We start from the raw sequence: 1,092,345 nt of genomic DNA, 5'->3' as shown, positions 1-1,092,345 counted from the left end.
TAGAATTTAAAATTTTATAAATATTGTTCCTCTATAAATTAGGCAGAACATATACAGTTTGTACATTAAAGGTATATCAAGCTTGTTGTGGCATCCTTGTTCCAGGAAAATAAAGGGGAAATATGGTTGTTTTATCACTGTTTAGTAGTTTATGCTTTGGCCATCTTTCTGTTAAATTTAATAACCTTGCATGTATTTATTAGCAATTTTAAATGTTTTCTTTATCCTTCTCAACATTTTTCTTCTTTAAATCACAGAAAATAATGTTTCTTTAGTAAAAGGAAATTATAACTTTGGGTTTACTATAATATACTTCCACTAATACTGCATTTAATTCTGTAAGCTCTAAGCTCTCCCCAGGATAGCAGGAAAAACTAGTAACTATTGTCATCTTTCTGAAAACCAAGAGTTCTGTTATTTTCCTTTATTGGCTTTCTCTTTTTATTCTCTCCACTTCAAAAAAAAATGCATTTTTAAACTGAACTATTTTTTGCTGATTTCTTAATACTATACATAAAGGTGGTAAAAAATGGAAACATTATAGAGCCAGTGAAAATTCTTCCCTGAGATAATCATGTTAGCAGTTTTATGTATAGTCTTTCAAATATTTTTATGCTTATATATATAAATAGATATATTATTATATACCTTGTTCTTTTTACACAAATAGAATATTGTACATAACTGGTTCTATGAGCTCCTTTGTATTTATATAACAACATATCATAGGTGCACCTTTGTATGACCATTTATTATAATGGGTAACTCTTATGTATTACTTACTATGTATGAGGCACTGTTTTAAGTACTTTATATATTAACCCCTTTAATCCTTATAACAACTCCACAGATAAGGGGGTTAAGATTCAGAGCCTTAGTGACTTGCCCAAGATGATAAGTCTTAGTAAGTGGTAAAGCTGGGATTTGGACACAGGCAGGATAGTACCAGAGGTTTTATGTATATTCTCTCTGCTTCTCAAGAAAGAGATACCTTTCCATTTTTATGGCTCATTTATGAAGAGTGGTCATGAAACAAAAGCTCTACAGTTATATTCAAAACCAAAAGGAAACAGATAGTAGATAAATCCTGCTTTTGGGGAAAAAGAGTGTTATTAAAGTAATAACAATGTATATCTGAGTGTATAATTTCAATGTTTTTTTCTTTATAACTTTCTTTATGATTTGAATGTCAGTGAATATGTTTTTTTAATCAGATTTACATATTTACATATTTAAAAGTAAATAAAAAATAAAAACAAGATTGAGAGAAGAGAAATTTTCCTACTTCTGTGTATGGTGAGGAACTGTGTATTTACAAAGGCCAAATAAAAAGTACATGTATGTATTATATAATGCCTTAAATGTATATTTAATAGCTCTGTGTCAGTTTTAAAGGGTATCTTAAAATGCATAGCAAACTGAATTTTTACTCTTTTATTCATGAACTGAACAACCCTCCAAAAATACTTAGACGCATAATTCTGGCTCCCTCAGAACTTTGGGTTGCACAGAGCTAGTTTGTCAGGCTTCTCTCTACCTTGTGGTGTCCACTCAAATTTTTCTTAATTTTTAACTCAAATATTTGAGGTAGGCTACTTTAAGTCATAGATTCCTGGCCAACTTATATGTCTACCACTTGGGACTGTGTCTACCACTTAGTCTAGTCAGTTGTGGCTATATGAGGCAGACACCACAAAGTATTTAATATTACAATTAAAATGTAAAAATAATCATATAGGGGTGCCTGGGTGGCTCAGGCAGTTAAGTGTCCAACTTTGGCTCAGCTCATGATCTCACAGTTTGTGAGTTCAAGCCCCTCATTGGGCTCTCTGCTGTCAGCGCAGAGCCTGCTTCAGATCCTTTGTCCCCCTCTCTCTCTGCCCCTTCCTCCTCTCAAAAATAAACATTTAAAAAATAATAAAAAATAAATAAACATATAGATGGTTTATATCAAGCATATTAGAAATATTACTTACAAAAGAATAATAAGCACATATATGAAATTTTTAACTCTTTAAAAACTCAAGTCTAATGTTAAATCCCTCTAATTTATTAATTTACTTAATTTATTAATTTATTTAAATTTCATCATGATAACATGTTCTGGGATTATGAGGATCTGAGGGCTACAAACAGATCCTTACCTGTCATTCTTCTGTTGACCTATGCAAAACTATTTCAGATGAACATATGTAATAGAAGGTATCATCAAAGTACATTAAAGTCCAGACTTCATTTTTCTGTGTGGAGATCACATGGTCTCTCACTTGTAAGAATATAAGTAAGGTTCTTAACTCCTTTCTGTAATGAGGTGTTACTTCTGCTGCCTCTGTGTCTTTTTGTTTCTCTTTTTCTTTATCTCTTAGAGATCCTGTTTCTAATTCTCTTGGATAAATACCCAAAAGTGGGATTGATAGATCACATGATAGTTATATTTTTAAATTTTTAGGAACTTCCCTACTGTTTTCCATAACAGCTGTATCATTTTACATTCCCACCATTACATACAAGTTCTAAGTTCTCCACATCATGGCCAGCATTTGTTTTCTGTTGTTTTCTGTTGTTTCAGTGATGGCCATCTTAACAGGTGTGGTTTTGTCTTGCATTTCTCTGATGATTAGTGATATTGAACATCTTTTTATATGCCCATTGGCTATTTGTATGCCTTCTTTAGAGAAAGTCTATTCAAGTCCTTTGCCCCATTTTTAAATCGGGTTTTGCTTTTTAATTTCATTTTTTTTATTATTGTTGTAGGGGTACTTTATATATTTTGGATGTTAACTCCTTATCAAAGAAGTGGTTTGTAAATATCTTATCCATTTTTAGGGTGCCTTTTTACTCTGTTGATTGTTTTCTTTGCGGCACAAAAGTTGTCAAATGTGCTGTAGGTCCTACTTGTCTATTTTTTCTTTGAAATCATAGTCAAGAGCAATGTCTTAAAGCTCTTTCCCTATATTTTTTTTCTAGGATTTTTAGAGTTTTAGGTCTTGAATTTAAGCCTTTGATCTATTTTGAATTGATTTTTTGTGTATGGTGTAAGGTAAGGTCCAGTTTCTCTTTTGCGTGTGGATATCCTGTTTTCCCAACACATTTGTTGAAAACACTATTCTTTCCTCATTGTGTATTCATGGCACCCTCACTGAAGATTATTAGACCACATATTCATGGAATTATTTCTGGGCTCTGTCTATGTTCCTACAGTCTATAGGTTTGTCTTTATGTGAGTACCATATGTTTTGAATACTGTAGTGTTGTAGTGTATTTTGAAGTCAAGAAGCATGAGGCTTCCACCTTTGTTCTTCTTTCTTAAGACTGTTTTGGCTATTTACGATCCTTTGTGGTTCCATATGAATTTTAGGATTTTTTTTTCTTATTTCTGTAAAAAAATGGCATTGACATTTTGGTAGGGATTGCATTGAATGTGTAGATTGTTTCTGGTAATGTGGATAGTTTAACATTAGGCCTTTCAGTCCATGAACACAGGATGTCTTTCCATTTGTTTGTGTCATCTTTAATTTCTGTCAGCAATGTTTTATAGTTTTCAGTGTGATGTCTTTCACCTTTTTGGTTGAGTTTACTTCTAATTATTTTAATGGTATTTCATATGGGACTGTTTTAATTTCCTTTTCAGATTGTTCATTGTTAATATATAGAAACACAGCTGATTTTTATATGCTGGCATTATACCTTGCAACTTTATTGAATTTCTTTATTGTCACTAACATTTTTTTTGTGGAATATTTAGGGTTTTCTACATATAAAATTATGTCATGTACAAGCAAAGATAATCTTACTTCTTCCTTTCCCATTTTGATGTCTTTTATTTCTTTTTCTTTCCTAATTATCCTAGCTAGGACTATAGCACTATATTAATCCTAAATATCAGAGAGTACATATAGCTAAGTAAAACTACATTCACTGCACACTCCTTATTGTTGTTAACAATTGGAAACTACCTAAGTGTCAAACAATAGGGGATTTATTAATAAATCATTATATATTTTCAATAAAAATTTGCAACACAGCAGATATCAATTAGAAAAGTCCAGAGAAGTTGGAAAATTGTCACAAGTTTTTTTAAAAAAAGATACCAACTACACTGTTTCATGTCAGTCTCAGCCTATCAGTAGTGCTTCTGTTAAACAACTATAGTACTATATTGTACAGTACTACTAAGTGGTGAGAGCAGGCATTCTTGCCCTGTTACTACTCTTAGAGGAAAAGCTTTCAGTTTCTTACCACTAAGTATGATGCTAACTTTAGGTTTACCATATATGGACCTTATTATGTTGAGGTAGTTTCCTTTTATTCTTAATTTATATTGAGTGTGGGTTTTTTTTATCATGAAAGGGTGTTGAATTTTATCAAATATATTTTTTTCATCTATTGAGGTAATCGTGTGATCTACCCTCCTGACTTTGTTATGTTAATGTGGGAAATCACATTGATTGATTCTTGTATGTTGAACCATCCCTGCATTCCAGGGATAAACATCACCTAGTCATGGTATATAATTCTTTCCATGTGCTATTGCATTTAGTTTGTTAGATTTTGTAAAGGATTTTTGCATCTGTATTCATAAGGATTTTTGCATCTATCATCATAAGGATTTGGCATATAGTTTTATTTTCTTTGTTTGGCTTTGGTATTAGGGTCATACTGGCCTCATAAGATTGGAAGTGTGCCCTCTCAGACAGACCAGACAGAAATAAGTCCTGGGGCAGCCCCCCCAAAAGCCAGAATGTTGGATATACTCCCTAACTTTTTCCCTTCCTTCAAAGAAGCTGGGGGTTGGGAGTTTCCCTCTAATCCTGCAATGGCAGGGGGCAGAGCTCTGGAGAGTGGGTGCCATGTCTTTTTCTAATGGCTTCAATGTAACTGGTTTCATGCTTGCATGTGGTGTAGGAGCTTCTTCACTGGTTTCTGGATTTCCCACAAAGGGAACTGGTCTCGTCTTGTTAATTCAGTGTCTCAGTGGGGAAAGAACAATCTGGTGTTACCTAGTCTACTATCTTGCTGTTATCACCTCTTACTTCTGTGTCTTGTATCAAGAACTTACCATAATAAATCAGCATTTTAAAGAATTCAAGCATGAAATTATTGGGATCTAGCACTTCACCAATGGTCAATTGAGAGCTGATATTTGAAAGAGAGAACTCTAGGGGACAAATTAATGACATATTTCTTTAGGTTATACTGCATTATGTCTGCATTCCTAGATTAGCAGGAATTAAAATTTCTAGATCTTTTGTTAAGCCATTGTCATGTGTCTCCTTTTGATAATGGACACTAAATTGTGTAACAAGCAATTTTTAAAAAGTGAGATATAGTTCATATGCCATAATATTCACTCTTTTAAAGTGTAATGGGCAATGTTTTTGGCTAGAATGTTGTAAAAATCCCCAAACTTTATATATACATATATATGTATACACACATATATATGTATATTATGTATATATACATAATATACATATATATGTATGTATATTATGTATGTATGTATATATGTATGTATATTATGTATATATACATAATATACATATATATGTATGTATATTATGTATATATACATAATATACATATATATGTATGTATATTATGTATATATACATAATATACATATATATGTATATATGTAAATAAATTACATTTAAATTAAATATATATATTATTATTAAAATATATTTGTATTTCTCACTTAACTGAGATAGGCTAACCTATCCAAAACACAAGCATGGAGTGAAAAAAAGCTTTTTAAATCAAAGGAAAAAAAAAAGAACTCCTTATAAAGCCAATGCACTTTAAAATAGGCAAAGGCCAGATAGCTTATTATACATAACATTAGGGCTAGTCACTTTAAAAACTTGGTTATTTGCTGTTCTCAGGTAACTTTCATGATTGACATATTTCCTCAAATTAGAAATTATATTGAGAGGTAGTAGGTAGAGCCAGACAAGTAGCACTGAAAGGTTCTCCTTTTACAAGTAGAGCTAATGTAAACAAGACTCCAATTATTAGAGAGGCTGGGGTTGTTTACTGTGGAAGAAAACACAATTATATTATACCTTGAGGCTATTTTATATTGTATAATAATTGATACTGATATTTATGAATATAATTATTCTTCATAAGCTTTTTGGCTAGTAGATATGTATATATTTTATACATTTATAACTCTTGATTATAAAATTAGTCTCATAGCATAAAGGAAAATCACCTACATTTCCACCACTTAGGGATAACTATAAATGGCCTTAATATAATCAGATAATATATCTCTTAAAAAATTTTTAATATATATGTACATATAAACTATACATATTAGGGGCGCCTGGGTGGCGCAGTCGGTTAAGCGTCCGACTTCAGCCAGGTCATGATCTCGCGGTCCGGTCCGTGAGTTCGAGCCCCGCGTCAGGCTCTGGGCTGGTGGCTCAGAGCCTGGAGCCTGCTTCCGATTCTGTGTCCTCCTCTCTCTCTGCCCTCCCCCGTTCATGCTCTGTCTCTCTCTGTCCCAAAAATAAATAAACGTTGAAAAAAAAAAATTTTTTTTAAATAATAAAAATTAAAAAAAATAAAAATAAAAAATAAACTATACATATTATATATATACTATTATAAATATATGTGTGTGTGTGTGTATATATATATATATATATATATATATATATATATAAGTGTCTGACAATAAGCTTTTTTGATTATAATGTAAGTGCCTGACATTAAGCTTGCAATTGCTGAGGCATCCTTTTCAAAGACATCTGTCTTGAATAAACTTATTGCTAGCTATATGACATGGCTACTAGCTAAATAACTAGATGAGGAACTAGGCTGCCCTCATTCATGAAGTTCCCCTTTTAGGAAGCCCTGGTTGATCTAGATAACCGACAGCTTGAATGAACCCTTTTCCCTTCCCGCACCCTAATTCCTGCACTTACATTAAATTTACCAATAAAGAGTAAACCCGTGAAAGTCTAGGTACCTCACTCTTGACCCCAATAACAGCAGAATGCCAGGTCCTGTCTTTCTCCTTCTCTCTCTCCTTGCAACCTCCCTGTGTGGCCCTTGGGTATGCCAAGTACACTCCAAGGCTTGTGAGTAATAAGTTTTGTCTTTTCAAATCCCTAATGTTGTTGCTAAGGTGGCTCTTGGAATCATATCAAGAACCACAAAGGTAGATCCAGTAACAACATTGGCCCTGGTGGAGAAATACCTGTTGGGACTTAACCACAACTCCTACAGGCCCAGGTAAGTGCCCCAGGCATTACCAGCCACTAGAAGCATTATTGATAGGCTGAGACTGACATGGAAGTGTAGTTTGTATCTTCTTTAAAAAAAAACTTGTGACAATTTTCCAACCTCTCTAGATTTTTCTGACTTATACCTGCTGTGTTGTGTATTTTTATTGAAGATATATAATGATTTATTTAATAAATCCCCTTTGGTTTGACCCTTAGGTAGTTTCCAATTGTTAACAACTATAAATGCACTCTTTTTTTTAGCTATATGTACTCTCTAATATTTAGGATCAATTCCTACACGTAAAATTGCTGTCCTAGAATAGCTACAGTTTCAAAGCTATCCATTGCTCTTGTATGAGTTTCCTATTGCAGCTGTAACATTACCACAAACTTGGTTAAATAACAAAAATGTATTATCTTCTAGTTCTGGACATCGGGAGTTCTAAATTGAAGCTGTCAGCAGAGCTATATTTCTACTAAAGGCTTAGAAGATACTCTGTTTCTTGGCCTTTTTTAACTTCTAGAAGACACCTGCATTCTTGGCTCATGACCACTTCCTCCATCTTCAAAGTCAGTAGTGTAACATCTAAAAACCTCCCTTTCTGACCTCTGCTTCCTCCCTCATCCTGTCTCCTCTTATTTTGACTTTACTGCCTCCATCTTTTCCTTAGGATCCTTGTGATTACATTCGAGTCTACATGGTTAATCCAGAATAATCTCCCCATCTCAAGATCATTAATTCAAATCTCTTTTTAACGTATCAAGTAACATATTCACAAATTCTGGGGATTAAGATATGGATATTTTGGAGGGCCACTATTCTCTCTACCAAAGTCTTCAAAAAAGTTTTACCAATTAAAAAACAATTTTTTTTTAATGAGAGAGAGACAGAGAGAGAGGGAGGGAGGGAGGGAGGGAAAGAGTCCAAGCAGGGGAGAGGGGCAAAAGGAGAGAGAGAATCTTAAGCGGGTTCCACTCTCAGCACAAAGCCCAACATGGGACTTGATCCTACAACTCTGGAATTATGGCCTGAGCCAAAATCAAGAGTCAGTGCTCAACTGACTGAGCCACTCAGGCACCCCACCAGTTTTGTTTTGTTTTGTTTTGTTTAATTTCAGTGTAGTTCACATACACTGTTATACTGGTTTCAGGTGTACAATATAGTGATTCAGCAATTCCATATATTACTCTGTGCTCATCAAGATAAGTGTACTTTTAAAAAAAATTTTTTTTAACATTTATTTATTATTAAGAGACAGAGACAGACCATGAACAGGGGAGGGGCCAAGAGACGGGGAGACACAGAATCCGAAGCAGGCTCTAGGCTCTGAGCTGTCAGCACAGAGCCCGATGCGGGGCTCGAACTCACAAATCGCCAGATCGTGACCTGAGCCAAAGTCGGATGCTTAACTGACAGAGCCACCCAGGGGCCCCAAGATAAGTGTACTTTTAATCCCCTTACTTTATTTCATTCTTCCCCCACCCACCTCCCCTCTAGTAATCATCAGTTTGTTCTCTATAGTTAAGAATCTTGTTTTTTTTGGTTTCTTTTTTTTCCCCCCTTGTTCATTTGTTTTATTTCTTAAATTCCACATATGAGTGAAATCATATGGTATGTGTCTTTCTCTGACTGGCTTATTTCACTTAGCATTATACTCTCTAGATCTATCTATGCTGTTGTTGCAAATGGCAAGGCTTCATCCTTTTTATGGCTGAATAATATTCCAGTGTGTGTGTGTACAAAATTGTTATCCATTCATCTATTGATGGACGCTTGGGCTGCTTCCATTATTTTGGCTTTTGAAAATAACACTGTAATTAACACAAGGGTGCATATATCTTTTGAATTAGTGTTTTTGTATTCTTTGGGTAAACACTCAGTAGTGTGATTACTGGATCAGGGGTATTTCAATTCTTAATTTTTTGAGGAACCTCCATACTGTTTTCCACAATGGCTGTACCAGTTTGCATTTTCATCAACAGTACATGAGAGTTCCTTTTTTTCAACATCCTCACCAATACTTGTTTTATCTTGTGTTTTTTTATTTTAATCATTCTGACAATAATGAGGTGATAATCTCATTGTGGTTTTGATTTGCATTTCCCTGATGATGACTAATGTTGACCATCTTTTCATGTATCTGTTGGCCATCTATATGTCTTCTTTGGAAAAAAAAGTCTGTTCATGTCTTCTGCCCATTTTTTAATTGGATTATTTTTGTTTGGGGGTTGAGTTGTATAAATTCATTATGTATTTTGAATACTTATCCTTCATCAGATATGTCATTTGCAAAAATTTTCTCCTATTCAGTAGGTTGTCTTTTAGTTTTGTTGATTGTTTCCTTTGCTGTGCAGAAGCTTTTTAGTTTTATGTAGTTTATTTTATTTTTGCTTTGTATCCCTTGCCTCAGGAGACATATCTAGAAAAATGTTGATGTCAGAAAAACTATTGTCTATGCTCTCTTCTAGGTGTTTTATGATTTCAGGTCTCACATTTAGGTATTTAATCCATTTTGAGTTTATTTTTGTGTATGGTGTGAGAAAGTGGTCCAGTTTCATTCTTTTGCATGTAGCTGTCCAGTTTTCCTAGCACCATTTATGTGTTAGTACCATACTATTTTGATCACTATGGCCTTGTAATATATCTTGAAATCTGGGATTGTGATACCTCTGGTTTTGTTCTTTTTCAGAATTGCTTTGACTATTCAGTGTCTTTTGTGGTTCCATACAGATTTTAGGATTGTTTGTTCTAGTTCTATAAAAAATGCTCTTGATTTTTGCATACTTATTTTGTTACCAGATATCTTACTAGACTTTCTTGTTAGTTTTAATCATTTTTGTTGTTGTTGTTGTTTAGCTTCTTTTCCATTTTTAGTTGGATAACAATATCATATGAAAATAAAAATAATTTTGACTCTTTGTACAATAGCTATACGTCATATTTTGGTTTTCTGATTTATTTCTTGAAATTTCAAGTCAGTGTTTAATAATTGTCACTACTGGACTTCCTTGCCCTGCTACTGATTTTAAAGAAACTGCCTTCAGTGTATCAATAAAGACCTTGTTACGCTCTAACCATACAGATCTTACTTTCAGTTTCCTTTTTCTGCCACAGGGCATTTTCATGAGGTGTTTCCTCAAGCTGGAATGATACTTACCTCTTCATTTCACCTAAATAATATTAATTATTTAGAACTGTCATTTTAACCATTATTCAGAGAGGTTTCCTTGGCACCCATAGGGGTAGATCATGGCACTGTTTCCTTCTGAGTCTGGAAGAAGCTTAAGAATTCTCCTTCCTAGGACTACTAATGGGAGCCACTACCAGTTGGTTGAGGCATGGCTAATAGAACCTCTCTGTTATCCTCTCCTTTTGCTCTGTTTCACTCTGAAGTATCACCTTAGCTATAACTAGTCAATGACATTTCTTTGAGTGTTTTTTTTTTCATTTGTTTGTTTTGTTTTGTTTTTAATGAGGCACGTGTGCTAGACTTGATCAAATGTCCTTTCCTATGCATCTATTGATCTCACCATACGGTTTTTCTTTTTTGGCCTATTGATACTATAATACCATATTTCTTAAATTTTCTACTCTTTTTGAATTCCTGAGACAAATCCTACTTGGTCAAGGTACATGATTCTTTTAATATTCTCCTATAGTTGAGTTGATAGAATTCCACTTAGTATTTTTACTGCTATGTTGATAATTGAGATTGAACTGTTAAGATGATTTTTGGTACTGTATTTGCTATATCTAGTTTATAAAGCTGTATTATGCAAGCTTTACAAAATTAGATTTGTTCTTTGAATGTTTAAAAGAAATCTTGTAGAGATTATATTTGAAAAACAAAAAATTTCCCTGGCTATTGGATTTTTTGTGTATTTTAAAAATTATATATTTCCAAGAAATTATTGATTTAAATGAGATTTTAAAATATGTTTACATAGACTTACACATAGTGATCTCTGGCAATTTATAATATCTTTTTAACATATGTTTTTCCTTTTTTCATTCTTAATTTTATGTATTTGTGGCTCTTTTTTATTTGTGGATTTACATTTCTGGAAAATTTGTGTAGTTTATTGAATTTTTTCTGAAGACTTCTATTTATTTGTTTACTTATGCACTCATTCAACACAAACGTTTCAGCCTATATTATATGAAGAACACTATGTTGGGCACTAGAGGTCCAGTGGTGAAATGGTTAGATATGGTCCTTGCCCTGGTGGAGCTTACAGTCTAGCAGTGAACAAGTAATCAGAGGTGTGATAAGCACTAGGCTGTGTAGATACATACATGAGAAGGAATTAACCCATATGGGTGTCAAGGAAACCTCTCCAACAAAGTATTGTCTAAATTGAGATCTTTAAACACTCAGTAAGTATTATTTAGGTGAAAAGAAGGGGCAGCTATTATTCCAGGTTGAGGAAACAGTTTATGAAAAATGCCCTGAGGCAGAAAAAGGAAGCTAAAAAGACCAGTATGGCTGGGCCATAAAAAGTCCTACTGTTGTCTTTCACTAATATTTTGATTACTGCTTTTATTAGTATTACTCCTCTATGGTTGTTGTTTTTTAAATAGCTTCCAGCCTAGTAATTTTTCTTTCCTTTATTATTATTTCTTTAGTTCAGTTTACTAAGAATATTTAAGGTTATACATTTTCCTTTGAGTATAACTTAGGCTGCAATCATAGTTTTTCATTTGATGTGTTCTTGTTATTTTATTCTCTAAGATTTTTTTCCTATTTGTATTAACTTGATTTCTTTTTGTATTAAGAAAAAATTAGCAAATATTTTAATACATGCATTACAAAGAATTTATGGTAAGAATATATTACTGGCCCAAAGTGCTAATGTTTTGAGGATATCTACCTGAATCTACATAAAATATAAGAGATTTTTTTTTAAGATTTTATTTTTAATAATTTCTACACCCCATGTAGGGCTGGAACTTCAACCCTGAGGTCAAGAATCTCATGCTGTAACAACTGAGCCAGCCAGGTGCCCTCAGAAATCTCTTTAAAACTGTTTTGTCTAAAATGGCTTTACTTTTTTTTTTCACAGATTTATACTTTTAGACTTCAAAAAGGTGTTGTTGTGTCCCCCTAGATAATCATTAACCACAAATCTTCATCATTGCCAACTAAAGTGATTACTGAACTAATTTTGTATCTCTATATTTTCATCACATTAATTCATACATACACTGATATTATACCAAATCATATCTATTATTGGATAACTTTATAAGTTTTTAGATTTTTCAGAGAAAAACTGTCATTATATAAAGGTAAACCTAGTGGACTGTTATATATACATGTACCATTTTTCCTATGTTAAGTAGTATGAAAATTCTTTTCCTTTCTCTACTGTGGATGGAAAGAGATGACTTCAGTGACTTTTCTATTATAATTCAGCGTGAAGCTAGCTTTAAGCTGTGTTTAAATACAACCCAATGTGACGTGCCTGCCTGAGGCAACTGACATTTCAAATTATGATTCTTTTCACCCCAAAAGCAAGAAGGTCCACTCTTTACTGTAGTTGGAGCTATTTAAATGAAGTTAATTTAAGAGGTCAGATTCCAACTTGTGACTTCTCAGATTCTTTCATTTGCATTACAAATCGTTTGAAAGAAATGAAGCAGTTGACTAAAATATTGAAGAAAGACTAGAGTAAAACATTAATTTGAAATTTCTTATTTTTGAATATCTGATGATGTACACAGAGAGAATAAAAGACATTGGACAAAATAATTTACAATGAAAATCAATAAGGTTTTATAGGGGAGATTAAATTATTCACTCAAGCAAACTTTTTAACCACTATCAGTACCTGAGAAGTAAGTACCAGTTACATGAGGCCCGAGTCATATTGTGAACATCAACTTCTTGTTTTCCAGGCCAGAGAGTAAAAGAAGTGAGGCTAAGTGAGGCTAAGTGAGGCTTGGTCATTTGGTCTCAAGCAACCATTCTGTTGGTTAGCCTCACTGGTTAAATAAATAGAGCCTTGAAACCTTAGATTGCATATTACCCAACCTCAACCAAATGTAAAAATTCTTCAGCTGAACTTAGTTTTAAAACAAAATACTATATTTAATCTCCATGTTCCCATGACTTCTCCCCTTTGTGTTTGTATATGTTTAAATTTTCATCATTTTATAAGGGCATTAGTCATTGAATTAAGGCCTCCATAATTCAATGACATGATTTTAACTTGATTACAACTCTGAAGACCCTATTTCCAAATACTATCACATTCACAAGTAACAGAGTTTAAGACTTGAACATATATTTTTTTAGGAACATAGCTCAACCCACAATAGTACCCATCCTTATCTTTTGTTTTTCAAACCTCCCTATATAACTTTCCTGTTTAAGGATATTTCTGTCAAATTTGTTGTCTTCTTTCTTCTTAGTGACCTTGTCCAAGTACCATTTTCCTCTCATGCGTCTTCAAACTTTATCTCTTTTCTGGCTGTCTCTCAGCATATAATCATATTCAAGTGTCTTTTATATTAAAAGCAACAAAAAAATCCTACCTATCTCAATCCTACAGTTCTTTTTATCTCCTGCCTTTCTTTCTGCATCTCTAAAAGTGTGTCTATCATATATATCAGCTGAAATCTGGCTTCTGTCCCACCAATGAGACTGCTCTTGTCAAGATTTTTAATTCTACCTTTGCTGCTAAATCAATGGACATGTCTTAATTCTTCTATTAAAAAACTTAATGCCTGATTGAATTTTTTGATAACTTCTATCTTCGTCAAACCGACCCCTTCAAATCAAACCCCTTGATTTCCGTGGTATTTCACTTTCCAGATGTTTCCTATCTCCCTGTCTGGAAGGCTTTCTTCCCTAGTCCATAAATTTTGATGGCCCTAAAAGATTAACTTACCTTTTTCTTCTCAATCTATAGACTTTTCTTGGTTAGTCTTATCTCTTGCATGTCTTCCACATCAACTATATCAGTACTGATCATCCAGAATGTGTCTCCAGCCTACATTTCTTTTCTGCACTCTAATTGCATATATACAACTGCCTGTTATAAATCATCTCTTGGATGTCTCATGAGCATTTTGGATGCAACAATTTGAAATTTCACTCACCAGTTCTTACTTCTGAACTTATTCCTCCTTCTATATTATTTTCTTTCTTAGTGCCTGGCACTATTACCTAGTCAGTTACCCTGTTGAGAAACCTTAGCATATCCATAACTTTTCCATTGTCCTCACTCCTATATTCAGTTTTCCTATATCTCTGTAATCTCTTCCAAATTAGTCCTTTTTCCCCCCAAATCACTTGAACTGATTTATATTAGGCCATATTTTCTTTTTGGATTCTTTAATTATTATCGTGTCCAATCCAAATCGTTTTCCATGTGTTGCCCGTTTGATTTTGCAAAATGTAATCAGATGATGGTAGTCCACTGAAAATCTTTCTAAGCCTCATGATAACCTTCAAGATAAAGTCTCAAACTCCTATATGTCCTTGTTTAGTCATATCTCCCACTGTTTCATCCCTGCAAACTTCATCCGTGTTGAAATATGTGTACCTACTTGAATGTGCCATGCTGCTTCTCTGTGTGGAAAATCTTCCTTCCTACTCTTCATCCACTAATTCCTATTCTCGTGTGTCCCTTAAGGCAGAACATCTTCTCTGATCACACACTCCTCCATATGATTCAGGTTTGGTGCTGTTTGATGAATCTTTTTTTTAATGTTTATTGATTTATCTTGAGAGAGAGTGAGAGAGCAGGGGAGGGTCAGAGAGAGAGATGGAGAGAATCACAAGCAGGCTCCATGCTGTGAGCACAGTGCCCAACGAGGGGCTTGATCTCATGAACTGTGAGATCATGACCTGAGCTGAAACCAAGAGTCAGAAACCAACTGAGCCACCCAGGTGCCCCGATGAATCTTTTATACACTCCCATAGAATCGTTTGTTTGCCTCTATACAGCAACATAAATGAGATCTTATTTTTAAAAATACCTCCAGAAATTAGCACAATGTTTGTCAAATAAAATCCACTCAAACATTTTTTTGAATGAATGAAGCCATGGATATGGACACAATTGAACTGAATATAGAGTAATAAGAGAAGGTGACAAATATTGGATCCTTAAGGGAAGACAAACATTTGGAGGTAGGCAGACAGACTGTATGATAGAGGCCACAAGGTTGTCAAAGGTTCTCCACAGTAAATAGAACCAGGAGATAATGGTAGTACTTGGTTATACCAAGTGTCTAGGACAGTGCTGAATTATGCTTGCTACTCTGACTCTTCTCCAGCTTAGCAGTGTTCCTGGTTTTTCATTTTTAATGAGGAGTTGTGCCCCCCTGATTCCTCCAACAACCAAAGCACCTATTTCCCCAGCTGTTGGGAGTGGTTAACAAATGTCTCTAATCTGAATTCTTTTCTAAAGGCTTAAAATATAAAATGTATTAACTTAATTCCAAGACTTGTCCTCAGTTACAGCCATGTAGCCTCATCCAGTGACTGACAAATATGATCCCACATTGGGTACTACATCCAGTGACTGATAAATGTAGGGGTATGAAGATCTGTGCTCTCCTAATTTTTGACATTCATAAGAGCCATACTAACTCCAGAATTCCCATGGGATAAGCCAGGGCCTTTGTTGTGATTGCATTGCCACCCAGCTCTCTCTCTTTCCAGTTGTACTTCTTTTATTTCTACTACATGTTTTGATTCCAAGAATACATTTCTGTAAACTTCCTGTGTACCAGTCCTCAGATCTCTGTCTGCTTCATGGATAACCTGATCAGTGGCAGTAGATCACTTTTCACTTCCAGCTATTGTCATGGTTTCATCTAGTAGTATATGGGGGGCGCCCTGGGGGTTCAGTCAGTTAAGTGTCAGGTCATGATCTCATGGTTTGAGGATTTGAGCCTCTGCACTGACAGCACAGAGCCTGCTTAGGATTCTGTCTCCCTCGCTCTCTGCCCCTCCCCCACTTTCTTTCTTTCTCTCTCTCCCTCTTTGTCTTTCTCAAAATAAGTAAATAAATAAAGAAATCGTAATATATGGCATGTATGTGTAATTAACAGATTTCTCACTTTGGCACATGGTGAAATCTGCAAGATGACCAAAGATATCTTGAATCTGTATCTTGACCCTTCTTAGGTGCAACAAAGTAATACTCCCCTTTCAAAGACTCACTGATAAAATGAAACATTTCAACACATGGTTAAATCTATTTCTTGGGGTACCTGGGTAGTTCTGTTCCTTAAGCATCTGGTTTTTTTTAAGTTTATTTATTTACTTTTTTGAGAGAGACAGAGACATTAGTGGGGGAGGGGCAGAGGCAGAGGGAGAGAGAAGATCACAAGCAGGCTCTGTGCTCCCAGCACAGAGTGCCATGTGGGCTGGAACTCACAATACTGTGAGATTATGACCTGAACCAAAATCAAGAGTCGAAACTTAACCAGTTGAGCCACCCAGGCACCCCAAGTGTCTGACTCTTGATTTCAGCTCAGGTCATGATCTCATGGTTTGTGGGAGGCTTCACATCTCATGTCAGGCTTCACACTGATGGCACAGAGCCTGCTTGGGATTCTCTGTCTCCTTCTCTCTCTGTCCTTCCCCCACTCATGTTCATGCTCTTTTTCTCTCTCTGTCTCTCAAAATAAATAAATAAAACTTTAAAAATAAATAAATCTATTTCCCTATAGACTAGAAATAGGTAACTCTTTCTGGACACAGTGATAATGACCCTGACAACACCTAGTGTTCTAGCCACTTGTGATGTGGCTTGCGCTACAACATGCAAGATACCCAGGGCTACCATGCCACTGCAGACAGAATCAGTTGGCCAGGTACATATGAAATATGTGCATAAAATAGAGGCTGAATAGTCTTGTTCTAGAGCAACAGGACATATTGAAAGCTTTTTACAATTTTTTTGTCATTTATTATACAGTGAAATTATAATTTGATTAACAATATCGTATTTTCCAATGTACTTGTTTAGCAGTAATGATCTAAGTAAAGTGCATTACTTATTTAATAATAAATTAAGTACAATATTTTCATTTCTCAAAGAAATTGATGAGCAAATAGTATTTTGCACAAAATGATTGTCAATATAACAACCCACATGGGGGCCATGTCTTATCACTTGAAAACCATGAGACACAAATCTGCTGAAGAAGCAGTATCATCTATTTCAAAGATTAGTAGTTACATGAAGGAGAGTCTGTCCAAAGTTAATGGTTTTACACATGCACTTTCAAAACATGCATTTATGTATCACCCTAGAGAGCATGATTTTTTCGTGTAGATCAAAAAAACAAGTTTTCTAAAATAATTTCTTTATTTTTTATTCCATTTTTATGTGTAGGTATGCAAAGTGAGGTGAGAGTTTACTTTGTCAGTGAATAGTATTAGAGAATTACAAGTAACAAACTATTAAGGAATGTGAACATGTTGGCTTCATTAGCAGAGCTTGACAAAAAGTCAGATATTGCCATTTTTTATTAACGTCCTCATGATTCCAGTGTAAGATCAGTTAAATTAGTTTGAATGATGGTTCGCTTTTTTATCCAGTTTATAGAATTAAAGTAAAGCTTTTGGGAATTTGTTGGTCAAGGTGAAATATTGCAAATCTTATTATAAGGTCAATAATAAGGTTTCTCATTAAACATAAAATTATTGGGTTTAATGATGATAATACAAAACAGATTTTATTAATAAATACAGCCATTTGGTAAAAACAAATCAAAGTTCTTAGTAAATTAAGGAGCCTATGGAATAGAAATGTACTAGGAATTTGTTGTGGAACACATGTGATGTGCAATTGCATCCAAAAAAAGATCTGATATTCTACTGATCTAAAAAGTAGCTTTGGTTGCCAAAACGTAGATACATATATACACAGGATAATTAGTGTACAAAGTTTTTGTGATGGTGCCCTGTGCTGAATTATAAAACATACCCTAGAAGGTATGAACTGTCCCTCTTGATCCATCACAATGAGATTTTATAAATGCTTGTGGCTTTGAAGAACTATTTTGTAAATCAACCTAAGCTATCACAATGATATTAGACTATTTTTAGAAATTGGTCTTCCAATTTTTGTTTTATTTATTCAAAATCAGTTTGAGATCTTTAATGAAATCATTGAATAAATGAAGCACTCAACACCTCCAGTTTTTGGAGATTTTAGAAAATTGCAATTATTAAGCCAAAAATTGCACGATGGAAGAGGTTGAACTTCACCTTCACAAGTAAGGGAAATATTGAACAAATTAAACAGGGAGATGTTTCTATAATTCCACTGTGTAAAATTCAACTTGTAGGAACTTTTAATGGATAAATTTATGATATGCCTTGAAAGAATAACATTTAGAAAACAGTTTTGCAGCATCTACATTTGGCAAAACATCAAAAAGAATCATTAGGTGACTTATTTGATAATTGCAGTAGAAAGATATTCTGAATGGTGCCAAAAGGTAGTACTTTGGGGCACCTGGTGGCTTAGTTGAGCGTCCAGGTCTTGATTTCACCTCAGGTCATGATCTCACGGTTAGTGAGATCCAGCCGGGCATCAGGCTCTGTGCTGACAGCACAGATCCTGTTTCAGACTCTCTCTCTCCCTCTCTATCTGCCCCTCCCCTCTTGTGCATTCTCTCTCTCTCTCTCTCTCTCTCTCTCTCAAAATAAATAAGTAAACTTAGAAAAGAATGTAGTGCTTGTGGAAATGTTTGGACTGAAATATTTATGCATTTATGGTGGCCGTGAGATTTGTCTGGCAGCACTCCTACCTGAGCCTAGGTCTCTTCCATTCAGCCTTCCCTCCTCTCTCATTCATTCAACATGCATCCCCATTGCCAGTTCTCCCAGCCTTTTCCAGATATTTCCCCACTTTCTCTCACAATATTCCCTTAATAAAACCCTTCCATGTCTAATCTCCTATTGATATCAGCTTCTCACAGAATTGGGACTAACACGACATTTCATTTTAAAAAATAGAATTGACAATATCCTCCATTTAGTATACTTTGCTTTTGCCCTGAGCTTATCTGGTGTTGTAGCATCTTTACTGAGAGTATTTTTTCAATCAGTATTTTGGCTTCTATAAAAAGTTTTCTAAAGGTCTCAATACATCAGATTTCTTAACCATAAAATGCATTTTTACTATCCAGACCAGGAATCACTTGAGAGTGAAAGGAAGGGCTAACAAAAATTATATATTTTTTGAGCTATTTATTTGTTGAACAGAGTTCTATCCAATTTTTTTTCAAAAGTTAAATTCTTTCTAAGAATATAGAAATAACATATATTTGTGTAGATGAAAACAAAATTATATTGTAAAAGGCCTTTATATTGACTTTCTTTAGCTTTATTAAAATATAATTCGTATGCAAAAAATTTCACAGATTTAATGTATACATCTTGCTGAGTTCAGACATATGCATATACTCATGAAAGCATAACTATAACCAAGGTATTAAACAAACATATCTGTCACTTCAAAGATATCCTTGTATTTTTGTTTGTTTGTCCTTCTGTGACTGGTTTATTTCACTTAGCATAATGTCCTCTAAGGTTCATTCATGTTGATACAGATGACAGGATTTCCTTTTTTTTTTTAACACTGAATATTGTATGTGTAGACCACGTTTTCTTTATCCCTTCATTGTACATGGACATTTGGGTTGTTTCCATGTCTTGAATACTGTGGATAATATTACAGTGAACATGAGGATGCAGAGACCTCTCTGAGATGCTGATTTTAAGTCTTTTGACTATATACCCAGAAATGGGATTGCTACATTAAAACCACAATATGAGATGTCACCTCAGATCTATTAGGATGGCTATTATACAAATTTTAAAAAGTATTGGCAAGGATGTGAAGAAATTGAAACACTTGTGTACTATTGGTGGGAACATTGAATGGTGCAGTCACTATAGAGAGAAGTATGGAGGTTCCTGAGAACCTTAAAAATAGAACTGTATAGTGACTTTTGAACATTAAAAAATAAAAGAACAATTATACTTGATATGTATTAACATTTTTTAATAGTTTCTGAGACTTACCTGTTGCTGAGACCATGTCACTCGTAAGTGTTTAATCATAAGTTTTTGTTTAGTACCTGCTCCCCAGAACCCTGAGAGTCTGTAGTTGTGGTTCAAAAGCCACCACAGGGAGAAACAGATGCCAACCAGAGTGTGTCTGGGACCTGCTCCTGGTGTCTTGAACTGAAGCTGCCCACTTCGTGTGTTTTATGTGTTAGCTTTGTACAAACTTTTTTTTTTTTTTTTCAAAATAAACTCTGTCAAAAATACTTGAGGGGCATGTGGGTGGCTCAGCTGGTTCAGTGTTGAATTCTTGATCTCAGCTCAGGTCATGATCTCACAGTTTGTGAGTTTGAACCCCACATCGGGCTCTCTGCTGACAGCTCAGAGCTTACTCTGGATTCTCTCTCTCTCCCTCTCTCTCTGCCCTCCCCTGCTCACATGCACTCAAATAAATAAATAAATAAATAAATAAATAAATAAATAATATTTGAAAACTACTGGCCTAGTGTTCTCTTGTATTTTAAAGCAAAAACTCAGTGTCTAAAAAATTTTACCATTGATGGTTTCACCTCTTGCAAAGTAGGCTGTTTTTTTTTTTTCTTTTTCCCTCTACCTATTCTAAATTAGTTTTACTGTTTGGTTTTTGTGCCTACCTAAATGAGGTGGAAGGAGAGGGCTTTGAAATGGCTTTATAGGGGCAGAGACTTTTAAAAAGAATAATATGTGTTTTAATATAAGGATGTAATGATAATGAAAAGAAAATATGTACTCATGAAAATTAGTATACAGAGACTTATGGTGGTATTATATTCTATTTGAAGAAAGTGGCAATACTAGAAAGAACACAGACTTCTATGCTTTAAAATTCTGTCAAGTCCTGAAAGTCAAATAGTGTTTAAAATAAGAGATGACCTCTACATATAGAAATATTTAATCAAGAGAGAAAATATAATCATAATTAGAATTTTAAAGAGTGACAGGAACTAATATTGGATATTTCTAATGTGGTCAATGGTGGTTTTAATTTTATTTTTTTATTTTTTTGTCTTCTAATTGTTTCTCCATTGCACATGGATTTCTTTTATATTTCTTTATTGTAACTTTTGGGTTATACTGTGGTACATAAACAAATAGAGATGTGGTTGAAGGGATCAATAGTGGTATCTAGGCCAGGTTAGCAAGGAAGAGAGGTCAGGAAAAGTTTGGGCTGAGAAAAGGTGGGACTAAATCTCTGCATGTCCTAAGACCAAGAGAAACAGAAGTTAAGGTATGAAAGATCTGGCAAGATAGGAAGCTGTGGTCAGAGAGTGTAATATTAAAGTTTAATATAACTGAGGTAGAAAAGTTCTACTGAAAACAAGAATCTGCACTAGAGTCTGGGAGTAGAGTTAAGGTTATTGCTGTTTAAGAGTCCAGAAATTTTAGGGGCACCTGGGTGGTTCAGTCGGTTAAGTGTCTGACTCTTGATTTCAGCTCAGGTCATGATCTCATGGCTCATGGGTTCGAGTCCCACATCAGTCTCCATACTGACATTGCAGAACCTGCTTAGGATTCTCTCTCCCTCTCTCTCTGTCCCTTGCCCACTCGTGCTCTCTCCCCCCCCCACAAAAAAAAAGTACAGCAATTTTAGGGGTGCCTGGGTGGCTCGGTCAGTTTAGTGTCTGACTTGATTTTGGCTGGGGTCATGATCCCAGGGTGGTGGGATCAAGCCTTGCAGTTGGGCTCCATGCTGAGCATGGGGCCTGCTTAAGATATTCTCTCCCTCTCCCTCTCCCTCTCCCTCTCCCTCTCCCTCTCCCTCCCCCCCTCTCTCCCCTCCCCTCCCTCCTTCTGCCCCTCTTCCCTTTCCTTGTGTGCACGCACTCTCTCTCTAAAATAAATTTTTAAAAAAAGCAAAAAGAGTCCAGCAATTTTATGACAAGGTTATTATATGAGTTGTCCATGTTGGTGTTGGTATGAAGATTGCAAGAAGTTAGGACAGATAATGTGAATAAATTTGCAAAATCTTCATTAATAAAGGGGAGTGGCAAGGAGGTCAACACATGATGGCAATGAGGACAGCTAAAGAACAATGTACTGGAATGGCTTAAATTTTAGATAAGAGAGATTTGTCATTTTTTATATATATGTAAGTCTCATTTTACTTATTTGTTTTATTTACCTACCTATTCATAGAATAGAAAGTGTTGAGGGACTGTACTTGGTGCAAAACCTTAAGGAAAATAATACATATTGCTTATTCAGTGATGTTAATACGTATTTTAAAACTTTTACCAAAAAGTATAGACAGCATATTAAAGAGCAGGCTTTATATAAACACATGTCAGCAGTGTGCATCCAGCACTTTCTAGAGTGATGTTGAATCTGAATTACACGAGCGTAAAGGTTTTTAGAGTCTTTCTCTGCTATGAGGCAGGAACTTTTGATCATATTTCATCAGATTATATCCCCTGTGTAAATTCTTTCTTTTTTCTAATTCCATGCTAAGCAGTCAGTCTTCAGACTAATTCTCCTTTTAAGTAGTCAATTCCAATTTAATGCCTGCTTTGAAAATGTGAATTTATTTCAACACAATTGATATATTAAGGAATAAATTGAATTTAGTGTGAATTATGAATTTCCCATTTAGTTGTATGTGATATTATCCACGAGAAACACTAGGTCCACCCTCTCCCCACCTTCTGGTCACTGTTCATAACCCTTTCACGTGAAACATTTGTAAGTCTCAGCCTTAATTCCTGGAATTTTTTTTTCCATGACTCTTGGCTCTATCCCTGGAATTATGGCTCCACTCCCTCTGCCTTTTGAGTCATCCTTCCTTTTCCATAATAACTTGTCTGTGTTTGCAAGTTAGCTTGTACCTGCCAATCTTATATAGGGTTTTTTGAAGCATGGAGTTCAGGGAGTGGTGCACTTTCACAGGTGTGAATGGACACCTGTGACATCATCTTTACTAGTAGTTTGTAGGAGTCAAAACACTTGTTTTTATTTCTCACTGTCTCTTTACCTTTCAATCAAAGCTGGTAATTTTTTTAAAAAAAAACATTGTGGGATTTTAATATATCAATTTATAATCCACTTCTTTAGATAAAAGCCACAAGCACAAATTATCTTGAGATAAGCCCTTCTCTACCTTGGAGTCCCGTGAGATTGTTAGGGAAAAAGCCCTTAAGATACAGAAGCCTTTTCTCTGTCTTTGAAACCTTCTATGAGATATGGTTTTTTTTATTTTTCTGAGGTCTTAACAAAGATCTTATAGCCCTACTCTGGATTTGACCTTAGCCTGGAAGCTACTAGGGATAAGAGACAGTTTTATTTTCAAACCCAGTAAATCCTAGATTGTTTATATTTAACAGCTTATTATTTAACTCATTTATCTCCTTTCATAGTGTATCATAGACAGTGAGAAGCCAGGTAGCACTTCTAATCTTATTCCTGGAAATCTCCTTAATTATATTATTAAATTCTCAACATACTTTGCCATGTACATTTGGTACATTTTTATGCTATCAAACTTTCTAATACTACATAAAAGTATTTCCCTTTCCTCTGTATTCCAGTCCCATTTTCCTTACTGTCTTTCAACTACTCATAAAAAGCCTCTTTGAAACCCTTTAGTCTGCTCCTAACCCTCTCCTCATAGCCATCCAGCCTATCTGGTCCCAGAGTCAGTGCCACATGGTTTAGAATTTGAGTATGGAAATCTCCACTTAAATTTTGTTCTTGTTATCTTTTACTACATAACAAATCTTCAAACTTATTAGTATAAAACAACCATTTTATTCTATTCATGGATCAATCGATGGGTATGTGGGCTGTTTCCATATCTCGGCTATTGTAAATAATGCTGCTATAAACATAGGGGCCATGTGGTTAAGGTGTTGGACTTAAGATCACTGCTACTTATATAGCAGATATGGCCTTTCTCTGCTCCTCAATTTCTGGTGCCATTTCTGGTATGATGTAAAGCCTGAGTATGTCTTGATGGCTGGGGAATGGAGTCATCCTGAAGTGTCTTCAATTGCATGTCTGGCATTTGATACGGCTATTGCTTGGCAAACCTAGACATGGTCTGTCCTTATGGTCTGGGCTTTCTTCAGCATGGTGACCTTAGCTCTCTTACATGGTAGCATAGGGTTCCAAAGGTGAGTGTCCTAACATGACAAGTTGGAAGTGCATGTCATTTTTATAATTTAGCTTACAAAGTCAAACTGTGTCACTTCTGTTGTATTGGCTGATCAAAGGAGTCATAAATATCTTCCCAAGTTCAAGGGGGAGGGGACATAGATCCATTACTTGACAGAGAAAGTGTCAAGGCCACATTGTAAGAAAATCATATGGGATGTATCATATTGTTGTGGCCATCTGCAGGAAAACAAAATCTGCCATACCATGTCAGCCTCAATGGGGAGCTTAACTACTGACCCCTGAATATGGACTAAACAAAGTAATCTTTCACAAATGAACAAGACAGGTTTGAAGGAAATCCAAGGAAAATATTGATCAATCATTTTTTCACAAATTGATTGCCAATTTAAAACATCTCCACAAGACTTCATGGGTTTGCAACCTGGGCCATCCCACAGGGCTCCATGCTTATAGAGACTCAACACTTGCTTTCATTTTCTGCTGTTGCTATCTTGAAATTCTTAATTTATAAACTTTTTTTCTGTCTCACAGATTATTTTGTTCGTTCTGGACTTCCATCCATTAGTAGTCAGGACCAGCTTGGATTTTATTGGAGACCTATCAGACCTATATCTCTACACAATCCCTATCAAGCACTGCCTTATACACTTAACCAGAAGTAAGACAATGTAGGACAAAACAAAAGCATATGAAATAAGACCCTGTACACACACACACACACACACACACACACACACACACACACAATCACAAAGAAAAAAAGCAGTGGAAGAATAAGCAAGTGAATGACTAAAATATTAATCAAATGTGTATCTTTATAGCAAAAGGTCTCATTACCTTATATAAAGGTATACTCTTAATTCCCTTATTCAAAGCTGGTTACAAATCCTCAAGTGAGAAAATGTTGCATCAAGAGCTTACTGAAATTAGAGCGCAGATCATGGTTGACTTACCTGGCAGCAAATGGCAAAGCAGCTTGGGCACAAGGGACCCAGTGAGTCGTTCGATTGGCTAGGGGTCCCTTGGAATGCTGCCAAGCGAGGGTCTTCAAAATGATCTTGAGGGAACGTTCAGCAATATTAAATGATGAAGATGCCATAATAAAATCTGAATAAAAAGAGAAAGCTGAATTTCTTGCTTACTGTGTGAAAGCTATGTTGGACATAGACACTGTGAGTAGAGCAGACTGTTGATTTTATATAGTGCTTTTGGGGAAGCTCAAGGATTTTCAGGAGCTCAAGAATTGATGGACTTTCAGAAGTATAACTGAGCTGACATAATCTGCAGAAGCATAGCTACTTGGGTGAGATTACATTCAGATACAGCTTTTTGGAGTCTGTTCCTGACTAGGTGACTTTCAGAAGCAAGCACTTCCTACTGATTGGTTGGCTTGCAAAAACATTTTCACTGAGGCATATTGCCATTGATATACTGAAGAGGTTTAAATTGGTCATAGTGGTTATCTATTACTTTCTGCCTGCCACCCCCTGACAATCTCCTTAGCCATTTTCCCTTGGTCTAAGTGCATTTCCTACAAACTGTGAATTCCTCCAATCTCATTGGTGAGATTTATCATCTGTAATTTGCCTCAAAGCTTTCATCACTTTACACAAAGGGATAGGCAGCCATCCTTGCATCAAATCCTAATCCACAATCTGATACAGCACAAAGGATCAGATTGTCAAATCAGACTCACGTGAGATCTGGCCCAGTGTCAAGCTTTACTAATAATTTCAAGAATAGGCAATCAAGAAGCAGGTCTGGGACGTGGAAGGTGGCTCCATCTCTGTGAGGTGATTTCACAAGACTTCATAGCTGACCTCTTTTGGGCCAGAGAGTCTGTTGCAGGAAGAAAGCACCTGAGAGCCATCCTCAACTGCATGGTTTTTCTTCTTCAATTAATTAGTATGGAAAATATTTTACTAAATTCCTAGTTATGGAACTATGTTTGCTTTGTGATGACGTTTTAATATTTTTAAGTGTTTTGAATTTTTGAATTACATTATTCCTGGATTTATTATATACTTGTCTGAGAATATGATTCATTCAGTTTTTGCTTTTTGAAATGTCTTTAGATTATTTTATTGGCCAATTTATAAGCAATATTCTATTGACTCATTGCTTTGGTGATACAAAGTACTGTTTTAAATTCACATTATTGTTACTTCTATTCTGTATTATCAATGTTATGTAACAATTTTATTTTTATATTTGTTCCTTAAAATTTTTTAATGTTTATTTTTGAGAGAGAGAGAGAGAAAGCGAGCAGGGGAGGGGCATAAAGAGAGGGAGATACAGAATCGGAAGCAGGCTCCAGGATCCAAGCTGTCAGCACAGAGCCTGACGCAAGGCTCAAACCCACGGAGTGTGAGATCATGACCTGAGCCAAAGTAAGACACCCGACCAACTGAGCCACCCAGGCGCCCCAATATGTGTTCTTTAAATATTACTTCACTACTTTATATTTTTTATGCTCTACCATTATCTTTTCAAAAGCTATTTAGGCAATATATATTTAATTGGTTTTAATACCCTCCCCAAGTATTTTTATATTTTCTCAATCTTGATTTCACTTTTAAAATTTTCTTCTTAACCTTGAAGTAAATTTTCAAGTAAATATTTTTAGGGAGGTTAAGTTTAGAGGTATGTGTTCCATATCTTTGTATAATTAGAACTGTCTTTCTCTTTGTGCACAATGGTCTGGTTGTGTATTGCATAATCTTTCTTCTCAAAGTTTGATGAATGCTCCATAGTTATCATCCATGTTGACTTTCCCCAATGTTTTGGGGAAATATTTTAGATCACGTTTTTTTGTTTGCTTTTGTGTTTTAGCTTTCCAAATGCTTTAAGATTGTCTTTTCATCCTTGAAACTTTTAAATGTCTTTGAATCATGTCTAGATGGTAGTCTTTTTTCAATAATTTTACCTGGTACCTGGTAAGCTTTTTAGATCTACACAAACACATCAATTAAAAACATTGTTCTATTATTACTTCTCTGTGAATTTATTTCTGGTTTCTTAATGATGTCTATCATATGTCTCACTTTTCCCCTACAATTCTCTTTCTTCTAGATTTTAAGAATCTTCTTAAGTATGCCCTTCACTTCATTTTTTATTCGCCCAGTATGTATTGAATGCCAACCACTCGTCAATGTACTAGGCCTTGGGAATAAAAAGGGTAAAACAGCTGTGATCCCTCTCTTGTGGATCTTCACTGCAGGGAAGGGAAGTGTAGAGATGTGCAGAGAGAGTCCTACCTTTACATCATCAGAGATAGCATGTCCTTTTCATTGTCAAAGATACCATTTTGTGCAGGGACACAAAAGTGGAATTGGGTCTAATTATTTTATAGTGTTTTGCTTATTCAATTTTGCTGCCTCAGGACCCCAGCTGCATTTTGCTTTACGGAAATTCTTCCTGGGTTCCACTAGATCCTAAAGCATCACTATCTTTTCATTATTACTTTCCGAAAATTGGTTTTGGGCAAATCCACTATCTCTAGCTAGCTTTAAACTTTATACTTAAACTTTCTCCAAAATAATAAAAGTTTCCTGTATTTTAGTTCCATCACCCAGTGTTCCTATATGGCTATTGTTTTGATATTTTTCATCTCAATAATACAGCTAAGAACTGTGATTTGACTGGGCATATCAATTCTTTATACCTGGGACTCATTCTCAATATGAGAAGCTAGATCAGAGGGCAGATTTCTGAGATAAATGGGAAGTTTAAATATTTGCAGATCTATGACTATCCCTTCTTAGAGTTGGTTATAAAGCCTGTATATTATTTAGGCTTTTCGTTTTCTCTTTTCTAGTTCTCCTGGTCACCTTTAAAAATACCAATATTTATTGACTAAGAAGCATCTAGCAGGGAACATAAAATGAAATTGATAAGTTTGGATGCTTTCTTAAAGCTAATTTTTTTTTAAAAATAAAATATTTGGTCAAAAAGTGTTTTGTAAGTATATATTACACGTACATTCTTTCGTGAAATGTCGTTGAATTTTGCCAATTCTTGTCATTTCAGTGCATAAGTGAGAACTGGTCATATGCATGTATTTCTAACAATTGTCAACAAATGGAGGAACAAAAAACTTTCTCTTTGAAAACAAGCAAGCAAGTGAACAGAAATGCAAGCCAGTAACCCACAAACAAGTATATCCACAGCTCTAGCTTCCTAATGAAATGGAAATAAATTAGAATTTTGTTGATTTTGTGGTAGGCTTTTTTTTTTTTTTTTTTTTTGGTCTACCTATGTTTGGATAAGTCTATCATATTTTGGGTATGTATTCATGTACATATGACTATTCCCTCAGTATTGAAAAGAATTGAAAATCAGCTGTGGAGGGAGATAGAACAACAATAATGGACTCAGACCACAAAAGTTTTAAGCTGTGGATTATTGTACATCTTTGTCCTTGTTCCAGCATTTCATTACATTTGTATTTCTCTGGGAGACAGCATACAATTTTATAATTAAGAGGGACAAGATAGAATTCTTTGTGTTTTCTGCTGTGGTTTCTCAGTTGTGGTTTTAATTGTCAGACAAGTAGAAGAAAAGGGGTTCTTGAATTTAATTCTAAGGGATTGAAAAGGCAGTGGGCAATACATGGATGCAGAAAGATTGCGATTAGAGATGCTTCTCACCAAGCGGAGAACTAGTCAGCCCTCACACACCTTTCCAGCCAGTGAATAAAACCCATTGGTAAACGATATCCAAGAAGCAGCATTTCTTTCCTTATTTCCTATGTGGTTAATTATTTTGTTTTCCCATATAATAGGCATGATTTGTATGTATAGCATCTGTCTGTATCAGTGGAAAGAGCTTAGTATTGGGAATGAAAAAACCTGAGCTTAAACGTGTTCTGTGATTAATTAAATATATAATTTTGTGCGGGTCACTTGTAAATTGCCTGGGCCTTGGTTTCTTCTTCTGTAAAGTGAGTATGTTATACCACATACTTTTTTTTTTTTTTTTTTTTTGAGAGAAAGAGAGACAGACAGACAGAGACAGAGCACAAGTGAGTGAGGGGCAGAGAGAGAGGGAGAGAGAGAGAGAATCCCATGAGGGGCAGAGAGAGGGAGAGCCTGAGAGGGGCAGAGGGAGCAGAGCCTGAAGTGGGGCTCCTGCTTACCTTATGCAAGGGCTTGAGCTCACATGACACAGGGCTCAAACTCATGAACCATGAGATCATGACCTGAGCTGAAGTTGGATGCTTAACTGACTGAGCCACCCAGGTGCCCCTATACCACATACTTTTTAAGTTCTTCTCCATTTCATCTCTAAGTCATCTGGTATCTAATCTACATGCAAATTTCTCCAAGTCCTACGATAAGTTTTTAGAACTTTTGAAGAAATACGAATTCAATAGAAATTCATACACTGCATTTAATTTGTTGTTTCTTTGGACTTTGAACAGTTCTCCTTTTATCTTCTACATATGATCTTGTCATTCCCACCCTCTGTCTTCAATATCCTACTGTCTTCCTCTGGAATCTGTATTATGATTTCCTATTGTTTATGTTTATCACCCTTTATAATTTATCCCACACCACTCAAATCATTCTCTTATTCAGATTTTCTTACTGCTCACATATTTGATAGTATGAGTCTACATAATAATAATGAATGAAAGTACAGTTCTTGATAAAGTCAAAGAAGCCACCCTGTGAGACTAGGCTATTATTCAGCAGTGTTGGGAGTTTTCTCTTCTAATTTTGGATAAGGTATGATTTTTATGTGGCCTATATTTCTGGAATTGGGCAGTTTGTTCCAGATGGAGCTTTTATGGCTGTGGTTTGCGAGGATATATTGCTGTGCTTGCAGATCATTCATTCACTGATAAACTGACTTGACTTTCCCCTGTATTTAACTCAGTTTTTCATTGTGATATAGCGAGAAAATGCTGGATTTGGAGTAGGAAGACTTAAGTTTAAGTACTGGCTCTGCCACTTACCTTATGTGTGACCTTGACCAACTCCTTTAACCTCTCTGAGCTTTAGTTGCCTTATCTGCAAATGAAAAAAAAAAATATCCCACAATACCTACTCACAGAGTTGTTGTGAAAGATAAATTAGACAACATGTGAAAACCCTACATGACTTACAAAGCACCATCCAAATGTATAGGATTATTATTTATATGTTTAAACATATTAAGGAGATACATAGCCTCCTTCAGTGAAAAATTTCTATCTTCTACCTCAAAATCATATTTTTATGTTTTTTAACTAAGAAAAAAAGACATGATTGTGTTTCATTTCTAAAGCAATAATACTGGAAATGAAGAGAAAAAAGAGAATTCATTTTTCTTTGAATTCTTTCTAGCCATATATTTTGCTCATTTTCTCTGTTATCCCCGTTTCTTCCTTATTATGGTATCCTGTATTTTTGGAGATATTCAATAACATCTTACTAATTTTTTTTATACTGATTTAGTTCCTGGCTTCAGGGCTAGTTTTATGCAGTTGAACAAACCTCTATATTCTTGCATTCTTTTCTAACATTTTTTTGCTGTAAACATTTCATTTATCAGTTCATTTATCAATCATACAACCAGTATTTATGACATACCTGTTATGTAAAAGTCATTCTTCTCTTATTAACTTGTAATTTTTAAGTGTGTAGTATCTGTTTTGGATTTCATTTATTTGGATAATAAACAATTTCAGTCACCTGTATGCAAAGTACCATGGTTATGTAGAAATGGCTCCTATTCTCAAGAAATCATCATATTATTCTGGGAGATGACATAGAAGCAACCTCAACAACAAAATTGTGGGTATAGAGAGGAGAAATAAAGTATTACAGAGAGGGGATCATGTATGAGTTGTCTCAAATGAATGAAGACTTTAGTGTGAAATGTGCTTTCAGTGATGCAAGGTTCTGATTTTTAGTTAGAGATATTTAGGAATACTATTATGACACTACTTTAGAAGATTTGTCTATTGCTGTGGAACAAATTTCAATAGGTATCAGAAGTCCGTATTCTGTTGATTAGAAATGAATCACCAATGGAGTGCCTGGGTGGCTCAGTTGATTATGTTCATCTTTGGCGTATGTCATGATCTCATGGTTTGTGGGTTGGAGCCCAGTGTCAGGCTCTGTGCTGACAGCTCAGAGCCTGGAACCTCCTTCAGATTCTGTGTGTGTGTCTCTCTCTCTACCCCTCCCACTTTCATTCTGTCTCTCTCTCTCAAAAATAAATAAACATTAACAAAAATAAAAAAGAATCACCAAGTCCAACCTACATACAAAGGGAGGGGAATCAGGCTGTACGTTTTGAAGAGAGAAGTATTAAAGAGTTTGCAGACATGCTTTTTTTAAAAAAAATATTTTGAGAGAGAGAGAGAGAGCACTCATGCATCCACATGCAAGCAGGGGAGGGGCAGAGAGAATGCCAAGCAGACTCTGCACTCTCAGCAAAGAGTGGATGCAGGGCTCCATCCCATGAATCGTGAGATCATGACCTGAGCCAAAATCAAGAATAGGGTCCCATCATCTATATTATATCCAGGTATAGATGAGGCTCCTCTGGTGTCTTTCCTTAAGTATATTTCCTCAAATATAGTTGTTCTTGACCTATGAAGACCTATGAACCAAAGAGACATGTTATTTGCTCCACAAATGGTGAACCCACAATGATGGGGCAGGCATAGAATAAGTGCCATAAATACTCCCATTCAAAAAGGGCAAAAACAGGAGGCTTACAAGGAGCCACAGATCCATGGAAATTCCATATTATAGCAGAGCACTAGTTGGTAGTTCCTTGACTTGGGAATCAAGGCCTGGGAGTAATTCTCTATACTTCTTGGTCTGCACCCTGTTTTCTTGGTGTTACCTTCTGAGTCAGCTTCCTTTTTTCATGAAAAGTAGCCTATACTTGTTGTTGAGTAATCTTATAAGCCTGCTTCCTGCAAGAAATTTGAGAACCCAGAGGTCTTTTTTTATTTTGTACTATGTTGTTCCTTTCAGTCCATACTGGTAGTATTTCTGCCATATAATTCTTTTTAAAACTTGTGGGTCTCCTATGGGGCGCCTGGGTGGCGCAGTCGGTTGGGCGTCCGACTTCAGCCAGGTCACGATCTCGCGGTCCGTGAGTTCGAGCCCCGCGTCAGGCTCTGGGCTGATGGCCCGGAGCCTGGAGCCTGTTTCCGATTCTGTGTCTCCCTCTCTCTCTGCCCCTCCCCCGTTCATGCTGTGTCTCTCTCTGTCCCAAAAATAAAATAAAAAACGTTGAAAAAAAAAATTTAAAAAAAAAAAACTTGTGGGTCTCCTATGATTCTTATTGAGGGTTCATTCTATCGACAAAAGCCACACCTATGAATATTTTTGAGATACGCCCTTTTCTACTTAGGCTTCTGCTGAGACTGCTGAGAGAACAGACTTCAAGCTTCTTACAAGCCTTGTATTTTAGCTAAAAGGTTCTCTAAAGCACCTCCCTACATCTTTTTGAGGTTTAGTCAAAGGATTTTATAGCCACTCCCTCACCTTCATCTTTTTCAGTTTTTATTGTAATGCCCCGGGTTTGATTTCCTATGTAGGGACATTTCTTTAACTTTAGTACTGTTTGCCATCTGGAAAGGCTGGGAATTTTCAAAACCAGCAAGTCCTGGTTCCTGTATGTTTAATAGTCCTTTTCTGAACTTATGTCTCTTCTCTCACATTTGATTATAATCAGTCAGGAAAAAAAAGTGGCACCTTCAAAACTGTTTCTGGAGATCACCTTAGCTAGATAATCCAGTTCATTGGTACATTTTCTTTTTGTTTAAATGGACTCATACAATATTAGGGTTTTTTTTTTTCAATTTTTAAAAAAATTTTTAATAATTTTTTTAAGTTTATTTATTTTGAGAGAGAGGGAGAGACAGAATCCCAAGCAGGCCCCACACAGTCAGTGCAGAGCCCAATACGCAGTTCAGAATCTCAACTCTGAGGTCATGACCTGAGCCAAGATCAAGAGTCAGATGCTTAACTGACTGAGCCACCCACGTTCCCTGTACATTTTCTACTTTCCATGTAACTACATGTAACAGTGTCTGTTAAGCTTTCTGCCACTATGACATAACATGGATTTCCTGTCCTCTAGTTTCCTATAACATTTTTTTTTTACTTTCTTTTAAGCCCTCACCAGTAGCCTCTTCAAAGGCCATCAAGATTCTGCTAATACTGTCCTCAAAGTCCTTTAAGCTTCTCCCACTTCTTGGTTCCAAAACCTCTCCCACATTTTAGGTTTTTATTACAGTATCATATCATTTCTAGTACTAAAATCATTAGTTATCTATTGCTGTGTAACAAACTGTCCAATATGTACTAGCTTATGACAAAAATAAGTATTTATTATTTTCAAATTTCTGTGGGTCAGGGACTCAGGAGTGGCTTGGCTCAGGGTCTCTCAGGAGGTTGCAGTCCAGATTTTGACCAGTGCTACATTCATGTGAAGGCTTCTTGACAGGCTGGAGAATCTGTTTCCAAGTGGCTCACTCATGGTGCTTGTGACTTGATGCTGGGTGCTTTGTTGGAAGCTTTCATTCCTTGCAATGTGAGCCTGTTCATCGACTGCATGTGTTCTCATGACATGATGTCCAATTTCATCCAGGGTGGGCAATCTAGGAAAGCAAGGTAGAAGTGACAATGCCTTTTATGACTCAGGATAAGAAGTCACAAGCCATCATTTCTGCCACATTCTGTTCATTACAAGCAAGTCACTCTGTCCAATACACAAAGGGAAAGGAATTTGGCTCCACCTTTTGAAGGGAAGAGTGTCAAAGAATTTGCAGACATAAAAACCACTGTAATCTGAATCCTGTTCTTGACCACTAACTCTTCCAAAAAGATCCCCAAGGGAATATGCACACGCATGTGCATGCACACACACACACACACACTCATGAAAATGAAAGCAAAGATGGAGTTTGACCCCAAACCTCAATATATAACCTGGTCTGTGGAGAAATTTTTTTTAAGTTTATTTCTTTATTCCAAGAGAGAGAGAGTGAGCAGGGGAGGGAAAGCGAGAGAGGGAGAGAGAAAAGCCCAGTCAGGCTCCACACTGACAGTGCGTAGCCCTATGTGTGGCTTGAACTCATGAGCCTGTAAGATCATGACCTGATCTGAGATCAAGAGTTGGACACTTAATCATTAGAGCCACCCAGGTGTCCTTGTGGAAGAATTTTTAACTGAAGCTAGATAGGTCCGAATGACATTATACAAAAGCAGGCCAAAGAGCACTTAGGTATGCTTCCACTCCAAAGCTAACCACTCCAGTGAGAGAAAAGTGGAAGGAGAACCTATGAGAGAAGAGAAAGGGAAACGTGGAGAGCAGACAGACATACTTCCTTTAGTGCCTAGAGTTTCTTGCCTCAGGGTTTTCCAATAGCGTAGTAGCTCCAGGGCCGCATCTGTGTTGGAGGAAAGAAAAATATGAAAAAGAGAAAGAGAGATGATGGAGAGGTTTCTTAGGGCAGCTGTAGTATTCTTATCATTCCAGGCCTGTGAAAGAAAAGAAAGGAGGAATGACCCAACATGTATATCGTATGATATTTAATTAGCAAAGTGGCTCTACCCAGTAGTATAGTGACCAGTATAATGGCCTTAAAACTGGTCAGGTCATAGCAGCAGCCATCACTTTTTCACAGTGCAACAAGTTGGTTGGGGCTGAGGGAGGGGGGTTAAGATGAACATTTCCCCATTTTTTTGGTTTGTATCCTATTAATCTTGTTGACTTAATCCTACTAGTGGTCAGTCTAGAGCATGGTCATGGCTTTCATGGGGGAAAGATAAGCAGTGCATTTAGGTAAGTCCCATTTCATTCCTTTTGTGGGTCTCCTTTCGCAATCTTTCCTACAACAACAGTATAAGAGCCAATATAAGGGGGGGTCTGGGCCCCAAGTTCCTTTAATGTTGTCCCTAGAAGTTTCTGAGATGGATGAAGCCTGGAGATGAAGGCTACCATGTACCCCAGGCTGAGATTTCATTCCTCTGTGAAATCTTTCATTCATTCCTGTCATCTCAAAAATGGTCCACTGTATTGTCCAGTGAAACAGCATTATTAAAATAAGCACCATGTAAAAGTATAGCCCCGAATACAATTATATAATATAAAAAGGCTCCAAATTTATTGCCACCACAATAAATTTAAAAATTCCCTTCTCATGATCGACTACTAATTATTCTGTTGCAAGGGCACGTTTTGAGAGGCATTTGCCCTAATCTAGAGAAGAAGCCCTAACTCCAGATCCCCACTAGCCAGTGGCAATGGCCCAGACAAGCCTCAGGTGGCATATTTGAGATCCTAAGATACAATAGGTCACAGGTTAACTGGCAAGTATAAACAGCAGCTGTCCTGCTGCATCACAGGGAATATCAACTTCCCAGCTAGAGTCAAGGGGGAGCCCTGCTGCCCACACCCCTCCTTAATCGAGCCAATCCTACACTTTAGGGTCTGTCATTTGCAGCATTCCATTTCCACATACCTATTTCCATATTAATCATGACACCTGGTTGCAATTCAGAAACCCACATCTCTAGATGAGAAAAGGGAAAGAAAACAGAACTGTCAATTAATTGTATCTCAGTTCCAATTCAGCAATTGGAATCCTAATCTTGCTATTAAGATCTCAGTCTCATGTCCGGTAAATTTTCTATCTTTGCCTTCTGAGTAGGGTCAGTGAATGACACACAAAAGGATGTGGCCTCCTCCTCCTCCATCTTTTTCCTCCCCATCTCATGTGCTTATGCCCCTCATGGCATAAATGGGGTTGGAGTGGGGAGAGAGAGGAGTACACTAAGGTGATTGCCTATACCTTAAAGATAAGGAGGTGAACTCCTTTCTGTTGGCTAATTTTGCTTCTCCCTCAGATGCTGGTGACATGAGAGATGCTCATATCTGCAGATATCTCCACTTGGGTGCAGTAGGAAGCAGTCTCCCTGTCATCCAGTTGGTCTTAGTATAGGTGATATACACTCTCAGCTGTGTTTCCCTGATGTAGCTTCAGGCCAGGGGAATCCCCAGAGGAAGATGCTCCCATCTCACTTCAGCCTCACTTCAAGAAAGTGTACCAAATGCCCCATCATGTGTGTGGTTTCTGACTAGGTGGGTGGCTGTCCTAGTAAGAATGATATTTCTCTTAACCCATCTCCAAATCCTCAGCACCAAGGAGCCTGGAAACCTTCTGTTTCTCCTTTTTGGAGCTGCAGAGTACCCTGCAAGCTTTGCATCAGCTCTGTTATGAGCCAGCTCTCAGAAACTCCAGGCAGAAAACAGGCCGTTTCCCCATGACCTAGAGTGATCATCACCCTGATTGCTGGCTCTTCTGGGACTTTCAGCTTTTCCCAGGATGAAAGAGAGAGGCAGATGGAACATCACTGTTTCCACACCCCGCTTCACCATTGGGAAAATGGTAAAATGGAGAAAAGACCAACTATGTAACTATAATTCCTTCCCCAACTCTCTTTTTCCCCCTCTCCCATTTTTAGATTTCTTTATACAGATGAAAAAGGAAGGACAATTATCCAATAATTTCTGCTAGAAGACCTCAATATAGCAAATCATATGCTGGGTAGTCTAGCACCAACAGGTTAATGAACTTGAAAGGTAAAAGAGGTGTATTTTGTTCTTAACAATGAGGTGTTATCAGAGTATTTTACACCAGCATCATCCTGTTGCCTTAATATGAATGATTTCTATGACCCATCTAAATTCCTGTGAATGACACTGAAGACCTTCCATAATCTTAGCACTATCTACCACATCTGTACTGGTCCTGCAACAGTCTCCTCTTTGAATCATAAGAAGCATCTGTTTGCTTCCCACACATACTGTTTTTTTTTTTTTTATTTTATTTATTTATTTTGAGAGACAGAGACAGCATGAGTGGGGGAGGGGCAGAGAGAGAGGGAGACAGAGAATCCCAAGCAGAATTCACACTGCCAGTGCAGAGCCTGACAAAGGGCTTGGGCTCACAAAACCATGAGATCATGACCTGAGCCAAAACCAAGAGTCGGATACTTAACCGACTGAGCCACTCAGGCTCCCCACACATCATGCTATTTTTATGCACTGGCGTCTTTTCAGTGCTTTGCTTTTTTCTAAGACCTCTCTTCCTTCCTCTTCTCCTTTTCTCTCCATCAGCATGACCATTGTTGTTGCCTGTGTTATCCTTATATTCCAGGATGAACGGACTACTTCTTCCTCATATCTTCATTAAGCTCTGGACTCCACACTGAATGGAACCTAGAAGGAGGTCTCCTTGAGGGCAGAGGGCATGTCTCACTCGCCTTTATATGCCTAGTGCCAAGCACAGTGCCTGGCACAAAATAAGTGTGGAATACATAATGAACTGAATTGAGGTTCTGAAGGAAACTTACCATATCCAATTTGTTCATTGCTCTTGCGAGGACCCCTCTGTCTACTCTTCTTTTTTTTTTTTTTTCTTGCAAGATTCATTTTGGGAGCAGGTCATTTAAAACCACTTACATAATGTTCTGTCTGTATGCTCTGATTGCATACCTTTCACAGTAATATTTTATAGACAGTAATTATCCTGTCACTCTTATGATATAGGTTAGTATCACTGTATTGATTGAATAGCTTACTTATTGAACTGCTGTTTGTCTCAAAGACTCTCTTTCTTTCAGAAAAATTCAGCTTTAAAAGATAAAGGAGCTATGAGCAAAGTCAAGAAAAAAAAAAAGAGATAGTTGGCTGCTAAATTTCTGACACTGTAATAAGCCAACTTTGATAGCATTGATTTCATAACTAACCCAAGATAGATCTTAAAATGAGCCAATCTATAGTTTCTTTAAAATAAATAATTCAACCAACAAAGGCACATGAAATGAATGATAAGCAAAGATGATCAATGCTATCATATTCATTCTCTGTTTTGAGTCCAGGAAAACAATCCTGGAATATTTCCTCTTCATAAAGCATTTAAACCAACTTATGTATTACAACTATTACACGAGAGGCAGTTGCATAGTGGTTTGTGGTACTATGTGCTAGGCGCTGTACCTAGGAAATATTTCATTGCCTCGTTTAGATCTCACTACCCTCTTGTATTAGGGTTCTTCAGAGAAGCAGAACCAATAAGATTTTATATATATATATATATATATATATATATATATATATATATATATATAAAGAGGTGCATCATAAGGGATTAACTCACATGAGTATGGAGGCAGGCAAGTCCCAGTATCTGCAGAGATGGCAAACTGAAGACCCAGGAGATCTGATGTTTCAGTGTGAATCTGAAGGCAGGAAAGAAGCTGATGTCCCAATTCAAAGGCAGGGAGGGAGGCAGAAGGAATTCTTTCTCACTTAAGAGAGGGTCAACTTTTTTATTCTATTTGGGCTTTCAACTGGTTGGACAAAGCCCATTCACGTTAGGGAGGGCAATCTGCTTTACTCAGTTTACTGATTAAAATGTTAATCTCATCTAAAAACAACCTCATAGACATACCCACAATAATGTTTCACCAAATATCTGAGCATCTGTGGCCCAGTCAAGTTGGCATATAAAACTAATCATCACACCTTTGTAGTAGGTTCCATGACCATCCTGCTTTTTAGATGAGGCAAAAGAGAGAGGTGATGTAACTTCCTTGTCATGTACAATGGATAAATGGTATAGACTCTGTTCTAACCCAGGTCTGACTACCCAAAGCATGGTTCTTAAAAAAGAGAACAGGACTTAGAATTTAGACAGACCTTGATTGTTTTATGAGAATTAAGCTTTTTAAAAAAAGGAATACAAAAGCACATATCACTGTGCTTGGCATATAAATTCATCATATATGACTAACATTATTAGTATTAGCATTAGTATTATTTATCTTAGAGAGAGAGAAAGCAGAGGGAAAGAGAGAGAGAGAGAGAGAGAGAGAGAGAGAGAGAGAGAGAATCTTAAGTAGGCTCCACATTAGCATCAAGGCCAACATGGGGCTCAATTCCACGAACCTGGAATCATGATCTGAGCTGAAATCAAGAGGTAGATACTCAACTGACTGAGTCACCAAGGGGCCTCTATTATTAAAAGAATTATTATTACAAACAAACCTTGGTCCTCAGAATACTAAGTAGTGAGAATGCCAGAATGTACTTTAAATGAAGATATATTTGACCAAATATTATTCTCTATTCTTTTCTTTGGTTTTGTGATATAAAGATAAAAAATTGTAAATCACTAGATAGTTAATTTCTCCAACATATCCTCTTGCAAAAATGATATTACCTTTGGCAGAGATATACTTTATTCCTGCTGATGCTGTTAGAAAATGGCAAGGTCAACCAAAATGAGAAATTGACAGCATCTCTGTCTTTCCAGTTTTTAATAAGTATTGTCAAAAGAAATAATAATCAGATTTGAACTTGTTTGTCCTTGATGTGCCTTTTTTAAAAGGCCTCCTGGAAAATCTAATGTAAGATCAAAAGCAGCTGGGAAAGAGTAGAAATCACTTGAACATACTTCCTTTATTCTATGGGATAAAAATAAAATACTCACTTTCAATGACTCAGGCACTGGGGAATTTGCCTCTTTCTTTTCCTAGGGTGTGGGGAATGTTGGTAAAGGGAGCTCTAAGGAACCAGATTTGGAAAACCAGATTTTCCAAAATGTAAATAAATATTACCCTTCTAGGGAATAAATGGTTTTTAACGACTTTGTCCCCCAGACTCCTCGTCTCATTTCTAGGGCAAAACCCAGGCAAAACTGTGAAATTAGTTATATTTTTTTCCTTCTTTTTCTTCTGCCACGAAACCTCCCATCCTTCATCCAAAATCCTTGTGTTCTTTCATCTCCACATTTTGTGTTCTCAGCAGAGGATGTGATAAACTCACAGCCATTAAGATACAATGACTTATAAGAATTATTGTGCTCTTTTTACCAATCCCCTTTAGAATTTAACCAGCTTTATAACTTAAAAAGCTTTAATTATAGGCATCAATGAGATTGAGGGGGCATTTACTACAATCAGAGGGACCTCTCTGGAGTTGCTGAAATCATAACATATAGAGAACAGGCTCTCTCTGCTTTCCTAGACATTATGCGCAGCCTTGCTGTTTTCTTACCTTGTCTCTAATGTGGGCCCTAATTCCAGCTACGCTCATCGCAGTGCTAATCTCCCTTACCTGATTCCTACCAGTGCTCTCCTCATTCTCTCTCTGTACAGTGTGTCAGTGCTGTTGTCTCCATTCAGAATGCCTTCTTCTTCCCTCTCGGGCAACCCAGGCCCCTTACTTCAAATGAGCCCAGCTTAATCAAAATTCTCCACTGAAGGTATTAAAGTTTAACTGAGGAAATAAACCATCCTCTAAAGAAGCAACTATGAAAAGGTACAAGGTAATATACAACCAGTAGCCATGCTAGTGATAGATTCATAAGTAAACATCATCCTGACCCCTAAGGAACTTATCTTCTTCTGAGGGACACAGATAAACAGAAAAGGAACACACAGTTAGGAAGATACAGTAGCACAACAGACACAGGGCATTATGGGAGCAGAAAGGAGGTACCTATCTGCTAGAGTGCATTGTTGTCACCTGGGTAGCCCTGAGAAACTGCATTATCTAAGGAGTTGTGCCAAACAATTGCCACATGATTTAGTGTCTCTGACTTTGCCAAGTAATACTATATCACAGGGGGGAAAAAAGAGAAACATTTGAGTGTAGTAGGACTAATGAACACACACATCGGAAGGAATGTTTCCAGCAAAGAGCAATAGTCAGACCATGAGCACCATTAGATTTTGATAGCTCTTCCTCCCATTGTCTCACACTGAAGGAAGGGGCTGCTGAGTCACTTCCCTGATCACATGCATCCAGCTTCCTTCCTCCTGCTGTGGAAAGATGCTCACTGCAAATTCTCTCACACTAGTGAGCCATATCCTCCCAACCATAAAACAAGCTGTGTTGGGCACATGTTTGCCTGTAGTAACAACCATGTGAAGGGTGTTTAAACTCCTAAGGCAATGAGAGATTATAGAGAACAGTGATTAAGAACCAGCCTGCTTAGGTTGAGTCCAGGCTTCACCACTTACTAATGGTTTGATTGTGGGAAAGAGGCTTAAACTCTTGATGCCTCTGTTTCCTAGTCTATACAATGGGAAGAAGAATAATAGCACTACCTCATGGGACTGATACGAGAATTAAACAAGACCGTAAAGTTCTTCACATTGTACGTGAAATGTTTTATGTTTCCTAGGGCTGCTTTAACAAAACAGCACAAACTGCCTGGCTTAAAACAACAGAGATTTATTCTATCACAGTTCTGGAAGCTAGAAGTCAGAAATTAATGTGTCAGCAGGGCTGTGCTCCCTCTGAAGGCTTTAGGGAAGAATTGTTCATTGCCTCTTGTCATCTGATGGTTGCTGGCAATCCTTGGTGTGGCTTGGCTTGTGGACACGTCATTTCAATCTCTGTCTCTGCCATATTCCATGTTGTTCTCCTTGTGTGTCTCTGTGTGTCTTCACACAGCCTTCTGATAAAGATACCAGCAATTGGACTTAGGGTTCACCTTAGTCCAGTATGACCTCATCTTAATTTAACTGATTACATCTGTGAAGACTATATTTCCAAATAAAGTTACGTTCACAGGTTCCAGGTAGACTTGAATTTTGGGAGAACATTATTCAACCCAGAATACCTAGTAAGTATGCAATAAATGTTAGGTAAAACACATTCACCCATTTTACCACACACCCCCACAAACGTAAAACATAAAACATGTACTCACACACACTGAGGGGATTCTGGGAAGATGGTGGTTTTAATATGACCTTACTCATACTCTTTATTCTCAACTTTAGTCTCTATTTCCGAAAAGTAGTTGGGGGCTTTCCAGAAGGCTCTGAGGGGCATGTACTTTTGGAGACAATTGGTGCAGGAATATCTTCCCTCTGGTCAGTCCCAGGGGAAAATCGATACCAGGTTCCATAGTTTCCCTGGATCTGGAGAAGTTGAGGAGTAGCTAAAAAGACGGGCTGAATCCCCTCTATTCCAGAGAATGAGTAAGTGGGAGGAAATTGGGTACAAAGATGATGAATGGAGCCTCACAGCCTGCCTGCTATATACCCAAAAGAGCAGAGACCAATGTGCCTTCTTCTACTTTCAGACCTTTGGCCATGTAAGGTGCCATAGCAGCTGCATCTGAGCCCTAATAAGAAGGGAAAAGAAAAGAAGGCACATCAGGCGCCAAGGAAGAGAGAAAAGGACTGAGTATGACTCTTGGAAAGAACTGCTATTGAAATATAGCTGTTGGAGAAGATAAAGGATAACGGGAATAAAACAATGAAAAGAACACTCAAAGATATGCAAGGAGAGCACAAAACAGACTGTCTGGAACTAAAACATGGCTTATAAATGAAAACAGTCAGTAGATGAAGAAGAGTATTGCCCCAGTCAGGAACTGTATATTGGTCTGAAAGATTAAATTTATCAAGACACAGAGCAAATTTTCACAGAGATGGAAATCATGATGGATAAGAGAACAGACTTTGGGGAAAGATTCATGAAAAACCTAATATGAGAATTATAGGAATTCCAGCTAAAGCAAAAGAAACAGACATGAGAGAGCTGAAGGAAGCCCTGACTATAGTCTGGAAGTGCATATCTGTGACTACACCCCACTAAAGAAAATGCATGAGAAAGGACACAAAGCAAGCAAAGGAACCCAGAGACTTCAACATAAGAGAAGATGAAAGAGAGTGTTTAGGAAAAAGGAGGCTTAACTATAGCTATAAAGGAGTCTTATAGATACAATAGAGAGAACACTACGTGTAGTTTTTTGGCAATACAGTAGTCCCTCCTTATCTGTGACTTCATCTTCTGCAGTTTCAGTTACACCTGGCCAGCCATTGTCTGGAAGCAAATGATCCTCCTTCTGTCATCAGAAGGTCAGTGGTAGCCTAATGCATTGTCAAGATTCCTGCATCAAGTGTCTCACTTCATCTCATCATGTAGGCATTTCAGCCTCTCACATCATCACAAGAAGGGTGAGTACACTACAATAAGATATTTTGAAGAGAAAGAGAAAGAAACCACATCGTATAACTTTTATTATAGTATATTGTTATAATTGTTCTATTTTATTATTATTGTTACTCTCTTAATGTGCCTAATTTATAAATGAAACTTGTAGGTATGTGTGTATAAAAAAAATTCTATATATAGAGTTTGGTACTATCTGCACCTTCAGGTGTCCACTGGAGGTCTTAGAACATATCCTCTGCAGATAACGGGAGACTACCGTGAATTTGAAAACCTAGTGGAAATAGATGTTTTTCTAGTAAAGTACAAATGATTAAAGTTGGCATATGAAGAACTGGAAAATTTGAATAGACCAATGTCTATAACAGACATTGGAAATATGACTAAAGACCAACTGTTTAAAAAGACAATGGAATCAGAAAGCTTCTCAGCTGAATTTTGTCTAACTTTTAAAGAACAAATACTTCCAGTTTTTTAAAACTATTCCAGTCATAGAAAAGGATAGAAAGTACCCAAATTCATTTTATAGTCCCAATTCATTTTGAGAACTGCTTAACTTTGATACCCAAACCTAAAAAAAAAAAATAGTAAAAGTAGAGATAGATAGATATATACATATAGATGGATGGGTAGATGGATGGATGGTTAGACAGACAGATGGATAGATAGACTTTTTTAATGCTTTCTGAAAAACAATAAGATACTCATTACTCAGCTCGTTAGTTTTTATTTTTATTTTTAGTATAAATTAATATAAATGTCAGACTCCTGCTTTAAAAACCCTTAATTTTGGGGCGCCTGGGTGGCGCAGTCGGTTAAGCGTCCGACTTCAGCCAGGTCACGATCTCGCGGTCCGTGAGTTCGAGCCCCGCGTCAGGCTCTGGGCTGATGGCTCGGAGCCTGGAGCCTGTTTCCGATTCTGTGTCTCCCTCTCTCTCTGCCCCTCCCCCGTTCATGCTCTGTCTCTCTCTGTCCCAAAAATAAATAAAAAAAAAAAACAAAACAAAAAAAAAAAACCCTTAATTTGCTCTCCATGGTACTTAGTATATTTTATAAAAAGATCATAGAACATCTCTTTAATCTGGCAAGTCATTTGGTAGTTAGAGGATACAAGACTTTCCACCATGTATTATGTATTCAATTTATTATTTTTAAAAACACTTATGTGACATTTACCTCGAACCACACTGTACCAAATGCTTTACGTTCATTAATGCATTCAGTTCTACAATCATCTCCTGAGATTTGTACCATCATTGCTTCTGTTTTAAAGACAAGGAAACTGAGATTTGGAGGGAATGAACAACTTGCACAGGTCTACAGAGGAGCAGGGCTCTTCAAGCCAGCACCTTATTGTTTATGTGTCTAATCTCCTGGGCCAGACTGGAAGGTCCTTGGAAAGAGGCTATTTTTTTTAAGTTAATTTTTTATTTTTTAAAATTTACATCCAAATTAGTTAGCATATAGTGCAACAATGATTTCAGGAGTAGATTCCTTAGTGCCCCTTACCCATTTAGCCCATCCCTCCTCCCGCAACCCCTTCTGTAACCCTCAGATTGTTCTCCATATTTATGAGTCTCTTCTGTTTTGTCCCCCTCCCTGTTTTTATATTATTTTTGTTTCCCTTCCCTTATGTTCGTCTGTTTTGTCTCTTAAAGTCTTCATATGAGTGAAGTCATATGATTTTTGTCTTTCTCTGACTAACTTCACTTAGCATAATACCCTCCAGTTCCATCCACATAGTTGCAAATGGCAAGATTTCATTCTTTTTGATTGCCGAGTAATACTCCATTGTATCTATATACCACATCTTCTGTATCCATTCACCCATCGATGGCATTTGGGCTCTTTCCTTACTTTGGCTATTGTTGATAGTGCTGCTATAAACATTGGGGTGCATGTGCCCCTTAGAAACAGCACACCTGTATCCCATGAATAAATGCCTAGTAGTGCAATTGCTGGGTCATAGGGTAGTTCTATTTTTAGTTTTTTGAGGAACCTCCATACTGTTTTCCAGAGTGGCTGCACCGGGAAAGAGACTATCTTATTTTGTGTTCCACGTGGCACCATGATAGGTCTTTGAACAAGGTACTAAGTAAGTATTTGTTGAAATTAATTGGCTGAGTGGCACTTTTTGTTTGTTTTAAGGTAGGCAAACTTGGGCATATTTCAAGGTATCAAATATGGGCCAATGTAGGTATTGAAGATGCCACAGAGGGACGTATTAATGGATCATGATCAATTCATCAATAAGTTTATTGACTGTCTTTTTCCTGCTAGTAGAGAGAAAGATGAAATAGCACAAAGCTCATAGGAAAGTGTAAGCTTCTGAGAAAGATGGACAGTTTCTCCTCTGAGAGTACAGGGACAAATAGACAAGCAAAGATGAACCAGAATGAATATGTAAAGATAAACAGGAGAGGAGCTAAGGGCCTGTCCAATCTGTTATCGGAGCTCAAAGGAAACAATTAGGGAAATATTTTCTAGACTGTCAGACTTTGCAATTTAGTAAAAATAGCAGCTGAAAAATCCAGCTGCTAACGTGACTTTCATATACAGTTGAGGTCTGGGGGCAGGAATTGGTTTGAATAAGGCCCTTATTTTATTGGAACAACTTGGTTGTTCCATATTGGAGTTCATCAGTAGGTCACATGCTAATAAAATAGCCAGTTCCACAAACTTTAAATGATTGCTACTCTAGAAATTGAAAAAGAAGTAGATTTGGAAATGGTATGAAAACCAACAGTGAGAAATACCATGTGTCAGTTTTCAGATAAGCATGACTGTCCATTAGCTCCCCTGGTCATTTAGTGAAGCTGAGCTATTGCCCACAAAGCTTTCTGTGCAGGGTCTGTGGAAAAGAGAGCTGAGAGTTCTATGTGGTTGAATAAGCTGAAGAGTAGAATGCCCATTGTCTGTATGCCCCAAGATCATGTGCAATGTCCAGTTTTCCACTTGACCACACAGGAAATGGGTTGGCTATAGTTATTGTTTCAGTGTCAGCAGATAAAGTTATCATGGAGCATATTTCTTTTATGCTGGATAGAGGTTTTTTTTTTAAATCTTTGCATAGTGTGTTTCTTTGTTTTTTGTTTGTTTGTTTGTTTTCAGTGAATGCTGGAAGCTTGGAATTACAACTTCCATTTAACCTTTTCTTTTCTTTCCTTTTTAGAACATTTTCCTACTGCATTTCATGAGAGTCCTAATATCCTAATTGAGTCATGGTACAATGATTTTCATTTATAAAATAAAATAGCACCCACAGCACCAAATTAAACTCTCTTTTTAAATGAAATCATTGGTTAAAAAAATTAACCCTCCAAATAATAACAATGTATATTTTCTACATATGTAATAACTAACACGTTTTTAACAAATTATAGTTCATAGTGCCTATTTATACATGTTTTAATCAACTGTCATTTCAATTCTGTGAAGTAGGTGTTATTGTCTTTTCTATTTTAAAGATAAGAATTGGGTGTCAGAAAGAATAAGTGACTTGCCCATGATCACAGACCAGTAACTAGTGGAAATGGAATTCATGGCCATTTTTTTACACTCTAAATCCTTTCTTGTCTTCAGAGGAAGAGGTCCATATGGATTCACTCACTATTCGTTTACTCAAACATTCAACAAATATTTATGAACACTGTGTTGGCTCTTGAAATGCTTCTGTTAGGAAAAATGCTGGAAATGATGGGGTATAATGGGGTGGTCAGGGAAAGCTTCCTGAAAGAGGTGATGTCTAAGATGAGACAGAATAAATAAGTAGGAATTTATGGTGGGGAATGGGGAACAATGTTCTGAACTGAGGGAACAGCATGTACAAAGGTCCTGAGTCAGGACAAATCATGGTTTGGAAAGTGAATATTAAATAGTGGCCTATTTAGGCATTAGCTGAAACACTGAGTGTTGGAGAGTTAAGGGAAACCTGAGCAAGCTGGGTCTTCAAACTATGCTAAGGACAGTCTTTGAAGATTTCTAAGCTGGGAAGCAGTGTGCTGTTTTTACCACTTCAGAAAGGTCACCCTGGCAGGAGTGTTGGGAATGGATGGGAGAGAAAATAAGGCTAGTATGAGGAAAGACAGTTAAGGTATTATAGTGATGAAAGAGATGACGGATGACAGTGGCCTGAACTGCTGCCCGGTGGCCACATCTGGTCACCTGGGAAACTGTGGCAATTCCATTTGGTGAATGAAAGACAGACCTGCCTGAGCACTCTCTAAGGCTAGCAAAGCAACAAAAGGACCCCAGGTACTTAAACACAATGAGGGTAACAACTTCAGGGCCCCAGTTATGCAAATTCCACTCAGTTGGCAGGCCAGTTAAATTGTTCAGTCTTTGAATTGATTTACCCTCTCCAGATACACAGAAATTTACTCCTTTTTAAATTTTTTTAAATGTTTGTGTATTTTTGAGAGAGAGACAGAGTGCAAGTGGGAGAAGGGCAGAGAGAGAGGGAGGGAGACACAGAATCTGAAACAGGCTCCAGGCTCTGAGCTGTCAGCACAAAGCCTAACGTGGGGCTTGAACTCAGGAACAGAACTGTGAGATCATGACCTGAACCGAAGTTGGACGCTTAACTGACAAAGCCATCCAGGCACCCCCAGAAATTCGCCACTTGATGGTATTTTCCCCTCCTTAGTTAAAAACATGCTACTGATGGGGCGCCTGGGTGGCGCAGTCGGTTAAGCGTCCGACTTCAGCCAGGTCACGATCTCGCGGTCTGTGAGTTCGAGCCCCGCGTCGGGCTCTGGGCTGATGGCTCGGAGCCTGGAGCCTGTTTCCGATTCTGTGTCTCCCTCTCTCTCTGCCCCTCCCCCGTTCATGCTCTGTCTCTCTCTGTCCCAAAAATAAATAAAAAAAAAAACGTTGAAAAAAAAAAAAAAAAAGTTTAAAAAAAAAAAAAAAGCATGCTACTGCTATGCAGTAGACATCATAGCCACTCTGACTGGTTTTATTTGATTGAGTTGTAGTTATCTGAGGATTAGACAGATATTGATTCATGTCATGTTCTGTGTCTTGGATCCTCATCTAATCAAAACATTGCCAAAACATTGTCTCCTAAATGTGAAATTACTCAGTGAATAAATCATAATGTAAAGCTTTCAGGCAAGCCATGCTTAGAAATGAAATTTAAGTAGGAGAAATTACAAAAGAAATAGGACAAACGATTGCTATTCTGAAGATAATCATTTACACTCTCCTGGTAGTTGGTGGTGGGATAGCAAGGTGGCAAATAGAAGGGAAATGCAAATGGGGAGAGTCTACTCAATTAACTATCATTTGCTGCTCTTGACAGAGGATAAAATTTAACCTCCTTAGCACGGAACACATGGCCTTTCAGGATTATTGCTGGCTAGCCCAGTTCCTCTTCCTGGGACACTCTCTTCGTGTTTACCTATGGGTCAATTTCCTTTTGACATTACAAGTCTTTGCTAAACATTACTTCCTCTCTGAAGGCTTTTCTGCCTCCCTCCATCCCCACCGGCCAAATTCTTTTCTTCCTTTGCATTTCCATTGTACCTTTCTGCACTTCCCATTCCAGCATTTGCATGTTATGGGTGTAGAGACAGTCTTTCCTCATTTATTCACAATTCCATATTTATCAATTTTCCTGTTTGCTAAAATGTGTCTGTAATCTGCAAATCAATACTTGTAGACCTTTCACTGTCACTTGTGGATACATTCACATAAGCAAAAAATTTTAGCCGCTCATCATGAATGTTCCCAACTGAGGTCACCCAAGCACTGCTCTGCCTTCTTGTTTCACCTCTCATAGTGTAAACAAGTGTCCTTTTGGTGGTGTGTTTTATGACATGTCTTTCACATTTTTGTGCTTTTTGTTGGTGGTTTTGTTGTTTAAAATGCCCCCCTGCCAAGCATAGCACTGAAGTGCTGTGTGGTGTTCTAAGTGCAAGAAGACTGTGATGTGCCTTACAGAGAAAAACACGTGTTGCATATTGAAACGTGAGTCACAGTGCTGTTGGCCGTGAATTCAGTGTTAATTAGCCAGCAATATATATTAAGTTGTCTTCAAACAGAAACACACATAAAACACAGTTATATATTTATCACATGACAAAAATGTAACCAGATGCTTGCAGGGACTTAACCCCATATTTCCCCATATAGGAGCAGTGGCTCAGTATTCCTCCTAAGTCAGTGTTTGTGGTGACTTTATAGAACATAATAATGACAAATAATGAGAATCAGTTATATTTGTTTAAGTGTCTGTAGAATTCCTTTAGAGATGAGACCATCCTCTTTGTATACCTAACACCCAGAATAATGGTGAAAATTAAGAATATGTTTGGTGCTTAGTATTCTTGACAGTAGTACCAAAGAATATTTCAAATATAATTTCACTGGTAATTGAAATGGGTTCTTCCTTATTCCAAGTCCAAAAGAGTTCCTACTGAAAGGCCGGATGATTATAATACAGTTTTGGTATTAGTTTGGTCATTAACTCCAAAGGAATTGTGAATGGTCTTAAACATTTACTGACCTAAAGGATTGTGGGATTACTGCATTGGAGTCATATAACTCTAGGAAAAGTCAGAGCATATTATATGGCATACTCAACAGAAATAAGGCTCCTTGAAACAGAACTGGCTAAAGCAGTGAGTTTCAGTGGTAGGGCCTAGGGATTTGGAATTTAAAAAGTACTCTAGTCAATCTGATATATTGTGTTCATAATGCTGTTCCAGGGGTTTCTTACCTTGACTATGGTAGAGAATTGTCCTCTCTGGGGCCTCTAAAGGGATCTTTAATGCAGTTCTTTTTGAAGATAAATTAAGGTTTTTGTTTTGTTTTGTTGTGCTTTGGCAAATGAGTGACTCCCTAGACTGTGTATCTTTTACTATATGTGCATTTACAATAAGCTCTACTCTATTTCACCTCTTCTTCACTAAGTAGCAGGTACTGATCAGTGTGCTAATGAAGAGTTGAGGCTTTCATTTTAGGCTTTCTTTTAGGTGTCCCCCACTGCTCTTCTCCCACACAGTCCAGTCTGAGCTGGGATACTAACCTCTAATGTCAGGGCTCTCATAATGCTAATTAGGCTACTATCAGAATAGGCTAGGTTATGCTGTGGTAACAAACAACCTTCAAACTCTCTGTGTTTAAAATAACAAAGTGTTTTCTCTCTCTCTCTCTCTCTCTCTCTCTCTCTCTCTCTCTCTCTCTCTCTTCTAATAATACCCATCTACATTGTGTTGGCAGGAAACAGTGTTCATCAATGGTCATCCAGGGGCCCAGGTTCATGAAAGCCTTGTCATCTTATAACGTTGCTATTTCTTTTTTTATATATAGCTTATTTCTTTATTTTGAGAGAGAGAGAGTACATGTACACTTGTGAGTGGGGGAAGGGCAGAGAGAGAGGGAGAGAGAGAATTGCAAGCAGGCTCCATGCTGTCAGAGCAGAGCCCAACATAGGGCTCGATCTCACGAACCATGAGATCATGACCTGAGCCAAAATCAAGAGTCAGATGCTCAACCAATTGCACCACCCAAGCACCCCAACATTGCTATTTCAACCAAGTCTTCAAAGTTTGCTCTGACAGGGGAAATAAGCATGGACGGTCATGTACTGGAACTTAAATGCATCTGCCTGGGAGTGACACATCATTTTTGCTCCTGTCCCACTGGCAAAGCAAATTATTGGCTATGTCCAACTTCAAGAGACAGAGAAGTACAATCCTCTAGTATTCTTAAAAGAAGAGAAGAAGAGAAATATTGGGCAAGCACTTATAATGCCTACCATTATCTGGTTCACTTTTTTTCCCTACATGTACTATGGTCCTGCCTCCTGTGTCTTAGTCTGTTTGGACTGCTGTGATAAAATATCAGGGGTGGAGTAGTGCATAAGCAACAGAAATTTATTTCTCATAGTTCTGGAGGTTGGAAAGCCCACGATAGAGGTGTCAACAGGGGGCGTTTCTGGTGAGAGCCCATTTCCTGGTTCACAGGTGGCATCTTTTTGCTGTGTTCTCACATGGTAAGAAAAGGAGCTTTCTTGAGTCTCTTTTATAAGGACACTAATCCCATTCATGGGGATTCTGCCCCCATGATCTAATCACCTCCCAAAGACCCAACTTTCTAATACCATTGCCTTGAGAGTTAGGATTTCAGCATATGATCTCTGGGGGGCAGGGGGCACAAACATTTAGATCATAATACCCTGCAAAAGATAGAATCCCAAGTCCCCTTGGAACTCTGTGAACTAAAAAGACAAGTCATCTGCCCTTACCCCTTGTGTCTTTCCAGTAGAATAGGGACAGGATAACTTCAATAACCATTCACATTCTGTAAGAGGAAGAATGAGAGACTCATGTCAATAACTGGTTTGGAGAAATTCTGAAAACTCACTGGCATATGGTGATGAGGAGTATTCCTAGACTGAGCCCCATTCTGATCCCCAGGAAAGTCCATTGATCTCCACAGCCCTTGACATACCCCACTAGGATGTTCTTCCTTTTCTGTTATCATCCTTGGTCTCATATCTGAAGTGGGTACTGGATAGTGCTGCCATCTCAATGTGGGGCTTCAAGCTTTGCTATGGCAGGAGTGGTAGAGAATTGCACACTTGATCTTAAATGCTTCTACCATGAAGTATGGTATGGTAGATCAAGACTAACTTAAATGGGTAAGGCCATGTAATCCACCCACATGTTCAGAAGGAGAGAAGAACCCAAATACATTAGTAAGCTTTGGTATTATTTACCACACCTCATTTTTATTGATATACTTGTTCAAAGTACAGGGTTCCAGCAGACAGACCCAGCAGCCAGGGTTCAAGACTGGCTTTGCTTCTTACTTTCTATGAGATCTTAGGTAAATTACTAACCCATTTAAGAAACCTCAATTTTCTTATCTATAAAATGGAGATTATAAGAATGCCTCCTTCCCTGGGTGGTTCCAAGGATGCATATTTGTCAAGTCCCTAGCAAAGTGCCTAGCAGATAATAAGAGCTCTCAAATGTTAGCTTGATGATTGCTGATCACAATGTGCTGGAATGTGCTAGAAACTGCACTCTTTTTACACAGTAGATATTCTCTGTGGTGGAGGGCTGTAAACCCTCTGCTGGATTATCCTTGAATATGGTGGAATGATATAGGATATTAGAAGTCCTCTGGTAGGCAGCGTTTCTTTCTGAGAGCCTCCATTTATGTAGCACATGGCACTTGCTGTGTAACATCACTAAACATCTTTCTGGTTTAGTGGTTAGGGAAAATCTGTTCATTTGCTTCATGCCCAATTTGGTGAGGGTCACAAACTCCCACTAGAACCCTGCATTTCATTGCTTGAGTCATTGTACACAAAGTTTCATAATAAAGAGTGGTGCCTGATTCCACTGCACCAATGGGAAAACATCTGTTTAGCTTGGGCTGCTATAGCAAAAATACCACAGACATTTATTTCTCACAGTTCTGGAGGCTGGAAGTCTGAGATCAGGCTGCCAACATGAATGGTTCTGGTGAGGGCCCGCTTCCTGGTTTGCAGATGGCTGCCTTCTTCCTGTGTGGTGGAGAAAGAGGGATCTACTCTCTTTTTCTCTTATTAAGGCCCTAATTCCATCATGGGGGTTCCATTCTCATGGTCTCTTCTAAACCTAATTATTTCTATAAGACCCCACCTCCAAATACCATCACACTGGGGATTAAGTCTTCAACATATGGATTTTGAGGGGATACAAACATGCAGTCCATAGAAACATCTAATTGACACCCACAAAACATCATGGTCACTGATGATGTACCAGGCATTATACTCATCACCGATAATATAAAAATGTGTAAGATGTTGTTCTTGCCACAAGGAGTACCAATCCAACAGGGGAAAAGATAGATGAGTGAGCTGAAAATTCCGTATAATGTATTAAATATTCCAATAGAAGAACAAACAAAATGCAATGGGTTTTCAAATGTAGGAACAACTTAAATCTGCTTGGGATATTAAGATTTAGTTTGGTTGCCATGGCAAGTGGGCTGAACCGATCATCAAAAAAAGTTGGTATTTATTTACTGTGACCTATTTATACACCCAAATCATGTTCACTTTAGTATCTTTGGAATTAGGCCACCTAGATTTTTGGTTCCTGTCAGATTTGCCTTGGCTTTGTTACATGTTTTAACAGCAGGATGGCCTGTTATATCCCTTTTGTTTTGCTTTTTCTCCTGGCCTTTGTTTTTAAAGAACTGTATATAAAATAAAATATCCAGTTGGTTTATATGTTGGCATCTGAGCATCCCTGATCAAAGACCATTCACAATTTCACAATCCTGGAATCTCTTCCTTAAGAACCTCAGTGACAGATTGGTTAATGTTATCTTTCAATTCACCTTTCTTTTCATTGGAAATGTAGAAATATATATTATTTTGGCATGCTGAATTTGACCTTTTCCAGGCCAGTTGTTTCATCTGTCTGGGACAAAGGGAGTAAAACAGACTGTAAAAAGCAGGTCAGAGGGGAAGATTACTGATGAGAAAGAAAGCCTGATTCAGAAGGGAGGCGATGGCATTCTCAGTGTTTTTAAAGTACTTTAGATATTGTGCTCTCTCAAGAGAATCTGTCTTGAACAAGCAAAGAAGAATGTCAGGAAATTGTATGGCTCTTGAAAATAGCTCTCCATCAAAGAGTGATAAGAGAGCTCTCTGAAAGCAGGAACCTTACAGAGTGGGGAGCCCGGGTGATGCCAAGACCATCATCCAGCAAACTTTCTGAGACTTTGGCCATTATCTCAAAGTTGACAAAAGGTAGCTGAGAGAGGGATTAAAAACACATGAGAGTGAGAGTCCAGCTGTCAGAAAATAAGACAAATCCTCCTCCAGTACCTTGTTAGACAAAAGCATAAACTAGGACTGGCCAGTCCTAGACAGAGCGGCCACACATGGCTGTGCAGGTTGTCTGGTGCACAAAGTGCCGTATAAAAGACGACAGTGTCCACAGCATAGGTATCATAGATCTGTGCAGTTAGTGTCTTTGAGCAGATGGCATGCAAGTGTCTTATTCTAACAAATCCATTTGTTAGACAGATTTCTGATAGGTGGATAAAACTGCCTCAAGAAAGGGGCTTCTTTTCTAATTTTGGACACACTGAACCAGCAGCAGCCACTGGCTCAGAAACAAATGAAATCAGACATACATATTCCTCAGCGTTCTGTGATACTCGAGTCCACTCTAGCAGGATTGAGCCCTGGATCTCACGTATTCATTAATTTAAACAAGCAAACAAACAAAGAACTAGTTGGACATCTGTCACACACACCAGCCACCATTGTAGACAGTAAGGCACATGGAGAACAAAAATCCCAGCCCTCATAGAGCCTTCCCTCCAAAGTGAGCTATGAACTGTGAACATCTGGGCATTGGGAAGAATAAAGGACAGGGAGAGTTGGTGCAGAGGAACATGATTAGGCTATGAAGGGAGAATGATCCTGCATTTAATCCCGACTCCAGAATAGTGTGGCCTCAGACAATTTGATTCTCCTCACTTTATTCGTTTAATATAGGTTAATAATACTTTCTTCATTGGGTTTGTTGGAAAAATTAAAGATATTTTATTTAAAAACTTTTAGTGTGGAGCTTATGACATAGCAAGTATGTGGTTGGTGACAGTAATTGTTATTATTCTTGTAATTATTATCTAAGTAAGGTTAATAGCATGGACAATCCAGTGCTGTACCCCTGGACAGCAGCCTCTATGCTTGTGGTTGGCCTGACATGGAGGGAGGGTGTTAGGATGGGAAGTTTTACTTCCTGTGGATTTACTTCTTTTCCCCACTGTATAAAACTTGTTTTCTAAACCTCACCGAGGAAGTCCAGTAGAGTGAAAACAGACAGACCTCATGACCTATGTGGGAAATGGACGTTGAAATGAGATTCATCTGAGATGGCAAGGTTATGCTTAGTTATGCTCCTACATGTTTCCAGAGGGGATGACTTTTATGTGAAAGAGAGATTGAGTCAGAGGTTGTCACAGGCGGGTTCTGGGGGCTGACTGAGAGATGGAGATTTGCAAGCAGGGAGATTGTTCGGTGTGCTCCTGGGATCAACAGCTGTAGGAAGAGAAGAGGGCAGGATTGGACAGAAAGGGAAATAAAACAGTGATGCATTGAAACAGAGGCCTCAGTTAAATTTATAGGAGCTCTGTGGCTGGGGGGTGGCTCTTTAAACTTGATTAGAATTGGAGAGAGGGACCAGGACTTAATTCCCATCCCTAGTCATTGAATAGTCAGCTTGCAGGCTGTCCTTGAGGAGGGCAGTGACCTTGAGTTAGGTGCCTCTCTTCAGCAGAGTGTGAACCCCAATGAGGGACTCAGCCAAGAGCTTCAGCTGCCAACACCCCCAGTGGTTACAGAAACAAATGCCTCAGTCCTGGAGAGGCGATCTGAGCAGTATATCCATGACAGAGGTGAAGGTCACCTCCAAGACAAACCCATCCATAAAGAACCCTGCAGACAGAGGCATTAGCTGTGCTTTCTAATCTTTTCTTCATTGTGGCATGTCAAATATAATAATATTTTACATTGCATTAGGATAAACAGATTGGATTGCTTGTGGTCAGAGGAGACAGGCTCAGACACTCCAGTTGCCATATGCCTACCTGACAGCCCAAGGCTTAGAGGATTAGAGTTTTGGCAAGCATATTCATATAACCTGAGCCTAAGCACACTGCTTGGGAGATGGTGAATTAAGGTCATAAAGGCAGGTTTGGAGGGTGCAAAGCTGGTAGGAATCATTTGAGAAAGGCACATGGTCACTGGTGCATATAAAAAGTGAAGCATAATTTGGGGTGCCTGGGTGACTCAGTTGGTTAAGTGTCCAACTCTTGACTTTGGCTCTGGTCATGATCTCACAGTTCGTGAGTTCCAGCCCTGCATCGTGCTGACAGCATGAAGCCTGCTTGGGATTCTCCCTCTCTCTGCCCGTCCCCTGCTTGCGCATGCATGTGCTTTCTCTCTTTCAAAATAAGTAAATAAACTTAAAAAAAAAAAACGTAAAGCATAATTCTTCCCATCACATTTGTGTAAGTCTCACTCTTTGAGTACCTTAACTGTTAGAAAGTCAGAGGCTAGGCTCCAGCTCGCAGTGTGTTTACTTTGAACACTCCCTCCTTCAAATGGTTTTGAGACTCACAAAACTTCCCGGTGTTCAGAGATATGAATTTAGTTTCTCTATGGCTGCCTGTTACTTTGGAGCCAGAATTCAGTTCATGGTTATACATCCTGATTGACGTGCCCCTAAAATATATCATTGATCTCTCTTTCCTTTTTTTTTTTTTTTTTTTAACCTAACCAGGAGGAGGGAAGCAAATAATATTGTGTAGCTTCCATCTGGCATTAATTTCTCTGTGCTCCTCATCAGAATATGATGGAAGTTGGAGAGTCCTGATGTGGCCCATGGTGATTGTCTGACTGCTGCTGTCCATCACAGAGTCACAGGTGAATGCCCTATTGACATTTCTATCATTAACCAACATGTCACATGTCACAAACTGGGATTATGGTTGTGTTTCTTTGTCTCTCATCGTATTGGTTCATACAGTATGTAGATATTCAACATTGAATTAATTACCAACATAAAAGGGAGATTTCTTAAAAAGTCAAAGGATCTGCAATGAGTGGGCCCTAGTTTGTTACCACATAACAATTGGTTCATGCTGAGTTTTGGCTGTACCTTCCTTCATGAGATGGGGCATGTGCTCTCTAGTTTGCCTCAGTCCTGGTTCCTCCCTATCCATTTATTTCAATTATTTATGTTACCTACTGTACCCTATGAGTATGAGTGTGACAGTTGATTTGTGTAATTTCAGGAGGTCTCTTGGGATTCCTAAAAGGCATGAAGAAAAATGGCCAAAATTAGTCTTGGGGACAACAAAGATGTTACAATTAATTTGGTATGACTTTTATTGATCAGCTAGTCTAGAATGCAGCCCTTGTCCTGGAAGCCTGTAGGTGCTCTGCACACCAGGGAGGAAGCCAAGCAACAGCTGCTGAAGAAAAATGGCTGTAAAAAGCGTGTAGCAGGGGAACGCCCCAGTGAAGGTAAGCAGTGAAGACCTATGGTTAGAAATGGGACAGTGAGGCAACTGCTGAACAAGAAGGGTCTGAGAGTTCAAGAGATGAGTCAAAGGATGGGTTCTAGGAACCTAGAACAAGGGGGAGGAGGACTGGAAAGATACCTGTGGAGGTCAGGGGTTCCTTCTGATGCCACAAGGGAATCATACAGCTGATAAACAAAACTCGTTTGACTGAAAACAGTCATGTTTGTTCTACATAGTATTCTGTTCCATCCCAATCCAGAATACTAATTTGCTAGGGTTTTTTTGTTGTTTTTTTTTTCAAAACTTTTTCACTTTTATTAAAGGCTTTGATGAGAACTTCATAAAATGTCATGAAATTCTATTTGCTATACAATAAACATCTACTTCTGAGTAGGAGACATAGGTCATTATAGCAACCATTTTAATGGGTAAATGAATTCTAAATTCTTAGTATTTGACTAAAATATGAAACATTTTTGCAATTAAACTGACAATGTAGCTTAAGTAAGATTTCAGAAATGTCTCCTGGAAAAAGTGGGAATGTTTCCTTTTAAACTCTGAATAGTTACAATTAAGGTGCCATAAATTAGACAAAGCTAGAAAGGAGCATCATGTTTCTAGAAAAGAATAGCATGCAACATGGACTTTCTCCATGTCAAAGTGACAACCACTGAATGACAATGACTTATTATACACAGGAAAAATAGAACACATTCTCCAGAAGGAAAGGGCATTACAAGATAATTCTGATAAACAAACCCCTTATTGAAATCTTGAATAGCTTCAGAGAATATCATCATGGAATGGGTAGAGGCAATTTATAGGACATTAAAGGATTCCTTTATCTTATGATACCCTCCTTAAATATAAACACAAATCAAATATAAACACACTTGTAAAACTGTGATTCTCTTAATCAAACATGTGTTTACTATCACACTCAGCTACTAGCGGCATTTGGATGCAAAGGTTTAACTCGTGCTAATCTGGACAAACCCAGGCGGAGACTCTGATTTGGAGACTTAACAGACACGCCTGCCAGTGGGCTCCTGATGCTGCTGCTTCCGGACATCGCTGGTGGGACCCACTTAGGTTTTTTGTTTTCAGCCAAAGGACTGCGTATTTGTAATGGTTTCCTAGTGACTTCCAAAGAACCAGAAACCTTTTTTGGTGAAGGCTGAAGTTCTGATTTCACAGAAGCTGGAGCAGAGTCTCCTGAAGTCACCAAAGTATTACATTTGGATTTAGGTTTCTTCTCCTTCTTTTCAACTGGGGATTTGACCTTCACTTCTTTCTTTTTAATTTCTTTCACTTTATTTTTTCTCACAGTGAAGTCTTCATCATTATCTTCACTCTCACTAAAATCAGAGTCATCCTCGGACTCTTCACCAGTTGCAAAGTCTGGTTCAGAGTCATTAGCACTATCGCCATCACTGCCTTCCAGAAGAATCTTCCTCTGTTGTACCATAGCCTTTGATGCTGCTTTTCTTTTCCCTTGAACACCAGGAAAATCATCTTCCTCAGTAATCTTATCCAAATCTAAATAATCGCTGGCTACACTGCAATTGGAGATATGAGGGGCCTTACTCATTGTTTCACTTTCACGACTGTCACACTTTTCAATGCTTTTATCTTGAGCCTCTTCCACATCAGTGGTGACTGTTGGAAGTTCCTTCACTGATAAAGCAAGTGTGACTTCTAAGTCTTGCTGGTAGAGCTTGTCATCTAAAGCCATCCTTTTTTTAGGGGTTTTCTCTTGCAATGGGATATCTTCTTTCTGGAGATTCTTCAGTTTAGGTTTCCTTGTTTCTAGTTTTAACTCCTTTGGTGTTGTTCTGGGTTTTTTATTTAAAGGTGCAGTTGCAGAAATAAAGTCATCATCACTGTCAGAGTCCTCAAACTGTGAGTAATTGACCGATTTCTTATGCCTCACAGGCCGCACCATGGCCCCCTCCAAGGCTGAAAGTTTGCAGCTTTCAAGTTCTTGTTGGCAGCAGTGGCTGTTTCAATTCCCCTAATTTGCTAGGTTTTAATGGGCAAAGCAATTTGTTATTTATGTAAGTAGTGTTAACAGAGAACATTTAACTTTAAAATCAGGTAATATATGTGACAATGTAACCATTCTAGACCATCTGCAAGTGGGATAATGGATCAGATCAGCCAGTTTTTAGTAGATATATCCCATGGGATAATAAAAATCTATGGGATACTTGCTGTCCTATTTCTCCTTCTGCACAGCCCGTGCCTTACACAAGCACAGAAGTTTGAATTCATATATTAGGTGGGAATCTGTGAAATTCATGACATTGAATTGTTCTGCTTTCTACCCAAGTCTGCAATTGCTACAGAGATTACTAGACAAGGAAGGAGTGGGTCTGCCCTGTGGATTCTTTGACAAAGTTGTTATGGATAGTCTTATCCTTTGTATTAGATTTCTGAATGCCCCTTGTATGACAATGGTCACGTTGGTAACAGTACTTTCTCCCCTCCTTTCTCTCTGCTCCTTTTCCCTCTTCCTTTCCCCTCATTACCCTACCTGCTTTCTCTTCCTGCCAGTGTTCACCGTCTCTAACCTTTCTCAATGTTGTGTAGGGAAAACCCTTTCCTTTCATTTCTCCTTTCCTTGCTTCCTGTACCTTTGGCTGACAGACTGGCTAGTTTTTGTTTGCTTGCTGGAATTCAGGGTTTCCTGCCATCCCATGGCTCCCTCTTTCTGTTTTTATTCCTTCGATGGAAAATGCAGCTCTTTAAATCTTCAAGGAGTTGGACGAGCAGACACTAAATTTCTCACCCCATCCTAAGTGCAGCTTAGCCTCCCTTCACCCTTTTTTTGGGGAGAGGGAACTCCCTCTTTCCTTTGGTTTCTCCATCCTGCCTAGGTTTTGGTGGCCTGTGGCTGGATATTTGGAGGATTAGGATAAGGGTACCAAGTTAGTTATGTTTTGAGCCATTTAGGATCCTCATTCTCAGAGTGAAGACAAGAAGCCTGGTTCAGCAGCCACAGTGCCCTGTTGAGGGATAAAGCCAAGAGGTCTGTGAGAGGCCAGGATGTGGGCATCTGAAGAATGACTCCATCCAGCTGAGCCAGCATTCTTGTTTGTATAAGAATCAACAAAAGCAAGATAGAAATAACTTGAGAAAGACTGGGCAGGACTGTGAAATTAAGATAGAAAGCAAGAATCTATACAGAATGATTTAAAAAAAGCTATACAGAATGAGAAAGAACTTTTGCTTTGAGGAATATTGTGATCTTCCATTTTTGAGCTAAAAATGGCCTTAATTGGACCTTAATAAGAGAAGCTCCTGATTCACAGACCTCAAGATAAAGAAAGCTGTAATTGCTCCAGATGTAGGTGTGTTGCTCAAAGGAGCCCAAGCCTTAGCAGTCTGCGTATATAAATAAGCTTCTATTAATAGTAATCCCCAAATCTTGTTGGTTGCATGCTTAGCCTCCATGATGCAAAGTCCTGTGGCATATAGACGAGTCCCAAAGTCTTACATAGAACCAGGACCACTATTGCTGTTGGCAGCTACTTGCTGCTGGCCTTGCTGACCGAGTTCCTTCCAGGTTACTGCAAAACTTTTGTAAGCAACTATCTCTATGGCAGTTGTACCAGTGTTGACATGGAGGGCAGACAGGTTTTTCATTCTGGCTCTAGTTATACTTAGTCTTTAAGTGTGGCAAGAGGGAGGCACTTTCTGTTCTGACATAATTTCTGTGTGTGTGTGTGTGTGTGTGTGTGTGTGTGTGTGTGTGTGTAAGTGAGAGAGAGAGAGAGATGTGTGTGTTGGGATCTCACAAAACATTGTGCAAGAATGTTACAGGGTTTCATGAAATAGCTCAGGTACCAACAGTCTCCCCCACTAAATAGTGGGCTTGCCAGGGGGCATGCTGCATTCAGATCCTCCTGCCCTACTCCTTCATGGCATGCCAAGCCAGACTTCTTCCCAAAAGAGAGATTCCCTCTGAGGGAGTTTGCCTTTCCCTTCACCACCTCTGTCCCAGCCCCAGGCATGTCTAGTCCTTGCCACAGCTGTGGAATGGGTTCAAACAGTTTTTTTCACTGCTGCTTAGCCTCTGTGAAAAACAGTGGGTACCAACATAAACTTGGAAGAATACTCAGACGTATCTAGTGGCCTCGAACAAAAGGGTCATTGGCCATCATAATTAACAGCCTTGAGTTCCTTCAGAACATGTTTTTAAAGTTTATTTATTCTGAAAGAGAGACAGTGCAAGTGGGGGAGGGGCAGAGAGAGAGGGAAAGAGAGAAAGTCCCAAGCAGGCTCTGAGCTACCAGTGCAGAGCCTGACATGGGGGGCTCAAACCCGTGAAACTGTGAGATCATGACCTGATCTGAAACCAAGAGTCAGATACTTAACTCACTGAGCCACCCAGGTGCCCCTCCTTCAGAACATTCGCACCAAAAATGTCAATCTAGTTGTCCCTACCCTTCATCCCTGTGTTTCACTCAATTACCTGAGTTCCAGAGAAAGGTTTTAAAATCTATTTTTTCCTAATTTTGTCTTATGACTATTTGTCAGCTGGTCAGAATAAGGCAATGTTTACAGAGAATAAGATCGATTTACAGGATCTTAGCCTGTTGCTTACTCTGTATGGGTTAAAAAGACTTGCATGGAAACCAGCCATCCTTTGTAGCAGGTGTATGATAGAGAAATGCACTCAAATTTCCAAACTTATAAATGATTTTTCTTATAAATGTAGACCTTGATAAGGAAACTATTTACATAACTTCCAGCTAGTCTTCTAGAATGCACATGAAGAGAGTAAATATTCCCAAAGAATGACAATGTTTTTCTTTCCAATCTTTGATTTCTCCCTCTCTCCTTCCTTAAGAACAAGTCTCCTCCTTCCTTAAGAACAATACAAAACAAAAGGCTCTTCTTTATCTCCTTCAGGCTACTGTAACAGAATATCAGAGACTGATAAGATAGATGGTTTATAAATGGCAGACATTGATTTCTCACAGTTCTGGAGGCCGGGAAGTCCAACATCAAGGCCCTGGCAAATTTGTCACCTGGTGAGACCCACTTCTTGTGACAGCTGTCTTCATGTGGCAGAAGGGACTAGGGACTCTCTGGGTTTGCTTTTATAGGGGCAGTAATCCTATTCATGAAGACTCCACCCTCATTACTAATCACCTCCCAAGGCCCCACCTCCTAATGGCCTCCCACTGGAGGCTCGGTTTCAACATATGACTTTAGGGGCCAGACATTCAGTCCATCACAGACTCTTAAGAGACTTTAACCATGATGGTTTTGTAGTCGCAGGTCCCGTTCCACTGCCTCTGCTGCTGAACTTCCAGACAGTGGCATCAACACTCATTGTTTCCACATCACTTCCTATTCTCTTGACAACCTCTTACAATCTGATTTCACCCTCACTGATCTGTTGAAACTGCCATGAAAGACCAAAATGATCTAATTGTCAAATCTTATCCTCCACAGCTCCTGGCAGCACTGTGAACATTGTGTCCTATTTAAGACTCCTCTTTTGATTTCCCTAATGTTGTGCTCTACTGTATTTTTCTCTATATCTCTGGCTCTGACCTTGTTTCATTCTCTGGATATTTTCTTCCTTTTGTCCTTTAAGTATAGGGTTTTAAAAAATGAAATATTTTCTGCATATGAAACTGCAAAGACAGAATACCCAAGTACCCATCACCCCGTCTAAGAAAGAAAATATTACAGCTGTAGCTGAAATCCCCTGTGAGTGCCTTCTTAATTATTTTCCCCTTTTTCCCCCCAAAGAGATAACCAGTGTCCTGGACTTTGGGGGCATCATTCTCGTATATGCTTTATACTGTTACAAAAAATGTTTGTTATCATACTTCCTTGTCCAGTTGAGCAGTGTGTCTTTGAACAAATCTAGGGAGGCACTGTTTACAAAGGTTATGATAGGAAAAGTGCTCCTTAAAATTGTGCAGTGTACATCCTGCACAGAGACATGCAGGGCCTTCATTGTTTTGCCTGTTTGGGAGCTTTTTAAAAATTTTTTTTGATGTTTTAATTACTTATTTTTGAGAGAGAGAGACAGAGTGTGAGTGGGGGAAGGGCAGAGAGAGAGAGAGAGGGAGACACAGAATCTGAAGCAGGCTCCACGCTCTGAGCTGTCAGCACAGAGCCTGACATGGGGCTCAAACCCACAAGACTTGAGATCATGACCTGAGCCAAAGTCGGTGTTTGGGTGTTTTTTTATAAGTGGATATTATACTGAATGTATATATGTATGTATGTAACTTGCTTCTTTCCCTGAACATCATTGCAAAATTGGGGGAAGAGGTGTGGCCTACAAGACCACCCTCATTTCTGACACCAATTGTGAGTTCTGGAGCTCCCAGAACTACTCTCACATTGGTAATTCACTACAAGATTCACTGAATTCACTGAGAGCTGCTATCGTCACATTTAGAGCTTTACCAATGGGAAAGGATACAGATTAAGAAGAGCCAAGGAAAAATGCATGCAGCAGAGTCCAGGAAACTACTAGACATGGGGCTCCCAGTCTTCCTCTCCCTGTAGCATCATGGACAGTGTTACTTTCTTAGCAACAATGTGTGACAATATTCACGAAGGATTGCCAGCCTGGAGACCTCACCCAAGCCTTGGTATCCAGAATTTTTACTAGGGTTCCATGGTTCACTGCCCATATGGCTTACCTCCAATATACAGCTTCTCTAGATTGTCTGATGACCAGGGCCCCCAGGAAAAGAAAGACATACCCGATATGAAATTCCAGGAGCCTAAAGATCAACTCCCACTAGCCAAGGGCAAAGGCCAGATGTGTCCTTGGGTAAGTTTAATTCTTCACTACATAATTATGTTTGGGAGATTCATTTACATTGTTGCAGGATGCTGAAGTTTGTTTTCCTCTTAAGACATATTTGGGTAGTTTCAAAGTTTTGGCTGTTAAAAACAGTGCTGCGATGAACATTCGAGTACACATATGTAAGTTTCTTTTGGGTATGTATATATAACTAAGGACGGGATTGTTGGACTGTAGGGTATATGCTTCTTCACATTTCCTAGACAATGCCAGACTGTTCTCCAAAGTGGATATATCAGTTCATTTTCCCACCAACAGTGTATGAAAGTTACAACTGCTTTATGACCTCACCACATTTGCTATTGTTGGATTTTTTGTTGTTGTTGTTGTTTTTATTTGATTGGTATGTAGTGGTATCTTATGGTTTTAATTTGAATTTTCCTGATTCCTAGTGAGTTTGAGCTGCCTTTTTTTTTTTTTTAAGAGAGGAAAACAGTTTTATTGTTGAATGAGATTAAACCAGAATGTGATGCACATCACAGATAATCCACGAAGAGATTACAAAGACAGAAGGAAATCTCACCCATTATATATAGCTAAGGGGATACAACCAATTACATTCATATTTTCAAGATGGAATTGCTAATTTTCTTGTATCTTTATGAGTGAAGGTAGGTTTTGCAATTTGGAGTCAGGTGGCAGTTGTCAGATTTACAAATGCCCTCAGAGGACAATACCGTGCCCTTGAAGTCCACACCTAGAATGATATTGCGGGGTGAAGGATCAGCTCACCTTTAAGTCCGCTGGAAACAGCAGTGACTGTATCTGGTCCTGCTGACGTACAGATCCAACCGCAGTGAATTTGCACTGAAGTTGCTCATCATCTGTTCATATGCGGGCTGCCTTTCATAGTATTATTAGCCATTGGGTTTCTTTAAGCACTGCTTGTTCATACTTTTTGTTCATTTTTCATTTGAATGGCTTGTCATTTTCCTTATCAATTTGTGTGAGTCTTTTACTGTTATAGTATTATGGGCACTACATTTTTGTTGTTATATGCATTGCAAGTACATTGCCTAGTTTGTCTTTTTATTTTTGGTTTGTGATTTTTGTCTTTTGTGTGAGAGTCGCAAATACCCCGTGGTCAATATATTCTAAATTTTTTAAAAAATTTGGTTTTTCAGGGGCGTCTAGGTGGCTCAGTTGGTTAAGTGTCCAACTCTTGGTTTCGGCTCAGGTCATGATCTCACAGTTTATGGAATCAATCCCCCCCTCGCACTCAAGGGGCAGAGAGAGAGGAGAGAGAGAATCCCTAGCAGGCTCCATACTATTAGCAGGGAGTCTGATGCTGGGTTCATTCCCACAAACTGTGAGATCATGACCCGAGCCAAAACCAAGAGTTGGACAGTTAACCGAGCACCCAAGCAGTCCAATCTTGTCCTTTTTTATGACTATATAATATTCTGTTGTTTGAGTGTGTGTGTGTGTGTGTGTGTGTGTGTGTGTGCGCGCGCGCGCGCGCGCACCACATCTTCCTTATCCATTTATCAATCAATGAACACTTAGGCTGCTTCCATATCTTGGCCGTTGTAAATAATGCTTCGATAAACATTGGGGTGCCTAAATGTTTTTTTTTTTTCAAATAAGCGTTTTTGTTTTCTTTGGATAAATACCCAGTAGTGGAATTATTGGGTCTTATGGCATTTCTATTTTTAATATTTTAAAGGGCCTCCATACTGTTTTCCACAGTGGCTATACCCGTTTACATTCCCACCAACAGCGCACAAGGGTTCCTTTTTCTTGACAGCCTTGCCAACACTTGTGATTTCTTGTCTTTTTGATTTTAGCTATTCTTGATTGAATTTTTATTGATCATGATGTTCTATCCATCTATATCTGTTTACCTTTGTACACACACATATACATTGTTAAATATGATTTGCTAATACTATATTTAGGGTGTTTTTTTTTTCATTCTCCTTTGATTTTTCTTTCTTGACTTCTTTCCATATTTCAAAGAGAGATTGGCAGTGAGGGCATTTTGTCTTCTACTCTTATATCTCACCAGATGAACTCAGATCACTATTTCCATCCCTGACATTTCTCCTGAACTCAGGACTACATATAGTCACCTAAATAGTTCATTTGTACTTGATCAAAAATGATCTTCCATCAATGCCTACTTTTTTTTTCTAACTTCCTTAACCTAAAAATTATCTTTGATCCCTCCTCTTCATTCTACTCAATATCAAATAGTTTCAATGGTCTGTTCTGTCATAGGATATATCTTTACTCCATCTTTTCATTTCCTTCCTGACTGTCATACTCCAGGTCCTAATTACTGTTTGCCTTTGTTTATTGTAAGAACTTCCTAATTAGTCTTTCTCCCTGTAGATCTCATTGCCCACCCTCATTCTCCCATTCGAGTCTATAGGTTGTGCCAGATAATCTTTAAAACACACATTTTTCATTGTATCAGTATCCAAGGCATGCTCTTGTTTATATGATAGCCAAGTGCGTCCCATTTTAGACTTGACATGTGTCTCTAGCCACATTGCCCATCAGTCCCCTTCAGAACCTATCCTTCAGCCAGACTGCTTGTCCCTAACATGTCCTGGCATTTCCAAGCTCTAAATGTTTCCCACATTGCCCTTACAATGTCTCTGACTCTGAATCCCAAATCATCATAACATATAGCTGGTGTTCACTGAACACTGTTATGTTCCAGCTAATGAGCTAGCTGTTTAATGTATGTCTCATTTAATGCCACCATGTTCCTCCTTTAAAAAAAATTTTTTTTAGTGTTTATTCATTTTTGAGAGAGGGAAGGAGGGAGAGAGAGAGAGAGAGAAACAGACAGCCAGAGCATGAGCAGGGGAAGGGCAGAGAGAGAGACACACACAGAATCCAAAGCAGGCTCCAGGCTCTGAGCTATCAGCACAGAACCTGCTGTGGGGCTCAAACCCACAGACCGTGAGATCATGACCTGAGCCAAAGTTAACCAGCTGAGCCACCCAGGAGCTCCAAGTGCCACCATGTTCCTCTGATGGTAAAGATTGCTACATTCATTGAATGCTTACATATTTCAGGCACTGTTTTAAGTATCATTTTATTTAATTCTCACAACAACCCTATTGGATGAGTGCTGTTATTATCTTTATATTACAAATGCACATATGAGATATAGAGAGGTGAAGTAGGTTGCCCACAGCTATACATCTAGTAAGTGGCAGATCCAGGACTTGAGCACAGGTTCTAGATACTCCCTTCCTTGCCTTTACAGATGAGGGGACCAAGGCTAGGAGTGGTGAAGTAACTTGTCCCTCTGTGCCAGAGTTTTCGGTACATTGGTTAATGATAATGTCTCTTATTGTCTTATTTCCTCTTCTAGACCTTCACTTCCCCAACTCCTTCCATATTTCATATAAAATCTAATTCTTCTACTAATCCTTTATTTCCATAATATTCACAAGTACTCTGCTTTCTTCTTTTTTAAATTATTTTTATTTTGGAGAGAGAGAGTGTGTGTATGAGTGTGAGAGGGGAAGAGGGGCAGAGGGATAGAGAGATAGAATCTCAAGCAGGCTCCACATTCAGCGCAGAGTCCAACATGGGGCTCAATCCCATGACCATGGGCTTATGACCTGAGCTGAAATCAAGAGTCAGACGCTCAACCAACTGAGGCACCCCAGTACTCTGCTTCCGTAATTGAATCCTGACACACAGTACTTTTCAGATTACACATAATTTTCATGTGATCTCATTTGCTCCAAAGCTTTCCTAGGATTAAAATTATTATTATTCTTTTCTTTATGAATCCATCTACACTAATCCTAAACTTCTCAAGAATGAAGATGGTAAAAGATGTGAGAAAATGCCCTTCCTGTAGTGCCCTCAAAAGTTTTAAGTAAGAAAATAGATACAAAATATTGGAGTCACAGTTCATGAGTTCACCAGATGAAAGTAATTCTGAACCTCCAGATGCTTTTTCAAGAAGGTGGAGGTTTGCAAGTCTGGAGGACAGCTCCTGGAGAGTGAAAATAAATTCTGCCACTTTCTGGGAGAGTTTTATTTCCTCCATATGTTTATACATTTTTCTTCCCTTATGTCTGTGATTCATCGCTGGCTCAAGCCTTGTCTGTGAGTGGTGCTGGGGAGATTGATGGCTGGGAGGGGGGCTGCAGGAGTGGTGAGACCATTGCTGCCCTGATGTGACACAATTCTTGGCATTTATACAAAGATGGTGAGTTCAGATAGCCACAGAGTAGTGGAAATAGCTCTGGGAACCCTGACTTTTACCGGAAAGTCATGTGATTTTTGATGGGGCCAGGAGATCACACACACACACACACACACACACACACACACACACACACACAAGATTGGTAGAAAGTTTTATAACAATTTCAGGATATGAGCAAATGCTTGCCTATGAGCAAAAGCTTTCACTACCAATAGTGTAGATTTTAGCCCTTGATCACACCAATGATCAGGTTTTCTCCTCTTTCCTTTCTCTTTCCTTCTGCTTTTATGCACCTTGACCAAAAGGATTGGGTCTTCCATGGTATTAAACCTCCTGAGTTCTGCTTCAGCTCCTGCTCCCCAGAATGTTGCACATGTAATAGAAAGGAGAGGCAAACACCCTAAGCATTAGGCTAACTTGCATTAGGGCACAGGAGCAAGGGTAGTATGTGTAGTGGTTATGAGGGGGGACACTGGCATCATGCAGATATGGGTTTTTTTTTCATTGAAGAAATGAGTGCCCACTGTGTAGCAGGCATGATGCTAAGTAAAAATTTATATTTTTTTCAGCTTCTCCACTTAGCTGTGTGACCTTGAGCGAATTATTTAACCTCCTTGAACTTAGTTTCCTAATGAAAGTATAATGTCTACCTCGTAAGTTAGTATAAAGTTTGAATGAAATGATCTATGTGGAACATTTAGCTAGGCCCAAGTGCCTACTAAAGTGCCTGCCGTGTAACAGACAATCTGCTGATTAATGACAAAACCGAAATTAACACCAAGGACATCTGACTTCTATGTGATGCCCTCTCCACAGTAACTGTTATTGTTTTTTTAAAAAAATCAGTTCTGTTACATTATGCACACTCATATATGTCCTTTATATTCCATGTGGTAAAGCGGACACTTACATTATAATACCTCATCTGGTCTGAGCCTGACTTCCTGGTTCTATTCATTACGTTCCAACTTTGGCATATCCTTCAAGCTTCTTTCAACCTGATGCCTGTTTGTTGTGCCTGCTTGATGCGGACACCAGGTGGCGCCTGGGGCCAGATTTGGAGAGAGAGTTGTCCAGAGAACTGGGGTTCTGTGGCAACCTGGGAGGCAGGCTGGCTTTCCCCATCCAGGGAAGTTAATCCAGAAGGGAGAGGTCATATGCTGGGTACACTCATGTTCAAGAATTCTCTCCTTCCTATCATTTGGAAAGGAAAGGAATTTTTAATTTTTTAAAGGTAAACTCTAATTTTACAGTTAAATCCACCCCTAAACATGCCCTATCATACCCAGTCACCAAGTAATCCAAAATTGATAGCTTCTTGATGTTCACCCAAGGCCTTCACTGGGAACGGCATTTCCAAAAGGGCCAATTTCTGTGGCAACAGAAGGAAGTAGAATATAAACTCTGGTAAGAAAAGCAGTTACTTGTAGGTCAAGCAACTCAGGAGGGAGCTGGATTGCCATTTTGAATAAGAAATGTTGTCGTGTTTTATAGAAGCTAAGATGCCATCAGTTATAAGTCCCCCCGTTGTTTTATTTGTACTAAGAAAGAGAAAAAACCTTGCCAATTAAATTGTAAGGCCCAACCTGATTTCAGAGATATTAAAATGTGAAAAACTTTCATTCAATGTGTGTCTTTCATTCAATGAGATATGGTAAATCCGAGGACGAGTTTCAGAACGAGCTGCCTCCTAGATATCTTAGCCTTTTCCTCAATCCCTCTCTACCCTAGAACAATGAGGAGATGGGCTGCTAACAGTTAAGTGTACTGGGCTTCCAGCAAAACAGTGCTTGTCCTTAGACTAAATGCAGATTGGTTTGTCTTGGGCTATTCAGGTCTATTCAGGATATACTAAAATACCAATATACCAAAGAGTGCATAGCTTATAAAGAACAGAAATTTATTTCTCACAGTTCTAGAAACTGGAAGTCTGAGATCAGGGTACCAGCATGGCCAGGTGAGTCCCCTTCTTCCAGGCCACAGACTTCTTGTATCTTCACAGGGCAAAAAGGACTAGGGAGTTCTGTTATAAGAGGACTAATCCCTTTCTCAAGGGCTGTACCCTCATGACCTAATCACCTCCCAGAGACCCCATCTACTAATACTGTCACCTTTGGGTTAGGATTTCAACATATGAATTTGGAGGAGGAGTGGCATAAATAATCAGACCATAGCAGGTTCCTTCCACTGCTCCTTGGGGAGCTAAATTAGCCCATGTAGTTAATGGTGACTCACTGTAGCCTCTAGCAAACTGTGGCTGTTTTCTGGGCCAAATCTAGTGTGATGCCTGTTTCTGTACAGCGTACAGGCTAAGGATTGTTTTTACAAATGAACATTTGAAATAAATATGATGGCAGGTAGTATTAACTATGACTGCAATTAAGTGAAATATTGCCCTCCAGAAAAATATTCCTTCTTGTCATTAGTAGATCTGTATTATTAAAAAATTGTATTTTGGATAGGAAGAACAAATACTGTTAAAATATCAATACTACCCAAAGCAGTCTACATATTCAATGCAATCCCTATCAAAGTAACACCAGCATTCTTCACAGAGCTAGAATAAATAATCCTAAAATTTGTATGGAACCAGAAAAGACCCTGAATAGCCAAAGCAATCTTGAAAAAGAAAACCAAAGCAGGAGGCATCACAATCCCAGACTTCAAGCTATACTACAAAGCTATAATCATCAAGACGTATAGTACTGGCACAAGAACAGACACTCAGATCAATGGAACAGAATAGAGAACCCAGAAATGGACCCACAAACGTATGGCCAACTAATCTTTGACAAAGCAGGAAAGAATATCCAATGGAATAAAGACAGTCTCTTCAGCAAGTGGTGCTGGGAAAACTGGACAGCGACATGGATCCCTGGATCACTTTCTTACACCATACACAAAACTGGATCACTTTCTTACACCATACACAAAAACTCAAAATGGATGAAAGACCCCAATGTAAGACAGGAAGCCATCAAAATCCTCGAGGAGAAAGCAGGCACAAACCTCTTTGATCTTGCCCGCAGCAACTTCTTACTCAACATGTCTCCGGAGGCAAGGGAAACAAAAGCAAAAATGAACTACTGAGACCTCATCAAAATAAAAAGCTTCTGCACAGCAAAGGAAACCACCAGCAAAACTACAAGGCAACCGACAGAATGGGAGAAGATATTTGCAAATGACATATCAGATAAAGGGGTAGTATCCAAAATCTATAAAGAACTTATCAAACTCAACACCCAAAAAACAAATAATCCAGTGAAGAAATGGGCAAAAGACATGAACAGACACTTCTCCAAGGAAGACATCCAGATGGCCAACAGACACATGAAAAAATGCTCAACATCACTCATCATCAGGGAAATACAAATCAAAACCACAATGAGATACCACCTGACACTTGTCAGAATGGCTAACATTAACAACTCAGGCAACAACAGATGTTGGTGAGGATGTGGAGAAAGAGGATCTCTTTTGCATTGTTGGTGGGAATGCAAGCTGATGCATCCACTCTGGAAAACAGTATGGAGGTTCCTCAAAAAACTAAAAATAGAACTACCCTGTGACCCAGCAATTGCACTACTAGGCATTTATCCACGGGATACAGCTTTGCTATTTCGAAGGGACACATGCACCTCCATGTTTATAGCAGCACTATCAACAATAGCCAAAGTATGGAAAGAGCCCAAATGTCCATCGATTGATGAAAGGATAAAGAAGATGTGGTATATATATACAATGGAGTATTACTCGGCAATCAAAAAGAATGAAATCTTGCCATTTCAGCTATGTGGATGGAACTGGAGGGCATGAAGCTAAGTGAAATTAGTCAGAGAAAGGCAAAAATCATATGACTTCACTCATATGAGGACTCTAAGAGACAAAACAAATGAACATAAGGGAAGGGAAACAAAAATAATATAAAAACAGGGAGGAGGACAAAACAGAAGAGACTTATAAATATGGAGAACAATCTGAGGGTTATGGGAGGGGTTGTGGGAGGGGGTATGGGCTAAATGGGTAAGGGGCAGTAAGGAATTTACTCCTGAAATCACTGTTTCACTATATGCTAACTAATTTGGGTGTAAATTTTGAAAAATAAAAAATAAAATTAAAAAAATTGTATTTTAGTATTATTATCACTATTATTATTATATTTTGAATTTAATCAATACTACATGATATCCTCAATTTTGCTACTTGGCCCATGAAGTCTAAAATATTTACTGTCTAATCCTTTACAAAAAACATTTGCTGACCCCTGCCCTAGACTAAAATGGAATTCATAGATTAATCTATTCATTTCATTCATTAGCAGAGGAATGCCAGGTTATCTGAACAGAAGTTAGGCTGGATAAATTGTTGTAAATGGCCAGACCCAACTGATGGATACATATTAGGAATGTGGTTATATAAAGTAAGGAGATCTTTTAAAACACCAGAAATTACACATATAAAATTAGTGCTAAAAGTAGGTATCTAGAGAGCCTCTGTGATTATTCTGCAACTCTCAGAATGGTCTTCAGAACTAGTTCATGAACCATGCAATGGAATCTGTTATTCACTCTGACGAGTGAACATCCCTATGTGTGTACTTTTACCTGACATACTGACCAGACTGATTTCATTTCTTTCAGCAGTCTCTGTTCTAGTTTCTTTCAAAGCTATGTTTCTGCTTGAAGCAAGGGGAATTGTACATTCTCTTTTACTAATTATAAGTTAGGATATTATAGCCCAGGAAGTTGATATGCTGTGGCTGTAGCTCAGATGGTAATGTTCTTATTGGTCTCTGAGGTTTTTGTTTTGGGAATGAACCACATCTGTAAGACATATCAATATGGTTATATTAAAATATACAACTTTCTCAGGCAATTTTCAACATCACATTTTATGATTTGTGTCATTAAGGATGCTTGTCTCAAGCTTTTTAAAAAATGAACTGGTATTAAACAAGGCCTTTTGCTGCAAATGCTTATGTTAATAGATAAAAATGGACTTAGGGAATGGTGAAGAGTCATGGTCAAAGTGAAAGTGGGGTTCTGGTCAAGGGGTGTAGTGTTAGTCAGTATTCTCATGTTTTGGGGAACATAATCGATGGATTATTTTGAGGTTATCAAATCTTTGGCCTTTCTTAGATTTTCAATATGGTGGTGCAAGCAACTCACCTTCAGCTTGCTTATATGAGAAGACCCATGTTGAAGTAACATTCGTGGTAAGTGAGGTCATGAGATCTTTTGTGGATGGTCTTCTCTTTTGTCTTAGATCCATTTATATTAGGGTTTAAAACCTCACCAGAAGCAGATTTCACGTCATATAGCCACACAAAAGAGTTTTCTGTTAGGAAGCAATGCTGAGTGCTGTGTTTTGTTTTTGACTTGTGTTAAAAATGTTCTGTGTACAGAGCTGTCTGGAACTGATTATTTCCTAAAGATTTTTTTTTACATATTTTTAATGTTTATTCCAAAGGTTCAGCCCTGGCTTACTAGATAAAAGATTCCATGTACTAATAAATTCAAAATATTTTAATTATTGCAAAATGAGAGTTGAAATGCCTTTTTTCTTGTCCAGATGTTGGTCTGTCATTTTTGAACAAGTCTTGGATGGCTTTGCTTTTCTGTATCTACATGGATTCTGTGTGATGTATCCTCTTCCATATGATGCATATGGCAGCAGCCCCTGAGAGTGGGTACTGGCAAGTACAGATACAGCTGAGGTTGCCTCTTAACACAGCCCTCTGATAATGTAAAGAAATATTCTTCTAATGCATTTGACACCTTTTAGATAAGGTATTTATATGGAAATTAGCACACAAAATCTTCAGGTGACATCTTCAAATGTGAACAGCTATAGAAGAAAAAGGGCTAAAAGGGCAACTGTGGTCATGATTACCAACTTAAAATATGGGACATAATTTATTCTTTTGTAAATTCTCTACAAACTATAGCACATTTAAACCTTTCCTTTAGTCTCACTGGGGAGGACAGAGAGCTTCATAGTGCTTTGAGTTTCTTCCTTATTCATTTTCTCTCTAGGCCATAGAGCAGATTTCCATTCAATATTCCTAGCTATTATTGTGATATATGTACATGTATGTATATATATTCACATGTATAATTTATTTGGTATCTAGAATCTGCAGGCATGGTTCTAAATACTTTTCATGTACTAACTCTTACAACCCTCACAACAACTCTATGTTCTGTCCTGTCCTGTCCTTTCCTTTCCTTTCCTTTCCTTTCCTTTCCTTTCCTTTTTTCTTTTCTTTTCTTTTCTTTTCTTTTCTTTTCTTTTCTTTTCTTTTCTTTTCTTTTCTTTTCTTTTCTTCCAAAGAGGCAGCTGCTAACAACTAGTCACATACTAGCTAGTGATAACAAACTCTTGATTTCTTCCTGCCAGGTTTCATATTTTACTTTTGAACGAGGATATTGTGGGGAGGAATCTTTGGTATCATGAGAGGCTAGTGGTGGGACACTCGGTAGATGGACGTGCTGGGGTCACTGAAATCTTGTCCTCTTCCCTGTCACATTGACCATGTATACTGGCATGAGTGGGTATTTCCTGGAAGACTTCACAAGGTCCTGAGCCATGGCTAAAGTACTCTAGTCAAGTTAAGTATTTTCTTTGGTTCTCCAGCATTTACATTGCATTGCTTATTTATAGCAATAATGCTAGGTATGGGAGATAAAAATTGCCTACTTTTGAAATATTTTTTATTTTTGTTTGGAGAAAGGGGGCATTGGAAGTTTAAAGTGTTAGCTTTCTGTGATACATTAACTATACATTTTACTTGGCTCGTGTCAGTGCTAACGTTTTATGTTTGGAAGTTAACTATTATTAGGGTGTCATTTAAAATTTTCTAAAGGGTAAGAAATGGTCTTAATGGAGACCTCATCTGCAATCATGCCTATCAGGCAAAAAGCAATCTCATTCTTTGAGGTCTATTCACATATTTGAAAATTACATGGGTTGGCCTTATAAATCAATTTGGAGTGTCATTGTTTGAATGTGGCATGTATTGGATTTTCAAAGGAAATATGCAATCTTTCTTTAAACTCCTATTAAATCAACACCCCCAATCTAGCAGAGGAGAGAAACTGGGTGAACACCAAGCAACCACCAATTTAACAAACTAAGGGTAAGAGTGGAGATAGGAAGTGTAGAGAGTCAGAAGCACTTTTTTTCTAACTAGTTTCTTATTTAAATAAGCCAATCAAGTAGAGTTTGCCTTTTTAAAGGCCGTGGTCATAAAGACAACGAGCCCCATTGTGGTCTTTGAAAACTTAGACAGTTTAGTGTTCTGGAGAAATAACCATTTCTTTCTTTTCTGAGTGTGTGCTGTAAAGGAAAACCCTGGAAGTAAGCACTTTGGTTATTATAAAAATGCTGTGGTTATTAATTCAGCTGAATACTTTCTGAAGTCCTTATCCCTTTACATTTTGGACTTTTAGTTTTAATTCTTCCTTCCAAAATTTACTTCATCCCCTTTTTTGCCCTGCCCTTGGGAAGGCAAACATTTGTCTCTTTATAATTTTAATGAGTTCTTGCTTTCTTAGTAGCAAAGTAATTGTTTCTGAGTAAGAGGAAGAGAAGATGTCTTCTCTCCACCCCCCACCCTCCACCCCCCCACACCTGCCCCCCACCACCCCTGCCCAGGGCACTTTCCTCCACTTCCTTTCCCATTCCTGAGGTTGTCAGTTCTGATGGAATCTTGTAAGTCAGCAAAATATTTGGTTCCTTATCAAGGAGGATAAGCTACCAAAAATGCCATCTGCAGAATTTCAGATAATTTCCAAAAGGATTCTAAGGAAGTATTTTTGGCTCTATCTTAGAGGGATGAATGCCCCTGGAAAATAGCTGTCAGGGTGTTGATCTTTGGAGCTCTAATACCTTAATTTTGTTGTCACTCTATTTCCAGCTTTCTTCTGCATTATTTTTCCTGGTCACAGTTATTCACCCTTCAGTCAAGAAACATTTAAGAGAATAGTTGTCAGGGAATCAACTTGTTTCCAGGAAGTTTTTAAAACATTTTGATTTCTTAACTATTCTAAATTGATGAGAAGTGGACAGTTTCCCTCTCTGGTCACACAATGTATTAAAATATTTTAAATTTGTCAGTAAGAATAAAGTTTTACCATCTGTGGTCTCTTAACTAGATCTGACCATTGCTCAGTCAAGAGAGATTACTGAGAAAAGTCTTAGGAAAGCCCCCTGCATTGTATGTATTGAAAGGGCGGGCCTACGCCGGCCGACTCCATCTTGTTCTGTGTCCTTCACCTTGACCACACCTCCTCCCCTTGAGTAACCCCCCCCTCACCTGCCTAGCAGGACTCGGACCCTTCCCCAGCCAATCGGCTGAGGCCATAGCCATTACCTCACCAACTGCCCCTAGGCCCCAATAAAATCTTTGTCCTTTTGAAACTCGCTCTCTCTCCCTGGTATCTCACCACTGCGTCGGTGCAGGTAGGGGACTGAGCTCTAGCTAGCTCGAATAAAGGCTCTTTTGCTTTTGCATCGGACTCGGCTCCCTAGTGGTCTTTGGGGATCACGAATTCTGGGCATAACAGTATGTATTTGTTCACTTGACTGTCTTTCTGTTAGATTATAAACTCCTTGAGGGTAAGGACTGCGTTTTATTCATCTTTGTATTCCCAGAGATAATGCAGGGCTTGACACCCATTGGACATTCACATAAAAATGAATGAGCGCATGTTGAGAGAAGGTCCTGGGTCATTCCTCCAATTCGGAAAAGGACGGCATTAATCATGTCTAAGGTATATGGTTATACCACATCTTAGATTTAAGAGTCTTTGGAAAAGAATAAACAGCAAAATCATATGTAACATGTAGAATATTTACACAGTGCACTTCTTGAAACATTTACATTATCACATCTATCCTAATGATTAGGTGATATGGGATTGATCCCACTTGGGCATTTCAGTTATAGGCCTTCAACAAATACTTGCTGAATGAGTGGAGGACTAAAAAACTTAGCAAATGAAGGGAATTGAAACACTAGACTATGAAAGATTTCAAGTTACAGAGCAAGTTAACATTAGAATTTGGGCTAAACCCCAAGTAAATATCATGTTAGCTCTCAGTTCATCTCTGACCTCACATAATAAGGTGAATACTTCTTCCAGATACTTGTAAGTTTTTTAAAGCTTACTAACAGCTTAATTTGGAGGAAGGTCAATATGACCTACTATAAAATCAGAAATATGTGATATTAAGAAAGAAAAAAAAGACTTTCACTTTTTTGACTTGGTTTCCAAGACACTACAGTCTCTTGTTTTTTTGTTTATTTTTCCTACCTTAGTAGTTGAGCCTTTTCAGTCTCTTTTGCTAACTAGTCCAGGGTTCAGCCCACGATCCTATTTTCTTCTCTCTGTATATTCACTTTCATGGTGATCTCATCCAGTGTAATTGCATTAAGTACCATCAATATACTTATGGCTACTAAATTCATATCTCCAGCCCAGTTCTTCCTTTCAAAATAAAGACTAGAACAGCAGATTACCTACTTGGTTTCTCCACTTAGATGTATCATGGACGTCTTAAATTCAACACATCCCAAACCGAGCTCCTAACTATCCTTCCCAAACCTGTACCACCCAAAAACTACTCTATCTCAGGGGAATTTTATTCTTTTAGTTGCTCAGCCCAAACACTTAGAGGCATCTATGACTCTTCTTTGTCCTTTAAACTTAGGGACTCCATGTAATTTATTGTACAAACCAGGATACTTTCAAAATGCAAGGAAGTGCTATGAGTCATTCCCAGACAACAGGTTTAAACTGGGATTGTCCAGGGCAAAGCAGATTTGTAATACTCTATTCCAACCCCACATGTGACCCATCAAGAAATATAAGCTGTACCTTCGGAATTGGTTGAAAATCTACTGATTTGTTTCCACCACTACCACAGTCCTTTAAGCCACCACCATTGCCTCTTCCCTGGCTTACTGCAAAACTTCCTAACTGGCTTCTGTTTCCACTGTTCTCTTGTCCTGTCTAGCTGAGTCCATGCTAGATCCAGCATGCCTTGGCCTCTGGGGTAGGGATTTCTCAATGTTTCTGTCCCCTCTCTTCTTGGCAGCCATCTTATATTCATGGCATGTCTTGGATGGAAAAGAGTCCCAGACTCTCCCCTAGTGGTAGGAGACTTCAATGACGAGCTGTGGGATTGTGAACTTGGGACATTTTCTGCTTCTTCCTCAGGGATGGAGGGCTTTTTCCTTTCTACTCTTTCTCCAGCACCAGTGGGTAGTTTACATGTGCCTTGGAGGGCAACAGGGTTTGCTGCCCACACAAGTGGCTTAAGGCTTAAGGCCCCAGGAAGGGATCCAGATTAGATCATTTCACCTTCAAAGGGGGCCAGTCCCTTTGTGCACACATGCAGTGCTGAAGCTGACTCTCTCCAGTGTTCATCGCATCTGCTCCCATTCTTTCTTGTGGTTCAGGGAGATGAACTGCCAGGAATGCATAATCCCCTTGTGTCTGAGAGTCCCCAGAGCTCTTTCCTGTCACACTGGCCCACATTTGGCTTGTAGCAACTTGTTAAACTTTTAATTAATTTCTTCTTACCCAGTTGCATGGTGACCAGTAACTCTTTCTCCCATACTCTGCCATAAGCAAACCAGTCTGTGTGTCCCATTCTCCTTGAAGGGGCTTGTCTCTACTTGGAAGTTAGGCAGCTTTCTTGTCCTACAACCCCAGCTCTCACTATTGGGCAGGAGCAATGCTCTTCCTGGTTCTTTACATACTAGGTGGAAGCAGAATATAGCTCTTATTTTAATGATGTGCTTTTGATAAAAATTTTCTGGAACCCCTTTGTAAGAATTCCCATCTATACTGGTAGCCCTGATTTTTAGCCAATTTTTGCTCTTTGAAAATGAATGTACTTTTTAAAAATATTTCAAAATAATTTTGAGTTAAGTTTGATAAATAAAATATGTAATCCTGTTGGTTACGGTTGCCTTTAATAACCACAGACTTGTGCAAGATAAGGTTGTATAGTAGTGACCAGAAAAAAATGTGAGAAAGACTTACTTAGCCCATGTAGGCTTATTTCCTCCAAACATTGCTTTCATCTGATACTCAGTCAGCCGCATTGGTAACTTTGAAGAAACATAGAGGTAGGAATAAAAGAAAAACTCCAGCTCTACTTACCTTTAACCATATCAACACCACCAAACATTTATAGACCAGTGATAACAATTTGACTTAAGTTGTTGGGAACATGTCTAGCTTCTTCTCTGCAATATAGAAAATGTGAACCTGAATTTGAGGGTCATGTCTGCTATTTACAAGCTGTATACCTCTAGCAAGCCATTCTTCCATCTTGAGTTGGTTTTACCATGTAAGAAAAAGAAAAACATACTGTTGTCCCTATAAAATTGCTATGAGGCTCTATCAAAATAATATATGGGAAGGACTTTGTAAAGACCTAATCAAATGTTAGTTGTTACTAATGATATTTTATTATTTTGTTTGTGAGAGAGCTATTACTATCATAATTATTAACAATGATAAATATTTACTGAGTACCTATTACATTAAGCTGTGAAGCTAATAAAATTATTTTAATGACTACTTAATACTAAAAAGGATTTTTTTTTCAAAGAAAGTATCAACTCATCCTTCATTGGATAGATCTAGATCATTAAAAACTTTTCTTTTGCTCACATATTCTTTGTAAATTTACTTCTACTAGCATATAAGCCCTAGATAAGACTTTTTATGCAGTTTTATGTGTTCCTACATTGAGATCCCTTTTATAATCCTCATGTACATTACTTTTGTATTTGTTTTTTAGGACTCGAGGGATTCCTTCATTTTTTGAGTGATTTTAGAGAATAGGGTAATTTCATTCAGCTTTATATCATATACATTAAATATTGTTTACTGTAAAATTTATTTAATTTATGCAGCTTTATTATATAAATGAGAGATATATTTCATATGTATGGATTATTAAATATGTATTGCTATCGAATATATTATTATTCATTTTTATTATTGTTGTTATTATATATGTTGATTTTAAATGCCAAGGATTATCCTAAGCACTTTACATAATCCTTACAACAGCCCTTTGAGTTTGGTAGTAGTATTATTCCTATTTCATAGATGAGGGAACTGAGGTATAGGGATGCTTGTCTAGCTCCTATAGCTACTAAGTGGAGGAACTGGGCTTTATACCTGGCTCCAGACTCTGTGCCATTAACCCCATTAACCAGTATGTAAACTGCCTAGGGGCTTCTCTGCAGAAGGTGCAAAATACCCTGGGTTATAGAAGATGGGAAGATGGGACTGAACACTCAGAATGTCTCTTAGACTTCTAGTTGTAAGCAAGGACGCTTTTTTCATTTCTTGTTTTCAGAATTGAAGTTAACAGTAGCCCTCATTCCAGGTGGTGTCTCCTGCTTCTGTACCTATTACCAAATTGCTAAGTAGATGTTCCATAGAGGCTCAATAATGAATTAAAAAAAAAAAAATCTTCCAAGCAAGGCATTCCTAACCTCATCAGTCAGATTTTGGCACTAAATGATTGTCATTTTTCTTGTGGTCTCAATCTCCGGGGCTCAGATCCTTTCTGAGTTTCAGGACAGGTCTCTGTTAAGGCCAGAGTGCAGATAAAATGGAATCGTGATGAAGTTCTTTCTTTTCATGTTAAAGAGTGGGATGATGGTCCAATAGCAAACTTAGAAACAGACTTCAAATCTCAAATTTTTATTATTAAGGGATATTTCAGAGTGATAGATCATGGTAGAAGATAGATTGTGCTTAGTAGCAAAATTTATCTTTTTTTTTTTTTTTTTTTTTGTCTATTTTCTAAGTCAGTTTGAAAAACTATTGGCTTATCCAATTTCAAGCCAACTCAGACATCTGTCACCAATAGATAAAACCAATGCTGTGCAGTGATGCTGAGTGACGCTCCTATCTTTGGAATATACTGTCTCTTCTTGGAAATTGTCCCTTAGTTCTTATGCATATGTATTTTAATCCTCCTTTTGGCTAAGCTTTGCAAGTGGTAACTTCCTTCAGCTGATGGTGCAGAAACTTTGGTTATCTCATCTCAAACTAATTTGCCAGCAAACAGAATGATCCCGAAAGACTGCCATGATCTTGGACAGTAGTACTGGCTTAAGAATAGAAAATTTTCTGCAGCCCCTGATTAGGTCCTGAGGAGGCCTTTTTTTTCTTTCTGTTTTTGTTAATGATCTTTGAATTTGAAATAGGCAAACAGCTACATTTGATGGAATTGGCCTGTTCAACTCTAGAGGAAGTCTGGATAACAAGCAGATGTTTTGTGACTTCTTTCGGTTTATGGCTCGGTAGTGCAAAAGCATTATTTAGGATCTCCCCCAGGACTGCATCAGGGCTCACCCAGGACCCTGTGCTTTACAATTGCCGTACATGAGATCTCACAGAGATGTTCCCATCACTGGTTCAGTTAATATTTAATAACTCAATCTGGTACTTGGTCACATGATATGTTTGTAGTGCCTTGAACAAAGATTTGGATCAAAGAATGTCCAAGAAGCAATTCTGTAAAATCTGTATTGTGAAGACCTATGAGAATAAAATGTCTATAAAGAAGAGCTTTTTTTTTCATGATGAAACAATGGCCAGGAATATAAGTAAACATTTTTTCCCTTTTTCTGGGTAAAAGAGGATGTTGATAATGTGCAATCTAAGAGAGAATTTTTTGTTGAAATTTAAGCTAGTTGTCCCTAGTGTTGGAAAAAGGACAGCAGGAAAATAAACAACCTATATAAAATTTCCTGCCATTTGAGGATGATGATTATTTATTTGGATTAGAAATAATTGGACATCCTTCACCAGAGGAGAGAGTAGCAAAGGCCCAAGTAGAACATTTCAGCAGACATGAAGGAAGTCTTTTCTGTGACTTAAAGCCCATTGAGAATCATGTTGGATTTGATTTCTGTTGGAAGCCTCTGTGTGTGCCCAGAGAATGCCCAAGTATGCCTGCAGTGACAGCCACCCATAAGAGGTCTCAGCCTCATCAGAGCAGTACCCTTAGGATGCTTCTAGACCATCTAAGATATCCCAGGAGTACTTTTGGGTCCAACTCTCCCACATCATCCTCAGGGGCTTTAAAGTGTTTGAATGAACCAAATAGATCCACATGGCAAGTTATCCAGTAAAGTATACATCTTTACAAACGGTAACATTAGCTGTGAACTGCCATTTTCAAACTATGCCTGTGATAGAAGAAAGTGACTGCAGTTTTAGCATCAAAGCAACAAAGTACATCAACATCCTGGAGTCACCTTATGACCCCTCCAGATGCTCCATGGGCAGTGAAGATCCTGCAGCCAGAAGGATGAGGAATCTAACATTCCTATCTATCAGGGTCACTGCAGGAGCTGGCCAACTTCAGTGCATTAATTAATGCTTTCTTTTATGCAGCCATAGGATTGAATAAAGATATGGCCTTTCTTCTGAGGCAAGAACCAGAGAGTATCTTCTCTGTTATGGCCAAAGTAAAGGGGGTTTTGATGGAGACAAAACTGCTGGTAAATCCAGCCAAACTGCTACAAAAAAAAAAAACAAACAAAGAAGATGGAGGGCATGTTACAGATCTGCAGTATGGATGCTCATCAATCAGAAGTTATTTTGCTTTGCAGAGCTTGACAGAATTATAGTTAGATAGCCACGATTATAAAAGAAGTCCTGAACTGTTGTAAGACAACAGACTCCCTAGTCTACTGTGACATCATATTTCTCACCCCAGTTTCACTCTCCTCATTGCACTATGGCCATGATGGTTGGGGAGCTGACCCTCCAGTCAGGATGAGCCAATCCTCCCTTCCACAATTATAAGTTCAGGGTTGGGTAGGCTAATTCGGGACAGTGAGACTCAATAAAGAATTTTCCAGAGGCTTTTGACAAAGAATATTATCACTCTTCAGACAGGTTCTGGAAATAACTGTCTCTCCTGCTAAATGCTTTGGGGATTTTTTTGCCTTTTTTTTTTAAAGTTTATTTATTTATTTAGAGAGAGAGCGCATAAATGGAGGGGCAGAGAGAGAGGACCCCAAGCTGACTCCATGCTGTCAGTGCAGAGCCTGACATGGGGCTAGAATTCATAAACCGTGAGATCATGACCTGAACCAAAATCAAGAGTCGGATGCTCAACCAACTTAGCCACCCAGGGGCCCCTCTCCTGCTAGATGTGAACCAAACAGCATGTGACATGGATTGCTACCAACAACCATCCTGTGTTCATGAGGGGAACCAGCCTTAGGAGACAGTCCACTCTGTAGACAGGAGTGAAGAAACATGGGTAAAGAACCTAGATTTTTGATAACATCATCAGGATTCCTGGACAAACCAATACTTTGGGCAGGGATCAAGAGAAATTATGGATCACCCTGGCTAAGCCAACAATCAAAGGATAGCCATTCAGTGTGCAAAATTTTTAAGTTGTAATATGTGAGATTTCAGAGAAAACAGTAGTGAATGTGAACAAGTTGACTATTGTATAAACATGATCTAGTGTTCACTCACAAGGAGTGTTTGGTTATAATTAGTTTCTGATGTGGTAGGATTTTTAGTTCAGGAGCCAGACCCCACTGGATAGAATTAATGATGCAGATAGCAATATATGAGGTCTGGTGAGATATTATTAGTTTCAAAACATCCTATTCAACAGAACATGGCAATAAAAATCAAAATTGTGACTGGCCTGGGGAGGTTTGGATGCGATATGGAAAATCTGTGCAAACTGGGATAAGGGGGAGTCACCAAAACCTCTCCATTGTGGAATAGCATTGAGACACTAGAGTCACTTCACTATTCTGAAGTGAATTATACCAAAAAGTCATCTAATATTGAGGGGTAACATGGATTTATGTGATATTTCAGGCTATTCATTGCAAAAACTTCTTTTCAGACAGTAAGGAGTCTCAGTAAACATTATGCCCTTGTTATCTCTCTCTCCCCCACCTCTTCCTCTCCCTCTCCTTCTCTCTCTCTCTCCCCTTCTGCATCTTCTTCCCTCCTTCTCTCTCTTTCTCCCTTTCACCACCCCCTCCCTCCCCCAACTCTGGGTCCCTTTCTTTGTTAATCTTTCAAATTCTTGTTTCTCATTCTAGCAACGGTGTGGACATGGGCAATGTATATTGACATATTTAATTTTCATTTCTTTTTACACTCATTGGAATTTTCACAGCACATTGATCTGATGTTTATATAAAACTCTAGTAAAATGTTGATTGGATCTTGTGGATTTTCCTGACACCAGGTGAGAACTTGTGAAATTTAGTAATGATTTTTGTCTCCAAGTTAAAAATCACTTGGCTAAGTGTCTGGGCTTAAAGACCTAGAAACTTCCTCAACAGCAGGGGGCCGGAGTAGTCACTGCTCATCCAGTTCTTCTTGTTTGTTTAGTAAAAATTAGCTCCCTTACTTTGCTTCTGTTACCTGTTGAAACAACTGACTCTTGGTAGCAGGAGTGAACCAATGATCCTCTGGTTGTTTTAAGGTAAAAGCCTTGAATGGTTGTGGCTAGGACTATACAGAGTGAAAAGATTCTTTTGCAAAGCCCAAACAAGGTAAAGTTGAAGTCAGTGTACTAGACATTTTTAGTTATTCCCTACATCATGAAGCTTTCCTTAAACCTCCCAGTTGTAATTAATCATTTTCTCCTCTCTACTTCTATCCCATCACCCAACCTGTACCTCTTGTCTAAGATCAATATCATTCTGATTTATAACATAGGCTTTAGCTGTGTTTTATTCATCTCTGTATCCTGGTACCTGGTATATAGCTAAGTAGATAGCATATGTTGATTTGATACATAGCTACAAGGAAGTGGGCCCTTTAGATCTCACTTATCCAACAAGTATTCATTGAGTATCTACTCAGTACTAAGCATTTTTCTAAGCATTGGATATACTGTGATGAGTAGCATAGTCTGAGTGTCTGCCTTCATGGAGGTGTCACTCTAGTAGGAGGGACTGACAATACAAAAAGAATACATAATATAATGTTAGGCAGTAAAATGTTAACAAAGAAATAAAGGATAAGGGGATAAAGAGGAGGGGGTGGGATGGGAATGGGACACAATTTTAAGAGAACTTGGAGGAGATAATAAAGGGGTAAATGAAGCCGTGCATATATCTGAAAGAAGAACACTCCAAGCACAGCCCAAAACATGGGCAAAGGTCCTGAGACAACAACAAAGCAGGCTTATCCCAGAAATTGCAAGAAAGCCAATGTGATCAGCAAGGAATGGTTGGAGAGGGGGTTGAGACTGGCATGACCAGATCACATGGGATCTTGTAGGCTAGCAAAGGTTTCCTGTGGGTGCAATGGGAAGACAGTAGAAGATGGGGCAAGGGAGAGACATGATCAGATTGTGTTTCTAAAAGGTCATTTTGGTCAGTGTGCAAAACGGATTGTAGTGGGGCATAAGTGGGTGCAATTGAACACATTTAGAGAAAATCTCTCCAGTAAAAGTGAATGCGATTATAGGTGATGAGGGTCATGAGTTGTGGTTAGATTCCCAACATAGTTTGAAGCTCAAACTATCAGGATTTGCTTTGACCCATTAACACTCCCACAAAGTCTGTAGTTTATGGAAGCCACTGTAAAATGATGATTGATACTTGTCTAATTAGGCTATAATCCAAAACAGTGGTTCTCAAGTGTTTTTGTCTCTAAACTCTTTCTACTCATTTTTTTTATTAAAAACAGTTTTTTTAATGTTTATTATTTTTGAGAGAGAGAGAAAGACAGAGTGTGACTGGGGGAGGGGCAGAGAGACAGGGAGACATAGAATCTGAGGTAGGCTCCAGGCTGTCAGCACAGAGCCTGACTCCGTGCTTGAGTTCATGACTCAGATGCTCAACTGACTGAGCTACCCAGGTGCCCCAGGTGCCCCTAAACTCTTTATACTCTTAAAAGTTATTGAAGGCCCCAAAGAGCTATTGCGTTTCTTTATGCGGATCAGATATATTGATAAATATTTACTTGTTAATTCATTTAAAAATAATAATAAACCTAATAGGCCCATTACATGTTAACAGAAATAACCTATTTTTTGTGTGTGTGAAAACTAACTATATTCTACACACACACACATGCACACACACACAAAATTAGTGAGAATATTGGCATTGTTTTACATCTTTCTAAGTTGTTTTTATGTTACTTAACAGAAGATCACTGGATTCTCATATCTGCTTCTGCATTCAGTCTATTGTAATATCACACCTTAGGTAGCCTCTGGAAAACTCCATTGTACTCTTGGAAGAGAATGAGAATAAAAAAGGCCAGTAACATCTTAGTATTATTATTTTCAAAAAATCTGATCTCAGACTCTCTGAAAGTAGTTCTTTTATCCTCGGGGTTCGTTAGACTTTATTTTGAGAACTATTAACATAAGGAAAGTGATCTTGATGGTAAGATCACAACTCTGTCTAAAAGATATTAGCATCAATCCCACAAATTAGATGATGAAACCATTGTGGAATTAATTTATCACCTATGATTACCAACGTTGGAGATATATAGAAAACAAGACCACAATTTAAAAATGTTTTAAGGGGTACCTGGGTGGCTCAGTTGGTTAAGTATCTGACTTCAGCTCATGTCATGATCTCACTGTTTGTGGGTTTGAGCCCCGCATCGGGCTCTGTGCTAACAGCTCGGAGCCTGGAGCCTACTTCAGATTCTGTGTCTCCCTCTCTCTCTCTGCCCCTCCCCTGCTTGCTCTCTGTTTCTTTCTCTCTCCCTCTCCCTCTCTCTCTCTCTCTCTCAAAAATAAATAAACATTGAAAAAATAAAGATTCGGGTACCTGGGTGGCTCAGTCATTTAAGCATCTGACTTTTGATTTCAGCTCAGGTCATGATCTCACAGTTCATGAGTTCGAGCCTTGCATCAGGCTCTGTGTGACAGTGCAGAGCCTGCTTGGGATTCTCTCTCCCTCTCTCTCTCTGCCCCTCCTCACTTCCTTTCTGTCTCACTCTCAAAATAAATAAATAAATAAAATAAAAATAAAGATTGCTTTAATTTGGGGACTCACAACCTTTTAAATTCTGGTAGTAAATTCTGTTCTGGCACCAGTTCCAAATTTCATGCCCTGAGACCTTCCCCTCAGAGGAACATCACTCCATAGGTTACCAAAACCACCTCTACCTAAGCTTTTCCAGCTCAGATGCCAACACTTCATTTCTTTAAATGAGATGCTAGTTTTAATACTATAACCATAAAATCTACCATAGGTGAGTGTGACTGAATGTAAAATAACCCAGTGCCTTATGCACCTGAATCAGAAAGGGAATATTATCTGGCAACCCTACAGGTGAGGGAAGAGGGAGAAACTTTATCCACTTCCAAATTGAGCATCAGGCAAAAACCAGTTTTTTCTTCCAGAAAATACAGTCAATCAGTAAATGACATTCAAAACCAAAACTACAATAATGTCCAACTTTTGCTGAAAGGAGCCACAGGAATTCACAGCATCATTACATGGCCTTGGGCTTCAAGGTGATGTGAAAGACACTAGAACAGATTAGAAGGCCGGGTTCAAGTTTCCAAAGAAGTTCTACTGAGATGCACTCTGCCTCACAGAATACAGACCTGGCTACTGCTAAAAGTAATGTAGCTTGAAACTTTGGTGCTGGGTGAAAGGTGGCCTGAGCTTGTAAGACCTACTTATCACTCCTCTTGTAGGCATGGGGCTTGGTATTCTGCTCTGTGTCTGACACCACTGAGAAAGGTTCCTTGTCTATCAGGACTGGTGGAAAAAAAATCTCAATGCCTACCTATTTGCAGCTAGAACAGGTACATCCCAATGGGTTGTCATAGGTTGTGTGGAATTAGTTTTTGTGGTTTTTTTTTTTTTAATCTGAAAACTTCCTTTACTTTCTCTTTTTTAAAATGCAAGCAAGAATGGCATCAACATCTCTGGATTTTGAAGAGCAGGTTGGGCTATGGTGCGTGGCTGGGGACAGGCAGAGAGGACAGAGAGTGGCCATTCTCAAGAGCAAGGTATGAAGCCATGGGATTAAGCAGGTTAGCACTCAGTGTTGTTGGGCACTGAAGTCATTTATGTTTTTATAGGATTTAATGGCTATATCATAGATTGGTCTCTTGGAAAAAAAGTATGTCTGAAATATTCCTGAGATTCTTGTAAGAGTTATCACTTTGTTTCATTTGTAGTTCCAGTTAGCACAAAATAAAACCTGGACTGTCTCTGTGTGAAGATTTTATGTCAACTTGGTCATCAGGTAAAATTTTGTACTGTTGTGAAAAGAAGCAGACTGGAAGTCATTAGTCACTGCTGATGTTTTATCACTTCTTTCTGATTCACTCCAGCAGTATCAGAGACATTAATAAAACTGGCTGCCAAGGCCACTTACAGGCACACTTGTAAAGTGGAAAGAGATTCTCTTTGGTTTATTCCTCCTCAAAGGCAGTGAGTGTTGTAGCAATAGTAAAAAGAGTTAATATTGTAGCCTTTGCCATCAGAGAGATCTGTGTTTATGTGATTTATTCACTTATTGATTCAACAAATATTTATTGAGTGCCTGTGTGTGCTGGGCTCTGTTCAAGACATCGCAATGCATCGAGTGGGGAAAAAGTAAACGTGGGTGTCTACCTTCCAGTTGGAAAGGCAGCCACTATCATCCAGGTGACAAGCTGAGGTTCACTCAGCCTTAGGTTGAACCAGTTGTGAAGATATTACCTCTTGGCTGCAAATCTCCTCTCCTATGGACTACTCCATGGAGCTGGCCTGGGGCTCTGTAAACTCTTTCTCCTCTGCCAGCTGACTTTCTACAAGAGTCTGCTAATGGGGACGGAGAGGGACACAGAAAGGATGGAGGAAGGGACTTTCTCTTCCCTGTTTTCTTGCTGTTCCTGTCAATAACACCCCAGCAATGGCTGACAGCGCATTTGGTTCTGGTCTCCAGTCTGTTTCGGTATTCTCAGAACCAGCCTCTGGGCATGGTCTCAGAACATTAATAGCTGCTGGAACATACCCCTCCCGCAGCTCTGTGGGACTCTTTCTCTGAGCTTCTGGGCTCTAACAATTTCAGCCTCTTCCCTGGATAGCAGCTGCTCCTGCTGTGGAATATCAGAGTTATCTTGGTGACCCCCTTTGCCCTTTCAGCTCCTCCACCCTTTGGGAACACAATTCCCTGTAGTGAGATTCATGTTAAAATGCCTCCTGTGGTATTCGTTTTGAGTGAACCCTGACATACACAAAACATATACCAGTTTATCTTAAGATAGTTAATAGTTGCAACAAAGATTCTGGGGAATATTAATTAGTTATGGAGTATACCATCTTGGCATATTCACTTTTTAAGTAATGAAAAAAATTTAGTAGTGAGAAAAGTGGCAAGTGCTTTTGTTTGGTTGAGTATTTTTCACGATTTTAAAGAGCAGGAGATACAAATGTCCATGTTTACTTTGACAGATCAACATTGCATCTTTATGAAAATGAAACTTGTATCAGGAGTAGCTTTTCTTAAACATTTGTCTAGATCTGTAGGAGAAATAATTTCATGACCTTGCACCAAAAAATAAATGCATATTGTAAATCCATGTTCTTTTTCTTTTTCTTTCTTTTTTAATGTTTGTTTGTTTTTGAGAGGGAGGGAGACAGACTGCAAGCAGGAGAGGGGCAGAGAGAGAGAGAGAGAGAGAGAGAGAGAGAGAAACAGGATCCAAAGCAGGCTCCAGGCTCTGAGCTGTCAGCACAGAGCCTGATGTGGGGCTTCAACTCACGAACCACGAGATCATGACCTGAGCCGAAATCAGAAACTTAACCAACTGAGCCACCTAGGCTCACCCCCCATCTTTTTTTTTAACTTGGGAGCAAGACTCCTATTCACTGTAATTCTTCAACCAATTTTCTGAAAATTTATTTCATTTCTATCATCTCATTATACAATATAGATTAATTTAGCCAGAATATGTGTGGATTCTGTTGTAAAGAATGTCCTTAACAATCATCAATACACCCATATCCATTTTTAAGTCCTATCCTTACTACTTCTTGATGTTCATTTCTAAATATAAAATAACCTGTTCTTCAAATGCAATCTGGGAATGCACTGAACGTTAGAAGACCAACGTCACTTAAGAATCAATGTCTCCTTCTCTGATATTGGTAATGCTATACCAATTCTGTCAATTTTGTAATTATAAATTTGACAATCATTATGAAATGAAAATGGGTGTCTAGATATGAATATCAAGTAGCTATCTATTTGCCTTGCTTTTTTGAAGTTGCTTTGATATGTTTTAATAAATGAAAGTATATCAAGAATATAGGCCTTTGTTAATGCGCAGTGGGAAAGAAAGCCTAAAATATACAAGTTTTGGTTTCACCTAATTTTATTTTATTTTATTGTGACTTTTTAAAATCAATGTGGTAAATCACATTAATAAAAGAAAAGATAAGAACCATATGATCCTGTCAATCGATGCAGAAAAGGCTTTTGACAAAATTCAGCAACCTTTCTTAATAAAAACCCTCGAGAAAGTCGGGATAGAAGGAACATACTTAAACATCATAAAAGCCATTTATGAAAAGCCCACAGCTAACATCATCCTCAATGGGGAAAAACTGAGAGCTTTTTCCCTGAGATCAGGAACACGACAGGGATGTCCACTCTCACCACTGTTGTTTAACATAGTGTTGGAAGTCTAGCATCAGCAATCAGACAACAAAAGGAAATCAAAGGCATCCAAATTGGCAAAGATGAAGTTAAGCTTTCACTTTTTGCAGATGACATGATATTATACATGGAAAGTCCGATAGACTCCACCAGAAGTCTGCTGGAACTGATACATGAATTTAGCAAAGTTGCAGGATACAAAATCAATGTACAGAAATCAGTTGCATTCTTATACACTAATAATGAAGCAACAGAAAGACAAATAAAGAAACTGATCCCATTCACAACTGCACCAAGAAGCGTAAAATACCTAGGAATAAATCTAACCAAAGATGTAAAAGATCTGTATGCTGAAAACTATAGAAAGCTTATGAAGGAACTTGAAGAAGATATGAAGAAATGGAAAAACATTCCGTGCTCATGGATTGGAAGAATAAATATTGTCAAAATGTCAATACTACCCAAAGCTATCTACACATTCAATGCAATCCCAATCAAAATTGCACCAGCATTCTTCTCGAAACTAGAACAAGCAATCCTAAAATTCATATGGAACCACAAAAGGCCCCGAATAGCCAAAGTAATTTTGAAGAAGACCAAAGCAGGAGGCATCACAATCCCAGACTTTAGCCTCTACTACAAAGCTGTCATCATCAAGACAGCATGGTATTGGCACAAAAACAGACACATAGACCAATGGAATAGAATAGAAACCCCAGAATTAGACCCACAAAAGTATAGCCAACTAATCTTTGACAAAGCAGGAAAGAATATCCAATGGAAAAAAGACAGTCTCTTTAACAAATGGTGCTGGGAGAACTGGACAGCAACATGCAGAAGGATGAAACTAGACCACTTTCTTACACCATTCACAAAAATAAACTCAAAATGGATAAAGGACCTGAATGTGAGACAGGAAACCATCAAAACCCTAGAGGAGAAAGCAGGAAAAGACCTCTCTGACCTCAGCCGTAGCAATTTCTTACTTGACACATCCCCAAAGGCAAGGGAATTAAAAGCAAAAATGAACTAGTGGGACCTTATGAAGATAAAAAGCTTCTGCACAGCAAAGGAAACAACCAACAAAACTAAAAGGCAACCGACGGAATGGGAAAAAATATTTGCAAATGACATATTGGACAAAGGGCTAGTATCCAAAATCTATAAAGAGCTCACCAAACTCCACACCCAAAAAACAAATAACCCAGTGAAGAAATGGGCAGAAAACATGAATAGACACTTCTCTAAAGAAGACATCCGGATGGCCAACAGGCACATGAAAAGATGCTCAACGTCGCTCCTTATCAGGGAAATACAAATCAAAACCACACTCAGATATCACCTCACGCCAGTCAGAGTGGCCAAAATGAACAAATCAGGAGACTATAGATGCTGGAGAGGATGTGGAGAAACGGGAACCCTCTTGCACTGTTGGTGGGAATGCAGATTGGTGCAGCCACTCTGGAAAACAGTGTGGAGGTTCCTCAAAAAATTAAAAATAGACCTACCCTATGACCCAGCAATAGCACTGCTAGGAATTTACCCAAGGGATACAGGAGTACTGATGCATAGGGGCACTTGTACCCCAATGTTTATAGCGGCACTCTCAACAATAGCCAAATTATGGAAAGAGCCTAAATGTCCATCAACTGATGAATGGATAAAGAAATTGTGGTTTATATACACAATGGAGTACTGCGTGGCAACGAGAAAGAATGAAATATGGCCCTTTGTAGCAACATGGATGGAACTGGAGAGTGTGATGCTAAGTGAAATAAGCCAAACAGAGAAAGACAGATACCATATGGTTTCACTCTTATGTGGATCCTGAGAAACATAACAGAAACCCATGGGGGAGGGGAAGAAAAAAAAAAAGAGGTTAGAGTGGAAGAGAGCCAAAGCATAAGAGACTCTTAAAAACTGAGAACAAACTGAGGGTTGATGGGGGGTGGGAGGGATGGGAGGGTGGGTGATGGGTATTGAGGAGGGCACCTTTTGGGATGAGCACTGGGTGTTGTATGGAAACCAATTTGACAATAAACTTCATATAATAAATAAATAAATAAATAAATAAATAAATAAATAAATAAATAAAATTGGAGTATGGGGCACCTGGGTGGCTCAGTCGGTTAAGCGTCCGACTTTGGCTCTGGTCATGATCTCGCAGTTTGTGGGTTTGAGCCCCATGTTGGGCTCTCTGCTGACAGCTTGGAGCCTGGAGCCTGCTTCAGATTCTGTGTCTCCTCCTCTCTCTGCCCCTTCCATGCTCATGCTCTTATCTCTCTCTCAATAATAAATAAATGTTAAAAAAAATTTTAATAAAAAATTTTTTAAAAATAAAATTTGAGTAGAGACACAAGGTTACATTAGTTTCAAGTATACGACATAGTGATTTGACAAGTTTATACGTTATGCTATGTTCACCATATGTGTAGCTACTATCTGTCCCATTACATCACTATTACAGTATCAGTGACTATATTCCTTATGCTGTGCCTTTTATTCCCATGACTTGTTTGTTCCATAACAGGAAGCTTGGGCCTCCTTCTCCCCTTCACTGAATTTGCCCAATCCCCCACCCCTTTCTCCTCTGGCAACTATCAGTTTGTTCTCTGTATTTATAGGTCTGATTCTGGGTTTTGTTTATTCATTCATTTGTTTAGATTTCACTTATGTGTGGAATCATACAGTATTTGTTTTTCTCAGTCTGACTTATCTCACTTAGCATAATATTTTGTAGGTCCATAGGTCCATTCATGTTGTTTCAAATGGAACAATCTTATCCTTTATCCATTTTTATGGCTGTGTAATATTCTATTACACACACACATTCATCTATCAATGGATGCTTAGGTTGCTTCCATATCTTAACTATCTTAGCTTCCATATCTTAGCTTCCATATCTTAGCTATAACACTGCAATAAACATAGAGGCTCATATTGAATTAGTGTTTTTGTTTTCTTTGGGTAAATATCCAATAGTAGAATTACTGAATCACATGGTATTTCTATTTTTAATTTTTTGAGGAACCTCCATACTGTTTTCCACGTGGCTATGCCAATTTACATTCCCACCAACAGTGCATGAAGGTTCCTTTTTTTCCACATCCTTGCCAACACCTGTTGTTTCTTGTGGTTTTGATTTTAGCCATTCTGACAGGTGTGAGGTGGTATCTCATTGTGGTTTTGGCTTGCATTTTCCTGATGATGAGTGATATTAAGCATCTTTTCATGTGTCTGTTGGTCATCTGGATGCCTTCTTTGGAAAAATGTCTATTTAGGTCTTCTACCCATTTTTCAATCATATTGTTTTTGGTATTGAGTTGTATTAGTTCTTTGTATATTTCGCATATTAACCCCTTATTGGATATATCATTTGCAAATATCTTCTCACATTCAATAGGTTGTTTTTTGGTTTGGTTTTGTTAGTGTTTTCCTTTGCTGTGCAGAAGCTTTTTATTTTGATGTTGTCCCAATAGTTTATTTTTGCTTTTTTTTCCCCTTGCCTCGGGAGACATATCTAGAAGAATATTGCTACAGCTGATGTCAGAGAAACCACTGCCTGTGTTCTCTTCTAGGAACATTATGGTTTCAGGTCTCACATTTAGTTCTTTTTTTTAAAAAATTTTTTTAACATTTATTTATTTTTGAGACAGAGAGAGAGCATGAACAGGGGAGGGTCAGAGAAAGAGGGAGACACAGAATCCGAAACAGGCTCCAGGCTCTGAGCTGTCAGCACAGAGCCCAATGCGGGGCTCGAACCCACGGACCGCGAGATCATGACCTGAGCCGAAGTCGGCCACTTAACCGACTGAGCCACCCAGGTGCCCCTCACATTAGTTCTTTAATCCATTTTGAATTTATTGTTGTGCATGGTATAAGAAAGTGGTCTAGTTTCTTTCTTTTGCATGTTGCTGTCCAATTTTCCCAGCACCATTTGTTGAAGAAACTGTCTTTTCCCCATTGTATATTCTTGCCTTCTTTGTCATAGATTAACTGACCATATAACCATGGGTTTATTTCTGGGCTCTCTATTTGGTTCTATTGATCTATGTGTCTGTATTTGTGCCGGTACCATACTGTTTTGATTACTACAGCTTTGTAGTAGATCTTGACATCTGGTATTGAAATTTTACCTAATTTTACATCCACAAACAAGGTGTCCCTAAGTGAAAGACTATAATGTTAATTAATAATTGCTCACTTGATAAGTCTCTGTAAAGCTCTTGTGGTTAGTGCCACAATTAAAAAGTGAATGACTCTTAATGATTTGATAGCATACTCTTTTACAAGTCAGATTGTTCCCAGTTCCTATCAACAAAATTGAAAAGGACTTCTTTTAATTGTCAAATGAAAGATCATAAAAAATAATTTTTGATGATAAATCACTGTGTGATTTTGGCATCCAACTCAGGAGATCAAAAATTGAATAACGTTGTTATAATAGAATTCTGTCCATTTCCATAGAAGGATTCCTCAGCACTTAGATGTGTTAAAAAATATGTAGGATTCAACTGATATTCATTTCAGTATTACATATTATTCATCCAAGCTTGCATGAATTAACAGAAAAAAATCTATTGCATGAGGAGGTATATTCCAAAGATCATTTTACTTGTTTTGTCTAATGATTCCTTTTCAAAATTGGAAACATAGTTATACTGCTTTAATAAACCATGTGCAAGTAATAATTTTAAGAAAAATACAATACAGAAAAATAATTTAACACTTAGCTTCATGTTTTCAAAATAGAACATTTTTTTCTTATAAATTTCACCTCAGACGTACATTTGTAGCAGAGAAATGGGATGATCAATGAAATATTTTCAAACATAAATCATACATTCATGATGGTGAGTATCAAACACTATGGCATTTAGATTCTGTTGCATTTATTTAAAAGTGTAATGAAATGCTTGCTGTTTATAAATGTGAATATTTGCAATTTGCTGGAAATTATTTCTTTGCAACTATTTTAAACTAATAATGAAACATTTTAGATAACGGTCTGTGAATATGCAAAGGGGTATCTAGTTTTATACTTACTTTGGGGACACATGAGCAAGAAAATTTGAAGACTACTGGCATACAGAGACCAGCAAGTAGCCAGTGTAGAATAGTAATTCAGGGTTTTTGATGGTGAATGCTGCCTCTGCATCGATGCAGAGATCCTGCATTGGCCAGCAAGTCTTATCTTATAGGATTCCCTGGTGTTCTTGGGCACAGGACACCATTTTTTAAGAGTGGATCATACGTAATCATGAAAACAACTGTAAGAATTTTTTGGTATTTTTCTTACACATACATTAAAGATCAATTTTTAGAACTAAAATATTATTTGGCACTCTGTTTTTAATAGCATACACAGATGTTTCTCTCGCGTGTCTCATGGATCATCACCTTGGTGTACTATTTTAGTCTAACTTGTTAGCATGTACTTTGTACCTTGTACTTTGCTCAGCATGCAGAAGATAGCTAATAAGTGTTGTTGGATTTAATTTACATAAAGTACCATAAAGGCCAGTCAGTCCTTTATGTTTTAAAAAGATGGGCCTTCAATGTCAAAAAATAAATTTAACTTTAGAAAGGTAAACTGGTGCTTTATTCCATAACTATTATGGTTTCTATATTATTTCCAACTTAATGTTTGGCTGGCCAAGGTGGGAACACTGGTTACCTGTCACTCTTCTGTGCCTATGCTGAAAGGCTACAGATGCTTAGTTCTGAATGGGACTTTTCAAATCTGCAGGGTTTGTGGGTTGCTGAAGTTCATGCCTCAAGATGCAGCCTCTAGATATAACTATAGATTGTAAAAACCATGATTATTCATGGGGAAATACAAAGCTCTCTGGAATGCACACAGCTGTGGAAAAAACACAAAATTAATTTTTCAAATGTTATTGAAATGTAAATGTCTACATATCTTCAATTGAGTATGAGCATTCGCAAAGTTGTGTTCAGCACCGGGAGTGCCCAGACCATTTAAAAAGCACAATTGTGACTCTAAAAGACAAAAGCAAAAATGCAAGTGGTTTCATCCTCTGTTTGCAAATGTGCTTAGCACAAGTTCCATCAGATCCTTCCTCCCAAAATCCAACTTGATTCACTCTGTTTAAATAAGCTGTCAGTGTCTGCTGCCTTATTTTCTACCAAGAAGTGACTGTATTCTTGAAACTGCTGTTATACAAGATTTTCTCCATTTCCTACCTCCAGCCTCACACACTTTTGCCCTAAAATTGATTCCAAACAGCAGTCAGAAAACATATCCAGGGAAAGTGTATTCTGTGCCAACCCAGCCTTTGTAAAAAGTAAGCAATCTCTTTGCTTCCGCAATTTTACATGGCCATACCATAAATAGCCTACTGTCAATGCTAGTGTGCTCCTCATTTACACTTTTACAAGGTTGATAACTCTCTTAGTTCTACTCTTTGTTAAAATAAGTTCACCAACTGGGGGGTTCACAGGTGCTTGAGTAAAAGTATAGGTATCTTTTAGTTCTGTAACCTAGAGTCAATTCTTTTTATTTTCCTCAAACAGCCAAGAAGGGAGTCATAAGTCAGAGCAGGAGTAACACTATGTCGAGGTATTTTGTGAGAATGATAAGCCTGGAGTCAAAGCCTTGGATTTGTCTCTGTCTTTTTATGTGAGAGCTGGAAAGAGTTTTCTTAAAAGTGTCTGTCCTGGGGCACCTGGATGGTTCAGTCAGTTAAGCATCCGACTCTTGATCTCAGCTCAGATCATGATCTCAGAGTTATGAGATTGAGCCCTGCTTCGGGCTAATGCTGGGCATGGGGCCTGCTTAGGATTCTCTCTCTCCCTGTCTCTGCCCCTCCCCACTTGTGTACATGCTCTTGAGCATGCTCTCTCTCAGAAAGAAAGAAAGAAAGAAAGAAAGAAAGAGAGAGAGAGAGAAAGAAAGAAAGAAAGAAAGAAAGAAAGAAAGAAAGAAAGTGTCCATGTGAATACATTCACTTCCCCAGTGGAGTTGAAAGTAGGATTTAATAAATAGCCTGAATCTACTTTTAGTTCCTGTAACACCTGAACATTCAGTAATCTCTATTTTGAGTAACATGTTTTAGTAGACGTGTTTGTTAATGTTAGCCTTGTTAGAAGGCCAAAAAAGGGCAGCATATCTAGCCCTAAGAGGATAAATAGAATTCAGTATTTTTACAGATATACAATTGACCCTTGAACAACACAAGGGTCAGGGTCCCAAAGTCTGCATAGTTGAAAAATCTGTGTATGACTTTTGACTTTCCCAAAACTTAAGTACTAATATAGTCTCCTCTCTCTTTCTCTCTCTCTCTCATATATATATATGTGTGTGTGTGTGTGTGTATAGACACACACACACACACATATATATACTTATGCTATATATATAAATATCATATATATATAAATTCAAATGTAATTAACATACAGTGCTATATTAGACTAATAGCCTATTGATAACCAGAAGGCTTAGCAATAATATAAGCAGTCAATTAACACGTATTTTGTATGTTACATATATTATATGCTGTATTCTTATAATGAAGTAAGCTAAGGAAAAGAAAATGTTATTAAGAAAATTATAAAGAAGATACATTTATAGTATTGTATTTCTTGAAAAAAATACATGTATTAGCGGACCAGCATAGTTCTAACTTATGTTGTTCAAGGATCAACTGTATATTAATGGCTTTGAATTTATATATATTCAAGGGTAGAAGAACTCCTCCTTTAATGTACATAACCTCTTGATGGCATCTACAGGTATCTCTCCTTCTAAATGTTTTATTAGCCAAATCAGAGCATTCATATACATCCTCCTCATAAGAATGGATTTTAAACTCAGAAATTCAGAACTGTTAACAAGTCTGTTTGCAGTGCCTCAAAGTGATGGAAATTCTCAGAAGGACTGAGCCAGTTTAGTCTTGTTTGGTGAGAGGAGGTCAGATGCACTGAGTAACCCACTCTTCAGGTGACTGCTAGGTAGCAGTAGGATGTATCCCTCAGGGTGCCAGAACAGTTGCACGTGACCAAATCAGAATAATCGGTCATGACTGCAGACCCTTGACACTTGCTATCTTGACCACATTGGGGCACCAAGGAGCACACATTCTAAGCTGCCCATCCACTGTGATGAGTTCTGAAGTGCTTGAGACTTCTCAGGAGAAAGGTATCTTATGGGCATTGATCACTGCATCAGTGAAGAGGAGCATGTGGCTGCAGGGGTCAAAATACTTAATAGCCTGCTCTGTTAAGAGGGGAAGGGATAATAAATTAGAGAGCACTTAATATTGGCACCACTGATAGTGGTCTGGGAATTGATGGGTCTGAGGGTGAGGGAAAACCTTGTGCCACCACTAACAAACCTCTAGTCCTTAAGCTTTCTTCACACAATGCTGCATTCCCTTAGGTCTTGGCTGAACTCCATTGCTCCCCCTCAGTGCAGGACTGCCCTTCCAGCTCTGCTCAGTGAGGCTACGGTTCTCCCACACTGTGCACATCACAGGTGGAAACGTGGGGTATATGTTCATGTTTCCCAGGCACCTCACTGCCACTTCATACATGCATTCCTCTATCCTTGTGTAAGATGCATACTTTTGGGAGGTTGACGCCACCAAGCTGTACCACGGGGTACTAGCAACTGTTGTTTATGGAGCCCAAATGTCATTTCTGACTAACTCACAGAAGACTCTAGCCTTCATTATCCCTCTCCATGCCAACCCCTGCAGTAATCACGGGGTATTTCAGGACCTTGGAGGATAGATGAGTCAACCCCCACAGGGGGCCTTGCAATTTCCCTGTACCTTCTAAACTCACTCCATTTCAACCACCTACGTAGAAAACTGTCAATTCTCCTTGGCTCAACTCTTTCCTCCCTACATCAAGCCCTACCTAATTACCTCTTGATTCCCTACAATCAGGCCCTAGTTCAGGATCTCAATTAAATGCTTCTCCACCTCCTAACATCTTTATCCAATCCCTTTTCTATAGAGCCAGTAGTGTGATACATTGTATTCATGTATAATTATGTCAATTATTTATTTAAGTGCTCTAGTTGCATTTACTACTAATTTTCTACAGGATGGAGTTCAAGATCCTCACCTTCGTGATCTACTTCCTGCTTATCTTTCCAACCTCACCTCTTCATGTTCATCCCTTTCTGCCTTGAACTTTTTGAGCAACAACATTGAATGGCTTATAGTTCCTTGCATGCACTGTTATGTCTTCCTTCTGTGCTTTTACTGATGTTGTTCCTTGTACCTGGACTATTCCATTCTCCCCGCTGCTGAATTTCCATTTATCCTCCAAGACTTCCTAAATGATATTTCCTAGGAAGCCTTCTCCAACCCTATGAGTGACTTTTCCTCCCACAGTACCTTGGGTATTTCTCCAACATTGTATTCATTACTTTCTATTCATTCACCTAGCTGGAAATGCCTGCTTATGTTCTTCTCTCCTCATCTAGATAATGAGTTTCTTGATATCTTGGAAGGTGTCTTGTTCATATCTCTATTTTAGTACTTACCACAAAGTGATTATAAGTGAAAAATAAAGAAAAAAATAGTGAGGATTATTGATAGCCTCTTATGCACAGAGTATTTGATATGCATCTTATTTCATTTAATCCTTACCATAACTCTAAGAAAATTAGTTATTATTTACTCGTTTTACAATGAATACGCTGAGATTCAGAGAGATGGGCCACCTTGACCCAGGTCTCCTGGCAAGTGAGTTGGAGAATTAGGATTCAAATCTCCATTTGTCTGACTCCAGAACATACGTTCTGTTCACAACAACCACAAGATGAAGGTCATCCTGGAAGGGTGCTCTGCTTTCTGAATCGTAATGAGATGGAAAAGAATGAAAGCCACTGATAAGAAAGTTAGGTACATTAAGTTTCTGACTGGTCACCACACTGCGGGGCAAGGGCAGAATTTCATCACTGCCTACATTTCTGTGTCCTTTACCCAGCACATTCCTGTGGCTGTGGACCCTCAAAATATTACCAGACTGACTTACTGTAAAACATAACTTATTCATAGAGCAAAGAATGGCATAATTAACATGCCTATCAGATTTTGGTTATGTAAGGAAACTGAAGGAATTACTGAAAATGAGCACCTACACTTCACTTAGCATTATTTTTTCCTCCGTGATTTGTGGATTTACTTATATGAGAAATTCTTAAAGGCCTATAAGATAAAGTTATCAGTGTAATTAAACAGTTACAAACTTGATTTTGAAAAGAATAAAAATATATGGATTCAAGACTGTTCCAGAATAATGGTAAAAATAGGAACTTTGTATGTTAAGAATCATCACAGTATAGTTACAATAGGTATTGCATAGATGGAATCTATGCATATTTCAAAACAAAATTTCTGTGACTTAAATTATCATCTGTCATCATGCCAGCTGTAAACCATTCCTGAAGCTTCTCCTCTTTATGTGGGGGCTAAGCCAGGCCATCAGTCAGCATCAAGTCACTCCCTCTCCATGATACTGGCAAGTGGATTTCATTAAATGGAAGAAATTCAACAAATATTTGCTGAACATCTGTTGCAAGATCTGAGCTAGGCATTGTGGAGGATACAAAGATAGTACATCTCTCCCTTAAGACTTATAAAACGGTTGCAAATTAAAAGTTAAATCAGAATACAAGGTGTTATGTCAAAAGTGAGTGGCACAGACATAGATGTTAGAGACTCCCTTATCCTGGTTTATATTTTCTCATAGCACTATTTCCTGGAGTCATAATATATAAACATAAGTGTGTGTGTGTGTGTGTGTGTGTGTGTGTGTGTGTGTGTGTGTGGCACCCTGTTCTTCCCTACTAGAATTTTAAGCTCATTAATGGTGGAGACTTGGGTATCTTGCTCACTATTTTATCCACAGCACCTATAGCCATGTTTGACACATACTAGGTTCTCAATAAATATTTGTTGAATGAATGAGTGAATTTGGAGAATAGAGAAATTAACCAGAGGTGATTAAAGAATAGAGAGCATTTGATTTAGTTGTTGAAGAATGATGATCTGGATAGAAGCAGAGAGACATTTCAGGAGCAAGATGGAACCGCATCAAAGATGGGAGTGATAATGTGCTGGCCAGAGGCTTGCCTGGCTTGAGGGTATGTTTCTTATTGTGGATTATTTAGCCATAAGATCTGCTGGAGCCAAGTTAAACAAGTAGATAAGGAATTTCCTCAGGTGCATAGGCACTAGAACCGTTTGAGAGACTGAGTCACTCATGCCAAAGCTATTTCTGTTTCCTCAAGCTCATGGCAGTCTGTCTGTGCTTGTAATCACATGTTCGTTACAAATACCTGGGCCTGCATGTTTATTGTCTTGCCCATAGCAAACGGCTAACAAGGCCTGTGTTGAACAGACTGTCAGCACTGACAGGCTTAAATGTTACACTCCACTGGAAATGACACTTCTCTACCAATATGTTTTGTAGAAAAATCCTTCAGAGCAAGGACGCTGGCTCTTTCAGTGTGTTTTAATTCTTGTAATCTCCCCACCCCATGCACTGTAAGATTCATCTATCTTGATTTTGCTCCTGAAGCACCCACAAAGATTGATATTAAGTGATTCAGAGTTCAAAACCCCAGCATATCCCTTATCAATCCTCCAGGTATGACTGAATAAAGACTCTCGGAAGTGTGTCAGGCTGAGTGACTTTGTCATTGAGGTCATCCTCAGTGGGGAATTAAGTTGGAAATTCTAACTTTGGGTGATACGAGTATCTTGTATCTCAACTTAGAGCATATGTAGAAACGATAAAACTATTAATTTGCTGAATTATTCTTTGCCCTTGTAGTTTCATCAAATCTGATTTCACCTCACATTCTTGCCCAAGTTTTAAAAATGAACAGCAGGAAGCTTTTATATTTTACTTAAAAGATAAAATTTAAAATTGCCCATATACGTTAGGACTTTGGTTAAGTTTTTTTTAATAGTCCCTTTGTTTAAATGGAATCCTCTGACTGTCCCCTTGTCTAAAACAGATCAGAAGAGAATGGTTTTTGGTTAGAGAAGGGGACCCAGAGCGCCCCCTGCTGGCTTCCTCCTTTTCTTCCTCTCCGCTCCCAGGTCAGGCACCTGGGAAACTCAGTGGAGTTTCTTGAACTCCACTGAACACAAATTAGGTAACTACTGAATTAAAGTGATACAAAGAATATTTAACTGGACTGCCATAGGGACAGCCACTCATCCAGGGTTCTGTCTTAGTATAGTTGCCCCAACCACACCCTCATTCTCAAATGAATTATGCCATCGATAGTGTGCTTATTCTTCTAGAAAACTCTCCCTCAGTGTGCTGAGAATTTAAGGAGGGAAAGTATAGTCTGCATTTTGTTCTAACTAAACATAGAGGATCTTGGCAGATAAAGGCATAAATGATTATTGTGAGAAAAAGGAAAATTCTTTAGATTTTGCCTGTATTCTCCATATTTCAGTCATTTAGTAAAAATTCACAGTCAGTCCACAAAAGAGATAATGGATCAAAGTTAGGAAAGAGTAACATTGGCACTTGGAATGCCACCAGGAACTCTGTGCTTTTGAACTTTGCATTAGTCTTCAGAACCCCCACTGCTTAGTGGTATTACTCCTCCTCCTGTACACGTGGTGTAATGTGGCCTTGGAGACTGTTGTGAGGGGACAGGTCATGTCACAGGCATGGGATAGGGTTGGATTTAGGTTCCACTCTTACACTTTGATCCTCTCCAAGATTCATGCTCCTTTTGTGTCACCTAAAGTTGAAAAGTGGACAGTGTTGTGTGATATTAATTATATTTGGAATAATAAACCCACCTGTAAACAGTGCCAGTGCAAGTGGTGCACAATAATTTAATTAGGTGTGCTAATTAAATTTGGCAAAGGGCAGCCTCTGCGTCAGAGGGGGTGAATAGATTGCAGGGTATACAGGATGACTCATTGGGTTGGGAGAAGAAAATATTAGAATATATTTAAACTTTTACAGCGTTTTGCAATTTTCCTACTTTTGTATACGTTATGATGTATACATTATGCTATTGCAGCACCCCAAGTGCATAACGTATGAATCTATACATGTACATGTATTGGAGTTTGTTCTGGAAAGGTTTTACTAATGGGACGTGAGAACTACTTCATATGGCTCTCACGGAAGAAAAGTGAGTCTGTCGTTTTCTTGTTCACTAATTCAGGTGAATTCAGATCCAAGGAGAGAGGCACAGGGGCACAACAAAGACTCTGGCACCAACAGTCCTGGGTTCGGATCCCGGCTTGACCATTTACCGCTTTGGTCATCTAGGGCAGGTTTACATCTCTGAACATCAGTTTCCTCATTTGTGAAAAAGGGATCATTATCCCCAGTATTTTAAATGAGGTAATTTATTTAAAGTACGTACTAGAGTGTTTGGCACAATATAGTATCTATTATCATTTGTAAAAATCCATTATTGAAGTTTTCATCCAATTTGTCACGTTTTTAGCTGCGTCAATAGAACATGGTTACATTAAAAATGTAAATAGTGTCCAGTCCCTTGGGCTAGAGAGAGATGGGTTTTCTTGTCCTTTTCGACTCTTGGACCATAAAGTCTATATCCTGCACTTATTAATCTGTGTACCGAGGGAGGAGGACCCTTGATTCTTGTCTTCATGGGCTCAGCTCTGCTCAGCCATGGCTGGATTAATGCATGTCCACGTTCACATTACAGAATTCATTAAGAAAAGAAAAGTCAGCTCACACTATGTGGTTAAGGATAATGGAAATTTGCTTATTAGAAGTCTTCCGGAGAGAAAATTTCTTAATTACTTGCTTTCGATTAAAATGAAGGTAAATAGAAGCAATTCCGAAGCAAGCCTTGTGATCGTATTTTCCTGAACATAGTGTGGGAGCCTGACAATTAGGAAGCAATTTCCTGCAGTTCTCTTACATTTGTCTGAGTCTCAGACAGTTTGCAGTCAAACTAACAAACAGGGAAGTCACCTCACATACTTTTTAGAAGAAGGCGGCAGTACATAAGTATGGAGTTTACCAAGAAAACATTGCATCAGCTCAGCCTAATTCTTTTAAAGGGGCAAATAGACCAGTTAGCGAAGCGACCACTAGTAACATATTGTACCTAATTTCAGAAAAGCATTTGCAGGGTATATTGTGGTAACTCTGCAGTCGACCTGGGAAATGTGGTCCTGACCATATGGCGATCAGGTGTGTAGGATTGTAACACAGTGCATACAGGTCAGGAAGTGATTAGGTAGTAATGCCTTGAGTGATTGTTTCCAGGGAGATGATGAATGGTGTTACCATTTTTGCACAATAGGAGAATTTATTTTTAATTTGGAATATAAGAAAGAGGTGATTCTTTTGGTTTTAGTATGTAAAATGCTCCTCAGATTACTAGAGGTAAACACTGATTGCTTCAGCAAGAAAGCAGACCTACAGACAAGGCAGACAAAAAGACATCCAAAGCTACATCATCATGCAATCATTTTGTTTACAAGTAGATGAGAGGATCACATTCTTCTATAGCTATCAACTGATAAAAAATAAATAAAGTAAAATGATTACCATAGTCAAGGACATGAGCAGACTAGTACCTTTTTTCTGATTAGTAAGGAAGGTCTCCAGGAGTGGAGTGCTGGTAAACAGATACCATAGAAGTAAATAATCGCTAGGGCGTAGATGATAGTAAAATGTACTAAGATTAGGAAATGACAAGTTTTGAATATTTGCTGCCTTTAAAAAACCTTATTTTAGATTTTTAAAACTTATTGTTTTGAAATAATTTTAGATTTACAGAAGAGTTGCAGGGTAGTACACAGTAGTCCCATGTGCATTTCATCCAACTTCCTCTAACATTAGCACATTACATAACCATGGTGTATTATCAAAACTAAGGAATGAACATTGGTATGATAGTATTAAACAACATACAGGCTTTATCTGGACTTTACCAGTTTTCCCACTAATGTCCTTTTTCTGTCCAGGATCCCATCCGACATACCACGTTGCATTTAGTTGTCATGTTTCCGTAGTGTCCTGTCATTTGTGACAGTTCTCAGGCTTTCCTTGCCTTTGTTTTTAATATAGTTTATTTCATTGTAAGTTTACTTTTGAGTCAGCTATAGGTTCATAATCATTGAAGCACAGGGTGTTCTTTGATGGATAGATAGCCTATGGATACAAGTTTCTAGGGAGATACCCACAAGGATTTGTCACTGGTCTTTTCTCTTCAACAGTTATATTAATGCCTTGGAAAAGACTATTGCCGGCATGCAAATCATATTGGCAGGTGATACATATCTGGGAGTGTAACAGATATGTTGGATAATAGAACTACAAGGACTACAATGTGATAGACAAATCTAACAGCATAGAGCTTTATATGGATAAATGTGTGACCCAACATTTATGTACCAAAACCCATCTCCATAAATGTGCTTAGGGTGACATGATTTCACAGAAGTTCATACAGAACACATGGTTAGGGCTTTTGGGTAATCCATGTTCCTTTTGTGGATAGAATGGGACTCTGGCGTCTAACAGAAGCAACGGATACAAGGAAGATGTGGATATGTGCAGAGACATGTTCATCTAAAATCAGATAACTTGTCTGGAATGAGATGTGATAAAAGTGATATAATTTTCAAAGGAGAGTCTAGAATCACAAGTAGTCCTGCCTAGGGAGGTGTGAAGAGATATGTGGAAAGGTTAGGCCAGACAGAACTCCCAGCCCACAGTCAGGTAGCCATAGAGGCCTTCTGCAAGGTTCCCGTACCTTGCCAAGGTCAAGGTGTGCCCTGAGGGTGAAAATGCACTCTCTAGGTCAGGGTAGAGGTGATTGGAAGTACAATCTGAGTCAATGGTGTGATTCAACTGTCAAAAAAAGAAAAAAGCCTATTCAATTTGCTCTGTAGCCGTAGAAATATAGGATTCAGCTCAAATGAGCTAATAACCTCACTCATGTTTACATTGATCAGCCAAATATAGAGAATTATGGTCAATTTTGGCTATCAAAACCCTGGGCATTTTATGTATGGCCAACTAATCTTTGACAAAGCAGGAAAGAATATCCAATGGAAAAAAGACAGTCTCTTTAACAAATGGTGCTGGGAGAACTGGACAGCAACATGCAGAGGAATGAAACTAGACCACTTTCTTACACCATACACAAAAATAAACTCAAATGATGAAGGAACTGAATGTGAGACAAGAAACCATCAAAACCCTAGAGGAGAAAGCAGGAAAAAACCTCCTTAACCTCAGCTGCAGTAATTTCTTACTCGACATATCTCCAATGGCAAGGGAATTAAAACCAAAAATGAACTACTGGGACCTCATGAAAATAAAAAGCTTCTGCACTGCAAAGGAAACAGTCAACAAAACTAAAAGGCAACCAACGGAATGGGGAAAGATATTTGCAAATGACATATTGGATAAAGGGCTATTATCTAAAATCTATAAAGAACTTACCAAACTCCACACCTGAAAAACAAATAATCCAGTGAAGAAATGGGCAGAAGACATGAATAGACACTTCTCTAAAGAAGACATCCAGATGGCCAACAGGCACATGAAAAGATGCTCAATGTCACTCCTCATCAGAGAAATACAAATCAAAACTACAATGAGATATCACCTCACACCTGTCAGAGTGGCTAAAACGAACAAATCAGGAGACTATGGATGCTGGTGAGGATGTGGAGAAACGGGAACCCTCTTGCACTGCTGGTGGGAATGCAAACTGGTGCAGCCGCTCTGGAAAACAGTGTGGAGGTTCCTCAAAAAATTAAAAATAGAACTACCCTATGATACAGCAATAGCATTGCTAGGAATCTACCCAAAGGATACAGGAGTGCTGATTCATAGGGGCACATGTACCCCAAAATTTATCGCAGAGCTTTCAACAATAGCCAAATTATGTAAAGAGCCTAAATGTCCATCAACTGACAAATGGATAAAGAAGATGTGGTTTATATATACAATGGAATACTACTTGGCAATGAGAAAGAATGAAATATGGCCTTTTGTAGCAACATGGACGGAACTGGAGGGTATTATCCTAAGTGAAATAAGCCAGGCAGAGAAAGACAGATACCATATGTTTTCACTCATATGTGGATCTTGAGAAACTTAACAGAAGACCATGGGGGAGGGGAAGGGGGAAAAAACGTTACAGAGAGGGAGGGAGGCAAACCATAAGAGACTCTTGAGTACTGAGAACAAACTAAGAGTAGATAGGGGGTGGGCGAGAGGGGAAAGTGGGTGATGGGCACGGAGAAGGGCACTTGTTGGGATGAGCACAGGGTGTTGTATGGAAACCAATTTGACAATAAATTATATTAAAAAAAAAAAAACACCCAGGGGCGCCTGGGTGGCTCAGTCGGTTGAGCGTCTGACTTCGGCTCAGGTCATGATCTCATGGTTCGTGAGTTCGAGCCCCGCGTCGGGCTTTGTGCTGATGGCTCAGAGCCTGGAGCCTGTTTCAGATTCTGTGTCTCCCTCTCTCCCTGACCCTCCCCCGTTCATGCTGTCTCTCTCTGTCTCAAAAATAAATAAACGTTAAAAAAAAAATTTATAAAAAAAACAAAAAACACCCTGAGCATTTTAAAGGGAGGTAAGCCTGAATGGTCAGAGAACTTCAAGCAATACCCAATGAGAAGCATGTGAAACCCTACAGGATGTTTTTAGCCTGGCAAAGAGAAGAGGTAGAGGAATTAAGATTACCATTTCCAAATATCTGAAAAGCTCTCTGTCATGGGAAAGTACAATTAGACTTGGATAAATGGGTGGGCACCACAGAAAGACGAATTTTAGCTCAACATACAGAGTAAGCTATTCCAGGCAGAAGCACTAAAGTAGAAACATAATAAATACTTGGTAGAAATGTTTCCTAGAAGATTAAGTCTGTTTTGCTACCACACGTGTTTCTGAATGTGACTTAGCTCACACTCAGTTGGCCACTAACAGAATGATATCAGTATTACATGGACGTTGTGTTGGATCATTTATGGTTCTTATCAGCCCTTTGACGTCTTGCACCATCAAGCAGTGGTGGCAAAGCCCTTTCACACTGCTCTCAGACTGCTGAACACAGCCAGACGTGGAGGGGTGCAGCACAGCATCCAGTGTGAACATGTTCCAGCTTCTTCTTGGCTAAGTTTGACCATGTATTCCAACTTGGGTAGTTCTTCCCAATCTTTGTGATTTTTTTTTTTTCATTAAACTAAAATCTACCTCCCCTTTTTTTAAGGTTAAGTCTTATATTTACTATACCTAATTTTTTGAGGATTTAACATTTTAAAAACTATGTTAGTGTTTTTCTGTTGTTACTGTTTTTAAGGTTAAGTCTTATATTTACTATACCTAATTTTTTGAGGATTTAACATTTTAAAAATTATGTTAGTGTTTTTCTGTTGTTACTGTTTTTGCCCTCGTTATCGAGTTGCATGTGTTTTCAGTGGTCTAGCCCTTTGTGTATTTTGCCCATAAGTTTGAGAATTTTTAAGGTGTAATTTGGAAGAATAAATGGTGATAGAACAGAATTATCTCTATTAGAGGAGGGATTGGATTTGTAACAATGGTTCCCATCCTGACTGCACCTCCTAATCACTTAGGGAGCCTTATAAACTTTAAATTCCTATGTCCTACTTTGTGGTCTCTCAGGGGAGGGACATATAACAGTATGTTTTTAACAAGCTCTTTGCAGCCAGCCAGGAACCATCCTGAGAAGCTGTGACTTGAAATCACTAGATGGATGACCTCTTAGCTCTGCAGTTCTAAGATATGCCACTGCTTTCCCTGCCATCTATCAAGAAGAGGCACCTGCAATCCTTAGAATAGGGAAATAGCCAAATAAGCCTTTCAATGTTGGCATGGACAGCTGTCCCCTACCGCAGTGAACTTTAGGTATTCGGCACAGTGTGTATGTTAGGACCCCAGGAATTTTGTAAGACAAGCATCTCTGCTTCAAATCACAAAATTTTTCATACCACCGAAGTTGAGCCCTCAAGAATATTGTGTTTATCAGGCTAGTTTAAAAGGTGAGCTTATCTTTCAGCCAGACAGTCAGAAATTTAAACAGATTAGGAACATTATGAGCCCAGAATGCAAATTGGGAATCAGATGTCAATTTGTGACCATTTTGATCTCAGTGGACTCACCACTGGCACATGCATTTCAACATTATTGAAAATCTTTACTTGTGAGAGGTGCTATCAGAATAGGAAGAGTGGCGCAGGTCGGCATGGAGGTACGTTGATGCTGCAGCCAGCCATTGGCCTGGGACTTGCTCAGGTCAATTTTATGGCCATTAATTTCACTGTCCTGTTTATAAAATTTACTTTAAAGGCCATTTCGATCTTGTCTTCTCTCTTCAGTAAGTGTAAATTCCATGGTGACTGCTTAACAGACAATTTCAAGCAGGCAAATCTTGAACTTTCCACACTAAATAGGGATCTAACTCTCTAGAAAGTTATCTATAGCAGTGAAATGTTTTCTCGGTCTTGTGCTAAAGCATAAATAGGCAACTGAGCTACAGGCCTACTGCTGTCGAATCTTGATAAGGGAAATGCCAGGAGGGTTAAAGAAGAAGAATAAGAAAAACCTGATATAAAGCTGTGCTTCAGTACTTTCAGCATATTATAGGATATTTATAACCCATCCTGGGTTGTCTCATGGGCAGGCAGGCTTATTGCAGTGGAACAGAGATTACGCCCTTCCTCACGTACGTTAGATGTCTGGCAAAAACAAATTTAAAACAGGAACCTTAACTCACAAATCAAAGATGGAAAAATATTCTTTTCGAACGTTTCCTTGAAATGACTAGGACTGTACAGTAACTGCCCTCAACTGCCAATGAGTTAGAATCTGATTAGAACAGCAAGTGATACATTTCGTAGCCATGAACACTGCACTTTGCAGTTACTAGCTTTAGAGTCGTCACCATTTACCTTAGTTTCTTGGCTTTGTGGTCTTTACGAGAAAGAGTCAAACCAGAACTGTGGTATTGAAGAGGGCATCTTTTGTGATGAGCACTGGGTGTTGTATGGAAACCAATTTGACAATAAATTTCATATACTTAAAAAAAAAAAAGAACTGTGTTTTTCCAGTCCTTTTGTGGACAAAAGAAATACTTTTGTGTGTACAAAATCCTACCTTTTGGGATCCATTTGTGTAAGTAAGAGGGCTGAGGATTTATCCAGATAATCCATCAATAACAATGATGTGGAAAAGGAAAAGGGAGTGAAAGCCAGTCCCTGGTGGAAAACCAGAATCCTTGCTACCTTCTACCCAAGCAACAGAGTGAGGTAAAAAGAGAGTTTTTACTAAACCCCAAATTCTCTTAACTGAACAAGACTGAATTGAAACTTTCAAAAATCTCGAGGCTACTTCTTAAATGAGAGACTCAACTCAGGAAAAAATCAAATGCATGATTTCACAGATAAGTCACTGAAAATATGAGCAAGAAATAGATGGGAGGAAGAATTGAGGGGGGAGAGATGGGAGAAGAAAAAAAGAGAACAAGAATGGAGAGAGAGGAGAGTTAATGTGATACATTGTATGCAGCAGAAATACCAGTAGAAATGACTCTTCCTTTTCCAGGAAATTAAATATTAAAACATTTGTTCTTCTTCTACTCTCCTGTGAGTTCCTTCTAGTATGATTCACGTTCTTCCGGAGTATTACCACATTCCTAGCACATAGTAGCTGCTCAATCAATTGGTGAAGGGGGAAGGTGGCAAGGTAAGATGAGCTTTTTGAATTTTGAATGTAATTAATTTAATCTTTTGAATAAACATTTTATTCACCTGTGTTATGGGCTGAGTTGTGTCTATCTAAAATCCATATCTTGAAGCCCAGCCTCCAGTGTGACTGTATTTGGAGATAGGGCCTCAAAGGAGATAATTAAGGGAAATTGAGGTCACTCGGGCAGAGCCCTCTTTCAGTGTGACTGATGTCCTTATAAGAAGAGGAAGAGATACCAGGAGTTCATGCACACTGAGGAAAAGCTATGTGAAGATGCATCTGGAGGGCAGTCATCTGCAAGTTAGAGAAAGAGGTCTCACCAGAAACCAATCCTGTTGGCACTTTGATCTTGTACTTGTAGCTTCCAGAACCGTGAGAATGCAAATTTTGTCATTTCAGCCACCCAGTCTGTAGTATTCTGTATGGCAACCCCAAAAGGCTAGTCCAATTTAGTTCAAAGATTTGTGAGAGTAAGTAGCAGAACCTCGTTTAAAACAGTCAGGAAATCCTGAAAGGGGAACTCACACATGAGCTACTCATTGTAACCCTCATTGCCAACAACAAAAAAATAACAAGGGGAGAGATTTTTCACATAAGAATTTCATCTGTTGCTCATAATAGAAAGAAGGATGACCCATCCCTGTCCCAGGAACAGCGCACTAATCACTGCTTGCAGCCAGCGAGAAACCACCACAACCTGGAACTCTTGTTATTCTCCACTGAACTTTTGTTTAAAACAACCCTACCCAGTTTCCTCCTCAAACCCAATAAAAGCTGACCTTCCCTTTATCTTCTCAGACTTGCCTATGGTTCACCATAGCTTGCATGTCCTGGATTGCCATTCCTCTGCTATTCCCACGTAAACTCATGTTGCTAGTAAAATCACTGGGGATTTTAAGATTGATTGATTACTGAGGCGCCTGTGTGGCTCAGTCGGTTAAGCGTCCGACTTCAGCTCAGGTCACGATCTCACGGTCCGTGAGTTCGAGCCCCGCGTCGGGCTCTGGGCTGATGGCTCAGAACCTGGAGCCTGCTTCTGATTCTGTGTCTCCCTCTCTCTGACCCTCCCCCGTTCATGCTCTGTCTCTCTCTGTCTCAAAAATAAATAAACGTTAAAAAAAAAAAAACTTAAAAAAAAAAAAAAAAGATTGATTAGGGCGCCTGACTGGCTTAGTTGGTAGAGCATGTGACTCTTGATCTTGGCATTGAGAGTTTGAGTCCCACATCGGGTGTAGACATTATTTAAAAAAACAAAAAAACCCAAAACGATTGACACATTAAAAGATAACATGAAAAGTCTCACTACTACCCTTGCCTCTTTCTCAAATGATTGTACCCTTCCCCGCCTTTAAATTCATTGGCCGAAGGACACCTGAGTGGCTTAGTCGGTTAAGCATCCAACTCCTGATTTTGGGTCAGGTCATGATCTCACGGTTTGTGAGTTCGAGCCCCATATCCAGCTCTGCGTGGTTAGTGTGGAGCCTGCTTGGGATTCTCTCTCTCTCGCTCCCTCTGCCCCTCCCTCGCTCAGGCTCTCTCTCTCTCTCTCTCAACATAAATAAAACTTAAAAAATTAGTGGGCAGAATATTAGTGAGCAATATTCCTGTAGACTTATGACTAATATGTCTATTAGCAATGCAATGAAAACTAATGGGCTGTATAGCACAGTGATGTTCTTATGACCACAAAGCATTCAGGGCTTTGAACCCTTACACACTTTTCCTCTTATCTTGTGGTAACTTTCAATTTAAAAAAAAAAAAAAATTTTAACGCTTATTTATTACTGAGAGACAGAGAGAGAGAGAGCATGAGCATGGGAGGGCCAGAGAGAGGGGGAGACACAGAATTTGAAGCAGGCTCCAGGCTCTGAGCTGTCAGCACAGAGCGTGATGCGGGGCTCCAACTCATGAACCACGAGGTCATGACCTGAGCTGACGTCGCATGCTTAACCGACTGAGCCACCCAGGTGACCCACTTTCAAATTTAAAAAAAATGTATTTTACTTGTTTCTTCTTGCTTATTTTTTTTAATGTTTACTTCTTTATTTTGAGAGAGTGTGCACTTGCATGCATGAACAAGTGGGGGAGGGGCAGAGAGAGAGGGAGAGAGAATCCTAAGCAGGCTGCATGCTGCCTGCACAGAACCTGACACAGTGCTCAATCCCATGAACTCTGAGATCATGACCTGAGCCGAAACCAAGAATCAGACGTTTAACTGTCTGAGCCACCCAGCTACCCTCAATTTTTTTATTTTTAAAAGTAGTGTTCAAAAAATTTCCTTTGCCAGATTATCAGCTACTATTGTAACTATTAGTGTGCTTACCACTACCATCTGTTCCACTTATCACTGAATACCAACTCTGTTAAAATTGTTTATAAAATAGGAGTCAGTAAGGTCTAAGCAAGAGCCAAGCTTTTTTATATGAGAAAAGCACGCAGGCTTTGATCCCTCTTTTGCCTTTTCAGAAGCCATTTGTTTTTGTTTTACAGTTTCTGGCTTTATTTTGGTACTTGGGGTTGTCGGACAAGTCATTTCAAGTTAGCACTTTGTACTTGTAACCGACCAATCCTCCTCTATGATTTCATGGTCTAAAATTTACTGGCTTCCCCAGGAGATGCTATTGGTTTGCCCGATAGCTTAGAGTTAATGGCCCCGTGTTGCTTGTCTTTGAGAGTTGCACACATGTCCACTTCTCAACCCATCAGTGCTGCATGACTCCCCCGTGATTCGTTATCTTTTCCTGATAGTTATTACAGAAAGCTAGTTGGAGCAATATATTAAAAGTTAAACAAGGAGCCCCTTTAGTTAGGTGTGAGAACCTTCCATCATTAGACGTGCATGTGATGGTCTCTTGAAAGACTCATGATGGGCAGCACTTGGACTGAAGGCTAGAGTTTGAAAGCCCCTCACCCACTGCCTGCCAAGCCTTGTCACTATCACAGATCACAACAGATAGCACAAAACTGTTCCTTAATACTCCCTCCTAGTCTAGAAAGCTTGCTTGCCCCTTAGTTTGAACTTAACCACACAACAAAATATGATAGCCAGGCCTGCATGTTCTTCGTTCTTGAGATGCACAAGTCCAGAGTCTGACAGACCTGACTTTAAATCTGAATTCCAGCCACTTACTGGCAAAATGACTGGATTCAAATTTCTTAACGTCTCCTAGTCTCATTTTCCTTACATGTAAAATAGGAATATTATTACTAGCTACCTCACAGGGTTGGTATGAGGGTTAAGTGCGATGGAGTATGTGCAAAACTTCTTACAGTGCCTTGCGGGATAGTGCTGAAGCACAGTATGCAGCACTGGGCTTCATTATAGCCCCTGGGTGTCCAGTGTGTAGCACAGATTCACCAGAGGTGAGCAACTCTTTGGCTTAAAGACCGATTGAGGATATGTTCAATATTTATGAGCCACTTTAAAAGTGGAAATTTAAAATACACTCAGGTCTGTTGGAAAGAATATATATCCATACAAATTAAATTACCTACTTTATTTAATGCAAGAGTGTCAGAAAACAGCATTGCTTATTCCCCACAGAAGTTTTACAACTTTCTAATCTTTCATCCTTAAATTAGCTCATGGGCCAAAAAGGGCTGTAAGAACATGGATCACTCAACTCAGGAACACAGCTGGTGGGCTGACAGATCATTTGACTGACCGGTCTGACCCATGTCTTGTCATCATTAATAAATCAACAGGTAGCACATGAAACCATACTCCGTACGTTTAAGATCATGACTTCAACTCTCATTCTTCTTCTCAAACATAAAATCTTTTCTTGAACAAACCCACATCTTTCTTTTTAAAGAGAGTCTACAAGAAATGTTTTTAAGTGGTGATCTAACACAGATTTTCAAGGCAGGTCTGGTCCTGGAGATATACACTATGAGGGCCCCAAATGACACCAAAGTTAGACAATTTTTGCTCTAAAATACAGAGGCTGGCTTTTCAAGCTTCTTTCTTAAGCTTTTTTTTCTTCCTTACGTTTCCCAAACAAGAAACCAGTACAGTGTTAATCTAGAACAGCAATTTCAAACCGCAGCTGCCACCTGCTTCAGAGTCTCGCTTTGGGATTGATTCCAAATGTATGGCGAGTCTCAGATCATTCAGATGTTTCTTCAGGAATCACTGTCTGGAAATCCTGATTTCATCAAAGCTTTTGTGATTGCTAAGTAGTCTTTCTGAATAGAAGGCAAATATCTTTCTTTTGTTAATTCTTTTCTTCAAAAGTAGATTACAATATGTTTTATCCTAGAGTGGCCTTAAAAGAACACATGATCCCAAACCTCTATCTGATAGAGTACTTGACATTCTGAAGAATAATGAAACATCTGGAGCCTTCAAGATCAATCTAGAAATTTTAAATTTGTAAAAATTTCTTCATACTCTAGGATCTGAATAAACAAATCCCATTCTCTATGCTGAGTTAAATCAGACAACTGTCCTGGTGCATTAATCCAGATTTGAAATCATCTTCAGCTCTGCTCACCTCTATAATCCACAGTCTTGGAGAAGCACATTCCTCTTTGCCTCAGTAAAGCCATCTTTTCCCCAGGATAGGGCATTTTCCATGACTATCACCTCAACCGGCTCAGCCACTTTTTAAGTTAAATGATTTGGTTTCTATGTAGCCAAAAGGGCTGAATTATCTTAAAACAGTCATTGGTTTCTTATTAGGTATCTTCAATATTCACATACATGAGGGCAAAAGAATACTTCTGTTAAGGTCATCATGAAGGTGGAACTCTTTTAAAATTACTCAGGGCTCAATATTTAACTTCTCAGCAGAGATAGGTGTCCTTCCTGTAAGAAGAAAATGCAATATTCAGTGAATGTTTATTCAGTCCAAGTCTTAGTTCTCTAGGAGAATGAACAAATAAGGCTTAGGACTTCACCTGAAGTCATGAGCAGGGAATAAACATTTATTTTAATGACTGTGATGTGACATGATAAGGGACATACTTGTAGGTGTTGAACAATGTGCTGTTAAGAGCCCATTCAGGAATTATTTACTCTCCTGGGAGGAGAAATCCGTGGTGGAGGTGCAGGGAGAACATCATACAGAAAGTGGCAGCTGCATTTTGGTTGCAGATACTCTCCAGTGGTTGAAAGAGTCCTCTTTTGTTTCACATGGTAGGGGTGAGGGAGATTGAGTGGTGGGGAGAAAGTTCTACTCGTTCATTTCCATCTTCTGTGGAGTATTTTACTTCTGGGAATTAAAGTTGAAAGTTTAATTTGAGATCAATCTTGTGGTTCTCAACTGGCAATAATTTGAGATGCCCCAAATGACTTTTTACACTTTGGTTACACATAGTGATGATGCATCTGTAGCTATCGCAAATGGCTGAACCACTTGCCAAATTTTGAAAAGTAGGTCATCAATCCAAAGAGTGTGACGTTGAATGCACACACCGCTGGGAATTACAAATGCCATTTCAGTTCCAGATTCTTCATCCAAGACAATTTTCCAGAATCCTTTGCATAAATCAATAGTTAAGATTAGTTTTAAAGTTCCCCAGTGATCTAATGGTGCAACTTCTCTGGTTATTGACTAGGCTTAGGTATCTCTAATCTATACAGAGTCAAGATGTCCAGTTAATATGCTTAGACCGCTGTAGAAAAAAAAAAAAAAACACAGGAATTTTCAGAGAAGAGTTAATTAGTGTTAATTACTTCTAGAAGTATTATTTCTTTCACTTTCTTTTTCCAAATAATCTTACCAAGTAATTTCTCATAAACTCTATAAAGAATTCATCTATGTGCTCTATCAGGTCTTTTATCTGTAGCCTCTTGTGACAAAATAATTCTTCTGACTTTGCTGTGAATAATTTCTGTGAGTTCACTTAACACAGACATAACTCTCTCCCCATCTGACTGAGGAATGCCCTTAAACTCCTTTAATTACTCCAGGCCACATTCTTCCAGAATAGCACCAGTGTATCTGTAGCTCTTGTTTCCTTTAATAATTCTGGTTTGTCACAGTGGGTATATAACAACAACGACTTCTCATGGAGTGGCCCACACTCACAGTGTTTATTGCACACTGTTAATGTGATTCTTAGGACAACCTTGTGATGTGTATGTCATTACTACTTTATACAAGTGGTGTTAAAACCACAGTGCAAGGCTGCTAGGAATTTACCCAAGGGATACAGGAGTACTGATGCATAGGGGCACTTGTACCCCAATGTTTATAGCAGCACTCTCAACAATCTAAATGTCCATCAACTGATGAATGGATAAAGAAATTGTGGTTTATATACACAATGGAGTACTACGTGGCAATGAGAAAGAACGAAATATGGCCCTTTGTAGCAACGTGGATGGAACTGGAGAGTGTGATGCTAAGTGAAATAAGCCATGCAGAGAAAGACAGATACCATATGGTTTCACTCTTATGTGGATCCTGAGAAACTTAACAGAAACCCATGGGGGAGGGGAAGGGGGAAAAAAAAAAAAAAGAGGTTAGAGTGGGAGAGAGCCAAAGCATAAGAGACTCTTAAAAACTGAGAACAAACTGAGGGTTGATGGGGGGTGGGAGGGAGGGGAGGGTGGGTGATGGGTATTGAGGAGGGCACCTTTTGGGATGAGCACTGGGTGTTGTATGGAAACCAATTTGACAATAAATTTCATATATTGAAAAAAAAATAAAAATTAAAAAAATAAAAATTAAAAAAAAAAAAACACAGTGCAAGGGCAGTAAACAAAGGTTACTAAACTAGTGCATGGTAAACTTGGGGTTTTAACCAGAGTCTTTGGTTTCCAAAGTCTATTTTAATAAGACTCACAAAATAATTATTTGGTTAGCTAAGTCCTTTGCTTATTTATAGAAACTATGTTAAATTAAGTATATTAGTTAGAAGTATTTTGATTGCTAGGGAGAAAAAAACTCAACACAAGGTAGCCTAGTCAAAAATGGGGATCCAATGGTTCTGTTTTCTTCAGGAGAGACCAGTTGTGCATCTGAGTTCAGGCACACTGGAGCCAAGGACGCTTGCTCTCCCAGGTCTCTGCCCATCTCTTACCTTTTCGCTTTACACACCAGATAACAAATGCTGATAAAGATACGGACACTGTTGGTGGGAATGTAAACTGGCACATCTACTGTGAGAAACAGTATGGAGGTTCCTCAAGAAATTAAAAGTAGGGGCACCTGGGTGCTTCAGTCGGTTAGGTGTCCAACTCTTGATTTCAGCTCAGGTCATCATCTCACCCTTCATGGGTTTGAGCCCCGTGCCAGGCTCTGCGCTGACAGAGCAGAGCCTGCTTGGGATTTTCTCTCTCTCTTCCTTTCTGTGCCCCTCCCTCTCTCTCTCTCCCAAAATAAATAAATAAACTTAAAAGAAAAAGAAATTAAAAGTAGAACTATCATATGACCCAGCAATCCCATTCCTGGGTATATGTCCAAATGAAACAAAACCATCATCTTGAAGAGATTATCTGGATTCCAGTTTTCACGGCAGCTTTATTCACAGCAGCCAAGTGTCTGTCAATGGATGAATGGATAGAGAAAATGTGGTATATGTATACAATGGAATATTATTAACTTGAAAAACAGAAGAAAATCCTGTCTTGTGACAACATGGATGAAATACCCTCCAGGAGGGCATTAAAATGAAAAAAACAGAGAAATATATAGATACCACATGGTATTTATATGTGGAACCTAAAAAAAAAAAAAGTCAAACTCCTAGAAACACAGAGTAGGAAAGTGATTTCCAGGGACTGAGGAGTGGGGAAAATAGGTTAGTAAAAGGTTACAAACTTTCAGTTATGTGATGAATAGGTTCTGAGGATATAATGTATAACAGTGACTGCGCACTTGAAAATACTATATTGTGTAACTGAAATTTGCTAAGAGAACTTACATATTCTCACCAAGAAATTTTTTTAAGAAGTAAATTGTGAGTAAATGGATATGTTAAAAAAATGCAAAAAGTATTTTCTTTCAGACAAACTTCCTCCACTTGGTAGGAAACAAAGTCTCCAGCAGCATCCCTGCCTGGTTTGGGTCACATGCTGATCTTTGGACTCACCAGCTGTGGCTGAAAGAATGGGGTTTTTATCACATGTAGCGCTCATTAAAACCTCCACATGTGTGGCGTCAGAGAGAGAAAAGTTTCCAAAAAGAAGAAAGTTAGCATTCCCAGAAGGAAGGTCTCCTGGTCCCCATACTGTGAGATTTCAGTGAGATTATTAAATGGAAAGGTCCAGCCTAGTTTTATAAGAGGACATCCCCATGTAATTTTTGACTTCCATTTTCATCACATGAGAAGTGCATTTATCATACCACTATTTAAATGAGAATTTCTGATTTTCTTAGGCCCCAACCATATTTCCTTATTTTACATGGCACCCAGCGTGATGTCTGGCACCCAGCAGATGTTCAAACACTGTTCTTGAAAGTATAAAAATGTTTCACCCATTTTTACCTTCCTCCTACTGCTTCAACTGCAAAATAAAGCATCCGTCACTATCTCCCCTCTAAAACAATATGTTAAAGTGGTAAGAATTCTGTGATTTTCTTGCAGAGACATCTTTACATGTAAAAAGCAAACTTATCCTGTCATTGAAATGCTCATCCATGACCACCAAACCTAGTTCTAACCCCAGCTCTGCAGTTTGCCAAATGACGCCAGCCTGTCCGCACAGTGGGTGACAAGGTGTGTGGCACTGGAATAAAAGCGAGGGCAGGGGGTCTCGCAGAGAGAACTCTAATCCATCAGACAAAAGTAAATAACAGCAATTCAAATCTTTATGGGACACTCTTAGAAAATATACAGGGTGATCTAACTTGTAACTCTGGACTTAAATTTTTTTTCTTCATTTCTCTTGCTCTTAATTTAATAGTATTGATTAAATGTCTCTTATGTAGCAGACGTGCTTCTAGAGTGGACAATGTCCCAGTGTCCATACAACTCGTAAATGGCCCGTACCCCTAAGTCCCCATCACGCCCCTTGCACTCAACCTCAGATTTACTGTCAAGTCAGGCAGATGGGGCTCTCAACTTCCATGGCCTCCCACTCCCTTTGAAAGTCTTTTTTTATCTCCTTTAATCCTGAGGTTTTTGTTTTATTTTATTTTAGTTTTACTTCTTTCTAAAAACAAGTGCCCTGATCTTTACATGCAAAATCTAGTGACTCCTAGGCAGCCCTTATCCTCCCAGGGGGCAGTGGGATATGGAATGGGGAGGGAGAAAGAGCCGCTCTGCAAAGAAGGGCTTTTCTTTAGTATATGGGGGCGTGCATGGGGACGGTGGGGGCAGACTGCAAACACTATAATGCATGCGTTTAGTATATTTTCTTTTAACTGCATGACATTTTTTGTTTTAAAGTGTATTTTCCATGTTTCAAGACTGAAGAAGGGGAAAGAAGCAGAGAAAAAAAAGGAGGGGAAAAAGATAATAGATAAAGGAATGAATGACAGCTGAGGAATGGGAGGGAAAGAGGGTTGTTTGTTTGTTTTAACATTTATCTATTTACTTTAGGGAGGGAGGGAGAGAGACAGAGAGAAAGAGCATAAGCCAGTCAGGGGCAGAGACAGAGGGAGAGAGAGAATCCCAAGCAGGTTCTGTGCTGTCAGCTCAGGGCTCAAGCCCACAAATCCATGAGATCATGACCTGAGCTGAAATCAAGAGTCAGACGCTTAACTGACCAAGCCACCCAGGTCAGGCTCTCCAAGATGAGATTTCTAATTCTAGGCAACCTCTCTCTGCCCGGTGATTTGTCTCTCATCTCCCTGAGTGTTTTGTATGCTAGCCTTCCTCTCGCATAGGCCACCGTCATGAAGGCCCTAGGTTGTACTTTTCTCTTACCACTGTCTGGTACTGAAGGCTCAGGATTTAGTTTTGGAAAAGGTGTGTAGAGGGAGAAAAATGCAGAAAAATAGCTGAATGTATTTTTTCCAAGTTGGTCTGGAAACTAAGCAGTTCATACTTAGGGGCTAGAAGGGAGGGGAAAGAAGGGAAGTGTTTCCAGTAATTTAATTCCATGTACTTGAAATCTTACATTGAACATCAGAGAGCTCCTCAAGCAAATGTAGAATATCAGCCTACAGTTTTACATGAGATTTGATGTAAGTTCCCAAATAAGACTGCAGCTACTCTGGGCATTAGTCATTCTTGTTTTAATTAACTCTAATGCCCAGGCTCAGGAATCATAAGAATTAACCAGTAAAATTGCCTAAAATCATATTCCAGGCTTTGGGGTCACTGACAGTCTCCTTTAAAAAACATTTTTTTTTTAACGTTTATTCATTTTTGAGAGATGGAGGGAGACAGAGTGTGAGTGGGGGAGGGGCAGAGAGACAGGGAGACACAGACTCTGAAGCAGGCTCCAGGCTCTGAGCTGTCAGCACAGAGCCCGACGCGGGGCTCGAACTCACGGACCGCGAGATCATGACCTGAGCTGGAGTTGGACACTCCATGAACTGAGCCACCCTGGTGCCTCTTGAATTCTTAAATAGAGTAAACTGGTTTTTTTTGAAAGAAATACCTGTTGTAGTGGTTTAAGGGTGTAAGCAGAACTGCCTTTGAGCTGGTGTTCAAGCAAAGTGAAGAGACCATGTGTATTTTCAAATAAACCTGGAAGAAGTCATGAAACCTTAGGAAGAGAGTACTAGTTCACTGCCTATAACTGAGGCTTGCAGAAGCTTATCACAGGGTTAGAAGAAACTGATGTACAACTTCCATGAGCACCAGAGGTTTCCTTTTGTTGGAAAACTTTTGCAGTTTTGGAGGTTTTATTATAATTTAAAGACCTGAGTTGTAATGTAGTTAACAGGCATCTAAATCTGGCAATAGAAGCAGTTGAGAAGATTTAATATTGTACCTGCCCAGTACCTCATCCATAGATGTTCCGCATGCCTTCTAATTTTTGACAGTTGCCTCACCCAAACTGAGAAACTTAAGTTTCCTACTAAAGAAGACTGGCATCGTTCACTATATTGACAGCATCTTAAAATCCACTCATTTTTAAGAACATGTGAATTTGAAAAAGAGCATATATGCAAACTGTTGGATTAGGAAAGTTCCCCACAGAGTGTCTGGGTGTGTTTTATCTATAGCATCTGGCAGATACATAGCTGTCACTCAAAAAAAAAAAAAAAAGATAGCTAATGTTCAAGTTAATCTGAAATATCTACTTGAAATCTGATGTATTTTTTCCAAGTTGGTCTGGAAACTAAGCGGTTCATACTTAGGGGATAGAAGGGAGGGGCAGGAAGGGAAGTGTTTCCAGTAATTTAATTCCATGTACTTGAAATCTTACATTGAACATTGGAGAGCTCCTCAAGCAATGTGGAATATCAGCCTACAGGTTTACATGAGATTTGATGTAAGTTCCCAAATAAGACTGCAGCTACCCTGGGCATTAAATAGTCATTCTTGTTTTAATTAACTCTAATACCCAGGCCCAGATTCATCTGTTTCGGACCATGAATAACCAAATACTGATGATCACCATTGCTGATTGAAGCTATTGTCTTAATCCTTTTGGGCTGCTATTATAAATTGCAGAAACTGAGTGCCTTGTAAACAATAGAAATTTATTTCTCATAGTTCTGGAGGTTGGGGAATCCAAGATCAAGGTGCCAGCAGATTCAGTGTCTGGCAAAGGTCTGCTTTCTGGTTCATAGGCTGCACCTTCTCACTATGCCCTCACTGTCAGAAGGGCTAGGGAGCTCTCCTGCGCCTCTTTTGTAAGGCCAGTAATTGCCTCCCAAAGGCCCCACCTTCTAAGAGCATCATATTGATCATTAGGTTTTTAACATATAAATTTTGGCGAGATACAAACATTTAGATCATAGCAGCACTGGATCAGAAGTCAATAGGATTTAGGGGGTTGAGGCAGGGTAGTTTTTTGGAGGTTGTGTCTGGAGTTTGTAAAAATCTTTCCTGGAACTAAAGCAGAGCTAAAATTCACTTCCTTGGTATGTGAAATCTATCCTTAGTTTTATAGACAGGGCTTTGAAGAGGACTAATTCTAATAGACACTGTTGGTTGCCCACCCTGAATCCTTTCCATCAGAACCTTGACTATGTTTAGGTATATCATGTGTTTCAGGAGAAGCTGACCCCAAATCCAGTTCTAGGGATGAGCTTGATTTCAGTAAATATCAATCACTCTCTTTGGTAATATTTGGTTCAATGATGGACATGTGACTCAGTCCTAGCCAGCAAAATTAGAGGCAAAGTCTGCTGGGTGAGGGAGGGGAGTTCTGAGGAGCATTCTTGAGAGAGAATTATAAGAAGGTACATTACTGTATTCCTCTGAATATCGTATCTGAATGTGATGCCTGGAACAGCTGCAGCCATTTTGCTACCGGCCTGAGGGTAATGCTGATATTGAGAAAGGTGTAACAGAGTTGGAAAGAACCCTGGTCTTTGATGACAATAGTAAGCCACTGAATCAATTAACTACCTCTAGACTTCCTCCTTTGTGAGATAATAAATCTTCCTATTGTTAAACCATTGGGTTCCTTTTGCTGCCAGCCAAATGGACCATAACTGATAAAATTGTCTAAGTGGATTTGGAGCATTGGTTGATTCCACTGCTGAAAGAGCTTTTCTTGTGCCAGAACTTAAAATAATGTGAGTTTTAACTATTTTTATCAAAAATGAAACTGTATGAGATGGCTTAGTTGAGTTATGCCATTTTGAGCAAGAACAAAGCTAGTCTGTGTGATCTGAAGCAATCTAACAAACTTCAATGTCACTTATTAAATTGGGCTAAAAGCAGCTCTGTTTCTCAGGAGTGCTTTCAGATAAACTCACTTGTGTAGTTTTAAAGTGCTTTTAGAAGAAAGGTATGTCATGGATTCAAATAATTGTAACCTCCTCTGGCATGTATTTATATCCACATAGGAAAAAGCCTTCTAACATTTCCTTTTGAGTCTATAGGGTAATCATGCTGCCATGCTGTTGTAATTTCAATGGTAGTAAAGAAAAAATATTTAAGGATATCACAGAGAACATTTTAAAGATGTACTCCCCAGACCCAGACCCATTCCCATTATACCTGGACCAAATACCCACACATATGTAACACATTAAGCATATAGAATTTCAGGGCTAGATTTCTGATGCACTAATTGAATGTTTGCTCTGTGATATGATGCAAACATCCATAGAATGTTTTTGAAGTAGGTTTGAAGAAGTAAAGTAAAATTCAGGTGCTTTAAGAGGAGAAACATACCATGCTGTGGATAGAAGGACTCATCTTGAAGCATGCTAAATTTTCATCAGCAAGAGAATGAATGACTATATTGGAATATTAAATAGCACTGAAAACCACATTCACATAAGTAGAGCATACATACATAAAAATGAACCAGAAGAATATATGCAATATAATTGTATTAATATGAAGTATGGAACCATATAAAATGAGACTATTTTTTAGGGGTACATACATTTGTATAGAAAGTATTAAAAAAAACCTCACGGTGATGATAGTCACCACAGTTAGGATAATTGTTACCTTTGCATGTTAGGAAGGGAAATGTGACTGGAGGGAGAAGCATATGGTACTTTAAATTTAAATTATATTGGAAATATTTTATTTCTTAAGTTGAATAATGAATACATGAGTCTTCTTCACTCTATTACTTTTGTGGCTTTTTTGTCTGAAATTTTATAATACATTAAAAATGAAACAAAATAAAAATCTCAATTTTCTTCCCAAAGGGAGCGCTGACAATTTCCCCAGACCTATGAGGACTAAAGACTCACTGTTAACCTAGAAGATGCTTGAATGGGCGCATTCATTATCATCTTTTCTAACTATACAGGAGCAGAAGCTCTTTAATATTTACATAAGAGAGCTAGACAAATATGTGAGTCTAATCAGGTTATCTGGCTGGCTAATTATAATTTATTATTTTTCTTTTCATTCATGTCTAAGGTACTAGAAATCTACAGGTCTAATGTACTAGACAGTACTCTAGTGGACAGGTTGAACTATTTGGTTACTCTTACCCTTGCAAAGAAATGAAAATCATCTTTATATTCTGCTATGTTTGGTTTGTTGTCCCACTGCATCTTATAGTAACTTCTCTTTTAAACTGCACACCACATACCTCTCCTTCATGGCAGGTATCTTTATATTTACTTGTGTGGTTATTTTACCAATGTCTGCCTTCCAGGCAGGATTGCAAGCTCCAAAGTGGCAGAGACTATCAATTTTATTCTCTTCTATTCCAAGACCTTAGTGAAGTTTCTGGCACTGAATTAAGTGTTCAGTATATATTAGCTGAATGGATTGAATAGGATCTGATCACATCACTTTTTCCTTCTGCTCATCGTAGCCTACTGATATCAAGACCTTCTCAAATCTTCCCCAGTGACATGAAGGAATAGATTACCGTCTTTCTACCAAATCCTTCTGCCTTATTTTTTAATTCTTATCACTACTTGTGACTATTTTGTTTTCACTTTCCCCAAACTAAAGCCTGACTTGGGTATAAAAAGAGGTGATATCAGGTAACATGAGAAAGGGAATAGGAGTGAGCCAGCAAAGAGGATGTGTTCACGAAGGAGATGGTAGCAAATCCAGTTCATCCCCCCAGGTGACTTGCTAGAACATGATGGCAAGAATTGAGGGCATACTGAAAAGTAAGTAATTCAAATCAGATCTCCATTACTGTCTCCCTGCTCATGTAGGTTCTGGGGACATAGTAGTGGAGATCTGAACTATGGAGTCAGTACCCAGACATGATTCAGAAAGACCTAGGATTTTTATTTTATTTTATTTTTATTTATTTTTTTTAATAATTTTTTTTAATGTTTATTTATTTTTGAGACAGAGAGAGACAGAGCATGAACGGGGGAGGGTCAGAGAGAGGGAGATACAGGATCCAAAACAGGCTCCAGGCTCTGAGCTGTCAGCACAGAGCCCGACACGGGGCTTGAACTCACGGACCGCGAGATCATGACCTGAGCTGAAGTTGGCCGCTTAACCAACTGAGCCACCCAGGCGCCCCTAGGATTTTTTTTTTAAAGTTTACTTATTTTTGAGAGAGAGACAGAGAGACAGAGAGAGTGGTGGTGGCGAGATTATCTTTAGATGCTTCAGGAACTTTTCCTGAAGTACAAGCTGGAATACAATGGAGTAGTGTTAGAGGGCAGTGAGGATAAATATTAGTAGGCCAACAATGTCTTCTCCCCAGACCACTTGCAAACTGTATTTATAAAATGGGGATAATAAGTGTACCATCTTCAGATGCCTGGGTGGCTCAGTAGGTTAAACATCTGACTGGCTCAGGTCATGATATCATAGCTCGTGAATTCGAGTCCTGCAACTGCTATGCTCAAGCCCTGCTTCGGATGAGCACGAGCCCCACTTAGAGTCTGCCCCTTATGGGATTCCCTCCCTTTCTCTCTCTGCCCCTTGCTCACTTGCGCTCCTCTCTCCCTCCCTCCCTCCCTCCCTCTCTCTCTCTCTCTGTCTCTCTCTCCTCCTTCTCTTCTCGAAGAGGGAGGGGGAGAGGGAGAAGGAGAAGAATTATTGTACCATCATCATAGGATTGTTGTGTGCCTTAAATGAAATAATACTCTGCCTGACACTTAGCAAAGTAGTAACAAGTGTTAGTTATTATTGTTTTTTGATGGTATCTAGAAATCCTAGCCCCTTGTCCAGTCCTTTGGCATATAGCTGGTACTGAAATAGCCCATGTTTTTATCTCATGTTATAATTGAGCACTTTTAATAGGAAGGAACAGGGAGAGTCACTCACCACTTCTTAAGAAAAAAAAAAGGATTTAACTAAAGGACACAAATTGAAAAGTGATGCCTCTCTTTCCATGTGCATTTCTGCTTTAACAATACTAATTCTCTTTAAGGCACTGCAAATGCCTCTTATTGAATAAAGAGAAGAACACAAACAAGAAAGGCGCAGGGAATAAAGTACATCAATATATTGGGGATATAACATCCTTGCTACAAATGTCCTTAATATAAATAACTGAAGAGGAATCTAGTTACTTTGGTTATGATTTTAAGCTATGTCATACATTACTAACTTCCCTTAGATATCTACCCTGGTCCAGTCAGCTAAAGATTGAATCACACAGTCTACATACCTGCTGTGTTCTGTGGGATTATAGGTGGGGCAGTAGGCAACACAGTTATTCTGAGGCTTTTCCAGGCCATCAAATTCTCATTGTGATCGCTGTTCCCTCAACTCTTCTTGGGGATGCTGTTTGTGGTCTACCCTCCAGCCATTCCCCCACCCATACCACCACTGCTTCTTCCTTCTTGAGGGAACATATTTTCCTCAATATATAAACTGGAAATGCTGAGCCTTCCCAGCCCACAGTACAGCTAAGTCAGGGACATATGACCCTAAGGTGACCAATGGCACTTGAGCTCTGCACCTGAGAGGTAGACGAGGTTTTCCTTCCTAATACAAAAAAGAAATGTCCCCCCTCCCCCCCCCCCCCCACCGCTGCCCTGTCTCTCTTTCCCTCTCCCTCTTTGACCGGAACTAATTGTATCACAATATAATGCCTAATGCCTACAACTGCTGGTTCTCAAACAAAGAGCGAATGCTGATGATGTGCTAAAATCTGAGCAAAAAATATGGAAAATACTGGGTCCTAGATTCTGTTGAGCTGCAGTACCAACTCTGGAACTACCTTGACTCTGTTTTTGTTTTTGTTTTTGTTTTTTTTTCCTGCGTTTCTTGTTACATGATTAATCAAATGTCCTTATTTATTTTAGACACTTAAGAGTCTGCCATTTTGTTCCTTTCAGCCAACTCCCTTTCCTGTTCTTACAATCTACACACCTCATTCTGTCTTCATTTTACACATTCTTTTTTTTTTTTGTATGTTTATTTGTTTATTTTGAGAGAGAGAGAGCATAAGTGGGACAGGAGCAGAGAGAGAGGGAGAGAGAATCCCAAGCAGTTTCCACTCTGTCATTGCAGGGCCTGATGTAGGGCTGTGTCACAAACCGTGAGACCATGACCTGAGCTGAAATCAAGAGTTGGGCACTTAACTGACTGAGTCACCCAACCACCACCTCTCTATTCCTTCACCATTCCCTATTATGTGCTTCAGGCTGATGTTCTGTCTGCTACTCCACAGTCAGTTGCTTGGTGTTGAACTTCTGTTTTTGCCACTGGTTGTGCACAGCCCTTGGTTCACAGTTCCATCAGTATTAACTGAGCACTGATGATGTTCTGGGCACCATATTAGGGACTGGAGATGTATACAAGATAGGTCCTATCTTTGAGAAGATGACTATGTATTGGGAGAGACTCATATGGATAAATACCTCAAATAATGTGACAAATACATGATAAAGTTGGGTCATTATATAAAGTTGGGTCTGACATTATAGGGTCTGAAGACCTGAATGGTCTTCATCTGGCTTTCTTTACCTTTAATCCTTGTTTAGGGAGTGGGAGTCAGAAAATGGGGACCTACAGGGTCATGCCAACATCAGCTAGTCCCACTCTGCTATTTGGACACTTTTATTCATGTCTAGAGGAATCCTCATTTTGCTATTTACAATAGCTGTTGAAACCCTTTTCCATTCTTTGAGCCTTAATCACATTACTCTCACAAGCCACATCATTGCCCTTCATCTAAACAAATAAACTTGACTATCATTTTTCTGAGCCTTTGGGGCTTGCTACCCTCACCCCCCTTCCTCAGGCACTCCTTTCATTCACTCTTGCCTTTGAGAAACTGTCCTTTTATCTCATCAGTGCTAGCTAAGCCCTCCTCTTTCCTCTCCACCATTTATTCAACAATTACTAGGTGTCTACTCAGTTGGTATTTATTTACAACATCTAATTGATGTTTATTTCCAACATCTAGCCTTGGTCTGACATATAGTAAGTGTTTGGAAAATGCAAATTTTTTCTTTTGCCTTGATCCTCTTCCTCTCCCATGCTTTGGCTCAGTCTCTTCCTTTCTACCAGCTCCTTCTTCATCTCCTAAAGCACACTCTGATCTCCTTTTCCTCACTAAAACTCTTCCTTGACCTTCTTGCTTTCTGAAGTCATATTCAAATCCTCCTTTACCCTTGAACTATGCCTACCAACTCCTCTCTCTCCATTCCCTCCACCTACACCTTTGTTCATGCTCTCATCACACCTTGCTTGAACCACTGACTGGCATCTCTGGGTCTTCTCACCTTTAGTCTTTCCTGTTCAGATCCATCCCCTGAATAAAGCATCACTTTGATATGTTATCTTCTGGTCAGAAGTCTTCAGTGGATTGCTTTCTTCTAACAATAAAATCTGTCCTCTGAGACCCACTTTCAAAGTCTTCCCCAACATAGTCCTAAACTGTCTTCCCAAATGTGCCTCACTTTTCCTACACTTAAGTACTGCTCCCTGGAAATATGTATGCCCTCCTTTTCCACTTCTCTGTATCTGTTAACTTTGTCCACCCATTCTAGTAATTCATCTGTCCCTATTCCCAACTGTTAAAAAATCCTGGTTCATTGCTTTCTGATGTTAATGTCTGGGCTAAGAGTTTCAAATAGTAGGAAAAGTCAGGTATCCTGACAGTGCAGTGTAGATAGTTTAATCTTGAAAAAAGTTCAGTGCCCCTCCTATCTAATGGCTTACATATCCATGCAAAGAGTGACCCAGTTTTCTAAAATAGTGGGGAGCTAATGGTGTTAGAGGGAGGGTTGAGAATGATGAGTTAGAATTGGGCATTTCATTTAATGAACTCTAGAATTACATGTCTTCACAATTAATGTTATTTGAAGTTACATTGAATTCTAAACTTAATTTAGAACCACACAATTCCATGGAGTGGTCCACGTTAAATCTCATCCATGCTGTTTTTACTGGACTATAGCTTCTCAGTTAGATCTGCTCCCGGAGTCCTTGGAAAGGTATATCCGTTATATAAGCACTTATAAGTCATTCATTGAATGTTTATGGTTACATAATGGAGGGCTTGATAGTAGGCCGTGTGGTTAAGTGAGGAAACTAATTTTACTTAGGTAGCTTATTGGGAGCTGGGTTCCTTTATTTTATAGTACATATCAAATTTGACATATAAGGGAGTTAGTAAGTTTGAAAGTTTTAAGGCTGAACATTTAAAATTTTTTTCTTATAAAAATAATACATGCTCATCTTAGGGACTTGGAAAATACAGGGGTGCTTGGGTGGCTCAGTCGGTTAAGTGTCCAACTCGTGATCTTGGCTCAGGTCATGATCTCGTAGTTCGTGAGTTCCAGCCCTGCATCGTGCTGACAGCATGAAGCCTGCTTGGGATTCTCTCTCTCCCTCTCTCTGCCCCTCCCCTGAACTCTCTCTCTCTCTCAAAATAAATAAATAAACCTGAAAAAAAGAATTTAGAAAATACAGAGAATACTAAATAAAGGTTGAAATTATCATGAATACCCCTAACACTTAGATCTTACAAAAAATCTTTGTGTATGTATCTGAAGGGTGCTTAAACATATTTTAAACTGTTTAAGATGTTTGTTATAAATTATGTTATAAATGTTTATAAATTATATAATATGTGTATATTTAAGATACTAGATATATATATATATATCTATATATTTTATAAATATTTTAAAGTATATGTATCTTTAAGATGTGTTTGTATGTATATGTATATAAGTCTCCTAAAATATATTAAAACAGTTTGACTTTTATTTATATTTGATTGGGTTAGCCAGACTTAACCTTTTCTTATTACACATTTTATTAGATTTATATATATATATTGTATTGTTTTCCAAAAAGAAATTAATTTGAAATATGTATTATATTCCATAGTTTAAATCTAAATGATCAAGTTACACCTTTTATGCAAAAGTATTAAACTTAAGGAAAGTGAAATTCCTTGCAGTGGGGTTTCTGTTAGGTTTATAGAACTTGTTTTTACTTAGAATAGTTACCTGTTGAAATTATTAGTCCTCTGGTTTTGCCTTGCCTTGTTTGATGTTGACTTGGAGCAAAGCTTGCTTGGGGCCATCCTAAACCCACACTGAAATCATTTCCTTGTCTGGCGATTTTATGCCATAAAAGTTCTGTGAACTTGTATCACATTTGCTCCCTGGCGCAATGTTACCATGCTATCTGGGGAGCTCCTGTAAACATACGTTTATGAGCTTAAGGATGGTAAATTGATTGTGGAGAATTCCCTTCATACATATAGAGGAAATACTTTTCAACAATATATACCTCCTCAGTCTAACACCGCCAAGAATGTAAAACTCCAAATCCCTAGTCTGTATAAATATGTAATTATCTGTGAAACTAGATTTTTTTTTTTTTTTTTTTGAGTCAAAGCACAGATTTTGGTCCCCATCACCTGAATGTAATTAGCTGGGATTACAGGGTGCATCTGGCCATCCTTTTTAGAAATCATTCTCTGTTATGCACAACAAATAAGGTTTCTGAGCCTGGAAAAAATCCCCTACTAACCTTGGTGTAATAGCAGTAGCTCTCGTAGCAGCTCCGCTTTGATTAAAAATTAATAGTGATGTGGGCACTGGGAATTAATTATGAGCTGTGAAATCTACGTCTGATACATTTAAGAAAAAAAAGAAAGCTATGACTGCTCAAAGTAGACTATTTTCAATGTATTTTGGGAGTGTTGCCTTTATATTAAAAAAAGGCTTAATTGATTTCAGTAGTTTTTTTTCTTTTTGCTCTTTTCATTAAAGAACAAACAATGCTAACCGCATGTTTTGCTCTTGCATAATTAAAAAAAAAACTCAAATAGTATTTTCTTCCAAATAATTTTTTCTAATAAACTGATAATGCATTCTTAATTTTGCTGGCAATTTGAGTACAACAGTGTTTATACTTATTGAAGGCTTAGAACAATGACAGTGAAATAAGAAGAGATTTGTTATTTGCTACTCTGTTACTTGTTTAATATTTGCTTCAGTTAATTATTTGAATTACATGAAATATGTTTTGCATGAAATATTTCAGTGTGAAGGAACAGATGCTTGGGAAGATATTAAACGATCCTTTTGCCTTGGAAATTTTTTTCTCCCATTTTTCATGATTTGGTCTTTGGTGCTTTTCCAAGGTATTCTGGATACTTAATGAGGTTTGGGAAGGATGAGATGACAGGCTTATAGGAAGTGATAATTTTTACAAATGTTTCCTTCAGGATTTGCCTTCAAGATTTCACTACCCTGTGTTTTAAAAGGAAAAGCTCAGTCTAAGGTATTTATGTCCTCAACTATCTTGGGGTACAGTTTTTGCCCCATCCCTTCTTCTCTTTCTCCTGCCTGCCACTGCCTGCCTTCCTCCATTTCTCTCTCATTTCTCCCTTCTCCCTTCCTTCCCTCTCCCTGCCTTCCTCCCTCCTTTCTTCTTTTTTTCTCCCTTTTTCCTTCCCCCTGTCTGTTCTTCTTTCTTCTCCTTTATTTATTCAGTCATTTATTCATCCCTCATTATTGATTACTTTCTTTTCTTTGAGAGAGAGAGAGAACAAGCAGGGGAGGGGCAGAGGGAGAGAGAGAATGTTAGGCAAGCTCCATGCCCCATGAGGAGGAGCCCTGTGCAGAACCTACCTTGAGATCATGACCTGAGCCTAAATCAAGAGTGAGCCCCCCCCAGGTGCTCCATTTAATTGATTACTTTCTAAATGCTCACCACACTTGGTTCTCTGTGGGAGGTGATTAAGTTAAAGACAAAGCCCCAACTGAGCCCTTATTCAATCCTCCTGACAACTCTAGAGGTTAGGGTTATTATTATTATTTCCATTAAAAAAATTTAAGGCTTAGGAACACTAAGTCCTTGCTTGCCTAAGGTCACTGAGGTAGTAAATGATAGGTCAGAAGCTTTTTCTGTCTTTGCATCCCTTGGAGCAGACCTTCTTCCTGTGTGTCAGAGATGGCTCCAAACCCAGATCTGTCAGTTTCCAGGACGTGAGCTTATTATGCCACAGTATTCTCAATTCACAGACAAAGATAGAAAAATGAGAGGAAGAGGAAGTATTGACTGACTTAAATAGAATCAAAGTTTAGATGAATCCATGGATGATACAACCTTAGGAAAACCTATGCTAGAGTATGTACCATTTATTGAGTGCTGTTAGGTCCAGGAAATTTCTACATGTGTTATCTTCAGTTCAAACAGCAGTCCTGCTGCCCCATTTACAAGTGGAAAACTGTGGTGTAGTTTAGAAAGGATATCTTCCTGAAGATCACAACCTTGTAAGAGAGTAGGGATTTGAATCCAGGCCTGTTTGATTTAGGGTCTCCACTGTACCACCTCATCTTTGGAGGATGAAGTTGGAGACGGCAATTTGGCATCAGAGAGGGATCCACTAGGCACGCTCGTGCACACTCTTTCTGAGTGCTTCCCCTGTGCCGGGCACGGTGCCAAGCACGTGAGCTACAGTGACCATGAACAGGTGCTTCCCTCATAAATACCTGCTTTCTGGGGCCCCTGGGTGGCTCAGTCGTTTGAGTGTCCGACTTCAGCTCAGGTCATGATCTCGAGATTCATGAGTTCGAGCCCCACGTTGGACTTGCTGCTGTCAGCTGGTCAGCTCCACTTTGGATCCTCTAGCCCCCTCTCTCTGCCCTTCCCCCACTTGCACTCTCTCAGGAATAAATAAAAACATACATACCTACTCTCTAGTCCTTCTAATACTGAAGCCAAAGCTGTTTTTGCTCACTGCCTTTGAGAACATTTCTCGTATACTTATCTGTTGTGACTAAAAATGGTGCACAATAGGGCTGTGTATCTGAAAATATATGTTAGGAGATAAGCTTTCTGTTTTTATTAAGTATTTTTTGTGAAGAGAAGAAAGAATCAAAGTTCAGTGTTTATGTGGGGCGCCTGGGTGGTTCAGTCCGTTAAGCGTCCTCTTTGGCTCAGGTCGTGATCCCACAGTTTGTGAGTTCGAGCGCCGCGTTGGGGTCTGTGCTGAGAGCTCAGAGCCTGGAGCTCAGAGCCTGGAGCCTGCTTTGGATTCTGTGTCTCCTTCTCTCTCTCCCTCCCCCACTTGTGCTCTGTCTCTCTGTCTCTCAAAAATAAATAAACGTAAAAAATATATATATATTTTTTTAAAATTTCAGTGTTTATGTAACGCTGGCCACACTACTCATCACATTAACCGTGGGAAGAAAGTCGCTTTGGTATGGAGTTTTGGGTTTTAAGTGTTTAGAACCCTCTAGTTTAAAAAACTTTTTGAAGTTGTATGATTACATTTTATTCACAAAGGTAAAACAGTAGAGGATGAGACCTAAAGAAATAATAAAAGACAAGAGCCCACATTTACTGAGTGTTCACTGTATACTAAGCACTGTACCACGTGCTTACATACATAATTTAATGTAGTCCTCACAGCAGCTCTAGAAGGAGATAACCTTATAGTCCTCATTCCACAGAGGAGGAGACTGAGGAACAGAGAAGTCAAGTAATACCCTCCAAGGTCACACAGCAGAATGGGGATTTGAACCTAGGCTGTTGATGATCCTGGTTGATTAAAGTCACCTAACAGTTGCTCATCTGCCCCTTTATTTTGCACAGTATAGCACTCATTTTGCTTAATTCAATACTTTTTCACCAAGCTCCCTAACATGTCATAATCATTCATTGTCACTGAACATTTATTTAGCACCAGCCACATGGCACATCTCATACTAGGTGGCTAACACACAGTGTTTGGCAAAAGCTAAGGTAATGTTTATCTTCTAAGGTTTTTTATTTGGGTCCTCTCCATGTATCTCCTCATAATCTTTCTGCAGAAAACGACAAGCTCTCTGCAGAATACCAATGAGTTATTTCTTTCTATTCTTTTGTGTAAGACATAATTCAGATTAGGGAAAGGGCCAATTTTAAAAACCTAAGTTTAGGTGAGGTAACTCGAACATGTGGGATTCATTCGGGTCTAGTTTTTACAGCTTTTTTCTAAAATCCATGAGAACTCGAGTGTGTCTTGCATTAAAGAATTTTTTTTTTTCTGGCTTGTAAGACAATCTAAGGTTGAGGTAAGAACTGAGGTCACGGGAAGCAAAGATCCATGCAAATGCAGTGCAAGGCATCAGCTATTTGGTTATGGGCAATCAGTTTGTGGTTAACTGAGGACGACTGCAGCGCCCCAGTCCCACCTGGGCAGCAGGGAGCTGGGTCTACCCTGAGCTGCCTGTTTTCAGGCGGCTTCTCACAGCTTTGATGTGCTATATCTGCATGTCATTTCCCAGCTCTGATCTCCAGCTTCATTTTCAGCCACGGCCTTGGCACCCCACTGATTCTCACTTCCATCCCAAGGCCAGCCGCAGGCGGACTGTTTAAAAAAAAAAATAAGTCTGTCTTGCTTCCCTGCAGATGGAATGCTTTACATGAGAAATAATCCAGCTGAGTTAGCTCCACAGTGTGAATAAGAATGAACTGGCTTTTGGTTTAGGAGGGATTCAGGTCTGGAATGCACTGTGCTTTCGGAAGAGGTAGTTAATGGTGGGAGTTTGTGAATTCTCCCTTGACTCTGGAGTCAGACCCAAGGTCAAGTCCAGATGCTGGTACTCACTAGCCACCTTTTTGAATCTTAGTTTCCTCTTCCCTGAACTCAAAAGTTGGTGCAAGAACTAAAAGGGATAACACATGCACAGTGCTTACCATATTGCCTGATACGCGCTGAGTGTTTCGTTAATGTTTTTGTTGCTTTTGTGTATTTTGGTCTTTATTCATGGAGAAGGAAAAAGCATACTACTTTTGTTTTTAAATCTTCCCCGGATGCATGGTCACCAGTGTCCTACAAAACAGCTATTAGTATAAACCCCTTCATATCAACCCCATTTCCATTGCAGGTAGGTGATCGTACTTTGCCGTATAAGCATGTCAGAATTTGAGAGGCCCTTCAGCTAGTGGATGACTTTCTTGGGGAAGCCTTCACTGACCATCTTATTGAAAATGTCAGCAATCCGTCTTGCCCATTTTCTATATCCTTACTCACTTTTGACTGCCTGGTCTATCCAGTTCTGAGAGAAGTGTCTTGTAAAAAATTATACTGCGATGGTGAATTTGTAATTCTGTCATTTTGCCTGTTTTTACCTTAAATGTTTTGTGGTTACATTGTTAGAAGTGTGGAAATTTATACTTATTTTACTCTCTTGGTATATACTTTGCTTCTTATCATTATGAACAGTCCTGTTAGAAGTAATTTCTTTTTCTAAAATTAATTTGAAAGCATCAGCCTTCTGTAGAATGGAATATTACTCAGCAGTAAAAAGAAATGAATTAGAGATACACATGTCATGCATGAATCTCAAAAGTATTAAGATCAGTGAAAGTAGCCAGACAGAAAGATTGCATGCAGTATAATTCCATTAAAAAAAATTCTACAAAAAAGTAAATCTAATTTACAGTGATAGAAAGCAGATCGGTGGTTGCTAGGAGACAGGGTTGGGTAGAGGAATTGACTGGGAAGGGGGACAGGGAAAGCTTTCATGGTTATGGAAATGTTCTGTACTTTGATCATGGTAATAGTCAAAACTCATTAAACTATACTCTTAAAATGGATGTACTTTATTGTACATAAAATATGTTTCAGTAGAGTCACACAAAAAAATCAGATGTGATGATTTCTGTCTAATCACAGAAACTCACAGAAAACTCACAGTGAGTTCCCCCCCCCCCTTTTTGAAGGACAGTTTAATACTACATAGATTTCTAGGTTGATAGTTACTTTCCCTAACACTTTAAATATATTATTCTATTATCTACCTATTTTTGCTGAGTAGAATTCAGTCAATCCAATTGCTAATATGTCTTGTTTTCCTACTCCACTAGATTTGAAGAAAGCTTTACTTTTTTTTTTTTTTTTTTTGAGTGTTGGACATTTTCACTAAAGTGTGTCTAGTTGCAAGTTTGCTTTTTATTCATCTTGTTGAGATTTGGTGTGATCCATAAATCTAGTGACTTATTTCTTTATTCATTTCTCAGCCATTATCTCTTTTGATATTGGTTCTTCTTCATTCTCTCCATTCTTCCTCCTGAAATTCCTACTAGATACATGTTAGACTTTTCCATTTTAATTTTCTAATTTCCTAATGTCTCTTTTGTATTTCATGTTTTGAATTCTTACATCTCCGTGCTACACTCGTGCTGGAATAATTTCTTTAGGACTACCTTCCATTTCATTAGTTCTCTCTCACTTGTTAAGGTCTCTTACTTCAATGAATATATTTTTCATGGCTAAAATTTCAATGTAATACTTTTCACACATGCCCATTTGTTTCTTATACCATCCAGTTCTTGCCTTATGTCTTCTATTTATACCTGTAGTTGTTTGCACATTTTAAAGGTGTTTATTTCTAAATCTCTTTCATTTTCTTCCACTATTCCACGTCATAGTGTGCTAATTCCAATCTCTGCTGTGTCTACATTCTGTTTCTCTATGTAGTTTGCAATTTTTTATCACAAATTTATTTTCAGTTTGTTTTCCGTGTGAGTCCCATGAGACCCGAGTTATGGGGTGGGGGGTAGTTTTGAGTTTACTCTGCAAGATCCCTAGAAGTTTCATTGGCCTTCCCCTAATTTTTATATTAAATTTCCATGGTAGATAGTGTTTCCAGAGAAGCCCGTAACAATATCTCCTCTCCCACAAGCTCGTTTGCAGTGTGATCTTGCCACTTCCCATCAAGACGTGGAGTTTATTTTCCCTTCCCCTGATTGTGGGCTGCCCTTTGACAGGCTTTGAACAGTTTAATGTGGTAGAAGTGACACTGTGTAACTCCCAAGACTTGGTCTTAAGAGATTTCCAACTTTCACCTTTACCATTTGGAATGCTCCCTCTTGGAGGCCCATCATCATGTTAAAATGCCAACAACATTAAGACCACCATGCTGTCTACATAGAGAGGGGAAGGCCAAGTTGGGAAGCACCAGAACAAACATGAGTGAAGACTTCTTGGACCTTCAGCTTCACTCAGCCCAGTTGAGCCACTACCTGAATGCAGAGGAGCAAATGAGCCCAGCCTTACATGGAGCAAAGGCTTGACCTGAATCCCTGACTAACAGATCACAAGCAGACAATGTGAGGGACACCTGGGCGGCTCATTCAGTCGAGCATCTGACTGTGGCTCAGGTTATGATCTCGTGGTTCATGAGTTCAAGCCCCACATCGGGCTCGTTGCTGTCAGTGCAGAGCCTACTTCAGATCCTGTGTCCCCCTCTATCTGTCCTTCCCCCACTTGTGCTCTCTCAAAAATAAATAAACATTAAAAAAATGATCTAAATCTACCACACAGTCTTGGGATTCTGATTCTTACAGTTGGCCCTTTTCCACTCATGATGTAGGTAGATGGCAGCTGTCTTATCACTACCTAATGGGTACAGCCTTTCCAGTTCACCTTTCACTACAGTTCTTCCACGTCAAGCCATTTCACCACAATGACTGGAAATGTATCCCCACTCATTAGGACTCCACTTCTCAGCGCCTCTGGATGACTTTCTCTGATCATTATAAGGGAGACTGAATCATTATTTCCTCTCCATGCCACCCCTCTACTCACAAATAATGGTTTTCAGTTTTTTATGGAATGAGATTTTATTTCAAGATATTTGTATCTAATGAAGATTGCACCTTACCTATTTCACTAATTCTCTTCACATATTTGTGCCTCAGTAACCGAATTATTTTTTTCCTACATACCTCACTACATATCCTTTCTGCAGAATTTTACACACATTGTCCTCTTTGCATGACATACCCAACCCTCTGATGCCCAAAATGTAATTAAAACCCCATGGTGTGCTAAACCAATCTTTCAGTTCCTGCTAAAGTACTCTCTTTTCCGTGAAGTCTTTTTTGAAGGCTCAAGATGTAATCTCTTCCTCCCTTTAAGACTAATAATAATTTTAACTTGTAATTGGCTTGTGATTCCTACCTTCTCCAGATTTTACAGCATAGTGCTTTAGAGCAGAAGCTGGCAAATTACAAGCCTCTAGACATCCAGCCCACTGCCCATTTCTGGAAATAAAGTTTTATTGGAACACAATCACACTCATTCATTAATATATTCTCTGTGATTGCTTTTGCATTATGATAACAGAGTTGATTAGTTGTGACAGAGACCATATGGCTCACAAAGCCTAAAATATTTACTGTCTGGCCCTTTACAGAAAAATTTTGCTGATCTCTGGTTTACAGAATGAGAATTGGACTTTGGATCACCACCCTTAACATTTACCAGCTATTTGATCCACAAGCTTGCTGTGAAGGTCAAATGATAGACTAGGAATGAACTTTTTTTTTTTTTTTGGAACATTTAAGGCATAGATATAGAGTATTTTTATTGCTGTTACTTTGCCCTAAGTTAAAATATGTTATGATTTATCTCTAACTGAATAAATATTTCTCATAACGAAATAAAAAGAAATTAGAAACAGTGTGGTGTTATGTAGATGTTATTGCATTCTTTTTATAAAGGTGTACAGACGTGTGCACATGTGAGGTGCTGTAGAAATACCTGGATTAAGCTCAGAAAAATAAAAGAAACATTTCCCTTTGTAAGCTCTACTGTGGAATATTGTGACTGTAAAATAGACACGGGTTAGTGTGTAACCAGCACATCTTTGGTTGTTTGTGCAAAATGTCTGTCTTAAGATGATTTTTGAAAGTGAAGAAGTTGGCCTTGCCATTTCTAGTCATGAAATGATATCTCAGCTTTTGTGTTTTTGCAGAGCCAGATTTTGGAAAATATAATGTCAAAGATGGTTTCTCAGTGTGGATAAAAGAAGTGAAAGGCCACTGTTAAAAACACACACAACAACAACAACAGCAGCAAACAGGCTGATTATACACAGATAGCTCAGAGATGGTGGTAAAGGGAGCCCCTTTTCTAACCAACTCTCCCAGCCAGTGGTACTTTGAAAGAAGAAATGTATGTCCCATCAGGAAATTTTGCTTCCTTATCCCTTCTGGGGATTATTAAATTTTCTTCTAAGAAGGAGACCCCAGTAGGCTACAAATTGTTTTCTCCACTGTTTGTGCAGTGAAAACAGTGGGTAGGAGGGGAGTGTTTAAGGAGCCTGGCATTCTGCAGAGCATCAGGGCCTCTTTAATTAGAGAGAGGCTGTCAGGAAAGATGAACAATGTTCCCTTTGTTAGAACAACACAGTGTCTTTCAAAATCATATTTGTTTTTAAACTCAGTGTATTTACTCACAACCACGATGAGAAACACAGTTGAGGTGATGCATAAGACTTTGAATAGGACAAGTTTGCTTTAAAAATTATAACAAATGGTGATACAGGCTTTAAAAATCGGGGACTGCAATGAGAGTATCGTAAAAAGTTCGCTCTAACTTTGAAATGTGCTGATAAATGAGTTATGTCAGCTTGAGGGGAAGTATAATACACTTGGATACTTTGGATATGAAAATGGAATCAAAACTATTCTCTTCTGACAGTACAAGTAAATTTTATGACAATGGATTTTTAGTTGCCTTTTTTCCTTTCTTAGGAATCTTCAATTCTAAGTACATTCATGAAACAGTAAGATGATAGAGACTATGAAAACTTTTCAACTTCTAGGAATTTCATTGACTCAGGCAAGAATATTTAGAGGGCTTGTTGTTTCCAAGTATCTTAGTGATGAAAACATCATCCCAAGAAGTTTTATTTCCTAGGAAAATTGGTCTGATATGGCTGCTCATTAATGAAGTCTCTTCTTTAATAAAAGTTACCAAGGGAGCAGGATCAGTTGTTGAGATTCTGCTCTGGTCTTTGTACATATAAAATGCCTTTTGTTGGGGTACCTGGCTGGCTCAGTGGGTAGAACATTTGACTCTTGATCTCAGGGTCATGTGCTCAAGCCCCAGGTTGGACACAGAGTTTACATCAACAACAACAACAAAAATAAAATATTTTTGGTTGTATTTTTTTTTCCCAATGTGGCTTTATTCTGTGCACTGCAGGATTACCCAATAGGCAACTATATGCATTCTAAAAGCATCAACAAAATAGGGGCATCAAAAAAACAATTGGGGTGGGCAAGAAGTTGATTGTGTGTATGTGTGTGTGTGTGTGTGTGTGTGTGTGCATGCGCACATATTCATGTGTATTTATATGTATGTCTTTATATATGTTTCTTATGTATAGTAAGATATATTTTGATATATTTTGATTCCTTATATACTTCTCATATATTTTTTACTTCCTGTATACATTTCGTATATATGTATTTTTTGTTAGGGTTCAAGCTAATTTCCATGAGAAACACAAACAAGAACTTTGCTTTACCTCCTTATGGCCAATTTGTGTTTTAGTAGGGTTTCTGTGCTGAATTATATGTTGAGGGAGGGTACCACTTTATATTTCCAATCAGGACTTGAGTTTGTCTTGTATCACACTAGGTCTTTCAGAGGAAATCAAGGAAAGGACAGACATAGTCCCTTTCCACAAGAAGTCTGCATGTGAGACATACACTCAGGAAACCATTAGAGACTTAACCAGTATATTATAGCCAGTAGTTTTAGTTGTGTGTGTTTGATGTCTTCTTTGGCTTGATTGGTTGTTAATTCTCATGTTGACAGAGTCCTTTATTAAATTGTTAAATACCCATTTGTTCAAAATATAGATAATTTGCAGTTATTGATAAAATTCTACAAGAGATAATCCACCACACCTCAGACAAATGATCAGAGAGCAATTCTCCATAGTTGGTGTTTACCCAGCTATTGTCTAGTAGACTGATGACTATAGGAATAAGCCACAGGGGTACCCAACTAACTAGGATCTTCAAATGATTGGCTTTTCCCCTTGCACTTTTGTTTGGTGAAAAAGAAGAAATGCTAAGATGATAACCAATAAGAGGAATTTTTCTTTTTTGAGTCCTCGAGCATGGTTTTAGATCAGTGTATAGTAAGTCCAGTGTCCTAGCTCACCTTCATCTATAGTTCTGCTTAGTGAAAACTATTATTGCTAAGAATAACACTGGAAAATACCAGCCTTTAAATAAATATCAATTCTGTTTGCGGCATTGCTCTTATAAAGTAGACAAGTACCTGCAGAAACATTTTTTAATTATAAAAGTAGAGGCAAAACAGTTTTCTATATTAGTTGGTACATTTTACTGAAACTGTGGTTTCACTTACCATTACTGAAGTAATTAAGTTTTGTTGTGTCTGGAGAAGTGCTCTGTGTCCTGACATTCTTCTCAGGGTATCTAAGAAAGGCAAAATCTCTAAAGAGGATGGCAAGTTCTCTAAACAAGCCTATCAAAGAGATCCATCAGTAAAGCTCAATACAGAGGAGAATATCTCACTACAACCTGAGTCAGGGTCATAGTAAAGACCTTAGGAGTTTTGAGGGGGAATTGAATGCTACAACTGTTATAAGGCCAGGAACTGTGTTTGCCTTGTTCAGGGCTACATGTCTACCCCCTTGCATAGAATAGGCACTTGGATGAATCTGTCAAATATTTACTATTGTAAGGATCATTATATAGATTATAGCTGTTGAATTAGACATTTGCAGATGAGTTGAATTTTAACTGCTTGCCGAGGATCGGGAACACCATCCAGGTAGCAGAAAGCATGTGAAAAAATGCTGAGGTGGAAAGGAAAGTCATGGGTAAAGGGTGGGGTAAAATATTGCACAGAGTTGGAAAAAGTCATTTAATGGATTACCCTATGTCTTATATCATGCTTAGACTTGGTGGTGGTTTGAGAGAGAGTCATTTTATGTTTGTGCTTTTATTCTTCCACATACCTCTCTCACTCCCCTCTCCCAACACCACCTTGTGGATTAGAAGAAAGAGCATTGCTTATTGCTAGGGTCAGTTTGGGTTTTAGCCTTAAAGTATTCTGAACAAAAATGATAACTGGGCACATCCACTCTCAGATACAGAGCTAAAAGAAAGCTTTGCAGGATTCCAGAAGTATTTTATTTGACAGCATGTCTTCACTTTTATTCAAGATGAAACCTTGGCTAAATCTCATTATTTTGCTACTTCAAATCCATAAATATGCCACTTGAGGTGCCCCTAAAGAACACTACTGCGTTGATGGTTACTTCATGAGGTCACTGGTACTGGGTACCCTGAGGAAATGACATCCCTGATGCATCATTTTGCTAAGTGCCCCTGCTCAGTGACAACACTGATTTGACTTCTGAATAGGCGTGCTTCCTAGAAATTACCCTTCAGCTGACCCCACGCCACACCACACATTACATGTTTAGTGATGTCACTCCCATTCCCCGGCTGCAGGCAAGAGATGCCTGAGAAGGAGAGGAAGTTTACCATCGAAGGGAAATGGAAAGTGTTTATTTTATGTCTCTTGTCAGAAGGTCAGCACCAGACACACATTTCGGGGCCCAGTGCACTGAACACTCAGACACACATGGACATTGGAGTGAGTGTGGAGAATCCAAGGGAAATGTGGGACCATGAAGGGACTGGAAGATAAGAGTTATGTGTAATGAAAGAGCTTTAATTTGATGCAAGGGAAATACCAGGTTTCATGTAAAGGAGGATTTTGGAAAGATTAGAAGTAATGGAGCTGAGGGTTCCTGAACAATGTTGTAAAATTTCCTTTTCAAATATGATGGGCTCTCTCCTTTCTGAGATGGACTAAGTTAGCACTATCTTGCCAACAAAGGGATAATTCGAGTGCCCACTTAAGACATTAACATTTGCATGATAGCCAGGTCTCTGTGACCACTTCATATCATTCAAAAATAGATAAAGCAATTCTGCAAATAAAGGCCCTGCTATACTTACTTTCTCTAATTCTTCCCTGAGCTTGACAGTGAATATTTGGGTTTAGCTGAAATAAGAAGGAAAACAAGTGTAATTTAGAAGAAAAAAATCTAGTTGGTTATATGAGTAGCTTCAACGTGTAAATGAGCATCAGTTACTCATATAATTCAATCACCATTCTCTATTCTCTACATGGCTAAAACTTTGGTCATATTTTATGTAATCCCTGGCCATGAGAAAGATAGGAAGTGTGTGTGTGTGTGTGTGTGTGTGTGTGTGTGTGTGTGTGTACCAGAAGAAAACATAAAGAAAATAGAAGATTTTTTTTAAGTCAATGGGTAAATAATTAATTTTAAAACAAAGTCTTGATGGATTCTGATATTATGGGCTGGAGGAGAAATGACAAATATTTTGAACCTGTGTCTGCTTTACGATTTACAATTACTTATTATCATTACTATTTTTACAAACTGCTTGCTAAAAAATTGAAGCAGCTCACATTCATTGAACAAACACTACTGAATGCCTTACATTCTCTTCCAGTTGCCTAAATTTGTTGAAAATAGGTACAGTTAAAATTCAGTTAAAATTCATAAGGGCGTGTACAGTGATGTGATTAGTAGGAGGGGACACTTCTCAGTTGGTCTCTCTCTTAAATTTCTGTGTTATCTTGCGAATGGAGGTATAGAATGCCTTTGTCCTGGATAATCTTTTCAAAGGTGTTTATACAGCTTCTGGTCTTGGAAGAGAAAAATATTATTTCCAGCATGCCTATTGCCCATTATAAAAGATTTGAGTTCTCTAAGCTCAGGGTTCTTCTATGAAACAGAGCTGCCTGTGCGTGCGAGTATATGGTTTTCTTCAAGTTTTGTTGTGGGAATTGGGGCCCCAGGAATGGATGCAAATGCTGATGATCTGCCTGGGAGGAACTCCTGTGAGGAATAAATAGCTCTATGACTGTAGGTAATAAATAGTCCTGTATCTCTGGCCCTGGAGTCTTGGGCTTTAGCCAACAGCCATAAAATGTGCAGATAACTTCATAGTTTGCATGTACGATAAAATTTCAGGCTCTTCACAAACAGGCCAATTGCTTTGAGTATTTACATTTTATTCAGACAAATACTTGAGACAAACTAGTACTTTTTCAAGGTTAAAGATCTCCCTGGGTCTTTAATTTTCTTGTTCAATATAAACTGAAAAACTTTCCCAGGGAAAAGGGGTAAAGTAAAGGTAAAATGAAGTGATGGAAACACCAAAAGTAGTGAAAAAAAGAAAAACAGGTCAAAGAAAAGAGTAGGACATAGGTATTAAACATTTTTATATGTTTAGACAGTTTTAAAATTTGGGGTTCATCCAATGTCTGTGCTACCAGACATGCTTTTGTTGAAAATATAGAGAAGCTAGTTTGTCAAGAGAGAGGTCGCTTACTATTCTTCATCTATTTGTAAATGGCAAATTTTTATTGCAATTCAAAAATGGAGAAAGCTGCAAGTAACTCATTTAAAATGTAAGCTGTTGAAAGATGCAGGAAGTGACATGTTTCTGGTGTCCAAATCATGCGATGCTTGTTCTAAATACTGCTGCACTCACCACCTGGAACAGAAGACTAATCCTATTTGGAATATGCCATTATTTAGTGTGTAACTTCTTACTATTTCTTAATTACAGAGGTGTCAGTGAAAACTGCAAACTCAGTTATTTAAATATTTAATACCTTTGAAAACCCATATCTCTTCATCTATTAGACAAAATGGATTTATTTATAATATCCTATTCATTTCATTAAATGAAAATAAAGATAAAATAAAGTGGAATGGACTGAAAAAAAATCATAGTGTAAGTCAGCAAGTCATTTTTAATGAGAATAAATATTGAATAAACATAATGCAATGTGACTGATTAAAAAATACTGTAGGGTGATTTTTAAAAATCATGTTGGAAATAAGGCAGCTTCCACTTAAAAGCATCACTGATTTCCTAATCAACTGAGAACACCCACAGGGGTAATTACAGGCCACTCTTGTCATTAAACGCAGACTACAGAATCCATCTAAATCAAGTAATCACTCTGTTGATTAAAAAACAAAACAAAACAAAAAAACAACCCCAAAAACAAACAAACAAAAAAACCCACTAAGATAATCTGATACATTCCTTATAGGGAGTGACCTGAGAATATCACATGTGGTAGAGGACTTAATAATACATCCAAAATTCTCTTCTCAAAATCTTTGAGTGGTGTCCAAAATGGTAGGACAGCCTGATTTTCAATTTTATAAAATTGTGGTTGCTTCTCACTGGGCATTCTTAGTTATCTCTTCAGAGTTGCTGTATTTCCTTGCTTGGGGCACAGAGAGGTATAGGATGCAAGGGAAAAAAAAAACCCATCAGGAAGCTCGTAATCTATTTGGGAAGTAAGGCTAAAAATAAAAGGCAAATAAAGATTTAGGTAATAAGACAAGTTAATGCTAGAAGAAATGATAGGATGTGAATAATTGCCAAAGAATTTTGCAAACAGTGATTGCTGGAATTCAAGTCGGGGAAACAGCAATAGGCTAGGGTGTTCTAAAAAGGCATCAAGGACCAAACAGCATTTGATCCAGGCCTTGAGGATGAAATATGGCAGAATGAAGAGTGCAAAGATTAAGACGGATTGACAAACTACTGTTAGGCCCAATCTGGCCTCCTGTTTTTGTACACCTTTGGAACTAAGAATGGATTGTACAGTTTTAGATGTTGAGAAAAACAAAGAAGAATGATATTTCATAACACTGAAAATTATATGAAATTTAAACTTCAGTGTCCATAGATAAATTTCATTGGCACACAGCCACTCTTTATTTATGTGTTTGGCTGTTTCTGTGCTACAGTGGCAGAGTTGAGGAGTTGCAACAGACACCAAATGGCCCACAAAGTCAAAAACATTCACTGTCTGGATCTTTACAGACAAAGTTTGCTGAATCCTGGTATAAGAGACCACTGCGCAAAAATGGTGGAAAGAAAGGTTGACAGGCCTGTATCTGTATCTTTATCTGGAGATAAAGAGGCACCACTGAAGGTTTTACATATAGGAAGGAGCCCAACTATCTCTGGTTCCTGAACATATCACCTGAGCTTGCAAATGTTTGTTAAATCAACAAATGAACAAAATTTTTCAGATTCCCAAGTGTACTGTTGTTTTATAGTTGTTACTCTTGAAAAGAATGAATGGCTTTTCTGTATGGGATGTGCCCCTTGACCCTCTCAGGTTGTCTCTCCGTGTCTCAGGTTGTCCATCCTAACTTCACACAGGTGTGCGTGAGCAGCTCTCACAGATTTTGACATTGTTGGACACAAAACGACACCTTGTGTTTGGGGGCTTCTCCAAGAGTATATTTAGATGACTTCTCCTTGGACCATTCTTCTTTGGATTGCATGACATTGTGCTTCTCCTACCTTTCCTACAATAGCCAGACATAGATAGAAAAAATAAGGGTTTGTATTATTAACATGGGGAATTAGCAAAAAATCCTAGTTCTTTCCAGAGGGTTTGTGAGAGCCAAATCATTAGAGAAAAAATGATTCAGGCAAAACAAATTGCATACGGAGGCCAACTGTGAGACCCTGTCCTGTGGGTATCCCCATCAGATCCACCATGGATGCATTTCAAATACTAGATTTCCACTCTAATATTTTAAGACAGTATGTCATCAAACCTCACTAAGAGAAATCTAAGAAGAGTCTACAGAAACACACAGGGGAAGAACCTCATAATAAAAAGAAAACAAACTCTAAGAAACGTGGTTAAGAAATATCAAACTCAATTAATAATGGAGCCTTCAATAGCCTTAGAGAAATCCAATACAAGCCGAATTCAAACTACATGCCTGTGCTTCCACCCATATTTACTTTCAATTGATTATATTATTAAAAAATCTTAGCGGGGAATTGCTTAAGAAAAACAAATCTGGTTAAAACCTAGAACATTAAAGAACATTAATTTCAGATTTTTTTCTTAATTAAAAACAGATTTTTTTTTCTTTTTTGGTTCATTTGAAAAAAAATTTGAGAAAAGATGAGAACTTCCAACAGGGAGAGTAGAGCTGAGATGAACTTGAGAGAGAACATTAAGGGAGAAGGAGAAAATATATAATATTTTTAAAATGTAATTTTAAAGCATGCATAACTTGTTTTGGAGTTCATCCCAGATAAGTATGAGTATAGTCAGGGATAATGATGAATTCTGGATTAGAACTGTATAAAGCTTTGAAAAAAGCAGTAAGCTAAAGTTTTCGGAATGCAGAACGGATGCCATTTTAGAATGATCTGCTATCCAAAATGGAGGGAAATGTAGCTTACCCCACATGTCAACATATTCTCATAAACGTATATCTAAAAGAGCACATTTATAGACCTAATTGGACACAGATACTGATATAGACATGCACATGGACATGGACAGGATAGGCATGTGCTTTAGGATATAAAAAGTTCCTAGGTCATTGCATTATAACAGTGCAATGGTTTCTAGAAAAAAAAAATCCTTTCCTATTCTGGCTCAGAATGTAAAAAAAAAAAAAAAAATGACTTTCCCATAACATTGTATAATGGATCTTCCAGTCACAGTCTCCTATGGAAGCATAATTTATGTAGTGGATGACAAGAAGAGGTTTATGATATCTGGAATTCATTTAAAATCTTTAGATGGGAAAAATGGAGATCCAATTAAAACCTTAATAAATGACTCTGTGTTGAATATAAATATATTAAATTAATATGTGTGCAAGATGAAATTGGAAAAGTTATGGGAGTCTTCATTTTAATTCTATTTCTATCAGGAAACTGTGTAACTGAGAATTACTTTGTAATGGGGCTGTTTACAATGAAGCAAAACTGAATTTAAATAGGACATTTTAGCCCATGACTGGTCATAACTCATGAGGTCTCAGCCTTAAGAGATATTGAGATCTCATTGGTGAAAGGCCTGTGGGGAGAGGGAAGATGGACCAATAGGAGGCAAGAAAGGCCCTAGGGAGACCCAGGTAGCCACAGGACCAGCGCCCAAGGATCTTGCCATGAAGGAAAGCAAGAGCAGGCAGGTTCCTATATGGCAGGCTGTGTATTGTAGGTGAGATACAATAGCAGAGTCTTTGGTGGGAGGCAGTTCTCATGGGCAGAAGGTGGTAACAGCTTTGCTGTATGGGAGATCTAGATGGGATGTACCGTGTCTTTGTTAAAGGACCTAGGGACTGAGGGCTGATAGATACAAGGTGAACGTACCTACCCTGTACATTCAGATAGACAAAGAATATCTATCTTCTACATACTTATATACTTGCCCTAAGGTTTTATATCTTAGGGAGGATATATACTTACCCTAGGTTTTCTGACTACCAAACTTTAGAGAACAATAAATCCGAATGGTACCAAACGGTAGAGATTGGGCTTCTTACATGCCGGGCAGCTGGTTATAGTTGTTAAGATGGCAGACCCAGAAGTCAAATTACCTGGGTTCAAATCCTTGTTCTCCCGCTTACCAGCTGAGGACAACAACATCCATACTGATGTTGTGCGGATCATATGGGTTATTGTATTTAATTGCAAGGTGCATCCATTTTGTTATTTTTGGAAATAGGTTTTTGGCTCTAAGTCACATAACTTGAGACTTGGAAAATTGCGTTACATCTACAGACTAGACTATAGTTTGGCAACTCATAAAACAAAAAAAGATCCTGGGCATACCATCCACCCATCCCCATCCTCTCACAAATCTGGCCTGCACCGTCATTATCTAATAGGTTCAGAACCTGTTTTTACTCCCATCCAACAGCTTTTTCCATCCAACTGCTATCCATCTAAGACAGTGATTGTTATTATTTCGTAAAACTGCCCAGATTTGTAAAACTTCAGTTCATATTTATTGCAGAATCTGTTGAGTTTGTTTTTAGGTTGTTATAAATGTGCCTTTATTTAGGCCTAACTGTGGATGTTAATTAAAAAAAATAACATTTTGGGAAGTGTGGGCATGGGTGAGTGGTAGTTGAATTGGGAGAGGGATACCCAGACTGATGGAGCTGGTAAAGCTCTCACCAGACCCTCACGTGGGTATACTCAAGTCACAATATGCTAAGTGTTTGTCTCATCATTGTTTATCTTTCTGACACATTCATGGTGAATGACAATCATCCTATTCATCCTTTCCTATGAGCTATCTTGTTTTTTTTTTGTTTTTTTTTGAGAGAGCGAGCAAGTAGGGAAGAAAGGCAGAGGGAGAGCGAAGAGGGAGGGAGGGAGGGAGAGAGAGGGAGAGAGACAGAGAGAGAGAGGGAGAGAGAGAATCTTAAGCAGGCTCCATGTTCAGAATGGAGCCCCATGCAGGGATCAATCCCATGACTCTGGACTCTGAGATCATGACCTGAGCTGAAATCAAGAATTGGACGCTCAACCAACTGAGCCACCCAGGCACCCCTACATGAGCTATCTTTGTCAAATGTTTTTTTTTTTCCTCCTCCAGATAAAGAGCTACCATTTTGAGAGTGTCCATAGTGCCAGGAATTGGGGAGAGTGGATTTATAAGCATCATATCATTTAATTGTCACAAGGATATATACTACTATAAAAGCTGAAGTTTAAAGAGAGGTACAAGACTTGATCAAAGTCACCCAATAAGGAAGTGCTCAGCAAGGTTGCTCACTAGTCAGCTGTGTTGTTGCCCAGACCAGCAGACTTTCTGGAGAGAGAATGATATGATCTGCCTAACCCTGCCCCTCTCACCTGCCACCCTGCCAGGCTCAGTCTCTCTTTCCTTAGAGCCTTGCTTCCACTTTGGTTACGGACCTTACCATGTTATATTATCACGTATCTCTTGTGTTTCCCACGTGACTGAACCTCGGGATGATGTTAGAGACCGTGAAAATCATTCTCTCATCCCTGACAGGTCTTTTAGTACCCCAATACAATTTTTCCCCCTCCTCCAGTTAGTGGTAGCTCAAAAAAGACTTATCTTCTAGTAGCAGCCCAGTAAATTTTTGTTGAATTCATAAATGAATAAGATATGGAGTTTTCTTGGCCTACTAAAGACCATGAGCTAAAGCAGTGGTTTGAAATATATAGTGCCAAAAAAAAAAAAAAAAAAAAATATATATATATATATATATATATATATATATATATATATATATATGCCTGATCGAGAAGTTCTTACTGAAAACACAGCAGATCTCTGAAGCACATGGACGGGCTTGAGGAAGGAGTGGGAGAACAGGATGTGGTCCCTTAGGGAGACTGAAAAAAGGAACTTTCCCTGGGAGCAGGTAGTCTGTCCAGTTTCAGTTTTTGCAACGCTTTTCCTGTGGTGCCTCCTGCTCTCTCAGGATTCTGAATGTTCACACCAAGAAAACACCAAATCCTTTGAAAGCCTGGTTTCTTCCTTGTGGTTTGTGAGCCAGTCTCATGACATCACAGCCACCAGCAGCCCACAGTGCTTTTCCTGACTCCATGTACCATGTAGGCAAACCAGACAGGGCTTCTAGCAAGTGAAACTTCTTTTGAGTAAATATTTTGGGCCTGGTTTTAAGATTTCTCTGACAGACCAAGTGGTGGAAATCTGTGTATATATACAGAATGCTCTCTCTCTCTCCCTTCTTCTAAGTGTGTGTTGCCACTTTCCTCATAGAAATAACTGTTTCTCTTAGCCAGTTCCTTACTTGGGGATTGGGCTTTTCTTGTTGATTTTCATTTGAAGGGGGCTGCTAAGGAGGGGTGGAAAGGATTCAAAACATATCTTCTACCAGGCTGCCTGCTTCTTAAAGCTGCACCTTTTGTTTTTGTCATCAGGGTCTTAAGGTTAAATGAAGAATGACCTTTCTGGATTTCTAAGCCTAACAGGAAAGTTTAGATTTAACCTGGTTACTGAAGTTACAACAAAGTTCATTCAAATTCTAAACTGGTAGCAGGGAAGAGCAAAGTCCTATGCTTGTGGGCACAAACACAATTTAAAAAACTTTTTAAAATGTTTATTTATTTTTGAGAGAGACAGAGCATGAACAGGGGAGCAGCAGAGAGAGGGAGACACATAATCTGAAGCAGGCTCCAGGCTCTGAACTATCAGCACAGAGCCCGAGGCAGGCTTGAACTCATGAACTCTGAGATCATGACCTGAGCGGAAGTCCAAAGCTTAATTGACTGAGCCACCCAGGCGCCCCACAAACACAATTTATGTACATATACAGTCAATGTATATATATGAGAAAATATTAAATTTTCATATATATGCATATATTCTACTTACTATGTATTTATATACACATTTTTCATGAACACACAAACTTAAAGAAAGCAATTCATACCTGTGTGTACGTGTACATACACACAAAACATACACAGTGTACGTTTTCTGGCATCTTTTGTTGATAGGTATTTGTGCTCCCCTGTTAGTGGCAAATTATTAATTCTGGATGAGCCTATCACAGCATTTTTAAGCAGAGTAAAGGCTCTACCCTTAAACAGCCCAGGGAGAATTTCATTTGCTACTTTTGAAGAATCCTTTGATATGCCCAATACCTGTAGAAGGGTGATTCCAAACCCACTTAACTTTTTAAAAAGTGTGAAATGTCTGCAAGGAGTTCTCTGATCTGTTGGAGGAGACCGAATGGGGAAGAAAAGGCCGCTTTCTCTCCCCAGCCGGACCCAGATCCCTGCCTGCTGCTGAGCAGATTTTGTATACGTTGAACCACAGAATATTTACTGGAAAAAAAAAAAAAAAGAGGGACAGAGAGTGAGAGAGAGGAAGAGAGAGAAAAGAAAAAGTAGCAAGCATCCAGGAGCAGCCGCGGGAGACCGGGACGGCACGTAATCCGGGGGCGGAGCCTCGAGGGCCGCCAGCCAGTGGACGAGGCCGGGGGCGGGGCCTGTGCCCGCGCAGCTCGCACCGCGGTCCCCTTATTTGGATCTGCGGGAATGTGGGCTGGAGCGGTCCTGCCGTGGTACCAGCCTCCAGCCTGTCGCCGGGACTGCCCCTGACCCAGGCGCGCCTGCTGCTCGGTGGTAGAAGGGCCGGCGGAGCGCCATGGCCTGCATCCTGAAGGTAACGACTCGGATCTGTGGCTCGGACGCGTGGTTGGCCAGACCCTTGCTGCTAAGAGGCAAGGAGTCAGCCGCGGTCCCACCGCATCCTCATCTCAGTTGTCTTTTCCTGGCATTGATTTTCTTTTTGTTCCTTTGGCAAATGCATATGGAGGGAGATTCTGAAACATGCAGCTGGCACAGCTTCTCTTCCCACCATTCCTGCCTGCTCGCGCCTGCATTGAAGGAGCTGCAGACTGTTGGCTCCAGGGGAAAGCAGGGCTGTGTGCCGAATAATGGGGATGGCAGGGAGGGGAGGGGTGCTCCCGCGGGGTCCCGCGGTTCTGTTGCTTGAGGCCTTTCAGGAGCCTAGGAGAATGGAGAAGAGTCTGGACTTGGGTTACTGGTGCTAAAGGTTATATAGCACTTTGAATGGGGGCGAGAGTGAGGAGAGGGGGGTTCTATTGAGCATTTGATCTTGTGAAGACAAAAACTTATGAGTTTACAGGTAGTCCCTTAGGAATGAGTTTTCCAGGAGACCTGCTAGTTCTGTGGTGCCATTAACTCTACTTTGGAAAAGTTCATAGAAAGATGTTTTTATTAGTAGAGAATCTCTGACCCTCCTTCAGCTCATAAATTTGAACAGACCCAATGATTTCACTTCATATCAGAGCTGGCCGAGCCACCTCTTCTTTGTTGAGTTTTCTTTCTCCAAGTCTGGGTTCTTAGCCTGGACCAAGCATCTTTCTGGGTTTACTGCTTTGTGGTGTCAGGTGGGAGGACTTGGTGTCCGTCACTGACTTGAGAACTTTCCATTCCATGGAGAGAGGTGTTTTGTTTGTTTTCTGTTTTCGTTTTCTCACAACTGTTTCTCCTCCTGCCTAACCTGACTCCTGACTGCCTGAATCAAAAACATTCACAGCATGGTTTCCTGGGCCTTGACTGGAGAAAGCAAAGGCCTGTTTGTTACAAGGTTGGGGGAGCTGTATGTGATAGAGGAAAACACCAGAAAAAGATTTTTGTTGTTGTTTATTGTGAAATAGCTTTTGTTTCTCTTCAGGATGATTTGAAGCCATCTACCATTAAGCTAGTTACCTGAGTCATCTTAAAACATGTGTGGTAATGACACAAATAAGAGATTAACCTAGTAGAGGGTTTTTTTTTTTTTTTCCTTAGCGTAAAAGAGGTTGGATATTTCCTGTGACTTTTCTGAACTTCCTCTGTTTGGTTTTGGAACATTTTCTGGGACATAACAAACGGTAGCAAGATCAAGAGGAAATACGTAATAAATACATCCCTATTACAATATGGTATTTTTAACTTGGAGCACAAGTACTGAAATAAGAATATGAGTTGTCTTTACTATGTATTATATTATTAGCTGAAAGGGCAATTGAGGAGCATGACATTTATCGTTGGCCATCTTCTTTTGGTTTCTCCCCACCTCATGTCACACATGTTCCAAACATTTTTAATGCATATCCCAAGCTACACATGAATCTGATCCAAACTTTCTTTTCAAGCACCTCACATTAACCTCAGACATTTGGGGCATATCTGAGTCTCCTTATCTTTCCTCCACCGAAATTCATCTGAGATGTAGACAGGTAAACTACAAAGAGGTTTGGACTCAGAAAAGCCTTGGTCAGAACGCAAGTTCGGCCAGTTGCCACTGGTGTGACCTTGGACAACTTACTTAAATGTCTTTGTGTCAGTTTCCTCAATGTAAGATCAAAATTATAGCAGCTACTCCACAGAGTTGCTGTGGGGATAAAGTAAGATATGGTATGAAAACTACTTTGTGGCATAGGCATTAATACGTGCCACTTTTTTTCTGACATGTAATGAGTGTGTAAAGAATGCTTACTATATTCTCTGCCTACTTCATATAATATAACACTCATTCTTACATCAGACCCTGCAAGGTGAGTAACATTGTTTAAAACCCCATCTTACAGATGAGGAAGCTGAGTCCTCAGTTTAAGAGATTTTCCCGAGGCAACAGGGTTAAGGACAAAGTAAGCATGGAGTTAGACCCAAATCTGCCAACATTTTTTATACTTTAATGCTGTTCTCTGTACTTTCCCAGGTGACCACTTTCTAAGATGCCCTAATACCATTCAGAGCCCTTACCGTATTAGACAAAGTACCTGTGTGCAGTCATGGTCTCCATGGCCTATGGTAGGCCTTTTCCCCTTGTTGTCTTTGAAAGGCCATACATGGTGGAGTGGAGTCTGGAGACCTGAATTCAGTGCAAACTTGGCCTTCTGTACGTGATTTTAGGTAGTCTCTGCAACTTGCTCATTTTAGAATGTAAATAATTGTGATTATCTGGCTGGGTTTTATGAAGGTAAAATGATGGACTTTTTCTTCTTCTTTTTAAACAAAACATTTTCTGCCACGTGCCAGCCTTGGACTTGGTGTTGACATCACAAGATGTATGAACCATTGACTTGGTTCCTAAGTGGCTTACAGTATAGTAAAGGGGATAGAAAAGAAAATGCACATTTATGCTACAGTGTGAAGAGTAACATAGATCTGTGGAAGGCATAATAGGGCACAGAAGTAGAGACCAGTGAACCCTCCTATTGGCTAGTCAAGACAGGCTTTCCGGGGCACCTGGGTGGCTCATCCTGATAAGGGTCTGACTTTGGCTCTGGTCATGATCTCACAGTATGTGGATTTGAGCCCCGCGTCGGGCTCTGTGCTGACAGCTTGGAGCCTGGAGCGTGCTTCAGGTCCTCTCCCTCTCTCTCTGCCCCTTTCACACTCATGCTCTCTCTCTTTCAAAAATAAAAAAATAAAACATATATATATATATTTTTTTTAAAGGCAGGTTTTCCATTTACTATTTTGGAGCTAGATTTTGAAGACTGAATCATATTTACTATTATGGAGCTTGTGTTTTTGTAAGATAACTTTTGAGGCAGTGTTAACTTTACTCTGTGGGTGAAAACTAATTTTCTCAACAGATTTTTGAAGTAGATTTTATTATCCATTTTTATATATGAGAAAACTGAAAGAGAGGTTATTATCTACATAGCAGTGACCCTAAAAGTGGGGACCTCTGACTAGCTAAGAAGATAAGCCCATGACAAGGCAGCTGGGATGGGCTTTTGCAGCATACAGAACCATCCCCTTGGTGTGCTGTGTATGGTGAACAAGCATTCTGCCCAAGCATGAAGCTGGCTCTTGTAACAGAATGATGATTATGGCCTCAATAATCATTTAATTGTGAAATACATATTCATTCCACATTGTATGGGCTTTGAAGCCAGAAATATGTGGGTTTTACTTACTAACTGTATAACCACAAGCAAGTTTCTTGATTTCATTGCTCCAGTTTCTAGAATGGGGACAATCGTGCATTCCTCAATGGGTTATGCTAGGGGTTAAGTGAGAATATTGCACATTAGAGAGGATAGGCTAGTAATAGTTAAGTAAAAATGAGTCTGGGCTCAGTCAGTTGAGTGTTCCTTGAGTGACTCTTGATTTCGGCTCAGGTCATGATCTCACGGTTCATGCGATTGAGCCCTTCCTTGGGCTCTGCACACTGTCAGATCCTGCTTGGGACCTCTCTCCCTCTCTCTGCCCCTCCCCTGCTTACTCACAAACACACACAAGCACACGTGCTCTCTCTCAAAATAAATAAACAAAAACAAAAACAAGTCCAAGTTTTCAGTTCCTTTCTTGCCACACTCCTGGTTAGGCAGCTCTCCTGGGTAGCTGTGCTGTTGTGAACAATTAAATCAAGGACCAGTCTTTTGCCAAGGAGTGTTTTTTTTAAACGTCTTTGAAATTTAATAGACAAGAACAATATCTCATTTGTATTTTTTTTTAATTACTAGTGAAGTAAAACTTTTAAATTTATATTGTCATTTGTTTCTCCTCCACTGGCAAAAGTTCTGCTTATCTTTCCACTCCTAGTTCAGTGTCACATCTGCGGTTAAGCCTTCCTGTGCTTCACCAGGCTTGTTCTCTGCTTCCATGGTATGAGTTCTTATCTCTGTAGCAGCAGATATTACCCTGAACTGTCGATTAACTGTTGACATGCCCGACTCCTCTGTTTGATTGTGGACTCCTAGAGGGCAGGGGCCTTCAGTAGGTCACTCAGCTAGTGTTTACTGAACGCTGTGAATGACTACTGCTGGTAGTGTGGGAGTATATGGATGGAGATATTGGTGGCCACCCAAATGAGTCTTGGGGGCAGCAGAAGCCTTGCCTTATTCAGCTTGGTATCCATAAATGCTAGCCTGACTTTCAGCAAAGTGTTCCCTAAATGCTTGTTGAATGTATTAATGCATTATCTTTTTGTTTTTTTAAGATGTTTATAGACATGGGCCTGATCTATCCACCTCTGTAAACATCTGAATTCTTCATGGATATAGCATGGATTTTTCACTCTAACATACAGCAAGCAAGCAGGTAGGGCTTATCAGTTACTTTGCGCCTTCTCAGTTTGTTTCTCATACATCTGTTACTGTGTCTCCTATAAATTCTGGAGCCAATTTGAAATCTGAAGGGAAGGGGAAAGGGAGCGCTGGACTGGGAGGAAGAAAGGAGGAAGTATAGGAGTGGCTTATCTTTTGTTCTTCTGATCATTTTGGTTCTCTAGGTTAACAGAAACAAAAAAGCAAAAGCAAAAACAAAACAAAACACCAACACCCACAATCCCAATTTGAGGTACTCAAACTGAGGTCTCAAAGTGTTAGAAAACGGTGTGGCTTCACTGAGCCTGGAAAACCGCAGAGACTTCACAGGTCCACAGATTACAAATCTGAAACTCTAAGAAAACCCTAGCAAGTGGGATGGACAAGGCACCTCATCTAATAAATCTGCCCTGATGTTTCTTTCTGCTGCGCAAGAGATGCTAAAGTCTTGGGAGCAGCCGTCCTGCCGAATTTTCAGTCTTGTGGTAACCGAACAGAATGTTTTTGCAACTTCCACGTGCTTTTGCAACGTTCCTTTGGGGAACCCGTCTCTTGTGTAAAAGCAGTGCTCTTTGGATGAACTGATAACAATAGGAACAATAATAGTTGCTATTTATTGAACACCCAGAGTGTCCTGTGCTGAGTGCTTTATAGAAGTCATCTCATGCAAACTTGTATTATAATGAAGATACCGAAGTTCAGAGACACTAAGTAACTTGTCCCAGGTTGTGTGGTTAGTAAGTAGTGAGGATGGAATTCACCTGGCTCCGTGTGGTTAGTTAGTAAATGTCTTTTTACCTTCAGTGCCAATTGAAGTGAATATTTGTGGGGACTTTGTGTTTACTTCACTATCTTCTGCCCAGGCAATACTCAGTCTAGACAGCTTCCTAACACCCGCCTGGTGAGGATCATTTTTAGCTGTGTTGTTTTTACTTGTTCCTTCTTCAGAGTTTCCTTTGTGACTGAGGAACTAGGGGAAATAGAGGGGCGGCAGAGACTGAGGAGGTAAGAAAGTTCTAATTCTGCCTCCAAGACTGAATAGCCCTTTGATCCTGGGCAAGTCACGTGACCTCTACCCCTAGCCTGAGAAACCCACATGTCTCTTTGGGGGTGGGAAGGAAGGAGAGGGATAATACAGAGTTGGATTTGCCCTTAGGCCAAGCTTCAGGGCCCCTGCAAGGCTTTGGGAAGAGGCCCTGGATGTTTGTATTTGTAATTTTATATCCACTTTCTGAAAGAGTCCCATAAATCGTATAAACTCAGGCTCCCCAAGTGGACCCCCTCTGGGGCCGTGTTGGTGTCCAAAAGAGTTAATGCTTGCAAAGGCACTCTTCCAAGCAGAACCCACTGCACACATATGGCAAAACTATTATTAGCATTATTAATAGTTAGATAACAGCTTGAGTTGAGGAACCTGTCTTGGGGACTGGTGGGAGGAAGAAGGGTTTAGGTCTGAGGAAAGCAGAGGGAGCCTATTAAGCTTTCCTGTAGATGGCTGGGGAAAATTATGAAATCTCCTCCCCAGGAGGAAAACCTCTATCTGTTTGTGAAAATTTAACACACACTTGTGCCTGAGGGCTGGGAGTTGGATGAGTTCTTTTCTGTTTCCTGGCTTCTGGGAAAAGTAGAGGAAGGCATTTTTCTAATTGGAGAGAGTAGATTTACAAGTGCTACCAGGATCCCATTACAGAAAGTTGCTGTTAGCTCCTGGTTATTAAAAGGCTCATTATTCAGTTTATGGATTATCCAGATCCTGTCAACCCTGGCCGTTCTGATGTACACCTTTTATGCCTTTTACTGCCAATTAGCACCTGCACCAGAGCCAGGAGAGGGAGAGGAGCTACACCCCAAATTGTTTAATTCTTCTCCTCGTTAATAGCTGTGTCAAGGTTTGTCAGCAGGCAGGTGGTTATAGGAAATGGCTCAAATGAGGTGAAGGGATTATCTGTGCTTTCACTATTGTTTTCTCTTTTCCCTCAGCGCGAGGACTGAGAGTAGGCTCTGGTTCTGATTTTAAACTGATTTAAAGTGGCCTCATCAGAGACCTTGGCCCAGGGTATCCAGAGACTTCAATAAACAGGAGCCTTGGGCTAGGTAACATTCTCACAGAGGCCCTGTGCCCCATACCCCATCATCTCCAGGCCTCTCTCATTTCCTGTGTGATGTGGATGGGTGGGGGCTCACAACATCTGGTACTTGGGAGGGTGGGGGAAGTTATTTCCCAAAGAAATGGCTTGGGAGCCAGGAAAGAGGGTTCTTGTACTGGAGTCGTTCTAGTATTTGGGTAAAGAAGAAATGTATTTCTTTGCATATACTTAGTAATGTAAATATGTAAATAAAAATATATACCCAGGGTGCCTCAGTTGGTTAAACATCTGACTTCCGCTCAGGTCATGATCTCACAGTTCATGAGTTTGAGCTCTGTGCTGGGCTCTGTGCTGACAGCGTGGAGCCTTGACCCCACTTGGAGTTGTCTCTGTCTCTCTCTGCCCCTCCTCCACCCCTGCTCACACTGTGTCTGTCTGTCTGTCTGTCTCTCTAACAAAAATAAATAAACAATTAAAAAATATATATATACCCACATTCATACCATCATATCTTAATATTTACCCAGATTTGAAAAGTCTTGCACATAAAATCCTTCTTGGAAGACACTTGTAATTTCAAAGGCTATCTTGTACAGTCCTAGTACATTTATTAGCTGTGCCTTTACCAGACACAAAAATAAAAACTTCTTTGGTTTGTTATGAAAATCATATTTGCATCTTGCCCTGAGAACATCATGATCACAAGGGAATTAGAAGTAAAATGTGTGTGTCCTGCATTGGAGATGAGTCACGATGTGGGATTAGAGTGTGCACATGGAGCTCGTCTTAGGTTTCAAGGACTAGAATGAGCAAATAGCTGTTCTGGGATGGCCCCCTCCTTGGGACAAGGGGGATACACAGTTGCAGACCGCACGGCTGCCACTCTCAGGACCCCTGTTTGGCGTCCCTGGCCCCACCAATAGACTGGACTCTAAAGAAAGAGCGGTGAAATCTCCCTGTGAAGGTTTTGCCTTATCAATCAGGGAAAACGGTAACCAAGAAAGAGGGGCTAGTCTCTAGGGTGTGGGTGGTAAAAGGTTTTGGGTGCAGAGGTCAGAGCTGTACCGACTCTGCGTCTGAGTCCAGCTTTGTGATCAGTATGAGTAATGACGGTCGTACATTTATTTAACGCAGTGCTGTCCGGTAGATACATAACGCAGCTCACTTATACACTTGACATTTCTTAAGAGCCACATGTAAAAAACAAAAGCAAAAAGAAACAGGCAGAATTTACTTTAATAGTACGTTTTATTTACTCCAGTATATACAGAACATTTTCATTTCAACATGTAGTCAATATAAAAATTATTGAGATATTTATATTTTTTTCACTAAGTCTTCAAAAATCAGTGTACATTTTACTGTTGCAGCATCTCTCAGTCAGGATGCTAAATTTTCATTAGAGATTTAGGTTTTATAACATTTACAGTCAAAAGTGTGGATTCACGTGTTCAGGTTGCTCCAAAGGTGGTCAGAAGTTTTCCAAGAGTTGAATCTAGTGTTAGTTTTTAAGTGTAAATTAAATAAAATAATATGAAATAAAAAATGTGGCCTCTCAGGCACACCAGCCCTGTTTCAAGTCTTAAAAGCCAAATGTGGGTAGTGGCTACAGTATCGGACAGCATGTTTATTCAGGTGTTCATCCTCACCGTTGGAAGACACCACTAACCATGGAGGCAATGAGAGCAGTGTGTAAGCGGGTAGGGGAAAGGATTGCCTACTGGATGAGAATCAGAAGGGGAGGACACTCCTGTTGGTCAGACTGATGGCAACAGAGGAAAGCAAATGAAGAGCAAGTAATGAGTGTTGGACCCAAGGACACATTAGAGCCTTTATTGAGCCCTTGGAATTTCAACTAAAATGGACTCCTACGTTTTTCCATATGCTGGGCCTGATTGGCCCCCTAGGTGTTGAGCAGCTGTGAATTCTCCCAGGGAATGCAGCTTTGGTCTCCATGTGGCAGTGAACTCCTGTAGGCTTTGAGGTCAGAGACAGACTTTATACACTTTTATTTGAGCCATTCCATTGCTCTAGGAGGGCAGTGCACATATGGCAGCAATTTGAACATCCAGAATAAACCACATATCTTCTTTTAAGTCGATAGAGTAAGGTGATTGGAGTTCCTTTGGCTTATTTTTCACTTCTTATTTGTGTGCATATAAATTCAGCAATATGCTAAAGCTGTGTGTCCAGTGATGCTTAGAGCAAATCAGTTTGTAAACCTGTAGCTCTGTTTAGTGTAGACTTCTGCATTTTATACCTGCCCTGCTCCACCTAGTCTTTTTGGATCATGAGATGGACAGTAGGTGCCATATGCTGAGGGCCTTCTCTCTGGCAGACAGCCTGCCAGATATTTTGAAGCTGTTTATCATCCCACAACAAGATTTCAGAATGGGCATTATTTACTTTTGTTGGACTGACAAGGGGACTCTGGTATATATTGCTTAACAACTTTGCTAATGCAAGAGTGTTAGACCAGGATCCTCAAAGGAGAGCCCTTGGGCCAAATCCCCTGTCACCTGTTTATGCATAGCTTTAAAGAGCCTGTGATTAAGGATGGGTTTTGCATTTTTGAGCAGTTGAAAAAAATCAAAAGAAGAATAAGATTTCATGATGTGTGGGAATGTATGAAATTCAAATATCAGTGTCTATAAATAGTTTTACTGGAACAGCCATGCTTGCTTCTTTCCCAGTGTCTGTGTCTGTTTTCGTGCTACAATGGCAGGGTTGAGAAGTTGATGTTTGGACTGTAAGGCCTGCAAAACCTTAAACATTTGCTGTCTGTCTCTTTACAGATAAAGTGTGCCAACCCGTGGGCCACACTGTTAAGTTCTTTCAGTAGAGTGTAAGAGCTGGAGACAGGGCTGGTGTGGGTTCTCCCATGGGTCTTCAGCACTAGCCCTGGGGCCTCACACTGTGGGTGTCAGGGGTATTTACTGAGCATGGGGCCAAGCACTGTATGTGGAAGAGGGGACTAAAGCTTAGGGAGGATATGTGATTCCTCAAAGCCAGATAGTGGGGTTGGAACTCAGACTCCAAAGCCCAATAAGGCTGTTGCTTCTAACAGATCTGCTACCACAAGTGCTGTTCAACTTGAACGGTGCCAGGACCCCTGAAAAGCTTATTTCACCAGAGATTGCTAATCCCCACCCCCAGAGTTTATGATTTTGTAGGTCAGTCCTGGGTTAGGGCTCAAGAATTTGCATTTCTAAAAAGCCCCCAGGTGATGCTGATGAGGCCCATGTGTGGACGTCAGTCCTGACATGCTACCTCCTGTTCAACAAATAGTTGTTGAGTTATGGAAGGCTTAACACACCTGCAATGGCCAACAGAAACTGACAAGAATTTAAGTCAGTTTAGAAAGTCAAGTGCATTCAAATAAAACTTTTTAGGCATTATAATATTTGATTTCTTCCTTCATTATTCTCATTAACCCCCAAGCTTTCTAATGCCATGGGGCTTAGACCACCGTGAATATTGGAATGCATATGCCTCTGTGTCCAACAGCAAGGGGCTGGGGCTGAAATGAACCCCTTTCTGGTGGCACCCCTCATGTGTTTCTGGAAACTCAGTTTCTTTCAAATCAGTTGTGAAATCAGTTTATGTTGATTTATAAACCAGCGATTTGGTTCCTGCTGATTGTATGTCAAACCCCTTCTTGCTTTGTTTCTGCCTCTGTCCCCTCCTCCCCCCAACCAAGCCCATTCTGCTGGGGGTGCAGAAAACAGCTTCTGTAGTCAAGTTGTACTGGCTTTGGTCATGAAAGTTAATGCATTAGTGTTAGAGTTCACTCTCTTAATTATTGGCTTACTTGGTCTCATATTTAAAAAGTCATTATTTAAGGATTAGGAATGGGGAGAATGAAGACCAGCGAAAGATGATAGCTTTTCTTTTTTCATGTTGATGATTCACAGCCTGTTTGGGATTTAATAAGTAACACAAAGCATTGGAAACTGCTGATTTAATCTCTTCTCATAGGCTCATGTTGGCATAAAGAAAATAAATCTCTAAGGTGTACCTTTTTACCTTCTCCTGGCTCTCTATTTCCATGCCTTTATTTATTATGCAGTTAATTTTTCTTACCTGCCCCCCCCCCCCCCCCCCCGCAACCCACCCACTTTCATCTCTGGCCTCTGGGTCCCTCCCCAGTGCAGTTGTTACAGGGGCCATTAGTTAGTATGTTTAAAGAACCATAATCTCAGCTCAGTAGAAGGGAAGCCATACAGAATTCTATTACCAAGTAGATAAAACCCTCTTGCAGGGTCCCAGGTTATAAGCCACTCTGTTAGGAATTCTCTGGGAAATGTGACTCATTTCTGTGCTTGGTATAAAATCATTGGTATGGTGTTCATGACAGCTCAGGGATGTCATCCCACACACCTTTGCCACTGCCTGGAGGCTGACTTTACAACTACTTGTGTTTGCTTTTTTTATTGCTGACCTTCTCGACCTTGTCGTCCTTTCTTTCTCCCTATTTCTAGGAGAAAATTCATTCCCCAGGAGCAGCAATTACCTGCCACTTTTCGCCTGCTCCCTTATTTATTTTTTCTTTCATTCTTTCAGTTGGGAATAAGAGAATCTCTCTTTCCTACCCTGGTTTATGTCACTTAATTATTTGTTCCTTAGCTGGTTTAATGTTTATTTAATTCTGCCATGCTGTTTAACCCCAGCAGCCTGGTTGATGGCTTAAGCTGAGCCAAGATTTCTGCATGTGACTTCTCACTTGTTGATAAAGTAAGGTTTGTTTTTCTCTCATCCATGTTTGACCCTTGATATTAAAACCTTATTTAAAGACATGACATCTGAAACCATGTTCCATTCGGTATTAGAAAAATCGAAATTCACTGTATATTCTAGATTTGAGGATGTTAAAGAGGTCTGTGTTTGACCTATTTTTGCCTTTTATCTTCAGCAAATAGAGGCTTTTGTGAAGAAGAAGTTTATCATCAAGCACTTAGAGAGAACCCGAATACTATGGGTGAGAGGAGGGGTAGAGGGAATGGAGATGAAAGAAAAGCTGATGATTTATTTGTGTATTTTTTTAAAACAATTTTACTTTATTTTATATATGTATATAAGTAAACTCCACACCCAACATGGGGCTTGAACTTATGACCCCGAAAGCAAGAGTCATGTGCTCTACCAACTGAGCCAGCCAGGTGCCCCTGAGAAGCTGAGAATTTAATTCTTTTCTAAGGGAAATTTGGGTCTACATGGATGATAATATTAATTGTAGCAATAGCTTATATTTCCTGAGTACTTGCTATGTTGGGGCTTTCTGGACTTTATATGTTTGCATTATCTCATTTGTCAAGCTCATAAGGTACATACTATTATAAATTCCGATATAGATGAGGAAATTGAGGCTTAGAGAGGTTAAGGAGCCTCCCCAAGGTTGTACAAGCATGGGGGGTGGGGGGGGGCTGGGATTTGAATCCAGGAGTCTGGCCGAGGTAAAATATATGTAACAGAATATTTTCCTGTAGTCATGCATGGACAAACCTATTTGTAACTTGTCCACAATAATAACTTTAATGATAAAATAATGTCAATAAACATTTTCTGGGTCCTAACTTTATTGTAGGTACTCTATTTAAGGTGTGCACATGATTTCCTTCAATATTCAATAATCCTGTTTAGAAAAATACTATTATCATATCTTATTTACCTGTGAGGAAACTCTGAGGTTTAGACAGAACTTACCTTCTTTGCCCAAGGCTCCATGGCTAGTGAGTAGAAAATTTGTGTGACCATATTATTTTTGTAGCTATTATTTAAAAAGAATTTTTTTAAATTAAATTTCAATTTTAGTTCTGGTATAGTTAGCAGTGTTATATTAGTTTCAGGTATACAATACAATGATTCAACAATTCTATACATTACTCAGTGCTTATCATGATAAGTGTACTCTTAATCCCCTTCATCTGTTTCACCTGGTCTCCACCCCCCCATGTGCTTTATCTTGAATGAGTACCCTCAGTTAGTTTTTTTTTCCTGAAGCATACTTCAGAATATGTGGTTCCAAAAGATATATATAAAATATTCCATCCAAAAGAAATAGAATACACATTTTCTTCTAGTAAGTACAGAAGAATCCCCTGTTTAATCACATAAAAAGAGACATAACAAACATTACAAATTTAAGAAGACTAAAATCATACCAAGTATATTTTCCGACCACAATGGTACAAAGCAAAAGATCAACAATAAAACAAAGTTGGAAAATTTGCAATGTAAATATATGTTTCTTTTGAGGCTTTTTTTTTTTTTTTGAGAGAGAGAGAGCACACACATGTGCGGGTGAGTAGGGGAAGGGCAGAGGGAGAGAGAGAATCTTAAGCAGGCTCCACTTCCAGCTTGGAGCCCCACCATGAGGCTCTATCTGATGACAGAGATCATGACCTGAGCCAAAATTGAGAGTTGGATACTCAACCAACCAAGCCACCCAGGCGCCCCTACAATGTAACTATTAAACAACATACTACTGCACATGCAATGGGCCAAATAAGAGTTCAAACAGCAAATAAAAATATATCTCAAAAGAAAAAGAAAACCCAACGTTCCAAAACCTATGAGATGCAGCAAAAGTGAGTGTTAGAGTTAAATTTGTGTTAGAAATGCTTGTATTAAGAAACAAATATCGGGGTGCCTAGTTGGCTCAATTGGTTAAATGTCCAACTCTTGATATTGGCTCAGGTAGTAACCTTGCGTCATGACGTTGAGCCTGAGCCTGCTTGGGATCCTCTCTGTTGCTCTCTCTCTGCTCCTCCCTGACTCATGTGTGTGCGTGCACTCTCTCTTTCACTCCTTCAAAATAAATAAACTTAAAAGAAAAAAAAAAAGAGGGGCGCCTGGGTGGCTCAGTCGGTTGGGCTCCACACTGAGCGCAGAGCTTGAAATTCTCAATCTCTCCCCCCCCACCCCGCCCCTGCTCTGCCCCTCTTCCCTGCATGTGCTTTTTCTCTCTCTAAAATAAAAATATTTAAAACAAGAAGAAAAGTTCAAGTGAACAACATTACCACATAAGGAACTGGAAAAAGAAGAAATTTAGCTAAAATTTAGTAGAGGAAGGGAATAAGAAAAATGAGAAATAGATAAAATAGAGGCCAGAATAAACGATAACATAGCATTGTAAGTAATGACCAGTTAAAAAAAAAAATATTGTTGGGGCACCTGGGTGGCTCTGTTGGTTAAGCGTCCGACTTCAGCTCAGGTCATGATCTCAGTCTGTGAGTTCGAGCCCCACATCAGGATCTGTGCTGACAGCTCAGAGCCTGGAGCCTGCTTCAGATTCTGTGTCTCCCTCTCTCTCTGCCCCTTCCCCGCTCATGCTCTGTCACTCTCTGTCTCAAAAATAAATAAAAACATTTAAAAAAATTTTTTTTTTAACAATAAAAAAATATTGTTATTGGCTAACATTTATTATGCGCTAAGGCTTAGGCACTATTCTCAGCCCTTTACACTTACTAACTCGTTTAATCTTTATTTTCCAGGTAAGGAACTGAAGCAGAGAATGGTTAAAGCCACCAAACTCTTTTTGGCAATGATAGTTTTTGGCAAACTATTTTTGGCAATGACAGGCACTTTGGTTCTGGTATCTTTGTATGTAACAAACATGCACATGGCCACACACCTTGTTTTTAATTGTTGTTTTTGTTTGTTTGGGTTTTTTTGTTTGTTTGCTGTTTTGCCATTTTGGTGGTTTACCTCTTAGTGTAGAGAAACACTTTGGACTGTTGAAATATATCACAGTGTGAAATCAGCCTGCTTCCAAGGAGATTATGTAAATGAAATAGATTGCTTGATTTTTGTTTTTTTAAGTGTATTTATTTTTGAGAGGGAGAGAGAATCCCAAGCAGGCTCCAGCCTGTCAGCACAGAGCCCAATGTGGGGCTTGAACTCACAAATCATGAGATCATGGCACGAGCCCAAGTCAGATGCTTAACTGACTGAGCCACCCACATACCCGAGATTGCTTGATTTTTGACTTGAGAGAAACTGAATTAAAAAAAAATTTTCTGTGTTTTTTTTGCCTTTAAAGAATTTTGAATCAGATCACCCTTGGGAAAACCCACTTAGGTTATCAGACATGAATTTATTTCCTTTTGGAGATGGTATTTGTATTTGAGCCTAAGGCCATCATTCTGACTGGATAGGGAATGCCAGGAAGTTTTCCATCTTGACTGCTCTCCCTCTGTTCTCCTCTCTGTTGCCCATCCCCCTGGATAACTCCACTGGGCAGCCAGAGTGATCGTTTAAAAAGTAGATCAGATTATGGTGGTTGCCTGTCTAAATCTTTTGGTGGTTTTCCATTCCACTTGGGACAAAATCTAAACTCCTTCCCACGGCTCACAGTACTCATGATCTTGCTCCTACTTATTCTTGAGAAATCCTCTCCTATACCTTAGTCCACTGCTCATTTTCATGCAAACCAGTTCTTGGACCATGTCAAGTTCCTTTCTGCTTCAGAGCTTTTGGGCTGCTGGTCCTCTGCCCCCAGATTCTTTTTGAGGCTATCTCTTCCCCTCTTCCATGTCCCAAATTAAAATGTATTGCCCCAGACAGGCCTTTTGCTGATCATGCCAATAAAATATAATTCTTCCTGATATTCTGTATTACGCTTCCCTGTTTATTGTGTGCATAGCATTTTCTTAATATATGAATGCATGGTTTTTTTTTTTTTTTTTTTTTTTGTTTACTTGTCAGTCAGAAGACTGAAAGGGCAGGGATCATGATTATTTTATTCATCACTATGTACCTAGCATCCAGCACAGTGTATTTCACAAACCAATGAGTGGTTGAATGAATTAATTTAAGGGGGGGAAAAAAAGCATGTGCAAAGTTATGGTGGCATGCAGCAACAGGTCATTTTGGGAGTAGCGAAAAGTTGTGGATGGCGGTCATTGGGCTGGTTTTGGGAGCTGGAGGAGGTTATATATATGGGTTAGATCGTGAAAGATTATGTGGGTCCTGCCAAGGAATATGAACTTAATACTCTGGAAATGAGGAAACACTAATGGGTTTTAAACATATTATTTTTTTTTCAATATGAAGTTGATTGTCAAATTGGTTTCCATACAACACCCAGTGCTCATCCCAAAAGGTGCCCTCCTCAATACCCATCACCCACCCACCTCTCCCTCCCACCCCCATCAACCCTCAGTTTGTTCTCAGTTTTTAAGAGTCTCTTATGCTTTGGCTCTCTTCCACTCTAATCTCTTTTTTTTTTTCCTTCCCCTCCCCCATGGGTTTCTGTCAAGTTTCTCAGGATCCACATAAGAGTGAAACCATATGGTATCTGTCTTTCTCTGTATGGCTTATTTCACTTAGCATCACACTCTCCAGTTCCATCCATGTTGCTACAAAGGGCCATATTTCATTCTTTCTCATTGCCACGTAGTACTCCATTGTGTATATAAACCACAATTTCTTTATCCATTCATCAGTTGATGGACATTTCGGCTCTTTCCATAATTTGGCTATTGTTGAGAGTGCTGCTATAAACATTGGGGTACAAGTGCCCCTATGCATCAGTACTCCTGTATCCCTTGGGTAAATTCCTAGCAGTGCTATTGCTGGGTCATAGGGTAGATCTGTTTTTAATTTTTTGAGGAACCTCCACACTGTCTTCCAGAGCAGCTGCATCAGTTTGCATTCCCACCAGCAGTGCAAGAGGGTTCCTGTTTCTCCACATCCTCTCCAGCATCTATAGTCTCCTGATTTGTTCATTTTGGCCACTCTGACTGGCGTGAGGTGGTATCTGAGTGTGGTTTTGATTTGTATTTCCCTTAAACAGATTGTTAAATGCAGTTGAGGTGTTGAGTCAAAGAGAACATTCTGGTGTCTCACTGTCTTTTAGAGTACTCGGAGTCCTGAGATTGACTCTGGTTATTGTCCCTTGTACTTGGAAATTACTTGTCCCAATTATGATTCTGCTGCAAGGATTGCACAGGCAGAATTTCAAACAGAATGCTGGAAATTAAAATTTACCAAAGATGGAAGTGTGCTTGTGTATGGCATAGCTTGGTGTTTTATCTGTCAAACGCTGATGAGCCAATGATAAAATAAAACTAAACATTTTATACAAATAAGTTATTACTTGTTCAACTTCCCATTTAATGAAGAAAATCTTAAATTGGGACATTATATCTTGAGTCATTTAAGTGATACATGACAGACTTTAGGCTCTGGTAGAGCTGACTTTTATATTCAATTGATTGTATTGCTTTTAAGGAGGATGCTGTATAGTTCTGCCCTGTGGATCATTATGTGGCGACTGCCTTGGGACCCTGCCTTGAAAGGACAATATTATTGTCTTTGCAGCAGCTCTTATCTATTGAGCACCTACTTTGTGGCTGGCACTGAGCTGGTCATCATCCTACATTACCTGTGGGTAAAACTTTAAAGCATCTGTTTGTGGTAGAGGTATTCCTATTTTACAGATGGAGAAACAGGCTCAGGGAAGTTAAGTCGATAGTCTCCCCTTACCCACTGTGTTGCCTTCCATGGTGTCAGTTACCTGTGGTCAGTGGTGGTCTGGAAGCAGATGATCCTCCTTCTGACCTACCATCAGAAGGTTAATAGTAGCCTAATGCTGCATCACCAGGCCTACGTCATTCACTTCACTTCAACTCATCACATAGGCATTTATCATCTCACATCTTCACAAGAAGAAGGGTGAGTACAGTACAATAAGATATTTTCAGTGAGAGAGAGACTACAGGTATATAACTTTTATTACAGTATATTGCTGTATATTGTTATAATTATTGTTTTATCATTAGCTATTGTTGTTAATCTCCTACTGTACCTGATTTATGAATTAAACTTTATCATAGGTATGTATGTATAGGAAAAAATCAGTGTGTGTATACACACACACACACACATATACCATATATATATGGCTTCAGGCATCTACTGGGGATTTTAGATTGTATCCCCTGTGGATAAGGGGGGTGTGACTAGTTTAATTCTCCCAAGTGAGTATTGGAGCTGGGGAATTAAATTCAGATCTGTCTGACTCAAAATGCCCTGCTTTTATTTTAAGTCTGCTCTCCTACTTCTGTAGAGGAGAGAATCATATAGGACTATTGAAATGAACTAAACATAACTATACTTTGAAGGAGCTTATAGAAATGATTTTGATCTGAGTGAAACCAAATATTAAAAAAATCAAAGAATTCTAAGAACACTTTTTTAATTTGGAGAACTTTTAAACTAGTTTACACTTAGGCAGACATTTCATTCCACCTGTTTAGCTCAATTCAGCCCTAGTAAGATTAGTTTCTCTGATGAATGGGTACCTGAACAGAATTTCGATGGAGAAGCGTGAGCGTTGGGACTGCTGTCCTGCATTCACCTACTGGTCTCCCCTCCACAGTCTCCTCTTCCCTCATCATTCTTTTTTTTAAATTGTTTTTTAATGTTTTATTCATTTTTGAGACAGAGAGAGACAGAGCATGAACAGGGGAGGGTCAGAGAGAGAGGGAGACACAGAATCTGAAACAGGCTCCAGGCTCTGAGCGGTCAGCACAGAGCCCGACGCGGGGCTCGAACTCACGGACCATGAGATCATGACCTGAGCCGAAGTCGGACGCTCAACCGACTGAGCCACCCAGGCGCCCTGTAGAAGGAACTTTTAAAAACGTATGTAAGTTGATCTCCTTCCCTTGCCTAACCGGTCATGTTTTCGGGAAAAAATTGCAAATAACTTACAAATTATAAGAGGTTAATATCCAAAATATATGAAGAACTCCCACAACTCAATAGCAACAACAACAACAACAAAATTAGAAAATGGGCAGAGGCTCTGAGTAGACCTTTTTCGAAAGAAAACATACACACGACCAATAGGTACACAAAAAGATACTCAACGTCACTCATCATCATGGGGGGAATGCAAATCAAAACCACAATAAATATCACCTCACACCTGTTAGAAAGGCTATTATTAAACAGGTGAGGATGTGGAGCAAAGGAACTCTTGTGCACTGTTGGTGGGAATGCAAATTGGTGCAGCCACTGCAGAAAACTGTATGGAGGTTCCTCAAAAATTAAAAATACAACCATCATGTAATCTTAAAATTCCACTTCTGGGTTTTCATCTGAAGAAAATGAAAACACTAACTCAAAAAGATATCTGCACTACCATTTCACTGCAGCATTATTTACAGTAGCCAAGACATGGAAACAACCTAAGTGTCCAGTGATGAATAAATTTATAACAGGCTTGCAGTTATAAAATAAATAACTCCTAGGGATATAATAGACAGCATGATGACTATAGTTAGTAACACTGTATTGCATATTTAAAAGTTGCTAAGAGGATAGATCTTAAAAGTTCTTATCACAAGAAGAATTTGTAACTTTGGTGATGGATTTTAGTTAAAATTTACTTATTGTGATCATTTTGCAATATATACAAATATCAAATCATTATGCTGTATACCTAAGCCTAATATAATGTTATATATTAATTGTGTCTCAATAAAAAATGCATTTAATATGATCTTGTTCCCTTGCTTAACTGATCAATGGCTTCCCTTTCATTTGAAATAAATTATTTTTATCATGACTCCACAGGCCTGTATGACCTGCCCCTGCCCCCCTCCCCAGCCTCTTCTAAGGCACTTATCCCTGCTATCTCTGCTTTGGCTCCTCTGAGATTTTTTTCCTGGACCTGAAACAACATTTGTGGGGAACAGTGGGCAGCTCTGTGTGGCTCCAGCTTAGGTTGGACTGAGGAGGACTGGTGGGAGATTAGGTAGACTAAGCAGTTTGGACTTGACCTCATCCAAAGAATACCTTCGGAATATTTTGGATGATGGAACACTTTTGAAGCATTTTACGCAGAAGACTAAATGTGCTGGAGCCATTGAGCAGGGGATAGAAAATCCTATTGTCTTATTGACTCTTTACAATGTTCAGAGTCCTTGGATTGGGTCTGGTTATTGTTCTTTGTACTTGGAAATTGTTTGTACCAATTATGGCAGCCTTAAAGATGACGCAGGCAGAGTTTTTATCAGAGAGTTGTAAGTTAAAGCACGACAGTGCCATTTCTCTCCCTGGGTGTGGTAAAGTTAGTCACATTTAAAGAACATGTTCCTTGTTGAAGTCAAAGTGCTAGGCTGGGGTCTTGTGTGGGCTCCAGACCACAGTCTGTGTGACTACACTTTAATGAGATTGTGTCATCTATAAAATATGTAAAATCTGGATAAGCAAATATATCAATCCATTTGAAAGTGCTGATAAAAGTAAAATATTCTTGGCAAATAAAGCTAATAATACAGGGATTGACATTTTCATTTAATCAGGGCAAGCCTAAATTTAGAAGTAGTCTTTTGAGCTCTCAGATCATTGATGGGGCAGTTCAGGTTCTTTCTGATATGGACGAACACAATGTTTGTAATCTTAAACTGTAATTTTAAGGGTGTGAGATATATCCGGCCCACTGCCTATTAAATGCCTGCTGTTTCCCACCCTTGCCTTGGGGCATGGTTCCTTATTACTGCCCTTGAGGCAGCCGTTTTATGAGCAATTCTGAGCTCCAAACATCAAGCCAAGCACCACATACGTGCATGTCAGCTAAAGCTTCTACAACCCTGTGACTGTTTTGTAAGCCCCCTGTGACTTTGCATGGTTAATGAGGAAATGTAGGTTTAGAGAAGTATGTACAAGTTAAGGGTTTAGAGAAGTTAAGTGAAAGAGATCTAGTCAGCTCAGTTCTTATTGACTCCCCAAATCCATGCTCTTCACCCCAGCCCTGTTCTAGACATGAGGCTGCCCTATAGATAGGTCAGAATGGTAGGTAGGAACAGAGAAAGAGATCTCCTTTCCCATGGACCTTAAATAAAAAACCCATTTTGTGGCCATTCTGTCTGTAGCCCATCTTTCTGTGTTGGGTTTATTTCTCTAATTAGAAAAAACGTTGTTTTGCCTAATAGATTTTTTTTTTTTTAATAATAAGTAGTATAGGCATCAGTCTTTTCTAAACTCAATCAGAATTAAGGAGGTTTTCTATTTAAAGGACCTTGTGGTTAATCCTTTGGTAAAGAATTATTTTGAAATTTAATATTAATGCCTTAGTTATTTTGTTTCATAATTTGACTTAAAAAATAATGGCAAATCAAGCATCTTTTGTTATGTACCAGGTGCTCTATAAGAGCATTTTAACACATGTTTGTTTATTCATTTTGAGAGAGAGAGAGAGTGTCTGGATGTGCGCATGTGCACTGTTGACACAGAGCCCAATGTGGAGCTCGAACTCATGAACCATGAGATCATGACCTGAGCCAAAATCAAGGGTTGGATTGAGCCATCTGGGTGCCCCAATAAGAGGATTTTTAAATGCAAGTTTGTAATCCGATCCTCACGACAACCCTGTGATATGGGTGCTATTATTGTGTCCATTTTACAGAGGAGGAAACCGAGATGCAGGAAGACTAGATGAAGGGACGGCTTTGTGACGTCACAATGTGTGATTGCAGGACTGACTGCATGCTTAGAAAGACCTCACACTTGATTTAATTGCTATAGTTGCTGTCTAAAAATTCCTCATAGTTTTGAAGAAGGGGCCCTGCATTTTTATTTTGTACAGGGTCCCCCAAATTACATAGCTGGTCCTGCCTAGGTGAGTTCAGCGAGGAGTGGCAAAACCAGGATTCAAACCCAGACTACCTGGTCTGAAGCTTACACTCCCATATCCCATATTCTTAAAGCAAGCTCCCTCCACCTTCTTTTTCTTTGGACCTGTCTTTAGAGACAGGCAGTTTAACGCATCTTTGTTGAATTGTTTGGATTTGAGTTTTGTTTGTTGGGCCCGGTTATCTGATACACACAATTTCCCAGTTAGGTTGGGAGGAGAGCAGCAGGGAGGATTTGAAGATATGGCAAGAATTGCACATCCTTGCCGTAATGAACAGATCAGAGCCTAAAAATAAAAGAGAACAAAGTGGAAATACCGTAACACATTTGTTTTGTACAACTTTATTAGAAAAAATAGAAAACGACAGCTCCTGTGCATATGAAAGGGAAACAGTCCCCCAACACTGCCTATCTGCATGTGGTGCTCTGTGGATTGGTGACACTTAATTACCACATACAGTTTTATGGACTGTTTTATGAGAAGCTGCTTTTTAGCCTTTCATGGATTGCTATAAAGGGAAATCTAGAAAGACAGGAGAGAATTTACATCATATCACGTTGGCAAAAATCGTCCCTCTGTGGTCTGTGGCTAGAATCGGAGGCAACCCAAGATCCATCTCTTAGCATTTCCTGAGAACTTTCTGTGAAGAGGCAGAGGCCAGCAAAACAGTGGAGCTTGGAGGTAGGAGTGAGGATACAGGGCACCCAGAGCTTTCACAGAGGCAGGCATGGGCCCCAGGAGCCCCAGGAAGTCATCTGGACTACATTCAGAGGAGTCTAGAGAGCTCAGGGGAATTCTCTAGAGGTGAGAAAGAGTGTCCAAGATGGAGGGAACGGTGAAAACAAAAGCAAGGAGGCGAGGGAGATTGTGGTCAGGGTGAGCTGCAACTAGATGGTCCTGGCCACGGTGTTGGAGATGATGTTGGAAGGAAGGTGGGGACCACATACTGATGAACTTTGTGCGCCAACTTAGGGAGTGTAGGTTTATAGCCCGGTGTGTTAGGGATCACTATGATGATCACAGCTGACATTTATGAGGGTTTAGACACAAGTTATAAATACCCATGCGGTCCCTGGGCACACACATGCCTCACATATAGAGTGATGTAATGTGCACACTCAGTCATCATTGTTGGTGTATGTGGTGACTGAGGACTTTGGAGTCAGCTGGGGTCTTCACTCTACCAATTACAGCAGGACCTGGGGGCAGGCAGCAAACCATTTTGAACCTTTGTTTCTCTGTCACTAACCTGGGCATAAGAATCATAACTGCTTCACTGTTTGTTGTCATGAACAATATAATGTAAGGCTATATACTTTGTATAAATAATGTTTGTTTACATTTGTCCTTAGTGTAAGAAATTTTATCTACCACTTGTCCTTTTTTCTTCCCTTCCCTTCCCTTCCCTTCCCTTCCCTTCCATTCCCTCCCCTCCCCTCCCCTCCCCTCCCTTCCCCTCCCCTCCGCTCCTCTTTTCTTTTCTTTTCTTTTCTTTTCTTTTCTTTTCTTTTCTTTTGTATCATTTGTGGCAACTTTTATATCATTTCAAAGCTGGGGAGTCAGTTCTTGGCAGACTCTGGCTAATGAGTTGCCTTTTAGGAAGCCTGGGTGATTCATTGCCAGAATGGAAGATGGGCAATGTGTGGAGTTTTCTGGAGGCAGTGGGTCAGACTTGTTAGGAGGTGTGATCCTGGACACATCACTAAACCTGTCTGAGCCGGTTTCCTCCTAGAAGATGAAAACAAAGCTGCTAACTTGCAAGGATTACTGTGAAGAACATTTAATGAGCTATTTGATACAAAGTGTTGGCACATAGCAGGCGTTCAATAAATGGTAACTGTTATTATTTTTACTAGTGAAAAGAAATAACATTGTGTAGTGCTGGAAGAGCCCAAGAAGTGTTTATATACTTTCTCCAGTGTCCAATCTTTTTTTCCCCTCCAGGCTGAATGAGACTGGATATTTTGTAAATGTGGTGCAGCCTTTATCACAACACCATCAGACATGCCCTTCTGACACTTGGACAGATGAATCCAAGCATGAACAGCCAAGGGTTGTTGATTGACTTTTCTAACTTTTCATCCCCTCATGTGCAGGGATGGTGCCTACTCTGCCTGGTGAAGTCAGCCCAGAGATCAGAGGACCTGGCACCAGTGGAGGGCTTGGTTACCTAGGCAACACTCACCTATGCTGATGACAAAGGAGCTGTCACCACTGTCTGAGGCATGCATCAGTGTATCCAGTTATGGGGGAGATGGAAAGAAACAATTTTCTCTTGTAATGAGATAGATGCAAGTGTTAATTTCTTTTGAATGACAGCTAATTTCCTGTTTTCAGAGAGCAGGACAAAGCTTAAACTTTAACTTGTGGCTGAAAATACTCAGTTTTTGAACCTGGCAAAGCCTCATAAGAAAAAAACAGCCCTGGTGCTGGACTGTTGTTAGGCTTCCTGTCTTTTCAGAAGCTTATTGCATTTATTTTACTGCTTTGGGGGATTAGAAAATAGTCTCTGAAGGACATTTCTTTAATGACTTGGAATATTAACATGGAAAACTTGCTTGTTGGACAGTACAATGAATACTGTAGCTTTTGTCTCTAATTGGCTACTGGATCCTTCACTCTGTAGTTTTTTTTTTTTTTTTTTTTTTAATGCTTTCTCTGTTGTGAAAGATAATGTACATTAAGAAAAATACACAAAACAATTAGATAGTCCAATGATTTATCATAAGGTGGATATGTTTACAATTGTTACCTCTACTGAGGTGAAGATAGAACATTGCAGGTGTCTGGGAAGCACTCCTCCTCCTCCTTCTCCATGCTTACCTTCTTGAACTTTCCACAAGGAGACAGACCACTGTCTTGACTTTATAGTGAATAGCAAAGAAGTTAGTACTAGAAGTTTTATCATATATATTTCTGAACTCTGTGGTTTAGTTTTATATCTGTTTTGAATGTCACATAGATGGAATCATACAATACTGTTTTATGTTTGGCTTATTTTTTCCTAACTTTTTCTTTTAATCTGAGGTGCTTCCTTATTAAGGTGTATAACTGTCTTTCATTCATTTTACTTGCTGTACTTTATTATACCACAATTGATTTATCTCATTTGACTATTGATGCATATTTGGAGGGTGTTTCTAGCTATTGCGAATAATAATATTATGAACGTTCTTGCACATGTCCCTTGGGATACAGATATAGGCATTTCTCTTGGTTGTATACCTAGGAGTGAAATTGCTGGGGCATAGGATATATGTATTTTTACCCTTTGTGGTGTTAAAGGATAAATTCTTTTTTTTAAATTAAAAAAAAATTTTTTTTAATGTTTATTTTTGAGACAGAGAGAGACAGAACATGAACGGGGGAGGGTCAGAGAGAGAGGGAGACACAGAATCTGAAGCAGGCTCCAGGCTCTGAGCTGTCAGCACAGAGCCCGACGCGGGGCTTGAACTCACGGACCGTGAGATCATGACCTGAGCCGAAGTCGGACGCTTAACCGACTGAGCCACCCAGGCGCCCCTCTTTTTTAAAAGTACATCATTACTCTCCTACAAATATAGAATGAACCTGTGTCAAAGATTTCATTTAACTCATTAATTAATGGGGGAATCACTAAGGTATTATAACTGGTTGAAAGAATTGAAAGAACTACACATATCTAGGCAATAGGGATACTGAAATGAATTTACAAGTAAATGCAAAATGAGTCTATCCCCAAGGTAATAATCCGTTACATTCCATGAGACAATTCATTTGCATTTCTTTTTTTAATGTTTATTTTTGAGAGAGAGAAAGAGAGAGACAGGGAGAGACAGCACGAGCAGGGGAGGGGCAGAGAGAGAGAGAGGGGGACATACAGAATCTGAAGCAGGCTCCAGGCTCTGAGCTATCAGCACAGTGCCCGACACGGGGCTCAAACTCAGGGACCTGGAGGTCATGACCTGAGCTGAAGTCAGACGTTTAACTGACTGAGCCACCCAGGCACCCCTAGAATTGACTTTTAAAATGTCTCCTTAAGAAATCTTTCATTCCCCTAACTTCTTGAAAACATTCAAGTGTATAATATTAACTTTTAGAAACTGTTATTATTTGGCCTTTGAAATTCAAGCCTAAAAACCATTTAGAATTTATTTTTCTGTATAATGTGAAATAAACTATCAGTCCCCCCCCTCCCCTCCCCTATTATGGTATGCAGTATCCCCCCACCATTTATTAAACAACTGTCCTTCTAGGGGCACCTCAGTGGCTCAGTCAGTTGAGCCACTGACTCTTGATTTTTGGCTCGGGTCATGATCCCAAGGTTGTGGGATCCAGTTTCGCATGGGACTCTGCACTGAGTGGGGAGCCTGCTTAAGATTCTGTCTTGCCCTCTGCCACTCTCCCCAACTTGGATGCTCTGTCTCTTTTTCTCTCCAAACAAACAAACAAACAAACAAAAACTATCCTTCCACTCTTGCTTGGCAGAGGCACCTTAGTCACACATCAAGTGTTCATATGTGTTTGGGTCTGTCCCTGGGCCTTTTGTTAAATTCCATTGATCTTTTTGACTATTAATTAATTAATTAATTAATTAATTAATTTTTAAGTAGACTCCGTGCCCAGTGTGAAGCCCAGCATGGGGCTTGAACTCATGGCCCTGAGATCAAGACCTGAGCCGAGATCAAGAGTCAGACGCTTAACCAACTGGCACTTCGCTGTTTGACTATTTTTATACCAATACCACACTATAGTGTTTTTATAATAAATTGCATAACAAGTTTTTATCTCTGGTAGAGCCAATTCTTCCACCATGTTGTTGTTGTTGTTCTTTTTTTTTTAATGTTTATTTATTTTTGAGACAGAGAGAGACAGAGCATGAACGGGGGAGGGTCAGAGAGAGAGGGAGACACAGAATCTGAAGCAGGCTCCAGGCTCTGAGCTGTCAGCACAGAGCCCAACCCGGGGCTCAAACTCACGGACCATGAGATCATGACCTGAGCCGAAGTCGGACGCTCAACCGACTGAGCCACCCAGGCGCCCCCATGTTGTTCTTCTTGAAGGCTGTTCTAGCTCTTTATATTTTCTTGTGAAGTTTAAAATTAGTGTATCAAACTCCACAATAACTGTGGAATTTTATTTGTGATTTTTAAGGCTGCATTGGATCCCCAGAAATTTCACTCCTAGGTATTTATCCAAGAGAATGAAAGCATATGTTCATAAAAAGAGTTGTACTTGAATGTTTATAGCACTTTATTCATAATTACTCCAAACTGGAAAGAACCAATATGTTTATACAATGTCAAATTACTAAGCAATGAAAAGGAATGAACTACTGATACACCCCATAATGTGGGTGAATCTCAAAAACATTATGTTGAGCAAAAGAACCCAGGCACAAAAGAATATATACTGTGGGACTCCATTTATAAGAAGTTTTATAATAATCCCGACTACTCTATAGTGATAAATATCAAACCAGTGGTTGACTGGAGTAGGGGGTAGAGGAGATGGGGAGGCATTTGGGTATTGATTGGGGTGGTGATTACAGAGTTCATAAAAAAAAGTGTGTATTTGATTGTAATGTATACTTTAGTAAGGTTTTTTTTATTTGTCTTTTTAAAATTTATTTTTGTTTTGTTTTTGTTTTTTAAGACTCCATTAACCCTATAGATCTGTTTGGGAAAAACTGACATTTTCACAAATTGAATCTTTCAATCTACAAATGTGGCATATAGCTTCAAGTGGTACTGCCTTTAAATTCTCTGAATAATATTCTATTCTGCATGGATATTTTTCATATCTATTTAAATATGTAGATTTTTTTTACCATTTAATTTAATTTATTTTTTAAATTTACATCCAAATTAGTTAGCATATAGTGCAACAATGATTTCAGGAGTAGATTCCTTAATGCCTCTTACCCATTTAGCCCATCCCCCCTCCCACAATCCCTCCAGTAACCCTCTGTTTGTTTTCCATATTTAAGAATCTCTTATGTTTTGTCTCCCTCCCTGTTTTTATATTCTTTTTGCTTCCCTTCCCTTATGTTCATCTGTTCTGTGTCTTACAGTCCTCATATGAGTGAAGTCATATGATTTTTGTCTTTCTCTGACTAATTTCGCTTTGCATCATACCCTCTAGTTCCATCCATGTCATTGCAAATGGCAAGATTTCATTCTTTTTGATTGCCAAGTAATACTCTATTGTGTATATATATACCACATCTTCTTTATCCATTCATCCATCGATGGACATTTGGGCTCTTTCCATACTTTGGCTATTGTTGATAGTGCTGCTATAAACATTGGGTGCATGTGGCCCTTGGAAACAGCATACCTGTATCCCTTGGATACAGATCATGATCTCACAGCTCATGGGTTCGAGCCCTGCATCGGGCTCTGTGCTTACAGCTTGGAGCCTGGAGCCTGCTTCAGATTCTGTGTCTACCCCCCTCTCTCTCTGCCCCTCCCCCCCCACCAAAACAAATAAACATTAAAAAAATTAAAAATAAATTTTCAAGGTTATTGGCATAAATTTGTTCATAATATCTTATATGTTTAATGTCTATATGATCTGAGAGATGTCTCCTTTTAAAATTTCTGACATTGGTTTTTCCTCATTACTATTCCAAGGGTTTATCAGTTTTATTAATCATTTTAACACCTTCCTAGTTGATCCTCTTATGTTTGCTTTTTCTTCACTCTTTTCTGCTCTTATTTTTGTCCACTTCCTTTCTTCTACTTATTTGTTTTAAATTTGTTGATTGTTAAAAATGGTCTCTTAAAATGGGGTGCTAAGTTTATTGGTTGTCAGTTTCAATCGTATTTCAATAAAGTATTTTTTTTTTTAAATTTTTTAAAATGTTTATTTCTGAGACAGAGAGAGACAGAGCATGAGTGGGGGAGGGGCACAGAGAGAGGGAGACACAGAATCAGAAGCAGGCTCCAGGCTCTGAGCTGTCAGCACAGAGCCTGATGCCGGGCTCTAACTCACAAACTGGGAGATCATGACCTGAGCGGAAGTTGGTCACTCAACTGACTAAGCTACCTGGGGGCCCTCAGTAAAGTATTTAAATAATAAGTTTACCTTTAAGCACTATTTTCTTTGCATCCTAAATTAAAAAAAAATTTTTCAATATTTATTTTTGGGAGCAAGAGAAAGAGAGAGTGCATGTGCTTGCGAGGGGGCGAGGGGCAGAGAGAGAGGGAGACATAGAATCTGAAGCAGGCTCCAGGCTCTAGGCTCCAAGCTGTCAGCACAGAGGTCAGCGCGGGCTGTTCTCAGGAACGGTGAGATCATGACCTGAGCCAAAGTTGGACGCTTAACCATCTGTGCCACCCAGGTGCCTCGCATCCTGTAATTTTATATGAAATCATTTTGTTATCATTCAGTTAAGAGTATTTTCTAATTTCTACTGGGGATTTTCTAGCTACCATTTCATTATTGATTTTTAGCTTCCTTGCATTATGAGCAAAGAACACACTCTGATTTATGTACTTTAAAATATGTTGAGGGGCACTTAGATGGTCCTGTTGGTTAAGCATCCAACTCTTGATTTTAGCTCAGGTCATGATCCATCCCATGTCATGAGATAGAGAGCCCTACTTTGGGCTCCACACTGGGCATGGAGCCTGCTTAATGTTCTTTCTTTCCCTCTCTTTTTGCCCCTCTCCTGTTTGTGCATGCTCTCTCCCTTTCTCTCTATGTCTCTCTCTCTCTCTCTCAAAAGAAAAAAAAACGTTGAGACTCATTTGGTTCCATAGTATGTGGCCCATTTTTTGTACATGCTTGCTAAGTGCTTGAAAATAGCGTGTATTCTCTAGTTGATTGATGCGAAGTTCTGTATATTTATGTGGTCAAATTTGCTGTTTATGTTTTTCAGGTTTTCTATATGCTTACTGATTTCTTTTGTCTTGTTCTATAGATTTCTGAGAAAAGTGTGTTCCAATTCCATACTGTGATTATAGATTTGTATTTTTCTTCTTGTGTTTTTTTTCAATGTTGGCTTTACATAATTAGGAACTATATTGGAGAAATTTGCAGTTTGGAATTGTTATATCTTCCTGATGAATTGAAACCCTTGAATATTACAAAGTGACTCTCCATACAACTAATAAGAATTTTTGCCATAAGTAATAAAACAACACCAGCTTTCTTTCGGTTATTATTTGCCTAGTATATCTTTTTTAAAAATCCTCTTAGTTCTCACATTTATATATTCTTATGTTTTAGATGTATCTTTTGTATATAACATAATCTTGGGCTTGACAAGTTTTATCTTTTTTTTTTTTTTTTTCTAGAGAGAGAACAGAGAGAGCAGGAGTGGGGCAGAAGCAGAGAGGGAGAAGGAGAGAGAGAATCTTAACCAAGCCCACATTCAGCACGGAGACCAACACAGGGCTTGATCTCATGACTGTGAGATCAGAACCTGAGCAGAAATCAAGAGTCAGATGCTCAAATGACTCAGCCCCTCAGGCGCCCCAGCTTAGTTCACTGACTTTTAATGTAATTACACACATAGCTGGCTTGAAATTTACTGTCATATTAAATGCTTCTTTGTAGACCCGCATATTCCATGTTCCTAGTTTTTCCCTCTTCTTCTGAACTGAGTTTGTTTTATTTACCATTCCACTTTTTCTCTCTATTAGCATGGGAGTTTTATTTTTTTATATTATTATTTTGATGGTTACATTAAATATTTTAGTATGTGTCCTTGATTTAGGTCTATAAACACTTTAGTACCATTGATGTCTCTCTTGACTTGTCTGTCGTTTTTTTTTTAATTTTTTTTTTTTTTTTAATGTTTATTTATTTTTGAGACAGAGAGAGACAGAGCATGAACGGGGGAGGGTCAGAGAGAGGGAGACACAGAATCGGAAACAGGCTCCAGGCTCCGAGCTGTCAGCCCAGAGCCCGACGCGGGGCTCGAACTCACGGACCGCGAGATCATGACCTGAGCTGAAGTCGGCCGCCCAACCGACTGAGCCACCCAGGCGCCCCTGTCTGTCATTTTTATTTCACTTGTGTACATTAAAAAAATTTTTTTTTGATGTTTATTTATTTTTGACAGAGAAATAGAGCGTAAGCGGGGGTGGGGCAGAGAGAAAGGGAGACACGGAATCTGAAACAGGCTCCAGGCTCTGCACTGTCAGCACAGAGCCTGATGGGGGCTCAAACTCCCAAGCTGTGGGATCATGACCTGAGCTGAAGTCGGACGCTTAACTGACTGAGCCACTCAGGTGCCCCATGCTTCTATACGTTTTAGATGCCCAGGATACTATTCTTGTTTTACACAATCCTGATTTGTTTCGATTTACTTATATATTCGTCCTGTTCTTTTGCTCTTCATTTATCCTTTTATTGCTGATTTTCCATGTGGGATTACTTTCTTTTGGCTGAAGAACAAATACCCTTTAGTGTTTCCTTTATTGTAGGTCTGCTGGTGACAAATTCTCTCAATTTTTGTCTGTCTGGAATGTCTTTATTTCACCATAATTCCTAAGGATAATTTCTCTGGGCCTAGAATTCCACACTGTCACTGTGTTCTTTGAGCACTTTAAAGATATTTACTTACTTCTGGCTTCTCTTGTTTCTGTTTATAAGTTAGCTGAAAGTCTAGTTTTTGTTCCTTTTCTCCTCCCTTTGGCTGATTTTAAGTTTTATTCTTTGGGGGTTTTGCAGTCTTATCTTAGTGTGCCCAGATGAAGTTTTCTTATTATGAATCCTGCTCAAGATGTCTGGGGCTCCTTGTCTTAGCTCCTTCTAAGGCCGGCTGTTCTTTTTCAGTTCTGGAAAGTTTGCAACTGTTATCTTGTCACATATTGCTTTGCCCCATTCATTCTTCTTTCTTCCTTGGGCTATAATTACTTGTATTTACTTTATTAATTATGTGGGCTTAATTCCTTTCTCACTATGTTCTGTAATGTATCTTTTCCTGTATTTTCCATTCTTTTGTCTTTTTGTGCTTCACTCTAATTGTTTTCTTGTAATTCCCACTTCAGCTGTATCTATTCTTCTAGACTTAAATTCATTCATTAAGTTATTAATTGTAGTTAATATATATATTTTTATGTCTGAACTTTCAATTTGAGTCTCTTTCTTGAGTTTCCTGTTTATCTTAATTTCCTAGGGCATTTGTAGTAATTTCCTAAATTACTAGAAACTGGATGACCTAAAACAACAGAAACTTATTCTCTCATAGTTTTGGAGTCTTAGGCCTGAAATTAAGGTGTCAGCAGGGCCACAGTCCCTCTGGAAGCTGTTGAGAAGAATCTAATCCTTGCCTCTTCCAGCCTTGTCTTGTGGCCACATCCCTCTCTGCTCTGTGTTCTCATTGCCTTCTTCTCTGTGCCTCTGTCTTAAAACTCCCAGGATGAGCTGCTCCTTTTAATACCTGTATGTTAGTCAGATCTTTTACAATAAAGTAATATTCACTCCTTTGCCACATAAGGAAACACTCACAGGTCTCAGGTACTAGGACATGGACGTATCTTTTTTCTGGGTCGCCATTTAGCCCCTTGTACCATTCTATGCTGAAATTCTCAACTTTATTATTTTATCTTATACATAGTAAAACTTTTTAAAAAAAGTTTACTTATTTTGAGGGAGGAAGAGAGAGAGAGAGGGAGAGGCAGAGAGAGGGAAAGAGAGAGAATTGTAAGCAGGCTCTGCACTGCCAGTGTGGAGCTTGATGCGGGGCTTGAGCTCATGACCTGTGAGATCATGACCTGAGCCAAAACCAAGAGTCAGACACTTAACCAACTGAGCCACCCAGGCATCCTACATAGTAAAACTTTTAACGAAAAGTCTATTTCATATCATTCCAAATATGGAGTCCTATGGATTTGTTTCTATTTCTGTTATTTCTGCTGGTTTTTATTTGCATCTTCTCTCTTCATGTGCTTATTATTTTTAATTGTGTGTGAGTCATTATTTTTGCACAGTGTTTTGCAGGTGTAATCTGAAGTCAACATTATTCAACTCTAGAAAGGATTCATGTTTGCTTCTACGAGTATGTGGGGCATAGGCGCTCTAGAAACACCTTATTTCAGTTTCAGAGATTGTGATGGTTTGATGATAAGCCATGGGTCCTCTGCAAGGGCCTGTTAGCTTTCTGTTCTCCCTTTGTGCTAAGGTGCAGCTCCTTGGAGATCCTAACCCCAAACAAATGTTATGCTCAGGTCTATTCCTCCCATTCTCAGCCGACTGTGGACACAAATCTCTATTTGCCTAACTTCTGAAACCATTTGTGGAGGGGGAAGAGGTCCAAAATGCCTTCTGGACTTCCTTCCTTTCATCCTCACTTGTTTCTTCCCTCCAGCACTACCCCTCGCCACACACTGTCTTGTAGGCTTTGGGATGTTTTTAAGCATTGAATGAATGTTTTGTCTGTCTTTCCACCTTATCCTTTTTTTTTTTTTTCAAGTTTGTTGATTTATTTTGAGAGAGAGAGAGAGCAGGAGCAGGGGAGGGGTACAGAGGGGAGAGAGAGAATCTGAAGCCGACCCTACACTATCAGTGTGAAGCCTGATAGAGGGCTCGAACTCACGAACAGTGAGATCATGACCTGAGCCGAAACCAAGAGTCAGACGCTTAACCAACTGAGCCACCCAGGTGCCCCTCTTCCTTACTTATATTTGATGAAAAAGCTTATCTGGCACACCTAGTGGGTTATTATTAGAAGCAGAGGTCTCCCTGAAGCTTTTCTCATCTATCTGAAATTTTTATGATAAAAAAAAAAAGATTTCAAACATCACAAAAGGGGAAAGAATAGTGCAAAGAACCACACCATTACCCAAATTCAATCATTAACCAGGTTTTGTTACATTTGCTTAGAATGTTTTTGTGACATATAAGAAGAGACCATTGTAAAGCAGGGCAGTATTTCAACCTCCAGCCATCCATTCACCTCTGAAGTCCATCATTAGAGGACTTCCACCTTAGCTGCTTCTGTGTCCTCAGCTCCGGGCACAGGGTATAGCTACTGCCTCATTTGCATCCCATGAGCTGTTGAATGAATGTCACTCTCTGTTGAACTACAGACTGTTGGAGCTGGAGGAGCTGGAAGAGGTCTTTGCCTGCCATAACGAACCTCAGTTTACAGATGGAGGTGCCGGGATCCTGAGATACACAGAGATGTGCTGACAGTCATGCAGGTGCACAGCAGAGTTAGGCCAGGGTCCCAGCTCAGAGCTCTTTCCTCTTTTCTACACTTCCTTCTCGCTTTGCTAGCTTGCTTAACCACCACTCTTTCTGTTCTTCTGGTAACACCGAAGTTTGGGAGCATTTCATTACAAGTGTGATGATATAATGTAACATTAAGACACGACAAGGCAAGTTTTATTGGCCATTACTACTTGCCTCAAGTGAGTGGCAAAGCCTTTGACCACTCGAGGCATATATTAATAGCCCCATAAAATACATCCCGGATTGCTAGTGCTATTATCATCTGGCTATTACATTTCCTAAAATTATTGTACAAATACCACTTTAAACAATTTTCTCTCTCTCTCTCTCTTTTTTTAACTGGGAAGATTAGCTCTCTTTTATGAGAGACAATTCTTCACTTGCTTGAGAAAATAGAATTGTCACGAGCTATGGAGTGAGACTACTGTGTGATCACGTATTTCCTCTGCTACTTACTAGCTCTGTGGGATTCGGCTAGTTTCCTAACTTCTTTGAGAATTCGTTTTCTCCTCTATCAAATAACAAAATGCTTGCCTTTTAGAATTTACACCTATAAAACACCTAGCACGGTGCCTCAAACATAGTAAGCAGTCAATAAATCCTATATTGTTGTTTTTGTGATGGTGATAAATGCAAGTGGGCATTTTTTTTCTTTTAATTAGTCACTTCGTGAGATTAAAAAATGGCTCAAAGCACGAACATGAACTTTAATTTAAATTTTTATTAATAAAAGAGCTAATGTGGGCTGAACATTTGTTATATGCCAGCATGAGTTCCTAAGCACTTTGTGTAGAATGTTTCATTTAATCCTTACTTTACGAGATAGACGTTATTATCCTCACTTACAGGTGAGGAAATTTAGAAGTCAAATAATTTGTTTGGGATTTCAGAGCTCGAACTAAGCTCAGTCTTCCCAGCTCCTATGTTCTTAACTATTCTGCTATACTGCCTCCCTCCAGGACACCTGCAGGTCACAGTGATGCCAGGGAGCTCACTGAAACAAAAACATGTCTGATAAAAATTAAAATTGGATGGGGATAATTTAATCAAAAAATGTTGCTAATGGAGACGGTTCTTGTTAATTTGGAATTTGTGACAACGCTGATGGAGGGCTTGGCCAAAAGTCTACAGTAGTGCTAATTTTGAAGGTAGCAGTGGTTAAGCAAATGAAGCATATGAACAAGGGGAATATAGAACCTATTTAAGTAAATAAACTTTTCCCAAGTACATTACCACCTCTCTATATACAAAATTAAATGCAAATGGCTCTAATGTGTTTATGATTGTAGATCTTTTTTTTTTTAAGTTTATTATTTATTCATTTAGAGAGAGAAAGTGTGAGTGAGTGAGCAGGGGAGGGGCAGAGAGTGAGAGGGAGAGAGAATCCCAGGCAGGCTCCTTGCTGAGTGTGGAGCCCAACACAGGGCTCAGTCTCACAAGCTGTGAGATCATGACCTGAGATGAAACCAAGGGTCGGACATGTAACCAACTGAGCCACCCAGGTGCCCCTATGATCGCAGATATTTACAGTGTTCTCTGCTTGGTACACTTGTGGTTAGCAAAGTACTATAATTGCTGTGGGTAAACATTTGTTGGTTACTTTCTTAGCATCCGCCTCCTCTTTTCCTAATAGCACCTAGAAAATTCCTTTGTGACCCATCTTATACCTCATTTGATAGCAGCCATTTAGTCTAGGACGGATGGACCCTGATTGGCATGGAGCCACTTTCCACATACCATGCTTTTTGAGGAATGGTGGGCAGACCTCACCCAGGCCTTACTGAGTCAGTGTTTAGCATTTTCCCCTATCTACATGGATGAGTTCAGCACTGAACATATGACCTAAGTTGGTCAAATCAGCATGAAGCCCAGGACTTTTGCTGGAAGGCCGGAGAATGAGAAAGCCTTGTTCCTGCTCAAAACAGTTTGGGCTGTCCATGTGAGGCCTGGAGCTGCTGCAGCTATTTTGCCTCCATGAGGGAAGCCAGCCAAGGAATTAAGCAGACACAAGGAGGAGGGCAGAGGTAAAAGTATTATAGAAACTGGGCCAAAGCACTGATCAAACCATCTCAAAAGTCTGTCCTACTGTAGGACTTTTTTTATTACCTGAACTAATTTCTTTTGTTGTGTAAGCCAGTTTAAGTTGGGTTTCCTGTCTCCTGTACTTGCACTTATCTTGATGGATTTAAGTGCATTGTATACATTTTCTATCATTTGGGTTTTTCAATAGTAGAGATTACACTTTCCCATCATTAATTGCAGTGAGTAAAGTTTATTAAGACAAAAGTACCTGGCAGAAAGCAATGTTGTCCATGTTCTTGAGAACCCTATAGCCTCTTGTAATGCCATGGCACGATTTTAGGATTCCAGGCTTGTTCTGTAAGCTTGTCCCCTGGGGGTCACTTTCTGGTTCACCCAGTTAGTGCTCTATCTAATTCGCACTTTCCTCATCTGTAAGTTCAGGATAATAATTAATAGTGCCTACTTGATTTAGGGGTATAAGGGCTACATGAGTTGATTTATGTAGTTTTTAGCACAGGGTCTCTCACATAGTGAATGTTAATGAGCGTTAGTTATTACTCTTATTGGTGTTATTGTTGTTGTCACTGTTACTAACAGATCATTCTCTTTCAGAACAAATCTGTTTCCTCTCTAGCCCTCCCTCATCCCTAAAAAAAATGAACTGAGTAGTGTTGATTAGGGGAGAAGGTGGACAGGGTGACTTTTGGTAAGTCCACAAGTTGCCCTTGGCAACTCTGCCATTTCCTTTCCTACTCTACGCTTCTCAGACGTGGAGCTCTCTGAGCAAGTCTTGGTCTGTGCTTTGATCTTAGCAGTGTTCCTTGTGCTTGGGATGACTGTGTCCCACATGTGATTCTGTTGATGGCCTGCAAGGTTCTGTGCAGGAATCCAATAGTATAGCTGAAAATAGTCATGTCACCTGGTGTGGCGAGGCAGAGCAATAGCCATGAAATACTTTTTGTTTCTCTTTTTGAGTTAAGTAAACAGAAAAATCTGTAATTCAAATATGAGGAAGGTTGCTTTGGGGAGTAGACTTATTAGCAACAACAAAAGCCTGGGATCTCCCATTCTCTAATGATTGAAATCAGTGTGCTGAAGTATATAAGTAAATACCACAGGGGCGCTTCCTAAGTGACCTCTCCCCTGCCCCCACTGCTGTTGTCACGGGAAATGCGTGCGTGGCAGCATTCCCTTGCAAATGGGAACACATACCCGTACACTCCCCTTTGCCCACTCCCTTTGAACACTTTCAAGGCCTAAAGACAATTCCTTGTTATCTTCCTGAGAAATTAACTTCTGTTTTTCCCTCCCTGTGAACCAAAATAGTAATCATCACATGCTCCCTCATTATGAGTTTAGGGAAAGAAACACAGGCTTCATTCAGGGTCTGTACCAACTGCGTAGGGTTTAATTGGTCATGGAGGGAATTTTCACTGTCGGTCTGCAGCTGTAGTGCAGGCACTTCCTCGAATCCTAGCGGACTTGGTTCCTCTTTCCTGACCAATGTCTTCCCTGACTAATCTCATGAATACACTGGCTGAGGAGAATAAAAGCAGCTATTGCTAATTAAGTATTAATCAAATATGTTATTCTTAAAATACATTCTTATTTTCTCTCTCAAGAATCAACAGTCCAGGGCTGTCTGTCCTACTTTTATCCTCATTTCACTGAGGAGGAAGTGAAGTCTCCAAGGGATTTAGTAACTTGCCCAGGTCACACTTCTAGGAGGTGCAGCCAGCTCTCAATCCCAGATTGACACCAGAGAATGCGGTCTTTACCCCTGTTCCATTCTCCGATTTGGTGATTATTTCCTCGCCTTGTGAGTGTTCTTGTATGTGATACTACCCTTGTTTTTCATTATTCTTGGTATGCACAGACTTCTTTTCACTTGCTTCTGTTCCTCGTTTCTTCCCCATAAATCAGTATGTGCCTTTTTGTGACTGAGGCCCTCTTTCCTCTTGCCCCACTCCCTAGCTTACCTTATGTTTACATATAGACCTGTGGGTGGACCAGAGTAGGCGGTCCACATGCACGGGCTCACGGGAATATGCAATGTGGTGAAGAAAGGAAGCTTCTGGGTTTTTTCCTCCACCTCCACCTTCTTTCTGCACCCCAGTGTACTGTCTTTGTCCATTTGCTCCTGTCTGCCTTTCCATCATCTTTGGAGCTCACCTTCTGGCACTTGGTCTGGAGACATTTACATGTATGGGGGTCTTGGCTACAGATCTCTAATACATGAAGTGATTTTCAAGTGTGAAAAACTGAAATCAAATGATTTCAGTTACATATTTGAGCCGAGTCAAAAATGATGAAGACTAAAGTAACATTTGGTAAAAGAGTTGAGGGACAGGATAGCAACTTCGTCTAAGCCTGATGCTTACATGTGTGATGCTGGTTCAATATCTCCAGTTTCTGTTCCGGCATTCTTTCAAGTGCTTCTAAAGAAGAATTTGATCATGGTAGGTCAGGACTTGTGGGGGTCTGAAGCTGTTCTCCCTGAGTTCATTTATTCATTTATTTAACAAACAGTTACTGCCTGTGTTCCTCAAGGTTCCTAAATTTCATTGAATCAACCAACCCTTCTACTGAAAGCTGTGGACTCTTTTTACATGAAAATCCACAGAATATGTAACACAGTTTTGCATGCAATTGGAGGGGGTTCACGGACCCTTTAAAGCCCATGTAAGAACTCCTAAGAACCCCAGCGTTGTGATGCACCACCTTTCCTGCTTAATCATGTTCTGATGTCTAAACCAAGGCCTTTTCTGTTATGAATAGAGATAGATATTCATCCCAGATTCTTGGATGGAACAGAATTGCCAAGTTCTGTTTGCTCATCACTGCAACTTTGCAAGACTATTAAAAAAGAAACAAAGTAGCCAAGCAGCTGTGCAGAATTATTCACGATCAAAAAGGTGTCCTTAGCAAAGGTGTCATCTTCAGCCAGCCGCCCATCTGAGCCTTCATATGTAGGGTCGCTAAAATATTTTATGGGGAATTTAAATCCTTTGACTGAAATAAAGATCCTAGGAGGGATGAAAAAGACTGTCTCAGTAATGGATAGGCATAGTGCGTTATGTATTTGCAGAAGGCTCGGTTGCTTTGAAGAGAGGAATTCCAAAACATTGAGTTCTTAAATCTGTAGTGTGTATGTGCGTGTATAATGTTTGAAGAAAATGAAATTTTTCACATCTAAAGAAATAAGCATTTTTCCTTTGCGGTTTTTTAGTCCACAGCAATATGACAGCTAATCAGAAAGCTGCCATACTCTGAGGGGTTACATCATATTATTTAATTAGATGATTTATAGTTTCTCTGACAGGCCTGGTGCAGCCTTTGCATTCCTGGAAGGAATCATCTATAACTTGGAGTCCTACAATACAGGAAATAAACAACAGTAGCCAGGGCTTATTTGCTGTTATGGTTTATGTTGGTGACTTGGATCTGTAAGACGTCTGTCAGCATATATAGAAGTTGGCTGATCAGAAGAATGAATACAATTTTGTGCTGACTTTCCTTCTGGTTATACTCTCACTGCCTCCTGCTCTGGTAAGAGTAACTGGAGAATTCTGAAGCTAGAATGGCATTGTGTTTCCATGCAGAAAACCAAAGCCTCCCGTAAACTGAGCTGAGGTGGGAAGGGCATCAAATCCAAGGCCTGGGCATTTGTCATTTGTTATTAAGAGCTGTGACATAATTGGTCAAAGGGGCTCATTGTTCAGGGCTTTCTATAAGTCATTCTGGAATGTTTGCCTCAGAGGAAAAGAAGCCAAGTCCTGTCTTCACCTTCCTGAAGACTTTGGTGGCTCCTGTCCGTTGGACAGTATGTCCTGCTTGGTGTCTGACTGTCCTGCTGTAGCATTTCGGAGAACCCAGGTTTCCTTGTGGCCTGGAGGATCCCATCTCAGTCTGCGTGGGAAAGGGCCGAAACTACATCCCGTTGCTTGGTCGTGGCACTGCCTGTGTGCCAGGACACCGTGCAGAGCCTGGGCTTCCAGGCACACTTTGGATGAAGTCATTCCTCCCTGAAAACCGAGACGGGAAATTTCTCCTGACGTTTAGGAACTTGACTAAGAGGTGAAGCAAAGCCTAGCTGAGAATCAGGCTGGGAGTGTGTTCTTTCAAGCAAAGGTTTAGAAGGAGATCACATTGCTCTTACTTCTATTGTTTCCTCTACTAACAAATTATTAAGGTAAATTTCCACTGAAAGAAAATAGCCATTTGAAAGCATTTGAAAATGTACTAAATGACACATTCATTTTAAAAATTATAAGACAGACTATGAGACTATCAAACAGTGACCTGAGAATTAACATTGAGTTTTAATTTGTTTGCTTGGTTGTAGATATCTGCATGGAAACTAACAGGGCTGGCCATGCTTAGCTCCTCTTTCTCTACCTTCTACCCAAAGGGCCTCATTATCATTTCTTTTTATTCTTTTAGTACCTTCATATTCTCCACATCCCCTCCTCCCCTGCCATCTTGCTCTCAGAAATGAGTCCGATCTCAGTTACCTACACTTTAGACACCTTAATGTGAATGCAAACCTAGATATTGATACTCCCGGGGGATTTAGAATGCTGTTACTTATTTTGAATTAGAAGACTTAGCCTCCTTTATAAAAGAAGCAGCAACTAATACCTAAGTTCATTTGAAAAATGAACGTGCAACTTTCGTGCTTTGCCCTGTTCTTGAATTGCCTGGATTAGTGTGATGCCTGGGACTACCGAAGTGTGTGTGAGTAAACCTTATAAACAGCACCATCTGGGAGAGATGGGGACTTGGCAAAATTCAGGTTTGCCACTAGTTTGCACTGTGGATTTGGGAACATGAGCTGACTGCACTACCATGCAATGAAAAGGTTGAGTTAGATGATCTCCAAGGGCCCTTCTAAACCTATGAGTCTGAGGAGTTGAAGCTGAGTCTTGAAGGAACAGGCTGTGTAGATGGGCTACAGGTGTCTACCAGTGTATGGTCTTAGAGTAACAAGTCTGCCTCATTGTGGTCTTTGGTTCCTATAAGACCAATATAAAACAGAGAAAATATTATAATCTTTATAGCTCGTACCAGACTTTCCCTTAGGGAGGGAACTGCCTTTGTTTGGGAGAAATATCACAATCATTCATTTGGAGTAGATGGTGAAGCACTGAAAACATTAGTCTGTAGTGAAAACATTAGTGTGCGGGAGGCCAAGCCACAAAAAGATGGCACATCTTTTGAATATGATAAAGTGAAAGGATTTATGTTTTGTTTTGCTCTCAGCAGAGGTAGAGAAGAAACTAGAGAAGCAGAGACAAGAGAGGGAAAGGAGAGAGAGTTTGGAAAGATGACAGAAGACTGGATGCTATGTATTCTGAAAGGTCAATAAGAAAACACTAGAGATATTAGGAACTGCAAGGTCTAATGTGAGATTTTAATTTGGTTTTCTGTGTGCTATCTAGTTTCTGTAACCTACTAATCTTTTTTTTTTTTTTTAATTTTTTTTTTCAACGTTTTTTATTTATTTTTGGGACAGAGAGAGAGACAGAGCATGAATGGGGGAGGGGCAGAGAGAGAGAGGGAGACACAGAATCGGAAACAGGCTCCAGGCTCCGAGCCATCAGCCCAGAGCCTGACGCGGGGCTCGAACTCACGGACCGCGAGATCGTGACCTGGCTGAAGTCGGACACTTAACCGACTGCGCCACCCAGGCGCCCCTGTAACCTACTAATCTTTAGCAACTCTAATTTTACTCTTAAATGGTTTTTAAGTGGGTTACTTTTTAGAAACTGAGGAAAATATTGGAATTCTGTGTCTAGATTAATGGGCATTAGTATGGACATAGCAGGTATGGAAATAAAATCTTGTAGGTGAAGTTTGACAATGAGAACACAGAAATCACTTAGAAATTTTCAGAAATCTTAGTAAGGGATTTGTATTTCCTTTGGGCTTGGAGTTGAGGGGGACCCTAGTCAATTTTTAAGATCTAGCCATATCTTAAGGGGGCAGATCAGGTGAAGGAGTTACCAGATGACATTATTATGGGGTCTTATCTGAAAATCTGCAATGCAGTAATGGTAGATAAGCAGTTTTGGCAAATTTGTAAGACCCTGGAAAGAAGAAGAATCTGATTCTTTTGGTTGTACTTTTGAGATAGTGTGATGAACCTCATCCAACTCTCAGTAATGGCTCCCTTTTGGTCAGATGTTGACTGCTTAAGAGAGATCTAAAAACGTAATTCCCTTATTCATCTGTGGCCATTTGTAACTCACTGATGGCTGTCTTGTCCACTGTTGTTTCCTGGGATTTTAAAGAAGATTCTGAGACAAACAATTCCTTTGTGAAAGATAGCTTTGGAAATGACAAATGGAATGTCTATCCTCAAGCAGTATGCACTATCCAATCCCAGGTGGATAAAATGTATGCGTATTTAACAATTGCTCTGAAAAAATGGAGGAAGCATGGGTCTCAAAATAATAACTAGAGTGAGAGGTCCCATTACGGTTTTCATTGTATTTAATCTTATACTCTTTCTTTGTAGCACTTATCAAAATTGAAATTCATTACTTGCGTGTTTTATCAATTCCTTTCCTAGAACAGGGACTTTCTGTCCTGTGCCAGGCCTAGAGTAATGAAAGTCTCTGAGCAATGAAGTGGAAGGTGCTTATTTTCTTCTTCCTGACTTTCTCTAGCATTGTAGCTTCTACAAGGGCTTATTTTTTTCCCTGATGACAAAATATAAATCTTACACAAATGAAGCAGGCATAATTAAACACTCTGTGTGACGTTTAAGAGACGAATTGGTGCAGCTGAAGAGGAGACCTAGAAGGGGCAGAGAAGTGTATGTAAGTGGTAGGTTTTCTTTCTTAGACCCAAGACCTTGATCAGTCGAGGAGGATCCTAAAAAAGAGTTTAATGTGTGCTGAGGAAACGAGAGGCCATCCTCACAACATCCGACAGCTTGATCTTCATTTAAAATAATTACAGTTTGTGTTTTGTTCTCTGCCCTTTAGAATTGGATTTTGTTTTGTCAAGGAAGAAAACTGAACAAGGCTGCTACTATAGGATCACTTATTAGATGTGTATGTTTCAGCATGTATTTCCTGGCACTTCATGGTGGAAAGTTGGCTTTTGGAGCGTAGGCTTGGTTTTCGTATATTTTCTATGTGTCAGGATATTTCAGTATGTCTCTAAGTAAACTGGGTAGGTACCCCTCGCCCCTCCAAGGATTCATGACTGACTTGGGGTAGCTGTAACTTCTCTTTTTAAGGTCAGTTAGAAGGGAAAGAATTGGAATTCACTACATGCCAGTTGTATTCCAAAGCCACACTTAGTATTAAAACCACAGAAGGAGTCATTTACAATTGACAGGGGCTGTGGGTCTTCAGCAATGATCTTTTGGCAGTGTATTTTAGGTTGAAAAGAACCTTGATGTTGGGATTTTTGGTTTTCAGATGAGTGGCTAGTAGCCTGTTTTGAGAAAAGCCTTGGGGATGGGAACATGTACTTGGCTTCCTGGAGTGCAAGAATTCTGCTTCTTGGTGGACCACAGTTTGACTTTGTTTTCAGGGTTGCCTTGGTGTAACAAAGCATCTCTTATGCCTTTGGGGTTGTCCTTGCCAGCCATCACCTGCCAATTGGGTCCCGTCTATGTAAGTGTTCTGAGTCGGAAAATGAGGTGTGAGAAATACTTTGAGTCGAGGCCGCTCCTACCGTTTGGATACCATTAAATTTGAAAGTTTAGGATTTGGCCTGGTTCCCTTGTTCATTTTCTTCACTCAAAAATATGCATTGGATATTTTTTTTAGTGTTTACAATTGCAGGGCACTGTACTGGGCACAATAGAATTAGAATCAAGCAGGAGAGACAGCCTCTGCCCTTACTAAGTTTATAGTATGAGAGGAAATTAAAAAAAAAAAAAGTCAAACCAAAGGCCACACAGCTCTTTAATTGCAGTTGTGATCCATGCTCTAGTTGGCCTGAGTATCATGAGGAAGTGTAAGGAGAAGACAGGCTAAGGGGAGGTAGCTAGACGGGAGGGATAGAGTGCTAGTGACCTTATGGGGAGGCCTAGAAGTAAGCAGGAGTGGCTGTCCTAGAGATGAAAAGAAAACACAGTGGCCGGAGCTCATGTGGGAAGGTGAGTTTGCCTTGGGGAGGACTGAATGGAGGTCAGGAGCTAGATCGTGAGGGCTCCTGGGTCACCTTGAAGACTCTGGACTCTGAGCTGGGAGCTTTCTGCCCACAAAGAAGGTGTCTATCCCAGGAAGTATGTGTAGGGGACACATAATGTGTTTACCTCTAACGTGACCACCCCTGCTTAGTCCCTTCCCAGTTCTGGAAATTGCTTCTTTATTACTTTGTGGCTATCATGGAAGCAGCCTTGTTGCTTTAGGCTACTCTGTGGCCCAAACATGGCTGGTTGACCCAGGGGTTTTTCATATTTGATTCCTCGCGGTATTGCAATTGCAGTTGAGAAAGTGAAGTTAGTTTTTCTCCTGGTAGCTGAAACAGTGGGGCAGCAAACTGAAGAGCTGTCAGAGGCCCTGTTCTGTCAAGTGGCCTGTAGCACAGTGACAGAGGAATGAAGCAAATCTGCAGAAAGAATTTAAATTGAAGGTGAAATCAGAGAGGGAGGACATATTTCTTAGTTCTCCTCATGCTCCAGGCATTGGTTCTAGATCTTTCCAGCATGTATGTTAGCCTTGTATTCGATAATATAATAAAAAAATCTCCTGTCTCTACTTTTTGTTTAAACTAGCCAGAGTTAGTTTCTGTTACTAATGTAAAAATTATTTTTTCTATGTGTGCAGATATTCATAGACATATATTACAATTCTGCTTTAGGCCCATTTTCTGGCTGTAATTGGGCCTCAAAGCTTGTTAATTCATAGAAAGTCAATTATCCTCTAGTTTTGTTTAAGATACACAGGAGCAGGAAAAGTTAAGTTCATCTAACATTTCTCAAGAATGGAAATGTGACCCAAGGAGACTTTGCTGCATAAGCAGAAATACTTTAACAAGTTAACAAGATAATTTATGGATTTGATTGTAAAAGCTTATTAAGAAATGAAATTTTACCTGTAGCATTCTCTCTTATTTTAGTCTTTACAGCCCACTCAGGTCTTATTTCTTCTGGAAGTGATGCAAACAGCAATCGTATTAGCATAAATTTAAAAAATGTGGTTTATTTATATGTGTAACTAACTACATTTTCCTAATTCTGTCTTTGCTGCATTATCAGCTCTTGGAGAGAGCTGCTTTGCTAATGGCAGGGTCATTCATACCGGTCTGGCCCCTGGGTCTGCTAATTTGAATGAACTGTGTCTGCCAATTAGTGCTGAGATTTGAGAAAGTGCTAGACTGAAGAATGGGCAAATTCAAGACAATTCCACACTATGGTGTGCTAAGCAATTAGTCTGGTTACCCAGTTACCAAACTGGTTGGGAAGCAGTGTGGTATTGTGGATAAGAATAGGCCCTGTGGATTGAGACCTGTGTGGAAATTTCACCTTGAACTATTTGCTGGGTGACTTCAAGCAAGTTACCTGATGTTTCTAAATCTAACCTTCTTATCAATAAAATGGGGTAATAACAGTGCCTACTGCATTAGAATATTATGAGTCAGTAAAATAATATTTATAAAGCACATAGTAACTTTTTTAAGTATTAGCAATTATTACAGGTATTATTCTATAAAGCACTTACCACAATGCCTAGAATTTGATAAATGCTGTGGCTCTTTGACCCTTAAAGTGCACATATTCATATCCTTAAAACTTCACCAGATAAACATCTCCCCTGACCTATCTGTCCTTGGATAGCAGGTTAAGAGTCCCTGACTTCATCCAGCCTCTTGATTTTACAGGCAGGGAGATTGAGACCCACAAGAGTGGCAACTTCTCAAGGTCACACAGTGCCTGGCAGAGCTGGGTCTGGAACTTAGGCACCTGTCTCTTAATTCAGTTCTGTACCCACTATACTGCCTGTTTCATGTACAGAAGACCTAGTGTTCTTCAGCCTCACTGATATGTATACAGAGGATACATGACATTTATGAAAGATACATTAGAGGCCATCACAAACCTCCAAACTTCTGAACCCGGAAATGTTTATCTGGATCCTTGTTTGTCCCAAATGGTATTTCTGTTAGGGATCATGTTTCTCTTAGGATCACATTTTCTGTATAAAGCCTTTTATGTGAATACAGTTTTACTAAAGTATCTTCTCTTGCTTGTTGTCAAGTCTTCACAAGCACCTGAGTTTGTGATCACATCATGGGCATTATTGCATCTCAGGACAAGGGAAGAATCTCCAGGTTTTATTGCAGAAAGATGCTGGGCCCCTGGAACCCTAGTAACCTCACCAAACACTAGGTGCATCATCTGGAATATCCAAATTTGTATTTCAGTGAAATTTCACGCTAGAACATGTCACAGATCTTTGGTATTGCTGCTTGTGAATAAGTGAAATGGTGATTGTTAAATCTTTTAATGCTAAAGATTTACTCTGTAACAGTTCTATTATACTTGACATTGGTCAGACCACTGTGTTCCATTGAGGGCCATATTTTAAGAGGACTGTGGCCAAACCTAAAAGACATAAGAACAATGGCGAGGATGGGGAACGGTTCTGGGAGTGAGTTCTGTGCGGGATGGGAAAGGAGTTGGGCATATTTGCTCTGGAAAAAAGATGAAAAGGAGTGATAAAATCTGCCTTCAGATATTGCAGTGCTGGCAGAAGAAGGAGGGATTTTAGTTAGTCCTACTGGATATTTCAGGAAGACGTATTTTAGGCTGTTTATAAAAAAAATTGGTGATACTTGAACAGTAATAACTATAACAAAGAAGGCAGCCAGTTATTGGGCCCTTGGGACCAAATACTATCCTAAATGCTTTTGAGGGATCATGATTCTTATTTTATGGATGGGGAGACTGAGATGCAGACAGGTTTGGAAATTGGCCCAAAGGCACCGGAAGTGGTGGATCCATAGGATACCAGAGCCTTGGGAAGAGCAAATGCCTCCTTCCCAGGTGGATGAGAGGTTGTAGGAAGAATAGATTGTGTGAGTACTCCCTGCTCTCGTTCTGCCCGACCTGGTGATGCCCAGGACCTGGCCTGGTTCTGCTCAGCAGATCATCATGCAATGAATGAATGAATAATTGAATGGATCCTGCATTTGGTGGGGTTCGGACTTCTTTGGGCTCCAACACTCTTTAAAACTCACTAATAATTTAGCAGGAAATGGAATACACATCCCATCACTTGGCCATTGGATATGAGCTCATCACAGTTGGTCAGGCAGGGAGTGTGGTGGGGGTCGGATTTCATTATAGCTTTATCAACTGGGAATGCCCTGGGCTATCTGGCATGTTCTTGAGAATTGTGGCACCCAGGTGCTGCTAACTCCATTCTGTGGAGCTTGATGGGATATGATGAGGTTTGTGGAGACAGAAGACTTTAAAATGTCTCTGAAAAATGACTCCCGTTGCCTTTGGATTAGAGGCTGATTTCTAGAAATAATAAATGCCTTATGTTAGTGGCATAATTTGAACACTTAGATAAAATGTCTCCTTTGATCCGGGGTGCCTGGGTGGCTCAGCTGGTTTAGTGTCCAACTTCAGCTCAGGTTTGAAATCAAGGTTCCTGGGTTTGAGCCCCATGTCAGGCTCTGTACTGACAGGGTGGAGCCTGCTTGGGATTCTCTCTCTCTCTCTCTCTCTCTCTCTCTCTCTCTCTCCTCCTCCTCCTCCTCCTCCTCCTCCTCCTCCTCCTCCACTCGTGCTTTCTCTTGGTCTCAAAATACACAAATAAACTTAAAAAAAAAAAAGAAGAGGGGTGCACAGGCTCTGAGTTATCAGCACAGAGCCTGACACGGGACTTGAACCTGCTGACTGTCAGATCATGACCTGAGGTGAAGTCAGACACTTAACTGACTGAGCCACCCAGGTGCCCCAGTATCTGACTCTTGATTTTGGCTCAGGTCATGATCTCGCAGTTATTTGGATTGAGCCCCAAGTCGGGTTCTGTGCTGATACCGTGGATCCTGCTTGGGATCCTCTTTTTCCCTCTCTCTTTGCCCCACCTACCTCCCCAGCCTCCTGCTCATGCTCTTTTTCTCTAAATAAATAAATAAATAAATAAATAAATAAATAAACAAACCTTAAAAAAAAAAAAGATACAACACCTGTTTTACAGAAGGTCACATGCAGTTCAAATCTCCCTCGAAGCTGCAGGATCGGTTATCATCTACCCACTTGGTATCTCCACCTGGATAAATATTGGGCACTCAAATTTAGCACAACCTAACAGAGCTCCCAGCTCCTGCTCCTTCTCTAGTGCTCTCTGTCTCAATAAAAGGCACCAGTGTGAACTCAGGTGTAATAGTTTCCTATTGCTGCTGTAACAAATTCCCACCAACTTAAAGCAACATAAATTTTACTGCTTCACAGTTCTGTAGGTCAGAAGTCCAAATGGGTTGGCAGAGCTGGGTTCCTCCTGGAGACTCTGGGGGGAGAATCCATTTTCTTGCCTTTTCCAGTTTCTAGAGGCTGCTTGTGTTCCATGAGTTTCTGCCCTGCATCACTGTGACCTCTGTTTTCACCATCACATCTCCTTCTCTGATTTGACTCTCCTGCCTCCGTTTTTCTCTTATAAGGACCCTTGAGATTATATTGGGCTCACCCAGATAATCCAGGATAATCTCTCCATCTAAAGATCTATAACTAAATTGCATTTGCAAGTCCCTTTTGCCATGGAAGATGGCATACTCACAGGTTTGGAGATTAGGGTTCAGATATCTTTGGGGGCCATTATTTTGTTTACCACACTAAGTCCTAGGGCCAAAACCACCTCTATTCTCTCATCCATTCCCTCAGCAAGTTCTGTTGAGATCTCTGTCATCACCCCTTGCCCACACCCGCTCTCACCTGGACCGGTGATGGTAAAGGCCCCCCCCCCCCCCCCACCGGTCTGGTTTAGCCTGCATCCACCCTTTGTCTCCCCTCTCTCTGTTTTCCATATAGCAGCTGCAGTGACCTTTAAAAATGTGGGTTAGATCACACCATTCCTCTGCATGTGAGCCCTCCAGGACAGTTATATCTTACTCAGAAAAAAAAAAATCAAATCTCTTTCCATGGTTCCTACTGTGTGGCCCTCCTGGCTTTGCATCTCTCATCACTCCTCTCCCTGACTCACTCCCTATACTCCAGCCACACCAGATTTCTTGCTGTTTCTTAAACATGCCTGGAACATTCTTCACTCAGATATCTGCATGGCTTACTCCTTCCCTTCCTTGGTGTCTCTTCTCAGAGCTGCCTTCCATGGAAGCCTGTCTACCCTGTTCTTTTATCCTGCTTTATTTTCCCGAATGAACACGTAACATTCCCAACATAGTTCCATGAGGGCAGAGAATTTTGCATTTTCTCAGAACCTGCCATGGTGCCTTGTGCATAGTAAGAACTTAATAAATCCATAAATGAAGGCTGGGCTTTCAGTGCAGGTCTTCTGGTTCTAGATGAGGTACGTTCTCCCCTCCCCTGTGGTTCCTCTCAAGAGGTGGTTAAGGAAAAGTATGCTCTTGTTAACAAAGTTTTGATTTCCTGATGCTTTCTCACATACCAGTCAGCAGGGGTCGCATGTGTCCCTGTGTATTCTGGGAGGTGAATAGGCTGATGGTGGACAGCCTGGCCTGGAAGCACTGAGCTGTTCACAGAGAATTTCTCAGGGTGAGTGACTCCTTGAGAGCTTCCTTGGCTAGCCCTGCGCCATTGGTAATTATGTACACACATTTTTGTTACCCTCTCATTAGAGAGGCTGACCCTGCATATAGTTTTCACACCCTAGAGTTGCTCTTGACTAAGCATAGCTTTTTGGGTAAGCTTAATGTGGGGGTGATTATGCTTGAGAAGAGTCTCTTGACCTCAAAGCACCTCACAGATTCTGGACATGTGGGTGAGCTACAAAGGAGGTGCCTGAGCTCCGGGAATGGGTGTTATTGTTTCCAGTTAGTTCAGCCACGAGCCAGGGACTGAGATGAGGGCAGGAGACACCAGGAGCCAACGTCTCCAATTGTTGCTCTAGAGGACCCTGTGGTCTACATCAGTGCTGTTTGTATCATGGCCCATGGACTGGCAGTGTCCGCATCACCTGGAAATTTGTTAGGTGTGCAAAAGCTCAGGCCCCACCCTGGATCTCCTGACTCCAAGATCCCAAGATGATTGTTCTGCACCTTAATATTTAAGTAGCAGCACTGTGGAGTGTGACAAACAGGCATATAGTTATTATGTCCAGTACCACGGAGTTAAGAATGGGAAGTGTGGGAAGCCCCAGCTGCCCAGGGAGGGGCATCAGATGTGAGTGTGTTAGTGTGCTTTTGTGCGTGGAATGTAGTGGGTTGGTAGAGTGGCATTGACAGCAAAAGCCAACAGAATGAGTTAATTGCTGAGGTAAGCTTTAAAGGAAGGAGTAGGGATTTTAATAACAATAGCTACTATTTTTTTTTTAAATGTTTTTATTTATTTATTTTTGAGACAGAAAGAGACAGAGCATGAGCAGGGGAGAGGCAGAGAGAGAAGGAGACACAGAATCCGAAGCAGGCTCCGGGCTCCAAGCTGTCAGCACAGAGCCCGATGAGGGGCTCAAACTCACGGACTGTGAGATCATGACCTGAGCTGAAGTCGGACGCTTAACCGATTGAGCCACCCAGGCGCCCCAACAATAGCTACTATTTATGGAACACCCAAGAGTAGCGTAATCAATAATAGTAATCGCTTCTATACTTCTTAGTGTGTTCCAGGCCCATTCTACTTATTTGAATTTCTAATACACTTGCTTTAATACATGAACTCATTTTGATCCTCCCAAGTCTCTGTGAGGTCGGCATGGTGATTCTCCCTGTCTTTCTGGTCTAAGGAAACTCTTGCAGAGTCAAATCTTCTGCCCAGGGTCACACTACTAGCAAATGTCAGCGGCAGGATTTGGATTTGTCTTCAAAGTCTGGTCCGTTAACTATATAACCGCTATTATGGTTAATAGTGCTTCCTTTCTCTAAGTTTAGGTGTCCACATTTCACCCTTTTTTTTCCTCTCTCAGGGGTGTGAGTTCTCCACCTAACAACATTTGGGGTTATCCAAAGAGAAAAAGAATGTTCATGGTTTGAGGTACAGCAATGAGGTCCAGAAGTTGGAAAAGTGAGGCCAGCAAAATTGAGCTGGGCTCCTGATCTCAGTGATTATTGGAGTGCCAGGTGATCCTAGGCTGGGCGATGTGATTCTCCCCTGTCTGCCCTTCCTCCTTGGGGAGCCCGCCTTGCTGTGGATGAAGTGAAAATAGGGAGCAGGGAAGCCGAGTCCCATTAGTGTCCCCATGATGAGGAAATCACACGCACCCTTGCCAGGTGATGTGAAGAGATGACTAAAAGACTTTGAGAGGTTCTAGTTAGAAATCTTTTTAGCTGTCACTGACTGGGCTGGGGAGGGGCTTCTCTCCACTGGCAAGTTGTAACCCTTCCCCCACGTCTCTGGAGGGTGACATGTGCTATGCCACCTACTGTGTATTAAATGACTTATTTAATACACCTACTGTGTATTAAATGACTTATTCCTAATAGGGAACCAGCTCTGATCTCCATTTTGCAGCAGCTGCCATCTGCTCTACTCTTCAGCAATGAACGTGAGGTCGGCCTGTCCCCAACTTCTTTTCCTTTTGTGACAGTGTTAAGAAAAAGCTCCCTAGTGTTCTAACTCTCCTTCCTGTGGATTTGATACCCTGCTTGCTCCGTAGATCTTTTAGAGAGTTCCTGTTGATCATAGACTTCTTCAGGGTTTTTTTTTAATATATATTTTTAAGTTTATTTATTTATTTCGAGAGAGAGAGAGGAGAGAGAGCATGTGCACAAGTGTGAGCGAGGCAGAGAGAGGGAGAGAGAAAAATCCCAAGCAGGCCCCGCACTGTCAGTGCAGAGCTGGATGTGGGGCTTGAACCCACAGACTGTGAGATCATGACCTGAGCCGAAACCAAGAGTTGGACGCTTGATTGACTCACCCTCCCAGGTGCCCCATGGTTTTTTTTTTTAATGAAGTAAAATTTGGGGAAAGGTAAACTGTTTGTATACAAACTGTAAACCTGCATTGTACAATCAGCTACATGTGTCCACTGAGCACTTGAAGTGCAGTCAGTCTGAATGAGATGTGCTGTAAGAGTAAGGTGCCCATTGGATTTCAACTTAATACCAAAAAACTGTAAAATTTCTCATTAATAATTTCTTATATTGATTACTTAGTGAATGATGATATTTTGGATATATTAGGTTAGATTAAATATGTATTAAAATTAATTTCTCATATTTATTTTTACTTTTTAATGTAACTACTAGAAATTTAATATCACAAATATGGCTTACATTTGTGGCTTACATTATGTTTCTCTGGGATGGTCCCTCAGCCTATTTGACCAGGAAGCAGCCAATAAGGTTCCTGTCTGCTGTAAATCCATTTTTAGAGCTGAATGTCAAGTGAATGTAATTTTTCCCCCAGGGTTTCCTCTCCCCTCCTCACTTCTTCCTTTGTGGTCCTGGACCCACTAATCGGATCCTGTTTGGGTTTTAGGCATTGAGACTACTGATCACTGAGGGGCTGCTGGTTGGTGTGTGCTTCATCTTCTGGTCTTTCTCTAGCACTCCTCAGCAGGTGCCCCCAGTAGGGCAGCCCGAAATGTGAGTGACCACACCGTTCTGACCTCAGCCTCTTTATTCCCTTCTGTCCACTTCCCACCCCTCCCTTTCTCACTTCATGCTGTCCTTGGGTGATCCCATCCGTGCTTATGGCTTCATTTATTATCTTTAGACTGGCAACGCCCAAATTTGTGTCTCCTGCCCCAACCGCTATCCTGACATCATTAGCTCAGCCCCTTCCTGGATGAGTACGCTAGGTTACCCTGCAGGTCCCTCAAAGCTTAGTGTGTCGTCATAGGACTCACATTCTTCCTCCTCCTAGATTTGTTTTGGCCTGCTTTGTCTTCAGATCAGGGAATGGTGCTGATATGCACCCACTTTTCCAAGTCAGGCACCCAGGCAATAATATCTTTGATGCTCTTGCCTCCCTTACATCTAGTCAACGTGCAGACTCTGTCAATTCTTTTTTAATTTTTAAATTTTATTTAAACAAGTTAGTTAACATATAGTGGAATAATGATTACCAGAGTAGAATTTAGTGATTCATCACTTCCATGTAGCACTCAGCGCTCATCCCAACAAGTGCCCTCCTCACTGCCCATCACCCATTTAGCCCATCCCCCCATCCAGTGCTCCACAGCAACCCTCAGTTTGTTCTCTGTATTTCAGAGTCTTGTGGTTTGTCTCCCTCTCTCTTGTTATCTTATTTCTCCTTCCAGGCTCTGTCAGTTCTATTTTGAAATCCTTTTGAGTGTGTCTTCTTTTCCATTGTCTCTGTTGCTGCTCTAGCTCAGGGCACCTTCTCTCCATCCATGTCTGCCTCAGTCACCCCTCTCCCCTCTTCATTGTCTCTAGTCTCACTCTCCTCTTGACCATTCTCGTGAGTATAGCTGTGATTGTTCTTGAACACAATGCTTTTTGCTCTTAGGACCAAGTCATGTTCTTTTATGTAGCCAACAAGGACCCTTGTTTTCTGACTCCTGCCAGGCCTTTCAGACTCATCTCTTGCTCTTCTCCCCGTCAGCCCCAGCTCCCTCTGCACCAGTCAAACGGAGTCTTCTTTATGCCTCACGAATCCACCCTCCCTTGCTTTGTCTTGGCTGGTTCTTTCTCACTTTAGGTTAGGCGCTTCCATTGTGCTGCAGGCTTCCTCTCTACTGCTGTTCTGACAACGATGCTGGGCCACTTTAATTGGTTGTCCCTGCCCTTCATTCTGAGAATCCAGGACATCAGGGAACCTGTCCTTGTTTATCTGTATCACAAGGGTCCTGTGCAATGTCTAACCCATAGAATAACCTCAGTAAATCTTTGTGGAGTAAATGAATAACTATTTCAGCTACTAGAGGTAGTTATAACATTGGACAGGAAGTGGGACTCTCATCCCTTGGCTCCTTGCCTTTGGTTGGGTAAGAGCACAGCCACTCAGAAAAGTGCTGGCTGGCCATTGCCCTACACTGGGCTCTGCTCTGCCAGCTAGCTCTCCAGTGTCTAGCTGCTGGCTCACAGTGAGGCATAGGGTCCTAGTGACCATTTACCAACCGTCAGCGTGGTCGAACTGACACATACTGGTGATAGATCCAATGAGGGAGAGTTTACATTTAATGACTCAAAATAATTGTTTTGTGTTTGTGTGTGTGACTAGGGCTTTCATTTACCTGACCTGCTTGTACCTGAACTTCCTAAGACCCAATGGCAAGTTTGGAACACTTTATAATCGAAATGTACATGAGACAAGATCTCTATGGGAGCCTACTCTTTTCTGGCTGTGCGCACTTACCTGGAACCCCTGGAACGATGTATTTAACTTCTAGACAGTTGTAAGGAATCATGGCAAGAGTGAAATTGAGATGGTTACACTGACAACATGAAACGTAGGAAATGGGCTTTGTTTCTCACTGGACAGTGGATTTCACGTCTCCTTGAAGATGTGATTTAGAAGTATGGTGTAACAGTTATATAAGCAGTGAGTGTCCAGTTCAGTCCTGTTTCCTTCCTTCTGAGCCTCCGCTTCTGCTGGAAGACACAGTAGCATCTCATTGTCCTGAACTGTTTTTGCAGTGTTTGAGCTGCATCCCACCAAGTTGTTCATGACTGTGTTAGGATCTGAGGATGTGAAAACGTTTAGGTAAAGATACAACAGGATGATAAAACAAGACAGCTTGTGATTAGAATATAAATGGTTGTTTGGGACTCAGATTCACATTGAACCTCTTTCAACTTGCAGTGCAAGATTCTGTGGTCCATCTGGAAAGAGCCATAAAGCATCCTTTGTCGTCTTATGTTAGTACCTAGAATATACTCGGAAGATCAGAAGCGGGTTTCTCTGTACAACAAAGCATGTGTTTCCCATCAGCAGACAGTAGACTCTTTTGTAGCTGGGTTCAAAATCTTTGTTGTTGACTGCTTCTGGCATCTACTCCCCTTTTGTGGATCTGCGGGTGATACCTTTTTGTTTGTCTGCCTTCTCTTTAACACGAAGATCTGCTTCATCCTGGTATATTTTTAAATACCAATCTGGATATGCAACTTGTATCCATGCTGACACCCACTAGACCGGTCTCCTACTTTTTATTCCCAGTTTCTATGTTAGAATCCTATTTAGACAGATGGAGCCAATTGAGCGGGCCCTGCTGAAAAGCCATATTCAGTTAGTGTAAATCTTCCTGCTGATGTTGGAGACAGCAAGATCTCCTGGGATTCCGTCTGGAAATCTTATTGGATTTGCAAGGCTTAAGTTAATATAGAAACCCCCCAAATAGTGTAGGGCCTCATTTCTTTGTCTTGAAAGACATTTTCAGAGGTCTGTCTCAAAAGCCTTGCTGATAAGGAAGTTACTTCTAATATTTCAAGAGAAATAGAACACAAAAACACTTCTATTTTCTTATTACTTTTTCTGTCCATGCCCTTCCATCTCTTTAGGGCCTTTATAATGTTTCTCCCCTACATTCCTTTTCCTCTTTCTCTCACTCACTCATTAACCTTAGGCCCCGGTTTCAAATGGAATTAATTACTAACCATGAAACGTGGTAAGTGATGCCCATAAGGGAAAAGTCTTTCATCCCCTCACCCCCTTTGATGAGGGATGAATGTCTCTTACAGATATAAGTGAATACATTTCATGATGAAGTACATTTCTTTTTTCCCTAAATCAAGTGAGCCTCTCCTTACTCACATAAAGGATACCGTTCTCTGACTGTTGCTCTGGGAAACAGTATCTAACAGAAGAAAGAGTGTGGGCCTTGGCGTCAGAGCCATGGGTTTGAGACCTAGCTCTACTACTATTCTGAGCACATGATGTCACTGCTGTGTATTTCCATTAACTTGTCCGTAATGTGGAGATAATAATATGTACCTCGCCATGTTGTGCTAAGAATTAAAGAAGAGTGACGGGACGCCTGGGTGGCTCAGTTGGTTGAGTGACCGACTTCGGCTCAGGTCACGATCTCACAGCTCATGAGTTTGAGCCCCGCATCAGGCTCTGTGCTGACAGCTCGGAGCCTGGAGCCTGCTTCCGATTCTGTGTCTCCCTCTCTCTCTGCCCCTAACCCACTCTCATTCTGTCTCTGTCTCTCTCAAAAATAAATAAATATTAAAAAAAATTTTTAAAAAAGAATTAAAGAAGAGTGAATAAGCACATAGTACCTAGTAGACATTCCAGTGGTAGTTCTAAACAACTCCAGCCAGAATCTTTGATAAATGTCTTGTATTGGCCTTCTTGAGTCCAGCAAGGATGTAATCTTCATGCCTTCATTGAACTATATCCCGTACTCTTAAAACCTTCTCATGAGGCATATAAAAAAATGATTACAACAAAATTTAAGGTTTCTCAGTTTTTCATTGATGCTTTTAAAAGGGAAGTTTTGAAGTATGAAATAGGTTTCTTGGGTCATCTTTAAGATTTTTGTATTCTCATTGTGATGGGCTACCTGAAATGCATGTCCTCAAAAATGTGGCTGGAATTACAAATGAGGAAGCTGGTGTTATAGGAGCCCAGGAAGCATGGAGATGCCCAAAAAACTCCCTCGGGGAAGAAATGACTGTCTCTGGGGCTCTGGCTTTTCATCAACATTCAAAGCCATCCTGGATGCTCCAGGGAATTAGTAATATTTTTATCAGCAGCAGAGTGATACTGTATCTGCTTTGGCTGAAAAATATGAATTTCCTACCCTATTGGTAACAGAGGATGGTCAAGGGGTAACTTATGCACTGCATATTTGTGTCCACCCACAAATTTATATATTGAAACCTTAATCCCCAATGATGGTAGTCAGAGATGGGGCTTTTGGGGGTAATTAGATCACGAGGGTGGATCCCTTATGTTGGGATTAGTATCTTTATCAGAAGAGACACAGGAGAGCTTGCTTCCCTTCTGTCCACTCTCTCTCTCTCTTTTTATTTTTGTCTCTATCTCTGTCTCTCTGTCTTGGCCATGTGAGGCTACATCAAGAAGGTGGCCATCTACAAGTCAGACAACGGATCTACAAGCACTTTGATCTTGGACTTCCCAACCTCCAAAAATGGGAGAAATGAGTGTCTGTTTAAGCCACCCGGTCTATGGTATCTTGTGACAGCGGCCTGAACTAAGACGGTAACTAAAGGAGCATGGCAAGAACTGTGTTACTCAAAGTGTAGACTTGATTGCAAATCTGAAATGGAAATAAAGTCAAGGCTCTGTCTTTATTTACAATAAACTTTATGTGTTAAGTGGGCGTTTCTATTCTATTTTACTGTGTGTTGAAATAATAAACATTCATTATATGATTATGGCATGCACTGTCTTCAACATTTTACATGGATATTCTCCTTTATTCCTCACCATGATGCGGAGGAACGTATTATTATTATTTTCAGTAACATCAAAAGATTAGAATAAAGATTCTGCAAAGGCACTTGATAACTTATCAGTAGTGTCTATCTTCTGAGATGACCCAGTGATGAAATGGCTGACTGTTCATTCAGGGAGGCAACCTCCCATTGGTGCTAGGAGCCATGGAATGTGTGCTCAGAGACTGTCCACACAAGGTAGGTGACGATGCATGCATTCCACAAAGGTACTCATCACATTAGAACACATCTCATGATTTTTTGTCAACTTAAAGGCTCTATGTGACCCATCTTCATCTTCTGTTATTCTGCCCATGTCTCTCTTTTCCATATCCTGCTTTGTGTTTCTACATAGCAGTTATTGCTACCTGACATTATGCTATGTGTAGAGCAGGAAAATCCAGCTAACAGTCCCAGGCGAGGATTCCCACTGCATGAAAGATGATGGTAAAGAGCATGACAATGCCAGCTTGTGGGCTCCAAGTCCCCAAAGAGGACTCAATGTGCAAAGTGCTGCTTGGAACAGCACTTTGCTACAAAAGAGAAGTGATAGAGCCAGATCAGTGTCTGTGCTGTGTGCCGGTCTCCCTTGGCCAGAGGGTTCCTCCTGATAGCTGACACGAGGGGGTTGGACTGCATACACTCTTCTGTGGGCAAAGACCCCATGCCCTTCCTGAGGTGAAGGCTGGGGAAGGGGGAGCCAGATACGCTGGTGGGTCTGGCCAGGTGCCATATAGCACACACTAGTAAGCAATATGAGGAAATTTGTTGACTACCCAGAACGGGGAACAATTTCTCCTAATAAGGAAGAAGACTCTGGGGCCAAGTGGCAGCTTGGCACCTGGCTTCCATATAAGGGAATGTTCCAGGCCCAGAGTATCCATTGACTGTCCTGAGATGCTTTGCTAGTAGTCCACCCCCAAATCTCATTGATGCCGGGAAAAACAAAGTATGTCACACTGGATAGGACTGATGGTTACCCTGAATATGGAGGTGGAGGGATATCTTTTGTGGTCTGGGTGTGATTCCAATCTCACAGAGCCTCCCTGCCCAATGGAGACAGCATGTGGTCAGGACCACTAATAGGACCTTCTGAGGAGGATGATCAGAATGTCTCTGGGGTATGCTTCTTAGCCAGGTGGCCCGGGTATCAGGCTTTACCTGGCTAAAAAGGTCAAAGAATGGGGTGTCTGGGTGGCTCAGTTGGTTAAGCATCCAACTTCAGCTCAGGTCATGATCTGCGGTTACTGAGTTCGAGCCCCACATTGGACTCTGTGCTGACAGCTCAGAGCCGGGAGCCTGCTTTGGATTCTGTGTCTCCCTTTCTGTCTGCCCCTGTTCCGTTTGCACTCTGTCTCTCTCGCTCTTTCAAAAATAAATGAACGTTAAAAAAAATTTTAAAAAAAGGTCAAAGAATGTGTCTTAATGGGGACAGGAGATTTACTGATAACAGTGTGTGGATTTTCTCAGCTGTCTTGACAGACACTGAAGTACATATAGCAAGAGTTGTTGGCTATGGCAGGCTCCACCCTGTACTGCCAGAAGGTTATTAAGAACAATCCAGTTACCATCACCAGCTTGTCTAGCTTGTGTATTGTCTTTTCTAGGGCCTGTATGTATTAAAACTTGGACAGTGAAATAGAACCACCCCTTAGTCTGCCCCTTGGGAAGGGTGTCACCTGCTGCCCTGTGGTGAGCCAGCAGAGTGGTGACTCTCCAACCTATCGTGCAGTTATCTATGTGGACAGGGGTCCTAGGACCCCGAGGCAGTAAGATTCTTCTTCAGGGGAAAGACATTCCATTGCTCATTGAAGTCTACAGAGAAACATATTCTGGGGAGAATAAGTGACCCCCATCATGGTATGGTTGTTAGATCATTGACTAATCCAGTTATGTCTTGTTTCTACCTGTTGTTGCCAGCTTGTGGCTTAAAGAGAAAATGTGTACATCTTCCTCTGCTCGAATTGCCTGCATGAGTTGGCAACACCTAAACACATGAGGGGTTCTTTCCAACCATGTTATGGGTGACATTAAGGCACAGGACATTGGAATGATTTTTCTCCTGAATTTGTATCAGTGGGTCACTTGATGGGTGGATCCATTGATGGCCTGAGGAAGATCTGATTGTACTAGGCAGGCCACCAAGATAGGAGTCTGAGGTAAAAGGGATCTCAGCCTTGGATGCCAGATCCAGTATAATTTCTAGTCATTTCCCTTTGCTATAGCAGTACTGATTTTGATGAGGGTGTTATCAATCCAGGCATTACTATGGGTCCTGGGTGGGGAGAGAGAAATCAGTGTCCACCCCCCCCCCCCCCCCATTACCCCCATACATCCTAAGGTAGGAAATGCTCCTGTGTCACTTAAGATGTAGAGTATCCAGGGATGGCCATCTAGTCCATCTGTCCTAAGCCAGGGGCCAATGCCTCCTCAGGAACCCACTGCTCTAGCTGTTTTGCCCAATGCTTTTAGGTCCCTCATTCAATCCAGACAAGGAGGTTACATCCTGCAAACTGCATGTCCTATAACATTACCCACATGTACAGGGGAGTTGGCCTGACAATACCAGGGGGATTCTGGTATTATGGCTCTCTGTGACCTCTTATCTAATTGAAGGACATTAGGGCACCTGAACACGAGGCAGAGATTTTTCTCCAACATGACTAGGGTGGTATTGACATGTGGGTGCCATATGTTCCATATTCAAAGCAGGTGTCAATGGCAGTGAGTCACCAGAGGAATCAAGAGCTGGGTGTTGAGGTCCAGTGTGATTAATCTGCCAAAACCTAGTCTGCAAATGCCCCTGGAAATATGTGCTAAATTCTCTTTGTTGTACTGGTTGGGCTCATTGGCAGCAGTCACAAGATTGCCCCACATCTTGGCTTTTGCATCCTTGAGGATTATCCTATTGGATTTGGCCCATTTCTGCATTTGAGGTGGGCTTCCATAACTGGTTTGCTTATGCACCTAGTAGGCTGCCATTGTAGCTTGTTGGCTCAGGAGTCCTGTTCATGTTCTTGTTTGAAGGGACTTATGCCACGAGTGACCTAGATCTGTTGATTCCATGCAGCAAGCTGTTGCTGTAGTCCTTGTCCCCAGACAGAGGATATCGTGAGAGTGTAGTCACTTAGTGGCCAACCTCCTGACCCAATGGCGAGACAGTTTGCCACAGCCTGGGAATCTGTAAAGATTTAGTGCGGTGTATTGGGTGGGGTGGCTTGCACAGCCATCACCACCACATGCAGTCCATTGGGTCGAGCATTTTCCTCTAGTGTTCATTAAGAGGTGGCCATCATGTGGTGGGTAGCCATCGCAGCCCAATGGACTACATGAGCTTTCAGTTTTGCAGAACCATTGGTAAGCCAGGCCATGCCTTCGACCAGAACCTCTTCAGGTGGTGGCTCCCAAGTGGCTCAGGGAGGGGTCAGCATATCCCCTACAGGATGCTCTGTTTCCTCTGGCAGGGCTGTCACCTGCTCACGGAGGCCACTGATCCCTTGGGATCCTGGCCTGGCTCGAAACTGAATGTACCATTGCCTTTGGTGATGGAACTCTGCTGGGCTTGTCCAATTTTATTCGTGGGATTTGTGAGAATCTAGGTAAGAAGGGTCACCTCAGGCCTCAAGGTCACAGAAGGTGCTTTGATGGTGAGACGTTCAGTCTTTACCAGAGCCCCACATCGGTGAGTAGCTGCAGTTCCAAGGGTGTATACCAGGCAGCGGTTTCAGGCACCTTGTGTGTCCAGAATCTGAGTGCCTAGTGCCTCAGTGTAGTTCCCTGCTGACACAGGCTCTCCTCAGCATGCGTGGTTGCAAACACTTGCAGTTCCATAGGCCAACAGGCTCCACAGGTCCCAAGGCCAGTGCCTGGGCTGCAGCTTGTTGAATGGCTTCCAGTACTTGTTGAGAGGAGCCCTATTCTGGGGTGGCTGCCAGAAGGATGCCCAGAGGGTACGAGCTGTCTTCCACTATCCGGAGAGGCCCACTGGCTATGGTGCCTCCTTTTTATTAGTGGGTGCCGCCAGCAACAGTGAGTTCCGTTTAGCCTCTCCAGAATACTGTGTTGACCCCTGTTTGTGTCCCCCATGAGGTGTAGTGATTGGGCTCCTGCTGTGGTTAGAATTTCACTGGTTGTCCAGAGAACGTACTTCTCTGTTTTTGTGTCATAAAAACCACCCATCTTCAGACAAACTATCTCTTTCGAAAACTGTTTTAAAACGACCTTTTACAAAAACTATAAAATGTTGATATTATTGAAGTAGTATTTTCTTCTTAAAACAATTTGCGAAAGGAGGAGAAAAGTTACTCCGAACTCCTCCACACAAAAATAGAATGGCTACGGGCGTCTGGGTGCCTCAGTCAGTTAAGCATCCAACTTCCGGCTCAGGTCATGATCTCACAGTTGGTGAGTTTGAGCCCCAAACTCCCCAAAGATTGAACCAATCTTCCGGAATCCATTGCCCATAGCTCAGAAGCAGCACTGCCTGCCACTACCAGGCTCATGGTAGAATTTTTAACACAGGTGCTCTATTTTAGAAGTTTATATCCTTCATTGTAAATAGCTAATAAAAAGAGACAGCTATAGGCCATTTATAAATGCACTTCTAGAATCCAAATTCAGAAGGTTTACTAAATGCCAGCAGCCTGGTCAATAGCTGTTTTAAATGCATTTATTTCTTTTGGGAGGCAGACTTTCTCCAAAATAGCTTTGCTGTCAATAGCCTCTTTGTTCCTTGATGTACAGTTTACAAATAAATGAATTTATAGGCCTTGCTAATGTGTGAGGGGTTTGAAATTAGTGCTAAACTTGTAGTCTGTAGTATATTATCTAGTCGTCTTTGACAAACTCAATTTTAATCTTATTAAGTGATATCTTCTGTGATTATGTATAGAGGTTCCTACACTAATTCTATCCTGCTTGGTTTTTGCAGGAGACAAAAAATCCCTGAGGGGCTGTTCACCAAAGTGTGTGTGTGTGTGTGTGTGTGTGTGTGTGTGTGTGTGTGTTGTATGTTTCTTTTAGATGAAGAGGACCCAGAAGATGCCTGGTAATAAATAGCTTTCACAGTTGCTTAAGGATTGAAGCCAGGGAGACATTTGACCCCCAAATTATATGACCTCTTCTGTGCATACCAATTCCAGGAACCTTTTTACTGTTGCTTAGAAAAAGTTTGAAATATTTGGGAAGTTGTGTTCTTCTTTTCACTCCCTTAGTTAGAATGATTTGGAATTGCAGACTTTGTCACTAACCCTTCAGTGAGATTTCTGCCCCCCCCTCCCCAAAAGTTTGCTGAATCTATAGGCCTCAGGAATGGCAGTTCTCATACATACCCTGGTAATCATCCTAACCATCTTTTATCCAGTGTCAGAGTCAGCTCTAGGTGCCTGGAAAACAACATCTCATTTAATCTTTACAATAGCTTATGAAATTGACATTTTTAACTTACCTTTTTTTTTATTAGCAAGCCAAAACTCAGATTGGTTTGTTATTTTGGTCAAGACTGTAGAAGCAGAAAGTGACAGAGGAGTTGGGGTGCCTGGGTGGCTTAGTCGGTTGAACATCTGACTTGGGCTTGGGTCATGACCTCGCTGTTTATGAGTTTGAGCCCCACGTTGGGTTCTGTACTGGCAGCTCAGAGCCTGGAGCCTGCTTCAAATTCTGTGTCTCCCTCTATCTCTGCCCCTCCCTGCACTCACTCTCTTTCTCTTTCTCTCTCAAAAATAAATAAAAACATTAAAAAAAATTTATGGAAGTGACAGAGGAGGATCTGAAAGTGAAGTTTACCTGCCGGGGAGCCTGTATCCTGCTGCCTTCAGTGCTGCTACCCTCCCTGTTAATGCAGAGAGGAGGTCATTGTTAGGGCATATGACTACCTAGCAGAAAACTGCAGAGATGGTCATTTCTATTAGGTTCTGTCTGTCTGGAAAGCCTGAGTTTTTGCAGAGATTCTTACTCCTTTTTAGGTGCCTTCAGTTGTTTGCTGCTTTATAGACCTGATGCTTGGAAGAGTTCTTGGAATCCAATGGCCAGATGCGTACAGATGAGAAGATTTTCTTTAACTTGCTCTAAATAAACATGCTCCACAGTTGAAGTGTAGTGGTAGAAACACATTTCTAGCAGGCAGGTGATCCAAGTGTTGATAGTCAAAAAGATGAAATAGATTGTGGTAGGATCCAAGCAATTACAATGAAAGTTCAGGACATTTTGTTTAAGGTAGAAGCTTCCAGTAGAACAGAACACCCCCTAACACTTCTATCAGCTCAAAAGATTTCGATTTAATAATCCTTTATGTGTAATCTCCAATATTTCAGCCAAAGGCATTACTGGCTACCTTTCTCATTAAGTTGTGGCCATGCCTGTGCCAAGAGAAAATATGGGTTCTGTGGGTTTCAAGGTGGTGATTCTCTAGGCTAGAAATCTTTTTTTTTTAAATTTTTAATGTTTATTTATTTTTGAGAGAGAGATGCAGTGCGAGTGGGGAAGGCCCAGAGAGAGGGAGACACAGAATCCAAAGCAGGGTACAGGCTCTGAGCTGTCAACACAGAGCCTGATGTGGGGCTTGAACCCATGAGAAGTGAGATAATGACCTGAGCCGAAGTCGGTTGCTCAACCGACTGAGCCACCCAGGTGCCCCTAGGCTAGAAATCTTTCTAAGGGATTTAATCCTGTAGCCAACGCTGAATGCTTGTCTGGTTCAGCAGGAAATGTCCATTTAAATATGCTTTTCTTGCTTTCAGCTGCTTGTGGCTCTGAATTCAGTGGTGTCCCAAGGAAGTTATCCCAAATCCTTGACCCAGACACTCCTTGTTAAAGCTACTGTGGTATGTAGCTTATATTGACTGTACTGGCATGTAGCTAAGTGACTTAGAAGCCTTACCTAAGTGCTATTGCATCATCTTAGTAACAGATCTTCATTATTTTGTGGTCAAACTTCAGTCTCTGTGATACTCAGACATATGTTAAGAAGTATCTCCATTTACTTAAATGTACCATGACAGGTCTTGGGGATATGGAGGGAAAAAATGCATGGTCCTTGCTCTCATAGATCTTACAGTGTAATGAAGAAGATCTCCATTTCAGAATGTCAAAAAATGCTGATTGAAAAGATGTCACCTTTTTAAAACATGAGAAGAGGTAAAATCATTTTCTGAAGGGTTTGTAGTAGGGAGATAGCAGGTCCTTTAGGAAGGCAAGCACATTGAACCTGTTAGTGCATCAGTGGGGTGACAGAGCAGAGTGTCCTCAGAATGATGTGTCCTCCTGTAAGTTTCTTCCTGAGAATAGAGTGTGGGACATTTCCCAAGGTCATGGTGAGGCCAACCAGGAAGTTCAAACAAATGCATGATTCCAGGCCAGTGTTTAAAGGAGGCAGCATTAGCCACAGGGCCAGGGTTGATGCTTGGATCTTTGTGCAGGCCGCCTCTAATGCTCTTGTTGAACACCTCCCCAGACTGCTCACTATATGCAGATATGAGCAACTTTCCAAATAGAATTTCAGTGCTTACTTCAACAAGTGTTTGCATGATCTCTGTCAAATATGGAGAGAAGTGAAATCTCCAGAGTACTTTTCAACTTGGTGTGCCTTCGCTTCTTATGTATGTTTCCCAGGCTTCCATTTACTCTTTAGAACTTCAGTAGAGTGACTTTTTCTATCCACTGGACATTAAAAAGGGCTGGCAGTCAAGCGACCCCCCAGTAGCTCTCTAGTGAGATAGATGCATAGCTTTGTAAAGCAGTTAAAAGCAGTTTTCATAGATTCTTCTATTCTCTTCCTTTTCGCCCCTTATAAATATAAGGGACTTAAACAAATTTATAAATATATACACCCACATATACACACAGTCACACTCACAGATACGTGTAAACACACACACACACACACACACACACACACACACACACATATATATGATACTGCTATAGACTGAATATTTGTGTCCCCTCCACAAATTCATGTGAAATCCTAACATCCAATGTGATGAAAGAAGGTGAAAGAGTTTTGGAAGGTCATTAGGTCACGCAGGTGGAGCTCTCATGAATGGGATCCATGCTCTTATAAAAGAGCTCCTACTCCCTTTCACCATGTGGGGGGCACAGTGAAAGGGCAGCTGCCTATGAACCAGACAGTGAGTTCTCACCAGACATTGAATCTGCTGGCAACCTTGATCTTGGACTTCCCAGCCTCCAGAATTGTGAAATATAAATTTCTTTCATTTATAAGCTACGCAGTCTGTGGTATTCTGGTATAGCAGCCATAATGGACATATACAAACAAGACCCTCAGACACATGTACACACATATTCACAACTCTCAGACACACGTGTACATATACAGCACTCATACATACGTGTATATGTAGAAACATGTAGGAACACATACAAACGCACACTCTCACATGCACATATACTGTGTCTTTGGGGGAAACCCTCTTTTGGTGACAGTGGCTTCTTTTTCTCTGCACATTTGTGCCTTGGCCTTCATATCTGTAGGAAGCCAGGCTGAAAGCTTTTAAACTCTTAAACCCCTCAGAGAAAGAAGGGTATTAAAGGAAAAAGGTCTCTAAGCAAATCATTAATCTTCCCCAAATAAGTATTTGGTTGAGGTTTCTAGGCTCCTTGTGGATTAGTTGGACAAGCACTCAACTGAGTTCAGGACTTGAGTTCTAATTCTGGTTTTGTCACTAACTAGGCGGGCAAGACATTTATCTTCTCTGAACCTCAGATTCTTCACCCATAAAATGAGGGACTGGCTAGACGATCTCTAAGATTTTCTCTCTAGAATTCCACGCATGTCACTTTCCCAGCGACAGAGGAAGTTCAAAGTGGATAGGATGGGAGTAGCATGTGAATCAGATCTGAATCCCCACCTGTAAGAAAATCAAAAGCTATCCCCAAATAAGAGAGCCTCTTTATCTCCTCACTGCTTTGCACAGTGCTCATGTTAGATGTATCTATCAATCATTGGTTTATTCATACGGTGCCTCTCACCATGAAATCTAGGCTCTTGAACGATATAATTGGTCTAATTTTGGTTTTCAGACTGCAGAAACGGATGCTTTCCCTACTTGTCTCTTGTCTCAGCTCTTATTGATTTTGATGGTGAAAGGGATTAATCTGATGCCCTGTGGAAGCAGACATCAAGATCTCTGGAGCAGAAAGAAGTTTTGCATTCTGCCTGTTTGGCATTTACAGGGTATTTCATTAACACCGTGGGCGATCCGTGCCCCTTGTACTTTTGGCTGCCCTTGCAGTGCTGCTGAAAAAGGAAAAGCTTTTCTCTTGCTAGATAAGGGGCAAAAAAAAGAGGTGGCTCAACACCTACCTGGAGTCTGATGAGGATTAGGTTCATTGCTGCTGCCCCTGCTAACCAGCTAGCCCCCTGCTTACCTTTCCGTCCTCACCTCGAACCACCTCCAGAATTCTTGTATTCCTTTAGCATAGTGTTTATTAGATTATATTGAAATTGCCTGTTTATTTCTGCCTCTCATATAGAACTTTAAAAACCTCACGTCTTTGTCTTTCTTATTGTATATACTCTGGCTTGCCTATAGAAGGTACTCCGTAAATATTTCTTGAAATAATTAATGGCTTGAGTTAATCTGGATGCAAGCTGGGATGGATAGAGGGCAATTTTTGTAGCTTGGAGATTTGGTTTCATTGCACCATGCTGCGATGTTCCTGGTAGCTCTGTCTACTGAGCAGGCACCAGGGACCATGCTGGGCTCCTCTGTGGCAGGCATAAAGCACATTTTTATTGGCCAACATGGTCTATTTTATAATGCTGAAATGAGACACCCTACGTAGCCGGGGATTTCTGCAGTGGATCGAGGCAAGTTCTAAGAGCTGTGCCATTCCCAGCTTAGAGAGAGTTCCTCTTGTCTATAACCCAGGGAAGAAGTGAACCTGGATGTCCGTCTATCTTGTCTACCTTCGGGCAGGTTGAGAGGCAGCCCCAACCACTGGCATGCTAAACTGAAGAGTCTGATATTCCTTACTCCAACTTCCAAAGCAAACCACAACTCCTTGGTATCCCCATGGCCCCTGGGAGGCTTGTGTTCAAGTCACTTAACTCATAGAGAATCTAGCTTAGGAGAGGGGAGTCAAGATCTAACAAAAGATAGCATTTTTTTTTAAACATGAAAGACTAAGGCTTGCCTTTTATACAGATGATCAGCATCAAGTTTGCTTGTAGCAAAAGAGCCTAAAAAAAAAAACAAAAAACACTTGGGTATTTTTGTGACTTAAAGTATTTATTATCCCTAGTATATGCCCACTTCTAGAACAAAGTTTTGGGGGAAATAAAAAACACACAGCTCCTCCTGTCCAGAAATGAAAGGAACAAGCAAAATTGTCTGAGTATTTCCATTATGCTAGGTATTTGAGCATGTGGTTTTGTCTCTTCATGACAACCGCGATTTAAGAATATATTTGTTCGCATCTTCGTGAGAGAGGCAATGCAGTGTCTTAGGCTTTTTTAGTATACTTCATTGCCCGTCCCACAGGGACATGAAGGAATATACTCACGAAACAGAGTTCTATACAGTGAGCCAAAGTTTCAGATTAAAAGGGCAACAGAATTTCTGAGGAAGAGGGATCTGCTAACACCTGGACCTTGGAGAGTGAAGACATTTAGTCTGGGGGAGGACACCCCACAACAGGCAGGTACCCAAAAAGGCACAGAGCTGGAGGTGGGAGGGAACATTGGCAATGGTGGACAGATTCCATCTTTGCTGGGACAGGAGTCCAGGATAGTGAATTTGCTATGGAAGAAGCTAAGCCGTTGTAACAAAGAGATTAAAAAAACAAAACAAAACAAAAAAAAACAGTTCCTTAAATCACATACAAGTTTGTTTCTCTTTCCCATGATAGTATAGATGTAGCTGGGTATCTAGAAAAGGTGATTGGTTCTGCTCCAAGATGTCTTCCGGGACCATCTCCTAGGGTGTTGTCTGTGTGCACATGGTCACAGTTGGTGTGCTGGGGAAAGGGGAGGGAAGGCAGTCTCCTTTTCATGAGGAGTGGTTGTACGTGGCACTCCAAGTCACATGGCATCCCCCGCTACCCTGCCCCCCTGCCCTCCGCCAAGTTAAGATGTGTGGCCACCCACAGTTGCAAGGAGGGGTGATGATGGAGTCTCTAACTGGGTGGGGTGGCAAGATCATCTGCTACGGGATAGAAGGGGAGCCGGTTAGCCATCTCTGCCGCCAGGAGAGAAGTAGGATGGGAGTAAAAACTGTGAAGGGCCTTAAATACCTTATCAGAGAACTTACAGTCTCTCTAAAGACAGGAAAAAGGCATGTCTTTTCAGCCAGTGATGGAGCAGCCAACATTGGCTACCTGGTGAGTGTAATGGGCAGAACAAGCTGGTAGAGGGCACACTTCACTGTCTTCCAACACCTGGCTTTTCCTTCTAAATCTTGCATCTGCTTCAGGACCACATTGCTATGAGCTACATCGGGCCAGTTCACATGGAGGATTAGACCTGGGTACGCTGTGTCTTTTATTTTTTGGCTTTGTTCTGTTTGAAAATGTTGGCCTGCAGCCAGAGCAGAGAGAGAGAGAGAGAGAGAGAGAGAGAGAAGGAAGGAAAGATTACTTTCTTATCACAAGGAAATTAGATGCCTAAACTAGTGTATAGTGATATCTTTTAAAACAAATTTTTAGGAAAATTCAACTTACCCTGTTTTCCCTTATGGTAGGCTTTCTGGGTGGTGGGAAGGAACCTATTTTTGCACTTAATGAAATGGAACTTGGCAGTAAAGAGTTTAAAACTAACTTTAGATTTATTTAAAAAGTAATCTCTATACCACTAACTTGTCTTCTGTCCTTAAAAAGAGGAGAATTTTTACAGTGCTTGTAGACCACGCAGTTCCTCTCCAGTTGCTCGACAGTCCAATTAGCAAACTCGTTTGTCAAAGCCTTGTTAGGTATCACAAAGGTACTTTGCCCAGGATCCAATCTGGACTTTCTTATAAAGTTTTGTGTGTGTGTGTGTGTGTGTGTGTGTGTGTGTGTGTGTGTGTATCCATGTGTATATTTGAAATCGAGATATTCAGACATGGCCGTATAATAGACTTATAGCACCCAGTTTTTCCTCTGATAAAAGGTATATCCAGGAAGAGGGCTTAATAAAACATATGAAAAATAAATAAATCAAGCAGTTCCATTGGAATATAATATGAGACACTATGACTTTTTTTTCCTTGCCTGTTTATGTTGGAGGATCCATAAACAGTTTTTTTACCAAGTCAATAAATTACACTTCAGCTCACTCTCATGTAGAGGTAAGAACTTGGGAGAACAATTATCTGATAGCAGTGTTAAGCTTTTGTTTGAAAAGAAGTAAAGAGTGTCTTTCCTACCGAAACAGGTGGGATTTTTGCCACACAGTCTAAGGTGCCAAACTCATGCCAGAGACCAAGTCTGTGATTCTGATATGTGCTGAGGATGGTGGGGTCTTCGAGGCCTTTACGCTGAGAGGTGGTTGGAGTTAGAGTTGGGAGGGTGGGCTCTAGAGTCAGACCACGCAGGTTTTATGCCGCTTGGCCACTTCCTAGGTGGCTGACCTTGGGCAAGTCACTAGCCTTGCTGGCCTCAGTGCCCTCGTCTGCAAAGTTGAGTCATGCCATCTCACACAGTTACCTGTGAGAACCAAATGATTGATACCAATAATGCCTCAGGGCGGTGTCCACAACATGGAAGTGCTCAGTAAAGGAACCAGCTTTTAACAAGTCCAGAGCCCATGGTTTTGCCACTTCATTTTGATACCTCACTAAGAAGTGAGGGCTGGGGACAACAGCAGGCTCCTGGGCACAGAATGAGGGGGTGGGTGAGCATACCCCTTAAGGAAGGAGAAAAAGTCACTAACACCTGCTCAGAGGCCAAGGAAATGGGAGGAGGAAGGAGCAATCAGAACATCAAATGTCATGTAAGCAGGAAAGTATTTTGGAGTACACTCTTTCCAAAGTATTAATTAGGAAAATAGATGCTGACCACTGGCAGCCAGGGACTGTCTGGTACTTATTTTTATATCCATAGTGCTTGGCCTCTAGTAAGAACTCAATAGCCCCATAAATGTTGGAGTGTATTGGCCTGTTCCTCGTTCATTCATTTGCTCAATCACACAACACCTGTTGATTAAGTCCCTGTTGTGGACTAGGCAGCACTCTAGGAGCTTGCCATTGGCAGTGAAGAAAACAGGGACAGACTCCGGACCGTGAGCCTGTGCTGGCTCCTAATGCTCACCACTTCTTTTAATAAGTACAATGCTCCTCTTTCTCTCTCCACCCCCACTTTTGCAAACCAAATTCCTTTGTAGTTCCGAATATCTGTATTTCTTGGTAACTTGGCATCGATGGTTTTCCCTAACATAGGTTAACCATAATGGTTTGGGGGGGGGGGGTGCGTCTCTTTGGCAAGCTGTGTGATTTAGAGCAAAGAGCTCCTTTCTTGATGTCAAAAGACCTCCCGGGTTTGAATCTTAGCTCTGTCCTGAGTTGGGTGGATCTGGGCATCTTCTGAGTTTCCAATTTCTTTCTTGCAAAACGAGAATACTTATCTTGTAGGAACTTGTCTAGAACTTGTGTGCTCTTAAGAATCAGCTGGGTTTTTACAAAAACCCAAATTTTAGACCTCAGCCTCCACCCACCTAAGAACCTCCCTCTTTATTGTTCTTAGCAGCTCAGAGAGCCTTGCACTGAAACTATACAATTATTACAATGTCATATTTTCCCTTTGTAGTTGCTCTTTTACATTTTACACACTTGATTTTAGATCCTGAACTTTTTTTCTTAAGTTTGTTTATTTTGAGAGAGAGAGAGAGAGAGAGAGAGAGCGAGCATGGGAGGGGCAGAGAGAGGGGGAGAGAGAAAGAACCCCAAGCAAGCACCTACACTGACACTGCAACACGGGGTTCGAACCCATGACCTTTGAGATCCTGACCTGAGCCAAAATCAAGAGTTGAATACTTAACCAACTGAGCCACTCAGGCACTCCAGATCCTGAACTAAGTCTTCCCAGACGTAAGGGGTGGCAGTGCTGATCCAGAAGGTCCAGCAGGAATCAGCAGGCAAACTGAAAAAACAACTCAGTCGCTGTCACCCAGCTTCCTTCATCAAACCACATTGCCTTCCCTTAAGCCTCAGTCCTAGAAGATGGTTTATTGCTTTGCTACTCAAAGAGTGGGGTATGAACCAGCAGGATGTGAATTGCCAGGGAGCTGGTTAGAGGTGTGGAATCCCAGACCTCCCCTCAGACCTTCTGAATCAGAATCTGCAGCTTAACAAGTTCCTCACGTTACTGTTTGAGAAGCACTAATCTACCGAATACCTCTGGGTCAAAGTACTATGTAGGTGTGTTGTTCTTTTAAAATTATGGTAATAATTCGTGATTTGAAACTCGCTTCAATTTAGCACAACGTGCCTGTTTAAATAGATATATCTACATTAATTCTGTTGTAACGACATCACAGAATTGGTGGCATTTATGAGCTAGCAAGTAAATTCTATATAGGTTGAAAAATTAGATAAGTATAAATTTCACATGACAGTGTAATAGGGACTTGAAAATTTTAACACGTGTAAGTCGCCTTCTTCTTTCTCAATGCATTTTCCTGAGTAGCGGAATCAGAAAATAAATTTATATCAGATCTGAGTTTTGTGTGTGTGTGTGTGTGTGTTTTCCAATGTGGACTTACAAGTGATTAATTTACAAATTTGCTCTCTGAGTAGGAGTTGACATTGATAATCTGGCTCGTGATGGTTGGCCCTCTAAGCCAACTTGGCCAATAAACATAAGTAGCTTCTTAGGTCTTTGCTTTTTAAAAATGTATTGCCATCTAAAAGGTGGAAGGCAATTTAGTCAATATAGATAGACAACCTGCTCAGCAGCCAAAGAAAACAGATGCTTGACTTACATATGTCTGCATGAGTGGATAAGATGTGTTTTTCAAGATTAATGATTTAAGATATTCTTTACATTCCTAGCCTGATTAAATGAGGCTTAATTCAAGACAACACTTTCTCCTTGCTTCTTCAAAATTCGCTGTCTTTTTCCGTCCCTTCAGCATTGATTGTGGGGGTGATCTAGGATGCTGCCTGTCTAAAGCCGTAACTTCTTTCTTTTTATAAAAGGAAGATTATCCGGTTCTTAATTCCTTGTTTTTATTGCTGTCAGATGGCAGGCTTTCAGAAGAAGTGAGTTAGCATTCATTGTACCTTCCCAGAAGGTGGCTCAACTTTTTTGATTGAGATGTTCTTGAGGATTCTGTTAGTGGCATCCTGGCATCCTCCTGTCCTCGCTGACTTTGACGGCTCCGCCTCTGCCCCCTCCTCCTGCACGCCCCTCCGTTCCCAATCAGGTGGTTGCCTCGGCCTGTCATCAGCTGTGTCTCTCTCCTTTGTAAATCCATCCTTTGCTTCCAATTTACAGGGTTTTGTTACTTTCCCTCTTGATCAGCATTTCACAAAATTTATCCTGCCAGGTTTTAATAGGTATTCTGCCTCTTCTCGACCCCTAAAAAGTTAAATGGCCAGGAAAAGAATGCAAAATGCTGATTTAGACAGAATTAAACATGCTCCTGTTTGTTGGTGTAACCAACCACAGGACCGTCCAGAACCTTTAACATGCTGCCAGGTGGGGTTGGGTTGTTGTGTGCCTCATTCCCAAATTTCTTTCCTGGCGGAACCCTCTTGGGAAGTATTTAGCAAGACCGGTGTGCTGTGAAATACACTTTCCAGTCTCTTCCGTGGTATCTCTGTTATGTGCTTCTCTATATCCTATGCTATGTTTAATGACCCCATGTGCTGCTGCAAATGTAGTATCCTCAAATTCATCCCAAATTAACTACCACCACCAGTAGCTAACTTCCACTGACCACTGACTTTTACTGCCAGCCTTTTATAAGCATTTTCTCAGAAAACCTCCCTTACTTCTTCAGTGTTTGTGAAATCAAGTTCGAATGCCTTCACCTCTCATTCGAGACTGTCTGTGTTCTTGGACTGACAACTGGCAACCGTACTTTGCCCTTCCCTAGCATTTGATATCCTCCATGGTGCTTGGCTTGGTGTTTCTTTATAGTCCTTACATCTCCTAATATGCTACACCAGTTATTTATTTATTTTTATTGTCTGTCTTCGCTCAACAAGAACATGAGCTCCAGGAGCCTGGTAGGTTTGTTTTGTCCGTGGTACTGTATACCAAGCATGTGCAATAGTGTCTTAACACGTAGGAGGTACTCAGGAAATGTTTCCGATCTAGTTGAGTGAATGAGAATTTTCAGTTTCATCTCCTGCCTGTGCTCAGAGTTGATTCTCTGCTCTTTCCTTGTGTGTATCCACTCTTTCTAAGTCCCTTATCTCGCTTGATCTGTTATCATCTCTCTGTACCCTTCAGAGTCTAGCTTCCTAAGTACCATTTCTCCCCAAAAAGTCTTTTCTTTAAAAAAAAATTTTTAAATGTTTATTTATTTTTGAGGGAGAGACAGAGCATGAGCGGGGGGGGGGGGCAGGGGGAGGGCAGAGAGAGAGGGAGGCACAGAATCTGAAGCAGGCTCCAGGCTCCCAGCTGTCAGCACAGAGCCTGACTCGGGGCTTGAACCCACGAACCATGAGATCATGACTTGAGCTGAAGTCGGATGCTTAACCTCTTGAGCCACCCAGGTGTTCCCCCTCCCCAAAGTCTTTTCTAATCTGAACTCTTTCCTCATTGAAATGTTTCCTCATTTGGAACATAGTTCTACCTGTCTCATCAGCAAGCCCGTTCTGCCTTGTTAGTACAGTTACTTGTAAGCTGAGAAAGGATCATGGGGTATTCACGTTTGCCTCTTACTTCACTGTGGAGTATGCTCGGTAAATTCATAAGCGAATACAACAAACTCACATTGTGTTTGCAGTAACATAAGCCGCGTTTGTGTCTCAGGCTGCACGGAATGGGCCACAGTGCTGTGTCCCATGCATCTGTGTCCTCACTGAGCCCCGGAGATGAACGCTTGATGTCCTCAAGAGACTGCAAATGGCAATTTTTATTTTCCCAACATTTCTTTTCTCCTAAAAGGCATTTCTTTGGTATGCAACAAAGCTCGGGTTGCAAAAATTTCAACTGCTCATCATGGGAGCAGAGAATGGTCTAAGAATTCAGAAGAGAGGGTTGTGTGGAGCTTGGGGAGTTTTTTTTGTTTTTTGTTTTTTTGTTTTTTTGTTTTTTTCCAGGGGGAGGATTCATTTTCACATTTCATTTGTTTTTCCTCCTTTTGGGCAAACAGGTTTCCACTTTCAGGCAAATATGTTTTAATTTTTCCCCCAATATTTTTATTTCTTTCTCTGTGTTATTGCCTTCCCCTCCCTTCCCTCAGAATTCAGACACTCCCACAATGTATAAACAAATGCTGGGAAATTGCAATGCTCTTTTTTGCAAAGTACGTTTTCTTGGGCAGCATAAGGCCCCATGTGTGTTTTAAGGCTGCTGACACTGGCTTTCCACCGAACCACAGCAACGTCTGTCATTCTTTCTCTTCCACAGCATGTCTCCTGTCCCCAGTGGCAGCCAAGCCATACCTTGTCCTCTCTCTCATAAACCCTCCCTAATCCCCCAAGCCCCTTCTGGTGCAGCTTTTCTATTTTTTCATATATCACCACCTTAAATCTCTTCTGTTCCAAGGTGGGGATTAATTAAATGAATAAAAATATGTTTTATTTGAGAGGTAGGATAGCAAAGGCTTGAAACCAGGCAGACTTTTATCCCCAGATTCTGCCATTTATTAGTAGTGGAACCATAGTCGATTTTCTTTTCTAAGCCTCAGTTTCTTCATCCATGAAATAGGGATAACAATGCCGGCTTGTAGTATGGTGGCAAGAATCAGGTCAGATAATTCATGTAAAATTTGGAGCACAGCGTGTGGTACCTGGTGATCATTCACTAAATGGCTGAGAGATTGCAGGTTATGCTCTCTGCTTTTCTGGTTTGTGGGGTCGTAGGGCCTGAATCATTTTCATCCTCATGTGCCTGACAGGTAATAGTCAAATCATTTGGGTTTCAAAGACGAAGCCATTCAGCTAAGTAAAGTGAGGAGCAGGTTGTTGTCAGTCTCAGTCTGCCAGGTCCAGACATTTAAAAGAAAAGACTTGGGGCGCCTGGGTGGCTCAGTCGCTTTGGGTGTCCAACTTCAGCTCAGGTCATGATGTCACGGTTCATGAGTTTGAGCCCTGCAATCAGCCTCTGTGCTGATGGCTCGGAGCCTGGAGCCTGCTTCAGATTCTGTGTCAGCCTCTCTCTCTGCCCCTCCCCTGCTTGCACTCTGTCTCTCTCTGTTTCTGTTTCTGTCTCTGTCTCCCTGTCTCTCTATCAAAAATGAATAAATGTTAAAAAAAAAAAAAAGGTTCATACCTGAAGGTCACTCTCTATTGCAGTAGAGAGGAGGATATTCCCTGGGAGCCTGGCATCTCCTATTAGTTTATAAGCAGACCTGTAAACAAAGGAGGACTTTTAGGAGGCATTTGGTGTGTTGGGTGACATTTCCTGGATGATATGGTGACATTCTTAAATACAGGGGTCCTCCCTACAGCATGAAGATGACCTGAGTTTGTTCTCTCCACTAGCTGGGAAGAGCTCTGTTAGAGTGGCGGCTTCTTCAGTGTGACGCAGGTAAAGCTTGCACGTTTCTGGATTGCCCTGCCTCCTCTACAGGATGAGGCGACTAGGCGAGATTATCCCGAAGATCTTCTAGGACTGAAGGTCACATTTTCCATCCACATTTAAGAGCCTCTTTATATTACCTATAAGGGCATCTTTGCCCATCACCGCCCTGGTGGGCTGGCCTTTACGTTGAGTGCTTTGGTGTGAAGGGCGCATTTCTTTTAAGTTGATGTCAACTTTCCTTTCACCTTTTCTCTTTTATTCCTGCTCACTCTCTTCATTAAGGTGTCAGTAAAGCCCACAGTGATAAATCAGGTCTGCTCGTCCTTTGGTGATATGAGATCCGTGAGCGTGGCAGTTTCATCTCGTCTGCGTCTAGGCAGACTCTGTTCCCTCCTAATTGCCTTTTTCCTTTCGATCATTCACATCTCTTGTCCTGGTATTTCCTTGACGTGTTAGCATATTCTCCCTTCTTCACCTCTTTGTGATCTCAGGTTTTCTGTGGAAGGGGACTGTGTCTTGCAGTCTGCCATGGAGAGCAGAGCTGCTTGAGCAGGGTCCTGCAGGTCCACCGGGAGCCTGGCCCGGGCAGAGGGGGCACAGTGCAACACCACCAGAGGCAGAGACCGCGTGCACTCACTGCGGGCTTCCCACCTGTTCTACCTGGATGCTGACCATGACAGCACCTCACACCGGGTGCTGAGGTTCCTCCGGAGATGCTCACAGGTAGCTTGTGTGTGCAGCAGGCTCGGACCCAGAAGTGGCGACTTCAGCAGGTCTTGGCTGCAGTTGACCCTGTTTCTGCCAAGCCGGAGGTTGTCTGGGTCTCCGTGGAGCTGGGCCTTTTTGCACCTTTGTCATTTGGCAGGCTGTAGCCCTGGTCTTTCAGCCACGTGAACTCCGAAAAGCAGCGGCAGGGGCTTGAATCTTCTTGCACAACTCCCACTCTGCCTGCTTCACATCCTGACGATCCTGGCGTTTAAGCCCCTTTCTTTCTTTCTTTCTTTCTTTCTTTCTTTCTTTCTTTCTTTCTTTCTCTCTCTCCCTCCCTTCCTTCATTCCTTCCTTCTTTCCTTTCAAAGTTTATTTAACTTGGGAGAGACAGAGACAGTATGAGTGGGGGAGGGGGCAGAGAGAGAACCCCAAGCAGGCTTTGTGTGAGCCCGATGTGGGGCTTGAACTCATGAACTATGAGATCATGCCCTGAGCTGAAACCAAGTGTCTGATGCTCAACCGACTGATCCACCCAGGCAACGTTTGAGCCCTTTTCGAAGTGTGCAGTAGCACATTGGTAAACCCTATCGTACAGGAAGTGGGGTCGTGGCCCTAAGTTCTGATGTGGAAAGGGGAGATGCATTTCGATCACTGCCTCCGCCTTTGCTGGTGATTCTGGGAATCAGGAGGAACCATCAGGAACTGCCCTGAGACGTTAGCAGGGAGATACGAACGCCAAGCTGCGTCCCTTTCAAAAGTTTACACTCCAGTCAGCCTCCTGGAGAAAATTGCCTACTCCCTACATCACAAGGAAGGATTAGCCATATAAGGATGGGCCGTTTAAAAAGATTGTAAGGCCCTGGTAGAAAGGCACATGACCTCCTGTCCTAGTTTGAGTTCCCACAGAAGCAGACCCCGAGATTCCAGGGCACATAATTTATATGAGACATGATCCCAGGAAACACTGGTGAGGGACTGGGGAACGAGACAGGGGAGGAAGGCAAAGGTCGTGTTGCCAAGCTAGCGGTCCCTGTGGCGATTGGCGCTTAATCCCACTACAAATCTGGCATGTAGATCTGCTGGCCAGAGAGCCTCAGGGGCTGGCTGTTGGAGGTCAGGTCCATGGGCTCTGAAATAATCAAGGCTGCGGGGATGTGATGGGACACCGGGAGCCCTGCTCCATCTCTTGTCCTATCTTCATCTTCTAAAGGATCCCACGTGTGTTTTGTTTCTTTTACATAGAGAATGAATTCAGAACTCAGAAGGGCAACTGACCCCCGAGGTCACAGAGCCAGTTTTTGATATTCAAGGTCATGAGAATCTAGGTGTCCTGACTCCTACTTTAGTGCTCCTTCTACTTGGCTACTCGAGGCAGAAATTTATATCTGTAATGATTCATGAGGCATGCTGCACCCGATTAATGGAACACTATTTCCCTCCCCAATGTGGGTTTGTTAGTCTTTTTCTGAGTGAAAAATTGTCAGAGGGATTAAGTCCTCTTTGAGAGCCAGAGAAAGAGCAAAGAAAAAAAAAGGCTGAGTGTGTAAATAAAGTCTCCCAGGAAGATCATATTTTTGAAGGCATTTATTATTCATGTCTTTTTGTCATTGTCATGTCTTCAGTGTTTACTTGGTCTTCTAGCTTTTTGCTTTTCCAAGGGCACGGCTGATCCATTCTAGAAGAGCCCGACAGCCATCGCCTTAACAATGGCTCATTACTGTCCAGGTTATTTAAGACGTGGTACAAATGTTTATCACAGACCCGCCAGGTGGGATGAGGCACGTGACTTTTGCACATCACACGTTTGTGGAGCTCCTCTGGATGAAAAGGTCTGGCTTGTTTATCAAGCACCTCCCTGGGTGAGGATTGGCTCTCTTAGATTCTGAAATGCCCCCAAGCCTTTGGTAATGCCAAGAGGGAAGCATCTGTGCGATTCTCAAGGCTGAGCCTGAGGCTTCAACCAGCCTATGCCAAGGAGGACACATCTGTTGAAGATGTGGACTGTGGCCGCCAGCAAGAATAAAGACCCCAGCAGACCAGAAACATTTACATTGGAAACAAAATGCCTGCGCATGACTCCAAGCTCCTGAAATGAGCTAGAAACGTGACAAATTATTCTGAGCTTTGCACAGAAGTTTTCAATCATGGATGAGCCAGAGACCATGTCCACTGGAGGAGTGAAGAAAAGACCCAGAGGTTTCATCAGTTCTTGTCCCCTAATTCCTGGATGCATTTGGGCAGTTGATTTGTGTCTTCATTTTCTTATTTACGAGAACCCAAAAGTTTAAGTCCTATTATGTGATCATTCATAAACTTTTGAGAAAAAGATCTTTATACTGGAAAATGTTACCCAAATCTTTCTTTAGAATTCCCAGAAGGGAATTGCTGGGTTTTAAAGTGTGCACTTAAAAAAAAAAGTTTATTTATTTATTTTGAGACAGAGAGAGTGGGGTAGGGGCAGAGAGAGAGAGGGAGAGAAAGAATCCCAAGCAGGCTCTGTACCGTCAGCATGGAGCCTGATGTGGGCCTTGAACCCACAAACCATGAGATCATGACCGGAGTTAAAATCAAGAATCAGATGCTTAACCAACTGAGCCATCCAGGTGCCCTGAGGTGTGCACATTTTTACGGGGATGCATCTGGTTTCCAGAAAAGGGGAAAACATTTTTATACTTCCTTTCATAGTGGTTTCTGGTGTCTCTTTCCTTAGGTCTTCTTCAGTAATGGATGTGTTATTCTTTTTTATTTTGCGAATCTGATAGGTGGAAGATAATATGGCATCTTTGCTTTAATTTGCATCCCTTTGAATTCAGTTGTGGAGATTTTTTACTTATGGGCATTGCTCATTTGCATGTCATTTGCCTGTACTTGGAGGACACTGATAATGCGCTCCTCCTGTCCTTTGCTTTTTGCTGCCAGAATAACTTCAATGAAGCCAGTTACTCCATCCCTGCTTCCCCAGGGCTCCAAATACATACGGGCTGGCTAGAGAGTACCTGTGAGTCCCTGGGAGACAGATCAGCCTCTGGAACTGCTCCAACCTCAGGGCCTCACCTGCCTGTGCATGCCTGTTAGAGCGAATGGCTGCTCCAGGCTAACAAACCTGTTTGTGGGAGGGGATTTCCATCAAGCATATTCCTCATTCACTTCAATAAAACATGGAATGAGAGGGGCACCTGGATGGCTCAGTCAGTTATGCATCCAACTCTTGGCTTTGGCTCAGATCATGATCTCACAGTTCCTGAGTTCAAGCCCAGCATCGGGCTTCACGCTGAGAGTGTGGAGCCTGCTTGGGGTTCTCTCTCTTTCCCTTTCTCTCTGCCCCTCCCCTGCTCATGCTCTCTTGCTTGCTCTCTCTCAAAAGCAAATTAAAAAATTAAAAAAAAAAAAACATGGAAAGAGTCCAGGGAAGGTGGTCCATTCCTCCTTCTTCAAGTCAGACTTTTCTGTGTTTTGTTGTTGGTATAGTTCTACATTGGTAACTTTTATTATTTTATTTTGATTTTTTAAAAATTTATTTATTTTAAGAGAGAGCAAGCAGGGGAGGGGCAGAGAGAGAGAGAGAGAGAGAGAGAGATAATCCCAACTAGGTTTTGCACTGTCAACACAGAGCCCAACACAGAGCTCGAACTTATGAGCCATAAGACCTGAGCTGAAATCGAGAGTCAGATGCTTGACCAACTGAGCCAAACAGGCATCCCTGTGTTGCTAACCTTTTTTAAAAAAATATTTTGCTTAAAACAATAAACACAGTTTTCTTTGAGTGACTTTATTTTGCCTTCTAATGAGATGACCTAAATGGGGACAGTCATATTGTGTACCAGACCATTGACTCTGAGCCCCTTTGCTTCTCACTTTTCCATGCCAGAGATGATGCTCTGGGCTGCTGGGTTTGAGTGAATGGTCTGTTGAAATCAGGAAATCTCCTTTTTGGCGTTTATCCAAAGGTGGGCCTCTTGGAAATGGGCGACATTTTCCAGTTGGGTGTGTTTCTTTAACACCTTTACGGCTGGCTTGGTGAGTTGGCTCGATCTGTGTTAGTGGTGAAGAGAGGTCAACTCTGTGGTCTGCAGTCAGAGTGGCATTTTCAGTGTTGAGATTGAGCTATAAACCCAGGCCGATGCTCATCAGAAGAGAAGTAAAGCTGAACCTGGTCTGGTCTGCCTGAAAATGGATCTGTTCTTTTCCTCTAGGAATTTTCTTGTACTCTGTGGGTGGACAGTTCTTTTGCAACACCGCTAGGATTATGAAAAGGAGAAAACAGGAAGCAGGAACAAAGTATACTGTACATGAACTGAACCTGTGGTGACCGGCTCAGCGAGGTAGTGGGCACAGGTTTACACCCTGCGTGCAGGGCCCTTTCTCTCCCACTAGAGGGCAGTGTCGTCACTCTTAAAGCAATAGTACCTGGGAAGAACTCGGGTTGCTTCTTGGAGTCCCCAGAAGCTCACTGCCTTGAAGAGGTCGCTTTGTGTCTCAGCTTCCACTCTCAAGGTGTGTTATGAACATCACAACACCCTCCTGCGCAGCCAGGCATGGGGAAGATTCGTGTCTGGAAACTCCTGTTGTAAATTATGCACAGTCCCTGCTTATTTGTATTTCATTAATGAGATGTGATTGTAACCCTGGGGCTTTTTTACACTTCCTGGAGCAGCATGCACCTTTGAAGTGCTGCTCATCCAGTCTGCTCTTCCCCTTTACCCGTGTAACGCGGTTTAAGTGTGGCTGCAGATCAGCCGTATTCCACTGTCCATGCATCAGCAGTGCTACCATTTAACAAAACCACCATTCTGACTTCTGGGGTTTCTAGGTCATCCGGCAGCCACTGTGTGGGGTCAGCTCCTTGACCTTTGGTCAGAAGTTCCTTCCGATTACAAAGCATTCTTCATTGAAATATTTACATTTCTACCAGTCTTTTGATTGATTGATTGATTTTTTTTATTTTGTCGGCTTTGGAGGATGTATGAGATGACCTGCCTTTTAATTGTGGGAATGGAGGAGTTTCTCTTTCCTAGAAGGTGGCCAGTGTTAACTCTGAGAGCTACTGGCAGTGTTCTTCCTGGTTTGACGTACAGGGTTTGGGAGTGGTTGTTGCTTGGTGACCAGTATAGTGACGCCTTATTTTCTGAGCCTGTGAACCTATGTGTCACTGTAGCTAATAATTATATACCATTACTGGGTTCCAGGTATGGCTTATTTTTGTTTATTTTAATGAACTTTATGTTTTAGATTTACAGAAAACCTGTGAAGATAGTACACAGAGTTCCTGTATATCCTACATCTAGTTTCCTCTATTATTAACATCTTACATTAATATGGCACATTTGTTACAATTCCTGAACCAATACTGATACATTATTATTAACTAAAGTCTGTGCTTTATACAGATACTTGAAGTTATGACTTGATGTCCTTTTTCTGTTGCAGCATCCATCCAAGGTACCACATTACATTAGTTCTCACATCTCCTCAAGATCCTCTTGGCTGTGGCTGTTTCTCAGACTTGCCTTGGTTTTGATGACCTTGGCAATTTTGAGGAACACTGGTGAGGTGTTTTGTAGAATGTCTCTCTACTGGAGTTTTTCTGAGGTTTTCTCATGATTAGAATAGGGTTATGGATTTTTGAGAGGAAGACCACAGAAATAAAGTGACATTGTCATCACATCATTTCAAGGGCACGTACTGTCAGCATAACTTATTAGGGCGCCTTAGTGGTTCAGTTGGCTAAGCATCCAACTCTTGGTATCGGCTCTTATTGTGATCTCGCAGTCCTAAGATTGAGCCCCGCATCAGGTCCCGTGTCAAGCATGGAGCCTGCTTTGGGGATTCTCTCTCTCCCTCTCTCTCTGCCCTTTCCCAACATTCTCTCTCTCTCTCTCTCTCATATAAACAAACAAACAAACAAACAAACAAACAAAACAAACACATGACTTATCATGGTTGATGCTGACCTTTATTACCTAGCTGAACTAGTGTTTGGCAGGTTTCCTCCCTGTGAGTCACGACCCTCCCCTGTATCCATAATATGCTCTTGAAAGAAACTCATTCTATACTACCCACACTTAAGGGGTAAGAAGATATGCTTCACCCCTTTGAAGGCAGAGTATCTACACAATCTTTTTGTAATTATGCACAGGAGATTTGTCTCTTTTGGCTCATATATTTATTCAATTATTTATAGCAATGTGGATTCATGGAGATTTATTTTGTACTCCCAGTAATAATAGAATACTGCTTAATTTTGTTTGCTCAAATTTTTTCAGACTTGGACACTGGGAGCTCTTTCACTTGGCTTTTGTGTCCCTTTAACATTCCTCCATCATTGTGAGTTTTGTTGCTGTTGTTTTCTTTGAGCACTGTCTTATTTTCTGGAACTACAAGGTTTTCAAGGCTCATCTTGTATGTCTCCTGACCCATCCCTACAATCAGTCATTTCTCCAAGGATCCCTGGTTTCTTTTATTGGAGGATGGTATTAGAAACCAAGGTCTGGGCTCTGGGTGTGCTTGTTGCTACAAGGGTGCTGTTGCTTATAGACCCTCTCAGCTGTCAGAGCTGGGAAATATATGTGTGTACACTAATCTATAACTATATTTACATCTAACCATCTGTATCTGTAATAAGCTAAACATGAGTTCATACTAATATCTTCAACTCTGATCAATTACCACATGAACAATTGTAGCCTTCTCCCCTGGCTTATCAGTAAAGCTCTTGCTCTGGCAGTGATGAACTTCACTCCATTTGCCATGCGTTTACTTAATCGTTCAGTCCAGTACACAGGTATACCACCATCCACATTGTTAACCCATATCCCTATGGAAATAGCTTTATCAACTAGAGTATGTTGCTTATGTACGGTTTCTTTTGCCTTTACTTTTACAGTCTCTGCATTTCTAAAGTCATTAGGTAGTACCTATTTTCTTCACTCTTTTTTTTTTAATGTTTTATTAATTTTTGAGAGAGTGCAAGTGGAAGAGGGGCAGAGAGAGGGAGACAGAGGATCTGAAGCTGGCTCTGAGCTGACAGCAGAGAGCCCAATGTGGGGCTTGAACCCATGAACCATGAGATCATGACCTGAGCTGAAGTCAGATGCTCAACTGACTGACCCAACCGGGTGCCCCTTTCTTCACTCTTTAGTAAGGTTGTTTCATATATTTTTAATACAGTTAGATTGCTTTGTCACATTCTGCATTTCATCCTGAGATCCTCCTGATTTTCTAAATGATTCTTCTAAGTTTGTGTATATTAAACATTATGCTAAAATTTCTGTTTCACGTATTCATCTATTTAATCCTCTCCCAGTCCCTAGAAACTACTGACTCTTTAACTGTCTCTATAGTTTTGCCTTTTCAAAAATGTCATATAATTGCAATAATACAGTATGTAGCCTTTTCAGATTGATTTCTTTCACTTAGCAGTACACATTTAAGACTTACTGATGTCTTTTCATGGCTTGATAGCTCATTTCCTTTTATTATTAAATAATATTCCATTGTATGAATATACTCCAGCTTGTTTGTTCATTCACCCATTTAAGGACATCTTGATTGTTTCCAATTTTCTAGCAAGTATGAATAAAGCTGCTATAACATTTGCATCCAGGTTTTGGTGTGGGCATAGTTCTGAAATCAGGTGGGTAAATACCTAGGAGTGAGATTGCTGGATTGTGTACTAAGACTTATTTATTTACCTTTGCAAGAAATTGTCAATCTGTGTTCCAAATTGGGTGTACCATTTGCATTCCTACCAGTGAAGAATGAGAGTTACTGTTGCCCTGTTTCCTCTCCAGCAACTGTCATTGTCATTTTTTCCCCTTATTTTCACCATTTAATGTGTATGAAGTGGTATCTCATTGATGTTTTATTTTGTAATTTCCTAATAACAAATGATGTTAAATGTTTTTTCATATTCTTATTTCCTATCTATATATCTTTTTTTTGGTGAAATCTCTGCTTCGATCTTTCATCCATTTTCAACTGGGCTTTCTTGTTAAGTTTTATGTGTTCTTTGGATACAAGTCCTTTGTCAGATACATGTTTACAAATAGTTGCAGCCTTCTGTGGGTTATCTTTTTATTCTTTTAACAGTGTCTTTTGCAGAACAGGCATTTTTATTTATTTAATTAATTTATTTTTTTAAAGTTTATTTATTTATTTTGAGAGAGAGAGAACACGAGTAGGAGAGGGGCAGAGAGGGAGAATCCTAAGCAGACTCTGTGCTGTCAGTGCAGAGCCTGACTCAGGGCTTGAACTCATGAACTGGTGAGATCATGACTTGAGCCAAAATCAGGAGTCAGATTAACCGCTGAGCCACCCAGGTGCCCCTAGAGCAGGCATTTTTAATTTTAATAAAGTCTAGCTTAGGTCATGCTTTTGGTGTTGTCTCTAAAAACTAATCTCCAAACCCATGATAACCTAGATTTTTTCCTTTGTTCTTCTCTACAAGTTTTATAGTTCTGCATTTTATATTTAGGTTTGTGATCCATTTTGAATTAATTTTTGTGAGCAATGTGAAGTCTGTGTTTATTTATTTTTATTTTTTTATTAAAATTTTTTTTTAACGTTTATTTATTTTTGAGACAGAGAGAGACAGAGCATGAATGGGGGAGGGTCAGAGAGAGGGAGACACAGAATCTGAAACAGGCTCCAGGCTCTGAGCTGTCAGCACTGAGCCCGACATGGGGCTTGAACTCACGGACCGCGAGATCATGACCTGAGCTGAAGTCGGCCGCTTAACCGACTGAGCCACCCAGGCGCCCCGAGAAGTCTGTGTTTAGCTGCTGCTGCTGCTTCTCCTCTTCCTCCTCTTCTTCCTCTTCCTCCTCCTCCTCCTCCCCCTTCCCTTCCTCTTCCTCCTCTCCTTCCTCCTCTTCCTCTTCCTCCTCCCCCTCCTCCTCCTCCCCTTCCTCCTCTTCCTCCTCCTCTTCCTCTTCTTTCCTCCCCCTCCTCCTCCTCCCCTTCCTCCTCTTCCTCCTCTTCCTCCTCCCTCTCCTCCTCCTCCCCTTCCTCCTCTTCTTCCTCTTCCTCCTCCCTCTCCTTCTCCTCCCCTTCCTCTTCCTCCTCCCCCTCCTCCCCCTCCCCTTCCTCCTCCCCCTCCCCTTCCTCCTCCCCCTCCTCCCCCTCCCTTTCCTTTTCCTCCTCCCCTTCCTCCTCTTCCTCCTCTTCTTCCTGTCCCCCCCCCAGCTTCCTCTTCCCTCTCTCCCTTCCCCTCCCCCTCCCTCCTCCTTTTTATTTCGCATTTGGACATCCAATTGTTCCAGCACCATTTGTTGAAAAGACAATCTTTTCTCCATTGAATTGCTTTTGCTCCTTTGTCAAAGATCACTTGACTCAAATTGTGTGGATCTGTTTCTAGACCATCTATTCTGTTCCCTTGATCTAATGTCTGTTCTTTCATCAATATCATGCTGTTTTAATTACTGTAGCTTTATTGTAAATTTTGAAGTCAGTTGGTGTGATTCCTCTAACTTTGTTGCTCTTCAGTATGATGTGTGCCATTCTAGATCTTTTGCCCATGCATGGTTTTAAATGCTTTACATATATTATTACACTGAATCCTCATAGAAGCCCCCAAAGAGGTCCAAAGAAGTTGTGCAACCTGTTCAAAGTCACACAGCTAAAAAACGGAGGAGGCAGGATTGAAGTCTTGGTGGGTGGGCTACAGAGGCTGGCGCATAACCACCTAGCAGATGGTCACTGAAGGTAATGGAGAAGGAATCCTTACTTATTTTTGACAACTTAGTGAAAATATTCATGAGGCTATTTCCTAGACCCATTTTGTGGGAAAATAGGCAGTGAGGAGTTTCAGAATTCTTGCTCTGACTTGTTTTGACTCCTGGCTCCACCAATTACAAGCCACAGGACCTTGGGCAAACATGAGTTCAAAAATCAGAGTCTTGGGGCACCTGGGTAGCTCAGTCGGTTAAGCATCTAACTCTTGATCTCAGCTCAGATCATGATCTCACAGGTTTGTGAGTTTGAGTCCCGCATCAGGCTCTGCACTGATGGCATGGAGCCTGCTTGGAATTCTCTCTCTCTTTCTCTGTCTCTGCCCCTACCCCACTCACGCTCTCTCTCTCTCTCAAAATAAATAAGTAAACTTAAAACAAATTCAAAAATCAGAGTCTTCACTTATAAAATGGAGCATAGTAGGCCTCCTTAATAGTGTCATGCTGGCTTACTAAATAATTCCCCCTTCTCAGCAGTGGTAGGGGATCTGTGCAATGTAGTTCTGCTCCCTGGCCACAGTAACTGATTGAGTCAGTCCAGTTAGCTTCGCTAGCCTAGACATTTGAAAAACAGGGAAGGGACCCTCGATGTTGAGACACCATCATAGCTACAGTCTGGAGAGTAGGTACATCAATTCCTTCTGCTGCAATTTTTGGGGTTGCCCTTGGTCCTCAGCCAGCCTGGCCTGGATGCTTAGGGATTGATTAGTTCATTGAACAACTCCAGTATCTTAAAACAAACAAACAAACAAACAAAACTCATTCCCCACTTCTTCTCTACCGTCTTCTTATTAAAACAAAACAACAGCTTAAGCCAGGCAAAATCAGTCCTTCTTGCTTACAGGTACCTTAATTAGTGCTGGAATAATAGTAGCTTCTGCATTGCTTATGAGGATTAAATAAGATAACTTACAAAGCACTTAGCACAGTGCCTGCCTGTGAGTCAGTAAGTACCTGATAATTAGTAGCTTTCACTAGTGTCTAATAATAGCTCTTGATATTTACCTAGTGCTTTATAATGTAAACTATATACTCTTGTGTTGCCTGCTTATTCTCCTTAACAACTGGGGGGAAATGGTGTCCACATAGTATGGACGAGGAAATAGGATGATGTTTATGAGTTTGCCCAAGATCGCGAAGCTGTTGAGTGGCTGAGTCCGGAACCCTAGCAAGGCCCTTTGTCAGCTCGTACAGGGGTCCTACCACCGTTTCCGCCTCCTATGTGGTTTGAGCAGGGATGAGTCATAATGGAGGGGGAGGCAGTTTCTTTTCCTCGTTTTCAGGGAACAAGAGTGAAGACGAGAAAGTACAGACACTTCCCAGGGGACAGAGAGTAGAATAGTCTTAGTCGAAGGTGGTGGCTCTTTCTGTAGTTGTGGTGAGTTAGGTTGGGGGATTTAGGCCTGGAGTTCTTTTCTGAGCCGTGGACAGTGCCTGGAGTCAGCCTGTGTCTGGCATCCCCCATCCGTAGCTTTCTGCATTTATTGCACAACCCATTTTGTTTAGTGCCTTCCATGTGCCAGACGCAGTGCTAAATACAGAGATGAAGAGATAAATAAAACCCATGAAATGTCGACTTAAAAAAAAAAAAGTTTATTTAGGGGCGCCTGGGTGGCTCAGTCGGTTAAGCGTCCAACTTCAGCTCAGGTCACCATCTCGCGGTCCGCGAGTTCGAGCCCCGCGTTGGGCTCTGGGCTGATGGCTCAGAGCCTGGAGCCGGCTTCCGATTCTGTGTCTCCCTCTCTCTCTGCCCCTCCCCCATTCATGCTGTGTCTCTCTCTGTCTCAAAAATAAATAAACGTTAAAAAAAAAAAGTTTATTTATTTTGAGAGAGAGAAAGAGAAGGAGAGAGGCAATAAAAGAGGGAGAGAGAGAATCCCAGGCAGAGTCCACACCCTCAGCATAGACCCCAGTGAGGGGCTAGATCTCATGAACTGTGAGATCATGACCTGAGTCAAAACCAAGAGTCAAATGCTTAACCGACTGAGCCACCCAGGCACCCCAAACGTCTACCTTTCAAAGCTTATAATATGTGGAGAAAACAGGGAAATTGAAGTACAGAGATGTTAAATAGCTTGCCCAAGGTTATACAGACAGTTGTGGAGTCAAGTTCCAGAGCCTGCCCTGTTATCATGGCACTAAACTGCTTCCCACAGAGGGTCTTAGTATGTAGTTCTTTCTGGGAGAGTTGATGAGACTTCTAGAGCAGGTGCTTTCTGAACTGGCTGTTAAAGGAGAAAGAGGAGTTTATAGGTGGATCGAAGGGAAAGAGGGTTCCAAGTAAAGGAGACAATGTGAGTTTAAAGCACAGATGGACGAAAGTGTATGTGTTTTGGGAGTGACTAATAATCCCAGGGATTGAGGGGTGGCAGAGAACGGTTGGTGATTAAACTCAAAAGGTTAATGCTACTACAGTAGGCACTTGGGGACCTCTCAGAGGATTTTGAGCAGAGGAGTGGGTGTTTAGATATGTTCCAAAAAGATTCCTGTAGCAGCAGTGTGAGGCTGGTTTGGGTGCGTGTCAGAATAGTTTGAAGTCAGGGAGACCTGTCGAGGCTCTACAGTAGTCTAGGTGAGACAGTTCATCAGCCCCTGAATATGATAGTGGATGTGCCTGTTCTTGGCAGTTTTGGGGAGTTAGAGCTGTCACAGGTTCATTAGAGTCCCATTGGGAAATGCCAACCCTCTTACTCTTAAACAGTGCTCCATGAAGCAGCCAGTCTATGAGCTGTTGATTACCATTTGGGCCAACGTAGGGGGCTTGCATCACAACGTAGATCGATACACTGCTTCCTTTACTGAGAAAATCTTGGTATGCACGCAAGCACACACAAAGTCAACCAGAGCAAACAACATGCTTTGTGACAAAGCTGATTTATATATCTGGTGTAAGCTCCCATCTCTTTGCAGCCTGATAACAATTTGTAGACCTTCACCAGTTCACAACCACAATTAAAGTAGCATTGCTATACAATCAATTTTATTTGTTATATGTACGCTATATACTTTATGTATCTTTTTCTCTGTGGCCAGACCTTGTGCAGAAAACATGGTTTCAACATTTTAAGAGCTTTCTTTTCATTCTACAGGAAAGCCACTTGTATCAAGGACTCCTCTTTTTAGTTTTTGAGACTTTACATGACTACTTAACCTTGATGAATAATTGATAAATCTTTCCATAAAGATGGTCTAGTGCCCTCTTCCTATTCTCCAGTATTGTTAAGAGTTAGTTGTTTTTCAGGTTTCAGGTTCTCTTCAACCTCCAATGCTTGGGTCATAATTCCTTCTCCAAGGTTCTCTGAAGTTATAGAGCACTAGAGAGGGAATGGAAATCATGATTTCTCTATCACCTGAGTGTAAAGCATAAATGAAATCAGCACTTAGTAGTGAGGTTATTAAAAGGATTCAAATACTGGTAAAGTGTCTGAGCAAACAGACCTTAACTATTTGCAGTCCTGAAATTTTGTGTTTTTTTTCTTTTTTTTATTTGACCAAAGTCATGGAGCTAGGAACAGCAGAATGGGGCCAGCATCTAGGACTTCTGACCGCCCGTCACACTGCCTCTTGCCAGCCACCTCCCCTCAGTCCTTCACCAAGAGCTGCAGAACAAATGACAGGTTCCCTAGAGGCTGGAACAGATGCTGTGGGTCTTCATTTAATGATGGGACCTTTGGAGGCTTTTCTCTCTGCTAATGACCACAGCAGAAAGATGCTTTACATACTGTATTGAGATCTAAATTTCTATAGCAGATGGGCTGACATTGATGTTCTAAAGTGCATGTTGGGAAGATAATTCCCAATCTCCTGAGGAAAGAGGTGTCAAATTCAATTTTACTGAGGGGCTGATCTGTAATTTTGCTCTTCCAACTCTGGCTTGCCCCAGCAATGAGCCACATGATTTGCCTTGAACGGCCACCCCTTGATTTGGACAGAGTCTGTACAGATGCCAGTTTAGCATAGTGCCTAACACTGAGTCTGTGAATTTCCATTGGTTTGCCTTTTCTAAATGCTGTTCAATTATGGCAGTGTCCATTAGTGTTTCAGTTAAATTTTCAGGCCTTTGTCAAAACCTCTTAACTAAAGATCAGAGTTGGTCAGAAAAAGTTGTTAGAAATTGACATTTGCCAATGTCAATTGGCCAAAGACGGTACTTAGCTTGGGAAACAGGGTCAGGAATTTTTTTTTTCTTTCAAAAAGCATGCTTCCAAATTCTCTAAAATCCCTTGTGGGTACATGGTTGTCAAAACTTACAGCTCACTACATTGGCTTTTCTGCTTACCAGCTGTGTGGGTGGGCATGTTTCTTAGACTGTCTGAGTCTGTTTCTCCATTGCAAAGATACTAAATCCAAACCTTAACTGTGTAAGGTTATTCTCACAGTGTAACTGTGAGAATAAATAAGATAACACATATCAGAGGTGCTCAGCCCATTGCTTGGCATATGATAGGTCCTCAGTAAATGTTTAATGTGAATCAGTTCCATATGCATTGTCTGTTGTAGCCATTTAAGTGTCTCCGTACCATGAAATGCCATTTTATTCCTGCCTCCAAGCTTTTGCTTTTGAGCAGGAGGAGGGCATGGCTTAATGGTTAACAACATGCCTTTGGTGTGAGGCACATCTGGCTGGACGTTGACTTCTCTGTTGTGGGACATGGGTTAATTGACCTCTTCAAGTCCCACTGTCTTCATTTGGTAAAATGGGAGAAATTATGGTACCTACCTTACAATGTAGTGGGGATTAAATGAGATAAGGCTTGTGAATGCTCAGTCAGGATACTGTGGGTCACCGTATTGGGTTCATGTTATGTGTTAGTCCTGGGGGTAGAATGGTAAGCAAACTGGAAGTCCCAGCCATCATGGAATGATCAGGTCTAATGGATGTGTAAGTATAACGGTTATGAACTTTGAAGTAAATAATTACAAATAATTACAGGGCTGCGAAGCATTTAAGAGAAGAGATGGGTCATTTAGCATTTAGCCAGGGAACCCAGCTGGGTCTTCACAGAGGACAACTTCACAGAGGACATGGTGCTGAAGGTCGATGTGAAGGACAAAGAAAAGGTAACCAGGTGCAGAGCCAGGGAAAGACTGGTCCGGACAGGAGGAATAGCATGTGTTTAAACTCAGAAGCAGGAGAGGATGTGGTGTGTTTTGAAGAGCTGCGAGAACTCTGGCACGAGCCTAGTAGGTGCCCAGTGAGTGGCAGTTTTTATTCTAGATTCCTTCTCAGGTGACTGAATCCTGACTCAGAAGTGGGGTGCTTTCTTTCATTCTCATCTCCCCCCTTACTCCTTGGGTTCTTTCACCACCTCTGAACTGATTCTACTCTAAAGACCTATAGCATTTTAGTCGATGCTATGTATTTCAACACTTAAACATGCTTTTAAGAATCTATTCCTAAAGTTTATGTATCTTTCTTGAGTCATCAAAAGAGATGATTGAAAGTTCCATGAGGGAAGAGCCCTGATTTCACATTATTTGGGTCTCCTGAGGGCTGAGCAAAGTGCTGAGTCTGCAGGGATCTACAAATAATGCTTAATTATTGCTTACAGTTTGAAACAAGTAATCTACCTAAAAATTATAGGGTACCCTGGGCCATGTGTTAGAGTTGGACGAATGTGCATTTTGGATCCAAATGGGTGGGTTGAACCCTGACTTTGCCATTTTCTATGTGTGTGATCAGACAAAGACAATTCACTCTTTTTGAGCCTCAGTTTCCTTGAATAAAAAATGATGTTACTACTATAGTTCATTGAGAGTAAGACTCATTGATTTTCTTCACATTTTAACATTTCTAAAACTTGGATGTGTCCTACAATGAACATGTTATAGTTAAGTTGGCAGTGTTTTTCCCCCTTTGTTTCTTTTGATTACGTAAAATTGTGATGTGTCTTACATTTGGGCATTTTAAGATTTGCTGAAATATAATAAGATTGTTGTGAAAATTCGAGATAATGTGCACAATTCATCTGGTCTTTACCCAGCGTTGCCATAACAGCTAAAAGGTAGCTCCACATTGTAATTTCCAGTCCCATGGCCCAGTACAAGCTTTGCAAGCTGCTACAGTTAAAAATGGTTATGGCCCATGCTTAGTAAAGCAGTGAAGTTCAAAGCCACACACCCTTAACCTTAATTACTCCAAATGCATTTTGCCCATTTTAACACTGTTGGCAGAATGCTCAAGATGTTGGGGACTTTGAAAAATCCCCTTTCCTCTCCAAATAGCCACACTCACTCTCCTACCTAGGTTCTGAACTAATTGAGAAATAAGGTGAAAGAACCTGTAGAAGGAGAACCAAAATGTCACAGTTCTAGGCTCCTATCTGTGAGTAAGTGGGCCCCCTGGCACTGTGCCTGGAATTACCTATAAAGTTCCACATGCACTATAGGTGAAGGTGTGGAGAAACATAGAAGACCTTGGTGCCCTGTGGACAGTTTACTCCAAGGAAAGAAGGAAGGAAGAAGGAGGCTCACAGATCAGCTAAGTCATCTGCCTACACCAGGAGAGGAACTCCAGTAGGGCCCCACTTAACCAAAAGAAACTTGCAGAGTAGGGCAACACCTTGCGTAGAGTAGGCTTTTAATAGAAGGTAGCTATTGAAAACATGACAGGTTTACAGACATTGGAGTGATCCCAAGGTTTGAAAATATTCCATTTTTACCTTATATACTGCTTATGTAGATGTTTAAAAGTATTTATGTTTGTCTAGGATTTCTAAGCATTGGTTCCAGGTATTCTAAGCCCAGCCATCACTTGCTCGGTCAATTATGCAATTCACAAATTGGATGGGTTTTAAAAAATTAATAATTAATACATCGGCAATTTCTACATACCAAATTCAAATTGTACAGTTACCTTAAGCCCATAGTAAGGAGAGTATGGTAAATTTAGAAGTTGGTGTCATAATCTTAAAGATTAAAGAATAGGAGTAAATAAACAAATTAGGAAGGAAAAAGGAGATATTAATCAATACCAAGGCTGATTTTGTGGAATCGGAATGAAAAAAAAAATATTTGATCGAAAAATTTGGGCATCTATCTCCAGAGCTTTTTTTTTTTTTTTTTTTTTTTTTTTTTTTAAATGCAGATGGTACTAATTAATAAACTCCACTGCTGGAGAAAGGAGAGAAAAATGTTTATAAAAGAAATTATTTCAAAGGTCTATATAAACCTTGGATTCTGTAGAGCCTGGTTTATTGCTGGCCTGTTGATCTCTTCACTGGTTAGGGATCTGGCATGGGAGGAGAGATCTGTCTGTGGTGCTGAGAAAAAGCCATGAGTGTGGTTTGCACTGTACACGGTTTAGCTTTGTTTATGTATCAGACAAGCTAGTTTAGTTTACAAATGGAGTTTTGATACACTCAGGACTGTGAATAAGTGTTGGGGGGTGGTCTAGTAAAAGGCAGACAAACCACAGTAGTTCATTTCCTTTTATTGATCCTAGTACAAAGCATTGCTGTTGCATCGTAGAAATTAAAATCCTAGCTGCACAGAATAGTCTGGTGCAATCTGGAAAGATGTTATGATGGTCTCTCAGGAGTAAATAATATGAATTTTTAAACATTCCCCAGGAATAATTTACATGATTTCAAGTGTTCTAAAGCATCAAGATGTACAGTATTTCTTACAGTAGAGGGAACAAATATTTTGGGAAAACTGTAAAGGTGGAACTGTATATTGGTAGGAATGTGTTTTCGAGGATTAAATATTTATTTTATTTGTTTTTAACCCAACAGACATTCACTGAGGTTAGTGTATGTGTGCATTTTGGGGAGAGTGTTATCCCAAATATTAATATCACATAGAGACAGTCTACAGTCTCCCACTTACAAACTCTCCATACTTCATACCCAACAACTTCTACCTCCCACTCCCTCTTGCCATTTTGCTAGCGGAGCTGTTGATGTTGTTGCTTTTAGTGTTCTGCATTAAATTTAAAAAATAACCTTTCTTAAGTAATTATAGAATGGTCAGGTTAATTTTATGGTTCGTACATAAATCCTAAAAATTGTAGACAAGCAGAAAGGGAAAAGAAAGCAGTTAACCATTGTCTGAATTTTTGTGAATGTCTTTCTAATATTTTTATTTTATATAGGTATACATACATAATAAAATATATATATTATAAGATTAAAATATAAAATTATACATGTAAGATAACAAGTATATATGTTTTCTAGTTTACCCTTCCCTTTTACTTAGTAACAGATGATGAAGCTTTTCTATATACCAATAAATGTGTTTCTATGATGTGCTACTTATTGGTATCCACGTATTACATTGTATTGAAGTCCCGTTCGTTATTTACTTAAAAATCTGCTCTGGTTGGGCATTTACATTAATTAGTAAATTACTGATTTTTCTCTCTTTTAAAAAGTGACATCTTAAACATCTTTATACACATTGCTCTTGGTGCACATCTTTGATTACTTCTTTTGTGTAGTTCTCAGCAGTGTTTTTTTTGCTAGGTCAATGCTATACTTTTTTTTTTTTTTTTGGACTTCATACATGTATAGCCAAAGTGCCCTCCAAAGAGGCTGTACTCAGTTTACACGGCCTTGGAGTTTTTTGAAAGTTATTATTCTCTCATACCCTCTCATACTGGATAGTCCCATTCTTTTTGTAACATTTTTAGCCTATCAGAGGAGAATGTTTTCATGTCTTTCTCGCAGTTTCTTTGACTTTTTTTGAGGCCAAATATTGCAGAGCTATCATTTTAGAGTAAAATAGGAAATATGAAGGCTTATTTCATCCGTATATCGGTTTGATCCATTTGCTTTGAATCTCTTGTGGTCAGCTGCCCTGAGGAATAGGCCTTGGGGTTGTCCTGGCCAGGATGGGGACCTAGTTGGGAGAGGAGTAAAATTAAGGTAGTTGGAAAGTATTGTAGGGTTTATAAGAGAAGTACCAGAAGATGGGGGAAAGGTACAGAAAAAGAGAAACAAAGATATTAAGGACTTTTCTTTTCTTTAAAAATATTCCTCCAGGTCTATACTTTGCTATGAAAAGAGAGAAGAAAATTTCTTTTTCCCCTGTAAATGCTATATTACCCCTTGGCCACTATTCCCAGAACTCAGGACACACTGTGTGTCCTATACTTTGGCTACATGTGGATGAAATCATTTTTGTGTGCTCTTTTAAGAACAAAGACCCCAATCACAATTTTAAGATCACTTCTCCAGAAACAAAAACAAAAACAAAAACAAAAACAAACTTTCTAAGTTACTAACTATAGGAACATAAGTTATTGGTCATTTGAAGAACTACTTATCCTTTTAGTTTTCCGATTTAAACATTAACCAAGGCAGTCTGAGCTTTGCCTTTTTTTCTCTTTGGTAACTTGATTCCCCAATTATAAATAATGATTATTTAATGTCTGTTAATTCTGTCACAGTTTAGGGTGAATTCTAATTAGCCATCTCCCTAAGATATGTGGTTTGTGGCTTGAAAGGTTTTCTAATGTGTTTCTACCCTGGAACTAATGGCTCGGAAACGAGAAAGACTGACACAGAGCTTCACTGTATGGCGGGGCTGGCTACAAGGCTCATAGAGCCTCCACACCCTCTTGGAAGCTTGTTGCCACATAGTGACTAACGCCCGCCACCAGCCTGTCTCAGTATTGACCCTGCTCACTGTTGCACTGGAAGGGCTTTGCTTGGACAACAGGAATTTTAGTTTTCAGTTCTGCAGGTGAAGTTTGGGATCAGAGTGCCAGTGTGTTCAACAATTTCCTGTTGTTTATAAGTCATCCAGTTTTCGGTACTGTGTTCTAAGCAGCCCAGATGGATTAACCTTGTTGTCTCCTCACGTGGTGGAAAGAGGGCGAGCTAACTGTTTGGCCTCTTCTTATAAGGGCACTAATCCAATTCGTGAGGGCTCTGCCATCCCATTAGGGATTAGATTAGATTTCAACACATGAATTTTTGGAGGACACAAACCCTCAGTCCATAACACCCATCAACGTTGGCATATGGGTACGTGACGGCTCAACATGACTTTCTGGATGAAAATAGCACTTCTTTCCTGAGCATAATGCATAAACTGGGTTTAAATATGATTAAATCACAAAAAAAGATAGCTCTAGTTTTACCCTATGTAAGAATGAAATCTTACACACGTTTAAAGAATAAGTTCCTTTGTTTAGCAAGAGTTTTCTGATTAAGAGGGAAATACAGGGGGAAAAGGAGTTACTTATTGGGTACAGATTTTCAGTTTTGCCAGATGAAAAGAGTTCTGGAGGTGGATGCTGGTGATGATTGCCTAATGTGAATGTATTTAATACTGAACTATATGCTTAAAAATGGTTAAGATGGTAAATTTTGTGTTATGTGTATTTTATCTCAATCAAAAACAGAATTAAATGGGAGCCGCTTTTGGAGAGCCTTTCGATCCACATTTTAACTTAGTAAATATGGGAAATTAAATGCAATTGTGTGTATAGTGGCTGTTTGAGAGTCATTGCTCTGCATGCAGTTCTCATTTTATAGGACTGGAGAAGGCAGAATGTGCTTTAGACCCAGGACGTATTTAAGAAGGAGGTTATTTCTTCATGTTGGTGTGCATTCCTGTGATTTGCATTCTGCTGCTACATGTGCAGGGAGAAAAATAATTGGGATCCCAATTAATTGGGTTCTAATTTATCTGTGTCTTAGGTTCTATATTAAAAGATCAGCTACGTAAGGTCGTATTTAATGGTAACTGATCTTGCACGTAACTGCACAGGAGAGAACGAGTTTATATGAAGCTTTCTTCCCATTCCAGCTTTCCCTCGTGCTTTGTGTTCTTGAGACTCTGTAAATTTTTTTGAAGGTCGGCTATGGTGCAGAGGAGAATTAATATTGAAATGCATTTAATAAATAAGCTGTCAGATGATTCCCTAAGATACCGTAGCAGCTGAAAGTCTTCTTTCCTTTTTCTTTTAGATCGCTGAGTACAGAGGGAATGATGGTTAATAGAGAGTCTCTGTTGGCGTCTCTTAACAGGCCCTCAGTAATCATTTCTCTCCCAGAGTTGCTCCACTGATTTCATCACTCTTGAGTGACGGAGCAATTTTCTCACAGAATACGCCCCCTCTCTGGGAAGGAGGGAACAGGAATAGTCATCTACCAGTGTAACAGTAGGAGAATAAAAAGAAAATTACAGATTCAGCTGAGAAGGCTTGCGCAAACTGACCCTATATTCCTGGCACTTTGAGTGGGGTTTTGGTCTTTGGTTTGAATTGTCATGATTATTTAATGTTCAACCTGTGCAGTGTGATGAGGCCGTGATTTTGAACTCTGTGCCCTTCATAGGCTCTGCCTCAAGGCACAAATATGGAAAGATTAAATATTAATTAAAGTATCCAAAGCAACCACACAGGAGAATAAAGCATGTAAAGAAGCAGAAAAATATGTGGCCTTCTCACTAGGGAGAGTGATTTTAGAAAGAAAGGTCTCATATTGGACTTTGGAGATGGATGTAATAGGGCTTCCCTAGACCCAAGAACGTGAATAATTTCTGGGGAAAGTATTCTACCTTTGATTCCTTGAAAAAAAACATTATAAAAGCTCAGCAGATGTGGGATGATCTCAGGGACTCTAATGGTATGAAGAGAGAGGAAAGAAGACCATGTTCAAGTTAGAAGTTGTAACTGTCTTTGATGTTTATTGAGAAATGATGGGGGCGTTGGGGGGAGGGGTGTTCCAAAGCTCACTAAATGCCTTTCTTCCTTATAAAGTCCAATTTAGCATATCTGATGTGGGTTTAAGAATTTGTATTTCTAAAAGATTCCCTGGTGTACAGCTTGTTTTGAAAACTAGTGGTCAAGGTCAATAGTTTTAATTAAGATGAGAGACAGGGTAGGACAAAGGGAAATTGACAAGAAAAAGGGAGGATGAGTTTTGGAATCCTTTGTTCCAATATCTGAGGAAGAGAATATGTAAATTAGTTCAAAGCAGAGCAGTGCAGGCTGAATTGGAAGCAGAATTTTTTTAGGTTCCTAGGGCCATGCCAGGGAAGACCAGACTGAACGATGCAGATTTAACCCTCACCCATTGGTCTTGTGTGGCCATCATTTCCCTCTTCCCTGGCTGTTACTGCCACCTTCAGTGTCTCTTGGCTGTTTCATCCCTGTGTGCCATTTTTTCGAGCTCTGGTTTTTGCCCCTTCAGCGGTCTCTTCTGCGTCTGCTCACAAGTTAGTCTTCAGTCTGATACCTGTCTGCTTCTCCATGGTACTAGAACCTCCACTTTTCATGTGGGGGTGTCCCCAGCCTTGTGGACAGGACTGGGCACTCAAGGTGTGTCTGAATGGGACTCCAAACTAATTTTGGGTCATGGCGATTTCAAGAGAGCATGGACTTTAAAGTCTGATAGATTCTCTCTAGGCTTCTTCTCAGTAAATGTCCCCTTATCCTTCTATTTAAGCTCAAAATTCTTGAAGTCATTGTTAGCTCCTTTCCATCTTTCACAGTTCACATTTAAATAGTGAAATTTTTCAAGTATACTCAGTAACCTCTATTCTCACCATCTCTATTGTTCACATCTGGTCCAAACCACTATCACCTGTTGCCTGGATTATTGCCACAATCTCCTAACTGGTCTCCTAGCTTCTGCCCTTGTTCCTTGAGGCTTCCTAACACAGCAATCATAGTGATCCTTTAAAATACAACTTGATGGGTGCAAGGTTTAAACCTCTGACTCTTGATTTTGGCTCAGGTCATGATCTCATGGCCGTGAGATCGAGCTATCTGTCAGGCTCTGCACTGGGCGTGGAGCCTGCTTAAGATTCTCCCTCTCTCTCTGCCCCTCTCATGCTCTCTCTCTCTCTCTCTCTCTCTGTCTCTCTCAGAAAAGAAAAAAAAGAAGAATACAACTTAACTCCCTTCCTTCTCTGCTCAGAGGACTTTTCTTTCAGGGTCAAAGCCAAACACTGCAAGTCAAACATTGCAAAGCCCTCCATGATGTGGTTTCACCCTTTTATATCTCTCACCTCATCTCTGACTTATGTGCCCCTTGATCACTTCACTGTGGCCATAATTTCCTCCTTGCTGTCTCTCATTTGGTCAAATATGCCCCTGCCTCTGCCCACTGTCCTTGTTTCCTCTGCCTGAAGCATTTTTTAAAAAACATTTATTTATTTTCGAGAGACACAGAGTGTGAGTTGAGGGGGGCAGAGAGAGAGAAGGAGACACAGAATCCGAAGCAGGCTCCAGGCTCTGAGCTGTCAGCACAGAGCCCTACGCGGGGCTTGAACCCATGAACCGTGAGATCATGACCTGAGCTGAAGTCAGCCGCTTAACTGACTGAGCCACCCAGGTGCCCCTGCCTGAAGCATTTAAAAAAAATTTCTTCTTCTTACTTTTTATTTTATTTTATTTTAGAGAGAGAGAGCGAGTAAGCGAGCAAGCAGGGGAGGGGCAGAGAGAGAGAGGGAGACAGATAATCCCAAGCAGGCAGAGCCCAAAGCAGGGCTTGATCCTCTGATCCTGAGATCAAGAGTTAGACGTGTAACCACCTAAGCCACCCGGGTGCCCCTGCCTGGAGCATTTTTTAATGAGATATGTGTATGGTTCCTTCACTTTTCTTCAAGTCTGACCAGTTTTTGAGATAGTTTTATATTTTTATTATTTTCCTATTAGAGAGTCTATTCTGGACCAACTTATATGAAAATGGAGCCCCTCAATTCATTTTGAACTGTTTTGGTGTTATCCTGCTTTATTTTTCTTCACAGCACATTTTATAATCTGGCACTCTGTTAATTTATTTATTTTATTAATAAATTATTTTATTAACTAATAAATTAATTTTTTATTTTATTTTTCAAGCAATAATAAATACTTAAATTTTTTTTAGTGTTTATTTATTTTTGAGAGAGACAGAATGTGAGCAGGGCAGGGGCAGAGAGAAAGGGAGACACAGAATCCGAAGCAGGCTCCAGGCTCTGAGCTGTCAGTCAGCACAGAGACTGACGCAGGGCTCGAACTCACAGAGTGTGAGAAAATGACCTGAGCTGAAGTCGGATGCCAACCAACTGAGCCACCCAGGCGCCCCGGATCTCCAGGATTTAGAACAGTACCCAGCACATAGCAGGTATTCAGAAAATATTTACTGAATGAATGTATCAGTAGTACTAATGCATTATTAGTAGAAATGGAATTTCAACTTAGCTTTTCATTTATTTGTTATGTGACATTCCGCATGTTACTTCTCAAATCCAAGTTTCCTTGTTTTAAAAATTAAGATAACTTCTATTTCATTGGATTCTTTTGTAGAATAGAATTAATGCTTATGTTTCTGTAGAAAAGTCTTAGATCAAGTTAACACTAAAAATACAATAGCTCTTATTTTTGTTGTTGTTAGTGTTGATTGAGCTTTGATTTAAGACTGAATTTATCAGGGTTGGATTTCAGTGGAAGTAGAATCCAGGAACTGTCTGTCACTTCTAGAAGGGAAGTTTTGGTTGTTTCTATTCTTCTAAAAGTTCATGAGCTACCTGCTGATGGCTTCTGGATTTTTGCTTGAATTATCTTTGCATAAGTAAGAACTCCACAGTGTAAATTTTCCCACTTAAATACACTACAGAGAGGAAAGTATTATTTTTTTTTCAATTACGTAGGTTTGTGAAAATTAATTCCTGTCTTCTTATATTTAATCAATATGCAATATTTTATGTGTCTTTATCATCCATGTGTTAAGGACATAATATATGGTAGACAGCAGCTTTTTTTTTTTCACATTAGCCAAAAAATATGGTTAGTGCTCAATTCCATAGAGAATACTCATGTAGATAGTTTGCTTATTAACCAGGTTTGGTGCCATGCACACACTTATAATGTTAATAATTGCTAGCTGTTAATATTGTAAATTTAGTTCAAATATTGTAAATGTTCTTCCAAGACTGAATGTTAAGATTAGAATTTAGAATCGAGTACAAGTATGTATAAATCATTTCAAGCAGAAAAAAAATGAATGCAAATCAGAGACCAGCTGGAGGCAGATTTGCATGATTATTTTAATGCTATGACAGGACACGAACACTCAGAAATTTGAATCAGCTTGTTTCTCATACCTGCAAGAGTCGCTGAATCTTTCTTACGACCTGGTCAAGTATCACCCTGAATTATCAGCAAATCCTACTGATAGAAATTTGAGAGTCCAGTATCAAACTCACTCTGTTTTCTCTGAACCCTGGGTGTGAAGATGGAAATGGAATAAGCATTTCCACCAGGGTGAGCAATGCTTAGCACTTAAATTATTGGTGTTCCTTAGAATTGCTCCACGGTTTTTCAAAAGATCATGCCGTCTGATTATTGGCAATCATTTGTCCATTCAGCACCCAAATGCAGACTTCCCCGTGTGTACTGAGCAGCCACTTTTTTATTTTTATTTTTTAAGTTTATTTATTTATTTTGGGAGAGAGAGAGACAGAATGAGTGGAGGAGAGTCAGAGAGAGAGGGAGAGAGAGAATCCCAGGCAGGCTCTATACTGTTAGTGCAGAGCTGGATGCGGGGCCCAAACTCATGAACCGTGAGATCATGACCTGAGCTGAAACCAAGAGTCAGATGCTTAACTGCTGAGCCATCCAGGCGCCCCATGAGTAGCCACTTTTAGGAGAGAATAAAAGAGCAACAACAGTGCCATTTTCTAGAACGAGTCTAGACATAATCTTTTCTGCAGCATGAAACTAGTATCTGGCTGATTGAGTCTTGTTGCATGATCATTTCTCGTACATGTGCTAAACCTTTAGTACTATTTATAAAACATAATTATGACTTCATAGGGATTTCTTTTCTTTTTAGGGGCATGATTGTTTATATGCTTTTAGTTTCATGCTGTTGCACTTGAAAGTGTGCGTGTGTGAGTGTGTGCATGTCTGTCTATATGTATGTATGTAATGGCTTCTGGCCTTTTTAGCAATTATTTTAATTTTATTTATTTATTAATTATAAGTTTCGTTTATTTATTTTGAGAGAGTAAGAAAGCATGAATGGGGGAGAGGCAGAGAGAGAGAGGTAGAGAGAGAATCCCAAGCAGGCCCCACGCTGTCAGTGCAGAGCCCGATGCCACATGCGAACCCATGAACCATGCGACCGTGACCTGAGCTGAAGTCAGATGCTTAACTCACTGAGCCACCTGGATATCCTACAATGATTTTCATTTTAGTTATTCAAATGAATTGCTGGTAAAAATAAGCTTTGATGGTCATGTAGAATTGGAGATGATTCTGGTTTAAAAGGATCACTAGGCAAATTAATAAGTAAGGTTATCACTCCACATAAACAAAGTAATTTTTTAGGAACAGAACACTTGATATATTGCTTGATGCTTCAGTCTGGTATGATATTTGAAGAGCATAATGTTATAACATAGATTTTCATTTTAATGGGAGAGTTGTAATACCCTCATAATTTTTTTTTACTTCTCATTAGTTTTTACAACCTATGAATTACCTAAAACAACTTCAGTCATTTGGATTTTGACTTGCCACTTATTTTCCTATGAGCAGAATTGCCGTTTGAGAAATGGAGTCTGTATTTATGGTATTGGTGTCTCAGGCTACACATGTGGACTATCACAGAGTTTACAGACGCTGCCATGTGCCATGCGGTTCTAATGCCATCCATCCAGGGCTCTGTTCAATATATGATTATGGAGAAGCATAGAAAGGAATGACAATGAAGTGGTAGTTACCGTCAATCTTGACATAATATAATGAGAATTCAGGAGACTTTTCTGTACACTGGTCTAGCTCTACTATTTTAGACTTGTCTGGAGAACATTTTGTATGATTTATTTTAGGCTTATTTCTCCAGTTTGTTCTTTGATATATTATTGCATTATTATTTACTTAAAAAATGATCAGCATCGCAAGCCTTTCAGCCTTCGATAGTCTTTCTATTGTTGTTGATTTCTGTATTAAATTTCAGAAATGCTTTTTTTGGGGAGGGGGTGTAGAAATAACTATTTGTACACATATATGTTATCATATATATGTTATATATATGTTTTGGGAAGGTAGAGACAAGTAATGACCGTATGTACATATATATGTTATTGAATATGTTGTATATGTTATTAAAACCTCAGTTCATTGTAACATACATATGTATGCATCAACATATGGTCTTCTGTATGCGTCCATATAAAGTGACACCTACAGGTTTGTGTGTTTAGTCTCTCTTGTTTCTCCTTGTCACTTTGCCTCCCGCTCTCCACTCTGAGTCCATCCAAGTAACCCATTTTAATACCTAGTTATATATTCTTCCATAATTTTTTTTTACTTTAGCTCATTTCCAGCACTGGGGAATCAGAGATGACCAAGGCATGGACCTTCCATGGGAGAAACTCACACATAAGTGAAGGAGACAGACCAATAAGCCATTTTACAGTAGTCCCCCCTTATTCACAGTTTCACTTTCCATGGTTTCAGTTACCCACAGTCGACCAAAAAGCTGGTCCTCCTTCTGGTGTATCCTCAGAAGGTCAATAGTAGCCTAACGCTCTGTGGCAGTGCCTTCATCATTTACCTCACTTCATCTCATCATGTGGGCATTTTACCATCTTACACCATCACAAGAAAAAAGATAAGTACAGTACAGTAAAATAGGTCGAGAGAAACCACATTCACATAACTGTTATTAAAGTATCTTATTATAATTGTTCTGTTATTAATAGGTACTGTTATTAATCTATTGTGCCTAATTTAGAAGTTAAACTTTATCATAGGTATGCATGTGTAGGAAAAACGTAAATATTTAGAGTTGGTTATAATCCATGGTGTCAGGTATCCACTGAGAGTCTTGGAATGTACCCCCCGTGGATAAGAGGGGCTACTGTACTGTAACATAACTGTGGGTTTCTGGAATGTAAGCTCCAGGAGAGGAGGGCTTTTGTCTTTTTTGTTCTGAAGCATGTAAAACATTCCATGAAACATGGTAGGGACTCAGTAAATATTTATTGAGTGCATGTATGAACATGTCATGGAGGGAAGCATTTTTTGCCTCGTCCATGGTTTTCATTTGTGCTTTCAATCCAAATTCTACTTCTGATCCCTGGATAGCTTTGCCTACAACCTCCTGGAACACCCTGCTGCCATTTGTATTCATTCTGCAAGTGCTTTATGGAACATACACTGTTTTGCAGGTATTGTGTCAGCATTAGGGGCATAACAGCGGATAGAACACAGGCATCGTCCCTGTCCTCATGGAGGAATACTCTTCTACTCAGACAATTTGGATTCAGTTCTGTTCTGCCACACACCATCCTTATGTAATCAGCAGGATTGATTCTTTAATGTTTATGTATTTTTGAGAAACAGCACGAGTGGGGGAAGGGCAGAAAGAGAGGGTGGACAGAGGATCCAGAGCGGGCTATGCACTCTCAGCAGTGAGCCCGATGTGGGGCTTGAACTCATGAACTGAGAGATCATGACCTGAGCTGAAGTTGGACGCTCAACTAAGCCACCTGAGTGCCCCAACAGGATTAATTCTTAAGTATCTGAATGATAGAGAGGGCCAACATACCCCAACTGTGACCTGACCAGATGCCATACCCTATGAGTTTCTCTATAAAGACCTGCCATATATTCTCATACAAAATCTACTATGTTCATCTGGCATTGTCTGTGGTGGAAAGAAGCAGACAGGTCAAAGTAAACCCACTGACCATTGGAAGAGAAAGGTCATTCACATGTGTGATCCCTCTGCTGTGTACCAGGCAATCTTCTAGGGTGTTTCTTCCTTCACTTAATTTGCATAGTAACCCTGAAAGGAAAGTGGTATTTTCTCTGTTTTGCAAATGAGGCCCACTGAGGTTAGTGGGGTGTTCATGTTCAGGGAACAAGGGAGCAGTAGAGCTGGGATGAGAAATGAAGCCCAGTTTCCCTGCAAATTTGCTTGTCTGGGATTGTGGTGTATTCTCAAGAACATGAATAAGGGTCAGGGAGGGCTGGAGAGTGAGTTGCCCCGTGGTGCCTATTTATACCAATGCCCTGGAAATTGTACCTGCAGTCATTACCGTGGTCGTCTGCTCTCTGTAACCTCACAGGAGGGCTTTCTCGTGTTCCTCTGTAGATTTATGAGCTTGTGCATAGCACCTCCACTCTATGGCAGTCTTTAGAGTTCCCCAAGGATTCTCATAGAGATCACAATTATTTAGGTTCTAAATTACCCTTGTCCAGTTTTAAGCAGATGAGCAGTATTTTTGCCTTCTAAACAATGATTCCTGAGGCTTATTGCTGCAATAATATTACACTTAGTTTCCAAGGAAACTGCATATCCATTCCTTCCCTCCGTCTCTCTCATTTCCTCAAGGCTGTTTTTTTTTTTTTAAACTCAAAATGTGCCATTTTAACCTCCTGCTATTGTTAAAGTTTTAGTTCCAGCACCAGTTCCTAAGAAATTACAGTTTTTTTCTGATCTTCTTATGTTTAGGATGCTTTTTTTTGCAGAATGGCTGTGCGTTCTAAATGGCACTGAAACAAATTACTGCCTTCATTATAACACACAAGAGATGAGTATATCACACTTCACACTGATAGCTTCTTTGGCCAAAATATTCTAGTTGTTTTACGTCCTATAGTTGTATAATTGCTTTCTTGATATTCCATTGTGAGACCTGGGAGTGAAGTAAAGATTAGGCTGTGGTATACATGTATATTTCACTCTCAGTATGTATGTGCATTCCAGTTAACTGGACAGATTCAATCAATTTGTAACCTCCAGATAAATTAATTATTGGATTTAAGCATCACTTTCCTGTAGATTATGATACTGGTGACTAAAAACACTCTTGGACATTGTATAAACCACCGAATTCAGGCAGCCATGTTTACTACAAAGGGCAATAAAGTATGTACTTACTCCAGAATTCTCTGGAGTACTACGTGATCCTGCTAGAAGGTAGGGGGTAGCTGCACCACGTCACGGCATGTCAACATGCAGACCTGCTGCTTAGGCATTATCACTGTGTTGATTGAAGACTGTCTCTCCTGACTCTTCAGTTTCCCCAACACACACACACACACACACACACACACACACACACACACACCCTTTCCCATCATAGAAAAGAGTGGTGAGCAGCCCTGTTTCCAGAGACCCACCCCTGGCAATGTCTACAGGTCTAGAGCAGCTAATTTCCAGTCACTGGGTCCATCCCAGGGATTGCCTCAAGCCTCTGACCTTTTAATAGAGACCTATCTATACCTTAGGGTTTTTTTTGTTTTTTCCCTTGAAAACACTCTGAGACTTAGCTTTTTGGGGAGTGTAGAACTTGGGATCTGATTTGTTTTCAGAAATGAGTACTAATTAACAGCTACTAAATAACAGTAGATTCAGAAATAACCTGTAGTATTTAGTAGGTAAAGGCAAAAGGGATTATTACAGTGTGTTTGGGAATAGGAAGGAATTCGTTTATGTAGGTTTGGGATTGCGAGGTCTGCTAAGGGATTGTTGTATGTGGGAAATGGATCTGCCATTTATTTAGTCTTTCAAGCATTCAGGCTGCCTGGGGTCTAACCAGGTATTAGCTTCTTGGTGGGCAGATCAATAGCCAATCTTTCCAGAAGAATTGGATGGAGCCAAGAGAGTATAATCCCACCCTCTTTCCCCAAAGGAGAATGGGAACAGGAATTTCCTTAAAAATTTTTTTCTAATGGTTATTTATTTGTTTTGAGAGAGAAGTGAGTGAGTAGGGGAGGGGCAGAGAGAGTGGGGGAGAAAGAGAAAGAATCCCAAGCATGTTCCACGCTGCTAGCACAGAGCCTAATATGGGGCTTGAACTCACAAACCATGAGATCATGAACTGAGCCGAAATCAAGAGTGGGACACTTAACTGACTGAGCCACCCAGGTGGCCTAAGGGAGCCACCTTGAGAGATCCTGGCCCTCTCAAGCTGTATATTTCTATAGAGGAATTTGTTCCTGTGCTGGGAGAATATACTTTGTGTGCCCATCTTCATGGGAGTAGACACTTAAATTCTTTTCCCGCAGTAAAGTGAATTTGTATCCTTTATTTCTATCACTACCACCCCTGGGATAAGTCCACAGCTTTAGGAGCCAGAGACCATCCATGGGCACATAAAGCCTTTCTGCCTCTTTTGTATCCCCTTTGTATGTGGTCACCCTGGGCTTCTTGTTCCCTCCTTGATCTGGGCTGAAGTCAGCAGGCCAACAGACAGTGGAGGGAAATATGGATGGCTTGGGTTCACTTGGGTCATTGTGATTAGGGAATCTAGAATGTTTTAATCTGAGAAAAATAGACGTAATGAAGAATAAGGAGTAGAATGACTCATCAGAGATCAGAAGCCTGCAAAGAGTAAATCCAACAACAACAAAAAATAGTCTGAAGTTTGAAATTCCTTGATTTTAAATGGGAAATCTAGCTTAATTTGCAATTAGTTAATTTGCAATCTACTACTATGTAGTAGATGTTAATTTCTATGCTGCCCCACGTGGAGGTGGGGGAGAGAAAAGCCCTTGAGAGAGAGGTACAGGTAGTGCAGGTGGAGAGAGGAAAGTGGGGCCTGGCCTGTGAAGGGTCTTATGGTCCGTGCTAAGAAGTTTGAGCATTATCTTGGAGGCTTGAAGGAACCCTGAAGGCCATAACATGGGGACTGCCATTGTAGGAACTTGATCCTGAGCCTCGCTGAAGGCATGAGTTTCTAGTCACTGAATCACAGTAGAATGTTGACTTCTGAGAGCTCAGTTGTGGCCGATGAAGAAAAGTCTATCTGATTGATGAATGCTCTTTTCCTTATGAGTGCCTTCTGACTTTTGGGGTAGAGTCTTAACAATCCTCATTTTAAAATGACTTATTGTGCCCTAATTGTTAATTAATACAACAAAAGTAATGTAGTACATGACACTCAAGACATTTCTACAGTATAGTAATTGATGGTAATTTGTTCAGGAGTGTTTTGTGGTATTGGTAGGACTCAAAGACTGTATTATATGCCATCTGTGTGAATAGATTGGGAGATTGAGTAGGATGAGAGTCAGGCTCAGAGATGGGAAGGAAAAATTTCACAGACCAAAGTAAAATTGTTAGAAAAGTACACAGGACACCAAGCTTTCAGCCCAGTGACTCCTTGCTGTTTCGAAATGGTTGTTAGTTCCTTCTTTGGCAAGCTTTGAGACATATGCCCAGCAGTTGGAAGGATTTAGCTTACATGATATTGAAAAATAAAGCAAGGCAAACAAAGCAGACAAAATGACATAAAAAGAACCCACACAAACAAACACAAATGAAATTGTTTAGCGAGGCAATTTCTTACAAATTTCAGCTAAAATGTGCTGAAATGATTCTTGTCTGTTGTCCACAAGGGCTTCAGGAATTTGACCCACCCTTATTGAACAGATTTGTAAAATAATGTTTTCTTCATTTGTTGAAAAACTTAATTTGCTATTCAGCATAGTTATTTTACACACACAGATCTCCTCTTCATAAGATAAGGTTTGTTAGTCATCCAGTACAAACTGTGGGATTGATATGCTATTTGCCATTGTTCTTATGGATATATAGAAAGAGTAAATAAGGGTGTGCTATATTTTTTTGAGGCCCCCGGAAGCAAGGTGCTCTTACTCAAAGGACATATGTAAATGGAATAGGGCAGTTCCCCATCCCTGGTAGCTCATTAAAAAATGGATGTTGGTTCTACTAGTAGAAATAGCAGAAGTGAAATCTGAGTATAGAAACTTCCTTCTCATAGTTTGGCCTGCAGACCAACACCATCACCATCACCAGGGAACTTGTTAGAAATTCAGAATCTCTGGTCCTTCTGCAGACTTACTAACTCAGAATCTGCATTTTACTGGGCTCCTCAGTTGATCTGTTTGCACATTAAAATTTGAGAGCCACTGGTATGGCCTATCCTTTCAAAACCTTGGTTGAGTGCAAAGTGGAATGGATTTGGAGAAAGCCCTTGCCAGAGATGGAGTGTGGTTTCATGGCACTTTTTTAAAAAAGATACTATTTTTTTAAGTAAACTCTACACCCAACATGGGGCTCGAATTTGCAACCCCAAGATCAAGAGTCACACACTCCACCAACTGAGCCATCTAGGTGCCCCTACTTTTTTTTTTTTTTAACTTGGATAAGACTTGACTATATATTTGTAGAGAAGGGGAGCTTTGGGAGTAAGAGACTGAAGAGAAGGGAGAGAAGTGGCTGAGATTCCTGTGAAGTAGGAGGGACTGAGGTGCAGATACTGGGTGAATGCCACTTGTCCTTTTGAGGTGAGAGGGACAGAGGAAAGGATGGAAGTCACAGAAATTCACCTGAATATTGAGGAAGGGTTAAGGAGGGAAGTTGGAAAGTTGAGGATAGTCAAAAATGGTGGTTTGCTTTCACTGACAATGGAGGGGAGAGTAAAAGGCAGGGTTGGTCACGGGATTAAGCAAAGTGCAGGGGCCCTTGGAAAAACACGCTGATAGAGGAGACACTGTAGGGTGAGAGTAAGGAGACCTGAGTTATATAGCTTGTTTTGGTTATTCTCTTAGTCAATTCAAAACACTTTCTGCATCTCTATATTGGAAGAGTTACTCTAGATCTATCTATCTATCTATCTATCTATCTATCTATCTATCTATCTATCTATTAAATTACAGTGCTAGGCATCATGTAATTAAAGAAACTAATACAATGCTGTTCCAAAATGTGGGACTGTATTGATTAGTTTTTTGAAAATTTTAATTCTAGTCTAGTTAACATACAGTGTTATATTAGTTTTAGGTGTACAATATAGTGATTCACCAATTGTATATATTACTCAGTGCTCATCACAGTAAGTGTACTCTTAATCCCCTTTACCCATTTCACCCATCCCTCCACCCACCTCACCTCTTGTAACAATCAGTTTATTCTCTATAGTTAAGAGTCTGTTTTTTGGTTTGTCTCTTTCTTTTCTTTGTTTTGTTTTTTAAATTCCACATATGAGTGAAATCATATGGTATTTGTCTTTCTCTGACTGACTTATTTCACTTAGCATTATACTCTCTAGATCCACTCATGTTGCAAATGGCAAGATTTTATTCTTTTTTATGGCTGAGTAATATTCCAGTGTATATATTCCAGTGTGTGTGCACGCGCGCACGCGCGTGTGTGTGTATACCACTTCTACTTTATTCATTTACCTATTGATGGACACTTGGGCCACTTCTATAATTTGGCTCTTATAAAGAATGCTCCAATATATATATATATATATATATATATATATATATATATATATATATATATATAGATGTACATATATCTTTTCAAATTAGTGTTTTTGTATTCTTTGGGTAAATATCCAGTAGTGGAATTACTGGACCATATGGTAGTTCTATTTTTAATTTTTTTGAGGTGTCTCCATACTGTTTTCCATAGTGGCTGTACCAGTTTACATTCCCACCAGTAGTGCACGAGGGTTCCTTTTTCTCCACATGCTGGCCAGCACTTGTGTCTTATGATTTTGATTTTTAACCATTCTGACAAGTGTGAGGTGATAGCTCATTGTGGTGTTTTTTTAAGGCTTTATTTTTTGAGTAACTTCTATTATGCTCACAACCCTGAGATCAAGAGTCACATGCTGTTATCATCTGAGCCAGCCATGTGGCCATCTCACTATTGTTTTGATTTGCATTTCCCTGATGATGAGTGATGTTGAGCATCTTTTTATATTTATATTGGCCATCTTGCACTGGGAAATTAATGCTTTATTATTTCTAAAAACTCAGAGCATCTTTATACATGAGCAGATTTTCTTCAAAGCCCACTATCTGCATGTAAGAGATGGAGAATCTTGGGCATAGATGTGTGATAAATTTTGCCCATAGTTATGAACTGAGGTTATGTACCAGACTCCACTGGCTTCCAGCTAGAAGTTCCTTCCACTAGACTATTTACATTTCATGATTTATCAAGAGCCTGCCTGCACTCTACTTGACTTGGGAAAGGAATTTTTGAGGAGCCCTGCTCTCACAGAACATCTGTGAGAGCCTAAGGAAAAGTTAGAGAGACATTTTAATATTTTATTATCTTGACACACAACCTCAGAGGCCTGCCCCTTCCAGTGTCACTGCCAATAGGAAGTCATAGCTGCTTTTCATCCTTCTGGTGGCTTCTTGTTGCTGGGGCCTGTGTTGTGGTAAGAGGATGGTTTGTTTCCGAGGCCAGGTGGTTCAAATATCCTGCCTGCCTTAACTAAAATATTCACGGCAATGTGCTTCTCAGCACTGTGGATCATTTTTCAAAGCATTTCACTGCTTTTTCTCTTTGATCAGGAAAAATCACTTAACAGTGAGACTGGAATCTACTTTCATAGACTCCCCTGTGTCCTTGTTCTCACCTACTGGTCTTTACTTCTCTGAAGAATCTGACCTTATGAATTAAATTCTTTTTGATTGTAACATTAGTCAGCTGAATTGGGAAACTGGGGACTTTTGTTTATTGATCTCTTTTATCGTCTGCTTTTTTGCCTGTAAAGGTCATTTTTCAATTTCTCCAGAAGGTAATTCTCCTTCTCTTAGTAATTCTCAACAAACACTAAGCTTAGGACGTTCATGTAAAAGCCAGAATAAACATTTAAGTTTAGGAGTGTCATATAAAAACTAGAAATCTTTGTGCTTCTGAGTGTTTCTTAAATTAGGTAGGAAAAAATATCTAGTAATGAAAGCAGCAGATTCTTCTACCCTATGCAGGGTCCACAAAAGAAAGACGTGGCCCCTTCTCTTTAGGAATCTAGACTTGGAAGACTTCTCTTCATCCTTTGGTGAAAGCATAAATGTCACTTTCTCAAAGATGGCTGCCTTAGTGTCTATTTCCCTTTCAGTCTACGTTAGGTGTCCCTTTTATATCTTCTTTTGACATTCTTGACTTCCTCCACAACATTTAACACAACTATTGTTGTGTATTTTTTGGAATAATTATTTGTTGAAAGTTGACTCTCCCATCCTTCCTTCCCCAGACTATAAGCTCCATGATGTCAGGAGCCTTGGTGGAACTGTAGTAGATACTAAATACATGTTGTTAAATAAGTAATGATAATAACAGAATATTTATTCTGCTTGTTGTATGCCAGCAGCTGTGCTAAATGCTTTACCTATCTTATCAATCCTTTGTCTTAGTCTGGTCAGGCTGCCATAATAACATACCATAAGATGGGTGGCTTAAACAGGGGAAATGTATTTTCTTACCATTCTGTAGGTTAGAAGTTCGCAATAAGGTCTGGCTGATTTGGTTTCTAGTTGGGGTTCTTTCCCTGGCTTATAGACAGCCACCATCTCCTGATATCCTCACATAGCATAAAGAGAGACACATGGCTTTCTGATGTCTCTTCTTGTAAGGAATCTAATTCCATAAGATAAGGGTCCCACCTTCATGATCTCATTTTACTTTAATTACTTCCTGATTCCAAATACAGCCTCATTGGGGTTTAAGTCTTAGCCTATGATTTTTAGGGGGACACATATAGCTCCCAACAACCCTAATGAAGTAGGTGCTGTGATTATCTCTGTTTTACAGATGAAGAAACCGAAGCTGAGAGCAAGGAGTCTGCCCAGGTCGCACTAGTTAACCAGCTGGGTCATAGTTACTTGTATACTCAAATTGGGCCTACAAAGGTGTAAAGGTGTGTACAATGAGGGGCTGTAGATTAAGAAGTGATTAGAGTTGGTTGGGTATAAACCAGGGAAGACTTTTGGAAGAGAAGTAATCTGAGATACTGAGTAGGATCTTACAGAACTGTGTGAAAGGCAGAAGGTTCTACAGAATGCTTAAACCTTGTATCTTAGAACCTCATTATACTCTTCAAAAGTATTGAGATGCTTACAAAACTTTTGTTTATGTGAATGATATCTATTGATATTTATAGTATTAGAAATTAAAACTGGAAGATTTTAAAAATATTTATTCATTTATTTTATTTTTAAAAAATTTTTAATGTTTTTTAAATTTATTTTTGAAAGAGAGAGAGAGAGAGCACAAGTGGGAGAAAGGCAGAGAGAGAGGGAGACACAGGATCTGAAGCAGGCTCTTAGTTGTCAGCACAGATCCAACACGGGGCTCAAACTTGTGAGCCGTGAGATCATGACCTGAGCCGAAGTCGGATGCTTAACCTACTGAGCCACCCAGGCGCCCCTTTGTTAAGTCACTTAAAAGTAATAATAATTAACTCATTACATGTCAGCACAAATAATATATATTTAATAGAAGTAATCTTATCTTCCAAAATAAAAGTTAGTGAGAATGTTAACAGAATTTTTGTTCGTTTGTTTTTGCAAATCTCTCTAATGTCTGTTTTAATAGAAGACAGCTGGATTTTCTTATCTGCTTCTCTATTCAGTCTGTTGCGGTATGTTGTGTTGGTTGGAGTAGATGAAGAAAATTCGGACTTACGTAGGTATGTAGTTGGAAAGGGATGAGCATTTGAATAGCCTTTTCAGATAATTGTGGCCATTCTGCTTTGTTATTGCAGTGGAAGTCCAAGTGGTAGTTTTTTAAAGGTTAGTTGCAGTGTGAAATCTGAAACTGAATCAATGAACTTTTCATATTCTGTTCTGTTAAAATCCATTGGTCTAGCTTGCACTTTGGATGGATTTTTTACCCACGTATGATTTTGTAACATCTTGAATTGGTCATTTGAGAATACCGGTTCACTGAGTTAATGCAGATCTTTCAAATGTTGATACATTTCATTACACAATAGCCAAAGATCGCATTTCTTAATATCATCACTCAAATATCTCATCAGAAATGTCTTTTAAGTACAGGGAAGCCGTCAAGCTCTTGGTGGCCGATACCAGTTTTATAAAATCCCAATTTTCATTTAAAACCAGATTTTTATCATCCGCATCAAATACTGTTGGTTGTTTTTCTTGAAGTGGTAGGATCACTTCATTCATTTTCAAGCAAATGCCTGCCACATGCCTGTATCTACATAATGGTACTTTGTTAGTTTTCCATTTGAGTGCAAATTATGTACAATGAAGAAAGCAGCTAGTTGAACTCACAACCCAGTTGCACAAGTGCTTTTCCTTGTGACAGCCATCATATTTACACATGTACAAGTGCTTTATGCTTTTTTCCCCATTTCATCATAGAATATTAAAAGGATGTGTACTCAGGGTTAAGAAAGTTAATAATTCTTACTGCTCCATTAAGAACACTCTTAAGTGAAACTGCTATTTATTTTATTGCGAGTGCATGGCCTTGAGGCTAGAGAACTACAAGTAGTTTGGTTCCAGCGCCTTAATTCATGCTAGGGCACTAGCACCCGCTGTTGCTTTTGTACCTTTGGCACCAATGTTAACAAAGTGAAAAAGGCAGATACGCCTTAGTATCATTACAGAACCAGTTTTGAGTCCGTAGCCCCCTAATGGGGTCTCATGGACTCTCCCCTTCCCTGTTCCAAGATCTGTGCCTTGCCCTTTGAGAACTCTAGGGCTCTAGGAATTCTGACATGGGATAAGTTACATAAAGGAAGTCAGGAGCAGGCCTGTACCTGGTTTGAGTATAAAGTTCAGGGATTAGCAACTCTGAAATGAGTGTGGCGTGGGGACAGGCAACCCTTAGATGAGATTGGTAAGAGGAAGAAAGGTTTTAGCAGAGTTCTAATGCTCAGAAGCTCAGATTCTGGGGTGATTTCTCCTCCAGGAAAATCAGGAGTTTCCAAAATTTGTTGGGACAGAATGATACTGTCCATGTGTTTTCTCATCTGTAGAATGGGACTGTAATAGGGTTAGTATTTTTTGAATTGGTGTCTACACAGCTTCGAACAGGGTCTGGTACACAGTACGACCTATCTAAATGTTGTTATTGTGAAGATGGAATTTTGCTGTGGTTATAGGATGAATTAGCGGGCTGTCCTCAAACATCAGCAGATGGCAGAATGCCGTGCAGGGCACTCTGTTTAAACAAAGATTGCCAGGCCCTCTGGAGTTTCTGATTAAGGAACCCTGAGATGGGCCCATAAATTTGTATTTCTCTCAAGTTCCTGGGTGATACTGATGCTATTTTTCTGGGTAGCACGTTTTCTTGTAACTCTGAATCAGAGGAACTTGCTCGGTGTCCTTTTCTTTCCCACTTAACCAAGCCAGTGCCTACTACCCTGATAGCCTTAGATGGAAAATGATGTCTATTTATTCTTCATGTTTGGTTTGATTTGTTTCATTTAATTTTGCCCAAGAATTGAAAATTTCCCTGCATGTTCTTGTGTTTTTATTTTCTCTGACCAATAAACTGATGCAGTATTTACGTTTTTAAACATGCTCTCTTTTGCTGGGTTTAATTGCTATTAAAGCCAGGGGACTGGGTTCCAAAAATTCACCTGATTGCCAATGGTTTTACTCACCAGCATAATTTCAACAGCTCTAATGAAGCACTCTAATGTCACAGAATGTCTTGGCACTTTTTCTGAACTTGCCATAGCTTACTTTCTTTGGGGGCTCAGAAGTATAGATAAGGCTGCTGATTTTAAGCTGCTGCTGAAGATGTGCTAACTGAAGAGTGTTGGCAGTTTGATGATTACCACTGATGTTCATTTAAAATTGTACATTCATTTAACAAATATGTGAGTGCCAATCACGTGCTAGGCTTTGTGGTAGATGCTGAGAACCAAACAAAAGCCAAGATGGGTACCAACTAGTCTGAGTCACTGACAAATCAACAGGCAATCATAAAACAGGGAAGGATTGGGAGCTGGTTGGGCCGAGGGGCCACCTAATTCATGGGGTGGACAGGGGCATTTTCCTAGGGTAAGTGATATTGGAGCTGAAACCTTAAGGGTGACTTTGAATTAGTCAGGTGAAGAAAGCAGGGAAACTATGGGAACAGCATTCCAGGCTAACACATAGTATGTAGGGAGACCTGGAAGAGAGTGAGAGCACAATGTCCGAGAAGGAGTTTAATTTGGCTGGCTCATTAAGGTTGGGTCAAGGAGGGTCGTATAGAAGGTGGGAAATCACAAGAAGGTGGAAAGGTTAGGCAATTCCCCCATATGTCTTCCGTGTTTTTCAGTTTTAGCACTAGTGACATTTTGGGCCAGATAATTCTTCGTTTGGATAGAAGTGGGGTGGCTGTCCTAAACAGTATAGGATGCTGAGCAGCATCCCTGGTCTCTGTCCTAGATGCCAGTGGCAATCCTCCTTAGTTCTGACAACCAAATATGTCTCCAGACATTGCCAAATGTTCCTTGGGAGTGGATGGAGGGGGGTGGGGGGAGGGGTGTGTGGTAAAATTGTCCCTGATTCAGAACCATTGTTAACCAAATTTTTCTTTGTATTAAGAGCAGTGGAGGGAAGTTGTAAAATTTTATTCAGGTGAGTGACATTAACAGATTTATACTTTTGGACAATCACTATGGTAGCAATGTGGAGAATGATTGGGGGTTGGCAAGACTGGAGACCTGAAACAGGTTAGAGTGATTTTGTAGCAGTTTGGGTGCTTAGATCAAATACCAGCCATTTGATCTAAAGTAGTGGCTTTAAGGATAGAGAGAAGTATATAGATAGACTTGAGATATATTTTGGTGATAGAACTGACAGATATTGGTGACTAATTCTACACGAATAGTGAGGAAAAGAGAGGAATCATGGCTGATTCAAAGTGTTTGGCTTGGGTTTTGAAAAAGATGGTGGTGCTATTCACTGATTAAAGGAGCACAGGAGAAAGAACAGATTTATTTGGGAGGATCAGAGGAGACTGTCTTAGATTTTAGATACGAAAATTTGAAGTTCCTTGGGAGAGCCAAGTGGAGCTTTTCATCTGTAGGTGCAGCTTTGGTTCTGGAATTTAGGAGACATAATCTGAGCCAATCTGTAACTAGATGGAAGTTGAAACTCTGGATGAGCCTGAGGGAGAATACATTGAGTGTGAAGAGCAGGGAACTAAGTTCAGCTCCCAGCGAGAGGAGGGACTGATGAAAGAGGGAATGTGGAGGAGGAAAGCCAGAATGTTAACAGTGTCAGGGGAGTTTAGAAGAGCTTAGCTCTATGAAGAGGAGCAAATTTTGTGTGCATGGCTCAGAGTCCTTTCTTTCCTTTGGTGGAGTTAAGTTTCATTTGATCCTAGATACTCAGTAGGGTCATTTTACAGTTATTGGGACGTCCAAGAAACAGGGTGTGATTGGTATGGAGATCGCCACGTTTACCTCTGATATAACCCAAGGAGAGGCTCTGAGTCATAACATCTGGAGTTGAAGACAGATGCCGTGCTTCTGCGGGATTGATGTGGCCCAGGCTGCTGAATTATGTAGTAGGCTTTGTAATGGAGACAGATTTCCTGAGCCAGAGATCACTTGCCACTTCCTTAAAAAAACTCCTTTGGAGTTGATGAGTAGTGGAACTGGGTTTCTGTCTTATAAAAGCCACTTTTGATGAAAAAGTAATAGCTTTAATTTAGAGATCACGTAGCTATCACCAAAGGGTTATGATGTCATATAACCAAGTTTCTAAGATCAGCTTTGTATAATATTGTATGATTTTTTTTCCTGAGTGTTTGCTCCAGATACCTAACCTTTGAAAGCAGTAATGTATTATTTACATGAAACTAAGATCCAGTGCATTCTAAATGGTTGTGATTTATCATGACTATTTCAGAATTGGGTCCTGTGGCCATATGCTAATTTGACTCTAAGGAAATTCTGGGCCGTGTACTTGGATTTCATGCTTTAAAATTTCAGCAATAGTTTCAGTGCTCTATTAATTAAAATAAGATGCTTCATAACTTTTCCCACATAATATGGAATGCACTCAGTAGCTCATCTTTGAATAGAAGAGTTAAGACGCTTGATTAAGTAAAAGCTTATTTGTGTATTCAAATGGAAGACTATAGCTGGGCAAACTAAAATTTGTGCTCACTTTGTAGTGGGTTATCTCCCGAATTTAGTGCTGTGTCCCCTTCCTGGAAGTTCCACCTGTTCACTAGCCACATGGTAACTACGAGAGAAGCCATTTTTGTATAATACAACTTTTCAGCAGTGACTGAGTGAACCAAAAGTAGGCCTCTAATCCTAGCTCTGCTAAGTCAGCCCCTGTATCTAGGATTTTGTAATTGGGTCTACCAAATTTTCAGTATGTTTTGGATGTGGCCATTTTCTTCTGTGTAAATAGGGAAATTAAGAAAGCAGATTTACAGAAATAGAAGAGTAAAGGGAAAGAAGCAGAGACTAGCAACAGAGAGAAAGGACTCCAAGACTTCCCTGGGGCATCTCAATCCCTAGTTCCAGTCAGTGTCTAAGACCCCGTTCCTCCAAGCTTTTGGGATCTCTCACAGACAAAGATTCCTGTATCTTTCCGATAAAGAGGGTTGCAGGAGACCCTTATATCCTTCTAATAAATCACCTTGTGTGCTTGAATTACCTCTGATGGTTTCTTGCTCATGGAGTGATGAAATGGGCTACATTACCTAGAGTTTTGTTTCTTGAATGGATAGTGGTTATAATATTCTGATTATATCCTTAAATCCAGCTCTTTTATAAGTTGGCTTTTACTTGGCTTTAGGTTGAGCTAGTCTTTGGTTTAAACGTTACTGATATTTTCTGAAAAGTTACAACCGTAAGTATAAGAAAAGTAACAATACACACAAGTTTAAAGTAAGATTCTTAAAACAAAGGAAAGATGTGTGTGTGCATAAGCAATGATTGGTTCTAGGTCTAGTAATCCAGACCTTTGAAAGTTTGATGTGCAGACAAGAAGAGAGTACAGTCTGTCAGTGGTAGTTAGGAGGCAGTAGGGTGTGGTGACCAGAAGTACCTTTGGGATGAAAGGTCTTTTCCAACCCTTCTCCCAAGAGAGTTTGTTTCTTATTTTCTGGTCCTATTCCTCTTTGTTCCTTGAAACAAGTGCTTTGGGATCCCAGCCTAATCAGGGCCCTCTGATGACCTAATGTTTTTCATCATTGGGAAGAAGACTGCTCTTGCATCTTTGACATTTGAAGATTATTGATAATAAATATCCTTACAAGATTCCTATGTCCATAGGATAGTAATGGAAAGCCAAAATATATCCCAATGTATCTAGTGTTCCTTTTTTATTGTTCAGAAATTGTGAATAAATATAGGTTTATATGTCTGTGTGTAAATATATATTGGTATGTAGACACATGTATTTATATGTGGTGATACATTTATATCTCTGTATGTTTAGAAGGGTGTTGTGATAGATAGCCTCCAAAGATTACTTCTGAGAAGTGGGATTGACAGAGCAAGGGAGGAAATTTTCATTTTTTTACCTTAATTTTTTTTCAGTTTATTTATTTTGAGAGAGAGAGAGAGAGAGAGGGAGAGAGAGAATCCCAAGAAGGTTCCTCACTGTCAGCACAGAGCCCAGAGCCTGATGCGGGGCTCAAACTCATGAACCTGTGAGATCATGACCTGAGCTGAAATCAGGAGTCAGACGCTCATCGAAATGAGCCACTCAGGTGCCCCACCTTAATTTTTTAAGTGACATTAGAATTACATTTATCCAAGCTTTTTATTACTATAAAAAGAAAAGTTTAAAGTTACTTATTTGTGGTATGAAAGATCAGTGGCTGTACTTACCTAAAAAGTAAGCACTTACCTAAGTACGGTTACTTCCTAAATAGGTTGTTGGAATCGTGAGCATGCACGCATGCGTGTAGGGGTATAAAGAAAATGATAATTGACTTCTAACTATAAAAATTTAGGAGGGGTGCCTGAGTGGCTCAGTCGGTTAAGCGTCCGACTTCAGCTCAGGTCATGATCTCACGGTCCGTGAGTTCGAGCCCCGCATCAGGCTCTGTGCTGACAGCTCGGAGCCTGGAGCCTGCTTCGGATTCTGTGTCTCCCTCTCTCTCTGCCCCTCCCCTGCTCATGCTCTGTCTCTCTCTGTCTCAAAAATAAATAAAAATATTTAAAAAATGAGGAATTTTATATCTGTCATGTATAAATGTTTTAGGGAAGTGAAAATTGTGAAAATCTACTTCTGTTATTATGTAATTTCCAATTAGGTATTGGCATCATATTGGTTTTTAATGTGGCTTGTTTTTATTTTCTAAATGTCAGTTATGCTTATTTAATTAAAACCTTGTAAGGTGACTTTTACAATCTCACGTCATATCATCCTGGTATGGCCTTTAGAATCCCAAAGTAAGGGTCTTAGGAACTCTTAGGTACCCTTACTGTGTTCTTATAAGTGGTATCCTGTATGTGTCCATATAAATGAGCATGTACAGAAAAATATGTCAGGGAGATGGAAATCCAAGAAGATGGTCCAAGTTTTATTCAGTGGAAATATGAGTGGGTGCTATTTCTTGGAAAAGAAGAAAAATAGTTGCAAAATTGGTGATAAAGGGTCATATTTCTTGATTTTGTTACTTGTTGGATCTTTGATTTGGGACAAGTTACTTAACCTTTCAGAATCTTAGGTTTTTCATCATTCATTCATCCATCGATGATCCAAAAAATCTGGCTTGGAGCTTGCAGTCTACATTGCTTCTACAATTTTAGTTTGCATCGTAATCACCTACAGAGTTTGCTAACACAGATTACTGCACTCTGCCTCCACATTTCTGATTTAGTGGCTCTGGGGTGAGGGCCCAGCATTTGTGTTTCAAGCAAGTTCGCAGATGATGCTGATGATGCTGGCCCCAGAACCACACCTCCAGGGCCGCCTGTCTAGCACTTGCTGGTATGAATCCAAGTTGTCAAATTCCAACTGTGTTAAGGGCTGAAGAGGAGAGGGTCCTGGTGCTAGAATAGAGCAGATGAATTTTGAGAGGTTAGGCAAGACTTCCCTGATTAAGCAACTCTTGAGCTAAAGGAATTGTTGAGAATAAGTGGGTGAAGGAGGAATGAGGTTGGTGAAGGGTAGCTCTTCAGATGGAGGTTTTGAGGAGGGAGCAAGGAGCATGCCGGAAATGGGCTGGCTGTAGTACTGACAACTAGGGAGATGGGAGGAAGTTATGGGTTGAAGCTGGAGGATGGATAGGGGCCAGTGCAGAGTCATGTTAAGGATTTTGTCCCTTACTCAAAGGTCAGTGGGAAAACATTAATGTTTCCAAGGAGATAGATGGGGGAAGGAAGAAGAGTGGAGTGGAAAGCAGCGATAGGATCTATTTAGTGTTTTAAGACAAATCACTTTATCGTTTGGCTGCAGTGTTGAGAACATGAATGTGAGGAGACAAGGGTTAGGGGTGCCTTTTAAAATAGGGTTAGGGGCACCTGGGTAGCTTAGTTGGTTGAGCATCCAACTCTTGATTTCAGTGCAGATCATGATCCTGGGGTTGTGGGATCAATCCTCGAGTCAGGCTCCACACTGAGTATGAAATCTGCTTAAGTCTCTCTCTCTCCCTCTGCCTCTCTTCCCCGCTTATGCTGTCTCTCTCTCTCTCTCAAATAAATTTTTTAAAAAGTTTAAAAAATTGGGGTGATAATACACAAGGTTGGGTCACCTATGTGGCTCAGTGGATTAAGCATCCAACTTCAGCTCAGGTCGTGATCTTGCAGTTTGTGAGTTCGAGCCCCACTTCGGGCTCTGGAGCCTGGAGGAGCCTGCTTTGGATTCTGTGTCTCCCTCTCTCTCTGCCTTTGCCCAGCTTGTGCTCTGTCTCTCCCTCTCTAAAAAATAAATAAAATTTAAAAAATCTAAAATAAATAATAATACACAAGGTTGATGGGGTGGAGAAATAATACAGGTAAAAAGCTTGGTACTGACACAAAGTACGTGCTCAATGTTAGCTGCTGTTATAATTAATAAAAACAAATATTTTGAGACCCAGAAGTTATCAGGACCACAAAAAGTGACATAAAAATATCATTATACTTGAGTTTTTAGGCTCCTCCTACTATACCCCAGCTAGAGTAGCCTTTGAAAATGTGGCAGTGTATAAAAAAGAAAGGGAAAAACCCCACAGATTACTAAATCCTTATGTTGAGACTGAGAACCTGAAAGCAAAAGAGAATTCATCATTGAGGTGGAAACTGAATTTATAGGTGGTTGTATGGCTAGTTGGTGCTGATGACAATTATTTGTAGTTCTCTTGAGTGTAGAAAAAAATAATGGTTTCTCTACTTTGGCATCTAACACGTAGGTTGTAGGGAGAAAATCACTGTTCAAAAAAGGAGGACCACAAAGAATAAACTGTATTTCTGTGGAGCTACTAAATTAAAAGAGTAAGAGGGAAATTAAGGGTAAAAATGGGAGGAAGTCAGAGGTCTCAGCAGAAAGGTGGTAGAGTGCCTTTGAGCAGTATCATTTGGGATGCTAACAGGAAGACATGCAAAATGGCAAGAATTTGTCCTTGGATGCAGATTGGCAATTTCCAGTTTATAATTACTAATAACCTCCATGTACACAGCATTCAGCATGTGTAAAATATATTGGCAAATGCATTAGTGAATTTAACTATCCCAAAGCTCTGGGAGCATTGACTTGGTAAAATAACGGAATCCCCATTAAAGCAAAAGTAATTAACTGACTCAGCACTCCTTATGGGTAAAGTGACTCGATGTCAGAGATAACTGTGAAGGACACAGAGGGCAAATCTGGGGAATTATCTGGCTACAATAGAAGGAAGACACACAGAGAGACAGAGCCATGCATGTACCATTGACTTCGAGTTTAACTCAAAGTCAATGTTCTTTACCTAGAGAGTGGGGGAAAATCATTGATGTTTCTAAGGGAGTCCTTTAAGGTGGTATGGATGGATTATGCGTGTATTGTGTGTGTGTGTGTGTGTGTGTGTGTGTGTGTGTGTGTGTGTAGACATATGTGAAAATACAGACATATATATTTAGCTCTAAGGCTTTAAAGAAGTTCACGCAAGTATTTATTGTGAACCTTCTTTGTGTAAGGCCTCTGCAAGGTTTTGGAGGGGGAATATATATGGGCGAAGCCCTAAGCTTTGCTTTTATAAGGCTGAGCATCAAGTGAGAGTGAAGACCACCCCCGCCCTTTCCAAGTCCTTCTGCCTTAGCGTCCTCAAGTCATGGCTTTCATGAAACTCTGCAGGAGGTACTGAAGAATGTGTGGTTAATTTGTTGGTAATGGAAGTAGATGTGATATTACATAACATGAAATGAGAGGAGGGAAGTGTGAAGTGTCTGCAATCAGAGACTGCCTGTTCTATGCTGATGAAACCAGGCAGCCTTGGATGTTGAGATCAGTGTTTTCTATGAAAAATCTGCCCAGTGTCTTAAAATGTAGGCAAGTCATCTGTATGTGGCCTTAGTGCGTTGCATTTTTTAAGTACTGATTTATTGAGTATATATTGACATGCCCTTTGGGCCATTGGTGTTAAATACGGAGATCTAAATGTTCTTCAGTTCATCTTAATTGTGAAGCAATTGCCTGTCAAGTAAGGATATACTTCCTGAGATAATCAGGTCTTTAGCTTTATAGGGATCCACGCACAGTAAGTACTTTTAACATGTAATTACACTTTATTGGTCCTGATTAATTTGTGGGAAGATGTAGAATGAGAGTTTAGAATATTTCAAATGAAACTGTTATTATATGTTAAAAAAAAAAGTTAATGACTCTCATCCATGTGCAAATGCTGGGCTAGGTCTTAGGGTATATGTCAAAGGAATATAAGGTTGTTCCCAGCCTTGGCTTCAAAGTAGTCACCTGGAGAACTTTAGAAAAATTTTGAGACCCAGGCTAAATAAACTCAGATCAATGAAAGCTACACTCAGATCAATGGAGGCAGCACTCAGATAAATGAATGATACACTCAGATCAATGAAGGACACACTTATATCGATGAAGGCAGCACTCAAGTCAAAGGAGGGGGCACTTAGATCAATAGGGGGCACCTAGATCAATGAAGGACACATTGAGATCAATGAAGGACATACTCAGATCAATGAAGGCAGCACTCAGATCAATTAAATCATAGTCTCTGGAGAGGGTCTTATACATCAGTAGTTTGTAAATCTCCCCAGATGATTCCAGTGTGCAGCCACCTGTGAGAACTAGATCAAAGCTCTGGAGAGTTCTAAAAATGACCCAGTATCAATTATATAAAGCTCTGGGGATCAGGTTGGGGTTGGTAAGTTTTATAACCTCCCTAGGTGATTCTGATGCATATTGAAGGAGTAGTACCAGTGGTATAGACCTTGCCCTCCTGAGGATTACTATCAAATGAGGGGAAAAGGTGACTTAATTTGTGAAACTGTTGAGGAAAAGTACACGAAAGTCTAAGTTTGAATGCCAAAAAATGAATAAAAGCAATTAATGATAAGAAAATATAAATAGTAAATATTTAATGAATAAATAAAAATGATTTGTATTTAGCATCCTGACTCAGATGGGGATGTAGGAATTCTTGGAAATTCCTTTTTGTATCATACATTTTCATCATTTGTTCTACATTATAGGTTAAAACTTGATCCTCTTATCTGACAGAATTACCCTAAATTCTAAAGTGGAAGAGTTGACATTGAGAACTGCTCCATTAATATGGTTTCTAAGCAAGCTTAGTTTCTGTTTGTAGGGGCAGTAGGGTGGAGCCAGGCTGGCAGGGCTGGCAGGGCTATGATGGTAGGAGTCCTTTTTATTTTACTGCGGAGGTGGGAACAAGTGTGTGTGTGGCGGGGGTGGGGGACAGGGGGGAAAGTCATTGCCTGGATATCCAGGATCATTTTTCCCAAATGTACACTATTCAGAAAGTCCCATATTGTAGAACGTGTGTCTTAATGCCGAAATCAGGCAATAGCCATCTTTTTGGATGGGATGTGGGGAGATTTACTTGATAGAACTTTAAGAAAATTGAATGAGAGATGCTATTGGAGAGTTCTTTGGATTTCCATAGTACTCCATCAGAGTACCAATAGCCTTGGAATATTATATAATCATAGCTTCTTAACTCATAGGGTTCTTATACCCATTTGAATGGAGTGGCTTATGTAAAGGCACTTAGGACAATGCTGGGCACAGAGTGAGCACTCAGTAAATATTAGCAGTTTTCTAACTTCCCTATTACTGCTGTTATTCCCATCATCTTTTGTTGCCTGGACGGTGGGACCCTTTAAGGCAGGCAAGTTCTCATCCTTGTCTTTATATTCTCAATACCCTAGCACAATGCTTGGCACAGAATCAGCATTTATTAAATGTGTGCTGAGTGAAGGCTTGGCCAGTTTCGATGTGATTTGGGCCCACAGCATTTATGCAATTACGTTAAGCATGTTACATCAGTATCTCCATGGTATTCTGCATGAGTGAAGAGCTCCCTGTCTTCCAAATGCCCTGCAATGTCAATGCTGCAGAAAGTGACTGCTTTAGAAGAAGGGGCCCCGTGTACATTGGTAATCTCTGGTCTCCCCTTTTGCCTTCCTAATGGTGGGCAGGCCACTACACCTCCCCGTCTACCACCTTCCCTGCTCAGTGTTCCCCAAAGCACAGGTGAGTCCCTGGCTCATTGTGTTCTACAGAAGACTAATCTCAAAGACTGGTGGATCTGATACCAGGGATGAGGAGAGGATGTGACCCTGGTGATGTGCCAGCCAGACACCTGAGCCCCTTTTCCAAAGAACATCTTGTTCATCCTATGTGGGATCCTATGACGGAAAGTTAGTGTGCATTTATGAATGGGACCCTTACTGCTACTTTTACGTGGTCAAAGAGGAGGGAAATCTACAATGGGAGTGAGAAATAATGAAAGTGCATATATTTTTTTCTCCCAAAGAAACCAAAAGCATTTCCACAGCTATATTATCCGATGCTGCTGATTTTATGCTTCAAAGAATTGAGAATGAATACCTGGCAGTAAGTACTAAATCTGTGTGTGGTGACTGACAGATTAAGCACTAGGGACGTTAAAGGAGATTAGGCCATGGATCCCCAAACAGCAAATGTCAGTATTATTTTCCATCTTGGAATAAATTGAAGTTGCCTTTATGTTTCTCACCCTAGCCATCACCATTATATTTTCCCAATTTTGTTCTTACATTACTTCCCTCTTAGGACATCATTCACTTATTCAAATGATATTTCTTGAGCTCCTTCTATGTTATGGCTTGGTGCTAGCTACTGAGAAGGGTATAACAAAGTGTGTGACATGGTCTTTGGACTCTAGAGGGTTATATTTCAAGAAACAGAAAAATGAGACCATAAAATAATCCTGAGGTTTTACATGATGAAGTTCCATGAGGCCACAGTTAAGGAATCCTTGGAAGTAAGGGGAGCAGCACAGAAAATAATACCACCTTTTACGATGAGTATCATCATGCCTTGTCTGTTGTCAGCTTGAGACAGCTGAAGGCTGGTGGCTCTCAATTCTCCACTGGGTTTTGGAATGGGGGTGATAGAAGGAATATGGTCATTGGAGTTATTTCTGGATTTGAATCCAGCCCCTGCCACTTTCCAGTTGCATGGCTTTAGGCAGAAGACTTAATATTTCTGAGCAAAACTAAATACATGTGTACCTTTCAGAGATGTGTAAGGCATAGCACTAATGTTCACAGTTAGCAGAGTGCTGGCATTTAGAAAGCACTCAATAGGTGGTGACGGTTATTAACAACAATTGTAACAGTAAACGTATTTCTATTGGGCCACTAAACTCATACTTAAACGGTTACTTCCAGCAAAATGACTCCATTCACCTTGCTCAGGTTAACCTGTCTTTCTCTATATGACAGATTTAATACTTTTCATTCCCCTAAATTAGCAGCATTACACAATATATCATGGAGCAGTGCTTGTTCCCCTTGAGGAAGCAATATGTTGTTTTATTTTTCATCCCATTGACATTTCTTAAGAATTCCCAAAGAAGGAAGCCTCAGGTGGCTTCTACCACATATTAGGAGGGTGTTGTCAATCCATTATTTTCGACTTCTGGTTCCTCTTTCTGTCGTTTTGGTAACTAGCAATAACAACCTCTATTTATTGAGTCCCTGTGCTGAGCATTTTACCCAATTAATCTCATTTAATTTTCCTAGCAGTTCTGTAAAGTAGATGCTAGCCCCCTTTTACAAATTAGAAACCCAAATGGCCCAGTTGGCCAACGATTGATAGGGGGGCAGTCTTGCTCCAGACCCTGTGCGTCTTTTGATGGTGTCCAGCTCACTTGCCCTCCCACCCAACCCACCAAACCCTGGGCTGTACCACCTCACCATATGTTCCCTCTGGTCCTGTACATGGGGCTTTAGCAGCATTTGGGAGAATATACAGTAAGGGTCGTTACCTGCCCCCCCCCCCCTTTCAAATTAATGCTAAAAAAGGAGTGTTGAATTTATCTTCTTTCTAGTGTTGATTCCCCACAGGCCCATATTCTTTACTGACTGTTAAATTTTCACCTTAAATGCTCCAACAAGCCTAACATATAAAATAACCTTGGAACCTGCTTCATAAAGAAGCTGTACTGTCCTTAGACCTGGGCAAGAGGAACCAGGCCCTGAGTCCTGCCCCTATGCTGCAGAGGGACTCACTTTAGTGCTTGGTCCCATCTACTCTCCACCATGAGGAGTCCCCAGGGCCTGGGAGAAAGCTCTCCTGGAAACAATGCTATCCCTCTATACCACAGGGACCCAAGACCCTGGACCTGTACACCCAGATAGCCGTTTCAGCATCTCGCGTCCTGCTGGGACCTCTCCTCTGGGTTTGTCCTCCTGAAGGCTGACCTTGGCTTCCTCGAGGGAGCATCTCTAGGCCCGAGGCACATGGGCAAATTTTAGGTGGTCCTGATGACCATAAAGACAATGATTTGTATATCAGAATGCTTTGCAAAATAGGACATTGTCTTAGTCCCACCGGGCTGCTGTAACAAAATCCTACAGATTGGGTAGCTTATAAACAACAGAACTTTACTTCCCACAGTTCTGGAGGCTGGAGTCCAAGATCAGGGTACGATTATGGTTGGATGAAGGCTCTCTTCTGGGTTGCAGACTTTTCACTATATCCTCACGTAACAGAAGGGGAAGAGATCTCTTTGGAGCCTCTTTTATAAGTCACTGATCTCATTCATGAGGGTTCCATACTCATGACTTCAGCACCTCCCCCAACCCCCACCTCCAAATGTCATGATCTTTGAAGGTTAGGATTTCAACATATGAATTTTGGTGGAGACACAAACATGGAGACCATAGCAGGTATCACAGAAATTTAGTCACTGTTATGTCATGCATGCTTGAGCAACAAAAGCTCCAAACAAGACATTTGGTTGGAGGATTGGTCTATGAGAGGATTAGCATCTAGTGGGTTACAACTTACTGGAAGCAGAACATAGACTCAAACCATGCACCTCTGCCTTCCAGGGTCTGGCTCCTACAGTGGAATTGCCACTTTAGATGAAATTCAAGACTTTCAGTCTAACTTTCTGAGGGAGGCATTTGGGGGACGTTTTCTGTGAAGCCATTGAGTCCCTCCTCAAGAGGCTGGGAGTGGGCCCAAGTAGAAGTCCATCATATGTGGGTTGGGAAAGGTAGTGTGTGTCATTGCTCCTGTCTCTGATTCTTATCCTCAGCTTGGATCTGAGTGCCTATATTGTACGTAACAGGATTCTCTTTCCATTGTGATGATGGGGATTTTTAAAAAACATGTTTATTTATTTTTGAGAGACAGAGTGTGGGGAGGAGGGGCAGAGAGAGAGAGGGACAGAAGATCCAAAGCGGGCTCTGCGCTGACCACAGAGAGCCTGATGTGGGGGGCTTGAACTCACAGACCGTGAGATCATGACCTGAGCTAAAGTTGGACACTTAACTGACTGAGCCACGCCGGTGACCCTGATGATGGGGATTTTAAAGTAATTATTGGTTTACTTTTTGTCTTTTCTTTTTAACATCCGCCTCCACCATTTTCCAGTCATTTTACTTGGAATAATATACATCATAAGTGTTTTTCACATTAAATGTGCTCTTCAAGTGTTCTACAGCCACCCCCTTCCTATTTCTTGAGACAATTAGTGCTGATAAGGATTTTATGGGGTTTCTCTCTGTGTCTCTTCTGCCCTCTCTCTCTCTCTGTCTCTGTCTCTGTCTCTCTCTCTCTCTCTCTCTCTCAATGGTGTTTTCCTTAATTCTTCTTGGCCCAGTTTTGAGTTTCTTTGGTCTCAGAAACCTCCTGTGCTTCATCTTTAGAGAAGAATTTATCTTTTGTACTTCTCAAAGCTTTTGTGTTTAGTGGCTCACTTTGCTTACGTGTGAGAGCTTTCTCGGGCATTTTATTATTTGATTCTTCCATATTCAAAGATTTCTTAGAATTTGCTGTGCTGATAGTCTAACGTTCACTTGGTAAATTGCTAAGATGCATTGTCTTGAGAGCAGATTCATGATTTGTGCCCATTATAATAGCTACTTCTGTCCTGTATCCATTGCACTTGGAATGCTTCTTGCAGCCACTGAGCTTGTGCTATAAGTAAAAGCACAGGCTTTTTACTGTTATGAGCACAGTGGCTCATGAGGCTTCACAAACTCTTTTACATCAGAGCATCTCATATGGTTGTGCAGATTGCATCCTATTCAAGCGAGCTGGGCCAAGGGGCCAAGTGGGGGGCGGGGTGACTGCCAGTGTGGGCTTCCCCAGCCAAGTCGTGCACCTGGTGCAAGGCTGCATCCCCAAGGAAGGGGCCTTTTCCTAATATGCACAAAGGTGTCATATGGGCCAGCAGCTGGTCTGCTCTAACTTGGCTGGGTGTCTTCAGACGAAAAGATAGAAGAAGAGGTGATGGTGTTTTTTGTGGAGGGCTGAGATATGCTTACCCACCTGGGATCTTGAAGTTCTCCAAGATGAAGGAAGTCATTAGAAGCCAAAAGAAATGGTTTAAAAGTTGTTAAAGAACCACTTGGCATTTGCTAGCATTTTACATGCCCAGCATGATTTATTACGTTCCCTCAGTTATTCTTTACTGAATAGGGTACTTGCAGTCAGTGCTATAGATCTGATTTTAGCCTGTGTAGCCCCTGAAACACCCTTGCCTGCTGAGTTCTATGCTCCCTAGGAAATTGCTGCCCCAAGTTGTATTCAGGCAACCTAGCTCTATTAAGGTAACCTTGTCCCCAGGGACTCTGACAAGCCAGCCTCTCTTTTCCACCGAGTTTGGTCAGTGCCTGGAGCAGCCTCACTTAGAGTCGGGATGGCATTTTCTGGAAGTCAACAGTATAATGACTTGGCAGCCTTCTTTGCCACACTGTAGTTGTATCTGAGAGCTGCATGTACCTTAGGCTTTTTATTGTTTTCCTTATGCTAACCATAAATACCCTTTCTCTGACTACTATGCTGAAAGGATGGTACAATTTCATTCAGCAAACATTTCTTGATGTTGCCCTTTGTTCAGAGATCTATGACTTGGGCCTTTTCTACATCGCACTGAATGTATCTGTTCACCTGGACATCTGTACTAATGTGGCCTAAAACTTTTTGTACTCGTTTTTGTATTAGTCCACCAGAGGTGCCAGAATAAAATACCACAGACTGGGTGGCTTAAGTAACAGAGGCTTATTTCTCACAGTTCTGGAGGCTGGGTGTCTCAAATCAAAGTGCTGACAAGGTTGGTTTCTGGTGAGTCCTCTGTCCTTGGCTCAGAGATGGCTGCTTTCTCCCTGTGTCTTCACATGGCTCTCTCTCTCTGTGCACTCCTGGAGTCTCTTTCTTTTCTCGTAAGAATACCAGTTGGATTAAGGCCCTGCTTTTGTGGCCCTATTCAACTTTAAAGGCCCCATCTCCAAATACCTTGGTATCAGCTTGGGCGTTAGGACTTCAACCTATGAACTTTGGGAGGACACAATTCACTCCATAGTAACCCACACTTCCTGGACTTTCTCATTTGAACAAATCCAGTGGATAATAAAACAACAACATTTTAGTGATACCTTTTCCGTCCATTTGGGCTCATGCAGCCATGTTAAAGACTTCGTTTCCACCCTCAGAGAAACACTCCATTTAGCAATAATTACACTTTGGATCCTGCCCCTTAGATGGTGTCCTAATTGTTATATCCAAAAAATCTAAGCCTCATTTTTGGAAACTGCTCCCCTATGTTAAATATAGTGAAATGCTTCCAGGCAATCTCATTTTGTTAAAATTAAATTGGTGTTTTCTGGACCGTATTTGTCCCCTAAGCAGCATTCTCGAAGGGCTTGGCAGGCTTGGCCCCCAGCCTGTGCTTGTAGTAATCATGTTGATTTTTAATCAAGAGACTTATTTTGGCAGCTTCTTTTTTTTGATCATTTGAAAAATACTTCCCGATGTTTTAGAGTTTCGATTCCTGGGAACTGGATCATGAAGAGGAGTAAAGACCTTAGTGTCTCAGGAAAAAAAGCACCCACCTTGTATATAGCATTAATGGGCAATTTTGGTAATGACGATGATGAAGATGAGGGTTTGGTTATTTGAATCTCCAAATATTTAGGGATCATCAGAACTCACTTTCATGTCTACCATTCAATATTGAACAAATTCAACCATTAGATTTTTTTCTGGGGTAAAAATGATTTCCATGAGAAGAGGGTGTTTTTTCAGACCATGTTGAAATGCAGGTGCATGCTAAAAAAAAATGTAAATTCTTTGGGGATTAATCATGAAATGTTTCAGGGTTGTTATAAGGAAGCTTATCAGTTTAATGAAATAAGGGCCATTTTCTTGGTCATGAATTTTTTATTTGTGCTATTTGATCAGTTACTTACTGGGCTAGATGGTATCTGTGGGTGTCACTGGTGGGTCAAAGACACAGGATGGGAGAAAGAAAACAGCTGAGACTTATTTAGTAAAGTCTGACACACTCTATGCTTGAAACATTTGGCAAATGGCAAAACCTACTGCTTATGCTTGAAATCAGTAACTGAATGAGTAAATGAATGACTTCATTAACTCAGGCTGGACTGTTTCCCAGTAATCCAAATTAGTGGTAGTGGCAAAGACAGTGCTATGTGTTCGCCAGACTCCTGTCCTTTTTCCTCCTGGGCACATACCTGGAATTGGGTATCTCATTTACCTTTGATGTCCAGTAGGTCCATTGGGTTGAATTCTGGCCAATGGGGTTCGGTATGAATGACATACAACACTTTAAAACCTGGCTCCTGGGGCACCTGGGTGGCTCAGTCAGTTGAGCGTCCAACTTTGGCTCAGGTCATGATCTTGTGGTTCGTGAGTTCAAGCCCCGTGTCAAGCTCTGTGCTGACAGCTCAGAGCCTGGAGCCTGCTTCAGATTCTTTGTTTCCCTCTCTCTCTGCCCCTCCCCTGCTTGTGCTCTCTCTCTCAAAAACAAAAAACAAAACACAAAACTTGGCTCCTAACAGTCCTCCTGCATGAGGCTGCACATTTTCTCTCTTCCCTTATCCAGTGATTGGATGCAGAAGGTGCAGTGGAAAGCCTAGGGGCTGGTGGAGACATAAGATGGAAGCATGCTGGTCTCTGAAACACTGCATGGAATAGAGCCCCCTCATCAACCAACATGAGACTGTAATGTGATCAAGAAATAAATCGTTATTGTGTTTTAAGCCACCCAAATTTGATTTGGGGGTTGTTATGTTACCCTGTGTTAATTAACAATGAAGTTTCACCTTGGTTTTGTTTCTCAGTATTATTATGCAGAGAAAAATATTTGACCCGAAAACAGTGAACACAGTAACCAATGGAAGTACGTGTGCCAGTGTCTGCCCTATTAAGAACATATTCCTGGGGCGCCTGGGTGGCTCAGTCAGTTAAGCATCTGACTTTGGCTCAGGTGTTGATCTCATGGTTTGTGAGTTCGAGCCCCACATCAGGCTCTGCACTGTAAGTGCAGAAGTGAAGGGATTCTCTCTCTCCTTCTCTCTCTGTCCCTCCCCCACTTTCTCTCTCTCTCTCTCTCTCTCTCTCTCTCTCTCTCTTTCTGTTTCTCTGTCTCTCTCTCTCTCTCTCAAAATAAATACATAAACTTAAAAAAAAAGAGCATACTTCTTTTGCTCTACTTATTCCTAGTGGAATCCCAGGGATGTGCTAACTTACGGGCCAATTGAGCGTATGTCAGAAATCTTGTAAAATCACATGCACACTAAAACAACAAATAAATACACAATGTCTTAGAGAGAGGTGAGTCATGCCAGGTGTTTCTACCTCTAAAATCTTTAGGAGCCTACTTTCTCTGGATATAACCCAGAAGATGAGAACATCTACCTCTGGTGGCCATCACCATCTGATGGAGGGAAGGCAGACACCAATTCAGGCACATGTTCTTAATTGTGAAAATCCCATGAAAGAGGTGTGTTTGCAGAGTCAAAGCATATGAGTTCCATGTATGACAACCACATAATTTGTTTTAGTTCTTACGTGAATGCATACTTTTTATGACTGTATTAATGAACTGCTTGCCTCTCAGGATTCTTTTGAAAGAAGCCCAAGAAAAAGTAATTACCAAAGGCCGTAAAGAGTGAGTTTATAAGTTGTTTTGTGTACCCGCCCCCCCCCCCCCCCGGCCCCAATCCTCTCTTTGAGAGGTAGTCATTTTATCACCTGGGTTCCCTGAGAGTTGTGTGGCCTATTATGGTAGCCATTAGTCATATGTCACCATTTAAAGTAAATAAAATTAACAGTTTATTTCCTCAGTCACATTAGCCACATTTCATGTGTGTGGTGGTCACATGTGGGTAGTGGCTACCATGCTGGACAACAGAGATATAGAACATTGTCATCATTGTTGAAAGTTCTATTAGCACTGGTATAGACAGCTAGCTTTGATATTTTCATCTTTTTCATGATGCAACCACATTTTTAGGTTTTCTCTCACTACTATATATTTAAAAGCACTTTTCAAAACCAGACAGTAGACCCAGAATGGAGTCACTTATGCTAAGCCTACATCTTCAAACCTAAACTTAAGTACAATTTCAGCTCTCTCAGAAATGGATCTTAAACAAGTCAATCAGGAATCATCTGATCTAATCATCAGATCATCTCATCTGTCTGATAAACCTCTCCCATGCCCTAAAGGAAAGTAACCTTGCAATAACTAATCACCTTTTTTGCCTAGTACAACTTCCCTGTTTCTGTTACCCTCTGTTTATAAAATCTCTTGCCTTGTATAGCTCTTTGGAGTTCCTTTCTATCTGTTAGATTTGATGTTGCCTGAGTCATGAATTGCTGAAGAAAGCCAGTAAGATCTTAAAATTACTTAATTGATTTCTTTTTTTAACAGCACTATGGTGTTTTGTTATTGTTATTTGTGTTTTGCTTTTGTTTTTTTAAGCACATGAGATGTTCTTAAGATTATTGTGATATAAATTGTAGAAAAGGTTGTGGAGTAAATCACAAAAGGAGAATGTCTGAGTACTTATAAAAGGAAATGATGATAATTAGGAGCTATCAAGGGTTCCCTAGGTTAGGTTATGATAGATTCATTTTGTTTTCTTCTATGACTGGCATAATCTAAGCTTCATGAAAGGAATTTTTGCTCTATTTTCTCATTGCTGGGTTCTCAATATTTTCAATATGCTTGCAGCATAGAAGGTGTTCAATAAATATCTGTTGAATGACTATCAGCGAAATAAGTTTGATGCTGTTCATTTCAGTTTTATTAAAAGAGAAGAGGAAAGTTCTCATACTATCTTTGAAGCAATGGTTGAAGTAATCAGACAGTTGGGTGAGTTGCCAAGTAGTTAAATAATCATGATAAGTGGCTAATGAAGAGATCATAAGACTTGGAATCAGATATAGACCTACCTTCAATTCTTGGTTCCTCTACTTAACCTGTGAGATCCCAAGCAATCATTTCAATTCTCTGAATCACTGTTTCCTCTTCATCATAATACTTAACATCTTAGGGTTGTTGTGAATATCAAATATGGTGCTATAAAAGGCTAGGATGAAGAAAACCTTGAAGGTGGTATCTAGTAGAATGTTATGAGTCTCCATTCTGACCTAGCCAATGTTTCTATCTCCATCAACAATGAGGACATATGCTTGAATTTGTGGGTGGCATACCTGTTTTAAGAATCAGATTAAGAGGGACCTCAGTAGACTGAAAAGATAGTCTAAATCGAATCCTTTAAGGTTCAATGAGGAGAAATGCGATGATTTATATTGATTGACTCAAAGGAAAAAATGCAACAGTAGCAGACAGAGGATGTGCGGCTTAACTTCAGTTTGCAAACAAATTGGGGACTTCAGAAACAATTAATGTCATGCACCATGTGATGTGGTTGCCAGAGTTAGTTTTAGCAATAGGAATAAAGCACCCAATGTTGCACATTGGTGCTCCTGAGAAGTTAAAAATGCTGATGACTGGGCCTTTGCCAGAGATTCTAATTTAATTGGCATGGGATGCAGCTTTGACACTGAGATTTTTAACTTTCCCTGTCTAACCTCCCCCCCCCCCCCCCCCCCCCCAGTGATCCTAATGTGCAGCCAAGTTTGGGAACCCCTGGTCTAGGCTGAGCAAGGTCCTGCCTACTTCTGTTTGCTCCATATTTGCACAGTCTATAAATATTACTTGCATGGAAAAATGCATGCTGCATGAGGTTGTGAGTGCCCCATTCATGCATGGGATATATTCAGGCAATAGTGTCAGGACAGTGAGCAGACTGATAATTGTATCATTCAGGGGAAAGTTGGTTTTCTTAGAGAACGGCAGGAAGAGGTAACAGTCTTGGACATTGCTTGCTTGGTCTGTCTTAGGAAGTTAGATTCAGTTCCTCTCCCTGCCATTCCAGAAGGTGGACAGGGATCCACTGAGTAGAAGCTTTAGGAGGTGGATGTAGAAAAGTGCTTGCTGAATATGGTGCTTTCTAGAGATGAGGGATTGCCAGATTCTGGAGATTGGCAGAGACCTCACAGATTTTATTGTGGATTTAAAGGCTAATGGGTGAGTTCAACTATCAGAATGTTTTCTTTCACCCTTGACCTCACCTCCTACTCTCTCTTCCATCCTCTGCCTCAGTCATGCTATTCTCATTGTCGTTCTTAGGGCCCCATTCCCCAGCGTGTTCTCCATCTCTGGATAGAGATACCCTTCATTCATCCCGAGACACTTTTTCTCTAGATATCTTTACAGTTTACTCTCACTTCCCTTAGGTTTTTGCTCAAATCACAGCCTCTCCCTTGATTCTTTATCCCCAATTCTTTTTTGTTTTTCTCTGTCACCATCTGAGATCACACACACACACAATTTGTATGCCTTCCTCTAATAGATAGTGAGCCTCACATGGTCCAGGACTTCTGTCAGAAGTATGCACTGATATGTCCCAGTGCCAGAATAGTGCTGGGCTTTCAGAGGTGCTCAAGAAGTATTTGTTAAATAAATCTCCAGGATCACCTACTTCTGTAGGCTCTCACCAATTATTTTGATTTTTCTGTTCTGGCCTGGATAAACTTCCTGTTGAGGAGGTACCTACTTGGCATCTTTGGATGATAAATTTAGTAATATCTGGGCAGAATGACTACTTTCAAACTGTTTTTCTTTTTTGCTTTTCTCCCCCCACATCAAATGGGAACATCATCCCCTAAACACGAAATATTATTCACTGATTAGCAGTTTTTGGGCAACTGTTGAGGGAAATCCAATGCAGAAAGAAAATATGAAACTTCACTGCAGTATAATTTCTTTCTTCTGAACCACGTTGGGTACAGTAAAGGTCAATAATGCACAGGAAAGCTAGGTTTAATTTCTTTGATGTGTAAAAATTAGTGCCTTGTCATCAATTACAAATGCAGGAGAACAAATCACTGGCACATTAAGTTGTTCCTGCTACATAAATTACAAATCTTGTTACAAAAAAAATATTAGCATCATCCCTTGTTATTTTAAAAATGCCAGCTCTGATAAACAGTCAGCCTTGGGCATATATTAAAATGCCCAAATTGTACTAAAATAAATTCAGCCTTTTAAGATAACACCTCATTTTAATTTCATACACGATTAAATCTATCAATTCAAAGGTCTTTTAACACATAAGTTTTGAAGTCATAATAGTATCCTTTAATTCCCTGTGGAAAAACTTAAACCTCTCTCTGCTTCTTTAATAACTTTCTTTTATTGACAGAAAATTTTAAGAAATCCTCTTTTACTTTGTTTTGTGTTCTTGTGTGTTTTTCTCAAGGAGAAGAGGAAATTAAATTGTGATCCCTTTCATTTTTGGAAGGAGATTTTTCCTTTAGTCATAGTCCAGAAGGAGGTTGAAAAAGCTTTGTGAATGAAATATGTTATCTCTATCACAGTCAGATAGTCTAAATTATTGTCCTATACCCAGCAAAATCTTTATTCCTCCTTTCACTGACTTCTGAATTTTTCATTCTTAGCATCAATAGTACCCCCTCACTGCCATCTAGGGTGACTACCTGTCACCTTCCTTGTAACTTGAAGACCTCACTTTGCAAATGTAAATTCGAAGAGACCTAGGTCAGGGCTGGCTGTGGTTCTGACAGCCCAACCTGAGGGTTGGGGTGCGGGGGACACGCCTCTTTAGGCAGGGCTGCTCTGTGGCCTTTCCAGGAAGGGGAGGCTTTCCAGCCTGCTGTCCAGCTCAGAGACCTTGGAGGCCTGAACACCTGGATGTCTGATCTCATCAAAATCTCCTTTGAGAGGAAATTCTGTCAACAGATATTTATTGAGTACCTTCGGTGTCTCGGATTCTGTGCTTGGGGCTGGAGGTACGGTGATGAGGAAACCAATATGTCTATAAGATACCTGGCTTAAAGAACTAATGCAACATGTGCATATTACCTCTTTGAAATAAAGAAAGCTGACTACCATTTCCTGAAGAAAACAATTCTGTGTGTGTGTGTGTGTGTGTGTGTGTGTGTGTGTGTGTGTATATATCAGTATTTATCAAATATTCATTGACTTTTTCTTACCCACCTCCTTCTTCTTTCCTCCTCTCTCCTCTTCTTCCTTTGCTCTTCCTCCCTCCCTCCTTCTCTCCCTTCCCTTCATCCATCCATTCATGCATCTTGATTCCTGTTAGCTAAGTACTATATTGCAGTTGGAAGAATTAAGAGCAAGGTCTTTAGAATCAGAAAAACCTATATTTGAATCCTAGCTCTGCCATTCCATATTTCCATATAGGAATATTGGTTATCACTGCTACCATTATTATTGTTTTTTTTCTTTGTCTTTTTTTTTCTTTCTTTTTTTTTTTTTTTACTGTAGATAACAATTACTTCTGCTACTTATAGTTATTAGTCATTTACCGTATCGGGCACTAAGGGATTTGCATGCATTTTACATTTAGTCCTTATAACAATTCTATGATGTAGATAATATTATTGTCTTCCTTTTATGGCTATGGAAAGTGTGCCTTGAGATTTTTATATAATACGTTGCTCAAGGTCACATAGTAAGTAAAGGAACTGGGACTAGCTTTGTGATTCAGACTTTCTGAGACTCAGTTCCTTCTTTGCAAAAGGAGATACTAATTCCTGCTAAGGAAGTTGCTTGGTGTGACACAATGAGAAGAAGTGCTTCACATTTGCAGCGCATTGGGTACCTGGCACATGATAACGTGATAAGTGTTGACATGGTGTGTAGCTGATCCTGCTCTGCCTTTAGCTGTCTGGTATTAAGATTTTAGCTATTTCCTAGCCCCCTCCTTAAGTTTGGGACTTTGTTCTTTTTGTTATCCTAGAAAACCCAGGGAAGCCTGAAGTATTTAGGACTCATGAAATGTTTTGGAGGTCCCATGGAATCCTGGGGCAGACGCAGCGTGGATACAGATGCAAATCTCTGGGCTTGTAGATGTGAGACCTCTGCCTGGTGTGTTCTCCTAGGTTTTCTCTGCAACTAAGCAGGTGCTAGGGGCCAAGCGGGTCCTTCCAGGGCAGCCTTACCCTGTGTACAGAAATACGCTCTGTAGAAGCACCACATGAGGGTTTTCATAGTGATGAGGAGCTCTGAAGAGTGGGCTTTGACCATATGTCGTGAAGTATGTCTTGTAAGTGGAATGAGGCAACTGCAGAAGTGGACGTGAAGAGTGTGTCACATGACAGGATTATTTGTTAGTATGCAATTTTCTTTCTGTAATTGAGTAAAAGTCCATAATAGAAAGTGAACCGTTTGACACATAGACTTTGCTTCCTGTAACCCAGTTATAGTTCCCGTTTTAAGGAAGTTGGGATTAGAAACTTGGATTTCTAGAGCCCTGGTGAGTGATCTGAATCTTGCTCTGGAGTCCCTAGTTGCTGTGTGTCCCAGCCCTGGGTCATTCCTGTGACTCATGATAGTTGTTATAGAGAAACCATCTATCAGTGAACGAAGACGAAGCTTATTACTGCTATTAGCAAACACAATTTTGCCTTGAAAGTCTATAATGGCAAACTCTACTAGAGTAGAAACTTTTTTTTCCCAATTAATTTCTTTTTGATATAATTTTCTCTTAATTTTTGAGGGTTCTATGGTTCACATTTCATAAAAGCTCACTTAATAATCTGGTAGATTTTGTCAACATTTTGAGGACAGGGTAAGACTTCTCAAATTTTTGCCTTGAAACTCAGTGGTATGCTTACACATAATTTCTTGAAGATCTATCCTAACTTTGTATTTTTGGTGAGATACTAGAGACAGAAAAGAATGAATTGTGAAGTTATGCATATCATATAAACAAATTCTCATTGTTTATGGCTAATCTTTAAATACATGCATTTTACCCAGAGTAAAAGTAGTTTAGAAGTTTGGTTCATTTTTAAAAAATGTTTGTTTGTTTATTTATTTTGAGAGAGAGAGAGAGCGCAAGATGGGGAGGGGCAGAGAGAGAGGGAAGCAGTCTCCACGCTGTTGGTGCAGAGCCTGATGTGGGGCTCAAACTCCAAACTGTGAGATCATGACCCAGCTGAAACGAAGAGTCAGACGCTTAATCGACTGAGCCACCCAGGTGTTCGCAAAGTCTGGTTCATTTTTAAGTTATCTCATGCCTTAATTGAGTTATTCATTCCATTTAGTTAATGATTGATCGAATCATTCATTCCATTTAGTTAATATTTGAGTCCTACTATTTGCCAGGTAATAGGGCTACTAAAAAAGCCTCTGCAGATCTTATAATCTATTGACATAACATAAACAAATAATAAGATCATTATAATTTAGCGGCAAGAACTGTGAGAGCACATAGTAAGGTGACCTAACTCTGACTTTGGGGAGGGGCAAGGACTTCCTCCTGGAAGAAGTAGGGTGTAAGCCAGGTCCTTGAAGAGTAGTGAGTGTCAACCTGGTAAAGCTGTTGGGGTGTGGTGGAGTAGCGGGTTTGAATCAAAGAAATAGCTCATCCAGATGCCAAGACCTGGGAGCAAGCCATGGTGTTGTTAGGATCTTCCTCTTCTCAGAGATACTTGTAATAACAAGAACTTGAGATTGTTCCCAGTTGTGACATGTGCAGTTTCAAAAATATTGCAAAAGCTGCCTGGTGAACCCCAATCCAGTCTTGACAGGTGCATAGTCTGTTAGGTCCAAATGTGGCAGTCACATAGGCAGTCCTCTGCCCATAGTTGAGGCACAAACCTGTTGAACAGTTTATTCCCACCCAATGGCCAGGTTGCTTTTGGAGTGATTGGTGCAGATTGGTGGTATAGCCTGGGACAGGGATCCTCCTGGGGGTGAGGCAAGAAGTCCTTGTAAATCAAAGGTTCCAGGACTGCTTCTAGTGGGATGAAAGAAGTGATGAGTGTGAGATAGAGGAGTAAATATCAAGAATCTCTCTGGTTCTGAAACCTCCGATGAATGGAAATATTGGAGGCACAAGGATCTGAGTCGTAGGGCATAATTCGATTAACTTCCCAAGCTACCTTCAAATTACAAAGTCATATTACATCATAAAATCACAGCTTGTTTTTTTTTTTAAGATTTTTTTCTTTTTAAGTAATCTCTACACCCAACATGGGACTCAAACCCACAACCCCAAGAACAAGAGTTGTATGAGTTGCATGAATCACAAGAGTCCACCAATTGAGCTAGCCAGGTGCCCCTCATAAAATCATGTTTTATGGTGCAAAGAGCCTTAGACTTGGGAAAAGTTCAAAGAGTCATAGGTTCTAGTTCCAACCACATGCCCTGAGATCAATGATGCACTAACCTGCAGTGAAGCTGTTACTGTCATGTGCTAGCATCACCCTGACATGGATTTGACTGTACCCAGGGCAGCCATTTGTGATTGGGCACCTTAAAATACTATGGGAGCAACTATGGCTCTCATCCAGCCTTAGCCTCTTCCTGGGCTTCATAGCTTCCCTCTTCCAGTGCTCCCTGGGAATAATTTTGTTGTATGTCATTCAGATCATCTTCCATCCATCATTCCAAGTCATAGTTCCTTGCCTAAGTGATTCAGCAACAAGGATCCGTGACCCTGTTTTTGCCTGCCTTCCCTCTTTCTTTTCATTTCACATGCTCAGCAACTCAAAACCAAAGAGGAAAGAAAGTGTCATATGCATTTTTTGTCAGACGTGAATGTAAACTTTGGAGAGATCGGCTTTGTTTCTGTTTGTTCCCTACGATGAATGTTAGGTTTTTCACTTAATTTAACTTAGGGGTAGAGATTATTTGTATACTATTAATATAAAAATCCTTTGACTCAAGAAGTATCACTGCTATTTCACACTCCCTGCAAATTTTTTATTCAGTTCTTGGCATGAACTTTGTGTTGAAAGAATGAACTTGTGTTTTTGGCTCTTTAATGTGAGTGATGAATAGGGGAATGATTGCTGTCTTACTGGGTGGCCATCCTCTTGAAGAGGAGAGTTCTGAAATTTTCATCTATGTGTTTTTTCTCATTTTTGGCCTCAGTGAAAGCTCTTTCTCTAAGTGTTAAAAATGAGACATTTGGAATGTGCTTTTGGAAGTATCCAGGCCAGGCCAGAGCTTATATAAATCTATGTTACTATCTTGCAGTTGATCAATACAGTTAAGAACCTGTGTGGTGGTGTATTCTAGAATATTGCAACAGCTTTCTGTCATCCTGACACTACTAATTCACCTTTCCAGTCTGTCCTGATTATTGATGTTAGGATGCTTTTGTTTTTTCAAGACAATTTGATTATATGTAAGCTTTCTGGCTAAAATCTCTCTAGCTTTAAGAATTCTTAAATTAAAAAAAATTTTTTTTAATGTTTATTTATTTTTGAGAGAGATTGAGAGACAGAGCACGAGCAGGGGAGGGGAAGGGGTAGAGAGAGGGAGACACAGAACCTGAAGCAGGCTCCAGGCTCTGAGCTGTCAGCACAGAACCCAATACGGGGCTTGAACTCACAATCTGTGAGATTATGACCTGAGTCGAAGTTGGTCACTTAACCGACTGAGCCACCCAGGTGCCCCAAGAATTCTTAAACCTGGATCCACAAACTGCAGTTAGGAAATTGATGAACTCTGAATTTGTATGCAGTTTTATGTATAGAAGATCCAGAGTTTTGGTCAGAGTTCCAGGTATCCTTGATCCACTCTAGAATATCTTAGCTCTTTAATAAGGAAGACACCTGCCCTGCTTGACATGTAACCTCCATCTATCATATGATATTCCTTTATATGACCTATTCAACATTTTGAATCACTCTTTTCTAACATATCTCCCTGCTTTTGAACCTGATGATCATTCTGCTTATAATGTCCATTCCTCATCCTTGGCTTTGCATGGTGAACTTCTATTTTACCCTTAAGAATTTACTCCAGGACCACTTTCTCTGGAGAAATTTTATTTCCTTTGCCAGGAACAAAATGATGCTTTCTTCTCTATTTGCTGCCTTAATAACACTCATGTTTCTGCAGTAGATTTGAGGACAAGAAATGTATTCTGTTTCTGTGTGTCACCAGTCTAGAGGACTGTGGTGGCCCAAGGTAAATGCTCATTGAATATTTGTTGAACAAATAAGCAAAAGGATGAAGGACACATTCTTTCTTTAGGCGAAATGAAGATGGACTTACAGAGCCCTAGTGCGGGAGTCAGTCTTGCCTTCCTGTAGACAAATGGCTTATGTAATCTGGACATCAAGTGCCTGCCCCTGGATGAGTATGTTGGTCTCCTATTTTCATTATGGTACACTGATTCTCCGTTCAACACAAACAGGTTATAATGGATTCTTCTAAGTTTTATGAAAAGATTTCTGGTGCTAGAGATTGATTTGGGTACTTACAAGCTTCTCACTAAATATCCAAGAGGAACAAAGGGGACAAGGCGAGTGGAAAGATTTCTTCTTCTTTTTTTTTAAGTTTATTTATTTATTTTTGAAAGAGAGAGAGCGTGAGCATGAGCAGGGGACGGGCAAAGAGAGAATGCGATTCCAAGCAGGCTCTGCACTGTCAGGACAAAGCCCAATGCTCGAACTCATGAACTGTGAGATCATGACCTGAGCCAAAATCAGGAGTCAGACGCTTAACTGACTAAGCCACCCAGGCACCCTGAAAGATTTCTTTTAAATAAGCCCTTTGAAAAGTTCTGCATGGCAAGATCGCCTTCATCTCATATTAAAATGTACTGTTTGTCACCAAGTGACTTTGGATGGTGTGTGAATCCCTTATATGAAAAGAGATCTGGTCTGGTATCATGGTCCCCTGGAGATTTAGTTGATGCTGTGGACAGTGATGACAGTGGAGAACCCAGGAAAGTCAGCATGGTTCAGACTGCATAGATGTCTACCTGACATTATAATACAGGGAGCTACCTACACAGGTGGCTGCCCCCTGATTTGTGCATTGGGAACATGGATTAAGCAGCAGATACTGTATTGATTCTTGTAATGCTCTTCTGAAGCCCTCTTTTATTTTTCATCTACTGAGAACCAGAGTGCCTACCTGCTAATCCATGAGGCAAAGACTTCCTTATTTCAAAATATATTTGATGCAATCAAAGTCTACTATGCCCGAAGAATTTAAAGGACTTCTAAGGTTGCTGAAATGAGTTTTAATCTAATATTTGAATCTTATGCCTTCTACCCAAAGAACAACTCCTCCCCAGTCCCCATGCCTGTATGTGGATGCCAGAAATTTCATAATTAGAAACTTGTTGCTTTAAGGCTTGATCCCTTGTGAAGAATGCATTATGCTTTTTAAGTGATGTGCATATTAGTCTGAATGAGTCTATCAGCGGTTCCTGTCCTGAGATTAGCCATCGATGGAGATGAGAAAGAGAGCTGGTACAGACATCAGGGGAAAAACAGGCCCATTAAAGAAGGAAAAGAACACCCCCAACACCCCCTCCTCTTTCTCTCTCTCTCTCTCTCTCTCTCTCTCTCTCACACACACACACACACACACACACACACACACCCTAATAGCACTTAAGGCCACCAAAGGTAGCACTGCCTATGTCACCATTCTGAAGGCAGTTTCTAACCTGCCATCTGCTTCACTGGATTTAGAGAACCTAGTTAATGCACTCTCACATGATAAGTGTATGATGTTACTTGGATAATAGCTTGTGGGGAAGTGGGGTAAATAGTTTGCTAATAAGTTTCATGTATCTCTGATTGCACAATGGAGAGAAAATCATGACAAATGGGGATGAGAGGGCAGTGAGTGTTGTATGGGAACCAACGATTTAAGCTTTGAAAGGAGCCATTCTGTTGTAAGAGGCACTTTCTCCTCCTTTAGGCATCTTGCTCACTGCCTCATTCTACCCCACTCTGCCCACCCACATACCAGTTGCCCAAAATACTCACAAGTGTTTTCCTTCAACATTATTTTTGTATTTAATCCTCATGAAGGTTAATAAAGTCCTCTCTCTCTATGTGGTGTGAAAACATAACCAATGACTTTATTGGTGCAAATATATTATAGCTGCTTTGACATTTATGTTTTCAGCCCTGATAGATGAATGATTCTGATGAAAGTAAATCAATGGTACCTAGACTGTGGGTATAAAACACAGCGCTCTGGGTTTTCTTCTTGTCTGGCAGATAGTGGAGGGTGAGAAATACTGAAATTTTACTTAATACTCTGTGTTTTCTTTGAAAAAAGAGAATTCGCTTTGTTTTGTTTCCTAAAGTATATCTTTGATCAATGTTTGGCCCAGCCCTTAGTGGCAACATAAGGATGGATTTCCCTTGTATGTGGATCTGTTTGCTTTCATGAGAGCCTAGGTGTTTTCCCTAGGTCTAGTTGGAATGACTTCTTTGTTTCTTCTAGAGGGTTTCAATCAATTAAAAGTAATTACAAATATAGTTATTAAACAGCTTGTTTGTGTTGGCAAATGTAATTTATTTGGGTCCCAATAATTGGAAATACCAGAGAATAAGTCCAGTTCCTGGGTTGGGTTTTACTGACTTTGGTCTTAAAAAAGAATAATATTTACAGTGAAAATAAAAAACCAATACAACTGGAAATGTCAGTTGGAAACTGGAAATGACATGTACATTCAGGAAATGTATCCCTGTTTTCTTTTAATTCTGCACCCTGGAATGCCCTTCTTTACTTTGTCTCCTTCCTCTACAATCAGGAGAGCTATGGCCCCAGTCAGTCAAAAATGGATGCTGGCCGTACGCATCCAGCATGGTGCTGGTGCCTGGGCTGAATGTCAGCCTTCCCAGGTCCTTCCTGGAAGAATTAATTGCCTTCTCAATTGGGATGCCTAAGAATTTCAAGATCAGTCTCTCTCATGTCATTTATCACATATTATTAAAACTGTTTGTCTGTTTGTTTGTCCAGCTTAATTTCTTACTAGACAGTGAAGTCCTTGAGGGCAGAGTCTGTATTTACCCATCTTTGTATCTTTATCACCAACTTGGTACCTAGTGCAGAGACAGCACTTGATAAATATTTGAAAAAAGAATTAAAATTTTAGAGGATATTTAGTATTTTTATTCCAGATATGTGCAAATGTGTCCTTGTGTCATGAGGATACAAGTATTTAAATCCCATTCACTGGAATGTATTTTAGCATCAATTTAGTTTGTCACCCTAATATTGACTGGTATGAGTTTCTGACCTGCAGTTAAAAAATCTCTAGGGAAAGGGTGCCTGGGTGGCTCAGTCACTTAAGTGTCAGACTCCTGGTTTCGGCTCAGGTCATGATCTCACGGTTCGTGGGTTCTGGCTCCATGTCAGGCTCTGTGCTGACAGTGTGGAGCCTGCCTGGTATTCTCCCTCTCGCTCTCTCTCTGCCCCTCCCCTGCTCTCTTTCTCTCTCTCTCTCTCAAAATAAATAAATAAACTTAAAAAAACATCTCTTGAGAAGAAAATTTCAAAACTTGTTACTCTTTTTAAAAGTTCAATTACAGTAATAATCATCTGTGAAGGGTAGGGTAAATACCCTAAATACTAGGGTATTCTAGTAATACTTGCTCTCTTGTGACCAGAGAGTGTATATTCAAAATGCTACAAGAGATTCGCACCTATGACTATACAGAAACCTTGGAAAATCTTGTGCTGAGTTCCTTTATATGGGATGTGGTTTCTAGAATCTGTGTTCAGGGGGAAAATATCTAAAACCTGCAAGTACTCATTTGTGGAACATTTAATTTCATTACTTCGTTAACAAAGTGTGTATCTGGAGGTAAACACCAATCAGCTCCAATTATGCTTCAGGCCCAAGAGAATTGAGGTTAGGATGTCAAGGCAGAAAGATGCCTATTGTAGCAAAATGCATTTGCTCTAGATGAGGAGAGATTTTTCTATTGAAATGTTGAAATAGACCATGGCACAGAGGTTTGCCTACTACTTAAAAATTTTTAAGAACATTATAGTTCAAGAGTGCCAAATTTTAAGCAAAGTCTTGTGATTTCAGTAATACTATGAATCAGATCATGACTCCTGTAAGAACGAGGTCTCTGAGGAAAGTAGAGCTTTCCCTCACACACTTACTCTTACGTTCTCATTCTTCTCTGTCTTGCATTAACCTGGGAAGTTGATGACACAAATCCGATTCTTTTCCTTAAATACTTGTATTAACCAGGTCAGTTCATAGGTGACCCCAGAAGGAAATGTGCATTTTTTTAACGTTTATTTGAGAGAGAGAGAGAGAGAGAGAGAGAGAGCGAGCAGGGGAGGGGCAGAGAGAGAGGAAGACAGAATCCGAAGCAGGCTCCATCCAGGCTCTGAGCTGTCAACACAGAGCCCGACGTGGGGCTCAAACTCACAAGTTGCGAGATCATGACCTGAGCCAAAGTCAGCTGCTCAACAGACTGAGCCACCCAGGCACCCCTGGAAACATCCGTTTTGAGCCAATGCATGTGAAGCCTTCTTTCAAATTTATTTCTGCTCTACTTTATGTTCAACTTAATCCACCCCATTTCCTTGTCTGTTCTCTGCTTTAGGTCAAACTGTAGCAGCATTTTAAAACTCTGTAGGAAGCAGGTCTCAGAACTCTGGAGGAACAATTATATCAGTCTTGCAAATTATTTTTTAATTATCCATTCCTCAGACATCCCACTTGGTTTACTTCCAGGAAAAATGTTATCTCTGTAAATGAGATGTGCTTTCTATTGTAAGAAAACATAAAGTGTGTAACTCTTTTTGTTTTAGCTGAGAGTAAATTTAGATTCAAATTGTTTGCTGTATATTAGTTTGTAAGTTTGAAATGAAGCAACATAAACAATGGTGTTGGCCTGGAGAAGCTTACAGCAGTCAGAGAGAGAGCCATGTATGCTGATGATCATTCTCAGGTAATAAATGTTGAATAGACATTTGAACAGTTAATAAGGCAGCTTGGAGAATGGAGCTGCCTTTAGATAGGCTTTATCAGATTCAGATTAGACTCACCAGTATCATATTTAATGTGCCTGCTCTGCTTTCATTTAGGGCTGAGAGACTAAATAGACAAACAGGCAATGTGCCAGACCATACATAAAAGTAGACTTTGACCAATGACCCCCAGCAATCTGTCTAGGAAACTAACCTCTATCTATAATAAATAGCCCAGACAGCCAATTGCTATAAATTAGACTTTTGAAAGTCAGACTGCTATCTCTAGTAACAGTCCAGGAAGCTAAACAATAACTTCTATAATAATCAGCCATAAATGGCCAGGGCTTGATTAATGACTGACAAATTCCCTCATTCATGCTTCTTCTTCTAAGTTGGGACCAATCAGAGAAAGCCAAGTATGTTCTCCTCATCAATTACATAAGATGCCTCATATCTAGTTCACCCATCTCCAGTTTCCTCACTCCAGCAGCCTCCAATCAGGGCACACCCAAAGCCTTCCCTTTTTTCCACTATGAAGCTCTTCTACTCTTCTGCTTGCCTTTGAGTCTCTGCCAAAATACAAGTGACAGTGGCTGACTCCCTTGCTGAATAGTAGGCTCTGAATTAACTACCCTATGCTTACTCTCATTTGGTTGGTCTTTGCTTATTTCCACTGGGCCCGGTTGGACAAAGAATGATATTATCCAGGAGCACTCCTTACACTTTGCAGGTGGGTGATTCTGTGTGGCTGTTGTTGCTTTGGTGTGTTAGAATTTCCTAGCTCTGAGGGAGCTGTGGTTGGCCTGAGAGAGATGCATCATGGTCCCCAGTTGCCATTTAATGTGTGGAAAGGGCAGAGCAGTAGAGCACGTTACTAAATGTCAATGCACCATCTGATGGTGCACCCCATTCTCATGGCACCAAGCAGGGAGAAGCAGAGGGCCTCTTTGTCGCAGAGATCAATGGCCAATGGCTTTTTTTTAAATGTTAGAATATGAAGGAAAACCTTTTCAAATATTACTCTCAAAAGATTTGAGGATACCTCAGCAGGTCACCAAAGGGCTAGTACTTGCTTATAGATGAGTTGGCTTCGAAGTTTCGACTTCCTCAAACTCTTGTTTGTACTGATAATAGGACCCAGTACAACAAGACTGGGAAACAAAAGCAAGTCTTTTCTTTCTAATGAAAATTCAATGACATTTCAGCAATGACCTCTCGTTAATACTTAAGTAGCACATATTAATACTAAGATGAGAAGCTGGAAAATTGCCTAAGAACAGTTTGAAACCATATCACACCTTCTTTTGTTATTATATTTGTTTTTTTTCTGCATTGAGTACATTATCTGCATTCACTCTGTTATTACTATATATTAAAAATTGCAATTATGGAGCTTTCATAAAATAAAAGAAGGATGCAAAAATGCCTAAACATTGTTCATGGTGAAAGATCTACAGTATTTTAAAATTATCTTTTATTTTATTAGTTGAGCTTTTAGGATTCTATGGCAATATACTAGAGTCCAAGTGTTTCTTCAAAATAATTGAATTTTATGCAGTTGTGATTGGGTAAGCCTACTGAATTATATCAGTTTATAGCAAAAGCATGAGATGACCATATTAAATTTCATATTTTGGTTTTTGGTTTACCTTCGTTTTTAAGACTTGAGATATGTTAAGTCTTGTATATCTATTTGCCATATATAATCTTATGTATGTAGATATATAATGACTGTGAGATAGATGCCTGTTGGTAACTGATGAATTATCCTCATCTCTGTGATCAGAAGAAATACATTGGAAGGATCAAAGTCAATTTTCATTTGTCAGCTGGCAAGTATTTCTTGAATTTGAAGAATTATAACAATAGCAACAACAACAAAACAGTAACTGCCGTTTGTTCAGTGCTAACTATGTATTAGGCACTGATCCTTGGTGCTTTATTCTATTTACCTTAAATGGTAGTTTCTTTGTGAAGGTCACTGTAATAATTCCCATATAGCTTATACATGCACACTTACAATGTAAATTTGATATCTATCCCTTCCCACTCCATGAGGGGAGGGGAGTCTGTTTTCCTACTCTTTGAATCTAGGTTAAATTCATGACTTTCTTTGACCAAGTGACTAAGGTGGAAAGGATGTTTTGCACTTTGCAAGCCAGGGGCCAAGAGGACCCACTCGTTGCTCTCTTACCCTCTTGAAACACAGGGCTAGGATGAAAGACCATGCAGAATGTGAGGTCCAGCCAAGAGGTAGCATGACTCTTATGAGTAAGCCCATATTAGCCTGGGTTCTCGAGAGAAACAGAACCAATAAGACATATCTAGGTCTAGGCTTATAAAAATATTTATTATAAAGAATTGGCTTGTGCAGTTATGGGGCCTAAGAATTCCCAGGATCTGCAGCTGGCAAGCTGGAGACCAAGGAGAGCCAATAATATAGTTTGAGTCCAAGTTCAAAGGCTTCAGAAACAGAAGAGCCACAGGTGTAAGTTCCAGTCTGAGTGTGAGTCCAAAGGCAGGAAAAGACTGATGTCCCAGTTCAAATGTAGTCAAAGAGAGCAAATTTTCTCTTACTCAGCCTTTTTGTTCATTTAGGTCTTTAATGGATTGGATCCGGCCCACCTACGTTGGGGAGGCCAGTCTGCTTTGTTCAGTCTACCTATTCACATGTTAATTTCATTCAGAAACATCTGCACAGACACACCCAGGATAATGTTTGTCAAATATCCGGGCACCTCATGGTCCAGTCAAGTTGATACATAAAACTAGCACAAAGTCCATCTTGAACAACCCAGGTCAAGCTGAGCCACCAAATGACTACAGGCAAGACCCAGTTCAAATTGCTGTTCCACTGAATTGTAAGCCAAGAAAATGGTTGTGTTTTTAAAATTTTTGTTATTTTTAAATTTTTAATTGTGGCAAAATATGCATAACATAAATTTGCCATCTTACTCATTTAAAGTGTACAATTCAGTAGTGCCAAATATATTCATATTGCTATACAACCAATTTCCAGAACTTTTCCATTTTGCAAAATGGAAACTCTGCATGCATTAAACAACTCCACATTTCCCCTTCCCACCAGTCCCTGGCACCTCCCATTCTATTTTCTGTTTCTATGAGTTTGACTACTCTAGATACCTCATATAAGTGCAATCATGCAGTATTCATCTTTTTGTGACTGGCTTATTTCACTTATAATGTCCCTAAAGGTTTATCTGTGTTGTAGCATGTGTCATGATTTCCTTCCTTTTTAAGGCTGAATAATAGCCCATTGTATGTATATACCATTTTTGTCCATTTATCTCTCAGATGTTTGGGTTGCTTTCAGTTTGGCTATTGTGAACAATGTTGCTATGAACACGAATGTACAAATATCCCTCTAAGACCCTGCTTTTAATTCTTTTGGTTATGTACCCATAAGTGGTATTGGTGGATCCTATGGTAATTCTATCTTTAAAATGGTTGTTGTTTTAAGCCATTAATAATTAGGCAGTTTATTATATAATGACAGCAGAAACAACTAACTGAGTTTGTGCAACAAGAGTTAGAGTTTGAGTTGTGCAACAAGAGTTAGTTACTATCATCATTCCCATTTTATAAGAAAAAAACAAGCGTATCCAAAGGCAGGAACAGGGTTTGCACAGAACAGGGCCAGCCTTTAATCTCTGGAAGTCTGGCATCAGAATCCAGCTTTTTGGCACAGCACGATGTAGTACTTTACAAAAAAGCATGTTCAGAATTGTTTTATTTATAGTGGTCTACACTGGACAGAGAGAAGAAGCATCAGTAACCAGCAACATTGAAAAGATGACTATCTATGACTAATGTAGCTCAAGGAACTGTGCTTTCCCAAAGGTGACAGTATTTATCCATCATATGGTAGCATCTTAGTCTGTTAGGACCGCTATAACAAAATATGACAGACGGGGTGGCTTATAAACAACAAAAATTTATTTCTCACAATTTTGGTGGCTGAGAAGTCCAAGATCAGACTGCTAGCCTGGTCGTGTTCTGGTGAAGCCTTTTTCCTGATTCACAGCAGATGCTTTCTTATTGTGTCCTCATGTGGTGGAAGGGATAGGGAATCTCTCTGAAGCCTCTTTTTTAAAGGCAATAATCCTATTCATGAGGGCTTTGCTGTCAGGACTCAATTACCTCTCAAAGTCTCCACACTCTAATACCATCATATTAGCTGCTAGGATTTTGACACATGAATTTTGAGGGGGACACAAACATTCAGACCATAGCACATGCCTCTGGGCTTATTTCTGTGTTGTCAGCAGGACTTAACCTAGTGTTGGTGGGAATAGTACTGGGATGACAGAGACCATTCACTCTATTCCATGACTATTGGGTACAGCTGAGCAAGTTGCACCAGAACAAAGGGACTTGCCTGGAGGGGGTGGGCATGAATGGGTTCTGAATCCCAGGCCACATTCCACTCAGGTGGGACCAAGCCATCTTGGCCAAAGGAGGAAGGGCCCTTTATCCAATTTACCCTCCTAGAGTGGGCTCCTTTGTGCAGTTTATCTGACAAGAAGAACTTCTTTCTCTAAGATCCTCTGTGTATGCTGCTTCAAATCCCTCTTACCCAGGATAGTAGGACTACTACTACTATTCATAGTCGAGCTATGAATAATTTGCTCCCAGTGCCCTCTCTCCCCAACAGCAAATCCCTGCCTCCCAGCACTGGGTGACTATTGTACCTCCTCCACTGGGGTAACCTGTGTCTTGGAAGCGACCAGATAAGACCTATGGTTGGCAGTGATGAACTCTTGCCTTGAGTATTTACGCAGGGCTTGAGTGGTTAACCGGAGCTAGCCAAGTAGGGAGAGACCCAGATGAACCTTTAGTCAGTATGAAATCCAGAAGGATAATTCTACTCTAGGAACTTAAAGCCTTTGGCTTTGGAACCAGAGCAATTTCCGGTTTTACCACTTAGGAACCATGTGATTTTATGCAGTGCACTTAGCCTTTCCAAGCCTTCAGACACAGACACATAAGAAGTGTTATATCCCATGTTATAGGATCAGAACAAAGTCTCTAAATGGACTGGAATAGTGCCTACTTTATAGGAAATACTCAATTCGTGTTTGCTACTGCTACACTATACCCGTTGCCCCCTTATTCCTACCTTCCTTAACTTCCTCCTAAATTCTTTTCCAGCAATAATTATGTCAATATTGGAACTATTTTAACTAAAACCACCACTAGTACTAATAATTCTTACAATGTTAGCACCAGAAGAGTCCAGTTCAGTTAGATTTGGTGGTATCTCATATGAGTAAAATTAAGAGAGTAATGAATAAAACCTACTTTTGATTCCAAAAATTTACCTGCCTAGGTATAAGATACACGAGATGTATATTAGCAGCAACATTATAAAAAAAAAAGACATAAAAATTTCATTTGAGAATAATCTAGCATCCATTGGCCAAAGCAAGCATACAGGCCGCCCTGAAATGAGGAGTGATGAAGGGCATCCATCAAATATGAGGCCAAGGCAAAGTGTAGGCATATATGTCTTTACAAGAGATTGGAGAATTGTGATCTCTGATTTAATCTAACCACAAGGGGTATGAACTGGTATGGATGAACAGTTGTTTGGGACATTTCTCTCTTAAATGGGCAGTGACCATATTTGACGGGTTAGTGCCAGTGTGGAGCCTATTAAAAAAATTTTTTTTAAATGTTTATTTCTGAGAGAGAGAGAGAGAGAGAGAGAGAGAGAGAGCGCGAGAGCACGAGCAGGGGAGGGGCAGAGAGAAAGGGAGACACAGAATCCGAAGCAGGCTCCAGGCTCTGACCGCTCAGCACAGAGCCCCATGAAGGGCTCCAACTCACAAACGGTGAGATCATGACCTGAGCCAGATGCTTAACCAACTGAACCACCCAGGTGCGCCAGTGTGGAGGCTATTGTTAAAGATTTCAAATATCACTCCTTGTTGCCAAGCATTGTGCTAAGGGCTTCATCTATAGTGTATCATTTATTCTTCAACAATGACCCTATATGAGATGCATTTATCAATGGGAGGTGTCTTAGGGCTGCTGTAACAAATTACCATAGACTGGGCAGCTTAAATGGCAAACTATTTCTCATAGTTTTAGAGGCTGAGAAGTCCAATATCAAGGTGGAGATCTTAGAGTCCAAGTTTAAGACCTGGTGACTGGTGAGGCCCTTTTCCAGTATATCCTCAACATGGTGGAGAGAACACCAAGAGAAAGAGCTAGCTCTCTTCCTCTTCTTATAAGGGCACGAATTCCACCATTAGGGTTCCACCTTCATGCCCCTATTATCTCCCAAAAGTCTGCACCTCCAAATGCCATCATACAGGGTTTCAACATATCAATTTGGAGGCGGGGTGGGGGGCCACAAACACTCATTCCAGAGCAGGACACTATATCCACCAAGGGCAAAAATGAACAAATAATCCTTCTTTGTTTATGTGTAAAGCACAGATGTACGTAACAATAATAAACACATATTCAGTATATCTATGGTATTACATTCAATGGGGGGCAATTAGAAAAGATAACTAAAAGAGCTTTTTGTGGGGGCAATAATTTTTAAGAAGCCTAAGAAGTACTGCCATCTGGTACTTTTATGAAATAGATGTTTAAACGTAGGTTGCGAGATTAAATAATTTGCCCAAGAACACAAAATGATTAGGTGGGAAAGCTCTGACTCAAACCCTGCGTGACGGAAAAACGTGCTTTTTATTCAGTACACTGCACTGCTTGATCTGAGGGTGGGAAAATGGCAAGCTCTCTAACCTCCCACCCGCTTCCAGGTGCTTTTTGGCTTCCTTTCCTCCCAAATTCCTCTGTGTCCTCCCCCTAGTGGTGGTGGCCTGGGCCCTGTTTTCTCCTCTAGATTCTGAGCCAACCTCCTCTCCCATCCCTGCCCTGCCTGCCTCTGGAGCTTAATTGTTAGCTGAGTAATGCCCCAGGAGAAATTTTGGTTCCTGGTTTGGAGGAGGAGGTATTTGCATTTTAATGCATGTTCAGAGGAATTGCCCAAAAGACTGGCTCTTTCCCAGTGGGATTTCAGGGTCTCTCCCAGGCCAATGAGAAGCAATTTGTAACTGCGTGCTTTGCAGAACCACACAGCAAATCATAGCAGGAAGCGAGCCGTCTAGCTCTAACCGAAACCCTTTGTGCTCTGTATCTCCATCTGACCCTCTTGACTAGAATCTCCTGCTGTTATACTGTGAACTGGGCTCAACGCCTGAGTTTCTCTGTGTAGCAACTCCAAGGACATTCAATCTTAAAGCACATTTTATAGTACACAGAGGCAGCCACGAGAAACACTTTGTTGTTACTTTGAAAGGTGTTGCTTTGCAAGAATTGAATAGACAGCCTCGACTTTTTAACTAGGGTTTCTAGGATCAATTCGTCAGGAATGAGTGGATTCCTTTCTCTTCTTCCCAAAGGGCCCATGGAGGATGAGGAATATAAGCAATAATAGCAAATCAATCAAATTTACATTTAAATGTTTTCCCCACAAGAGCACTCTAGAGGGCCCTACTTAGATAATCAGATGCTAACATCCTTTCCCTCTCTCCAGAACCAAGAAGAGTGGGTTCCAACATCTCCACAGAGATGCTAATGGTTACACCTGAGGAAGCAGGAACTCAACACATGGACACTCTGCAGAGGGCACCAAGAGTCAATCACTCAACTGATGGTCTCTGGTTCTCAAGAGAAAAGCAACAACTGTTCTGAGCCATTGCTCAAAAGAGCAAAAAGATTACTCCCCACATTTTCAGTGCCCAGATTCACGCATGTGTCAAGTGCTAAAACTCAGCTGTCTTGGATGCCTGGGAAAGCTGGGGTTATTTTCTTAGAACAGGAGGTATATAGGTGTCTCTCACTTCATTTGATAGATAAATCCCTATGCCCCACTTTCCCCATCTTTAAAATGGGGATCATAAAGAATACTCTGCTGTAATACTTTGCTGGGGCTGCTGTAACAAAATCCTACAAACAGGGTGGCTTAAACAACAGAAATTTCTTGTGTCACAGTTCTGGAGGCTAGAAGTTCTGGAGGCTACAAGTCTTAGATCAAGGTGTTAGCAAGGTTGGTTCCTTCTGAGGGCTTTGGGTGGCTTATTAACAGTCTTTGGTGTTCTCGATCTCTGCCTTCATCTTCACATGGTATTATCCCTGTGTACATGTCTGTATCCAAATTTCCCCTTTTTATAAAAGATGCCAATCATATTGGATCAGGAGCCCATTCTATTCCAATATGGCCTCATCTTAGTGTAACTAATAAATCTGCAGTGACCCTATTTCCAAATAAGGTGACATTTTTAGGTACTGGGGTTTAGAATTTCAAATATGAATTTGAGGATGGGCACACACTTCAACCTTTAACACCTCACAGGTTATTGTGTGGATTAAATGAGTACATAAACTGCTATATGAGAGTCTGCTCTAATGATTACTGGTAAGTAGGCATCCTAAGAATAACAACAATTATGATTACTGTTTGAGGACCTACTATGTGTCAGGGACTATATTGCTGTATTTCTTTCTAACCCTCATAGAAACTTTCAAAGTAGGTTCTTTATCTCCAGTATCCCCAGGGTAAACTGAGGCTGGAGAGGTGATATGATTTTCATGTGGCTGAAGCTTCACAAGTTGTTTGTGATTGTAAACAAGACAGAAGCCCAACTTGATTGTGAAATGCTTTGAATAATGGAAGAATGTTTCAAAAATGTATTAACTCTTATCTTGCTTTGGTATGTAAATGCAATTTTCTGGGTAATGTATGGTGTTTGCGTAATCAAGGATTCACCATGATTTTTTTAGACAGGAAGCTTGACTGTTGCATATAAACTGTTAACTAAACAGACATAAAAATAGTCATTTTGATCTTGTCAACAATATCTTTAAAATAGTGGTGGGTTTCCAATTTAGTTAACATTCAGGGAACAGTCCCTGATATTGTGTAAGGAATCTGCAGAACAATAAAATGGGACTCCTGCCTTCAGAAAGCTCATGGTTGGATTCAAGAGTGTGCTGAGGGGCTGGGCTACTGGTCAGGATTGGAATAGGTTTGGCTGAGTGCAGGAGGGCTGGAGTCCAATGAGGAAGAGTCAGATTGATGGTTAGTGGGGAGGGTGCAGAGGGACCTACATGGAGTCAATGAATCACTTCAGGTATTCTTACACTGAAGAGAGTCTTACTTTTATGGCAAGTGCAGGGAGGTGGAGATCCATTTCAACTGTGTCTTTGGGCTCATGGAAAGGGCCAGTCAACAAAACTGAAAGGTTTGAGATACACTTATCCATACTAATCCATGCCTGATTTTCCAGAAATATGGTAGAAGTTAAATGGGTATCATAGGCCTAGATTTATCAGGTAGTCACTGCAAATGGAGGAATGAAAACCAATTGTTTTCTCATAGGGCCATCTTTCATTGAAACTCAGAATATAATGGAAAGAATTTATTTAAGGGACATTTAACACCGAGTAACCCACCAGGACTCCTGACAAAATGAATATTTTCTGGAGACGGGAATGCTGGGTTTGGTGCCATGTGCAAAAGTGAATGTGGCAGAGTCCTTGCTTTCAAAAAGCATATAAGTCTTAGGGGAAGATAGATACTCCAAACTTTTCTCCTCACTTGTCTGAATATGAAACACTTCCTGCTCTCAAATGAATTATGCTGATGTTGATTAATGATAATGGAATAATATTACTTTGCATTTAGAGGATGCTTTTAACTTTTCAAAGTGCTTTCCCACACTGTTTTTTTCTGCCAGCCTGTCAAACAAGCCTGGGTGTGGATTTAAGCTGGGCTGACACCCAACGTGGCACAGGACTTTCAGGACCCCGGCCTGGTTGCCACTTTTCTGAGAGCAGTGACTGTCTCTGGTCATCCCTTCCTAGCCTGCGGCTTCTGCCCTTCCTCTCCATTTCCTATGCTGTGCTTCCGTTGTTCTGGTCTTCCTTGCTGTTGTCCTGCAGTTCTCTACATATCACACTGTGCTCTTTGGAGCAAAGCTATTACAGAAATCTAATAAATAATAAATTTCAGCGCTCAGATCAATAAAATGCATGATAAGAAGAGGCCATTATGGTGAGTGAAAAATGCACAAGAGGATGCCCACAGCATGAGTCAACCTTCAGCCAGGAGAAGCTGAGCCTCCTGAAACAGCAAAGACTAAGCAGGACATCTCGAGGGCTTTTGAAGCCTTCGTTTCTTAGTTCATACATAGACATTTGTTGTGGGTCTGTCCCCTGCTGGGCCCAGTGCTGGGCACCAGACATGCAGAGGCATTCTGTATTCTGGAGCTCAACAGTTTAGCCAGGGAAATAGATGAAACAGCCATAGCTAATAGTAATGCAATGTTATTGCCTCTGTAGACAAAAACAAAGATCTCTGAGAGCTCAGAGGGGAAGGAGCCAGCTATAGAGAGGAGAGGGGAGAGGCATTCATTGAAGTGATGACAGCCGACTTCAACTATATAGAATGGATAGGATTTTTTTGGATGGAAGAATTGAAAGAACTATGAGATATTGTTTTCCAGGGGCAGGAAATAGCAGATGCAGAAGTGCCCGATTGTACATGTACTGACATGTCTAGGGATTTTTGGTCCATACTTTATCAAAGTATTTAAAGTCGTTTTTAATCTGGAGCAGTCTAGATAACCAGTCTTCCCTTCCCTCTCAGCCTGCTCCAATATTTTGGAATCTTACTGTTGAAGAAAATTTGAGGCCCAGTAAGTAAGAAGTGAGCGCAAGAGCACACACACTTGGCCCCAAGAGTGTTGGCAGAGCTGGAAGGCCACCAGTTGAATCCTGGGGACCTCAGTTTGGCCCCATGGGAGGAAGAATCTGAAGGGAGTGGTCTAGCCTTCTTATCCCTCTGGCCATATGGAGAGAACACATGGAAGAAGGGGGATTTTACCTCAATGATGCTTTTCCTTCTAACATTCCAGTTTCCAAATTATGTGACCCAAATTGGATCCTTGAACTTGACCTGGCAGTAACAATACTCTTCTTCCATGGGGGAGAAGGGGAGGATATGGAGACAGCAGCCTGAATTCTTCTAGAAGGAAATTTCAACTTCCAACCACAACTTTGTTATAAAATCTGATGCAGGGCTGAGATAAGATGTAAAGAAGGCCCTGTGCTAAAGAAATTTCCTGTGTCAGCATCTTCATGTTTTCTTCTGGACTCTCCTCTTTTATTTATTTACCTATTTATTTATCTTTATTTCCACCTCCCAGGCCCAGGTTTAATCCATTGTCTCATTTCTGCCTATCCCTATTATTTAAAAAAATTTAAAAATTTTTTATTTTTAGAGAAAGAGAGAGAGTATGTGAGTGGGGAGGGGGGAGAGGGAAAGAGAGAGAGAGACAGAGAATCTTAAGCAGGCTCCACACTCAGTGCAGAGCCTGATGGGGACTTAATCCCACGACTCTGGGATCACGACCTGAGCTGAAATCCCTAGTTGCACACTCAACTGACTGAGCCACCCAGGTACCCCTGCCTTTTTCTATTAGGATGGCCATTGATAAATTAATTCTAGGGAAAGAGTATATATACTTTGAAGTCAGAAGTGGGTTCAAATCTGGGAACTATTATTAATTTAACTATATGACAGTGGGAATGTTACTTAACCTCTCTGGGTCTTAGCTTCCTTAAATGGAAGCAGGAAATAAATTTGTGACTTTAGATTTGCTGGGAAGATTAAAGAAGATAAAATATGTGTAATATATAACGCAGTGCCTTATCCTCCAGACATTCTATAAATGGCAGCTCTGCTTTTTTCTCTGCCAGTTCTTTATTGGTAGTATGGTATACTAGAAAGAATTTTAGACTGTGAGAACAGTCTCCAACAATTACTAGCTTTTTGTCCTTGGAAGGCTTATTTCACCTTGACTACTTTTAGTTTTTTCTTTGGAAAATTGGAAAAATGATACCCACCTCATTGGATTTTCATGTGGATTACTTGGGGGACCCTACAGAAAATACTTAGCATGGTGTTTTACATAACAGGTGCTTAAAAATACCAGCCCCTCCTCCTCTTCCAAGCCCATACAAAGTTTCTAACTTGTTTTTGTTTTGTTTTTTACTTTTTGCTAGCATTCTGTCTCAGTTTCTGGTAAATTCTATCTAGTTAGCCATGTTGAACACTAACTCCTGGATGTCCACCCAAATCCATTCTCCTATTTTTCTTTCGTTTGACCATTTTCTCTCCGTTTCCAGCCTTCTTAATCATTAAGTGTAACCACTTGACTAAGTGAGTGGAAGTGATGTGTACCACTTCCAGACTTGGCCATTCATTTCCCACAAGCCCTCCTCTGTGCTATTCTTCTCCTTCCAGACAACTGGGATGGGGCTGCCCAGAGTGATCTTGGAAGCCATTCAGCTGAATTGCTCTCAGTCTGCGTCCCTGAATAACTGTTGAACAGAGTAAACCTTTGACGTTTACCACAACTAACACACACACGTACACACACACACACTGAATAGGATGGAACATCTGTAAATAAACTATTGTTTTTGAGCCATTTAATTTTGGGTCTTTTTGTTTAGTCTACCTTAACACTCATTTTTTTTCCCTCCTTCTCTCTCCGAAGGTGACTGAGATAGCTAGAAGATGCCAAACTGTAAAGCACTTTTGAAAGAGCACTGAACCGACAAGCAGAACTGGGTTTGAGACCTGGCTTGGCACCTAACAGCTGTGTGAACTTTTTATTTATTTATTCAACCCTTCTCCTTATTGAAAAAAAATTATGATAACCTGTATAACATTAAACTTCTTTTGTTTCAGATTATTTACTAGCAAATGATGTCACAGAACTATTATAAAGATTAATTCGGATAATACATGTCATAATTTTAAATCTGGACAGTCCTATAGAGTGTTACTGTCTAAAATGGTAGCCCCAAACCACACGCTGTTATTGGATACTTGAATTGTTGTTAATCTGAATTGAGATATTCTATAAGTGTAAAATACACATCAGATTTCATGGTCTTCGAACAAAAAATTTTTAAAAAAATTTTGTTAATGTTTATTTATTTTTGGGAGAGAGGGAGAGAGAAAGAGAGAGAGTGAGTGAGCGAGTGCACAAGCAGGGGAGGAGCAGAGAGAGGAGACACAGAATCCAAAGCAGCCTCCAGGCTCTGAGCTGTCAGCCTAGAGCCCGATGCGGGGCTCAAACTCACGAGCCTTGGGATCATGACCTGAGCTGAAGTCGGACTCTTAACTGACTGAGCCACCCAGGAGTCCCTTCGAACAAAAATTTTTAAAAAGAATGTCAACTTACTCAAGAATTTTAATGTTGATTCCCTGCCAAAATGATAATGTTTTGGATATATTGGGTTAAGTATGTTATTGAAATAAATTCCCTTTTTGATTTTTTAATGTGGCTGCTAGAAAATTTAAGATCACATAGGTGGCTCATATTACATTTCTATCAGACAGTGATGTTCTAGATATTAAAGTGTTATTATTTAGAATAAATGGACATTTTCTAATACCTGTAATATGGGGTGTGGGTAGTGGGAATTGGGAAGCAAGGGTTTTTTTGTTTGTTTGTTTTTGTTTTTTAATGGAGATGATGATTCTTTCAGGGCTGTTATTGGTATTACAATTTTTATATGTGTAGTCTGTGGTTTACTGAAGTTGTTTAGCAATGGTAGATGTTGTTATTCTCCCACGTTTTCTTTTTATTCAAGAGCAGTTTCCACAACCAGTGGCTATTGGCTTCAACTTTTCTCATTAAGGAAAAAATTCTTCTGTTTCCCCTTTTAAAAACCCTTCTAAAATGTATTTGCAATATCAAAGCTGAGGCTGTTTTTGTTCTCCTTTACAGCCTTTTTAATGTCACCATCTCCCTAAGTGTGCAGTTATAACAGCTAACCTCTCCCTGGATCTAATCTAAGGAAACTGAGAGCAATTAGGTTCATTGGAATTAGGGGAATATGTTTCAAGTCTAGCAATCCCTATTTTTAAAGCCCTTTGCTTACCTAATGCTTTCCTTTAATCGAATCACTGCCCCTTAATTTTTAAAGAAAGAGGGGTGGAACTAAGTGGCTATTATCCTAAGCCCAGAAGTGTTTTATTTTTCTCTGTTTTTGGTTGAAGATCCATAATATGGACTGTCTACATGAAGCATGTGTTTTCCAATATTGCTCTCTTGGAAGCAAATTCCTGTTTCCTCGGTTCTCTTGCTGTCTCTTCTCATCTCCTCTCCCCCTTCCCGCTATTTACATCTCTCTTCTTTTCCTCCTTTCCTTCTCTGTCTCTCTCCCCCATTGCCTCCTTTCCCCTTTTCTCTTCCCTCCTCCTCCTTTGTTCACAAAGATGGAAAGAGGGTGACACATTATGAAGACTGAGAAACTGTCCCATTTGTGGCTACCTACAAACCAGAAGTCACTAAGATCAGGCACCAATACATTTCCTCTCAAAGCACTGATGTACTTTGTATTAAGATGGCTCTCTAGACTTTCTTGAGACCAGTACACCCTTCTTACTTCCTGCATGGAAGCTGTTTATGTTCTCGTTTGAGGGGGTAACCTTGAGAGACGTATGTGTTCAGTGCCTTTTTTTTTTTTTGAGTTCACTCTTTTAACGTATACAATTCAATAGTTTTTAGCATACTCAAAGAGTTGTACAACCATCTCCACTGCCTGATTTCTTCATTTCTTCAACCCCTAAAAACAAGTACACATTTGCACTCGGTTCCTATGCCCTCTTCTTCCAGCCCCTGGAAACTGTCCCTATGCTTTTTGTCTCTACTGATTTGCCTATCCTGGATGTTTTCTGTGAATGAAACCATGCAGTGCACGGCCTTTTGTGACTGGCTTCTTTCACTTAGAATCAGGTTTTGAAATTCATCCGTATGGTAGCTGGTGTCAATATTTCCTTCTTTTGCTTGCTGAATGAATTTCATTTTATGAGTTTATCACCTTTTGTCCATCCATCCATCCATCCATCCATCTATCCATCCATCCATCAGTTGTATTCACTGTTTGGCTATTATGAACAATGCTGCTGTGAATATTTGTATACAGATTTTTGTGTGGACATTTTTTATTCTCATGGGTATACACCTAGGAGTGGAAGTACAGATCAAATGGTAAGTGTTATGTTTTATCACCAAACTGTTTTCAAAAGTGACTGCCTCATTTTACCACATCCTCCCAGACACGTATGAGGGTATAACTTCTCCACGTGCTTGCCAACATTTGTTGTCACCCATTGTTTTCATTTTAGCCATCTTAGTGGTTTGAAGTGTTATCTCGTGGTTTGATTTGCATCTCTTTGGTTATTAATAATGTTAAATACTTTTCATGTATTTCTTTAGCCATTTCTATGTCCTCTACTGAGAAAGACCTATTCAAATTCCCTGCCAGTTTTTTAAATGGAGTTGTTTGTTTTGTTGTTGTTGAGTTGTAAGAGTGCTTTATACAGTCTGTGTACAAGTCCTTTATTAGACATACGATTTGCACGTATTTTATTTCATCTGTGGATTGCCTTCGCTTTTTGGTGGAATCCTTTGAAACACACAGTTTTTAATTTTGTTGTAGTCTACTTTTTCTGTTGCTCTGTCACTTGTGTTTTAGGTGGCACACCTAGATGATAATGAATGGCCTAATTCACAGAAGTTTCTTTCACGGCTTTAGAAACAGAGATATGTAGAAGAGGATGGTTCATGATTTCTAGCCTGCCCTTGTCAGGCCTCGGTTTTGGCCATGCTATCAAAGGATTGTTCAAATCTTATTTTCATAGCAGACTGGTGGTGTGAGGAGGGCACAGCTGCTAGGCATTTGGACACTGCAGCAATTGCCTTAATTGGACATTCCTCACCTCTCTGATCTGACTTGTTAATGGCTTTTTAAGTGAGCACACCAGCCAAGTGAATTAGACTACTTGGCGAGTCAATTCTTGCTCACTTGGAAGCGTGAATCCATGGAAAATAAGCAGAGGCCGGCAGCCAGGAGGAAACCTGAATTTCATTTGCAGAGGTGAAAGAGAAAGAGCTGTTGTCTGCCGTCTCAGGAGCTTCCAAGCACTCTTCCAAGGGCTGTCTGGAAAAAGGTCTTATCTAACTGCTCTCTCAACCACACTTCTTCAATGCAGCAAATGTTTGTTAGCGCCAGCGACGCAAGGGAGGTCTGTCATGGTGCCTGCCCTGAGGAACTTCTATTCGTTGGAAGGAATAGAAAATGCACTAGGAAAGTTTTAGAAATAATCCACTAAATATTTAAGATACTTTCTCCATTCACTCCTCAGCTTCGTGTACTCTGGCTTCAGTTGACTCTACACACATTTTTCACCCAGAGAACAATGAATGTCACCAATAACCGACTCGTTGCCAAATATGATGAACTTGCAAATCTGTGTTTATGGCATTGACCTTTCTTCTGGGCTCCACCCTGACTTCCCACCTGCCTCCCACAGAGCTTTATATAGAATTCTTAGCAGCACATGGACCACACATTGAAAATGGAACTTTCTTTCTTCCTTCCTTCTCACCTCTTTTACCCTCACCCATCTGTTCTACTCCTCTGGTCATGGCAAAACCGCCTACCCTAATTACCAAATTCTTCTCTTTTCACCCCCATGTCATCACTTCCAGTCTGCTACATTCCTTTCCTACCCACTGCCTTCATTCAGATTTTGAACAGTATAAACAGTATAAAGCTACTCTATACCCATTTTCTCCTCTAATCCTTGGTCTACATTTCTGCCAAAGTTATTTTTCAAAATCTATAACCTCATCCTGCCAGTCCTTTGTTTAGGCATCTTCAGTGACTCTCCACTGCCTGGAGAATAGTCGTAAGTCTTCATACAGCTTATGTTGACCTGTTAAATTTGGCCCCAGCTTCCCTTTCTAGCCTTATCTCCCGCAGTTCTAGATTCCTCTCTGTTCTCTGATCACATCATGGTCTTCTGTACATTGACACACTTGACCACTCTCTTTCCTCTGCCCGGAGTGCCTGTCTCTTTCTTCTCTGCTTGCTGAACTCTTACTCAACTCTTTAAGTTTCCAGACCCAAATTGAACTCTATAAAATCTTTCTTGAGACTCATAGGACATTGCATAGATTTCTGTTATGGTTCTTCTCATACTTGTGTGATTGTTTACAAGTTTTTCTCTTGCTCTGGTCTCTCACTCTTGGTCTCTCCAGTGCATTCTTCAATCCCTTGTTCCCCTTTCTTGCTCTCTCAGTCTCTCTCTATCCCCAAACTCCACTTATAAACCTGACAGCTGCTAGATAAACAGCAACTGTCTTGCCTCAGAACCTAGCATAGTGTCTCAGAAAAGATGTTAAAAGTCCTGATGATTGAATTTACTGCCCCAAATATGATTGATACTTCCCACCTAAAGGCAAACATGTCCAAATGTCAAATTAGTCCATAGTGTGGTTTAAGTGCTTTTCATGTGCTAATTGTTTGTTTGGATGGTGGAGAGAGTTATGCCAGGGTAACAGAAACCAGAAAACCAAATGGGAGGAATTTAATGATGCTAAATTGGCCATGGAGGGCCAGGAGCCAAGCCTGGAGTGGCTCATCTGGTCCCATACTTGGTGCAGTCACTTCTGTAACTGGCGTATAGGTCTCATTTGAGGTCATTTTCCTAACTTCTCTGAAACTGAGTGGCCACCACTGAGATAGGAAACAAACACTCCTGTTAAGGGTTTTGTGGGAATGACTAGGATAATGTTTGTGTGATGTTTAGCCAAATCCTTGCATGTCGCTGTCAAATGGGAGCTATTTCGTGTGTATATTTGGAAGGATATGTATGTATTGTTTAGTCTGGAAAAAATATAGGTGATATTTCTAACTCATCTGACCCAGTTCCCTTGAGCATGGTCTCTTTTCTTAATTTCTTGGACTGGGGACAAGACTCTCATTCCTGAATGCTACTGATGCTTAGAGAGATGTGCAGTTCAAGCCAGTGAACTGAAATTGTGCAAAGTGAAATTATTCCTAGAATTTATATCCTTGGGGATATTTAAATAGCGATGTCCAAAGCTGTAAACACAGCTGAGAAATGCTGTTATTGCATTTAAGAATCTTTTTTCTGTAATATTAAGACATTGTGATTTAATTGGTAAGCTGTTCTGTGATAGCATTCAATTTAAATGAGGTTTGTGGAGGGGAGGATCATAAGGCAATCTTTCATGGATCAAAGATTGCTGATAAAGTCTACCTTATTGCCATGTGTCAGAAATTAAATCACTGTCTACTGTCATGAACCGATCGATCAGGTTCTCCTTTTGATGGTAGAATACCAGTGGGGGGAGGTGGAAAAAAATGAGGATATAAAATAGAATTTTAGCACTTCTGTGTTGTGCAGCTTCTTTATGGTATTGGAACTGCTCTGGCCCACTGTACTGGAATATTACCAGTCAGTATTTTCATCTGAAACACGTGCACATACACCTACTCTAAGAGTAGAAATATGAAGGAAATATAATATAGAGGTAACTATAATTTTGTCTTACAAAAAGTCTCCGGAGACTTGGGTTCTATGGTTAGGATTATTCCACCTTAAACTTTGTTCTGCATCATTTCCATCAGTAGATTGGCAACAAAGAATATGCCCTATTCCCTTTCGGAAGAAGGAAGTAGAAGTGAGTGTTTGCTGAGTTCCCTAAAGTCCTGGACAAGAACACTGTCATTGGTGTCTTTTGGTTTACACGAAGATGGAGGAGCTCATTTAAAATGCAAAATCTTTCACTATTAAAGCTTCACATGAACCCAAACTGACACAGAATCAAAGCTTTTTTGAGACCATGAAAGAGATTGATTATGTCAACACACTGGCTCTCGAAAATATTGTGAAGCATCAGACTTAGTATATTGCATGACACTGCTAGACTGTATCTCAAATTTGGCCAAATTACAGAATTCTTTTACTATTTCTCATTTAACATGGGCTTAATTGGAGCATAGCCTCCCATGGAAAATTATTGATGCAATTACATTAACCCTGATCGCCATGGTGACATATAACTCTAAGCTTGGCTGAAAACACGATAAGGCAGGCAAACCAGGCATCATTTACTTTTAGCACAGGAGGCCCCTCTTTGCAGAGCATTCTGACTTTCTTAGTTGCCAGTGTTCTAGCAGATGGCATGGGCTGTTGGGGTATAATCAGTTCCCCATACGCTGACTTGCATCTTTCAAGGGGATTCTGTGGAAGGATGGTGCGTGCAGCACAGACCTTGAGATTCTTGAAAGGATTCTCAGTGGCCAATCGGCATTTAAGGGGGAAATGGTGGTAAATGAGGTAGAAGACTTCTGTGAATGAAGTAATGGTCTGGAAGGGGCAAAGTTTGGATTCTCATTCTGTTAATTTTCTCTGTGACCTTGGCAAATGCCTTTATTTCTCTGCTTTTGCAGATGGCGAGAATCATGCAAATGGTCATACGAAACCTTGGAACCATAAAATGTTGTAGAGATGCTAAATATATACCATCTAGGATGTGATTTTCCTCTGTTCTGAGGACAGTTACTATTTCCAGGCATAAGTGGATCAGAGGAGGATAGTACTCTGATGCTCTAAGAAGAAAACTAGTGTTAAGCTGGATGTTGGTGTGTTTAGCTGCAATTAAGGAGCTGCTGTGGAATTAGTGAGTCACCCTTTATCAGGATGGTGAAGCTGTCTCCTACCGAGTTTTTGACTCTTCTCTCCTGTTCGGTTTGTTAGAAGTCCCTTTTTTCGTGATAGGAGAAAATGACAATTATCCTCCTCTTGTGTTGTTTCCATTTTTGGTAAGCAGTGGGCGGAGTTTACATTGGATAAAATTTCAAAGGCTTGTTTTTGTGACAAATTATTCCCTCCTGACAATGGCAGAATGGTAGGGGAGAGACTGTAGTTGGCTTTTATTTTACCAGGTTCAACCATCTGCAAAGGCTAAATTCAGTGACTAAATTCAGTGTCCCATAGACATTGGGAATCTAGTTATTGTCACAATCTGTCTGTGAATTTTGTAGTTCTTAAAACCATCCTGAATTTTACATTAAGCTGTTTGGCCCTGTGAGGTTGACTACATCCCGGTGCCGTTTTATCACCCTCCTCCTCCCTTATTCCCTCTGAGTTATTTGGGCTTGGGAGGGATACAAACTATTTTTTAATGCAAGGTTAGCTTGAACAAATTATAGCTAAATGATAACTTTTGTAGGAAAAGCAGTGCACACTGAGGCCATCTGCATGCAGATTTTGAATTATCTGCTCTTTTGTTTTATCTGTTCTATAGTATTTTTCCATTGGTGCAAGTAAGAAAGAGTCGATTGAACTTCCTGTCTGGAGAGAGATAAACCAAGATTGGGAATGAAATCTTGCAGACGTTGCAAACTGGCCCTGTAAGGCTGAATTCGGCCCCTGTATATATTCTATTTGGTTATTGCAAATTTAAATTCAGCCGTATTTAAGTGGCTTTCCAGTGCAGTTTGTTAAGGTCCCCATTGCTCCCTGCCTGTTTCACTGCTTTATTGTCTCCTGCTCCCTGAGTGAACGTGAATTTGCAACCTCTCGTTGAAAGACTTGTTCCTACCAAGAAGCTGTGTGTTTTTATGCTAAGTACTTCATCTTTTTCTCTTATATGCCAGGAAGGGATAGCTGCACCAGAACAATAGTTGAAAACTGGAAGGGTAGAGAGAAAAGAAGGACAAAAGGAAAAGGCAATAGTAGGGAGGGGGGGTTTGGGGGGGCACTATTCAACGGGTGTAATGTTTCGATTATGCAGGATGATTAAGTTCAAGATTAAATTCATGATTAAGTTCTGCTGCACAACGTTGTGCCTAGTGTTAACAAAGCAGTATTGTACATTTAAAACATTGTTCAGAAGGTAGATCTCATGTTAAGCATTCTTACCAAAATATTTTAAATAAAAGCATAAAAGATAATATGTAAAAGTCAGCAAAATAATAATACAAGGAAATACAATAGAAATCAAATACATTTACTTCTATGAGAGCTTCTATAAAGGAAAAGGAAAAATAAAGTATAAAGATACAGGACAAAAATAGAATTAGAGAATTAAAGAAAAACTCTCAGTGGTAAGACACACATACACACACACACACACACACAAAGTACAATTAGGAAATGCTAAAGAGGAGTCCAAATCTAACATATTTAACTCATCAGAAAAAAATACAGGTGCTTATAATATAAAACTTAGCAAAATTGAATCTAATATTTTAAAGGTAAAAATTAAGGTGCTTTGAAATAGTTTAAAAACATATTTCTACTTTGTATACATTTGACTTGCTATAACAAGTATTAAATTACCTTTGTAACTTAAAAAAGAAAAGAAAAACGTTATGATCTTCCCTCCCTCTTTCCAATTCTGTTTCTTTGGAACAGCCATTGTGGAATTGATTGCAAATCCATTCACTTTTTAAAATCATAGTAATTTTTGAAGGTAATCTTCATGTAAGAGAAGGCCAGCTATCTGTAATATTCTTTAATCATAACAAAAAGACACTGAAACTCGGAGGCAGGAAGAGACCCCTATTATGAGAGCAGAGACTAACATAACAGTGGGAAGAAAGGAAATTTCCTGAACAAGTTGCTTTACTGCAAGGTAGGTGCACGTTAAAGTGATATCATAAGTGCCATCCCACCGCTTCCATGAGTTTAAATTGTATCAACCCAAAATAAAATCTAAGTCAATTAAAAAAATAATTTGGAGGATACATGTGAGTACATTAGAGTTTTTATTTTTGTTCTGTTTTAAATAAGATTAAATTTCTGAAAACATAAAATTACTTGGGATTTTTTTAATCTCCAGGAGACTTGAGAAAACAAATGCTATGTAAGTTATAAACAGGACACAGTGAATAGTGATTTCACAGGAGTGGGGGAAGAAAACCCAGTCACAAAAGTTAGAATCAGAGTAATCTGAGGCATTCACAATACTTTGAATATCCTGTCCATATTCAGGGCTACTGATTATATTTCTAAAGAAACTTACAAAACCAGATGTCTGGTTGGCAATTCATTTTGATGAATCTCCAAATCCTAGCAATGAGAAAATTTGACAGTTGTCAAAAGCAGCCAGTTATTATGAGTGAGACAGGAAATTTTTTTCACTGCTGCAAGTAAAGAACTGTTACAGGAAGGCATTGATTGCATCCTGACGTCATGTTTATAAAGAAGGTCTCAGAGCATATGGTAAAACCCCCAATTTTTAAAAGTGACAGTTAATTTTCCTAGATGTTGGAAGGTATTTTAATACCTCTATTACACATATATGGTTTTATTATCACCAATCAAAATGCCTTGATATTTGTTAATTTTTAGAAAATTGATTTTATAACAATTACATTGCTAGAGATTTACATTGCCAAGAATTACATTGCCAGGAATGACACTGATATGGCTTCTCATAGTGAAGCCTGGTACATCAGAATAATTTGGAGGGACTTGTTAAGTATACAGTTGTTGGGTCCCTCCTCACTCCTAGTCATTCTGATTTAGGGATCCGGGGTGGAGTTCAGGCATCTATATTTTCAACAAGCCCCATGGGCAATTCTGAACCGTAGTTAGGTTTGCAAAACACTTATTTGGGTAGCACCTGATTTAGCCCAAAGAATTTACAAGTGTCTTTCTTCAGTAGCCCTTCAGCAAGAGTAGCTCCATGTGCTGCCATGTTTACTCCAGTATATCTCTCCTTTGTTTGTTCTTTCATTGCCCCACTTGGGTCTCTGCTTATGCTCTGTGCCGGTCCTTTTGGCCTGTACCCACTGTTCACTAAGGAAAGCTAGTAGCTTCTAAAATGGGCCCAGCCATGCAGTTGATAAAAACCAAGAAAAAAATGACAGGCTATTCTGCTGAATGATATTGGAAAAAAAGGGTGTGATAGAAGCCCTATGATGTTATTTTATTTTCTGTCCAGTATCTTTGCACTCTTGCATGCTTTTCCTTTCATTAAGTTGAATCTTATGCAGAATCACACTCTGTAAAGCAGATGAATGTGGAGCTGCTCTGGCTGGCAGCCCTACTTCTGACTCAGACCCTGTTTAGGCCCTTGTCATGAACCTGAAATCTGCTGTGACCTTTAAGCTTTAGTGTCCCATCTAAAGCAATAAGCATATTGCAGTGGCTTTTTCATGTTTGAATTGTCTCATCTAACTGAAATGTTCTCCAGGTAGGATTGGTCTTTAATTAAAATGATTCACATGTAATCTAAAGTGTTTTTCATCATAAACCTATCTCCAACTTTTATAGGGAAATTCAGTTGTGAAGTAAGATGGGGTGTTAAGTTTCATTTTTTGGGAAGAGATATTTATTCAATAAATATTTATTAAGCACTTTCTAGATATGATGCAATTCAGTTTCACAAGTACAGCATACCCCCTTAAAAACTGCATAATCTTTAAATTGAAAGACTAGATATTGTCATCAAATATTGCTTCTTTGGGTCCTTACTTCCTTAGCTTTTTAAAGAAATGGGCACCTTTAACATGAATGGGTTTATATCCAGATGATAATTCCAGAGCCATCAGGGCTTCAGGTTGCTGGCGAAGGAAATCACTTTTATTGTCATTTGAAGTCTCCCCTGGGATGAAGCAATATTGGAGGAAGCAATACCGTCTACAGCGTCGACTTTTCAGAGGGTTGGACTTTGCTTAAACAAATACATGATCTCTGACTTAATGAAATGTCTTTTGAGCACCTGATATATATAAGGCACTGTGGGAGGGCTGGGTGTGCATGGCGTTGTAAGATGTGGCTTCAGCCCACAAGGGGCTTGCGGTCTAGCTGGAAATAAAGATCTGGCAATAAGCGATCACAATGAACTCAAAGAAAGGGACTAGACTCTACATACTACACGATGCATAATATCATTGAAAAAATCGAAATCACCAGGTTGCACAGCAGACCTGGAAAAACCAGCAAGGTTGTTTTGGACATATTTGTGACCTTCAAAACTTGCTTCCTCCAAAATATTCTAGTGAACTGAGGGCATCAAAAAACTCTAAACTCTATCAAATGTGATGGGAGTATCTTGTTTCTCTGAGAAGATTTATATTCTCCCTGCCTTTTCATTCCTGTTTTCCTATCTTAGATGCTATAAACAAAACCTCATTCAGGAAAATAAAAGATGAATGCATGTTCTGAAAGAATATAGAATTATGATGCTCAGCTGAAATGGCCATGATTTCTTTTAGGAGATGAAAAAATTAAATATGTAGGTGGGGAGCATTAGAATGAAATGCTCTAGGTTACCATTTGCTTACAAAAAAAAATCAAAAGCAGCTGCAGCAATCGACACTTCTAATGGCAGAAGAAATCGAATGCTGCGTACAGTGGGGACTGAGGACTACTTGGAGGCATAAAAGGAAGGTGATGTTGTGGGAAAGCCTGGGCTCCAAGGAGAGGCTGCCTGGATCTAAATCCTCACTCATTGCTCCCCGGGAATGGTTATCGCACCTCTTCGTGCTTCGTGTATAGTACCTGCCACATGCATTGTTGGGCAAAGCTCTCTGTGTAGTGTCAGGCATCCAGTCGGTGGTCAATAAATGTTAGCTGTTCTCATCACCACAACCACTACCACCACCCTCTGCTAACAAATATTAAACCCAACTATCTTGGATAAGTCCATACTTTAATACCTATAGCTCCTTTTAAGAAGTTAAAAACAACAACAACAACAACAACAACAACAACAACAACACAGTACTTCATAGATTACATTGAGGAAATTGCAAGTGAAATGGGTGCCATTATCTATATGGTACTGACTGTAATACTTCTGTCTATTAGCATATACACGTTGGTGCTGCATACATACACTCTGGAGCTGAATTTAATTAAGTTTGGGCAGTAGCATTTTCATTGTTGATGAACTTGTATTTATTTGCTCTGATTTACAAAGCAGCTAGGGTTGTCCAAAAATCGAGGAATCTACATAATTAAGACTTTTCTCCTTCATTCATATGTTTGCTCTAGAACCTACAGTGGCTCTCCCGAGGGTGAATAGAGAGGCTGGTCTGTCTGTCCTCCTTTGTCACTCTTGGTGTCATTTTGCTTTTTTCTTCCTTTTTCCAACTGATGTGCAGGATGACTGGGCTGTGTTCATTGAGCTCACCTACTTCAGGGCCTCAGAACCCAAAGGCCTGTGGGTGATCTATGATCATGGCAAGCAGGAAGCTTTGGGGACCATGCTTCCCATTTGAAATCGTCCTGGTTTGAAAATGTGGGAGGAAAGCCGAGCAGCTAGAGAGCACCATGTGGCTGTCTAATCAGAAAATGTTGAAATGGAAAGATGTTGGAATAGAAAATCAAATGTCATTTATTCGTAGGCCTACGCTTTCACAAGTACCTTCCTGGAAGCCTAAGCATATTCTTTGTGGTGGTGGCCTTTTAAATGTCAATCTGCAGAAGGATTTCTGTTTTTAGCAAAGACTGTTCTCTAAGGCAATTAGAAAACAGTTAAAGTAATAATCATTACTTATTGAACACTTGCTATGTGCCAAGTACTGTACTCAACACTCTCTTTACATTATCTCATTTAATCAGGACAGCATCCCTATGAGCTGGGATGTTATTATCATCATTTTGTAGTTGAGGCAGCTGTGGTTTAGAGATAAGTACCTTGTCCAAGGTCACACATAGTAAGTTGCAGAGATGGGATATGAACCCAGACTGCAAACTTTGTCTGACTGCAAACCTTGTGCTCTTAACCACTTCTCTAGACTTCTTCATGTATGTTTCTTGGGTGTACACTTTATGCTGAAAGGATATTTTACTTTGCTGATAAATCAGAAGGAGCCTAGAGAAAATTAGGTATCGACTCAGGTTAAATTTAACGTGTCAGTCTCCCTTATTCCTTTATTTATTCATGTAACAATCTTACCTTTTTTTATAAAGAGATTGTTTTTTTCAATGTCTACTTATTTATTTTGAGAGAGACAGAGACAGAGAGAGAGAGTGAGTACAGGGGAGAAGTGCAGAGAGGGAGAGAAAGAGAATCCCAAGCAGGTTCCACACTTAGCACGGAGCCCAATGTGGGGCTTGATCTCATGACTGTGAGATCATGACCCGAGCTGAAATAGAGTCAGATGCTTAACCGACTGAGCCACCAAGGTACCCCAAAAGAGGTACTTTTTCAACATTTTTTAAAAAAGTTAACTATATACCATGAACATCCAGGTTGAAACATTTGTGTCTGTCTTTTAATGGTTGCATAATATGATTTGGATACACCATAATTTATTCAGTGATTCTTTTGTTGGTGGGTACACTGTAATTTATTCAACCATTCTTTTATTGATGGGCATTCGTGTGACTCCATGTTGTTTTTCCAATTAGGTACATTTTCCACTTGAAAGTTGCTGCTGTCTGCATTGCAGCTGCTATGTGATAAAAACTGAGTATTGATGATGCTGGGACAATCAGGAGACATTTAAGCCCAGTAATGAGCACCCAGGCAGTAGAGTCAGCCAGACCCTGGGCCAAGTCCTGGCCTTACCACCCACCTGCCGTGTGAACTTGCATAAGCCACCCAACCTCTATCTCAATTGCTTCATGTGAAAAGTGAAAGAAATAGTGATGCTCTCAAAGAATAACCCAGAGAAGTAACAGAATACTGTGTGCAGTGGGCTTAGCACAGAGCTGGGCATGTGGGGCAGGTGCTATCCAACAGGGCCAACCGTATTACAGGGGCCTAGCAAACATGTCCTCTGGCGAGAACCAGGACATGTGTTCTCTGAGGCCAGAACCATGTCATTTATCTTTGGTGCATTATAGAGACTCAATAAATATTTATCGATCGAAGTGGTTTGAAAAAGGACTACTGTTCTGGGCCATATTTGCCTCTTCTTTCCTGTATCTTTATCATAACAAATTGCTGGACCATATTCAAGTGTGTCTGGGATGGAGAACCTTTAGGGGTTTAATCTTGCTGAGGAAATGTTTTTCACCTGGAAAGAAGACTGAGTGAAATTTATAGAGATCTTGCCTCATATTTTCATTTGCCCAAACCATGTGTTTATGACTCCAACGTCTGGCCTCTCAACCACTGAGCCATATTGCCATAATAATGATGATATGATAATAGCTAACATTTACTGGGCACTTATTTATATGCCAGAAAAATGTGCCCAGCACCCTTTACCAACTGTCCTCTAATTATCACAGCAATCCCATGAAGAACATGCCCTCATTGTCCTCATCTGATACTTGGGGAAACTGGGACTCTTTGATATACCCAATTTGCTCGGGTTGGTGGGACCAGGGCTCTCACCCAGATCTGCCCAATATCAGAGCCACCATGCTAATTTCATGCCATGCTCTTATAATTATGTACTATAGGGCCCAGTTTTATGGAAATTTATATTTGTAAAGATATTGGGACGCTTTACTATAATACAAGAGTAAAGGAGAGACATACAGAGGGCTAAAAGAAGAGAGTATCACTCTGTTAATTTTGATGCCTCTCCTTCAATGTTGATATTTGGATGATTTAAGTAAGTGTATGCAATATTCAAGAGACTGCTCTGGCTACTTGGTGTAGAATAAAGTAGAGGTGGTAAAAGCTAGAATCAAGGAAAGCAGCGAAGAGGCTGTTGTAGTCTTTACGCATGAAGTCAGGAAATCTGGGATGAAAGGGGTGGTGGTGGAAATAGAAACAAATCAGCAAATGTGCTAAACAGTGCAGCAGGACATAGGGTAGTAATTAGACCCGGAGGGGATTGTGGAGAGTGGGGAGCATAGCTGGTCATCCCTCAGAATGTCATCTTTCCCTGGAGATTGAAAAGGTGCACCCAAACATTCCCTAATTTCCCTTTCCAAAATTTTAGGGAACATTCACCAGTGGTGTTTCCCAAACTTTGGGAGTGATATCTTCCATTTGTCACATCCTAGTTAGGGAAGATTTTCCTTTTATCTCCAGCTCACTGAGTCCATGGTTATGTGGTGATCCAAAGCCATATCTCTAAGGCTATTGTCTGAGAGTACCTCAGGCAGAGGTTCTCAGGGACAGCACCTTAGCTGAGTCACCATGTGTCAGATCTGATCTTCAATTTTCTGAGTATTTTCAGGTGACCCAGTTCAGTCTCTGCCTCAGGAAAACTAAACTGGAAGGACAATATAGAGGTTATGGTCCTAGTCCTTTGCCACTCGTAACCGTGTAAACTTGGGTAAGTTACTTAATCTCTCTCAGCTTCAGTTTCCTCATATTAGCATGGGATTTTCCTTGTAAGATTCCATGCTGATTAAATGTGTGTAAAGCACTTGAGTGGGTGCTTGGACCATAGCTAGTGCTCATACACATACAGCCATGTGTATAAATCAGAAGTAACTTGTGTGATATCCTTTTTGTAGAGATGTTAAATCTCAGGTCTCTATACTGAGGGCTGTCTGTGCTCCTCCTCCTCCTTTTCTCTCCCCCACCCCCTTTCTCTTATTGAAGTGGCTGGGAGACTGAATTGTTCATCAGAAGGTAGTTCAGTGAGCATGGAATCAACAAAGAAAGGAGATTATTTAGGGATGTAATCCTGAAGCACTGGGAGAGTGACACAATATTTATGCCTCACAATAACAGTTACCTTCTGGTAGCAGAATTGGTTTAGCTTCTCAGCTCCAGGGTCTCATTCTTTTGGAGACTGCTGAGTGAACACATTTTGCCCCTCTGAACACCATGTTTCTCTAATGCTCATCCCTGGCAGTTGACATATTCTTTATGCTAATGTATTAGAATCACTCATTAAACCAAAGTCAAGCTTACCCTTCTTTTGGCCTAGGACGTGCTCTTTTTCTATCTTCTATCTGTGGCTTTTGTTCCCAAGTGGCATACCATTGCAATACTATTGTTACTTTGTACAACATACAAAAATGATGGAGCTGGAAGGAGCCACACAGATTACCTCCATCCCCCTCATTTTACAGATGAGGAAACTTACTTAAGTAATAGTCTGAATTCTATTAGAACAAGCAGAGAATGTGTCAGGAGGGAGCTGGGGTTAGCTCTAGGCAGCCACATCAGCATAATGGGAGTAGCTTCAATTTTTCTTCATACTTTGCTGAATTCATTTGTTATAATGAACCTATCTATCTATATATATTATAGTCATCAAATTATCTTCAGTAACTAGATAGGTGTTATTAGTTTAAACCTTTAAGATCCATGAAAATACTTTGCTTCACCAAGCACGTCTGCCATATGCACTTAAGGAGATTCTTCACTGAATGGTAATTGTGGTAACTGCTGCCCTACTCTTGTAATATCTTCTATAAAAATAATAATTTGTGCTTCAAATGTCTCTTTCTTTGAGTTGCTCAGAGTACTTTGCAGGAATCACTTACTTAAATCCATCCTTCAGGATGGTATATGGAATAGCTTACCGTGGAGTGGCTCAATAGGAGTGGAGGAAGAGTGCCAGGAGCTCCTAGAATCCAAACCCTAACTTGGTCTTGTTCAGATGCGATCCTTATTCGTGACATTAGAATATCAACATATGTGTTCAAAGTTATTTCATATTTATTGAATTAATGATAGATCTTCATTGAATTCTTCTGAAATAGTAATGGTAGATATTGTGACAGGTGACTAAAACAAGATGGAGATGTCTTTTTTGGCGTTAAAAACACCAAACTGGTTTTTTATGAAACTATACCTCATGACTCTCAGCTGTAACTCCAATGTTTTTTCTACTAGATTATATTACCTAGAGATGTGTTTTCCTTGATAACATAGTGGTACTTTTAAGGAGTGGTCTTTATCCTTCTGGATTACAAAAGATAAACTACCTATTCCTCATTATATGAAGACCGGTAGCTCTTTCAGGAACATCAGGAGAGCATTTACAGCATCCAAAAGCTAAACCTCAATGCCATTTTGCTCCAGGAATAATTATACAGGTGATATTTGACTTTGACAAATGCTTTGAAAAAAAATTTTTTTTTTTTGGCTAGAGTAAGCACAATTAAAATTTGATATGGCAGCTTTCAGTGAATCATATTTTTTGTTTTTTTCATAATTCAAGTTACTGAGACCACTTGTGGCTGCATTGGCCTTCCAAGGTTGCCTGTAGGCAAGCCATGGTGGTTATACAGGGTGGTGATATTGATACAATGTCATGCTCTAAGCATGTTACAGCATACTAAGCCAGCATTGCTAATCATTTTAAATCAAGACTACTAAATTCACTTGTAACATTCCATTTCAGTGCACAAACATTGCATTATTCACCAATATTGCTATTTTCCTTCCTCCCTGTTTTTTCTGCCCCTACTGCTCTTCACATTGATGGGCTGTGAAAACATTACCCACAAATGCAACCCTATTTCTTCTCAGTTCTATGCTGCAAGCATACATTTTCATCGAAGTTAAAGTAAAATAAGACTGAAAATGGCACACAGAGCATTCTATCAATCATTGGTTCTGTGGCTGGTATTCATTGAACACATTTCAGTGTGTAAGAGCAGGGGTTTGGGATTTAGATAGACCTGGGATGGGTCCTGGCTCAGCTACTTACTGGTCGTGTGACTTCTAGTTCAAATCAGTTTCCTCATGTGTGAAATAAGGAGGATACTACTTGCCTCATAAGATAATTATAAGGGTTAAAAGAAAATGTGTATGAGACATCAAGCTTAGGGCCTAGTATTGAGTGTTTTTCAATAAATTAAATCTCACTATTTCTCAAATTATTGTATGCATAAGTGTCAACAGCAGTGCTTATGAAAACTCCAGATTCTCATGTTTACTCACATCCCCTGCCAAGGATTTTGAGGCAGTAGGTCTGGTTAGGGACCAGGAATCTGAAGTTTCACAGGTAGATGGTCTCAGGATCATAGTTAGAAAAATCATGCTTGAGGGAGTAAGCAAATGAGCTATATGAAGAGTTCTTCCAACTTTTCCAGGTTATGGTCAACTTCCCTCAACTTTTCAGAGAAAGAAATGGTAACTTTCAGGGGTCGCTTCACCACCTGCAAATAGCTAGTGGTGGAAAACTGGATGTAGTGGAATTCATTTGTTCATTCACCATATGTTATCAGGTACATTCTCTCCAGCAAGAACCTCTCCAAGCCGCAGGGACCGCAATGGCAGACAAGGCCAGCATGGAGGCCAAGCACCAGATAAACACCTCCCTCTCCTGGGAGCCTGAACCTCTGTTTCCCAGGACTTCTCTTCCTCAGTATCAACATGTCTCTCTCAAGTAGGTCCATAGATCCTTTCTAGTCCCCACTGCTTAGATTGTTGCCGTTGCTCCAGAAAGATACTGGGTCTCCAAGGAAGTTATCTCAGAGGAAGTAGAGCCTGAAGTCTCTCCTTTGTTGGGATCAGACCCTGCATTCCTGGCTAAGAGGAGATTTACTATTCTTATCATTGGACGTGGAGCACAGGCTCCTGGAGAGCAGATGTGGCCTCCTGGTTATAAAGGCAAGGCCCTTTAATGCTTAGAGGAAGAGAGTTGGTTGCTCTTAGGGCCTTGTTTAACCACAGGCTCAGTAGATGCCATCTCTAGTTCTCATCTCCCTTCTCTGGCTAGATTCTAGCCAGCCATCTGAGCTTCCTTCTGTCATCCTGCCTGTGAGTGCTCCAGCCACTGACTCTGCTCCCTTCAGTCCCACTGTGGGCAGAAACAATCTGGAATGTTGAGGAAGTCTGCGCTCTCATCTGGTTTGCCTCTCCGGCCATGTGTTAGATGCTGTGGCCACCTACAATCACAGGCTCAGCTGCTCTGAACAGATGGCCCAGGGAAGCCATGTCTTTGGGTCGTATCCCCTGGAGGGCCCTGCTCAGGTCTCTCTGAGGGGCAGCGTGGTGTGTGGTGAGAAAACTGGGCTGGGAGCCAGCAGTGGCAGCCAAAGCCCCTCTGCTCCAGCCAGCTCCCCACCTTGGCCAAGGACCACATCTTTCTAGAGAGTTCCAGCTCTCCTTCTAGCCCAGAATGCTTGTGGGCCGTGCACCCACACCCCAGCAGACTCTAGGCAGGAGTGGGTGATGGTCTAGTGAATCCAAAGAAAAGATCTGGAAGCAGTGACCATGACAGGTTTATTGGGGGAACTTACGAACTGGACAAAGCATCCACTGCTGGAATCTATGTGCAGCAAGCTTTTATAGTGTAGCCACTTAGCCTAGCAACTATCTGTAGCTTCTCCCTTCCTTGCACAACCAGGTTCTAAGGTCAACAGCTGCCATCCAGGCAATCTTCATTACAAAGGACAGGCTTCAGTTTGGCCATTCCCAGAGCCCCTGACCTCGAACACTGAATAACAATGTTCTTCTACATATTCTGCTTGATGGGAATATAGAGGGAGGACAGTATCTCTACATTCTCAAGATAGTGATTAACAGGGGCACTCAGGGTATGCGTGCGACCTAGCTATCCAGCACGTACCATATGGAGCGGTGGCAGACAGCACCTATGTTAAGATCTCCTTCCTACATCCTGACCTCTTTGACTTAGGTCCTTGACTCCCTTGTCCCCAGTTACTTTCTCCAGATTATGAGTCCTCAAGGCCTGACTTCTTGATCATGACCCCTTGCTTGATGGACTCATGGAACTCTCCATCTCTTTCCAGCTCATAGTGACCTCTCTGGACTTGGTCAGTCTTCCATTTCACTTGGGATCTTGCTAAGTCCCTGCTCTGTCGCCCTCATTCTCATCCTAAGGTCTGTCATGCCGCTGTCCAAAGTTGGAGGAGGCAGAATTGCTGCATTCCTTAGTGTATCTTCCTCTTCCTCCCCTTTCCCTCTCTACCGGGGAAGAGCAGCCACAGTCCCCTCCTTGGACCTTGACTACCTTTTCTTCAAGGCCCAGCTGAAAATAAGATCAAGATTCTGAAGGAAAATATGTCAGTACTGAGGCTGAGTGTGAATCTGATCTTTATGACTCTCGGATTAAAAAAAAAATACATATTTTCTGAAGAAAGTCTACTGTTATCTTAATTGTCACCCCTGTAAGATTGCTGACGGTCTGAGGCCCAAGAAATGGCTTTGTTCTGACTATGTGTGATATGCAAATGAAATGAATTCATGGCAACCGAGACCCCGGCTTTAAAATCAGCTCTTTGTGAATCGAAAGCAGCCAATATTCTGTAAATCCTCCCTAGATAGGGTTTCTTACAGAAAATACTGGCAGACTCTGTAATGACTGTGGCTGCTTTGATATGAGGATGTAGTCGATACCTCATGAAAAAAGATTTCAACTTTCTACCTTCTGCAGTACAGAGAGGAAGGGAAATGGTACGCAATGTTCTCATGTCCATCTGACTCAGCGACCAAAATGCTTTATAATTTTTTAATTGATTTGTCTGGAGAGAGACCATTCCCTGTGGAGCTCACAGATCTCCATTTATATAGGGAGGAACGCTGTAGTCCTGTCCCCACAGCTGCTTGAAATTCCATTATTGATGTGATAAGCTCTTTGTTCCTCATTTTGATACAGATAAGATATTGAACTGAAGAAAATGCACGAAATGTATCTTTTTCCACTAATAAACTGAGAAGTGGTAGTGGTGCTGTTTGTTAATTCAAGATTTGCTTTGCTTTGCCACATGGATTTGCTGTTAATTTCACTCAGGCCCCACAAAACTCTACATCAGTGACACCCAGAAATGGAGGTGAGATTTTCGAGTTGTTGCCAGAAGGTATCTTGATGATGATGCTTGATGCAGATTTAAGAGAGAGAGAAAGCAAAAGCAATACATCGCACTGGAGTGCTGGAGCGGGGACAGTGACTGTGGCCCCGAGTGGGATCCTCCCTCTCTGAGCCTGGCCCAGTGGCAGTCAGCCTTTCCCTTCAGCCCCCACGCCAAACCAGTCAGTAAAGCCATGCATGAGGCATGTTGATTTGAAGAGAGAGAGAGAAATTGGCTCCCAAAGTCTCAAAGCTGAGGTACTTAGGCACTAAACTCTTAAGAGGCATTTCATTTTTAACTAGCTTCGTGTTTCCCATAGTTTGACAACAACCCAAATCAAGAAAACACTTCAGGAAGAAAAGTAGAGCTGCTGGAAATTAAGGGCAGTGCCTGACGGCAGAATGGATTTGACACTCTCTTCTCCTCTTGTTTGGATGCAATTGTTTTCATTTATTCATCTCCAGGTGTTGTACCCATCTTCGGAGGCCCAACTGAGGGCTCCTTGGTCAGACCCCTAGGCCTCCAGGGACCACTCAGGTTACTTTATCACTAATACCACACATTTGGACACCTTACGATGCCTCGTATTTCTGCCTCACGTTTAATTTCTTCATGGCATTTAGCTGTATCATTCTAGAAAGACTGTATTTCACCAAAGGGAGAAAATTTGACTTTGTTTTGGTCTCAGGCTCTAAGCTATGGTCATCTGTGGAGAAGCTAGGAACTAAATTTGCAGCCCATCTCCAGCTAAGTATAGACTTGTGTGGTGGACACTGTGGGTCATGACCCTATTTCTGGCTCTATTGCATTGTTTCTTTTCCTCCCTCCCCTTTCTCCTTGTTGTCCGTCTCTTCTAAGCCTCTTTCAATCCTTTTAGGGATTAGGCAGAGTATAAATAACCTTCTATACGCGAAGCCAGGGGTCATCAACACAGATGCCTCCAGACTCCAGGCAGGTAATGAAATGACTCAGCCCAGGGAAGAGGGCATGACCCATCCCTGCATAGCTCCGAGCACTGGTGGCCACACAGGAATGAGAGCCTATTGTTGCCAAATTTTTAGATTTTTCAAGAGAAGTCAAATCCAGTCTTAAGTAAATACCACAATTCTGAAACATAGTCAACTAACGTGTGTATATGTATATGTGTGTATATATATATACACACACAGGAATATGTACATACACACATATATACACAGGAATACATATATATATATATATATATAATACATATATATATATATATAATACATATATATATATATATATATATACACACACACATACATATTCCTTCCTTTGTACCTGCTCACCCCCACCCCTACCCCCAAATATTTTGCTGCCATATTCAGCCTGTGCACCACTGGTTTGCACTGTCTGCTTTAAAGTTTTATTTGGTAGCCGCCCAGTTATAATGGGATTGACTATCCTACCGTGGCTCTTTTAGTATAAGGCCATGCATATTTGGTCACTTGCCAAGTGCTGTTTTGCTGATCAGCAAAAGCCGCTGAAGGATTTGGAAAGGAATAGGAAAAAGGAAAGCTAGTTGCTTAGTTCTACAAAGAGCCAGACCATGTTGTATCAACTATGAATACACTGTTCAAAATCCAGGACCTTGCTAATGAGCTCTGTTGTCTCCCCCAGACTAACTGCTCCAGAGCATTTAGCAGAGAACCCAAATGCATTTGTGCCTGAAACCCAGCAAGACCAAGTTCCTCTCTTTTGTCCTTATCTAAAGCATCAAGTTAGGGTCATAGCGTTGCTCCCAATGCCAGGCTCACTCTGAGATTCTGTCCCCAGATTAGGGATTCAGGAGCATTTACATGAGTGCTCCCCAAATGTTGGTACCTGAGAAAATTCCTCTGACCTACATCTCCTGCTATGAGAAAACAACAACAACAACAAGTATTTCGTACAGTTAAAATTACTGACCTCATTTTGTGATTAGGTACCTAGTGTTTCCTATGAGTGTGTCAGAATATCCAGTCGAGGAGGTCATTTTAGAAAGAGTACATTTGCTTGACCAAATAAAAAGTTGGCAACCTTAGAATGGTTCCTGCCATCTCTCTTTATTTCTTTATTTCCAGATTGTGTTGGTCTGTGAAATGGAAGTCTGTGAGCCACACCCTCAGTTGATGAAAGGTACAGAGAAGCAGGGAAGGGTGGGAGCAGCAGAGAGCCTCAGGGGCAGGAGGAGGTGGAGTGAGAGTGGTCACCTCTGCAAGAGCAGAGTGTGCTCCTTCAGCCCACACTTGAAAGAGATTTATCCAAAAGCTGTTGCAAGCAGCTCAGGGTTTTGGGTTTCGGTGGGGCAGGGGGCAGGGGGGGGGGCTGTGGTGGGGGCCTTTGAGAGGGGGATTTGACCTTTTCTAGTCTTTGAAAGAGGCTGTATTACTCTTGAGAAACAAAAGATCTTATTGTCAGCATGCTTGAATTTAGCAAACAGACCTGGAGATGGTCCCGAGGGATGATGGGCTCAAAGAACATGGATGATATCATGTAACTTTGACCTATTTCATATGAGCATCACCGAGCCTGCTTTTTGGAACTGGCTGCCTTGTTTGTTTTATAAATTAATCCCCATATCGATTTCTTACTTGATGGCTGTGGAAAAGAAGTCTCTCTCCTGTTTGAACTCATGTCTTTGTGGGCTGCTGTTAATAAAGGACCAGCCTGCTTATCACATGAAAGTCTTCCCAACCCTCATTGATTTGCCAAGTGACTTCCTTGCTGAGAATTTTCCAAGCTGTAGAGTAGGTGTGAAGTGGTTTGCTGCAGCGGGAAGGGTTAAAAGAGAGGCTCCTAGCTCCATTTGGAAATGACAGTTAACTGGTGTTACTCCTTGGAGCCAGAAGAGCTTATTCTAAGAGACAGAGACATTATTCATAGATTCATAATTATTCACAATTATTTGTTGGGTATTTCCTGTGTGCCTATCTCTATTTCAGGCACTGGGGCTATAACAGCCACTGAACAAAACAGATACAAATGCCTGTCCTCAGTGATCTCATACTCTATTTGGACAAAACAGACAAAAACCAAAACCAAACCCAGATGTAGAAGTACATTTCATAGTATGTGAGGAGGGGACAGTTTTGTGTGGAAAATGAAGCCAACAAAGGGGAATCAGGAGCACGGGAGAAAAGGATTGCTATCTATCTATCTATCTATCTGTCTGTCTATCTAAGTTTATTTATTTTGAGAGAGAGTGTGAGAGGGGCAGAGAGAAAAAGGTAGAGAGAGAGAGAATCCCGAGCAGGCTCCCTCTGCCCTATTAGTACAGAGCCCAGTGTGGGGCTCAAACCCAGAAACCATGAGATCATGACCTGAGCTGAAATTCAGAGTCGGATGCCCAACTAAATGAGCCACCCAGGTGCCCCAGGATTGCTATGTAAAATAGGGTGGTCAGTGTAGGTATCCCTGATTAGGTGACATTTGAGTGATAACTTTACTTATATTTTAGAAAAGACTACTCTGGCTTTCTACTGGGAAAAGACCACAGAGGAGCTGGGCTGGAAGTCTGGAAACCCCTTAGGAAGCTATTGCAATAATCCTGGCAAGAGATGCTGGTGGCTTGGAGCAGGGTGGTAGCAATGGAGGTGGTAAGAAGTGGCTGGATTCCAGGATATTTCAGATTTATAAATTTATATCATAGAAAGGGACTTTAGGGATCATTTAGCTCTATTCCAAAGCCAGATAGGGAACATAAGTAGGTGAAACCAGCTGCATGACAGCAGGGGCTTTTAGAATCAGAATGCTATGCTCTATTGGATTAAAAAAAAAAATTAAAACACGATGTGAGCCAAACTAAATACATTTGTACAATTGGCCTGTGAACTTTCAAACTGCATCCTCTCATTGTCAAGCCTTTCATTTTACAGATGAGAGATCCAAGGTCATAGGAAGTTCATTGACTTGTCCAAGGTCATTGGAGGCAGAATCAGGATCAGAGCCTCAGGTTTCCTTGTTTGTAGTCCAGTGTTCTTTCATTACATTTATACTTGAACCACGAATCGCTTTTCAACTTGATGTCACTTTGAGTGAGCACCTGCAGAGTAGAATGCTCTTTTTAATTTTTTTCCAAGAAGACAGCTTGATGTACTCATTTTACATTCCCTTCATCTCTATCTTCAAGTGTCCTATTCTTAAACTTGCAAGTCTTTCCTGTCCCAGTCACCCCACAGAATGCCCTTGGGACTGACTGATCAATGATGTGTGTGCCCTAGCACTTGTGAGCCTTAAGGAGATAAGGGTAGCTCAACATCTTCACTAGTTTGGTGGGCATTGCAGTGAGGGGACCAGTCACAGAGCCGCCATAAAATGGGAACAGAAGGTTATACTTTGCTTTGGGAAACTTGATGGGTGGATCAGTATTTACATAACAGATAAAAGGGGAGTGTGTGGGGAGAAGAGAGGCCATTTGAAAAAATGTTCTGAGGGATCAGTTATGGTCCTTTCAGTGACAAGATGTTAATTACCTTTATAAATTTAAAATTATAACATTTGTTCTGTTATAAGAGAAATATATCCTGCTATATAGAATAATTTAATATATTTGATAAAGAGGGTATTGCCAGGAAAAGAATGTTGAGAAAATGAGATATCTGGGGAAACATCAAGTTCTATTTTCATCTCATATCATAGATAGAAATAAAAATCTCAATGGATTAGAATTTAAATGAAAAAAATCACAAAAACTCTAAGGGAATTTAGTGAGTATTTGATCACTGAATAGAGAAGGATTCTGAAGGTTTAAAAGCAAAGAAAAAATTGGGGGAGAACATGTTATTTATCACATAAAAAACTAAAACACAACCAGAAAAACATTTGCAATACATATTTGACAAAAGATGAATGAGCTTAATGTAAAAAAGTTTATGTACATCTTGAGGGGGGAAAAACCCAAACATTAATGGATAATGGAGTTGAGAGGAAGAAGTCACAGTTCCCAAAAGAGGAAATACCAATGGCAAATAAACTTATAGGAAAAAAGGTATAACCTTCCTAGAATCCAAGAAGATGAAAACTGAACTAGAATGAGACATCATTTTCTGTTTGTCAAACTGGTAAAGGTTAAACAAAAATTTTAATTTGTAAAGCTAATAAATTAAGACAGATCCACTTGTATGTTCTTGGTAGAAATATTCCTTGGTATTTCAGTCTGGAAAGCAATATGCAATATGCTTTGAGATTTTTAGGACATTAATATTCACTGACCCATTAATCTTACTTTTGAGACTTTTTTCTAAAAAAGAGAAAGAGAACATTGGAGCCAAGATTTACATCATAGCTTGATTTACAATAGGGAACAATTGGAAACCATCTAAATATCCCCTCAAGATGTGAAGGTAAATTTTGTTATACTCATATGGTAGAATGATGTTCCTGAAAGTTTACCTCCCCACACACATAGACCTTGTACCACTCTTGTGCTGTATATACTATGGAGGTCTCTTGTAAAAAAAAAAACAAACACAAATCTCTGGCCATTTCTAAAGCTAGTGGCACCTCACAACTTCATTCAGCGGGAACATGTTACATGGCTCAGAAGTGAGTCCCATTTATCACAGGAACTTTGGAGTGTATATAAAACTAAAAGCAAGAAAAAGATGAGCAATAATCACCACATCTAAAGTCAGATGTAGTTAATATTATAGTATTTTCCCTTTTAATCTTTGTAAAATGGATTGATACAGAGAATTTTCCTTAGTTGTCATAGCTCAATAATGAAAAACCCCTTCAAACTATGCTTGGATTATATATTGTATGCACTTGTGGGTACATATATACTATGTATTATTTACAAGTGTTATCCTAATTCTCCAACTCAAATACTGGACTCTGAGTCTGTTCCAACTCATATTAAATTTTTAAAGTTTTTATAAAGATCCTAATTTACCCACAGCCTTTTAAGAACACACCTGCTATGCAAAGTGAAGTTTGGAGGATCCTGCTGTGAACTCTGTCTCTGTAACTCTTTTAATAGCACAGCATGCTGGAGCCAGCAGGAGCAGTCTTCATGAGTTTGCCCAACCTCTCCCAGTCTCCAGTAATTCAGGCATTTCACTTTGCTCAACCTTATCTCTGATCAGCCTCTTCTCCCATAACTCATCATTCCACATCAGGAATCCGCTAGTAAGCAATTCAAAAACCTTGAGTGGAACATGACTTCAAGCTATTTCTGCGGCCCAAACTTCTTCAATCAATAAAAGAATGTCAGCAGTTCTATAGTTTGGAGTTACTACATTCTAATGTGATTCTGATATTATTTTTAAAATGCTAGCCCTAGCCCTCTCTGTCCCATTTCTAATCTCTGAAGGAAAGGGTAAATGTAAAAGGAAAGGTTAAAGGTATTCTAAGGCTCCGGGGATCGAAAGGGAATGCTTTTCCCGGGTGCTCTCCTACTGTGTTCTTGACAGACCTCTGTGATGGAACAGTTACTGGTGGAGACTTTCACCCACAGTTTGTTACTATGACAGCAGAAGCAAGCACTCAACATTGGGGAATGTCAAACTTCATCTCGTGGTGAATTCAAACCTGGCAGAAGGCCGTTGCTCCACTAGGGAATGGGAAAGTGTCAGTCTCTGAGGTGGCAATAGAGGGCGCCTCGGGTTCTGCTTTGAACATGGCGTGAAAGGATGATAGTATGGCATCCCTGTAGACAGAGAGGCCAGCTGCCTCTGCTGTGTGGCAACAGTGTTTTCTAAAATGTGTTTAGCAATTACAGTTTCTCAGCTTGTGATAGATGCTCCTCTAGAAAAGTTCATTGCTTAAATGCATTTAGGGAAAGATTCATTGCAGGGGTTTAATTTTCTAAGGTGCATTGTGAATCAATAAGAACAGGTTGTAGCACGCAACATTTCCTAAACCTGTATAACCATGAAACCTTTCTTCATGAGGGAGTAGTGTTCTCTAAAGCTTACTTTTGAGAAATTCTGTGTTGGAGCTTTGCCAATGTAGCAGGTTTGAATCTTGGTCTACAAACTCAGGCAAGAAATAGCACATTTTATTTTTTGAAATTTTAAATTCTGATTTTTATTTTATTAAAAAAATTTTTTAACGTTTACTTATCTTTGAGATAAAGACAGAGTGCGAGCGGGGGAGGGGCAGAGAGAAAGAGAGAGGGTGGGGGGAGACACAGAACCCAAAACAGGCTCCAGGATCTGAGCTGTCAGCACAGAGCCTGATGTGGGGCTCGAACCCACAAACTGTGAGATCATGACCTGAGCCGAAGTCGAACGCTTAACCGACTGAGCCACCCAGGTGCCCCTAAATTCTGATTTTAAAGCCCCATCCCTCCTGGGTGGCAGGAAGTGTAACTGTGGCCTTCGTTGGGGCTGTGCTATAGTTAGTGCTATGCCAAAGTTCTGATCATTGTTCGTTTGTCTACACTAGACCAGTTGTCTCTGGTCCCAGATGGTGCCTAGGAACCATCCTGAGGTCTTCCCTGGACAGTACTGGAGTCTCCACTGCTGGAGATGTGGGTGTAGATCTTTTCTTTTTTTACTTGATGGTTTTCTTCGTATTTAAGAAAATTACTTCCTCTAGCACTTATGTTTTTTAAACAAAAAGGAAATTTACTGATGTATATATCTAGCTTATCCACTGGCAGTGCAAGCTTTAAGATTGATTTGATTTGGTAGTTTAACAGTGTCGCAGGATACCAGTTTGATTCTTCTATATTCGGGTGACTGTAATGTGAGGTTGATCCTAAGAGCTATTCCTTTTTTTGAAGAGAAGGGGAATAGCTGAAGCGATTCCAGATTTTATAGTTGCATACCACATCTTCTAGGAGAGAGAAGCAATTGGCTTGGGGTAGCTTTTCAGAATATAAAGATTTCCTCTCTCATCAAACTTCTCTGAACTTAATAGTCTTCACTGGATCCCACAAGGTCATTAAAAATATTTTGAAATATTTCTTACATATAAAAATATATGTAACATGTAAGATATATAAAGAATAATATACATAATGCAATTCCATAGAGCTACGACCAAGCTTAAGAGCTAGAGTATTACCAATTCCATTGGAGGCTGCTTCTAGTCCTTGCTAGCTGTGCCTCCCACATTCAATGCCGGAGATAAGGTTTCTTTGTGTTTATTAATATCTTGCTTTTTTAAATATGGTTTTACTCCATGTATATATTTCCCAATAATATATTATTTAATGCTGTATGATTTTGAATTTTATACTAAAGATCCCATCTGTGTTTATTCTTCTATAACTTGCTTTTTTCATTCCGCACTGTTTATGGGATTCGTCTGTGTCGATGGACGTCTTCACTGTGATACAGCATTTCAGTGTGTAATGAAACCACAGCATATTCATCTGTCTACTGTTGATGGACCTTTAGTTGGTTCCAGTTCGAGACTATCATGAATGATGCTGCCAGGCATCTCTTGTGCTGGTGCCCGGGTGGAAGTTCTCAAATGCACATATATATTTAAGAATGACATTGCTAACTGAGATCATGCACAGTTTTTAATATTACTAGGTAAAGCAAAGTTACTTTCCAATATAGAATAAAATTATTTTCAATACAAGTTGAAATACAAAAATATAAGATATGCTGTTGTTCCACATCTTTCCCAATATTGGTTTTGCCCAGAATTTAAGCAGTTGCCAAATTGGCCTGTGAAAATTGTATTTTGTGGTTCAGTTTACTTCTTTGACAAATTAATTAGGTCAAAAAATTTTTGTTTATCAGTATTTTTATTTCCTCTTTTGTGAAATACCTGTTCTTGTCTTTTATGCATTTTGCATTTGGGTTGTTTTACTCTTCTAAATTGATTTATAAAACTTCTTATGTATTCTCCTTACTAATCTACTATTGGTTATTTATGTTATAATATCTTTTCCCAGTTTGCAATTCATATTTTTACTTTTTTTCATTTTAAAAAATAATGTATTTTAATATGTTAAAAAAAGTAAATGATTAAATCTAACAAACTATTCTTCATGATTTATAGGTTGATGTTTTATAAAAATTGTTTCACACTCCAACTTTATTTTACACACATAGGCACACACACACACACACACACACACACACACAGACACTCTATATACACATACAGATCTTTTTTTTTCTTTTGTTGATTAATTAATTAATTTATTTTTTCAATATATGAAGTTTATTATTGTCAAACTGGTTTCCATACAACACCCAGTGCTCATCCCAAAAGGTGCCCTTCTCAATACCCATCACCCACCCTCCTCTCCCTCCCACCCCCCCACATACAGATCTTTAATTGACTTGACATGAAAGAGGGGTCCTATTTCTTAATTAATTAATTAATTAATTTAAGGGAGAGTGTGGGAGCAGGGGGAGAGGGGCAGAGAGAGTGGAAGAAAGCGAATCCCAAGCAGGCTCCCCACTCAGGGCAGAGCCCCACATGGGGGCCAGTCTCACTACTGAGATCATAATCTCAGCCGAAATCGAGAGTTGGACACTCGACTGATTGAGCCACCCTGGCGCCCTCCATTTATTTTTTGAATATGGCTATTAATTATCTCAACACCATTTATCTTTTCCCAATGATCTGCAATGACGTCTCTGTCACCTATCAAGTTTCCATATATGTGTGGACTCATTTCTGGACTCTCCATTGTGTGCCTTTGTCTGTTTGCCTGCCTTTGTCTGCCTTTATGTCAGACACACAAAGTGTGTGGTTGGGTGTTGAGTTTGGTAAGTTCTTTATAGATTTTGGATACTAACCCTTTATCCGATATGTCATTTGCAAATATCTTTTCCCATTCCGTCAATTGCCTTTTAGTTTTGTTGATTATTTCCTTTGCAGTGCAGAAGCTTTTAATCTTGATGAGGTCCCAATAGTTCATTTTTGCTTTTATTTCCCTTGACTTTGAAGATGTGTCGAGCAAGAAATTGCTGTTGCTGAGGTCAAAGAGGTTGTTGCCTGCTTTCTCCTCTAGGGTTTTGATGGTTTCCTATCTCACATTTAGGTCTTTCATCCATTTTGAGTTTATTTTTGTGTATGGTGTAAGAAAGTGGTCTAATTTCATTCTTCTGCATGTTGCTGTCCAGTTCTCCCAGCACCATTTGTTAAAGAGACTGTCTTTTTTCCATTGGATATTCTTTCCTGCTTTGTCAAAGATTAGTTGGCCGTATATTTGTGGGTCTATTTCTGGGTTCTCTATTCTATTCCATTGGTCTATATGTCTGTTTTTGTGCCGAGAACTGACATTTTCATAATTTTATAGTATTGAGTCTATCTTTAGCTTTATCTATTTATATCTTTACTAACTTAGGTCTTTATCTCTTTGGTTGCTATTATAAATGGTATCTTTTAACATCACATTTTTAAAAAATGTTTATTTTTGAGAGAATGAGAGTGCAGGGGAGGGGCAGAGAGAGAAGGAGACAGAGGATTCGAATCGGTCTCTGCGCTGACAGCAGAGAGCCTGATGTGGGGCTCAGACTCACAAACTGTGAGATTATGAGTTGAAGTTGGATTTTTAACCAACTGACTCACCCAGGGTCCCCTCAACATCACATTTTCCAATATTGCTGGGCATTTTTTTTTTCAATGGACTTTAGTGTTTATATAAGAGGGGCTTTTGATATCTGTTCACCTCTACATTTTGATTAGCCCAAATCACTGAGACAAGGAATGAGTTTGTCTACTTGCTTGAAAGGAGAAGGAATAAAAAACTAAAGAAGAGTACAATTTAAAAAGTAATTTTAGTAAATTTGCCTGCCACACCTACATGATCTTACTAAACCCCACCTCTCAAGGGAGGTGTTAGTTCTTCTGTTTCAGTGGCCAGGAAACCAAGGTTTAGAGAAGCCCAGTAACTTGCTTATTGTCACACAGCTAATGTGTTCATGGAAAAGCCAGGATTTAAAATGAGGAGAGTTGCACTCCAAAATGGTTTTATTCATCACACTGTGCTTTCCCTCAAGCAAAAAGGACATTCAGAGTTTTCTAAGAACTGAGTACAATGACCAGAAAGGATAAACCATTCTGTAGCCCAATTATGTGACATGACACCCCCCCCCCACGCCCCCTGCCCGACTAAGTCAGCAGGGGTTGGCTAGCACTTGATCCTGGTCCTTGTCCCTATTGCTGATGGAGGAAGCCAACTGGCCTCCGGGAATAGTTTCTGCACACGTGAGGAAGCAGATAGCAGACATCAGCAGCACGCTTCCCCTGGACTGTATGCCAATACACGTAGCCAGGCTGGGGAACTGAAATTGTAAAGCAGAAATCTGTGTGGAGCCTTTTAATATTTTCTTAAACAGTCAGTGATGGAAAACTCCGATAACAACTCAAGTAAAGGCTTATGGCTGTAAAAAGTCTCCTCTGTGGATTCAACTGGAAAGGATTCTCTGCTGAATATGGCCTGGATGCCTGAGCCCAATGTTCTTCAGTGAGAAAATTACCACAAGTCATCTCGCCATCTGGGATCCTCATGGGTGGAATCTTCTGCGGGAAGACACAGTCGTTATCAATCAACCCGCACTATCCAACAGGCCACCGGAGCTTCAGGGGATATTGTTACAGAAGAAATGGGAAGGAGGACTCTTTTGTGGGGAACGGATGATTAGTGTTCTTGGTGGCTTGTCAGAGGCAGGTAGTGGCCGTAATCAAGTGAGCACAGCACCTGAGAGTGCTGGCTTCAGCTGCGGTGCCCGGAGCAGGGGCTGTCGGCTGCTGTCCAACGCAGGAGCGGAGCCCTCAGTGTCCATTGCCTCAGGAGGTCCCCCAGCTTGGTAGAGCCAGAGCACAACTGTCACTCCCCAGGCATGCTGACCTCAGGAGCCTCGCCTGGGTCTCTGCAGAATGCAAATATGAAATATGAAGAATTGGGAAGGAAGTTTCCAAAACTTGGTAGAGATCCTCTTCCTAGATGCAGTTGCAGAAATGGGGTAGAGATAAGGGCGATTCAACTGGGGGAGCGCTAAATGCTTCTTTATCATAATGGCTTTTTGAGAAAGTGGGTGCTCAATAAACTTTTTTTCTGTCCCCCTTCCTCTCGTTCATGCCTCTTCCTCACCCCTTCTCATTTTGCCCCTTCTTTTCTCTTTCTTTCCTCTGTCATTCTCTTTTCCCTTCCTTCTGTCATCTCCCCTTCTCTTTCCCCTTTGTCTCTCCCGGCTCCTTTTTCCTCCTTTTCTCCTTCTTTCCTCTCTTCTGTCTCTCTCTTTCTCCGCTCTACCATTTTTGAGATTCTGAGTCAGTGATGCCAAAGTAGAAAGTTGGAAAAAATGTCAGAACGTGTATTTATATTTATTTCAGCACTTGTATATCTCTACCTTTTGTGTGAGTAAAGCAGGGATATGTTCTTAAAAATACGTTGCTAATGGAGTGAGGAAGAGACTGTTGCTTTCAACTGTCCGTTTTCATCGTAGAACTACCTACGTCCTTTCCAGCTGGAGTGCATGGATTGTGTTTCTTGTATGGTTCTTTCAGTGTTTATTATTTTTGGTGAATGAATACCTAGTGTGCCACTTGGGGAGCTAATTCTGTCACTGTTTGTGTTGGGGGTGAGGACTGTGATCTTGTGTTGGCTCTTCCCTGGCTGCTTTCACCGGAGCCAAAAGATTGAGTTGGACGCACCATGAGCCAGGGCTAGTCCTCTGTCCTATCACCAACGATTCTTGTAAGAATTAAGTGAAATCGTAGGCGTGGAATTGAGAAAAATAACTGCTAGCTGTTATCATTGTTAATATTATGCGCATGGTGTAGTACAAAGGTTTGGATTAGGATCAACCTCTGTTCAAATCCCAGCTCATTCACTTGCAGTTTTGGCCAAGTCCCTGTATTCTATTGGAGCTTCTTTTCTTTATTGGAGTTTTCTTTTCTTTAAAAGGGGATCAGTAATACCCATTTGGTCATAGAGACAAATGAGGTAACATGTGAAATTTCCTAACAAAGAGTAGATGCTCACTGATTATTGCCTTTCTTCTGCCCACCTATGTCTTTTCCTTGGGCCCACTAGGACATACTTAGGTATGTATGTCTACATATGTATGTAGTTACCGATCAAACACCTATCTAATGCTTACTTTGTGCCATACACTGTTCTTTTTTTAATGTTTATTTATTTTTGAGAGAGAGAGAGAAAGAAAGAAAGAGAAGGACACAGAGAGAGAGAGAGAGACAGAATCCCAAGCAGGGTCCACGCTGTCAGCACAGAGCCCAATGTGGAGCTCGAACTCACGAAGCATGAGATCATGAACTGAGCTGAAATCAAGAGTCAGATGCTCAACTGACTGAACCACCCAAGTGCTCGAAAAATGTAGTATTTTATTCATTTTGAGAGAGAGAGAGAGAGAGAGAGAGCACACAAGCAGGGAAGGGGCAGAGAGAGAGGGAGAGAGAAAATCTCAAGCAAACTCTGTCCTATCAGCACACAGCCCACTGGGAAGCTTGATCTTATGAACCATGAGATCATGACCAGAGCCAAAATCAAGAGCTGGATGCTTAACCAACTGAGCCACCCAGGTGCTCCCTGTGCCATGCACTGTTCTAAGTGTTTTATAAACTTGACTCTTTAATATCATAATCGCCTTCTGAGTACTCACCATTATTACACACTTTACACATAGGGAAACAAAAGCACAAAGAGGTTTAATAGCTTGCCCAAAGCCACTAACTGATATTTGTGTGAGGACACCTTAATGTAAGTTTTCTGTTCTTTTAATTGAAGATATCATTACCCTGAGATGCTGTCTAGAAATCAACATAAATTTCTCTCTTGAGTCTGCAAATTTTCTCATAGAGGCCTTAGGGAAGGAAAAAAACACAAAAACATGAAATAAGAGCACACTTTATGAGTTTATTTTCTGCGTTAATAGAGTAAAGGGGTGAATGGATTTCGCAAAACACGTTCTCATTTGGGTCCAGGCTGAGGAAGCATCAGACTGCAGTGGCGGCCGCGTCTTCAGCCCTGAAGCTGGCCAGACAGAAGTGGCCCGCAGTGTGCCTGGGAGAGCCCCTGCCAGCTGCTCCCCAGTGTGCTTGCACCTCATCTGTGCAGAGTGCACACAGTGTTCAGAGGCACACAGATGGGAATTCAAGTGGGGCCAAGATCACTGGGAAAAGCGTTGCAAAGTGAAAGCTGGCCCACAGACAGCGCCCTTCTGTTTTGCCAGAACTCTGGAGCCGGGTCCAGAGAGTAATGACTACAAACTGGTCGTGGTTTGGGTTTAATCAGCGTCTTGTTCTCATTTTCACATGTTTGGTCCTTGGGAAGATCCCAGACCTCCCTTTGCTGCACAGTCATATGGCCTATTTAGGAGTTTTCAAGAAAATGTTATTTGTGTGGCCTAGGTTTGTTATTATTTAAGATCATTCGCATGTTTCAAGGTGTAATTGACAGTAAGGAAAGGGAAGACGGGACCGCAGATTGAGGACATACCAGGTGCCAGGTGCTGTGGTGGGCACTTCTACCCATGTTAGCTTAGCTGATAATGGCAGAGAGGCAGAAATACCTTTAGGCAGTAATGGAAAAGGGAGGAAAAGGTTAATGGAAAAGGGAGGATACCTGGAAACTGGAAACAGGAAACGTAGGACATCTCGAAGTCGTTTTGATTCCAAAATCCATGGCTTCAAGTCACCTGAAGTGATTAGCGACAGTATATAATTGCCTTGTGTGAGGAGACAAAAATTATGTTACATGTGTTTCTCATCTTTTCTGTCCTCCTGCGGAAGGAGTCTCGGCTCCATTTATTCAATTACTTTCCTTCCTTTGTCCTATCCTGAGAGACGCGTTATATAAGCTTTTGTGATGGATTTCAGGAGGGAGGGAGGGAAGAATGGGGCAAAAAGCTTATGGACACATATATATATTCCTCTGTGTAAGTGCGTTTATATTTTCTACATATATGTGTATAAACTTCATAGGTCATAAATACATGAACATTGTAAAATGAGATTATACCATGCTTAAGCTTCTGTTACCTGTTTTAAACCCTTTAAGTTTATTATGAACATTCTTCCATGTCAGAATGTTTAAAACTGTAATATCATTTTTAATACTGCCTAAACTTTGTAAAGTATATGCCAATGCTTGATTATTATTTAGCTCATTTCCAGTTTATAGCACTATGGACAGCACTGCAATGACACCTGGAAAAAAATTTTATTTTATTTACTTGAGAGAGAGAGAGGAGAGAGAGAGAGAGAGAGAGAGAGAGAGAGAGAGAGAGAGAATGAGCGGGGGAGGGTCAGAGAGAGAGAGAGAGAGAGAGGCAGAGAGAGAGAGAGAGAGGCAGAGAGGCAGAGAGAGAGGCAGAGAGAGAGAGAGAGAGGCAGAGAGAGAGAGAGAGAGAGAGAGAGAGAGAATGAGCGGGGGAGGGGCAGAGAGAGAGGGAGAGAGAGAGAAAGAGAGAATCGAGAATCCCAAGCAAGCTCCAAGTTGCCAGTGTGCAGCCCGACGTGGGGCTCGATCCCATGAACATGAGATCATGACTTGAGCTAAAACCAAGAGGACACTCAACATACTGAACTACCCAGGTGCCCCCAGAAAAAAATATTTTTAACTGGCCCAAATTTCTATTTATCAGGGAAAAGGTTTACTGTGATTTTTCCTAAGTCAGAGGAATTACCTATATTTTCAAGCTAATTTTCTAAAGCACTGGAATCATTCTTGCAGCAGTATCTGATGGAGGATACACTGTGTGAAACCCATAGAAGTGGCCCTTCTCTCCTGGGTTTGCCTCCTCCCCCTCCCCCACCCCCAGTGACCCTTGAGCTCCCACAATAGTCCGGAGCACCCTGGGACATGGTGGGAAAACCATCAGCTAGGTACTGGCTTTGTTTGTTTTCTGCGATAGAATTATTTGCTCCTGTTACATAGTACTGAAAATCTGTTTTTTCATTTAAAGGAGGAAACTGTATTTTCTCTTTCTAACTCACATTGAGTTTTGATGTGGTACTTAGCTAGCAGAATTAATAATAATTTAATTTTTTAAATCTATTTCTGTATGTTATAATAGAGCCTTTATATTTCAACAAATGCAAACACATTCAGGCAGCTGGGGTAGACTCACTGAAGTGTTTTGTATGCCTGAGTAGTGACATGAAGTCCGTTCAGGGTCCATTGTCCCATTAACTTAGGGGAAGGCACAAGGGACCAGGATCTACCATATCTCCTGGAGATAAAAAAGAAAAACTTGGATGGTGCTACTGTGCTACTCTATGTCTTGACCTTTTGATCTTCTACCTTAAGCGAGGGTTTGAAATGTTAGCCCAGCACATCTTGTCATTACTTTATTTTTTTAAAAAAAAATTTTTTTTTTAACGTTTTTATTTATTTTTGAGACAGAGAGAGACAGAGCATGAACAGGGGAGGGGCAGAGAGAGAGGGAGACACAGAATCGGAAGCAGGCTCCAGGCTCTGAGCCATCAGCCCAGAGCCCGACGCGGGGCTCGAACTCACGGACCGCGAGATCGTGACCTGAGCCGAAGTCGGACGCTCCACCGACTGAGCCACCCAGGCGCCCCTCTTGTCATTACTTTAAATAGTCCGATTGTTTTCCTTTGCAACGAAGCTCTGGTTTTCCTATGATTACTATGCTTCTTCCATGATACTGAGGAGGGGAGGAGTCAGGAAATAGACATGCAGGCATCTGTCTTTGCGTTTTCATTGCAGTTCTTTTGTGCCCTCCAAGGTGAACCTCTCTGAATGAGTGTGATCATAGCTGCTAATAAATAAATAGATGGCGTTTTTTTTCTTCAGATGTTGGGATTCAAATTGTCTGGAAATTTCACATGTTAGGCCTAACTTATAGACTCCATGTGACCATGCAAAAGGGAACCTTCATGAATATGTTATTAGGAACCTGATCCCTTTGTCATTCATCCTTCTGTGTCCTTGCTTGTTGGAAGATGAGAATTTTGTGATTGGTTCAAACCAATGGAAATGTCAGAGAAATGAGTTAGATATGCAGAGGATATTGAAAGGACAGAAATTTATGCTTTAAAGTATTACCATTAGTAGATTTAGAATTTTAATTTTTTTCCTCTAATCTTAGATAAGGTGAACTGTTGACAGGTCTCTGAGACCAGAAGGAAATTAGAAGATAAATGTGTATAGGTAACTGCAAAGGATCAGAGAGCGAAATCTCTTAGCAAATAAAAGCAAATAGGAAGAGGACATCATTGTAAACAAAAACGTGACAAAAAGGAAAGGTTTGGGGCTAGAAATGGTCAAATTATTCTTCCAAAAGTGAGAAATCTTTTCTTAAAAAACATATTGGACTATTTTCTGTTATACTGGGACTAAAGGAAATAGGAAAGTATGATTGAAACATGTGGGATTTAGTTGCTTTTCAAAACTTTAACCAGCAAAAAAAGGGCATTTTTTTTTTGGTCCAATTAGTAGCATTAAGATAAATTTAACGTGCTGGCTTCCTGGGATTTGTGCCTTCAATTTATAAGCTTTGCTGATAAAGAAGAAAATCAATTTCATTTTATTCTATTTCCCAGGGAGATAGCAAAAAGCTTAGGGATTTTGCAGGGGACTTTTTAATTAGGACTATTATAGAAACAAGTTGAAGAACCAAATATCAAACCTGTAAACTATGTCCTGGGGATAGAGTATGGATGATGGTTAGGTTCGGAGGCACATGATTCTTAAGGTTTCTCATGTAAGTGTCTCAGTCTTCATAGGCCAAGGTGATCAAATCCAGTTGTTCCTGACCCTTACCATGTGTCATTGGTTTGTTAGTCCTCCAAACAGGTAATTCAAGTATGAGATGCCAAGGGATCCAGAGAGATGGTGGTGGGTGTGAGTTGTGTCACAATAGGGTGCTAGTACAAGGGAGCTGGATGGTCCCATATCCTCTGCCTTCACCCAGCCAGCATTCCTGGTAAGAGATGCAGGAAACAAGGCGAGGAGAGGAGCATCTGAGTCCTGCCCAGGGCTTCCGCTGCATCCCTGAAGCAGATGTCTAGTGGACCAAACCTGGCTGCATGGAGAAGCCCTTGTGCCTAACCTAGAGCTAAGGTGGGCAGGAACACACACTTGGTGTATTTCTTTCTTTCTTTTTTTTAAATATTTTTAAAAATGTTTATTTATTTTTGAGAGAGAGACAGAGCGTGAGTGAGGGCGGGGCAAGAAGAGAGGGAGACACAGAATCCGAAGCAGGCTCCAGGCTCTGAGCTGTCAGCACAGAGCCTGACATGGGGCTCGAACTCACAAGCCATGAGATCATGACCTGAACCGAAGTCGGACACCCAACCGACTGTGCCACTCAGGCTCCCCCACTTGGTGTACTTCTATTTTTATTTCACCAGAAGCCTCAGTCTTAACGTCCAGCATAAGGACAAGACAAGTGTCATCACCCTAATCTATGAGAAGCAGAAGAATGTCCAGGAACAAGGTCACATTGGGCCCAAAACTTAGGGCAGAAGGAGACTGTATGATTTTGCTTACACTTTTCTAGGTTGGGAAAGCAGGCTAGTCTCCTGTTTGGCTGGGTGTGGTGGTGGTGGTGGTGGTGTGTGTGTGTGAGGAGAGAGAGAGAGAAAGAGAGAGAGAGAGAAACACTCTGACTATAGGGCACAGTGCCTGAGGCTCACAATAATTTTAAATTTTTTTAACGTTTATTTATTTTTGAGACAGAGAGAGACAGAGCATGAACTGGGGAGGGGCAGAGAGAGAGGGAGACACAGAATCTGAAGCAGGCTCCGGGCTCTGAGCTGTCAGCACAGAGCCCGACGCAGGGCTCCTCACGGACCGTGAGATATGACCTGAGCCGAAGTCGGACGCCCAACCGACCGTTCTCACAATAATTTTAGAGGCCCACAAAAATGTTTTAATTTTTTTAATCAGGAGAAAAAAACTGAGTATGATATTAATGAATAAACAGTAATGGCTCCATCCTGGATTATACTTGCCTCTTTACTAATGCAGCCATAAAATAGGTCTTTTTACTTGTATATAAAATGAAGGAAGGAGCCCATGAGGGCCAAAGTGCCTAGGCCCCACAAAACTTAGAATGCAGGCCTGACTGAACAACCATGACAGAGGCAGACAGACTAGCAGAGACTTGCAGAGGCAGACAGAACAGAGAGACAGGAAGACACACACAGAGTGAAAGATAGGGACAGAAAGACAGAGAGAGGGGGATGAAGAAAGACACCTACCCAGATGGAGAGACAGGTGCACAAACACGCACACACACAAAGATGTTAAGGGGGACATTCTACTACAAGGGAGCAGCCATCATCTTAGTCTGATTTTTTTCCAGCCACTCAGGAGCAAATGTGTCTGAAGATTACAGTCCTCTTCAATCATTCCCTTTGCCCCCAGCCTCAGAGAATCGAGGGAGAAGTGAGGGCCAGCCCTTCTCCTTTTTTTCCCATGCTCTTGGTACATGGGAGTCCTGAGAAGGTTTGTGTCAGTCCCTGGTCTTGGCCTTGGGCCACATTCTTTTTGCATGTGAACTGAAATACAGTGGTTTTTCTCTTCCCCCACAAAAGTGCCTTAGTCTATGTTACAAAGCCACAGACCTCATGGCCATGTTTCACCCAAAGGAGATGGGAGTGGCAAAACTGAGAAGATTGGGTTGAGGCAGGAGGTGCTCCAGCCTGAGCCTTAGGATTGCTGCCTTGATTGGGGGGGCACTTGAGGGGCTCCGCCGGTTAAGCATCCGACTCTTGGTTTTGGCTCAGGTCATGATCTCATGGTTCGTCATTTCGAGCCTGCTTCTGGCTCTGCACTGACAGCTCAGAGCCAGCTTGGGATTCTCTCTCTCCTTCTCTCTCTGCTCCTCCCCTACTTGTGCACACTCTCCCCGCCTCTCTCAAAATAAATAAACTTTTTTAAAAAAGGAAAGTATATAGAGGTTGGGAGCAGGGAGGCATTGTTTCGGTCACTCTGAAAGCAGAAACTGGACAATTTGGAACGACTGGGACATAAAGACCTTTTCATTTAATTGAAAGTCACATTATTCCTTTTCACTTGTGTTGTCTCTAGGAAATAGGGTTAGAGATCATTTATAAAAGATCCAGGAAGATATATACCATTTGAAACGCCTTACAAGAAAGCCCAGTGAAATGAAATAATTTACACTAAAAAGTGTACATACTTCAGTCTGTTCTGAATTCCAGTCTTCTAATATTGCCAGAGATGGCTGTAGGAAGAAACCAATAAAGAAAAAAGGAGGAGGAGGAGAGAGAGCAAGCGAGAGAAAGAATTATTATTTTTAATGTTTATGTATTTTTGAGAGAGAGAGACCGTGTGTGCATGTGTGCACGTGTGGGAAGGGCAGAGAGAGAGGGAGAGAGAGAATCTCAAGCAGGCCCTGCACTGTCAGCACAGAGCCTCATGCAAGGATTGATCTCGTAAACCTGTGAGAGCATGACCTGAGGCAAAATCAGGAGTCGGATGCTTAAGTGACTGATCCACCCAGGCACCCGGAGAGAGAGAAATTATTAAACCAGAATGGAACTCAGCCTTCCCACCTTTCAGGGCCAGAAAGAAATCAATGGGAAGCAATAGGCAGTGGGTGCTTTGGAAAATGGTGCCAGCCTTGAGGAGAAACTGCTCACGTGTCCTTGGTTGTGGAAAGTGTTTTCAGGTGAAGTGATTTCTTATTTTGCACAAAGGATCCCAGCATGTGTCTGTTTGTAAATTCAGTCACAGCCGCTCTCCAACAGCATTATAGAGATAATTTTCTCAGTTAAGAGAATAAGGGCAGTTGAAGTTATTTATAAGTTTGTTTTTTGTCAGTTGTAGGTTATTTTTCTGCCATTTGTTGGCAGCATCAGAGTGTGGTATGGTGTATAAATCCCACCAAAAATGGAGTTATATGGCCACATTAAGCCGAAGCCTCCCCCGCCTTCCCCCCCCCCCCCCAAGCTAACTGCAATTACTTTGGATTCATTTTAGTAGGTGTGAGAAGCTCATCTATTTAGAAGATGAATAGTTTATTTAGGATCATCTGGTAGCAGCAGGTTAATTAAAGAGTGACTCCATCATCTCTAGCCAAAATCACAGGCATTATAAAAGCAAGCCCTGCTTTATGACTGTCATGTGAGAAATGCACACAATGATGCCCAGAAAGTTTAAGCATTATTAAAAGTTATCCATTGGGTGCATTTGTTCTTCTTCCATGATATACAGATATAAACAGTATCTGCTAGTTTCCTCTTTCCTGATTATATGCACCTTTTGTCATATAATAAAAAAACGATTGTGCTTTTGCAAACAGTAGCATAGCCAACAACACCCTTCTAAGTGTGCCGCATTTAATTGTTCCCACAGCCTTTTAGTAGGAATACTGTTATTTGTCAGCCCCATTTTAGACATGAAGAAACTGAAGCACAGGGTGGTTAAGTCATTTATCTGAGGCCACACAGCTTGGGAGCAGCAGGGCCGAGGTTAGCAACCAGCCTGCCTTGGGAGCCAGTGCTTTTATTGCCTATATCTGTGGCCCTCCTCAGAAGCAGCACAGAAAATAACATCTCCAGCTCTCTGTTGGGAGAATATTGACTCATTATTCGACTGATGGGGCAAGTTCTTCTGCTTACCAGGATTTTAGATAGTACTTTTGAGGCTGTAGGGCCTAAGCTATGACTGTTACCTAGAAACTCCAGGGGGAAAGGATGGTATAAAATTATTGTGGATGCTCAGAGCCGAAATTTGGATTCTTTTATTTTCTCCAATCTTATATGCAATAATAATGTTTGTAGTTTTTTTGTGTGTGTGTGTCTAGTGGTCCAATTTTTGCTTTCAGTGTGACCAAAACAATGCCTCCCTGCCCCAGATCTCTATATAGATGTTTGAATAGGCACGGTCTAAACACAAACCACATCAGGCACCCGTCACCCAAATATGTCAACCCATCAGCAATGCACTAATTGCCAGGCCCTGGAGAAAGTACCTAGAAGTGTAAATCCTAGCCACTCCCTCTCACCAAGGAATTGAGGTCTTTCAGAGAGAGTAGCACATAGAAACTTCAAGGCCACCCTTACTGCAAAGAGCCTTAGGTGAGTGGTGCACCCCATGAATCCTAGGAAGCTCAAGTGAAGGAGAAATCCTTTCTCGCTGAATGGTGGGCATCTCCAAGGAAGGGGCAAGATGTGGGCTTCTCTGAGGATGTGAGATTGGCTTTGAGGTAGACCTTCAAAAACTGGGTTAGACTTGGATGACTGGAGAGGACATTCCATGTGTAGAGGTGTGCAAACAAGCCTCTGGGAATGGAAGAGACTGGCAGTGGCCGGAGCCAGGGAGGAGAGCACTGTTTTTAGAGTCCTGGGTGATGAAGTTAGAACAATACCAACTGACCCGACTTCCCCACAGGGAGCAGGAAAACGAACATGTTGTATTTTGCTCAGTAGCGTATGAAGGTATGGAGCTCAAAAATCGGATTTTTACGAGTAGCTTGTGGAATCAGTCTTTACCCGCCAAAGTTAAGTCTTGTGTTATTTTATGTTCTGATCTTGTCAAAGAAGCTATGTTTTTAAATGCCACAAATTCCAATAAAAAAGTGTTTGTTTTTTCTTCCTCCCATTTGTGTTCTTGAAACCTATGTGTACAGGACCTTATGTTACTTACACACTTTAATCCCACTTCTGTTTGCTACAAATACAGGGAAAGGTGACAGTTTCATTCAGGATAAACTCCATTGATCTCTCTCTGTGAGGCAAGAAATTTTTCTTGAGCATTTTTGGCACATTTTTTCTAAGAGGCAGAGTGAACATAGATGGGGCTTGGACTGCGTTGGGATCTCAGCTCTGACACTTAACTGCTGGGGAACCTCAAGTAGGTGCTTAACTTCTCTGTGCCTCAGATTTCTCATCCAGTTCACGTTTGATGTTCTAAGCGGTACCTGGTACACAATAAAGAATCATCAGCTTAAATTTTGTATTCTCAATAGGGTGACAGCACCCCAGGAGGGCAAAAATTCATGAATGGCATGCTTAGGAAAAATATTGCCCTTTTGGGAGTGTGTGTGTGTGTGTACAAAAAAAGTGTTTGAGAAACACTGACTTAAGTCAATTCTATTAAAGTAGACTCAGTGAAACACTGGTGGAATCCAAAAGGACGTTTAGATGTACTTTGACACCTAAGAATCAACAGAACATTTAATCAGCAGGCATTTACCAGGGCCTGTTGTAGGCACAGTCTTAGGTCACTTCTTGGTCATTTGCAGAGTGAGGTGACCAAAGGAAGGAAGATCCCCCTTTAGCTGGGTCTTTTCTTGAAGCTAGTGGTGGTGGGAGAACAGAGCTGAGATGGAAATGAATTGCTTTGCCCACTTTGACCAAAGGGCCGTGGCCTGGGTATGCTTGGCTTGGCCTGGACAGAGGGAACAGTAAAAGCTCACATCTGCCAAGTAGGTTTTGTTTTTGTCAGAGTAGTTTCACACACATTATCTCTCACGAGCACTGTTTTCCTTTAAAAATAACTTCAAATTACACATTAAAGAAAGAAACACATTCTTTATAAGAAAATTGACATATTACATGCATCTTATGTAAGCATAAAAATTCCCTCTGGGCCTCATTCCCTGCTCCCCTCCACAGGGTTAACCACCATTAACAGTATGTGTATGTACGACACTTTTTTCTGTTCATTGACACACAGCTAAACCTATTTTTAAAAGTACATATTATTTTATATTTATATGTTACTGATAATATACTATATATGATATATACTACTAGCTTTTTTTTTTTTAACTCGTGATATGCCTTGGAGATCATTCCCTAATAAAACATGCTGATCTCATTCTGTTAAACTGCTGCATGCCCATGGGAGGACTATCCCAGTATCTACTTACCCATTTCCCCTTCTGGTAGATATTTATGTTATTTCCGTACTTTTCTTTTACCATAGCTAAGAATGCTGCCTCTTTGGGTATGTGGTATATTTCTGTTGCTGTTCTTTGAAGCAGAGATTATTATCTGACAGCAGAGGAAACTGAGGCCCAGAGAGGTGACATAATCAGTAAGTAGCAGGCCTAGGATCAGAACCCAGGTATTTTTGTTCCAAATTCAAGTTTGATGGTTTTTTGTCCCATCCATAGCTCCCTCACAATCTCCCAGACTGAAATGCGTGCATTGGGCGACCTATTTCCTCACAGTGTCGTTTGAGGGGCTGCCCCAAACGTTGCTGCTTCTTTACTCACTTTCGATAATAGATCAGCTGCCACATGTTCCCTGCAGGAAGGGTGCTTTCTGCAAGTGGACTGTTATGTGCAAATAAAATGGGGGTGGAGGAGATTGCAAAGAAAGGCTGGCCCGACCTGTTTACCAAGTCATTGTGCCAAAGCAGGCACCGATTTATCCATCCATGGCTGAAATTTGAAAGCTCCAACTGAGAAATGTCAGGATGAAGTAACGCTTAAATTATTAAGGAAGAAGGTCTTAAAGAGGGTGGGGAATAATAACCTATGGTGACTGGCTTGTTTTGAGCAGGAAAGAAGGAGATGGATGTTGTAATTGGCCATCATACTTTAAAATAAAAAAGGTTCCTGGGGCCTACTAAAAGCTTAAATTTCAGAGAACCTTGAGCTTCTTTTGATGAGCCTTCTTCAATATTTTACAGTGGCGTAGCGAAAGGATTTTTTTAATTAAAATCCCCCAGTACGTTGTTGGGGCTGCTGATCAGGAAGGTTGGACCGGTCCTTTCCTCCCCTGCTGATCGAGGCTGGCATGCCAGGGGCCAGACTGCCCACATCCATCGGCTGCCCCAGACCAGGGGGCACTCTGGCAGCCGTGCCAGAGAAGATTCCAGCCAGAGGAGATCCTGGCAGAGAGCAAAGAGCCTCGCAAGTTTGTCATGGCCTCACTGCCCCGATCCATGCAGACGCTCCCCTGGACCCAATTAGCAGATTGGAAATAGCATCCAAGTGTGTTGCAACCACTAAGTTAGAGAAGAATGACACACATGAAGGAATCAAGGGGGAAAGGAGCATTTTGGATCCTGAAGGAGCAAGTTGCTTGTCAGAGGTGTAACGAACCGAAACAAAATAAGTTGCTGCTCTTAAGCCTTTTTCTAACACTGCCTGGATTCATTAGCTTGGGGGGCAAGCACCGAAATTACAAAAGAACAAAAAAAGAGAGAGAAGAAATGCTTATTGTTCCCACGTTCAATTTCTTATTTAATATCACTTAAAAAAAGAAGATTTAATAGAAAAGGGAGGGTATCATTAATTTTTGAGTCTGCAAGAAATGAAAATGAAAAATGATCTGCTGATTAGTGATATGCAATTTGTTCCTTGAACGTCTTCAATAATGTGTGAATGTCACATTATATAACACTTATAATGATTAAACCAGAAGATGAAATAAGATAGGAAAGATCTTGTGTTCTTCCCTTGACTAGTGGACAACTTATCTCATTAATCTCTCTCGGGCTTGCAGCCTTAAATTGAATAAGCTGTGTTATTGGGGGAGATTTATAGCCACAAGACTTAGCAGCCTCACTGAGGAAATCTTACAGTACTATTTTGAGAAGCCTCCAAGATAATTCTTGGGATTTGTATTCATTGTAGCCTGTCATAAAACATTGCTGGAACCAGTAATGAGTAGTATACCTTCTCAGGAACTTAATATTCTGACAGCAGCATTGAAAACAGGCCGTTGTTGGTGCCTTGTCTCATGGGAAGTTAAAGTATTCTTGATCTCAATTTAAAATTTCTGTTAGAAGCGGGGGCTTCAGTGTAGTAAGAGATTATGTACTGATAGACCTGGGTACGGAGGAATGCTCATGAAAAGTTCGTGCACTTTTGACGTTACAAAGGCAGATCTGCACAGAGCAGGTAGGAAGCGACTTCTATGAAGTGTTTGTTGAAAGAATGAATGAGCGGGTAACCAGGAGTCCTCCTCTTTTTGCTTAAGTACTCCCTATGACTGAAGTCCTGACACTGGGGGATAAGTACCAGTAAGATCAGCTCATATAAGGCAATTTTTAAAGGAAACACCCTGCCACACCTTGGACCAGTAGCTGGGAATTCAAGCTGGAAAAGAGGTGGTTGTTCTCCTCTCAGCTTTACCGAAGTGTAATTGACAAATAGGTGTGTATATTTAAAGTGTACAACCTGATGGTTTGATACATATATACACTGTGAGATGATTACCACAATCAGGTTAATTGACATGCCCATCACCTCACATGGTCACTCGTGTGTGTGTGTGTGTGTGTGTGTGTGTGTGTGTGTGTGTGGTGAGAACGTTTAAGATCTATTCTCTTAGCAAATTTCAAGTATAAAATACAGTATTATTAAATAGTGCCTGTGCTGTATGTTAGATCCCCAGAACTTTTTCATTTTGTAACTGAAGGCTGGTATCCTTTTACCAGCATTTCCCCACTTCACTCACCCCTAGCCTTTGTATAACTACCATTCTACACTCTGTTTCTGAGTTTGACTTTTTTTTTCTTTCTTAGATTCCAAATAGAAGTAAAATCATATGGTATTCGTGTTTCTCTGGCTTATTTCACTTAGCATAATGTCCTTTGGATTCATCTACATTGTTGCAAATGGCAGGCTTTCCTTCTTATGTCTGAATAATATTCCATTGTGTGTGTGTGTGTGTGTGTGTGTATGTGTATGTGTGTGTACGTACATACATATACCATCTCATTTATCCATTCATCCATTGATGGGCATTTAAGAAAAAAGAGGTTTAACTTAATAAATCAGGTGATGCAAGATTTCCCTTTAAAAATCATTAGTAAGCCTTTCCATGCCTTCTTCCTTTGGAGTGTTCCTTTCCTCTCACAGCAGCCTGTTTATTACTGGACCATCAGCTACCTTGAGGAGAGTCCACGCCTGTCTCCATAGCTCCACATCTTGATTAAGCCTGCGGCATATTAAATGCCCTTGAAACCAAAGTTTTTGTTGATGTTTCAAACCAAAGTTATTATTTATGTAAAGTCAAAATCCACCTTTTGGACTTAATTCTACTTGGCAGACTTAATTCTGTTTTTTGCCCCAGACAGAACTATACCAACTCCTTCTTCCATGTGAATATTTTCATTCTTAATCACCCCTTTGGTTTTCTCTGCTTCAGATTAATTCCCAGTTTCCTCAATTAATTACTTTCTTTAGCAGCTGTGCCAGTCATTTTGAACTTCCTGGTCAACTAAAACCTCAGGTCTTTTTGCCTTTAAGTAATATCAACGAAACATTCCTACCCATCTTTTATTGGAGCAAAGTCTTTTTTGTTTTAACTTAATTTGTAACCTTTCCCATTTATCATTGTGAAATTTAATCATACTAGTTTTTACCTATTTTTCTACCTTATTTTTTCACTTGCCAGTTTGGTGAACAATGTTGTTGCCATAATGTTATATCTTTGCAGATTTGAGCAACAAAGTTGGTAACAGAAAACTATGGATACAGGGTCCTCATTTCCCTTTGGGGTGTCAGTAAGCTATCATTTAGCCCTCTTCTGTGATCATTAAGCCTACCCAATTTTCTACATGGTGCTAGAAGTGACTTTAGAAAATGTTCCATGTATTCATACTATACCAATTTCACATATAAGGAAACCGAATCAATTCAAAAGAGCCCACAGTTACTCGTCTGGTTAGTAGAAACACCCAGGCTAGAACCAAGGCCAAGTGATACCAATGGCTGTTGTCCTTTCTTCTCTATGAGAACTTTTTTTTTAATAGACAATTTTTTTTAGAGCAGTTTTTAAGTTCATAGCAAATTTGAGCTGAAGGTACAGAGATGTTCCACATACTCTGGCTGGCCTGACTCATACATAACCTCCTCCGCTAAGAACATCTCTCACCCAGATGGTACATTTGTTACAAATGATGAACCTACATTGACACGTCATTATCACACAGAGCCCATAGTTTACATTAGGCTTCTCTCTTGGTTGTGTACATTCTATGCTTTTGGACAAATTTCTAATGACATGTATCCACCATTATAGTAACATATAGAGTAGTTTCACTGCCCTAAAAATCATCTGTTCTTCACCCATTCATCTTCCTCTTCCCCCAGCTCCTGAATTGAACTTTTTGCTATCTTTGTAGTTTTTCCTTTTTCAGAAAGTCATATGGTTGGAATCATAGTATATAGCCTTTTAGATTGCTTTCTTTTGCTTAGTAATACATATTTAAGGTTCCTCCATATCTTTTCAAGGCTTGATAGCTCGTTTCCTTTTAGTGCTGAGTATTCCATTGTCTGGATATTCCACAGTTCATTTATCCATTCACCTACTGAAGGATATCTTTGTTGCTTACAAATTTGCACAATTATGAATAAAGCTACTATTCACATCTGTGTGCAGGTTTTGTGTGACCATAAGTTCTCAAATCTTTAGGGTAAATACCAAGGAGTGTGACTGCTAGATCATGTGGTAAGAGTATGTTTAGTTTTGTAAGAAACCAGTAAACTATCTTTCACACCTGGCAGTCTTCATATTATTTCAAGTTTAATACAGAAACATTAAATGTCTTGTTGAAATCCTATCATTTTGTGGAAGGTTTCCTAGTCTTTTTTTAAATTAACTTTTTTATTGAAGTGTAATTGATGTATGATGTTACGTTAGTTTCAAGTGTACAACAGTGATTCAGTTTCCTAGTCTTTTTTACACAAAGGTCATATACTAATGTTAATTTGAAGATAAAGCAAAATGGTGAGCTTTCTCCTTTCTTCTTCTTCTTTTTTTTTAGCATTTAATTTTTTTAAAATTTATATCCAAATTAGTTAGCATATATCTCCTTTCTTCTTCTAAGACCATCAGTAAAATTCTATTTCTAAAAGTAAAACTTAAAAACATGATATGGTGGTGTCACCTAAAAACTGGTACATTACAGATGCAAGTAAGCATGTGTGTGCGTGGATAGGCCAATGTATATTTGCTTTCTATCCTAAGTAAAGAGTTGGAGAAAGAGAATGGTTTGCTGGTCAGTGAAAACTTTTTGCACAAAGGCAAACTGGTCATTCATGCATAGCCATTGTGTGGGGGGGGACTATGGAGCCTTGCTTTGTGCTTCACTAGGGGAGCTCTATTTTTGATGAGGGATTGTACCTTTGTTCAATGGAAAGAAAATAGCTCTTCGTACCTTGCTGGCTTAATTGCTAACGATATATTCTTCAACCACAAGTCTCATTGTTCCCATTATTCAGTATTTATTTATTTATTTATTTATTTATTATTATTTTTTTTAACGTTTATTTATTTTTGAGACAGAGAGAGACAGAGCATGAACAGGGGAGGGGCAGAGAGAGAGGGAGACACAGAATCCGAAACAGGCTCCAGGCTCTGAGCTGTCAGCACAGAGCCTGACGCGGGGCTCGAACTCACGGACCGTGAGATCATGACCTGAGCCGAAGTCGGATGCTCAACCGACCGAGCCACCCAGGCGCCCCCCATTATTCAGTATTTAAATACACATATGTAATGTCTTCACTACTGTTAGTATTTCCAAAGAGCTTTTTTCTTAGATCTCTGAAACCCAGGACCAAAGAATACTTTCCTCTTAGGTATATTGTATTATTGGTTAGAATAGAACCAATCCATAAATTTTTAGAGTCAAAAAACACTGAGAAAAAGTTTTCCGTAGAATCTTCTTAGAACTTAACTTTCGTATGAGACTATCTTTTTTTTTTTTTTTTTTTTTTTTTTTTTTTTTTTTTTTTTTTGGGACAGAGAGAGACAGAGCATGAACGGGGGAGGGGCAGAGAGAGAGGGAGACACAGAATCGGAAACAGGCTCCAGGCTCCGAGCCATCAGCCCAGAGCCTGACGCGGGGCTCGAACTCACGGACCGCGAGATCGTGACCTGGCTGAAGTCGGACGCTTAACCGACTGCGCCACCCAGGCGCCCCTGAGACTATCTTCTAAAAAACAACAACAACAACAACAACAACAAAAACCCCCACCACCTTTGAAATCTGTTGTTTCATCACAATTGTTTGTAGGGCAAATGTAAACCTCAGTATTGTTTAACTGCAATCCAAGAGAGGACTATCATATTGCACTTCTAATCAAAAAATAAATTGAACATAGTGGTAGGCTTACAGAAAGAGAGAGAATTAGATTTGATTAGATTAGCTTTAACCTGCCCGGAATAAAACTGTCTGCCTTTCCTGTTATTTGTCAGTGTTTATAGCTGGTTTCGTCTACAATGCTTTCACTATTATTTCCAGGCGGTAAAAGGCAGTCAAGCAGAAAAGACACTCATAAATGTCAGAAAAGAGTAAGTTTTTTTGCATTTCAAGGGCTTTGAAGGTCAAGTTCAGCCCACTTAAGGGAAGCAGAGTGATGGGTGTGTGGTAGCATGTTGTTAGTTGGTGTATTTAGGCATATAATTTATGTGAAGTTAATGCACTTGCCTATTACTCTAAGAAAGTGAAATATCCTGGGAAGATTCTATTTATTTTATATATTTTGTTCACCTGTTAGGAGGTAAAATAAGTCAAATTTTCATAATCTGTGATGAGGAAGGGAAGATGTTCAACTTGTCAAAACCTGATCAGGTTATGGAGCCCTGTGATTCTTTCCTTGCTCCTCCTGTTAGAATTCTGTTATATCTGGCAGCTTCCTCACTCTGGAGTATGAGGAAGAAGAGCTCTGTTAAGAATTTTGCAAACCAGTGCAAGATTTTTCCTCTAGAAGCCCTTATTGAGATGTTTTCTTTTTCTTCATGAGACTTTATTTTTTTCCCAGGAGAGAGCCTTAGCAATTACAGTTTAAAGCTACCGAAAATAGGTATGTTCTTTGATATCAAAGAGCTTCTTGAAGATTTTTCAAACTAAAGAGACCCAAAGGTTGTATTTCAAGGTGCTACTAGCATGGGCCTTTGTAGTTAAAAACTCGAAGAATGTTCTACCAAGTGGATTATTCTTTGGAGATGTTGGACTTGAGTACTGTTGCATTTGGTAAGAGGTAAGGTGTTTGAGTTTGTGAGGGTATGCTTATGTGTATTCCCACCTGTGCTAAACTGAACCTCAATAGTTACAAAGTGTTGCTGTCATGATGTAGGATGAATAGACAGAGGATTGTGGCCAGGGAATGGAACAGACATTTAGGAGCACTACTATGTGCCAGATACACAATGTGTGCTTCTTTTTTCAATCCTCATTGTTAGCATGAGAAGTGGTAGGTTACTATCTCCATTTTCCAGATTGGAGGGTCAGGGAGGTAAAGTTTATGTGTCTAGGAGCAAACCCAAATTTCGTAAATGTCCGCAGTTAGCTCACTAAGGTAGGCTCCAGAGAGGTGGAGTTAGTGGAAAGAGAATAAAGCCTGTACATCAGAGCTAATTTCTTAGGGGAAATTATGTATGTGTGTTAGGTACGAGGGAGAAAGTACAATTTCATGCAATAAAACTGTATCACTAGATAGTTCAGGGGCTGTCTTTTCTTTCCAAAGAAATGTTTTTTGGTCACCCCACATAGACCCTGCCTTGCTCCTCCTTTCCTGGGCATCTTTTCATTTGTTATCATTCTCTTCCTCTCCTGTTGTCAGTTTCCATCTGAAAATTCCTGTGGCTTTTTACATAGAAAATTCATTTTTCTCTTTGATTTTCCAGACCACCTTATCCTAGAAACCTTTGTCCATGATGGTATTTTACTAACCCATGAGTGCACCATGAGTGTGTAGTCAACAAATGTTTGTTGAGCACCACCTGTATACCAAATATTGTACTAGGATGATGTATTGGCAACAAAAACAGACACAGTTCTTGCCCTTGTAGAATTTCAACCCTAATTAGAAAGATAGACATTAAGTTATTTTTTAATGAACACATACTAGTTTCCTCCGTCATATTTTGTCTCACGATCAAGTTTCTTATTTTAGGAGAACAGAAAGAACTCAGACCTTGTAGAAACATAGTGTTGGTGCTCAGTAAATATGTGTTGATTTGTAGAAAATATTACATTTCTTCAGCCCTCAGTTTTCTTGTTACAAAAGTAATGTTTTAAAATAAATATTCTTCAAGGAAAATCATCTTTTATAGTTGACAATCCAATCAATATTTGTATGGAACTTTAGTGTTTATGAAGGAAGGGCTTTTATCAGAGTTAAACCCTATAAATCTGTTAAAGGGGGGTCTCTTATAATCTCCATTTTACAGTGTAGAAATCTGTAGATAGAAACTAATTTGTTTAGGGGCGCCTGGGTGGCTCAATCGGTTAAGTGTCCGACTTCAGCCCGGGTCACGATCTCGCGGTCCGTGAGTTCGAGCCCCGCGTCGGGCTCTGTGCTGACAGCTCAGAGCCTGGAGCCTGTTTCAGATTCTGTGTCTCCCTCTCTCTGCCCCTCCCCTGTTCATGCTCTGTCTCTCTCTGTCTCAAAAATAAATAAACGTTAAAAAAAAATTAAAAAAAAAAAGAAACTAATTTGTTTAATGTGGAGCTGAGATTAGACCACAGGCTGTCTCGAAATCATCTTTTCTTTTGACTACTATTACCTCTTGAAAATGATTAAAGCAAAGCATCAAGAGATATACAAGCATCTTGATTTCCACTTACAATAACTATTTTTCACCTGAAAGCACAGAGGTAAATTATTATATTCATTTAATTTATTGATTTACCAATATTTTATTGAGCACCTATATGTGCCAAGCAATGAGTTTCCAGTACTAGGGGTCCAAGATGCAGTTCTTTTCTCCAAGGCATTATAATTTATTAACATAGACAGACATATGACTAAACAAATACAGGACCAGGAGATAAAATATTCTTGGGGTATAATGCAAAGATCACTAGCTTTTTGGACAGTCTGGTTTGAATCCTGACATTAATTACTATTTATTAGCTATTATCCTAGGCAAGTCATTTATCCCTTTTGGCCAAAGTTTCCTTAACTGTAAAATAGGGGATAAAAGTATTAACATGCATTGCAGTTGCAAATATTAGAGGAAATGTGTGTAAAGGATCCAGTATAATCCCACATACTAGCCGGTGCTCAATTAATGGTACTACAATAATAACATGACTGAGCCAGTACAAATTTTATGTATATAAAATTTTGCTTTATATCTGTAATTGTTTTATCTACCTATCTTCTATCTGTCATCTATCTATCATCTGTCTATCTATCTATCTATCTATCTATCTATCTATCTATCTATCTACTCTCTGATTATGGACTCCCCAAGAATCTAGGGATTAATTTCCTGGTAAGAAAGTAGAAAGGCCAGGGGAAATATCTGAGAGGAGGTGAAGTTTTTTTGTGTCTGAAGACAGATTTTTTTTTTGGTTTTGTTTTTCATTTTCCTGAACTGAAATTTTAGGTAGAAGGAACTATACCAGTGTATGAAGCTGTCAAAAAGCATGTCAAAAACCATGAGATGCTTACTATAGCTAAAGTAGGACATATGAGCTTGAGGAGACTGTGGGATATGCTGGACAAATAGTCATAGGTCAGATCATAAAGGAGCTTTTATATCATGCTAAGTCACTTGGACCTTGTCTTACCATATGCACAATTTTCTCTCACCTAAAAAAGAAAACGACAAGGTCAGAGTTAAAGTGATTGAAACAACTTATTTTGGTTGGTGGAGTTCTTGATTGCATGGAAAAAAAAAATCTACCAAAAATTTATTCGAAAATACAAGAAATGGTATATATTGAACAAGAGTCTTTATGATTAGTGGATAATGGAGAGCTGAGATTTTTAGTGAAATATACCATTAAAAGCCTGTTAAGCCAAGGTCTGGAAGGAACATTTAGTGCCGAAATGTTACAGGTCATAGCTCCCTGGGAAAGATTTTGTCCGTTACATGGCAAGTTCTACAGCAGCAGGGAAAGGACTGAAAGTACCTGAATCCCAAGTAGAACACTCCCGGTTTTTCCCTGAAAGTCAGTATAAATATTTGATAACGTCTCCCTTTCTGTGAAGGGGCCCTCTCTCAATGGGAGTGGTACCTAGTATCCCTTAGCAGAACAGAATTATTTGTTTTCTTAAGCTTTTCTTTATGTCCTGGAGGTGGATTCTAAAAGCTCCTAAAGTATTTTGATTTTGAATTCTCATGAAAGTATTTTTTCTTTCACAGTAATTCAATCTAAAAGGCAATAAAAGTGATATATTCAGAAGTATTCAGGACTTGCTATCAGCACCACACGGGAATAAACTATCTTGCCACTTGCACATCCCACGGGAGAAAAGAATCACAATTCACATATAGGAAATATTTAATGTGCTTGCCTCCGTTTTGCTCATATTGTCTGCTCTGCTGAAAGGCAGATTTTTTTGCAGATAAAAGCTGCCCTGTCTTGCTGAACTGCTCATCTGTTTTGCTCAGGAAGAAAAACCTTTGTTAAAATCAGAGGCAAAACCTGATTTTCAAAATATTGCCTAAAAATAACAAAATGCAAGAATATATCAAAATATGCTAAGATTATGGACCAACTTCGTGCTTTGAGAAATTACTGAAAAAATTTGGAAAATACTGTTTTTAAGTGAACAGGAATTATGTGTTTTCTGAGCATCGTCTTATGAATTGGTGGTCAGGTCCTCTAGAGTGTGGAGGTGGCCTTGCCCTTGTGGCTGGGCTAGGCTGATAGATACATGGTTAAAAGAGGTGAACCATGCTGCACTCACTTGGGCTTTCAAAACTGTTCAGATTACTCATTGCTTTCGAGGTTTGTGTGTACAAGACTTCTGGCTTGGCTGCTTTTGCCAATGGGGAAGCATTGGTGAACAAGGCAGATAGAGCCTCTGCTTTTCAAGAACTCACAATACAGCAGGGAGAGAGATAGGAAGCCAGCCGTTGCAACAGTCAACAGAGATATGCTGGGGAGGATCAGTGTACCGCGGGGCAAGCCCTTTAGCAGTTGTGAAAGTTCAGTCTTTGGGACCTAAATTCTGCCAAAAAACACCCACCCAGTCTGGGTCTTGGGCACCAGAACTGAGATTTTATCTAGCATAAGTTAACTCCTGTCAACTGAATGTTTCTAAATTTGGGGAAATGGCCTTTGTTCCTTCACATCTGTTTATTGGTAATTCTTCCCCTGGAACTACCTTTGTGAATATTTTTATGATAATGTTTACTGAGTAAATCTGAATATTTGACTTGTAGAACAAACAAATAATCTCCAGAGAAATCGTCATCTTTTTTAAAAAACATTTTTAATGTTTATTTATTTTTGAGAGAGATGGGGGGGGGGGGGGGAGGCGAGAGGCAGAGAGAGAGGGAGGCACAGAATCTGAAACAGGCTCCAGGCTCTGAGCTGTTAGCACAGAGCCCGACACAGGGCTCAAACCCACGGACCATGAGATCATGACCTGAGCTAAAGTCGGATGCTTAACCGACTAAGCCACCCAGGCACCCCTGAGAAATCATATTTATACAGTCACATATAAGATACAAAAACAGATATTTTCTTATTTTAATAAATATGCATAGAAATGAAAATTTTCATACTCACTTTGCTTTGATTTCAGATTTTCAACAAACTAAACTCAACAGACATTTAAAATTCCTACCGTGAGGGAAGGGAAAAAAAAGTTAGAGAGGGAGGGAGGCAAACCCTAAGAGACTCTTAAAAACTGAGAATAAACTGAGAGTTGATGGGGGGGTGGGAGGGAGGGGAAAGTGGGTGATGGGCATTGAGGAGGGCACCTGTTGGGACGAGCACTGAGTGTTGTATGGGAACCAATTTGATAATAAATTTCAGGAAAAGAAAAATAAAATAAAATAAAATAAAATCCCTACTGTGGGTGCCAGGGCTTAGTGGGAGTGGTTTGACCAGGTGTGTTAACCCATCAGTGTCTGTATATGTATGAGAGACTGAACCTGATTCTGTTCTGCACAACTGGGTGAAAAAATATGGAAGCTTCTTTTCAGATAAGGGTTAAAAAGGAAATAATCTCTTTTGCTGCAAACTTTTTCTCAGCAGGTGCAAAATAGCTGCAATCAGGTAGGCTTTGGTAAGTGGCAGCTGCTATCTACCAAGTTGAAAGATCACAAATTCTCACCCCATTTCGATTTCAATTTCAGAGACACTGGGTTCAATTTATGAGTTTCTGAAGGCATGCCTAACTCTGTGGTAAGAAATGGGCCTTGACCACGTGTGGGGCCACATCCAGAGCCATGCCAGAAGTCTTACTTGTAGTGACACCAGCACTGCCCAGTCAGGGTACCTGGGTCATCGTTACAGTGTCATTAGACATGAAAGCCAGCTAGGATCCTGAAGACATTCCATCGTCCAGATGAAGAAATCAAGGCCTGGACAGGATAACACTCTTACCTGTGGTCACGTTGGTCATAGACTAATCAAGGCACTTGTTTCCAAGCTGCTACTTGTTTTGCTGTAGAGAGGTCAATATCCCAGGTCGAATTACTACCACCGCTGCCTGGAGCATTGTGTTGAAAGGATTCCGAAGTTGCTTCCTGACTCAAGGGGAGGGGGTGCTGTAGTTGATTAGCAGTGTCTGTCTGAGGAGAATGTGGGGGTCATGTGTTCTCTGAATTCGGTTGAATGATGAAGGTTGATTGGTAATCAAATAATTACCACATGATTTGAAGTATGCTTCAGAACAAAGTGCTCTAAAATCTTCCTGGAGGGTCAGGACCATTTCATAGGAGATGACACTTAGATTTGGTCTTGAAGAGTGATTAGCAGCTTTCCTAACAGAGAAAGGAAAGACGAAGATGTTCCACGAAGGCAGAAGAGCTGGTGCAGCTAATTTGAGGAGAAAAAAGAAAAAAAGGAAATTAATGATCGTTGATTGCCTCTTATGTGCTGGACACTAAGCTAGACCCTTTTATGTATTATCTCATTATTTAATTTTCAAAATGACTTTAAGATTTTACAGATGAGGAACGTGGACAAAGAAAATTAAGATGCTCAAAGTCATGGTGTAGGGTGAGATTTTGGTTATTGGGGCTCTCAGGGAACTTTAGTGGTAGCTATGTAGAGGGACAGTATAGATGAGGAAGAGATGATTGGGGAGGGAGGATATCATTGGTTTAGATTTGGACTATTAAATTTGAGTTGCCTCTGGGACATCTCAATAGAGAAGGCTTGTAGGCTGTTGGGAATAATGGCATTGACTGATCTGTTTATGATAAAAATATATATCAAAGACTCACTGATGACAGACCTTATACATGTATTTCTAGGCTTCTGCTTAACAGTGGAGATCTTTCTGCCTTTGCTATTCTAGCACAGGAGACCATAAGTAATAAACTAATATACTTTATGTTTCATGGGTGATTCAAATTACTGCCAATGCAATATGAAGCCCAGAATTGACGGGGAAACTGTCCTACTTTGAAATTCACCTGTTCTTGGCACAGTACAATTTATTATCACCAGGAGGCCTGTGCTCTGGCAAAACTCTACTTGTGTTCAGCAAAGACTTTTGAATATATATGTTCCTCTGCCAGGGTTCAACTTCGACCTACGAGAGGACAGTGTCTATTCCCGAGGGAGATGCTGGGAGGTGCCACAGTTGACATCTGTGTATGGATGGGTTATAACATGCATGTGTGTGCAGGGTCACCTAGCCATGTCAAGGGAAGAAGGCTTTCCAACTTCAAAAAGAAGGAAAAACACCCAAAAGGCATTTGTGTTGGCAAATTCCAATGTCCCGGAGAACTCCCGGACTCTTTGTTATTCTTTCTTTGTGCACTGTGGTTATGGCTCCTTTAGAGTACAGGGTAAGGGATAGGCGTTTAAAATAATCCTGATCCCATTCCTGATTCTTTTTATTCTCTAGGATGATGATGATGATGATGATGATAATGGTGACGACAATGATTTTGATACCACCATACTTCATTGATTTTAAAATGTTGGTTTTTTTTTTTCTCATATCTAAGAGGGAGGTGTCTTTGTATACTCCATACCACCTTGCAGTCACTACCAGCCTGCAACAAAGCTAAATTCTCCCAGATAGGATTTGCGTTGTTTCAAATGGTCACCTGGGGATACTACCAACCTGAGACCACTTTAAATTGAATTATTTACTGCGATTTTTCTTGAGTCATACCAGTAGTGTGAAGCTGTATCAAAAACCTGCATGAGTACCTGCCTGTGGTTCGAATTCTCAGGGGAGACTATTTTTCCTTTCTCTTTTCTTGCTGTGCCTTTCTGAATGGCAGCTTTATTTCTGGAATATTCTAACTTTAAGGAAATCTCATTTTGGTGTCTTGGCTTTTTGCAGAGGTCTATTATTAGACTTCCCATCTTGCTTTTCTTTCTTACCATATTTAGAGTAACTGTGTATCTAACAATTGATGGTATCTTAGAGTTGATGAAATACTGTTAACAATAAACGCTAACATTTACTGAGCACTTTCCCTTTGCCAGGTAGTGCTTTTAGGGTTCTTCTTATGTAGTAAATCATTTAAACCATTAACAATCATAGGGGGCGCCTGGGTGGCTCAGTCAGTTGAGCGTCTGACTCTTGATTTCACCTCAGGTCATGATCCCAGGGTCCTGGGATTGAGCCCTGAGTTGGGCTCCGCAAAGAGTGTGGAGCCTGCTTAAGATTTTCTCTCTCGTATGATCATTAAAGCTTCTTCTGGGGTGCCTGGGTGGCTCGGTCGGTTAAGTGTCCTACTTCGGCTCAGGTCATGATTTCGCAGCTCGTGAGTTCGAGCCCTGCATCGGGCTCTGTGCTGACAGCTCAGAGCCTGGAGCCTGCTCTGGATTCTGTGTCTCCATCTCTCTCTGCCCCTCCCCTGCTCACACTCTGTCTCTCTCTCATGCTCTCAAAATATAAATAAACACTTAAAAATATTTTTAAAAAAAGATTTTCTCTCTCTCTCCCTCTGTCTCTGTCCCCTGCTCACATGCTCTCTCTTAAAGACATGCTTTCTCTTAAAAACAAACAAAAACCTGTTAACAATCATATTGGGTAGGCACTATTATTTCTTCAATTTTAGGTGGGAAAACAGGCACAAAGAGGTTAAGAACAATGTGCCCAAGTTGACATATATTGACTCATTTAGTGTAACTTGACCACCTTGAGTCTACAGATAGGCTGCTGGTGAGAATCTGTTTCATCTTTGTAAAGTGCTTGCTGAGCACAAGTCTCTCCTCTCAGAAAATGTGTCATCGTCCTTATTACTACCACAGGGATCCTTCTGTTACCCACGTCTCATTCACTGAAGTCGGATTCTAGCTTTAAGTGTTGTCCAGAGACAAGAGTTGGTTTTCTTTAAAAAAGTGCATTCTTTAAGTCTTTTCATTATGTACCCTATAAAGGATGTTGCTTTAAGCAGGTTTGCTGCCATTCAGATCTGCAAGCTTCCAAGCAATTCTCAGAATACTCCAGTTCTTCTTACTTCACTTTATATTCCCCCATCCTAACACTTTCCCCCACCGCCCCACCATACCCACGTCAGATCTACAAGCGAGGTGAATTAAGAGGAAAAAAGAAAAGAATACTTTGTGTAGAAAACATATTTCCCCTAATGATCCCAATTTGAAACTTTTCAGATAATTTACTGCTTAAATTTAGAAGAGGATACTTTTTTTTTATTTTGTTTAATGTTTATTTATTTTTGAGAGAGATAGAGTGCGAGTGGGGGAGTGGACACAGAGAGAGGAAGACACAGAATCCGAAGCAGGCTCCAGGCTGTGAGCTGTCAGCATAGAGCCTGACATAGGACTCAAACTCACCAGCCACAGATCATGACCTGAGCCGAACTGACTGAGCCACCCAGACGCCCCAGGAGAGGATAATCTTTAATCCTCAATCTTTCCTTGTCTCCTTCATTCTTTTCATTCTTCCACACATATTGACTGAATATCTTCCAAATTTGAGAAGTTGTGCTTGAGGGTGCTCGAGATGTTTCTCAGATGTTGTTCACATTCTCAACGACTGATTGCAAACAAAACGAGAGGGGAACCTTTCCCTTCCCCCAATCTCTCACACCCCCCCCCCCCCCGCCCCACCTCCTCCTTTCTTGTTTCCTCCATCTTCCTTCTCCATCCACTCCATCTCGGCTCAGTCTCATCCATGACCTGGAAGCCAGGGAGGGATACAGACATTAAGGAGGAGACACCATTTGAGTGGAATTATTTGTGAACTTGTAGAGATGAGGATGGGTAGATGCTCCCAGTGGGGAGCAGTCTGGACAACGTCACAGGACCTGGGTAGCAAAGGAGCGTTAGAGAATGGTGAAATGCAAGCTTGAAACTGGGAGGCATGAAAGGACAGAGGGGCATGAGACTTCCAAGCACCCCCACTTCCCTCTCTACTTCACTGATTACAGGGAGAATCCTTTGGGGTGATGGGTCTGAAAGTGTTTGTAAATATATATGCTGTACAATGTTAATGTCCTGTAGATTCACAGAAAAAGAAAGGGTCCCCATCATCATTGTCTTCGTGGTTATCATTCTTGCCTTTATCGTGGTGCCTCTGGGAATGACCTCCTCCCTAATGGCACCAGGATCCCCAGACTTTATCCTTCTGTTTACTAAACACCTTGAAAGTAAGAATTGGATTCTAAGAGATGAACTCATCTCTGCAAGAATGAAATATGCCAAGCAAATGTTTGCAGAAACCAACAAAGGCCAGTGGGCCATTAGGTGACTGAAAATAAAACAAAATCACTTGCCCTGGTTACCTAATCATCTTCATTGTGTCTGCTTATGTAGCACCTCCCTTCCCTCTACAGAATGCCAGGGGTATGGAGAGACAATAACAGGCAGACTAGGGGATATTGGTTCCCCTAAGTTCAAGAATTTAATGAAAAACAGAGGTAACTTCAGGGCCATCTACTCCAATCTCTGATGTTCTTATCATGAGAACCTGCCCTTTGGATTAAAATTCTCTGTGTCTATTGGCACAGCCACACTGAGAGACTTTGCTTTCTGGGCCCTTCATTCTACATACTCAATACCAATCTTCAGCTCTATCTTATGTTTCTGAAGAACTTTGATTCCTTTCTGCCATGTGAAAGGGCATGTGCTGAAGCAGTACGATAAAGATGAAAGGCAAAATGGGATAAACTGGTTTTATATAATTTTTCAAAATGAAATAAACTCAAGTCAATGTAGCCACGATTGTATTCATTTGATATTTTAGCAGATTGAAAATCAAATCAGGGCAGAAAACCTAAATCCCCTCTGCAAATAAAATAAGAAAAAAATGTGTAGGCACACAAAAACCTCATTGACGGTTTTCATTATGGTTTTAATATAGGTGTCAAAGTTCAGTGTGACCTCTTATCATGTCATCTGACAGACTTATAATGCTCAGGTTAACTTGAGCTTCTCTGCAGTGTTTACAACTATAGGGAGTCTCCTTTGGGGGAAAAAAAAAAACCTGAAGAAATTTTGGCCACTTACAATTTTTCCCTAGGATTAGCTTTTTGTACAGAATAACGTATGACAGTGGTGCCCACGAGAACTGTATTGCCTTGGTTTCCGTTTGTGGGTTTTGTAATTCTTGCTGGATTCTACCTATGTCTGATGGTGACATGTTGCCATGGATTCCAAATTCTTAAAGGAGGTCACCATACTGAAAGTTGTCTATTACTTAATTTTTTTTATGAAACCGTCAACATTATGCTGTTTAGCTGCATCTTCATTGAATAAACAGAAAACGGCAGAACTGTGGAGCTAAGAAAGGCATGTCTGTTTTACCATGTTAGTCCCTACAAACTACCTGTAATAGGGCTCCATACCATTGATTGACAAAGGGCACCGAATATTCTGTAGCCGGAGTAGAGGAATAATTGCTTTATTTTCCCTGAGTGCTAACCAACGGTACCCTAAAGTTGTCTTGTTAATACTGGGAATAAAGCCAGAATTAAATTTGCCCACAAATTACTGATTTTGAGGTAAATATAATTACCATGCTTCAGATCAGCCACTTAATTTTCCATATGAATTATTTTGTTTATTGACAAAATGTATTACAAAATCTACTTAGGGCTAGTGCCAGTTTTTAAAATCTCTGAACCACTCCTCTGAGAGTATTCCCTTTGGTATGAGTAAAATGGACAACTTAGTTGACACACATACTAGAACACAGGCTTTGAGTTCAATGCCTGTGTGTATTATTTCCTTGCTCTGTGACCTTGGGCAAGTCACTCACCCTCTCTACACCTCTATTCCTTTGTGTGGAAAATGAGGGTTACACAAGTATTTCTCCAACTAATTGCACTCATTAAATATTATCTTCTATTAAGACGGTGATTGGAGCACCTGGGTGGCTCAGTCGATTAAATGCCTGATTCGATTTTGGCTCAGGTCGTCACCTCCCATTTTGTGAGTTTGAGCCCAGCATCTGGCTCTGGGCTGACAGGGTGGAGCTTGCTTGGGATTCTCTCTCTCCCTCTGTCTCTGCCCCTCCCCCACTCACACTCCTTTGTGCATGCTGTCTCTCAAAATAATAAGTTTTAAAAAAAGATTATGATGATTGTTCATACATATACACTATATCTGGACTTTAATCCTAGTGCCCCTACTAGGACAAGGACAGCCAGTTGCTAAAAGTATCCATTGCAGTTCTCATATTGAGAATTTAATGTCTATTAGTGATATCTGATGATGTGGTGCATGTTGCTCTTGTCCTTGTCTTTCCAACAGGCTGTTTCCCACCTCCTCATTCATTGACCACACCATGTCCAGAGTGAACTCTCCAAAATCAAACCTGATCCTATCTCACACTTAGACCCCTTCTTTGGTTTCTGTGGTGTAAGTCCAGATTCCCTGGCATGATATACAAGACCTTCCACGATCAGATTCCTTTCTGCCTCTCTAGGTCCACTCCCTCCGCCCTCCTCAAAGCCTACTCTCAAAGTGTATTTCTTTTAGGTTATCACATTTTCTTCAACAGCTTTATGGATTGTGAAGTGCTGCTTATTCTCTCATGTTGACCTTGTTTGGCATTCCCTACTCTCCTAGATGTCCTCAATGATTTTATCAACAGCTGTGCTGCCTAAGTATGGACTCCACGAAATTAGGTCTGACCCTCTTGTTATCACCTCCCTTTCCTCACCCCCCTCCCAACAAATGGGTGATATTTTCTCCAGAGTTCACTATAGTTTAATAAGCAGGATCCAGTTTGTTGATTCAATAGATAAACAGAACAAATGAAGATTTTATCTGTATACTCTGAGCTTTGCTAATTCATCCTTGTACAAATGAGAAGCAGCTTTATTGTATTTTGGGAGAACCACATTTGGAGCTTGGCCAATGACACAAGGTAGAATTAATTTCATGACACAATTTCTATATGGTAGAAGAATTTGTATTTGATAAGGTCACACATACGCAATGGGTAGGCACTCGTCAATGTGTGAGGTGTTTGAGTACTGATATAAATAACACAGTCAACCCAAATATTTGTTATTGGATAAATGACAGCATATGGACAAAAATATATACAGTTTTACCCTAGAAAACAACTACTTCAGTCATTAAATAATACTATTTAAATAAAAAATATAGCTTTATACTATTGTTTATCATTTATGAAAAAGAAACAAAACATCTAGCAACTGACTATATTAAAAGATAAAGATTTTATCTTGAGGTTAAAGGCTAATTCTGTGGTAGAAAGAATAAAAACATACAAATGTTAATATAGCTTGCAAATTTGCTAGATACAAATATTGGCAATTGTTTTTTCCCTAAATCATGAATTCTCTGTGGATTTTATTTTGAAATAGGTATTTCTGCTATAAGTCTGATAAATGATATTCCAACTCTAAAGAGCAAGCAACTAGAATGCCACATTTTTGATGCATATTTTTGCAGCACAGAGGGGATTAAATTCTAAATGTCTCAGCTGTTAAAGGCCCCTTCAGACTTGCCCAAAATGAGGAACAAAGAAGGAGAGAGCTTTCCCTAAAGCAATTCATCAGATCTATTTGGGCACAGTGACATTCTATCAGAGCTTGTGTGGTTAAGTTGCACTGAGTGGTTCAAGGGTGTGCAGCTGCTTGGAACATTTGAGAAAAAGATATCTCCAAGTTTTCTTCATGCATTCACATGGGCTGGCCAATTCTTACCAACTGGCTAATGGCCAACAAGGCTCTGACAGTTAGTAGTTACATCATCATAATAACATCTCCCATTTTTGAGTGCTCCCTGTGTGCCAGAACTGTGCTCTGCATTTTGCACCTGTTGTGTCACTTAGAAGCTGATACTTCTTCCTTTTTTTTTTTTTAAATAGGCTCCATGCCAAAGGCAGAGCTTGAACCCATGACTCTGAGATTGAAAGTCACATGTTCTACATTGAGCCAGCCAGATGCCCCTAACATTCATACTTCTTATCTTAAAGGAATGACCTATCAAATGTAATGCCAGTTTTTGCAGTACGAAGAGTTTGTCAGAGTGAGTTTTACACATTATAAACTTGATGAGTACTTACTGTTGTTTTTTCTCACCTAGTTGCTGACTGTTGGATCTAGGAGAGGCTCTGATTACTTCAGCAAGGCAGCAGTGATCACTTCCATACACAGACTGTTAGACCTAGAACACATATAAAAAAGTCTTCTCCTTGTCTGAGTGTTGATGGACTCGAAACAATTGCTAGAACAAGCCACTGATGGAATAAACTTAAGTTACTGGAAACAAGGCAACGTGGATGGCAATTTCAAATAAGATGTGAAGAATATTTAGAATTATAAAGCATAGCACTTTTATGCATTTATCCTTTCATTGTCCTAATGTTAAGATGGATGGGGCAGATAATTGCATCTGACTGAGTGTATCTGGCTTACTATATTTTGTGTTATGGTTTGCACCCTGTCTGCTTCCCTACCATCATCTTCCCCCACATACCGTCTGTGTGTTCTTTTTACCAAGAGATTTGCAAATTTCTGACCAATTTAAGGCCTTAGTCTATGCTGTTCCCTCTGCTGGAATGCCCTTCCCATCTCCACTTGTCTAACTCCTCCTCATTCTTCAGGACTCCATTTGAATACTGCCTCTCCAAACAAGCATTCCCTGAATTGTCCCACCCACAACCCTTCCCACTTCATCTGGGCTGGCGCAGTGCCCTGTGTGTACCTCTACTACCTCATTTGATAGGTGACATTACACATTTCTGTTTACTTGCCAGCTGCTCTAAGGTGTATCTCTCTGGAAGCTTGAAGCATGGTCTGTCTTTTATGGTTTTATTTCTCCTTTTCAGCACCTCACCAAATCTACACAGAATATGGGCCCAATGAGTGCATGTGACTTGAAGGAATAAATACATTCATATGTATCATACACATTTGTATTTTGTTACTTCCCCAACTCCCCATCCCTCCCCTACCCGCCCCCCCCCCCCCACACACACACACATTCTCACTGCCTTCTGGTGTGGTAGACTTTAAAAAGCCTCATCCACGGTTTTTATTGTAATTGCTAAAGCTCAAGGTCACGATTTGGCAGGAATGACTGCTAGAAGGATGCACATCAATGCTGTGTCCTGCTGTCCTTGCTGTCTGGAGTACAGGATGTGTTTGAAATTATACCTTTTCTAGTGAAATTTCAGGGTGGTTTTATATCAGCACTATGAGAATGCTTTCATGTTAAATAAGAATGTTGAAACATAAAGAAAGGCAAAGAATCAGGTCCAGGCAAAGCCTGAGCTATGAAAGGAACACCTCTGCCCACCGCAGAATATGATTCCAGGTCAAGCACAGAGGAGTCTGTCTGGCTTCCACTCTCCATTTGCTCCCCTTATCCTCTCTGTGCTCATTACTTGGTTCCCTTTGATGAAACATGGGAGGCAGACATGGATTACTAGGGAGCAGGCTTTTACAACTGTGATCTCGTTCCATTTTGAAGTTGCTCTCAAAATGGTTGATTTATTTTCCTCTCATATATGCATTATGTATGTGTGGCTATGCGAGATCTGTGAATTCAGAAAGGCCCTCTGTACCTTTGTCCCCAAATCCCTATCCATGCAATGTAGTGCAGCAACCAGTAGAACCAGAGAGCCACGCAGGGCTTTGGAATAGACAAAGACACAAATCCCATCTGGGTCTCCTTCAAAGAAAACTGCTGTTTTGCAACAAGCTACCGGGTGGCGATAAAAAAGGTTCTTACCTGTTTACTTAATGGGTGACTGGCCCCTTTGCTTTTATTTAGCCATCTGTTCTGGTCTATGTCCCTTTAAACTTGTAAGATCCATCACCTCATTTAAGCTGTTACCTTGACACATTGCAATGTTGTGGACATAATGATTCCACAGAGGAGCAAATTAAAACAGTTTTTCATGATTAGAAGGTTAAATGAGGTAAGGCTGTGGTAGTTAGTGGTGAGATAAGGGGTTTTGAGGAGGCAGAACTCAAGGGACTTGCAGGTGATTGGAAAATTAGGCTGGCTAGACAGAAGGACGGGGCTTTTACAAATTACGGAGCTGAGCAAGAGCTAAGACCTCCTTTGGGGTCTCTGACTTCTGGGGGGCTTTAGTCTCCTGTCCTTGCAGAGACTGTGATCATGGCCAGGGAGGAACAGGGGCCGGCTTTGGGTTTCTTTTCTACTTTGGGACATTCTGTGAAGAGCAAAACGAAGTTTATTCACTAAGAAGTGATAAGCTGGAAACACAACAACATACATCAGGTCATTCCTGGATAGTTATTTGGCTTCCTTTAAGTTTGAAGAAGAATTGAGGGCCAATCCCAGCTTTGTGGAGGAATATCTGATTGTGTCTTCACCCTGGACTTCAAGGCATGGCTGTTCCTGACATCTGCCCTCTGCCCTGCTCTTTCTTCTTGCTCTAGACCTGACCCTCCACCTGACTCCTGGATGGCTCCATTCAGGTGACCCACCATCTGGATAAAAACTAGGACTTAGGAAGCCCAGGGTTTTTAAATCATTTCGTACCCTTTTAAATCATTTCTTACTCTGACTGCTCTGGTTTCTCCTAATATGAACAGTATTCTTGTAGTAACATGGACTCAAAATTTTCCATCTCACCTCTATCCAATCAGGAGCCATGTTCTCTGCTTACCACCTATGTTGAGTTTCTCATATTTTTTCTACCTTTGTACTCCCCTTGCCACTGCTCTAGTTTGCATCCCTCATTACTTTTGTCCTAGCCAGTCAGAATAGCCTCCTAACTCATTGCTGTCTGTCTTTAGTTCCTCCCTGCTTCAAAACATTTTAAACAGTGACGTTTGATTATAACTTGTAACAGTTATAATTATAATTATAATTAAACAAGCAACAAACAAAACCTCCTTTGGTTTTCTATCACCTACCACCCTCGATAGACTTCTCAGCTTGGTGTTGTAGGCAGTCCCTAAAGTTATCATTTGTTGTTTCCAGCCTTTTCTCATCCTCTGTGCCCCAGGAAGACAAAGTTCTGTGTAGCTATGAATCACCCCATGTTTTCTTGCCTCCTTGCTCTCTTCCCTCTACCTAGAAAGCTTCACTCACATATCTCTACTGATTAAAATTCATGCATTTTATCCAGCTCAATCTCAAATACATCTCTGCTTTCCCCACCCCAGTCAGATGCGTTTGCTCTCGTTCTTGTTCCATGGCAACCCATTAAGGGGGATGTTCTTAAGCTGCTTCGCATGGATTTTTTTCCTACTTTTATTGTTAGCTTTTTGAGTCTTAACTTTTGCATAGCCTTTCACAGCACAGGCAGCTTCCTGCCTGTAGCGGGTGCTAGATATAGAAATAAAGTAATTGCTGATAATTTGTCTACAAGGATGGGAAAAATCCATTTATTCATTCACTCAAATGTTTCGTGGGTGCCTACAATATGTAAGGCAGTGTGTTATGGACCTGGGATCCAGAGATCAGTATGACAGTATATTCTGGTTCTCTAGGAACTCGCAATTAGGTGGAGGAAAAGTCATATAAATAATTATGCAGTGAAAACTGTGCAACCATAGACGTGCCTTCAAGGTATGGGAGTGCAGGACTCTGTTAGGTTAGACAGGTTGGGGTGAAGGGATGGTGGTGGGAGGGATGCAGCAGTTAGGAAGGGTTTCCTACAGTTGGGAATGTCTGATTTGCGTTTCGAAAATTGAATAGAAGTTGTCGAGGAATGTGGGGAAGTAAGAAAGGGTAGGAATGGAATGGAAAGATAATCTAAGAAGGCTTCTCTGCTTGTTCTCAGAGGCTGGCTAAAGCAAACTGGTCACCAAATGATTAAATTCTGTCTCCAAATGAAATCTCCTAAATGACACAGTCCTTTTATCCCTTTGAAAGAAAAAGAGAGGGAGATAAAGGAATCTCCCTCTGTGACTACTTTTGGTTGATAATCATTCATTCATTCATTCATTCATTCATTCTTCTTCTTTTTAATGTTTTGTAGAGAAAGTCTATGATTGCAGTGAGCTTCATAGCAGCGTTCCTCTTCCTGCTGGTTGTGCGCCTTGTAAATGAAGTGAATTTCCCACTGCTGCTAAACTGCTTTGGACAGCCTGGCACAAAATGGATACCATTCTCCTACACATACAGGCGGCCCCTTCGAACTCACTATGGATACATAAATGTGAGAACACAAGAGGTAAGACCTCAGAGGGTTTCCTAGGATTTGTGGATATCCATGGTAACAGTTTTTCTTTAGGAGCAAAATGGTTTCCAATCACTGAACTTACTCCCTCTGCCTCTCCAAGCTTCTTTGGGTCCCTGACATCTTCTGTTTTCTCATTCTTAGACATTGTGACATACACATGTCTAATGTCTGCTGTCCCTCCTACATCAAATCTTCTGATTGTCTAGCTTCATGTGGAGTTGAGGAGGCAATTACTTGTTTTCCTGGTGTTTTAACATCCATCTCTTTCTATTGCAAAACTCTGGTCAGCAATTACCAGCTGGAGAACTGGCTGGCTTTATTTCCTGGAGGTCAACTTGTTGGGGGCAGCTCTTTGTAGAACGGCAGAGAAGCATTTATATTCTTTAAAACTCTGTAATCCTTAGACCTGGAGCTAGAAAGGCCAAGCTGATTTTAAAATTCTCCGTGGTTGCCGAGATAATGGGATTTAAAGAGTTGCCAAATTTAAAGGGGTTAACATCATTTAAATCCTGTAATCACTGAACCTCTAAATCTTTGTAGCCAGTCGGTAGCACAGGAGAGGATGGAGGTATATGGACAACTAGAAAGTATGCTACACTTTTCTAGTAGCACTTTTGCAAGCCAAGATTTGCATTTTAGAGCGAAGTAAAGAATTTGCATTTTAGAGCCAAGTAAAGAACCTCCCAAAATGTGTGAAGTGTGTAGAAGTGGTTAATGACATTGTTTTACTATTTGTTTCTATGGAGTGCGGTAAATGTGAGGTTACTATTCCTAGATGCAGAGTCCAAGCCTGTTTGATTGTTGGTGACAAGGGTACAAGTCATCTGTATGTCTATGTCACTGGGAAGAGTTTTGGATCAGATCCCATCGACAGGTCATTTTGTAAAAATACTAGAGAGGAGGGGCTCCTGGGTGGTTCTGTGGGTTAAGCGTCCAACTTCGGCCCAGGTCATGATCTCGCAGTTCTTGGGTTTGAGCCCCACGTCGGGCTCTGTGCTGACAGCTCAGAGCCTGGAGCCTGCTTTGCATTCTGTGTCTCCTTCTCTCTCTGTTCCTCCCCTGCTCATGCTCTGTCTCTCTGTCTCTCAAAAATAAATAAAGGTTAAAAAAAATTAAAAAAAAATACTAGAGAGGAAACTTAGGTGTAGAATGCTGCTACTGTCCTGAGAGTTATTCTTAGCATCCGGGGAGGGACACTGAATGCTGGCTTGATCTGTCGTCTTGTGTAGGCAATATCATACCTGAGTCACTGCTTCTGGCTAATTTGATTCTTTGAAAATTGTTTCTGTACCTGCAGGGTTTACAGGCTTTTTATTAGACCTTTATAGTAAAAAGAAGAAAGCACCATTAATAACATATAAATTCTTAGGAGTTTTGCTTGATGTTTAACCTTTAATTGGTTTTAAATCAATTTTTTAAAAAGTGTCCATTGCTTGAATTTGTTGAGTGTCCTAATAAATCGATTACCTATATAAAAATGTATCTCTTAGAGAATAGTTTTTGTCACTCTTGTCTTTTGGTACTTTCAATTTTGGCTGTCACTGAATATTCTATAACTACTGGATTGTGTTGGTCATTTCACAGGTGCCTATCACAGGTAGAAAATGAAACATGTGAAAAAAGTGTCTTATAAATTACTCTTGTGAGGGAAATCCCACCAAATGTTAAAGACCCTTTCATTTATCCAAATATTAATGGCTTCGGGGCACCTGCGTGGCTCATTTTAGCATCCAACTTTTGATTTTAGCTGGGGTCATGATCTCAAGGTTGTAAGATTGAACCCCATGTCTAGCTCCACCTGAGCATGGATCCTGCTTAAGATTCTGTCTCCCGGGGCGCCTGGGTGGTTCAGTTGGTTGAGCATCTGACTTCAGCTCAGGTCATGATCTCACGGTCTGTGGGATCAAGCCCCACGTCAGGCTCTGTGCTGACAGCTCAGAGCCTGGAGCCTGCTTCAGATTCGGCTCCCTCTCTCTCTGCCCCTCCCCCCGCTCGTGCTCTGTCTGTCTGTCTCTCTCTCTCTCTCTCTCTGTCAAAATAAATAAACATTAAAAAAAAATTAAAAAAAGAAAAAGATTCTCTCTCTCTCTCTCTCTGTCCCTTCCCTGCTCCTGCACGGGCATGTGCACACACAGTTTCTCTTAATAAATAAGTAAAAAAAAAAAAAAAAAAAAAAAAAAAAAAAAAAAAAATATATATATATATATATATATATATATATATATATATATATATATATATATTGGAGTTTGGACTGTTACTGGAAAACTGACCTGAGGATGCAGTTATTTAATTAACCACATCAACCAGGCTACCCGTTGAAATTCTGTTGGTATAGTTTTTATTTTTTTAATTTATTTTATTTTATTTATTTAGTTTTGAGAGACAGAGGGGGGCAAAGGGAAATCTTAAGCAGCCTCCACACCCAGCACAGAGCCACACACGGGGCTCAATCTCATGACCGTGAAATCATGATTGAGCCAAAATCAAGAGTCAACACTTAACCAACCGAGCCACCCAGGCACCCCTGTTGGTATTAGTTTTTTAATACAATGACTTTACTAAAGGATATTGATCATTTATTTTGCTCCTGCAGAGGTTCTATCTTGGGAGGAAGCATAGTTACTGGAAAGAGTTTTTAAGCCTTGGAGGCACACAGGCATGGTTTACGTGCCAGTTCTGACATGCAGAAAGTAAGCATGACAACATCAACTAGCTAAGTTATTATAAATGCCAGATTGGTAAAAAAATTAAGAATCTGACAATAGCAGATGTTGGTGAGGTATAGAACGACAGGAATTCTTATGTACTGCTAGGGGCAATATAAATTGGAACAGCCACTTTGGGAAAAAGTTTCCTGTTCTTGAGTAAAGTTGAAGATCTGCACACACCATGTCCCAGTGTTTCCAGTCATTGATGTACCCAGGGGAGACACTCATGAGCATAGGCACCAGGAGGCATGGACCACGTGTGGGGCAGCATTATTCATGACAGGTGGAACCTGGTAGCAACTGAAATGTCTCTCTGTAGGACAATGGCTTAAAATTGCTCTGCATACCCTGGAATACCACACATCAACAGCAATGATGAAACTGCAGCTACGTGTGACACTAGGGGTGAATCTTGCACAAGCAATTTTGAGCAAAAATGCAAGAATAATAGAATACAGAGTGTGATTCCATTTATAGATCACAAGAAAAGGCAAAACTAAATGATGATGCCTAGGGACATATATAGGAGATAAAACTACAAAGGAAAAAAAAAAAGGTAAGGAGATTATCATTGTGGAAATGAGAAGAGCAGTTACCTCAGAGAGATGGACAGTTTGTGATCAGTGTGGGTTGCTGGGATGTTTACAGCATCCTGTCTTTCGATCCAGTTGGAAGTTACGTGGGTGTCCACATTATAATTATTTATTAAGTGTGTGTTCATGTTGTTTCATTTTTATGGATTTCTATTTCATATTAAAAAACTAAAAATATATTCTGAGCCCAGGTAGGATATTTATTGACCAAGAATCACACAGAGCACCTCACCTAATGTACAGCAAGAAGTAACTAAAAAGAAGCATTAGGGCATTAAGCTATCTAAAACAAGAAATATTTGAAATAGGCAATTTCATCTTATGTAAAGACAAACGGATAATATGGGTAACTTACGTGCATGATAGAGAAGTTCCATATTGTAACATGAGAGCAGGTGATGAACAGAAAATTTTGCATGGATGTTGAAATATAATATAATAACATCCAAACAGAATGACAAATTTTCCTCCAAACTCAAACAATTTTAGGCTACATTGGGAGGAAAACAAAATTTTGTGGTTCCCTACCTCCTTTTTCATGATTTCATCTTTCCTTCTCACAATTCCACCCCACCCTCACCCCCATGTCTGGGCTTCAGTCTTACTCCCTAATGCTCTGTATTCTGGTCCTCACCAAATAATTTCAGATGCAATCCTTCCCAGAGATGGTTGTATTTAAATAAGGCTTGCATTACATAAAGGAAGAAAAAGTCTTCAAGAACCAAAGTAACATAGCTTAAATGGTGGGTGGTACACTTGATGTTACTGTGCAAACAGCTTCAATAGTGACCCTCAAACCTTGCTTCAAAGGTAGCTACATACTCCTATGTTCCTGTTCACTCTACTTTAATCTGGAAGAGGGTCAATAGCCATGGCTTAGCTAAGTAAGAAGTCACCAAGCTGATGTGTTTATTTTTAAATTTTTTTTTTCAACGTTTTTTATTTTATTTTTGGGACAGAGAGAGACAGAGCATGAACGGGGGAGGGGCAGAGAGAGAGGGAGACACAGAATCGGAAACAGGCTCCAGGCTCCAAGCCATCAGCCCAGAGCCTGACGCGGGGCTCGAACTCACGGACCGCGAGATCGTGACCTGGCTGAAGTCGGACGCTTAACCGACTGCGCCACCCAGGCGCCCCTAATGTGTTTATTTTTAATATCTTGGTCCTTGAGGTTTTCTCAGAAGAAAGTACAAGCTTTCTAGAAGCCACCAGACTTCCAAGAATTTTTAAACATGTAGACATGCCAGCAATAATTTCCAGACCTAGAACATCTGCAAACATGATTATTGTTAATGATGGCTTTATTGCCTGATGCTTTAGCTGGACCAGACATCGCTGCCATTAAGCAAAAGTTTTATGAGTGAAATGTTTACAAGAAAGAATATCTCTCCAATACTGTCTAAAACAATGAGGGGGTGAGATGGCAGAATTTGAAGATTTAGTGGACATTGAGGAGAGCAGGATTACTTGGGAGCAAAATCTGATTCTTTGGTTATATTTAAAATAAGATGAACTCTGGTCCCTTTGGCTTGGCACAAGTGGAAGTATAGGCAGTCTTATAAATCTGTGACAGCCTGTCCTGAAGGCCTCACAGAGAATAAATTATACTCTTTTCAAGCTTGGATTAATGTTATCAATTCACCTAGTTCTTAAATGACCTATTCTCAAGGGAAGTACAAGAGGTAAAAGTACAAGGAATACAGGAAAGATAACCCGGTGGACTTGCTTATATTTTATTTTTATTTCTTTTTAAGGTTATTTATTTACTTTGAGAGAGCATGTGTGCAAGCGAGGGAGGGGCAGGGAGTGAGGGAGAGAGAGAATCCCAAGCAGGCTCTGCACTGTTAGCACAGAGCCCCATGTAGGGCTTGATCCCTCGAACCCACGAACCATGAGATCATGACAGGAGCTAAAATCAAGAGTTGTACGCTCAACAGACTGAGCTCCCCAGGTGCCCACTTGTTAAATTGTTGGAGTATTTTTTTCCTGATCTAGACCCATAAGAAAGCAAGTTTTGAAAACTATGAAGACTATTCTAGTGAAGTTAAATTGAAAGAATTAAAATACCCTTCCTAGCAAAACAATGACAATCTAAATAATGCAGTTGGTGATTGCCTCCCCACCACCTTCGTTGTCCCCTGGCCCTTCTCTTCCTTACCCAGTACAGGCTACAGTTCTTATCTTTGGGGGAGGGGAAGTCTTGAGAAGCAGAGAAGTAAAATGAGTTACAACCAACAGGGTGAGTGCTGAAATTCTGAAAGTCCTTGCTGGCTGCAGAACCCAGAATTCCTCATCAATACTTACGTGTGATCTGACAGTAACCATGAGGAAGTGCCAAACTGAAGTTTGGACCCAGGGAGATTTAAGTGTCGTAGTAGGCCCTACACTCCCCCTGCGTCCACCTCACTTTAATTCCTGCCCCACTAGCTGCTCAGATTTGCCCTTCCACGTCATTTACTGTGTTAGTAAAGCAACTCTGCATTTTAATAAGACTGACTTTGGGGGACCCCAGCTACAGCATTATGGCAGAGTTATTGTATTATTATTTGACCTTGGACATGGTTAGAAAGCATATGATACCCAGTGTTTCCAAAAAATCCCTATCTATGCTTGGCAATAACCTATGAACTCTGCTTTCTCCTTGATGCAAATGTTAATGATTTGTTTTAAATTAATTAGTTGTGGCAGATTGAGAAGGTGTAAAAGCCTAAGGTACCGCAGGGTTTGCTTCAAGGCAGCTATTGTTTCTCCCTGTTTGAAATCATGGCAGATTTTGAGGGAAGAGAAAGGAAATGAACTTCAGGCTAGATTCTGTTTAGTTTCTAGACCGTGGATTTAGTCATTGTGTTGCCTTTTTTGTTGGGTGACCTCGTGTGAAGACATTGCTCAGAGCAAGCAACCTGCAACTTATTTGCATTAACTACTAGATAAGAGAATCAAGTTCTAGCAATCAATAGGATGCCCGGCCAGATCTTCCTGGTGATTGGTGGGGGTGACAGATGTCTCCCTCACGTCTGATAAGAGAATATAGCATGCTAGAGCTGCAGAGGATTTCTGGTATTTGTGGTAGAGTGCTCTTTCAGGCACCTAAAGATGTGCTAAGTGGAGAGAAACAGGATTTCTGGAACATAGCGATCAAGTTGTAGGGCTGCATATTGATTTGCTTAACAATTTAATGAGGCCGAAATATGCCTCTTTTAAAAATGAGAACATTTTAAAGCCTCAAGTAGACTAAATAAGAATACTTAGGATCAGTTGCTGTGACAGACAGGCCGCACTAGCCTAATTAAAGATGTGCATAACATATTGATGTTGCAATAGAATTTCCTGAATTGTGGTTATAGCAACAATTAAGGCACATAGCTGACTTTCTTGGCAATAAAAGCACACACTCCACAAATTCAAATAAATGTACACATGTAACTAAAGCTGACATGAATAGGCTTTCTATATTTGGGAATATAGGGTTTGGATTTTACATAAGTATATTGAGAGCAATTATATGCAAATGAATGTTCCAAAAGTTTAAATCTGATCAATTTAATTGTTAATTAAATTCTGAATATTCACATTTGTGTAATCATAAAGCAAAAGAAATTTCAACTATCAAATTGTTATAGAAAAGGAAACAACTAAATTAACATACCATAAAGATTACTTATTTGGCATGTGCATATTGGATTCATCATTTTTAAGATAATTTATCTTTTTCCTAAGTATGAGGGCATATGTATATTGAGTGGAGAAGAGATTATGTTTCTCAGTCCAGTTGTGAAATAGCAATTCCCAAACAATGTCTGCATCTCAAGGCCACCTATACTCCAGTGCTGAATGGGAGGGACAGACATAACTGTGCTCTTGGTGTAGGAGAAGGATTTGGATCGGCTGGAGAGAGGAAAGAAAGCAGAGCTGGGGAAAAGAGCAAGATTCAAAGTTCTGAATAGACACTGTCTATTTTCCTTCAGCTCTTACCACTCCCATTTGGCCAAGTGTACTACACCAAAAGTCAAGGTAAATTCCTAAGGTCTACATGGATCATCACCTCCACCTCACACTCCATTGATCCATTTCTTATCTCTTTCAGATTCTATTACCCTTGTTGCTAATCTCTTACCTCCTCATTTTGCTTGGCTAGTTACCCAGTCTTTTCGTTTTGTTTTGTTTTAAGTTTATTTGTTGTGAGAGAGACAGAGAAAAAGGGAGAGAGAATTCCAAGCAGGTTCCGTGCTGCCAGTCTAGAGCCCAATGTGGGACTTGAACCCACGAAGCGGTGAGATCATGACCTGAGCCAAAACCAAGAGTCAGACCCTCAACCCACTGAGCCACCCAGATGCCCCTAGTTACCCAGTCTTGGAGTGCTCTTACTGTGGTCCTGCTGTCCTGAAAACTATATATGGGGTCTCTTCTAATAATGCTTCCTTCTGTGTTCCCTGACATGGGCATGGTATCCCATGCCCAAGAGGTCCCTGAGGCACTGCCATAGGCCTGCATGATCCTCTGACTTTCCAGAGAAAGAAATGAGACACATCTCTGGACAATAAGTAGGCCACTCTGCCTGGAATGCAACTTATTGTAGGGAATAAAAGATAGAAAATGAATTTCATTGGGTAATGATGATCTAGGATATAAATGGGATCCCTGAAAAGGGAAAAACCACACCCATACTTGGCAAAACAATAACACATACATTATATACATACATTCATATTCATGAAACAACATATACAAATATACAAAAACACATACATATATATATATATATATATATTTACATGCTTGCAATCTATACATACACACATATGCTTACAGAACAGTTTATACTTTCTTAAATATAAGCACACAGACTATATGCATATATACTATATTAGATAGTAAAATGGTTAAAATATGTGGTTAGCCAGTTAGGTGTATGTGGTATCTCTTGGGCTTGTCTACCCTCTACCACAATCCCTCCCTTCTGATGAGAGGGGTGAGCAGAAAATTCAGGCTAGTGATTAGCCAACCAAGTAATTGGTCAAGAGATAGACACATGACCCAAGATGAGCCATTTTGAACTCTTCCCAGATTTTATTGTTTTTCTGGGTAATGCTGTGCTCTCTCCTTTGGTTTTAGAGCTGTTGAGAGGTGATTCTATAGGTGGCAATGGCTGTGTTCCCTGGAGAGAATGAGACTAAGACACTGAGAGAAGCAGGAATCAGTTACAGGGCTAAAGCAGGGGCATGAACAAATACTCTAGTGCTGAGACCAGTGGTTCTTGAAGCCAGTCTGCCTTCCTCTGTGGTTTGGGCATATAAGCTAATAAAATCCCTCCTTTTTATGTGTGCTGGTTTGAACTATGCTGATTTGGTCACTTGCAACTGGAGTCCTAGCTGATACGTATGTTACAGCTTATAGTTATTTTACAAGAACCACAGCCAAACATTCTGAAGCTCATCTTTAAACAAGGTGTTGCCTGCAGGATGAGAGGAGCTGTCTTTCCAAATCCATACTTCAAAACGCAGGGAGGCTGTGCACGAGGGGACACGGATGTCAGTCAATCAGTCAGCTCAGGTGTCCACAGAGATGCAATGCTGTATATCTTCCTGCTCAGGAACATATGTTCAAGAAACTAGCTTGCTCTTTTGAGGGAGGAGAGTGAAGGTCACAATTTCCCAAGGTCGTCAAGCCAGAAAATGGCCAGACAAGACTGAATACTTACTGAATTTCTAGTCTTACTCAACTGATAAATCATAAAGTTTTATTATAATCATTCATATGAAATCTTCCCAATTGCTATGAGGCATCATCAGTCAAAATAGATTGATTTTCACTTTACAAATCACATTCGTTATTGATGAAAAATCCATTATCACAGTTTTCAGTGTAGTAATTGGTTCCCCAGGAAGATATAGGGAATTTTATTCATGATCAAACCTTAGGTAGATAAATGCCCATTTTGCCAACTGCTGTGTTAACACACTTGAAAGGGGCCTATTAGAAGTTGAAATTCATTTGCGACAAGCAAAGAAACAAAAAACAGGGGCGCCAGGGTGGCTCAGTCGGTTAAGCATCCTACTTCAACTCAGGTCATGATCTCACGGCTCGTGGGTTCGAGCCCTGTGTTGGACTCAGTGCTGACAGCTCAGAGACTGGAGCCTGCTTCAAGTTCTGTGCCTCCCTTTCTCTCTGCCCCTCCCCCCACCACTCATGCTTTGTCTCTTTCTCTCTCTCAAAAATAAATAAATGTTAAAAAAAGTTTTAAAACAAATTATTTTAAAAAAGAAAGAAAAACCAAACAGCGCACCCACAAAAAAAAGCACCCTGATTTGAGAGTTGAAATAGGTGATAGAACTACGGCCCCAGTGGTAAGGGTTTTCGTTCAGCTTTCTCAAGTTCCGGCTAATAGCCTGACATAATGACAAGCACAAAACCACTCATCGAGTGGCAGTTAGTATTCACCATGAATATTCATCAATCACCACATATTTAAGAAGGGCTTGCTCAGTTACAGGCCATGTGCTAAAGATTCACAAGAAACCGCACTTAAAAAAAAAAAACTAAAATTGGGGTTCACAAGGAAGAGAGTGAGATAGACACAGTTACAAGTGTCCTCGAACAATATCACCTAAAGGGCATTGACATTTCAGCACCACAGATTTATTCCACTGCTGTTAAGAATAGAGAACATTCAAGTAATTTCAATTAGACAATTGCACTCAATGTCTGGAAGATAATTTGTCACTAAGTAGATGGCATCAAGTTGCGATTTCTCCAGCCTAATCATTTTCCAGAGTAGACTTACAAAGGCTTACTTATGAAAGAAAGATATTTATTAAAGAATTTTCATTTAAAAAGCAACTCTACAGCTCCTGTGTCAAATGTTATCCCACAAGGCTTGGGAAATGGCATATTTGGCTAATTGAGCAATCTGGCTAATAGAAACATTTTACTATTTAACCAATAGATTATTGATTTAAAAGGAAAATGCAACTGGGGGTACCTGGGTGGCTCAGTCGGTTAAGCGTCCGACTTCAGCTCAGGTCATGATCTCGCGGTGAGTTCGAGCCCCACACCTGACTGCTCTGACAGCCCAGAGCCTGGAGCCTGCTTCGGATTCTGTGTCTCCTCCTCTTTCTGCCCCTCCCCTGCTCATGTTCTGTCTCTCTCTGTCTCTCAGTAATAAATAAACGTTAAATTTTTTTTTTTTTTTAAAAAGGAAAAGGAAATTAAGAGTTCTGGTCTAGCAATATAGCACACTAAGATAGCTGACAGTTCTCTTGCTGTAACACCAGGACCTGCTGGATAAAATAGGATACCTTATTTAATGCCCAGCTTGTCCTTGCCAGAGAGAATGGAAAGAGAGGTAAGCAAGAACACTGATGGTGTGTGGTTTCCTGGGGTTTTATTAGTATCAACAACTGAGTAATATCTATCCTATAGGAACAGAAGGCAAGACCTGGGTCCAGGAAAGCAGAGAGTCAGAGCCCTCCCCCACCCCACGTCCCCTTCCACACACAGACCTAAAGCTGGGCCTTTACGAGCTCTGCCCTAGTGAAAGGGGAGGCTAGGACATGAAAACTGGCACAGAGAGCAGATAAGGAGACTTATTTATATCTTCGGTCCTTGGATAACAAAACATTATCCCTGGAAATGCAAAATGCTAGACCTCTACCCTAGTGGTCTTCTGGTTTGAATTTTACTACTTACATTTCCAGGAAAGCTGCAAGATGAGAAATCACCCCCAAAATTCATCTCTAGCTAGTGATAAACGGGCGAAGGGGACTAAAATTCCTCTGGAGGGCGTTCCCACAACTCAGACACAAGGGAGTCATTAAAAATTATAAAACACAAGGAAACAGTCTGGTTAATGTGAATAATCACAGCTGATTATAACGTATTTCCCTATACCTAGTTGTGGTGTTATATAATAAATGTGCATTTGCTCTCTCGTCCTCCTCCATGGAAGAATTCTCAGTTCCAAAATATACCTGGTTCAAGGCATTTGGGATAAAGGATCATGGACCTGTGTACTTAAGCACTTCACTTGCCATTATCTCTTTCAGTCCTTACAGACTACCTACTATTTTACTGATTTCATTAATTTTGCAAGGCCCCAAATTGGTGATTCTGTGCCAGTGACTTTAGTTGTCCTGTGAGGGCAAAGGCAGAGGCTGAGATTGTACTAGTCAGAAGATTTCATTACATGGTTTCATAGAGGGTTCGTCAGTTCATCAAGCTAGAAAGGTCATTGGGTCACACTTGCTGAATGCACTGCATGCTGGGCACTGTGCTAGGCTCTGGAATTGTAAAGACAAAATACTTTTTGTCGAAGAATACAGAGCAATTTTTCATAATGTTAAATGGTGGTAAGTGAGAGGAGTTAATGTAGAGGTTTGTTTCAGCTCTTGAAGTGTAGGCCTAGAAAGAAGATTTGTAGACAAGAGCGCAAAATATTCACTGTAGTGATCTATGTCTGCATGGTAACTTTTAGGCGACCTTTTTCTTAAGCATGCTTTCTAGTTTTTCTGCACTGAGCATGTATTGTATTTATTACTAGAAAAAATTACTAGAAGTAAGTACTTTATTTTTAAAGCAGTATCCATCTGTGAAACACTTCAGAGCTGTTTCCATCATCAAAAAAATAGAATTTAAAATGTGTAGATAAATATATTATTTGGAGTATTTTATTTCTTATTTTTTTTATTTGAGAGAGAGAGAGAGAGAGCACAAGTGGAGGAGAGGGACAGAGAGAGAGAGGGGGAGAGAGAGAGAGAGAGAGAGAGAGAAAGAGAATCTCAAGTAGGCTCCTTGCTCAGTGCGGAGCCTGGCGTGGGGCTCAATCCCAGTAACTGTAGGATCATCACTGCACCAAAATCAAAAGTCGAGTGCTCAACGGACTGAGCCACCCAGGCACCCCTGTTTGGAGTATATTAAAAGTGAGTACTCTCCTACTCCTTAAGTATAGGTTGCTTATAGTGACTTCCTTCCAAAGAGTGCGATATGGAAAAGGGAAAAATAGTAATTTTGCAGTGGAGAAACCTGACAAACACCCTCAGCCAGGTGAACAAGGTCAACATCAATAGTGTTAAATCATGTTGGTAGTATGTACCCTTGGTGTGATGCCATGAAATGCCACTTTGGCTCTTTGATCATCTCCCAAACCCATAATCCCTGTCTAATTATGAGAAAAATCCCAGACAAATATAAATTGAGGACCATTCTGCAAAATACTGACCAGTACTACTCAAAACCGTCAGGGTCATCAGAATCAAGGATGGTCTGAGAAGCCGCCAAAGGCAAGAGGATCCTAAGGAGATAGGACTACTAACTGTAATGTGATATTCTGGATGGGTTCTTGGAATAGAATAAGGACATTAGGTCAAAACTAAGGAAATCTCAACAAAGCATCGACATTAGTTAATAATAATTTACCAATATTGGTTTATTAATAATAACAAATGTATCATGCTAATATAATATTTTTTTAATGTTTATTTTGAGAGAGAGAGAGCGTGCACAAACTGGGAAGTGGCAGAGAGAGAGGGGGATAGGGGATCTGAAGCAGGCTCTGCACTGACAGCAGAGAGCCCAATATGGGGCTCGAACTCATGAACTGCGAGATCATGACCTGAGCCAAAGTTGGATGCTCAACTGACTGAGCCACCCAGGTGCCCCAAGATAAGATTTTGATTGTAAGGGAAATTGAATGTGGGGTATATGGGAATTCTCTGTATTGTCTTCTCAATTTTTATGTGAATCTAAAACTGTTCTAAAATAAGGAATTGATTTTTTTAATGGCATTAGATTTTCATCCTGTGTATCTAGATGGTTGGAATTGCTATTAACTGAGATGAGGAAGACCACAGAAAGAGGTGGTTCAAAACAATTCGAAATGTATACTATTCCAGCCCTACAGGAAGGGATGTGTGAGACAAATGCATTGTGAATACATCACTGTGTTCATTTTCTATACTGAATACAAGAACTACTTTTGGAAAAAAAGTATTCTAGAAATAATTCCTGCCATCCTTAAAAATCTTAGGAAATTCAAATACTTCAAAGATTCCTCCAAGAACACATTGGAAATCAATCTGAGCTTTTAAATTCTGTTACTTGTACTCATGCACTTAGGCAATTTCCTTTATGGTTAATGCAACCCACTTTTTGGCAATGTAAATGACTTGTAGAATTCCTAGGAAGGAAAGGTACAAGTAAATAACTTTTTGGTGGTTCAGGATGGTATTGCATTTTGCCAATAACTCTCATAAAGCTCGACAATGTTTATTGAATTGAGGACACTTACCTATCTTTCAATTATCTTTCCCAAAGCTCATAAGAAAATGTTTTCAGCATGTCCCCAGAAGATAGGAACAATAACATAACAATAATAATAACGATGATGATGATAAGCCAACACATATAGTGCTTACTATGTGCCAGGCACCATTCTAAGTGCTTTACATACACTAATCTACTTAAACCTCATAATTCTAATAATTAGGTGTTATTATTATCACATTTTGCAAATGAGGCAACAGCAGCTCAGAAAGGATAAGTAACTTTTCCAAGGTTACGTTGTCCTTAAGTAGAGTTACTGAGATGTGTATCCTGGCTCCAGAGCCTCTGTTCTTCACCACCACACACACTGCTTCTAGTAATAATAGCTAATATTTATATACAGTAATCACATCTCTGCTATGTAACACTTGAGCATGGGTAAAGGGACTACTTTCTTCCTCAAAAAATGCCTCTTTCATATGTCTTATATATGCCAGAGATAGTCAAATGCTACCTGAAATATTAAGAAAATTTCAAATGTCCTCTGTAGGTGATTTTGCCTCTAGTTTTAATATATAGTATTGGGCACCTATGATTATATTTTTCTGGTCTTCATGGTTTCTCCCAAAACTCTTGAGACAGGAGTTTCATTTAATTATCCTGTTATGCATTAGTTTTCTATTTAGTCTTTTTCTATATGTATATGTTTATGAAGTTATAATTGTGGTGCGTATAAAAGTTTGTGTATATTTTTTTACATTGCTAACCATTTATCATTACATTATTCTATAATCCTTTTTTGTTTTGGGAGTCCCATTATATATTTGTCTTACCTTTGTTTGTTATACTGAATTCTTCTGTGACTTCCAGTTAAGTTTTAGAAGATTCCTCTGGATTGTTTTAGTGTGCAATCTCAGTATTTTTTTTTTTAATATTTTTTATATTTTATTTATTTTTGATAGAGAGAGACAAAGCACAAGTGGGGGAGGGGCAGAGAGAGAAGGAGACACAGAATCTGAAGCAGGCTCCAGGCTCTGAGCTGTCAGCACAGCACCCGACGTGGGGCTCGAACTCACAAACTGCAAGATCATGACCTGAGCTGAAGTCGGATGCTCAACCGACTGAGCCACCCAGGCGCCCCTCTCAGTATTTTTAAATGCTGTTTTTCTCACTTCTTTTCAATATTTATTGCATTAACTAGAGCTTATCAAACAATTGTAAACAACAGCTTCTAAAGAGATTTTTAAAAAGAGTGCTTCTAATTTTGATCACTCAGTATAAAATTGACCTGACTTGGTTTTCTTTACTGTATTAAGGAAGAATTCAATTGTTCTTAGAATTATTTTTCTAAAATCATATCTATATGTGTTAAATTATGTCAAATGGCTTTTGGGGCATCTATTAAAATAACTATGATTTTTCTCTTGAAATTTATCAAGATGACACTTATTTTGAACCACCTTAACCAATTAATTTCTTTTTTTTTTCCTAATGTATGCATTAGTCAGAATTCTTCAGAGAAACAGAACCCATAGGAGGTTCTGAAACAGATTTGTTTTTAGGAATTGGCTCATGTGATTGTGGAGACGTGGTAAGTCCAAAATATGATGGGGTAGGCTAGCATTCCTGACTTACAGTTTGAGTCCAAAGACAGCTTACTGACAGAGTTCCTTTTCATTTGGTGGAGGTCAGCTTTTGTTCTAGTGGACCTTCTACTGATTGAATAAGGCCCACCCACATTATGGTGGGTAATATGCTTTACCCAAAGTCCAATTTAAGTGTTAATTTCATCCATACACAACTTCACAGACACATCCAGAGTAATGTTTCACCCAACATCTGGCCATGATGGCTCAGCCAAGTTAACACAACATTAAGCATAACAGTGTATAAGGCTTTTGATGAATCAATGAATACAAAAATGTTTCATAATATGGGTTATATAAAATTATTCTCCCATATTGTGGATGTGGAAATTGAGACTAAGAAAGGTTATACAAATTGCTCCAAGTCACACTTGCTCATGGTGGCAGGGCTGAGTCTTGAAATCTGGACTCCAGAGCCCCAAGTTGAGTCACATGATCAAGAGCATCCAATGTATTGACATGTTGTTCTTCATATTCATGTTCTTCAATTGCCTATATCTCTCATATGTGACTTGGTCTTGATTGCTTGTATTGAGTTGGATGATGAGTATAAGAGCTGAGATTTTTACTTACAGATATGAGCTGATGTAAGTCAGTTATCTCGTTGTAGTCCACATCTGGGCTAAGTACAAAAGTGAAACTCTCCTCCTGACTTTTTACTCTATTGTACTGCTAGGCATAACAACCACAACATCACCATTCTTGCTATCTTGCTGATGAATTGACTTTATATTTTTCTCCTTTTATTTCTCAAAAGAAACAGTGCTGTTTTGTAAGTTATTTAAGCCCTGTTTCAAAAGCAGTATGGTTGGTAACTGTTTTATCTTGGGCTGCGCTGAGGCTTTTAACCCTGTATTGTTGAAATAATATGAGCCTTCAGGCAGGATGTGTTCAGGATAGACTTTCAGAGTGAAAATGTTGATGTTCCCAAATTAAAGAGCTCATGGTCTATGGTAATATATTCTCTTGATTTAAAATTAGGTGGAAATTGGTATAGTTTGTCAGAAACCTACTGAGGATGAAAAATGAGGCACAGTTTTAGGTGCTGAGCTGTATGCCAAGTAGCCCTTGTATTTCTTTCTTAAGCATCTACTTCAAAGAGGCAGATTTGCCTTTGATATCTGTGGGAGCATGAATATGAACTAATTCCAGTTGCCCCCATCATCTCCAGAATTACATATTTGTTTATTTATTTACTTACTTATTTAGTGCATGGGTCTGTGGTCAATTTGCTTATTTGTTTCTTGAAACCAGCGTGATCATTGTAATTCTCCTTTTCATTAAATAACCCACTCTCAGCCTGTTGTTGTTACCCCTACTTAGAGGTTGGGAATGGAGTCACCTAACATGAGGTCATTCATCTCTTCAGTGAGTGGTGAGCCTGTGTTACAAATTCTTATGCTGACAAAAAACAGGAATCATGGCAACAGAATAATATGCACCATCTGAGCCACCTTGACATTTTCCTGCTAGTAAGAAGCTTTCTTTTTTCTCTTCTGCTTTTAACTTAGAGGAATGCATCTTAAATTCTGTAGGCTACATAATCATGCCCATGAGCTCTCTCTTTTCAATGCATCCTGCCCCCATAACTAGCTTTTTTTTTTTTTTTCTGTAAGTGATGCTAAGTATGCAGAAAGCCAATTAGGAGGTTTCACTTAGGATTCCTTGCTTAAATGTTTCTCTAAGCTTATGTGGCATAACAGCTAGAAAAAGATGTTAGGAGAGTAGCATATTTTATATCTGTCCTTCAATTTCTCACCTTCATGCCTTAGTTCAAACTGGAAAGCTTCCATCTGCCATCTCTATATGTAGAAAATCTACCCATCCCTCAAAGCCCTGTCCAAAGGCCATTTCCTCCATGGTGGTTTGCCTGATTCTCCTTAGAAGTCACAGTTTCTTCCTATGAACCCCTCAGCACTTTCTATTGTAACTAATATTGATAAACATTCGTATAATTCTTCTTGCTTTACAAAGTTTATAGACCTCTTATCCCATTTAATAAATAATCTTGTGAACTCGATATATTCTCCATTTGAATTAAGAACATTAAACAAATGAAGCACAGAGAGGTTAAGTAATTTGTTAAATGCCGCATAACTGTCCTCTGTCTTCTGACATGAAATCTCTTCCTTTACCAGCTGTATCCTTTTGGTCTCGAATTATTGTCATCTTCTTAGCTAACCCTTACTGAGCACTTCTTTTTGCCAGGTATTCTTCTAGGTGGTTATATGCAGCAGAAATAATACCCAACACCTCCTTTCCAGATACTCCATCTTTAAAACAATTCTATGAATAGATATCATTATCATCCCACTATTTACAGATGAGTACTCCAAGGAACAGGGAACTCAAGTAACCTACTCAAGATCAGATAACTGCAGGAAGTTACTGGGAGTGTCAGTCTTTCCACATCACAAATATGGTGTCTAGTCAGTGAAAATGCTATGAAAACTCCCAATTGTCAGAAGCCACACTCAGGCATCAAAGCAAGATTGAGCTCCATTTCCTTTGCATTTCAAATCTTGCAGGAGTGCATTCCATAGGCAGAATACAAATGCCGTCAAGGACCTAGTCATCAGGAAGCCTGGGAAATATGGCTGTTAGTTTTTCAGCCTTTGCTCTGCAGGACAGGGGAAGAACACAGAAGGTAAAAATAGATATGGAGCACTAGTAGATGATACTTAGCATAGCTTTGATGGTGATGTGAGTCCCTTGGCCATTCCTTTAGAATAAGACCCTGTCGAGATGGTCATGGAACGTTGTCACTCAGATTTGTAGTGGTTTCACTGGACCAGCACAGCAGAAGTGAGTGACCACATAGTTTGATGTAGGAAAAGATTGCTTGTTAACAAGTACTGAAACACAGGACTGAAAAAGGAGTGGTTGCTTTCTACAACTTCTGAGAACAAGCTTATTCTATCTTTAATGGAATATTAGTCAGGCAAACAGATGCCCGGAGGGTTATATCCAGGTGTTTTCCTACTTGCAGTCACTCAGTGCATGTGCAACCATCCAAAGGCTTATTTTTCATTTATTTGTTTATTTATTCATCTATTTATCTGTTTATTTTTATTTTAGAGAGAGGGTGAGCTGGGGACAGGGACAGAGGGAGGGAGGGGGAGAGAGAGAGAGAGAGAGAGAGAGAGAGAGAGAGAGAGAGAGAGAGAGAGAATGAGTCTTAAGCAGATTTCACACTCAGCACAGAGCCTGATGTGGGGCCCTATCTTGAGATCATGACCTGAGCCGAAAACAAGTCAGACGCTCAAGCCACCCAGACGCCCCCAAAGGCTTCTTCAATTTTTCAACTAAGTAATGATTGAATAGAACCTTTGTTTCCCTTTTCCTGCTTAAATGCTCCTTCATTAGCTTTACTTCTTGTTCATAACCATCATCTCCTAAGTTTTCTTCAACTTGTCGATTTAAATGCTGGATAAATTACTACCAGTTGCTCATCTAACATGTTGTTTCATCAGTTGCTTGCAGGTTCCCACTCTAGAAAACAGTCTTAGCATGGAAATGTCCCATCACTGTATCTTCCCCACTACCCCCAACTGATAAGGTCAGGCTTTGCACTGACGAATATGTGTCTCGGGTGGGCCTTTGTTTGAAAAAGTGCCAGAGACTCCTTTTATGGGGAATAAATGTAAATGTAAATGTAGACATTTGTTTACCAAAAAGACTGGTAACTTAAGAATTACTAGCTAATAATCACTCTACTTGTCAGTGTATTGTGTCTTTTCCAATTAGTCCTCTTTTTATGAAGAACCCAGCCTAGAATATCTCATGGATTTTTTCCCCATAAGTGTACTTTTGTGAAGTTTCCTGGGAGATTGATTGGAACACAAGGATTTCAGTTCATGGCATCCTGTTAATCGGTGCAGATTTGTTAAAGTCATTAGTGTTATAAATTTCCTTGTACTTATAGTTTTCTTTACCTGGAGTTAATTTGTTAGCGGTGCATTAGTGTGGGCAGAGTACCTTCCACCAACTCAGTGTTTTTAATGGAGCTTACTCAGTTTAATAACAGTGGAGATCCCCAAAGGAAAAACAAGGCATTTGGCTCAGATTTGTGGGAGCTGAACCCGCTAGAATGTTCTGCTGGGGGACTCATCACTAATCTACCAACAACTGGAGCCTGTATCCCATCAATTCCTCTTCACTGAAGCTAGGAGATGTGGTGCACTTTCTTCATCCAGTCATTTCTTTTATCTTGCTTTTTAATTCATGAAAGAGACACAGGAACATTTGGAAAAGTTGGGACTCGGCAGATTGTGAGATTGATTTTCCTTTGTTGGTCCCCATAGTATTCAGATTTGAGATAAGGTACTTAACTTCCTGGGCTCCAAGTTGCCTTCTATAGAACAGAGTCGATACCAATTCTTGGAAAGAAATCAGGCCATGATGAGTCAGGTTTTCACCATGTGGGGGCTGTGCTAAGTGTTTCAGGGCTAATGGCAGTCCTTTATGAGGTAGTGGATAAGGTGGTTACAAGGTTAGAGCCTGTGATGTGAATCCATGAATAGTCCTTGAGACTGTTCGGTCTACAGACACTGACATCTGCCCATGTCTTGACTTATCTCTCACAGTCCCTGCTCCCCATAGTGCTCAGTGCTTTGGCTGTGCTGAATCACTTTGAATTCCCAAATACACAGTATATTTCATACCTTTCTGAATTTTCAAATGCCTGCCTCTCCCCTCATTTACTTGACGAACTATTCAGCTTCCAGGCCTTTTCTGATAACCTCCTTCTTCACCGTGTGCTTCTGTTCCTTGTGTAGCCTCTACATATTTCTGTCAGAGTGTCTATAACCATTTGTTGCCAGTACTTGTGTGCAGAGCTGACTTCCTCTCTCTAACCGCAAGCTACTTAAAAGTAGGATCCTCTTTAGACCTCAAGTCCCTTCCATTCTCTTCCTGTCAGTGTTAGTACCTCCACTCAGAAGGAAGCACATCCAAAAATATTTTAAAATGTGTGAATTTCGGTGTAGTGTTTATTTCAACCCTGATAGAAAACCAGATTGGTTTATTCAGACACGTGAGCCTCCTCTATTAGAGTACATTCAATGGGTGGAAAAGCTCAGCAAGATTTGTATTTTATAAAAATCACAGGAGGAAGGACCAGTGATCAGAAGATATGAAGGCAGATTTGAGCTCAATATAAGTAATGACTCTCTGGGCATTGAAACTGTTCAAAGCTGGATGCCTAGGTGGCTCAGTGGGTTAAGCGTCCAACTTCAGCTCAGGTCATGATTTCACGGTTCGTGAGTTCGAGCCCTGCATCAGGCTCTGTGCTGACAGCTCAGAGCCTGTAGCCTGCTTCCGATTCTGTGTCTCCCTCTCTCTCTGCCCCTCCCCCACTCACACTGTCTCTCTCTGCCTCTCAAAAAAAAAAAGAAATGTAATAAGAAAGAATTAATAAAAAAAGAAACTGTTCAAAGCTAGAATGTGCTGTCTTGTCAAATAATGGGGTCTCATGACTGGAAGTATTCATTCCAAGACTCACAGGGATGCTGTTAAATATATATTCTTACATTGTTTTGGAAATAAGTGCTTGCCAAGATTCTTTCTAATCGTAAGAGTCTATTTTTATCTCTATAATTCAGTTCAAATATCATTAAAGTTCTCATAATTTCCAATTATGGAGTTGATATCCATCAATTTATCTCAACCTTCATTAAAACTTTTTGTATTAATCTAAGTCAATGAAACAATTACCTTCTGCCTCACTCCGCAATGAATCTAGCTGTCCTTTTTTATCCATGTTTTGCTTCACTCCTTGTCTATAAATACATAGTAAAATTCCTAAGACTTTTAAAATGTCTTTCAAATTAAGTTGACCAATACTTGAATGGCAGACCAGATGTAATAGGACGTATAGAGAAGTCATGAAAATGATTATGGGAGCTAATGTTTATCAAGTGCTTACTGGCATTTTACGTATATCAACATATTTGTTATTCACAACAATGCTGTGTGGTAGGTAGTATTTTCCCATTGTATAGATTAGAAAACTGAAACATAGAGAAGGTTAATTAATTTGTCCAAGATCATAGAGCTACCAGGTGGAAGAACCCTAGCAATTTGACCTAAACTCTGAACCTGCAACTTTAAGCATTACTGACTCTTAATGAATAAATTTAATAAGATACTATTCTCTTACCTTCAAAGATGATTTCACCTGGTAGAATTAGTGTTTATTATATAATGGAGAAGGCAGTCCTTGCTTTTACTTATTCTGAAGATTTCTTCTTTCAGGTTTCTCTTTGTTGTTATTGCTTTAGAGTATTCTGGCATTGGCCAACCCAATCCAAGCTGGTGTATATATATATATATATATGTGTGTGTGTGTGTGTGTGTACACATACACATATATACCATGCTTATATACCATTTATGGTTTTCTAAACTTTCTAACTACGTATCTTTAGTCTGAACTCATAGGAATATGATTCTGTCTCCATGATTATGTTAATTATCCTCCCCTGAGACTTCTCTCTTTATATTTTGCTTTTGTGGGAACCACAATAGTATGCAATAATCCAATGACAAATTGATTTCCTCTATAAGCAAACATTGGTCCTTGTAAAGTATAATTTAGAGAAGTAATTTTCAAATTTTAACATTTACCTGAAGGATTGGGTAGAACACTGGTTCCTGGGTCCTAAACTCAGGGTCTTAGATTCAGTTAATCTGAGGTCAGTTTCAAGAATTTGCATTTGGAATGTATTGTCAGGTAACGCTGACATGGTACTGGGACCATGCTTTGAGAGGTTAGGCTTTTTAGAGGTTAGGCCGGGTCACAGATATTACAGATACTTTTAAAAAGCTTCACAGGTGATTCTGATGCACACCTAGAAGTTATACATATTCACAGTATTACTCTAACTCTTTCAGAATGCTTGAGTCGGTGCCATTCAGTCCTCTACTGACTTTGTTAATTTGGTCCGGAACACTTTTCACTACTTGATAACATGTCTGCACCTACTTGCTTCAAAAGATCATTCAGGAGCAGAACTCTGCCTGATGCCTACCTCAATAAAGACCAAGCAAGTAATTAATGGAGGATTTAAAATACCTCCTTTTCCAATTACCATATGTGGCACAGCACGTAGTAGATGCTCAAGGAGTGTTTGTTAAATGAATGACTATCTCTTACAATAAATGCCTTATTCCACCAGCCCAGGTTGACTGACCATAGATCTCTAACCATGGTGGAATACTAATAACTTACTTCTGATAAGATTATGAATTTCATTAATCCAAAAGAGCCATATAAAATTGTTTTCCTGTTCTTACTTGCTATTTTCAGTTTTTCCAATTTGGGCTCAGCCAGCAGTGCCACAGCCGATCAGGCTGCATGGATTTTAATAAGGACTCCTATTTCGGGGAAGGATGATAAACAGGTCTGGAGGGCAGGGTCACACTCCTGAAGTCTGCCTGACACGAGGCAAAGATGAAAATGCTAAAGCACCTGCTAAGAAGGCTGGCAGGAAGCTGCAGTTCCTTACCTGGATTTCCTTGGAGTGCCATTAGCTTACCAGGAAGAACACAGGGCAGATTGCATTTACATGAGGAGGCAAGGCTGAGCTCCGTTATCTCAAAAATTTTTGGCATCCTTTCAATTATTTGTTAGAATAATGGAACTTTGATCTAAAACATGTTTCTTAGTATCATATTTCTTAGCATGGCAAGGCACAGAATATTTCCTGTTTTCTGTAACGATTGTCATAGAATGCCCTTAAATTTACGATATAAGTGAATCCCAAGACAGTAGTATAGAGATCTCCCAATTCTAAACAGTAGTGTATCTTTGTGGTACAAACAAGGCCCTCGTATCGCATTCGGCATCAGTGATGGAGTCTCAGCACGCTGGGCAATTGACAACAGTCATGTTTTTATTTGATCTCCATTAGAAATTGGGGAGATAACCATTGGCATCTTAACCCCATTATATAGGAGAGGAAACGAAGTCACTGCATGGTTAACTGATTTGTCCCAGACAAAACAGCTGTGAGAGGTGAGGTCAGTGACAACATCTCAGGTTTTCCCAGCCCTGGCTCAGTGCCTGATTTTCCACATGGCACTGCCCGGCACCTCTGTGAAGAGGAGCGCCTTTTATTCCCTCTTGCCTGAGGAGAGAAAATATGAAGAGGAGAAAGTTTGGTGACTTGGTCAAGGTCAAAGGGCAAGGCTGATTCAGTGGTGCGGATAAGGGCGAGAGCTGCAGGAATTTCATGTCCGGAATCTATGGAGAAATGTACCCCACCCGGCCATACCAAAGGGATTTCTCAGTCATTGCCTCTCCTGTCCCCATTTGGTCTGGCCTGCTGCATGTTTGTGAACAGCAGCTGCATTATCAAGGAGCCAGGGCTTCCTCCAGATTAGCTAATGCGCCGCCAGAGTGGAAACTAGCAGGGCTCACTTCACGGGCCAAAGGAGGCATCTGCATTTGCCTCACAGCCCCAGTCATTCAAATCTGCCTGCAGCTGGAGAGATGACGTCCTGGGCAGAGGCCAGCCTCTGATCTCTGCACTCTGCTTTCACCCAGATCTGTCCCATCCTGTTGCTTACGCACAGTCCAGGCTGCGCCCCCTTGGACACCAAGCACAGTCATTCTGCAGTCCCCAAGCACCCTCTGGCTGCTGTGTCAGCAACTGGATACTCGCCCAGACTCTGCAGGACTCTGGAGTCTGGAGCCTGCTGGCCTGCAGGCAAGAGAGCTGCCAGATGTGCGTGCTAATAAATGGCAAGAGCTACTGTGCAATTATCGTGGTACAGAAATAAGTCGGGAAATTATCTCTCCCACTGGGTTTGGAATCCAGAGTAACCGAGGCAGCAAACTTCTCTTTGTGTGTGAAGTAGAACTAGTTACTGGTAGCTTCTGTTCAGGGATGTCCCCCTCTTGGAACGAGGCCCTCTTCAGCAGTCTAAGGGGTGAGGGGTTTAAGAGCAGGTTATCTAGCACTTGATACCTAAAGTGTGGCCTGCAGGCCACCATCACTTGGGTCCTGTTTAGAAATGTGGAATCAGGGCCCACCCCAGACCTACTGAATCAAAATCTGATTTTTAATAAGCTCTCCAGAGGGTTTGCTTGCCTGTTTGGGAAGCCCTGACCTCAACACTTATGAGCCTGGGGAGACGCTTGGGGGCTGTGACACTTGCTTTGTACTTTCATAATATAACTTGGCCACATTGAATGGGGTCTTACCCCAGTACTGAGAATGGAGTGATATTAATCTTGCTGTCCTTTCTGGCCCAGAGTGACATTTCCAGAGGGCTGCGTGAAGTGGTACATGACCAGACAAGGAATTACTGGTCACGTGAGCTTTCTCCCAAAAGTCCTTGAGCTACGTGGCCCCTGCAGACCAGCCTCTTACTACATACACTGCACCTTATCGTCAGAAAACCCCACACTGTCCTGTGTGGACGAGCCACGTAACTAATGGAGAAGCAGCATACTGAAAATGATGTTGTGGCTATTAACATTTTTATGGGTGGGCTGCTTTGCAAAGCTGAGGGAAAGTATTATTCTTCTAGGATTAATATATTTAACAAAAAGTCTGCCAGGAGAGGAGGCTTTTGCTGATAAATATAATTCTGCTGTTGATTTATCTAGTAATGGAGACTTGAAATTACAGGAATCAATGTGTATGTGAAAGCCATTGTCATTTGGTTAATTATGTTTTGCCAGCAGTATGGGGAAGCACTTTATACTCGGTGCAGCCAAATGTATTTCAGCCAGAATCCTGCATTGTAAGTGATGGGCCTAAGCATAGATGAAAACAAAGACACCTATAATTCCAGACTCCTGGACATTTGATGCATCCCTCTCCTCCTGCACTGAGGCTGTCGCATTTAGGTCTGTTTCCTCTAGGGCAGTAGTTCTGAACTGAGGTGATTTTTCACTGCCTCTCCCACCCCATGGGACATTTGTGAATATCTGGAGACATTTTCATTCTCATAACTGGGAAAGAGGTGGTGTGGGCAGAGGCCAAGAATGATGCTGATGCTAAATATCCTGCAATGCACTCCCTCTCATCCCCAACAAAGAATTATCTGACCCAAACTATCTGGAGTAGAGATTGAGAAACTCTACTCCAGAGCACCCCTGCCTCTGATTCTGACCCAAAGAATTGGGACCAACTCCATGTCCTGTTTGTCAACAGATTAAAAAAAATGAAGTCTATGAGCATCACAGTCATCTATGATTATCTGCCAGGATACCCACCTAAGATGCAGTCAACAGGAGCATGCAGTGAAAGAGACTGCGATGGTTCCCAGGCTACGGCCAACTGTCTGTCATTGGTAGTGATGCTGTTATCAGGATTTTTCTCAGCTTTCCTTTTCCTTCTTTTTGATGAATCAGCCCTTAGTTTGGAAAGCCTAACCTACACGGTAGTCACAGCATTGCTATTTACTGAGTGAGCTTGAGTGTGTGGTAGGCAGAATCGTGGCTCCAAAGATGTCAACATCCTAATTCCTGGAATGCGTGAATGTGTCACTTTGCCTGGTCAAGAAAGAATTACAGATGTGATTAAGTCAAGGATTTTGAGATGAGATTCTCCGAGATTATCCAAATAGGCCCAGTATGATCACCAGGGTCTTTACACGTGAAAGATGGAGAGAAGAGAGTTAGCATCAGAGATTAAAGATGTTATGCTGCTAGTCTTGAAGATGAAGTGAAGTTGGCTAAAGGGGCCTGAGGTGAGGAATGTAGGCCGCCTGCATAAGCTAGAAAAGGCAAGGCAAGGTATTCTGTCCTAGAACCTCCAGAAGGAGCACAGCCCTGTCAGTACTTTGATGTTAGCCCAGTAAGGCCCAGTTTGGGACTTCTGACCTCCATGACTGAATGATAATGAATTTGGGTTGTTTTAAGACCCTGAGTTTGTGGTAATTTGTTATTGCAACAATAATAAACTAATATGTTGAGTCAGACATTTTCCTCTTGATATCCCACTGTAAAATAGGGCTCAATCCATTGTAAAATGGGCCTCACTCACTCAACAGTTATTTACTGATTACCTGTTATGTGTCAGGCACTATTTGAAGCATGGGGTAGAGCAGTGAACAACACATTCCAACCACTGCTCCAATCTAGTGACAGGAGACCAATAAACAACAAAAAGTCAGTGAATGTGTAAGTGATACATGTGATAAATGCTGTGAAGGAAAATTAAAGCAGATAAGGAAGGTGGAGTCCAAGGCTGTTTCTTAGAAAGCATTCAGGCAAGGATTCTGTGATAAGGTGACCTTCAGCAGAAACCCCAAGAAAGTGAGGGAGAAAGCCATGCAGGAATCTGAAGGAAGACTGGTCTCAGCAGAGGAAAAGGCAAGAAGCATGCCCTGAAGTAGGAGCCTGATTCGGGGATTCAAAGTACAGGGAGGGAGCCAGTGTAGATAATGATAATAATTACTTGACAAGGCTGTTGTGAGAAATCCTGGCAAAGTACATGAATCCCCTTGGTGAACTTCAAAGCACTTTGCAAATATGGTTATTTTCACTGCTCTGGTCCCTCAGAGTGTATTTGTGGGGTTGTCGAGTGACCCAAAGGGTGACCTGCATTTTCTGTTTGGACGAAAGTGAGGAGGAAACAGCTGATGGCCCAAGGCTCTGGAAGTTGTGAACAGAGGCCCAGAAAGAGGAGCATTTTCCCAACTGGAGATGCTGGGGAGTGTGCCCTTCAGATTGGCAAACTTTTGAGGAGTGGTGAGGACAGGGTAGGATAGATGGGAGATCTATGGCTAATCTTACCTCTTCCACCTTTCAGCCAGGAGGGTGCTCTCCACCAGCTAAGTGGGGCTTAGAAGTAGTCCCCTTGTTTCTCATGAAGGCTTACAGCCACTCTGGGAAGGAAATCATGGAGGAATTTAGAGACGTTGAACTTTACCTGGCCAGGGACCAGCGAGAAGCACTTAGGATAGCTTCTGACAGCCCAGCCTTGCTGGCAACTAATCCCCCAGGAGGAATCAAGCTCTGCCAAAGGATGAAATTGAAATATTTGAAATATAATCTGCACACTTCTTTTTCCAAGGCAGGTGCTGAAATGGTCTAGGTTTTTATAAAAAGCTGAGAAAATTAAAATGCTGACATCCTGCACAAGGCTTGTGTTTGGGAGTAAGACTTTCCTCGGCCAACTATGGGGGGATTGGAGGAGGCTCAGGGTGTGAAGCACCCAGAAGATTCCCAGAGGCTAGAGCTGACCCCTGTGCCTACCCATTAACATTTTAGGTTTAAGGGACTTTTTCAATGCATTCTTTATCTCTAATCTCATAATGACCAAGGCAAGGTCATTGATGATGTGTGTGTATTTCATCCTTCTTTATGCTGAATAATCCACTTGTAGCTGAAAGGCATTTCAGCCATTATTTGATTATCCTGTTAAATTTTTTTTTCCTAAATGAGTTTCTCTAAGCTGTCTTTCCCTACTTTTTGATAGATAAATGGAATATCTTCAGAATTGAAAGATTAATGTGAGTGCTTTATCATCTGAGTGGGGAAGCTTTCTCTTTGGAGACATAGTAACAAAAGTAAAATGGACATCTTCAGCCTTACCACTCTTTCTGTGAAAGAACCTCATTTATAAAACTTAGACTTTGATACCAGTTTGTTCTGTAGCCTGCAGGGACTGTAACAGGAAAGGTAAAGGAAGGCTAAGCAAGATGAGCAACTCCAAATCAGGACAAATGAAAATAAACAGAGGGGGAGATCTGTGTGTGCTCGGAGTTCTATGGGAGCCGAATCTGTATCCCAGAATGCTTGGGAAAATAGCACAAACCAGAGAGAAACCAGGCACGTGGCCAGGATGAACAGCTAGAGGAACCCCGAGGAACCGTAGCCTGTCAACTCTGGGTATGTAGGCAGCTTCCCCTGTCCTCAAGGTCAGATCAAATGCCTATACTACTTCTCCTTTCTTCTCTTCAACATCTAAAGCAAAACCCTGTGGACTACAGAGAAGTGAGGACCAAACTCATCCCTCTAGCTTTGAAGTGCTTTGATATTCTTTGCCTTTTATTCTCTTAAAGCCTCAACAGTGTGTTAATGCCATGGAATAGCAGGATTCCCTCGCATTATAGGATAAATGTGCGAGTGAAAAGTAATTGCAAAGCAAGTTTTTACAGAGGAATTAAGACGATCTGAGAATTGCTTTGAGTGGCATATTCATTCACGTATTTATCAAAGGGCTGTGGTACCTACTAGATATCAGACACTGAGCTAAGCAGTGGGTCATGGGGCGGGTGTGGGGCAAGACCGTATCCTGGGCCTCCTGGAACTCATAACATAAATGACAAGGGAGACACCATGCAAATGAATAAATATGCAATCGAATTACGGATTGTTGAAAGTGGTATGAAAGGACAGGCATGATACCATGCTGCCGAGTTAGGACTGGCAGGTGTAGGATGAGGGAAGCAACTTCCGGCAGCCAGGGATGGCCTTCCTGAGATGTAATCTGAGAAGAAGCAAAGTATACTGCTAGAGGCCAGGCATGGAAACAGGGTCCACGCTGGCTACTCGGGGACGACGAAACAGGGTCCACTCTGGCTACTATGGGAATGACGGGAAAGCCTGTGTTTACTAAAGGGGATTTTCATACCATACGACTTCACTCACATGTGGAATTTAAGAAGCAAAGCAAGTGAACAGCAACAACAAAAGAGACCACAAAAAAACAGACTTAACTGTAGAGAACAAACTGTAGGTTGCCAGAGGGGGAGGTAGAGGGTGATGGGGAAAACAGGTGATGGGGATGAAGAGTCCACTTACCGTGATGAGCACGGAGTAATGTATGGAATGGCTGAATCACTATATTGTACTCCTGAAACTAATATAACACCATACGTTAATTACACTGGAATTTAAAACATTTTTTTTAAAAAAAGGGGGATTTTGATTTACAGACTCATATGGTCTAAGAGGAGCCTTTCACCATATGCTTCTAAGGAGACTGGGTTCCCCCCCCCCCCATACCACCCCACCTTCTGTATTTCGTACTCTCTTTCCCAGCGTTATTTTTTCTCCCTAGCTATCACTAATATGTGACGTACTTTCTAATTTACTTACCTGGTTTATTGTCTGTCTTCCCCACTAGAATGTGAGCTCTATAAGGACCCACGTTTTATCTGTTTTATTCATGATGACTATGTCTCCAGTGCCTAGAAGAATAAGTAGGTGTTCAAAGAATACCATTTCCACTACACTAAGCTATTTCTTCTTGCCCCTAGAGAGGAGTATGGCATAGAAGAAAGATCAACAATTTTGAAAACTGCCAGATCTGGAATAATATGCCATATTTTACAAGGTTGTTGTGAGATTTGAATGAGAAAATGTACATAAAGAATGAGTGTCATGCTGGTGTGTAAGGCCTGAATAAATATTGTTCTCTCATGGTTCCCCATCTTTCTTTCTCTCTGCATACTCAGTGAGGGTGAGAGCCACAAACCTTGTGAAGTAGGAGAAGGTAACACATGTTTCTCCACTCCCTTGCTGGGGTCCTCCTAGGCGATTCCAGTGCCTTCCTCCAGCCTCCCTCTGTCACACACTGCACCTAGGTCTAGCCTTCCATCGTGTCCCATCCAGTCCTACCTGTCTGTCATGGTAGCCCCTCAGGATCCTTGGCTCTGGTGTACAAGGAATGGCCTATTACTCTCAGCCAAGTCATGCTGAACCCCTAGTGACTGTCACTGCACCGGGGGCAGGCCAGCCCTCATTACTGTGTATGGGTAAGAGCAGGAGAAGCCAGCAGACAACATCACCCTGCTTGGGAACTCAGCCTCCCTCTCCCCTGTGGTGAGGGGCAGACATTGCTGCTGTTGGCCTCTACCTATCCCATTCCCACGTGAGCTGACAAACCTCAAGAAAAGCCTTCTTGAATCCCTTTTCCTCAGAGGAAACGCAGGGGGATAAAATAGTGCAGAAGAAGGGAGACAGCAGGGCCAGAGAGCAGAGGCATAGAGAGAGGACAGAGTGTAAAGAGGAAAGGGGTGAGGGAGAAGAAAGGAGCTAAGAGAGTGAATGAAAGAGCAAAGCATAAAAGAGGCAGTGGGTAAGCAAGCCTGTTAGATGCTGGCATATCTCACACCCACAAAGAAGATGTTAACAGCAAAGTCTGTGAAAATCCTGGAGGGAGGAGTATCTCTACCTTGGAATACTATTTCTAATAACACAATAACATTTATGAAATACAATGCTAAGAGTTTATATACATTATCTTCTCTGTATGGTCCTTTCAACTGAAGGCAGATCCTGTCATCCCTATGCTCAGAATTCATAGTAAAAGCCTATATCCTTATAGGACCACTCTTCAACCCCACCTCTCAGTTGGATCCACTTCCCACTCCCATCTCTGAAAATCCTCCCAATCTCTCCCTTGCTCCCTCCATTCCATCCATAGTGGCCTCCTTGCTATTCTCAGACTAATTATCCTGCCTCAGGGTCTTTGCACTTGTTCTTATGTTGCCTAGAACAGTCTTCTCCCAGATGACTTCATGACTTCCTCCCTTGTTCCTTTGGGGCTCTTCTTCCTTTACTTGCTAAGCAAATTTACCCCTGGCAACTCCCCATTGCTATCACTTCCTCCTGCTCCCCATCCTCCTCATCTTTTTTTTCAAAATTTTTCTCTGTTACTTATCCTCTCCTGGCATATAATATTATTTTATGTCAATTGTTTGTCTTTGGACTCTAAACTATGAGTACCGGAACTATGTCACCTTTCTTCTTGATTCATAATAGACTCATGATTATTATGTTCTCACAGTAGGGGCACCTGGGTGGCTCAGTCAGTTAAGCATCCGACTTCAGCTCAGGTCATGATCTCACAGTTCCGTGAGTTCAAGCCCTGTGTTGGGCTGTGTGCTGACAGCTTAGAGCCTAGAGCCTGCTTCGGATTTAGTGTCTCCCTGTCTCTCTGCAGACACCCTCCCCTGTTCCTGCTCTGTCTCTCTCTCTCAAAAATAAATAAGCATTAAAAAAATTATTATGTTCTCACAATAGACCTAGAAGGTGGATACTGGTTTTTATCCTCCATAGTACAAAATAGAAAAATTAAGCTTACTTCAGGTAAGTAAATTTTCTAACATCATAGATAGAAGGTGGTAAAGTCAGGCTTCAAAAAGACATCTGCTGGGGTCCAGAGCCAGTAAGTACTCTTAACCACTATGCTAGGTGGTTCCCCTGGGGCTTCTCACAATGTAAGGATGCCTGCCCCAGAGGGTAGGTTAGCATAGTACCTGGCTCATGGTAAGAGTTCAGTAAGCATTCAAGATATTACTATCACCATAATCATTATGGAGTTAACTTACTGTATATATGCAGTGAAGGTTTTGGTTGAAATGTTATCTGTTCAGGCATTATCATTTTTTAGGAAAGAGCATCTAAAATTTGGAAATGAGGAAAAAAGATGATTTGCATACCCTTTCATTGTCATACCAGAACATTATCTGACATGCTTTCCTAAAGGTTGTCTGACTTTTCTGGACCGTACAATTTTGTTTGCTTTATTATTTACTATTGATTACAGTCCAGACTCTATAAAGTTGATGTTAATGTGTATAAAACTGGCAAGATGCAAATCACCACTGTCCCATAGGGAAGTAAATGATTTCCAGAGAGTAGAGACAGTAACTCCAAATGATCAGGTTTTATTGCTTTCTAAACCATTAGGTTTTGGATATGTATCTTAGAAAGTTATTCCAGCAATCTTTTTCCCACCCATCCCTCCATCTGTCTATCTGCCTGCCTACCTACCTACCTGTCTACCTATTTACTTACAATCAGCTTCTTGCATTCTCTGTCAAGTCAGCTTTTTTGTCTTGCTAGTTCCTTCATTAATGATTTTAATATATTTTTGACAATGTTTCTTATGTATTTGTATGACAATAATTATGTTTTTGACTTTGTCAAATATATTATAATAGACTAGCTAGAATAGAATAGAATGATGATATGATATGATATGATCTCCTAATAAGGAATAGATGGTACCTAAGCCATTGAAATGCTGGTGTACCCTAACAATTATCTAATTCCTATACTGCTACCCATGATGAAATTGAGTGCTTATGATAAGGTTTACCTTACTTTTGCTTACTGGATATAAGAAGGTTATGTATCATAGTGGTTAGGAACCAGGACTACGGAGTCAGACTACCTAGGTTCAAGTTCTTGCTCTGCACTTATTAGCTCTGAGATTGTGATGGTTAATTTTATGTATCAACTTGACTGGACCATTGGGTACATAAATAAACATTATTTCTTGTGTGTCTGTAGGCTGTTTCTGTATGAGATTAATATCTGAATCAGTAGACAAAGTAAAGCAGATTGCCCTCCCCAGTGTGGGTGGGCCTCATCCAATCTGTTGAAGGCCTGAATAGGATAAAAGCCTGAGTAAGGAAGTATTCTCTCTCTCTCTCTCTGCCTCACTGTCTTCAAGCTAGAACACTGGTGTTCTCCTGCCTTTAGACTTGGTCTTGGACTGGAACTTATATCATCAGCTCTCTGGGTGTCCAGCTTATTAAATGTAGATTTTGGGCTTCTCAGTCTCCATAATTGTGTGAGCCAATTCTTTATCATAAATCTCTCTCTCTCTCTCTCTCTCTCTCTCTCTCTCTCTCTATCTCTCTCTCTCTCTCTATGTGTGTGTGTGTGTGTGTGTGTGTGTGTGTGTGTGTGTATACATACATACATATATCTCTCAACCCAGCTGGGTCTATCTACCTACCTAATCTGTCTCCATCCATTCATCCATCCATTGTATTGTTTCTGTTTCTCTAGAAAACCCAGACTAAACCAGTGATCTTGGCTAAGTTGCTTAACTAAATGCCAACAAAATGGGGCATATGAGTACATCTAATGACAGAAGGTACTTTTAGAGGTCAATGTAGTAATGTATTTAGAGTGGTTCGCATGGTGTCTGGTACTTGATGTTTAACAAATATTAGTTATTATGACTTATGTTTGATTTTCACTTTAGAAACTTATGTAAAGAAAATGAAACGTTACAAATCTATTGACGGATTTTAATTGTAATACTCTCTCTGCAAACTACAGCAGTAATTATATAATAAGACAACTTTCTTCATGTTCTTCCTAGAAGCTTACCAACTAGAAGCTCTGAAAATAAGTGTTTACTATGAAGGATATTGTATTCTTAGCCCTACAAATTAAAATAGCCCATTCTGAATGTGTTTGAAAAATGGCCTTTGTTATTTATTTTCAAACTTTCTACACTGTGTTACAGACAGAGATAACTTATTATTTAGCACTGACTGTCTAGTCTGTAGTTTTATTGTCTTGTGCACTTTCTGACCCTATTGATTTACCCTGAAAGTCTAATTTAGTGTGAGAGACCACTTGTGATTTTTGTACAATTCAGAATGTGGAAGTATCTTTCCCAGCAACCTGTACATTCTGATTTCCTTTGCACATGAGAGTTGATGTGGAAAAGGCAGCTGAACAGAGGTTGGCAACCTTTCAGAAGTACTATGCCAAGTGTCCATTTATTCACTGTAATTTAAGGGTTTCTGTGCCAGGAAGAACTTCCTCTCCTCCAAACCACTGGAGGCTGAGAACTTCCAAGGCCGAGCAAGGCTACAGAAATTGAAATTATCATTGTAGGATATATTTTCCCATTTTTTTCTTTCCCCCAAAAACAAGAACTTTGAAAAAGCTGATGCCAGTTTTATGCAATCCAGGCAGAAACGATCATGTATGTGATGAAGTGGTTGGTGGACAACATTGGAGTTCATGCACTGTGCATTCATTTAAGAATCCAGTCGTGGGGCGCCTGGGTGGCTCAGTCGGTTAAGCGTCCGACTTCAGCTCAGGTCACGATCTCGCGGTCCGCGAGTTCGAGCCCCGCGTCGGGCTCTGGGCTGATGGCTCGGAGCCTGGAGCCTGCTTCCGATTCTGTGTCTCCCTCTCTCTCTCTGCCCTTCCCCCATTCATGCTGTGTCTCTCTCTGTCTCAAAAATAAATAAACGTTAAAAAAAAAAAAAAAAAAAAAAAAAAAGAATCCATTCGTTAAATCAGCAGCGAGCCCCTGACTTTACATATGCTATGCTTCGTTTTTTGAAGAATAGATGAAAGAATGTATTTAAAGTATCCAACACAGTGCCTGGCTCATAGTAGGTACTTAGCAGTGAAAACCCTTAGTTTTAATCTTCTCTTTAAATATTTTACAAAAGTAAAAATGTACATAGTAAAATAGCTAATAATGCAGAAGAGTTGAAATAAAAAGCAGCAATTCCCCCATCCTTCTTCTGTTCTTTCCCAGTCATATTCTCCAGAGCTTTGATTGTTAAAACAATTCAGTTTTTCCAATAGTTGCCCATATAGAATTAAATAATTCATGTACCGGGGTGATGCTTCCTTCATGTTCTCTCATAGGTCCCTGCTGGGTCCCTGCTGGGTCAGTCTAGATCACCTTGGTTAGGGGCAAAGTTCCCTCTCCGCCTTTCTCAGGTGGAGGTCTTACAAGTGTTCACAATTATCAGATGCCAGACCTATTGTTCTGGGGGATGAATTGGAGTGGAGGAGTCCACAGTCAGGGAGCTCACCTTCCGAATCCCTTGTGCACCACTGTCCAGACCTTGGTGGGAGCTTCTCTCCTTTCTGTCCCACCATGATGTCTTCCTTTTCCTTTCACTGGGTTGACCCTTCTCTTCTCTCACACTTTCTCCATGACCTGTCACATTCAGTCTCTGTGAGAAGAAAAACTCTGCAAACCTCTTAGTCTGGCTCTTTTCATCTTTGTTTCCCTTGTGGTATGGCCTGGGGGTCAGTGTGGAAGGAGGAAGGTAGCTCTTGGGGGTACAAATGAGGCAAGTAATTGAAGGGAAATGCACAAAGAACAACTAGATTAACATTTTGGTGGGGCACCTGGGTGGCTCAGTCAGTGGTGTCTGACTCTGTTTCAACTCAGTCATGATCTCACAGGTTCGTGAGATCTGCTATCAGTGCAGAGCCTGCTTAGGATTCTCTCTCTCTGCCTCTCCCCTGCGCACTCACTCTCTTCTCTTTAAACAAACAAACAAACTTAAAAAAATAAATAACTAAATAAATAAACAAACAACTTAAAAAAACATTTTGAGATAAAACTGTCCTGCCTTATTTCCTTATTTTACTGTTCCTTGATTTATCACTGTTAGACATGATTTATCGTTCCCATCAATGAAGTAGGGGAATTGAGTTCATCCTTTTTCCCTACTTTTTTTCTCTTTTTCTTCCCAAAGTTTGAGGGTTTTGTTAGTATTTGCTTCTTCTATTAGTTTTCTTTTTCATTTTAAATATTAAATTATTTTTTTTCCATCTTCTGTAAGCAGTCTCTCTTGTCCATCCACCAAGGTGGGCAGGCATATGCCCTATTCTTCTCTTCTCTTTTACATTGTTGAGGTTGCTAATGCCCTCTTCTAGAACCACATTTAAAGTTTCCAAGTTTTATAGATAGCTTGATTATAAAAGTTGAAAACCAATAAGCAGGATTTATATTCTAAATATAGAATTTGTTGATTACCAAATTTTGAAAATGGACTCTATATTGGAAAATATTGTTTCACTATTAAATTCCCTCAATTTGGTAATTCTATTTTGTTTACATAGAGACTATCATTATACTTACAATACACATGCCAAGGGACTACAGCATGCTCCCACAGAGGTCTGGGAAACAGTGCACAGGGGATTGAGAAGACCTTGAGGTCTGCAATGTATTTTCAAATAGTTTAGCAAAAATAGGTATATATAGAAATATAGAAAGATAGATTGATGGAGAGAGAGATAAAGTCAATGCAGCAAGATGTTAACAACTGCAGTTCTAAGTGTAGGGGACATACATCTCTCAGTCCCTTCATCATTTAACTTTTATGTTAGTTTACACTAAAAAAAAAAAAAAACATTAAGGAAAATAAAGTCCATTTCAAAGTCCAGAATTTTGAACAAGTTTAAAATAGATGAATGTAATCACGGTTACATCTCCCTCTCAAGATTTACCAAGTACTGAATTCAAAGAGGACTATTTTAGGGACGCCTGGGTGGTTCAGTCGGTTGAGTGTTGGACTCTTGGTTTCAGCTCAGATCATGATCTCACGGTTCGTGAATTTGAGCCCCGCATCGGGCTCTGTGCTGACAGTGGGGAGCCTGGTTGGGATTGTCTCTCTCTCTTTTCTCTCTGTCCCTCTCCCACCTGCGTTCTCTGTCTCTCTCAAAATAAATAAATCAACTTTAAAATAAATCAAAGGACTGTTTTAGCTTCCATTAATTTAATGTATAACTACTGAGAGTTAATGTTTAAGAACCAACCATGAAAATATCCATTGAGTGACACATTTTAGAAGCATGAGTTTGAATCAGATTGCTTCAACTCAAGTACAGTTAATAATCTAACAAAAAGAACCATCCATTAGATGGGTAGATAGGTGAATCATGTTTTAGATTTTTAAACTGAGACAGGTCGAAAATAAACACATTTTCCAGCTTCTTAGATAAGCTTTCTACTCTACCAACTCTGTGACATGGCTTAAAATAATGATAATGGATTAAAGTTTTGTTTTATTTCATCTCAAACACAAAATATTAGTGTCATGAAGCCTTGTAGTACTTTACACTAATAAAGGGCTGGCAGTTGTGAGGCAAACCATAGGCTGCTGGGGCTTGCCTAAGCATTATTATTCTGTTAGATGATTGCACTATTTTAAACACCACATCTCAATTTTCTGACACATTTTTCACTTTTATAGTTCTAAGGACTTGCAGCATCACATTCTTTTCTAAGAAAAGTGTTAAATTAAGTATGAAAGTTCAGAGTGTAATGTAGTGTTGAGAAGTAAGGCAGATTTTGTCCTGGATCATGCATACTAATCAGCTTGTGATGATAGATTAATTTCTAGAATTTCCTTTAAATGTGCATGCTTATATTCATATGTGAGACTGGGCTACACTATTCTCTTTTGTGTATTAATTTTGTCAAGCCTAATATATTAGGCTTATATTAGTTTTATAAAATGAATTAGATAACTTTCTATCTTTTTGTTCAGCTTGAGAATAGATTATGTAGCATATTATGTGTTTTTTGAAGATTTTAAATAATTGTTTTCTAAGGAAATGTATGGCCTAAATTTTTTTCTAGACATATTTCATTGTTAACATTTTCAAATTCTATCATGATCATCTATAACTGCTTTTTAAAAATTTTTTATTTAAATTCCAGTTAGTTAACATACAGTGTAATATTTGTTTCAGGTATAGAATTTAGTGATTCAATACTTCCTTACAACACCTGGTGCTCTTCCCAATAAGTGTGCTCTTTAATCCCCATAACCTCCTTCACCTCCCCTCTGTAACCATCAGTATGTTCTCTATAGTTAAGAGTCTGTTTCTTGGTTTCTCTCTCTCTCTTTTTTTCATTTGCTTGGTTTTTGTTTATTAAATTCCACATGCATGAAATCATATGGCATATTTCTTTTTCTAATTTATTTTGCTTAGCATTATACTCTCTAATTCCATCTATGTCCTTGCAAATGATGAAATTTCATTCTTTTTCATGGCTGAGTAATATTCTATTGTATATACACACCACATCTTCTTTAGTCATTCAGCAGTCAATGGACATGAGCTGCTTCCATATCTTGGCTATTGTGCATAATGCTGCTATCAACGTCGAGGTGCATGTATCACTTTGAATTAGTGTTTTTGTGTTCTTAGGTAAATACCTAGTAGTGCAATTGCTGGATCATAGGGTAGTTCTATTTTTAACTTTCTGAGGAACCTCTATACCGTTTTCCAGAGTGACTGAACAGTTTTGCATTCCCACCAACAGTACATGAATGTTTTTTTTTCCTCCACATCCTCGCCAATACCTTTTGTTTCTTGTGTTGTTGATTTCATCCATTCTCACAGGTGTGAGGTGATATATCATTGTAGTTTTGCTTTATATTTCCCTGATGATGAGTGATATTGAGCATCTTTTCATGTGTCTGTTAGCCATCTGTACGTTTTCTTTGGAGAGATGTCTGTTCATGTCTTCTCCCATTTTTAACTTGATTATTTGGTTTTTTGGGTGTTTTTTGAGTTTTCTAAGTCCTTTATATATTTTGGATACTAGCCTTTATTGGATATGTCATTTGCAAATATCTTCTCCCATTCCATAGGCTGCCTTTTAGTTTTGTGGATTGTTTCCTTCACTGTGCAGAAGCCTTTATTTTATGTAGTTCCAATAGAAAACCCAGAAATAAACCCATAACTGTATTGTCAATCTTCAAGAAAGCAGGAAAGAATATGCAGTGGGAAAAGGACAGTCTCTTCAACAAATGATATTGGGAAAACTGGACAGCAACATGCAAAAGAAAGAAACTGGACCACTTTCTTACACCATACCCCAAAATTAATTCAGAATAGATTAAAGACCTAAATATGATATCTGAAACTATAAAAATCCTAGGAGAGAGCACAGACAGTAACCTGTTTGACTTTGGCCATAGCAAGTTTTTCTAGAAATGTCTCCCGAGGCAAGGGAAACAAAAGCAAAAACATAACTGTTTTTAAGTCCTCAGTCCCCTTAAAAAATATATGCTTTCCCAGAAAATTCTCCTTTTACCTAGACTTTCAAATTTCTTAGTATAAAGTATATATATAGTGTTCTGTGATAATTTTGAAATCATATCTGTGTTTTTATATGCTTTTTATAACTTCTAATTTGCTTTGTGTTTTCTATTTTTCTTAGACTTTCCATATTTGACCATTTTGTTCATTTTTTTGACAAACCAGCTCTTAGGTTTATTTACTTGTCCATTTTGATTTAATTCATTGCCAATTTTATGTTTATCATTTTTTCAGAGTTTTATAATGAGTAGGAGGGTCACACATTCCATTTTGTATGGGAAATTTTGGCATTTTGGTGTATGCCTACTGTCCTGATAGAATTACTGATAACACACTCTTTCCTCTCAAAAAAATATATAGGTTAGATAATAAATTATAATGATAAATCTAATGATGAGTGAATTATACAATTTCCCCTAAATACAGCTTTAACTGTAGCCTATAATTATAATGTGTGTATTCTCAACCAGAGTAATGTTGCATTCATAGGGGGGTGAAAATTGATTCAAGGGTGGAGCAGAAGTTCTTTGATATTTTAATGGCTTATGGCCTTCTAAAGGATTATAGTACATAAATTGATATACAACTTATCCATGGTGTTAAAATTTCATAGACATGGCAGTGCAATTAGGAAACAAGGCTCCTTGAAGGGGCGATAATGGCATAAATGTTAAGAAACACTGTTTGATGGCTGTTTGAATACTGCCATTCATTATTTTGTTGCCCAGTTTTTGGGTTTTGCTTAATAGTTACTCAGGAGTTTTATAATTTGAAAATAATTGTAGAAGTGTTTCAACACTGAAATGCTCTTGTTGACATTTGGGACATCAGTATTGTCAACACAGTTGTCTCCTTCATGTCCGTGGCTAATTTCACCTCTCAACCATCTCTGACCCTTTCTTCTTACAGCATAATTAGCAGCCTCATAGGAGTCAGTGAGCTGACAGCAAATTGCTCAGAACTGGGCCCGTCTCTTGGTTTCCCTTCTACCTCACTGGCTATTTTCAGACTTGTTTGATTGCTTTTACACCTCCAGCTGACTTCTAATTGCTGGAGTGTAAAGAGCTTGAGCCTGGGTTCTCTTTTCTTCTTTAGATCTCATTCCTAGGTCATTTTATCCAATTTCATTGCTTTAAGTCCTCTTCTATAAATTCGTGTCTCCAGCCTGAACGACTACAATGAGTTTCTAACTAAAATAACCCATTGCTTGCTCGACACTTCCGTGTGGTTGTATAAGAGTTATCCCAATTATGTACGTGTTCAAAATAGAGTTTTCTCTTCACACCTAGGAATAAAGATTCTTCTTCATCTCAGTAAGTGGCAATGACATCCACTCAGTTTCTTAAGCCAAAACCCTAAAAGGCATCCTAGGGATTTAATTGCCTGCCTCCTTCCACATCCCACCCATCAGCAGCTGTATCTCCAAACCTGTGCACTTCTCTGGAATTTCCCTGTTACTCTCTAATCTAAGACACCACTGATTCACCTGCACTTGTCTCCTGCTTCCACTCTCCTCCTCCATCCATTCCCCAGAGCTGTCAAGGGACCTTTTAAAAATATAAATCAGACTTGTTGGCCTCTCTCCTTAAAATCTCTATTGGCTTTTCATTGCAGTGAGAATAAATGCCAAGCTCCTTATCATGGCCAGTAAGGAGCCCTGCCCACATCTTCTCTTCAGTCACACTGACCTCCCTCTGATCCCAGAACATGCCTCACAAGTTGCTGCCATGGGATTGCTTGCTGTTTCCTCTACCTGGCTACTTTATAGTCTGTGGTCTTCATGTAGCTGGTCAATGTCATCTGAAGAATCTTAGCTCATTTGTTCCTTCCTCAGAGAGACCTTCCCTTCTTATGCCATAACTCACGCTGGCCCCTCTCCAGTGACTATTAAGTTACCATGTCCAGTTTGTTTTGTTGTTGTTATTGTTGTTTTGAACCAGATAGATTAATGCAGAAATTTGGCCAAGGTTCCAGCAGGGTGGCCCCATATGATTTTGAGCTAGGGCTTCCCACCCAGGGCTGGGCAGGTGAGGCAGTAAAGATGACAAGGAGGTGTTCTGGGTGTAGGCTTCAGAGCTGCAAGATGATCCTGGAAGCCAGACTGCAGGTGAGGCCTGTACCTTCTGGCTCTGTATTCAGGGCCTTCACCATACTTCATCCATTATCATGGAGAACCCTTAAGCCAAGCAATTTCAAAGAATGGCAGCAAAGAAGCATCTTGTAATAAATTTGTCCCCTCCCCAGAAGTCCCAGTAGGACCAGCCAGGAGCTGAACTTTGCCTTCCATATTGTGGGCTCATACCCATTCACCAGTCATGACATGGACACTCAGACATAGACTTGGACCCCTTTTGGCTTCACAGCCGCAGCCTATCCCATAAACCCGCTAGCAGGTGGGTCTTGGGGCAGTCCAAGGTAGAGGCATACCTCTTGCCCTTGTACAGCTCTGCCTGGTTGATTTTTCCTTTACATGGCACCATGCCAGATGGCATTTCCCATCTTGATGGGGGCGGTGGCCACAAAGGCACTGCTAAAGTTGCTTCTACCCTTCTCTTTCTTACAGTTGCCATCCTGCTTATGCTGCTGCCACTGCCACGGACCCACAGTGGCTGCCCTAGTGATTACTGTCCTGTCCCAGGCTGCTCAGTTTTGCCACCTCAGGCCTGGCCCTAGAGCTTCAACTAGTCCACTTGCCCTTGGGCCATCACCTATCCTATAGAGGAGTCCTAGAGTTGGTCTTAGCTTGGGGTATGGCCCCTTCTTTCTTGCTGGCCCTCCACTGCTGTCTTGTCAGCTCTAGTAAAGAGGGGACCTTGTTGCTCCATTCACAACACATTCTCAATAGCTAGAACCATAACCTGCCCTAAGGTAGATATTTGAGTGTATAGGTTACATAATGGACTTTTGGCTGAATTGTCAGATCCAAATGATGAATTTTAAATCACTGAATGCTGAGAGTATGCTGTATTTCTAAGTTTTTGTTGATTGGTTGGTTGGTTGGTTTTAAAATCAAACCAGCCTTTATGTATCGAAAATGTTATGGAATTTGATAAGGCATGTGCATGTGCAAATGAGTATATAGGGGTGAGGTTTCTATTTTGTTTCCTTTCAAATGATAAGTTATGCTTCGCCACTGTTGCTCCGGAAAGTCTATGAATATTGGTTTGGGGAATGTAGCCAGTATTGAGAATGTTAACATTCATCTGTATTTGGCTATCAGACTTACCCTTTGAATTCTGCTGTTTTTCTTTTCTGTTATGGTCTCTTAAACAAAGCAAAGACAAAGAAAGCAAAACTGTTTCAGTAGGCTCTTACTGAGATAGGAGGGGAAATTTTAAGAGATAGAAAATATTGAATTTATTGAAATAATTTTCAGATGCAGGGGTTGACTTTGTTGATTAAAACAGAATTTAAGGAGTATCTAGGAATTCAATTTTGTTTAATATACTTAGCACCTCATCAGAGTGATAAGAATTGCCTATGCTTTGGTTGTTTCCAAAACAATCATATGGATTCTCTTTTTTTTTCCTTAAACTCAAGTGATTTGGATTGGTATAAAATACCCCCCCCCCATTAATTTATTCTTTCAGTAGAGATGCTATACTGCCAGAATTTCTTAAGATGACCCTTGAGCTTATTGCCAAGAAACTTGGGTCAGTGATCATTTTTCAAAAAAACCTTTAATTAATTTTTCCTAGTTGGATAATAATATCCATTGCAAAGAAATAGAATAGAAATTACATGTATTCCAAGGAAACTTTCCATTTTAGTAGACTTCTTTTCAGTCCTTTTTCTGATACATGATCTTTTTCTTTTCCACTTTGAGATATGCATTGTGATTTCCCTTTGTGATAAAGAGGATAAATCTGCTGGCTCATTTCCCTTTATAGACTGCCACCTTCTCCACAAACCAAGAAAAAGTGTGTTCTGGATTTCGCTTGGTTTGCAGCAATTTATGCTAGAAGAATTATAAAATGTAGAATCTGTAATCTGAATTTGGCCAACTCTGTATCAGAAAAAATAACTTCCACCACAGCCAGGCAGGAACTTTACGTATCACTCAGAGAGCCAACGCTTTTGATACATATTTTATGATCACAGCTGAGGCTTTTCCAAGCTCAGAGTGCCATATCATTCATTCAGTCTTTAAAACTACAAGATTATTTTTGGCTCTTTGTGTTGGCACGTAAGACTTCCCATTACTGATCTGCATGAACCATTTATCAAGTCAAGGGTTTAATCTATCAAAGTCAGAATTCCTTTGTTCTGCCTCTCTCTGTCTCGCCTTCCCATATGGTATTATCTTGTATGTGTATACTGTTGGCTTAAAGAAGGTTATTTGAATGTGAGGATTTATCACGTTTCTCTGCTTTTTCAAAATAATATATTACAGAGCAAAGTGATATTTTATAGGGAATTATAATTACACTGTTAATCAGTTTTTAGAACATTAATCTCCAAACCTGTTCCTTCGCTAGTATTCTTGGTTTTGTCTTGCCAGTAGCTCCTACTTTTCCTACTCACTCAGCCTGAAAATCTGAATTGGCTTTGATTTCTTTGTCTCCTCTTTTCTAAGCATCTACTGAATTGTCAAATCCTTTAGATGCTACCTCCTGGATGTTTCTTGAGTCTACCCTTCATCACCTTTGTTTACTGGACTCTTGATGTTGTCTGTTGTCTTACAAGAAGCAAGAATGCTTTTGATGGGCTCCAGATATAAAGACCAAAATAAAGTAATTCATTTAACAACACTGAGTGCCTGTCATGTGCCAAACCCTGTTTAAAGCTCCAGAGATACAGCAGTAAACAATAGAGTAAGGTTTGTTTTTTGTTTTGTTTTGTTTTGTTTTTTGTTTTGTTTTGCCTCATGGAGCTTACATTCTAGTGGGGAATGGAAGAAAGTGACAAAAAAATAACATAAGTATAATAACATAAGTTTGTTGGATGTTGTTAAATGCTATGAAGGACAGTAAAGCAATGAAGGGACATAGGGAGAGCTGAGATGGACAGGGAAGGTATAGATATAAAGCAGGTGATGAGATGATAATGAAAGTTAATTAAAACTTAAGCGAGTATCACGAACAAAAAGAATACAGCAAAAGGCATTCTAATTCTATAACCTGTTAATTGAATCTCCTGGTAGTGATGCCAAATCATAGTGACAATCTATACCTGAGCATAATGCAACAAGAGCTATTACAATAGCCACCAAGCTATTCTTCCTCTCTCTGAGCAATCTCTGTCCTAGGTCAGTACTTGTAGTGAAATCTTATGGAGATCTAAATATAATTGTACGGAAGGAAACAAAGAAGAAAGAATGGAGGGAGGGAGGGAGGGAGGAAGGGAGGAAGGAAGGAAGGAAGGAAGGAAGGAAGGAAGGAAGAAAGAAGGGAAGGAAGGAAGGAAGGAAGGGAGGATGGAAGGAAGGCTGGTGGGCTGAAGGGAAGGAGGGCAGGAACGGGGGGACGGGAGGAAAGAAGGAAGGGAGAAATTGTGCTTGGAGAAAGTACTAAGGTCTACCCAAAGAGGCATGTGCCCAAATAGGTAGGTCAGTATACATGAGATGGGACTTCCAAGGGCCAGAATGAGACGTAAATGGGAATCATGAATAATATTTAGCAAATTCTTACTGTCAATAGGAAAAAGTCTAAAATTTTTAGTGTAATATTCATGGCCCTCCACCATCTAGTTTTCCAAAATTTTCCTGCCCATTCCCCGACACCAATCTTCTGATTTCTTTCCTTGCTGCCTTTACTTTATTTTATTTTATTTCCAGTGAGATTTTTCTCCACCATCTCTTTAATGCCTAAATTCTTTCCACCCTTCTGGACTCAGTTCAAATGTTTCCTTTTCTATAAAAACTTAATGAAAATAATCACCACCTCTTCTGAATGTTAATAATAAACTCTTTTGGGCACTTCGCACTGTATTTACTTATATATGAATGTACCTTCACATTTCTGTTAGTTAAAGCCCTTTGAGAGTAAGCTTCTGGGGAAGAAGGTTGCAAGAGATAAAACACAAGGGAAACTAGGGGCCAGATTATAAAGGGTTTAGTAAACCATGTTAAGACATTTTAGACTTTGTCCTGTGGGCAATATAGAGCCATTAGATCATTTGGAAAGAAAATGACAGGATCTGATTTATATGTTATAAGTGTTCTAAGTTGAGTTGTATCCCCTAGGCCCACCATTCATTTGTTGAAATCCCAACCCCAGTGCTTTAGAATGACACCTTATTGGGAAATAAGGTAATTGAAATTAGTTAAGAAGAGATCACACTGGAGTAGGGTAGGCCCCTACTCCAATATAACTAAGTGTCCTTATTCTAAAAACTGCCATTTAAAGAGATAAACATGCTCACAGAGAGAATGTCATGTGAAGATTGGAGTTATGTTGCCACAAGCCAAGGAACAATCAGAAGTTAGGAGAGAGGCCTGGGACAGATCCTCCCCTAGCATCTGCAGAGGGAGCGGGGCTTGATATCACCCTGAGATCAACACCTTGATCTTAGACTTCTGGCCTCCAGAACTTTAAGACAATATATTTCTGCTGTTTAAGCCCCTCAGTGTGTGATGCTTTGTTACAATGGACTGAGCAAATTCACGTAGTAAGGCCAAGTCTGGCTGCGATATGGAGAATGGTTTAGAAGTGTGCAGAGCTGGGTACAGGGAGGCAATTTGGGGCTGTTAAAATAAATGAGGATAGTGACTGCAGGCAAGATGAGAGAGCTAAAACAAAAGTAGAATCAACCAGGATGGGTGAACGGTTAGACTTGTAGAGCTGAGAGAAGAAAGAAGGCTTGAGAAATGGTGGAGGATTTCATTGCCTGGTGATTCCCAAATGCATATCATTAGCTGGAACTTCTCTCCAACCTTCCAGATTCTTATATCCAAATGCCAGCTCAGCTCCACTTGGATTTTCCACACCCACTTTGATGAATGTTAAAATTAATTAATTAATTAATTAATTACTGATAATAAGGGTTGCCATGTAGATGAGAGGAGAGAATTAATGTGTCAGTCCTCCAAACAAGTGTATGCTGAAGGGGACATACTTTCATTTTACCTAGGAAAGAATTTTTAGTCAAACAGAACTCCCCAAAATGGAATGTATATGGGAAGTATATTTTTTTTCTCGTGTTATTAAGCAGAATCTAAATGACCATAAGTCTATGGCTTTAGTCTGATTTTTCCCCTCTTTTGCATTGTTACAGCACCACCACCCCCCTTTTTATAGCTCTTACATATTCTCTTTACATTCTAATTTTATAAAGGTCTATCTATCTTCTTCATTTTGTAGTAAGATCTCTAGAGCAAACACTACACTTTCTTCATCCTGCCAGTACTTGGAGCCTAACACTAAGTTATACAACTTAATAACTAGTGTTCTGTTGAGAATGAACAGCGTTGGGCCCTGATTTCAAATATGCTCTACTCCAGCTTTTTTTTTTCAAGAGTTCAGTAATAAATATACCTGTCTATTTCCTTGCTTAATAATGAAAATACAAAATGTTGGGATGAAATATTTCTGGTGGCTAATCAATATTCCTGTTATCAATTATCCATGCTAGATTATATTATGCATTAATTTGGCTCCATGCTCTGTAGTATATGGTATGTGTGTTGTGCGAAGTCATAATTGCTTGTGTTCATACATAGTAAGTAGGTTGGGGAATTGGTCTGATGGTATATCTTAGTTATTAATAGTGATTGTCAAGTGTACATTTCAAGTTTAGAACCTCATTGGCCTTCTGGGAGTCAGCGTCTCAATTTCAAGGAAAATTTAAACCTTTCCTTTCACGTACTCCTGTTCATTTAATCCTGTCAAAGTAGGAGATTTTGTGTGTAAGAATAAGAGCTAGAAGCTAATTAAAGGACCGACTCATGGCAAGGGTTTCATGGCTCTCTGATTTCTCTCCAAATGAGCGATAAATTACATGTAAATGAGTCAGAAACATACCTTATGTTTTTTTTAATTGTGAAAAATGTATAACATAGAATTTACCATTTTAACCATTTTTAAGTATACAGTCCAGTAGTATTATTTTAAACTTTTTTTTTAATGTTTTACTTATTTTTCAGAGAAAGAGACACAGAGTGAAAGCAGGAGAGGGGCAGAGAGAGGGGGAGACACAGAATTTGAAGCAGGCTCCAGGTTCTGAGCTGTTAGTACAGAACCCGAGGCTTGAACTCACAAACCATGAGATCATGACTTAAGTGGAAGTCAGATCCTTAACCAACTGAGCCACCCAGGTGCCCTTACAGTTCAGTAGTATTAAGTACATCCATATTATTGTGCAGTAAATCTCCAGAACTTTTGCATCTTGCAACACTGAAACTCTGTGCCCCTTAAACAACTCCTCCTTCTCCCCACCCTCAGCCCCGGGCAGCCACCATTCCACTTCCTGTCTCTATGAATTTGACTACTTTAGATACCTCATATGGGTGGAATCCTAGAGAATTTGCTTTTGTGACTGGCTTATTTGACTTAACATAGTGTTCTCGACATTCATCCACCTTGTAGCATAGAACAGGATTTTCTTCCTTTTTAAGACTGAATAATATTCCAGCGTATGTATATACCACATTTTGTTTATCCGTTCATCTGGTGATGAACACTTGGGTTGCTTGCTTCCACTTCTTGGTTCTTCAGATTTTTTTAAAAAGCTAACTGTATTTGAAATGTAAAGTTCTTAGATCAGACCTGTTTTTAATTTCCCCCTTTAAGGTGAAGGAAGGATATTTTAATATGCTAAAACGTTTCCAAAACTCTTTGTCACTTAAGCCTTCTTATTCTAGATTGTTAGTCTCTGGCAATACTGGTACCAAGTATTACTTTAGGCAGAATGATATTGTGAAACTCAGTACAAGGAACAGTTAAAACTCTAAAAATAGATCTTGGATGTTTGGGCAGTTAGGTAGAAAGACTGTGGAAATAAATGAAGGACTTCTGACCTTCTGAAGGATCAAGGACACTTTGGACAGAATCATTAAGACAAACCCATCTTTTTACAAAACTCTTTACAAATTAGATTCCTTTCCATACTTACTGAAGATGAAACTATTATTTTTGCTTTGACACTATAGTGAGTAGACTTTTTTGTGATATCTTAAATAATTCCAGGACCCAAGAGTCTCAGAGGTCTGTGCCAGTGAAAATCAATATGTCATCCACATAATTAAGATCTTTTCAAGAAAGAATTCACAAAGGCTTTGAGTATGTATGTAAAACTAGGTCCTAGAATTCTTTTAAAGTAATGACAAGCATAGTCTTTTCGTTTTTCCACGTTCTGAAAATTGATAAACTAACAGAGCCATTTACAGTCTATTTAATTTTCTGAACATTGGGTTCATTAGTCTAATTCATGGTTATCATTCCTGTGTCAATGGCACAGATACATTTATCTATAAATGTAATCTACTTTTACTTGCTTCTCTCTCTCTCTCTCTCTCTCTCTCTTCTTTCCTTCACTCTACTTGCTTTCTCTCTCTCTTCTTCTTTCTCTCTCTTCTCTCTCTCTCTTTCCCTCAAGTCCTTATATTATCCACAATCCCTGACAAAACATATGTGTTAGGTGTGAAATTACAGAATTGCTAGCATCAGAAAAAGCTATTGCCTTACTACCGTAGACTGAGTCCCTCTCTTTCCATATTGGAAGGTTTCCTTATTTTCAGAATTAACTTCTTGAATTCATTTTCTTGAAACTGATTCATAATCCATTTCAGAATTCCTTTCCCCTATGCCACGTTTTCCCTTTAAGTCAATCTGTGCATGAAATTAGTTTTTAACCCAGTGTAATTTCGTCCAGTGCACATTTTTGTTTGTTTTTTGTTTTTTTGTTTTGTTTTGTTTTGTTTTTGTTTTGCTTTCAAAGCAGGCAAGAAATGTGTGGATTCAGGTCCATGATCTTTTAAAAACTTAATATGACTGACCCCTCCAAAATTCTTTTCCTCTGATTCTTATTTAGCTTCTAAAATGAAGTTTCTACTATTTAATTTTTTTTTTAGTGTTTATTTATTTTTGAGACAGAGACAGAGTGTGAGCAGGGGAAGAGCAGAGAGAAAGAAGGAGACACAGAATCTGAAGCAGGCTCCAGGCTCTGAGCTGTCAGCACTGAGCCCAACACAGGGCTCGAACCCACAGACTGTGAGATCATGACCTGAGCCAAAGTCAGATGCTTAACCGACTGAGCCACCCAGGCGCCCCTGAAGTGCCTACTATTTATATTTTTAGAAATTTGAAAGTAGATCCTAAGTGCAAAAAATGTGCATGGTCAGTTCTAGTTGATTCATGCATTTGTTGAAACATTACTTGTGAGGTTTTTTTTTTACCCTCATGGATTATCTACTTACTAAAATAATTAAGTAAGAAGGGTAAGGATACAGTGTTGCAACACGACTGCCATGTACCATGATCTTTCTCCTACTTTGGACACCTTACTTTGTGGAGAAGCTTTAGATCTTTCCCTGTTTGGTTTGATTTCTTTTACATGGTCATGCATATAAAATGATAAAACAGAAAGTTCCCATCCAGCAAGTACCAAAGTACCCCTGGTGTTGTAATTTGAAATCAATCAAGAAATCACTTTTTCTTCTTGGTAAAAACTGCCTCCCATTTCCCTGGTCTGGCAGAACATACAAGTGCTGAAAACAGAAAACTGTAGCAGATAAATAGGACCATTGCGAGGCATAAGATTTGGAAACCAGCACTTTGCAACAAAAATTAGGACAAATAAAACTCCACAGAAATACAGTTAGTTAAATCTCTTTTCTATAAGAGAGATTGAGAAGTACTTACAGTTAGTATTAAAAATTCTGATGTAAGGAAGTGACCATTCTAGCAGGTCAGCGTTAGAGAAGACAGGGTGGCCTCTGAGGCAGAGAGAATCAGGGGACCTGCCTAATCTGGACAAAGAAACCAGAAGAAGACATAAATGACACCAGAGAAGAGAACATTCTCTGCGTGACACCTGGATAATTCCTTAGTGTGAAGAAAATGGGGGTTGCCTCCCCCCACCCCATTACTGCTCTGTGGCAGTGGAGGTTAGCACCTCTCTGTTCACATCACTGTCTTACACTCTTTTCAGAGACAGACTCAGCACCGTGCTGTCTGTTCTCCAGTGTTTTACAGAATTTTTAGTAAAATATCTCTTTCCTTTTTAATATAGCTCATTATCTCCCTAGAACCAAATAGGTCTATTTAACTTATGAGACTAGTCTGAAGTCGGATCCGATATAATAGGAATAACTCTTCTCTCCACTAAGACGAAGGCTTTGTTACTGAGCCCAAATTGTGGGGCTCAGCAATTGGGAAGAATTATTTCGAGAGAGCCCCTCCATCCCTTACAGGCACACACTTTAAGGGGCCTGCCTCCCAGTCTGTCAGCATGCCTAGACATCACTTTGAATCCTAGCCAGAGAAAGCTGGGACAGTGGCCACAGAAGAATCAATCTCTCTCTCTCTCTCTCTCTCTCTCTCTCTCTCTCTCTCCCTGGTTTTTCCTTTTCTACTTGCAGAAGAACAACTAATAACAAATACTGACATGGAGCTCACCACACACCAGGCATTTACTATCTGTAAGCTATTTATAGATAGTAACGTATTGAACCTTCATGGAAACTTTATTGCAGTATCTTTATTTTACCAAAGGAAAAACAGTAGCACAGAGGAATGAGCTACCTCGCCCAGAGTCACACAGATAGCAGTCGTGGAGCTAGCAGATGAACTTGGACAATCTGATTCTGAGTCCTTGCATTAAACCATTTCACGGAAGCTGTGACCCGCGACCTCCCCCGATCCCCACCCCACTTTGGTAGCATATATAGACTCCATTCTATCTGCTTCTGTCTTAGAAACTAAGAAAATAGGAATGAAGTGGGAAAGGAAACAAGAGCGCATGGCTTACAGTGGAAACGGAGGCTGGATTGAAATGTTCAGAGGCCACGTTAGACATTAAGCAATACTATCTCTACAGTAGGCAGAAAATTCCTAATCCATAATATTGTAAGTCTTGAAAATCATGACTGAAATGAAAATGCCCTTGAAGGGCTATGCTGCTTTCGCTTTTCAAAGAGCTAGCTTGGAACACTGAGAAGATGTTCTCATACACTGAATGTTTTCCACTGAGTCTGAAGTAGACTTTTAGCCATAAAGAGATATTTTCCCTAAAATTGAAATCAGTTTGTGAAATAATGTAGAGAGTGCCATGCCTGTTGCTGTTTTTCCAGTAACAATGCAACAGAGACCAAGCATGAGAAGTTTAGTCATCCTTTTGGACTAGGTACTCATTCATCTCTAGAATGGTGACACATGAAATTATTCTCACCATTCCATGTTGCAAGTAAAAATTAGTAAATTAGTAATAATAAATGAACTCCTTTGTGGTATAGGAAGTGGCCACCGTGGGTCTAAAGATATGAAATCTCAAATGCTTTGGGGAACCTATCTTTATTCTAGACTTGATTAAATTAGCATAACCAGATAACTCATCCACTTTTCAGTGTGAAAATCTCCCTTCTCATATTTCCATCTTCAATGGCTAATCTCATTTGAAAAGATCATTCTTTTTTTTCAACGTTTTTTATTTATTTTTGGGACAGAGAGAGACAGAGCATGAACGGGGGAGGGGCAGAGAGAGAGGGAGACACAGAATCGGAAACAGGCTCCAGGCTCCGAGCCATCAGCCCAGAGCCTGACGCGGGGCTCGAACTCACAGACCGCGAGATCGTGACCTGGCTGAAGTCGGACGCTTAACCGACTGCGCCACCCAGGCGCCCCGAAAAGATCATTCTTTTTATGGGAGAGTCCCCAGACGAAAACATGATTTTTCTGACCCAAAGAAACTGTTTCTTCATAAAGTATTAGGCATTAAAATATTTTTTACAAGGTTACCAAAAGTGACTTGCTCAGGGGCACCTGAAGTCAATATGGCAATAAATTGAGAAATCAGATTCTCTGTCCTCTATGTCTCTAAAATTATTCTGGATGAGATGAGCATTATTTTTTTGTCTCCAGAAACTGATTTCTAGAAGGAGAGTAGACAGTGTTTGGGGAAAGGTTTTTCCCCCCAAACTGACAAAGCCAGTTTTTTGTTTGTTTGTTTCTTTGTTTACTGTGTAACGAATCCATTCACCTAGGCATCTACCCATCCAACCATTCATGCATCCATCCAGCCGTTCATCCATCTGCCCATCTATCCATACAATCTAAAATTTCAACCACCTGACCCATTTTATCTTCCTTCTCTGCTCTATTTTTCTTCATTGTACTTATAATCATCTGCTGTTCTACATAGCTTACTTATTTTGTTTATTGTCTGTCCAATACTTTAGAATGTAAATTTTATTAGGTCAGAAAAGCTAGCCAACTTTGTTCATAGCATATTCTGGCACTTAGAATAGCACCTGGCAATAAGGGATAATAAATGTGAAGACTGTTGAGTGAACTTTTATTGGAAAAATATTTATTTATTATCTGCTGCTCTTCAAAGTACTGGACTGAGAGCCAAAGGAATCTAAGATGAAACAGATATGGATCTCTCAAGGTGATTCCAGGCTAATAAAACCATTACCAAAATATGTCCTTTAAACAGCATCATTACACAGGGAAAAGTACTTGTTCCCATATAAGAAATGAATCAGAAGTGCTATTTATACTTCTCCCTGAGAGAAAGGCTTCCCTGAGGAAGTGACATATGAAATAGACATTGAACAAGGGAAAGGATTGGAAATGGGGAGATGGGTTGGAAAGGCATTCCAGGAAAAAAAAAGTGATAGTTGGAATTAAAAAGTAGAGGTGGGAAATGCAAGATCTGTGGGAGACAGAAAGGCTAGTGGTTCCATTAGAAGAAGCTTGGAGACCTAAAAGGGAATAAGGGACCATTTATCTGGGAAGGATGATTGAACGAAATTACAGAGAATTTTCATGGCACTTTCTGGCAGCAGTGAGTTCAAGGTTCTCTTTCTCTGATCTCTGAACCCTGCCATCCTCCCCTACATTATAACTTCTGAGTGACAATATTTTATGTTTTATGTTTCTGGTTTTAAATCAGCAACTTGGCCAACTTTGCTTCTAGAGCCTGGAAGGAATCTTGTGTGAAATGCAGATTTAGTCTTTGATCTATGTTTTGTAGGTCAACAAGCTCAGTTACTTGACAGTAATCACAGGGCTCACAAGGATGTTGTTCTTGAAAAAATTATCTAATCTGTTAGCCACAAACAAGCTTTCGCCACTGCGCATCTCACTGTCCCTGTTCCTGCTTCTCAGCAGGGAACTATGAATTGTCCCCAGTTCCCAGAGATGTTTTTCAAAGCTGATCTGGAGTATGGATTTCTACCTTCATAAGAGTTTCAGCCCTAGAGCGGTGTAATAACAGACAGCATTTTCTACTCCTAGTATCATTTAGGGAGGACACCAGAAAGTGTTTTTCTCTTGGCATGTGAGCCTGTCGAGTGTGTCCTTGTTCCATAAGTGTACTTTGGCACCAGGAAGCAGAGACAGCAGCTTTCAAGTGATAGGAGAAGCAGGCTGATTAAGGGTTCTGCATGGGCAGACGGCACTAAAGCTGCTTGCATAGTCCTTGCCTACCAGTCGGGGGTTTTAGTGGAAAATTTTCCAATTTTGGATCATTTGGTAGAATTTGTTATTTCCCCCGTCCCCAATTCCTTCTCTCTCAGTTAATGCCACCACTGTCCTCTGTCTTCCCAGGCACTCAGATTTGAAACTCCAGTGCCATTAGGAAAAACTGGTAACTGCATAATTTATTGTAAATAAATTTAAGTAATGTATTTACTTTTAAAAATTAAAAAAATGTATATGAATTAGCACTGAAGGACAGAGCTAATTTCCATGACATGAGTATTTGGTGTTTCTATTCATCTTCCACTATTTTGGCCTTCTATCCCTTGACTAAATTCTGAAGTGGGAGGGACAGCAAACGTTAATCCATGAGTTGGTGATCTGAGAGTGCCAGTTCTCATACTGTGCTGAGTGTAGCCACGCTATCTCCTCACAAAACGATCAAAGTCATTTTCGCAATGACTTCCCTGATCGTACCAGCCAGACGTGCTCCTTGCCTCTGCTACCTTTCTACAATAAAAAATTGCACCAGGAGTGACGCCACACTTATTTTGTACCTCTCTTGTGGCTCTAATGACTATGACCTTGAAGTGTTATCGTTTGTTGAAAGAGCTCAGTTTTGTGGCCAAGAAAACCTGGGTTCACATTATGACTCCCATCATCTACTTGATAGCTTGGGGCATGTCATTTGAACTCCCTGACCTCTTTGCTCCCCTGGCAGATGGAGATAATAATAATCAATACCTTTCTGGGTTGTTGTGGGGAGTAAATAGTATGTGTAAGGCACATAGCACAAGACCTAGTAAATAGGTGCCAATGGAAGTTATCATTGTTGTTGTTTTATTAACAGTAAAATGGAAAATTCTCCAGGACAGAAGCTGCATCTTCTGTACCTTTGAAGGGTAGTGTTTTTGATAAGCAAAGATGTGCGTGGGGTGGGGGTAAGGTGTGAGCATTGAACTGTGGAGGCTTTCGTTGCCTTTTCCCATCATTTTGTAGATTTTCTTTAGTATCCTGCCTCCTGGTAATGAGGAAGGGAGAAGGCACCTCATACATTTATATGTTTCAGGAAAATCATTTTTCATCTCTAGGCCATGGGTAATCTATTTGCACGGACGCAATCTGTGATAGCTCAACATTTGCTTTGTTTTCCAAAATCAAGCCAAGAGAAACAAATGTTAAGTTTGACGCGCAAAACGCTCTCACAAGAAAGAGAGTCCTAGAAGTGTTTGCATTCCCCCCTAAGCATTCTAGAGCCTGAAAATGTGTCTTCTCGCTCAGCACTTTTTTCTTATGGTGCCTGGCGAAGATTACATTAAGACATGAGAAACACTCCAGGGTGCCCAGACGTCTGCGTTCAGGGGCCACAGCTGAATTTCTGAGTTCTTTCTCCTGTGATTTATGTACCTATGGTTTGACTACCGCTAGTTAGAGAGAAGGAAAGCTCACACATTTTGCAGGGAGCCAAGGTAAAAGAGAACTCTTTTGTCAAGGTAATAATAACACTTAGCACTTATATAGGGCTTTTTATCTTCAAAGGGCTTTCCAAACATTAGCTAATTAAGAAATCCGTGCAATGTGCAGCAGCTGTTGAAAAAATAAATGTGGTGCTTGGGTGTATTAAAAAAAGGGAGCCAAAACATGAGGACATCCTATATCAAGCAGCTGTGGTGCTCTGTCTAAATTGTTTGCTTCACCTGGTGGAATAGATCAGACGTTAAAGTAGTCCTGCTGTGCCGGGTAATAATGGTTAGGGAGAGTCAGAGCTTGCACATTATGGAACATAACAAGGGCTACAGAATATTTGTCTGAAGAAGGAAAGCCAAAGAAAAGCTGTATCGCCTAACTTTTACTAAACTTTCATAATCACAGGCAATAAAACACTAATAAACAACACTAATAAAACAGGCATCTGACATGGAGACACAGATGATCTAAGAACAACCATTGACAAGAACAGGCATTCTCACTGATTCATTCAAGTTTACTCAACGGATATAGAGACAGCACTTACTAAACATTGGAGACGTATATTTTAAAATTACATGGAACAATTTAAAAGTGATTATAAATATGTCACGGTATGCCATTTATGTATGGCACCTTAATTTGACACTAATATTACACACACACACACACATGCACACACAATTCAGTCAGCACTTTGTTGGCTCACTGGCAGAAATGAGCCAACATACTAGTACATGAGCTGAGCTGTGACTGGTTTTGAAAACAAAATAACCAAAAATGCTTTTTTGTTGTGGCTTTCTGCAACAGGCATTGGGAAGTGGCCAGATTTTCTTTATCTCGTTATTTTTTTTTAATTTTTTTAAATGTATTCATTTATTTTGAGAGAGAGAGAGAGAGAGAGAGAGAGAGAGAGAAAGCCTAAGTGGGGGAGAGACAGAGAGAGGGGGAGAGAAATCCCAAGCAGGCTCTGCACTGTCAGCATAGAGCCTAATGTGGGGCTTGAACCCTCGAACCGTGAGACCTGAGCAGAAGTCAAGAGTTGGATCCTTAACTGACTGAGCCACCCAGGTGCCCAATTTTTTTCTCTTTATTTATTTTAACAGCAAAATTCATTAATTTATACCCACCATTCTGTCTAAAGTGTCTCCTTGGGAGATCACAAATTACACAGAGATAAGGGGAGGTGATTTGTGAAGAACAAAAGGGGAGGGGGCATATGATGTCAAAATATGAGTACCTGCTCCCCATTATTGTAAACACCACACTATTTGTACATGTTTATACACCTGTAAGGCATATTAGAACACCTTCCTTCCATTGTACTCAAGAAGAAAGGGTAATTATACTTTTGATTGAGTTGCTTGTCAAAATGGGGTTGCAAGAAAAATTTTTTCATTCATTCCAGGAGGACAAGTCATGGCAGGGGTGGCAGGGAGGTAAATAAATAAGGAAAAAGTGTGTTCTAGGTAATTGGGAGAGAACTGAGAGGGAACATCTTCATAAAGTAGAGACAAACATCTTTAGGAAACTATACATAGGTTCACTTTTGCTAAGGAAAATTTACAAGCCTAAAAATAGAGAAAAATAACAATGGGAAGCTGAGTGATGCAAAGCCAGGAGCATGGTCATGGAGATAAATAAGCCTCTGGTCAGCATGTGCTAAGTTCAGGGTCCAGCACACTCTGAAGTGACTAGAGGATCTAGGCCTAGCTCCCAGGGGCCCAGGACCAAGGGTTGCTTTTCGAGGGGATATGTATGGGGTCATGGTTAGACATGGTTAGAAAAAAATCAAATCAGTGTTCACTGGCCCACCCTGGAGATTTGTCTGTAATAGGCACTATTTGGAAATAAACTAGATGTCTGGTTTTGGTTGGACTGTGTTTTTCTATGAAGAAAGGACTGATTGAGTCAATCAGGAGTTTTTCATAAGTTGGAATCCTGTGTGGCTATTAAACAAGGAGCTCTATCATGGCTGAAAGCTCAAAGATAAATTGGTAAACAGACTTCTAACCACAGAGAACAAATTGATGGTTACCAGAAGGGAGGGGTGTGTGTGGGGGAGTGGCGGGGGATGGGTTAAATAGGTGATGGGGGTTAAGGAGGGCACTTGTGAGGAGCACCAGGTGCTGTATGGAAGTGTTGAATCACTATATTGTGCACCTGAAACTAACATTACACTGTGTGCTAACTCACTGGAATTTAAAAACTTAAAAAAAGGTAAAGTGCTTTGATAAAGCAATGTTGGGGAAAAGTGTGTATGGTGTTAAAATTTGTATAAAAACTATAAATCTATATGTGTATATGCATTCAACATATTTATATGTGGAGAGACTCTAGCTTATGTGTGACAAGATGTGTAAGAAAAGAGCCACAATGGTTATTCCTGGAGAAGAGAATGGAGGGATATAGAGACAGAAGTAAATGAGATTTCCTACTTAATGTATATTTCCTCCATCAGTTTTTTTTTAATTTTTAATTTTGATATAATTGTAGATTCACATCAGTTGTAGGAAATAATACAGATAGACCCCATATACCCTTCACCCAGTTTCCTTCAGTGGTAACATCTTGCAGAAATATAGATTAATATCACAACCAGAAAGTTGACACTGATATAATCTACAGGGCTTATTCAGATTTAACTGGTTTTTAATGCAGTTGTGTATGTATGTGTGTGGTGGCGGGCGGGGGGGGGGAGGTGGGGGTGGGCGGGAGGTTCAGTTTGCTGCAGTTTTATCACACGTGTAGGTTTGCATGACCAACATCCCAGTCATGATATAGAACAGTTCCACCATAAGGATCTGGTGCTACTGTTTTATAACCATACCCACCTCCCTCCTTTTCTCTCCTTACCCTGGGCAACCACTAATCTGTTCTCTGTATCTATCATTTTGTCATTTCAAGAATGTTGCATAAATGGGATCAAGTAGCCTTTTGATATTGGCCTTTTAATCTCAGCATAATTTCCTTGAGACATGATAGACAGCATATTATTGGATTGTTGTGTTTGTTTTTATTTTCTTAATGTTTATTTTTCAGAGAGAGAGAGTGACCAGGGGAAAGGCAGAGAGGAAGGGGGGCAGAGGATCCAAAGCAGGCTCTTCACTGACAGGGCTCGAACCCACAAACTGTGAGATTATGACCCCAGCTGAAGTCAGACACTCAACAGACTGAGCCACCCAGGTGCCCTTGGATTGTTGTTTTTATCCACTCTGCAGAAATCTCTGACTTTTAATTGCTGTTTTCAGACCATTTACATGCAAAGAAAGTATTGATTTGTTAGGGCTTAAGTCCGCCATATTATTATTTGGTTTTTGTTTGTTTCTTCCACTTTCGATTCGTATGTTTTTCTTTTCTTATCTTCCTGAGGGTTACTTGAACAGGTTTTAGGATTCTGTATGTCTTTATTTATAGTGTTTTTGATTATATCACTCCATAGAGTATTTTTAGTGGTTGCTCTGGATATTAAAACATACATATATAAATTAGCCAAATCTACTAGCATTATATTCCTTTTTTTTACCTTTTGGGTTACTTTTTATTGCTTAAAAATTCATTTAAAAAATAAATAAAACTAGCAAACCAAAATATCCTCCCCCATTCACACTCACTCAAAAGAAATGAAACAAAAACTCACCTGTGTATAGTCAGACTATAGATAGGAAAAATGAAGATCAAAGCACTTCAAAAGAAATAGCCCAAAGAAATCTTGAAAAGGAAGAAAGCACTGAATCAAATATTTCCAGGGCATGCTTGAGAAATTGAAAATTGGGAGTTTGTCCAGAACCTCTGAAGTATGGAATAAAGAAAGCCACATTGTTGAGTATCCAGGCCTTGGGTTTTTATAAACCTGCCACTCACATGTACCACCTGGGGGAACTCATTCCATTCTTTAAACTCTCTAAGTCCCAACTATAGAGGAAGTCAATAATGGAGCCAACTTCATAGAATTGTTGTGAGGATTTGCCAAGAGAGTGTATATAAAGTTCTTAGTGTTGTATCTGGCACATGGCAAAAAGTGAAACAATTCATTGCCATTATGTAACTGAACTTTCTCTTGAGTGCCTACTTGGGTTCAGGGGTTGCAGATATATAATGTCATGGTGTCACTCCTCAGGATGAGAAGATAGTGTCCCTAGACATGCCCCTTTGGTACTGCTCACTCCTTTGCATGGATGGCACTATCTCTCCACTTTTTTTCATGAAGGCCAGATATTACATATAACCATATTTAAGGAAAAAGGGCTTATTCCAGGCCTTTTGGCTCATTTCCCTAGGCCTTTGGCTCATATTCCCAGGCCTTTTGGCTCATTTACACTGGTGGTCTTGGTGTTTGATAGTAGTTGGATATCAAAAAGGAAGAGTAAAAAAAATTTGGTTAGGACCTATAGGTTCTTACCTTTGGAGGATGAGAGAAAGCTGTCTGAACTGGTAGCATTGTCCCCAGCAGTTAGATACATGATCAGTCTTTTCTAGCTTTCATGTTTCCTTGTTGACAGATCATTGGATAGAAGATGGGGGATAGAAGATCTTTGGATAGAAATGCATGGGTGGGGGGGGGCGCCTGGGTGGCTCAGTCGGTTAAACGTCCAGCTTCAGCTCAGGTCATGATCTCATGGTTCGTGGGTTCGAGCTCCGCATTGGGCTCTGTGCTGACAGCTAGGAGCCTGGAACCTGCTTCTGATTCTGTGTCTCCCTCTCTCTCTGCCCCTCCCCTGCTCACGCTCTGTCTCTCAAAAATAAATAAACGTAAAAAAAAAATGCATGGAATGCATGATGTTTACTTATTTTATATAGGACCCAGAATCCATGTAAATGACTCTTACAGTTGCTTTTTTAGTATCTTCTGTCATACAAAAAGTCATCCAGGTCTGCTGGATGGCACTTCCCACAATCAGAATGGTCATGTTAGGCTATTCTAACCACACAGAGAGCACTTCCTTAGAATGGTCCTTCATTTTACTTCTTTCATTCCTTACTTAATACATAACTTTCATGGTACAAAGACCTGGCTCCATTGGTGGACCAACAGAAAGATTATCATCAGAACGAAGAATATTTTTCTCTACTTATGTCTCTTCCCTGATCCTTTGCTTAAACAATTTCCAATTCATTTTGACTGTCCATAGATTTCTTTCAGGGCTTGTCCCCAAGCATCTTGCCAATATCCCTAACCCCATCTCACCCTTCACCAGACCCTGCTAAATCTCCCACCGTAAATTTTATTCCCTGATTAGAAGTTTGGCCCCATCTCCCATTCTACTGAGCAAACTGCAAAGAGATTAAGATTAAGGGCAGTTTAGAGTCAACAAGAGCTCAAAAAACTTGCAGCTGGTGGTACCATCTGTGCTTGTCATACTGTGGCCAAGTAGTTTTCCATGGTGGGGAAAGACAGAATCTGATAATGGCTTTGGTTTGAGGTTACTGAGACATGAGTCTACCCTAGAGGAAGATTAGGAGAGCTGCTAGGCAGCTTGTGCTCTTTGTAATGTGTGGCTCGTGTCCCAGAAAAACAGGCTTCTTCTGGGAAAGGATCGAATTTGACATCTGAGACCCTAGAGTGGCCTCCTGCGTGTGTCCTTTCTTTACTAGCTCATCTTCAGAATTCATTCTGTGCCAAGTGGCCAACATGACATAAGGGAGTGGTAGAGGCATGAAAGGGAATTAGAAAACCTCACAGAACTTACAAAAGACTTCTATGTGAAAGAGACATTTCGCAGGCTTTTGGTGATGCAGAAACAGGAAGATGGTAGAGAATAGCAGCAGAGAAGAAAGGGGGAGAATTCCTGCTGACTGTATCTCAGTCAGAGAGAGAATCTGAATATTAGAGGAAGGAAAGAGGTAAGAAAACAACTATGGCAGCTAGTCCACATCAATCCATGTTAAGCAAAATACATGAGAGCAGGTGAGGGGGCAAGGAGTGTGTCACATTAGCCACATGGGCTTGAGGTGAGGGAGAGGCTCCTGAGAGAAGAGGAGAAGGGAAGAAGGAGATTTTCAAGAAGTGTTCTTCATGGGAAAGACATGTAAACAGGCACTTCACAAAAAAGGATAGTGAAATGGACAATAGAAAAGTGAAAGAATGCTCAGCTGCATTACTAATCAGGGCAATGCCAATTAAAACCACAATGAGATATAAATATCACCAGAATGGCTAAACCAAAAATGACAGCAAGACCAAGTGTTGGCAAGGATATGCAGCTCTGCACCTCTTTTACACTGCTGATGTGAGTATAATTAGTACAACCTCCATGACAAACTGTTTATTACTGTCTGTTAAAATTGAACATATGCATATCCTATAACCTAGCAATTCTGCTTCTAGGTATATACTCCAACAAATGAGTATATATGAGCACTGAACATCATGCACACAAATGTCTATAGTAGCTTTATTAATAATAGCCACATGTGGGAATAATAAAAATGTCTATCAACATAAAATGGATGAACAAATTCTCTACTTATATAATGGGGCACTATACAGCACTGAAAAAGAATGAAATGTAGGCAAGTCTCACAAAATATAACAAAAGAAATCAGGTGTTAAAAGCTACCTAAAGGTGTTAAAAGCTACCTATGTGATTTCATTTATATGAAATTCAAAAGCAGACCAGGTTAATCACTGTTTAGGATGGTGGTCACCTCTTGGGCACAGAAAGAGGAGTATGGTGACAGGATTGGAGGGGTTTCTGAGGTCTCTGTAACATTCTCTTTCATGACTTTGAGGGGTGGTTACCTACTCATGGTCAGTTTGAAATAATCTATTAAGCTGTATATTTATTGTTTATGCTTTTTTTTAAATTGTGTTTTTCAACTTAAAAGTTTATTAAAAAGAGGGAGGAGAATTGGACTGTAAATTAGATATCTATCTATCTAATTTTGATAAGCCAAAGTAAAGTTGGAATTGTTTTAAAATTGTTATATTTGTTCAATTCTATTCCTTAAAATTTTTTTTAATGTTTTTTTTTTGTTTTTTGTTTTTTGTTTTTATTTCTGAGAGAGAGACACAGAGCACAAGCAGGAGAGGGGCAGAGAGAGAGGGAGGCACAGGATCTGAAGCAGGCTCCGGGATCTGAACTGTCAGCTCAGAGCCTGATGAAGGGCTCGAACTCACAGACTGTGAGATCATGACCTGAGCCGAAGTCAGACGCTTAACCACATGAACCACCCAGGCGCCCCCAACAACTCTATTCCTTTTAATGTGACATTGTGCCTGAATGTCAGGCACATGGGACCCAGGAAGTTTCCCATGTATATAATATATTTGATTGCTTGTCTTTTTTTTTTCTCTTTTCTTCTTCCTTCCCAGTTTTTCTGTGTAGTTTTCTTCTAGCAACAAACAATCTAAGATTGACATTTAGACCATCCTGAGTCAGATTTCTCTCATTGTTTGCTGTTTCACCTGATGCTTGTTTATTCTGGATGATAAACAGGCATGATACCTAGACCATGATGTATATTTAGTGTATTATGGAATGAATATAATGATAATTTGGATTCTGGTGAGCACTAAAGAAGTGGAGTGATGCGTAAAAATCACCAGAAATTTTGCTTGAGCCATGCCAAGCCTTTCTATAGTGGGACCAAAGAGGATAAAATACTGAGCATTGTTTTCCCAATTATAGTATTAATGTTTAAGTCTTATTTGATTCTAAGAGATGAAATGTCCAGAAATTGTCCCTATGGTAGTAGTTTTTTTTAAGTTTATTTATTTATTTTGAAAGAGAGAGAGAGCAAGGAGGGAAAGGGCAGAGGGAGAGGGACAGAGAAAGAATCCCAAGCAGGCTCCACACTGTCAGCACAGAGCCCGTTGTGGGGCTTGAACCCACAAACCGTGAGATCATGACCTGAACCAAAATCAGGAGTCAGAGATTTAACCTACTGAACCACCCAGGCATCCCACCATGGTAGTAGTTGTTAAACTAGATTCCTCAAGAGCTTTTGGACTCCAGGACTACTATATAACTCAGGAGTGCCTATCTATCTATCTATCTATCTATCTATCTATCTATCTAGAGGGTTGAGATAACAGTAAAATAGGCAGCTTTGGATCATTTATTGGGGATCTACATAGATTTGGTTTGAAAATAGCTGGGGCAGCTAACAAAAAAAGAAGAAAGAAAAAGAAAAGAGACAATCCCTTCTTTAGAGTACTGTTAATGTGGTGATAAAAGGTTACCAGACAGGGGAAAGTCTGGTGCATAAGACCATGTAACCTAAAGGTAATATCTGTGTACTTGTAATGCCAGGGACAAGTATGAGAATAAATAGCACTTGGAATTGGGAGTTTGGGGTAGGATTCCTAGGAACATTACACTAAAAGATTCCTCTGAACTAAAAGTTAGTTTATATGTAGTGATAATAATATTAATAAGTATTTGTTGAATATTTACTATTATTTAATACTGTTAGCTGTTTTTTAGACATTATTTAATCCTCACAAGAGCACACTGCTTGCAGAAATGATGGAGTAGCTGACATCATACTGTCTCTCCCACTAAGAAGCCGGATAAATTACTACCTGGAGGCATCAGAATGCACCTAAAGAGACTAGAATTTGAGAAGTCAAGACAACTGAGAAAGGGAAATGTATTGAGGTGAACAGGACTCTCTCTGTGGCTCTTTTTCTTTGATTCATTTGCAATACACAAAAAGAGCATAGAGGCCACACAGTAAGTAGTGGCCTAGATCTTACAGGAATCTCAGTGGAATTAGAAGACAGAAATTCTTGTTCAGGAATACCAACACAGCCATGATATGACGGACCAAGATCCCAGAGAAAAGGGAACCAGAGATATCTGAGCCAACATTCTGCATGCAACAATCCCTGAAGAACCTGTGGACTTTGCACTCTGCGCAAGAGAAGCCAAGAAGAATGCAGCAAATAAGAGGCCAAAAGTCTAAGCAGGTATTTAAGCAATCCCATATACCTGAAGAGGAAGAAATTGTGGTTCAGAGTCTCCCATGGAGGAAGGGGCCTGGTAAAAATTACAAATTCTCAATGGAGACTTGGAAGAGCTAGACTGTAATAGTAAGGGCAACCTGGATATAGACCATTCTCTACTGGATCAAGGTAATGAGTCTATGCTCTACCTTTCAGAATAAAACAATATCCCCAATGGAGGAAGAACTTAAATAATTGTTTCACTTAAAATGTACAAGTAGTTAATAGAAAATTACCAGGCATGTCAGGATACAAGACCAGATACCTGAATTTCAAGAGAAAATAGAAATAGACTACAGGAATCTGTAAGCAATCTATAATTCCCTTTGTAAATTTCAAAACAAGTAAAATTAAGCTATAATGATACAAGTCAGAATAGTATTTTGTTTTCTTATTATATATATGTTATACCTCATTAAAAATATGTTTTAAAAAACCCTAAAAGGTAAACAAGGATCAAATAGAAATCCTAGAATTTTCGAAAAACATAAATTAAGAATGCAAGAGATGTGTTTAGTAGCTCATTACACTTGGGAAAGAGAAGATTAGTAAAGCTGAGGATGTTAGTAAAACATAACAGATTGAAGCATAGAGAACAAAAATCTAAAACACACACACACACACACACACAAAGAGAATACAACAGACATAGGAGGCCAGTAGGAAAAATCTAACATGGTGCTTCTCAAAGTATGATTCTGAGACCACTTCTAGAACTGGTCCCTGACATGAGAAGTAAAAAAAGATAGAATATTAATAAATATTTACAACTGACTTAGACAGAAAATCTTTAATGTACTTTATGACAGAATTGGTCTGCAAGGGATTATAAATAAAAGGAGAAAACTTTCATCATAAATAGTTGGACAGATACTGGCATGACATATATCTACTTGGAGTTCCAGAAGTGAGGAAGAGAAAGAATGTACCACAAGTAACATTTGAAATTGTATTGACTGAGGATTTTTCAAACAGACCTCAAGGTGCCACTTCATGAAGCTCCATTAACCCTAAGCAACAGAAATATAAATAAAACTATACCTAAGCACATCAGAATGAAGCTACTGAAAACCTAAGACAAAATAAAAAATCTTGAAGTCTGATGGGAAAGAAAACCTTCAAAGGAACAATAGTAAGACAGAAAATGCTTTTTCAACAGGAGTGGTGGAATCAGAAGTCAGCAGAGTGGCATCTTCAAGGCATTGAAAGCACATAATAATAATCAGGCTGCTAACCTAATTCTATATCAAGTGAAAATATTCTTCAAAGTGTAGATGAAAAAGATATTTGTGGACAATATCTGAGAATTTGATAACAGACTCACCCTAAACATTAGAGGGAACTGTTTAGCCAAAAAGAAATGATCTTATATGGAAGTGCTGAAATGAAAGAAGGAATGAAAATCAATTAAAAAAAGTTTTAAATGAAAGTAAATATAGATGAACATTGTGCAAAATAAAAATACTAATGTCTAGTGAAATTAAAATACATGGCAACAATAGTCAAAATGTAGAAGCAGGGTAAAGTGTTAAAGTGTTGTAAGAGCCTTGCAATGTTTGGGAATTGGTGAAAACATTAAACTATATTATACCTTAATATGTCAAAGAAAAAAATAATGTAATTTGTAGGGCAACAACTAAAAAGAATAATATAAGAATGTAGAAGTAATAGACTAATAGAGAAAAAAGTGGAAAAATAAAAATAAATTGACTTGATTAATTTTTAAAAAGACAGATTAATATACAGGAGCAAAGAACAAATGGAAATGAAAAACAAACAAGAATGTGGTAAAATTAAATCCAGATATATCCATAGTTATCTTAAATATAAATGATCTAAATATTTCCATTTAAAGACTTAATATATGAAAATACTATTATGCTACCTAAATCAGGACACAGAAAGGTTGAAAAATAGAAGAATGGAAAAAGATATACCATGCAAGCACTAATCAAAAGGAAGCTGATGTAGCTATACTGATATTACACATTTTAGATTTTAAGGAAAGAAGTCATGCTAAAAATGAAAAAGCCATGTCAATAGTAACAAAATGAGCAATTTGACAGCAATATCCATAACCTAAAAAGATATGCACTTAAAACAGTTAAATCAAAAACTGGCAAAACTAAGAACAATGGACAATCCAACAATCATAGTTGGAGATTTTAATAGATCTCTCTCTCTTTAACTGTTAGCATTAGCAGACAAAAATATAAGTAAGGATAGAGTAGATGTAAACAGCATAGTTAACAAACTGGACCTAAATGATATGTATATACAGTTCTGCATCCAGAAATTATAGAATACACATTCTTTTTAAATAAACATGAAACATTTAACAAAAATGATTATATACTAGTCACTACAGTAAATCTTTAAAAAATTTAGTGGATTGAAATCACATGTAGTATTTCCTCTGATCACAATGGAATTAGGCTATAAATCAATAACAAAAAGATAATGAGAACATACACTTATCCTATGACCCTAGAAACCTGCCAACTTAACACAAATGGCTACATTTGGCAGGAAAGAAACTATACAATAATGTTTATAAAGTTGAACATCTAGCCTTTTATTCATCCATAATAGAAGGAAAAGTTACGTTATATGTTCATAATAGAATAATGAATGAATTACTTCTACACACAACAGCATGAGTTTTGCAGGTGTAATGTGAAGAAATGAAAAGCCAGGCACAAAAAAGGCATACATACTGTATAATTCCCTTTGTAAATTTCAAAACAAGTAAAATTAAGCTATAATGATACAAGTCAGAATAGTATTTTGTTTTCTTATCATATACATGTTATACCTCATTAAAAGTATGTTTAAAAAAATAAATAAATAAAACCCAAAACCTCCTCAAGATAAAAAAAAGTAGAAGGGTTTTTTGGGTGAAGAAAGGTGTGCAAACATTGCAAACAGAAATTTCTTGGGTTCAAGTTTTATATTCTCCATGAACTTTCCTTCACCTACTAAACTTACTGTTAAACTCCATTATCATTTTCATCTGCAATTTATTATGGAAATAAATATTCTAGCTAATTGCATTATTTAATTGTCTCAGATCTTTGCTCTCCCCCATCGTGTGGGGCATGTAGGGCAGCATGATGTAGCGACTAAAGACACAACCCTAGAGACAGACTACCTGATTTAAACCCCAGTTTAACATTTGAGCAAGTCATTTAAACTCTCTGGGTCTTGATTTCTTCACTGTAATGAGAGGTAATGGCAATACCTGTGTCATCGTGTTGTTTTCAGGATTCATTGAGTCAATAATTAGTTAAAACAATGTCTGGTACAAAAGTGAGCACTCCACAAATATTTGCGATTGTTATTGTAATTACCTTGCGGGGGGATTGGACCACTCCTTCTATTTGTTTTAAAGCCATCTAATACCTGGAACTATACTGAGCAATCAAGAAGACGGGATTTCTGGAAAGCTAGAGGCAAAGATATTTTGAGAACTGACTCTGTTTTCTCTGCATGGATGAGGATGAGCTTACACTGATGACAATTTTGGCTCATGAACCAGAAGCTTAAATAGAGCTGCATAAATTAGTGTGTTAAGAATAAGATGGAAAAAAAATTGTTTTCTCAACACTGGCGGCACCCTACAACCCTAGTGTCAAGAGCAGCTTAGTGCTCTGCTAGGGAACCAAATGGCGAGTGTCAACACATGTGAACTCAGTCCCTTCCCTGTGCAATCACCTTGCTTCCACTGTATTCTTTGTTCATAGCCAAGTAGGCTGGGAACCTCCAGCGAGGGTTCGTGTGTCATTTTCTGCAAATGTGTAAACTATCTGAACTCTGAAAGCCTGTATGTTAAGTACTACTACTACCAATAAGGTTTGTAGATTTAATTGAGTCAAATTGTACTGATTTGCACTGAAGTGAATCTTGAAAGATGACTAAGAACCAGAATAGCTTAATTGCTTAAGTCTCAGGCTTTGGAGTCAGATGGATTTGAGTTTCATATACCAGATGTATGTATTTTCACAAAACATTTAACTTCGCAGGGTCTCAGCTTCTCCATTTGTAATATGTGGTCAATAATTATAAGAACCCCATAGGATTGATGTAAAGATTAAATGAGATATATATCTGATACATGTGTTAAGCACTCAGTAAATCATAGCAGTTACTGTTATTGTGGATGTTATTTATTTATATTTTAAATTTCTCTCAGCCATGAGACTTAAACTTGGCTGAACTGAATTGTGAAAATTAGGTGTAAGCCTTACAAATGTGTCCCTTCCTTATTTTTTAAACTCTGTTATGTTTTTATTCTTCTGGAAACCCTCAGAGTTTGGACAGGATAGGCACTATTATCTGCAGTTGGCATATGAAAAAATAATATAAGAAGATAAACTTATTTGTCTAACAATCCCATGACTGTTGGTGTTAGAGAAGAACCTGGCCTTTTCAATGCTAATCTTGAGATTTGTATTCTTTCCTGTTCTGTCTATATTCTTACCTCTGATAACCAGGGAGAGAGTATTCATCACCCCCATGTAGAGGAGTCTGGAAACAGAGATATTATCCTAAATTAGTAGTACAATATCTCATCTTTTCAGATGTGGTAGTAAGATGGTTGACACTGGTCAGTACAGGTTTCTAAGAGGTCTAAGAGGTTTGATACTGACATTCACTTAAGGATGCCCCCTCCTTCTGAACCCAGTATTTCACTCTCCCACACTAGAGCTCACTTTAGCCTCTCCCAGCATAGCCTTTCATCTTGCTACATTCTCCTTGTTCTGAAGTGGCCTTTTTCTGGTCCTCCACCTACCAGGCTGGAGATGGTTATCTTACCTGTGGCTCCCCAGTTTGTTGCTCTTCATTTCAAGCCACCAACAGAGACTCAATCCTCAGTTTTTACATGGACACTTAGTTTCCTTGAGGAACCTGTAGGTCAACAGCCATGCCATTGAATTTTCTTGAAGGTGACCCTAGGACTGGAGGAGGTGATCTACTTGCCCTCTCAGCACTATCTGTAAGCTTTGTGAGGACAGAGGACATTGTCTCTCTTCCCTGCGGAATCCTGGTGGGGAGGGGTCACAGAACAGAGGAGATGCTTATTACATATTTGCTGAATAAATGAATGATGTTTTAAATCAGAAACCACTCACATTTTTTCTACCTTTGGTTATCCCTTTTACAATACATTTATTGGATTACATTAAGTTAGATTAGGTTTAGATTCTGTTTAAAATATTTGGGTTTGGGGTTGCCAGGAAGATTACTAACTGGAGTTTAAGTGTCCTGGCTCTGGGGTACCTAGATGGCTCAGTCAGTTAAGCATCAGATTTCAGCTCAGGTCATGATCTCACGGTTCATGGGTTTGAGACCCACATCGGGCTGTGTGCTGACAGCTCAGAGCCTGGAGCCTGCTTCACATTCTGTGTCTCCCTCTCTCTCTTCTCCTTTCCCACTCATGCTCTGTCTCTCTCTGTCTCTCAAAAATAAATAAATGTTAAAAAAATTAAAAATAAATCTATCTATCTATCTAATCTATCCCTGGCTCCTTAGAGTAGTGTTTCCTGCCCATACCCTGCTCCAGGTATTTATGACCACAAATTTACCTGATTTTGAAGGTTGATTTTAGACTAAATGAATTAAAAATAGCACTATTTTGTCTTAATTAAATTCAGGCTCTAAGTTACTTAGGAAATTTCAGATGTAAGGTTTTCTGTTCCTTAAGGTCACAGGATATTCTTAAAATTGGCTTTTTAGTCTGAGATGCTGTTTCCATTCTCATTGCCTATCATACAGAATAGCATTTATGATTAGTTGTATTTGATCTTCCATAATAGGACATTGAGCCACCTCTTCTGGGCCCCCAAAACCCAACCAACCAACCAACCAACGAAAAACGTTGAACAAACCAACTCGACAACAGCAAAGTGTAAGCCAGCCTATGCTGGGCACTGAGGTGGTAGACTCTGGATTCTAAGTCCTGAGTGCCTGCAGAACCCGGGCCTCCATGATGCTCCCCTGGGAGTAGGGGAAGGTTTTTTTCCCCCGCTTCCCTTCTGTGCCAGGGCAGCTGGAAAAGCTTTTAATCTACTCTATTTCAAACAGCTGCAAGCGAAGAAAAAATATCATGGGAATATCCAGACTTGGGCAGATAATAGCCCTCCTCTTTGTATCCCACTTATTAATCCATAGGAAGGAAGGGGAGAAACAGTTTTTTGGATGGTCAACTATCCGTGCACAGTAGTTTGATGCTGAGCCCTTTTCACATGTAGTCAGAATAAAAATGAAACCCCACTACTTGTTTTGCCCATTAGATAGCATTATCTCCGTGGAACGCCAATTCATATCTCTTTGTGCTGTGTGTGGTTCTCACATATGGGATTTTAATAACCTCCATGCTGTGCTATGAATTTATAAGCAGGGCCAATAGAGGAACAGCACCACAGGACTTTATTTTTTCATTATTACTCTTTTGAAAAACAGGGTCTGCCTCATTTCTGTAAGGTTCTTTTGGCAGCTCTGGCAATGTTGCAGCTAGTGGTATAGTTGTTACTGTGGAAAGGAATAAGCTCTTTATTTATTTGCTATCTATTTTTTCTGGACTCCCTATCTCACCCTGTCCTGCCTTTAGCCACCTTCATAATATCCTATGGCATTGTACTTGCAGCTTCAGTGAACTGATTATACAGAAACAGGCCCTGTTCTTCAGCACTATAGTTCATCTTATATTGTGATATTTTTTTCCTGCACCTCCTTTTAAATGTGCCTGCATTTGTCCTCTGTACAATTCTGCATGTTCAAGAAGCCTGTTTAGTGCAGTGGTTAGGAAAGCAGGCTCTGGAGTCATCTAGTCCTGAATGTGAATGCTGGTTTTTCTCTCTGATCCTGGAGAAGTTATTAGGATTTCATTAGCTCATTTATAAAACAGTAATGATAAGCCTTCCTCCTAAGATTGCTGTGATGGGTATTGGTATTTATTTATGAATTGTTCTATTCAGTATTTGACAAAGCGTTAACAGAACTTGCCATTATTGTTGTTATTCACTCAACAAATATTTGCTGATTGCCTGCGAGATGTCAGACACAATTATGGATGCTGGAGTCATATAGGGAACAGAACAATTTCCTTGCTTTTATAAAACTTATCATAAAATTATTAAATAACCATTAAAATTGCAATTGAAAATTATGCTTTCTACCTTTATCCAGTGGCCCTTAAAATCTGTCTTTTTCTCTTCTTCATTAAACATAGGAGTTAATAATGATTTTATACTCTTGTATCCAGATGAATATCCTACTGTGTTTTTATTCTTTACTTTCCTTGTTTTCTAACTTCTTTTCTGTTTTCATGTTGTGCCCATTTAGACTGGCCTGCTTAAACAAGAAAAGTCCTGTGATCCTGGCTTCTCCAGCTACCATAACCTTTTCATCACAAATTTAAGTCTGTTTTAGTTCATTCCCTCTAACTCAGTGTGATACTTTATCTGAAATTTCATATTAGACCTTTTGGATATTAAAGTAAAATGTAGGTTAAGAAAGCAATTTTTGAGAAGTTCAGGAGAAGAAAGAACTCAGGGGCTAAATCCTGACATGTCTATTTCAAGACAATCTGTCCAGCAGGGCCCCTGACTAGGAATCTACTTATAGGTGGGTTTTGACACATGTACACACATGTACTCCTGTACACACAGACATGTATATATGTGGTTTAGACAGTGACTACACTCAGTGTATTTTATACTGTTGCTCAGTTCAATGGAATGAATTGTATATCCCATTGGTCTCTATATTCTTGGAGATTCCTCTGAATTCGTTGAACTTAACAAAATTTAAGATTTATGCTCTGAAAGACAGATACCATATGTTTTCACTCTTATGTGGATCCTGAGAAACTAACAGAAACCCATGGGGGAGGGGAAGGAAAAAAAAAGAAAAAAAAGAGGTTAGAGTGGGAGAGAGAGCCAAAGCATAAGAGACTCTTAAAAACTGAAAACAAACTGAGGGTTGATGGGGGGGTGGGAGGGAGGGGAGGGTAGGTGATGGGCATTGAAGAGGGCATCTTTTGGGATGAGCACTGGGTGTTGTATGGAAACTAATTTGACAATAAATTTCATATAATAAAAAAAATACAGCAAAAAAAAGATTTATGCTCTGAAAAATATAAGATGGCTGTGTGAATAAAGTAGGATCCTACTTAACATTGATATTGGGTAATGGTGCTAAAACCACTCTATCACTAAACATCACAGCTAAGTCTTTTAACCAATGTGATATTTACAGTGCATCTGAAACTACTTTTATGTGTTCAGAAATATTTATTAACATCTACTTTGGGCCAGGCAACGTGTTAGTGTTGTTGATATAGTGGCAAACGGAATGTTCTCTTAACCTCCAAGAAATTTAGGGACTAATGGGAAAGACTGACAATAAATGAGTAAATGGATTAAGAAGTACACAATTATATCTGAAGGTACACTATTGTGTGCTATAAAAGGGCCTAATGGGGAGGATTTACCTTGAACTTGAATAGGTGGTCAGGAAAAGGCTTCTTTGAGAAGCTGACATTTCAGTTGGGTCCTGCACAATGAGAAGGAATTTGCAAAAATGGCTTGACAATAGAGCGTAAAGTATTCCAGGAAAAAAGAGACAATGTTCCAAGTCCTGAGGCTGTGGCAAGAACATGACATGGTCAAGAAACAAATTAAGTTTGCTGTCTGGCTGTGACTGAGAGGTCCAGAGTCCAGGGTGCCTGAAGCCACATGAAGGGTTTAGAGTTTATTCTACATACAGCGGGAGCCTTGTTGATTTGTGGTTAACAAAAGTGAAAACGCAATCCCCGTAAGGTTTCTTCTACCAGGGAATGCCAGAGGGCAGCATCTTACTGTGTGTAGTTAGTGTTTTGATTCAGTTACTTTTATGGACCTATAGCTTTGTGAGAGGAGGATATGTGAATTCCAGAGCCTACAATCCCCATGTTTATTTTGAATGCTAATTACCACAAATATGTTTTTAATTGGTAGCTGTGTATCTTAGACACACTTCATTACATTTAACCTTTGAGATCAGTTTTAATTCACCCTTTAAAAAAAGTTTTCTATTAAGAAAGTATGGCACACATCAACATTTTAATTACTTTCTTCTGGAAGATTGTTGTATTGGACAGAATTTAATTGTCACGGAGGAAATGACAAAATGATCATACTTTGAGTAAATAATGCAAAATAAGATCAAGTGCCAAACATCCCAATGCATTTGTTGTCTAGATGATTTAGTATTGTGCCTTTACAGAATACTGTTTGTACACTCAGCCTCGCTTTTTGGTGCCATTTATTAAGAATGTATATAATTTAATTTTTCATAATAGCCAACAGTTTAAAACAGCTGGATATTTGCTTTTTCCTCTTTCAGTGATGTGCTCCCACTTCCTATCATTGTATCATACTGACCTTTAATCCAGCCTCTACACACAAACCCGGTGATATGTATGATTCTTGTTTTAATGGGTTTTGATAGATTTTTCTGTGCTCATTTATTTATATAATGATTTATTATTTATGTTGGTTTCATGGCGCTTTTATTTCTGTGTTTTGTATTGGTGGAGCCACCTTGTATTCTAACAAATATTTCTTCACTGGGTATACATGAATTTTAGGTAAGTTGTTGCAGATAAATAAACATTCATGATTTTTTCTACCCACTATCTGCATCTATTATTGTCTTTAATCTCCAAGGGTTTTTTTTGGCTTTGTTTGTTTGTTTTGCTTTTTAAAGGAATTTATTGAATTAAATCTGAGCCAGTGAGAGGGACTTTGGTGTTAACTAAAGAGATGGCATTACAGATGGCTGCCTTTCCCTGGCATCTACATTATTGATACTTGATTAACTATCAAACTTCTATAATACTAGTATCCCAGGGTGCCTGGGTGACTCATTCAGTTGAGAATCTGAATCTTGATTTTTGGCTCAGGTTATGATCTCATGGTGGTGGGATCGAGCCCTGTGTCGGGCTCTACGTTGAGCATGGAGCCTACTTAAGAATCTCTCTCTTCCTCTGACCATCTCCCCTATGCACGCTCACTCTCCCTTTCTCAAATAAAATATATAAAACTAGTATCCTTCAAATTCTAAAACTTAGCTAAGATTTATTAAAGATTCTGCTACTGGTAATCAACCTTTTAGCTAATGGAGCATGTATTGATTTTTTTTTTTTTTTTTTTGCACAGAGGATGGTTCCCTCCCAAGGGCTTTTGGCTCCAAAGACTAAGTGTTGCTTTGTGGATTTGGCAGGCCTCAGAGGAGCCTCGCTGCTGGGAACTGAAATGCTCAGAGCCTGCCAACCCAAAACCACTGTGTTTCTCACAGCCCTCCAGTGCCAAAACTCTGTGTGCCAAGGAAACAGAAATCTATCTAGAAAATAAACTGTTTTCTCTTGACTTTTCCTCTAGGAAGACTAGAAGCTAACCTCTAAGTTGTTTTGTGGTTAAAAAATGACTTAGGATGTTCCGTTGGAACTTTAATCCTACATATTTATATAGAAAACAAATTGGTGCATGATTTATGCTCCCCAAATCATTGTGCTCCCAATTCCTGAAATGTGTATTTTTTTAAAAAGTGATCAGTGTAATTGTTGGGGTGGTGATGGTGGTGGTGGTGAGCTAAGCAGCCCCTGTGTGTGACAGGCCTCAGGTGTGAGTGTGTGTTGTGAGTGTAGGATGGGATATGAAGGTTATCCGAGCTGGTTGGTTGTATACAAATGCACATGGTTTATGTGGACAGGTAGTGCTGATGAGATCAGTAGGAGATGCCTTTACTTGCTAACAGAACTCCTTGTAGGAGTGCATATTCTTTAGAAACAAGTTGCAAAGTTATTATATATTATATATATATATATATACACACATATACACATATATTATATATTATTATATATTATATATAACATATTATATATAATGTATAATATATATAACATATATTATATATAATATATTACATATATTACATGTATTATATTACATATATATTATATACATATACATATGCATATGCATATACATATACATTCTCAACCTCAGCACTACTGACATTTTCGGCTGATTAATTCTTAGGGGGGGCGTGGCTTTGCTCTTCATTGTAGGATGTTGAGCAGCATTCTTGGCTTCTACTCACTAGATGCCAATAGTACCACTGCCACCTTCTTCCACCCCCAGTTATGACAGCCAAAAATATCTCTAGACATTTGAAAATATCCCCTAGGGAACAAAATTTATCCCAGTTGAGAATCACTATTTTAGACCCAGGTACTTGGAAAAATGTTCCTATAAATCAATACATTAAGTGTAGGGGTTTTTAAAGTTTTTTTTTAGAGACTGGATTTCCCCCATCTTATCTCATTATTTTCAATAACATTCAAATTCAAAAGCCATTGCCCAATGCTAGCAAAATTCTGAATAGAAAGTAAACATCTCCCTTTTTATTAGATAAGATGTCCAGCAATGAAAATCTCTGGATTTAAAGAGCTTGTTAAGATGTATTATGTCAGATGAAAAGTGCTATTTTAATAACTCATTATTATTCTTAGCATGGACCTTTTATTTTAGAAAAATGGATAATTAGCATTTTGGCTTATCACTTTCTCTCCATGAATACAAATAATTTGATAGACAGACAACCAAGAGAGACTTCATTAAATAATGGGTCTAATCAGCCTGGGACTAGAGTAAATTAGGGGTTATACTTCCAGCTTGAGAGTTGGAAATCAGAGTTTGGTGGCCATGTCAACCCATTCATACAGGATATTTTTGTTGACTGACCTAATGTTGCAGTCAAAAACCAGAGCACAGGTCAATCGGTTAGAAATAAGAGTCAAAACTCATCTTGGGAAGCCACAGGCTACTCTGCATTTAACTTAACAGCTGGAAAACTGCAAGAACCCATTCAAATCATAACTACCAGACCTACGGTATTTGGACTTACCAGCTTCAATTTTAAGATAATGGCCCATTATTAATGTGAAAGTATTAGTAAGTTTTCCCAGGGGAAAAAATATCAGCTTGGAACCATTCCCCTTTGCATACATTATACACTTTACTGCCATCTGTGGTTATCCATACTCTGCATAAAACTTTACTAGTTTTCCAAAAAGACTACAAATAGCCCTTTATTTTTTTGAGAATAGTCTTCCTAACATCCAGCCAGGAAATCTATTATGAAATTAATTTTCTTTTTAAAATTTGTTGTGTAATCTATCCTTTTGTTTCTAAGAAACCAAGCCCAGCGCCATGTTTGATTTGGAACTGCCTCACTGTCGCTGGGAGGAGACAGATAACCATTAGAGGAATTTTCCTGGCCTTGGTTGTCTTTTGAAGCTTGCCATGCAGTGTTAAGAAAAGATCATGACTGTTACTTAGGTTTCCTCTGTGGGGCAGAAAGGGAACTTCGATCTGAGAAATTATTCCCATCATGAGCTAGAGGAATGATTTTCGTCACAATGCGTGCTCTACATTCACGATCCAGCCCACACAGAAAAGCCTTCACTCTGTGTGTCCTTAAGCTGCATCTGATGTTTTCTACGTAGCACTTTTTTTTACCAAGCAGACTTATGTGGGGGAAAAAATGAAAGAAGCAAGTGTATGGATGCTTCTGAAACATATTTATTACCAACATCTGCTAAGAAAAATAACAAAGCTAAAGCCAAAGCAGAAAGATTTTACTAGTCCTGAAGGGAATCCTCAGATGACACAAATGCAGAAAATAAAAAGCCTTCATTTCCTCTTGCAAAGTGTGTGTATGTGTGCTTTTATTTATTAATCACAAGATTTGTTATTGATACATCTCTACTAACTCCTGAGAAGGGTCGATCTTGGTAACTAGGGAGTCTAGGGGGCTGAGTGAGTGATAGTTGTGAGAGTCCAGCTGGGAAGAACCATCAGGAGAAATATATCGCTTTGTGAAGAAATGCAGAGAAATAGAGTCTGGGGTGCGTCACTAGGAAGAAACGAAGATCTGGGAGGGGAAAGCCCTCTTTCATATCCCCAAACGGTCTTCCACTAAATTTATATTGCCCACTAATGACTGTAGGTTTTTTTTTTTTTCTTTCTTTTATGGGAGATGAATAGTAATGTTGAATTGCATTCAAGGTTGTCAGGTGGGCAAATACAGTGGTTGCCCACGGATAACTAATAAATGAATTGTAGAACTTAAAAAACAGAGAATCATGAAGTTGAGAAATGTGTGCAAAAGCACCCAGCCTAGAAAATGACAGAGAGGAATCTGAACACAACTCTGATAGCAAAGTCAGTGCTTATTTGTGTTGTACTATGCTGCCAGAAGATGGTTCTATTCTCATTTTCTTAAAACACATTAAGTTCTTTTCAGATAAGAAGGAAGTGGAATATGATGAAATGGTACATGTTGGTTGTATTGAAATGACTATATGCAGTGACCTATTTTTATATATGAAAGTTTACATACTAAACTTTCAAAGTCCTGGTATTAATAGCTTTCATTTTGAATCATGTCTTCATTTTTTTTTAATCATCTTTTTTTTGAAGTTTTTTTTTTTTTTTTTTTTTTTGAGAGTGGGAGAGTGCAAGTGGGGAAGGAAGGGGTGGAGAGAGAGAGGGAGAGACAGAATCCCAAGCAGACACTGTACAGTCAGTGCAGAACCCCATGTGGGGCTCAAACCCACAAACCACGAGATCATGACCTGCGCTGAGATCAAGAGTTGGATGCTCAACTGACTGAGCCACCCCGGTACCCCATCATGTCTTCATTATTTAATCTGTATTGGAAAATCTGGTTTATGGGCAAATGTATGCTTCCAGCACTGGAAAGATAGAGAAATGATATGGCCATGGTATAGCAAACTGCCTGTCTCCTCTCACAAGAAACAAATATTCAGTTGGAACAAGTCCTATTTTTGTGAAGTGTTACCTATTCTTTGCTGAAAATTAGTATTTGTTGATAGCAGTTACACACACACACACACACACACACACAGAGGCATATCATTTTCATAACAATTAGAACTAGAAAAATTATTTGGCTTTTCACAGCTCCCTCTCACTTCTCCACGTCGCAAATGAAATTCTGGGAAACAGAAAGGTTATTTATTTATTTTTATGGCCAGGCTGGTATATATTCAATAATATATCCATACACAATTCATCAGCTTAATTAGGCCCTATGCTTTAGATACGCAGCTACAGACGGGAGCCCAAGCGTGAGGTGGGGGGCTGTGACGAGGACCGTGTCTCAGCTGCTGCACCCAGCCAGGACTTGTGCACAGTTTACATTTCCTTCTTTTCAGGAAAGACAAGGACACCCATTCTTTTCATAGCCTGTCAGTAAACCTATTTTGTAAATGAAACAAAAAATAAAAATTTGTTTACATTTTGGATTGCCTGTGCTTTTTTTTTTTAATTTTTTTTTTAACATTTATTTATTTTTGAGACAGAGAGAGACAGAGCATGAACAGGGGAGGGGCAGAGAGAGAGGGAGACACAGAATCTGAAACAGAATTGCCTGTGCTTTAATGTTTTATGGCAACTGACCCTGTTTTAACTTCAGGGCCTTATTTTTTTATTTCAGCTTCAAAATATGTAAAGGAGCTACAATACTCAGTGTTTGAGAGATGTTCAAATTGCCCTTTATCAGAATGATCCCATGGAGAATTCTAAACTCCAGTTACATAGGTTTTGGAGAAGACTCTACGGAAGTCTGAAATCTCTTAAAATTGTGACGACTGTGCACCATAATTTTCAATAAAACATTTTGGTTCATTCATCCTGTGAATAATTATTTGTTTATTGTTGCTCTTGCTCTTCTGAGGCCTGAGCGAGGTCTTTAGTTTGTCTAGTTGCTGGAGTCTTGGGTACTAGAAGGGTGGTAATTTTCAGTTTTAGCTAATTGCTATGCTTTACATGGTCACAGGGAGTGAGCATTTTAGAAAGCCACTTCATTAAAGCATTAAAATACTGGGGCTCAGTAATTTCATTTACTGGGTCAATAACCATGATATCTAGAAGAAGATTTAAAATAGTTTAAAAATAATTATTCAAACAAGAAAGGGATTTCAAACTATAGTTACTGCAGTAATAAAGGAAAGAGAGTCTCCAAAGCAAGTATAAATATTATATTTAAATCTTACTATCAGATTCCTATAATTCAAAGGCTTTATTTAGCTTGTCCAGTAGTAGATCACAAAATCTAAGACCATAAATAAACTTTAGCACGCATCTAGTCTCGATGTAGAAATTAATTTTTTTTTCTTAAAAAACACTTATCATTCCGTATCTGGACTGACAGCCTATATGTTTGTTTTTCATAGAGCATTCACAGATTTCTTATTCAGTTTTTACCCCTAGGTATTTTGCATTTGGTTGCTATTATACATTAAATAGTTTTCAGTTATAGTTCTTTTCTTTTGCTGGTGTACTATGGATGTAATTGTGTTTTTGGTATTTATTTATTTATTTATTTATTTATTTATTTATTTTTAATATAATTTATTGTCAAATTGGTTTCCATACAACACCCAGCACTCATCCCAACAGGTGCCCTCCTCAATGCCCATCACCAACTTTCCCCACTCCCCCAACCCCCATCAATCCTCAGTTTGTTCTCAGTATTTAACAGTCTCTTATGGTTTGCCTCCTTCACTCTCTGTAACTTTTTTCCCCCCTTCCCCTCTCCCATGGTCTTCTGTTAAGTTCCTCAGGATCCACATATGAGTGAAAACATATGGTATCTGTCTTTTTCGCCCGACTTATTTCACTTGGCATAATACTCTCCAGTTCCATCCACTTTGCTACAAATGGCCAGATTGCATTCTTTCCCATCACCAAGTAGTATTCCATTGTATATATGAACAATATCTTCTTTATCCATTTGTCAGTTGATGGACATTTAGGCTCTTTCCATAATTTGGCTATTGTTGAAAGTGTGATATAAACATTGGGGTACAAGTGCTCCTATGCATCAGCACTCCTGTATCCCTTGGGTAAATTCCTAGCAGTGCTATTGCTGGGTCATAGGGTAGATCTATTTTTAATTTTTTGAGGAACTTCCACACTGTTTTCCAGAGCGGCTGCACCAGTTTGCATTCCCACCAACAGTGCAAGAGGGTTCCCGTTTCTCCACATCCTCTCCAGCATCTATAGTCACTTGATTTGTTCATTTTAGCCACTTTGACTGGCATAGGGTGGTATCTCAGTGTGGTTTTGATTTGTATTTCCCTGATGAGGAGTGATATTGAGCATGTTTTCATGTGCCTATTGGCCATCTGTATGTCTTCTTTAGAGAAGTGTCTATTCATGTCTTCTGCCCATTTCTTCACTGGGTTATTTGTTTTTCGGGTGTGGAGTTTGGTGTGTTCTTTATAGGTTTTGGATACTAGCCCTTTATCCCATATGCCATTTGTAAATATCCTTTCCCATTCCGTTGGTTGCCTATTAGTTTTGTTGACTGTTTCCTTTGCAGTGCAGAAGCTTTTTATCTTCATGAGGTCCCAATAGTTCATTTTTGCTTTTAATTCCCTTGCCTTTGGAGATGTGTCAAGTAAGAAATTGCTGCGGCTGAGGTCAGAGAGGTCTTTTCCTGCTTTCTCCTCTAGGGTTTTGATGGTTTCCTGTCTCACATTCAGGTCCTTCATCCATTTTGAGTTTATTTTTGTGAATGGTGTAAGAAAATGGTCTAGTTTCATTCTTCTGCATGTTTCTGTCCAGTTCTCCCAGCACCATTTGTTAAAGAGACTGTCTTTTTTTCCATTGGATATTCTTTCCTGCTTTGTCAAAGATTAGTTGGCTATACATTTGTGGGTCCAATTCTGGAATCTCTATTCTATTCCATTGGTCTATGTTTCTGTTTTTGTGCCAATACCATCCTGTCTTGATGATTACAGCTTTGTAGTAGAGGCTAAAGTATGGGATTGTGATGCCTCCCACTTTGGTCTTCTTCTTCAAAATCACTTTGGCTATTCAGCGTCTTTTGTGGTTCCACACAAATTTTAGCTTGTTCTAGCTTTGAGAAGAATGCTGGTGCGATTTTGATTGGGATTGCATTGAATGTGTACATAGCTTTGGGTAGTATTGACATTTTAACGATATTTATTCTTCCAATCCATGAGCACAGAATGTTTTTCCATTTCTTTGTATCTTCTTCAATTTCCTTCATAAGCTTTTTATAGTTTTCAGCATACAGATCTTTTACATCTTTGGTTAGGTTTATTCCTAGGTATTTTAAGATTCTTGGTGTAATTGTGAATGGGATCAGTTTCTTTATTTGTCTTTCTGTTGCTTCATTATTGGTGTATAAAAATTCACCTGATTTTGTACATTAATTTTGTATCCTGTGACTTTGCTGAATTCATGTATCAGTTCTAGCAGACTTTTGGTGGAATCTATTGGGTTTTCCATGTATAATATCATGTCATCTGCAAAAAGTGAAAGCTTGACTTCATCTTTGCCAATTTTGATGCCTTTGATTTCCTTTTGTTGTCTGATTGCTGATTCTAGAACTTCCAACACTGTTTTAAACAACAGCAGTGAGAGTGGACATCCCTGTCGTGGTCCTGATCTCAGGGGGAAAGCTCTCAGTTTTTCCCCATTGAGGATGATATTAGCTGTGGGCTTTTCATAAATGGCTTTTATGATGTTTAAGTATGTTCCTTCTATCCCGACTTTCTCGAGGGTTTTTATTAAGAAAGGATGCTGAATTTTGTCAAATGTGTTTTCTGCATCGATTGACAGGACCATATGTTTCTTATCTTTTCTTTTATTAATGTGATGTATCACATTGATTGATTTGTGAATATTGAACCAGCCCTGCAGCCCAGGAATGAATCCCACTTGATCATGGTGAATAATTCTTTTTATATGCTGTTGAATTCGATTTGCTAGTATCTTATTGAGAATTTTTGCATCCATATTCATCAGGGATATTGGCCTGTAGTTCTCTCTTTTTTTTTTTTTTTTTGCTGGGTCTCTGTCTGGTTTGGGAATCAAAGTAATGCTGGATTCATAGAATGAGTCTGGAAGTTTTCCTTGCCTTTCTATTTTTTGGAACAGCTTGAGAAGGATAGATATTATCTCTGCTTTAAATGTCTGGTAGAATTCCCTAGGAAAGCCATCTGGTCCTGTACTCTTATTTGTTGGGAGATTTTTGATAACTGATTCAATTTCTTTGCTGGTTGTGGGTCTGTTCAAATTTTCTATTTCTTCCTGTTTGAGTTTTGGAAGTGTGTGGGTGCTTAGGAATTTGTCCATTTCTTCCAGGTTGTCCAGTTTGTTGGCATATAATTTTTCATAGTATTCCCTGATAATTGCTTGTATTTCTGAGGGATTGGTTGTAATAATTCCATTTTCATTCATGATTTTATCTATTTGGGTCCTCTCCCTTTTCTTTTTGAGAAGCCTGTCTAAAGGTTTATCAATTTTGTTTATTTTTTCAAAAAAGCAACTCTTGGTTTCATTGATCTGCTCTACTGTTTTTTTAGATTCTATATTGTTTATTTCTGCTCTTCTTCTGCTGGGTTTGGGGTGTCTTTGCTCTTCTGCTTGTATTTCCTTTAGGTGTGCTGTTAGATTTTGTATTTGGGATTTTTCTTGTTTCTTGAGATAGGCTTGGATTGCAATGTACTTTTCTCTGAGGACTGCCTTCGCTGCATCCCAAAGCGTTTGGATTGCTGTACTTTCATTTTAATTTGTTTCCATATATTTTTTAAATTTCTTCTCTAATTGCCTGGTTGACCCATTCATTCTTTAGTAGGGTGTTCTTTACCCGCATGCTTTTGGACGTTTTCCAGACTTTTTCCTGTGGTTGATTTCAAGTTTCATAGCTTGTGACCTGAAAGTCTGCATGGTATGATCTCAACTCTTTTATTCTTATTAAGGGCTGTTTTGTGACCCAGTATGTGATCTATCTTGGAGAATGTTCCATGTGCACTCGAGAAGAAAGTATATTCCATTGCTTTGGGTTGCAGGTTCTAAATATATCTGTGAAGTCCATCTGATCCAATGTATCATTCAAGGCCCTTGTTTCTTTATTTTTCTCTGTCTAGATGATCTATCCATTGTTGTAAGTGGAGTAGCAAAGTCCCCTGCAATTTCCACGTTCTTATCAATAAGGTTGCTTATGTTTGTGATTAACTGTTTTTGTGTATTTGGGTGCTTCCAAATTTGGTGCATAGTCATGATGAATTAAAAAATGCTATAAATGAGGTGCAAAATAAAATGGAGTTGGCCACAGTGCAGATTGAAGAGGCAGAGGGGAGAATAGGTGAATTAGAAGATAAAATTATGGAGAAAGAGGAAGCTCAGAAAAAGAGAGATATAAAAAATCCAGAAGTACAAGGGGAGAATTAGAGAACTAAGTGATCCAATCAAATGGAACAATATCCTTATCATAGGAATTCCAGAAGAAGAAGAGAGAGAGAAAGTGGCTGAAGGTGTGCTTGAACAAATCATAATTGAGAACTTCCTGGATCTGGGGAAGGAAACAGGCATTGAAATCCAAGAAGCACAGAGAACTCCCTTCGGCCGTAACTTGAATGGATCTTCTGCAGGACATATCATAGTGAAACTGGCAAAATCAAGGATAAAGAGAGAATTCTGAAAGCAGCTAGGGATAAACAGGCCTTAACATACAAAGGTAGACACATAAGGGTAGTAGCAGACCTATCTACAGAAACTTGGCAGGCCAGAAAGGAATGGCAGGAAATCTTCAATGTGATGAACAAGAAAAATATGCAGCCAAGAATCCTTTTACCCAGCAAGTCTGTCATTCAGAATAGAAGGACAGATAAAGGTTTTCCCAAAAAAACAAAAACTGAAGGAATTTATTACCACTAAACCAACCCTACAAGAGATCCTAAGGTGGACTCTGTGAGTGAAATGTTGCAAGGACCACAAAGTACCAGAGACACCACTACAAGTGTGAAACCTACAGACATCACAATGACTTTAAACCCATATCTTTCAATAGTAACCCTGAATGTTAATGGACTAAATGCTCCAACCAAAAGACATAGGGTATCAGAATGGATAAAAAAACCAAGACCCATCTATTTGCTGTCTACAAGAGACTCATTTTAGACCTGAGGACACCGTCAGATTGAAAATGAGGGGATGGAGAACTATCTGTCATGCTACTGGAAGTCAAAAGAAAGCTGGAGTGGCCATACTTATATCAGACTTTAAATTAAAGGTTGTAACAAGAGATGAAGGAGGGCATTCTGTAATAATTACAGGGTCTATCCATCAGGAAGAGCTAACAATTATAAATATCTGTAATTTTATATATCCATGTTGTAACGGCTACCATTCTAAATTTTTCCTACTGGTTCTAATAGTTTTCTCTGGTCTGTTGTGTTTGCAAGGAAGACTAGCATATCATCTACAAACAATGATGATTTTCGCCCTCTGTTCCAGTATTAATACTTCCTCCAACCTGGTCTCCGGGATTCAGTTATTATATTGAGTAGAACTTCCAGAACAATGTAAAATAATTGTGAAATCATTGGGCATTCATGTCTTGTTCCCAGACCTAATAAGACCATATCTATCATGGAATTTCCAAACTATGTTCCAAACCATTATTTCATAAGACATTAATCAGTCTGCTACCAGAAAAATAAAAAGCAACAAAAAAAAGGAGGGTAATGTTTCCAAATAATTTTCTGGAACTCCGAATTAAACAAAATGAAACAAATTTTTTCAGTGAATGACTTTTCATAGCCTTAGGTATTTAATATGCATTGGCAGTCTCTGAGAGGTGGAGAATATATGTGACATTTGCCAACATATTTGTCCTCGGAACACCATTTTTGAAGAACACTTAACCACCATCTTGTAACACATCAGTGCTATTCTGGCAGGGCGTTGTTAACTGTGATGTTCATTATGGTTTCAAAGTGATGTTAAGAAAATCTCCCCGGCTTAGCTTATTCAGAGTGTTGTGTAAATAGGATCTTCTACTCTATGTTCCTTTGTGTCTGGTTTTCGCTTGACATGTTTTTGAGATACATGTATGTTGTTCATTTGTTTTCAGTGATGGACAGAATTCCTTTGCACAAGAATTTGAGGGTGTTATAAACCATGCTGCTCTGAATATTCTTGTATATGGATCCTGGATTACAAAAGAATGCATTTTTGTAAGTGATATGGCAGGGAGTAAATTCCTGAGTCTTAGGGTGTGTATGTATATTCAAGTTTATAGGAGAATGCTATACTTTTTCAAAGTGTTAATGCAGATTTCACATGGCTGCCAGTTATTGTTTGAGACTTCCAGTTACTATACATTCTTTTTAATACTTGATATTGTCAGATATTTTATTATTTTATTTTATTTTATTTTATGTTATTTTATTTTCAATTTATTTATTTTTTAATGTAATTTATTGTCAAATTGGCTAAAATACAGTGTATACAGTGTGCTCTTAGTTTTGGGGGTAGATTCCTATGATTCATTGCTTATATACAACACCCAGTGCTCATCCCAACAAGTGCCCTCCTCAGTGCCCATCACCCATCCCCCCCCCATCAACCCTCAGTTTGTTTTCTGTATTTAAGAGTCTCTTGTGGTTTGCCTCCCTCCCTCTCTGTTTGTAACTATTTTTTTAGCCCTTCCCCGTGGTCTTCTGTTAACTTTCTTAAGTTCCACATATGAGTGAAAACATGTGATATCTGCCTTTCTCTGACTAACTTATTTCGCTTAGCATAATACCCTCCATTTCCATCCACATTGCTGCACATGGCAGGATTTCATTCTTTCTCATTGTCAAGTAATATTCCATTGTATGTATAAAACTACATCTTCTTTATCCATTCATCAGTTGATAGGTATTTAGGCTCTCTTCATACTTTGGCTATTGTTGAAAGCACTGTCGGATATTTTAATTTCAAGCAAACTGACAGAGGTGCAATAACATCTCATGGTTTTAATTTGCATTTTTTGATTACTAATGATAAGCACCTTTTTTTAAAAAAAATTAACATTTATTTATTTTTGAGAGACACAGAAACAGAGCACAAGTGGGGATGGGCAGAAAGAGAGGGAGACACAGAATCTGAAGCAGGCTCCAGGCTCTGGGCTGTCAGCACAGAGCCTGATGCGGGGCTTGAACTCACAAACCATGAGATCATAAACTGAGCTGAAGTCAGACACTTAACCAACTGAGCCCCCCAGGTGCCCTGATGATCACCTTTTCTGATACTTATTTGCCATTTGAACTTCCTCTTTTATGTAATGACTGAATCTTTTGCCCATCATTCTGTTGCTTTGTCTATCTTTTATTATTGACTTGTAAGTATTTGTTATATATCTGTATATTGACTCTTTTTAGGATATATTTATGTATATATATACATACATATGTATATATGTGTGTGTATGTATATGTATATGTATATACATACACACACACATACCTCACAGAGAGAGAAGATACACACACACACACACACACACACACATCTGTGGCCTGCCTGTTTACTCTCTTAATGTTGTCGTTTGAAAGACAGCCATTCTTAAAATTAATATAGTTTATTTTCTCAATCTTTTCCTTTATTATTAGTGCTTTCATATCTTTTTTAAGAAAAAAATATTCTTACTCTGAAGGTATAAAAGTTCTCTCCTACTTTTTTTCAATAGACTTTTACTGTCTTTCAGATACAAGTTTCCAATTCACCTGCATTATATAAAGAAAGGTCTATATTTACTTTTTAAAATTCAGTTATTCCAAGTCCACTTTTTAAAAAAATGTTTATTTATTTTTGAGAGAGAGAGACAGAGCGTGAGCAGGGAGGAGCAGAGAGAGGGAGACACAGAATCTGAAGGCTCTGAGCTGTCAGCACCCCAACTCCACTTTTTTAAAAGCCTGATTTTTTCCCTCTCTCCACTACTCAGCTTGGCACTTTGATTCCAAATTATTTAGAGTCTTTATTGTGTTATCTGGGTCTCTTTTGTCCATCCTGTGCCAGTACCATCTTGTTCTTCATCAAGGGTGTCCTAGTTTTTCTAGCCCTTTGCATTTCATATGCATGTTAGAATTCTGTGGTATTTGGGGATTTTGATTGAGATTTCTTTGAATCTATAGATCAATTTGAGGACAATTTACATCTTTACATCATTAAGTTTTCTAGTCTATGTACATGTTATATCTCTCTATTTATATGAGTTTTTGATAATGTTTATTAATAAAATTTGTATTTTCTCAACAGAAGTCTTACACATCTTTTACTAAATTTATTCCTAGGTATTTTATATTGTGAGACAGTTATAAATGATACACTTTCTTCAATTTTCACTGTTGCTGAGATCATTGAAATATAAGTGATTTGTATCTAGCAATACTACTAACTCCAACAAAAATTATAACAAATTACATGTGCATTATTTAATATTATATCATCTGTGACTAATTATATTTTGTTTCTTCTTTTCCAATCCTTATACCTTTCATTTTTTTTTCTTGCCTTGCTGCATTGGCTAGGACCTCAGTGTAATACTACATAACAGTGGTGATAGTGGAAATAAATGTTTTATTCCCAATTTCAGAAAGACAGCTTCCAACATTTTACCATTAAATGTGAAAGTACATTGGGGCGCTTGGGTGGCTCAGTCAGTTAAGCATCCAGCTTTGGCTCAGGTCATGATCTCACGGTTCATGGGTTCGAGCCCCACATTGAGCTCTTTGCTAACAGCTCAGAGCCTGGAGCCTGTTTCAAATTCTGTGTCTCCCCCTGCCACTCCCTCTCCCCTGCTCATGCTCTGTCTCTCTTTATCTATCAAGAAGAAATAAACTTAAAAAAAATTTAAATGTGAAAGTACAATGTTGACTCTAGAATTTTTGTTTTGTAGAAAATATTTCATTAGACTAAGGAAGCTCCCTGTTACTTCCCCTTTAAATTAAAGTTTTTAATCATTAGTTGGTGTTGAATTTTATCAAATTCTTTTTCTGTGTTTACTGAGATGATATTTCTTGTATGCATTTACTTTTGAGATGATTATATGATTTGAGTGTTAATGTTACAAATTACATTGATATAGTTTTCTCCCCAACACTTTTTATTCTGAAAAATGTTATATGTGTTGCAAGTTTCATTGAATACCATTTTTACTTGAAATAACAGCCAACAGACAAATTATGAATATTCGGATTTAGGTATTTGGCAGACATTTTCTTGAAAATGAATGACGTGAACCTGTCATTTCAAGAAAATAACAGGCAGCATATTTTACTAATGACAAAAATTGAGCCTTCAAGTCAAAATTAGCATTTTGGAAAATTTGTATTTGTTACCATCAGCTTTCTGGTTTCTGAAAACTTAAAGACTTTTCTGATGAGATCAGTGGTAATATCAATGAATGTTTTTATAATATATATTGGAAAACTTCAACACTTCAAATATCTTCATTACTCATTGCACTAATGTTTTTCAAAACCAGTGTGTGATGTTACAAAATCATGCATGCACAGTGTTAAAGATGCATGAGAAGTGTAAGATAGACTGATGAATTCTAATGTAATGGTAGAAAATTTTATTCATATGTTTTCAGGTTCCATATTGTGAATAAAATTTAAGAAATTGCCAATTTTGGTATAGATTCAAGGAACAATATCTACAATTATCTCCCCTTTCCTACTACATATCTGTGTGAAGCTGGATTTTTTTTCTCTTCTGTTTCAACCCAAAACACACATTTGTAATGGATTGAAAGCTGAAACAAATATGAGAATCCAGCTATCTTCAATTAAGCAAGATGCTAAAGAAAGTTGCAAAAATGTAATATAAATTAACTCTTTTTATGGTTTTGTAAAATATATAGTACTTTTCATTAAAAATGTGATATGTTAATATGATATGGTAATATTTTTGTTATTTTTAAATGAATTCATATTTTTAATTTTTCTCATTTTCAATTTTGAACATGGTGAATATCACTATATGTTCAACTTATGTAAACAAACTATCCTTGGAATCCTCAATAATTTTGAGAATATAAATGGCACCTGAGACCAAAACATTTGAGAACTACTGCCCTAAGAACAGCATCTAAGCTTATGAAAGTATAATGTTATTTGGTACATTTACCCTCTTCCCATGACTATGGAAGAAACTGAAAGTATTTTAAGTCCACTTACAGCCTCCCAAATTATATGCTATTTTATGGTAAATTTAATTCTAGAATCTCCTCTTTGTTTTTGTGTTTCTGAAGCTTCACTATACTATGTTTAGATATAGATTTATTTTTTATTTATTTTGCCTATGAGTCATCAGCCTTTTGAATGTGTGGATTCTTTTAAATTGTAGAAAATTCTCAGCCATTGTCCTCTATTCCATTTCTCCTCTCCTCTGGTATTTCAGATAAATATATGTTCAGTCATTGAGTTCTTCATTTCTTGTATTGTGTTTATCAGTTCTAGAACTTCTAAGTGGTTCTTTTTTTATGTACACTCCATCACTTTTTATAGTTTTCATTTCCCTGCCAGTATTTCACGTGGCTTTTATCTCCTTGAATGTAGTGAACATAGATTGTTTCTGTCTATGCCCTGTAATTCCATTTGTGGAGCTCCCATGGGACTCTTGCTTTTGGTTTTCTCTATTGGTGCCTTGTCTTTTCATGTGTCTGGATTTTTAGATTGTCTGTTGGGCATTGTATTTACAATTTTATTTGTAGCAATAATTTGAGGCCTAGTATGCTATTATCTTCCTCCTGAGAAGATATTTTTCTTTGCTTTTTCCAGGTGTCTAAAGCTATGAGAAGTCCAGGACTACATAATGCAATTTCCAAAATTGAAGTTTTCAGAGCCAACCAACCAGCATGAAAAAAGATGACAAATTTTGCTAGACTGGTTTATTTCAAACTAATTTTTAGCACACATCTTAGGAGTCCTAGAACAAAGTAGATGTTGATTTACCCTTTGGGAATTTGCATTCTGATTTCTGCCAGAAGCAGAACTCAACCATTTATTCCAGAGCCACAAATGCCTCTAGGGCTAAAGCAGCCTTTAGTGTTGGTCTACCCCCTGAGTTCCAGATTTCTGTAGGCTGGCAATTTCTCGCCATGTTAAGTCTTGGATGATCTTAAATAGATTGTTTTTACATTTTTTCCAGCTCTTTTATCTGCCATGAAAAGTTTGTCTGAATTTTATAAGTTAATTTATTGAAGCAGATATTCTCATGCTGGTACTTGTTAACAGTAATGAATTTGAATATCCTTTGCACTTTGGTTTTGCATTTCCAAACTAGAAGGAATGACTTATACTATAGTTTATTTCCTGAAGCCTGAGCCAGTTGAAAGCCTATATAAGCCACATTTTTTTCTTATTCCTAAATAAGCATAGTCTTAGGACATACAGTACATGCATGCTCTCCCTGTCTCCAGTGAATGAACATAATAAGACATTCATGTTGCCTTATCTTTTCCACTTGCTCATTTTGCCACCATTTCCTTCCACTTTCAGCTTGGAATCCATGTTACTAGTGCTCATAATTATTTCTCAACTGTGAACTTTCAGTCTATCACTTACCACAATCTCCAGCTCTAGATCAAGCTGGCTAGTTTCTTCATTCCTGTCTCTGTGCTCCTGAACAGCACTAGAAAGAATGTATAACCTTTCAATACATTCATCAAAAATCTGTAATTTCTAAATTCCAGCTGTGGCACTACTGCAATCTTTCTTATTCTTGCTCAAAATACTCTCTTTCTCAAAAGTTCATCCCTCTCCTAAAGTCTGTTAACCTTACCTCTAAGTATCCCATCTTTCCATAATTAACCCTTACTTGCTTTTTAGAAATGCAAGGGAATCCTTAGTGAACTCTAATTGCAGTCATGTCTTGTAAGGTTGTCTTTTCTTCTCTCATTCTTAATTCTTTTTTCCTGTCTCAGAGGAAGAGGTGTCCCTATCTTTTCAAAGGATAGCCGTTAAACTATATTCTTAAATTATTGACTCCTATGTTCCCTGGGTTCTCACTCCATTCATGGGCCCTTCGCTGATATTTGCCATTGCTCCATCTCCACCAACCCCTTCTTCTCAAAGCATCCTTCAGCCTAGAAAATGAAACAAGATGGGAAAGATTGTATTTAGTTAATGTTCAATTTGTCACTAGCCTTAAATGCTCACCAAAATTCCACATGACAATTAAGAAAATTGATCAGGCAACACAATTTTCTTCCTTGCTTCCAAAGCAAATTTTAGCCAGAACATATGGAAGACCTCTAAGGCTCTATAATAAACATAACTCTGTGGGAAATAAAAGTTCTCATGCTTGGTACTACATGCATACTTGCAATATCCTCTCCATATGCTCTTCATGACATCTGACTTCTTGGCCTGATTTCAGTGGTAAGTGCTGCTTACCAATCTAGCTGGTAGTAGTCGAGGTTGTAATTGGAAAGATTTACTACCCTAGGATCTTCTCCACACAGTACCCCAGGGATCCAACTTTACCATTTTGTTTTTCATCTCTTTAATCTGGCATTATGGTCTCCTCATTTATCATTGCTGATCCCTCTAGGAAAGTGTTTCTCAAACCTAGATACCCACTGGAATCATCTGTGGAACTTGAAAAAAACGCTTACTTGTAGGTGCCATCCTCAAGAGTTGTCTGATTCCATTGGTCAGAAGTGGAGTATATCCATTATAATTTTTTAAAAGCTCTCCTGATTATTGTTGAGTTCAGTTGAGAACCATGTCCCTAACTGAGTGACATGTTAAGATTCTAATACTGTAAATATAGCCAAATTATGGAAAGAGCCTAAATGTCCATCAACTGATGAATGGATAAAGATGTGGTTTATATATATAATGGAATACTACTTGGCAATGAGAAAGAATGAAATCATGCCATTTGCAGCAGCATGGATGGAACTGGAAGGTATTTTGCTGAGTGAAATAAGTCAATCAGAGAAGGACAGTTACCATATGTTTTCATTCATATGTGGATCTCAAGAAACTTAACAAAAGACCATGGGGGAAGGGAAGGAGAAAAAATAGTTACAAACAGAGAGGGAGGGAGGCAAACCACAAGAGACTCTTAAATACAGAGAACAAACTGAGGGCGGATGCAGGGATAGGTGGGGGGAGAGGGGAAAATGGTGGATGGGCATTGAGGAGGGCACTTGTTGGGTAAGTACTGGGTGTTGTATGTAAGCAATGAACCACAGGAGTGTACCCCAAAAACCAAGAGCACACTTTACACACTGCATGTTAGCCAATCTGACAAAAAGTTATATTAAAGAAAATAAAAAAATAAAGAAACTAATTGGGGGAAAAAAGATACTAATACTGTAGCATGAATCAGTGTTCTTTTTTACTTTCTTGGTATGACATAGAGGGTAGAATGTTAGCAAAGTATCCTGAACTCATCTTCCTAAGAGAAAAGAATCCAGAGGTAAGTTGGTCACAAAATTAGTCAGATTTTATGACCTAATAGTGATAGTGAAGTGTGAATTATTTCATTATTCCAGCCAGTAGGAGAAAACTCTTGGTTTGAGAAGACTTGTTTTTTGCTTTCCAGTCCAGAGAGTGCAAGCTGTTTTCTTTGGCATGCCTACATGATTATACAGATCCATTCCCCTCAAGGAACTTCCAAATAAAAAGAACACATCATCTATGGCAACTGAGAAACATAGCTTTATGTTACCTGTTTTAGAATTATTTCTTGACATTAACATTTTTATGTACCCCCATATTAAGTTTTATGTTTAGATGTAATGCCACCAGGTAGGAATCAAGGTAGATGCCATATCCCAAATCCACAGAGAATCAGAGCCAAACTGTGGGTTATCAAATCTGTCTTTTTATGTGCTGTTACTCATAATATGTGATTTATATACACTACTTTTGAAAGCTGCATTAACTGAAAGATGCTGGTTCGTAGAGGGGCAAAGAAGTGCATTTACAAGCTGGCTTGGTTGAACTGTGTTGATTTCTCTCTAGAACAGTCTTCACAATTCTTTGCTCACAGTTAGAGGTCTGCTGAAAGTGACTTGATGTAGATGAAAACAGCTTGCTTAATCATTCCTGAAACACGGGAAAAATTAAAATACATTTTTTTCTTTGTCAAGCAATAAAAACAATGCCAGATTGTTAATGCCTCTTTTGTACCTTTTACTTGAAAGACCTCAAAAGAACATCAAGGAGAATAAAGGCAAAATCTATTCCCCAATGGCATCATTATACATGTTGAAGCCTCTAAAACTAAAACTCTAAAAACATTCATGAAGAGTGGAGAAATAAACGACAGCAAACTGGAGACTGTATCTCTGGAGCTTTGTTCAACTTGCTTTGTTCAAATTCATTCAAATTGGACGATGAAAAGCAAAGATCTCATTTGTTTCAATATTAAAGTAGTAAATTAGTGAGTGGTGAGTTGCTAATTGTCCTGTAAAGCATTTAGGGTGCCAGGAGTGCCCTGTGGCCAATATTTTAAATTGCATTCTTATGGTTGAAATGAAAGCAACCGTTAGACTAATGTAAAAAAATGTTTTTAATAATTTAGGCTAGTTCGATTCAAACATGATTTTCATTCTGAAATATTTATCGAAGCTCCTGTTTTTATTTGCGATGAGCGAGTTTCATTTAGACTTCAAGGCATCAGGTAGAAATTCGTTTTTAGGGGCTAAAATGGGGAGATAGATTTGCACTCTCTAGTGTTACGTTTCATCCCTGGCTGTGTCTGCCTGCTTCTAGGGTGCAGAATTAGCAGGTTTGGTTAAATTTTACTTGAGTTTTTGGTGACCTTTTCTAATCCTGACTGTTTCATAATTTAATGTCTTGACCTTCGTTTTCCATAGAGCCACCTTAGTGATAAATACAGAGATTTAATAACTAGAACTGGTTGACAGGTGACCTTTCGTACATGGCCATTTCTCTTTGCTGGAGAAACCACACTGTTTTTTGCAAGTTCTAATTCACAGATTTTAATTATCTATCTATTCTATAAGCTCTAATTATCTTGTCTATATGCTTATTCACAGAGAAAAAAAAGAAAGGTTAAATATTTCATTTTTCTTGCTGATTAAAATGTAAAGTGCTTGGCAGTTGTCCCAATATATCATTCAAAAAAGACAGGACAATTTGTCAGGTTCTTACCCAGAGAAGAGAGAAGGGGAATTTTCCAGAGCAGTTGGTAAGGAGCAAGATGGAAACAGTGGCCAGTAGAGTGAGTGATCTCATTAGCTGGATGAGGGTAACTGTGTGTGTATGAGTGTGTGTGTGTGTGTGTGTGTGTGTGTGTGTGTGTGTGTGTGTGAGAGAGAGAGAGAGAGAGAGAAACAGGAGAGTTCTTTAGCTATATGTGTATTAATTTCAAGATAAAAGTGACTGAAAAGTAAAAAAAGGATAAACTTGCCAATCAGAGAGAATGGCCTGTTAGTTTGGGTAATTTTTCCTTTTTTTTTTTTTTTAACCAGGTAAGGATCAATAGGGCATGTCATGGTAAATTGGTTTCTCGAGCCTATTTAAATAATATTTAAACACAGAAAAATAAAGCTGACTAATTATAAAAATGCACAGATTCTTAAAAAGAAGGAAAGAGTAGCCAACCTTCCTCCTACCCTTCCCCATAGGATCAGAGAATATAGGACCTTCTTGGTTTCCTTGGGTTTGCAAACAGAATTCATTTTGTGCCAAACACTAATGCTTCTAATAAAGTAAAAATTAAAAAAAGACATTAGGGACACAGGATCCCAATCAGCAAGTGTTCTGGAATCTTTATGAGTACAGAAGAGAGAATGACTCCTGAGTTAGAGAATGGCTTGGCAGTCTTGAGCTACCTTGGATTCCCAAGGACTTGAAAGCAGGCATTGTGGGCTGCTAAAGTGTATTTACCTCAAGGAGGTTTTCATATGGGGGGAGATACTCCCTTTGGCCACAGAGAACAGTTTCTTTTTTTTTCTTCCAATATATGAAATTTATTGTCAAATTGGTTTCCATACAACACCCAGTGCTCATCCCAAAAGGTGCCCTCCTCAATACCCATCCCCCACCCTCCCCTCCCTCCCACCCCCATCCCTCCCACCCCCCATCAACCCTCAATTTGTTCTCAGTTTTTAACAGTCTCTTATGCTTTGGCTCTCTCCCACTCTAACCTCTTTTTTTTTTTTTTCCTTCCCCTCCCCCATGGGTTTCTGTTAAGTTTCTCAGGATCCACATAAGAGTGAAACCATATGGTATCTGTCTTTCTCTGTATGGCTTATTTCACTTAGCATCACACTCTCCAGTTCCATCCACGTTGCTACAAAAGGCCATATTTCATTCTTTCTCATTGCCACGTAGTATTCCATTGTGTATATAAACCACAATTTCTTTATCCATTCATCAGTTGATGGACATTTCGGCTCTTTCCATAATTTGGCTATTGTTGAGAGTGCTGCTATAAACATTGGGGTACAAGTGCCCCTATGCATCAGCACTCCTGTATCCCTTGGGTAAATTCCTAGCAGTGCTATTGCTGGGTCATAGGGTAGGTCTATTTTTAATTTTCTGAGGAACCTCCACACTGCTTTCCAGAGCGGCTGCACCAATTTGCATTCCCACCAGCAGTGCAAGAGGGTTCCCGTTTCTCCACATCCTCTCCAGCATCTATAGTCTCCTGATTTGTTCATTTTGGCCACTCTGACTGGCATGAGGTCATATCTGAGTGTGGTTTTGATTTGTATTTCCCTGATAAGGAGCGACGTTGAACATCTTTTCATGTGCCTGTTGGCCATCCGGATGTCTTCTTTAGAGAAGTGTCTATTCATGTTTTCTGCCCGTTTCTTCACTGGGTTATTTGTTTTTCGGGTGTGGAGTTTGGTGAGCTCTTTATAGATTTTGGATACTAGCCCTTTGTCCGATATGTCATTTGCAAATATCTACACAGAGAACAGTTTCTAAAAACATCATCTGGCATGGCCTTTTTTACCTCAGAGATGAACTATAACCACTTAATGTTTCAGAAAGAAATACAATTCACTGCTGTTATGAAAAAGTTTTGAAAAAGAAATTAAATAAAGGTATGGGTTGCCTGGGTTGCTCAGTTGGTTGAGCATCAGACTCTTGGTTTCGGCTCAGGTCATGATCTCACGGTTCCTGAGATCGAGCCCCCAGTCGGGCTCTGTGCAACAGTGCAGAGCCTGCTTGGAATTCTCTCTCCCTCTCTCTACCCCTCCCCCACTCATGCTCTCCTTCTCAAAATAAACAGATTAAAAACAAAAAGATGTGGAGAACCATCTGAGGCTAATAAAATTGGTTGTGATTAGTTTATCTTAGACTGAAGTTACAGCCATATTTCAAATTGAAAATAATAAAAAATTTTCCACATAGTTCCATATGCCATGCTAATACCATTGCCAGAGAAAAGAGGTTAATTCTGTTCATATGAAAACCCTATTATTCCTAAGGAGCCTTTCATCAGTTGGGAAACATTGTCCTCTTTTGGTGAAATTCTTGTTCACCAAGTTGTTTAAAAGCATTAATTTATAATTTAATATAAATAATTTTAATACAATACTGGGTGAGACTTGAGGTGTTTGCCCATATGTATATTAGGAATAATGCAAATTAATAATAAATATTTCCTTCTTAGCTATGAGTACATTTTATATAAGGTAACATATACTCCTCTTTTTAACCTGAAAAATATCTGGTACCCACTGGATATCATGTTCATCTCAATTTTCCCAACTCTATAATGGGAAATAAAAATGTAACTTATACAGAATTTATTATGAGAATGAATGGAATAATGTAATAAAGTGTTGAGTAGGGTGACTGGCCCATAATAGGTGTTCAATTATGTTTCTATCAATAAATATAATACACAAAGCTTATTTATCTTTCTCACTGTTTCTTCCTTTCCTCCCTCTCTCATCCTTTCCCATGCCCAAGACAGGAACCGAGTCCTTTTTTCTTGTAAGGAGGCAAATGTCATGATTCATTTTAGCAGAGAAAGGACTTGTTTTTCAAGGCAATCCCTCAGGCCTTTAAAATAGTGCATGAATGGACCCTAGTTAATCATCAAACTCCACTATGCCTCAGAGCTGTGTACTAAGATTAAAAGCTCACACTGATTAGAATTCTAAAATTATTTTATCCTTCATGCTGCCTTTCACAGAATAAGTACTAAGTAAAAATTACTTGGTTGCTTAATAGATGTCAGCAAATTCTTAACTTTCCACAAGCTGAGTGTTCATAACCAGATGTGCAGGTACAGAGTTTGTATACTTTTGCAAGGGAGAAATACCCAAATCAAATGTAGTGATCTTAGCATTAAAAAAAAATCAACATACACACACACACACACACACACACACATATACATATAATATACATACATATAATTTAAATATATATATATTAGAGAGAGAAAGAGAGAATTTTTTTTGTTTGGTTTTTTGGAGAGAGAGAGAAAGAATCTTAACATGGGGCTCAATCCCACCACCCTGAGACCATCACCTGAGCTGAAATCAAGAGTGAGCCATCGACTCACTCTGAGTAAGCCACCCAGGTGCCTCTCAACATGTTAGATTTTTATTTTTTTCTAAAATGTTTTTTTAATTTTATTTTTGAGAGAAAGAGACACAGAATCCAAAGCAGGCTCCAGATTCTGAGCTGTCAGCACAGAGCCCAATGCGTGGCTCGAACTCACGGACCGCGAGATCATGACCTGAGCCGAAGTAGGACACTTAACTGAATGAGCCACCCAGGCGTCCCTCAACGTGTTAGATTTTAAATAAAAGGAAATGTTTGATGTTTGTGGGCTTTCTTTTCACAGGGACACAATTGCCCAGTCAGCTGAATATTGCAGCAATCTCGGTTTATAGACACAGTGCGAGCCCAACCGAAGCATTTGCCTTGATGATGTTTTGAGTGTGCAATAAAAAAAGATGAAGAGGTTAAGTTTGTTTTAAATGAAAAGAAACAAAAAATAAGGACAAGGCGACTAAAAAGGAGAATTCAAAATTAAGATAAGGCTTGATAAAGTGGAGCTGGCTAAATCTTTCCAAAGTTCTCAGAAAATTCAGGGCCTCAATCTGGGAAGAAACTGCTTACTGAGGCAGAACCGAACGAGTGGAAACATATGGAATACATTTTCGAGCAAGGGCCCCAAGTCAAATAATATAAACGAGTTCGAGAAATAGCAGTACATTTTAACAAAGAAAGTTGAGATCACAAGATGCAGCGATAAAGCTAATAAAAGGAACGGAGATAACCAGATAAGAGCAGCTCTTGGGTCAAACTGTCCGTTCATTGCTAGGTATTTCTTTTTTATCATGGCTTACCGTAGTTTGAAGTGTCTTCAAAGGTATAAATGAGTCCCTTGGGCCTTAGCAAGCTCTTGGTGTTACCTGCAGCTTCTGATTATGATTAGGAATGTTTCATTCATCTAGCCCTGCTCTCCCAGCATACTGTAAAATGGTCCCTGCAGCCAAGTGGCAAATAGAGTGGTCACCATGTGCAGCCACATCTCCTGCTACCTCATTTAGGAGGTCAGGCAGCTAGGCAGGACAGTGGCCAAGCAGGATACGTATGTGGAAGGCTTTTACGACTCTGGCTATGGTGACAATATATAAAAGAAAGGGACAGTTTAAAGATCACAACCTATCCCCCCAAGCCATTACATTCCTAGCATTCTGCCCAATTACATATTTGTTACATAAACAAGAGGCTCTTGTTGCCAATGTTTGCCCTCAAGTTGTTAGTCAGCTGCTGACCTCATAATCTGCACAGCTGCGGCATCCCGATATGTTGTCATGAAACAGATTGTGATGTCTTAATTGATCACTTTCAGAGGTTACAATTGTCAAGTGAAGCCAGTGTGCTGATTCTTATTAGTTAAATTAAGTCTTGTTACAGCACAACCAGCTAATTCACTCTAACGACTAGGAAATCCGATGCAAATTTGTAGAACAGAACACATCCAAGGCTCTCTCTCTCTCTTTTCTTTTTGATTTTTTTTTAATTTGTAGAGGCCATACCCAAAAAAATGCTTTTATTATACAGTGAAGCAACTTCTTGGAACAGAAAATGGAATGTAACCTCCCTGCACCATATGCATCTTGGTGATAAGTTGGAGTGTGCCATATGACACACACAGTTTAAATCAGGCATTGATTTGCATGACTCTAAGTGGGTTTGGAGGACTTAGCTAAGTGTAATGTATGTGAGGCCCTGCTGCAAATCGTCTGGCAGAAAGAATATCGTGTTTTCCTTCTTGCCCTGAAAAACTGTAGGCTCCTAGATGCATGAAGGTCTTCGATCAATGTCTGGTCCCAAGAGGTATCCACTTATGCCACCATCTGATCGTCGGTGAAGTTTTCACTGTGGCACCAATCTACAGGACCCATTTCTAAGTGCACTAATACACTCACTCACCTTGAGCAGACCTATTCTAACCTACTTTTCAGAAATCTTATTGCAGCAGGGGTGAGGGACAGTCCCTCTGATAGCAGAGTTTTAAGACCCTTCATAATTGGTGAGACCTCAGCGGAACATCCAGTCCACACCTGAGCTGTGGTATTTAATGTCCAGCCCTGTCCAATCCCTATGTGATTCTAACAGCTCAAGAAATCTCTTTTTATATGGGAAAAAGGAGACATTTCATAAATGGACCTTTGTGGATTCAACAAGTCAAGTTTGTTTTCAAAACCCTTAATTTTGATATTAAATACTTTTGTCCACCCAGCATGTTTCACAGGTGCACAATAAAAACTAAAAGAAGTACAGTTAACTTAATAAATGCTAGCATCCAAAACACAAGGATGGTCATCAAAGCAGTTTCATAACAGAAAAAAAAATCAGATAATAGCTAAATACCCAGTGGTGGGCAAACAGGTACATTATGGTATGCCCACAAAATGGAATATTGTGTTGACATTAAAAATATCTCTAAGACTGTTTACTGGCATGGGAGAGTTTAATGATGTGAAATTAAATGAAAAACAAAGGTTGCCAAATTTTATAAATGATATTTCTCAATCTGTCTAAAATAATGTATCTAGAAAGAAAAAAATACCACAAAATATTGTAGCAATTGTCAAGTGGCAGAAATATGGAGAGTTTTTTATTTTATCTATTTATTTCAAGTTTTCTACGATGAGCCCATATTATTTCAATAATCAGGAAAAAATAAGTGTTTAAAGGAGTTTGAGTAGTTCTATTACAACGTTAGCTGTGGGACTCTGTGTTCAAGGCATCTCAAATCTAACAGAGCTGGAAATGTGCTCATTTTCCTCCTCTGATCCTGTGCTTTTCCTCAAGCCTTTGCCTTCTTTTTTTTTTTAACGTTTATTTATTTTTGAGACAGAGAGAGACAGAGCATGAACGGGGGAGGGGCAGAGAGAGAGAGGGAGACACAGAATCGGAAGCAGGCTCCAGGCTCTGGGCCATCAGCCCAGAGCCCGACGCGGGGCTCAAACTCACGGACCGCGAGATTGTGACCTGAGCCGAAGTCGGACGCTTAACCGACTGAGCCACCCAGGCGCCCCAAGCCTTTGGCTTCTTATTTAAAGCCAGTTCCAATCTTCCAGTTGCTTAGGCTAAAAATCTGAAGTTCTCCTTGATTCGTCTCTATCTCTCAGATCTCGTATTCCATCTACCGGTCAACCCAATTGGCTCTACCTTCAGAATATGGCCAGCGTGTGGCCAGCGTCTTGCTACCTCCTCTGCTACCTGATGTCGTCCAAGCCACCATCATGCCACACACCATGCCATGATTGTGGCCAGCAGTCTTGTCTCCTCTTTGTCAGTTTTCCGCATAGCAGCCAATGCTGTTAAAATACAATGCAGATCAGCCACTCCCCCATTCAGAGCCTTTCAAAGATTCCTAAGTAAAAGGGCCTACATGATGTCTCCCTGGTCATCTCTCTGACCCCAGTACCCACTAGCTCTCTACAATGCTCTGCCAGGCCACACTGCTCTCTTCCTTGTTCCTCTCCTACCTGCCATGGGGGTGTTTGTAGTGGCTTTTGGTTTTGCTTTGCAGGAATATTCCCCCCACCCAAATCCGCAAAGCCAGCCCTCTTACTTTCTTCAAGTCTTTCTTCAAATATCATTCCCCACCCACCCCTAGACCTTTTCTGATCCTTCCACTAACACACACACACACACACACAAGCATTCTAACCCCCTTCCTTGCTTTAATTTTCTTTATTTAGCACCTGTCTTCATCTATCATATTATATACTATGCTGATTCATTTATTACCTTTCTCCTCCCCAGTTCAATGTAAGATCTATGAGGTCAGGGATTTCTACTTAAGATTTTCACAGCTGAATAAACCCCAACCCCCAGAACATGGTACATCATAGTTGCTCAGTAACTACTTTGGATTCCTACCATTGATAGGAAAGACTTCTTGTTATACAGTTGTGAGGTAATTATGCAGGTGACTTGTCTGAGGTACTTTGCCTCTCCATTTACTCACCTAGATTGAACCTGTTTGTATATTGATAGGTTTCTTGCAGATTATCTTTCTCTTTTCATCTAAATCAACAATTCTCAATGAATTAGAAAAGTCCATTTCTTCCCTAATATCAAGTTCGGTGTTCAGGTTTCCAATAAATTATCTCAATTCAATTGCTTTCATTTCCTAATTTAGTTACTATATACTGAGCTGTAGTAATCCAAGGACTTCTGGGATTAAAATGAAGAAAACATTGCCTCTTACAGAATTTATGGTGTAGTGGACAGACATAATTAAACAATAAAATACAACATAACTCATAAAATAAGAGCAGTACCCAGTGTGAGAAGAGCCAATGACCAATTGGCCAAATAAAAATGAAAATACAGGATCAAATGTCAGATACAAAATGTGGAATCTCATGGAAGGAAGATGAGAAAGATATATATCAACAAAGTGCATTGCTCCTTTATCACTGTTTTAAAAGATAGGATGACTTTTCCTCATGTAGGAGGAAAGTAACAAAAGGAATTTATTTGGTTTGCTCGAGAGGCAGGAGTGCAGGGAATAGTGAAAAGAGCAATGGGTTTAGAGTTAGAAGATCTAGATTTGAATCTAACACTGCAACTTGAATCTCTCATCTGCAAGTTCTGAAAGCTGGTGCTTAACCTCGGAGTCTCTGTTACCTCGTTGGTTTACAACAAGGAGGGTGGTGGTTAGGCCAGCACTAGGGATTATCTCTGTATATCCTTTCCCTGAGTTCTTAAAAGAAACCTTTCTTAATCCATCAAAAATAAGCATAAACACAAAGGCCAGTTAACATGGTGATACAAGGAAATTTTTTAAGGATTTCTGTAAAATTTTTGCTAGCCTGAGACTTGTCTTAAATAGTTCTTGGTTCTGAACAATTTTTCCAGAACCTCATCATTTGCTGAATTTTTCATATTTTCATCAACTGCTATATAACTATTCATACGTATAAGTAAAGTACAGAATTGATGCCTGGATATATTCCCTTTGCATTTCTGTTTTTAGCCACTGTCCTTATTAAAGAGATCAAATCTCCCTATTTCCTCATTTCATTTGAAATTACGGTTTGAAATGAAAAGTCATTATTTAAAATGGAAAACAAATGACTACTTTTCCATTTAATTTTAAACTGACACAAGGGGATAGAAATTATTATTAAATAAAATTATTTCTTAACAATCTGTATTCACTTGTTAAATGGAAGCATGCCCCTAGCTTTATAACCCCTACTGTAGGATCGGTACGTATATTTCAGAAACTCCTACACCCAGCAGCTATGCACAATATCTGAATTTTTTCTTCCCAGAAGAACTTGTTTGGATAGGTGGAACTAACTAATGTACATGTTTCTCCCCCTGTCTTATTTCTCTGTTTTTCAGCCCTTGCAACTGGACTGTGACCTCTGCGCCATAGTGTCAAACTCAGGTCAGATGGCTGGCCAGAAGGTGGGGAATGAGATAGACCAGTCATCCTGCATTTGGAGAATGAACAATGCCCCCACCAAGGGCTATGAAGAAGATGTTGGCCGCATGACAATGATTCGAGTTGTGTCCCATACCAGTGTTCCTCTTTTGCTAAAAAATCCTGACTATTTTTTCAAGGAAGCAAACGCTACTATCTACGTTATTTGGGGCCCTTTCCGCAATATGAGGAAAGACGGCAATGGCATTGTTTACAACATGTTGAAAAAGACTGTTGACATCTACCCGAATGCCCAAATTTACGTGACCACAGAGAAGCGCATGAGTTACTGTGATGGCATTTTTAAGAAGGAAACTGGGAAAGACAGGTGAGTCCTCTGAGAGGCAGCCTCATGTCTTTTGTCTAGCCTTTGTCTTTTTTGCTAGCTCCTTGCTGAGTTCTTTTGCCAGCTATCAAATGAACAGAGTTATTTTTCAAATTGATTGTTCTGTTTTCTTGACTATTATGATTACTTGATGAGCCAGCAGCTAGGCCCCATTTATTCCACCTACACTACATTCTGTTCTCTCCATTTTGATTGGCTTGAGGATCCAAAAAATACTGGATGCTTCCCCAAGATATCTTTAGATTTGTTCTTATTTAGCTCAATTTGCTATTGGTTAAATTGGATGTTAGCCGAAAGGAAGTCTACACATTTTCTGTTTCAAAACAGACATATTAAGGAACTTTAGGACCTAAACTCCTTTGGAAGTTGTGGTAAAAATTTACCTGAGACTACAAGACAGAACAGGCTATTGATTGTCTAATAAGGTTGCACGGCTTCTTGCATGCAAATAGACCCTATGATCGTGAGCACCATAACTTGGTATCTAACAGATATGTTGGTATGTTCAGCAGAATACCATATTGAAATTATGCATTACTGAAAATCATTAACAGTGGATTCTTGAAGAGAAATGAGGTATAAATACCATTTACTCAATTATCCAACAAACCAATTTGCATTTTTCATTACATCCATTTTTTTTCCGTAGCCTTCTATAAAACACCCTTCCCACTTCTTTGTCCTGAGGCCTATTCACCTCATTTTTCTCCCACTCCTTACATCTCCCGTTTCCTCTCTCTGCTCCCTCTTATTCCCTTTTCCCATATAACTCTACTGCCTACCATTTTTTTCTTTCTTTTGAGAAAGGCAACCAGTGTATGAGAGAGAAGTAGAATTATTAGTTCACATTTCTCATTCTAATAAAGAGCCACTGAAGGAAAATATTGAAAACAATTGCAAGAGTTTTAAGTCATGTGTGAATCTTACTTATTCATGTAATACCATGGATAAATTGAGCATTGGCTATAATTCCAATATTAACATTCTGATTTCCTCAAAATGTATCTTTCACTGTTTAATATTATCAAATCTAAGTTTTTAATTACACTGGGGTATGTGCTTGTGGGGGGAAGTTTCTGATATCTCTAGGTGTAATTTGTATGCTGATAATTATTTTAAAACCTTATCTGGACCAATTCTCCTATTGATAATGTAAGTTGAACATAGCATTTTCTATTTCTGAGCACCCAAAATGCACAGCTTCTAATGAATTGCAAGGCAGGAATAACCATAATGCTGGCCCTTTTCCCTGTTAGAGTTTGAAAAAAGAATCCCAATAGTTAGATTTGAATCAGTGTGGAATAAGCGTTCCAAAGAGATAGGCAGGATAAAGGAGTAGGTATGTAGCACAATTCTATATAAATATGACCATCTCAAGGGGGTTGGAAATTTCTGGTCTCTCATTAGCCCAGAGCAATGCAATTAATTAGATATATTTGGTATTTCATTAGTCATAGTCAGCCCTCAGGGTATCCCCCAGTCATAACTATATGCCCTAGAATCATTTGGGGCTATCAGAGAAGCACTCAGCATGCCGTATGCTCCTGTGTATTTATATCATGTTGGCTTTTGCTGTGAGCTTTCAGTGAGACGGCACACTGTCAAAGATATGTGGATTGTACAGCAAGCATTGGGAGAGAATAGCTTTGGAGGATTCATTTTCCTACTGGCTGTGATGAGAAAAGCTATTTGTATAGTAGGAAAGAGCTTGCTTGGTCAAATTAATGTCCAGGTATCATTCATTTGGTAAAGTTACCAAAATAAAAGTAGGGAGGAAGAAAGCCAAATTGATTTTATAATGCTTCCTTCTGTTTTCCTCACCAAGTCTATTCATGTCTGGTTGCATCATAGAGTCCTGCAACCAGACTGAAAGAGACAACTGTGCTAGTATTTGAGAAATGAGCAGAATGGATGGTTTTGGTAAAATCTGGTTGGATGGCAAAAGGTTGACCAAAATGACTTCAAAGGCTGTTATGTGCTCTATAATTTAAATCTGTATCCTAACTTTAGCTGTGTGGATTTTATTGTCTAAGGATTTCCCATAGTGATCTGATATTCATTGCAAAATTTCAAACAAGGATATTTTTTTAAACTTTTTATGAAGGAAAACGTCAAAATTATAAAGTAGAGAGACTAGTGGTGTAATGAACCTCTGTATACTCACTGTTTGGGTTGAATAACTATTAACTCGTGGCCAATATTGTTTCATCTATATCCCTACACGCTTTCTCCCTCCCCAAGGATTATTAAGAAGCAAGTGCCAGACATCATGTTATTTTGTTCATTAACATTTCAGCATGTATCTCTAAAAGATAAAGATTCTTAAAAATAAGTACAATGCCATTGTCCTACATAAAAACCAGCAATATTTCTTTAATAACATTATATAGTTTGTTTTCAAACTTTTCCAATAATCTTATTAATATTTTTAAAATTTAATTCAGATTAGGATTAATTAGCATTAAGGTCCATACACTGTTCAAATCAGGATTAGCATAAGATCTATACATTACAACTAATTGATATGTCCCCTATATTTCTCTTAATCAATATCTCTCTCCCCCATTATTGAAAAAAAACTAGTCATTTGTACTATACAGTATTCTACAACCTAATTTTTGCTAATTGCACCCTCCCATGGGGCTTTTTGTATATTGGTATTACTATAGTGAGGCTTTACTGGATTCAGGCCATATTTTCTTCTTACCAAGACCATTAGGTGGTACTTCTATCAGCAGGTATACTGACCAGTTTTCTCCATTTACGTTAGCAGTCATTAACGATCATTGTCTAGATTCAGTAGTTCATTAGAGGTTGTGAAATGGTGATATTTCATGTTTTCATTTATATTAGCTGAAACTTTATAAAGAGAAACTTGTCCTTGTTAACTTTTTTTTTAAACCAAGAGATAGAAGATAGGACCAATCCTTTTTCTTTATCAGTTCTAAGGCACTGGTTCCCTAGCATCCTCCAAGAGTGACCAGTTAGTTTATTATTGTCAATGTCTACATATTGACATATATTTAACTATATTTGGAATATTTTGATTTATTAGAATTATGTCTTTACGCTCAAAGTGTCCTACTTTGTGCCATGGGAACCTCTTCAAATTAGTTTTGGAGTCCTTTTGACATGCCTTTAGTAATTTTGGATAGCTTCTTTGATTCCTGGTATTACAGGTTGATTTAGGCTCTTCTTATACAGATTCTGATGCAAAGCTAGATCCAGACATTTATCCAAAGAACTTTGGTCCTTTTAGTATTTAAGATAGCAAAATCTTGGTGCTACATGTGCGCATTGCCGCTAGGTTTGTCTTTGTTTCTTGGCCTTTTCATTGGACAAAGCTAGTGTAGAAACAATGCCTATATTGTTCAAAGATAAAATCATCATGATTTCAAACTGAAACTTCCGATTCAGATTCAGGGCTATCATGTTTTAATTTTACCTCATGTATCTTACATGTGTTTCTCCTTTTTGCCATGTTGGCAATCACAGGCCCTAGAGACACCAATGTAATTACTCATCTGTTTCATTCCACAACATACACACAACACTCTTAGAATAACATCACAACCAGCAATATTATTAGTCAGCATTTTCAGATTCTTTTACATCAAAGAAGACACATTAATGCCAAGCATTCATGGGGGTCCATGCTCACAAAATGTGTGTTACTTATACCCTAACAAAAGTTTTAAATATTTTTCTCCTAAGTAAATAGGAATATGGCCAGTGGATATGTCATTGCAGACATGAGGGAGTAATGAAGAAGGACCTCAGTTTAATTTGACTTTTGTTGTACAGCTATTTTGGTTGATTTGCCTGAACTTACTGGAACTTTTTAGCAAGTGCTCATTTTCTTCATCAGGTTTTTAACAGAGAGGTTATGTCACCATTATGATGTATAATTTATAGAATCTAAAAAAATTGTGTCCCTAGTAGTTAAAATGATTCATGGTAGGAAAATGACTAAATGGAGTTTCTCAAAGAAAAAATTTGACTCTGAGCTTGCTTCTTCAAATTGTCAAAATCTTTTTAAAGAAGTATAAACCTCTCTCCCACGTAAGGTGGGCATCTTTTCATTTTGTCCACTGCTTTTCTTTTTTTTTTTTTAATTTGTCTTAAGGGATTCTTCATTGTGGAAACGTGAAGTAGTAAAAGAAATGTATATAGTGTTAAGTTTCTTAGAATAAGTTTAGACCAACTCATAAGCATATTGGAATACTTTTTTCAAACCAAATGAAATTTAATTTGCTTCCTTATCAGTTACTGACTAAAATTATTTGGCTTGTCACTTAGAAAAGAGTGACCTTATGGGAAAGGCTGAGAAAAAGAAAGAGAAGGCAGCTTGTCTTTTCTCTCTTCATCTTCTGGGGCCCAGTTTTCTTTGGAATTCTAGGTCTTTCGGACAGTGGTCACCTTTACATTTTCACTTAACCAAATATTTTTCTAGGAAACAACCTTCAACAAACCAGAAAACTTTGGAATTAAAAGGTCCTATATTCAAAATAAACTGGACCCAAATGGATCTTTCTTCCCTCTTTGAATGATTGGTATGCATAAATAACATTAGCCTGCTGACATTTACACATTTGCATTAATACATCTTAAGACTGAAATACCCTCGAGGTGATGTCAGGCTGACGGTGGCACATGGCGCCACACTCAGCATCGGAAGAATGCGATTATGTGCCTGGCCATGTACTGACACAAAATGAATGTGAACTCTCCTGGAGAAGCAGCAGAGAGCCAGTGGGAGATATTCTTCTTACCTGTAGGCAGGTGGGCAGTTGCAGCTTGCCTCCCACTTTAGAAATACATTGGCAAATGCAAGCACATTATTTAATTAAGTAATAATTGAGAAAGCTATAGTCCCCATTAAAAACGCAAAGCTAATTTAGGGCTGATAAAGGGCCCTGAGCTGCCCTAAATAGGTCTTAATTAGCTGGCACCAATGTGGCTCCGCCTTCAGGGATGGATGAAATTAATGAAAGCTAGCAGCAAATAGATCAATGTTTTAAGATGTTACTGCCTCAGGTGCAGAGGTTGAGAAGGGAGGGAGTTACTTTTAAGGATTGTTTAGGAAACAGGATGCACAAAAGTCACTTTCAGAAAACACTATCAAAATGGCAAACTGATTCGTAAATATCAAGATGGCTGCCATGTTTATTATTTGCCAGCATGTTCCATCCTTTCCCACTCCATCCTAAGGAGAGAAAAAGAAATCAGTGAGGTGTCATTTCTCACTGCCTTCTGTTGGAGACAGGTTTGTCATCTGGCATGGTTTTAAGTACAGCCTGGGTTTTGCTATTTCAGCTTGGCCATTTTGAAAGTTTCTTAGGATTAAGTTGGCTCACATCCCTTAGGTTTGCAAACCCTTAGTGGCTTCTAGAGTGGGAAGAAGTTTTAAGCCCCTTCGCCCTGAGAATTTGGGAACTCTCTGAGAGTCCTTTCCATTGGGTTACAAGGCAGGTAAGCTGCCTCAAGAAAAGGAGGACAGCAAGGGGCAGGGGCAAAAACAAAATCAAAATAGAAGAAAAAACTGTGCTAGCCTGAGAGTTGGCCACAAGGCACCGAAATGTGCCTAATTCACCCAAACTAGTACTGTTTTCTACCTGGACTCTGAAAACAAAGATGTCTAGTTATTCATAACTCAGAATAAATAATAGGTATAACTCCAGGAAATCCTGGACCAACAGAAAATAGGCAAAGTGGAAAGATTCTTGGACTGAAAGGCTGGGCACAGTATTAAAAATAGTATTTTTCTTTTTTTCTTTTCTTCCTTTTTGAAGATGGTCTTTGAAAATTCAGCATCTCAGCACTTTTTCAAGAGCAACGTTGACACACCTCTGTTAAAATGAATTAATGTTCCCATCCCAGCTGATATATTTGGCAGGAACAGTAAGTTCACATAGCAGTCATGGGCAGACCCACAGGACTCCTGAGTCAAAAAGTATAATAAGGCATCCAGGGCTCTGTTTTCATGCTAACAAGCATTGGGAAACAAGGGATTTTGTTTTTCCCATTATTCATGATGGCATCCAATGACCTACATTAGGCTTCTTCTATAATACACATCACTGAAAATTAAAAATTCAATAAAAGAGGGAGAAGAATCTATTTTAATAATGGGAGAATGCTTGAAGGGATGTTTGTAATTTATCAAGCTATCAGTACCAACCTGCCATGTGCTTAAAAACAGACACATGTGTGCACACATACACAGAGTGAACACTGATATATTTGACAAGACAGCTTAGTTGAGGATTAAAACAAGAGAAACAGCTAAGATTCAGTGACCATATTTTTAAAGGGAAGGCTGTGCAGACTAATGATATTGCAGAAATCAAGACTTGCAACCAGTGTACTTGGGGAAATAAGTTCTCCTGGGCCTTAGGATATGACTTGACAGAATAGCTAGATACATGGCCAGATTATACTGTAGAGAAAGAAAGTCCCAATAGACACTTACGCTGAACATGCCCTCGATATAAAGGCCTTTGAACACCGCAGAGGGTGTGAAACAGAGACAAATAGGCTTCAAATTAGAAACCCCACTAGAATATATCTACACTTTTAAACTTTATAAGGGCTTTGGAGGTTTTTAACTTCTCTTGTTTGTTTGTTTGTTTGTTTGTTTGAAGTCATCTATCTCTTAAGCTCGTTTACTCCTCTCCCATAATTTGGATTTCTACTCTCCTTTGATATTTTTTTCCAATCATCTCTGTCTCTCTTCAAGTTTAGGTTAAAGTCAAAATTAAGAATGGTTATATATTTGTTTATTAAAAAAACATATGAACCAGGAGCGGTCTCTTTTCTTTTTCCTTAATTGTTGCAAGCCTAGACTCTCAAGACAGAGTTGATTGTTTTGAGACTTTTCATGCTATACTATATCCATCTGGGCGACTAGATTTTTAATTGCTTGGACAACCATTTCAAGGTAAAAATAGTGTGTAAGATGTTGTAGGGGCTCTACGAGTGCCTGTAGAATTGAATTTTTTGCTTCTCTGCAAACAAAAACAAGAGACTTATCAGGTGTGGTATTATAGACCTTCTAAATGGGCTTCCCTCTTTAGCTCTTTTTCTCAGAAAAAGAATGGGTCCTCTAGATCAATAGTCTCTTTCTTTCTTTCTTTCTTTCTTTCTTTCTTTCTTTCTTTCTCTTTCAACACAGTACTTTCAAACTTAAGTGTGCATATAGTCTCCTGACCTGATTCAGGTGATTTTGAGTGGAGCCTGAGAATTTGCATTTTGAAGAAGTTGCCAGGCCAGGCCAGGACTGTTAATCTGAAGATGATACTGCAAATTGTGCTATTGTAGATTGCTTTGATTGAAGGATAAGACCACATTTCATTGATCCTTGAGCCAGAGAAATACGGAAGTGAAGAATAGCTATTTCCCAAATACCTTCGTAATCTGCTTGTAGTTGAATCCCAATTTTGTGACTATGCTCTGTTTCTGGCCAGTTAAGTGTGGTGACCATCTTAAGTTGAATCTTAAATCCTTAAGAATTCAACGATTTATCTGACCTTACCATGCTTAATTTATCCATTTCTCTCATTGACGACACACCTCATAAGGACAGGGACTGTACCCAGCTCCATTTTGTTCTCAGACCTACCATGGTGGTGGTTTGCCACCAAAATACCAAATGTATTGTTTTCACTCTACTTCTATCAGCTAAATGGCCCAGAGATATTTCAGGTTTCCTTGAAATGACCTCAGCAATAACTCGTCTTCTTTGTTCTGTCATTATCACTACCAATGGTGCAGTGTAGGCCTTGTTTGCCTCTCACACGGTGACAGCTAACCCGACCTTGACTAACACAGCTTTGCAGACTTTGTTCCCTCTGCCTAAATTGTACTTCCTCCCATCACCATGCACACAAATGCATCCTTTATGACCAAATCAAATGTTACCTCTTCCATGAAGCCTTTTATAATATCTCTAATTAGGACTCATATTTCCTCCTCAGAAAATCCATAGCATTTGGACTTTTTAAAAATGGAAATCATCACTCCCTACCATGCGTTATTGCCATTTATGTCTAATCTCTTTAGGCAGTCCATAAACTCTTTGAGGGAATATCAACTCTTATGTATTAGTTTCCCTAGCACCTGATATAATATTTGACTCTGAAGGGATAACTAGATGAGCAAATGAGCACAAAAAATAATAACTGGTAGTGTGGTTTTTTTTTTTAAGTCTTCAAGTCCCTTTGCCACTCTTTGAAATACTTGTGAATTTCCAAACACTTTTCTTCAGTATATAGGGGTCACTGTAATACAACGAGGCAAGTTCCAGGATTGTGTTTTGATAGAAAAGTTTCCACAGTTCTATTCAGACAGACTACCCCTTGCTCTGCCTTACCAAAGGTTGGCAAATCTATTACCTTCTCTAGGAATTTTGTGTGACTGGGCACTGGGTTTTTAATAAGTCACTGACAGAGCCATTCCTCAAATACAGGTTTCCATTTTAGTTGCACATCAGTGGAAAAGCAGGTTCCGAGACTTCACTCACAATTCTGTTAGCTGTCAGTTGCCTGGTGAAAAATCAGTTCCTAGTACCCACACCTAGGGTTACACTCTTGGGCTCTAGGAAGCAAATACAACAACCAACCATCACAGAAGGCAGGGGACAAAAGACCAAGTAAAGGAGAACTGATCACCACCCAACTTTATCTTTTAATTATCTCCCACAGAACATTTTCTTCTTTGATAACAAAGAAAGTGAATTGCCTTACTGAGAATTCTTTTTAAACCACTGCATGAATGGTTGGTGAATTTGTACATGGATTTAGAGGAAACTTAACGAAAGTGTTTTGACATAGTTCAGATCCTGTCACTCTTCCACTCAAAACCCTGCTATAGCCCCCTATATCCCTTAAAGTACAAGCACAAGTTTTTACAGTGATTTACAATTACCTTTAGGGTGATCTGACCCCTTGTAGCCTCACTGACCTTCATTTATGAAACTTCCTTTGTGCTCACTCCGCTCCAGCCACACACACTTCCTAGCTGCACCTCACCCACGATCGGCATGCTCCCTCCTTTAGCCTCTACTTTAGCTCTCTGTGGGATGACCCTTCCTCCCCATATACTGCATGATTCACTTCATCATCTCCTTCAATCCTTTTCTCATTTGTCATCCAGTCAATAAATCTAACATAATGTCACTTAAGATTGAAATCCTACTTTCCATAACCAGCACTCCCACCTATCCTTACCTTGTTCTACTTTCTTCTTTTCCCCCATAGCGTTGTTTCCTTCTAACATTCTATAGAATATGCTTCTTTATTTTATCCTTTATCATTTGTCTGACTCCCCCACTAGGATAGAAGTTTTTTAAGCCAGGGATCATTGTCTATTTTTGTCACTGATAAATCCCAAACACCTAGAACAGTGTATAGCACAGAATACATATTTAATATTTGCTGAATGAATGACCAAGAGAGGGGAAAAACAATCACATAAATAAAGGATCGAGGCAAACTTGCATAGCTTATCTTGCGGGGTCTACCAAAGTTCAGCTTAAAAAGAAGAAAATACATACTTTCGAAAACTATGCAATTAAGGTAGGAGTAAGGCCATTTGTTCTGTTGCTCTACAGAATGTTACCAGCGTGATAGCCCTCTGTTTCAAAGAGATCATCATGTCACTCAAGGAATGGTCTGACCGAGTTTTTATTCTTTAGCACTTGGACCAGCTTAAACAGAATTGACCAAATTAACTCATTTCTTTAGCACACGGCAGAAACAGCAACAATCTTTGACTCTTACTTGATTTGGTAGGAAGGTGGATCCCGAATGTGAGCTGACATCGGAATCGCCTGGAGGGACTGCTTAAAACTGACTGCTAGACCCATCCTGAGAGTTTGTGCGTTGTTGGTTTCGGGGGCAATGCCACAGCGTTTGTGTTTCTAACAAATTCCCAGGTAGTGCTATTGCTGTTGTCCTAGGACCGCACTTTGAAACCCACTGTGGTAGAGAAAGAGTCTAAGATATCAGGAATTATATTCAATTATTTTGAAAACCTTTGGTTTTATAATCTTTATACTATTGGTGCAGTATTATGTGAACACCTAAAGTGATTTTTATTATGATATTTTTAATGATGAGAATTTTTTAACCTTCTGTGAAAATCCAGCTACAGCTCTGTCATTTTATTCTTCACTTTCTTAAGATCTTGCTCCTCTGTAATCATGCCAGATGGTGTTACTCATTAGCTTATGAGGAAAGGCTGCTTTATCATTCTAGACAGAGAGACAAATCATTCCGTTCTCCAACTTTGAGTCAAGAATCAACATTTGGGTGTATGTTCAACCTTCTATTTGCTTTACAATTTTGCTCATTAGGTATTTATTACCCTGACAATCATGAACTAGTCATTATCCCTCTGTCAAGTATTTCTTTCAAATTATATTCATTTAACGTTCATATTGGCACTGTTTGACAACTGCCATCATCACAGCATTACCTCCACTAATATGTGATTTCCCTTTTGCCTGAATTATCCGGGTAAGGTGGTTATCTTGGAAGTATATCCATAAAATTAAGACACTGGATAACATTCCGTTCTCTGACTTCCCATGTTCCAAATGGATAATTGGGACAATTGGCATTGGTGATTTGTGAGAAACAATAAAACTTGAGGGGGAGAAAAAGTAGCATTATGACCAAAATCACTGCATTCTTTTCATTCATTGTATGTTTTTCTTAGGAAGAAAACACAATGAGGAAAACATAGGATTGAAAGAAAAGTGTTAAAAAACAAAGCCAAACCTCAAATACTTAGCAAGACACTGGCAGGGTAGACAGGGACCTTCATACCATGGGAAGTGGAGAACTAGTTAGAATTCGGGATCCAAAAAAATATATACCTGAGGCATTAAATTCTTGTAACAAAAAACATTTATAATTTTCACTAAAAGGATAATTTAAATTATTACTAGATAATTCATGCAAAGACACAATGACAGGAATATTTGTAATGGTCTCCTGATGCAAACAGTTTGTTTATTGTCCCTGAGAATGTTTCCCTATACCATAGCAATATTGAACATGTCAAATTTTCTTGAACTTTTGTTGAGCAGAGAGCAGGGAAAAGAGAAGGGGACAGACATAGTGGAAGACTTCTGGGAGGGATTGTCAATCTGTCTTAATTCTTCTAGTTGACAGTAGATACTTGAGCATTATATCTTTCTTAAGTACAGTGTTAATATCCTTGTGGTGAAATGAATATTCCACAGCCTACATGTATCATTGTGGAGGGGCAAGAGCTCTGAAGGTAAATGCAAGATGAAAAAGGTTGCTATTTCAAGGTGACTTTTGCACTACCTATTCTGTATTTGTTTTTTTTTAATGTTTATTTTATTATTTTTGAGAGAGAGAGAGTGCAAGTGGGGGAGGGACAGAGAGAGAGGGGAATAGAGGATCCGAAGCAGGAGGACCCTATGTGGGGCTCTAAAGAGCAAAGAGCCCGATGCGGTGCTCTAACTCACAAACCATGAGTGAGATCATGACCTGAGCCTAAGTCAGATGCTTTACTGACTGAGCCACCCAGGTGCTCCTCTATTCTGTATTTCTAATGTGTTGTGTAGCCTTTAACAAATACAGTCATGTTTACTTGGGAGTGCATTATATTTTCCCCTGTCAGTGGAGCACATTTCACTTACATGATTATAATTAATTTGCTCTTTATCTCCTCTTTATCTTTACTTCACTCATAACTCATCTGATAGTTCACCATCCCACCCTGATTAGAAGAGAAGACCCTTCCAACGACTGAACCATTGGCAATTTTGTCACCTGGAAAGAATTACGAAAAACAGAAATGCCTGCCTAACTGGTTCATCATATTTTCCTTAGCAGGTGGATTCTTGGTGGGCAGAGTGTGTTTCTGGTGTTTTTGCTGCCAAGCACGTTGAGGGTGTTCAGTAAATATTAAATAATAAGAAGAATTTCCTAATTAAGATGAACATTTTTCTATATTAAGCAGATGGTGCTCAATAGGAGTAGCCCATTATTTACAAGTATGACACAAGGTGCTGGCAATTGTCTAGGAAACGTGGCTCTCACTTCAGATGCTGATTATATATGTTAAAGCAAACTTTTATGCCAAACAGCTTGATCAATATTAGTTAATGTTTGTGATAAAAACTGTGAATGGAGGTGGACTTTGTGTGTGTGTGTGTGTGTGTGTGTGTGTGTGTAATTCTACTGTTTTGATTATTAATATTGACTTCAACTATAAAAGTATTTCTTGCTATTTGCTGCAAGACATCTTTTGGCAAATCAGTGTATATCCTATTTTATCCCATAGGCTCACCATTTGATTTGAATTCTTGTGATTGCCTGATTTCTAAAGAAATTTTTCTTCCAAGTCCTTTTAGTATCTCTTTCTGGTTTCTAAAACTAGATGTGAACACCTCCATGGTATTTGCAATGCTTATATTAGTAGCTGAAACCTCAGTGGAACTGAGGAGAGTTAATTAGGCATTCCCAAAATACACATCATTTTATGATTTTGCAGATCACCCCAATGGAAATAACAGTCTAATTTCGTCAAGTCATGTAAATTACAGTAAGAGGGATGATGAGAGTAGGCAATTCTCGGCTCTTGGAGAAGTTAATTTTGTTGTCAGCACACACATCTCCAAAAATCACAAACCACAGGCAGAACTTTCTAGCTCAAGTGAGATTCGGTGATCATATACTATTTCTACTTCTAACGTCTGCCTTCTATAAAGGGTCTATGCAAATAAGGGCTTTCAAGGATGTAAAACTGGCAGCTTCCTCTACTAGGAGCTTAGGGAGCAGCTGCCTTGCTTTCTCATAAAGGATTGCAAACATCCTGTTTACTAACATACACCCACACGCCCTCACCCACTACACTCACACCAAGCTATTCTATTCAGGCAGAGTTTTTATTTTGGTTTGAGATAGGCAGCACAGACGTGTTTAAGTCTTTTACAAACATTTCATTCATTCTTTGAGCACATATTCCCTGGGTGCTAACTAGGTGTCAGACATTGCCCTAGACACGGGGAATACACTGATACTTTGAAACATACTCTCTAGTTTTATTGGGAACTCATCAGAGGTTCTGGCATGTGTTGGCAGGTTCTTTGCATCCGGTCTCACCTCCTTATTTTTAATATTTATAAATCATGCTCATCAGGCTGTCAGCAGGTAGGAAATGAAAGTAGTTGAGAAACCCCTGCCAAGACAGAACAAATCCCAGAGTGAACTAAAAATATGTTGACCGCAAGGATGTGAGGCAAACCAAGATGTGTTCCCGAAGCAGCAAAAATTACTGTTGTGCCAAAGTCCAAGCTTTACCTCGTTGTCAGATAATCAGTGGGCTAGAGATTTCACCTGGACTCTCCACAAGCCCTGTTAAGAAATAATGACCATGGGGGCGCCTGGATGGCGCAGTCGGTTAAGCGTCCGACTTCAGCCAGGTCACAATCTCGCGGTCCGTGAGTTCGAGCCCCGCGTCAGGCTCTGGGCTGATGGCTCGGAGCCTGGAGCCTGTTTCCGATTCTGTGTCTCCCTCTCTCTCTCTGCCCCTCCCCCGTTCATGCTCTGTCTCTCTCTGTCCCAAAAATAAATAAAAAAAAAAAAAAAAAAAAAAAAAGAAATAATGACCATGTGCTTTCTACAAGCCTGGAGTCTACCCAGAACATGAGCTCATAAATATGTTAGCTAAAGTAAGGCTTATGATAATATAGAAGATGAATCATCTCCCTATTTTGAAAAACATGTATTCTGTAACTTAGTACATCTGGAGTCCTCCCAGAGACCTCTATGATTTTGCGCTCTCATTTTCTTTAGGTTTTGATTCAAATGTTGCCTTGTCAGAGAGCCCTTCTTTGACAACATCCTCCATTTGGCCCCCTCCCCACAGCCTGCTTACCAAACTTTATTGTTCCTTCTGTCACTTATCATGGCCTGACGCATCATGTGTTTGCTCTTCTCCATCTTCCCCCTACCTGACTGTAAGCACCAGGAGATCAGGACTGCATATTACCCCGTGCTATATCTCTACCCCCTCAAGTAGCACCTACCACATAGTGACGCTCACTACCCAGTTGCTGAGTGGATGACATAAGTCTGTTTGGAATTGTTAGTTTCTTACTTTAAGAACCAATATTCGTCAAGAACTTTCAGGGTTGGACTGGAACTTAGAAATCTCTATCCCAGTCTGTCCCGACATTTTTCATACCAATATTCCTTTGTGTGATTTTACCCCTACAGGCTTTATGCTTTGAAAAATGTGATCCTTAAAAAAAAAACCAACCTATATTTTTTAAGTAGTATTCATTTTTCCATCTACATAAATCTGAAAAAAATATAACTGCCATCAGAAATTCTGATAACCAGAGGTGATACAGTTCCAGCTGAAAACCAAAACTGTAGATGTGTCCGTGACTTTGAATTGGATAAATAAATGATTCCTTTTTGACATTTCAGAATTTTATACATAGCTCAATAATGTCTATTGCCAACTTCGTGATCTCCTTATGAGAGATCACAGTAAGGAAATTCCAAAATGAGCCCAACACACATCTCATGGGTGGGAAACCTAAGACTGGGCTAGCTTTAATGACTTTCTCAAGTCACCTCTTATGACACCTCTTATGGTAGCAGAGCTTCTATCACAGGGTCTTCTGAATCCTCCTTTAGTGCTGTGTGGCACACACGGTCTGTGTGGCTTCCCCACCGCTGAATTGAGCACCAGCTGCAGCAGTATTTCTCAACTATATTCTGTGGACCACCTGTTTCAGAATCTTCTGGAATGTCTTGATAAAAACAGCTCCTCAGTCCTATAGATACATAATCTCTGGGAATAGAACCTGTGTTTTAATCAGTTCCTCAGGTGAAGACACATTACTAATGTCTGAGGACAAGCCACCTATTGTGTGCCAGGACTCTTGCTTCTCCTCCATTTGAATGGAAAAATAAAATATTCAAACCTTATCACCAAAATATATGAGTAGATATTTGTTGAACACTTTGACCAATAGCCTTTATTTATTTATTTGTTTATTTTTATTTAAAAAATTTTTTTAGTTTATTTATTTATTTTGAGAGAGACAGAGACAGCGTGAGTGGGGGAAGGGCAGAGAGAGAGGGAGAGAGAATCCCGAGCAGGCTCCATGCTGTCAGCGCAGAGCCTGACACGGGGCTTGAACTCACGAAACCGTGAGATCATTACCTGAGCCAAAACCAAGAGTCAGACGCTCAACTGACTGAGCCACCCAGGTGCCTCGACCAATAGCTTTTCTTGGAGAGGGGCACTGGGCCATGCGAAAATCTGTTTCCCTTTACCATCAAGTTAGATAATAAACTAAGAGCTACTTTGAAGTTTTGGATTCCAGTCTAACTGGTTCATTAATTTCTTCACTAACCTTGTAAAGTGCAAGGTGCCCAGGATTCAGAGATAATGGAACAGCCCTAGTGAAGTTGGAGGAGACATAGTGAAGTTGGTTTCGGAGGACTGCAGGGAACCCTGAGGGGCTTGTGATGCCTCTGTATAAGGCCTCGAGACCAACTCACACAACCAGCTAAGGCCAGGTGTTTTCTATGCTGCATTTCTAAGTCCCTTTCCATGCCTCTGGATACCTCTCCAAGTCTGAGACCAAATGGTCTCAGACTTCACCAAAAGAATAACGAGGGGATCTGCGATTTCTCTGAGGTAGTGGTTAAAAAACGAAAACTTTGTTTGATGTTATTATTGTTATTGCTATTGTTTTTAGGTTGCAGGACTCATAATCACTGTTGCATAATCACTGTCCAGTTGCATTACCCTTTACCTTTGTTCTAAGAGATGTCTCCCACTCTTCATCATCTTTGGGGATGAATCATACAGTTCATCAGCATTTTGCTTCTTGACATACAACCTTGAGCAATTCAAAAAATTTCCCAGAAATGGCTTTGTGGGATGTTAATTTAATTCTCTGAATGGTGAAAACTGCTGAAGACATTTTTCAAAGGTTAGGCTATTGAATATTTCATACCATGGAAACTGACTTAAGAAAGACTTGCTACTTAAGGCCACAAAAAAATGAGGGAAAATATACTTGAGAAAACCTTACAAACTAGACCTTCTCAGAAGAATATTAATATATTATTTTTCTCCATCTTGAAATATCCTCAGGCGTGTGTTGAATGAGCTGACTTCATGGTTGTAGTTTTGTTGTTCTTTCCATGTTGCTTTGCAATTCTCCCTGTGGCCATCATATTGATTTGAACATTGTGGTCATCATTCTAGGAAAATGAAGGCATTAATAACTGGGTCTCTGTGGACAGATTGTAATAGAAAACCTTATAAATAATTGCCCACTAATGGGAAAATTGAAAATATGCACTGTATTATAATGGTCATAATGTAATCATTAAAATTACAATTATATGACAATGCAAGAACTCATTATGCGCTAGTTTATCTTTACATAATGTTAATACCTAATGAAAGTGTGACAATTACATCTAATTAAGTTTAACAACATTTCTGCACTTCTTGTAAATGGACTATATTTTGCTTGAAACAGTGTATGTGGAGACATTAGTGAAGCTGAGGTCCATCACTATTATGAATTTTGAACGTGGCCATCAGTCCTACTAGAAACCATAATTTAGTGCCTTTTTGTTAAATGAAGCTTACCAAGGGTAGCTTCATAAAAAGGTTTTTTGGATTGTGTCATTCATGTAGTTGAAGTATCCGTTAACCTTCCTCCTCCCACAAATCTGTGTGTGTGTGCTTGATTAATTTATGTTTTGTCTTTTAGACTTACACTAAAATTTCAAGTCAGAGGGCATTCACTTGGATTTGGGTTATAATAATGGATGGAGTTTGATGTGTTAGTGTCTTGCCATAGATTATCCCATATCCTATCTGTGTCCTACGTGCACTCTGTATTGTTCATTTTTTTTTTTTAATGTGTGAAGTTACAGTGAAAGGAATAACATCTGCTTCCTTTGCTTTGCTGGAATTAACATTTATTTTGTTTATAAATTTAATTTATAAATGTATAACATTATTTAGCCTGGGCCTGGCACATAAAGCATTAGCAAATATTAGTTATTATGATTTATTTTACAGCCATATTATAATATCAAGAGAACAATTCCAAGCTTAGTGTGTCACTTTTCCTCCACTGACAGTTTATTATGTCTTCAGGTAATCATTCAGACTTTTATTATTCCGTTACTTAAAAAAAAAGTTATTATACATATCGTATTGAAAACAGCATGGGACCCTCAATAAGTGATCAGCTATATTCTCCAGAATGGAGTTTTGAGATGCTTGAACCATGGTAGACATTGGCCAAGTCACCAGGGCTTCTACCTGTTCAGGTTTTACTTTCCGAATGATGGACTATGGGTTCCCTCCAGACCCTTGGCCAATGTCACCAGTCTTGGATCATCAGGAAACAGAGACTGTGGAAGGAATTTGAGATAGAGGTTGGCCAACCGGTCCGTTGCTACTGTGCTTCCAAGAAGCTATGACATTTATGGCCTTTATTTTTTTTTCTCTGTTCCTTCTGTATGTTAAGCACAAAGGAAATGTTCATTCCCTGAGAGGACTTATCCAGCTGCATAGTGTCAACTAACAATGTTACATGTTCTTTCATGTCTGATAATCGCTTCTGAACATTGTTCTCTCAAACTAGCTACTAGGCATTTCTTTGTGAAACTTAATTTGTCTTAAAACTTGACTCATTTTTCCAAATCAAACTCTGATCATGTTACCAAATCCTTGATTTCTTGCTTCATAGCATTGATTATATGATCATATGCTTTATTTTTCTTTCAAGACTCTCATTATTTCATGTCTAGACTGTTAAAATTTTCTCCCTCTATTTTCTCTGTTTCCCATCTTTTGCCCTTCAATACACATTTTGTGCTTCAGCAGATTAATCATATGAATCACGTTTGCATTTCGTTTGCCTAGCCACAAATCTTTGACGGCTCCTCATTGCCTATAGCATCTTTCATCTGGCATTTTTGTCCTGAGAACTTTGCCCTACCTTCTCTCCAACTTTGTCACCAACTAGCTTTTATAAATACTCTCGAGCTCAACCAAATGAGTCTTCTCATTATCCACGACACACTCTGAGCTTCTTATCTCTACTGACCCTGTTTCCCCAGCTGCAATGCCCTTCTGTTTGTATTCTTGTCATATAAATCTGTTTAGGCACAGCTCAGGAGTCAGTTCTTTCATGCAACTGTCTCTAACAGCCCTATTTATTTCTCCCTCCTATGAATTCCTCAGGCGTTTATTTTTCCTACCCTGTATCTGCACTCTGTACAGGCCACTTTGGCTGTTTCTTATCCTTTATGTATGGTTCTGGCTGGCCAATGAGATTGGCAAGATTAGAAGCCCCTCAAGGCTGTCTCACATTTCTCTGTGCAGAGTACTAGGTGTATATTAGGTCCTCAACAAATATTTGTTGATGAGAATGTCAATTTTTTAAGCACTTGGAGACGCTACTCAAAAGCCTTCTTGCAACTACCGGAATCTGCCTGGAGCTGATTTCATACTTAGAAGTAATGTTTTCTGAGCCTCCTTCTTATAGGAGTCTTGTAAAACCTCTTGGTAGAATTAAGCACAATCTCCTCTGCCCTGAATTCAAAGACCTCCTCCTTGGGGAAGTATCCTTTTAGCTGTGAATTTATGAGAGAAGACAGACATGCAGGGATTAGCATCATAGCCCTGGCAGCTCCATCTTCTGCTGAAGGCAGCTTTCTCAATTTCCCATTTCAGAAGAGTCCCAAACTTACCTTGTTTGTGAAAGAACTGAGGCCAGGTCATGTGTAGCAGATGACATTTAGCAAACCCCAAAAATAAAAGCAGTGAACAATGAGTATTCTTTCTTCAACTCTGTTACTAACTAGGCAACCTTGGTCAAGTCACTTCCCACAATCACAAGGCTTCATTTCCTGTACTCTAAAATGGTTGAAGAACTCTGACATTAAAATGTGATTATTTTTATATTTTTAATCACCCACTAGATAGATCCAATAAAATGGAAATTGTTATTTTGGTGAAAAAATTAAATTCAAGACAAATCTACCTGATTTTTTTTGTAGCTGTTTATCTCATAAGGGCAAATAAATCACAAATCTCCCTTCTCTCTGTCTGTGTCTATGTCTGTCTGTCTGTCTGTCTGTCTCTCTCTCTCTCTCTCTGCCTGTCTCTCTTGGTCTCTATCTCTGTCTCTTTCTGTCTCTCTGTCTCTCTCTCTCAGACACCCATACCCACCCACCCACCCACCCCTGCCCCATAGACACACACAATTCTCTGTCAAAGCAGTTTTCTTCCCAGAAAGCTTTTGCATGCTCGGTTCTCCTCTATGTGGAAAGAGCTGCCAATGATATATGACCCAGGAATAGGATAAGTAGCTGACTTCCTTTTTAGAATGTTTTGTTGTATACACCAAAAAAATTCTGGCTGAAATATGTAGCTAAGTTGCCTTCATTAATTTTTTTTATCTTTTATAATGCTGAGTGATTTACCTTTTTTTGAGTTACAGATTTAAATATAAATGGAAGTCTCTTCTCTCATCTGTACCACCTTAAAATATTTTGATTGTTTAACAAAAATAAAACGAAGAAATTGAGCAGTTCACGAACTTACACAGGTGGTCTTCCAGGGTCAGATCAGGAGTAGGGGGCATCTCCGTTCTTATGTTGCTTATCTTCTTGTGGCCATTCCTGCTGCCTTCTCCCTCTTGTGTTCTTTCCTTGCTCTCTCCTCCTGGTACCTGCTCACTCTGTTCTCTCCATACCTCTTTGTTCTTCCTCAGAGCTCTTGCTTCTGCTTTTCAGTGCCATGGTTTTTTGAGACAGGCTGGTTTGATCACTATCATTTCTTCTTCTTCCTTTTGAAAGCTTTCTCTGTCCTGTATATCTTCTGAATGTCTGATAATGCTTGCCATTCTTATTAGGTTTTGTTCTTGTTTCGATTTGATTTTTCCTTAATTTTTTTTCTTTAACTGTATGAGAGAAAGAGATTTCATCCCCACTCTTCTTCCAGGTTTTCCTTTCTGTCGTGTTTTATAATGTGAATGAGAAATGTGTTTTACAGACCAAAAGGATAGATAGCAGAGTGGGTGGTGGGGGTCGTGCATGATTTCTGTTTTTTTCATTTTGGTATTCGATATTTTCTGAAATTATTTCATGGTGCATATGTGCAAATATTTATAGTGAGAAAGGAAAGGCAATGAAACTATTTCCATTTGGCAAAGAAAAATATCTAATGAGTGCTTGGCTTTGCATCTTGCTTCTCGCTCTCCATCAAACCTCCTTTTCCTTTTCTGTCTTCACCACCAAGCGTGACCAAATGGCTGGCTGAGCTGGAGATGGACAGTAGTCCATGGGGATTGTAGAAAAGAGCCAATGGTTAGCTGCTGCCTATGAGACTGCAAGTCATGGGTCACTTCTATTGATTCCCCAAGGCCAGGCTCTTGCTGCCAGTTGTTCCTAAGTGGAAGAAATGCAGGAAAATAACACTCACTACCTTATGAAACCCAGCAAACTTTGTCCAATATGGCAATTATTTTTTAAACCTGCTGATGATAGCAGATAGTGGTAAGATGTAATGAGGCTTTGCTCATTCAATAGCATCACATTGTGATTCAGATTTTTTAAATTGTTTTATCTATTTATTCATTCATGTATTTATTTTAGCTTTCTTATTGATTGCTCTTATTGATTACTGTATGCTCATTTAAGTTGTGTGACCCGTGTTGCTATTTGCTCACTCCTCACAGATAACAACCTCAAAAAGCAAACCATGGCAGGTCACCCAGAAACTAAGGTGGCAGGGGTCAGAGACGGAGGTAATAAACTTTGGCCGGAGGGCAGACCCATTTTTACTTGCCAGTAAAATTGTTGTTACTCATTGTAAACATGTGAACATAGGCATGGGATTTCATGACTATGAGCTGTCATATTCTAAGTTCTTTGGCTTATTAAGCTGTTAGCTTAAATGTAAATTTCCCTCCTAAGAAGTTAACTCCCATAGTATGACAAACCAGCATTTCATTTATTTTTGCAACAAGCATATATTGAACATCCTCCACATCTACTATATGCTAAAAACTCTGAAACAATGAGTAACACAAATTTCCTAAAAGTACTTCTAGTGAGAAATATAGACATGTTAACAAATAAATGCCAAGCGAGATTATAAAAAAAAGAATCTTAAGAAGAGGTAGCTATTAGACTCTTAAAAACTGAGAATAAACTGAGGGTTGATGGGGGGGGTGGGAGGGAGGGGAGAATGGGTGATGGGCATTGAGGAGGGCATTTTTTGGGATGAGCACTGGGTGTTGTAGGGAAAGCAATTTGACAATAAATTTCATATTAAAAAAATTAATTTAAAAAAAAGAAAAAAGAAGACGTAGCTATTTACAGGATGCAGTACAAATAAGGTAAAGTTATGTGAAGCCATTTTTTTATTGTCAAATGAACAAAATTGTATTGAATTCACTACAACTGAGTAATATATGGATACACTTGCATATTACAAGCTGTCACTGGAAGATAACTTTTCATTGCCATTTTATATTTTGGTAATTCATACCCAGTACTCTTAGTCACTTAGTTTTTCAATATCTCATTCTCCTTATCTATAAAGTTGAGTTAATAATTCATGTATTCAATATTCAAAAAGTAAGTATATAGGTTAGGGTTATCAAAAATGTATTCCATGCAAATTGGTGCAGCCGCTCTGGAAAGCAGTGTGGAGGTTCCTCAGAAAATTAAAAATAGACCTACCCTATGACCCAGCAATAGCACTGCTAGGAATTTATCCAAGGGATACAGGAGTACTGATGCATAGGGGCACCTGTACCCCAATGTTTATAGCGGCACTCTCAACAATAGCCAAATTATGGAAAGAGCCTAAATGTCCATCAACTGATGAATGGATAAAGAAATTGTGGTTTATATACACAATGGAATACTACGTGGCAATGAGAAAAAATGAAATATGGCCTTTTGTAGCAACATGGATGGAACTGGAGAGTGTGATGCTAAGTGAAATAAGCCATACAGAGAAAGACAGATACCATATGGTTTCACTCTTATGTGGATCCTGAGAAACATAACAGAAACCCATGGGAGAGGGGAAGGAAAAAAAAAAAAAAAAAAAAAAGAGGTTAGAGTGGGAGAGAGCCAAAGCATTAGAGACTGTTAAAAACTGAGAACAAACTGAGGGTTGATGGGGGGTGGGAGGGAGGGCAGGGTGGGTGATGGGTATTGAGGAGGGCACCTTTTGGGATGAGCACTGGGTGTTGTATGGAAACCAATTTGACAGTAAATTTCATATATTAAAAAATAAAATAAAAAAAAAATAAAAAAAAAATAAAAAAATAAAAAAATAAATAAAAAAAATAAAAAAAAAAATGTATTCCATAAAGTTGATTGAAAATATCAAGTAAAAATATGAATCAAAGACCAGTTGAGAATATATATAAAATGAAAGGTATTATAATTGTTATCATTAATAGCTTATATATGGGGAAAACAAGTGATTAAATTAATATATACATATTATGGAATACAAATTTATAAAATATGTGCATGTAGCAAATAGAAAAATCTAGTATCTCCTCTTTCAGAAATAAGGAACATTCTTATTCAATTGCTAGAGCAAAGGTTAAAGAAAGTTTTAGAGATTTGACATTCCCATGTTTGAATGATAGATCATAGATATGATTGTCCTGAATGCTGGGTAAATAATTTAATAAATCCAAAAAGGTGAACTGAATTGTGCTGAATGATACCCTCCCTGGATACTGTTGTTTGGTCAAAGCTAAAAAGACCTGACTGTAATTCTCCTAAAATTAAAGTTTTTTTTTTTTCCTTCCTGCAAAAGTAGTTTCATAGGATTCAGGTCAGTATTTCTGTGTAATTTCAAGATTATATTAATTTTGATGGGTTTATGGTTTATATTGGTAAATTAGTTTCCGTTGATGATGAAATATCTACAAATCATAGAGAATATCAGTAGAAAATAGACCCATTGCTGTATGCTTCATCCTCTTCTAAAGCTTCTCACATGGACTGAAAACCAAAATCACTATGTTGGTTTTAAAAACTCCTTCAAATGAAATTTGTAAACTAGTGCCTTTATATCAGAGCGTTCGACTGCAAAAAGCATAAATTTTCTGTGTCAATATGCAATTTTCTAAACTCACTTAAGCTCAGACTGCTAATAATCAAATGAGACTGAGTTCTAAGCTAGATTAAAGGATAACTGATTGAGTACGGCAGTAATTCCTGAAGGATCTCGAAGTCCATCAGAATATCACATTTGGGAAACTGCTGGTCATTAAGGCTATGGGTTGTGAATTTACGCCTAGAGGGATGTTGCTTTTTTTAGAATGCTTTAACCAGTCTTATTGTTGAGGTATCCTCAGTCACAATTTTTTCATTTAATGGGACTATGTAACTCAAGAAATCAGGGTCAACATTTCTGTTTGACATGATTTGGATGTGTCAGCTATTATTTAATACATTAAATATTGGAAATAAACTCTTAACCAAAAATATAGTGGATATATAAATGTCAGGCCTTCTTTTTTAAAAAATAATTTAACAAATCCTTGATCTTTACTTGACTCCATGCCAATTATTTTCCTTTCATGATCTCATTTAATCCTTAACAATAACTTCATGAGGAAAAATATTACTCCCCGTATACACACACACATAAGGAAATTGAGACATAGAGACCTTACATATAGTCAAAATTTTTGTCTAAGACAATGTATAACATTTGGAGAATTTCTTTTTTAACTTTAAAAATTGTCCCTATTTTGAAAACAAACAATTATTGATTATGGCATCATCACTTTTAGGAACTGAACCATTGCATTTTCTAGAGATATTTATCTCCAATCCTCAATCCAGATGGTGTGAGGGAAGTGGACTTTCTGACCAGAGAAGTTGATGTGCAATCCGCTGATCTACTCTTATTATTGTCACACAGGATTCTTACAACTCCTTTTTACCTATAATCCCATATGACTATGCATACCAGTAGAAGGTGTGATACCACAAAAGGAACAGTTTCAGCATTCCTTTTAATTTTTTTCCTTAAGTGTTTACATGCTCAAAGGGAATATATTTTATGAAATCAGGTGTGAATGAGAAAGCAAAAGCCCCACCTAACAGAAGAGAGGACCTGCCTGTGGAAGTTGATTTCTTAGGTCCAGCTTTCTCAGGTCTCTCAAGATACTAACTCACAGCCCTTCCTCTGAAGCACAGGATTCTCCATTCGAGTAGCTCTGTTAGGTTTGATATCATTGCTTGCCACCAACCCTATTCAGTAAGATTTCCTGTTGTCTGATGGTTCTCATAATCAGATGTGCTTTTCTGCTTACCAAGGTGATTCTGTTCTGTAATCAATATTTCCTTGGTTTACTGTTAGTGTCCAGTTAAGTTTTTCTTTAACTTGATGAATTCCTTACTACAGAAAAAAATATATAAAATTTTGCATTAGTAATAAAATTGATTGTTTAGTTTCATGTAGAACTTTTCATTTTTGTATTTTCTCAATTTCTTAAAATCAGTTCTAAAAATTTACTGGGTAAATAAGAGGCTCTCAATAAGTTTTTATTTTTAAAAATTAATGTTAAAATAAAACAGACCTGAGTATTTGAGGTGTGACAAAGGCCTAATCTAAACTTATTTTTGCCTAACATATTCTGTCTTCTAAATTTTTGAACCAAACCTTGATCTGATTTTTCAGATACTGATGACCTGTCCGGTTAGGAAGGCCTTATGATTTTCTTTAATGAATCCTGACATCATTAAATGCAATGCTATCGAACAACATAGCCTGGCTTCCTAAAAAATCATTTAATTGCATTTAAGCCCTATAAACTTCTGACTTTCTCCTTCATATTTTTGTATGAGATTCACAGTTATAGCCTCTGCCCTCCTTCTATGAAGTAGAAAAAAAATCTTTTTCTGCTTTCTTCCTTTCTCTCCTTCTTTTATATCATTAAGCACCCCAAGCTCTAACGAAACAGTATTCTAAGCCTCTCTTCTTGCCTTTATGCTCATAACCGCATTTTATTCTATCTGTAATTCCAGTTCCCACCTTACCTTTTCCATACTTGTCTCCCAGGCCAGATCTGGTGCTTCCTTGGGTCACAAAAGTGGGACCTCCACCACCAACCCTCCCTGCTATGCCCACGTCTACACAGGGAGGTTCCTTCTTTCCTCTGGGCTCTCAAATTTCTGGTGAGATTATGGAATGGAGTGGCTATTTGAGTAAATGTCTTTCTGACCACCTAAAATGTGAGCTTTCTTGAAAGCAACAGGCAATTTTATTCTTTTTTTATGTGCAACACCATACTCAATAACTTTTAACTTGGAAATCAGAAATGTAGTCGTATGAGGAACTGAATGTCCATGGTTCACTTTTTCTTCTTTGCAATAAGGACCCAGTTGCTCATCATTATATGCCTTTCTTGAATGCTGAAATGGATACCGAGATGATGTCTTTGGAAATGTCTGAAGGTTTTGAATAGTGACATAGTAACTCTGCCATAGTAAGCCTCCCATGGTAACTGTTCACCTAAACTACTGGTCCAGATAAGTGATGTCCAAGGGAGAGCATGAAATGTCATCTATCATTGGTTTTCCTGTGACAGCTAAGGGGAGAAGTGAGTCCTGGAGAAATGGTGTAGTAAAGAGTCTTTGCAGAAGAGTTACTGTCAAAACTAAACTAAGCTGTCTCAAGAGACTCTTGACTCTCCCTAATATGTATAGCTTAAAATAAAACCTAATGTTTAGAAATGAAAAAAGGGAAGTTTATTTTAAAAGGTTTGGGGCATTGAAAAGCTATGCTTTATGTTTTCAATTTCTCCTTATATGCTTCAGTAACTCTTCAGAATTTAGGAGTGTGTAAGGCATTTGGTTATTGCTGTACGTTGAAGCATGTACTTTTACAAAAGTATACCTTCTCTGAAACTCTTTATGTCCTCTCGCCTACCCCTCTTACTTCTGTTCCATTGATAGTAAACCTATTTTTGCTGCCAAATGAAGATATGATAGCATACATGATGTTAGGAAAACATGTAGAGAACGTAGCTGCATTTTCCTTATTGGGATTTATGCAGTTAGTAACTTTTAGTTAAGTGCTAAGTGTAAAGTGTAGTGACTGAGTATCCAAAGGTAAATAAGAAAAGGAGCTTATAACACACCAGTCTCTAACAAGCACCGATGTGGTGATATAAACAAGATTCTATAGTAGAAAAGAGGACAAAATTAATTCCAATTGATCAGAAGTAGCATCTACTTACCAGCAATGTGACTTTGGACACATGACTGAATCTCTATGCACCATACTTTTCTCTTCTTTAGAGATGATAATAATACCACCTCTTAGGATTTAGTGGATATCGAACTAGTGTGTATGTGGTAAGTGCTTACAACTATCCTTGACACCAAGTATGTACTCAATAGAATATGCATAAGATCTGTTTTTCAAAAGACACTCTAGATTTTTAGGAGGAAAGATGAGAAGATTTCCCTGGCAGAGGTAACAGCTTGAGTAAAAACATGAAAGCATGGACATGTGATGTGCACTGGAAGAATTCAGTGTTGCTAGAACTTTCTTTTAATGGCAAATATTGAGAAGAGGTCCTGGGAATGTTGTTAGGCCCCAGATTAGAAAGAGCATTGTATATCAGATCAAGAAATTTTAACCTTGATGTTTATATTTTCAAAAAGTGAGCTTTGTGGCAAAAAAAAAAAAAAAAAAGATGGCTTGTAAAAAGGGTGTAGCTAAGGAGCCCAGTTCAAGTTACTAATTGGTTATTGCTACAGCCAAGGTTAGAGATGATGGGGCCAGGATGGGGACATGCTGTCCATGGAAAGGCAACAAGAACCAGGATTTGAAAGCAGAGACCCTACCAAGAGCAGAATACCCACTACAGGTACATTCTTTCCCTTTCTAGAAAATAGAATTGTATTTGATAAAATCTATCGTTCTTCATCAAATTCTGTTTTAGGTTTTTACCTTCAAACTACCCAGGAACATTATAGCCTCATATATTACAATTAATTAATTTTATGACTCACTATTTAAAGTGAATGGAAGTTTTAAACTTGTTTTTTATCATGAGAGTCCCTGTCTGGTAGTAACTAGGCAGAGAAAATAAGATAAAAGAGGTACTTTTTTTCAGGAGCCACTGAGTAGAAAAGGAAAGAAAAAGCAACATGGATATCAAACATTAAGGAAATATGACAGAATATGGATTTGTTCCACTCAAAAGATTGAACAAATGTGTATGTACCTGTAATTATTATTTAAATAATAATAAATATTTGTTGTTAAACCCTTACTATATGCCAGGCTCTGGCCTATGTATCAGATACATTATCTCATGTGATCATCTCCATAACCCTATGAGGCAGGCACAATTATTATCCTTGTTTTATAGGTAAGGAAAGTGAGCCTCGGAAAGATTATGTTAATTTTAGCCTAAGCTAGCAGGGAAGAAACTGTAGAGGGAAAAAATGTGCTCAAGGCAGGATTCGAATCCAAAGTTCATTCTAGAGCTCACACACTTGACTGTCCTATACTGGAGCACCCAGCAAATACTCATGGGAAACACTATGTGCAAAGCTAAAAAATTTCATAAGGAGACAAATGCCATTATCCTTCACCAGGTATGGTTCTTTTTCTCTGGCGAAGGACATACCTTAGAAAGGTAAGTTTCCCTTGATGTCAGTCTCCATCTTCAAAGCACAATTTCTCTAAACAACCCTTCAATGATCTCTCATTTGTCAATTTATTAGAGCCTTTTGTCACCCCGTTTGTGTTCTTCCAGTCTTCTCTGGATAAGTACTGATACCCAGATATGTAGAATAAGTGGAGGATTCTGTGTGTCATGGGATAGAAGAAATAACAGTTGTAGTTTCCCCTTCCAAAAAATGAACTGATGTCCACTTTCCTTTATGATCTAATGATTAGTTATTTCTAAATTTGCCACCTGGAATCTGTCTACAGAAATACTGCATTCCAAGCTGATTTATTTCTTCCACCCTAATTGTCTCCTCCACCAGATGATGTGTATTGAGAGGCTACACACCAATTTTCACATTTTCATAAGCAAAATACAAACACAAAAGTAAACCTGATACTTTGTAAACAATATGGTATAGTGTATAACCAAAACTAAGTGATCTGATTTTGCTTTGTTTTGGAATATCCGTATCACTGATTGTTTTCATGAGCATGACATGGTTCAGAGTTGACGAGATTGGTTTTACTCCATACACTTCTTTTTTTTTTTTTAATATTTAATTTTCAGAGAGTGGGGAAGGGACAGAGAGAGAGGGAGACACAGAATCCGAAGCAATCTGTCAGCACAGAGCCCTGTGCAGAGCTCCAACTCATGAACCATGAGATCATGACGTGAGCCGAAGTCAGATGCTTAACCAACTGAGCCACACAGGCGCCCCTTACTCCGTACACTTCTAGGAAGCAGTCTGTGTGTATTTTGGTAGAATTCATCTCAGGCTTTAGTGAGCCATGGTGTGGACCAGGGAAAAGGTATCTGCTTTTTGGCCCAATCAACCAAGAACACATTTCTATTTTTCCCATCTGTTCTCAACAACAACTCTGTTATCTGATGAGAGCCCCGTAACTTGCACCCAGCTTGGCATTATTCTCTTGGCTCACTGCTTCTTTTAGGACCCCACTTTTGACTTCCACCAACAGAATGTGACTGCCAATCCAAATATGTATTTCTTCAATGAACTTAAGACTCAAAAATTTGAGTGGAAACAACTTGGCTGTTCGTCTTTTATCAGACTCCTGAGGAAATTCAGCCCTCATCTTTTTTTTTTTTTTTTCCACACATAAGACTGATAAGGAAGAACAAAATGGGCTCCTACTGTGTTTAAGATCTTTTCTCTTTTTTTCTTTAAATTACTGGCTTTCTGTAACTTCCTTCTGTGATCTCTAACATCTATAGTATCATAGTTATAACTCAAGATTTCTCCTCCTTGAAGTCTCCATTTCTGAAGTCTTAAGATCACCAACTTGGTTTCATTCCAACACATTTACTGGTATACCTTTTAATTATAAGATCCAAGAGTCTTGGCCAAACCAAAGCCAAAGGCAGGCCTGTAATTGTTAATTCAAACAGTTCCTGGGACAAGTTAAGGCAGTGTGATCCAACTTGGCCTTAAAGAGTGATGACTCTATCAGTTCATTCAGCCTAGAATTAGAAGGGCTCTGCTTCCTGTCTGCAAGATTCTGTTGGAGAGCACAAGGCAGGACTTCTTAGAAATGCTAACCAGAGCAGGGAACTAATTCATGGCCCTCTGTAGTTCCTAAACACCTTTCTACTCCTACCCACTACATCCACTAAGAATCCCTATACCAAAAAGTATCTTATTTCCTATTTTTAATAGCCTTGGCCAAAGTGTGAGGAAGACTGTAGTTTAGCCTTTTTTGGCCTTGTCAATTTTTTAAAGCATAGTCTGATGCTCTGTAAAAATCATTCTATGAATTGTAAAACAAAATGATTTGAAAATGATGATATTATGATAGAAAGTAGCCTTCTGATCTTGTCTTATGCATCACAAAGAGGTCAGGCTTCTACCCCAGAGAGATGGCAAGAGAACTATATTTCAGATAAATGCTGTTTACTCTCCCTGTCTAGGAGACTCTATAATAGGTATAATTTGGCATATTCACAATTATGGAAGTGTAGTAAATAGTGTTTCCAATTATTTCTCAACACAAATTTTCATTAAAGTAGTTTTATTATAGTAGTTGAGACCAATGCTTCAAGTAAATGGAATAGGTTTTTTTTTTTTTTTTACAGAATTAGAAGCAAAAAAGTGGCATCCTTCTAGAGAAGGAGGGTTAGCTTTTACTTTGTGATAGACTTGGCCAACTACAATCTTCATTATATCCACACCCAATTTTTCTCTACCAGTCAGCTACCAGCTACTAATATGGCAACCCTCCATACTAAAGTATTCATTCTCTATAAAAACAGATCAGATTATAGACCCTTAGGGTTAGATGAAGGGATATTAGATTCTTTCCCTATTTTTCTGAGGCTGGAGGAAGGAAAACCTCCTGTGTGCTCAATATATTCCCCAATTCTCCCAGACAGTGTGTACAACATTTGTTCACCCATTTATTTAACAATTTTTACTCAGTGCCAATTCTGGGACACCCACTGTGCTAAGACACCATCTAGTTAAAGACAGGCAAATTCATGAAACACTGTAGTGAAACTGGAGAATCTTTCAGACACTAGCTCATGCACAGCCTCGATGCTGTTCTGATCTTGAAAATCCCTGGCAGATAACACTGGCAATAATGTACCTACTATGTATTTGCATAGAACCTTTATTTTCCAAAACATTTTTGGGGGTTTGATGTCACTGGATTTCTATGTCCACCCTGTGAAGTCAAGAGAAAGGGTCTTTGTGTCTCCTGATTACAGATAAAGAAAAGGCTTGGCCAAGGTCACATAGCTAGTGAGTGACAGACAGAACAGCCATGAGATGCCAGGCTGTGGATTCCCAAATGAAAAACATTTTATCATTCAGCCTCTGCTTACACACTTTGAGTGCAGATGGTGTTATTCCCACTAATGATCTGCTTGCTCATGGGCTAGTGCTTATGCTCTGGAAGATGACAGGGTCATCTCTCTATCCTAGGTACTGCTCACTACAGTACCTTCATCCTAGTCAGTGCTCAGTAGATGACTATCTGTGTGACGTATTTTATACTGTTTGGATTTTACATCGTAAGTCTCCTTTATTTTTGTCCTTTGGAGGGGGAAACAAATGTGAAAAAAAATCAATGAGGACAAATTAACTGGCCATCGTGAGAGCAGAGATTAGTTTTTCTGATGAGTCCTTACCATCCTACATAATCAGGGATGCCCCTACCTCTGCAGGGACTATCAAGTGTGTGGGATAGTGTCTGGGCTCTGGTAGGAAGTCACTAATGTTAGTCCTCTCCATTTTCCACTCTTTCCTCTCTTCTGGAGAGATGAACAGAGGAACAGCATCTATAGTGAGTAGAGCCCCAGCAGAAAGTAGTCCTGGCTAACTCTGAACCAGCCAAGGCAAGTCTTATATCCTCTACTTATTAGACTAAATCAAGACTCCCTTCCTTTCATCATCAAGGCCCCCATACTTACATGGGCCCCTCCCAGTCATTCCTAGCTCAGAAAATTTTGGTTATCAAAGTACAATTCTTAAGCAGTCTTTTTTTCCCCCATTTCCTCATATTGTCAATCAAAGGCATACAAAAACACCAAGCAGAGATGCTGAGTTGTCTGAAATTATAAGTACTGACTAGAGAATTCTAATTTAAAGCAAGGAAATGTGTTCTTTCTATTAGTGTATACAATCTTATCATTAGTAAGTCCAGAATTCCCATTAAGCTCTGTTGCATTTGAAGATGGTTTTCCACCTTGGTGAGGACTTCAGAGACTGCTGAGAACCATTTAGGATGCTATGGGAGCATGTCCTCCAGAAGACTTCCGTGATGCCCTTGCTATGCCAAGTGTGTCAGAGAACTCTGCACATAACAATCCCAGTGGTATCCAAAGTATAGTCCCAGGGGTGCCTGGGTGGTTCAGATGGATAAGCAACCAACTCTTGATTTCAGCACAGGTCATTATCTCACAGTTTGTGAGATGGAGCCCCACATAGGGCTCCACACTGACAGCGCGGAGCCTGCTTGGGATTCTCTCTGCCCCTCCTCTGTTTTCCCTCTCTCTCTCTCTCTCTCTCTCTCTCCCTCTCTCTCTCTCTCAAAATAAATAAAAATAAGAAAACTTAAAAAACAAAGTGTAGTCCCACACCAGCAGCATTAGCATCTCCTAGGAACATGTTAGAAATATAAATTATTGCCCCCCATCCCACCCCAGACCTGTTAGTCAGGTCTGGCATGGAGCCCTGCAATCTTTGGTGAAACAAGCTAGCTCTCTAGGTGGGATTCTGACACATGCTCAAGTTTGAGAACCCCTGAATCTTACTGGTAAACACATCATTTAAAATGATCAGTTTATATGTGTGCCTCCATACTAGACTGGAGGTCATTTGTGGGTAAGGACCATTTATTTTTGTATCTGATGTATATACACAGTGTGTGTGTGTGTGTGTGTGTGTGTGTGTGTGTGTGTGTTAGTGTGTGTATGTGTGTGTGTTACAAAAATAGGATCATAGGGGCACCTGGGTGGCTCAGTCGGTTAAGCGTCCGACTTCAGCTCAGGTCACGATCTCGCGGTCCGTGAGTTCGAGCCCCTCGTCGGGCTCTGGGCTGATGGCTCAGAGCCTGGAGCCTGCTTCCAATTCTGTGTCTCCCTCTGTCTCTGCCCCTCCCCCGTTCATGCTCTGTCTCTCTCTGTCTCAAAAATAAATAAACATTAAAACAAAAAAAAAAAACAAAAAAAACAAAAATAGGATCATACACTATATATGGTTGTAACCTGCCCTTGTTTCCCCCCCAAAAGTATATCATGAACATTCTTTCTTTTGGATACAGATATTTTGTGTATGATATTCAATGGCTGTGTAGCATCATATTGCATTGGTTGTATCCAAATTTCTTTGATTCTCTACTACTAAAAATTTGTTTTAAAATAGCACCCATGCACCCCTCCCCAATTCCTCCTTCCTAACTATAGAAGCAATCACTTCTCACACCTTTAGATGATGCTATTTATATCAGTGTTTCTAAGTAACACACATATACTTCTCTGATGTCTCAATTTTAGACATTTGCTATGAAATTTCTGGCCTGGCAGTTGAGAATTTATCTCTGTCATGTCCCCACACCTGTTCTTTACCCACTCTTCCAATACAGCTTTACCATAATTTTTAGTTAATGCAAAAGTTCAATATTTAAAACTGTATGACTATCATTCATCACATGTCATGGTTACATTTCTTTTCTTGAAAAACTTTTTGGAGTGATTTTAGTTGCCTAGTATTTTTTAAATATTTATTTTTTTTTAATATTTAAAAAAATTAACATTTATTTATTTTTGAGAGATAGAGACAGAGTGAGCAGGTGAGGGACAGAGAGAGAAGGAAACACAGAATCCGAAGCAGGCTCCAGGCTCTGAGCAAGCTGTCAGCACAGAGCCCGATGCGGGGCTTGAACCCACAAACCGGGAGATCATGACCTGGGCCGAAGCCGGACACTTAACTGACTGAGCCACACAAGTGCCCCAGTGGCCTAATATTTTTACTTACATGGTTTTCTGAATAATCCATCCACATTTTCACGCACACATTGATTTCCCTCCCCCACCTAATATTTAAACATAGTGCCACATCCAGATAGGTTGTCTCCTTGAGGCCTCGAGGTTGTCATTACAGGATCTCCACATTATATTTGTTGTCTGACTTCTCATTCCTGAAACCTTTTCTTTTCCTCTTTCTCAGTTAATGTCCTCATTTTGTTGGATTACATCTTCAAGAAGCTTCCTAAGAAAGGGTGGATTAAAAAGATAAGCTTTTTGTATTTTTGTCGGAAAGAATCTTCATTCTACCTGCATACTCGACTGACAGTTTGATTGCATGTAGAATTTAGCTGGGAAGTCCTTTCCTAAGAATTTTGGAGGAATTGTTCCATCATTTTCTACTTGGGAGGTCTGATACTATTTTGATTTTTTACTTCTTTGTTCTTGACTTTTTTTTTTTTCTCGTTAGAAACTGAAAGAATTTGTATGTATCTCTGGAGATATGCTAATGTGATATGCTTAGGTTGGGGTCTTTTCAAGTGAATTGTATGAGACTTCAGTAAGCAGTTTGAATATGGAGACTCCAGTTTGTTGTTATGCTCTGGGAAATTTTCTTGAATTGTTTCTTTGATAATTTCATACAATCCATTTTTTTTTCAGTTCTCTTTCTAGAACTTCTGTTAATTTTTGTACTAGATATGGATTTGTTCTCTAGATTTCTTGTCAGCTTTCATCTCTTTGCTCTTTTATTCTGCTTTCTGGCAGATTTACTTAAATATGCATTCAAATTATTAGGTTTTTAATATTCAGCAATTAAAATTTTCATTTTCAAGAGTTCTTTTGCATTCTCAATTGCTTCTGTTGCACAATAGCCTGTTCTCATTTTATGGATGCAGTATTTTTTTTTTCTTATTTCCATTATGCCATTACATTTTCCTCTGTTCCTGCACGAATTATGTATGCATATTATTTTTTTAGTTTCCTTTTTCTGTTTGTTTTGATTTTGGGCTTTTATTTTGTCAGCTTTCCTTGATTCATGGCAACCTTCTGCCGCTGATTCATATTTAAGAATACAGCAAAGAATAAAGCCTGACTGAAAGTTGTGTTTTGCATGGAGGGCTTTGTGTTCACTGTAGTTTTATCTTGCTGAGCCAGCTTTTTTGGAGGACTCCTAATTTTGCATATGTACATTTTACTTTAGGGAGATACTTAATTTTTCCGGGAAACACCCCCAATGTGGTTGGTAGGATGCTGAGGATCTCAGTGTGCAAACTCAGGGGTTTCAGCTACAAGGTTTCAGCCCCACTTTCCATTGTGCCTACTGTTCTCTTTATTTCAATTACTCTAGAGAACCCTTGGTGTCCTTTCTGGGGGATGAGCTCAGTTGCTGGATGATTCTCTAAGTACTGACTTTGATCAATACTGCATCTCTGGGTTTTTTGGGGTTTTTTTGTGTTTTTTTTTTTTAGAGAGAGAGAGACAAAATGCATGTGAGTGGGGGAGGTAAGAGGAGAAGAGAGAGAGAGAGAATCAGAGAGAAAGAGAGAGACCAAGACAGAGAGAGAGAGAGAATCCTAAGCAGGCTCCACACTCAGTGTGAAGCCTGATGTGGGGTTCAATCCTACAACCCTGGGACCATGACCTGAGCCAAAATCAAGAGTTGGACATTCAACCGACTGAACCATTCAGGTGCCCCAATACTGCATCTTTTTTTTAGTTCAGCATTTTGCTTTGCCTTTTAGAGTACCTTGGATTCTAAGTCTGACTGTTACTAACCCTATAAACGAAAATTGGTGGTGCCTCAGTTAAGCGTCTGACTATTAATTTCAGCACAGGTCATGATCTCAGCACATGGTTCCTGAGTTTGAGCCCTGGAGCATGAGTCTGATGGTGCAGAGCCTGCTTGGGATTCTCTCTCCCCTTTGCCCCTCCCTTGCTCATGCATACACGGGCTCTCTCTCCTTCTCTCTTTCAAAATAATAAATAAATTTTTTAAAAATAAATGAAAATTGCTTAAGTTTTGAGAGCCACCTTACTTTCTCTGTAAAATGCAAACATTACAGGAATATTGATTGAATGTGTGAAAACTATAAAGCACAATACCATTCTGCAACAAGATTGTGACTTGTCAATGTGGTATTAGAGGGGACCTTCACACTTTTCCACTGGCATGCCCAGTGCTATACCGCTATACTGCTCAGATTTGTATGGTTCGGTGCAGTTTATGAAGTGCTTTTAAATATTCCTAAGGGCTGGGGAGAATGAACTTGCCCCTTCAGAGTCTGGAAGCCAGTGAGCAATTTCTTTTAAGTCTTGTATAATCTTAAAAATACATGTGGATCTTGCATCTTGCTCCATAATGTATCTGTTTTAATATAAAAATAATGTTCTTAGATCCCTTATCATGGAGCGAGACTGACAACTCAGGAAGATGTACTGTATTATTTCTGGGATTTATATACCTCCTAGCACATTGGTAAATATCCCTGGGAGTGCACATACCTATGCTTAAGTTGTACAGAAACAACCTGTAAGCCATCAGCTCTGAGAAATTTGGTTCCTTTCATTTGCTTGTCTTGAAACTTAGATTCAAGATGGGCTGACAAATTAAAATAGTGTCCTTAGACAATAAGGCGTCACTGTCTAATGGAGAAATATGGGGATAGAATGGGATTGATTGTGGGCTGCCGAGGGGAGTAGCTTATTATGTTTATGTAAACATGCCTGCTCCCTGTTGCTACTCAAAACAATAAAAAATGCCAGGGGAGTGGAGAAGGAAATTAGCAGTGTTTCTGTATTGCAGAGGAGAAAAGCAGTGACACTGAGAACAGCAATTATAGACGAGGTTCATTTAAATAAATATAGATAACAAAATGTGAACTTTGTTGAGTACACGGAGTCTGCTTTACTTTCTGTGTGTCCACTACAAGGAATACTATCCCATATTGATTATTGTAAATGGAAAAACTGGCTACTTTTTTTAAGTTTGTTTCATTTTGAGAAAGAACAAGGGAGCTCAAGCCAGGGAGGGGCAGAGAGAGAGAGAGACAGAAGATCTCAAGCAGGCTCTGCATTGACAGCAAAAAGCCTGATGTAGAGCTTGAACTCAAACTGTGAGATAATGACCTCAGCCAAAGCCAGATGCTTAAACAACTGAGGCTCCCAGGTGCCCCAAACTGGCTACTTCTATAAGATGCTTTAACATCGGTGGTGCTATCGGGTGGTTCCCATAATTTCCCCCCTTTATTGATCTCCATCAATCCCTTAATTCTAGCTGTCCGAAGTAAATACCCAGTCTAAATGAAAACCATTATTTGTGCTTAGCAAACACAATTTTGATGCAAATCTTCTAGAGCCCTTTCAGACATATTGCTACTCCTAACCATTTCCCTCAATTCTATACAGAACTTCTGGAATTGCCATGAGGAGTGTGTGTGTGTGTGTGTGTGTGTGTGTGTGTGTTAAAATACACATTGTATAAAATTTACCTCTGTAACTATTTTAAAGTATCCAATTCACTGCTATTTGGTATATTTACGATGTTGTGCAAACATCACTACTATCTAGGTTCAGACCATTTCATCACCTCAAAGGAAAAGCCATACCCATTAAGTGGTTACTCCCCATTCTTCCTTCCCCAGCCACTGGCGGTCATTTACTCTCTGTTTTCTATCTCTATGAATTTGCTTATTCTGGATATTTCACATAAATGTGGTATTTTGGGTCTGGCTTTTTTTCATTTAGCATGCCGTGTTCAAAGTTCATCCATGTTTTAGCATGTGTCAGTGCTGCATTCCTTTTAATGGCTGAATAATATTCCTTTGTATGGATATACCACATTTTGTTTATCTGTTCATCAGTCGGTGGATATGTGAATTATTTTCACCTTCTGGCTATGGTGAATAGTACTGCTATGAACATTTTTTGAGATTTCTTTGCTTGATCACCAGTTTTCAATTCTTTGGGAAATTTACATATGAGTAGAATGGCTAAGTCTATGTTTACCTTCTTGAAAAACTGCCACATTGTTTTCTACAGTGACCGCAATATTGTACATTCCTAGTAGCAATGTATGAGGGTTCCAATTTCTCTATATCCTTGCCAACCCTTGTTATATTTCTTTCTTTTTTTTTTAAATAGCCATCCTAATCTGTGTGAGGTGGCATCTCATTATAGTTTGGGTTTGCATTTCCATAATGACTAATGAGTTCGAGCATCTTTTTATGTGCTTGTTGGCCATTTATATATCTTCTTTGGAGACATGTCAAATCTTTTGCTTATTTTCTAATTGGGTTGTTTGTCTTTGTGCCATGATGTTTTAAGCATAAAACTCGAGACAAATGGAAGCTACTGGTCGGTCATTTTATTAGAAATCACACAAGTTGAAAAAGTCTCAGTGATAAATTTTGCTAAGTTTTTTGTCCACTATTCACTAAAAAGTCTCTTTCTCATTAATTTCCTTTTGATCATTGGTCCTCTGGCTCCATCTGTCAAGAAACAAGCCTGTCTTTGATTTCAGCAAACAAATGAGACTCAGCAGAACCTAGTCTCACTATTGCATCTGAAGTTTCATCACTGTGGGTTTCCAGGAGTCGGCATTACTGTCAAAGACAATTGCTAAATGGGCCTGACTTCATTATTTTTCATTTGCATTAGCAGTTGCTCTAAGCAGTAACAAGATTATAACCCTAACCAGCATCCTGTTATCTTTTACTTATTTGATTTAATATAGAAATGGAGTCTTTTAAAGAGCATTTACTTTTCTTCCTCACATCACTGAAATCATTCTCAATGCAAACAGCCTGATAATGTGGATGAATTTTTTTTTTCAGATCCAATCACTAGGTAGGAGACTCAGAATTTCTGATTTTGTTTAAGCTTTTTGGGTAAATGGATAAAGAGAAGGAATGGTAGTGATTTTACAGTGGTTGGACTGGGCTTCTGTGGGTTTTGAGTCAAGCGAGTAGAAGTGATATTGGTGACCATTTTATTTGAAGGCCTTATTTATCGAAGTAAAATCACAACACAGAAAGAATCTAATGTAGGAAAGCTAGACGTGGAAATGGAATCTTGAAGTCAAGATTGGTCATTGTCTTATTTAATCTGGTTCTGCTTTTTTCTTCTCACCTATAAAATTGTTGTTTATGGTACTCCGTATCTGCCGGTAGTTCATACCCTCCACAGAATTCTCTAACTATGCAAACCACACAGTGATCAGTTATCATGTGAATCTCAGTACAACTTTAATAAGCTGTGTTTTATATTTAAGTAGTTTCTCCCCTGGTGGTTGCCCATGGCAGACTTTGGAGTGTGTTAGTTCTTCACTCCTTATTTTACATTTTATCTTTAAGTAATTATATGCTATGCCCTTAAGCCTCAAAAGCATCAAGATATTTAAAATTACACAGTTAAACACTTCAGATAACAGTATTAAAACTTCAGGAAAAGACACTCCAGAGCAATCATACATGATGCTGGAGCCTTTATTCCATTTCCTTCTTCTCTAAAGACTTCAGGCCACGGTCTCTGTCTCAGCATAAGCATCTACCATGCTTATTACAAATTCAGGGGACCTAGCCTCCAAGTCTAATTGTTCTTATTCAGGATACCATTTTGTAAGGAAGATCTTGCTAACAACTTTAAGGGGGAAAACAGAATGATGATCTTGACATTGACAGTGATAGTGATAATAGCAGTGAGCATGTGTTGGACTCATGGTGCTGTGCTAGGCTCCTTTTTGTGCATCACTCTGCTTAATCCTTACTATAACCTCACTAGGTGTGTGTTATTACCCTCTCATTGTACAGGTGGAAAGACTGAGGTTCAGAAGGTTGTTAAAAGCCAATGAGATAATAAAAGGCAGAACAAAGATTTAGAACTGGGTTACCCTGACCATAGCCCTGAAAAGTCAAGCTGGTCAGGTTCTCCAAGGTACCTAGCATTTCTTTAGCATGGCCTCCTCTGGGCAGTGTACCTGTTTTTCCCAGTTGGGCTGACCCCACGGCCTCCTGTTTCCTCGGCACCGTGTATATCTGTATATTTCTTCAGCAGCTATTGTCATCCATATAGTAATCAACTCCATACTTGTCTCCATCTCCCCAGATTGTGAACATCTGGAGAACATAGGCGCTTCTGTCTTTTATCTCTGTCTTCAGGATACAACACAGAGCAGGAACTCAAAGTTTGTGGAATGAATGATTGAATAAGTGGGAAAAAAATTAATGTAAGTGAATTAATAGATTGTTTTCTGCTCTTTCTCCCAACTCTTAATATAAGATGGGCTCAGCCATCTCCAGAGGCCCTGGATAAATTACAGCATTGTTTTTCTCTTTAGTTTCTTCAATCCCTATCATTTCTTTTTTAAGCAGCCTGTGCTCTCTTATTTTCCACACTTTGCACTTATATATGAGCCTAATGAAATCAAACCTCTTAAAACTATAGGTCTCTACCCATTAGTAGGTCTTGAAATTAATTTGGTGGGTGGCAGTCAGCACTTTTTTAAAAAGAAAAAAAAAAACAGACTAGAAAAGAATACAACTTATCAGTATGTGTGACACATAGAAAGACACCGTATTTGTTTTTGATGGGTGAATAAAGAATACATATCTATCAAGAGTACTGATTAACTATCATATATTAAGGCATGTTTTAAGCAGGGCAAATACCATATTGGCATTAAAAGCAGTGTATTTCTAAATGTTTGACCACTATTTACACTAAGAAAAACATTTTACATTGTGACCCCGTATACATCTGAGTGTGTACTAGGTTACTGTGTGAAGGATATTGCTACTGTTTGGAATACACTGTCCTAAATGACATCCCAATATTTGACGTGTGGTCAAACATCACTATTCTGCTTAAACAGTTCCTAAAGGGGTGCCTGCTGGCTCCATTGGTAGAGCATGTGACTCTTTATCTCAGAGTTGTAAAATGAGCCCCACATTGGGTGTAGAGATTACTTAAAAATAAAATCTTTTAAAAAAGAAAACAGTTCTTGAAGTTTTCTATTTAGTCAGCTTTGGTATAAATGTGGCCAATGTTAAAACATACACACACACACACACACACACACAAATAGACCCATAGATCAATGGACCAGAATAGGAAACCCAGAAATGATATTAAACCCACAATTATATGATCAGTTAATCTTTGACAAAGCAGAAAAGAATAACCAGTGGGGGGATAATGTTTCTTCAACTAATGGTGTGGGAAAAACTGGACAGCAACATGCAAAAGAATGAAACTGGACCACTTTCTTACACCATACACAAAAATAAATTCAAAATGGATTAAAGACCTAAATGTGAGACCTGAAACCACACAAATTCTAGAAGAGAGCACAGACTAGCTTCTTTGACATTGACCATGGCAACTTATTTCTAGATATGTCTCCTGAGGCAAGGGAAACAAAGAAAAAAAAAACTACATCAAAATAAAAAGATTTTGCACAGCAAAGGAAACAATAAACAAAACTGAAATGCAACCTACGGAATGGCAGAAGATATTTCCAAATGATATATCTGATAAAAGGTTAGTGTCCAAAATACATAAAGAACTTATAAAACTCAACACCCAAAACTGAATAATCCAATTTAAAAATGGGCAGAAAACATGAACAGAAATTCTTCCGAAGAAGACATACAGATGGCCAACATACACATGAAAAGATGCTCAACATCACTAATCATCAGGGAAATGCAAATCAAAACCATGAGATATCACCACACACCTGTCAGAATGGCTAACATCAAAAACACAAGAAACAACAGGTGTTGACGAGGATGTGGAAAAAGGTGAACCCTCCTACACTGTTGGTGGGAATGCAAAATGGTGCATCCACTCCAGAAAACAGTATGGAGTTTCCTCAAAAAGTTAAAAATAGAACTACCCTATAATCCAGCAATTGCACTACTGAGTTTTTACCCAAAGAACACCAAAATACTAATTCAAAGGGATGTATGCCTCCGTATGTTTATAGCAGCATTATCTATCCACAATAACCAAATTATGCAAACAGCCCAAGTATCCATTACTGATGGATGGATAAAGAAGATGTTGTGTGTGTATAATACATAAATATACAACCTCTATATATATTACACACACATGCACACAATGGAATATCATTCAGCCATAAAAAAGAATGAAATCTTGAAATCTTGCCATTTACAATGACATGAATGGAGCTAGAGAGTGTTATGCTAAGCAAAAAAGTCAGAGAAAGATGAACACCATATGATTTCACTCATATGTGGAAATTAAGAAACAAAATGAGCAAAAGGGAAAAAAAGAGAGAAAGACGCAAACCAAGAAACAAACTCTTAACTATAGAGAACAAACTGATGGTTACCAGAGGGAACGTGGATGAGGGGATGGGTTAAATAGGTGATGGGGGAGTAAGGAGTGCATTTGCTGTGATGAGCACCAGGTGATGTATGGAAGTGTTGAATCACTATATTGTACACCTGAAACTGCTATTACACTGTATGTTAACTAACTAGAATTTAAATGAAAAACTTAAAAAAAACATTACCAAGGTTTAGGAAGTTTAATCCCAGTACAATTATTTTAACATCATCTGATCAGCAATAAAAATACAACAGGTAATTTTAATAGGAAAAGCACAGAAGGTTTTAAAATTTTTTTATAGTAGAAGCTTACCTTTAAGTCTGCAAACTTTTTCCATTTTGTACTCTTCTTTAAATTTGCTCTTCCAAATGTTTACCTAAAAGCACTGCTGCTTTAGGTAAATCGTGGGGGCTCCGCTTATATCAGTCAATAGTATTAATATAGGATTTAAACGTGAACTTGCTGTGAAGGAGCTGAGCTGTGCTGTGGAATGCATTCATGTGCAGAGTTGCCTTGCACAGCTCATTGGAGATAAGACAGTTTTGACTTCACATGCCAAACTTTTGTCACTTTGTCTATTTTCATATTTCTCTAAGACTCTGCAGAGACAAGCTTTTGATCGTTTCAGTAGCAAATTGAAAATGTTCTTCTTTAAAAATGTAGTTTTGAAGTGAATACCCAAGCAATACTGCTCTTCCGACAACAAATATTTGTTGAGTGCTTATTCTGAGCTAGGCAGTTATTGGACAACAGGGTTACAAAAGTGGTCAAGACACAATTTCTGTTCTAAAGGACCATCTGGTCCAGGTGCCTTCCTACCTTGGGACGTGGTTTCATCTTGCCTGGGTCTATGGGTAGACTTAAAGATCCTCCATATGCCCTCCCAGACCCACTCTACACCCTTCACCTTTCTCTCTGTCCCTATATGAGTTTGACTCATATAGATTACAGCCGAGGGCTCTCTTGCTGTCTGGACTTTGGTTGAGTTTAGACAGTGGGAATACTAGCAGGACACCAGCAGGAGGGAGGAGATTGAGGTTGGAGTATTTCACCTTCCAGCTCCCTCCTTTCAAGTTCTCTCAAGACTGGGTCTATTGCTCTAGCCAAAATTATACCTCCTTTCAGATGCCCTCTCCATACAGCTGTTTCTCTCTGTGTTCCAGTGACCCCTCCCCATCCTCTTAGTCCTCCAGTACTCCCCCACCCCACCTCGACTGCCCTGGCCACCAGCTGTTACCCAGCTGGGGATACACCACTACCCATCATGGCTTCGCTACACCCTGACCACATTTTTTATTATCTTTTCAGCACTGTATACCTTTTTTTTTAAGTTTTATTTATTCTTAAGAGAGCGAGACAGACAGACAGAACATGAGTGGGGGAAGGGCAGAGTGAGAGAGGAACACAGAATCCAAAGCAGGCTCCAGGCTCTGAGCTGTCAGCACAGAGCCCCATGCGGGGCTTGAACCCACAAGCTGTGAGATTGTGACCTGAGCCAAAGTCGGACACCCAACCGACTGAGCCACCCAGGTACCCCAGCACTGTATACCTTAACTGAGCACTACTTTAATTCAAAACTTCTTTCTTTAAGATCTTTTAGTTCTCTTGACTTAATGCCTTCTAATTTTCTGACATACACAGCTGAAACAATTTCAAGAGACTTATTTATTTTTATCTGTTTCCAGGAAATTGTCTTATTAATCAATATGGAAAGGTATTTAAAACCACAACCTCTGGTTCCTACAAATATATTTTATCTCTATCCAATTGATACCTTTGAAAAGCTCAGTAAATATTTGTCATTGTAGGTGATGCTGATCATGACCCATGAAGTGTTCATAGCCTTCATTGTTAATTACCTAGTTCACTAGGCTTTGTGGTAAGTTTCCTGGGAGGAATAGTCTTGGAGGAGAGTAAGAGAACTCACCACCTTGCTAACAAATTTGCCGCAGCCCCCACTTTGTGAGTCCTAGTTGAGTGTTGCTGTCTATTCTCAGGAAAGATGGAAAAAGGATGAGGTAATAATTTAAAATCCTTGCAACAGCAATAGCAAGAATCAGTGGCCACTTATTCATCACCTGCTGTATGCCAGGCACTGTACTGTACAGGCATCATACTACAGTCTTTAAATTTATCATCTTATTTAATCATTGCAATTACTCTATGAGGTAGCTCTTAATTCCATTTTATAGATGGAGAATCTGAAAGCTAAAGAGGGTAAGTGACTTGTCCAGTGTTGCACAGCTAGTTTCAGAACTAAGATTTGAACTCAGTCCCAGAAATGTGCTTTCTACTCTTTTCATCTCTCAAAAGCCTCTTTGTTTGTGCCATTAACTTTTCCAAAGGTTGCATTTTACCATCATGTTTGATCTTCAAACATTTTTAAAATCAGGGATTCTATAAATGGCCAAAAAAAAAATCTGATTGGAATTCATTTTCTTTCCTTCCAGTAGTAAAAGAGTAGAGCATGAAATTTGATGGAGAAAGAGAAAAGAAAAAGTGAACTTTATATTAACAAAGGACCTGGGGAACCCTCAAGTGAAAAACAAGCAAACATTGAATTTTCTGCATGTTAGGTGCTGAGTTACTTGCCCTGTGACCCAATGAGACCTTCTTCTGATTCCAGAATTTGAACCTGTGTCCTTGGAGAATAAAGGCTTTACCACTAACTGGCTGCGTCACTTCTCTGGGCTTTAGAAGAGTCCTACCTACACTTTATTCCCTTGGAAGCAAGCATTTCCCAGAGTTTCTGCATTAGGATGAGGGACTGGGGCTAAAAGAAAAGAGAAAGCCAACAAGTCTATCTGAAAACTGTCAGTTTCATCTCGATGGGGAGTTATGATGTTTTGACTTCAATAAAAAGGCAAAAGAAAGCAAGCCAGCCAGTTATAAATTTAATTTATGAAAATAATACCACAGGCCTAGAACATCCACCAGTACAGCCATTGATTCTCCTTTCTTGTTCCTTGGGGAGCCGTTGCTGTGTTTGATATGGTGAACTTCAAATTGTCTTACTTTATCATTTAAATGTCACATCAGCCTTATGCTGAACGCAGCTGAGGAGCTGTGCACCTACTGGGGAAAGACAAGAGAGTGTTTTTCACTTCTTTTAGAAAAAAAAATGTGACTTGGTTGAAAGATTTTCTCTCTTGGTGAGGATTGTTGTTGCTTTTTCCTAATTTTTTTCCTTCCTATGTTTTCACCGCAAAGTTGCGTCCCTTCAGTGCTGTGTGAGGCAGTGGGAAAGGGTAAATCGTGATGATCCGGGTCTGTGGTCTTTCCTAACCTCTGGGATTATTTTCTTTAACACAGTTGTTGGAAAGTCGGCTGTTACCTGCCAGAAAATAAAACAACCAATTTTTCATCACAAGTTAAATAAACATTGAAAAATCAGCATTCTACAAGGACCATTAGCTTATGCATCACTGTAAAATGCTTTATGACTCTTGGTATAAAGGATGCTCATATAAAAATAAATTGTGTCGTAACAAACATTTCTCCCTGTCATGGTTTGTAATAGCCCTAATATCAAATAAATCTAGGTTGAATATTGTTAGTCTCCTGAAAAACCGACCTTCAGTTTCAGATAGTTGGGTTAAATCACTGCGGTGATGACACAGCCTTAGACATAAGGAGATACAAACTTGTATCAACTCCCTGGATCATCTTTTATTTAGAAGAGGAAAGACGTCTCAGTGAACTGGAATGGCTCTGGAGTGACCCGTTTTATTTATGTATCTGTTTATTCTCACTGCTGCTTCACACGTGGTGCCAAGGAGCATCCTACACAGAGCTCTCCTGGGTTTTGGAGAGACAAACCCATGGAAATACATAGATTAAAAACCATAAGCAGTTACCATTTTACATCTGTCAAATTAGAAATCATTTTTAAAGCTTAACAGTCACTGCTGCTAAAATATTGGTGAAACTGCCAGACTCCTATCCTATTGGTAGCAATGTAAATGCTTTGAAAAGCATTTCAGCACACATAAAAGTGTCCATATCCTTTGATACTATATTTACACTTCTGGGAAGTTAGCCTAAGGAAATCATTTAGGGGAAGAAGAAGAAAAAAAGCTAGGATGCTCATTGCAGATTGTTTTATATGAGTGAACAATTAGAAACAACCCACGTACTCAACAACTGAGATTCTTCCAGTCAGTTTTTAGAAAATCTGTGTGGGTTATATGCATGAAGTCTGATTGGTACCATGTAAAATTTTATGATATAGGGCTCAGAGAAAAAAATTCTGATTATGAGCATATAAAATTATCACATGCCTATGAAGGAACGGCATTTGGTAAAATGTGCCCAAATTTAGGTTTTAAATTTCATTTTAGCATTATAATGTCGTTTTGCATGTCACAATAATTAGAATCTAAAATTACTTGATTATGAAGATTAATATCAATGGAAAGGTTTTTTTTTTTAATTGGAACTTTGCTAAAAATATTGTAGTTGTTAAATGTAAACCTTGAGGAGTGAAAGTGTCAAGAATTTGGAAAACTGGCATTTAAATAATCAAATTTAAGTAAAAGAGAAACCAAACAGCTAAGCAAAAGAGTTAGACATCTTTCTCTTTCTTTCTTTCTTTCTTTCTTTCTTTCTTTCTTTCTTTCAGGTATTTATTTTTGAGAAAGAGAGAGAGAGAGAGAGAGCAAAGGAGGGGCAGAGACAGAGTGAGACACAGAATCCAAATCAGGTTCCAGGCTCTGAGCTGTCAGCACAGAGCCCAACGCGGGGCTGGAACCCATGAACCGTGAGACCATGACCTGAGCCGAAGTCGGACGCTTAACCGACTAAGCCATCCAGGCACCCCATAGACATCTTTCTATAATAATGAAACCTCCTATCCTTATTCTCTTTTAAATGTTTTAATGTTGGTGCCTGGAGTAAGAAAATCTCATCAGATAATTTAGACAGAAGTCATTTCCTTTAACATGTTCCTTTACATGTAGCCTGTAGCCATGAACTGAGCAATCTTTTATATGAGTGGGGTAAGTGGAAGTGGAAGTAGAAGAGGCTCTATCCCAAAGAACCATAGAACAGAAAAGGAAATATGAAAACATCCCTGCGAGGCTTGAATCATACCTAAAAACATCCATAACAAAAGGCCTATTAGAAATAACCTAAATACCCAACGATACAGAATTGGTTAAATAAAGCATGCTGTGGTCGTACAATGGACCATTATTAAATGGGCATTGAAAGTCAAGTAGAAAAATATATATTAATCTGATTAAATGTCTATAGTAATGTTATAAGAAAAAAGAGATATAAAACTATGCATAGAACATTACTCCGACTTTTACACTCTTACTCATAAGGAAAAAAGAAATTTAAATGTCATAAACTTGTCAATAGTGGTCATCGGAACAGTGGGATAGCAGGCAATCAATTCTCTATTCATGTCCATATCCTTCCTTTTTTTTTCCTCCCTAATTTAAGAAGAAGTTGTCTGTAGAAATTGTTTTTTAAATTGAATTTAATATAGGCACTCAAATACGTAATGATTGAACTGATGCCTGAAATAATTTTAGAAGAGGTAACATATATGAATTAAAATAAAATGAAATCAATAAAATACAATTTGATTGCAGCAATTGACTAAAAGTCTACAGCAGTGTTCAGATAAGGTCATTTGCTTTTTATTTCACTCCACCAGTGAAGAGTTTGCATTGAAAAATGCCAGATATTGGTATTTATGTATATGCAGTCTCTTGCTGACACTCTCATATTTTGTTTTTTTTCTGAAACTTTTTTTTGCTAAAATTATGGTGTTACATATACCAGAATCAATCAATTCTTTCTTCAACCCTCCCTCCCTCCCTGGCTCCTCTCCTCACTTGCCTCCTTCCATTCAGTTCTACAACAGTAGGCAGCGAGAGGAAGGATGACTTTAGCTCAAGTTGCCCATTTGTGAAAATTCTTGGGTTTATACAATCTTGAAAAAATGAAAGTAACAGTACTTAAGACAATAACTTAAGTACTCGTTATCAACTAGCTAAAGCTTTTCTCACCAAATACTTTAATGCCTAAGATTTAAATATCTGAATGTGGGCACATTGAGGAGCTTGATGTTAGCCTTCTGGAGTCATACAGTAAGAAACAAAAATTGTTTTAGCTTTGAATCTTCTAGAACACCCTGCGAAAGGAAAATGTTGTATTATTTTGGTGAATATACTGAAGGAGACTTGTCCCCAGATCTGTCTGCTTTCTCATCACTGAACATACCAGCCCTGCAGTTAATGAAATGATGTAAACTCTCAAGGCTACTACATTCACCCACTCCTCTAAAAGTACTGATAAAGGGGGAGTTTTGTTACAGTTCTGTTTCTGTTCTTTACCCCTTTTTTATCAAAAATATTTTACCTTTGGTTTTAATACTTGAGAATCTAGACTCCTATCATATGAGGTCAAGGGACTGTGGAATTCGAAGTCCAGAGTGTGAATATGCCAGTGTACTTAATCATTAGAAGGGATTACTAATCAATGTAATTTGATAATAGCAAAAACTATGAAAATTTCTCCTTAGTTTTTTAGTGGTATTGGGTAAATATTTATAAAATGGAGAAAAAAGAAGAAGAAAGACAGGAAGGAAGGAAGGAAGGGAGGGAGGGAGAAAGGGAGGGAGGAAGGGAGGGAGAAAAGAAGGAAGAGAAGATAATACTCCGCCATCACGATGAAAAAATAATAGTCTTTCCTTGACTACTGTATCTGCTGATGGAGAATCACTTGCTTTTTCTACCTTAGTGGTGTAAATGAGAAAGCCTCACAAAAGGGTAACCTGTTCATTATTACAATCTTATTAGCTAGGTAGTAAAAACATGTTATTTATGCAGAAAACAATTATTGCATCTGTTTCTTTTAAATTCCTCCGGTTACGTGTTGCAATGATTTTGCTTGGGGGTTAACCAAAAATGTTTTTCCCCTAATCAAAAAGACAATTGTTGAAAGGCTTCTTTTTCCCTATTTATTGCTGCCCTAACTCAACACACCCCCTCCTGTTTCCTTTTCATGTCCTCATCATTTACATTTTTGTTACTTTCTTATGGATTCAAGGAATGATATCTAAGAGTACAAAACATCAGATTGCCCCAGGACCTAGCACAGTATCTTGCATAGTGTAGGCATTCAGTAAATATTGAATGAATTCAATTTAGAACCCTGGGGAAAAGAGACACAAATTTATCAAATAATTCACAAAGAGACATATCCCTGGCAGCTAATCCAGTTAACTGTATTAAGGTAAGCTGAATCCAGAACATGTTTCAAATCATTTTTCTTACAAAAGTTTTGTTTAGTGGCTGGAACACTTGTTTCTCAGTATGTTGATCAAATGTGACTTGAGCAAGAGAGATTCACAATAAATAACACCAGGAGGCTTATGAATGATGTATAAAGCCCACCAATTTAACAATAGGTAAGGCAGAGGAGAGCAGTTATTTTATTTCAGAATATCCAAAGCCTTGGCAATATAATGCCACCATGGGAATAATGAGTGGCTGTGACTAGTTGGCAGTGAGCTAGAATGAAAAAAGTTTGAAATGTTCTGACTGATGTTTGATTTTTTTTTTTTTTTATTAATGAGGCCATTGCTTTAGGTGAGTGTGTGTGAAAACGGCCCCTCTTGCTTCTCAAGCTTTGGACCAGAAGAGGTTATTTGGGCCAGCTGAGTGATATTTCCAGTATTAATCACTTTTTACTTGCAGTGAAACTATACTTTTTCATTTTTTGGAACACAGTCTTTCATGACTTGTTTTCTCTCTAAAGCCTAGATTCTGCAATAAATCCAAATGATTTAATGTGTGCCTAGTAGTGTGATTCTCTGCAATTGACTCGATGGAAACATAGATCATAATATTGTTGGGTAGAAGTAAACCATAGTTCATGGGTGAAAGGGATTCCGAGTGAAGCTAATTGACTGCTTGCATCTAGGGACAGGAAATGATATTGTAGATTTGCTACACAAAGACTGGTGTCCTGTCCACTAGATCTCTTCTATTTCTTCATCTAAAAAAAATCATCCATTCCTATGTTTATTCATTAAATGAAGCTCTTATTGTGTCAGGATCCTTCAGCAAGTTAGAAAAAACTTCTAGCTGAAAATGTTTTCAGTAACTAAGGAAGTTATTATGAAATATGAAATATACTTTCTCTTGTATTGTCTCTATTTTTTTAAGTTTATTTATTTATTTTGAGACAGAGCACAAGTTGGGGAGGGGCCAAGGAGAGGGAGAGAGAGTCCCAAGCAGGCTCCACGCTGTCAGCATAAGGCCTGATGTGGGGCTCGAACTCATGAACCAAGAGATCATGACCTGAGCTGAAGTTGGACGCTTAACTGAGTAAGCCACCCAGGTGCCTAGTGTTATCTCTATTTTTAAACAGACTTTTCCTACATGCTTCCCCAAATGCAATAGGGAACAAGAAAAAACAAGGGCTTTTCTTCCCTAAGAGTTTAGACAGAAATTCTAGGCCTGATCTCTTTAGTCCAATCTGAATCACATTTCTATCCCAGGAACCCATCACTAAAGCCAAAGTTTCATCTGGGTTGCCTTTCCTCTTCTGAAACTAAGTTCAGCTCCACAGACATTGGGCTGAGCATGGGGCAGGGATGATTTTGCTTAGGGCCAGATGCTGAAAGCAGAGGACAGATATCCACTCTACTCACTGATAGCCAGGCCTTGTGCAGGCTGTTGTTACAAAGACAGACATGATTTAGTCTCTTTCCTTCTCTGAATCTGTGTTAATACTTCATCAATGCACCTTCTTAAGTCAGCGTTCTAATCCCGTCCTCCCCCTCCCCAGTAGTGTTGCTGGTTCCTTCCTACCTATTGATTAAAACACTAACTTCTTGGTTAATCTTACTTCTTGTTTATCTCCCGGAACAACTGATCACATATCTTTTGGGTTTTCTTGCCTCCGTGGCTTTGCCCTGAGATCTTTTTCTCCATGTCTGTCAGTGGTAGTCTCAGTCTCTTCCTCGTCCAGTTCAGATTTCATCTCCATGAAATACACGCTGATTTTATTTTTCTAATGTCTGCAACATATAACATGAACCTAAGTTATAACACTTACTGTTTATTCAACAAGTGTTACCGAATGCTTACTGTATGTTTATTCTTGTTGTAAATATGTAAAAAACTTTTTTTTACAATTTGTATTATCATTCATAGTGTTCTTCATGGGATCCTTAAAGGGCAGTAACTTACCTACCCCTCATGGGCTGTCAGCATATGCCTCATGGATGAATAAATGTCCATCCAGTTTGCACATATTGAGCAATAGCATTTAAAGTCAAAGAGAGTAGAGCCCTGTTTCCTCTGAGACCACTCTCTGAACATAATACAACAACATGCATGTGCTTGGCATTCAGTAAACTTGTGTTGACCACCTAAATGAGATAGAAATGAAAAATATTCAAATATGTAAGAGTGAACTATTTTCCCTTTGTTTTACATTCTTTAGTCTCTTGGCATCATTTCTGAAACATTTTGTTGTTATTATGTTTTTCCAAACAGCTTTTTGTTCTGGTTTTCTAACTTGAATAGGATTAAGGTCATTTTTTTAACAATGGGGACTTCTTTCAGTAATTGCACATGCCAATGCTATTGACCCACCATTAAAAGACCAAGTTTTATAAAATGCTCCCAACAGCAAAAAGCTTTGCAGACCCATGTTCTGTGCAGGTGTTAGTGAGTAAGAGTATTCAATGGCCCTGGCAAAATTGGTGTTTAATGAGGTAAACACTAGATTTATGGGATACTTGCAGGTATAATCGAGCCCCTGCCTATAATTGTGAGTTTGTGATTTGAACTGACTAACATTTAGGATGTTTCCATGCAGGAATTTGGTCTAAAATACATAAGGCATAGATGGGTGGCAGACATGATTCATTTTCTTGGTTTCAGCCATGCTGGACAAGGACAGAGTTTCCCATCCTAGGCCGGCCGGCCTGAAGAAAAGACAGGAATCCTCTGCCCTCTTTCTTTTCTTTTCAGTTTCCCTCTTCATTCTTCTTCATGAATAATTTGTCAGTCACCTTAGATGACTGCCAACAGGTAACAACTAAAATTAGCCACTAGCCTGGCCTTGGTGACTTGTGTGAGAGCTGGTGCAGGGACATGGTGAAGGCAGAAGCCAGAATGGAGTGAACTGAATAGCATGAATGGTTGAGTCATTCACATCTGGAGACCACCCAAGTTCAAACCCAAACTCTGCCATTCACTAGCTGTTGACTGTAAGCAGATGACTAAATATCTCTCTCTCTCTCCCTCTGTCTCTGTGTGTGTGACTCTCTCTCCCCCTCTCTCTCTCCTCTCTCTGCCTCAATTTCCTCTTCTACAAAGTGAAAATAAAAATAGAACTATCTCAAGGTTGTTATGAGGAGTAAATGAGTTCAAGTGTGTAAAATGCTTAGAACAGTGCCAGTTTCCTTTGAAGTTTTCTGTAAATATTCGCTCTGGTTTTTGATAAGTATACAAGGACAAGTTGAGACTACTTTTGAAGCATGGCTATGAAAACTGGAGAGCAAATGAGGTCATAGTCAGATATTGGGCAGAGATTAAGAAGTTTATTCCAAATAGGTGAAAGATAGATATTTTCTTTTTTAAAAGATTATTTCTTTATTTTGAGAGAGAGAGAGAGAGAGAGAGAGAGAGAGAGAGAGAGGCTGAGAGAGTGGGAGAGAGAGAATCCCAACCAGGCTTTGCACTGTCACCGAGAAGTCTGGCAAAGGACTTGAATCCACAAACCGTGAGATCATGACCTGAACCAAAATCCAGAGTCAGACACTTAACTAACTGACTTAACACTTAACACTTAACTAACCCAGGCACCCCAAGATGGATATTTTCTATGCTGGAGAGAAATGGCTCTTAGAGGCTGACAGTTTGAAGATAATAGAAAAGAGATATTAATTGATGGAATAATATTACTGAGAAGATGAGGAAGGTTAGAACTCAGAGAAGAGGTAGATGGATGGATGGACCTTGGAGAGGGGAGACTTCTTGTGTTCAAAGGCAGGGGCTAGAGTGGGGTAATAAGGAGAGGCAAAGCTAAGGATGCATACCTTTGTGAGTGGAGCAGAAAGCTGAAGACCTTCAAGACTAATAGCCAGTTGTCTTTGTGTAATAGGAACAAGGTTGTATGGTGGGAGAAAAGAGGTGGCAGAATTGAGGAATAGCGTAGGGCTGATAAATGAAGGAGGTACACAGCAGTAACTTCTGGAGATGAGATGACACTGGCCAGAAGGTAGTGTCTGACAAAAGGAGTGAGAATTCCTCTATGGTAAGAAGTTGCCCTCACAAAGTGTGAGATTGGTGTTTGCTTCCATAGATGGAACAGTTTAAGGACATGACAATCTAAGGTGAACTATTTGAAATTTTTTTTTTGGTCCACAGTGTGAAGTTAAACTTTAAAATAATTCTTCACCAAAAAAATTAAAAAAATATTTTTTACCACAAATTGAGGATTGATTATATTCACACTTGTCTTGCTTTTTTGAATCACACTTCTTTTTCCTATATATAAATTTGCAATGGTATTAGAAAGTTAGACTTTGAGAGTTGGATTAGACCCTATCTCTATACCACCCAATCCGTCCTTGAATATACTTACAGATAGGAAGTGCACTTTTTATAGAACTGATCATTTCTATTTTTGAAAAGACTCTATATCCATTAATATTGGAACTTAAATGGCAGAATATAGATTTTACCTCATTGTGATGGTCATACAAAAATCCCTCCCATCCAGAGCACTTGGGTGGCTCAATCAGTTGAGCATCAGACTTTGGCTCAGGTCATGATCTTGTGGTTTGTCAGCTCAAGCCCCGCATCGGACTCCACACTACTTGGGATTCTCTCTCTCTCTCTCTCTCTCTCTCTCTCTCTCTCTCTCTCTCCCCCTTCCCACATGTGTGCTCTCTCTCTCTCTCAAAATAAATAAATAAACTTTTTTTTAAAAAGCCCTCCCATTCTACATACCCTCCCTCAATGTTATTTTGTGACTCTTCCCATCAAGAGATGGAGTAGATCCCCTCCCCTTGAACCTGAGCTTGGCTTATGAATTGCTTTGACCAGGATGAGGCAAAATGACACACTGTGACTTTTCATGCCTAGGCCTTAAGAGACACTGTAATTTCCATTTTTGCTCTTTGAATCCTGAGCTACCAAGTACAGAAGCCCAACTTCTCCGACCTGCTGGAGAGAGATGCCAGGTAGAGAGAGGCTCTAGTGGTTTGAAAGAGTATGAGAAATATAGGCTCAGGAAGCCCCATCTGATTCAGCTACCCCAGCAGAATCACCAGACATGTCCATAACACCAGCCTGAAGTCAAATCAAGTTGCTCCAGCCATTATGCATGAAACAGAGACAAGCCATTACCACTGAACCCTACCCACATTACAAAATTATGAGCAGATAAATAGTGGTTGTTGGTTTAAACCTCTTGAGTTTTGAGAGCTTTATTTATTATGCTGCAATAGGATGTGACGAGGAAGAGTCTCAAGGCAGGGGAACAAATTAAAAGACCTTGAACAGAATCCAGATGTCAGGTGATGAGTTGACAAGTATAGAAAGAGAGGTAAGATAAGATGTGGGAGAACAGTGGGCCACAAGGTTCTGTGTAACCTAGTGATTGGATGGGGGACAAAGAAGAAAGGGAAATAAAAGGTTTTATGAGGCTCCATCTGGGATATAATGTTGTACGGACAGCAATATGTCTAGACAAAGAGCTGGATTCTTGAGGAAGAAAAATCCAGTTTACAGTTGTTATTTTTTGATGTGACAGCACAACTTCCGTGTAAAAATGCTCCCTTAGCAGCTGAAGACACAGGCCTGAAGCTGAGAGCTGAGTCGGGGCTGGAGCCCTTAGAAGTTTCAAACAAAAAGATGCAACCAGTTCTCCTACCCTTTTGATCCCGCCTAAAGGGTACTTTCTAACTTCTTTCTCTGGTAAAAGGTAGAGACATCAAGCGAAGGCAGAGGGGAGAAAGAAAGGAAAGGGAAAGGGCTCACGTGAGAGAAAAAGGCAACGTGGTGTCCTGTGGGATTATACCTTATTTTAGTTACACTTCTTGGAAGCCTGCATTGCTTCAGTAAAAATAAGGAATGCCACATACACACTCAACTAAAATTACCACCATTCAAAGGTTCTTCCTTTAAATATCACCAAATGAAAATGCAAAACCCCAACCTCAGCTTTTTAAATCACAATGAAAGGACAAGAGATGCTTTCTTTTTATGGATTCTTAAACCTTCAAAAAGGGTACTTTTGTGTCCTGAGAAGGATGGCTGTGTCTGTGTGCACAGGTGATGAGGTGATGCTGAGGTGATGAGATTTCATCTGGCAGGCAATGGTGCGACTTCCCACTCGCCAAGTTGTGCAATATTTATTTTTTTTAAGGGAAAAATAAAATATACGGTCTCTCTTCTAAGGGGGACAGTATAGTGTAGTGATTCTGCAGTGTAGTGTCAACGTTACATGCTCGTGCCATGCAGTCAGCTAGAACTAAGTTCAAATCCTTGTCCCATCACTTACTATCCCTGAGGCCTTGGGCATGCTATTAACCCCTCTGAGCCTCAGTCACTTCAGCTGTAGAATGGGGAGAACACGGTCTACCTCATGGGGTAATTTTGAAGTGTCTTTGAATGAGATATTGTACGCAAAGCACTTAATCTAGTATGGGCACAATAAGTGGTGACTATAGTCGCTGGCATTAGTGGTAATTTGGGGCTTTTCATATATTTGGCCAATCATTGAGACGATTTTTCGGGCATCTTTACATAAGAAAATGGGTGTGACTACATTTTAGTCAATGCTTTAAATGTATTGAATGCTTAATATATTATATAACAATGGGTCATTTTATCATTTATAAGTGAGTGTCATTAAGATTTCCTTCCTGGGGAGGTGGGGGGGGGGGTGGAGGGCACCTGAGTGGTTCAGTCGGTTAAGCGTCTGACTTTGGCTCAGGTTGTGGTCTCATGATTCATGAGTTCATGAGTTCGAGCCCCACGTCGGGTTCTGTGCTGACAGCTCAGAGCCTGGAGCCTGCTTTGGATTCTGTGTCTCCCTGTCTTTCTGCCCATCCCTTCCCCCGCTTCAAAAATAAATAAACATTAAAAAAAAAAAAAGATTTCCTTCCTGGGGACAAATTCTGTTGTTTCACAGAATTTTTGTGAATCTTCAGGCAAATCAGACTGACACACTGGTTCCTTCTTATTTCATTGCTCATAATTTTAAATGTAAGAAAATACACAATGTTAGAATGAGGATTCAGCAAACTTTTTCTGTGAAGGACTAGAGTAAATATTTTAGGCTTGCAGGTCACATATGATCTCTGTCACATCTTCTTTGTTAACTTTTTACTACCCTTTAAAAATGTTCGAGCCATTCTTAGCTCATATGAACACAGGCTACTGCTTGAATTTAACCCACAGGCTATAGTTGGAGACCTTTGCTCCAGTGTAAATTTGTATTATTTATTGCTAGCATACTTCTGCCAATAAGTATTGAAACAAAGAGAATGAGAAGATACATTAAGTAAATAACACGTAAGTTATTCTGATTCTAATTTGGACATATGCTGGGCTTAAGTAAGATCGTTGATGGCTTCCCTTTATGGCAGAGGACCATTTTCACTGAGACATAAAGAGGTTAGGTATGGTTTTGAGGACTGAAGACCATTCAGCACATTAGTTGTTGAACAACATCCCTGTGCTTTGCACACATTTTCTTTCTCTTTCTCAGAGGAGCAGTTTGGATACAGGCTTTATAGCATCAGGCATAAGCTGCCATTAAAACCCTAAACTGAATATTGTGTTGCCCTTTATGAAAATGAACAGCTGGTCAGACCCAGATCTATTTGTGTCTGTACAAGTAGCTGTAGTATCCATTCACAGTAAGGGTTTTTAAGGCATTTGTCAATCATCCATTGCAAAAGAAATCTTTGCCAGCAGTGAGTGGTCTCTCTCAGTGCCTGACTTGCCTTGGCTTCTGCCTTTCTGTGGACCTATGAGAGAAATACTCTCCTGGAAGGCATGATCTAGGATTGTCTTGATCTTTTCTTTTCTGACTAGTATCTCAAGAAGCTTCCCTGGAAATACCTGTAAAGTGTCTTTTGTCCTGTTTGCTCTGTTTTTCACTTTCCCTCTCTTTTTCCATTGAGTATAGAGATAAAGAAAAATGAGAAATGATTTTAAAACATAAAGTACCCCCAAATATTTATCCTTGGACATGCTGAGAGCAAACCACATTCTTATCTTAGAATTCAGCACTTTTTTGTTGAATCCCATATTTTATGTTTAAAGAGGCAGATGGAGTCCTGACCCAGGATCTGTGTCTTCAATCCTACCCTCAGCTATTTCTCTGCTACCCTGAGAACACAAGGTCAGGCAAAGGGACCCCTTGGCTGAGGCCTGGCTTTATGCTGTAATGCGATCATCTGTGAGCCAGGCTACACCGGGCAAATTCATTTTGGTGGGTTGATCTTAGTATAACAGAGTCTGGGGCAAATAAAGCAAACAGCTCCCTTTGTCCCTTTCACTCTAAGCCTACACTGGAGCCTGGCCTTTGGCATGTCACCCATCCAGCAGGGAGAAACGGTGAATTCAAGAAGAGCCCTTGTCAGGGAAGAGAAGCAGCTTCATACCAAGAGGGCCTGAGCATATTTGTCCAAGTTCCTAGAAGAAAGCCGCCCTGGTCTGCCTCTCCTAGCCAGCTTGGGGCCCTTTGCTTCAGGCGTTTTCAGGGCATGAGCTGCAACAAGGGAGAAAGCACCCTTCAGTCTCCATTCAATGCTTATTCAGTCACTCATCCACCTAACACAGATGTAATGAGTAGCTATCGTGTACCAGATGCTCTTCTTCTCTTTCTTTTTAGAACTTTTTCGGGTCTTTTTGTTTTAATTTTTTTTTAAGTTTATTTGCTTTTGAGAGACAGAGAGTGAGAGATGGAGCATGAGCGGGAGAGTGGCAGAGAGAGAGGAGGGAGACACAGAATCCAAAGTAGGCTCCAGGCTCCAAGCTGTCAGCACAGAGCCCCATGCGGGGCTGGAACTCAAGAACTGCGAGATCATGACCTGAGCCAAAGTAGGACAGTCAACTGACTGAGCCACCCAGGTACCCCCAGATGCTCTTCTAAGTACTGGAGATAAAGCAGGAAGTGTGAGAGACACCGTGTCTGCCATTTCACTCCATTCCTTGTTTGGAAGATACCATCCTTCCCTGGGCTCTGTCCTTGATCACTTGTGTTCAGTATTATGAAACCCGGCCTTTGACCAAGGAACACGTCTTTGAATCAGGCTAATCTCTAGTGCAGCCCTTTCTGGAAGGGTAGGGAAGGAGGAATGGTGAAGAGGGTTCTGTGACAGGCCCATTGTCTTCATAGGGATAATGGTCTCTCATTTCTACCTCCCCTAGGTCTCGAGAAGATGTGCAATCCTGTGTTTCATCTCGTAACCTCATCTCATTGTGTTCTCTTTGCCTGGTGTTGGGTTAATTTCCCTTTAGCCTACGTTAGGATCTTAAATTAAACCTCAGCTTACTTAGGCCCAGGGCTGTTGCACTCACATTATAGGCACCATCTTTATCATGTCTTGGCAGTCAAAGGGTCTTATGTGTATGGTAGGGAAGTTCCTTTGCTGGTTGTAGACCACTTTTCCTGAGCTTTTGCACACATATCCTTTTCTGTTTTCTATAGCCCCTTCTGGTTTATTTTCTGAGGACTCTTGACTCCCAGGCTGAACCAATGCTTGTTCTATGTGTGATGTATCCAGGCTTTTCTGTTCTGACTGATCTACTGTACATAGTTTCTATGGAGACTTCAGTTCCTCTGTTAAGTCAGGTTCCTTGTATAAGCAGGCCCTGTATCTCTAACTCCCATTCAGACAGAGAATGGGCATTAATTACCCACAAGACAAAATTGCATGTAATTCCTGTTCTAAAATCAATATACTACAAGTACCATTATCTTTTCCAGTCATGTCCCTCTACATTGTTTTCTCTGACTGACCTTCTTCCCATGGTCAGGTTTGTGGCTACAGCCCTTCCTTCATAATACCCTCCCCAGGACAGAATCAACAGGCTAAAAGTGGTTTTCTGGAAACATACAGAACTACTGAAATACTATCCTCTCCACATACATCTCTACATCACTAGAAGAGATTACTCCAGGAGATAAGCTTTGGGGGGGGGGGGGGGCGGTCATTGAAATGTAGACACAAACAAAATCAACTTTCTTCCCTTTTCCCATACCTCACATAGCCATATATAGTCGAACAAGATGATTTTCTCTTGGCCTATAAACACTCCCCTAAGTATCTGCTGTTAACCTCTTATCCAAATTTATCACTTTACTCGTCAGTCCACTGCTTAAAAATTCACATTTTTTATATAACATACCGACCTAAAAGTAGTGAAGTCGTTTGTAGCAGTTGGTTAATAAAAGCAACAGAATTGACAGTTCCCATGTCTATAATTAAATTTGTGAAACCAGCAAATGGAAATAATAGGAAAATTTTTCTTTTCTTTTCTTTTTTTTTTTTTACTGGTCACGTTGTGACATCAATTGTATTAAATAATGAGAGTGAGAACTTTGAGGATTTGCTTTCGATTGTGGTACAAATTAACATAAAACCAATGATCTGAAATGGATTTGCATAAGCTACCACTGTCAGTAATCATTTGGAACTCATTTTACTCAGATAAAGTGGAGTCTCCAGTGATAACAAGCAGGACTTCTCTTCTGCAGTCCTGAGGAAAGATTTAAATGATAGCTATTTAGTATAACTGGCTCTTGAGATTAGACACCCACCTTACACGTGTGGCTTTTTTTAAGTATAAACATGAATTAATGCTACATGAAACTAACAAAATAAGATGGAGTGCATTGATGATGATGGCCAGGCTAAAGTCAGGAAATCACAGATTGAAAGATGCTAAAATGTCACCCAGTCCATTCCCCTGCATGGGATACATAGGACTTCCAAGTGTTGTCATACTTCATGATCTCTGAGGAAGAAAGAAGAAAAAGATCCTACAGTAATCACCTTTAGGAATGCCTTCACCCTTACCCAAACACTAGCCCCTCAAACTCTCTTTATAACAATCAATTCTTGTGTATGTATATAGCTTACAATAACAGAATTGTTAGAGGTGAGGACAACAGGTAATCACTATTCCTTTTTATTATCCTGCAAGTATGGTATATAACAATAATACCAACCACAATCAAATCACCATATATTGAATGTTTAAATGGGTTAGACATTCTTCTGAGTCCTTTTTTAAAAGAAAGCATTATTCTATTAGTACCCACTGTTATTATCCATAAGGAAATAGAGACTTGGAGAAGATAAGTAATTTGCCCAGTTTCACAGTTTGTAAGGGACAAAGTGAGAATTCAGACCATTTACTCCAAATCCTCACTTATACCTTTCCTGATTCTGCATCATCATATAATGAAGTACTGTGAATCTACTCACACACTATGAATCTATTTTTAAAAAACTCTAGTTAGGACCCCTGTGAGTTTTCTTATCTCTGGATTAATTACAATAAAACCTTGGTTTGCGAGCATAATTCATTCCAGAAACATGCTTGTAATCCAAAACACTTGCATATCAAAGCGAATTCCCTCATAAGAAATAATGGAAACTCAGATGATTCATTCCACAACCCAAAAATACTCGTATAAAAATGATTGCAATACTGTAATAGAATACAAAATAATAAATAAAATACAAAATATAAATAAAAAATAAACAAATTAACCTGTTCTTACCTTTGAAAACCTTTGTGGCTGGTGTGAGGGAGACAAGAGAGAAGAGGGTTACTGTGTAGGACAACTTTCACTATCACTAACGGATGTTGACCACAGTACAGTATTAATGAACTCTTGTCATATACTGTATTTAATGTAACTGACAATAAGGCAGCAGCAGAGGAAAGGGTCTATATCTGCAGGCAGCCTGACTTAGAATGAAGCAAAACATTTCAAAGCTTACTCTTGTATGGAAAAGCAAAGGACTGTCCATAGGTGCTTTGAAGTAACAAAAAAATAAACTAGTGCCAGTTGTGGGCACCTTCCAACATTCTGAAAAATCACTGATTTCTGCCAAACACCACAGCCTGAGACCAAGCATCCGAGCATGAGAGACAATTACCCACAATCCCACAGTGAGAGACAGAGAGAGAGAGTGAGAGAGAGAGAGAGAACCATTGGCTCAGTTGTGATCAAGTGATTTTCAGAGTCATGCACTACTCGTATTGCAAGACATCGCTCGTTTATCAAGTTAAAATTTATTAGAATTGTTTGCTCGTCTTGCAGAACACTCGCAGAAGAAGTTACTTGCAATCCAAGGTTTTACTGTGTTTCCAGTTTCTATCATTTTGCCATAGTGTCATGTTCTAACATTAGTCACTAACAGAGATGTATGACATACTGTTATTTAAATCCACAGGCATCAAGAAAATAGGCCTAATTGGCAGAAATTGAGGTAGTTGCAGTTTCCTGATGATTACGCACAAGAATACGTTACTAGTGGAAGTTGTAGAATTGTCTCTTTTGAAAATCTGAAAGAAAAGCACAAATAAGGTTTTAACAAATGAATTTGGACAACTTGCTTCCTGATTTTATAAAAATGAATGGTTTAGAGTAGGTGATCTCCCTTGGGCCTCCCCCAGCCCTCACATCCCACTAGTCTGTAACTTTCTGTAGGGATTGGATGTTTTAACCTTTCAAGGTCTTTAGGCTTCTATTTTTATGCTTGAATGATTCTTGACTCTCTTTGGTTCAGCTTCACATTCTAGAGTCTCTTTCAAATGGAGATCTCATAAGAGCTATTATTTAACAGTATCCCAAATGCATGATGCACAGAATTAAATACAACTGTGCATTTAGGACTTCCAACAATCATAGTTCATTTATACTGTGTGTTTGTTCTCCTATTTGATTAAGGTTAAACAACAAGACTGTATTTCCTCATTGGGTAACATTTTAAAGTGTATTATGTATGTGACAGATGGGATCTTATAAATGCATTAAGCATGCTTATTTTAATATCTAAGCATATGCAAAAGTTCTAGAAATACTTCACATGCAAATGCCGAGGCTCTGTAAGGGCCTATAATAGAAATCCATACTCTGTGACTTCAAAGCTTTAGTCTCGACAGCTAATCACTTGGCTATTTCCAAATCAAATTTCTTCAAACAAATCAAAGGCATTTGTCCTACCCAAGAACCAAGTTCTGTGGCAAGTTTGACATTTAAAATCAAGCTGCTTATTGAGATATTCATGCGCTGAAAAAGGCACCCAGAATTTCTTTCAAGGGATGAGAAATACCTTTTTTCATGCTCCAGTGACTCAGAAATTTGTCAAAGAGAATTTTATCAAATTTTCTTCGCACACACACACATGAAACTCACCTTTGCAGTAAGAGCCAGCTTTTGGAATTTCAGCCCAAGAGGTCCTTCATTTTCTGAAAGGTTATGAGCCCCTGAGATTTCACTCCTTTCCGAGCCATGATCACCATGTCGCTTCTGAGTTGTTAACAATAACACTGATTAAGGGGAGAAAAGAGGAGGAGATATTCCACATACCAGTATTAAATGGCTTCACAAAGTAGGAATATTTTAAACACCACAGCATCTGTGGTAAGTAAAATAAAGTGCCCAATTTCCCAAGGAGCAGAGCAGGAAAGAAAAGAAGAGGATGATAAATAACTAACCTTTATGGAGGGCTTCCTACATGCAAGGAACGGTGCCAGCTCCTTCACAGGCATTGTTTCATTTAATCTACCCAACAGCTTTCCAAGGAGGGGTTTTTACTATAGCATTTTTTACCCACGAGGAAACTGAGGTTCAGAGACATGAAATAACTTGTCTAGATCACCTAGACAAAATCCAGACAGGGTGCACTCCAAGCCTCTGCTCTTAACTGCTCAAATACACCACTGCCTTCTCTTAAGAGTAGAGCAAAAAGCCCTGGCAAGAAAAACTAAGGAAGAGGAAGACAAGGGTGGGCTTCCAGTAGACAGCTCTTTAGAGCCCAGGTCCACTCTCTGGTTATGTGGGCTTGCTCAGAGCCAGCGCTAATAAATGTTTATTGAATGAATGACTGTATGAATGAATGCAAGACAGTGTAAGGCAATTTACAGAGCGTTCTGGCCCTTCGACCCCCTCCTTCCCCCCACTACCAGTCATCCATTCTAGCCCATTCTAGCATCTGTCACTTGTCCATGAGTCTGCAATACAACCCTGGCTTCCACTTCCAAAACCATTGCTGAACCTATCTCTGAAGAGAGCAAAATGCCTGTTTGGTGGCCTCTGCCCTTTCTCATTCTTCACTGGTACTGCTGCTTCCTAAGACCATGCTTCTCTTAATGCTGGCTGCTTGCTATACAGAACTTAGCAAGCCCAGGCCAAAATCTTCCCATGAACTTTTGTGATCAACTTACTTCTACTTTCTCCTCCTCCCCAGTCAGAATTTCAGGCTTTCTGGAAACAACTGTTTATTTACTTATCTGCCTTCCCCTTTAAACATTTTTTAAATATTTATTTATTTTTTGAGACAGAGACAGAGCACAAGCAGGGGAGGGACAGAGAGAAAGAGGGAGACACCGAATCTGAAACAAGCTCCAGGCTCTGAGCTGTCAGCAAAGAGCCGGACCTGGGACTCGAACTCACAGACTCCGAGATCATGCCCTGAGCCAAAGTCAGACACTCAACCAACTGAGACACACAGGTGCCCCTGTCTTCTCCTTTAAATAGTAAAATCTGGGGTCACCTGGGAGGCTCAGTCGGTTAAGCATCCAACTTAGCTCAGGTCATGATCTCATGGTTCACGAGTTCAAGCCCTATGTCAGGCTCTCTGCTGATGGCTTAGAGCCTGGAGCTTGCTTCAGATTCTGTGTCTCCCCCTCTCTCTGCTCCTTGCCTGTTCACACTCTGTCTCTCTATCTCAAAAATAAATACACATTTAATTAATTAATTAATAGTAAAATCTGTGAAGATGGGAGATGTGTCATCCGTATATCTCCAGTGCCCAGTCATGGTGACTGGAATAAAGTAGTTGTTTAGTCAATATTTGTTATCTAAATTAGTGAATGAACAGATGAATGGATGAATGCTTTTCACTGAAAACCTTACTTCTCAAGATTGCAGGTAATTGGATACTATTACCACCGATAATTATTATAATAATATACTTATTTAAAAGTTTTATTATAGGAAGATTTATAGTTTCCAGGGTTGCCTCTGTGTGTGTGTGTGTGTGTGTGTGTGAAACTAACATGTTATTGATTTATTCAATAAATATTTGCTGAGTACCTACTATGGGGTTGTTCTAGGCATTTGGATATATAATTGCTGACCATTCAACAATCACAATGAAACATTGTCTTCTGCCATCCCTTTACATTATTTTTTTGGAGAGGAATTCTCTTTCTTTGCTCCTGAATGAAAATTCTAGTAGGCTCTATAATTTCTCAACTCACGGGTAAAACAGCCCTAACATGCCTTGAAGTCACACACACAGTCGCAGTTCAGTAATTATAATTTCTAGTTCCGTGTAATAATCAAATCCCTGAACTTGAGTTAACATTAAGTCTTCTCCCCTCCCGCAGGTGGAGCCCTGTGGTCAGAGGGGACATCATGGGCCTGGGCTCCTTCTCTACTGTTTTGCTCACCTCCTTCTTCACCTGCTGTTTCAGATCCCTTCAACCCAGGGTTGGGCAAGAGATGGGAGCAAAGTTGACAGGATAGTATCTTAGCCTCACTAGTTCTTACTTAACTGTTAGTTCTCCAAGCCTGATGAGTGGTTCAAGCTGATCTGCCTGTTTGAGGAAGCTTTCATAGATCCTTCAGAGGTTCCCCAGTGAGCCCTTTCCTCTGGGAACTCTTATTCTTTTTTTTTCTAATTTTTTAAAAATCTGTATTTATTTTTGAGAGACAGAGTGTGAGTAGGGGAGGAGCAGAGAGAGAGGAAGAACACAGAATCCAAAGCAGGCTCCAGGCCCTGAGCTGTCAGCACAGAGCCTGACGCGGGGCTCAAACTCCCAAACCGTGAGATCATGACCTGAGCCAAATTTGGACGTTCAAATGACTAAGCCACCCAGTAGCCCCAGGGGGACGCTTATTCTAAGCATGTGTTTCTGTTCCAGCCTAGGTGATCTCTTGTGGCTGTCCCCTCAGCCCTTAGGAACTAGAGAGCATATATCCAAAGCGTGAGCCTTCTAGATGAACTTCTTAGGGGTGATGTAAGAAAATCCCATGCCTGCTCTCTCTCCTATGAGAAGAGAGATCTCCTCCATGGGAAACATTCTCATCTGTACCCTGCCTGACTCTGAGAAGATAGGCTAGTTACTCAGGGGTCAGGCATCAGTCTTCTCTATCTCCTGACCAAGAGACACAGCTCACAAGCCTCCCAATGATCTTCTTCAAGATGCCCTCACCTTACTGTGGTAAGAGTGGTAAAGTGGAGTTTCAGCAAAGCAAGAACTCTATACTGAAATTCCTCCACTCAGCTTTCCCTTACACCACACTGTAGACCCTCTTGGATTCTCAAAGTGGAGATTAATTTATAGAATACAGGAACTCTTTTTTTTTTTAATCTGCACATGATGGATTGACCTTGGAAATTTTCATCTATTTTATAGATTTAAAATGTTTAGCATAACATTGTATAGTTTGTATATTTGTAGTGTGTGCGCGTGTATGCATGTGTGTGTGTGTGTATCTCAAGTATATTGAACAAAAACAATTTGTGGGATGTAATGATAAAATTATTTTGTCACCTCTCTCTTTAAAATACATTTAGTTTTTCCTCTGCTCCTAGATGAAAACTAGGTATTCCCATGGCTTTTTTGATACTTCTTAAGTAATAAAAATATTCTGGTCACTTTAAGCAACAAAATACTATCACAATTTGGTACTTTAAATGTCCAGTCCCATGTAATGGTCAGACCTTCCAAATTCATCCAAAATTGCAGCAACTCCCTCCTCCTAGTAGGCCCACAGTGTAGAAATGTGATGCAGTTTATTTCTTTTCCTTTCTTGCTCCTCTCTGCACCAGCTTGCTGCGATCTATAGATCATTTGGAGTTGGAGCAAGAGGTAAGGAGAGATAAGCTCTTATATGGCCAATTCTTTGTAAGGTGACCCCATTCCTCCTGAGCCTAGCCTATATTAAAACCTTTTCTCTCATGGACCACTTTCATGGGTTCTTTGGACTCCCCTTTCCCCTAGTGCCAGCAGCCTCCCAACTGCACAGTTGTCTTGATATAGGTGATGATGCATTGTCCTCTGATTGGTTTTTTACTCGTTCCATAATCCTGAGGAATGAGTGGAGAACCCACCCCCAGCTTCTATTTTATGACTTTTCCCATCTCAAAGGTGCTATTGAACAGAATGGAACTAATACAACCTGTATCTGGTTCCCTTGTTTACATGGCCTATGTTTAATCTAAGGGTTGCACTCACTCAACGTTTGTACCAAGAAACTCAGAGAGACATTTCTTGAGCCATTGTTGCCACTGGAAGTTACACGTCAGTTTATTACATCTCCCTAGCTGTAGGGAACAGATACCAAATTTCCAAGTGACAGGTCAAAGTTTCTTTTACTTGATTAGATGTGAAGGGACAATAACCCCTTTGGGGAAGGGACCTCACAACTTAGCTCTTGCTAAAGAAATTCCATCTCAAGCTCTTTCTTCTCTCAAACCTTTTATATTCTGTGTGGTTGACTTGCTTTGGGTTTTAGTTGTCTCCTTTTCAATTTCTGCAGGCTAGTCTGTCTCATAAATCACATTGGTGTCTGATAGCTATAAGAGCTGAGTATTCAGTCAAAACTTCCAGTTTAACATCCTGATATGAATATACAATTTGATATGCACAACTCCCATGGCATTTGCAGCATGTGAGTAAACGAAGGTTCAGTCAAGCTAAGTAACCTGCACTACGACTAGTTAGGTTTTCTTGCTCCGTGGCCTCTGCTCATTTCTTGCCAGTGAGTTAACTCATTGTCCTTCTAAGAATGGACTGGAGGAGGCCCAGTGAGCTAATGAGCAAGAATAATCTTATTGGTGTTCTATAGCCCTATAGAATTTCCAAGAGACACTTATACTGAGTAAATAAAACACGTAATTAATGGGCAGCAAAATAAAATAAAATGGTAGGCTTAATGATGCTTTAGAATAAGTAGGCTTAATTGAGAAAAATAGCCTTACATCATAAAGAAACAAAAATACAGACCTAACAATATGAGCACAGTAAAAATTGAAAAGAAAAACATCATGTATTATTGGAAACAAAATATCTGATTATTTGGTAATAAAAGCTAAATGTGACTTGCCCACGTTTGAAAGAAAACTGATTAGGGGTAGCATATCATCAACAATGAACCCCACCTGTGCCATAGGAAGTGTCTTGGGAAACCGAACCACCCTCCATGTTGTATTGTACAAATTTAATTTGGGCATGGGTGTAAGCCCTGATGTGGGACTACCCACCATACAGTACAAACCAAATGGTGGTGTTGGGAGGGGTTTAAATAAATATGTAAGACTAGTAAGCACAGGGGTTGAGAAATTTTGGAGTAGTACAGATCTCTTGTGGGGTAATGTCAGTAATGTCATTTATAAGCCATGTTTTATTGCCTGTTCTACTAACCAGCTGACTTTCCTGAAAGGAAAGGTCATCTTCTAGTGCCCTGGAAATGGGGCAGTCTAAGTTGTTTTGAGCTCTACACCCTTATTTCACCGGGGGGGGGGGGGGCAGGTGAAGGGGATATGGAACAGAGAGCTAACATCTTTTCTTTTGTTGACTTATTTTTAAAGTACCGTTAGACCTAGTTTTATGTATCATTTACTCCCTATCAAGTTCAATTTTAGATTTTTTTTCAATTGCTTATGTCATTCAGCAACCTTTCAAAATTGAATGCTGTCTTTGGAAGTAAAGAATGTGATATAAAACTACTTGTGCTGGAGGTTTTTCAAGTGGCTGGAGAGGTAGTAGATGCTGCCATATAGAGGTGGCAAAGTCAGAAAGACATGTCCTAGAAGCACACCAAGCCGAGAGAAACTGATAAGGGGACATCACTGCAAAATAGCCTTTGGTGTGGGTTTTGTAAGGCAAGGGAATTTAGGGAATACCAGAAACAGAAATGTGGTCTTAGTGTGAAAGAAAAACACAAAAATTCAACTATAATCCCTTTGCCTCTGGTCTCATTACTCCAACCTGTGCTTGCTCCTGATTTTGCACTGTGATCTCAAAACACTGATTACTGATTTTGATTTACCTTTACTCAAATGTGCCGTTATGTTGAAGTCTTCTAGTTTTCTAAAATGTGAGCCTTCCTTTACTGTCCAAAAGAAATGCCTAGTTCTCTGCTTTAAATGAAATAATAGATATAGGTATGTTTTCAGGAATTCAGAAAAAAGGACAGTGCAAACACTGAGTATGATTTCTATCTTTTTACTGTACAGCTTAGTCTTCCTTAAAAGCCTGTTTAACATGTATTAATTTATTTATTTGGCCCACTTTGTCATTTCAGCATGTGTATTAAAGAGAGGAGGTATTGAATTCAGTCTTCAGAACTTTTTCAAATTGATACCAACAAACTTAATCTGCAAGTGTTGTCTATGTGTAGAGCCCTTTCCTCAAGGATATGAGCAGGTTCATGTAGACGTCCCACACCTCCAGATTTGTTTCCTGTTCTCATCAGAGCTCCTTTATCATCTCTGCACAGATCCTTAGTAGGGTTCTACTGTTTTCCATATCTCTAAATCTTTGCAACTCCTTCAAGTTTTTCAAATAGAGAATACCTATCAAAATGTCTTGGTGTTTTATCAAAACTGTGACTCCATCTTGGTGGTGGGATTTCTGAACACATCCCTGATGCCATTTTCCTAATACTTTTTACATCCATTTTGAGGGCTAATTGGTATCTTGACCACATCCTGTGCTTTCTAGAATTCATACCATCTTGAATATCTAGCATTCTCATTTCTGACATTCTACTGAGAGAATCCTATTTTTAGGTCAAGTTGCTTTTATTTCTTGGAAAATGTTGGTCTTAACAAATCACTTAAGCCTCTTGAATTAAATTTTCTAGTCCATTTGTTAATTTACAAACATGCAAGTTATATACTTGTATAATCAAGTGTAAATTAGAGTTCTCCCAAGAAACAGAATCAGTAAGAGGTAGGTATGTGTGTATGTGTTTGTGTGTATGTGTGTGTGAGCACACACATGTGTATTTATTTATTTATTTATTTATTCAAATGTTCATATATATATAAAAGAATTGCCTGGGGCCAGTTGGTTAAGTGTCCAACTTCGGCTCAGGTCATGATCTCACAGTTTGTGAGTTCAAGCCCCACATCGGGCTCTGTGCTGACAGCTTAGAGCCTGGAGCCTGCTTCGAATTCTGTGTCTCCCTCTCTCTCTGCTCCTCCCCCGCTTATGCTCTGTCTCTCTCTCTCTCCTTCAAAAATAAATAAAAACATTTTAAAAAATTAAAAGAATTGGCTTACATGATTGTGGAAACTGTCAAATCCCCCCAGATCTGCAGGTAGCAAACTGGAGACCCAGGAGAGCTAACAGTATAATTTTTGCCCAAAGGTTTGTAGGCTTCAGACTCAAGAAGAGCTGATATTGAACCCAAAGTAAGGGAAAAAAAATTCTGATCTTAAAGTAGTCAGGCAGGAAGAACGCCCTCATGTGAAGATCAGTCTTGTGTTGTCTTGTCTTTTCTTTTCCTTTTTTTTTTCCTCTTCAGGCCTTCAACTGTTTGGATGAGGCCGACCCAAATTAGGGAAGGCAATCTGCTTTACTCAGTCTCCTGATTCAAATGCTTATCTCTTCCAGAAAATCTCACAAACACATACGGAATAATGTTTGATCAAATGTCTAGGCAGTTTGTGTTCCATTCAAGCCAACACATAAATTTAACCATCACAGAGTATATACGTCTGAGTATCAGGTACTTATTTAACAGAATGTTTTACTATTATTAAAATAATGGAGAGTTAATTTTACTATGATTAGAGAAGACTACTGAAAATAACAGCATACTTGTCATAATAGTGTTGCATATGAGGAGTCAGATGCTTAAGAGGAACATTTCTTGTCATGGTTGGTAGTTGGCAGGGGTTGCCTTTATAATCCCAAACACTGGTGTGAAAAGTTCCTTGTATTAGTCAGAGAAAGTATTGCTAAGTACTGTAACAATCAATCCCTAAATTTTAATAGCTTAATTTTAAAAAAGTTATTTCTCATTTACCTCACAGTCTGATAAAGGTCAGGAGGCTTTCCTAGGTACCTCTCTTCCAAGTTATAATATCCACTTATAGAACACTTCCATATGTTTAAATATAGATTTTAAAATCAAAATGTCTGTCACTTTACTTTGAAAAGGAAAGACATATAAAGTTAACTACAAAAATTAAATATTTAATTGATTACTGGCCCCTATAAGTTAGAAGCTGCATAACCTTGGAAAAATCATTTTTCTCCATTAATGATCTTCTGTGGAACCCAGTGGGAAAAGACTATAAGTTGAAATAGCAAGTTAAACTTTCAATAGACTTTGTTATGAGGGAGTCTTCCTTAACAGAGAGCATTGGAAATGTGGACTTTTTAGGCTGATATAGCAGAGGTAACTTACAGATTGAGTTTTACATTCAAGTACCAATTGTCCTCATCAAGCTGACTAGCCCAGGAAAACCAGTTAATTGCTCTGGGCCTTCATTTCAAAATTTGAAACTTAAGATGTTGGCTACACTGATTTTTCTGATATTGTTTCCAAATCAAAATTGCAGTTATTCCAATTGAAAATCACCTCTTTGGCTTTGGTTTAAAGATAAGTTCTACTTGGAGGTGAGGGAAGGAAGTGAAGAGATATGAAGTGCCTCCTGTGTCCTCGTGAAACAACCCCACCTGAGATGTAAACAGGTGCGATTCAAAACTGGAAGTCCACCAAGCATCAATCTCGGTTCAAAGAGAGCTTTGTGTGAACGACGTTAAGTTCGTAGGTCACATTTACACGGTGCTAGAGCTGCTTGTTAGTCGTAATGTGCCAGAGACTTCACTGGCTTCACAGGGGAGCACAGAAGACCCAAACCAGGCATTCTGTCCCCTAGTTTGATTTCAGTTCTAGATTAGACATCATCATTTTAATCTTTATTTGCTGTTTCAATTTGTTAGCATATGAGTTCCACACAGAATGCAGACTTGCTCAAATGAATTCCCAAGAACTTGTAACAGGAGCATGTAGAACCATCCCGGACAGACCCCTGCTCTGCCATACACAAGCATATTGTTCTCAGGGAGTCATAGAGATGCTGCCTCTGAGCCTCCTCCTGCCCCCCACCACTGCCACTTTGATACAACCCCAAGAGAAGCCACCCATCTTGACAGGTTTCCTTTCCTATGGAGGAAGAGGTATAATTAAATTGTGTCCCAGCAGTGAAGGTTCCTTAATGATGATGAGCCAAAACTAATTGTATTGATTTGTTTATTACTGGCTTAGGAGGCCCATCAAACAAATGGACTGAGACTATTTCCATATTCTTATCTGTTGGGTAAATGAGAAACAAATGACCTCTCCATATGTCTGCATCCTGAAGTCACTGTCCTCTAAGGCTGACTGCTCTGTGGCTGTGGGTGGGAGCTTTGTCCAATGCTGAGGCCATTCTGCTGTTTGCTGTGAGGAAACTGAAAAGTTTGGTATTTGTTCTTTTGTTTTTAATTTATTTAGGGGGATTCAGTTTGAACAATTATAATTTGGAACCTTGCCAAAGGTGCCAGATGGTCTGTTTCCTTCAGGGGACCTAGTCATGAGTATTAATAACCCTAATTCAGGATTCTCTGAGGAAGGGGGAGCTACAGTATCTGCAATGACAGGAAATGAAGAGTCACTGACACCACATGAGTTCAGAGAAAGAGACTCCAGTTCCTGGCCATGAGTGACATGTAACTGTGGGCAACTGTCAGGGAGCCAGGGGAAGAAAGTCTGTTGTACCTGTGCCTGTTGGATCTTCTTGGTCATTGGTAGTGGAGCCCACTGCCAGTCTGTTGTAAGAGAAATGTAGAGGATTAGAGGAGGGTTCTTTCTGAAAAGATCTATGGTAAAGTCCAGGGCTGGAAATTGGGCTCATGTGGAAGAAAATCAAAGACAGGGTATTACTTAGTTTCAACAACATGAAGCCTAACCACGGATGGACAGTTGATGTGACTATTCACTTTCACTGAGGTGAAGGAGCAAAACTAAGCCTGGTCCTTTCAAAAGATTTAGGAGGATATAGAATAGACATAACCAAAGAGGTAAAAGATCTGTACACTGAGAACTATAGAAAGCTTATGAAAGAAATTGAAGAAGACACAAAGACATGGAAAAACATTCCGTGCTCATGGATTGGAAGAACAAATATTGTAAAACATCAATACTACTCAAAGCAATCTACACATTCAGTGCAATTCCAATCAAAATAGCACCAGCATTCTTCTCAGAGCTAGAACAAACATTCCTAAAATTTCTATGGAACCACAAAAGACCCTGAATAGCCAAAGTAATGTTGAAAAAAGAAAACCAAAGCTGAGTTGGAGACATCACAATCCCAGACTTTGGCCTCTACTACAAAGCTATAATCATCAAGACAGTATGGTAGTGGCACAAAAACAGACGCATAGACCAATGAAATAGAATAGAGAACCCAGAATTGGACCCACAAATGTGTAGCCAACTAATCTTTGACAAAGCAGGAAAGAGTATCCAATGGAAAAAAGACTTTTATTTAAAAAAAAAAAGAGCCTTTTTAGCAAATGGGGCTGGGAGAATTGGACAGCAACATGCAGAAGAATGAAACTGGACCAATTTCTTACACCATACACAAAAGTAAATTCAAAATGGATGAAAGACCTAAATGTGAGACAGGAAACCATCAAAATTCCAGAGGAGAAAACGGGCAACAGCCTCTTTGACCTCAGCCACAGCAACTTCTTACTTGACATGTCTCCAAAGGCAAGGGAAATGAAAGCAAAAATGAACTATTGGGACCTTATCAAGACAAAAAGCTTCTGCACAGCAAAGGAAACAATTAACAAAACTAAAAGGCAGCCAACAGAATGGGAGAATGTCATTTGCAAATGTCATATCAGATAAAGGGTTAGTATCAAAAATCTATAAATAACTTACCAAACTCAACACCCAAAAAACAAATAATCCAGTGAAGAAATGGGCAGAGACATAAATAGACACTTTTCCAAAGAAGATATCCAGATGGCTAATAGACACATGAAAAAATGTTTAACATCGCTCATCATCAAGGAAATACAAATCAAAACCACATTCAGATACCACCTCACACCAGTCAGAGTGGCTAAAATTAACAACTCAGGAAACAACAGATGTTGGCAAGGATGTGGAGAAAGGGGAACCCTTTTGCACTGTTGGTGGGAATGCAAACTGGTGCAGTCACTCTGGAAAACAGTGTGGAGTTTCCTCAAAAAATTAAAAATAGAATTGCCCTACAACCCAGCAATTGCACTACTAGGAATTTATCCAAAGGATACAGGAGTGCTGATTTATAGGGGCATGTGTACCCCAATGTTTATAGTAGCACCATCAACAATAGCCAAATTATGGAAAGTGCCTAAATGTCCATCAACTGATGAATGGATAAAGAAGATGTGGTTCATATATGCAATGGAATACTACTCATCAATGAAAAAGAATGAAATCTTGCCATTTGCAACAATGTGGATGGAACTGGAGGGTATTATGCTAAGTGAAATAAGCCAGTCAGAAAAAGATATCATATGTTTTCACTCATATGTAGAATTTGAGAAACTTAACAGAAGACCATAGGGGAAGGGAAGGGAAAAAAAGTCACAAATACAGAGGTAGGCAAACCATAAGAGACTCTTAAGTACAGAGAACAAACTGTGGGTTGATGGGGTGAGGGCTTGGGGGACAGGGAAAATGGGACATGGGCATTGAGGGGGGCATTTGTTGGGATGAGCACTGGGTGTTGTATGTAAGTGATGAATCATGGGAATCTACTCCTGAAGCCAAGACTACACTGTATACACTATATGTTAGCTAACATGACCATAAATTATTAAAAAAGTAAAACACACACACACACACACACACACACACACACACACACACACACACAGATTTTGGAGGATACAGAAAGAAAACCAGTATCTCTTGAGTTCATGTTCTGCTTCAGTTACTCTAAGTGTCTTACATGTATTGTCTCTTTAATTTTCTCACCTACCCTGGCAGGTAGCTATCCATGTCCCATTTTAGAGAGGAGGCAGCTATGGCTCAGATGGTTTATGTAACTTGCCTAAAGGTGCCCAACTAGTGTTGGTAGATTCCAACCCAAGGGTGTCCACATCAAAGCTATATATTAGGAGGTAAATACACATCTATTTCTCCCCTTTATGTTTCCAATACAGGATAGGGGAGTTCCATTCAGCACCCCTGCATTTGCAATATTGAAGAGAATGGCACTTCCCTTCTTTGTCTCAATACCCTCACTTTCCCCAAGGGAGGGCCTCATCTAAAAAAGGAGAATATGGAGAACCTGCGTGTTTTTTACTATATTGGCCAAGGGCAGGACCACAACACAAACCCACCCAAGCCACCCCTATGGCTGAGCTCTCTCATGCCCTGTACATCAGTCTGTTCTGCTCTGAGGGCCTTGGCCTGTGACTCCACCCAAAAAACAGGCTACACAGGAGCTACTTCTAACAGCTCAGTCAAGAATCTGCCCTCTCAGTCTCTGCATTTCTGTTTGCACCTGGTGCCCATCAGAGGCATGTGACTGCAACAAGGTGGCAGGAGGTCCTTCCACATTACCCATTGACTTATCATCAGTAAAGCTGATGCTCTATTGTGGTCATCAGTTGGCTGGTTCTTTCTGTCCTCAATTGTTTAGAACCTTAGGAGAAGAAGAGTGAGTGGCTAGGTTTTTGCTTTCGTTTTTTTCCTACCACCAGTCTGTATTACTGACAAGACACGTGGAAGAACTTTCTGAATGTGAAGTCATTAAGATGACCCGATAGCTTATAGTGAGTGTCTGGGAATGTTTAAAGGAAGTCTTGACCCACAGGAAAAAGAGGTTTTCACACTTCTCTCTTGGCCTTGCTTGAAGTCTTGTTTGGAGTTTGAAATTGATCTGACAAATTTGCATTACTTTTTTTTTTAATTTTTTTTAACGTTTATTTATTTTTGAGACAGAGAGAGACAGAGCATGAACGGGGGAGGGTCAGAGAGAGAGGGAGACACAGAATCTGAAACAGGCTCCAGGCTCTGAGCTGTCAGCACAGAGCCCGACGTGGGGCTCGAACTCACGGACCGTGAGATCATGACCTGAGCCGAAGTCGGCCGCCCAACCGACTGAGCCACCCAGGTGCCCCCTGCATTACTTTTTTTAAATCAGTTTTATTTTTTAGAAATCCAACTTCTAAAAATACTTCACATTTATCCTTCATTTACAGATGTAAACTACTTTACCATTCGTGTAGACTGAATAGGGTCAAGAGCTTTTGATAAACCTAGCCTCATCCAATTATCAAGACAGCAAAGAAAAACTAACGAAGACATGAAATAAAGTCTCCTCTCTGTAGAGGAGGAAACTTATTGAAGTGACGTGTCAAGGTCACTTGGCTGGTAAATGGCCAGAATGAGACTCTGACTGCTTTTCTGCGTTCTGATACGTTAACCAGATGGCCTTAAAAATAACAACACTGCACAACAGAAGATGTAAGAAAAGCAGTTGATAAATTTGATTACATAAAAATACAAATCTTTTATATAGCAATATTAACTAATTAAACAACATGAGAAGATAAATAACAAGTGGAGGAGTGATTTGCTTCATTTAAGCAAAGGTTGTTTTCTTTAATATACAACAAATTCTTTCATATCAATAAGAAAAATATAAACAACCAAAAAATAGGCAAAGAAGAAGATAAATAATTGGTCAATGACCAATGGGAATTGAAGTGACAATTAAAGAAATACCACTGAGATAGTCATTTTATCACTAACTGATGATAACTTAAAAGTTTGATGATATGAAACATTGGTGAGGATATGGGAGGAAAGTCTTGGTGGGAGTTTAATTTCAAACAGCTTTTCTGGAGGGCAGTATTTATTTAACCTTTTAGTAATGCTCATAATATCTGGTAAAGTGTGAAAGTAGAATCCCATCACCAGAAATAAAGTATTCATAGAGCCCAGAGGATGTGTTTGATCTGCCCACTAGGTCACTTATCAGACTATAGGGTCCAACTTAGAAGAAGATCAGGAAATCTCTGCTCTGATCTCCTTTTCTACCACCTGTTTTTTTCACCTCCTCTTTCCATGGTTCTTTCCTTCCCCATCTGGTCTTTTTATCTTTCTAGTCTTCCCCCAGATTTGCAGCTTCTGGGATCTTAACTCTATTAGATCCTACCCTAGTGGGGCCCTGTTGTGTCCCGGGTGTTAGCCAAGGGCAAGGGGCCTTATGGACTTCAGAGTGAAAAAACATAAGATAATATAACATCTCCCTTGCTTATTTTGACCATCACTTATAGTGCAACTCAAATGCACTACCCTGATAGAAACCCCTTTGGTGAAGAAGAAAAAATAAAGAAGGAATAGGACATTCTATTTCACTGTAATATAAATACACCCAGAAATTACACTTGGCAGAATTTATTCTGTAGACATACTTGCAAGAGTGCATGAAGATACATCTGAAGAGATAATTAATCTGAGGCAACATTATTTATAATTGCAGAACATAAAATATAAATAGCTGTCGTTAGATTACTGGCAAAATAAACCATGGTGCATCTCTAGTATGGACTACTAGGCAGCCCTTAACAATAGAGTGGATCTTCCATTATACTTTCTGAAAGTCTTTTAGAATATAAAGTAGTCTGTATCCTCCAGTGTGAAGATTTTATTTTTTAAAGACTGTCCAACCTAAATGTACGTGCTTGTAGAATTACAAATGAAATTATTAGACATTGACTTATACTTATTAATCTAGTTACACATTCACATTTAAGATCATATACCATATAACGTATATGGAAGTATTTCCACTTTCTGCATTTCTTGAATCAGTATTATTTAAATGTTTCGCATGCATCTTTAACAAACGGGAGCTCTTTTCTGAATCATCTAACACATATTTTTCGGTGTACATTTGACTTATTTCCATCTGTTACTTGAGAAGCAGCATTTGTTGGCCCACAGATGATGTTCCACTAGAAATTTTATCCCAAACCACAAGTCCCAGCTATATAACATGAGGAAAATTGTCCTCCTATCACTCATCCTGTAGGGGTATATGTAGAATTTCACAACACAACTACTTACTCTGTTACTTATTAAATGATCTTTGGAAGTCCTGTTTCCAATCTCAGGCTTGAAATTTTGAGTTCTTACCCCCAGGAGTAAAGACTAATCTGTGATAAATTTCTTTGCCCTCTTTAAATCAATTCCAGCAGACAAACTTAATAAGCATCTGGAAGGACTATTGACTGAGTTTGTTTCCGGCTAATTCCTCTTTTCCAAACAACAATCTTTTGTTCAAAATTAAGCAATGAGGAAAGCCTCCCAAAATTTGAGAGATTTTGCAAGAACCCAATGATAATTATCCTTTTTCTTCTGAAGGATAATTTGGGGAAAGTAACTTCACCTTTTACTCAAGCATTTATGGAATGTAAAAAGATGTGGAAAAAATATCCAAGATACATTTTGAAGTGAAAGAACAGTTTGCAGAATCATGTTTACCGTGAATCCATTGTACAAAAGGAAAGGCAATACCAGTAAACATTATTTATGATCATATATGACCACATATTCATGAACATTTTCTGTAATAATGCATAGCGAAAACTCTTAGGATGGTGGGGGAAGACCACATATTAACTAATACACTACTTAACATTAACAATAATGTATTAAATGGGTATTCATTTAAAATATGCTCCTTTCCTTTTCCTCTCTCCCCTCTGTCTCCTCCTACAAGCTGTTTCTTATTTGGAGTTTTGCTTGCTATTACCTTGAGCCCAAATAAACCACTGACCTCCTGGTGGAAAAGACCAGACCCTGTTCAATGGTCCCAGCCTGTTTCCCATCTGTTCTCCACTGTAGATGCTCACCGAAGCCCTGCTTATGCTCCATGTGTGATTTGTAAATCCCCAAACGCATACATGATGCTCTGCATGGCAAAGGATTCAAAAGACAAGGTCCTTATCCCAGGAGATTAGACACCAAGTCACACAAAAGCCATTTTGAGTCTTTTCTTGTGCTGAAACAGCAGGAAAGGAGGTCAGTTTGGGGAAAATTGACTGGAGGAAGCAAATTTTCTGAGATGAGTAAAGGAAATTAAAAGAACAAAACATGCTTGATGAACAAGCTAAATGCAGTTTTTTCAAATTAATGAAACCAAAGATAGAGAAGCAGGATATCAAGACAGCCTAAACAAATAAGCCTCAAAAAGAAGAAAGAGGAACAAAGTTACAGAAGCTTTGACATAAGAACAAAGAAGAAAGGGAATCCGTGTTTAATAAGTGCACTACATGAAATGGGAGCCTTATTGCCTCAGTTCCGTGTGAGAATCCCTGGCTAAGAGTGCCTAAACAACACAAGTTTCTTTTTCTCGTGTAACAAGCAGTCTGAATACTGGCAGTCACTGGAATTGATCCAGCCAATCGATGAAATCAGCATCTCCATGATACTTGGCTTCCTTGACATTCTTACAATCAGAGCTGGGTGTGGCGGGGTCAAGCACCACATCCTCCCCACAAGCCACTTCCGAGCCTGGAGCCAAAGGGGGACACAAGGCCCTGTTTCTCCACCTGTGACTCAATTATTAGGGAAAAATAGCTTGCTCAGAACCCCCAGCAGTCTCCCCTCACATCTCGTTGGCCATAGCCGTGTCACGTGGTCACCCTATTCCAGGGACTGCATCCACATTTTTGAGATCAAGGGTCCTCTTCCTGATGCTTAAGGAAAAATCAGAGCCCCATTAGCAAATAACAAAAGGTAATGGTCTTCAGGGAAATGACCAACAAGGTGTGCCACATTCTTTGATCCTCTCAAAATAAGTTTTTGGGGTATTTTTAAAAAATTTTATTTATTTTTGAGAGAGACAGAGAGTGAGAGGGGGAGGGGCAGAGAGAGAGGGAGACACAGAATCCGAAGCAGGATCCAGGCTCTGAGCTGTCAGCACACAGCCGAGTGCGGGGCTCAAACTCACGAACTGTGAGATTATGACCTGAGCAGAAGTTGGACGCTTAAACAAACTGAGCCACTTAGGCACCCCATTTTTTGAGGTATTATTATTGCCATTTATATTAGTTTGCTAAGACTGCCATAACAAATTACCACAAAGTAGGTAGCTCATGCAACAGCAATGTATTGCCTCCCAGTTCTGGAGGCCAGCAGTCAGCATTCAGAAACCCAGGTGTTGAGGGTTAGCTCCTTCTGAGGGCTGTGGGCCTCTCTCCTTGGCTTATAGGTGGCTGTCTTCACATCATCCTCCGTCTATGGGTGTCTCTGTGTCCAAATTTCCCCTTTTTACAAGGATACCAGTTACATCCTATCAGGGCCCACCCTAATGACCTCATTTAAATTTGATTACCCCTGTAAAGACTCTGTCTCTAAGTAAGGTCACACTCTGAGGTATTAGAAGTTAGGATTTCAATATATGAATTTTAGGAGGGCACAATTTAGCCCATAACATCATTGTGCAGAAAAAACTGACGATTGTAGTGATTAGATAACTTTTCTAAAACCACCAAATCTCCAAGTCTAGGTCTGTTTTATGACAGACTTGTGTTCTTCCCACCATAACACAAGACAACAAAAGCTAATGTGTGAAAAATAGGGTGAGTAAACAATATCATAATATTTCTAATATGTGTGACTGCATGTATAGGGATATGTGAAAAAATACACATGCAGCTAAAACATTTGAATCGGTATCTCAGTGTAGATATAGTTTAAATTATAACTGTAGATCAGATAACATGTAAGAGAACATAAAAGTTAAATGTGCCTTAAGCTCTGTACACAAAAATAAGTAAAGTCAGTGAAAGAATTCAAGGAAGTGGGGCAGAAAGAATAACTAGCCCACCAAACACTATCACAAAGCAGGATTATTCAAGGGCAAAGCCATTCAGTGATGCCTTAATTACATCTGTAAAGACCCTTATTTCATATAAGGTCACAATCTGAGGTTCCAGGTGGGCATATTTTAGGAGGCCACAATTCAACCCACTACAGTATTGAATCAATATCTCAAGTAATAAATGAATGAATACTCGACGTGGCTTCAGTATTTAGTATGAACAGTTATGCATTCATAGCTACATGAAAGTAACCTATCTTTAAAAGTACACAGAAATGTAAATGCAATAGGTCATAAAATAAAGATCCTAATCTTATCAAGAAAAAAAGAAAGAAATGTAAATGCAGGTAAAACATTCACAAAACATAGAAAACACAATAATGGATGCTCAGAGAACATTTAGAGGGTATTTTGGCCCTTCACTGTTTGGAGCCTTAGGTTTGAAAGAACCTAATGTAATTTATGGTCCAGTGGCATAACAGATTATATTACAATGAGATTTTACTATTTCTGGAGTTACGTTATTTGCTATTTGAACTTCACTAAAGTATAAAGTGATACTATTAGTTTGATACTAATTAATACTCTCCAGTTATTTCAAAAAGACTTAGACTGTAGAGAGATGTTCTGATGTGTGAAGCATTTTAGTAGGAGCATACCCACTGCCATTTTTTTCCTAGCTTATTTAATGATGGCCCTCTTCAAGAACAGAGGGCTTCGAAGCCCCTAGTCCTTCTCTCCCATGTTGTAATTAAGCATATGAAACAACATGGCCAGTGAGGAAGTGAGTATCTTTACAGCAATGTCGTACTCAACAGAAACAATTCTCTATTCTGAAATGTGGCTAAATATTTTCCAGTACCTAGTAGAAGTGTTATTTTCAGTGGTGATGTGCTAATTAGCATATTTAGGCAAGAAACGGGCAGGCAAAACTTCCTTGAAAAACTTGGGGTGATATGTCGGACAACATTTAGACATGTAATCACACCAGAGTTTGTCCTACATCATCAATTACTGACAGCACAAGGAGTGGTTGTTCTTATTAACAGATCCACGTAAAACCTAGACTGGGCCACAAATGGGCAAGACTCAGCCTAATTTGAGAATCTTATTTCCAAAAAGGCAAGGACTTCAATACATTTAAATGTAGAGTCATCTCTACATCCTTGGAGAAGCAAGCTAATCCCTCTGCCTATGCATTGCTTGGGATACAGTACTGCACATTAAAACCACTGAAAAGAGAGCTCAGAATGGTGGAGGGCCTTAGGCTTCACTACCATGAATCTTCCACCTTTGCTAATCTTAACAATCAGAAATAATTTGAAAGGAGACATGTGGAACAGCCAGTGCAGGGGAGGAAGCAGAGCCACTTAATTTCAGTGCCAGGCACAGTGTTGATTTGACCGTTTGTACTTGTCAATAGCTGCTGAGGCCAACCTCCTTATTTAACGGCAGACGATAAAATGAAATATGTTCAGCTCCTACCTTGAGACATAATCATTATTTAATAATGCGCTGTATATGAAACATGGGTTTTATTTGACACATCATATGCTAATAAACTCCAGAGTGTTGCTGAGCCCTTGGAAATGGAGCATGTGAAATCAGGATGGTCTTCTGCTTACATTAGGTAGAACCCTGCACAGTGTTGAATCTGGGGACTCTTGCTAATCTTTTATTAGCTGATGTACACCCCTAGGGGAGAGGTCAGCTACTTCTACCACTGAAATATGACAGAAGTTCAACAGTAGTAGAGTACTACTGCACTCACATGGAATAAAGAATGAAGACTCTTGTGGCAGTAAGAAAGGAGTCTGGGCCCATCCCAGGCAAAATTGAGAAGTGAAAGATCCCTTACACCAAAACGTCATCTTTCTTTAAATGGTCCCTTTCTTTCTTTCAGTGACACATGTACACAGATTTTCCTTGCTCGGGGGCTTTCCTTGACTCTGTGCATCTTTCCAGGGCTGAGGTTACCAAAACAGCAAAACCCTCCCTAAATTATGTCACATGCCCCAGACCTTCCCAACGCATTCTTTAAAAAAACATTATCGAGCAACTATTGTGTTTGACTCTATATTGGGGGACATATGTAGGATAATACTAATATGCTTTTCTTTCCTGAACATTTATAGTTCAAGGAGGACTTCAGTATCTTATTCCAAAAGAGAGACCAATAATGGGGATTTTAGGTCCAAGGCAGGTGGCTTAGCTAGTGAAAAGAGGAGGCTGCAGACAATCTGGCTAAGGAGGCTTGGATTAGGGGACAGCAGTCATATCATGTCATAAAGGCAATTAGCTGTCATCCCTCTGGGGAAAGCAGATCCTGGAGAAATGACTAGACGTCAGGAGAAGTAGATATATATGAATGTTGGTATAGTAGAGTAGAACCTTGGAGCATGCATAGAAGAGAACAGAAATTAATATCTAAGGTGAATGTTCCTTTGGAAATAATGAAAAATGACATGCTGTTAGGCCCTGGCAGGATTTTTCAGGAAGACACAAGCAGGATTAAGCAAATGTCTTTGCTATTCATTATTTGACAAACAAAACGACGCCTGAAATTCTGGGCAGTCCAGTGCTGTGTCTCTCAAGGGCAGCTGCTGGGTTTGATCCTGTCAGTCCCAAGTAAAGAGGAGGTAAGCCTGGAGGGAGAGGTGGCTGGAGGAGAGAATATGGGTTAGTCAAACCATGGCACAGCTCAGGAAATAACTTGGTGGGAAATATTCATTCATTCCAATTCTTTTCATTTTTTAAACAGCTTTATCAAAATGTAATTCACATGGCATATAATTTGCTCACTTAAGTGCACAATTCAATGGCTTTAGTATGTTAGGAGTTGTACAGTCATCACTGTAATTAATTTTAGTACATTTTCATCATCCCAAAATGAAACTCCATTCCACTTAGCTGTTACCCCTCAGTCCCCTAGCCCCCACTAGCCCTGAGAAACCACTAATATGCTTTCTGTCTTTATGGATTTACTTTTTTTGTGTATTCCATATAAATGGAATCATACAGGGACACCTGGGTGGCTCAGTTGGTTAAGCATCTGACTCTTGATCTTGGCTCAGGTCATGATCTCATGGTTTGTGAGTTTGAGCCCTGCATCGGGCTATGCACTGTCAGTGCAGAGCCTGCTTGGGATTCTGTCCCTCTCTCTCTGTCCCTCCCCTGCTCGCTCACTCTCTCTCTCTCTCTCAGAATAAATCAATAAACTTAGAAAAATTTTTTTAAAAATGGAATCATACAATTTGTGGTTCTTTGTGATTGGCTTCTTTCACTTGGCATAATGTTTTCAAGCATCATCTGTGTTATACCAAGTATCAGCACTTCATTCCTTTTTGTGGCTGAATAATATTCCATGATGTGGATATATCACATTTTACTTATCCATTCATCCATCAATAAACATTTGGATTGTTTCCACTTTTTGACTTACGAATAATGCTGCTGTGAACATTCATATACAAATTTTTGTGTTGACATATAAGTTTTCATTTCTCTTGGGTACAGACCTAACAGTGGAATTTCTGGGTCATATGTGAATGGTATGTTTAAACTTTTGAGGAAACATTAGGACCATTTATCAAAGAAGCTGCAACAGTTTTACTTTCCAGCCATCAGTATGTGAAGGTTCCAATTTCTCCACATCCTTACCAATTCTTTCTATTATCTGTCACTTTTAGTGTAGCCATTCCTGTGGGTATGAAGTGGTATCTCATTGTGGTTTTGATTTGGATTTTCCTCATGGCTAATAATATTGAGCATCTTCTCATGTGCCTTTCACTTCTTTATCTTGACTAGCTAACTTGCCTTAAGTAGATTTGGCCTAGCACAATGCAGTCATGATGGCAGAATGGTTTCAACACTCTAATGTCTGTGAATAAAATGGCCCATGGACTGTCTACAGAAAGACTTAGAAAGGCTGCATCATGCTTGAAGTTGATCACCTGGGTCTTAGCATTGCTGAAGCATGACATCTAGATGTCTCAGCAATGTGCTGCTGAGAAAGGCATCCAGAAGAGGCTCTAGAAAGGAGAGTGAGGGAGGGAGGAGGGCTTCATAGCAGGCATCAGCTGGCAGCTAAGCCAGAACTCACATTTCTAGGTGAACACCAGGTAGCATATATCCCCTGGTCTCCTTTCTCCTCGTTTTATACTCTGAAATTTTACAGATTTTGGAACACAGTGCCATTTTTACATTAATGATAAGTTGACACCATTTTCAGATGGTGTCTGAGACATCTCATTTAAGAATGAGTAGGAAAGTTTTTTGGTCATATAAAAAATGTACTGAAATTGGCAGGACAAGCCAGATGAGTGTGAGTGTCAACTTACTAAGAATTTAAGAGCTTGTCATTTTTAAGCTCATTAAGAAATGGGAATGGAATTATTTATTCTGGAAAGACCAACAGAGTTATCCTTCACTTGTTGCTATAGTATGAAATTATTTGAATGCTGGTGGTCTAAAAAAATATCTTTTATCACTGAATGCAGCCTAAGGCGGGGGGTGGGGGGTGGAAACAGCAAACAAATGAGTGAACACAAAATTGAAGATGAAGAAAAGATGAGAATAATTCCTAGCCAATATGCGTTCAAAAAATAGTTCAGAAAATATTGCAGGAATTCAGAGAACTGGCTTGGGTCAAATTGACTTTTATATTAAGAATAGATGGAAATTCAAGGGGCACCTGGGTGGCTCAGTCAGTTGGGTGGCCAACTTTGGCTCAGGTCATGATCTCACAGTTCAAGAGTTCAAGCCTTGCATCAGGCTCTGTGCTGACAGCTCAGAGCCTGGAACCTGCTTGGATTCTGTGTCTGCCTCTCTCTCTGTCCCTGCCTGCTCATGCTCTGTCTCTCTCTTGCTCTCAAAAAAATAAATAAACATTAAAAAATTTTTTTAAAGAATCGATGGAAATTTATAATATTGGGATTGTTTGGGATGATACTACAGGAATATCTTGGCTAGAATCATGAAAAAATGAGGATCCATTATTAATCTGACACTTTAAAATGTAAGAGCAGTTCTTGAGATACTGGAACTACATCAAAGGGAACAAATAAACTGATTTGTAAATTGTACCGATGAGATTTGAGTTAAGGGAATGTATTAGTTTCCCATTGCTGGTGTAACAAATCACCACAGACTTAGTGGCTTAAAACAACACAAATTTATTTTCTTGCAGTTCTGGAGGTACAAGTCAACTCCTAACTCTCTTGTCTCCTTTTTCTTTTTTATAAAGATCCTTGTAATTACATTGGGACTAAATAATCCAGGATAATCTCTCCAACTCAAGATCCTTAATTTAATTACAATTGCAAAGTCCCTTTTGCCATGTAGGGTAACATATTCACAGGTTTCAGGGCTTAGGATGTAGACATCTGTAAGACCAATATTCTACCTATCACAAGGAAGGAAGGATTTTCCCAACCTTTTGAATATCTGCCTGAATGTGGTGGAGAGTGTATTTCTTTTGTGAGGGCCAAGCCTGACTCTCCAGAGCACAGTTAAAACATGGTGGGCAGTCCTGATATGTCATCTGCTGCTAATGGAATCATAGGATTGGATGGCATAGATTTAACCCATGGCAAGTGAGGAGCTCTGGACAGGAACTTTAGAATGGGTGGTCTTAGTGAATTCAATTTACCTACATTTGGAGATATGATTTTGAGCTAAAAATAGTCTGTGTAGGCATGGGTTTTGATTCCTACCCTTCATCAAAAATACCTTGAGGACCTTGTGCAAGGTAATATGCTGGGTGCTGGGGAAGGTAATGCAAATGAGACACAGACCCTGCAGGTTAGCAGCCTGCTGCAGAGCACATATAATCTCAAGATATGTCATGATAAGAACAGTAGAGTGAGCCATGGGACCGGAAAGAGGGGCACTAAAGAAAGGATGGTCCAAGAATTCGGAGCAGAAAGTGTGAAGAAGTACAGAGAAACTAGGGGATCCAACAATAATAATACCAAATAGTTGTGTGGCATTTACTATATGTCTTTCGCTGGTCTACAGCCTCTGTATATATGAACTCAATCCTCAGAACTCAACTCTGGTAAGTTGACTTCCCAGGTGTAGTTTCTCAAACACATCTCCACTTCCCATACCTATTGCTACCACTCTAGTTCAGGACATAAGGTCTTTCTCCTAACTAATGTCTTTGCCCTCTTTCTTATCCTACACACAGTGATCCATTTATAAAATAAATCTAACCCTGCAACTTCCACCCCTTCAAATCCTGCCCAGAATAAAACATGAATTCCTTAACTCTCCATTCTAAACCCTGGAGAGTCTGAACTTGATCCTCCTCACTGACGTCACCTCCACCCTCTCTTTCCCTATTCCCTCTTACCACTGGCAATCCAGAAAGAGTGGATTCTGTCCACTGCAGGCAGCTGTGCTCTTTCACACCATGGACCTGCCCTCCATACCTCTTTCCCCCACGTAAACCCTGCTGTTGTTCAAGTCTCACCTTCAATGCCTGCTCCCCCTCAGGACTTCTTTGTCAGTCCCCTCCATCCTCACCTGTGTATGGTGCCCCTTTCCTTGTCTCCCATGTGCCCTGAACACAGCTCTGGCATTTATGCCTCTGCTCTCCCCAGTAGACTTGAAGTTTCTTTAGAGCAAGAACATAGAATTTGCATCTTCCCCTCTTCAGCCCTTGGCCAGTACTTGGCACATAAATGCCATTTGGCCTATGTTTGTTAAATTCCGCTAAACTGAGCAGAAACCCATATCCCCTCACTGTGACTGTGCCTTTTTGGCATTCAGAGAGTGGCGTTACAATCGTGGGTGACTTGAGGACACTTAAAAATGGAAAGGGCTCCACATCGAAGGCCTCTTGAATGTAGTGAAAATGAATATCAAAATCAATATGCCGTTCAGTTTAGGAATATGAATAAATGATTTCAATTGAATTGAATTTTCCTCTCAACATTAAGTGGTGGAACAAAATGAATTATTAGATAACATATTTGAAGTAATAGCTCTCTCCTGACTTCCACGATTTGTTTTTACTTCTCTTACAGACCTGTATACTCTGTGTCATGGCGATCCAAGAACTGTTTATCTCCCTTAACCTCCTAAAGGGCAGAGACCGCGTCTTAGGCTCCAAATTTGGAATTATTTCCTGGCGTTAGTCCCTTCTTTCCTCTGTGCTGACATAACATCGTTTCTTTTTCTTCAAATGATTGTTTTTACACAGAAAACCTCACACTTGTATGTTGTTATGATTTTTGTAGGGGAGGAGTTTAATAATATGGAAAATGGAATTAAAATTGTGAAAGATTGCCTCCATTCCTCCTTCAAATCCACACTGCCTCCCCTAGGTAAACTCTAGTAAGAGTCTAGTGCTTTACCTGTGGACATGCATACACATGCACACACCCTGGCTTACGTAGTGTTTGTTCTTTCTGCTGCTGTTGCTGCTTCTTAGATGAAATTATGCTGTCAGCATTAATCTGCCATTTGGGTTGTTTTTTAAGTGGTATCTAACAATATGTTGTAGATATATCTATATACAGATACACACATACATACACATCTAAATGTGCATATACAGGTATGTACATATATACACTTTCTTCTTTCATTGTTTGCTCTAATGGATTTATGGTTTTTCCTTTTTGTTTTTGTTTTTTGCTTAAACTATTTGAGTTGGGTGTCAATAACTGGCAATTGAAAAAAAATCCTATTTTTTTTCCTTTTGTTACTGAATATATGTGACTTTCGGATAAATGCAAGATTTTTATTAGGAGAGATTCCTAGATGTTTGGTCAGGGAGTATGTGCATTTTATATTTTGACAGCTACACACTGACAGATTGCTTCCAAAAGGGCTGTGACTGGATAGTATCTGAGCTTACTCTTTTCACCACATTTTCAAAAATACTATCACTGTTTTTTACATTCACAAATGGGCAAAATATGACATATTCTTACTTTAATTTTTATTCTCATACTAGTGAGACTGATGAATTTTGCATAAGTTTCCTAGCCACATGTATTTCTTTTCTTGTGAATGGTCCTTTGTTCAGGTTTCTATTGGCTTATTTGTCTTTATAATTTTTTTGAAAGAACTCTGTATAAAATGAATAATAAACAATTACTGTATGTTATGCATGTTATAGGTATCTTCTCCTAGTTATCTTCTCATTTTGCTTATCATAGCCTTTCAGTATAGAAGTTTAAAAATATATATATAATAAAATTAGTTTTTTCTTTGTTTTTTTCTAAGTCCTTTTATCGCTTTTTTTAAAGTTTGATATCTGCTGAGACAGATCCCAGTTAATTATGATTCAATTTCAAAGATCTATTTGAGATTCTTGAACATTTTCTTGTTCTGTATAAACTAATGTATCGCTTTTTCTATATCCTTCAACCCTTTGTCATTTGTTTGTTTTGTAGGAGAATCCCTCATTTTGATCTTCAAGTTCATTATTCAGTTTTCAACTATTCTGATTTATTAGGTGTATGGTAATTCTGTTTTTAATTTCCAAGAACTCTGCTCATTTATTTTTCAGAGAAGCTAGTTGCTTTTATCATAGATAATATATTTTAATATTTATGATATTTTTTAAAAATGTCTATGTATATAATATACACTTTTTTTTCTTGCTTCTTCTGTTAACTTCTGTTTTCTTAGTGGTTACTTTTGTTTCTTGACTCAGTGACTGTTTTTTTCATGCTGTAGTTCCTCAAATGTTTAGTGTTTCATGCATGTTTGCTCATATTTGTATCTGAGGACCTTGATTGAAAAGTATTGATAGTGACATCTTATTTACTTAGCACAAATGAGAATTCCTATTGACCTAGCAGCAAATACAGGCTCTAATAACAGGAGCCTTAGTTCCAGGGACTGGACAAGACAAGAGAGACCCATAACTAGATGGGCTTCTGATTAAAGATAGTTCATAACCTCTTGTCTTGGCACAGAAGACCATAAGTTACCAAAGGTGCTTCTCCAAATTCCCACTTTATAAAGCTATACTTACAGCTTAATCCTAGAAGCAAACATTGAAATTGGCTGCTCCAAGAGCAGAGGATTGGCATAACAGACACACACACACACACACAGATAAAAATTACCTCACCAACCACCCATACTCTACTACGTACAACCTTCATTACTATTCATCTGTGGTTAGTTGGGATTCTTCTGGAAAAATCACTGATTTTGGAGACTTTTTTATGTCTTTGGCTTATAGCAGAAACCTGCTAATTTTTTTATATTGGATGCATTCATATTTATCATTGTTATGTCCTCATGGTAGACTAGCACCTTATCATGATATCACCTTGTTTATCTCTAGTAATCCTTTTCCCTTAAACTTATTTTGGCTGATATCAGTACAGTGACACCAGTTTTCTTTGTTTAGTATTTACATGGTACATGGCACCTCATTGCTGTTGTAAGCACATATAACTTTTTAAAACCTAGCCTTAATAAATTGATCTTTTATTTTGGACTATTTTGTCCATTTATAGTTAATGGATATTGGGGTTTATATCCACCATTTTATTGTGTGTTTACTATTTGGCCCATTTGTTTTTGGCTTTTTTTGACCTTTGCTTTTTTGCATCCTCTTGGATTAATAAAGTGATTTTGTCATTCAATTTTTTCTATCACCTTATCAGTTTTACATTTTTAAACAAATGTTTAATGATTAGGAAATCATAATATTTGTAATGACTATTATGGCCTAATATAAAAGATGATTTTTTTACCTCTTCCATAGTAATGAGAGAACCTTAGAAAACTTTAACTTTACCCCTTTGTATTATTGTTGTCGTGCATTTTAATTCTGCATATATTTAAAATTCCCTAGATATAACCATCTACATTCAGTTATATTTGTCTACTTATTTATTTTTGTATTACTATGAATTTTTTTCTCCATTTCTCTATCTTCCTCTATGACATATTCCTTTGGCTTAAACAGCTTCCTTTAATATTCCCTTTAGTGCATCTTGCTGACAATGAATCGTCTTAATTTTTTTCTGGAAGTGTTTTTATCTCCCCTTTATTTTTGAGGTACATTTTCTTTGGAGGTAGAATGTTAGGTTGATAGTAATTTTGAGCACTTTTAAGGTATTTTTTCATTGTCTTCTGGCTTACATCATTTCTACTGAGTAGTCACAAATTTTCTAATTGGGGTTCCTTTGAAGATTGTGTCTTTTCCCCCCCACTGGTTGCTTTTTTTTTTATACTTTAACATTTTTACTAGCATCTGTATTCACAAATTTAGTTTCCTTTTTATTTAATAGTTCTTTTTTTAATTTAATTTACTTTTTTTAAATTTACATTCAAATTAGTTATCATATAGTGCAACAATGATTTCAGGAGTAGATTCCTTAATTCCCCTTACCCATTTAGCCCATCCCCCTTCCCACAACCCCTCCAGTAACACCTGTCAGAAACGCTAACATTAACAACTCCCGTTGCTTTTAATATTTATTTATTTGTCTCTTTTAAAATCAGTTTTTCTATGATGTGCCTTACTGGTTTTTTAAAATACTTATTTTGTTTGTAGTTTGCTGAGCATTTTGAATTTGAGAATTAATGTTTTTCTTCAGGTTCGAGTGTTTTTTGCCACTATCTCTTCAAATATTGTTTCTTTTCCAATTCTTTACTCTCTTTCTGGTGTATCCACTACATATATGTTATACTGTTTCTCTTTTGCTCTACTCTTGCCCTCTTCACATTCTTTTATCTCCCTGTGCTTTCTTTTGGATCTTTTCAGTTGTCTTCAGGTTCACTAATTTTGTACACAACTCTGTCCAGTTTGGTGTTATATGCATTAATTTAAATTTTACTTTAATATAGAACACTTTTTATTTCTGGAATCCCCATCTAATTCTTTGTGCAGATTTTTGGGTGTATTTTCAACTGTGATGAAGGGTGAGAACTTCTTGTGCATGACAATTGCCATCTAAATTAGAGGCAGTGGAAGGCTAGCATGGGTTTTAGTCCATCTTCCTATGTTCCAGTTGATTCTTTTGGATTCCAGTTTATTCTCACTGTCCTGAATTGCATATCTTTTTCCCCCCCGAAATGTTTAACGTTTTAGACAGGAAGCTCCAGTACAAAACGAAGACATCCATCATACAATGAATTTTTAACCAGCTGTGTAAAGATACAAGTCACAGTTGTGTAAAGACAAATCCCTATAATGAACCATATATATATATATATATATATATACACACACACACACACACACACTCACACACACACACACATATGTTCATATATATACACATATATGTTCATATATAGGCACATATATATTGCAATGTTTATATGTATATAGAATGTAAATATGACTGACTCAAATTCTAAGTACCTGATAAAAACTCTAACACGTCATCGTTGATTTTCATATCAACCAGTTTTTGATAGTCTGTATCTTATAACACTAATGTCTGTATCACCTATGAATCTCTTTCTGTTGCCTATTTTTTTCCTCTTGGTTTTTAGACACATGACCCTGTCTCTTGTCATGCCTATAACGATTTTAATAAATGAAACACACTGAATGTAAATATCAAAGAAACCCCAGATATTATGACCTTGCATCAAAAAAGGATTATCCTTTACTCTGCTAGGGGGGTAGAGTTAAAAGCTATCTTAAGTCGTTTAGAAAGGGCCAGTTTTAGGCTGGATTGAAGTTTTTATTAAATTAAATTAGATTAAACTAAAACTGAGTTTATATCTGGTTTCCCTGTCTCTAGTCCAGAGGCTTCCATTGCTTCCAATGAAGAGCTTGCTCTATTCACTAGATCCATTTACCATAGCTGGTCTTTGTCATCTCAGCATCCGGAGACTACAGAATTTTCCACTTCGCAGAGTTTGTAGCTTAGTTCTTAAGCCTCCTATTTTGTACACCTTCAGAATTTGGCACATATTTTGAGGGAGAGAGGATCAGTTCTCTCTTGAAGCCCCTCGAGTATCCAATTTTATAACTCCATCTCATCTAAGATGAGAATGTCTATTGGTTTCTGTATCCTCAACAATGGCCCTCTGCCCAGTGAAAACCCATAAACCCATTTTCCCAGTCTACTCAGGCAAGAATCAGCACAAGCTTCCAGGGATAGTGCAGCTGAAGATTATTATTACACCTTTCTAAGAGTCTCCCCTTGCCATGCTTTTAACCTCTCCAGACTTCATTATTTCTGCAGCTGTGTATATCTTTAAACAGAGGATTTTTGTGTTTATTTTGCTTTTTTTAAATAACTCTTCTCAGTAGATGACTTGGTCTACCAAAAACTACCTTTAGCTATGTGAAAGAGAAATTCCTGTCAATCTATTCTTCTCTTCTTTATGTCTTCCCAAATTCCTATCAGTATATTGCTCTATTAGGACATCTGGTTTTCGTGTCTTATGGCTTTTATAATGGTTTGTAATAAAGTCGTATCAGTAGTAATTTCAGAAGGAAGACGGGTTTACATGTGCCTTCAGTAAGCCATCTTGAACTAGAAGTCCCGTAACATTTTGAACTTTCTGCCCTATATTATAGTTATTTGATTACATCTATCTCTATTAAGATATTATAAATTTCTTAAAGGTAAAGACATATATTATTCATGTTCATACTTGGCATAATAGCATGTGTAATCACAGATAGTAGATGCTCATCATTTACTTCTTAAATAAATCATGAAATAAGTGAATAAATGACCTCTTGATGTTCATGGTCTGCCTTTATTGGTATCTTTCACATTATGAACTGTATTGCCTTTAAAAATATTTTAAAAATTATATATAATATTAGAAGCAAATATTTTGTTTCTTTACAGAGCCTGGTATAGTCTATGCCCTTAAACAAAACTTAAACAATAATAAAAACAATTTTTTCTCCAGCTTCTGGGATTTCTCAAAGAGAATTCTTTAAATATGAAGAACTTTAATCACCTAGTCCCTTTAGATTTTATAGTAGTTCAAAAAATATACTTTTTAAATTCCTGATATATATGTCAGTTCTCTCCTAACACTTCTTTCCCTTTAGAAAAGAAAAAAAAATCACATGAAAAGGGAAATTGAAGAGAAATGTTACCTAACACATAAAAAGTCACACTTTTCAAAGATTATATTTCCATTTCTACATAATGTACTCTCATTATGAAATCATCAGTGCATTTTTTAGTCATAAACAAGACACTGAAAAGAAAATGAATAGCACTGGAAATGGCTTTCTGGAAAGTGACATCTATTCCAACAACCTCAGAAAAAAAATGAACCTTCTGAAATATTAATTGATCATAATGAGGAGGCCAAACTTTAGATAAACAGAGGAGCCGGGGAATATTTCCCACAGGCTCGCAGCTTGTTGTTAAGGCACCTATGAACACTGGCTTTGAATTTAAATTTAAAAGTAAATAAAAATAGATCAGACTATCAGACTGTCAACTTAAAAACTTCAATTGGGAATGCCATGCTTCTGTTCCTTTGCAATTTAAACACAGAGTAGGAAGAAACATAATTGTGCTAGAAAATAAAATTGCCATGATTCCTGGCCATCAGAAAGGCGTTTCAAAAAGAACCGCCTCTGCTTTCTTCCCTAACTTAGAAATGAGTTACAGATATAGGTCATCCCAGGAGCCAATGAACAAATGCCCAGTTATTTTGGCAGTATTCCAACTCTGTCAAGAGAACCTTAATCTAATGTCTTCCTCATAACAGGTACGGGAGACAGGGCCACTACCTACAAAGTTCCAATCCCAGTTAGTCTTCATATTCTAGAATTCTCCTTTGACATTACACCTGAGTATTTCATTTTCCATTGGACCACTATTTATATAACTTGTTTGCAAGGAACCAAACAATTTATTCAGCCCACTTCCTTCAAACACCAGACTTTCATTACCAGAGGTTTCTGGACAGCTTTCCAGAAAGGGCCTAATATGCAATGGAGTCAAATATGGAAGACCGTCGAATTCCAAGCTCAAGAGTAAATGCCAAAAACAGTGACAGGTTCTGTATCTGTGCAGTGCTTCAGAGTATCCAGAAAGAGAGGCCTAACATTTCTTCATCTTCACCTACATTGTGTTCTGAAGTTGCTGCCACTGTATTTGGAACAGCATAAACTTAGAGCAGCAAAGGCTCATCTTAGCCCTTCCTTTGTGTGTCTTTCCATAATAGAGCTTCCCTTTTTCTCCAGCATGTAACCTGTCCCTGTGGTTCACAATCTTCCCCACTTTTCTCAGGGGATTAGTGGGCACACAACATCCTTTCCCAGCAGTGTTTATCAAGCAGTGAACTCTAGAACCAAACCTATTTAGGATCTGGTCTTAGAAACCTAAATACCTGTGGATACAACTTCAGGTAGTTTCATACCTAGAGAGTGGGCTGTAGCCCTTTCCAAATATTCATGCATGAAGCTCATTAGTAATTTTCCTCTCTTAGTAACTGAAGATAAATCCTTTAATTTGAAGTGGCCTTAACACTAATGAGCCATGTCATTATTCTGGAATCCTTTCAGTTGTTTTTTTCCCCCATTGTCTAAGTGAGGTAGAAATTAAAGACAGCCCCCATTAGCTCTCTATATTTTCTGAAGCATCTGCTCCTACTTACAAATTGATCCATCCTAGATATTTATTTGTCTGTAAATGTCATGGAGTCAACACTTCGCTTTAGACACTTTTTCCCCCAATCACAAAATTTCTTTTAAAAGTTCCGTCAATAACATCATTTGCAATTTAAATGCTTTAAAAATATGATCCTTCCTGCTGTGTTTTTGAATACTTCCTTCATATTTAATTGCTATAGACACTTTAGTTCCTAATTAAACTTTATTGTTTATGATGTTGCAGTCATTAATAGACATGATGGGGGGGCGGGGAAATGGCTAGTTCTAGTAAATTCTCTGGCTGCTAATTCTAGTCTGAACCTTAATACTTTCCAAAGCAACAATGAACTCACAGGGCTGAGAGGAGGATGGGTAGAAAGTGAGACACAAAGCAAGTACATAGTTCATGTTTTTGAGGATTTACTAGACATTCTGGAAGACAAGCTTGAATTGGACTTGAATTGAATTGGACTTCCTGATTTGTAGGGGAGATTAGCTTAGAAATAGCATCTCAAACACTTGAAAGACGAATATCCTCATTTTTTAAGGCTCCTTTCTCCAGCACATCCCTAGGTTTTGCACTGGTGACAGAGAGGAGCATATATTGCACACACAATGCTTGCCTCATCCTCAGAGCCTTAAATGACTTTTATTGTGAGAGAATGGAGACACTTGATGAATCTGATGGGTTTTGGTCATGGAAAGATTTGCTATGAACCATTGCACCAAGGTTGAAATGCCCAAGAGGCTGACAAGCTTATTGCCCATTTCGGAGATTAAATAGTTTTGGAAAAATTTTCTCCCCTGGCAGTTGTAATTGTGTCTGTGAAATAAGTGTTCATTCTGCTTGAGCACCGTGGTTTAAATGCTTGCTTCTATATTTTCCCCCAGTGGATTGATTCTAAAAAGGTCTGTTCAGATTTCCCTGTACCAATGCAAATTAACCCATGAACTCGATAACACATCCTCCTAACCCCCCACATCCTTGCCATGTCCCATGCTAATGGGTAATCAGAGACACTGCCAAGTCCTTTTATCATGGATTATCTTTGAAGCTGTTCGAAGGCAGGGAAAGGGGCTGAAAAATCTTCCAGGTTAATGATGTGGTTATAGGAAGTGGACAAAAGGTGCTATCAGTAACCTTGGAAGTCTTCAGCTGCCAGAGGAGCACTCATGAGTAAATAAAGTGGTCTTTATTTACTGGGACTTCCAAAGCATGTGGGAGGCCCTCAATTTCCCCCAAATAAAATAAGGTGAGGGTAGCATCTCAAGAAGACGGAAGAGTGTACAAGCATAAAAAAAAACACAGGTTCATCATAGACAAATCATCTAACTATTCCCTGACTTTGCCCGGGGTCAACATTGCATATTATTCTACTAACTGTTGGAAAGTATCTGACCTTTTGAGTGATTTGGAATGTTTCTGTTTCCAGCCTGGGTGGATAAAGATCATTCTGTTTTAACACAGACCACAACATATTCCTCTTCCACAGACAATCAACACCTAGAATTCTTAGGTGTACCATTTTAAAGAAGCCTCAAAATCATACCTCAAAATTGAGTGTGAGAATATCCAAGAAACCTGGAGGCGGTTAATAATATTTATTTCTGAGCATTCACTATATCCCTGGGACTGTGCTAAGTCTGTGAGTGATTATTGTATTTAATCCTATAACAATTCTGTAAAGTAGTTTCTAGTACTATCCTGTGGAAACTGATCCTCAGAGAGATTAAGCAACTTGTCTGAGGGCACAGAGTTAGTAATTAGTTCAAACAATTTGAACCCAGGTATTCCCGATCCGAGAATGTGAGCTCAGATTATAAACCTATTGTGCCTTCCCTTTAATCCTCAGTACCTTGAGAAAGGAGGATGAGCTGATGCCAGAAATAAGATGACTTTACTAATTAGAAATGTCTACTATATGAGGACCTGGATGGGGCGGGTCTGGTTTTTGTACCATTGTTTTCATCGAGATGGCTTCTCACTAACTTCGAAAGTATTTTTTGTGGTTCCAGAACATCCTAGGGTGGTGTTTTTACCCCTATTACCTTGTTCAGGTACCTTTCTGTCTCTACTTTTATGAACTGTCAGTGCTGACCAGCATCCATGCCTGAGAGGAAGTGGGTGTAGTTCCAATATATGAGTGAAATGTTCAGATGACTGTTGGGATTAGCTCAGCATCACATCCAAACCTGGAACCAGTTGTTAACTGAGTGACAAAACAACATGAAAGAATCTATGCTGAATATGGCCTGAGTCATACTAGATGTTGACATTAGGCAGATCCTTTTTTGAGAAAAGCAGAAATTAGAATGGACAACAGAACTTGGAATAGAAGTATTAAAAGGTCATGAAAATTTACAGTTAAAGGCACATCTTATTCAAAGGAAATGAATAAGGTCAAATAAGGTCAAATAAGATAAGGTCAAATGATTGGTGTATAAGCATTTGAACTTGAAGAAGCAGGTTGATGGCTGTTTTCTTAGATTTTAACGAACCAGAGGTGAGTAATTATTATATGGATTTTTGTATGTTGTAAGTTCATGTGTCAAGGGCAAACATCTACAAAATCAGAGGATGTTCCTTTTACTTTCACTGCCTACAAGTTTCTGTCATTCTTGGCTGCGTGTGTTTCCTTGCTTGGTTTATCCAATTCTTTTCCTCCTTCCCTAGTCCACCAAGTATTTAGATAGCAGAAGGTAGGGAGATCAGAGGCAGGTGCAGAAACCTTCCCTGTCTCACTTGGATTTTGTAGGGCTTAATGAACTAACATATTCTAAAGTGATTTTAAAAGGTGAAGTGCTATATAAGTGTCAAGCATGATTAAGTAGCAGCCAAGTTATTAGGCACCTGAATATTATGCATCTTTTCTGAATTTTAGAAAAATGGATGTGCATATGCATTTTCAAAGGCACTATTATTTAAATGATCTTCAGGCACTCAAATAAAAGTCTAGCCCAATTCTAATTATCTCTACTTTTCTCATACCAGTCATGTAGACCTTCAGAGTGGCATACTTACGCAACTCTGAGTAAGACAGATACAATTACCAATCTTGTGGAGTTTTCAGTGCAGCAGAGGAAAAACACACAGGATAATGCAAAATGGTAGTTGCCTTTCAACCTACACCTCATACTTCTAGCACAGGAGTTATTGAGGCCTAGTGTTTGGGAGTGTGAACTCTGGCCCAGACTCCCTGGGTCCAAACCCTCACTCCACTGCTAGCTAACTGACTTTGGGAAGCTGCTTTACCTCTCTTTGCATTAGTTTATTTATGTAAAAACTGAAACAATAATAGTACCTATTTCATAGATATAAGGTGCTTGGAAAAGCAGTTCCAAACATGCAACAATTGCTTCTTCTTTTTTAATCTTTTTCGATGTTTATTTATTTTTGAGAGAGAGAGAGAGCAGAGCAGAGCATGAGACACAGAATCCGAAGCAGGCTCCAGGCTCTGAGCTGTCAGCACAGAGCCTGATGTGGGGCTTGAACTCACAAGCAGAGAGATCATGACCTGAGCCGAAGTCGGACCCTTAACCAACTGAGCCACCCAGATGCCCCAGCTGGGACCCAACTTCTTAAATGTTGGCTATTATCATTTTAATTGTCATTAATATGACTCAAGCAGTTTCCACCCTTGGATAGAGAAATAATAAATAGAATTGGTGGTTATTTTCCCAGGACTCATATGACATTTGGCAGCTTACAAGGCCATTTACTTATAATATTAACCAATGGTTGTTCGGCAGTTGCTGTTTGCCTGGATCCTCACAACTTGGTGAGTTAGCTTAGCAGAGTGGTAGCTTTTATTTTTGCCTTATCTGTTCAGCGGGATTTGAAACCCCTTGTAATAATTCACTCTAGCCACTACCTTTTACCCCACGTACAAAATGGGGATGACCCCGTGCCTGGTCAGTCACAGACTTCTCATCCTGAGGGAAGCATTTGAACCAGCATGGCTGATCTGAGGCCTCCCTTGGAATACAGGAGACAGATTTGATTTGAACTTGAAGAAAAAAACAGCTTTGCTTCTGGGTTCATGATTCTAGAAGAATGTGAAATTAGGGTTACAAGTGGCCAAGTTCATTCAAGCGAAGAAGATATGGCTGCAATAGGAGAGAATGAAGCCAAGCAGAGCAGGGCTGAGCTGTGAGATTGAGGAGGAAGGGAAGTTCCGGTGGCTCTGAGTCTCGATTGTAGCATTTGAGGCCCAGATCCCCATCCTTTGGTTTGGTCAGATAACCCAATATTCCTCTCAGCCATATAAGCTACAAAAAACTTGTTCTGTGTGTTCTCTTAAAATAATTTGAATTGGTTCGTCTTTTGTGACTTAAAGGATTCTCCTAAGACAAATACTATAATCCACCCATTTTATGGGTAAGGGAATTGAGGCTCAGAGAGGTTAGGTGTCTTGCTCATGAAAATCACAGTACCAGTGGTTTTCAGAGCCAGAACTTCATGTCCCATTGAATGACCCCAAATGCTATATGCCGGTAAAGACAGCAAGGCCTCGCGAGGATCTTGGAGAGGAAGCTGGTTATTAATGAAAGGGGCAGAGAAATTTCAAGGCACCGTCCGATCATGGCTATCCACATAGGTAATTCATTCACTGGTTCATCAAACACTTGATCAGTCACTAACAAACAACCTAAGACAAGCTGTCTAGATAGAGGACATGAGTGATCGCAGGTACCCCTGGCTCTCCTGGGTACCTGTCTGCTCTCAGCTACTGCTGGCCCGACAAGGGGTGAGAAGCCACAGAGCCAGCCTACCCGTGTTTTCCAAGTTGCTATTCCGGTGAATGTGATGTATGCGGTACATGTCCAACACTTGGGCCTCTCAGAAAATTGATTATGGATCTTGCCTCTTCCTTAAAAAGCAGGCTTTTTTTTATTTAGCAGGCTTTTATTAGCATGTGTAAATACGGAATAACTTCTGAATGCAAATATGGATGACATTTTATTTTTCTGATATGTTTGGAAGCAGCCTGGGGCAGGGTGGCAGTGAATCAGTAAACCTCATGGGTACACTGCACTGGGAATTCATCAAATGTGCACACAACTAATGGGCTGATGCCATATGTTCCATAATAGCATGTTTGCTAACATGGGACTGGGCTGCCCGATTGTATGACAAAGCTGCCATGTCAGTTTCTTGATGTATAGAAACAGGCTCTGCTAGCCAGATGTAGAAATCTAGCAAGGTCATTTGAGGAGTAATTTCCATTTTGTGTGCTTCTTTTCCCCCTCATTGACTGTAAGAGAATGTGATGTGCCTCATTACAATGTGATTCCAGGTGCATAACACAATAATGACCTTTATGCCAAAGACTGAAGTTCATGTAATTGATAAGATAGACTCCCATTTGGTGATGTTGGAAACCATTAGCCAGAGGCAGAAACTGTGTTAACTTCTTGACATAGGAGGTCACAGGTCAAGGTCAAGACCCAGGCTGCAGCCGTTTCTGGACTCAGAAAAAAGAGGAGAGCAGTGCTGCCTGGCAGCCTCTGTGAGAGGTAGAGATGTCCCAGAGCCTGTGGAAAGTGAAGGGAAGACTTAGGGATCAAGATGGGAACTGAAGAAGGAGCAGCAGATCTCCATGGAGATGCGCCTGGGTGGTGGGCTTGCCCATGCGGGAGTGCTGTGATAGCCATCCCCTCCCTTTCTCCTTTCAGGTCCTTACTGATTTCCTCTGCTTTGCATCTGACCCAAAATTATAGTGTCTCTATAGAAGCATTGCTTCTTTTTCTCTCCTGAATCCAAGATTGGTGGTGCTCAAGTGGGAAATTAAAGATTTGTTACGGAGTCTTTAGAATAACTTGGGAAAGTTAGGATTCCATTTTCCCTCACCCAGGGAACCGGTTTCCTGCCAAAGTCATGTGTGGCTTCTGCCCTTTATTGAAAATAGCCGAACAAATCAAGTCCTTCACTGGGTGATTCTGGCTATTGCATCAGCTGTCATTTTGTTAAACACACATTTACAAATACATTTGTTCTTTATTGTTTTTTGTAAGTTTATTTATTGAGAGAGAGAGAGAGGGAGAGAGAGAGCATAAGTCAGGGTGGGGCAGAGAGAGAGAGGGAGAGAGAGAGTACCCCAAGCGAGCTCATGACCTGAGCCAAAGTCAAGAGTTGGATGTTTAACTGACTGAGCCACCCAGGCGCCCCTCCAAATGCATTTGAATACCCAAAGCTGCTCCGGACCTCAGGCCCCTTCCCAACTGTGTGCAGCTTTATCGGAGTCACTCATGGCCAGCTTCTGCTCTTGCTCTTTTTCCTGTTTCACTCTGAGGGAGGACACGATGTCTCATATCTTCACAAACTACAGGAGCCCAAACCTAATGTAAAAAACCAAGCAATGAAAAGGGAAAGTAAAAAGTCACATGTTATCTGAAATCTGGAGCTTAAAAAATAAAGAAGTAATAAAGAACCAGAATGAGAATGCATTAGGTCAGAGGGAAAGAGAGAGAAGTGGGAATTTGGCGGCGTTAAGCAAAGGAAACGAAACAGCTAAAATGATCAATAAAATGGCTTGTTTGTTCGTTTGTTTGTTTACATCTCTGGAGTTATAAGCATCTCAGCCTGACCATGAGTTAATAGTTTTTTAGGAGGGGCCTATCGTGTGTGTTTATTGATGTTTGATTTCCAGAGCTTCTAGCTCAATCGGGGACAAAGGCTCTATGTTATACTAATGCTCATAGATGTATAATGCCTTTTTAAAATATTGCCAAGTCTGCTGTCATTTCAAGACCCCAGAGACTCTGCCTATTAGGATGGCAGGCGAGTGAAGAAATGAGTTGGGCAGAGAGGTGGCGGGGGTTAATTTCATATTTGTCATGAGATCTTGCATGATTTCCCTAAAAGATATTTAATTTCCACTGGGCATAATAACTTGCAGCTGCCGGAATATGCTGTATACTAGTGGTGAGTTCTTGTCTTTGGAGATTTATGCAAGTCGTTATTTAAAAATAGAGATCCGGGAGTTACAGCTGGCTAATTAATCTACCACTAAGGAAAGCTAAGCAAGTGACCCACTTAACTGTTTCCAGGAACCACGTCTTCGCTGAAGCGAACTTTCACAAATGTCTTAACACAGAGAACCAAACTGATACCACCCTGTCACATTTTATGATCTTCTCACAGCATAGGTGTCTGTTGTTCGTCTCCCTTTCTTTCCCAGGGACACCACTCATCCGTACACAACTTGAATTCCCATATGCTTCACCGCCTGTGTCCTTTATCCCGAGGATGGACGCCAAGGCTCTCCTTCCTTAGTGTCTTCTTTCTCTGGATCAGTCACCTACTCAGGCAACACCCTCAGTGCCTGTCTCTTACCACAGCAGCTCCAGGCCTCTGCCTGACTTCAGAGGGTTCCCGTAAGAGACACAAGCCTGTGTTTGCTCATAGTTCCTCTACTTTCTCCACATGCACGTTCCTCTCCTGGTGTAATGGTCTCTTTCCTTTCATACTGTCCCTTTACCCAGGTCACCTTTCCATTCCCTCTCTCAGCGTGAATATGGTCTGTACATCCTACAAAGCTGCACTCCATCTATCCCAGGCTATATTGAGTTTTCTCCTGAAACTTGACAACAGAGTTGATATAATTAGGCCATGACACATTTTTATCCTTTGGTCTGTGAGTGCCCTGATCTTATTTTTAAATCAATCAATTAATTACTGTATTATGTTTATTCCTCTTCCCCTCCTCTACATAGACAGGCATTCTGTTGTATTTTATGTGCATTTTTGATTGCATACATCTTTGCCAAATAATTATTATTGTTTGTATTTTGATTTACACAAATGGTATATATTACATTTTATCCATTTCTTACTTTATGCACTATCTTTTAAAGTCTGTGTGTGTCTCTAACTCTGGGCTGTTTCATACTCCATGGTAGGCAACCTCTCCACTTTCTCCATGGTATACACACACAGGTCGCCAACTCTCTGGATCTCCCTTCTCTGAAATCCCTTGGTATTCATTTACCTTACAGCTTAACTATATGCTGTTTTTTTTTTTAATTTTCCTATGAGTGTTTCTTGCTTTCTTGTTGTCTTTTGTGTAACTCCTTAAAGATCAGGGACCACCTCTTGTACTCTTCCTTTCCCCACTACACCCATCCCTACCTCTGTAGATCTTCTTTGGAACTGGGTGCATAAATGGTGCTCAATAAATCCTTGTTTATTTAGTGAATTGAATAGTGTGACTCCATAAGGATAAGTTATTGTCTCTTCCTATTCATATCTCCAGTGTCTAAACTAGTGCCTGACACGTTGCAGGTGATCAAGAGATTTGTTTGAAGCAAATGGGTATCTTGTCTTTCACATGAAACAAAGGAATATGGAATCATGGGGTACACAGAGGTCAAGATAGTACACTCTAGTTTCTAATCTGCCACCAACTAAGTATACAACACCTGGCATGTCAGAGAACTTCTCTAGGTCCTGGTTAAACTGAATGATTTCACGGATCCTTGTTCGCTCTAACTTGCTAAGCTTCTGTGACTTCACTAACAATTTTTCAAGTAAGAGAGTCTTCAGTATGAAATCACCTGCAAGGAATACAGAACAGACATACTCAAGACAATAGAGCATGGAAGGGGTAGAGGTGAGAGAGCAATCTTATGAGTTCTGATCTTAGGCTCACAGAATGATTGGGAGGACAAAATTCTTGCCACCTGTAAAGTGATTAGAAAAGTATCTAACACATGGTGTGCCTATGTGGCTCAGTCGGTTAAGCGTCCAACTTCAGCTTAGGTATGATCTCACTGTTCTTGGGTTTGAGCCCTGCATTAGGCTCTGTGCTGACAGCTCAGAGCCTGGAGCCTGCTTTGGATTCTGTGTCTCCCTCCCTCTCTGCCCCTGCCTCTTCTCTCTCTCTCTCTCTCTCTCTCTCTCTCTCTGTCTCTCAAAAATAAATAAACATTAAAAAAAGAAAAGTAACACAAAATAAGTGCTCTATAAATCTTTACTATTATTTTTATAAATTTAGGAAAATCTACTAGCCTTTGTTACAATCTTATGTCTGGCATTTGCAAATCTGGACTTCATGCTTATGTGCAAACAAAGCCCCAGAAATTCTAGTGTCATTGCTGAAATTAACAGTTTTCTTTTATAGGACAGTAATCACCAGACAACAATCTGATTTCTTTTAGGCCCAAACTGTTGTCTTTTTGGTAATGGCCAAGTTCTAATTTTCATGGCTTTTGTAAAATGAAGCAAAGGAGTATTATCCTTCAAGATCATGTAGCAGCCAATAAAGATGTTAGGACAAGAATTCTGAGTTTTGTGTTTGCTGTCTATCAAAAAAATAACTGTTTTTCTGTAGAGCAATCACTTGGAAATGGAAACAGAATATGAATGTGTTAATATCTTATGCAGATGTTATTTTTCCCCTTAGTAGGGAAGAAGTAACTAAATAATCTAATTTGCTTTCTCTTATCTTTAGGGAAGTGAATTCAAATATTGGACAAACCATTATTAAAATTCTGAGCAGCTTTTAATGCATGAGCTTGTTTTTTGCTATAAGGCTCCTTTTTCTCTAGGTCAAGAGGTAAAGCTATTTGTCTAAAAGAAAAAAAAATTAAATAGTATTGGTGATGGGCTACAGGTTTTATAACTTAACTATATTTGCTTCATGAGCAAAAATAGCATTTAGTAACTATTTTATTCTACTGTTACTGGACAATAGAAGTCTTAAACAGCATTTCAGTTTGATGCTTTTACATAAAAATCCAATATGTGAATTTGTCTGTCATCTAAAGGTTAAAAAAAAAATCAGGTAAAAATACAAAATGGGAACTGGGAACTGCAAATGAACTGGAAATCTTTAACCAAGGAAAGATTAAAACTTCTACTCAAAAAGTTGGAGAAACAGGTAAAATGACCCATTACAAACAACATAGGAAATAACTATGAATCATTGGTTTGAGAACTCAGAAACACTGGAATAAACTACGACTTACATGGTGAATGGGGAATTTCAAAAAACACTTTGTCTTTTTGGTTTTGTTTATTTTTGTTGTTGGTGGTGTTGGTGGTGATGGTTTTGGGTATTTCTGGATGCATAAACTTAATTTAGGAGGGTACCAAAAATTTGTATTAAAGTAAAGATGAGCTGTGTTCTAATAATGTCTTTCTGTTTTCTCAGGTAGTTCTCAGCTAAAGCTGCCATTTATTTCCATATGCTGTAAAGTGAAATAAAATATACGTCTTGGGGTGTCTGGGTGGTTCAGTTGGTTAAGCGTCTGACTTCAGCTTAGGTCATGATCTTATGGTTCGTGGGCTCAAGCCCCACATCCAACTCTGTGCTGACAGCTCAGAGCCTGCTTTATATCCTCTGTCTACCTCTCTATGTGCCCCTCCCCAGCTTTCTCTCTCTCTCTCTCTCTCTCTCTCTCTCTCTCTCTCAAAAATAAATAAACATTAAAAAGAACTTTTTTTTAAGATATAGATTTTGAATAGCCAGGATGGATTGCCATGAAAATTAAAGGAGATGTGTGGAAGGCAATCTGAAAAATCTAAAGTTCTATACACATATTTGTTTCTGTTGTTATCGTATTCAGTAAAAATCAGAACAATGCCTATGATGTATCAGGAGCTACTTTAGGCACTGATGATTCAGAGAAATGATAATACTGATCTTTACTTTCAAGGATTTATGATTATATTGGGGAAATAGAGAATGTCAAATGTATTGTAAGTGCAATAAAAGAGACAAGCCAGGTGCTTAGGAACATAGAATGAGATCCCTGACTAAGTTTTTAGAGTTAGGGATGTCAGAGAAAGTTAAGGAGAGGAGAAGAAGGGAGTCCCAGGTGAAGATGGCACGACTGTAGCCTTGAGTTGAAAAATAGCACAGTATATTCCCAGTCAGTAAAAGGATCAGTATGACTAGAGCTTAAAATATCAAGCAGAAAATAGCAAAAGGTGAGTCTCAAGAGGCCAGATCATAGAAGGCCTGTATATTCGGTTAAAGGTTCAGGTTTTACCCTGTTGGTGATGGAAACCCGGTGAGGCCAAGGCATAATGTAGGCACTCAGGGGGAGTACAGGAGGTTCATTCGAGGGTCAGGGAGAGCATGAGGAGGATATTGCTGTAGTCCGGGTGAAAGTCTGTGAGAGCAGGAACCTAGGCAGGGAGAATTGGATACAACAGAGAAGGCAAATCTGAAAGAGTAAAGAATGGCAATGTGTGGTGATTAATTTTGTGAGCACTGGTGAGGATGACCCTCAAGTTTATAATTTGACTGATTCGATGATTTGCAGTACAATTTATACACAGAATACTGAAGGAGAATCAGGTAGAGGGGATAAGATATATGTCCATTTTTTGGCCATGTTTATCTCAACATTTCTATAAGACATTTGATTGAAGGTGTCCAAGAGCCAATTGGATATATGGCCCTGACTTGTGAGCAACAGATCTGGGTAGGAAATTCAGATTTGTAAGTCATAAGCATAAAAGTAGTAGTTAAAACCCTCAGAAAAAAGGTAAAGACAGAAGCCTAAGAATGCCAGCATTGAAAAGTTGGGCCAATGAGAAAGCCAAGAAAAATACCAGGAGACAGTGAAATGGGGTCTGAGGTGACCCAGGGCAGTGTCATGTCACAGAGGCCAGAAGAGTAGAGGTTCAGGAAAGTGGTAAGATCCAAAGTGAAACCAAAGCAATGAAATCCAGTATAGGGACTTAAAACAAATCCTGTAAATTTAGAAAGCCATGACTTTAGGGGACCTTATTGGAGCAGTTTCACTACAAGGTGGCAGGAGAAACCTAACTGCAGTCAGTTGAGGAGTGAATCTGGGGCAAGTGAGCACAGTCTTTCTTTGCAGAGAATTTTGGATGGGAGGAAGTAGAGGGATAGGATGGCAGCTGGAGGAAATTCTGAATCAGGACCAGGTTATTTTAAGAGCAGAGTCGTTGAAGGAAGGGTGGAGGTTGAAGAGAATGAACCAATAGTGGGAAAAGGGAAGCCTACATGGTAAAAGAGAAAAAAAAATGATGTAGTGTGTTCCCAAGGAAAGTGGGAGAGGTGGCCCAGGCAGGGTGGGGTATCCATAGGAAAGGTTAGTCTTAAGCAGGAAGGACTTAAACTCTTAAGCCTCTGAGACTGGAAGGACAACTAGAAGGAAGAGAGAGGATGTGGGGGAGAAGGAGAGGCAGGTCATGCTTCAAGGATTTAGGACAGAGTTCATAGCATTTAGTTACTCATTCCCCTGAGGACCCATACAATGCCTTAGCAGATAAAATACCCTTCAGAAGTCCCTCATAATCCTTTCAGGGTTGCTGTCTCACCAGCCATTGAAACATTCCCTCTGTACCCTTGGTTCTCATGCTGCTCCTCTCCCATCTCCATGCATGGGCTTTTCTCCAGTGGTGCTGGATACCCCCAACACACAGTGTTCCCCTTGGAATACCCATTGATTGTCCTCATTCAAATAAATTATAAACTATTTCATTCCAAGATATAAATATCTGACACCCAACTAGCTGGGCCAACCTTCCCAGGAGCATTTGCCCTTTAGATGGATATTCTGGCTGTCAGGGGCCTTGCCTTATTAGACCTCACCCCTCCATTCAACCTTTCTTCCCACACTTCATCAATATGCATACTCTGCTCTCGTCGCACTTGTCTTCACTTTTTCAAAAAGTGAAGCACGTGGTATGGAAATCATATAGTTGGAATAACAGGACAGTGAAGATTTTCTGAGTCATCCCCATTGTCCTACCTGGCAGGGGAACACCTGTCACTCTGTACAGGCAGCTCTGTACAAAAGGGTGCTGCAGCTTCTGATACAGCATAATCCAATATACATTACCTCCATTCATTAGAAGATTTAACCTACAGATTAGGAGTACTCTTTACCCCTTAGTAGGGGTACTTCCCCTACTACTTAGCAGTAGTACTTCCTTAGTAGGAAGTTAGGAAAATTTGAATCAGCGCTGCTTTTTAAAAATCAAGCTTACTGCTGTTTGCTGGTTAGTGTTACAATCACAGAAGCAAAGACTAAGCCATTTTCTCCTTAAAAAAAATAGTGTTTTTCATTATGCCCAAACAATCTCCAAATGAATAGAAGAAAAAAATGCCCACAGGCGCTCTTGGGCTCAGCATCATACCCAGATGCCTTAACCCCAGATCTACTAGCTATGCACTGGTAATAAAATATCCCAGCGGCTCTGGTCTCTACTGAGTCTGGATCTAGAATGTACAACTTTATGATGAGGGGTACTGGTTTTAGAGTCAAACTGACTTGCTTCCTGACTTCACAACTCTGGGACATATCTCAGAGGGCTGTTGCGAGGATTGAGTGTGATCATGAATTTAAAGGGCTTAGCGTTCTTGCTAAGAACATAGTAAGTTCTCAATAAATGGAGGCTGCTGTTGAATTATTACTATTAACAATTCATGCTCTGATTTAAGAAACTGCCTGGCTTAACTGGCCTCAGGCAGAGGCTGGAACTGCTTTCTCACCCAGCTTCAGCTGTACGGCTGTAAAATGATGGGTTTCCTTTTTGGATATACCCACATGCTTACTTCTCTCTCATCACTGATGCCTACTGTCTGGAGTCATTAATGATTGGCCACTTAGGGTAATCGTTTCCCTGAGAACCAAATGTGCTTACATTCAGTGGCACCCACTGTAATGCAGTTACTTTTTTCCAATAATATTCATCTAGTAGATAGGCCCAGGATAAGTGAGGTCCATAATGATAAGCTACCTCCTCTTTGTTCATTTTGAAGAGACTCATTAGGGACAGTGGTCCTCAGCGTTAATGAAATGATAGCATCTAATTATAGAATTACAGTTATACACACAAGTGCCAGAATTAGGGGACTTGCCACCTAACAGGTAATGTCACTGCCTGCACCTTGCTCTTGTTCTTTAGGATGCCTCCACCTTGGTCCAGATCTCATCCTTTCCTTGGGCCTGTTTTGGGATTCAGCCATCTGCTGAATGCTGGTAAAAGCCTAAGCTATAAACAGCTTGCTTTTTGGTAGAACAACTCATGCCTGAGAAAGTTGATAATGATTTCAGAATTTCTTTTAATTGAGTTTTTAATTACAACACAGCAAATATCCCATTCATATGTAATTTTGACAAAGATGACAAGCAATTTCATATTCTTTGGAGATCATTTGACAAGTGTGGGAGCCTATATTAAATACCAACTGCCTTGTTTTTTGGACAGGAGTACCTGACAACCGCTTATTCAGGGAAGATCGGGAACTGGAGCATCTGGATCTCAATAAATTATTTGACAGAACAATCCAAGTGCTATAACACAAGCTGCTACTGGGAAAGTAAATCTGATTGGCTGCTTAGAATCTCGCTTTTCTAATTTATAGCCCACATATTATGAATTGGGATACTGTACAGCCAATTGGACAGGTTTTACCATAAATAATTTTTTCTTTCTTTAGACTATCAGCACAACAGATAAAATATGCAAATAAGTTCTTCTGAAACACAAAGCTTAAACTTGAGATGGGTACCATGATTCTCTATTTTTTTCTCCTTTGGCATTCATTTAAGAGTTCCAGAGCTCCAGAACTACAATTAGACCAAAGAAACTGCTGCATGCCAAAGAGCAGAGAACCAGTCCAACAATGGCTGGTCCCTACCTACTAGCACCTCCCATAAGTTTTCAAAGGTCATTTGTATGGCCATTACAATATCCAGAGGTCCCAGATGAGGGATCTTTTTCAACCACAGAGCAGTAGTCCTCAAACTTTGAATTTTGGAGACCAGAAAAGAAATTCTTAATTGGAGCCCTACTAAGGTCACCTTTTTAGTTTACCAATTAAAGATGTGTAAATGTTTTTCCCTTTTCACTCATTTGTTAATTTGTGACTATCTATTGAGCACATACTATCTGCTGGTACTGTAAAAGTATGCCCTGGGAATGCAATGAAAAACAAAGCTAGATGTAATCTATACCCTCAAATACTTTATGGGCTTGGTCGGGGAGACAGTTATTGATAAATTATACTAATAGTTGTAAAATTCACATTGAGATAGGGACTGTGAAGGAAATAAATAAAATGGTTCTCTTAGAGCACGTAACACATTAACTTTATATAGACAGAAAAGGTCAGGAAACCCTTCTTCTTTAAAACGTGCTGGGAGAGGGTTGCCTGGGTGGGTCAGTCAGTTGAGCATCTGACTCTTGATTTCAGCTCAGGTCATGAGCTCATGGTTTTTTGAGTTTGAGCCCCCCCACCCCCACCCCATGTGGGGCTCTGCACTGGCAGCATGGAGCCTGCTTGGAATTTTCTCTTTTTCCCTTTCTCTCTGCCCCTCCCCCCATTCATGCTGTCTCGGTCTCTCACAAAACAAATAAATAAACTTTAAAATTGTACTGGGAGGTTTGGAGGCATCTTTGAGCTTGCTAAGTAGACACCATGAGCAAAGCCTACCCTGTTGAGTTAAAAACATTTATGGACAAGAAATTATCATTGAAATTGAATTGTGGCAGACATTTCCAAGGAATATTGCAGGGTTTCAGTCCTTTTTTGAATCTTGTGATAGATGAATGTATGCAGATGGCAACTGTGGGCAACAGCACAATATGAGAATGGTGGTAATATGAGGGAATAGTGTCATCATGTTAGAAGCCTTGTAATGAGTGTAAACAATGAGTGTGTTCACCAGAAGAAATCAGCTGCTTCTGAATATCCCCTCTCCATAGCACCTGTTTTACTACAATATAAAAATCAGGCCATGTGCATTTTCATATTGAACTTTTTTGTTAAATAAACTTTTGTAAGAGTAAAAAAAATAAAATAAAATAAAATAAACTTGTGCTTGGCTTCAGCAGGTCTCAGACTATACAGGGCCTTGTAGCCCATGATGAGGATTTTTAATTTTATGCCAAGAGTGATGGAAAGTAATTATTAAAGAATTTTAAGAGAGTCCTCTGAATGCCACTGGACAATGGATTGGAGGGCAGGAAGAGTGGAAGGAGTGAGATCAGGTGGAACAGAATGTTGGTGCTATAGATATGATTAGTGTGACAGCCATGTGATGGTGAGTCGTTGGATTTGAGGGATATTTTGGAACTGGAACTGCTAAAACTCATTGATAGATGAGGGATGAGGGAAGGAAGAGAGAGGTATTGAGGATGACTGAATATTCCTGGCTTGAGCAACTTGCCATTTCCTATACCATTTACCGAGATAGAAGGACCAAGAGAGGAACACATAGAAGCAGAAAGGATCCCTTTTTGGGCTTGTTAAGTTTAAGGTGCCTATGAGATATCCAAAGCAGGCAGATATATGAATCAGAAGTTTGGAGACGTATTTTGCTGCTAGATACACATTTAGAAGTTGTCAGCATATCGATGGTATTAAAGTCATGGGAGTAGATAAGATTTCAGAGAAATGAACATTATGGAACTTAGAACATTCTGAGACTTGATACAGAAGGGAGAATCTTCAGAGTATCTTTCTATGAAAAGGACAGCATTTTAACACCCACAAAATAGGAAGAACATAATATCTGTTCTTTAAATTAAGGACATTTCATTGCATGAAATCCTCCCTCCATTGTCCTTACCATTCCTATTTTGCTTCAGATCAGTCAGAAGTTCGTCTTGGAGCAGTCGTTGCAAACCACTGCCTTAGAGTTTCTGCGACTGCCTTGGGTGGGAAGGACCTCATTTTGGTAGAACTTCTTATCTCCACTCCCAATTTCACTTGACCTCTTAGACTCTTCAGGCTTAAAAACACTTCTGGGGTTCGCATGCCTGCATGGCTCAGTCGGTTAAGCATCCCAGTTTGGCTCAGGTGATGATCTCACCACGTGTGAGTTCAAGCCCCACATTGGGCCCTATACTGACAGCTCAGAGCCTGGAGCCTGCTTCGGATTCTGTGTCTCCCTCTCTCTTGGCCCCTCCCCTGTTTGCAGTCTGTCTCTCTCTCTCAAAAATAAATAAACATTAAAAAAATTTTAATAAATAAATAAATACTTCTGGGGTTTCTAAACCAAAGTCGTCCACAGAGTGACTTAAGATCCTACCATATGACATCAGTTCCCTCCTATCCTGAAATGTAAAGTCAGTTACCTCCTACACACTTTGTGGCATTCCTAAGTCAGAGGGCTACACTGTCAATTGTAGTGTAGTTATATGTGTGCATCAGGGTGAATTAACACTTACATAGCCATCTCTTCCTCCTGTCCATCATAGTATGCCACCCATCCCGGTGTTCTTTGCTAGTGGACCCAGTAAAGGTTTCTGAATTGTCTCATCACAATGTTCCAGACAGCCATGATCAATCAGATTGAATGTGGAAATTATTGTAATGATACTACTAGCAATAATAACCATGTATTATCATACTTGTAACTATTATTACTAGTAATATTCTTAACACTTTGTGTCATGCTCTGCACTAAGGGTTGTCCATTCCTCAACTTATGTAAGCCTTCACCACAACTTAGAAGGTTGGTTCCATCTTACAGATGAAGAGGCAGAGGCTGAAAGATGGACTTCCCAGGTGTACATCCCATTATTGTTTTTACATTGTATTATAATAACATGCCATTATCTGCAATGGTGGAAACTCACTGGGACTCCATACTTTTCCTCTTCAAACCCTCAGCACCTAATAGTGCTTGGCACATTTAAGGTGCTTGATAAATATTGAAGATGGTATATACTCTATAGTGACAGAACCCTTTTGAAGGGTGGTGGTTGTGTCTTTGATGATTTAGAATCTCTTGCAGCTTCTAGCATAATTCTCAATAAATATTTGGAAGGTTGAATATGTGGGTTTAAAACGGGCCGAAAAACTCCTGGAAACTAAGAAGGTTCTGATGGCGCTGCTGGTGGAGGGATTACCACCGAAGGAGGATTAAGAAGATGCATCACCTAATATGCTGTGGTGGCAACTGTGGGTCTGATTCTTACTGAAGCATTCTTATTCATGACCTGGGTGGAGAAAAGGAAGAAGCTGCTCATTTTTGGAATTCACTAATAATTTCAATTTGGAAAGTATCGTGAGCAGCTCAGGCAACAGAAATAAAAGGCAAACAACCTGGGAGACTTGAGGTATGTCGGCTGGGAATAGTAACTTTGTGAGCGTTTGAAAAAGGCAAGGCAGTGCGTTCACTTGGGGGAAGGGAATCCAAACACAGAGCTGTTCTCAGGGAAGCAGACGCCAGAGCACAGCGATGCCAAAGTAGGCCCAGGGGGCATAGTGGTCTGCAAATTAAATTCAGGCCAGCCAGGCAGTCTGGCAGAATGAAAGGGAAGGCCAGGTTGAGGCTGCCTGTGCAGAAGGGCACGGAGTAACAGTTCCTCTGTGGACACTTGGAGCTGGGCAGCACCTGGCACCACACGCTCTCTTCCCACCACCTCATTACTGGGGAAGCTCAGGCAATTTGGAAGAAGAGCAGAGAATAGCAAAAAGAGTGAATGAATTCAGGAAAGGATGTGGATGAAAGATCAAAAGAATTAGATAGCTGTAGTTTAGTTGCGGAAAGCTAAAGGGAGGAGGAGGGAAAGGCCTGGAAACTCAAATATCCAAGTCTACTCTGAAATAACCAACTGGAAACTTGCAGAATACCCATCAAATTGAGACCTTTCAGATGAAAATGGACATTTTCTTCCAAGCCATGGGCTTCTTGCCTGAACTGGCAATCTGCCTACCCAGGTGCTCAGTAAATACTGTCTTGTAAAATAACCTTCCTTTGCCAGAAGAGTATAAGATCCGGGAAACAGACCAATAGGAAGCACATTAGAAAATCAGCCAACCCTTTCCACCCTTTCCTTAGTGCCCAGTGAGGACAGGATTAAAGGAACTAGATTTCTGTTGTGTTTTTCAAGTCAGACTCTTTTCAACAATGAAGTTGCCTCTTCCCATTCAGATAAATACAGAGCAAAATAGAAACCTCTGGAGCACAGGGAATGCCTAAGACACGGTTGGCTAGCCTTTGGTTAAATCCTATCGTTGCAATTTCCTTTATGTCAAGGGGACTGGGGGGATGCTAATTTTTTCCCCTCCCAGGCGGTGGAGGAGGTGGGTAGTGAAAGTTGTACCTCTGAACTAAAGGTGGACTTGGTGGAGTTCAGTTTTAAAAATCCAAGTAGATGGATTAGGGGTTCTTTGTTTTATAGAAAGAAGTCTCTGAAAACAGCAACTACCTGGCTGCTATTGAGTCTTTGTTTTCAGGCCAACTCCACTGTTCTTAACCTGGAGCCCAAGATAGTCAAGTATTCAGATTCCCAGCCAGTTGCAAAGCAATCACACACCTGTTATTAAGCTCCAGCATCAGTGGGCTTCTTGTGCTCCTCAAACATGCCAACCCTCTGAAACCTACTGTTTCCCTCTCTGCTGGGCTTGCTTACCTACCCACTTCCTTGTCCCGTTCCTGCTTTCTGCAGGGCTGGCTCCCTCTCATTCCTCTCTTCTCAACTTAAATATCGCCTCTTTTAGAAGGTATCTTTTTGGAGTGATTTTGCCTCCAAATAAGAGGAAATCTTGTTAATAGAGGCTCCAGCCAGTAGGAGCTAAAAAGAAGTTCAGAGTAAACAGTCCGTCCAAACCATGGCTCAGCTCTGACTTCAGGGACCCAGGAGCCCATTACTGTGCTCCACCCCTCACCGCATATGGCTTCCATCTGCATCATATCAAGATGTCTGGTCCATCCCCAGCATCACATCCATGCTGCAGACAGAATAATATACTAGGAGTAAAGGAGGGTGAAAGGCTTTTTTTCTAGTGATGCTCTTTTTGTGCAGAAAGGGCCACTGGCTTCAGAGACCCCTATGTCTAATTAGTTAGAACTGTGCCACGTGCAAAAGAGTCTGGGAAATCAATATTAGCTTCCCAACCTCTGTGGTAGAACAAGGCCAGGAAGAAGGGGGCACGTGGATAAATTTCAGGTAGCCAAACTTCAGTGACTGCCATGGTATTTGCCCTGGCCCTGCTTGGTTATTCTGTCTCATAATTCCCTGCTTCTCTTCATGGCATTTCTCATAGTTTGTAGATGTACATTTGTAATCCCACTGGAATGTGATACATATCCTTTCTATGCCTGGCTGTTTTACCATTCTATCACCAGAATCTAGCTTTGTGCCTGACAAATGGAAGGCACTTAATAAATACCGCTTAATTCAGAGGCTAGTTGGCTGCTAGAAGAAAAGAGAAGCTACCTCTGAAATCATCATGTAATCACAACCTCCCAGGAAACTAGGATTCTGGCTGTCAACATTTGATTTTCACACAGATCCTTTTTTATTTATTAAAAAAATATTTCAAATATAAGGAGATATGTATATGTGAAAGAAAATAATGAACATTAAAATACCTGCCACCCAGCTCTATCAAATTCACAGATTTTGCCAGAGGCCTTTGAGGTCTGTTAATATTGTTGTTGAATTTAAAAACAAAACACCACAGATGCAGTTGAAGTCCCTGTGTCTCTTTCCTGTTTCTCTGCTCCTGCTTCTGCTCCTGCCTTTCTCTGCCTGGAGGCAACCACTGCCCTGAATTTGGGTTTACCAGTCTAGTATGTGTTTTTATATTACAACTGTCTATATACATCCTTAAGCAATATAAAACTATAGCATGTTATTTTGTGTGTTCTTAAGCTGTCTATAAATACTATATTTTGTTCAAACACTATTCACGTTAATATAAGTCTAAAGTATTATTGTCCAACCTTTTTAATCTACCTTGTTATTGATGTTTAACCATATTTTTGCACATAGCTATGCAGTGTCACAGTGTGAATATACCACAATTCAGTTACCCATTTTTCTCTCCATAAACGTTCGGATTTATCATTTAAAGTCTTTTCGTATTACAAATAATGATACTTACCATTAACATTCTTCAACATGTTTCCTTGTCATATGTGTGAGGATTTCTTAGTGTAAAGTATATACCTAGAAGTAAAATTACAACATAAAGGAAGTATATGTCTTCACTTTTCTTTGATTTTGCAAGAGTGTACTACAAAACGTTGTGCCAATTGATATCCTCACAAGTAGTGGATGAGAGAAACTGTTTCTGTACTCAACACTTGATATCAGACTCTGATTTTTGTCAATCTATTGATATAAAGTGATATCACATTTCACAGAGATCAACACATGTGTTAAATTTATTCTTAATTATATTTTAGTTATTGTTGTGAATGAGGTACTTTTTATATTATTATTCTTGAATGACCTGTTACTGCTCTGTAAAAATCCTGCCATTGTTTTTATGTTGATCCAGTATTTAGCCACCTTGCTGAACACGTAGTAAATTCTAACAGTGTGTAGATTCTCATCGATTATTTATGTAAACAAACTGACCATTTATACAGAAATACAGCGTTGTTTCTTTCTAATATGTACCTCGTTTTATTTTTCTTGTCTTATTGTGTTGACTGAGACTTTCTAACAGCATTAGAATAGTGACAGCAAGCATCCTTGTCTTATTCTAACTCTAATGGTGACATTAAGTTTCATTGTTAAGCTTGATCCTTGCTATAGATTTTTGATAAATAATAATTATCAAGTTTAGAAAGTTCCCTTTTACTTTAATTTCCTAACAGTTTAAACATAAGTAAATGTTAAATTTCATTAAATATTTTTTGACATCTGTTGAGTTCACCATGGATTGTTTATTCTTTAATTTGTTGATTACTAATATTGTATAATGCATTAATAGATTTTCTAATGTTGAAACATCTTTTCATTCCTAAGATAATGTACATTGGTTATCAAGGGTGTTTCAAAGAAACACCTGGGTCTTTTCCTAAAGGACAAGAAACCTTAACGTTTTTGAGCAATTATTATTTTGATTTGACTTCATGTAAGTTTCTCTTTAGATCTGTGTGTGTTTGGCACATCATTTCTTTATTTCTTTCATTTTTTGGATTTTCTATATTTTAAAAAATGGAACATGTGAAAGTTGTATAATAGTATCAAAATATATGCACAGGGAGGGAGGAGGAAGATGGAAGTGTTAGCTCTGCTTATTTTGGACCATGAAATGAAGGGGAAGAACTTCTGATCAGCAGAATTTCTAGGGTAACTTGATTGAGTGCCATAATTAGTTTATTTCCTGAGTAGGTGAATCATGCTGGCCATTTGTCTAGAAACCTGGTGACACTTGTATCTAGTCATTTAAGAAAGAAATCCGTAATTGCCCCAGGTAGCTGGGAATTGCTTGTGAAGTAGAAAGGCTTGTCTTCCTAAAAGCTATCCTGGGTAGCACTGAGGTAGCTGGTGATGGAGAATGCATCTGCTCTTATTCTTTTAGAGCCACTTTTGGTTTTTCTCTGTTTTTATTCATCTTTGGTAATCACATCAGTTTTGAAACTTACATACATGTAAAACCTTTTGTCGTTCTAATACTCAGCAAAGGAACTATGCTCTGTTCAATGATTAGCGCTTCCATATTTTAAAAATTATTTCAATATAGTTGCTCTTGGTGGTAAAACTGCCAGGTCATTGTAGAAATAAGGTTTTGATGGTTGTTGAACAGTCCTGTTTCTGAATATCTGTTCTAATTGTATGCACATATTCATACAATTACTGTATTACCAAAAGAACTGTATACAAATAGTAGCAATAATGTGATGTCCCGGTCTGTTGGCTTTAAAAAAGATTTCAGAAATTGATTAAAACACTTAATGTTGGTTTTTAACTCAAGGACTTGTGAAGCAAATGACTCATTCCACTTGGAAACGTGTTACAGAGAGAATATTCTTTTCTCCTTCCCACTTCATCCTATAGAGCATAGGGAGAAAGATACCAAACTCCTGGGAGTTATCTCCTTGATTAACTGTGAAGTAATAAACATAGGAAGGCAGCAACAACTCAAGCAGTTGGGTACTAAATCTCCACCTTTATGGCCCGCATTTGCCAACTGTCTCCATATTTGACAGATAAAATGCATCTGTGAATTTTAAGCTTCTCAGGTTACAGTTAAGATATGTAATTAGATTTCAAGATATACATCTTACCCAAAACTTCTGCTACGGGGGGGAAAGCCAATTAAGTCAGGTTTACTCAGCTTCGAAACAAAACTTCAACTTAACAATGGATGGAAGAACCTAACTAATGAGAACACTCCACATGGCACATGTTATTGTTTGTTGGAAACACTGTGTGCTCTGGGACACAGGCTCTTACTTTTCCGAAAGCTAGAGTCAGGAGGTTTACTCGGTTAATAAAGCCAGTTCCTTAAGAGATATAGTTTGATGCATGAGCAGGTGGAAATTACTATTTTGAACATTTGCTGCATACAGTTTTCTAAGCATTTATACTCATTGGATGGAAGTTAACTATCTAAGAAACTGTATTAACTCAAACAGGCCAGTGAAAAACTGCTTCAGTGCTCTGAAGCAAAACTACATTCCAACTATGTAAAAGTCTGTGGGCTGCTAAGGACTAACTTCACGTTAGAAATTTCCAATCATCATAATGACTATGATGATTAAAGTAACTAACATTGCCTGAGCAGGCATATTTGTAAGTTCTTCCTAGATATTAGGTAAGCATTAACTTATTTATACTCATGAAAAGCATACACAATAGGTATTCTGTCATTTTATAGTTAGAAATGGAGGTTCAGAAAAGTAGAATAATTTGCCCAAGTTTATCTAAGTGTCTCCCTCGGCAGGTTAAATTCTCTCTCCTCTGTGAAATGAAAATAGACTAGCTGATTGTTGCCTTTTGTAAAATAGCCTTAATGCCCTTAAAAGTAAAAGCTTCCTTGGATCATATAAGAAGAGATTTCATTAAGACAGTAAAATATCAGCTCATTAGAGCAAGCATATATTTTATTGTTCATAGACACAGGAAAATCATGTGGGATGAAGTTACTATATACCTTCAAGAAGATAGTAGTCTAATCAGGCAGATAAATACATGAGGAATTACTTGAAATAATTAAAAAACAAAATGTCAAGAGATGCAAGTAGGCCGATACTTAGAAGTGAATTGTAATTCCTCTGGACTTCATTTGTATCAGCAGTGAAATGATGGGGCGGGGTGGACAACTACTTCCCTTAAAAGTTTCTTCCTGCTCCCTGACAGAGGTTGGGGAGCCTGAGTGCATATGCACAGATCAATTTGGAGAACACAGCCAGTGCTGACTATCAAAGCAAAGTGGGGCGGGTCATTCAAGATCTCCTGGAGATGAGATTGGAACAGGATCCAAAGAAGGTGAGACATATTGATTAGTTCAGAGGGGATATTTAGATATGAGGGTAAAGGTAGAGTGAGGATATTGATCAAAGTGGAGATAGAGTGAGAAAATAGCAGGTATAAAGAAAGGTGCAGAGTGACAGATTGAATAAATTTTTCTAAAGTAGACAGGTCAGGAAAATTGAAGGAAGAAGTTGATAAAGCACCTTAGGATTACCAGTGATCAACTTGTTTTAAGCCCCTGTGTGTCAGAACAACCAAATCAGAAACTCTGGGAAGTAGGATGGTGTGTGTTTTTTTAAGGTTTATTGAGATATATAATTCACATATCACATGATTTCACCCGTTTAAAGTTTATAATTCAGGGTTTTTTAGTACTGCGCTGTGTGTCCATCAGCACAATCAATTTTAAAACAATTTTTATCACCCCCCTCAAAACTGTACCCGTTAGTAGTCACTCCCCAATATCCCTAATTCACCTCCCAGATCTAGGCAGCCACTAATGTATTTTCTGTCTGTACAGATTTGCCTGTTCTGAATATTTCATATAAGTGGAATCATATAATAGATAGCCTTTTGTGACTGGCTTCTTTCATCTAGCATATTTTTAAGGTTCATCAATGCTGTATGTAGAATGTATCATCACTTCACTATTTTTTATAATGGAAAAATACTCCATTATGTGGATATATACCTATACATTTTATTTATTCATTTATCAGCTAATGAACATTTGTATTGTTTCCACTTTTTGACTGATATGAATAATTATGCTATGAACATTCATGAACAAATTTTGTTTGAACACATGGTTTCATTTCTCTTGGATATATACCTAGAAGTGGAATTACTGGATCACGTGCTAACATTTTGAGGAACCGACAAGATTGTCTTTCAGAGCAGCTACACCATTTTATATCCACAGCAGCAATGTATGAGAATTTTAGTTTCTTCATCTTTGGCAACACTTGTTATTATCTTATCTTTTTGGTATTATTCATCCTAGTGGATGTAGAGTGGTATCTTATTTGGGTTTGATTTGCATTTCTGATACCTAATGATGTTGAACATCTTTTCATGTGCTTATTTTCCATTTGTCAATCTTCTTTGGAAAAAAGTCTATGCAAATCCTTTGCCATGTTTTAAGTGAGCATCCTTTTGTTTTGTTATTGAGTTATCATAATTTGTTATGTGTTCTAGACACAAATCCCTTATCAGATGGATAATTTGCAAATATTTTCTCTCATTTGCTATTGCTGTCTTTTCACTTTGCTGACAGTTTCCTTTCAAGAACAAAAGTTTTTCATTTTGATGAAGTCCAATTTACACATTTATTTTGTCCTTTGTGTTTTTGATGTCATGTCTAAGAAGAAATTGCCTAAGCCAAAGTCAGGAATATTTACTCCTGTATTTTCTTTTAAGAGTTTTATCGCTTTAATTTATACTTAGATCTGTAATCCATTTTAGTTAATCTTTGTGTAGGGTGTGAGGAAGGGGTACAGCTTCATTCTTTTTCACGTAGATATGCAGTGATCCCAGGACTATTTGTGGCAAAAACTATTTCCCCCCACAATGAATTGGCTTGGCCCTGTTGTCAAAAATCAATTGATCGTAGATGCATGGAGTAAATTTTGAAATCAAAAAGTGTGAGTCCTCCAACTTTTTCTTCTTCTTTTTCAAGATTGTTTTGGCTACTCCATATTCCTTAAGTTGCCATATAAATTTTATGATTAGGTTATAAATGAGATGTGGGCTTTTTCAAACTACACAGGTGATTCTAATGTGTAGTCAGGGTTGCAAATCACTGATATAGGTCTGAGAAACACAAATGATGTTTATTGATCTACTAATATGCATCTAGCTTCTGCACTGGGTAACTTACATTTTTTTCTTAAATCATTTGATCTCCCATAATAACATTATGCAACAGTCACTATGATCTCTAATTATAGGTGATAAATCGGAGTCAAAATCTTGTCCATAGTTACTTGGTAGTGATGTTGAGATTTAACTCATGTTGACTATTCCAATTCCTTACCCAAGAAATGTAGATCAGATCATCTGGAAACTAACTCTTACACACCTATGGCCTTTGTATTACTATTATAACATTCTTATTAGAAAGAAAATAAATCAGGTTTGTGTGGTATGGCTGAATCATAAAGGCATATAGGGAGAACATGACAAAAGATAAAGCTTCTTAGATAGGAGAAGCCATGGTGTTTCTCAAATGACAGACTGTGATAAATATTTCATATTCCACAAAAGCATTTTAGGGGGGTAGTCTGCTCAGTTTTTAATAAAGTTAAATTTACTTACAATCCTTGGCCTCTGAGATTATTTTCTTTACCGGAAGGTGCATCTATGTAAAACATTCTTGTTAAATTATGTAGAGAACGTATAAACATTATTTGTTTTACCTTTTTCTCTTCTGAATAATAATGGAAAGTCTAAAACCTTATGTAAGTCTCCCAAAATTGTTTATTTTACTTTGCTACTTCAGGAAGCCCAAGTCTAGAAACCAGTACCATACAAAATAGTGAGCTCCTGAAGAATTTTGAGTGTGAAGTGAAATGAAACCCTTAGGTTTACATGTAAGAAAGATCGCCTTTTCAACAAATGGTGTTAGGACAACAGCATATCCACATACCAAAAAATGAAATTAGAATCCTACTTCACACAATATACAAAAATTAACAAAATGGATAACAGACTTAAACGTAGGAAATAAAACTGTAAAAATCCTGAAAGAGGGGTGCCTGCGTGGCTCAGTCAGTTAAGCATTCAACTTTAGCTCAGGTCATGATCTGGCAGTTTGTGAGTTTGAGCCCCATATTGGGCTCCCTGCTGTCAGAACAGAGCCCATTTCAGATCCTCTGTCTTCCTCTCTCTCTGCCCCTCTCCCACTTGTTCTCTCTCTCTCTCTCTACCCCAAAATAAATAAATAAAATTTATAAATAAATAAACAAATAAATAAATAAAACTCCTGAAAGAAAAATAAGAGTAAATATTCATGATTTTGGATTAGACAATGGTTTCTTACACTCAACACCAGAAGCATAAGCAACAACAACAAAGTAGATACGCTGGACTTCACTAAAATTTAAAACTTTTGTGCTTGAAAAGATATTGTCAAGAAAGTGAAAAAACCAACCCACAGAAAATGAAAGAAGATATTTGCAAATTGTATTCTTGATAAGGGATTTTTATCTAGAACATATAAAGAGTTACTACAACTCAATAACAAAAAGATAAATAACCTAATTAAACAATGATTTGAATAGAGAAAGGATTTGAATAGATACTTCTCCAAAAAAGATACACAAATAGTCAATAAGCACAGGAAAAGATGTTCAACATCAGTAGGTATTAGACAAATGCAAATCAAAACTACAATGAGATTCCACTTTGTAACCACTAGAATGACTATTACCAAAAAGATAGACAATAACAAGTGTTGACAAAGATGGAGAAACTGAAACTCTGACATATGGCTAGTAGGGATGTAAAATGGTGCAGCTACTCTGAAAAAACACTCATATTTCCTCAAAATGTTAAACATCCAGTTGCATATAGAGTAATTTTACCCTAAGAGAAGTGAAAACACATGTTTTCACAAAACTTGGCCATGAATGTTCATAGCAACATTATTCATATCAGCCAAAAAGTGGAAACCCAAATATTCATCAAGTGATAAATATCTTTTAAAAATATGGTATATACATAAAATAGAATGTTACTCAGCAATAAATAGTATGGATAAGTACTACAAAATGGATGAACATTGTAAAACATTATATTAAGAGAAAGAAGCTAGTCACAAAAATCCACTTCTATCAAATGTCCAGAATAGGTAAATCTATAGAGAATGAAAGTAGATTGGGACAGGGGCATAGAACTGGGACAGGAATGAGGTGAACTGCTAATGGGTGCAAGGTTTCTTTGGGGCTGATAAAAATGGTCCAAAAAGTAGATTGTGACAATGATACACAATTCCGTGAATATACTAAAGACCACTGAACTGTATACTTTAAAGGAACTAATAATATGGTATGTGAATTACTACAAAGCTATTAAAAAAAAAGATTGTTAAGTGTCAATATGGAAAACAGGCTGTTAGAGACTGACACTGTAGATAAGAAAATAAACCAAACAGGTGTTGATATAATCCAAGGAAGTGATAAGCTGGGCCCGAACTAACAGTGGTACTTTGGGGACAGGTCCAGGATCGGAAGGTAACCAGGCAAACTAACTCAACATCATCCTTGATGGCTGGTAACCGTCAGTTTATTTAGAAACACCCAGAGCTGAGGCCTCTGTCATTGGTTCCTATCCTCCAGCTGGCCTAACTGGAGAATCATTTTTAAATAATTTTATTGTTTAGGATCAAAATTTTCTTGTCTGCAACATTTATCCATTGTTTTAAGTCTGCCTCATAAAAATAAACACGTTGCTTTAAGTTTTGAAAATTTTGTTTGTTTAGTAAATGATCAGGATCTGTTATGGTTTTTAGGTTATATAAATGTCGGTACAATGAAAGTCAGAGAGGCTAATTCTCAAATTAGAAATCTATAGTTGGAACACTGAAAACTTAACCAGATGTGCAGATGAAGGGATCGAACCCTTTGTAGTGTTGGACCAGCTCTCTCACCATAATTACATCTAGGCTGTACAGAAAAGGCATAGTAGTCCCAGCACCATGTGGGGTTTTCACTAGTGGCGTCTCTTTGGAATCCTGAGAAGGAACTATTGATACTCCTGACATCCAGGTTAATCAAGATGAGATCCTTTTAGGCAACCTAACGATATGTTTACATTACACACACAGAATTTTTCTGTTAAGATTCCATTAAATATTTAACACCACTAAAGAAAAATATGTCCAGCAATGTAGCTGTATCAAAATGGGAAATCAATTAGTTTTCAATCTTGTTTGGCAACCCTCTCACTAAACCAGGCGGGCAAAAAACCTGTAGAATGAGAGGAAGGGATGTTAGGCCATAAGCCAGAGATGAAATGAAATCTCTGTTGGTCCATCTACTTTAAAACCTGCATCCCTTTCTGTGTACCATCAAAAGGACAAACTTGGAGAGGCAGATGCCTGACATCGCTTTTGTCTGGAGAATCAGAAGTGTTACAGAAGTCATGCTGATTGTTTCCAGCACTTTCTTTAAAATGTTCTTTTCACCCATACAGTTTTCTCTGGTATTCCCCAAAGGAAGATAGTAGTTGGGATTTCAGAGTCTCAGCAACACCCTGATGACAAAGTTAGGCATATTTAGTGACCAATTTAACTTTCATACTCCAAAGCAGTAGAAATAATAGCAATAATAACAATAATAAAAATATTTTACATTTATTTAGCATGGTACGCTTACAAAGCACTTCACATACATTGTCTCATTTAATTTACCCAGTGGAGAAAACTGTGCTATTTAACTGTTCAATATATGTTTAATTTGATTTTATTATGAAAAAATATGAAGCAAAAAGTTTTCCTCCATAGGAAAATAAAGGCCATAGAAGAATTTTTAGCATAGCTTCCATGGCAATGCTGAGCAATGTTCTTTCTCCCTTCTGCCCCCTAAACATATTCTGGCTAATAGTAAATGTTCCTAATACCTTCACCAGGAGTAAAGAGTAACAATAATTTCTCCCATTTTGTCGAGGAGGATCCATTGAGCATCCCGGGTCCCCAGAAGAATAGACAAGAGGTATGGGGGTGAGCATATAATGAACTTGATCACATTTCTCTAACACAGTCGTAGAAAAGAAGTAGGCTATCCACTTCTCATCTGATAGTTTCCCTCTCATTAGACCATAGACTTAATCTTGCAATGTAGGTTCTTATAGAAAACTGGATAACCTATTGGGATGAACCGAGCACAAGAGATTTAACATGAAGCTAATAACGTTTGAGCCCCAGGTCCCTTAACTTGCGTGGGTCCCTTTTGGAGGTAAAGGCATCACAGAAGAAGGAACTGAATCTTCAGGTATCCAGTAACTTGTGATTTATTTTTTTCTTTCTAAATATTTACTTTTGTACCTAATTTGTATTTGTAATTTTATTTTTTTAAAAGACCTTCCTTCCTCCTAATCATACAGGTTTTAGGCCTCATGCCACCCAGACCCACTCCTGCAAAGCACTTGATTCAGATACCACAGAAAAGGCTTCAATACTCATAGCAAGGCCAGATTTGGTGGTAGATCCACTGGTGATACAAAACTGGTGAGATCAAAAGATAACACGCCAAATTCATATATGCAAACTAAATCCCACGTCTTTATTTTTCTGAAACTGATCTAGTCTTCAGGCTCATCTTCCTCCTGGGTAGTAGAGAAACTTCAGCTTGGTAGTTCTGTTTGTTGTTGTTTTTTCTTGTTCTTTCCATTTAAAATACTCCTTTCCAGGAAAATGCTTGAAGTTTTAGAATTATCCACCTCCCTCTTTCTGTTTGTTTAGTAAACAATCAAAATCTGTTGTGGTTTCCAGGTTATATAAATCCCTATACCATAAAAGTCAGGCTAATTCTCAAATTAGAAATCTATGATTGGAAAACTTGAAGTGTTAACCAGATGTGCAAAGTTGGTGCCTGGCTACAGGGAGTGGGGCTGGGGGTGTCCCTTGGTCTTTGTATCCAAGGGCAGAGGGCCCCTCTGGTCTCACTGATTATGCCTATTTTTTTTTCTGGGCTCTCATTGGGTAAACTTTTTTTGTTTTTATTTTTTAAATGTTTATTTTTGAGAGAGACAGAGACAGACAGAGACAGCGTGAGAGGGGGAGGGGCACACAGAGAGGAAGATAGAATCCGAAGCGGGCTCCAGGCCCCGAGCCACCAGCACAGAGCCCAACATGGGGCTCGAACTCACAGACCTTGAGATCATGACCTGAGCCAAAGTCAGATGTTTAATTGACTGAGCCACCCAGGCACCCCTCATTGGGTAAACTTTATGGAGGCTTGCCAAGTTGGGAACAAAATTACTCCAGTTGAGGGCATACCCTCTTTAAAGCACATGCCATCATCCTCCTGCTGTCTTCCAGAATACAGGAGGAAACTTGAGTTGAGGAAGTTTCTGGATAGCTAAACACAGGCCAGTTCACTATGTGGGGCCACCACTGAAGTCTCCTCCCGAGCACAACCACAACTTCCCCTCCATACCAGGAGACATCAGGACACATGTCTTCTCATTGGCTTCCCCTACCTCTCCCTGTTTTCTTCCCACAGAAGAATTCCTCACTGACAGACAAACACCCCTCCTACTGCCCAATCCCCATTTCTATTCCTTTCTTGAATGGGCTTCCTCTAAATCCTATCCTTCTCCCTAGGACAATAAACCTCAGCTGAAGTAATAGAATGTCTGCTGTGTTATGGAAAAAGCATAAATAAGCCTGATTTGTGCTCCAGGCCTGGTTCTTGATGTGTTAATTAAAGCTAAAAGATTTTAGAAAATTTCTTTCATTTTCAACAGAAACAGTTGTTAAAAACTATTGTCTTACTGCCTCTACCAAAGATCTGGATATCCAAAGTTCTTTATCAACTCTCCTTTTACCTTTGCAGTCCTGCCCTAATAATCCCAATCTTCTCTGGGCCATATGGATGCCTCTGGAACAATGTGAGGATGTGCACAAAAAACTGCAGAAAGAAAAGGCACATTAACATAATTTAAAATTATTTTCTCTACCACAAGACTATTAAGAGGTCTTTTTTTCGGATTTTCTTTTGAAAGTATTTCTATTTTAAGCAGTGTATGTTTTTATTTTATTTCAGTTATCATTCTAAGTGACAGTTTGGTACTCTGATATACTTAGAAACTAGTGAGATAAGTACATATTTATGTTTAGTTAACAAATATGACTTCTGTGGATAGTAGATGTTAGGTAATAGTGAATGGCAGGTACCATTTGCATCCTTGGAGGTTGAATTCCAACCATCAAGGCTTTCCCAGATTCTATTCCAGAAGTGACATGGTATATATATATATATATATATATATATATATATATATATATACTTGTTCTCTTGTTAGTACCTTACTAACAAGACAAGATAGGTTGAAGACAATTCTTCAACCTATCTAGGGTGGGTGTATAAATTTGTAACCATAAGTAAATAGCTTGTAGAACAAGTTATTTACTTATGACATGACTTATGGCTGTAAATCTGTATATCTCTCAGACATGACATGATATATAAGTACCTTTCAAAGGGGCCTGGCTTAACAACTTGAAGGTAAAAAGCAATTCATATTTAAGACATCCCAACAATAGAGGGACTATGACAATAACTTCCTAACTGGTCTTCCTGCATCTACCCTCTCTCCCTACAGTTTATTTTCTACACAGAAACCAGAACTTATCTTGTAAACCTAAATAACCCTCCAGTGGCTTCTCATTATTGAGAACTCAAGCTCAAGTTCTTTACAGTGTCCCAGCAGGTCCCCCATATCCTACCTCCTGCTTCCTGTGACTCCATTCCAGCCACACTGGCTTCCTTGCTGTTCCTCCAGCCCTTCTGCACATCCCTGTTTTAGGGCCTTTCCAATTACTGGAGTACTCTTCCCTGGGAGACTCTGTGACTCATGCCCTCATTTCCTTCACACCTGCTGAAATGTCACCTAATCAGAGAGATGTTGTTGGACCACGCTGAATGAAGTCCTCTCCTTGCCTTACGCCACACTATTTGCCTCTTACTCTGTTTTATTCTTCCTAGCACTTCCTCACATTGTCAGAATTCATTTTCTCTCTTGCTCCATTGGCAAGTATACTCCGTGAGATGGAATGTGCTTTATTTATTGCTGAAATCCCAGCTCCTAGAGGAGTACCAGGCACAAAGTAGACCATCAGTAACTGACCAACTCATCCCAGGTTGCTTTAACATTTCTAAGTTTTAACAAAAAATTTCACATCCTTGGAATCCACTTTGCCCCAGGAAATCCCAGACTATTGGCTACCCTAGTCTCAGTAAGTAGTTGTCAAATTGAAAGAAAGGGAAAAAAAAGAATAAAGACAGGGAGGGTGGGGGGGAGCTAAGAAGGAAAGGCAGGAGGGAGAGGGAAAAAGAGGGAAAGGATATTAATATTTCCCTATTATATATGTGGAAAGCCAGAAAAATATTTTTGTAATATTTTCAGGAGATGCCTGGATCAAATTAAATATGTTTTTTAAAGCAGTGAGACCCTCTTGTTCTTGGTTTTGATGTTTCACAGTACCATAACACATCTGATTGGAATTTCAATTTCAGGTTTAATATACTATGCAAGCTGGTGTAGGCTCTATAATTATGCATATTCATGGGAGCAATCATGCCCTTACTTTTGATATGACTGGCAAAGTAAGGTACTAACAAGAGAACAATAATCAAAGAAACAGGGGGAGTACCAATTGTTATTTACTTATGACATTTTACAGGAAAAACTGAAGCAAAATGAAAGACTATTTCCAATGATGTACTGAAACTAACAAAACAATGTTATAAAATGCCACTTTTTTCCCCCTTTACACAATAAAACATTTTAATACTGCACCACTAGGCAGCCACTCCACCAGATGTAATAATATTCAAATGTGAAGGTACTTAATAATATTGCAGTTTTAATTTTTAATTCCTTCGATATTTCAAAGATATTCTGTGAACAGCCCAAATCAAATCAAACTGGTACTGTCTCTTGTGGGTCCTTATACTGTGGTCCCAAGAACCTACTGGTGCCTCTTCTGGGTGCATTTAAGTTATTTACCTTGACAATTCTTCAACCTATCTAGGGTGGGTGTATAAATTTGTAACCAGTTGTGGGATGTAATAAAGGAAGATCTGTCTTCCTGTGCTTGGAATTGTCAATTGTGTATCAGGACCACAGACTCTGTGTTGAGTGTCTGTTTCATGTGATCTAAGCAAATAACTACATACCTCTATGCGTCAGCGGTTGCATCTGTATGATAGAAATAAGATTATTGCCACCTTAACGGGAGAAGAGAGGCTTTAGAAATAAAAGCAAGGAAGAAAACACTAAACTCAAGACAGGAGTCACATCTTATTATTTTGTATCACCAGTGCCTGGCAGAACACCCAACTGACTTGCTGTGGGCATTAGGAGGGCGCTTATCTATTATGTCATTCCCTCCTGCAAGCCACCCTGTAAAGCAGGTGTTATCACACCCTGCTTGTAAAGCTCAGAGAAGTCCACTGGCTTGCTAGGATCAGACAACAAGTACATGGTAGAGGCATGATTCAAACCTTGCCCTTGCAGCTCCAGTCTGGTCCTCGTTCCAGAACAGCTGTGTGTTTTCTCTAGCCATTGAGTTGTTTCATATGTTTACCATTTCACATTGTTTTAACACACCAAAGCCTATCTACAGAAACGTATGGAAGGTTTGTGGCTGAGCCTGCTTCTGTACTGTGTGTGTACTTTCTTCCTGACGCTCTCTTTGCAGACCATCTCTATCCCAGCATGAGAGTGGTCTATAAACCCTGTGCAATCACATTGTAATTTGGAATCTCTACAGGAGCTGACTATATTGAACCAGTGCATGGATTAACACCTAGTTCAACACACACAAAACCATTCCCCACTCATACCAGCAGTTTTCACCCAACCAAACAATAGCAGACTGAGGTTCTACACTATGTATGGATAGATAGCGATGGAAGGGCATAGTGGAAATACTGACACACCATACATTACTTAGTGTGCAGGTGCATTAATGAGCCCTTGCCTCAAATCCCAGGTTTGCCGAGAGTATCACAGCAAAGCCATCTCGGGTGTGAGTGGAAATTCTAGTAGTGTTCATGCCTGTGCTAAGCATTTCCTGGAACCTATCACAAAAGATTCGTTTCCCAAATGCATTTTGTTAATTTAATTGATTTTGTTCTTTTTGTAGCTAGAAACCTAGAGAGAAATAGAGAAGAATAAATGGGTGAAACTGCTCCAGGGGATGGCTTGTCTGTGGAAGCATCCTGGGCATTCTGAAGGGACCTGGATGAGTCCCATTTGTCAAAGGATCTGCTACGCATTTTGCAGAAAAAAATAACCCCTTTCAGCTGTTGATATACCATTCTCTAGGGAAATGAATGAAGAGCCATATACTACTGTCTCTGCTGCCTAAATATATACTTGTTTGAAGAGAAGGCAACCAAAGCAATACAACAAAAAATAATAATTTCAAAAATATTACATTTTCCTTCCAAGACATATTTTGTTCTTTTGATAGCAAAACAAGTTCAGTATATGCAAGGAGGAGGAAGTATTCCAGACTGAAAATGGATTTCAGCTTGACAAAAATGAATTAATAGAGACACGGTAAGTCACTTATTTAACCCAGTACCTGGGCTGCCAGATTAACCTTGTGTGAGCTGAGACAACTAAAGAAAATTCTGTGTTTGTTCTGCTGCAAAATTAGCCCAAGCAAATCAAAACAAGACTCCTAGGCAAATCAAAATGACATGTTCAAAATAAAATCATGTTAATATGGGTTGCAAATGCAACTTTATTAGCAAGTCAACTTTAAGAGAAGTGCAGTCTGGATGTGAAAACCTGATTGCTTGAAAAAAAACCACTCCCAAATAATTACTCTCTTAATAGGACCACAGTTAAAATCAGGACAGCATTTAGAGAGCTTCTTCCTACTTCTCACCCTGTGTATTATTTATGGCTGCAGGTTAGGCTATACCCCCCCAAATATCATATTTCTCACCAGAAGCAGCACTAAGTAATTGGGTGCTGCAGGGCTTAATGTTCAATACTGAGTCATTCTGATTAGACCCATATTTTATCACTAGTGCTGTTTGCATCAGTGATTTTTTTTAAGCCACGAAACTTCTGTGTTCTTGGATTTGATGTTCATAAAATTAAGGAAATCAGTTTCTTACGTCTACTTTTCTCAAGAGTCAAGTGACTTAGTGTCTCATCCAGGTCTAGGTGGTTTGAAACAAAAGCCATTTCCTGTGTGACTCTAGATGAGAACTCAATCTGCTTTCTGTAATGAAGCAACAAAGTTAAAGAAGGGCTGGGCCATACTCTGAGCTGCGGAAGTAATGGATCTAATTTAGACAGGTAATTCAGTCATTTCTAAGTAGCATGCACTCGTGTTGGTTGAGCTGATAATGTCTATCTGAAGTCAATATGAAATTTAAACTTTTTGGAATATCTTTTTTTTTGATGAATATAATTTACTGTCAATTTGGCTTACATACAACACCCAGTGCTCATCCCAACAAGTGCCCTCCTCAATGCCCATAACCCTTTTTCCCCTCTCCCCCACCCCCCCATCCACTCTTAGTTTGTTCTTTTTATTTAACAGTCTCTTATGGTTTGCCTCTCTCCCTCTCTGTTTGTATCTTTTTTTTTCTCTTTCCCTTCTCCAATGGTCTTCTGTTCAGTTTCTCAAGATCCACATATGAGTGAAAACATATGATATCTGTCCTTCTCTGACTGACTTATTTCACTCATCATAATACCTCCCAGTTCCATCCACGTTGCTGCAAATGGCGAGATTTCATTCTTTCTCATCGCCAAGTAGTATTCCATTGTATAAATAAACAACACCTTCTTTATCCATTCATCAGTTGACAGACATTTAGGCTCTTTCCATAATCTGGCTATTGTTGAAAGTGCTGCTGTAAACATTGGGGTACAAGTGCCCCTATGCATCAGCACTCCTATATCCCTTGGGTAAATTCCTAGCACTGCTATTGCTGGGTCATAGGGTAGCTCTATTTTTAATTTTTTGAGGAACCTCCACACTGTTTTCCAGAGCGGCTGTACCAGTTTGCATTCCCACCAACAGTGCAAGAGGGTTCCCGTTTCTCCACATCCTTGCCAGCATCTTTAGTTTCCTGATTTGTTCATTTTGGCTCCTCTGAGCGGTGTGAGGTAGTATCTCAGTGTGGCTTTGATTTGTATTTCCTGGATGAGGAGTGACGTGGAGCATCTTTTCATGTGCCTGTTGGCCATCTGGATGTAGTCTTTGGAAAAGTGTCTATTCATGTCTTCTGCCCTGGAATATCTTAATAAAAATATCTTTATAAAATATATAAACCTTTATGAAATATCACTAAAAATGTATGTATAGTAATGGGTAGTTCTTCACCTATGTTTTAGATCCTCTGCCCTCAGTCTGAGGGTCCTAATTTTGCCTTCCTCCCTACCTTGCTCCTTCTTTCCCTCCCTCCCCTGTCCTTCCTTCCTTCCTTCCTTCCTTCCTTCCTTCCTTCCTTCCTTCCATACAGTTATTTCTCTGTACTGTTGATTTTCTCCATGCAACCTATGAGGATGCTTAATTCCATTTTTCTTACTTTTCATTTTTTTCAGTCTCATACTCTCCTCTCTCTACTATGATAAACTCTTCTATACTTCATGTAAGCTACTTCGACGTGGTGTATATTCTCAATGTCTTTCTCCCTAAATTTTCATCGACTTCGCTAACTCATGCAGCTGATTTTTCACAATACCATACCAATAAACTTGCCAATGTCATCCTAGGTTGTGAAAGTGCATGGACATTTTCTTCATTTTTATTTCTTTTTCTGGGGCACTTGACCCATTTCCCTTTATACAAAATTCTCTCTTCTCTTGCCTTGGGGGACATCACACTGTTTGTTCTTCTTTCATCTCCTTCTTTGGATTTTCTTTTTCTTAATCCAGAAATATTATTCTCCCCAGGATCTTTTTCTTGGTTCTATCCCTTTCATTTTATGTGTAATTCTTAGGTGGCCTTATCCATGTGCATGGCTTCAGATACCACTGATATATTCATATTCTCAGCCTATGTCTGCTGAAATCCAGACCCAAATATTAGTTATCTATTAGATGTCTATACTTCAGTACCTTTGTAGGCAACTAAAACTCAAACTGCCTGAAATTGAACACATTTTCTTTTCTCCCAAAACTTCTCCTTGGCTTATTTTCCTAAAAATGAAGAAAAATGATGGGCACTCTTGGTGATAGACAAAGCTTCTTGTCTTCTGCATTCATTTGACACTGAATCTTATCTATTCTATGTCATGTCTGTACTTCTCTCCATTCCCACTGCCTTTTTTTCTTTTATATATATATATATATTTTATTGAAGTGTAATTGACATGCAATATACAGTTAGTTTCAGGTGCATATCATAGTGATTCAATATTTTTATTTTTAGTTTTTTTTTTAGAGAGAGAGCCAGCAGGGGAGAAGGGCAAAGGGAAGGATGGAGGGAGAGAGAAAGAAAGAGAGAGAGAGAGAATCCTGAGCAGTCTCCATGCTCAGTGTGGAGCCCAACGCAGGGCTTGATCCCACAACCCTGGGATCATGACCTGAGCTGAATTCAAGAGTCAGACGCTCAACCAATTGAGCCACCAAAGCACCCCAATATTATTATACATTACAAATGATCCCCACAATAAGCCCAGTTACAACCCACTGCCTTTTAATTGGCATTTTTCCACTGAATTATTAAAATTTCTCCTGAAATATTATCTCTACTTCTGGTATGGCCTCTTCCAAAATGCAGATGAAATTACATCACACTCCTGATTAAAATCTCTCCTACTGTATTAGGGTTCTGCAGAGAAACAGAATTGATAGTTCATAAGGTATTGAGTCACACAGTTATGGAGCCTGAGAAGTCCTACAATCTGCCATCTGCAGGCTGAAGGAGAGCTGGTGGTGTAATTCAAAGGCCTAAAAACGAAGAGCTCTGAGAAAAGGACATTGATGTCCCAGCTCAAACAGTCCGGCAGAGAGTGAATTCAAACTTCCTCTGCCGTTTGTTCTACTCAAGCCCTGAATGGATTAGATAATGCCCACCCACAATGAGTAGGGTCATCTAGCTTACTTGATCCACCAACCAAAATGCTAACCTCTTCTAGAAACACTCTCAAGACACACTCAGAAATAGTATTTAACCAGCTAAGTAGGTATTCCTTAGCCCATTCAAGTTAACACATAAAATTAATCATCACACCTACTATTTATATTGTGTACCTTCTACAGGTATTTTTTTTATGGTTAGCACGTGGCTTACATAAAATATCCTATAATTATAGCAATCTATTTTAAGTTGAAAATAACTTCAGTTGCATCCAAAAAACCCTACACCTTTACCCCTCCACATTAAATATTAGTGGTATCATATTTTATATCTATTTATATTGTGTATCCATAAATATTTTATTTAGTTATTTTTAATATTTTTGTCTTTTACCTTTTATACTAGAGTTAAAAGTGATTTTTTCTTAACTATAGAGAATAAATTGATGGTTACCAGAGAGGAGGCAGGTGGGGGATGGGTGAAATAGGTGAAGGGGGGATTAAGAGTTCACTTACCATGAGCACTGAGTAATGTATAGAATTCTTGAATCACTGTACTGTATACCCAAAACTAATATAACACTGTATGTTAACTCTAATTAAAATTAAAAACAAAGAAATGTGGGGAATGAAAAATTAGGTAGACACTAGATTAAAAATGTTAAGATAAATACAAACCAGAAAAAAGTGATATAACCACTGTTATATCTGTATTTATTCTGTATTCTGTATTCTGATATTCTGTATTTATGTATATATTTACCTTTACCAATGAGTTTCATATTTTCTTATGCTATCATGTTGCTGTTTAGCATCCTTTTCTTTCAACTTGAAGAACTCCCATATTTCTTGTCAGGTAGGTATGGTAGTGATATATCCCCTCAGCTTCTGTCTAGGAAAGTCTTTACCTCTCCTTTATTTTTGAAAGACAGTTTTGTCAGGAATAGTATTCTTGACCAGCAGACTAATTTCAGCACTTCGATTATATTATCCTGAACCCTTCTAGCATGCAAGGGTTCACTGAAAAATCTGCTGGTAATCTCATGGGGGTTCCCTTGAGACAAGTCACTTTTCTCTTCCTGTTTTCAAAATTATCCCTTTGTCTTTGACTCTTGACAATTTGATTATTTGTCTTTGACTATTGACAACTGGATGTCTGTTTACTGCCCCAGATTTGGGGAGTTTTTGGCCATTATTCCTTTGGATAATCTTTTTGCCCCTTTCCTTCTCTCTCTTTCCTCTCCTAAATAATATACACAATATACTCTCATAATGTATGTATTGGCTACATATGCTGTCCCATAGTCACTTAAGTTACCTTCATTCTTTTTCATTCTTTTTTCTTGTTGTGCACCAACTGTTTCTAGACGCTAGTTTACCAGATGAGGTTTTTCTTGAATTCATCCTGAACTTATCTCCCACCTCCTAGGCAAGCAGTTACCTCCTTGGCTTCCTCCCATCTCCACAGCTACACCAAACTGCTTTCATTTTCATAGTACATTTTGGGGTTTTTGTTTATGTATTTGTTGTTTGTTTTGCTTGTTTGTTTGTTTGTTTTTACCACTTTTTGCCTTCACTTTGCCCTGGAATAACTCTATATTCCAACTCCCCCCCCCTTTTTTTTTTTAACGTTTATTCATCTTTGAGACAGAGAGAGACAGAGCATGAACGGGGGAGGGTCAGAGAGAGAGGGAGACACAGAATCTGAAACAGGCTCCAGACTCTGAGCAGTCAGCACAGAGCCCGATGCAGGGCTCGAACTCACGGACCGCAAAATCATGACCTGAGCCGAAGTCGGACGCTCAACCGACTGAGCCACCCAGGCGCCCCACCAACCCCCTTCTTAATAGTTGTCCCCCACTTATTCTTCAGACCTTAGATCTATCTACTGAGAAATCTGATTTAGAATGCCCTCTCTAGTTTATGTACCCTTCTCTAGCATTTACTAAATTTTACGGTGTTCGTTAATGGTGATGTTCTCTTCACCTTCATATGCCTTGAGCTTATCAAGATATGTAGCTCTTATTAGATGTTCAATAAATGTTTTTAGAATAAATGAACCAATTAATGAAAGTGAGTAAATGAGCCCCTCTCGATCCGTTGGACCAAAAAATGTGGACTACCTCCGTATCCATCTATTTTTAAGAGGTAACTTCCACATTTATAAAGGCCCGTAATCCTTATACCGGTTGAATAATTTTCACAGCGGTGAATTTATCAGGAGTTGTAGATCCACTGGGTCCTCTTTCTTTTGGAAAATCATGGTTTTATATGGAACTGTGTTGTATTCCTCGCTTCCATTAACCTGTATTTTCAAACTTCAGAGCACTAGAAGTATTTACTATCTTATAAATGCAAACTTTCCTTTTTCCTAGACAAATAGAAATGGAAGCTAGAATTGCAGATAGGAAAGAAAGGTCCGCTTTGCCTGAGGGACTTGATCCTATTTATTTACCACGTGTAAAGAGTGACTGACTTCACTGTCACCCTGATATGTATGTGTTAATTCAAAACCATTGTGGCCTGGGTTGCCTGGGTGGCTCAGTCTGTTGAGCGTCTGACTTCGGCTCAGGTCATGATCTCACAGCTCGTGAGTTCGAGTCCCCCATCCGGCTCTGTGCTGACAACTCGGAGCCTGGAGCCTGCTTCAGATCCTGTGTCTCCCTCTCTCTCTGCCCCTAACCCGCTCGCATTCTGTCTCTGTCTCTCTCATAAACATTAAAAAAAACAACAACATTGTGGCCCTCACTATACCTTGTACAATTTGGTTCTGATGGTTTATAAGGGAATGATTTATGTAACATCGACATGGGCTTTCTTAATTCTCTTACTAAGAAAAAAAAGAGGAGAAAGTTCCTATATTCCCTTGTGGTAACTCTCTTAGCAGAAATTATTGCTTTTTTAATCAAAATCAAAATACAGAATAACATCACTTTATATCTTCTATTTTTCTCACATGTTAGGCATTTTTGTTAAATAAGTTATATCTTTCTCATGGGAAAATAATCCTTAGGTCAACAAAAACATCAGCCAGAATTGTTGCTGTGATCTTCTCTTTTTCTTCTTGTGGGTTGATTGGCTTTACAATTTTTGTACATGAACTATTTTTTTTCTTACCTATTCTGGTAAGGAATATTCCTTATCTATCTCAACATCTCATTTACTTTTTAAACAAGGTTATGATGTTTTCTTAACCATATAACACACCTTTTCCTCTTTTTATAACAAAAGAAGGTAGGTGACTTTGATTGGCTGAAACAGTACCCAGCACATAGGAAGTGCTCAGAAGATGTGGTACATATGAATGAATGAACACAAATCCAGGTAAACATAAGAATAGAGAAAAAAATAAAAATGAAGCTGTAATTAGTAGTTTTTTGTTTGTTTGTTTTCATATCCATGATCTCTTAGTGGTTTCCCAAGAACAGTTAATTGTCCATGTAACAAGGACTTTATATCCTTATGTCACTGGCCTCCATTCCCTTCCCCCACCAGTTTTTGAAATAATTTTACCGGATCACCAGATGCATGCCATTAGCTACTGAAGAATCTCTTGTCTGTCTCTTTAGCTTCTCCATAAATACACACATTTCTTCATTTGTTTTTAAGGCAATGCTGTATGTGTAATCATGTGTGAATCTTTATTGAACACTTATGGGATGAGCCACCTGTTCTTACAAATTAGCTGAGTCCTCAAGAAGGCCCAAATTAGTGAATTAGTTGATGAAGGAAATTTGTTGCAGAAACAGCAAGCAGCTAAGAAATTTTTCAGCTTGTCAAAAGGATTGTTAGTCTTACAGCTTGGCGGAGAGACAAGAAGATACCATTTTGAACACTTCTAGGTAGTGACTTAGCACCTTAAATTCACTAGAGAAGAAAATTAAATTGCTTGTCTTATCAGTTAAGAGAAGTTTTGCTGATCTCGACCATAGCCCAGAAAGTTAACTAAGTTTTGTAGAAGTGGATAATATTTTCTCAGTGATCAATGTGGCTAGATTAGAAATGTGTTGCCAGGGGCGCCTGGGTGGCGCAGTCGGTTAAGCGTCCGACTTCAGCCAGGTCACGATCTCGCGGTCCGTGAGTTCGAGCCCCGCGTCAGGCTCTGGGCTGATGGCTCGGAGCCTGGAGCCTGTTTCCGATTCTGTGTCTCCCTCTCTCTCTGCCCCTCCCCGGTTCATGCTCTGTCTCTCTCTGTCCCAAAAATAAATAAAAAAAAAAAAAAAAAAACGTTGAAAAAAAAAAAAAAAAAGAAATGTGTTGCCAGAGGAGTCGTGGGAAAATAGAGTTCATTGTTTTGGTTGTACTTCTGGCTGGAGACAATGCTGAATAAACCTTAGAAGTCACTTGGCCGGGGTGCCTGGGTCGGTTAAGCGTCTGACTCAATTTCAGCTTGGGTCATGATCTCATGGTTTGCGGGTTCAAACTCCCCATCAGGCTCTGTGCTGTTGGCACAGAGCCCGCTTCGGGTCCTCTATTCCTCTCTCTCTCTGCCTCTTTCCTGCTCTCTCTCTCTCTCTCAAAAATAAACAAACATTAAAAAAGTGATCACTTGGCCATCTCTCATCAAGAGAACATGTCAGACACCTGATGATTCTCACAGATGCTTTTTTTTTTTTTTTTTTAATTTTTTTTTTTTTTCAACGTTTATTTTATTTTTTGGGACAGAGAGAGACAGAGCATGAACGGGGGAGGGACAGAGAGAGAGGGAAACACAGAATCGGAAACAGGCTCCAGGCTCTGAGCCATCAGCCCAGAGCTTGACGCGGGGCTCGAACTCACGGACCGTGAGATCGTGACCTGGCTGAAGTCGGACGCTTAACCGACTGCGCCACCCAGGCGCCCCTCTCACAGATGCTTTTTAAAACGATTACCCGTCTTTGTGAGTGAAACTATCTTTTGGTTCCTCTCACAGGCATAAAGTTACTTGTTGAAATGCCAAAGGCAATATGAACTCTCTGACAGGTCATTATGTCACTTGCCTCCTCCATCCACATTGCAAATCTGTTGTTGATTGGCAAGAAGTTGGCATCAAAATCCCATATATTTTAAACACCCAGAGGCAGCCTCCTTATTTTCAAGGAAACAGGGCTCTAGTGTGAATTGCATAGTAGGGAGCAACTCAAGACTGGACCCTGCCCTGAACCAGGGAGCCTAAGTGTTCAACTTGTTCTCTACCTAGGTCTTTGTGTGACTGACTGTGTGGCCTAGTTCACACTGCTTGTGCTTCAGCTACATGGAAGAAAAGATAAAACATCCTCTTGACTCTATGTTTAGAGAGATGTTGGCCAGATTTGTATGAAGGTATGGCCAAGATGCCATCTCATTCCTTTTCTCTATTTTATTTTTTTATCATACAAAACTAATAAAAGTCATAAAAGTTATTTTTAGAAAAACTATTAAAAATGAATAAACATATTTATAATTTGCCTATCAAGATACAATTATTGTTAACATTTTGTGTTTATCATCTGGCCTAACAGTTCTAGGAAGTAATGGTTGGTCTCGTCATGTTCTCTAAGTACTTAGAGCCATTCTGGGTAGGAGTGGGTGGTGGTGGGGCAGCAGAGAAGGATCCAAGGAAAATATTTACCCCAGAAAAATACCTTTATCTTTTTTGTTCTATCTTGTGGGTAAGAAAATGTTCACCATTCAATATGTATTAATTGAACACCTACTATATACCAATTACTGTTTTTTTAAGTTTATTTTTTGAGAGAGAGAGAGAAAGAGAGTGTGTGTGTGTGTGTGTGTGTGTGTGTGTGCAAGCAGGGGAGGGGGAGAGAGAGAATCCCAAGCAGCCTCTGTGCTTTCAAGGCAGAGGCCAACATGGGGCTCTCATGAACCATAAGATCTTGATCTGAGCTGAAGTCAAGAGCCAATTACTGTTTTAGGTCCTAAAAATACTATAATTAATAATGCGAAAATGCCTGGGGTGCCTGGGTGGTTCGGTCAGTTAAGTGTCTGATGCTTAACTTCAGCTCAGGTCATGATCTCATAGTTTGTGAGATGGAGCCTTGCGTCAGGCTCTGCACTGACAGCGTGGAGCCTGCTTGGGATTCTCTCTTTTCCTCTCTCCCTCTCTCTTTCTCTCAATAAATAAACTTAAAAATAATAATGATGAGGGGCACCTGGGTGGCTCAGTCAGTTAAGCATCCGACTTCGGGTCAGGTCATGATCTCGTGGTCCGTGAGTTCGAGCCCCACATCGGGGTCTGTGAGGACAGCTCAGAGCCTGGAATCTGCTTCAGATTCTGTGTCTCCCTCTCTCTATCTGCCCCTCCCCCACTTGCACACTGTCTCTTTGTCTCTGAGAAATGAATAAACCTTAAATAATAATAATAATAATAATGATGATGATAATGCAAAAATGCCTTTGTAGGGGTCATAATAATGGAAAGTGGAAAAGAAAGGGTAGAAATACCCAGTGCAAAACTTTAAAATCCAATAAATAATTTGTAGCCAAACTATTCTAAATAAGCATTTACAGGACTTGGTATCTGGCATAGTTTTGAATGATGATCCATTAAATTCATGATCAGGAATTTTTATCTAATCTGTGTGTCTAAAATAGTGGATTACATAAAAATGAGAAAGTCTTATCAGTCTTATTCCTAGATGATATTTTATAGCCTTTTGACAATTACTTAAGTCTGCACATGGATAGAATTTATCATCAGTTGAGTCAAATCTATTAGGCTCATAGACTCTCTGAGATAGAAGAGACTTGAATATTATATGGTCTGCCCTCCCTGTTCCTACCTGCTCTAAACCTCTATTCCCCATTTTCTGGGCTGAATCCTCTCCCCAACATACGAAACATGAATTATCAGCCTCTTTTCAAAATCTCCAGGCACAGGGTGCTCTCTTCTTCCAGAGGTGGCCCATTCTACCATTCAGTAGCTCCAGTTTTAAAAATATTCTTCCTTATGAAGGTAAAATCCATGACCTGTAGTTTCTTCTGTTGAAAGTAATATGCAAGTCCCAGGAAGTGTCTCAAGCAATGGAATTGAGGCAGGAGCATATTGCTTTCCCAAGCCTCCAAGGTCAACCAGCCAAGGAGACCCTGAAAATGTCTAAGGCACTAAACTCTCTTTCATAAAACCAGTGAAGAAGATAATAGAATGGATAAGGAAACTCCAGTAGTGTACGGAAGGACTAGGGGTAAGGTGACCTGGCTTTAACATCTATCAGTCCTTTGTCAGCAGGGCTGACTTCCCATCTGACTTAGCTAGTTGGAAAGGTGGCCCCTTCCTCCCTCACTGATCCATGTGTGGCCTGCCTCAAGCTGTATACTAAGACAAAGAAGCTGGTCTTCTAAGCTGTATCTGGGATCTTCTTTGCTCAAGGGTATCTGAAGAGTTAGGTCATTTTAATAGAAACTCTGAACTTGGAACGGAAGTTTGAAGCAGTCTAAATACCTATTTTTATAAATGAGAAGAGACTGTAACATGCAGACTACGCTTTCATGGAGAAGCCAGTGATGAAATGTTTTGGTTTGAGCCGTAATGAAAGTTTATCTTTATATACAGAGGAAATGGGAATTCACTATAGTTACCAAAGGAAAGATAATCATTTCTAGGTTCTCTTCCAACACACGGCAAACACACTAACAGTTTCATTGTAAAAATGAAAACAGTTGAGTTTTCTCTCCATCTTGTGATTTCCAGTAGCATCTAAAACTACTCATAGCCTCTTATGAGTAAGGGGCCAGTCAGGAGAAGAAAAGACCATTCATTAATTGCATCATTGATTCATTCACTAAACATATACTGAGAATCCAGGCTATGTCAGATACTTTCACTGTGCTGAGGATTTACTGACCAATCAGACAGAGCATCCTCCCATCCCCCAAAGAAGCTCATGGAGACATACAAGTAAACAGGTTATTTTAGAAATGAGTTCCAAGGACAAATCAAAGTTACTTAAAAGAAAAAGGGATAGGACATTCCAGGCATCATTGACCAAAGGCTTGTAGATCATCTGATAGTAGTGGAGAACCACTGAAGGGTTTGAAGGAAGGGGCTAATAATAGCAGCTTTGCACTTCAGAGCAATCATATGGACTACACTGTGTAGAAAGAAAGAAAGAAAGAAAGCTAAAGCAATAAGGACGAGTGCGGCTAAAAATGGATTGCTGCCTATGTGCTCTATAATTCCGGTGAGGAATCATAAGACCCTAAAATAAAGTAGTAGAGTGTGGGTGGATTGGAGTGGACTGGGTTAGAAGATATTGAGGAAGGAGGTTTGATGGTAACTAAATATGGAAGTGGATAAGAAGGAGAGAGTAGGGAAGGCATAAAGAGTAACTTGCAGGTTTCTGACTTGGGAAATTAGGGGATGGTGGTGCCCCCACAGACATAGGTGAAGAATCATGAAAGAGTAGATTTTCATACGGATGAAAATCTACCAGGAAGAGAACATGAGCAATGATGTGTTCACCAGTGATGGCATTCATGCACCAGGCTCAGGGAACTTTTCTTCAGGTATCGAGGCCCAGACTTGGTGGTATGGTGGACTACAGGGTAAATAACTGGCATCTTTTCTTTGAAGCATTATTTTTTCCTTTTTAAAATAAGAGCTCTTGGTTAAAAGCTGTATGTCAGATCCCATATGGGGGCTCTAAGATCTAATTTTACTTAAGGACGCCAAGGCACAGAGGCTAGCCAAGATTCTGAGAATATACCAAATAAAAATCTTGGAACCAATGGAAAGCAATTTTCATAATTAGGAGGAACACAGCACCCCATATATCATCGTTAGTCTGAGACAAGGAACAGAAGGTTGGGGTGGGGGAGGATGGTTTCTCTAAACAGGGAACAGGTGGCCAGTGTAGTCAGGGCCAGCTAGGGAAACCTTAGGCAACTCTGCTCAAAGAATGTCTTCCCTGGAGACTGTCAGATGCAGTGGAGAACAGGATTGTTAGGTATTTGGCAATGAATAGTTCTCTTCATGATGGTGCTTCTATTCTCTAAGCAACACAGGGAAGGGCCAAGGGATAGAACTTAATGGAACCCATAGACGCTATGGAAAATGAAGTGTTTTTTGTATCTCCTAATAAATTAAAGTTTTGATATCACAGAATGTCCAAAAAGAAATTTGGCTCTCATTTGAATTGCTTCCTGCAAAGTTAATTGTTTGCTCTCAATCCATAATTGATGATAGCTTTTCCCTTGCTGCAGATAGACCAAGGAATTTTGGCAGTCTAGTGCTGTGGAAGCCAGACACAAACAGGTAATAACACCCCATGAAGAGCTGAAATATTAGTCTCCTGAGACACAGGCTGTGAAAATTTCTCTGACTTACAAAAGAGACATCAGTCACACCTTAGAGCTGTCTTGTAGACTTAGTTTCATAAAAGTTGCCTAATAACTCTGGAATATACAGATGACATGTTAGAAGAAATGTCAGAAGGATGAGCTCTAAGGATCTTGATTAACCATTTCCACAGGAGCCACAAGGAACAAGAGGGTTGTCACAGCTGAAGGAGTAGATTTGCATGTGTAACTAATTCCCTTCAGTCTCTCTCTCTCTGTGTATATAATATTTTTACATATGGAATGTATATTCTTCTGAAACAGTCATATACACTTATCACCTGGAGGCTAGAAGCTCCATTACTGACTTTATAGGATCTCTTGCCTGGGAAGAGTGTCCCTTGTCGCTATAGCTATCAAAATTCTGGCCTTTTCCATATCACAGTCAAGCCCTAACTCCCCATCTGTTCTTCATGGAGCTTTTTCCTGATCACTGTAGATGTCCTTGGTTTCCCTTCTCCCTGAACTATTTAGAGTCTGTAACATATACCATATAACCATCCCCTTTGACAGATTGTTCTAGGATGGTTCCTTCCCCCTCCCTTCCTAGACTGTAAGACTAAAACCGGCTCTCACATTACTGTACTTCCCCGCTGCCACAGGGTCTAGTAAAGAGGAACACATGCCATGTTGATTGATTGAACAGCATCTGCCACCACAATTGCCACTCCCCCAAAAAACGAAGGAAAGTCAGGCAGGCACGCAGGTAGGCAAGGAGGAAGGAAGGGAGGGAGGGAGGGAGGGAGGAAGGGAAGGAAGGAAGGAAGGAAGGAAGGAAGGAAGGAAGGAAAACAAGACAAATTTCTACTTCTATTTCTGTGGTTCAAAGATTAAAATTGTGGTTTTATGCAAAGTTCTTTTCCTTTGTTGACTTGCACAATTATTCAGAGTGGATGACAACCAAAAAAAAAGAGGGGAAATTGTTCTATGTAAATATTTTTAAAGGTTTCTCTGTCTCTTTTGATGTTTTGTTTTATCTAGTTTGTTCTCATTGAATCTTATTCAAGCAAAACTTGTTCATCTTAATATTACTCTGATTTTGATTATAAGGTTGTAAAACGGAGCATTTTGTGATTCCTCCAAAGGGATTGTTTTGTAGAAAAGGCCATGCTAGGTTGCACCACCACTGTGTCCTTCTGCTGGGAAGGTAACCTTTAGTAAGAGCTATGGCCTCTTAATCTTGTAGTGGAAATTGCTCTTGTGAAAATAGGGCCCGATAGTTATCTTGGCTCACTAATTCATGCCATGTGGGCCAAAATTAAAGCATTAAAATTTCATAGATATAATATCATTTATAAATCATGTCATAAAAACATTCATTTCCCATAGACCTTGAAAACTGGGCATGTCTTCCTCCAGCTGTTGTTCAAAGTTCATTACAAGCACAGCAGTATGTTAAAAATACAGCTGAGGTAAAGTAGGGGGATATTTAGCAGCAAAACCCTCAAAGCCTCAAGATGCTGTCCTCTCAGCCCCCCACACACATCGCTGCCATTAGTGGGAATGACAACAGCAAGAGTGCCTCAGTGCATTGAAAGGGCTCCATGCAATTGTATTCATACAGCACGTGATTCTGAGGAGGTCTTATATCACCCTATCCTGTTTGGATGGAGAAAGAGAGGATTTACCACGTTCCCTTAGTTTCTCTTCTATAAAATTTCAATATGTTTAGTGAGTGAGCACAGTAGACTAATTAAGTAGATGGTCAACATTTGCCACGTTTCAAAAAAATGACAGACGCTTCTTTTTGCCATTTATCCTTAGAGAGCAGATGGGGAGTTGATAATTGTTTAAGTTACAGAAATAATTTGCCCTAGTTTACTACTCAGTCTTTTAAAATTATCTTTGGCTGTGCCTGGATAAAAATCCTTTTGTTCTTTTGAAAGGGTGGAAATTAGAATATCCGCATTGAGGTGTTTCTGGGAGGTACATGGCACATGTTTGTTTGGCTTGCAGATGCTAATGGATATATAATCACATTTGCCAACCATAAAACCCCTGTTGGTAAAACACTTTCATCTGCAATAATCCACTACTTTCTTGAAACGTGCTAATTTGCTCTAATAATGCAGGGCCCTTAAGGGTTTCTATGTTGTGTAAACAACTAGTTGTGGTAAACAATCAGACGCAGGAGGCCGTTATATAATAATCTCAACTCTGTTACTTTTCAGGAGTTTGGAGTTTTTGGGTTTTTTTTTAACTTGTCTGCCTGTGTCACTTGGTTTTAATTTCATTGTGCTAGCATTTCACAGTGTAGTATTGAGATAGATGCCTTGACCTTTGATATGAAAGGTAGGTGAACCATCTTTGTATTGCCTGATTTGTTGGATTGGAGAAGATTCTATATGTATTCAGTTTTAAAGATTATCCCCAGGAAACTTGGAACTACTCTGAAGTATGAATTCCTAGATCTAGTGCATTTTCTCCAGGCTAAAATTGACCTACACACAGACATTTGGTGGTGTTGAATTCCCTTAATCTTCGAAGTACAGCATCTGCATGCTCATTCACATGGACACACTTTATATACACTACTTCGCCATGCCACCAAGGTCATTTTTCTGGTACATAATCTGAAATGTGCTTTTGTACTAAGTGAAATATTGGTTTATTTGTTTTCAGCCTGATTTGAACCTTCTTTGACAAGGCTAGAAGCAGTGTCAAGCAGAATATCAAAAAGACACATCTGAGGATATATCCATGCATGCACACATTTGTGTGTATGTAGACATACATATATTCTATTCAAATGCACAAGAGAGTTTCTATTTTCTTTCTATCATGTTTACATATATTCGTATCCTTCCATGTGGATATAGCTTTGGATCCGGGGCAACCAAACCATTAGATGTATAGTTTCTTGCCTTTTATTGTGGAGAATTTAAAAAACACAGAAATATGAACAGGATAATATAATGATATTCATATCTTTCATCACCATTCATCATTCACATATTCACCACCAGCCCAGCAAACATCAACTCATTGGTCTACCTTGCCCCATCTCCACTATTAGCAACATCTCCCCAACCCATCCTCTGTATTATTTCGAGGAAAATCCAAAATCATGTTTTTTATATTATTCCATTTTCCAAATACTTGAGTACGTACTTCAAAAAGATAAAAACTCAGTTTTTATATGTGGCCAGAATGCCAATATCACATTTAAAAATTAACCATACCTCTTTGTACTATCAAATATCTAGTTAGTGTTTACATCTCCAATTGTCTCATAAGTGTCATGCATGCTTCTGCTTCCAAAAAAGTCAAAATTTAGGGTCACTTGGGTGGCTCAGTTAGTTGAGCATCCAACTCTTGATTTCAGTTCCAGTCATAATCCCAGTGTCATGGGATGAAGCCCTGCATTGGGTTCTGTGCTAAGCATGGAGTCTGCTTAAGATTCTCTCTCTCTCTCTCTCTCTCTCTCTTGCACTCTCTCTCTCTCTCAAATTTTTTTTAGTCAAGATTTAAATGAAGTCCATATATTGCAGTTGATTGATAGTGATATGCCCCGATTTGAGAGACCCCCCCCCCCCCCCCGAAAACAAACCACCAGAGTCCAGAATCAAAGCCAAGCGGCAAGGGTCGTTTATTGCAGGTTTGAACCCGGTCCTCCGCGCACTCGTTGCCGGTGACGCTAAGAGGCCCTGAGTAAGGATCTTACAGCTTCTTTTATAGACCGGCACAAACAAGTTAGGGACCTTTTTTAGAGGTTACAGAGCTGTTGTTGGTTAACATTTAAATTTGAATGCTCAGCAGAACTCTATTGGTTCCCGTCTTTATTTTAAACCATTCAGCAGAACTTGATTGGTTCCCGCCTTTAGGTCAGACTACAACCGGGCACGCCCTGGCTGGTTTCGGGAATGGCGGGGGGGGGGGGGGGGGGGGGGGGGGGGGGGGGGGTCTTTTCTTTGCAGTTGTGAGTACACCTGGTAATTTTTCTCTTAGTCTCTCAATAGTTTTTAATATTTTTAAAAATATGTAGGTACTCCCCTCCTCTTCTTTTCCTTGCAGTTCACTTGTTGAAGATACCAGGTTGTTTGTACCATAGCTTCTCAGTCTAGCTTTTGTTGATTGCTTCCTCATAGTATAGTTTAATGTGTTCTTTGGTCCTCTTATTTCCTATAATTTGTAGTTGGATCTACAGACTTGATCATATTCATATTTTTTTTTGGTAAGACAACTACGTATCTGATATTATCTACTTAATAGAAAGCACATAATATCTAGTCATCTCTTTTAAAGAGATGTTGGTGTTCAATACCTAGATCCATTAATTCATTAGAGATTATAAAATGGTGATATTCTTTTTTTTTTTTTTTTTTTTAATTTTTTTATTTTTGGGACAGAGAGAGACAGAGCATGAACGGGGGAGGGGCAGAGAGAGAGGGAGACACAGAATCGGAAACAGGCTCCAGGCTCCGAGCCATCAGCCCAGAGCCTGACGCGGGGCTCGAACTCACGGACCGCGAGATCGTGACCTGGCTGAAGTCGGACGCTTAACCGACTGCGCCACCCAGGCGCCCCAAAAATGGTGATATTCTTATGTTCTCATGCATCTGTCACTTATTAGATGTAATAATTCTGTAATTTAAAAATTCCCATCATTTACTCTTTGGTTAACAGTGGTACTGTTAGTGTAGAAGAAGAAGGGTAAATTCTTGATTCTTCTCTTTCTAGTTTCTGAAATAATAACTTAGCTCCCTGACATTCCTAAGTACTCAATATTTTTTAATACCATGAAGAACAAAGGAATTAAAAATTTTTTTTGAATTATTTCAATCCATTATAGTCATTATCCTTATGGCTACTCAAAATCAGTTCGTCTTTGGCCAGTAGGCACCTCTTAAAGTTGGCTAAGTTCTTTTGATACATTCCTATCTACTCTTAACTCTGTTTCCAATATTATATTTTAGAGACTTTGGAAATGGACTGCTCCCTTTTACTCAGCCTAACCTTGCTGTCTCTTGAACATTCCAAGTGTTCTGTCACATGGTTTTAACTGGGATAGCTTCTCAAGAATCTAGTTTTTAAATGTCAATTATTGAGATACACAAAAGTGCCAGAACACATTAGTTTTCAACAACATGTCTTATTCTTTTCACATTTTTATGTTATCTTAGGGAACCAAATTCGCCTGGTGTTTGGAATTCTAACTTTGGGGTGGTCTCTTAGCTCCAGATTGCAAATTGCTGTGTTCTTCTCTGTCTTTCTCATCACAGCCTGGCACATGGTAGCCACTGGAATACTTGTTGAATGAATCCGTAACTAAAAGAGCATGAAAAAAAAATCCACTTTATCCTTTTACTTTCAGCCTAAGTGCAGTTGTTGATATTGTTGATGTGCAGAGCACAATATAGCTGATATGAGAGAGTTGATACCACAGGACTGGATGAGAGTGGGCTTCCTGAGCCATTTGGAAGGAGGGCTCCAACAGGAAGCTGTCCCTTGTGCGGGAGAGCATTCCCTGGGCAGTCTTTCAGACACTAGTTTTGACAAGCGCCAAAGCAAGACACATGCCTTGGAGTGTTATGGGATTTTGTGCCAAGAGGTTGAAATAATTTAGTGAATCTGAAAGGGGTGGAGGTAGCATAGAGTTATGGTTGCTTTATCCATTCCTTCTGATCTGTTTGGGTGATTTATCTATTCTGATTTCCCTGAATTGTTTAGTGCCAAGATTTCATGGAAATAGGTGTTCTAAAAGCCACTAAATATTGTTTTTTAATTACCTCACGGCCTCAAAGGAACAAGTAATCCTCATCTTCTTTTTATTGGCACTAAAATTCTCTATAACCACCAGCTCCCATAAAGATCATTCTTTTTAAAGCCTTGTTTCTTCCTAAGGAATGTTGATTTTCTAGATAGATCATTGCAGAATGGAGTCAGGCAAAGAATAATCATTGTCATTCAAGTCAGTGATTCACAATATATCCGGGTGCTAAGAGCCACTCTAATTGGAAAGAGTCCATGTGTTATAATAAAATTATTTATCCCCCCAAAGAAAGCAATAATTTTGTAACATGTCACATGTCAATGCTCACGTACACAAGAGATACATACAGTTAGAGAACCATGGTAAACAGGTTCCTGTGCACCCTACCAAACCCATGCTTGCCACATGTCTTATCCCTTAAATAAGTAGTCTACATACAGTTTTTTCTTGCACTCACTCACAGGCAACCAATTTTGGAGCATTTGATCTCAACGAAGTAGGTCGAACCACATAAACTGACATTTTGTGGGTCAAAAATACTTGGACATCGGTGATTTCACACTTTTCAACCTTTGACTTGTATTTATTATTTACAAATATAATACAAGGCACAACTCTTAGGGTGCGGATCAGCAATATAGTGGATGTAAAGCTGAACAATTTCCAAATTGTTTAGTTCGTTCTCATCACACTGTCACAGTTTGAGTTCTGGTACTGTGGCTGGCTAGAAATTTGACCCAGGAGGAAGAAAGTATCAACTCTGCCCGTTTCTAGTTGTGCGCATGTGTTTACATTGTATTTCTTTGTCAATCTGTGCTTTCTTTGCAGGAATCTCTTTAAGCCTCTTGTCTACTTTAAGAGGGCTAATTAGTAAGTCAAAAATAAGTAATATAATATATAGGTAAGCCAATTTGACTAGACTACCTAAATGAAAATATTTTTCAATAAGCTAAAGAGAATGTTTAATATGTGGATTCTCTGACATATGGATGAGTGACGGTGCCATTGTTAAGTAGAATACTACGTTTTAGTTGAACTTAATTTATTTCTAATTTTTCATATGACAAAATAGATATAAATGAAAGTTTAAATTTAATTGGAATTTTTCTTCCCACATGGCTTTCTACATGGCTTGGAGCTTTCAAGGCTTGTGGCTGGTTCTGAGAGGGAGCATGTCAAAAGTGAACATTCAATGCACACAAGGCAGACACTGTCTAGATTTTTAGGATGCAGCTTTGGAAGTCACATGGTGTGACTACTACCATCTTTAATTAAGTAAAACAATTACATGTTCTCCCAGATTCAAGGAGAGTGGACAAAGACCCCACTTCTCTGTGAAAGAAATGTCAATTTGTCAAACTCCAATTTGTGGCCATTATTTATAAACCACCACACTACCCAATGCATGGATCCCATCTAGGGTCCCTAATAAATGGTCATACAAGTTTATTGCCTCTAGTGATGTGGACCTCATTAACACAATACAAACTATTCCTTATTTGGACTTTATTAAATATTAGAAAACCTTTTCTCAAGCTGGACAAATACATGTTTTCTTATAATTTCTAGTCTTTGGTCCTCCTTTCACCCCTGGTAACCAAACAGGGCAAGTCAACTTCCCTTTTTACTCAGGAGTAGCTTTCAAATAAACCATGTTTTCTGTTGGATGCTCACATTCCTGGTCATTCTAAGAACCAAGTTTCCTGTATCCTTCATTACCTGATTATCCTCTAAGCAAGCAATAGTTTATCCCTATCCCTCTTAAAGTGTGGCTAATTTTGAATACATGTTCCATTTAATACTGCCCCTTGCTGGCTGGGTTGTTATAATACAATTTGTATATACCATAGTTTCCCAAGGGAAAAATATATGCATTTATAGAACAAGTCATAAGAGCACAGATCCTTAAAGTGCCGGCACACTCTGAGGCAGTAAGAGCTGGTATGGTAGACTGTTCTACATGCTTTCAGGCAGCAAACATTTGTGCCCCATATGGCAAATATTCTCAGCCAGTGAACACTCCACTGCACCATACCGAGTTGAAAGTGTTCAGCAATGTGTGTTCTATACCCTTCGGGAGCATCTCTTTTTGCCACATATTTTTGTGTTCTGGTGAACTGCTTTAAACCATGATGGCAGGCAAAATGTATGCAAGTGGTAGTGCTGAGACTGAGACAAAGAAACACAGGAAGAGGATCATACTGGGTGTTAACATGCAGGGCTTCCAGTAGCTTAAGGAGCCTTTGATGAAAAGGTCAAGGTAACAGATGGTAAAGATCAGCAGGAAATTAGGGATTGGTGTAAGTCCTTTTGACATTCTGAAGGGCATTGTAAAGTATCTCTGTGGGATTGACCAACAGTTGTCTGAAAAAAATCCTAGAAGAAACTGAAACTAGAGCATGTCATGACTTCTAGTGATTTGACACAAATGAAAGTGCTTCAGGGCACCCGAACGGCTCCAATTTAGGCTCAGGTCATGATTTCATGGTTTGTGAGTTCGAGCCCCACATCCGGCTCTCTGCTGTCAGCACAGAGCCCACTCTTTTTGTTCTCTGCGCCCCCCCCCCCCCACTCATTCTCTCTCTCTCTCTCTCTCTGTCTCTCTCTCTCTCAAAAAAAAAAAAACTTTAAAAAATGAAAGAGCTTGCCAGTGTATAATACCAACAACTAATATTTATAGAGACTATAAATATTTATAGGGACTATGTTCTTAGGACCCTGTGTGATGCAGAAACAGCTAGTATTCCATTTTCAGAAATGTGTGGCCCACACCAAAAAGCATTTTTCTATATTCTGGGTGAGTTTTGATCAGGGTACACTGAAATAGAATTTAGTTTTCCTACAATACAACGTTTTTCATCTATTACTTGAGTTGATTTAGCTTTTTAAAGTTACATTACGCAGTTGACCCCATAGCAAGCGACTTCAGTGAAGACCTCCAGATCTTCTTCAGGTGAAATTATACAAAGCCAGATTCTCTTCCTCATCTCCATTCTAGCACTTAATCTGGTCACGGTCATGATGAGGTGTATGACTGACTTTTACTGGGTGTTTGCTATGCTCTAGGAACAATTGTTTTTCACCATCTCAGAAAATTTTCATAAGAAACCTATGAGGTAGTTACTTAATGTTCTCCCCATCTAAGTATGGAGAGATTATAGAATCTAGGTAGGTCTTATAGTCAGATGGTAGAATGGGGATTGGAGCAGCAGTTGGGATGATATCGGAGATGTTGAATATGCCCATTATGATGTCAGCTATCCCTCCCAGGTTGGGCTGTACTTGTAAGCTACACGAGAACAGGACTTGATCTGGCACAGTGTTTGTTGGTTCACAGTAGATAGTGAACAAGTGAATGAATGGATATGTTATGGGTCAGTCAATCCATTAATCCACTAATAAGCATCTATGACGCAAAGCCCAATTCCTCTTGATGCAAATCAGGTCTGTTACTCTTAATGTATACTAATAATAATTTTAAAGCTGTAATTTCAAAATTATAGCATCCCGTAAAAACATCCTCCTGCAAGAGCGAGCAGCACCAAGGCAGAGCAATCCTTTTGTTCAGGACATGTTATGTATCTCTGTTTTCTAAATATCTTAAAAGCTAGCAGCAGCCTCAGGCATGAAATTATTTAGTGGGCAATCCTAATAGGAAGAACAAGCTCTAAAAGAGAAACATACAAGAAATTATACTTCTGCCTTTCAGTGGAAATTGGCATGGGTCATGGAAACTCCAGAAAAATATGATATCTACATTGGAATTATGTGACAAAAGAAATAAAGCAAGGTCATTGATTGAGCTTTCTCAATGGCTGGGGGGTAGGGGTGGGGGTAGGTGGTCAACTTTAATAACTAACTAGTTGTAGTAGATTGTTGAAAATATTGCCACTTCTCCTTTTAGGTCCCTCCCTATGGGGTACCTCCCTATGGAAAGATGATACATCCCTTCCCTTTTTTATATTTCAAACTTGGACAATTGACTTTTGGGGCCAGTGGCATGTGAGCAGCAGTGATGTGTGCCACTTCCAACAGAAAGTTTTCAGAGCCCTTATGGAGTATGGTGCCATACGGCCTTTGTCTGCCACAAGGCCAGCAATGTCCCAAGTATGAGAGTTCCATTAGCCTGGGTCCCAGACCCATCTAGCCAGCCCATTATGGAGATGTAATACCAGCAAGAAACAAGTTGTTATAAGTCACTGAGGACTTGGGGTTATTTGTTACCACAGAGTGCTTCACCTAAGTTGACTAACAAATCAGTGAATATACGTGAGGTAATAGTAGAAAAACCATTGGTAGAAAAAAAATGTGAGCTAACGGTAGAAAAACACGTTAGGCATAAAAGGAAGAGCAGCACCTTGCAGTCCCATCCACTTTGAGCAAAGAGTGGGCCCAAATGCAGACACCGTCTCTTAGGGCAGAGCTGGACAGACTGGGAACAGAAGCTTACATGGAATGGATGCAGGGCCGTGGTCGAGGGCTTGGGAATAATATGAAAGAAGATGGTGTCTTCCTGGAGAGTGGCCAAAAGTAAATAACATTACTTTTTCTAATCTTACTGCTTCTTCCCTATCATAATCAATCAGTTTCATAAGCCCTTCCTTTGAAATCCATAGCTCTCCACCATCAGTCAGTACCTTAAAATCACTGTAATACCTTAAAATCAATCAAATCCCAAATGGATTTTTATTTTACTTATTTATAGGTCGAATAGTGCATGTCAGAGTCTGCTGTGGCACTGAGCAGTCGAGGGGTCTGGAACACCCTCTCCCGCCTACCCAGTGCCCCCATAAATCAACTGACCTATACCACTTCAGTCTATTTCAAATATTTGGCTTCTAATTAGATTTCATCTGTACAAAGGGTTTTGCAGCCAAAATGTTTAGAAAACCACTGCCTCACGTAAGGCCGCAAGATCATTTCAACTATTTGAAATGATTATCATCAAATTCTGTGGACTCTGTTCTGATCTGTCCTAATCTCAACCCTTCTTTTCTGAGCATGTGGCAGAAGAATCAGCACCACCGAGATAAATATTCATGTGCATTGCATTTTGCTCACAGGCACTGTATAAACTATATTTAGAAGTCTGAATGTTGAGATGCACTGTGTCAACACTGAAATTTAATTACTGTGATGGACTTTAAATCCACGTACCTTCTTGCACTGTGGAGTGAATATTACCTCCCGTGTTTGTTCATTCTCCTTTACACTCCTATAGGAGAGGGCTGCAATCTGTTGTAACAAGAACACCCACCTGCCCTTCTCTTCCAAGTGAATGAAATGAACTCTCAGTTTTATGACTGTTTTATCTTTGTATTGTGAAAAAGAAGTATTGTCTTGCTAAACTCTTTGGACATTTCCCAGTATGTGATATCTCCCTGCTCCACCTATAATTACTCATTCTGGTAATAAATGATAATGTTCATTGCTAGGATTTGTAAAGCTCTGTCAAGTTAGCCCATTATTTTAAGCTCAAGTTAAGGTAAGGAATTTAGATTTATATAAGCCTGGTGAAGTTTCATTAAGAACTAAAGGTGTTTTAATTTTTCTCTTTCTTTATGCAAGGAACTTTACATTTCTTAATGTTACGTTAATCAGTATTTTACTATTTCCTCAAAATGCACCTATTCTCTGTGTGTTATTTACTGTCTTTGTCAAAGTCAATGAACAGGAATAAAAAGTATCTACTTGGTAATACAGAAACTACTGCCTTCTTGGGGCTTGTGTAATAGTTAAGTGGATGCTTTTAAAAATGAATCTATCCATGGTACTTTTCCTATCCCTGGTTGGATTTTGATTATTTTTAATGAATGGCAGAAACCCCAGGTCTGAAAACTAATAGAATTTCTGCATTTAACTGCTGATTCATAACCTTTAGGTTAGAATGTGCATCAGTTTGTAGCCAGTTGGTTGGATGAAGCAATGCTTTAAAACTGAAATGAAAAGATTTCTGTTATCTTCCAGCAGGCACCAGATATGAAAGCCAGTTTGGGCGGATTATTATTAGAATGATTTTATATTAGTCTCGATAAGTGGTACAAAATAAGTAGCAGGAAGTAGATAGAGCCCTCTAAATGGGAATAGACAAGGAGAGAAACGTGTTTGTTACCTGACACCAATTCACTCTGTGAGATGGAAGGCTAAGTAGGAGCCCAGGGACTGGGAGAGTATATTGCATGGGTGCTGGTCAGCCATTGTGAGTGTGTATGCTGGCCAGTGGGGTGTCTGGGAAGGCACTACTGTTTGTTCGGTTCTCCTCAGATCCTGTGTGTGTGCAGAACTGTAACTGTGGCTTTAAGATCCTGTTTAAAGGGCAAAGTTGTCTAGATGCTGACAGTCTGGTATAAATAAGGAGCAGCCCTCAGCGCTGCTGCCCTGTACTGGCCCTGGGCTGTCTGAGACAGTAAATAAAATCTATACTTGAACGCAGAAACTGGTTCAAATCCCCCTTCTATGACTTACTGGTTGGGTGACCCTGGAAAAATTATTTAATCTGTAACTTTGTGCTTTCATCTGTAAACTGGGAGGTGCCATGAGGATTAAATGAAATAATCCAAGCAAAGTGTCTAGTCCAGTTCCAGGCACATAATGGGCTTTTGATAAATGGAAGTTATAAAGAGAGCATGGCCCTCAGGCAGTGAGATTCAGGTCTAATGAGTTCTAGTGGGACAAGAGAAATGGCATGTGGACGGCAAAGCCTGGAGGCTGGGATTGGCAAGAGGGGCAGACAAATCCCACTGCTGGTTGTGGCAGTGTAAGCCACTGGCGTCTGCCAACGAGGCTTCACCTGGACCTCTAAGAACATGAGGAGGGTACTGGGGGCACTGTCCTCCAGCAAGCACAGGGTATGCCCAGAGGGAATAGAGGTAGGAAGCAGGAATGATGGATGCATAGAATTACACTTTGCTCCATTTCCCTTTTATACCCAGAGCCGCTCTGCTCTTTGTTAGAACAGATCTCAGCCTAGAGCTCATTTCTCTTTGTGCTCTGTGTGCCCCTAAACCCATCCTAAAAATGAATGATGGACCCAGTAAGTGCTCAATAGTCATGAATACCTTTTTTAAAAATGTAGAGATTGTCAAAAGAAATATACTTAAAAGAATTCCACTGAAATTTTTTTTAAGTTTATTTATTTTGAGACAGAGAGAGAGAGAGAGAGAGAGAGTTGGGGGGGGGGGCAGAGAGAGAGGAAGAGAGAGGGAATCCCAAGCAGACTCCTCACTATCAGTGCAGAGCCTGATATGGGGCTCGGACTCACAAACCATGAGATCATGAGCTGAGCCAAAGTCGGACACTTAACCAACTGAGCAAGCCAGGTACCCCATCCAGAGATTTTTTTTTAATGAAGCCATATCCAAATAAAGTGTACAATGCCTTCCCCACCTTTCTCCACCCTTGGCACATCCCCTCCTGATCTCTGCTTATCTACTACAGCAAACTCCAGGGTCTCTATGTTACACAGGACACAAGGGATAGGTCAGTAAAAGTCACTAGGACATATAAGGAAAGGGGGGAAAAAGTTAACTGAATTGCAAAGCTTATAGCACAAAAGGCATGTACTTGGGATCTGCTGTGTATGGGATGCTGGGGGGCCATTTGCCTGTTTGTCCTTTGGTCCATTTCCTCCCTTCCCTGCTCTGCTGTCCATCACAGGAAACACCGTTTTTCGGGCTTCCTAGACAATCAGCTCCTGGATAGCTTTGGCCAGCAGGGGGTAGTAGAAGAAGATGAGGATAGGAGGAAGGAGAAATCAAGTATTTCTTGTAAAGTCAAGAAATACTCTGCCTTTGGGGGACAATTCCAGCAGAAACTTTCTCTGCTGGCTCCATTCCCAATGGATGTTTCTTCCCTCAGTGGCCCCAGTTTCTGCAAAGCAGTCTCCACAGTAGTATTTATTCCAGACTGATTGGGCAGGTTCTGGAAATACCACTTCCTAGGGGTAGTTGCTTCCTGCTGCTGCCTGTCCTTGGGATGTCTCATCTTCCCTGATCAGTGTTTCTGGTCTTCGGTCAACTGAGTTACCATTCCAGTATTAAATTTTCTTTATTTGCAGAACTTAAAGTGGTTTCTGTTTCTTGTCTAGACCCTGACTGATACTGCTACACATGGTGATATGAACCTACGTTTGCCCAATGATTCAGTTACAATAGGAGTGTTAATGTATTTAAGGAGATATATGTCTACACAGCTTGGAATAAAAACAAAAATGCATGAATAATGTCCCAAGATATTCTATCACAGCAAAGCACTACTTTGGTCTCTAATATTTCATGCCATTTGCAAATATCTCCCTGTTTGTTATTCTGGGGATTTTACGTTAGGGCTAAACTATTTCACATGACAATTGTATACTTCTGCAGTAGTTGGTGAGAATTCTGCACTTTTCCAAGTGAGAAAAACAGCTCTGAACTAAATGTTCCCTTCACCCTGTGCTTTCTAACATACAGTCCATTTCTACCCACCAGAAGCCCTGCCCATTGCCCTGATAGGAATTTGCATGGTCCACAGGGCAAATGTGCCCTGACCTGCTTTTCACTATCTCCTGAATAAGAAACCTGGAAAGAGATTTTATTAAGTGGTTAGAGAATAAAACTTGCTAATTTTTGTAAGAATTCAGACAGTAGCTTATAAAATGGGCCATTAAAATAATTCATGTCTGAAATCCAGCATTAATATGATACAACATGTCGAGTTGGGGAGCTGACCCCTCAGAGCACTAAGTCCTAACCTCATGGCTGCTTGGGTAATGCTGAGAACCCATCTGAAATAAGGGAAATAGAAAAACTGGCCTGTTTTTAAGGATGGCTTAAATTAGCTTTGAAAATAGCAAGATCCCACTAGAAGCAGATAAACTGGGCATTTAGATACTTAGTGAGTTATAAACCAGTTCTTCCTTGATGACCAGCAAGCACCCCTTCATGCAACAGCTTTTGTCCACACCAAGTCTGGGGAAGAGAGGACAATGATAGTCCCTATTTTCTCTCTGAGGGGTAGAAGGTGGGCTCCAGTTCTATTCTTGTAATCTGTTATATATTCATTGGCACCTTTCTTTTCAGTGGGTTCAGTACCCTGCAAACTGGGAATGTATTTTAGTCATCTCCAGCTGAGTCCAATGGCAGCTAAGAGCAGAATCAGCATGTGGCCTTGGAAAATGTGTTCAATGTGGCTAAGTTGTACCCATGTGGTACATCTGTACTCGAGATGTACCTCTTTCTACTCCCCATTACCTAGGATTCGTAGCAGTCTGTAATCAAGACCCATACTTTCCTGAAGTCCTGAGCAACTGCTTAATGTGACCACGTTTCATCTGCCATTACTTTCCGTGTCTTTTAACAGAAAAGAATATATCCGTTCTGTAAAAGAAATAGGATTAGGATTTTAGAAAGGCTATAAAATAACGCAACAATAAATTCTTCAATACCCAGTTGTCAGATATGTTTCACTAAATTGCAAATATCAGATTACTTTTTTAATTATTTCAAACCCACACTGGGAATTATGCAAGACCCTCATATTAGAGAGGAAAATAGGCTTACCTTTCCTATTGTCAGACTCCAGGCATCCACACGGATCTTCATGGTGCAGATTTCAGCAACACTGTTAATACTGACTTATTTCCAATCAGAGCTGAGAGATCAAAAAAGACAAACCCTCTGTGGATCCACTCACAGTTTTTTTAAACTCATGTTTAAAATTAATAATTTTCTAAGTCATTCAACAGTGAATAATAAAGCTGAGCTCACTTATTTAAAGTTTTAAAATAGCTCCAGATTAGTTCTCTGTGATGTAGGAAGCCAGGATGCAGAAATCCAGTAACTGCCCCAGGGTTTCATCCCTGACTGTGTGACCTTGGGGAGGTTATTTAATTGTATTCAGTGTCTGTTTTCTCTGGAAAAGGTGGATGATAATGGCGTTTACCTTGGATAATTATTATGAGGCTTAAAGTGGAGCATTTGTTTGCTCATTATTCAACAAATATGTCTTGAACATCTCCTATGTAGCAGACATGGAGCCAGTCCTTGTTGAATTTATGGTTTGGAAGGAGAAATAGAAATGAATGAAATAATTACACCAATAAATATAATTACATGTAGATAAGAGCTAAAAAAAAGAAGATACTTGATATTATAACTATATATGACAGAGGACTTCACTTAGTATGGGGAGAGAGGAGGATCAAGGAAGGTTTTCTGAAGAAATGCAGATGAGTTTGAGATATGAAGGATTCTTACAAGCTAACTAGGCAGGTGCATGGGGGTGGAGGTGGGGGTAGACATTTCAGGCAGAGAGAACATATGCTCCAGTTCTCTCTGAAGCCCACCACACTGAGACAGCCATTGTCAACCTTCCTTCTAGTTGTGTTTATTTTTAGTTTTCAACAAAGCAAGTTTATTTTGATCCAGAAATTTAGGAAATTACTTCGACAGTAGGTACATATGTGGGTCCTCTGGTGAAATGCATATATTTTGCAGAGGGCAGGGCCAATGTGCATGAATTATAGTTCTCTTGGACACATATGATAGGCATGTGTTGTCATTCATTCAGAAAACATTTGCCAGCCATCTATTCTATGTCAGGCACTACCTTAAACACTCAGGATACAGAGATAAATGACACACAGCTTCTGTCCTCAAAGACTTCAATCCCAGAGTTTAGTGAGGAAAACAGATACCAAAGCACATATTTATAATATGCCATATCAGAGCTATGTGCATTTGGTCCATAAATTCTGGTCGCAAGCAAATGGCCTGACTGTCTCTGCCTGGATGAGTCAGTGACATCTCCACAGAGGAGGTGATGTGTGAGCAGAATTTTAAAGGAAGCTGAAGATGGGCATTCCAGAAAAGCATGTGCAAAGATACCACATCCATATCCCCAGGACCTAGAAAAGTGCCTGGGATCTAGTACCTAAACAATAAATAAGTTTAGTTTACAAGTGGCACAGTAAGAAGTTCTACAAATTATTCTAAATGGTTCAAATAAACCGTGCAAGTAGAGAGTCAACCTCAGATACGAGCCCAGAAATGTAAACAGAGGTAAAACAGTGAAGATTTTTAAAGGCAAGATGAGGAATCTTAGATTATATTCACTGGTCTAGATGGTGGGAAGCAACTGAAGTATTTTTAACAAGGAGAATTTTGCATGCAGAAAAATCACCGTGGTGGAAGTTCAAGAGATGGGTAGTCAGCAAAAAAGACTGAAATCTGAGAGACCTAGAACAGAGATGATGAGGTTCCAAGTGAATGAAGATGAAGCGGATAGAGAATTTGAGAGATATTATGCAGTAAAATCCAGCAGTCACATGTTGGCTTAAGGGAGAACAAAGCAACAGGGATGGTGGGAGATGTTTCTGGTCTACATGTCTGCTGATACCATTAACTGAGATGGGGATAGAAAACTGGGAAATAGGTTGAGAAAACATACAAAGATTGTTTGGGGGCATGTTATGGATAGGGAGCATCATATACACACAGGAGAAATGTCTAGATGTAAAGAACCCTGGGGCTTCTTGTATAGATTTGTAGATCATAAACTTACTTATTCACTCATTTATGCACTTACTTGGGTGGGTGCCTGGCTAGTTCAGTTGGTAGAACATGTGACTCTTGATCTCGGGGTCATGAGTTCAAGCCCCACATTGGGCTTAGAGCTTACGTAAAAAAAGAAAAAGAAAAAAAGAACACTCACTTACTTAGGGAAGAAGGTATCAATGAGAAACTTGGGGTTTCCTGACTCTTGTACTATTCGCCCTCCACCCTTCGTCATCTCAGACCTCCTGGGCACGCCTTCCTAGACACTGAAGAACTTGTGAACTGACACACATCCCCCCTTGCCCCAAATCCTGCTGTTGCCCAACCATTGGCCTTGCACATAGTAGCTTCCATGTGTTGACCTTCTCAGGACAGAAAAATCAGGATAAATGCTAAGTGACATCTTGCCCTGCTGGGACACCCATCTGGAAATACAGAAGAGAGAAAGTTGCACCCTATATAACATGGAATGTTGAGGATTGAAGAATCTTACAGAGAAACAAAAGAACATTCTATAGAACAAATCTACTTTTAAAAGAACCATGTATTTCCACACACAAAGAATGCAAAATAGTTTTGTGTGTATTTTGTCCTCCTTTTTTTTTAATGGATATCCACTCACATTTGCTAAGTTGTTAAGAATTAAATCTGTCAACATGATTTCTTCTAAATAACTCCTTTGGAAAGCACTTAAAGCCCCCATCTATTATCCAAATGCAACTTAAGGACAAGAATGGAAGAATTATTTCTGAAAGAAAATAATCAATGAATCATTTATCAGTTTTCCTGCCCTTTGTGTAACAAATTGTAATTAGTATGATGTCTTTGTTGGCAAGTGCTTATCAGACAAAATGCAGTATAGAAGCAAAGGAAGATTCTGTAAAGAACTGTGTTGTTTTGCAGAGCTAATTGTGATGCTATCGCTGGAATTCTATGTGATTGCATTGTTAATTTTTAATTTGGTATCCTTAGTAGCAACAAGGTTATTAGCGCCTACCTAGGGTTCTTAGTGCCCACATTAGATAACAAAATCTTGGTATGGAGAACATTTGGAAATAAACATCCATCCAAGATTAAAAAAAAAAAAAAAAAAAAAAAAAAAAGACGCAGAAGGCTCTGATAGCCTTGAAGAGAGCACAATTTTAAGAAACTGAATTTGGTAGAATAAAAAGTACTTTATCAACCATCTTTCTAAACTACTTTTATATTTTCTTTTTTTGGTAAAGAACGTATCAGACCTTGTCCAGAGTTTTACGATCACGTCCCAGACTCTTTGAGGAGACTCTTTGCTCTACTTCCCCCAAAGTTTGTTTTCATTCTAATAATTAATCCTCAAATTTGATACTTGCTGGGGAATCAAAGATAAATGGGACCCAATCTCTGTTTCAAGGTATTCACAGTAGAGTCTAATGGGAAACACAGGCCTATAGACAAATGGTTTCATTACAATGTAGTAAGCATGCTGATCATGGATTGCAACAATGACAGAAGAGACCACTTACTCACATGGAATAAGACACCTAGTCACCTTGGAAATCTCTAAAAATTACCCGCACCCACACACAGCTGACAACAATTAGCACAAGAAAGAACCTGGAGTGGAAGGGGCCCTCATGCTGCCTCCTCCCCACATTTCATCCACAATGAGCTCCTGAATTGGCTTTGGACATGGCTCTGAACGTGAGTTGTGGGATAACTTTCAGTGGCTGCTGATATTGTTTGTTAGCCATGTGATTTTAAGTATGGCTTCTGGAAATAAATATATATTTTTGACAAATGTAGAGAATGAAAAAATACTAACATAAAAATGAAGCTATTAAAAAATGAAGCTATTTCTACATATCCAGAACTAATTTTGTTTTTAATTAGCGAGCTAACAGTCTCATCAGTCAGTATTACAAATATGATATCCCACAATTTCCATTTGCAATACTATTCATGGATAAACAAAAAAGAAGAAGAACATACCACATCTACCCAACTCTTGAAAGGTTTTGCTCTCCTGTTAGAAAGAAACATATTGTCCATCAATATCTTTCTTGACTTTTAAGACCTTTAAATTACTAAAGATATCTAGTATTCTCTTTTAGCTTTTCAAAAAACCTGTATTATCAAATTATACTGTATAATAAATTATTCTTAACTGTATGTTGATATTGTCCTCTCATAAAGGAAAATCTCAATAACAATAGATAAATGGGTGGATGAATGGACAGAAAGGTAGATAGATAGATGATAGATAGATAGATGGTAGATAGAGGTATTCCTTTGGGCCCTTTAACTCTTTTCTTTGATTATCTTTGAATTAACTGTGATTCCACAGAATTAGCATAAATAAATACCCATATTAGTACTGTTCCTTGAATTGATTTATATGACCATTCAATAGCTGTATGAACATTTGTCTGGGATGTATGAAAGTAAATGTAATACCATTTCTCATCTGTCTACAGCTTCTCCAAGGAGGTAGTAATAGTAGTCAATATTCATCAGTGGTGTTCCTCTAACAGACTCACACGTTTCTTATAGACCATACTTGGCAATATGGACTCAGAAAACTCTAAGACAAGAAATACACCCTGCCAATAACACAGATTGCCCTCCTTGGAAAACACCTTGCAGAATCTATATGGCTGTCCAGAAGCTATTCTCTTGGCATCCAGGTGATAGCTGACATTCCTTACAAGGAATGTAGCTTCATGCCAGACAAGTATGAGAGCTACCATGGTTTAAAAGTGTCATACCTCACAGGAGCCAATGTCCCCTATAATGCCTTAGGCACAGCTTTCAAGACCCCCACAGGGTCATGCCAATTAGATAGGAGTCCCCACTCTCAAGTAAGCTTAATGCTATGGCTTCCTATCAGGTGTTTATAGTTCTCCCAGATCAGATGCAATTTATCAACCAGGTGTCATTTTTATCATAAGCAATTTGGCCTAGTAACATAGTTGAATATTCTATCTTATTAGGTTACAGGGGAAGAGAGCTAGAAAGTTAAGTGAAAGTCAAATTCTCATGCGGAAGGAGAAAGACAGTATCAAATGATGTATATCAGCCTTAAAAACAAAAAGGAGACATTTTTTTAAAAGAAACATTAAAAATTTTGTGGTTTTAGATTTATAATATATTGCAAAGATTGTAGTACAGAGAGAGTTCCCCACACCCACACCAGTTTCCCCGATTATTTGCATCTAACATTAATATTTTTCATTTGTCATAATTAACAAACCAAGATTTCTATATCAAATTATTATTAATTAAGATCCATATTTTATTCAGATTACCTAATTTTTTCAAAAAAAAAGGAAAAATTCTTAGTTGGTGTTATAGTCTACACTTAATCCATTACATACTCAGATATGTTCAGACTGGACTCAGGATTGTTTAACTGACACAGGAATCATTTCAAGTACAGTCTTTAATAACCCCCAAATGTTGAGCATGTAAAAGTATTTTTTTTAATTTTTTTTTAACATTTATTTATTTTTGAGACAGAGAGAGACAGAGCATGAACGGGGGGGGGGGGGGGCAGAGAGAGAGGAAGACACAGAATTGGAAGCAGGCTCCAGGCTCTGAGCCATCAGCCCAGAGTCTGACGCGGGGCTCGAACTCATGGACCGTGAGATCGTGACCTGAGCTGAAGTCGGACGCTTAACCGACTGAGCCACCCAGGCGCCCCTGTAAAAGTCTTTAAGTCCGCATACTGAATTGTAATTCTCAAGAGCCAGTAACTATGAATAAACATCATTTGTATATACTAGGCCACTTTGGATTTGATTGCAGTTAGTTGTACAAAAGTGAGCTATGGATTTTAAACCTTTGTGTTTCTGTCTTTCTCTTTTTATTTTATTTTTGTATTAGTTTGAGGTATACAGTGTAATGATTCAACAATTCTATATATGACCCAGTGTTCATAAAGATAAGTGTGCTTTATAGCAGCACTCTCAACAATAGCCAAATTATGGAAAGAGCCTAAATGTCCATCAACTGATGAATGGATAAAGAAATTGTGGTTTATATACACAATGGAATACTACATGGCAATGAGAAAGAATGAAATATGGCCTTTTGTAGCAACATGGATGGAACTGGAGAGTGTGATGCTAAGTGAAATAAGCCATACAGAGAAAGACAGATACCATATGGTTTCACTCTTATGTGGATCCTGAGAAACTGAACAGAAACCATGGGGGAGGGGAAGAAAAAAAAAAAGAGGTTAGAGTGGGAGAGAACCAAAGCATAAGAGACTGTTAAAAGCTGAGAACAAACTGAGGGTTGATGGGGGTGGGAGGGAGGGGAGTGTGGGTGGTGGGTATTGAGGAGGGCACCTTTTGGGATGAGCACTGGGTGTTGTATGGAAACCAATTTGACAATAAAATTCATATATTAAAAAAAAAAAAAAAAAAGATAAGTGTGCTTTAATCCCCTTCACCTATTTCACACATCCTCCTACCCACCTCTCCTGTGGCAACCACCAGTTTGTTTTCTAATATTGAAAAGCCTGGTTTTGTTTGTCTCTTTTTTCTGTATTCATTTGTTTTGTTTCTTAAATTCCATATATGAGTAGAATCATATGGTGTTTGTTTTCTCTGACTGACTTACCTCACTTAGCATTATAGCTTCTAGATCCATCCATGTTGTTGCAAATAGCAAGATTTCATTTTATGGCTCAGTAATATTCATATATATGATATCTTCTTTATCCATTTGTCTATCAGTGGACACTTGGGTTGCTTCCATATCTTGTCTATTGTATATAATGCTGCAATAAACATAGGGGTGCACATATCTTTTTGAATTCTTGAAATTCAAAACAATTCTTCTTGAAGTGTTTTTGTTTTCTTTCAGTAAACACTCAGTAGTGGAATTACTGGATCATATGGTAATTCTATTTTTATTTTTTTGAGGAATCTCCATACCATTTTCCACAGTGTCTGCACCAGTTTGCATTCCTATCAGCAGTGCACAAGGATCCATTTTTCTCCACATCCTTGTGCCAACACTTGTTATTTCTGGTGTTTTTTATTTTAGCCATTCTGACAGATAAGATAATATCTCATTGTGGTTTTGATTTGCATTTCCTTGATAGTAAGTGATGTTGAGAATCTTTTCATGCATCTTTTGACCATCTATATATCTTCTTTGGAGAGATCTCTGTTCATGTCTTCTGCTCATTTTTTAATTGGATTATTTGGGGGGGGTTGTGTTGACTTGTATAATTTCTTTATATATTTGGGATATTAGCTCCTTATCAGATATGTCATTTTCAAAATCTTCTCCCTCAGTAGGTTGCCTTTTTTGTTGTTGATGGTTTCCATCACTGTACGTTTTATTTTGGTGTAGTCCCAATAGTTTAATTTTGCTTTTGTTTTCCTTGCCAGAGGAGACATATCTAGAAACATGTTTCTACAGCTGATGTCAAAAAAAATTATTGCCTATGTTTTCTTTTAAGAATTTTATGGCTTCATATCACATTTAGGTCTCTAATCCATTTTTAGTGTATTTTTGTGTATGGTTCAGTTTCATTCTTTTGCATGTAGCTGTTCAGTTTTCCCAACATTACTTGTTGAAGACTCTTTTTCTTATCGTATAGTCTTGCCTCCTTTGTCATAGATTAATTGACCCATAAAAGTGTGGGGTTATTTCTAGACTCTGTTCCATTGATCTATGTGTCTATTTTTGTGCCAATACCATACTGTTTAGATTACTAAAGCTTTGTAGTATATTTTGAAATTTGGGATTGTGATGCCTTTAGTTTTGTTCTTCATTTTCAGGATTGATTTGTGTTTTTCTTTTCAAGGACCCACACAGATATAGTTCTGCTCCATTTCTTATCCTCCTCTCAAAATAATGGTCCTCTTGGCGTAGGGCAAGGAAAGTGTCATATAGTTGTTTACTATGGAAACGTAGTTCTCAGGCCTAGTGACATAATTTGAGTCACTGGGGACATTTATTTAAGGTACCAGTAACTGAGACTTACACCAGAGACTGACTTAATTGACCTGTAGAGTCCCCTCATCCCCATTTTTAAGTGCTCCTCCGGTGATTCTAATGCACAACCAAAGCAGAGAACCACTGCATTGGAAAATGCCGTTTATCTTTTTAATTCAGGCAAACACATGAAACGTGGGGCCTTGTTTATTAACATGAGTCCTGGAAGACTCTTAGAAAACTCTTCAAGGACCTCCTGCTTTAGCTTTTGTTTCCTTTTGCCTCTCAAGCAGAATTAATTACTCCCTCCTTGAAAACTTATGCATCCTCTTGTCAGAAAAATTCAGGCTTTTTTTTTTTTTTTTTTTTTTACTGTTTCTTTGTTGTTGTTGTTGTTGTTTTATTCTCCAGCTTTCAGTGCCAAAGCAGCCATGCTGAGTTAGGTAGGTGAGCACTGCTCAGAAAATACATTTCAATAAAAGAGAGAAACAAAAACAAAAACAAAACAACAATTATTTTACTTATCCTATGAAATTATAATTATTTGTTCAATGCCTGTCTCTTCAGTTAAACAGTCTATCTCTGAGGTACAGAAAGTGTCCTGTTTATGTGAGATATCCTCAACCTTTAATAAAGTTTTGGGCACATAGTAATTGCTCAGTAAGTGTCCTAGGAAGGGAGGGTGGGGCATGAACTTGGGGTGGGGGAACAAAGTATTATTTAGTCTTAACTGAAAAAATCCTTCTTGGACAAACACTGGCTTCAAATTCTAAGAAGTTCATTGTAGACAAATTTGAACTTGTATTGTGACCGATACATACAAGATATACAGCAGCTGTCATATTTTTTTAATTTAAATAATTTAGCTTATCATCTCATTTTAGAAAACAAAACAGCATATCGTGAAATAGGGATTGCTAACAAGTGAATGACTAGTTCCATTGAGCCTCAACAAAGTTGCAACACCAGCCCAGGACTTGCCCCCCCTGTATTTCACATGTCAGAATATTTGTTATGACTATTGCTGTCAGTGGATTGTATACCTGGCCAGCCACAATCTGGGGCTCCACACAGAGAGATGTATGGGATGCTGTCAGTCTCTTTAGACCTGAATTCAATTTTGATTGAATATGTTTATACTTGTGAGCTTATAATTATTCTGGAGTTTAAGAGGTGGCTTAAAAGATTTCTTTTTTTCTTTCTTCTTTTTTTTTACCTACTGCTGTATTTTCAGAGAAATTCACTAGACTAAACAATTTGAGGGGACATTAATAAAAGCAAAGAAAATCCATAGGTTAGTTTGAGTCTGAAAGCATAAAGCAAAGAGATTCTGGGAAGTTTTCTACTGATTCTTTTTCTCATGTGATCGGTGTAGGAGGCCTGCCAAAGACACTCCTATGTAGAATTTTCTGGGGTTAAGGAGAAGTTCTAATGAAGTAGCAGAGAACTAGGTTTTCCACTTTGACTAAACATTCGTGTATGGGTCATCTTACATTCGTTTATTCAATAAATGTAAGTTTCTTGCTTATCATGTGTCGAGTCCTGGTGATAAGAGTGGTAAGTTTCCTTCCCTCTCTGGTAGAAAGTTAGAGTCATACACAGAACAAGCACATGTGTGTGTGCTAACGCGCACACACACACATACACAAACACACACACACACTCATGACTTTTGCCATATAAAATTGAACAGAAACTCAGAACACAAATTAAGAAAGTTATGTCTTCCACATCTGATTTTGTGTCCTGGAATTCAGACCCACTGTATATTAATTCAGGAGGGGTCAAGCATGGTTTGAGAAGCATGGGAAAATAGATACTAGCAAAACTATTCCCCTGTGCTGAGGATGGTTCTGTAGGTTCATAGACTATTCAACTCTGTAGCACGTGAGGTGAGGAAGTGGGCTAAGCATTGAGCACAGATAGAGGAGCTGGCAATGCTCCTTCTGATTGTTGTGGGCATAATTTGTGTTGGGAAGGCATGGGGGAGATTTTTTTTACCTTTCTGTTCAGATTTACAATGAGCAAAAGGACTCTATTTTGAAAAAAAAGTTACCACCATAATATCATATACCCATTGGAAGGAGAGAAAATATTCTTGGCCTTAAACTTTGAAGGATCAGCTTAGACTACTACTTTGAAAGAAATTCAAAAAGTGGATACTTTGGACTTAACAAGCAAATGGACATCCGAACAGCTGCTGAAAATCTAAACTATTTGTAGGCAGAAGGCTTCTGTACTTTGTTGTTTTATAAAGAAGAAACAGACTTAAAGAGATTGAGTAATGGACCCAAATTCCCACTACTAGTAAGTATCAGAGCTGGGATTGAAGCCATGGGGTCTGTGCTCCTTCTGCTGAGCCATTCCTAATAGAATACGTTTGCTTATGCTCCTCACTCTGTGTGGCATGCCCCCTCTCCACCGGGCCCTGATTTTAGTCATCCAGGCTCAGTTTAAATGCACAATGTCAACCAAGATGGCAGTTACTCCATGAGCAGGGTGTCAATCAGACTCCAGGAGCTCAGGGATCCCATGCATTCATGCGCTTCTGCCCACCCCACAGCATCCAGGGCTTTCAGGAGGCTAAGCTGCTCCCAGGGTACCAAAGCTTGACTGGAGTCAAGCTGACAAGTAGAAATGTTTTGCAAAATGTTGCTTACATATTCGGAATTTAAACTGATGGTGAGGCCTTGGGAAAGAAATAGGAATTCTAATCCTATTTCAATCTTCTGGATCAAAAAAAAATTTTCGTATCTACTTCATTGTATTCAATGATGGGAAAAAGTAAAACACCTTTTCACACCTCCACTAATCTGATCTTGTCTATACTTAATGATTCATGTGTGCTTCATAGACAAGCGTGGAGCCTCACTGCGAATTCCGGCCATAAATGCTTCACAAATTACAAAATAAATGGAAGCCTCTGTTAGACTGAAAGGAAAGGATTCTTTTTACTAAGCACTTAAGTGAGGACCAATTGGGACATTTCTTCAATAATACCAATACCTACCATATACTTCTTCCTATACCTATAAAATGATAAATTTCTGATGAAAATATGTGAAATCTAAGTATATCTAATTGTCACTGCATTTCTGTGTTTTTCACGAAAAGTAAAAACACTGGATGAAACTTGTGAGTATTGGAATTTATTTTTCAAGAGTAATCTACCTTTATTAGTAAGATTTGCTTCTTTTTTGCATGGTTGTAGATTCCTTGCATTGCTTTTTTTCTTACAGATATTTTTAGGATTGTTGATTTCCATAAATTTAATAGAAGAAATATCATTAATTCTTTTCATTTATTTTTCATTAGCTGTTCACATTAAAATAAGTCATCTTTTATCCTTCTGTTCTGCATAAAATAATTGAAATGTTTATATAAATTGTGTGGGTTTTTTTCAGGTTTAGAGTGGAGCTTATTGTGAAGGAACTATAGTAGAGTCAACATTTCGTGGTGAAAAAGAGCTGAGTGTTATGTTCATATGTGAAAAGTCAAGTATAATTCAATTCTGAAGCATGGATTGTTTGGAATATCCAAGATATTATTATAAAATGTGTTGTTTGATTATTTTATTATTCCCTTTATTGTTCAGTCCAGTGTGTGTGTGTGTGTGTGTGTGTGTGTGTGTGTGTCACGAGAAGAGTGTCGCTTAGAAAATATGAAGAGTACTTCATTTTCTATCATATTTTATTATTCGGGGTTATACACATCAATGAGATTATGATCATTAATCCTCAATTTTCAGAACATACAATTTGATATCTTATGTGCTCTGTTTATTCTTTGTAGCTAGGAAGCTAATCTAGGGCAAAGACAGAAATAGGTAAGAATTAAAAATCTCTTTTAAAGACTTTTTTAAAGGTACACTAATCTGGGAATGGAATCACCTTCACCCTCTCTCAAATGAAGAGTCGTATGTCAGCCCTACCCTCATTATTCAGCCCAGCGTTTTCCAAGTATATACATCCTGTTGGAAGCAGGCGTATTAGGTCTTTTAAGACACAACCCCTACTCATCTTTCTGTGCCCTTCATACTCCAATAAAGTTTTGGATCTAAGTGTACACCAGCCACTACATCATCCTATATACCCACCTGTGCCCCCTCTGTGGCTGTCTCACTGCTGAGAGCGCACTGTGCTGTCTCTGGTAGATGGCTGTCTGGTATGTTTTAAAACGTCAAGGTTATTATAAAATAGATGCATCAAAGACATTTTTTGCCAGCTTTCAACTTATGAATATGGATTGGCTTTAATAATTAGATTAGAACACTACTTCAGAAACCATTTATCTAATGTCTTTTTCCAAATCCCATTTCACTGAAAAATTTCCAGGAAATGGTCATCTACAAAATGTGCAAAATGTAATGAGGTCAAGATACCTCCTAAAAAGTCTTCTCTTTGAGGAAAACAGCATATTAAAATTCACTAGCTTTAGTTCTCTTTGCCTTTTATTTTCTAGTGTTCACTGAAATGTAACTGGATAAATAGTAAGAATAAAGTAAAACGAGTAAAGTAATTTGAGGAAAATGTATAGTTATTTTAAATAAATAATGGAATTAGGACATTGGGTCTTAGTTAAAAAAGACAGTTATGGGGTAAAAGTTTTCAATCATTAGCTCAAGACGCCATAGGAATTTATTTTTCCAATGTTGAAAGAAGAGATTAAAGAAGAGGCAATTAAATTAAAAGATAAAGAGAATTTACACAGAGGGAATTCCTATCCTGTATGGCATGAAGTTCAATTTCAAACACTGTTTTATTTAATCCTCACAACAACCTAATGAGGTAGGGATAATTATTCCCATTTTACAAGGGCACTGTGGCTGAGAGAAGTTCCTCATCTTTCTTCCGAAGCTCAGAACAGCCAGTCACTGGCCAAGTTAGGATTCAAACCCAGATCTCCTAAGAAAAACCATGTGGAGTCCATCACCTGTAGACTTAATGGGAGAAGCCAATTTGCAGTGGAATGAAGCAGAAATGGGGTGGAAAGAAGGAAATAAGCACAGGCATTGCTGAAAGTGACCAGCTGAGGGAGAGATGAGAGCAGCATCATTCACAAAGGAAAAAGCGAAGGGTGAAGGGGTAAGAAATCTAAACTTGCATGGACAGGATCCAAACACTGGGTCCCCTATGGGGTGGAAGATATCCTTCTTCTATTCAAATGAATGAGAACACAGAATAAATGCCTAAAAGTTCAGAGGAACGAAACAGAGAAGACAAAGAGGAAGACATTTCAGAGACTTTTAAATAGTTTCTAATTGCTTTGCCAACTAGGAGATGAGGTCATCATGTGAGTAAAGGAGGATATTAATAGGGCCTCTAGAAAGAGAAAAGCTGTCACATGTACACTTGACTGCTGAATAAAAACATAACATGGGAGTAATAGTGGGTCAAAACTTTAAAAGCACTGTGTTGGTGTGGGAGTTGTCATGAGTCTGTGTTGAAGCGATTTAACTCCATGGGATATTGAGTATCCACTGGAATGGATTTGTTCTGCATTTACATTAATGAATATTTAAATGCAGCAGATATAATTTCAAGTGACTTAACATGAATGAATAAAAGTCAATACTATTGTATTTTAAAAAGAAAGAAAGGGGGAAAAAGATTGGAGAAAATTAAAGACAACCCTAACTACAAACAGCTTGGTTAAAGACTGTGTGAAGCAAGCACCTGGGAATAAGCTTAAGTATGAAAATCTGATTGCTACCAGTTCAGCCAAGTTATCACTGGGGACCGCTTTAGTGGGGAGGCAGAACTGGAGCTGAGCATAGGGAGGGAAAAAGGAGAATGGGCACGTGCATGCGTGTGGGTGTGTGCACGTATGTGTGTGTGTTGTGTGCATACATGCACCCTCAAGGAGGAGATTATGAGTGAATGTGGAGTCCAGGAAGAGCGATATTAGGAGGAAAGGCACAAAATTGTACTTGAGACTTCCTAAGTCATTTTGTTAGTTGTTGGTATAATGATAGATTTGTGATTTGCAAGGCAAGCAGAGGAAATGTGCTTTTTAAAGAATCTGTAATTTGACATCCAATTAGGATTTTTTTTTTTTTTCTTTTATTGGGAAGCAGACACAGGGCAGATCATAGGGCGGGAAGCAGTGTGATGCCTCCTGGCAAGACCCAGGACAATGGTAGCCAGAGTCAGGGACAAAACCGTGGCCAGGCCTATGCCCACCATCACAGAGGTGTGAGGCAAGGTCGACCCCTCCACACCACGATCGGCAGCCTTTCCCAGGAAGATCAGAGGCCCCACGGTGATATCCGCTTCTTCGGTCACATGCCTGCGATTTCGGGAAGCCATCTTGTGCCGCGGTCTGTCTAGGTGGGACAGCCTCCAGGAGCGGCCCGGAAGGCCACAGCTACCTTTGTTACAACAGTTACAGATGTCAGCAGGGCCCTCTACTGGGAACCACCTGTTAGAAGACTTGATGAAGGAACAGGCTTTGTTTAGCTGGTCCGGGACTCGGTTAGCTGGAGTGACTTTCAGATGGCAGGTGATATAGATCATGTTTCTGGGGTCATTAGCAAAGTGGAAGGTGTCTACTTAAAAACAGACTTCAAAGCACAAAGTATTAAAAAAAAAGGTTGATACACTTGATTACTCTTATAAACGTTACTAATAAATGAATGTAGTGATTTTTATTTTTAAAAATTTCGTGTAACTAATTTCAATTTAATTGATTACTTTTAAGTTAAAAAGATTTAAGGAAAAAAAGTAAAAATAACATACTTTTTATGTTACTTTTAACATACTTTTATGTTAAAAGTGAGAGGAGATACTTTTAACACATACATTTGCGAGTAGCATAAAAGATTCCTGAAAAATCATTAAGAAAAAGAAAAACATCTCATTGGAAAAAAATTAAGCAATAATTAGAACAGGCATTTCACAAAAGAAGAAACATGAATAGCTGATAAACATGTGAAAATATTCTCAGCCTCATCAGTAATCAGGGAATGCAAATTTACACCAAAATTAAATGCCATTTTACACCCACCAGATTGGCAAAAAATGTTAAGGTCTGAAAATATATAGTATTACTGAGGATAAGGAACAGCAGGAGCTCCTCTATGCTATTGATAGGAGTATAAATCGGTCCCAGCCCCTTGGAAAACAATTTGGAATTATCTTGTAGTTGAACATTTGCTTACTTTTCTACCTAGCAATTCCACTCATAGATATTTCCCTAGAGAAACACTAGTACAGGTGTGTGAATATTCATATTGTAATACTTGCAAGAGGAAAAAGAAAATTGGAAACACCTCAAATATCCATTGACAAAGAATGGATAAGTAAATTGTTATGTACTCATAAATGGATTTTACTATGGTAGTAAAAAAAAAAATGAATGAACTGCAGCCACATTCATTAACGGAGATGAGCCTCACAAAATATTAAGTGAAAAAGACAAGTCACAGAGGAATATATACAAAATAAGGCCATTCCTACAAAGTCAAAAAACCCATAAAACCAAATAATGTCTTGTTCATGGACGCATACACATGTAGTAAAACTATACTGAAAAAAGAAATGGAGTGATAAATTCTAAAACTAAAATAACGATTACCCCAGGTAGGGAAATGGGATTGGAATACTAGGATCTGAATTGATAATACTCTATTTCTTAAGCTTGTTAGTTTATTATTCTATGGACCTATGAGTACATTACCTCTAGTCCTTCATATGTATGAAATATTTCATAATAATAATGTAGGTAAATTTGGGCAAAAGTTAAATGAGAAATGAAAAGTTGAGCATATAGAAGAACACTTGGTGTTAGTCTATAAACATACATGTTTGGTTCTAATGCATAAATCTTTGCAATTTTCACTCTGAACTACATAAAAAATTGGCTGGGCCTTGCAAAGTCACAGGTCTTTAAAGAATGGCTGAATATATGAATTATGAGAACAGATGAATTTGGTTTTTCATTTTTAATAGGTAAGAAGTGCTTTATTATAATGAATCTGTCAATTTAGCTTCTGTACATAACACAAGATTAAAAGTATGCGGTGTAATATTTGCAGAGTATGTTCTATAAAACATCAGATGTTAAGGGTTCTGTAATCAAATGTGTTCAGGAAATGCTGGATACTACACCCACTCTTAGAAATTCATAAGTAAGCACCTAATCTGCCTACTAGAATAGTTTTTTTTAATTAAAAAAATTAATGGAAAGAACAGTATGCATAATTTAAATATTCTCTATGAGAAATGGTAACATAAATGTCATCTCTAGAAATGTCTAAAAGAATCATGCATCAAATTACATCTCTAACAGTGTCTTCTCCATCTCCATATTTGACCTTGTGCCCTCTGTTGACACATCAATTGTTGGAGTTTCTTAAACACCCATTCTTGTTCCTCTTATCTCCTTGATGTCAGTTCCTCCCTTACAACTGATAATCTTATTATTTCAAGATCTCTCTATCTAGACCTGACTTACCCAAACTTCTATTCTAAATTCATCTTGGAACTTCACAAACTGAAGTCCCACAGGCATCTCAAATTTAAAACATGCAAACCAGACTCTGTTATCTTACACCCTAAAATAAAGTGATCTCTGGATTCTCCATTTCTATTATGGTGTCATCATCCCACCTAGTTTTCAAATTAGAAATAACTTTAGTTTGATTCTTTGCTGCATCATCTATTTGCATCCATCTTGCTATTCTTCTTGAATGTTCCTTAGCTGTGGCCTCTATTCTCTCGAATCCTTTGTTGCACCTTAGTCTCCATCTTCATTATGGCTTGACCGGGCTTCCTATCTTGTCATTCTATCACCAGTATTTCCCAAATGCAATTCATAATCCACATAGGCTTATTATCATAAAATTTAATCATATTATTTTCTAATAAGCATCTGCTACCTCTCTATAGCTTAAAAGGTACAATCCAAATACACACACACATGTAGCAAAGACTCTTTCACAGTCCAGCATTTCAAAATCTACCTCCTTAGCCTTATTTTCTGTTATCCAATCATAGATACTCTATGGTGTGGTGATATTAAACTCTTCATCAGCCCCTGAATGTACCACGGTTTAAGTTCTGTCTTTGATCATATACTGATCCCTCTGCCAGGAATGCTCTTTCTTTATGTACTAAGCAAACTCCTGTTCACACTTTATATACCCATAAATATCCCTCTTATAGAACACCTTCTCCAACATTCCAAGTAGAAGCCAGACAATTCATTTTCTACACTACCAAGAATCTGTTTGGACCTTCACCTAACCCATCGTACTGTCCCTTCACCTAAACTCCATCTTCCTTGCATTTTCCATTACCTATTAGCACTTGGAAGAATTTCACTAAATGTAAGAATTAATGAATAAAAGGACAGATGGTACTTCTGTACTTGAACCTTTCTTATCATCAATCTTACTAAACTTAACTTTGAGTATAAACTTATTCAGTCTTTGTTAAGGTCATGTTTCCAAGATTATTCTCACTTAAGTCTCTTTATTTAAAAAAATTATTTTTTGTTACATTTATTGAGATTTATTAAAATAAGGCATTTTGCTCTCCTTACTGCTAATTAATAGTGGCTCTTCCCAGGAGCTTTCTTTTTCCCTTCATTGACAACAAATGCTCTAGCTGTGGAATTGCTAATAATTTCCTTTTTCTCTGCCTTCTGAACTAGTGGTTAAATTACTAAGGAAAGTTTCCATTATGTTCAGGCCCAATGCTATCATACTCTTAAACTTTGTTCTAATAGAAAAAGATGCCCCTTCTAGGTGAGAGATTCCTGGAAGGCATTCCTTTCTCTGGGCTGTTGCAACCAGAACCATGGCAAGTGGACTAAAAACTGGTTTCAGGCCCCATGTGCCCTGAGCTTCCCTCCTAGACTTGTGCCCTTGTGGAGGAGACAAGCCGCACAGCCATGACCTACAGCTCTGATTCTGACTCAGCAGCCCTGTACCTTATATGGTCCCGTGACGGCCCCAACCAAGCATACCACTTGCCTAATTATCCTTGGCAGCCAGCCTGCTGCTAGGTGACAATTCCTTTTAAACTACTTCCTTTATAAGAATCTTCTGATACATTGAAATGAGCCAATCAGTCAACACAAATGGGAATTTTCATGGGTCTGTGATAGATTCCGATTAAAATGTGGTTTTTACCCAAAGCTTTAGTGCCTTGCTTCATATGAAATATAATTTCATTACAAAACAGCAAGTCCATCCTAAGTCATTGAGGTAGCCCTAAGTACATGAACCAAAGTCATGAACATGCTGATATGAATTAAAAGGTCAGGTACACATAGACTAAGTGAGTCAAAAGTCCAATGAATTTAGGAAATACTTAAATAAACAGAGGAAACTAAATGGTATTTTTTCATTTAATCAACACATATTAATTGAGCCACTACTATGTGATGAATATTATTTAGTCCCTGGGAAAACAGAGATTAACCAAATAAATGATATTCATGGAATTTATAATCGAGTGGGAAGAGGAAGACAGGAAATAAACAAACCTCTGCTATATCAGATAGTATCAGGTGGAGCAGAATGAAGCTGGGTGAGAAGGCCAGAGGAGAGGGTGGGGGCATCTGACACTGACACAGAGGGCAGAGGAGAGCTCACTAAGAAGGAGCATTTGTCAGAAAGAAGACCAAGTCATTACGCTGAAAATGTGTGAGACATGTACCTGTGCCATTTTCTTCCATGTTTGCCTTTTCCCAGCGATGTTTAAAGAACAATTTTTATATTAAAACATCAACTCTTTGCATTTCATATGTGTTACCAATGTTGCTTCCCCAACTTTGTTGATTTTACCTTTGCAATTGTCTTTGTACCTCTGGAATTTTTGTCAGAATTGCATTTGAATGTATTCATTTGGGAGACTGGACATATTTCCCAGTCAGTGAAACTGGTAGTCCAGTCCTGAAAGTCCCACAAATTTTTATTAAGATTATTATGTAGTATTTTTAAAATATTCTTACTGTTAATATGAATTTTAGGATTATTTCAGTACATTATATTTTCTACCTATTGGTTCTGGTTATGAGAGAAAACTTTTCATTTTTAAATATATGTATTTTGTATTGGACCAGTTTATCACATTCTTGTATTCTAATTGTTTTTAGCTTCATTCTACAATTTTTATACAATCTTTCCTGTAGTTGTAATATCTCTGTTTCTTCTTATCATTAACATTTCATGTTTTATTCCATTCACTAAAATCTTCAGACCAATGTTAAAGAAAAACAAGGTAATAGCATACATGTTTTTCTTGTTATTCATTCTTTTAAAGGAGCACTGATTTTTCATTTTTATTTTTCTTAATGTTTATTTATTTTTGAGGGAGAGACTGACAGCGAGTGGGGGAGGGGCAGAGAGAAAGAGGGAGACAGAATCCCAAGCAGGCTGCATTCTGTCAGCACAGAGCTTGATGTGGGGCTCGAACTCACAACCCAAGACAAAACCAAGAGTCAGATGCTTAACTGACTGAGCTACCCAGGTGCCCCCACTTGTTCTTCATTTTAATGCCACATATTTTCTAGCCTTTTACCATTACTTGTGATGCTGACCCTTCGTTTAAGAGAGGTGTTCTTTATTATGTTAGGAGATATCTCTTTAGTCCTAGATTAAAATTTTATTTGGATTGAATATTGAATTTTGTCAAATTCTTTCTGGCATCTGTTGAAGAAATGACGTAGTGTTTGTTTTCTTGAATGATTGACACAGTGAGTTAACTTAATGTAGGATCCACCAAAAATGTTTTCCCAGAGAACACTTTTTCCACAGGCTGGTCCATGAAAAAAATTGAGGGAGGGAGGAAATTGTCATCTGTTCAAATAACTTGGGGAAATGTTGCATAGCATATTCTTTTCTTACAGATTCATTAGCTCATTATCATGTGAAAGATGCTGAGAAGTCTGAATTTGGCAGTTAAGAAATTCAGTTAAAAAATTACACACACACTCGCACACATGCACACACACACACACACACACGCACACCCCATACTGCTGTATGGTAAATTTGAAAGCTGCTAAGAGAATAGATCCTGAGAGTTCTCATACAAGGAAAAGAAACATTTGTGTGCTGTGTATCGATATGATATGATGAATGTTAACTAAGCATTTCACAACATATCCAGTCAAGTCATTAATGCTGTACACCTTAAATTTATACAGTGCTGTGTGTCAATTATATCTCAATACAAAGAAAACAATCCAGTTAACTTTGTTAAACCCACCATTATATTTCCAAACATTGCATGTTCCCCCTTCCTTCGTATAATACTTACTAGTATCCCATTGACTTAGGGTTCGTTCAGTCTAACACACTTGAGGAATGCCATATTAATAGCTTTCCTTGTATTAAATTATCCTCGCACTCCTGGAATAGAACCTGCTTGGCCATAGGAGTATGACTATTTAATTTAGTGCTAAGATCAGTTGGTTGGGTTTTAATTGAGGATTTTTGAGTCTGTAATTATAAGTGTAATTGTACTGTCATTTTTCATTCCTACCCCCTTTTGGCTCTTTCCAGGTTTCAGTATCACTGTGATGCTGGATTGGTAATATGAATTGGGAAATGTTCCATATTTTTCTGGGCTCTGGAACAATTTATGCAACATGGGAATTATCATAGGATTTTATTTTCTTAATTTGAAATTTTTTTTATAAAATAGCCAAAAGAAAGACAAACCCAAACACAGTGCTAACTGGTTGTCAGTGAGCTTATAAATGAATCCCCCTGTTAGCTCTATTTTCTTTACTGATGAGGCTTCAAGTGTCTCCATTTTTCCTCGCTCCGAGTAAACATGATTGCTCTTTGCTCCAGAGGGTTAATGGTGCAGACAGCCTACTCTGCTTAGAAGCAATAACTCCTTGCTCTTGTCACTCCAGTTCGCCACAGAACAGGGGGTCACCAAAGTCAGGTCAGGGAAGAAGGAAATGATAGAATCCCAGACAGGAGAATCACCACACTTCTCCATGAGCATATTGTCACTGACGCTGGGCACAAAGTGAGGTGACAGGAATGAAGGCCTGGAGGGAGAGAGGAAACAGAGCTGGGTGAATTATGGATCTAGAATCCCAAGAAGAGGGTTGAAGACTATTGATTTCGTTTTTAACACTTTGAAGCAGTGTTGGGATGATATTGGACATTTTATGGTCCAATATTAAGGGGAGAAATGGGGTGTTAAGGTCCCTTTGGAGACAAATTCCTTCCCAAACCACAGAACCTTTTATTCAGAGAGATGCCACATGATTATAGACAGACTACTTCACAGATCTTCTAAAAGCTCAGGCATAAAAACACACAAAAATGCTTACATGTTTTCCCTTCTAATACAAAGATTACTCAACAGTAAAAGGCAAAATACTTTGTGCAGGGCCAAACTAGTAGCAGGCAACTTGATGTGTTTAGTGTTTGTTGAATAATTGCATATTGTTTGTTAAATAAAGGCCTATGTGTTGTCTTTCCCCGGTATTATGCAACGATGTGCTCCTAAAATGTGGAACATAAATTAAATGAATCTTTTCTCCAGGTTTATATATAATAACTCCCTCCTTAGGTGCTAAATATATGGGTTTTTTTTAATCCTTCATTAGTTAGTGCATTTCTTAGCCCTGAAACTTTAAATTTCAGTACTTTCAAGGTGCAATAATGGTCCCAAATATTTCAGGAACTTACTACTCAAAATGATTTTTTACAAATAAGCTAATAAGTTGCCAGCTTTTTTTTCTAATTGTATTTTCACATGCTGGGTAGAATAAACATAAAAAGAATATACCTTTGTCCAAAGCACAAATTGCACAAAATACAATTCTTTAACCAAATCCAGCTTGTATTTTCTTTCAAGACAAAAAGAAACTGCTAAGATTATACATCCCTGAGTGACTCTATAATGTGATGAATGCCAAAAAAAGGAAACACGTATGTTAGAGGAAAATAATGCCTATCAGTAGAAAAGTGGTTCCCTCCCCTCCATGCACCACTGTTCCCTTCAAAGAAGCACATTGTCTAAAGGTGAATTGTTGGGAGAAACTAACTCATCCATTCATCTATTCAAAGATCCTTCCGCTGAACAGTGCTAGGCCAATGCTTAACATGCTTATAAAATACTACTACTTCTGTAGTGGTGCACAAAGGGAAAAAGAAAAATCAAAAGAAGATTTTGGCGGCGTGAAGCAATATGAACCCAGGATTTGAACGGCTGCAATATTTTAACCAACACTGAGTTCTTTGAAGCTCCTTGATTATCAATCACAAAGCTGAAAATCACTCCTTACCCCTGATTAGAGAAAAATCTGATTTTCCTGTTGCATTGCCTGCTTGAAAGAGATGATGGGGGAAGTGCCATGGTGAAGAGCAGAGACTGAATCAAAGAATATTGATTTTGTGTCTAACCCAGCTTGCACTTTCTCAGTTCCAACACCTCACTGGGAAATACATAGAGGCTGTTTCCACAATAAAGTCACCTGTGACTAGAGAAAATTATTGGATAGGGAGATAGGAAAACATCTTTTTCCATGGAAATACTTGAGCGTTATCCAAATATATATATATATATACACACACACACACACACACATACATATATATATTATATATACATATATATATATATATATATATATATATATATACATATATTTTTTTAAGTCCTTCCATGATTTTAAAGAAAATGCCAAGATTGTGAAGGGACATCTTGGGTATTGATGGTGGCTCCTTGGGATTGGGCTCCTTTCCACTGCTGCTACAAGCACAGTCACCACCTCATTGCCTTCTGTTAAAGGTGAATATGGATTTCATAGATATACCACAATGGGTGGATATAGTTATCTGAGGCCTACATCCAAGCCACTTTGTTACCCAGGGTTTTAAAGTAGCAGTGGGATGCAAAGTAAGAAACAGGAAAGATAACATGAAGGAAGAACTGACATGACTCAGTACCTAATGGGACATGAAAGATGAGGGAGAGGGCAAAGTCAAGGGTGATGCACATAGCTTGGAGAACAATGGTGCCACCATCCAAAAAAATTAAAATAATTCAGGAGCTGGAGCCATCTACTATCTGATATACCTCTTGGCTGCATTAATATCATCATTAGTTCCTGAACCATGAGCAAGCAGAAGGAAACAGCATTCACAGCAGCACCACAGTTGTGAGCACTTAGTTTTTCTTCTCTTACAATGTACGAATCATCAGTTGCAAGCTTGGGTTTTAGGAAGCCTCAGTAAGTCATGGCACCATCCTGAAGACATTAGCCATATTAACAGAATGCTAGTCATGGGGGATTGCTACAAGCCCAGTCCAAGGTGAATGGCAAATGCTCTTTAGTCAGGGTTACTCAGAGAAGTGGCAGGTCCAAAGCCATTTAAAAACTGGAAAATGGCCTTCTGATAAATGAAATGGCACTTCTCAGTCTGAACATAATTGAAAGAGCTTTGTGCTGACAGAAGACTAAGGACGCTCTCCTATGGGAGGCTAGTATGCAAATGTCACTTTCTGGGTTTTGTTGACTGTGAAACTGGAGACCATACCAGTAGGAGAGGTGCCTGAGTCTTGCCTGTGCCTGTATTATGACCTAAGACATTAATTGCCATGAGATTCCATTAAGTATGTGCTTTACCAAACCAGGAAGATATAAATGACACTCTTAATTTTCTGAGTTTGTTTTGCAGTGAAAATTCAAGAGACTGAAATTAATTTAGTTAAACTGATATTTTATCTTATGATTTCAGGGATTTAATAGTGACGATGCCTCTTGATGTTGATATATCTACTGTGGGTTCATTTATTCTCTTTTCTTTAGCACACTACATGTAGACAGCCCTTTGCTATGATTTGTTATTTATAAAATGTACAGAGCACAGTTCAGTCCTGATAGATGAAATCAGAATTCTGGCTAAGCTATGGGTCAACTGACTAGAAAAAGGGGTTTAAAACCTGATTCTGTCCCAGCTAAAAGGTAAGTAAGATCTAGGAATCGAATGCATACTGTGGTGACTACAATTAATAATACTGTATTATATACTTGAAAACTTTTAAGAGACTAACCTTAAACTTAACCTTAAACTTTTAAGAGATAACCTTAAATGTTATCACCACACACACACACAGACACACACACACACACACACACACACAAATTGTAATAATGTAAGACGCGGAGATGTTAACTAACCTTATTGTGAGAATCACTTTTCACAATATGTATGTGTATCTAATCATCATGATGTACACTAATCTTACACATGTTATATGTCATTAATATCTCAGTAAAGCTGGGTGGGGGGACCTGATTCTGGAGGTAAATGGCTGCAAGGGATGTGTGTGAGACTTACCAAATTTTGAGTGGTGATTTAGGCCACATCCCGGACGTGTGGTGTATCCATAGGCATATCAGTAAGCCTCTCTGTTACATCATCAATGAGAACACATTGGCAAACTGTTTAAAATTCCCTGGGAAAAAAATATTGGCAATTTTCTACTTAGGAACATCCTTCATTCCAAAATGTATTCCATTAAATTGGACATATTGAGTGCCTACTGTGTGCCAGACATAGTTATCTAAGATGGGACATTTTTGCTAACCCGTATCCCTTCACGGGCAAGTTTGCAGTTGGTTTGCAAGTCAGCTATTTATAAATTGGGACACATTTTGCTAAAGAAACAAATTTAAAAATAGTGGTTAGATTTCCAAGCCAATCTTCAAAAGCTAATTTAATTTATAATAAAGTGGAACTCAACTTCTAATAGAATCCTCAAACCTAACTACCATTTATAGCAGTGATTTTCAGCCCTGGCTGCACACATCACACTATAATCACCTAGGAAGGCTCTTTTTCTTATTTATTTTTTAAAATAAATACGAAGACTCAGACCATATCCTCAGAACAATAAAGTCAGAATCCATTATCAGAGCAGTAGTGGGAAATGGAGCCTGGGAAAGGGTGGAGAAGACTGGAAAGAAGGCCTCCAAGGAGGGTGGCATCAGGGCTATCACTAGGAAATGGAGGCCAGTGCTCCAGTGGGGGATAGATGGTGGGGTCTGGGTATTGTGGCACTGATGGATAAAATAAAAAGAAAGGATGCCCCTTAGAGAAGGAATAGACTGTGTACTCAGAACTTTTGGGAGATTTTGGTCTCCGGTGACAGTAAAGGGTTTTTCAGGAAGGAGAAAAGGGTTCAGCTCCAGGAACACAGGATTGGGTTGGTGCAGCAATGATGGGGAGAGAGCTGGTGAGAACCCGGTTCGTCAGCATCACTCACCAGTTGTCTTTGTCCAGTTCATGAGGAAGGAAGGCAGCTCTACCTTCAAATCACTTTCTTATTTTGGGGTAAGGCAGAATTTCATGCCTTGTATTTCCCTTCTACAAAAAGCAAATGTGGTAGTTCTCTTCATCCTTTTGACATGATTTTGGACCCTCAGGACTAAGCAGAATTAAGGGGAATGGAAGAGGAATGGATGAAACCCAATAAACAGGCTCCAAAAATACGAGTAGGCTGGTGATTCTGTCCATCTGCTGTCACTATCCAACAGCTTCCAGAATTCTGTAGCTCTCACTCCTGGTCACTCCCTTGCAACATCTTTAGTTAAAATGTCAGGGATCAGAAACATGGGCTCAAAGTGTTATCAACAGTTGATGAAAACAAATATGCCAGGTGGAGGATATCTTCAACTGTTTCCTCTGCCCTTCTCTTTATAGTTTGGGTGTGGAGATTTCTTTTTCTGACATTGTGCCACTGTTGCAATGTAGGGAGATCCGGGGAGATAACACTCTCACATTTCAATCCGATAAAATTAGAACTCAAGTTCTGAGTTGTACTCTGTATTTCTTTCTTCCTGGCCCTTTCTAGGATATATTGCCTTAGCTCTGTGTTGTAGTTCTCTCTTTATGGCATTTTGTCTACTCTGGATCAATGAAAATATGGGCTATGAGAATTCTGGAGACACCTGAAAGTTTTCTCTTCTGACTGGAACAAAGGAATTACTGCCGTTATCTTCTCTCTTCCTTACATTTTTTGATATTCCTGATTTTTTTCCTTATATGGGTAGAGTAAGTTACTGCGAAAAAGAAGAGGGGATACCCTGGTTCTGTAAGTTTCTGGAGATACAGGTATGGGGGAAGCTCTGGTGTGGAGAGAGTATGCACAGAAAGACTTATTCCCATGTGTGAATTTACTGTAATCAACACACACAGGTCCTTTCCCCCATAGATTGCTGGCCAAGCTGTGTGGCAACACTATGGGAAAAACACCACCTCCGTGAAAGAAATTATTCACTTCACTAAGCAGGGAGTCTAGCTCAACTGGAAAATCTGGATTAGGTTTCACAGTAAGAATGTTCTCCTCTCAAACCACATCCTGTCTCAAGAATAGAGAGAAAAATGGATTTTCTTTTAGGACTGAAATTCCTGAACAAAATTAAATTGGGATAACTTTCTACCTTAGTGGGCAAAAGCTGGTTTATAGGTGAGACTCCAGTAGCTTTGACTGTTTCAAGGAAGATTCCATCACCACATCATTTGACTTTAGGTGTTCTGCCACAGCAGACAGACTCCCTTTCGAGGGATTTGCTCATGCTAGAGTAGAACTAGATGAGTGCCTGCTTGGATACACAGGTGATGGCCTATCATTTCCAAAGGTGCTGTGTAAGGTAGTCAGTGACTTCAGCCTGTTGGAAAACTGACAAATAGGCCTCCTTCTCTTAGAAACAAAACTTATCAGTGCCTGGAGATCTGTATGTTAGTTGTTGCTTCTGACCTTTTCTAATTGAATTATCCTTCTTTAGTGAGCCAGATAAAAACAATTTTAATAGATGGGGGAAATGGGGATACTGCTTAGCTTTTCCTATTAAAAATAAATATGCCACATGAAATAATTTATTTCAGGACTTATTGAGCCATTTAACTCCGTCAAAAAAGTGGTAATAGCTTCAGATAGGTAGCAAAATTCGTCTTTCTTAACCAGAAGAATGTGAGAGCTACTTTGTGTTTTTTTAAATTTCACAATTATGTATAGCTGATTGCTTAGGCCCTGGCTGAGGCTGGTTTACTGACAATCCCAGCGGCATTGTAGGCTTTAGCAAGAAGGTTGGATATCCACTTTCCTTCAGTGGTGTGAAATAACCTCAAATCTCTGTCTTCAATCCTTGTTAAAACTTTCAGTTTAAGAGTTATTTCTAAACACAAATTTTCATTTTGAAAGAGAAACAAGGGCTCAGAAAGCATTTTTGTCAGAAGCAAGTTTGAGTCTGATTCTGTGCTAGGATTATTTCTTGAGGAAATATTGGTTGGTTGGTTTCATTCAAGTTCCAGTTAAGTCAAAAAGCTAAGGGAAAGTGACTCATTTCATTTCTGTTTTAAAAAATGAAAAGTAGGAAAGAAAGGGCTTTTATCTACTTAGATGTACTCCTACCTGATTACAATCTTTACTTTTTTTTCTGCTTCAGTCTTAAAGAAAGTATATGCAGAAAAAATGGATGATAAGAGAACTAGAAGAAAAAGTCAAAACCTCCTATTAATTACCTTTATCAGGTTAGCAGTGGAACAGGGACCTATGCCTTGGGTAGAGGAAGGTGATTAGCATTCAGAATACTGAAGCCCACATCAATTTAGGAAGGGCATGATTTCAAGATAAGTTGAAGGGTAAGTTAGAAAGAAGCAATTTCTTAAGCCAAAGTATAACTAGGATCAGATCAAATAGTGATTGTTAATAAGAGTTAAAGATTAGTTAGAAGTAAAGCCCCTAATTATACCTAGAGTTTTTAATAGACTCATTTTTTTGGAAAGGGTCTTATAAGTCAACCAATCCAACATCATATCTCTGGTTTCAAGTAACAGACTCCTCCTCCAGCAGACACAAGCCAAAGAGAAGAATTTATTGAAAGGTTATAGAACCTAAGGGCTGAAAGCCATGTCTGGGGAATGAAGTAGATCTAGGAACTTGATCATTATTTCAGGAGTTGTGCCTTCATGTTTTTTTTAAAGTTGATGCAGGGGCGCCAGGGTGGCTCAGTCAGTTAAGCATCCGACTTTGGCTCAGGTCATGATCTCACGGTTCGTGAGTTCAAGCCCCACAAAGGGCCCTGTGCTGACAGCGCAAAACCTGGAGCCTGCTTTGACTTCTGTGTCTCCCTCTCTCTGCCCCTCCCCTACTCATGCTCTGTCTCTCTCTCTCTCTCTCTCTCTCTCTCTCAAAAAGGAATAAAAACAATAAAAAATATAAAAATATTAAAGTTGATGCATATATCTGCACCTGTGGCATACAGCTATTGTTTGAACATGACCATGGCTGAAATTCTAAAAACTGTTTTGAATCCTGAAGTTATAAATACAAATCTATAAAGTGGTGGTAGTAACTCTGTACTAAAATATACAGCTGTACCCTCCAGCATGGGCTATGTTACCATGACTGCTATTACAGAACTTTAGTGATGAAAGACCCTAAGCCTACCTATGCTATTCTTGTTCTGCCATCAAAAAAAAAAAAAAAATTGTGGCCCAAGAAGTGGCATGTTCAAGATTTCCTAGAGGGTTAACAATAGAATCTGAAGACTTGAAGTTCTTTGATTACTGTCCTATCAGACAGTGGTGTCTGATCGCCTTGGGCGATTCTGAGACCCACGAATGAGAAAGAGTTTAGTTAAGAACCTGAATTTTCTGGTGTCAACTGTCCTTGGGTAAGTCATTTATAACTCCCTGAAGCTTCATTTGTTTAATGGGGATATTAATACCCCCCCATAGGTTGGGGTTGATGTGAGGATTTAATGACATGACCTATACACAGCTCTTGGAACAATGTCTCATACAGATAAATGCTCCATGAGTGGTAGCAGTTATTATTATTAATAATAAAAAGAAAAGTTTAGTCAGCTCTTTGCTGCATAACAAATAACCCTGAAACTCAATGGCTTATAAGAACACTTATTTCCTACTCACAGGTTATGATCAGCTATAACTCTGCTAAGCTTAGCTGAACTTGGCTCCAGTTTTGGGCCCATGTCTGCTGCATGCGTTACCTCATCCCAGGATCTGGGCTAAAAAGCACCCCCTCCTGGGATGTGTTGTTCCTATGATGGAGGGAAGACTTGTAAGAAATGGGAGCCACATGATGCTTTTTAAATGTTCTACTGGGAACTATTAATACTACTTCTGTTCCATTGGTCAAAGCAAGTCATTTGCCAAGTCCAAAGTCAGTGAGGCAGGGAAGTTACTGCACTCACAAGCAAGCCATGTTCTGGGAGGGAATGAACAATACAATGTAATACAGGAAAGATGAAAAAAAAATCTATGGTTATTGAGACAAGGGCCTCTAAGGTAGCTTGAATAGTTTGAAAGTAGAACCTACACAGGCTGTCCATAACTTCTCATGTCTTCCAAATTATGGGCCATTAGGGAAAGCAGAGGTCCAAGGCAAACAACAGAGTTTGGAGACAGAGATTGGTTATAAGGGGACACAGTAGCATCTCTTCCTGTAGAAGCTTTACTTGCTGGTGGAGATGTTGCTTTCGAGGTCATTTAGTTCGGTGTCTCTAGAGCTGAAACGTATTTTAAAAGGTTCACATTTTAAATTTTCATTCATCAGAAAAATCCAGTAACTTCAATGTTTATATCAAAAGTGTTGCCCTTTAAAATGGCATAGATCGAGAGCCTCCAGGTAGGTATTGAGGAAGGCTGCTTGCTCAGGACTTGTAACTTAGTTTATAACACAGACAGACACTACTGGGTACATCTGTTATCATCACACATATTTTAATTGTTTTTATTCTTAGTCATATATTGTTTACATTTGTTCTCAATCCTGAATTAATGAGGAAGGAAAAAACATAATTCTGCCAATTTTTCCCTAGATACTTTCCTCCAGATCCATAAATTTCCATCATCTGAAAAGACTATATAGAACATCAAGATATCTCTAATATTTCAAAACATAATGTAAGGAAGAAAAATAAATCAGTGTTATGTATGTATCCTGTCTCTAACCAATAATCTATTATGAAAATAAACAAACACATGATGTTTTGAGGTCCATTCCAGATTAGAGGACATATGAGAACTACTCTGTATTCCCTTTATTCTCATACCTCAGTGCAACTACAGAGGCCATTCCCTCTGTTTGAGAGTCTCTTCCTTCTCCTTTTTCTGCCTGGTGTTCTCATTTCACCTTAATCCACAGCCCAGCTCTTACTTCTAGCTGGGAAAGGAATCGCCAATTCCCCTCAGCTGTGTCTGTTGCTCTTCCCACGGTAGTCCCACAGCACTTTAAGGAAATTACCTCCTTGATAGCTCGATTGGTGAATGTGGTCATTAAACCTGTCTCCCCCACTTGACCCTGAGTTGAGATCAGGGGCAACTTGGTATTTCCCAGGCTGTCGTACTGTGCCTCACACCCACATGTGACTGGAGGAGAGTAAGCAGAATGAGCTTGATGAGATCAGAAACTGAAGGGAACGTGGGAGAGAGCATTTCAGGAAGAAGGAAGGTGTATATCAGCAAAATGAGTAAAAAGACAAAAACTGGCATGTACAAGATATGTTTAAAGCTCAAAAAATGAACACATATGATGAGATGGGAGTTCACGAGTAGTCCTGGAAAATACAGTGGGGAGTTTAGGTTTGTGGGAGAGATGCCCATTGTCTTAGCTTGTTTGGGCTGCCATAACAAAATACCCGAGACTGAACACAACAGAAATTTACTTTCTCACAGTGCTGGAGCCTGGAAGTCCTAGATCTTGGTGCCAGCATGGACAGTTTCTGGTGAAAGCTGTCTTCCTGGTTCACAGCCTTCTCACTGTGTTCTCAAATGATGCAGAAAAAAGAGAGCTCTGTGGTCTCCTCTCCCCCCTTCTCCTCCTCCTCCTCCTCCTCCTCCTCCTCCTCTACTTGCACTCATCCCATCATGAGGGCCCGTCCTCTTGACCTAGTGTAAAGCAAATTATCTTCCCAAAATCACATCTCCAAATGCCATCAAATTGGGCATTGGAGCTTCAACATAAGAATTTGGAGGGAATACCATTCGGTCAATAGTATATGGTTAAGGAGCCAGACTGGCCTTAATGAAGTGGGCCAACGAGATCTAACCGTCCATCCCTGACATTCCTGAGGTTACATTGTTCATTTAAGAAAGTGAATGAAACTCCAGAAATCAACATTTCCAATTGAAGGGGCTTAAAAGCCAAAGGGCAAGAGCAAAATAGCCTTTTAATTTCTGAGATGAATGAACAAAGTAATTTTTGTGAGTGGTATCTTCTATTTCTACAGCAGCCATAAATCATACCTTTGGGAGCTGTACCATTTTACTTTTAAATGTACATTTTGAAAAGAACACAGTCGTTTCTTATTATGCTCCTTTTGTACAATTTCACTGCATTCATCACGAGCCAGAGAGTCCTGTTGATTCTATGGCAGGAAAAGTATTTGTTATATTCACAGTCCAAGTGCCTACTGATTAGCCCAGGCATCATATTTGCTGATTGGGATTTCTCCATTTACTCATGGTCCATTTTTCATTACTTTTCAGGCCTAGATTTCTTTCATTTGATGCATTCTCTTAAGAATCACTGTCCACAATATGATATTTTCACCCATTTGAGAAGTGTATGTCCATTTACAAGTGATTCAAGCCAACATCAAGAATTCTGCTGCTCCATTTGCAGAAACTTGTTGCTGCCTAAAGATTTGCTGGGCATGTACCATTGATAGATAGTACAAATATACAGTGTTAATATAATGGGAAAACTCCAGAGTATTTCCATAGCTCCTGACTATCGAATAATATACAAAAATATATGACTTGGGGACAGCTGAAATTGTTTCCACACTTTGAGCTCTGCTTCCATTAGACTGGTTCACAATATTAGATTGAATCCCAAGGTGCTACTGATAATCATCAGCTGTTTTTCTTGCCCAGTCTCTTTGTTTAAATGCGTTCTTTCATTATCCGTGGGCCTTTGAAAAAATGGGGGAAAGAAGGTTTTTAATTGAATAATCTGTATTCTGTCAGGTATTCCTCCTCCCTAGGAGAGTATATGGAAACTTACTTTGCTATTTTTATTTATCCTGCCAGTATCATATATTGATGAGAGAACTGAGATCCAATAGTGTTAAAACAAGACATGAAATATTGATTAATTCTTTTTTTAAATTCCCTTTTTACTCATGAGTATAGCAGATTTCAGAAGCTGCTGCCAATATTGTGCTCTCCAATAAACCTCCATTATTAGAGGGTCTTGATCCCCTTTGGGCTTTGATAAATGATAATTATGCTTTTAAAATGTTAGCTTGGAGTGCCCCAGGCTTTGTTTTCATCAGTTCATAGAAGGAATGAGTAAGAAACAATAAAATTTAGGCTGCAAAGTTTGAGCTAAAGACCCCCAAAGGAACCCTTCCATGAAGAGGAAGCAACTAGCGACTGAAGCAACTTAGACTCCTCATCCTTGCTCCTACCTGACACATTTTTCCTTTTCCCATTGCACATTCCCCACTGCAGGTCAGGACTTGCCTTTCGGGCCTAGGCCAAGTGAATTCGCTGATTCCTAGGGCTGTATTAGAAGGTGAGATAATGATTTAGTGTTAGCCAAATGTGAATGGCTTCAGATAGATTAGTAAAGAGAAAGAATAAGATGTTTGGCTGAATGAGGAAAACCAGTGGGACAGTCAACAGAGTGGGCAGAATGGGAACTGTAGATAGGGATAACCTGAATTTTTAGGATCAGGGACATCTTTGAGGCAAACTACTCTAAGCCAAGTGTAGGCACTGGGGAATTGAGAAATCTATTACCCTTTTAGGGCACAGGTGATCTTGGAACAGAGGGGAATCTGGTGAGATATCAAAAAGAAGTTACCGCAGAGAGCAGCACACACACCCCCAACAAAGAATTATCTCATCTAAAATATCAACAGTGCTGAGATTGAGAAACCCTGACATAGAGAAAGTGCTATTATTTCATCCATCAAAGATAAGCTTCTTGAGTTCAGAACCCAAGTCACTGAGCTAATGGTGTTCAATAATTAGCAGAGCATCCTATGAATACATAGTAGATTCAGTTTAATCCAGTTTTCTTTTGAAGGGTATTCATTTTAGTTTCTTCAGTTCCTCCCCTGAAATTAGCCAAAAGGGAAATCTCACTCATTAGAAAGTTCCAGCTTGCCAGGTAATAGGGGAAAAATGCTTCACAATATGTTTCCAGAAATGAGAAGATGAGAGAACATGCTCGGAAGCAAAAGTACAGGTGAATGAAGCATGCTGACAGCCAAAGATAGTGAGATTGGTAAAAATAAGGATAGCTTGACAGACAACGAATCCCTGTGGGCATGTGATGACCTTTAGACATCAAGAAACAGTAAGTAAACATCAAGGGGCAAGGTAGCTTATATTTTATTGGTAATAAACTAGATGAAAGATCATATTTTAAATGATATGCCTTCAAGCATGTGCTATATCAAGGTGTTGACAGCATCATTTTTCCAAGAGATGAGCAAGTAAATTTAAGTAGTTTCCAAGTAGTAAGTATCTTGATTACCAAGGAGCAATGGGATGTAAAGTGTGGCCAGTGGAAACAAATGATTGATAGCTTCCTCTTAACACTCCTGCCTTTACTTTTCTCTGCACGGCTCATTATTCTGCCACATTAATTTAAGCTTTCTTACTGTATTGAATTAGGGGCTTAAATTCTCTTATCATCCCTATGGGAATTTTGATTGTTTATTTGTAGATGACAATAATTGTTTTTATCGATCCCCAAATGTAGAAGGTATAAAAAGTGCTAGAGCTGATGGCCAGCTGGTACATAGTTAGGGCTGCGTGCACAAGTGACAAATTACAAGACAATATTTGGCCCCAGAGGAGACCCTTTAGGAATTTTTTAAAACATCTTATAGTTATTACTAGTTCTCTTCTATCTGAAAAGCATAAACAATTTCACATATGTCAGCTAAAGTCTTTTTGTTGTTTTTATTGAACCTCAAAAGGTCTACTTGAGTAAAATTTATATATCCTTATTTCTAGTACATCCACACAGCAGGAGAGTTTGGAATGGTGTAGCTACAAAAATTCCCAGGGCCAGTGCCATCCAGGCCCAGTGAGTTCCATTAGAGACCCAGATCACCAGGGCAATTATTCAGAATTCTTGGATTAATCTAGCAGTTGCCATTATGCCACTGCGAGTATCTTTAGATGACATTAACTCCAAGCATTTTGAGAAGAAACCACTTTGCAGTCACCGACATGGGTAGGAAACCTCACATGATTTCACATCCCAAATTTATCAGAGGAACCAGAGAGAGAAAATGCAACTGTCTAATTAAAGTGCTGTTTTTAGGACAGGACACTTAAGCAGTATGAGCCCCCTCAGCCTGAATCAAATGCAACACAGCTTGCTTGAAGATTTTCAGGCAATTATGATCTGTCTATCCAGAAATAAAATAAATCAGGTTAGGCTTAAAGGTAATTAAGTATCAGAGACATGGTAAATTTTCCTTAGTAGTTGGTAACATGGAAAGATATTTAACCAGGTGCCAAACTCTGAAATTCTTGACCTTCTTTTCCTGTGGTAGAGAGAAGGTAGATACGTAGAGGACCCACTTCGACAATTGCATCCTATTTATCCTTGGGTTCTGTTCTGAAGGTTTGTTGCTCAGCTCTCAACTAAGTTGAACCAGAATGAGCCAGGAGAGTTGTTTTGCAGAACAGAGGTCCATATGTCACACAAATGATCTTCCTTCCTTTATTCTGGAGTTATAATATTATCTTGGCCTTAACAGTTAGCAATTCCAAGGCCAAACTGACTCCCAAGAAAAACACATAAAAAGAAAATTTGCCCTAATTTAGGTTTACTTTTTCTCTCAAACTAAGCTTTAGTCTCAATACTACGATCTAGTTGTGTCCTTGGTCTTGGACATCCATTCCAGCACATTCCATGAGCAGTAGTGTGAAAGAAGGAAATACGGAGCTCCTTCCTCCAAAAGTTTAGTGGCTATAGCCACTACCATTGCAAGGTAAAAACTTTGCACCATTTTTATATATGCCTTAGGCATTTAGTGGCAGACCCACCGCAGAAGTGGACATTAAATGTGATCTCACTGATTAAGGTGTACATTAATTATACATTCAACATGTGTGGAGCATGTTACTGTAGAATGGGTAAAGCTATTAAGGGTGATGATCACAGAAGCAATTGATTTTAAAATTGGAAAAAACCTTAGATGTGACTTAGTCCAACCATCTCATTTTAGAGACAAGGAAATTAAGATAAACATGTTTTCCAAGGCTTGATAGTGGCAAACCTGGAATGTGAAACCAGATATCCACATTCTCAATTCCATACCTATTCTCTACTGACTCTGGAACACATGGGATTGTGTTTTGTTAAACTGTATTGTGATTGTTTTAACAGGTGTGCTACTAGACCATATATTCTTTAAGAAAGTATTCATCACTAACTTCTAGCATAGGATCCCAATAAATGTCTGTTAAAAATACCAATAAATGGGTGAATGAGTGAGACCTCTTCTCCTCCTCATGTACAAATAAATGCTGTAATGTTTAGTTGATCTCTGCTAGTGCATGGTCAGCCTAGTAATGAAGAAAGAGAGGGTAGAAAGCTTGAAAAAATAGAATGAGAAGGCAAGAAGAGTAAATGGTGTATACAATTCAAGTAGGAATATAACCAGAAAAAATTCAGCACGCAGACAAAATTTCTAGATTCGATTTGGGAGCTTTTAATCAAGACTCTTGCCTATTCTGATCTCTCCCAGTTTTCAAATAAGGACTTTTAAGCAGATGGTGCTTTAAGCAGTTCTCATCATTGCTGCTCCCCCTCAGACCCCAGAACACAGGATGGACCACAAGTTAAGTTGTATAATAAGCAAAGTTGCTCTTGAGTGTATTTCGCCTCCCTCTGGTACATCTTCCCACCCATTTGGCACCCATTCCTAACCCATGCGGCTGCTGCTCTTCTTATCACAGAGGAAAGTGCATGTAACTCAATGTGGTCCTGTTTCTGGAATATTTCCCATTTAGGACGCACACCAGGAAATACAAAGAAAGACAACTTACATAGTGGATTTCAGACTCAGTGGCAAATGAGCAGAGGGGATGGATATATATATGGACTGGGTTTTTCTCTCCTTACAAATCATCCAAGTCAATTAAAATGAAAGTGAGAAAACAGTTACCAACCCCCACTATGAGCTTATATTGCTCCTGAACTTCTTACGTGTTGTAAGTAATTTGGTACTAAACGATGCCTGTTTAAAAAAAAAGAATCAAAGGATTCGGGGTTCTAATTATAGCACACCGATGGTTTGGTACTAGAGAACTGTATCCACAATATAGGACATCAGTGGGCAGCATCTACTGGCTGGTGGGCTCTACCTAGAGAGTGGTTATCAGTGGCTACGTGTCAGGTTCTAGAAGAGCTGGCTATGCTCCCGTATGCCAGGAAGTCTAAATGTAAGGTACAACATTTAGTCTTTTTTAGAAATGGTGCTGCACAGTTGCCAGATAACCTGGCAAGACCCAATGCCCCTATGGAAAGACATTAAGGAGATAGGCAGTCATTCATTTAGATGGATTGGGTCCCCTTGACTAAAGCCAAGCATGGAGATCCAGCTTTTCATCCAATGCTCCCTTGAGCTGCTGAAGTTTGGCAGACTCTTCCAGTCAGCACTACATCTTAACTACATCAGCCACTCTCCTCCTTCAGTGACTGTGATTCCCATCTTTTCCTTAAACATACCGAGCGCACTTCCACATTTGTGGTTTTGCCCTTTACATTTCCTCTTCCTGGAACACTTTCCTCTCCTATGGTCTGTTGAGCAAGTGGCATCTGTCTCCTATCACCAAAGGTAGAAATCCAAGCACTTCTTCCCACTGTACCTTATTTGAATCGGCAAGAAAAATACAATACGGTCAAACACTGGATGGAGCATTACTTTACTCACATTGAGAAGAGACAGAAAAAGATCAGCTCCAATAGTGAGCCTTGGTCCCCACGGCCAATGGGTCCTTCCTGGCAGCTAATTCAGAGCCCTTGGCCTACATGCAACCTGTCTTGTGATGCAGAACAAAGAACCCTGTCCACTCTTGCCAGGGGACAGATATAATAGTGGGTTTGGTCAGGTGTCATGTAACATGCATACTTAAGCAGAACAAAGGAGTACATATTGAGTCTGAAACAAGAAAAGATGAATTCCCACACAAGGCAATAGCCTGGAACAGGCTGTGAGGGCTCCTTATCTCTTATTAAGGAAGTGTTCCAGGCTCAAGGCTCATTCTTAATGCAGCCAAGATGAGAGCTGGAAGACTGTATGCATGAGACTGTCTTTTCCAATATGTTCCACCATAGCTTCTTCCTATTCCCACCCCACCGCCAACAACCATCCCCTGTCCCCCACCCCCAGATTTTGCTCCTATTATCAAAGAGGCCTTCTCTGGCCAACCTTTATAAACACAGCCACCTCAAAATCTATGAAGACAGAAGCATTGGTTGTTTTGATAATTGCTGTATCGCCAGCATCTACAACAGTGAATGCACATAGTAGGTGTTCGATAAAAATATGTTGAAAAGATTGGTAACATGGGTCTTACAAAGGAAAAGTCTTGTCTCATGATGTCTGGAAATCAGTAAAGGAAAACTTTGCAGATGCTTTCCTAGACCAAGTAATTCACCTACACACTGCATCTAATTTACACTGAGAAACCCAACAAGTCTTAAAGAAAGTGATATGTCCAGGTAAGCAAGATAACACCATTATCATTCAGTTTCCATCAGGGCTCCAAGCAGCTTTAGAAAACCTGTCCTCTGATATACAGCACTAATTTGTGTCTTACGGAAAATCAAATAAATTATTTTTTTACCCAAAGGGAGCAGGATTATTTGACTTCAGATATTTGCCATATGGCTTCTCTTCCATACAGCATAGCTCCTAGGCTTAAGGTAGTAAGAGTGAGAGCATGCCTATAAATTATTCAGAGATAATTCAAAATAAGTGTGTATCTTTGACAGATTGTCAAGTTTCTTAATGCTTCTTCCTGATAACAAGTGCTATGTTTTTGATAAAAGGTTGCTCGTTTCTCACCACACTTTATTGTTGTTCTGTGTATGTGTTTTGTTTGTTTTGTTTTGTTCATTATTATTGTTTGTTTTTGTTCCCCCCACAGAGTCCAGTCTGGCTCTTATCTCAGCACGGGGTGGTTTACCTTCATTCTGGCCATGGATGCCTGCTATGGCATTCACGTCTACGGGATGATAAATGACACCTACTGCAAGTAAGATCACAGGAAATTATTTTTATGCATCTCCAATTCTGATATCTTGTCAAAATATCACAATTCATTTTAATACCATAAATCGGAAAAACAGATAAAGCAACAATTATTTCCCGGTGCTCTTTGCTGACATGACATTTTATTGTCAGCACATCAAGTTGTGACTTTTAGGGGTGATAAAAAGAAAAATATTTACTACAATCTAATGTCAAATGTCAGAAGGAACATTTTTCCCTTAATCAGTGGCATATCAGGGATTTGTGGCTTGGAAATACAGAACAAGTTTAGTGGTTATTTAATTTGCAAAGCAAGTTTGTCATTTCTGCTGCTCTAAGGGTTTGATGGATAGCTAGCTACTCAATGGTTATATTTGATCATGAAGGACAAAATGTCCTGAAGCCTCAGAGAAGCTGACAGCTTAACAAGAATTCCTGGAAATTATATTTCACTAATAAGTGAGTAATCTGCCAGATACTTATTTAAAATGGGTATGTTTGTCCATAGTATATCCCTGCTGGAGGGGTTGTTTCTAATTATTTAATAAAAAAAAAAACCTTCCATGCTTCATCAAAGTAATGAAATGGATTTCCCTACTAAGAATTGGCATAATGTAATTCAGAGAGTATTGTAATCATATTGTCCAAATGGTAACTAAACCACAATCTTCATGATCAAATATTTCTACCCTAACTGTAAGTATAATGGAGCACAGATGAACCGAATATCTTACCCTGAAAAATTACAAAGCTTCTTTAAGCTCTGCAAGAGCATCAGGCTATCCAAAGTTTGCTTCCATTATATACCATTTCCTCCTTCAAGGGATAGGTATATGTTTGAATGCAATTGGTGTGATGTATAAATTTTATTTGATTTATTAAAGCACTAAGGGTCTGGTACATCTTCCTAAAAGCTTTTATACATAATAGCTTTTAACTGAGTTCATGGACAAGAATCATGCATGGGTTTGCAAGTAAATGCATTTACTGGGCACATAATGGATTCTTGCAAATCACTGCTTCATTCTTCATCTTAATTCTTCTCTCCTTTTCTTTTCTTCTTTTTTTTTTTTTTTTTTTTGTTCTTTTTTAGGACAGAAGGATATAGAAAAGTCCCCTATCATTACTATGAACAAGGAAGAGATGAGTGTGATGAATATTTTCTTCATGAACATGCTCCATATGGGGGGCATAGGTTTATCACTGAAAAGAAAGTGTTTGCTAAATGGGCCAAGAAACACAGGATAATATTCACACACCCAAACTGGACAGTGTCTTGATGTTAGTTTTTCTGATCTTGCCACAACACTTGACATGGTAATACCACAACTGTGATGATATTGATGCTAATGACGATGATGGTGATGACAAGGACAACAATGATGATCAAGTCTGTACATTCTCAGATATGGATGGTGACCCTGCCAGTAATTTGAACTTGGGATTTCATGGAGGGTGGTTGTGCTCTTTCCATTTATTCTGAAGGTTCAACATTACATACTGCACTTTATAATTTAACTGGAATTGAAATGAAGGCCAGTAACATGACAGCCGTGACCTAAGAAATGGGAAGATTATCCTTCAAGATAGCTGCCCAGTATTCTTGAACAGTGAGTAACTTTCAAAAGCCATGGGATTTGGCCTCGTGAGACTAGGTTATTGACTCTATGGTCTCTTCAACTTGAGCAGCTCCACCATCTTGAATGGTTGATTGTCAAACACTGACCCAAGAAATTCTATCTGGGTACAAGTATTGTACCACACTTACTAGTTAGCCTAGAGGCAGTGAAGGAATCTTCCTGACATACCATGGTCCTATAGTACCTCCTACAGCTGAAGCCTCAGGCCATTTCTTGATTAACAAGAGAGATATCATGGCCATCCTACCCATCAGGATTATTCAACAATTCAAACAATTCAAAATGGGCCAACTAGCAGATCTTGATGGATTTCTGCTCCCACCACTCCATTCTCACTACCCCAAACAATATAACCTAACCCGGTACTAGAGTGATCTCTATTACTGTTTAGTTATTTCTGGTTGAATCCTAAATATTTCAGAAAGCTATTTAACATGTAAGATACCAACACTGTAATAACATATACTGTGAAAACATTCTTAAAACATAACCAAAAGGGTTTACTAACTCTATTTCAACATCCAACAACACAAAAATATATGCTTTTTAAAATCATGAAACGAGGAAAGCAAAGCATATTTTTACATCAATTTGTATCCTACCATACTTCATAATATATATTTGTATATTCAAATTTCTATTTTATAGGCTCAAGATGCATCTCTCCATACATTACATTATTGTTGCCAAGTGCCAACTGTTAGACATGGAGAGGAGATGATTCCTTGTATTAAATCTGACCAGAACTTTTGCCTTCTTGGGGTTGATTTTCCCCACAGTGTATCAGTTGTTATACCATAATAACAACAATAATAATGACCTTAATGTCCAAAGTGCTTTGTCATGTAGAGTCCTCATACATATGCTGTCTCATGTGATGCCTGTGACCATCCATTGGGCTATTGCCTGCACATTCTGACACCTCCTTAGCAGATAAGCTGTAATTTGTTAATTGCTTTGATATATTCCAGATCTTCCCTTTGCTAATATTTGTATAGAATAGCATTTATGTAGACTAGTAACCAATTGATTTCAGTGCCAAATATAATACATCAGGATATGCAAAAAGTATCACAAGGATGGTCTTGGCCATACACTAGGACTCCTGTGAACGTAAGTACTTTTGATTTTTTTTTTAAATGACTCTTTTTAGGTACAGAAAAATGAGGAAGCAGGACAACAGGAGGGAATGAAGGCAGAGAAATACAGTCTCCTGTCCCCATCTTGAGATGACATTGTTCTCCATATAGTCATTGTTCGTTAAATATTAGAGGACTGATTTGCTGAGAGAGTCGCTGAGAGACCAAAAATATCCTTGCAAATGATTCAAAAGATACAGCCAAGCTTAACTTACAGAGAATGATTTGGAGGATGAGTGTGATGATACATTTCACCTTAGGAGGTCTTTACCATGCTAGGTCCCATGATTAGTTCTCATTAAATGAGCCATCTTGGACTAAAGCCTCTTTGCTGCTCTCTGCTGCCATTTTGATAACACCAATACATCCATGAAAATGACCAAACACCACAGTGGAACTGTTACTGTTGTTATTCTTCTGTTGTTTCCTCATGTGGTTTTCAGTTCTGTGTATGTCAAGATTTTTTGAGCTAATGATGGATAGGATTGCCCACGCAAAGAAAAATAAACAGATGCAAACGTTAAAATTGTAATACAGACTGTTTAACCCCCTGTTGTGATATAAAAGTTCCACTTTTAAATATAAAGGAAAATGTGATTCTCAGAATGATTCAGGGAATGACACAATTTATTTAGTTTTCTGGTAAATGCAGGGGTAAACCTATTTGTTTCAGTCCTTACCAAAAAGAAACTTTCAACACTTGCCTGCTCTCCTGTCTCTCTATGAAGAAGACTTAGCAGGAGACTTTGTAGTGGCCACAGACACTCTGTGGCAGGAGTTGTTTGTAGCAGGCAGTGTTTCCTCTGGAGGGGTAAGGGTGGCCTCTCCTCTCCTTTCCTCTCCTCCCTCCCCTCCCTTCCCCCCTTTTTTTTCTTAACTAAACCTCAATCCCACTTTTTATTGTCGTTGTCTTTCATCTCTTTTTTTCTAAAAGTGGGAAATAAAAACCATTATTCTCAATTCGAAGACCTAATTGGATGATTTCCAGTGTAATCAGAATTTTGATAGAATCACATAGCTTATTTTTCTCTGCAGTCTTAATGTTCTCTGCTTCCATGTTCTGTATTTTTTGCCCTCAGCTTCCTAATTCTAGTGGAAATACAAAGTCTAATTTCTCTCATATTGAGAAACTTTTCATCCAAGAGTTACTGATAGAGAAGAGAACGACAAAGGAGCAATTCAAAATTGTCACACAAATTTCTGGCCCCTTCCACTAGTTCTAGTCAATTGAAAGGCTTCATCCAGCAGCTAAACATTGAAAAATTCAACTGAACTCTCTCTCACTGATGTATATGTATTCCAGGAGTTAACATCTATAAAAAACAAACACGTTTCAATTCCATCCAATGCTCTAGACAAATGGACTATTGAAAATGGCCACAATTTGCTGAAATCAGCGTAAAAGCATGCAAGCTAGAAACAATAGAGTAAATATTATTAATTTAGAAGAAAGCAAGGAAATTTTAAAAAGGGTTTTAATATGAACGTTTGAATCCTTTCAAGTTAGCATAGTGATAAGTAGTAATGACTTATATTGTTATGATGGTAATGGGAATTAGAAACCTTCTAGACTATGTTTTACCTTGCTATCAAACCTATCAAAGAAAAACCAAGGATGTTTGTATATATGCACAGAGTCCATTTGTGTGTGTGTGTGTGTGTGTGTGTGTGTGTTGTGTGTATGTTTAAATGCATACATGTAATCCTATATTTTTCAGTGATGTGTATGAATCACAGAAAACCTATTTTAGACTTCAATGAAATGTGTTGGTTTACATTTTGAATCCTGATGAAAAAATAAAGCAAAAGTCAAAATGAAACATACCAGTTGTAAAGAGTACATAAAATAATGTTCAATGGCTGGCCTATTGAAGAAAGAGAAGCTGCTTAACCTGGAACCGAGAACACAGATGCCACAGTCGTCAAAGATCAGACCCACAAGTATAACCATCTGTATTGTAGGCTCTGACAATCACAGCTCTGCCAAAGTCACATGGAAAAACACTACATCAAGCTGCATTCACACTGAAGTGAATGAACACTGGCCCCCTTATTAAAATCAGCCTGTCTTTAGCGTAAGCAGAACTCAGATTTGCATGATTTTTATTATATGGTTAGAGAACTGTGACCATTGTGCGAAGAGAAAAATATATAAGGAGATGGTTCTTTGAAGGTTTGGAATGAATCAGCCGTTGTGAGAGCAAGAGTCTGAATTGGGGACTTTGCTGACCTTTCCAGAAGTATAAAGGCATCAGAAGAGAATCACTGGTTATTTCCTTAGAAAAAAGACAACACTAAGTCCTTTACCTGGTGGTGTTAATTGGATGCTAATAGTAAGCTCAGCTTTAACTTTAATAAGCAAGATAATATAATCAGATGGTTTATTTATTTATTTTTTTTAGCATACCCATCTAGCGTTTAATGTGGCATGTCAAATGCAAAGAACAAACCATGTCGTCCAGTGTCAGGTGTTTGCATGCCTTAGCACAAGTGATTTATAGTCCCAGAGACATGAGGGGGGATAAAGATGCTTTCCCTGAACTGCATTTTTAAAAGTCAAGACCTCATCATTTTAATAGTATTCAGAGATCCAGTGACTGAAGAAGCCAGTACTAGCCTTTGTTAAGTATTCTAGACTTTCAGAGCTTCAAGGGGCTTTAGAGACTAGCCAATCCAACCCCCCTGTCTTGAAAAAAATAGACCTATAGAAGTGAAGTGACTTGTCCACAGCTCTAAAATAGACTAATGGCAATACTGAGAGTCAAATTCTTACCTCATGTCTCCTCTAATACTTTTTCCACTTCTATTTTTTTTAAAGAACAAAACGGTAGCTGGAAACATGCATAAAAGACTTACTGAAAAAGTCTATGCCTGGAATCCTAAGGCTCCAATTAGTGTTGATTCTACTTATGGTCAGAGAAATCCCTACACTGAAGTGCAGAAAGATTCACATAATTGAAAGAACATATCCCAGTAATTGTCCATATTCTCTGTTCTCTATGTTTATTGCTAAGACTACACCACATTCTTTTATCATGAATTCTAGGACTAATTTAGAGAATGTAAAAGTGAGTTTCTTGCTTCTTTGTTATTGAAGATGATCATGTCACTGATACTCATCTTCTAAGAGGTGTTGATTATGGAGGTTGATTGGTGGAACTGGTACATCTTAATGTCGAAATATCCCCAGACCCCGTGACCTAATCTCTCACACCAGTTGGGCTGCCTATATTAGTGAAATTACCCAACTGCACAGGCTGGTGAAATGCTACCCTTTGTTTTCTCACCCTCTCTGTACCACACAAGATCTTTGAGCCAGATACCCTCTGGGAAGATAAATCAAAGCCCCAAATGCCCCACACGACTTAATCACCATGCAAAACTCAAAGAGTTTTTTCTTTATAGTCCACTCATATGATACTGTTAGAAGTGGAGAATTTTGAAACTATAGTCACTAGGCTCTGAAAATGGTTTCTTTGACTCAGAGATAACATATTGTTTTGTTGCTTGTTTCTGTGGAACCTTAGAGAAACCACCAGAGTAAAATTCCATGTAAATTGCTAAAGCATCAAATCAGGGCTGTCCTTGGGCATTGTAACTTTGCAGAAAATCTCATTTAGTTGTGTTTTTTTAAGTCCTCTCCTTTTTTTCCCCCTTTTCAGAATAGGCACAATTTATTTTCAGAAAAGCTCTTTTTTCTCTACAGATAGGTTTCTTTTTGTTTGTGCCTTGGAGACTTCAGAAAAATAGGAGCTCACTTTCATAAAAGTGAAGAACATCTTAACGAATAAATAGCCAACTTCATATATTCACGTATTTGTCTACATAGTGAACAGTATCTTCTGAGAAACTCCAAAGGGACACAAACCAGGGCATTTCATGGTTCGTTGTTACCAAATCTTCAAAGTACTAATTTTCTTGTGTTTAACTTTGTTGTCATTGCTACTGAGTAAATACCCATTTCTATTACATACAGTATATTTTATGCTTCACTCATTTTTCTGAGTTCACACAATCTTTGCTGTAGTCACTCATTCACTTTAAAAACCTGTAATCTTCATCTATTTATAGAAGAGACTGTAAACGCACAGAGTTGTGCACTTGGTGAGGTTTTTTTTTTTCCTAACATCAAATTGCTTTATTTATAGGCACCATGCCTTAGAATAAAGCTTACTAAATGGCAAAGGGCTACTGGTATATTTCAGTTTGGTTTGCTTTTACAAGATAAGTAAGGACATGTGAATGAAGCCAGAGAGTATTTGTCATTGAAAGAGAAAAAGCAAGGCTGGGGTTGGGGGAGAAGATATTCAATATACTCAGTACTCAAGGCAGAAAGGCTAGGTCTAGACTACTATCGTGAACAATGACAAGAGAAAATGTTGGTCAGCTTCCAGAATGAGTTTTTTCCACATTAACTATCTAATGCTGAGGTATATTTCCTTTCTTGCTGTATCAGACCTGTTAGCAAGTTGGGTTAGTACATAAGCTGCTTAAAATACAAAAGTCTTCATTCTTAACTCTCTCCCTCCTTCATTACATCCCTTCCTTTCCTCCTCCGCTCCTCCCTGATTTTCTTTCTAGAAAATTCGACACTCTTGAAGTTGAACATTATATGTGGATAGTTTCTCATTTTACAGATCAACTTACAGTACTTTACCAAGCTCTGTAGGTGACCCCTATTTGGATATGATCTTAAAATGAAAGTCTTCTTTGGGAATAAAGTAGTAATAACTTATATGCCATGTTTATTATAGGGCTGTATACCTCATTCAATATCCTCAAATACTCTGTGAGGTACGTAATGTTACTATCACCATATCACATATGAGGAAACAGGAGCACATAGAGGCTAAGTAGCTTGTCCAAGGTTGCATAGCTGGTGATGAAATGAGGTTTTGAGCTCAGGCAATTTGACCCAAAGTCCATACCTCATTGGGGCAGGCTAATCGATGTAAACAACAACCCCAAAATTTCAGTTAAGAGAATAGGGTTTGTTTAGATGCTCCTCTCCAAACAGCTTGTCTCTGAGGATGATTCAGTGACCCAGGCTTCTCCCATCATGTAGCTTTGCCCTCCTCTGCATTCTTGGAAACCTCTCCATTTGGCCTGCTAATGGGGAAAGAGTATGGAGGATTCTGTGTTGGAGGGTTTTGTGGACAAGTCCACAAGTATGCAACACTCCATCCATATTCCACTGGGTAGTTTCAGTCACGTGGCCTGGTAGAGGTGGGCAGTGTTGTCTGATGTGCCTGGGAGGAAAAGGAACAGAGTTTAATGAATATGTAGCAGTCTCTGGCATAGTATTCTTAGTCATGATGACATATAGCCTAAAAAAAAAAATTACTCAGTTTTGTGCAACTGTATGGATGAATTATGTTGATAATCCTTATTAAGAACACCTAAGAAAAATTTCTCTTTAAATGGATGTCAGTAGCTTTGCGCAGTGGCAGTATCATAGCCAATGAGGTTTATCCGAGGCGTGATTATTGCTAATTGAAAACTAAATGGATGTCAGTATCCATGCCTCAAACAAAATAAACTAGGGAATATTGTTCTAGGTCCTATAATGCCAAAAAGAGAGGAAATGATTTCCCTTACCCAAAAAAATAAAGACAGAAATTAATATGCTAGAAATACTTTCAAGTGACTTAACTCTACCAACAGTAGAAGTAACATGACTTTTAATGTCTTCATGATCTTTGGTTAACATAAGATAGATCTATCCTTGCCTCTGATCAACCAATATTGTGTGTATGCCTCTTTCCTTCCCTTGTAAGATGTTGCAAAAATTAAGTTCCCTTTTCAACTTCGCTTTGGTCTTCAGGTCTATGCAATGTTGCGATGATTTTTTTAAAGTAAAAAATGAAACTGGCAGTTCTCATATCTGAAAATAACAAATTTCTCTCTTGCACACCCCTCCCTTTCCCTATGCACATTGGCATATGAGCTTGTTCAGGGGAAAGGGACTTAATATGCCATATTTGGTTGTCCATACCAAAATGGCATAAGGTATATTCCCCTGGAGAGAGGCCCTTCATACTTTTTTCTCTTTAGCTCCCAACATTTTTCTTCCCTTCTCAATACTTTCTATTTTTGCACATTATTTTCTTTAAGCTATCTAGAAATTCTTTTCCCTTAATGCAAACAGAATTTCACATCCTAAAGTTCTTTCTCACCTAATAGGAAACTATTTGCTGTCTTGGGAAAAATGCTTTGCATGTTAGCATATAAATTTTCTTAGTTTGTCCATTGAGAGAGATTAGTTGAGACTCTAAAAACAAAATAATTAGAGAAGAGAAGCAGCCAGTGTTTGCCTTCTTCCAGATCAATGTGAAATTCCTTTTTTAGGACAAAAAAACTATAGCAACTGGTTGATGAATGACATAGGTTGGACATTCTGTTTAAGGGTTGTAACTGGTGATAATATCTGCAGGTACTTTACAGGATTAAATTGAGGTTTACTACCCCTGAACCCATGCCTAAAATTGTTGAGTAATACAAATATGCAGTGTGTGTACACCAGCAGCCTCTTACACCATGCATTAAGAGTTCTTGCATCTATCATTGTAAAACTTTTCAAACATACTATTTCTATGCTTATGAAGTCACTTAAAAATCTATGTAATCTTCCAAAATAATTTTCCTCCACATGCCTACGTTTCCCCAGAAGTGTAACAGATACAATTCAATTCACTTAGAATGGTTTTCCATCTTTAGTGCCAGTCTTACCTCAAATTAAAATGGCTTGTCCAAGACATATTTTGGTGACGCTGATTATAGTGGTTTTCATCTCTAGTAAAAAAAAGAAAAAGGACATACTCTATAATCTTTGATAGATAAAAGGGCATTAATGTTGGATGAGGACATTAATGTCATGCAAATGGATCTGTGGATCATGCAGAGCTGTGAGTGGCTGTTCAATATGGAACGATATAAAAAGAAAAAAAGCATTCAACAACACAAACATATGGGTTCAATAAAACCAAATGAAATCTGACAGGAACAAATGTAAAGCAGGGCACTTAGGTTCAGAAAAGACAAGAGCATGACTTTACAGCAGTACTCATGAAAAATATTTGGAGGTTTTAGAGCACTCTAATATGATACATAGCAATTTAAAAGGTCACTGTGACCTAAGATGCATAGAAAAGTCCAAGAAGAGATAGCAAGGTTCAGAATTGATCAGACCACTTCTGGAAGTATTTTTAAAACTTGTTTTAATCCTTAACAAGAAATTGCAAGCATTTCCCCAATGTCATTAAATTATCTTAAAACACTTTTAATAGCTATATTGTGCCATAATCTATTTAACCATTCCCCCATTGTCATTTTTTTCTATACGAACAGGTTTGTTCAAGAGTTTTTGGGCACTTCTCTGATTTTTTTTTTCTTTTAGTGTACCAATGTACTGAGGTGCCTGCTTCCTCACACCCTTGCCAGAATTTTGTGTTGTTTCTTCCATCTTTGCCAATTTCACATATGCCAAAAATGGTATCTTGCTTTAATTGGCATCCAGTTGATTACTATGGAAATTAAACATTTTTGCATATTTTTTGGAAATTTATATTTCTTCTTTCATGAATTAGTTCTTCCAATATATTGCCCATTATTTATGGCAGTGGGAGTCACAATACTTTAAAGATACAGAAAAATGAGAATTCGTTCAAAAGAAAGGGAACAAGTTAAGAGCAACCAGGATCACGAGAGAACTGGAAGTCATGTTGCACCAGCGACTGGAAAGACAGCTAGCTTGGTAGAAGTTTTCAGGAAGAACTAAATTCAAACATTTGAAAGGCATTAATTCAGGTATAAAATTCATTTTAAAATGAGTCAAATTGCAGATTTTATCTCAGAAGGACATTCAGAAAAAAATCCAGAATTAGAGTGTAGGTTTTTAGAATGAGTAAATTTGTAGAAAGTTTTCACAGACCAAGACCACCTGCTTGTTCAGTATTTTATGTAATTAGACAGAAAGTGGAACTCCTTTGCCCCCAAGGTCTCCTCCAAAGCACATGTTCTGTCAAATGGAATGCAACTCCATGTGGGAAAGCAAGATTTGACATGAGCGCTCTTAAAAAAATTAGCCTAAAATGGTTGTGCTATGGGGGCTCCTTGCCTTAGCGGCAGCATATTCACATACCATCTCTTAAAACAAGTTATTTCTAATAATGGCAAATGTCACCAAATTCATGTTCCTAAACTTTGGGAGCACATTCCATTGCTGGCAGGTGCCCACAAGTACACGCCACAACCCCCAACCCCAACTCTACCACTGTTTATTGCTGACTTCATTCTTGAAATGCTTCACAAAGACCTGTAACTTCCTTCGCTTCCCAGTGGGGGAAATTTGTTCACATTTCACACATTCATATTTTTATATACTTGCTATTGTGCTATGTCTTTGAAATGTAATGACTCAAGAAAATTACTTTTGATATCATGGCATTCCTCATGTTGGTAATTTATGATAATAGATGTCACCGTAGATTTAAGAGTCATTTATATTGTCCACCTTTTCCTATTTCTGCTAGATTAAATAAATTCTTCATACCGAGTTTTGCCACATTTTTCAGGTTTCTAGTCTGTATCACTCACTTTCAGTATATTTATAATCCTTTTATCTGGTCTTTGTAGTTTCAAAAATGGTGCCTTGGATATTTTATGTTTTGAGCAATCAATGCCCTTTTCAAATTGCCCTCTTAAGGTTTTTGTAAAATAATATTCTCTATAATATAACTTTAAATTACCTATCTTTTTCTTTACTAGACTTAATCCAAGAAGACTAATTGAACATTAAACATTTTAATCATCCCACACTGTCAAACCTGTCTTCTCATTATTGAGAATTGGATGGGCCATGAGCTTAATTGTGTTCCTGGCAATGAAGTAGACTGGAAGCTTCATAATATGATTAGTATATAACTATAGAATTAGTCCTGGTATTTATTAATACTACACAAATATACATTGAATATAACCAAATTCATGGTGCTTCATTAGTGCTTTGGAGAATACAGAGATGAGTAGGTTGTAGTACTTATCTTTATGAAGTTTACCAAAAAAATAGAAGAATAAATCAAAATTCCAAATAACCAAGATAACCCAAAACAAGTTAATGGCCACAAAAATGATGCAAATGAGAATGTTGCATATGATACGGAAGTAAAAGAAGTATAAGGAAATGATTCAAATATAAAAATTGTCATTACATTATATGTGCAAGTAATGTTCAAATATACCTACAGGGTGATTCTTACTCTTAGGATGACCCAACACACAGTGAATCTCAGGAAGTGCATCTTGAACTTCTGTTAGCAATGCCTTATAGAAATGGTTAATACAGGAGACAGCCACCAAGACAAAAAGATGCTTTCATCTAACACAACATGAGGCTTCCTGACAGAAGTATCTTATAGAAGAGCAATGTTTACTAGAAAATTAGGAGTTATTCAAAATGCTAAAAACTCTTCTCCTATCTGCTCTGAAATCTGCTAGGGGACCCCAGGGTTCAGTCAAGGTACTATTTTTAAATGTAGTCATTGAACAAACAATACCTTTCAAAGACATTTCAAAGTAAGCTGTGAATTAAAATAGCATAGTATGTGGAACCAATGTAAGCGTAAATATGGATTCGTTTTATCCCTTTTATCCGTATAGATCAATTAGTCTTGTACTATTATTCTTGATATGCATTCACTCTCGGCTTTAGTAGTTACCATGAATGTGAATTACCCTGATTAGGTTTTTTTTCTTATGATGGTTTCATCTATACTTATCTACTGAGCTTAAATGAAAATTTTCTAATGTAATGATAGCTATATGCATCTAACTGGAGACTTAAGCAGGGCTAAGAAACAGACTGAGAAAGTAAAAATCATAATATGCACCTGTTCTGACTTTCACTTGCTATCTACAACTTCCAAAGAAAATCTAATAGAGGAGTCACACTTATGTGGTTAAGTGGCTTTTGTGACCTGAATAACCTACTTCCGTCTTCCTGGAAGTGACTAATCCTGTGTGGTAGGTGAGTTATTCTGAGTGGAGAATGAGTAAAGGGAGAGGAGATAGCTAGTTGTAAGATTATTATCTTCCTTGTCTCTTCTCAGTCTCTGCTGAAATCTTATGTTCTTTCCAAAAGGTTCTTCTTCTACATTATATATTAAGTTGAAAAGGCTACCCAATGATCTCATGAGCTATGGTTATTGAGTCCAGAAAGAGATCCACATATGCTTGGTCAATTGATTTTCATAAGGATGCCAAAGTTATCCAATGGAAAAAGAATAGTCTTTTCAACATATGGTGCTGAAACAACTGAGTATCTATATGGAAAAAGATAATAATAATAATTTTAACTCTTACCTCACATATAGAAAAATTGACCTGAGATGTATGATTGATCTAAGTATAAAAGAAAATAAAAATTCTAGAACAAAACAAAGTATAAAATCTTCATCACTTTGAATTAGACAAAAATTCCCTAGGATACAAAAAGCAAAAATCATTTTAAAAGAAAAATATTATAAAGAAGGAATTTAATCAATTAAAAATGTTTTGGAAGATACTGTTAAGGAAATGAAAATACAACCCACAGACAGAAGAAAATATTTGTAATATGCATAGCTGACAAAGGATTTGTATCCTGAAGATATAAAGAACTTTTACAACTCAATAAGATAAACATCTCAATTTAAAATGGGCAATTTGAACATATGCTTCACAAAGGAAGATATATAAATGGCGAATAAGCACATGAAAAGATGCTGATCATCACAGTGAACAGGAAATATAAATTAAAACAGGCATAAGGGATTCACTGGGTGAAAAAATTCAACACAGTCCCTGCCTTTATGAAGTTTACAGTATAACAATGGGATAGTGCTGGGAAAGGAAAAAATACAGGTCATTTGGAGGTGATGACAGAGGAGATCCTTACACAGACAGGTTGGACAAGGGAATTATCAAGGCAGGCTTCCTGGTGAAAGTGAATTTAAGCTGAGATCAGAGGATCAGTGGAAGCAGATTGAGCAAAGGACGTACGAAGTAGATAAGCATGGACAGGGAACAGTATAATACAGAAAATCATGAAAAGAGGAAGCACGAAAGTTCAAAAATCTAGATGTTCACTTACTATGGCTGCCTTGAGAAAAACCATAAGGTGAGAAGTGGAAAGTGGTGGTTAGAGATAAATAAGCAACTTAATAAGTCTTACAGGCTACCATAAGGATTTTTATTATAAGAGCAATCCATGGAAAACATAGAAAGGTTTTAAACAAAGACATATATCTGACTTGCTTTTTTAAAAAAAAAATTTTTAATGTTTTTTTATTTATTTTTGAGACAGAGAGAGATAGAGCATGAGCAGCGGAAGGGCAGAGAGAGGAAGACACAGAATCTGAAGCAGGCTCCAGGCTCTGAGCTGCCAGCACAGAGCCCGATGCAGGGCTTGAACTCATAGACCGCGAGATCATGACCTGAGCCAAAGTCAGCCCACTTAACTGACTGAGCCACCCAGGCACCCCTGACTTACTTTTTAAAAGGATCGCAGAGAAAAGAGGAAAATCAAGAATAATTCACAAGTTAACTTCAACAGTTGAGCAGATATCGATACCACTATTTATGATAGGAAATATAGTAGAAGAAGCAATTAGAGATTGAATCCTAGACATAATCAGTTTGAGGTATGTATAGGACATTGAAATGAAGTTTTACATATGAAGCTCAGGAGAAAGGTCTAGTCTAGAGATACAAATTTGGGAGTCATCCGTATAATAGAGAATAGGATGTGATAAGTGCTATGATAAGAATATGTACAGAATATTATAAAGGCCTAAAGACCATCTGTATTAATTATCTGTTGGTGTGTTACAAATTATCACAAACTTGATTACTTCAAACAACACACATTTATTATATCACAATTTCTGTGAGTCAGGAATATACGCTTGGCTTATCTGGTACCTCTTCTTTAGAGTTTCTCACAAAGCTGCAGTCAAGGTCTTGACTATGACATATACCTCTTCTGAACGTTCAGCTGGGGAAGGATACACTTCCAAGTTCATGTGGTTGTTGGCTAGATTCAGTTGCTTGATGGCTGTAAGCGGGAGGCTGTTCTCAGTCCCTTGTCATGTGGGCCTCTCTATAGGGCAGCTCACCAACATGGCAGCTTGCTTTATCAAAGCCGCCAAAAAAGAGAGTCTGCTATCAAAAGTTATAATCTCTTCTAATTTAATCATGGGCATGACATCACCGCAATGTTGAGGTATTCTATTGGTTAGAAGCAAGTTCCCAAAGCCATGAATACCAATAGTCAGGATCATTACAGAGTACCCACAAGCTATCAACCTCTCCATCTCTACCTAGAAGAGGTAAAAAAAAAAAAGCTTCTACATGAAAGTGACACATAAACATGAGAGAAGATATGTGAATTCTACATAGTAAAAAAGAAAGGGAAGATTGGTAATGCCTCAATTTCTCATCTTGATATTGATTAGCCAAAAATTTCCATATTTTCCTATGTCAGGATTGTTCATGGATCAAATGACCAAAATACACAAAGTTGTACTAAATCTAGTAAACAACTTGAAAGAATCGGGGAGCCTGGGTTGCTCAGTTGGTTGAGCGTCCGGCTTCAGCTCAGGTCATGATCTCACAGTTCGTGAGTTTGAGCCCTGTGTCCAGCTCTGTGCTGACAGCTCAGAGCCTGGAGCCTGCTTCAGATTCTGTGTCTCCCTCTCTCTCTGCCCCTCTCCCGCTCATGTTCTGTCTCTCTGTCAAAAATAAATAAACATTAAAAAAAAGAAAGAAAGAAAGAATGAATACAGCCAAAAATAATCCCATGGAGTTGCCTTTACCAAACAACAACAACAACAACAACAAAAACAAAAACAAACAAAAAAAACAAAGGGAAAGCTTTTAAGAAGTTATCGTGTTAACACATGTACAGAATGGAGAAAAGAACGTTACATATTTAGAATGGAGTTCTGGTAGTAAAAAGCATAACAGGGTGCATAGGTCTAAATGAAGGAATATTAATTCAGTCATTATCAAGAGTTAGTTAAGGGAGTAAAATCTGTTTCTAAGTATACATTGTTATTTGGCTTCCCAAACTGGAACAAATACATTGGGAACTGAGAATCCCAGACACATTGGCACTGGATAGATTCTGAGATGCTGGAAGGAGGACAGAAACATGAGAAATGCAGTCAAGTTTTTAAAATTGATGTGATGTTAGGAATACTGTTTCCAGAAATGCATGAGCCACAGGCTAGAAAAAAAGAAAAAGAAAAAAAAGGCTGAAATCGCAGTTTAAATTAGGGTGAAGCATGCATCACAAACATTAAGTATATAGAGGAGAAATTACAAGATCTCACAAAAAGACAAAAAACTTTTGTATTTGATATTCTGAATGAACAATGTTTATTGGGTATTCATTTATAATTTATTCATTTAATATATATTTACTAGGTGACAGTTGAAAATTTAAGTAAAAACAATTTGGAACTTTTTTTAAGTGGGAAACTATAATATTTCAAATTAACACTCAGGCCTGGTGCTAGGTTATCTCTATCACAGCTGGAATGTGGCAAAGGAATGGAGAAAAAATAAAATAAAGAGCTTTCTGATCTATACCACCTATAGCTAAAATGAAGTTGATATTTCCTCTCTGGCTCTAATGACAGAAAATATTCTTGACTTGGGGATACAAAGTGACAATTCAGAACCCTTGACAGAAAGAAGAAAGTTAAATTTAGAATATATTCTAACTAATAATTTCAGAAACTTTTTTGATTATGATCTTTCTCAATGGAAAATGTTGGTGAATGATATAACTATGGAGGTGAATAAGAAATAGGATAGCCAACTAAAAGACAAGTAAATAATCTCAGGTGTAATATTGGTTCTCTTATTATTCTCTAGATTAATTCTTGGTACCTGTTATTTTCTTTTCCCAACACACATTCTTTTCTTTGTCTTCTTTCTTCATCTAGAAACCACACCATGATCATAAGGGTGAGCCTATAATCCATGATGGGTCAAACTTTGGACCATATCATCTTGCCCATGGTAATTGGTTTGGAATGGGTATCTACCCAAGCAAGGTCAATCAGCTCTCATTCCTGTGATTGAAATATAGATTCTGGAAGAAAGGAATTGACTCTTCCCAGTGATATCACTATGAAAGTACACCGGTAGCCTATTTGGCCAATAACGATCTTCCCTTCAGTTGGAAAAATGCCCCTGCTGCATAGAAGTGAAGAGACAAAAAGCTAGCTGGTGATATTTTGAACCCTCAAAAAATCATGAATAATGCTTATTCTAGTATGTTTTTCTCAATTGTATGAGCAATAAATGCCCCTTTTCTTTTTTGTTTCATAAAAACCATCTAAAACCTGAATTTTACTATTTTATTTGCTGTCAGAAGAATCTAGACTAATAAAATCTACCAACAATATGTTTTGAAAGATACTATCTACTATATCGCACTTATTACATGAAAAGTAATTTGTTTTATATTTTTAATAACTGAGAAATTTTACATCTATTCTAAATTTCTAATCAGGATGAGAAAACTACAATTATTAATTGAGTGGACAGAATTCCAACCAAAGAGAAAGATATTTAATGCTTTGCTAACTTTTGAAAACTAACCAAAGATAAACATAAGGCTTCTGTGAAGTTTTGTAAAATGTGACAATGATTTGGGACCTACATGACTATCTTCAGAGTGCCCTAGATTCCAGAGACTCCATTGTGGAAACTATGTTCACAAGGACAAATCTTCCTTATAGTACTTACAACATAATAATGTAACTCATGGCTTGCATGCCGTTCTCCCCTATTAGACATTGAAATTTTTCTAGGTAAGAATAGGGGTACAGAGGGGCGCCTGGGTGGCTCAGTCGGTTGAGTGTCCGACTTCAGCTCAGGTCATGGTCTCACAGTCCGTGGGTTCGAGCCTGGCATCTGGCTCTGTGCTGACAACTCAGAGCCTGGAGCCTGCTTTGGATTCTGTGTCTCCCTCTCTCTCTGCCCCTCCCCTGCTCATGCTCTGTCTCTTTCTGTCTCAAAAATAAATAAAAACATTAAAAAACAAAAGAATAGGGGTACAGAAACTGCTAGATGTTTTCTATATTTATTTTTCCATTTTTTTCTTTTTTTGTGGTGTTAGAGCCTCTAGGTTTTGGCTGGCCATTTGGCCACGCACCTTTGCCAGTGAGTATGGTCAAATTATTAAGTTTTGGTCAATGAGGTGTAAGCCTGAGTGTTATGTAAGCTTGAGGCTGCAACCTCACAAAATGGTTGATAGTTTTCTGATTTCATTTAAGGAGTGAACAACCTATCCCTCACTGTTTACAGCTAAAAATCCCTAGTCAAAAAAATAAATGAACTATCTGAGATCTTTGAAAAGTAAATATTAGCAGTCAGACTGGAGACAGAAACAAAAATGTGAAGAATATTCCATATAGCAGTGGATTCCTTATTTGTTTGTTTTTCTCCTTGTATCTCTTGGATTACACTCTAGGTGTCCCAAATCCTAGAACAGTGCATTATGCATGGACAGAAAAATCACCTCCCAAAATTCTCTCTCTCTCTCTCTCTCTCTCTCTCTCTCTCTAATAAGAGGCTCTCTCTCTCTAATAAGGCTATAAAGATAGCCTTCTATGGGATGGAGCCTCAGTAATGAAGCTGCATCCCTACAATAGTGGTGGCAGGAATAGAAATGGCACCTAAAGCTCTTCTCTGAATTCTCCACTTCAAGGTAGACCCAGTAGGGGGAAGCGCTGAGCAAACAGGGAGGTTAAGGCCTGGATTTATGGACACAGCATCAGGAAAGTGTGCTTCTGAGAAACAGAGTTATGGGAGAAATCACAGGGAGTAAGGAGGTGAGGAAAGGAGTCCCTTAAATCTGTGTATGAAAAGTGGCATCTACAAAAGCCCACAACCTAACATCATACTGAATGGTGAAAGACTGAATGCCTTTCTGCCAATGCTTGGCAACAAGGCAAGGATGTCTGCTTTCACCATTCGTATTTGTCACTATACTGGAAGTTCTGTTCAGCATGATAGGGCAAGAAACAGAAATAAAAAGCAAATGATGTGCACAAAAGTCTCCCTATTCCTAGATGACAGAATTTTTTACATAGAAAATCCCAACAAATCTACAAAAAAAATTCTAGTCTTAGAGATTTTTAAAAAATTGCAGGAAAAGTGATCAATATACAAAAGCCAATTGTATTGGGATACATTGACAATGAATAATTGGAAACTTAAAAAACTCCATTTATAAATTTATAATAGCTATATGAATAAGAAATATTTAGGCGTAAATTTTGTAGAGACAATTCTTTATGGATCATCCCTGATGTCTTTCTTGTAAGCAAGGCACTGGCTGCTCTTTGTTCCAAACTACCCTTTCAACATTTATATAGTTAAAGAAACATAAATAAAAATCCCAACAGGATATTTTTGTGGATCTAGACAAGCTGACTGTAACATGTTATGGAAAAGCAAAGGAAATAAAGTAACTTAAATAATTTGAAAACATGAGAACAGAGTTGAAGGACTCAAACCACCCAATCTTAAGACTTACTATAAAGCTACAATAATGAGAACAGTATGGTAAAAGGATAGAAACATAGATCAATGGAACAGAATTAAGAGTCTAAAAATAAACCCATATAAATATTTTCAATTGAATTTTGTCCAAGGTACAAAGGCAATTTAATAAGGAAAGGATAGTCATTTCAATCAATGGTGCTGGAACAATTGGACATCACTAGGCAAATCAAAACAAAGAACCTAGATATTCCTCAAGCAAAAGTTAAATTCAAAATAGGTCATGGACTTTAACCAATAAAACTTTTAGAAGAAACTCTACATGATCTTGGATTGAGCAAAGAATTATTACACATATGACACCAGAAGCACAATCCACAAATGAAAAATTGAAAAATTGGACTTCATAAAAATTGAAAATGTTTGATATGAGAAAAACACTCTTGAGGGAATTGGGGAAAAAAAAAGAGTTATAGCTAGGGGAAATTTTTTTTTTAATTTTTTTTTAACATTTATTCATTTTTGAGAGTGAGACAGAGCATGAGCGGGGGAAGGGCAGAGAGAGAGGGAGACACAGAATCTGAAGTAGGCTCCAGGCTCTGAGCTGTCAGCACAGAGCCTGACGTGGGGCTAGAACTCACGGACCGTGAGATCATGAGGTGGGCTGAAGTCGGACACTTAACCGACTGAGCCACCCAGGCACCCCTCAGGAAAAATATTTGGATATCACATATCTAACAAAGGATTTTTACATAAAACTGTCTTAGTCAGCTTGGGTTGCTATAACAAAGAACCACAAACAGATTGGCTTAAATAACACACATTTATTTCTCACGTTTCTGAAGGCTGGGAAGTCCAGGAGCAAAGTGCTGGCCAATTTGGTGTTTGGTGAGAGCCTTCCTCCTAGATTGCAGATGACTATCTTCCTGCTGTGTGGTCATGTGATGGAGGGAGAGAGAGCAAGAGAGAGAATGCCCTCAATGGTTTCTCCCCCCCCTTCTCCTACTTTTTTAATGCTTATTTAATTTGAGAGAGAGAGGGAGAGAGAGAAAGAGAGCACGAGCTGGGGAGGGGCAGAGAGAGAGAGAGAAAGAGAATCCCAAGCAGAGTCTGAGCTGTCAACATGGAGCCCAACATGGGGCTGAATCTCACAAACCATGAGATCATGACCTGAGCCCAAATCAAGACTCAGACACTTAACCAACTGAGCCACCCAGGTGCTCCCCCTCAATGGTTTCTTCTTTTTTTTTTTTTTTTATTTTTTAATATATGAAATTTACTGTCAAATTGGTTTCCATACAACACCCAGTGCTCATCCCAAAAGGTGCCCTCCTCAATACCCATCACCCACCCTGCCCTCCCTCCCACCCCCCATCAACCCTCAGTTTGTTCTCAGTTTTTAACAGTCTCTAATGCTTTGGCTCTCTCCCACTCTAACCTCTTTTTTTTTTTTTTTTTTTTTTTTCCTTCCCCTCCCCCATGGGTTTCTGTTATGTTTCTCAGGATCCACATAAGAGTGAAACCATATGGTATCTGTCTTTCTCTGTATGGCTTATTTCACTTAGCATCACACTCTCCAGTTCCATCCATGTTGCTACAAAAGGCCATATTTCATTTTTTCTCATTGCCACGTAGTATTCCATTGTGTATATAAACCACAATTTCTTTATCCATTCATCAGTTGATGGACATTTAGGCTCTTTCCATAATTTGGCTATTGTTGAGAGTGCTGCTATAAACATTGGGGTACAGGTGCCCCTATGCATCAGTACTCCTGTATCCCTTGGATAAATTCCTAGCAGTGCTATTGCTGGGTCATAGGGTAGGTCTATTTTTAATTTTCTGAGGAACCTCCACACTGCTTTCCAGAGCGGCTGCACCAATTTGCATTCCCACCAACAGTGCAAGAGGGTTCCTGTTTCTCCACATCCTCTCCAGCATCTATAGTCTCCTGATTTCTTCATTTTGGCCACTCTGACTGGCGTGAGGTGGTATCTGAGTGTGGTTTTGATTTGTATTTCCCTGATAAGGAGCGACGTTGAACATCTTTTCATGTGCCTGTTGGCCATCCGGATGTCTTCTTTAGAGAAGTGTCTATTCATGTTTTCTGCCCATTTCTTCACTGGGTTATTTGTTTTTCGGGTGTGGAGTTTGATGAGCTCTTTATAGATTTTGGATACTAGCCCTTTGTCCGATGTGTCATTTGCAAATATCTTTTCCCATTCCGTTGGTTGCCTTTTAGTTTTGTTGGTTGTTTCCTTTGCTGTGCAGAAGCTTTTTATCTTCATAAGGTCCCAGTAATTCACTTTTGCTTTTAATTCCCTTGCCTTTGGGGATGTGCCGAGTAAGAGATTGCTACGGCTGAGGTCAGAGAGGTCTTTTCCTGCTTTCTCCTCTAAGGTTTTGATGGTTTCCTGTCTCACATTCAGGTCCTTTATCCATTTTGAGTTTATTTTTGTGAATGGTGTGAGAAAGTGGTCTAGTTTCAACCTTCTGCATGTTGCTGTCCAGTTCTCCCAGCACCATTTGTTAAAGAGACTGTCTTTTTTCCATTGGATGTTCTTTCCTGCTTTGTCAAAGATGAGTTGGCCATACGTTTGTGGGTCTAGTTCTGGGGTTTCTATTCTATTCCATTGGTCTATGTGTCTGTTTTTATGCCAATACCATGCTGTCTTGATGATGACAGCTTTGTAGTAGAGGCTAAAGTCTGGGATTGTGATGCCTCCTGCTTTGGTCTTCTTCTTCAAAATTACTTTGGCTATTCGGGGCCTTTTGTGGTTCCATATGAATTTTAGGATTGCTTGTTCTAGTTTCGAGAAGAATGCTGGTGCAATTTTGATAGGGATTGCATTGAATGTGTAGATAGCTTTGGGTAGTATTGACATTTTGACAATATTTATTCTTCCAATCCATGAGCAGGGAATGTCTTTCCATTTCTTTATATCTTCTTCAATTACCTGCATAAGCTTTCTATAGTTTTCAGCATACAGATCTTTTACATCTTTGGTTAGATTTATTCCTAGGTATTTTATGCTTCTTGGTGCAATTGTGAATGGGATCAGTTTCTTCATTTGTCTTTCTGTTGCTTCATTGTTAGTGTATAAGAATGCAACTGATTTCTGCACATTGATTTTGTATCCTGCAACTTTGCTGAATTCATGTATCAGTTCTAGCAGACTTTTGGTGGAGTCTATCGGATTTTCCATGTATAATATCATGTCATCTGCAAAAAGCGAAAGCTTGACTTCATCTTTGCCAATTTTGATGCCTTTGATTTCCTTTTGTTGTCTGATTGCTGATGCTAGAACTTCCAGCACTATATTAAACAGCAGCGGTGACAGTGGGCATCCCTGTCGTGTTCCTGATCTCAGGGAAAAAGCTCTCAGTTTTTCCCCGTTGAGGATGATGTTAGCTGTGGGCTTTTCATAAATGGCCTTTATGATCTTTAAGTATGTTCCTTCTATCCCGACTTTCTCAAGGGTTTTTATTAAGAAAGGGTGCTGGATTTTGTCAAAGGCCTTTTCTGCATCGATTGACAGGATCATATGGTTCTTCTCTTTTTTTTTGTTAATGTGATGTATCACGTTGATCGATTTGCGAATGTTGAACCAGCCCTGCATCCCAGGAATGAATCCCACTTGATCATGGTGAATAATTCTTTTGATATGCTGTTGAATTCGATTTGCTAGTATCTTATTAAGAATTTTTGCATCCATATTCATCAGGGATATTGGCCTGTAGTTCTCTTTTTTTACTGGGTCTCTGTCTGGTTTAGGAATCAAAGTAATACTGGCTTCATAGAATGAGTCTGGAAGTTTTCCTTCCCTTTCTATTTCTTGGAATAGCTTGAGAAGGATAGGTATTATCTCCGCTTTAAATGTCTGGTAGAACTCCCCTGGGAAGCCATCTGGTCCTGGACTCTTATTTGTTGGGAGATTTTTGATAACCGATTCAATTTCTTCGCTGGTTATGGGTCTGTTCAAGCTTTCTATTTCCTCCTGATTGAGTTTTGGAAGAGTGTGGGTGTTTAGAAATTTGTCCATTTCTTCCAGGTGGTCCAATTTGCTGGCATATAATTTTTCATAGTATTCCCTGATAATTGTTTGTATCTCTGAGGGATTGGTTGTAATCATTCCATTTTCATTCATGATTTTATCTATTTGGGTCATCTCCCTTTTCTTTTTGAGAAGCCTGGCTAGAGGTTTGTCAATTTTGTTTATTTTTTCAAAAAACCAACTCTTGGTTTCGTTGATCTGCTCTACAGTTTTTTTAGATTCTATATTGTTTATTTCTGCTCTGATCTTTATTATTTCTCTTCTTCTGCTGGGTTTAGGCTGCCTTTGCTGTTCTGCTTCTATTTCCTTTAGGTGTGCTGTTAGATTTTGTATTTGGGATTTTTCTTGTTTCTTGAGCTAGGCCTGGATTGCAATGTATTTTCCTCTCAGGACTGCCTTCGCTGCATCCCAGAGCGTTTGGATTGTTGTATTTTCATTTTCGTTTGTTTCCATATATGTTTTAATTTCTTCTCTAATTGCCTGGTTGACCCACTCATTCGTTAGTAGGGTGTTCTTTAACCTCCATGCTTTTGGAGGTTTTCCAGACTTTTTCCTGTGGTTGATTTCAAGCTTCATAGCATTGTGGTCTGAAAGTATGCATGGTATAATTTCAATTCTTGTAAACTTATGAAGGGCTGTTTTGTGACCCAGTATATGATCTATCTTGGAGAATGTTCCATGTGCACTCGAGAAGAAAGTATATTCTGTTGCTTTGGGATGCAGAGTTCTAAATATATCTGTCAAGTCCATCTGATCCAATGTATCATTCAGGGCCCTTGTTTCTTTATTGACTGTGTGTCTAGATGATCTATCCATTTCTGTAAGTGGGGTGTTAAAGTCCCCTGCAATGACCACATTCTTATCAATAAGGTTGCTTATGTTTATGAGTAATTGTTTTATATATCTGGGGGCTCGGGTATTTGGCGCATAGACATTTATAATAGTTAGCTCTTCCTGGTGGATAGACCCTGTGATTATTATATAATGCCCTTCTTCATCTCTTGTTACAGCCTTTAATTTAAAGTCTAGTTTGTCTGATATAAGTATGGCTACACCAGCTTTCTTTTGGCTTCCAGGAGCATGATAAATAGTTCTCCATCCCCTCACTCTCAATCTAAAGGTGTCCTCAGATCTAAAATGAGTCTCTTGTAGACAGCAAATAGATGGGTCTTGTTTTTTTATCCATTCTGATACCCTATGTCTTTTAGTTGGCGCATTTAATCCATTTACATTCAGTGTTATTATAGAAAGATATGGGTTTAGAGTCATTGTGATGTCTGTATGTTTTATGTTTGTAGTGATGTCTCTGGTACTTTGTCTCACAGGATCCCCCTTAGGATCTCTTGTAGGGCTGGTTTCGTGGTGACAAATTCCTTCAGTTTTTGTTTGTTTGGGAAGACCTTTATCTCTCCTTCTATTCTAAATGACAGACTTGCTGGATAAAGGATTCTCGGCTGCATATTTTTTCTGTTTAGCACACTGTAGATATCGTGCCAAGCCTTTCTGGCCTGCCAAGTTTCAAAGGAGAGATCAGTCACGAGTCTTATAGGTCTCCCTTTATATGTGAGGGCACGTTTATCCCTTGCTGCTTTCAGAATTTTCTCTTTATCCTTGTATTTTGCCAGTTTCACTATGATATGTCGTGCAGAAGATCGATTCAAGTTACGTCTGAAGGGAGTTCTCTGTGCCTCTTGGATTTCAATGCCTTTTTCCTTCCCCAGTTCAGGGAAGTTCTCAGCTATAATTTGTTCAAGTGCCCCTTCAGCACCCTTCCCTCTCTCTTCCTCCTCTGGGATACCAATTATGCGTATATTATTTTTTTTTAGTGTATCACTTAGTTCTCTAATTTTCCCCTCATACTCCTGGATTTTTTTATCCCTCTTTCTTTCAGCTTCCTCTTTCTCCATAACTTTATCTTCTAGTTCACCTATTCTCTCCTCTGCCTCTTCAAGCCGAGCCATCGTGGATTCCATTTTGTTTTGCAATTCGTTTAAAGCGTTTTTCAACTCCTCGTGACTGTTCCTTAGTCCCTCGATCTTTGTGGCAAGAGATTCTCTGCTGTCCTGTATACTGTTTTCAAGCCCAGCGATTAATTTTATGACTATTATTCTAAATTCACTTTCTGTTATATTATTTAAATCCTTTTTGATCAGTTCATTAGCTGTTGTTATTTCCTGGAGATTCTTCTGAGGGGAATTCTTCCGTTTGGTCATTTTGGAGAGTCCCTGGCGTGGTGAGGACCTGCAGGGCACTTCCCCTGTGCTGTGGTGTATAACTGGAGTTAGTGGGCGGGGCCGCAGTCCGACCCGATGTCTGCCCCCAGCCCACTGCTGGGGCCACAGTCAGACTGGTGTGTGCCTTCTCTTCCCCTCTCCTAGGGGCGGGATTCACTGTGGGGTGGCGTGTCCCGTCTGGGCTACTTGCACACTGCCAGGCTTGTGTTGCTGGGGATCTGGCGTATTAGCTGGGGTGGGTAGGCAAGGTGCACGGGGGCTGGAGGGGCAGGCTTAGCTCGCTTCTCCTTAGGTGATCCACTTCAGGAGGAGCCCTGTGGCAGCGGGAGGGAGTCAGATCCGCTGCCGGAGGTTTGGCTCCGCAGAAGCACAGAGTTGGGTGTTTGCGTGGAGCGAGCAAGTTCCCTGGCAGGAACTGGTTCCCTTTGGGATTTTGGCTGGGGGATGGGCGGGGGAGATGGCGCTGGCGCTGGCGCCTTTGTTCCCCGCCAAGCTGAGCTCTGCCGTCCGGGGGCTCAGCAGCTCTCCCTCCCTTTGTCCTCCAGCCTTCCCGCTTTCCGAGCAGAGCTGTTAACTTATGACCTCCCAGACGCTAAGTCGCGCTTGCTGTCGGAACACAGTCCGTCCGGCCCCTCCGCTTTTGCCAGCCAGACTCGGGGGCTCCGCTTGGCCGGCGAGCCGCCCCTCCGCCCCGGCTCCCTCCCGCCAGTCCGTGGAGCGCGCACCGCCTCGCCGCCCTTCCTACCCTCTTCCGTGGGCCTCTAGTCTGCGCTTGACTCCGGAGACTCCCTTCTGCTAATCCTCTGGCGGTTTTCTGGGTTCTTTAGGCAGGTGTAGGTGGAATCTAAGTGATCGGCAGGACGCGCTGTGAGCCCCGCGTTCTCCTACGCCGCCATCTTCCGGCACTCTCACCAAATCTTTTTAGGTAAAAGTATTAAGGAGTTGGCAAATCAGCACTCATCTAGTTCAGAAGGCTTAGAGGAGATGGTAAGTAGGAGCACTTAGATTCCTAATTTGGCCTGGAATCCACACAGACATGAAATTAACAGTGAGGCAGCATGAACCTTCAATGGTTTCTTCTTAATAAGGGTACTTACCCCATCTGAAGAGCCCCACCCTCATAAGTGATGAATCATGGGAATCTACCCCAAAACCAAGAGCACACTCTATACACTGTATGTTAGTCAACTTGACAATAAATTATATTAAATTAATTAAATAAACAAGCAAACATAAAAAGAAAAGCCCTACCATCATGATCTCATCTAAATCTGGTTACCTCCCAAAGGCCCCATCTCTTAATACATCACATTGGGTTAGGGGTTCAATATATGAATTTTCAGACAAAAACATTCAGTCCATAGCAAGACTATATAAAGTCTTCTCAAATCTCAGAGCACCTGGGTATCAGTCAGTTAAGTGGCCAACTCTCCATTTTGGCTCAGGTCATGATTTTACAGTCTGTGAGTTTGAGCCCCATGTTGGGCTCTGCTGTATCAGTGTGGAGCCTACTTGGAATTGTCTCTCTCCCTCTCTCTCTGCCCCTACCCAACTCATACTCTCTCTCAAAATAAATAAACTTAAAAAAAAGTTCTCAAATCTCAATAATGAGAAACAAAACAATTCAATATAAAAATGGGCAAAAGGGTTGGGCAGTTAATTAGAATTCTGGGGGGAGGTTAGTCATTTTTCCTAAGGCCTTGACTAATTGGATGAGGCCCACCCACATTATGGAGAGTAATTTGCTTTATTCGAAGTCTACTGATTTTAATGTTAATCTCATCTTAAAATTATCTTCATAGCAACATTCAGATGTGTTTGACCAAATATATAGATACTGCGGCCTAACTAAGTTGACATATAAAATTAACCACATAACTAACCACATTCATTAACCAATAAAAATATGTAGATTGAAATAAATACTTGAGACAATGGTCAGCAATGTTAGTCATTAGGGGTATACAAATTAAAACCATATTGAAATACCACCACATACATACCTATTAAGATGGCTTAAAAAACAAAAACAAGCAAACAAAAAAAGCAAAGCAGCAAAGACAACAAAATATCACAATATTACATGCTGATGAAGATGTGTAGCAATCTGAATGCTCATGCATTATAGAAAAGAATGTAAAATGGGACAGTCATACTGGAAACAGGGAGTTTCTTATAATGTTAAGCATATATACACTTGCCCAATGACCCAGCAATCCTACTCCTATGTTCAGAACAAAATCTTGTACATGAATATTTATATCAATATTATTCATAATCACCCAAACTTGAAATGGCCAAAATGTCCTTCAACAGGTGAATGGATATATTGTGGTACATCCACACCATGAAATATTCTCTGAAATTTAAAAAAATATGAACACAATATGAATGAATCTCAAGTGCATTATGCTATGTGAAAGAAACCAAATAAAAAGTTACTTATCATATGATTCTGTTTACATGACATTCTTTAAAAGGCAAAAGTGTAGGGATAGAGAATAAATCAGTGGTTCCCAAGGGTTGAGTTTGTCAGGGGGTGTGTGTTAACTACAAAGGAGTAGCATGAAGGAATTTGGGGGGCTGATAGAGCAGTTTTGTGTCCTATTTGTGGGAGTGGTTACACAAACTTATATACATATTAAAACTCAAAACTGTGCACAAAGAGTGAATTTTTTGTGTGTAAACAAAAATAATAATGATGAAGTCTTTCAAAACTAGACAACTGACACTTATTCTTTGTCCCCTCTACTTTGTCCTGGGAACATGAATATGAACTTGAACTATGACAACATGGATGGTGAAAATTACCTGGAAATCAGCAACATACTAGCCCTATACTGGGAGGTCTGTTATTTGAAGGTTTTCCATCAGTAGCAGTCAAAACTGTTCTAAATAATAATCAGTATCTTTTATTTATGATTCTCCAGGTATCTAGTAACACATACCTATTTAATAAATAAACGTTGGACAAAGAAAGATTAACACAATGTTAGCTCTTAATTATCAAAATATTGTATTCCTCAGTTTGGCCAGTTATAAAATATTGTTAGAAGCATTTCACTAATGAGTTGAAAGACAAATGTTGTCCAGGATCATTCCTCTTTGGCAAAACAAAGAATTTGATTGAGCCCATCCTGAATAAATCAGTCATTGCATCTATGGATCCACCACACTATATAATCTGTTCAATTTGTTTAAAACCATTCAATCTAAAGCAGTCTGACTCTCCTGGCTCAGGTTCCAGGACTCTGACTGATCAGCTGTGAGTGGAGACAGCTCTCTTCTGAACCTGATTCCAGTCTCACATTCCCTGCGGAGACTTCCCCTGCCCAAATTTTCCTGGACTGTATGACTTAAATGAAAACTCTAGTTTTAGGATCTGTGAGTTCCCAAACTTTCTTGTCTGTTGGAATCTTAGAATCCCTCTTTACACTTACAAAAATAGGCAAAAATTCAGAGTTGCTTTTATTTTGAAATATCCTTTGCCAAATCCTGCGAACCTAACTTACCATCTTCCTGTGACTTAAGTTACAAGCACCTCAGATCTAAGCATGTTCTGTAGCAATCCGAACCCACCTTTTAACAATTTCCTTGAAATCCATTTGTTCAGTCAATAAACATAGTTTCCACAGTAAGTTTTTTCAATCTGGAATTTAAAAGCTGGGTCTGGTTTCATCCTGTCTGGGTATCTACTCTTTTCATCATCACGCACGCGTGTGCGCGCACACACACACACAAATCTGTTTCCTCATTTGGAGGTCAAGTATTCTATTTAATATTTTTTATATCCCTGTCGGCATCTACCCAGCCCTAATATTTACATGGAATTTAGCTCATGGTAAACACTAAATATATTTCTTAAATAAATAACAAAAACTATAATTCAAAAAAACTACAAAAAAGAAACAAATATGGTTATGGCAAGTAATCAAAGAAAGGGAAGAAGGAAGCGGACATTTTTAGCAACACGTCTATCAGTTGTTTGCTCCTCACTGGGCCTTTGGTATGTGCGTTAATGGTTCCTCTGGTGCCATAGCTGCCACTGGACTCTAGAGATTAAATCTCTTGTCTGCAATGGATCAAAACCTGATTATGGTTTTGGATCAAAATCAGAGGAGCACTTTGAAGCCTTAAGGCTTCTGAACTCTGACAATACAAGGATGTTGGATCAAAGTGTCACTAGCAGAACACCTATTTCGTATAAAATGAATAAATCCTAGGAAGTTAAAGGTTTTCAGAATTTTTGTGTCTGACTTTTCTGACATTATTTTAAAACTTTGATGTACTTTACTTGGCTCACTTTTAAGAGTCTATATTCATTTATCACAATGACTCCTTAATGGCATCTTTATGGGAAATTTTAACTCCTGAAGAAAATGAGTTTAATATTATTTTTTAAATTGGGAGATTCCCAATAGAAAATGCATTAATTCGGTCAGACAATATGAGTACATACTATAAGTAGGGCAAGGTGTTACAAATAAAAAATGGACCTGTCTTCTAGGAGTTTACCACCTAGTAGTAAAGATAAAATATGTACATCAAATATTACACTTTAAAAAGCATAAGAGGTTCTGATTCCAGCAATGGCATACTAACTTGCACAAGACTAACATTTACTGCCAAGACCAACTGGGAAAACTGGATAAAATATGAACCCCCCCCCAAAAAAAAAATCTGTTGGATAACACTGGGGAGTCATCAAGGATGCAAGGAACCAAGACCCTTAAAGAAGGGAAATAAAGAGATAAGCCAGATATTTATGTCTGCTTTTCCCTTCAAAATATTTGTTGATTTGTAGGCAGCCTCTGAGACACTGAGAAGCTAAGCAAACTTTTCAGTAGTCTGTGGAGTTGGGAGTAAAAAATTCAAGTCCAAGTCCTACTAAAGAGAAGGAGATAGGGGTGCCCGAGTGACTCAGTCAGTTAATTAAGCATCTGATTTCAGCTCAGATCATCATCTCACAGTTTATGAATTCAGCCCTGTGTTGGGTTCTGTGATGACAGCTCAGAGCCTTGAGTCCATTTTGAATTCTGTGTCTCCCTCTCTCTCTGCCCTTCCCCTGCTCGTGCTCTGTCTCTCGTTCCTTCAAAAATAAATAAACATTTAAAAAATATTCTAAGAAAAAAAAAAAGAAGGAGCTATGGTAAACACCTAAGACTTTCAGTTGAGACCCTTAAAGGACCTCTCCATAGATGAAAGCCTAAAAAGAAATAGACTAGCCCACCTGAAACTGGATTCTAATCATCTTGATCTCAAGTTGAATTAAAGTGATTTGGCCCCAGCCTAACTGCTTTCAGGAAAACAAACAAAACGAACAAACAAACAAACAACAAAAAAATCTCTGTCAAAGAAAACAATGTGATGCGGAGTCAGATTATTTCTATTTTTTTTATATGCGAAACCCAAATATTTTAAAAAGTAAAAAATCTATTAGACAAAGTAGTAGAAGGGATCAACAGGGAAAATAGCAGACAATACAAAGCAACTTATGGGAAATAAAATATTGGAGTTATCATATGTAAACAAAAATAATTGTCTAATATATATATATTTTTAAAATATATGGCAAGATGAATAAATTTCAGTCAGGAAAGCAGTGGTTAAAAACTTAGGCTCTGGAGGTGCCTGGGTGGCTCAGTCCGCTAAGTGTCCGACTTCACCTCAGGTCACGATCTCGCAATTCGTGGGTTCGAGACTCGCATTGGGCTCTGTGCTGACAGCTCAGAGCCTGAAGCCTGTTTCAGATTCTGTGTCTTCCTCTCTCTCTGACCCACCCCGTTCATGCTCTCTCTCTCTGTCTCAAAAATAAACAAACGTTAAAAAAAAAAAAAAAAACTTAGGCTCTGGAATCAGAAATGGTTTCCAAATCCTTATTCCAACCTACTAAGTGCATGATCTTGAGCAGAACACTACTGATAATGAAGCTAGTACTTATCTATCATGTACTGGGTACTTACTTTGTGGTAGGCATTGTAGCTAAGAACTTATCACACCATATCTCATTTAACACCATCAACAACTCAGGGGAATCCAGTGAACACCCACATTGCCGGATGAGGTATCTGAGGCATTTCAGATCTCACTACACAAAGCGTATGACTTTGGGCAAGTTACTTACTCTCCGAAGCCTCACATACAAAGCTAAAATATTTAATTTCTGTAGCTATTGACATGATTAAATGAGTTGATACATATAAAGAACTTGGTCTCTAGTGAGTCTAATGAGTATTCTGCCAATATTATTATTGTTACCTTCCACACTCCCATATGTGAATCATTTATATATGGTATAAAGAAATCAAAACAAAAACACTACCTAGTCAATTATATCCAAGAGATACCACCAAATTGAATTGCTCAGAGTAAGGTAGTCATTTTGGAGATAGTTGACAATATCTGTTTCAATTTGTGTTATAAATACAGAACTGAAGATATAAACATTTGGGATGAGGCATCAAGTTAAAGATAAGCAAATAATCCAGTATCACTTTTCAAATATTAGAAATGTCCCTGGGTCACCAGCGATACTTAGGCAGACAGGTGTGCCTTCCCCCATGCTTCTTCACCCTTACCTCCATATCCAACTATGTGAGGAAATTCCAGGTGCCATAGCTCTCAGCCCACTTTATAGCCTATACCATGTTATATCAAGCAGCTTAAGCTCAGCTTCCCCATTGAAGACCACACAAATGCAGCCCTGCTTAGTGACTCCTTTTGTTTATCATGCTGGGCATCTATGGTCTCACAACTCCAGAGAGAAGAATCAATGTGGTCACTATTCATTTCCATCTATCATGACACCTCAAAGAGATGTCCTTCACAATGACACCATCTTATTCTAATGCTTTACACAGTGTATTATTTTGTCTTATTAATAATCTGATGATGATAAAAGATGTCCTGAAATTCAGCTTGTGTGTCTGTAGTCCTGCTTTCTGGTAATTCCAATTACATCCAGATGTTTTTCTGCCCTTTCCACCTCTAAACACTCACAAGGGAAAACAAAAGCATTCTTACTTTACCTTTTGTTGTTGATGGTGTGCTATTTACAGAAAAGATGCTTAATTCCAGGTTTTCATGTGGTGTCTGGTTCCAAATTCCTAAATTTATCATAAAAAAATGGAATGGACCATTACACATGCCAAAAGTAGCTTTTCCCACTAAAAGATGACAAAAGTAAATTAAAGCCCTTTGACTTTTCCTGTGATATATACATGAAAGACATTTTAATAAGAAAATTTAATAATCAAAGACTTCTTCTTCTGACCAAGAAAAGGAAAGACTGAATTCACCTTTCTTCTTGAATCTGCCAAGAAAATAAAATATGTGAAATGTATGTGAAATGTTTTCAAGATACTGAACACCAGGCAGCAAAGGACAGTAATTTCTGAGAAATGGGCAACAAATGAGGTGTGCTTTATGACTGTCCCAGCTTACTACGTGAGTTTCCAGGCCATTTCTCAGGAAGGGGGAACCCAAATGAATTCTGGTGGTTACCCTGAGTAAAGAGGAGAAGGCTGGGATTCTAGAGAGACTGAGGTGATAAGAGTTGGCAAGACAGAGTACCGGACAGGAGACAAGTACACGGACAGAGAATTCTGTCGATTTGCAGCAGGTTCCCCTAGAGTTTTCAGATGCATATCAGCACACACATTTGAGGTTAGGTAATTCACTACCTAAAAGGACTGGAGGGAAACAGTTGCCAGGGTTCACACAGAGCCTGGAATATTACCCATTCTTATCAGCAAGTCTGGAAAACCTCATCATTTATAGAGTGCTGAGTATAGTTCTCAGAAAGTTCTCAACTGAGTAGGAAGAATAATTAGTCCTAGCCTTAATACTGCTCTGGTCTCACCTAACAAGTTGTAAGAACAAGTTGAAAAGATTAAACTGCTTCTAAGCAATTTAACTGTGCTCCAAAACAAAGCTCAAGACTATTTATAAAAATACAAAGATATCCAGTTCCCAAAAAAGTAAAATTTACAACATCTGGCATCCAACAAAAAATGACTAAGAATGCAAAGAAGTAGGAAAAATGTAGAAAAATTAATAAACTAAAATCAGTCCAGAATTGACACAAATACTAGAATTAGCAGGCAAGGGTATTAAAAATTATTATAAGTATTTCAATATGCTCAAAAAAGTTAAATAAAGACATGTAATATATGTAAAAGACTCATTAAATTTTTAGACATGAAAATTGCAATGTATGAGATTAAAAAGATACAGGGTGAAATTAACAGCAGATAAATGAGAAAGGAAAAACTAGTAAACTTGAAGACATAGAATCTGTACAAACAGAATCTGAAGCAATAGAATCTATCCAAAGTGAAACACAGAGAGAAAACACAAATGACAGGGTGGTCAGGATAGGTCTTATTGAGAAGATGACTTTTAAGCAAAAATTTGAAGAAGGCAACGACATTGATTACCACATGGATATCCATAGGAAGACTATTCCAAGCAGTACTGGAAATCATGAGTCTCCAGATAGTGATTGTAAAGTAGTTAACAGTATTCAACATTTAATAAACACTCAAAAGATGAAAGCTATCATTGCTGCTGCTGCTGTTGTCCTTATTAAACACTGATAGTCTGGGGCAGCAGAAGGAGAAGGGAACTCATTTATAGAAGGGCTTCCTTTTGCCTAGTACTCATCTAGGCATTTTATATATATATTTGTGTGTGTGTGTGTGTGTGTGTGTGTGTGTGTGTGTGTATAGTCAGTAACACTGTAGTATGAGTAATTCCATTTTATAAATAACAGAGCAGAGCCTTTGAAGAGTTAAGATATTTATGCAAGGTCTCCAAGAGACCAAGACAGAAACATGATTTGACCTCAGGATTCTCTGACTACAAATCTTATATACTTTCCACTACTCCATGTTGCCCATTGTCACACATGAAATCTGGAGACTTGGGAAAGTAAATGGGAAAGTTAAATGTCCCAAGTTCCTATACATCTCTGTGTTTTCAAGGAGTCACAAATTCATTCATTCATTCATTCATTCATTCATTCAAATGAAGCTACCATGATAAATGATGTGGAAAATTGTGGGAATATAAAATGGTCCAGAGCTATGGAAAGTAGTACGGAAATTCCTCAAAACTTGATCATACAATTTCAGTATGATCCAGCAACTGCATTTCTGGATATATACTCAAAAGAAGAGAAAGAAGAGAGAGACTTAAGTAGAAGTTTGTACAGCCATGTTCATAACAGCATTGTTCACAATAGCTAAAAGGTAAAAGCAACTCAACTGTCCATTGGTGGATGAATGGATAAACAAAATATGGTATATACATGAAATGGAATATTATTCTGTCTCAAAAAGGAACTGAATTTTGACACAAGCTGCAACATGGATGAACCTTGAAGACATGCCAAGTGAAATAAGCCAGCCGCAAAAGAACAAAAATTGTATGATCCCTCTTATATAGGTTCTTAGAGTAATCAAATTCAGAGATAGAAGAAGTAAATGGTGGTTGCTAAGGGCAGGTAGAAGGAAGATAAGCACAATAAGTGTTTCACAGATAAGGAGCTTTATATAGGGAATATGAAAAAGTTCTGAAGATGGCTGGTGGTGATGGTTGCCCAACAATGTGAATGTACTTAGTGACACAGTATTGTACTTTAAAAAATGGTAAAAATGGTAAATTTTATGCCGTGTATGCTTACCACAAAAAAACACACCTTCCAAAACCCAGTAGTCCATTATAACATTTGTGTTCACCCTCACAGATCAGCAGGTATGCTAGAGTTTGTATGGAACTAACTTGGTCTTGGCTCCAGCCGAAAAGAGATCCATTTTTCCTTTCATACTTTTTGGACTAGCAGCTCCCTGGGACATGTTTTTCTTGTGGTGAATGACAAAAGCATAAAGAAATGAGAGTATAAGCACATGATACCTCTTTAAGCCTTGGCTTTGAGCTGGCCCATTCTCACTTCTGCCAACATTTCACTGGACAAAACAAGTTATATGGCTTAAATCCCACATCAATGGAGCAGAGAAATATACTTTGGCTACTCTTGGGGAATATATTGCAAAAATCACATGGCAAAAGGTAGAGGTGTAAATTATAACATACAGAGGGTAAAGAGTTGAGAACGAGAATCCAATCCATACACTGACATAAAGATATGTTTATGTAGTTTTACATACAAGACATCATGCATATCTAGTTCATAACTGATAAATCACAGAATTAGAAGAACCTGGTTTCTAGCTTTAAAATTGCCAAACACTACAAAGTTTATTAATAAACCTAGATATGAAGAGGAATAAAACATATAGTTTCTTTGACTTTTCATATGAATCTGATTTTTTTCATTTGCTGTTTTGCACTTATGAGTTTCTCCGGAGACCAACAATACTCGTGAATCAAAATAAACAGTAATACAAATAATTTAGAAAGTAAATAAGAAACACTTCGAATGGATGATTTTAACTTTCCAGAACCTACAAAGATACATTAGCTATCTTGGGAGAGAAATGATTTTTAAACTCCATATGGCCCTAGATAAGATGGGCCATGTAGAGAAAATGGGGTGTATTCTCAAAAGATTATAAAATTAAGGTGCTCCACCCCATTGAAAGGGCTAATCTTAGAAACTAAGAAAGAAAGAGAGCGAGGAGAGAGAAGAAAGAAAGAAAGAAAGAAAGAAAGAAAGAAAGAAAGAAAGAAAGAAAAAGAGAAAGAGAGAAAAAGAAGAAAAGGTGGTAGAAACATGACATTTTCTGTTTAAGAAGGGGACTTTTATAAAATGCTTACATTTGCCCGAGGCCAAACACAAAGAGAATCTCAGATCTGGTGTATTCAAGCCAAACAAGATCTTCTTCAAGCCTGAAATATTTATTTCCCACCCAGATTATCAAACAGCAGGAGTTGGAAAAATAAATCTGTGTCATCAGATGACCATGTTCCTATTAAAATACAATGCAATGTATTGATAAAATGAAGTTTCAGACTGGGATCTGCTAGGGGCCTGACCTTTACCCTGAGGAGTATTTGGGGGGAATGATATAATTTTATAACAGTGGTGGTGCAACCCTTTATCTTCTCAATGCTTTGGACACAAAGACCATGGGATTAATTATATACTGTGAACAACAATTCATGAATATTTAACACACTCATCTATACTTAATGAATAAATTTGCATTTTGACACTATTATTTAATGTGCTTTAAGGAAATACTGCTCATTACCTTTCAATTTTGTAGATTAGTTGAATGTAATCAGAATGATAAGGCAGGAGAGATATAGTATTATTTAAATAACATTGTGTTTTATGACTGCTTCTGCTTCCATGAGTTCCCCCCACTTTTTTCTTGTAAGCAACTAGGTTTATTTTATTCTATTCTGGCTGTTTTGTCTTAATCATTTTGCCTCCACGCTCCTTGCAGAAGGGAGTTTCTTTAGATTCATGGGAAAACAATGCAAATTAAATAAGCAGTGTTTTGCTTCTCTCTGTGTGTTTTGTAACAGGGCATTCTCTCACACAAAATATCCCAGTGCATTTGGGAGTAATTGTGTCCTGGGCAGCAAGGCTCAGCAAAGTTGCCACTACCTGCACCATAACCAAAGGCACCATAACCAAAGGCAATGAACAGAGGTCCATAACCAATGGCAATGAGCAGAGGTCTCTAACTTACCTAAGGAAAGTAAAACCCCAGGGAATCAGGGCTGAGAAAAACTGGCCACCTGGCAAGGATGCTGTCAGAGATAAGCTATTCTGTTTATTTGTTTGTTTGTTTGTTTTTAATCTTTGGCTCATGGTGAGGGGCTTTTTCTCATAAGGCATGGATCTTTGGTTTGCAACGTGCGCACTTAATCTACATATCCACTTTAGGGAGTTTGGGTATGAGAACATACCTCTACCAATCCTATTTGCATGAATTTCCCATGCAAAAGGGACATTCCAAAAGGAAATGAACTTTAAAATCAACAGTCAGCCTCTTGGGAATCAGAATTAAGACTGCCCAACTAAGATGAAGGAAAAAGTGGACAAAAGCAAGAGGAACAGAAAAGAAAATCCATATGCCAGACACTGAGCTAAATGTTTACATATTTAACTGTTTTCTAAATGTTTATTTATTTATTTTTGAAAAAGAGAGAGAGCAAGTGGGAGGCGAGGCAGAGAGAGATGGAGAGAGAATCCCAAACAGGCTCTGTGATATCAGCTCAGAGCCCAACAGGGGCTAGATCTCATCGAATGTGAAATCATGATCTGAGCCAAAATCAAGAGTCAGAAGCTCAACTGACTGAACCACCGAGGCACCCAAAAAATGTATTACTTATTTGTTTTGAGAGACAGAGAGAATCCCAAGCAAGTTCTGCACTGGCAGCACAGAGCCTGATGGGGGACTTGAACTCGTCAACCATGAGATCATGACCTGAGCCAAAATCAAGAGTTGCATGCTAAACCTACTAAGCCACCCAGGCATCCCTGTATAATTGCTTTTAATCCTCACCAAATGAGATCTCTGTCACTGTGTCACTATCATCATCATCATCACCATCACCACTCTACAAAAGTGAAACTGAAACTTAGATCGGTTTGACACAGATAGTGAAAAACAAAACAAAACAAAATAAGAACCTAGGATTTGAATCCAGGTCTGTTGGAACCTGAAAATCATGATTTCAACAGTTCTCAACTAATTGGGGTTTTAAATGTTTGCTATCAAACGTACTGGGTTTGAGCTGAAATGCACCTTCCTCAGGGAAACCTTCCTAGCCCCCCAGTCCTTGGTTAGCTTGTATGTTAGTTACAGTGTGTGATTATATTATGATATTTATATTCCTCCCCTCACCTCCACACCCCTGACTGTTAATTACCAGAAGGCAATAACTACTGTTCACTCACCTTCTAGCCCTAGCACCTAGCAGAATACCTGGTACAGTGCAACCATTCTCTATTTGTGTGTGTGTGTGTGTGTGTGTGTGTGTGTGTGAGTGTGCACACGTGTGTGCATTTCCTCATCTATAAAAATGTTGTCAAAAATACTCACGGTGAGAATTAAATGAGATGATTTATGTAATGTGACTATCATAGAACCTGGAAAATACAAAATTTTTTTGGTTGCCAGGTTGTGTTTCTTTATGTGAGACACTGGTGACACTGAGTTATGTGAAACCCTGGAATTTCTCTGCAAAAGCCCTTCCCAAATTGATGACCTCACAGCCTGAACTAGGGAGATACATCACTGGCAGAATCAACCATTCAGGATGTGACATTGGCACCCTCTTTGGTACACACCATGAGACAGTATGGGCTCAAGGAGTGGGGAACAGCCTCTCAACAGGCACCTATAAGGGTTTGAGAGGGTTATTCCTTAACATTCCTCTCCCCTCCTCACCCAAGTTCAGAACCAAAAACAAAAAAACAAAAAAAAAAAAAAAAAAGAAGACCCAAGTTTAGAATCAATAAAAAGAGAGACACAAAAGTCAGGGAGATTATGATGAAAGCTGATATTGGAGATTGGTGATTCAGAACTACCGGTAGTGGTCCTGGTAATACTTTGTCCTGATTTAAACAGACTTACCCACCCACAATCTCTGAAAGTGCTGAACAACCACAGGCTTCCCCTGGAGGTGGAGAGCAAAGAAGAACATAATTTATACTTTCTGTCAACTATTCTCTCCAAAGACCCCAGGGAGAGGAAGAAACTGAACATTGTGAACTCAGTGTCCCCAAATGCATCAATTAACTGAGATTCTTCATATGGAAACATGAAGCTGGAAAAATGAACTTCCCCCAGATATTCCCTAACCTAACAATTTGATCAGGGGTGTGGTTATTTTCTTGAGGGAAGAAGTCACCCTTTACAAAGCACTAGCAGGGAGTTTAGATCTTGCCCCCAGAAGACTCTGAAGTCAGTCAGAACAGGACAGGACAGGACAGTACAAGCTCATTCTTGACTCAAAGCTGAAAATTCATTCTGCCATTTGGTTTCCCCACCTAAATCATGTCCAGTCGTAATGTCTCACTTAGTTCATTAGTGGTTCTGCAATGAGATTACATGACAACCTGAAGACTCTCCAGTACCAAAAAGATTGCAACATATTTGAACTTCAGCCATCTTCCCTTATGGAATTCCCAAGGAGAAATTGGAGTTCAAAGATTAAAGTCCAAAGAAGTGTAGGCCATGCTGAACACTAATAGTTCTTACCTCTCCATTGGGCCGTTGCAAAACAATGAACATCCAGGAACAGAGGAAAGTACATTGTGTACTTTCTGAAGGCAGCCAGCTCCCCAAGAGAGAGAGATAAAGTACTAAATCATACCTGCCTTATTCCTTCTCCCAAACTCACCCACAAGCAATACTCTAGCAGAGGTCCTCAAGGAAGGCAGCTCAGAAAAGTATCCTCCTCCTCCCCACATACACACTTCCCAGAAGTGTTGCAGCAAGACTGCTATTTTACAAATAGAATAGAGAAGTCGAGTTCAGAATTCACATGGAATTTTGCATATATCCCCAATCCATTTCTTGCTGGGATTCAGAAACTTTATAACCCACTTAGACCCACAACTACCCAATGTCAGCTCCCCTCTTCCTGACTTCCTCATACCTAGGAATTCTCTACCATGGCTTCCTCTACATGTGTTGGGACTGGATTTGGATGCCAGTTCATCACCCTCTCCTAATTGCTCAGTCTCACTACCTCACTACCAGATTTCAATGTCTATGAAATTTCTGCAGAGGTACTACTTACAGTTAGATACTGCAAAGTATGGTAAATGTAGTTTCTAAAATTTTATCCAAAACCAAAAATCTTTCAGCAACGGAAGAAACACCAAAATCTGCTTTGACACAAAGTACAGTTGACCCTTGAACAACATGAGGGTTAGGGGCACTGACCCTCCATGCAGCTAAATATCCATGTATAACTTTTGACTCCCCCAAAACTTAACCCTTAATAGGCAACTGTTGACAAGAAGCCTTAATGAGAACATAAACAGTCAATTAACACATATTTTGCATGTTATATGTATTGTACACTGTATTCTTGTAATAAGCAAGCTAGAGAAAAGACATTGTTACTAAAATCATAAGGAAGAGAAAATACATTTACAATACTGTACTATATTTGTTTTTAAAAACCCATATATAAATGGACCCATGCAGTTCAAACTCATGTTGTTCAAGGGTCAACTGTACTACATTTCCTAGTTTACAATCATTTTTTTAATATAGCAAATTTTAAATTAATGTTTACTTATTTATTTTGAGAGAGAGTACACGCATGCATGCACGGGGGAGGGGCAGAGAGTGAGAGAGTCCTAAGCAACCTCTGCACCACCAGCTCAGAGCCCAACACAGGGCTGGATCCCACGAACTGTGAGATCATGACCTGAGCCAAAATCAAGGGTCGGACACTTACCAGACTGAGCCACTCAGGCACCCCAAAACCATTTTTAATGTGATCTATAAACATTTTTGTTTCTCTCTGGACAGACTTCTTTCTTGAAAGAAAAAATAAAAGTTGGACACCAGTGTCAAAGGGCACCTTTATGCTATGCTGTCCCTCTCTCTCTCTGTCTCACCTCTTCTAGTAAGCCTTTCCTAGCTCTCCTTGGCCACATGAGGTATCTGTTGCTGTGTCCCACAGTACCCAGTGTATTCCTCAATTATTGCTCTTTCTACTTGGCAGTGAGATGATCTGTTTATATATCTAGTGGGCATGCTGTTTATGAGCTTTTTGGACTAGGTGTTCTTTAAAGGCAAGAACTACCTCTGTCTTCCCAGCCCCAGCATGATATCTTGACACATAACACAATGAATATGTGTTGAGTTAATTAGTTAACTCAATGGCAATTTTTTAAAAAATCTACCTAAACAGAGCATCCTGCCAGTATAAGGCACTTTATTAATCTCAAGAGAATGATAAAAACAATACCTTATATATGGATAGCTCTCAATTGTTTTCACATAATACTGTCAGAGCTGTTACTGCACCTGGTCTTTTCAACATCTTTTAAGAAAATTAGGTAGAATGGGTGCTTTCAAGCCCATTTAGCACTTGTGGAAAATATGACCAATTTCATTCTGTTAGAAATCAGCAGAACTGTGTTTTGAGTCTCCAACTTAGAACCTTGTCCTTGGAAACTAGGAGGCTTATTCCAGAGGTTGCTGAGCTCTGCTTGGGATGCCGTAGACTCCCATAGTGGTGCCTCCACCCTTTTCCCCAGGAGAAACTTCTCTCTAAAGTCATAGAGTTCTTCTTTGTTTGCACAGACCCAGACACTCATCTAAATTCATTACTATGGAAATGCTATTTTTCATCACCATCTGTAAGTTTGTAATTAAAAAAAATTATCTACAAAGTGATGAGATCTCTTTCTAATTTTCAATTTCTTTTCCTAACAAACTTCAGATTTCAGTGAATAGCTGTAGACAATCTATCTCTATTTTAATCCTACCTAAAAAAAAGACAGAAAATCACATCAGGGAATGCATGACCTTTGATTCAGCCTAATTGTCTTTAATGCCCATCAGACTAATTCAGGGCAGGAGAATTGCAGTGTTGTCCAAGTTTGTTCTACTATGTTGGAAAGCAAAGGCTCCCAAGATAAGAGCAGACTGAACTTAGGTGAAAGTGAGATAGATACCCTTTTCGCTTCTGCTGCCAAGCAAGGCTGTAGAATGTGAGACATTTCTGCAGGTATTATCCAGAATCCATTTCCCAAGTCAATTGCCATGGATAGATGAGGCAGAAGTAGCACCAACTGCAATGATTTCCAGTTCCAGAACCCTATATCACTGGTACAAAGGCATGTTCTTGAATTCTTAGCTCCAGTTATGGTTTCAGATGGTAACTCTCTTAGGGGTCAGTGAAGAATGGTTTTGAGAACATTCTAGTGCCCTCTTCATACCCACTCCACCAATCCTTCTGACAATTTTGGAAGCAACAAATTCCCCATCTTCAATCCCTTCTTGCTTTAAGTATTTAGAGTGGGTCTGTCTCCTATATGAATCCCTGACTGACTCATTCTCCTTAGCTCTAAAACCACATAGTTCCTCCTGTTAACTCTCTCAGCTGATAATTCAGTCACTCACTCTTCTCTTAAATCTCACCTCTCTTCTATTTTTGGACTTGATGCTGAGCATTGTTTACCATCCAGGTTCATTCAGGGACCTAAGGCAGTAATGTTCTCTAATAACCCTCAGTTCACCTTGTGGAACAAGAACAAGTTCAGAAGTGATTCTGCAGACTTGATACTCAGATCAAGAATGTGGCTCCCACCATATTAAGCAGCCAGAATGGATCTGGAAATTCTTTTCCCCAGCAAAGTTATTTGAAAACTGTCCCTTGAAGAATTAACCTTGCAGGAAAGAACCATTCTTCAAAAAATGGCTATTGTAAGTTTTAAAAGACTAGGTAATTGTGGCGCTATTTACAAGAGCCAAGAGATGGAAACAACCCAAGTGTTCATTACAGATGAATGGATGAACAAAATGTGGTATATACATTCAGTGTGGAATATTATTAGTTCATAAAAAAGAAAGAAATTCTGATACATGTTACCATATAGATGACCTTGAAAACATTATGGCATGTGAAATAAGCCAGACACAAAAGGACTGATGTATAATTTCACTTATATAAAATATCTAAAATAGAAAAATTCATACAGACAGAAAGTATATTAGAGGTTACCAAGGACTAACTGGGGTAGGGGGAGGATGGTGATTTACTGCTTTAATGGTTACAGAGATTCTATCCAGAGTGATAAAATGTTTTGGAAATAGGCAGTGGTGATGGTTATAAAACATTGTGATTGTAATTAATGCCATTGAATTTAATTATACCTTAAGAATTATTAAAATGTCAAATTTTACATTACTTATATTTTACCACCACCAAAACAACAAAAGATTAAGATAATGGCAATTATGTAAAAGCAGGGTTTAATTCTCTAAAGGTTTCTGATACCAGTTCTGGGGAGTAATGATGATACAATGCATTTTTCACCAAACACATGGGCTGTACATCTGGAGACCATCTCTCAAATAAGAATTCTGTTAGATTTCTTTCCATTTTCATGACTAATGTTCCACTTCCTTGTGCCTCAAGCCAGTCTCTGTTTAACTTTGTTGTTGTTTTTTTTCCCCAATGTCTCCCTGGGTGTCTATACTCTTCCTGTTTTGGTTTCCTTTACCCTGCTGGATATTCACATCTTCTATCCTTGGAAATGACCCTAAACACTCAAATCTTCTTTCTGATTTCCTTAGGAAATCAGATCCAAGAAACGCTAGCAAGGGAAAGAAGAGGTGTCTTCAAAGGACCTGGGGAAATGAACAGAGAATTCCATGCACACGGTAGATGTATTGCCTGGTCTTCTGTTGCTCATTTACAGGAGGGAGAAGAAGAGGAGGAATAAGCAGCTAGAGATATTAATGGCCTAAAACTCCAAGCTGTGGTTGTAGGTTCCAAGTGTAGCCTCAACTAAGTCATTTCCAGCTTTAATACCTTACTTAATGATCTCCATGCTACCCAAGAACTCGCCTGACACTGGCTCCAAATGTGAGTTCTAAACTGGTACTGCCATGCTGAGCAAGGGCCAGAGAACCAACTGCTCACTCCCAGCTGGAGGTGGCATGCCTTCTTGTGCTTCAGACAAAGCTTTATTTTGCAAGTGTAAAACCTAAGCTGAAAGGCTATGCATGTGTCTCACAAGCAAAAACCAAAGGGGAAAAAAAGATGATTGCAGAAGTCAGTCTTTTCAAGTAGAAACCATGTCACTAAAAAGTTTTCCTAAACTTCTAATCGGTACCCAAAATAGCCTACACAAGTGTAGGAGGCAGACAATTCATTCAAACAAAAGGAACTTAGAAAATTCTTTGCCTTAGAAGATGTCTTTCAGTCTCTCTCAGATCAAAATACAAAGCTTGATTTGCTTACCCGCCTACATATACATATTTTTTCAATCTTAATATCAGAATAACATAATCATATAATCATCATGATAACAACACAATAGCCCTCACATAAATCTATCTCTGACAAAGCAGCTTTGTCTTTATATATGCCAATGCTGGACCACACCACGGCTCCTTGTAATATCAGCATCTTAAGGTTAAGTAGGGTGTTAGTCACCAAACTCTAAAAATAAAAATGATATTTCTTGAAATTCATCGTGCTTTTCAGGCATCTCTGCAGGTAATTTTCTCCAGACTTGTAAGGTTTTCTAGATCAGTATTCTAGTCACTGAACTAAGCCCCACAGGTGATCTCTGGGCTGCAGGATTTGTTGTTTAAACTATGCAACTGACTTTAACCAAGATGACACTTTTTCCATGTGACCTGTTAATGTGAGATATTATGGTTGGAAATGAGGATAATGTGGATATAATGGTTGGAAATGAGTCGCCCACACTCTGTGGGGTTACTGGGGCTATTTTTGCCTTGTTCCAAAGGGAATCTAGTTTTTATCCAGCCCCCAAGTTCACTTACTACAGACCACCCAAACGTGGCTATTGAACCATCATTTTGGAGTCAACATTTTATAAATCTTACTAAACTGTTAAGTGACAATCTGATGAAATAAGTCTCTAACCAGAAATATTTTTTTTCTGTTTAAACTAAAAAAAATTTTATAACACTTCTCATCCTCGAGCTCTGTTCACCCTGTTCACAACCCCTAAACTAATTAAGGAATTATTTTGCATCCTATTCCTCTGAGAGAACAGAGTGCTTTTGTATGACAGAGACACCATTCAAATGTGATATGTGACAATCCTAATTCCATTTTAAGTTCCTAAAACTTGAGGGGGAGGGAAACCTTTAAGTCAATAAATATATCCAAGGGAAAATTGGAGGTGATGTGCTAGTGATGGGCACTAGGTGAACAATAATTAAAATCATACTTTGGATTCAATAAGTTTGTGCAGAGCTAGAAAGACCTTGAAGATCATTTAGCATTTTAAATGATCAGTTTCTCCATTTTGAAGAAGAGAGATGCTGGAGCCCAAGAACTTGAAAATCTCCTCTTTCTAGTCCAGGCCAGACCCTGGGTCTCTGTGATGGGTCCTTTTATGGATACAAGCCTATCCTGGGTGGTGCATCACTTGTTTTCGGCCCCCCTCCCATGCTGCCTACTATGGCTGTGTCATGCCATAATGAAAGGAAGATGCAGTGAGACAGAACTGAAACAGGAGTGAGCCTTTCCCTCACCCTCACCCTCAAGGTCACCTTGGAGGTGCGATTGCCCTTTGCATATCTAAATGGTTTAATAAGTCCGTTCTGGCTAGGGATGGAGAAACATGGATTCCAGCCATGTTTCTGGCACCCTCTGCCCTTACCCCTCCATATTCCTTCTGCCAATTTTCCCTACCTCAGTTCCCAATATCCACAGACAGGTCAGAAGACAAGTAGGCAGCAAAGCATTTGCTTGCATTCAAAGAAAAATAAAATTCACTCTGTTGTTGAGTGAGATCAACTGATGAGAAGACAAATCACTGCTGGAGTAATCCAGGGAGGTAAGTTATTTTATAGGGTTCAATGGCTCTATTTCTAGCACTAAGAATTGCATTACAGAGCACTTCACTAACATAGTTAGGAGTTTACAAATTTCACTGATCCTGGGAGCTCAAGAAAGAAAAGAGGAGGGGGAAAAGGAAGAAGGGGTGGGGTAGAGAGGTAGAGAGAGAAAAATTTCTCAGATATTTTTTAAATATTCATTTTTGAGAGAGAGAGAGAGTGAGAGAGAGAAAGAGCACTCACATGCACCCAGGAGAGGGGCAGAGGGAGAGGGAGACAGAGGATCCAAAACAGACTCAGCACAGAGCCCAATGCGGGGTTCAAACTCAAACTGTGAGATCATGACCTGAGTAAAATCAGACACTTAACTGGCTGAGCCACCCAGGCACCCCTTCTCAGATTTTTAAATCCAAAAAGGACCTCATTAAGCCTTTTCTCCTCTGTTAAATACCAAGTGGAGTGCTCACCAAGCGCCGTCTCCACCCATGCTATGGGCATGCCTTACTAGTGGACAAGCTCTTTCATGCTGCTACTGGATTAAGGTAACATCCTTGGATAGGTTATTTAACTGTATGCTGCATTCTAAACTGTGACAGATTGTGTTATGGCAATACCACAGTGATCATTTTCAAATGACCTTTAAAACATGAAGCAGTCCTGAATTAGCTTACCTGATGGATCTCAGGAATGGTCCCACTCAGGTGTGAGTCATTGTGTATTTCCATCTGATACAGTGCTCTTCTCAGTAGGGGTGACTGACATCTCAGTCAGCCTATCATATTCACAGCAACATAATCATCTCAAGTGGGATTCTTTTCTTCTGATATTCATTGAAACTAATTTTAGACTCATTTGATATTCCACTGCCAAACACAAAGGAAATTCCAGGTCGACAAGGAGGATAGTCAGAATGACTAAGTTCCTACCATCTTCATAATAGCATTGCTCTGATGTGATTATTTACTATTGAAACATGATGTTTCTGTTTCAGAGATAACATGTAAAATTAAGAATCCCCTTTATTCTCGATGTTAATTAATAAAAGACATTTAATTCGTAAGCAGACTGTCCAAAGGGAAACTACATTGCCTTTGGAATGGAAAGTTTGATTTGGATTCTGTCATTCATTCAATAACCATATACTGATAGTCTACTGTTTTTCAGGCATTGTCTTTGGAGTTCTGTCACTTACCAGCCCTATGACCTAGGCATGTAATTTAATATTTCCACACTTGATTTAAGCCAGGTGCCTTTTGTAGTACCAGACTGCCCAGCTGCACATGACAGTCCAATCTCAGAACCTCTAAAGCCATCCTTCCTGCAAAGATGTGTGCTTTCTTAGCCAGTGTCCCTTGTCTGAAGAGTAAACACAGGCACAGTTCAGCCCTCTAAGTGCAATTTCTGCTATTAAATCTGTCTTCCAACACCCCCCCCCCATGCCACAGTGCATCCTGTAGGTGGTTCAGGATGTAAAAGAGGTGGATGGAACCTTTTTAGCCCCTAAATATCTAGAATCCAAGTCAATATTCCCCCTTTTGAAAGTTAGAAATGAAACTAGGCTGGAAAAATTGAGAGTGAATCATCTATGCACATGTAGAACTATAACACCTGTACGTTTATCCTTAATGATAATGGAAACCTTTCTAAAACTGGGGCCATTTACTATGTATGTGACCCTAGCCAAGTCACTTAACACTCCCAGGTATCTTATGGGGCTTACTGATACTATCATCATCATCATCCTCATCATCCTCATCCTCATCTGGACTTTATGGTCAGAAAGAACATTATTTAAAGACTCTACTTTCAGGTGTTCTAAGACACCCATTAGTGGTAGTCAAACTGCCAGGGTGAGGTGTGAAATTCCATCTTTCATTGGTGGCTCGCTCAACCATAAAGAGGCTGTCTGCCAGCTAGAAATCTATCTGTGTGAATGCCTCCCTGAACAAGTCCAGAAATCTAGGATTGAATGGGAGTCATAACAACCTTTCACAATCAGTGCCACTAACTGAGCAGAACCAGAGGTCCTCATGCTTTTTTTTAAATAAATGGTAAGTGGCTGGTTACAGGGTGCAATCAAGAAAGCCCTAGAAGCCCCCACTTCAAGACAATCCCAAAAGATAATTCTCTGGCTGTTAATGGTTTGTGGGGGTGACAGTTTCACTGAAATTCAGATTCTGGGATATAGAGTTCCAAGCCCACTCTTGTTCTGAGACAATCTCTTAAGAGGCCACATACTTGTCCAAGCCCTGGGCCAGTTGCACACTCAGGAAGTGCCGGTAGCTGAGTGCCAAGAGGAGAGCATTCCCAGTTTCCATCTCTATGACAATGGCATAAAAATTCATTTTTATAGAAGGATGGTATCAGGGGCATTGATGGTCAGAGCGGGGAGTCCTGATCTCCTCCATCTGTCCAATGAAGCTTCTATTTTCAATCTGGCAGGTGAAAAAGTTTTAGGATTTCCTCGTTTGAATTGAATGTTTGCCAAACATTGGTTGTCTGTACAGCCAAAAGGGTGTTCCTGGGAATATGAGGTCATAGTGTGATGTCCATTTCTCACTGCTAGGAACCAGGAAGAGCCTCTTGGAGAACTGACTAAGAGCTGGGTGGGTGGGTATCAGAGGAAGGGATCCCTAGCTGTGCTACATGGCATGGGCAGCTCAAGCCTACAATGATAAAAGTGTGTATAGTCAAACAGCTCTTACAATTTAATGGGACTAGCGTCTAGTCCCCTTTTTTGGCATGTTAGAAACCAGTTTGTTAGCCTTGAAAATGAATAAGACTGACATAAAATATTCTAGACTGATAGACAAGAAGAAAGATTTTAAGTGTGAGATTTGGTAACCTATTGAACCTGTCTCTTTTAACAGCCTTCTATTTTTTTTTTTTTTACTTTTGAATAAATACCAATTCTAGAAGAGACTATGGGAGCAACCCACACACAGACCTCACCTTATCAAGGTATCACTTAAAATGTCTGTCCCTCCTAATCCTTGCTCAGGTAATCTGCCCATGCCCACAGTCTCTGCCAGTGAGCAGAACCCCTTTCTGCACCATGTGACATCACTCCAGCCACACACAGCTATAGTCCAGGATGGGCTTCTCCCTCAAAGGCAGTGCAAAATAGAGAGACCAGGAGCCCTAGATTTATGTGGCCAGACTCAGAATGTTTCTCCATAGATATTTGGACCTGGGAAACTAAGAGGCTATCTTAGTTATCTGGGCCCCTGCACATAGAATGATACGGGTTCAGGGTGACCCCCATGGGTCATGCATACACTGAGGTAACTGAGGGAAGAAGCATGAGTAAGCAGAGAAAGGTGATGGTGGAAGAGAGGACTGGAGCAGGTAAGGAGAGCAGGAAGAAAATGCTGTGGGGAGGGAGAGGGAATGTAAAGAGAGCCCCGAGCTATGCCGACTCCCCCGCCATTCCTGGCTTGCACATCCCTTCAGGCAGCTCCTCCTTTCTTGCAACTATGCTGTACACAGTTACTGAATTTTAAATACTACCTCTGGTCACTCCAGGGACAGGCTGGCATTTGCCAGGCAGCACCTCAGGAGGTCTTTGGAGGCATGTTTCTTTCCCAGTTCCCAGCTAGATGGGAGTGTCTGGTCTCTTCCACCAGATTTTATTTTCCATTCTCTCCAGGCAGAAACTGCTATGCTTGCACAGTCTTGACATTAAATATATGGTACATGCTTCCAGGTCAGTTAGTGGAAAGTAGTGGCCTTTACCCTAGAAACTGATTGTTTGATCACAGACTTATTAGAGTTGGAAAATATCACTTTCAGAATGATTCTTTACCATAGCCTCAACAACAGGCTCATTTTTCTTCCTGAGGGACACATTTTAAAGAGCCAGATGGTGCCTACACTGCAGCAGAACTCTGCGTTCTCTCCCCCCACCCTGCCTAGTTCACTTCAAACACTTTCTTTTCATCCAGAGAAAATATCTATGCGCATTTGTTTAGCACTATCCCAGATATCTCACTTGGCCCTCAAGCAATGAGGTGAGAGAACTACATGCGGTATTATTTCTCACAAGTTTAAAATTAGAGACTTCAAAGGCACAGAGAGATTAAGTGACTTGCAGAAAGCACCCAGCACGGACACCTGGCAGAGTGGAGCCTGGAATCCGGGCATTCTGATGCGTAGCCAGTGTCCTCTCCACTACAAAAGAGGACATCTCTGATTTTGTGGCCTACCAACCTTTCTCCGTTACATTAAAATCCTAAACAGCGCGATTAGGTTGAACCAAGACCTTTGCCCATCTTCAGGGCACATGCGTGCATATGCTGAAAAGAAAGGTGTGCACTGGAGCTCCCCTCTGCTCATCTGTCAAGGCCAATGACCCTTAATTGGCCTTTAATTGCCAATATATTAAAAATCATTAAAGAGCTCATAGGGTCTGGGTGTCCAACTCATGGTTTCTGCTCAGGTCATGATCTCACAGTTCATGACTTTGAGCCCTATGTCAGGTTGTGCGCTGACAGGACAGAGCCTGCTTGGGATTCTCTCTCTCCCTCTCTCTCTGCCTCTACCCCACTCATGCTCTCTGTCTCTCTCAAAATAAATAAAGAGGAGTGCCTGTGTGGCTCAGTTGGTTAAGCATCCACCATCAACATAGGTCATGATCTCGCGGTTTGGGAGTTCGAGGCCCCCGTCGGACTCTGTGCTGACAGTTCGGGGTCTGAGGCCTGTTTCAGATTCTGTGTCTCCCTCTCTCTCTGCTCTACCTGCCCCCCACCCCCCACCACTTATGCTCTGTCTGTCTCTTTCTCTAAAAATGAAACATTAAAAAAAAATTGTTTAAAATAAATAAATAAATAAATAACTTTAATAAATTAAAATTAAATAAACTTTAAAAAAAGAGTTCATAATGGCAATTGTGGTAATTTTCCCATTATTCGTGTATGTAAAGTATACTTACTAAGTGTCTGCCATGTGCCAGACATTACTGTAACAGCTGGGGGTAAACATGTGAATAAGACAACATCTCTGTCTTCACAGATCTTGCACGTTTGGGGGAAGACAAACAGAAATAAGGAATTACACAAAGTCAAGTAGTGATTAGCACCATGGAAAGACCAACAGCACAGTAACAGCTTGTGATAGGGAGACCCTAATGTGTCAGGTAAGGACTAGGGAAGCAACGTTTTGGCGGAGATCTGGGTGAGATGTGGAAGCGAGGCCTGTGCAAACTGGCCTGGCCGAGAGTTCCAGATGGAAGGGACAGCAAGTACAGATCCTAAGATGGGAGGATTCCGGGGGTGGGGGGGGGGGGGAGAGTAGGCCAGCACGGCTGGAGCTGCATATTTGAGGGAACAAGAGGTAGGAAATATGGGGGTGACTTAAGCAGGCAGGATCTTGGTAGGCAGGTCATGGTCGAGACTCTGGATTTCATTTTAAGTGTGATGGGAAGAGATTATGACATTATTGAATTTATAATCTAAGAGGATCATACCAAGGGGATATTTGGAGAAAAGACTGCAGGATCCAAGAGTGGTTGTAAGAAAACAGAAAGTCACTGCAGTGGTCAAGGCAAGAGGATGATACCGTGTCTTGGTCCCGTTAGCCCACAAATACACCGCTGTCCCTTCCTTTGCTCGGACCCTCTACCCCCCACCAGCTACTGTCTGACTTCTCTGCTCCTCTCTGTAGCACGTCTCCTCCAAAGAGCTATCTGTTTTCACTGTCTCTAATTCGTCTGCTCTCATTCTCTCTTAAACCCTTAACATTGATGGTTTTATAACCACCACTCCTCCAAAATCCCTCCTGTCAAGGGCATCCGTAGCATCCATGTTGCTAAATTCGGTGGTTAATTCTTGGACCTTATCTTTCCCACCATCGGTGAGGGATACTACATACAGTTGTGCAGCTGTACCTGTACCTGGCTCCTGGAAAAGGGGATGGGTGGACGTCAGTTTAGTCCACACTGGTCTTGCCACCTGGAGAGGGTAACTTTTCCTACCTCACACAAAGATCTTGACTAGTAGCAGTGATCCTGTTCGCAGCAGTTGACATAATCCTACCTTTCTTTTTAAATACATTTTCTTTATGACTTCCTGGACCCCCCACACACACACCACACACATGGTTTTCCTTCTCGCTCACCAGGGGTTCCCATTAAGTCTTTTCTGCTAGGTCTTCATCTTCTCATGGTGGAAATGGTAATGTTAGAATGCCTCAGCCCTCTGGATTCTCTGTCTCTGCCTCTGTCTCTGTCTCTCTCTCTCTCTTTTTCCTACACTTACACCTATGTGATCTCACCTAGTCCATTGACCTTAAAACCATCTTTATGTCCACGACTCCCAAACTTTATCTCCAGCTTGGACTCATATTTCCTGAACTCCTCCTGAATTCCAAACTCTTAAATCCAACTACATCCTCAATATCTCCACTTGAATGTTTGATAAACATCTCAAATTTCACATAACCCAAACTGAATCCTGAAATCTGCCCCGCCCACAGTTTTCCTGTCTTAATACAAAGAAACTCTACCTTTCCAGTTGCTCAGCCCAAATGCCTAGGGTTAATTTTCACACTTCTCTTTCTCTTGCACACATCCCACCCATCAGTAAACACTACTAGCACTACCTTCAAAATCTATCCAAAAGTAAACTTCTTACCACCTTCACAGTCCTTTACTGGTTTGAGCCATCACCACTGCTGCTTGCCTCACTGCAGTAGCCTCTCACACATTTTCCTGTACATTCTATTCTTGACATAGCACTCAGGCAGATCCTGTAAAAATAGAAGTCCTATTGTGTCATTTCTCTGCTCAAAACACTGCAAGGTCTCCCAGTTTCCCTTAGAGGAGATGCCAAAACTCCTGTTCCCTCTGTGCTTTTCTAACCACGTCCTCTGCTCTCCTTCCACTGTACCTGCTCTGGCCACCTTGCTGATCTCTGAACATGCCAGTTAGATTCCAACTGTAAGGCCTTTACTTTGACTGTTTCCTCTGCCAGAAACACTTTCCTCAAAAAATATTCCTGTAACCAAATCCCTCTCCTTCTTTAAGATTTTATTTAAATTTCATCTTTTAAAATTGCTACTCTTCCTCTATTTTCCTGATACTATTTATCCCACTGTACTCTCTTCTGTGAATATCCATCTTCAAACACTTAGTTATTATGCTCAATTTGGTGACCTGTCTCCCTCAAATACAATGTAAGTTCCTTTAAAGGCAAGAGTTTTGTCTGTTCCCTGATGCATACAAGTGTTCAGAATAGAGGCTTGCACATAGTAAGTACTCAAAAAATATTTATTGAATGGATGAAAGAATGAGAATATGTTACTAAATGCTGTGTAATTTTTAGTCCAAATCTGTCCCAAAATTATAATGTTAAACAGTTGGGTAAACTATTAGAATATTTAATGACTTGGAAAGCTATTTACAATCTAGTGCTAAAGTTTTTACAATCAGGTTTCATAAAAGTAGCTACAATATGATACAATTTTTTATTTAAAGAATGTATATATTTGCATTAAAAAGAATAGGAAATATTTAACAAATATTTCTCTTTTTTTTAGCATTTATTCATTTTTGAGAGACAAAGAGAACAGAGCATGAGTAAGAGAGGGACAGAGAGAGAGGGAGACAGAATCCAAAGTAGGCTCTGGGCTCTAAGCTATCAGCATAAGCCTGACGCGGGGCTTGAACTCACTGACCGCAAGATCATGACCTGACCTGAAGTCAAACATTCAACCAACTGAGCTGCCCAGGCACCCCAACAAATATTTCTGAAGCACCTACTATGCACCAGGCATTGTGCCAATTAACTCTTCTTGGAGTGAGATTATAAATTGTTTTTATTTCTTCTTTTGCTAATCTGTATTTTTTATATTTCTATGCTAGTGATCTATCATTTCTATACATTAGAAATAATTTAGCTGTGGATTTCTATTTGCTTAGGTACTTTTGAGTGATTTGACTTTGGGCAGTACATTTTCAGGATAAATGCATAGCCCTATATGCATACTGGTTTACTCCAATATTAGTAAAAGAGGCTACAAATGGAGTTCTCTCTTAAATTACACTAACCAGGGAGAATCCCAGATCTCACTTCCTGTTCAAAGAATTGCAGGGACAGCTGTGACATCCACAATCAACATTCTTCAGCAACCAAGGAGAGGCAATTTGTAAGCTACTGGGATAAGAGCAGATATTTTACCATTGTCCACCATACCTGGTCTGTTGGCATTTTAATTCCTTGTTAGTAAGACACTTTGGAAAGCTTTGAGCATGAGAGAGACAATACACAGTAAATTCTAGTATAATTTCCTTGTATTCATTAAATCACTGCCAACTTGAACATGATTTTCTTTGTACAGATACACTATCATTGCTAAGAACAGTAAATTCTATGTACAGGTTTAAAGAGCAAATTTTACCTGGAGTTTATTCCCTGGAGGTATTTCTATAACAAGCTATTTGAAGATTCCTCTATTTCAATTTTTAAAAACCTCCATCTGCAGATGCTGTCCTAGGCTGTGACATTCTCAGCATTAGAGTGAGACAGATGTTTCCCAATGCTGATTTTTTTCCCCACTGTCACTTTGTGCTTTGTTATATCAGTCAGATAATGAAATACTTAATTAGCTCTTCCCTTTTGCCACAGGATCATTTGATTAAAAGGTAAATTGAGAGCCTTGAAAGTGAAACATCTCCATTTGGCACGTAGGTATCTAAATCTAGGTATGCCTCCTAACCATCTTTGAATACTTGAAATACTCATGCAAGGATGCTTCTGGTTAGACATGATACACAAGACTTTTCTATTGGTATTGGTATTGGCTGCTGGCTGATGGAGGCCACATCAGCTCTCCTTCCTCAGCAGCCCAAATATCACTTGTTTTATCTGAGAAATAACCAAATTGGGCAAATCAGCAGCAGTGATTCTGGTTTCTGGGAAGATACTTCCAGTGAAGTTCACTCTACATTACTTAGAAGCTTTGTCTCTCAGGTGACATCAACCATGGAAGTCTTCACCTAATTCTTGACCCATACTATGTTAGGCAATCCAATGGAATTGTCAGTAGCCCTTTTCCAGATGGTTCTTCCACCGAATGCAATTCACATTGTCAGTTGTAACCTAGTCCCTCAACTTCTCTAATCTTAAAAAGGAGAAGTGTTTTTCTTCTCTCCATTCCATCCACCTGGCACCCCCATGGCTCTAGCCTTTGCAATTTGCTCATTATATAAGAGATGTGTTCCCCCAGCTGCCTATCCATGTTTCCTTTCCTGTTTAGCCTCTTTGGCCCAAGGAGTGAACAAGAAGTTTTCTGAACAAGAGGGTATTTTATCTGTGCTCAAAGTGGGATTTTCCAGTGTGAGCTCCACACCCCCGCCCCCAACCCCACCACACTTTGGCTGGCTGATATTTGCTCAGGGAGAAGCTAGCAGGCAAATCAGCTGACATATTGCCTGAGGCGAACAGTCGAAAAATAAGACCTCAGGATGTTGCTGCAACTACTATTTTTGGCTAGAAGAGACATTCTGCTAGGAAGGATGGCAACTTGGTGGGGTTAGGAGGCACCACAGGAAACAAGAGCTCAATGCTGATCACTGTTATACAGACCTGGGATGCTGGCACATGCAGTGATCAGCTGATTACATTACCGTATCAGTGCATTCGTTTAATGTAGTCAAGGTCAAGGAGGTCTGCTTCTCAGTGGTGCTAGACAGGAAACTCAAAATATTATGTATGCCAGCAACAAGTGCCATGATTGATTTTTGTTATGGAATTAATCTGTCAAGAGTTGCAGTTTCAGGTTTGCTGCCGTGAATTATATCTCCGGTTCAGCTGGAAGACACAGTGCCAGAGAGAAGGGCTAAGCTGTCTTTGGCTATTTGCCTCAATCAGAGCTTTGTTAAGGGCTTGCTGCTGCTGCTGTTGATAGGGAGGTAGATGTGAAGGCTGCCAAACATCATTCCATTTAAAATGGAATGAAAAAAGACCCCCTCGGTCATGGCAGGCAGACCAGATGTGGATAGATAGTTGGGTTGAGTTTCTTAACCTCTGGGTCCAGCTGCAAAGACTCTGATTTTAGGGCTTCTGAGTGGAGCCCAGTTAGCTGCATTTTAACAAGCCTCATGGGTGGTCAGCAGCCTTACTTGAAAACAGTCAAAACAGAACTTTAGTATGGCTGATGATGAGTCATTAGAAAGAGAATTGCCATGTCTTTTGGGAAGCCCCTGTGAAGTGTGAGGAGGGGGTGAATCAGCATTTTAGAAGGAACACTCAGATACTAGCACACAACTGAACTGGAGACAGGGAGGATGGAGGTAGGTGAGAACAGTGCATAAGCTATTTGCAAAAGGGAATTGTTGCATTACCTCAAGGTATGGACACCCATTAGGGCTGCCATCCTGACCCCTAATGAGGCTCACTCTTCACAGCAAATGAACATATTCACCAAGGCCCAAACCAGCCATCTTTCATTTTATACATACCTCACACTATAAAATCATTTATAGACTGATTTCTTCTGAAATAAATTTAAGTTTTATTCCTATCCCCCCTCTCCTTTCCTCTTACCCCTGCGGCTCCAAGGTGCAGGTTTGAGGGGAGACACTTACTTTCTTTTGGGAGTCATAAAATAATTATATAAATAACTGCTCAAATAGGTCACTCATTACTATTTTAGAAAGGATGTTGGAGATCTTTTTTAGAGCAACATGGGTTTTTGTTGTTGTTGTTTTGTTTTTCAAAGATGCTTCAGCCTGCACTCAATCGATGGGCAATTTCAATCCCTTAAAGTCAGGGATTATAGAAACATAGGTTTTGGGAACTCAGAGGAGGCAGATCCATTATTGATTACCTCACCAAACCCATCCAAAGCATGAATTCCTCCACAATAATCCCTCCAAGAAATACTATCATTAATAATGTCTAAGGCTTACATAGCACTAGTATGCCTTACATTTGTTAATTATTTAATCCTCCCAACAACGATGTGAGACAGGCATTGCTTTCTTATTCATCTTACACTGAGGGACAAAAAGACACAGCCTGTAAAAGAGGCAGACCTGGGGTTTCAACCCAGGCAATCTGTCTCCAGGATGTGTGATGGCCCATTACACTATACAACCTTCAGTTCAGGTTTTGCTTGAATACCTTCAGGCATGAAGAGTTCACTAGCCTTAGGAATAGACTATTTCATTCTTGTCTGTTCTGGTAGTTAGACACGTCTTCCAATGACCTAAAGTCTTCTTCTCTAATATTTCTACCTAGATAGGCCTCTGGAGTAATAAGAAGGTTTAATCTGTCTGTTGCCAAAAGCCTTTTCCTGGGAATTTAAATTTGTCCTCCAACACCTTAATTCATATGCCATTTCTTTGGAAAGTTTTTGTGTGTGACAATTAAAAGCTGGTGTATTTTTTTCTTTGATAAGTTCTGATGGTCCCACTTAGGAGTGTGTGTTTAATTACTACCATATTTGTGCGTTTGATGATTGGGTCATTTTTTTTTTAACCATGGGAGTAGAATTTTATATTTCCCTATTAAATTTTTTTTCAAGATTGAGCCTAGTTGCTGCAACCTATTAAAATCTTGTGCTGTACTAAATATTGCTCGTTAGTCTTAGTTTCATGTTAATATTTAATAAAACATGAAGAATGAAGAAATCGAGACTAAGGATGCTTAAGCTGCCCAAGGTTTTAGTAAGTGGAATTTGCACTCAGTTCTATCATTAAAAATGCATGCAAGTACTCACTTCAGCAGCATATATACTAAAATTGGAATGATACAGAGAAGATTAGCACAGCCCCTGAGCAAGGATGACACACAAATTCATGAAGCTTTTGCTATTGTTGAGTGTACGTGTCGTGGTGAACACCGGGTGCTGTATGGAATTGTTGAATCACTATATCGTACACCTGAAACTAATATAACACTGTATGTTAACTAACTAGAATTAAAATAAAAGTTTAAAAAGCCAAAAAAAAGAAAACAAATTAAAAGTTTGGTGTATCATAACTGTAGGGTGTATATATATATATATATATATATATATATATAGTGTGTATATATACTTACTTCACTAGACAAGAAGAATAAGAGGAATGTATGCAAAGTGGATGAGTTTGCACTATTTTCTGAGACATTAAAAATAAGCCATTTGAAAAAGAAAAAAAATGTGTGCAAATCCTATTGCTTGCTCTTGCTACCAAATCTACTTTTCACTACCTCTGTTTCTGGCTTGCCTCACACTCCAGCCCTGCCCTCTCCACTAATGCAAAAGGGGCATGACTGTATAAGATTCCCTTGTCTCAGCGGCCACCTCACTCTCTATTCCTCATTTTTATTTGACTTGAATTGTGAGAAAAGGTGTTGTCCTGATATATTGCCTAATCATAGAGTAGCTTTTGGCTTGATACTGACTCTTTTTAGCCATCTTAACTGTATTATCTGTGATTATGGTTTTTTAAAAAAACTTAATTAAAGTCATGATGAAATTAATTCATTGCTGTGCTAATGTTCAGAAAAAAAGTATTCCAGAGACCAATGTGAATTAGTAGAAGGGGTTTTAAAGCTCTATTATTAGTCTAGGGGATGATACAAAGTCAAAACCACTAGCATCATTTTTTTTTTTGAAGATAGAATGATGTTTAGGATGGTATTTGCAAGTTGTATAAACTAAATACAAATATGCAACTGTCAAGCAATGTGACAGCTTGCACTAAGAGGAAAGGATGCAGTGACAGTGGGGATCACCTCAAAGATCACTTTGAATCCTAAAAATAAGGACAGTGAAAGGGAGGAAATAGAAACGAAATTCTCACTATAGGATCTTGAGATAATTTCTAATCTTCTCCAATTTTTCTCTCCTTCCCACCCCACGCTAACCAAAACACATGTGCAGACATAGGACATTCTTACCATCATTTTAAACTACTTGTCTCCATTTTTACTCTAAATCATTTTCTTCACATCCTTTTTTTTTTTCTAATCAACTTAATGAGATATTATCAGGAACCAACTGTGATCTCACAACTATGCTAGTTACTCTGAAAGATTCACAGAAAGATAACTCCTGGATCCTTTTTAGAATTTTAAATCAGTTGGTAAGAAAGAGGATACAGAGGGGAAACTGCTGACATATTCAGTATATCATCCAGAACTAAACCCATCGTGCTAGATACGTATGCTGTAAGACTTGAGGAATTTATTCATTTATCCCAAAGACATTCAGTGAATGCCTTGCATGTGTAGGATACTGGTGGAGGCTGAGAGAAACAAAGATGAATCAGGCATTCTCCCTGACCTCAGGGGCTCGAATGCTACTCGGAGTGACAGAAACATAAATGGGTGATTAGAAATCATCATGGCTGGGCTTTATGTTAGGACTGGAAAGACAAGTAAAGTTCTACTATTTGCAGAGCACAAGGGAGTTGGTAGGATGACACTGTTCAGCTCAGTAAGAGGACAAGAGAAATGCAGGAGGGTAGGAAAGGTGCACAGCCTGGGGAGGGAAGTGGCTTGTTATTTGGAGGGGAATTTCAGAGGAATGAGGAAGCCAATCTGATCAGGGATTTGGCAGTTAGGGTATTGCCAGGATGCTGTACTGGGAAGGACTGCAAGATGCTGTGTTGTACTAAAAGGGACACAGAAATCATTTTTATGGCTTTTATATTACATGTACACGCATTGTTTTATGACATTATTTTACACCCATACCACCACCTACACTCTACCCCTAGCATGTATAGGACTCAGAGCAAGACATACAATGTGTTTAAACATTTACAACTTCTAAATCAATCTAACAAAATGTTAAGTGAAAACTGTTCTATCTTCGTCACTTGACAAATACACCTTCATAACAAGCCGGAAGATCAGTTTTGAGTTTAAGGGTTCCTGGAATCTTCCAAGTTCCAGACTGGAATCTGGTAGTTTGGAAAAATCCACTGCCCACTCTTGCCACCCCGATTCTATCTCACTTCCCACGTTTGTAGGATATTCAAATGTATCTGGACACTTCTGACCTTGCTGAACTCCATTATAGCCACCCCCCACCAACACACACACACACACCACCACCACCACCACCACCACCACCCATTGGCCCATCCAGGACCTAGAGGGATGTTCACCTGAGGTGTAGTCTACTCTTGGGAGAACAGATTCCAGGAAGAATTCTGTATATGCCTTAGTGATGAACTTGAGCCATGAATCATTGATACCAAAAATGTGACCTAATAGTTGGGGTTAGGGGAGATGCAGGTTCTTGGTGGGTCTGTTCCTTTGCCCCTGGCACTCCACCCCAGTGAGGGGGTATGGACAGAGAAGGACCAGAGTTGGGTCCCCCAAAGTGCAGGATACAGGAAAGGAGCCTCTGATCCAGGTCGCAGAGCAGTATTTCCCTCACCCTTCCTTGCACTGATGGAGTTATATGAAGACTTTTACTATTCTAAGTACAGTCCTGATGTTTAGAACTGAGGACTTTTTATGCTGATGTTCCCAAAGCTTCCAGTCAGATGACTCCTTCGTTTAACCATTAATTTTAATCTCCCTGTAAAGGTCTGTCTATTGCAGCCATCTTCCTCCAAGCCAGAGTCAACAACCTGTGTGTGTGTGTGTGTGTGTGTGTGTGTGTGTGTGTGTGAGCACGTGTAGGAGGGAAGGGTGAGATAGGAAATTCAACTTTCTTACACGCTAAATATGATGGATTATTAATTATCAAACATTAAACACTTGGCAAACTTCTTCAGCTCCTAGTTCACCACATGTTTCTGTACCAGTATAGAGAAGAATACTTCTTTTGTATAACTAAGACTGGAAAATTAGAAAATAATACAATAGAGGTAACAAGAAAAGCCCTATGTCTTCTGGCTGCAAGGAAATCTGGGCACGAGTCCACCAGAAAAAGGAGAGAGGTTGTCAGTGACAACATTGTGTTGTAAGCTCTACCCCAAGAGGATGAACAAGGGCTCTGGATTATGGACTGGAACTCTGAGGGCACAAGGACTCTTGTGTCATTCTCCTTACAGGCATCTAAAGGAGTATACCTCATAGGTTTGTGAAAACCAGAGTGGAGGCAGCCCAATCAGAGTAAAGGTGGATGGTTGGCAGACAGGAAGAGTCTGAGTGCTCTTATCAGATTCCTCTTCCATTGGTTCCTTGATAGCAAAGACAGGGGCCAGCACCCTGAGTGCTGGCAGCTAGTTCTAGGTCTTCCCTGGCACCATTCACACATAGACTTCTGCTCAACTGAGATACACGGCTACAAGTTGCTTTCGGTCTGTTGTTCAATTCTTAGTCCTCGTCTTAGTTGGTCATTCAGCAACACTGGACACAGTTAATTGAGCCACACTCCTTGAAGAACTTTCTTCACTTGGCTGTCAGCATATCACTCTTTTTGGGTTTATTTCCTAGCCACTAGCTTCTTTCTTGTCTTCAGTCATTCTGTCTATTCCTCCCTATCTCCACAGCCCATAAACACTAGAGTGCCCCGTGGCTCAATCCTTAGATTTCTAATATTTTTTCTTATTTTCAGTCGTTGTATGATCTCATCTAGCCTCCACCCAAAATATCATCTCAATGTAAGAATTCCCAGATTTCCATTCCCAATTTGGACTTCTCTGAACTCCACACTCATGTATGCACCTGCTTACTCAAGAGTTTTGAAAGTCATTACCTTAAAACTGGATATTGAAAATCCACTATCAAAATGGGGTACATGACGCAGGATCTCAATAATTGGTAGAATGGATAAAGAAATTGTGGTTTATATACACAATGGAGTACTACGTGGCAGTGAGAAAGAATGAAATATAGCCCTTTGTAGCAACGTGGATGGAACTGGAGAGTGTTATGCTAAGTGAAATAAGCCATATAGAAAAAGACAGTTACCATATGGTTTCACTCTTATGTGGATCCTGAGAAACTTAACAGAAACCCATGGGGGAGGGGAAGGAAAAAAAAAAGAGGTTAGAGTGGAAGAGAGCCAAAGCATAAGAGACTCTTAAAAACTGAGAACAAACTGAGGGTTGATGGGGGTGGGAGGGAGGGGAGTGTGGGTGGTGGGTATTGAGGAGGGCACATTTTGGGATGAGCACTGGGTGTTGTATGGAAACCAATTTGACAATAAACTTCATATATTGAAAAAAAAATAATTGGTAGAATTAGCAGCCAAAATTGAATAAGGATAGATGAAATTTAAACAGCACAATTAATAATTAAGGACTGGTAGGAACATTGTATCCCCAAACTCCAGAACACACATTCTTCTCTGGTACATATGGCATATTCATAAAAATTAATGATGTGCCGGGCCATAAATTTTAAAGGATTAGTACCAAGTATAGCTTATTTTCTGATCACAATGCATATTGTTAAAAATTAATAACCAAAAAACCCTTTAAAACCCTAAGTGTTTGGAAGTTTAAAATCAATTAAAAAAAAAATTCCTGGTGGAAAAAGTCACAATGAGCAGCACCTTGGTGCCTCAGTTTGTTAAGAATCCGACTCTTGATTTTGGCTCAGGTCATGATCTGCTTGTTTGTGAGTTCAAGCCCCAAATGAGCTCTGCACTGACAGATACTCTGGGATTTTCTTCCCCTACCCCACTCCTCACTCTCGCTCTCTCTCAAAATAAATAAATAAATAAATAAATAAATAAATAAATAAATAAATATTTTAAAAAGCAAAAATCACGATGGAAATTAAGAAACATTTATAACTGAACAGTAGTTGAAGGAGTATTTGCCAGAACTTGTGGTATGCAACTAATGTGTTACTGAGAGGAGAATTTATAGCCTGAAATGCTTATATTAGAAAGTAAGAACAGCTAAATATTAGTGAATTAAGTATTCAACCTATTTAGTTAGAATCACAACACCAGGTAAACCTTAAAATAGCAGATCGAGAAAATCAATGAAATGGAGGAGAAAAAAGCTACTATAAAGACTATGAACAAATCAAATACTGATTCTTTAAGAAAGATAACCTACTTCAAAACAAGCAAAATGATGGGAAGAATAATCAGAGGAAAAAAGGTCACAAATTAATAATTCTCAGAAGGCAACAGGTAACATAAATACACATAGAGTGGAGATGAAGAATATAAAACAATATTAGGATCAACTTCATGCCAAAAAAATCTGAAAACTGAGATGAGGTAGAGAAATTCCTAAATTTTGCTGGTTTTGCTGGCATTCTATAAAATATTCAAGATGATTCTAATCTTACACAAACTATTCACAGAGAAAAAAATACATTCCTTTCCATATTTGTTGAGGCTGACACAATGTATAAGATCTGACAATGACCGCATGGAAGGGAACAGTGACAGTCCAATGTCTCTTATGAACATAAAGGTAAGTGCTATTTGGCCAACCAAATCCAGACATAGTTAGAGAACATTTTAATTATCAAGTTGTATTTATCCCAGAAATTCAAGATTGGCCTAACATTAGAAAGTCAATAAACATAGTTCATTACATAAACAGACAGAAGAGGAAACATATGATCATCTCAACACTATAGTAAAGGCATTTAATGAATTTCAACAAAGCAAGAGACAAAATTGTCATTATTTGATAATTATATTTTACCATGTACATAGATGCCCAAAAGATCCTACTGAGTTATTAAAGTAATGTGTTTAGCATTTCTACACAGCACCTAATAATGTTATATTAGAAAACATAACATTAAGGGGACCTGGGTGGCTCAGTTGGTTGAGCATCTGACTTGTGATTTTGGCTCAGGTCATGATCTCACGGTTTGTGAGTTCAAGCCCTGCGTCGGGCTCTGCACTGACAGTGCAAAACCTGCTTGGGATTCTCTCTCTCTCTCCCTGTCTTTCTGCTCCTCCCCTGCTTGCTCTCTGTCTCTTAAAAATAAATAAATAAACTTAAAAAAAAGAAAATATAACATTAAATATACTTTCATAATATCAAGAAATATATAAACTATTCAGTAATATATTTAAGAAAAGATATAAAAGACTTTTGAGGATATAATTATAAACTCTTATTGAAAGGCATTAAAATATGTAAATAAATGGAGAACTGTACCATGATCATGGATAAGAGAAATCAATACCATAAAGTTGCCTGTTTTCCATAAGGGAAATTAGGGAACATTTCCCTGCAAGGTAGTAAAAAAGTATTTTTATAAAGGTATAATTATCAGCTTTGAATTGTCTCAGTGGTAAATAGCCCACTAGAACAGCAAGAGTCTAGAAATAACCCTATTTAATGTGGAAACATGATATATGAGAAAATTGACATTGCAGATTAGTATAGGGCAGGGGCAATGACAGATTGTTTAATAAAAGGCACTAGAACAATTGATTCTTCACTGAACAGAAAATGAAATTGGATCCTTACACAGACACAAAAATCAATTGCAGATAGTTCAAATATTTACATGTGAAAGAAAAATTATAAAACCTTTAAAACAGAATATAGGAGGATTCCTTTATGACCTTGGGATAGGAAACATTTCTTAAATAAGACATCAATTTATAAACTAAAACACAGCATGCTTAATTACGTAGAATTTTTTTTAACTCCTGTTCACTAGAAGGCACAATGAAGAGAGGCATAAGAATCCAAAAGCTGGCAGGGGTGCCTGGGTGGCTTGGTCGGTTAAGCGTCCGACTTCAGCTTAGGTCATGATTTCACGGTTCGAGCCCTGCGTCGGGCTCTGTGCTGACAGCTCAGAGCCTGGAGCCTGTTTCAGATTCTGTGTCTCCCTCTCTCTCTGCCCCTCCCCGTTCATGCTCTGTCTCTCTCTGTCTCAAAAATAAATAAACGTTAAAAAAAATTAAAAAAAATAAATAAAATGTTAAAAAAGAAATTAAAAAAAAAAAACTTCAAAAGATGCTTACTACATTTATCCCACAAGTGATTAGTGTCCAAACAAACAGTAGGAAAACATCAAGCACTGATTATCCTATGGAATACTGAGAACTGTCATATATAGCTAGTAAGACTGTAAATTGATACAGCCTCTTTGGAAAACTGATTGGCATTTTTAATGAATTTGAACATGTCCATTACCTACCACTAGTATCTCCACTCCTAGATACAGCTGAGGAAGTTTTGTATATATGTATGAGGAGACATGTACAAGAATTTTCACAGTAGCAAAACTCACAAACTATCCACTCAATTTGTGAGTTCAAGCCCTGTGTCGCTCTCTGTGCTGACAGAGCCTGCTTCAGGTTCTGTGTCTCCCTCTCCCTCTCTACCCCGGCCCTGCTTGTGCTCTGTGCCTGTCTCTCAAAAATGAATAAATATTTTTAAGAAATAGAAGAAGTTGGAAATTTGTTCCTTTTTAAGAAAATGAAAACTGAAAATTATAGAAAACACATAGTGGAGGTAGTTTATGGAAGAAAAGGTGCACTTAAAAATTTTTTTTAATGTTTTTACTTATTTTTGAGACAGAGAAAGACAGAGCATGAGCAGGCGAGGGGCAGAGAGAGAGGGAGACACAGAATCCAAAGCAGGCTCCAGGCTCTGAGCTGTCAGCACAGAGCCCGACACACGGCTCGAACACACGGACTGTGAGATCATGACCTGAACTGAAGTCAGACACTCAACTGACTGAGCTACCCAGGCGCCCTGAAAAGGTGCACTTTAATCAATACATCCACACATAGATGAAAATCTGTATTTATATTATAAGCTAGGCAAAGCAATGTGCATCTATGTCTTAAGTTAAAATCCTTAATGTATTTATGAATCTATTTTCATGATTTCCTGCCTTACTAACCTTTTTCTAGTAACCAACCAAATATTGATAATAAGAACATGAGATAAGAAGGCTTCTGTGGTATTGTAGCATGGGATTAAGCTAAAATCTAGTTTCATTTCTTTTTTCCATTATCCAGTGGATGGCAGCTTGTGAAAAAGAGTGACCACCTAATAGATAAAATATATATCTGTGTGTAGTCTGGGTAAAATTTTTAAGTCCTATTAACATAAGTATCTCATGTTTCCTGGGAATTCATATCTAACTTATGAACACCATGTCTGTTTAATCCGTGTTGATTATTGTAACAGAGACTGTCTATTTTTCTCCTAGAATGTTAACTCAAAAACACTTCCCAGGCCCCCTTGGTCATAGGTCATTGGACTGAATTTCAGTCAGTGGAATATGGGTGGGAATCATGTACAAAACTTCCAGGCCAGGGGCGCCTGGTAGCTCAGTTAAGTGTCTGACTCTTGGTTTTGGCTCAGGTCATGATCTCATGGTGGAGGACCACATCAGGCTCTGGACTGACAGTGTGGAAGCCTGCTTAGGATTCTCTCTCTCTCTCCCTCTCTCTCTGCCCCTCTCAGCTCTTTCTCCCTCTCAAAATAAATAAATAAACTTAAAAATTTTAATTAAAAAACCTTCCAGGCCTATTAAAAAAACTGATATACAAACCTCCCAGGTAGGATCTGCAATGCATTCTGTTTCCAGCTGACTTGAGTGGAGAAGGCCCTACACTGTAACCTGAGGGACACAAGTGGAAAGCCGTGGAGCCTTAAGATGGAAGGATCCTTAGTCACCATAACATAACTTGCAAAAGAGCCTGCCTGTCCGGGAGCGCCTGCACTGGATGCCATGAGAAAGGAATAAACTTCAGTGATTAGATACTTCAAACATGTTGGGGTTTATCTGTAACAGCCTAATCAATTGATTATCCTAATCAATATCAGAAGAGCTAGTTAAGAAAAGAAAAAGGAGAACCGAGGGAACAACTCTTTGTCTCTGTTTTCTCCCTAGAGAACAGATCCAGAGCAGTTCCATATTCACTAGCTGGCTGGGCAGAGCCAAAGAGAGAAGAGGGTAACTCTGCTCATTTGCTGCCTGATGATCTTTACAAATTGTGGCAAAAGAGTTTGTAACCAAAGTTATATTTACCAGTGGCCTCATCAGCCAGCCAGTGATGGGATGCAAGGCCATCAAAGACTTGAATTGAATTGACATGCATTTCCGAATCCAACAAATATTTCTTGAGCAACTGGTATATGTCAAAAACTGTAAATGTTTCTGAATATACAGTATTGTAAAAGTGTTTTCCAAAGTGGAAATACCCAGCATTATTAAGGTCAGAATTATTGGTATTTTTGAGCGTCTAGAATTTGTTAATCCAAAAAGTCCTCTACACTCTTAGGAGAATGGAAAATTTCTTTGTTTTGTTTAGCTACACCTTGAATTTTGCTTTTCCCCCTTCCCAATAGAAATATTTATATATATATTTAAAGATATGGCTGAGAGTGCTGGTACTCACAAAATATCATTGTGATTCACTGTATTTCTCTGCCCTCATATAAGTAGGTGGGGTCATATGACTAATTCCTGCTGGCAGAAAATTAAAGGAAGTCTGCATACTTTCTTATCTGAGGCAGATAAGAGGATATGTCTTCTCCACACACACTCTTTCCATCTTCCAACCAAGAAGCTAAAAGCAAAGGATTCTGAGATTCCTCAGTTGCAAGTTGGAAATATCCTGGTCCCCAAGACATGGCTTGGATAAGAGCTATGCAGGATTGCCACATGATCCACATTGGACTGTGCCATGAGTAAGAAGGAAACATTGACTGCATTAATCCAACTAGATTTAGGGCTTTATTTAATGAGCAGTCTTCTTATAAACACCAAAGACTGTGCTCTATGTTGAGACAAAGGAAAACAGTAAAAGATGAACATGATTCATTAAAATGTTAGAAAAGAAACCAAGGAAAAAAGTACAGTCCCAACCCCACTTGTTTTTTACTGAAGAAGCTTCTTGTTGAAATTGTCAAATGAAGGTGCAAATCCCTATCCCCTTCCAATACCTCACCAGCTTACTCTTCCAATTCCACATGTAGGAGCTGAAATGAAAGGCTTGAATTATCACATGCAAGGGCCTTGTTTATTTACCACATCTCTGTGGAAGTCTGAAAATTCAACATTAAAATAATTGGAAAATTTTGTGAGTCAATGTGGAATTACTAATGATTTCTTTTTAGCACAAGGGAATTGATTTAATTGGGAAAGAGAATTAAAATGCTCTATTAATGTTGCTAACATAATTATCATTAAATATTATTAATACACCAGCAGTGATATATGCAGTGATATGCTATAGGGAGAGTAAATGAGAAAAAAATAAAGACCATGCATCAATTTGTTAGATTTGAGAGGGTAGAGCTATTCCTAGTGCAGGAATTTTTGTATTATGTTTGTAAAAGAAATATGTTCTTTTCTCAAAGTCTGCTAAAGATGAAGAAAGCCAAGAAAAGTTACCTTGGTTGTAAACAGCTAGTTTCTTCATCATGAACATTGAATGCTGGCAAAGAAAACATTGAAAAGATGATGCTGCAATACCAACAAAGCAGGATTTTCTGCTTCTCTTTTCTGTAAAACACACTTGATCTAGAGGGGCATGGGCTGGAAAGGTTTCTTCTGAATATTTCCCTTACTGTTTTTTTTTAGTTTTTCTGTTAATAATCAACAAACTTCACTCCTTAATAAGAAAGAGCTGTGTTTATTCTTTAAGGAACATATGCATTCTTTAAGAATTATGCTACTCTCCCTCTGTTGATAGCTGCATTTATGAGTCAATTCAAAATCCAAAATATTTGCCACAGATATTAGCTACAGGGAGTACACATTCATAAAGATATGTTGTCAGTGTGTAATTTCCTCTTTCTTATTAATCACCTTTCTGAGCTCCTCATTTGCCAGGCTTTAGCTTTATTCCTGTCTTTTCTAATCAGCTAGATGCACTTCCTAAAGAAAACAGGTTGTCCCATTACTGCGTGGCTGAAAATTCTAGTGCAGGAAAGCACAGTTGGTTGGCACTTTCAACCAGCTCCCACTGTGATATGATAAAATGTGTCTAAACATATAATCATAATCTCTAGAGGTAGGCTAGGGCTGGCGTCAGACTTTTAAAAATCTCATCATGGCAATCTGGGACGGGACCGTGCTCAGTTGAAAATTTGCATAAATTCCTTAATAATCACAAGCCTTACTTCTTCAACCATCCCTCAGACCAAGTTCCTATTAACTCTGTATTGACATGCCAGGTGAAAATAAACTGTTGATGTATTCAGAAAAACAAAGACTCCAGCTGTATGCATGGATAGAAATATTAATCTGCTTTAGAAATATTGGTATAGTGTACTCAGACAACAAAATATGTAGGACTGAGTTTTTGTGTCATATAGCATAAAGAGCATCATATTGAATGATAAGTACAATCACAGAATCACAAGCATTTAGATCTGGAAAATACACTGTCATAATTCAATGTCTTTATTTTTAGAGAAAGAACCAGAGCTTAGAAGGGTAACGTGGCTTATTCAAGATCACACAGCAGGTTAAACGTGGATCTGGGGCTAGAAATTCAGGTCTTTCAAATAGTCAAACATTTATCTTCTGCATACAATGCATAAGGTTGACCAGATAAGTCATGAGTGAATGGAAGTCAATTCAGTACGTACAGGTACTGAATTGATGTGATACCTGTAGGGAGAGCTATTAATTGATGTGCTATGGATATTTGGAGAGGAACTTAAAAATGCATGAAAACTTACTTACTTGAATTCATTATAACCAATGTTTATGGTGACCCTACCATGTGAAATCACAGAATCAGGGAATTTTGGCCATTTGTATTTTAACATCTAATAAAACCCTATCGAATACTCTCAAGGAAGCCATACCCTGTCCTCTGCATATTTTAACTTGCATATATTCATCAGCACACAATCAGGCAATAGACAGCACTAAGGAAGAGAGCATTTCCATTTTCATGAGGAGAAGTGAAGGGGATAAGAAAGGGATTATGAGGAAAGACAGAGGAAATCTGTTCTGCACCTAAACTGGAAGCCCTGTACTTCCTTTCTTTTTTTCTTTTTACCCATTTTTATTTCCCCATTCTTATCCTTTCTTTCCTTTCCCCAGGACTACTTAGAAATAGATAGAAGTCTGGACTATTTCAGAAATAGGGGTCTTGGATATTCACTCTGTTTTTAATTTCTTTTTTTGAGGCTCTGCGTATATAAAAATAAAGACATAACAAATCAGGATTGCATATTAAATGGTCTCATTTAATAAACTGACAATTTTAATACACACACAAACCAATATAATTGTACAATTCATAAGATAATTATTATATTTTAAAAGAATCACTTCACTGCACAATAAACCCTGTGATCTGAAATGGTGCACAAGCCTAAAATTCTAAGAAGGATGCCCTCTTTCTAACCTGCATTTCTCACCTTTCTAACCTGTCTGTGTGATTGATTGGATTAGAGAAACCAAAAGTCTAAAGTTGAGGACTTTTTGTGCACACACCAACCAAGTACCAACCCCTTCCCTCTACCTTGTACACCACCTTAATAATCACAGCCCTTCCTTTTCTTCCACTGCCTGTATCCAGAGACAGCAGAGTGGTTTCAAGAAGCACAAGATCAGGACCACTCTCCGACCCTCTCTCTGGGGTTCAGAGTCTGGGAGGTGGAGATTATTCGGGCAGCTGCATACCAAAAAGGGGAGTTCACTCAAGAAAACACCAACAACCTTTCAAGGGAACAAAATCTAAGAGCAAACCAAGTCAGAAAGTAAACAAGGTAACCATGATTTTGATTTTGAGACCAGACCCAAGGTCCAAGGAGAAACCTGAATGAAAAGCCAAGGGGTGTGGGCAGAGGAGGGCAGCTACTGAATTGAGTAGAGCAGGTCAGACTCTAGAGTTCACTGTGAAAATTCTACAAAGGGCTTGTCCTTTTCAGCCCATTTTTATTGTCCCCTATGAAAGAAGGGGCTCTTACTCCTTTCCATCATCTTGAACTTAAATGGGGAACAGTTTGGTTCAGAGGCTAGGCCAGAGTTGGTGGGAAAGTATGGGCAAAACCATTTCGAATCTTTTGTGTCTTCCCTAACTCAAGGCTAATAGTCGATGTCCATTACTCAGGAGCTGGCCATCTAAAATCCTCTTGTCCACACACTAGACATTTGTTCTCCATTGCTCCTCTACCAGGGTAAACATGGAAAGGAAGGGAAGGTGAAATCCAAACCAGCTAGAATCTGACTTGGTAAGAAGGCTGAGAAAACCATTTAGCTATAAGTGTTTTGTTTTTTTTTTTTCATTATATGGATTTAATTTCACCACTATCATTGGCCTCATTAAATCACATGTTTGAGAACCGGCAGTTGCATAAGCTTTATCTGGGGAGGTTGATACTGGCCACTTCTTGTATACTGTAAACTTCCTACTAGGTTTTTAGCCCTGAAATTTGATGCAAAACTAGCAAGTATATGCATTTTTCTGGGGTTATTGTCTACAGATTCCATTAGATCCTACAAAATAGGTTAAGGACACTGGAAATGTAGACAATATCTTATTGTTTTATAAGTTCACATTCATTCCCTGCCCTAAGCAACTTCCTTCTGGGTCAAAAGATAATTTACGTTGTTCTTTTTACATAGGCCAGGCATCAAAATGGTCCTAGACCAGACAGAATACACCATTAAAAACAGTCCCTTCTGCATAAGCGTGTTATCTAAGGCATACTGAGCACAGCAGGTTTGAAGCTCCAGGGATGAGACCAGATTGTTGCAAAATGCAGACGGAAGTGGGTGGGGCATCTGCACACCCTAGTTTTCTAGGGAAATTGAAGTTCAAGACCTGGTTCACTTTGCTTTAATCCTGTCCTATAAAATTATGGAGAGTAATAGGAAAGGGGATCTGAGCTTGAGCTTCAGGCAAACTTTCCCCACAGAGAGGAAGGTACACAATGGCTCTCATTATCATAAACACTGAGCAAGTCTTCCCTCAGTGAAAGACAAAATGGAAGATTCTCTATGTTTTAGATGGCTTAAACATGGTCCTGCTGGTTAGCAGAGGGATAAATGAGAGGACTTCTTCCAAAGGTCTCTGAATATCCAGAATTCTGTAAACTTGAGGCTTCTATCTTGTATTCCTCCAGCCTACCTTGAAAATGGCCATAAATGACACCTTGTTACAAGAATGGATCTTTAAAACCAGTCTCCAGCAGGTGTGTAGGTCTGGAGGCACCGAGCCTTCTCTCTGTTCTGTCAAATGCACTTAGATAGGACGTTTTTCCTACATTTCACCTGCACTTCAGTGCCTGACCCTTTGTCTAGATATTGTTTTCAGCCAGCCTGGTGATTGGCTGACTCCCAGGGTTCTGATAACTACATTTGGAAGGGTATATCTGAAAATGGAGAGGGCCACATAAATTGTACTTAGAAGTGTATACATTTGAAAATTTAATGGGGCCCATCCATCACTCCTGGACACCAAGATGATGATTTCATAGATCAAGTAATTGTTCTGAACACCTTCTCTTGATAACCCTCATCTTTGAACTTGTAGTTGTTTCATTTATTGCAGCTATTTGGATCATTTAAAACTTAGCCCACTTTTCTCCAGGTGATTTATTTAGTGTTTATAAGTCCATTTTGACATCTTCTTCCATTTCTTTCACCAAAAAAGTCTCACCCTTATGATCCTAGTAGAGGCATCATTTATAGCTAGAGAGGCATATCTGAAAATGCATTACCTTTAAATAGTAGGATTCATCATATCTGAGTTCATATGTCTGATAGCCAAAAAGCCCCATTTCATTTCAAAAGAAAAATTGCTTCTGTCAGTGTAAACAGAATGCATTATCCTCTTTTAATAACCATTCTTAAGTATGCTGCTGTATTACTTTTTCACAGCTGTATTCCAATAAGCTGTAGAGTAATTGCCAGTTCTCCTGTCTAATAGGTTCATTATTCTTTTGCCATAATTGCAGCCATTAAATGTTCAATTGTTAAATTTCCACTCCTACGTTTACTTAGTGTTACATTTTATAATGGGGCATGTCATTACAGCACCCCAGTGGCCATGGCTATTGTTCAAAGTATTTCTAAAAGTCAATGAGATCTCTGTGAAATATGTCTTCATTTTTTATTTGTTCAGATACCCCCCTCCCCAACCTTCCATTCCCTTTTTTAGATCTTCTAAATAGGCTCTCCCAAACTGGTATATTTTACTAGAAGTTTGAGGATCTGACCTATGCTGGGAGACATAAAACTGAGCCCTCAATGCCTGTGACCACCGCTTTTTCACTTTAATGCCACGATTCATATATAACAAGGTGATCGAGTGAAGATTTCACTAAGGAAATTAACACTTAAGACTTAATGGTTTTTTCAAGAGCTTTGATTTATCTCTTATCATGTTAAATTTGTAGGGCTTTTTCATCAAATGAGAGATATCTTGGTCAGAGGTTATGGGATTGTTAACCCCCCTGTCTGCGATGTTCATGGTAATAAAGCAAATGCCTTCCGTTTATTGCTTGACATTTCTGGATATGTCACATCCTCGGGTCTGGGCTTACCTATTCTGTCTGCAATGGATTGTGTTACTTTGGGAAGTTATATTAATAAAGATGGATAGGGAAATGGTAAGATATTCTAACTTATTGTATTACAGTTGAGCATCTCTCGGTTTGTTTGGTTTTGTTTCTTTTTGTCTGTTTGCTTCCTTGTTTGCTTTGGGGTTTCAGTATTAGGCTGAAAGTTCTTTTTCAAGATATCTAATATTTCTTAAGTACTCAAATATTAGCCCAAAGTTTTGATCTAGGTCACATTTTATTTTTAAACAGTTTTCTAATCATCTATTCATCAGTTAATCATCACTTTAAAGGTTATTTTATTTCACATCCATTCATTGCATTAACTTTTATTTCCTTCTGAAGCTGAAAATATTTTTTACAGTCAATGGGTTAGCACTATAACTTTATCCAAGTCACTTCAGCTCTATGTTCTTTTGGGAATCTTTTGTGATGTAGAGCAAATTTCATTTTTTGGTAAGAACAATAGAAGCCCCTTTTTAATGTTTATTTTTGAGAGAGAGAGAGAGAGAGAGAGCATGCATGCAAGTAGGGAAGGGGCAAAGAGAGAGGGGGGATAGAGGATCTAAAGTGGGCTCCATGCTGACAGAATAGAGCCCCATGAGGAGCTTGAACTCACAGACGCTTAACCAACTGAGTCACCCAGGCATGCCAATAGTAGCACTTTTAATAATATGGTTCATGGTATCAGATATAGTATTAATGTCATAACCACTCTTATGCACACATTTTTTGAGTATTTACTCTCATTCTGACTCTGTACTACATGATTACAACATACATTTTCTCATTTAATCCCTATGAGGTAAGTAAATTTATTATTCCCACTTTACGGATGAGGAAACTGAGACTCAGAGAGGTAAGTAATTTGCATAAAGTTAATAACTAAGTACTGAGCTCAGAATTCACATTGTTAACATCTTGACATTACAGTAGAGGGAATCCTGTATAAATAGTGAGAAGAACTTAGATATCTTGATGAAGCAGTAAATGCTAAATAACTCTTTGAGAATTCTGCCACTTTCCAGACAGATCAGGAAAACAACTTGCCTAGGGTTACAGGGCAAAATAGATACTCAGGATAGAATTATTCCACTGTCAGTTCTCCTCCATAATAAACCTGGTCACCAAATAGACTAAAGGAAATGACTTTAAAATTGACCTGAGAGTGGCTTATAGTTTATTAGTCCCAGTAACTTTCCTATAAAGACAAAAATAGACTTAATATATTTAACACAGTTGAGTCCATCTTAAAAACTCTACCAAAGTGTTCAGGTGTCTTTCACATATCAGTAATATAAATTTTGTAGTAAGACTTTAGATATAATTTGATTGGTGACAACAAAAACTGAATGACATTTCTTTTTCTCTTCCCTGGCTATATTGGCTTTGCAACATTCCCAAAAGTGAACATTTGTTGTCAATAAAGCAGTCAGCTGTGTCACTTGGGGAAGAGATATATGGAGTAGGATGGTATTATTTTGACAATCACTTTTCTTCCAAAGCAATACAGTAAATGTATCTTATTTTGCTCATTTACTCACAACACAATGGTCAAGATGGAAAAAAAAAAGAGCACAGCATAGGTAGGGTCGATAAGAAAGCCATATTGTGTGATTAACAAAGAGAAGCACACTACCTGATGAAGTTAAAGGCATCACCCAGGGAGAATGACTACAATGGCTACAGAAATAATTGGAGAGGGAGTGAAAAGATAAGCATCCACATGTCTGCAAACAGCTTCCTTGCCTGTCTCATTAGGCAGGTGATCTTTTGGTGGTGCCATATTTTAGAAAATAGTCAACTACCAAAAATAGAATTTGTGAAAAATTTGCCATTCATAAAGTGACTATCATTACAGTCTACTCAGTGCAAGATAAAACTGGCTCATCAACTCTTGCAAGTTTTCTGAAAGGATTGAGTATAAAGTAGTTAAAGAAAAGAATGTCTTTTATGCTCAAGTTCTCTTTAGGTTTGAGGTGTCACCAAGAGTTAACACAACTAGAGAAAATAGCTACAAGATCTGTCACCCTAACTACTTAGTACATTCAAAAGCTTTTATCAGATCGTTGAAAGTTCCAGTAACAAACTGTGTTCATTTATTAAAATTAACTATTCTAAATGACAGAGTTTGATAAAAAGTACTTATTTGGTACATATGTATGAAAATTCAAATGGTGACACAGATAAAGGGATCATATGGTGGGTTTTTCCCTGTTCTATAGAAACATTGAATGACTTAAACCCCTCTTATACCCTTGTTTCTTATAAGAAATAAAAATACACACATGTTAAGTATGAGATATTCAAAGAGGTTTAGAAAGGTCTAAACTGATTCTATGGAAAACTTATCCAGATGTGATTCCATTATCCAAGTCCGATCCTGGATAGATATGGACAGAATCCATAGACAGATTCACAGTGCCAAAACATTACAAATGCAATGCAGGAAACCTCTGGAGAAACAGAAGGTAGTTAGGTCCCAGTATGTGTGTTGGGGTGGGAAGGAGGCAGGGAAGAACCTAAGGTGGAAGAGGAGCAGGGAGGTGAGGAAAAACTTTCTTATAATGCTCTTTCTTCCATCTTGTATTGCCTTACATAGGGCAACAACTCAGCAACTCCAACTCAATTAATCGGGTGTTCTGTCTCTTGCTGGTAAAAAAATTGCAATCTTTCTTCTATATTGATCTTGTATCCTGAAAACCAACTAAACTGTCTCCAAAGTGCATCTTTTTATACATTTTAACATCTCTGAAATTGAAATGAATCTTATAATCTAATTTATAATCACTATTTTCTAGGTAGTAGTCATCATTGCCTGTGCATGAGTGAACTTGGTCATAGCCATTGTCATCATTTCAGTTGAATTGTATATATAGTTGGTAATACATGTGCTGAATATTAACTGTCAGTTAAAATGTCTTTAAAACAATTACACTATTATTAAGTTTTGGAAAGAAAAGTTATCGAATACACTAAAGGCCCAGAAACAGAGCAACAGAGCATAAACTAGATAATAATATAGTAAATATTCATTATGGGAGGGATAATGAAAATATCATATTTACTTACAAAACAATAACTGAGAGCTATTCAGAAAGAAAAGAAAAGAAAGAAAAGTTCCCATTAGTAGATAAAGATGTGTGACAGGTTATTACCACAATAAATGCAAAATAATTATCTACCATATGTCAAGCAATAACACTGAAGGAAGATCTTCCCCAAACTCTGGAAAGACTGGAGAAATTGACAAATCCCTTGGTACAAATAAAGAGCAATTCATACAGTATGCAGGACTATTGTTAAGGCAGTGTCAGATTTTATATGGCATCATTTTTTTCTTAGTATAAAATAATGATGAGGTTTAACAACTGATAAAAAAAATTATACACTTAATGTAAAATAATATGAATGCTAATAATGCTCATTATCCTAGTTGAAAATGACATGTAATTCTTTATAATCCTTTTATTTTTCTTGCCTTATTGTGCTGGCTGGGATCTCCACCAAATACCAAAAGAAGGAAAGGTGAGAAACTGTTGTCTTTTACTGATTCCAAAGGCAAAGATTTCAACATTTCACTTTCAACATGAGGTTTAATGAAAATTGTTGTATATACCTTTAGGGGTTAAGAAACTTCCCTAGTTTGCTTAGAGTTTTAATCATAAGTAGATGTTTTGTTAAAGAATTTTTCTGCATCTATGGAGATAATCATGTGAGTTTTCTCCTTTTATTTTTTTGACATGATAAATTATACTCATTAATTTTTCTAATGTTTAATCAATCTCTAATTCTTGGATTAAATCCAAAATGGTCATAATGTATTATGATGTCCCTTATATTACAGCTGGATTCAATTTAATATTTTTTTAGAGTTTTGCATCTATGTTTATAAGCAACATTTTTCCTTTCTTGAATAATCTTTTCCAATTCTCAGTATCAAGATTAAGTTAGTCTCATAAGGTCAGTTTGGAAGCTTTCCTTCCTTTTTGTGCCTCTTGAATCGTTTGTTGAAGATTGGAAATAACTTTTCCTTAAATGCTTAGTGAAATTTACCAGGGAAGTCACCTGGTCCTTGAGTTTACAGTGTTGGAAGAATTTTGACTACTAATACAATTTCTTTAATGTTTATTGCTCTATCAGGTTTCCTGTTTCTTTTTTTTTTTTTTTTTTTTTAATTTTTTTTTCAACGTTTTTTATTTATTTTTGGGACAGAGAGAGACAGAGCATGAAGGGGGGAGGGGCAGAGAGAGAGGGAGACACAGAATCGGAAACAGGCTCCAGGCTCCGAGCCATCAGCCCAGAGCCTGACGCGGGGCTCGAACTCACGGACCGCGAGATCGTGACCTGGCTGAAGTCGGACGCTTAACCGACTGCGCCACCCAGGCGCCCCTCCTGTTTCTTTTTGAGTTGGAATGGTGAATAGAACCTATTATAGAATACAATCTATTATATTTATTTTTATATTGTACCTTACATTTTAATAGAATATAACCTATTTAATATATATTTTCTAGCTTATTTCCATGAAACTGCCTATAAATTAATATTTTATTATCTCTTTAATGTCTGCAGCTCTACACTTTTACATTCTTTATATAGTTTGTGTCATTTCTTTTTTGCTTCTTCATTCTCATGCACAGGTTTCTTAATTAAATTAGTCTTTTCTTTAAAGATTTCATTTTTAAGTAATCTCCATACCTAAAGTGGGGCTCAAACTCACAACCCTGAGATCGAGAGTCATGTGCTCTACTGATCAAGCTAGTCAGGCATCCTAATTAGTTTTTTTAACTTTTTTTTTTAAGTTTTATTTATCTATTTTTGAGAGAGAGACAGAGAGAGTGAGTGGGGGAGGGGCAGAGAGAGGGAGAGAGAGAGAATCCCAAGCAGGCTCTGTGCTGTCAGCACAGAGCCCAACGCGGGGCTCGAACTCACACACCGTGAGATCATGACCTGAGCTGAAACCAAGAATTGGACTCTTAACTGACTGAGCCACCCAGGTGCCCCCCTGATTAGTTTTTTTAAAAAACAGTTTGTTCTTGGGGTGCCCAGGTGGCTGAGTCGGTTAAGTGTCCAACTTCAGCTCAGGTCATGATATGGTTCATGAGTTTGAGCCCCATGATAGGCTCTGTGCTGACAGCTCAGAGCCTGGAGCCTGCTTCCAATTCTGTGTCTCCCTCTATCTCTGTTCCTCCCCTGTTCATGCTCTGTCTCTCTCTCTCTCTTTCTCTCTCTGTCTCTCTCTCTCTCTCTCTCCCTCAAAAATAAATTAAAAAAAAACTGGTTTGTCCTTTTAGTTCTCTATATTTAAAATTTTAATTGTATTCATTAATTAACACTCTTATTTTACTATTCTTTTTTTGTTCTTTGAGTTTATTACACTGTTGTTTTCTAGTTTTAATTTGGATAACTACTTTATTAATTTTTTAAATTTTTCCTACTTTTCAAATGTCAGCATTTTAATGCTATAAGCTATATACATTTCCCCCTAGTTTTTGTTGAATCCCACAATATTTGATATGTACCATTTTAATTATTGTCAGTTCAAAATAATTTTTCTTTTAAGTGGCTTCATGCCCAGCATTGAGCCCAAATAGGGACCTGAACTCAACGCTGAGACCAAGACTGGAGCTGAGATTGAGTTCAATGCTCAACTGACAGACCCACCCCCAAGTACCCCAGATCAATGTGTTTTCTAATTTCTGATTTCTGATTTCTTTTTTGATCCACTGGTTTACTTTACAAATGTATATATATTTTTTAATTTCCAAATATACAATTTATAAATTATTGATTGATTCCTAGGTTAATTGTACTATGGGCAGAGAATGTGTCTATATGATTCCAATTCTTAAATACTAGCTGAGATTTGTTTTATGAACCAGATAATGTTCAAATTTTGCATATGTTTAAACAAAATGTGTTCCCTATAATTGCTGGATGCAGTGTTCTACGTATGTCCATTGCATGAATTTTACTACTTATATGGCTTAACCCCAGGAAAAATCAATGAACATTAAGTATGGCACATTGTCAGCAATGATGAAACCATATGCCAAGACTATGAGTGGTTCACAAAATCATTAACTTGACATTTTGTTCACACCCTCCAGTGGTATGTTCAATTTTTGACATTAATGTTACAGAATTAGTGGTCACAGACAGATTGATGTTGGGCTACTTTCATTATTATTTACTCATTAAAGTCAACCTAAATGATATGCAAGAGAATATGGAACAAACTTGTATTATACTTACACAGATAAGTATACAGATATATACTTACAGAATGTTTAAAAAAAAACCAAAACCAGAAGAGCAACTACTATGTGCTGATCAAAAAAAACACCTCCCTTTCTCTCCTCCCCTCCCCTGCCCGGGCTCGCTCTCTCTCCCTCTCTCTCTTTCTCTCAAAAATAAATAAACATTTAAAAAAGAGAGGGGGGAGTGTTCCTCGGTGGCTCAGTCAGTTAATCCTCTGACTTCAGCTCAGGTCATGATCTCTCAGTTCATGAGTTTGAGCCCCATGATAGGCTCTGTGCTGACAGCTCAGAACCTGGAGCCTGCTTCCAATTCTGTGTCTCCCTCTCTGTCTTCCCCTCCCCTGCTCAGGCTCTCTTTCTCTCTGTCTCAAGAATAAATAAACATTAGAAAAAAACAACAAAAACTTTAGTACTAGATATTGCAGCGACCAATATCAATAAATGAGGGTGTAGCACACAATGAAATAATTTATTTGCTGTAAGCTGCCGAAGAAGCAACCAAGTTCATTTGCTTTAAAAGTGCAAGTATATCTTACCTGACACCTGCTGAAAAAATTCTTCCATCGTTCTACTCAAAAGAAGAATCTGGGGGCGCCTGGGTGGCTCAGTCGGTTAAGCGGCCGACTTTGGCTCAGGTCATGATCTCGCAGTCCCTGAGTTCGAGCCCCACGTCGGGCTCTGTGCTGACAGGTCAGAGCCTGGAGCCTGTTTCAGATTCTGTCTCCCTCACTCTGACCCTCCCCCGTTCATGCTCTGTCTCTCTCTGTCTCAAAAATAAATAAATGTTAAAAAAATTTTTTTTTAAAAAAGAAGAATCTGAAGTTATTGTGCATGCAGTGAAAGTTGAGACAGAGATAGAAAATTTTTTATGACTTGTTTTTTTAATCTTGAAAGCTAATCACATTGTTGCTTTGCTCCATTTCTAAATCCAATACTTAAAATTTTTCTCAATTTGATGGTTGTATGAACTATTAAAGACAAAAAAGAGATAAAAAGCATATTGTGGACATTAGTCTTAAATCTACTTCAGAAATAGTCAGATATAATCTTCTTCAAGCCATACCCCAAACTGCAGTTTGCTTCAGTGAAACTGCATCACCACCACAGACCAAATTTTCAAGTTCTTGAGTTGAAGTAAAGCCATGTTTTTGATAACCCGTTACCATTAGAAAGACAGAATGCATAATAACTGGTGCCAACATTCCCATCAAAAAGCCCTATACTAGCCAAGTGAAAGAAATGATACCTATTTCTCACCTGACCCTACTTCAAAGTGTATATTATAAAAATGCAATATGGTGGTCACAGTGTCACCAACGGAACTGATACTAATCAACAGCACTGAGAGATCAGTGGGCCATTCCAAATGTTTAAAACTTGGTCACTAGGGGTGCCTGGGTAACTCAGTTGGTTAAGTGTCCTACTTTGGCTCAGGTCATCATCTCATGGTTTGTGGGTTTGAGTCCCATGTCAGAGCCTGCTTCAGATTCTGTGTCTTCCTATCTCTCTGCCCCTTCCCCGCTCATGCTCTGTCTCTCTCTCTCTCTCTCTCTCAAAAATAAATTATAAAAGCATTTTAAAAATTTGAACAATATCTTGGTTACTAAAAATTATAATATTTAAATTATGATAATTATAATTTGAGGCAAAATTTAAAATTTTACTTTTATACAACAGAATTTATTTTATTAGTATGGCATTTATGTTTGGCTTCAATTTTGGTTAAATGTTGATTTCAATACCCTACTGAAATGCACATTAGCTGTACTTCCAAAATATTACCTAGAGTATGTCTTATACATGTACATCCAGACACATGTTCAAATTGTTCATAGCAGTACTGTTTATAATTTTAAAAACTGGAAGCACAAATGCCTATCAACATTAAATTGAAACAAAACTGTGGTATATACATACAATCAAATGCTACTTAAAGGCAAGAAGAAACAAACTTGAGATAAACACATCAACAGACATGAATCTTAGAAACATAATTTTAGTGAAAGAATCAAGTCACTGAAGAATACATGTGATACAAATTCCATTCATGTAAATTCAAACTAGACAAAATTAAACATTTATTGTCTGAAGATACATTTGCAGATGTTAAAACTGTATCTAAAAAAGAGCAAGGGAAGAATAATACACAATTCAGGATCCTGGGTACCTCTGAGAAAGAAGCAGTGGAATGGGATAGTTGAAGAACACTTATGAAGCTGTAAGTTAGTGATAATGTCCTAGTTCTTGGGGTAGGTGATGAATTCATATGCTTCATTATATTATTATGAAAGTGAATGAAAATAGCACTCTATGCATAGACACAAGGATAGTGTGCCATGAACCAAGAATTATGACTAATACAATTCTGTGCACCTGGGACCCAGGGGATGATTATCCCAAAAAAGCAGGGTAGTGCTTCCTGACCATGGCTATGACTTGTGGAGAGAAAGAGCTGTGACTGGGAGCTTCTAAGGTACTGGAAACTCTCCAGTTCCCAATCTAGATGGTCATTATATAAGGGCTCACTTCGTAACTATCTAGTAAACTGCACTTACAAGTTTCATACCTCTTTCTGTATGTATAAAATAGTCCATAATTTTTAAAAGGCAAAAGCAAATTAGCAGACACTTACAGACACAAGGATATGTACATATTGCATATTCACTTGTATATATTAAACACATGGGGGTGAGTTGTGGTGGAAGCAGACAACGGCAATAGTTACTGGGGATGCACGATAAGGAGTCCGCAAATCTGTTTCCAATAAGTTAGTGGTTTGGTCGGTTTGCTTGCACTCCATGTCTGTAACTGATTATCATGGGAAGAAAACTATACACTTAAACCCAAGGCTTAGAACAGCTCCATTGCAGCAACAAAATTTCCACAGGCATCAGATAGGATTGCTTTCTATAGCCTCTTTGCCAGTACTCCATTATTTACTATTTTTATCCTCCTTGACCAGTTCTTTCTCCACTATACTTTATTAAAATATATTTATCATTTATTAAGCACAATTTTGGAACAGAAAATAAATCTTAAGTCCACCAAACTAACATAACTATATTGTTTTGCACATTTTCTTTCCACTCGCATACATATTTTTAAACAGATGCGATAATAATGTAAATAGTGTTTTAATTCCACTGTTCGCCTTAACATCATATTAACATTTCTCCTTGTTATTCATGGTCTTCATAATTATAATTTTAATGGCTGAGTAATATTCCATAGGCTAATGCTCCATAATTTACTAAACAATTGTGCAACTGTTTTATACATATATTGTTTCTCAGAGACATTTTTGCAGCTGTTATTATAAAGCTGCTACAATGAATATTTTCTTGCATGTGGATGTTTTGCTTCTGTGGAATTATTTCCTTAGGACACATTCCCTGGGGTGAGATTCCTGGGTTAAGGGCTATGACTACCTCTACAGCTCTTGTTTTGTGTTGCCATATTGCTTTCGAGAGAATCACACTAGTTTACAATTATCACTGGCAGTGTACCAAAATGCCAATTTGAATGTAACTATCTGGCATTTGTGGGATTAATCATTTCTGCCATTCTAAATTCTTTCTCCCAAGATAAAAATTCTTGACTCCTTGCTTTTCTCCCTTTTGAAACATTAAAATCCCTGATTTTAGCTGGTCCAAAATTTCTTCACCAGCTAAACTGTATTGCCACAACTTTTTTTTAAATGTTTATTTATTTTTGAGAGAGAGAGAATGAGGAGGGGCAGAGAAAGAGGGGAACAGAGGATCTGAAGCAGGCTCCACTGACAGCAGAGTGCCCAATACAGGGCTCAAACTCATGAGCTATGAGATCATGACCTAAGCCAAAGTCAGACGCTTAATCCACTGAGCCACCCAGGTTCCCTGCCATAATAGTTTGGATCTGGTACAAAGTAGGCTCACCATCTCCACCACCTGCTGTTTCTTTTGTGGGAGGAGCTCATAATGGCTATAACCAGGCATTTGTTATAAGGAGTCCATATTGCACAGGATTCCTGCCTTGCCCAAGTGTATATCAGTTTTTTTAAGATCTTGGTTCCCAAACAGACTTTCTATATTAAATACTATGCTTGTTTTTCTGTCTAAATCTTGGACCTTAACCTTCTCCCTATACCACCTACAGCATGTCCTGTTTGTATCTTATCCTTTATTTTTTGAAAGCATTTCTTTTCAAAAAAGCTCTCTTTTTCGGCCAGTCTTTCCACATAGGAAAGGGCTATTTGAAATTACCATCCTGCCATTGCCACTTTCTGTTGTCTGTATTTTGAAGCACAAGAAAATTAGAGGCCAGAACAGGATTCATTGAGTAAGTCCAGGTCTGGGCTTCTTTGCTCCAGTGGGAGCCCATCACAGTATCCTGGTGACATGACCAGTTATGCGTAGGCCTACTCAAAATACCTCATCAGGGAATCCACATACCTGCTGGAGAAGCATAGAGAAAACACTGAAATTGATGCCAGAAATTTGGAGGCGATTTTACCTTGTTTTCTAAGATTAACTCTTTTTTTTTTTAATTTTTTTTAACGTTTATTTATTTTTGAGACAGAGAGAGACAGAGCATGAATGGGGGAGGGTCAGAAAGAGGGAGACACAGAATCGGAAACAGGCTCCAGGCACCGAGCTGTCAGCACAGAGCCCGACGCGGGGCTTGAACTCACGGACCGTGAGATCATGACCTGAGCCGAAGTCGGCCGCTCAACCGACTGAGCCACCCAGGTGCCCCTAAGATTAACTCTTAAATGTGTATTCTCTCACACTTTCTTCTTTTATTTTATTCTTCTAACCTCCTTTTGCATTTTCTCCTCTTTAAGAGCACACAGTTGAACTCTGCAACTTGTCCAGAGTCCCTAAGGGAAACAGAACCCCTAGTAAACTAATTTCCACCATAAGGACAAATACTTGGCACTAAAAATAGTTTGTGCTGCAGCTGTAGAGAACACCAACAAAAAACACCAACACAATCAATATTGTTGACTAAAGTATTTAAATGAATACTTCATTGTACACCTGTTAAAATTCCAAGAGAAGGTAACTTACCCTCCTCTTACTTTCCACGTATCCATCAAACCTCTGTTAGAATATGCTACAATAGAATGATATTAAAACTTACACTCAGAGACCACAGTTTTACAAAAAGCATCTACCCTAGAATATATCCTATCTTTTTTTCCCCTCTTTTCTGCTGACTGTTTGGGAAAGGAATAGCCATTTCTTACGCTATACAATAGCAGACATACTAGGCTAAACACACCACACAAAGGCAAAGCTGTTTCAACCACTTGTAATAAGTAGCCATGGCCTTCCATAGGTTGGCTTCAATTTTAACGCTATTACATAATTTGAGAACAATTCTCAAAATGAAAATGGGCATGCAATGCTCCCTTTAACACGTTATCACCTCTAAGATCATCTTTTGTGCCTATTTAAACCTCAAATTAATTTCGTAGGCAATAACATTTACCAGTAAGTATATGTCATCCTGTATTGCAACTTGGGTTTCTACCTGAAACGTTTTTCTTTTAGACCTAGCTGCAAAGTTGATATATCTAATTTCAGAATATTTGTATGCCAAACTGTAAAAATCTATAAGTTATAGCAGATAACTCTCTGAGCTTTAATTTTTTATAAGGGGAACAAAACTTTCAGACTGTGTTTCTATGTAAAGCAAAAATGACTGTCAGCTAAACAAGTAGCCCAGGCTTGGTCCACAGGACTCAAAATATCCTATAAAAGGCAAGGGCCATTGACAGACTGCATGAGGAATTTCAAAGTAATGAAGACACAGACAGGAATACTGGGGACAAAGATACTGGGACATCTGAGAGGCATCACTCCTCCGTGTGAGTAGGAACTCACAAAGATCTGGAGGGGTCGTGGGGGGAAGGCAATTTTCACAGTTTTCCCCCCAGAATTATAGGTTTTTAAAATATCTTCCTGTATCCTCCTCCCACCAAAGCAAATGAGTTTTGGTACATTTCTGAATACCAAGGAAAACAGATAATTCTAAATGCTTCTAAAGAGATACAAACAGACTATCAAAAAATTGATGTGAGAAATCTTATATGAAACACTAGATTCTGGAAAACAATAAAGCAAGGTCTTTAAGCTATATCTATTTTGAACATAGATTTCTTTGTCAAGCCAACAAATAAAGGAATATAATTTTAGACACATGAAGGTTCAGAGGCATATCCAAGAATCCCTTCTGCGAGAATATACTTCAGCAAAGACTTGAAATTTTTTTGGTTCCAAGAGTTTAAGTAAATCTCTATCCAGTCATTATTGATTACTAAACTAATGGAACAGTGACTTCAGGTGCCAGGCACAAAGTGAGAGCATTTATGTTATATGATTCTAAGACTTAATATAAAACTACAGAAAACAAGATGGTGTAGTATTGGGTGAAAGGAGATAAATTGATCAGTGGAACAGAATAGAAAGTCCAGGATTAGACACATGCAGATATGGTCATTTGGTTTCTGATAAAGTTACCATAGGAAGGTGGAGGTTGGGTGGGGAGCACTGACTGCAAAGCATTTCTAGGAAAATTTCAGGCAGTGAAGGAAATGGTCTAGATCTTGATTTTGGCTGTGGTTACACAGCAACTTATATTTGCCAAAACACTGAATTTTACTTAAAATTGGTGAGTTTTATTATTTTTAAACTATGATAGCACTGATTCAAAACATGAAAAGAAAAATTATATAAAAATAGATTTCTTGACCATACGAACTTGAACTTTGAGGAGTGTACCTATGTCTACAACATTTTTTACCTACATTTATTAATTTTCATTAATATATCATATAAATGTATGGTGATAATTAAGATAAATTGAAAGACTTGGTTTCTAAGAAGAATCCAGGATTACTGGGACAAATAAGTATCTAGAACTAAAATCTGAAGTTCTCTCAATAAAGCACAGGAGAAGAGAGGGGAGTTATAAAAGCATGCCAAATGTCTTGGTTAAAGTAGGAAGGTGTAAGGAGATGAAATATGTGTAAGAAAATATAACGAAGCCATAGAGAGGAAGGAGAGCCTAGACAGAAAGATATAAACATGCCTTCAAAATCCCTGAGGAAAAAAGCAAACTGAACAAAGAAAAGCAATGTAGGTAAAGGTAAAAGAGTTATAATAAATCCAAATGTATTGTATTTTCCTAATAATAGATTTGGAACCAAACTTCTGGTATGTGCTGTGTGCAAGAGCCATGCTCAAGTCAAATAACATAGAATGTTGAAAATAAAGAAGGCAAAGTTCTGTCAGGCAAATGCCAGCAAGAAGAAAGCAGGAGTGGCAATAGCCGCTTCCAACAAAACAATTCAATTGGAAGAACTATACAAGATAATGTGTAATTATGATTTAAATTATTTACCATAGCCAGAGGACACTAGAAATGGTCTGCATAACTGAGAGCTCTTCAAGTAAGATTGAGTCCTTGAAACGAACCAGATATGTGGTGATTGATGAACAGAAAAGAATTTGGAAATTTCTGATGGGAGGAGTCAAATAAGGAAAATGTGACGGCAAATATGACCATACAATTTTGAAACTCTTTCTTTCAAGAAATGGACTCTACTTCCTTGCCCCATGAATACTACTTGTAGTTGACTTTACGCCTTGTTTGCCCGAACCGAACGTATCAAATGACATTGTGCAAGTTTCCAGCCTAGGACTCCATTGGTCTTGCAGACTGTGCCTTTGTGCAGGGAGACTTTTCCCCTACCTGTACACAAGCTCAAGCTGGCCATTTGGAGACCAAGATACCTTCTGGAGAAAGGGCCCCAGTGGTTCCAGCCCTCCCAGCTGAGGCCCCAGACATGTGAAGCAGCCAAGTAGAAATAGTCAAGCCTTTCCCAGACTAAAGACGACCCAGCTGAGCCCTGTCCAAATAGAACTATGAGCTAAATAAAATCATTTAATGTCCCTATGTTTTTGGGTGAACAACCAATTTATAAAGGTTTTTGTTGTTGTTGCTGGGGCGCCTGGGTGGCTCAGTCGGTTAAATATCTAACTCTAGATTTCAGCTCAGGTCATGAGCTCATGGTTTGTGAGTTCAAGGCCATGCTAACAGCACAGAGCCTTCTTGGAATCCTCTCCCTCCTCTTTCTCTCTCTCTCTCTCTCTCTCTCTCTCTCTCTCTCTCTCTCTCTGCCCTTCCCCTGCTCATGCTCACTCCCTCACTCTAAAAAAAAATAAATAAACTTTAAAAAAAAAAGGTATTTTGTTTGAGACATCATAAGATGAGGCAACTCTTCCTGTCAGCAGCAGGAAAAGTTCTGTGTTTGGGGAGGTGTTAAATATCTCTCACACGTGCACTGCTGATCATGCCTCTTTAAGGCGTAACCACAGGTCCGGGGGTTTATAGCAGTAGAACAGGGGTCCTGCCTCATACTACTCAATCTCAGTCTGATCCCCTCCAGGCTACTTTACCCCACAGCTGTGCTTGCCTCCAAATTGATAGAGCTGATGCTGGTGCCAAAGGCAAAGGAGTGAGTGTCATCTGGCTCTTGGGGTCACACACAGAAAATTTATGTAAATGTGGCGTCACATGTCACAGAGCGCCTTTCAAACTGAAATTCTGGGAACAGGGCAGAGTTGAGTGACTGAGAGGCCATGAAGCAGTGGGGTACCATACAAAAACGGTGGCCTTTACGAGTCAGGGAGACTCAGTTTGCATCACAGCTCTGACGCACAATAGGCGTGTGTGCTAAGTCAACTTCTCTGAGCTTCAGTTTGCTCCTCAACAAATTATCTACCTTGATGAGGCTCTGGGAGAATGCAATGTGGCTGAGACTGTTGGAACTGGAGTCAGACTGCCTGTTGGACTGAGTATTAATCTCTCTATACCTTAGTTTTCTCATCTATAAAATGGAAGGATAGCGGTACCTAACATTCTTAAGACACTGCTTGGTGCATAGTAAGTGTTTAATAAATGTTATTTCTTGCTCTCATTGTTCCTTCCTTTATTCCCTTCTATATTCATAAAAGAACAACCAAGAAAAGAGCTCTAAACTCCTATTTTCTAGAGTTATTTGAGAATCAAAAGGAGGAAAAGCACATTGCACAATCCCTAACATGTAAGCAATCACAAAATGGTACAAGACAGGAGGGGAGAGAGGCACCTGGGTGGCTCCGTCAGGTTGGGTGTCCGACTTTGGCTCAGATCATGATCTTGTGGTTCATGGGTTTGAGCCCCACATTGGGCTCTGTGCTGACAGCTCAGAGCCTGGAGCCTGCTTCAGATTCTGTGTCTCCCTCTCTCTCTGCCCCTCCTTTGCCCTGTCTCTCTGTCTCTTAAAAATACATGAACTTAAAAAAAATTTTTTTAAAGATGAGGGGAGATGAAAAGCCAGTCACTGTGGGTCAGGGAGACAGAGAAGAGCTTCAGGCTGGTCACACAGGACATAAGGAGTACATGCAGATTGACATGATCTGTCAACTTCAGGAACTTGTATTCAGGTTTATACTTTAAATTTACACAGCTTGGAAAGAGTTTAAACTTTGCATCCAGATGGATTTGGCTCCAACATGTCTTGGGCATGTTATTTAAAAATGTTAGCCAGAAACTGGGGATAATTGTTCATACCTTTCAGGTGCTTTAAAGAAATACATAAAATGTATGTAAGACACCTGAAACATGATCTATTCTTAATATAGAGTTATTTGTCCTCAGAGCTGGGGAATGCAGTATTATCACCCTTTTAACTAAACACTGGAGAATGTAAGTGGCTTTCCTGTGGGCACGCAAGCATGACAGCACTCAAGCCCAGATCTCCTGAATCTCAATCTACTGGGCTGCTACCCTGTGAGTCTAAACTAGGCAACACAGCGTTGTGGCTAATGACTCAGATTTTAGACATAGGCTGCCTAGTTCCTATTTCTATGTAACCTTGGAGAAGCTACTTAATCATTTAGTCATTAGTTTACTCATCTGTTAAAAAGGGACTAAGACTGCCTATGTCAGGGTTATTGTGAGGATACATACATGTAAAGTGCTTGGCACATGGTGAGTGTGCTCAGTAAACATTAGCTATTCTTACATTACACTGCTTCATCCAGTTAACCTGCATGGATCCCTTCTGTGGGGTGCTTTACAGCCAACCTACTCTTCGGCAACTGCAGAGCAGGAGAGGATTGTTTCACTAAAATCAGGTTATACCAACCATAAGACTCTTAAATACAGAGAACAAACTAAGAGTTGATGGGGGCACTGGAGAGAGGGGAAAATGGGTGATGGACATTGAGGAGGGCACTTGTTGGGATGAACACTGGGTGTTCTATGTAAGTGATGAACCATGGGAATCTACCCCCAAAACCAAGAGCACACTGTACACACTGTATGTTAGCCAATTTGCAATAAATTATACCAAAACAAAACAAAACAAAAAATAAAATAAAATAAAATAAAATAAAATAAAATAAAATAAAATAAAATAAAATAAAATCAGGTTATGCCAAGCAGAAACAAGGAAACAGAACCAAGACCATGAACCAAATCTTTTCCTCTAGTTGTGTGACTTTGTGGGCATGCAGTGCATGAACTCAGCTCCAAGTGCCAATCGAAATGGTTTTCCTAGCCTGGTGCTGAAGCCAAGGCGTTTTCTCCTGACTCCACTGTGGGGCAGTTTTGAAACTGGCTGAGTCAGCCACAGCTTTTCACTCCCATTATGATCCAATGTTTAAGTGTAATTAAAAGTGCACCCACCTTCTCTTCAAACCATTAGGAAGAGGGGTGGAATTTTGAACAACTCTGTCCTTTACCAAGATATCTCAGCATAGTTCTTGGTGCTAATGCAGCTCTGGGTGTGCAATTACCCTGTCACCTAGAGGAGCTATTACTTTCCTTCTTCCTTAAAGGACAAACATGAGACACAAAAGCATCCATCAAGATGAAGGATTAAAAATATTTTAAGAGGTGTCATTATTTACATACTACATGGCCCATAACAAAGCTGACAGATCCAAACTGTGGTCCAATGAGCTGACAGCTTGAAATATCAAAGCTTCATCCACCAAAAGCGGCAGCAGGATTTAGTGGACTGGAGGCAAGTTATAACTGAGAGAGGCAAGGAAGTGTTGGGGTCTATACCTATACAGAAATAGGCTTTGGGGATGGAGTGCTAGACTGGGTAAATGGCCCAAACGATAGAAAGCAATGAAGAGAAAAGAATGGCTACTGGACCTGAGGCATTTTTCACAATGAACATATCTATTCTTCCCAATGGCTCTGCAGGAGAGGTAATCCGGCTTCTATTTTGCAGATGACAAAACCAAGACCCCAAAAGAAGTTGCCTCAATCGACAAGGTCACAGAGTAATGTCAGACCCAGGGTTCAAATCAGCATCTCCCAGGCACCAAAATGTCTGCTTTTTCTGCAGCTCCTGCTCTTCCTTATGTTAAGCATTCTATGATAGAGGATTTCTCTAATTACTACCCAGATATTTCAAGCAAAATAAGATTGCCACACAGTTCCCACTTAGAAGATATTTGTCTCAGTAAGGAGACAGTCACTTAGATTCTAAATATGTCATTCTCTCTCTCTCTCTGCACCCCCTTCCTCTCTGTCTTTCTCATACACTGTAGAGATGGACTAGCCAACACAGGAGAACAAATAAAGGGAGTCGTTAGAAGAAAGGGTATGAGAATAAACTATGAGAAACCATGAATGTCAGGTTCTCGACTTATAATTGGCTTCATTTGGGAGTTAAGTACATAAAGGAGAACATGGACCAAGCCCTTTATGTGTAATTATCAGGAAAGTGATTTTGAGCTGATATCTTGTTGCTCTGCATGTCTACTCCTGTCTGAGACCCTGTGCTGCTTATGTTCGTATTCTAATAAGGCTCCACCACAGTTCAGACAATAGAACAACACCTACAGCTGTGAACAAACCACTAGATTCCATATTTCTTTGCCAATTCCTAACAATTAGATAATTTTATCAACGACACAATGCTAGAGGAGGTAAATGATCTGGGGCACAGGTGCCAATGAGTAGAAACTTTTAATGGCATTACCACTCACAACCACTTAATATCTGTTTTTATAATTTCCCCTCTTGACATGTTCCTTTCTTCCTCTTCCTTGTTTTTTGCTGACTTTGTCTTTTTCATCTCTCCTCTCTTTCCAATGTCCACCCTATCAGTGGCACTCAAGGCTAAAGAGTTTTCTCATCTCTGATTAAAATATCCAAAGATTCCCACGGGTTTTCTTCTTCTCAAGAACATACTACTATATTCTGACCATACATTAGTTACTTTTGGAATAAGTTAATATCCCTAGATGGTATGTGTAACCCTTTTCTAGGGAAATGGCTTGAACTCCTTGGTTCAGCCACTATCACCTTTCTTCAGGACCACTTCAATGACCTCCTAGTGGCATCCCTAGTTACAGTCTCCCCCCTGTAATCCATTCTCACACAGCAACTAGAATTTGGTTTTGTTTTCTTTTTAAATACAAATCCATTCATATTACTGCCCTGTTTAAAACTCTCCAGTGATTTTGATCACACACAGAAAAAACTCTGTGGACAAGAGCTGGTACCTGCCTCCCTCTCTACCCCCATCTCCTACTGGTCTTCCTCCCTCACCTACTCCAGCGACAAGGACCTTCCTTCCATTCCTACAGTCAGCCAAGCTGGGTCTCTCTTTGAGCCCTTGAACTAGCTGGTCTTCCTATGCCTTCTTGAAATCTTCCCATGGCCAGTTTCTTTTGTCATTCAAGTCACTGTTTCATGTTGTTTTCTGAAGGGAGCCTTCTCTGCTTATCCAAACAAAAGCATCCCCCAGGCTCCATCCATCACATCAGCCTGTTATGTTTTCATCATATTTTCTTGCTTGTTTCTTTATTTTCTGTTCGCTTTCTACCTCCGCTAAATGTGTCCTCCATGAAATCTGGAATTTGCTTCTTTTGTTCACAAATCTCCATGCCCAGAACAGTGTCTGGCGTATAGTAGGTACTTTATTTTTAGAAGTGTAGAATAAAGGAATCCGCATTCACAGTATCTTTTTAATGAAAAAAAAAATTCTACACTATAGCACGTCTACATTTTTTGTAAATGGAGTATATGTGTATGTATCTGTGTGTGCATACAAAGTAAATATTAAAGTAGCAAAAATAATAACAGTGGTTATCTCTAGGTGATTATAAACAGTTTTTATCATTTCTTCTCTTTTGGATAATGTTTGTAATTTCTAAGTATTCTTTAATTATCATACATTTGCCTGGGATTCCCTAGCAAGCTCTTACTCCTCAATACTTTCACTGAGTCTGCCCAGCAGCGTAAAGTGGGGGGACAGCCCACCTCTGTATAGCCCAGTAACACCTCCCCACCTACAGGTACCTGGGATCTCAACTGTGAAGTTGCTCCCCTCAGTCTATGGTTTGTGTGAGAATGTGGAAAACACAATCACACACCATGACAGCCATGGAGTTGAGCAGAAATCTAGCTGAGTGAAATGCCTACCCCAGGAAATATCCCCGTGGTATTTTCAAACACAGAGACAAGGTACATACAAATCACACAAATCTGTAGACCTTAGCAGAGAGTTTGAGACATGTGGATACTCAATAAACCTCTATTGAATAGAATGGAATATTACAGCCTTTATTGTTCACAATAAAATAAGAGGCAGAACACACAGTTTGATGTTCCCATCCTGGAACGGCTCTGAGGTTCTTGCCCTTGGCAAAATGACCTCATCAACCTCACAAACCTAGACCTTGCGGTTTGAAGAGGATGGAAATTATGGAAAGAAAGTAAAGGTAACCATGGCCCTGGCATCGTTTTGCCATCACTTCCAAGGTATTTCCTTCTCACTTCACAATGAGGAGCTGGGAAAACAGCTCATCTGTAAAGAAGAATTAGATGGTTTTGAGTTTTGCCTTCTTTAACAATTCTTCAGGGGTACATGGCATTCAGTGGCAAACACTGTCATCTTCTCTTTCTCAGCAGTGACAACCATATCAGCTTCGGTTATGAGGTTATGCAAAATCAATTGTTCAATACCTTAATTATCAGCTATTCTGAAAAAAATTGAAATTATCAGTGAGAGTCAGCAAGCCTGATGCATACAATATATCGGTGAGAAAAACATAAGTTAGCTAACTGCTCAGTGAACACATTTGGGCCTCTGCAATTTTCATTATGACAAATTGTTGACCCAAGATAGATTTTCTGACCAGTCTGCTATCATATCGTTCTGCTAGGGCAATTCCATTGCAGCCAAGGGTGAAGCTTGAAGGGGGAAAATGAAGCTAAACGTTACAAGGCTAAGACTTAGCATGTTTTCAGATCAATAATCAGCCTTTGTGCAAGTGAGGTTGGAATATATAGAGGGAGCCTCTCAGATTTGTTTTTATTAAGGTGAAGTGGGTTTTATTGCAGCCGTTATGATCAATTGAAGGCAAAAAAAAGGGAAAGAAAAATCTACACAGAGGAGAGGAGGGGCTCCTCCCAAGGGAATCTAGAAGTTCGCCATGTTGGCCTAATCGCACCTGACACACTGTGATCCTGGTGAATCTTCCCCAAAAGCGTTTCCATCTGGAAACCAGCAAAGAGTGCAGTGCATGTTTTGTAGCTTCATGGTTGCGGAAATTTCCCTGTAATTTCTCATTCCCATGATGTTTCTTAAAAGTGTTGTGTGTGATAACAAAATGAACATTCTTATGGCTGAAGCTGGAATCACAATCATGTTTTCTACTCAAGTTCAGTACAATTATGCACAACTTTGTCTATGAGAAAAAGGGGGTGGGATTTGTAAACAAAAGATCCAGATTCATTGAGTGAAATTGAAAAACAGTTGGGAGATGTATGATTCTTTGCACAAACATGTCAATGAGGTACCAATAAGCCATGTGACTCAGATCCTCTCTCCTTCGACAGTTGTGCTACCTCAGCTTTAACTCGTTTTCAGAGGGAGTAAGTGATCATGACAGCAACAGCTTAGTGCAGTGAAGCCTCATTAAGCCCATCGTCACTTATTTGGTTTTCTGAGTTTGGTAGCACTTCTTTCTGACACTCTCTTCTGCCCTGGAGTACCTTGCTTTCCAGCATTGCCCTGTCATTGTTTACGCTGCACGCCCTACACAGAAAATGTGTCCACCCCATGTCCACCTGCCCCCACTCCTATGGGCCCCACTCCTTCCATCTACCTCCAGGCTACTGTCCCCAGCCTCCTTCATCAGAAATTCTCCCCGACAGCCCTGTCCTCATGCTGCCCTTTGTCCTTGCTCCTCACCCAGTATTTTACTCCAGGCTCTGCCCTACTCCTCACAAGCCATATAAACCTAAGGCCTGAATTAACCCCTCCACACCTCAGTAATGTGGAAATAATAACAGTATTGTTCTCACCAAGCTTTGTGAAAATTAAATGAAATAAAGCATGTAAAATACTTAGCACCGTGACTTCCAAAGAGTACACATTCAATAAACACTGATATTACTATCTTTTTAAATCATAACATCTTCATTTCTTTTTAAGAAACCAATTTCTTCCACTTTTGGTGTATGTGGCTCAGATGGAGCTGACAGAGAACCTCCATGCATCCCCTCCTTTTCCAGAGGCAAGTGCATGACATAAGGTCAAACCAGAGCATCTGTCCCACTGGCCACAGTGACTGGTACACTGCCCCAATTTATGAGGGACTATTGGGAAAGGGAAGATTTCTTTTCACTGCATTTTCTGCATGGTGAGATGTAAGCTTGGGGCTGCCGATTGCTGGACACATAGGGTGGGGCACATTTTCAGTATGGGGCAGGGATAAAGGGAGGGCCCTTCTGGAAATGAAACCAACACAGCTGAAATTATACAGAGACAGGGAGATGGAGATACAGGGGCAGGGGGTGGAGGGAGACAGAGAGATTCCAAATGATAAGGTTTGAGCACCTAGATCTAGTTGTGCCTGAAAACAATCACTGCTCATGACTGGCCACATACAGAGTCCTGACTGGACAAGCTCCTCTGCTTCCAGTGCCTCCGGGATTTTGAGATCCCAGTGGGCAAAGCCCGCCCTGCCACAACAGCCCTGCTGCTACTGGTGATGCAAAAGGGGTGCTCAATGTCTTTTGAGCTAACTCATTTTCAGATCACCCCAAACTCAAGCTGAGCCAATGACCTTGGCTCCCTGGTGCTCTTCAACCAGGCTGATCCTGCTGCTGAATCAGCCCCTTTCCAGGGAGAGAGCAGTGGCCTGGAGGTCACATTTTCTTCCATTCCTAGAAAGATGCCTTTCCACTGCCTCTGCACTCAAGAGCTTCCCTGGATGTTGAGTTGCCCCTCAGGAGGCCCTTGACTATCCTCCAGGTCTCCACACCATACCAAGTGACAGAAATAAGGAGCTGCCTGGTGACCCCAACCATGAAGCGTTCACTGATCACTACCCTCCTGTAGACAAGAAGGACTAATCCCAGAGAGCTCACATCTCTGGTTTCTTCAGGCACCATCAGAGAGCCAACCTGATCATTTTAATTTATCATCACATCCTCTTTGTTCTCCCACAGCTTGCGTGTCATCCTCTGGTGTTCAGTCTGTTATTAGCAATTTCCGCATACCTCAACCTCTTCTCTGAAACTGTGCTTTGCTCTCTGGCTCTAACTCAATGGTTCTCAGAGTGTGATCTGTGGACTGGCAGCATCAGCAGCTCCCAGGAACTTGTTTTAAATGTAGACTCTCAGGCCTTACCCCAGAACTACACAAACAGAAACTCTGGGGATGGGGCCCAGAGGTCTGTGTTTTAAAAAGTCCCCCAGAGGATATCGATGCTGTAACTGGAAGTAGGATTTCCCTTGAAGATGCTGCTTTGCTATCAACATTCTCAAAGATGGTTTCCCACCCCTGCCAATCTCCCCCACAACCTGTATCTCAGGCATAGGGGGAGGGTATGTCCTGCTGGTTCTGCCCTCCTGCACCCAAACCCACTGTCTTCCATTCAACCAGACCTTTAGTATGCAGGTCATCAAAGTTTGGTGCCCACCATCCTTTTGGGTAGTTGCCATCTATCAGCATCAAGGTTCCAGCTCCTCAGTTATGGCAGTTAGAGTATCTGAACCTCTGACTCCATCTCTGCCTCTACTCCTGCAGTCATTCTAAGTGACTTTGACATCCCCAGTGGATGTCAACCACTATTGCCTGACATATTATACTCTACCCTCTACTCAAACACCTCCCTCCTATGGTCCTAACTTAGGCATCATTTTTACCAATAACAAACACAACCTCTCAATTCATCCTACCCTCTGAATACTTCTACCCTTCCAACTCTCTTACTTAGGACCTCCCAATCTAACTCTCTTTTGACCCCACAGGAATGGTCAGTCTACTAAACCCCACCTTCACTCTCCTCATGATTTCCAAATCTACATCTCCAGTTATGACCCTTCCATGAGCTACAGACATATATTTATGACTACCTACAGGACATCTCTATTTGGATGTCTAAAAAGCCACCTCAAACTTAATATGTATTTAAGCTCTTGATTTTCATCTCCCCAACTTTTCCCGGTGTTTTCCAACTCACTAAATGTACTGCCATCCAGGGAGTTTTTCAAACCAAAACCTCAAAATTGCCATCTCTAATTTTTCTCTTTCCAACATATCCTTCATTCAGCACTTCAGCAAGTACTGTAGACCTGACTGTCAACATAAATCCCAACCCAAACACTCCTCACCATCTCTAATGTGGAAAGCTTCAGTTAGTCTCACTTAGATTAATGCATCATCTCTTAATTGTTTCCCTCTTTCCCTTTTGTCTCCCAAATCACATGTGCCACACTGCAGCCATGGTGATCTCAATGCTTACAGTAAACCACACCACCCACTTCTGTCTTTTCATGGTAAAGAAGTAAGGAAAGCTTTATCTCCTGCTGACATCATCTCCTCCTCCCTCTCTCTCACTTGATATATTCTAGCCACACAAACCTTCTTTCTGTTCCTTGAACACATCATTTTCAATCATGTCTCAAGGTCTTTGCACACGATGTCCTCTCTGCCTGGAGTCCTCTTCCTCCCACATATTAGTTTGACTGTCTTTCTGTCATCACTGAGATCTTAGATCAAAATCATAAGCTCAGAGATATCTTCCCCAACACTCAAACTAAAGTGGCTTCTACTCCCCTAGGGACCCCCTATTCCAACCCTCTAGTTGGTGTTTGTAAGATCTACTTATATAAAAACATGCTACTACAAGAAATGTTCTGTCTCATCACCCCCACACACCAAAATGAATGAAAGCCCCATGAGGTCAGGAACGTGGGGCATACAGTCCATGCTGCATCTCTTAGACCTAGGAGAGTGCTGAATGTGAAGCACACCCTCAATAAGTATTTGTTGAAAGTGGTATCATAAAATTCAATGGAAGATGGTCTGCAATGTAATTCTTCACTAATAGAGATGAAAGTGATGTGCTTCCAGAACAATGAAATGTATAAACAAGATTTTCAAGAGGATCTTGGCTATGTCATAGAACGAAGCTTTTATACACACTTTGGAAGCACCCGTTTTCATACCAACTCTGTGATCATCTAAATGCTTATGCCCATACTTAGATTTAATAGTTAGAAATCATTTTTCTATTTCTGTGTTAGGGCAGGACAGCTGTCCAGCAACACATTGGCTGGAATAATTTCTGACACCACACAGAGTGATGTTTGTAATTGTTTTAAAAGAGCCCACAGTTCAGACATGTTACTAATTACTCCAAACTGGAACTGTTTATTAGACATGATCTTTTGCACCGAATGCCAATGTGACAAGGTTTATGTTAAGTCATCAACACTGGGGTCGTTCAAAGAACATTTCAAGGATGCACATCCCACCAAGCTGGTCAAGGATAGCATGCCAAATATTAGTTAGCAGTCACCATAGATTTGATCTCTGTATTTTTTAAACATGTGTCTATAGAGACATAAAAAAAGACTGATGAATTGCGGGAAATCATTAGCTAACCATTGACAGAGCTTGATTGGAGCTGCACACAAACTGGAATTGTACTGTCCCTTTAATCATTGTTTAAATATACTCTGTACCAAGTATGTTTAGGTAGTACTAGGACATGTTTGACAGTATTCATTTTGTTTGGAACCCAAAGAAAATGTAAACATTGGGCAGAAGGCAATTGCCATTTGTGGTCAGAAAGATTCATTCTTTTAAAAAATTGTATCTTATAAAAATAGGGTAAAGCTCTCACTGTTGCTTTCCCCTCTTCTTCTGATTCCCCAACTCTTACTACTATTCACCATCATCAGATGGTCACCCTGGCTCAAACCTGGATCAGAACTTATGTGTCTCTCTCCCTCTTTTTGCCTCCTAAGCTCAGATTTCTTCGACTCCATGGGTTCTGACCTGTGCTTTTTTTCTAGCATTGCAGAACTTGCTTAATCAAATTACCCTCCTGCCTGCTGTACCTAATTATCTCTGTTCCTGGCACTGAGGATTGGGGAGGGGAGGGTGGTATGTTGCAGACAGACAGGCCTGAGTCCCCAAAGCCATGCACGGCAATCGCCTAGCCTCTTTAAAAGGTGAGGTCCAAGGACCCAGTGAAAAAGCCCTGCCTCTGACCCTGTGAGGTCAACACTGCATAAGTACGTTGTGCATGTCGAATTATCTGCACTGAGGAGTAACTTAAGGAAACAGAACAGAAGATTTTACTTATGCCATCCCCACACCCATGGGATGTGAGATACCACCCCTCTATGCTCCCTTAGCACTTGGACACAGCTTTGTCAGGACCTGCCTACTACATTTATGGAGCTTATGTAATTTAAGCTTTGTCTGACTCACTTAAACCCCCAAGGCCAGATTCTTACTTTATCATCATTTTATCCATGGTACATATTGCCATGTCTAACACACAATGGGAGCACAGACAAGCATCTGTCATGTAATGGGCATACAATAACTCTGGCTAACCAATTAATTGTTGCATGATTGATTAATTAACCAGGTTGTTCATGGGGTGGAGACGATGGCATCAAGGACTTAAAATCTACTGTTTCAGGTACACAGAACCTGTGACATCAAAAGTTCCAAATCAAACTCTGGCAGCTGATAATCTCAGTGCCATATTGTGGGAGAAAAACATTAATGTCTTTAAAACCTTCATTTTTCTACATCAGGAAAAATATGCTGCCTAAAGGAAGATCTTAATTCTCTGTGCTCATTCTATGCTTCTTCAGAGCCTTGGATTTTACTTTATGACTTTGATTAAAACCAAGTGACCTTGGGACACCTGGGTGGCTCAGTCGGTTAAGCATCCGACTTCAGCTCAGGTCACAATCTCGCGGTCCCTGAGTTCGAGCCCTGCGTCGGGCTCTGGGCTGATGGCTCAGAGCCTGGAGCCTGCTTCCGATTCTGTGTCTCCCTCTTTCTCTGACCCTCCCCCGTTCATGCTCTGTCTCTCTCTGTCTCAAAAATAAATAAACTTAAAAAAAAAATTAAAAAAACAAAACAAAACAAGTGACCTTGAAAATCCGTTTCTTGGGGTGCTTGGGTGGCTCAATCAGTTAAGCATTTGACTCTTGATTTTGGCTCAGGCCATGATTTCATGGTTGGGTTCATGAGATCAAGCACCACCACCCCCCACCGCCTTCTATGCTGTCAGCACAGAGCCTGCTTGGGATTATCTTCCTCCCTCTCTCTCTGCCCCTCCCCCACTCATGTTTTCTCTCTCTCTCTCTCTCTCTCTCTCAATAAATAAACATTTTTTAAAAAAAGAAAAAGAAAATTCAAGGTTCCTTAATGAGCCAGCAGAAGAAAGATACTACTGTCTTTATAATCTCACCACATCTCCCCATGGCTCTTTTCTGAAACTTTTATTGAACACATACCACACACCAGGCACTGTGTTGTCCTTTTAGATGCATCACAGCCCTTAATCATAACATTACCATGAGAAAGGTTTTATTATCATCCAGATCTTACAGACAAGGAAACTGAGGTGTGGGAAGTTTGAGTAGTTTGCCTAAGGTCACAAAGGCAGTAAGTACCAGTTCTGTCTAACCCCTAAGCCGTGTCTTAAGCACAGAGAAGCTCTTCTTCTGTGCCAAAGGTGAAGATAAATATAGAAAAGAGAGAAGAGACAAGCAATTGTCTCCAGAGCAATACTTTCAAGTGGTGTCAGCATCATCAGACAGGCTAGAGTTAACTTTGGTGTTACCTACAGAGAACAGCATAGATCCCTACACTGGGTTGGTCGATAGAGAGTCAAATGAACCATTTATGTATGCCTTGACCCTGTCTGTATGTGCTGCAGGGAACAAAATCAGTAAGACATGGTACCTGCCCTGGAGAGTGCCTTAATGTGCAAATGAGATAAAGATATGTTTAGAATTTTCAGGAAATACAGGCAACAGTCGTTTTGTCCAACCTGGAGCTGGAAAGACTCCCTGGAGAAGCCAATGCATAGAAGTTAGGTATCTGAAGAAATGTAAGAAAGGGTTTCCAGGCGAAATGAACAGGATTTACAAAAACTCAGAAGATTGAAATCATCTGGTGGATATATCTAAGCATCACTCAAGGAATAAAGTGGAAATTAGGGAATGAGCAGGGGAATAGGGTGACCATGGGCCCAGATGGTATAATTTCATACCTGGTGCTCCAACTAAGTGTGAATATCATTTCACACTCAAAGGTATCCTGGTTTGGGTGATAAATTATATGGCCACCTTACAATAACCCTGAATACAAGGCTACAGAGTGAAATGGAAGCCAAAGCATAGTCATTTATCTCTTACCAAAAGCTTCCAAAAGCATGTTGGGCTTGCCACTGGGATTAGGAGATAGTTTTAGGTAATACACAAACTTTTTTAGAAAATATTTTACTGTTTATTTTTGAGAGAGAGAGAGAGAGAGCGCGCATGAGTGGGGAGGGGCAGAGAGAGAAGGAGACACAGAACCCAAAGCAGGCTCCAGGCTCTGAGCTGTCAGCACAGAACCCAATGTGGGGCTCAAACTCACAGACTGCGAGATCATGACCTGAGCCGAAGTTGGACGCTTAACCGACTGAGCCACCCAGGCACCCCAGTAATACACAAACTTTTAAAAATTGTCCTGGCTAAAAGCATAAGAGACTCTTAAAAACTGAGAACAAACTGAGGGTTGATGGGGGGTGGGGGGGGGGGTGGGTGATGGGTACTGAGGAGGGCACCTTTTGGGATGAGCACTGGGTGTTGTATGGAAACCAATTTGACAATAAACTTCATATATTGAAAAAAAATTGTCCTGGCTATATGCATATTTGAATGTATATTGGAAGGAAACATAGCTAACATATCACACTCAAGATTCATAGATATTATTGCCTTGGACGGACTGAAATAGTCATTGTTGTGATGAGCCATTCTACCTGGACCCAGTGCATCAGGCCCAGTGATCTAGCAGGAATGTTACAGAGCTTGAAGAACTGAAACTTCTCTCACAATTCTATGGAAGGTTGGAAAGAGCAAATGGTATGGACTAGACATATGGATTCTGCTATATTGAATATTATGGGTTGCAAGGTGTTCTTTTCAACAGTATGCTGAATATCACTTTTCATGGTTAAGACTATGGCAACAATACAAAAGACTAGGAAAATGGTAAAAATCTAAGAAACACTGCAGTAGGAAGCAGGGAGCTTTGGAAGCTCTAGACCAGAAATTTCCATGGGAATCTCCCCACCTTACTCTGTTGTTAAAGGCTCTTCACTCTGGCCTATGTTGTGGTTAAGGAAGTGATGCAGAAAGGAGAAAATCTAAGAAGAAAAATGGTTTCATAATTCAGATAAATGGCGGTGAACACTTAGAACTAAAAAAAGTGGTGGTGGAGTAGATAAGGCCAATTTTTGAGATATGTTTAGGGGCTAAAATTGACAGGACTCTCAACTGAGCAGAAATGGGAGAGAAAAACAGGACATAGTCTATTTCCAGTCTGGAGTCTCTGACTCAGGCAACTGGTTCCATCAACCAAGACGCGGACTAATAAGAGAAGCCAGGTTTGAATCAGAAGCCCGTGAATTCATCAGTTCTCCAGCTGTAGCATGACCACATGGAAGTGAGAGGTAGATGACATATTCAGAAAAGAGCATCACGTGTAGTTCAAGAAGAACTCAGTTCAAATTTCATTTTTTGCTACTTCCTTCTGGGAAACGTGCATAATATATTAGAAGGTTGTTGTGAGAAATAAATGAGAGGCTATGTGTGAAAGCACTTTGTAAATTGCAAAGTGTCAGTTGTTATTTTGAAGTAAATAAACAGAAGTGATAATGAATTCTAAGAGTTTGGAGATTATAAGGCTCAAAGGCACACTTAAGAAGGCAGACCACATGGTCTGCTCTTAGTGTTTTGCACTTCAACTACCTCCCACAGATGAGAATCTATCTTATTTTTAAAAACCCACAGAGAAATTAACCTTATTAACCCATTTTAGAGTTTTAAACCCCTTACTATTTAGCCTCATTTTATTGAGCTTCAACTCCTTTTGTTCTATATCCGTATGTCCTTATATTCTTGAAACTCTTCATAAGGGCTTTCAGTCTTTTCCTCAGGAAGCTAAACAACACCTTATTTATTAAGCTATGTATAAGCTATCAAATGTATGTGTTTCTCAGAGTAACCAAATTAAAGAAATAACAATTTCCCACCTCCTTAAATCCTTTTTTTTTTGGGGGGGGGAAAAGGTTGTAAATAAGGAAGACTTATTGAATACATTTTTTTTTCAAGCCTAAACATCAAGATTTGCCTCTTTCAATTTACTTGAGCTCAGACCAATGGCTTGTAAGCCATCCTAGCCTTACTTTCTTAATCTATCAAAAGTGGGTGAGTAGTGCCTGCTTTCACTCTATCACAGGTGAGGGGTGGATCTGGGTGGTGAAGAAAAGTAGTCTAGAGAGACAATGGAGCTAAAGCATCTTATGGGATTCTGCATACCTACATCGCTTAAGAAATGTCATGTGTTACCTTATTTGACTTTGTCTACAGCCCCACGAGGCACATTTGCACATGTAACGTCTCCGTTTCAGAAATGGGAGAAAGCAGACACAGAAGAGTCAAGTCATGTGTTCAAGATCCTGTAGCCAGTTGGTTACGGTGCTGAATCCTGGGTCTATTCACTCTTCATTAAATGTGTTCTTTTTAAAGCATTTAATGTATATGATGCACTAGATGCTTGGGGTGGGTGGGGACAGTGAAAAAGAAAAACATACATTCTGTGCTCCCCCACTGCCTTCCCCACCACACCAGAGCTGCCAGCCTAATAGGGAAGTAAAACAAATAAGGCCCTTAAGATCTAGGCATAATTGCCACACCATCGCTGGCCCAACAAAAGTTTGTCAGAATCTGATTATCTGTTAGCTTCACATATTGGAAGCTTGGAACAACCTCTCTGATGAATCAGTTCAAGTGTCAACAAATTCTAATGAATTTAGAAAAAACTGTATCCTACATATTATAGCTTGAGGCAAACACAAGTTGTCCAACCAATATCCTTACCAATTAAATCTTCCCTATATTTCTTACCAATAGAACGCTGAATTTGTTTAGAACAGAAAAAGAAAAAAAAAAAAAACAAAAACAAGTGTCCCAATTCCCTTTGCTGCTAAGGTGGCTATTTGGTCCTGTTCTGACCAAATATATGGAAATAGAAATCTACTCAGTTAAGATTTTAGGGGGAAATTATTATTTTCCTGATTAAAAAAGGACAAGCTTATCTAACATATCTATTTTTCCCTTTACCAACCCTCCCTTATCCCACCCCCCAGTTTACTTCCTGGAATTGGATGTGATGTCCAGAGACGAACGGGTTATCTTGTGAGCAAGAGTGAAAGTTGACAGTAGGAAGTCAAAGTGGCAAAGTAGGTGAAACCTGGGTCCTTAGTGATATCACAGAGCCATCCTATAGCACTAGAGTATCAACGTCCAAACCTCAGGACTTTATGGAAATTAAAACTCTATTCTGTTAAACCACTGAGGTCAAATTTCTGTTACAAGCAGCCAAGTGCAATTACCAATATATACACAGCCCTTCTTTTATTAGCAGTGAGGGACATCACCAGCTTTCTTTGCCATAAAAGAAAGCTGATAAATGTCACAGAGAAGCCCAGGCTTTCGATTTCTCTCTGTACTATGTTAGCAGTTTGAAAGCAAAAAATGAGAATAATCTATGACAATAAGTGTTCTTAACTGACTTCTTTAAAATTTCTATTGCTATGGCTGCTAGATTGCAATTTTAGGAATAGCATAGTGATCCCTAGGATGGTGTCTGGTCAGAATTGTTCCCTGTGTGCCTCTCCCTATTTGTATCATGCTGTATTGCCATGACACATAGAGTTTGCATACTTATGTATAGGTGTATGTGAGCTATTAGAAACATAGTATCTTAGAACAGATGCCTATGTAGTCTCATGATAGGGTTGCAAAACAGATTATCTTCCAGATTAGTCTATTTACATGGAGTTACAGATTCACACCATCTGGATACAAACACAAGCAAGCTTTAATGTCTTGGTCCTGCTGAGATCCAGTGGAAAAGAGAACGGAGGATCCCTGCCAGTGAAGAAATTAAGGCTTCAAGTTTCTCACCACTCCAGGCAGGGTGTGTAGTGACCTGCCGGTGGGTGTTGTTCCACAGATACTCTCTGATCTGGATCACATCCTCAGTGGGTCCCAACTGGTAGAAGGACTAGCAATGTGGGCTGGTTCAGTGTCCTGCTGCCCCAGGCTGTCCTGAGAGTTGGCCATATCACCCTCCTCTGATAGGGCTAGGTGACAGTAGCCTTGACCTTAAGAGGTAGCAGAGCATGCACAGATCAGGCTTCCAGTTCAGTCATTGGTAACCAGGTGTACACATATTGTATGGACAGGTAGCAAAAATGGCCAGACATTCAAGAGCTGGAGACCCCAGACTAAAGTAACTAATTCTCCAGTCTTTTTTTTTTTTAATTTTTTTTAACATTTATTTATTTTTGAGTCAGAGAGAGACAGAGCATGAACAGGGGAGGGTCAGAGAGAGAGGGAGACACAGAATCCGAAACAGGCTCCAGGCTCTGAGCTGTCAGCACAGAGCCCGACGCGGGGCTCGAACTCACGGACCGCGAGATCATGACCTGAGCTGAAGTCGGACGCTTAATCGACTGAGCCACCCAGGTGCCCCATTTTTTTTTTTTTAATTTTTTTTTAACATTTCAGTCTTTTAAAAACATATATGAAAAGGGGCACCTGGGTGGCTCAACCAGTTGAGCATCTGATTCTTGGTTTAGACTTGGGTCATGATCTTGAGGTTTGTGAGTTTGAACCCCACGTCGGGCTCCACACTGACAGTGTGGGGCCTGCTTGGGATTCTCTGTCTCCCTTTCTGTCTACCCCTCACCCTCTCATGCTCTCTCTCTCTCTCTCTCTCTCTCTTGAAATAAATAAATGTAAAAAAAAATTAAAAACATGTACCTAAAAGCCAATCACATACTGCTTTTCAAAAATAGCATTTTTGAGTTCAAACTGATATATCAAGCTCTGGTTACAACAACTGGTTTTATAACCTAAAACTTTTTTCCACTATTCCAGGGGTCAGTTTATGAAAAAGATGAAGAAGAAGAAGAAGAGGAGGAGGAGGATCTCTGTGTCTTCTTACCAAAACAATGCCAAATAAAATTAAACAGCATTGAATAAAACTTCTACAGATTTCCAATGAAATAAGGAGTCATTACCTCAAAATCATAGACAATGATTATTTTCATTTATTCAACAAGTATTTATTGCATGCTGATTTTATCAGACCCGGTGCTTATAATTATATCAGTTGATGATATAGTTCATTCCTCATCGCGCACCTAAATGTTTTGCACCATGCAGGTTCATGTGGCAAGTTTTGGGCCTCACCTGAACTTCTCAGCCAGCCAACCTGCTTCCAGCCTGCTTTTCTCCATCTTTCCTTCCTTTTCTCCTACTCTCTCCTTCCATCCAATCTACTTGCTGCCACACACCTTTCCAATGCAGACAGAATATAAACTAATTTAACTATTAGCTTAAGCAAAGCAAATAATACATAAATCCTTTGCCAAAGAAGTCATATAGTGCATTCCAAGGCTGTTTTATATGCAGTTTTAAAATGATCTACTGTTTGGCGTGATTCATGACATCGTTCTCTTTCTATTAACTCAGAGTTAATTATGTGACCTCTTCTTTACACCACCTGAGATTCTCAAATTGAATCCAGCATTGTAAGAGGCCCTGTTTCTCTTTGCTGTGGTCGACAGCCACCACTGTTGTATTGAACAACACAGAAGTCAGCTCAGATCATCAGCTCCTCCCCCAATCCCACCAGCAGCTGCTTGGTGCTTATATATGACCTGGGAGGCTAAATAGAGTTCCCAAGATACAGGCAACTTCCTGGATCATTGAGTCCATGTATCAGCGCAAAATTGCACAAAAACTTTAGGAGGGAAAAGATGGTAGAGCAGCTCTGAAAATAACGTTGGAAGGGCTGGAATTAATCTCTAGAGGTAGAACATTTCATAACCTCAAGCTCTTGCCTGGGAATTCTTTTAATCCATCTAAGCTTCACTGCCTCTCATTGAGATGTACCTGTTCAGTTGTCTGGAATTAATTTTCCTAGGCATTTGTTTTCATAAACCTTTCCCATTATGTTTTCTTCCTTCCTTCCTTCCTTCCTTCCTTCCTTCCTTCCTTCCTTCCTTTTCTTTCTTTTCTTTCTTTCTTTCTTTCTTTCTTTCTTTCTTTCTTTCTTTCTTTTCTTCCTTTCTTTCTTTTCTTCCTTTCTTTAAATTATTCTTCTAATCTCTAATTTCCTCAACTCTCATGGCTTTCTTTGCCCCAAATGACATTTGCCAGTATTCTCAATTTAAGTCCAAAAGTGAACATAATTTCCTGGTTGCCAATGAAAGCACAACATTCTCCCAGCATGTCTTTCTAACATGTAAATCTGTCATCTTACTCTGCTGTAAAATTCTTTAGCTGCCCTTATTATGCACTCAGAATAAAATTAAACTTCCTTATCAAAAACTTGATTTAGTTATTCAATCAAACAAATGTGCCTTTACTGACATTTGTCAGTATATGCCTATATGCCAGGCATGGTTCTAGTACACAGACATACAATATTAAAGAAGAAGTCATATACCCTTATGGAATTTACATTCTATTGTAGGAGGTCGACACAACAAAATTAAGTGAGTCATATAATTTCTGATATAAACAATGAAGAAAATAAGGAAGGATAAGATAGAGAGTAGCTGGCAGAAGGGGTCTTTAGGTAGAATGATTAGGGAAGAACTCTCTGCCGGGATGACATTTGATCTGAGACCTGAATGACAAGGTGACTAAACACTTAAGGGTTTATAATAATTACATAGTATTATAAACTCTTTTTAAAAATTTGTTTAATGTTTATTTTTGAGAGAGAGAGACAGAGCATGAGCAGGGGAGGGGCAGAGAGAGAGGAGACACACAGAATCTGAAACAATCTCCAGTCTCCAAGCTGTCAGCACAGAGCCAGACACAAAGCTCAAACTCATGAACCCTGAGATCATGACCTGAGCCAAAGTCGGATGCCCAACTGACTGAGCCACCCAAGAACCCCATATAGTATTATAAATTCTTAACTCAAAGTGTTAGTTACCTATGAAATTCAGTTTTATGAACTCATTATTCTCTATATATGAATTTTATTTCATAAAAATTATTTTGAATAGCAGTCTAATTTTGTCTATTTCTACATACTCTTCCTTGAAGACTAAATTTTTGTCCTTGTGTGTGTGCTCTAAATTGCTAGACTCTGACAGTCAAGGAAAAGCCAACTCTCTTCCAGTTAGTCCTATTGCTGCTCAAAATATGTGCCTTCTCGGGCTTGAAACCCCCAAGTATCATGAGTCCTTGTGCAATGATGTTTAGTTCTCAGATAAAAAATGACAACATTGAATACTGAAGACCTCTTCCAAATCTAAAATATCTGCAATGCTGTGAGCGCATTTTGAGTCATATGTTTATGATCCACAAAAAACTAACACCTAAGTTGATAAAATGTATTAGTCCATAAGAGAATGTTTTAATGGCATAGGAGGTAATTAAAATACATGATGAAGTTCCCACATTTTTAAAAGTAATTTATGACTTAACTTCTTCTAGATCTCTTATATGCTCAGATATTTAATGGCTCAATGTTAATGTTTTGGTTCCTTTTGAATTCCAATGGTTATTGTTTTAGTAGACCTAAAGAATGGCCTTTTCATTGCAGTTTTAAATGCTATAAATAAAAGGAAAATTGAATAACAGTAGCTCACATTTATTCAGGGGTTATTAGAACCATGCTCTAAGTCTCTACATGTAAAAGGTAGCCCTCATAACAACACTGAGATAGGTTACTAATTTCTTTTACAGAGGAGGAACAAAGACATTATTATTTTAGTTGTTCAAAACCATTAAGTGGAAGAGCTGGGATTTGATCCCCAGCACTCTGATATAAAAGGGTATACTTTTAATTTCTGTACTATACTACACTCTTTAGCCCTGTACTGAAGACCATAGCTAGATAAAGGCAAACTCACACTTAACAAATGGGCAGTGAGAGAGAGGGGAACTAGGATAGTTTTTATATTTTTTTAGGATAAATGTGAATGTGGGACTTAGAAGTTATTCTACTCTGAAATCCTTTGAAAGAACTCTCTCTAGCAAAAGTAATTATATTTCCAAGTGTCCATAAGTAGGTGAATGGATAAAGAGAATGTGATAGATAGATAGATACATACCTACATACATACACACAATAGAATATTACATAAAAGGACAGATCTTGCCATTTGTGACAACATGGATGGAGCTAGAGAGTAGTATGCTAAGTGAGATAATTCAGACAGAAAAAGACAAATAGTATATGATTTCACTTATATGAAGAATCTAAATCAAACAAAAAGCAAAAACAGATTCATAAATATAGAGAACAAACTGATGGTTGCCAGAGGGGAGGGTGTGGGGTGATGGGCAAAATGAATGAAGGGGACTGGGAGGTGCAGGCTTCCAGTTATGGAATGTGTAAGTCACAGGGATGAAAGATACAGCATAGGGGCGCCTCAGTGTCTCAGTCGGTTAAGCGTCCAACTTTGGCTCAGGTCATGATCTCACAGCTCGTGAGTTCAAGCCTTGTGTCAGGCTCTGTGCTGACAGCTCAGAGTCTGGAACCGGTTTCGGATTCTGTGTCTCCCTGTCTCTCTGTCCCTCCTCTGTTTGTGCTCTCTTTCTCTCTCTCTCTCTCTCTCTCTCAAAAATAAATAAACATAAATTTTTTTTAAAAAAAGAAAGATACAGCATAAAGAATATAGTCAATGGTATTGTGAGAGCATTGTAAGGTGACAGATGGTAGCCAAACTTGTGGGGAGCCTACCACAATGTACAAAGTTGTGAAATCACTTTGTTGTACACTTGGAACTAACAACATTGTGTATCAACGATATTTCAATAAAAACAAAAAAAAAATATTTTAAAATGAGCATTGATTTTGTTCCCTTGGGAAAATAAAAGAAATGATATTTATTTATTATCTTTAGAGTATAGGGCAAGTATATTATATAATAGTCTTTGGTAAGTCATAATATACAGTACAGGTAAGAGGAGGGGTAGGAAAGGAATTCACATGCCTTCTAAGTCCATACTGCAGGGAAGGGATCAAGACCAAATTGAAATTACAAAACAAATATGTAATAACACCAATAATTAGCTTCACAGAAATGGGGTAAAAGAGAAAGGAGTTCAATTCACAATACCATTGACTGTATTCTCTATGCTGTATCTTTCTTTTCTTTTTTTAAATTTTTTAATGTTTGTTTATTTTTGAGAGAGAGAGCACGCGCACAAGCCGGAGAGGGGCAGAGAGACAGGGAGACACAGAATCCGAAGCAGGCTCCAGACTCTGAGTTGTCAGCACAGAGCCCAATGAGGGTCTCTAACTCACGAATGGTGAGGTAATGACCTGAGCCGAAGTTGGCACTTAACTGACTGAGCCACCCAGGCGCCCTATGCTGTATCTTTCATCCCTGTGACTTACAAGCTAGATCTATGATCAATTTCAGGTTTGATGAGCACAACTTAGTAAAGGTCTGCACACTAGACTCGTGCCAAACAGCAGTGAAATGTGACTTCAGGTGCCATATTATGCATGTGTCCAATGAGCATTATGAAAAAATTAGGCTAGTAATTGTTTGCATATGAGAAATAAATGCAAACTTCACACAATGTTTTCTTTTCTACCCATAAAAGGAAAGTCAGACCCAAGAAATAAAGACTGCAATATAGAGCACATGCTGCTGATGCTATGGACATTTTTTTTCTCTAACAAGGATAGAAGCTTCTATCCACTCTGCTGAAAAGAGAAATAGCATTAGGTGCACTACAATAATTCACCAGAAGACCCAGTAGGCTTTGAGATGCAGACTATTACTGCTCAGTGAGTAAACTCTGATGGAAAGTTTTAGAGAAGGGATTACTGCCATCACTCTGGCTATTTCTGACCAGTGGCTTATGCCTATTAACAGACAAAGCCTCAGACGGAGCTTCTCACTGCCTAACTCTTAACTGTGAGAGAACACCCTTTGACCATTCCCACCAATGTTTTTCTGAGTTCCACAATCCCTTCTTACATGTGGGCTTAGCCCATGTAATTTCCCTGCAGCCATAAAGGTATGGTTTATTTATGGCTGCTTAAGTGAATTTTCTAAATAATTTTTACTATGTACAAGGCATTTGGGATGGGGCATTAACAGAAGAATACAAAGATAAGAAGCCACAGTCTCTGATCTCAAAAATCTGATTTCTTTAAAAAAAAAAAAAACATGTTACTATAATGCAAGGAAAAGTGAAATTCATTTTAAAGACATTCCATGAGAGAAACTGTAGGTGGACAAGTGTTGAGAATCCTTAAAATTTAGTATATCACATGGAATTGGGAGGCATCGATCAGTTGCAAGCAACAGACAACAGCCCTGGCTAATGTGAGCAGAAAGTAGATTTAATAAAGGGGTGTTGGGTAGCTTACAAACTCTCTAGGAGAGCCAGGCATGGAGGCTTTGCAGATAAAGGCCATGTCCAAAATCACATACCACAGAGCTTGTCTGATGAAAGCACTTCTGCCGTGATTGCTGAACACAGATTCCACAACATCTACTACCAACCCACAGACAGTGGGTATGGCATTCTGGCCCCAGAGCCATACTCTGCATTCTCTGAAGACCAAGTGTTGCTGCTGTCCCTCTCATCAGAGTGGAACCCACGCAGTTCCTGCTTCTCCACGTCACCAGCATCCAGCTGCAAACCTTCAATAGTTATCTCTCACTGCCAGCATCGGGGTCATGTGCCTACATGGTAAATTCAAGGGTCTGGGAGAATAATCATGATGTTTTCACTTTGTCGAGTAGGAACCAGCTTTTTATAATTGGATAGGTTGTAGAGGGGGATTCACAAACATAGGGAGGGTATTCAGATGCTGGGAGGTTAAAATTCATTGCAGCATCCACTATATCAAGCAAGCTATACTGGACACCCATTTTAAGGAAAGGAGATCTGTAAGCAGCCCATTTGGGCTTACATGTCCTCTTTCTTTTGCCCAATGAGATAATGCTTTTTATCACTTGATACCATCCTTTTATCCCTTTTATCTTAGAGCATTTAGCAGTCTCCTTGGTGAGATAGTCTGAGCTGGGACTTCTAGGGTTGTGCCCAGGATTATAAACAAGGCTATATTGAAGGGCCAAATGCCTAATCAAAGGGAAAGATAGTGATTTGTTCAAACTAGATGATGGTGTGGAAGAAAAATAGATATTTCTATAAGATGTATTTCCAAAAAGACAGTGGTGATAACTCATAGAAGGTGGATACTTATGACACAACCAGCTATTTGTCCTGATAATGAGCAATATTTGATGCAATACATTTAAGAATGCAGAAGGATTTCAGGCAATGGGAAAATGCAACAAATGGGAAAATCTTACCCAAGCATTTAGCAGAATAATATGGAAAAGCTTTCCCCAGGAGCCTTTTATTCACTAACGGACACTCCCACGATTTTCTCTTACCAGTAAGTGGAAAACTTTTGGTAACTAAAAACAACTTCAAATTGAATGATGGCACAGCACAAATGACTATACAAAAGATTCAAGGTATACTCTCTCAATTTCAGACTCACATATACAAATGTCTACTAGAAGCTGCGCTTAAATATTCCCAAGTACATAACACTCAACACCCCAGTTGAATTTATTATCTTCTCACCAACCCAGGTTTTCTTTCTAACGTTCTCTCCTCACTGAATGATGCCCAGACAACCAACCAGGAACTTGAATGTCATGGGCAAGTCTTCCTCTGCCTAACCTCCTCCATCTAACCAATCACAGTAATCACAGTCACGTCTGCTGAAGTCCTAGTCATTTGTCCCAGGAACCACTGTCATGTGCTCATACTTGCCTCTTCACCTGGCCCTGCCCTTCACCTCAGAGCCACCCAACATGTAGCAGTTGGAAGGGCCTTCTGAACATGAATCTCATCATGGCTCCCCCCTTGCATGGATTTGGGGGTTCAGATGAGTCTGGTTTCGAATTCTAATGTCCCCACTTAGTAGTAAGATGGTCTTGAGTAAGTCACTCCACCTCACCTAGCCTCAGTATCCTCATTTTTAAATGAAAAACAATGCTTTTTCAAACAGAGATTACTCTCAGGGTTAAATAAGAAAATGTGTTAAAAGTGTAGCCAGCACAGTAGCCAGCATACAGTCAATTAATCCCTCAGTGGAATTTTCCATCATCATTATCAAGAATCAAAGTCTTTTTAGTGTGGATTTGCAATCAGAGAATTCTAATGCAAAGCCAGTTCCTTTTTTTTCAAATAAAGAAACAGAAAGGACCCTGGATCAAGGATTATTTGCATGCCATAAGGAGTGCCTTGTAACAAATGACACTCTTGGAATCCCCCAAGGGGAAAAGGGATTGTTTACTTCTTAGTGGCAGCAGTGTGCCAGTGCAAAAAAAAAAAAAAAAGAATGAAAGAAAAAAATCCACCAAGATGCATGAGGAGTGACAGCGGCAACAGCTGCAGCACCATTAAATGTTTTACAGGTATTCATTCATTTATGTATTCATCAAACATTTATTAAGCACCTACCATGTGCTCTGTGCTTCTTGTTGGGAATACCAAGAATAAAATTGGAAGTGTACTCTTAAAGAAGCTCACAGTTCAATGAGAAAATCATACTTGAATGTGCTTTCTATGGTCATAGAAATATACCCCACATCCTTTGATACCTTTAAGACCCTCATCAAAAGGGGAAGGAACTGAAGGGAGTGACAAAAGCAGGAGGATAAGGGAGGGGGAACGAAGGTCTTTGAGACAGAAAGGGCAGCAAGCACATGGAGTGTCATATCTCCCAGATATGGGAGAGATCCTGACTGATGAGTCAGCAGTGAGCCTTTGGATGTGGTTGAAGCGTACAGATCCTCTTGTGGCAGGCCCTTGCTTTGTACTTGGACACCAACCTGGGGCAACAATTAGTATAGTACCATTGACTCTGGAACCTGGGACCATTTAAGACACCCCCTTAATTACTGCTTTCTCCAGTATCCAAGTTTAATTGATTAAAAAAAAAACAATATTTCTCAGTCCTCTCTTATTCAAAATGCAACAGGGGGGTAAAATTGGCCCTTCTTCTAAGCTACCCTATCCTCCCACTTCCCCCTGACCAAACACTCTGAAAGATGCACTGGCTTGTGGCTTGTTGCAAGGATAGCAGAAGCCAGGATCAGAGAGATGAAAGGCCATGTTTTAATTAACTGAATTATACACTTGTACCAAACAAGGATTTTTCAGACTCAGTGCCTCATAGGAAGGAAGTCCACCAAGTACTCTTGGTCGTCTATCTGTGTCTCTATCTCTGTCTCTGTCTCTCTCCTTTCCTCTCTGGCTCCTTGCCTCCTCTCACTCTCTCTTCTTCATACCACCCCCTCATATCTCTGTTCAGTCATCTAAACTATTGTTCAAAAAAACTAACATCTTCCCCATAAATTTTTTTCCTGTACATTCCTGCCTCCATTACTCATGGCATTCTCTGCAGCCCAGTCAGAGGGCCCCAGAGAAGGAAGAAGGGATTAGGGCTTCCTCAATTCCAATTTTGTCTCCTTCGCAATAAATCCTGTGGTTCCCCCTGACTTCCTCACTAATAGTAAGTCATGTTACCTGAATTTGAATCCCCATTTAACCTCTATCTATAAGAACTTTGGAGAGTTACTTAACCTAACCTCTATCTATAAGAACTTTGGAGAGTTACTTAACTTCTCTGTGCCTCAGTTTCTTCATGTGTAAAGTGGGGAGAATCACATAGTATCTACCTGATGTTGTTTTATGATTATATTAATTAAAATATATAAAGTATTTAGAATAATGCTAGTCTACAGTAATTGGTTAATATTACCACTGTTACCTCTGAGGTAAGCATACTTCACAAAGATATTTATTAATCTTACTCAGGAAAAGTTCCACATCATTGGAGGAAAGGACATTTAGCCAGTTGGCATTGTGGCAATATGCTCCTTAGGTTAACTATCCCAACCTTTTCCCACCTTACACTGAGAAGGCCTTGGTCTTCTCACCTGAACATGGCTCACCAAGTAACTGGTGAGTCTGAGTCTTGACCTTAGAACTGATTCAAAGTACTTTAGGCCCAATCATGAGGGCCTATGGGTCACACTAAGGAGGTGGGTTTTAATCCCAAGGCAGTAAGTATCCACTAAGATTCTCACAGGAAGAAATGATGATCAAATTTTCATTTTAGAAAAATAATTCTAGCAACGTTTATGTAGCTATACTGGATTGGAGGTAGGAGAGACTGGAGGCAGGGAGACCATATAATACCTTATTGGAATAGTCCAAACAAGAAATGATGAGGATCTGGACTCAAGCATGGCAGAAGAAATGGGCATCTTCTGAAGTAGACTCACAAGAATTTGGACATGAAATGGGAAGGTAGGAGGTTTTTAGCTTGAGCAACTCAGTAGGTGGCAGTGCCATTAGTTGAGATGGGAATAAAGAAACTTGGAGGTAGGATAATGAGTATTAAGTTTGAGTATCTCTGGGTGGAGGTGTATAGTAGTCTGTTGGAAATATGGATCCTCCTCTGGGTAGAAAGATCCAAGAGATAAAGACCTAGGAGACATCACCATGTAAGCAAGGGCTTACCCATCAGAATGGGTAAGATTGCCAACAGCAAGATACAGAGCACAGAAGAAAAAGGACCAAGAAAAAAACCCTAACATCCAAGGTGGATGAAGACAAGGCCAAATGAGAGAAAGCATGGTTAGGAAGCAATGAGAGAACCAGAAAGTGTGGTGTCATAGAAGCTAAGAGGTGAGGGACATTCAAATTTGTTCATTTGACTCAACATTGATAGAACTTCTATGCACCAGGCCCTACCATAAGTGCTGCAAATATATCGTCAAAGAAGAAAAAAAGGAATAGTCCCTGCCCTCTAGGTGGTAATACATGTTATGCAAAAGTCTAAAATAGGCAAGAGGATTGAAAGTGATGGGAGAAGAGATGCCTGCCATCTTAGATAACATGGGAAGGGAAGGCTTCTTTAAGAAGTGACATGTACACAGAGATCCAAACAAAGAAAAAGAAAGCCATGCAAATATCTGGGAGAATAATGTTCTAGAGGCAAAGGCACCAGCACATACGAAGGCCATGAAATAGCACTGTTGGCTTGTTTGCAGAACAGTGGGTAGGCCAGTGTAGCTGTGGTGTGGTAAGTAAGGGGGATGTAATAGGAAATGAGGCAAGAGAGTTGGCCTTGGGCCAGACCATGCAGGGTCTCGCTGAGAGGTCAAGTGTGATAACTGAGAAGATGTTATTGGATTCAACAATTAACAGACCATTGATGACCATCCGGAGAGCAATTTAGTCAAGTGTTGTGGAAAGAAGCCAAATGCAGGAGTGAGAATTAGATTGCACAAGAGAAAAGAGAGAAAGCTAGTACAACTCTCTTCCAAGATGCATGTCAACAAAGGAAAGGAGAAAGGGCAAGAGCCTGAAGCACTGCAGGGCTGAGGCGGGATTTGTTTCAAGATGGGGAAAACCTGACAAAAAGGAAGATGCTGAAGAGAAAGAGGGAGAATCATGGACCAAGAAAGGCCCTGTAGACCAAACAGTGAGACCAGAAGCACAAGTGCAGGGAAGCTCTGGAAAGGAGGAAGGACCTTTGTTTGTATCCTGCTGCGCCTGTGTCAAAGTGATGGCAATGAGGCAAGCTTAGGGGTTTGTGTGCACTGGCCTCTGTTCTTCTGAGAACAAGGAGGCAAAGTCCTGTATTGACAGCGAGGGGACCGGATACAAGTGGGAGCCTGACAAGGGGAGGAAAGGATATCTGGAGAGGAAGTGGCCAGGAATCAGGGAAGAAGTTAGGAGAGTGGAGGCCCACGCTGAAAACATTAATAAAGGCAGAGAGCCCATGAGAGAGTTGCAGAACTCCTGCGTCTAGTGACAGTCAGGGCAGAACCTGGAGTGGTGGGGAGGGAGGGAGTCAGGCCAGACCACAGCGGGTAAATGGGAAGAGATAGAAATGGGAGAGGAATAGAAGCCGTCTGGGAAGCTGATGCCCACACACTAGTGCCAACCCGTAGTGCAAAGAAAGTGGTGGTTAGTAGGAAAACCCACACTGTAATGCAATTTCTATGCAGTTAGCAGTGCAGATGCACAGCTAGTTACATCCATATACAATCTGTCCAGACCCAACTATTTCCTTTGTTTCTAAACTTCTGGTAAGGGGCGCCTGGGTGGCTCAGTCGGTTAAGCGTCCAACTTCGGCTCAGGTCTTGATCTCATGGTCTGTGAGTTCGAGCCCCGGGTCGGGCTCTGTGCTGACAGGTCAGAGCCTGGAGCCTGCTTCGGATTCTGTGTCTCCCTCTCTCTCTGACCCTCCCCCGTTCATGCTCTGTCTCTCTCTGTCTCAAAAATAAATAAACATTAAAAAAAATTTTTGAAGTTCTGGTAAAGCACATCTTTCAATTATGGTGGACTGATAAGTACTTAAAACTATAAGTATTTCAACTTCAACTATCAGGACGTTACAGCACAGTGATTAAGAGCATGATCTTTGGCACCAGAATGCCTGGGTTGGGACCCCTCCTTTGACCCTTACCAGCTCTGTAACCTTGGCAAGTTACTCTATCTCTATATCTCATTTTTCTTAACTTTAAAATGAAAACACTAATATCTACCTTCATAGAATATGATAAATATTTATAGGTCACTTAGAACAGGATCTGGTAATATGAACATTGTATAAAATACTTGTTTGAAAAATAAAATTCTCTTTTGGTCAGTAATAATGCTAACCATTGGACATCAATTAGCCTAATCCTCATTTAAAACCTATAATATAAGGTTTAATTGTTCCAATTTCACAAATGAAATAGACTCAGGGGAGCACAGTGAATTTTCCAAGGTCACTCAGCAAGGCAGAATAAGAGCCAGGATGTTTATCTGCTCCCAAAGCAGTGCTCTTTTCATTAACTCACACTACACCATGAAGGTTTTCACTTGCAAAGGCTATATCTCTGTAGCAATTTCCAGGTACAGAAGACCATGTATGTACTTTTGAGTGGCTTATGTGGTCTGTTTTCATATGTATCTCAGCTCTGGAATCCAAATCATATCACATACACACAAACCTACACCAGGCCCAGCACTGAATCACAGCCCAGATTCTGAGGTTACATTTAAAGAATGTTAGTTTGGGTTTGGCTGTTTTAAACCTTTAATAACATTTGATACATTAACTTTCTGCCACCCTTAAGTATTTTCAAAATGTCAGCTGAAATGATTGATTTGTCCTCACTTTGCTATGGTTGCTCAAGTTCTAGCACAAAACGTAGATGACTGATTAAAGAAAAACGAGCCATTTCCCTGTATACCTTAGGAATTCCCTCCCCAAATAGCACAAGCTATTTCTATTCTGGTCCCTGGCTGGCACAGAGACTTCAGCTATAGTGGCTTCTCAAATGCCAGTCCAGACTACTCTGTGATGATGTTATTACAGGTCTGCAGCAACATGGAAAAAAGAGAATAAAAACATCCATACACACTCAGTTTGCTGAGGTTTCTTTTTTGGAAAGGACTGTCTTGTTAGAGAGGCAGGATCATGAGATGTTCAAGATCACAACATCACACACTCCAGAGCCAGACTTGCCAATCCAAATCCCAGCCTCACTACTTACCCCGGTACCTCAGTTTCCCCTCTTATAGAAACTTACAGTTTTTTTTTATGAGGATTGATTGAGTTCGTGCATATAAAACATTTACGAATATGCCTGGAACATAGCACTCAAAACAACTCACTGGTATAATCATGACATCTTTCCATCTCCTTAGTTCAGGAAATATTCTTCACTTTTATAAACAGTATCACGAGTATGGGGTTGTTACAGATGTTGTTTTGGGGTGTTTCTTTGGCATATTTAGTTGGCTATTGTTTTAATATTCTTATTTGATAAAATAAAAAGTGTAAATGATGTCATTAGCACATGGTGGTTGTTGATGGTTGTTCATTTCATCACTTATTGTTTTAATATCCCTAGTTAGCAAAAGAAAAAATTTACAAACCTATGCCACTCTCCAAATGAATTTCTAAAATGTGCTTATCCATGAAGGCCCCCAGTTTGGGTACCACTGTTCAACCTTAGGAATTCTCTCATATAGCTGCACCACTCGCTCACATGCAGCTGCAGATTGTAGCACATTCCATTTTAATTCAAGTCAGTGGGATAAAGGAATACAATAAAGACAGCTAGTGTAACTCCTGGGACACTTTTGCCAACCCATCTAATTAAAGACTGCAGCAGTTATTCAGGCAAAGCAGAAAGATTACCATCAGCTTAAGTAATGAAACTAGTTTTATAATTTGAGCATTTGGGGATGTAAGAAGGCAGTGTGTCCATTTGCTTAACAAAAAGATCTCATATGGTTGACCCAAGATTTGTCTTCTAAATGTGAAATAACATCAATTTAATCAGAATTAACTCTTCCCACAAATATATCAAACATCTTATATTGAGCCTTAGACTTCTTAAAATCTCTGACTTCTGCAAATATGATCACAGGCTGCTATAACTGCTATTCAGGGAAGCCTGTTAAGCAGAACTTCTCAAAGTAAGTTCTTCAAAACAGTATTGCCCTGAATACTGTATTTGTTTCCTGGGGCTGCCATAACACACGACGACAAACTGAGTGGTTTAAACAACGGTTATTTTTCCTCTCACAGTTCTGGAGTCTGCAAGTCTGAGACTGAGGTATCCTCAGAGCCACCTTCCTTCTCTAGTCACTAGGGCAAGCTAGGTCCCAGGCCTCTGTCCTAGCTTCTGGTGTTCCTCATCTTGGGGCAACATAACTCCAATCATCACATCACATGGAGTTCTTTCTCCCTGCGTATGTATCTGTCTCCATGTCCAAATCTGCCCCTTTTAGAAGGACACCAGTCATATTGGATTAGGGGCCCAGACTACCCCAGTATGACTTCGTCTTAAACTAATAGCATCTGTGAATATTTGGAATTATTTGGAAATAAAGTCACATTCTGAGCTACTGAGAATCAGGGCTTGCTAGGGACTGAATGCTTCCATCCTCCCAACATCATGGGTTGAAACCTAATCTCCAAGGTGATGGTATTTGGAGGTGGGGGCTTTGGGAAGTGATTGGGTCACAAGGGCAGAATCTTCATGAATGAAATTAGCACCCTTTTAAAAGAGACCCTTGAGGCTCCCTTGCCCCTGCTACCATGTGAAGAGAGAAGATGGCCCTCTATGCACCAGGAAGGGGACTCACACCAACGCTGAATCTGCCAGTGACTTGATCTTGGATTTCCAGCCTCCAGACCCGTGAGAAATAAATCTTGTTTAATACACCCACTCTATGGTATTTCTGTTACAACAGCTGACACTGACAAGACAGGGTTTCATTATGTGAATTTGGGCAGGGAGCAGGGGAAAACACAATTCAACCCATAACAAATATTCCTCCAAAAGAGTCCTAAGTCCAAAGATACTGGGAAATGTTGTCAACTCCACATTATCCACATCCATAAGGCACATCACATTTTAAAAATATTAAGGCTCTCTAAAATAAAGAAAATTTGGGAGTGCCTGGATGGCTCAGTCTGTTAAGCGTCCAACTTCAGCCCAGGTCATGATCTGACACTTCAGGGGTTTGAGCCCCACATTGGGCTCTGTGCTGACAGCTCAGAGCCTGGAGCCTGCTTCAGATTCTGTGTCTCCCTCTCTCTCTGCCCCTCCCCTGCTCTCACTCTGTCTCTGTCTCTGTCTCTCTCAAAAATAAATGAACATTAAAAAAGTGTTTTTTTTAAATAAAATAAAATTTGTATATAAGAAAACTTAATAAAACCCAGTGTTTCTCAAAATTAGGTGACATGGAAAACTATTTTCTTAAGTGACATTTATTTACATCCCACCTCAATATTCCATGAAATGCCCCTCAGAAAACGTCATCGAATTTCAAGCAGGAGAGCAGCCCAAAGCTGAAACCATAACTGAGAAAACAAATTCTAGGCATGGCAGCCAGCCTATGACAGTCTGTAACCCTCTGGCCCCTTCTTGTCTCTTTGGGAGGAGAGTAGGAGGGTTACAAATCCTGGACATAGAGGCTCTTTGTGACAATTATGACAGACTCAGAATCAAGTGGCCAAAAGGGACGCCATCATTAAAGGCAGAGGGGAAAACATGATGCTGACATTCTGCCAAAGCTCTTTAAATGAGGTCATGCACTTGAGTGCACAGACTATTGCTGATAACCGGCAGTGCAGGCAGAATTGGTGGGAAACAATAGAGCACGGTGGTGGCTGTTTTACGAGTGGGGAGGAAAAGGAGGGGGGACAAGTGTGGTAGCTGCCCTACAGCTGCCGATTATCAGATCCGCAGCTGGCCGCCTCTGGCAGGTGTTCGGCGGTCTCTGGGCCCCGGGCGCACATGGGCTGGAGCTCTGCTGCCACCCTGGGAGCCACAGCAGCACTGGTTCGTTGCCCTGCTAATCCCACTCTGCACATCTCCCTGCTTGTCAAGAGCGAGAGAGAAGTCACTGTGCAGGGGCCGATATGCTTTCCTTCTCAAGCAGATGCTGCTTTATTGGACGCCTGACGTTGCGATTAACTTTGGCTTATTTTTCGCCATATGCCTTTCCCAAAGCTGCTTTAGTTCCGGGTGCAAGCTGAGTCCGTGCGATTTTCCTTAATCCAGTACAGCCTCTGCTCTCCGCATCTGTTTCACCACTGGGTCTTCAATTGGCACTTTGCTCACCTCCTTTGGCCTGGCCAGAACAATTGCCGGCCTGTTTGTCTCAACAGGCTCATTATCGATTGAGCCCATAGACTCATATCAGTCGCTGCAGAACCACTATCTTCATTCAGAGCTAAAAGTAAAAATATGCTAAATGCGACAACACCTGTGGAGTCTTTTTCAGGCCTGATACAGAAAAGGAAGAAATGAACAACAGTAGTGCAAGAGGAGAAGGACAGCCAACCAGGGGCATTTAATTGGAAGGCAAACTAGCCTCAGGTATGTGAAGATGTGGAAAGTGATACCCGAATTTTGATGAGACACAAATATTGAATAAAACATTTGAAAACAGATGGGGGAAGAACACGATGTCTGTTTTTTAAAGAAAACCCACTCAACAGAATTCACATAAAAGGCAATGCGATCTCGTAATAAAAGGCAACTGGCATCCTCTGGTTAAAAATGAGGCTTTGAAAGCAAATTTCCAGGGCTTTCAATTATAGCCTCTAAATTCCAAACATAGGCCCTTATCCACGGGAAACAACTGCTTGCCAGGTGCAATGATTAGCTGAACAGATCAGAGATTGAGATGCCAGTGCAGTGTTAGTGTCATGAAACTCAAGCAAGCACTGTCTGAAAGAGAAGCCCGAACTCCCATTTGGCCATTATTTGAAGCCAAAGAAGATCCATTGTCTTTCCTATTCTCACACTGCAGACGACTCAGTACACACACACATGCACACACACACACACACACACACACACACGTGCACACGTGCACACAAGAGTTTCTGCTTCCCCATTTAGAAAAAGGAGGAGAAACATCTGTCCTGCGACCTGCTTGCCAAGGGCACACATGTTTTCCTGCCTCCCCTCTCCATTCCGTGGAACAAAATAAAGATGAACACACAGAGGGAACCTTGGTTCTCCTGGTGAGAAATTGAAACCCAACAAGACTGTTGGATAAAATGCAATTGTTCTTCTGTCAGCAACATATCGTAAATTCTGCCTTGGAAGCCAAACCAAAGGATTGCAAAAAGCTTGGAGATTGGGAAAGAAAACGAAACGCAGGAGGATGGTTAGTGATTCCCCACAAGTGGTCTGGGGTATTCTTTAAAACTGCATCATTATGACAGCATCCCTGCAGGGCTTTTTCTAAGCAATTCCTTCCAAATGCCCCCAGAGTGGGAACATGTTGTAAGTTCAAGGAAGAATGAATTTCTGAGATGGAGTACCCAACCTCTTTGGGATCTATGAACCAGAGGGGGGTGCAGGAGGACATTCTGTTGCTAAGAATTACAATTGCTACAAGAGATAAAATATGGTGGGAATCTAATCTCATTTGGCAAAGTTCATAATCTTGCTTTGCAAAGTTTCACGAGCAAAGAAATCAAAACATTTCATTTTTTAAGTTTATTTATTTATTTTGAGAGAAAGAATGAGAGAGGAGCAGAGAGGAGAGACAGAATCCTAAGCATGCTCCACGCTGTCAGCACAGATGCTGACATGGGCTTGAACTCACAAACCACGAGATTGTGACCTGAGCCAAGACTGAGTTAGACGCCTAATCGACTGAGCCACCTAGGAACCACAAAGCATTTCATTTCTAATAGTTTTTCTCTCTTTCACACCCCCATGCCACCCATTTTCTGTTTTGTTTCCACTAATAAACCACTTTAACAATAATGTGCAAGTCCTAAGATGAATTTCTATTCAAATACACTTTATTTTATCATGGAGGCTAACTGTAAGACAAGTGTACCATTGCCTTCCACAGCCTTCCAGAAGGCAGCATCCTCTAACTCAATGTTCTATCTTGGCTGACCTGGGATATCACCTCAGAAGTTTTGTAAAAAAACATTCTGATGCCTGGATCCTCCCTCCCTGGCGATTCTGATTTATAATTGGTCTGGGTTGCAGTATGGCATTATGGTTTTTTTTAAGCTCCCAGATGATTCTAATTTGCAGCCATGGTTGAGAACTAGTATGAAACTAACCTATAGCATGCGGGCTGATTGTCCTTTGAGACCTATATCTCTAATACCCTGTTCCTTTCCCGACCATCCAGGATTCCCCATGGGCATCTTTCCTGAATCATCTCTGATACTGTAAGTCTGAATTGTAGCATAGTGAATGGACCTGGTGCCCTTTTCTGGGGGAGCCTCATGGATGAATTAGGCTCCCCTCTCCCTGCCACCTGACCTCTCAGTCTCCCCAAATCCAATACACCAGATATGTAGCACATAGGCTGAAAACTTAATGAAAGGGTTAGGGCAATTTTGGGAAGGAGTTATAAATCTAGAAAAGAACAGGAGGTTCTACTGAATTGGACTTTCCTGAGCCTCAAAAAGAAGCTATCCCTCATGGGTAGTTCCCCCACTATTTACCAAGGCTCCCTGCCAGCATGGTAGCAAGCTCGTTTGCTAAAAACCTTATTTAAAGTCCCTCAGTAGAAATCTCTATCTTCTCTGGAAAACTCAACCTTCCCCACTCCTAGATCTTCCCGCCATTACACCATATTCCAAATCAGATTTCTGAGTCTTGGGAAGTGGCCATATGTGTAAGCCAAGTGGGCAGGGATACTGTTAGCTTTCCAAGCTCCTCAACTTGCCAGAGGAGTAATGAGATCCAGTCCCAGGGGCCAGAGTGACCCCTGATAGTCCAGTTAAGGTTTCTTTGTGCAGTAGCTGACCACTAGAGTTGTATTCCTACCAGTGACTTCAGCTAGAGCATCTGCAATTAAGCAACCTATGTCCAGAGTAAGCTATCTGTCCCTTCCCACTCCGTATACATATCACTATAGTCTTAGGTTGGGTTCTCAAACTTAAATAACTTCAGAGGTCAGGGAGGTAAGTGAGTATAAGATGGTAAAGAATATTGGTGGCTTAATTCATTTAATGCTTTTTAACACTATATTAGTGTTCTCCAGAGAAAGAAAACCAGTAGGATATGAATGTGTGTGTGTGTGTATTTCCATATATATGTTTGCATATATACATAATGTAAATTTATTATGAGGAATTGGCTCACGCATTTATGGAGGCTGAGAAGTTCCACAATCTGCTGCCTGCAAGCCCAGGAGAGCCAGTAGTGTAATTTAGCCCAAGTCCAAAGGCCTGAGTATGGGGGTTGCCAGTGGTTTAAATCCCAGTCCAAAGGCCAGAGAAGATGAAATGAAATGACCCAACTCAAGCAGGCAGGCCAGAAGCAAAACAGGGTGAGTTCTCCCTTCCTCTGCCTTTTATTCTATTCAGGCCCTCAACATAGTGGGTGGTGCCCACCCACAAGGGGCAGGGCAATCTACTTTACTTAGTCCACTGATTCAAATGCCAATCTCCTCTAAAAGTACCCTTATAGACACACCCAGAAATAATGTTTACTTTGCACACACTGTGGCCAGTCAAGTTAACATACAAAAGTAGGTATCACAAATACTAAAGGCATAAAATGGAAAAATTATAAAAAAATTATTGTGACATACAAAGAAAATGCAATTGAGAAATCTAAGCCCGCTGTTCCCAGTTTTTGGACTTTGATCTAAATCCCTATTGAGAAAAGAATATGTCCTTGAAAGCATATGTCCCAACCTTGGAGTCAACAGGAGCCATTACTGAGCTCAAAAAGACGTTTTGACCATTGCTGCCCCTCCAGGAAGAGGATCTACCTGAATTACCACGTAAGGTCTATATTAGCATTAGTGGTTGTGCTCTCTGTCCCCCTGCTCAACAATGCTACATTTATTCTCTCTCTTACATTTTTGGTCAAGCTGCTTCCTTTACCCCCACCACCCTCCTGACCCTCTCTTCACCTGGCTGATGCCCATTTGTGTCTCAAGTCTCAGCTGGGGTGGTAACTCCTCAAGGGAGCCTTCTCTACCACACCAGTCAAGTTAGTTTGGACCTGCCTTATGCATCTTCATTGGACCCTGAATTTACTTGCTCATAGGACCCTTCATAATTTTCCATATCTGCTCTAGGCACACTGACCAGATTGGAAACAATTTGTAAATTGGATGATACTGTATGTTAGTGAGGTTGTGCAGCAACAGGAGCAATACAAACTTCTTAACATTGCCTGTGGGAGTGAAAATTTGCACAATATGTAACAGCCTAGAATTTCAACTCCGAAGTATAAATCCCAGGGAAACCACCTCAATGTATTCAGGGACATATTGATGAGAATGTACATAGTAGTATTGTTTGTAATGTACATCATCAGGAAAATGGATAATTAAACTATATTAACCAAAGTACAGTAAAACCTCGATTTGTGAGCATAATTCATTCCAGAAACATTCTTGTATCCAAAGAAGATGTATATCAAAGCGAATTTCCCCATAAGAAATAATGGAAACTCAGATGATTCGTTCCACAACCCAAAAATATTCATATAAAAATGATTATAATACTGTAATATGATACAAAATAATAAAGAAAATACAAAATATAAAGAAAAAGAAACAATCTGCACCTACCTCTGAAAACCTTCATGGCTGGTGTGAGGGAGACAAGAGAGGGGAGTTATTGTATAGGACGACTTTCACTATCACTAACAGAGTCACTGCTATCTATTGGCTCAATGGAATCTTTTTCTGCATGGGGGCCATTGTATACACTCCCATGGCTGTTGACTATAGTACAGTATTAATAACTCTTGGCATATGCTGTATTTAATGTAACTGGCAATAAAGCAGCAGAAGAAAGAGTCTATATCTGCAGGCAGCCTGGCCTAGAATGAAGCAAAGCCTTCCTAAGCTTACTCTTGTATGGAAAAGCAAAGACTGTCCATAGATGCTTTGAAGTGACAAAAAATACACGAATGCCAGTTGTGAGCACCTTCCACCTTTCTGAAAAATCACTGATTTCTGCCAAACACCTCTCAGCCTGAGACCAAGCATCCAAGCATGGGAAATGATCACCCACAATCCCACAGCGAGAGAAAGAGAGAGAGACAGACAGACAGACAGACAGAAAGAGAGAGGAAGAGAGAGAGAGAGAAGAACCATTGGCCCAGTGTGATCATATAGCATTCAGCATCGCATACTACTGATATTGCAAGACTTCACTCATTTATCAAATTAAAATTTATTAGAAATGTTTCCTCATCTTGCAGAACATTCACAGAACAAGTTTCTTGCAACCCAAGATGTTACTATACATTAATAACATGGATTACTATGCAACAATAAAAATAAAGATATTAAAGCTATATGTACCAGTGGATGAATCTCATAAGCATAATTCTAAGAGAAAAACTTGAGTCATACAATACTATCTGTAGCATGGTGTTGTTTATATAAAGTTTAAAAATATCTCAACACAATTATAACTTGTTTGGGGAATATATAGATAAAATTGTATTAGTTTGGTCTGGCTGCTGTAACAAAGTATCACAAGCTGGATGGCTTAAACAATAGAAATTTGTCTTGCAGTTTTGGAGGCTATACATCTGAGATCAAGGTGTCAGCAGGGTTAGGATCTGAGGGCCGTAAGGGAACCTGTGCCATGCCTCTAGCCTAGCTTTTGGCAGTTTGCTGGCAACTATTAGTGTTTCTTGGCCTATAGATACATCACCCTGATCTCTGCCGGCTTCTCCTGGCATGCGGTGTGCCTGTCCATCTCTGTGTCATAATTTCCCCGTTTTATAAGGACATAGTTATAATAAGTGAGGGCCCACCTTAATAATATTTTCTTAACTTGACAATTGCAAACACCTTATTTCCAAATAAGGTCACATTCATAGGTATGGGGGGTGAGGACTTAAACATATTTGGGAGGATACAATTTGATTTATAACATGAATATATAAAGAAATGCATAGTGATGATAAACGCTGAATTAAGTAAAGTGATTACTTCAAAGGAAAAGGAGGGAGATGTGTTCAGGAACTTCAAAAGCCATGGGAACATTTTATTTCTTTAGCTGATCATGTATACAAGTATCTACTGTATTATTTGTCATTTCTTTTATGTCTAAAATATTTTATAATAATAATAAAATATATATTTTATGATTACTAAAATATTTTTTCCTTAGTGTAGGTCTTCAAATTATACTATAAAATATATAAGGGCAGAGCCTTTGTATCATAAGCCTAGAACAATGTTTGGCACATAGTAGGCATCTAATAAATCCCAGCATTAATTAATGAAGTGGATATTATTGTACTACTTGGAGACAACGAGAAAACTGAGGTTACGATCATATTAGTCTATGGATGATCACTAGAGTCAGGGCTCTAAGTCAGATACCCTGACCTTCCAAATATCACTATTGCCCTTTTTTGGTGAGTAGGAGAAGTGAGGGCCCAGAAATGCAAAGAGCTATTGTTCCTTTATTGTTGTTATTGGATATGCAATACTTAATTGAGCAGAGATACTCAGACATTATTAGGCCTCAGCATCTTTAATGAAACACCAGCCACTCAAGAATTTAGAGACCAAGATGTTACTATGTGGAGATCTTTAGCCAGTGGAATTTCAATGCCTAACACCATATGAGTCTGACTGGATGCAGATGGGTAGCCTTGAAGAATTGCAGTGATCACATCTTCCTATGTAAAAAATCATATAAATAATGAACTGGATGGATCTTGGGGGGGGTGGGAAGCATATAATACAGCACATCTCTAGGGATAAGTAAACTTAGTAAATCTGCCTGTATTCTCAATTATCTTCCCTTATTTGGGGATTGTTTCTTGGTCCAAGAAGTGGATCTTTCCAGCAAGTTTTTATACTATGTGTCCCCACACCTCTCCTCCTGGTTGATTGGACAAGGAATAAGCACCAGACCAATACTTACCAATTGGAAGTGGATGCAGAACTGGGACTTAGAAGTACTGGTCAGTCTCTGAAGCTGACTTTGAATGCTCTGGGGTAGCCACATTTCACATGTCAGACAAGATACCTAGAAAGAGAGTCTGTAGACAAAGACAGAAACAGATAGGAAAAGAGAAAGAGACAGGGCACCTGGGTAGCGCAGTTGGTTAAGCCTCCGACTTTGGTCATGATCTCCTGGTTTGTGAGTTTGAGCCCCACATTGGGCTCTGCACTGACAGCTCAGAGCCTGGAGCCTGCTTCGGATTCTGTGTCTCCCTCTCTCCCTGCCCCTCGCCCAGTTGTTCTCTGTCTCTCTCTGCTTCTCAAAAATAAATAAATGTAATAAAAATTTTTCAAAAAAAAAAGAAAGAGAAAGAGAGAGAGAGAGAAAGCCAGTGAATCATGTGAAATAAAGATAAGGAGTGAAAAAGGGAGAAAGCCAGTCTTTCCAAATACTCATTCAAAATCCCTCCTGAAGTCCACCTGTCCTTGGGTCCTGTGAAGATCCCTATGTCCTTACAATAAACTTCCATTTCACTTAAATGAGGTCAAGTTAGTTCCTGTTACTTGTAACCAAAGCGACCTAACTAATATAGGTTGGCAGATGGTGGGGACAAAGCACAAAAGAGAAAGGAATGAATTTCTCAGCCTAACAGGTGGCAGGAATGATGCACCCGGTCCCATTCTCCCAGCCTCACCCACCTGCTACCTTTCCATCCCACTCAGCAAAGTTCCATTTTTAAAATCCAGAATGGGAAACAAATAAAACAAAACCTTCTAAATTATTAGCACAAGCCAAATAGAGCTGGACAGCCTCCAGCTACCCAATCAACTACCCTCAAGCAGCTGTCTCCAAAAGCTAAATGGGAACAACCAAGACAATAGGAATTCAGCTTTGGAAGCATACAGGAGCCTGACCCAGTGCCAGGCAGGTGGGGCACGAGGTAGTCATGGGAGTAGGAAAGGGTTTCAGAGCTGAGAAGTTTGAATGACAAATGTAAGAACTGGCAAAAAGAGAAACTGAAGTAGGCAGAACCACCAAATACCTTCTTTAACCTCTTTTCAAGAGCCATATTACTCACTATTCAATAAGTCAAGTAATAGTTGTGGCCAAGAAAAAAAGCCAAACTCATTTACTGGAATGTTTTAATGTCTACCAGTTGCTCCACAGTGGCAACAGGAATATGTCAATGAACATCATGATCTTTAAGGAGTTACACAGAACTAAGCTCTATCCAGACCATGAGTGCAAATAACCATCTTTCATTCAACTTTGTGTCACCAGTAAGTAGCATGGTGCCTGATTTAGAACTGGAACTCAATACATGCTTGGTGAAACTGATTAAATTGAATCAAATGTGCTCTCAACCAGAAGTGAATGTTTAATACATGGAGCCCATGTTTCTACCCAAAAGGCAAAAAATTAGAAAGGTACTTTTCTTTAAAAAGTCAAAACAGTATCTCCTACATGGTAGAAAACTGGAAAGACAAAACATAGATGGGGGTGACTAAAGCATCCAGATTATGAAGAGATGAAACTTGAGCTCTGAACAAAGTAAGGCCTTGAAGCATTCCCTATATAACTGGGATGGGTTTCTCTACTCTGCAACCCATCCATGTTCCCCTACACGCTGGCCACATGCCTATCAGCATCAGATATTTTCATCTTGTAATTAAGGGGCTTGTGAGTGTCCAGGGGGATTGAAAAATGGAGGAAAGGGGCGCGTGGGTGGCTCAGTCGGTTAAGCGGCCGACTTCGGTTCAGGTCATGATCTCGCGGTCCGTGAGTTCGAGCCCCGCGTCGGGCTCTGTGCTGACCGCTCAGAGCCTGGAGCCTGTTTCAGATTCTGTATCTCCCTCTCTCTGACCCTCCCCCATTCATGCTCTGTCTCTCTCTGTCTCAAAAATAAATAAACGTTAAAAAAATTTTTTAAAAAATGGAGGAAAATCTACTTGGAACAGTTCAGGTGGGGCTTCGCAAAATTTCACTTAGCAAAGTGTATAAAATTTCACTTCTTCTGGTGAACAACCCAATAATGGGTGTGCTGGAAGCCATTACTAAGAGCCATCAGGGACAACACGAAGGGGTTAATGTGGATTCCTAGCTAGATGATGGGCAGTACCTCCTGGAATGCTGATAGGTGGTCTACAGGATTGGTCTGGCTTCCACAAGGCACCACTGTTTAAGGGGAGAGTGATCTTTTGTTGCTGACACTTTTCCCTTCCCTGTGGCTACCTTATGTGGGGTGCTTCTCCCAGCTCCTTCTCTAAGCCCATGCCCCATTTCACTTTCTGCTTACCTCTAGGTCTCAGTGATCCTCACGTCAAGCCCCTGGAGATAAAATCATCTGATTTTTTTTTTTGTTTCCCTTTCCAGTATAATATTCTGGCATAATCTTTAGGTCCTGTATGCTTGAAGGCTGTCCTTGTGATTTTCAAAGCCTCTCCTTTCTTGATGAAAACTCAGAAGTTTTGTCTTTCAAAACTTATTTCTGCTGTGGACTCCAATAGCCTGTAACAGAAGTCAAAAACCCTCCACTTGGCTCTTTTCCCTCTTTGCATTTCTGCTGCAACAATTTAAATTCTTTTCAAGACTGTGTGGATGCCTCCGACAGTCTAAGGAACATGTCAATCACCTTGAAGGAAATGCTGAGGACAAAAGCGCACATTTCTTGGCATTATTTTAATGTACTATCCTAATAGGAATCAGATGGCCAGCATTTTGCAGTCTTCTGCAGGGAAAAAAACTTGGTAATATTATTTCTAAAGATTGTAACCAAAGGGAACTAAGAGCAGGGCCATAAATAGGGACTTTTTAAAGCTGATAACCCTTTCTAAACTTTCATAACAAAGAACTGAACTCCTTGAATCCTGGCCCCCAACTAAGCTTCTAATGAATAGAGCAGTCCAATAGAGAGCTTAGAAAAATGCAACCTCCTTGTCACCAGCTAGGCTTTTGTTCCCATTTTCTTTCAGGTCTTCTATGCCAGTGAACTGAGCTGGTATGTGTGAGACTGCACAAATACTTTAACCTTTCAAGCTAAGGTCAAGGCTAGGGGCTGACCTCCCTTTCACCTTCACCTTGGGGCCCACCTTTGACTCCTCAAATGATGAAAAAGTTGACAACCCAGGATCCCCTAATGTCAATCTTGTATGAGATGGAAGAAAAAAGAGAAAAAGAGAAGCAAGATGAAGAGAGGGAGAATACAACCTTTATATCTTTTCTCCTCCAACTCAGCTATGTCCCTGTCAGAGAAATCCCCTGCATGTGACTCAAAGCTCCTATGTTGTCCTCTATTCAATCAAAGCTCCTTTCTCTAGACTTGTACTATCCAATATGGTAGTTATTAGCCACATGTGGCTATTTAAATTTAAATTTCAACTAATTAAGAGGATATAAAATTAAAACTTTGGTTCCTCAGTCACACTAACCACATTTCAAGAAATCAAGAGCCACGTGTGACTAAAGGCTACACTTTGGACAATGCAGATATATAGAACATTTCCATCACTGGAGAAAGTTCTAGTGAACAGCACTGTAAATCTAGATAATGGAGAGAAAGGGGAGGGGCTAGAGAGTTTAGTGAGTGCGGCCAATAAAGGCAACATCACAAAGTAGAGTCAAATAGTGGTGGTAGGAGTAATAGATTAGCATTTATTAAGCACCAGCCCAGGTAAGTAGGGGGATTATTTTCATTTTACGGAAGGGAACATAGGTAACATAGGCAGGCTCACACAGCTAGGAGTGGTGGTATCAAGTTTGAATACAGACAGTTGGGTTTCAAGAGCTCATTCTCTCAACCACTACGTGGGCTATAGAAAAGGATTCACAGAGCCTGCAAAAGAATTAGCCATTCCAGACAGATGGAGCTTAAGCCAGTGACGTTTGGAAAATGAAGAAGACTGTGCTTTTGCAGACACTACTACAGCTTTCCATCAGCTACTCAGATGGAAGGATGTGGACATCAATGTCAGAATCCTACCATATGTCCTTTGTGCATACATTCACAGGTGTTGGTGTATATTTGTTAGGATTTCATAATTTCTGATAATACTGTATCTCTCATCTCTTTCTAGGTTATAAATTCCCTGAAGGTGGGACATGTCTGTCTTTCACATGACTGTATCATCAATATTTAACAATAGTATTTAATATAGTACAATCTACAGTAAACTCTCAATATATGTTCTTGCGTGAATAATGAATAAATAAAAATAATCTAAGTTCTGTTGTACATAGGTATGTGGACTGGTGGTCTCTATCTGATTATTAAAATCAGGACTTTGATGTGCACAAATAGTCGAACACTTTGGTGGTGCAAATACTCAGCTCGTGCAATGAGCATTTGTTGCTTTTGCAACTCAGCTTGCATTTTCTCTTCCTGTAGTACAGCAGCCCAATTTCTATCTGGGGAATGACTTCTTCCCCACTGTGTGCAATCTTCGAGTATTATCAATCAAGGAGATCTGCCCTCTTCTAACCACATGGCAAGCCACGGTGGACCAATCCAAGTCTCCTTCCAGACTGAGGCTGCTGAGTGGAGCTGCACAAGCAGAAACAACCAGCTGGAACAGATTCACTCCCACTATGATACCCACAGGACTGACCTTTGGTTCCTGCACCTGAATCTCTAGAGCTTTCCTGACTTCTGCCTTTTCTGAGCCTGTTTTCTCAGCTGTTCCTTCAGGTCTGTGAGTACCTTGTATCCTTCCCAAACAAAATAAAAATATTTTGATTGAGTTAGCCAAGTCGGTTTTTCTTTCTTTAAACCAAAAAATTCAAGAAGTACATCTAAGGAAGCTTCTCTCTATTTGCACGTGCTTGGCATCCCACCACCATCAGACCACCCAGGACTGGCTGCATCACTTGTGAGCCCAGTGCAAAATGAAAATGTGGGGCTTCTTATACAGAACAGGGGAGAGTGTCATTAAAGGCACTAACATGCAAATTTCTTCCTTTCTTCTGTGATATGTCTCTCAGTTCATCATGGAGTTTCTTTTTTTATTTAATGTGGTCCCAAGTAAAAAAAAATAAAATGTGAAATTATTATGATGAATTTTACTATTTATATTTATATTGTGCAAGGTCTGTTTTAAATGCAAATATCAGGGAGTGCCTGGGTGGCTTGGTTGGATAGGTGACCAAGTCTTGATTTTGGCCCAGGTCATGATCTCATGGTTTTCAGGTCATGGGATAGAGCCCCATGTAGGGCTCTGCATTGTCAGTGGAGCCTCCTTGGGATCCTCTCTCTCCCTCCCTCTCTCTGTTCCTCCCCATTTGTGCTGTTTCTATCTCTTTCTCTATACATACATACATACATACATACATATATCATAGCATTTAACTATTATGCAGAATCACCAAAATTACACAATTTATGGCTCGTCTGTATATATATTTTGTTCTTCCCAGAACAGTGCACAACACTAACACAATTTTTCTTTTCACTCCTTAGTACATGTACAGTCCACCTTTGACTTACTGATGAGTAAGGAAGGACTGAAAGGAGTAGGAATTACAGGAACCTTCCCCTTATGTCGTCATGTGGAAGCAATATAAGGAAGAAAAGATATGCAAAGGTCCCTTGGTCATTCATGTTTCTTAGAAACTATTGCCTTCTGGGGCACCTGGGTGGCTCAGTCGGTTAAGCATCTAACTTCAGCTCAGGTCATGATCTCACAGCTCGTAAGTTCAAGCCCTGCATCAGGTTCTGTGCTGACAGATCAGAGCCTGGAGCCTGCTTCAGATGCTGTGTCTCCCTCTCTCTGCCCCTCCCCCCCACTCATGCTCTGTCTCTCTGCCTTCAAAAATAAATAAAAATTTAAAAATTTAAAAAAAGAGAGAAACAATTGCCTTCTTTAAGCATTCAAAGCAGGTTCTAGTTTGAATGGAAAGCATGGTCTCTTGGAGCTCAGCACCCCATTTACTCAGTTGTAGACATACCATAGTTAGCTTGTACTGGATTTGAGTCTCTCTGACACCCACACATTGTATATCCCCCAGAATTCTGTGCTCGTGGGGCACTGGAAGGCTCCATACAAATGGGGTGGCAAACAGTGAACATGCACTGCCCATCCCTTCTCTACTCACACACCTACTTCATTATCTCATCAAAATTTACTTATAAAATATAAGTTCAAAGATAAAATTATTAAGACTTTCAGGGCAGCGAGAGTGGACAAACCACTTCTACACCTGGGCCCCTGTGCAAGAGTACAAGTGAGACACCAGAGGGGCGCCTGGGTGGCGCAGTCGGTTAAGCGTCCGACTTCAGCCAGGTCACGATCTCGCGGTCCGTGAGTTCGAGCCCGGCGTCAGGCTCTGGGCAGATGGCTCAGAGCCTGGAGCCTGTTTCCGATTCTGTGTCTCCCTCTCTCTCTGCCCCTCCCCCGTTCATGCTCTGTCTCTCTCTGTCCCAAAAATAAATAAAAAACGTTGAAAACAAAAATTAAAAAAAATAAAAAATAAAAAAATAAAAAAAAACAAGTGAGACACCAGAAAGCTGGCCCTGAACTGCTGCACCTTGCATTTGGAGCAACAGCAGCCAACAGCCTACCCTCCCATCTGCTTTGCCCTGCATTCTTCTTGGACTCTTCATGACCAGGAGGTGTTCCTATATGTGGATTACCCCACTGTCTTTTCTTAGTATTCATGGAGAATGAGAGAAGATGGAGTTTTGATAAAGCTTTTATGCTTTTCCTATGTTGGTGCATTTCAGAGAAGCCTTTATAACCCCACTTAATGAAAGGGCAGAGAGAAAAATCCCTGACTATTCTACTGCTTCCTATAATTGCAAATGGAGAGAGATTTTACATGGCAGAGAGTATCCAAGAGTGACATTCTAGTAGAAAAGATGAGAACATGTTGGAAACATCTTCAGAGAGAAGCCTGGACAGGCTGCATTCCCTCCTCATTCCCAACGCCTTAGCTCGGCCTTCCTATCATTTCAATTCAGATGTGGTAGCATGTGAGTCATGGAATCATAACAATTTTGAATTGGAAGGGACCTTGGAGATCCTCAGATCTAATTCATTTTACAGATGAAATTATATGACTTTCCTGAGGTCACAGTACTACTTAGCAGTGGCACCAGGCAAGGACCTTAATTTTTAACTTTTATCCCCATCATTAGCTACAGCATTCTTTCTCCTAAAGATTAAAATAATAGATATCCTGTGTGATTCTAGTTATAAAATGTTCTTGAAAGAGCAAAATTGTAGAAATGGAAAATAGATCAGTGATTGCTGGGGGTTAAAGATAATAGAGGATGGAGGAAGTGGGTGTGTGGGACTCTTGCTGTGGATCTGTGTCTTGACTGTATCAATATCAACTTCCTGGTTATGATATCGTGCTACAGTTTTAAGAGATTCTCGTTAGGAGGAACTGGATAAAGGATACACAGGGTCTCTCTGTATTATTTCTTACCACTTCATGGGACTCTGCAATTCTTTCAAAGTAAAAAGTTTAATCCTTAAAAATCAACAAAAGACACACTTCAAGTTTAACATCAATCATTTGAGATAAATAATAAAGGAAGCCAAGTACTAAATTGGTAATAGTTGAAATATGGAAATGAGCCCTGTTCTCTTACATGAGCAATTTGAGGTTGTACGTGGGCCCTCATATTGCATGCTATTCCTGGTTTTTCATTATTATTATCATTTCATTATTATTAGGCCATACTCTTCAAAGTTATTCCTGTCAGATGCTACTTGACAACACTCTTCCAAAAACGCAAGAAGTCATAGTCTCAAAATACACGCAACAGAGGTGACATCGGTGCCACTGGTCACCAAGAATGTTTATGTTGTTTAGAATTCAGGGAGATCATGAACCTCAGGCAGCACCTCTAACCAAACTTGCTTCATCTCTTCGGGATGTCTCAGTGCAGGAGAAGAGAAACTCTTAAAAGAACGTCCATCGAATACAAAAGCACCCAACAAAGATTATAGAGGCTATCTAGAGCTGGTACAGCCCAGCCTGAAATACTAGAGTGTTCCACATTTATTAGCCTCATCTCACACTATAGGGATTGCTGAATGATGGTGTCACTTCCATGAGTAAACAGTGGTCTTGACCCAGCCTTCTCCACCACCATCAGAGGGGAATTATTCATTCCTTGGTCAGATATATAGTCCGCAATAGATGTTTTGGAATAGAACTTTAAGGAAAACAGGGAAAGAGGAAAAGGATAAAGACATTAAAATTCACAGTAAGAATAATGAATTGGCTTCAAAGGTAGTTCTAAACAGGGGAGCTCTTTGTTCTACAGAATTCCCAGTGGGACAAGGTTGATTCCATTTGGAAGTAAAGCTAAAGCATGTTCACTAAGAACCAGAATATATTCAAGGGTGGATGTGAATTGCCTTTTCACAGGCATAAGTGCCCTGTAAACAATCATGAAACAGAAGTTATGTATATTATTGGAAACATTAGAAGTGTGGATATGTGAACAAAATAGATCAGTGTACCACGTTGGGCATTTGTCCTGAATTTGACTTTATTTTAGCATTTGCCACAAAATTAAGGTAATCTGGCAAATCCGGGCTTTCTCGTCACTTAAGAAGAAAATCATTTCCTTCAAGGAGGAAAAAGAAATTAAATTTTTGTTTCACTTATTTATCCATTCATTCTTTTAAAAACAAACAATTCTACATGAGCTAGGTACTAGGTATACAGCTATAAAGAATAATTATAGCAGTAAAAGTTTATCTAGTTTATATAGGTAGCAGCCACTATTATAACAAATATTAAATCATGCCGTTTTTCTACACTATCACCCCTGTAATGTGGCTCAGAAAACTGAACTTTCCCAAGGTTACAAAGCTAATAGGTAGTGGGCTGGGATGTGAACACAGTAATCCTAGCTCCACAGCCAAAATTTTAACCACTACACTGTGCCTTACATGGGATTGATACAGCCCCAACCTCATGCAGCTTTTCTGTTTATTTGGGGAGCCAGGCATTAAGCAAATAATATTAATGACTATCAAGAACTAGACGTGCAAGCTACAGGGAGAATGAACCAAGGGGAAATGGTCTCTCCCTTTCTCTCTTCCTGAATGCTTTACCCCTCCTCGTCTCTGGTACATGGCCCCTTGCCTTAGTGTTTCTTCTCATTGATTCAACCAGGCATGGAGCAGGCACTTGCCTTGTGCTAGATCTGGCTATCCTCAGCATGATCCATCTGGAAACTTGCAAATGCTCCATCTCTGATCCATGGTAAAGAGCAAAGCTGTAAAACATGCCTGGCAATTGGGTGTCAATTTCCTAGCTGCTTCTTCTCATGCGCATTTAAAAAAAATGCTTGCTGTTAGTAGTTTATATTTCTTGCTGCTATTTCCACTAAAAATGATTTTATTAATGTGAGGATTCAAAAGGACAACGTGAAAGGAAAATTAAATAATTTTTTTGTACTACAAAAAAAGAAAAAAAATGTCCACATGGGAACTGATGGTTAGAGCTCAATCTTCTTTGCTCATTTGGAGCCCACAAGCCTAATTAACACTGGCTTGCAATCAAGGCTATTATTCTAGCGGCTACTTCCTCCACGGACCTGCCACCATAGCACTTCTGACCTTACTTCTTGTTTTCAAGTTCACACAATAGATCTTTTCTAAAATGTCTCTTTTTCCCTCATGAGAATGAAACTAGTGGTATTAGCTATCTCCCCCACGGCTTTTCTTTACGGATTCCTTTTTTCTTATTCCTAGGGTTTTCTCTGGAATGAAAGCACTTTTTCTATTTTGCAAAACCCTCCTTTCACACTGGAAAAAAATTGGAGTTTGGTTCTAAGTAGAGTGGAGGCCCTCTGACAGTAAAATGATTAGAAAGCACTTTGTTCAGAATTCTAATCCCCTGCCCCACTGTGAGCACAGGATTACTCCCCGGAACACATTCAAGGAGCCTTACAGGAAACTGGAAGGGCACAGGCCTTGGAGTTAGGTGGATTTAATTTTAAATTCCAACTCCATCACTTTCTGGCTGTATGACCTTGGGCAAGTTCACTGTACCCTCAAAGCCTCAGTATCCTCATCTGTAAAATAGGGGTAACCTCTACTTTGCAGAGTTGTTTCCAAGATTTGGTAAGTACTGAAGTGTCTACAGCAAAGCAGGTCTTTTTCTTTGTTTCTGTCTCTGTCTCTGTCTCTGTCTCCCTTTGTTTCCATCTCTCTCTCTCTGTCTCTCTGTCCACCACCCCCCTCTCCTTCCTTCCATTCCTTCCTCCCTTGCTTCTTTTCTGATTCACATTTATTTTTTTCCACTAAAACTACTCTTCCTGCTTTTCCTTTTTCCACTCAGAGTATTTTAAACTGTTTCCCATTTCCCCTGCTTAGTTTCAGATACTGTTTTTATTGCATTTGCAACCCATGTGCTGACACTGCATCATTCCCTCCCTCCATTTTCCCATTTATATCAAATACTGTGCAGAAAATTCATCCTGCTCAGTGTCAAATGCCAGATCCACTTTAGATATGCATTATTTTTATTCAAGGTAGGTTTTATTCCCACTGTCTTTCCCATAACACTCACCACACACACACACACACACACACACACACACACACACACACACTTTCCTGACCATTGCCTGACCGATAAATCAAGAAAGTATCTACTCTTTATACCCTTTAGAAATGGCTGGAAATATTAGATGGTGAGAGCTGGATCAGTTCAGAGTGAATTAGTGCCCAAAAGCTAGAAAGCATGGAAGCTTATCTGATCAGATTTCTTCTTCTTTTTTTTTTTTCCTGAAACTTATCCCAGCTTTTGAATTTGTAGAAGTGAATGAATAATTTGGTGAGAAACAGATTTCTCAAAAGATTTGCATAGTCTCCAGCTTCTCTTTAGGGCTGAATTTTCAACTAGGAACACTCTTTCCTTCTGGCAGTTTGAGAAATCAGGTCCGGAGAAATAGAATGGACTCACAGCTGAAGGACACGCAGCTGAGGGAAACAAATGTGCTCTTAGAAATATTAAGTGAGTCTGTAGTCAGCACCATTTGAGTTCAATTTAAACCTAATACAGACATCAGTGTTTACTCTGGGGTTAGCTTTCATCGGATTGAAGATCTAACATGTAATCTATGACCAAAACTGTCAGAGAAACCCACCTGCAGGAAAGGCCCCCCACCCTGACCCTTGGGGACATTGATAGTGAAGTACTCTGGAATATAATGATTGTGTTCCTATGCCTGTCTCCATGTGGTACAGTCTCTTCGAAGGAAGGTTGTGTGTGTCTTACCAATATTCCTGACCTCTGACCCCCTAGAGCAGTGCACATGGCAGGCCCTCAGTAAAGACTTTTTAAGGCAAGTGGAACTGAGAGGATGTTAGCTAAGCCATGCTTAATGAGTGAAGCAGAAGATTAATACATTAAAGTTTCAGGCTACAACAACAAACCCGTTATCACATTCCACTATGTAGCCCCAGTCAGATTCAACACAGATCTTGGCTCAATTTAAAGGCAGAGACACTGGCCAGAGGCTTTTGTCCTTTTTAAGCAGGGCTATACATGTTCCATTTATTTGGTTTGTTGTTTCACTGGATTGTGCATGCCATATGCAGTTTCACCAGACTGAGTTGAGACAGTCAATTTATGTGCAACCAGAGACATCCTGGGAAGCAGTCACATTGCCCTGAAACAGTTTTGGCCTGACAGGAGGCCATTAGCAATGAGCTCCATCACTCCCAGGATGTGGTGTTTCTAAGACCACAACACAGTTATTCATTAGAGCATTGTTTCTCCTAGAACCCTAGAGAGGGAATCAGGAATTCTGATTTCTACTTCTGCCTCTTCCCACACTTGGTTTTGGGACCTTGGGCAGGTCACTACACCTCTCTAGCTAGACCCATCCAATGGCACCTTGAATTTGTGTTTTTACATGTGTTATCTCATTTTTTTCCTTAATATAGTTCTTTAGGTTTAGTGTTGCTACAGATTCTTTCAACAACATTTACTGAGCCTCAACTGTATGCCTTGTTCTGTACCAGATGATCAAACTGATGGTTCAGAGAAGTACTATAGTGAAATTTCTTTTAATGATGGCAGTCTAAGTGATTTTAATTAACCCTCTCACTGCAGGTAACAAAGGGGAGGGATGAAATGTAAAAAACATCTTCTTAAAAGCACATGAGAACTAACAAGACCCCAAGAATAACTTAGACACAGTCTAGGAGTTGCTCAGGATCTAGAGAAGGAAGCCCAGAGTAGGAAGCATCCAAAACTGCTTTTGTCCTGAGCACTTGTTTATTTGGAATCAACAGCTATAAAACCAATTTGTGGTTCTGGTGGTCTTGAAAGAACAGAGGGAAAAAATAAAACCTTAGGACCTGCCCCATCTGGGGAGTCCAGCAATCGTTCCACATTCAAGTGGGACCCTAAGGGGCTTGTGTCAATAGTGGACCAGAAATAAACCGACCTTCCTGGACTTGCAGCCTAGGCTCATGGAGACTAGGAGGTCCAGGGAAACTCAAAGCTTAAATTTTTTTAATGTTTATTTATTTTCGAGAGAGAGCACGAGTGGGGGAGTGGCGGGGGTGGGGGGGGGAATCTGAAGCAGGCTTCACGCTGTCAACACAGAGGTCGACGTTGGACTCAAACTCACAAAGTGTGAGATCATGACCTGAGCAGAAATCAAGATCAGATGCTTAACCAACTGAGCCACCCAGGCACACCCAGGGAACCTCAAAGTTTAAATTCAGATGAATGTTGTCTGAGATTAGTATTGCCTCAAGCTCCCGGCAGAGGCCAAATCCTCTTTGGAGAAAAGTATCATTATCGTAGGCCTCCAATTTTTGAAAATACAATGTCAAGTACAGAAATGTAAACAAACAAAGCAATTGATCTGGCTGGAAGATAGAGTATATGATAGGAGAGAAGGAAAGATCTGTTGAACAATTGAGATGGCACTAAAATGGAATAAACACTCAATTAAGAAATTGGATTTCATCCTATAGACCAGTATTTCTCAAAGGAGTCCATACCCTTGGGGTGGAAGAAGTGAAGGCACACACCTGAGATGCAAAATTTCTCCCAGAAAAGCTTTTTTCCCCCCATTTGGATAAGAATCAAAATAAACAAAACAAAAGCAAACAAGCAAAAGTCCTACAATGAATGCAGGTATATTCTGGACCATTTCGATTACCACCATAGTTGTTGCCCATGGTTACACTGTTACCTTAGATCCAATGCAGGAGTTGAATACTCAATTGATTCCATTTTGCAAATAAATGTTCACACTGGCTATAAAATAGTCAAGAGTGGTAGAGTCCATGGTATATTAGAGATCACGTGCCAGTTAAAAAACTATTCACGTGCGATTGTAAAAAATAATTCTGTGCAGTCCAGACAAAACACTGTACAATCAGTTTGCATCCCAACCTAAAGTGACAGTTTTCAACTTGTAATGTGTTAATAAGTTGATTTGATTGTATGGGGTTACATTTACAGCCTAAGGGTAGAATGGCAATTGTCCTACATTGAATTCATTGTATTTATGTTGAATTATTTTACGAGTTATTATGAAAAACTGTTTCTTTCTTATTGATAATTGAAATAAAACACATCCTAGAATATGACTTTTGTTTAGGTTGGACGGTAAATTGAAGCTCTGATGTGAGATCATGAAAACAACATTGTACTGGGGAAAGACGTGCCCTTTGGTGTTTCTGGTTTATAACAAATTATCTGAGACAGATTTATTAAATAAAATGCTTTGTTTATTCCAAATAAAGGCCATACAACATCATGGGGCACTGTACATATACATGGACTGTATTTGTTTAGACTGAATAGACTTCTGGATTTAAGACAAAATGGAAACAATGACAGAAACCTTGATTTATGGCCAAGTCATTTCAAAATGGTCTGAATGAGTCATATCCAGTATTTACTGACATCTTTCCACTGGCTCTGTGTTACAGCCATGAATATTTTTCAACAACTATAAGAAACAAAAAATAACTTTAGTATTACTTTCCCATTCACAAACCCAGCAATAATTGGATTAGGCAATCATTTAATGCATATTTAAATTTGCCATAATGATCACCTTATCTTGGAATTGCCAATATAGCCTCAGAGGGATCAAGGGACCGTTCATTAAAATTGGCATTTGATGATGATTGCACAGGCAGAATTAGAATAAATAGGTGGTCTGAATATCCTAAAGTGATAAACAATAATGTGATATCACGTAATACCATTATGGACAGCATCCTTGAGTAAGCAGTATTATCCTCCTTAGTATTTTTAAATTTAAGATACAGAAACAGATTAAAGACATAACATAGAAATATAGAAAGATTTAGCTTTATATTTCTACTAATCTTCCACATTAAATTAATGTTGTTAATTAGAATTGTATTGGCTCTATAGTTTTGTTTATATTTAATCGTATATTTATTTTGGGATTTAGATTTGTATATTATCTATGAGAAAAAGGAGTTGTTATACCTAGCCTTATCTATAGGTTCTGTTAATAATATAATAAATAATTTAAGTCAGCATGAGGAGTCTGAAAGAATTTTTTTCCTTTGAAAGAAAAACACCATTATAGGCCCTATGTTACTACTAAAAGATTTAAAAGGGGGAGTAGGTGCTCACATTTCCATTTTAAACTTACCCCGAGACAGTGTATGAAGGTTAGAATGAAAAAGGGGTAAGACCTGAGACAGGAGTTGAATTAGCAGGCACTACTCCAGGTGAGAGGTAATGAGGATTTTAACAAAAGCTACTGCTTTAGGATGGAGAGGAACTGTGACATACCAGCTGGGTCCCTTGTGGCTTCTTTCCTGTTCTTTACAATGGTTTGGGATATATTTTATAAGAGCATATGGTCATGGTTTAGGAATAGCCTTTACTGGAAAGGGAATAACTTAGAAGCTGGATCAGGAAGCCAAGAAAGAGAGAAGGTCTCTGGATCTGTACATTATTCCACAGAAATGCATGAGTCTACACTCAGCTGGACACGCACTGTGGGTCTCCGTTCCAGCGGAAAGATGGCCCCTACTCAGCCATAGGTCTCTGTCTTTATAGGACAAGCTTGAGAAAACAGTCTTGCTTTGCAGGCTGCCCAGTACAAGACTGTCTGAACTTGAGGTGGCAGCAGTTTGGAAAGTGACCAAGAATGCTGGCTCTTCAAAATCTAGAAAGCTTGGGCCCATGAAATGATGCAGTTGACCTTCCTAGAAAGAGAAAACCTCTTGACCCGTGGGAAGTGGTGCTTGGGTGCAACCCTTCTTTTGAAAGAGGAACCCCTAGTCCCACTAGCTCATTGTCCAAACAATGAAGGTGAGCTTCCAGTGTCATTTTTGGACAATTCAGATCATTACAACCACAACCTAAAAGTTATTTTATAGAGAATGAGTCAGCCTTGGTGATAACTGGATTGGCGGGGCAGGGAAGGGTATGAAACACAGAAAGAGGATCCAAGAATGACTCTGAGGTTTACACCTCGGCTTGGTTAACACCTTGACTCTTGAGGTATACATATGGAGTAGATGGCGATTTCATTACCTGAGATAAAGGACACAGGAGAAGAGAAGGCATTATGGGGAGGGGGGAGATGATACAATTGTGTTAGGATCTACTGAGTTTGAGATATCTACGATACATTCATTTGAAAGAAACAGAGACTAGGGAATATTGATTTAAAAGTTAGATGTGCTGGTTATACTGGAAGCATGGGAGGTGAATGACAATGACATTGTTCTGTGTAGACTGGGAAAAGAAGGGAAGGGAATTGTAACATTTAAAGAACAGTTCAGTGCAGCACATCATTTGTTGAGTGGGGACAAGGCTGGGGGCAGGAAGAGAGAAAACATATTTTTGAAGCCCAAAAGCTATCAACAGAATGAACAATTCAGACAATGTGAGAATTTTTAGGCAAGTAGTAAAAGCACATTTTGGCATCTTTGAGAAGTGGCTGAGTTTTTTAAAAAAATGGTGACTTTTTTTCCAGGAAGTTTGCTGGTGAAGAGGAAAGGAAGAGGGGGATGGATAGATGGACAGGGCATCCAAAGGGAACCACAGGAGAGAGCAGTATTACTTATAGAATTTCACTATAAAATTGCAGTAAGGAACTACTTAAGAGGCATTGCATTGACATTATATAACATGTAGGAGACAGCCTGGGTCATGCATGTTTACTGACCCCAAGTTTTTCTTTAATGAAAATTATTTTTTTATTTTCAAATAAATTTTCATTTTTTCATTTTCTGGTTTAAAGAGATTTTATCTTAAGCATAAAGTGGATCTGAAAAATAGTTTTTCAATATCTTTCTGTCACTCACCCTGCCTTCACTTTCAGCCTCTCTGAATCAGACCTGCCCTCAATTCCCAAGACCATGGTAATCCATTCAAAATAAAATTCTAGGGGTGCCTGGTGGTTCAGTTGGTTAAGCATATGACTCTTGATTTCAGCTGACGTCATGATCTCAAGGTTTGTGAGTTCAAGCCCCACAGAGGCTCTGCACTGATGCACAGAGGCTGCTTAGGATTCTCTCTCTCTCTCTCTCTCTCTCTCTCTCTCTGACCCTCTGCTGCTTGCGCTCTCCCTCTCCATCTCCCTCTCTTTCTCTCTCTCTTAAAACAAATAAAAACATTTTAACATTTTTAAATAAATAGGGGCATCTGGGTGGTTCAGTCGGTTGAGCATCCAACTTCAGCTTAGGACATGATCTCAGTCCCACGTTGGGCTCTGTGCTGGCAGCTCAGAGCCTGGATCCTGCTTCAGATTCCATGTCTCCCTCTCTCTTTCTGCTCCCTCTTTCTCTCTCTCTCTCAAAAATAAATACACATTATTTTTTTTAATTTTAAATAAATAAAAATAAAATTTCAGGCACACAACTCACCTGCTCAAGTTTTTTATGATCTGGTCCTTGCCCAAACTCCAATTTCCATTTAGTACATATTCATTACGGACTTTTATGTGCAGTCTTATGTGGGAAACAGAGAAGCAAATGAGGAGTCATAATACAGTGTGGTACATTCTATAATAGGGAAAGGCCTGGCAAACCAAATCAAGAGAGTTCCCCTGTGTGGTGACAGCTGAACTGAGTCCTAAGGGAATGTCAGGAGTTGACTGAATCTCCCATAAATGCCCCACTTTGCTCTGGCCTTCTTTTCAATTTCCATGTCTATATATGCTGTTTCTTCCAGTCAAAATGCCCATCTCCATTCCCATTGGCCTATGGAATGCCTATTTATCTTCAAGACTTCACACACGTCATCTTTTCCTTGAAGCCTTCTATTACACTCCTCAGCTGGCTGAGGTGCCCTCATTTTGTGGTCCCAGAGGATGTTACACCTCCTTCTGCAGAAACACTTGTCTCCATATCTACCTGTGTGGGCACTCTTCTTGGGCAACATATGTCTTTCATCTCTAATACCTCTCTCCAGTGTACTGTCTGACACATAGGAAACGCTCAATAAATGTTTGTCGAATGACTAAATGAACAAAAGTTGCTTAGCAAGTTAGTTATCTAATTATCTTAGAATTTGAGGAAAGGGGTGCCATGACCCTTGAAAAACTTATTTAATCATCCTGATCTTTTCCATTTTTGGCTATTGATAACTAAGGTCCTTTATCACAATAAAATCCCATAACTCTATTTGATGCTGTCTATGAACATGCATAAGATTGAACTGCTCAAACATGTCTGTTGTTGGCAGAATCTTACAGATTAATTCACTTAACATTCAACCAATATTTATTAAACATTTACTGTGTATAAGGATCTGTACTCAGTGTTAAGTATCAGCCATGTAGATAAAGGCCTTGCCCTCATGGAGTTATGATCAAATGAGGGACATACAGAAATAAGCTTGTATGTAAATACAACTTGTGATAAGAGCCAGGGAAGAAAAAATAACATAGCACAGCAAGGGAGATTAACAGGGGAGATTTCTTTTAAATTATGGGGTCAGAATAAATCATATTGTGAAGGGATATTTTTTTTTAATTTTTTTTTTAACATTTATTTATTTTTGAGACAGAAAGAGACAGAGCATGAACGGGGGAGGGTCAGAGAGAGGGAGACACAGAATCCGAAACAGGCTCCAGGCCCCGAGCTGTCAGCACAGAGCCCGACGCGGGGCTCGAACTCACGGACTGCGAGATCATGACCTGAGCCGAAGTCGGCCGCTTAACCGACTGAGCCACCCAGGCGCCCCATGAAGGGATATTTAAAGTTACGATCTAGTAAGTATAAAGGAGGTAAAGACAGAGGGAAACCATTTCCTGCTAAGGGAAGGCATTTAAGAATGACTTCTGACAAGAACATTGGTGTGTCCAAAGCCTGGTGAAAAAGGGGAAGTCCCCTGAGATGTGGTTGGAGAGGTTCGCAAAGATCAGGTCATGCTAAAGACTATAGAATTATCTCTACAAGTAATGAGAAATCATTGAAGGGGGTTGAGTGATAAAATTATATAGTCATTTTCATTTTAAAAGATCACTGGTCTGTGGTGTAGAAAATAGATTTTAAGGGGCAAAAGGGAATATGAGAGCCCAATGAAAAGACATTTTGGTTAGAAATTTGGGTTTGGTTGCTTGTAATAGAATAGCCCAGAGACAATGGCTTACAAAAAGCTGGCAGCTGACTCTCCTCTTGTGTAAGAGTAAGCCTGAAAGAGTAACCCAGGGCTGGGGCAGAGGCTTTTGTATGTCAGGGCTGAGACTTCTATGATTATCTGGGCTTCTCTCTCATGGGGTGATCACAAGGTGACCACTAAAGCATCTACCAGTACATCCACACTTCAGGCAGGAAGAAAAAGGAAACATTAAGACAAAAATGGAACATGTCAGCATCGGTCTGCACCCCCTTTAAAAAGTCTTTCCCAGAATTCTACACAGTAACTTCTACCTACATTCAACTATTCAGAACTGTGTCACCACACCTAACACTATGTGCAAGAGAGCCTGAGAAACATTGATCTTTTTTTTTTTTTTTTTTTTTGGATGGGGTCTATTACCAGCCCAGACTAATTCAGGCTTTGAAAGGAAGAAGAGAAAAATGAGTATTTCACAGGCTGCAAGCTGCCTGGGTCCCTGCTCATCCCTTTCCATCTCTCGAAGGGAGGGTGAGCATGGTTTGCTTGTGCGAGGGACGGCTGTGCTATGTTAGGCAGAAGCATGCTGTTGCTCATAAGTTGAATGACGAAAAGAGAAATGTGTTGGAATTTAAAAGGGCTCAAAAGGTGGCCTGAAAGATACTGTAGATTGGCTCTCTCAAAACCCATTGCACCCTCTCCTAACTTGCTTTCCTGAACTGGATTCCTAGATTCATTTGCAGCGAGGATGCTTTCATATTATCTAGTTTACACCCATCATACAAAGTCTCCCAAATTTTGGATGTAGAAGTGAGCAATACCAAGACTCATCAGGATTTCAGTTTTTCTAACAAGCAGTTGACAGAAATAGCTGCTCTCCTGGTGCTGCCTGGGTTTTGGGGTCCCATCCTTAAGCTTCCTAGGTACTGAACAGTCCAGGGGTATGTTTGGGATTTGTCCTGAATGTGTTGCTGTGCTGCTACCGCTGTGGCTCTGTTAAAGTTTTTTTCTTAGTTAACCAAGTTTTCTTTAACGAATACTGCCATGCTACAAGTAGCTAGGGTGGATTCAGTATAGGACATGCTGACCAATGGGACAGGTTATAGACAGCTTCTTGTACTGTTGTGAATATAAAATGTTTATATAATATGATGAATAATACATGCCATTTTTTAAAAAGTTGACTGTGCGCCATCTTTCTACTTAACTCTTCCTTAGGATATCAAAAGGTACCCCAGACTCAACATTTCCAAATAGGAAACTCCTAATATTTGCCATTCAACCTTTTTTTTTATGGCTTTGGGTTATGCAATCCAGAAATTTAGTAGGCTTTGTAGATACTCTGCTCAATGCACACACTCATTCCATAACCGAGTGCTATTCTGCCTCCTATAAGTCTCTGGGTTTCATCCACTTTTCTATATTTCCACCATCACCATCCTGGTTGAAGCTACTATGATCTCTCTCCTGAGCTACGTAATTAGTATTTTGCATATTCTCTGGGTCCTTTCTAACATAGTTTTTACAATTTTGTCATAATTTTCAACATGACATATTGTGATTAAGACAAACTCCTTAACTCATCCAAAAGTTCCTTCACAGTCTGGAGCTTGCCCATCTTTCCAGGCACACCTGTCACCCTGTCCTTTGTTCTCTGTCCTGCTCACTTGCCACACTCCCCAGCCACTGCACTTGCCAATTTCTCTTCTAGAATGTTTGTCTTTCTCCTCTTTCCCTAGGGAACTCTTACACATTCTTCACATCTCAGCTTAAGCACAACTTTCTACTTGATTGAGATCATGAAACTGTCCTTGATAGCATTTACCACAGTGGCAACTTTTAATTTATTTGTTAGCATTTGATTAATGCATATTTAAACCCACTAGACTATAAATTCTATGTAAAGAGGAACAATGCCTGATTTGGTGCCCTATATACTACTTTGTTTTAATTTCTATTTCTTTGGTTACTGAAACTGAACAAGCATAGTGTGTTTTGAATAGTAAACAAAAGAATGAGCAAACCAGGTAGTCACATATGTGCTTGATAATTTTCATATCAAAACTGCAAAGTAGGCAGTATATCCAAATTTGCAGATGGCTTTCACAGGCAGTAAGTGGTGACGTGGGATTTAACTCCAGGTCTGTCTGAATGCAAAGCCTGAATTCTTTCCACCTCACCACGCTGACGTCCTCTCTTCAATGAGACAGTGTAGGGGAGAGTACTTTGTAAAAAATGTTACTGGGTGTTGGGGTTTTTTTTTTCTATCATTATCATCTAGGGTGGAAGGACAAAGGGCAGTTTGCTGCCCACCATCAATATAAAATATGAAATGACAGAGAGAAGTATCTACACACCCTGTCTTGCACAGCACCATACTAGCAGCATCCTTGCATTTGGGTTTGGTTGGCAGTCTCAGGAACCTAGTATTTTGTTAGGTGCCTTGTGATAGCAATGGCTCAAAAACACAATTCATCTTGATTATTAATGTCTCTTAAATATTTCTATAATAAATATAGTGTTCTGATCTGAACCAGATAAAACGGAGAGTTTATTCAACTCTCCCCATCTCAGAACCCCGTAACTCATCAAGGACGTAATGGTGTAAACAAAGAACTAAGGCGTAGGAAGATGAGCACAGACAGAACCAACTCATCATTTTCTTATCTCTGCAAAATGTGCCCTCCAGTACTTCTGACCAACTCCAGCCAATTACTTTGATTTGTAGCTGGGAGCTGGTAGCCTCTAGGTAAAAACATGGTATATCCCTCTATTTAGCAGAGGGGCGGGGGTGCATCCTTACTTAGGGTCTCAAGAGGACCCCAGTCCTGAAGGCAATAACAAAAGCAGACTGGTATTTGGGGACCATTTCAAGAGCAGGAGGAGCAGAAACTCTGAGGGTGATAAATGTCATGGCTTATTGATGACCAGCTACTCCGGTTCCTCATCTCAAATAAGGACAGGAGGGAAACAAAATCAGGACAGGTTTTCTGAGATATTCAACATGACCAAAATAACTTGTAAATGGTGATACACAGAATGGACAATGCTCTAGTGTACTGCTTTATAAAAAACAACATTTACTGTTTTGCTACTGAGGATTTGAAAGAAATTATAATATAATATAAGAGGTAGAAAGACATTGATTAAAAATCAGTAAATAGGAGTGCCTGGGTGGCCCAGTCTGTTGAGCATCCGATTCTTGATTTTGGCTCAGGTAGTGATCCCAGAGTCGTGGGAGCCTGCTTAAAAGTCTCTCTCTCTCTCTCTCTCTCTCTCTCTCTCTCTCCCTCTGCACCTCTTCCTGCTCACTCTCTCTAAAAAACACACAAAAACTCAGCAAATAATTACGCCACTCAGGAATAACCTCTTTTAATTTTTGATCAGACATATTTACTTTCAGTATTTTATATAAACATTTTACACAGCTGTTAACAACTAAATATACAATTTTGTATTATTTTTATAAGATACTATAGTATTATCATTTTACCATGTCATTAAAAAATGTCATAGATATTATTTTAATAGCTAACATAGTATTTCATTATAAATATATACATATTTTACTTAATACTAGTCCTAATTCAAAGTATGTCCCTTTTCTTCCTTTTATTATATAACACCACAATAAACATTTTGCATTAAATTTTTGTCTATATACATCATTATTTCCTTAAGCCATATTTTGGAGAAGAAATTTTTGCATCAAACAATATGAAGGGTAAGGTTTTCAATACATATTTCCAAATTGCTTCCCACTGCCAGTATGAGTTCATTCCATCACATGGTCATCAGCTTTAAGCATTAGCAATTTTTAAATCTTCAATATTCCAATAAGTAATAATAGCAATTTAAATTTATATATCTGTGATTATTAATGGAAATCAATTAAAATATTTTATTTGTGGTTTAAATATCTTCTTTTATAAAATATGTTTATATACCTATTTTTCTATTGGGCAGTTTGCTAATTTTCTTAAAGATTTATGAGTCCCTTATATATTAAGGATGTATATGAGTCAGGTTTACGAGTGACTATTTTTCCTGAAATCAGTAGTTTGGCAATTCAACTGACTCCAATTCTTTTAAGTTACTACTAGTATTTTATTTTATTATTTTTTTAACGTTTATTCATTTTTGAGAGACAGAGCACAAACAAGGGAGGGGCAGAGAGAGAGGGAGACATAGAATCTGAAGCAGGCTCCACACTCTGAGCTGTCAGCACATAGCCCAATACGGGGCTTGAACTCACTGACTGCAAGATCATTACCTGAGCTGAAGTCAGACGCTTAACCAACTGAGTCACACAGGCGCCCCTAAGTTACTATGAAAATTTTAGAAGATGGTCAAAGAGATCACGAAGATTGAGAAGACTAACAAGCAAGCTTAAAATTTTTATCTACAACCAGTGATCTTTATATAACCACACCACCCATAAAGCAGGCATTTTTAGGAGAGGATAACTCCAAAGTCTCCAATGTTTTCAAGGAAATGATAGTTATTTGTCTTCAAGGTAAGAATTCTACTTGACTTCCTTTCTAGGTGGTGACCAGTTGCAGATGTTAAAAATGCAATCAAATCAAATTAAGTAGATATTCAAATTAAGATGAAAAGACCAAAAAAAGAAGATAACCTGGGCAAGATAAAATAAATAATCTAGGAGTTGAGCAACAAAAAATATTACTTAAAAATATTTTGGGGCACTTGGGGGTAGCTCAGTCAGTTGAGCTTTTTGGTTTCTTGGTTTCAGCTTACGTCATAATCTCAGTTCACGAGATCAAGCCCCATTTCGGGTTCCCTGCTGACAACAGGGAGCCGGCTTGGGACTCTCTCTCTCTCCCTCTCTCTCTGCCCCTCCCCCACTCTCTCTCGCACTCTCTCTCTCTCAAAATAAATAAGTAAACTTAAAAAAAAAATTTAATATTTAAAAAATATTACAAATGTGGCAAAAGAAATAAAATTCTACATTAATAATGACCTGGAAGGTAAAAGTGTTCTTCATTTCTATGCCTATCTTTTTCTTTTTTTCTTTTTCATTAAGTATGTACCACCTGTGGCCAGATAAAACAATAACGCTATTCAAAAAATGACCTGGGCTTTTGGTGAGTTCAACAAATTTAACAGAACTAAAATAAAAGGAAAATAATAACACTAGAGTTGTAATAAGTATATGATACTGCTTCTGGAGTGAAAATTTGAAATCAGCATCTCTATTAAGATCAAAGAAGGGAGGCATGTATCAAGTGATAAGATAAATTCTCTTGCAGTTGCCAGAGAACCAGCTAAGTGTTCATGATTTGGAGTAACACAGACCTAGACTACCACCACTTTCCAGCTGAGTGATCTTAGAAAAGTCACAATCTCTGAGCCTCAGCCTCATCATTTATAAAACAGGGGCTAATAATACCCATTTGTAGGATAACTGAAAATTAATGACAAGATATGTAACACACTTAGTATAGGTTGGCATGAAGTAGGTACCTAGTAGACAGATAAATCATATTTTTACTATTATCCTTGTAACATAAAAATGACTTTTTATTTCCACTTTTCAGATAAAGACACTGGTGCCCAGAGCTTATATAACTTGCCCAAGCATTGGTAAATGGTGGAGTGGAACTGGACCAACATATGTTTGGCTTCATAGCTGCACTCAGAACCACTAAGGTGTTCAGTGTATAATATTTGAATACATGAATAGATACTGAATGTAACATGATCTCAAAAGCCAATGATGCAATCAAAAGAAACGTGGAATTTATCCATGGAGAGTTTAAAGTTCTAGCTAGGAAATCAGGGAACTGGGGAGTCTCATGGCATTTTAATCCTTTTTCCCAGTAAAAATTTCTGACTCTGAGAGAGAGGATCACATCAAGTCACATAGCTCTACATAGGGTGTTAGATGAACAAGATTTAGCTGTTGGATGCAATTTCTGGCAAGAGATGAAATACGTATCAAAAAACTGGGAAGAATATGTTTGGAAGAAGACTCAGTAACCTGAAACAAGAGTGTTTTTAACCGAGATATGGGCAAAAGAAAATAAAACCACCAAGCCACATTTTACAGAGGACAGTGTGACAAAGAAAGGTGCCATCATGAGGGTACAGCTGACAATTCTCAAGGAAAGGCTGTGAGGAAGTGAATCAATCACAATCTGCACAGCACCAGGTGTGTTGATATGCTTCACGGGAGGTGGTGAGGTGTTCCAGGAAAGCAACTATAAGTGGAATGGAGGCAGGTGAGCGCCTGGTGAATAGTAAGCAATTCAATATGGCTGAAAAGCAGAATGTACACAGAGAACTATGGGAGCGAGTCCAGAGGCCTGGCAAGATCCAAGGTAGGAATATCTAGTACTCCATGCCAGGAAACTTAAGTTTTATACTGAAGGAGAAGAGGAGCCATAGTCAGATTTTAAGGAGGGCAATGATATGATCAAATTTATGTCTTTTTATGGAGCCTGGAATGGAGAGAGACCATGACAAAGGCATGGCAGGGACTAGGATGCATTTGAAGAGATTAAGGAAAGAAAACATGATGTCCTAAATGCAACAGCATGCAAGGAAACTGGAAAGGAGAAGGTTGCTTTATGAACTGTTTAGGAAATAAAAGCACTAGACCAGGGTTGTGTGAGATGCAACAGAGTGAAGCATTATAAATGACTCATCAAACTTGAAACATCTGCCCTTGCTTCTTTTCTCTCTCCATGTTTCATTTAAAATGTCATTTCCTCAAAGAAGTAACTCATGAATACTTTATTAAAAATAAGGCCCTTCCTCATTTTCTGTCTATCACCATCACCCTGCTAATGTTTTTCATAATAGCAATCTCAATTGGGAATTATTTTGCCTATTTGGTTACTAGCCTTTGTCCATCTCTCTCACTAGGTTGTAAATTCCAAGAGAAGAAAGACCTTGTTTGCCTTGTTCATCAGCTTAGGGCCAGACACATATTAGGTGCATAATAAATGTTAACTGAGTTCATGTTTCTAAACTGGGCAACTAAGAGATGCAGGGCCAGTGACAGATTTAGAAAATATAGACTAAGTAACAGATTTTTGTGGAGATGGAGGAGGAAGATGAGGAATTCTGCTTTGAAAAATTTTCAGTTTTAAGTGTCAGTTTTAAGTTTTTGGAGAAGGGGGTATCTAGTGGCCCATTGGCTAAACACATATAAAGCTCAGGGCACTGCTATGGGCTGGAAATGGGGATTTAAGAGCCACCTGTATTTGACAGCAGCATTGGAAGTCATTTATATGACAAAGTGCTATACACACTGGTACTTATCCAAGGGGGTAGGCAGGGGCTGAAATCCAGCCTGACTTTGGTTTGCCAAGCTTTGTATACTAGAGCAAGTCGGAGGTCCCTGGAGATAAAGATGTTTTATTCTTCACTAAAAGGTGTTATTTGCCAGGCAATCCATGTGCCCAAGGAACTGTGACACCCACCACAGTTACAGGGAGTACTTTTTCTAATTTGCACAAAAGTGTAGGATAAACAAATAACACTCCTGAGTATGAAAGAAGAATACCCAGAAAACAGGGCAGGGGGCAACAAAGGACCTACCACCATTTCCATTCAGTTGGGCTACATTCTAATGCATGGATATCTTTAACTCAGAATATGAGGAAGGCTGGGTGTGGGTCCCTTAGTGTGAGTGATTACGTTCAAATTCCAGCTCCTTTGCTTACTAGGTATCACCCCAGAAAAGCCACTTAACCTCTACAGGCTTCGGTGCTCTTATTTTTGAAATGGGGAAAATAATGGTACTTATCCCATCAGATTCTTGAGAAGATTAGATGAAATAATGTTAATAGTGCATATAGCACTGTGCTTGGACAGACCAAGACCCAGGGGATGCTGATTGTCATTTATTATAACTGTAGTTTGATGCTGATACACTACCATCCAGATTCCTCTTCAGGAAGAATGGAGAGCACTTCCAACAGAAAGCTCTTAGGGGTCAACCTCAACAGGAATAGCCTTGATTGCAGACAGCCACCTTGCCATAGGTCGCAGACCCTTCCTGGAGCACTAAGCATCCGATGACTGGTCCACAGGGGACACAAAGCCCCATCTCTCTCACCCCAAGTCAGGACAACTCTGAAGGCTTATCCTGGCTTTGGAACTCCCCTTAGGATCAGCTCAGCCTCCACTGGGACTGTATCCCAGTTCAAATGCTTCTCTGCTCAACTGGGCATCTTTCTACAGTTAACAGCGCTCCCCCCCTGCCAAAACTTTGATACATTAGTCACCACCTCAAGCTTATCTGTGATGAGCACTGGGTGCTATATGTAAGAGATGAATCACTAAGTCTATACCTGAAACCAATTTTACCATATATGTTAACTAACTAGAATTTAAATAAAAACTTGAAATTTTAAAAAAAGAAGGAAAAGCTTATCAATTTGGGAGCACTCTCCCAGGATACAAGATTTAACACCCTGGCAAGGACTTTGGAAGATAATGTGAATATGTTACTAGGATAACACCTAGAGCATGGCAAAAATGATGATCCCCACAAAGTGAGCTAGAATAACTATGACATATGGTTTAAAAAGGTGGGGAGGAAAAGACTCAGAGAAGGGAACCATAATAAAGTGGATACATTACACAAGGCTGAAAACAACCAACTAGAGAACTATATTCCATGAAAGAACACAAATGATACACCAATTACCAGAGCAATAAAGAATGCACTAGTGAGATGGGTTCCTGTATCAGTAAGAGGTTCAATAGTGGTTCTTCTCTGTAGGCCAGAGCTGAAATCGGAGATTCCTTTATAGTATGTGAGTCATCAATAGTAGATGGATGATAAGATACTTAAACATTAAAGTCCAGATGCCAGAAACCTAATGGATGCAATTATGGTGGTTGATAGTGTCAGAAGTGTAGTCAGGAAGGCCTGGACCTACCGAGGATTATGGAGATGGTTAATTATATATAGCATCCCTGGGTGGGGGTGTGGACAATAAATGAGCATTCAACAAGGGTACTTGTCAATATACATAATCAAAAGTATCAGGGAAGGATAGATGAAGTGATATCTTGCAAAGATGAGAATCAAGGAGGAAGTCAGTCACCCTGATAAAAGATCACAAGTCCTTGCCCACTTTCCAGGCCTTAGCCAGGTGTTAGACCCAGAATCCACAGACTAAAAAAGAGGGTGGCCCCACGAATAAGGGCTTTCTTACACCACCAAAGGGTGCACACTAATCATTCCCCCAAAGTGACTTATTACCATTTACCTGAGTAGCTGTACACAAAAGAAAAGAGATTACCCAAACATTGAAAGGACTCTTGGACACAGAGTATGACTTGACATTGACACCTAAAGGTGGCATCATGGTCCCCCATTAGTATGAGGATATAGAAAGTTCAAGAAAAATCATAGCCTTGGACTAATAGTCTCACTATACCTAGCAGTAGGCACAACTGACACAGAGAATGCTTGACCTGCAAGGCAAGAGCTATCATAGTGGGGAAGGCCAAGTGGAAGGCTGTGAAATTGCTCCACATTCTAAGCTAAGAAATGAAAAACAATGTTACATTTTGAGAAGATGACAGAAACCAGGGCCACTGTAATACCTAAAAGATGTAGAAATGGTGATTCTCATCAGAACAGCAGTTAATTCATAAGTCTGGCCGCTATAAAGAAACAGATGGATCCTGGAGGATGACAGTATGCTACTGCAAACTCAGAAAGTTGGAACCCCAATTGCAGTGCTATGTTGGATGTGCCATCTATTCTAGAGCAGATTAACATAACCTCAGATACATGCTAAGCAGCTATTGATCTGGCAATGAATTCTTTCCCATCCCCATCAGAAAAGAGGATCAGAAATAGTTGCACTCACTTGAACAGACAGCAATACATATTTGTAGTCTTGTCCTTGGGCTGTAGGGAAAAGACAGACTATGGGGCATCAAATGACCATGTGGCCAGAACTGTCCATCATGACCTGAATTCTGTCAGATTCACCAAGTCATAAAATTGGATGGGCCCAGCAGAAGTTTATCTTAAATTGGAAGTGGTACAACCAGGATCGAGCACAAGTAATTCTGGAGTGTATGTGCCATCTATCAGAGGAAGCAAGACACATGTCATCCACTACTGTTTTTGTACGACTTCTCCCTCACGTGCAGTGCAACATGTAAGGCTGCCTGGGAGATTTCTCATGACGTACTAATGGATGAGAAAAAGACCCTGAAACTTGGTTCACAGGTTACTTTGGTATGGGAGTGAAAGCTGAAAAGGAATGGTAACAGCAATACCACCTCATTCAGAGGTGTCCTTGAGAGACAGTAATGACTGGAAATCCTCCCAATGGGCAGAGCTTTGGGCAGTTCACAGGGTCATCCAGTTTGTGTTAAAAGCAAGGTATCAGTGGACTCATGGACACTGATGAAAACTTCGTTGGTTCGGCAAGGGCTTGAGAGAAGAAAGATAGGAATCTCAGGAACAAGTTCTAGAGAAGAAGAATTACTTCTTCTCTAGACAGCACAAAATAATTATAATCTACTGAGATTATAGTGTAGCTCACTCTCCCTTCTGTCCAATCCTTCTTCCTGGCCTCTCTCCCCGACGTGTTGAAGCCAAGAATACAACCTAATAAATCTCCAGCTGAGAGTCTGCTCCCTGGGGAGCAAACATTACCTAAAACACTGAAATCCTAATTTTGTTCTCAGCCTGTATCCCCAGTGCCTAGTTCTGCCTGACACATATCAGGTTCTTAAATACTTGTTGAATAAATGATTGAAACCCAAGGACACTAATTTGACAAGGCCCATGACAGAACTATTTCTGAGTTCTGTACCCTCAGGTAAATTCTTGCCTTCTTGGCTCTAATGCAGGTCTCAGTAGCTTGAGGAAAACCCAAAATGGTGAAGGCAAGAGGATCATCCTTGCTTGGTCAGTCCCAAATTTTAATGACTGCACACACACACACACACACACAGACACTCACACACACACATACCCTAACTCAAATAGACAAACCAAAACACATTTTTGTCTGCATTTTGGACAGCCAGACTGCATATCAATAATTCATAAAATCATCAATAACACAAAAATATCATTATCAAAGAGAAGTTACTGAACTTCCATTCTCAGTAAATCATCTTAGAGAAAAATAGCATTTCTTAGAGAATTGGAATTTTTCACACACACAAAATATGAGTTACATGTTGTCATTCAGCGTTCCTGGCTTAAAATTTTCACGGATGCTCAAATGCAACACATCAGTGGAGTTGAAAATGTGGTTTGTGTTGTAAAAACAATTTCTTTTCATATATCCAAAAAGGTAAAAAAAGAAATTTTGTTAAAAGAGAAGTAGTGTTGGTTGCAAGGTCATACCTTGGATTGGTTTTCATTCCAAAGAGAAAACCAGAAGGGAGCTTCAAAAATGTCCCTGGTGAAATTAGATGTCATGCATAACAGCATCTTTCCTAAACGTGAGGAATTAACTACCTGCTTTTTGTCGAACTCTCTTCCTAACTTGCTCTCGTATTCCACTTGCCTGAAAAGAGAAAGAACTGTAGGATATTGTAGGATATTGAAAATTCTAACTTTCATCAGAATAATTTGCTACGTAGATGAGCCAAAATGACTGGATTAAAAAGAACAATTTAATAGAACTATGTTGACCTGATCCGGTTACAGGAAAGTGCTAGTGACTTGCAAAGTACCCAAAGCCTGTGGCAGCAGCAGCAGCAGCAGCAGCCTGACTTGGTATTCTCATGTACGACCTAGTTGTCTGGGACACTGCGATGACAGCATTTTGGTGGTCCACTGTAGATGGTAGGTAGTAATTCATAGATCCCAGTATTTGGGGTCTGAATCATTGCTAAATTTTAAGGTAATTTCTATTGTTGGTTCATCTTTCATATATTTGTTAAATTGTTAAAGCATTTGATCACATTTACTAGGTTATAAAACAAATGCATACTGTAAAAAAAAAAATACTAAAGGTAGAAAGTTATAGTCTTCTCCCTCCCTTCCCTGTTTCAATGTATATGTCATCATTACGAACAGCCAATGTAGGGTGGGGGGGGGGGGGTGGAGGTGTATAAATATTTTTATATGCATTGATTTTTATACAAATGAGATCATAAAATCATCCCTAATAGTCCTAATTAGGCATGACAGATGGGTATCCCTGAGACCACCATTTGGTAATTGCAAAATAGATATCATAAAAATACATAGAGGAAGAAAACTGCCTGATAGCAGCCGGATTCTCCTCGCTCCTCTACCTACCAGTTTCATTAGATTTGAGGAATTCTCTGAGGTCAAAAAGAAATTAGATGTGTGAACAAGAAATGTGACATTTTATTTCTAAACAATCCATCTGCAGAATCTGAATTTGACATGAAATCCTGGCTCAATTAAAGAACGAGTTAAATATAGTATTTTGCAAATAACAAACAGGTGTTGGTGAATGTACTGTATTCTGGTTCTGTTAAAAATGCAAAACAGAAATAAAATAGATGCTTAACTGCTTTAGCTCCTTTAATTTTGTTTCCTGAAGCCATACATCATCTGGCTAGGTGATTGATGATATCATTTAAATTCAATTCCCCCCCTCAAAAAAAAATAGTCCATTAGGTTTCAAATAAAATTGTCATATTTTCCACTTACAAAAAGGAGAATGAATAAATTAGTAGGCTAACATCCCCCCTCAGGGAATCTTACATTGAGTCTTTTTAAAGTAATGAGCAGCGTGGTGGAATGAACAGTGGCATCAGCACTAGTAGGTAACCTTGGGCAAATTGCTCTACCTCCTTGGGCCTCATCCGCCTCATCTATAAAATGGCGGTAAAAACCAACACCGAAACCAAAAAAAGTCCCCCCAAACTCCGAACCAAAAGAAACTCAAAAGTTGTTTTAAAGACCAGACTAAGATAGCAACCATGAAATGGCATTATAAAACAGAACGGCCTCATTAATAATGGTTAATAGTTAAAACAAAATCTTGGCATCCCTCTCCTCTTTGTATTTCATTTCCTCAGAAACCTCAAATCTAGAAATTTTTATTTCTCTTCCTTTTCTCAATTTGTAAGGGAATGTATGAGTTTTGAGAAACTATCACATTCCTCTAGATTTTGCCTCCAAAGTACTCACTAATAAGTATCCATCGAATCAAATTAACATGTCTTTGCTGAGGTTCTCGTGTGCAATGTGTTGCATCAAGTACTGGAAGGAGAGAAGAAATTCAGAGCCATGTTAATTTATAGGACTTTATGAAACAGAAACACATTAAGGAAAGCCAACCTTCAGTATAGATGGTACTGAACATTTGAGTCATCCTTTTAAAAAAATTTTTTTAACGTTTATTTATTTTTGAGACAGAGACAGACAGAGCATGAACAGGGGAGGGGCAGAGAGAGAGAGAGAGACAGAATCTGAAACGGGCTCCAGGCTCTGAGCTGTCAGCACAGAGCCTGACGCGGGGCTCCAACTCACGGACCACGAAATCATGACCTGAGCCGAAGTCAGACGCTTAACCGACTGAGCCACCCAGGCACCCCTGAGTCATCCTTTTAAAAGGTCTGAAACTTTTCTTTTTCTCTACCTATCTGTATTGGATATCTTCATTTTGCTTCTACAGACCCATCTCCCTGCTTTGCCATCCTGGAGGCAGACCTGTCTGGCTACAACTGTGGCTTCCTTTGCCCTGGTCCAGTTCAGTGTAGTGGAACCTTGCAGGAGACTGAGGTGGAAGGGAGGGTGAAGTTAAAGTATTTTCTCAGACCCCATCTGTGCACTGGCTGTGTGCCTCAGTTGAAGGTCACAGCTTTTTCTCCGTTTCTGTTCTGGGGATTGTTCCTATCTCCGCCCTTGCTAACCTAGGAGTGTTAACAGTATCTGGGCACTGTTTTTCCCTTTATGCTTTTCTGCACCCAATGCACCTTTGGAAATACTCTCTTTAGTAAGCTCTCCTCAAATTACTCAATTTAAATGTCCTTCTGTTTACTGCCAAAACCTTGACCCATATGCCCTCTTACCATCTACCTCTAACTACCACCCACCGGTTCCCAGTTCTAGGTACTGCCTGGTTTGGTGTCTCTCTACACCAGTGACTTAGGAACTTGCAGGCCTCTCAAAATACAGGTATGGCTTCTCAAGAGTTCATGAATACCACTGTGAAAAACACTGGTTTACCTAGTATTCCTCCCTAGTATTTACCTAGTATTTCCTCCCCCAAATAAGAACCCAATGCATTAACTCTTTCTCTATTTAAAGGGATGTAATCCTTTTAGAAAGAAGTTAAAATAACAATTTTATGTTTTCTTTTGTTTTTGTGATTTGTTATGTATTCCAATGGTCTGAAAGACCTAAGTTCTTAGGACTAAACAAAACAAAAAATAGAGTTGAATCCAGAGCTTTCATTTTATGAATGAACAAACCAAAATTTTGTGATTTACTTAAGTGATTTATTTCAGGCCATACAACTTTCATTGGCCAAAGCTACAATCTGCTTCCTGAGTCTTAATCCAATGTTATTTTCTGCCAAACACCTTACCCAGCCTATACTATCTTACATAGAAAATAATGAGAAATAAAATGTCATGTGCCTGAATAGGAAGACTTCTCTAAGAATCTGTTCCTAAAAGCAGGAAAGAAATTATAGACTTTTGAGATACTAGGGCTAGAAGCTACTTTCCGACTCTCCCTGAGTTTATAGGCAGAGAATCAGAGCCTTGGGAAAGATCACTATCTTGTGCTCCCCATGTTCCCTGAAGTATTTCCATAGCATTTCCCCCCTCACTTTCAGGATCTCGAAGGAAACTTTTTTTTTTTTTTTTTTAAATTTTTTTTTTTAACATTTATTTATTTTTGAGACAGAGACAGAGCATGAACGGGGGAGGGGCAGAGAGAGAGGGAGACACAGAATCCGAAACAGGCTCCAGGCTCTGAGCCGTCAGCCCAGAGCCTGACGCGGGGCTCGAACTCACGGAGCGCGAGATCGTGACCTGAGCTGAAGCCGGACGCTCAACCGACTGAGCCACCCAGGTGCCCCTCGAAGGAAACTTTGAATAAGTTCATACCCAGGGTGTCTCTATAAATCTTGCATTATTCATGATGATAGGATTCTATGACTCAAAGAAGTTGTAAGCTATAGAATAATGAAAAAGCAAAATATGCCATCTGATAGAGAATATCTCAAGAGCTAACATGTAAATTGATATATGAGTGAGTTAGAAGTTCCTTTTATACTGGCTTGTTGGCAATGGACAAAGACTCTCTGAAAGAGCACAACCTTGACCAGTGAGCCTGCAAAGTCAAGGTGCCTGCGGTAATGCACTGTTCCATAAGCAAGCTCCCTGGTGCAAACATTTGTTTGCCTGGGATGCCATCACCTGTGCAAGACATTCGAGATAAAGTTTCCAATCTCTGTCTGAGGAAGAAGCAACTGCCATTCAATCCACAGGAATACTTTCTCAGTGTCAAAAAATGCTATTAATACTGAGCTGGCATCATTTTTCATCTTAAAGAGGATATTAAATAAGCACAGTAAATTCATACAGGTGAGCCTACATGTACTGGCCATAAAACAGCACATTGTTCGGGTTGAATTCTTTTATTAATGCTTATTCTGTGAGTCAATTGGCCAATAACTTTGTCAAAGTGTTGATATCTATATTGAGGAGGGCCATGAAATTGAGGTCTATAGCCCCCACTATGATAAAATCAGCTCCAATTTTCTTCTTCTGTCATTATCAGTGGATACATTGGAATTTGGACAGAGACCCTTGAGTTTTGTCCCTAGATGTCTCTTTCAAACCACCCAGGGCTACTTGTCCCTTGTAGCTGGTCATTACCCTTTACTCACCTCTAGAACAGAAAGACCTTTTTGAGCACAGGCATTTGCTCAGTCTAGGTTAGAAGCTCTCTAATAAGAGATGGGAGAACAAAAAGGTGAGGTGTCTCCAAGTCAGAGATCCTACTGAGGAAATTCATAGATTAGGGTAGTGATTGGACTGGATGATCCCCAAGGTCCCTTCAAACCTTCTAATCCTCCGGTTTAATACTGTAACATATGTCTCTGCCATGGTCTGCAGATTGATTATAGCTGAATGCAATCCACAGAGGTTTGCTGCAGAATAATCTATGCTTCCGGGTCTCACTGCAAAACATTCCTGCCCCTCCTAACCCACTCTACCCTCCATCCTGAATGGCTGTGCTATGACTTTCTGAGACTTCCCTAAGCCAAGAGAGGGTAGACAGAGGATGGCAGAGGATTTCTCAGGCCTATTTACCCCCTTCCAAAACCGCTTCTTCTGTTTGAAACCCCCAAACTGCCTGCAAAGCTAGAGAGAGTCCAGCAGTGCAGCCTATGGATCCTGCTGGAATGTTCTTCCCAGTTTAGTGTAGTGAGGGCCATGAATTTCCAGTCCTGGGCCTGAATCCTGGTGGAATCTTGGCCAAATTGACTAACCTTTCTGAGAGTCAGTGCTGTCATCTAGAAAACTGAATACAAATGTCTACCCAGTGGGGTGAATGAAGGGTTAAAACAGATGATACATGAGGCTTGCATTGAAGTTCAGTTTCAGCCCTGGGGCTTAGCCAAAATCTGGCACTCAACTTCAGCTTTGGCCTTGATCTTTAAAAGGTATCATAGACAATTTACCTACTTCATCATCATTTCTGGCATCCCCCACCTTGAGAGTGATCAATGATTGTGCATTCTCATCAGTTACACAGGATCAATATGACACACAAGACTGGCAATAAGAGGAAGGAATTCTATCCAGACTTGTCATTAATGTATGAATATTCACCTTCTAGTATAGATAAATTATTCCTGACTCAGCTTTACTTTTCTACCTCATCCTTATGACTACCTCAGTGAATAATATAACATTTATATGCTTTCTATATATTGTCTGTCTCCCTAACAAGTAAGTAAGCTACACCAGGGCAGGAATTTCATTTGTTTTGTTTGCTGCAGTATCCCAAATGCCTAGTATAGTGCCAATTCCTTCATACGTATGCAATAAATTATTGTTGAGGGAATGAATATGCAGCAGGTTCTATCTAATCCCTATCCTTCCTCATACTCAGGTCTACAAGAACAATCATTTTCTTTATTTTTCTATAACTGAACTGAGCTGCCCTTCACAAGATTGGCAGTGTGGGATTCAGCTCCATTCTTCTATGGTGGGATCACCCATTGCGTCTATTGTCTAGGGCATTACACAGTATCAAGGTGTTTGAGGGTGGGCACCACATTCTCACAGTCATTGTTCCATGTTAAGATCCACAGAATTATGCCCTCCAGTCACCTCTGAGTCATTCCTCTGACTCCCCCAGACTTCTATGGATCTAGAGGCACTCTTGCTGCTACTTCTGGACACTTCTGGATACATTGGTATCACTTTGCAGCTTCCATATCATACTGGAATTCAAGGGAATTCTGAATATCTAAGGTTCATTCTGCCTAGACATAATACAGTCTCTTCTCTTCTGGAGCCTTATCACCAACCCAGGATTCTACCTAGGAGAGGGCTAACAGACCCTCTGTTTTCAGATCCCACAAAGCCATCTGCCATTTCCAGTGGCCTCACTCCCTTGGCCCAGGGCTGGGCTCAGAAACCAGGGTGCACAGGACTTGTTACAAACCCATCAGTTCTTCTTGTCTGACCAGATCCTATCTCCAGTGACAGAATTTTTTTCCAGTCTTCATTGGACAGTCTGAGAATCTTCTCAGAGCCTATACTTTTGAAGTTGAAAAGCCAGCAAAACAATTCCCTTTGCTCTGCTCTGCATGGCCACTTTCTTCTTTTGAGCCAGTGAACACAAACTAATTGAGTTGGTCAAAACACGGGAGAAGGGTCAAGGAATAAAAGGAAATATTAGGAGAAAGCAGCTATTAGCATTTCCAAAGCATCATAACATATGCACACACATGAACACACACACATGAACACACACACACACACACACACACACACAGTGTAAATTTAAAAATACCAGTGTAAATTTAAAATGTTTCAGCCTCTCAGTGAAAATCTCCAGCATTCTCTTATTTGGGAAATGGTAGGTCAATTTATACAAGAACTCTCAAACCCTCTTTCTAATAAAGTTGCCTAGGTAATGCCAACAATATATACAAATAGACACAGAACCAAACTCCTAATGTCTGAATACCATATCAGGTGACAGAGCCCCTGACCATCCTCTCCAACCTGTTAACCATCACCTACTCTGAGAAGCCTTTCCTGGTCCCGCCCCCACACTCAAAAGTCTCCAGTCTCTCCTTAGTATTCCTCACTGTATCCTATTGCATTAAGTCAATTAAGTTAGGCTGCAAGTTATAGAAAACTCAAAAGAACAGAGGCTTAAACAAAACATATGTTTATTCCTCTCTCATATAAATTACATTGGAAGGTAAGACACTCAAAGCTGAAGTTACCAAAGATCTATTACCAAAGATCTAGATTCAATGGTAAATCTGCTTTGCTGCCACACTATTCTCTCCTCACATGACTTACACCTCAGGTCGAAGTTGGCCACTCCAGCTCCAGCTCCCACATTCCAGACAGCAGAAAAAGAAAAGGAGGCAATAAAGGAATATCCCTTCACCTTCAGGAAACATCTCAGACATTGCACACAGAACTTACTATCTGCTATTGGCTGTAACTTAATCATAAAGGTTAGCAGAAGGGCAATGTCCCCAACAAAAATTTGAGGTTCTTTTTTGTAAGAAAATAGAGGAACAGCTAGATACTAGAAAGCAGCCTTCTGGTTTCTTCTGCTCCTTCTTGTGAAATGGTTACCACACCGGTTCACCTGTCTTCTCAACCAGATAGCAAGTTTCTTGAAGGAAATAAATAAATACAATAGCATCTCATTCATCTTTCTTTCCCACATTCTAGCCCAGGGCCTGACCAGAGTTACATTCAATAACCGTTTATTAGTCAAGGAGAATTTGAAGCACCTCCAATGTACCAGGCATTTGATAGATGTAATCTCTAGTTCTTAATTAAAATACAAAACAAAAATCAATAGAAGTGTGCTTAAGAAGACCCTGTTTCCACTGCATTTTATAAAAACTAAGAAACAGGCTCAGAAATATTAAGTAACTTACACAAGATCTGAGATCCTGTGAGTGGCAGAGGTTGGACTTAAAGAAAGCATTGCCTGACTCCAAAGTCCTACTCTTTCTACTATGTGGGCTCCTGTACATGCTACTTCTAGGGTTTCCTTCCCTGTCACTAATGTGACAGTACCAAGGAGGCAACGTGAGTTTATAAACTTCAGTTTAGTGACTTGTGTCGTGGCTACTCTGGTGGACAAAATGAATACTAAGAGCAATGCATCCTAGGCTCTTGAAGGGGAAAGAGTGGTACCTCTTTTTTAACCATGAAAACCCTTCCCCATTTGATCTCACACATTACCATTCCTCCCACCGTTCCTTCAGTCCAAGTCCTACTCCAGGGGTCAACTGATAAGACCATGTTCTGCCCTGCCTTGATGACTGCTTACTGCCTTTGCATGGAGTTTTGCTCACCCTCGTATCTCGAGATGAAGAGGGACTCAGTACCTGAACCAACAAGAGTGATGCTTATAGAGTCCATTTTTATCCAAGATTTCTGCCCTACTTAGTGAAACTGATTGCTGTCCTTGGCTCTTGCCATTGCTATGATCACAAAAACAGAGATCCTCCTGGCGTCCAACTCTCCATCTTGATAGGACCTTAAAATAGCTCACTATCTAAAAATCTCTTACCTCAAATTCATTGATTTATTATATTCTATTTCTATTAATATAACACAAATTATTTTAAGCATATATAACCACATAATTATATCTTTATAAATCCTCTAACCAAATACATTTTATATGCTTATTAATTAAACTAATAAAATTCCCAATAAAATTTCATACTTATCTATATTACATATCACATCACACTATTTCTTTCTAATGGGGAAATTCTTGGATATATTTAGCATGTGACTATACAACTAGAATTAGTCACAGATCAAGATTAGCATGTAAGATCTTTGGAGGAACAGACTAACTGAATGTCTTCAATGTCTATATTCTCTGGCCCTCTCCTTGCCATACATCATATCAGCTATCACTTATTCCTCAGATCCACATAGAGTAGCAGAGTCTAGCATCAGTGACCCAAGCCCTAGCTCTAAATGTTCATTGGATTATATTCAGCAGCAAATTACATTCTGTACGAAAACATTATTATAGCCTTGTGATCAATAATGCTGCGTTCTTTTCCTTCTTTCCAAAATATATCTTTTCAAGAAAACAATTTGACTTAGGAAAAGAAGGTTTTGTTCATGTTTGGGTCCTACGTTTTCCAACCAAGCCAGGCGGTAACAAATGACGTTTTAAAAATTTTTTCTTACCAGAATAGCGAACTGCCCAGCCAAGGGTGAATCTTTCTCATTTTCCTCAGGAAGGGTTTATGGGAGCCCTGCCATCATCTCACCAAACCTTTGATTATAGCCAGCAAGGGCCAAGCCCAAATACGACTGGCATCCCCTAGGCACAGAGTTGAGACACAAATTTCAGGGGGTTTCAAGGGCCTGGATTCTGGAATAGATCTGGAAATCCTAAATTTTAAAAGAATTTGAAATCGTTAAAACAGTTATATTTTGACAAAATTCAAGAAGTATGTATCAAGTGCCTACTACATGCTGAGAACAATACTAGGCACCAGAAGCACATAGAGGCGAAGACACACATCACACCCTCAATGGGCTTGCAGATGCAGAGGGAGATAGAGCTACACATGATTAGCTAATGCAAGTCATCTGACGCCATGTATTCCAATAAGGGCATAAGAATAATAACAAGAATACAAATACAAACACAAACACAAGAATGGCTAATATTTGCTGAGTGCTTACCACGAGCCTAAATGCATTATCTCGTTTATTCCTCACGGCAACCTATAAGGTGTAAGTCAGTATTCTCCATTTTGCAAACAAGGAAATGCTACTGAGATGAAGAGAACAACAAAGTCTGCCTTCAGGCGTTGAGAGAGGCTTCATGGAGGAAGTAACATTTGTTGGGATCATCAAATCTGGTTCCTGGTATAGCCCCCAGCAGGCAGCGATGGAACTTCATAATAAAGTCACTAATAGAAATTACATACTGGGGGATTTCCGATGCAATTGCTAATGGGGAAACTGCCTATACTAGATGACTAAATATGTTGTTCTGGGTCATTAAAATTGTATTATGCATATGCTGAGGTTGGGATTAGCTAAAACATTATAGAGGGCTGCTAATCTGATCACTAGACCATGTTCGGTAAATTTGTTCAGGGATGAGCCAAAGTTAAAAGTATAAAATCCAGCTGTAAATAAGGAAATAATTGGACTGCCTGCATCAGTTGATGGGAGTCTGTGGCCAGCTAGAAGCTTTTTAAAAATGTATTTTTCATGAAATATTTCATACATTCAAAAAGTATACCTAGTGAATGGCTAAGGTATAAAGAATGATTAAGTGAGCATCCATATGTCCAAGCCAGCCTAAGAAATAGCAAATTACTAATTCTGACACAGCCCCTGATATCTTTACCCACAAGTTTTTCTTCTTTCCTCCATCCCCACCAAAAATTATGGCTTTTTAAAATACTTTTTTACATATGCACGTAACCCAGAAATATATGCTACTCGTTTTTGTGCATTTGAACTTTATTAAGTAGAATCACACTCTGTGTGTCCTTTTGTGACTTATTTTCTTTATTGCACATTATGTTTGTGGTTCTCATCCATGTTGAAGCATGAAGCTGCATTCAAACATCTTCACCTCTCTATAGTCCACAAATTATTGATCCATTCTCCTGTCAGCGGACATTTGAATAGACATTTGTGTAAACCAGGATGAATATTTTTTTTATTTTTTATTGATTTTTAATTTATTTTGAGAGAGAGGGAGAGAGAATCCCAAACAGTCTCCTCACTGTCAGTGCAGAGCCTGACACAGGCTTCAAACTCACGAACCATGATATCATAACCTGAGCTGAAATCAACAATCAAACGCTTAACTGACAGAGCCACCCAGGTGCCCTGAATATTTTTATACATTATGCACATGAGCAAGAATTTATCCACATACCTATACATCAAAGAATGAAATTGTCAGGAGGGAGGAGCCAAGATGGCAGAACAGCGTGGAAGTTTTTTGTGTGTCTCGTGTCCATGAAATACAGCCAGACCAACACTAAACCATCCTACACACCTAGAAAACTGACTGGAGGATTAACACAACAATCTGCACAACCTGAACCACAGAATTCAGCAGGTACACGGTGCGGAGAGGTGAACTTGGGGACTGAGAAGGAGCAGGAAGGGAGGTGCTTTTGTGAGCGGAGGGAGGAGGGAGACTGGAGGGGGGCTGAGAATATGGGAAAAGCACCCCTCCCCAAAAGCAGCAGGAGAGAAAGTGGAAAATTGGAAACAGCCGCAGGGACTAAACTAAAAAGGGAGAAAGGACAAAGGAGAGGGTTTAAATTCCAATAAGACTATAAACAAGGGGAGCTCAAAGGCTGCAACTCCGCAGCTCCATACCTGGCGATGCTCTGGTGGGAAGGGCGAATCCCCAGGAACAGAGTGGGATCTGGGAGGTTCTCGGGCCACACAGGGAAAGCGGTTCCGCTGCTGGAAGGACATTCGGTAGACACTGTTGAAGCCACCTGGTCCCAGCAGACCCTGGAAGGCAGCCACATTCGCTGGTGCTGGGGCAAGGTTGTTGAGGGTGAAGACTGGTGCCAGATGTGTGTTGCGATGTTCCATAATCCCTGAAAAGCTGCTGCTACACTATCTCGTGAAATTTTTCTGGGGTGGGCTGGCACCTGGCCACAGTCTCAGGGCACCAGCTGCAGCAGGGTCCAGTAAGCGTTCCTGGGTGCAGCCGACATTCGGCCATTGCTCATTCGGCCATTACTCGGTGAGACCCTCCCGCAGAGGGGCGGAACAGGTCAAAGCCACAGTCCTTCGGAAGTAAGGGGCCGGGGAAAAGAGCTGCATCTGAGACAAAACTCGGGAGAGAGGTACTGCCTGCGGCCTGGTCACGGAGAGTGAAAAAGTGGGGAGTGGACAAGAGCTGAAGACAGAGGACAGGTGCACGATCCGGGAGAACAGACTCGGTTTCGGGGGGGGGGGGCGCTAGTTTCACCACTCCCGCGCATGCGCATACGCACCTACAAGCCCCGCAACAATCCACCCCAGTAGGCTTGTAGCGCCATCTAGTGGAGAGCGGAGCTGTTACACTGAGCCCCGCCCAACTGGGCCAACTTCGCTCTTCTAACGCACAAGTCTCACTGCCGGCTTAGTTTATGGACTACAAAGCGCTACATAGACTGACTTCTAGGGGAAAACGAAGCAATTTCAGTCCTACTTCAATCTGTTAGCAGGTTCATCCATTCAATTTTCTTTCTTTTTTTTTCCTTTTTTTTCTTTTTCTCTTTTACAATTTTCTTTTTCTTGAATACAGAAAGAGAAAAAATTCATTTTTATTTTCAATTCTTATTAAAAATATTTTTCTTTAATTTTTATTACTATATTTTTTACTTCTGTGTAAATTTTTTCAAATTCTATTTTACTTCCATCATTTTATTTTAGTCTACTTCAGTGTATTCACCTTTTCAAATTTTAAAACAATTTCTTTTTTCTTTCTTTTTCTTTTTTTCTCTTTTTCATTTTTTTTCTTTTTCTTGAATGCAGAAAGAAAAAAAACTTCATTTTTTTCAATCTTCATTACTTCATTACTTTCATTACTTTTTCAAAGTTCATTACTTTCAATCTCTATTAAAAATATTTTTCTTTAATTTTTATTCCTATTTTTTACTTTTATGTAAATTTTTTAAAATTCTATTTTACTTCCAGCATTTTATTTTAGTTTGCTACAGAGTATTCACTTTTTCAAATTATCAAACGATTTCTTTTTTTCTTTTGTTCTCTTTTTCGTTTCTTTTCTTCTTTCTTAAATACAGAAAAAGAAAAAAATTCATATTTATTTTTAACATTTATTAAAAATATTTTTCTTTAATTTTTTCTACTATATTCTTTACTTTTGTGTATATTTTTTCAAATTCTATTTTACCCCCATCATCTCATTTTAGTCTACTTCAGTGTATTCATTTTTTCAAATTCTCAAATGATTTCCTTTTTTTTCCTTCTTTCCCCCCCCTTTTTTTTCTCTAATCTGTCAAACCACTTTCAACACCCAGACCAAAATACACCTAGGATCTAGCATCATTTATCCGATTTGTGTGTGTGTGTGTGTGTGTTTAATTTTTAATTTTAATATATTTTTTAAATTTAATATTTTTTTAATTTTAATTTTTTTAATTTCAATTTTTCTACCTCATTAATTCCTTTTCTCCTGTCAAAATAACAAAATGAAGGAATTCACCCCAAAAGAAAGAGCACGAAGAAACGACAGCCAGGGATTTAACCAACACAGATACAAGCAAGATGTCTGAACCAGAATTTAGAATCACGATAATAAGAATACTAGCTGGTGTCGAAAATAGATTAGAATCCCTTTCTGCAGAGATAAAAGAAGCAAAAAATAGCCAGAATGAAATCTAGAATGCTATAACTGAGCTGCAATCACGGATGGATGCAGCAGTGGCGAGGATGGATGAGGCAGAACAGAGAATCAGCGATAGAGAGAACAAACTTATAGAGAATCATGAAGCAGAAAAAAAGAGGGAGATTAAGGCAAAAGAGCACGATTTGAGAATTAGAGAAATCAGTGACTCATTAAAAAGGAAGAACATCAGAATCATAGGGGTCCCAGAAGAGGAAGAGAGAGAAACAGGGGTAGAAGGGTTATGTGAGCAAATCATAGCAGAAAACTTTCCTAACCTGGGGAAAGACACAGACATCAAAATCCAGGAAGCACAGAAGACCCCCATTAGATTCAACAAAAACCCGTCCATCAACAAGGCTTATCATAGTCAAATTCACAAAATACTCAGGCAAGGAGAGAATCATGAAAGGCGAAAAGGGAAAAAAGTCCCTAACCTACAAGGGAAGACAGATCAGGTTTGCAGCAGACCTATCCACAGAAACTTGGCAGACCAGAAAGGAGGGGCAGGATATATTCAGTGTGCTGAATCAGCAAAATATGCAGCCAAGAATTCTTTATCCAGCAAGGCTGTCATTCAAAATAGAAGTAGAGATAAAAAGTTTCCCAGACAAACAAAAATTAAAGGAGTTTGTGGCCACTTAACCAGCCCTGCAAGAAATTTTAAGGGGGACTCTCTGAGGGGAGAAAAGATGAAAAAAATATATATATAAATAAATAAATGCCAAAAGCAACAAAGATTAGAAAGGACCAGAGAACACCACCAGAAACTCCAACTCTACAAGCAACATAGTGGCAATAAATTCATGTCTTTCAGTACTCACTCTAAACGTCAATGGATTCAATGCACCAATTAAAAGACATAGGGTAACAGAATGCATAAGAAAACAAGACCCATCTATATGCTGTTTACAAGAGACCCACTTTAGACCTAAAGACACCTTCAGATTGAAAATAAGGCGAAGGAGAACCATCTATCATGCTAATGGTCAACAAAAGAAAGCCGGAGTAGCCATATTTATATAAGACAATCTAGACTTTAAAATAAAAACTGTATCAAGAGATGCAGAAGGGCATTATATCATAATCAAGGGGTCTATCCACCAAGAAGACCTAACAATTGTAAACATTTATGCGCCAAATGTGCGAGCACCCAAATATATAAATCAATTAATCACAAACATAAAGAAACTCATAGATAGTAATACCATAATATTAGAGACTTCAACACCCCACTCACAGCAATGGACAGATCATCTAATCAAAAAATCAGTGAGGAAACAATGGCTTTGAATGACACACTGGACCAGATGGACTTAACAGATATATTCAGAACATTTCATTCTAAAGCAGCAAATTATACATTCTTCTCCAGTGCACATGGAACTTTCTCCAGAATAGACCATATACTGGGACACAAATCAGTGCTAAGTAAGTACGAAAAGATCGAGATCATACCATGCATATTTTCAGACCACAACACTACGAAAGTCGAAATCAACCACAAGAAAAAATTTGGAAAGGTAACAAATACTTGGAGACTGAAGAACATCCTACTAAAGAATGAATGGGCTAACCAAGCAGTTAAAGAGGAAATTAAAAAGTATATGCAAATTAATGAAAATGATAACACCACAACCCATAACCTCTGGGACACAGCAGAGGCGGTCATAAGAGTCAAATATATAGCAATCCAGGCCTTCCTAAAGAAGAAAGAAAGATCTCAGATATACAACCTAACCTTATGCCTTAAGGAGCTGGAAAAAGAACAACAAATAAAACCCAAAACCAGCAGAAGACAGGAAATAATAAAGATTAGAGCAGAAATTAATGCTATTGAAACTAAAAAAATGGTAGAACAGATCAATGAAACCAGAAGCTGGTTCTTTGAAAGATTTAACAAAATTGATAAACCACTGCCAGTTTCATCAAAAAGAAAAAGGAAAGGACCCAAATAAATAAAATCAAGAATGAAAGAGGAGAGATCACAACCAACACAGCAAAAATAAAAACAATAATAAGAAAATATTATGAGCAACTGTATGACAATAAAATGGGCAATCTGGAAGAAATGGACAAATTCCTAGAAACATATACACTACCAAAACTGAAACAGGAAGAAATAGAAAATTTGAACAGACCCATAGCCAGTAAGGAAATCGAATTAGTAATCAAAAATCTGCCAAAAAACAAGAGTCCTGGGCCAGATGGCTTTCCAGGGGAATTCTGCCAAACATTTAAGGAAGGGTTAACACCTATTCTCTTGAAGCTGTTCCAAAAAATAGAAATGGAAGGAAAACTTCCAAACTCTTTCTATGAAGCCAGCATTATCTTGATTGCAAAACCAGACAGAGACCTCACTAAAAAGGAGAACTATAGACCAATTTTCCTAATGAGCATGGATGCAAAAATCCTCAACAGGATATTAGCCAAACAGACCCAATAATACATTAAAAAAATTATTCACCACGACCAAGTGGGATTTATACCTGGGATGCAGGGCTGGTTCAATGTCCGCAAAACAATTAACGTGATTCATCACATCAATAAAAGCAAGGACAAGAACCATATGACCCTCTCAATAGATGCAGAGAAAGTGTTTGACAAAATACAGCATCCTTTCTTGATAAAAACCCTCAAGAAAGTAGGGATAGAAGGAGCATACCTTGAGATCATAAAAGCCATATATGAACAACCCAATGCTAATATCATCCTCAATGGGGAAAAACTTAGAGCTTTCCCCCTCAGGTTAGGAACAAGACAGGGATGTCCACTCTCACCACTGTTATTCAGCATAGTATTGGGAGTCTTAGCCTCCGCAATCAGACAACACAAAGAAATAAAAGGCATCCAATTCGGCCAGGAGGAGGTCAAACTTTCACTCTTCACAAATGACATGATACCCTATATGGAAAACCCCAAATATTCCACCAAAAAACTGCTAGAATTAATCCATGAATTCAGCAAAGTTGCAGGATATAAAATCAATGCACAGAAATCGGTTGCATTCCTATACACCAACAATGAAGTGACAGAAAGAGAAATCAAGGAACCGATCCCATTTACAGCTGCACAAAAACCCATAAAATACCTAGGAATAAATCTAACCAAAGAGGTGAAAAATCTATACACTGAAAACTATAGAAAGCTTATGAAAGAAATTGAAGAAGACACAAAAAAAAATGGAAAAAGATTCCATGCTCCTGGATAGGAAGAACAAATATTGTTAAAATGTCGATACTACCCAAAGCAATCTACATATTCAATGCAATCCCTATCAAAGTAACACCAGCATTCTTCACAGAGCTGCAACAAATAATCCTAAAATTTGTATGCAACCAGAAAAGACCTCGAAGAGCCAAAGCAATCTTGAAAAAGAAAACCAAAGCAGGAGGCATCACAATCCCAGACTTCAAGCTATACTACAAAGCTGTAATCATCAAAATAGTATGACTGGCACAAGAACAGACACTCAGATCAATGGAACAGAATAGAGAACTCATAAATGGATCCACAAATGTATGGCCAACTAATCTTTGACAAAGCAGGAAGGAATATCCAATGGAATAAAGACAGTCTCTTCAGCAAGTGGTGCTGGGAAAACTGGACAGTGACATGCAGAAGAATGAACCTGGACCACTTTCTTACACCATACACAAAAATAAACTCAAAATGGATGAAAGACTTCAATGTAAGACAGGAAGCCATCAAATTCCTCGAGGAGAAAGCAGGCAAAAACCTCTTTGATCTTGCCCGCAGCAACTTCTTACTCAACACATCTCTGGAGGCAAGGGAAACCAAAGCAAGAATGAACTACTGAGACCTCATCAAAATAAAAGCTTCTGCACAGCGAAGGAAACAATCAGCAAAACTAAAAGCAACTGGCAGAATGGGAGATGATATTTGCAAATGACATATCAGATAAAGGGGTAGTATCCAAAATCTAGAAAGAACTTATCAAACTCAACACCCAAAAAACAAATAATCCAGTGAAGAAATGGGCAAAAGACATGAATAGGCACTTTTCCAAAGAAGACATCCAGATGGCCGACAGACACATGAAAAAATGCTCAACATCACTCATCATCAGGGAAATACAAATTAAAACCACAATGAGATACCACCTCACAGCTGTCAGAATGGCTAACATGAACAACTCAGGCAACAACAAGTGTTGGTGAGGATGAGGAGAAAGAAGATCTCTTTTGCGTTGTTGGTGGGAATGCAAGCTGGTGCAGCCACCCTGGAAAACAAAAATAAAAATAGAACTAAAAATAGAAAAAATAAAAAAACTAAAAATAGAACTACCTTACAACCCAGCAATTGCACTACTAGGCACTTATCCATGGGATACAGGTGTGCTGTTTCAAAGGGACACATGCACCCCCATGTACATAGCAGCACTATCAACAATAGTCAAAATATGGAAAGAGCCCAAATGTCCACTGATGGATGAATGGAGAAAGAAGATGCGGTATATATATATATATATATATATATATATATATATATATATACACACATACATACAATGGAGTATTACTTGGCAATCAAAAAGAATGAAATCTTGCCATTTGCCACTACATGGATGGAACTGGAGGGTATTATGCTAAGTGAAATTAGTCAGTCAGAGAAAGACAAAAGTCATATGACTTCACTCATATGAGGACTTTAAGAGACAAAACAGATGAACATAAGGGAAGGGAAACAAAAATAATATAAAAACAGGGAAGGGGAAAAACGGTAGAGACTCATAAATATAGAGAACAAACTGAGGGTTGCTGGAGGGGTTTGGGGACTGGGGATGGGCTAAATGGGTAAGGGGCTCTAAGGAGTATGCTCCTGAAATCATTGTTGCACTATATGCTAACTAATTTGGATGTAAATTTTAAAAAATTAAAAATTAAAATTAAAAAAAAAAGAATGAAATTGTTAGTTAATAGGATATGTTTTGTTCAAGTTTAAAAAATAATGGCAAAGAATGTTCCAAAGTGGTTGTACTGATTTACACTCTCACATTCTCATCAAGACTAATGTGGTCCAACTTTGTCAGTATAATGGGTGTAAGACACAAATTCGTTGTAGTTTTGATTGGATTTCTCTGGTTACTAATTAGGCTAAATATTTTCATATATTTACCAGCATCAGGGATGTTTGTGCTATAGAAGGTCTTTTTCATCTCCTTTGCCAATTTTCTTTGAGGTTTTCTTTTTCTCTGCCTATAATAAACAAAAAAATGTTATGTTCACATAATCAAATTTACTGCCTTTTCTTTCATAGCTTGTATTTTGTGTGAATTGTTTAAACATACTTCCCTACCTGAGGTAAAAGATTTTATCCTATATTCTCTTTTAGAAGCTTTAAAATTCCTTTCACTTTTCAACTTTCAATTCACCTGAACTAGATTTGTTTAGAATATGCAGCAGAGATCCAATGTTATTTGTTTCCACGGGATAGTTAATTGTCCCCCCTTGGTCTGCAATGTGGGCCCTGTAAAGTTAGGTTTGCATCCAGGCGGCTCTGTTCCTGGCTCTTCATTCTGTTTAGGTGATCCCTTTGTGTAGCCATCCACTGAACTAACGGAAAGCATGATAACAAATCCTTATAACTGGTGGGTCAAGTTCCCCTACATTTTTCTTTTTTCAAGCTGTTGTTGGCTGTTTGTTCATCCTTTCCTCTTTCAATATGCACTTAGATGCTATCTATCAAGTTTCATCAAGAATTCAATTGCTATGTTAACAGATCAATTATGGAAAACCTGATCACCTTGTCTAGAAACATGTCTCCATTTATTTAGCTCTTCTTTCATGTCTTTCAGTAAAATTGTGTGCTTTTCCACATAAAAGGCAGACATCTTTTGTGACATCTCTTTCTTGGTAGCATAGTTTTTGTTATTTTAAACTGTATTTTAATTAAATTTAACAACACTTTATAACTTTTGGTTGCTATTGTGTGGCTACACAACTGGTCTTATATCTAGCAATCTTGTTAAATTCTCATGATGTGTGTGAGTGTGTGTGTGTGTGTGTGTGTGTGTGTGTACATGTACATAAATTAGGTCCTTCACTTGGACAATTTTCATGTCATCTCTTAATAATTAGTTTTGTTTATTTCTGTCCAATTGTGGTAACTTTTATTTCTTTTTCTTACCTTCAATGGCTAGAGCCTCCACTACAATGCTGGATAAAAGCTATAACACTTGGCTTCAAAAAAATGAGATAAAGTAATAACCTTCTTGGACAGGAGCCATGTTAACACTCTTGATTCACTCCATTGTTAGCATGTGAGCTGACGGAGTGAGACACAGCTATACTCTGCTCTTCCAGGTGGCAACTGGCCCCTCCTAGGTGGTCATGCAAGGACCCAAGGAGATGATTGTACAAGTGGGCTCTGCTTTCTGAGGAGGGAGGTACTATTTCCAGGGCAACAAATTCTAGTCTTTGGCCTAGAATCAGCCCTTTGACCATATCTCCCTGGAGCCCACCTCCTTGAATAAAATCTTCATCTCTTAAGCAGCCATGACACTTGTCTGTGTTCTCTTACTTCAACTACCTTGAAAAGTGAGGCAACATTTCCGTCACAAAGTGAGCAGTAGCAGGTCCCAGGCGAAGGGATTGTCAGTCCTCCAGAGGACCAAATTTGCATTAGGTACTAATACATTTGATTATCTTGCTAGCCCCAGATGTGTCACCTTTATCACCTAAGTAACCAAGTGAATGTGCTTACGCCTTTCGGCATGCAGTCTCTTGCCTTTCCTTCTAAATCCCTATTAGACAAATTGGAATTTCAGCAGCCAGTGACAGATTTTGTTCTACGTAACTTTTTTCTGGCTTATTAGAGTGAAATCGAGCATTGCAGTTGAAACTCTAGTCGGTATATAATTTATTGCATAAACTGGGACGCTGGGAATGAAGAGGGTGCTAAATAGATAAGATGCTTGAACACAGGTATAAACCAGAACTCTCCTGAAAAACCCGGGGGAGCTAACCATGTGGCTATCCCCCTTTCAGAGTGCCATCCCTTTCTCCCGCTCCTCTCCCCCACCATGTTTCCTCCTGTGGTGTCTCATCCCTCATTCCGATGTCCCTCAGTTCTACCCATCCACCATCCAACATGCCAGTCCACACCGAACTGTGAAGCCACAGTGAGGTATGGCTTAAGTACCGAATGAAAAGTGATTTGAAAGAAACTCTGACTGACCTCAAATGTTAGGTTCTGATCCTCTGTAGTGTTGCAGATAAGGTTCTAATCTTCTCATCTGTGCTCTTCTTTCCAAATTACATTATCCAAATTTCCTGTTACAGTGGCTGGCGTACATTACTTAACGCGCGCACACACACACACACACACACACACACACACAACATAAATGATGCATTTGTTCTTGATCAGGGCAATTTGCTGTAAACAGCACCACATCAAGTTGCTCTTGGGGATGTGTTTTGTGCTTTATTGGTGACACTCAGAGGAAAGCATTTCAGTTATTTTTCAAAGAGCATTTAAATGGGCTTCCAGCTTATTCCACCAACCTGACAGGCCTGCCGGGCAGCTCGTCTCCAAACGCCTCTGCCACAAGCCAGCATCATTCTACACAAGAGTTATCACTTATTAATTGCATTTTAATTGGCTTCAACTATTACCAGCTAATAGAAAGAGGTGAACATCAAGTGCTGTAGGTATGCACTTGAAAGAGAGTGGAGCAGGAACTACTCCAGCTGAAGAACTGGCTCCTCTGAAACAGATAATAGAAGTTCGACAGGCTGCATTTCCTGATACTTCAAATAGCCTTCTAATGGTCTCCAGTTTTATATTTGCATAAGAAATTTAAAAATTTCTGTATGAAGAAAGATGGACCTAAAGAGCTGGATTCAAGACCACCACTGTGTCTAGTCTTGCAGATACACGGAGAATGAGAAGTTCATAAAATAGCAAATGATAATGATAATTAACATTTATTGAATTCCTACCATATGCAAAGTTCTTATCATCTCAAGAGCTTAACAGTTATTATCTCATTTAATCTTCATGCCCCTGTGATGTAGGTACTATTGTTATCTCCATTTCACAGATGGAAAAACTGAAAACCTTGCTTGAGGTCATACATAGAGTGGTAGAATTGGGCTTGGATTCCAGAGCTACTGCCCTTATACCCCAGTACACAATACATCTTGCTGTACGCATGTGTTAACTCCCAAACCTCTGATACTTGCCTTCAGAATCTCCTGCCATTCTGCAGATTCACTCAGCATGCCTAAGACATGATTTTACCCATGCCCCACGACTATAATAAGATACAAACTTATTTACTCATCCACACATCGATTCATCCACCAAAAATACATACCACAACAGCTATTCAAAGAAGGGAGTCTCACTTTCAGACTGTGATAATAAAGGAGATTTCACAGGTGATGCTACAGTTGACCTATTTCTCCTAAAAGTGAGAACAGTAATCTTTCCAAGTTAGAAGAAATAGAAAGTGACAAGAGGCAGAGATTGGAAAGCATAAAGATTGCTTAGGAAATATGGTGGTTCAATGTGGACACAGCATAACGTACCGTTATAGAGAATTCATGTGGGAAGGTGGGTTAGGCCTGATCATAGAAGTTATCAGATTAATCCAGGCAGCCACGTACATCCCAGAAAGACTGATAGTTCCCTGAAGTCAGGAACCATGACATTCATCTTTGTGACCCTCTTTCACATACAGGGCATTGCATGGTGTCTAGCTCATTATAGACACTTATAAATATGCTAAACCTACAAAAGAATAAAGTGTCAGTTTTCCCAAAGCAATATGCCTTTTTAAAAATCATAGATCAAAACCTTAAATGAAAGGAAGTGCATTCAAGTGGTGTAGTGGGGCTCACAAAGAAGATAGAAAAGAATTTAAGGAGTTAGCAGCATCTCACCAGAATTCCTAAAATTGCACGATCTAATAATAACTAACACTTTTTGTGCTTATGCTATGTGCCAGCCAGTGTGCTCACTGTTAGATTTAGCATCTCATTCAACTCCACAAGCCTTGTGAATATATACAATTATTATGCCCAGTGTCCTTTCGAGGATATTGGGGGGCATTAGTAGTATTATCATGTTAAACTAAAATTAGTATGTAATCAGAAATTGTAGAAACCTCTGATTTGGGATTCTTCTAAGTCTGACCACTCTTCAAGCCTTGGCAACATTGGAAACCTTTTCTTGCATGAATATACACATAGTCAATATCCCCACTTTTTAGGGGAACAAGGCTTGTTATTAGGATATAATTAGTGTTGTCTTGATTTATCAGGGTTTTCAGGCAATGCTATGCTTGCTTTTGAATTACTATTACTCAAATTTCTGATACATTTTTAGCTTCCTTATTTTTACTTCTATGTTTGTGAGGTAATAATTCTAAAATCAGTAATGACTTTTGGGTGGCCTTCTTCTCCAATTTTTGGTTACCACAGAGTATTTTTTTTACACCAGAGAGTGGGAATGGGTAAGATAAATGGATCAAGGAATCTTTTGTTCCACCTAAGCAGTTGTCAAAACAACAACAACAACAACAACAACTTACCTAGAAGAAGACTGCTAAGTAAATGTCACTCCCCCCTTTCCTCATGGCTGACATCTCTAATCAGATACAGCACTCAGTCCCACTGAGCCAAGATGCAGCTTCACAATCCTTCTTGACCTAGCCATTTCAGAAAGCATGTGGGCAAAGGAGTCAAATCCTATTTGCAATCTAGAGCTATACTCTAATCTTTTATTGAAAAAAAATTCAACATCATTACTTGGTTTAAATTATTGTTTTGGCATGCACACTTTGGACTATCCAACATGATCAACATCATCACCCACATAGCCATGTTTAGGCATCATGCAAAGGGCTTTAGACATTGTCTCATTCAGTTCTCCCAACAACCATATGAGGCAAGGACAACTAATCCGTACTTTATGATAGTTTCAAGTTTCAAAAGTGAATATTTCCAAGCTACTGACTTGATAGTTCCCAGATCCTCACAACTAATGGAATCTGTGTCCTTGGACAGAAGAAGGTGTCCCTAGAAGAATATTCTAGAAAATCTTCAAATAGCAAATATATAAGTGATCCTGAAGAAATGTGAATGCAGGTTCAATGAACAAAATATATTTGTAAAAGATAAGGAGGCTGTGTGGTGGAAGTTTTTCAAGGCAGACAAGGTTAGAGCCTCCAGATATAATATAGATAAAGAATGGAAATACTATGCAAGAGTGTGCATTATGTCAGAGAATGTGACAGATACTTTCATCAGCTTTAATCTCCACAACTGGGAGGTGAGTATTATTATCCTGTTCTACAAAGAAGAGAAATAATAATTAGCAATATTAAACTACGTTTCGAAAGTCTCACCACCAGGGATTCAAACCAGGTCTCCTGAATCCAAAGCCTACATTTAGCACTAGCCAAGGTCTGTGACAGACTCAAGAATCAGATGGAAGCAACGTTTAGGGTTAGTATTGAGGGAAAAAAAACCAGAATTATTCACACTGTCTTATCCAATACCTTTTTGTTTTAAGCAAACATTTCCTTTCTCTACTGGGCAAACTCTTTTTCCTTTCTCACCCAAAGTACAGGTGTCATTTACTCCATTGTATTGTTATCAGACAAATCATGCTAGGGATTATTTCTGTTCAAGACTTGCCAGTGAAAATGCATCAGGAAATGTCACCCTTCCATTTCTCATCTTAAAGACAACAACATTAAATAAGCACCAAAATTCATTGTGGTAAACCTGTCCATGCTAAGCACAAAAGTACACAGTCTTCAGGATGAATTACTGCAGCATTTAAGCTTTTTGAGTCAGGTGGCCAACTTTGCCAAGTTATTAATGTGTTGGGTGTTTTTATTTTGCCTCAGAAAGAGACCATTGAGAAGGAAGTTCTCACTCTCACCTCCTTAGTATCTTAAATTTAAATCAGGTGTTTTGTGGCTCAGATTTTTCCTGGTATTTTGAAAGCAGTCTGAGGTTTGAGACTTTGTATCCATTTTTTTTCTTCTTGTGCTTCATTAAAAACATACTTTCCTATTAGTCCACTGACCAGTGGTCAGCTCCCCAAATTAACTATGCTTTCTTATCTTCCCCATCCCCCTAGGAAAATAACGTTGGCTGAAGTTCATTGAAATCTCACTTTGTTGATGTTACAGACATTGCAGGGAAGTGGAAGTCCACTATGAAAATAAGGATAGGGAATCTGTTGATTTTCTGATGGCTCACTTTGACTAACTAAAAGAAATTGAGTGGAAATACCTTTATTTTCATAAAATATTTCTCTAGAGGCACCTGGGTGGCTTGGTTGGTTGAGCACCGACTCTTGATTTTGGCTCAGGTCATGATCCCAACCAGGGGCATGGGATTGAGCCCCCCATCTGGCTCCATGCTGAGCGTGGAGCCTGCTTACAATGCTCTCTCTCCCTCTGCCTGTCTCCCCAGCTCATGTGCTCTCTCTCTCGTAAAAAAAAAATCTCTAAATGGAGTACAACTTATACAGCAATAAAAAGGTTATAAATTCCTCCCTTAACAAGCAAATGAGATATATAATAATTTAAAATTTTTTTAATGTTTATTTATTTTTGAGAGAGAGAGAAAGAGAGAGACAGAGCACAAGGCAGGGGGAGGGTAGAGAAAGAGGGAGACACAGAATCTGAAGCAGGCTCCAGGCTCTGAGCTGTCAGCACAGAGCCCGATGCGGGGCTTGAACCCACAAACCGTGAGATCATGACTTGAGCCAAAGTCGGAAGCTTTCTTTTATATATATTTAAAGAGTGTATTGCAGGATTTTATTTTAGTATCATAGTTAAAATAATAAAGACCAGTATTCTTAGAATTATTTTTCAAGTCTTCCATTTTATGTCATGTATAATAAGGCTCAAAAATTAGGAGCTTAAATGTAATAACTAGACATAAACATAATTACCCAAATTCTTACGCCTAAATAAATACAATTTTTAACTTTTTTCTTGTCACAAGAGTAATACATGCTTTTTGGAAAAGTTTTGCTAAAAACAAAGTAAAAAATAAAATTCACCCATAGTCTACCATCCAGAGTTAAGCTCTAATAATATTTTAATGTAGATATTGCTGTCTTTCATCTTTTCATATGAATTAATATATAATGTATTCATTGGATGTGGGCAAAGGAAACCTAACTGAAGAAATTAATGCAAAAGGGGGAGATTTACAATAAGGATAGTAGGATGTCTCCCTGAATTTACAAGAAGGTCTTAGAAACAGACTAAAACACTGCAGGGAATTGGGAAAATCTGTTCTTTCCATCCTTCATCTCTGTTTCCTCATCCTGTGGCAGAAAATGGCAAGTACCACCATCATGTGATTTTTTAAATCTTCTCTATTCAAGTGAGCAGCCAGACTGAGACTGGACATTCTGGGTCACAATCCCAAAGCTCCCTGGGAAAGGAATAAGGGTTCTTTAAAGAACCCACCCTGATTCAACCAGCCATGGATGGGGCATGCTTACATTCCACAAACATGGCTGCCTTCATCCTACCAGAACGTTCGAGTTGAAGAGGGGCAGTAACCAGAAGAGAGGAATCACAGTAAGCTGGCAAGACAGCCACAGATGTCCACTAGGAGTATTTTTAATATTTTTTTTATTTTGCAAAAGTGGAAATAAACCATACATATTGTTTTATAACTACCCCTTCTCAGTTGATAACTGTTGGCTAATATTTAAATGGGCTTCTTTTATTCCCCCTTTATTTTGGTTATTGATCAGACTTTCTCTGAATGTGTATTTCCCTGATACAGTGCTTCCCAATCTCTCATGTTATGGCACACACACAAGGAAAATAGTACTTTTGCTGCATAATCAGTAAACTGGAGGAAATATAAAGGCATCTATATAGGGCTTGGTGTAAAATATATTTTCTTTATATTATAAAATTATGATTAAAATGTAAAATAGTAAAAGAGTAAAATTGAAGAACACATTGAATATTGAATATGTATAAAGCTTCCAAATAAAATATTCTCAAGGTGTTTAATAAAAATTTGAATGTGCTTTCAATTTTATTTGTATTATATTTTATGCTTGACATAACTACACCAAATTCCTGGTGAAGAATTTTTCAGGGTACCTGGGTGGCTCAGGCAGTTGAGTGTCTGACTCTTGATTTTGATTCAGGTTATGGTCCCAGGCTGTAAGATCGAGGCCTGCATGCGGCTCCAGGAGCCTGCTTAAAATTCTCTCTCTCCCTCTGCCCTTCTCCACATTCTCTCTTTCTCTCTCTCTCTCAAATTAAAAGAAGAAAAGAATTTTTCATGATGATATTTTCAAATTCTTTTTTTTTTTTTTTTTAGTTTCTTTAGTTATTTTTGAGGGATGGGGAGAGGCAGAAAGTGAGGGAAAGAGAATCCCAAGCAGGCTCCCTGCTGTCAGTGTGAGGTCATGACCTGAGCCAAAATCAAGAGTCAGAGGATACTTAACTGACTGAGTCATCCAGGCACCCCTCAAATTCTGAATAGGCACCATCAATAAGAAACCTGGTTTGCACAAGTTGGTGATTTAAAAAATTAAAGCAATTTTACAATTATACAAAAATGTACACATTCAAATTATATTTAAAGAAACTAGGCTCTTCCTTTTTCTTTTATGCATTAAGGTAATATTCAAATTGATTATGATGATATGAATGGATTTTGAATCCATTGAATTTCTTTCATATTATTTCAAAATAATATAATATATACAACATACACATATACACTATATATATTATATACATATAATATATATATATACATATATATATATATATATATATATAATATATATATATGGCAATGCTCTAATTTTCGGGATAAGGATATATTCTTGGACAGGCCATCCTGAAGCTAGCTAAGCTGCTACTAAAGAGGCACTCTGCCACAAATGGACAGAGGCTTCAGACATGCGTACATGTGGAAACAGGAAGTCTCTGCACTGGACCAACCTCACCTGGAGCTACTACAGAACCCCCCAACATTATCTTGTGAACACTGTAGCTGCCGAAAGAGATATGCAGGTGCTACGAGTGAGTCCCTGCCCTGGCTCTGCACAGCATAGTGAGCAGAATGCAAATGAGATGACACACTGCCAGCCTGTGGGGACGAAGGAGCACACTATCTGACCACTCCAGCCTTCAAGGGGCCCTGGAGGAGGCAGCTGCAGGTTAAACCTTAGCCCCAGGCCTGCCCAGCCACACAGTCAGAGATCATTATCTCATGGCTCGCCTGTAACCCACCCATAGCACCTTGGCAAAAGTTGTGATCTAATGGAAGTTTTCTTCATCTTATTCTACGAGTACGGTGGTTTTCAAGTTTCTTTCTGTGAACTGCAGTGTTTTGCCGCATGGCCTCGGGGCCCTTGTGAGGGTGAAAGTGCAGCCCAGGGCTTAGAGTCCTGGGTTGTGTCTCAACCACAGCAGTCTTCACCGGTACCTCTTTCATAGTCAGGTGCGTGGCTAAGGGTGCAGGGAGAGGGGAGGATTTGAGCCGCTGGAAAAAAAGAGGGTTTAACCTACTAGATTGGTATTCATCTTTAAAATGTTTTAGGGGCGCCTGGGTGGCTCAGTCGGTTGAGCGTCCGACTTCGGCTCAGGTCACGATCTCGCGGTTCGTGAGTTCGAGCCCCGCGTCGGGCTCTGGGCTGATGGCTCAGAGCCTGGAGCCTGCTTCCGATTCTGTGTCTCCCTCTCTCTCTGCCCCTCCCCCGTTCATGCTCTGTCTCTCTCTGTCCCAAAAATAAATAAACGTTAAAATGTTTTAAAAACATATATAAGGATACACATTTGTATCAACATCAAGCATGTAACATTGTAAAATGTAACCTCTTGTAAAATGTGAAATTCTACCCTGCTCTTTACCACTGAGTTTTTGTTAAAATAATCTAGGATTTTAGATCTCAATCTTTTTAATACACTTTGACATTACCTATCTACTCTTTCCCTTTATTTTTGACATTTGCAGTAACTTTCATAACTATATTAGCAACAGTAATCTAAATTTAATGCTATTTCATTGGTTCCATCTTCCACTACATTTTCTTTTATAAATCTTCCTGATTTATAAATGTTTTATTGTGATTAATTTCTTGGTTCACTGGAGCACTTATTCAATAGTTTTTTTCAGGATAGGTACACTAAGAATATGCTTTCTGAAGTCTTGCACTTTAGAGATTGTTTTCCTCTATCTTCCCATATGAAGGCTGATGGGGCTGTGTTTAGAATTCCGGGAATACAATATTTTGCCCCTTGACTTTATATGGACAATGTCCATTGTTTTCTGCCAGTGTTTTTTTTTTGTTTTTTTTTTTTTTTTTTTTTGAGAGAGAGAGAGAGTGAGTGCAGGCACATGGGTGTATGAAAGCAGAGGGAGGGGCAGAGAGAGAGGGAGAGAGAGAATCCCAAGCAGGCTCCATGCCCAGCAAGGGACGCAATGTGGGCCTCAATCTCACAACCTTGAGATCATGACCTGAGCTGAAATCAATAGTCATAGGCTTAACTGACTAAGCCACCCAGGCAACCTCAGTGTTCATTTTTCAAGAGGAATTCTGATGCCAATTATTTTCCTTTATAATGAACCTGTTTCATTACATTGAGAAATCATTAAATTAAAAAAAAAAACTTTGCCTTAATATCCAATCATTTTGATTATGTCAACTCTAAGTCAAGTTTTTTTCTTCACTTAAAAATATTTTTCTTTTACTATTTCTTTGATTGTTACTTCCCTCCACCAACTGTATCCTCTCCTAAAAGTATTTCATTTATACAACATCAGCCCACTTAGATCATGTCACGTGTCTCTTTGCTCTCATTGTTTTTATTCTTTTATCCCTTTTCCCCTAGCATCTTGAGACAATTTATCAAGCTTACTTTTTTACTCATTAATTCCGTTCTCTCCTGTGGTCAATTCATTGTCTGCTTCTTCTATTGCAGGAATTCAGAGATGAGATTTTCTTTTTTTTTTTTTAATTTTTAAAAAATGTTTATTTTTGAGAGAGGCAGAGACAGAGTGGAAGCAGAGGAGGGGCAGAGAGAGAGGGAGACACAGAATCCGAAGCAGGCTCCAGGCTGAGCTGTCTGCACAGAGCCCAATGCAGGGCTTGAACCCACGAACTGTGAGACCATGACCTGAGCCAAAGTCTGACGCTCAACTGACTGAGCCACCCAGGCGCCCCCAGAGTTGATGTTTTTCATCTCCAAGAAATAGTTTTTTACTTTCAGACCCTTCCTTTTTCAGGACTGCCTGCTTTTTCATCATGAATGATCCTTCTTCCCATAATTCAAAGGGCAGCATTTGCCCTGGTTCATTAGCATGCACACTGTCTTTGAGCTGCTATACCTTCTCACACATCCAGCAAGTATTCTCTGTTTGCCCAGCACTGAGAGGTCAGGCAGATTCTGCCACAGAGAATATGGGTCCCTGATCAAATATTTCAGGCTCAAATAGAAAAGGAGAGCATTTAGATTTACTGCAGTTTCATTTTGCAAGACTAGAAGTCTGGCCGACCCTCAGGGAAATTGGAGGAAGCTGCAGCCCCAGGTTCATCACTTCGGGGAGCCTCATCCTTGTGTGAGCGGTTCTTTCCCATGTGTTTCATGGCATCCAGGAAGTTAGCTGCGGCTCTTGCATCCCTTCTCTAACTGGCACAACTGCCTTTATTAGGCGCCTGCACAACTTACCATCTGATCCAATTACAAACTCTGAGTGAGTACTATGAGGGGGCTGATCTCCTCATTTCTAAGTGGAGATGCTGATACTCACCTGCTGGCAGTGTTGTAAGGGTTGCATGAAGATTCTCTCTCTCTCTCTCTCTCTCTCTCTCACACACACACACACACACACACGCACACTCATGTGCCACATCACCTACACTGCTGGGTAGGTGGGTAAGTCAGAGGTTGTAAGTCAGAGGTTGTAGATTTCCATGTCATCTCCTCCTCTTTTTTTTAAGTTTATTTATTTATTTTGACAGAGAGACAGAGAGAGAGATTGGGGGAGGGGCAGAGAAGGAGAGGGAGTGAGAGAATCCCAAGCAGGCTCTGCACCGTCAGCACAGAGCCCGATGCAGGGCTCAAACTCACGAACCGTGAGATCATGATCTGAGCCAAAACCAAGAGTCTGATGCTTAACCAGCTGAGCCATGCAGGAGCCCCTCATCTCCTCCTCTTTAGCCACACATGGGATCTTCCTGCCCACACAGCAGTTTCAAAGCTGGATAGCCCTTCCCTCTGTCTAGACTCATCATCTTTTCCAATTATGTTAATTTGTTCTTTTCGGTGGGAATTTGGAAGAAGGAGTAAGTTTTTACCCCAATCCAAAAGGACGTGGCACAAAGTCAGTTCTTAATTTAGGTCTGTTGAATGAAAGACTATCTGTAGCATCAACTCTTTTCTCAATTCTAAAACTTTGCTGTTTATAAGTGTGAAGAAGTGACCTAATGTCACCTCTAGAATGTCGAGGCTTACTAAAAACAGTTTTATCACAGCTGGCAGCAGCTGACACCAATCAAAGTCCAATTAGTCAATGAGAATGTCAGAGAATGATTTTAGACTCCTTTAGGGCTGGGAGTTGGAAAGGCAATCGGTCAGTTGTATTAGACAAGAGGCTTGGAAATTTACTGAAGAGTTTTTAAAAGAGTTGGAACACCTAAATGAACATATCCTAATCAAAGTTAGACTGAGCAGCTAAAATCTGTTCAAAGGCTTTTAGAGCTTTAGCGCTGAGCTAATTTTAATCACCATCTTTAGATAAGAAAGAAATAAGCAGGTCACTTTGGTACATTTAGAAATTCTATGGGAAGTTCGAGACTGAGAGAAGAGAGGTGGAATACTGAGTCTAAACCTTCCCCCTCATACCAAAATTGTAGAAGCCCAACTAGCTCTCCACACCATGAGGCCAGTAGCCCTTTGCAGTTTCTGGAATAAGTTCAAAAGAATATCAAATTTGAAAAAATAGAATGGAATTCATTTTGGAGCAACCAAATTAATCCTTCTTTAATGATTACAAACATCATGCATCCAAGATAAAAACAAATCTCAAAATGGCAAGAGTCGAACTATATAAACAAGCTAAGAGGATCTGAAGTACAAGAAAATAAAAATAAAAATTCGGCCCATGATGAGGTTCCATCCTAGTGGATTTAGTTACATGTGGTACCAAGAGAACTTGGTCAGATAAGTTCAAAGCCCTGGCTGTCCGTGACAATTTGCCAAGCAATCTCAAGTGGAGGCTGCATCCTAAAGACAACAAAGCCACCCCTACCCTACCCTAAATGAGAGCATTGAACTCTTTTATGTTAAGCCATTATGATTTGAGTATATATTTATTACTGCAGTATAGTCTATCTTTATCAGTTAGCTTTCACTAAGTTATGCCCAAAATACCAGGGTGGTTGTAGATTGGCTGTCTCTCTGGTTTATGTGTCTTCTTCCTTCAGAATGAAGAGGCAGCCCCTATCTGGAGCACTGTTGTTCTCATGACAGAGCAAGAAAGCCGGTGGAACCACATGATGGCTCTTAGACCTCCATGAAGTGGCACACAACATTTCTGTCCCCAGTTCATTACCCAAAGAAAGTCACATGGTTAAGCCTTGCTACAATGAAGCAGAGAACTAAAATCTCTTCACAGGGAGGGCAGCAAATAATTGGAAACAATAATACAATCTCTTACACTTCCCTATGCTGACTAATACACATATTGGGAACAAGAGCAATGAGCTGTCACCAAATAAAAAAGCAAAAACAAACAAACAAAACCTATAACACATGGCACTGAGGTGTTTAGAAAAGTGTTATGTAAAGTCAGAGAGATGGAGATCCATGTCACGTAATTGGTAAAACCATCTCCCAAGGTGAGCAGATCTCACCTCAACATAAAACCATCTCACGGGGAGCAGATAATGTGCCCACTGAACAAGAATCCTTAGAGGGAGGGGTAGAGAAATTGCAATTTAATTTCATGTTTGATATTTCTGGCTGTACTTGGCAATATTATAAGACAATTTCAGGGGGGAAAATGGGCAATTCCAAGCAGAAATGTAGTAGAGAGTCTAGAAATGTGGGATCTTGCAGGACTGAAAAAACTGCTTCCAGACCCCAAGTGGTAAAAGATGAGATGTAAAAACAACCTTGAGTGAGAAATGAGCTACAAAGAAGCCTTAGTCTTTGGCTTGGTAGCAGAACTACCTACTCAGCCTGGTACACCCATCCATCCAACTCGGGCCTGTTATATGAAAGATAAACTTCTATCTTATTCAAGCTTGAATGTGTTGGGCTCCCTTTGCTAGAGCAGCTCAACTTCCATCCTAGGACACAACCACAAAGTTACTCCGAGCACCACTGCTTCCAAGCTTGAGCTGCATCGATGATGCCTTGGAGGCCAGAACAATTGTCCAGACTTGTTTGACAATTGAGTAACTTCTAACTTAATGTTGAGTAACTTCTGTTCACTCAGTCTCTGTAATTACCAGAAGAGGGGATCTAATCTGTTTCCTTCCTATTATGAAGTGTTACTCGGGCAAATGTCAAAGAATGCGAAGGCCTGCAGGAAATTATAACCTGGCATAGAATTTATGTTGAATTTAAAGACAGATGTAGATGCAGTGTCGAATTTAGGTACTGACATTCTTCCCAAGTCAGTTCGGTTCCTTAAACATTGATTGCAAACCAGAGGGATTGACAGATGCCCAGTTTTCACCCTCAAGAAAGTTACAGTTGATTAAGAGAAATGTGTCAGTGTGCATAAAGTTGTGACACAGAGTAATAGATCCTACTGCAGAGGAAAGAAAGCATGGGGTGCTATGGGAGCACAGATGTGAGATGCCGGCTTGGCTGGAGACAAGGGCTTAGGGCAGATTTTGCAGAGGAGAAGATGCCTCAGCAGAGTGTTAAAATGAAGGAATTATCCCTGCAAAGGGAAAGGAAGTCATGTTCTAGGCAAAGAGAGGTTGGGTAGCCTACAGTTATGTACCCTCCTAAAGTTTGGTGGGGTTCAGCGGGGGCTCTACAACAGAAAGGAGAGAAAAAAACAGTGGGAGGCAGGTAGTTGTCTCTTTCACAGACTGAAAATACAATAATCCACTGTCCTGTGCATCCTTGCAATAAATCCACTTATCAAAGGTAATCTGGAAGAATTAGTTCCTTAACTAAAAAAGTGTGACCAGTACATGTGTAGGCCCTCAACAAGTGCTTCTTAATTCAACTGGTGGAACAAAGGAGTGCTTTCTCTTTATGTGAGCAGAGTGACTACAGAGCACCTGTGAGTGTCCATGAGGGACCCGGAGGAAGTTGAGAGCTGATGTCCATATAGAAACAAAAGTCTCTTAGATGCCAGGTGGACTGGACTGACTTAGCAGAGAGAAGTCAAAAACCACTCACATTGAAAAGTAACAGACATTTCTCTCTCACTGCATTACTGAAGATTAAAAGCCAAGGTGACTCAGTCAGTTGAGCTTCCTACTCTTGACATCTGCTCAGGTCATGATCTCATGGTCGTTGTCTCACAGTCATGAAATGGAACCCCACATTGGGCTCTGAGCTGGGCACAGGGCCTACTTGAGATACTCTCTCTTCCTCCTCCTCTTCCTCTGGCCCTCCCCAGCTCCCTCGTGCGCGCGCTCTCTCTCTCTCAAAAAAACAAAACAAAACACAACAAAACAAAAAAACCAGTCGTGGTGAAGGTGATAGGGAAGGTGGGGTTTATCTTCCCTTCCACTCTGTATGAGCCTACACAGGGAAAACACTATGAAAATAGGCAAGACGGAGGGGAACCTTTCTTCTAGATACAGGTTGTTTTAAGAAAAACAAGAGAGGAAATGTCCAGCTAAGACTATTTTCTTAGTGGATTATCTAAATAATTCAGCAAATATATTTTCTTGCTTGATGCACGGGATTCAGTTAAAAAGGTGCCAACCAGCATTTTATTCAATATCTGTAAGAATTTGGAAATGAATGACTAAATTGGTTTGGATCTCAAGAGTGATTTAAATAAAAGTTAAAAAAAAAAACAAAATAAAAACAGTAAGCCTTCCATCAGTATTTACACACGTTAAGTGAAAACGCACTCAACTAAATGAAAACTAAGTTGCTAACCTATGTTATCAGGACAATCTCTCCTTAACAGCTCCTATCCTGAGGGAAAGATAACCTGGAACAGCTTCAGCCTTCCACAGGAATCAAAAGTGTCACAGAATATGCAATAAGGTACATTTGCAGTGTCATTTTACTTAGACCATGCTGTTGACTGTTTTTGCCCTGTGCTGTCAAGTCTAAAAAGGCCCTCCTTCTCCCCTCTCTGTATGCCACATGCTCTTTGGCTATGTATTTCTCTTTTCTCTGGATCCTCTACATCATGGCTGGAATAATCCTTCCAAAACGTGAATCTTATGTCACTCCTCCACTTAGTTCCCTACAGTGACTTCTCATGGCCTAGGACAGTGGCTCTCAGTGGTTTCCCCACTGCAACACGCAGGACAAATGTCATTCAGATGTAAGAACCCACCCATTGGTGACCAACATTTACCCCCCTCCCCCATTTCGTGGAGAAGCAAATACTATCACAAGTATTTGTCAAGGAAACCTTATGGACATGTAATTAGCTAAATATTTCATGAGGGAAAAAATAGCTAAAGACTGCCAATCTTTATTTTTTAAGGAGAGTTTTTACCTCTTCCAGCAGAAGCTCAAGGTTCTTCATACTTCAGGGCTTTTGTCTCCTCCTAAATATTTCCGTGGTTTGCTCTCCCTTCTTCCAGTTCCTGCACTGTTTCCACCTCCCTATGGTGAACTCTGATGGCCCCCCGCCAATGTTATCTATTCCCTTACACTCTTCATTGCATTTTCTTAATTTCTGCCTCACTGCACTTATCATTACCTATGCTTTTATAATGTACTTACTTGCTTTTTCTTTTCTTTTTTATTTATTTTTCTCTCCCCACTAGGGGAATATAAGCTTTCTAAGGGCAAGATCTTTCTTGTGTACTGCTATATTTCCAGTAACGACAAGAACAGTGCATAAATATATTCATTGAATGAATGAATAAATGTTGATACACTACTCAGTATCTCTTAAGGTAGAATTATTTTTATACTCAACCTTTCTTATTAAAGTACAACATACATTCATAAAGGTACACTTACATATCCTAAATATACAACCTATGAAGTTTCATACATGGAACACATTTGTGTTACTGGCACCCAGACCAAAAAACATTACCAACTCCTTCGAAGCCCCCTCATGCTTCCTTTCAGTCACTACCTCCCACCAAAAATAATTATTATCTTGACTTCTCCAGCATGAATGAGTTTTGTCTATTTTTGAACTTTAAAGGGAATCATAGTGTATTGTTTTGTCTGACTTCTTTCACACAATAAGGTGTTTGTGAGATTCATACAGGTTGTGTGTAGCTCTAGGTTGGTCACTGTCATTGCCAGATAGTTTTCTATTGTATTCATATACATCATTATGTATATAATCATATATGCATTATCATCATAATGCTTTATTGACAGCCATGTGGGTGGTTTCCAGGTAAGAGCTATTGCACACAGTGCTGCTATGAACATTCTAGGATGTGCTTTTGGTGCACAGAAATCCACATATCTTCTAAGCTTGTAGAGTGCCAGGTCAAAGGCTTTGCTATACATTTGCTTTTAATAGACACATCCAGTTTTCCCAAGTATTTGTACCAATCTATACTCCTACCAGTGGTGTAGGAGAGTTCTGGATTCTTTTGAGTTATTCGTAATTTCAATGATTATATGTGTATTTTTCCTAAATATTTCTGGTTGGTTTTTGATAGCGTCTTGTTGTTTGCTTTTTTATTTTCCATTCTTTGATACTTCACACATAGGTATGTTATATTCTATATCAGCTAATCTAAATATCTGCTGCTTCCGGAGTCCAAATCTTTGATTGGCTGTTTCGCTGATTTTCAAACATGGTAGCTTGTTTTCTCATATATTTGGTAAGTTTTTCTTTTTGGTGGTGTTTTGTTTTGTTTTGTTTTGTTTTGTTTTGTTTTGTTTTGTTTTTTAATCATGAGCTTGTATTTGCCTGAACTTAATCTTGGAGAATCTAAGTAGCTTAAGCTTAAGATGGCTTTCTCCATCTTCAAATTTGCAAAAGCTTCAGATGCCAGAACCAGTTTAATTTAATATCTTGGCTTGATATTTGCCTGGCCACAGAGGTAGTATAAATTTAAACCCTAGACACTACACAAGAACAAATCTATGGTAGCAAATTCTCAGGAGATACTTTTGTTTTTCTGCTTGGCAGAGATAGGCCAGTTTCATTGGCAATTTCTAGCCCCTGCTTCTCGGTGAGGGTCAGCCTCCTTACAGTGTTCTAAACGTACGTAGGATTGACCTGTTCAGCTGCCAACATTGCATAGGCCTGAGGCCTCGTATTCCTCATCTCTGTATGTGACCAAGCTTCAAAGCTCTACTTTACTGGGAACTACATTTCTCTCCCCTTCCCCACTCAGGCCAGCCCAGCTTTCTGCATATGCTTACCATTCTGGTTTCGGCTTCCAATCACTGGGATTTTTAATTTTATTTTATTGATTATGTTTTGGGGGGTTATTGGCTTTTGAAAACTTCTCTTACTTTCTTGCATATTTAGTAATGTATTTAAAACTTTTCTTTGTTGTTTGATTTTTTTTTCACTTTGTTTTTTTTAGTTTATTTTGAGAGAGTGTGCACATGAGCAGGGGAGGGGCAGAGAGAGAGACAGAGAATCTGAAGCAGGCTCCGTGCTGTCAGCACAGAGTCCGATGTGGGACTCCATCCCATCAGAGCAAGACCATGACCTGAACTGAAATCAAGAGTCAGATGCTTAACTGACTGAGCCACACAGGTGCCCCACTAGTGCTCACTTTTAAGAAAGAACCTCCTACTTTACTCCAAAGAGTAAATGTAAACATTTTACAGAGACAACCCAAAATTTCCAGCAGAATGCGTTGGGTCTAGTGAAATGTAAAGCACAGGACACCTAGTGTCCTGCTAGGTTAGGACTTTGCTTAACTTCAGTGCAATGCTCACTTTCGCCATGGGTGGAGGGGAACACGTCAACATTTTTATGGACAAGACAAAACCCTTATGCACCTTGAAAGTGACAGGACCTAAAATGGTTTATCAGAAAATGTTATTTTATCACAATAGATGCTGGCATCTCCTGGCATTGCCAGTCAGGCTTTAAGTTTGACATCAATTGCTGTTTATATTGAACACTCTAGTATGTATGTATGTATGTATGTATGTATGAAGGTTTTAAGTAATCTCTACACCCAATGTGAGGCTCAAACTCACAACCCTGAGACCAAGAGTCACATGCTCTCCCAACTGAGCCAGCCAGGAGTCCCTAGTACTTATCTTCTTTTTTTTTTTTCTTAATGTTTATTTATGTTAGAGAGAGAGAGTATGAGCGGGAGAGGGGCGCGGGAGGGGGGGGGGGGCAGAATCTGAAACAGGCTCCAGGCTCTGAGCTGTCAGCACAGAGCCTGATGCGGGGCTTGAACTCACGAACTGCGAGATCACAACCTGAGCCGAAGTCAGACGCTTAACCGACTGAGCCACCCAGGCACCCCCCTAGTATTTATCTCTAAATTGAGTATGTAGAGGACCCTGCACTTCCATTCCTCACCTAGAGTGAAGACAAAAGCAAGACCCTGTACTGAGAGGCACATCACCCATCAAGGCACAGGGAGCTGTCTGTGCATAGCAACTTGGAGGCTGTCAATGTTTGTTTGTTTTTTAAGTAGGTGCCACGCCCAGTGTGGGGCTTGAACTCACCACCCTGAGACCAAGAGTTGCATGCTCTACACTCTACAGACTGAGGCAGCCAGGCACCCCTGTCAATGGGTCTCGTATCAAAATGGGTGGCAGGGGTCAACTAAGTTCAGGAATCTCTGGGCTAGACAAAGCTTAACCTGTTTCTTCATGACAGGACTTTTCAGAGCCTCTAGGAAGTCCTTTGAATCTTTGGGGGCAGGGGCAGGTGCAACATTTCCCAAGCTACTTGGCTTTGGGACTCTTTTGGTGGAACATCAATACCCAGCCCCCGTGGGGCTAGAGATCTATGGGGATACTTGGAGAGCACTATCTAGAACCCGGAGCCACATGTTTGATAAACATGGCCGTTATTGCAGGGTTTTTAAAAATGTTTGTTTATTTTTGAGAGAGCCAGCACAATGGGGGAGGGGCAGAGAGAGGGAGTCACAGAATCAAAGCAGGCTCCAGGCTCTGAGCCAAACCTTGAGATCACGACCTGAGCCGACCTCGGAAGCTCAATTGACTGAGCCACCCAGGCACCCCATTGTTTGTTTTGCTTTTAAGGAAGGCGACCAGTCCCTTTTGCCAGTCCTTATTTTGACCAGAGGGAGTATTCTGCAGCCACACACCAGCCTCACTCCGCCCCCCTCCCCCATACCCCCGGCTTGTCGAAGGACACATCTGTTATGAGGATGGCTTTGCAGTTTGGGCTGCCTCGCTGGCCCTGCAGTGGGTGGCGAGAAAGGGCCAGCTCACGTAGAATCCTGGCACTGCTGCCACCAGCTGTGTGACCGCGGGTGAGTCCCTTAATTTCTCTGTGCTGAGGTATCCTTCTTTACATGAGGCCTATGAGCAGAATCGCCTCTGGGGCTGTGTGAGGTCAAGTGGCAAGGCTGCCAGCACAAGGAGTGATCAATCACAGGCTGTCCTACTGATGCCATTAGCAGTAACAGTAAAGGTGACGGTGCCGGAGCCCCATCTCCACCGATGGCAGGTCCCAGGTCTGTGGAGGAAGCCGACTTGGGGAACAGAAGGCCTTCAAGGGACAGCTTCATTTTGTGGTGAAATACACAGGTTTCCTTTACTGAAAAGCAAGGAGCAGAAGTCTTGTTTAAATTGCATCTTCGTTTCTTCAGCTTTAAAACAAATCGTGGGGGCACCTGGGTGGCTCGGTGGCTTAAGCGTCCGCCTCTTGATAGCGGCTCAGGTCATGATCCTGAGGTCGTGGGATCAAGCTCTTCACGGACAGCCCAGAGCCTGCTTGGGATTCTCACTCTTCCTCTTTCTCTGCCCCTCCCCTGTGCATGCACACACGCTCTCTTGAATAAACGTTAAGAAGAAATAAAACCGGGGCGCCTGGGTGGCTCAGTCGGTTAAGCGTCCGACTTCGGCTCAGGTCACGATCTCGCGGTCCGTGAGTTCGAGCCCCGCGTCGGGCTCTGTGCTGACTGCTCAGAGCCTGGAGCCTGTTTCAGATTCTATGTCTCCCTCTCTCTGACCCTCCCCTGTTCATGCTCTGTCTCTCCCTGTCTCAAAAATTAAAAAATAAACGTTAAAAAAAATAAAAAAAAATAAAAAAAAAAAAAAAGAAGAAATAAAACCAATTGTGGTGAAAATACATAAAACTTACCATTTGAACCATTTTTAAGTGTGCAATCAGGGGCACTAAGGAAATCTGTAAATTTGTGCAGCCCTCACTCACCACCATTCATGTCCAGAATGTCTCCATCATCCCAAACAGAAATTTGCAACCCATTAAACCATAACTCCCCATCACCCCCCGCCCGAGGGGCGGTTCTGAGAGGGGATAGTCTGGGGTGTGGGGCTTCTCCTCAGTGCCCTTCCTTTTGCAAAGGACCCAAGAGCCCCACTCAGCTGACACCTGTCAGGCAGAACACCAAAACCCAAATGCAGCCCCAGCCCTAGCGTTTACTCAGACTTAAAGCCAAGGAAAAGGTCGGCAGTTTTGTGCTGCTTTAGCCTCCTCTCAATACTGCACCTTCAGAAGAAAGTGAGGTGCACAACTTTATGTGATGCAGTGTCCTTGATGGGATCCTGGCACCAAAAAAGGACACCAAGGAAAACTAAGAAAATCTGAATTATGGACTTTAGTAAATAATAACGTATCGGGGCACCTGGCTGGCTAGGTCGGTACAGCATCCGACTCTTGATCTCAGGGTCATGAGCTCGAGCCCCATGTTGGGTGTGGAGCCTTACTTTAAAAAGTAAATAAATAAAATAAAAATGCTCCCACTGTGTTTCCCAGATACTCTTATTAAAGCACCGGACTTGAAAATAAAAGAGACAGTCAGGCAAAGGATACTGTGATGACCGAATCCGCCAGTGAGCCCCTCCTCTTGGGGACCAGACATCCTGATGCTGCTGGTGGGTGGCAGTCGGGGAAAGGCTGCGGAGAAGTGGCCACACAGTCTGCACAGCTGCAGGCCCTCCCTGTGCTGTGAACACTGTACCTCTGGGCCCATGGTTCCAGCGCCTTAATTATGCTCCCAGACCATGAGCTTTGTTTTCTTTTTTAAAGTTCGTTGACTTATTCTGAGACACAGAGGCAGCATGAGCAGGGGAAGGGGCAGAAAGAAAGAGAGGGAAAGAGAGAGAATTCCAAACACGCTCTGCACTGTCAGTGCAGAGCCTGATGCGGGACTTGAACTCATGAAACCATGAGATCATGACCTGAGCCAAAACCGAAAGTCGGGACGCTTCACTGACTGAGCCACCCAGGTGCTCCATCCCAGACCACAAGCTTTTTGAGACCTGGGAACGCCCAATTTTCTAGACACTGGGGCTAATGATGGAAATATAGTCCCACTTCAAGGCTGGGGACACAAGTGACAGGTGGGGTCCCAGGACGAAAGCCGACCCCCTTCTGGAAGTGCTGCACAGGCCTCCCACATCATTGTTGACCCTCTAAGAGCACAGCTGTGGGTGCTGTTAGGACACACTACATGGAGATTTCACTCCCACCTGCTACCTTAGCATGTGCACACACTGTGTGGCAGCCTTGGAGCTCAGATACCTGGGCAATGAACGATGCAGAGGGAGACAGACTGGTCAGGGCCAGGTTTTCCCCATGAAGATTCCACAGCCTAGAGTGGGGGTCAAGGACAGGAGAATCAAGTGGAAGGAACAGGGTTGCTGCCCGTCCTGGGCAAAGAAGACAAGAGATGCCAATGTGGTTTTGGGGACAGAAGGCATAATACCTTCCTGCCTCTGGAGGGTGCCCAGCTGGTAAGAACAGCAAAGAAGCTCATGTGGGGAACGGAGCCTGTCTTAAAACCCTTCCACGGCCTTATCTCAGTTAAAATTCCAAGCCCTTTTTGTGGCCACCTATTACCTCTCTGATGCCTGCCTACTCCACAAAGCCACACTCCACTGCAGGTTCTCTCCCACTGCGGGTCCCTTACATGCACTGCGCCGTCTGCCTGGATGCTCTTCCCTCACTTCCTGCCAAGTCACCTTATCAGTAAGGCCTACCCTGCCCCTTAGTAAAGTTGTCTTCACCTCTTAGACCCTTTCTCAGTTTTGGTTTTTCCCAGCAGCCTGTATCACTTCGAACACGGTGTGAACGTTTACTCTGTTTATGGTCTCTCTCCTGCACTGGAAGGGAAGTTCGAGGAGGGGGAGGATGTCTACCTCTTCTGTTTAATGCTAGATCCTCAGCACCTGGAGCCAGCGGGTGTTTGACGGATTCTTGCTGAACCAAATGGATCAAGCTGAGGGTGGTTCTCCTGGCGCCCTGGCACATTTTTCCCGCCCTCCTTCCAGTTCCGGCTTTCAGGCCCCTCCCTCCCACTGCTTCTCTTCTTCCCGGCTCTGCCTGAGGCCCTCCTGTCCCTCCTGTAAGGGGCTCGAGATACCAGCCAGTTCTGCCCCAGTCAGGAGGGGAGACTGGGAAGCACCCGGCCCCGCCCTCCAGGGTCACCAGTATCTTGAGTGAACAGCAGTGACAAAAGGGAGCATCCTCAAGGCTTGGGTGACTCTCAAGGGCATGGAGAGAGGGTGGTCCCGTTGGCTTACTTCTCAGGGTGCAAAAGCCACCTGGTTGAGGGTCTGCAGGTTGGTCGGACTGATGTCTAGGTTCAGCCTTGGCTCCTCCACTTCCAGGCCATGAGGCCTCAGCAGTCTGTCCCCGACTACAGGCCTCAAGTACACTGCAGACACTGCTGTTGTAAAGTTTTAGCAACTTTAAAAAAGGAACAAAAGGCCCCAAATGGGAGTCACTTGTGCTAAAGCTTTGTCAGCGATCCAAGGCTTCATACCTAACCTAACTGCAGTTTCAGCCCCTCCCAGGAACGGGACCTAATTTAACTAGTCATCTAGAACTACCCGGTTAGCACTAGTGAGGTTATCTGGCTGACAGACGCCTGTCTCTCGCTAGAGGAAGGTGACCTGGCTTGAAAAGAAGCCACCCTTTGCTAGAAACTTCCTTTTTCTGGCCCACTTCGGTCTACGAGAGCCTCCCGTTTTCTACAGCTCCTCAGAGCTCCTTGCCACTGGCGGGATGGGACGCTGTCCCGCTCGGGAATTGCCGAATAAGGTCAATCAGATCTGCAAACGCACCCAGCCGTATCTTGCTCAGTCTTCTGCAACGAAAGCCAAGGGGCCCGTCACACAACCCTTGGCGGAAGTCAGCCGAGGGCAGGGGCTCTGCTCTGCTCAACAACCTCACCCACGGTCAGCTTTTCGGGACTCCCGGTTGGTCCTTCAGGTCATCGCCCTGCTTCACACGGCCGTGCACGTCCCCGCTGCCTCCCATAGGCCTCTGGCAATGCTGTTCCCTGGACAACCCCGGGACCATTTCACAGGCGAGGGCACCGAGGCCGCCCAGCTCACTCAGAAGGCCCAGCAGGCAGGTGGCCGGCCCATCTAAACAGGGCGAGGGCGGAGGCCCGCACCGGCGGGAAGCCTCAGAGCTCCGCCGTCCCCAATTCCGGTCCCCGGTCTAAGTCCCCAGCTCTCTCCCGCCACAGATAAACCAAGAAGGCCGCCGCCGCGGTCACGTGTTCGAGAGTCCGCTCGGTCACCTGTTGTTTGATTTTAACGTATCCACCACCTAGGTGTTTATCAGTGGGAGAGCTTTTCAAAATATCCAATCTGCCATGCTCCCAAAAGCCTAAGTCTATGCTTGATTTCTTAACTTAAAAAAAAAGAAGCAGGGGCGCCTGGGTGGCGCAGTCGGTTAAGCGTCCGACTTCAGCCAGGTCACGATCTCGCGGTCTGTGAGTTCGAGCCCCGCGTCAGGCTCTGGGCTGATGGCTCGGAGCCTGGAGCCTGTTTCCGATTCTGTGTCTCCCTCTCTCTCTGCCCCTCCCCCGTTCATGCTCTCTCTCTGTCCCAAAAATAAAATAAAAAACGTTGAAAAAAAAATTAAAAAAAAAAAAAAAAGAAGCATTTCTTCTTCCTGTTCCCTCTCCTCTCCTTCTTTCCCTTTCCCTTGGAGAAGTAGCATGAATCAAGTTACAGAGGGGTGGGCTGAAAGACAGCAGGGCCAAGGAGGTGACCATAGGTTGGGGGACAAAGGAGGCAGTGGTATGGAGGAGGTGACAGTGGAACCAAGAAGGCAGCAATGAGGCTAAGGACTAAAGGCACAGCATGATCTAAAGAATAGTAACATGCGCAGGATTGAATAAACACATATATTCAAAATAATGGAAACCAAGTTTCTCAATGTCAGGAAAAGGATTAAAAATATAGAAAAGGGAAAGACTAGAAAGATCTTTAAGGTGCTGGATTGGAACTGGAGGTATCAGTGTGAGCTCATGGGTTTTTTAATAGGTATATAAATAAATATCAATGTACATGTATATATACATATATAATTTATAAAAGATATATTTATATCTTAGTTCTGTCCACTGACCCAATATAAATAAATACATCACACACCAAAACCTTGGTTTCTAAATACCATTCTACATTAGAAGGAAACAGGTCTCCTTGAGAAAATAAGTAATTCTGGGGCACCTGGGTGGATCAGTCAGTTAAGCATCTGACTCTTGGTTTAGGCTCAAGTCATGATCTCACGGTCCATAGGTTTGAGCCTCACGTTGGGGATTCTTGGGATTCTCTTTCTCATTCTCTCTCTGCCCTTCTCCCTCTTACTCTCTCTGTCTCTCTCTCAAAATAAATAACTTTAAAAAACTTTTTTAAAGAGAAAATAACTAATTCCAAGGGTGAGCCAAGGAAAATATGAGACAAATCTGGAATATCTTATTTGACCAGAATTTAAGGAATGTTCAAAGAATGACAAAGATATGTCAAAGCAACAGAGAGACCAACTTGAAGAGACTTCTACTGGTCAAATCTCAGACATTATAAGCATCAAAATAAATACTGATTGGGGCACCTGGGTGGCTCAGTTGGTTAAGCATCCAACTCTTGATTTCAGCTTAGGTTATGATCTCATGATCTATGGGATTAATCCTCATGTCAGGCTCTGTGCTGGCAGCATGAAACCTGCTTGGGATTCTTTCTCTTCTCTCTCTCTCAACACCTGCCCCCCCCCCAAAATAAATAAATAAATATTTATATAAATAAATAAATATATAAATAAATACTGATTAAAATCTGTAATTGCGTAAAATGAAAATCCATGAGTCCACACTGATATATGAATAAATGAAGATGGATAAGTTCTCCCTTATTTAGAAAACCAACTAATAAATACAGAATGAAAGATGGAAATAGAAGACACCTTCCGGCAATCAATATACTAGCAATTGCCTAAGGCAGAAGTTGTCTTGAAGGTAAAGTCTGGTGGGTGATGGTTTGATGAGGAACAAGATAAATACTTATCAATTACAAAAGGAAAAGGGGTAATTTTGCAGTAGAGAAACCTGGAAGCCACAATCATGACCAAATGGTTCAGGTTAACATCAACAGTGTTGAATCAATTCAACAATGTGTGCTTTCTGATGTGATAAGCCACCCAGAGCACAGCTTTATTCCTGCAAAGAATGCATGTTCAAGCCTAGTCATGAGGAGACACTAAGTGGACACAGACTGTGGGGCATGCTAACACTGCATTGTCCAGTGTGATAGCCACTTGGCCATATGTGGCTACTGGGTCCTTGGAATGTGACTAGTCCTGAGATGAGCTGCACATACACTGGATTTCAAAAACTTTGTATGAAAAAAAAAGAATGTAAATATATAATTTTTATACTGACTACATTTTTAAATGATAACATTTTGAATACAATGGATTAAACAAGTATATTATCACTATCAATTTCACCTGATTCTTTTTATTTTTCAAATGTGGCTACTAGAAAAGTTTTAAATATACACATATTTCAGGGGTGTTTGGCTGACTCAATCTGTAGAGCATGTGACTCTTCATCTTGGAGTTGTGAGTTCACACACACACACACACACACACAGGTTCATGTATTGAACAATGCTGTCCTACAGAATGAAAGGGGTGCACTGTTTAAAACTATCATGGATGAAGAACTATTCCAAATTGAAGGACACTAAAGAGACAGGTCAATTAAATGCACAGATTGGGTTCTTCCAATTTCCTTAAGACCAGACCGAGGCATGAATGAATTCTTTGTAAGAATACCATATATGTGTGTGTGTGTGTGTGTGTGTGTGTGTGTGTGTGTGTGCGCTTTCCATTCCTTGTAAGAATACCACATATATATGTATACATATATATGGAGAAAGAGAGAGAGAGTAATGTGGTAAATTATTAACAATTGGGAAGTCTGGGTGGAGGAAATACAGGATTTTTTTTGTTCTATTCTGTTAACTTTTGTGTTAAGGTTGAATTTTTTTAGAAATAAATATACTCATGGGTAAAATGAAACATAAAAGGGAAGTAATGATAGAACTATAACTCCCCAACACCACAGCAATGCATCACCTCTATAACCATCACTGTCACATCAGTACAGTGGCTCACCGTGCTCTGTGATTTAGACAATACATGATGATTTGTATACAACTATTGAGTGGCAATTAAAATTCTACTATGTTCTCTCCCATTCAAGAAAACAAATCAGAATGAAGTAGATAAGATGCCCCCAAGAAAGGGCAGCCTTGAATCTTCTCTAATTTATAAAAGAAGCAATGCATCTATAAATCTTGACATTTCAACTGATATTAGTATCAAATTGCATATGATATTCAAGTATGCCAACCACTCTACAGTTGAGAAACTGTTGGCTTAGTTCCATGGCGTGGATATTGGGAATCACCAGGTAAGGACAAAAACCCCTTCACAATCAATTTTATACTAACTGTTCTGAGCTACATGAGGTTATCCAGAATCACAATGCTATTGGAGACCACCATTATTTTGCTCACATCTTCCTTATGTCAGGAGTAACTGTCTTTCCCTTTCCTACCTTCTTTAAAAGCTTTTCTATTCTGACTTAGGGTTATTAGATTCCAAGTCTCTGATTGACACAAGACAAAATGAATTTATTGGAAGAATTGAGGACAGTGCCCAAGATGGAAGGAATATTAGAAGAATCAGGCACAGAAGGGGCAAGAACCAAGATAGCTCCAGAGATTCTGGTGGAAGGAACCAATCATGGGTGCTCTTACCCTGGGGATGAGTCCAGTTCAATCAGATTTTGTTTCCATCTTTGTATCACTCTACTCAAGCTCTCATGTCCTGAGAGGGAAACTCCTCTTGGCCTAGAACATGTGTACCTGGTCATGAACTCACTTACTGGCAAAGAAGGGCAGGGCCCCTTGACTTGAGAGTGCCATTTAATGACATGAATGGAAGACAAGTAACTACCCTCCCCAAAACACCCCAAGGAAAATGGATTATGTGCAGCAACAAAATTAACAAAACTTACCTCTGTAATCTTCAAGACTTAATTCAAGCAATATGTTTATCAGGTAAAATGATGAAACCACAAAATTAACAAAACTTACCTCTGTAATCCTTAAGACTTAATTCAAACAATACATTTATCAGGTAAAATGATGAAGCGACATCAAATCAAAAATATATTCATACCTTCCCTCACAAAAGTAAGTCTATGCCAATGTAATATAACACTATTATACAGACTCCTATTCTCCATTCAGCTCTTATTCCAAAATTGAGCTGGGCTAAAATTCTTATCTTCTTGTGAGAGGCTGGTAGAAAGTTGAAGTTAGAGAGTAACTGCCTTATAATCATTTGGGACTTTCCTAGTTCTGTGCATAGGACAATTCTGTTTGTAATAATGGTCTATTTCCTGCATAACTAATAACTGAAAATTTTTCATTTTCTTTTACATAGTGACTGAAAAACCAACTCTAAATATTGTTTTTTACCAACCTCATAATAATACAAATATTTTTTAGGTTTTAGGCTCCAATTTTTGTGTTAGTGTGAGATTTTATTATGTATACCCACACATATGTATGTATGTATGTATGCATGTATGTATTCATTCATCCACCCATCCACTCACTCACCCACTCACCTGCCTATCTATCTCTCTATCTATCTATCTATCTATCTATCTATCTCCCTATCTATCTATCTTTATATACATACATCCACACATCTAGCATCGCTGTAGAATAGCAAGGAAAGAAATACATCTCAAGTCTACACATTCTGTGCTCTTTTTCCTTGACACATCAACTCATTTGTTGATATTTGGCTCTTTGCCAAGTTAATTGACATGACACAAGCTTTCATTCTTGAGAGATTTGAGCCCTTGGTAGACCTGTCTATGTAGTTTTGTGACAGTCTTCCATTAAGATTCCATGCAGCATCTACTGTTTCCATCTTTATCTCTTCCTACTCTATGTAGCAGCCATCCTACTTTACCTTGCTACCCTAAGTCAACCAGCCCAGCTGAAATACAATACCTTTCGGGGTGGTTGCCTCAGGGCATGAAGAATCTGAAAAGGCAAGGCAGCATTCACAGTTTTCATTTCATGGTAACGATTTTATCTCCTGGTAAAAATGGAACCCAGAGTCATAAGGACAGGAAGCACAAATGTGGCTAGGAGTGATGCAAGGCATCACTCCACTCTAGCTGTTGGTTTCAAAATGTCTGTATCTTGGTCATAGAAAGTAGGAGGAGGAAAAGAGCCTGTATATATTGATCTCTGACTTACAGCAGCCTATAGGATAGCACACTAACTTTATAGGATGTTGGATTCAAACAAGAACAGCAATGTTTAATATTCCATACTTCCAGGGGTGCCTGGGTGGCTCAGTCAACTTCACTCAGCATCCAACTTCACTCATGTCATGATCTCATGAATTGTGGGTTTGAGCCCCGCATCAGGCTCCACAGCTGACAAATCGGAGCTGGAGTCTGCTTCGGATTCTGTGTCTCCCTCTTTCTCTGCCCCTCCCCTGCTTGTGCTCTGTCTCTCACTCAAAAATAAACATTAAAAAAAATATTCCATACTTCCACTGTAGAAGACTTGCTGCTTCTGCGGGTTGAGAAATATGATAGTACCATTGATTTCCATATCTCATTGCCCTTTATTCTGCTGTGATGTGCACCCATTGGTCCAATGTTACATAGACCATCATAACCCTACATAAGACATTGGTTTGCTGGTAAAGGCATGATGGGTGAGGAAACCAAATCCAAATCCTCTTACAATCCATAAGTATTATTTTTTCCATTTTACATATGAGGAAACTGAGATAGAAGTTAAATAATTTGCTCGAGGTCACATAATAAGTAGCAGAGACAGGATTCACACCCACCCACAGTCTGGATGACTGTAACTACTAGGCCTCTCTTTGGAGAAGTTAGGTGACTCAACCAATGAACTAAACAGGACATTGGTCCTTTAATTACTGCCTTATCACTCTATACTCTCTGCTATACTACCTGCCTGCTTGGAGGGTGCTGGAAAGAGAATACCAAGGATTTATAATCTGTAGGAAATAAAGAGTAAACATTCTTTACATAACCATCGAAAGTACTAAACATATCATGCTGTTTATCTTACAAAGATGAGATGTGAAACCTCATTAATTTTTAAGTAGCATAGATTTAGTAGCATAGATTTTCACCAAACAGAAATAAACTGAAATCACTGTCACCCTCCTATGTAAAACCTGTCAGTTATTCCTCACTACTTTATAAAAAAAGAAGTCCAAATTCACAGCCAAGCAAACTTCATGAACTGACTCCTACCTACATCACCACCCCACCCCAACCCCATTACTCCTAGTGCACCTTCACTCCAGACTCCAGACATACTGAACTAAACACACGCTTTCCATGTCCCTGGGCATTTGCATAAGCTGAACCCTCTGCCCAGAAAGCTCTTCTCCTATTGGTTTAGGCCAGTTTTCCTGGCTGCCCTGGCCCTACAGAGTTGTATTAACCAAGTTTTTTTCTTTTTTATGTTTTGATGCTTTGGGGCCTTGCTTACCCTGGAAGACTGCCCCCGTAAGCATGAGCTAATTCCTAGAGAGCAAACAAGTAGCCTAGGAGCATGCTTTTTGTATGTGACAGGCAATCCAGAGTCCATTCCCCTAAATGCCTTCTTTATCAGCTCTCAACTACTTGCCCTAATCACTCCAGGACCGGATACCAGACAAGGGACAGTCCCTCTGCCCTAGAGTCCATTGAAATTATTCAACTAGCCCATCCTACACTTGCTTACTTGGCCTTGCCCAAACACAGGAAAGGCTCTTGCCCACATCCCCACCTCCTCCCACCTTCTGACCAACCCTGGTGTTTTCCCATGTGGCCCTCTGTGATATGGTATGCCCCCTTCTTTGGGATCTCTGAGTATAACAAAGTATCTTGCAATGGCGATCACCTCCTGATTGGTTGGCCTCATTAGACCTAAATAATATTGAAACCCACACTTTAAAACTTGGTGAGTTGATTGCTCCTCCTTTTTTGCTGCTGCGATACCATGGACATGTTGCTATTATGGTACTTTCTATCCACCAGACTGCAATCCTTTATTGAAGTCTCGCTACTGGCAGCCTGTGAGTTTCCTGAGAAACTTTCATCTTCGTATTATCAGCATCTACCATGCTGCATGTCACATTGTAGGTTCTCAATAAATGCTTGATAAGTAAAGCAATTAATTAATTAATTAGTCCTAGAAGCTGCTGCATGTCAAGTCACTCTGATTCAAATCTTATCACTTTTCAATTAGCCTTTCCACTTACGACATATATAAATCCAGGAACCAAATTTTAGATAAATTAAAACTTAACTCCTTGGTGCATATGACCAGTTAATGTAAGCGTGGAATGATGCCAACCATAGTAGCAAATGTCCAAGTTGAAAAAAAAAAAAGTTTTACAACTATGAAATATTATTATTAGGTACAAAAATGTGTGTGAAAGAAGTTCTGAACAAAAGTGCAGAATGGAGCTTTATTGCCTCAATTTTATACCATTCGTCCCAACCCCATGAATCTGAGGGTTCATAAATTCTATTTGATGATAACTTACAACAGGAAGAAATGATCTCCATATATTTAAGCCCTGATGTATAACAATGCATAAATTGTAAATGATCTTACGGTGTGTAGTTTAAGCTACCGTATTTTTTAAAGAGGAACAGAAATCATGTGTGACTGATGGCCTACTATGTGCCAGCGCCTGTGTCAGGGGTAAAATGAGTTACAAAGGTTAAGCCTCATGATAATCTTGCAAGTGAGGCACTTTGGCAGACCTGTCCCTTCAGAGACATTGTGTTGAAGGAAATCCCAGCCTTCTATCTGACTTGAAAAGGCAAACAAATTCACATGAGGAATAGCCCTAGTTGATAGGAGATGGAAAGGAGGTTCTGGAAATAGAAAATGAAACAACACATGCCTCTACAGGAAGAAGATAGAAACATTCCAGAACACATATGGATATGTGGGAAAAGACACCAGTGTCTGGATTGAGATGATACAACAAAGAAGTGGTCATCCGCTGCCCATAGGGACCGAATGGGAAGGGCCACCTGAGGGGCCAAGAGAAATGGCTTAGGAGTTGGACATATCACCGTGTATAGCTGGGCTTCTACTTCAGTACTAGCAAACCCTAAATACCAGAGCCATGGCTGATACATAATGTTACACCCCATCAATATTTGCAGAATGAACATTTTTCAAACAGTTTAAGTTGTTATTTAAGTACAAATTTTAATGCAAAACTATCTGGTTGTCACTGACATACCCTTGCTAGGATTTCATAAAAGCAGGTCCAAAAAGCCTGTTGTCATGGCTCCTGTCTGTCATCTTGGGAGGTGCAGCTGTTTATTTGAGAAACAACAGGAGAGGTAGTTATTTCTGAAGTATCCAATAGGACATATAAGGCAAAACAAACAGAACATGTGTAGGTATCCATCCGCTTGTTTTCATTTTTTATTAATGTTTGTTTTTTCTCTACCAGTGTTAGGAAAGTCAGTGGTTTCCTAGTTATGTTTGTTTTCTGAGGAGATGCCCCCGTGGCTTCCCACTTCTATGTCAGCCAGGACAGTTCCAATTTTAATTCGTATGGTGAGCCTCCAGGAAAGCTATTATTCTAACAATGAAAATAGTTGACAGAGTTGGGGTTTTTAAATTTCATTAGATGTGAGGCTCCAAATATTGATACTGCCACTTAGTAACTGGATCTTAGGCAAGATATCTTGCCCATCTATGCTTCAATTTTCTTACTTGTAAAAGGAACATAACAATAGTACATAACTGAGGGTTGTTACGCGGATTAAGTCCCTAGAAAATGCCCTGCGTGTGTTAGGTTCTATCATCATTACCTCATTTAATCCTTAAAATGACCCCTCTGAGGAGGACAGTATTACTGTCCCCTTATGTGGATGAGACAAGAGGGGCTTACAGAGATTTAGTGTCTCGCTCAAAGTCATAGTCCATAAAAGGCAGAGCTGGGATTCAAACACGAATGTAGGTGACAGTGGAGCCCTTACCTTTACACAGAGGTGAAGTGTAGGTGAAGTCCACAGCTAAAAGGAAACTTGAAAATCATACATTCAGCTACAAGGGGGACACAAAGTTCAAGCTGACTTTTTTTTATGATGTTGACTTTTTAAAAGTTTAACATTTCAATGTTGCTGAAATAAAATCAGCTACTTTAAATGGCATGTGCATCATTTCCACACAAAGATTTCACAGAATGATATAAATTAGCGTGGGAAGAGAAGCAGAAAGATGCAGATAGATCAATCATGCCTTTTACATTAGCAGAAATATCACAAGGACCCTCAAGAACGCACTTGCAAATTCATTTTGAAAACTCCTTAACTGGCTTCCCCTCTCTCAGCTACTACCCCTTGTGGTGTGTGCTGCATTAAAAGAATTAAAAAACCTATCTTCTATGCAGGCCCAGCATCACCCTTGACTTCCTGGGTTAGCCAGGAGCACAGGGAGCTTTGCAGCACACATCCCCACTCAGCCTTCAGATGGCTATGTTACATCAGGTCCTACAGATATAGTCCTTTATCCTTCACACTTGGAGGAAAAAATGTGTTTCCTTTCATGGGGTCACTGTGTTGGCCCCTATTTATCTAGCCCCATTTTACTTTGAGATATTATAAATAATGAAACAAAAATCAACTCCTAATATAAAAGGAGTTTACTGAAGTTTCTTAGTCTTTCTTTATAACTGTTGGCATCCCCTCAAATACTCCAAAACTTCATAGGCCCGTAGGGTTTACGAATCCCCCGCAAATATTCACCACGTCCACCCTCACTGAGCTGTGCGGTGGCAGTAAGATTTTTCCAGAGAAAAGTGGAAGAGCCAAGTTCAAGACCTGCCTCTACTAAGTGGCTGTGTGACTTCAGATAAGTTGTGTTAGCTCTCTCAGTCCCAATTGTAACAAAGTTAAAACAGCAATGATAATAATCATTCATCCATCCACCTAGTCACATTTACTAAGCACCTACTGTTTTCTAGTATCTGCGAAAACAAAGGTGAGCAGTACAAAATTTCTAAATTCACCTGCCACCAATCTCCATCAGAAGACGGGACATCTAAACAAATCAGGAGTGAGGAAAAAAGGAGGGACCCTGACAAGAGATGTTTCTCTTTGAAATAGCAGCTGTGGAGGCAGTAGGAACTGACCATGAATAAGAGATTCCTCAGTTGGAAACCACATGTTTCTACCTTACAAGGTTATTGGGAGGTTCAAACGACATAAGGAATTTGAATCCTTCAAAAACTCTGAAGAGCAATTTCCATGTGTGGCAGATGCTGTGGGTGCCCTGCCCACATCCTCTGCCTTTGCCACTTCAGTGCAGATGGGGACTTAGAGCTCCAGCACCTGCAAGTCTCAGCCTGAGGGACTGTTCCTGCCTCCAGAGCCCGCCCGCTCTGCCACCTGTCAGCAGGCGGTGTGTGCCAAGGAATCCACGGCCACCACTCCACACCCAGAGCAGTCCTTAACCAAACAAACAGCACTACTCCCTCAGCCCTCAGGTGGAATAACCAACGACTAAGTTCTGTACTAACTGACAAAATTTCCCCAGCAGGACTGAGCCCCAGTTGTCTACAGGAGTCGCTTGCTTGATGACAAGCCATCTATTGGCCACCATCCCCCCTGTGCCACTTCCCTACTCCCCCACTGGGGTCTTCTTCACCTTCCAAAGAAATACTTGCACATGGATCCTTATCCCAGAGTAGGCTTCTGAGAGAACCCAAACAAAGACAAGATGTAAGCCATTTTTTATTATTATACTATGTGGCCAGAATTATACACACTATTTTGCATGGGAAAAAGCATGGCTTTGTATTTATAAATCCTCTTCTGCATAGTTAGGATTTGATCCACTTTAGCCATTATAACATAATACCTGCCTAAAAATTTCTTGAATCCATCCGACCCACACTGCTCTGGCTGAAGCTTTTATCTTTCACCCGGATTTCCACAACATTATCCTGGCTGCTCTCTCTGACTCTAGTCTTTCCCCCAACAAATCCTTCCTTCTCACTGTCTCCAGAGACAGCCACTAGAAAGTAATTCTGACCAGACCCCTCTCAGCCCAAATAGCACTATTGTGCAAATTTTAAAAGGCTTCTATTCCTTACAACACTCTACTCCTATCTAATGGAAAATTGTTGTAATTCTCTGGTGTCTATAGAGCAAGATGCTTGATGGACAAACTAATACACAAATCTGCAGTGTCTGAGTTGTGTTGTGCCTACTTAAATGTGCATCCTTTTGTGCTGCACAACCTCTACAACTGTGCAGAACCAGCCTGGTTCTGAAAACTCCCTGCCTCACCCATAAAGTCCTTGTCTGTTCCTAGCACATAACATGAGTTTCCTTGTTTCCATGCCTTTGTTTTTGCTGACCTCTCTGCCTGGAGACACTGGTCTTCTCCTACCCTGTTTCTAGTGATTCTTTAAAACCAAGAGCACACTGTACACCCTGTATGTTAGCCAATTTGACAATAAATTATGTTGAAAAAATAAATAAATAAATTTTTTTAAATGAAAAAACCAAAAACCAAAAAAAACCAACTGAGCATTGCCCTTTGCCAGAAATCATAGCTGAATCACTCTCATATAGCTACATGTCCCTCTGTGCCCCCTCTAATTCTTCATTTATAACTCAATTTTTATACTTTGAACCCTTGATTATAATTATCTGCTAATGGGTTTGTCTTCTGCACTCCCCTCTTTGCACCTGCAGCATCTAGGAGGACCTGGCCTGAAGTCAGAGCATACAGAAAACAGCGGAGTGCGGAATGCAAACATTATGAGGGAAGGGCCTGCAGTCAAATAGACCTGGTCAACTCTTGACCTGTCACTTTCTAGCCATGTGACTTTGGGCAATGATCTCACATCTCTCTATCTCAGTTTCCTTGCTGGTAAAATGGAAATGACATTATTACACATTAAATAAGTCGATGCCTATAATTAATATAATGCCTGATGGCAAGTACACAATGCATCTTCATTACTATTTTTATTATAAGCTCAATAAACATCTGAGAATTGATGTCCTTCTGTTTATATGAAGCAGGCTATAAAAACATACTTTTTGTTTGATCCATCCATATAGTCATAAAGGTGGTGAACACTTTACATATGTTAGTATATTTTGTCTACACAACCACTCTCTCTTCCAGAAAGGTCTTACTACTGGCCGACTACAAATGAGGAAACTTGAGAAGAGTTATCCGTGGATTGCTTCTGGTCACAGGTGAGTTAAGAGTCAGAGGTTGCATCAAACCTGGCCTGTGTGGTTCCCAGCTTGTGCTTCTACCCGAGCTTGAAAGCATAAAGGAGGAGCCTCACAGTCCAACGGCAGGTTCCGAAAATGGGGGATGCCAATGGACCAGGCACAGGCAGAGATGTGAAGAGGAAACACAAAGTAGAGCAGCTTGTGTAAAGGCTCAGCTCACTCACCATAAATACCATGAATTCAAGGTGTCCCTGTAAATTCGAAATGTTAGTGGGTAGAGAGTCAGGAGATGAGATTAAAAGGGAAGAGTGGACACACAGTGAGGAAGGGTCCTGGCTAGGCAAGGATTTCTTTATCTTGAAAACTTTCCAAAAGCAAAGAGGCATTGAGAGGACTGACGCCACCAGGTGCTGACCCGGAGGTGGAACAAGTGGAGCTCTCGTTCACTGCTGGTGAGAATAAAAAATGGTACAACCACCGTGGAAAACAGTTTGACGATTTCTCCACATGTTGACTGTACACCTGTCACGTGACCTGACCATTATGCTCCCAGGTATTCGTGCAAGAAAAAATGAAAGTGTCCATCTACAAAAAGACAAGAACGTTCTTAAGTCTCTTCCTAAGGGCCCCAAGCTGGAAACGACCCGAGCATTCATTAATAGGAAAATGGATAAAAACAATTGTGCTCGTTTCACACCATAAAATAGTACTCAGCAATAAAACTGAACAGACTGTGAAGACACTCAACAATATGGGTAAACCTCAAAATATTACGCTAAGTGGCAGAGGTCAGACTGAACGGCATATATATTGTATGTCTTCCTCTATATTAAGGTCTAGAATAGGGAAAGTTAATCTATAGTGATAAAAATCAGGACAATGTTTGCCTGTTTGCTTATTGGGTGGGGTTAGTATGACTGAAAAGGAAGCATGAAGGTATTGTCTGAAATGATGGAAATGATCTCTATCTTGAGAGTGGTGGTGATTAGCAGGTGCACAATTTTGTCAAAACTCATCAAACTGTACACTCAGATTTTGTGTATTTGACTGTATGTAAAATGTATCGTAAAACAAGAAAAGTAGCAAAAAAAAAAAAAAAAAAAAACCAGATCACAAAACAAAGAACTGCCTTTGGTTATATTACCTCAAGATTGGGTGTAAACTATATTCTTATAAATCATATCAATTTAGAGTTCATTAGAAGAACTTGGTCATGGCACTCTTACAAAGCTTTTCATTCATTCTTTTACAAATATTATTTGTTTTAACAAATATTTATTTAGCTCAATGCTACCACTCAATATCTGGGTGACTTTGGACAAATGACTCTCAGGGCCTCAGTTCACTCATTTGTGAAATGGGGGCAGTAACAGTACCTACCTCATGGAGTTGTTGTGGGAATGGAAGAAGCTAATATATGTAATACTCTTAGCTTTGTGTCTGCACATGGTAAGCGCTAAACAAATGTTAGTGATTAATATCATTACCCTCAGTTACGTACCAGTCTTGTAGATTATAAACGGTAATAGGGCATAGTTCCAGTTCTAGAAAATGTATGATGTAGAAGAAAGGATGAACAATAAATACATAAATGAATGTACTCAGTACAATCACAGAATGTGAAAAGTGCTTGGAGTACATAAATGACTAAATGTGTTGGAATGGAAAATCCATTTGAAATGAAAATAATCAGCCATCTAAATCAAATCAAGTTCAGATAGTCATTTATTGTTTTTCAGTATTATTGTTGTAATGATGCCTCCTATTCTTGCTGCCTGAAATTTGGAGCTCTGGGGCTTGGGCCTGTGACCTTTATTCTTCTGTGTCCTGGCTCATTCCTAGGTGACCTCATTCCTTCATGAGCTGTGATGCTGAGATCACATCTCTGAGCCCAGCATCATGGCTGAACTTCCACTGCCTGTGACATCTCATATGAGTACATCTAAATCCAAATTCTCCATTCTCAGCCACCCAGAACTGTTTTTCTTGCAGTGTTTCCCATCTTGGAGATAGCAGTTGCATTCTCCCAGCTGCCTTGCATTGGTCTGCCTCCTTTCCTTTGCTCCTATTACATACCCAATAGCCAGAAAATCCTGAAACCAATCACTCTTTCCACCTAGACTACTACAATAACTTCCGAAGGGATCACACTGCTTCCACTCTTGCTTCCCCAAAGCTATTCTCAGCATAGCAGCCAGATGACCTTTCCAAAACATTAAGGATCCATGGCTTTCCTCTGCTTTAAGCCCTTCAGTGGGTTTCCTTCGCACTGTCCTTTTCATGGCCTAGGAGGCCTTAGATGATCTGCCCCTCCACTTCCTCTCTGCCCTCCTCCCCTACCACTCTCTCTCTTGCTCCCTTCTCCAGCCACACCAACCTCCTTGCTATCTCAACATGCCAGTCAAGCTCTTCCCTCATGGACTTTGCACATGCTGTTCCCTCTGCCTAGACTGTTCTTCCTCTAGATACCTCATGGACCCTTCCCTCATTTTATTCAAATCTCTGCTCAGATGTGAGTATCCTAACTAAAACAGCACATTCCACCCCAATTTCTAACTGCTTTGCCCTGCTTTTTTTCCCCTAGTGCCTGACATTCTATTTCATTGGTTTATTGCCCTAGCTTGAATATAGTCTCCTAGGGCAGAGTTCTTGCATGCTTTGGTCATAATTCCAGGGCCTAGAACAGGGTCTGCCACATAGTAGATGCTCCATTGGTATTTGATAGATGACTATTAACTTACACAGAGTTATACAGTTCACAAAGCAGTTACATATATAATATCTTAACAAGCCTTCTAAGCATTTGTGGGATAGGCTCTGTTATATCCATTTTACAGATAAGTTATAAGTCTGCTTAATATCGTTTCAAATACTTATTTATTTTGAGAGAGAGAGACTATGTGAGTGAAGGAGAGATAGAGAGGGAGGGAGAGAGTATCCGAAGCAGCCTCCACACTGTCAGCACTGAGCCCAATGTGAGGCTTGATCCCATGAACTGTGCGTTCATGACCTGAACCAAAATCAAGAGTCGGACGTGTAACAGACTGAGCCACCCAGGCACCCCCACTTATTAAGTCTCTTGTTCAAGGTCATGTAGCTCTTGGTCACATAGGCCAATCTCTGGTCTTTTGCCTTCAAACCCAGTTTATTAATCATGATCATAAAATATGACTAACAGTAGTTAAGAGTCTGTTAGTATGCTTCTTGACACTTGTAGTATCTCATTTAACAGTACTTTGAGGTAGGTGCTCTCATGATTGGCATTTTAGATGAAGAAACTAAGTAACTTACCCAACGTCACAGAGCTGGTAAGTGGTAAAATCCAAATCTGGGTCCTGGACATTTGACTCCAAGGACTTGTTCTCAACCAACTAGCCCACTAGGCACAACCTGTGAAGTAAAGGGAGTTAAGCAAACTGCGGAACACAGATGGGCAAATTTCAAATTTGTTCTAGGACTTTCTGCCATTCGTGAGCTTTTTGCTTTTGTAGCGTTTAGTGAAACTTTTCTCTCCTTCTCTAAGATCAAGTGGAAAGCAAGTTGTATCTCAAATGCTATTTACATTATGTAATTTTCTGCTTTTCATCTGTCTTTGAAATGTTTGAAACACTTGTTTCTGAATTGTGAGGTCACTTAGGAATCATGGGCAGGGTGCAGGAGTTTCCAGTAAGTTTCTTCCTCCTTCAGTAGCTTCATGGTGCCTTTGTGGCCAAGCCCTACAGGCTGGTGCCCCCTCTGAGTTTCAGATTTCACCTCCTCCTCCTCACCCCATGACATGTCTTGTAAATTCTCACCTTCAGTTTATCACATAACCTACATTGCGGAACACTCAATTTCTTGCCCTTTCCTTTCCCTTCCTTTCCTTTCCTTTCCTTTCCTTTCCTTTCCTTTCCTTTCTTTCTTTCTTTTTTTTTCTTCAAAAGTAGCAATCTATTTGATTGGATGTGATGGCACCAGAGGCAAAATGTGGCAAAATTTTAAGTGGTGAGAAATCTATCTTAGTTACCTGGATTCTGAGAAGCAAATTGTGATTCCCCGACTCACTTTGTATTGAACTGGACAAGTTAGATGAACTAAAATAGCTTTATGGCTTGTATTCTTGTCTCCAGGTCAAGCAAGTGTCTGCAAGCACTGCCCATTTTCTTCTTTTTCCGGATATTCAAATGATTAACTGAAAAGTGTGCATGAAGCTACACAAACTTCACCAGTGGGTACCTTGAAAATATCAAACTCCTTAGATCTTAAACAAGCAAGCACTTGGAGGTTGAAAAACAAATCAAGTATTTGTTTCCTAATTAGTTTTTGTAACATAAAGGTTCATAGCATTTATGTGGGAGTAGACTGAGTTCCTTGGGGCAGCATGTGATCTGTTCGTCCAGGTAACACCAATGTCTGGCACATAGTAGGTGTTCACCAGAGTAGGTACTGAACATGGTAGGTACTAGATAAATATATGTTGAATCTCTAGTGCTGCCTTTTATTGCCAACTTGCAGACTTGTCGCACACTTTATATGCATGCACACACACACACACACACACACACACACGGTTGTGAGCTCCTAGAGGAGAGGGGATCTGTGTCTTATTCATCCCTGCATTCCCTAATATAGAACCACCACATAGCAGGTGATAATTAAATGATCACTGAATTGAACAGCACAAGGATTTTAAGTTCTGTTACTTGTTTCATCTGCCCTTCCCCCACCCCATCTTGTCCATTTTGCTCTCAGGCCAGACTGCCTAAAACCATCACATCAATCTAATCAAGTATTTGAAAGCCAGGGACCTTGAAATTATTTAAATCAAGTTCAGAATTACATTTTTAAATTTACTCTGGCCATCTCATAAGTGGATTTAGCAACTAGCTAACTGCCATCCCAGGAGGAAAAAAAAAAAGCATAAGCCTAATGAATGTGGTCAGACATACCGTGTAACAGATGTCCAACGTGCTGCCATGAGCTTAAATCATAAATATGATGGCTCTGTTTGGCATAGCAAAATATATTAGACGTGTTTTATCGGTCACTGGGCAACTTGCTAGATGGGAGGGGAATGATCCTGAAAAATGCAGGAGCTTAGTGTAGCAGCATCTCAGAAGGAGCCCTGGAGAAACACAGATAATCTGTTTGTGATGATTCATCAAGTTGGTCCTTTGTTTCCCTAATTTGAGTGTCAAGTGCACCCATACAATAAAGAATTGCTATGACCTGATAAGATTCACCTCTGGCTGCCGCTTTTCCTGCCCTAACAACTGGTACTATTCATGCCTAAAGCACAAATTGAATAAACAGCTTCAAGGCTGGCAATGTAGGACCGTGTTTTGAATTTTTTGCTTTTCCTTAAAAGGCTAAATCCTACGTGTGTCTTGCCTCCCCCTAAACACATTGCATTGATAGTCACTGTTGTACCAATAATTTTAACTTCCTTAATACTAAGTGTGGAAGGATGCCTCGTAGGTTAAAAATAGTTTCTGTTGTATCATCAGTGGAGCAATGGATTACTGAAGATTAAAAAATGATTGTAATGCCTTTTTTGGCCTTGAGAAAGCTCTTATTGTGCCTATGGTTCAGTTGCCCTGCTGATCATTTCCATCTCAATGTAATCTTTAACATTACACTGCTACAGGTGAGGTGTTAAGTAATACATTAAGACAACTATTCTCACTGATTAATTTCACAAGAAATATGTTTTAACTAAATTAGACATTTAACAAATGCCACTTGTAACTCAATGCAGGAGGGAGAGTGGCCTTACAACAAGCTGTTGACATGAATTTCCCAACATAAAACGGTAACTTTTAGAAATTTTTGATTGAAATTCTAAATGTGAAATTATGTACTGTCAGGGCAGTAGACCATTACAAGGAGAGCACCAAAGTCCTTAGGAGTCAAAAAATAAGCTGTAAGCAGTTTTATCTCTAGCAGCTGAAAAGCTTTCCTTAAAATTAAGAAGAATCTACAGGTCCAGTTAATCATGTGACTGTGATGTGCCGACTGTTTCTAACACTTAAAAATCATTTAGATGAACACTAGAAACCTCAAAGTTCTGATAAAAATATAAACTGTAATTTTTAGAACAAGTAATGAGTTAAATAATTTAGATGAAAATTTAAATATAAAGGATGCATGAGAATAATTGGATTTAAAAAGTAAAACTAAAGGAGATATCAGAAAGCCTACAATTGGGCAACTGAAATAATAAATAATTTTTTGGAAAAATTATTTCCTGACAGATTTCCCCATGCTAGGAACACAAATGCAAAAGCTATAAATAGGGCTACTGACATTTGCACAGTTGACTTTTTATCAAAATTACAAAACAATTTAGTTTGCAAATTTTCAAATGGCTATCATGTTCAGAATCCAATGGGGTTCTCCTTCGTTTTTACTTGATGACTTCATAAAAGATAAATAAGCCCTCGGACCAATAGGTGGGTACATTGGCACGGTTAACTCTCTCGCCCCAGAAATTCCACTCGGCTGAAAAGATTATTATTTGGGGGCGGGAAAGGGGGAGATGCAGAGGTCTTTAGGACCCAGCAGGCGGCGGCAGGCGGCAGTTGTGTAGATCACTGAGAGACTACGAGGGTCCGGTTCAGTTTTAATTCTGTCTCTAATCTCTGCAACAGCCGTTCTTCCTGGGTCCCGCGGCTCTCCTACCCACTCAGCCGCGGCTGGCAGCCGGGCGAAAATCAGAGCCGCCCGCCCCCCCCATCACCCACCATGGAAACCCTCCAAGAAAAAGTGGCTCCGGACGCGTGTGCCTGAGGATTCCTCACAAAAGAGGTGCCCAAAATGAAGACCCTGATGGTGAGTCATTTGTTGCAACTCCTCTGAGCAGAGGCGGGGACCCCGGGACGCAGCGTCCCCGGGGCGCGCGGGAGAGCTCCAGGGCGCCTACCCCTGCGCCGCGAGGTCGCCTGTTACAAAGGGACAACTTTCCACCTGCTCGGTGCCCCCTTCCGGTTCCCTGGTTCTGCCTTGCTCGGAATCCCAGAGCCGGGATGGGAACTCGGGTTGCCTCGGCTCCTGGATCTCGGGAGAGAGGTCTGGGGCCCCACGGAGAGCTGAAGAAGCGGTGGAGGGGTGGGCGCATGGTTCGGGGGTGGAGGATACCCAAAAGCAACAGCCTGGCAAAAACTAAGAGGGGCGGGGAGGGGGGAACATTTGCAGACTTTCTTGGTTTTCTTGTCGGATTTCAAACTTGCAAAAATCGCCGAGGTAGAGCCCCGCGGGTCCAAGAAGGAGAGGGTGCAGGGGCTAGAGGTTCCAGCAGCGGAGCTGGTGGAGGGGTCCCTCCTCAAAGTGCGAGCCCACCTCTGCCCTCGCGGCCGGCGCGCTTTCCCTCGTGTAAGCTGGGCGCCGCGCACCACCTGCCCTCTGCCGAGAGATCTGGGAGGTGGCGTCCGCCGAGAGCAGCCACGCTCGGGAGCATCCCCTGCCGTGCGCGAGAGGACGGTGCCTCTCCTGCCCCCGCGGCGCGCGGGGGGCTGGGACCCCGGCCACCTCCTTCCAGCCCCGAAACACCGCCCCCCCCCCCCCAATCGAGCGTCTGACCGCCTCGCGCGTGTCACCGCCGGCGCGCTCCTCCGGGTTCGGCTCTCAGCAGCTCCCCTCTGCTCTCTCCCGCCCTCCCGCAGCGCCATGGTCTGGCTGCGTGTTTAGCGCTCACCACCATGTGCACCAGCTTGTTGCTCGTGTACAGCAGCCTCGGCGGCCAGAAGGAGCGGCCCCCGCAGCAGCAGCAGCAGCAGCAGCAGGCAGGGGCGACCGGCAGCGCGCAGCCGTCGGCGGAGAGCAGCCCCCCCTCGAGACCCCGGATCCCCGCGGCACCGCGGCCGTTGGACGGATACCTCGGCGTGGCGGACCATAAGGTGACAGCTCGCTCGCCGGCGCGCGCACCACCCAGCCTGGGGATCCCGCACACCTGAGCCTGCCCCCTTTCCCGGGGCTGGGAGGCGCCGTGAGTAGGTGCCTTGTGGAGGCTGGAAGGGGGAGCGGAGCCGCCGGGGTGGGGTGGGAGAGTTCCTTCTCGGAATGAATTCCTGTTTGGAGACGGAGGTAAAGTTTTCCAGGGAATAGGGGTGAGATGAGCGGACCTAAAGCCCAGTATCCTAACAGGAACCGGCCCCGGAGGTGAAACCCTCTGAGCCCCAAAATTGCAGCTGCGGGGGTGGGTGCTGGGTTCCTGAAGCGTCGGGTTTGGCAGCCCAGTCGCGCCCTTGCTGGGAGGAGAGCCGGCGATGGCGCGAGTAACAGCCTGAGCGTTGCCCCGCTGGGAACTGGTGGGTGAGTGACTGCCAGTCCTCGGCCGCGGCGGCTCCTGCTCAAAGATTCCCCTCTGATCTCGGCTTCGGATTGCTCTGGGAAGAATTGCCACAGCCTTGGGGAGCGGTCCCAAGGCAGGCGCGGAAGGCTGGAGGCACAAACTCCGCTTCCATTGGCTTGAAACTCATCGTTGAGGGCCTGTTTTTCTCTGCCTTCCGGGAAGCCGTTGCATGGCTTGGCTAATAATTAATAAGATGGATTTTTAAAAATTGAGCCTCCTTTCCCCCAAATAATAAATCTCTGGTTTCAGTGTGAGAAGCCTCTGGGAGAATTCTAATCAGGTTTCCTGATTCTGAAAAGATATTTTAATACAGTTTAAATATATTCCCCATTATTTGAAGCTCCTAATATGTTTTTACTAAAACACAATTCCATTCTGTATCTGCTCTATAAAGGTTAGAGAGTTTCTTGAAACCACGCAGCTCTTCTGCTTTTTGTATTACTAGATTTTATGGTTATGAGCCAAAGTAATATTTAGCAGGCGGTCCTTTTGCTTGAGAAACAAAGATTGGCCTTACCGTGCATGAAAAAGTCAAACTTTTTTTTAAGTGGCAGTCAAAATATTTCCACTCATTTGTGCAATGCATACAGCCAAAAGGATTTTGGAGGGTCAAAAGGACCCAGGGTTGGGGATCTTTGGATACTTGTGGGGAAAAAAAACAAAAACAAAAACAAAAACAAACCATGAAACATGGATGGATGGTTAGATAGGTAGACTGATAGGTATAATATATAAGAAATGCTAGATATAAAACAGCACTGTTAGGGTGCGGAGATGAGAAAGTTCACTGTCCTGGAAGGTTTAAGGAAATTCTCTCTGAAAAGGTGGAATGTGTACTGGGGAAAATTTGGGGAAGCAGAAAAGAGGAAGGGATTTCATTAGGAAGTGATTTGGAGGTGGGGGGAGGAGCTGGGGGTAGAATCCTAAAATCAAAAGTAGAGAGGGTCATTAGTTTTATAATAACAGCTTCAGTTTTCTCTTGGAGATGTTGATTGATTACACCCTTTATATCTGTATGTGCAAAAGCAACCCATAAGGGCTAGAGTTCTAGAAAAGTTTAGACATCTGCTTCTGACTGGATGGATGTGGTGTTTATGTGTAACTGGTATATGATGAATTTATTGAACTTAGTGGATTTTCATGGCTGTTGTTTAGTGAAAATGGCTAGATAGCTCTTGCGAAGCTTTGATTAATGGGGTGTGAAAAGGTAAATTTGCTGAAAGCTTTGATCTGCCTTTGGGAAGGTATTCCTAATACTTTCCTTTCTGTGTTCTCCTGCTGGACAGACACCAGCTAAGAACATTGATAGCATAAGGCAAAATATGATTCCCTCATATTTGTTTTCAAAACAGTGTCTATTTGCACAAATATATTATTGGATTCCATTTTCAATGTTTCAGAGCCTTATTTCATTACAATGAAAACCAGCCCTTTTTGGGAAGGAATGTTGAAACTCCCATATGGGAATTTGACATAATCTGCAATAAAGGGTTTTATAAATTGTAAAGTTGTTATATGAATGATAAATGTGTGTGAAAGTCCTTGGAATTCTTAGCAGAGAATTATAAATGTGACCAGGAAGGTCTCTGCATATAATTAATACCAACGGCATTCTTTCCTAGAAAACCAACATCTCACCAAATTCCGTACTCAAAGGATCAACAGCGTTTACCCTACCCCAAGCAAAAGAACAAATGCAAATCTTAAAGTCTATGCCTTCTCTCCAGGCATTATCCCAATTGTCCCACTGAACTAAATATAAACTTCTACTCAAAATGTAATCACTTTACTGTTACTATCTAACTGACTGGAAATTGGGTGAAGTTTCATTTCTGATGGCTATAGGGAGGTATATGTGTAACGTGTATACGTCCTCTCCAAAAGTTGCTGTTTACTTAGGTTTACTTGGGATCTTCCTATAGTCTTGCTTAGGCAGAGGTAGAAATTTTTTAGAATATTGCTAAGATTTTTTTCTCTGATTTACAAAGAATGAAAGATTTTCTATTCTTACTATGTTGCTAGATGATACCCTGATTGCTTTTTTTGTTTTTCCACGCTCACATCAGGCCTTAGAAAAATTATAGGATGTGCCGAATGTAATGACCACCAAGGCATATGCTACTGCATATTGAATCAGAATTCCAACAGACTTTTTATTTGCTGTTGATTTACAGAATCTGGAGAGAGTTACAGATACCATTTAGGAAAATGTTCACATCTCCATGGCTGGAGGTCCCAAAGTCTGATAAATATGTAGTGTTTATGTTCAGTTACATGATGGTATTAACATTATAACTCTAAGATTAAATTCAACAGGTGGTCCTAATCCCCAGCACCTGAATTTCACAAATCACAGCCTGTCTGCAATGATAGTCTTGTCTCATACGGCTGCAGACTAAATTACTGTTGAGATTAAATCACTATGTGCTTTTGTTGAAAGACATGCTGCAAGTCAAGCCAGTGATGAGCAATGTGTGTTGAAGCTTAAAATATCACTTTCCATGGTCATATTCTCTACTTCCTCGTTCGCAAACGATGTGAGCTGAAATTGTAATTCCAGTGTGACTAAGTGAAGGCTACTTGGAGTTTCTTGTGATAATGAAGACATTTCATTTTCTGTTAGATAGATTCTTTCTCTTCATTTCCAACCCTTTTCCCCAGACCTTTTCCCACAAATGTTTCACCAACTCATTTCAATCTTGTTACATGTCTGTCACTGCAGCTACTGTATCTGTATCCTGCCATTACTATGCTGGTCCCCATTTTTGGAAGCTACTGATTTCTAACCAGAGCAGCCAGACACAAGCAAAGAAGACAATTTTCATGCATTTGGAAACTTGTATTTAGAACTATAATCACGCTTAAGTGTGCATTTGTGCACATAGACACACACAGATACACACACACACACACACACACACACACACACACATACACACACACTAAATCAAGCAACCTTCACAGAAAAACTCCAACTTTTCCAGCAGAGTGGAAGGGGGGCATGGAATGCATTCTGTTTCCAGCCCGGATCTGGTCCGGGTAGATAAAGTCATTTGCCATCTGGTGGACCCTGTGAAATGAAACTATGAGCTGATTCCCATTTCCAATGGACAGGAGCCCTTATCACAGAAGGCCCACTTGTCACCTGGGCTGCCCTTTTCTAAGATGGCTTATGAAAGAGCAGTGATCAATGGGGTCTGAAGCTGAGCTGCTATCTCCTTGCTTCAGTAGTAGCTCCCAGGAATGGATTTTACACATACTAATAACATGCTTGTCTTGGTTCTTTCCTTCCTTAAGGACTGAGTTATTCAGACAAAACGAAACTGCTTGGAGGTAGCAGTATGTTTGCTTTTAATTCACGGACGTCCAGTTGGAGTGATAGGACAGGTCAATGCAAGAGTTGAAAAATAATTCCAAACCAGAAAAAAAGGCACACACCATATAACTTACTTTAGGATTGTGGCATAAGCATTCTTCCTTTAAAAAGCATATAAATTCTCAAATACAAGGTTGTCCCATTTATGAGATTCCATTTTACAATATTTGAGGCATCCAATCAATGATAGATAATTTGGATCTTAAATTCAAAGTGACCTATTTTGGTGCTCAAGTACTACAAAATGTAATCTGCCAATGGTGATGAAACCCTGTTATCACAAATTGTCAACCAAAAAGAATTATGAAATGAACTGTTTTTCATGGGTGAGGAGTTGCAGTAATGTGGTTGCCTTTAATAGGAGAAGTGCTCATATAACACTTATTGAAATACATAATCTTCCTTAATTTTGAGAGCCAGAAGTATTTCTCCAGCTTCCCAAGGAGTAATGCCAAGATACTCCCATACCAAAGCCCAGACCACACCTGGTAAATGAGTCTGAGCTGGTTCCCTCTCCACTTCTGGCCATTGTGGTCTCCTTGCTGATCCTTGAATCCTCATTTTGCCTGAGGACCTTTGCACTTGCTGTCCCCTCTCCCTGGACAGCTCTTGCCCAAGATCTTTTACATGGGTGGCTCCTTCTGGTCGTTCAGTCCTCAGATCACATGTTTTCTTGTAGACCATACTCTTTAAATAGCTCAATCCTTAATGGTCTTCTCTATCATATTAGCCTCTTTTAATTTCCTTATATTAGTTAACAAGGTCTGAAAGAATCTTAAAGTCTCCTTGTCTATTGTTTGTCTTCCCCCCCAAGTAGAATCTAAGTGCTGTGATAGATAGCAAAGTATTTGTACATCTTGTTGACCAGTTTAACTCCAGGCCCTAGAATAATGCTTGACACTTAATGAACACACAAGTATTTATTAAAGGAAGGAAGAAGGCAGAGTGTTTGGGGAAAGGGGGTTGTGGAGAGGGACAAAGCTACCTCACCATATGTAAAGTCCTTCCTCTATAAGAAACATCAATGGAGTCCCAAGGACCCAGCATGTGTATCTCATCTTTCCTACTTTGGTTTACCACTGCTACTACTGCTACTACTACTACTACTACTAATAATAATTATGGGAAGGAAGATGAAGAAATGATTTATAACATAAGAGTCTTTGGAAATGAGATTTGGGAGTTCACATTTTAACAGTCTTCCCTTTCAACTCTTAAGCACATTAAAGTTTGAGAACCATCATTTGAAATGTTTTTAATCACCATATGTAGTTCTGTAGCTAATTTGTTTCTGGGTTTTTGAACGATTCATAGCCCTAAGTAAATATTCATTGAAGGTCTAATAGTTGCAAAATTGGGTATTCTGGAGGAAGAACACGGTGCCTACCATCAAAGAATCTTTGATCTAATTGGAGAGAAAAGACAAAGAAGCAAGAAAAGTTAAATAAAGCAAGTGCTGAATAATAATATGAAACCAGGAAACAATAAATCAAGGCATTGACACTAAAAAGGAGGCAATTTCTGTGATCTTTCTCATCTATAAAATAATTTAAATACTATTCTTAGTTTAGCAGTTATAAAACTTTCAAACTATAATTTCATTTTTTAGCCCTGTTTTAATATATGTGTGTGCTGTCTCTTTCTCTATGTATAATATATGACATGCAATGAATACTTAGTAAACAATTTGGATATCAAAGCAACTTCAGAGTGGATAGATTTTAAATTGAAAATGTTCAATCTGTTTATGATTTTCCTTTGGCATGGCATAGGGCCGCCTGGATTCTTGAAGAGATCTAACTTTGTTACCCTGTTCAATGGTCTCTGTCACATATGGTGACCATGTTTCCAAACCAAATCTCATAACTCATGGTATGAGAAATTTGTGTTGGCCACAAGACAGAACATTTGCCGTCGGATCTGTCCTGGAAACATGACATCTACTACACAGGGGATTTTCCAAAACCCTCAGGGTCAAGTGGCAGTGCAATCGAATTCTTGTCCTACAAATGCCGAGATGAAGGAATATTGAAGATGAGAAAAGACTATGAGAAATTAAAACTCATCATTAATCAACAAATCATTAAAACCTCTTGTATATCTACTATATACTCTTCGAGCTGCAGTGAATGATCATAACTATAGAAAGACAATGAATGAGTATTTCTTAAATAATAATATTAGTCATGCTTTGTAAGCCTGATTCAAGAAAAGAATTCCCATGGGAGTAAATTTATGATTAAATGACTGATTAAAAACTTGAGGGTGGGGATACTTATGAGATGTACTCAGATTCTTCTTCATGAGCTGTTTTAGTCCTAAACTCTTAGTCTAGGCTTAGGACAAATAAATATTTTTATTGCATGCTCTATTCAATTAGGGTTTCCCAAATAAAAGTCATAGGCATGCATATTCTTTCAGTTTAGACAGCATGTCCACAGGGAAGCCTTCCCTGACTTGTAGCCCAGGTGAAATCTGAGCTGTGTGTTTTGTCTTCACAGTCAGGATCCCATGATAATACTTATTCCAGCTTATTGTTATTTCTTGTCTAAAATTGTCTGCCTTCCCTGCTCTACGATCAGAAAGTCTGGCGCTTTTTTTCCTCTTTTTTATCATTGTAGTCTCAGCCTTTAATATAATGTCTGGTATATAAAAGGTCTTTAGTAAGTATTTGTTGGATAAATGAGTATATCTATATAAAGATTTTAAATTACTTCTAAAATAAGCCCATCTGAAAATTTTCTAACCATGTGGCATTACTGAAAAGGAATATTACATGTCGTAAATACGAATCTCTCCTGCCACCATTTGTAGTTCTGTAACTACTGCATTTCTATGTACTTGAGCTAATCAGATCTCTTTGAATTTTGAGCTGGAAGGAAACTTGAAAATTACCAGAAGGAATTCACAAGTGCTCATGTGATTTGCCCACAGTCACCGGTGAGTGGCAGAGCTGGGGCTACAACGTGGGTCTCTGACATGAATGTCATTACCACAAGGAAAATTCAGTGCCAATATATTCTAAGCAGTGACTCAACATTATTTGAACAGAATTTATTAAAAAGAAGAGCCTAGGCCTACCCAGTTATTGGAAAGAAATAAATATTTAAACATCTTATTATTCTGAAATGAATATGAGAATATGCCTCTGGATAGTTCAAAAGAGCTTCCACCAACCACTGGCTTAGCGATGGGTTCTCTAAAGGCTTCATAAAATGCGTGGCACCCATGTAATTGGAACAATTGGCAGATCTGAGTGGGTTTACCTTTAAAAAGTAAACCAAGCCAAAAAGAGCGCCTTATTATTCGCAGAAAATGTCATGACCAGACCACTCATTTAACTGAATTACCTTCTCCACAGGGGAAGAAAGCATCATCAGGAGACTCAGTTAACCAAGTGTTTGAAGCACTGCCATTCTGCAAGTAACCATTAACTCCTCCTAAGTTCCGAGATGTAATACTTACTCTGAGGTAGAATTACATAAGGCAGATAAGAAACCATTTTACCCATAGTAGAGAAAATTAACCTTGATAGTTGTTATAGTTCAGTATGAAAACGAAGCTTTTTTTTTTATTATATTCTCTTTAAATGGCTAAGAAGGTGTCCGTGTAGTATTCCTGGGAATGTCACAGAGTCTGAGAACACTCTGGCAGACTGAAATGTAGAGTTAAACCATTTTTTTAATAAGAAAGCATATTCTGGAAATTAATTGCACATATGGGACCTCTCCACTGACTGAACTGCATTATTGCGTTTCTAATTTACAGATCTGCTCATATTCTTCGCATGCCTCCAATGGCTTCCCATTGCTTAGAGGATCACATTCAGACTCCACAGGAAGTCTCACAAGCCCCAACAGAGTCTGTCTGGCCTAGTTCTCCAACTTCACTTCCCCCCCGCCCAAGTTGTACACACCCAGGGAACACATCTTGCTGTCTCATGCTTCCCTCCATCATGGAATGCCCTTTCTCCTTTTATCTGCCAGGTAGAGAACTAATCATTCATTAAGATCCAGCTCAAGCATCTCCTGCATCTGCTTTCTAAAGTTTTCCCAGATGGAACCTCTGTGGAGAGTGGATCCCACATTCGCTTATGCCAGCCTTGCATTAGTCAGTCAGCTAGTCAATCATACGTTAGGCTGGGTACCTACTGTGTATTAGACACATGGGAGGGAATGAGAGGAAGGACCTAATCCTGACCACAGGAAAATCACAGCAGAGGAAATATCACAATTACTGTATATTGGTAAGTGTTAAAATATTCTCTGTATCTTATATATGCCTCTAATCACAATATTGTGATTATTTGTCCACATGCATGTTTCCCTGACTACACTGTACCTTTAAAAAAAATTTTTTTAATGTTTATTTTTGAGAGAGACAGAGCACAAGTGGGGGAAGGGCATAGAGAGAGGGAGCCACAGAATCTGAAACAGGCTCCAGGCTCTGAGCTGTCAGCACAGAACCCTATGCGGGGCTTGAACTCACGAGCTGTGAGATCATGACCTGAGCCAAAGTCGGACACTTAACCGACTGAGCCACCCAAGCACCCCTACATTGTACTTTCTTGATGCCAAAGAATATAATTTAATTCATCCTGGCATGTCCAGAACCAAAAACTGTATCTCATACATGTCAAAACTAAATAAATCTTTGTTGAAAGTTGATGAGCAGAATCTTGTTGTAACTGTATATAATAGAAAGAGATTTGAACAAGAGTGGCTAATAGACTCACTAGTCAAAGGAATGGGCAGAAATGATAAGTAGGAGGCAAAAGGATTTCACATATGTGGCATACATATCTTTAATTTTTGGTTCCTCTTTAAATACAGAGCAGCATCTGCTAACACTTCAGAGTGGTAGACCAGGTGTTGAGATCTAGAATGCCCATGTTTGGGGACATTGACAGTATGGTATCATGGGAGTCAGGGGGCCATACCCAAGCCTTTTACTTGTTACAGGCTCTTTGGCAAGTTCTGTAACTTCTAGGCCTGAGTTAGTCTGTGGAAGTGGAAGAGTTAAATTAAATTCATTACCTTATTTATTAAATAATATTGTGTACGTATCATATACTTGGTTTTGTGGGAGAGCCCAGGATGCAACAATGAGTAGATGTGATCCCTGACTCCACAAAACTTAGAGCTATTCGGCACTCTCAACAGTAGCCAAATTATGGAAAGAGACTAAATGTCCATCAACTGATGAATGGATAAAGAAATTGTGGTTTATATACACAATGGAATACTACGTGGCAATGAGAAAAAATGAAATATGGCCTTTTGTAGCAACATGGATGGAACTGGAGAGTGTGATGCTAAGTGAAATAAGCCATACAGAGAAAGACAGATACCATATGGTTTCACTCTTATGTGGATCCTGAGAAACATAACAGAAACCCATGGGGGAGGGGAAGGAAAAAAAAAAAAAAAAAAGAGGTTAGAGTGGGAGAGAGCCAAAGCATTAGAGACTGTTAAAAACTGAGAACAAACTGAGGGTTGATGGGGGGTGGGAGGGAGGGCAGGGTGGGTGATGGGTATTGAGGAGGGCACCTTTTGGGATGAGCACTGGGTGTTGTATGGAAACCAATTTGACAGTAAATTTCATATATTAAAAAATAAAATTAAAAAATTAAAAAAAAAAAAAAAAAAAACTTAGAGCTATTGAGGGAGGCAGATAAACAGACATGAAATTACCATGCAGGTTAAGATATCAGTATTTGCATGCTACAGAGGTTAGATTTTGTCCTGCAAATTTTGAGGAAGTCTTTAAGGGACTTAAATTGGAGGAGTGACTCCACTCAGATGTGTCTTCTAATGGATTACTACCATGGTTTCGGTGTGGCACAGGTCAGAGCATTTCTGAATGAGAAGAAGAGGGCCAGTTAACAGACTGTTGCTGCAATCTGACTGAATGATACTGGGGGCCAGAGGGTAAAGAGACCGTAAGTTCCTGTCCAGCCTAAGTTTTTGTGATTACCCACCCCAGCATGTCAGTGCCGACAGTCTGGATGCAGCTCTTGAACAGCCGGTTTGTGGTTCAAGCTTACCTCTCAGTAGTTAGCAAAGAGAGTTGGGGGGTGATCCCAGAGAACACTCCAACTTGGTTTAATTTCCAACCTTGCTGTGTATCTAAATACCATACACTGACTTGAGCAAAGCAGTGGTGTTATGGTTAAGGATAAAGCAACCTCTTTTTGGAGATGCTATAATGTACACTGGCCACAACAGGAACTAAAGGTCCAACCTGCAGCACAGCCAGTGGGGTGTGGCATAAATGTGTAGCAAGAGACTATTGTTTAACAGTTCTACGGGGGGAGACTTGATTCTAGAATGACCATGTTGAGTTGTTGCATGATGAATCTTACCAGGTATAGATCTGTTGGAAGTATGGGGTAAAGAGTGATTTCTTCCTTCTTTGTGGGAAGAGTTACAGAGTTACAGAGAGAGCCATTGTCATTCTTCTAAATCACTTAAGTTTGTTAACAACTTCTACGAAAACTCAAATTTCTATGTCATTTGCATCAGAAGGAAATTGGCCATAAGTTAATGTAAAATTTGTTGAGAGGGAGTCTGGTTCCTAAATCAAAAGCCCTTGGGAGCTGGGGCGCCTGGGTGGCTCAGTCGGTTGGGCGGCCGACTTCGGCTCGGGTCATGATCTCGCGGCTGTGAGTTTGAGCCCCGCGTTGGGCTCTGTGCTGACAGCTCAGAGCCTGGAGCCTGTTTCAGATTCTGTGTCTCCCTCTCTCTGACCCTCCCCCGTTCATGCTCTGTCTCTCTCTGTCTCAAAAATAAATAAATGTTAAAAAATTAAAAAAAAAAAAAAAGGCTTTGGGAGCAAATTATCTATCTATCTATCTTCTATCTATCATCTATCTATCTATATATCCACATATGTCTGAAAGAACTCTTTTTATGGGGCCCATATATGGGGTGACTTGGGAGTGTCTCACCTGCCAGGCTGTTGTCAGGGATTTCCAAGCTGTCTGTCATTACCCATTACCCATAGTGTTTCCACTCTCTATTGTAAATTATAAAGCCGGTTCATTTCATTTTTACTTCACTAGTTTAAGTTTTGAACAATCAAAGTGCAGGAAGTGGTAACATTCTTCCTGTACTCCAGAACAGGGAAAAGGGAAAGAGGATTGTAGGAATTTGTGTGTATTCACTATCAATGCCCCAGCCAGACTGAATGAAGCTTTGCTTTGATGCTCTAGTCATCAGTAATCCCTTGAAGAATTATGCCCATTATTTTTATTAACAACTCTGTGGTTTGGGCTCAGTTTGAAAGGTGATGAGTTGATCTGGGAAAAGATTCCTCTGCATCATCCCTGCTGTAGCGTGTTGGAAAAGAAAAGGGAAAAGAGAGCCAGAGTGCTGGTTCTGAAAAACAAACTTTTTTGTTTGTTTACAATGCACAGTTTGTTTGTAACAATGCACAGTTGTAAATGCATTTATATTCATTGGCTTCTCAAAGTGGCAAAAAATAAAAGGAAAATAAAAATTATTTATAAACCTGCCACCAAAATATAACTATTATTAATAATTTAATGTATTTCCTTACAGATTTTTTAATGCATATCAGATGATAACAGATGTGCGTATATATGACATTTTAATGTAATTCCTTCCCATTTTTTTATTGTTTCCTGTTGGGTATGTGGGGTCTATGTCTGTATTGTTTTAACAATATGATGTTATCAGTGGTATACAGGAGGGCATGAACTATATATACCGTTAGGTGCTTACCTTGTTTAGTAGCTTAAAACCAAAATATATTCCAATTAGAGTTAGAATAGTCAGAAAATACATCTTGATAATTGTGCTAAATTTTCCACTTATTAATCCTGAAAGTGTATACATCCCTCTTCTAGCTTAAGGTCTCCATTCTTGGGGCGCCTGGGTGGCTCAGTCGATTAAGCGGCCGAGTTCGGCTCAGGTCATGATCTCGCGGTCAGTGAGTTCAAGCCCCGCGTCGGGCTCTGTGCTGACAGCTCAGAGCCTGGAGCCTGTTTCAGATTCTGTGTCTCCCTCTCTCTGACCCTCCCCCGTTCATGCTCTGTCTCTCTCTGTCTCAAAAATAAATAAACGTTAAAAAAAATTTATATAAAAAAAAAAGATCTCCATTCTTTCCCTCTTGTTTACAGTCCTCCAGCACTTTTAAATTGTGACAATGCCTCCTTCCCTACCTTTCATCTCCTGCCTGTTTGCTCAGCTACAGAATGTGTTCCAGAATTTTTAAGTTTTATGAATCATTCCCGGTAGTCCCTTAATCCTTCTGGTCACTTTTCTCTAAATTTCCTCTAACTCGTCCACAGCTCTTTCGGTGGCCATAGCCTGTGGCAAACTCATATCGGCTTCCAGGATACAGAAATGATGGCTATCTTCATGGTAACTGAGTGGTTTCTGTTCAGATATATGTCTCCTGTTAGGCTTTACTTTCAGGGCTTCAGTCTGTGACTTAATTCTCTGTCCGTGTGTCATACAGACCTAATTCCTTGTCCATATACAGTGCAGGTTTACTTTGACATAACTGTATTTCCTAAAAAAGAAATTTTACAGCACAAATAATTATAATTATCACCTTTTCTTAGTGAGCACTTTTTTCTGTATTTTTCATCCTTTAGCTTTTACAAAATTCCTGTATCCTATTTTTAATCCTTCCGGTCATTTTTCTCTAAATTCCCTCCAACCTATCAACAGCTATTTTGGTGGAACAGCCTGTGGCCACCTTATTGAATTTGGTGCCTGTTCTTCTTGACTGTGTTTTGTACTCAAAGATGTCTCTGAGCTACTCTTTATTTCTTTCATTTTTCAAGTATGTGCTAGCTGTTATTTCTTGATTTTGGCATAAATTCAGCTCTCCTGTTATTCTTCCAGTCCACAGGTGGAATAATTCTGTCATTAGAGACATCAGGACCTGCCTCTACTCTGACAGCCAACTGGCAGGAGATATATTTTATACATCTTGGTTGGTGGTTTCTCAAGTCTGAGAACATGACATCTTTGCCAACAAGCCCTTTATCAAACCAGTCCTTGGTTTTTCTGCCTGAGTTGTCTCCTCTCTCCTCTAGATTAAGGCACTGAATCCTTCCCATCCATTTTTAAAAACATTTTTATTGTGGTGACATATGTATATCCTAAAATTTGACATTTTAACCATTTATAGCTATACAATTCAGTGGCATTAACTACATTCACAGTGTGGTCTGCCATCAACACTACCTATTTCAAAAACTTTTCATCACTCCAAACAGATTCAGTAACCATTAAGCAATAACTTTCCCATTTTTCCTTCTTCCAGCCCCGGGTAATGTTCATTCTATTTTCTATCATTAAGAATTTAGGAAAATTCTAGATATTTCATGTAAGTGGAATAATTCAATACGTGTCATTTTATGTCAGCCTTATTTCATTTAGAATAATGTTTTCAAGTTCACCCATGTTGTAGCATGCATCAGAACTTTGTTCCTTTTAATACAAATCAAAACTACTATGAGATACTACCTCACACCTGTCAGAATGGGTAAAATTAGCAACACAGGAAACAACAGATGCTGATGAGGATGGGGACAAAGGGGAACCCTCTTACACTGTTGGTGAGACTGCAAACTGGTGTGGCCACTCTGGAAAACAGCATGGAGATTCCTCAAAAAATTAAAAATACAACTACCCTACACCCCAGCAATTGCACTACTGGGTATTTACGCAGAGGATACAAAAATACTGATTCAAAGAGACACATGCACCCTGATGTTTATAGCAACATCATCAATAGCCAAATTATAGGGGTTCCTAGCTTGCTCAGTTGGTAGAGCATGCAACTCTTGATCTCAGGGTTATAAGTTTAGGCCCCATGTTGGGTATAAAGATTACTTAAAATTCTAAAACAACAACAACAACAACAACACTAGCCAAGTGGAAGGATCCCAAATGTCCATTGACTGATGAATGGATAAAGAAGATGTGGGGTGTTTGTGTGTATACATACATACACACAAACAATGGAATATTACTCAGCCATCAAAAAGGATGAAATATTGCCATTTGCAATGATGTTGATGGAGCTAGAGTAAATTATGCTAACCAAAATAAGTCAGAGAAAGACAAACACCATATTATTTCACTCCTGTGTAATTTAAGAAACAACAGATAAACATAAGGAAAGGAAGAAAAAAGAGAGGGAGGCAAACCATAATAGTCTATTAACTGTAAAATTAAAAATAATGATTTAATGTTTATTTATTTTTGAGAGGGAGAGAGAGAAACAGAGACAGAGTGAGAGTGGGGGAGGGGCAGAGAGAGGAGACCAGAATCTGAAGCAGGCTCCAGGCTCTGAGCTATCAGCACAAAGCCCCACGCAGGGCTCAGACTCAGGAACCGAGAGATCATGACCTGAGCCGAAGTCAGAAGCTTAACCAACTGAGCCACCCAGGTGCCCCTGGACTGTTAACTATAGAGGAAAAAACTGAGGGCTGCTGGAGGGGAGGTGGGAAGGGTGATGGGCTCAATGGGCGATAGGTATTAAGGAGGGCACTTGTGATGAGCACTGGGTATTATATGTAAGTGATGAATCACTAAATTCTACTCCTGAAACCAATATTACACTATATGTTAACTAACTAGAATTTAAATAGAAACTCAAAACAAACAAAATAGAACTTTGTTTCTTTTTATGGCCGAAAAATATTTTAGGGTATGTATATACCACAATATGTTTATCCAATTATCTTTTAATGGACACGGGTTATTTTCACCTATTGGCCATCAGGAATAATGCTGCAATGAACACTGGCATTCTCATTCATTTTTTGAAGTACTTCCTTCCTTTTTCTGTCTTTTTCCATCCCCATGGAAACACCTGAGTCTCTAGCTCCCATCACTGCACACTTGTACAGACCACCTAACTTCTAGCTGTTCCTACTCCCTTGCAATAAATAAACAAATAAATAAATAGATAAATAAATAAATGCCATTAATTGCATTGATTATATTTCTTTGTCTAAAAATAATGCAAACGTTTTGAAAAATAGAACGAAAAGGGAAATTTTTCCATATTCCTAATACTTTGGTGTAAATATGATATAATTTTGGTTTACTTCTGCCAATTTTTTGCATTACATTTTCTGTTTTTTTAAACCAAAATGTGAAGTCCACTATGTGGGTTTTTTTTTACTGCATGTGATTTTTAAGACCGTTTTGTTTCCATTTGCTGATATTGAAATAGTCAGTATGATTTCCTTTGCTTAGCATTAGCTTTTATATCTTTTTTCCATCCTAAATTTTTCAGTCTTTCTGTGTACTTAACATTTTATGTATGTCCAGACCTGCCCATAATATTTGCAGAGCCCGAGGCAAGAGTACAAATGGAAGCCCACAGACCTCCTAATTGCTTTAGTCGGTAATTATGTCTGCATTTAGGAAAGATTTTCAAGTTCAAAGGTTTATTTGACCTATTGTAGTTAGGGATTTGATTAGAATCATTCTCTTGGTCATGTTATTGTTTGATCAATATTAAATCTTTATTAAATAAAATGTGTGTAATATCATGCTGGAGAATTTTATGCAGGTGGTGTTTGATAGAAGTCTACCCACTCAGGGGCTTCTTGGGTAACTGACTCTTCATTTTGGCTCAGGTCATGATCTCACAGTTGTGCGATTGAGCCGCAAGTCAGGCTCTGCTCTGCCAGGGAGCTGGGAGCCTACTTGAGATTCTCTCTCTCCCTCTCCCTCCACCCTGCCCCTGCTTGTTTGCGCTTTCTCTCTCTCTCTCTCTCTCTCTCTCTCTCTCTCTCTCTCTCAAACAAGAAATAAAATAAGTCTACTCACTCACATTATCTCGTTTTTCAAAATGTAAGCAGACTACCTCCTTGAAGATTTTGTGTTCATTTTTTTCAGATTCTGCCCTCCCTATGAAGTTTCTTTTCATATGTTCTATTTTATCACTATCTCAAATTCTTATTCTACTCTCTTTCCCCCGTACACAAACTCAAGCAGTGACCAGCTCCATCTTACAACCCACGCATCTTAATGACATTTGAAAGCAGAGTGGTGTTTTGTTTCAAAGACAAGGCAAGAGGGGCGCCCGGGTGGCTCGGTCAGTTAAGCGTCCGACTTCGGCTCAGGTCATGATCTCACGGTCCGTGAGTTCGAGCCCCGCGTCGGGCTCTGTGCTGACAGCTCAGAGCCTGGAGCCTGTTTCAGATTCTGTGTCTCCCTCTCTCTCTGCCCCTCCCCTGTTCATGCTCTGTCTCTCTCTCTCTCTCAAAAATAAATAAACGTTAAAAAAAAAAAAAAGACAAGGCAAGAAATGTGGAGAAGCACTTTTTCTGGGGTCTGAATGGTGTTAGACACAGAGTGGAAGTTTATGATTATGAATAATGCTATGACAGAATGACAGAGGTGCCATGTGGTCTTTCTTATAATTTGTGCATTGTTTGTGATAAGCTGTGTTCTTTAAGCAGTGCATCTCAAACATTAATGTGCATATGAATCAGCTGAAGGTCTTAGAATCCAGGTTCTGAATCTTTAGGTCTGGCTTGGGACCTGAGAACCTGTATTTCTAACACCCTGTGATGCTGCTGCTATTTGTCCAGGAACCACTTGTTGAGTAGCAAATCTCTAAAGCACAGGGCCCAAATCAGAGGTCCCATTCATCTGATATTAACAGTAATATGAATAGCATATAACAGGAATTTATTTTTTAATCTAAACTTACAATCACTGTCTTTTAAGAGTTAAGTTTAGTTCTTTTACATTTCCTGTGATTTTTGCTATATGTTACTGATATGTTGGAGGTTTTTAATCTCAAATATTGTCTTTCTATTTGTCTCTTTTTCTATGCTTTTTTCCCTCCCTTTCCTTTTTGCCCTTTGGATTCATGGAGTTGGGAGATGGGAGGAGGGTTGTCCTTGTCCCGACCTTATCCCCTCTTATTCTGTTTTTTAACCTATTCTGTTTTTTAACCTATAGGAATGCAATTCCCAACTTTTCAAGAGTATAACCTATACTCTTGATATTTATTTTCTTAATGCTATACTTGAAATTTTAACATGCATGTTTACCAAAGTCTTAAGTTAATTACTATCTTTATCCCCTTTACAGACAATTCAAAGACTTTAGAATACGTTAACCCTGGCTGGTTAGCTTGAACACTAATCGTACGTACCATTTTATTGAAGTAGTTGAGTTCTCTTTTTTAAGCCTAACAAATTGGATATTAGCATCATTGTTGTTTTTGTGTCAGATAGTCCATTTATCTGCATATTACCAATTTCTTTGCATCATTTCTTCTTGCAACTTAGATTTCCATTATCCTTCTTCCTGCAATGAATTTTTTAGAACTTTGGCTGATGAAGATGCTTTGGTAGTAAATGCAGTTTTAGTTAATATGAAAATATTTTTATTTTGTCCACATTCTTAAAAGCGAATACAATTACAGATAATTAATTATTTTCTCTTGCAATATTTTGAAGACTCAATTCCTGTGGTTTCTTTACCTCTGAGTGTTGATATTAAGCTCTTTGCCATCAGGCTAAGTTTCTACATTTTAGGCAATCTTTAAATTAAATTATCTTTAAATATATTGCCTGTTCTTCATTCAATCTCTTCATTATATTTTATTTACTTGTTTCACTGTGGTACATTCTGGATAATTTCTGATTTTTCACTTTGCTAATTCTGTATTCTTCTGTGTCTAATCTGTTACTTAACACATCCACAAGGATTTTTCCCAAGTCATTTCTAAATCCCCCCCCCCAATCATCCTGGTCTTTTTTCATAGTGTATTTCTCTTACATTCATTTTATTTCAGTATTTGATAACTCCAATATCGCATGTCACTGGAGGTCTGAGCATTTTTTGTTCTAATTTTATTCAAAGGAATTTATGTATTTCGTTTGTGTTTGTGTGGGTGTGTATGTTTATCAGGACTCCCATGTTTATCTGGACCACGTCTGTGGGAATCCTTAGTGGCCTATGTTGAAAATGTATTCCTCCAAATACATTTGGAGAAGCATTTGCTTCTGCCAGACTCCTGGGGGCCCTGCCAACTAGGAACCACCACTTTAATTAAGCCTCACCATCTGTATGACATGCCAATAGAGTGAATGTAAACTACAAATCTGCATGATTTTTATGAATCGTGGAGGAAGATTTTTTTTTTACCACCTTCACCCAGGCCCAAGGACAGAAAAAACAGGTACTTTCCCTGTGCTACAAGGTTTTCTTTTTCAAGTTCACCCTTCCCTTGAGCATTACTGACCTTCCAGGATCTCCCATCCTTGTTCAGGCTCAAGGATGTGCCTCCTACTCCTCCATAGGACTGTTGAAATCCAGGGCTCCAGGTGAAAGGATCAGCAGATCCTAGGAGCATCAGCTGCCTTCAGTGCCCACTCAACGTGCTAGATTTGTACTCTGGCTTCATCTTCAATGTCTGTGTATTTCCCTTACTTTCTCATTAATTCCCTTAATGAAAACAATTTTTACACATTTTATCCAACTTTTCAAGGAATTTTGTCTGAGTGCTTGTACCAACAGCAAATTTAAAAATGCTATTTCAGGGGCGCTTGGGTGGCTCAGTCAGTTAAGCATCTGACTTTAGCCCAAGTCATGATCTCACAGGTCGTGAGTTTGAGCCCCGCTGCCATTGGGCTCTGTGTTGACAGCTCAGAGCCTGGAGCCTGTTTCCAATTCTGTGCCTCCCTCTCTCTGTGCCCCTCCCTCACCTGTGCGCTGTCTCTCTCTCTCTCTCTCAAAAATGAACATTAAAAAAAATTTTAAATACTATTTTTAATTGATATAAATTAATGATGGTTAATTTAGAAAAGCAGAAGAATAAAATTAAAATCTCCAGAAATTTTGTAAACTAGAGATAACATACCATTGTAAAAATTTTGATATGCTTTTTTAAGGTTTATTTTCTATGTACATTATTTTCACATAGATGGAATTATACCATGTGTATCAATTTAAGCATAATTAAAAGATATTCACAAGTGGGAAAGTGGAGGATTATGTAGAGAGGCTGGCAGCAAATAATGCAAAGTCTTTCCAAATAAAAATCTCAATTCTCCTGTCATCCAGTGTAAGTTTTAAAAATATAATAATTCATCATACATATTTTAAACAATAAAACTCTCCACTATGAAGACTTCTATTTGTGGAAGTCAAAAATATTTTTGTTTAGTAATTCTTTTAGCACCATGTCCCAACCATATTTTTATGTTCTGTGTTGGAACAGAAGAGTATCAGTAATTGATTTAAATGGTCATCAAACATGGCAAGAGATTTCATCTAAAGCATAGACGTAAAAAAAAGAAAAAAGGATCTTGTTTTGTGAATGGAGTAAAAATCTTTTTTTCTTTTAATTTTTTTTTTAGCATTTATTTATTTTTTGAGAGAAAGAGACAGAGCGTGAGCAGGGAAGGAGCAGAGAGAGAGAGGGAGACACAGAATCCAAAACAGGTTCCAAGCTTTGAGCTGTCAGCACAGAGCCTGATGCGGGGTCAAATTCATGAACTGTGAGATCATGACCTGAGGTGAAGTCGGTCATTTAACCGACTGAGCCACTCAGGCACCCCCTTGAGTGAAAATCTTAAATGGAACAACTGAAGATGAACTTTAAGGCCAACCTTACCCCCAAACTAAAAACCCCACAAGAAAATATAATCCATAATTGGATTTCTCACTTTGGATTTAAATCAGAAAAGGGATGACTGTCTTGTCATTTTTGCCCCAAACAAATCATTGTGCTAATTTTTCTTTATCTCATTTGGCTGGAATGTACATATAAATCAATTTTTCAGTAGGAATAGATTGGTGGTTGGAGTTTCTGTTTTCTTGCCTAGGTGACATTCTCAAATGCTTTCAGTTTGGCTGTCAAAAATTCTTGTGTGACAAAATTTTTACTTCTGAATTCTCAGCTTGGCACATTGATGGATGCACTAGAACTCTAACTTGGAGCTCCTGATGGGTTTTTAAAAAGCAGACAAGCAAATATTCAATAAATGTTTTGTGATCTGATTAAACTTTTAGTAATAGTTTTATTCATATATAATTCACCCCTTTAAAGTACATAATTTGTTGGTCTTTAGCATGTTGGGAGTTGTGCAATCATCACTGCAATCTAGTTTTAGAACATTTCATCACTCCTAAAAGAAATTATCCTCGTTAGCAGTTACTCTTCATTCTTCTCTGCCCCTAGTCCCTGGCAATCACTACTCCACTCCTGATCCATGGACTACCTTTTCTGGACATTTCATCTAAATTAAGTCATTCAATATCTGACCTTTTGTGACTGGCTTCTTTTGCTTAGCACATTTTTTTAAAGATTTTTTTATAAGTTTATTTATTATTTGAGAGAGACAAAGACAGTGCAAGTAGGGGAGGGGCAGAGAGAGAAAAGGAGAGAGAAAGAGAGAATCCTAAGCAGGCTCTGTACTGCCAGCACACAGCCTAACACGGGGTTCGAACCCACAAACTGTGAAATGATGCTCTGAGCCGAAACCAAGAGTTGGACATTTAACTGATTGAGCCACCCAGGGGCCCCATCACTTACCACAATTTTTAAAGGTTCATTCACGTATTAGAACTTCTTCCTTTTTTTTTTTAAATTTTTTAGGTTTTTTTAAAATTTATTTTTGAGACAGAGAGAGACAGAGAATGAGCAGGGGAGGGGCGGAGAGAGAGGGAGACACAGAATCTGAAGCAGGCTCCAGGCTCTGAGCTGTCAGCACAGAGCCCGACAAGGGGCTCTAACTCACAGACTGTGACATCATGACCTGAGCTGAAGTCGGATGCTCAACTGACTGAGCCACCCAGGTGTCCCAGAACTTCTTCCTACTTTATTGTTGAGTAATATTCCCTTACATGGGTATACCACATTTTATTTATCCATTTATCAGCTTGACATTAGGTTTTTCCACTTTTTGGCTATTAAAAATAAGGAATAATGAATATTCGAGTACAAGTTTTTGTGTGAACATATGTTTTCATTTTTCCTGGGAGTATGACATAGGAGTGGAATTGGTGGATCATATGGTAACCCAGGGTTTAACCTTTTGAGGAACTTCTAGTTTTCCAAAGAGGCTGCACTGTTTTATAATCTCACCAGCAATGAATAAGTGTTCAAATGTATCTACACCTTTGCCAACTCTTGTTATTGTTCGTCTTTTTTATTCTAATTATGCTAGTGGGTGGGAAGTAGTGTCTCATTGTGGCTTTTATTTACATTAACCTAATGAGACATAGTTTTTAATTTTGATGGTGATAACTGATCTATTGTTTTCTTTCACCATTTGTGATTTGGTGCCATATTTAAATAACCATAGCTTATTTCAAGATAGTGAAAATTTGCTCCTGTGTTTTCTTCTAAGAGTTTTATAGTGTTAGCTCTTTTTTTTTTTTATTTTTTTTTTTTTAACGTTTATTTATTTTGGAGACAGAGAGAGACAGAGCATGAACGGGGGAGGGTCAGAGAGAGAGGGAGACACAGAATCCGAAACAGGCTCCAGGCTCTGAGCTGTCAGCACAGAGCTTGACGCGGGGCTCGAACTCACGGACCGCGAGATCACGACCTGAGCCGAAGTCAGCTGCTTAACCGACTGAGCCACCCAGGCGCCCCTAGTGTTAGCTCTTAAAGTTATGTTTGTAATCCAATTTGAATTAGTTGTGCATGTGATGTGACATAGGGGTCCAACTTTTATCTCTGCATACAGATATCCAGTATCCCAGCACCATTTGTTGAAAAGATTATTCTTTCCCCCATCCACTTAGTTTGATACCTTTGTCAAAAATAATTTGACCACAAATATAAGGGTTTATTTGTGGACTCTCAATTCTATTCCATCAGTCATTTTTTATTATATATATATATATATATATATATATATATAGTCACTAGCTTTTACATGCTTAAGACTGACATGGACAATGATTATCAATGGTCATAGGAAAGTCCAAAGGTCTTGTGAAAGTACCTGTGCAGCTGAGACTTCATTTGGTTTATATAGATCAAGCATAGGTCTGCTTTGTACACTATTGAGTAAATAGTTAAAAGGTTGTAAAATTTCTCAGGTCTCTCAAAGCTCACACTTGTAGGAAGCTTGATTTCACAACTTGTACATGACAGTCTCGAATGAAAGTACTCCCGTGAGAGTGTTACTATGGACTAAGAAAAAGACTGTGTCTCACTTACTGCTGCTGTTGTTATTTAGAGCTTTTTTGTTTCTTGCTGTTGTTTCAAAAGATTGCATTTTACGGGAAGCAGCAAAACCATAAGGTGGATCTTAAATAGAGAGAGCCTTGTTTAGGACTTTTGTTTTCTTTATTCATGGTGATTTTCTATTTACCCTGGAAGGCAGTCACCATTACTTATAAGCAGTGAAGACAAATGTGGTTTCTGATACAGATCTTTATGAACAGAGCAAAAAAGTATCTCAAATCTTCCCTTCAACTCTAGAAACCTCTGAATGTATTTTAAATATTCCTTCCACATGAATCTCATTCTTAAAAAAAACAGTGAATGTCTGAGGTGAGAGAACAGAAGACCCTTAAGCAACATCACACAATTAGATATTTTTTAAAGTAGAAGGGTCACTTGTAACTGATACAGAGGACATTTATGAAAAAAGAAAAAAAATCGGCTTTCTTATACCTGGAGTCTTTTAAGCAACAAACAAATGAACCAACCAACATAAAGTGCACATGATAACCCCAACACACATAATTATACCTCTCATTTTAAGTGTTTGCACCTCAATCTGTCCAGTTGTGCAGAGAGGGAGGAGGATTAAATATGGAGTGGAGTAATGGGGGTCTCTAGTTGCTAAATAGGCTTTCTTCAAAATGGATCAACAGGTGTCTGTCCTCTACCAAAATGTTTTTTTACTCTCACCAGCGATTATCAGTTGCTAGTATGTCCAGTTTCATTGCTTTAGTGCCAAGCACATGGGTTACTAGAGAGCAAGACTAGTTCTAAATATCATTCATGTATTCTCTATTTAATTTACATCTGTATCTTGGCAAGCATAGGGAATAACAATGAGAAAAGGCAAGAGCTACAGCTTTGAAGACCCAGCACTCAGAAGATAGCTTGGCATAGAGTGTATGTTTATTGGAAGTTGGTGGATAAAGAAGAAAAGAAGAAGGACAATAGGGAGGAAAGGATGGACAGATAGACAGGTGGATGGACAGACTTGGATTCTATCCCTCATACCAGAGAAAAATGACACCATGTGATGACACACTGAGACAAAGTGGCAAAAGGAGAGAAGAAGTGAGTTAAAGGAAGGCAGAAGTATCAGAAATGGAAAATTGTAGCATAATGCTTAAGGGTATCCTCTTTGGAGACAGAGTTCAGATTTCAATCCTAGATCTACCATTTATTGCTTGTGAATTGGGGCAATCACTTAATTATTTTTGAGCCTCAATTGCCTCTAGAATATGTAAGGAGGAACAGTATCTATCTCATGAATTATTGGAAGAATTTATAAGATAATAAATGTTACTCCTTTAGTACAATACCCAGAACATAAGAAACGCTCAGGAAATATTAGCCATTAATGGAAGATGCTAGTTATATTCAGATTTTTTTTAACCCTGACATGTGACCATGGTACACATGTAAATATTTTCAAATAAGTCGTGGGTGGTAGGCTTTAAAAATTTTCTTTACCTTTGAAACAGGTTCAAGACAATGCTATCATGGAAAGTGTCTGTATCACAAACCATAATTTTTTTGTACCATTTGCCTTTCTAAAATGTGTCAAACCCCCGAAGTTTCCCCCTTGACTTTCCTGGAAGCTGAAACAGAAACTGTATCATTATAAAACTTTCTGAAGTTGGCTTTTAATCTACTTTGGAGCTACATTATTGAGGTCTCTTGGTAACTGACCTTCTGTCAGCCTGAACAGCCCATTCCAGGGCACAGAGTATATACCCCCTGCCTGGCCACTGCCCCTGTGGCAGCAGTGTTCAGGATGCTAAGAAGTTTTATGTGCAGAGTTATGACCAAACTCAACCAAGTGTAGTTAACGATATCATGTGACATAGAAGTTTGGAGCACATAAGAGGCAGGGGAGAAATTTCAGTAAGGAAACATTGTATCCAGCTGTGCCCAATGGGCCTTCCCTGTGGACTTTATAGGCACCCCATTGTCATTTGTCACTTGGTGATTGAGGCCACACTCAAAATGAAAAAAAAAACTCTTACCTTTCACAGTGTTACCTCTCAGCAATGCCATTTCATTAGTGAAGGTGGTGATGTTTCCAGTTAATTCAAACTCTTTAAAATGTTAGAACTTAACAAATCAAGTAAAGTTATGTAATATAAAATCAACATACAGAAATCATTTATGTTTCTACACACTAACAACAAAACATCTGAAAAAGAAACAAAGAAAACAATCCCATTCACAAAAGTATCAAAAATACTCAGGAATAAATTTAACCAAGGAAGTGAAAGATCTGTACAATGAAAACTAACAAGACTTTAATGAAAGAAATTGAAGAAGACAAACAAATAAAAACATATTCTGTATTCATAGGTCAGATTTAATATTGTTAAAATGTCCATACTGCTCAAAGCCATCTATGGATTCAGTACAGTCCCTATCAAAATTCCAGTGGCATTTTTTACAGAAATAGAACAAACAATCCTAAAATTTGTTTGAAACCACAGAAGATGCTGACTCACCCAAACTGGAGTGGAAGCATCACGCTTCCTGATTTCAAACTATATTACAAAACCATAGTAATCAAAACAGCTTGGTACTGGTATAAAAACAGATACATAGACCAAGGGAACAGAATAGAGAGCCCAGAAATACCCCCTACCCACACACACACATAATACAGTCAACTAATATTTGACGAGAGTGCCAAGAATATTCAATGGGGAAAGGACAGTCTCTTCAATAAGTGGTGTTGAGAAAACTGCATAATCATATGCAAAAAAAATGAAATTGGACCCCTAACTTACACCACTCAGAAAAATTAACTCAAAATGAATCAAAGACTTAAAATAACACCATAAACCTCATACAAGAAAACATAGAAACACACTCTTTGACATGCATCTTGGCAATGAATTTTTGAATATGATACCAAAAGCACACACAGCAAAAGCAAAACTCAACAAGTGAGACTATACCAAACTATTCTGCACAACAAGAGGAATAGTCAACAAAATGTAAAAGCAACCTACAGAATGGGAGAAAATATCTTCAAACCATGCATCTGATAAGGGATTACTCTCCAAAATATGTAAACAATACACATAACTCAATAACAACAAAAAACAGCAATCCAATTAAACAATGGGCAAGAAACTGCATAGACATTTTTCCAAAGAAGACATCCAAATGGCCAACAAGTACATAAGAAGATGCTCAACATCACTGGTCATCAGGGAAGTTGTAATCAAAACCACAATGAGATAACACCTGACACCTGTTGTAATGGCTATTATCAAAAAGACAAGAAATAACAAGTGTTGGTAAGGATGTGAAGAAAAGGGAACCCTTGAGCACTGTTGATGGGCATGTATATTAATTAGTTCAGCCACTACGGAAAACAGTACGGAGATTACTCAAAATATAAAAAATAGAATTACCGTATGATCCAGCAATCCAATCTACATGTGGATATATAAATTCTTATATACAAAGGAAATGATAACAGGATATCAGAAAATATATGTGCTTGCATATTCATTATAACATTTTTCACAATAACCAAGTTATGGAAACAACCTAAGTGTCTGGCAGTGGATGAATGGATGAAGAAGACGTGGTATGTGTAAGTGTATGTATACGTGTGTGTGTGTATGTGTGTGTGTGTGTGTGATGAATTGTGAATATATATAACATACACACAAAATAGAATCTTATTCAGCTATGAGAGAAGGAAATCCTGCCATATGTGACAACATGGATAGACCTTGAGGGTATTATGCTAAGTGAGATAAGTCAGAAAGAGAAAGTTCTATCTGACAGCACTTATATGAGGAATCTAAAAAAGCCAAACTCTTAGAAACAGAGAGTAGAATGGTAGTTATCAGGGGCTGGGAGGGTGGAGTGAGGAAATTGGGGAGAAGTTGGTCAAAGGGTACAAACTTGCAGTTAGAGAATAGGTTCTGAAGATCTGATGCACCAATACTTTCGTTATAGTCAACAATGCTGTATTACATATTTCAAAATTGCTAAGAGAATACATTTTAATTGTTCTCACCACAAAAAATGGATATATATTATATCTCAATTTTTTAAAAGATTCAGTCATCAAAAAAAATTAAAAATGAATACATGACAGGCGCCTGGGCAGCTGGGCGCCTGGGCAGCTCAGTCGGCTCAGGTCATGATGTCACCGTTTGTGAGTTCAAGCCTTGCATCGGGCTCTGTGCTGACAGCTCACAGCTGGAGACTGCTTCGGATTCTGTGTCTCCCTCTCTCTCTGCCTCTCCCCGATTTGCCTTCTGTCTCTCTCTGTCTCTCAAAAATGAATAAACTTAAAAAAAAATTTTTTAATAATAAATAAAAAATAAATAAATAAATAAATAATAAAATAAAATGCTGCTAAGGACTTTGAAAGTGGTAGATGTGTGATAAAAGTGGGTTGGGACGCGGTAAGTATTGAAATTTGTTTGAGGCATGAAGTTACATGATTACAGTCTAGTGTTTCCACCACAATAAGTAATACTCAGCAACTTATATTGCTAACTTCAATTATTAAATGTTGTGTAGTTTACAATATACTAGAAAGATTCAATAGTCAAAGAGATATTTGGTGTGAGCCCAGAATTAAAACATTCTTTTGCAGAAGAAAATGTTTATCAAGTCTGCCATGAAGAGGAGCCAAATATTTGTGGGTTTTTTCTAAGATTTTAATAAAATCTTTTGATACCTGGTTAAAGCAGTTAAACATGCTAATGTTGAACAAAATGAAAGCAAGAAAATGATCAGTTTAGTTTCAAAATTGAACAAACTGTTGAAAATAATCATTTCTAATATTTCATTTTCATGCTTTGTAAGTAGGAATAATTTCTCTTAAATATATTTATTTCCTCAGAGATGTTAGAAATCACATTTATATAACCTCTATTGTTAATGAATATTCCATAGTTTGTTGAAATTATCCGAATATGTAATTAATTCAGATAATGAATTGTGAACAGATTTATGGATTGATATTTTACAGAACATCAGTGTTTTAGGAAAAAACGTGATGTTTACAGTCAGCACATTATTAGCCTCATTAGATGTCAATGTAGTTTTCAAATAAATACTTTTTTTTCTTTTAATTTTTTTTAATGTTTTTATTTATTTTTGAGACAGACAGAGCATGAGCAGGGGAGGGGCAGAGAGAGAGGGAGACACAGAATCCTAAGCAGGCTCCAGGCTCTGAGCTGTCAGCACAGAGCCCGACGCGGGGCTCGAACGCATGGAGTGTGAGATCATGACCTGAGCTGAAGTCGGACACTCAACTGACTGAGCCACCCAGGTGCCCCTCAAATAAATACTTTCTAAAGTTCCTCAACAGTCTTGAATGAGAAGATGTTTGGCTTTAGAACACAGAAGTTGAGGAAATGGAAATGGAATAGTTGCAATAAGTGTGGTGCATTAATTCCAACATTTTCCTCTGATGAAAATAAGTGACTGGTATATTTATACATATCAACAACAGGGCTGCATAGTACTTTGAGGACATAAAAAATTGTGTGTTCATTTGGTATACCTTACTTCCTTAGTCCTAATGTCCTTTTGGTAGACTAAAAGGCCTTACTATTTATCAGCACACCGGTCATTCTTTTGAGGCCTTCTCAAGTTAGGATGGAAAGGAGCCTGTTTGTTCCTGCTGCACATCCATCCCCTGTCCTTTCTTAGCACCTGCCTTGAGGCAACAGCGCTGACTGCCTCAGCCCAGGGCTAGGTTTACCTGTTTTTACAGTAGGGCAGGATTCTCCATTGTGAGTATGGTTAAAACCTAGGTTTTTATGTGGAAGAATTCAGACCAGCCTGTGGTGATATATATTCTCATAGTCTACTAGTGTATCATTTTAGTACTTTTATTACAAGTCATCAAACACTGTATCTGGGAAACATGAGGATAAATTATGGTACATTCGGAAACTGCTGAGAAATAACAAGAGACAAGAGAACAGAGCACTTTGGGAATATAAGACCCGCTGAATGAGAAATGTTTTGTTCTAGCTATGGATTTGCTACTTGCAGAGAAACTCCATTGCATTGGTTTTCTGAACTGGAGAACATTTTCCTGATCTTTTGTCTGGTGTAGCAAATAAAATCTTATTTTTCTTTTTTCCCTGAGTGTCTTTATTAATTTGAATTTTTCTTTCTTACCTTACTATACAGTTGATTTTTAATTTCTCTTCGATATGTTTATTAGATGGCCATTTAAAATAGAATAGCCTATTTTGAATTGCAGAATGTTACACTTGACTTTTTTCCAGCCCTATTTTACAGTCAGTTGAGAAAAGAGTAGTATATCACTTCTTCCTTGAATTCCTTTACAGAGTTTCTCAGGGTCAGAGGATGTTATTCTCTCCTTTCCAAAAAATTGTTAGAAGATGATACACTGAAATTAACTGGTTCCCTCTTTATTTTGATTATGTTTCTTAAAAAAAAAACTAACAAAAATTTAAATAAATAAAATTTACAAAAAACTCCTGATCATTTATAAGGAAAATCCTAAGGAATACACTAAAAACTGTTAGAACTAATAAATGAGCCCAGCACGGTTGCAAGATACAACATCAATATACAAAATCAATTATATTTCTATACATTTGCAATAAACAATACAAAAATGAAATGAAGGAAACAGTTCCATTTACGATAGCATCAAAAATACTTAGGAGTAAATTTAACAAAAGAAATGCAAAACTTATTTTCTGAGAATGATCAAACATTAATGAAAGAAATTAAAGAAGATCTAAATAATGGAAAAACATCCTGTGTTTATGGATATTGATTGTCATCTTAACAATACTGATTGATCTTCCAGTTCAACCCAGTACCTGTTAGAATCCCACCTGGCTTCTTTGTACAAATTGACAAGATGATTCTAAAATTTATGTGATTGCAAGGGACCTAGCAAGCCAAACGAATCTGAAAAAAGAAGAAAAAGTTAGAAGCTTTCAAATTTTAAAACTTCTGTATTTCAAAACTTAACCATAAGGAGTAATCAAGACAGTGAGTTACTGGCATATGGACAGACCTATAGATGGGTCCAAAATTAAACCCTATGACCAACTGGTTTTAACAAGAATGTCAACACCTTTTAATGGTGAAAGAATAATCTTTTCAACAACAACAACAAAAAATGCTGGGATGATTGGACATATACATGTTAAGAGAATGAAATTGGATCCTTATCTCACACCACATACAAAAATTAGCTCAAAATGGATTGAAGACCTAAATGTAAAATGTCTGTTCGTATAAGTCTATAAAACTCTTAGAAGAAAACTTAGGGGTAAATCTCCAAAAGCTTGGATTTGGCAATGGATTTTTAGGCATGACACCAAAAGCATGTGCACAAAAGAAAACATAAGTTGTTCTTATTCAAATTACAATTTTGCATGCTTCTGGGGTGCCTGGGTGTCTCAGTCTTTAAGCATCTGACTCTTGATTTCAGCTCAGGTCATGATCTCACGGTTGTGAGATTGAGCCCTGCATCAGACACTGCACCAGGCATGGAGCCTGCTTAAGATTCTCTCCCTCTCCCTCTCCCTCTGCCTCTCTCTCTCTCTCTCTTTCAAAAAAATTTTTTTGTATGCTTCTGAGGACACTGTAAAGAAAGTGAAAAGACATCCCGTGAAATAGAAAATATTTGCAACTCATATATCTGATAAGAGACTTCTATCCAGAAAATATAAAGAATAATTACATCTCAATAAGAAGGAAAAATAACTCAATTAAAAATAGTAAAGGATACACATGTATCCAAAGAAGATACACAAATGGACGACAAGCACATGAAAAGATTCCCAACATCATTAGTCATCAGCGAAAGCCAAAAGCCAAGCCACAATGAGATACTGTTTCACACCCACTGGGATGCCTATATTCAAAAAGGCAGATAATAAGTGTTAGCAAGAATGTAAAGAAATTGAACCCTCACACACTGCTAGTAGGAATGTAAAGCTGTGCTACCATTTTGGAAAACAGTCTGGCAGCTCCTTAAAGGGCTACACAGAGTTACCATATGTCCCCACAATTCCACTCTTAGGTATATACCAATGTAAATGATAATGTCTAGCTACAAAAACACTGGTGCACAAATGTTTGTAGCAATATTATTCATAAGAGCCAAAAGGTGGAAACAATATAAATGTCAATCAACTGATGAATGGGTAAACAGCCTGTGGCATATGCATACAATTGAATATTATTCACCCATAAAAAGAATGAAGTACTGATCCTTGCTACAATATGGATGAAATGTGAAACCATTATGCTAAGTTAAAAGTAGCCAGTCACAAAAGACCACATATTAGAGAATTCCACTTATTTCTATGAAATGTCCAGGATAGGAAAATCCACAGAAACAAAGTAAATTAGTACACTCTTAAAGCTGGGCACTGGGGGAAGGGATTAGTAGATAGGAAAGTGTCAGCTAAAGGACATGGGTTTTTTTTTTTCTGAGGTGATTATAATGTTTTAAAGTTGATTGCAGTAATGGTTTTGCATATCTTTGAATATACTAAAAAGCATTAAATGTGCATTTAATGGGTGAATTATATGGTATATAAATTCTGTCTTAATAAAGCTATTATAAAAGTCAAACAAACCAGGAATGTGATGCTGTATTGGCTTAGACACAGACCACATATTCCTTGCCTGTCTTAGGGGATAAGTTCTACCTGAATACATGGGTTGTGATTTTCCTAGAAGGATGAATAAATGCCAGATGGTAAAAAGAGCAAAAGTCTACCATACACGTCCTTGAGGTTCTAAAGAAATCTGGGTCCTTTCAAAAGGTGGTGAGGGAGTATATTAGAGACCCAGTTGAGAAGAGCAAAGGGAAGGGACTTAAATGTGCAATTATTGAGTGCTGTGATAGGCACCAGTACATTCATTAAAACACATGTACAGGAATGTTGGGGTGCCTGGATGGCTCAGTCAGTTGAGTGTCTGACTTTTGATTTCAGCTCAGGTCATGATCCCACAGTCATGGGATGGAGCCCCACGTCAGGCTCTGTGTTGAGGGTGGAACCTGCTTAAGATTCTCTCTCTCTCCCTCTCTGTTTGTCCTGCCCCATGCCCATACATGCATGCTCTCTCTCTCTCTCTCTCGAATAATTTTTAAAAACTCATGTGTACAACAGTGTTTAGCAAAACTAGTTATAATAGCCCCAAATATCCATCAGTATCTCAAGAGCTAAATTGTGGTGTATTCAGAATGGAATGCCATATGGCAGCAAGAATGAATGAACTGCCACAGCACAAAATATGGATGAATCTCACAAACCTAGTACTGAATGGAAAGATCCATTCGCAAATATGATCCCTTTACATAAAGTTCAAAAATAGACAATCTATGTTGTAAGAAGACAGATTAGTGTTTGCCTTTGTGGGGAGCTATGAATAAAAGCAGAGGAAGGGCTGCTGAGGTGTGACAGTGTTCCATTTCTTGATCTGGGTGCTGTTGACATGGGTATGTTTGCTCTGTGAAAATTCATTGAGCCATAACATCTTTCTTTATGCATCTCTCTTTATGCATGTTATACTTTGCTAAAAGTGGGGGGGAAAATAAGTAAAGAGCTTTGTTTACTTTCTGTAGAGTTAGGCAGTAAATCATGTTTCTCTTTCAGGCAGGAGTAGGTATTTTGCCCCAGGACACAGTGGAGGGATATCACTTACAGGAATCAGAGTTCTGAGGCATTTCCTGACCATGGAAAGAACAGACCCTTTCTAGCTTAGCCATTTCATTTTTATGGTCTTGGAACCAAACTGGAAGCAGTTCTAAATGTCAGGTTAATGGTGGTGGCGGTCACCCTCTGCCACATTGGTAAGGCTGCTCTGACATCCTCCCTACCAGATTCATGTGGAGATGGAAGGTGTAGACGGAAGTACACATGGAATAGAGAATAGTATATTTCTCGGTGGTGTGCTTATGTCCAAATCAGGAACCACGCTCATTCTTTCTTTAAGAAATGTAATTACAGGGGTGCCTGGTTGGTTCAGTCAGTAGAATATATGACTCTTGAACTGGGGCTGTGAGTTTGAGCCCCACGTTGGGTGTAGATACTACTTAAAAATAAAAGTTTTGGGGCATCTGGTGGCTCAGTCGGTTAAGCGACCGACTCTTGATTTCAGTGGGATCATGATCTTGCAGTTTGTGAGTTCAAGCCCTGCATCTGGCTCTGCATGTGCAGAGCCTGCTTGAGATTCTCTCTCTCTCCCTCTCTCTCTGCCCCTCCCCTGCTCATGTTCTCTGTCTCTCAAAATAAGTGAAATGCAATGAAACGAAATAAAATAAAATCCCTCCCTCTCTCTCCCCCTCTGCCCCTCACCTGCTCGTGCACAGTCTCTCTCTCTCTCTCTCTCTCAAAAAAAAAATACGTGCGTCTTTTAAAAAAATTATAACTAAAATTAAAATATAATAAAAGAAAAGAAATGTAATTAGTAATTATCAGGGCATGGTTCTTCAAACTGAATTGGGGAAGGGATTTTGCTTTGAGTTCTGTGAAAAAGTAAAAATACTGTGCTTTGATTATGAATAAAAATAATTTTTCCAGTTGTAAAGATAAAACTACTATTCTGTATTGAAAAGTTATTTTCATAAAATAAAACCTAACTTTTTTTTAAAGTTCATTTATCTATTTTGAGAGAGACAGAGACAGAGCAAGTTGGGGAGGGGTAGAGAGAGAGGGCGCCAGAGAATCCCAAGCAGGCTCCACACTGCTAGCACAGAGCCTGACACGGGCTCGAACCCACAAAACCATGAGCTTATGACCTGAGCCAAAACTAGAAGTAGGACTCTTAACCAACTGAGCCACCCAGGCGCCCCTAAGACATAACTTTCTTCAGTCACTCTTTTGAAGTTTGGGGTCCACGTGTTTTATCAAGAAATTCTTCCCAATAACTGCAGTAGGATATGTTTCAGTTAGTCTGATGTATTTGGAAGCTTTGGTGGAGGTCAGTGATGCATTCATCTTTCATTTGCTGCAATCTTTCCTTAGAGTAGAGTGATTTTTAGCTGGTGTTAGGATCGAGAAAGGTAGCATTTGTAGTGTTGTTGCAGAACCACCTTTTCATAAGCATACAGAAAGTTAGCATGACTTAACTGCTTGAAGCAAAATGCACTGTTCTTAAATGTATTCATCATTTTGGGAGAGGAAAGGCCACAATGAGTCTTTTCTTTCTCTTGTTCTTAACCGAAGAGCAGCAAATGATATTTAAACTATTATCTAGCAACAAAAAAAAAAAAAAATCCCAAGCTAATGTGAAAAAAAATTGCCTGCCAAAATTCTTTTCTATGGTACAGTAATATAGCTGAGTTAAAAGCCCTTTTGAGATGGAGAATATGACAAAAAAGTGACACACCCCCCCAACCAAAGAGGGCTTTCCAAGAGCTTCGAGAATAAAGCCACTCTCATTAAGGCTTCTCACACTGGTTTTTGTTGGCAGCACTTTTCAAGAATCATTTCCTCTATGAGGAAAATAAAGTAACAGAGTCGTTCGTGACAGTTGCAAAAGGTGAAATACGAATTTAAATTGAGAAAGGCAGTTAAAATAATATCTGAACTTTTGAACTTCCTCCTCAGATAATTATTCTTGAAAGTCTTTACGAGATGGGAAACGAAAATTAATGCCACTTAAAGTGTTGAGTTTTAGACGAATACTATCATTAAATATAGTATTTCTCCCATAAGTTTTTGATTGTGGAGTACAGGCATGACAAGATTTTTCTGAAGACACTTCTGATTGATCAGATGGAATATAAACAGAAAGTGCTCTTAAGTAGTAAGGTGTGTCTGTATGGAACTTGAACTTGTCTCTTTTTGCTTAGCAATGTGCATGATCAATGCACAAAACTGGTGTCTTCACTGCGGGTCTCTCTCCTAAGCTGTAGATCTGCATATCCAATTATTTACTAGACACATCCCCTTGTTTCCCCACAGGTACCCTAATTCAACATGTTCAAAATTCATCATCTCAGCCTTCTGCCCCCCGTAACTGAGCATTTACTAGTGTTTCCTATTTCTACTCTGTATTAATCATTGTTAAACCAGTTTCCAAAATCACATGTCTAGGTATCATACTTGTATTCTGCCACTTCCCATGCCACATACACCAATCAGTCACCTCCCATATACCTCCTGAAGCCACCCACTTTGTACATCCCCACTCTTGCCCATTTAGAGGCCACCATCATTCTTCCACCCACTCCTTCAGCATTTTCCTAACTGGTCTTCCTGTGGCCATCTGTTCTTTTGCCCTCTTTCATCCATTACCACCACAGGGATCTTCCTAAAGCTCAACTCTCATGTCATTTATCTACATATTCTTTGGGTTTCTCTTGTTCTTAAGATAAAACCCTTAGCAGGGCTTAGATTCAATTATGATCTATGAGCTTACTACTCTAGTCTCATAGATCCCCCTGTTCCTACTGTCCCTGAAGATGCCCACTATCTTTGGTGGCAGCAAAAGAGACAATTGAGGCAGCGTCTGTCAGATTTCTTAGTAGCTCAAACAAACCCACAAAAGCTGCCAAGTCTAAGACGAGGGTCCTTTCCATGGAGCGATGGTAACAAGATGTTTAGTTGGTTTTCGCTAGCTGCAAATACACTGGCAAGAGAAAGCTCTTCTACACAAATTTCTTACATTGCCCAAGCTCTGGGCAGCCCCTTCCATTTAGCATCTAAGTGCTTCCCGACATGATCTCACTCTTTGTCCTGAACTCAAAGTCTGCCAACTCCCCCACAATGGTATACCCCATATTACCCTATTCTTGGTTACTACATGTTTCATTTACATGAGGTTTTGCTCATTATTAAGCATGGGGAAGAGAGAGCTCATAATTGGGACCATCAGAACAGATGTTTGAACTTAGCCTTTGACTCTGCTTCACTTATTGGATTCTAGCTAAATATCCTTAGCTCACTTTAGTTGTTTTGTTTTGTTTGTTTTCATGTTTATTTATTTTTGAGAGAGGCAGAGTGTGAGTGAGGGAGGGCCAGAGAGAGGGAGACACAGAATCCAAAGGAGGCTCCAGGCACTGAGCTGTCCCCACAGAGCCTGATGTGGGGCTTAAACCCATGAACCATGAAATTATGACCTTAGGTGAAGTCAGACCCTCAACCGACTAAGCTACTCAGGCGCCCCCTTGGCTCACTTTAGTTTTAATCCCAAAAGGGTCCTGATTTCCCTCCTTTATATATTGTCATTATTTTCACTTCTCTCGTTAACATTAAAAACATTGATTTCATGCATTAATATTTCTATTAAGGTAACATGAGATATTTTCAGCATGCAGGACCACCTGCAGAGCCAATGGAAGGGTTCATTTCCCATATGCACCATTAGCCTAAAACCCAATTTTAATGCAGTAGATTTACTTTCTAATGATACCACCTATTACTTCTCATCATTTTCCCTTCCAACCCATGGCTCCAAGCAGACTAAGTATCTCTCTGGTTCTATTTTTGCCGTGCTGTTTCTTCTCAAGGCTTTTATACTACTAGACCAGATTGCCTCCAGGCCACTGAGATCTTAACCCTTCTCTTTGCTTGGCTACTCTATAATCTCAGTTTAGACTTCACTTCCTCCAGAATATCTGGTTAAGAGCTCTTCTTGTGTGGGGCACCTGGGTGGCTTAGTCGGTTGGGCGTCCGACTTCAGCTCAGGTCATGATTTCACTGTTTGTGAGTTCGAGCCTCACATCAGGCTCTGTGCTGATAGCTCGGAGCCTGGAGCCTGCTTCAGATTCTGTGTCTCCCTCTCTCTCTGCCCCTCCCCCACCTGTGCTCTGTCTCTCTGTCTATCAAAAATAAATAAAATGTAAAAAAAAATTTAAAAAAAAAAGAGCTCTTCCTGTGTACTTCCATATCACCTTCCCCTTCCCTTCCTGTGGCACCAAACACACTCTGTTGGGTTGCTTTGAATATCTGTAAGCTTCGTAACAGCCAGATTCTTGTCTTGTTTTCTTTGCATCCTCAAAGCCTGTTACAGTACTTGGCCCAGAGCAAGCACTTAATGATCGTATCTTAATGAATGAATAAATAGGTCATTCCATTAATCATTTAATCAGTAAATCAATGCATTTACAATTTTATGCAAGTCTCTGAGGTTCTCAGAAATTGAAATTTTATTTTCTGAAATTATTTTAGTTTCATTTTTTAAGGAATCTGATTTATCTCTACTTTAAATCATACTGCCATGTTTATTAAAGCCATGCTGCTATATGGTAAAATACAAGAGGCATCTAATATTGCCTTAAGAAACGTGTTTCATGGTAAAAACTCTTCAGGCCATTCTCTCTGCACTTTCCATTTTATATTGAAATTGCTTGTGTTTGTGTCTCTAAGCTGTAAGACATTACGTGCCTCAAGGGCAGTGACCGTGTCGTATTCATCTCACAGCTTCATATCTACTGCAGTGTCCACAGTCAGCAAGTGTTTCTATAAATGCTGAAGATGAGCCCAGAATTCAAATCTTGGTGTAACTGTTTTCTATCTCTGACACCTATCTCTGTACTCAAGCTCTCCAAAGCCTCAGTTTCTTCATCTGTAAAATGAGGGTTTGACTGGTATAAAAGATCATCTTGTGGGGTTCATATAAAATACTACATAAAATATAATGTGCCCGTGTGGAACATATAGAAATTATGAGTAAATTAGATTGAAGGATTAATCTAATCTCCTTTGTTAAGAATTCTGGGGGTGCCTGGGTGGCACAGTCGGTTAAGCATCTGACTCGTGATCTTGGCTCAGGCCATGATCTCACAGTTCGAGCGTTTGAGCCCCACGTCAGACTCTGCACTGTTGGTGTGGAGCCTCCTTGGGATTCTGTCTCTCCTCTCTCTGCCCCTCCCCTGCTGTGTGCTCTCTTTCTTTCTCTCTCTCTCTGAAAATAAATATATAGACTTAAAAAGAAAATAATTCTGGTATGTCAGAATATGGATTTTTCTTTGTCCTAGGCTGGCAAGACATAGTCTCCGGTCTACTAAAATCTTTGCAAAAGAAACCAAAGAGGCAAACTTCCTAATTTTTATATTAAAGATATTTGTCTGAAATAGAGAACAAAATGAGATGTTGGTATGCAAATAAAATACACTATAGGACAATGTATGGAGAGCTCAAATGTATCAATTGTATTATTTGTCTTATGAATATTCTTTTCAAAACGGAAAGTGAAATTGGACAAACAATATTCTCAGACTGTAAATCCCTTGAAAAGGAAATGCACACTTGGAGACAGTTTATAGAAAAAAGGACAAGAACGTTGTAGCAGGACTTGCTCTCTCCTAACTAAAATTCCACAGACATATCTATGGTGTGCTCATGTTTTATTATTGCAGTAACGACTCTTCCTCTTTTCTTTGAAATACTAAGAAATCACTGAGAAAAAAATGTTCCCTGGTCATAATGTGTTTAGGAAAGTCAAAATGTTAAACATTCACATTCTACAACTGAGAAACAAATATAAAGGAAAAAGAGCTTTACTCTTAAACCAAAAGCCTCCAATTTCCTAGTATAACATGCTTCCATTTGCCAAAACCAAGGCGTTTTGCTGGATTATTTGGTGTTGTATTGTTTTATTCATCTTAGAACTGTTCCTTTCCTTGTATTGGTTTGTCTGATGATTTTCATATCATGTAGCGTTATTTTAATGGGAATTTGTAATTTTTTCAATTGTTGCCTATTTCTCCGTAATCATTGTAATTGCATCTTATTATATAATTTGTGTAAATACATGCAATCATGGAATTAGAATATGTGGGTGGTGATATGCAATGTCACAATTGCAGTGGTTAAAGATGTATAATTTTTTTAATCTTTGGGGGGGGAAGATAAGTAAATACAGTAATTTCAGGGGAGAGTATTTTAGCTGTTTAAATTGATTGCCCAAAGAAATTAGCCAAACATTTTAATTTAGATGTAGATAATAGGTTTGGTTTTTGCCTGTACTAACAACTAAGAGATTTGGACATCTTAGTTTTCAGTAACCAGTTCGATCACTGGTGAAACACTTTAAAGAAGATTTCAATATTAACTTTAAAACAAAACACTGAGGATTATATGCTTCTAAAGACACCTGTCCTATAGATTGTTATCAATGTGAGTTTGAAGACACATTTATTAATTCTTTGAACTGGGCATTTATTATCAATATTGACATCTCTATAATAATAAAGATGTTTAGGTTGATGTACATAAAGATACAGATAGTGATTTGTATGCCTGTCAGAATCCCTATGACTATGAAATTTGTTTCTCTGATTATCATTAGGTAAACAGTATATTTAAAAAGTAGTCAAGGCCCAAAAAAATAGCGTAATTCAAATTCAGCACATGCTGGAATCCTACATGATTAAAACCAGGCTTTAATAAAGCTAACCCCATTAGCTCTAGGATTCCCTTTGCACCAGGAGAACATCTACTGAGCTACATTCATCTTTAATTAAAGAACTGCACTTGCTTTTAGAAGATGAGAGAGAAGCAAGTAAGCACATATGCTCACTCAGGGAAGGCTTGAGACTGGTATAGATCTTTGTTAAGATTTTAACATGTTTATAAAAATACCTTGGTGGTAATAATAATCACTTTGTGTATTTGAGAATTTGGAAGGTGAAGAGAAAACATGTTTTCTACCAAACTAAAGACAAGATTGCTCTAGTTACCCGCATTAAAAAAAATGCTCTGAAGCATTCATGTAGAATATATCTCCCATTGAATTACTGCATTCATTGCTTTTAGAAGGAAAGTATCTTTCGCCTTTGAACCAAGAAGAGAATCCAGATTTTGACTGAAAACAAAATTTCCTATACCTGTGCTCTGCATAATCATTTCTGAGACGTAGAAGTTGCAGGTGGGAGGCTGGTACAGATGACATGTCAAGGAGAGAAGTGACTCAGCCACCTTGCATGCTTGCTTCGCACTCTCTCTAGCAGCCCACTCTGTGTTCAGCATCTTAAGAATAGTTGTGTGTTGCCAGAGAGACTCTCAATCTTCTTGTTTTCTCTTTAGTTCCTTTCAAAAGAAAAAAAAACTTCTTTATGCCCTAGTCAGATATTACATTGGTCTTAGGGTCTGAAACTAGAAACTTCATGCTCCAGGGGTACCTGGATGACTCAGTCGGTTGAGTGTCCGACTCTTGATTTTGGCTCAGGTCATGAACTCATGGTTTGTGAGTTTGAGCCCCATATCGGGCTCTATGCTGATGGTGCAGAGCCTGCTTGGGATTCTCTCTCTCCCTCTCTCTCTCTGCCCCTCCTCTGCTCTCTCTCTCTCTCTTTCTCACAAAAAAATAGACTAAAAACATAATTTATTAAAAAAAATAAATTTCATGATCCAGAAATTTTCTCTTCCCCTTATGATCTTGATCTAAATTTTAGAGGGCACCTGTTGGGATGAGCACTGAGTGCTGTATGGAAACCAATTTGACAATAAATTATATTTAATATAAAAAAATAAATTTTATTTTTCACTGAATGGAAAAAGTAAAGTTTCTTTAAACATCAAGATTTTGGTATCCATTGGAAAGTAAATGAAGTTATCAAAGGATAGGATTTTGAAGCAATCTTCAGTGTTCAGTAAGGAGAAACCACAAAGCTTGAATAAATTTGTCCATATTTCTTTTTTAATGCACCAGTTAAAATGTAGCACGTGTGTCATTGGCTTTGTAAAAAGTAGGATTGTGTTTTTTAGTGCAAAATTTGAGGCTTTTTCTTTTCTTCTAGCTATTCTTATTGCAGTTAAGATATACCTTAATGTTACCTTGGCTGCAGCTTTATGATCCAAATAAGTTTTTCCCTTATGTTTGGTTAAATGAAAATGTTAGCATGGTTTCCCTGTAAATTAAGCTTTATTGTGTTAAATGCCACTAAAAATGTAGTATGGAAATTAACAAAGCATGCTGATAAATAATTATAATGAACAAACTACAAAAATATACAAATCCTGAGTAGAATCTCTGTATTTCTTCTTAATTAATTTCTCCTAGATTAATTGTGGAGTCTTCCCAGGAATCCCTTCCAGGTGAGTAAGTAGTCAGCTGGGCAAGGATCTAAGCCTTCCTTTATTCAACCATACAAGTTTTGATTTGGAGGAGGAAATTTTGTCTTCATTATTTGACCCTGCCTAGAACCAAGATCTTATGTGTGTGCTTTACTCTTTCTCTTTGCATGTACATGAAAGCAAAGAGGGCTTTTTTCCTTCAATTTACAATGAACGTTTCTGGTAAAAATAGCCAACACAAAATAAAGCTAAAAAACTGTAAGAGTACAATTTATGATAGACAAAAACTGACTTGTTCCTAACATTGAACATTGCTAAAAATCAGGTGAGGAAAAATTAGGCTAAGTATTGACAGCAAGGTCAAAATGTCCTGTACTTATTCCTGATGTATTACTGAGATGTAAAGTGACCTCACTCTGTAACGAAAGAATCCTAAGGATTCCATTCTGCTCACTTCTTGTTTTCTTTTTCATTTCTTTGTATTTATACGTTAGGTTTACTAGAGTGTCACTTAAGATATTGAAAATAGCATTAAAATGCTTCCTTTTAACTGACTTACGAAAGCACGTCTCTGCTCCTTTTACTAATGCCTTGGTTCTCAGACCTTCATTATCTTTCTCTTTAATCATGAATACAGAACTTTCTGAACCGGTCTGCTTGCCTCTGTTTTTACCCCTTCAAATTCATCTTCCATGCAAATGAGTGATCCTTCTAAAGAACAAATGTGACCTCAACACTCCCAACATAAATGGCTTCTGAGCTTCCTTGGTGCCCTGTGGATTGAGCGAAAGCTTCCAAGCATGTCTTGGAGGGTCCATCCCATCTACCCTGCTTGCCTCTCGGCTCCTCTCCTCCAGGCAGCCAGGTTATTCTCTGGTACCCATCAGTGTGGAGTGCTTCACATGCACCAGTTGTTCATACTGTTCCCACCTCTAGATTGCCCCCACACCTCACAATTTCCTGCCTTCTTCCTTTAAAGAGTTTCTGTTCATTTTGTAAGGCATGGGTCTGCCATCTTTTTAATGGAAAAGTTATCTTTAGCACCCTCTCTCTCTCTCTCTCTGTCTCTCAAAAAGACAAGGTGCCTTTCCCTTGTTGTCCACAGGAAATTTACCAGGGGTCGCACCGGGTGTACATGAACCTTATATCCAATTGTCTCCTCTGCTAGGCTGTAAGGTCTTTGATTTTAGAACTTGTATTAATTCATTTTAACATCCCCAGTGTCTAACACTGTAAGTGCTGAGTAAATGTGGACTGAACAAAGCTTAATTCCCAAAGATAAAGTCAAGAGTTCTTAGTTTCTTTAAAAAAAAATAAACTTCTGACCTTTTTTCTTTATAGTCTTGGCAAATTCAGAATACCTTTACCCTAAAATAACTTTGTAATCAGGGAGTTGAAGCTCTAGAGAGAATAAGAGCTGTAGTATTAAAGAATGAATTTTTTAGCAGGGTGCAAGAAATAATAGAAGAGAGCCATGACCAGTTTCACTGAAGACTGCTAATAAAAATCAGAGAAAACACCATAAGTATGGCGTTAAATAAGGTGGAAAGCTGTGCTGAAGCTTGAAGCTGGAAATATTTGTGGAAAAATAAGACGGTGAGAAATAATGTCCTGCATCATGTTTTGACATGCTGCATTCATCTTTCTAGTGACGACTATATTTCACATGTAAATTAGAAAAAAAAGGGAAAGGAAAGTGTATATGTGTCATGTCTAGGAAAAGAGAGTCAAGTGTCTTACAATAGCTTCTCTAGTCAGCTCTGTATATCTGGCCCTTTGAAGTACTGGTGGCTTCTTAAATCTTGCCTTCTACAAAAAAATAACAAAACTTAGAAATTTAAAAATCTCAACTACTGTAAATCCAGTGACTTTTCATGATTCAATCTCATTTTTTAACATTATTGACCTTAAAAATAAAAAACAAAAAAGCCACACCCACAAAAGCCAGCTATTTTACCAGCAAAATGAGTTTATTCAAAAATGGCAGAAAATTGTAATTTGGGACAAACTATGGCAAACCATAGGCAGGTCTGGAGAACAGAAGGGAGGATCTTGTTTTTATGGAGGAAAGAAATTGGGAGGAGCTATTTTGAAGAGTTCTGGATAGTGATGGCTTCTTGTTGGCTGAGTGTGGCAGTTTCTCATTGACAGAACTGTTGCCGGGCAAGGAGAAATTCTTCCTTCCTCCTACTGGTGTATGTGAAGTAATCTTCTTGTTTGGGATCTGAATAGTGCAGGAGAGTTCCCTCTTCAGGGCTTTCCAACTCTTTTTTTTTTTTTTTTTTTTTTAATATTTTATAAGTTTGGGCACTTGAGTGGTTCAGTCAGTTAAGTTTCTGACTTGGACTCATGTCACAATATCACAGTTCGTGAGTTTGAGCCCTGCCTTGGGTTCTGTGCTGGCAGCTCAGAGACTGGAGCCTGCTTTGAATTCTGTGTCTCTGTCTCTTTCTCTCCCTCCCCTGCTTGCGCTGTGTCTCTTTTGCTCTCAAAAATAAATAAGCATTTAAAAAAATTGAAATTTTTGAAAAAAATTTTTAAGATTTATTCATTTTTCAGAGATAGACAAAGAGTGAGTGGAGGAGGGGCAGAGAGAGGGAAACATAGAATCTGAAGCAGGCTTCAGGCTCTGAGCTGTCACAACAGAGCCTGACACATGGCTTGAACTCACAGACCGGGAGATCATGACCTGAGCTGAAGTGGGATGCTTAACTGACTGAGCCGTCCAGGCATCCCCAAAATTTAAATTTTTTAATAATTTTATTTATTTATTTTTGAGAGAGAGAGAGAGAGAGAGAGAGACAGAGAGCGAAAGAGCAGGAGAGGGGCAGAGAGAGAGAGGGAAAGAGAGAATCCCAAGCAGTCCCTGCAGTGTCAGTGCAGAGCCCGATGCAGGGCTTGAACTCCTGAGCCAAAACCAAGAGTTGGACACTTAAGCAAATGAGCCACCCAGATGCTCCCCAGCTCCATTTTTTAATGAGGATTCTTTTTTCCACACATCTTAAAGGAAAACAGCCATATGATTGATAATCTTTGATGAGCTTCAAAATCATGTGCTGTAGAAACTATAAAGAAATTTAAACTAAAAGTACTATTTAGGTTTTTTTTTTTTTTATAAAAACCTGCCAGTTGGGATATAATGTCTGTTATTGAATAGTATACTGAGCTCCTTTACTAAAAATGGCCAACACCACAAACTAACCCCATGAGTATACTTAATATGGAATTTTAAATTATAGTTTATTCTGAGTGCTTCATAGACCTTGCCCCCAGATTCCTGGAAAGTTTTTTATGCATAGTTACCATGCTTTATACTCACACTACCCTGCTGTGTTGGCCACAGCTAATTGGGTCAGAAAACAGGGGCCAGACCAAAGTCAACCTATGGGCTTATCTTACAAAATGCATGTGGCTAATCCAGCAATTTGTACTAGAGAGTAACTGGCCAACTAATCAGATACTCTTTTGAAGAGTTTGAATGCAGAAACACAAATAATAGAGTGACACTAAAGCCCACAGGCACACAGGTAACAAGCAAACAGCAGGCATAGGCCACAAGAAAACAGAAGACATAAGACAGAGAAAAGGAGAGACAAGAGTTGGGCAGAGCAGGGCAAACATCATTTAGTGAGAGGTTAGTGTCAGGAGAAGTACGAGCCAACAAGCAGAATCAGAAATAAATTGAGACATGGTTAAGGTGAAGTTACAAGAATAGGGAACAGCAAGAATGAACAGAATATAAAGTGCTCATGGCAGAGAATTTAGCTACCTACTTGAGAAGTTTGGTGGGGAAGGGAAGCAGTCATTTAGTAGCAATTATGCCTGAGGGACTTTATTTAGAATGGAATGGAGGTGGGAACAAACTTCTGGGCTCAGGATTAGCTTGTCTATGAAAAACCAAAGTTACCAAATTTGGCATGACGCCAGAGGAGAAAACGGAAACAAAACTCAGGAGAAAGTGCTCAGCTTTTGAAAGAAGGAAGAAGGAGCCTTTCTCAGACAAAGAAAGAATGAAGAAAAGATAGAGGAGGATACCAAGATCTTGAAAGAAAATGAGAAAGAAAAAGGGCTCTTCTTTTCCTGCCTTGTTAATTTTCAGTATAAAAAAGCAGGAGAAATTGAAAACAAGAAAACAGAAAATCAGGGAAACGAAAAGCTGATTCTTAAAAAAAAAATCAATAAAATTGATCAACCTCTATCAAGACTGACAAAGAGAGAAGACACAAATCACCAATATGAGGATAAAGCAGGGATATCACTACAAATTCTGCATCTGTTGGAGTGATAACAATGGAATACTATGAGCAACTTTACACTTACAAATTTGACAACTTACAAGAAATAGAGCAATCCTTTGAAAACCACAAACTACCAAGTCTCAACCTGAGTAGTCCATAACCATTAATGAGATTGAACTTGTCATTTATAAGTGCCAGAAAAGGAAACTGGAGATGTTAAAAACGAATTCACCATTTGAAAATCAGTGTAATCTGCTGTATCAGTAGGCTAAAGGAGAAAAGTATATGATCATATCAATTGACACAGAAAAGCATTAGGTAAAATCCTACACCTATTCACAATGAAAACTCTCAGCAAAACTAAGAACAGAGGGGAACTTATTCAAGTTGATAAAGATACAATAAAACTACAGCTAATATCTTATGTAACAGTGAGACACTGAATGCTCTCCCTCTAAGATGGGGACCAAGGAAAGGATGTTTGCCACCACTCTTCTTAACCATAGTATTGGAAGTTCCAGCCACTGAAATAAGGAAAGAAAAAGAAACCTTAAAAGCCTAAGTATTGAAAAGGAAGAATATAGTTTTAAAACTATCTCTGTTTGCAAATGACATGATTATCTGCCTAGGAAATTTCAAAGAATCTACCAAGTGGGGGGGGGGGGCAGAGCTCCTAGAACTAATAAATGATTTCAGTATGGTCACAGGATAAAAAGATCAACATGTATAAATGAATTGCATTTCTGTACACTCACAATGAACATGTGGAAATAAAAATTTTAAACTCAAAGCCATTTACAGTCACTCCAAAATTAATGAAATACTTTATATAGACTTAACAAAAACATGTACAGAATCTGTATGTTGAAAACCAGAAACTATTGGCCAAAAAAAAAAAAAAAATCAAAGAAGACCTAAATAAATGAAGATACATACTGTATTCATGGATTGGAAGACTCAACATAGTAAAGATGTTGGTTTTCCCCAAACTGGTCTGTAGAGTTAATGTAGTTCCTGCCAAATCCAAGCAAAGTTTTGTTTGTAACCGAGACAAGCTTATTCTTTTTTATTTTTTAACATTTTTAATTTATTTTTGAGAGGCAGAGAGAGACAGAGGACAAGTGGGTAGGAGCAGGCAGAGACAGAGACACAGAAACCAAAGCAGGCTCCAAACTCTGAGCTGTCAGCATGGACCCTGATGTGGGGCTCGAACTCACGAACCGCAAGTTCATGACCTGAACTGAAGTCTACCACTTAAGTGACTGAGCCACCCAGGTGCCCCTAGACAAGCTTATTCTAAAATTTGTATGGAAAGGTACAGGCCCTAAAACAGCTGAAATGATCTTGAAAAAGAAGAATAAAATGAGAGTAATCACTCTACCTGATACTGCAGCCAACTAGGTAGTTGGTAATCAAGAGAGTGTGGTATTGCTAGAGGAGTAGGCACATCGATCATTGGAATGGAATAGAGAACCCAGAAGTAGACCACATGAATATGCTTTTCAACAAAGGCACAGAAACTATTTAATGGAGGAAGGAGAGCATTTTGAAGAAATAGTGCTGGAACAATTGGACATCCACAGGCAAAAGAAGGGAACCTTGACTTCAGCTTCACACCTTATAAATCAGAAACTCAAAATGCATCGTGGACTTAAAGGAAAATGTAAAAAGTATATAACTTTTAGAAAAGACATTAGGAGAAAATCTTTGGGATCTAAGGCTGGGCAGAGTTCTTAGACTTGACACCGAAAGCACAGTCCATAAAAGGAAGAATTAATGAATTGTATCTCATCAAAATTTAAAAGTTTTGCACAACAAAGACCATGTTAAAAGCAAGAACAAATAAGATACAGTTTGGGAGAAAATATTTGCAAACCACATTTCCAGCAAAGGTTTAGTGTCTGAATATGCAAAGAACTCTCAAAACTCAGTAGTAAAGACACAAAAACTATTCACTTAGGAAATGGGCAAAGATACGAACAGACATTTCACTGAAGGAGACATGCATATGGCAAATAAACATACAAAAAGATGTTTAACATATTATCAGTCATTAGTTAAATGCAAATTAAAACCACAGTGAGATACCACTGCACACCTATTGGAATGGTGTGAAATTAGTGGCAGAACCAAATGCTGTCAAGGATGCAGAGAAACACTCACTCACACATTGCTGGTGGGGATATAAAATGATACAGTCATTTTGCTATGTTTGCCACAGCAAACAGTTTAGCTGTTGCTCATAAAACTGGCGATTCCATCAGTAACGCGCTCGGTAGTTTATCCTAGAGAAATGAAAACTTACATTCACACAGAAACCTGTACAGAAATGTTCATATCAGCTTTATTCAGAATAGCCAAATATGGAAACAAACCAGATGTCCTTCGAAGAGCAAATTGTTAAACTGTTATACCCATGTCATGAGATTCTATTCAGCAATAAAGGGAACAAATTGTTGACACAACAACTTGTATGAATCCACAGAGAATTACGCTGAGTGAAGAAACGTCAGTCTTAAAAGGTAGCCGACTGGTTAGTTTCATTTATATAATATTTTTGAAGTGACAAAATTAAAGAGAGAACAGATTAGTGTCTTCCAGGAAATTAGGGAGGAGGGGAAAGGTGGCCAATTTGGATATAAAGGATACTTGTTTGTCAACAAAAGGATTACCCACTTCCATCACCAGCCCTGCTGAGGTTAGATTTCATAGATTTAAAGAACAATTGACATGATGAAGTGTATTTGTAAAAGCTTGATCCCAACCAGCCCATATCACAGTCAATATATACTATACAGATCGGTTCAGCGCTTCACATATTAATGTTCCATTCCATATAAAGGTACTACATGCTGTACTCCTGAGCTTTTGAAAATGCATCAAATGAACATCCTGGTGAAAACATGGTCAAATAAACACAGCATGGTGGTACTAAAATGAGCATTAGAGCCAGGTAGGGGAAAATCAGCACTGCTGTGTTACCAAAGAGTGGGAGAGACAAATTTCCGCTGGGTTGTCTTAAATTGTGTGTGTGTGTGTGTGTGTGTGTGTGTGTGTGTGTGTGCAAGTGTGTAAGTGTGGGTGAATTGTTTAAAGACTTTTTTTCCCCAGATAAAAGAAATACTATTTATATCTTCAAAGCCCACAAACCAGGGTCTGTTCAGTGACATTGCTTTTGCATTCCAGTAAGCCCTTCCATTCCAGTTCCAGCTGTGATGAATGAGATGCAGACATCGAAGAGGTGCTCCACTACCTTAGTATCTAGAGACAATATTTCTATTTGGGAAGCCACACTGGAATCACATTTCTTGATGGCGGGTGCATCTCATGCATCTTAATATCCAAACCAGTTGCTTGTATGTAGGGACACAAATATTTGTTGAACGGTTGGATGGATCCACACATATTATTGAAATCAAACTTTATTTCTACCAGTTTATTGGAGTTTATGGAGGATACCAAATATTTAATGCACTGTCCTTTCCCTAAAATATTTGCAACCAGAATTTTTACATGTCTCCTTTTATCCACAACGTCACCTTTGCTGATGGACTAGTTCAATCCTGTTTCTTTAGTGAGAAACTCATATGCTGTCACATACATACAAAGTTCCTCTTCACCCTACCCCTGGACTGGATCACCAGCAGTTCTATTAGCTTAAACATCCAGGGTTTCAGACCAAGGACAATTTCAACTACTGGAACCAAGAGGTTCCAAGAGACCTTGAAGGGTTAAGGAATAGTCTTTTGGGTCCAAACATTCCTGACCAGTACAGGCCCATGAACAATAATTAGATTTTTTTTCTTTTTTGAAACTAAAAAGAGTAAGTAATTATAGCTGGGCTGCTTTCCGTAAAGATTCCGGCAATCTATTTGAATTTGCCAATTCAAGGCCAGAGACATATTTATCTTTGCCATCAGAGTAACTTCTACTAGAAGATCATGGGGTGAACAGACCATAGCAGAGTCCATTTTTCTGCCTTCGGTCAATACTGTACTTAAATTAATTCAGAATAAAAGCAGTCTGTCCTTTGCTTTAAGATTTCAGTGACAGTTTCTCATGGAAATGCATTCAGAAGCTATAAAGCCCCTATTGTTATGGGAAGTCACCCGAGCCAAATATTTGACACCTAAAAAGGAAAAACAATAAAGAGGTCTGTGTGTCTTGCCCGATATGTTTCATCATTACTTAGGTGTTTTGAAAACAAATCTATAAATAAAACCTAGATTCTAATTTTTTCCAAGAGTTCCATTAAGAAATGTAAATAATTCTTCCATACCTTAGACCTGCGGGAGATGCAAATTGCCACTTCAAAAACTTGGCGTGTTTCGCTTTTGTCAACTTTAGAGACAGAAAAATTTAAAAGATAACTAGTGCCAAAACTGTCTAGAAGAGATGGCTGGGACCTAGCCTGACACATTTGAATCCATAAGCCCAGCAATACTGAAACCAGGACTTTCAACCCATGGGCAGCTTTCACGGGCTCCCTGGTTACTGAAACCTGGTGGGTCAGAGAAACAGATACCTCCACACCTCCCATGCCCCTAAAACATTTGTGGGAAAACTGAGGAAATAGGTCTACCTGGTAGGATCAGGGGTAATGGGCACCAGCAATTCCATGACTGTCTTCTTTCCTTCTTGTTACTTAATTTTACTTTTTTCCTGTTAGAGAATTTCAAAGCAAAGTAATAATAAAAACTCAGAAAAAAATCACAAGCTCTAAAAGAGAAAACAGTCATGTAATCCTGCTATCAAGTGATAATCATTTTTGTCTCTGCATATAAATTTTTTCTCTAAAATTAAAGCAGCATGCTTATTTAGAAAATTCAAGCAGTACAGAAAGCAAATCCAAATCTATCACCCAGTCTTTATTCATACCTACACACAATTATCCATGTAATTTATATAAGGGTCTTTCTCTGTATCGTATACCCTTCATCTAGATTTTTTCTTTACTCCATTGAACTTCTGGGAGATCTTCCTGTATCAGGAAATATGAAAAAAAAATTCCTTTTAATGCAGATAATTCTTTTAAATGGATGGAGGGATGTTTTAGAAATTGTGCAGCCAGTCCCTTATTTATGAGTAGGTAGGTTGTTTCTAGTTTTCTGTTTGCTGAAATAATGCTTCACTGAAGCTCTTTGTACATGTATCCTATACTTAAGAGCTTGAGATAAATTTCTAGAAAAATTACTAGGTGAATTTTGATATCTATTTCAAGACTGTCAAAAGAAAGATTAAGCACTTAATGTTCTCTCTAGTAATACATAAGGAAAGTGGATTCCTTATACCCTTATCACTATTACTAATGTTTTCCCAATTTACTAGGAGAAAATGAAGTATTTACCCATTCATTAGGTAGAAATGATGGACATTTGTACTAGTAGTTTTTCATTAATGGTGCAAACATCTTTTCATATATTTATTGACCATTTTATTCTGTGAACTGCCCATTTCCACATTGGGGTTTTTATCTTGTCTAAAATTGCTTTTTAAAGTTTTTTTATCTTATCAATACACTCTCTGTGTCTATCATGTATTTGCAAATATTTTCCCAATTTGTCATTTGTCTTTTGACTTGGATGTTTTCAAATTATGTATGAATTTTAATACCTTCCAATAACACCTAATACATAATTTTAGATCCAGCTTTTATCACTTTTAACATTGTATTGCTTTTACCTTCCCTCATTAAAAATTCAAGTAAAATATTTTAATGAGCATATAAAATACATTCCAGGAATGTACCATTATTTATCTTACTGTAATGCAGTTTCCTAGTCATTTTTTCCCTGCTGCTAGTTATACTGATATTGTTTGTTTCTCATCACTGTAAATAAAGCTGTATTGGAGGATAGTGGGGTGATAAGCAGGTGGAAAAATACAGTCGGTGGGATCTTCAAAATTTTGGTTACAGGAGAGATTGAAAGTGAAGTGAGATTTTTTTTTTTAATCACTCCTGTGAAAGGGACAAGGACTTAACAAAGTCCTTGTAATCTTTTTAAAAAGATGAAATGCGTATTATGAAAAAATAGCCCTGGGGGAAGATAAATAAACAAACAGAGGACAATAATACATGAAATTTGTGTTGGTAACTTACGGTTTCAATTGAGCCTTCGAGGTTCTTTTTCTTTGCATTTGTCCCATTTATTTAATGGGATATGAAGTATTTTATTCCTTAACTATAGACTCCCCTCATGATCTCAATCCCATTTTGTTACTCCTGGCAATAATCAAATGTATCCAATCTCTTTAGGTTTGTCTAATAAGTGGCATTATTGCATTGTTCAAGCATTTCAATTTGATTGATGAGTTTGTCCATAAAGGTTGTTCGTAAATCTGTTCAACTCATTTATTTCTGATTCTGGTATAATTGTGTATGGCAGTATTAATGCCTTTTTTCCAGAAGATTAACCATATGTTGTAGGGCCTAATTTGGGGTTCAAAGTAGAAAATGGTGATCTTTTCAACATGTGATTTATTGGAGGAAAACGAAGCTTGATGGGGGCAATCTGGGAGCAAACAGTTGAGAGGGAGCCCCCCACAGACATAGGCCTTGTATTACTTTGCTGTTATTCAGCAATTTACATTGTGGGACTTCCAGTATCAGCCAGGGTGAAATATAGTCTCACCTTTTCCTACCAACTCTATTGTTTCTCTCTCTCTTTTCTTCACCAAGACCAGGGAATAGAACATAAACGTCGTCAGCTTTATCCTAATCTGAATTGTTTTGAATGTTTACTCATATTTTCATCCTTCATTGATTTTTAATATGATGTGATGTATTGTAGCCATATTCATTGTAGTTTGCTGCACTAAAGTCATGCTTTGGAAGTGTGACTTTTTTTTTTTAACGTTTATTTATTTTTGAGACAGAGAGAGACAGAGCATGAATGGGGGAGGGGCAGAGAGAGAGGGAGACACAGAATCTGAAGCAGGCTCCAGGCTCTGAGCCATCAGCCCAGAGCCAGATGCGGGGCTCGAACTCATGGACTGTGAGATCGTGACCTGAGCTGAAGTCGGACGCTTAACCGACTGAGCCACCCAGGCGCCCCTGGAAGTGTGACTTTTAATAAAAGGAAATGCTTGTGATTATTTGTTTCATATCACCTGTGTCACATTAAGTCCTCAATATACTGTGATTCAGTAGGGGCGTTTTCCCCAATTTCACAGCATTAAGTGCAGCACGTTGGTTCTATTGCCTTACCTGGGTTTTAGAGTTGCTTTGAATGATGGATTTTGCTTGTAGTTTCCATGGCATTTCACCTAAATCAGATGGGTGAGTCTACCCCAGCTAGTAAGATTCAGGTGCATAACTGGATAGGTGTAAGTGAAAAGGTGCCTTATTTTGGAAATGTGCATGCCTTTTCTTGCCGGGTCTCAGAATTTTTCATCTTTGCTCTTCAGGATGTGGACTCTTGCCATCCTCACTCCTCCACCTGCACTCCCGTCCAGGGTCAGTTGATCACTTCCAAGGCTGTTCAGGTTTTGTTCTTGTCTATACCCACACTATATTGTGAAAGTATCTGTCTCCCCTGTGTGTGTCTTAAGGGCAGAATTTGGGCCTGTCCTCCGTATATCCTCAGGGCTTGGTGCCTACCATGGGCTCTACCACCGGGTGATAATTTGATGAATTCAATCGAGTGACCACAAACTTGCCATCTTAATGTATTGAACGATTCATATAGGTAACTGATGGTGAAAAACAGAGTCCAGCTTCCCTCAAGCCTTCCTCTCTTCCTTCTAAAATACTTGCTGAGTGCTTGCTTATATTGTGAACATTGTTCTCGGCACAGAGAATATAGTGGTGAAAATGAGAGGGAGAAAACAAAAAACAAAAAACCTGCCTTCGGGGAGTTAAACATCTAAACAAAATCACTCAATATAGTCTTACGTGTCCAATTCACATGTTTTTCAGTTTCAGGTTGGATAAACAAATCAAGTATCCATCCCCCCTATTAAAAGAGTAAACTGAACACACACAGAGTGCTTCTCTGAATTCAAATGTACTAAACCCTTAAAATACACACCAGATTTTGAACCCTGAATATGGAAAAAGGCATGTCAAATATCTCATTAATAATTTTATATTGATTATGTGTTGAAATGATATTGTTTATATTTTGGGTTTAATAAAATGTCATTCAAATTAACTTCACCTAGTTTTTAAAAGATTTCATGTGACTACTAGACAATCTAAAATTGCAGACGCAGTTTGCATCTGTGGCTTGCATCATATTGCTATTGAATACTGTGAGTAGAGCATAGTACAACACGTGGAGAATGCTCCACGTTCAGTCTTGATCGTGCCCCCAATGGCTTTGTGGCCTTGACAACTTGCTAAATCTGTCCTTAATTCTTTTGTCTTATCGTCTTGTAAAATCGAGATATCAATAGTACCTAACTCATACTATTGCTATGAGAATAGATGCATACATCTTTTGGGACAGTGTCTGGCATATCGTATGCACTCTTTAAGAATTTGTTAAATAACTAAATAAATCCATTGGTTGTTACCACATCTACTCCAGTGGGTAGAATTATCAAAGGGGTAGTGTCGTTTTTAAATAACAGTGTTGTAAATAACCTGTAGTTTTCTAGGGCAATAGTAGCAAATGTAGACTGACATGGGGAACATTTTGATAGTTTATTAGCTCAATTCTCTTCTCTGCACTCTCCTCTTCCCCCAGAACAGATGGAGGGAAACGAGTAAAACTCAAAAGGAATTAATTACCTTTCTCTCCAGCAGGCTATTTGGGAAAAAGACGCTGAGATGAATGGCAAATCTACGAAGTTTTCTTTTTACACAATTGCAGACCCCTGTTACTTTGTGTGGGTTCCTAGAAAGAAGTTTAAAATATGGAAATCCAAGCTTCTAAGTTAGAGAATGGATTCTTTGCAAAACAGCCTTGTTGACAGCCACTCTAATCTTTGTGTACAGTAAAACCTTGGATTGCGAGTAACTTGCTCTGTGAGTGTTAAGCAAGACAAGCAAACATTTCTAACAAATTTTAACTTGATAAACCAGCAGTGTCTTGCAATATGAGTAGTACGTGACACCAAATGTCACATAATCACAAAGGAACCAATGCTTCTCTCTCTCTCGCTGCGGGATTGTGGGTGATCGTCTCCCATTTTCGGATGCTTGGTGGCAGGCTGCAGTGTTTGGCAGAAATCAGTAATTTTTCAGAACGTTGGAAAGTACTCACAGTTGGCACTTGTGTACTTTTTGTCACTTCAAAACACCTATGGACGGTCTTTTTCTTTTCCATATAAGAGTAAGTTTTGGAATGTTTTCCTTCATTCTAGGTCATTGGATAGGTTCCTTGTTAAAGTTGCACGAAAAGTAAAAGATTCCACTGAGCCAATAGACAGCAGTGATTCCATTAGTGATAGTGAAAGGCATTCTACATAATAACCCTCCTCTCTCTTATCTCCCTCACACCAGCCACAAAGGTTTCCAAAGGTAATTGTGTTTATTTTTCTTTATATTTTGTTTTCTTTATTATTTTGTATTCTATTACAGTATTGCAGTCATTTTTATATGAATATTTTTGGGTTGTGGAACGAATCATCTGAGTTTCCATTATTTCTTCTGGGGAAATTCGCTTTGATACGTAAGTATTTTGGATTACAAGCATGTTTCCAGAATGAATTGTGCTCGCAAACCAAGGTTTTGCTGTACTTGTTAACTAACTACAGAGGAGACACTGTGAAGTCAATCAAAAGTAAAGGTATTTATGACACCTGTACATAAAGGAAAAAATATGTATTGATCGTGGCAGAGAGGCTCCTAGGGTGGCCCCATGTTCCCCACCTGCTGACGTTCACACCCTTGTGTAATCCCATCCTCCTGAGTGGGTAGGACCTGTGACTTGCTTCTAACCACTGTTACAAGGCAAAGGTGGCAGGATGTTTATGATTATATGTATGTGATAACATGACATAAGATGGTAGCTCCCATCTTACTGGAATTTCTCCTTCCCTTGATGGCTTTGAGGAAGTAAGTGGTCCTGTGGAGGGACGCCACATAGAAAGAAACTGCAGAAAGCTTCTAGAAGCTGAGAGCAGCCTCTGCAAACAGCAAGCAAGAAACTACCAAGAACTAAATTCTGCCAACAGCCAGATGGAATTTAAAACTGAATCTTTTCCCAGTCAAGCCTCAGAGGAAACCATAACCTCTGCCAACACCTTGACCATAGCCTTGTGAGACCCTAAGCAGAGGGTCCAGCAGAGTCATGCCCAGACTCCTGACTCATAAAAAGTGGTCAATAAATATGTGTCATTTTAAGCTGCTAATTTGTATATTTGTTATTCAGTAATAGATAACTAACACACTGATACTTTGACTTACCCAAATTGTAACCAGTATATTTTGAGTAAAGTGAGATATGTGCACTGAAATTATTGGGACTCATTGTTCCTATTATTTGATTGACTAGCCTCTGCCATCTTATCAAGCCTGGCTGAGGGATTTAGGTGTATATTTAATAATAAATGAGTTATATTTATAATATTTTATACCATTTTAGTGTTTGCATATAATAAACTTTTGGTTAGTAGATGATAATTCAGTTTCCCATATGTTGGTTTGACATGATTCTGTGGTTAAAACTTTTTTTATTAACATTTATTTATTTTTTGAGAGTCAGAGAGAGACTGAGCACAAGCAGGGGAGGTGGACAGAGAGGGAGACACAGAATCGGAAGTAGGCTCTAGGCTCTGAGCTGTCAGCACGGAGCCCGATGCGGGACTCAAACCCATGAAACGTGAGATCATGACCTGAGATGAAGTCAGTCGCCCAACCGACTGAGCCACCCAGGCGCCCCAACATGATTCTGTGGTTAAAAATGTATCAGACACATATATTTAACTCTCCAAAGAGAGATATGACCAGATATTTCATTCAAATCATTAGCATCTTCCAGATGGTAATTAAAATGGGTTAAATCACCTGATCATCTGTAGAAGATAAGACTAAAGACTAGGCTCAAGAAAGAAATGACATTTAAGGGGCATATAGCAGAATCAGCAAAAGGGAAACCAAGTCAGGAAGGTAAGCAGAGGTGTAAGAGAAAGTGATGTCAGGAATGTCAAGAATTTCAAGATAAAGAGAGTACCCTGTCCCCCCGCCAAAAAAAGGAAAAAGAAATCTGAGTTCATCGGGTTTAGGAATTAAGTGATTTTTGACCTTAACGAGATGGGATGGAAGTTAGATTTCAAGGAGACACTAAATAGTTTAGAAATGAGGACGTAGAGGTCAATGTTTACTTAGGCGATAGCTAAAGAGGAATGTTGAATCAAAGAAAGACTTCTTAAGACCCAAGAGACTTGTTTGTTGCCACGAAGAGTTACTAGAAGAGAGGTGGTCAGTGTGGGAAAGGAAGAAGATTGCTATTAAAGCGAGGCCCGGGACTTGGTGAGAGGTAACTGGTGGACAGCATGAAGAAGTAGCCTTAGGTGGGGGAGAACACCTTTCTCTCAGGCTAGAGAGCAAGAAATGAGCCTACATGTGGAAGTAAATACATTCATAGGTATGGGAGTGAGAAGTCTGGGAATTTATATGACTTTTGTTTTCCCATCTGCAGTGAGTAAGAGGGGCAGGGCTGAGTAAGGGCTTTAGGGAAGTGGGTAAATGGGTACAAGTGCTGGTGGGAATTAGAGGAATTTCATCATACACAGAGGAGAGTCTTGCCGAGTGGAGGAGAGTCTCTAAGAGGTCGTACGACTCTCACCAAAGCTGAAAGCCATCCCACTATGAAATCTCCCTTGGAGTTGAAGGTGAATGGATTTTGGTTTGTCCACTGATAAGAAACTTGAACTTGGTAAATATTTTGTAGCCCAGCTTTTCCAAGGCTGTTACCAAGGCCATCTTTTTTGCACTGATGTGAACTATTCTCATCCCTCTTGACTGACAAATGGAGGCTTTTGTTTTATTCTCAATTTAGCATAACAAAAGAAAAATGAAGGTCTTCGGGTTGAAAGTAAGGAATTCTATTTGTAGGACATACTCCTTGCAAAGGGGTGGCATGCACACCTTCCTCACTAGAAGGGGTAATACTTTTTCTTCTTCCAGTTTTTCAGTCCCCACCTCTTTCTTGATCTGATCTGAGTGAAATGAGGTCAGAATCATCCCTCATTTTTCTCCCTGGCTGGTTCTTCTGGAAGGAGTGCATGCATGCATTACAATTCTTCAGAGATAACTTTTTTTCTTCAGAAGAATCTAAAACCTTTATAAAACTGGAATTGTTTTCCATATCATTTCTTAAATTGAATCTTAAATTTTTGCTCCTGGAGAAATGGTCTATAAAGAAAGCATTCTCCATATCTACATCATCTATGAATAGAGGAAGCTCTGGCAGTGGCTACTGCCAGAACAAACCTTCAGATCATCTGAAATTATGATAGCAGTTTATTCTTTCATTTAACATAATGAACAAGTACCTGCTATGTGTCTGGTGCTGTTCTAAGCTCCAAATAAGGATTCCTACTTTCAGGGAGATAGCATTCTTATGTGCCTGTGATGGGGGAGAAGAGGGAGAGTAAAACTGAAAGTAAACAGTCTAACCAGTATGTGTTAAAATAATATCCATCAGGGCTGCCTGGGTGGCTTAGTCCAGTCTGTTAAGCACCCAACTCTTGATTTCAGCTCAGGTCATGATCTCAGTCATGAGATCGAGCCCATTGTTGGACTCTGAGCTGGGCGTGAAGGCTGCCTAAGATTCTCTCTCTGGTCCTCCCCATCCGGCGTGCATGTGCTTTCTCCCTCCCTCTTCTGACTCTCTCTCTCTCTCTCTCTCTCTCTCTCTCTCTCTCGCTCTCTCTCTCTAAGAAAGAAAGAAAGAAAGAAAGAAAGAAAGAAAGAAAGAAAATCAAAAGACTATCAGATAGTAATAAGTGAGGAGTATAAGCAAAATAACACGGAGATATTGTGGATAATGACTGGGAAGAGGCTGGCTTTAGACATCTAGCATATGCAGAATTCAGAAGATTATCAGATTGTAACCAGACAACTAAAGAGTCTGCTATTACCTTGGCAAGAACGTTAATGGCATAAGACCTGCCATATACATATTTTTGGAAAGCTGAATCTAAATCAGGAGAGAGGAACTCAGAGACACATCTCTGATATTAGCTGTCCATCTTTTCTTCATAAAAAACAAAACAAAACAAAACAAAACCCTGAAAGCCAGAAGAGTCCAGGAAGCCTCACCGATGAGAAAAATTATTTTTTAGATGTCCAGTCTTTTGTAAATAAATAGTCCTGTTAGTAAACTGGTGTTGAGGTGCTCACCTTTTCCTACTCCTTTGCCTTACATTTTTAAGCAGTTGATTATATAATGCTAATAATACACATATTGCTGATGAGGGAGCATGGGGGAAGCTGAGGACAAAGTGCAAGCTAGAGCACCCCCCTCCCCACTCACCTTCCCCCCCCCCCCCCCGCACCCCCGCAAGCAGATGGGATGTGTGTGATATTCCTCAGGCACTCCCGGCTGCCCAAGAACAGAGGAAAGGAAATAAAACAAATGGTTAACTGATAGAGATCACAGTCATACAGGACAATGTCTTGGTAAATCACGAAAAAGGCAATCTTATCAGTAGTCTAATCTCCAGAATCCTATAGACTCCATTTCCTGGAGCCCCAGTATCACCCCTCAATAGTGATATGGGGAACAAAGGCAAGAAGGAAATGGCAGGTGAAATTAAATTTCCTCATAACTTGCAGCCAATTGACAAATACTTGAGGCAAATACAGAGTATACCATTTCTCCAAGAATCCCCTGCAGTCATAATGTTAATGCCTTAGTAGAGGGAAATCTTAGCTTGACAATAGCAAGGCTTCAGGTCTCTTAGGAGTCCTCTTTAGCATATCCAAGTCCCTGTGGAGGCCTCCCTTTGGACTTTACCTCCCCAACTCCATAGTATAAAAACAGCCACTCTTCACAACCCAGTGCAGCTCTTTCTTTCTGCCCATGGTCCTGTCCCTGTGCTTTAATAACATCACCTTTTACACCAAAGACATCTTCAAGAATTCTTTCTTGGTCATTGGCTCCGGAACCCCCATCACCCCAAAACCTCATCACTGCCACTCCCTCTCTTCCCATCTTCACATGAATGCCTCAGACCTCCATCTTTCCTTTCTTTTGTTTAGACTTTGGGTTCTGAACTTACTTTAACTACATTCAGAGTCTGGAAAATGAAGGTTTCTGAGGTTATGTTTGAAAGATCTTTGACTGACAGACTCCCTTTGGCCACACAGAACTGCAAGAGTGTAATAAAAAATGTGGATTTAGTTCAAACTTTGGCAGCTTTTTTCCACCTGAGAAATGGAATCTGGCTGTGGTTAGCCCCAGGGAATGTAAATAGAACCTTACCTGTAATTAACCCAGGGCTTCTCTTGTTCTCGATGCAAATGGAGTTATAATTGCATTTCCTTTAGTAGAATAGAAAGCCTGTGTTTCAGAGGGAGCTGGCAGTTGAATAGAGGACAAACTATCTGTCTAACTATGACAGCTCCCTCCTATCTCCTTCTAGAAAACCTGAATGATAATAAAACTGGAGTTGCATTTGATGTAAGACATATGGTAATTACTATAATAATATTATCACCCAGGTTCTGCAATGGTTTTGTCAGTGAGGTGCAATTTCACATATTGTCTGCGATAAAATCCCCGTTTTTGGTTATTGATAGCAATGCCTTTCTAAAATGGTATAGGTGTTTTGTGACAGCTGCGAAGTTCCTGCTTCATATCCAGGTAATTGGGTTGAGAATAAGGCCTGCATGCTAAAACCTGACAATGTGAGAAGTGGAGAAAGCCCAGGGAATACTGTGAATATTTTGGTAGTTATTAACAGGCTAAAAGGGAAGCCTTTGCTAGTCAGTTCTTCTGAAGCAATGCTGAAGGAAAAAAAAAAAAAAGAAAGAAAGAAAGAAAGACAGGCCCCTTTAGAAAGCCTCTGTGGAGTCTTCAGTCAGAATTGGAAATCTTGAGCTAATCAAATATATAATGAATCTGTACTTAATATTTTTAAGGCTATATACAGTATTCACAAATTAGACTAATTACTTTCATTTCATTCTGCTATTGATTGTTTCATAAGTCAGATTTTACTTTAATTGCTGATTTGATAGAAATTACTTCAGCATAATAAGTATGTGGGTATACAATACATGCTTTTATTTATTGGTCATAGGAAAAATTGGTTCTATAGTATGTTATACTGAACAAGCTGTGTGTATTCGATTTTATAGCTGCTTCCAGGGAGCCAAATATTGAAGACACTAACAGCATGTTAAAATGGACTACTTTAAATCCTTTTTTGGAAATATGTGGGAAATAAATAACAAATAACAGTAGTATGTCAAAGTGATTTTATTGTTTAGATTAATAAAAAGAAACTAACACAATGACCGGATGGGGGGAAAAATCAGATTATGGGTTTTTCTTTTTTTAATGTCCTCTCTTGTGCAGAATTCATTTTTTAAAAATCCCACCAAAGACCCATAAAACAGTGAGCTCTATTCGAGAGTTATTATTTAGGTACAAATCATCACTAGTGGCAATATATTCAGTGAGTGTGGCATTTTATACTCTTGTTGAATTGAATAAATATGTATATGTAAAGGTATAGGTTGGCAAGTTGATTTTGCTGTGAAGTGCTAAATAACTAGAAGTGATGGTAATAATGTGGGAATAAAATTGGTGTTATATTAGTTGGTTATTATGATTTCAATTCCTTGGTTAAATATATATATATATATATATATATATATATATATATATATATATATATTTTTTTTTTTTTTTTTTGAAAGGGGAAATTGTCCAGATGTCAAAAAATTGAATTGTAAAGTTAGCACACAAACTGAAGACCCTTGGGGGTGCCTGGGTGGCTCAGTTGGTGAAGCGTCTGACTCTCAGTTTCAGTTCAGGTTAAGGTCCCACAGTTCATGAGATGGAGCCCCGTGTCGGCTGACAGCGCGGAGCCTGTTTGGGATTCTCTCTCCCTCTCACTCTGCCCTTCCCCTGCTCATTTTCTCTCTCTCTCTCTTCTCAAAATAAATAAGTAAATAAACTTAAAAACAAAGAGCTTTGGCCCTCATATTTTATAGCAAAACATTTGGGATTTGTATAAAAGACCTATAACAAGATGGTGATTCAAATCATTTTTGAAATTAAATTCAAGAATTATTATTATTATTAAATGCCTGAAAAGTTCAGACCCTAGGAGTATATATAGCCCATGAACAAAATTAAGTCCTACTCTCATGGGTTTATACTTACATGGGTGTAGATTCTGTGCTAGACCCTTTTTACAACATCTCAGATATAATTGAGTATAACTCATTGAGTTACCTGTACCAGTTTCCCACCAAAGTTGAGACTCTGAGTGGACATGTAACTCCGAGTGAAAATGTAACCAGACTAACATGAGTCTTCTCCTTGGTGAGTCACCAATAGAGAGTACACCAGGTGGAATTGTGACCCAAAGTAATCTCTTTTTTTTTTTAATGTTTATTTTTTATTTTTGAGAGGGAGAGAGAGAGAGACAGAGCTATGGAGCATCAGCGGGGGAGGGGCAGAGAGAGAGGGGGACACAGAATCTGAAGCAGGCACCAAATGGTGTCAGCACAGAGCCCAGCACCGGGCTCTAACTGAGGAACCATGAGATCATGACCTGAATGGAAGTCAGATGTTTAACGGACTGAGCCACCCAGACGTCCTGACACAAAGTAATCTTTAATTGCAGTAAATAAGAAGATCATGGGGAATAATTTCCAAAGCCGGATTCCCTGAGTAGGGATGAGCAAGCTCTTTTATTTAGGATTTAAGATTAATGTTTAGAGAGGGGAGCTTTGTCATCATATGTAAAGACGGGCATAAAGTTGCACAGCATGCTTAGGAAATATGCCTATACATGCATCATATGTTATGTTCATGAAGCTTGTGTTCCTCCTAGGGTGGAGACTTTAACATTATAATGAAACAATGGTAACTGTTGGACACTTTTTGGCTCATCTGCATAGGAGTTGACTTGGTGCCAAGCTCAAGCTGGTTTAAGCTGGGTTAGGCTGCCTAGTTCTTGGTCGGCCAGTAGGTAGTCTAGGGTTATTCTGGTGGTTTAAGACCACTCAGGCTAAGGAATGCAAGGCATTGATGTTCATAGGCTGGAACCTTATCAGTTGACCTGAGCCCAGGCTTCTGCAGAGACAACTAGTGTATTTGTTAGTGGGGCCTGAAAAGAAGCAATGGATGATTAAGGAGAAACAGTTCGCTGAAAAACAAGCTTTACATTTTCTGCTAGTTTTAACCTCATTAACCCTAGGGGGCATGGTTTCAGAAAGAACCAGGAATTGGTTCCTCTCTGACTTTCCAACCTAGCACATGGAACTTTTCTCTAGTGTAATAGATTATCTTCTGTAGAGATAAAAACATCCTTAATTTTTCAAAAGAAAATAAAAGGCAATAAAAACACCTCTAGTTGGATTGAAAATCTCCCACATATTTGTTTGCTCATTGTATTATTATTATTATTATTATTATTATTATTATTATTTGTGTAATTTGTTCTTTGACTATTTTCCAGGGGTCTTAGTATTTTTACATTCATTTGAAGCTTATTATATAATTAAGATTATTATGTTTTTGTGGTATGTATTATAAATAATGTCCCCATCTATCACTTTATTTTGTTGGTACACAGCTCTTAAAGCAAACATCTGATGTATTGTCTTTTGTTTGAAGCAACAGATCTTTCCTTAGATTAAAGAACCAAATTTTCAGTTTACTTGGTTGTTCATACTCTAAAATATAGTAAGGAAAAGATACACACCAAAAATAATGGCCTTTTTCTTCTTGTAAGGGAGCTTTTCCTCTTGGAGAAAGGTTCACGGCAAGTTTCATTGAAGGATGTTCTTTCTTTGAGACATTTTGTGCATGTGTTATTGGAATTTGAGGGGAAGAAATCCTTTCTATGGAGTAGTTCCCTTTGTGGGGTCAACTCCTAATTTGGAGAACATTATTATATGGTAATTAAGTAGTATTTTAGTATATGTGCTGCCGAAGCGAGCACGGTAATTAAGTAGTATTTATGAGGTTGCCCAACTGGAGTAAATCTAGGAGATTTATTTTCAGTTTTATAATCACTTAGCTTTTGAAATTGCATTAATTGTTGCACTCTTGAAAATGAATTGTAGATACTAACGGTTTTTCTGAGGCCCCTAGCAGAGGTTATATGGTGATGTAGTGGAAAGAACACTGGACTTTTTACCAGAAGATGTGGGGTTTTTCATGCAAATGAGGACATGGACTAGATGATTCCAAGGTCCTTTTAGGAATATGCAATTCTAGGACTGTTAGAAAAGTCTTGAACCTTTTAATAGAGGTTATTTTTGTCTTTTTTCTTCTCTTCCTTTCTAGGTTTAGAGAAGTTCAAGAATTCAACTGTACATGTACATGTTGAGCCTTAAATATCTGAGTTGGCTCTCAGCTGTATGAATTCCAAATCCAAATAAAAAATTGAAAATAAAGATGTACATTTAGAAGTTAATAGATAAATATTATTTAAACCCATGGAAATAGATAACATGAGAAATACACGAAATCAGAATAATTCAGGATGAAAATTGAAAGATTCAATATAATGGTTCTATAGAAGAGGAACTGGCAAAGGAGACAGGGAACCATGTCCAAAAAGATGCCATTTGGTTGTCCCATTAGATGTAGAATTGGTAAGACCTGATTAGTGTCAAGAAATTAACACAGATAGGGGTGCCTGGGTGGCTAAGTTGGTTAAGCATATGACTCTTGATTTTCGCTCAGATCATGATCTCACAGTTGAAAGATTGAGTCCTGCATGGGGCTCCATGCTCAGGGCAGAGCCTGCTTAAGATTCTCTCTCTCCTTCTTTCTCTGCTCCTCTCTTTCTCTCTCTCTCTCAAATAAAAAAAAGAAAAAGAAAAAAGAAATTAACACATATTAAATCAAAATAACAAAGAAGTGTAGTCTAAAATGATACAATAATCAAGGTATTGGAAGGTCCATGTAGTTTATCTTATTGATATAATAATTATTGTTTAAATTCCTATGTAATTTAGGATTTTGAATAAAGAGGCCTCTTAACCAGTTGTAAAGGGAAGGAGGATCAGGAAGTCCATCATGAAAGAGGAAATAGTTAATCTGGCCTAAAAAGAATAATGAGAGATGCCAAAGGTGAAGATATTCTAGATAGCAGAAAGAAACTAAGACAAAGCAAGAAAAGGGCATAAATAAAGGATATGTTCAGAAAACAGCATAGGGCAGAGCAGGCTGTAGCCAGTCTTACAGAAGGGAATTCAAGGCTAAGGGGGACAGGTGGGCAGGGTCCTGTTAGGAAGAGCTTTAAATGCCATTTGAGGAACTTATTTATGACCAGTAAAGTAATTGGAAGTTACCCAATAAATTTGAAATAGAGAAATTTGTTCTAGATAATCATGTAAAATGGAAATTTAAAAGACATAGAAGTAGACAAATAATTTCTAACTTATTTATTAAGCATAATGAACTAACATTTGAACATATTTAGACTCAGAGAGCTTCCTTTGGTTAGAAGTAGAAGGTGTGAGTAGAAGGAAAGACACTAGACGAGACAGTATCCCCTTGTTCACAAGGTCATTCTCATACTCTATCATCAGTTCCTTGACATCTCCAAGAAACAGGAAATCCCTCGATTCAATCCAGTGTGTCTTCTTCCAGGAAGGAAAATAAACATCCTCTGACTGAACACCAAATAGCTTCTCCATTCTCGTTATTGATGGAAGGATTTTAAGACAGAATCTGAAATCTGAGTGGCATAGGAGAAAAGGGCAGGCAGTTCCCAGGGTCCTAAGGCACCAGTGCTCCAACCTTCATTCAACAAATACCTCTCAATCACCTTTTAAGTGCCAGATATTCAGAAAGTCAGCTGTATCCACTGTTGACAGCCATCAGATGGAACAAATTTAGATGCTTCTCAGGATCATCTGATTTTTTTTTCTCCTCTGATTTACCTGAACAGTATCACTTATCCACATAACTCATTCCCTTCAAATAAGGCCCATGCGCGCTAAGGCTGATTCTGACCAGAATGGAAGGTTAACAGCCTATTTTGTCTCTCATCAGTTCCCCTTACTGTCCCTCAGTCTGTCTGAAATGTCAGTGTGCAAAGCAGGGATGGAATCAGAGAAATAGTTCAACAATAGTGGGTTTCAGGCAAAAGATGAGGTCCTCCATGAGGTTCTCCATGACAGCAGAATTAGATGCAGAACGGTGGGATGTAAAGCTTTTTTCACAGTGAGAATCAATAGCACTTTGTGACCCACTGAAGGCAGCAGATGAGAGGGAATAAGGATTCAAAATAGAATCAGAGGACACAATCCAAATCAGGCTAGGAAGAGAAGCAGAGCTGGGGGTGGGGGGCATGTTGGTAGGGTGGAAAGGGGAACTATAAAAAGCTTGTTTTGGATATATTCTTTGGAGATGCCATGTTGAGATTTTAGATAATTGAATATCACCTACCAAACCAGAGAATGGTTTGGGCTGGAGAATACAAGTCTGGGGATCAGCAACATAGGAGTCATTGATCACCAAAAGGTAAAGATAAGATCACAGCAGGAGGTGGTGCAGAACAGAGGTCCTAAAATGGCCTTGCAGGTGGTTTTTCATTTTTGCTTGTCATTTCTTCTCCGTTGTTTTTGATGTTTGCTAATACAAGCTTCTTAAAAACCAAAAGTTTTGCAAAATCAAACACTAAAAAATAATAGGACTTGTGTGGAAAATAAAGATGAGGAAGAGCACTCAAAACCCATAAGTTTATAACCAGAACCTTAATAAAAATAACAATAACCTCATTAAATTATCGGCACAGTTAAAAATCTGATTAAATTCACAATTGGAGAGCGGTTAGAACATTTAAGTGCTACTCTCTTAGCAAATTTAAATTATATACTACAGTGTTATTAAGTATAGTCACTATGTTTTACATTATTGTAAACCTTATTGATCTTATAGATGAAAGTTTATACGTTTTTACCAACCTTTCTATTTCTCCCAACACTCCCCCTCTCTGGTGCGACCACTTTTCTACCTCTGTTTCTGAGTTAGAAGTTTTTGTTTTTTTTTTACAGATTCTATATACTAGTGATACCATGCAATATTTATCTGCCTCTGGTTTATTTGACTTAATAATGCCCTCCAGGGCCATGTTGTCGCAGAGAGCAGAATTTCCTTCTTCCTCATGGCTAAATCATGTTCCATTGCACATATATGCCATATCTTCTTTATCCATTCATCTGTTGGTGAACACTTAAATTGTTTCCATAACTTGGCTATTGTGAATAGTGCTGCACTGAACATGAGAATACAGATATATCTCTTCGATATCCTGTTTTCATTTCATTTGGCAATATACTCAGAAGTAGAATTGCTGGATCATAGAGTAGTTCTATTTTTAATTTTTTTGAGGAACTTCCATAGTGATTTCCATAGCGGCTATACCAGTTTACATTTTCGGCAACTCTCTCCTCCACATCTTCACCAACACTTACTATGTCTTGTCTTTTTGACGATAATCATTCTCGCAGGTGTGAGGTGATATCTTGTGGTTTTGATTTGCATTTCCCTGATGATTAGTGATGTGGAGCACCTTTTTATGTAGATGTTGGCCATCTGTATGCCTTTGGGAAAATGTTTATTCAGTTCCTCTGCTCATTTTTAAATTGGATTGTTTGGTTTTTTTGTTATTGGACTGCATGAGTTCCTTATATGTTGGATGTTAACCCCTTCTCGGCTATATGATGTGTAAACATTTTCCACTCACAGTTTAAAACCATGTTAAATTCCCAATAATTTTTTTAAAAGGAAAATGATGGATAGTTTGATGGCAGATGCTGTAAGGAAGAGTCGAGGCTGCTGAGTTGTAGAAGAAAGAGCAAATGCACTAATTAAGGCAAACACCCACTAGGCATTTCTAAGACAGAGTGCAGGCAAACTTAAAGGAAGAATAAGGAATGAATGTGTTCACCTGGTGTGATAGGATGAAAAAAAACAGTGTAAAACCACCATGAACCTGTACCTGATACTGATGTCAGTCCCCATTACCGGAGGAACATGTGAAAGAAACATGCTTTTTTCTCAGACCCTGTGTGACTAATAATATTTATGCATGCAATTCATTGCTCTCAGTAACACCCCTGAAGAGATCAAAACTGACTGCATTCCAATTTGAATGCCTTTAGAACTAAGGTGTTAAATATACATTTGCCATAGGCTCCACCACTCCTTATTGTCTTATATCCCCTCATCTCCCATCCATTTCACACATTTATGTTTCCTGCTTTGTCGCTGCTGCATTTTTACTTGCAGGTGCCCTTTTGTGGAGAAGAAAAGAACTTAGAGGCAAAGCTCCCATTTAAGGGCAGCCACCAACTAAAACCGATCATCAGAGAGGTAGATGGAACATTGAGAGAAAATGTTAGAGCTGAAACCAGAGGAGGAGAGCATTTCAGAAAAGTAATCATGATTATAAGATGCTGTGGGGAGGTCTTACGAGATCCTTGGATCCTGAGTAGTACAGCTTTGGTAGTTCTAATAAGAGCAGCTTTTGTATGGTGTGGTGGGGGCAGAGTCAGGCTGCCACACCAGGGAAAGGGGGCTGCAGAGAGAGAGAGGGAGGGAGGGAATGTGCTCCACATTCCACAATGTGCAATATATTTACAGATTCTCCCCTGCCCCCTCCATACCCATCCCCTCCCCCAATAACTGCTCTATGTAGTTCCTTTGTTTTTAAATTTTTTTAAATGTTTATTTTTGAGAGAGAGAAAAAGAGAGAGAGAGAGAGCAAGTGGGGGGAGGGGCAGAGAAAGAGAGAGACAGGATCTGAAGCAGGCTTTGCATTGACAGCAGTGAGTCCAATGCAGGGCTTTAACTCATGAACCTTGAGATCATGACCTGAGCCGTAGTGAGATGCTCAACTGACTGAGCCACCCAGGGGCCCCTCCCTGTAGTTCCTCTGTAAAGATAACCTGTGCTGTAGTAGTGTCTACCAGAAGCCATCTGCTGACAATGGAAGAGTGAGGAGCCAATGCAGGTCACATCTGCTGTGACACAGCCCTGAAGGTGCTTAGCAGATGAGCGGACCCCCTTTATTGCTGAAATATCGCCTGTCTCATTATGTTTAACATTTCAAACATTATTAATTTTTAATTATTTACATTTAATTATCTGCTTTACTTAAGCATCCAAATTCCACAGCTAATGTTCTCAATGAAATATTTACTAAACAATCAACCCTCTTGGATTCCACAGAGCTGAATGTTTTCAATTTGCAATAAACCTTTCCTTTGCACACTAGTGTTCTGGAGGTGACTGCACTCTGGGCTCTTATGGCTTCAGCTGCAGCATCCGTTCTGTCTCAGGGACACTCTGTCAACTCTAATGGGATAGATTGCCCTGCTGCACATTAGTGTTAGCAGGTTGAGCGCGACTGGGACACTCACACCATCTCCCTTCTCATTTCTCTTCTGTTAGGGCTGGAAACACATTAACAAGGAGCCAGTTCTGGTGATAGAAAAGTGAAACAAACTTATTTGTGGTCAAAAGGCAGAGGCATGATGAAAACTAATCATTGCTCCCACAAGAGGTGGTCACTCACACAACTGATTAGCCAGGCAGCCTTTCCATGGCAAAATCAGGACCCACAGTGAATGGGAATGCCATTTTCAGAACCAAGGCCAAGGGAAACAGGCTTATCCATCTTGTCATCCCTGCCACTCCAGAACTCCATCATCCTTTGTGCAGAAGGAGGGGGCTCATGGCCAACAAAACATGCACTGGCTTCAATTTGTTTTCCAGGATTGAAGACAGAGGGAATTATGCTAATCTACGTATATTCACTAGTGAGGGCTCCCTTGTTACCACTTACAAGATCACAACGGGGTTGATTATGTGATGTATACAGCATAGTGGTTAAGAGTGAGGGACACAGGGAGTCTGGGTGGCTCAGTTGGTTGATCATCCAACTCTTGATTTTGGCTCAGGTCATGATCTCATGGGTTTGTGGGATTGAGCCTCACATCATGCTCTGAGCTGACAGTGTGGAGCCTGCTTGAGAGTCTCTTTTCCTCTCTCTCTCTGCCCCTCCCTGCCTCATGTGCACATGTGTGTGCATGCGCGCACATTCTCTCTTTCTCTCAAAATAAATAAATAAACATGAAAAATAGAAGTGAGGGATATGAGTTAGACATTAATCCCACAGGTATTTACTGATCACCTGCTCTGTGCCAGGCGCTGTGCTAGGCACCAAAGAGATCAGCAAGGAAGACAGATGTGGTTGCTAACTTCATGGATCTTCTATTACAATGAATTTAAGACTCCAGGATTTGAGTCAGGACTACCACCTACTAACTGAATAACTGGATAAGTTAATTAACCTCTCCAGGCCTTAATTTTCTACCTATAAAATGAGAATAATCAGAGGACCTCCTCATAGGGTAGCTGTGATGGGTATTTAATTATTTACATGCAAATGCATGTAAAACTCAGAAATATTAAGACCAACACCTACGGCTGGTTTCACGGGGTTGTTGTAGCTTAGCTACGCATGTATAGTTTCACTAAAGGCCTGTATTTGAGACATTTAACAAAATTAGCATTTTAATTATGAGTATTAAATTAAAATTATCCTTACTGGGCACAGGTCTCGCTTAAGTAGCAGTTGGAGACAAGATACAGAGGATGTGGCTGCAGTGACCAGATGTTAGGGAGGCTGGATTTCTGAATTTGGGTAATGGGTCAGACACATTAGTATAATACCTGGCATGAAACAAGTGCTCAATAAATGCTAGTTGTTGTTAGTGTTATTATGATTATTAGGCCCTGAAGCCTTCATAAGTAAATAAAACTGACTTAATGGAGCACAAGTGTGGTGTTTATATGTACCAAGTAACTAATAAATGTGAGCTCACACGTACGCACGTGTGCACATGCACCCACACACACTTCAGTCTGCATCTTTATGGCAGGCTATTCCAAGCGTGTACGAAATGGAAAGGACCTTAGAAATAATATAATCTGGCTCCCTCAGGATGATGGAACTTGGGATTTGGAGAAGTAAAGTAGCTTGCCAAGTCACATAGTGAGTAGTAAAGTAGGAATTAAAATCTGCTCTTTTGCCCCAGCTGGAAAAGGTCTACTGTATCCACACTGCCCCTCTTCTCACCGCTTCATTTCCTACCCAATGATGATGAGGAGGGACATCTACACCACAGGGGCAGACTGCAAACATCTTGCCCTTCATGCCAAACATAGTTACAAGCTTTGGAGGGCAGCAATTTTGCCTTTCCTGGCTCCTCCCCTTTCTGCCTCCTGTTTGGTTCATAATGAAGATAAAACCCAAACACAAAAGGTGTAAGACTGACAAACATAGCCAGTCTCACTGGGTGGCTGTGGCTCAGTTGTGCTTGTTATAGATTCACTAAAAACTTTTGTTTGGAGCCTCACAAAATTAGCATTTTAATTGTGGGTATTAAATAAAAACCGCCATTACTGAACTCAGCTCTAGTTAAGTAGCAACTGGAGACAAGATATGGAAGATGTGGTTCTAGTGACCAAATGTCAGGACTGACAACTCTGTGGTCCAGACATTCTGTTAATCATACAAGGCCTCTTAAATCCTGCTTTTTAGTCATTCTTAAATAACCAGTGTTGCGCTCAGCTGTTGGCACAGAACATGTGACATGCACACTCAGGAACATTAGTAGACAGCTTCTTCTAAAATGGACTTGAGGGGGGGCGCCTGGGTGGCTCAGTTGGTTAAGCGGCCGACTTCGGCTCGGGTCACGATCTCGCGGTCCGTGAGTTCAGGCCCCGCGTCGGGCTCTGTGCTGACAGCTCAGAGCCTGGAGCCTGTTTCAGATTCTGTGTCTCCCTCTCTCTGACCCTCCCCCGTTCATGCTCTGTCTCTCTCTGTCTCAAAAATAAATAAAACATTAAAAAAAAATTTTTTTTAAATGGACTTGGGAAACAAGAGTGCAGCGTGAACATGGGGAAGCAAAAGAAAGCAAGAAAGTATGCAACCATGAAGCGAATGCTTAGTCTCCAAGATCAGAGGCTTAAAGAGAAGGATAGATTGAAACCTAAAAAGAAAGAAAAGAAAGATCCCAGTGCACTCAAGGAAAGAGAAGTCCCCCAACATCCTTCCTGCTTATTCTTCCAGTATAACACACAGCTGGGCCCACCTTACCACATCCTTGTTTATACCAATGTTATCAACTTTTCCATTAAGGCCAAATTTGACTGGGGTGCCTGGGTGGCTCAGTCGGTTGAGCGTCTGACTTCGGCTCAGGTCATGATCTCGTGGTTCATGAGTTTGAGCCCTGCATCGGGCTCTGTGTTGACAGCTCAGAGCCTGGAGCCGGCTTCAGATTCTGTGTCCCCCTCTCTTTCTGCCCCACCCCTGCTTGTGCTCTGTCTCTGTCTTTCAAAAATGAACATATATATATATATATATATATATATATATATATACATAAAAGCCAAACTCAATACAATCAATGATGGACTGTCCGTATGCCAAGTGTGTCCCTTGTATAACTGACTGTAATGGCTGAAACTGAGAAGTTGGGGCAAAAGTATCGAGTGGCTCTAAGGATTACCAGGGATCCAAGATTTGAATGATTACCATGCACACACAAAGGAACCTATGCAAATGACTTCTTAGTACAGAGAGTAACTCAGCACAAGTATTACATTGTGGCCACAGTTGACCAGGACCTTAAAGGAAGGATCTGGAAGATCCCTGGAGTGCCCATCATGTACATTTCTAACCATAGGTACAACATTGAGCGGATGCCAGATGATTATGGAGCCCCTCGGTTCTAATTCTAACACTCTAAAGAGAGTTCCTCTGCCTTCCTTTACCAACTTTTTCTGTTTCCAGTTCATGTAGCAATACGTTATAACATGAATTATTCTCCTTCTTACCCATTTGCTCTGTTATGAGCTGAGTATGGTTAAATACACTCACTTTTGATGTTGTTTTGAAATTGATATTTTGTATCATTTTGAATTTTGTCACATCTTTTTATAAATCAGATGATTGCACACATAAAAAAATTAAAAAATAATAAAATGGACTTGGATTTATCTTTAGATCACTTAATTTCCATGCTGAGGAGTTCACATTACTGTCACCATAATAGGCACTGTCATCATTGACTTTTCCGGTGACGTAGTGCACAGACTTCTGCTTGAACCCCACAAATTGAATTCAGAGAACTGGTTGCTGTAGTTGATCAAACAGTGGCTCCCAAAAAGATATGTCCACTTCCTAATCCCTGGAACCTGTAAATGTGACCTTATTTGGAAAAAAGGGTCATCGTAGATGTAATTAAGGATCTTGAGATCATTCTGGGTTACATGGGTGAGCCCAAAAATCCAATTTCAAAGTGTCCTTACACATGAAGACAGAGGCAAGGATTGGAGTGATGCACCAGCAGGCCAGGACTTCCCGGAGCCACCGGAAGCTGGAAGAAGCAAGATATGATCCTCTCCCTACAGTCTTTGGGAGGTAGTGTGTCCCTGCTGACAACTTGATTTCTGGCTTCTAGACTCCAGATCTTTGAGAATTTCTCTTGTTTTAAGCCACCAAGTGTGTGGTGATTTATTATGGCAGCTCCAGGAAAGTAATACACACTTGCCAACTACAAGTCCAGGGCTTCCTAAATGAGAGGTGTTGGATGGGGCAAGGGAACTCAGAGTCAGTTCTGAAGAGCACTAGGGAAGTGGGTGGAGAGATGGGCGGGCCTCTGAGGTAGGAGGGGCCTCTGAGATTCTGGAGGAAGTGTTTACATATCCTCTGCACTGTGCTTCCATTTTAAAGGGACTGCTCATTTGCTTGTTTTCTCACCCATGCTTCCAGTCTTCCCTTCCTCCTATGTATGTGGTGAAGGGATGCCCCAAATTTGCCTTTTTCTTCTAACCTGTAGTATAAGAACAATTTGGACCTCAGAGTCAACCATGTTAGCAAACAATATTTCTTAAATTGTTATTTAACTATTTCTATTGTTAACTCAGCATTCATTTTCCCTTTACCATTCATTCTCACCCATTTGTCACATGACAGGCCAATGTTCTCTTAAGACTGGTAAATTCATTTACGGTGGATCAATCAGTCAAGCTGCACCCAGAAGACCACTCTTCAAAATTACTGGAACATTTGGTATTTCCAATATCAGAGTTTGCTAGCATCTGGAGAAATGCCTACTAATGTTCACACATTTGTGCATTCCTTCATTTGGTCTGTGAAGATGTTTGTTAGGCTTTGTGTGTGCCAGGCACTGTGTTGGGCACAGAATGCTCAGGTTCACAGAGCAGGCATAGTGCTGCCCTTCTGGAGCTGTGGGCACAGTAGCACATCTCGATCTTGACAGAGCAGACTTGGTGTTCTCTGAGATTAATTTGAGATCTAACTTCACTGGTTTTCTCTGGAACCCTTCCCTCTTCCCACCTGCATCAAAGCAACTTGGACTCCCAAAAGAAAGTTCTAATATCAATGAGAGTGTCCACAGAGCTTCTGGGAACGTCCCCTCCCCACTCACCCTCCACTTCAACAGGCATCTGGAGTACCTCTCCCCACCCCAAGTCAAGAAAGAGCCTGATTCAAAATCCACCAACAGCTGATTTGCACTGGATTTGTCACCCATGTGTAGCAATCTGAAGACTTAGCCCTCTAAAAGGGTCATTTGAGCTATCATAACATAAAGAACAACTCCGATTTTTGCCCTAAAGTGATAACAACATTCAGAGTGGGAATTGTACTTACGGAGAGCTTGACTAGCCAGTTCCGCTTGTTTCTCACAAATAGTCTCTGCCTCTTCCCTCTAGCCACAACTTAGGTTTATTGAGATATTGCTCTGACCTGCACTGCTCTAAGCATATTTAGAAGTTATTAACTCATTTGCTCCGCCTAACAACCTGAGATTGGTGCTATCATTCCCATTTTACAAATGAAGAAACTGAGGTAAAGAGAGGTTAAGTTACTTCCCAGTTTTCAAAGTGGCAGAAAGGGTTTGGTAGTTTGGCTCCAGAGTCCACAGTTTTAAGCACTGTACCAGGCTGCCCTCACAGGGTCAAAGTATCAGGCATTGGTAACCTATGTGTGGCTGATGGTTGGTTAGCGAATCACCAGTTGAACAACAAGAACCCAGGTTCTTTAACTACAGATACTCCTCTCTCCGCCCTGGGTCATATAAAAAAATAATTGTAGAAGAAAGGGAGATTGAAAAATAAAGTGCAAGGCAATGCAGTAAAGCCTCAGTTTTCACTGATTTGAAAGACTTCTTGATCAGACAACACCCTCTCCAAAGTAGCCTTCCATACCCCACAGGGTGAGACCCAGCTGTGCTGACTTCTGCCTTGGAGCTTGCAGTCCTGAAGCATTGCCAGATGCAGTGCAGGAACCCTCAATACAGCAGCTCTTTATAACAGTTTGGGGAGGCAGCGAGCTACCTCGTTCCGTCTATGAACAATCAGAGACACAAGTAACAGGAGAGTTTAACTAGAACCTTTTTGTTCCTCAAAGTCTCAGTATAAAAGTCATGCTTTTAGTTCATTACTGTGACAAGACATGACAGTTAATTCACTGAGATGACTTCTAAACCGTGAAGGTGTGTTAGTAACCAAAATTTGGTTAGGACACATGTGAAATCGTGTGGGATTTCTTTGGAGTACACAATGCCTGGATACTGCATTCTTTTTAACGGAAGCAGGGTGTGGTTTGCGCATATAGGGTGGAGAGTTGTGGGTGCTCAGCAGGTAATTTATTTCGTGGTCATGGGCTGATGAGCACAAGGGTCCAAGGGCAGGCGGATCAAAAGAAAGCAGGACTGTGTGCCCAGGTGCTGTTTCTCTTACCCTAAGGCTGCCCGAGGCAATAGTTTTCATCCGGTAGGACACAGAAATGCTTCCCCTGATATACAGTGCCAGGAATCTAGAGGAAAACATGTCCTGGTTCTGTCTAGAACACTGGTAACAATTCCTGTGGAACGGCTTTCATTTTTTAAAAGAGAGAACTAGATGACTATTGTGTCATTTCCACAGCCAACAGTTTATAGGTCAAGATGATCTGGAGCTAAGAAATGTAATATTCATTATGACACAGCATGACAAAGAGAGTTTTGTTTGGTAAAGAATTTTCCTTTAATCAGAGGCCCAGGAAGGATGAATATAAAAAGGTCTTTAGCATTCCAAGACAAATTAGATGGCCCCCTCTCTGTCTCCCTTTCTTATCTTCCTAATTATTTATTCTGCACCCCTTACCCACCCACCACCAAGAATGTAAACCACATGAAGGCAGGGATTTTTGTGTTTGCTCCTTGTGGTATTCCCTGTGCCTTGCACAAAGCCTGGCACATGGTCCCTCTTCAATACGTAAACAAATGAAGAGTGAGTGAATTGTGATCTGAAGAACAACCCTCCCAAAAGAATTCATTTGTTAAAATAAGCTAGCGCATTGCCTATAAAGCAGCTTCCTTCATTAAGGGCAGGCCTGTAGGTTAACTTGCGATAGAGTCTGTGATTCCAGCATCCAGCCTAATGACATGGCTCTTCCACGGACAGTGCTCTCTGCTTCCCTCCACCAGTTGTTCTTCCCTGGCATTTGTTCTGGATCTGTAGTTATAGCTTTTCCTCCCGAGAATCCACCTGAGGAGAGGTTGTGTTTTTCTTACACTCGAAGCTTAGCAAATTGAGTAAAACCCACTTAGGCAAACACCTGACCATCTTTTGAATTGTAAGAGACCTGGAAGCTGAAGACCGATGTTGCTAATTTGAGGGATGCCTGGCAGCTCGGGCCCAGCTTTGGGCTCAGCGTGGCTTTCCCGGGCAGTCAGGACTGTCTCTGGATTCTGTCCTGGCTCAGCAGAAGTGCAGGGCAATGCCAGAGCGGCAGGATGAAATGGATCCATGGCGGGCCATCCATGGTGGGCACCTGGAAAACCCTCCTTAACCGTGTCCTGGCCCATCTGGCATTCTAAGATCCTAGGATTGCTCGAAACCTAGTAAAAGGTGTCCAGAGGGCCCAGGGTTAACACGACGTTGTTCCTCAGGTACAAGATTATGGTTTCCAATAAAATGATTTGTGATGTCTGAGGTGATTTTGTGGGAGAAAAAAAGGAAGATTAAAAAGGCTGTGTCAAAATAGTGTTTTGATTAGACCAGAAGCATAATTCTAGAAAATGGAAAGTAGTAGAAATGTAGCAGAAAATGAACCTGGGGCCTACCCTCCCGGGATGAACCGAGGTCATAAATCATCCCCTGTGTCCCCAATTTTTCAAGTGTGATGTTTTTTTCTACATTTTGTAGACTTAAATATTCTACATTGTGGAAAAAATAGCTAATGCGCAATCCCTTACGTTTAAGCTCATATTATTATATTTGCCATCTTTTTAATTTGGGGAATATATTTCATCTACCCAGTTTTGGAATATATATGATCCTGTGCTTTACTTTCTTATGAAGGAGGGGAGAGTAAATCAATAAGCTCCTTGGTTTAGGGGGAACTAATTACTAAATTTCCCTCCAGTTCTGCAGGCTGACAACAGGCTGTTTCCTTCCTGACAACTGAACTTTGCATCCCAACCTCCATTAGTCTTAATAGAAGCCATGCATTCTCTCCCCCTCGCTGTGATATAAGAATAATTTTTCCTCCGAGTGGAATAATGGTTGTGAAGTCATTTAGGTATTCACAGAAAAAAATAGCCTTTTGCTGTTGTTTTTTATCGATTCCCAGAATGAGGCTAAGAGTAACCCTGCTCCATTTTACCGTAAATACTATTAATCGAGAGAGGAGTTCTAGTGTAGAGAGACGATTGATTTGAATTTAAATGAGTTAATATTCAGAATTTCCATCAAGACTCAGATAAAACAACAAAATCATCCAGTGACTGTGGCTAAATTGTAGAGCTTCTGTTTAGACTGCCTGAACAAAAGCTTGCATCTTCAGTGCACCAGATATGAAAAAAGATCGTAAACACTCCACTCCCCAATCCTGTTGTACATGAGATCCCAAAAGTACATGCTTCACCTCCACCATTACTGATTTATTCATTCCTGACCTCATTCCCAAGGCAGCTCACCCATTTCTTCCACCTGTCCAGAACCAATGTCTTCTTTTAAATGAGAATTTTTCACTCCAGAAAAATAGGTTGACTTTTGAATTTGACAAAGTAGAGGTTGGAGTTATGGTGCTGTTTTAAGAGAAGTGGGGAGGCCAGATTCCCAATCTACATAATAATTCAACAGAATTTAAAGCTGTCTTTAGCACTTTGCATTAGAAGCAAGTAATTACCTCCAACTGGAATGAAATGAGGGTCAAGAATGGTTTCAAGCAATCAAGTGGAAGTGTTACTTGCTTTATTGAACATGCTAATACAAAGCTGTATTCAGAAGAGTTAAAGGAGAAAAATTCCTCCAACCCAAATTGCCTTCTGAGCTTTTTTGCAAGAGTGGGCCAGAATGTTGTGTAGCTGATAAAAAGTCTCAGTTGTTTAGTGTTAACACTTTAAATGACTTCACCTAGGAATTTTAGTGATTCTGGACTTATACTTTTGTATCTAATTTTAATGATGCGTTCTCTGTACTTAAGGATAAGTGCACATCCATTCTCTGTGCATGTAACTTAACTATGTATCTTAAATGGGTGTGCCTATTTCAAATGGTTAGCTTGGCATCCTACCAGATTATAAAATTAATTTAAGTAGATATGAATTATACAATTTTAGTAGGTGGAAATATTCGCTGAGTCAGTTTCTTCTTGTGAAATACTAGACTTATAAACATACTTATCCAAACTCAAACACATTTTTTATTTACTCAGGCATCCATGATTCTAATCTGCATGGGCAGCAATTCAAATTCATAAGAAGAATTTATTTATTAGCAACAATTTAACTTAAAGAATAAAAATGCAATCAGATCCAGAATTCATGAATTTGCTTTTTCTTTTTTCTTTTTTTTTTTTTTTTTCATTAGACACTAACCAAAGTCTAGGATGAGTACTTTATACACCTAGGTTGATCGTAATATAAATAATTCTGGCTTAAGAATTATGTCTTGTAGCTTTTTAAAAAATGTTCTCTATCATATAACAGGAAATAAGTGGATGTTAAACTTGGTTAAATGATTCAAAAAGACAATGTAAGTGAGACAAACTATTTAACACATCATGAAGTGGGCAGTCTCTATTTTCAAGGGTCCAGAGAACTGCAAAATAGGGTGGAAGCAGGAAGCTTTCATAGGATGAAGGATAAGGAACAGGAAGAAGGAAATTTAAGTGGATTAGGAAGAAAGTAAACATAGAGCCCAGAGTTGGCTTGGTGTTTGGGATTGGCTGACTGGATAAACCATGTTCCTGGTCAAGTGCAGCAGCTACAGGGAGGGACATGAAAGTTCTCCAGGTCTGTTTGCTGGCATGACATCACCAGGCAGGAGCAGCTCCATCTTGGGCCTAGAAGTTCATTTGGACAGCTCTTTAAATAAGTACATTGATTTTATTTTTTTATTTTTATTTTTATTTTTTTTTGGTTTATTTTATTTTATTTTTTAATAAATTTTTTAAAAAATATTTATTAATTTTTGAGGGGGGCAGAGAGAGAGAGAAGGAGCTGTCAGCATATAGCTCAACATGGGGATCGAACTCACAGACCATGAGATCATGACCTGAGCCGAAGGTGGAAGCTTAATCGTCTGAGCCACCCAGGCGCCCCTAAATAAGTAACTTTAAGTGATAGATTGTTAAAATTTAAATTAGATCATGGTTATTAAAAAGTTACAAAATTATTGAAGGTTTATAGTTCAAAGCCATCTGAAGTATTTAATTCACCTTAAAAGTTTTATCTTTTATCTTAAAAAGTTTTTTCTAGTACACATTAAAACAAACAAACAAAAGGGAACAGTTAGGTAAAACTAGGACTTTGGAAAAAGTGTTCAAAGCAGAGGAGAAAATTTGGGCATGTGTATAAATTCCCCTCAAATCCCTCTCTATTGCAAAAGTTTTATCTTTCATCTTAAAAGTTTTTTCTAGTACACATTAAAACAAACAAAAAAAGGGGAACAGTTAGGTAAAACTAGGACTTTGGAAAAAGTGTTCAAAGCAGAGGAGAAAATTTGTGTGTGTGTATAAATTCCCCTCAAATCCCTCTCTATTGCACTGACACATTCATATTGTGAAGCAAGATAATTGGAGAGGATCTCTGGAAAAATGCAAAATTGTTAATTCTGCAGAAGTCTCCTGTAACCCTTGCTTGGCCCCCTTTTCATCCCCTGATGAGATGGACTTGATAGATCAGAGGAAAATTTGGGAAAGGGTAACAAATAAACCCTAAGAGTACATTGTTTACACATTAAGGGTTTATCTGCACTCACTCAAAGTCCAAAATGAACCGGATGTCCCTTTCCATCTTGTAACCGGCAAGGTTAAGTGCATCAAAGAAAGAGCTGAAAGTTGTTCCAAGTGTTTGTAACGGCCAGGTTGAGAAATGCTTGGTGATACTTTCTCCCACATTTCACTGACCACACTCAGCCACATTATCCCGACCTAATGCAGTGGAGGTGGGGCAATGTGAGGCCAGCAAGAGGACATGAGGTGGGACTTACAGTCTCTGCAACAGGACATTTGCTGACTCCCTTATGCTCATCCTACCTTGGCAGCCAGCTCCCTGTTTTCTCTCCTCTGAACCAACAAACCTCCAAAGAAAGAAAATTTCAGGGTGCCTGGATCGCTCAGTCGGGTTAAACATCCATCTCTTGATTTCGACTCAGATCATGATCTCATAGTTCATGAGTTTGAGCCCCAAGTTGGGCTCTGTGCTCTCAGCGGATTCTCTCTGGGATTGGGATCTCTCTCTCTACTTCTTTCTCTGCCCCTCCCTGACTCATACTCTCAGTCTTTCTCAAAATAAATAAATAAACTTGGAAGGAAAGAAGGAAGGAAGGAAGGGAGGAATGAAAGAAGGAAACTTTCCAATGAGAGAGAAAGAGAGATTGAATGAGAACACTGGCTCCCGTACCATGCCCAAGAGCATAAAATTCCAGAGTGGTGCCATATTTCAGTGTTACACACTCCAGGTCATCCTGCACATCATTTCTTAAAGACTAAAAAGAGAAGAAGATAGAGCAATCAAAATGAGAATATATGTTTACACTATTGAAATAACAACATAAATAAGAACGTAGCTCTCACTCTGCTTCCTTTCCTCTGGGTAATTACTCCCACTGTAGTGAGTATGATAAAGTGTACGTCTGACTCCCTTATTCCAGAAACACATTAAGAACCTTAAGCTTCCTCAATCTTAAGCCACCTGGTTATCGACCTTATCTTCATTTCTTAAAGGGTACCTACTATTGAGCCATTTCTTATTCTCCTGAATATTCGGTGACGTCGTGGTCATCGGCATGAGTGACACTTTCTGGACTTGTCCAACCAACATTTTGAATGTCTTCCAAGTGCCAGGCCTTGTGCCAGCTTGTTTCTGAGGCTGCACTCCTCTCCAGGACTCATGGTCTAACAGCTTCTGAGTCCAGACAGTTATGCTATGGGAAACATAACCACTGTTTCTTGTAACCCACACCCTGAGGTGTGCTGCAGGGTCTGTGCTGAGCCATAAAATGGGAAGGTTCTCTGAGGTAAGCAAAGGTTTCCAATGCTTACTTACTGCTCCCAAATAGTCACATCCAGGATGGGATGGCCCATACATTAAAGACAAAATATTTGCTATTCTTATGGAAGTTAAGAATTGGGATTAGTTTTTCCCAAAGCAAACTTCAGCACTCTCCAGTGTCTCTCAGACTTTATTTGGTGATTAGGGGGCAGGGGAGAGAACAATGTTCTGAACATTGACTGTTTGTGCCTGTCTGGGGCTCACTTGTACCATCAGCGATGCCCCTTGCCTGCCATAATGCTGGCCCATAGTGGGTGGGCCTGGAGTGGGGGCAGTAGCTTGAGGAGGTACGCTCCCTAGACTCAGCTCTTCCATTAATTAGCTCTGCAACCTTGGAGGAGTCCTTTGGCCTCTGTGAGCTCCAGTTCCCTCATGTGTAAAATCAAATGCTTGGACTAGACATGGCTCTCCCAGCTGTGACACCCTGTTGTTCTAGCCTTCTGTATTTCTGCCTCTGTAATTGAGGTCAGCAGCCCTGTGTCATATGGGGTCTGCAGGGAGAATGTATTGGAGCAGTGTCACCAGGATGATCACCTCAAAAGGCATTCACCCCACAGTGACTTGCCAAGAGAAAAACCATTGGACACATCACCTCTAGAACTCTTTGGCATTGTTTTTTTGTTTTTTTTCCCTACAACTTCCAGGTGTTCACTATGGTCACAAACTGAGAAAGGAAATAAATAATCCTTCTCCAGCCAGTAAAGCCAACAGGTAGAAAGGTTGGGTTTCTTTATACCCATGAATATGTCACTGAGATAGCCATGGCAAAGGATGCTTAGCCCATGGGTGACGGAGAGTCAATGGGTTTATAGAGAGAAAGTTATCAAAAGCAAAGAGTTGCTTGTCACTGGGAGCCCAAATCAGCCCAAGCAGACTTAACCATGCAATATTGTGTACTTACAGACCTAGAGTGTCAGAGGCTGAGTCTCCCCCCGACAATTACACACATTTTGCAGACAAGAGAACTGAAGCCCAGAGAGGATGACCAGCTCAACGTGATGAACAATAGGCAGAACTGAGATGAAACCTGTTATCTTCTGACTCCTGACTCAGAGGTCCATAGTCTTATACTATCCTGCACTAGAGAATTCATAGACATACTCATGGAAACCTGAATATGTTATCAAGAATAGTAGTGTGATGATAATGCCGATAATGGTCATTGTACGTACCACATATTTGTACTTTATGCATATCACATGTGTTACATATACACTCATACACACATACCCCATTTATTGAGTAGCCAACGTTAGCCAGGCACTTTGCTAGTCATTTAATATACCTGCTTGTGTATTTTACGATGACTCTATAAGATATAATCCCTTTATTATTATTCCCATTTTATAGGTGAGAAAATTGAGGCTTAGAGAGATGACATGACTCATTCATTTGATGACAAGTAGCCACTCATTCCATTGAACCAGTTGTTTTAAGTTCTTACTGTGTACAGGCATTAAACTAGTCACTGTGGTGGAATTTAGAAATAAATTAGGAAAGAGCTTTGCCTTCAAAGTGATGACAGAGATGTCTGACATAAACCATACACCTATATAACAGCAATATAAAGGAGAAATAAGACTGATGTCAGAAGAAAGATCTGATTACATTCCAGGGGAATTCAGAGCAAGGGATGTATTTTTTTCATATTGAATGGATCAAGGGAGGAAAGACAAGAATCAGGAGGTAGCTGAACTGAGCCTCAAAAGAAGGATAAGTAGCGGGCACTAAAACTGGGGTAGAAAGCCTGATCTCTGACCAGTACATGGCTACAACAAAGGGACAGTGAGTATAAAACCTTTAGTAAATAAGGACCCAATATGACTAATCTCATGAACCACTTGCTATAAAGAAATCTGACTTTCTGATTTTGTTATACTGAAAGAAATGGGAAAACCATTAGAAAACTTGTGAAGTTGGTGTCCAAACTAAAAGCAAAGTGGAACTGACCCCAACACCATGAGCATCTCTTCATAGGAGAAGAAACTAGAGCATTTTCCTGTACAGTCCACAGGATTTATAGTTGTAACAGGTCGTTGATTCTGAACCCAGAAATCTGAACAGAGTGGGTCAAATCAACCTCTTAGAAAGAGAGGATCCACAGAAGAAAAAAGCCTGATGCAACACAATTAACCTACATCACCACTTTACAGAAGAGCGGTGGTTTGTCCCCCATGGAAGTAAGAACAAAAAGAGAAGATTGGGCTGAAACCAGTGTCGTGCTGGTAAATGTTTAAACACTAGTTCTTTTTTTTTTAATGTGCATATATACATGCTTAAGTTTATTACATATTTTATTAATATAAAGGCAGCACACAATTTACCAGTAGAGATAAAATATCCAATACTCTTTGTTGTAAATTCCCTATAACCGATTCGTTCTCACAGAATGCTTTCATGGATTTTTGCAAAATTCGTGTGTCTGTAGCCAACATCTGCTTGCAGTTAGTTGAGTGAGTGTAGTTCCACCATGAATGGGGTTGATATTTTTGGTTATTTAATGGGTTAAATGAAAGTGAAACAAAAATACCTGTGTTGGAACTTTACTCACTCCTCAATAACACAAGAGACTTCTTGGCTGTATCAAACAGTAATTGTCAAATAATACTAGAAGACTAGTTTTCAATTTTGTGCTATGCATGATATGAGGGCTACAGACAAAACACATTTTTATCTACAATAGTAACATTTTCTCCATCACTTTGGTAACAATCCACAGAACAATAAACTAAGTTCTGACTTGTAATATTTGCTTATTTCTGTGATACAAATACTCCCAAATGGCTGGTTTCCAGCTACCAAAGAGATATCACTGAGTGCAGAGTAAGGAAGACAGGCATAAGAGCAGAACTTCTATGATATATACTCTACATAGAAGAACTTTGTCAGATGTGTGGTTTGCAAGTTTTTCCTCCCAGTCTGTAACTTGTCTTTTCATTCCCTTAAAAGAGTCTTTCACAGCACAAAAATTTTTAATTTTGATGAAACCCAGTTTATCAATATTTTCTTTCATGGATCATGTCTTTAGTATCGTGTCTAAGAACTCCTCACATAAGTTTAGGTTCTGAAGATTTTTCTCCTATGTTTTCTTATAAAAGTTATAAAGCTTTCCATTTTTTATTTAAATCCATGATCCATTTTGAATTCATTTTTATGTGGTGTGAGGCTTTAAGTCCAGGTTCATTTTGTTGCCTATAGATGTCCAACTGTACCAGCACCATTTGCTTAAAAGATGATCTTTTCTCCATTGAAATTCCTTTATTTTCATATAACTTATCTTCTTGAAAGTTTGTTAGTAATGGTTGTGGTTTGACGTCTAGCTCACAAAGTCCCTGAGAATTTGATCATGGGTTCTGGAAGCCAGTACGGGCTGGCTCCTGCACACTGTTGATTTAAACCATGTTGCACGGTTTTGATTTGGGGGAAAACAAGCAGTCATGGAGATGCTTAGGGATGGTGAGCACGCACAAATACTGCAGTATAGAACATAAAACATTATAAAAGCGTTAGGGCCCAGAGGTGGCATTAGTACCATCTTGTAGAAAATTAAAACTCAAGTTTGAAACTCACACTCATTAGCTATGGGGAGAGGGAGTAAGAATTGAATGTAATTCCTACTATTCATTTGAAATTGCTTAATTAATAGGTTTCCTTCATACTGATTGCATGGCCAGGCAGCTTGGTAAAGCAGTCATGGCTTCTGTGGTCAAACGAAGCTGGGTTTCAGTCTTGGCTTTGACATTTCCCAGCCTTGAAGAAACACCTCACTGACGTTTAGTCTCCCGTAGTGTTAAAATGGAGAGAAAAATCAAAAGCTGTGTCCATTAACTTATTGAATACTTGATGAACTCCAGGCTATGTAGAAGGATGAAGGATATGGCAGTGAGCAAAGTCATCATGTTTTTTGCCCTCATAGAACTCAAAGTCCAGTGGGAAGGTAGACAATGGAAAATAAGCACACTAGTAAATAAAATGGTATTACAATTGTGGTAAGTGTCATAAAGAAAAAGAAAAGCAGATGCTATGATTCAAACAGTCAAACAAAAACCCCAACACAGTTCCAGTAACGGAGGTTGCTAAGTGGTAGCTATTTTTTTTTTTTATTACAGATTTGGGTAAGTTTCAGAGTGGCACGGGCAGAGGTTTGGAGACCTCATTTGAAGGCCTATGAGTCATTTTTGCTGAGTATTGTAATGCCCACTTTGCTTATAAAGCTAAATTGGATGTACTTAAAGGCCCACTCCTGCTCTAAGAAACAGTGACCAACAAATGTGTCAAGCAGGGATTTGTTACATAAAGACATAGATAAATTCAATCAATATGGTAGTCATTAGGTCTGATGTTATATATATTTATATTTTTAGTAACATTTTTCTAGCATAGTCCCTAGTCACTGTGCCCTTTTCAAAATGGACTAAATTATGAAAAAGTACTTAGGGAGCTAGAATCTGGAAACCTGGGACAATGAGGTGACTGCTGCAGTGTTTACCGATTTTATTTTCAACTATTATACATGTCGGATTTTGTTCAGAAGTACTTTATTGTTAATCAATGTTTTTTTGTAATGAAGTCCATAAATCCACAGTAAGTAAACATTCAAACTTGTTGATGTCCTTCTGCTTTCCTGCTTGAGTTTATGTGTTTTCATCAGAATCGAAGTCTTTTTTTCTTTTTCTTTTCTTTTTTTTTTTTTTACTGGTTTTCCACAAAGCCTCCCCTGACTTACTGAACAACCAGCCACTGTTGGCTGCCTGGAAGGAGAAGATGAGGGCAGGAGCTGTGGAGAGGCCTGAGTGCTTCTGCTTCTTGGCTGGCCCTTTTATCCTTCAGAACAAAAGGATTCATCTTTCCTCTCTACCAGTAGGTCTATTTTTTTTTTCAGTGGGAAGATGGAAGACTAAGAGGGATATGGTCAGTTTTTTTTTGTTTGTTTCCCTTCTTTCATTTTTTCTGATTGACAAATTAGGACTGTCTTATTGAAGAAAATTTGGAAAATAGCAGAAGCTACAAAGGATAAAATAAAAATTATCAGTGGTTCTATTGTTAGCAGAATTCTTCCCCCCAGACCTTGAAATACTGGGCATGATAATTCCAAAACTTCAGAGTTCAGCTCCGTTAAAGTCATTGCTTCTGTGTCTACCACGGGTTAAGACCAATGGTAGAAGCCATGTACCTATCCAAGGAATAGGTACGGCTTAAATATGGACGATGTGGTGTTGCAGGTATTATTCCAAGTACTTGACAGATTCATTTCTTACAACAACCCTGTAAGAGTCCTCCTATTACCCCCATTTTTCTAGAGTCACAGAGGCAGTCAGACACATAACCTAAATTCTGACTCAAGAAAACCAGTTCCATGTCCACAGGCTAACTGACTTTCTTGGACTACAGAAAACTGACCTCCTCCACTCTCCCCAACACATCCCCTTCTTTGTTTCTTTGTCTCCATCCATGCCTAATATTGAGTTTCTTCCTATTGTGCTTTGTTACATGATACGCTCTATCACTCCTGTGAGTGAAGAATCTGTTTTGTCTCTTTATCCTCTTGGAACTTTCCTTTCACTCACTTCTACTGAAGTCCAAGTGCATTTCCATGGTGTAAACTATAACTCCCAACTGTCTCCCCAGTTCTGAACATCTAGGCAGTTTTACACAAAGTCATCTGCAACCCTGAGCATACATTTGGGGAGGTGGGGGGGTAGGTGCTTAAGTGCACCTGTTAATGGTATTTCTGAGGTCATGGAGGCCAGCAACCCCTTACAATATTAGGAAGATAAACGATTTCTCTGATTTTTTTTCTGTGCATACAGTTTTTATAGTTTATTTTTATTTTTTCCCAAATTGAGATTTTGAAATATTTCAGACCTGCAGAAAAATTGAAAGTATTTTCATTAAATAGTTTTTACCTTTACCTTTATGTACCTAGTTTCTCAGGACTGCCATAATAATTACTACAACTTGAGTGACTTAAACAACAGAAATTTACTGTCTTATAGTATGGACTCTGAAATCAAGGTGTCAGAAGGGCTACACTCCCTTTGAAGGCTCTAAGGAAGATTCTTCATTGCCTCTTTCTAATTTCTGGTGATTGTTTGATGTCTTTGGCATTCCTTGGCTTATATCACTTTGCCTCCATTGTCATAGCCTTCCCCCTGTGTGTGTCGCCGTGTTTCCTTTCTTCTTCTTTTTTATTTTATTTTATTTTATTTTTTAATATTTTTTTAACGCTTATTTATTTTTGAGACAGAGAGAGACAGAGCATGAACAGGGGAGGGTCAGAGAGAGAGAGGGAGACACAGAATCTGAAACAGGCTCCAGGCTCTGAGCTGTCAGCACAGAGCCCCACACGGGGCTTGAACTCACGGACCGTGAGATCATGACCTGAGCTGAAGTCGGACGCTTAACCGACAAGCCACCCAGGTGCCCCTCCTCTCTTCTTCTTATAAAGATAGCAGTCATATTGGATTTAAGGTCCACACAGTATAATCCTGTGTGCATGTCTGTATCTAAACTTCTTCTTTTGATAAGGACACCAGTTATGTTGGATTAGAGGCCCATCTTTGTCCAATATGGCTTCATTTAAATTTAGCTAATTATATCTACAAAGACCCTACTTCCAAATAAGGTCACATTCTGGGCTTCTGGAACTGCTTAACCCAGTACACATACATCCATTAATTATTAACATGCATGCATGCATCCATCCATCCATCCACACACACAATTTTATTGATCTATATAAAAGTTAGTACTAGACAGGACACTTCGCCCCTAAATACTTTGGTCAGCTGGTATCTGCTAAGAAAAAAAGACATTGTCCTGCATAATCACCATATAATAATGACAACATAATAAACTTAGCATTTGATACCATAATTTATCTAAGATACAGACAATATTTTATTTCAAAAGTATTCTTTATAGTAATGGGTTTTTTTCCAAATCTGGTTCTAATAAAAGATCAGACATTGCATTTATTTGTTATGTCTCTTTAGTCTCCTAGGCTAGAAAAAAAAACTAGAAGAAAAACACACACCTTTTTTTTATGTCACTGACATTTTTGAAAATTCCAAATCAGTTAGTTGTCTTTGAAAATGTTCCATATTCTAGATTTGTCTGGTTATTTCTTCATGATTCGATTCAGGTTAAATATTTTTGGAAAGAATACTACATAGGCGACATTGTATGCCCCTATTCTATCACACCAGGAGGCTCACAGTGTCCATTTGCTCCATTGCCAGTGATGCTAAACAGGACTAAGGTGCTGAGAGCCTCCTCTCTCCATTGTAATGGGGTTCCCAATGATCCTCAGTTTATTTAATTCTTGTTTCATATTTTCTTTTAAAATTGGTCTATTTCTGTTCTAAACTTTTGAATTCCTGATTAGGGATGTTTTAAAAATACATGGAAGTGCTTTTTTTTAATGGACATTTAATTCAGTTTGGGATTGTGCTTCAGTTTTCTTCTGCTTTGTAGTTTTGCATTGAAGAATTTTGACCCTCATTTTCCAAGGTCTTACTGTGACTGTGGGGATGTTATCTGCTGTTTTAACTCTGAATTATCTCCTATTTTCCTGGACCAGCGTTAGCAGGTCCTGTGTAGCAGATTCTGCGTAGACAGTGGTAAGGTTTGGGGGAGGCTCACTTGGTTTCCTAGTTCAAGAGCACTGTCTTTTGTTGATATAGTTAAGGGTACTTTTAAATAGGTCTTACTGGGCACCTGGGTGGCTCAGTCGGTTAAGCTCTGACTTCAGCTCAGGTCACGATCTCATGGTTCGTGGGTTCGAGCCCAGCGTTGGGCTATGCTCTGACAACTTGGAGCCTGGAGCCTGTTTCAGAATCTGTGTCTGCCTCTCTCTGTCTCTCTCTGCCCCTCCCCACTTGCGTGCTCGCGTGCTCTCTCTCTCTCAAAAATAAATAAGTAAAAACTTAGAAAAATTGCTTAAAATAGATCGCACCTTTTGTTGGGGGTGAGGAGTGCCTTCTCCTTTTCTGATGGACCCTTAATCTCAAACACTTGCTCCCCTCCTTGACTCTACCACCGAGGCTCCAAGGACACCTCCCTCTCCCCAAGGAGGTACCTTTCCAAAGAACCTTTGTGCAAGCCCTCCTTTTGTGACCCCAGTAGTGGTGCCTGATCCAGCAGGTTGTAGACCTTTGTCAGTGTTGATCCTCTCAGAGCGTGACATTTTCCTATCAGGAATGATTTTTACCTGTGCGCTGTGCCGTCTGTCCTCTGCCCCAAGCATTCTCCAGCCGACTCAGCTCCAGCAAGGTTTCAGTGCAGGCTCCGCAGACTCCAGATTTTTCTTTCCCTATCTCTGTGTAAATTGAGATTTGTAGCATTCTCTGTCTCCTAGTTATGCTGTAGACAGGGGTTATGGTGGTTTTATTTGCCTTCCTTATTGATCTCTATAGGTTTTGGAGGATATGTGTGGACAAATCCATATTTAGTTAATGTAGAAAAACTCAAAACCTGCATATATTTATTCTTACTTTCTTGGGGTTTTAATGTAAATACAATTGTATACTTTGTATTTTTTAAATCTGTAGTGGTAGCATAATTATATCTATGTTGTTCTCTTTTTTGTGGTTTGCTTTTTACATTTAACTCTTTAAATCTTCTGGAAGTATTCCTTGCTTTTTAAAAAATTTTTTAATGTTTATTTATTTTTGAGAGAGGGAGAGAGGCAGAGTGCTAGTGGGGGAAGGGCAGAGAGAGAATATGAGAGACAGAATGTGAAGCAGGCTCCAGGCTCTGAGCTATCAGCACAGAGCCAGCCCCGGGGCTCTACCCTACAAACCGCAAGATCATGACCTCAGTCAAAGTCGGATGCTTAACCCACTGAGCCACCGAGGTGCCCTGTATTCCTTGCTTTTGGCTTGCTTCTCTTCTGGCCTGTGGGTACAGTAGAACATAAGGAATCTTGGCCTAGTTTGCTTAGAAATGGAAGATGCTTAGAGCAAAAAAAGTGCAAACTAGGGCCTCGCCCAAATGTGGCTGATGCTTTCTGAAGCACAAAATGGACAGAGCCTAGATTATAAATTTCTTGCAAAAGCTGAGTGTCAGCCTTTTGGCACTTGAGGCTCTCATTTCTGCTGAGTGTTTTCAGAACCGACTGCCCTTCAAAGCTGGCTGCTTATCAGATTTCTCAGAATAGCTTTATGGATTGTCACATTCTTAGTCACTTTCTTACGTCCCAAATTCTCTATTCTGGTTTCATCTCTTCATGAGCAACTAAAACTTTCTTCTCTCCCAGGGCACTCAAAAGGAGTCTTATCTACAGTAGGTTCTCAGAGATCATTCTACCCCCTTGGAAAGCCTGCATCTACCTTGAGATCACAAGTGGTGTTACATCAAAAGCAGTTTATTTTTCTTTAGAGACTGATGAGAAAAGAAAGACACCCGAGCAGAAACAAGTCTAGAAGCACCTGTGTGCTATGCAGCCTCTTGGAGGCCAACTCTGCAACAGGCTAAATAAGACCTCTTCATTTTGCTCAAGAAGTGGTAAAAATGCAAGGCTATACATGCCCTCCGTGTGTGTGTGTGTGTGTGTGTGTGTGTGTGTGTACATGTATATATACATATGTATGCATGTATATCTGTATCTCATATGGGTATATCCAATAACAGCTACCCAAGTAGCCACGTGGGCATTGCCTGAAAGCACTTTTGAAGGGACTAGGTCATGAATTCAGTTAAGAATCTGCATTGTATTGTAAATTCAAAAGGTCATCAGACCTTTTTGAAGTTCTGTGAGTTATCCTGTTTACCGTTTTTATTCATAACACACATATGTCCCTGGGATATAAATAACTAAATAAAGACAGGGGACACTAAAATAGAATGATGGCACCCTCCCTTGGAAAAGCCCTTCAATAGTTTTCCTTGTTTGGGGGTAAGAAACAAATTCTTGGAGCCTCTAAGATCCTCCATTGTCTTCCCTGTGCCTGCTTCTCCAGCATCATCTGCCTTCCTACACACCTTGGTCTCTCGCCTCATTTCAGTTTCTTAAACATTCCATGTGCCTCTTGCCAACAGAGGATGTTCACATATGTGGTTCCCACTCTCTGATGGTTCTCCTCCCTTGAAAGTATCTATACTATCTCTTCCCTTAGTAATACTTGTATATCTTTGAGATCTCAGGTCAGATATTACTTCTTCTGAGAAGTCCTTGAACCCATCACACATTTTCACAGTAACTTGTACTTCCATGGTATTTCTTACAGTTATAATTTAACCTTTTTTGCAGGATCATTTCACTAACAATGTGCTCCTCCTTTACCAGACCATAACCTCCATGAATGGAGGAACAGAGTTTACTTTTGCCAATCATTGAATCCCCTGTGTTTAGAACAAAGTCTGGCCCACAAGAAGTGCTGAGTAAAATTTTTGTTGGATGCATGAATTAATTGATCAGTGTAAAGCAACTAACTGTCCAAAATGAAACAAATATTGAATAGTCATTTTAATCAGATAGACAGTGGGGTGATTTTTTTAAAAGCATTATTTGGTAATCTCTGAAAAAGATGTTGCAACAGCTGAACACATACATAGCCTGAGAGACAGATGGAAGAACTAAGAGAGAAAATTGAAGAAGAAGGTTGAAGAAAACATGATAAAAAATTCAGAGCTACTTGCTGGTTGTGTCTGAGAGCACAGTGTTCATTTCTAGTCACATCAGTGCTGCAAGGAGTTTAAAGACAGAGTGAAGAGAAAAGCTTGGGACGGGCAGCCTGGGTGATCCCAGATCAAATGTCAAGCACCTCACAGGAAGTTTAGAGACATAACAGTGGAAAGTCAAGAGGACTTGAAGGAGATGTAATTATAGATCCACAGTTCAATCGCTGTATGTGATAATGCTGCCTACTTTCCTTTTAACAGAGACCTGTTTATGCAGTGCAGATCCTAGGGTAAGGTCCAGAAAAGCATATTTATGAAGTATTTTTTATTATCAATAACAACTAAAGGACCTCAAGGCATAGGATAGTGTTGAGTATTGAAATTGATATCTAAGGATAAAGCACTCTGGTACTGTGAATTAATTCTCTCTCTCTCTCTCTCTCTCTCTCTCTCTCTCTCTCACACACACACACACACACACACACACACACGTTTATTTTAAGAAAAGTATAAAAAAATAGAGAATAACACAGAGATGGTGTTAATTTGATCTTTAAACCAAAATACTATATATTCATCCTGCATTGTAATCAGCCTTTTTTTTAGTCTAAAAGAAATAGAAATATGACTGTTTCCACTCATTAGTGGATTCCACTGACTCCAAAGTGAAGATAGATTTATAATTCCTTAATGTTTACCAAGGGCTTTGAAGGGAATAGCTGAACATTGACTTTTTTTTAAATATATATAAAGTTGTCTGTTATACTTCATATGGGCACAGAGATGTAACTGGCTTCTCAAAGCATAGTTCTTGAAATAGATCTCTTCTAGCCTGTGAAAATTTGTGCACAGAATTATTAGGACATTTGTGTGTTTGGGAGGGTTTTTTGTTTGTTTTTTAGTCAAAGTAAGCTTTTGATTTTAATTTTTTTATGGCAGTAACATTTTATTTTATTTTTTTGAAATAAATCTATTTTATTGTAGCTGAGTGGTGAACTTATTTTAAGGAAGTAATTGTCCATCTTATAATTTATTATTTTTTGAAAGAAATTTATTTTTTTAATGTTTTTATTTTATTTTTGAGGAGAGACAGCGTGAGCAGGGGAAGGGCAGAGAGAAAGAGAGAGACACAGAATCTGAAGCAGGCTCCAGGCTCTGAGCTGTCAACACAGAGCCCATCTGGGGCTTGAACCTATGAGCCAGGAGAACATGACGTGAGCCAAAGTCAGATGCTTAACCGACTAAGCCACCCAGGTGCCCCAAAAGAAATCTATTTTATTGTAGCTGAGTGCTGAAATTATTTTAAGTGATTATCTGTCTTAAAATTTATTTTTTAACTACTTATAATTTTTATTTCTTTCATCTTTTTAAAATGTAATTTATTGTCACGTTGGCTAACATATAGAGTATAAGGTATGCTCTTGTCTTTGGGAGTAGATTCCCATGCTTCATCGCTTACATACAACACCCAGTGCTCATTCCAACAAGTGCACTCCTCAATGCCCATCACTCATTTTCCCCTCCCCCTCCGACCTCCCATCAACCCTCAGTTTGTTCTCTGTATTTAAGAGTCTCTTATGGTTTGCCTCTCTCTCTGTTTGAAACTATTCTTTCCCCTTCCCTACCCTTCCCCCATGGTCCTCTGTTAAGTTTCTTAAATTCCACATATGAGTGAAAGCATATGATATCTGTCTTTCTCTGACTGACTTATTTCACTTAACATAATACCCTCCAGTTCCATCCATGTTGTTGCCAATGGCAAGATTTCATTCTTTCTCATTGCCAAGTAGTATTCCATTGTATATATAAACCACATCTTCTTTATCCATTCATCAGTTGATGGACATTTGGTCTCTTTCCATAATTTGGCTATAGAGGGAGAATTTATTTGCAAATGACATATCAGATAAAGGGTTAGTATTCAAACCTGTAAAGCAAGTGAAACAAATAATCCAGTGAAGAAATGGGCAGAAGACATGAATAGACGCTTTTCCAAAGAAAACATCCAGATGGTGAACAGACACATGAAAAGATGTTCAACATTGCTCATCATCAGAGAAATACAAATCAAAACCACATTGAGGGGCGCCTGGGTGGCGCAGTCGGTTAAGCGTCCGACTTCAGCCAGGTCACGATCTCACGGTCCATGAGTTCGAGCCCCGCGTCAGGCTCTGGGCTGATGGCTCAGAGCCTGGAGCCTGTTTCTGATTCTGTGTCTCCCTCTCTCTCTGCCCCTCCCCCGTTCATGCTATGTCTCTCTCTGTCCCAAAAATAAATAAAAAACGTTGAAAAAAAAATTTAAAAAAAAAAAAAAAAACCACATTGAGATTCTACCTCACACGAGTCAGAGTGGCTAAAATCAACAACTCATAAAACAACAGATGTTGGCGAGGATGTGGAGAAAGGGGAATCCTCTTGGACTGTTGGTGGGAATGCAAACTGGTACAGCTGCTCTGGGAAACAGTGTGGAGGTTCCTCAAAAAATTAAAAATAGAACTACCCTATGACCCAGCAATAGCACTACTAGGAATTTATCCAAAGGATATAGGAGTGCTGATGCATAAGGGCACATGTACCCCCAATGTTTATTAAGGACATTTATTTGTGAGAAGATTTGGTGAAAACAGAAAAGAAGGGAGTTAGTGGGAGACTGGGAACAGGTAATGTTAAGGAGGGGTTAAGGGAGGACTGTGATAGTGGAGAGATATTCCCACCATACTCCCTTATGTTGTTAAAGGCTCAAATAGCCATACATTTTTCCAGCTGGAAAATAAACCAAATTTAACATGACCACCCAATGCTTTATTGATAATAGACTGAGATCACATTGTGAGTGCTCTAGCTAATTGGATTGCTGTGCATTTATAACCATTCCCATTAGAGCAGATACAGTTCTTCCTATAAAACCACCATGGAATTGTGCATAACCAAAGACTTGAGTTGGTCAGAATGTCTCTGAGCTTGAGAAGAGATAATAAGTAGGACTAAGCAAGATGGGGACTAAGGAAAAAATTCAGGACAGGCCTGAACTGAAGAGTGGGGAGTCTTAATTATAGGATAGCCTGGTTAAGTGATCATAATATAGAGAGTAGGTTGGAAGTCTTAAATTCAGTAGGTAGGTAGAGGCTATCAGAGACATCTAAACTGTTTTCATAAAGACAGATGATTACTTTGAGTATGTCCTTTGCTCCGCATTTTCACATGTACTTCTGTGATAGGCAGAATTAAATCCCACAAAAATGTTCCAGTAAAGCAAAGATGTCCTAATAGGTCTTAATACTCCCTACAACCTGTGAATATGTTACCTTACAATTCCTTGCCTGACCTTACCAAAAGGGACTTTGCAGATGTGATCAAGGTTATGGACCTTGAGATAGGGAGATTATTCTGTATTATCCAGGTGAACCCAACCTAATCACAGGAATTCTTGAAAAGAACTTTTCCAGCTGAAGTCAGAGTTAAAGGGAGATGTAACTACAAAAGAAGGGTGAGAAAGATGCCACATGACTGTTTTTGAAGCTGGATATTGGGGGCCAGGAGCCAGAGAATCAATGTAGTCTCTACAAACTGGAAAAGACAAGGAAATGGATTCTTTTTAGAGCGTCCAGGTGGGAACACATCCTTGCCAAACTCTTGATGTTGGCCCAGTGAAACCTGGACTGGACTTCTGCCCTACAGAATGTAAAGTAATAAAATATGTTGTTTAAGCCCCTCTATTTATGGTAATTAGTTCCAACAGCAATAGAAGACTAATACAATTCCCTAACCTGAGCCACCAACATCACTCCTAACTGGCTTCCCCATTTCCAATTCTGTCTTCTTACAGCCCACAATTGTTCAGAGATGTCCTCTGGAAAAATTCCAGATCCGTGGTATTTTCTAGCTCAGAACTGTTCAGTGAATCGATTGCCCTTAAAATAAACCCAGAATTCTTGATGGCCACTCTTGAACCTCATACCATACTGTTCTTCTCCCACCCACCAATGGACACAGAAGTTACCCCTCCTAGATAACTTTTTTGGCTTTTAAAATAATTGCTTCCTTGATCTTATTCAAAATTTAGTCACCTACGTGTATGTCACTGAATTGTATAATTTAGTTGTTTCAGTTTCTTGAACACTATAAAAATGGAATAATACAGTAAATATTCCTTTGAATGGCTTTCACTCAGCACTGCCTTTGAGAATCATGTGTTGCATGTAGCTGGAGTTTGTTCCTCTTCATTTTAATAATCCATCTCTGAACTCTTGGATTTGCTGTGTAAACAATCAAATCATCTGTGAACAAAGAAAATTTTATTTACTTCCCAAATTACTTTTTTAAAATTTCTTATTCTTTTTTATTGCACTGTTTAAAACCTCTGGTACAGTGTTGGGGTACCTGGCTTGCTCAGTCTGTCGTGCATGCAACTCTTGATCTTGGGGTTGTGAGTTCAGGCCCCAGGTTAGGCATAGAGCCTACGTAAGAAAAAAAAAAAAAAAGACCCTGATACAATGCCAAATTAAAATAGCAACAGCAGCAATTCTTTTCTCATTTTTTCTTTTCAGAAAGGGTTTAGCAAGATTACCTCATATTAGGTATTAAGTTTGTTGAAAGTTGTTTTGTTTCTCTAGATAGCATTTATCAGATTAACAAATTTCTCTTCTATATCTAATTTGCTAAATGTTTTGGACACGGATGAATGTTGATCTACTAAGGTGATCATTCAATGATTTTTCTTTTATACTGTTAACAAGGTAAATTATCGTAATTAATCTTTGAAATATTAGGCCAAGTTTGTATTCCTGAATTAAACCCCATCAGATCATGATTTGTGTGTGTGTGTGTGTGTGTGTGTGTGTGTGTGCGCATGCACACTGCTAGATTCAGTTTGCTAATATTTTAGTCAGGATTTTTACAACTATGGTCATGAGTGAGATTGTCTAATTATTTTCTCTAGTATGTATGTGCTGATTGTATTTATTCATTGATTCTTATGCACAAGACCCAGACTGCTTTAATTATTAAAAATTATAGAACATTTAAACTTCTAATAAAACTAGTTCTCCTTCCTTGTTTTCCTTACAATTCTAGTTTATGAAATTGGAAATCAACTTACCCAGTTGCAGGAAAAAACAATGCTGGTGTTTTTGTTAGATTTGAATTAAAATTATGTTAGGGAAGATTGATATCTTTATGATTTTGAATCTTCATATCAAAAGATGTATTATGCCTTTTCATTTGTTCTTTTATATCTTTTATGCCTGTTTTAGAGGCTTTTTCCCCCTAATAAAAGCCTGAAAATTTTCTTGGTAAATTTATTCATAGGTGTTTTATATTTTTGTTGCTGTCATAAATGGAGTTTTGCATGAAAGCTATTGATATCTATGTGTTACTTTTATAAGCTGATACATTACTGCATTTTTATATTGCTAGTATAGGTTTTTAGATATAAAATCTTATCATTCCTTTCCAATTTTTATACCTCTCATTTTTTTCTCATGATAATTTTATGAGATTGTAAATCTGGTACATTGTTAAATAGTAATGTTAATACTTAGGTATCCTTTACCTGTGAGAATACTTGTAGTGTTTTTCTATTATGAATGACACTGGCTTTGGGACAGAGGTATCTACATTAACTCCTATTAGGCAACTAAACTACTGATTACTGTTTCATTGACTGTTTATCAAGAGTGGATTTGGGTCTTTCAGATATTTTTGTATCTATGGAGATTTTCATATTATTTTCCTTTTGACCCATTAAATGATAATTATGTCTATATATTTCCCAATATTGAGCCATCTTTGCATTCCTGGGATAAATTCCACCTGGACATAATGATTTTCAATTCTTCAGGGCAAGAGTATTTAGAACAACATTATTTATAACATTCAAAAACTGGAAATAATATGCAAGTTCATGAACAGAATAATAGGCAAATTGAGGTACTTACATACACAAAACATTTAATGGAAATTAAAATATCACAAACATATGCAGTAAGGTAAACAAACCTCACAAACACAACTTTGAGTTCCTCCTTCCCCAAAAAAGTGAGACATAAAAGAATATATACTGCATGACTTCATATATATGAAGTTCAAAAGGGCACAAGACCAAACTGTTAGTGTTTAGGAATGTACACTTAGGTGATGCACATATGAAGAAAACTAAGGAAATGATTATATGAAAGTTAGGATAGTGTTTACCTTTAAACGAGAAGAGTGATGGGCACTGTTACCAGTTTCTAAGGAGCTGGTGATATTTGTGTTCTTGACCTAGGTAGTATTTGTATAGGCACGTATTTTATAATAATTTATGGAGCTTTACCTCTATATTTAATGCAGTTTTTCCATGTATATATTGGATTGTGAAAAGGTTTTTAAATTACTTGCTAATAACTTATTTAGGACTTCTGCATTGCTGTTCAGAAGTGGTTTCCCTTGCTTTTTTTTTTTTCAAGATATACAGTGGAATATTACTCAGCCTTAAATTTTAAGAAGGAAGTCTTGTTGTTTACAAAAACATGGGTGAACCTGGAGGATATTGCCCTAAGTGAAATAAACTAGACACAGAAAGACAAATCCTGAATGATGTCACTTATATGTACAATCTAAAGAAAAAAAGTCAAAGGGGCGCCTGGGTGGCTCAGTCAGTTGAGTGTCCGACTTCGGCTCAGCTAGTGATCTCATGGTCTGTGAGTTCGAGCCCAGCATCGGGCTCTGTGCTGACAGCTCAGAGCCTGGAGCCTGCTTCGGATTCTGTGTCTCCCTCTCTCTCTGACCCTCCCTGTCTCTCTCTGTCTCAAAAATAAATAAACGTTAAAAAAAAATTTAAAAGAATGGATAACTCACTTTAAAAAAATGAAAGAAAGAAAGAAAGAAACAAAGAAAGAAAGAAAGTCAAATTCATAGAAGCAGAGAGTAGAATGGTGGTTACCAGGGAGTGAGGGGGTGGGGAAAATGGGGCAATGTTGGTTAACGGGTACAAAGTTGTAGTTACATAGGATGAATGAGTGTAAAAATCTAATATGCAAAACTGTGACTATAGTTAATAATACTGTGTTGAATACTGAAATATGCTAAGAGAATAGGTTTCAGGTGGTGTCATCAAATATGAAACAGTAACCATGTGAGGAGATGTTTTGTTAATTAGAATGACAATATTAATCATTTTGCATATGTATTTGTATATCAAATTATGTTGTATACCTTAAATACATACAATTTTTATTGAAAAAAATATTTTTAATAGAGAAAAAATTTTATGTAGATATCTGTGGTGATAGCTAATGGGAGCTGAGTTTCCTGATAGAGTAATGAAAATATTCTAAAATTGATTGTGGTGATGAATGGACAACTCTGAGTACACTAAAAGCCATTGAGTTGTACACTTTAAATAGGTGAAAAGTATAGTATCCCAATCATTTCTCAATATAGCTGTTAAAAAACTAAAATTCCCTCTCCTACAGTTTTTCTGCTCATTTCTCTTTGTAAATATCCCTTTTAGGTTTTACTCTGCTAATCTCAATACTCCTTTTCTGGGTGTTAAGTTTGTAACTTGCATTCTTTTTTTTTATGTTTATTTATTTTTGAGAGAGAGAAAGAATGTAAGCAGGGTAAGGGCAGAGAGAGGGGGGCAGAGGATCTGAAGCAGGCTCTGTGCTGATAGCAGTGAGCCCAATGCGGGTCTTGAACTTACAAACCACGAGATCATGACCTGAGCTGAAATCAAGAATTGGAAGCTCAGCTGACTTAGCCACCCAGGTGCCCATGTAACTTACATTCTGCATTGTGAATCGTATCATTTAAAATTCTTTTTTCTCATTTAATGCATCTTTGCCTGGATAAACAGGAAATATTGTCACTGACATCACAAATTCTGGATTGGCTAGGTTTAAATTCTGACTTTCATACTTACTAGCTTTGTGCCCCAGTTTCTTCATCTAAAAAATGGACACAATAGTGGCAACTTTCTCACTGCTTTTGGGAGGAGGATTGCATAAGTTAATAAATGTCAAGCACTTAAAATAATACCTGGCATATGGTAAGTGCTATATAAATGTTGGGTTAAACATCGTGTGCTATTAAGCTCTGTTAAGGTCATGACTCCTGCTTTCTTTTTATTTACATTAGCCTGATATACTTCTAGCCATTCTTTGATTTGGTTTTTACTTTTCTGAATCACTTTATTGTGGATGTATGTCTTGTATGCTGTATACCACATATGAAGTTTATTTTCATTTAGTAGATGATTTTGGCAAACTTAGATACATTTGTATATATTTTGTATATATATTTTATCTTATATAATGTAGTCTTGTTAATTTTTTTAAAGTGTTCACAGGGGCACCTGGCTTTCTCAGTCAGAAGAGCGTAGACTCTTGATCTTGGGGTCATGAGGTCAAGCCCCACCTTGGGTGTACAGATTACTTAAGTAAAACTTTAAACATTAATTAATTAATTAATTAAAGTGTTCACTCTATGATCAGTTTTCTTCACTTTGTTTTCTTTGTGAAGTTTTGTGTGTGCTCTATAGTTACCTTCAATTATGAATTCCTCTTAGTTGTCTATTTACTGATGGTCTATTCTTACTAGTTATGAATGTGAACAGTTAAACATTTAGTGCATTTCCTCCTCTTCTCCCCTCTCGTCTCTCCTCCCGCTTATTGATTTTAATCAGTGTTATTTTTCTTGGTATTTACCTTGATATAGTCAAGTATGTTTAGGTTTTTATATCTTGATTTGTCAACTTTAAGTGAAATCCTTTTTCTTCCGCTCTTGCATAGGAAAATCAACAATGAACAAATCCTTCTGATTGCTTGCTCTCATCCCCTTCCAACCTTTCAACTGTATGGTATCAGCCATGCTAACCCACATTTCTTCTAGTTTTAGTGGTATTGTTAAATCTGTTCAGGCTCCTCCAGTCTCTTCCCCAAACTTCGTAATTGACTGAATTTTGGCCTTTATTCATTTCCACAAAAAGGGATTAGCAAAATAATATTTCTCTAGTTTTTGCATCTTAAAGTTACTGTTTGTAGCCTTTGTACTTAAAGAAGGGTTTGCATGTAGACGTAATACTTCCCTCAAACTTTGTTTTCTTGAGACTCTTTGTAGGTATTGTATCTGGTGTTCAGAGGTTTTGTATAAAATTATGAAACTAACTTGATTTCTTTTCTCCTAATTACATTGGCTTGATTTTTCACCTGTCTGCCCAAAAGAAGATTTCTTTATCTTCTAAGCCCAGTAACTTTACTGGGATGTGTCTCATCAATTATTTTGGGTCGGTCTTCATCTCTATTTCATTGTGTAAAGTTTCTCATTTCTACCCTCCATGAATCCGCTGTGTTTTCCATAATATCTATTCACTCTTTTGCTCTTTTTTGCTGTCATTTCTCAAATTGTATATTTTGCCTTGTACACCTTTCCTAAGTCTCTTGTACATTATTTCCTCCTATTCTCCTACCATATTTTCCCTGAATTCAGCCATTTCTGCAATATTATTTATCTTCTTCCATCCAGACAATCCCTTTATTTCAGAGGGTTTTCCCCCTCCAAATTCATGGCAAAACATTGCTCACAACTTTCATCTGCCCTATGGTAATAATTTACAAAAGGACATACAAAAGGATGTTCAAAAATTTCTCTCCTTCTTGCCTTTTGTCTTACAGTATCATTGTAGACACAATGTGATCACTTTTTTTTTTTTCAATGTTTTTAATTTATTTTTGGGACAGAGAGAGACAGAGCATGAACGGGGGAGGGGCAGAGAGAGAGGGAGACACAGAATCGGAAACAGGCTCCAGGCTCCGAGCCATCAGCCCAGAGCCTGACGCGGGGCTCGAACTCACGGACCGCGAGATCGTGACCTGGCTGAAGTTGGACGCTTAACCGACTGCACCACCCAGGCGCCCCTGTAATCACTTTTTTAATTGTTTTACGTTTTATGTCATTCATCATTGAATGATTTTCATTCTCCTAGACCAGGGATTCACCAAGAGTTTTCCTGAGCCAGGGCTGGGTTGGCATTCCTTTCTAGCAACTACTGAGTGTAAAGTTTTTGTTCTTCTCAGAACTGCTTCCACCATAATGGAATGCCTCTTAAAAGTGTGCCTTGTCTGTCTGCATCTTCATTTGGCCTTGCTTCTCATTTTGCATTGAACTCACTATGGTTCTGTTGGGGGTAGAAAGTGACCTTTTGTTTTATGCACACACTTCTGCCAGGAAAAGGTCTAACTTTTGCCTCTTAAGGCATATCTCTCACTTTCAAGAAGTGAATTTTTGTGGCATTTTCTGAGATCTGTCAAGCCTAGACTACAACCACTGAGATCTTAAGATCTCTCCTCAGCCTCTCTCTACTTCCTCCTGGGGGCACTCAATTACTTATAGAAAATACTTAAAAGTATGTTTGAATCTCTCTTGAAGTTTTATTGAAAACTGTATTTTTGTTCTGCCTTTCCATTTCTCATTTGCTTTGGGGTGGTTTCTAAATAATGGAGGTATAAGGCAGCACTACACAGCCAGGGTATATGCTGAGAGTTTCTACCCCATCCCCACCTTCCACCAAAAGGATATTCTTTTACACTTTTGAAGATTCTTTCTCCTGCTGCCTGAGTTTCTTGAACAGTAGCCAGAAATACTTTTAGAACATCTTCTTTGCAACTGCAGGCATTGCTCATTTTATGGCAACCTGATTTATGGAACTTCTCTACCACAGAATTGATGGTTCTGAGCATAAACTCAAACAGCAGTTACCTGAAAATCCAGACACATGGGGTTCCATGCCCCAATCTGTCAGTTCTGTCAGGGTGAAATGTGGACCTTCTCAGCCTTCTGCTCTCTCTGTTGCTCATTTCAAAGTGGTTGCGTAGAAATTCCCAGAGGAATAATCTTGGTGCTGACTCTAAGGCTCTATAAGACAGCCAGACTCTAAAACAAAACAACCTGTGCTTTTCTGGATTCATTCCTGCCCCCTCTCCCACCGAATCTTCTCACATACAGTCCCCATTTACACGAGGAGCCAGTGGAAAAATGGATCGCTGACAATTGATAAATTGTTTTTGAACTAACCTTCCTCTTGGCATCAGGAACCAGAGAACACACTCAAAGTGGGTGATGTGAGAATTTAATAAAGGACCATTGAATAACCCTGTGGGAATATGAACTGCCTGTTAGGGTTTGGGAAAAACAATCAAGGGATAGTACAGTATCCTGAAGGGGCTAAGAGTGGGAGTGGTACAGGAACCATAGAGGGTATTGTCTGGAGGGGGTTTCCTGGAGGGAACCGTGACCTTGAGTAGAGGGATGCAGACCACATAAGGGAGAAATGGGGGGAGAATCCCAGCCTCTCTCTACTCACTCTCCCAGCTCCTGCATTGTTCTCATTGGCCAAACCCAACTAAAAGCCAGAGGGCAAATAGAGCCCATCGGTCAATCTATAAAGTTCAGCCTCCCATGGCTGAGGGGAGTAGAGTGGACAGTGGATCTGGAGGGGCAGACAGAAGATAAACAGCACTCTATGGATGCATCAATTGATTAAACAAAATATGAAAAGGACTTTATTCTGTAGCAAACATGTTGCCAAGATTGTTATTTTTCAGAAGGCAAATACATGATTTTTCTAGGAAAATATAAATCTGAGGCCACATGTAATGAAAAGATAAATTTTCAGGTTCAACACAGTTATGCCTCATGATAAGCAAATGAACAAATATCTTGATTTAAAAGCTAAGGCATAGAAAAATTTTAAAAAAAAGATAAAAAAAGGGGCGCCTGGGTGGCTCCGTCGGTTAAGCGTCCAACTTCGGCTCAGGTCATGATCTCACGGTTCGTGGGTTCGAGCCCCGCATCGGGCTCTGTGCTGACAGCTCAGAGCCTGAAGCCTGTTTCAAATTCTGTGTCTCCCTCTCTCTGACCCTCCCCCGTTCATGCTCTGTCTCTCTCTGTCTCAAAAATAAATAAACGGTAAAAAAAAAAAAAATTAAAAAAAAAAAAAAGCTAAGGCATAGAAATGTTCAAGCACGTGCCCACTGAGCATTTTGTGAAAATCATCAACTTTTTATTACCATCTTATCCTGAATCTTCCAGCCACTTCTCATTCAGTCTCCATAAATAGTCTGCCTCTTCCCACCCTAATTTTTTTTGAGTTACAATGTCTTTATTCTTTTTTTTTTTAATTTACATCCAAGTTAGTTAGCATATAGTGCAATAATGATTTCAAGAGTAGAATCCAGTGATTCATCTCCTACATATAACACCCCATGCCCATCTCAACAAGTGTCTTTTTTAATGCCCTTGCCCATTTAGCCCATCCCCTTTCCACAACCCCTCCAACAACCCTCAGTGTGTTCTCTATATTTAAGAGTCTCTTATGTTTTGTCCCCCTCCCTGTTTTTACTTTTTAAAAAAAAATTTTAATGTTTGTTTATTTTTGAGAGAGAAAGAAAGAGCACGAGCAGGAGAGGGACAAAGAGATAGGGAGACAGGCTTCAGGCTGTGAACTGTCAGCATAGAGTCCGACACAGGGCTCAAACTCAGGAACAGCAAGATCATGACCTGAGCTGAGGTCAGACGTTTAACCAACTCAGCCACCTTGTTTTTATATTATTTTTGCTTCCCTTCCCTTAGGTTCATCTGTTTTGTATCTTAAATTCCACAAATGAATGAAGTCATATGATATTTATCTTTCTCTAATTTCGCTTAGCATAATACACTCTAATTCCATCCATGTTGTTGCAAATGGTAAGATTTCATTCTTTTTGATTGTTGAGTAATATTCCATTGTGTAAGTATACCACATCTTCTCTTTCCATTCATCTGTCAATGGACATTTGGGCTCTTTCCATACTTTGGCTACTGTTGATAGCACTGCTATAAACATTGGGGTACATATGTCCCTTCAAAACAGCACACCTGTATCCCTTGGATAAATATCTAGTAATGCAATTGCTGGGTCATAGGGTAGTTCTATTTTTAATTTTTTGAGGAACCTCCATACTGTTTTCCCGAGTGGCTGCATCAGTTTGCATTCCCACCAGCAGTGCAAAAGTGTTCCCCTTTCTCTGCATCCGTGCCAACATCTGTCATTGCCTGAGTTGTTAATTTTAGTCATTCTGACTGGTATGAGGTGGTATCTCATTGTGGTTTTGATTTGTATTTCCCTGATGATGACTAATGTTGAACAGTTTTTTATGTGTCTGTTGGCCATCTGGATGTCTTCTTTGGAGAAGTGTCTATTCATGTGTTTTGCCCATTTCTTCACTGGGCTATTTGTTTTTTGTGTGTTGAGTTTGATAAGTTCTTTCTAGATTTTGGACACTACCCCTTTACCTGATATGTCATTTGCAAATTATCTGATATGTCAATGGCAAACCATTCTTTGGTTGCCTTTTAGTTTTGCTGATTGTTTCCTTTGCTGTGCAGAAGCTTTTTATTTTGATGAGGTCCCAATGGTTCATTTTTGCTTGTTTCCCTTGCCTCCAGAAACATGTTGAGTAAGAAGTTGCTGCAGCTGAGATCAAAGAGGTTTTTACCTGCTTTCTCCTCTAGGATTTTGATGGCTTCCTGTCTTACATTTAGGTCTTTCATCCATTTTGAATTTATTTTTGTGTATGGTGTAAAAAGTGGTCCAGGTTCAGTCTTCTGCATGTCTCTATCCAGTTTTCTTAACATCATTTGCTGAAGAGACTGTCTTTATTCCACTGGATATTGTTTCCTGCTTTGTCAAAGATTAGTTGGCCATACGTTTGCTCCCACCCTAATTTTAATCCCTGGATTTCCTACCTCAGCCATCTTCTCTGCCAGTTCTACTCTTCCTCCTGGACAGGCTTTTCAGTTCTTTGATGTCAGTTTCCACATCTTCTCTAAAGAGATTCCCAAACTATTTCTTCAGTTTGGCCCTGTCTCATGAGCTCTCAGCTCACAGATCTAGCTGCCTATTTTCACTTAGATGCTTTACAGAATCTTAAATATATTATACTAAAAACCTAACTCATGATCTTAAGCCCTCCTAACACCTGTTCCTGCAACACACATCCTTATGCTTCTTTCTGAATTCTCAAACTTATTTAACATGTTATGGTCTCCATAATTATTGTTTTCTAACAAAAATAGATAAATATATGGAGAGAATATTTTTTTAAAGAGAAATAAGTAAATTTTCAAAATTTTTCATTGGTGTTTACTTCTTACTAAGAAGAAATCAGAAATGTCTATAGTCTGTGTAGGAGTCAATTTCCCAAAAGCTCATCTCAAGGTAATCCTCAGCACCTTCTCCTTCACTTCCCACATGCAGGTGGCCATAAGTCTCTCCACTTCCATCCCTGCTGCTACCTTTTTCATTTGTTACATCCCCATCATCTTTTTCCTAGAGTACTCACAAGCCTTCCTGAATTCTTCCTGCCTCCAAATAGTACCCCCTGCCAATCCTTTCTCTTCACTGCAACCAATTTCTTAAATATAATTCTGGTCCCACCATCCTCCTTTCGAAATAAGAAAATAAAATACAGACTGACACTAGCTAGCTCTTCTTTGTTTGCTTGGTTCCTGTGTGTATGCCCAACGGCATACTTTATATTTGAACTTGCAAGCTTTTTAGGCAAGGCATGACCTCTTCAGTTACTCACTGGCCAGGGAGCTACCTTCCTATTTCTAGCATAAAGACCCACCTCCTTAGCCTGGAAATCAACTTACCCTTCTAGCCTCCTCTCCCTCCCGACCCATCCACTCACTTAGAACCTGGACACATCAACCTTTCACACTTCTCTGAAATGTTTTCTGAGTGCCATGTACCCTTCTCTTTCCCTGGGGAGTAACAATTCCTACTTTAAGAAGTGCCTCAAATATTGCCCCCACCGGGATACCTTTGAGAACTCTGACATTAATTACTCCTTCCTCTGTGACTTTGTGGCACTTTGTCTGTCTCTGTGCTGTACAGTAATTACATCATTACACTTCTGTTTATTCAGCTACTTTATGAGCCCCAAAGGCCTGGACTGTATTTGTAGTTTTTCTTTGTCATCCCTCCCCTCAGTGCAAAATTTAGAAAATAGCAAGGGTTCCATCAATGTATATTAAATTAACATACACTTTATTAACCGAATTTATTGAGCATTCTTAGTACCCATTAAGCAGTACCGTCTCTCTTATGTCTCAGTGTTATGTTTCACTGAAGATTTCTCTAATGAATTTTGTGAGAAATATGGAATATTGCTATGGCATTCTTTGATCATATGAGAGTTTAATTCCTATGCATACTTTTCTTGTATTACTAGAAATAATGAGTTTACCTACAATGACAAATCTCTGAGATTTCTGTTTAAGGAAACTGTTACAGTTAGAGAAATTTGCCAAGCCTGACTCTGCCAGGCTCTATTCCTTGTATCTAAGCAATTAATTCTCTGCTGTGTTATGTTTAGCTTTCAGTTCTAGAAAATGCTCATTGTTCACCTCCTTTGTGTAGATTTATCCAACTGTCTCCTCTTTCTTTCATTAAACTCTCTCAGTAAAGCCATATTCCTTCTGTTTTCAATTGTCAATTTCTCTTCTCTAGAGCTTCCTGACATAGACTCTATTTGAGGAAACTGGTTGGAAAGAGAAAAGGGAAAGGGGCTTTTTTTAAGGTTCCCCCTTTTCACCTAATTGGAGACATTTCTTTAAGATTAAACAAACTCATTATAAAATAACATACACTATGAACTATACATGCAACCACAATGTCGTTATAAATATATTTTCTTATCTGAGAAGGCAACAGGCACATCAGCCACTCTTGGCAAGGTCATATTTCACAGAGACAGCTGAATTCACCCACTGTTGAATTATGTTATGAAGCCAGTGATTTAGCATTGTCATCTATTTTGATTGACACCAAAAGCCTTCCAGGACAGTAAATGTAAAGACGTTAGGAAAAAAATCACTTATAAAATAGCTTGATAGCTCCTGTTAATGAGTTTTTAAATGTAGTACAACAACTTAATCAAATCAGACAGCTCCATAAAAGAATTAATTTGGTCATTGGCTCTCTTTACAAAATGACTTTGTTTTACTCGGTAAGGTGAGAATTTTTCTGTAACTGAAACATTCACAACTAAATTCAGAATGACATGGCCTGGGGTAGGAAACAAATTTTCCAAAGTTTCTCAGAGCTATTTATATTGTGGCCTCCTGTTGAATGAGCTGTACACCTTTTCTTAAATTTCATCTTAATGAAAGAAAGAAAGAATGTGAATGCCATGTATTAAAAACCATGAGCACACACTTAGAACTTTAGTTATCTTAGGTAACTTGTACATGAAATTTTAGAAATTGAAATGACTCTAAGATGCTATTTATGGACTACCAATGGGAGAGGATTTGAGAATGTCCCCATACTGTCCCAGACCACACCGATCATTTCTTACTATGTCAAGAGAAAAACACACACAGCGCAATAATCAGCCAGAAGCAGGAAAGTCCTGCTTGATTTTTTTGCTAGACTTTTGATTCACACTCCAGAAGGGATTATTAGAAAAATGGTCTGGAGGTGCCTGGGTGGTTCAGTCGGTTGAGCATCCAACTTCAGCTCACGTCATGATCTCACGGTTCATGGTTTCAAGCCCCGCATAGGGCTCCATGCTGACAGCTCCAAGCTTGGAGCCTGCTTCCGATTCTGTGTCTCCCTCTCTCTCTTCTCCTCCTCTCCTTGCACTCTGTCTCCCAAAAATAAATATAAAACATTAAAAAATTAAAAAGAAAAAAGAAAAATGGTCTTGGCCCCTCTAGAAATGTGGGCTTTTACCCAGAGTAGAAGCCTAAGAAGGCTCATTTCCTATCTACCCCAGCTCAACCTCAAAGTTTTTTATTGTACCTCAGAACTAAGGTTGATTCTAAACATCAACTTTAAGGAGAAAATTTGACGTGGTCAGAATTACCCACCTATTGGTAAATCCCCACCATTGGTATAGATCAGTGCCTCTTAGATTGAGCACCAGATTAGTCAGCTTGCATTTGGGCCTATTACATGAAATTTAGTATCTTTACATATTACGAATCCCCTTCTACATGGCAATGAGAGGCAGGAGAACTGGAACAGAATAAAGAAAGAGCAGATTCATAGACACTATCTCACACTTACATGGGCCACCTTCTTATCAACCGCCAAGGTACCTGTGCTTTCAAAATACTATTTCTCCTCTCTTCTCCCCTTCTTTTCTTTGCTTTCTCTCTCATAAATTCCTATCTGTAGTGCTTGCCCCCATTGCTAGTTTGACATTTATATTTGTGTTTATTAAACCTATTTCTGGGGCACCTCGGTGGCTAAGTCAGTTGAGCATTCAACTTTGGCACCGGTCATGATCTCATGGTTTGTGGGTTAGAGCCCCATGTCGGGTTCTGTGCTGACAGTGTGGAGCCCACTTTGGATCCTCTGCTCCGCCTTTTCTACACCTCTCCTGCTCACTATTTCTCTTTCAAAAATAAATAAACGTTAAAAAAAAACATATTTCTGTGTCGTCTACAAGCCTGTCCCATGAGGGAAGGGACCATATCTCTTTTGGTTTACCATTTCAATCTCAGCAACTAGTATAGAGCACAGAAGGAGCAGAATAAGTATGTATTAAATGTATGTAAGGATACATAGATACATGGATGTAGGGGCACGTGGGTGACTCAGTCAGTTAAGTGGACAACTATTGATTTTGGCTTAGGCATGATCTCACAATCTCATGTTTCATGAGTTCGAGCCTTATGTCTGGCTCTGCGCTGACAGCAGGGAGTCTGCTTGGGATTCTCTCTCCCTCTCTCTGTCTCTCTCTTTCTCTCAAAAATAAATAAACATTACCAAAAAAAGATACATGTATGTAAATATATGAATGGTGGGTAAATAGAAGAGAAAGACCACTAGATTTCAGTATCTTTAAAAGCTCCGCTCTTAGTAAATGTGGCTCCATCATGTTGCAGTGATGTAGGCGCCTTTATCATTTACAAAGCACTTTCACAAACATGTCCTTATTACAAAGTTGACAAGCATGATTACTCTCACTCCACTTACAGACGAGATTGAGAGATTGGAGAGGTTAAGCAATTTGCACAAAGTTGCATACCTACCTCGTGGCAGAATGAGGCTCTGAACCTGTTTTCTAGGCCGGAGTCAGGCCACTTTACATTGCACAAAGCTTGCAGGTGGTAAACGTGAATAAGAGGTGGTCCTTGCCCTCAGAAATACTCACAACCTCACACTGGCATAGTTTTTTTGAACACGTAAATTTTCAACTTACATTGTTGAATTTTTTTCGTGGTTGAAATCCTACCCTGCCTGCAGATACGATAATATGCAGGCTAAATGGGAGGAAAGGCAAGGTTTGGTGGCTTGCACATACATTAACAACTATTGCTTCAGGTTGAAACAAGATTTTAACCATTCTGCACATATGTTAGGCATCCTCACGATAGTACTTACTTGCAGAGCTGAGGCCAGAAGGCTTAAATTTATGAAATGACTGGAACTTTTTCAGCATGTACAGTTAGAACCAGGATGGGATTATTAAGGGGTTAGTTGTTCTAGAAAATTTAGGCAGCCAGTACATTTTGTGTTTTTCCCTTATTCCAGTGTTAGTGTTCCATATAATTCCAAGAGAGAAAAGAACCTGAAGAGGCGTAAGGTGGAAATCACATTAACACATTCGAGCTGGTGAGCTCCTCTGAGATGACGGGGAAGAAAATGGCACTTGAATGCATGAGAGTAATCTTCCAGGATTTGTACCAGGATGTGTTATATTTCAAAAAGAAGAGTTCCCAGAAGGGTCAGTTTCAGGAATGTCACTTGATTCCCTGGAGAAGACAGATGGTTGACGGGCTGTCACATTCACAGAGGGAGTGTGCCAGGTAAAGCAGAGTGGGGAGAGGTGAGGTCCCACGAAGTGCAAATTACAAAACAAATCCATTATTTTGTTTGTCTCACAATAGATGACTTTGAAACAAAAAGAGAAAAATCTATAAATGAGTAGAAACTCGAGAAATAAACTAAGTAATAAAGGATTCATTTTCACATGTACACAGTGTGTATGGTTTTGTGGAGGCAATAATTCCTCATTTTGAGGTAGGGTAGAAGAATACTCAGGGAAGGGACTGTTAAGAACAATGGTACAGAGGCATGAAGGAATCTGACAAGGTCGTAAGAGGTCTAGAGGGAGTAGTTTTGTATGAAACATGGAGCATGGCAGCAACAGATTAGGCCAGCTTCAGCTAAAAATGACCTGAAAATCTTTCATAGAAAGTTTCCAATCAAGCAGTGCTATGTTATAGAAAACACTGCCGTGTGGATTGAAACATTTTTAGGACTTTTATTAGTTCATCCTTCTTTTTTTTTTAACATTTATTCATTTTTGAGAGACAGAGTGTGAGTGGTGGAGGAGTAAAGAGAGAGGGAAACACAGAATCTGAAACAGGCTCCAGGCTCTGAGCTATGCTTACAGCTCAGAGCCTGTCATGGAGCTCAAACTCACAAACAGGAAGATCACGACCTGAGCTAAAGTTGGACACTCAACCTACTGAGCCACCCAGGTACCCCTTACATTCTTTTTTTTGAAATGTTCATTTATTTTTGAGAGCGAGAGCTCTAGCAGGGTAAGGGCAGAGAGAGAGGGGGCAGAGGATCCAAAGCAGGCTCTGTGCTGACAGCAGTGAGCCCAATGTGTGGAAGTATTTATTGAAAAAAAATTTTTTGATGTTTATTTATTTTTGAGAGAGAGAGAGAGAGAGAGACCGAGCACAAGCCGGGGAGGGACAGAGAGAGAGGAAAACACAGAATCTGAAGCAGGCTCCAGGCTCTGAGCTGTTAGCACAGAGACTGATGCGGGGCTTGAACTCATGGACTGTGAGATCATGACCCGAGCTGAAGTTGGACACTTAACCGACTGAGCCACCCAGGTGACCCTTAGTTAATCCGTCTTAAACAGGATCCAGGCAACTAAATTACCACTCACTAAATACTATAGTGAATATCATGTCAAGATTCAATCTTTGCTTTCATTTTGAGCTAAAGAAATAAAATTAGATATCTATGATATAAGTTACATTTGAAACTAGCAATTTTGAGTTGTACTTAGCATAGAAACATTCTATAAATGACATTTTAAAGGAAAAAAATGTTTAAGACAACTACATTGTGTAATTGGACAAAGTATTTGTAGTTCAGATCCAATGATGATCTGCAAGGACTACAGACAAGGAGATGAATTTATGTTCTGTGCTGAGCAGAATGAAGCCCATTATTCATAGGAGAAGAAAACCTAGTTTCCTTTACATACCACTTGCCAATTGGTTTTTCTTTTTCTTCTCACGATGAGAACTTAAAATTTTAAAGTTTAGAGTTTTAAAATTCTCTAGAGACTTTGAGCCATCATTGAGCAATCCATCAAAAATCCAGAGGCATTAAAAGTTCTGTGACTAATATGTGTGAAATGTTTGAAGATGAAACTCTCTTTTGTAATTATACACTGCAGAATATGGAATAGTTTCTGCCATGTGAATTACCTACCTGAGGATACTATTTGAAAGTTCTATCTTGCGTAAATAACAGTCAGCCTCTTATAAAAGAGTAGCAGTGTTTTCATACCTGGAATGGAAATTATTTTAGAATCATTTCCATGCAACATTTTTTCATTATTATTTAGATCTAGTGAGTATGAGAGGGAAGTAAACCCACACAGCTGGCTCTTTTCAGACAGAGTGATTCAATTTATTTTTGTTCCAATATTGTAGGAAAATAAAAAGGTTAGAATTACCTTTTGGATTCAGTGTGGTATTTCCCCTTGATGCCTAAACAAATGGAAGACAAACAGCCTTGCCAGCCTTGGACTCTAGGAAGTAACGGATTTTCCTTATAGTGTGTTTTATCTAAAATCTGGTGCTTTTCCATAATAATGAGGGATTTAGATCCTGAACTTAATCCTTCAAACAAACCCAAAGTTTTGTGATTTTTTCAGATATTGCCCTGGTTCATAAAGAGCAAGAGACTTAAACTTTAATTCTGATTCAATGTGTAAGTATATTCTTTTGAATTATACACTAAAACAATGTTGGGAGATGGGATAATATAGTACAAACCTGTTCCTTCCCCAGAGATAGAGATATGGTGACTTAGTAGGTCTAAGGTGGGCTTCAGGAATGTGTATGGGTTTTTTCCCATTTTGGTAAAATTTATGTAACATAAAATTTGCCATTTTAACCATTTTTAGTGTATATTCAGTGGGATCAAGTACTTTCAAATTGTTGTACAACCAACACTACTATCCCTGTCCAGAACTTTATCATCATCCCAAATTGGAACTCTGTACCTATTAGATGGTAACTCCCCATTTCTCCTTTCCCCAGCCCTACTTTCTATCTCTATGAATTGGACTATTCTAGGTACCTCATATAAGTGAACTCATATTATCATACAATATTTGTCCTTTTGTATCTAGATTATTTCACATAGCATGCTTTCAAGGCTCATTCATGCTGTGGTACAACACAACAGAATTTCCTTCCTTTTTAAGGCTGAATATATTCCATTGTATGTATATACCACACTTTGATTATCCATTCATCCATCAATAGACATTTGGGTGTTTCCACCTTTTGGCTATTGAGAATAATGCTGCCATTGACATTGGGATATCTGTCAAAAGATATCTGTTCAAGTCTCTGCTTTCAGTTCTTTTGGATAAATATCTGGTCATGGAATTGCTGGATTGTATGTTAATTCTGTTTAATTTTTTTTTGAGGAACCGCTGTAATGTACGAATGCATAGTTTTTAACCAGTACTGCAGCTGGTCTGTGATCTGGTAATTTGGGAAACATTTATTTATCAGTTACATATTGCTGCAAAACAAACTACCCCAAGAATCAATAGCTTAAAACCATATTCATTCATTCAGCTCACGATTCTACTGGGTGGCTCTTCTGAGCTGGGATGGGCTTATCTGACCTCTCTCGATGTAGCTAAAGCTTTCGTGCTCACAGGGCTGGTCAGCTGGTTGTGACCTAGGCCCATTGAGCCTCGGTCATGTGGATGGTGGTTGTTCAGCTGTTGGCTGGGGCAATGAAGTGACAGGGCCTAGAATCTCTCATTGTCCAGCAGGCTAGCCCAGACTTGTTCACATGGTGGCAAGGTTCCAAGAATAGCAAGAGGAAAAACCCCAGTGCACAAGCACTTTTCAGGTCTCTTCTTGCATTACTTTTCCTGCCCCACTGGCCAAAGCAAGTCACCTGGCCAAGCCCAGAGGCAGGATGGAGGACACTGCCAATGAGAATGGATCTCAAAGGCAGAAAAAGAGCTGAGACCATTACTGTTGTCACTCCACCTCAAGTTACCTGATTAATTCAATTTTCTGATAAACTCTGAGTTATCCAAAAACTTCCTCTTGCCTTTGTAAATCCGTGAATGGAACACAGTAGCCCCTGAAATTGTATGCAAGCGTCAGAACTGCATGCCCCAGCTGCGCTAAAATGCTCTCCATCTGTGTATTCATTCATTCATTTATTATTTAATAAATACTTACATGTGGGAGTGCCTGGTGTGGCTCAGTTGGTAGAACATGTGACCTTAATCTCCAGGTCATGAGTTCGAGCCACCGTTGAGGGTAGAGTTTACTCAATAAATAACTAAATAATAAATAAAGACTTACTGTGCATCTACTTGTGTCTGGGACTCTTCTAGACCTTGGGCACAAAGCCGTCAACAAAATAGTCCAGGTTCCTGTTCTCTCAGGATTTGCATTCTATTCTAGGTGGAAAGTTTCAGGAGTGAGAATAAGTTTGGATCCCCCACACATATCCAGGAATTTGTTTAAAAAAAGAAAAGCCTAGAGAATATTATTTATTTCTCATTCTCCACCCTTTGCGCTTTCATGAATATTTGAATATAGAAAAATAATTTGGTTAATTAAAAGTTCCAGATATTTGAATGCCAGAAAGCAGATGTAAAGCTCTGTAGGATAGGAGAATGGACTTTCAACTTGTAATCTTGATATAAGACACACAGGTTTGTTTCTCACCTCTTTTATGCTTTCTGCAAGGTTTTGTGGCTAAAACTTTTGCTCCCCCTACCCAGCTGCCCAAGGGAGGGCACCTGATTTTTATGGCTCAAAGGGCACTAAAGTGTCACATACAGCTGAATGGCAATGGATGTCTAGGACAGACATTTTCTTTGGACACTTCTTTCTTTTTTATTGTTGTGTGTGTTTAATCCTAGGGGAGTAGAGTGGAATTCTGTATTTTTAAACTAGCACTACTTTGTTAGAAAGGTTGATTTTTTTTTTTTTATAGACTAAAAGTGGCATCAGCTTGATGTCCAGCCAGTGGGTCAGGGGTGATGGTATACTGTTTTAAGTGATGTTGCCAAAGAAAACTCACTATATGCACAAGAGCTTTCTTTGGGTAGCAGCGAAGCTTCATGTTTGTGTGTAATCAGACATCACAGTGGGAGAGAATCAGAAGATTGCATGTGGAAGGGTTCAAAGCATGCACTTCAGAGTCAGACAGATGTGTCAGTTATTAGCATTGATCTTTGCCAAACAATTTAATCTCTTTGATCTCAGTTTGTCTGTCTATGAAATGGGACAATAATACTCTCTACCTCATGAAATTTGGAAATGTTAGGAAAATGCATGTGGAGCTCTTAGCACAGTAGTTGTAGTAGGCATTTGATAAAAATATTAGCTAAAGGCTGTTATTTTAGTAAATGCTATTATGATCTATACTTTCATCACTACAAAGAAGTGCCTTTGACTTGGCTCTCAGTGCCAGAAATTAAGCTACAGGGGAAGTGCTTTTCGAACCACCTTGCACCATTTCCAATAGAAACAAAGACATTTATGAAACTGAAGCTTGCTGTTTATTCGTAGCCAGTCAGGGATTCCTTTTTGGGCTCTTGCCCATTATCTGAGCAATTTTTCAACAACTTGGAGTTGCCGTAGAAGCAGTCCAAAATCGATCTTTCCCCAACAACAGCAACCACAACAACAAAATAGCACTTCAAATGCTGGTACCTCACCTGGAATGATTTTAGGGTTGCTAGAAAGAAGCCCCCCAAAACATCTTGGGTAGTTTTCCACCAGACATTCTGGAAGAGTCCACTATGAAAATATGAATTTATTCAATCTCATGTTTTCTGCTTTGGGCTTAGATGAAAGTAGCAGCTGGGCCCAGTGGGAGTTTGGTTGGGAGTAGACTTTGATGGATGGAAATGGAGTTTTCTGAAGTAAGAGAAGGGAGAAAGAATTTGGGATCATGGGTGGAGGAAGTGCCTGGTCTGCATTTTCTGGAACAATGTGACTTCACCTTATAAACATGAATGAGATGCTAGGGAGAGTGTCACATATTCCCCTGGGGTAGTCGGTGTGGGGGAATTGTGAGGTGCTGGTGCTGGGGGACACAGGGGGACAAAGAAATAAGGTGGGGGGGGGGACCCAGAGAGGAAGTGAGTGAGGGTGAAAGGCAAATTTTTAGACTGTTATGTGAGCAACATTAACTGTAATGCAGTAGGGAAAAATACCGTCTTCCTGGCCTCCCCCATGTGACAGGAAGCTGATCTGCCTGCCTAGATTTATATCCTTCTGTGCCTATATTTCTCTCCTCACTTTTGTCTCACCTCCTACCTTGTTATACGTGATCTTTTTCCCCCTGAGAAAATCATAATTCTATCACTGTGGAAATTGAGGTGCCTTCAAATTTCTTACTAGTCTTAGAGTATTTTCTTAGGACAAATTGCCAATTTCCTCTTTTATGGAAAATACTAAAATACTTTTTTTTTTTTTAATAGAGTGACCTCGATCTTTTCCCATTTGCTGTTCTTTCTAATTTCTAGACGGAGCTAGAAAAAAATTGAATTGAAGGGGTTGTCAGCCTGGTGGCAATAGCCACATAGAAGGCATCAAAATGTTTGCTCCCAGAGTCCTTGAAGCAGAGACCTTGAGCATTTCTACCAGTGACCATCCATGAAGTGACAGCACTAGAGTCATGGAGCTACCTTGTGTCTGTCTTGTCCAACCACAAGCATTGGTATGCAATCAGTGCTCAATAAATATTCATTCATTGGTTAGAGAGATTATCCATGATGTAAAATAATAACCATGCCAGATACAGTTGAAACCATAGGGCTTAACGCCTCCCACAAGTGGTCCTAGCCAGCTGTGCTCTGGGCGCCCTCTCCCTCCTTCCTTGCCGCACTCTCCTGTGGCCTGATTTACCGTGCATCTCAGATGTGTGGCCCACGGTCTCCACCTAGGAAGCCAGGAGGCTCCATGTGGACAGTCATCAGAACTTACGGTTCCAGGACACCTGGGCATTAGGGACTGAACACCTGGCCAGTTTCTCCTTAAATACATCAAAGATCATGCTCTAGTTAGTTTGGAAATGGAAATTCTCACAGACTGTTCCTAAAAGAACTGCAACCTGGGGTCAAGTTGATTTAATTCACCAGTTCTCCTAAGAATGATGTTTGAAAGGAAAGTGGAGAGGCCTCTATCTTGCCCCATCTACATGTCATTCAGATGTTGAGGACCCTCAACAGGCAGAACTTTCTTCATCCCCTGTTGGTTCAGTGCAGATAAGAAACTTTGATCATTTTCCTTGAAGGCTGAAGCTACTGCTGTTGGCCTCTTGAAAGCAGGGTACAGAATGCTCTAGCACTTTCTAGCTGATAAGTGACTCCTTGCTGGGAATAAGCTCTGGCCTTTTTTTTTTAATTTTAATTTTGCTTTTAAGCAATCTCGACAGTCAACATGGGGTTTGAACACATAACCCCAAGATCAAGAGTCGTACACTCCACAAACTGAGCCATCCATGTGCCCCAGCTCTGGCTTTTTTTTTTTTTAAAGGTGAGCCATGACTGGGGCACCTGGGTGGCTTGGTCGGTTGAGTGTCTGACTTCGGCTCAGGTCATGATCTCACAGTCCGTGAGTTCGAGCCCCGTGTCGGGCTCTGTGCTGACAGCTCAGAGCCTGGAGCCTGTTTCAGATTCTGTGTCTCCCTCTCTCTCTGCCCCTTCCCTGTTCATGCTCTGTCTCTCTCTGTCTCAAAAATAAATAAATGTTAAAAAAAAAAAAAATTTAAAGGTGAGCCATGACTGGAGCAGTATATTTTGAGTAGCACTTGGTAGGACAACAGCGATTAGAGCAATGAGAGCTTTTACAGTGGGAAGCATCGACTCCCCAAGCAGAATTAAGAGGTAGAGAAACATGTTTATTTTCTGTGTCTTCATTTCTCTGGCCTGCACAAGGTCACCCACACATCCAAACAGGAGTGGAGTCTTAGGGATACAGAAATGTCATTAGTGGAGGCCACCCCTGGAGTAAGAGAGCACAAATTCACTGTCAGGGGACAGAAAAAACATTAACAATATTCTCCAGGGATGTAGCCTGGTTATTTTTTTTTTTAACAAATGCCCCCAAATGATTCTAAAGCATGACACAGTTTGGGAATGACTATTCCTGAGAGCATCCTCTCACATGTCGTTTACATAGTTATACCTCAGACTAGTTGCACTCGTTCTATTTTTATTTAACATATTATAATATTTTATTTTCATTTTTATATTGTGTTATATAGTATATAATACAATATAATTAATAATACTATAATATATATACTATATATAATACAAATGTAATTAATTTGTATATAGGATCTTTATATTATACTTTTATTTGGTAATATAATGATAACACACTAATGTGTATAAGGACTGCTTTTATAAAAGATATTGTTATATCATATACAAGATATTCTCCATTCTTACAATTATTATTGAAAGAGGTGGTATTATTATCACCTTTTTATTATATTTTAGTGTTTATTTATTTTATTTTGAGAGAGAGAGACAGAACGTGAGCCGAGGAGAGGCAGAGAGAGAAGGAGAGAGAATCCTAAGCAGGCTCCCGCTGTCAGCACAGAACCCCATGCAGGGCTCGATCCCACGAACTGTGAGATCATGACCTGAGCTGAAATCAAGAGTTGGATGCTTAACCAACTGAGCCACCCAGCCACTCTACGTTTTATTTTTTTAATAACATCTTTATTGAGATACAATTCACATATCCTACAGTTGGCCCTTTTAAAGTGTTCGATATAATATTTTTTTTTTCTTTAAATAAGCTTTAGGCCAAAATGAGGCTTGAACTCACAACCCCAAGAGCAGATGTTGTATATTCTACCGACTGAACCATCCAGGTACTCCATCACCATTTTACAGATGAGAAAAGAGAGACGCAAAAAAGCTAAGAAATTTGCCCGAGATCTCAGAGCTAGCGAGTGGTAGGTTGGGATTTACCCCTGACCTGGTGATTCTGGTGCCTGAGACTTTTTACTGCTTTTTAGTATAGTTGACACACAATTACATTAGTTTCAGGTGTACAACTTAGAGCTATGACAACTTTTAACACCACACTGCACTGATCAAAGTGACCAAAAGTCTTTGGAAATTTGATGGAGAGAATTGCATCATCACTAGGCAGAAGAGAGGTATCAGAGAAGGGTATCAGGGAAGGAAAGACCTCTGCACAAGAAATGGTTAGGAGTTTTTAGATACACATGTGGCCAGGAGCATATTTTGTTGAGTGATGTCCAAGCCTATAGAAATGCAGACTTTGCAGAACCCCAGGAACCAGGTAGAGGTGTGTGTGTAAGTCACAGGCCTCCAGTGAGTGCATGCTCTGGAAATGAGGAAGGAACAGCATCGTCAATGTGGAGCAGCCCTTGGGCTTCACCAGCCTAGGAGCGGGAGGAGGTGTTGCTTCTGATGCCAATAAAAACTAAGGACAGAAGAGGAGCAGGTGCAAAGTGTGCCAAAATACCTCAGAATTCTGATGAAAAAAGCCTTGTTAGGGGCACCTAGGTGGCTCAGTTGGTTGAGTGTCTGACCCTTAATATCGGCTCAGGTCATGATCCCAGTGTCATGGGGTGGAGCCTGCTTAAGATTCTCTCTTTCTCTCTCTCTCTCTCTTTCAAAAAAATAAATAAAAATGATAAATAAAAGTCTCGTTATGTTTTCTGTTTTATGAAAACCGTCCTGTACTAAGAGGAAGGAAGACAAATCCTATTTGAATTGAATGGCTTTTTCTCTTAGTTGGGAGCCCATGGCCATTGTTACTCAGTGGAAGGGCTTTTATAATAGTCTGGGCCAGGTGCTTTCAGCTAAAGTTCCAGAAGATCATGGGTTAATTGGAAGAGTTTTCTAATACATCTTAGGATTCATTTATTCACTTATAAACATTTATCAAGTGCTTTTGATGAACCAGGCTGTGCTCTAGGGGATACAGAAAGGGATATAATAAAAGGGGATGTAGAAATGAAGAAAAAATTGTCCCTTTTCCCAAAAATCTCACAGTTTGAGTGGCGGAGACAGACAGGAAACCAGCACCAGCTTCAAGTGATGTTTCCGTAGACATATTTGAGAGTTACTGTGACATCAGTGAGGCCAGGGCACTTAAAACTTCTTAAGGGATGGGAAAGTCGAGTCCAAGAAAATCCCCTAAAGGGACCTTGCATTATGTCATGAAAGATCTGCAGCTGTCCTGGGTAATGTGGAGGGCATCTCAGACAAAGGGAACAGTGTATAACAGAACATGAGGCAAAAAGGTGGTCCCACAACCCTATAGGTACATTGTGAACAACCAAACCTAGCCAGCAGGTCACAGAACTCTTAGGTCCTCTTTGGTGGAGTACTCCAACTTGGGTCTAGAGCCCTAAGAATCCCGAGCACAGGTCTGTGTGTCAGTATGAAGTCACAGACCCTGTTTCTAGAGTCTCCTGTGATTCTGTGTAATTTCATACTGATACCACCTGGACAATGGAAGCTATTAAAAGCCATTCAGCCCCTTTTGCAAAATTAGAATTACCGAGGGGGAAAGGAGCTAATATTTCTTGAGCAGTCACTGAGTTCCAGGCACAGGCTAGGTGCCTTCTAGGTTAATGGGGCTTTCTTGGTGGGGGGTGGGGGGGTGGGAGGGGTGGTATTTGCTTCCTCTGCAGGCAACTTGCTCACCAAACTGTAGCTGTTTGCCTTAGTAATCACTGAGAAGTATCCTCTTTTAACCAGAGAGGAGTCGTGACTTGTTTTCCCTTGGGTTCTGTTTGCATTTGGATAGATCTCCTCCCCCCAGGAGAAGCCACCTATAAATCCTCCTGTTACATCAGATTTCTCTAAGTGCCTTGTCTCACAGTCCCGCTCCCAGCTGCCACTCATCCCTCAGGGACTATTAACATTTATTTACATCGACATGGTGGCTCACCACCTTAAATGAAAGGATAAACAATTAATGTCCCCGCTTGCAGCAGCAAGCTGGCCTTTCTGGGATACCATTAGGACTTGTCTCCGAGAGGGCTGGGCAAAATGGCTGCTCCGACCAAACCTTCAGTAATTATTCAATCAGCGATTTGGCAGGTCAGTCAATGGGAAACGATGTACAGTCAGCTGAAATTGATCACACTTCATTTCCCATCAATTGTCAAGCCAAATTGTGGATAAAGTCATAAGTAAAGGATCATTGCCTGTCATTCTTGGGACTGCATTTCCCTACCCCTTCCACTTACTTAGACCCCAGGCTGATCAATAAAAGCAAGTATTTTGCTCTGACAGAGGTACCCCGTATAAAATGTTTACCACCTTCTGAGATGCAAGGGGAGGGGAGAGTATTTTCTATTTTATAATTGATGCGGCTGCTGCCATATAATCCCCTAACCTTGTCAGGCAGCTCGGATGTGGAGGCAGGATTTTAAATCCCATGATCCATTATGCATCACTTACTTCCACATCTATTACCGTTCCATCGGCCAAATGACAGGATTCCCCATCAGGGCCTCTGAATGTGTGGGGCCCTTCGACTTTATGCGTATGGAAAGGCATGTGGAACTTCACACATGGGTGATTTACAGGCAATTAGTAGGAGGCAGTGGCAGATTTAGTGTAGCTTTTCTGAAAGTTATGAATAAGGGATATAAGGAGGCGGATTTCCCCCTTTAAAAGGCTTGGAGTGATCCAGGCAATGAATTTTGTGACTTTAGCCACTGCCCTCTCAGAAGATGTTGTAAAATGGAATGTATTCTTGACTTAATTGATGGGCTGCCTCCAAAACCTGCTGCTGGCCCACCTGGGTGGGGCCCCCCCTAGACAGACTGGTGGGTCACAGACTCAGATTTACATGTGTCCCCTCACCCTTGCCCCCAAACCACTGACCTTTTTCCTCGCACTGTGGGACCTGATGGATCCTTAGGCAGAACGGCCTCTGGACCCTGAATGTCAGCTGCCGGAAAACAACCGGAATGGAATTTTCTGAGAAACACGGCCATGTACGAAAATTATCACATTTTTCTCACAATGATTTGTGAAGTGAGAAGGGTAGGGTTTTTAAATCTTGATTTTACGGCATAGGAAACTAAGGTTTAGAAATTTGAGTGATCTCCCTCATGTGTGGCTCCTTGATGACAGAGCTGTGTTTAGATTCTAGGTCTCCAGAGCAAGATATCTTTTTCTCTACAGAATACTTTTCAGTCAGTAGATTTCAATCTATTAATTTTCTCATACATATACACACTCTTTATTCTCTTGTTCACTCAACAAATCTGTATTGAAGACTCACCACGTGCTCTGTGCTTACTCTTTGTACCCTCAAGGAGCTCACGGTCTAGGGAGAGACAAAAGCAAGCAAGGAAGATGACACAGTATGGACAGTACTGAAGTGGCTGAAGCTAGGTGCTTTGGGAGTGCAGAAGAGGGGAGCCTACTTGAACTTTTGGGGGTGGTCTAGCAAAGTTTCTCCTGAGGAAATGGTGTAAAGCCTCAAGGACAGGAAATGGTGTAAGGCCTCAAAGAGCCAGGTTGAAAGGACTTTTCTGGCCAAGGGAACAGCATTAAGCAAAGTCCCAGAGGCAAGACAGAGCTTAACTTGCAGTTGGTTGGAGCTTAGAAAACAATATGGGAAAGGAGAGAGAAGGGCAGGAGAGGTTTCCAGCCTATTCACAGAGGAACTTTTAAGCTTGTAATTGGCTGTTCCCACAGAGCCAGGCCTCTCTTACCAGCATCCCTAAAGGCAGGGCCAAGCCCCACCCAAGTTCAGCCTCCTCCCCCTCCTCCCCCTCCTCCTCCTTCTTCTCCTCCTCCTTCTCCTTCTCCTCCTCTTGCTCCTCCTCCTTCTCCTTCTCCTCCTCTTGCTCCTCCTCCTTCTCCTTCTCCTCCTCTTGCTCCTCCTCCTTCTCCTTCTCCTCCTCCTCCTCCTCCTCCTCCTCCTCCTCCTCCTTTTGTCTGGAAGGAAAGCAGATTGACTTTTAGTCATCACCAAGCATTTCTAGAGTGGCTACAGCAGAGGTAATGCCTCTGTCTCAAAGTACTGTATGTAGTGAACTATCACTTTTCCTCCTACTAGCTAAGAATACAAGCTAAGGGTAACTACTCACTGAAACATTTCCCCCACCAAAAAAAAAGTCTCTATAGGCTAAGTGATTTGATGAAGGTCACTTGCTGCTAGTAGAAGAAAGCTGAGATTGGAGGCTAGCCTTCCTGTTCCAGCTGTTTTCATAGTGGGGTTTAAAAGCTACCTTTGGGGGCGCCTAGGTGGCTCAGTCGGTTAAGCGTCTGACTTCAGCTCAGGTCATGATCTCACGGTTCGTGAGTTCAAGCCCCGCATCGGGTTCTGTGCTATCAGTTCAGAGCCTGGAGCCTGCTTCGGATTCTGTGACTCCCTCTCTCTCTGCCCATCCCCCACTCACGCTCTGTCTCTCTCTATCAAAAAATTAATAAACATTAAAAACATTAAAAAAATCTTTAAAAAAAAAATAAAAGCTACATTTGGCCTTTTTGTATGTCAGTCATTACACTCAAAAACTCACTGGGATACATGCTCTTTAATTATATCATTTTCTTTTTCAAATTGTTTCATACTGGAGAAAATAACACCATTCACAAGCCTTTAAGTTGCCCTACATGGCCCAAAGGGGGATGGGATATTGCACTGAAAATGAGGTCTTCAGCAACTTCTTAAATATTTCCTTTTTAATTGAGTGTAAGTAGTAAACTCATAACTGTTTCAAAAACAATGTGGTAAGCCTCATTATTAAGACTTGTTATTTCTGACTTACGTGAGCAATTCAAAAGAAGGAAAATTAGCAATGACATGAATGGGACATTATGCGCTATAAGTCTGGGTACGTCAACCAAAAAAGGAGAGCCTGGGCCTTCTTGTAAGTTGGAGAACATAAAGAGAGCAAGCCTGGTCTTGGCTGTGTGTTATAGATGCCATAACCAGGAAAAGGCAAAAAGAAAGTAGAGACTGGTACCTTTACTGCCAAGCATAAACTCTGGAGGCACTTGTCCTGAGGGCCATTCTTTAAGTACATGATGTCAATTTCTATTTCCTTCAGCATCACAGTGTCAGTGAAGTAGAACAGTGGATGTTTCCACAAGATAGTAAGTGACGGAGAGTCTTATTCTCTCTTCACTGGCGAGCAGAGCTAGTAGCTGTCCGGTTGGTATGGTTTCAGGGGGTGCAAATACAGATGTCTCCAGAAGCCAGGAAGGAGACTGGCTGGAAATACGAGACTGGCCAAGGGGGCAGGGGCAGACGCCCTCCCTGCACGTCAGCACCGCTACTCTGCTCCACCTGACTGACCCAGTGACCCAGATCCTCTACATTTTCAGGAAAAGCTAAATTTCTGGGTCTTGCATGTTTCTTTTCTATTTCTAAATTAGGAGGCTCCTGATTTTGAAGTGTTGCAACCCCTAGCTTGTATTCTTAGCTAGTAGGAGGAAAAGTGATAGTTTACTGCATATTATTGAAAGTTCTGACATAGGATTTTGTAGTATTTGTAAATCTCAATAGTATGAAAAGAGGTGAATATGAGATAAGGATTTGGTTTTAAATACTAAAAGCAAGGTTTGTTTGGAATGTGAGAGCTATATTGCAGAGACAATATGTCAAGAAATTAAGGCGCCTGGGTGGCTCATTTGGTTGAGTGTCTGACTCTTGATTTCGGCTCAGGTCATAATCTTGAAGTTTGTGAGGTCAGGCTCTGCACTGAGCATGGGACCTGCTTAAGATTCTTTCTCTCTCTCTCTCTCTCTCTCTCTCTTTCTCTCCCCCCCACCCCCCTTCCCTGCTCGCATGCATACACGAGGTCTCTCTCTAAAATAAAAAAATATGTTGGGGCACCTTGGTGGCACAGCCGGTTAAGCATCCAACTCTTGATCTCGGCTCAGGTCATGATCTCATGGTTCGTGAGTTCGAGCCCCACATCAGGCTCTGCACTGATGGCACAGAGTCTGCTTAGGATTCTGTCTCTCCTTCTCTCTGCCCCTCCCCCGCTTTCTTTCTCTGTCTCTCTCTTAAAATAAGTAAATAAAATTTAAAAAAATTAAAAAATTTGTCAAGAGTAATAGAGTGGAAAGAGCACTAGACATGGAATGAGCATTTCTAAGTCTCAGTGTGTCCATGGACATGGGTCTTAGTAGCTCCTGCCTCAGTTTCTTCATCTGTAAAGCCAAAGATTTGATTCAGTTTCTATGTGAGTGCTCTTCTAACCATAACCTCGGTGACCCCCCACGCCAGTGAAATCCACACAGCACCTCATCAGGGATCCCCCTTCTCGCTGAGCAGTTTTTGCTTCATTCTGAATTACAGTGTTCTCTTCTGTTATGTAGTGATGGGATAAGAACAACAAGAGTCTATTCCACAAGGGTGCAGAGAATATCAGAAAGACAAAGGGCAGAAGGAGAGTTCCAGAATGAACCACGCTTTGGTAGCGCACTCTATTTTCTTGCATCAGTATTTCCTCTATTCTGTCCTGCCAGGTCTAGCCATTTTGTGGATGATAATTAGACCTCTTATCAACAGCGACGAATCCTGACAACAGTTAAGGATTCAGAGTCGTAGCAGCAGCCGCCATCTATGGAGTGCTCGGCACACACAGGGCACTGCGCCAGGTACGAACGTTCATATTCCTCCCAACAACCCCAAGTGATAGTTTTCTAGAGAACTGTTCCTGCGCTCGTTCCACAGATGGGAGCATGAAGGCTTAGAGAGGAAGAGCCATCTGTGCAGAACACGGGACGGGGGAGGCGGCTCCCCAGGGACGCTGGCTCCAAAGCCCCAGATCTTATTCACACCCCAGAGGCTACGTCGTCTTGGTGCACTCACACCTTTCAGGCTCTGTGAGTCAGGCTTCAGTTCAGATCCAGCATCTGCCACTCACGGAGCATCTGTGGAAAAGGAGTTTAACCTGTTTCAAGCCTCAGCTTTCTGATCTGTAATGGGGAAGAATTGAAGTGCCTGCCACAAGTCTTGAGGATGAAGTGAGCTAGAGGAGGCACACCAGGTACTTGGAAGCATCCACAAATGGCTGTGATTATGGTTTTTTGTCCATTATTGTGCTCTGTTGTCTTCTCACCGAAGATTTGGAAGAAAGAGGCTGCAAAACCATCATGTCAAGCTGAAAAGCAAGGAAATCACAGAACAGATGAACAGGACATTTCTCTAGGGAGCCAGAGATAGGGGCTACAAAAGAACTCCAGGGGCCCCCCACACAGCCCCGTGGCCCTGCCCGCTGGACCTGTTGGTTCCTTACAGCCCTGGGGAAGCAGTGAAACCACATAAACTCCCAGGAGCGTCTAGAAAGAAAACAAATGCTCTCTCTGCTTAAACTGTTCCTCTGTAAAGGAATCACATCCTCTGAAGACAGGGCAGAGAACACCCCTGGACCTTCCCGCATGTAATTTGTTACAGGCAGGAGTATTAAATGTTGCCCATGGCTCGGTGGCATGGAACACGGAAAGACACGTCCTTTCTCTAGATAAAATCTGAAGAAGGAGAAAAAGGCCCTCCTCCTGCCAGCTGAGCAAAGCTGAAGGGGCATCCTGCTTTGTTGTCACTGCAGAGGCAGCCTGGGAGCACAGGTGATGGTGAGGGACGTTGAGCAGGAGAACGCCCTTCACTGCCTTGAGGACGGGCCCAGCCATGTCTACTTTTCTCCTCACCCCTGTGTGTTCTCACCGAGGGAGATGCACCTTCACAGCTCAGGGCAGTGGAGGACTGAAAGCAGTTGGTGCCAGCAGTTCTGGGACAGTTCCCCACACTGTGCCGAGCACCAGCTCCATTTCCACCTCATGTGAGCTCTCAAGTCTAGCCTGGAGGACCTTCTGCCAGACATCAGCGTGCTGGAGAACTGACGCCTGGATCCTGTGTTGACAGTGATCTGAGTGGCAGAAGGTTCCTGAAAGTTCTTGCCGCTGCAGCTGCAGTGCTTCAGGAGGCCAGTTCTTTTTGGTAGAAAACCCAGCTTGGATGCATCTGCAGTCCTGGGACATGTTTTAACAAGCATGTCACATTGAAAAACCTGCCATTTTGCTCATAGTGGCGGAGATGTAGGAGTGGCTCAGATTTCATTTTCCTCCTCCAAATACTTGTCTTTTCCTTTAAAAAAAAATTAAGTTTATTTATTTTTGAGAGAGGGAGGGATAGAATGCAAGCTGGGGAGAGGCAGAGAGAAAGAGGGAGACACAGAATCCAAAGCAGGCTCCAGGCTCCGAGCTATCTGCACAGAGCCCGACACGGGGCTCGAACTCATGAACTGGGAGATCATGACCTGAGCCGAAGCCGGACACCCAACCAACTGAGCCACCCAGGTGCCCCAATGCTTGTCTTTTTCTTTAAACCGGCCTGAAAACTAAAAGGTTTTAGAACCAGACCACAGACATCAGGCCATGTTTCCAACACAACACTATAGCAAAAAGACCCAGGTGCACCTGGATGGCTCAGTTGATTAAGGGTCCAACTTTGGCTCAGGTCATGATCTCATGGTTCCTGAGTTTGAGCCCCGCATCAGGCTCTGTGTTGACAGCTCAGTGCCTGGAGTCTGCTTCGGATTCTGTGTGTGTCTGTCTCTGCTCCTCCCCCACTCTTGCTCTATTGCTGTCTCTCTCTCTCTCTCTCTCTCTCTCTTTCAAAAATAAATAAACATTAAAAAGAAAAAAAGACCCAGACCATAGTCTACATGAAAACCCCTCATACTGCATTTATACTGTCAAATCAATGCAAAGAGTGAAGGTAAGTATCCATATTATTTTGATGATGAAGAAAGCTTTAATTGTACTAATGATGTTGAGCAATGGTCTTTGAACTCTGAACTGTAAAGAAGGGATACTTTTTCGACTGGGCTCTCCTCATGAGCATTTGAAGTTGACAGGTATGCTTTGGAAGGGATTCTCATGTTGAACTGATACTTGCAATGTGTCTAGAATGTGGTTCTGAGAAGCAGTTGAGGCTGTGGCTTGCTTTCATGAGGCAGTTCCCACATACTTGCAGCTTCCTTCTCATTATAGTCTTATGGTTTGGGAGGCAGTAGGAACTGGGGTGTATGAATGCCTCTCATGGAATGTTGTCAGTAACAACCTATTCGAAAGTTGGTGTAAAACCACAAGAATCACTTATTATTACCTCCAAACCCTCAAGGTTGCTTATATGATTCATACGGTTGCAGTCAGAGATAGGCTGGGGCTAGAAGCATTAAAGCCTCTCTCACATCTCTGGGGGCTGCTGCTAGCTGTTGGCTGGCACCCCATATGGAGCTGTTGACCAGAGCACCTACAAATGGCCTCTTCATCTTGCCTGGGCTTCTGTGTTCCAGGGTCAAGCAGCATCCCAAAGAAAGAGCCAGGGAGAAGCCATGTCACCATTCTAATCTAGCTTCAGGAGTCACACAGTGACTTTCCACTCATGGGAAGTAAGGCACTAGGGTCAGCCCATAGGGCTGATTACGGAGAATTACATTGTGCCTCTTTTTTTTTTTTTTTAAGTTTATTTATTGATTTCGAGAGGAAGGCACATAAGCAGAGGAGGGACACAGAGAGAGAGAATCCCAAGCAGGATCCACGCTGTCAGCACAGAGCCTGATGCAGGGTTTGATCCCATGAACCGTGAGATCACAACTTAAGCGGAAATCAAGAGTCAGACCCTTAATCAACTGAGCCACTCAGGTGCTCCCAGATTGTGCCTCTTGATAAAGGGGTGTCAGCAAATTCCAAGATATGAAAAACTTCCAGTCTTTTTTAAAAAGTAGTCAAACCAACCTCCCTGTTCAAAAGCAGTCACTCTTTTCCTCCATCCCCTGCTCATCCACTCAAGTCCTGAGGAGTAGCGACTCAAATAAGCCAACCACAGTCCAACAACCAAACTGGCTGGGGCTGGAGGATGATGCTTTGATCGTTTCCAAAGACAAAGCTCTCTGTGAAACCAGAGTGCCAGTTCCTCTCTCAGAAGCCCCAGAAATAAGCAAATGATTCTAAGTGGTAGAGGTAAGACCCCTGCGTGGTAATGACTTTATTACATTTCGGTGCTGCCATGCCCAGAGTCAGGCTGCTGGATGTGATGTGTAAGTCTCCTCGCACCCTCTCTAAGCTAAGCAGTCGGCGATATCCATTGTCTGAGAGCCTGCATTGCTCATGCGAGCCTTTGTCCTGGATAACAGCTCCTTTTCATCAATATGATACATTGCACTCGGATTTTCTACTTCTGTCTTTCTTTCTGGATATTCCTTTCTCCTCTCTGATTGCTTTTTCTTCTTAGACCATTACTCTACTTGATAGTGCCAGGTTATCATTGGATCCCATCTCCCTCTCCAATAAGCCTGTGATTGATACTAATCTTCCTCGTGGGACACATTTTATAGGATGCACAGTGGAAACCACTCTCTAAATCTCAGCTTTATATGTGCTGACAATTTACAAGGTTGCACCTCACACTAGTCTCAGGAGGCTTAAGGGGAAATTTAAGAACTGTGTAATCAGACCTCCTAATAAGAACAGAAATGCCTTTCATACACAGACGCTGTCATGCCATTCAGCAGTCTGCGCTATGCCACTCTTTGTCTTTTGTAAAACAAAATTTCTTCAGAATGCACATCTAGTGCTATTTGGGACATGGCAGGTTCATAGCCAGCATGCATCATGTCTTCTGAGGAGAGTGGTATTTTAATTATTCTAATAAAAGCTTTCTCTTGCCATCAATTCCATAAAAACAGAAAATTACACCTCACAGAAGCAGGTTTGTTACACAATGTAACTGCACCTTTCCTGGGAAATCCTGAGCGATTTACAGACATAGTGTGTTACCCTCTCCCATTGACACATGCTTGGGTTTAACTTTATTTTTGCAGACCCAAGAAACTGTTTTGTATAAAGTGTTGATTCCTCCTGTGAACTTTGTAACCATAAAGTATGCAGGCCAAGGAAGCCTGTGTAACGCAGTATTTGCCTGCAACAGTATTAGATTCTGAGTGTTCTTCAAGTGAATACCTGTATCCAAAAAATAGAGGTACATACTGGACTCAGAGCTTTTTTTTTTAAGTTTATTTATTTATTTTGTAAGTGACAAAGACAGCACGAATGGTGGAGGGGCAGAGAGAGAGGGAGAGAGAGAATCCCAGGCAGGTTCCAAGTTGCCAGTGCAGAGATAGATGCAGGCAGGGCTCAGATTCACGAAACCAGGAGATCATGACCTGAGCTGACACCAAGAGTCAGACACTTTTTAAAAAAATTTTTTTAAATATGAAATTTATTGTCAAATTGGTTTCCATACAACACCCAGTGCTCATCCCAACAGATGCCCTCCTCAGTACCCATCACCCACCCTCCCCTCCCTGCCACCCCCCAATCAACCCTCAGTTTATTTGCAGTTTTTAAGTGTCTCTTATGTTTTGGCTCCCTCTCTCTCTAACCTTTTTTTATTTTTCCCTTCCCCTCCCCCATGGTCTTCTGTTAAGTTTCTCAGGATCCACATAACAGCGAAAACATATGGTATCTATCTTTCTCTGTACGACTTATTTCACTTAGCATAACACTCTCCAGTTCCATCCACGTTGCTACAAAAGGCAATATTTCATTCTTTCTCAGTGCCATGTAGTACTCCATTGCGTATATAAACCACAATTTCTTTATCCATTCATCCGTTGATGGACATTTAGGCTCTTTCCATAATTTAGCTGTTGTTGAAAGTGCTGCTATAAACACTGGGGTACAAGTGCCCCTATGCATCAGCACCCAAGAGTCAGACACTTAACCAACTGAGCCACCCAGGAGTCTCTGGACTCAGAACTTTTAAGCAACCCAAGCTTGATTCACGGTTCATTGATTAGTTTTCATGAAACTCACGGAGGGATGTTTCTGTCTCTTAAACTTCGGTATGGTCACACTATGGACCAGTAAAACTACTGGTTATGAAAATTGGGTTTGTTTTTTATTTTAATTTAAAAATTCAGACTGCTCTACCCAAGGAGAAAATAAAGGTACAAAAACTTTGTTCTTCTGAGTAGTTGGGTTTCACTGCCAATCTCGTTCTCACATCTGATAATACCACCCCTCTGGATCGACCCCTTGAGAAGAGAGGACATCTCACAACCCTTCTGGTTTTATTCCTTACTTCCTCTACAGAAAGATCTGTGCTCTTTCTGAATAAATATTTCTGGGCAAATTGAGTGTTATGGGCTGACCTGTATTCCTCCCTGCCCCAAATCTGCATGTTGAAGTCTTAACCCCCAAGACCTCAGAGCAACTAGTTGGAGATAGGGCCTTTAAAGAGGTAATTAAGTTAAAATGAGGTCTTCAGGGTGGGCCCTAAATCAATCTGACCGATGTTCTTAGAATAAGAGGAGATTAGGGCACTGACAACACAGAACAAGAGACAACCATGTGAGGACACAGTAAGGAGGGGGCCATCTGCAAGCCAGGGAGAGAGGCCTCAGAAGACACCAAACTTGCAGACACTTTGATCTTGGACTTCTGGCCTCCAAAATGAGAAAATAAATTATCGCCATTTAAGTCCCCCAGTCTACGGTGTCTTGTTATGGCAGCCCTAGCAAACAAACACTTGAGGAGTTTTTCCTACATACAACAGAAAAGTGCCGGTCGCCAGGGTGGCTCAGTTGGTTAAGTGTCCGACTTCAGCTCAGGTCAAGATCTCATGGTTCATGGGTTCGGGCCCCACATCAGGCTCTGTGCTGACAGTTCAAAGCCTAGAACCTGCTTCAGATTCTGTGTCTCCTTCTTTCTCTGCCTCTCCCTGGCTCATGCTCTGTGTGTCTCTCTCTCTCAAAAATAAATAAAAATTTAAAAACATTAAAAAAAAAGAAAAGTGCCTTTTGCATTTATAGGTACAGCTCCATGCAAGGTGACAGTGGCCTGGTCTCCTGATTTAGAGTTAAAGCTGTGGTACTCCTTACTTTCAGGATATGAAAGATAAACAAAGCTGGACAATGGTTGAAAATATAAGGTTGCTGATTAAATAGGGAAACCACGGAGAAAGTGTCCAATATGAGCTGAACTCAACTTCAACTTGTACAGAGATGATAGGACATTTTATTTTATTAAAAAAAAACATTTTTAAGTTTATTTATTTATTTATTTAGAGAGAGAGAGAGAGAGAGAGAGAGAATCCCAAGGAAGCTCTGTGCTGTCAGCTCAGAGCCTGACACAGAGCTCAAAACCATGAACCATGAGATCATGACCTAAGCTGAAATCAAGAGTCTGATACTTAACCGACTGAGCCTTCCAGACACCTTGACAGGGCATTTTAAAGGGAGAGTGAGGGCACCAGGAAAGGAGCGTGTGGGGCTCAGTAGAGTCAGGGAGTGAAAAACCACAAAAATCAGGAAAGGGGAGGTGGGCCATGTGAAATCCACTTGGGTTTGTTAAGTGGGGCTGAAAGAAGTTAGACTCCTACCTCCCACAGCGACTGGGAGACAGTTTTCAGATGTTGGCTGGAGAAAACAGTAAATTCTTTTGGTGGCCTTGGGTTTTCTCAGGCAGGCATTTTAAGGGGGAACTAGGGTCATCCTAGGGATGCAGTCTTGAGCGGTAAGAAACTGTTAGTATTCATCTTTATAAGCCAAGGTTGACAGGCCTCATCGAGGAAAAGGCTTAGAGGAGACTGGCTAGCATTTGATCAAGGAGAGAATCTTTGAGAAGGGCCACAGAGTCAGGCAGAGCCTAGGTGCTGGCACGTGCTGTTCAGGCCCTTCCAGCACAGGCTCCCGTTGAGAGGCATGAAAAGTAACCAGAGGTCTGTGCTGACGTAGGAGCCTTCAGTAATGGAGCCCAGAGTCGTTCTGAACTGTGGGATGACACCCGTCTGGAAGGCTACTCCATAAAAGCAGACCTGAAATCTGGGGCAGGCTCAGAAATCATGGCAGTGAAGGAGGCGGGAGCCTTCAAGTTTAGAATTTAGGGTTGGCATTTTTTCTGTACCCACTGCACTTTATTATGCTGTGTTTACACAGCACAGGCAAAGAAGCGAGAGGCCACGCACAGGGGGATGGCAGAATCGGGACATTGCAGAGACAACTCGAAAAGCATGAGCTACAAAGCAAGTGGAACTTTTTTGGGTTTTTTTTACTGCAAGTAATTTGGGTCTCGTAGGCAAGTGTCATGTGCTAATACTAACCAACCACAGCCCATGTGAGCAAAGGGGTCACCATCAGGATTGCATGTCTGAGAGAGCCCAGGCATCCAGCTGCAGCCTGAACCAAGGCCGTAGAGCAAATGACTGGTTCAGGTGGCCTTGCGAGTTTGAAAGCTTCCCAGAAGCCAGGACCACATCACGATGCCGACACCCCAACACTGGCCTGGATCTGTTTCCCCACAAATATTCTCATAGCACCCTGTGCTTTTCTTTCATAGCATTAATTACAGTTTGTAATTATGTACTTATGCAATCTGACACTTGTCTGCTCCACTAAACCATATGTTTTATGAAGGCAGAAATGATGGCTATTTTACTTTCCATTGACTTCCCAGTACCTAATGTGTTCCTAATGTGCAAAGAGCTGATGCTCAGGAAATACTTGCTGAATGAAGATGCCCTGAAGCTGTCAGAGCCTCACTTCTGGTATGGAGCATTCTGGGATGCATGGAAGGTCAAGGTCAGGAAGTAGCATCCTCCCAGGGGTGAGCTGAGAATCCCCTGTCCTCACCTGGCCTCAAGGCCTGCAATGACAGGTGTAGATGAGGAGAGCATCTCCTTCTGAAAGGCCAAAGAAAATCTCAATGGCAGAGTCTGACTTTGATGATTTCAGAAAAGACTTTGACATATGAGACCCAAAAACTCTGTAAAGAGGAGAGGAGCAGTGGAGACCTGGCCAGAATAAAGTCTTTGTCCAGAAAGCCCTGGATCCTTGCAGGCAGGAGGAGGTACCACGTGGACGCTATTCAGCAGCCTCCAAGCCTGCTGTCATGGAGCAAAGACCATCACAATGTGCACAACGCCAGATCCCCAGCTGCCCATTGCAGGGATTCAGAGAAGCTTCCTATCCTCAGACACCATCTGCTGTGACATGCCTTTTTATGTCACCGAAACACTGGTCAGGTTATCTACCAGGCCCCTCTGCCTTTTCTGCATCTGTATCCTACCTCTGGCCCCTGGCTCTTCGTGGCATAAACGTCAGTAGGCATTGCGAATTACTGAGAAAGCCCCATAGATTCTGAAATCTTTCTCTCTCTCTCTCTCTCTCACACACACACACACGTGCACACATGCATGCACACACAGACACACACATCCCACTCCAAGGATGCTAAAATACCTGAGAGTTCACCACACTCACTCTTTTGCCTTAAGGGATTAAAGAGATTACAACTGAACCTTTCTTACACCTGGACATAATTTACTTTGTGAGAATCAGTTTTCTCTGGGTACCTGGAATAGTCTTGGAAAACATGGGTCATGTTTTGACTAGATGGATTTTGACCAGGAAATGTGGTTAAGAAGGTCTGGACATGGGGTGCTTTTGTAGCCACAGGGACATCCTTGGGTGGCCAGGAGGCAGATAGCTTGAGTGTGCTGGATATGCGGTAAGGTGGAGAATGGAGGGAAATGGTAGCAAAAGCCAAAAGAAAGACAAAGGTCAGCTAGGGCACAGCTCCAGGCACTCTGTCAAGATCACCTGCCCCTCCCTCATGCTTCTCCCTGTCTCCAGGCAGGTACTGTCTCCTCTCAGACTACAGAGTCCCTGCTGCCAAGACCACTGGCCCAGAGGCCTACCTGCCCTCAGGGGATGGTAAATAGTAAACATGTAAATACAGGGAGAGAGGCTCAGTCTTCTATCATGGAGCTCATTTCCAGAAGGAGGAGGGCACTTGTCCAAACTATTTTCAGGGAAGACTATTATCCCCCAAGAGTTTCTGTTAAGAGAGGGCATTGCATAATGGGAAGGAAACTGAGCTGGAAGTTTTAATGGGAATTCTCATGTCCCTGCGTTGACACTGACTCACTGTGTGACCTTGGGCAAGTTCCTTCACCACCTGGAGAGGCTCTTTCTTTCATGTAAATGTCATGCCACCTTTGACTTGTTTGCTGCCGTTTTTTTTTTTTTTTTTTTTTTTTCAGGAAAAAGCGCCCTGGGAAATGTGATTAAGGAGCCGCTCCTGGCCTCTTAGCCAGAGGAAGGGACTTTCAAGCTCAGACCCTGTGAGCACTTTGGATCCGCTCCTCGTGTTAATTTCCTCCTCCTTTCACCAATCCTGCTGTCTCCGTATAAGGGCACAGCATGGCAGATTGCATATAAAATTGCTTTCTAAAAGGCACACGCATGCATCCTGGCTGGGCTGCCTTTGTGTAGAGCTGGGACTGATTCATCTCAGAGGCCTCATTCCAGCCTTGGCACTGACTTGCAGAGGTGTCATTGGGAGGGGTTGGGAGGGCAACATTAGTGACTCTCCAGGGTGGGGCAAACATAGCCTTGGCTCCATGAGCCAAGGAGAAGCATAATGTCCAGGGCTCTTCAAAGTCAGCAGAGAAGAGATAGAAGGCAGGTGTCCACCACTGTGTATGTTTTCCTTATCAGTTTCCTATCTGTCCACAGCCTCCGTGATGGCAGAGATACTGTCTAGTTAGCTCGCTCTTGTATCCTTCGCATGTGGAATGGCACTGGCACATAGTAAACTATAAAGAAATAGATTTTGAACCAACAAATGAATGAATGCAAGTGTGTTTGGTACAAGTGCAAGGCTGCAGAGCCCACTCTTGGAGTCTGGCTCTTACCCCAAAGGCTTCGCCTAAACTGATCAAGAGCAAGACAGGCAGAGGTCCCAGGCCTCTGGGTTTGGGTAATCATTTGCTCCGGTGTGAATGTTCCCCCAGGTGGTGGAAGGAATAGCAGAGAGAGAGGTGCTTAGAAAGAGTTCCCTCACCTTCACCCCAAAACAGAAAGTAATAAATGTTAGTGACATCAAGGAGAGGAAGAAGGGGCCAGCTCCCGCTGCACCATGGTTGTACGTCTTTCCATGATTCTATAATGTAACTAACCCTGAAAGATACATTGCCTGACCTCTAATCATTTAGAACAAAAATAAGTATTGTCTTTTATACTGAAGATGGGTTGCAATGTGTTCGGGTTCCTTTATACTTCAATATGGTGCTTATGACCCAGGACCTGCATTGGGACAGGGGTGAAGGTCTACTTTGGTTTCCCATTGGCTTCTTCCAAAGGCTGGAAGCATAAGCTTGACATGAGTGACCATTTATTGAGATCTGTGTGTGGGATACTGGAGTAAGCTCTGTGGATGAAACAACACCCCCAGGGTGTTTGTAGCCTCACAAGGGGCCCTGGCAAATAAACCATGGTTGTAATAGGGTTGCAGGAATTCAGGTGAGAGATGGTGGAGGGCTGAATGGGGGTGTTCCCAGTGGGAATGGAGAGAATTGCCAGAGTTGGGAGAACTTGAAGTGAAGAATGACAAGATTCAATTAGTAATGGTGGTTGAAGTGGAGAAGGAGAGGGAAAGTTAGTATCACTCCCAGGTCTGTGGCTTTGTCAGGGGGTGGGGCTGGGACCTTCACCACTGGAGAGGCAGAGTGACATTTGGAGAGATGGAAGATGAGTTCAGCTTTAGATGGACTGAGGGTAAGGCTCCCATGTGCCAACCAGTGGGAAAAGTCCATGAAGAAGTGGGCTAATTTAATACTAGGTGTCATATATGGAATGGGAGAGGAGTTTCACTGTTTTAATATTTTTAAACACCAATAATGTTCTAAACAGACCTCTCCTCCTCGTTTGAAGACTGATTTACAGTCCTGTCATCCCTCCTAAGTCTTATTTTTGAAATAAACACCACATCAGCCCTGAGTGCAACTGAAAATGAGCCAAAACAGAGCAGTGGGGAATATGGTCTGTTTGGCTCTGTATTTACCAGTGCCCTTCTTCAGTGACCCCAGCTCTGGCCCTCTGCACTGTCAGCTCTGAAGGATATTTAGTCTTTCCAGCCTCAAATTACTTAACCCTCCCATGGCCTTTCAAGACAAATCCTGAGTATCTCAGACACCTTACCCCAGGCATGTCCAGGAATAAGCACAAAAGGTGAAAGTGTCTGCCTCTGCTCAACCTGGCCAGAGAGTCTCACTGTGTCTCATGCCTTCAAAGCCAAAACAAAACTCCCTAGTAAAACAGATCCTCCTGCTCAAGGGGTGTTCACTTTCATTGAAGGTCAGGAAAATGATCAGAGCCTCTTCAGAACTCAGGATACAGATGGTCCCCAACTTACAAAGGTTGGGCTTAAAATTTTTCGACTTTATACTGGTGTGAGGGCAATACACGTTCAGTTGAAACTCTACTTCCAACTTTGAATTGTAATCTTTTCCTGGGCCAGCCATATGTGGTATGATGCTCTCAGGTGATGCTAGATAGTGGCAGCTCCTAGTCATTCACATAATAATGGGATACACTTACAACCATTCTGTGCCCAGGCAACCATTGTTTTTCACTTTCAGTACAACATCCAATGAATAACATGAGATATTCAACACTGCATTATAAAACAGACTTTGTGTGAGATGATATTGCCCAACTGCAGGCTAACCTAAGTGCTCTGAGCACATTTAAGGTAGGCTAGGCCATGCTATGGTGTTCAATTGGTTAGGTGCATTAAATACATTTTTGGCTTATGATATTTTCACCTTGGGTTTAAAGGGTTTATCTGTAGGTAACTCCTTCATAAGTCAAGGAAGATCTGTATTAAAAAAAAAAAAAAAGCCTTGTCATTCTGAGTAGAATTCAAGCTGTAGGAAAACATCATAGTCCTCTGAGCAAATAATGAGTAAATGGGGGCAACTCAGTGGCTCAGTCAGTTAAGCATCCGACTCTTGATTTTGACACAGGTCATGATCTCATGGTTTGTGAGATTGAGCCCCATATCAGGCTCCATGCTGAGCATGGAACCTGCTTAAGATCCTCTCATTTCCGGGGCATCTGGATGGTTCAGTCAGTTAAGTGTCCAACTTCAGCTCAGGTCATGATCTTGCAGTTTGTGAGTTTGAGCCCTGTGTTGGGCTCTGTGCTGACAGCTCAGAGCCTGGAGCCTGCTTCGGATTCTGTGTCTCCCTCTCTCTCTGCCCCTCTCCCACTCACAGTCTCTCTCTGTCTCTCAAAAAATGAATAAGAACATTAAAACTTTTTAAAAATCTTCTCATTTGCTCTCCTTCTGCCCCCTCAAAAAAATCATGAGTAAATGGAAAAATGAAATCCAATTCTTACAACTTTAGAAACTCATATATTCATTCATTCAACCAACATTTATTACACATCTTCTACATTTAATTAAGCCACTTTGCGGGACAGTATGGGACACAACAATGGAAAGTTCCTCTGCCTCCCTAGGAGGAGACACATGACTGGTCAAGACTGATGAAGAAGTAATTTGCATTATGAAGTGGGTTATATTGATGGCAGAGAGCAGGCCAAGGGACCTCTGTGAATTAACTCATTGAAACCTCACAGCCTTATGCAATAGTTTATATAATTACCATTATTTTATAGATGAAGAAATTAAGGCACAGGGAAGTTGAGAAATTTGCCAAAGTCAGCAATTGGTAAGTGATGGGATTTGAACTCAAGCAGTTGGAATGAAGGATAATTTGTTGATCAGTTGGTCTTGACATAGGGCCCTAAACAATGGTAAGCTACAGTGACTGGAGTCATTCCAGAAGGAGGCTACTCTATGGGCAAAGACAAGGATGTGACATTTGAATTGAGTGGTGGTCCCATTTGGGGAGTTTAGAGTTCTTGAAATGACCAGTAAAAAATAAGATTAAAAGGATCACTTTTAGAAATGCAGACTTCTCAGGGTGCCTGGGTAGCTTTGTCAGTTGAGCATCTGACTCTTGATTTCAGCTCAGGTCATAATTCCAGGGTTGTAGAGTCTGCTTAAGATTCTCTCTCTCTCTCTCTCTCTCTCTCTCTCTCTCTCTCTCTCTGTCTCTCTCCCTCTGCCCACTCTCCTGCTCACACACACACACTCTCTCATATATATATATATATATATATATATATATATATATATGAAATTTGGACTTCCCTCTACAGGTAATAGGGAGTTATGGAAGATCTTTTAGCTGGAGTGATATGATCAAAGCTATACTTTAAAAAGAAAATGTGCTTCCTCTACTCTAGCCACTAAGTAAAATAAGTAGACAAAAAAAAAAAAGCTTCCTATCTGCATGAGAGAATAATTACAGTTATACTGCCTGCTTTATAAAATATATAGTAGCTCTGAAATGACGGTTTCTTTATCCTTGCTCACATAGTCAAAAAAGTGGGAGTTCCTAATATCTCTGATTTAAGCAATGATTCAAGGACTGGGTCTTCTTTCATTCCTTGGCTTTACTGTCTTTGACAGGTGGCTTCCGGGTTCACTGTGCCACGTATATCAAGACATCACAAGGGGACAGAGAGTGGAGAAGGCACCTGCTTCTTAAGTTCTCCAATGACTTCTGCTCCGATTTCATTGGGACGCACACGACACCCCTGGAGGCATGGGGACAAGGAATGTGGTTCCTGACTAAGCAACCACTTCCATCTATGACTACACTGGGGGAGGGAAGCATGAATTTTGGTGGAAAGTCTATCACACCTGAATGAGGAAAGAAAAGCTTATTTACCCTTCAGCAATAACTTCTCAGAGCAGTCTAGCACCTCATTTTGAAGCATGGTTGAGGAATGAGTTTTATGAACAAATGAGGCTTAAAATAAAATAACATAAGCATAGTCCCTTTTAGCACCAAATTGTATTTGTCTAAATTATTCCTGAAGGTTCCAAATTGATTTTATACATTCCTACCTAAGTGAACAAAGCTTAACTTAATTTAAGCTTTTCTTGATGATTTAGGATCCCCATTATGAATGTCACTTATTATAATGCAGTGTGTTGTATACGGATGGCTTTTGAGTGGTGTGGAAATATTTGTTTCTGCACTGAATGCCTCCAGAATTCTAGCTGTTCTGTTGAATTTTCTCTTTAATCTTTCTGTCCCCTTAAGAATTGTTATAGTCACTGTGTCATCTCAGTGCCTCTAATGTCTATGTTTTCCAATGCTTTCTTCATTCTCTTGCCATTCTTATTATCTACTAGTTCCTACCACTGTAGATTTTCTTTCTTCTTCTCTTGAGACCCTTCAATCTTCTTTTCTTTGCAACTCTTCCACTCGAGTCTGTTTTGTCTGTTATGGTGGACGGAGCATGCCCACATCTGGGAGTGAGATTGACCCAGCTGCCAAACAGGCTGTGCCTTAGAAACTCTAGGACCTTGAGCACTTTAACCTGGAACTTCTATTTCCTCAAATATAAACCGAGGTGGTAGGTAATACGTACCTTGCTGATTTACTTTAGAATTTAACTGAGATCATAATAAGTATAATAATATAAAAAGTTTCTTGGTAACGGTTGGTAGCCATTACTGCTGTTCTTTTGGCACTTATGGGACCCAGCTTTTATTAGCACTATCAATAGGAATAAAAACAATCCACAGGATTCCAGCAAGTTGGAATAAGGGTATGAATGGAGGAAGAGGTAGAATAGAGGAGACATCTCCACTGAGAAATTGGCTGAAGCCGTGAGTCAGGATCCTGAAAGTCTCCAAGAAGTTAGGGATCTGCTAATGTGCTTGAGTGTAATCTAGAGAGATCTAATATATGTGGAGGAAGCCAAAGAGGAGTATTAAGAAAAGAAGAAGGCTGGATAAAAATCTTCACTGGTTTTTGTTTTGTTTTTACCAAAAAAAGCCCCTCCCTCTTTCAAAAAAAAGAACTAAAACTCTCTTCAATGATCAGTCCTTTCTGCCTTCATCCACTCGCAGGCTTCTTGAAAAAGCTGGGATGCCTCTTGCCAGGAACAGCTCCCCTGTATTTTACAACCTCACCAGGTCGAGGTATTGCCAGAGGAGTAAAGGCAGTTGTGTACTGGGCAGCTTGCCCAAGAGGTTCCATTACACAGAGAGTAGGTACTTAATAACTATGTATTGAGCAAATGAAAAGGGAAAAGAAGAAAAGGTGATTTTTCACTAATACAAAGTAAGTAATTCTGTGGCCCAGAGGATGCATGATGTTTAGCAAATGAAAGCAGGTGGCAAAGTACCTCCCTAGTGTGTACATCACAGCTAATGTCTATCAATGGTCAGCAAATGAGTATACTGTGCCAGCATCAATAATCCTGTTCTTAGCTTTGTGCTTTATTTATTTAACTAATGACTGCCTTACTGGTAGCGCATCATGATGGCGTTTACTGAGCTTGGCAAAGTTAAAAATTATGATTTTGTTTACTCGTGTGTTTCCAGCTGGGGTGCTGAGTTGTTATTCAGGCTGCTGCTGACCATTCTTCCACTCTCAGAGCCCCTAAAGTAGGCAGTTCAATAAACAAACCATCAGCTCCAGGACCAAAGTGTCAACACTGACACAATCTGGTTATTTGCTACTTGGCAGTAGTCAGTGTCCAGAGCCTCAAGTAATGGTTCATTTTGAAAACTCCCTTATGCTTAGATAATAAAGTGAATAAAATGTAAGGCTACAGTGTGATCAGTTCAGTTTGTACTACTCCGTCTTCTGTGAGAAGGTTAAGTATATGCACCAAATTAAATATTCGATTTTGGATGATTTTCTCTCTTGGTCTACACCTGGGCACACCAAATGGAAGTGAAAATCAAAGAGAAAGCCTGGGTGAGGCTGTGGTTCTAGAATGCTCCCCTCACCTGCATGAACTAATTTAGCTACCTGTGCAGCAAATATTTAGTGATCACCTACTATATATTAGGTCCTGGGGATGTTAGGGTGACCTAAACCCAACAAACACATGAACCCAGTTTTTTTTAGGTATATTTTGAGAGAGAGAGTGAAAGCGAGAACAGTGGGAGGGCAGGAGCAGGAGAGCAGAGAGAGAGGAGAGAGAATCCCAAGCAGTCTCTGTACCTGTCAGAGCAGAGCCAGATGCCAGGCTCGATCCCAATAATTGTGAGATAATGACCTGAGCCGAAATCAAGAGTCAGATGCTCAGCCTACTGAGCCACTCAGGTGCCCCAACATGAACCCAGTTCTTAAGAACCTTGCCATTTTGTGGGGAAGAGAGACACTGAGTCAGTGGTTATAGACATGGTGAGAATTATAAAGGGAGAATCAGAGTGCTAAGCTAGTCTTGGAGTTTAAGGAAGGTTCTCTGAGATTATGATGCTTTGAATGAGTGCTGAAGGAATTACAAAAGTCAGGAGAGAAGAGGCAGGGGAGGGAGACTTTGAATGTGATTATTATTTCTGTTAAGTCACAAAATAACACTGCAAGTAGATGTTATTGTCCCAGTTTACAACAGAGGAAGCTTAGGTTCCAGAGAAAGCATGTGCAAAGGCCCCAAGGCAAAGCCTCATGAATAGTGACACTTGGACCACAAAGTCAAAGTCAGTGCAACTGTTGTGTGGAGAGTTGCAAGAGGGTCAGGATACAGGACTTGGCGAGGTACGAGGGTCCGGTGAGCCACTGGAAGGACCTCGCCCTCAAAGCAATAGGAGGATACTAAGGAATTTTAGGATTTAGGGACCCCTAACATTTAGGTCCTAATTATGTGCATTTTAGAGAGACCACTCTGGCACCTGTGGACATTTGAAGTGTATGTGGGAGGACTGGCAGTGATCCAGTGAAGATAGCGGGTTGAGCCAGGGGTGGGGTCAAGGGGAAGGAAGGTACAGGTGGGTAGAAAAGATCAATTTCACCAGGGATACCACAGGTTGAGTCTGCTGGCTCCATGAGTGACTGGACATAAGGAGAGTCAGGTAACAGGTCATTCAGGAGAGTCCTTTATGTATCTATAACAATGAAGCCATGATAGTAGTACTCTTTATGTCTTACTGAGTGATTACCATACCATTTTACAGATGAGAAAATTGAGGCTGAGAGTAGGGAAGCACCTACAATAAGCGACTTAACTGAGGGGCGCCTGGGTGGCTCAGTTGGTTGAGTGTCTGACTTCAGTTCAGGTCATGATCTCAACAGTCTGTGTGTTCGAGCCCTGTGTCGGGCTCTGTGCTGACAGCTCAGAGCCTGGAGCCTGCTTCAGATTCTGTGTCTCCCTCTCTCTCTGCCCCTCCCCTGCTCATGCTCTGTCTCTCTCTGTCTCAAAAATAAATAAAAAACATTAAAAAAATTTTTTTAATGACTTAACTGAGATTTGAACCCAAGTCTGACTCCCAAGCCAGTGTGATCTTTCTACTTTAACTCTACATATTTAATGTTCTGTCCAGTTAGATTTTGTTACTCATTTGGTCCACCAAAAACCATGGCTTGTTCCCCTTCCATTTAATTCAGCTATATGTGGAAGTCCCAAATTCTCATAATTCTCTTGTGACCATCCCCCATCAGTTATCTTCCCAGATTTGGACTACACTGTGTTTATGTTAAGGCCTTTGTAAATGTAGCAGAAGCCAAAGAAGCCAGTTTTGTGGAATCTGGTTTGTCTGGCAGCATTAAATATCACCTTCCTCTAATAAAAATGCAGCTTTTTGTTTGTTTTAATGAGTACAGGGGGCGTTTATATCCAATCTCCTCCTAGAGGAAGTAATTGCATATGAGTGACCTTTGAAGGAAATCACATCAGGGAGTTATCTGAAAGTCTGTGAGGTGAGCCAGTGTGTAACATCAATCCTTGTACTAGCATACCAGGGAAGAAACAGGCTCTGGGAATGGGCTTGTCTCTCTGACAACTCATCCACACCTTTTTTGGACAGAGAAGAATCATCTACTGCTTGCAGAGAAAGTAAGGAAGTGAAATATTTCTCTAACAATCTATTGAGTGCCTGCTGTGTGCCATGCATACATCATGATCTGTGCTCTCGTGGCACTCGTGTTTTAGTGGCAGGGACAGACAATAAAGAAATTAAAAATGTAAATCATTAGAGACTGTGGTAGGTGCCAGAGGAAATAAACAGGATCGTGAATAACGGGATCGTGATAAACTTGTAGCTCAACTTCCTCATCTGATCAAAACGAGGACAGTGGTAGAACCTTCCTTTCAAGGCTGTTTTCCGGATTTTAAGTTAGATGATGTATATATTCATATCCAGCTGAAGATTTTGTCAGGGTCATAAGTGGTTAATATCTTTGCTATGTGCTAAGTGGGGGGAGGCCACTTCCAGTTAAAGCAGTCAGAGAGGACCTCCTGGAGGAGATGACTTTTAAGCTGAGACCTGAGAGATGAAAAGGAGCGGAGCATGTGAATAATTGGAGAAGCAAAGGCCAGACACAGAGGAGGAATGAATGCCTGATGTCTCCCGGTGGCAGAAAGGAGATCAGGAGTCAATGGGGTGAGAATGGCAAGTGAATTGAGCTGAGGGCCATGAGGTGAGCAAGATTCTAACCAGGCAAAGAATTTGGATTCTACTCTTCAAGTAGGGAAGGAGGGTGCTCTGTGCGTTAAAGTCCTCACTCTTACAGCTGCATGGAGCATGTGCTGTAAGGGTGAAAGCTACCAGACCCAGAAGAAGCCCTGGTGGGTGGGGGTGCTGGTAGGATGGTGGGAGGCTGAGGGTGAAGACGGTGCTGGTAGCAGTATATTTGTTTCCAGAACCGCCAGAACAAATTCCCACAACCTGGTTGTCTTAAAACAACTGAAATTTACTCTCTCTTGGTATATATGGCAGCTAGAAATCTGAGATCAAGTTTGCCGCAGAGCCAGGTTCTCCCTAAAAGCTCTAAGGAAGAATCCTACCTTGCACCTTACAGCTTCCTCACCGTCGTTGGCCAGTAGATGCCTCACTGCCTTCTCTGCCGCCTTCATCACCTGGTGTAGTCCCTGGGTGTCTCTGTGTCTCAGACTTTCTTCTTCTAAGGACACTGGGACTGCTCTGATCCAGTGTGACTACATCTTGACGTACATGTTCATTATATCAGCAAAAACCTTTTTTCAAATAAGGTCACGTGCACAGGTGGGACTTCAACATAGCGTGTGTGTGTGTGTGTGTGTGTGTGTGTGTACAGGGGCTCTTGGGATGGACACAGTTCAACAGACCTCTGAGTCTGGCCACACCTCTGAGGGGCTGCACTGGCTGGAGAGAAACCACAGTGGCCCACCTTCTGGAGCAAGAGCACAGAGGCATTCGGTACTTTCCCTGTGGTGGGAGGTTTACATGCTGTGTAGCCATTCCTGGTTGCTTATTCCAAATAGGCAGGCAGGTGGTACAGAGGCAGGCAGTCGTGCTGAGGGTAGACTGTCAAATAAGGAGTAGCCCTTCTTATTCAACTTCCTCCACAAAATTGCTTCCATTTGTAGGTTACAGCTTCAGTGTACTACTAATCCATGGTTCCTTTTCAGTGAGTCCCCAGTGGCTTTGAACAGTCTATGGACATAAGTGGATTTTCTTAGATTTTCAGGAGTGAGGAAACCTGGAGTTCATCCCAGGTGCTGCTTTTAGGGTGTGACATTGAACAAATCACATAACCTCTTGAGTTTCAGCTTCTTCCTCTGTAAAATGAGGATGCAGGCCTGGTCCAGGGGTTCTCAACCTTGAGGATGCATCAGAAATCACTTGGAGGACTTGTTAAAACACAGATTACTGGGCCCCACCTCAGAGCATCTGATTCAGTGAGTCTAGACTTTGTTGTCCCTACTGGTCTGGGAACCACACCCTGAAAATTATCAGCCTAGATGATCTCTGAGATTTCTGCCAGTGATGCTATTCTGCAAGAAGTGGTAAGTTTGGGATACATGTAGGAGGATAGACCCAAGAGGGCTGGAAGAGTTGTAGCAGATGGAGAGACGGGTATCAAGAGTGAGCTTTGCAGGGCGCCTGGGTGGCTCAGCCAGTTGAGCATCCGACTCTCAATGTTGGCTCAGGTCATGATCCCACAGTTTGTGGGATCAAGCACCGCACTGGGCCTTGTGCTGACAGCATGGAGCCTGCTTGGGATTCTCTCTCCCTCTCTCTCTCTCTCCCTCTGCCCCTCCCTCCCCCCTCTCTCAAACTAAATACACTTTTTATAAAAAGGAAAGAAATAAAAAAATTTTTTAAAAAGGAATGAGATTTCAATTTTGTGTTGAGCAACTGGGTGGAAGGTGTGCCATCAACTGAGATGCCAAACCCTCTCTTTGAGATTGGCTTTACTATATTCATATTACAGATGAGAAAACAGGGACTCAGAAAATCTAAGCCACTTCACCTAAAATTATCCATCTAAGAAGTGGAAGAAGCAGATTCAAGTCAGTGACTCCAAAAGCCATATTTTATTTTATTTTATTTTATTTTTTAATTTGTTTAATGTTTATTCTTGAGAGAGAGAGAATGAGCAGGGGAGGGGCAGAGAGAGAGAGAGAGACACAGAATCTGAAGCAGGCTCCAGGCTCTGAGCTGTCAGCACAGAGCCCAAAGCGGGGCTTGAACACACAAACTGAGATCATGACCTGAGCCAAAGTCAGACACTCAAATGATTGAGCCACCCAGGCGCCCCAAAGGCCATATTTTAAATACTGCTCAGTACTGCCTCCTGCCCACGGAGTTCTTCCATCCTAAGGCAGCCAGTAGACGAAAAACAGGAAAGGTGGTGTTGAAGGTTGGCAGTGAAAGCTGGTGGGTGGGCTTGTCATTGAGAGAGAGGAGCAGCTTGAAAGAGTAACATTTTTCTAGGGAATCACATTAAATAATCAGAGTGGCTTATACCCATGTCAGGCTGAACCGAGATTGACAGCTAATAAAAGCCCAGTAATTACAGGAAAACATCAGATTGAAAAGTGCAGAGATTCTTGAAACACCTGAAGCCATTTAATATATCTTATGTTTGCTCCAGACCAACAAGCAGCTCCCAGAGCAAGACCGGTCTCATTACTGAGCTAATGGACATTATGCTCTGAGGTACCTTTCCCTCTGCCAAATAAATCAGAATTTTAAAAAGTGAAACCTGAGATTGCCATGCTGCAAATGTTTGCAAGGACATCACTGAGCGTTTTAGGTGTCAAGTTTAATTTGACTTGGCCTGGTCTATTCTCTTAAGAAAGGCTCAGGAGGCATCAGCTGGGTCACAGGGAGAATTCCTTCTGCTCTTGCTCTCTGGGCTGTGACAGAAATCAGACCTTGATTCCCCGAGCGTGCTTTCTCAAGTAGGGATTGCTCCTGCCGCTTGAGCCCAAAGGAGGAAGTTGTGATGCAAGCTGTCACACTCCTCTAGTCTCTGGTTTGGCGGGGGGTTGCGGGGGAGTGGGTGAAAGGAGAGACCCATTCACACCTTCTAAAATATTCTAAAACATTCCTGAGTCCCTACTAAGTTGTAGACACCAGTCCTAGGTACTGGGACGATGACAAATGCTTACACACTAGCAAGGAGCAAGAGTGACGGCAAAAATAAAACGGCAAACTCCAGGTGTGTGCACTGTGGACACTCCCTCCAGAGAGCCAGCCTTCCCGCCTCCGACAGACCCGCCACATGCTCGGGCCCTAACGAGGTTGCAGCTCTGAGCACCAGTGGCCTCCATGCGCTGTAGATTTTCCTGGGCATTTTTTACTTCACAACAGCTCTAATGACCTTGGCATCAAGCTCTTACTGGGGATTAATAACTGGCTGGGCTTAATGGCCCTCACTGTGTCCTGGGCCTTTTTCCTAGCCAGCCATTAATTCCAGGCAGCGCCCTTAGCTCTGGCCATTATAGCTCCCTGGACAAAGAGGCTGTCCTGAGGCAAATGGCCATAGCTTCCTTCTCTCCAGACAGAGCTTTCCACATTATGCTCCCCCTTTTTCTCTCCATGGCATTAGTACAGAGGGCTGGGGTCTTTAGGCAAATATTTGGTTAGGGCACCACACTGTCTTCTTTTTATTTTTTTATTTTTAATTTTTATGTATGTATGTACCTACGTATGTATGTATGTATAGGGCCAGGGAGGGTCAGAGAGAGGAGAGAGAGAATCCCAAGCAGGCTCCATGCCCAATGCAGAGCCCAACATGGGGGCTCGATCTTATGACTGTGAGGTCATGACCTGAGCTGAAATCAAGAGTCAGATGCTTAATCAACTGAGCCACCCAGGCGTCCCTTATGCCTTCTTTTTATGTCCCAGGAGGTTGGCTTTCTCAGAGAACAGACAAGATAGGCAGTTGGGTCTCATTCACTCATTTGTCAATCCATCCTTTTATTCAGTATATATTGAGTGCCTCTTATGTGTCCGGAAGCAAAGAGATTACCAAGATTGCAGTAACCTGATAAGGGTGCCTATGTTTCCTACCATAGGATGGTATACCTCACTAAATGGGGCTTTAAGGAAAACGTCCCCAAGAATCAGGGAGACTAAATACTGTGAGGAGGAGGAAGTCGGAGAGAAGGCCTTGCTAGCCAGTGAGTTCGCCGGAAGCCGCCTCCACTCACGTACTCCATGGAGTTTTATCTCCCAGGCCACTAGCAAAGCTCCAAGTTCACCTTCCCGTCCTCTGCTTAGTGATTCATCAGCCCAGCATCTGAGTGCTTAAGGGAAGAATATGTGAACACTGCCTCAGGAATCTTAACTCACCAAGGCATGCATATTTCCACCCATATCATTAAGACACTAAGGATTATAATTGTACTGAGATGTGGGGGAGCATGGCTCTCTCGGAGGACTGTAATGCATCCTGAGAAACAGGGTCATGGAGTTTGTATAATTTCTAGTCATCCTGCCTCCCAAGACATCATCAGTCCTTCCAAATGCAAAAAACAGACTTCATTTCCTCCTTTGGAAGTGATTCAGCCTTTGGTACATGCTCTTCTCAGCTGCGGGAAATGTAACATTATGTTTAGAACAGCTATTGTCATTTTATTGGCACCACTTACCAAAAGACACTTAAGGCATAATTCAGACTTCAATCTTTTTTGCATTGTTTGGTGCGCCTGCACAACTCGAAGAGTGAGTGTTGTTGCCCGAGGTAATCAATACTTCAGAGCTAAGGCAGATGGACAGGAAGCATGAGGGAGGGATTTCTGGACTGGTTGGACCCAGTGTGTTCTGATGGTGCCCAGGAAGCACAGAGGATCAGGATGGCACAGTCAGGAACCATGGCCTTCCCTGAAAGTGTCTTCCACTGGCCACATGCACACCTAAGAGACACAGAGAAGGCACCTCAGTCTCCATAGGAGACCCAGGTTTCACCCGTCAGCCACCCTGTGCTTTGAGAATCACAGCAGAATAGTTCATTATGGGGGAAAGAGATGCGGGACTTTTCTTCAGAATGTTTTCCCCAGTAAAAAGAAGCACAATGTCTCACAATGATCAAACTAGAAATTTCAAGATGGTAATTCTAGGTGAGTCTGATGACAAAAAGCAAGTTCCCATGGCTATAGGGTCCAATGGAATGAAATCCTACAAAGTGACCTTATTAAACAAATGTACTGACTTACACAGCACCTCAGGGGTGTACTGAGTGCTCCATAAATGTCTTTCAAATGAATGAACGAATGAATGTCATGTGGCCACATGTATCTGGTTGATCTCTTTATCTCACGGGTGAGAAAGTCAAGGACCTGACTTGTAAAATTCAGATCCTGGGTCTCCTGACCCTAATCATCACCCAGTGACGTGATATTTGCAGATGCCCCTGTCAATTTTGTAGGAATTTTTTTAGGGGGCTTCCCTACGAGTAGAACTTTCCCAGGGTGCAGGACCTTCAATGCTGAAACCCAAACAACCCCTAACAAACCGGGTGGGCTGGTCAGCTCAAGTGTCAGAGTCCGCCCTGCAGATCTGCCCTGCCCCTCAGGCAACCCTCCATCAGCCCCCCTGCGGCCAAGCATCCGCCTCTACTTCCGACCGACCAAAATGAGGCTCTGCCGCCTCTGTTCCACTGAGACTTTTTTTGGCTGAGGCCGCCAAATCCAAAGAACGCTTTTGGTTTCACTTGTGCTATCATGTCTTGTGACGCCACTGACCACTGGCTCTTTAAAGTTACCTCTTCTGTTAGTTTGCTTTGCACAGACCTTTCCTGGCTGTCTTCCTGCCTCTCTAGCTCTTCTGGACAGGCTCAAATGTTTTCTCGCCTTTGGTCCCATGGCCCCTGGTACCTGACTTTATTATAGCACTTACTCCACAGTCCTGTAATTATTTATCTGGGGGCACTCTCGCCTTAGATTGTGTGCTTCCTTGAAAGGAAAAACAGGATTTCATCTGACTTTTTATCTATATCACCAAGTTCAATGCCTGACACATGATAGAAACTCTATGGTTGAATAGATCCTTTAACCTTCCCTCTTCATCCTGTATGTATGGGATATGCAAGAAAAATAAGAAAGGGGAAAATTAAGTATTTCTGCCATCCTTTGGCCCATGAACTTGCCCCTCAGCCCCTCAGGGGATTCACAAGGGCCTCATGTTCCAGGTTCCAGGAGTTTCCCTGAAGGGAATAGGGGCCACTTTCTATACATAATGTGGCTCTTCCTCAAAGGGAGATTTGGGCTTAAGTACATTTCACCCTCATTAATTTAAGGCTCTAGATGGATGAGTCCACTGTTAATAGAGCTCCAAGGGATGAAGGTATTGGATACGAGACTTTTGTCATTTTACTGCATCCACCCAGCCCAGAGCTCTTAAAGCAATAACTGATTAAGAAACAGCAACACTGAGCTTCTGGGGTTGAGAGAGGAAAGGAAGAAGACGATGAATTAAGAAAACATCTCAGGGCATTTGATCTATTCATTCTATTTACTCTACTGCACTGCGACGCCATTAACCATGATGGTTAATCCCACGGGCTGTACAGTCTGATTTCCTGGGTTTGAATTCCAGCTCTGCCACTTTCTAACTGGATGATCTTGAGCAAGTTCCTTCCTTTTCTATCCCTCAATATTCTCATTAGTAAAATGGGGGGGGGGGGTAATATAATATCTTTCATATGGGGTTATTTGAAGAATTAATGCAACTATATAAAAAAGCTCAAAACAGTGCCTGGCACATGGAGATATCTAATCACCATTAGCAAAAGTGCTCTTTCTTTCATGTCCCCTGACTTGCTGTGCTCTAAATAGCCCCCTCTACTAATACTTTCACACAGTCCCCCTTCTCATCCTGTCATACTTTATTGTGAGCCTTTACTGACCTGCTGTCCCTTACTAAAGTATAAACTTTAGGGGTTCTGCTTTTTCCTTCCATTTGCATTCTTACTGCCCATCGTAGTGCCTGTCACCTAATAACAATACTTGGATGCCAAATGAATGATGAGAATCTACATTTCAGAAGCTTATATGTCAATTATCAACCCAAAGTGATCCGTACTGATTTAGTGAGTATCTACAATGCACTCCACTCTGACGGATAATCCCAATAACAGCTGTCATTACTGAATGATCACTGTACCAGGTCCTATGGTAGGGATTGGGTTCAGCTCCCTGCAATTGCTATTTTTATAGGTCAGGTACTGGGAATATCAAATGGCCCAGTCTAATACTATGTGTATTCAATTCTCCCAAGGTAGAATGGGGCATTAATTTTCCTCATTTGGAGATGAGAAACCTGAGATTTACAGAGGTCAGTAGCTTACCAAGGTCCCACAGCTAATAGGTAGTGGAGACGAGGCTGGATCCATCCTATAAGCCCCCAAAACTGGTGCCCTCTGCCACTATGCTTAACTGACTGAGCCACCCAGGCGCCCCCCCTCTGCCACTATGCAGTGAGGGAAGACTGTTGTCCTCACGTGCCCTCATCTGGTTTTGAAGGCAGAGCTATGGCTCAGGAACCCTGCCCCCCCCCCCCCCCGAGTAAATATAAGCCCTAAACTGGATCCAACTTGCTGAGATTATGCAGGGAGCCAGTATGTCCTGTTCAAAGTTAACTGGGAGGAAGGGCAGAGGCTCTGGGGCAAGTCTAACAATGCTACTTTCCTTCAGAACATTCTTGATTGTAATTTTCTCGTGCACTTGCTGGCCTTGGCCTCAGGTCCTAATTACATTATGTTCAAACAGCAACTAAGAGATAGTTCTCATTAAACATAAACAGGGGAATGTTTAATTTGTGGGAACATAGGTGTTCAGAAAGCAAATCGTTGGTTCAGGGTGTTGAAATGAGCATTGCCGTTGGCGTTGTCCTTGGGCACCACACAGCCAGGACTCCCAAGGTCTGTGGCTCTGAACTTGAGGCTTTTTTTTTTTTTACACTTTTGAAGATGGACTAACTCAATTTCACTCCATCTCCCCTTAAAATGGGAGAAACTATCCTAGTTGTCATTTCAAAATTATGGTATCTGAGGGATTACAATTTGCATGTTTCCCCCATGTGATTCTCAGGCGATGTTTATTTAGGGTAAGCATATTTGTACAGCATCCAAGAATATTGATAAACGCTTAGCTTTCAATAATGTGAGCTAAGAGCTAATGTCATAGCAAAATGTAGTGTAGTCTTTATTTCAATTTGGGGTAACTTTGGATTCAGAAAGACCTGGGTTTGAAAGCATGACTTCATTACATCCTAGTTATGCATCCTTGAGCAAATTTTTTAACATCTCCAAGCCCAAGTATTCCCATCTGTAAGATGGCTGTGACAGCAACCTTGCTGGGTTATGGGGATTTGGTGATTTGGTGCCAGCTAAGCCCAGAGCCCAGTGTTTGACAGGTCAATGCAAGCCCTCTTTCCATCTTGTCAAATGTTCCTTGTCACCAATTTGGGAGAGAATGTAAGAGTGGATGAGGCAATAGCAGGAGAAGTATATTCTGGCATGGGAGGGAGGAGAGGGAAGACTGGCCACCTTCTGAGGCGGTGAAATGACCTAGTGGTGCCAAGTGAGGGCTGCCTGCTGATGGTGTCCTTCCCCCTTTGCCTTCCAGCCCCTGAAAATGCACTGCAGGGACTGTGCCCTGGTGACCAGCTCGGGGCATCTGCTGCACAGCCGCCAAGGCCCCCAGATCGACCAGACCGAGTGCGTCATCCGCATGAACGACGCCCCCACGCGCGGTTACGGGCGCGACGTGGGCAACCGCACCAGCCTGAGGGTCATCGCGCACTCCAGCATCCAGAGGATCCTCCGCAACCGCCACGACCTGCTCAACGTGAGCCAGGGCACCGTGTTCATCTTCTGGGGCCCCAGCAGCTACATGCGGCGCGACGGCAAGGGCCAGGTCTACAACAACCTGCAGCTCCTGAGCCGCGTGCTGCCGCGGCTGAAGGCCTTTATGACCACGCGCCACAAGATGCTGCAGTTTGATGAGCTCTTCAAGCAGGAGACTGGCAAGGACAGGTAGAAGGCGCAGGGTGGAGAGTGGAGGGCCGCAGGGGAGGGTGAGGACATGTCGTTGCTGGCTGATTCACTGGAAGCCAAGCTTTTGCTGAGGCTTTTTGTTGGGGCTCCGCTGTTCATGCCATTGATAGAGCTCCTCTGTAGGGTCCTGGGGACTGGCTGCCTTTGTAAGGCAAAGTGAATGAAGCACTGAGACACTGTGTGGATAGTTCAAGGCCAAGTCCCTGTTTTGGAGGAACAGGCTACAGAGCTGCTGGCTTACACTGGTAATAAGTGCAAGATCATACGTTTTATTGCATTTCCTTTCACTTGTGTGAACACTAACCAAAAGGAGAGTATGGGTTTATTTTTCCCTTTCGAGGCAAACATTTATTCATTCCATGGACAGGTGCTGAGTACCTACCTACTCCTCCACTGCACCAGGCACTGGGGGTATAGTCGAAACAAGACAAATCTAGGCCGTGCCCTCCAGGAACCTAAAGCTTTCCCGGGAGGACAAATATTTACCAAGTAGTGGCTCACATGCTGAGTGTCATGCAAGGTAAAGAAAATAGTGCTGTGACCTGCAGGACAGGGAGACCTACCATAGCCCAGGGCAAAGTTTTCCTTACTCTTAGTTACAGCTCAAATGATGGGACATGAAATCAGTGTAGTGAGTCACTGTAAGTTGTTTTTTTTTTTTTTTTAATGTAATGGAATTGATGGAATGAAATGGAATGGAATAGAAGACAATATCAAGATTCATCCCCCATATTAAGACAAAATATTGTTAAATGAAATAACACTTATCCATGTCAGTTTTGTACATATGAATATACACATGTAGAGGTTTTTTGAGGTAATGAAAATGTTCTGGAATTAGATAGTAATTCCACAATATTCCCTGTGGCTGCAGTCAGGAGGGTTTTGGGGGGAGTAGTCCTTGACGACACTGAGATAAAGGGCCATGAGCTGGCCAAATCTAGGTGAAAAGCAAAGGACAGCTGGGTATCAATAGGTGTGGTGCAGTATAGTCCAAATACAGATCTCTAGGCAAGAATTCTGACTCTATCCTTCAGTGGTTGTGTGGCCTTGAACAAGTTATCTAACTCTGCAGGGACCTCACATGCAAAAAGTGCATAGTGGCTAGGCCTCATAGGACTGGTCTAATGATTAAGTTTCTTTTTTTCCTTAATTTTAAAATATATAATTTTAGGGACACCTGGGTGGCTCAGTCGGTTAAGCGTCCACCTTCAGCTTAGGTCATGATCTCATGGTTCGTGGGTTTGAGCCCTGTGTCAGACTCTGTGCTGACAGCTCGGAGCCTGGATCCTGCTTCAGATCCTGTCTCCCCCTCTCTCTGCCCCTCCCAGCTCATTCTCTCCCTCTCCTTCTCTCTCTCTCTCTCTTTCTCTCTCTCTCAAAAATAACTAAACATTTAAAAATGTTTTAAATATGTAATTTTATAATTAATAGATATTTAATTTACCTCCCCCTCCCTTACAAAAACTGTTGCTGAGTTGATTTCTTAAAACTAAAGAGACATGATAAATGAAATGAAGAATATAAAGTACTAAATTCATTGTTAAGCTATGTGGGCAGCTCATTATTGGAGAACAGGGCCTTAGAGAAAGACCAGAGCTTTGCCCCAAATTCTTTGTGTGGAAGACTTTTCTTTTTAAATCCTAGAAACCTTGTGACCATTTGAGGGCTGGTCCAGCCATGGCATCTGGGGGACAGAGGAGAGGGGGAGCTGTCTTCTGGCCCTGTGGCCTCCTTCCCTAGAGGCTCAGGAGACTCCATGGTTAGATCACATAAGGGATCCTGGTCATCATCACAAGCTCTCATGAAGTTCAGTTATTTATTGCCCTTTAAAAGCCACAAATAAGAGAGACTGTCACTCATTTAAATGAGTTATTTAACCAACAGAGCATTTTATACAGGAATAAGAATGAGAGGAGTTATTTACAGTTTCATTTTTGCTTGTTGGAAAATTTGAAATAAGTAGAAACAGTCTTCAATAGAAAACACTTCTCCTCTTTTTAGTTTAATGGTTGTTTGTTAAATTTGAGAATTTCTGAGACACTGATGCAGTATAACTGCTGCAGTATAAGCTATTGAAGCTAATTACACATTGCTCTGGATCTTCTTAAGAGATTATTTTAAGTTGATAACTTGGAGACCAGTCATTCTAGCCTTTGGTCACTTTAGGAAATAAACTTACACTGAGACATAGCCCATTCACTTAAGTTTATTAAATTCTGGCCATAAAAACTTTATGTTCGGTAGGTCTGTCTCCCTGGTGAGCCCAGCTGGTAGAGGAAACCAAATCTATGTCGGTTATCTACTGGGCCTCTCATGTGCAGACATCCATCTACAAGGGTCCATCCATCCCTATTCAGGGGAATCACACATAAGGACTTGCAGGGTGCCAAACTACATTGTCACTTCTGGAATCTTTGTGCCTCTTACCTTTAGGAAACTGTCTTAAAGAGGCTAATATTGTATTGACTCGATATTCTCATGCGTCCATATTCTTAACCTGGCCTCTCCCAGCTAAAAGAACCAAGTCAGAAATAACCCTTCAGAAGAAACATTTTTCCAAAAATCAAAACACAGAACATTAGGGATCCACTAGTATTTCTTCCATGTAAGCTTTTCTCGAAACCCAGCAAAACAGTAGGACGTATTAAAGGTACACAAAATGTGGAATATCTAATTTTGTACATCTCATGATCAGGACATTCATTCCAAGCTATTATTTTGAAAAAAAAATAGGATAATTCAATAGATTTTGATTTATAGAAGTTTCACCCTACTTAAAAGTGGAGGGAAAAACGGGCTCAGGAACAATCTGCAATTAAAAAGCATGACAAATGGCATAGATGGGCAAGTGGTATTCTTTGATATTAGAAAGTAACTGTACTTGAAAATAACTTTATAATTGAATAAGGGTACATTAGGAAAATATGATTCAGAACCAATATTATAGTAATTAGATAAAGGAAGCATAAATGAAATAACTGCAGGAAGAATATTTCCATAGAGATTATAAATGAGATTCTGGTGGAGCAGAAAGGCCTTTAATTGTAATTTAGTGCGCACTATAGAATTATCAGCTCAGTGTGTTACTTCATCATATAAAAGAATATCTGATAATTTTCCCTAATAAGCACATGACAGCTCTTCATATTCCTTCATTATAGCTGATTAAGTGTAAAAACAGTAGATATTCCTTTGTTGGAAAAAGAGTTCAAATCATTTTAGAAAGACAGCACAGAGCAGTTGCATTTCTAGAGCACGTGATCCCAAAAGGCTAGGATTTAAGAAGTCTGGGGATTTTAAGTGGCACTTTAAAGAACTCTTTGCTTTAGTTTCTTTCATCCCTCACTTTGTATTCTCCCCCTTTTTCCCCATGAAACCTTTTTCTGTAGAGCCACCTCTTCTAGTATTTCTGGCTGTGGCTTATGGTCTCTACTCTAGCCCACAAAAGAAAGCCAAAATTACAGGGAGTTTCTGCCCCTGGGAGAGCCCTCTTGGTGTTTCTGACGACTCTAAAAACGTAGGGACTCCGTCTCTTCCTGGCCTTCACAAGCTCCCAGTTATTCACTGACCCAGTGTGAGTCTAGGAAACTGACCGTTGCACTGTCACAGCTACAAGGGTGAATCTCACTTGAGGCAAGGGACTTTCTTTTCCTTCTCTTTCCTCTCTCCCTTCCCCAGGGACTACCTTTGCTCTGCGCTGCCTCCTTTAGTCCTGGAAGACTGGTGCAAAGGAAAAGGATTGCTAATTCCTATCTAGGCTGGAGGCTTCACAGTTTTGTACTCACTGCCCTGATGACTGATGGTGGATCCTACACCAGAGCCAATAGCAGAATATTACAAGGATATCTCTTCAGGGATGCTAACAACAAAACAAAAACAAAAACAAACACTGAAAGTAATGGTTGAATTATTTGCTTCATTTGCTCCGATCTAGCAACCAAGAGAGGAGGAAGGTGTCTCCATCTATCTATCAACACATCACGCTAAATACTTTTTATGGTGTTCTCTCATTTCGTCCTCAGAATAGCTCAGGAAGATAGAGCTTCCCAGGCCTGCTCTATAGATGGGAAATCAGGGCTCAGAGATAAGCAGTAAGCTGCCTCAGGTCATTCAGCTGGTCAGTGATAAAAACAGCCATACACACTCATGGTATTCCCATCTTTAGGAGCTTTTAAAATGTACTTCCTGGGCTATTCCTGGGTCAGGATATAATGGAATGGAAAGCTAAAATGAGCAAAGGGATTAAGAACCACAAAGGGGAAGCCATGAACTCAGGAATGACTATATCACCCATTCCTGTCAGGTATTTGACAAAACAAAGGACTCCTTAATATGCCTCTCTTTTTTTTTTTTTTTTTTGTCCATATGTGAAATGGAAATAATGCAAACTGATTAACAAATGTCTTCCTTCTCAAAGAGGAATGCTACACAGCGCAAGTAGAAAAGCTTTTCAGCAACTCTGTTATTCACATCACATATGGTGCTATGGCCGGGCAAAGTCAGACAGTCTGACCTTGGGGATAAGGTGTTTGAAACTGGCTAATGAGGCATGCCATAAGCACTGGAAAAAAAAAAAGCAAAAGCAGCAACCCCCTAAGAATTGAAATTAATATCCACAGCAGCATAGCATGGTAGACCGAGTCATTCTCACAGGGTCAAATTAGACCTTGATGTTATGTCTCCACAGTTATCCTTAGGCTTGGCACGTGGCTAGAGCTCAGTACATATGTTTGAATGGGCAAATGAATGAATTTAGGAACACCAAGATTCATTCCTTAAGTTTTGTCAGTTCGGTCTTTTAAGAAAAAACTTTGAGAGGGATCTGAATGTTCTGAGGTAAAATAAAACAAATGCTCAATTAAGCATAAGCATTCCTGCAGTCCCTTTCCTCTGGTAATTAGCCCCTTCCCAAATGAGTATACTCTTCCTATGGAAAGACATTCAGTCAAGATGTCAATGTTAATTAGTCTAATTGAAGGCAAGCTTTTACCTAAGATTGTTTGATCGATCAGTAGGTATCAATCAATAGATAGACAGATACATCTATGTGTTTATACATATTTAATAAGCTCTTCATTATTTAGGCCTGCTTGGGGAATAAGGAATATTTCCAATTAGTCAAGTATTGTAGTTAATAAAGAAAGAGTTGACACATGGGGATTGTCATCTTACAAGAAATTGAGTTGTGGTCGTGTGCTCTTAAACATTGAAACACTGATCATCATCTTTGATGATGAAGAAGTTGCTTGAGCATCCTTTAGTGTCATAATCCACCATGGTGGAACATGAATATCATTTATCACTCTACCATGGAGTATGATGCTGTTGGTAAGAGATTTCTATCAGGTAAAGTGTCAGCTATTTACCAAATGGATAGAGAGAGAGAGAGGGTGTGTTAATCATCAGCCTTGCTCCAGAAAGGATTTAAGATGGTAATGGTTATAATGATTACTTTACCAGCTTGCAGATTTAATTGTTGTTCCTTCCAGGAAGATCTCAAACACTTGGCTCAGCACTGGCTGGTTCACAATGACAATTGCACTGGAGCTCTGTGACAGGATCAATGTTTATGGCATGGTGCCCCCAGACTTCTGCAGGTAGGATTTATTCTGCAAGTGTAATTCATCAGCAGTGTTGTTGCAGGATTTATAAATATCTGATTCCAAATATCAACCATGAAACATGTCTAACTGTCTTCTTGAAGCAATTAATTAACATGTCCAAGTTCTGGTTCTAGAAACAACAAACAGCATTTAATTATGTGATATAAAATATTGAAAGTTTTTGTTTGTACTGCTGGAGAATTAATCCATCTTGTGGGCTTCTTTTATCCTCTGAATATTTATTAACCAAAAGTAATGCAACAATTGGCATAATATTAATGATGAGCAAGCATTAAGAAATATTAGTTTTATTCTCATTTTGAAAGAATGTGGTAATTTTTAATGAATTAAGGAGGGCAATTTCTTCAACGGTAAGGCTTGTTTTCTAAAATTAAAATACTGCTCTGAGTCTCTTTTCCTCTTCACATCAGTAGCCTTGATTTGTGCTTCTAAGGCCAAGAGCACAGATATAATTACTTTGGTGTACCACTTTAAAGGGAACATACACACATCTTTGTTGCTACCTTAGGTTCCCACGTACCCAGCCAGAGTTTGGTGTGTACTAACAGATGCACTGAGAGATACTCAGGGCCTGATTTGTGGAAGCCCAGTTGAAAATTCACTGTAATTTAAAGTAGCAATGTGGGTACCTTCAGAAAGCATTCTGCTCTCCAGGAATACCTGGTGACCTGCAACCTGATCTTCACATGGCAAAATCTGGGGTGAGGGCATTTTAAACTCGCTCCTTAAAATTCGCGCTTGCTTATATCTTCATGTGTTTTAAACCTAACACCTTCTCGAAGGCCATGGGCCTTTACACAAAATCTGCAATTTGGACGTTGGATGCAAGGATGTGAGTACTTAATCATGCTGCTTTTCCATTTTGCAACTTTTCTCCCACCCTCTTGAGCCCAAAGACCCAACACAGCAGCAGTACTAGTTTACATATGAGAGATACAGAATAGGCCTTTGATATTTGCCCAGACTCACTCGTCCCCGTGGATGGCCTGATATAGTAAGGAAGGGTGTGCATTCTGGAGTCAGAAGGCAAGGTTCAGGGCTCCACCTGGCTACTTACTAACCAAGTGTGAGCTTGAGCTGGTTGTTCAATCTCTCTGTGTCTCAGTTTCCTCCTCATTAGAAGTGGACATGATGATACTAATAGAGTCGGCCATGGGGTTGTAGGTGGATTAAATAAGTTAATACACATGAAGTGCTTGGACCAGCACCTATACATGGCAAGAGTTATCTTGGATCCCCATCCGGTTCTTCATTACTGAACCCATAGCCTTGTTTCCCTGTTTAGCAATCCATGTGCAAAAAGTAGGTAAGATAGTGTAAAAAAAAAAAAAGCCCAACCTCCTCAACCCAACAGGCTAACAGAGGCAGTAAGAACAGTGCTTTTGGGCATGCAAAGAGCCGTCAAAGTTGATAGCTGTATGGCAGATATAATTATGGAATATTGCCATTAGGACTCCAGAGAGAAAGAGCATGAATAAATTGCAATGTTAATGACTTAGAGCATTCAAGGAAATATTCCATTTATTATGGAAAACAAATGAAAGGCAAGTTAACCTGACATTTCTCTTACTCAGAGCTAGTTCATCATGACTGCATGATCATAGGAGGGGGACAGCTTATGGGATGCTGCTAACAAGGGAAGGGAGTCAAGATACTGTTGGTGCACCGTCTGTTGTCACCGGCTCTGGCTTTCTGTTCCCCAGCCACCATCCCAAAGGTTCCACAGTTGCTTTCACAAAATGCTATCTCCAACAACTCTTCAGGAGGATCCCTGTACCCTGTACACGGTGTCCTGTCAGAGTAAGTGGAGAAGCTGGGTGTTGTGTGGCAGAGAGGGTTGGGCTGCAGGGAGTGTCCTGCTCAGTGAGAATTCCTGTTAGGATGGTTAAGCAGGGAAGAGCGGGGCAGCACAGACTGACTCCCACATTCCTTTAATCTTTGCTTCCAGGACATGTTAGCTGAACCACCCAGTTAGAAACGGGGTCACCTTGAGCCTTGCTTCCCTCATCTGCAAGATGGTAATAAGAAAACGGTATTAAAAGCAGGCAGGTCATGGTGAAGGTTGAATGAGGTCATGGATGTAGAATGTCTGACACAGTGCCCAGCACACAGTGCTCAGGAAAGACTTAAGGTTATGAATATTATTAATATATTAATATTATATTTTAAGATATATAAAATAATTATTAATGTTATCCAAAGTCCTTGAGAGTTGCCCCAAAAGGTACTAAGAATTTTGGGGGATTCAAAGAATAAAACACAGCTCTTGCCTTCTAGAAACTTACAGTAAGCCGTATCCACACAAAAATGTAATGAACCCAACACAGCCACTGGGAGTCAAATCACTTTTGCAAACAGTATCTACCACCAGAGAATGAAAAAGCAACTTGTAAGTCAGTCCAGCTGCTCATCTAACCATTTCCCCTTTTTGTTTTTGTTTTGAAAGAAGTTGAGAACTGTATGGGCCAAGCGGGGTTCATGTGTCATGAGCTCTAGGACTTATGGAGGTCAGATATCCCAGGGTCCAGAAATGGTAGGGACAGTTCTGTGAGGTGGCAGAACTCAAGCTGGTGAGTCCGCCAGAAGATAAACTCTCCGAAGGCAGAGATTTTTGTGTATTCGGTTCACTATTTGAGCCCTGGTGCACAGTCCCACATGTGTTTACCTTCCTAGCCTGTAGCAGATGTGTCGTAAATATCAAGAGCATGAATAACCCTGTCCCCTACTCTCTCCTTAGTGCTCTTGTAAAAGGGTATTTGCATGGGTGAAAAAATAACCATTTCTGCTCCTCAGAAGCGATGGGACTTTGAGAAAGTTATTTGACCTTATTGACCTTAATGATCTTGGGCAAGTTACTTAATGACTATCCCTGAAGCCTTAGCTTCTGTATCTGTAAGATGGTAAAGACAGCCATACTTACCTTAAGGGTTTATATGATAATGCCACAAGATAATAGAGGAGGAAGGTTTGGCACACCCCTGGTGTTTATTAAGCACACATTTACATGTACCTTTACCAGGTGAAAGGACTCACTAATCTGCAAGCGTGATGTCCAGCAGCACATTTTAAGGAGATGTCTAGCAGATGGTGCCCAGTTGGTGAGGAGAGCCTGGTTGCTAGAAAAGGAAGAACATATATGACCTCCTGTATGAACTGGATCCCACTTTTCTACACCATTGGGAATTGGCTTCACGTGGCCTCCAGCTCCTACAGTATGTCAACACATGAGGCTGCTCTAGTGTACCTACCCATTCTTTTTTTTTTTTTAATTTTTTTCAAAAATGTTTTTAACATTTATTTATTTTTGGAAGAGTGCAAGCAGGGGAGGGGCAGAGGGAGAAAGAGAGAGAGAGAGAGAGAGAGAGCAAGCACAAATGGGGAAGGGGCAGAGAGAGGGAGACACAGAATCCAAAGCAGGCTCCAGGCTCTGAGCACAGAGCCTGACATGGGGCTTGAACCCACGAACTGTGAGATCATGACCTAAGCAGAAGTTGGACGCTTAATCAACTGAGCCACTCAGGCGCCCTGTACCTACCCATTCTATTGCTTCCTTAAAGTGCCCAGTTTCTCACTGGAATGAAGAGTTAGGTACATGGGGTCAGATTTCAGCAAGCAAAAAGAGAGCCAACTGCTTATTTTTGGTAAATTAACCTTTTTAGCCTTTAAGACACAACTAACGTCCTCAAAAGGAGTTATTTGCTAAAACTAATCACAGAAACTTTCATTCACTCAACTGACTCGTGTTGGGTACCGAGGACATGATCAGAGATGGAAAGGACAGGGTCTCTGCTTTCAGTCTCCTGACTGTCACTTGGACACAATTCAGTCAAAAGGGACAGAGGTTCACAAGATGACTGTGGGGGAAAATACTCACTGTCTGCCTGTCAGTAGCATCTGACCCACAGGGCTTATTTCAAACATCCACCTCTGGGTCCTTGCATCCCTCCGACCCTATCAGGTAGACCAGGGGCAAGGAGCCAAGACAGAAAGAATATTGGGCACACCTGTCCCCACTCCATCAAGAGCAGACCCACTTCTATCATAAGGGCTCTTATATAACAAAGGGTTGTGTGGCAAATAAGAACTTTGACAACCTCTGGTCTAAGATACAATCATGCTGCTTTCCAATCTAAATCAAACTGTCACACACTTTTCAGGAGAATCTAATCATTGCCCCTTATTGCCAGGGAAACCAAGGCACAGAGAGACCAAACACAGGGCTACTTCTGCAGTCATTTCTGTCAGCCTAAGGTGGCAGTGACCCACAGGGAATGTCAGCCACTATGTGCATGGAGTGAAGGAGGGGACAGAGTGTGAGGGAGTAGGGAAATGAAGTGTACTCTGGGGGAGCAAACATGAGTGTTTGCAATCCATGAGTGACTGATTCCCAAGATAAGGGAGCGTAAGTTCGCCTGTACGTGCCTAAAGCTGCCATTTTCCATCCAGCTCTCCTGGAGGTCTGGCCTCCCTCTCCCTCCCACCCAAAGGGCCTGATTTACTTCCAGGAGTCATTCATTGGCAAGAAAACTTCTAGTAGCCCCTAAACTATTAAGCACATGGACTCCTCAGGAAGAATGATAACCCTACATTCATATTTAAAACCACAAAATGGAAGGAATAGACATATAAATGGACATATAAATGGCAGATGATGGACACTTTACTTAAAACCTTGTAGAATCTAACACTGGTAAAAGTCATCTGACTAGCAGGCAAACTTTTCCTCCTTAGTTTGGTGCTACAGTAGCCCCCTGGCTGCTTTCCCCAACTCCAGCCTTTCTCTTTCCTCTCCAGACCCCACTGTAGCTGGATAAGCCACGTCTGACTCTGCCAGTTACACCCCTCAGCAGCTCCCCAAAGCTTTTAGAGCAGAGTTCACATTCTTAGCCTAGCACACAGCCTATCAGGACCTGGCTTCTGCATCTGCTTCAGTCTCATCTTCTTGCCTCACTCAGACTTCTTTTTGCCATACTGAAAACTTCTAAAGGAACTCGCCCTGCAGACAACAGAGGGCCTTTTGCCCTCAGTTTGGAATTTCCATCCCCACCTTCTTAATCTGGCTGATTGCTGCTGGCTCTTTACAATAATATTAATGACTGATATTTTCCTGGACATACCATGTGCCGGCCCTGCGCTTAGTATGAATACATGCACCATTTCATTGAAGCTTTATGATAATCCCATGAGATAAGCATTATTATTATTGTGATTTCACATGTGAAGCTTAAAGACTGAAAACACTTGCCCAGTCATGGAGCCGGTAAGTGACAGAGCTAGGATTTGAATGCAGGTGTCCAGGGCCCCACTCCACTGTTTCACATGCAGCAGGATCTCCTCCAGGCTTTCCCTCACCTCCTGAGGCAGACCCTACCTGGGCCCCCACTGGGCTCTCCGTCACCCCTCCCCTGTCCCACCTCACGGATGCATTTGTCCATATCCTTTATTTGCCCGTAGTCTCTTCAAGAGGAGGGGTCGTGCCTCCCCACATTGTTATTGTGTCTGGCACATAGTATGCATTCAGTATTGATTGATTCAACAAATAGAGGAAAACCTTCCTTTCCTTGGCAGTGTTTAAGAAACTGATTTTATATTGATCCCAATACCGAAAGTGCCGGGGAATGAAAAGTATAATTAGCAAATGGCAAATTCAGATTTCAAGGGTCTTGGGAAGTCAGTGGTGGCCACCTGTTTTCATTCTGTGCCAGAGCCAGTGCTGGGCCTTCACAGAGGGGCTCGGGCATCAGACAATTAGTCTCCATCCTGCCTCTATCACTGACTCCAGGCTCATCAGTATTCTGAAAGCTGGGGAAAATTAATGTCACGCTGCACCAGAGACAGTCTCAAAATATATTATCATATGGACAGTAGACCCTTAAGTCATGCCATATCCATATAGGAAGCCAAATCCATTCTCTCTGGATGAACTATAAATTGCAATGAAAAAAATCTTGTTATCATTGCCTTCCAAACTAAGTTATGGTGAGTATTTTTAATCTCATTTTCTACTGTAAATTATTTGCGATAATAATGGGCCAAGCATTTAAATTTTACCTAATAATCTTATTTCTGGTCATACTTAACACATTACCAAGTTTACAACTCTCTGTCACCCATCATTTCTTGAGTATTAATTAGCAGAGTAATGACTCAGAGTGATCACTGTCATGGAACTAAATTAATATCTCATCCATAATGTGAAGGACATCTCAAAGGTATCGTGAATATCAGAGAGTTGATTCTGCTAGAATTATTAGCTAGTGAACATTAATAAAGCTGCCAGTGTAACAGGGAAAGTTCCTAGTTGGCGACAGTCCACCGTGTTGAATCAGATGCTTACAGAGGACAGGTGTGGAATGGTAATGCGCCTGAGAGGTTCACATTTTATGAAGTAGACTTCAGATATATTTTTGTATTTTTTCTTAGATGCTTATCTTTGCCATGATTTCCTTCTTCCGTCTTTGCCATAATTTGACCAACTCTTAGCAGTCATGGGGTATTTTCATTACTCTCTTCTCCTATGGGTCCACTGATCTAATAAGAGATGTTATAGCACCACCTGAGGTGCCTGGGTTGGGAGTGAGTGGGGGGTTCAGATGACTCACTTTGGCTCTTTGCCCTGTGAAGCACAGACAGCTGCAGGCTCTCAGTGCTCTCTGTGTTCCAGATTCACCGGTATTATTCCACTGGCTTCCAAGGTGTGCAGATGTTTTCCTTCCAAAAGAGGCTGTAAGGACAAGAAATTGAGGCAACACAGTAAAGGTGACTCAGCAGGTCTCATAGGGATGAAGCAGATGTATAGGAAGTCCTGCTATAGGCACATTTTCTTCTGAATGCTACATAGTGTCCCTAAAGGCCCCCAGTGCGAGCCAGTTTCAGAACACCCTAGACCCTTGACAGCTGTTGATTCGGCTCTATTCCTCAAGCATTTCCTAACTATCTACTGTATGCCAGGTACCATGCCAAGTATAGAAGTGTGTTTAGAGAGTGTCTGAGAGCTCTAGAGAGAGGCAAAGCCACCGTTCTCTCCTTGGGTCACTTGTAGCCTTGTAGATAGCTCAGCCCAAACCAACAGATCAGGGTTGATCCAGATCATGCCCAGAAATGAAAGTATTCTTCCATGCCTGCTAATACTGTATAAGGTTTCCTCCAGTTGTACAGCTTAGCTTTAGAAGATTCAAAAATGGGATATTCCAAACTCCTGTTACCATTAATATTAGTGAACATGATTGGAAATGAGCCCGAGGCTGGGAGGTGCTGGGAGAATGCAGCCAGGACAGAGTTGTTCCAAACCATTTTCCAATAGGAACCTGGGGTGCCCTTGGTACAGACATCCACCCGAAGGAGCAGAAGTTTTTCCAAAATACAGAGCTTCACCCTTAGGAGTACAGCTTTGGTCCAAATCTGAGCCCTGAAAGTCTTCAGTTTTTCTATGCATGAGTTCTGTCATCTGTAAAACGGGGGAAATAACAGTACCTCTCTCCCAGGGGCGCTGTGAGAATTAAATCACGTGAAGTGCTGTGCACTCTGGTTTGGGCTGAAATGGTCATATCTAGCTTCTCGCATGGCCCACGAGTGAGGCTGTGTGCTTAAAGCCAGGCACTGGACACCACCTGTGTGCCAGAGGCTCACTCAGCAAATGGAGCAGTGATACTTACCTTATACTTACTTACTTGCCTGATGAAGAAATGAAAGAGATAATGTAAGTGAAGCACCAAAGCCTAGGAGGTACTTAACTAAATCACCCACCTTCAACCTAGCTGCATATTATAATCTCCTAAGGCACTTTTTAACGTTACCGTTTTTTAAATTTTTTTTCTGAAGAAGTTTTAAATGTACCAAAAAAGTTGCAGTCATAGCACAGAGAATTCTTGCATACCCTTCGCCCAGCTTCCCCTAATGTTAACATTTTGCATAATTATAAATACTAAGAAATTAGCACCCATACAAAACTCTTACCTGAACCTTGTTCAGATCTCACCAGTTTTCCTGCTGATGCCCTTGATCTCCTCCAGGATCCCTTTGCGTTTAGTTATCCTGTCTCCTCGCTCTCCCCTTATCTGTGACAGTTTTTCAGCCTTTCCTTATCTTTCATGACTTTACAGAATCTGGGCATTAGTGTCGGAGGCCCCTCACTTTGAATCTGTGTGATGTTTTCTCATGATTGGATTGAGGGTATCCATTCCCAGGGAGGGTAAGTGAGAGCAGTAAGCCCTTCCCAGCGTCCCATGTCAACAGGCACATGATGTCAAAGGTCTTTCTTTTTTTCTTTTCTATCTTCATGAAGGAATCAGATGTCTTATTACTGGCAATGTTCACCTTAATCACTTGGCTGAGGTGGCATCTGCTGGGTTTACTCACTGTGAAGTTATTATCTTTCCCTTTGTCATTAATAAATATCTTGGGGGAGATACTTCATGCAAATAACCTATTTCTCTTCATCTTTTTTCCCCACTAATGTTTCATTCATCTGAGCACCTTGCCTGCAACAATTATGGGGTTGTTCGAGTGGTGATTTCTCTATTCCCTCATTCTCTCTAGATTTATTAATTGGAAATTTTCTGTAAGGAAATGCTGTTTCTTCTTCCTCATTTATTTATAAATTCAGTTATTTATTGAAATCATCATGGACTCATGGACATTTATTTTATTTTATGGGTTTTATAATCCAGTACTACAATTATTTATTTTGATACTCAAACTGAAGGCACTTTTTAAAATACTCCCATGCCTGGGACCATCTCCAAATCAATTAAACCAGAACTTGTGGAGGTGGAACACAGGCAATGATATTTCTTTAAAGCTCCCTGTGTGCACTCAATGTTAGTTCTTTCACTTCCCCTCCCCTCTGCTTCCTCTGTAAAGAAACAAAAATCCTTCTGCACATGATTTTGCAGGATTTATTCCTGAGGTGGTCCTTGGAGCGCTGCTGACAAGCTGCAGCCACGTGGGGAACTGGCTCTGTGATTTTCTCAGCACTGCTTCCCGCCGCCCCCACACCTTCATCCCCAAAACAGGAACTTGGGTGCCAGAATCCTCCCTTTTACAATGGGAGCCTCCCGGTGTGGAAATTCTGCTGATATTTATTGCTGTTTTCATTTGGGTCAGGTGGAGGAAGAAAAGGCTATGGCAGCCTTTAGAAAGTCAGGTTTGAGAAAAGACCTAAGGAATTAAGACCTTCCACTGCAAAGGGCTTCCTGAATGGCACAGCGGATTGCTGCTGATGGCAGGCTTTCAATCGGGAGGGCTGTTCCTGCAGTCGCTTTGGCTCTGCCTTCTCAAGGCCCACAAAGCACTCCTCTGCCATTTGGACAGAGTTTCTAAAGTGTGGAAACAACCCTCACTTATGTGGACGCTTTTGAAATCATAATAACTAAATGTGTAAACTTAATTCTCCCTTTCGGTGATAAATATGGAGCCAGATAAGTTTTCATTCAAAGAGATGGTCTTCCTGAATAAGGAAATTGATCCCCATATAGCATCCTTTAGCTGGTTTCCAATTTCTCTGTATTTTTAGATGCCAACTCAATCTCATGATATTTTTGGAAATGTAATTGTTTCTTTAATCAGATTGATGCCAGTAATATGTTCAAAGTGTAGATAAATCAGGTTTAAAACTTGATTTATATCAGAATAAAGGCTTAACCCAAAGTTTGCCATGGCAGAGTGAATTTGGCAGAGTGAATCTGAGGACATTTGTCTGACCAATTTCTGGGTTTTGTTGTTTATTCTTTTCTTCGTGGTGGTCAGTTCCAACTTGAATTCTTCTTAGAGTGTATTTTCTGGACTGAAAATATTTTCTACTAAATTTTAAGGGACTTCTGTAGTAAGTTTATAAGGGAAATCTATATTAACGAAACAGGCTTGGACCTGATGTTTCACTAGAGAATGCAGAGATACTTCGAGATGAGCATGATAGAGATGCGGAGCATTAATTCAGAATAACATCCAACCCAGGATGAGGAACGTTTAAACACTGCATGACAAAAATAAATCTCACTTCCTGGAAGAACTTTAACCTCAGAGGAGAGGCAGCTCAAAAGGTTTATTGTTGTCAGAGCCACGAACTTGACACCCCTCTTGATAAAAGACTTCGATCCCTGACCTCAGTAAAGTTGCTACTCTAGAAGCTATTTGTGTATTGATCTCCTCTGAAGAAAACAAATAGGTGTCTAGCAGGATGAACATCTCTGGGAAACAAAGTTAGAGTAGAGTCCGAGTTACTGGAGTGGGGACCCCAAGGCTCCAGGCATGGAAATGTGGTTTGCCTGGGCCTTTTAAGAGAAACACTAAGCTCTGCAACAAAGCCAATTGGTGAATGTAGCTCAAGATAGAAAGGTTTACCCTGCTGGGATATCTTGACTAATTTTATCATCTAGGCTTCAAGACTGCAGAGGTAGAGTGGACTAGACTAGAATGGAAACCAGTCTGAGGTCAGGGCTCTTTGGGGGTTAGATGTGTTAGTAACCTACAACAGGGCACCCAACCACCCCCACATGTTCATCCTTTGCCCACTGCCTTGAAGAAATGAGCCAGTGTTTCTCATTTGGAGCGAAATAGGGATAGAGACACAGAAAAAATATTGGGCATTTTTTCAATGCAAGGATTAAGGATTTAGAATTTCTGGATTTGAGTCCATAGTCTACCTAGAGAAACAAGAGGAAAGTTGTGGCATCGTGCTTGCTGTCTTTCAAACTAGGATCATCAACTTTCCATGTTGGAGGAGAAGTTGTCTTTAGAGGTTTGCTGTTTAGCTGCTAACTCCATATACATGTCCTTCAACACCAGAAATTCAAAAGTTATTTATTGAGCACCTACTAGGAACAAGACAAAGGCCTGCCATCATGAACAGACAATAAACAAGTATAAACAACAGCAATTCTGGAGAGTGGTTAATGCTTACAGTCAATCTCACTGAAAGGGAGCAAAGGGGCAGGTGTCAGGTAATGCCTCTCTGCAGGGGATACATTTAAGTAGATCCCCAATGGTAAGAAGGAGTGAACTGGTAGGAGCACGTGACCACCATGTGACTGCCCTCAAATTCAAAGGCCTCAAGGTCGAGGTTGACCAACTTGACGACCAGAAAGACCAGTATGTCTGGAGCATAGTGGGCAAGGCTGGGTTAGGAGAAGACTCTGGGGAAGAACCAACTCACTTAACACCCTATAAGCCATGCTTTTAGGATAATTAGAAGCCTCTGGAGGATTTAGCAGGGGTGGAATGGGGAAGGTGATGTGATGTGTTTTTGTTTTGTAAATAGCTGCTTATGCTATATAGACTTTACAGGGCAAGAGTAGAAGTAGGAACTTTTAGTAATACGTAATTTCTAAATCCCCAAAACCTGGGGGTACCTGGGTGGCTCACTCGGTTAAGCATCTGACTTCAGCTCAGGCCATGATCTCACAGTTAATGGGTTTGAGCCCCCTGTCAGGCTCTGTGCTGACAGCTCAGAGCCTGGAGCCTGCTTCAGATTCTGTGTCTCCTGCTCTCTCTGCCTTCCCCTGCTTGTGTTCTCCCTCTCTCAAAAATAAATAAACATTAAAATAATTTTTTAATACCCAAAACCTGAAGGTCCTATGGTATACTTTTACTCTGTTTGATAATGACGGTCAGCGCATTTATTTCACAACCCCAAAACCTTTCCACTTGCTTACTGTGTACATCTCAGAAAAACTATTCATTGAAATTTATTTAACTTGGAAATATGAGTTGTGCTTATCAGCTTAATCAGCCAAAGGAATTTTTTCCCCTCTGTTCAGCTATCTCATTTTCCTCCTACAGGGACCCCAATCACCCTTCAGTACCTTATCACTATTACGAACCTTTTGGACCTGATGAATGTACAATGTACCTCTCCCACGAGCGAGGACGGAAGGGTAGTCATCACCGCTTTATCACAGAGAAACGCGTCTTTAAGAACTGGGCACGGACATTCAACATTCACTTCTTTCAACCAAACTGGAAACCAGAATCACTTGCTATAAATCATCCTGAGAATAAACCTGTGTTCTGAGGAATGAGCGTGCCAGACCGAAATCTCAAGTACGTACTGTATCAGACACCAGGCCACTGAACTTTCTGAGCCACTAGACACAGAAGAGGGACAAAACTGCGAGCAGGAAACTCCTCCAGAAGCAACATGTACAGATGCCTGTGAGGCATGACTACCAAGCAGTGCAGTTGGTTTGTAAGGAGAAATTCCAGAATTAATATGTCCTAATGAGTATCATCCCTTTCAAAAGGGGTTACCTTAGGAGCTAACCACTCATTTCAATGATGCTGCCATGGCTAAAAATCATTCTGGATCTCTTAAGTATTGCCTTCAAAACTGAAACACAAGCAACTCAACAATGTTAGTTGTATTCCTTTATAGAAATACCACATCAAAAGACATTTTTCTATCAAGTTGTATCCTAACCTGATCTATAATCTTTGTCATCTGTTGGGCTCTGTGTGTGTGATTTGTTTAAAAAAAAAAAAAAAAAAAAAAAAAAAGCAGCCTGAAAGTATGGACATGATTTCTGAAGAGCACATCTCCACTGACTTTCATAAAACAAATGCCCAATATTTATTTACTGAGAGTTTTTTAGTGCACTCTAGGCCAGTATTTTTATAGATTATGATTATGTGGTAATTTATCCTTCTTAACTCTTTTATCCTGAATGATGGTTGGAAAACACCTAGAATAGGGTTGGCGAGTGACTGTGTTCACGATGCTCACTGTTAGCATGCCATTGGCTTGGAAATGTTGCATTGTATTTTTTGAACCCTTAGGCTTCAAGAATAGCCATGACATTTTCTAACATAAGGAAATGTTCTAAATGACAAAATTGAAAACCAAAAACTGTGTTATTACAACGAAACAATACTAACAAAAGAAACTTAAAGATAGTTGTCTTTAGTAATGGTTGATGTAGGTTACCTGACGTAAAACCCTCGTTTTCTTGTCTGACAATGATGTCCCTGTACCAGACGACCGCATACTTTTCCTTCCAAATGTAACATTCTGTGAGCCTCTCGTTGACGCATTTAAGGACTTTGCACTTGGAATGATGGGGCTTCTGCAGTAGCAAAAGCCTGATTATAGGGGATCTTTTCATTCCCCTGCTATCTATCTCCCTCTGTGGTTAAAAACATAACTTCCTTCCTGGTCCCCATTGGCTACAAACTGCCCCCCTGCTTTTCTGGTGTTTCTTGCACCACAAAAAAAAAAAAAAAGGAAAAAAGGAAAAAACTGAGAAAGAGAACTGTGATGGTCCCTGGCTCCAGGAACAAGGAACTGTCTTTGAATCAGTGAGAAGATAATACAAGGAGATTCCCTAGCATACGACTCATTTATCCTGTGAACTCTTCAGATTCACTCATTGCAAGTCATACATACATTATATTCACAGCCATTCCCTGGTCTGGAGGAGTATGAAGGACTTATTTTATTCAGGGCCAAGATATCAATTACTAGGAAAGATCTTCGTTTAAGCTGGTGATATTCTTCAAAAATAGTCTTTTTAAAAAAATATACCAGTGTTTTCTTTACACATGACTTAGAAGGCGTTAGCTTTTCCGATGTTAGATTTGAAGGCACCAGCAAGTATTATGTACGGACTGACAGTGTTTTACAGAACATGACCTGACCTGTGATTAAAGAAGGTTTCTCACATTGCCACTTCCTTTCCCTTTCCTTAATTACTGTTAAGATTCCATTCCCTTGCACTAACTAGTACTATTAATTATATGGAGTGCTGTGCTTGAGATGCAGACATAGTCCAGATATTTATACAGCAGAAACAAAGTTGGTATTAATTGTGGTCTAGCTTGAGCTGTTAAAAGCCAGTACAATTGAAATGTATGTGTTCTTTAAGTTTTCTCATCGCTTTTAAAGAGACTGTAGAATTTTATTCCAGCACAGCCTTCTGCAGCATGGACTCTAAACACACGACACTTTGTGAACGTATGAAAAAGAGCATGAATTTCATGATTGATTTATAGGCCACCTTTACCATCGCTTGAAGACATTATGTTGTTCAGATGTAAGTGGGCTCCTTTAACAAGTTTTATTTTTATGGAAATTTGGAAAGGCATACTTGGGACATGTGAAGATATAGCTGTATTACCTACTCTAATAATATCTCAAATGCCTGTGTTATCTTTAGGTTTTAGGATTTGTTTTTTGGGGTTTTTTTTGTTTGTTTGTTTTTTAAAGACCATCTGACAACTCCCATCTTTTTTGCAACTTCTTCCTCCCAAATACTCAAAAGAGTGAAAAGCAACCAAATTCTGAAATTCCTGGCTTCACTGGGGCCATAGCTTAAATCTAAACGTAGCTAAGATATGTATGTGGATTTATATTTTTAAAAATATGGTATAAATAAGTACAAGAATTATCACATGGGCAGTGGTTTTTATTATAGCATTTAAAGAAAATGCCTAGAACTCTGATAGATTGTGCTGACGGTCCTGACTGTGGGCAATTGAATTCTTATCTTGCCAGTGTCGTTTAGTGACTATGGGTCTCAACACCATTCAGCACCATTAAACACCAGTTCTGATATAAAAGATGACTACAGAACCATGTTTACAGACCTCAGTGATTTCAATATCCATTTGTGTTGGAAGCCTTAGTCAGACTCGTTATGTTACACACCTTTTTCTTCTTTCCCAACTGTGTCATCAGCTACCTCCTAGCTTTTAAGACCACAATAATACAAAGCCACAGCTGGCCGATCCATGGCGTCTGTTATCTCAACGCAAGAACATTTGGCAGAGGCCATTACAATAGATAGCCATTATGGGCAAAGATACAGGAATTCACAAACAAAATCAATCACTTCAAATGGCCCATAAAAAGAGGAATCTTACATTTAATATTCTACAGTAAATATTCACCCAAGAAAGCGTACATTAAAAGAACATTAGGAGGTAAATATTCAGTGTGCTGCATGGGGACTTTGCTGTGTGATTTCCATTATGGTTAATGGGTGTTTGGTAACTAAGTCCCTGTGCTTCACTAACCCTGGTATGTGCTAACCTAAGGGCTAGACATAAAACCAGAGCGATTCAGGAACTTCCAAGGTCCTAAGACTTCAGAGTGAGAGCTTTTCTTCAAAAAATAAATGCAAGCAAAACACAAAATACTGCACCTGAAAGAGAAATTTGTGTGTGGTCTCTTGGAATCCTTAAATTACTGCCAGGTATGTGTATGTGTATCAGATTCCAAACAATGCCTCTCAAGACAGATTACCTTTGTTTGCTGAAATAGTCTCCATTACCGATCTATTTTAATTACATTAAAATTGAAGGATATAACCTCATTCTGAAATAAGAACTCACCTCAAAAGTTAAAATTATTGACTCGGAAGCTAAATGAATGGTAGGTACAAGTGAAAGGAACACATTGGAATTCGGTCAGGATTAATGCACTGTGATTTGAATACATAGGTACCTGTTTAACACCCACACAAATATTTGCCCTTATGTAGGAGTGACCTCATTTTGGAAATATACTCTGAATTCCACTGGAGTGAAGATTCAGAGTATTAAATAGATTTACGTTGAGATCTCTATGCTCTTTACAGTGTTAGGAGGTGATCTTCTAACATATGTCATATGTCATACCCGATCCAGTGATCCCTGCTTCTCTCTTGAACCTCAGTTCCATCTTTCTGCTGTCATTCTCTCCTGATTGTCTTCTTTTGTTTACAATGGGCTCTTAAGCCAGCAGTCTTTGGAGGCTGTTAAGGTATTCCTTGTAGGTTTTTAAACTAGAGACCTACTTGGGGACCAGATTCAGGGTAGGCCCTGCCAGGCAATGACCATCGCAGGTGGGACGACTACATCTGGCTATGGGACTGGGTACTTCAGAAGTACCATCCTGGTTTCCCCCAGGCTGGAGGAAGTAGGGAGGGGAGGAGTTTCAGGACAGATTTTCTGTGCTAAAACTAGGACAAGTCCCAGGCAAACTGGGACAGTGGGTCACCTTATCAGAAGGCCACCTCAAAGAGTACTATAATACTTAGGCCTTGGGGGGAAAAGTGAATCTGCTACCTAGGTTCTAGGACATCCAGAAAATACTTTGGAGTGGAAAGAGATGAGAGAGGGTCTATAGGCTTAAAAAACGAGCAGGAGGAAGCCCTCTATTCTAGCCCACTCATCCCTACCTACTCAGGGTATTGAGCCGCCATAGAAAAGCAAAAAAAGGCTGTGATTGTGTTTGTTTTTCCTCAGTGCCCTAATATTATATGCTACCTTGAATTGTCCTTGTCTCTTTATGTATGTGTCCTGTTAGTCTCTTTAGATTGTAAGCTCTTTGAGAGCAGGGACTGTTTTTCCTTTGTCTTTGTAGCCCCCTGCCTAGTACAGTGCCTTGCACCCAGTAGGCGCTCAATAAATGTCTGTTGTTGATGATGACCTCTTAATGGTGGCCCATTGGATTGGTAATTGGTATATATTCTTCCATTTGAGAAGTATAGGAGACAGAAAAAGTGATGAAGTAGTTAAATTTTAAGTGAGTTTTTACAGGGTCAGTCCTCAAACCTGTAACATTTTTAATCAACAGAACTGACCTAGATTTGGGTAGGATAATGTAGCTGAATTCATTAGGTTTGTTAATGTTGGCTGTACTGAACACACAGACAAAGTGAAGTTCAGCAAGCTTTGTGTTCTCACTGTTAGCAAGCTGCTCTTAGCACACATTAAATTTAATATTGACAAATGCTATATCATACATAAAAAGGCGGAGAGGCAGCCTGGGCTCTAACTTCTCTGGTTCAACTACAAAAAGGAGGCTAAAATGAGATGAGTTGCAGCCTGCGTTAAACTTGACAGCTTCCTAAAGCTGCTGGGAATCCAACTGGTGATTTCTGAGAGTCTATAACAATTAAGTATACATTTATCTTAAAATCAAAATGAAACAAAGAACTCCAAAAACCCTTTTGCTTCCATGAAGCAGATCCCAAATGTTTTTATCCCTACCAGAATGTGAGGAGAGAAGAGAACTCTTGAGAGAAGGTGCCCCAGGGGGAGCAGCCCAGTCGCCATCTTAAGTCACCACTTGGCCAGCATCTGGTGTCCAGTTACCTCCTGGTTACAAAAGAGGGCAAGATGGAATCAAGTCAGTAAAGGTGAGTTGGCTGCCAAAGGGTGCCTCCACAAGGAACCATAATCATTACCTTCTTGAACATGTGAAATAATGGAATCCATTTTTTGTCATTGTCTACCCTTCCACACATTTATTTAACTGTGTGATCTCAGTTTCATTTTTAAAAGCATAGAAAAACACCTAGAAGACACTACCTGGAACTGAAGAGAATTGTTCCTTCTGAACGGACAGGATTACAGAGCTTCCTACATTTTCAAAATGTTTATTGTAATCACAAAAGGTTATTTCATAAAATATTAGGAAAGACAGTTTATAACAGGGTTTCAAACAATCCCAACTGGGATGTTGGGGAAAATCTAGTAAATGCCATGTCTAACTACATGTAAAAGAAGTCCTTGCTATGTACATAAATCATCTCAAGCATAGCATCTTTATTCTTTACCATGAGACTATTTCTTTAATTTTAAAACCAAACATAGGAAATCCATGAGATTGAATCAAAATTTTAGAAGTCATATTTTAGCTACTGAATATCTACAGGGTGGCCTGCACAATGTCATGCGCTATATATATATAATTTCACAAAGTCTTATTATCCCATTGTGCAGATAAATAAACTGAGAGTAAGAGAAGTTGTGTGTCTTGCCCTAAGGCAATGAAGATGAGAGTCAACACGTGTTTTGCCATGTTCTAGGCATCCCCTAAGTGCTTTACATGTAACACTGCAATTAATCCTCACAATAACCCTAATAAATGGGTTCTTTCATCATTCCCCTTTAACAGATGTGAAAACTGAGCCACAGGGCACATGAGTAACTTTCCCAAGGTCATGCAGCTAATCAGTGGGAAAGTCAGGTTGGAAGCCACAGGGTCTGTCTCTGGAGTCTCTCTGCCTTCAGTCACCATGTACTTCCTAGCAGAAATTTAACCCTATATGTAGCAATTTCTATTAGAATATTGAAATAATCTATTTCACTGTATTCACAGTGTATGTAATATTTGACACATGTTAAATAAGTGATAAATATTCAAATTATGACGCAGACATAAGGAGAATATCACCACTATCCTTGAAGCCCGCCTGAGTGTTCCTTCTATTTTCTTGGATTTTCAATTTACCATTCTCTTACTTTCTAGTTTCACTATATACAGATATACCAATAAATAATGTTATTTAGTTTTACCTATTAACAAACATTGTAAGACTCTTAACATTGTATCTAGTGTTACAAAACTTGCTTTTTCTTCCCAAGATGTATCCATTTTCTTTGCATATAACTCTAGTTTATTTTCATGATTGTATAATGCCAGTGTGTGAATATTCCAGAACTTATTTTTATTCATTCTTTCAGTGAACATTTGGGTTTTCAGTTTTTGCTAATATGTACAATGTTTTTATGAACATTCCTGGAAAGTTTTTTTAGTACATGTGTGTAAGAATTTTTATATAGCGTGTATACCTAGGAATAAAATTGCTGAGCTGTAGAGTAAAATTGTTCATACGTGCACGATATCGCCAGATTGGTTGGCGATATCCAAAGTGGTTGGACACTTCATACTCCTAACAGTAGTTGTCCACATTTTTGCTAACACTTGAGTTGGTATTCTCAGACTGTGAAATGTTGCCCTTCTGGTGCATGTAAATTGTGTCTCATTGTGATCTTGACTTGTATTCCCCTGTTTTCTCCTTATGTTTAGCATGTTTTCTCTTCCATTAGTGTTCTCTCATCTGTAAAATGCCTATCCATTTTTATCCAGTTTCCTGGTGGGTTAGTTCACTTTTCCTTTTTTCTCTTAAAGAATTCTTAATATATTCTGGATAGTATTTTTTGTTGATGATATGTTTGCAAATATCCTCTTCCAGTTTGTAGCCTATCTTTTCTTTTTCTCTATGGTAACTTTCAATGAACAGAAGTTTTAAATTTCAATGTAGTCATGTTTCTTATCTTTGTATGTGATTAGAGCTTCTTCTACCCTCTTTAATAAATCTTGCCCTGTTCCTGATCAATAATTATTTCCTTATATTTTATTCTTAAAATTTTCAAAATTTTGTCTCTCTTGTGGCAGTAAGAGATTTATATTTTTGTATAATAGACAAAGTAAAGTAGAACTTGCTTTTGTTTTCTATAAATACCAATTGCCCTAGTACCATTTACTGAAGAATTCATTCTTCTCCAAAGATCAGCAATCAATTTTCTATATATATATATATATATATATATATATATATATATATATGGGGATTTATTTCTGTCCTCTATATTCTGTTTCATTCTAATCAAATTGTCTATCTCTGTACTAATACCACACAGTCTTAATTAGTACAGCTTTATAATAAGTCCTTGAATCTTATAGGGCAATTTTTCCCTCACTTTATTCTTCCTGAAGAATATCTTGCTGATTTCTTTTTTTTTTAACATGACTAGTTTTGCCAAGGTATTTTCATCCAATAACGTACACAAACTTTATGTATATAGAGTGATGAAATTTTATACATCCTTCCACCCGTGTCACCACTATTAAGATGACAATATAGCATATTTCCAGCACCCCAGAAGGTTCGTTCATACTCTCTTGCAGTCAGCCTCCCTGTCAAGGGTGAACACTTTCTTCCATCCACCAATGTAGATTTGTTTTGTCAGTTTTTAAACTTCATATAAATAGAATTAGATGTTATATAGTTTGTGTCTGGCTTCTTTCAGCCAAAATTATGTTTGTAAGATTCATCCCTGTTCATGCCTATAGCAGTGGTTCTTTTTCATTGCTGTATAGGATCACTTCACATTAGAATTAGCAATGCTAATATTGGTGGTCGTTGGGTTGTTTCCAGTTTAGGGCTACCATGAATACAGTTGTTATGAACATTCTTGTATATTTGTTTCAATGGACACAGAGCTTGTTTCTATTGGGTATATGGCAAGGAGTGGAATTGCTGAGTCGCAGGTACGTCTGTGCTAGGCCTTACTAGATATTGCCAGTTTTCCAAAGTGGTTGCACCATTCGACACTCCCACCAGCAATAGCAGAGCTCCAGGTGCCCTATGTACTTACCAGTGCTTGGTGTTGGGAATCCTTACAAATGTATCCCTTTTGCCGGCTATATAGTGGTAAATTGGCATGGCTTTAGATTTACATCTCCTTGATGAATAAGGAAGTTGAGGGGCGCCTGGGTGGCTCAGTCGGTTGAGCCTCCGACTTCGGCTCAGGTCATGATCTCGCAGTCTGTGAGTTCGAGCCCCGTGTCAGGCTCTGTGCTGACCACTCAGAGCCTGGAGCCTGTTTCAGATTCATGTCTCCCTCTCTCTCTGACCCTCCCCCATTCATGCTCTGTCTCTCTCTGTCTCAAAAATAAATAAACGTTAAAAAAAATTTTTTTTAAAAAAAAGGAAGTTGAGCATCTTTTCATATGCTTATTGACTGTTTTTGTACCACTTTTTGTGACCTGCCTATTCAAAGCTTTTCACCATTCTTTTAGTTGGGTTGCCATGCTTTTTCTTATTTATGGGAATTCTTTTTATAATGTAGATTCAGCTCCTTGGTCATTGCAGTGTATGGCTTGCCTTTTCACTGTATTAATGGTATATTTTGATGACTGAAAGTTCTTAATTTTAATAATTTTAATTCCATGTGTCTGTATTTCATGTATAATATGAAATATTTAAGAATTCTTACCCAGCCCATGACCATCTCTTATGTTTTCTTCTATCTTTTTTCTCCTTTTGTATTTGGATTTGTGATCCATCCGAAATTAATTTCAGGATATGATGTGAGGTAGGGGTTAAGCTTCCCCCCCTACCTGTTAAGGAAATCCAGTGTACAGCACCCTTTATTGTAAATACCACCCTTTCTCCACTGAATTAGAGTGTTGCTTTGGCGATAAACAGGTTACCATATATATGTTGAATTGTCTCTTAACTTTGAGTTCTGTACCATTTTTAACTCTTGCACCATTACCTCATTATCTTAATTATTATAACTTCTTAAATCTTGATATCTAGAAGTAGAAAGTGTCCAGCTTATTCACCTTCTTCAATATTGCTTTAACTACTTTTGGCATTTTGTATTTCCACATACAATTTTAGAATCAGAGTGTCATTTTCCATATTTAATAAAACCTGCTGGGATTTCTATTGTGATTGCATTGATTCTATAGATCAGTTTGGGGAGAATTGACATTTTCATAATATCAAGTGTTTCAATTCATGAACACAATTTGAAGTTTTCCATATAGAGATTTTCCACATCTTTTCTTATATCTGTTCCTAGGTATTTGATAGGTTTGGTGCTATTATAAATGGAGTTGCTTTTTTTTTTTTTCCATTTTCTACCTGTTTGTATTAGTATACACTGATTTTTGTATATTGATCTTATATCCAACATTAGGGCTAAATGAACTCAGTGATTGTTAAGTTTAAAGTAAGGCCATGTAGTACCATTAAAATGATGTTGCACTTTTTTAAGTGTATAGTATCAGGAGGTACAAGATGTCATTACGTCTCATTTTTAGTGATGCTAAACTCGATTATTAAGGTAGTGTAATGGCTAATTTTATGTGTCAATTTGGCTAGGCTGTGGTGCCTAGTTGTTTGGGAAAACGCCAGTCTAGCTATTTCTGTGAAGATATTTTTTAGATTTCATAACACTGACAATCAGAGTAGACTTAGAGTAAAGCAGATTACCCTCTATCGTGTGTCTGTGTGTGTGTGTCTGTGTGTGTTGGGGGGGGGGGGGGCATTCATCCAATCATTTGAAGGCGATAAGAACAAAGACTGAGGTTTCCTGAGAAAGAAGCAATATTCCCCCACAGAAATAGAAACACTGCCTGAGTTTCCCACTTGCTAACCTGCCCTCCAGATTTCAGATTCAGGAGAATTTCTAGCTTGCCAGCTTGCTCAAGATTTCAGACTTGCTAGCCTCCACAGTCACATAAGCCAAGTCTTTAAAATTAACCTCTCTATAGATAGATGTATCCTATTGACTTTGTTTCTCTGAAAAACCCTGACTTGTATGAGTCATGTCTCAAGTTTCTCCACTATGAAAATTACTATTTCCTCCTTTATAATTATTAGGAATCTTGCAGGAAGATATTTTTAAATAGGTAAATTTCCTGTTTCTCAACATAAGTGCTAATTTTAGCATCCATAGATGATTCTTGCTGCAACAATTGTTATTGTGATACTTGACAATGCTGGGTTTTGTCTGAAATTAGGAATTGTACTATAAGAAAAAGCCATCCATTTTTCCCATTTATACATATTTTTAAAACTAAGAAAATAATCCCATTTACAATTGTGTCAGAAGGAATAAAATACCTAGGAATAAATTTAACCAAGGAGATAAAACACGTGTACTCTGAAAACTATAAAACATTGATGAAAGAAATTAAAGACAACACAAATAAATAGACATACCATGTTCATGGATTGGAAGAATTAATATTGTTAAAGGGTCCACACTACCAAAGCAATCCACTGATTCAATGCAATCCCTGTCAAGACACCAATGGCATTTTTCACAGAACTAGAATAAAAATCCTAAAACTTGTAGGGAACTACAGAAGACTCCAAATAGCCAAAGTAATCTTAAGAAAGATGACCAAGGCTGGAAGTATTACATTCACAGATAACTATAGTAATCAAAACAGTATGGCATATATATATATATACATATATATATATATATATATACACACACACATATATATATGTATATGTATGTATATATATAAAATATACAAAGAAACATTACTCAGCTATAAAAAAGAATGATATCTTGCCATTTCTGACAACATGGATGGATATAGGTTATTATAATAAGTGAAATAAGTCAGACAGAAAAAGACAAATACCATATGATTTCACTTATATGTGGAATCTAAAAAGGAAAACAGGGGCACCTGGGTGGCTCAGTCAGTTAAGCATCCGACTTCAGTTCAGGTCATGATCTCGCAGTTTGTGAGTTCAAGCCCCGCATCGGGCTCTATGCTGACAGCTTGGAGCCTGGAGCCTGCTTCAGATTCTGTGTCTCTCCATCTCGGCCCCTCCCCTGCTCATGCTCTGTGTCTCTCTGTCTCTCAATAATAAATAAACGTTAAAAAAATTTTTTTAAGGAAAACAAATGAAAGAAAAAAACAGAAACAGACTCAGATACAGGGAACAAACTGATAGTTGCCAAAGGGGAGAGAAGTGGAAGGATGGATGAAATAGGTGAAGGGGATTAGGAGGTACAACCTTCCATTTATAAAATAAATAAGACACAAGGAAATACAGCATGGGGACTATAGTCAATAATACTGTAAAAACTTTTTTTGTGTGTGGTGACAGATGGTAACTAGACTTATGGTGATCATTTTGTAATGTATATAAATCACTGAATCACTATGTTGTACACTCGAATCTAATACAATATTGTATGCCAATTATACTTAACTAAAAAAAATTTAAGGAGGACACATCTCCACCTTGAAAGCAAAATAAAATAAAACAAAATAGTAAAATAAAATAAAATGAATAAAATAAAACACATTTTAAAATATCCAAATACGTAAGTTTTTACTAATTTTTGTGTGCTACTATCAAACTTAATTGTTTATAGTTAGAGACTGTGGTCAACATTATGCTAATTCTCTGAAATAGTCAAGATTTATGTAATACATTTGCCAAGTTGTGTAAGTGTTCCTTGAGTACTTGAGAAGAATGTTTATTTTTAAAACTTTGGTGGTCCAGATTTCTATATATGTCCATTAAATAAAGCTTGCTAATTGGGTTGTTCAAATTTTTTATATTGTTACTAATTTTAGACTACTCAAATAATAATAGAGAAATGTTTTGAAGTCTTCCAGGATGACATTGAATTTCCTTCCAGTAGTCTACAAACACTTTGTGTTAGCTATTGTGACGTGCAAGTTTATAATTATTTTATCTTCCTTGTTAAATTACTTTCTATCACTTGGTATCCTTTATCCCTATTAAAGCCTTTTCCTTAAAGTCTGTATTTTTCTGCCATTAAAATAGCTACCTCAGTGTCCTTTTGGTTTTATTATTGTTGCCGACCTTGAATTCCAAAATGAAGATGTGGACTTGGTGATGTTAGCCATGTGTCACTGAAGCTTGTTAAGCATGAAAGTTATACAAATAAAGCAATGTTTTATGGGTTTCTAGGAATGCTAAAAACTTTTCTTCTGCTAAGAATTATTTTTTAAAGAAAAACATCAAAATAACTTTCAGTATCAGTGTTTTAATTTCTATAGGATTATTCCTTGTTCTCAATTTAATTGTAAGTGGCTCTACTGTAGAAAGAAACAAATCTTGTTGGTTTATTTTAGTAATAATAAACCTGTCTCCTTAAAACCAGATGTTTTTCACCGTAGATTAACCATCACTATTGCCAAAGGTGCCTGTGTGTGTGTGTGTGTGTGTGTGTGTGTGTGTGTACAGTTTATTCCACCTTAAAGAAAGGGGTACATATATCTGTAGAAACCCATGATGTCAATGTTGTTATGGCCTCCGCCATGTTACAACATCTGCCTGCCTGATAAGTGCTTCCACTCAATGCCCTTCCTTTCTCCTGCCCACCTTCTCTGGCCACTAGCCTTAAGACTCCTGTTACGTGTTGCCTCTAATGAAGCATTTCCTGATCTCACCACATGGCACTGACCTCTCCTCCCATTCTATTCTTTTTTTTTTTAATTTTTTATTTAATGTTTATTTCTGAAGGAGAGACACAGCGTGAGTGGAGGAGGGGCAGCGACACACACACACACACACACACACACACACACACACACAGAATCTGAAGCAGGCCCCAATCTCTGAGCTGTCAGCACAGAGCCCGACGTGGGACTTGAACTCACAAACCACAAGATCATGACCTGAGCCTAAGTTGGACGCTCAACCAACTGAGCCACCCAGGCGCCCTTCTTCCCATTCTATTCTGTATAAATGCCTCTCACAGCAGTCATTAAATGTCTTACTCCCCACACTTGAACCCGCCCTGAACCCAAGGAGATTGGGTTCTAGTCCAGCTGGGATTCAACTCCATGTCTCCAGTGGCTATCATGACGCCTTGATTCACATAGAGATGCTTGGGAAAGGGAGGAAAAGAGGAAAAGAAAAATCGTTTCAGTCAACAGGAAGAGGTTTTTGTCCTCCCGCTCATAATTTACTGGGTGATAAAGATGCATGTATAGAATGCTGATAGCAAGTCAGTTGAACCCAAGGCTTTGTGGGACAGGGAGTTGAATCCTGCTCAGAGCGCCCCAGGGAAGCCTCTGGAGCCTGTCTGGTGAGTCAGAAATATCTTTATTCCACCTCACTTAATGCAAAGTAATTTAACTCTTTGATGGGATAGACTTGCATAATGAGTTACATAACAATTGGCTTATTTTTTTCCCCCCAACAGGTAGTTTCTTCCCCAACAGGTCCTTTCTTCCCTTTTGAGAAGTAAAACTTCCTGGAATTATTTGATCTTTGTTTGAAGTCAATTAAATATTAAAGGATTTCTCCCAACTTTGCATAAGCCAACAGAATTGAAAGTTCACTTCACAGCATTATGAGAAAACGAGCACAGAGCTTCTGCATCAATTCCGCCCCCCCCCCCCACCACTCCTATGCACTGCTCTCCCCTGTTCTTTACTCATTTAACTAACTCTTGCCTGGACGACCTTGACCTTCCAAGATTGTATTTCTCCAATGCATTCGTTCCCCAAGGCAAAATGAGTCTCATAAAGTATAAATTTCACTCTGAACCTTTTTTTTGAATTCTGACTAGATTTAGTCTCATTCTGCAGCCTGGACTCAGAACCCACCGCCTGCATTATTAGCTCCAGTCTCATCTCACACAGCTCCTCCCTATGTGACCTGAAGCTCCAGCTACACCTGGTGACTTAAGGTGGCTCCAGGTTTGCTCATGCTGCTTTCTGTACCTCGAGTGCCGCCCCTCCCCTGTGTTCCCATCTACAGACAAGTGTGTCCCACCCAACTCTTGTCCCTGTCTGCACACTGCCTTGGAGGCACCTGGCTCAAGCACCTGCTGCCATTGGCAGCCCAGCCTCCATTTTCCCACCTTTTAGGTCATAGGTGCCTGTATTTTCCTTGGAGAACCAATCCCTCCACTCTTAACTATGTCATTAATGAGGGATTCGCTCTGTATAGAGCTCCAGGGATAGGCCCTGACTGGCTTAAACCTACTGGAATATCTTGTCTCCCAGACACAATCATCGGTTCATGGATGGGAACATGACCCAATGCAGGGATGCAAACACTCCCCCCGCCCCCCCCCCCCCAGCTTAGGTGCTTTAGGGTTTGAGACTGCTAAAGCTGTATTTGCTACCACAAGAGGAATCACCTTGTGAATGGAGCCATCCCAGGGGAAGCAGATATGACAGATAGATCTTAGAATGTCATTAAGTGCTGGACCAAGCTGAGCCTGAAGACAAACCTCTCCTGGACATTGTTATGTAAATAAATACTTTTTAAAAATTATAACTTAAGCATATTTATGTTGGATTTCTATCACTTTGCAAAAAAATGTGTCCAACCATTACTCTTAATTCAATGACACCTTCTAGAATCTCTCCTGGAGCTCTCTTCACCAGTTTTCTGGCTCCCCTACTATAAATGCCTTAAAGACAGAGGCTGTGCCATTCACGTAAAAGGTATTCATACTCGACAAATGTTGGAGGAATAACACAATGTATAGATCAGAGCAGCACCAGAGAGCAGTAAAATGCATTGTAAGCATAAAAGATGTTTGTAATAATTTACCACCCTGTTGGGCATTATTCTTGGCTGTGGTTCTCTATGCTTTCATTGTGTCTTCTTGGTAGGAAGTATATAGCCAGATATCACTGGGAAGCAATCAATAAAACTATAATATAATAGGATAGAAAACTAGAAGTTGCATTTTCCGGAGAATGTCAGTACTGTTTGTAAAACTTTTAATTATGTAGATACATACACGTATGTGTACATTCGGTTACAGGGTAAAATGTATTTCTTACTACAGATGGAAGCAAAATATTTTTGAAAACCATTGATCTGGCTCCCACCTGAGACAACTCTATAATATAGAATACAAAAGGATTGAAAATAATAGTGTATGATGTTAGATAGGGTTCTTATTTTGTAAAACTTTTTTAGCCATATAGGTAGATACACATATATATGTAGTACTGAGTCACAATGTAATATGTATTTCTTACTGTCAGGAGTAGCCAAAAAGTTTGAAAACCACTGATCTGCTTTCTCCTTGGGGCCAGAAATATTGCAAAGTGGTATGATTGTATGAGCTGCAGCCAGCAAGGTGAAGAGAGGGAAGGAGGCTTCATAATTGCCTCAGCCCCAAGAACCATGTAGGCAGGCAATATATTTGTAGACTGACTCCTGGACTTCTAGACAATTGGTGAAGGGCACATCCACACAACTGCTTGTAGAGCAGAGGCAGGCAACAGGGCTGGCCCTGACAAGGCTTGTATCTTTCCAGCCTATTTCCATGCCCAACCTGAGTCAAAAGCCATGTAGACACAGGAGCCAGAAGCCTTGGGAGAAAGAGGCTCAACAGTTTGAATTGCTTGTTACCTTTGGCTTTCCGCCTAAAGGAGTTCCAAGGGTGTACTCTGCAAAAAAAACCTGACCTTGGGGATTAAAGTTACAGAGACAATCTAGAATTCATGGATGCTTGAGTATCAGGAGAATAATAGTAACAAAAGTCAGGTGTTTCTTAAAAAGCAGGTAATTTGCTTTTTGTAAAAAAATGTTGCTCTTTTCATGTTTTAAAATGTTCATCCCTTGTTTTCCATATTTATTTTTAGTTTGTTTCATTCTCTAAATGTTTAGCACTTAAAGAATGTTATATTCCTTTGACTAGTTTTAGCTCTATTTTAATCTTGCTTTAAATTGTTTCAGCTACCTAGCTTACTCTTTATATTCCATTTAAAATTTCCTTCCATTATTTCCACTTTAAAACATTTTTGTTTCCTTTTTCTACTTTTGCTTTATTCACAAACACATCCTTGAAATAATAAGCTTCTCATTTCAACATCTAAAATTTTAATTCTTATTCATTTTACCCAGTAATACTTTGTAACCAGGATTCTGCTTTTTTTAACCTGTTTGATGTATTGTTTTTACACCTTCTATTTGGTTTCTCTTATCTCAGTCTCAATTTCTCTCCCCCACCTTTGGTTTTATTGGTTTATAAGTGTATTTTCTTATTTGTAATTTTAATTATTCTGTTCCTTGCATAATGTGCATTTATCAGACTGACCAGCTTCAGAAATGCAAAACTCAGGCTCCTAACTACTGTACTATTCAGCCTTCTTACTCTGTAAGCATTTTTGTAACTAACCAAAGTAGAATATTTCCTACACCAGTGTGCCTCTAACATATTTTTCCCCTTCGATCCATCTTCTTTCTTGGTAGGGTTACAAGAAATCCTGTTGCCTGAATCTTTTCATTTCCATGTAGTCATTACAAAGAGCAAGAAGCAGCTGCCTAGAGCCAGAAGAAACCAGGGTTTCTAAAACAGAGTCGATGAGACCCTTATTGGATGGCTTCCACATGTATGATACATCTGCGTATCACCGGGACTGGGTCCAGCTGCCAGACTGTGTCAGAAGGAAGTACTTCTTCCATCTCTTAACCCTCAGTGGAAGTTTCTCAGGGAAGCCTTCAGAATTAGAGGGAGGTGGTAAGAGAGGGCTCCAATCTTTCGTCCAGCTCTCTGGGAGGAAAGAGGACTCTCCCTTGAACCCAGAGGCATAATTTGAACAACTGAAATGACTGTGGCCGAGAATCTCACCATTAAATGCCATTGGGTTCCTTTGAGAAGGTGTGTCAGTCAAAGTCTGATGAGAAGATAGAAATTACGTAGTAATTTGAACAAGGAATTAGAGTAACGGGGAATTTGCTAGTGAGACAGGAAGAGAACTCAACACAATAGAACACCAGGCATCAGAAGTAGCCACCACCCTCAGGCTGAAATAGGGGACCCAAGGAAAAACACCACCCCTCTCAGGGCTGAGGCCCATACACCATTGGAGAGGGTGCAGTGGGGCTCACTGGATGGCAGAGAGGTTCACTGAGAGGTCATCTCAGTGGAACTTGCTGGAAAGCTGCTCTCTGGAGTGCTGGGCAAAGCTATCCTCTGAAAGAAGCCATGCCTTCATGAAAAGCCACCTGAAAGGGTGTGGGGAAAGTTGCCCGGGAGGAGGTGCCCTGCCAGCAGCACCCCATCATGGAGATGCCCAAGGGTGTGTGCTGGGGGAAGATGCTCTCCATACGTGCCTGCTGCAAAGCTGCTGGAGGCAGGTTCATGAAGAGGTGCTTTGCTAGCAACTGTCTGCTATGAAGCTGCCCAAGGGAAGATACTCTGTGCTGCCAGCCACTAGGCACTGCAGAAAACACAGGCACACTCCTGCGCACACACACCCACAGCAGGAGCCGTGGGAGGAGCACACCAGAAACAGGAAGGGAGCTCCTTCTTCCTGCCATGCTCCCCCAGTACTCTCTGTCAACAAAGCTTAACATCATGGTAACTACAAAAGAAATTCTTAAAGGATTCAGCTCCATCATCACAGATGGATAATGAGTAGATTTGGAGCTAAGAGACAAGGAATTGGAAATGGGACCAGTATACCCCTTTGGCTACTTAGTTTCGGCATTCACTCTTCTACATGCATTTGAGACCTGTACGACAGTGATGCAACTCTGTATTTCCATCTAACAAGATATTGCTATTTGTACAAATGAAGAAATTCTCACCCTTCCCCAAAATAAGGACACACACAGTCACAACTGTTATTGTATACACTGTATCAATGACTCCTTAAATTCTATCACAGTCCCACTGAATATTTTCTTACCTAAGTACTGTATTATAAGGTTAAGCACCACTGACTTGCATGAAGTAAAAGTGGGGAAAGAGAAATAGCATGCATACATAAACATGTAACAGGCAAAGAGAAAGTATGTAAAGCTATTACAATTCTCATTTCAGTAGTTGGCCATGGGCTAGAGCTGATGTCTGGCTTCCTACCTTCCTCTACCTATTGTATATTTCCCCTTACTCTCAGCCAGAAGCTGAGTCCGCCAGTTTTTAATCTGGTGGAGTGATTCACACCTTTGTTCAGAAGACTGAGTCTTCAATCATCCTGCCTTTTTTTTTTTTTTTTTTTTTTTTTTTTTGGTTCTAGCTTTCCATTAACATTTGCTATTGATCATGGAACCAATAAGAGTGCCACATGGCCCCCCTTGCCTTCATGTGTAGCAGCTATTTATTTCCCTTGGTGATTGGCCTCAACAACTCCAGCCAGTAGAGTAGCCTCTTATTTTTGGCATGTTCAGTGATACAAGGGCTCTAAATGGCCAGGTGGCAGTCTTCTCTTCAAATTCAATGGAACCACTGTTGTGTCCTCTGGATCATAGCATTTCTCTCCCCAGGGCTAAGACTTCTGTAGGAGCAAAGCTCAGAATGGGCAGGACAGGAAGCAGAATCCTGTGGATGGATTATTAGATGTAATAGTGAGAGGAGCTGCTCCCGTTTCCACTCCTTGTTCCCAGAACTATGCAATCTGGCCATGGGGGGAAATAATGCCATGTAGTGGTTTCTGATTAAAGCCTGAATTGCACCCTGTCAAACAGAACTCTCTCCTTTCAGTGCTGTCTCCAGATGGTGGCATAACGGAGTCTTCAGTGAGTCATTCCATCTTCAATTAGGTCAGCCACTCTCAGGTTATGGCATATGTGGTAAGTTCAGTTTCTTCCGTGGATATATGCTCACTGATGCACTTCTCTGCTGTGAAATGAGTTCCTTGATCAGAGTAAATACTGTGCAGAATGCCATGTTGGTAGATAAAGATTCTGGAATTTATT

General features: G+C 39.6%; 3 protein-coding genes, 2 long non-coding RNA genes, 1 other non-coding gene and 4 pseudogenes across 13 annotated transcripts; 7 read left to right on the top strand and 3 right to left on the bottom strand.

Annotated features, from left to right (window-relative positions):
* Positions 1–58,382: 58,382 nt before the first annotated feature.
* Positions 58,383–59,483, bottom strand: LOC132675973 (RAD51-associated protein 1 pseudogene; annotated as a pseudogene).
* Positions 59,484–153,455: 93,972 nt separating this feature from the next.
* Positions 153,456–686,477, top strand: ST6GALNAC3 (ST6 N-acetylgalactosaminide alpha-2,6-sialyltransferase 3). 4 transcript variants are annotated; one of them, XM_078451774.2, is made up of 5 exons: positions 153,456–153,630; positions 382,653–382,847; positions 485,435–485,844; positions 681,768–681,875; positions 682,965–686,477. In XM_078451774.2, the coding sequence occupies exons 1-5, from the start codon at positions 153,613–153,615 to the stop codon at positions 683,149–683,151; spliced, it is 918 nt and encodes a 305-aa protein (XP_078307900.1). In that variant the 5' UTR covers positions 153,456–153,612; the 3' UTR covers positions 683,152–686,477. The 4 variants fall into 4 exon arrangements, with proteins under 4 accessions (XP_078307900.1, XP_078307902.1, XP_081652545.1 ...); XM_078451776.2 differs by having other exon boundaries at positions 682,970–683,087; XM_081796419.1 differs by lacking the exon at positions 153,456–153,630 and adding an exon at positions 286,443–286,604.
* On the top strand, positions 156,938–183,350 carry LOC144617238 (uncharacterized). Its single transcript, XR_013557542.2, has 3 exons — positions 156,938–158,033; positions 176,869–176,995; positions 183,055–183,350. It is a non-coding gene; the product is annotated as an uncharacterized LOC144617238 (long non-coding RNA).
* LOC144617085 (uncharacterized) lies at positions 460,276–481,302 on the bottom strand. Of its 2 annotated transcripts, XR_013557104.2 has the most exons (4): positions 480,904–481,294; positions 475,540–475,660; positions 473,418–473,685; positions 460,276–460,985 (listed from the first exon to the last, which is right to left on the bottom strand). It is a non-coding gene; the product is annotated as an uncharacterized LOC144617085 (long non-coding RNA). The 2 variants fall into 2 exon arrangements; XR_013557105.2 differs by lacking the exons at positions 460,276–460,985; positions 473,418–473,685 and having other exon boundaries at positions 475,417–475,660; positions 480,904–481,302.
* On the top strand, positions 594,342–595,908 carry LOC144617084 (small nuclear ribonucleoprotein G pseudogene; annotated as a pseudogene).
* Positions 686,478–686,586: 109 nt separating the features above from the next.
* On the bottom strand, positions 686,587–903,720 carry LOC132672693 (uncharacterized). 3 transcript variants are annotated; one of them, XM_078451777.2, is made up of 7 exons: positions 903,634–903,720; positions 899,072–899,170; positions 859,016–859,095; positions 858,001–858,119; positions 851,851–852,764; positions 691,380–691,442; positions 686,587–689,899 (listed from the first exon to the last, which is right to left on the bottom strand). In XM_078451777.2, the coding sequence occupies exons 5-7, from the start codon at positions 852,006–852,008 to the stop codon at positions 689,686–689,688; spliced, it is 435 nt and encodes a 144-aa protein (XP_078307903.1). In that variant the 5' UTR covers positions 852,009–852,764; positions 858,001–858,119; positions 859,016–859,095; positions 899,072–899,170; positions 903,634–903,720; the 3' UTR covers positions 686,587–689,685. The 3 variants fall into 3 exon arrangements, with proteins under 3 accessions (XP_078307903.1, XP_078307904.1, XP_081652546.1); XM_078451778.2 differs by lacking the exon at positions 903,634–903,720 and adding an exon at positions 900,709–901,110; XM_081796420.1 differs by lacking the exons at positions 858,001–858,119; positions 859,016–859,095; positions 899,072–899,170; positions 903,634–903,720 and having other exon boundaries at positions 851,851–852,812.
* Positions 690,083–690,157, top strand: LOC132673922 (U4 spliceosomal RNA; annotated as a pseudogene).
* Positions 739,702–739,808, top strand: LOC132673972 (U6 spliceosomal RNA). The gene has a single exon (XR_009608303.1). It is a non-coding gene; the product is annotated as a U6 spliceosomal RNA (small nuclear RNA).
* ST6GALNAC5 (ST6 N-acetylgalactosaminide alpha-2,6-sialyltransferase 5) lies at positions 902,244–1,078,459 on the top strand. Of its 2 annotated transcripts, XM_060624981.3 has the most exons (6): positions 902,244–902,590; positions 903,421–903,654; positions 1,055,326–1,055,735; positions 1,061,249–1,061,356; positions 1,073,162–1,073,422; positions 1,078,352–1,078,459. In XM_060624981.3, exons 1-5 carry the CDS (start codon positions 902,576–902,578, stop codon positions 1,073,391–1,073,393), a joined length of 999 nt encoding a protein of 332 aa, XP_060480964.3. In that variant the 5' UTR covers positions 902,244–902,575; the 3' UTR covers positions 1,073,394–1,073,422; positions 1,078,352–1,078,459. The 2 variants fall into 2 exon arrangements, with proteins under 2 accessions (XP_060480964.3, XP_060480963.3); XM_060624980.3 differs by lacking the exon at positions 1,078,352–1,078,459 and having other exon boundaries at positions 902,245–902,590; positions 1,073,162–1,074,627.
* LOC132666574 (rRNA-processing protein FCF1 homolog) lies at positions 973,969–974,987 on the top strand (annotated as a pseudogene).
* Positions 1,078,460–1,092,345: the final 13,886 nt, after the last annotated feature.

The sequence above is a fragment of the Panthera onca genome, chromosome C1, assembly GCF_046562875.1.
Source record: "Panthera onca isolate mPanOnc1 chromosome C1, mPanOnc1 haplotype 2, whole genome shotgun sequence".
In the NCBI taxonomy this organism is placed as follows: domain Eukaryota; kingdom Metazoa; phylum Chordata; class Mammalia; order Carnivora; family Felidae; genus Panthera; species Panthera onca.
The sequence above is the reverse complement of the archived record's forward strand: the minus strand, read 5'-3'. Positions and strand labels throughout refer to the sequence as shown.

Excerpts from the sequence above, each read along its gene's own strand:
- ST6GALNAC5 (XM_060624981.3), top strand. Across the intron at positions 1,055,736-1,061,248 it reads CAGGAGACTGGCAAGGACAG|GAAGATCTCAAACACTTGGC; the intron begins GTAGAAGGCGCA and ends TGTTCCTTCCAG. Across the intron at positions 1,061,357-1,073,161 it reads GTGCCCCCAGACTTCTGCAG|GGACCCCAATCACCCTTCAG; the intron begins GTAGGATTTATT and ends TTCCTCCTACAG.
- LOC132672693 (XM_078451777.2), bottom strand. The coding sequence starts at position 852,008 with ATGTGGCTGCCTTCCAGGGTCTGCTGGGACCAGGTGGCTTCAACAGTG. Across the intron at positions 691,443-851,850 it reads TCCCACCAGAGCATCGCCAG|AGATGAAAACCACTATAATC; the intron begins GTATGGAGCTGC and ends TTTTTTTACTAG. Across the intron at positions 689,900-691,379 it reads ACAAGCCATTTTAATTTGAG|GCACATCAGACAACACTGCC; the intron begins GTAAGACTGGCA and ends TTTTCCTCCCAG.
- ST6GALNAC3 (XM_081796419.1), top strand. The coding sequence starts at position 286,443 with ATGCCAGGTGTTTCTACCTCTAAAATCTTTAGGAGCCTACTTTCTCTG. Across the intron at positions 382,848-485,434 it reads TAAATGTGAGAACACAAGAG|CCCTTGCAACTGGACTGTGA; the intron begins GTAAGACCTCAG and ends TCTGTTTTTCAG. Across the intron at positions 681,876-682,964 it reads ATAAATGACACCTACTGCAA|GACAGAAGGATATAGAAAAG; the intron begins GTAAGATCACAG and ends GTTCTTTTTTAG.